Raw genomic sequence first — 848,379 nt, forward strand, 5'->3', positions numbered from 1 at the left:
GACCCCTGGCCCCGAGGAGGAGGCGTGAGACGGCAGGCAGGCGGGGGGACAGATGGCCGGAGCGCGAAGCTGGCACGGGCTGTGCCGAGGCATCCGGGAGCAGCCTGGGGCCTCTGGCATCGCCGCGCGGCAGGGCCAGGCAGGAGAGGGGACACGGAGGGAGGGAGGGGAATGGGGACAGGAATGGGGATGGGGACGGGGATAGGGGTGGGAATGGGGACAGGAATGGTGATAAGGACAGGGATAGGGATAAGGATAGGACTGGGGACAGGGATAGGGATGAGACTGGGGGGGGGTGGAGATGGGGATGGGGACAGGGATAGGGATGGGAACTGGGTCAGGAACAGTGATGGAGTCAGGGATAGGGTGCTGCATAGGTGGTGAGTGCCCACCCCAGGCCTACGGGCAGGGGTTGAGGAGGCAAAAACCAGCTCACAGGAGCTGGGACAGGCGGGCAGCTGCCCTCAGCAGTGGGGTGAATGTGGCCATGTTGGTGCTTCCCGTCTCTGGTGCTGGGTGGGGGGTAGAGCTGGCGGTGAGGGGAAGGGTCCGAGGGTCAGTGTATGAACGGAGGATGCAGTGACCCACTCCTTGGAGGGGCTTGGAGGTGTAAAGAGGCTGGGGGCCAAGTAACCTCACCGGTTAATTAGGACAGGAAGCCACAGGCTTAAACTGTAGCAGGGGAGAAGGAAGTTACTGGGAAGGCTGATTTATAACGACGGGACTTGGGAGAGTCAGGCCATTAATGGCTCAGTTCTGGGTTAATGATACACCGGGTGGGGCCAGGACCCTTTCCGTGCCAGTGAGCCAGCATTCCTGGGGACCAGACGTGGAACGGGATGGTGGGGACCCAGCCACGGGGCCCTGGCTCCTCTCCAGGTCTCCGGGACCCCCACACCCATTCTGGGGGGCAGGTCCTGGGAGGGTGGCCTGGGGCAGGGCCGGACACCCCCTCTCCTGCCTGTCATCAACCCACTGCAGCTCGAGGGAGCACCCGCAGCCCCCCCCCCCCGCCAGCACCAGGCAGGTAGCGGGGAGGTGGGCTGAGAGCAGCCTACGGCTGCGGCTGCCCCAGTTTAATTCGCTACCAAATGTGTGTCACCACCCCCAGAACTGCAACCGGGGGCCGGGTGGCTGCACTGGAGCCCGGTGGCCCGGGGACGCCGCGAGCCTGGGGCGGCTGGCAGACCTGCCACCGCCGCAGCCCGGCGTGCCGAGGCGCCGGCGCAGGGGAGAGGGTGCCCCAAAGCATCGCCCAGCTCGCCAGCTGCAAGGAGAGAAAGTGAGACGGGAAATTCAGGACAGCCTTTGTGTTTGGACCAGACCACAAGAGACTGGGGCTCCGAGGGGAAAATAAAACCTCTCCTTAGAAATTCTTTTATCCCAGGAAGCTCCCGCGTATCGTGTTTCGGGCCATTTATTTGTACTGCTGACTGGGGCCATTGCGGCCGCCCTCTCCCGCACACAGTGTGGCCGGTGATGAGAAGGCGGCAATAAGTTCCTTGTTTTTCAGAGAAAGCCAGAGGAGAAGCATGAGGGTGAAGGATGGAGCCTGCTTATTTCTGAGGAATCCTCAGGGATGTTCCCATCCTCAGGGAAAGGAGGTGACAGCGGGGAGCAGATCACAGTGGGGCTGGGAGCAGACCCTCCCTCTGCCTCCTCCTTGAGCCCCAGCGGGTGCCCGGGTGACAAGGTGGCCCTGCCTGGCTGGAGGCCCTGCCCCGCAAACTGTCCCCTCTCCCTGCGGTGTAACTGGAGGGATGGAGGGGCACTGGGACAGAGCAGGAGCCCGTCCTCAGGGGAGGAATTGCCACAGCAGCAACGGCTGCATGCGGGTGCCTACCGCTCTCTGTCCCATGGCCCTTGCGCCGGGACAGCCCTGGCTCCCCTGTACCCTGCTCCTGCCCGGGGACTGGGGCTTGGAGGCACCAGGACCACCCTAGGGAGGGACAGCCCAGGCCCACCCACCCACATGATGGGTCTAAGATCAGGGCATCTTCCCCTCCAGCACCCCTTTTTGTGCTTTCTCAGCATGCTTAACGCTTCGTTACCCTGTGTGGGAGCAGGGTAGCAGAAGGAGAGGCAGCAAACCTGTGGATGGGACCTCTGAGGCCAAGAGGGAAGGTCTTGCTAGGGTGGGGGGGCATGGGGTCAAGCTCCGAGGTGCTTGCAGGGGTGTTGTACCTGTAGCCGGAGAAGGAGGAGGCAGGTCCTGCCTTTGTAGGCAGTACTGCAGAGGCCCCTGGCAGAGCAGGGGAATGAAGGCACATGCCTGGCATCTGAAGGGCTCCAGCTTGGGCCAGGAAGGACCAGGACAGACTTATGGGGCTCAGCTGCATGGCACCTGCCAGTTGCTGCCTTGGAGGGAAGCCTGCTGTGGTGTGCCAGGGAAATGGTGCTGGGCAGGGATCACCCAGGGGCCGGCAGATCCTGGAGCAGAGGGATGCTAGGAGGACCGATGCTGGGCAGGGACCACTCAGGGGTTGGCGGGTGCCAGGGCAGGGGGATGCGGGGCAGGGGGGGCGAATGGTCCGGGGGAGGGATCACCCAGGGGCCAGCAGATCCTGGAACAGAAGGATGCCGGGGACCAGTGCTGGGCAGGGATCACCCGGGGGATGGCGGGTCTCAGGGCAGGGGGATGCCAGGGGAATGGTCCCGGGGAGGGATCAGCCGGGTGCCAGCCGATCCTGGAGCAGAGACATGCCAGGGGGCCGGTGTAGGGCAGGGATCACCCGCCTGCTCTGGGCTGAGGGCCAGGGGTCACCGGGGGGGGGATAACCGGCGGCGGGGGGGCGGCAGAAGGAGCGAGGAGGGGCCGGGGGAAGGAGCCCCGCTCCCTGCCCAAGGAGTTGCCGTATGTGGGAGGCGGTTTTTCGCCGGAGCTCTCACAAAGCCGCCGGCTCGCCCGGGCTCGGCTCCCCGCTGCCTCCCGCCGCCCCGGGCCGCCCCCCGCCGCCCGCCTCGGCAGACAAAGGAGGGACGGCGCTTATTTATTCGCTTCCTTCCCGGGGACGGCGAGAGGGTGGTGGGCGCCGGAGGCCAACCGAGCCGCCCGCGGCCTCGCCCGGCGGGTCGCCGCCGGCCCGGAGCAACAAAAGGCCGGAGCCGGAGGTGAGCGGCGGGGGCGGCGGCGGGGCTCGAACCCGCGGCCCCGGGCGGTGGGAGGGGCTGGGGCGGAGGGCGTGGCTATGCAAATGACGCCCCCCGCGGCGCCCCGCGGCGAGCGCACGGGCTGCGGCGCCCAGTCGGGGCCGGGCCGCCGCCGCCGCCGCCGCCGCCCGCTGCCGCCGCCCCGCCCCGCGCCCCGCCCCGCCCCGCCCCGCCGCCGCCGCTCCACGGGCCGGGGCCGCGGCGGCAGTCGCGGCCGCGAGATGGCGGGGGGCCGCGGGTGCCCGGCGCGGCGCTGAGCCCCCCCGCCCTCCACCCACCCCCCCGACAGCCGCCGCCGCCGGGACCCCCGCAGAGGTAAGGGCGGGGGCGGGTGGCGGAGCGAGGGCACGGCGCGGGGCGGGGGGGGCGCCCCGAGAAAACTTTCCGCCGCTCGGAACTCGTGTGTCGTCGTGTGTCCCGTTCCCCCCCCCCCCCCCCCGCGCCTCGGTGCAACTTGCCGGTGAAGCGGGCAGGTGGGGCGGGGGGAGGGCCGGTGCCTGCGGTCCGGTGCTGGGACCCCTGCCCCGAGCTGGCGGCGACACCGGGTGTTTTGCAGCCCGCGCCTCGCAGGGGGGCAATACCGAGGTGCGCGGGGGGGGTGGTCTCTGCCGGTCCCCCCCCACCCCCGGGAGCCCGCGGCTAGGCAAGCGTGCCCCGGTCCCGCTCGGGGCGGGGGGTCGGTCCCCGGGGGACACGGTGTAGGCAGGGACGGAGGCTGGCAGGGAGCTCCCGGGGCAGGGGGCACTGCGGCAGGGCTCGGCGGCGGGTGGGTGCCCAAGGAGGGGGGTGCTGGGGAGGGACACACACACACACACACACCAGAGGCACCCCCCCCCCCCCCCCCCCGGCACCGTGGAGCAGGCAGCCGAAGTCCGCCCCGGTGGGACCCCCCACCCCGGTGGGACCCCGAGCCCCGGCAGGACTGGGGGTGCGGGGAGGGCAGAGTGCCCGGCGCCGGGGACAGGCGGCTCTCCCTGGGGACAGGCCAGGCGTGCCGGGGGGGCTGGCGACACAAAGTTGTGCAAAGTTATTCCCCGGGTGTGAGGGGCCGCGGAGGACGATTCGCATTATTATTTTATTTTATTTCTCTCTTTTTTTTTTTTTTTTTTTTCCCCTCCCGCTGCCCATCCTGCCTGCATTTCTTTTCCCTCCGAAAACGTTTCCTGCTCGCTAAGCTCGCTCCTGAGGCCGCTGGGACCAGGCATGTGGGCAGCCTGACCTCCGAGCCCCCCGAGGCACCCCCTCAGCCCCAGGGTCTCGGCCCCCCAAAGCAGTCCCTGTTCCAGCCAAGAAAACCTTTCCCTAATTGCTTCGGCTCAGCGGCGCTCGGTTGACCCGCCTGGGGAGGGGGGGGATAAAGCCGAGCGGGATTTTGATCTTCCTGCGGCGGCACTAGAAATGGCCAAACTTTGATTGCCAAAAAAACCACCCCAACCCCAGCCAGCCCGGGTGCTGGGGGAGGAGGAACGTGGCCGCTCTCCCCTGGAGTTCCCAGTTTCCCTGGAGCGCAGATGACCCTGGAAATGGAGATTTCCCGGCCAAGGTGCGCTCCAATGGGCCGTTTCCCCTTTTTGCTTCCTTGGAATTTGCCTTTCCCGGCCGGGCCTGGGTGCCCCCCGCTCGCCGCCGGCCCTTTCCCCCCTCCTCGCCCTGCGCTTGCTGCGCTCCCCCTCCTCTCCCTCTTTTCCTTTGTTTGCCATCTCGCTCCCTGTCTCTGACGCGTACGCCGCTCCATCCAAATGCAATAGTGGGATTTGCCAGAATTATTTCCTAAAGCTGCCGGGGAGAGGGGGGGAGGTTTGGATGGGGGGGGTGGTTATTTAACTGCAACCAACTGGAGTTTTGGCTGGCGGAGGAATTGGGGGCTCGGGCTGTCCCGGCCCGGCGCTGATGGGAAGGGCAGAGCCTGGGAACGGGTGGGAGAAGGCGGGGGCCAGCCTGGAAGGGGACCGAATGCCAGTACAATGGAGCAGAGCTGGGTGTGCGCGGGGGGAGAAGAGCAAATCGAAATATTTACTGACTCCAAAGGCAAGAGTGAGAAAAAGAATATTGAGCCCCAGGGAACGGCTGTGCCGCCGCGCTCCGGGTCTTGCCCCGCCGCTCGAGGAAGCGCGTCGCCGGAGGGGCCGCGGCGGTGCCTGCCTGCCGGTGACGGTGTTGCTGCCCTTGTCCCGTTCGGGGCTGGGGCCGGACTCGTGGGTGCTGTGCACCCCGGGAGGGGCTGGCTGGACCACCCGGGTGGGCTGCGGGCAGGGCCCCGGGGTGCGGGATTGCCCCCCTTGCAGCTCAGCATCCCTCTCCCGGCGTGCCCCGAAGGGTTCCTGGCCGTCTACCCAGCACCTTCGTGTGTGCCCGTCCCCTGTGGGGCTGCGCGGTGGCAGCTGGCAGAGCCACGGAGGGCATGCCCCCGTGGGGGTGGCACGGTGGGGACCCCCCAGTGCAGCGTGCTGGCAGGCAGCGCCCGTCCCCGTGGCGCTGAGCCCCTTCGGCTGGGCTGGCCGGGCGCTCTCCGGATGTCCGAGCCCACCCGGGTACCGTGGCCCAGCGCATCCCACCCTGGGCGTGCGGTTCCCTGGGGACGCGAGGGGCTTCCCACCACGGGCCTCCTCCCAAATCCTACCCTAAGCCTCCTGGAGCCCCCCGGGAGGGTGCTGCCTCGGGAGAGGGGCCTGGGCCCGAGGGGACGGTCCCTCTCCGGGAGGGGCAGCGGGGCACGCCGGGGGCACTGCGTGCCGTGCTGTGCCGTGCCGTGTCGTGCTGGGGTGCGTGTGTGGCTTGCTGGAGGCAGCTTGGCGGACTCTGCTCAGTGCCGGAGCCCCAGGGAGTCCAGCTGCCTGGCACACAGGCAGGGCTTTTTTTTTTTTCTTCTTTTTCTTCCTCTTTTATTTATGAAAAAAAAAAAAAAAAAAATCCTTCTTTTTTTTTTTTTTTTTTTTGTACGTTCTTGGAATAATGAAGTCCAGATTTCCTTCATGTTGGAAAGATTTGATCCCGGCTCTGCTCGCTGTGGCTTTGCTGGGGGCTGGGAGGAGAGGTGGGGAGAAGAGAGGGCTGGGGATGGGACCTCTCTGGGTGCCGGGGGGGGGGGGGGGGGGGAGCCAGCCTGGTGGGGTGGGGATGCCGCAGGCTGGGGGGGGCAAGGAAGGATGCTCCTCACCTGGGCAAGGCTCGCCGGCTTGGGTGGAGGAGCGTGCTGCAGCGGTGCTCGCCACCGTGCTCGCCTCGCCCTGTTTGCTTGGCTTGGCACCCAAGAAGGTGAGGCTGGCCACCCCCCGATTCCTGCCCCCCCCCCCCCCAGCCTGCTGAGCAGGGTTTAGCTGAGGGCCCCCCCTCCTCCCCGGGCTGGCTCCCAACCCTCCCCGGAGGATGCTGCGTGCCGGCGGGTGATGAAGAGTGGGATGGGGAGATGTCGGGCTTGTACCCCCCTGGGGGGTGGCGGGTGCAGCAAACTGACATCCCTCCCCCCTGTGCCCTCTTTGCCAGGCTCGCCCCCCCCCCCCCCCCCCCCCCGGAGTCCCCTCGACCTCGGCGCCCAGGTGCGTGCCCACCATGCCCGTGGTCGGCGTCCTCCTCTGGGCCACCCTGCTGACTCTGGGCTGGCGGGCAGCCCACGCCAAGGACCACGGCTTCGCCACCCCGAGGGTCCAGCTCTCCTTCAAAGGTAAGAGCCTGGCGGTGGGAGTCGGGGGGGGGGCAGGGTGGGACCCCAAGAGGGTGGAGGAGACAAGGGGCATCCCGGTCCAGGCTGCTGCTCTTCCTCCTCAGCCCGGGGAGGGCATCAGCAGGCTGCACCCCTAGAAATCTCCATCAGGATCCGTATCCCAGTGTGGCTGAGCTCCCCGTCTGCCCCCCCTTCCCGGTCTGGGGGGACTGGTAGCCTGCTCAGTCCCCCCAGTACGCTTCCCCTCGCGGGTGGGCGGCTGGCTCCCTCCGTCTGGCAAAGCTGGGTGCCGAGGTGTGGGGAGCCGTCCCCCCAGCAGCCCCCCGAGTCCAGACAGCAGCTTGACGCCGCCCCGACCCCCCCCCAGCTGGTATTAACGCCTGGGAGCTGGCAGGGAGCCTGCAAGAGGCAGGAGGGGAGGATGCCGGGCGGGAGGGAAGGGGCTTAACCCTTTGGTACTGGGGCTGCCCAACCCACCCAGCCTGTTCTGGGAGCCCGGGGTGGGACCCCCGGGTCAGCTTTGGGGTGCACGTTCGTGGAGGGGTTGGTCCTGAGCTCCTGCTGTGGGGATGCTGAGAGGGGGTGGGATGGGGGCAACGAGGCAGGGCTCGGGGTTGCAGACCTCGAGGAGCAGAACACGACGTATTCGGTGCCGCCATCGCCCTGGGTCCCGCCGGGGCCGGCTACCCGCGTGGATGCGTCCCAGCCCGGGGACGCGTGTCAGGAGGGTGACGGGCACGCGGAGCCGCTTGTCTGCCTCCCCTTGGGGTCCGGGGGAAGGCGAGCTGCCGCGGGAGAGCCAGGGCCGTGCTGCCTGCGCCCCTGCCTTGCCGTCCCACCGTGGCTTTGCCCTCCGGTCACGTACCGAACCGGCGAGCCCAGGATGCGGTGGCAGAGCCGACGGTGAGAGCGGCAGCTCCGGTCCGGCAGAGCCCGGCAGGAGGGGCCAGGGGGGCTGACAGCAAGCGTGGCGCGGGCAGGGCGAGCCGCTGGCGTTAAAGGCTGGTCTCGGCAGGAAAAATGGCTGGTATGAAGAGGCTGAGGACAAGTCCAGGCTGGAAAGGAGTGAGCGGTTCCTCCCCGCACGGCAGGCACTGCTTTCTTCTCCGAAAGACAGTTCTGGAGGGTTTTTGGGGGCTGCCGGGACACTTTGGCCGCTGCCGTTTCCCACCCACGTACGTGTCCCTCGCCCCGGCTCGGAGCGTCTCTTCCTTGCAGCCGCGGTGAGGGGGGGGCTCTGGTGAATTCCCGGCCGGACCCAGCGCCCGCCGCCCCGGCGAGGTGTGTGTTAATGCCTGTGGCTGTCCCGCAGCCACCAACGTGCCCTGGAGCGGGATTAATTCCGGATAAGCATGGTTAGGCCTGCTGTGCAGCAGGATGGGGGCTGGTTTGGGGTTGGGATTTTTGGCCCTGGTTTGGTGGAGGAGAGGTCCCTGGCCATGCCCAGGGGACCTGGGAGTGTCACCCAAGTGCCCCTGTTGGGATCTCTGGTCCTCCCTCCTGCCTGGGGTGGTCTGGCAGGGATCCCCCTGCCCTTGCTGCCCAGAGGTGAGATTGGTGGTGGGAGAAGGGCTGGTTCGCACTGGCACACGGAGAAGAAATGCCGGCGGCGTGCCGGATCCAAGCACATCGGGATCGGGAAGGGATGCTGCTCGCCCCTTCCCTGCGTGTGCTCTTGCAGCGGTGGCGGCGGAGGAGAATTAGCCCAGGTCTTCCTTGAGGGCCAGCCGGGAGCCGCACGCTGAGCTGCCGGTAAGCGGCTTCCCTGAGTCGATAATCTGTCCGCAGCCTCCTCGAAGCCGCGGGGCGTCAGCGGTGCTTCCCGGCTGGTCCAGCCCCTTCTCTTGCTTGAGGAGCCTGGGCCGGTACCCAAATCCCCGGCCCTAAATCCCCCCGGGACAGCTGCAGGCAGTGGGGCTGGGTGTGATGGGAGCCGGGGCCGTGGGTCACTGGTGTGATGAGTCGGGCTGGGCTCTGCCAGCAGGGACACGGCCGTGGTACCGCGGGGGACCCGGTGGCCATTGGTGCGGTCACGGCTGGAGGGATGCCGCTGGGGCTGGGGTGCAGGTCCCCGCCGCCAACATCCCTCTGGCTGAAGCATCCCCTTGCCAAGGCACTGCCCGGTGGCACCGAGGTGGCCGTGGCCTCGCGCTGGCGCCCGGCGGGGTGCCGGGGAAGGAGCTGTGCCGGCGGGAGCCGCCGTGTCCCCGTGTCTCCCCCCCGTCCCCCCCACGGCGCCTCGCCTCTGCCGCGCTGCCTGGAGCCCTGCCAGCCCGGGGAGCGTCTCTGGGTTTGTTTGCCTTTGCTTGTTATCGCGCGCCGGAGGTTTGTCGCAGCTCCCCGGGGCCTGCGTCATCCTCTACGGAGCCCCATCGTCTTGGAGTGCTTTAGAAAAATATATATATAAAATAACGAAGCAATAGGAAAGGGGTTGGAGCCAAGCTCCTTCGCCCTGGTGCAGGGTGATGGGCAGGACAGGGTCATCCCCTGGTCCTCCCGTCCATCCCGTGACCCCCGTGGTCCCTGTCCGTCTGTCCTCCCTCTCAAGGCTTTCCTGTCCGCGTGTCGGCAGGAGGAAAGAACACCGGCACGGAAAGAACAGCGCTGGGAGCGGCTCCGGCACGGCTCCCTTTTGCCAACAGCTCTTCCCAGATCCCAGCCCGGTGCCGGCCAGAAATAGGGTGGATATTTTTAATCATCTCCTTGCTAACAATCCCCCCTCACGGCCGTATGCATCCTGCGGCCCCCTCTCCTCTGGGCCTTCCTCTGTGCCGGGGGGCTCAGGCACCGGGGGGGGGGGGTCAGCTGCCCGGCCGTGAGGATGCAGGAGGTGATGATGATGATGATGATGATGGTGATTCATCCCTCCGTGTCCCGCTCCCCATCCGGCGTGGGAAAAGCATGTGGGAAGGAAGGGTGGGCTCTCGCCCCGAATCGCCGTGGGAAGCCCTCAAGGTCAGGGCTCTCCATGGGGCTTCAAAGGGGGAGCCGCTCACCCCCCGGCCCCCCCGCCACGGCAACGGGAACAGCCGTGCTGGCACCTCTTGGAAAAGCTGCGGCAGAGGTCCAGCCGGGGGGCAGCCCTGGCCGGGAGGGGCCGGGTGAAAGGCAGGGCAGTTCCTGCGGGGGGGGAAAAAATCACTTTAAAAAGAATAAATCAAGCACGGAGTCTCCTCTCGGCTGTGCTGCCAGCCCTTTGCGTGACCGTGCTCCTCCCCGCCTTGTGCCTCAGTTTCCCCTCCCGCTGGCAGCTCGGCGGGCGGCGGGGGGACATTGGCACGCTTGATGCGGGGCGGGGGGTGGCAGATGGCTGGAGAGGAGCCCGGCGAGGGGGCCGTGTCCCCGGGGCCGCCCAGGCGCCCTCCTAAGCTGCTGCAGCTGTGGGCACCGCTTGGCGACAGCGGGCTGGGATAAACACGGGGGGGGGACCCACGGGGGGGGGGGGGGCGCAGGCAGGGCCGAGGGCTTGGGGACAGCCAGCCCTGGGGACGTGTCGGGAGGGTCGGTGCTGGTGGTCCCCAACCCGCTGTGGGTCAGGGGGTGTACCGGCCCCCCCCCCCCCCCATGCTGCTCCTCGGACCTCTCAAGGGCGGGGGGGGGACGTTGTGGTCCCCTCTCCCGTGCCCTGGGGGACGGGGACGTGGGGCTGAGCCCTGTGACCCCTAAGAGGATTTCTCTGGCTGGGGCGGTGGGGGGCTGCGGCAGGGCCCCCTCACCCGCCGAGACCGGCTGCCGCTGGGGCTGAGCCCCCCAGGCTCCGGCTGCAAAGCTCCATAAGCTCCTTAACACCCCCCTCCATGTGATTTCAGCCCCCCCCCCCCCCCCCCCCCCCAAGCCAATATCTAATAAGCTCGTTATCCCTCATATTAACGACGGTCCTCCTGGAGCAGCGCAGCCAGCGTGGCCCCTCCTGGGGTTCTGGCCTGTGTGCCCCCCCCGCAGCTCCGGTGCCGCCGGCCCCTGCCCAGGACACCCCCAGCCACTGCCTTCCCCGCTGCCTTTTTGGCACGGAGCAGATGGCCTGGAAAAGCAACTGCCTTCCCGCCCAGCGTCTTGCCCTGCTCTCGGGCGCTGCGGAAGAAAATAATGTCAAAAAATTAAAAAAAAAAAAAAAAAAAAGCCCCACAGGCAGTGGGTGGGGACCCCTCAGCTCAGCTCTTTGCTTTTGGGGGGATTAAAGTGTTTTTTCCGAAGCCGGGCTCCTTCCCAAGGGGGTTTTCCTGCTGCTGGAGCATCCCCTGGCTCAGCTCCCCAGTGGGGACCGGGGTCACCGCTGCCAAGTGATGCTCGGTGGGGACGGGGTCCCCCCTGCCAGCGATGCTCGCTGGGGCACGTCGCCCCGCAAGCGCTTCAGGCAGGCTCGCCGGGGGATGAATCAGCGGTTTTGGCTGAAAAAATGTGGTTTTTTTTTTTTTTTTTTTTTTTTTGTTTTTTTGGCCTGCACCCAACTGGCCGGGTAGCGATGGCAGGGTCGGGGGGGAGCACCCAGCCGGCCCCGCTTTCATCCCGAGGGATTTGACCCAGGCGGCCGTGGCACCTGTCCCCTGCCGCGGGGGCCGGTGGAGCGGGTGCCGGGTGCTGGCGTGGGGCGATGCTCCCGGGGGGGGGGCTGGAGATGGTCGGGGGTGGAAAGCAGCGAGCGGGAGCTGGAGCCATTTCATCTCCCAAGCCCCGGCAAGGCGGCTTCGGTTTCCTCCCACCTGTGAATCGGTTAAATGGGAAAAGAGCTTGGCTGGGGGCCACGGAAACTCTCTTATTACATGTAATTAGCTTAATTACATCATAAATAACCCATCAAGGGGTAGCAGAGTGACGCTCAAACAAATAAGCAATTCTGCTTTCATGGGGCGACCCACCCAGCTCTTTGATCAGCCCCAATAACAACAAATGCTTTAAACATGCGAGGGGACGCATCCAACCCCCCCCATCCCTCTCCCGGCATCGCTCCCCAACCTGCCGGGATGCTCCGCCAGGTACCCAAAAAGCTGCATCCCAAATTTCAAGCAGGGAAAAAATTAGGAGGGAGCATCTCCAAAATATAGGGCACACTTATAAATTTGTGGGATAAAACGCCCTGGGCTGGAGCCAGGATTTATCGCTGCTGGGCCGGGCTCCCTTGGGATGAGCGCTGGGCTTCTCCATCGGCATTTGGAGTGAATTCATTTGCCCCATGGAAAGAAAGGGCTCCCAAAAGGCGCTGCCGCCGCCAGCCGGGGGGGGAGAACAGTTATTGAATATAAACATGCCGTGTAATTTACATGCTAATTATGTTGAATGCGCCACAAGCCCACAATTAGAAACTAATTAGGTGAGAGCGCCTGTAATTGGTTTTGGGGAGTGCAGCGATGGTGCACCTGGGGAGGTGACCGGCTCCAGTCCTAATGGCATTAATCCTTCATGCCAGTGCCCTGGTGATGTTTGGGGGGGGTCAGGGGGATTTGGGGGGGCTGGGCTGGGGTGAGAAGCCCCAAAAAGGGTAAAAGTCGGGTACCCCCAAAATCTCACCCTTGCTTTGGAGATCAGCGCCGGTCTCTGTGCCGATGGTCGATGGGTAGGGACTGCTCATCCCTGCCCGACGGGGGACCGTGGTGGCAGCCAGCGAGGGTGGAGGTGTGGGCAGCTGCTGGAGCTGTAAATTCAGACTGAATTTGGCGTTATGGGGGGAATTTGGCTTTGCAGAGCATGTAATCGGGCGGCGCTGCTCGCCGCAGAGCCGAGCGTCACCCCTTGTTGCCAGCCAAGGGTCTGACGGGTTCCTGGCAGCCGGCATCACTTGAGGGCGCAGGGTAATTAAATCCCAACACCCGAGGCCACCAAACGATGCTGGGGAGGCGAGTCCCAGGGGGGGCCTTGGTGGGGACTCCACGGGATGTCGCGAGGGGACGGTCCTCAGGGAGGCCACCCTGGCTGCGATGCCGGGTGGCTCCCGGCTCCGGTGCTGGGCAATTAAAATGGGATTAGGCTGCTGGCCAGCCGGGGAAGCTCTGCCGGTGCCGGGCTTGGCCGCGGGGATGCAGGAGGGAATGTGCTCATCAGGGCGCATCGGCTAACGAGCTGAGCCGGCTTCTCCAGCCCCGGGGGGGGGGGTCCGCTGCCCCGCTCCATCCCCAGGGGCACCCCACGGCTGCCGGGGGCAGGTTTGGGGGCACGGTGACGGATTAGGCGGGGAGGGCAGCGGGGTGGTGGTTCGAGAGGTCAGAGGTTGGGGCGGGGGGCTCGCCTGCCCCTCTGTCCCCTTTGGAGAGGGCGTCACGGGGCAGCGGGTCTGTCACCGCCCCGCTTTGGGGGTGCCCCCTCTGATCGCTGGGGCGTGGGGGGCTGAATGGGGCTCCCGGCGGGGGGCCGGAGCCCTTTGTGCTGCTGGCCCTGTCCCCCGCCGAGTGCCCGGCCGCCCGTCCTGATGGATGTGGGATATTTGGGACCGTCGCTGGCATGGGGCCCTCCGCCGCCAGTGTCCCGGTGCTGCCCGGCTCAGCCCCGGGGTCCCGGCCGGGAGGGGAGGGCGAGGACGGGAGCGCGTCCCCCGGGGCCAGGCAGCGATGGCAGATGCGGGGCCGTCCCGGTGTGGGGGCTCCTGCCCGGTTTAACCGCCGTCCCCGGCTCTGCCTGCACCGAGGTTGTCTCTGCCCCAAGCGGGATGGCTGGGCGCGCAGTTCCGGGGCCGGCAGCGGGTCCACGGCGCTGGGGATGAGCTCTCGTGCTCTGCCTGCGTCACCCCGCTGCCGGAGCCACCCTGCCCTTTCCTGGCTCCCGAGCTCTGGCCCCCAGCATCCGTCTGGGGGAAACCCCAAGAAATTCATCCCGTCCCCCCAGGGCACCGTGTGGGGCACACACGCATGCACGCACACACTGTGAGGCGCACACATGCGTGCGTGTGCCTGTACACACACACACTGCAGGACATGCACGCGTGTACACACACACACACGCTTGTGTACACATGCACACAAACAGTGCGTAGGACACGCGCACGCAGTGCGGGGCACACGTGTACGCACACCTTGCACTCTGTACGTGCACACACGTACACGCTGCGTGGGGCACACACACACACACGTTGCACGCTGTACACACACGTGTGCGCGTGCGCACACACTGCACGGGCCAGCGGGGCAGCTGCAGGCCGTGGGGCGGGCAGGGACTAGACCCCGTGCACCGTGGCACGGGCAGGGGACACCATGGGATGCCCATCGTGCTCTCCCTGTCCACCCAGTCCCAGCAGGGAGGATGACGCCGGTCCCCGGGGGGAGGTTGATGTCACATCCCGTGATGCCGTTTCCCGCAGCCTGCTCCGGCAGGTTTCCGCCCCGTGGTGCCTGGCACGTACTGGCCTCACCACCGCAGGTGAGTGGTGCCAACCGGGCTGCGGGTGCCCCGCCACGGGGCTGGGGACTGGGGAGCACCGCTGCCGGCTGTGGGACAGAGCGGGTTCTCACAGTGACACCGGTGGGCACCGATCTGGCCGTGCCTGGGCACCCCTGTGCCCCCTTGGTCTGGGCTCCCACGGAGACCACCCCTTTCCCCCAGCCAGCAGGAGGGTGGGTGCCCACCCTGCCCCAGAGGCGCTTATCCCCCTGCCAGTCCCCCAGCCCGCCCGCGGGATGCCAAGCGGGGGGTCCCCAGAGCTGTGCGAGGGGGTCCCTGGCACCACCAGGGTACCAGGGTGCAGGGCACAGCCCCCCCCCATCCCTCCCGCTCCCCAAAGAGGGCAGCCCCCCCGCATCACCAGGGTGCCCAGGATGGGAAGGGACCCTGGGGACACCCGTGGGGACGTTGCCAGCTCCCTGTGGGGCTGGGAGGTGGGAGGTCAGGGAGATTTGCAGGCACTTGGCATCCCGGCTGGGAATGGCAGCTGGCCGCTGGAGCCCTGCCCGGCCCTGCCTGGAAGCCGGCGTGCTCCTTCCCGCTACTGACCTGCTCGGGACCCCGCTGCGCTCCTGCCCGGGAAGGAGGGGGTCCCTGGGGGCTGCCCCCAGCCCCAGCACCCGGTGCCTGCACAGGGCACGCCCCTGCACGGAGGAACAAACTTGGCAGCGTGGGGATGCTCATGGGGCCAGTGTCCCATGGAAATGGCATCCGAGGGCTAGGGGTGGCATCCAAAGGGGGTGACACCTCCAAAGGGAGTGGCATCTGGGGCAGATTGTGTCCCATGGAGGTGGCATCCAGTGGCTGGGGGTGGCATCTGATGGCTGTTGGTGGCATCCAAAGGGGATAGCACCTCCAAAGGGGGTGGCATCGGAGGCAGATGGCATCACATGGAGGTGTCATCTGATGGCTGGGGGTGGCATCCAAAGGGGGTGACACCTCCAAAGGGGATAGCACCTCCAAAGGGGGTGGCATCTGGGGCAGATCGTGTCCCATGGAGGTGGCATCTGATGGGTGTTGGTGGCATTTAAAGAGAGTGGCACCTTCAAAGGGGGTGGCATATAGGGAACATGATGTTCCATGGGGGTGGCATCTGATGGCTGGGAGTGGCATCCGATGGCTGTTGGTGGCATCCAAAGGGGTGGCACCTCCAAAGGGGGTGGCATCTAGGGCGGATAGCATCCCATGGGGGTAGGGTCCTCTGTCTCGCTTGTGCCCTGGCCCCTGCCACGTGGTCCTTGGCACCGGCCCACATCATCTGCAGCACTTCTGCCTTCCATCTGGCTGCCTCATTGCACTTGTGAATATTCATGACCCTCATTATCGTCTTTCACTCGTTGCTCCCACACTCGGGCTAAAAATAACTTCCCAAGGGGGGATGGGGTGCGTGGGGCGGGGGAGAGGCTCGTCCCCTCCTTGGGAGCTGGCTCCTTGGGGTGCTGGCTCCTTGGGGTCCCAGCTCCCCAATCCGAGGAGCCAGTGACCTGTCTGGGATACGGGGTCACAGGGCAGGAGAGGGACGATGCTGAAGATTTTGGGAGCTCTGGGCTCTTGGCTGGGGTGCCAGGGAGCCCCCCCCCTTCCTGCCCTGTCTTGGTGGGAAGCTCTACTCCCTGCTGTGGGATCCTGGGTCTCCTGAGCCCAGGTCCTGCTGCCCGCTCCCCTGGCCACTCTTGGTTGTCCCAACTGGCCATGAGCGTCTCCGTCATTGTCCCGTGTCCTGCGCAGAGGTGGCAGCTTTGTGGCGCTCGTGGAGGGGGAGGTGGGCACCGTGGCCTGGAAGTGGGCACCTCCTCTCACAGGACATCCTCCAGCCGGGACCAGGCTTGGACTCAGGGGCAGGGATGGCACCGGGGAAGGCGGGGGACCCTGAGGTGCTGACACCCGCCCCTTCGCCCCCGCAGAGCTGAAGGCGACGGGCACGGCGCACTTCTTCAACTTCCTCCTCAACTCCAGCGACTACCGCATCCTGCTGAAAGACGAGGACCACGACCGCATGTACGTGGGCAGCAAGGACTACGTCCTCTCGCTGGACCTCCACGACATCAACCGCGAGCCCCTCATCGTAAGCTGCCATCGCAGGGCGGGAGGGGGCGGGTGGAAGGGGGGTAACCGCGCACCCGGCGGGTATTTCGGATGCCGGGGCAAGAGCTCAATGGGCATAGCTGGTGGTGGTGGGGAAGAGGTGGAGCCGAGTGGGAGCCCTGGTCTCCCCTGGGCTGGTGTCTCCGCAGATCCACTGGCCCGCCTCCCAGCAGAGGATCGAGGAGTGCATCCTGTCAGGCAAGAACAGCAACGTGAGTGGCCACCACGAACCCACGTCTGGTAGTGGTGGTGGGGCTGGTGGCCAGCACTGGAGGGGGATCCGTGTCCTCAGGTCCTACCCTGGAAAAGCCATCCCCCAGGTCCCCTGTAGTGCGGCAGCATCTGCAGCCGTGCCGGGATGGGGTGGCTCTCCAAGGTGTCGCGGTGTCCTGCCACCCTTTCTGTCCTAGCCGTGCAGGTCCCGGAGAGCTTCACGGGCGAGTAGGAGGCCGAGCTCCCCACGCTGCTTCCTCCCGCCAGCCAGGGCTGGGCCCTCCGGCATGCCAGCTCACGGCCCGTGCCAACCCCTGACCCCTGCTGTCCCATGCCACATGCCCTCCCACGGCCCATGCCAACCCATGATCCACGACACGCCGTGACCCATACCAACCCGTAACCCATACCATCCCATGACCCATACCATCCCATGCCCCATGCCAACCCATTGCCCTTTGCCAACCCATGGCCCATAGCAACCCCTGGCTCCATGCCATCCCAAGACCCATGCCATCCCATGACCCATACCAACCCATGACCACGCCAACCCGTGCCCCCCCACAACCTATGGCCCCATGCCGTGTCCCATGCCAGCCCATGCCCCATGCCAGCCTCCCATCCTCCCAGCTCCTTGGCCTGCTTTCTCCCTTCCCCATCTCCTACCCTGTGCCAGGGGGCTGGATCCCGTGGTGCCCGCCCCAGCGGGGGTGCTGGCAGGCAGTGGGAAAGGGGGTGCCCCTGTCCCCTTGCTGGGGTTGGCACCCCCTCTTCTGCTTCCCAGGGGGAGTGCGGCAACTTCATCCGCCTGATCCAGCCCTGGAACCGGACCCACCTCTACGTGTGCGGCACCGGCGCCTACAACCCCATCTGCGCCTTCGTCAACCGTGGGCGCAAAGCCCAGGTGAGGGGCGGGAGGGATGGGGGCTGCTGAGCCGGTGCCTGGCCTGGCAGTGCCGGCGCAGCCACCGTGGGACTGCAGCGGGGTGCGGGAGGGCGGCGCAGCACGGCTCGGCTCTGCTGGCTGCTCTCGGGAGGTTTGGGGGACAGAGGGTTGAGGGGCAAGGGCAGGCTGGGGGGTGACCATGGCTAATGGTGCTGTGCTGCTGAGTGGGGCCAAGCCGCCTCTGCAGACCGAGGACTTCTCTTCATGCTGGAACTGGGCCACCCCGGCTGGACCCCGACGCCGGCTTCCGTGCGATGTGCCCTCCCACCCCGCTGGCTGCAGCCACTGCTGGATCTCCACCGGCGTGAGGGACGAGTCCTCCCCGTCTTCCCGCCCGCCGCCGGGCTGCCGAGCCCCTCGCCGCAGATGCAGAGGATGCCCGGCACCGCGCCAGCGCCGGCGTTGCACGGGGACAACCATGGCGAGGGCAGTGCCAGCGCGTGCGGCCGTGCCAGGGACGTCCCTGGATGGATGTCACCCAGCCCCAAGGACCACGGCGTGCAGCGAGAGGGTGGTGTCAAAGCCACGTGCCACCGGGCTGGATGCGCGGCAGACAGAGGAGCACTTTCAGGACAGCCCTGGGAGGGAGCTGGTCACTGCAAGTAGCAGCGCGGGTGTCCCGGGGGGCCCCGAGCCCTGCGAGGTGTCCGTCCCCTCTGTGCTGGGCTGGCAGGTCCCAGTCTGTGTCCACTCCCGTGGTTGGAGCGAGCCGGGTGCCGCCAGCCTGAGCCGAGGGAGGAGCACGGCGCTGGATTTGGAGGACGGGCATCTGCCCCGGTGCCCCCAAGCCTGGCATGGGCACCGAGAGAGGTGGATGCTGCTCGGGCCACTCTAGATTGGGACTGGATTGGGACCGGATTAGGACCGGACTGGGACCACTGGGCAGTGGCAGCATTTGAGGAGGACCAGGAGTGCTGGTGCAATTGAGGACAGCATCGCGTGTCCCCGCCAGCAGAGCCAGCAGCGGTGCGGCAGGGACAGGGGGTTCCAGTGACCCCGCGGTGACGGTAGCTTCCCCTGTGCCGTGGCTCGGCGCCGGGGTGTTGCTTCTGTGCGCAGGGCGCTGCCAGCTGGGTGGCAGGTGCCGTCTTTGCGTCCCCAGGCGTGAGCCCAACCTGGCTGGCTGCGGGCAGCCGCCTCTCTGCTCAATCCTGCCCCGTGCCGGGGCACCCCGGTTCTGCGGGAGAGAGCAGGATCCGTCCTGGAGAAGCTCGTGCTGGAGGCCAGCCCAGCCCAGAGCATCCGGGGACCCCCACCAGCACCACCCAGGGGGACCGCAGCTTTGCTGCTCCACGAGCACCCATCACCCCAGCTCTTGGGGTCCCCCCACCTGCCCCTGCCCCGGGGGGGTCCTTCCCCCCCGCCGGTGCTAACTCTCTGCCCTGCTCCTTTTCCCCAGGGGTTTCCGCCGAGCCAGCCGGGAGGCCGGGAAAGCAGATCCACCGACGGCCCCCTCAGCCCGAGACCAGCACAAAGCAAGGTGGGAACCGGTCTGGGAGCCCGCCGCAGCCGTGCCCAACCTCTCCCCTGGGGCACGCCAGAGCCGCGGGCTCCTTCTCCTTCCCACCGGCATGCTTCCGACCCCCAGGCCAGGTGCCCCGTGGTGTGGGCATCCCCACCGTCTCCTTCCCTCTCAGCACAGCATCTTCCAGCCACCGGCCTGGCATCTGCTCTCATTCTCTCACTAACTCCTTCCTCCCAGGCCACGTACGGACCCCCTGTGGGGGACACTGTCAGGGATGGGGGCTCTCCCCCCGGCCACCAGCTTTGCCTGGCTCCAGGCTTGCTGTGTCCCTTGGAAGTGGGGCCGCGTGTTGGCAGAGCCACGGGGCTCGGGATGGTTCAGGGGAGGATGCCAAGGCAATGTGCAGGAGGTGTTTTGGTAGGGTCTACAAAAACATCGCTGAGCAACTGCTTCGCTCTGTCCCGGGAGGGGCTTGTGTCATCGCAGTGGGCAAGCGGGCTCAGGGAGGCGATGGTGTCCCCGGCTTCTGGGGACACCCAGCATCCAGCCCACCCTGACAGTGTCACCCCCCGAGCCTCTCCCCTCCGGACTAACATGGGTCAGTGCATGGGCCGGGGAGCGCGTGGGGCGCGGGCACCCTGCGGCAGCCTGGGGCTCCCCGCTGCCCGTCTCTCTGCCCCCCCCCCAGCCCCTCCGCTCCGAGGGCGGGTGGTAGGGGGGCAGAGGGCGAAGCTGGGTCGCGAGCATCCCGCCAGCTGTGGGCAGCTCCTGCTGCCGACTTCCCCAGTGCCACCTGGGGAAGCGCCGTTGCCATTTCAGCCCCCTCGGGTCCCCCCCGGTTCCTCCCTCCTTGCCGGATCTGGCCCCAGCATCTGCAGGGAGAAGCTCTCTGTGCCCTGAGCAAGGGCTCCCTGGGGGCTGCCAGCACCCAATTTCTGGCAGCTCCAGTACGTTTGAAGGCGCATTAGCCAAACACTGGTGCAGGCACAGCGATGGCTTGTGGGTTGCCCAACCAGGAGGGTGAGATGGCACGGCCAGGGCCAGGGCTGCGCTGGAGAGCCAGGTCGTCCCTGCGAAGGGTTTGCCCAGCTCGGGAGCGGGGCCGGCGCCGGGCAGAGGCGTTTGTGATGGTGACGTTGGCGCAGGCGGCGCGGTGCAGCGATGGGGATGGCAGAAGCGTGGCCGTACCCATCTCTGGGGCTGGGGTGCCCCAAGGAGGAGGGAGCTGGCTTGAGCAAACCCTCAGTGGGAGATGTGCACGGTGAGCATCCCGGTTCCTCAACCCCTCCTGCCCTTCCTGGAGCCGGGGGCTCTGCCAGGACCCTGCTTGCCTCTCGACGGAGGGTGGCCGCCACCATGTCCATCACCCCTGCATCAAAGCCAGGGCACGGGGCCAGCGGGCAGCTCTGCCATCCCGATTTGGTTGCCCAAGGTCCCCCCCCACCACAGCCGGGCTCCCCGCGGGTGCTGCCGTGCTGCTGCTTCATCCTGGCTCTGGGGGTCCATACGCTGGGCCAGCCTGGCCCTGCCTGCCCCCAGCCGGCACCGGCAGAGGATTTTTGTGTGCGTCTCTGGAGGCAGTGTGGGTCTCGCCCCTTGCTGGGGATGTGTGATGGTGCTGGGGATGGCCACAGGGAAGGCAGAGATGACAGTGGGGAGATGGCTCCTAACGGCGTGGGGGCAAATCCCCCGGAGCGGGCACAGCATCTCACCACGATGCCACTCCGGCGGTGCCCGCTGGAAAACGGGTCCTGGCGAGAGGATCGAGGCGAGTCCAGCAGCCGAGCTGTGCCGAGCTGTGCTGCTGGCCAGGCCCTGCCTGCCGAAGCTGCTGGAGCTGCATGACCTGGAGCTGGCCAAGCGGCGATGTGCGGCGTGGCCGGCCGGAGCGAAGAGGCGGCCGGAGGGAGGTGTTTGCACAGAAGCGGACCTGGGGGATGGATGCCCCATTTCAGCCTGGCGGCTCAGCCAAGTCTCCAAGCAGTGGAGGACACGGAGAAGCACCCAGCAACGTTGGAGGAATAGCTTGTGGGGGCTTCAGCTTCTCAGGAGACCTGCAGACCCCTGGTGTGGTCCATCCGCATCCGTTCTCACTGCTGGGCTCCATCCTGGAGGAGGCTGCCTCTCCTGGTGGGCTTTGGAAGGTGCCACAGGGATGGAGGGGTGAAAGACTAACCAGCTTCTCCGTTTGCTTCCTTCTCCAGGATTATATCTTCTACCTGGAGCCAGACAAGCTAGAGTCGGGCAAGGGGAAGTGTTCTTACGACCCCAAAGTAGACACCGTCTCTGCATTAATAAGTGAGTCCTGTAGCTCACCGGGGCTGGCACTGCCTGCGTTGGGCAGAGGGAACATGCAGGCGAGATGGGACAACTGCTCCCACCGTCTTCCTGCGTTGCCCAGATTTCCCCCAGGAGTTGGTATCCTGCCCCTGCCACCCCTGCCCACTCTCCAGCTGCAGATGGCCAGGCACCCGGGACGCCCAGTCCTTGGGCACCTGGCCCAGTGTAGGTGCGGGTCCTGGTTACAGACCAGTACAAACCTCCCGAGCTCTCTGGGATGTTGACAGGCAGTGGCTCTTTGTTGCCTGGTGGCTACCGGCCAGGGCTGGGGCTGGATGGAGCCCCGGGCAGTGGGAGAAGGTGGGTGGATGGGACTAGGTGGGGGTCTGATCTCTGCCCTCTGCAGATGAAGAGCTCTACGCTGGCGTCTACATCGACTTCATGGGCACGGACGCAGCCATCTTCCGCACCATGGGCAAGCAGACAGCCATGAGGACAGACCAGTACAATTCACGCTGGCTCAACGGTGAGTTTGGGTGTCACTGGCCCAGGTTCCCTGGGGACCCCAGGGCTTCTAGCCCTAGCGATGAGACCCGTCGTGTCATACTCTGTCCTTCTCCCAGGACAGAGACAGTAGCCAGCATGGGTAGATGGATAGGAGGTGGTGTGGGATGGATGGATGGATGGATGGATGGACGGATGGACGGATGGGTGGACAGATGATGGATGGGTGGATGGATGGATGGTTGACAGTTGATGGGTGGGTGGACGGATGGGTGGACAGATGGTGGATGGGTGGATGATGGATGGATGGGTAGATGGATGGATAGATGGATGGATGGAAATCTAGGCAGAAGAGCAGAGGGGTAGCTGTGTGGGGCAGTGACAGATGTGCTGGGAGCTTTGCTGGGCAGCAGGAACAGCCAGCTGGCGAGAGATGGGGCTGGCTCTGCCAGAGTCCATGCATAGGTTTCTGCAGGGCTGAGATGTCAACCATGTCGCCTACAGTCAGTGACCCCAAGCGTTCATCCTGCCCCCCCTTGGAGAACCCCTGCCCGCAGGGCGGCAGCTGAATAAACAGAGCAGAGCAGATGGGATGATCCTGCTGGGCCGGGGAGCCAGCAGGGCGGTAACCCGAAGAGGGGGAGCTGTCAGCGCAGGCTGGGCACCAGCTGATGGATGGCAGGGAGAAGCTTCCTGAGAAGCTTCCAGGCTGTGGTTCCTCCCTGCGGGGGGGAAGACCAGTTCCCACCGCCTCTGCTCATAGAGCTGCTGGAGCTCTCCACCCTGTGGACCTCAGGGATGCTCCAAGAGACCTCACGGATGCTCTGAGCCCCTCCTGGAGCACCGATGACCACCAGAGAGAACCGGTTCCTCAGCCCACCTCTGCAGCTCTGGTCCAGATCCAGCTCTCACCCTGTGACCACAGCAGTGCTTTTCCAGAAGCAAGGCGATGCCGGAGGAAAGCGGGGCTCAGCATCCTGCTGCGGCACGGGGCAGGGGATGCCGCTGGGCTGACGGTGCCGTGCCGCGCCATGCCGTTCCAGACCCGGCCTTTGTCCGCGCCCAGCTCATCCCCGACAGCAGCGAGAGGAACGACGACAAGCTCTACTTCTTCTTCCGAGAGAAGTCGGCCGATGCCCCGCTGAGCCCTGGAGTCTATTCCCGCATCGGGCGCATTTGCCTGGTAGGTGGAGCGGCGAGCAGGCAGGGGAGCGGGCAGGGGGGCGGGCAGGGCTGAGCGCAGGGGTCTCTCCGTTGCAGAACGACGACGGGGGCCACTGCTGCCTCGTGAACAAGTGGAGCACCTTCCTGAAGGCCCGGCTCGTCTGCTCCGTGCCGGGACCTGACGGGATTGAAACGCACTTCGACGAGCTCCGTGAGTGGGCGAGGAGGGGGACGGGGGCCTTCTCCACCCTCGCGGGCTTGGGGGCACCCTGGGGAGGTCCGGGGACCCCCTTGCTGCCCCTCACCTTTTACTCTCCCATGGGGAGCTGCTCTCCCCGCTGCCCTGGTATCCCTGGGTGTGAGGGGGTCCCTGCCCACCTTCCCCATGGTGACACCCCCATCTTTCTGTCCCAAGAGGACGTCTTCATCCAGCAGACTCAGGACACCAAGAACCCCATTATCTACGCCGTGTTCTCCGCTTCAGGGTGAGTGTTGGCCCTCCCAGCACAGGGCAGTGGAAGTGGGGGGGGCCCAACTGGTTGGGGGTCCCAGTGATGCTGCGGTGGCAGGCAGCGCCAAGCCGGAGGATGGCAGCAGGTCCTTCCTCCCAGGTCGGTCTTCAAGGGGTCTGCCGTGTGTGTCTACTCGATGGCCGACATCCGCATGGTCTTCAACGGGCCCTTCGCACACAAGGAGGGACCCAACTACCAGTGGATGCCCTACACGGGCAAAATGCCCTACCCCCGGCCGGGCACCGTAAGTATCCCTTGGGCACGCGTGGGGAGGCGAGGCGGCGCCTGCCAGGCAGCCAGCACCCTCGGACCCGTGCCCAGATACCGGGTCACCGAGCGCTGGTGGCATTTGTGCTGCAGTGCCCCGGGGGGACCTTCACCCCCTCCATGAAGTCGACCAAGGACTACCCTGACGAAGTGATCAACTTCATGCGCGCACACCCGCTGATGTACCACGCCGTCTACCCCACCCACCGCCAGCCGCTGGTGGTCCGCACCAATGTCAACTACCGCTTCACCACCGTGGCCGTCGACCAGGTGGACGCGGCAGACGGGCGCTATGAGGTGCTTTTCCTGGGCACAGGTACCCACGCCGCGCACCGCGGGGAACGCAGCATGCTCCGGCGCGGCCCCGGAGGGCACGGGCACCACCAGGGCTGGCCAGAGCACGGTGCCCTCCGCCACGCTGGAGCAGGGTGAGGGGCTGAGCCCCCCCCCTGAGATCCCTGCCCCTCCTCGAGGCTCCAGCCTGGTTCTTCCCCTGCCCCGGTGCCCATCCCACAGACCCCACCATCCAACCTGGTCCTTCTCTTAGCCCAGTTCCCATCCCCGGAGCCGGCGATTCAGCATGATACCTCCCATCGTAGGGATGCCACCATCCAGCCTGGTCCACCCCTGCCCTGGTGCCCATCCCAGGGGGCCCACCATCCAGCCTCATTCTTTCCTGACCCCAGCGCCCATCCTACGTGCTTCCCGTTGCCCATCCTAAGCCCACCATCATCTAGCCTTGTGCCTCCCCTGCCTGACTGCCCATCCATCCTAGAGGCACCAGCATCCAGCCCTGTCCTTCCCCAGCCCCAGTGCCCATCCTGGGGGCACCATCGTCCAGTCCGGTGCTTCCCCTGCTCTAACGTGCATCCCAGAGCCCCCATGATCCATCCTGGTCCTTCCCCTGCCCCACTGCCTGTCCCCAGCTGCTGTCCCCACTGTGCCCTGAGTGGTGGCAGTCCCTAGCTGCCGGGTGAGCCGGTACACCACACCCCAGGCACAGCCGCCCGCTGTGGCAGGAGAGAGATGGGGATGGGCTTGGGGGGGATCCTTCCTCCCCCCAGCCCCAGCAGGGACCCCCTTCCCAGGCGGGGAGGGCGCAGGTGCCCAGGGGTGGCACTGAGCGCCTGGGCACCATGGTGTCTTGCAGATCGGGGCACTGTGCAGAAGGTCATCGTGCTCCCCCGGGATGACATGGAGACGGAGGAGCTCATGCTGGAGGAGATTGAGGTGTTCAAGGTAAGGGCTGGTCTGTCCTCCACCTGCTGCTGGGTGTCCTCAACCCAGCCAGCCAGCCCCTTGGGACACCAGCCAGCCCCTTGGGACATCAGCCAGCCCCTTGGGACATCAGCAAGCCCCTTGGGACACCAACCAGCCCCTTGAGACATCAGCAAGCCCCTTGGGACACCAACCAGCCCCTTGGGACATCAACAAGCCCCTTGGGACATCAGCCAGCCCCTTGAGACACCAGCCAGCCCCTTGGGACACCAACCAGCCCCTTGGGACATCAGCCAGCCCCTTGAGACATCAGCAAGCCCCTTGGGACACCAGTCACCCCTTGGCCGGCTCTGGAGGGACCCCAAGCGTTGGTCGTCCTGCCTGCTGCCCCCTCGCAGCTCCCCCTGCCCGCTCCTGCCCACCCCAGCTGCCTTGCAAGGGGTCTGAGGTGCCCACCCCAGGGCCGCAGTGTGAGGCCAGGCGGTCACCCCTCCATCTCCTTCGCTCCCGCTCACATCTAGGTGCCGGCACCCATCAAGACGATGACCATCTCCTCCAAGAGGGTGAGTCACGCCACGTGGCGTGGGGCTGGGCAGATCCCATCGCGGGCCTGGCCACGGCGCTGCCCGGCTTCACCGCGGCACCGGAGCGGGGGGCACGTGGGTGGCCCCCGGCGGCTCTGGTGTCTCAGCCGGTCCCAGAACCGGGAGGCCGCGGCTCATTCCGTGGGGTCCTCGCGGGACGGGGACGAGACGGCATCTCACCCTGTCCTCCTTGTCCCCCGACAGCAACAGCTGTACGTGTCCTCGGCCGTAGGCGTGACCCACCTGGCCCTGCACCGCTGCGACGTGTACGGGGAAGCCTGCGCCGACTGCTGCCTGGCCCGGGACCCCTACTGCGCCTGGGACGGCAGCGCCTGCACCCGCTACTCCGCCTCCTCCAAGAGGTACGGGGGGGGCCGGGGGACAGCGGCGGGGAGGGACCCCCCCCCCCCCCCAGGCCCCAGGCTCCCCCGCTCACCTCCCGCCTCCCCCGCAGACGGAGCCGGCGGCAGGACGTCCGGCACGGCAACCCCATCCGCCAGTGCCGAGGGTACAACTCCAACGGTGAGTGGGGTCTGGGGCACGGCGCCGGGGGGGCACGGTGAGGGCAGGGGTCAGGAGGGTGTGGGCGAGGGCCGGGGGGGGGACACGGGTGGATGGATGCCTTGGTGGTTGTGTGGGTGGATAGATGGGAAGAGGGTGAGCGTGGGTGGGTGGGTGGATGGATGGGTGGATTGATGAAAGAATGGATACACTGGGGAGGAGGACGAACATGGGTGAATGGATACGTCGGGGATGAGGATGAGCACAGATGGGTGGGTGGATGGATGGGATGGATACATTGGAGAGGATGAACATGCGTGGGTGGATGGGTGGATGGACGGACGGATGCGTTGGGGATGGAACATGGATGGATAGATGGATATGTTGAGGAGGAGAATGAGCAGATTTGAATGGGCGGATAGAGGGATGGATGGATGGATGGATGGATATGGTGGGGAGAAGTATGACCACAAATTGATGGGTGTGTACATGAATGAATGGACGGATGGATGGATACTTCAGAGGAAGATGAACGTGGGTGGGTGGGCGGACGGATAGATGGACGGGCGCCCTTGTGGAAGCACGGCTACACTAGAGGAGGAGGTGCACGCTTGGTGGGTGGCTGGGGAGCAGGCAGACCTGAGGCTGGAGGTGGACGGGAGCTCTCCCTTGGAGAGCCGGTGGGCTGGGTAGGAGGGCAGCAGGGCAGGGGCACGGAGGCGCGTGACCCGGCTGCCCGTGGCCCACCCCTGCAGCCAACAAGAACGCAGTGGAGGCCGTGCAGTACGGGGTGGAGGGCAGCACCGCCTTCCTGGAGTGCCAGCCCCGCTCGCCCCAGGCCAGCATCAAGTGGCTGCTGCAGAAGGACAACAGCGACCGGCGGAAAGAGGTAGGGCAAGGGCGCTGCACCCGGGGGTGCCGGGGGGGTGCCAGGCGCCAGCCAGCTGAGCCGTGCCACCTCTCCCCCCCGCAGCTGCGGGTGGAAGGCCGGGTGCTGCGGACGGAGCAGGGCTTGCTGCTGCGCGCCCTCCAGCTTGCCGACAGCGGCCTCTACTCCTGCACCGCCACCGAGAACAACTTCAAGCACACGGTGACCAAGGTGCAGCTCCGTGTCCTCAGCAGCCGCGCCGTCCATGCCGTGCTGGTCCAGGCGGAGACCCCCCCTGGCCTGCCGGGTGCCCCCACTCCCCGCTACCAGGACCTGCTGCAGCTCCTCACCCAGCCCGAAATGGGACTCCTGGACCAGTACTGCCAGGGCTACTGGCGGCACACGGCCGCCAGCCCCCCCCAGCCGCTGGCTGGCCTCAAAGCCAAGGAGCAGCAGGACCAGAAGAAGCCTCGAAACCGCCGGAATCACCAGCCAGAGACCTACGGGCATACATGAAACCGTCATCAGGGACTTTGCTAGCACAGTGGTCTATTTTTCCCCCCTTTTAATATTAAAAGTATCTATAAATAAATATATATATATATATATACATCCACGCACACACGCACGCAGACACACGCGCTCCCCCTCTCCCGGGAGATGGTATTTATTTGTAGGTTGTACATAGTCACTGGGGTGATGTGACCCCTGCCTCCCAGCCCCGGGGAGGAGCAGGGACCCCCGGGGCGGCCGCAGCCAGCATCACTGTCTTCCCCCCCGCCCCAGGATCCTGGCGTGCGGGGACCACCGGGCATCGCGGCCACTGTTTCCCTACAGCTGGGGCACAGCACTGTGCTGGGAGCCAGAGGTGCTGGGTCCCGGTGTGGGAGGGGGTGATGCCCTGGGGAGGGGGACAAACCCCAGCCAGGGGGGGATGAGGCAAGGGGAGAGGTGGCACCAGACAAGGTCTGCTCCCCACAAGCTGGGCACAGTCCTGGCAGCTTTGTGCCTCAGTTTCCCCACCTGGTTATTGAGGAGCAAGTGCTTTCTGTGGGGAAGCTGCAGACTACCAGGCAAGCCCAGGAGAAGGGAGCTGTGGGGCCAGGGTACACAGCCCTGTTCCTCTCCCAGGGGTCTTGGAGGGGGGGAGACAGGACCCTTGAGACAGGACCCAGGTGTCCAGGCCACGGTGGGGGCTCAGCCAGGGTTTTTGGGTGGCGAAGGGAAGGAGAAGGGGCCTCTGGTGCTCACTGGCACTGGCACCCACAGGTGTTTGGGGCACCCAGCCCGTTAGCTGCCCCCTCGGGGCACCCTGGCAGGTGTGGGGGGTTGTAAATAGTTGTACATGGGAAGCGCAGGGGTGGCTGGGGCCGAGAAAGTGCCCCCCACTGCAGCCGGGGACACCCCCAAATAAACACTGGCTTTGGGATGGACGTGGGTGCCTGCGTGTGCTGTGTCGGGGATGGGGAGCGGGCAGGGAGCAGGCAGTCAGGGGCTGCACTGCTGCCTGGCCCCTGTCACATAATCCCCTTAACTCTGCCCCCGAGCCCTGCCGGGGGGTGCAGAACTGGGCTGCAGCCAGGTGGGAAGCGGGGGGGGCCCTGGGCATGCACATAGCAGCGGTGTGCTGGGAACACTGGGGGCACTGGGTGGTATTAAGGGTGCTGGGGGTGGGCACTGGGCGGGATGGGGGATGCGGGGAGGTGTTAGGGGTACGCTGGGGGTGTACACTGGTCTGGGCTAGTGGCCAGCACTGGGTGTTACTGGAGGCACCGGGAGCGCTCGGAGTCAGTACTGGGGGCACTGGGGAAAGTACTGGAGCACTAGGATTTGGTACTGGGAGCTGGTGCTTGGTGGTACTGCAGGCATGGGGCAGGGGGCGGACTCTACAGGGGACACTGGGGGTGGTAGTGGACGGTACCGGGCCGTACTGGGAACACTTTAGTCGGTACAGGGGGCAACGGGGGTGGTACCAGCCTCCTCTGGGCAGTCCCGGGAGGCACTGGTGTCAGCGCTGGGAGGTGCGGGGCTACAACTGGGGGTAGTACTGGGCACGCTGGGGGTGGTGAAGGGCCGTACTGGGGGCGGCGCAGGGCTGTACTGGGGGAGCTGGGCGGGCTCCTTCCGCCCCCTGGCGGCCGAGGCCGGCTCTGCACCAGCCCCGCAGTGGGGGGGCACTGGGGACATCGTGGGGGGGTCGCGACACGGGGGCACTGGGCTCTACTGGGGACACCTGGGGGAGTCCTGGCAGGGCCTGGGGACGCTGGGGGCCGGGGCGTGGGGACACAGAGGGGTTACTGGGATGTCCCTGGGGACACTAAGTCTTACTGGGGTGGCCACGATGGCAGCGCTGGGGACACGGGAGGGGGGAACTGGTGGCCCAAGGACACTGGGGAGGGGCACCGAGCGGCCTGGGGACATTGGAGGGGTCACTGTGGTTGGTGTGGGAGCACGGCGGTGGCACTGGGGTGCCCCTGGACACTGGGCAAGGTTTTTTTGGGGGGACATATCCTGAGGACACTTGGGGGGGGAATGGGATTGCTTGGGGACACTGGGGGGATACTGGGATTTCTCCTTGGGGAGTGTTACTGGGCTTGGAGATCCTGGGGATGGTACTCGGGTACCCCCCTGAGAGCATTGTGCAAGTGTTGCTGGAGGTGACTGGGGCCACTCCAGAGAGTGATGCCGGGCTGGCTTGGTGACACTGGAAGTGTACTGGTGGGTGGCTGGGGACACTAAGGAGTGCACCCGGGAGGCCTGGGGACATTGGTGAAGGGTCCTGGAAGGGTCTCTGGGGGCACGGGGGGGGTGACTGGGGCTGGCATTTGATGACAGAGGGGAGGGGCTCCTGGGGACACCGGGCACAGGGACCTGGGGACACTGGGATGGCTTACTGGAGGGGACTGTGGGCACTGGTCCAGAGCAAGGGTTATGACCAGCGTGAGCTGGGGAACAATGGGGACATTTCCACCCACTGCCCCCAGCCTCTACCAGACCCCAGAGGAGCCCCCCAGCTCCAAGCCCCCCCCACTCCAGGTTCCACAGCAAAGCCGGAGCTAGGTGGGGGTCCCACGTCCCCGGAGGTGGCCGGGGTCACAGCCCCAGGGCAGGGGCAAAGCGGGGGGCTGGCCGGCCTTGGGCCCCCCCCCCGGCAGAAGCGCTGACGCCGGGAGCTGCAGGATTGCTGAGCTCAGCCCGCTGCAGATTTAAGGGGGTTTATCTGGGGAGGGCGGGGGGGGGGGGCGGCCCAGCTTAAGCCACGGGTGCTGAGCGCAGCACCCTGCCGTGCGGCCCCCCGGGACCTTGGCCCCGTCCTTGGCCCACATCGGGTGTGCGGCGGCGGCGGCGGCAGCGGGGCAGTCGGCGACGGGCACGGCGGGCGCAGGGAGGCGAGCGCTGGAGGCGGCGGGGGGCTGGAGCTCGTTGCCCATCCTGGTGCTGACCTCCAAGGAGCGGGTGAGCCGCAGGGCCGCGGGGCCGAGGATGGGCGCCGGGGCCAGCGCCGAGGAGAAGCACTCCCGCGAGCTGGAGAAGAAGCTCAAGGAGGACGCTGAGAAGGATGCCAGGACCGTCAAGCTGCTGCTACTGGGTATGGGGGGGGACGACACCCTGGGGGAGATACCCATCCTTTGTGCAGCTCACCCCAACAGCCCACCCAATGGTCCTCTGACACTTCCCAGCACCCCTCAACCCAACCTGTCCACCCCAACAGCACCCCCATTCCCAGGCAGCCCTAAACCCAACCTACCCACCTCAACAGCCCACCCAAAGTTTCCCTGATGCCTCCAGCACCCCTAAACCCAACCCGCCTACGCCAACAGTCCACCCAACAGCCCCCTGCTCCTAAGCACCCCTAAAACCAACCAGCCCACCCTAAAAGGCCACCCAATGTTTCTCTTGCCCCACTGGCACCCCTAAACCCAACCAGGCCACCCCAACAGCCCCCCATTCCCAGGGTCCCCTAAACCAGCTCATCTCAACAACTTGCACAACAGCCCCCCCCCCCCCCACCTCCCTGCCAGGCACCCCAAACCCAACAACCCATCTGAACAGCCCAAGCTAAGAACTCCCAGCTTCCAGGTGGCCCCCAAACCCAACGAGCCCACCCAACATCCCCCCACTCCCAGCACCCCCTGACCCCAACCAACCTATCTCAAGAGCTTTCACCAACACCACCTACGAGCACCCCAACCCAGCAGCCTCCCTCACCCCTCCTAGGCACCCCCATGCAGCTCACATCACCACCCCTGTGTCTGTCCCTACAGTCCCCCAGCACTGTGGGTCCCTCCCAGCTGCCCCAGTGGTGCCCAAGGACTGGGGTGCCCTGGATGTCGTGGGGCCATGGGTGCCATCGCTGTCCTCCTGGCCCAGCCCAGGGCACGTCCTCCTGCCCTGCACAGGCTTGGGGCATCGGGTGGAGGTTGGCGGGGTTGCGATGCCACCATGTCCCCTACCCCTCCCCTGGGTCCCCGAGCATGTCCCCGGCTGAGCTGCCACAGATCCCATTAGCCACAGCGGCTCAGCCCAACCCTAATACCAGCTGGCACCAGGCTGTAATCCCCCTGCCCTGAACCATGGATCTGGCATGGCCACCAGTGCCCCCCAGCCGTGCCAGGCACCGGGGGTCCTGGGGGTCCAGCGCGGGGCACAGCCGGGGTGCCCTTGCCGTGGGCACTGCCATGACCCGTGCTTTGTCCCCGCAGGAGCAGGGGAGTCGGGGAAGAGCACCATCGTCAAGCAGATGAAGTAAGTGCCAAGGGGTGCCACTTGGCTGTGCCTCACCGTGCCATGTGCCTGCCCTGTGCACCCACCCCTTAGTGCCTTGCTCAACCCACAGCGCCCAGCTCAGTCCCATACTGCACCCATGTGTCACCCCATCCACCAGTGCTCCACCCACCCCTATGCTGCACCCGTGGGTGCCCCCCCACCCCGCAGCACCCAGCTCAGCCCCACGCCCCCCCCTCCCTTGCCAGGATCATCCACCAGGACGGTTACTCACTGGAGGAATGCCTGGAGTTCATCGCCATCATCTACAGCAACACGCTCCAGTCCATGCTGGCCATCGTGCGGGCCATGACCACCCTCAACATCCAGTATGGGGACTCGGCTCGCCAGGTGAGGAGCACCCCATGCTGGGCAGGGGGGTGTCCCCCAGCTCCCCGGCCCCACTGAGCCCTTCTCCCTTGTAGGACGATGCCCGCAAGCTTCTGCACCTCTCAGACACCATTGAGGAGGGCACCATGCCCAAGGAGTTGTCAGACATCATCGGGCGGCTCTGGAAGGACACAGGCATCCAAGCCTGCTTTGACCGCGCCTCTGAGTACCAGCTCAATGACTCGGCTGGCTAGTACGTAGTGGGGGTGTTTTCGGGGGTGGGCTGTCGGGTGCCAACCCCTGTCTCATGCCTGCTGTGTGCCTGGCCAGCTACCTGTCAGACCTGGAGCGCCTGGTGACTCCCGGCTACGTCCCCACGGAGCAGGACGTGCTGCGCTCTCGCGTCAAGACCACCGGCATCATCGAGACCCAGTTCTCCTTCAAAGACCTCAACTTCAGGTGGGGGCCGAGCCCCCGGTGAGGGCTGGTGCCAGGGTGGTGGGCAGGGGTTGGGGGGGTGCTGACCCCCTCTTGTCTTGTCCAGGATGTTTGACGTGGGTGGCCAGCGCTCAGAGCGGAAGAAGTGGATCCACTGCTTCGAGGGGGTGACCTGCATCATCTTCATCGCGGCCCTCAGCGCCTACGACATGGTGCTGGTGGAGGATGACGAAGTGGTGAGGAAAGCTCACCACCCTATACCGCCTCCGCTTTGTCCCCGTCACGATGTGGGGGGGGGGTCACCATGGGGCTGTGTCCCTCCACAGAACCGCATGCACGAGAGCCTGCACCTCTTCAATAGCATCTGCAACCACCGCTACTTCGCCACCACCTCCATCGTCCTCTTCCTCAACAAGAAGGATGTCTTCCTGGAGAAGATCAAGAAGGCCCATCTCAGCATCTGCTTTCCGGACTACGACGGTGAGGGTGGCAGCGGGTCTCCCACCGGGTGCAGGGTGGGTGGTGGTGGGGTGCGGTGAAGGGTTGGGTGCCAGCACCCTGCAGCAGCCACCCACCAGGTGTCCTCAGCACCCCACGCAAGCGACGCCGCACTAGCCTTGCTCACGGACCAAGCAAGGTTTGCCCACCCAGGGGAGCGCTGGGTGACGCTGGGCCAGCACCCGTGGCGGGGGGACCCATGGCTCAGGAGGGGACCCCGCTCACTGCCATGCCACCAGGTCCCAACACCTACGACGACGCGGGTAACTACATCAAGCTGCAGTTCCTGGAGCTGAACATGCGGCGGGACGTGAAGGAGATCTACTCCCACATGACCTGCGCCACCGATACCGAGAACGTCAAGTTCGTCTTTGACGCCGTCACCGACATCATCATCAAGGAGAACCTCAAGGACTGTGGGCTCTTCTGAGCCCCAGCCCCAGCACCCCCTCCCCAGCCCGGGCCTCCCCCCCCCCTGGAGCCCAGCCCCACCGCTGACCCCCCCCCCCCCCCCACCTCTGCAACCATCTCCACTTGCCCCAGACCCCTGGGATTTGACCCACTCGGCCCTGGAGCCACCCCTGGGTGGGGGGCATGGCCCCGCTCCCCCTCCCCACCAGCCCTCCCGCCGGCCGGCGCTGTGGGGCACCCGGTGCTGCTGGGTGCTGGGGGACACTGGGTGAGCTTGGGTGCTGGGGGTCCCTGGGTTCCCTCTGGAGCTGGGGGTGCTGGGGGTCCCTTGGGGGGGCTGAGGGTCCCTGAGTGCCACTTGGAGCTGAGGGGTACTGGGGAGTCCTGGGGGTCCCTGTGTAGTCCTTGGAGCTGGGGGGGTCCTAGGGGTCCCTGGGTTCCCTTTGGAGCTGGTGGGGTACTGGGGGGTCCTGGGGGTCCCTGGATACCTCTTGGGGCTGAGGGGTCCTAGGGGTCCCTGGGTTCCCTTTGGAGCTGGGGGTGCTAGGGGTCCCCAGATGACCCTTGGTACTAAGGAGACTGGGGGTCTCTGGGTGCCCCTTGGGGTCCTGCAGGGTGCTGGGGGTCCCTGGTACCCCTTGGAGCTGAGGGGTGCTGGGGGGGTCCCTTGGGTGCTAGGGGGTCCTGGGATTCCCTGGGTACCCCTTAGAGCTGGGGGGTGCTGCGGGTGCCTTGGGTCCAGGGTGTCCATGGGTGTCCCCCGGAGCTGGGGGTCCCTGTGGGCTGCTGGGCACGAGATCTCCTTCAGGGCCACAGGTCACTGGGTGTCCCCGAGGACTGCGTGGTACTGGGGTCCCCTGGGTGCCACCATCCCCCGTGCTGCAAGGCCAGTGAGTGATCATGCCCCCCCCCCGCCTCAGCGGCACCAACAGCTGCTGAGCCAGCATCCCCGGGGGAGCTCAGCCCCCCAGCAACGGCCCAGCTCCCTCCCCAAGGGTCCCGCTGCTACCCCCACTTCCCACACCCAGGGGATGCTGCCAAGCCCCCGGGGTGATGCCAGCCCACCCCGTGTCCCTCTCCCAGCCCCGGGGCCCCTCCAGTCCTCCTGCAGAGGTGAAACACCCATGCCCACCCCCGGGTCACAGGGTAGGGAGGGGTCAGTATATATATTTTTCTTCTTTTTTTTTTTTTTTTTTTTTCCTTTCTACATTTTATTATTTCAAACCATGTGAACAATTCGGTAAAACATCCTGTGGGAAAAGCAAGGCCGCAGGCACCAGCTGAGGGGGCCCCCCCAGGCCGGGGGGGGACAGCGGGGGCCGCTCTGTACAGCGGGCTCTCCTCGCCCAACGCAACAGCTAGCCCTACAAAACTAGGCTTAGAAAGAAGAGGGGGGGGGGGGAATACAGGCAGCGGGCAGCAGCCCCCTGCCCGCCCTCCTGCCCAGCCACTGCCTGCCGGGGGCTGCCCATCCCTCTGGGCGGCGGGGTGGGGGGCAGCGAGGCGGGGTGGGGCACGGACCCCCCCCAAGGCACACGGTTGGGGGGTGGGCTGGCCATGGAGGACATCGCCACCACGTAGCACTTGACGCTTTTAAATAGTTTGGTAAAAAGGTTTCTTTAAAAAGCAACCTCGCCCCAGCCGGTGTGGTGTGGTTTTTTGCACGGTTTTGGTTTTGTTTTTTTTTTTTCTTTCTTTTCTGGTTTACTAAAAGGAATGTCATCGGTCGTGTTTTCGGCCGGGTGGGCATCCCCGAGGGGACCCCTGTGTCCCCCCCGTGCCAGCAACACTTGCAATGTAAACAATGAGAGCGCCTGGGCTCGGGAGCGAATGAACTGGGGGGCTGGAGTGGTTCAGGGGTTAAAAACCAAGATTAAAACCTCGTTTTCCCCAGGAAGGGCGACGCTGGCGAGGAGGAGGAGGAGGAGGATGGCGGGGGGGGAGCGTGGGTGGCAGGGGCGACACAGGGCCTGCCACCACGCTGGCACCCAAAAAGTCTCTTTATGGGGTGGGGGCAGAGGGATGAATCCGAAGAGAAGCAGGAGTAGGGGGGCGGCACGGTCCTTCCTTCACCGGCGTGGCCGGGGGTCCTAGGAGAGAGCGGGTGGTGAGCGGGTGGGGTCTGGGGATGGGGGGCACGGGCACCCACCACCAACCTGTGCCATGGTGGGACGGCAGGCAGCGCCCGTCCCATCCCCAGAGGATGCTCCGTGACCACCCCGTTTTGGGAGTCACCACTGGGACCACCACCCACCTGGGCAGCGCCGGCCCTCAGAAGAGCCCGCAGTCCTTCAGGTTGTTTTTGATGATGACGTCGGTGACGGCGTCGAAGACGAACTGCACGTTCTTGGTGTCGGTGGCACAGGTGAAGTGGGTGTAGATCTCCTTGGTGTCCTTCCGCTTGTTCAGGTCCTCAAACTTGCTCTGGATGTAGCCGGCCGCCTCGTCGTACTTATTGGCCCCTGGGGAGGAGGAGACACTGGGCTGCCCCACGGCCACCCGGGGGCACCGGAACCCCCCGACACCAACACCGAAGGGGTTTGGGCTCGGCTCGGCTCCCCACGCCGCCGCAGCCACCACCCTGATACCAAACTGATGCTCCCCAGGCACAGTGAGCCTCAGCTAAACCCCCCCAGGGCTGCTGCCCCTTGTCCCCCTCCATCTTCCCCCACCCCCTGGGGCACCTCAAACACCACTGCACGCCACTTGCTGCCCCAACACACCGCTCCCCGGGCACAGGAGAGCCACCATCTTCATCCCCAGCATCTCCTGCTACACTGCCTGGGCAAGGTGATGCCTGCTCCTCCTGCCGGGGTGGGCACCAAGGGACCCCGTTGGTACCTGTGTACTCGGGGAAGCAGATGGTCAGGGGGCTGTGCACGATCTTCTCCTCAAAGAGGTCCTTCTTGTTGAGGAAGAGGATGATGGATGTGTCCGTGAACCACTTGTTGTTGCAGATGCTGTCGAAGAGCTTCATGCTCTCGTGCATCCGGTTCTGGCAAGGGAGACAGCAGCCTGAGCCGGGCAGGGACCACCAGGCAGTGCCCACCCAACTGCTGCCCAACCTGCCGCCCCCCACACTGCTCCCGCCTGCCCGGGCAGGGGATGCCGAGGGCCCTGCAAGGCTTGGGTCTTGCTGGCCAGGGCACTGGTGGCCACCAGAGGAGGAGGTGCTCCCCCGGCCCCCAAAGGAGGGGATGGCTCACGGTGCCGGCTCCATCCCCCCGACTCACCATCTCCTCGTCTTCAGCCAGCACCAGGTCGTAGGCACTCAGGGCCACGCAGAAAATGATGGCCGTCACCCCCTCGAAGCAGTGGATCCACTTCTTCCGCTCTGAGCGCTGGCCGCCCACATCAAACATCCTGCGGCAGGGAGGCAGCGTGGCAATGGGCGGCAGCTCCCGGCCCCACCACCCTCGCCCCGCTCCCTGCCTCAGTTTCCCCGGCTGCCCAGAGCAGGAGCTGTGCTGGGAAAAAGCACCAGGGCGGGCAGAGCATGGCACCTCCAGCCCAGGGATTTTGCCGGTGCCGCGGATCTGCCCCGGCACCTGCCACCCATCCCAGGGACAGGGCAGTGTCTGGGCTCAGATCCCAGCCAGAGCAAATCCTCGCCATGAGCCAGGCAGGATCAGGCCACCTTTCCCAGGGGCTGTCAGCACCGTGCTCCTTCGAGCCGGGCTCCAGGAGATGCTCTCAGAGACCCGTTCCGGAGAGGGCACTGCAGGGTTTTGCCAAAGACCTTGGACTGAGGGGAGCCACCGGTGCTCAGCCGAGCGCCTGTGGGCTCGGCAGGATTGCAGGCAGCACGAGGACTCACGGGATGATCCTGGTGCACCGCGCGCCTCTCCCGCTGCAGGCGGCAGAGGATGCCCTGCCTCCACCAAGAGCCCGGCAGCAGCACCACATCCACCGCCAACCACCCGGCCGGCGGGGAGGCTTCCTTGCTGACGTGCCCCCTCCCCGAACCATCCTCTCCGCCCCGCTGACACCTCCAAAGCACGGCCCCGGCGATGCACAACCAAGCCCCTCCATCCCACCGGGGTGGCACAGGGGTCCCTGCGAGCCCCCCCGCACTCAGAGAGGACCCCAGCAGATCCACTGCAAAGTGACTAAATCCCCCGGGATGTGCACAATGCTGGCTTTTTGCCTCGGAAACTGAAGCCCTGACTATTTCCCCTGGGTTTTCAGTGGAAAGCAACCCCGGGGTGCCAGCGGGCAGCAGCACCGGTGCCTGACCCCAAGACCCCCGGCTCCCGCCCAGCGCTCTTCCCACGACGGAAGCGGCGTCACGCACCCGGAGGATGTCTTCCCCCTTCCCCTCCTCGCCAGAGGCTGGATCCGCCCCCGGGCTGAGCCCTGCGAGGCGTTTTTGAGGCTGCTCCAGCTATTTCGGCGGTTTCCGCTCTCTCCGAGGCAGCAGCTCCCGCCATGAGCAAACCCAGGGGGGGCTCGGTGCATGCAGCGTGCAAGCGGGATCCAGCCCGGCACAGGGAGGGAGGGGTTTGGTTTTTTGCCTCGGAAAACGCAAAAGGGAAAGGGTCGGACATACTTGAAATGCAGGTCCTTGAAGGTGAAGTGGGTCTCTACGATGCCGGTGGTCTTCACCCTGGTGCGCAGCACGTCCTGCTGGGTGGGGATGTAGTCGGTACGGGCTATCCTCTCCAGGTCGTTCAGGTAGCTGGGGAGGGAGCAGAAAGGCGCTGTGGAAGCTGGACCGTGGGGCACGACCCACCCAAATCCCACGGGGCATCCCCACACCACCCCAGAGTCCCCTGCCCACGCCCCGGCGTCGTCCGTTCGGCGTGGGCAGCGCCAAGCCGGGCGGCGCAGCAGACCCCATCTGCACGCCGGGGTCACCCCGCGGCCCTGCCAGACGCAGGCAGGGCAGGGCAGGACGGCCAGCTGCTGGGACGGCAAGGGGACGCACGGGAACGAGGGCTCGGGGGGCACCGCGCCGGCACCAGGGGCTGGGCAGGGGACGCAGCCGGGGCTGGGGGGCTCCCCCCTGTTCCCCCGGCCGTTTGCATGGGGGAAATGGCAAGAGGAAAGTATTCACTGCTATGGCAACCGGCCACAGCGCCGGCGGAAACAATCGATGGCGCCGTGCCATTTATAGTCAAAAAACACAAAGGGCTGGCGTCCTGGGAGGAAGCGGGAGGCGGGCGGCCGGAGGGATGGGGAGCAGCACGGCCGGGGGGGTTGCTGCCCATCCTGAGCCCCCCAGGGTGGCATCGCCTGCCCTGCTGTCTGCCCCAGCCCTGCCGGACCCCAGCTCCCGGCAGCGACGGTGGCTCGGTCCCCACGCAGCCGCCGACACCGGCCCAGGGTTGCCGGCGGCGGGGGGATCAAGGCGGGTTTCGATTTCTCCAGCTCACGTTGCTTTAATTGGGTTATTATAAACAGGCTCCTTTAAGCAAATTAGGCTTGCGCTAATTAAGGCCTTTGCAGCCCCGTAATCTGGTGAAAGTCAGATTACAGCTCGCGAGGCCACGGGGATCCCCGGCTCTGATGGCAGCGCGGCCGCCCGCCAGCTCCCGGGAAGCCCTTTGGTGTGCCGGAGCAAAGCCGAAGCCACGGGTGGGTGCCCCGGGACCCCGCTGCGGGTGCGAGGGCGGGGGGGCCAGCACGCCGCCGCTGCCGCCACGGAGCAGCTCGAAAACAGCCGGAAACACAGGCGGCCTCCGGCTGCCAAAAAAAACAGGAAACACAGCGGCAGGGCCGTGCGCGGTGCCGGCGGCACTCGGACCTCGCACCGAGCCCCCGGGGTGCCGGCGAGCACCTGCCCCGGCACCCTGAGCTCCTGGCACCCCAAGGGGCTGTGGAGGAGGAGGCTGGGGGCTGCTGCAGAGGGCTGGGGTGCAGGTGGGCTGCGTGCTGGGCACGGCACGGGGCTCCTCATCCCCAGGGTGCCCTGTGCCAGCGGCACCGCGGGCACAGCACCATCCCCACAGGGACGGACGGGGCATCAACTACCCCACTGGCATCTCCACAGGGCTGGGAAAAGGCTGGAGCGACAGCTGGAGGGGGCTCCCAGTTAATACTTGTCCAACCCCTGTAATCTGCCAAACGCTCCATAAATGCACTTACGGCAAATGCTCTATTTGCAGACACTTTGCAGATATATTTGCTCGAACTGTGCGCGTGAGCTGCCAGGCACCTGCCGGGTCTCCCGTGCCTCCAAACCAGCACCCACGGCACAGCGCGGCACTGCCGGCAAATGCCGGCGCTGACTGGGGAGCGATGGGGCTGAGCAGGACAGGGGCTGGGGAGGGTGGGCAGGTGCCGGGCAGAAGGAAGCAAAAGCCACGAGTGCCAGAGGAAAGCACTGCCAGGAGCTTCTCCGGGCTCGGTGCTTGCCAGGAGGTTTCCTGCAACCTCTTCACCCCAGTGACCTCAGTGCAGAAGAAGGACCTGCCAGTGCCAAGCGGGAGGGGACGGCTGGGCTGGCACACAGGGGACCAAGCAGCCCCCAGGATGGTGGCGAGTCCCAAGGGCGCTCAATCCTCAGTGGGACCAGCCTTGGTGGGGGTTTCCCAGGACACCATGAGCTCCCCCCAGCACTGCTTTACCGCAGCGGGTCTAGGCAGAGAGGACAGGAGGGCACCATGCGAGCTGAGCACAGCCTCGGCTGCACCGCCCTCTCCAGCAATCATACTTTAGGCAGATTAACTTATTTATTAAATCTCTTCAGGGATAAACCCAACCAGATGCAGGCAATTTATCTACCTCAACACCAGTTTGCCAGCTAATACGCCAGCGTAATGTCAAGTCCTTCCGTATAAATTCATTTAAAAGGAAAAAGAAAACCCTCTTGTGCATCCTGTTCAGATATAAGGGTCCCCAGTGCTTGCTTTGGGGCTTTTCCTTGCCTTCATGGCCCATGCCCGCAGGCAGAGCGATGGGCAGGACTCCCAGCTATGCTCACACGGGGGGAGGCATCTCAGGATGCAGAGGCCAGGGGAGAGCATCCCCAGGGAAGGGCAGTGGGCACAGCGTGGCAGCAGGAGGGGGATGCCCCGGTACCCCCCTCCCAGGGGACGCAGCACCCTGCCAGGGGAGGAAACAGCTTTCGAAATATCCGCCTTCCCAGTTCTGCTCCAGCTCAGCCCCAGTGCCAGGCGGGAAGTGGCAGCACCAGCCCCCAAGCCTGGCAATGGGGAACAGCAGCCCCCGGGGGGATTTTCTGTTGCTCAATAAAAGTGATGCTGCCCACAGGGCTCTGATCCAGCCAAGCTGGGGGAGAGGAGCAGGGGTACTCACTAGGCAGCAGAGTCGTTCAGCTGGTACTCTCGGGAGCGATTAAAACAAGCCTGGACTCCGTTGTCAGCCCACAGCCTCCGGATCACGTTGGCCAGGTCCTCTGGCATGATGCCCTGCTCCTCGGCGGTGCAGGAGAGCGCAAAGAGCTGCCGAGCATCATCCTGCAGGGAAAAAACAGGGCTCAGGCATTGGCACAGGGTTATTGGGGCTCACTCTGCCCTGAAGGACCTGACTGGAGCCTACCATGTCCCACCCGGACAGCAGGGCAGGAGCTCCAGCGGTGGATGGCGATGAGACCCAAGGGAAGCAGTGGGACCCCCACCCCTGCAGCCATCAGGACCCGTGCCCGGGCAGACACCCATGGGTTATACTTTGGGTCCTCTCCATCCTCAGCGCCAGGGACAGGAGGTCACAGCCAGCTAGGGAGCGGCAGGCCTTGGGCAGGGCCACCCTTAATCCTGGTCCAGCTTTGGGTGCATCTGCTTTTGCTCCCCGAGAACCCCCACCCCTCCCAGGCGCGGCGGGAGCAGGAGGGCACCCACCGCTCTGGAGGAGTCTCCAAAGTCAATCTGCAGGTTCCCCATCGCCTTGATGATGGCCATGATGGACTGGATGGTGTTGCTGTAGACCACGGCTTTGTACTGCCGGCACTCCTCCTCTGAGTAGCCATCCTCGTGGATGATCCTGGGGCAGGGGAGAAAAAGAGGCAAGGTCAGCCCTTTGCGGGGCACCCGGGGGTGCTGCTCCCCACCCACGCTCTGCGGCATGGGGAGCTTTTCCCAGCCACCACCAGTTTCGGAGCCCATGGCCGAGGCCTGCATGGTGCCGGCTGCAGCGATGGTGTGGGGACCACTCACTTCATCTGTTTGACGATGGTGCTCTTCCCAGACTCGCCGGCACCTGTGAGGAAACAAGAAGGGGGGGCAAGCAGTGAGGTGCTGCCTGAAGCTGGGGACCCCCACCCTACTGGGACCCCCCTAGCCCAGGGAGGGAGGGCAGCGGATGCCTCAGCCATCGGAGAAGAGCTCCCAGCGTCGGCTGGAGCAGATGCTTGGACAGGCACCGGGAATATCAGGGCCAAGAAAGGGGGAGGAAAAGGCGAGCCTGGGGGACACCTTGCAATAGCTCCGGAGAGGAGAAATGACACCTGCTCCGGGCCAGGAAAATGGCATCAACACAGTAATGTTTGCCCCGTGGTCCTGGCATGCTGCAGCCGAGACGACTGGCAGCCCCGGCTTCGGCCGAGTTCGGGAGCGGGGAGCCCCCTGCGACGGGGAGATAAGCCCTTCCTATCACCCTCCATCCCAGCTCCAGGCAGAGCCTGAGCTTAGCTGTTGCATCCTGCATCCCACATCCCGCATCCCACATCCCGCATCCCCACTGCGCCGGGGGACGATGGAGCATCAGCACTACCACATGCCCATGGCTGGAGCTGGCAGCAGCCAGGATGCGGAGATGCTCGTGCCACCAGGTACGGGCAGGGAGCCGGGCACCCAAAGCCGAGCACCCCAGGGAACTCGGGAAGAAGCTGCCGCCTCCACCAGCCAGCTCAAGCGGCTCCCGGTGGGATCAGCCGCCCCCGCGTTGCTTTTTTAAATAGCGCGCACTTTCCAGCCTGCCGGGTCCTGTGCCCCAGCCTGGCTGCGGAGGCGGCTGCCAGCAGGGAAAGCCGACGGCTTTTGGGTTGGGTTTATTTTTCAGCATCAAAATGCAGGATGCCAGGGGTTCAGAGGAGATGGCCGGGGCACCTAAAGCTCCCCCTCTGCCACTCTGTTCCCCCTGGGGACGTCACCTCCATGCAGGCGACGTGCAGCTCCTGGCCCAGCCCTCCCTCTCCGGGCTGAGAGCAGGGAAAGAGCAAAGTCACCCCGGCTGCAAGAAAGGGGAAGCTCAAAGGGGAAGCGGAAAGGGACGGCACATGTCCCTTGTCCCCTCTCTGGGCAGGGAGTGCCACGGAGACGGATGAGCGCCTGGCTCGCCTTGCCCCAGGACCCCCAGCAGGATGAGCCCCCTTTGGCCGAGGACCAGCGCAGTCCTTGCCTCTGGGTGCAAATCCCAGGGGATCCCCCCAAGCCAAGTCCATCCCTGCGGCCTCTCCAAACCCTCTCGGCGGGTCCCCTCGCTGCTGCCCTCAGCCATGGAGCTGCCCTTACGGGGGGCCCCAAGCAGGCAGCAGCAGGGCTGCGCCGGCACGGCCGCAGAGGAGGAAGAGAGATTACAGAGGACTTTAAAAAAAAAAAAAAAAAAATTTAAAAAAAATGGAGATTATGCTAAAATTAACTGGGAAAAACAGAGCCCGTCATGCCAGCTGAGACACGGCGGCAGGGAGCAAACGCCTTCTGCCCATGCCTGTGCCACCGGCGTAAGTGCAGCTTGGGTGATGGGCACGTACCCCTCAGATATCACTGCGGGTGCCGCTCAGGGCATGGACCCCCCCGAGGCTGGGGCCATATTGAGGCTATACAGACCCTACATTTATTGCTACGACCACCCCACTCCACGGTTTCCATGCAATACGTGCTGAGGGAGAGGCTTTGCTCAGCCCGGAGGTGAGCATTTGGCACGGCGGGGACTCTCCGGCGCTGCCGACCCAGCCTCCACCGGCGCCCTCGGGATGCTGACGCGGCACCCAGCGCAGCCCAGCCGGTGTTCGTGGTCAGTGCTGGCAACTCCTGCCCGGAGCTGGGAGCAGCAGGGGGAAGGACTCAGCATATCCCTTCATTTTTTCCATTAAATACCTCTGGTTTCTGACAATACCGCCCTGTACCGCCAGGCTCGGTGGCCAGGGCCGGCTGCATTCACCGTGCCTTTCCCCAGCGGGTGCCCGGACAGGGAAATTGAGGCACGAGGCAAGGGAAGACCCTGCTTACAAGCGTCCCTGGGGTGAGGTGCCAGACAGTCGTTCCCCAGTCTCCTGCTCTGCCTGACATTTGCTCCCTGCCCGGGAGGGAACAACTCACCCCCGGGACCCCCTGCCTGCTCCCGGCAGGGTGACAGCCACCGGCAGAGCGGCAGTAGCCGGCAGCCGCCGAGGCCGGCCATTTCCCTTGCAAACTTCCCCCGCGACTCAAGGCTCCTTCCCCGCAGCCTGCAGAAGGCGGCCGTGCCATTGCCCCCCCCCCCCCATTTCAAGCGAGCACCTCTGCTTGCCGGGAGCTCACCCTGCACGAGAGCCCGCAGGCTTGCGGTGAGCAGAAATTCAGGCCTGAATTAATAACACTCCCCGGCTACCCCACCAGCGTCCAGAAGGAAGCCGGGGTGGCAGCAATTAGTGTGTGCCCCCCCCCCTCCAATTTCCCTTTCAGATCATTGCATTCGCCTAACGAAGGGGCCAGGTAATTGCCAGGGAAGCTGCGTGCCTCCCCACCGCCGTGCCACCCCCAGCATCGGCCGGTGCCCGATGGGCACCCCAGTACCAGCGGCTCCCACCCAGCTGAGCATGGGGGGGGGACCCTTCCCAGCCCCCCCAGGCAAACACGGTGGAGGGGAAGGGTTTCCAATCCCCGGAAAACCCCGGCTGCCGTCCATTCAGCCCCAAAACAATCCCCGGGCAGGGTGCCAGCCGCTGGCTTCCACCCTCCTGCCCAAACCAGGCAGGAGGCAGGCAGCGCCGGAGGGGCTTCGCGTCCTTTGGACCCCCCGTGCTGGCCAGGCATCGGGGGGAGATCGAGAGAAGCTCCCCACCATGGGCTGACCCCGCGGCCGGGCTTCTCCAGCCCTGCCCGCGCTGCCCACCCTTCCTGCCTGCCCGGACTGGGCAGCGCTCATTCCCAGAGCAGCGCCCGTCAAAAATAGGAGGAGAGCTCTCTCCCGAGCCCATTTCCCCCTCTTCTTGTTAAAAATAATCTTCAAAAATTTAAAATAAGCAAGCAGCTGCCCAGCTCCAAAACACCCTGTTAATCCACCAGCAAAAAATTTATTTAGCCAACATATATTTTGCAGCCCATGATTTAAGATGCTTTCTGGCCAGCATATATTTAATGCCATATATTTAAGGAGCTGGTCACAGGTTTCAGGGTCCACCTCACCCCACATCGCTGAGAGGGGATTTTCCATCTTGCAGCACGGCACCATCCTGTTTTATGCCTTCAAATATCCAGGCGTGGATGGAAGCGATGCACAGCTGGAAAATTTTCCTTATTATGGGGGAGAAGCTGGAATTCAATCCGCCAGTGGGTCCGGAGCCATCCCCATCCCCAGCACCCAGCGCCCCGTCCCCAGCCACTGTGCCGGCAAGTTTTCCTGGCCTGGCAAACAGCAGCTATTATTTGAGCAGGGATTTACTGATGGTTTTTACTGCTGGACAAACCCTCCGATCCCCTTCCCTGCAGGACAGACAGACAGCTGGACAGAGGGACGGCTGCAGAGCCCACCCCACCTCGCCACCCCCATCTAACTGGATTTTCAAAGGTGTGTGTTAAAAGCAGAGTTACCCCAAAGACTGAAAAAATAATAATAAAAAGAGATTCCCCTCGACATTTTCCTTCCTACCCAAAATAGATGGAAAATTGCTGTAAAAATAATCGCGTTTTTTTAAAAACCTCGCAGCAACACAGGGCGTTTTTCCCAGGGGCCGTTCCGTTCCGGCACAGGGCTGGCCACTTCCCAGGAAGAGCCCGCGCATCGGCAGCCGGTGGGATGCCACGTCCCCAGGCGGGACCCCAAAAAATTGGGGGGCACTGGGGAGGTGCAGGCCCCCCTGTCCAAGGCAGCCGATGGAGACACATTAAAAAAACCACCACAAATATAAATAAAATAGAAATAAATCAGCAGCAAGAAGGATGTTTGGAGCACACGGGGAAGGAGGAGGTGGGCTGGGGATGGTTTCCCAGGGGTGGCATGGCAAACACACCCCCGGTGCTGACGAGGGCCGCTGGGCTTCGCAAGCTGGACAAAACTATCCTTGTGCCAGGCTTTTTCCAGGAATCCTGGAACTTTGCTGCTCTGTTTCTGCCCCTGCCATAGCTGGAGCAGTCCCTCTCCCCCTCCGCTGGCACCAGCCACCTTGGTGCCCTCGCCCCCCCGCACCGGCTGCGCCGGCACCGGGGCGGCTGGGGAAGAGCACCCGCACGGCTCAGCAGCGAGCTGTCCCCTCCTCCCGGACACATTTGGGGTTGCCGGCATCAATTTTGGGGCTCAGCCCTAGAAAAGGGGGTTCCTGAAGACTGTCACCCACCGCGCCCACCCAGCCGCTCCAGGCACGGGGACACCATGATGCTCCCTGCGTTCCCCCCCCCCCGCCCCAAACACCCGGAGCGGCTCTGGTGCAGCCCGTGCCGGAGAGCTGCCCCCGGCGGTGCCATGCCCCCACGCCTGGGTGCCATCATCCCCTCCACACCACCCTGACAGGGTGCGGGCTCACCCGCTGGCACGGCCGGGATGCCGCCGCCGGCACCCTTCTCCCCCCGCCTGGGTTTTCTGCTAGCGGGGATGGAGGATTACTCAGCTCCCCCAGCTCCGGTGATTCAGCCGGCCTCCGGCCCGGAAACCCGCGCTCCAGCCCGGAGCAGGAAACCCGGCGGCTGCGGAGAGGCCAGGCCGGCCCCGGCTACGGCAGCGGCACTCAGGCACCCGCCGGCACCCACAGCCCTGGGAGAGCTCAGCCATGGGACACCTTCTTCTGTAAAGCTATATATATATAGGTAAAGCAACACATATGTGTGCTTTTTAATATATATATAAATCAATTTATACAATGCTCCGTACAAAAGAGCGATACATATAGACAAAAAAGCAATATATATAAAATATATTTCGAATGCATATATGTAAAAATATATAAAAAATATATACATATAAGCCTGCCGCCTCTCCTGGGCAAAGCCTTAGCTCATGTCGGAGCAGAGGGCAGCTGCCTGCACACCAGCGGGGACATCAGGGTGACCCATCCCAGGGCGTGGGTGCCAGGCTCCTTCCTCCCGTCCCATCCCAAGCCTGGCCACCAGCTCCAGGGGGTTGGATGTAGGGTACACCCAGATCTAACAGCTCCGAGCTCTTCCCTGCTCCCCCTGCACTGTGACACCTCCTGGTCCGTGGCCAGAAACACCACCGGGGCCCCACCAGTGTCCCCACCGAAGGGAGGACCCGACCCCCTCCCATCACCCTGGGCTGGGGCAGGAGGGAGGACGAAAACAAAACCCCAAGACAGGACAAAGTGCAGCAAAACAGGCAGCTCACACGCGAGCCCAGGGCAGAGCCAGGGTAACGCAGCCTCCGAAAGTCGCAGCTGGTCCCTCCCTTCCTCTATTTTTATGCAAGCCCTGAAAAAAAAAAAATATAAAGCTGCTGAGCCCTGCCCCTGCTGCCCTCGCCCCAGCTACTGGCTCGCCCAGGCAGGATCTTGTACAGGCAGCTGCCTGCGTGACCTACCCCGGTGCGACCCAGCCCGGGTGGGGTGCGAGGGGAGCATCCTCGCCCCAGGGTTTGCACCTCCAGCACTGAAAACTGCTGGGGATCGACAGGATCAACCCGCCAGCACCTTCCCCTGCCCCGTGCGCCTTCGCAGCTTCTAACGCCTCCCGAGCAGCCGAGAAATCCTTTTGCTTTCCTAATCCTCCGAAGGAAGATAAGGAATTAGGGGCTTTGAACGTGGGGACCGCTTGCCTGCCACTGATCCTGCATCCCTCCCTGAGCATCCCGGCTCCCGCGGGCAGAGGTGGGCTGGGCAGAACCCAACTTCCACCTCTGCCCAGCAGAAACGGCTGGGGACTCCAGCAGTTTGAGCCCTGGCGATGCCGAGCAGCCGATGGCAGCATCGGGAGGTGCTGGCAGCGCTGCTGCATGGGGCGGATGCTCCAGGTGCTTTCAGGTGCCGGCAGCGGCTCCTGGCCTCTCCCAGCACCAAAACCTTGGGAGGTTGTTGGTTTCCAGCAGCAGGGAGGGGGGGATTGCTTCATTTGGGGGGGGGGAGGATTGCTTCATTTGGGTCTTCTCCCCATCAGACACCGGAGCTCTCTGGCACGCAACCTATCCGGCACGCAACCTATTCAGCACGCAACCTATTTGCCGGAGCCGGCAAACGGCAGAGGAAAACCTCCAGGCAGCGGCAGGTGCTGCAGGCAGGAGCAGCGCTGTGCCCACGCCTGCCATGCCGGCTGCCATCGCGGGGGTCCTGCCCGTCCCCGCCGCACCGACAGCGCACGTCCATCCCTCTCCAGCTCCCCCGCCACGGCGAAGGAAAGGCAGAAGCAGGCACGTGGCCACGCACAGGGCACGGCACTGAGCCGAGATGGCTTCACCGGTCAGCCCCAAGCCCTCCGCGGTGCCGGTGGCCGGCACAGTCCTACACTCCCGCCGCCACCGCCGCACACCGAGACGGGTGCTCTCCGATCGCACCACGTCCTGCCCAGCTACACTGGCAGCTCCGAGCTGCAGCTGCCAGACGGCACGAGTCGCCAGCAAAAACCACACCGTGCTTGGTAGAACCATCTCCTCTTCATGCCGCGGGCTGATTCGACACAAAGGGTGAAGCTATTTTTCTCCTTGTTTTCTTTCCTCCCTAATTTTCCCTCCCTATTTCTGGAGGACACAGGAGGGCTGCAGCCCCCAGGGAGGACCGCGGAGCTCTGCCTTGCCAAGCGTGCCCAAGAGCCGTGGTGCTCACCAAAAAGCACCCGCCTGGGCTCACGGGAGGCCCCGGTTCTCCTCAAAGCTTCCTCCGACCATGGGGAAAAAGATAAGCCGTAGGAAGGGTGGGCAGCGGGGACGTGGGAGCATCCACCCGACACTGCATCCCCACTTTGAGGGCTTCTGACAGAGGGGGGATGCCGCCCCCACCTCCCCAGCCGCTCCCTGCCTGCTTGGGAGGATTTTCCGGCCGCGGCTCGGCTCGGAAACGGCAGTAGTGACCCAAGGCTCCGGCGCTATTTACACCTGAACAGCTGTGAGGGCAAAAAATAAACATAAAAAAAAAAAAATTAAAAAAGAGCCATTTCGCTCTATTTTTGGCTTCAGAAACCAGCTGAGATCAGAAATGCCGCTCGTAAATGCCGGCCTTTGCAGAAGGGAGAGCGGCCGTCCTCTTCCTCCTGCCTCCACTTCGGCACAGAGCAGGACATGGGATAGGGATGCCGGCTGGCCGGCCCACACCGCGATCCTCGCTGACCGGCGAGCCCCCGGCCGCCCCTCGGTGATGCTCAGTGCCGGCTGGCTGGGCTCCCCCAACCCAGGCACCCAGAGCCGACGGCACCGGGGTAATGCTCCCCATCCCAGCCGGTCCCCTGCGGAAAGGAGGTGCCAAACCCCCCTGGCCAGCTGCACCCCCCGGCACCGTTATTTCACACCGGGCAGCGGTCCGAGAGGAGCCGAGCCAGCAGCAAGGCCCGGTGCAGGAACAACTCGCGGCGAAGGGGGGACCACGTGTTTCCCCAACAGCCTGCAAACCCCGTGGGGTTTCGCTCTGCCGGTGCCCTCCCCACCCCGGAAACAAGCGGGTCGGCGAGCTTGCGCAACCGGCGAGCCCCCGCGACGGCACAGACCCCCACCCGGCCCCCCCTCCCCAGGACGGGTCTTGCCGCCAGCACGGCTCACGCCAAGGCGAAGATAAAATAAAAATAAAAATGAAAAACCTAAGCGCTCTGTTAAACGAGCGTTTCAAGGCGTTAATTACGTATTTCTCAAGGCAGGCAGAGGTTGAGCAAATAAAGGGCTGCCGGATTTCGGCGTGACTTCCTGCTGCCGGCTGCTTCCTCTGCCGACGGCGACGAGCCGAAAGACATTTTCTGCCGGCGCTCCCCTGGCAGCAGCCGGGGATTTCTCTGCCCATCCCGGCTCCCGCCGCCCCACGGTGCCACGGGAGCCCCGCGTGCTCCCGCGTCACACCCGGAGCGAGGCTCTCCCTGGGAATTTCGGAAAGGGAATAAAAACCCCAACTGGGAGTTATTAAAAAAAATAATAAATTAAAATAAATAAGCGGCTGCCTTGCCCGCAGGCACAGGGCAGGTCTGTGAACGCCCACAGCAGCATCGCCGGGGCGCTTTGAAGAGCGCGAGCGGCCCGTTATCGGTATGAAATCGGGTATCCGTGGGGCAGTACGCCCGTGGGCTGTGCGGGGTCCTGCCTGCTGCGGGCAGCATGTGGGGCAAAGCCTGCTGCCCGAGCCCCCCGCTCCCCCACAGCGAGGGGAGGGCGAAGGCGGGATGGAGGGGCTCGGGCCCATCCCAGTGCCCCGGTGGGGGAAGGCGCGGGGCAGCGGGTGCCCGTCGGCCCCGTTACCTCCTCCCCAGCCGGTCTGTGGCGGGGGCGAGGGGAGCCCACAGAGGAGCCCCCCAGTGCAGCCCGGGGGGTCCCAGGCAGGCAGGACAGGGTGCCCAGGCTTGCAGGGCCTTTGCTGGGGGGGCCCAGCCACCAGGAGGGTGGGGATCCCCCCCGGCCTGCGCTCCGAAGGGATGTGCCCAGGCTGGACACCGATGGGGTTGGGGGTACGGTACTGCAGCAGGGAGGGGCTGGCACCCCACTTCTGGGGGACACCCAAGACTTGCTGTAGGGCCAGCACCCCACTCGCAGCGGGGGGATCCTCAAAGACTGGAGTGGGGCCACCATCCCTCTTCCAGGGGGGCTACCCAAAACCTGGGGTGGGGCTGGCACCCCACCCCAGAGGCGATCCCCCAGGCCTGCTGTGGGGCCAGCACCCCACTCCTGGGGGGATCTCTGGGGCCTGCTGTGGGGCCAGCACCCCACTCCTGGGGGGATCCCTGGGGCCTGGGATGGGGTCAACACCCCACTCCTGGGGGGGGGTCCCCCAGGCCTGCTGTGGGGCCAGCACCCCACTCCTGGGGGGATCCCTGGGGCCTGGGATGGGGCCGACACCCCACTGGGGGGGGAGGGGGAACCCCGCAGGCTGGGCTGGGGCCAGCATCCCCCTCCTGGGGGATCCCCGGGGCAGGTACCCAGGGTCGCTCCGGGGCAGCAAGGGCGGAGGCGGCGGGGCTGCCCGGTTCCGGCAGGGCCGGGCGGGGGAGCCCGTGGGGTGTCCCGGGAAGGGGAGGGGGGGGGGGTCCGCGGGGGGGGGGGGGGGGGGCGGTGTCCCGGGGTTCTCACCCAGCAGCAGCAGCTTCACCTCCCGCGCCGCCTTCTCGCCATCCTCCCGCAGGTTCTTGTCGATCATGCGGGAGCGCTCGGCGGCCGCCTTGTCCTCGGCGCTCACGGTGCAGCCCATGGCGGCGGCGGCGGCGGCGGCGGCGGCTGCCTGCGCGCGCCCGCGGCTCTGCCCTGCCCGGCCCTGCCCGCCCTGCCCGCGCCGCCCCGCCCCGCCCCTGCGCGCCGCCGCGGGGGCGGGGCCGGAGGAAGGGCGGGGCAAGGCGAGGGGCGGGGCAAGGCGAGGGGCGGGGGAAGGCGGGGGGAGGGGGAAGGCGGCGGGCGGGGTCTGTCGGGGCGGGGTCTGTCGGGGCGGGGGCGGGGCCGCCGCGGGTAGAGGGGCGGGGCCTCATCCCCGCTCGGCGGGACGGGCCCCCGCGGGGCCGCGACGGGTACCGGCGTGCGGTGCGACACGGTGGTGCCCCGGGACGGGCGGGCGCGGGGTCTCGGTGTGCCCCGGGACGCACGTGGGCAGGGAGATGGACTCTGGGTGCTGCGCTTTGGGCCTGGGGTGCTTTGGGCGCAGAGAGGAAGGTGCGGCCCTGGGGCCGGCGGGGTGGGGAGAGGCTGCGTCTCAGGGCCACCTTCTGCGGGGACACGGTGTCACGGGGTGGCGGCTCAGACCTCGGGGACCTGCTTGTCCCGTCACTGGCCATGGGGCTCAGCCCTTGGGGACCCACCTGCCGCGTTGCCGGAGGAAGGAGCTCCTCGGCGGGTGCCGGGGCTGGGGGTGCCCGCGACAAGGGATGGGGCAGGATGGGTCCGGGCAGGATGGGGCACCCGGCACCCCTCGCCCAGGGCAGGGGGTACCCCCGGCGCTTGCCCCACCTCCCCGCCTCCCAGAGCGGCTCTCTCGGGAATTGGACCCCCCACGCAGCCCCGGGAGGGGGCCCGGCTCTGCCAGCTGCCCCGCGGGGCTGGCCCGTGCCCAGGAAGCTGCCGTAGCTCCGTGCCAGCCCCACGGCAGAGCCTCGCCACCCGCCTGGGCCCCCCAGCCCCTCCTCACCCCCCAAGCTGGCACCCACCGAGCGGGGGGGCGGGGGGGAGCAGCGAGGAATGCTCTAATTTAGAAGCCACAGCGCCAGGGGAAGAAGGGGTGCAGCGTCCTCCCACGCAGCCCAGCCGTGGGGTCCGTGGGGCAGCGCCCGTGGGCCCAGCGTGGAGGGAGCACGGCTGTTCCCGTGGGAGCGGGCCTCCGTGCTAATAAGGCTTCGCTAACGAGCTGGCGCTGTGCCCAGGCCTGGGGCTGGCTGGAGTAAAACCCCGGGCCCGCGGGCAGGGGGAGAGAGGGGCCCGGGCTAGGGGGGGCTCCCCCCCTTCCACGCCATGCCATGGGAGAGGGGCTGGGGGGCTTGGGGCTGCCCTCGGGGGGGTGCTGGGGGGGCACTGGGGGCACCCGCTACCCTGGCACCGGGCACGGGAAGCCCCCCAGCCCCGCTCCCACGCGTGTCCCACTCCCCAGGGGTCCCGCTCCCACGGGTGTCCCCCTCCCCGGGGGTCCCGCTGCCCCGGGCCGGGCCCTACCCCCCCCGCCCCGGCAGCGCCCCCGCGGGCCGGGTCCGTGCGTGGGAGCGCAGCGCCCCCTCGCGGCCGCCGAGCCCTGCGCCCCGGCGCGCCGGTCCCCCGTGGACCCGCCGCCCCCGCCGGTGCGCTGCTGTCCCCGCCTCCCCGTGCCCGTGTCCCGGCGGGCGTCCGTGCCTCTCTGTCCCCCTGGGTGCGTGGGAGTGTCCGTGTGTCCCTGCCATCCCCATGTACGTCTGTGCACGAGCACACTGACCCTGTGCACGCGTGTCCGTATGTCCCTGCCGTCCCCATGTACCTCTGTGCACGAGCACACTGACCCTGTGCACGCGTGTCCGTATGTCCCTGCCGTCCCCATGTACCTCTGTGCACGAGCACACTGACCCTGTGCACGCGTGTCCGTGTGTCCCTGCCGTCCCCATGTACGTCTGTGCACGAGCACACTGACCCTGTGCACGCGTGTCCGTGTGTCCCTGCCGTCCCCATGTACATCTGTGGACGAGCACACTGACCCTGTGCACGCGTGTCCGTATGTCCCTGCTGTCCCCATGTACGTCTGTGCACGAGCACATTGACCCTACGCACGCGTGTCCGTATGTCCCTGCTGTCCCCATGTACGTCTGTGCACGAGCACACTGACCCTGTGCACGCGTGTCCGTACGTCCATGCTGTCCCCATGTACGTCTGTGCACGAGCACACTGACCCTGTGCACGCATGTCCGTATGTCCCTGCCGTCCCCATGTACGTCTGTGCACGAGCACACTGACCCTATGCATGCGTGTCCGTATGTCCCTGCCGTCCCCATGTACGTCTGTGCACGAGCACACTGACCCTATGCATGCGTGTCCGTATGTCCCTGCCGTCCCCATGTACGTCTGTGCACGAGCACATTGACCCTACGCACGCATGTCCGTATGTCCCTGCCGTCCCCATGTACGTCTGCGCATGAGCACACTGACCCTGTGCACGCGTGTCCGTATGTCCCTGCTGTCCCCATGTACGTCTGTGGACGAGCACACTGACCCTGTGCACGCATGTCCGTGTGTCCCTGCCGTCCCCATGTACGTCTGTGCATGAGCACACTGACCCTGTGCACGCGTGTCCGTATGTCCCTGCTGTCCCCATGTACGTCTGTGCACGAGCACATTGACCCTACGCACGCGTGTCCGTATGTCCCTGCTGTCCCCATGTACGTCTGTGCACGAGCACACTGACCCTGTGCACGCGTGTCCGTATGTCCCTGCTGTCCCCATGTACGTCTGTGCACGAGCACACTGACCCTATGCACGCGTGTCCGTATGTCCCTGCTGTCCCCATGTACGTCTGTGCACGAGCACACTGACCCTATGCATGCGTGTCCATATGTCCCTGCTGTCCCCATGTACACCTACGTATCCATGTGCATGTCTGTATGTCTGTCCATGCTGTTCTGCTGTGCATCCATCTGCACTGACACTGTGCCTGTGTCTGTATGTCCACACTGTCCTGCTGTACGTCTGTGCATGCATGTGCACTGACTCTGTGCACGCCCGTCCATATGTCCGTGCTGTCCCACTGCGCACCTGTGCATTCAGACACACTGACCCTGTGTGTCTGTGTCCGTATGTCTGTGCTGCCCTGCTGTAGATGCGTGCAACCATGCGCACTGACCCTGTGCGTGCACGTCCATATATCCCTGCTGTCCGCATGTACGTCCGTGCATCCATGTGCATGCGTGTCCGTGCCGTCCTGGGACGCTGCGCACCAGCCCCTCGCCCGCCCCAGTGACGCCCGAGACGTGGGCACATTCACATCTTTATTCTCACTGCCAGGGGCTTCGCCGGCCGGCCTCCTCACCAGCACGGGCATCGCCCCCACGGATAATTTAAAAGCGTCGCCCCCCGGCACGGCGCAGGGGTGGCCACGGGGCAGCCGGGCTGGGGACAGGGACGCCGGGGACGCGCTGCAGCCGACAGCCCCGGTGCGACAGCGAGGGTCCGCAGCGGTGCCCCTCACTGGTGCCGGGTCGCGGCCCCCCCCCCGCGCCCCATATAGATATGTACATTATACAGAGCTACCCAGAGCAACACAACACATTAAAAAAGATCTACTCTTATATACAGTATTTATAAAAAGCATCCCAGCCTCCACCACCCCGGTAAAAAAATACGTCTCTTATGTACTTCGCCACAAGACAGCCCCCCCCCAGATGTGCTGCCCACCCTGCCGGGTTGCCCCCCCCCACGCTGGGAAGGGAGGTGGGGGGGTGGGAGAGCCACTTTCTGGGTTTTGGCATGGTGTGGGGCATCCCAGCAGCATGGATGGATGGATGGATGGGTGGGTGGATGGGTGGGTGACTGGGAGAGGGCTGCGGGGGCCTGGGTGCTGGCCCTGGGTGCAAGGCTAGCAGGGCCAGCTTGGGTTGTGGGGGTGCCCATCACCCTGGCATCTGGGCATGCAGACAGGGGGGTGGCTCCGGAGCCCCGAGCTGGCCCCCAGTGAGCACTGCTTGCTCCCAGCCCCCTACCTGCACCCCTCGGGGGGGCCAGGCCCCGGGCAGCCAAGCCACAGCACGGGCAGGATGCCAGCGGGCACCAAGCCCCCGGTGGGCATGCCACCTCCCCGAAGCGATGCGGCCAGTCCCCAAGCATGACCTGGGGGTCACCGGCGTCCCATCCGTGGGCACCGAGAGCCGACCGTTCCCCCGGCAGGCTCAAGAGCAGCGGGCTGGGTACGGCCAGCCGCGGTGGCAGGACCACACTTGCCCGCGGGGGCCGGGGTGCCCCCGTGATGCCGCAGCAGTGGGGTGGCATCTCGCCAGGGACCGGGGGATGGATGGCAGGGGAAGAGGGTGGGTGGCTTGGGCATGGGCACTGCCACAGGTCCGACTACCCCGCTAGACTCCAGCCCCCCGTAGACACTGTTCATCAGGGCTCTCGATGCTGTCGGGGGGGGGCCAGAAAAGTGCCCTGGTCCTCGGCCCCCACGGCGGGCAGTGCCCCGCGCCCCTGGCAGTGCCCGCTGCCGGCGGCTCTGGGTGTGCAGAGACGAGCTCCACCTGACAGCTAGCTCCCGGTGAGGTAGGGCAGTATTATTCTCCCCATTTTACAGATGGGGAAACTGAGGCGCGGAGCAGGAAAGGTACCCGCTGGAGCGGGGTGGGGGCACGGCACCTGCCCCGGGCTCGCTGCCCCATCCCGGGCACAGGTCGGGGGGGTCCCCGCGCCTGCCGTGGCTCATGCCCCCTCACCACCGCCACGGGTGATGGGCAGCGACGGCGGAAGGTCCCCAGGGAAGCCCGGCAGGGCCGCGGCACGGGGGCTGAGCCCGGGGCCGGCTCTCCCTGGGGCACCGGTGGGTGGGGGGAAGGTTGGCGTGGGCACCTGGTGCTGGCTAGTGGCTGCCGCCGCTCTTCCCCCCCCCCTGTGGCCCAGTCGATGATGATGAAGCTCAAGCTCATGACCATGAAGAGCACCCCGAGGAGGGCGAAGCAGGCAGCCTGCGGGGACAGGGAAGCAGGTCAGGGACAGCCAGGGCGACAGGGTCCCCAGCCTAGCCTCGGGACCCCCCCGTCCCCGTCGTCCCCCTCCCACGCTTACCAAGATTTTGGGGGTGGAGCGCAGCGGCTCCTTGTCCTTGGGCATGATGCGGATGTAGAAGATGGCGGGGAAGATGAAGATGAGGCAGGGAGCGGAGGTGGCACCTGGAGCAGACAGGGACAGAGCGGGCAGGGGGCCCCCGCCCCACGGCTCAGCCCTGCCAGCCCCGCTGCCGGGCCAGGTCCTGTCCCCCCGCCTGCCACCGCCTGCCCTGGCAAAGCCTTCCAGGAACCCAGGGACGCCGTGTCCTGGCCCTGTCCCCATGCCCCTCCCCGCAGCCAGGGCCTTGGCACGGAGCCGGGTGCCGAGCGGGGGGAGCCCGGCTTGGGGGATCAAGGGAAATACCCAGGGGAAGAGCAAGTGCCGGCCGGCAGCGTGGCAATCGGCCGGCAACCCCTGCGGGAACCAGCTTGCCGGGACAGGGACAGGGCTAGGAACCCCCCACACGGCACCTGGTCCCAGCACGGTGAGGAGGGGAAACTGAGGCATGGGGGGGTCAGGCAAAGCCCAGCACCAGGCAGGGCCAGGGGCTGGCATGCTGCCCACGATACCCGGTGCCCGCGAAGGGACAGGAGCGGGGTGCTGCCACGCACCGATCATGCCGAAGATGCCAAGGATGGAGGGGGCAAAGATGACCAAGAGGTTGATGAAGGTCAGCAGGACCACAGCGATGGTGACGTGGCGGATCCAGCTGAAGTCCTTTCCTTGGAACAGCATCTGCTGGATGGCCCGGCGCACCTGGGGACAGGGACGGGCTGTCATGCTCCATCCTTGAAGCCAGGGCCCATCCCATCCCCGGTCCCCACAGGCCTGATGGTCCCCAGCATCCCTTCCCAGCCCTGTCCCCACGGCCCTGCCAGTCCCCGTCACCCCTTCCCCTGTCCCAGCCCTGTCCCTGACACCCAGCCGATCCCGTTCCCCAATCCCTGCAGACCCACCGATCCCTGCCGCCCTGACCCCGGGCTTCGGCCCCATCACTGCCTCAGTTTCCCCTCCCAAAGCCCCATGAGGCCACTCACCGGGAAGAGGACGATGGGGACGGTGAGGGTGACAGCCGTCAGCACGGCCACCCGCACGCACAGGATGAGCACGTCGAAGGGGTCCACTTTGTTGTACGTGTGCAGCAGCTCCGACTCCACCCGGCCTGCAGGCACCATCGGGGAACCGCTGGGTGAGCCCCAACACCGCCACCCCCCCGGTGCCGGCATGTCGGCACGGCCCCCAGCCCCCTCCCCGAGGACTCACCGTAGAACGTGAGGTAGCCGAAGAGGGCGGCCAAGAAGTACATGAGGTACATGACCATGATGGAGATGTTGGAGATGCACTGCATCTTCTTCTTAGAGGGGCTGCAGGGGACAGCGGGCTCAGCACGGCCCCCACAGCCCAGCCCACCCCGCGGCACCCTGCTGGCACCGAGCACCCACCCAGCAAGGAGGGGTGATGCCGAAGCACCCCGGGGTGCACGGGGGCTGTGCAGAGAGAGGGGCTGCGTCCCCGTTCCTGGGCTGTGCGGTGGGTTGGATCGCCCACCACCAACCAGCCACCCACCCCCCCACCCACCCCAGGTTGCATCACCAATCTCCCGGGGGTGATATCACCCACTACCCACCCACCCATCCCAGGGTCCTATCACCCACCTCCCCACGATGCCCCAGCGCAGGTCCCACACCCGGATGGTACCACCTTTGGGTGGGTGCCGGACGAAGCCCACCCCTCCCCGTGGGTGCCCCCACCCAGGACTCACTTCTTCAACTCGGTGTAGATGGGCAGGACCTCGGGGTGGCAGACGAAGGCAAAGGCCATGATGGGGATGGTGTACGCCGTCTGCGTGACAGAAGGGTGGCTGAGCGCCGGGAGCCAAGCTGGTGGGTGCCACCAGCGCCGGGACCACCCACCTTCAAGGGGCACACGGGGTGGGGGCTCAGCCGGAGCCCCAGGGGTGCATCCCAGGTCCCTACCTGGGAGTTCAGGGTGAAGAAGCTGGGGGTGCAGGTGCCCTGGTCAGGCGCCTGGAGGACGGTGTAGCCATTCTGGTAGTCACTGGTGCTGACAGGGGTGACGTTGAGGCTGCCCGTGAGGTTCCCCTCCTGCTCGGGGAGCGGGCAGGGGATCTGGAACTTCTTGTAGATGACCTGGGGTGCGGGGGACATGGGGACGGTCAGTGCCCGGTGCCACCACCCCCCAGCACCGGCCGCCCAAGCCAGCACCGCACCCAGCGGGAAGGTGGCCCTGCAGGGACCCCTCTATGGGGCACCCTTTGCTGGCGGTGCCCCGCAGCGATGCTGGCCCCCCGGCCTGCCCCTGCCAGGGTGGGCAGCGGGCAGAGCGGGGCAGCGGCACGTGGAGGGGCCGTGCGTGCCGTTCTCCCCCCGGCACCCTCTCCCTTCCCCTCTCCCCAGCACTCGGCTCCTTCAGCCAAAAATAACCCAGCAGCGTGACAGCACTGCCACGACATCTCCACAGCCCGGAGTGCCCACTGTCCCCGCTGTCCCCACTGTCACCATAGCACGCAGCCTGGCCGAGCACCGGCAGAGCCACGCACGCTGGCACAAGGGATGCTCGGCATCCCAAGCCGCTGGCACGTGCCAGCAGGTACTCACCGAGATGAGGAAGAAGCCCATACAGCTGAGGGAGAAGCCACTGGCGTAGCCGAGGTAGCCTAGGGAGGGAGGAGAGCAGCCGGTGGGTGCGGGCAGGACCCTCGTGCTGGCTGGGTGTCCCCTCCTTGCCCACCACCCCCAGGCTGGCATCGTCACCCTGCCAGAGCCCCGGGGTGCCGGACCCTGGTGCCACAGGCGGCATCCCCCTGACTTACCCAGCTGCTTCATGAGGGCCAGGGGCAGGATAATGGTGACGGAAACCAGGATCACCAGGTAGTTCCCGTTCATGTACCAGTCCCTGGAAGCAGACGGCCTGCTCACCGCCCCGCTCTGCCGGGGCACGGGACGCACAGGCAGCCATCGGCGGGGGGGGCTGTCTGCCATCCATGGGGACCTCGGAGCTGGCAGCTCCAGGGACACTGGCATCCCCCGAGGCTGGCAGCCCTGCTGCGCTGGCATCCCCAGGGACCCCTGAGATGGTGTCCCTGGGGACCCCTGAGGCCAGCATCCCTGGGGACCCTTGAGCTGGGGTCCTACCTACCCCCCATAGTGGTGCACCCCCAAGGGCTAGAGCTGCTGTGGGCAGGCTGAGAACTGCTGTTCTCAGCACGTTTGCCTGTGGGCAGCCTGGGGTACCGGCATCTGCAAGGTGCTCAGCCAGGTCCTCAACGCCCCAGGCAGGGGGAGCTGCTCCCGGCCGCCGGTGGAGCAGGACCCCTGCCCAGCCCTGGTCTCATGTGCAATCGAGTGCCCCAGAGCACCCAGGGTTGAGCCTGGCTTGGACGCCCAGTCCCAGACTGGTGGAGGTCCCAGTGGCAGCTCTGCCCAGCATCTGCCCGGCTCTCACCCCCCATGCTGCCGGGTGGGGATGCAGGAACGGGGTGGAGGGGACCCATTCCCAACCAGAGCCCCCGTCCCCCAACCCGCAGCCCCGGGCTCTGCTCAAGGAGGAAAGCCTGATCCCAAGGGGATGTGAGGAGCAGGGATTGGAAGTTCAGCCCGGTTTAATCCCACCCAGGGGCTTATTCAGCACTGACGGTTATCAAAAATAGTAGTGGCTTAATGGCACTAAATCCCTGCCATGGGCTGCACAGCTGGAGACGAAGCCCCGGCGCCTGCCCGGGGGAAGGCATGCAGGCAGCGCGGGCAGGAGGCACTCACGTGGTCTTCTCCTCCAGGTTAAGGAAGGTCTGGATGACGAGAGGCACTTCGGATTTGACGATGTACAGGTAGCTGGACATGGCTGCGGGGCAGACCAAGGTCATGCTGCGCCAGCGTGCTCCGGTCCCGTCCCGTCCCTGCCCCGCCGCGTCCCCCCCCCAGCCCCGTCCTCACCTCCGATGTTCTGCAGCGTGATGGCAATGGCCGCGGCCAGCTTCCCCGGCGTGCCGAAGGCTCGGTAGCCCAGCTGCTCGTAGGCACGGATGCCTGCGGGACAGGGAGCAGTGGCGGGGTGAGGGTCGGGAGGGGACCCCCCCGGCACGGCCCCGCTGGGGACCCGGCACTCACCCACGATGCCCGAGGACTTGAGCAGCAGGTGGATGGAGTAGCTGGAGAGCAGGGCCACCGCCGTCAGGAGGAAGCTGCGAGAGGACAGCACCGTCACCAGTGGGTCACAGCACCGGGCTTGGACACAGCCGTGGGGCAAACCCCATCCTGGCAGGCCACCCGGCCCCTTGCCTTGGCACCAGCTGGGTGTTCACGCGGCGGATGGGCCGCAGGGTGTGGGCACCCCACAGCCGTGGGGCTGCCCTAGCCCCGTGGGTCCATGTCCCCACACACAAGGGGAGCCGGCACCCGAGTTCTTTGGGTCACATGGGGAAATCTGCTCTCGTATTAAGGAAGTTAAGCCTTCATCCTCCTCCTCCTCCCCAGTGGGGCACAGCACCCAGCAGGGGCAGACAGGCTCATGCCAGGGACGGGCATTGCTCAGGCAGAAGGACACCAGCCCCTGCATCACCCCAAGCCCAGGACTCCTTCCTCGCCTGCATCCCTGGCACCCACTGATCCCCTTGGAGGAGCCCCCCACACCTGGACCCCCCCACCCGCGCCCACAGAGGTGTGCAGCACTCACAGGAAGAGGATGATGCCGGTGTTGGCCATGGCATAGGCCAGCCCCAGGATGCCGCTGCCCATGATGGCATTGCTCAGGTTGAAGACGGACATCCCAAAAGACGTCTTCCCTTCGAACTGCACGCGTGAGACACAACGGGGAGGGGACGCACCGGTCACACCGTGAGCTACCCCCATCCCACCACCACCACGGTGCCCGTGACCATACTCACATCGGTGAAGTGCGTCTGCTTCTTCTCGGCGCCATGAGGCAGGAACTCCTCCATCTCCGCTGTGCCAGACTGGTTCTCCTCAAACCTGGCCGCGGGAGGGAGGGGGGTGAGGCCGAAGCAGAGCCGGTGTCTGCCATGGCCCTCCCTGCACCTGGGCAGCACTGGCTGGCATCGTAACGGCAGGGAGCAGCCGGGAGGACCTGCCAAACCCCTGGCACCCCTACTTGTCCCAGGTCCCCTACCTGTCACCCGCCAGCGAGGGGACGGCGGAGGCGGTGAGCGCGGTCGCATGCTTCCCATTGGGCACCAGCTCCACCATCTCGGCCTGGAGGGGCACGTCCGTGGCGTCCATGGCGGGGAGGTGGCTGGGCTCGCTGCAGGCTCTCCTCAGGCTCTGCAAGAGGGGGGCAACAGGGGGCCGGCTCTGGGTGGGAGCACGGGACGGGCTGGCGTGGGGTCCCACAAGTCCCGCATCCACCTGGGATGCCGGAGTCGGGTTCAGCACCAGTGCTGGTGGCACCGCAGGGACGGGCACCCAGGGATGACACGGATGCCTGGCCGGGCATCACCATGGCTGGACTTCTCCCTTCTGCCCGCTCAGCACACAACGCCCCACGGAGCTCACCCCAGCTCCGACAGCCCCACGAGGGTCCTCAGGTGGCACTGTCCCCTGGCCCTGCCAGCCATCCCACAGCCCACCCCGCGGGGCCGCTCCGCTCCCCTGCCCGCAGCACGGCACCAGCCCAGCCCCGGACCCTCCGTCAGCGACGCCTGCCCACCTCCGCTCCCCTACCCGCAGCTCTCAGCTCCGTGCCTCAGTTTCCCCTCCTGGAGACGGCTGCCGACAGGCGAGCGGGGGCGTTTGGGAGGGCAGCTGGGGACGGGGTGGGGAGCTGGGGGACCCCCCCAGCCACCGCCGTTACGTAAAGCCTGCGGCACTGCCCGGAGCGAAGGGATCGCCCGCGTCCCGCTGCCCCGGGGACGGTGCTGCTGGGGTGCCAAGGCAGGGGGCTCAGGGGCATGTCAGGGCCGGACAAACGGAGCAGGAAAGAGCGCAGGGCCGGGAGACAGCTCCTTGGCAGGGGAAGGCGGCCGGGCTGCCGAGCGCGGGATGCCTTGGCACGCCGCACAAAGCTGCCTCTGTGCGAGCCCCAGCCCTCCCCGCCCCGCTGGGAAACGGCACAGGGTGGCTTTCTGGGGCAGGCTGGCAGCCGGCGTAGGGTCCCCCGCCACCCTGGGGGGCTGGGGTCCTGTCCGGCCGGCTGGGGGGGCTCCACATCGGGGCCACGTCTGGCCGAGGGATGACGGCACCCGGCCCGAGGCGAGGGCTGGCCGGGATGCGGTGCAGTCCCCGACCCCCGGAGGATCCTGCTGCCCCATCACCCCGGTGCCGGGGGTCCCGGCGGGTGCCCATCTTTGTGCTCCCAGGGGATCGGTGGACCCGGGGACCAGGCGAGTCTTCCCGCGGCACTGCGGGGGCAAGAAGACACCGGGGACAGCAGCCCCCCCCCCCCCGGCACGCAGGGGAAGGATGACATGGCGGGGTGCGGGTGCCAGCACCTCCAGGCTCCTGAGCCGCTGCCCTGCCTGTCCCTGCCCATCCAGGCCACCGAGGAGACCAGGCAGGGTCATCCCAGGCCACGCGCCGGCTGCCAGCACTGCTGGGGGGGCCGAGCCCCCAAGGCTGGCCCCGGGCGGGGGGGGACACGGCTGGGCCACCCTGCCTGCGGCACCCAGCCCGGCGGGGAAACTGAGGCGAGGCGCAGGCCAGCGGGGACCGGAGCAGGGAGGCTCAGCCGTGCGGGGGGAAAAGAGGAAAGCGCGGGGCGGGCGCTGGGCGATGATTTATCCCCTCTGCTAGGCCTCTGCTTGGGCCGGATCCAGGCACGAACAAGGCTGCCAGCACGTCCAAACGCCGCCGTTAACTCTGCGCCTTCCCGCCGCCGCGGGCGGGCATCGCCGAACCCACCGCTCCCGGTGCTGGGCTCAAGAGGGGCCGCCAGATCCCCAGTGCTCCATCACCTCCCCGAACCCCCCCAGCACCGCCGGCCTGCCCGCAGGCAGGGCTCCGCTGCCTCCCACCCGTGGCAGGCAGGAGCTGCCCCGCTCCCCCTGCCCGCTCCCCCACGGGCGCCGGGGAGGCTGGGCGCTCTCCTCTGCAGCCCCTTTCTTCTCCCAGGTTATAATTACACCTCGCAGGGCGGCTCAGGAAATACCAGCTTCTTCCCCCGAGTGCCTCTCGGAATAGCAAGCGGCACGGCCGGGCTCATTTCGCATGCACCGGGCTTAGCACCGCCACCCAGACGCTTCCTCCCGCCGGGCAGCCCTGGCACAGCCCTGGCACAGCCCTGGCACAGTCCCGGCACAGCCCTGGCACAGTCCCGGCACAGTTCGCTGCCACCTCCCCGGCCAGCCCCGGCCTTTGCCCCTTGGCCAGGGTCTCCCGGCAGCGGTGGCCGGGGAAGGGGGGGGGGAGATGAAAGGGGAGGGAACGGGAGATGCTTCGATCGGGCAGAGCGTGCCCTGCCTGTCGCTGTTTGCCTTGCGATAAGGCTGGGCAGAACAGCAAATACATGGAGTGGCGGATGGCCCCGGGGGGGTGGCGTGGGTGTCCCCCCCCCCCCAGGGCTGGGGGCAGCGGGTTCACCCCTGTCCCTGTGTGCCCACCTCAGCTGGGGACCTTCTGTTCCGGGCAAAGAGCATCTCCCCGGGGATCTCTTCCCGTGGCCTGCCGGCCCCGAGAGCCCCAGCCCACCGCGGGGCTGCCGTGCCGCCACACGGACGGGATTGCTGCCGTCCTCGCTGCCGCGTTGGGCAGCACGTGTGCCGCCTGGCATCGTCCCCCTCCTGACCGCCAGCCCCAGTGCCCGCTCGCCCACCCTGACGGCATGGGCACTGCCACATGCGTGGGCACAGAACCCCCCCCCCCCGCCACTGTGGCACCCTGGGCCATGTCCCTGGGGGTGCTGAGCCAGCTGCACCAATTTCCTGGCGTGCGCCTCTCCGCTGCCTGCCGGCTCTGGGTGACAAGGACGGTGACAGCCTCGCTGCGCCGAGACCTTCCACCTCTCCCTACCCAGTCCCGGCTCTCCGGGGCTGCTCCTGCTCTCCCGCCGCTCGGAGACACCAGGGACATGTCCACCCCACCAACCCTCCGGCACGGCCAGGCAGCCTGAGCCGGGCCCCAGTGCCGTCCCGCAGCCCCCCCCCGCGGGGAACGCCGAGCAGTATGCATAGGGCGGCACGTACCCTCCCCGCCGGCCACGTCTGCGCACCAGGGGAGGCTACGTTTGGTCTCGCACGCCGCGTCCCGGCCAGCACAGATGCCTTCCCCCGCCTCGCCGGGACGGGGACACGTGTGTGGGGCGGCAGGGCTCCCAAATCCCTTCCCTGCCCTGGCAGGCAGGCAGCAGGCAGCCCTGGGCTCGCTCCGGGGGCCGAGGACACCCCAGTCCTGGAAGGGGCTGCATCCCTCCACCCAACACCTCGCTTCCACACAGACTTTATTTAAAAGGTGGAAAATCCCAGCTAGGAGCAAGGCACACCCGGGAACGGGCGGGCTGGGGCAGCGGAGCTCTATCGGCAATGCCAGCGGAACGTGTCGGGTGGGGGGTCCGTCGCACCCGACAGCGTGGCGAGGAGGACGCGTATCACCCTGGGAAAGCCCGGCCCTTCTGCTGTGCCGGTTCCCCCAGCCAAGCCTCGGCATGGCACGGTCCCCACCTGAGCACACCGTGCCGGTGGGAGTACGGCACGCGTGGCAGCCGCCGCCTGCCAGCCCTGCCCGTGCCACGCGGCACCAGCCCGGGGTGCGATGACCCGCCACGTCCCCGCAGCCCATGACGCCCACCCGCGAGCACCCACTGCTCTCACCCGTGGGGGACGAAGGCGCCGGGTCTCCCTGGCAGCGGCTGGGTGCTTCCCCAGGCCAAGGACCCCCGCAGCGCAGAGACCCCCTCCCCATCTCCTCTCCCTCTGCAGATGAATCCCGGCTAATCCGCCCCAGCTGGGGCCGCGGGACTATTCCGGGTGGTAATCCGGCTTTAGCGCCGAGCCTGCCGCAGCTGCCGGCCTGCGTGCTAACAGCCAGGTACCCCACTGCTGCCGGTGTGTGCCGGGGGGCCGGCGGCAAGGCCCCCCTGCCTGTGCCCGCCTGCCCAGGTGGCTGTTCGGGTTTCAGCAGAGCCGGGCACACAGAGGTCTCATGTTCCCTGCAGCTTCGCTGGCGACAGAGCCCTCCCAGAGGGACAGGCAGCACGGGCAAGCAGGCAGGGGCACCCGCTGTGTCCCCCCACTGCCATCAGCCCCCAGCCCTGGAGTCCCCCCCCGCACCGCTGCTGGGCGCGGGGTGACCCCCGGCCTGGGGTCCTCGGTCAGCCCCCAGGACCGCTGCTGGGCTCGAGGGGGTGTGGGCAGAGCTGGGGCAACAGCCCGAACCTGAGGGGGTCCCTGAGCATCACCTCGCCGGGGAGGCTGGCCCCAGGAGGGCAGGCACACACAGCGGGGACCCCCCCGCACCTCCCTTTGTCCCCCCCACAGAGAACCCTCCCCCGGGACGGCGCTGGGAGCCCGGGTGCTGGGAGCAGAGCCAGCCCGACCCTGCGGGAGCAGGGCCTGCCCTTCCCCCCAAGCACGGGCAGACGTGGCTTCCCCCTGACCTGCCTTCCTAAAATTAGCACCCCAAACCTGTTTTTAAACCTACGGCATTTCTCCCCCCGCACCTCCCAGCCAAGCAAAGGCAGTGCCATCGTCCCACCTCCCTCGGGGGCAGCAGGCACCCAGAAGGGCAAATTTGGCTACGCAGGGGCACGGCTGTGCACCTCGCCTTTGGGGTGAGGGCTCTGGGGTGTACCCCCCACGTGCATGGGGACACTGGCAGCCGTGGGGAGGGACGACTGGAGACAACCTGCCCAGCGCGTGGCTGGAAAGCCCCTCGGGGTAGCCCCACTGCAGACCCTCCCCAAATAGACCTGCTGGAGACCCTCACGAGATAGCCCCACTAGACAGCCGTGCCAGACAACCCACTCGTGGTCCCAGCAGGAGCTGGGCGGCGCGGTCACCGGTCCTGGGCTCACCTAGCCCCAGGGCAACCTGGGGTTTCAGCCCCAAATACCACACCGTGGCTCAGCCTCAGGCTAGGCGATGCCCCCAGCGCTCCGGCCAGAGCAGAACTGGCAGCAGCAAGAAGGAGCAAGTGGCTCTCGAAGGCACTGTCCTGGCTAGCTGGGCTGTGGCGGCACCGACACCTGCCCCGGCAGCTCCAGACCGTCCCCACCACACCATGCGGGGAGCGGTGTCCACCCGGGGTCTTCCCTCGAAGACCACAAGCAGCACCTCTGTCCTCGGGGATGGCTCTGCCCGATCCTGGGGACGTGCCGGCAGGCAGAGCGTGCTGGTGGCTGGCCTGGCTCGTGGCCACCAGCCCCAGCACCATTCAGCAGCAAGGGACGTGCCAGGGTCTGAGACACACCAGGGAGGGGAAAGGCACCACAAGGAAGGGGGTGGCAGAGCCAAACATCACAGGGGGACATGGGGACGGTTTTCCAGCACCAGAGCCATGGTGCAGCTCGGCCACGGCAATCCCGTGCTGGTCGTGTGCCCCAGGATGGGGCCACAGGACAGGTACCAGCCACCACCACCACGCCACATCCTCCCACATCCAAGCACTGCTACCAAGGCGAGCTGGGAAGAGTGGTGGGGAAACTGAGGCATGGGTCTGGAGGCCAGGGAGCAGCAGGGGAGCCATGCCCAACACCAGGACAGCCCAGGCTGCCACTGATACAACCCGGTGCGGAAGGAAGGTGTTGAGCCCGTGCGAGACGAGGTCAGGCAGCAGAGGCAGCTGGCAGCATGGGGACGGGAGCAGGGACGGGGACAGGGTGGGCGCAGCGCGAGGCTGGTGGCACCTAGCATGGCTCTAGGGGAGGCCGGATGGGACAGCGGCTTGAGCCCAAAGCGTCTCAGCCAGCTTTAGGCTCGATGTTGGAGGTTGCTTTAAATTTAAAGCCAGTGCACTGCCCGTCAGGAGCTCAGGGCCACCAAGGGAGGATGGTGGCGCAGATGGCGGCATTGCAGGGACTGACAGGCAGGTAATGCCTAAAAAAAAACCACATTAGGTTTTCTATCGCGCCTCTGGAGATGTGTTTTGCCTTGGAAGCAAGACGCTTTCCAGGAGTTCCTGCTCCCTAAAACACACCATGCCTAGGTGGGACGATGTTGAGGGGTCGACGGCAAAAAATCCAAGCTGCCATTTGCTGCAGGCAGTGCTGGGGACACCAGGAGGGGCTGGCCTCGTGTGCCCCCCACCACCCCGGCACCCCCAGCACAGCAGTCTGTCCCGACCAGGGGCCGCGACCTGCCGAAGCCCTGCGGGACCACCGCTGCCCCCAGCCCTGCCACTCTCACCAACGGGCCATCCCGCCACCCTGGTGTCCGCTCCCTGGTCCAGGGACAGCAGGACCACGTTGGTTGTCCCCCCACCGGCACGGGGGACTCAGCCAGCCCCGGACCTGCGTCAGTGGCCAGGGAGGCGTGCGGCGGCCGAGACCCACGCGGCGAGGAGGGCCGGGGGCACGGGGGGCCCGTCCCGTCCCCAACCCGCCTCTGTTTTCTCAAGGGCTGCATTTCCAAAGGAGCCCGTGGGATCCCGCTCCTTCCCCCCGTCCCCACGCGCCAAGGAAAATAGGCCTTGCCGGTGCCTGTTTGTTTGCCGTGGCTGCGGCCCCGGCGTGTGATTACAGCTGCAGCACGGCCGGGCGCTGCGGGGCCCTTTGCGCCTCGGCCAGGTTCCCCCGTGGTGCCGGCACCCCCCATGCCGTCCCCGGGTGAGCCGGGGTGCCCCTGCTGTCCCCCAGCATCCCTGGCCACCGGGGCCAGGGCACGCCGGCGCTCGGTCCCTGGGGGACAGGGCAGCGTCGCAGGGTACAGAGGGCTTTCTCTGGGGTCCCCCCACGAAGCCGGGGGGTGAACGCGTGCCGGTGGCCGGCAGCAGGGACCGGGCAGGTCTAACGGCTCAGCTTGGGCTTGATCCAAACGCCAGTGGAAAATTCCCCGTCTCCTCCACGGCGGCTCGGTGCAGCCATGCCCTCCGCAGCCAGCCAGGGCTCAGCCCCGCGCCAGGGCTCTGCCTTCCCTCCATCCCACCTGCCGGGGATTTGCCGGGTCCCCTGGCTCGCCCGTGCCACCACAGAGCCAGCCCCCGCCACGGGGAGCCCGAGGCCAGCAGCTGCCTGCTGTGCCTCAGTTTCCCCTTGGGGAAGGTTTCTCTCCGGCAGGACATTTGCAAGCCGCCCTGGGCAGAGCAGGCCGCCGTGCCGACTGGCACGGGACACGCGTGGCCGGTGGGAACGCAATGTGCCGCCTGCTTTTCCACACTGCCGTCCTGGCCAGCCAGGCTCTATAAATACCCCAGCCTGGAGAAGCACCACACGCACAACCCAGCCAAGGCCCGGCAGCGCCCGTGGTGGCCGGCATCGCTCTCCCCAGCCGTGCCCCCCGCCGTGCACCGCTCCTCGCCCCAGTACCCTGACACCCGATCCCGGCTACGACCGCTTCCAGCCTTAAGAAACATATGTTGTTCCCACGGGGGATTAAAAATTGAAGCAGAAAAAAGGGAAAGAAAAGAGGGTTTGAGGGTTGACGTTGTTATTATTATTACCAGCAAAGCGGGCGGTGACGCCGAAGCCCCCCGGCACCGCGCCGCAGGCAGGAGGTTTGCCTGGGCATTTGGGTGGAAAGGGTGCGAGGCAGCGCTCTGCCTTCCCTCTGCCCTCGCAGAATTTGTTACCCACCCGCGGGAGGGTTTCAGCAGCTGGAGAGGGAAGTGGCAGGAGGAAAGCAAAGCAAACAGCCCCGGGGCGCTGCCACCTGCCAGGGCAGCCGGAGCCCCGGAGCCTTTCCCCGGTGCTACCGGGGGCCGGCGGGGGAACTTGTCCGGCTCCGGGAGGAAGAGGAGGAGGAGGAGAAGGGGAGCGCCGGGCTTTGCGGGAGGAGAGCGGGGCCAGGCGGGGGGCGAAGGGAGATGGGTCCGGGGGGGGGGGACGGGGGACGACGGGACACGGACGACTAGGGGGAGGCGAGCCCCCGGCAGCCTTGAGCCACGGAGTTTCTCGAAGGAGAAGGCAAAAAGCACGGGGGTGCGTGCAACTGGGGAGACTGGGAAGGACTGGGGGGGGGGGGCGACTTACCTGCCCCCGTCTCCGGCGGTGCCTCTGCTGCGGGCTGGGGCGAGCAGCCCCCGGTGGCCAGCCCCGCGGTGCCGCGGATTAGAGACTATCCTGCGGCCGTAATCCCGGCCGAGCCGGAGATTAAACCGGAGCCGGGCCCGCCCCCAGAGCAGCGGCTCCCAATCTCCGCGCCGCCGGGACAGCGTCAGGGGCAGCGCCGGGGAGTGACCGGCCGCGGGGCGGGGGGGGGAGCGCACCCGGCCCCGGCCCCGGCCCCGGCCCCGGCCCCGCCTCGCCCGCCGCCCCATCGGCTATCGCCGCCCCACCGGACCTTGGTGCCTCACCGGGCATGGCCATCCCCCGGGCATCACCCACCCACCGGGCATCGGTGCCCCACCGGGCATCGGTACCTAACCAAGCATCCCCACCCCACCGGGCATGGCCACCCCACCCGGCACCGGTGCCCCACCGGGCATCGCCGCCCCGCCGGGCATCACCACCCCGGTGGCCATCGCTACCCCACCGGGTATTGACGCCCCACCGGGTATCCCTACCCCGAGCACCCGGGGGCTGCTGTCGGAGGCCAGCGGCTGGCTCTCGAAGCGACAGGGCTGTTGCAGTCGCTCTAACCTAACCTGAAGGGCTAAATCCAGCGTGCATTGAGTGCGGGTGCTGGGTTTTCTCCCCTCGTAGGGAGGGGCAGAGTCACCCAACAGCTGGGGAAGGTCCTCCCCAGCACCCCCTGCAGCCAGGTTCTCCCCCCGGCCTGGGAAGCTCTAGCCGTTCCCACGTTAAGCCAGCCCAGCTTGGCTGCCCCGTTCGAGGTGCCTGCTGCCCCCGCAGTGGCTGCCCCGGCACCTCAGAACACTGGGAGCAAACAATCCGCGTGGGATCATCCCAACGTGACCCAGAGTGGGGGGGATAGTCTGGTCCCCTCCTCCAGTCTCCATCAAACTTCCCCACTTGAGCTGAAACACCTCTTCTTTCATGGAGACACGATTTTGAGGTCTATCCCCAAGGAAGTGCCCCAGAGAGGAAATTTTTTCTCCCAAGAGCATCCCATGCGCTGCAGGGAGAGCCAGGAGCTCCTGGCCAGCCACCAGCTGTGTCCCTGTAGGTTCCCTGCCCCTTCCCAAGGGCTGTCACCTCCACACTGCCTCCTGCTCCTCTGCCCTGCCTGGCTTTTACCTTAGAGGAAAATCTTTGGGGTCCACGCTGCAGCGAGGCTGGGGCTTGGTACACCCACCTCCCCATGCAGAGCAGCGAGCCCTGCACAGCCGCCGCACATTGGCAGGACAGCTCCATGCGTTGCTGGGAGGCTTTATTTGTGTTACGCATATCTTTCATAAATCCTCGGGAAGCCTCGGGAGGCCTGGGATGGAAACGATTCCACTGGCCGGCAGCAAGCATCGCCATCAGGCTGGCAGGAGGAAAACCTCCCCTTGCCCCACTGGCAGCAACGGCACCCTCTCGCTCAGCCGTTGCGGGACGTTAAATATTCAGCAGCAGCTCTGCCCTCGCGCTCCTGGCAATCCCGCGGCTCCTGTTACTGCTGCTCTCCTTCGGTCGGAGACATCCATTAACTAATTTCTAATAACAGCAGCATGCGTAAGTGCTGAACCAGCGCTGGCTGGCATGCCGGGGGACCGGAGGCAGCTAGGTTTGGCAGGGTGGCAAGGGGGGAGTCGGAGGCACCCAGAGCCATGGACATGGCTGGTTTCAAGCCATCCGCTTAACCCTTCCCCTGCCCCGGCAAAGGCGGGTGCCAGCCACGTGGCACCGGTGCGGAGACGCCCCGGGGACAGGCGGCAACGCACCTCGCTGGGGTTTGTAAAAGGAGGCCAAGAGCTGCCGCCCTGTAAGCAAACACGGTGCAGGCAGCCGGGGATGGGGACAGGCAGCACGGCCCCACGGCATGGGGTGCAGCGCCTGCTGGCAGGGTGGGCATGCTGGGGGGCCAGGGTGTGGGCAGTGACTCAGAGCCTGCCTGCTCCTTCCCAGCCTCCAAATGCCGCCCTTCCCCTTCTCCTGTTGGCACAAATGAAGCCATGCCCCCTTTTCATCATCCTGTCTCTTGCCCAGCGTGTGACAACCCTCTCCATCGTTCCCCCCTTTTCAGCTGAGCAGAGCAGATGCCCACGCCATCCCCACCATGCCCAGCTGAAGCTTTGCAGAAAATCAAAGCGGTGAGGAGAAGGAAAATAGAGCAAAGACATCCCCAAACCTCCCAGAGCCTGTCCCAGAGGGTCCCCACACCCTGCAGCCAGCACATGGCAGCTCCAGCCCCGTACAGCCGGGCTGCCCATGCGGGGGGGAGCCGACATGAGGACGGGTCCCCTCGCCACAGCCAGGGGCTGCCTGGGAGAGAGACTGGCTACAACCCTCCTCTCAGCCCCCCAAGGACCCCGGCCGACAGTGCTTCCCCCGCACAGCTCTGGTGGTGTCAGGCCTGTGCCTGGGCTCCAGCAGATTGCGAAACTGCAGCTGTGTGGTTTTCTCCAGCCGGCTGGAAACTTTGACGCCGGATTCCCGTATGTGAGGAGCCTTTGGGGGAGTGCGGCACGGCGCGTCCCGCCGGCAGCATCCTGCCTCGCCGGTGGTGAGGAGCTGAGCGCTGTGCCGGCTGTGTCGCACCACAGCCCTCACCTGCAGCCCACCCCCGTGCGGTTTGCTTTCTCACCAATTCCCCAGCCAAAAGCTGCCCTATTTTTTATCCTTCAGCCACACTCGGAGATGGAGCAGATTAAAGTGAACCCATAAAACCCCTTGGCCTCAAGAGCATCCCGGCGTGGGACGAGGGCACCCAGGACCCGGCCATGAAGGAGTGGGTGCCATGCATGGCCAGGGCGTGCTCTCCTTGTCATGCTTGGATTCCTCGCCCGGCCTCTGCGCCTGCTGCCTGCCACTGCCCGCTGTTCCCAGGGCTGAGATGGGAGATGGCAGGAAGATATGGTGGAGATAACAGTTAGATCTGCAGCCCAAGCAGTGTCCCCCCCCGCCACCACCGTGGCCTCTCGAGCAAGAAGCCTCCTGGAGCTTGTCCTTGCCCGGAACATGCCAGCGGGTGCCTCTGATGCACAGACACGGCCCCAGCACCCCCCTCAGCAGCTCTGAGACCCCTGCTGCCCCCCCCCAGACCCCACTGCCAGCACTGTGCCAGCACTGGGGAGCAAGTGGAAGGGACTGGGAAAGCCGGCAGGGGCTAGCTTGTGGCCCCCTCCCTCGCCCTTGACAGCCGGCTCCCTTGCGGCACACTGTCATGTGGCAGGGCACAACAACAACAAGGACTAATTGGTTAATGTGATTTCAAAACATGATTTGCAATTATAACTTGCCAGAGAGCGTTCAATGATCCCGCACATCGGGAGAGTGGGTTTTTCTCCTTCGTTTGTTCCTGGAACCTCGAAACCAATTAACTTTACAGAAGCCAGAAGCAAAGCGCTGCTCAGCAGACCTGAAGGGTGGGTTATCTCTGGGCTCAATCGCTTCCCTGCCAAGCGTGGCACCGGGAACCAAGGACCCGAGGACAAGCCCTGGGGTAACCCTGCCACTTCTCCCTGCACCACTGTGGGGTTTGGAGGGAGGTCCTGGGAACCCCCAGCTCCCACAGCCCCTGCTGGGACACCGGTCCCACACAGGCTCCTCTAGCTTCCAGCCATCAAGCATGACGGCTGCTTGGAAGCACTTCAGGGCGGGCGGATGCCCTGAGCCTTAAGAGATGGGGACAAACTGTTCCTCTTGGCATAGGGCGACCATCCCCTCTGTCACCTGTCACCTCCGGAGGTGCCGGCAGCAGCCCACGCATCTCTGCCCCCCAGGCAGGGCAGCTGGGGCCAGGGGCTTTGCTTCCGTGGGTTTGCCATCCTGCAGCAAGGGCTTAAATGCCTTTAAGGCAATTAAGCAAGGACTTAGCAAGGTCTTTAATGCCTTTAAATGCAACTTAAATGCCTTTAAACCCAAACGAGCCCAAGTGGCTGTGATGCTTTCGAAACATTCAGCACCCAGTGCCCCACTGCAGGGCAGCTTCCCTGGGTCTTGGCCCATTTCCCCATTGTCCCCAGTTGCTGGGCTCCATTGCTCCCCACATCCCACTGGAAAGCTGGGCAGGGGGCTTGCAGCGTTTTCCCTTGAGCAGGCAAAGAGGGGCTGGGTACCAGCTGCTGGAGGGATGCTCTGGCAGCTATCCCTCGGGACGATGCCAGTGTCCCACTCTGCTGGGGGACCCCTGCTCACAGGGAGACCTGGAGGACCTGCCAGCCCGCAGGGGATACTCCCACGTGCACGGGACCTGAGGGTCTTCAGGCCGTGAGCTGCCCTCCATCAGCTCCCTGAGCCCCGGAGTCCTCGATCCCACAGGGAGCTCAGCATCCCACACCACAACCTCCCAGGATCCCTTGGGAAAAGGAGGGAGCACAAGCAGTTCCCAGAGCCTCCAAGGAGATACACGGTGATGCCAGCAGCGCAGGACAGCTGGGCTGGGCTGCCCTATACCCCAAAACCCGCCTGGGCCGGGCGCAGGGCCAGACCCCCAGCCAAACCTCCCTGGGACGCCAGGTCCAGGGCCGAGCTGCAGCTGGGGCGGGCGGTTAATGTTTAGCGGAGCGGAAGCAGGGCCCTGGCGTGGGGCAGTGGAAGGAAATGTGGGGCATCGTTGGGGGGTCTGCAGTGCCCAGGGGGGTCTCCCGTTCAAACCTGAGATCCCCAGCAAGCCGTTACAAGTGCAGACCTGGCTGGGGGAGCCCCGGGGGGGCCAGGCAATGCTGCCCAGGGCCTCAGCAGCAGGGCAGCAGATGGCTGGGGAGCTGGGGATCGGGGAGCAGGGGAGGACCGGGGACGCCTTTCGGCCCACATGACTGTAGCATCCTTGTTTAAAGATATAAATAACTGGGCTGAAAACAGAGACGCAGCCACAGCCATGTCCCTCCTCTCCCCGGGGGACAGCGGTCGGTCCAGAGCCGACTGAGGAGCAGATACGGCTCGTGCGGCCCCAGCGAAGCTGCGGTCTGCTCTGGCTCCCCGCGGAAGGCACCGGCAGGGCTGTGCCAGGCCCCCACCCTCACCGGGGTGACTGGCGGTCCCAGGGCCAGACGGCAGCACAGGGTCCTGCCGGGTGTGATCCGGCCACGAGGAGGAGAGGGGATAAAGGCCCTTTCATGGCCCGCCAGGGAAAAGGATTCAGCGGGAGGAGCACAAAAGGACATGCCGGTGCTCAGGACTGAGGCTGCCATGACCCCAGCACCACGGTCCCCGAGCTCCGCCAGCGGTTGGGGCAAGCAGGGGGGCAGCTGGGGAGTGCTGGGTGCCAGGGTCCCGGCAGGCACCCCCGGGTCCCCACCAGCATCACCCAGCCTTACGCTTGGGTGGGCCGAGACTGGCGCCGTTTCAGGCTGGGCAGCGCTGGCATGGTGGCCCCCTCCACGGTTGGGAAAGCCCCGGGGCGGCTGCCCCTCTCCCTCCCCTCTGAGCTGGTCGACAATTGGCTGCTCGGGGGACGCCGGCCTTGATCCGCACCGCTGGCCGTCCCCACGGCTGAGCAAACAGAGAGGAAAACAGCCCCAGCGGGCCCCCACCACCGCCGGCATGTGGCCAGGCACCCGGCACCACCCAGCACTCCGGGCCCTGGGACCCCTGCCACCGAGCAGAGCTGGCAGCAGCGCCCTGCCCGGTGCGGCTGGGGGGCTTAACGGTACCGGTTCCCACAGCTGGGAAAGAGCTCTGGGGCTGCAGGGACTGAGCCTGGAGGAGGGAGCCGGAGCCGGCGTAAGCACCCACCGTGCTGGTGGAGGGGCTGCGCCAAGGCAGCCGGGGCAGCGGGGAAAGTGCTGAGGCTCAGCCAGGGCTACCCCGTGACCGCTGGCCCTGGGTGCGGGGCAGTCCCTCCTTGCCCAGTCCAGGGGTCAGCTTGCCCAGTTCAGTGCTGTTTGCCGTGGGGCTGGGCCAGTCCCCGGGGCCTGCGGGCCAGCCGGGGCCAGCCGGTTAGCAGCAGGCAGCCAGCATGTGCCAGGGGCACGTGCCACAGCCCTACCCAGCCGCCCCACACGCTCCCCCCACAGCCCGATTCCCTGAAGCCCTTCCCCATCGGCAGAGCACGGCGATTCATGGAAATGGCCCCCAAGCCCCCTTCTCGGAGCTCCCCCGTTGGAGGGGTACCCCACTCCTGCTGGAGGCTGGGGAGATGCCAGAGGCCGGCTCCAGTCCCATTTCTCCCCGGTGCACCCCATGCCACCCAAAGCCCCCTGCCACCTGCTCCGCGGCACCTCCGGGACCCCCACCCGGCCTGCGGGCAGCGGGTCCCACCCGTCATCACCACCAGGCTCGGCTGGCCTAGACGGCCGGGATGGGCACGGGGGATGCCACCAGCAGCGGTGCTCACGGTTGCACCGCGGCCAGGGTAGGGACGGGGGACACGGGCTTCCAGCCGCCCTCCCGGCACCGCAGCTCTCCGGCTTGCCCTGGGGGAGGACGGGGCGTGGGTGCCAGGGCACAGGCAGCTGCTCCAGCTCTGCCGAGAGCGCTGCCCGCTGCCCGTCCCGCCGCCGGCAAGGTCAGCGCGCCGCCGCGGCCGCGGCCGGCCAGCGCTGACCCTCCCGCCGCCGGCCAGCCGCTCCCGGTTCCCGCCGGCTGAATCACCGGGCGCTGCGCCGGTGACCCCGGCACGCCGCCCACGCAGGGATGCCACCGTCCCGTGACGGTGTGGGCAGGGGGAGCCTGCCCGCGCCCCGCACCCACCCCAGCTCCGCTGCCGGACCAGAGCGCGGCCGCCTGCGCCCGCGGCTGGCCACGGCCCGGCCCCGCCGTGCCGGTCACGGCTGGCAGAGGGGCCGCGGCCCCGGCACGGCAGTGCCAGCGCCGGCCCCACAGCGGCGCCCGGCCTGCCCCACGTCGGGCCCGGGCTGCTTCACACGCCATGGCCGGGCTGCCTCACGTCACGCCCGAGCTGCCCCACGTCAGGCCCAGGCTGCCCTACGTCACGGCCGGGCTGCCTCGCGTCAAACTCAGTCCCCGCCCGCCCCGGACCGGCTCGGCCCCGCCCCGGCCCGGCCGCGCGGGCCCCGACCGCCCTCTGACGGCAACCGGCGGCACGGCCGGGCCTCGGCCGGCGCCCTGCCTGCGCCCTGCCTGCGCCCTGCCTGCACCCGGCCTGCATCTGGCCTGCGCCCTGCCTGCGCCCTGCCTGCGCCCGGCCTGCATCTGGCCTGCGCCCTGCCTGCGCCCTGCCTGCGCCCAGCCTGCATCTGGCCTGCGCCCTGCCTGTGCCCTGCCTCCATCTGGCCGGCGCCCTGCCTGCGCCCTGCCTGCGCCCTGCCTGCGCCCTGCCTCCATCTGGCCGGCGCCCTGCCTGCGCCCTGCCTGCGCCCTGCCTGCGCCCTGCCTCCATCTGGCCGGCGCCCTGCCTGCGCCCTGCCTGCGCCCGGCCTGCATCTGGCCTGCGCCCTGCCTGCGCCCTGCCTGCGCCCTGCCTGCATCTGGCCTGCGCCCTGCCTGCGCCCTGCCTGCGCCCTGCCTCCATCTGGCGGGCGCCCTGCCTGCGCCCTGCCTGCGCCCGGCCTGCATCTGGCCTGCGCCCTGCCTGCGCCCTGCCTGCGCCCTGCCTGCATCTGGCCTGCGCCCTGCCTGCGCTCTGCCTGCGCCCGGCCTGCATCTGGCCTGCACCCTGCCTGTGCCCTGCCTCCATCTGGCCGGCGCCCTGCCTGCGCCCTGCCTGCGCCCTGCCTCCATCTGGCCGGCGCCCTGCCTGCGCCCTGCCTGCGCCCTGCCTGCGCCCTGCCTCCATCTGGCCGGCGCCCTGCCTGCGCCCTGCCTGCGCCCTGCCTGCGCCCTGCCTCCATCTGGCCTGCGCCCTGCCTGCGCCCTGCCTGCGCCCTGCCTGCGCCCTGCCTCCATCTGGCCGGCGCCCTGCCTGCGCCCTGCCTGCGCCCTGCCTGCGCCCTGCCTCCATCTGGCCGGCGCCCTGCCTGCGCCCTGCCTGCGCCCGGCCTGCATCTGGCCTGCGCCCTGCCTGCGCCTGCCTGCGCCCTGCCTGCATCTGGCCTGCGCCCTGCCTGCGCCCCTGCCTGCGCCCTGCCTCCATCTGGCGGGCGCCCTGCCTGCGCCCTGCCTGCGCCCGGCCTGCATCTGGCCTGCGCCCTGCCTGCGCCCCTGCCTGCGCCCTGCCTGCATCTGGCCTGTGCCCTGCCTGCACCCTGCCTGCGCCCGGCCTGCATCTGGCCTGCACCCTGCCTGTGCCCTGCCTCCATCTGGCCGGCGCCCTGCCTGCGCCCTGCCTGCGCCCTGCCTCCATCTGGCCGGCGCCCTGCCTGCGCCCTGCCTGCGCCCTGCCTGCGCCCTGCCTCCATCTGGCCGGCGCCCTGCCTGCGCCCTGCCTGCGCCCTGCCTGCGCCCTGCCTCCATCTGGCCGGCGCCCTGCCTGCGCCCTGCCTGCGCCCGGCCTGCATCTGGCCTGCGCCCTGCCTGCGCCCTGCCTGCGCCCTGCCTGCATCTGGCCTGCGCCCTGCCTGCGCCCTGCCTGCGCCCTGCCTCCATCTGGCCGGCGCCCTGCCTGCGCCCTGCCTGCGCCCGGCCTGCATCTGGCCTGCGCCCTGCCTGCGCCCTGCCTGCGCCCTGCCTGCATCTGGCCTGCGCCCTGCCTGCGCCCTGCCTGCGCCCGGCCTGCATCTGGCCTGCGCCCTGCCTGCGCCCTGCCTGCGCCCTGCCTCCATCTGGCGGGCGCCCTGCCTGCGCCCTGCCTGCGCCCGGCCTGCATCTGGCCGGCGCCCTGCCTGCGCCCTGCCTGCGCCCGGCCTGCATCTGGCCTGCGCCCTGCCTGCGCCCTGCCTGCGCCCTGCCTGCATCTGGCCTGCGCCCTGCCTGCGCCCTGCCTGTGCTTGGCCTGCGCCCTGCCTGTGCTTGGCCTGCGCCCTGCCTGCACCCAGCCTGGCCCCGCTGGGGCTCCCCCGGCACCCACCGCCCCATCACGCTCGTGTGCCCCCCGGCCCGTGTCTCCCCAAAAGCCCTCTCTCCCCCCTCACACCCCAGCACTCTGCCGTGGGGCAGCCCCGGCCCCTCTCAGCCTCTCCCGCAGGAAGGGGTGGCCGGCCGGCCCGCCCGGCACCTCCCCGGTGGGGGTCACCCGCACCCCGGGGCCCCCGGCCACCCGAAAGCTACCCGCGGAGCTCAACATTGCACGGCGCCCTGTGGCTTCGTGTGGCACCACGCGGCACGGCACGGTGAGCCGTGCATCCGCACCCCGTCAGCTCGGGGACACCATGGCCTGCAGCCGCACGGGCAAGAGCCTGGCTCCGCGGTGGCACCGATATCCCGGGCTCTTGGGTCCCCCCAGCCCCTCTCCTCCTCCTGCACAGGGCGCAGGCCCGGGGGAGGGAGGTTGGGGCCTGGCACGGCCCCCCACCGCAGCCGGTGCTGGCAGAGCCCACCGGCTCCCCGGCTCCCACCCCGCAGCAGGAGTGGCTCAGCTGGCACAGGCTGCCCGGGCCGGCCGGGTTTGCCTATCTCCACGGCCAGATGCTGCACAGCCTCTGGGGCAGCCGTGCCAGTGCCTGGCCACCTTTGCAGCAGAAGAAAACATTTTCTTGCCTTCAGATGGAATTGCCCGTTTGGGTTTTGTTATTAAATTGGTGCCCGTTGCCTCCCGTGCCGGCAGGCACCGCAGAGCAGAGCCCGGCTCCCTCGCCCTCACGCCCTGCCGGCAGGCAGCTGGGTTGAGCCTGAGCCTTTCAGAGGCTGGGGCAGGCGTGGGTGGCGGGTCAGCCTCCCTCCTCTGGGGACGGGCTTGTTCCCATCCCAGCCCGGCACGCTGCCTGCTCCGCTCCTTCCAGCAAGCGCTGAAGTCACCCCAGCGTGCTCGGCCACAAGACAGACCTTTCTTTGCCCTCCTGCCCCGGTTGTGCGGCTGCCACCGGGTTAGAGCCAACGCATCCCCAGCTCCCAGCGTGCCGGGTGGGTGAGAAGAGCCGCGTGGCTCGAACCGCCCTGGCCCGGCCAAGAGCTCGTTACACATTTACCCCGCGTTAATGAGGCGGCACGGGCTGCTCCCGGCCTTCGGACCACAGGGATGCTTCGCAGGCGGCCACCCGGCCCCACAGCCCCAGCGGGGCAGGGCTGTGGGGGTCCCGCGGGGTGAGTCCCCCAGGCACGGGCACTGCGGCGGCAGCCACGTCCCCTTCCTCCTCCTCCAGCCCTGCTGGGCCGGGCTTTGCAGGAGCAGATGAGGCGGGGGGACGGTGACAAGTGCCTTCATCCTGGCACCCCTCCACACAGGGACAGGACCGAGCGGGCAGGGATGGGTTCTTGGGGACGTCGGGATGCTCCGTGGCTGCGATTGGGGACCCAGGGCTCACCCACACCTCTCCTGCCTTCCCAGCGCAGGCGGAGGAGGTGGTGGCACCCCGGGGAGCCCAGGGTCCTGAGGGTCTGTCCCCAGGCGGCCGACCAGGTCGCTGGGTGCACAGGGAGGACACGGGACACAGTTGCCTTTTGTTGGTGCCGGCCCCGGGAGCAGGGACCGGGCCTTTGCGTCTCCTCCCTCCGCCCCCGCCGCTGGCGGGACTGGCGCCCGGCACCGGGGATTTGGGGTTTAAAGAGCAGGCGGCAGCCGCAGCCCCGGCTCACCCTCCAGGCGAGCAGGCAGGTGAGCTCCGGCAGAGCCCACGCACCATAGCAGGTGAGATGGCGGCTGCGGGGCACCGGGCTGCCCCACCGAGGGGGGCCGCGGGGTCGGGTGGCCGGGGCGGTGAAGCTTCCCGGGGGGATGCCAGGTCCCTGTCCCCCCTCGGTGGGTGCTGGGCGCCGGTGGGCTCAGACACGGTCCCAAGAGGGAAGTGGAGGCATCGCTGGGCACGCACCGCCACCTCCTTGTCCCCGTCACCCCACGGCTGAGTGGGGACCCCCAAGCCCTGTCCCAGCCAGGGTGGCCGGGATGAGCACCGCCACACTGAGGGGTTTCCCAAGCGATGCCCCTTTCCCGGGGCGCTGGTTTACGGGAAAGGGGGGTTCACCCGGTGACCTCCCACCCATGGCTCCTGCACCATGCTCACCGGCTCGGCCCTCGGCAGGGCTTGCCCTGGCTGGCACCTGGGCGAGCTCCGAGCCATTTGGGGAAGAGAGGAGCCCGACGCTGGGCACGGGGCTGGGCAGGAGCGGGAGCTGGGCCAGCAGACAAGGCCCTATTGTGCTGCGCCGGGGCCGCCGGCTCGCCCGTCAATAGCCGCATTATACTCGGTGGCAGCCCCCCCAGCCTTCCCAGCCGCCGCGGCTCTGCGGGAGCACCGTGGGAGGCGATCTGAAGTGGCTGTTGTGTTGGGGGGCCGGAGCGAGAGGAGGAGGGTGGGCAGAGCAGAGTGCCGGGACCCCCTCTGCCACCGCCTGGCTGGCTGCTGCTGGGTGCTGTGGCAGTGGGACGCTGTGTTCCCTGATGCCACCGGCTTTGGGGGGAAGGTGCCCTGGACGGCGAGCGAGCAGGTTCAGGGGGCACCTGGGCAACCCTGTCCCCGCTCCCCTGCCCTTGCCGTCCCGCCAGGCATCGCCTGTGCTCAAGGTGGCCGTGTCTGGGCCACGCTGCTGGGTGCTGCCCCGGGGCAGGGATGAGCAAGTGGGCAGCGAGGGGCTGACATCAGCCCCGGGTGTGGATGCAGATGAAGGGTCCTGCATGCTTCCCAGCGAGACACGCCCCAGCTAAAATTACCGACCCTGTGGCAGGGCCACCAGCCTATTTTTAAAGCCTGGAGGAGCTGGATGCCGCCGGTCGGTGTGGCACAGGGCAGGGCTGGAGGGGGCTGGGGCAGGGCAGCAGGCAGGGGGGCTCAGCCAGCATCTCTCCTGCCCTCCCGCTGGGACAGGGAGAGGGCCATGCCGGTGGCAGAGAGCCTGTGTGCCGTGTCTTGCGCTGTCGCTCCGCTGAGGCTCCTGCCCCAAAACTGGGGATGGTTTTGAGGAGCTTGAAGCTCAGTGGTTGTCAGTGCATGGGATGCAGTCCCTCTGCCTGCCCTGGAGCCTGGCTGCCGGCATCCACGAAGCCGAGGGCGGACAGTCACCTCGGGGCAGCAGGATGGGATCCTAGAAGCCCAGGATCCCTCCCTTTCCCAAAAAGCCATTGTGCTGCACTGGGAGGATGGATGATGCCTCCTTCTTCATCACCACCCCAAAGGTTCACCATGCACCCCACAGCTTGGTCCCACAGCAGTGACACACGGTGATGGCACCCCAGATGTGCTCAGGCACCGGGGTGCACCAGCACCCCACGTCCCCTGGGCAGCCTGGCTCAGCCCAGTGCAGGGTGGGGACAATTAAAAAGGGATTAGCTGGGCTACACTGGCATGGCGCTGCCGGGAGCCGGTACCTAATCCTGGCAGGAATGTGCTGGGGCCACGCGGGTCCCTGCTGTGGGGGTCTCGCACCAGCATGCTATAATGGGGGAGTGGATGTAGAGTCGGGGGGGTGTATCCATAGACGGGGTGCGAGCCCTGAGCTGGTGTCCCCCGAGGACATCGCCACCATGCCACGCCATGAGGATGCAGCTGGCTCAGGCGTGTTTGCTCGCCATCAGCCAAGCCCTTGGACCAGCACGCTTGGGACCCCATGGGCTCCATCCCCTGCCTCGCACATCCTCCCCTTGCACCAGGGACATGGTGGCTACCCGAGGCCTGATGCCAACCCGTGGCCCAACACCATGTGCCACGGTGACACACAGCCCCTTCCCGGCCATGGTGCACAGCCGAGCCAGGTGTGCCAGCGAGGAGACGCTGGTACACCCATCAAAGTGGCAATGGGAGAGATCCCCGCGGTGTTCATGGCACGGCAGGGCTCACCTCGCTCCCCCAGAAAGCCACAGGCTGTGGTGGGGAGTGGAGCTTGGGACAGGGAGCCAGGCTGGCCAGGGATGAAGGAGTCACGCAGGCAGCCAGTGAGGGGCCCTGTGCCAGAAGGATTCCCAAAGGAGTCCTAAACCCACCTCTTTTGTGTTGTCACAAACCACTGAGGGATTTTTGGGGTGGTGAGACTCAGGGGGTACCAGCTCGAGGAGAGTATCCCCATGCCCGGGCCATGGGTGCAGGCTGGGGTGAGGATGCCGCTGCTCCCTCCTCTCCCCCGGCAAGCCAGCAGTGTCACCGGGAGTGCTGGCAAAGGCCACCCCACTGCACGTCTCTTGGCTGGGGAGCAGGGCTGTGCCAAGCCCAGGTGGCACGGGGACACCTATGGCACCAGTTGGTACAATGCAGTTCACCTTGTTCCCCTGGGTTTTTGGCTCCACCGGGGTGGAGGGATGCTCCCCAGCCCCTAGGGAGATGGGGGGGGCCACCCTGCAGCTGCCTCGCTCTGGGTCACCCCACAGGTCCCCGCAGCATTGCCAGGGCTCTCCCAGCAAGATACCGCTCCCGCTTGGGGTGCAGGATTTGTCCCCATCCTGATGGCTAGTGGATACCCATCCCTCTGTGCGGGCTGTCCAGCAGCCGCTGGTCCTGGTCACCCATCTGATGGCACGGAGGTGCGGGAGCCGTTGGCCGCTGCCTGCTGCCGCCTCACCCCCGGGAGCCCTGCGGAGGTGGAGAGGAGCCGTTTCCTACCACAAACACCGCTGGGGGCTCGGGCGCTGCCAGCAGAGCTACCGATGCTCGCCGGAGCCGGAACCGCCAGGGGAGATTTGGCCGAGGCAGCGATGCCCAGGCGCGGATCTGCCGGCGGCAGGGAAGGGATCAAAGAGGGAAGGTGCCGGCACCTGCTCGCGCTGCCGGCAGTGACACCCCCGCGCTGGCAGGGAGCCAGGCCACCGGCACCCGGCCATGCCACCCTCCGTGGGGCTGGCAGCGAGCGTGGGGATGAGGGCGGGATGCTGGTGGTGATGCCCGTTCCAGCTGGGAAATGTCACCGTGCCAGCGCCCAGTGGCTTCGGCGCTTGCCAGGAACACCCGGCAGGGCGGGAATGGGTGGCCAGCGGGCGACGTGGCGCATCCCTCTCGCACCGTTTTTTCCGGGATTGAAGCCCGGCCCTTCTGACGCCTGATGGTTTCTCCAGGCGGAGCTGCTGCCGGCGAGGTCCCTGCAGGGTTCTGGGGCTGGGGTGACAGTGACGCCACCCAGCCGCCTCACCATGTGTGCCGGGAGCGGTGTCAGGTGGAAAGGTCCCAGCTGGGTGGAGGGAGACTGAGGCACGGTGCTGGCACAGCAAAGGAAGGTGCCCATTGTGCAGGGTTGGGCACGGCGTCCCCGATCCCACCGTCCCAGTCTGCCATGATGGCAGGCCGGGACGGTGGGATCAGTGACGCCGTGCCCAACCCCGTGGGGGCCACCCAGCCCAAAGTCCTGCTGTGGCACCTGGGCAAAGTCTTATGGCAGAGTAACCCCTGCCATACCGGTGCCAGCGGCTTCCCTGCCACCCGATCCCATCCTCTTGCCGTCCCCGTCCCCCTTGCCGCCCGTGACTTTGGGCTGGTGCTTGGCACCACGGCACAACTGGGAGGGGAACAAGCGGCGGTGCCGGGGCAGAGCCTGCGGCCAGCCTACCAGCACACCGGCGCACCCAGGCCGGCAGCAGGAGGGTTACCGGCAGTGAGACGGAAGGGCATTGCCCGGGCACCCTGCCTGGCACGGCTCCTCCTGCCTGCTGCCCGCCTGCCTGCGCCTGCCTGCATAGCTCCTACTGCCTGCTGAACCCACGGCCTGCCTGCACCAGCTGTCTACCTGCACCTGCACCTGACCTGCCTGCACCCGCTGCCGGGCTGCCAGCACCTGCTGCCAGCCTGCGCCTGCTGCCGGCCTGCCTGCACCCGCCGCCGGCCTGCCTGCACCTGCTGCCGGCCCGCCTGCACTCACTGCCAGCCCACCTGCACCCGCTGCCTGCTGGCACCCGCTGCCTGCCCGCACCCCCCCCGCCTCCCCAGTCACCCTGCACCTGCCTGCACCCTCCGCCTCCCCACTCGTGTTGGGCCTGCCTTCCCGGACTCCCGCACCCACAGGAAGGGACAGCTCGGGGCGCGGGGGGGGGGGACAAGGCAGGGGGGGTGTTCCCTAGGGCAGCCCGTGTCCGTCCCCCCCCCCCCCGGCCCCGAGCCCTGCCCGCCGAGGCACGCGTGGCCCCGCTGCCGGCACCGCTCGGCACTTGCTATTCTTGGCAGCTGCGGCTGGAAAATGGGAGGCAGCGGAGGAATTTTGTTTGCTCCGGGCTGGGCCTGGGCCAGACATCTGGGCTGCAGCTGAGCAGGGCGCAGCACCGGCCCCCCGCCGCCCCCGGCACGGCCCCCGGTGCCCCCCGGCATTGGCTCAGCACCCCCCCGGCACAGACCTCGGCACCCCACGCCCGGGCTGGCAGCACCCGGCCGGCAACTGCCTGCCCCGGGGACGAGGTGACCCTGCCACTCGTGCGCTGAGCGTGGCACGCTCAGCTCTGCCCTGGGGCAGTGGGTGTCACTGCAGGTGTCACCGTGGGCCACGTGGGGTGGCAGCGTGGCTCCGTGTGTGTGCGCGTGTGCGTCGAGTGTGAGTGCGCGTGAGTGAGTGTGCGTGCAGGTGTGAGCGTGCCCGCGTGATTTTGCACGCTTGTGCTCGTGTGCGAGTGTGAGTGGGTGTGTTTGCACGCGTGTGCCTGAGCGTGCCCGCGTGTTTCTGCACGTGTGTGTTTTTACGCGCGTCTGCTTGCACGCGTGTCTGGAGCGTGCGTGTGTTCGCGCACGCGTGTGTTCGCGTGCGTGTGTTCGCACACGCGTGTGAGTGCCCGTGGGCGCGCGCTTGCACGGGTGTGTGCGAGGGCGCCCGGGTGCTTGTGCACGCGCCTGTTTGCACGCGCGTACCCGTTTGCACGCGAGCGTGCGTGGGCACGCGTGTTCGCACGTGCGTGTGCGTGTGCGCGTGCCCCCCGGGCCGGGACGCGCCCCCGCCGCCCCCCCCCCCGCCCCGCCCCGCCCCGCCCCGCCCCGCCGGGGCCGCCCCGCTCCCTCCCGGCGGACGCGGAGGGCGGGGCCGGGCCGGGACGAGCCGAGCTGGGACCCAGGTGGGTGCCCGGGGGCCGGGCAGGGTGCGGGGGCTGCCGGGGCCGGGGGGGGGGGGTCCCGGGGTGGGTACGAGGGGGGTGTCCCGGTCCGGGGTCTCTGCGCTGCCGTCGGGGGTCTGCCCGGGCTGGCACCGGGAGGCCGAGGGCTGGGTCTGCCCGGGCTGGCACCGGGAGGCCGAGGGCTGGGTCTGCCCGGGCTGGCACCGGGGGTCTCGGGGGCCTGGGTCCGTGCCGGGGCTGGCACCGGGGGAGGGGGGGTCTGGGGGCTGGGTCCGTGCCGGCGCTGGCACCGGGGGGCTGCGCGGGGTCGGCCCCGGGGGTCTCGGGGGCTGGATCTGCCAAGTGCTGGCACCGGGGGTCTCCGGCGCTGCCGTCGCTGCTCGACCCGCCCGCCCGCCCGCCCAGCCTGCCCTCCGCACCAGCACCGGGCCGGGGCAGCCGGCGTGCGGGGTCCGTGCCCGGGGAGGGGGGGGGGGCTGCCCTGGCCCCTCGGCGGGCGCTGGCAGGTGCCGGGCAGGCGGGAGGACCCCCGGTGCCCCCGCCAGGGCCCTCGCTGGCCGGCAGCCGGAGGGGCTGGCAGAGCCCGACGGGTCCCCCGCCTCGTCCCGGCGCCTCTGGAAATGCCATTAGCGCCTGCCGCCCTCGCGCCAGGCCGCCGGGCAGCCCAGCCCTGCGGCACCGTGCCCGGCCGGGACCCCTGCCCGCCGCCGGCTGCCTGCTGCTCCCCCCCCCCCCCGCTGCCTGCCCAGGGCTCGGTCCCCCCCCCAGCCAGCCCGGGTGGGGGCTGCCCCCTGCCCGCAGGAGCCCAGGGCAGGCCCCGGCCGGCCGTGCCGGGCAGCGGGCAGACGTGCCCGGATCTGCGCCGGGCGCCGCCACGCACGCGTGTCCCTCTGGCCCCCGGCACCCGCCGCGGCCCAGCTCACACCCTGCCCGAGCAGGGCGTCCGAACGTGGGGCGGTTGCACCGAGCCACGGTGCCACGGTGGGGCTTCGGTCGTCACCGGTGTCCCGGCGAGGCCCCGTTGGCTGCGGCGTGGGTGAAACCCATCTGCCGCGCCAGGGGCCGATGACTGGCGTGGCCGGGCTTGTGCTCCGCACGTGGCGCGGGGAGGTGCCGGCTGGCACGTCCCGGCAGCCTGCAGCTGCCCGAGGCTGCCGTGGCGTGGCCGGCGGGCGAGGTGGGGAGCTGCGTGTTGGCGCGGTGCTCGCGATAACCGTCGCCTCCCGCTCCCCAGGGGAGAGCGTGCCGGTGCCGGAGGAGCTCTTCCCCACCCTGTGGTGGGTGCCCGTGAGGGTGGTGGGCATGCCGGCGTGGGCCCTTCCAGGGGCTGTGGGCACCTGTGGGGCCAGAGCCCCCCCCAAACCCAGCTCCCATTCGCAGGGTGGTACGAGGAGGACCAGGGGCCAAACGGTGGGGGGTGTAGCAGTGCGGGAAACTGAGGCACGGGACCCCATGACTCCCACGATGGCCTGCTTGCCCGCTGCTCAGGAGCCCGCTGCCTGCCCAGGGTGCCTTGTCTGGCTGGCACCACCCCGGTGCTTGCCCTGTCCTTGTCCCCGTCCCCTCAGGACAGCTCTTTGCTTGCAGGCAGCGACAGGCAGAGCCCAGCACCCTCCTGCCAGCAGGGCTCGGGCAGGCCTGGGGAGGGCTGGCTGCTGCTCGGCTGGGCTGCCTCAGTTTCCCCATGGACAGGAGCGGGAGGGCTGCTCCCGGAGCCCCTTAGGTTCGGGGTTGGATTAATGGAGGCTTAAAAACCAGGGAGGGATGCGGCTGGCCTGCGTCCCCCCCTCAATCACCAGGTCAAGCCCAGCGGGGTGGCCTTCTCGTGCCGTGCCGGGGTTGCCCTACGCCGATGCTCGGGGCTCTCCGCATCCCATCGGCAGCGCCGGGGAGGGATCGTGGTCTGGGGGCTGCGGGGAGGGGGCTGTAACCCGAGCTGAGGTCTCGCTTCTCTGCCCCAGCCGCGGGGCCACCAGCCAGGCCCCGGCCATGAGCCGCACGCTGCTCCTGCTCCTGCTCCTGCTCTGCGGCCCCGCCGCCGGCCGCCCCCCGCCCGCTGCCACCCCCCGCCTCAAGCTGGCCTTCCCCGGTGAGCATGGGACACGGGTCAGGGGGAGACACGTGGGGTCAGGCATGGGTGCGCCGGTTCCATGTCAGCACCCAGCATCGTCCCGGGGGATGGGAGCATCCTGGGGGGGCGGGGGACAGCATGGCGGGAGGGATGCGATATCCCGGCACTGTCGCCTCGTCGGCACCAGTGCCACCCTCTTCACGGGCTGCCAGGCGTTGGCACGGGCTGCCGGGTCGCTTGCGTGATGCCAGCCCCACCAGGGCCACCTGCCTGCCCTTGGGCCTCTCGGCGCCTGGCATGTGCCGGCTCAGGCATCCGTCCCCCTGCGGGGCACCGCGGTGGCACTCACTGCCACGGCTGTGCCGTGCTTGGCGAGGACGGCGTGCCGGCCAGGGAGATGGTGCTGTGTCCCGGCTGGCCACCCCGTGGGCTCCGGCACGGCACGGGGGGCTTTGTCCGGTGGCGGGTCCCGGCAAGCATTCTCCTTGCAGCCTGACAAAGGGCTGTTTGTTCCCGCCGCGGTGGGATTAGCTCCGCGGGGCAGGGAATGGCCCCTTCTCCCCCGCTGCCTGCCGCCAGGGTGGGCAGTACAGGGATGGGTGCTGGGGGGCGCGGGGAGGGGTGCTGGGCTGGCTCAGGGTTGGGTGCTGGGTGGTTTGGGAAGGGGTGCTGGGGGGTGTAGGGATGGGCGCCAGGCTGACACAAGGATGGGTGCTGGGTGGTGTATGGGATGGGTGCCGGGCCAACGCAGGGGTGGGTGCTGGGCAGTGCAGGGATGGGTGTCAGGCTGGTGTGGGGATGGGTGCTGGGCCAGCACCGGGTCGGTGAACCCGGTCAAGCCAGTGGGACAGGTTTGGGGGAGGGGGTGGCACGGCAGGGGGGGGCCATGGCCAGACCCAGATCCTCCCGGGGCGTGTGTCGGGGTCAGGGGAGCGTGCCGGGCAGCAGCGGGTGCCGTGGCGAGGCCAGGCTGAGCGGCGTCGGTGGGTCCCGGCAGAGCTGCGGGCTCGCCACGGGCTGCGCCTCTTCGCGCTGGAGCGCTCGTGCTGCTACGAGGCCCTGCTGCTGGACGAGGAGCGCGGCCGCCTCTTCGCTGGCGCCCAGAACCACCTCCTCTCCCTGGCCCTGGATGACATCAGCCAGCGGGACAGGAAGGTAATGGGGGGGCCACAGCTGCCGGGCGGCCCCTGGCACACCCCGGGGCTGTGAGCGTCCCCCTCTCCCCCCGCAGATCTACTGGCCGGCACCGGTGGAGTGGAGGGAGGAGTGCAACTGGGCTGGCAAGGACATCACCGTGAGTGCCGGGGGGGCGGATGCCGGGAGGTGCTGGGGGGGGGGGGTGTCGGGGGGGCCGCCCCAGCACCGCCTCCCTGTGCCCTCCGCCCCCAGGCCGAGTGCATGAACTTCGTGAAGATCCTGCACCCCTACAACCGGACCCACCTGTACGCCTGCGGCACCGGAGCCTTCCACCCTGTCTGCGCCTTCGTGGAGGCTGGCCAGCACGCGGAGGTTGAGCTCCCCCCTGCCAAAGCACTGCTGCGGCCCCCAGCTGCTGCCGCCCACCCACCTCCCGTCCTTACCACCCTCCAGGAGCCCATCTTCAAGCTGGACCCCCGGCGCACCGAGGACGGCAAGGGGAAGAGCCCCTATGACCCCCGGCACGCAGCCGCCTCCGTCCTCGTGGGTAAGAGAGATCCGAGCCTGGTGCCGGGGCCAGTGCGGCAGGGGGTTGCCGGGGGGTCCCCCGTAACGCTTCCCTCGGTGCCTGCCAGGCGAGGAGCTCTACTCCGGGGTGGCCACCGATCTGATGGGCCGTGACTTTACCATCTTCCGCAGCCTGGGCCGGCGTCCCTCCATCCGCACCGAGCAGCATGACTCCCGCTGGCTCAACGGTCAGTGCCGGGCGGCGGGAGGGCAGCGGGGCCGCCGGCACCCCGGCGCGGCATCGCTGCTCCCTGGAGGCATCGGGGCAACGAGTCCTCCAGGCTCAGCCGCACCCTGTCCTCCGCTGCCTGCGGAGGGTGATTTGAGGGGTGCCTGTGCCCCCCGCGGACCCCCAGTGCCTGGTGGGGTCCCACCCTCGCTCTGCCTCTGCCCTGCAGCTGGGCAGGGGAGGGGCTGCGCCCTCCTAGGACCCCGGCGGGTGCCCCAGGGTCCCCGGGGAGCAGAGCTAGCAGAGGCACTGGAGGCGGCACCCCTCTGCCCCCAGAGCCCAAGTTCGTGGCCGTTTTTTGGGTGCCGGAGAGCGAGGACCCCGACGATGACAAGATCTACTTCTTCTTCCGTGAGACGGCGGTGGAGCGGCAGCAGGGGCTGGGCAAGACCAGCTTTGCCCGCATCGGCCAGATCTGCCGGGTGAGAGCATCTGCAGGCGGGTGGGCTGGGTGGCCGGGGGTGCCCGTGGGTGCCACCCGCCGCTGCTGACGTCGGTACCCTCCCTCTCCCGGCAGAACGACGTGGGTGGGCAGCGCAGCCTGGTGAACAAGTGGACGACCTTCCTGAAGGCTCGGCTCGTCTGCGCGGTGCCGGGACCCGACGGGGCGGACACCCACTTCGATGAGCTCCGTGAGTGGGGGGGGGGTGGGAGCGGCCCCCCAGGGTGTCCATGGGCGGCCCTGGCACGTCGGGGCAGTGTTGACGCCCTCCTGGCTTGCAGGGGATGTCTTCCTGCTGCAGACAAGGGACAAGCGCAACCCCCTGGTCTACGCTGTCTTCTCCACCTCCAGGTCGAGCCCCCTCCCCACCGCCCCACCCCGTGCCCAGCGGTGCCCCCCTCGCCCCTCACATGGCCCCCTCTCTCTCCCACCAGCTCTGTTTTCCAGGGCTCGGCCGTCTGCGTCTACACCATGGCCGACATCCGCCGGGCTTTCCTGGGCCCCTTTGCGCACAAGGAGGGTCCCAACTACCAGTGGGTGTCGTACCAGGGGCGCGTGCCGTACCCCCGCCCGGGCATGGTACGTGGCACAGGGGCGTCCCAGCTGGTGCTGCCGGGGGATGCCGGTACCCAGGATGGGGGTTGGGAGCGAGACCCTGTTCAGCCAGCACCACCTCCCCGCAGTGCCCCAGCAAAACCTTCGGCACCTTCGGCTCCACCAAGGACTTCCCGGACGAGGTGATCCAGTTTGCCCGGCATCACCCGCTGATGTACAACCCGGTGCTGCCCCACGGCCAGCGCCCCCTCTTCCTGCAAGCCGCCGTGCCCTACACCTTCACCCGCATCGCCGTGGACCGCGTCACAGCCGCTGATGGCCACTACGATGTCCTTTTTATCGGCACAGGCACGTGGTGACCCCGGGGCTGGGTCAGGGAGGGAGAGCTGGGGGATGCCGGGGCTGGGACCCACGGCCTCACCCCTCCTTGCCTGCAGACGTGGGCACGGTGCTGAAGGTGGTCTCGGTGCCCAAGGAGAGCTGGCACCGCATGGAGCCGCTGCTGCTGGAGGAGCTGCAGGTCTTCCAGGTGAGGGGGGGGCTCCACACCCCCCCAGTCAGACCTCCCTGGCACCCCCTTGTACTGCCCGTGGTCCGGGTTGTGCCGGGGCACTCCACCTGCCAGGACGTGGGAGCCGGCAGCCTGGATGCCTGGGTTCCCCCGCCTGCCCTAACTCCTGCCTGCACTCTGCCTGCAGGATGCCTCCCCCATCACCAGCCTGCAGCTCTCCTCCAAGCGGGTAAGGGGGGACCCCGGGTGGGTCCCTGCGTCCAGCCGTGGCTCTGCCTGGCCCCGTGCCGCGGCACCGGGGTGCTCAGCTCCGCTCTCCACCCCACCCCCAGCAACAGCTCTATGCCGGCTCTGCCACGGCACTGGCCCAGCTGCCCCTGCACCGCTGCGGCGCCTACGGCAAAGCCTGTGCCGAATGCTGCCTGGCCCGGGACCCGTACTGTGCCTGGGATGGCACTGCCTGCACCCGCTACGTGCCCAACACCAAGAGGTAGGTGACGTGCCGGGGCGCGGCGCTGGGGTGGCCGGCCTGCTCTGAGGCCACGGCGAGGGGCGCAGGTCGTGCTGCCGCGGCCCCTGCTGCCCCGCCGCCTTCCCGCAGGCGTTTTCGTCGGCAGGACGTCCGCAACGGTGACCCCAACGTGCTCTGCTCCGAAGGTGAGCCGGGACCCGGCCCGGGGGGCGTCAGCCCTGCCGGGGCAGGGCGCTGATGGCCGGGCCGTGTCCCCCCAGACCCCCGGCGGGGCAGCGTGCCCCAGAAGCAGCTCTACGGGGTGGAGGGCAGCACCGCCTTCCTGGAGTGCGTCCCCAAATCCCTGCAAGCCCGCGTCCTCTGGACGTACCAGCGCACCCCGGATGACCCCCAGCGAGAGGTAGGCTCTCCCCGGGCGGGTGCCACCGGCGGGACCGCGCCGTGCGGCGTCCCGCCGAGCCGACCCCCCGTCCCCCGTGGGGTGCCGCAGGTGCCGACGGACGAGCGGGTGGTGCGGACGGAGCGGGGCGTCCTGCTGCGCAGCGTGCAGCGCGCCGACGCCGGCCTCTACCTCTGCCACGCCACCGAGCACGGCTTCACCCAGCCCCTGCTGCGGCTCTCCCTGGAGGTGATCGGGGCCCGGCAGGCAGCGGGCAAGGCGCCGGCCGGAGACCCCCAGCTCGCCGCCGGGCCCCCCGGCCGCAAGGTCTGGTACCGGGACTTCCTCCAGCTGGTGGAGCGCCCGCCGCTGGGGGCCGCGGACAGGGGCTGCCAGCGGCTCTGGAGCCGGGGCAGACCCCCGCCGCCCCCCCGCGCCCCCGCCGGAGCCCCCGGCCGCGGGCAGGGCGCGGAGCCCCGCAAAGCCCGCCGCCGGCGCACCCACGAGGGACCGCGGGCCGAGCGGGGCCCCCGCAGCGCGTCCCCCTGGTGACCGCGGGGCCGGCCCCGGGCGCCGGGCTCTGCCTAGGAGCGGGGCCGCGGGCAGGGGGGGTGCGGCTCCGGGGCCAGGAGGGCAGCCGGGCTGACCGCCCCCCCCCGGTGCGGGGGCTGCCGGCCGCCCTTGCCGCCGGCTCCAGCGGCGGTGGGGGGGACCCAGCCGGTTGCCGGCACCGCAGAGTCACCGACATATTTATTAACGACTGTTACGGATGAATGTAAACCTGCCCCGGCGTACCGGGGCGGGGGGGGGGGGGGGGCGGCAGGGCCGGGCTGTGCCCCTCCCCGGGAATGACGCCGCGGGGGGACGGGGCAGCAGGGACACCCTCGGGTCCCGGGGGGCTGCGGGCGGGAGCGGGACCCTGGAGGGGCAGGACGGGCGCTGGCGGGACGCGGGGCCCCCGGCGGGAGGAGGGGTGCCCGGGGGGAGGAGATGGGGGGGGGCACGGAGGCGGTGCCCAGCGCCCCGGGTGCAGCGCAGCGGCGCGGGGGGGGGGGGGGGGGCTTGTACTAATTGAGCACAATAAAGCAGAGGATTCAGCCCAGGGTCCCGTGTCTGCCCCAGAGCCCCTTCTGAGGGCGGGCTGAGCCCCCCCTCCTCCAGAAGACCTCCATCGCCCGGGGCTCGGTCTGCAGCAGCAGCAGCAGGGTGCTGTAGAAGATGCCGTGGGTGGCCGGGGTCTCGCCGTCCTGCAGGACGAGGGTGCTCCTGCCCGGCTCCTGCTGTGCCAGACGCAGGAGTACTCGGGGCGGGGGGGGGGCGGGCACCCGGTGGCCTACAGCAGGGACCCCCGCTAGCACCCTGAGCCAAGAGGGTCGGGGTGCTCGGCAGCACCTGGGGGGTGGGGGCAAGCGCCGCGGGGACACTGCCAGGGTCGATGGTGCCAGCGTCGATGGGGGTCGTCGTCCCCCCCCCCCCCCCCCAGGCTTCCGCCCCCCCGTGCTTTCGTTTCTGGAAAACGAAAACCGAAACTCCCCGCTGCCGACAGCCCAGCAATTAAGGCAGTGACGGGAGGTGACGTCGGGGTCTGCTGCCTCCTGCTGCTTGCGGTGCCACCAGCGCCCCCGGTGACACTGGCAGCGGCCGCGTCCCGTTGCCTGGGGTGGCACCTTGCCACCGGCACCAGCCCTGTCCCGGCGCTGGCCGTGCCCCAGCCCGGAGGCTTGAGACCCCCGGCGTGGGCACAGGCAGGGCACCCCCAGCCCCCGGGCAGGGCCTGGCGCGGGGTCCCCGTGGTGGCACTCTGCCTGCGGCCAGCGGGGCACCCAGGGGACACCCTGGGCAGGAGCCCCCCGGGGGGCCGGGGCCAGGGGAGAGGCGAAACCCCGGGGCCGGGGCCGCCTTCACTGCCTGGTGGTGATCGGGCTGGGGGCCCGGGAAGGCTTAAAAGCTGCTGCAGGCAGAAGCAGGCAGAGAGACAGCTGCAGGCAGAGGATGGAGCTGTTTTTTTCCCGAGGTCCAGCTGGCACCCTGGATCCCACCAGGCACAGCACCGCTGCTCTGCACCCATGTGTCCCTGTGCCATCCCAGCAGCCGGTAGCATTGAGGTCCCCCCTCATCCCAATGGGGTCCCCCCTTGACCACCGCCGTGCCACTTGGCCCCATCCCTAACCCAGCAAGCAGCACAACGATCTACCACGGCATTTATTTCCAGTGCAACAGGGGGAGTACAGGGGCATGGGCCAGGGGCAATGTTCAGGAGGGCGAGCAGGCAGGGAACTAGGGGTGCTGGGGGCCTGAGCCCCCCCGGAGCCGCAGGAGCATGAAGATGGTGCTTCTGGGCTGGATGGCATAGTGTGCCAGCGTGTTCCGGTCCTCCAGCTCCATGGAGCCATACGTCAGGCGCTGCTGGTTGGCAGGAGGGCCCTGCCGGTTGTGGATCTGCTCCTTCAGCTGCCGGACGGTGTCGGTGGGCTTCACTGTGTAGGTGGTGGTTCGGTTTTTGTCGTCCTTCACAAAGACCTCCATGGCCTGGGGCTCGGTCTGCAGCAGCATTAACGTGGTGCTGTAGAAGATGCCGTGGGTGGCCAGGGTCTCATCGTCCTGCAGGATGAGAGTGCTCCTGCCCGGCTCCTGCTGTGCCAGGCGCTGCCTATACGGGGGGATGCCCCACACCTTCTCAATCTCCTCCTTCAGCTGCCAGACGGTGGTGCCCGGGCTGACGGTCTTGCTCAGGCTGGTGCCCGCCAGCTGCCTCACCTCAACAGTCACGGGCCGGGCTGGCTGCGGGGACAGAAGAGCGGGTGGGCAAAGCTGGCAGGGGTGGGGGGGGGGGGGGGGCCGTGACACCCGCAGGTGCAGGCAGCCTTACCTGCACATCCCAGGGCCGGGCGGTATTGACGCAGGGCAGTGAAAGGTGGCGGGCAGCTTCCCGTGCCACCAGATCCCAATTCTTGCCTTGGCCCAGGATCCCCGTGGGGTCAGCAGGGTCCAGGATGACAGGGCTGTAAACACAGAATGCAGGCGCTGCCATCAGCCCCGGGCAGCGCCACGGGACGGGTGGCACGGGCCTCACCGGGCACGGTCCTCACCGGGGACTGCGCAGCAGCTTCCTGACGTGGGTGCCAATCTGGCTGTGCTGGAGCGAGTAGTACACCTCCCAGTAGATGCAGATCTCCTGGTGCTGGCGCAGCAGCTCCAGCACCGTACGGAAGCCCTCGGCCATGACGAAGGATTCCTGGGAGCCTGTGCCCTCCTCCCAGGCGTAGATGGTCAGCAGCTCCAGGGCATACTTGGGGGGCAGGTCTGCAGTTGGGTACTGTGGCTTCAGCAGCTAGGGAGAAGATGGGGATGGGGGTGAGAGCTGGCCGGGGTGGGCGCCCGGTGGGTGCCGGGGAAGCCAGGCAGCCCCTCACCTCCTTGTACCAGTGCTTGACCAGGCGCAGGAGGTTCTTCAGCTTGGCGGGGTAACGCTTCACAAACTTCTTCTGCAGCTCGGTGAAGCAGGGGGAGAACTCCCCAGGATCACTGCTGGCATTCAGGAGCCCCACATACACCTCTGCATCTGGCGGGGCATCCCTGTTCACCTGGCCTGTGGGGTGAGAAGGAGGGTGAGACCCGTCCTGGCGCTAACGCCGCAGCCCAGCCCCGTGCCAGCTCACAGCCCTTACCCAAGGCGTCGTAGGCGGGCAGGATGTCCACCTCGATGGACTCCAAGGTCTCCCTGGAGCAGAGAGTGAGGCTGAGGGAGCGTGGCGTATTGCCAGGACCCTTGTACCGGGGCTCACTGATGTTCACGGTGAACATCAGGCTCCTCCTGCAGGCATGCAGCCTCCTCTCGATCAACTCCAGGATATGCCTTCTCTCCTGCTTCTGCTCCTGGTAGCTGGAGAAGCAGCTGAGGAAGAGCACCACGTCGGCGTCAGAGTTGTTTCGCAGGGCTGTGCCCTTGCCCGCCGAGCCGCCCTGCGGAGAGATACCCTGGCCGCTCAGCACCGCTGCCCCTCAGCACGGGGATTGCCTGTCACCATTCCTGGAGCTGCCAGGGGAAACTGAGGCAGGGCAGGAGCCGGAGCAGCGGAACAGAGGGAAGGGTGGCAGCAGGGGTGCCGGCTGGCCCCCGAGCCGGGCAGCACTCACCTTAACGGTCTTGAGGACATGGATTTTGGCCTCGAAGCAGTCCTCCTTCAGGAAGTCGCAGATCTGCTTCACCGTCTGCTTCACCTGCTTGCAGAAAGCCGTGCTGGGCTGCAGGGCCTCCGCGATCCAGCCATCCAGCTTGGTGGCGGCCACCATCCTCAGCCCGTTCGTGGATGTCACCTGCCCCGCATCCATCCTGCCAGGCGTCTTCGCTCCCTCTGTCCGCTCCGGACTCGCCGTCTCCCTTCTGCCCGCAGCAGCTTTTAAATCCTCCCGGGCCACCGCCCCGATGGCGTCACGGCCGGGAAGTTAAGGTGGCCCCGGCCCCGGGGTTTCGCCTCTCTCCGGCCCCGGCCCCCCGGGGGGCTCCTGCCCAGGGTGTCCCCTGGGTGCCCCGCTGGCCGCAGGCAGAGTGCCACCACGGGGACCCCGCGCCAGGCCCTGCCCGGGGGCTGGGGGTGCCCTGCCTGTGCCCACGCCGGGGGTCTCAAGCCTCCGGGCTGGGGCACGGCCAGCGCCGGGACAGGGCTGGTGCCGGTGGCAAGGTGCCACCCCAGGCAATGGGAAGCGGCCGCTGCCAGTGTCACCGGGGGCCCTGCTATCACTGCAGGGTATGGGATGTGGCCAGTGCCACTGGAGGCCCTGGTGTCACCCCAGGCAATGGGACATGGCTGGTGCCAGCATCACCAGGGGTCCTGGTGTCACCCCAGGCAATGGGACATGGCTGGTGCCAGTGCCACCGGAGGCCCTGATGTCACCCCAGGCAATGGGACATGGCTGGTGCCAGCGCCACTGGAGGCCCTGATGTCACCCCAGGCAATGGGACATGGCTGGTGCCAGCGCCACTGGAGGCCCTGATGTCACCCCAGGCAATGGGACATGGCTGGTGCCAGCATCACCAAGGTTCCTGGTGTCACCCCAGGCAATGGGACATGGCTGGTGCCAGTGCCACCAGAGGCCCTGGTGTCACCCCAGGCAATGGGACATGGCTGGTGCCAGCATCACCGGGGGTCCTGATGTCACCCCAGGCAATGGGACATGGCTGGTGCCAGCATCACCGGGGGTCCTGATGTCACCCCAGGCAATGGGACATGGCTGGTGCCAGCATCACCGGGGGTCCTGATGTCACCCCAAGCAATGGGACATGGCTGGTGCCAGCATCACCGGGGGTCCTGATGTCACCCCAGGCAATGGGACATGGCTGGTGCCAGCGCCACTGGAGGCCCTGATGTCACCCCAAGCAATGGGACATGGCTGGTGCCAGCATCACCGGGGGTCCTGATGTCACCCCAGGCAATGGGACATGGCTGGTGCCAGCGTCACCGGGGGTCCTGATGTCACCCCAGGCAATGGGACATGGCTGGTGCCAGCGTCACCAGGGGTCCTGATGTCACCCCAGGCAATGGGACATGGCTGGTGCCAGCATCACCGGGGGTCCTGATGTCACCCCAGGCAATGGGACATGGCTGGTGCCAGCATCACCGGGGGTCCTGGCTCCCCCCCCAGCAGCGGGAGGCGGCAGGAGGTGCGGGCAGGACGCTGCTGCCCGTGCTGCCTTAAGTGCCGGAGCCGGGAAACGGGAGTTTCTGTTTCTGCTCCGGTTTCGGTTTCTGCATCCGCCGGCTGGAAACGAAAGTGCGAAGGGACCCCGCGGCGGCTCTGCCCCGCCCCCCCCCGGTCTCTCCCATCCCCCACGCGGGGCCGTGGGTGCCGCGGGCATCCCGGGTGCCGCGGGCTGGGTGCCCACGGGCAGCCCCGCTCGCCTGCGCTGGGTCATCCCGGGAAACTGGGAAGAGCCAAAAAACTGAAACTCGGGCCTGGAGACTCAGGGCAAGGGCAGGCAGGGACAGGAGGACGGGCAGGGGCTGCAGGCAGGCAGGGGCGGTGGGCAGGAGCAGGCAGGCAAGAACGAGAAGAGGAAGGGGACAGGGGGTAGGGGCAGGAGCAGAACGGGGCAGGGCGTCAGGGCATGGGCAGGAGACGGGCAGGAGGGGGACAGGGATGAGGCAGGGACGGGGCAGGAGCAGGGGCAGGGGCAGGGCGTCAGGGCATGGGCAGGAGGGGGACAGGGATGAGGCAGGGACGGGGCAGGAGCAGGGGCAGGGACAGGCGCAAGGATGGGGGTGGACGTGGGGTGCAGTTGGGCTCGGGGACGAGGTTAAGGGTACGGGCAGGGACAGGGACAGGGCAGGGGAGAGATGGGTAGGGACAGGGGCTGGCACAGGGAAAGCAGCAGGACAGGGACAGGGGTAGAGACGGAGCAGGAACAGGGGCAGGGATACAGGCTGGGGCAGGGACGAGGACAGAAACAGAGATACAGGCAGGAGCAGTGACATGGCCAGGGCAGGGATATGGGGAGGAGCAGGGATGAGTGTCCCCTTAGTGTTGGGTGACGAGACGGGGACCAGGACAGCAATACAGGCAGGGGCAGGGGTATCGGCAGGGATACAGGCAGGGATATGGGCAGGGGCAGAGGTAGAGACAGGGACAGGGATGTGGGCAGTGTTACAGGCAGGGGTAGAGACAGGGACAGGGGCAGAAATGGGGACAGGAGCAGGTATTTGGGCAGGGATACAGGCAGGGGCAGGGACAAGGACAGAATCAGAGATACAGGCAGGAGCAGGAGTGGGGCAGGAGCTGCGGAAAGGACAGAAGCAGGGATATGGGCAGGTATGCAGACAGGGGCAGGGATATGGGCAGGGACAGGGACACAGGGATGTGGGCAGAGAGAGGGAAGGGACAGGACCAGCAGCAGGCACAGAGGCACAGGCAGGGGCAGGGATGGGTGTCACAAGCATTTCACACCTGGCCCTTGCGGCCCGAGGAGCAAGGTGAGAACGACAAGTCATTCTTTATTTGCACCAATGGGGTGTCCCAGCCAAATCGGGGCACCCCAAATGTGGTTTCACCCATGGCTCTCATGCCCTTCAAGTGATGGGGTACAGCACGGCCTGACCAATCCCCACTCCCCCCCGACCTGCTTTGCAAAGCTGCTGCAATTCTATGGCGGCGGCACTCTTCTTCCCTCCTCCAAGTGTCCCTGGAGCCAGTCTCGCTAAGGGTACTTATCTGTGAGGCCAGCTAACGGGAGGGTCTCAGGGAGGTGTTGGAGGGGCTGGGCTGCTGGCCTTATCACGGCAGTCCAGGGGTAGCCTTCGTCCTTTGTGGTGGGGCTGTCCTCCTTCTCCTCCTCTTATCTCTCTGGGGTCCTGTAGCCATGCCTACTGAACTGTAACTATGCAGTATACAACATAAACAATAGACATGTATCTCTTTGGGAAAGTTCATACCGTTTCAAACTATAAAGACTAATTGGTACGATAGCTAGGGAATGAGATTTTCCTAGCGAGATGCAGGCAGGGGCAGGGGCAGAAGAAGGGGTATGGGCAGGGGGTATGAGCAGGGATAGTAACAGGCCAGGGGTGGAAATAGTGACAGGACAGGGACAGGGGCAGGGACACAGGCAGGGGCAGGGGTATGGGCAGGGATACGGGCAGGGATACAGGCAGGGGCAGGGGTACAGGCAGGGATACGGGCAGGGATACAGGCAGGGGCAGGGATACGGGCAGGGATACGGGCAGGGATACGGGCAGGGGTACAGGCAGGGGCAGGGGTACGGGCAGGGATACGGGCAGGGGTACAGGCAGGGGCAGGGGTACGGGCAGGGGCTGGTCTGCGGACACGGGCAGGGCCGGGCAGGGGGACCAGGGCCGGGGCGCAGGCAGGTGCCGGCAGCGCAGGCAGGTGCCGGCAGCGCGCGCCCGCTGCCCCGCGCGGCGCGTGCCGGGAGTTGCAGTCCGCGGCCCCGCGCGGGGCGCATGCGCGGGTGGCGACGGGCGCTCCCAGGGGGCCGCGGGGCGCTGGGGGGGGAGGGTGGAGCCGGAGGCGGGACAGGAGGCGGGGCCCTCCCGCCAGGGGAGGGGCGCGGGGTCCGCGCGCGCCGGCCATGCCGCGCTCCCGCCGAGCCGCGCGCCGTGAGTGGGGGGACCCCGGGCGCGGTGCAGGGCGGGAAGGCGGCGGACCGGGGAGGGGGGCTGGGGGCGGCGGGGCCGGGAGGGCCCGGGGGGGGCGGCTCTGCGGCGGGGGCCGCCGGGCCGGGCCAGGCCGGGCCGGGCCGGGCCGGCCTGCCCTGCCCTGCCCTGCCCTGCCCTCCCGGCAGCGGGGCGCGGGGTCCGCACAGGCCCCACGGCCCGCACAGGCCTCAGGCCTCCGCCGCCCCCGCGCCGCCTCTCCCCCGTGCGGCCGGGGCCGGGCTGACAGGAGCCCGTCCCCGACCTCCCCCGCAGGTGGCCCCGGCAGCGGCCGGGCGGGCTCGCCCGTCAGCGAGGAGGAGGCCGGCAGCGAGGTGCTGAGCCACTGCAGCAGCGCCAGCGAGGGGGCCAGCCCCGCCGAGGAGGGCGCAGGTGAGCCCCGGGGGCTGCCCCGCTGCCCCCTTCGTGTTCCCCCCGTGGGTGGCGGTGCTGCTGTCGTGTCCCCCAGCCGTGGGCCCCCCGCCTTCGCGCCCGGGGAACCTGTGTGACGTGGGTGCCGCCCCGGCAGGGAGCGAGGCGGTGAGCGAGCAAGGCCAGGAGGAGGAGGCGGAGGACAGGCTGAAGGAGCACATGGACAACCTCCTGGACAAGAGGTGAGGAGCGGCTGTCACCCCGCCGTGGGCACGCCGGGCACGCTGCCCGGTCCCTGCCGGCGCTGCCAGCCGGGGCCATGGACGTGCCCCGTCCCGGGCCGTCCCACCCCGTGACCTCCCGCGATCTCTTGCAGCGCCAAGACGCGGCAGGCGGCACTGCAGAGCCTGCGCCTGGCCTTCTCCTCCAAAACCCTCTCCGAGTTCTTGCTGGAGCGCCGCCTCACGCTCACCGACTCCCTGGAGAAGTGTCTCAAGAAAGGTCTGGGCGCAGGCGGGTGCCGGGGCTGGGGTGGTGGGGCCGGTGGCCGGTGTCTGAGGGAGGTCTCTCATGCTGCCTGCAGGTAAAGGGGAGGAACAGGCGCTGGCGGGCACCGTCCTCACCCTCCTCTGCCTCCAGATGGGCTCTGGCCCGGAGGCGGAAGAGGTGTTTCGCAGCCTGAAGCCCCTGCTCGTCAGCGTCCTGACGGACAGCACAGCCAGCCCTGGCGCCCGGCAGAGCGTAAGGCCCGGCCCCTTTCCTCCTGGGTGCGGGGGGCACCTTGGTGGTGGGGAGAGCCCAGGCAATACCTTTGGGGGCCCCTGCAGTCACGGGAGGGCGGCAGGATTGGGTCCTGTGGGGAGCAGTGGGGTAAAGCAGGGGCACTCCAACCCTGCTTCCCCTTGGCTGGGTGCTGGATCTGGCCTGGCACTGCCTCCTCTGACTGCCTTTTCCTCGCCTCTCTCGCCAGTGTGCCACGGCCCTGGGCATGTGTTGCTACATTGCCGCTGCTGACCTCGAGGTAACTGTGCCCGGGTGTCATCCGTACCCCTGCCAGAGGGCATCCCGGGGGCTGCTGCGCCACCCACCCTCAGCCCATGGTGCCAGGGCAGCTTGGAGCTGAGCTGGGGAAGGGGCACAGGGAAATCAGTGACAGCCCAGACCCCTTACCTGGGCAGCGTGGAGCTGAGCTGAGGCGGGGGTGGAATCCCACCTTGCAGAGATGGGGTGTCCTGAGTGGAGGAGAGTCCTGCCCTGGGGAGGTCCTGGTGCCCCTGGGCAGGGTGGGTGCCTTTCGGTCCCCAGTGCACAGTTTCACTGTGGCATCTTCCTGGCAGCTGTGGTCTGACAGTGGGTTTCCCCTCTCCAGGACCTGGTCTCATGCCTGTCCTGCTTGGAGGGCGTCTTCAGCTCCCCCAGCGCAGCTGAGGGGGGCTCGGCACCCGCCCACCATGGCCCTCTGCACTGCAGTGCGCTCCAGTCGTGGTCCCTGCTCCTCACCATCTGCCCCCCCTCCCACATCAAGAGTGTCTTGGACAAGTGAGTGGGGTGTGGGGGGTGCAGGGCCTGGTGTGGGGCAGCTGGCTGCAGAGGGGGGAGCCTCTGGGGTGATGCCCGGCCCCCCCGACTGCCCTCCTGCCTTCCTGTCCCAGTCACTGGCTGAAGCTGCCCCCGCTGCTGTCCAGCAGCAGCGTCACGCTGCGCATCCTGGCTGGGGAAGCCATCGCGCTGGTCTTCGAGCTGGCCCAGGACGTGGAGGTATGGCGGGGCGCTGCAGCAGCAGGAGGCAGCCGGTGGGCGGGCAGCAGAGCAGCAGGGAGCTGCTGGCAACGGCACCCTGCCCGTGCCCCAGCTGAGCTGGCACTGACGGCGTTGGGATGCACCAGACTGGCGTCACCAGCAGGTGCCCAGGCAGAGGAGCTGGCCCCAGTGCCAACCCCCCCTGTTTTTTGGGCAGGAGGACTTGTGCCACCAAGATACAGAGTTCCTGCGAGCCCAGCTCAAGGTTTTGGCTACAGAGAGCAGCAAGTACCGAGCCAAGACAGACCGACGGAAGCAGCGCTCCATCTTCCGGGACATCCTGCACTTCATCGAGGTACTGGAGGCTGGCGGTGCCCTTCCCTGCCGAGGCTGTGGCCGTGTGTCTGCTGCCCGGCTGCCTGGCGATTCTCATCTGCTGAGAGCCAGGGGACGCACAGGGCTGGTGCCCAGGTTATTGCTGATGCCCCTCTCTCCGCTCAGAGCGGGGAGTACCAGGAGGAGACCATCCGATTTGGCCTGGAGTGCATGTACCTGGACAGCTGGGCACGCCAGCGGACCTACCAAGCCTTTAAAGAGGTGCTGGGCTCCGGCATCCGCCACCACCTCCAGGTAGGGGCCGGGTGGCCGCATTGGGGGGTGCCAGACCAGTGCTGGCAGGTGCTGACAGGCCCCTGCTTCCGCAGAACAACGAGCTGCTACGGGAGATCTTCGGCCTCGGGCCCCCCTTGGTGCTGGATGCGGCTGCTCTGAAAGCCAGCAAGGTCTCCCGCTTCGAGAAGGTGGGTGCCACCACCCAGACTTGTGCCCGCAGTCCTCTCCCGTGCCGCCGCCGGCTCCAGCTGAGTGCTTGCATGTGGTGGGCGCCAGTGGAGAGGTGGGCAGAGGGGCAGCCCCTAACCCATCTCTCCTTCCCTCCCCTCCCAGCACCTCTACAACTCGGCTGCCTTCAAAGCCCGCACGAAAGCCCGGAGCCGGGTGCGGGACAAGCGGGCAGATGTGCTGTGACGGGCGGAGGGGGGGCAGAGCCCCCAGCCCACCTGGACTGCAGACCCAGCACTGTGAGGGGCAGGTGCCCCCAGCCCTCGGGCTTTTATTCATGTACAGCAGAGTATTTAATGCCTGGAGCTGCCCCACCAGGGGCTGCCCCCTCTTTTATTTTTTTAACCAAAAAAAAAGGATAAAAGGAGAGCAGGGGGGAGGTGGCGGTGTGCTGCTGTGTGCCTGCTCTGTGGCTGGGGCTCTGCGTGGCACGGCGGGAGGGGGTCATACGGGGCTCCTGCAGTCCATTTCAGAGGCAGGGCTCATGTCCTCCCTCCCCGGTCCCGCAGGGGCATCAGGGTGGCCTGGCACAGCCCGGAGGGCTGGGCGGGAGGGCAGAGCCGTGCAGGGCTGCGGGACAGCTGGCCCTGGTGTCTGTGCCTGCGGCAGGAGCGCTCCCCCAGGTCCCCCCTGCCACGCTGGGCACAGCCCCCGTCTCCGCAGCCAGCCCGGCACCCAGGGGTGGTGGCAGAGCGGCGTGGGGTGGCAGGCTCTGCCCAGCCCTGCCAGCTGCCCGCTCTGAGCCCTTTTCCAGCCAAATGCTTTATATGAAATAGTTCTCTTGTGGGAAATTAATTACAGTGGGGTGGCACAGCAGGCAAATCCCGGGGCTGCCTGTGCAGCCCTGGGGGCCGCTGCCCGGGTGGGCATGGGGCTGCGCCAGCTGGGAGTGCCTGCCACCCTGGGAATGTATCTATGGTGGTGATTTTCTAAGACTTTGATTACAGGAGGTAATTAAAAGGCTAATTGGAGGGTGCCTTCTGCCTTGTTGTTAAGAGGAAGGGCTGTCGCTGGGGTGGGTGCCGGTCCTTGCAGTCCTGTCCCTTTCTCTCGCGGCCTGGGGCAGGGGCCAGGATTGCCCCCGCCACCCCCTGCGCCCCGTGGGGCGATGCTGCCAGGTCCGAGCGGGATGGGGGGCTGGTAGGGCTGCCCGCTCCCCCCTCCCGCCCTTCGGCGCCCCTTCCCGTGGTGTCCCGGTGTCCGAGGGGGGGCTGGGAGCGGCTCAGCGGTGCCCGCCGGGCTCGGCGCTGGCGTTGAGGCGAGCCCAGAGCTGCCCGCTGGCTGCCCGCAGCTGGCGCATGGCGTCCTCCTGGCTCTCCAGCCACTGGGCCAGCGCCCGCACCGACTGGCTCTGCAGGACTGCGGGGAGAGGACGGGGACACGCTGGGGACGGGTGGCCTGGCCTTCCCGCAGCCTCCCCCCCCCCCCCCCCCGGCCCCCCGCCCTGCCCAGCGCCACGTACCACTCAGGTAGATGGCCAGCGTGGCCAGGACCAGGCTCGCCAGCGCCAGGAGCCCCAGCAGGGCCAGGAGCAGGGGGTGGCCGGGGCTGAGGCAGGGGCAGGGGCTGGCGGCGGGCACGGGTCGCAGGGTGGGCAGGAGCGGCGGGGGGCCGGGGGGCACGGGGCGAGGCGGGGGCCCGCGCAGGCTGCTGGAGGGAGCCGGGCCGTTGCCTGCGGGCAGGGGAGAGAAGAGGTCAGAGCCCAGCCGCCGGCACGGCCAGGGCTGGCGCGGCCCCTCCTCGCCCCGCTCTCACCCTCGGCGCCCTTCTGCCCGCCCGAGGCCCAGTGCAGGTCGCTGATGGACTCCACGGGGCGCAGGCTGATGGCTCCCGTCTCGCCGCCGTCGGGGTCCCCAGGCTCTGCCGGCGCGGCACCCTCGGCCCTTCCCATGCCGTCTGCTGGGAGCGGAGGCAGAAGGTGAGCGTGGGCCCTGCCAGCAGCCCCTGCCTGCCCCGGGCACCCCTATGGGGACCGGACCCCTCCCGGAGGTGACCCCAGCTTTGACGCCAGCCCGGTGCCGTGCCGGGGCAGGCAGCCGACGCCGGTGTTCCCTCGGCACGGCCGCGGGCGGGCGAGTGCTGGCTGTGCCCCCCCCCTGGCCCCGGTGCTGTCGTCGGAGCGGTTAGTGGTTGCCTGGTGGCCACGATCCCAGAGCCTTGTTAGTGGGGCTGGAATCTGGCCCTGGCTTGGGGGCAGGAATGTGCCCCCCCCCCGGGCCCCAGGTAGCCAGGGCGCCGCGGGGCTGGCTGGGGCTCCCCCGGGCCAGCTGGGAGCTGGTGGGGCAGGGGCAGGACAGTGCCAGCTCCAGCCCGCGGCATGGTTTGGCTTGCCCTGCGGGCACCGTGCTCGTGCGCTGCTTAGGGGTGCACGGACGGAGGTGTGGGGTGCGTGCTGTGCCAGGGGATCCTGGTACCCGCCATCCAGGTGGGCCCGTTCCCCGTGGGAACAAGGGGGCTTTTTGGAAGTAGGCATGGCTCCAGCACCATCTAGGGAAGCAACCATACCTGCACTGGGGTAGAAGGAAAGGCCTTTTTTTGGGGGTGTTTGCGTGTTTTTGAGCAGCGGGCAGGGCCTGGGCGCCGTGCCCACGGCGGAGCAGGGCAGGGTGGCACTGTGCCCACTCCCAATCCCTCCCGGGGTCAGTGGCGTGTCGCAGGGCAGCGTGGCGCCGTGCCGCTGCCGGCGGGGCGGTGCGTGCCGCCAGCCGGGTTGGCAGGCGTCGGGGCTGGGGGGCCTCAGCTGGTGCCCAGGGTCCTGCCGGACCCTCCCCAGGTCTCTGCCTTTGGCTGGGGGCTGGCCCGTGGGTACCCCCATCACCCCTGCATCCGCTCACCCCCGCCTGGGGGGCACGGCTGGTCCTGTAGGTTTGGTGCAGGGGGCTGTGCCAGCCAGGTGCCTGCCCCCCTCCCCAAACCCTGCTGCCCTGTGCCTGCAGCCCTCCAGGACCCCCTTCTTCCCCAGGCAGGCATCTCTGCCTGCAGCCCCTGCAGCAGAGCGCAGCATTTGGCCGCTGCTTCCATCCCAACCCCACGGCCTCGTGCCACCCGGTCCCCCCCAGGGTGCCAAGGCCCCCGCCAGCCCCCAGCCCGCTCCCCAGCCTACCTTCTCCAGCCTCCCTGGGCATGGCTCCCTGTGCCCGGGCAGCGTGAGTGGGCAGCGAGGCGGTGTGGGGCCCCTGGGAGCCGGGCACTGGGTTCCCAGTGCGCCAACTGCGCCGCTTAAAATAGGACAGTGAGAAACACGGTTGGGGGGTGGATAAAAATAGCCGTGGGGAGGGGGGCCCAGCGGTGCAGTCAGGGCTGCCGGCAGCATGGTGCCAGCGTGGCAAAGGGATAGCAGCCTGTGGCAGTGCCCCATGCCCCCCCTTCAAGGGTAAAGGGGCTGCCAGCTCCCCATGGCATCAGGGCAGAGCCCGTGCAGGGAAACTGAGACACCAGTGGGCCCATCCAGAGCCAAACTGGGGTCTTCGCTGCCTCTCAGCAGCAACAGCAATTGTGCCCAGCCTGGGGGCACCAGGGAGCCCCCCCCCAGCTTTGCCCACAAGGACCATGCCAGCTGTGTCAGGAGGATTTATTTAAGTTAATGAGACCATAGGAAGCGCTGGGCAACAGCACTGCTAGGGTAGGGGACCATGGCGGTCCCCGGCCCTGGTCACCAGCCCCACGTGCCCCGTGGCAGGCAGGTGTCGGAGGACGGGAGATCGTTCTGCCCGTAGAGGCCACGAGCGTGGGTGGGTGCCAGGCAGGAGGCAGCAGGGCCAGTCTGGACCCGCCGGGCACAGCCCTCGCCGGCCCAGCCGCGGTAGCAGTGGCAGCGGAAAGAGGCCGGCGGGCTGGCACCGGGGCCAAGGTGCAGGAGGCTGCCCAGGTCGTGGGGCTGCCGGCGCACGCAGCGCCCGTGCCCGTGGCACTGCCCGTAGCTGCACTCCCGGGCTGCTGCCATCACGTTGGCCACGTAGGGACCCAGGGTGGACGTGAGGTAGTGGCGCAGGCTGGCACAGCTCTCCTGCGGGGGGTGGGGGAAGCACCAGTGAGAACCTGCCTCGGCACTGGGGTCCCTCCGGCCACCCCTCCCCGGGAGGGCACAGGAGATGTGGCCGTCCCGTCCGTCCCATGCCCACGCCACCTCCTGCCGCCCGCCGCGTGCCAGCTGCAGTGCAGCAAGGGGCCGTACTCACAGCCGAGCGGGAGTACGACAGGTCTCCCCAGAGCACGAGTCCGGCCGCACCCAGCGCCGCGCTCTCCCCGATGGTGTGCACCAGGTCAGCCTGCCGGGGGGAGAGAGAGAGAGAGACATAACCGGGCTGGGGGGGCACAGGCCGCATCCCAGTGCCAAGCAGGACCCCCAGCACACCCGCTGCCAGCCCTGGCCCCGCGGTGCTTACCAGCTCCAGGAATCTGGGCGAGCGGCGGAAGGAGAGGCGGGAGTAGGCGACCACGGGCAGGAGGCCGTCGGCCCCGAAGGCGGCCACGCGCAGGGCCTCGCGCAGCCGGTGGTGCACGTAGCGGCGGCGCAGGGCGGGCGGCAGCGCCGGCGGCAGGTAGATGCTGGGGTAGAGGGCTGCCGAGGCGGCCCAGAGCCAGCCCAGACGGTTGTTGCGCCGCACCTCCGCCGGCCGGCACTGCCCGGTGTAGTTGGCCTCCTTGGCCCAGTTGCCGTTGAGGCAGTCGGGGAAGCGGTAGAAACCCCAGAGCCCCCTCGGGCGCACGGTCCGTCCCAGCAGCAGGGTCTCCTCCATCAGAGTCTGCGCCGCCTGCTCAAACTCCCACCGGGCCAGCCGGAGCCGCCGCCGCGCCGGCAGGAGGCCGTGCCGGTCCCGCACCCACTGCTCCGAGGCCGCCCGGTAGATCCGCTTGGCCCCCCAGTTCTGGGCCCAGAGGGGCCTCCACTCCTCCCAGTCCACCACGGCCAGGCCGCGGAAAGCGCGTTGCAGGAGGAGGCGGATGTCCGCGGCCACCCTGGCGAGGTGGGCACTGAGTGGGACCCGCTGGGGGATGCCCCCGTTGCGGGGGACGCCCTGCCGCGACAGGTAGGGGTACAGCCCAAACTTGTTCTTGTAGAAGATGGTGATGTTCTGGCCGGCGAAGCGGCCATCCTGGTTCTCCACGATGCCGTAGTCACCGAGGGGCAGCCCCACGCCGAAGCGGCGCTGGCAGCGGCCGGTGGGGATGTTCCACACCACAGTGAAGGGCTGGCCGCCCGCCAGGGGCTCCGGTGCCGGGCTTTCCCCACCGACTGTGCCCAGCGCCAGGCAGGCCCAGAGCGCCAGCGCCGGCACCATCCTGCGTCGCCGGCCGCCTGCGGGGCCGGCACCCTGCGGGGAAAGGAGAGCGGCAGGGGTGAAGTGGCAGGGCGCAGCGGGCACCCCGGCTGTGCTGGCGCTGCCGCCCTGGCACGTGGTGGGCTAGGATCGGCCACAGGGGCCGGGCTGCCCCACAGGCACGTGCTGCCCACCCCAAAATCCCACGGGACTCAGCAAATTGAGGGTTTCGGACACCTCGTGCCTCAGTGCCACCAGCGGGCACCTCTGCCTGCTGCGCCCCGGTGCACAGAGCCCCTGCCTGCGCCACCACAGCCGTTGCACGGCTCTGGCGCGGCACTGCAAGCTGCCGACCCCGCTGCCTCAGTTTCCCTGCTGGCTCCTAGCCCTGCCCGTAGCGGGGGCACCGTGACCCCTTCTTCCCCGTTTTGTAGCAGGGCCTAGCCAGGCTGGGTGCCCTGCTGAGGGACGGAGTCCCCCGAGAGGTGTGGTGGAGCCAAAGGGGCAGCTCTGTCCCCCCAGGCTGGGCAGGGATGGGGGGGGGCCAGCTGCCCCTGCCTGGTGCCGGCCAGCTGCCCGGGGCGAGGGGATTAGGCCGGAGATGGGCCCGGGGGCGGCGTGACGCAGCAAGGACAGTGCTAATCCCCCGGCACGGGGCCCAGCCGCTCTCCCTGACCTTCCTGCTCCCGCGCCTCCGGCCCTCGCTGCTGTCAGCTGCCTCGGGGGGGGGGGGGGGGCCTGGCCGCCTGCCCCCCTCGCGGTGCAGTGCAGGGGACCCTGCAGCCCACCTCACCCTCCTGGGGCCTCCTCCCCCTCGTGCCCCTCCAGCCATCGTGTGCCTCGGTTTCCCCAGGCTGCTCAGTGGGGACAGTGGCAGCCACGCTGGCGGACACGGCATGCTGTCAGCCCCAGCTGCCCAACAGCGAGTCCCCTGGGTGGAGGAGACACTGGTGGGACCGGGCGGCGCTCCCGGGACCAGTCCCAACCCCAGAGCCCGACGTGAGCCCGGCTCCCTGCCATGCTGGTGGTTCCAGGGCTCCGGCCAGGTGAGGCTGGGGGCCGGGCGAGAGCGGATCCAGTGTGCCCAGACAGGGCAGGGTGTGGGATCCGCATCCCCGCCGGCACCCACCCCGGCAATGGGGCCAGGGCAAACCAGGGAGGCTGGGAGAGCTGGCGTCAGCCCTGAAGAACGGCAGGCAGTCAGGCAGCACCGGGGCAGGCAGCCCCTGCCCGCACTGCTTTTAATCACCGGCTCGGGGCCCCGGCCCCTCAGATGTCCTTCTTCATCCAGAAGATGGGCAGCCCTTTGGCATCGCGGTGGGGGGTGTCCAGGAGGCTCTGCCCGCTGCTCTCGGCCAGGACTCCCCTTGCCCAGATCACGGTTGGCGGGGGGGGGGGGGGGGGGGAGCGGCGGGGGGCGGGAGGGGAGGGGGGGGGGCAGAGGGCACCCTTGGCCTGGTGGCGGTGGCAGTGGCAGTGCCAGGAGGGGCGGAGAAGAGCCGCAGCACCTCGGCGGGTATGGCGGGGCTGAGGAAGGCCACGCTCTGCACCGGCTCGCCCAGGACGAAGCCCAGGTGGGCATAGAAATGCTGCTTGTCGTGGGTGGTAAGATGAAGGCAGCCGAAGCCCCGGGCCCGGGCCCACCGCTCGGTGGCCTCCATCAGCTGCCGCCCGTAGCCCTGGCCCCGCAGCGCCCGGGCCACCACCACGCTCTCCACGAAGAGGTCGCGGGGACGGCCGGCCACGCGGGAGAGCCGGACGTGGCCCACGAGCTGGCAGGGACCCTCCCGGGCGGCGAGGGCCTCGGCAGGGCCCCGGCTCCGCAGCAGCAGCAGGCAGATGGGGAAGGCATCCGAGGAGCGCTGGAGCGTGTGGAGCCGCGACGCCCGGCTCTTCCCCCACTCCTCGCCCAGCAGCTTGGCGCAGGCCTCCAGCAGCTCCGGCCTCCGGTGCAGAGGGACCAGGCTGAGTTCCTCCGACATGGAGCCCATTCTTCTCACTGACAGGAGACCAAGTAGGCCACAGCTTAGAGGCTGCAGGGGTCAGGCTGCGTGTGTCACCCCGGCCCCGGCGCAGGCATGGCTCCCCAGCGGCACGGCCAGATGGGTTTGCAGGGGTTAGCGGCGGGTCCGAGGCCAAACGACAGCACCGCGGCAGGGAAGCGGCGCGTGGTTCCAGCTCCAGACGCCCGTGCTGTGAGACCTGTGGGCAGGTCTGGCACTGCCGAGCCGGCGGAGGGGCAGGGGCAGGAGGCACAGGGCTGGCCTTGCCCCCTCCCCAGCCCTGCCACCAGCTCCTGCCACCTGGGCACCCGCCTGAGACCGGCCAGCTCATCACATATGTATCCCCAGCCTGCAAAAGCGGCCTGCAGTGCCGTGGAGCTGAGCAGACCCCAGCCGTGCCACGCCAGTGCGAAGGCTTGGGGGGACCCTGCTGGCCTCCAAGGGGGCAGAACCCTGCCACAACTGGTGAGCGGCAGGGAGCCCTCTCCCGGCCTGGCAGCCGTTCCCCTTGCGAAGGAGAAGCCACAGGCAGAGGGCAGGAGGAACCGCTGCACCGGCTCACCAGCTGGGGTTGAGCAAACTGCCCTGCTTCCCTCTCTGGTGGGGGGAGGGCCTGGCCCTGCCCCCCCCCCCCCCCCCCTCAGGGTGCCCCCAAAAGTCACCCCCCCAGCTCCAAGACCCCTGGCTCCCACCCCAGCCTGCACTCCCTGCTTTGGAGGCCAGGCAGCTCCCCGAGGCCCCATCGGCACCCCCAGGTGGGTGATGCTTTTCCTTCCATCTCTCCAGCAAACCCATGCTAGGACTCTGCCAGCACCCTTCTGCACTCGGAGGGGGGGGCCCCAGTGGAGGGGGAAGCCCCCCTCATGCCTGCCCTCCTGCTGCTTCTGCCTGCGGTACCACACCAAGCTTCACCCACCCGGGTGCCTGGTTCCTCCCTATGCCTGCCCCTCTCCAGGCCCTGCCCAGGGGCATGGGGCTGCCCACTCTGCCTGCTGCTCACCCTGCCTGCACTCACCCTGCCCACCTCTCACCCTGCCCGCTGCTCCCACCGCTCACTCTGCTCACACTCACCCTGCCTGCTGCTGCCGGCTCCCGCGCCGTCAGTGCCTGCGCGGCAGCGCGGCAGGAAGCAGCCCAGGCTCGCGGCCGACCGCAGCGCCTGGTTCTGCTTCCCCAGCATGCATGACACGTCTGTCCAGGGCACCTCCCCCAGCACCCAAAACAGACTGCACCCCCGCACAGGGCAGCCCACCCTGCCTGCACCCCGTATCACTCCAAACCATGCTACACCTGCACATGGTGCACAAACCTGAACGGCACCACCCAGCTGATCACTGCGCCCACCCCACGGCTAGACCTCCCAAACACATGGCCCCCAGCCCATCGCTGATGATCCCTGACCCGTCACTGACCCCATCATTGACCCCATCACTGACTCCATCACTGAGCTCATCATTGACCCCAGCACTGAGCTGATCATTGACCCCAGCACTGAGCTGATCATTGACCCCAGCACTGGACCCATCACTGACCCAATCACTGACCCATCCCTGACTCCACCACTGGGCCCATCATTGACCCCATCACTGACCATCATTGACCCATCCCTGACCCCATCACTGACTCCATCACTGAGCCCATCATTGACCCCAGCACTGGACCCATCACTGGGCCCATCATTAACCCCATCACTGACCACCAGTGACCCATCACTGGACCCATCACTGACTCCATCACTGAGCCCATCATTGACCCCAGCACTGAGCCCATCATTGACCCCAGCACTGACCATCATTGACCCATCCCTGACCCCATCACTGACTCCATCACTGAGCCCATCATTGACCCCAGCACTGGACCCATCACTGGGCCCATCATTGACCCCATCACTGACCACCAGTGACCCATCACTGGACCCATCACTGACTCCATCACTGAGCCCATCATTGACCCCAGCACTGAGCCCATCATTGACCCCAGCACTGAGCCCATCACTGACCCATCCCTGACCCCATCACTGACTCCATCACTGAGCCCATCATTGACCCCAGCACTGAGCTGATCATTGACCCCAGCACTGGACCCATCACTGGGCCCATCATTGACCCCATCACTGAGCCCATCACTGAGCCCATCACTGACCCATCCCTGACCCCATCACTGACTCCATCACTGAGCCCATCATTGACCCCAGCACTGAGCCCATCATTGACCCCAGCACTGAGCCCATCACTGGGCCCATCATTGACCCCATCACTGACCACCATTGACCCATCACTGAGCCCATCACTGACTCCATCATTGACCCCAGCACTGACCCCAGCACTGAGCTGATCATTGACCCCAGCACTGGACCCATCACTGACCCAATCACTGACCCATCCCTGACCCCATCATCGACCCCATCGCTGACCCATCACCGGACCCCTCTTCCCCTCCCCTTTCCCCCTTCCTTCTTCCCCCCGCTCCCCCGTTCCCGTCCCCTTCCCGCCCGTACCGACCTGCCGGCCCCGCCGCCGCCGCCGCCGGCGCCGCTTCCGCCGTCGAGCCTTCACTTCCGCCGCCGCCACTTCTCAGCGCCCGAACCGCGCCCCCTGGCGGCCGGAGGCCGCGTCCCCTCACGCCGCCCCCTTGCGCGCATGCGCGTTGCGCCGGGGCGCCGTCGGCCCTGCTCCCCGCCGCCGTGGCCCGTCCCGCTGCCTCCCGCTGCCCACCGGCCTCTCGCCTCACCTCCCGCCCGTCCCCACACACCGACCCCTCTGTGCCCACGCCACCTCGCTCCCGGACCCACCACCCTGGGCGTACGGCCGCCCCCCAGCACCCCGGGCCGGGCCGGGCCGGGCCGGGCCGGGCCCCTGCACCCGCTCGGGCGGCCCAGCAGGCCCGGGCTGGGCCCAACGGGGCCGTAGGCCTCGGGGAGTGGGTGAGGGGGGAACCCCTCCGTCCCTGGTGCCAGCCAAGGGCTGGCGGAACGCTGCTGCCTGCCACGGCAGACATAACCGGGGGGACCCAGCTGACCCCAACAGTCGCAGGTCGCTGCGGCTGAGCGCACGGGAAGGCCTCCGGTGTCCCTGTGTGCCCAACTGCCTTCGAGCGAGGGGAGCCCGGCGGGCCTTGTCCCGGGCCTCGTGTGGCCGAGGGAAGAGCCTCGGCGTGCCTGAGGGGCTGGGGGCTGCGCCCCGGCTCGGCCTGACCATAGGTGGGGGCGGCACCAGGCCCTGGGAGTGAAGGGACAGGGGACAGAGGGGTCTCTGCGACAAGGGGGATGCCCCCATACAGACAAACCCCAGCCCCATAGCGGGAGGAGGAGGAAGAGGGAGCCAGTCCCGTCCCCCCAGGGCAAGGAGGGGTCCATGTGCTCCAGGGCAGCCGGAGGGGTTCTGGGGAGGGGAGATCAGGGGGCTTAGGGGAGTGACATTGGGGTACTTTGTGACACCCTGTGTCACCCAGCCCTGCTCCCACAGTGTCTGGGAGGACAGTGTTGGGACAGGATGGGAGCGAGGAGCCCCCAAGCACAGCCACCTCTGCCCCCACCGCCCCTGGGGTGGCAGGGGGTCCTCCTCACCCATTTCCTCCCTCCCTCCCTCCTGCAGGATGGCAGAGAGACCCCCTGGCCACGTTAGGCAGGCCTGGGAGGAGAAGGATGGAGCTGCCCCGGCTCCCAGCTCCGGGCCAAAGCCCGACGAGGTGTGCAAGGTCCAGCTGCTGCGGGCAGGTGAGTGTGCGGGTGCTGTGGAGCAGGGGACTGCCCACCCTGCCCTGCCCCGTCCTGTGCCAGGCTCGCATCCCCCAGCCAGACTGGCATCAGAGCTCCCACAGCACAGTGGCCAGGAGGGTAGCTCTGTTATGGCATTCCTGGGACAGGGACTCTCCCTGTGCCCTGGTGCCAGCGCGTCCCTCACCAGAGCGCACCAGGGCCCCCTCCCCGTGCTGCCCTCCAGCATCACACCCTCTCCCCTGGGGCGCACAGGGGACACCAGTGTCCCAGCCTTGAGCAAGGGCTCGTGGCATCCCTGGGAGCTGGGCAGAGGGCTCGGGTTTTCCCTGCTGCCTGCCCCCCAGCCCTGCCTGCTCTCTCTTGGCCAGATCTGTGCTGCTCCACCTTGGCTGTGCCCACGGAGGAAGATAATACCCTGGACATCATTCGAGCCTTCCTCAGGAGCAGGCCAAAGGTATCCGTGGCCACTTCTATGAGGCTGCGCTCCTGTCTCCCAGCCTGCCTTTCTGCCCCTGTCCCATGCTCAGAAGGTGCTGGGGGCTGTGCTGGGCCCCCCACCCGGCTGTCTCTCCTCCCTGACACTGTCTGTCTGTCTCCTCCCCGGCTGGCAGCAAGAGGCCCAGAAGCTGAGGTTTCTGGCCTCCATCTGCACTGTCTGCAGCACCACCAGTGTGGACTCCACTGTGTGGGACATGCTTTACTTCTGCCAGCTGGAGGTGGTGGAGACCATCGAGGTGAGGCAGGGGCAGGGCCAACAGGCAGCAACACAGCCCCGGGGGCAGGTGAGGGCTTGGCCAGGCAGGGGGGTTGCGGATGAGCACTGCTCCGGGTCTCCATCCTTGGAGATGCTCCAAAGCCACCTGGGTGGCCCGGCTGGATGTTTGCAGGTCCCTTGGCCAGCCTGTGGCTCTGTGATGGGCACAGCCCTACCGGCCATGGGGCTTGGGACCACTGGGTGCTGGGTGGGGAGGGGGTGCCAGGATGGGGGCACCTGGGCTCTGCCAGCCCCGCAGGCTCTTGCTGGGCGAAGGAGACTGCCCTGTCCTGAGCTGTCCCACGCTGCTGTGCTCCCCAGGTGCTGCTGCAAGAGGAGCCTGCTGGCCACCAGGGCATCATGGTGCAGCAGCAAGCCATGCTGGCCATCACCTCCATGAGGTACCTGCCCCAGCCCCCAGCTTGGTGGCCCCGATGGCACCGGTCCCAGGTGGGGGGCATCCCCAGTCCTGGGTCTGAGAGGGAGGCAGAGAACAGGGCAGGGGGTGCCACAGGGTTTTCCCCTCAAAGGTGAGTGTCAGTGTCATGGCGGGTTGAGGTGTCCCCCATGGTGTGGGGCTCAGCTCAGGTCTGTAAGCCCAGGGTCTGCCTCCTCCTCTGTCCCCGCAGCAGAGCAGGGCTGCTTCTGCAGGAGAAGAAGAGCAGCCTCCTCTATGCCTGCTTCTGCAGCATCTTCCACTTGCCTCCTCAGGAGGACACTCAGGGTCCTGATGCTTCACTCTACTCCAAGGTATGCCAGGGGGTGAACCACAGGGAGTTCCCTGGCGGCCGAGGCCCCTTCCTGGGCACTGCAGGGCCATGGCCGTCCCCTGCCAGCCTTCCAGGGCTGCCCCCAAGACTCTGTCCCCCTCGCAGACCCTGGCCACAATGGACAGCATGCTGCAGGTGCTGGTACGCAGCGCCGGCACCCTCGGCATCGTGGAGCTGCAGAACATCTTGCAGGTCTGGCCTTGGCACAGGGTCCCCATGGGCAGTGACCCCTGGCTTGAGCGGTGCCTGCCCCCAGCACCTGGTGCAAGGAGGGGGGCAGGGAACGTCCCTCCTTACCAGCCATGCCCCCCCCCCCCCCCCCCTGCCTCCTGGCTGCTGCCAGAGCCCCTTCTCCTGCCCCAGCCCACCCCACCTCTGCAGCCTTGCCCGCTGCCCGTCTTCCCCAACATTGCCTCCCAGATGGACCTGCCTGTCTGGCAAGGGGAGCCAGCCCTGGGGCTTTCCCCCTCCAGCTTCACCATGATCCGTATCCCAGAGCCCCCACCACAGGTCCCCAGTGAGGTGGTCACCCCAAAGCCTTGGAGTCCTTGGGTGGGAGGCAGAGGGATGTTTTTTGGTGGGGAGTGAATGGAAAGCAGCAGAGGCAGCAGAAGAAGCGGGATGCAGCGACCTGCCTGGCCACAGCAGGTTGCTGTGAGGGGCAAGAAGGACACATGCCCCAGCCCAGGCACTGCCCCAGAGCAAGCCTGGCCATGCCATGCTGTGCCATGCCACCTCCCTGGCTCACCAGCAGCTTTTCTCCTCCCAGCTGCTGCTGCCCTTCACCAATTCCCAGCTGGCAGTGGTGCAGGAGAGGGCCATGGCACGGATTGCCAGGCTGGCCAACTTCATCACTACCTACTCCCTGCCGCAGGTACCGAGCTTCTGGTCTGGGCAGCCCCAGCGCCCTGTCCCTGTGCCCCTGAGCCCCGGCACCTCCCAAGGAAGCTGGGCACCTAGCTAGCAGGTCGGGAGCAGGGGTCTTTGCCCTGCCCCTGTCCTGTCCATGCTCTCTCCCAGGGCAGGGCAGGGCTGCCCCGGGCACAGGCAGGAACCTGGGTCCGGCAGCCCTGCCCCGCTCTTGGCTGCTGCCTAGCTGCTCTGGGAGCAGCTGGGGCTCACCTTGTGCCTGGGCTCACCTTGTGCTCACACTGCCTCTCTTCCCCCAGGTCTGCCCCTGCTTTGCACAAGCCACAGTCCTCAGGCATCAGTGCTCCAAGACACATCAGTTTGTGATGCTGGGGAAGCTGGTGGGGCACCTCACCCTCTGTTGCACCTGCAAGGACAAGGGGACCCGTCACGAGGCTGCAGAAGCTCTCTATCACCTGCACACCTTTGTCCTGCAGCAGAGAAGTAAGACAAGCTGTGTCGGGCTGGATCCCCCAGGCATGGGCAGCCAGGGGCCGCTCTCCTTGTCGAGAGAAAGCCTTATCCAACCTGCCTGCCTGCCTGCAGTCTGAAAAGTCATTTCCCCTTGCCCCTGCTCACAATAGCCCTGGACCCTCCCTGAGTATCTGCTCCCTTTGCCAGCAACTTTTCTGCCCAATGCTCTCAGACTGCACCTCCACTTCTGCACCCTCTCTCTGAGCACCCTGGTTTTGCTCTTCCCCAGGCAGGTGGCCGTGGCTGCATGACACAGGGCAGCTGCAGCTCCAGGAGGGCTGGCAAGCAACGCAGCCCTGGCAGCTTTTGCAAACCAGCCACACCGGCAAAATCTTCTTGGTAAGAAGTGCCTTTGGCTCCTGGCCAGGGGGGTCAGTGTGAGTGAAGGGACACCCGATGCATGGGGATGACGGGGGCTTGCGCTGTTCCTGAGCAGGGGCTAGGCAAAGGCCCTCAGGGAGCTCCAGTTCCCTGCGGGACCCTGACCCCCACCGTCGGTCTCCTCTCCAGCGCAGCCTGGCTCTGCGTCCCGCTCTCACTGCACAGCCGAGATGCTCTGGGTGATGCTCTAGGCAACAAATCTCCCCTCCTCTCCTTCATCCTGCAGATGTTCACAAAATACCTCCAGCCCTCCGACGGGGCAGACATCATCCTCATGGCTATCAAGAGCTTGAGAGCCCCAAGTGCCTACAGCATCAGCCTGGCTGCCCACATGGTGGACGTCCTTGTGGCGGACCATGCCTTCCAGCCGGGGCAGGTGAATAGCCCATGGGTGGCACAGCTGATGCTCCAGCCCACTGGGGGACTGTTCCTCCCCTGGCTCTGTGCCTGGCTAGCACTGACGCCGTCTCAAGCTGGCATACCGCAATAGGAACGGAAGCAGCTCCCAGTGGGAGCTGGGGAAATGGCCGCGCTCACCGTGCTGACATCCCCACTCCCACCTGTGTCTCCCCTCCAGGTGCTGAACATCATGTGGGCCATCTACAGAAGCCTGCCCTCCGTCAGGGCGGTGGTAGCCCTCAAAAGCCTGGACAGGGCCCTGCTGGTGCTGATGGGCAAACACCCCAGCGAGGTGGTGGCCAGCCTGCTGCAGTGCTCCCCGATGTGCACCCAGTAAGGGGACCACCAGCTTTTGGGGCTCCTCTCACACTGGGAGAGGGGCCCCAAGACCCTCCCAAAGGATTTCAGCCCAGCCATCCTCTGGGGTGTCCCTGCTGACAGAGCCCCGGGTCCCTGCAGTGTCGCCGTGGCCATGTGGAGGGCGATGATGTCTGAGCCCCAGGCTGCGGAGAAGGTGCTGAGGGAGCTGCTCAGCATCCTGATGAACCAGTCACTTCGCAAGACCTCCACCTCCACCAAGGACAACCCCCGCATCCTCTCCCTGGCTGTGAGTTGCTGGATGAAGCCTCGCTGACCTCCGGGGCTGATCTCAGCTGGCTGGGGCCCCTGCTCCCCTTCCCTGCCCACCCCAAGGCTTGACCTCCCCAGGGGTGAGGGGACATCTCGGCATCTGGGTGTCTTCTGCAGGCAGCCAGGACAATAAATGAGATCCTCCTGCAGTCCATCTGCCTGTGGCAGGTGGAGGCAATTTTCCCCCAGCTTTTCCTGGCGCTGCTTTTCCAAGTGTCGTTCACCACGGAGCTGACGCTGCAGGAGGTGCACATCTTCTGGAGGGAGCACCAACAGGATCTGCTCACTCCCATCAGGTGCTCCATCCCTTTTGTCTCATCCCTGCCAGCCACCTGGAGCCAAGCCAGGGGTCCTGGTGGGAGCTGAGCATTTCTCCTTGTGCAGGTCTGCGGTGCAGTCCATGAGAATGCTGCTCTGCAGCATGGGCTTTGAGAGCCAGGTACTGGCCATCGAGGCGCAGGGTGGCTGGGACACCCTGCTCAGCTCCCAGACTCACCTCATGGAAGTGCGCATCATCGCCAGGTGAGAATCCCTTCTCCCTGCTCCTTAGGGACAGGGCACCCCATGCCACCTCCTCCCTTGGGGCTAATGGCCGTGGGGTCCCCATTACTTGGAGAAAGTGGTACAGACTGGTGATGTCCAGGCTGGTGCAAACCCCCAAAAGATGTGCCTGCCTGGCTCAGGCCTGACAGTGCCTCCTTCCCCCTGTCAGGGAGATGATGAAGACCCCAAGTCCCCTGTGCTCCACCATCTTCTGCCATCTGGCAGAGCTCCTCAGTGTGGAGGACCCCACCTGGGAGATGGTCGCCATGGTCTTCTTCATCGAGGTGAGCCTGATGGCACTGCTCCAAGCTCCCCCCGATGCTCTGTTCTCCCATGCCCACCGCTGTGGGGAGAGCTGGGGCAGCGGGTGGGCTCTGGTTGGTACCATGGAGGAGCAGATGAGCAAGCAACATGCTGTGGTGTGGGGCATGGGGACGCTCCGCAATCCCTGCTGCCTCTGTCCGGGCTTGGTCTTGCCCTGCGTCCTTGTCCTGAGCTGATGGTTGGAGCCAGCACCGCACCTCACCAGCTCCCGCTGCCTGTGTTTCAGATGCTGAACTGTACCAACCTCAGTGAAGAGCTGGACCGTGCCCTGGAAATCTTCCCCATGTATCTGCAGAGCCAGTGCCTGGGGATGCCCAGCCTGGTGCTCAGGGCCATCCTCAGGCTCACTGAGAGGCCCGACACAGTGAGTAGGGGGCAGCCGGGACAGCAGCCCAGGGTGGAGCAGTGGGTAACACGGCAGCTTGGGCTTTCCTGGGCATTGTGAGCTGTGCTGGCTGCTGCCAGCTCTCCTGCCTCCCCGGCCCTCTGCCCCATGGCTGTGCCGTGCCAAGGAGAGAAGCAGCAGTGCCAACGGGAACGGGCTCCCACTGCCAGCACGTCCCAGCAGGGATGCTGGCGGCAGAGCAACCGGCCTGAGCGTGGAGTCTGCAGGGCCTGGCCGTGAGGTGTTGAGCCCCAGGGTGAAACATAGCAGCCATGGCGGGGGCTGCTGGCAGCTTGGGCAGCTTTCCAGGCAGCGCCAGTCGCCCACCAGCCTATCCAGGGGGGTCTGGTGGAGAAGGGGGCAGCCGAAGGGCTGGCAAGGAGCCAGTGCTGTCTGTCCTCCCCCTCTGTGCCCTGCTCTTCCCATGGCCATGCTGGTGAGCCCTGTCTGCTGGGACCTTGCCCTCGTAACCCGCACTGCCTGCAGAGAAGCCAGTGGGGAGGCCGGTGTTCGTGGAGAGGGTTTTCACCCCTGTGATGGGTGGCTCCTTTACAAAAAGGAGGTGGCATGTCTCACACAGGAAAGGAAAGCCCTAGTCCTGCTGCCGTACGTTATGGAGCAGCTGCAGGGTGCTGACAGTGATGCCAGTGCCGCGGCGCTGCCCGTGCTTGGCAACATGCTCCGGCTGCTGGAGGGGAAGACGCTCAGCCTCACTGCCCTGGCACTGGCTGACAAGCTCCGGCCGCTCTTCGACGATGTAAGGCTGGGGGAGAGCCCCATGCCCCCCTCACTGGGCACCTCCATTCAAGCCTCCCACCACAGCCCCCATGCTCTGCAGGGGGATGCTTTGCCCCGCAGTCCCCAGACCCCGTTGCTGCCCTCGGCGGCTCTGTGCTGCTTCACCCCCCCCCTCAAAGGACTCACTCTGGCTCGGCATCCCTGCCGCAGCCAGGGACGGTGGTGGCAGGATGGCAGCAGGCGTGCTGAGCCCCACCAATGCACACCCTGCTCTGGCAGCATCCTCCAGCCTTCTGCAGGGTCTCCCTCTCTGGCCCTCAGCCCCAGAGACCCCAGTCCCCCTGGGCAGACCATCTGAATGCTGCAGCTCACTCCCTTTTGGAGCAGGGCTGCCTGCAGCCATTTTGGGGATGTCCGTCTCCATGTCAGCCCCTTGCTTGCCATGGGCTTGGGGCTGAGGTGCTCCTCCCCTCCTCCCCCAGGAGCTGGACACCGCGCGGGAGCTCTCCATCCGTCTCTTCCAAATCACAATGGGGCTCGTGGTGGGCACCGAAAAGAAGAATATGAGGAAGAAAGTGTGGGACAGCCTGCTGCCGCTGCTCTTTCACCTGCATGACCAGGACAAGAGCGTGGCCAAGGTGGGATTCCCAACCTGACCGGTCCTTTGGGGAGGGCAATGCTGACACTGCACTGTGAGGTCTAGCTTGTTGAGTCCCTAGGAACAGGCAGAGCCCCCCTCCCTGCCCACTACTGCCTTTCTCCTCCTGCTGCCTGGATGGATGGGGAGGTGGGTCCCTTTCCCACCCAGCTCCCTCCACACAGCCCCTGGCACGGGTCCCTGCAGCCCCAGAGACTGGGCTACGGCTCCACAGCAGGCTGGGGCCACCAAAGCCAAAATACTGAAGCCCTGACAGGCTTCCAGCCAGAGAGGGTGGCTGCCCTTCTCTTCCCCTGGGGTGCTGAACCTGGTGGCAGCATCAGTCTTCAGCTGCTGCGTCTTCCCTGCATGGGCCAGGACAGGCTTTGAGCCCCACCAAGAGGGAGGACACAGGGTCCTGTGCCCCCCATGGTGGTGGTGGCATCTCTGCTGCTCACCAGGCCTCCCAGGAAGCCCTCCGCAGCGCTGGCCAGTTCCTGAAGTGGGGGCAGCTGGCGCAACTGGCCGAGACGGCGCAGGCATGGAGGATCTGTGAGTGCCTGGTAAGCACAGCCCCAACATCCCTGGGATCTGCCCTGGGTAAGCCCTGCCCCGTGCCCAGCAGAGGGGACCAAGGGCAGTGTCCCCACAGCTGCGTGCACCCTCCTGGAACAGGCTCTGCTCCAGGCTGTCCTCACCCCCGGGGTCCCAAAGAGGACCCCGCCACCAGGATGGCACCCTAGCATTGCTTGGGAGCCCTCTGCTCTCTCAGAACCCCAGTGCGGAGAGTGGAGAGCTGGGAATGTCCTGCTGGGGAGAAGAAGGGTGGTCCTGGGTGGGGGGATGGCCCAACAGGGGGCCACCTCTGTGCCAGCTCTGCACCCTTCTCCTCTCCAGCTGGCCAGGAAGAGGAGCAGGGCCAAGGACTACCTGTGCCAGAGCCAGACCTACCTGCAGAGCCCGCAGGAGCCCCTGCGGCAGGAGGCTGTCAGGTTCATCGGTGAGCCCCTAGCCCCAGGGTCCCTCCCTCTCCCAGGGTCCCTGTGTCCTGGCGCATGACCTGTGGGGCACCCCTTCACCCCCTCCCACTCCTGCCTGCACAGGTAGGGCTGGCAGGAGGCTCATCCGTCCCCTCCCCGATGCTGCACCCCGGGGTCAGCCCTCCCCAGGGAACTGTGCGGCCAGACGGGCTGGGTGGCGGGGTCCCCAATGTCTAGTGGGGTCCCTGACATGCTGTGTCCCCCCAGGACTCATTGGACGGGATGTGGATGAGCACAAGAAGGTGGAGTACATCAGAGAGAGTGAGTGAGGGCAGCGGGGAGGAGGAAGGACCCTGGCATGGAGCTCCCCCCCCAGCCTGGGCAAGGGGGCCTCTGCTCCCAGCACAACTGTGGGAAGAGGGGTGTTTTGGGAGGGGCGTATTCCTGACCAGCAGCTTCCAGCCGAGCCATCTGCCCCCTGGTTCCCTCCTGGCCCTGGGAATCATGGGGTGCAATGTGCCCTGCCTGGAAGGGATACGGGGCTGTCACCTCACCTCTGCTGCTTTGTCCCCGCAGTCCTTCAAGGCACAAGCAAAGATACCAGCCCCCTGGTCTCCTCCCTGGCAACTCAGACGGTCCTCATCCTCGGACGAGGAAGGCTGAAGTCGAGGTTTAACCTACCACGGCTGAGCTTACAGATGCCGAGAGCATGGATGAGGTCACACTCAGTCCCCAGCGAGGACTCTGCTCAGGCAGAGACAAAGGAGGAGCCCCAGCCCTAGGATGCTCTGCAGGCTGGGGTATCTCCTTTTCCTGAGGTCTAACAAGAAAGAAGACACCTCAGCTGGAGGAGGACCCGGCACCCTCCAGAGAGCGGCAGGACAGCCACTCTTTCCAGTGGTCCAGGACAACGCCTGCCAACATGCTTCGTCTTTGCCACAAAGCACCAGCTGCTCTGCTGGGCTGTGAAACAGAGGGAAGGAGAAGGCCATGCCAGAGCCGAAGCCAAAGTTGAAACTGAAGCCTTCCCTCCCCTCTGCAGGGCCACGCCAGGGTGAATCACTTTTTCTGCCTCCCACCGTCCAAGGATCCTGCGCTGCTTTGGGCCGACGTGGCCAAGCTCGGGAGCTACAAAGCCACCGATGCTCTGACTCCAGCAGCATCGTCCCCTCCATGTCCCCAGCAGGAAGGGCAGCTCTGCCTCCTGCCCGCACCGCCCGCTGCGCAGCTGCTCCTGCCCGGGGATGTCGGAAGTCACAAGAGCATTGGTAAGAGGTCAGAGCGTGAAACCAAGCCCTCTGTCTCCAAAAGGCAGACCGCCTGCCGGCAGTCAGCAGCCCCTCCAGGATCCTCTGGGCACACATGGCAACACTCTTGGCTGCTTGTCCCTGGGGAAGTGAGCCCGTGCCTGGCAGAGACCAGCCGAGGAGTGTTCCCGCTGTCCTTCCACACCTCCCCGGGGTGCCAAAGAGGAAAGAGACTGAACGCGCAAAATGAAGTTTCGGCACAAAAGCAGGTTGTAGCTCTTTAGAGCATCACCAGGACAGGCCCCTCCGCACCCGCCTGTCCCAGACAGCCAGCTACTACCCCCGTCGCAGCCCAGCACGGGTCCCTGGGACCCCCAAAGGATGTGGGACGGGACCAGAGGCCGTGCCCCGGCAGCGGGGGCTGGCCCAGGGTCCCCGAGGGGCTGAACAAGCTGATCGTGATTTGGGAAGCAGCCACCCATCCACCGTCACCGTCACCGCGACGCCGTCTCGGTGAGTGGGGGACGCCGGCTGCGACGCCCGCGGGGCCGGGCACCAGGGGTCTTGGGGGGACCAGAGGAGGCAGCGCCCCCAGGGGGCCCTGGGGCTCAGCCAACCGGGCGGTGTCGCCGGGGGGGAGCTTGGGGGTGCGGGTCCCCGGCAGGGAGTGGCCGGTCCCGGCGGGGACCCCCCCCGCTGCCCCCCAAAGCCGCAGGACACTCGGGGCAGGGACGGAGCCCCGGCAGAAGAGCCCCGCCGAAGGGGCGGAGCCAGCTACAGGGGGCGGGGCATGGCGCCGAGGGGGCGGGGCGGGGCCGGCGCGGAGTGAATGGCGTCGCTACCCGAGTGACAGGGCGGCCGGCTTCCGTGGAAGGGGAGGCGGGGCCGCGGAGGCGGTGGGAGGCGTGGCCCGGCCGCCTGAAGCCAATAGGAGCGGGCGGGGCGGGGCCTGGCCGCCCGCAGCCGGCGGGGCGGGCACCACGTGCGGCGGCAGCATGGCGGCGGCGGCGGGCGGCAGGAGGGCCAAGGCCCCGCGCGGGGCGGCGGGACGGCGGCGGCCGCGGGCGGCGGTGAGGGCCGGGCCGGGCCGGGGGCGAGAGAGAGGAGGGGCTGCCCCGGCGGGGTCGCCGCGCCACTCCCCGTCCCGTTGATCAGCCCGGTTCGTCCCGTAGGTCCCGGGCGCCGAGGGGAGGCCGCGGGCGGCGGCCGGCCGGCCCGTCGACGAGGAGGTGTCCAGCGACTCCGAGCCGGAGAGGTAAGGCCTGCGCCACGGGGCGGGGGGGGGGGGGGATGCCGGTACCGGTGGGGGTGCTCACGCGTGTCCCCGCAGCCCGTCGTTGGGGCGGCGGCGGCGGGAGGCGGCGGAGGAAGAGGTGGAGGAGACGCCGCAGGAGAAGAAGCTGCGCCTGGCCAAGCTGTACCTGGAGCAGCTCCGCCAGCACGGTGAGTCCTGCCCGGCCCCCGGTGCCGGAGCCCCGGCGGGACGGCTCCGGGCGCTGAGCCCGGCCCTCATGCGCTGTGTCCGCCGCAGAGGAGGAGCGGGCGGCGGCGGAGGAGGAGGAAACCCAGCCGGCGGATCTCATCGGCGACCGGCTGAAGGAGGACGTGGTGAGCAGGGGGGCGGGCGCATCCCCTCTGTCGAGGTGGTGGCGGCGGGCTCTGCCCCTCTCCCGCGGGGCCGGGGCCGCGGCTGCCTCCACTGAGCCTCCTGCTTCTTCCCCAGCTCGAGCAGAAGGGCCGGCTGCAGCGCCTGGTCGCCAAAGATGTAAGTGCCCAGTGCTGGGGGTGCCAGGGGGGTGCCAGACCGTAAGTGCCGGCTTTGGGGGACGCTCGGGCACGGCCACGGCCAGCACCCCAAGTTGCCGTGCCAGCTACGGGACCAGGGCCCTTCTCCCACCTGGAGTGCCAGCTGCTGGCACCCAGGAGAAGAGAGGGTGCCATGCTCGGGTACTCAAAGGGGCCAGGGCAGCCCAGCTCATGTCCTGCTCTCCCTGCAGGTGCAGCCTCCGGATCCAGCCAGCATCCGCATGCTGCGGGGGCACCAGCTGCCCGTCACCTGCCTGGTCATCTCTCCAGATGACAGGTTCATCTTTTCTGCTTCCAAGGACGGCTCCCTCATCAAATGCAAGTGTTTCTTTGGGGCTATGACTGGCTGTCACCGCAGCCTGAGCGCTGCAGGGACCCTGCAGGAGCAGGACTGTGGGTGCTCACGGGGGTGGCTTGGCCCCCAGCCCCTCTGGGGATGTGCATGTGCATTATTTCAGTCTCTGTGGGAGGCTCGTTGGTTCTTTCTGGAGTGGTGGGAGGCTCCCAGGGGGTGACGGTGATGCTTTTCCCGTAGGGGAGGTGGAGAGCGGGAAGAGGTTGTGCGTGGTGCCGGGGGGGAAGAAGGGCACCGAGGAGCGGCACATGGGACACGCATCCCACGTCCTCTGCATGGCCATCTCGTCAGATGGCAAGTACCTGGTACGGAGAGAGGGGTCTGGCGTTGCCGCATGGGGTGGAGAGGTGGCCATGGGGAGTGCATCTCCTCCCAGTGTCCTGGGGGGCAGTGTGTCATGCCCAGATGTACTTTGCTGGGTTAAAGCAGCCCGTACCCCCACCAGAGTCTAGAATGGGTTCCTGGGACCCCCCCAAAGCGCATGGGGTGGGCCCTGGGTCCCCGAGGAGCAGGTCTCGGGCATCCCCTGTTGTTTGCCAGGCCACAGGAGACAGGAACAAGCTGATCATGATCTGGGATGCAGCCACCTGCAAGCGCCTGCACATCTTCACTGGGCACCGCGATGCCGTCTCGGTGAGTTGCGGGCATTGGCCGTGATGCCTGTGGGGCTGGGCAGCCGCGTCCTCCCCGGGGCGCCTCACTGCTGTGCCTATGTCTGTCCATCTGTCTGTAGGGTCTGTCCTTCCGGAAGGGCACGCACCAGCTGTACAGTGCCTCCCACGACCGCTGCGTCAAGGTCTGGAACGTGGCAGAGAATGCATACGTGGAGACCCTGTAAGACCTGGGCGGGGGGGAACCCACTGACCGTGCTGCCATGGGGTTCGCCGGCGGGCCCGGGGAAGTCGTGGCAGAGGGCCCTGCTTGCCACAGCTCTTTGCCATCTCCTTCTCCAGGTTCGGGCACCAGGATGTCATCACGGGGCTGGACAGCCTGAGCCGGGAGTGCTGTGTGACGGCAGGGGGACGGGATGGTACCGTGCGACTCTGGAAGATCCCGGAGGAGTCGCAGCTTGTGTTTTACGGGCACCAGTAGGTCTGGGGCAGGAGAGGGGGCTGCAGGCAGGTGGGTCTGGCTGGGGCAGCGGTGTGCAGGTGCCACCATCACCAGGAGCCTGCCGGCACTGTGGGGATGCTGATGCCCTGGTGAGCCCTTGTCTCCTAAATAGGATCCCAAAGCACGCTCATAACTGATGGCAGTTGCCCCTTCTCTTCACAGGGGCTCCATCGACTGTATCCAGCTCATCAACGAGGAGCACATGGTGTCAGGTGCCGATGACGGGTGAGCACGGGGCCGGGGTGGTGCCCGGGGTGCGCAGGCGGTGCCCCCCTCAGCCCCCTCACCCCTTCCCTCCTTGGCAGGTCCCTAGCCCTGTGGGGGCTAACGAAAAAGAAGCCGTTGGCACTGGCCCGGCAGGCGCACGGCATGCAGGATGCCCAGGGCCTGCAGCAGCCATACTGGATCTCGGCAGTGGCCGCCCTGCGCAACAGTGACCTCCTGGCTACAGGTGTGTGGCAGCTGCTTTGGAGTGGGGGTGCGGAGGGGGGGGCGTCCTGCTCCCTTACCTGGGTGGGGGTGCATGGCAGTCTTCTCTCTCTGCCCCAGGCTCCCACAGCGCCAGCGTGAAGCTTTGGAAGTGCGGTGAGGGATTTCGGAAGCTGGAGCCCCTCTGGGACATCCCGTTGGTATGGATGGGGAGGTGGGGGATTGGAGCTGGGCTGGGGGCATCTCTGGGCAGGGGCTCCCCTCCCTGGGCGGCAGGAGCAGGCCGCCACAGCCCCTCACCCTGCCCTGTCCCCTCCAGGTGGGTTTTGTTAACAGCCTCAAGTTCTCTGCAGCCGGCGACTTCCTCGTGGCTGGCCTTGGACAGGAGCACCGGTACTGTCCCCCCTCCCTGGTGCTGCCCCGGGCCACAGCCCCCCCGCTCCTCCAAGGGCTCGGCAGAGGGTAGCCCCCATCTCTCTCATCTACAGGCTTGGCCGGTGGTGGAGAGTCAAAGAAGCCAAGAACGGCATCTGCATCATCCCCCTGAAGCGGAGGGCTGCAGCCCCCAGCTCCGAAGCCCCCGACAGCTCCGAAGCCCCCGACAGCTCCTAGCCCCTGGCCCCAGAGGCGCTGGAGCCAGGTCACTAAACCCCTGTCCCTGGAGCTGCGCCCCGAGTCCTTTGTGCAACCATCTTCCTGGAGCCGGCAGGACGTGAGCAGGGGGTGTCGCATGGCCCCCTGATCCTGCTGGCCCCCGTATCATGATGTGGCTCTGCCCTCTGCGAGGGCCTGCCCCTTTCCCTCAGGTTCAGCCTGACCTGAGCTCTGGAAGAGTCTATTTTTAAAAAAAAAAAAAAAAGAAAACCACTTTATTTACATAAATTACAAAAAAAAAATCACACTCTTGCTCACACTAAAAATCTACTCTTAAAAACTCGGTTGGGCTCAAATATCTGGGTTCCCTTACTTGCCTTCAGCCCCTGCCGGACCCCCCTGGGCTCTGCAGGGGCTGGGGGGCCAGCGGGCGCTTGCCCCGCTCCTGCCCTGTCTCCCATGAAGGGGTGAGGGGTGAGAAGCACTACGCGCAGCGAAAGGAGGGAGGGAGGGGGCTTGGGCCCAGCCCGGCAGCGCTCGGTGGCTTTCCTGGGGCCAAAAACGAGGAGAAAAAGGTGAAACTGCAAAGCGCCCGGGGAAGGGTGACGTGGAGCACGGCTTGGCACCGGGGGGGGTGACGGGAAAGACCCTGCACCAGGAAAGCAGGGTGGGCGATGGGGTGAGGGCTGAGGGTGGGTGATGGGGCAGGGGCTGGAGCGGCGGCGTGTGCCGGCACGGGGCTCGGCGTGGAGGGAGCAGGAGTGGCTCCGTGCAAGCAAAGTGGGAGTTGCAACGTGGCTTGGCCAGAGGCAGTCAGGTCGTGCGCCGCGGTGCAAGGGACGGGGGCTGCGCACCAGGGCTCGGTGCAGGTGGCGGCGGGGGGATTTGCACCAGGGCTCAGTGCAAGGGACGAGGTGGGGCGGGGGGTTGCACCACAGTTTTGGTGCAGGGAATGGAGGACGTGCACTACAGGTCAGTGCGAGGGACGTGCGATGTGCGCTACGGCTCAGTGCAAGGGATGGGGGGGACATTCACCAGGGCTCAGTGCGGGGGATGTGGGGGGTGCACAACGGCTCAGTGCAGGTGACTTAGAGGGACATGCACCACGGCTCAGTGCGAGGGATGGGGGGGACGCGCGCCATGGCACAGTGCAGGTGATGGGGGATGTACACCACGGCTCAGTTCGAGGGATTGGGGACGTTCGCCATGGCACAGCGCAGGTGATGGGGGATGTACACCACGGCTCAGTTCGAGGGATTGGGGACGTTCGCCATGGCACAGTGCAGGTGATGGGGGATGTACACCACGGCTCGGTTCGAGGGATTGGGGACGTTCACCATGGCTCAGTGCAGGGGACAGGGGATGTGTAACGTGTCTCAGTGCAAGGGGAGGGTGACACGTACCGTGACCCAACGCATGGGATGTGTAGCTCGTGCTGGGGCAGGGGCTGAGCCTCCTGGCTGCTCGTGGCACCCGAGCGGGCCGTGCCGCGGGCACTGCTCTCCCTGGGGAGGGAGCCGGGGTGCAACGCGGCCGCGGGCGTGAGCGGCGGCACCACGGCCTGGCCCCCCCCTGTCCTTCACAAGGATGACGTCGTGGAGTCCACCACCTCGCGGCCGTTGCACACCGTGGGCACGTACTGCGAGGCCGAGCCTGGCCGGGAAGGCAGCAGTCAGGGGCAGGTTGGGATCTGGCAGCAGCAACCCCCCCCCTTGAGGCATCCCACTGCGGTGGGCAATGGGTGCCCGGGGAGCTGCATCCCCTGGGGCTGGGGTAGAGGGTGCCTGGGTTGGCCATGTCCCCCCAGGGTGGTGACAGGCACCTGGGGCAGCTGAATCCCCCAGGTTTGGGGTGGAGTGTGCTTGGGGTGGCCGTGTCCCCTCGAGGCAGCATCATGCCCCTGGGAGCAGTACCCCCCCCCCCAGCAGGCAGTGCTGCAGCCATGGGAGATGACAGGGATGAGCCATAGGGGACACAGCACCCTCCATCCCCCCATTTCCAGCTATACCCTACCCTGCACCCCACTTTCTTTCAGGGGCCCATGCTGGGGGTCCCCCCCCCCAGCCTAGAAAAGGGTGCTGCCCCCCAGCCCTTCTCCATCCCCACTGTGCTCACCATGGGACTGGCTGGAGCTGGCAGCCGCCACGCTGAACCGAGCAGTGCCCACGCGGTGGCTGGCCACGTTCTTCTGCGGCTGGAAGAGTATGATGTGGAGCTTGGGGGTGAAGAGGCAGCCGAGGACCACGGTGCCGCTGAGGCTCACCGAGATGCACATGGTGGTGGTCTGGACCTGGAGACAGGGGTGGGCGTCAGGTGCTCTGGCCACCAGCCCTCTGCCCCGAGTAGGGCAGGATGAAGCCCTCGCTGTGGCACCGGCCATTCTTCTCATACCAAACTCAAAACATAGCACTGTACCAGCTACTAGGAAGACAATTAACTCTATCCCAGCTGAAACCAGGACAGCCCAGCACCCCCCACCCCAGTGCCCGCTCCCACCAGGGGATGCAGGTCCTCTCTGGAAGCTCCCAACTGCAGCCGCCCGCACCGAGTCCTCCAGGCCTGGCAAGAACGTGTCTGGGCACCCTTGCCAGGTGCTGCAGGGTGCACCCCATGCTGCCCAGTCCCTGGCTCTGCTCAGCTCCCCAGGGACCGTGCTGGCTCTGGGATTGACATTCATGCCCTGGTGGGGGGGTCTGGATGGGCCAGGGGCTGTCTCGTGCCTTCATGTCATGAGGCTGAATGATGGCAATCACTCCTCCGTGGTCAGGGTGTCTTTGGAGGTCTCAGGGCCATTTCCTATCCTCACCCTAGCAAACAGTCTGTCAAGGGAGAGGGATGGGGGGTGTCTTCTTCCCAGGACTCATTGCCCCCTCAGCCACAGCCCTTCAGCCACCCTTCACCTGGTTCCAAACACCCCAGTGCAGAGGTGACCATCACCAGGTCCATGGCCGAAGACCCTTCCCCAGGCCCACACATCTCCTGGCCACAAACCCTGTGAGGCCCAAATTGCCAAGACCTCTCAGATCAAGCTCAATTAGAGCCCCCCCCCCCAAAACTCAGGCTCTTACTCGGTAGTCGCTGGAGGTCACGTAGAAGATGGGCAGGAAGGCCAGCCAGATGATGCAGGTTGTGTACATGGTGAACCCAATAAACTTGGCCTCGTTGAAGTTTTCGGGGCATTTCCGTGTCTTGAAGGCATAGACCGTGCAGAGGACAATCAAGAGGACATTGTAGGTAAGCGAAATGAGCATGTTGGAATCGCGGTTGTTGCACTTGAGGGTGACGATGTACCTCTTGTCAGGCTCGGTCTCCTTGCCTGTGCCGGGGGTTTCCACCAGCAGCCAGATGATGACGATAATCAGCTGGCAAGAGATGAGGGCCATGCAGATGACCACCTGCGATGTGGGGCTTATGAACCGGGGGCGCTGGACCCCCTCCTTCACCCCGCTGAAGATCCTGGCGATGCGATTCGTCTTGGTCAAGAGGGCCGAATAGCAGACGGCGAAGGACGTGCCCAGCCCCAGGCGTCGGAGCGTGCACACCTCAGTGGAGGGCTTTGCGATGAAGATGAAGGTCATGCTGTAGCACATGAGGACCCCAGTCAGGAGAATGTAGCAGAGCTCCCGGCCAGAGGCCTTCACGATGGGAGTGTCATTGTTCTTCATGAAGACTCCGAAAACAAAGAGAGTGGAGATAAATCCCAGGCAAGAGATAGTGACAGGACCGATGGCCCAGACGTCTTTCCAGCGGATGTACTCTTGGGGCAACTCATAGCAGCCATTCAGGGTCTCGTTGGGCCAGTAACCGAGACCGCAGTCCATGCAGGTGAACTCATCCAGCAAATACTCATAGGGCTGGCAGGGGATGCAGATCCAGCAGCATATGTCTCCAGGCTGCATGCTCTTTATCTCATTCTTCTTGCAGGGATCGCTGCACTGGGACACAGGGATGGAGGTCTCAGCCCATGGGATGAGGCTGGTGTTGAGGATGAGCCCCTCAGCCCAGTAGCCCACCTTCTGATACCGATACCGCCCATCCATGTAGTGATAGTTGAAGATGTTGTAGCGCCCGATCCCGTCGCCATAGCGGTCGAATCGAACAACGCTCTTGGTGTCTGCTGGCCTGAATGGCGCTGGAGGGAGGAGAAGGGGAGACGGTCACTGCCATGGGGCAGGAGGGTGCTTGCTCCTGGCATGGCGGCAGGGCTCCTTCAAAGTGTCACATCCCACCATTGCCACACGCAAATGTCCAGCCTGTTCCCTGCTTTCACTTTCTTACTTGCTGCCTAGGCACGTGTTAGGAGCAGGAAAGCAAAGGTGGAGATCTATCTCCCCACGTGCCTAAGAGCTCAGCAGCCCCAGCCAGCTTTGTAGGGGCAAAGTGGGGGATTTTGCAGCCTCCGTGGCTCTCAGTGACACCTGGGCTCAGCCCAAGTCACAGAGGACGTGCTTTTAATTCACCCCAAACTACGTGGGTCCCCGGTCAAGGGTATCCCTCCAGTTTAATCCCTGAAACGTGAATAAACCACAACACTTGCAAGTGAGGTCTCCAAGAACCTATGTTCTCAGAGGGTCCCTTGTGGGGCTGGTCCCACCCAGCTGTAGCAGGATGGGGTTGGTCACACTGTGGAGCTTCTCCACACTGGGGACAGAAGGCCTGGTTGCCTCCCAAGGGTGATGGCGGGCTGTTGGCATTCTGGGACAACCACAGCCCACGGCTCCCCGGGTGTGGGCAGGCTGGAGGAATTGGAGGGTCTTGGGTCAAATTTGGGTCTCCTTCCTCTTCCCTGCCCCTCCACCCATCCCGTTCCAGTTAGGGAGCCAAACCCTGTCTCCATCTCTGGACTCACCATCAAAATTAACATTGAGCATAAAGTCCTTGTAGAACCTCTTGCCATTGACGGGCTTCATGGCGTCGCAGAGCTTGGTGGCATTGGGGCACAGCGCCTGGTGCATGTTGTGGAGAGAGTGAGCCATGGCATAGACTGCATTGACCACGAACGTGATCTTGGACTCTGGTTCAAACTTGCCTGTCTTGAGGGAGTACCGGCTACAGTCCTGCGTGTGGAAGCTGCACTTGAACTTCTGCTCCCAAAACTCCCGAAACCAGGGATTTCGGCTGTTATTGTAGGGGTTGAGGTTACGGAAGTAGGCAGCAAACTCCTTAATGGGGTAGGCTGCCAGCTCGATGGTGATGGCTCCCTCCGCCACAGCTTCGCTCCCGGCCACCACGCTCTCTAGGGCTCCCCACCCATCACTGGCCACCCACGTGAAGGACACGTTGGCTCTCTGGGCAGCCGCCAGCAGCTCCCGGGCATCTTCGCTTCGGGTGAACAGCACAACCACTCTGGCATTGGGCTTCTGCAGCAGAGCCCGGACCACCCCGTCGTAGGTCTTCTTGTTCATGGAGCGTCCCACCTTCTCCGAGGTGGCAATGCAGATGTTGCGCATGCGGGCTTCTTGCTCAAAGGCCTCGATCCCTGTCTCCCCGTAGTCGCCCTCCGAGGCCACAGTGGAGACGTAAGTCCAGTTAAAAAAGCGGAGGATCTCCGCCATGGCTTTGGCTTGGTAGAAGTCTGGCGGGACGGTGCGGGCGAAGTAGTCGTAGCGGGACTTATCGCTGAGCTTGGCGCTGGTGGAGGCATAGCTGATCTGTGGGATCTGGAAGAGCCGCAGCAGGTTGGCCACCTGCATGGAGGAGGAGGAGAGGTGAGCACCTGAGGATGTGGCCCAGTGAGGGATGTTCCCACTGGAGGACCCCTGCCCAACACCAAGTGTTGCATGGTGCTCCCAAGCACGGCCGTGGGGCTGATGAGCAACCCCCCCACACCTGGAAGGTCCTGGTCGGTGGACAGATGGACGGACGGCACATTCACAGGGTTGCCTGAGCCTTCAGACATGCTCGTTTCTTTTAGTTTTTTTAGTATTTATTTCAGGTACTCCCCTCTGAGATTTGGGGCTGGGGAGGGGATAAATGGATTCGTGGCAAAAGCAGAAACTCTCCTGCGGGCAACCTGTGGGAGATGCTCGTGGGCAAGGAGAAAGCTGGGTGCCTGGCAGCCCCACGGCGAGGGGGGAAAGGGCTCTGGGGGCTGGGGGCCAGGGCAGAGCCCCCCCACCCAGCCCAGGGGGACCGCAGAGCCGGGCCTGGGGACCAGCGCCTGCGCATCCCACTTTAGGAGCCCCAGTGAGACCGGCACCTTCCAGCAGCTCAGCAGAAGCCCTCGTTAGCTTTGTAGGGGAAAAAAGCCCCGCTAATGAGGCTGTTAAAAACCCAGGCTCTTGGAGAAGCAAGGGGGGGCTCAGGCACGCCAGCGGGGCCGGTGAGCCTGCCCTCATCTCACTGCTCCCCAGGCGAGAGACGCAGCTTAATTAACGTGGACAAATGTTCTCGACGACAAAGTCCCCTAATGGCAAGAAGCCCCCGGAGCGCAGCGATGCCGCTGCCTGGCCTCACCGCACAGCGGGAGCTGTTAGCCGGCCGTGCCACCCCGGCACCGCTCACGCTCCCCGGCCGGCTGCCCGCCTGCTTGGGTTTGGGACGGTGTCCCCAGCCGTGGGGACACGCCAGGCCCTCCAGCAAGGGAAGGGACGAGCGGCCGCGTGGGCTGGACCGGGATGCTGCCTCTATCACCCGGCCCTGGCCTCCTCCACCCCACGGCCGGGGGATACGGGGACCCCGGGGACCAGCAGATGTGGTTAGACGCACCCCGGGGACTCGTTAAATCTCAGCGAGCGCGCGGCCCACCGGCGGCCCCAGGGACTCAGCTGGCCCCGCCGGCTGCCTGCATCCTCAGGGGATGCTCTTCTCCCTGCCAAAGCCGGCCGCCGGGTCCGCAGAGCCGCGGTTTTGGGGACCGAGCTGCACACCACTCGGGTGACGCAGCCGGGTCCGAGGCACGAGGTGCCCGTCCCCGTGGGATCACTGGGGACGTGGGGGCCGTGGTCCTCTGCGCCCACCCTGCCCCGGCCGGGCAGCCCTATGGCTGAACCTCACCGGCTGGGTTTGGGGGGGGGGGGGCGCAGAGGGGACGGTGGCCCCTCGTGCCGGGCAGCTCTGCCTGCTGGGAGCGGTGTCCCCACATCCCCGCCCCGGTGTCCCCCGCTGCCATTCTGACATCAGGAATGTCACCGCCATGCCCGGGGTGCGTCCCTGCACCCGCCCGTCCCACGGGGGGACAGGACCCGCGGGGGCCCGAGGGGAGCCGAACCCCGCTCCCGCGCCATGGTGGCCCCTGGGGACAGCCACCCACCGGGCGCCGGGGCGACCCCCCAGCAGCCACCCCCCCGCAGCACCACGCCGGTCAGGGGGGACCGGGACGGCCACGGCGCGGCTGTGGCCATCCAGGCCTGGTGGCGGGGGCAGCTGGTCCGCCGGGCGCTGGAGGTGGCGGCCCACAGCGCCTGCCGCATCCAGGCCTGGTGGCATCGCGCCGTCGCCCGTCAACGGGAGGAGCGGCGCCTGCGGGCGCTGGCGGCGTATGTCAGGCAGGAGAAGGCCGGCGTCCTTCTCCAGGCCCGTGCCAGGACATGGCGGGCCAGGGACCAGTACCGGCGCTGCCGGGAGGCGGCTCGCACCATCCAGGCCCGCTGGCGGCAGCGAGGGACGCGGCAGCGCGGTGGCACTGAGGACGGCGTGGACCTGAGCGTCGAGATCGTCCTGGGCTGAGGAGCTGCGCTTGCTGCCGCGACCCCGGGAGGGGAATAAAACCCCGTCCCTGCGGGGGACGGATCCGCCGGCTCAGCTCCCCTGGCTTATGGTGGGTGGGGGGCTCCCCGCAGACCCTGAGGGGACCTCGGCCACCATCAGGGCTGCGGCCCACCCCCGGTAGCAGAGAGACGGCCGTCTCAGGTGCCAGCCTGGCATTCCCTCCCCGATGCAGAAAAGGGCACAGCATCGCTGCGAGGGATGCAAGAGCATCCCTGCGCGGCATTATCGCACCGCAACCGGGGTTTTACCTCCCTCCCCGTTTCTGCCGACCCCCCAGCCCCATCCGAGCCCTTCTTGCCCGGGGGGGGTACCTGGATGGAAACGTCGCTGTAGGAGCCCCCGATGACGCCAGTGATGGCAGTGGGCACGTCATCGTGGACGGCGTAGGAGCCATCGGGGCAGATGTGCTCGGAGCCATCCACCCTGGTGAGGGAGGCACGGACAAAGTCGAGGGACTGCTCGAGGGCGTAGGTGTCCTTGGAGCAGGTGTCAAGGATGTGGGCGCCCAGCTTCACCCCCGGCAGGATGCTCCCGTCCTTGTTGATCTCGTCCAGGGCAAAGAGCATGGCCTCCAGGCGCTGGATGCCCCGGTGCTCGTTGATCTTGCCGCAGTCTTCGCTCCCCGCTCCTTTCTCATGGACGGGGAAGAGGCCCCCGATCACCAGGTCCCCATCCATGCTGATCTCCTTCTTGCCAGCCATGCCATGCCCGGCGGCCAGGCAGGTGGCCAGGCGCATCAGCCACAGCCAGGCGGCCAAGGGGACTGCCATGGGGTACGCCAGCGCCGGCCGGGGGACCCGGGCCACCCCGTGTCACCCGCTGCCACCCGTCAAGGTGAGGGCAGGCAGTCCCCAGGCATCGGGCGGCGGGGGGTGGCACGGCGTGGTGTCAGCGTGAGGGGGGGTCGTGCCGCCTTGGCAGAGACCTCGGCACCTGGAAAAGCAAAAAGAAAAGCCGCTGGGTCTGGTGAGCCAGGGCATGAGCCTGCCTGTGCCCCCCACCCCAGAGCCCCCCCACGTGGGGTGCCCTTAGGAAGGACCCGCCACAGAAGGGCGAGCTGAGCAGATGTGACAGCTCCTGCAGTGACCGTGGACACCCAGGACACCTGCAAGTGACACGGACCCCAGGGGACAAGCAGGGGTGCATGGACCCACCCCACCCCCCCCCAGCACTCCCTGGGATGCACGGGTATGGGCAGGGGGGGCACAGAGCTGGCTCCTGCAGCAGCACTGGGCAGAGCAGCCTGCTGGGGGGCAGCTTGCCGACCCCTAAAACATCAGGGAGGGGGAAAGGAGCCAGGGAGATCACCTGGGGCAGGGAGCCCGGGCTGAGCAGGCAGAGCCAACGCCGGCTCCGAGCCGAGCCCCCGACCCGCGCAGCAGCATCAGGGATGCCAACAGCTACCGACCTCCAGCCAAGAGCGCTGCCAAAAGCAGCCAGCCATGAGCCTGCCGTGCCCGCAGCACCCAGCACCCAACCACCACTGCATTTCAATCCCCATCCCCACCCCCAGAGCCCACCTGCCCTGCTGTTGCCCCCACTGCTGCCCGTGGCACCGGGGCCGGAGCGGGGACGCGCCGCCGGCTTCATCCCCCCGCAGCGATGCGCGGGGCGGGCTCCGGCGGCCGCGGTGATTTCGAGTCTGTTCTCTCACCACCGCCCCTTCCTTCCCCGTATACTAAATTCAGAGATTTCAGTAAAAGTAAGAGCCAGGTTTGCTGACTCCCTCTGCAGAAAGCACGGAGGCGCGGGGGAATCAAAGGCTTTTGCAGCAGGCAGGCCTTTTTTTGGCAGGAGATGCAGTCCCCTCAGAGATCAGTTGTCTTTTCCCAAACCACGGGAGAGATTTGTTCCCCATTTGAAGCCGACTGCTGAAATCCCGCAGGGCTGGCGTTTCAAGGGCTGTGGGAGAAGGAGACCCCCTGACAGCCCAGAAAACTCAGGCTGCTCCAGCACGGGAAGCTGCCGGTGCCGTGGCGGGTCCTGGGGCTCACCCACAGCCCAGCAGAGCAGGGTGCTCGTGGGGGCACTTGAGGTGGGAGGGCGATGCCGGAGAGTGCTGGCCCCCCTGCAGCCCCTCGCAGCCGTTACCGAGTCCGCTGTCCCTGAGCAGGAGCAGGGCACCCCTCGATGCCCCCGTGGTGCTGCCGGACAGGTGGTGCCCGTGGCTGGAGGAGCCCTCCGGCAAGCAGCCGGAGCTGGCGGTGATGCCCAGAGGGATGCGGGCAGCAGCGTGGCACGGGGCGTAATGGGGTGGGGAGGTGGGATGCAGGCAGACCTCCTCCTCTGTGCCCCAAAGTGGCTGTCCCCCAAGCGCTGCCTGCCTGTGATGAGCCCCCAGCTGCCTCAGGGCATCTCCTGCCTGACCCCGTAATTTGAAGGTGTTTGGGGAAGAGGCTGAGGAAGGATCCCTGCCTTATTTCAGGCAGTGAATGCTTTTGAGGGACCCACGGCTTCCTCAAGCAGGAAAGAGGCCACGGGCAAATGGATTATTGATGGACCCCATTGGTGGCAGGCTGAGCCTGGCACAGGGGTCCGGCGGCACCGTGGGCCCAGCCCCTTGGGGTCCAGCTCTTCTGGGGCAGCTGGCAGGACCCGCCAGATGAAAGGCACCTTCAGGCAAAGCTCTCCCAAAAGGGCAAACCATCACCCACCCTGCAGTGAGCCCTGAGGGACACCGTGAGCAGGGCTGCGGCCATCCCTGCAGCTGCTCAGCTGGGTTGGCATGGTGCTGGCGGGAGGACGGCCCCGTGGGAACATCTGGAGAACATCTGGGGAAGTGAAGCACCCGGCAGGGCAGAGCCAAGTCCAGACCGATGGCCGCGGTGCGGCGGGAAGGCTCCTGCCGGCTGCTGGCAGCCTCCCCTCCCAAAATCATCAGCAAGTAGGATGGGTGAGAAGGTGCCGTAGCTCCTACGTGCCCCGAGCGCTTCCCACCCACCCCCTGCCAGGAGACCCGACCCTCTCCGACACCAGCACCCTTAGGGGTGGCGTGGGGCGCGTGTGGAAGCAGCAGTGCTGGGAGGGCGCAGGGTGAGCCCGGCTTGCGCAAGCTGCCATCGTCATCTCCCCCGGGGGTCCCCGCGAGTCCAACTGCCACCGAGCTCCGCCAGGACCCCCACGCCTCCGTTCTGTCCCCACGGCCTGCGAGCCCCGGTGCCCCGCGGGGCCGAAGCGCCTTCCCCGGGGTCTCGCCCCATCGCGCCCCACCACCGCGGCCGTTCGGCTGCTCCTGCCCAGCCCGGGGGGAGCACGGGGCGTCGGGGAGGCGAAGGCGAGAGGAGCTGGCACAGCCCTGGCCCGTGCGCCCCAGCAGCGAGGCGAGAGAGGAGGAGGCTGCCTGCCCCACCGCAGCCCCCCCGAGGGATCACGGGCTCGGCCGATCCCCCCCCAAATCCCATCCCAAATCCACCCTGGGGTCCGGCTGCCCCAGCAGCCCCCCCCTCCCCCTAAAGCCACTGCTCTCCCCGGCCGGGGTCAGCCGTAGAAGGGACCCGGGGGGGCGGCAGCAGGGGCGAGGGGGGACGGCTGTCCCCACCGTGCCGGGCGGTCACCCCCGGTTCCCTGCCCCGGGGCCGGGGGGCTGCAGCGGCAGGGTCCCGCTGGGTGCCCGCTGCAGGGGGTCGGCTCTGCCGGGGCACCGGGGCGACGGGGACCCCCCGAGCCCTTCTCCCGGAGCCCCGCGGCCCGGCGTCTTGCGCCGGGCGGTGGGAAGCCGGCGGGACCGGCCCCGGTGCCCGCCGCCCCGCCTCGCCCCGCCGGCCCAGCCGGTGCCGGTGCCGGTGCCGGTGCCGGTGCCCGGGCTCGACTCCCCTCCCGCAGCCCCGGGAGCCCCGACACCGGCTCCGGGCACCGGCCGCCGAGCCCCGCCGTGCCGCGGCCCCGACGGCTGCGGGGGACCGTCGGTCGCCGTGCACCCTCCGCCGCGGGCACCGGGGCTCCGGGGACGCCGGGGCGCCGCCGGGGCACGGCGCGGCCCGAGGCCACGGGGACGGGCGCGGCCGGGAGCGGCGGGGGTGGGACCGCAGCCCTTACCTGGGCCCGGCGGGCTGCGCCGGGAGCCGGTGCCGGTGCCGGTGCAGCGGCCGCTTCGGAGCTGCGGCTGCCGCCGCCTCCCGCCGCCGCCTCTGACACTCCCGCAGCCCCAGCCGAGCGGAGCCGCTCCGCCCCCCGCCCGGCCCGGCCCCGGCCCCGGCCCCCGCCCCGGCCCGGCCCCGGCCCGGCCCGCCGGGCAGCGGCACCCCCGGGGCCGCCCCGCCTGCCCTCCGCCCGCTCCCGGCACCGCCGCGCCGGGCAGGGCACCGGCAAGGGCCGGAGGCTGGCGGGGCTCGGGCGAAGCCGGGGAGGAGGACGTGGCCGGATCCAGGGCGCGGGCAGGACGCGGCCAGCTGCGGGCAAGGCATTGTCAGACCGAGCCGGGGCGCGGGCAGGACACGGCCGGAGAAGGCAGGACGTAGTCAGGGAAGGCAGGACACGAGGCAGGACATGGCCAGATCCAGGCAGGGCACGGCCAGAGAAGGCAGGGCGCAGGCAGGACACGGCCAGATCCAGGTAAGGCATGGTCAGACCGAGCCAGGGCATAGGCAGGACACAGGCAAGGCACAGCCAGATGCAGGCAAGGGATGGCCAGATCCAGGCTGGGCAGAGGCAGGACACGGCCAGAGCAGGCAGGACCCGCTCAGCGCCCTGGCAGACCCGGCAGGGCACAGCTCAGCGCCTGCTCCCCCAGCCCCAGAGCCCCCAGTTCAGTCCCAGCCCGACGAGAGGGGTCCCAGCGCTGGCTCCAGCTCCACAGACACAACCTGGTGCCCCAGGGGCTGTACCCCCCCCCGCCCGGCAGAACACCCCACCCAGCCTGTCCCCTGCTCCCCGAGCCTTTGGGGGGTATCCAGGGGCCCAGCATCACCCCGCTGACCCCCGCACTCCACGCAGCCCCCAGCACTCACCATCAGCCCAGGCACCAAGCTGGGGGAAGGCTTTGGACCATCCGAAGACAGAGGCAGTGGCTGGATTTAGCGTTCCAGGTCTCCACCACTTGCCCAAACCCTTTCTGGAGCCATTTGGCTGCCCAGGATCCCCCTGTGCTGCATCCCCATCAGTCCTGCACTGGCAGCCCGGCTGTCCCGGAGAGCTCCGTGACTCAGGGACAAGAACAGGACGGGGGGATGACACAGGACCCGCAGGGATGGGCAGGGACCAGGGGTGCCTCTGGGGCACCACCCTGAGTAACCACCTCACTGCCCTGTGCCTCAGTTTCCCCACTGCCAGCTGCTGTGCTTGCAGGCTGCAGGTTAGGGCACTGCAGCAAGAGTCAGACCTGCTCTGTCATTTCCCCCCCCCCACCCAGCAGTCCTGATTTGGGGGAGGGATAACCCAGGACCTCCATGGCAAGGTCCTCCCTGGGGTCCCACGGCACCAGGACCCCAGACCCCACCAGCTCCTTTCAAGACTGTTAGGAGAGACAGAGCGGGGCACTGGGGAGAGGAGGGTGCCTGGGCTGGGACACCTCGCCATCACTGGCCGGTGGGGACAGAGAGCCGGGGAGGGCTGGAGACGTGCCGTGCTGGAGGATGCTGGCACTGCCAAGGTCCCACTTCCCCCCTGGCAGACGGGACCTGGCACAAGCCTCGCACGCGCCCCGGCACTGGCTGCATCCTCCTGGCTGCTGCTTCAGTGCGGCTGACAGCAGAAGGACAACGGCAAACCCTTCCCAGCCCCCATCTTCGGTGGGGTTAGGGGACAAGCGGCATTAGGATCCGCTGCCTGGCTCCAACCCCCCCCCAGAGCCTCAGCCAGGCATAAATATTTCAGGGGGCTTGGCAGTTTTGTAATAACCGGCAACAAAGATAAACACCGGGAAGAGCAATATTTTTCCATGTGGGCTGGAGGAGTTTAATATTTTATCACTCAGAGCACAAAATATTTATGAACAATCTCATGTCAATCACTGGCTGAGGACTAATCATGACCTTTCCAAGCCAGGGAGGACACATGCCCACCACAGCAGGACAGCCAGGCCTCCCCTGCCCCTTGCACCCCCACCCCAAGCCTCGGTTTTGGGCCGCCACGTCCGACTGCCAGGGAACAAGCCCTGGGCTGCCAGAAGCACCGGGGGCACCGGGGCAGGGGCTGAGCTCTGCCAGCCAGGCGAGGAGCTCTGGCACCTGGCATTGCCCCGGGGCACCGTGGGGGTGACGTCCAGGCTGCTCCCTCGTCCCCAGCTGGGGGACAGGGAACTGGGACCAGCACGGGCAGCCCTCCCCGCCTGCACCCCATCGCTGCGGGACCAGGCAGATGGGATGCCGGGGAGGCACTGCACGGACAGGCTGGTCCCTGCTGCCACAGAAGCAGCACAGCGGTGCCAGGCCCACCGGCAGCGCAGGGACCTGGCTTTACTGGTTTTACTTTCAGCAGGGTCCCAAGAGGAGCGGGGATACCACCTCCCTCCAGCCCAGCCCAGCTCGGCACGGCGGCTGGGACCCTTCCCTGCTCCCCCTGCAGCCTGCAGAAGTCAGGGATGGTCCCGGGGCCCCGCTGGGTTGCCAAGGCAGGGAGCAAGCACCAGCAGCAGGGATGCAGAGCCCCCGGGCAGCTCCCCGGCTGGGTCGGGGGGCACAGCGGGGCAGCCCACCAGCAGCCTCCACCCGCAGCCCGCTCCCACCCCACGGGGCAGGACGACGCGATCGGCCAAGAGGCAGTCAGCAATGCCACCGGCCACCGGTGAGGAAAAGCATCCACTTTATTACAGACCTCAAAAGCGCCCGTGGAAGTGCCAGGAGGATCAGGTTTACACGGGATGTTTCCATTTTTCAGCAAGGGGAAGAGAAGAGGGGAACAAACCCAACCGACCCTACTCACGGCTCTTTGGTGCTAGAAAACACGCGGCGGTGCAGCAGAGAGAAGCTGTGGGTGAGAGGGGCACTGGCAGAGATGAGGGGGGACGCTTCTGCCATCCACCACCACCCCCCTGCCCCGAGACACCTGCAAAGAATTTGTGACGCATCTAAAGACACACAAACGGCAAATGCATTTCGCTGTCCCCCCCAACCTGCACCAACTCCACACCTCCGAGCGCTGCAGGAGACCCCCCCCACCTCCCAGCATCCCCGAAACGGTCAAATACCCTTTCTGCAAAGAGGGAGAGCAGGTCACGGGGGGAATCAGCGACCAAAATCTCTTGGCTGGAGAGGAAGGAGGTGGGAAAGGCAACCAGTTCCCAGTAACTCAGACCCCGGCGGGAGGTGAGGCAGCCAGGTCTCCGCTTCACTCCTCTCCTCTCTCAGCAGCGATGGGCTCCTTGGTCCACTTGTCTGTGACCTCCTGGTTGCCCGCGCAGCCCACGTCGGGCAGCAGGCCTGGGGCTCCCTCCCCATCCCCGGTGACCTCCAGGTCCAGCTCCTCAAAGGAGGAGCCGCTGGCTCCCGACTCGCTGTAGCTGTGCTCGCTGCGGTTGTCTGCCTCCTCCCGGCCACGGCTGGCTGGGAAGGGCAGCAGGATGGAGGTGGCCACCGAGGTGTCTCTGCTGTCGGTTGTGGCCTCCATGCTGATGGAGCTCGTCTCACTCATGGTGTCGGCCCCTGGGATGGAAAGAGAAGGGAAGGGAGAGAATGCTGTGGGAAGGAGGCAATGGGAATGGCGTGCCACGGCCTTCGAAGCCACCAGAAACCTCAGAGACGTCAGGCCACAGTGGAGACCAGCTCCTACCTCGTCACCTCCTGTGCCTTTGAGAAATGACTGGGCCGAGACAAGCACAAGTTGGACTCAAGCAGCTCCCTGAAATCAGGGCACCCCCAAGCAAGCACAAACAACCCCTGAGTTCCCAGCCGTGCCCTGACCTCCTGGCCATGCCTGGCCCCACCGCTGCTCTCCGCGCACACACCGAGGACCTGGCACGTCCTTCCTTAGGGAGCATGCCCGGCCTGGGAACCGGGGGACAACCCTGCCCCCAGCATAGCACCAGGAATGAGGCAAGGAGCTGGACGCTGTGCTGCGCGGGTGATGGGGAGCTGCAGCATTGCTTGAGCACCCAAGGGGAAGGTGGCACGCGGGCAGGTCCTCAGATGTGCTGCCGTCAAAGGCGGGTGTACGTCCAGCCTCGTGCCGTGGCACCCTAAGGCTGCCCTATAACCCGCTCCTGCTCCCTGCGTGGCTCCCCGCAGCCGTCAGCTCTGGCAGCAGTGCGAAGGCAGGCAGGGCAGCGGCAGACGGGACTTGGGGTGCCCAAGGATGGGGGAGCCTTCCCAGCTCGCTCAGCACTTCTCCATGTCAGCCAGCTGCCAGCCCACACCCCCTCTCGCAGCCGAGTGCCCCCGGGGGCTGACCCTGCCTGCCCGGGCAGACCCCTCGGCCCACTGCCGCCTCCCCGAATCCCTGCCTCGTTAGCTCGGTTGACAACACAATTAAGGAGTCGACAATGAGATGAGCGTGTCAGATCGAGACCAGCAGCTCAGTGCTGTTGCCGGAGCAACCAGCCGGGAGACAAAACCCTCCTGTAAAACATTAATCATTGTTAATTATGACATCACAGATCCACGTGGTTAATTATGACATCACAGATCCACGTCACTTATTACGACATCACAGATCCACATTGTTAATTACGACAGTGACAGCAAACACAGGGCGGGCTCTTCCATCACAGCCCTCCCCGCTCCACCCTCCCTCTTCCAGCCTGCCTCGCACCAGCGGGAAGCGCGTGCCGGGCTCAGCCGCTTTTCGGCACCTTCGCTCCCCCGGGAGCTCCAGCCACACCGGGCCGGACACCCCTGCCCACGATCATGCTCCACACCAGGAGGGAAGCCAGGAGGAGCCCCGCTCGGCAGCGGCACCGGCGGAAGACCGTGGCTTGCCACCAGTGGGGCCGGGAAGCGGCAAAGAGGACGGCGATGACCGTGGAGGGGCTCCGAGGCGGGAGAGGAGAGCCCTCTCCTCCATGCTGGCTCCTGCTGGCGTGGCTCCATCCCCAGCCACCGGCACGGGGCTGCCCTGGGCTCCCGCAGGCATCTCCAGCCTCCCCGGGCTCCTGCAGCTGGGGTGCCCAGGGCTGGGCTGCTCGCCCTCCTCCAGCTGCATGGCAGTCACTGATCTCCTGGAGGAGACCCGACAGGGAGGGAACTTTCCTTCCAAACACCCTTAAATCCCTTTTTTTGCTGTTTTTCTTCCCGGCCTGGGCAGCTGCCAGCAGAACTGCTTGTAAATGGCAGTCTTCTGCCTTCTGAGTGGCATCATCCCACAGTCCTGCCGGCTGAGTGAGGGCTGTTCGGAGAGGACGGAGTAGCAGTAGCAGGACGAGGAACAGCCGGGAAAGACGCACAGACACAGCGTACCCGCTGCTTCATCCAAAGTGGATGGTGTATTGGCTTCATCCTGCCTGGTGGGTGTCCAGAGAGGAGCCTGAGCCTCCACCCTCTCGCCTTGGCCATGGCACACAACCCCTTTGGCAGCTGGCACAAGCCGAGCTCTGGGCTGCCCACCCAAGCAACGCCTGCTGACCCCCCCATGAAAAGGAGAAAAGAACCATCGCCTGCCAACACGTGCCACCTTTGCTGCAGCATCAGGGAGCACCTCAACATGGAAACTACATTTACTCTAAGTTAAAAAGGATGTTCTGCACGCTGCCGGCGAGGCGCTTGCTGAAGGAGATGGCGGCCACTGAGCAGGCGGCACAAAGATGTGAGATGCTATCCCACCTGGCAGGACCTCGGCAGGGCAGTGGGTCAGCAGGGAGCCTCTGGGAAGACGGAGAGCTGTGGGGGACAGAGGGGAGTGTGTGGCCCCTGAGCCTTGAAGCCAGCTAAGGGTTTGCAAGGTCTCTAGCAAGGATCTCAAAAAAAAAAAAAAAAAAATCCAGTTTGGCCAAATTGGTGGCCTGAGGTGACACAGATATGTTCCCACCATGGCTTCATGACAGCTCATGTCATTTGTGGTCATCTCGCGTCCCTCTGAAACCCAGGACAAGAGTGACCCTGACCCCCGAAGCTGTGCCCTGTCTGCACAGCACCCCTCCTGTGTCACCCCAGGGTCCGTTTTGGCTGGGAAGCCGTCACGTAACCCCATGCTACAAAGCAAAGGAGCTCCTGAGGAGAAGAGCAGCAGCTCAGGAAGGGGAAGATGGGGATGAAGCTGACCTACACGCTGCTCCGAGCCGCCACATCAGGAAAGCACCGCTCTCCTCACCCCTGCAGCCGCCTCCCTCTCCCTTGCTCCAAGGGCGACAATAAATCGAGTCCTGTTTCCTTTCAGCCAGGCACTTTTTCACTGCTCTGTCACTTCTGATCATGTTTGAGCAGCCTCAGCTGGCAAATTTGCCCATTTCAGCAGCCTCGCTCTCCTCTGCGCAGGACAAGGCTCGCTCTGGCATGGCCACCCAGCCTGGCTGGGGTGGGCAGGGTGAGAGATGGAGCCGCTACTGCTGGGGATGGTGCAGGGTCAGCTCTGGCAGGGGGATGTGGCAGGAACCCCCAGCCATCCCAGCACAGCCCGGAGAGTGCGGCGGGGCTCCAAGAGGGCAACCGAAGCTTCATTGGGAGGTGCCTTGTGGGTGAGCAGGGGCTCAGCTCTCATCTCGTGGGCATGGAGGTTTCCGGCAGCCCTCACGCTCACTTCTCCACCCTGCCCCACGCATCTCGCCCGGTCCCCCAGCGAGCCGCTGCCCATCTCCTGCATCCCACTTCCCGAGGCCAGTCCCTGCACCAGGAGCCAGCCCAGCACCTGGATCCAGCATGGCTTTTCCCTCTGGCGTGCAGCAAGGTGCCGACTGTCCCATGGAAACCCCCCGCCTCTGCTCTGCTCCCCCGAGAACAGTATAGCTGGCCTGCTGCACGTTCACTCAGCAGGAACGTGGAAACGGGGAAGTTTTAATTTGGGAAAAAAGAGGCACAGCCCACGGTGAAGCCCCGCTGGGGTGCTGAGGGGCCCTGCAAAGGCCAGGGCCACCTAGGAAGAATGGAAGCCAAGCAGCCAACACCAAAAGACCAGCCGGGGATGGGTGCAATGGGAATCACTCACCCCGCACAGCTAACGAGCCTGGTGGGGAGCCAGCACCCCCAGGCAGCTCAGCCCTGTGCCGCCCCGGGTACCGGCATCCCCAAATCCCCCTGTGAAGGAGGACCGGCTCCCCTCCCACATCGCCCCAGCATGACACTGAAGCCCGAGCATTGCTCCCCTCTTGGTGCACCTGGGCCCTCTCTTTCCCCACATTCAATCAAATATTCATTGCCCCTGCCGCTAAATAATAGATCAACGCGCTGCCAGGAGGGGCACAGCTCCTCCGTGTTTGCCGAAGCTCACACACAAGCCATCCGGAGAGGGGCTGGGGCAGGCAGACCAGCAGGAAGGCACAGCAGGAGCTCCACGCTGAGACCCTTCTTGGGATGTACGGGCAAGTAGCACAGGCAGGGCTCTTTGGAGGTTGGAAGCAAGTCGGGATGAGGCAGAGTACGTCAGGGAAGGTGCCCCCCCCCCGTGGCACTGGGGCTCAGCGGGTGATGCCATCGGTTGCACCCAGACACTGCTGGACAGACTCAGCTCCAGGAAAATGAGCACCTGAGACTCTGGGCAGAGCCACATGCTTAGAAACCATCTGTGTTCATGCCAGTAAGCCCATGTTGAGAGGCTGCTTTTGTTTGCTTTCACCTTCCATGCGCTGCAGCGGGGTCACGCTGGAAAGCACGCTGCTGAGAGCGAGCCGGGAGCGAGGGCCTGCTGAGCACCGTGCTGATGCCAAAGCCCCGGAAAATAATTAAGTACAAAACAACTAATCGTGATTGACACTGGCCCCCTGGAGACCCATCAACTGCCTTGCAAAAATGCTTTCCGTCTTTCTGATGACCCTGACGATGGCTAAGAAGGGACAGAATTGGTGAGGAGGCAGCTGCAGCCCCTGGCCCCTTCCTTGCACGCCGTGTGTCCGTCCTCAGCAGAGCTGCCAGCACCCTGCTCCATGCAGAGCAGCAGCAGAAAGCAGAGAACCTGGACCACGTCCTGCATCCTTTGCAGCCACTGGCTCTGCTTGGAGCCGCAGGCACTCAGCACCTCACAGGTCAGCTCAGGAGCAAAGACAGCATACGACAGCCTAAATGGAGAGATGTGCTCCAAGGTCAGGAGGCTCAAGAAAACAAATCCAAGCTTTTCTTACACATCCAAGTCGCTCGGTACTGCCTGGCACTAGCCACAACGACAGGCAAGGAGAAACGGCAGCGCCTTCCGCTGGGAACTCCTGAAATCTTTAATTCGAGGAAAGTGTAATACAGCTGCTGGCGGGGAGTTTCATGAGCCATGACTGAAAGGTGCTGCATCCACACAGAGCATTACTAAATATGATGCTCACTCTGAAATCGCACGCTCAGTGCTGTTTATTTCAGTATTTTGTGAGGTGGGGGGGAAGAGCGGGCTTCATCTGCTGCCACATCAGGAGTGAGAGCCCAAGGCTGCCACGCGTAGAGCATCCTCAGCTGCCTCAGGGAGAAGAAAAGGGGCTCAGCACTTCCCCAGTCCCCCCCGCTCACCCTGCAAGGCAGCAGGGTGTCAGAGCCCAGCATCTGGATTTGCACAGCTCAGGCACGGCCAGAGGAGCCGAGTGCCACCGGCAGGGACCACCACCCTCTCCCATCCTCCCAGGAGCATCCCAGCACTGCCTGAGCCTCCGTTGGGGCAAGACCACTTGAAACACTGGCAGAGCTGAGGTGGATCAAGAAATAATCCAAATCCATGCAACTGGGGTTGAGGGGGAACTGCACTGAAAAGCAGACAGGGACATTGCTGTGCCCACCCTCCAGCTGGCAGAGGAAAGCTTGAAAGCTGTCACAGACACCCTGAGATCTGCTGAGTCATGAAGATCTTATGGCCATCATGCCTGTTGAAGGGGCTGTGGCTAAGCTGACCTTGCTCCTTGAGCAGCTCCCCAGGGAAGAAGGGAGTAAAAAAGATGGGAAAAGAGACTGGGGCTTTCTCTTCCTCCAACTCAGAGGTGGCTGCACAGATCCCAGCACAGAAAATACTTGGGAAGGGAGGACCAGTCTCAATCCGTAAGGCCTCTCCTTCAAGGTGTCTCCCTCAAGGTGTCTCCAGCGAGCGGCTGGGCAGAGGGGAAATCTGCCGGCTGCCGCCTCCAGCAGGATCTCCTGTCACACCAGGGCTCAGAAAACCCATGAAGGACTTTGGTGGTGAGATGTGGAGCCCAATGAGACCGGCTGCACCCTCCTACCTTGACTCCCAACTTTGACCCTGCTGCTGAACCAGGGGCAGCCCAACGGCCACTCAATGGCTGTGGCTGGGGCAGCACCACCAGCAACAAACCGAGTCTCCAGTGTCAGCAAGCCAGCGGCAGCGGGACAAGGATGCTCACCAGGCACCGTTTCCCTTTGAACAAGCCCAGGACATCCCCACGCGGTGCCACCCTCCCCAGCTGACAGCGATTGCGCTGGCCCGGGGCACTGCGACACCACGGAGATGCAGGAGATCGCGGGGACCTCCAAGACCCTCAGGCAGGAGCGGCACAAGCAACCCGAAGGCTTGTCACGTCCTCGGCCCTCTCCAACAGCCGGAGCAAGGATGTGATGCCCTGCCAGACCTGGTTCTGCCGCTGTGCCCAGTAGCGACGGTGATCACAATGCGACATCCAAGCTCAACTCTTTAGTCTCAGAGGCAAGGCCAACCTCTCACAGCTATTATTATTTTAAGCTGGTTTTGTGCAGACTCAGCAGATGACACTGCCTCAGATTGCACCAACAAAAGCTCATCTACGTGACTGGAAGGGGAGGGGTGGTGGAGGAACTGGACCAGAGCTGCTGCTGGGGAGCCCAGCCTGGGGTCTCCCACATGAGAAAGTCCAACATCATTTGCTGTCTGAAATTGGGAAGACCTTCTCAGCCCTTCTTTCAGCAGGGCAGGGGACACCCCCACCACAGGTATGCTGGCAGTGGCATCCCAGGGAAAGCACCAAGACAGCTGGGCCACGGGGCAGCGGCTGCACTGAGCATCCTCTGGCTGTGCTGCGGGATCATGCACCCCCGTGAGCGGTGCAGAAAGAAGCACACACAGCTGCTGAAGCCACCGACCTGAAGCATCTTTTCCTCACATGGGTCCTGCCGTCCCTCTCTGAAACCAAGGGACAACCATGGGAAGGTGCCGGGGTGAGCGGGCTGCGGGTTGCCCTTGGCCAACCTGGGCCAGTGCCCAAAGTAGCCGCCCTGACGCAAGGCAAAAAGGCAAAGAGCCGAGTGAGCACCGCAAAAACATGGGACCTCGAAGCGCTGGGAAACCGCTCAAATTAGACTCTTCATTGCAGCACTAAATGGACATAGCTCCCAGAAAGCAAATCCCAAGCTTGCTTTTACACCGCACACAATTAAGAATTAAAGCAACCCAAACCTGAAGATGTGTTAAATCAAATGACCAAACTCCCTGGGAGGCGACGAGAGCTGTCATGGTTTTTTCATGCCCGTTACACAAGCGTGGGTGACCTGCAGGGCAGGAGGAGGTGGCTGCCCCTGCCAGCGGCCGGCTCGGCCATGCCGACCAGCGCCTGGGAATGCTTGGCTAGCCGGCTCCCGCATCTTGCAGACATGTGAACACGTGGGCCGGCAACGGCAACTAGCATTTCGGGTTACTATAGCACTGCTGTTCTGCGCCTACAGCCATTGTGGTCCCTTCCTGTATGAATACATCCAGGCTCCAACAGATCTCGCTGAGCAGATGCAATCGGGCAACTCCACCACCAGCTACAGCAACCTGGTATTTAAGCTCTTCGCAATCCCAATATGTAACAGATGAAGATGAGATCAAGGAAGATGTATATGACAAGGAGAAAAACAAGCCCAGCTGCAACCAAAAGCTGTGAGATCCAGCTCTGCTCTGACAACAGCGGGCCAGCGGCTCGGCGGCAGCTTCACCCTCACCCCAATGCCGCAGGGGTGCCCGGGTGCTCCCCGAGGCGCGGTGTGACACCTCAGGGACAAGATCCTATCTCAGCTCAGGGTGAATGGAAGAGGTGGGCTGAGACTCAGTGGTTGGGCACAAGGTGGGCGCAGGTCGATCCCTCTCCGTCTGCTCAGACGGCAGCACCAGGGACACCAGGATCCCCAACTTTGGGAGGGCTGATGCCGATCGAAGATGGAGCCCGTGCGCAAGCCACAGATACCTGTGATATCTGTCCGGGAGTCCTCGGCCTCAGCTGCGGCAGCCCTGCTCTTTCTCTCCAGTTCTTTCATTTCGGGCACGTAGAAGTCCCCTTGGCGAGCGAGAGGACACACGAAGTAGATGCGGTCCTCCTTGTAGATCTCTATCCGGGGGTGGGCACACAGCTTCCTCTCCTGAAAGACAGCAGGTGACCACAGGTCAGGGATGTGCCCTTGCCCCCCGCCCCAGCAGCCCCCGACCACGTGGACTGCTGGCCTGGCAGCATCACAGACTGACCCACTTTGCCCACAGACATGGGCACCCAGTGAGGAGCGGTGGGTCCCATCCCGAAACTGCAGTGCTGCTTTCCCTATCACAACAGCCCCCCACGTGCCAGGGCTGGCAGGTTTGGCCCTGGGGGTGAGCAGCTGGCTGCGCTCAAGGAGGAGATGCAGAAGCCCCAGGAATACTCAGCTCCTCCGGCTCAGTCTCATATTTGGTGTGCTCATTTTGGGCTGGAGTGAGGGGTTTCGGGGAGCCCGGCAGCTGCTTTGCATGGACCTGCCAAGTCTGCAGTTCTTCCTGGCAGCACGGCCCCACGAGCAGGCGTAGCATTTCTCTGCTAATTAATATAATCCACAGCTGACAGCTCAAGCAGCTCCTTTCAGAACGGCGAGGGCAGAGGGAGTGGGAGATGAATCCCTGGCATTTCAGACAACTCCCCCTCCTCCTCTTCCTCACCCCATCTCCCCCCGGCAGCACACTTCAAGACCTCAGCCCCCCCCCAGCCTGCCAGGGACCCATGACAGGGGCATGTCCCCCCCGGGCTGTGCCCCAGCCCACTCCGAGCCGGGGCTGCAGGGACTCTGGGGGTGCCGGGGCCGGGCCGAGGAGCAGCTGGACCCCCTCTTGCCACCCCCTTCTTGCCCGCCCGCCCGTCCGCCAGCTGCTCGCTGGCAGAGGGGGCGGCTGATTACAAGCCGGGTAAGAAGGGAGAGTGTCTCCTCAGTGGGTTTTCTTTTTCATTCTTTCCCCTTTTCAAATCACTGACAGCTTTTATTTAACCCCACAACCACCCCGATTATCCTCCTCTTCCTCCCTGCACCAACTATCTTCTTCCTCCTCCTTGCCCTGACTATCCTCCTTTTCCTCCCTGCCCCAACTACCCTCACCCTACTCCCTGCCACATCCTCCCCGGCATGGCTTCCCCAGACACTCTCCGGCAGGGTCCCTGTCCTTGCAGGGCTCTCTGAAGCCAGGGCAGGCCCCTCTCCAAGGATGAGCTCTATGGACACATCAATCATGACCTTATGAAAGCCTGTCCATTCCTGAACCCCTTCACCCCTGGGGCTGGACCAAGCTGATTTCAAATTATTTACTTCCCAGCCAAACGACAGCACCGGGCAAAATCCACAACAGGCAGGAGCCAATGCTGACCCTCTTCCCTGTGCTGGCAGCAAGGCCACCTGGAGAGCCACCTCCATGCTGGCAAGATGCTGCGCAAGCAAGACAGGGAGAAAACCCCATGTGAGCCGTTTTCACGTCTATTTTCCCGGGAAAGCCTGCAGGAGCTGGCTCTGCGGAGCCCCAGTTTACCAAGCAGCACCACAGCAGCAGAAACGTGAAGCCCAGCAGAAGCTTTACCCGTCCCAACGCCTTCAAGCCTGAGTTTTGGCAGAGTCCCTCCTCCAACTGAGGAGGAACCACATTCACAAGCCCCGTGCCGCAGGGACGCGCAGGGACGCAGGCGGGCTTCCGAGGTGCTTGGAGCCTGGAGTTCCCACTCGCAGGCAGGTGAAACACTAACACACGCAGATCAAAACTGTATTAAATAAAAACAAGCTGGGCTGTTTTTAGCAGCAGAGCAGAGGCGGCTCATATCACTCCTGCTTTTTCAGCAACAACGCAGACAAGAACCCTCCCCACTGCTCTGCCCCTTGCTCTACCAACCACAAGCCCATCAGCCAATCTTCAGCTCGGTTTGTTATTTTAGGTTACTGCAACACATACCAGAGATGGGTATCTCCAAGATTCGCAGGTTTTTTGGATGCATCCAGCTGGCCCTCCACCACTTAATGCAGACGGGGACAACTCAAAGGATCTCAGAGCAAAGAGATCTTCACTAAATTCATATGAGGTCTCTAAGGAGTCTAAAACCTCAGGGCTCCAGTCCAGCCTCCAACATCCCAAGCTGACTTCCCAAAGCGCACACTGGGATTCCTAAAGAGTGGATCTGGGATGTACCCTCTTCCCACAATTCATCTAGGCTGCTAGAACTCCCCTTCCAATTACACAGCCATAGTAGTGACACCCCCAATGCTCAAACAATGGCCCCTCCACAGACACAAAATGTGGGAATCGTGGCTTTTTAAGGAATAAAAATGCACACCTGTATGAAAAGCAGGGTCCCAGACTGGCTCTTGAGCCAAATGCTGCTTCACTCTCAAGGATTATCCTGTAAGAGAGATGAGGATGCTTCACCCTGCCAGGGTGGGAAGCAGCTTTGTCTCCCTGAAGCCAGAAGAGCCCCAGTGCCCTGCAGCCACAAAGCCCATGGTCGTGGACCAGGTCGGTGGGATGACGCTAAAATGGCCGGACACTCACTGTCAATACCAATGCCTGCCGTGTTACGGAGAGGTACAAGGATGCTTAATACTTGACTTCTTCCCAATTCATCCAGTGTTTTCCCCAAAAGAAAATGGAGGGAAACCAGAGCCTGGTGGTCCTAATTTATGCCTGTACAAATCAAGTTGGGAGCCAGGCTAGTGAGCTGGCCTCTGCTTCTGCACTTCTTCCTGGAGCAACCCAGCTCCTGGCAGGGCTGCTGCAGAGCTCAGCACTGGCAGCCAGGCTCAGGAGAGGACAACATCCCCAAGAGCGAGCAAGGAGGTGGCAGCTGGGAACACTGTCCCGTCCAGGGTGGGACCAAAGGGATGAGGCTGCATAAAGACTTGAGGAAAGGACAGAGGCGATGAGGTGGGGAGCCAGGACAACAGAAATGGATAAGGGATCATCCAAAGGGGATGCAAAGGAGATCGCCCTTGTGGTCATCCCAAAGGAGATCAGGAGGCAGGCAGAGGCCAGGCAAACACAGGCAGAGGTCCAGCAAAATGCAACCAAGAGGCAGGTGTCAGCACAGGAGAGAGCGGACTTAGGATTATCCCAGCAGAGAGGAAGGCTGCAAGGCTGCTGCAAGGGAAAGAAACAACCGGGAGAGACTGGAAAGCAGAGTCCAAAGGCGAAGGCGTAAGCAAAGAGTGAATTAACGAAGGCTTAACAACATGGCAAAACAACAGAGACACTCAACAGGCAATAATACATTCTGCAGCTGAGAAGGAAGCCCCTTGCTAACCACGCAGCTAAGCCAACAGATGGAGCTGCAAGGTGGATGTGGAGTTTGCAAGGCAGAGCCCTTGAGTCAAATCAAATGCAGTCTCACACGGGTGGAGGAGCTCAGTGAGAGGTGAACAGTGGGACACTGACGGTGTCGGGGCCAGGCTTCTGGCTAGGACAGCAGGACCTGGTAAGTAGGGCAAAGAATGGGACTTGTCCCTTCGCAAGGTCGTGCTGTGCCACGTCCCTTCTCAGCCTCTGCCAGGAGCTCGCCTTTCCTATGGCCAGAAAAGATGCAAGGCTTATTTCTATGCAGGACCCTCCACCGGGCAGCAGAAGCATGGGACTTATTGCACGTAATCCATACAGTCAAGCTACACATACACAGCAAAGGCCAATGCATCCAAAGCCCACCAGTTCAGTCCTGACATGCACAGCAGCTCTGGCATTCTGCTATGTCAGACCCACTGCTTCCCATGAAGCCAACCCTTTCTTGGCCCATCTGAGGGCTGTGGTGGGGTGCTGCTCACCATCCTCTTGGGAACAAGGGTTTATGTAGGGAAAGAGTCTTGCACTCCTCTTTCCCAGGTGAAATAACACTCCGCCCAATCTTTACACCTGGGTTGTTTCCAAATCTCCCACCACCCCTGACTCCCTGTAGGACTTTCTCCAGGTTGGCTTCATCCCTCTAGGAATGCAGGAGCATCCCCTGGCCTCGTGCATCAGAAAGGACAACAAGGATTATGCACCAAACCAGCACTTTGGGACACCTTCCCCAGCAGCAGGAGGTGGGACCTCCCCAGCAGCACAAATTTTCCTCTCCCCACTCATCTGTTAAGGAATAGACCCCATCATCTGGCCACAGAATGGCCTGGGCACAGCCTCCTGGCCAGAGGATGCCCCGGCTTCCCCAGGCGGGCAAGAGAGCAGTACCAGGGCTATGGCACATGCGACGGGGCAGCTGAGACGTGATCTGCAGTCATTAAAATCCCAGCAGAATCATGCCAAAATGGAAGGAGGTGGCAGGGTGCTCATGTCGCACCGTGCCCCTCGGTGCCTGCTGGGAAGCAGAGGGTGAGCTGGGGCACTGCAGGTACCAGCTTTGTCACTCTGTCAGGCTCGGCTGCTCAGGAATTCAAATGCCACCAACTGGATCTGCTTCATCTCCTGCTGCTGGAAGAATTCAGCTTGTTAGGAGACCAGCAAACAAGCCTTGTGGATGCTCGCAGGATCCTCGCCATGCCCAGGCATGCTGGCGCTCAGGCTCCAGTTGAACCCGCTGTCTGCCCCAAAACACTTCTAGGGTTGCCAGGATCGCAGTGGGGAGGCAACTGCTGTCCTCACCCTGCTTCTGGCCACAAGCTCTCCGGCCCCACAGCCCCCTGACTTGTCACTGAGACCTCCTGGCATGGCTCACAAGGTGAAGGTTAAGGCATGCCAGCCTGCCGAGTCGCTGTTTCAGGGCCAACGGCTGTGGGAGCGGTAGGGGAGAGGCTTTTCATGCCACCACTGAGCTTCCTGCTGGAGCAGGGCCAGGGGCTGAGCTCTCCGTGCTGCTCAGCAGCTCCTGGCTCCACCACAGAGATGTCCACCTCACGCCCCATCCACCAGTGTGCCATATGTATACAGCCATTGCCCGCGCCTGTCACCCACGCCTGCTGGAGGACCTCCTGCCTGCAACGCACAAAAAAAAAGCCTGTAAAACCCAGCCGGGACTGGAAAAGCTACGGGGAGCAAGCGACGGGTCACCTGACAGATGCTCCCCCTCTTCTACCTTAGGGGCACCAGGCAGCCCCCTGAGCTGCCCTCCCTGCCGCTGGCCAGGGATGCACCCTCCAGGGATATGCCACCGGGCACCGCCAAAAAGCTGGGACAGGCTGGAGCCTCCCAGCCACCAGGAAAGTGATGGTGCAGGATCCAGCCAAAGCATCGACTTCTCTCCACACAGTCCCAATCAAGAGAACTTCCCAGAGGGGCCAATGAGCGCGTGGCCCAAGCATGTGCCGGGAGGACCCAGACTCAAGGAGAAGCTGTAGGTTGTTTACCAGGGGCCATACGAACATCAGTTGGGCACAACGTGCCCGGTGCTGCCGCTCACCTCTGCTCTTAGGGCGATGGGATGTGCCGCCGCCATTGCAGTGAAGCAGAAGGGTGCGGGGCACACGGGGTCAGCTCCATCCACATCCTGCTGTGACCCCAGAGCGACACCAGCCACATGAGGGGGTTTTCCATAGGCAGCTGGAGAGTGGGGTCAGCTCACTGTTGGGTTACCGCCAGGTCCACCCTGCTACCAAATGGGACCAGCAGCCTCAAGTACAATTTGCTAAACAGCAGTGATGCAGGGTGGGTGTCTGGCTCCTGCCCTGGGGGGAGTGCAGGGGGGTTGCTAAGGGACACCCCTCCAGCCCCCCTGCTGCACCAGAGCTCCCCTCCCTCCATTTATTACCGCTGCACCTGGAGGAGGAACAGATGATGGATGCAAATACACGGGGGGCTTGTGCCCATTGCTGGGGCAGAGGGCCAGAGGGGCTCACCAGCATCGCTCTGGCCAAGCAGCCAGAGCATCGTCACACACTCACTGCCACGAGCCTCCCCTCACCCATGCCGCTGGCACTTGGGCCGCTCTGGTTAGTGACAACAAGTCAGCTGGCACCCGGCAGAGTGCGGGGGGACCCCAAGTGGACCCCCCCGGCTCCATCCCGGCACACCAGCACCTCCTGCCTGCTCAGGCAACATGACTCCCCCTTGTCTTGCTTCCAGCCGGAGGCATCCATCCTCTCCTCCTCCCAGTGAAGGGGTCGGAAGCTTTGGTCCCAGAGATTTTAAAGAAACAACAAAACCGCCTGGAGCCGAAGGGCCCTAAAATCAGTTGCTAAAATTAGAGCTGAAACTGAGCCACCATCTAAGACCGGAGGGAGCGTGCTGTGTGCCACATCCTCCTCGCTTCCTCACACGCTCCACGCTCGGTGTGTCATCCCTGCTTATCTTAGACCACGGGCGCTAGGTAGTGCAGAGAGGCTTTGCAATTCAGTCTGCACAGCACCCAGCGCCCTTCGGTGCTCTCCCAGTTCAGCCAGGAGACAGATTCCTTGCTGGGCCATCCCACCGTCCCAGACCCAGACTGGAGATGTCCCTGTTTCCATTTCTCCTTGCCCAGACAGCAGCTTGAGGTTAAACACCACTTCGGTCCCAAGTCCGAGCTGATGAAAACCAAAAAAAAATAAAGGCACCCCTTCCTCCCCAGGTTTGAAACTTGGTTTCAATGTGCACTTGCAGACCAGAAAGCCAAGCGTCTTCTGGGCTGCACTACAAGCAGCGTGGGCAGCAGGTTGAGGGAGGGGATGCTCCCCCTCTGCTCTGCCCTCCTGAGACCCCACCTGGAGCACTGCCTCCAGTTCTGGGGTCCCCAGCACAAGACAGTCGTGGACTTGTCAAGGTGGGTCCAGAGGAGGCCATGGAAATGGTCAAGGGCTGGAACACCTCTGCTATGGAGAAAGGCTGAGAGAGTTGGGGTTCTTCAGCCTGGAGAAGAGAAGGCTCCAGGAAGACCTTATTGCAGCCTTTCAATATATATAGGGGTCTTGTAAGAAAGATGGAGAGAGTCTTTTTACCAGGCCTACCAGTGACAGGACAAAGGGCAACTGTTTTAAACCAAAAGAGGGCAGGTTTAAATTGGACATAAGGAAGAAATGTCTTGTGATGAGGGTGGTGAGACACTGGACCAGGCTGCCTAGAGAAGCTGTGGATGCCCCATCCCTGGAAGTGTTCGAGGCCAGGCTGGACGGGGCTTTGAGCAACCTGGCCTAGTGGAAGGTGTCCCTGCCCATGGCAGGGGGGTTGGACTGGATGATCTCTGAAGGTCCCTTCCAACCCAAACCCCTCTGTGACTCTGGTCCTCCCTGCCAAGCTGCAGCCTGACCATGGGAGACAGGGATGAAGCCTGGGTGCCCGGGCTGCCTGCCGAGGGGCAGGAGTCAGGCAGGGGCTGTGGAGGAACCATCAGCCCAAGAGATGGTTTGGGCAGAAGGGAGGACAAGCCGCTGGAGGGAGAGGCAGGCAGACGTGCTTTACACCAATACTACCTCAAGCGTCAAGGAAACCCCAACATCTCAGCTTGCAGCTCAAGCAGGGTGCACATGGAGCCAGCAGGCCCTGCCTCCCGGCACGGCCAGCACTCCGAGCCAGCTCCAGCACGCGGCACAGCCGTGAACACCAGGCTGCTGAGGGCTGCGAAACAGCTGCTGCTTCCCAGCCTGGAGAAACTCACATTTCAGAGGTGGTGAGACTGCTCCCACGCACGTGCACTTTACTTTCAAATCCTCTGGGCCACGAGGTGTTTCAGAAACAGAAGGTGACATTACTGCAATCAAGAAAAGGCCATTTCCGTCAGGCAGCAGGAAAAACGGAGCGGCACCACCAGCACTACAGCAGCGGAAAACAAAGTCTCGCCAAAGGATAGCAAATCCTCCAGGTAGCAAAATACAGCGCCTGGCAATTAGCACCTCCCGCGCCCATCAGCATCCCTCCCTGCCCTCCACGCTAGCACACTTCCCCCGCTTCCCGCAGCGGGCCCTCATCCTGCCTGCAACCAGGACACTGCCCTGCCGACGCGGCAGTGCCGTGGCTTCGGGACAGGCAGGTGAAAATCAGCCCCCGAGATCCTCTCTGCAGCGCTGAGGAGGAGCGCATTTGGACCGTGGGAGCTGCGAAACGCCAGGCTCGATAGCTGGGAGAGTTTTTCATTTTCACCTTGGTGAAGGCAGCCCGCCATGCAATTTACACCTTGCTCGCCTGCCTGCCTGCGCTTCCCGGGGCCGCGGGAGCTGCAAAGCAGCAGCTGTCAGGCACGGCCAAACCGAGAGGCCAAGGAACGAGCCTGCGTGGGTTGGTGGGTACGGGAGGTCCCAGTGCCCCAAGAGCGCTGATAGGGACCAGGCACAGGCTCCCAGGTCACTGCTGGAAGCTGCTGTGAGAGTCACGAACGCTTTTCTCCTCCCCGGGATGGAGATTTCTTCCCGTCCTCCAGCAAAAGGGAGTAAGCTCCAGGCCTGCCTCGCTGCAGGCACAGACGCGCTCCGGACCTCCTCCCCTTCTAGCACCCACTTGAGCTGCAAGAGAAATCCTGCAGCACATCCAGGAGCATCCCCCATCTTCAGAGATGAGCCGGGCAGCAAGTCCCAGTGAGACAAAACCTTTCAGAAAGTAGCCACAGGCAGCCAGAGCCCCTGGCACAGGGGAAGGACAAGCCCTGGACAAGGCTGCCAGCCTGGACACGCTCAGGTACGTTAGTCCGTGTGCTTCCAGGGACATATTTTACTGCCCCAAGTATGGGAATGTCACCTGCAGAGTAAGGAGCAGATGGTGCAAACACACACAATTCATGGGGCTTGGGTCCCCCCCGGTGTTGCGGTTATTTGGTAGTAATTAGTCCCGGAGAAAAGTGTTTCAGAAGTGAAGCAAACTTTCGGATTAAAAAAAAAAATTCCTAAAAACTCAGTGCTTTCCATGTCCCCATGTTCTGCCTTGCTCCTGTACCCTCCATGGGTAAGCGAAGCCAGCTGGGGAGACGGTTCTCACCAGCTTCCCAGAGCTCCATTACATGTTCTCATACTCTTCCTCCTAGCTGACCCCAAGCGGATCCCTTCCTCTCCTCCTCCTTTCCCATCACTGCCACACACAAGCTCTCTGAAGGGGACTTTGCTTTTAACCACTCGGAAAGCTCAAACACTGAATTTTCATTATAAGACAAGAAATCCACGTAAATCCACATTATCTCTCCTCCCCTGAGGAACCAGTCCTGGGTTCCTGTCCCCATCCCTAGGAACTCCCTCGCTACGCGAGTGTGCGGGTCAACAGCCATGCATGAAAGGAGGTGGATGAGACTGCAGGAGAGGAGGACCACAGCTGGAGAGGGCTGCCTCTGCTTCGGAGTGCGGGTCTCTGGGGACCAACGCTCTCCTTCCAGCCTTCACAGGATGCTTTTTCAGCATTAAACGCAAAGCTGAAGAGGTTGATGCAATGATCTCTGCCATCACAGATGACTGGAGTGATGCTAAATTGCTTTGCCTGCTCTGTTGCCTCGGCAAGGCTGCCAGGAGCAGCAGCTGTGGCAACTTCTCTGCCTCTTGTCAAGGCAGGGCTTTTCAGGAAAGGAATCATTGCCCAGGACATTCGCCTGCCCATCCTGCCTCGGCCAGGCAGCCCACTACACTGCAGCCTCCCACCCCACATGGTTATCATGCAGGCAAAAAGACCCTCTTTGAAACATGGGTCTTTGTTAGGCTGCTTGCACGGAGAGTAAGCCCCAACCTAGAGTACAACCTCCCCCTGAGACACCCAACAACAGGTTGTTTCTTGTGGTGAGAGATCTTCTTCCATGGCTAACTCACAGCTGAGAGCCTGGAGGGCTCCTCATCCAGGTAGACATTCCCAACCCACCTTGACGGCTTTATCTCCTGGGCCACCACTCGAGTACTTGCCCTTCCACAACAGAGACGTCCAGCGGAGGCTTGTCATTCCCAAACTTCTCACACACGTCCTCACCCGTAATGGGTCCTGTGATGAAACCCTTGTGCAGCAAAACCAAAGCAACAGAGATGGAGCAGGAGTGCCCGGTGCCCACAGCAAGTGGAAGGTCTCAGTCTCCCGAGCCAAGGTCCAGGCCAGCCCCCCCCCAAATCTCAGCCCCTTCCTCTTGTTCTTCGCTCCACAAGCCATCCTCCCAGGAGCACGGGCATCTACAGCTGCTCTTCCACAGCTTGTTTGTCACCAGGACAAACTCAGGACACATGTCACATTAATGCCCCCAGGAAGAAAATGGCGCAGTGGAATAAATACCCGCCCTGTCCCTTTCTACCTCCTTGAACAACCTTGTCTTTCTGCAACGCCCCCGGCTCCCAGGCTTCATGGAATATATTTCACGATGAGCTAAGCTCAGCCTCACACCATCCCTTCGCAGCTGAGAAAGCTGAAAAGGGAAGCTGAAGAACCTAACCTTGCTGAACTTGCACAGATAAAGCCACTGGTAGCCCGGAGCAAAGCCGGGGTGCAACTGCCTGATTCCCAGACAAAATAGTCCTTCCCTCCCGACCAACGGGGACTTAATGTCAGGCTTATTAGCCTCATTTAGAAGGCAAGGAGGGCCACCAAAGAGGAAGATCAAGCGGGTTTCAGCCTGGTTTGCTGAGGAGGAATGGGTAAGGTGATCACGACATCCATCAGCATGTCGTGAGTACAGCATATCGGCAAATCTGATGGCAGAAAGCAAGTTTCCAGGACAGGAAGATCTTCCAAGCTATTGGCTAAGTGCAGCCAACAGTGGAGAAAGACTGTTTGACCTCCTGCTCCGGGAGGGCCAGGCTTGCCTTGGATGACAGGGATCCCTCCCTGGCTCTCCACTGCAGGACACTTGCCCACAGGCCACCGCTCACCCTCGGCTCGCTGCTCCTCCTGCTCTTGCTTCTCCTTCCCTTGCCCCCGGGACAGACATCCCCGTGTTTTAAAAACAAGCCAGAGCCCAGGACAAACACCTTTCTGAATTTTTATAAATGAACAAGAGTCATTTCCCCGCAGGCTTCCAGGAAAGCCGTCTTCAAACCCCCATGTCCGAGAGCTTGCACCTCTACCCCAAAAAGCCAGCAATCCTGCGAGGCAAAGGGCAAAGAGCCAGCGACCCTGGTGAGCCCCAGCGTGATGATGGCTCCCACTGGTGAGCTCAGCTAACGAGGCCCCCAGAGCCTCGAGCCACCGCACGCCGCTGGCAGTAACGATTCGCCCAGGGAAATCCCCAGCACAAACAAACAGCGCTTGCGGGCAGAAAGCAAAAGGCAAAAAGACGGGCAGGCTGCCTGCAATGCGGGAGGAGGTGGAAACGCAGGCAGAGGCGAGGAGTGGGTAAGGGAGGCGAACGAGCAGCACCAGACAAATTCATCAGGGACCTCAGGACAGCTCCAGACGTCCTCGAGCCAGGACACACCATTTCGGCGGCTGCACGTGCACCCACCCTGCCCAGAGCAGACGTGGGGAGGCGAGGTGGGGCTGGGTGCCTGCCTTTCCTCTGCAGCTCTCACCTCCTCCTCCACAGCCCACCAGGGAGCCTGGCACAGGGTGCCAGGGGGCTCATTACCTTGGTCTGGAGAGGCGAGCGTCTGCCAAGCACGCTGCCGTGGTGTGCTGGGGCATGCGGGGAAGCAATGGCTGGCGGTGCCAGCGGGGACACAAGCTGAGCGCCTCCAAAGCCAGGCTCTTCTGCAGGCAACGGAGGCAGTAGGGGAGAGGAGCAGCTGCTTTCAGTGACCTTTGCAGCCTGGCAACTGTTCCTCCATCAGCACAGGATTGTGAGTTTGACTACGCAGATCAATCAGGAGATGAAATCAAAGCCAGTTAGGCAAGGATGGAGCCCAGCCTGACTCTGCCCTTCCGCTATCCTACGGCTTTCCAGGTCCCGTACGCTCCCAGAGGTGCTGCATGAGCCAGGAAAGCTCCAGATACACACTGTACCGCTCAGCTTTCCACGTCTTTCCTTGCTGGGGAGCCACCTCCCCATCTGCACCACTGCTCCGCTCTCCCAGGTACCCCAAACCACGCGCAGCCCTGCATAACGTCATCGATGGCAGCACATCAGCCAACATCGCAGCCACCAGAACTGCCCCGGACCCTCACCAGTGCCCTGAGACCCAGAGGACACCCCTCCTCTTCCCAGCACCGTGGTGCCCTCCCTCAAGTTCTGGGTACCTGGAGGATAGGGAGGAGTTCAGGGAAGCACCTCTGGCCCCATCCACCCTTCCCCAAGCAGCTGCAGCTCGTCATGGGCAGGAAGCAGACTCTGCCCTGCACCGTTGCAGCCCCATCCCAGGAAGGCTGCTGGTCTAGGCTAGCAAGAGAGGAGGGGTTTGGATACTGGGCCTGAAAGCCAGAGCTGAGCCAATGCTTCGCGTCCCATAGTAGCTCCTGCTGGGAGACAGCTTTGCAGGGTAACTGGTGGGAGATGGATGCAGGTGAGGGCTTCTCAGGGAGGGACAAGTGAACATGGCATCTAGAGATGCATGTGAGAGAGGAGGAGGGGGATGCAAGAACAGAGAGGAGCTGATGGCTGCGCTCCTCCGCTGCGAGCCCGCAGCATCAGGCAGCTCCTGCAGCCATAGCAGCCGCTTCCGCTTCGCTCATCTCCTGAACCACTCGGCAGACAAGTACCGGAGCAAGTCTTTCTCCGACACTGACCTCTTGATAAGCTTTTGCCAACTCACGGTCTGGTTACTGTACCGCTGGGCGGACGTTACCCCAAGCTGTGAATCCACACAGCATGAAAAGAAGAGCAGCTGGCCACAGCAGATGATAGATATCTACCTTTCTGCATGTCAAGGAGCTGCCATCAGCTCCTGGCAGAAATAAAACCCAGAGGAGCAGCTGAAAGTAACTGGCCATCCAGTGGCAGGGAGAAAATGCCGGTGTCCACAGTGGGAACGAGGCCACGGTTTCCCTCCCTCCAGCCTTCCCGAGGTGCCCTACAACCCCACGGAATGGGAACAGAGCCCATCAGCAAATGCATGAAGCCAGCAAGCAGCTGCAGACAGACCCTCTCTGTGAACAGCCACAGCATATCCTCTTCATCCCCACAGGCCCAGGACACCCCTTCAGGTTTCATCTAAAAGGCAACAGCCCCCAGTGCTGTGCTGGGACAGGGACTCCCAGACCAACCACTCTCCCAGCTGCCTTAAAGGTCTGACCTTGACCTTCAAGCAGCACTTTTGCCTTAGGATCCATCCCGCAGAGCTGTGAAGATAAGGGAAATGGACACTGTAACAGCTTTAAATATACCAGGAGATATTCTGGTTGGTGGTGTGTGGAAGGGGGAGACAGAAGCAGAAGTTTCCAGGGGTCCTGCAATGCAAGCATGTGCCCACCCACAAGTTATCACTGTGATAAGCAGCCAGTCAGGGATGCAGAGTGGTTACTAACCTGCTCTCCCTGCTGCACTCTGTTCCGTCACCCCCCTTCATCCCTGCGGGCTTGTTATAATTCCTCACATTAGCAGAAGACGAACAGGTAAAACCATCCATCTGTGAAGCGAGCACCCAGCGGTCATCGTACAAGCCACCAAAAAAAAAAATCACCCCAATTACTCCATAGCGCCAGAAACTCCCAGGCATCGTTCTGCTCCCTCAGACCCTTTGAAATGTAAAGCTGCACAGTTCGGTGTCATTTAATTTGGAGCTCAGCCTCAGACCGACAGAGCCTCGCCGAGCTTTAGGAAGAATGCAGCCATACAAAATGCAGACATGCAAAATCCAGGTGTCAGTGGCCTGGAAGACAAGCACACCCCAAGCCCTACCAGTGACTCCATTTCGTGGCCCTGGTGTCTCTGTTTTGCTGTCCTGGTGCCAAAGGAGGCTGGCTGTGAGGTCCTGCCCTCTCCATGCTGGCTCAGGACTCCCATCTCTCTTGGAGCAGCTGGCAGCCAGCACCCCTCGGATGCTGCCTTGGTGCAAGCTGGAGTGGAGCTCAGGGTCTCTGCTGCAGCTGGGCTGCTCTCACAATCCTGAAAGCCTCCGAAAGCACTCCTCAGCTCCCTCTCTGCACACAGGCCAGGACATCCATATTTTGAACCCCCGAGAGGTACGCTTTGGAGAAAGCGGGCACGGTGGCCACAGGAATCTGATCCCATCCCAAAAGCTGTACTTAGGCTCTGCTCCAAGTCAGCACAGAAACCTCTTTCTAGTTTCTCTCTGCTACCCAGAAGGAGAGGTGACTCTCCACCTCATCTCCTCTCTTAGGCAGGTTTGTTCCTCTCCTCCATGCTGGAGGCACATCCTTTTTCGCATTACAGCCCCAGCCCTCCTACCAGCCCTGGCAGGGCAGAGGCACCCTACCTAAGGAAGAACGTATCTCCAACAAACCCATCAGAAATGCATCTGCTCAAGCCAGGCATGAGCCTCCAGCTCCCCACGCTTACCAGAGCATTGAGGAGCCCAGGAAAGGCAAATGTTGGGTGGGTAGGGGACAAAGAAATGGGATGCTACCTTGGCACACCCAGAGGCACTGGTCCATCAGGTGCTGATCCGTTCTTGAGGGTAACAGGTACCTTTGGTCTCTTACCAATGCCAGACACCACAGAAGAGATCCTGAGAGAAGTCAGCTCAAGGGTGACAGAGGACAAACATTGACTCATCCCTGAGCCGGTCTCCAGGGAGCCGCTACCTCCTCTGCCTGCTGTGGTCTGACAGCAGGGGAACAAATGCCTTTTCTCACTCCTGTGCGATTGGGAGAAGAGGAGAGGTGCCAGATGCCTACCCACCCAGCCCGCTGGCCACAAAGGCAAAGAGGTTCACCATGGCTTGCTGCTCGCCCAGGATGGAGCAGGGGAAGCAGCGCAGGAAGCCTGGACATCCTCGCCAGGCTGCAGACCTCCATCAGCTGCCTTGGGGCAGTTCTAACCTGGAGTCATCCCTGCCAGCTCCGGGCACAAGTGCTGGAGTTACAAACTGCCAATGTTTCTATCAAAGGCTCTGATTTTTCTTGCTTTGGCTGAAGTAGAGAGGCTGGAACAAGCTGCCACATGCTGGAAAAGAAATGGGACAAAAGGAATTCTGGAGCTGAGGGGTCCCAGGCACTCTCCAAAAGCCTGCAAGCCAAGAATTAAGCACAGCTTGACCTTCCTCTCTCAAGGAGCTCACAGACCAGGCTGCAAGCTGCTTCTGGAGCCCTGCAACAGCAGAGGCAGCTGGAGACCACAAAGATGAACCCAGTCCCGGCAAATCTGGAGGAGTTCAAGAAGGCCAGGATTTGGCAGCATGATTTTCCAGACAACCAGAGTTCAGCATCGGGTGTTTGCTCCTCAAAGCAGGACAGGATATAGTGGTTGTACATAGGTCTGCACCAAACCATTGCACCTCTCCATACCCTGCACCCGCTTCACAAAGGCTGCAAGTACCTACCTACAGGTGTGGGCAGAGCAACAGCCACCAGGCAACAGCATAAACAGAGGAAAATGCACACGCTGAGCCCGTGAAAGCCTTCCCAATATGTAAGCAACTCCACAGACCACTGCGCCTGCTGCAGTCACGAGGACTGGCAGCTCAGGACACCTCCAGCCTGCTGCCTCCACCCAAGGCCACCAGCATGCAGCAGCATCAACTCTAACAGCATCCGAAGGGCAGCAGCTGCTGTAGGCAGGCAGAGATGACAGAGACGGTTATACGTACATTATATATATATATATATATATATATATGAGACCTCACCTGGAGTACTGTGTTCAGCTCTGGGGCCCCCAAGATAAGAAGGACATGGACCTGTTGGAGCGAGGCCAAAGGAGGGCCATGAAGATGATCAGAGGGGGCTGGAGTACCTCCCCTATAAGACAGGCTGAGAGTTGGGGTTGTTCAGCCTGAAGAAGAGAAGGCTCTAGGGACACCTTATAGAAGCCTTCCAGTCCCTAAAGGGGGCCTACAAGAAAGCCAGAGAGGGACTTTTTACAAGGGCATGTAGTGATAGGACAAGGGGTAATGGCTTTAAACTGAAAGAGGGTAGATTTAGATTAGATGTAAGGAAGAAGTTCTTTACTGTGAGGGTGGTGAGACACTGGAACAGGTTGCCCAGAGAGGCTGTGGATGCCCCATCCCTGGCAGTGTTCAAGGCCAGGCTGGAAGGGGCTTTGAGCAACCTGGTCTAGTAGAAGGTGTCCCTGCCCATGGCAGGGGGGTCAGACTGGATGATCTCTGAAGGTCCCTTCCAACCCAAACCATTCTATGATTCCATGATACATATAGCCCTGTCGAAAGAAAAGACCCTGAGGGACTTTCAGTGTGACCCTCTGCTTCGGAACAAACAGCTGGGCTCAGCCGCCTCACCGGTGCTCCAGCCACCTAAAATGCAGCCCTAAAGCCAGCGTCTCGCCTACGGCACATAAGCTCTCAGCACAGGAAGGAGCAAGAACCGATTTTGTTCTTTCATCCCTGTGATCTGATCACCACCCAACCTCGCGACTCATCCATCCATATTTTAACTCAGCGCAGAAGAGAAATGTTTTCGTTCTCCTGCCCTCCCCGAAGCGGGGCCTTTCCTACCATTTTATACCCAACTAGAATTGAAAAAAGCGCAAGTTAGTCATAGCACAATGGTCCCTTTTCTGGAGGTAAAAATGCCACTGTTTTCAAATGTATTATCTCCCTGCTCCACAGGTTTCAAAGTGGGAGCTTCACAGCCAGGGAAACTGGGCCAACAGCATTTGCTGGAAAAGAGCAGTATTTCTAAGAAGCTGTTTCGCATTTGATCAGGTTCATTTTGCTGTTTCTCAAGCCTGGCACAGCTGGCAAGGTGTGGCTCAGAGGGCTAAGGGGAAGAACCAGCCCAGAAACAACTCATTAGGACCCTGCTAAAATAACTGCAGAGAGGCAGATCAATCTCATCCTTGAGTTAATTGACTAGCTGGCAAGGAGGGAAGACCCCAAGGTTTGGGATGGTGTCACTGCTTGAGAGAGCTGGACCTGTCTCCAATGCCTGACAAAGAAAACCTTTTGAGCCAACTGCATCCTCTGGGATTCTCTATAAATACATCTGGGGAAAGCACACGTACAGATTGAGTCGATAAAGAGATCTGACAGAAAAGCACTGTAGTATTTTACTCTCCCTCCTTGCCCAAGGCAAACCATTTCAGTTCTTTCTCTCCCTTGGACAGCTGTATAAAATATCCCCAGCTTCCTCCATGATCATTAATCCTTGCTGCAAAGGCAAGGGGGGAGCAAATCTTTGTGTCTGAGCAGCTTCATCTCTGTGACAATTTTGCAAGGCTGGGTAAGTCGTTATGAGGCTGCGAGCCTCAGCTTTCCAAAGTGGCAGCTGGGAGAGCGAGGTGGCTTCTCTTTCCCTCTCGGGATGAAAATGCCCCCTGGCAGGACCATCGGCTGACAGGCAGCACTGGGCCAGGCTTTTGGCCGTCAGGCCATCAGGGATGCCTGCACGGCTTGGCATGCATGGGAAGGCAGGCGCTTGAAGTTTGTTCTCCTTCCAGAAGCTGCCTTTGGAAATGCTCCTGGAAAAGGAGCTGGGATGGTAATAGGATCAAAATGCTGGATGTCACAGGAAGCACCCGCAGTGGCAGAGACCCAGGGTGAGCCGCCAGCTGGAACAACCTCCCCAGGATGCTGTGGAGTCCCCATCGCCGGAGGCTTTCAAGATGCAATCGGCTGCTAGATAACCTCATCCAGGCTCCCCTTCACATGAAAGGTTGGACCAGACAATCTTTCCGGGTCCCTTCCAACCTGGGTTGTTCCCATTCTGTGATCAGTTAGAACTGGGAAGGCCACAGTGGCCGGGACCGTGCGTCCCACACCAGCCACTTCCCCGGGACCAGGACTCCTCTGCCTGCTGCTGGAGCAGATGGCTGCATGGAGTCAACAAAAAGTTGGGGAAAAAAGCAGGTGATTTCACACGAGACAAGCTGCAGAGGCAGGGAAGGAGCCTTTGTAATTACTGAAGCTCAAAGCTGGTCAGAAAACCTCTTTTCTGCTCAAAGCAGTGATGCCACCAGAGCTGCGGTTTACACCTGCCCCCGTGCAACACAACAGCAGAGCCGAAACAGAAGCTGCACGCTTGCGCTTGCAAGAGGAAAGGCGCTTGCAAGCACAAGGCGGCAGAGCAGCAGGTATGGTGCCGGCATGCGCCGGGCAGCCAGCACACACGGCAACCAGTGCGCGCTGGTGTGCCTGGCTCAAGTTGGCCATGCCGGCTCTGTCAGGGCAGTGCCCAGCACTGAACATGAAGCACAACCAGCGCTAAGTCACCGCTTGCCCGCCCGCCGGCAAGGACCAAGCAAAAACTGACAGCAGATGAATAGTGGCCTGGGGCTGCCAAATTCCTCTGGAGAAGTGGGAAAGTGGGGATGCCTGCTGCGAGTGGCAGGAGACGTGACGCAGAGCCCTGGATCCCCATATGTTCCATTAGCGGCGCAGGAGGAGCGCGTTTCCCTGCAGACACAGGTTAAACGGACCCGCTCCGCTGCACAAGCTGATCCTGAGCCAGGTCCAAAGGTCACTACAGCGTTAAACAACATTGCCCACCAAAAACCCCTTCCACCTGGCTCAGCTCCCAGCCTGACCTTGGGGGCCTCCTGCCCTCCCCTGCCTGATCCCCAGAACAATGCTGAAGATGAGGTCACTTGCACTCACAGGACTGAAACTCCTTCGGAGGGTTTTGTCGCTAAAAATATTTAATAAATAAAAGTTGCCGCAAATGCGCGAACTGATGTGATGTGACATGCAGCTGGGGGTTGCCAACCAGCAGCGAGCGGGCAGCCTCGCTGGAGCGAGACCGCTGAAAACCAGCTGTCAGTGCAGGTCAGTGGGAGATGAATGTGCCCGCGAAGGTGCCAAGCCTGTGCAGAGACAGCTCGGGGTCCCTCTCTGGTTCCTGTGGTTGCATGTCACCTTCTGGAGAGGCTCGGGCTGGAGTATCGCGGTGCCCACCCCTTGCCTGCTCCTCCTGCCCAGGCCAAGATCAAGGGCTTCACTGGCTCCTGGTAGAGAGCACACAACAGCCAAGGGTGTCCAACACTGCTGGCCAAGCTACTCCAGCACCCATCCTCAACATCAATCAGGCTGGTGGGGAGCCAAGGATGGGTAGGGAGAGACTTGTAGCTTGCTGAGGCACCCATCCTTAAACTGTCTTATCCTAAAATAAGATAAGGCCAAACTCTCATCTACTTACATCACCTCTTTTACCGGCAGCAGAAACAGGGTGCATAAAGCCTGGGTGAGAGGAGGGAGCGTGACATGTACCACCACACTCCCCAATGCCCACCAGCCCCCAGGCAACCAGGAACACTCACCCAAAGCCATCTCTGACATTGCCCTCTTCTGCTCTCCCTTCTTCTTTTCCTGTGGCCACGAGCAGCGGTAGAAGACCTCAGCAGCATGTGGCAGGTTGGATCCGACATCCCCCGTGCCTCGGTTTCCCTGGCTGCAGGGAGATGCTGCAAGCATCAGGCTGTGCTCCACTGCCCTTTGAGGGAGCAGACTGCAAACACCCAACACATCCCCAAGCCCAAGGGGGTTCCTAAAGGAGAAGACAGTCTCAATCCATAATGCAGCACTCGCAACGAAAACAACACTGTTGAGGGCTTTCTTGGTCATAGGATAAACCAAGCCAGAGCAGCATTTGAGATGGATTTTGTTTCTAAGAGGGGAAAATAAGTAGGATGCATCTTGTTTCTGCCCCTTCATTTCCAAACTCTTTTACTGGCTGGCTATCACCAGTAGGGCAAAACCAGGGAGGTGGCTTGTCATCAATCCCCCACTCTGAGTCAGACCGTAACGATGAGGTCAAAAAAACCAACAAAAGCGAAAAAAATCTAGAAAGGATAAAACTCTCACCCTCCATGAGTGAGCCTGCACCGTCCACCCTGAGCATCCACACCTCCCCAGGGTTTCCCATCATCAGCCACCTTCCCACCCCAACCAAGTACCACCCACTGGAGATATTACCGGTCTGTGGATACCCCCACACCAGCAGTTTCTCAGGAACAACTGATGGGGACGGCCCCAACCTGCTGCTGCTGCAGCCCCTAGGTACACAACCGGTGGACATCGGGTGCTAGCAAGGTCCATCTGCAGTGCGCAAGCCACACGTGACCCAACATACAGGCCAGCTTGGGACCCGTGCAGACACATGCATGGGCTCCCAAAACACTTCCCCCAGAGTCTGTATCCTTACTCGAAGGCCCTGCCAGCCCAGGGCCCGGCAGCCTGTCATGCTGTCAGGTCTGGTCTCGTCTCTGCCATCAATACAAGTTAGACACGTCAAATCCTCTGTGACTCTCAAGGGCTTTTTTTTCCCCCCTCGTTTTTATTTGATGCGTGAGGATCGCTTAACAGCAGCATCAGATAACCTCCTGTCTTCCTGAGAACTCTACAGACCTATATTCAAGTGCGTGTGGTCTTAAACTGAAGGTCATCCCACCTAGCCAGGCAGCCGAGGCACCACCTCTCTCCCCAGCACCCCAAACCTCTCTGAGGGCATCTGCAAACCAATCCCCATGGTCACCTTGGGGCACAGGAAAAGGGAAGGAGGAGGATGGAGAGCTCCATCTCCCAGAAAACCACAGGCATGTTCCGCAGGGTGACCCGCTGATGCGACGAGGGGGGTCATCTGGATGAGTCCTTCCAGGCCTGCATGATGAGACACTGAAGGCACCAAAGTCCCAGGCTGGTGCTGATAAGTTCTGGATAAAGGTATCCTGCTCCTCATCCTCCCTGGGGAGATGAATATACAACTTTGAGTGGTCTTGGGTCAGTACGGGCTCCACCTTGGGCAGTGGTCTTCAGCCCATGGTCCCCAGAGCTCGCAGGAGACCAAAGGAGTTCATGGGGACAAGCAAAGCTATGGTTGAGGAACAGCATCAGCAGAGAGGGCTGGGCATCTGTAGTACTTCCTAGACACCCAGAGGAAAACCTCAGGTGGGAGCTGATCAGCTGGAGCTGCCACCGCGATCGGGTCTCACACACACGCAGACTGCAGCCTGGACTGCTCGCACATGGCAAGCTGGTATTTAAAAAGGCTTCATTCACAGAGCCCAAAATAAATAAACTAAATCAGCCAGGAGAAAGAATTCAAGTGGAAAAACATCCCAATAATTGAGCACTCTTTGCAAATGTTTTACTAGCTGCCAACCCCCCGACCCCAGCTCCCCAACACAGCCAAGCAAAATGATTGCTCCATGGTTTTGCCTTTAAAACACAAACCGTCTGGGATGGGAGCATAGCTCCACAGACTTTCATTTATAACAAGTGGGGGAAAAATGTCAACAGATCTGAGCAAAGCCAACAGCCGTGGCAGTGCGGTCAGGGGAGCAGGAGAGGAAAGATGAGGTGCAGCCATACTCACAAGGGTGCTGGGCACCGGGAGTTAGCTGCTGTAAAGGACCATGTTTACGTTCTTAGTCCCCTACAGACAGAAAGCTGTTCACATTAAGAAGCCGTTCAGGGCTCTGGGTAGGGGAGGAGAGTCTGAAGGATGGCACAGATCCTGGACACATCAGCCAGAGGAAACCTCGGTGGTACCACCAAGAAGGGAGGAGCATTCAGCAAGTATTTCTGCAATGGATTTAGGGCAAAGCCAGCCAATATAGGCAGAGGGTGTGGGTGAAATGTTTGCTCTTCCATGGGAAGATATAACACACAGCTCACAGGTCTAGATAACATATATTTAAAACATGGTAAAGTCCCGGCTGACAAACTCTCCACATGTCAAAGGGTGGTCTCTGGCCAGCTGGAGATGCTAGAAAGTCCCAGGAGAGACAGCAGTCTGTACCTGCCAATATTCAAATGGGTAAATAGCTACCTCAGGCAAGCGCAGGCTGGTCAGGCAAAGACTGAGCCAAGGCAAAATAAACTGATGGCTGTAACCGGACCAGATCACCAGGAAGCAAAGGAGACCGGCATAATTAATGCCAACCAACACCCATTTACAGCTACCAGATCCTGTTGGCAAACGTGATTTATTTTTGTGTGGATTGTGGGCTTGACTGATAAATGAACCAGCACCTGTGCCATTCATTTGAACTCAGAGGATGTAGGACTTGGTACCACTTCCCATTTTTAATCAAGAAACTACAACTCCATCAAAGGACAGCAGCACATGTTTGAAGTCACTGTTAGCTGGGTCAGCACAAACCCATGACCAGGGGGTCCACAGCAAGGGACAAGATCTCCAGAGATCTGTGCACCACAGCAATAAGACCATTGCTGAAATAAAGCATCCATTTGTGCTAATGACAAGTCAGAGAACTTTCTAAGCTGAAAACAGGTCAAAAAAAAAGGTTCAAGAAAAGACCCAGGAATTAAGATTGGAAAATATGCCAGTGGAAGACTTTACAACCTCTGTGTATTTAGCTTATCAAAGAGAGAGGCAAGAGGTGACTGCATCCTAAAGTGCCATAGCTGACAAGGGGAGCAAAGCTTGCTCCAAGCTAGCGGCCAAAGAAATAACATGTTTCCCTGGCTGTAAATGGGAGCAAGCCATGTCTTTCTAGCAGCTTATGGAGCACTATACCTCAGCTCCCTGTAGATGGGGGGCCGAGGCGTGGAGGAGCGTGGCAGCCCGTGCCAGGCAGGAGCCAACCTGATAGCCTCCCAAATCCTTCCTGGCATGACAGAGCCCATGCTGGCTGCTGCTGCTCGAGATATGCACTGTAAAGCAGTGATTCACAAGCCCATGGAGGTGGGGAACATCCTAATACAGAGCCCGGAGGAAGGGAAAAAGCTGGGGGTTTTGCTGAAAGTTGGAGGATGCCTTTTCAAGACCAGCTAAAGAGATTAAACCCCAGTTTTCTAAGTTAGGCAGAGTCAGAGTTTGGAACCAACCAGCCTGTGCTTTGGTTCAGAGCAGGGTGCAAGGCAGCCAGGATGATGCTAGCATTGTTCTCCTCCTTCATCCCTCCACTTGCACATCCTCCTTGGCTGCAGAGAGCACAAAACTGACCCAAAACCCCACAGAAAAAGGCCAGGTTGAGCCAGTCACTTCTAGGGTTGCAGTGGGAGACACCTGCCAGCTCCGCCTCAGACGCGATTAGCCACCTCTCCAGCTGCCAGAGGAGCCCAGGGGTTCGGAGATCCAAGCCCACCCACCTGGCAGTGCCCACTAGATGCTAGCACAGATGCAGAGAGATGCAGGCATACGCAGCCCACCATGGAGACCTTGTTACACCCAAGCCAGAATAAACGCTTCTTGAAATGGCGGGAGGTTACAGGGGAATAACCCGCTCCCAGAGCTGTCAGAAAGGATCCCCACCAGGGAAGAGCTTTGCAGGAGCTCTCCTTTGCATCCAGGAGTTGGGACGGCCAGGTCTGACCAGTAGCTGTGCCGTGGGGCAGGAGTGTATGCCCGGGGAAAGCGGGGCATACCTGCCTGGCAGCAGGGAGGAGCATCCGCAGGAGCTATTAGGGAAGAAATGCTTTCAAGGGACACTAAATAACCCCAGTCTATGCCTTAAATAACCCGCGCTCAGAGCAATGAGCCAGCACGCTCTCCTGGGTTTCTTCAAAGGCGATTCTAGCCAGTAAGTTGCTGCTGCTGCCAGGCTGCCATCCCAGGGGACCGATATTCTCTTACCTGCTGGGGATGGCTGCAGCCATTTCCCCACAGTTCCCAAAAGCTTTGCCTGCACCCAAAGAGTCATGGAAATGCCAGCTCCTGAGCCCCATAAGACCCAGGGGGGCAAGGAGGCACACTGCAAGGGCAGCCTGACCACAGTGCCTCCTGCTCAGTGCCAGCCCATCTCCCTTCCATCCCTAACAAAAGAGACTCTACCATCCTATTTATTTTTTTTAATTATTGTTATAAATTTTATTTTTAATCTTCCCTATCCCTCCAAAGCAGCAGCAGACTGGGACACACAAAGCCCAGACTGCTGAAAGCCGGCACCACTGCACCTGCACCGCTCAGGACACCTGAGCCCAGGCATCCCCAGTAACTTCAGCATGGCACCAGCAAGTCCAGAGGGAGCCACGGTCCCTCTCCACAGCCACCAGCCTTCGGCCTCAGGGGCCTGACATCCCCAACGGTCAACCTCAGGGGATGCTGTGGGAAGGGTGCTGGAGGGCCACCCGCAGTGGGGCTTCCTCCAGCTCTGCCCCAGAATTCCCCACCTCCTCTCACAGTCCTGCTCCCTCACTTGGTCCCCAAACCCTCAGCTACTTCACCCCACACATCCCCCTCCAGTCCCCTTCTCCTCCTATTCCCCTTCCCTATTTTTCAGCACCTCCAAAGCTTTCTCCACACTTCTTCCCCACCTTCCACCCCTCTCCCTGCCTCCTCCACCTCCCTCTCCATCCCCTGCTCTCCCACACCTCCTTCCTATGACTAGATGGCCATGCCATCCTCCCTCCACTTCAGCTAATTCCCCCTCTCCATGGGAGCCAGCGTTTCATCTCTGCCGCTGAGCCCCCTTTCATGCATCCTGGCTTTTGCCATCCCACCCCCTTCCTCCCTGCGGTCGCAGGGACGGCAGCAGGGGTCCCGCACGCTCGGCAGGCCTGACCCCTGGCTCTCATTAACAGCACCCTTCTCAAAGCAGGCGCAGCGTGAAATAAATAAATAAAGCAAATCTCCGTCTCGCTGCTGTGTCGGGTTGCTTAAGGGAGCCAGGCGCCGGGGGTGGGATGAAGGATGCTATTTGGAGAAGCTGTCTCCATGGCAACCCCCATTCCCACCACCGAGCGGGCACAGGGTCACCTGTTTCCATGAAAGTTTCCCCCCTCCTTCCCGGTCCCTCCACCCCGGGAAGTGCCGGCACAGCCCCAGGGGCACACACGGTCCAGCCCGCGGGAGAAGCATCGGGGATGCAGAAGCATCGGGGATGCCGAAGCGGCAGGGATGCTGCTACCAACGGCTTCCGAGGTCCCCCATGCCACGTCAGAAAAGGCCAGGGCATCCCCACGGCGCAGCACGCAGGGACCGGCAGCACCCGCTCCCCTCTGCCCCAAGGCAACCCCGTCGCCTCCCTGCCTGTGTCCCCACGGTCAGTCTAACACGGGCGGGGGGGGCCACGCTCTGCTGCAGGACTCGGGGATGGACGCAGGCACGCGCCCCGACACAGGTGCTGTTGGGACTGGGGCAGAGATCAAAACGTGTCCCCTCCCTCCGCAGGCAGCCCTAGGTGCTGCGTTTCCATACGATTTCAGTTATTTATTTTAATTGAAATTGGCCGCTCCCATTAAATGCTGCCAGGTGCTCCCAGAACAACCCATGGTTCCCTTTTTAGCTCTAACAACTCCATCTCTCATGCGACAGATGCGCTTGCCGGGACCTTTACCCAAGTAAGGCAGCGTCAGCCCCGCGTCGCCGAGCATTCCCGCAGCCAACCTGATGCTCCCAACCGTGCCAGCCCCCTCCCTGCATGCCCACGCGTCCGCCGCAGGGCTGGCAGCAGTGCCCAATACCCCCCGCACCAAAACAGCCGGCAGAGCTCCAGGAAGAGACATAGAGAGGATGGAGTGAGAAAAGGAGAACGGGGAACTGGTTCTGCGCTCCACCAGCTCTCCAGCACAGGGGGGGCACGAGCAGCGAGCAGCGGCGGTCTCACCCACTGCCGGCATTAACACATCTTCTGCCGGTACCAGCAGGCAGCTCCCTAAGGCCATGGCGGACAAGAGGGTCAGCAAAGAGCCCCTGGCTGAGGTTCTGGGGTTGGCACCCAGGCAGCCATCCTGCAGCACAGCACAGGCTGGAGGGATTTGCATGGTTCCCCCACGGGGCTGGGAGTTTCGCCAGGAAAAGCAAGTTTATAAATAGTGCATTTCAACACGAACAAACGAAAGCGGCAGAACTCGACAGTCAGATAAGCCAGGGGCTGAGCGCCGGCCCCTCCCCAGCATCCTCCCCCACCAGGAAGGATGGTCCTTTCCCTCCATTGCCCAGCTGGCCAGGACCATCCTCGCTCTCCAGAAAGCCTGGATCTGGAGCTGTCTGTGTCAGATGTGCTGCTGGGGAACACCCGTGCTGCAGCTGGTCTGGCAGCCAGAGCAAGCATCAAAAAGACCAGAAGCAGGGGCGATGGCCACCTGCTCCGCTCGGGGGCAAGGGCGAACACAGCCCACAGCAGCCAGCTGCCCAGCCAGGGCCAAGGATCACAAATTTCAATGTATTGCTTGAAACCAAGTCTTCATAAGCCCACAGGCCAGAAAGTTTCTAACTTCTCCTCCCACCCCTGCAGAAGACAGCTGCCCCACCAGTGAGGCTGGCACTTGAAACAGAAGTTTCACGGCACGATGCATTACACCAAAGGGGCACATACCTGCCAGATCCTAACAACAAGCAAGACACTCAAGGGGAAAACCAGCTTTTATCTCTGCGTTAAGGAGAAGAGTAGCAAGCCGTCAGATGAGAACTTGCTTCTCGTAAACAAAAAACAGCAGAAAAGACACCCCTGCGCCTCTGGAGCGAATAAGAGGACATCCCTGCTGGGGAACTACCTGCCAGATTGCAAAAGGAGGAGATTTTGATGGTAGTGCCCAAGGGAAGACATCAAGAGATGACACATCAGAGCAACCCCATCAGCTGTCAGCAAGAGAAGCCTCTGACAGTCCACCAAACACATGCAACGCTCTTCATGCCACACTTGCTTACCTTGATGTAGGTGTCAAGGGCTGGGTGGACACGGTTGACTGCTAGATGGATGGACAACGGCGTAGTGAACGGGAAGGTCGCCATGACCACGTGGCTGGGAGCAGGGAAGGAGAAGATCTTGAAGCCATACTTTTGGAACCGCTTGATCTGCTCTTCCGACGGCTTTGCGTCTCCCTCGCTCAGGATTCGGCCTATGGCGAAGCGGCACTTCTCCGGAGGCACCTGATTGAGGGGGACAGACAGACAGCATCAGAAGAAGAGAGAGGCTTAAGACTGGTCAAAACCTCAACCTGCTGAGCATGGAGGCAGGAGACCACCACGAACCAGGGTAAATGCAACGGTCCAGCATGATCAGGCACACCAAACCAGGGGCCTGCTCCTAACCAAGACTGATCCAGGCCCAAACTGTCCACGCTCCTCACAGCCTAAGCTCACCACCCAGTGGGGAAGGTACTGCTCCCCTCCTTGGAGGACAGAGGGACTTGCAGCAGAGAACTAAACCCCACCAGGCTGCTCACCCAAACCCGGCCTGGGTGACAGCCACTGCAGAAAGTGTCTTTCCTGACCCCCCCCATCAGAGACCCGGCTGTTGAGACATGCTCACCGCCGTCCCCATCTGCAGGACACCCCTGCGACTCTGGGGGAGCTAAAAAGAGATGTGACCACAACCTGCCCAGCTTGCCTCTATCCCACCCCCAAGGAGGTCACCCTGCAGGGGCACCTGCGCACCAGCAACCTCCTGAGCACACGACCCACCAGCACAGGCCACTGGCACTAAGCCAGAGAGAAATCTAGAGGCTGCTGGGTCCCTCCTAAGTGGGCAGGCTCAGCCCAGCACAGTTTTAGGAGTGGGAAAACTGAGGCACGTAAGACTTGCATGCAGGCACCAAGCTGTTTGTAGCAACACGAAGAGAAAAACATCCCCTTCCATCCTGGATCCCAACACCACACACAACATAAAACGTGCTCTCTTTCCAGATTTGGGGATGTCTCCCATTAAGACAGGAGGCTGCAGGGCTCTCAGCCCAGCCAGGGGGTGCTCAGGGCTCTGCTCCTGGCACAGTGACAGCCCACGGGACTCCAGCCATCTCCACACCAAAGCTGAACCAGGCCATAGCTTTCATTTCTGTTTTTTAACAAAATCCCACCACTCAAGTTCACATTTACCCATGGCACTAGGCAGGAACATGGCAGGGGGCAGGAGGGCCCAGGAACTGCCCCCCAATACCACCCAAGGACACAACGTGCCTTCCTACTGCTGAGATCAGATCCCAGCTCCCTCCTTTAACTCCAGCCTTTGTCCCCAGCAGAGCTGCTGTCTTTTCCATCCCCAAAGAGATGTTCAGAGAAGGAGCCGGCAGGCAGAGACAGGGCTCCTTCTTCCAGGGCACACTACCTAAAGAAGGAATGCAGGAAGAACAAGGGGTACACGGGGCACCAAGGAAGGGGGCACCATCTGAGTGTTCGTGCTTCCCTGCCACCTGCTCTCCAGCCTGCTGGATAACGAGACGATGTGGCAGCCAGCAACCAGGAGCAGCAGATGCACGAGTCTGGCCACCTTCTGCCAACCTCTTCTGGTGAGGGCTGGAGAACCAAAGTCTCCAAACTCCCACCACACAAGGCAGCAAAACTCACCAGGACCTGCCAGGACGCCTGACAGCAGCAGCAAGACAGACAGACACCCTGCAGGCGTTGGCATCACGAAGCTGTCGCGGGATGATGGGAGGCAGAGAGAGGGTGCACGCAAGGCCAGCGTATTACCACCTCCCACTCCCGTGTGCCCACCAAGGGGATCTCCACTCTGTGGTCCCCAACCTCATCCCTAACTTTGCCTGTGCTAAAGCTCAGCAATGTCTCCTCCTGCAGCATAACCACCCCACACCGCACTCCTTGCCCCCCCCCCTTTCCCTCAAACACCCTTTAATGTTGCACGGCAGGACCATCCCGGAGGGGAAACTCAAGCAAATGTAAATAGGAAGGAAGAAAACAGACAGAAACAGTAGCAGCAGCCATGAGGCTGGGGACTGGCGTGCCTGATGGCTCACTCTTGCCCTCCTGTGCTGCAAGAGGGAGCTGCAGACAGGGCTGTGCCGAGCATCGCTGCTTTGGGGCAGGGAAGGAGAAGCAGATCCACCCCAAAGACAGCAAGAGGCAGCAGTAAAAGGCATCCATGGGGAAAGGCCCAGATGAAGCAAGGAGATAAGGGAAATCTAGATAAAATTCCTTTAAACACAAAATCTCCATTTACATCCTCAGCAAAAACAGTTCACCCCCAGCCCCAGAGCAACTGATGGAAGGACGCGAGCTGCTGGAGTGGGCAGCACCACTTGGGCCAGGCATGTTTTCTTCCTCCCTTCTCCTTTTAACTTTCTTTTTTGTAGCATGCAGACCCACAGGCACTTTCTCAAGGACAGCAGCAAGGCAGATTTGCCTCCTCCCCTGCCTGGCAAAGCCCGTCTCAGAGGGAAGGAAATACTTTGGTTAAAACCAGCCTTTCCCTAACAAATTAATCATTTCGGGGTGGCCAGGTGCTGATCAAAGCCTCTGCTCTGTCAAGTGCCCTGACAGAGAAGTTTTACAAATGATTAGTTAACCTATTCGTCTACAGCTTTGCCTATGGGAATAAAACCCATTCCTGCATTCAGAAAGCGTTTTGGCCTCATCCATCCAACACTTGGACACAGACTGGTCGCTGAGCATGCAAACATGTGGACTGCAGGCAAAAGGCCCTAGCGCGTGCCTACAGCTAAATGTGAGCAGAAGCACTTGGCTGGAGCTGAGCACAAACCCGCCTGCCACATCCAGTCCTTGCTGAGGAGTTATTTTTGTTCCTGCCAGAGGTGGGAGAAGGAGGGAGAAGTCCTCTGGGCTGCTAAATATTAAATAAAAAGGGAAAAGAAAAAAAAAAAGTGCAAATTAATATTAATCTTGTCCATTAAAACACATAAAACATTGCTGGCAGGAATTCGGCAGCACTCGGGGAGCATCCTTGTGTGAATGCCGGAGAGCCAGCAGCCAGCAGGGAGCCCTGGGGACGCCGGTGACGAAGGCTGCCTTGAGGCCCTGTGTGACCCCGAGGCAGCCCACATGCCACGGGGCTCTCCCCGGCCCCGCTCCCAGCTGAGAGCCGGCACACGGCCATCGCTCTCCAGCTCTGGCATCCCCGTCCACTCTCCTAGCAAGAGCCTCCTTTGGCCACAAGTCCGTCAGCACAGCAAATGCCACACTGGCACGTGCCGGTCATCAGCCCTTTCCTGCCACAGCACCAGGGGCATCAAAACCCTCAGGAGCCGGTGGCCAAGAACCGGGATCGAGGTGGCTGTCTGGCCAGAGCCCACTGGCGCTCAGCCAGGGACCCTGTGGGACACAGCAGGCAGCGAGCACGTTCTGCTGCCTGATGACAAAAGGTCTATTTTTGGTGACAAGTCAACATCCGCGGTGGGTGGCCAGCTCCAGGCAGATCAGCCTCTGCCAGAGGGTGCTTGACCGAGGTCAGGAGAGCATTGAGAAGGAGAAGGAAGAGGAGGAGATTGTCTCTTCCTCGCAGGCAAAAGGCAGCCTGAGTGACCAATCCCACCCCACTGGGCCTCTAGGAACAAGGAGCCAGCAGCACACACCATCTCCCATGCCATCACGGCTACAGCAGGTACAAGCACCAGGGGCACCCCACGGGATGCCGGGTGCTCAGCACCTGAGCCAGCACACCAGGCACGAGTGTTGCAGTCCCCACCTAAGCAACCCACCCAAAACTGGCCCCTTCTTCACCTGCCTGGAGGCAAGGCAGCCCTCTGCCCATCCTGACCAAGGACATCCTCACTCCCAGCACCCTGCCTGGCCTGGCCTGCTCATCGGTGAGACGCGAATCTCTGTGGGAACCAATTCAGGAGCCACAGATCAGCCCGTGGAAGGTCCCACCAGCATCCCAGCTGCTCTGGCAGACCAAGGCCTGACAACGTGCTCATGTGTGTCAGGCAAGAGGAGGGTCCTGCCACCATGCAGAGCCCCAGGCACCACAGCTATGTCCTGCACGGCCCCGCTGTGTCCCAGCCACCACAGCGTCAATGGAGGCAGGAGGCTCAGGTCAATGTCACCTGCCCAATGTCATGAGCAAAGGCAGCCCTTCCAGAGAAGGGCAAGGTCTGTGGGGTTGCCTGCCAAGCCTTTGGGGGCAGGTTAGGCTCCCATCACAAAAGCCAACCGCAATGGCCTCCAGAGCTTGGGACGCCTGGTCGCAGAGATGGCTTTGTTGGTCCCTGAGAGCTTCCAGCACCTCCAGGTTCACTCCACACACATGCAGTGCCCAGAGCCTTCGCTGTGCCCATCCTGAGCACCACCTGTCCAGCATGCTCCAAGAGGGAGGCAACTCACCTGCCCAGCACCACCACCAGGATCTCCCAGCCTGACCCACAGGCCTGGGGCCACACAGCTTCCAAAACATCGAGAGACCCACACAAATTCACTACCATCCTTCGCGAAGGCCCCACCGCATCCTGCCCCGCACGAGGAGCTCCCCTCAGCTCACACACCAGCTGGAGGCACTCGTGACCCACGCCAGATCAGTAGCCAGGCCACAGGCAAGCGAGTAGAGAACCCTCGGCAGGGGGTGGAAAAAAGGCCTCCAGACCAGTAGCATGCTCCAGTCTGGACTGGGCACCAGCTGGGCCACCAGGCAGAGGTCCCAGTGTGCCTTGACCACAGCAGGCCAAGAGCTGTCTCCACCAGCTGAGGCCTGAATCCAGAGAAACCTCCCCCAGCCACCAAGACAGACCTCCTTGGCCACCAGATGCCATTCAGCCATGCTGGCAGAGAAGGTCTTCCCTCCCAAGAAACCTGACTGCAAAAGGAGAAATAGCTGGCTTCCAAAACCCCGGATGGCCACCGGAGACCCAGAGACAAGTTCTGCACTTGCCTGCACAAGCCCCACTGCCTGCTCCAACCATAGGCTGAGGGCAGAGATGTGACAGGGGCAGGGAGAGGAGAAAAGAGACAGGACCAGAAAGAGGAGGCAGCTTCATCCTGCACGGACAGCTCAACTTTCCAGGGTCATGTAGGAGCTGCTCCTTCCCAGCCTCGCCTGGTGCTGCCAGGGAAATCGCTCCCTGTGCCAGCCGTGGCAGGAGTCACCACAAATATCCTTATCAGTACCTGCGGGCCTCAGCAGTACAAGCTTTCACTAGTCCACGCTTCGGCAAACAGAGAGGCAAGGCACAGTGCCCAAGCAGAAGGTCTGCAGGGCAACCACAGGCATGTCTACATCGTGTCCCTGGAGCAGAGCAGCACCAAGCGCAGATGCTGAGCCCTTCTGACAGCATCGACTGCCCTGCTCCGCCCCTAGAGATGCCAGGGGAAGAAGCAGCAGCACTAGGGTTCTCAACTCCAAATGAGGACCTCGACACAAGGATAAGGGCACAAATTAGTGGCAGGGGAATTGGCCACTCTGACCACGTGGGCTATAGCACACCAGGCACTCCCCATGGCTCCCATCCCTCACCCTCTCCAAACATGACACTTCTTGCGGAAAAAAGTGTCCAAGCGTGTCTAGCTGAACCCTGCCTCTGCCCACCTCATCCCAGGGAGGGAGAAGTCCTCTTTGCCACCCTCCTTCCCAGGCCAGGAATAGGCACTGCAGTGTCTCTTCTGTGCCTCCCATGATGCAAAAGCAAAAACTAAAAGGTAAAGATAAGTCAGCTCGTCACAAAGGCAGAAGGTGGCTGAGCACACCAGGCTCCACTGAGCACAGTCAAGATCAGTGCTTCCTCACCTCCGATATCTTCCTGTCACAGTCCACTCAGCACTACATTTTCATGGACAAGTTCCCTCTAAGCAGGTCCAACCCCTCGGAGCACCATCTTGCAAGCAATGAAATAGGGTTCCTAAAACAGGACCAGTCACCCCCAGAGCAAATGCACTGGGCGAGAGCTATCAGCCCACTGTGCCCCACACCAGCCCCCAGCACACGTGCCCAAGCACACATGCACAGCTGCTGGCCACTCTGCCGTCCCTCCCCCCCACGGCATTCCTCCACGGTCACACTAGCTACTGCAGAATTACTGGGGAGCCAGGCTGTCTGCCACGGACAAATGCCCACATGCTGTTATTTGGAGACCCCAGTGCTACCTAGCATCAGCAGCCAGGCTCCTCATTCCCCAGCAAGCTCTGATGCACTTCTGTTTGCTCCTCGTCCTGGACTGTACCCATTGGAATACTTAGCTTTGGCTGGCAGCCATCGGGCAAGTGCACTTTCTGCTCATCTCTCGGCCTGAAGAGCATCATGGAGTAACTGTTTCATCAGCCAGGAGCCCTCAGCACGCATCACCTGAGGTTTCAGTAAAAACTCTCAGGGGATGAAAGGACTACAGGGAAGCTCAGAAACACGAGAGCACTAGAAACGAGAGAAGGAGCATGGATGAGGACAGAGCAAGCTGAAGAGATGATCTGCTTTCAACCACAGAGCTGCAAGTCCAGAAGGAGCCTTGGCTGCACTTTCTACAGCCAGGGGATGTGCCAAGGAATGCCTCACCTTGTGCTCATGAACATTGGCCTCTGCTCCACAACCAGATCCATTATCCTGCTGATAACTTGATCAGCAGGAGCTACCAGGAGCTAGCAAGCTTTGCTCACCCAATGCCTCCCAATTAGGGTTATCCAAGAAACCATCTGCTTTCAGCTCCCTTTCCCCACAGAGCATCCTCTGCTGATCTGGGAGACCTTGTGAACCCCAGTGCTCATCTACAGAGGATGAGCTGCAAGTGCCTGAAGTACAGCCAGGGAGCATCCCAAGCCAGGAACCTGGGTGCCGACCTCAAGAGTTTGCCGGCCCCACCAGGCACACCTTACCGTGTGAGGGTTGTCGTAGTAGACGCCAATGGAGCACAGCTTTGAAGAGATGCTGCAGCCATCCGTGAAGAGCTGCCCGGATTCACCATACGCGCCTACCCTGAACTTGTAGGCCAGCGTGATGTTGCCAACAGGCGGGGAGCCAGCACTCACAACCACCTCCGTGAAGAGCCCCGAGTAGACAACGAAACCAAAGACGGTCAGCAGCAGCAGCACGACCAGCGCGGCAATCAGCCCAAGGAGCACCCAGTCGGACATGACGGACACTTGGTGCTCCACGCCTCCTGATGCACTAGCAGCAAGAGGAGAGAAGAAAAAGGAGGGGAGTTAAGCTAGCACTTGGACAAGCAATTGCTCTCTAAAGCTATTTATTTGCAGCAAAACACACCCACTTCCAATTCCTCTTATGCGCGAAGCTTAAAGACAGCAGAAACCCCTCAGAAACCTCCTGTATATTAGTCCCACATTGCATCAGCCTGTTCCAATTGGTCACCAGGTACAAATTATACTGCTTCAGGGCCTCTTGGGAATGAGGTGGTTATGGAGGGGGGACGGAGAGGCACTGTCCCCATTTCCCCAGAACCAGCCACACTGCTCATGTCCAGCCTTGTATCCAGGAGAAACAGAAAGCCACACCAGGAGCCCACATCACCCAGCAGATCAACAGATACACAGCAGTGGGCTAAGGATCAGGGGACCATAATAAAATAATTGATCATTTATAGATACCAGACGCAACATTGTGACCAGGGCAGCTCCTTTGTCAAAAAGTCTAGAAGCCCAGGCCTTTAACGACCCAAACGAGGACCATGCCAGGTCAGAGCTGAACGTTGCATCCAGATCCAAGCACCTAGAGAGGCTCAGAGGAAGCCGAAGACCCAGCTAGAAAAAGCATCCCCAACACGCTCAGGTGCAATGAATTACCGGTATTCCTTTTAGATGGCTTTTTTTTAAACTAAAAGAGTTTTTATAACCCCAGCCAAGGCTTCCTGTTTTGTTTGGTGTCTTTTCTCTCTCGTGCTGACTGCAGGATGCAGCAGCCTGGCAAACACCTCCTGCTCGTTTTCACCCACCAAGAGCAACCGCTCTGGGGAGTTGCAACCCAAAGCGTTGCAGGAGAGTTGTTTGTGTTTTATTCTCCCTTGAAACACAGCTCTGGTCACAAGGACTGGTTGCGATGCTCCCCTGGGACTTTCACAGGAGCTAGGTTTGAAAGCAAAGGTTGAAGTAAACAATTCACCTTTACCTCTGTGTTATAAACACACTTTGTCCAAACAAAGTTGTTCATGGCGGCTGCTGCTTGCACAGCTTTACGGCAAGAGAAAAACCACATCCTGGTAGGAATTGTGGGAGGCTCTGCTCTGCTTGACCCCAGTGAGCACAGGTACAGCTAAACCAAGCCCTGCAGAGCTGGCACCACCAGCCACGCTTTTGGTGCCGCAGCAGTGCCAGGCCGGGCACCATCTCACGCCACGGCCGTACTCACCTGAAAAACCAGCTCAGCCCAGAAACGGTTCACGACATCTGATCCACGGGAGCGTGGGATCCGCGGCGCTGCGGCAGGAAAAAATAAATGTCATTGCTTCCTTTCAAACTCACGAGGCCAAAAGCAAAACAGTCACAGCAGAGCACCCGAAAGGCGCCTCGGGGCTGCTCCCCAGAGGAGGGGCGTCCTGAGGGGTGCCTTCTCCTGCAGGACCCCCCGGGCCCGAGATTTCTTCCCAAAACTCTGCGGCTGAACGCACGGGCACCAAGAAACACAGAAATCGGAAAGGAAGGGCGAAGGAGGACGACGTCCTGCAGCCGCCTCTGCTGGCGTCTCCCACCCCGGACCGTCCCCTGGCTCCCCCGGGACACCCGAGCTGCACCCGGTGCTGCTCCCGGGTGACCTCGCAGCGGAACGCTCCCGGACCGATAGCTTGGCCGGAGCTATACGTCCGTCCCGGTTCCCAGCAGCGCCTCGCCTACTCCCTATAACCAAGGCAGATTTATTACTTCAAATCACGGTTTGGGTGATTCTCCGTGAGCTGCCAGTCCAACACCCAGCCCGAGGGCCCTGAAGACGGCCGGACCCAGAGGAAAAGAGGGTATTTTTGGCGATTCTTCCCGGTTCCCGTGGCTCGTTCCCCGCCGGCGGCAGGCACGGGCGGTTTCCCACCTGCCCTCCTCACGGGCAGCGGGAGCGGAGCTCGCCCGGCCCCTGCCCGACCAGGAGGCCGTGCCCCCCGCCCCCAGTGCCCATGCCCGGGCGGAGGGGAGGGTTCGACCCGAGAGGCCCCAACAAGTGCCCGCGGCGGGCGGCACCGGGCCGGCCTGCCCGGAGGCGCAGCTCTCGGCCCCGCCTGGCTACGGGCAGGCGGCAGGCAGCGCCCTCAGCACCGGCACGGCCTGCAACCCCCGACACCGGAACGGGGAGGGACCCGCCGAGCCGCCGCCCGAGCCCGGCCGCCCCCCCCCCGCCTCCCCGGCTCCAGGCAGGCCGCGGCCTGGGGGGGGGGGACCGGAGCGGCGCTGGCCTGCCCGGCCCCGCCGCCGTAGCCGTCGCTCCCCCACCTCCCGCAGAGACACCCCCCGCCCCGGTGACGGCCGGGGGGACCGAGACGTGCTCTCACCGGGGCTCGCCGGGACGGCGGGCCGGAACGATCCAGGCCCCTCGATCGCCCAGCCCGCTAGCGAGGGCGGGGCCGGGCACGACCGGCACGGCAGGCGGCGGCTGCGCGCGGGGGAGGGGGGGGGCGGTGCCAGGGAGAGGGGCGGGGCCGGCGGGGCGGGGCGGCTGGGCCGTGCCAGTGGCGGAGGGGGCGGGGCTTCCGGCCGGGGGCAGGGCCTGCAGGCCGCGGGAGCAGGTCGCCGCCGCGGAGCAGCTCGGCCCCGAGCCCCGGCGGTAAGGCCGGCTCTCTCCCCTCGCAGCCCGCTGTCGCTCCCGGATACCGCTGGACGTGAATGAGAAACACCGGCGTAGCGTCCTCCGGCTTCCCCCGTGCTAGGGCTGCGGCAGCTCGGCACGTGTCCCGGCTGAATGACCGCTGAGCTTCAGGCTCCGTAACAGCCGGAGGCCGCGGTTAATGGGTTCCTTCCCTCAGGCGCTGGACCAGGAGGTGCCACGATGCTAGAAGATGCACCAGCCGTGCGTCATGGCCCTGACCGCAAGGCCTGGCCGGTCGGGGCGGTGGGCAGAGCTGCTCTTCAGCGCTGGGGCCCTTCGCACCAAACGCAGAGAGGGTTTTGAGCAGCCGCTCGCGGGTTCCTGCAGGCCTGGCTCTGGGGCTGTTGCAGCCTGGCAGAAACAGCTTGGCTTCTGCCTTTGTTGGGGCTTTCCCACTGCCCAGCTGGAAGGAAAACCAGCCAGATACCTTGGCAGACATGGACAGCACTAGCCAACAAGGGGGAGCGCCAGGAGAGTTAAGAAAGAGTTAGACGTTTGTTTCATTCAAGAGTTTTGGGGCTTTGGCCAGACGTTCTCAGATTGTTTGTCCTTACTTCAGCGCCGTGCAGGCGTGGGGTATTCCCCACCAGCAGCCAGGAGGCTGACCGCTTGCTTTTCCGTCAGCTGGGCTTTATCACCCAGAGGGGAACCGCGTTAACTAGATGCTAAAGACGCGCAAAGCTTCAGCCAGCACAGGAGCTGGTCAGGAGCACCATCATCTTGCACACCCCTCCCCGCCCCAAGCAAAGAAGTGCTTGGACGACTTGGGTCACAAGGCAGCTTCGCAGCCTGCTCCCACCTCATGATACCTTTGGCAGCGGGCCCTGTCCTGCGGTTCCCCCGCGGAGCATGTGGCATCTTGGAGCACTGGTGCTCAGTCTGCAGCCTTTGCTGCTTCTCAGACAACTCCTCAGGTCCCCGTTTCTTTTCAAGGAACGGGACCAAGCACAGTACCTGAGAGGAGCGAGCAGTCTTCCCCACCTCCTGCTCCCTCTTCGAGAGAGACATACTAGAAGAGACATAATTCCCATCCTCTTTTTCTTTCCCCTGTACGAAAACAACCTTCACACCTCTCTCTTTGCACCAAGCTTTCTCCAGCCTCTTCAACCCTCTTAGCAGGGACAGTTTGCTCTCCACTGGTACACCCAATGACCTGCCCGCCTGAGCCACCTCCAGGTGCAGCAACAAGCAGCGGTGGAGTTCGCTGCTGTCTCTCCTGATGTGGTTTCACATCCGTTTCCCATATGTCCCAACCCCCTTCATCGGGGCTGTTTGCAGAGGCATTTCCAGGCACTGCTTTTCACCGGTGTGAAGCCAAAGACCTCATTTATGAACAGTAGTTTGAAATGCTGTAATACTTGCCTTTCTCCAGCAGCTTCCTAGTAAGGATCTCGAGGCTTTCTGTAAACTGGAATTAGTCAAACCTCAGAGGCCCTCCTTGTATTTGGCATTACAGCTCTTTTGCAGCTGGAAGAAAATATTTCAGTTTGGTTACGTGTCTCGCCTGGAGCCATGCAGTGAATCACTGGCAGGAAGAGGAACAGAACTCAAAAGCCATTTAACTGCCAGCTCTGGCCATCAGACACTTCTCTTTCCTCCACCCTTGAAGTTACTTAACCCAGCACACATTTAATACTTAACACATATGTTTTGCCATTACAACAGCAAACACTGAAATTTGGGTCTCATTTAACAGCTTCGTGCCTTCGCTCTGAAACAGTACATCGAGAAGAGCCGAGGCAGAAGGATGAAAACATGTGCTTTCTGGCAGGCTCCCCAGTTGTCCTCACCTGCTCAGCACTGCTCAGCCACATCGCACACAGACCTCTGTCCTCTGACGGTGTCAGCCAGCCAGGCCAGCTCTCCAGCGGGGGTCCTGGGTGTCTGGTTATGGTGGACACTTGGTGTATTGGCTTTGTGTGTCAAGGTTTTGGTAGCGGGGGGGGAGTTACAGGGGTGGCTTCTGTGAAAAGCTGCTGAAAGCTTCCCCAATGTCCGACAGAGCCAACACCAGCTGGCTCTAAGACGGACCCGCCGCCGGCCAAGGCCGAGTCCATCAGCAATAGTGGTAGCGCCTCTGGGATAACATTTCTAGGAAGGAAAAAAAGTTGCAGGACAGAGAGAAATGGCAGCCGGAGAGAGGAGTGAGAACATGTAAGAGAAACAGCCCTGCAGACACCAAGGTCAGTGAAGAAAGAGGGGGAGGAGATGCTCCGGGTGCCGGAGCAGAGATTCCCCTGCAGCCCGTGGGAAGACCATGGTGAGGCAGGCTGTCCCCTGCAGCCCAGGGAGGTCCACGGGGGAGCAGATCTCCACCTGCAGCCCGGGGAGGACCCCACGCCGGAGCAGGGGGATGCCCAAAGGAGGCTGTGACCCCGTGGGAAGCCCGCGCTGGAGCAGGCTTCTGGCAGGACCTGCAGATCTGTGGAGAGAGGAGCCCACGTTGGAGCAGGTTTTCTGGCAGGACTTGTGACCCCACGAGAGACCCACGCTGGAGCAGTGTGCTCCTGAAGGACTGCACACCGTGGAAGGGACCCACGCTGGAGCAGTTTGTGAAGAACTGCAGCCCGTGGGAAGGACCCACGTTGGAGAAGTTCATGGAGGACTGTCTGCCGTGGGTGGGACCCCACGCTGGAGCAGGGGAAGAGTGTGAGGAGTCCTGCCCCTGAAGAGGATGAAGGGGCAGAAATAACGTCTGATGGACTGTAAATCCCCATTCCCCATCCTCCTGTGCTGCTGCGGGGGGGGTAGATAGAGAATCTGGGAGTGAAGTTGTGCCCGGGAAGAAGGGAGGGGTGGAGGGAAGGTGTTCTGAGATTTGGTTTTATTTCTCATTACTCTGCTCTGGTTGATTTGTAATAAATTGAGTTAATTTTCCCCAAGTTGAGTCTGTTTTGCCCGTGATGGTAATTGGTGAGTGAGCTCTCCTGTCCTTATCTCGACCCAGGAGCCTTTTGTTATATTTTCTCTCCCCTGTCCAGCTGAGGATGGGGGAGTGATAGAACGGCTTTGGTGGGCACCTGGCATTCAGCCAGGGTCAACCCACCACACTTGGTCTCAGCAGACTTGTTTGGGCCATGCTGGGCCTAACATGTCTCTGATGGGGTATGCAGATAAGCCCATTCTCATTTAAATTCTCTTAGTGGCAGACAGAAATGGAGGTGGGTTGTGAGCAGGAGCAGATGTGGGCAAGCTGGCTTTGCACAGTCCCGCCTGCCAGGCCCCGGGCAACATTTCTGCATCTACCTTAGCCGCTGTATGGAGGGACTCCGGCTTCATCCCAGCAGTAGCAGTCAGCGATGATGCTCAACAGGGCAGTCACCGCACCCCCCGCTCCAACGCTCCACATCGCCTCGGCGGGGCACGCGGTACCTGTGCCAGGGCACTCGGCTCAGCCTGTGGCCCAGACCCTGGCTTCCCAGTTCTGCTCTCACCTGCCGGACCCTCCATCCCCTGCTCCCTTGACCCAGCAAGATGTGCCATTGTCCTTCCTCTCTCAGTTGCCCTGGGTGCCTTTATCTGCTGGAGAAGGTGAGCTGAGCTTCACGAAGTTCACTTTGGATGCCTGGTAAGCAGATAGATGTGGAAAGGATGCTTATTGCCTTGGCAACATGGCAAAACACAAACAACTCTGACTAACTCAGCATGGAAATACCCTCCCTAGAGGGGCAGGCAAGAGGCCAGAACAGAGCGTGCAGCTCTGGGGAATTTCCATCAGCACTGACACAGACGGGCTCCACTCCAAAGTCCTTCCTGGCTGCCCGTAACACGGCAACTCCGCATCACCATTGATGAACCAAGACCAGCATTTGGTCCCTTACCAATAAGGGAGACGGGCAGTTGTGGGAATAACTGGGAGGAAGGCGGCATAGGCACATGGAAAATGCTCACCTGGTGGGCAGGAGGCTGCCTGCAGAGGCAGAGCCGGAGGCCAGAGGCCGTTTCACAAAGAAGCCCAAAGCTACGTTCCTCAGAGCAAGACGCGTGACCAAATGGTGTGGTGGTCCCGCACACCCACACACCGTGACGTGCAGTTTGGCCCACGCCTGCCCCACGAGGCAGATGCCAGGTCCCAGGACCTGCGTGTCCCCGCTCCGGCCATCCCGCTGTCAGAGGACCTCCTCCCACCGCCCTGCCACCCGCCCGTGCTGCTGGAACCCACTCGGAAACCTTCCCCGTTTTTATCACCCGCCCAGTCCACCCCACAGCAGGAACTGGAGAAGTCCTCTCCAGAGGAAAGGCACTGTGGAGGGCAGGGGCTGCGCTGGCAGAGCTCAGCAGGGCCGGGGGCAGGACTGGGCTGCGTGGTCAGGGCGAGGGCACGAAGGGCTATTCGTGTGCTGCTTGGTCCAGCAAGCCAGGACCAGGCTGTGGCTCAGTATTTAAGCCAGGAAGGTTTCGGCTGCTGGCCCCCTGAAGCGCAGGGTTAGTATCACTGGAAGGGTTAGGGTGCCGGGAGCGGGAGGTTCTCTGGAAATCATCGCCAAAGGCTACACAGGACAGCACCGGTTTATCCCTCCGCATTTCCACTTTCCACTTTCTCATGTCCCACCATTGGCACTATAAACTTTTAATATTTGCCACTGTGGAGCTTCTTGTACTGATCAATAAATTTCCTAAAATATTATTCATTTGTTGAAATGAAGCCGCTGCCAATGGGAAAACCTTGATAGGAGGCTAGGAAGGGCTCACACGGGCAAACACACACGTCCTGGCATCCTGTGAAAGCCACGCGTGTGAAAGGCAAACAGCGTGAGGAGCCTGGTGGCACTTCAGCCCTTCACCTTTTGGTGCCTCCGCTAATGCAAAAGAGGAGATACGCTGAAGGATTAACTATCAATCCATTGTTTTGCCCTCAGATTTAAATTCATTTCTCACTGCATTCTTCTATGTTTCTTTGTCATGACAGGAATTCAAGATTCACAGTGTTAAGGAGTAAGAAAAGGCATTTATGTCTTTTCAGACAAACTTAAAAGTGTTAAGAAATATGCAAATTAGTCCTATGGTTAACTGTCTAATTAGGGCACAAATGCTAAATAGCAAACTATCTTCCTCCTGGATCTATTAGCAAAAATGATCTTGTAATTAAATGCAAAGTTTTTAAGTTACGGAATGAACTTTTCAGGCAGGCACATAACCTTCCCTACTTCCTGCTTTCTGACACCAGAAGGGTCGAGTTTAGATTCTCATCTTGTGTTCAGATCCCAGTCCTAAATCATACAAACTTGGGGTAGGATCCACTTGCTAAATCAAAACTCAAGCCACCAAACCAAACAGAACGGACTGCAGTGACGGACAAAACACTCAGTAATGCCAGCACGGTGTCTTGAGCAGCAAAGACTTACAGCGGCAGAACAAGGAGGAATTTCCAGTTTGGACACCAGTCCTTTCCAGTCTGATGCATGACATCCTATGATTTCTCAATAAATTTACCGTGTGTTACCTTTAAGATAACCAGGCTCCTTGCTCCTGTAAATAGCTTTTCCAAACACTTCCTTTGGAGAGATGGGGGTCAGTAGAAGGCTTGCAATCCACTTTTATTTAGAACTAGTGTGTACCTGTCTTTTCTTGTGTGTATACTGACTTCAGTCTCTGGTGAGTTTTATTACTTTAGGGGGAAACATCTCATTATGGCTTTCATTTTGCTGGGATAAATAAATAAAAAACCCCCCTGTGTTCTTACAAATCACTCTCCATTCCCCTTTTCTACACCTATTCCATTTTGACTTAATATTTTAGAATAGGAATGCATAGAATTAGACAGATTACTCCAGGTATTTTGCCAGGCCCTTTGTCTTAATCCTGACTTCTGTCATGGGGAATTTCCATGGATACTACAAGCAAACTTTCATGAAGTTACGGAAGAAAAACATTTGTAGGTTGTAGCCTATGAGCTTCTCCTTTTGCTATCGAAGCACTGAATAGCAGTTCAGAATTCTGCACCTCTGGTTACCAGCTCTTTAGCAAGATACTAAGGTGGTTCTTATTTAACAAATTGTGATGGAACTTTCACCTCTTCCTTTCAGATGTCACATCACCTCTGATAGCTACTGTGAATGATTAAGCAGTCATTCAGATTCCCCTCCCCAAGGCCAGCAATCGCATTTGTACATCACTTTGATTTTCTGTGAATAGAAGACCCCTTACAAGTCTGGAGGAATGCATTATTCATCTTTGAACTCCCCTGAAAATCATTCTAAACCATTTATAGCTCCAGTTGTTTGGGACTGGGGTGTGCAACTTTGACTCATGACCAAACAGGTCTGGTCAAACTCCTCCCATGATGCCAGGCAGGGGCCAGTGCTCAGAAGGGATTTCTTCTCTGCAGGTGCGTTCTGTTCTCCTCAAATCGGTAGTAATGTTTCTCACAGATGTTTGTGTTCAATCCAGAGGGGAGTATCTCCCTTTACCTGTGCCGTGAATATTTGTACCTCCTACTGCAGTGTATCATGCACACATGAAGAACGGGGCTATAGGCACCTCTTCCTGGTGAAAAATGTATTTTATAGGGACATTTGCATTGAAATATTCTCTTAATTTCTCCTCTGTGGCGTGCCTTCAACTTTCATTGTCTTAGCGGCAATTGTGTACTTCCTTCTTCATCCTGAGGATGATCTTATATTGCCTTTGAGCTACAGAAGAATACAGATCTACGAACCAGGCTTCTCTGCCTTTTTTTTGTACATGTACCTCTTTTCTTGTACCTGAAGTCTAGATTAAGTTTAGATTTTTTTCTTGCTGAAAACATGAGATATTTTACCCAGAGTGTTCTTCCACTTTCTATCCAGACAGAAACAAGAAGGAAAGCACGAACATGCTACACTCTGTCTCTCTGGGTTTGCAAACTGTGCTTGCAAAAAGTGCTGGGTTTAATGTGGTCTTGTCAACAAGCTTATTCTCTACAGCAAGTGACACTTTAGACTGTCATCCAGCATTTTTAATGAGGGTTCCCCTAACAAGCTTCAGGGATTTCAACAGGATTTTAAGAGCCTTACACAATTGCACTCTAACCAGAGAGGAGTTGATGTTCCACAAAGCAAAGCAGCCCAGCAGTAATGACACCAACAGAGCTTTCATGTCAATGGTTCTCCTTTAGTTTTACAAGAGTGACTGCAGAAGGAAGAACAAACATCAACATTTGTCCCAACCTTAATTGCTAGCTTCAAAACCAGAAAATGAATTTCTTATAGCCATGTTGTGCTTCTGTTTTTAATGCACACATGTAAACAGTGCTTTTATAAACCTCTCTAGCAGCTGTGTAAAGAATTACATTACAATGACAACTCCAAATTTAAAGTTGAAAGACATTTTTGTTTTAAGATTTTCATCTCTTTCCTGGCAAAAAACTGTCTTGAAAAAATACTTCACAAGCCTCTTCCAACTTCTGCAGGGAGCTGCTGTAAATCTGAGGAGGGGGAGCTCTTCCAAAAGGACTTTCAGAAGCCCTGATTATTTATATTCTCATATTTCCCTTTCTTTTCTTACTACCTCATGTTGCAGTGGACACGCCATTCATAATAAAAGCTATTAAACACAGGTGATTTCTGACATTATTGCACCTCTGCATGAGCCCCTCTCCCTACCACAAGTGTCACTGTCTACTAGTGCACTACCGCCCACCATGAGTGCACTTCTCCCCGGTTATTGACTTGCAGAGGTGGTGGAAACATCTCCTGCTGCACTCAAATCTCCAAGTTTTAAGCCCAATCTAGTTCCTCTCAGTTTACAACCAAGTCAGGCCAGGCCACCTGCAAGCAGAGCAGGGTGCACCGTTCCCATTGCAATGATGGCTTCAGTTCAAACTGGACTGTGTCTAGGCCCACCACTGCAGCTCTGCTAGACAAGCATATTTATAAATGCCCCTGTAGAAGAGCTTGTCTCAGCTGACTTGCTGCTGTGGCTGCTCTTCTCCTTCCCTTGACTAGACAGCTTGAACTGCTAATACTGACATAGGCTTAACTTTGTAGCAACAGAGCACAGAAGTGCAAGTCTTGTCCCCAGTGATGCCAAGTATGCCATGGCAAGAAGGGAAACCATTTAAAGTTATTTAAAATATCCAGGAATATTTTTAATCCTATAGCTTATTCAGCTATAATACCAAATGTGATCTGCATCTGGATTTTGAGTGCAGAGCCCTACGTGCATGGGGGAGGAGACAGAAGAGACTGTCACAACAAAGCGTTGCAGTGTTCATGTCTTTTTATTGCACTGTTTATTGCTGCTGTGGAAGAGAAGATAACTTGTGAGAAACCCTTGCACTGAACCAGAACAGCAATGACTGCTAGAAATCGTATTGCCCTCCTCTGCATAATATAACTTCACCCTCCTTCCCTCCTTGGCTCAATCAGGCTCAATCTCAGTGCCTTCATTTCCAGTGGGTAAAAGCACCCACACACAATTTCTCTGGCTCACTCTTAGGCAACAGCCATTTGATGCGGAGTCCGAGCTCCTCCAGATGCAGCTGATGTTGGTCCCAACCCTGCTTTAGGCAACGCATTGCCAGTAGGTAGATGGAGGTGATCCTTCCCCTTGACTCGGCACTGGCGAGGCCACACCTGGAGTGCTGGGTCCAGTTCTGGGCTCCCCAATACAAGAGAGACATGGACGTACTGGAGAGAGTCCAGTGAAGGGCCACTAAGGTCATTAAAGGACTGGAGCATCTCTCCTATGAGGAGAGGCTGAGAGAGCTGGGACTGTTCAGACTGGAGAAGGCTCGGGGAGATCTTACCAATGTATATAAATACATGAAGGGAGGGTGCAAAAAGGATGGAGCCAGGTTCTTTTCAGTGGTACCCAGTGACAGGACAAGGGGCAATGGGCTTGAAATGAAACACGGGAGGTTGCCTCTGAACATCAAGAAACACTTTTTTACTGTGAGGGTGACCACGTGCTGGCACAGGCTGCCCAGGGAGGTTGTGGAGTCTTCATCCTTGGAGATATTCAAAAGCCATCTGGACACAGTCCTGGAAAATCAGCTCTGGGTGACTCTGCGGGAGCAGGAGCATTGGACAAGATGACCTCCAGAAGTCCCTTCCCACCTCAACCAGCCTGTAATTCTGAACCGGACACCTCCATACAAGATACCTGTGCTCTTGAGGGATGAGACCATGTGATGGGTTGACCCTGGCTGGTTGCCAGGTGCCCACCAAAGCCGTTCTATCACTCCCCCTCCTCAGCTGGACAGGGGAGAGAAAATATAACAAAGAGCTTGTGGGTCGAGATAAAGACAGGAGAGCTCACTCACCAATTACCATCACGGGCAAAACAGACTCAACTTGGGGAAAATTAACTCACTTTATTACAAATCAACCAGAGCAGAGTAATGAGAAATAAAACCAAATCTCAGAACACCTTCCCTCCACCCCTCCCTTCTTCCCGGGCACAACTTCACTCCCGGATTCTCTACCAACCCCCCCAGCAGCACAGGGGGATGGGGAATGGGGTTTATGGTCAGTTCATCACATGTTATTTCTGCCGCTTCATCCTCCTCAGGGGGAGGACTCCTCACACTCTTCCCCTGCTCCAGCGTGGGGTCCCTCCCACGGGAGACAGTCCTCCACGAACTTCTCCAACGTGGGTCCTTCCCATGGGCTGCGGTTCTTCACAAACTGCTCCAGCGTGGGTCCCTTCCATGGCGTGCAGTCCTTCAGGAGCACACTGCTCCAGCGTGGGTCCCCCATGGGGTCACAAGTCCTGCCAGAAAACCTGCTCCAACGTGGGCTCCTCTCTCTACAGATCCGCAGGTCCTGCCAGGAGCCTGCTCCAGCGCGGGCTTCCCACAGGGTCACAGCCTCCTTCGGGAACCGACCTGCTCCGGCGTGGGGTCCTCCCCGGGCTGCAGGTGGAGATCTGCTCCCCCGTGGACCTCCCTGGGCTGCAGGGGACAGCCTGCCTCACCATGGTCTTCACCACGGGCTGCAGGGGAATCTCTGCTCCGGGGCCTGGAGCATCTCCTCCCCTCCTTCTTCACTGACCTGGGGGTCTGCAGGGCTGTTTCTCTTACATGTTCTCACTCCTCTCTCCGGCTGCCGTATACTGCCTGTCCCAACTTTTTTTCCTTCTTAAAAATGTTATCCCAGAGGCGCTACCACTATCGCTGATGGGCTCAGCCTTGGCCGGCGGCGGGTCCGTCTTAGAGCTGGCTGGTGTTGGCTCTGTTGGACACAGGGGAAGCTTCCAGCAACTTCTTACAGAAGCCACCCCTGTAACCCCCCCCGCTACCAAAAACCTTGCCACACAAAGCCAATACAGACCAGTAACAACAGCGAGACTCAAACAAGCTACTTCCCATCTAGCTGCATGAGGTGGGACTGGCATCAACTCAATGGGTTTTAGGTAGACCATGGATGTAGGGTATGGTGCAGCTGCGTTGGTTGCAGTTCAGTCACAAAAGCCCCTTCAGGCCAAAATTCTCTGTAGGCACCTATTCCTATTTTAGGCTAAGGTAACCCATGCCTCCGTTTCATCTCTGCTTTTCTACACTAGGAATCTAGACAACTAACTCAGGCACAGATATCTAAGGAAAATGGAGAGAATTCCACCCATTTTGGTGACTGCTGGAAAAAATCTACCCGGGGTACACATCACGGCCCAGAATTGCTGGGTTTTGTTGCAGTCTCAATAGACAAAGCCAGAAAAGGGTAAGGACTGAGATGCAGCCCAGAGGAAAGAGAGAGGAGCAATGGTGGACAAATGTGTCATGGGTTGTCACAAGTATTTTGTGACACTTGAGTGCAAAAAAAGCCCGAGCATAAGGGACCAATTGAGCAGAAAGCATGTAAACCGCTAAAGCACATTTTCTGCTGAAAGTTGGCAGCTTTTCTGACCAGGCTATTTTTCAGAAACTGCTGCTGTCATCTGTGAAGTCAGCAATTGAGTTGAGGTGACTCTCCAAATAACAAAATTATATTTTGGCTCAATGTTGCATATTTTATCTTGGGTTTTGCAGGTAAATCGATTTCCCAAGATTTTAGAAGTTTATGAGGCGGTTCTGAGATTTAATTGGTCCTTGCTGCCATTTAGGGGTCAGTCTAGCCATGTCTGAGCTAGCCTCACAGAGTACCTCTGAAGTTTTGAGAGAGCAGGAGGGTGTTCAGCACTGGGATATGGTCTCACTAAGCATATTGAAATGTTAGAGGTACACAGTGGTAGCAGTTAATTCAGAGCCGTTCACCACACACGTGACATCCCCCTTGCCCTGAGCACATCCCCTATGTTTTTCTGTTTACTCCATTACCAGCAAAGGTCCTATTTTTGCGAAGAAATGCAACACTGTGCTGAGGCTGGGGAGGGCCAGTGACACATATCCCACAGGGACTTGTGCCAAAACTCAGAGAAGTCTAAAAGCAAGCCTTTTCCACATTTAACTATGAAATCTTTGCTCCTCCCGTACGAGAGGGGAAGTCTTATGCCTCTGCAGTATTTGCTCCTGCACCTTTTGCCTCTTGTCCAAAAAAAAGGAGAACATAAAAGGATTGTATTAAATCCGTCACTGGGAAAAGACATTTTTTCCAGATAGATACAGCCCTTTCCTGAGTTACTGAAGCTAAAATATTCTTCAAAAACACTCAGCGTGAAATGGAGAGATTAAGTCCCAAGTTTATACTTCGATTTTTCTTAGGGAGGTTTTTGTGCAACTCTGCATTAGTCTGAGCTGAGTTGCCTGGAACAAAGGCTCCTGTTGGTCCGAGTGATCAATTTTAAACTCTTCTCAAATTCAAGAGTTTAGCAAGGCTCTTTGTACAACCCCCACTTTCAATATGAACAATTTTAGGGGAAAACTTCCAGAAATTGCCATTCTGAGTTGCAAAAGCTTTGACTTCACAAATATTTCAGTGTGTAAGGGACAGTTCTCTGGCAAATTTGAGTGTTATTTTCCAGGAATAAGTGATCAAGTGAGCTGATGTGAGTCAGTCACTGCTGTACAAGACACACAAGATTTACCATTAATTCAGATCAGCTCAGAACCATTAGCGCTAAGCTGATGCTGGTGCATCGACTGAGGTGGACAAAAGGCTGCTGATTTCTAGCACCAGTACCTTGGGAAAAGATGAACAGGATCTGGAGGACTGACTGGGGCTGAAAAGAGATTCCATTTCATATAGCGTTACCTCCTCATTTAGCCTTAGCCAAGTAACAATCCATCTTTCTTGGGCACAAAGCAACACACCAGAATCAGAACCACAATGAAGACAGTGCGTGCTCCTAAGTCATCAGTTCAGGGTCTCACTACAATTTAAAATGAAGTCATCTGACATGAGGATTATCTTCATGGCTGGAGAAATAAAGCACAATATCCTGGGTAGGAAGACAGGCTGCCTTGATTTTCAATCTTTGTCACCTAACTGCTGTCAGAAGACAAGTGTGGTGGAAAACAGTCCACAAACATGTAACAGCCACCACTTTTTCTTACTTGCCTTTTTCCAACGGCTAACGAATGAATGCACATGACTCGCAAGAATTGGGTCTGAGCCATATTTCTGAAGGCAGAAAGACCGCATAAAGACAGCCCCAGTATGAAGTAGAAAAAGACCTTTGTGGCAAATTGAATTTAGCAACGTCACCAGGACCTTCTGACTCAGAGCCCCATTCTGCCCAGCTGTGCACTCAAACCACCAACCCCCCCCCGCCCCATACCTGCCAAACCAGCACGATTCAGCCCACTTGGAGCTCTGCCACGAGCAGCCGGACAAAAGACGACTGATGCAGCCATAAAACAACATCTAATGAAGAAATTCTTTTCATTTCAGGGTTGTAATTAAGCCATACTTTGTCACACTGCTACTGGCTGAGGCAGGAAGGCTACCGATGAGTTGTACCAGGAGAAATGGCAGATGGGATCACATTGTTATTCCACTTCAGACCAGTCCATGTTGGCTTGAGTCAACCTCAGACCAGTTTAACCTAGCTTCTTCCTGGCCTGTTTCTGCTCCCTGGCAGGTATCCCAGATAAAAGGGCTGCTTGCATCCCCCGGACGCAGAGAAGGGTGCTCTGTCTCTAGCCGTTAGCGGGAAGGTGTTGCACAGGCTGCAGTTTTCCCGGGGCTCTTGGTGCAGTGGAGGGGGGCATTGCTACAGCAACAAAAAGTGCAAGACCCCACTGCCAAATGTGGGGAAGCTCCAAAGAACTTCTCAGGCCTACTGGTCTCACTGTCCCCTGCAGACTAGTTATTGTGGTTTTCATTGTACAGGGACACAAAGCACCCCATACATACACTTAAAGCAAAAGATTGAAGCACTTTCAGGTTAGCGTCCACCTCCTGCAAGTCAGGCTTAACATCCTCTTCGGTGGGCCACCTAGACAGCTTAACCAGCTCCCAGGTAGGCATCTCTGCTTGCTGAGCGGTTCAATGGTGAGCTGACAGCTCCCTCCTCTGTCAGAAAGCACTAAAAGCAGCCTAAAAATCTGTCCTCGTGTCACTTGTAGCAGGGGACCTGAATAACGGAGGGTATTATGCATTTTCTCTCATTTTTTGAATGTAGGTAGGGGGATTCTCCAGGACAGTTTCCTGGTGGTACAGGACCCTCCAGCCAAATGCACTGAGTGCTACTAAAGTTCTCATCCTGCCCTGCTGCACGTGATTTGGGTGAGCCTTACAGCCAGCAGCAGGGCACAGCCAGGACTTCCTACCCCTTCCAGCTGTATAAGGACGTGCTAGGTGTCCTGCTCTGGTCCTTCTGCGATTTGGCTTCTCCAGAGTGTAGCAGCAGACGGCAGGAAGGGAACAGAGCAGAGGCACTGTCCCACTCAGGCAAGACTGGAGCAGGTCTGTCCTTGCTGCTCGGCTACAGCATGTTTCACGCTGAGGGGGTATCCATTACTGCTTCCCTTCCGCATGTAAGAAAAATAGTGGATTCACTAAGCATTTAATGGCAGGCTGAAATCACATATGAAAATTTAGTCCCAGTAGGATGTTACCCCTGCTGCGTTCCCTCTTGTATTGGCTTTGTGTGGCAAGGTTTTGGTAGCGGGGTGGGGTGTTACAGGGGTGGCTTCTGTGAGAAGTTGCTGGAAGCTTCCCCTGTGTTCGAGAGAGAGAGACAACACCAGCTGGCTCTAAGACGGACCCGCCGCCGGCCAAGGCCGAGCCAATCAGTGATAGTGGTAATGCCTCTGGGATAACATTTTTAAGAAGGAAAAAAAGTTGCTGGGGCACAGAAATGGCAGCCGGAGAGAGGAGTGAGAACATGTAAGAGAAACAGCCCTGCAGACACCAAGGTCAGTGAAGAAAGAGGGGGAGGAGATGCTCCAGGCGCCGGAGCAGAGATTCCCCTGCAGCCCGTGGGGAAGACCATGGTGAGGCAGGCTGTCCCCCTGCAGCCCAGGGAGGTCCACGGTGGAGCAGATCTCCACCTGCAGCCCGGGGAGGACCCCACGCCGGAGCAGGTCGGTTCCCGAAGGAGGCTGTGACCCCGTGGGAACCCCACGCTGGAGCAGGCTCCTGGCAGGACCTGCGGATCTGTGGAGAGAGGAGCCCACGTTGGAGCAGGTTTTCTGGCAGGACTTGTGACCCCACGAGAGACCCACGCTGGAGCAGTGTGCTCCTGAAGGACTGCACGCCGTGGAAGGGACCCACGCTGGAGCAGTTTGTGAAGAACTGCAGCCCGTGGGAAGGACCCACATTGGAGAAGTTCGTGGAGGACTGTCTGCCGTGGGAGGGACCCCACGCTGGAGCAGGGGAAGAGTGTGAGGAGTCCTGCCCCTGAAGAGGATGAAGCAGCAGAGACAGCGTGTGATGAACTGACCATAACCCCATTCCCCGTCCCCCTGCGCCACTGGTGGGGGTAGGTAGAGAATCCAGGAGTGAAGTTGTGCCCAGGAAGAAGGGAGGGGTGGAGGGAAGGTGTTTTGAGATTTGGTTTTATTTCTCATTACCCTACTGTGGTTGATTGGCAATAAATTAAGTTAATTTTCCCCAAATTGAGTCTGTTTTGCCCGTGACGGTAATTGGTGAGTGATCTCTCTCCTGTCCTTATCTCGACCCACAAGCTCTTTGTTATATTTTCTCTCCCCTGTCCAGCTGAGGAGGGGGAGTGATAGAACAGCTTTGGTGGGCACCTGGCAACCAGCCAGGGTCAACCCATCACACCTCTGCTGACAAGCCAGCCTGGGATATAAGCAGTGGTGCATGTGCTGTACCTTTGTGCCTCATGCAGAATTTAAGTCTAAGGGCTTTTTTGCTGGTTCTTGAAACAAAACTGGAAGGGGGGGGGGGGGGCCTTAAGAGAAAAACAGATTCTGAAATACTAGCAAAATGGTAGGGAAATTTAATTATTTCAGGATGCAGTTGCATCAATATATTCTGTTCAGTTTACCCTCTAAAACTAAGGGAAACGGGTTTTATTTCACTTTCAGTATAATTCACTAGAGCTCTTCCAAATACTTCTAAATTCAGAAAACAGGAAGAAACCAATCAGCTTATCTTAAACTGCACAAAAATACTTTAAATGCCTTACTGTACAACTGAAATCTTCTATTCCCTTTCTAGTCTGTATTCTAATGTTTTACAAAGCATTAAAATTTCTGTATAGTGGAGTTATTGCTGGATCCTACTAAACATCTCTGAATTTTGTCCGTTCTGCTCCATTTAAAAACTCAAAAGTTCTGGATAAATTTGGTCTTCGAGCATAAACTGAACTTCACTGGTCTTGCTTCCTGCCTGCTAGTCAAACTGTAGATTTTTCTGATAGGGTTTTTAATTCAATTAAGTCTCTCCACACATACAAGGTAACTTACTCACTTTCATTGAATTTTCTTGCCGTAGCAGCTACTGTGCACTTAAAGCCAGCAGAATGCCATGTACAAGCTTAAAGCAAAGGTGCTATGTTGGCGTGAAAGAAGCTAAATAATTGTGAGTTGAAATTCAAAGCAGCTTTCAGCTGAGATACAAGTTAAAAGAATCGTGCAGAAAATGACTTGCAACAAAAAGAGAATGATAGTGAAATATAGAAAAGGTTTTCAGAACTGCAGGAGGAGCTGCTTGTGCCCTATTTGTGGGAGAGAGGAAGGTGGGTCACACTAGGATTAAGGGATGAGCTTGTGAAAGTCACTGCAGTCTGGTGCTGTCACGCCCAAGAGCCAGCCAGGGTCTCTAAGAGGTACAGGCTTCTGGATACACGTTCCCAGGTAGGGATACGAGGTAAACTTTTGGTTCAGTTAATAAATCACCTTCACATGAGGAGAGCAGGAGGACCCCACACTTGGACAGGGAGTATGGAACATGAAGATTTCTGGTCACTTCACTGTAGGATTTTAAGCAGTGCTTGCTGCATCTGGGGAGGCAGGGGATAAGCTTCGAGACCCAAGCTGTTCTTGGAAGGCCTGTGTTCCTCTGAACCTCGATGGTTTCTGTACCAGGGTTCCTCTCAGTGGGAATAGAGCTGCTTTCTCCACCAGCAGTCCTGCAACAGAGCTCGCTGCTCCTTGGGCCAGGGAAGCCTGACCAATGCCATCTAGGAGGTGCCTATGCCACAAGCAAACCTGTGCCAGTGTCATACACTTCAGCTGCATTGAGCTGGGGCTCGTAGGCTTCATTTCTCCAGCCATGGCTGAAAGCCTGTGTTTGACTAGAGGCCAGCAACTTTTTGGAGCCTCTGCTCCCCCTCTGCAAATCAGCAGCTTTGGATTTCCCTCTCCCTGTGGAAGGGTAGTTTCCTGTTCTGCAAAAAATCCCCTGTCCAGAGCACTGGAGTTCCCCTCATTAGGGCTATTGTGACAGCAACACTGATCAACACAGCACCCATGGGTCCATCTGTGGAGAGACACTAGTGAGTTAATTGCTACAGCAACAGGGCAGGAGGATGCTGAAGGGCTGGCTTTCGAGGTGGCCACCTCCTTTAGGACTTCGGACAGGAGACTTGCCCTTCAGGCTTCTTTATCTGCGAGACAGGTAAAAAACCTAACTTCATGAAGGCCTGCACTTGGCCTAAATGCTGTGTAGACTGGGGAGAGAGGAAGACTGATGTTGTAAATGGAAGAAATAGATCTCCTTTTGGTTTGGACTCTACTGCTGTTACTTTCTTTTTTTATACTGGCACCATTGGGTGAGTTCCCATTTGCTTAAAAATTAGGCCACATGTGAGGAACCTGGGAAGACACTTCACATGTTTGGAGTGGCTTGACCTGCTAATTTTCATCCTTTATGAATCTGAGCAGCCTAGGTTCAGATGAAAGTTCTTGACTTTAAGAGGAACTGGATATCCAAAAGTTTGGAAAGGTAAGTTGTTGGGGATTTTTGTTTGGGTTTTTTTTAGAACAAAACACACACCCCACCACCATACAAATACATTTTTACTGGTGTAGACAGATGCTTCATGTTGCTCAGCTTATAGGTCTAAAGCAAATACAACATTGACATACCATCATATTATGTTAGTAAGCATGTCTGGAAACATGTCTGGGAATGGTATCTAGAAAAAACTTATAAAAGCAAATTATGATACAATTAACTGGGCTGGGTAAGTTATGGAAGGACTTGTGCTAAATAATGTCATGCTGTGGTGTTAGAAGTAAGCTCTCATAGTTTCCTGGCACAGAAACTAGGTTCACTCTTCAATCAAGTGTATAGCTCAACTAAAAATATAACCCACATTACATTCCCTAAGAAAAAAAAAACAAAAACCTTATGAGCTACTGCTTCCTATTATTTCCTCAGTTTTTGTTGTTATTTTTTCTGATAGCTGTAAACACACTTGAGACACTGCCTGACTTAAGTGGAACTGATTGCAAAAGGTATCCCTGCAATAAAAATATCTGCAAAAGATATTCTGGGATGTTTCAGCTGTTCCTGGCTACCAGTTCAGAAACCTTTTTTCCCCTGTATGGACTCTTATCTTGGCAAAAGTAAACTGGGGGGAAAACAACAACAACTTACACTTATGACCAAACTAATTGTTTCAGAATATGTTGCTTTAACTCATAAATGAAGTCTCTACACATCACATGGAAAGAGCTGCACTGCTCTACTACCTTCTCATCCATGAAGCTTACACCTAGTGGGGTCCTGGCCATAACATGGAAGTCAGGATGAAGACCTTGTTTTGAACCATGACACAGACGAGACAAAGATAAAAGAATGTGTGGCAAGTTAGCACTACAGACACCTTCAAAAAGTGTGGTTTACAGAGAGAATTAGACTGAGGATCCTCATAGCTCATAGTAGAGCTTGTTGCCTACCATATTCATTAAAATCAAAGCTCTTGATCCATTAAAACCTACCTGTTTACCAAATTGGAAAAAAGCAGCTCCTGAAGCACTTTGATTAACATGATGCCCACTTGAATAGCACTTACTTGAGAGAACAGGCCCTGGGGCCATAGCCCCATCCAAATAGCTCTCTGCCTTGGGCAAGGAGATACTGCTCTAGGAAAAGGAACACACACATACTGTGATCAAAACACCTGACTGTTCTGTAAACAAAGGCCAAACTTTCCAATGGACCATGAAAAAAAAAAGTAGTAGGCCACAAGGATCTCTATTGGACAGTAAGAATAGAAAAAAAGATTATGAAAAGAACCTATAACTGATTTGTGGTTAGAGCCCCACCAAGCTGGTGTCCAAACCACATAGGTAATTTCACTACTGACTTCAGACAAACAAACTTCTGTCTCAATGTTCCTATAATGTTAGAGGTGGAGGCACACCCATCACCCCACAGGACAAACTATCACAGGCCCTCATGACCGTGCACACTGTCAGCTGTCCATCGAGAATCAGCACCAAGCTGCATACATTAAAACCATTTATCAGTTTGTATGAAATGTTTGTTTGATTAAAAAAAAGTCAGCTTCCTTGAAACAGCTCACAGAGCAAGCTAGTCCCAGAGACACACTTACTGACAGGGGTTAAGCAGCTCCTTCCTTTATGGACACCAGAGAGTAGACCATAAAAAGGTCAGTCTAAAGTTAGCTGGCAACACAAATGCTGTCAAATGAGGGAATGGGGGTGGGAAGAGGCACGCACCTATTAACAGGATCACATACCAAGATTGGCACAGCACCCAGTTTCCCTTAAGGGAACCCAGATTAAATAGACTGTGCCCAAATGCCAGCTAAAGGCTACTGTGCCTGTTGCACAAGGGAACCTCGAGATGCACAGAGGCTGACTGTCATCAACCCCCTCCATACGCAAATTCCCTTTTCAGTGAAGCGATGCCCAAGTGCCCCTAAGCAGTACCGTTCCTCCAAGACACAAAGGCAGCACTGCATCGACAATGGGGTTGTTGCATCTGCATCCCGAGATAACGGCAATCCTTGCCATCAGGCACACCAGAGACGTGCTCAGAAGATCCTGGCAGTGAGACGTGGCACAGAGTCCGACCCTTCTAGCTCTCTCCTGCGCTGCCTGCCAGCTCCTCGGCTTCTTCCAGCTCCACTCCGTTTTTCTTAACGGCTCGACTGGAAGAAACAGGGAACCAACTCCCGGCCCAAAGAGGCTCATCTGAAAGGCCTGTAGACAAACAGGGCGCCCTGACACAACAACTCCCCACCGCAGCCGCCTTCCCCCCCGGCCTAGCGAGACCGGCCGGGGAGCCGTGCCCGGCAGCCGGCTTTCCAACACCGCTGGCTCCCCCACGGGACAAGCACTGCTGGGGCCGAAGGAGCCCCGCAGCTCACCCGGCTCGAAGATAAGCCGAGGAAGCGCACGCACACACCCCCTCCTCCGCCGGGGAAGGCCTCGGGGCGTCCGCTCAGACCGCCCTCGGCCGCGGGGAGGGAGCGGGCAGCGCGGCGGGCCCTCACCGGCGGCGGCGGGCCCCAGCCCGGCGCGCGGCCGCCCCCCCTCAGAGCGCAGGCGCAACCGCCCAACCCGCGCGGCGTAAATAGCACCCGGACTTTTATAGCGCCCCTTCCCGGCAGCCCCCGCGCCCGGCCGCTCCGATTGGCCGTAGGGGCGGGCGGGGGCGCGCGCGCGCGCGCGCGGGCGCGGGCCGGAGGCGGCGGCCGGGCGGGGCCGGGCTGAGGGAGCGCAGCGCGCGCCGCGTCGCGCCGGGCCGGTGAGCGCGCACGCCCCCGCCCCGCCCGTTTCCGTTCGCCGCTGCTCGAGCTCGGGCCTGTGGAGCAGGAAGCGGCGGCAGCGAGACCCAGCGCAGGCCGCAGGTACCGGGGGAAGGGGGAGGGGGGTATCTCCGCCGCCCGGGGTGGGGGGGGCGGCGGCGGCTCGCCGGCTTTCTCCCCCTTCCTTCGCGGCGCCGCCGCCGCCGCCGGCGGGTGGGGCCCGTCCGCCCGCCCCCGCCGGGAGCCCGCGCCGCGGCCTGCGGGCGGGGGCGGCCGGGCCCGGTCGAGCCTCTCGCCGCCGCGGCCGGGCGGCATCGCGCGCACAAAAGGGGAGGGCGTGTGCGGCGGCCCGGCCGCCCCTCCGAGAGCCCCCCTACCACCCCCCCCCAAGTTTCCGGGGCCCGGTAACGGGGCCTTTTCCGGGCGGCGGGAGCGGGGGAGGGGCGCGCTGGGGCTGGGGCGCGGCCCCGGGGGCTCCCCCCCGCCGGAGCCGCCCCGCGCCTCGCCCGGCCCTCGGCGCCTGGGCCCGCGGCGGGGACCCCGCTCCCGCCAGCTCCGCCGTGGGCGGCGCGGAGGCGGCGCTCGCTCCCCACCTCCCCCCCCCCCCCGCCCCACTCCTCCCCGCCGCGGGGGTGTGACACGAGTGGGCACCGGGCGGTGGGGGTGACCCGGCTGACTGGCAGCTTGTTGTGGTGACGTCACCCGGGCGCGCGGGAGGCGCCGCCACGCCGGAGCTCGGAGTCGGGCGGCGGGGGTGAGCCGGGTCCACGGCACGGGACGGGGCGGGACGGGCCCGCCGGCGTGGGTCGCCCACGAGCCCCCCCCCCCCCGTGCGTCTCGCCGGGCCTGGCCGGGGGCGTGAGGTCCGGCGGAAGCGCTGCCCGGGTTTTGTCAGCGTGCAAACTTTTAGCTAGGGGAGAAATTGCCCTTCGGAGCGTAACCACAAACTTTTGATTTTGTGCTTTTGCCGTAGCCGAAGCCGGTGCGGCCTCCGCAGGCCGAGGGCACGCGGAGAAGCATGTAGCGAAGAGCTCGGTTTTGGCTTAAAACGAACGAGTGGCGCGATCGGCTTCGTGTGGCCCAGCAGCCTGACCTTAGACTGAAAATCACCCAGGTTCAAATTATGCGCTACCTAACCTTCTTTGTCAGGAAACCCGCTCCTTCAGGGGCGAGAGGAACCTCGAGACTATTTCAGTTGTGTTTGGGTCTTAAAAAAAAAAAACAAAACCAAAAAACCAAACACCAAACTTATTACAGACGTTTACAGAGCTAAAGTTGTTACAGAGACTCAGGACAGACTATTGTCCCCAGTCAAATGGTGCCTTAACTACTTTGATATCCCTTTAAGTCTGTCTCTGTGAGGTGTCTGGATCGGGGGTTTGTTTGTTTTTAGTTGCTGCCTCATATCCAGCTTTTGTTTCTCTCCCGGGGAACAGTTCACCTGTTTGTGGCAGGGAACCCTTCATGAGCAGTGGTTCCCACCCACTCTGTCTGTATGCAATGCACGATTTGGAGAAAACTAAATCCTAAGACCTTCCTAGGGAACGTTAGGTTTGTTGTTGCCGCCTTTTCATTTTGACAGAGCTTAGACTAGGTAACAATGCTGCTGTCTGTGTGATTTTAAAACAGTGCACTTCTTCTAAAAGCAAACGTATATTACCCTCTTTTTATCTCAGAAATCTCAAAAATTAGTCTTACTTGTCCTAAATGCTGTTTGTGACTCAAAGTGTTAGATTCTCCAAGGGCTTTATTTTGGGGGTTTTTTTCTTCGTTAGGGAAATATGAAGTCTCTCCCTCCCCGAGAAGGTTGTTTGTGAAAATATTTATTTTCTGTTGAAGGCTGTTCTAATGCATCTGGGTGCCTTCCTCCTGCCCTGCTCTGGCCTTACCCAGGTCTCCAGCCACACAGCACTATCATTTCTGTTTCAAATATGCAGACTAATTCTGGCTCTGATTTGGACCAAGGTTGCATGTTTAAAAAAAGAAAAATTGCCATTAACCTTATTTCATTTTAATTAGTTCACTGGAATGCTTAACAGCATATTCAGCATAAATGCTTGACATAAATTAATTTTAATGGGTGATTTGTATCATTTAACACTAGAATACATGGCGTTTTTTAAAAATAATTTCTGAAGACATAAATGCACCTTCACACAAGGGGCAACAGAAATTCAGTCACAGGGCTAAGCTGAGCAACTCTCAATGTTATCCCTCCTAGTTCACCAAACTCACGCTTTGGCCAAGTGCCACAGCAATTGAGCGCCAGAGGCGGGGAGTTCTCTGAGCCAGGAATTGACAGTAAAAACATCCTAAATGATCTTAACTGCCACCAGGATGTAGGACTAGCGATGGCTCTTAAGATAACCAAATTCCAAATAAAAACAACTTGATAGTTTGGAGGGGCTTGGAAATATCATCGTCTTTCCTCATTTTTTTTAATGGTAACTCTTGTTTTTCCTACTTTTTACACTTCATCTTTTTCTCTCAATGTATTTACATTGCCCCGAACCCTGATGGCTCTTCTTTATGCTGTTGCTGAGGTCCACTCCACCCTAGAAGTTTCTGACCTTGACTATTACCTTCTCACTAGCCTATTGTATCTTCTCATTCAGTCTCTCCGTAACATTTTATTCCCTGCTGCTGTGATGTCATTAGGTTCTTTCCAAGTCACCACTCAGATGCTGTCTTTTACACTAGACTCTCATCTGGCTCACGTGTTCTTCCACATCCATTCAAACTCTCCTGAACCTCTCTGTTGTCTTACGATTTGTCTTCAGATGCAGTTTAACTAATGTGGAGGAAAAGTTTAATCAGCGGCTTTGAGGAAGTTAGCATCTTGATAAAGGCTAGCCAGCGTGCCCTTTAAATCTTAAATTGATCCATGATGAGTCTGTCCTAGTAAACAAGTGATAAGGGTGAAACCCCATAATACAGAATGGTGCTGTGCAAAATAAATGCACCAAATGACAGCTTACCTTCATTCCCAGGGATACAGCTATGCAAATGCACACACCTGAATGCACAGCAGAAATCCTCTGCTCCTTGCCTATTGGTGTGATTCCTCTCCTGCAACACTGGACACTGTACAAATAGCTAGGTGGCTAAGTAGAAAGAGGTAGTTGCTTATTACTTTTGGGATCATCTCAAAAATAAGCACAAATATCCCAAAAGACACTGGTTAATTTATCTTTGCTTTAAGCCATTTTCCACCACTTGTTCGGTGTCCGGGTGCCTTCCGGCCTTGATGTGATCTCTGTTCTCACCTCATTCTGAACTGTGAATAAAAGCTACAGAAAGCGTAATTGGAGTTGGTAGAGCAACTCTGTTCTGTCGATCGTCTCTTCTGTCCTTTTCCTGTCATGATGTTTTCACTTGAGAAGGGCATTTGAGACAGCAGAAGAACTAAGATATCCATAGACCACCTTTTAATTAAGATATTTGCCATCCACTGTTGCATACACACAGCCAACAGCCAGTCCTTCCTAAGTGAATCATCTAATTAAATAATCAGAACAAGGTTCACTGTCTTTCTCTGACCAGCCTTCATGACCAAGGTCCCTAGCAGAAGTAACAGATGGAGAGTCACTAGTATACTGAGTAAAATTGGGCAGTACACCCACAATGAATATGAAGTCTTTCTTTCCTCAAGGTCTGACAGTTATGGTTTTTTTGTTTTCTTTTTTTATTGTTGTTTTTAATCGAAGCGGGGCTGAATTCAGTTTCTTTGCTCAGTTAATTAGCGGTGCTTTGCAACAATAAATAGTTCTGTCTCACCTGACGGTGTACTGATGGATTGAACTGTCACATTTGGAGCAGATCGCTAGTGTGGATGTGTACAAAGTGATTCCTCCTCTTCGTCTTCACAGTTTTAAGGAAGGTTGTCTTTGTGCGTGTCAGTGGTTTGAAAGAACTACCAGCTCTCCAAGTAATAGTTATCTCTGTTTGCATTCTTTGCTAACATTTCATTTTTCTTGTATTTTACACCTGGAGGCTCTTTATTCTTCACCTTCTGTGTGCTCTGTTGAAATTTTGTGAGATGAGAAGGCTGTCTTACAGTAGGATCTTGACTTGGTAGTGACAAAGTGAATTGGCTCATTTTTTGAACCTCAGTCCAAAAGCTATTTGGAAAGGCTGGGTTCCATGTAAACCGCAGCAGAACTAGGCTTCTGCGCTTGAAATTGAAAATGTTGTTGGGAAGATTTTAAATTATACTGTAGAATGTTGACAGTTGAGAATGAGCATGCAGTTTGGGATAAAGAAAGTATTAGAAATAAGAATACAGCCTTCAGAAAGTTCAAGTCATGAAGTTGACCAGAAAAGTAAATAAGAACGTGAACTCTGGCAAGTCAAATGAAAAATAGAAGGACCCGCCAGAAAGGCTCTGAGCAACATCATACTAATAGCAAAAAAAAAAAAAAAAAAATTCTTTTCCAAGTACATCAGAAGCAAGAAAGGTGCTGGAGTCTGGAGGGCCAACAGATGATGAAGAAGTGAAAGAAATATTTGATGATGAAGCCATCAGTAGAAAGTTAAATGACTTATGTGCATTCCTGTTTACTGTGGAGGAGTCCAAAGAGGTTCCTATGCCAGAAATTCTCTTTATGGGGAACAGGACTCATTGGAAGATCTGTCTCTGCTTGAAGTGTCAGCAAAGAAGTTTTTAGAGCAAAGTGATAAATACAGTTACAAAATGCCAAGACCAGATGGTGCTTGCCCAAGGGTTCCAAAGGAAACTTGGGCCTGAAATGACCGACTTATTAATTATTCTATGTAACTTCTCACTTAATACCTTGAAGCCGGAGAAATAGATGGCGGCTTACATGGTAGCAGTTCTTAAAGATAGTTCAGCAGGATATCACAGAGTTCAATGCCTTTTTTAAAAAAAATTATAAAAAAAAGTAACCAGATGGACTAACAACTTACAGTGGGAGAAAGTCAGTGTGGCTTTTGCAAAGGAAACAGTGCTGCTTAAATCTACTGGAGTTTTTTAATGACTCAACAAGCACAGAGAATGGAAGCTCGGGACAAGAGAAGAATAGGGATCTGTGTTATACCTATACTGTTCAGAGTACTCATAAATGGTGAGAAAGGTGTGGGGTCGTAAGGGAAGAAAAGACAAGAGCTGACTAGGAAGAATTGCAGCTCGTCCTTCTGACACTGAATTACGGGCGGTATAATGTCAAATGAAATTTGTTTCAGATAAATACAAAGTTGGGGGGTGGGAATCTTAGTTTGTTTATGCACCCATGGGGTGAAAGTTAATTATTGCCACTTAGGAGGAAGAGCTTGTCATAATTCTGTGAAAATGCAAGTTTAATGTTCAACAGTGATCATATGAGCATGTGTGAGGGGCTTTGGGGAAGGGAATAAAGAAGGAAACGGAGGATAGCATCATGGCTCTCAGTTCGGAGCACAATGATTACTGTGGTTTTGCACGAAGGAAGATGGACTTTGAGATACAGTGCAAGTGGAAAAGCAAAGAAGAGGCTGAGAAGAATAGTCAGGGATAAGGAATGTATTCTGTACAAGGGGTGTTTAAAAAGGTTTGAACCCTTCAGCCTGACAAAGACATGACTGAGCATAGTCTGGTCTAGATCGAAACCAATGGTGCCTCTCCCGCAGTCCATACTGAGACCGCAGAATGCAGCGCCACAGAGTGCTTTGAATGACAATGATTTACATGGCTTTAGAATCAAACAGATGAAATCACAGAAGAAAATGCTATCAAATGGGCTGTTGAGCACAAAGATTAAAAAAACCTAAGAATACCCCCAAGGTGGAAACTGAGAAAGTACACTTGCAGAGATATCAGTGCGTTTGCTCTTTTTACTCTTAGTCATCTGAGATACCTGCGTTTGTCAGGCAGGGTGCTGGACTTGATGGGTGTTTGATCTGAACCAGTGCAATCTCAACAGATGTCTTGTGGTGGGAGAAGAGGAGGAACACTGGTGAGAGTGTCAGCTATGCATATAAAAAGATGGTTGTCTGGAAGAGTTAGTGTTAGTGTCTCTTGTCCATACGTGCTTCTGCTGCCAGCTACGGGACAGCAGTGGGTACCTAAAGACAGAGCCGTCTTGCCCAAGCAGAGCCTGCCTTTTTCAGCGTGTGGGTGCCCCACATCCCATTTGACATGCTGGAGGTGTCTGGGAAGAGAGGATACCAAGAAAAAAACTGGCACAAATGCAAAGCATCTTGCAGATTGCACATGAGTGGAAATCCACAGATCTACTATAATTACCTCAATATTAAGCCCTAATCTCATTTTGTGTAAAGGAATCTTGGGACTCAGTATTGCATAAGAGAAGTGCTCTTGTAAGTCGTGGTACCTACAGATAACAGATCTAGTCAATAGGGCCAAAGTAACAAGAATATTAAGTGAGACTGGAAGGACAGCAATGGCAGCCACAGATCCTGAGGACAAAATACTGCTTTCTGCCCCCGTAGTCCCAGCTTTGCCTTCAGCCTTGGAGAGGGACTTGTCATGGTAGTGTAAGGCAGGGGAGAAATGCTGGAATTAGTCTTCTTCCTTGGGTTCTGAAATGGTGTTAATTTATGAATTACATAGAAATAGGGAGGTGAACAGCATAGGGGTGAACTTTGCAGACAGTTGAGAACAAAGAAAACTTGTAGTAGACCAGAAGGACCTTGATAAGTTTGGTGTTTGCAAAACAGGATACACGGTGACAGTGTTAAGACAGAGGGTTTTGCTAGCACGTATTGCTGGTTTAGTTTCTAACCATTTTGGCTTAAACAGGCTTAAAAAAGATGTTTCAGGAACCCCCTTTTGCAATATTTTTCCCCAATCAAGTGTTGAAAGCGAATTAAATAACCTGACTTGGAAAGGAAATGAAGGCATCTGTTTTGTTTGCCCTTAAAAAACAATGCAAGAAAGCCCTGCAGATGAAATAGGACAAAAGTAGAAACTGAAAGTAGAAAATAGAAAACAGAAGCTCAAAAGCATGTAAAGTAACTGGGAGAAAAAGGGAGCTCCAAGAGAAACCGATGACTGAGAAATTATGGATCTAAAAAGTTGAAATGTGGTAGAAACAACAAAGCCTTGCTATCTGCCCTGTTGGGAGGCCTGCCTGCCTGCCTTTGCTTCGAACCTGGCTCATCCCGTGTACCCTTGTCCTTGTTTCAAAGACTGAAGGCTCAGGCTCCAGCTTTTCTCACCGCTGCTTGGGATCTTAAGAGAAGTGTCTGTAGGCATTTTCTTTCTTGGTTGCTTCTTTTCCAGATTGTCCTTTTTCCAGTTCTGCCATAGTTGTTCTTCATATAGACGCTGTTCTGTAGTTCAATCATCTGTGTTGCCCTGCTCCAAGTAATTTCCAGGTCCTTTATAGCCTTTTGGCATGGGGAGGATCACAACTGCACACAGTCAAAAGATGGAGGCATGCTTGTGGATTCCTACATCAGCTTAATGATTTCTGTTCTGTTCATTTCTTCCTAGTTCTTAATAATGGAATTTTAAAACTTTTTTTAGCTCTTCAGTGTATTGAGCTTGTATTTTAAAGGAATTAACTATATAACCATAAAATACTGCCCTTGAGTAGCAGTGATCAGCTCCCAGTCCATCATTTCATATAGGAAGTTGAATCTGGTTTTTACCTTGTATATCACTTCACATTTATCTATTTCAAATTTTATTGCTTAGGCACAGAGTCCGTTAAGGTTCTGAAATTCATCACAGTAAGCCCTTGCCTTTATTACCTGAACCTTTTGGCATCATCAGTAAATTTTGTTGCATTGCTATTTTTCCTTGCTTTTTCAGGTCATTTAGGAATGTCAAGCGGTGCAGGTTCTACTGGTGGTCTTCTGTGAGAGCTGAGCATTTCTTTCTGTCTGGTTTCCTATCTTTTGCCAGTTATTTATCCCTGTAATAAGGTTTTTTTATTATCTCTTTAAATAAATAAAAAAAAATTAAAAAAGTTTGAATGGTATTGCATGCCTAATCTGACCAGACTTGGTAATTGACACTTCTGTTTTGATATATATCTCAGCTCTGAAGATCTCTGGCCTGCAAATGGAGGAGTTCTATATAATATTTTTTTTCCAGAAAGTTCCTTACATACTGCAGCAGTTTAAGGAGTTTGAAAGAATGCTAATATCCAGTAATAATAAAGAGAAGTAGGACAACCTTAATGATTATAATCCCATCAGACTAAGACATCAATCCCAGGTACAATAATGGAATAAGTAACAAAGCGTTCAGGAAAGAATTAAGGCAATGTCACTCAACATGGACTGGGGGAAATAGAAACAATTAGTGTTAATTGTTTCAGCTTGGTTCTTAAGTACAGGTGTTCATCTTAGCCTTCGGTTAGCACTTGACAGTAATTGCACGTCATTTTCAGTGAGAAACTAAGCCAGTACAAAATCAATATGGTTCACATTAAATTTAGTAGAAAGAGGACAGCTTTAAAAGCCAAGTGGAGACTCAAGTGAATCTGTCTAGTGAGAACATGAAGGAGTTAGCTCTTGGGCTGTATTTCTTACCGATCACCTGGAAGAAACACAAAATACCAGTATGAAGAAATTTGCAGAGGCCAAATAAATGAGGAAGTGACAAATAAAACCTCATCACTAATGCAGAAAATGTAACTAACTGCTGGAGCAAGAAGCATGGTAGGGGATTCTTTGTTGTCACCTATTTTAAAGTCAAGAAACTCCACACTCAAGTTAATGCAAGGAGTGAAACATGTACTGGGGAATGACCAAGCTGCAGCTTGTTTGCACTTGAAACACAGCTCAGGGTGTGGTTCTCTGATATGGCATGAGTGCATATAACAGCACACCCTTGTGAAAACGGGGGTGTCCCTCAGGGCTCCAGCCCCTGGGGCCTGTGTTGCAGCAGCCCTGGTGCGTTTGGGGCTGTGATGGATGATGTGGGATGGGAAGGTACACAGTGTGGTGCTGCTGGGCTTCCAAGGGCCCTCCTGGCTGAAGCATTTCACCATGACACCTCCACCACTTTGTTACTCCTTATGCTAGGAGCAGCCAGCTGATAGATCAGCCAGTCGCTACAGCAGAGGTGTAAAAGTATTAAAACCAAAACAAAACCGCAACAACAAAAACCCTAACTCTATGCTAGGATCCTTCAGTCTGGAAACCCTGTTACGTGAACAGCAGAAAGAGGGTGAACGAGGTACACTCACTGTTCGCTCTCTTTCCATTTCGGAGTTAGGAGGCAGTAAAAGAAACTAATAGGGACAATCTTGAATTTGAAGGAAGTGGCTTTACACACAATGTGTAATTAAGCTGTGGGAACTCCCTCCAACAGGATGTTGTGAGTGCTGGAAGTTTATGTGGGTTCAAAGGGAGTCTGGACAAGCTCATGGAACAGAAATCTCTTTGAGGTTACCAAATTCATGAGAACCACATCTGACCCAAGAAGCTCCTGAGCTGAAAATGGTCAGAGGCTGGAGAGCATGGAGGAGGAAGCTTCTGGTTCCTTTTTCCTCTTCTGCTTTTCTGTAGGAATCCACTCCTGAGCTGATCCTGAATGCCAGGCCCTGAGGTGGAGAGACCTAAGTCCCAAGCCAACGTACCTGTTTTTATATGTGTGTAGACCTGTAGTAACAGACAGTCTGTGAGTCTCTGGATGTAGGAAATGTAAGTTTAGCTGCAGGGACAAGTTGGTCCCTTGGTCAGTGTCTGTGCTGTAGCTGTTTGTGGGGCACAGTGCTGGGCATAGAGGGTTGCACAGGTCATGGCTTGGGCGTTTTAACAAAAGATAGTTTGTGTGTTCCTGGGAGTGTTTGATCGTGCTGGTGCATCGTTCCTGTAAAGCGCAGGTGGGTGGGCTCTACAGGGAAAGAGAGCAAAGCAAAATGTTTTGCTCTTTCCTGTGGTGGTTAGAAATCAAGAAAATTTATCAGAATCCAAAGCAATTTTCTTCTCTGAGCGTCAGATTAATTGTATGTTGTCATACAGGATTTATCCTGAAGAGGAAAGCAAGGGCAAAGGCTGTAATTTGATAGGATGAATCCAGCTTTGAGACTTCACATGATATCTCAGATTAGACGTACTACGTCCGCATGACACACAACACGGATCTAGTACTGACTGCCGATTCAGGTTTCCTCAAAAACTTTGCACTGGCAGGCTTTGTGCTGGATGAGGTATCTCCTGCCCTATCGCAGCCATCGTAGAGGCAGCATAAACAACACACTGTGCTTAACTGAAATGTATTGTATGCCCATGCCTATGAAACACCAATTTTGTACTTTTGGATAACTCTTTATGACTGTATGAAATTCATCAGTCATTAAGGGTTCACCAGGGCTGGCACTGGACTAGTGTTGTTAAGACCTAATGCAGTTAAGCTGACACTGCTCCCAGTTCTGGTGATGTGGTACAAAGAGGCTTGAGCTGGTTATTTGTGGAGTTAGCTGAGACCGGGTGAGGTTTATTAGCTAGGGTTGTAACACAGCTATACTGCTCCCAGTTTAAAGCTGGCTCTGGAAATACACAGCTATGTTTGCAAAGCACTTTTCCCAAACTAGTAAAACTTGCCAGACTTGAGCATGGTTAACACACAGTCTGAGTAAACTGCTAGCAGAAAGCTGAATGCTCTCCTTACCCTGTCTGAGGACTTTCCTGAAGGACCTATGTCCAGTATTTTAATCGCGTTGGCTACTACACTGACCTTCTGTGTAATTTTTTTGATTGTACTTCAATTTTATAATAGAAAATTTCTGTTTCACTGTGGATTACATTTAATATGCAACGTCAGTAGCCTGCCCTGTGCTTTGCCAGCTTTGGGACTTTTTTTTCAAGTGTTAGATTTCACATGTAACCCTCAAAAAAAACCCCAGCAGATATCTTTTCCTTACCAACTACTCCCACATAGTGCCGTAGTTGGAAATAGGTCTGTTTCGCAGTACTGTCAAACTGCTTTATGTGCTGTAAGGAATATAAATATAGTTGTTTCCCAAAGGCCTTGTTAGCAATGCTTTAAATAATGTGGCTTATCAGTTTATGAATGCAAGTGTCCACAGGCAAATTTGCACAGAATTAAGTAAATTTCAATTATTGAAATAAGCTGTGTTGACTGTCTCCTTTATAGTGGTGACTGCATTCATGTTTTTAGTGTTTGTATTCCAGTGGCTTGTAACTGAACTATATTTCTACCCTAGTAATACTTGATTTCAATTCATACATGGTGCCAAACAAGCACCATCACTCTGAGTATGGAGTTCATCTGGCTTTACTTTCAATGCAGCTGTACAGATGAGTTCTCTTCTGGATGTCTTCAGAAATAAAGACAATAAATAAGTGGTCACTTGCAGCATGTTTTGGTGTATGTAGTTCTTCCAGGATCTTCTAGGAACCCTGTAGCAGAAGCATGGGTTGCATCTAACTCCTTTATGTGATTGAATCACCTTTTTTATTCTTTTTATTTTTTTCTTACTCTTATTGCAGTCCCATGGCTGTTTGCTACCCATTTTGCAACTTCTGCAAGAGGTGAATTGGGGTCATAGTTTCCTTTACTTCACAATGATCGCTATTTAAGAGCATAGCTCATCCTGTATGAGTTATGTGGAAAAAAAAATAGCATGATAGCACACATAGGCTTATGTATGCTCAAAGGAGTTGATTTAAGGTAGCATGAATAGCATTTCAACAGCAAACTGCAATGTTTCTGACATTTGTTTATACATACTTTCACTAATGAAAAGCATAGTGGAGAAAAAAAAATTACAAAATGTATAGTTGCTGACATTTTCCATTGGGACTTCAGTGGAGGAGAAGGTTGAGACGCTTGCCTCCTGTTGGTAATTAACCAGCTGGGAGATGTGGGAATCCTGGATTCTGCTCTAGAGGAGGGTGGATTTGGGCAGTAACATCCTCCTGCCATCTTCCTCCTCACCTGTTTGCCTGCCCCCTCCCCATTCTCTGCTCATGGTCTTTGGATCATTTCCCCCACCCAAATGCTCTGTATTCAATCTCAGTTTCTTCACTGTCTGTATACAGCTGCTGTAAAAGGAGACCTATTTGCTTTTGGGCTGATCTGCTTTCTGCTCCAAACTGTTTTGGTAGTTCTCAGTTTTGATGCCAGACCTTGCTAAACAGCCAGAAGAAAACTTTGGGAAAAGCCTGCTCATCCATGTCCTCCTCATCACTGGAGTCTTTGGGGAAACTCATTCCTCCTCCCCCTCAAACTTGAACAAAAGTGAGTATATTTTAAGAGTCAATTCAGCTCCTGGTGCAGAGGCAGTTCTCCTCTGTGGTAGGTAGAGGGCAGGGCTTGACTGATCGGGATGGGGGACACTTGAGCAGGGCTTCCTCTTCTGGTCCCTCAGCCTTGCTCTTGTTCCTCCTGCTGGCCCAGGACAGGGTTGACTGAATGAAGGGGGAAATGAAGCAAGTGAGAAGAGTGCCAGGCTGTAATTCGCTCAATAGCAAACTGCTTAAGTGCTGAGTGTGGAGGAGTCAGCAGCAAAGCAGTCTTTACAAGATTTCAAAATCCTCGCTTTCCAACATTTTGGTTTTAAGGACTTCAACAAAATTAGGTGGGAAAGAATTTAAAGGACTTTTTCCCCTCTCAGCATCAGAAGCATCATTAATGGTCCTGCTGAACTGCTTCTGCTGAGTGCTTGCTCACATATGCAGTAATCCAGATCTTTTTTGACAAAACTGTGCATTATACAAGAGATCTGCCTGTATGGTATAGCAGACAATGTGAAGTTGGTAGTAATTGATTGGTAACTGAAATTTAATCTAGTCGGGATACCTATGCGATGGTAAAGGGCTGTTTCTTCCACCTTACTACTTTCTCCAGGATGAAATCCAGAGCGAGACAGGCAAACCTGGCGTGTTTGTTACCAGTTTATCCAACTTCAGAATGTCAACAGTATGTCCACAATCTTCACTCGTGCTGTGTGGCCTTGGGATTTGCAGGAGAGGAGGCACTGGAAATGTTGTTCCTTGGAAAAATAAATAGCGTGCTGAAGAGAAGAGGCAAATTCCATTGCAGTAAACAATAATACTTGGGGGGGGGGGTACCTTTAAAACATGGAAAAAAGTATTTTCCCCATTTCTCATTCTTCTGGAGTATTTGCTAGATTCTCTTAACAAGCAGGGCTTTATGCTGCATGAGTTTAGGAGCGTCACTGCACTTAGAAATAGCAGCCTCATGTAACAAGGATATTAGTGTGGCAACTCTCAGCAAACAGGAGCTCCTTGTGTTGTAACCTCCTGTGATGTTAGTGGGATTGAGTAAACGATGTTTAAAGCTCTTGTAATACCTGTGAAAGGCACTGGCCTAGGTTGAGGAAATGTCATAATTGAATCTCTTCCATTCAGATGAGTCACTTGAGTCATGTTGTGAGTTTCCACTTTGAATCTAGGAGACTAGCTGGTTTTAAGAATCCTATAAATGCAAAGGTGGGAGGAGTGGTTTATTTAAGAGTAGGAAAAAATTGCAGATCTGTCATCTTGCTGCAGAAGACGGCACAGATTCCCCTAAAAGATCACTGCAGCCATTCTGTTACACTAATTGGGATAGAATATTTCTTGCTCAGTGTGCATTGTCAGTGATGCTGTTCCAGCAGCTTTCTGGATTTATTGGTCTCTCCCAGCTCTATGCATTGCATAAAAGGATGAATGTGTAGTACTTGTGAGTTACAGTTACAGTGAGGTAGTGGTGGCTTGGATTTGGTCTATTTGTAATATCCTTTAGGTAGTTCATACAGGATTTTTTTTACCTCTAAACGTAGACACATACTCACTGGTGACAGGTTTTACTGCAGCAAATACTAACTTGCATGTAACTTAAGTACCATACATCTTAAATGAAACTTTTTAGGCTAGCAAAGTGCTTTTTGATTCCTGTCAAAACATACTGCTGGTCCAAATTTGATGTATTTCCAGGCTTCAGAATACTTGATTAAGAAAACCAGAGCATGTAAAAATGCAGCAGAAAGACCCGACTGCTGTGAATGCTGTTAGTGTTGTCCTTGTGATATGTACCACTAAGATGTAGCTCCGTTCTAAGCAATCACTTTTTTTCTCTGTTGTACTACAGAGATGTTGCTTTTCTGAGTATTTGCCAGGCCTGAAAATCCCTTATAGCTACCCACTGGATAGGAATGTATTTATTTTAACTAAAAATAATTAGCTAAAAGATGCTGATCTGTACACTGAGTTCTCTAAAATAGGAAATTATTATTGTAAATATGCTTAATGCACAGATTATGGGATGCTGTTGCTGTGGCCAGGTATCTGCTAAAATTTGAAGAATATGGGGGTTTTGGACATGTAGCACCACTAGAGCAATTTCCATACACATGGAGTCCTTCAGTGGTACAGACAAGATGAATCTGTCATGAGAAGAAAGCTGGGAGCATGCCCAACAGCAGTGTTCCATCCTTGAACACCCACATGTTGAATAGAAGTGAAGTATATTGTTCTGGCAGCAAGTAGGGGTTCAACCTCACCAGTAGAGAAGAAACTTCAAGTACCGTAAAGCTGTAAAGTTTGTAACCACCGATGTCAGGAAGAAGCAAGTGGTTGTGATGTTTGGTGACTTCCTTCCGAGGTGGATGGAGGGGTCTATCCAGTGATCAGACCTGACATCCTGAGGGCATCTCTGACTACCCAGCATTTATAATCTGAGCTGTTTCTGAAGATGTGTTGAGGTCCATAAACAAACTAGCCTCAGCCTGTGCTGCATGCCATGGAGAATGCTTGAGGTAAGCAAATCAAAAGCAACTCCTAGGGCTTTCGAGGTAAGTGAAAGCTTCAATGATATAAGTGGTGATCTTTGCATCCTGAATTGAATTTTATGCAACACATTTGTTCCAAGGATATTATGCAGAAGAAATTCTTCTGTGGTAATGCTTTGGAAGGTGAAACCACAGTAAAAAAGATGAGGATGCCATAGGTCACCAAGAGAAGATAAGGTGTTTGAGGCTTTTTGTGAGCATCTTGTCAGGATCCTCTAGAAGTTGGTGATGAGGGAATTTTAATTACCTAGGTGTTTGATGGACTAGACGGAAGGGACTGTTCAGCAGGTTTGAGATGTCCTGGTGACCGTCCTGCACATAGAAGACTGTGAACAGGGGAGAATCTCATGGGGTGGATCCCAAGCAGTGGGAAGGAAGTGGTTGAGCATACACTGCTGAAGGGCACCTTGACTGACAGAGCGGTCTTCCACGTTGGATCCAAATAATGTCAATAGATCTCAGGAAAGATCAGGCAGGGAGAGTTTCGTGATAGGCTTTTCTCAAGAGAGAGATCAAACAAAACTCTGAAATAATTTTATATATATATATATAAAATTTTCAAGCTGGTTTTTTAGGAAAGAGTTTATAGAAAGCACTGTATTAAGTGATTATTTTTTTTTACAGAATTGCAGTTTTCTTGGAGACCTTAGGCATAAGTATATAGAAGGCCAAAGCATAAAATGAGATTCAACTGGCAAGGAACACTTAAAAAAAATATCTAGAGTGACGGAAGTATTTAGAGGAAGATAAAGGAAGAGTTGATCTGATAATCCACAGAAAAAGACAGTTATCCATAGATGATGCCAAAAAGGTCACCTACCCTAGGTGCTATTGCAGGTAACAAGTGATCAAGGGCCAGAGCCCCAGCTGCTAGCACAGAAGGGAGAAGGAGGGAGGATACTGAGGAAGGACAGGTTATCCCATTCCGTCATCCAGCCACTTTGTCTCCAGTGTGGTTTCATCAATGACCCAGATAATTATCTGGGAGTCATGATTATTAGACTTGCATCTGAGGCTATGATTAAGCTTGAGGACAGAACTAGAACTCGGAGGTAGAATAAAACATCAGTCAGAGAAAGGATAAATGAAAGCATGACAGCAGAACATTCAGCTGTGTTGAGTAGAGAGCAACTTGCTATGTAGCAGTCCTAATGAAAAAGATCTGGGAGTTAATCATGAATTAAAAGCTGAATGTATCAACAGTGTTGTCTGCTGGGGAGGAAGTGGGGGGGGCGGGAAGACATACACTTTACAATTCCAGTATGGTGTTTTAAGCAACAGTATATCCTGGCAGGTCAGTAAAATAATCCTTCAGCTCTAGTTAATGTTCGTAAAGCCCAAGGTGAAATACTGGATTCAGCTTTTGAGCTCCATGCTTCAGTATATTTGTGCCAATTGGACTGTGACCAGCAGGGAGCAACAGGAGAGCCTAGGAAATATGATTTACAGAGAAGACAACGAATAAACTGGAATTGTTTTGCCTGAAGAGAAGACTAAATGAAGGCATGTATTCTCAACTGCACAAGGGAAAGGGAATAATCTATTCTCCTATGCCCATGACAAATAGGATAAACAGTAATGGGCTTACATTACATCAAAGAAGGTTGAGAATACACATTGGAGGAAAGTTTCTCATAGTAAATAGTAAATATAAAGATGTTTTGTAGGACTCGGCATTACAGTTTTGAAGGGCAGATTAGACAAAGCTGACAGTAGGTAGAACTTGTAAGTAGTTGATCTTGACTTGGTACAGAGGACAGATGATTTCCAGTTCTATAAAAATCAAATATTACCATTGCTAGAAAGTATTCAAAACTATCTAAAACCACTGAAAGAAAACCTTTTTAAAGCTTGGATCATTTTAAACCTTCCACAAATGTAAAAATAACCCCAAATCCCGAAGGTAAATAACTTGAATGTGCGTACATATATATTCACAAGGTGAAAGAAGCCCATTTTAGAAATAGATTTGGATCACTTGAGCAGTTGTGTCTGACAAAGCTGTGCTCTACAAGTCCTTGAGCCCTTGCTGCTTGATGGGCTGAAATGGTCCTTCTCTGTTTGCACCTGGAGCAGAAGTACAGAATCTCTCTAATATCCACTGCTTCTTCATCACCTAATAGTACTAAAGGTTGCTTTTAGATGGTTAGTTCTACCTTTTTACTTAATTTCATAAGGCAAGAGCAGAGATGGAGAGGAGAAAATGTTTTTGCTATGTGCTTTAATTCTCTTCTGTGCTTCTTCAAGCCCTTTCCCCTTGCCAGCAGCCCTAGTCATCCTCAGAGAGCTTTGTACTGAGATTGTCATGGCGAAAGTTAACTTACAAGGGTGCTCTCTCTGTCGTATTTTGGTCATGCAATGGTAGGTATTATGGTGGTGTTGCTGTTTGCTCCATTTCCAGGAAGCTTCGTGGGATGACTAAGTGGCTTCCCCGGAGTGCCTTTATGTTATGGAGAAGAAAGTAGTTATGGTTCTGTCCTCATTCCAGTCCCTTGTAGCCAAGTCACTCCCTAAATCTCTGGCTTGTTCCTGCAATGGTAACAAATAAATGCCTAGGGAAAAGAAAGAAGAAAGGAGGCACATTTATAGTGCTTCCCAAAGTACTCTCTCAGCCTCAAAGTACTTTTACTATGGAGATTTTCTAAGGCAGATGCAGTTTCTGCATTCTTTAACTCACATAGGAAGCTTCTCCCATGTACTTGCCCGGTCCTGTATAAATTTCTTGTGTCAATAACATCCTCTTGTTGGGAGTTCCCAAGGCCCATTGCCTTCTAGTGGACTTGAACTTTTTTCTACTATCTTTGTATCACCCCCCTTGCATTTGTTTGTGGGAAGTGATGATGAACAGTCATACTACTTGGGCCACTTGTGACTTTGTAGAAATTTGCCAAATCCAACACAATCATCTCCTTCAGTCCCACCCTGACTCGAGGCTTTTGTTAAACCTTTTCAAGCTTTCGCACCGTCTTTTTGAGGCCAAAGTTGCAAGTAAGCAACCCGTGGATTTGTACGGTGCTGGTACAGATCAATACATTGAAGAGGAGAGACCTGTGTGGAGCACCATGGTGGTGTCTTCCTCTGTGTCCCACCCTTTACTTAATGTAAGCTGATAGCAGGCTATATTAACCTGGTAACAGAGATGTCCAGGAAAGCGGATTGAGGAGTGGGATGTGTCCTTCCATAATCCTTTGCAGTATGGTGGTTGTAATTCAAGGAACAGGCTGGTTACCTTGAGATCCTTCTGTTGGTGCTCTGATGTGGCAGCAGATGCTCCTCAGTCCAGCTGACCAGCACTTTGTGGTTCAGACAACTCAGCATGACAAGAAAATGTTACTGCCCTTGAACGGAAGCACCTCTTATTTGATTACCTAGAAGACACTTTTCAGAAGGTGCTCTTGGACGGTGCTGCTTGCTTACTCACTATCTCTGGATGTCCCTATCTCAAACTTTAGAATAGGTCAATAAATGGCAAATCAGGCTGCGGCTCACCAGTATGTTGACAAGTGCTGGGGAATGTTTTTCTCAAAAGGATGGGAATTTGAACTCACGTGATTCCAGATACCTGTCTGTCTCTGTAATGGACATGTAGACCCAATTTAAAAGTTCTTATTAATTGAAGACTTAGTGGTTGTTAATTATTAGCATCTCAGTTAAAAACTGTAGTGGAAGAATTAATAAGTCGTCGTTTTGTTTTTCAGCTATGGCAGCCATTCGAAAAAAGCTGGTTATAGTGGGTGATGGTGCCTGTGGAAAGACCTGTCTGCTGATTGTATTTAGCAAAGACCAGTTCCCTGAAGTGTATGTTCCCACCGTCTTTGAAAATTATGTAGCAGATATCGAAGTGGATGGAAAGCAGGTATGTACACTTCTGTAACAGTCAAAATGAACTCGGATTTATACAGAATAGTGTGGAGATCTCTATGCTTCTTTAATAAGTGGTTAGTACACATGCTTAGTCCTTATGTTTTAAATATATTTTTAAATCTTAAGCATATTCCTGTGGAAAAAATATTGGCCTTGCTAGAACCTGCTCATATCCAATGTTTGCTTAACAACCTGTTTCTAACCTTATACAAGTTGAGATTCTAAAGAACATACAGTTATTCCAAGTAAAATGTTGCAGTAGGTGGGAGGGGATGGAGCAATTCAAAGACACACCTACACACTGAGGACACAGGGCTACTACCCTTTGGAATTGCGTAGTGGAGTCCCTGTTTTGATAGGGACCTGGTATTGTGATTAACAAAGACTAGTTCCTGCAGAGAGTCTTGTGTTCATACCCACTCCTGGCAATGTGCAGGATTCTCTTCAGAACAGATGACTGACAAGCTTCAAAGGGATTTGATTCTTGTAGTGTACATCAACATCATCTGTCCTACTTGTCTGAAGGAATGCAATTCTTAGCAGTCAAGGGTACCCACAGCTCACTGAGCTTCATTTTTAGTTTGTGCTTCAGTAAATTAATAATGAAAATATTTCATTTTAGCTTTAAGTACTTTGAAAATCAGTTTTCAATCTGTGTGACCTCTGAGTCCTTTTGCTTGCCAAACAAATAAACATGCCAGACACCTGTTCCAAGAGGCAGTTTTTAGAAGGCTGCTCTCTGAACACCGGATAGGTTGCCTTCTGCACTTATGTTATGCAGGGCAGTGTGTGATGTGTAAAATTGTCACTTTCCAGGATACTCTGGAAGCACACAAAGCAGAAACTTTGCACCTTGAAAGCTCAACTATTTTCAAACCCTTTCAAGCAACCATGGCATATGTCTGTGTTGTTATCCTAATCACACAGAGCTGACCTCAGTGCCATGGGTCCTCATGTCAAGCGTGTGGCAGGTTTTTATGCTGACTGTGCTGAGCTTCCCTGTTCGCCCCTTGCTGTGACATGTGCCTTTGCTCTGGGTTCAGCTACCGTCAGAACATCTTTCAGTCAGTTCTAGTTCAAATGCAGTGACAGATTGATTGATACTGCTCGGTTTCGATCCTGATTTGAGCAAAAACTTTTTGAGCTAGTTTTGGGCTTTATGTTAGATTTGATTTTCTTCTGTTGCAAGCATGGACTGTTTGTGGGTTTTAGTCATGATAGTTCATGCTATTTGAGTCTGAAAAGAGCTTTTCTCTCCCGTGATGTGAATGGGTAAAAAAAAAAAAAAATTTACTTTTAGACTAATATTAGATCACGTTTCCCCCCCAAGTGACAGTTTTTGCAGTTTCTATGTTGTATCTTAGACTCTAAGGACTACGTTTAAAATATGTATTATATCCATTTCTCTCTTTTGTCACCTAGTCAAACTTCCTCATTCCCTTCTGCCTGAATCTCTGCGTCTCTAAATGGGAGTCATGCCCTATCAGCTATATGCAGCCGGTATCTAAATAAAAATTGCATGAGCAGCTTAAGCACTGCATTTGCTGTTGTGGAAATGTCAGCTGATCTTGACATTTCTTAGTCACTACAGGTTCCAGCTATAAACTAATTGAAAATGTACATAATCCTAAAAAGCACATACTTAGAGAGTCCACTTTCACCGAAAACTGGTATTTCTGGAATGCTTATCGGAGAGATTCCCAGCCCTTTGGAGCCAATTCCCTTCAATTCTTCCATCTTGCTTTTCTGCTGGTAGTTTTTATGTCCTTTCAGAGAGTTAACACTGGTCATGGATATAAAGAAAAGATTTTTGGAGTTATGGAACGTAAAATTTCTAATACTTCTCCTGTCAAAGTGGTTTGTCTTGTCGTCTCTTCCTTTTGAGTGGTGTTGACTGCAATATTTTATCCACTTCTCTTGGGTTACTGGCTTCTGAATCAAAACCTCCCTGGTGATCTGGCTAACTGCATTACCTTTCTTCTGCAGGTTGAGTTGGCTTTGTGGGATACAGCAGGACAAGAAGACTATGATCGACTTAGACCGCTTTCTTATCCAGATACTGATGTTATACTTATGTGTTTTTCAATTGATAGTCCTGATAGTTTAGGTAAGTAGATCACTAATTGAATCAGAACCACTTCTCTGTGTCTCTGTATTCCCCTTGGAAATTGTGCTGTAAAATATATTTTCATGTGCTGTAATGATTGAGAGTATTCCTAATTTCAAAATTCGTACTGGTTTGAATGTATAGTTTTCAGACATTAAGATCTTAAAGGAACCTGTAGTCTTCAGCGATGCTGAGTGGCATTTTGAAAGCCTTGGCAGCACACTCTGTTGACCCAGGGCGCTGCTGCATAATTTGAGCAACACATAGCAGGGAGGCAGCTCCCTGGCCTACATCAGCACTCCCAGCCCGGCAACGTTGTCTGGTGGGCCAAGGCAGAGTGCTGGTGTGCTTGTCCCTTGCGAGCTGCTGCCTTGGCCACCCCAAGCAAACAGGGAGGCTGTAGTTGCACTCTGCTGTGTCCAGGAGCCCTGTGAGTACATAAGGTGTCCACCGAGTGGCATGGCCCACCCAAATTCTGATTTTATTTTACTTTTTTTTTTTTTTTAATTTCTCCTTGGAAATTGCAGGTTCTTACATACTCAAGACCACACGGTATCCAGGAAAATAGAGTAACTTCATTTCTATGTAAATGGGAAAGCTCGCTTTGTGTTTTCATCCCTTTCCCCCCTCTCCCCCATTTATTCAAGAGACATCAGCTTGAAACACCCTGAGTTATTGGTCCCAAATAACCTGGGGTTTTTTGCGCTCTGCTTGGTGACTTAAAAAAATTGGCTAGAACTACACTGGAGGGTGGCTCTCTCACTGGTGGAAATGATCAGAGGCTGGAGATTTATACCTTCCTAGTCTGCTTTCCAGTGACTGACATCTGCTTGTGATGGAGAAAAGAGAAGAAAAGAGTTGCCTGATTTATGGTTTCTGAGCTCCAAAACCATACATTTACAAAAATCTGTGTATTAGATGGGAACCTCTTCTGTGTGGAGTCCAAGACTGAAATCTTTACTGATTGATTTATAAATCTGATGCACAGTTATTGATGTATTTGATCTTCCAAAGACGTTTTTGAGGAGGGTAAGGAGCAGGAGACAGAGATACTCTTATTTCTAAGACTCAACGTCTCTGGAACTTTGATTCTCACCAGTGGGATTTGTTCACTAGTGGCTATTTGTGAGGTTTCTTATTAGAATGCAGATAACATTAAGGTAGATCTTTAGGCACATGGATTCTCTGTGTGTGTGTGACCAACTGTACTCTGACAAGAACCTTCTGTACAGTGACTGACTGGTACGTGTTTGTAATGGGTCAAAATTATGTCCGTGCGTTCGGCAGCTCCTAGCCAGGAAAAGTGAGAGACCCCTCTGCTTTGTCTATTAATGACAGGCGTCAAATTATTCTAACTGGCACTCACAAATGGGATACCAGTTCTCTCTTAAATGTATTAAACCACTGAATCCTTTGGAGTTTTCTACTGCCAGGGTGATCGCAATCACTGCAAGCTGTCCTTAGAGAGGCTTTTTTACTACACCTCTGTTCTATCTTACGGATGAACCCTGCCTCCCAGAGTTGTGTCTTAGGAAGAAACAAGAATGAGACAAAAAGGATCCAGGAAGCACAGAAATACAGTTAATGGAAGGATTAGTCCTGAATGCAGCTACCGCAATGGTTGAAAAATACCATTCCTGCCACAATTCACAGAAGGTTTGAGTAAATGAGCAAACAAAATATTGCTTAAGATGTTACAGTGGTGTTACAGTCTGACAGGGGTAATGTTTGATGGCTGCTCAGTCTCATTTCCTGCCTTGCCTCCAAAGGGTAGCAGCCATTGAATGGGCAGTTGGGTGTGAAAGTGTCTTTTTAGAAAAATCAATGCCAGCTTGGTATCTGGGAAATCCTGATCTCTATCTTCATCACTTCCACCTGATCCTGTGTTTAGATACATCTTTCATTGTCTTTGTGTCCCCCCGAAACCATTTGAGGTTTAGTTGGCAGCGGTGCTGTGGTCATGCCTGGTGCGGCTGTTAACGCCTATGTACAGGGTTTGAGCTGTGCTTACTTCTACTGCACGTGCTACTCCCCTGGCAGCTGGAGAGCTAACTAACTGACCGCCCTGGAAAACAAGATGGGTTACCGAACCTGGAGGCAGGGGGAGAGGGGGGTTTAATTAAGTCAAGCCTGATCTTGGCTATTTTTGCCTCCCTCTCCTCCCTTCCTGCTCACCAGTATCAGGGCGCCTGTGTCCCTGGAAGCTGTGGAGGGAGCAGTGAACTGCTAGATGGCTCTTCAGGTGTGCAGCATCTAGAGGCCGGTGCCCCCTGAACACTCCAGGTGCAGCTGCAGAGTTGCTGTTTTGGCTGTAGTGCAAAAACTGGCTTCAAAATGCTTGTCTAAGTTGTTCTTTCAAGCAAGAAAACAATGCCATAATAGTGAACGTCTCTTCAAAAGCTGAATGGAATTTTGTGAAGATAAAAAGGGGTTATGTAGCCTGCAGGTACATCCACCAGTGAATCTCAGATGTCTTGAGAGCTTCTGAAAGCAAAGCCAAATGTTTTGGGCTGTTCAGCACTTCCTGCTATATAGAATTTATCAAGGTTTTGCTTTCAAAAGCCCTCAGGTCTTCCATTTGCTGCTCCATTTTTTAAAAAGTCATGTAGGGAAGTTAGGAGGAAAGTTTCTTGTATATGAGCATAAATTCATTTGCTGCAGATAGGGAGAAATGGCAAATCTGCAAATGACTTACACAATGTCTTTGTTTCTGCGCATCTGTAATTAGTGTGTAGAACAACATTTCTGCTACAGTTAATGGGAGAGTTCGGAGTCATTGTTTGATGTTGCTTTTTAAAAGGAAGAAGTCATGTAAAAACTTATGCTTCAGGACTGTGCCCATCTTTAGCTTCCAGAGATAAATAAAATGTTTCTCTTGAAGCAAAATACTCCATAACACTCTACTTCAGAATTCTGCATGCTGTTCTTTGAAGTACCTTATGCTAACCCTTGTCAAGTAGCTACTGAGAGATGTAGAGAAGCCAAGAGGTCAGATGTCCTTCAGCCTTAAAATTACCAGAGACAGGCTTGTCTTTTTTGGTAATACCAGAACATGCCTATTTGTTTCCCAAATTAAGAGTAGAAAAAAGGGGCATCAGTGTAGATTAGTAAGCTAAAAGCACTCAGGCAGCAGGTAGAAGCTTTAAAATAAAATTCTCCCCAGAAGTGGGGTTTAGTACAGTCATACTTCTATTTATTTTTTTCAGAAAACATCCCAGAGAAGTGGACCCCGGAGGTGAAGCATTTCTGCCCCAACGTGCCTATCATCTTGGTAGGAAACAAGAAGGACCTGAGGAATGACGAGCACACAAGACGAGAGCTGGCCAAAATGAAGCAGGCAGGTTCCTTTCTGATAGTCTTACAATAAATGAAGAAAGTGTGTAGTGGTTGTACCAGAGCACTAAGTAGGCATCCGCAGCTTGCTGCCAGCTTTCTATGGGCTGCATAATGAACGCTTAGCCATGACAGAAACCAGAAAGTATGTATTACCTTTAATTGAGTGTTTCTTTTTTCATATTTGGAGATTCAATTTTTAGAAAAACGCATTCTCAACAATGAAAATGGCTATATTGGGTTACTAACAGTCAGCTGCTCTCTGTGCTGGAGAGCTGGATCCCTGAGGTGGTGGAAAGGAATTAATTAGCAGACATCAACACATCAAGTGCATGCACATTCAAGTTGTTCTTTATTTTGTATGTTCAGGATGAGAAAGGAAACAGTTTTGCTGGTAGGTGTTTTGAAGTGGTAACTGCAGGTGCTGTAGCTCATTCCTGGGCCTATTACTAGGTTTCATTTTCAGATTGAGTCTGAAACCCCCAGCTTGGGTATGGGACTGCAGATATTCTGCTCTGTCCTGGAATTTTTGCTCCTGTTGCATAATATTTGTTTTTATACAAAGACTGAGGCATTAATTTTTTTATTTGTTCATAGGCTTTTGTTACAATTTTGGCAAAGAGTTGCATAAATGTTTCCTCAGAAATAAGCAATCACTTGCTCAAGTTTCAAAGGGTCTTGCAGCCTTCAAGCTCAGAGGTGTTAGAAAACCAATCGTGTCCTCAAGCATTGGCGCAGTATGCAAATATACAGCTTGTCTCTGTAATCCAGGCTGAGGTGCATGCTGCATCTTGAGAAGATGAGCAAATTTTATTTTGAATCTGTCTTTATTATTTGAAGGATCACTCTCAGGGGAGCAATTAATTATTAACAAGCCAATTAATTATGTGCATTTAATCCAGAAATTCCTTTGCCTTTGTTGGGAAGCCGGGTGGGAAAGGGAAGACTGGTGCACGCCGGTGTGGTCTTGGATTGTTCTCACCTGTTGCTTTTGTGCTGTTACAGGAGCCTGTCAAACCCGAAGAAGGAAGAGATATGGCAAACCGCATTGGTGCATTTGGGTATATGGAGTGTTCGGCAAAGACCAAAGACGGTGTGAGGGAGGTTTTTGAAATGGCCACTAGAGCTGCTTTGCAAGCCCGGCGTGGCAAGAAAAAGTCCGGGTGCCTTGTCTTATAAAGTGTGGCCAGAGGAAGATGGCCAAAGCAGCACCCTGCACTTGAGTAATTTTGAAGTGCTGTTTATTAATCTTAGTGTATGATTACTGGCCTTTTTCATTATCTATAATTTACTTAAGAGATTTAAAAATCGAGTCATCTTGCTACCAGTATTTAGAAGCCAACCATGATTTTTATAACAATCTGCATCAAATTCATCTGTGCACCCAAGGTTAACCTCAACATTCCTCTAACAAACCTTTTCTGCACTCACAGGATATGCCAGGCGCTAATTGAAGACAATTCTCTATCTTCTTTCTTCTCTCTAGAAAGAGAAAAAGCTGTCAACACAGAGGATTGGTCTGTAACTACTTTATAACTAACGTCCTATTCTAATTGAGTACAACAGTTACATGGCTGTATGTGGAATCAAGTGTAGCTTCAGTGCTATCACATTTAGGAAGATCTGATTTTCATGGCTCAGTGGTGTAAAACATTAGTTTGAAAATGTGATCACTCTGAAATGACCAAGTCCCATTCAGCTAAGGAAAAGTGAGGGTTCTGTGGTTTCATGTTAGTTACCTTTTAGTTACTGTGTAATTAGTGCCAGTTTAAATGTATGTTACCAAAAATAAATCTATTTACCCCAGCTTAGATGTAGTATTTTTTGTATAATTGGATTTCCTAATACTGTTACTTGTAACCTCTGCGTTAAGGTGTTCTGGGTTTTTTAAGAAACTGTATTTGAAAATAAAGTCCGATGGAAAGCAGCTGATCCTCTTCCCCTGTTCATTTGTAAGAGTCTGACCCATTTGAATGATTTGAGTGGTCTGCACACCCAGGAGGAGTTTTTTCCATGACGTGCCGTAGGGATGAGAAAAGACAGCCTGCTCACACTCAAAGCTTCTGAACTGTTCAGTTGCCTTAAGTTCATTGCTGGACCCAGTTTCAAAACTAAAAAAAAAAAAAAAATGAAACTTTTTGTGTAAGTTTGGTTACCATGTAGTGATCAGACTCCTAACCTGTGAACTTCTTGCTGTTCTGCAGCTGACTAAACTCTTTCTGTATTTTCATTTTTCCAACAACTAATAGAATAAAGGCAGTTTTCTAAGCTCCCTGTATCCTGGTGTCTGTATTCCTCACTCTGGGTTTTTGGCCCAGCGTCTGACAGCCTGAATCAGAAATACCATTTTTGATACAGCTGTGATAGGATTTGCTGAGCAGTTCCAAGGGCTTTAATACTTATTTTTGTTTCCCAGTGAGTGACACCCACCCGCTGCTCGCAGCGGTTTCCAAATGCTGCAGCAGAGCAGAGGTGGAATCCCTCGCCCTGCCTGGCCCCTGCGGTGAGTGGCAAAGCTTCCCGGGAGCTTCTTTAGATACTCAAACCAGATGAGAGTACGTCAGTTGAGTTGAATTTGCTGGTCTTGAGCATGGGAATGGATGAGCAGGAGGAGGCTACATAGGAGGGGAAGGTAGGAAGAAGGGAGAGGACAGCAGTGTTGCTGTAGACGCATGCAATGGTATGCAGCGTGCTGGTCTGCCCTGTCGTGTACTCCACACGCTGCACTGCAGCATGCGTGAGATGTTGCACACAGCAGCATGCTTGCCATGCTGTTTTCTTGAGGGATGCCTACAAGCGCTGCAACAAGGGATGGGCCCGAGGTATGGGCCGTTGTGCTGCACCCACGCTGGAGAGCAGCTCCTGCTTCTTCTGGGTGAGAAATACAGAACAGCAGTGTGCATCTCCACACTTGCACTGGTATTTACAGAGCTGCTGTCGAGCTGAGAGGCTCTCCCCATGGGACTGGGCAGGAGGGAGTCCAGCTGCTGACGACAATCTGTGTAAGTGAGCACCTAGCTGTATCTGAGTAATGTCCTAAAAAAAATGTTGCTTTTTTCTTTTTTTTTTTTTTTTTTGGACAATGTTACTGATCCTGCAACAAAGGACAAACAGACCTGGCTGTGGGAGCACCCCATACCTCTGGGTCCTTGTCCTCCCTCTGCAGCCACAGACACCCCGGAGTGAAGCGTCTGGCCAGCCTGGCAGTAGCGGTGGCACCAGTCCCACCCTTCCCTCCTTCCTCTCCTGGGTGCCTGTTCTGCCCGTGTGGGGTGACGGGGTTGAACAGAGCAAGAAGTTCCCAGCTGCAGCTGCAGGCCTGCCCAGGAGGATGTCATTCTCTGCCCTGTTAACAAACTTGCTCACTCCTCTGCAGTTCCCTTTTTTGGGGGGGTTTTGTTGTTGGGTGGTTTGGGGGGTGGTTGCAGTTGAGCAAAACTGGGGTTTTTCAGTCTTGCAGAGCCTCTGGGTTGCAGTTCTCTATGGTCACAGTTACAGAGCAGCTCTTCAGCTGCTCTTCAGTGGTTTTGAGCAAGGTCTGCATGTTCCTCTAGACCCAGCTCATGGTTTGTGTATCAGCTGGCGCGCTTCCACCCAGAAATGATTAATTTGTTATCCCAGGTTTAATCTAAGCTCTCGTTAACCTACAGCACCATCTCCCCATCTCCTCTGTCTTGTCCACCAGCTGGTGTTAGGATTGCAGGCCTGGCCTCCCTTTCTCGAAGTTCAGACGTCTTGGTAAGTCACTGTCTGTCATTCGTGACCAGAAGCTCCAGCTCCCTCTCCTTGTCCCTTGAACCACTGGCATCAGAGCAGAAGCCTGCTTAGGAGCATGTGGTTATTAAGCCATCTGTCCTCAGCCTTCCTGCTTTCCAGGGCTGGCAGCCTGGCTCCCTTTGGGTTCCTGTTGCATCTGCCACCTCTGGAGGCCACCTTTGTTCTGGATGAAACTGAGGACACAGACAGCCAGACCAGACCTGGGAAATGAGAGCTCAGTGCTCACAGAGAGTGATCCAGCCAGGCAAGGAGGGGTGAAAGGGGCAGGGGAAAAGCTAGGAGCCAAGTGCCAGCCCCCTGCCTAGGGGAGGGAGTTCGGTACCGGGAGTGGGGAGAAGATGTGAGCAGGAGGCCAGAAGGTGTGTTTTGCAACCTTTGTGGTTACTCACTGCTGTTGCTGTTAAACAGCAACCTTCTGACCTCACAGGACAACCATCACTTGTCACACACCTCAAAAGAGGGTCCCTTGAGCCCATCTAGTCCCTTGGGAGCTCCTCGCACTCCTCTGGATCCAAGTTCAGCTGGCTCTCCAGAACGTGTCCAGGCCCAGGGCATAGCTCTGAGCCAACGAGGAAGTTCAGCTCACTTGGTTTCCTTAAAACTCCCTCGTCAAGGAAGGGAAAGCCCTAACCTGCCTTGTCTGAAAAGGGCAGGGCCCCAGAGGTAAACTCTCAATTTCAGATGAAATCCCCAGGTCCAGCCTAAGGATTGAAAGTGCCAGTCTGAGCAAGCGTCAAAAGGAGAGATGCCTCTGTGGCACTGCCCTAGAGATCACCCTGAAGAGAAATTCCTCTTCTTCAAACCACCGTGGCTTGCCATGCTCAAGGGGTGGGTGAGGAGTCGGCGTGGACTGTAACCGTCGATTGACTCAAGACCAAACATGGGTCACATGCCTCTGCTCGTCCCATCAGCCATTTCCTGGCTGCTCTGATCTCAGGATGCTTGTTGTGGCTCCTGCTATCAGTGCTGCAACAGGCTGCAAAACTTTCACGTCCCTGTAGATGCAAGATAATCGGGCGAGTCCCCAAAACTCAACGCAGCCAGGAGCTATTCCAGTTCCCAGTCACGGGGACAGGTGCCAAGAGCAAAACCACCAGATCCTGCGGTCACCTGGGAACCCAGACCAGAGATGCAGCGTTATATGGTGGCCTGCTAGTGACAGCTGGTGCTTGTGATGAGTCCTTGCTACCAAGCATGAAAGAGAACAGACAGCAGCAGAGGGGGGCCCTGAGTACATCCCCCCCCCCCTTCCCCGTGCTCTGGGGCCCAGGCAGCGTTGGCTGGGGGCCAGGGCTGATAAGCAGCTGTCTGACCTCGGGGCTGTTGTGGATGGAGCTCGCTTGGTGCAAACGCTGGCAGGAGCCTCGGCAGGGGCTCCCCGCTTCCCCGTGGGAGCCGTGCTGAAGCTGAGGCCCTTGCTCTTGGTCCCTGCTGAGGTGTGCTGCCCCACGGTCCCTGTTGGTCCCACCCGTGGACATCACTTCAATGCCTGGTGCTGGACCTGCCTCTTCACAGCGTGCTCTGGAGGAGGGTGATGTTTCGGCACCCAGACCTGTGGAGGAGTGGCTGGGCTACGTTGCCTAGCGTGGGTACAGGCTGCCTTGAATCCATGAGAAAAAGAGCAGTTGCTACCGCGTGATTTAAAACTCCCTAAAACACACCAAAGCAGTAAGGCAAGAAATGGAAAAGCCAGGGATGGGGAAAGCGACCGCTGAAGGGAGGCTCTACCAGCCTCAAAGAGGTGGAAAAATTATAAAAGGAGACTGAAGGAGGGAATTTGTGGCCCCTCTTGGACCCCCCTGGTGCACAAACGGAAGGTGTTTCTCCCCCCAAAGCGGCTCTCGTTGGCAGTGGCCCCCGGCACTCGGGTGGCCTTGTCACCGCGAGGGTTCTAGCTCCTGGGACCACTTTGCGTTTTGCCGCTTTTCCACCGCGTTTCTGAGAACCGGTGACGCTTCCCTGCCTATTACCCGTGGATGCATAAACCACCCAATTCTGAGCTTTTAATTGATCAGAAAAACGCCAAGCCTTTCCGTGAGGATGGGGAAAAAGGCAGGGGGGCAGCCGGTGAGGGTAGAGACTCCCCGTGGTCCCGGGGAAGGCTCCGAGCGGGAGGCAGGGCGGGCGGGCGATGCCGCCCGGAGAGGCGGTAAGCGGCGGAGGAGGAGGGGTCCCGGCGGGCGGGGCGGAGCGGAGCGGAGCGGCGGGCGGGAAGCAGGGCCCGCCCGCAGTGCCGGCCATGGCGGCGGCGGCGGCGGGAGCGGGCGCGGTGTCGGGCGGGCTGGCGGGGATGTCGGCGCGGCCGCTGGGCGCGGCGGAGCCGCTGGCGCTGGGCTCGCTGCGGGGGAAGGTGCTGCTGGTGTCCAACGTGGCGTCGCTCTGAGGCACCACCACCCGCGACTTCCTGCAGCTCAACGAGCTGCAGCGGCGGTACGGCCCCCGCGGGCTGCAGGTCCTCGGCTTCCCCTGCAACCAGTTCGGGCACCAGGTAGGGCGGGGGCGGCGGCGGGGCCGGGGAGCGGGGGAAGAGCCGCCCGACCCGGCTGGGCTCTCACGGGCTTCGCTCGGGGCGGTTTTCTCTTCGCGTCCCTAGGAAAATGCTACGAACGAGGAGATCCTGCTCTCGCTGGAGCACGTTCGTCCCGGCAACGGGTACAAGCCCAATTTCCTCCTGTTCGAGAAGTGCGAGGTGAACGGGAAGAACGCGCACCCCCTCTTCGCCTTCCTGAGAGAGGCGCTGCCCTTCCCGCACGACGACCCCTCCTCGCTGATGACCAACCCGCAGTACATCATCTGGTCCCCCGTCTGCCGCAACGACATCTCCTGGAACTTCGAGAAGTTCCTCATCGGCCCCGACGGCGTGCCCTTCAAACGCTACAGCCGGCATTTCGAAACCATCAAGATCCAGCATGATATTGAATTGCTTCTGCAGAAGGTACCCAGGAATGTTCTCGAATAAAGCCGAGCGTCGCAGCGTTCGCGGCCCGGCCCCCTCCCTTCCTGCTCAGCTCGCCGTGCTCCTGCCCGTTTCTCTCGCAGGGGGCTGCTGCTCTGGCAGAAATCCCAATGTCTCGTGCAGGTTTTGCTTATGATGGTGCACCTTCCAAATTCTTGAAGTGTACCTGATGTTTTCAAAAGTTGCGTGTGGATGTTTGGGAAACTATGCCAGGGAAAGCAGCTGTGAGTCTCAGTAGCTTACTGTGATTCTCTGAATAAAAAAAATACATATACTTTCTTGACGGCTGTGGCTTGATAAATCCGGGCAAGTTGGGTAAAGCATGGTGGCCATCTTACCTGTTCATCAGCTCGTGTGGGTGCTCACAGGGGCTGACTCAAAGCACTCGAGCGCGATAGCGCAGTCAGGCTGAAATCTGAATGCAAACCTAGGGCAGTGTGATGGGCAAACAACATCTGCGGGCTCTGCAAACTGTGAACCAGTGCCACATCTTGCCCTGCGCGTAACGAGCTTGGCAGAGCGGGGGGGTGGCAAAGAACAGAAATACTTTGCAAAACTGCTTACTGGACCTCACTTGAGGGTTGCCTGTGGAGGAAAGACACGGTGGCACATGGCCAGGGTGTGATTTTACACTGGCTGACAAACTCCAAGCTTGGCTACCAACGACAGGCCGCGACAGGTTAATAACCGTTCAGGCAGGTAGATGAGCGATTCCGCAGCCTGCGCTGCTCCAGCCGTGCTGGCAGAGGGCTTGGGGAAGAACAGCTCTTTGGCCAAGGCCCACCTTGTCATTTGGCCTCCATCAGCAGATGCCTAGGGGGGACCTTAGAGCAGGAGCACCCGCTGTCCCTCCCCTTGTCGTGGAGCCGCTGCCCCCTCGCTATCTCCTGTCTCTATCCCATTTTGCATCGGTGGTAGCCCAACACGGATCTCTACATAGTCACCCAGTCCTACATGAAGCCCGTATGACCTTTGTGCATCCCCAGTGCCTTGCAACGCAGGGAATCACCCAAAGAACTGGTTCTTTTGTGTTCCCAGTGCAGAATACCAGTGCATTCAACCACTTCTCCCACGGAAACTGTGCCTTGCCTCAGAGTGTCCTTGTTGCCCTTTGGAATTGCATGTGACAAAGTGCGGGTGCCCAGGGTTCAGGCAGTATTTTCTTCTTTTTATTCCTTCCCTAACAGTTTTTTGACTCCTGCCAACCATGGAGCTGACAGGTATTTCATGGAGCTGTTAAAATAATCCTGACATGTTGTTGCTGCGTGGGAATCCTGGGTTTACAGTCTGTTGCCAAATGGCTGGAATTAGGGTTGGTTTCCCCTGGAAAATAGCAAGCCTGTGCCAAATTTCACCTGCCATCTTACTGCCCAGTGGCTCAGTAAGCAGGTAAATTTTCACTCCTTAAATGGCTCTGTAAGCACGTTTGCATTACAATGCACTCCTCACGAGGCCTCATAGCACTGAGTATAAACTTGGTGCTGGACTGAGGAGTACTCAACACAGACTAGAAACTCGGGCTTTCAAAGGGAAGGCATAACACTTTCAAGCATCAGTGCACTGTTTTCATACTTAAAAACACTTGGGATTTGAGGTTCTTTGCTTTTTTTCCTGTTCATAGCTTCTCACCTCACCAATTCACTGCTTACTGTACCTACATTCAGGGCCCCCTCCAGTCTGAGGAGAGACAGTGGGGCAAAACCTACAGCCGGCTCCACCCTGCTTGCTGCTGCCCCTGAGTCATCGATCTTTGAACTTGGATTGCACAATCCTCACCGGGCTATTTCTTAACTTCCAGTACGGCTTTGTGGAAAAAAACAGGATGTTTTCAGTAGCTATTTCAGCTTTGGAGCAGAAGCTGCTTGATTTGGGGGATTATTTTTTCAGTTGAATCTACTTCCCTCGTTAATGCAGGATGTTGAAATATGTGGAGAGTCTAGAGGATCATGGGCAGCAGGAACTCACTGCATTGAAAAATCTTTCTCCACACGAGCTGTGGCACTTCCTCAATCTTGACTCACCAAACTTGAGCCATTTAAGTGGGACCTTCTTTGCTTTGCCTGTTCCCCACCGCCGTGGGGGAGCCGATCCCAACAACTGCTGCTGTTCCAGTGGCACCCCTGCCAGAAAGGGTCTATCACTGAGCCTGCCGGTCAGAAAGGCATCTTACACCGTGCTTATTCAGTGCTAATGGCCAAGGGATTTATTTACCTTCCGGCTGCTGGGGCTGTGCTAGCAGAAAAACAAAGCAGCAGCTCCAGAACAGATAGAGCCACGCCAGCAGAAGTACAGTGACGCGATTCCGGGATGAAAATTAGCCATGCCAGCAGGAAAATCAACGATTCCAGTGTAAGCACACCCAGCAGGAACTCTGCAGTGTAGATAAAAGCCTCCCAGCCTTGTTATCCCCTGTCTCATTTCAGCATTCTCCAGAGTAGGTGGCTTCTGGGGTAAAGCGGGCTGCGGTGGAAAGGGCAGCCTGCGGGCTGGAAACCTTCGGCAGCAACACCCGTAGAAGAGCACAGCCCCACACAGGCTCTCGCGCCCAAACATTATTTGGTGTTGTGACCAGAAGGGATGAAAATGTTTCGCTACAGGTAGCAGCTCTATGCTGAGGGTAGACCTGAAGAATCCCAGGTGATTCCTCAGGGATTATAAAATGGCCAAGTTCTATTTCTGTAATTTCAGAAACAGACTGACTCAGAAGGTAACCTTAAAATAATACTACTTTAGCACACATGGATGCTTCTGTGGCTTGAGGACGTTGTCCTTTCAACATCTGGTGTCTGCCACATCTACACTCCTACACTCTATTTTTTTTGTACACTTTTATTGCAAACAGCTAAGCCCTGCTAGTGTTCACCCTGCTTTTCCATTCTTCTACATATCAGAGTCCCATATATCCCCCTCCCTTTCTAGAGAATGTTTGGTCCCCCTCCTCCCGCCCTTAGCTGCTGATTGTTGCCATCAACTTCTTAAATCTTTAAGCAAGTTCAGGTATTTGAAGCTGTCAGGAGTGTTAACTAGCTGCAAAGAAGATTATTCTTCCTGCCCCTATCTCCCTCTCCCAGGTTCCCTAGTGTTCTGCCCACCAAACCCTAGCACATCTCTTGAAATCATGGCTGATGAGATGTGGTGTTCAGAAGTGTTTACTCAATGGAAATGCCGTCCAGTGGAGCCTAAGACTTTTCTTACTCAGCCCGTTAAATGTTCTTTCAGCTATTTAAAACCCCTTTCTCCTCCTGCTGAGCTTTGTTGCACCCACTAACTTGTAAGATAGCTTTTAGTCACTGTTTTTGATCATTGTCATTGTAGGGCAGGTAGGAAACACCTGCCTCCAACCGGGTGGCACTTGAAAGGGCTTTGTTCCTGTCAGTGCCACTCTTGCAGCGAGCAGCCATCTAGTTCAGCTGGAGACAAGGGCAGGAAGCCGAATGGCTGAAAGGAAAGTGCTTGAGGAGACAGGAGAACACAGACACTCCCATCTACGGTGAAACTGTAATAATGTCATTTCCTAGTACTGAATTAGAAAGCTTTGAATGAGACCATTTTAATTGTTTATTGCATTTTCTATTAGGAGTAGGTAATTCATTAGCAGAGTGAGGTCAGCCACATAAGCATTATCTCAGAACAGCTGACTCATTTTAAAAACACACCCAATCTTGCCATAACAGGGTGTGTTAGTTCCTTAAAGCCCAAAGGGGCCCTGCCCTTTGAGAAAAACAGGAGTAAGTAACAGGACTCAACTCTCACTGGAAGGAGAAAATGGGTCTTCTTTTTCAGTGTTAAGCAGATGGACTTGCCCTGCTGTCAAAAACATAAAAGGCCTTTAGCAATTTACCCTGGATAGCTGCAGCACTGCCAGGCCTGGCTGGCAGGAGGTAGAGCCCATCTGCCCACCACGCTGCTGGACACTGGCTGCCCAGAAGAGTGCTCCCCTGCACAGACAGTCACAGCCCCAGCACATCACCCTCTGCCTTTTTTTCGGTGAGGTAAATGGATTTCTTCGGTGTATAGGTTTAAAGCAGGTTTTTAAGTCTCTAAATCATCATCTGAATCCTCCCCAATTTTCCCACTTCTGAAGGACAGGCTTCCTAAACAGCACAGGATATGCTACTTGAAAGACAAATGCCTAAATTGCTTCTTGGGAGAGTCTTTCCAGAGACACTTTCAAAACTCCTGAGTGCTCTTCAGCTGGTTACTCAGACCCATTCTCCCATCTATTCCTGTAACAATTTGAAGCCTCCTTCCCTAGCCAACGCTCTGACCAGAGGCCTCCATGAAGTCAGGTGCCACAGAAAATGGAGCAGGTAACACTGAAACCACAGAGTCCGCACCAAACACTTCCACCACCTGCTTTGGAGGAGGCCTCTCCGGGAGACCCTCTCGGCCACGGAGCCACCTCGGGGACGAGGCCCACCCGCCGCGGGGATGAGGCCTCCCTGCACCCTCGCAGCTTCCAGCCCTGCCTGCTCGCCGCCCCGCCGGCGCTAGAGGCCCGGGAAGGGGGGCGCCCACCCTGCCCGCCCCTCAGCGCGGCAGATACCCTGCCCGCCCCGGCAGCCCCAAGGGCTGCGCCCACCAAGGGCCCGCATTCCGGGCCAGCAGGGCGGCCCAGCGCTGACCCTCAGGCCGCGACTGCAAGATGGCGGCCGCGCCGCCAGCCTCACACCCCCCCCCCCCCCCACCCCGCGCGGCCCCGCCCATCGCGTCAGAGGGCGCGCGGGCGGGGCGGGGCGGGGCGAGCGCAGCAGGCTGACCCAGCGCGCATGCGTACGCGGGCCGACATCCGCCCGCGACGGGGCTCGCGCAGCGACATGGCGGCGGCTGAAGGCAGCGGGGCGCGGCCGGACGCGACGGTGCAGCGAGCCGAGCTGGGGCCGCTGCTGGCCACGGCCCTCCGGCCGGGGGAGTCCTGGTGAGTGTAGCCGGCCGGCCCGCCCGCCCTCCCTCCGTCCCGTTCCCCTCCGGGCGGCGGGGCCTGTGGGAGCGGGCCGGGCCGGGCCGCCGCTGAGGGGGCCGCGCCGGCCGGTGCCGTGTGTTGCAGGTACCTGGTGGACAGCCGCTGGTTCAAGCAGTGGAAGAAGTACGTGGGCTTCGACAGCTGGGATATGTTCGGCGCGGGCGATCCCGGCCTCTTCCCTGGGCCTATCGACAACTCGGGTCTCTTCGGCGGTGAGTGCTGCCCGGCGGCGCTGGGCCGCGGGGAGCGGGGCCCTGGGCGGTGGGGTCTGGTGCTCGGGTCGCAGCCCCGGCTCGGGTAAGTGGCTCCCACCTGCCGTCGTCTCGTCGTGCAGCTTTCGCTTTTGAAGCGCTGTGTCCAGGGAGGATACAAGTGGCCCTGCCGGCCTCGTAAGTGAGGAGGAGGCTGGTGCGGTTTTTGCCCGCCTGTGGGAGGGTTGGTATTTTTTAGCGTCGTGGTAGTATGTGTGTAGGTCATGAGAAGAAAGGATGCTGTTTGATGCCATGCTTTCTTATGTCTGTCTCCCTTTTAGATCCAGAAACCCAGAGTTTAAAAGAACACCTCATTGACGAGCTAGATTATGTATTGGTTCCCACCGAAGCCTGGAATAAACTAGTAAGGTGGTATGGCTGCATAGATGGACAGCAGCCTATTGTGAGAAAAGTAAGTATGGGTGAACCAAGGTCTTTTCAGCCTGGTTTCATTTTCTGATCTCTACCAAACTTAGACGATGTTTATTTTGCTAGAAGTGAGTTAAGGCAGGATCCTCAGCAGCTCTTTGGAGATAATAACATGAGGTCTCTTTGACTTGGTACCTGAAAGAATGACCTTCCAGTATTACAGTTAAAATGCCTGAATCTTCAGTGATTCTCAGTTGATGGGTTATATGGGGTGAGAACCATGAACCTTGTTCTGTTTAACTTTTTACGTTATGATTGTTTGGACCGGTGCGGTGCTTTTATGTTGCGTGGAGTAGTTTGTGTTTCGTTGAAAAATGCAAGTTGTTAGTCAAGCTTATCGATCTTCCAGGACAGAATGAGGCATTGGAATAAGTGGTCTTTTAGTACAGATGGCTTAGGGACTTCCTCTGGAGTTTAAGGTGGTTCTTGTTTTCTCTTCCAAAAATTCTGTGATTCTAAAATCATGAGAAGAGACTATTTGTGGTTTTGTTCTGTAAGTCTTACTTTTGTTTGGCAAATGCAGTCATGAATGCATTCTGAGTATATAATCTGTTCCAGAAAGTGAGATTTACAGGCTGCTTCTTTGGAAAACTGTCAGACACTCGTTTATGGGTAAAAGGTTTTTTGTTTTTTATTTTAGTCGTGGGTTTTTGCACTGACTAAATTGAGCAGTGTCAGTCTGTGGGGTTCATAAAGACTATATCAACACTATTCATTTGGTGTAGTGATTATTGTACAGAATTAATATTGCTTAAGTTTAAGTAGCATTATGTTACAGTAAGGGTTGCTTCCAGGTGTGCAAGACCCAGGAAAGTGTGACACCAGAATGGTAAAAGAAAGAAAGATCCCTCTCTTGGAGGCCCACTCGTGCTGATCAGTGGTACTGGAATGTTGTCTTGCAGTGTGGGCTAGAAATTGTACGTAATGAGAAATTCTGACATATTCAGAAAGTGTAAATGATCGATCCCAGGTTCACCAGGTGACCCCAGCTTCACTCTGCTGAGTAGACAGAACTCCTGTGTAAACCAGAAAGGGGGGGAGTGGAAAAGGATTATAGCATATAAAGGAGATGTGGGTTTAGTAGAAACAGATAACTTCTTGAGGAATAGAAAATCTATACTGAGAAGGAAAACTAGAACTATTACTGATTAGTGCTTCTCTGAATGAGGAAGCTTTTGTTCCTGAACTGGCTAACCACTTTCACAAAGCCTGGGATGTTATTAGACACTCGCTTTTCTGAAAAATTCGGAAGTTGGACAAGAGGTTTGGAAGCTATTGGGGAAACACTTGGGTGACAGGCTTAACTCTGAGACTCTTTCTCCTGGGGTATCAGATGCCACTATTCAACGCTGTAGTTATTGAGGGCTAGAGCTTAGAGCTAGTGCTGTTTTATAGACATAAGATGCCAAGTTATTGTGGTCCAGTTAAGAGCAAATTTTTAAAGTTTTGAATTGCTATGAGAGTTTCAGTCTCTGTTGTTTATTGTTAACCTGATAACTGAAGTGATTTTTATATTTAAAAAAATGTTGAAATATAGCAGCATAGTATGTTTGTGGGATGTTACAGCCTCTTACAAAAATATAAATTGAAAGGTCAGTGGGACACACAAGCTGCAGAACTGCACCTGAGTCGAACGTGGTCAGTATCTGGTTACAGCGTTCTCCAGTTAGCATTGGAAGTAAAGCAGTTAAACTTGCGGTCCTTGAATGGTTGAATCCTTTTCCTAAAGCTGGATCAGCTGTAATTCATACATCAAAATATCTGTACAAGTAGGATTTGGGAAGTAATTTTCAGGCATCTTTGTGATTTTTACAAGCTGGTATTTCTTCCGTCCCTATGTGCCTGATGATCAGAGACGAGTACAGGAGGATTAGATTAGATTTTATTTGTGGTTTGGGTTTCTTTTGATAATCTCAAACCATATTTTCGGGCAATCTCCTATAGAGTCCCACTGCAAAGTGTATTAACGTGCAAGATATGGAACAGTGTGCTTCCTCAGCGGTTGAATGCGTGTTGTGCTCAGATTGCTGTCCACGGGATGACCAGAGTTTTACTTTGATAGAGAACAAGCTGGCTGATCAGACACTGTTTAAAAAGACATCTGCAGGTGATTAGAGACTCTTCTTGCCATTCATCCGTCCTAACGGACACAGTGATGTGATCAGAAACTTCTTCTTGGAAAGAGTTCTTCCAATTCTAAATATGGTTCTTATTTGTTTCTAACTATAGAATACTGGAGAACGGGAAGTCCCATTTAATGAAATTCCTTCTGAAAAAGAAATAGAGAACTTGTGAATTGGTTCCTTTGCATTCTTTAAAAAAAAAAAAAAGGTCTAATTTGCCTGTCAAGCTGTTTAAACAGGGAGTTTTACTTTCTCTTTCTGTTGTAACAGCAAAATACTGAAGATCTTTGCAAATATATTTGTTAATCATTTAGCTTCAAAGCATCTTGCATATCTAATACAACCCTATAAAAGCTCAGAAGAGGGAAGCATAATTTAGCCAAATTCTCACAGTAAGTCTTAGTCTTAATTCTTTGTTTCTTTCCAAAGCTGGGTAAAGTTGTTGTTTTTTTTTTTTTTGTTTGTTTTTTGTTTTTTTTTCTGTAAAATGATACAGATGTAGATCATGGCAAATCTGGGGTCATGCGAATAGAATAGAATAGGTATATTTCAGTTGGAAGGGACCTACAACAATCATCTAGTCCAACTGCCTGACCACTTGAGGGCTGACCAAAAGTTAAAGCAAATTATTAAAGGCATTGTCCAAATGGCTCTTAAACACTGTTACTCTTAAAAATTATACCTGCTGGTTCAATTAAATATGATCTCAATTTCATAGGCTCTATAGCTGCAAAGAACTGGGGAGAGAATTGAGTTGTTTGGGTTTTGGTTTTTTGTTGTTTTTTTTTTTTTTCATCAGTTACATCACAGTTGTCTCATAACTGGCCTCTGAAACATGCTTTTCTTTCTGGTGTAAAGTCTTTTATGATCTGTAGGAGAAGAGTTGTGTCTAGTCTTGCAGAATACCTTTTTAAAAATATGCTGAAAGCTCGTGGGATGGGTAGATGTACCTATTGGAGTATTCTCTCAAATGCAAAATTGATTTGAAAATGACTGAAATGAAGCAATGTCATCAAAACAAGTTCTCACAGATTTGTTTGTTTTTGCAAGGAGAGAGTCATGAGGTAGATTCCGTATACCATGCAGAAAAATCATTAATGCTTTGTCTTACTCTCTTCTAATAGAAAGGATTTTGCTCCAGTGTTCCAGGCTTGTTTGGTTTTTTTTATGTAAACCTTAGCCAAAGACTAGGGGCAAGAGATAATTTTTTTTTTTCCTAGAATGCATTTGATCTGTGTGATCAAATATTCTACATGGGTAATTAGCTGGCACTTTTAGTTCAGCTGTGATGATGGGACCTTTGGATCCACTGGGGAAGGAAAGTACTGGGATTTCTTACATTTTAAAAACAAAACAAAACCCCAAAACAAGCTGATGGAGGCTGTGACTGAATCTGGACTTGAGAACAAGTCAGTGTTCAGTTTATGGCTTGACTTGCAAGACTCCTAAAGACTTAAAGTATTTAGACAGGTGTACCTTACAGAAGGCTGCTCGGTATTTTAACTTTGTGTTATTTTGTTTCTCACATCTGCCTTTTGTTTGCAGGTAGTGGAATATGGTCTGTTTGTGAAGCACTATAAGGTTGAAGTTTATCTTCTTGAGCTGAAGCTGTGTGAGAGCAGTGATCCTGACAATGTAATTAGCTGCCACTTTAGCAAAGCAGATACTGTTGGTAAGTAGTTCTCTGATGCATGAAGCTGTGGTCTGATGCTACTGTGAGAGATTTTGTGCCCTCCAGAACAAGAATGATGTTGATAAACTGGCGCAAGTCTAGTGGATACCAACAGGACAGTTGGGGTTGGAGTGTGTGATGTGTGAGAAGAGGCTGAGGGAGCTGTGTTTAGCCTGGAGAAGAGAAGGCTTTTGGGGGGACCTTGTAGCACCTATGAGGAGGTTACTGAGAATGTGGAGTCAAGCTATTTACTGAGTCACAAAGCAAGAAAACTCTGTAACAGACAGTAGTCGTAAATTGAAACGGGACAGGTTCCAAGTGAATATAACGAAAACATTTTCCCTATTAGGACAGCTAGACATTTGAACAGGGCCTGGAGGGGTGAAGGAATCTCCTGCCTTGCAAGTTTTGAACACCTGATTGGATAAGCCCCAAGCAGTCTGGTCTGAATTCAGTGTTGACCCTGGTTTGAGTGGCTGGACTAGGAACCTCCTCAGTTTCTTCCAGCCACAGTGATTCTGTGTGCAACACAGGGAGTTGTGGTTAAGAGCTTTGAGGAGCACATTGCTTACTAGCTCATGTCCTTAGGAAACATCCATGTTGCTCATGTAAAGCAGTTCTGTCTCTGGTTCTCCTACAATTCCCTCTCCCTAGTGTGTGAATATTTTAGTCATCTTCTTAATGGCTCTTCCTACACTTCTGTTCTTCCTGAAATTTGGCCCCTCTCTCTTTCTGTATCATGGCTGTATTTTCCTGTGTTAAAATGGTGAATGACAGCTGTCATATGTGTCCATAAATGTGTCCATATGTCCATAAAGATGCTTTTTTTTTTTTTCAGTTTGCTGATGTATGGCCTGACAACAGTAACTGAAAACACTTCCTTTTTGAACCTATGTTATCAAATGATGACTGTTTCACAGAAGTTGGCATTTGGGCAGAAACTTCTCAATGTGTTCTGAACATGATTGGTTTGAGGGCTTAACAGGCAAATACATGACTGAAAACAGAAGTTATTCATTGTTTCAGACTAAATATTAGACAAGTTATATGAGTAATTGTAACTTTCCTGATACATTTTCTATTCAAAGGATCTTGAAGGTTCAATGATGTACCTCCTTGCTGAATGCCTGGCTTGTCAGGTTTTTTTTCAAAAGCACTCATGTTTTAGGTATTTTAGTGGTTTTTTTTTTTTCCCCCTGAACAGCTACCATTGAGAAAAAAATGAGAAAACTGTTTAATATCCCAGCTGAGAAGGAAACTAGGTTATGGAACAGGTATATGAGCAACACTTACGAGCAGCTCAGCAAGCTGGATAGCACTGTGCAAGATGCAGGGCTCTATGACGGTCAGGTAAGGGGCATAACTTTTTTTTTTTTTTTTTAGATTCTCATGTACTGCTTTCTCTGATGTGTAATTTTTTCACTTGGTTTTATGTACTTTGAGCAAACATTGAAAATGTGACTTGTTAATGATTTTGCAAAATGTGCAGCAGATTTGTAGTTATCTTTATTACGTGAACTCTCTTTCAGGTTGTTCTAATAGAAGTGAAGAATGAAGATGGCACGTGGCCTGGACAGCATTTCCTGGCAAAGTAAGCAAGCAAGCATGTTCTAATGGGTTCTGCTATTTTGTCAAGCTTGTTCACTTGTTTTTAGTGACCACGTGTTCTCTGTGAAAGCCTAATTATTACTGGCTTATTGTGCATTTCTTTGTTTTGGGTATTTTGAAGGAGGATATAAAATCTTGAATATAGATATTCTTTGGTGGTTCTGCTGCTGGTTTCTTGTCTTAGCAACAGTCTTCTTTTTAAAGCCCATTTCAAATAGGTTGTATAAACTTGGGTTTCTACAGTGCTTAGGAGATGAAAGTGCTATTTATGTTGAGCTAGTCTACTTAAAAAGTTACCTCTGCAGACTGCACAGTAAAAAAAAATAGCTGTCTTCTACCATTGTGGAACAAAAAGGATCTTGGAGTATATTTCCAAAGCTGCCAGTAGTGAATACTCAGAGTTCTGGTAGTTCCTCCTTAAAAAGGTATAGAAATAGCTTAACAACCCCCCCTGCCGCCCAAGATAATTAGAAGCCTGTAAATTTTACACAGATGATGTCTCTGTAATATCTAATTTAGAGAAGAGATGAGCAATATGGGGGGGGGTGTGATGAAATTATGTATGTATAGAGTGAGTGGTGTAGAATGGAAGTTGCTTACAATGATAAAGAGCTGCTCTTATCCAGTCATACTACAGAAAGTAAAATCCTGTGATTTTACTAGTCTGATGGCCTACTTGCTTTCCCATGAGTAGCCCATTAGACTGATAATGTTTTTCTGTACAGTACAGTTAACTTGTAGAGCTTGCTGCCGAGTGATCTCATTTGAGATCAAGATCTTACAGGTGTTAAACTTGAAGAATGGATCAAATAGGTCACTGAAACTTGTTTTGAAACAATTCTGTACTTCTGAGATATAATACTGGGTAAATGGATCAGGAGAATGTTCCTAGGATTATAATGAACTTTCTGTAAGACTACAGTGTGAAAAGCATCTAAACATTCATATCATGTACATAATTGAATACTAGTTGACAGTCAGTATTAGAGAGGGAGCCGTGCAAGACCAGATCATAACCTTTTGTTTCTATGTGAAGCGAAGCTAAAAAGGAGCCCTGTAGCATTCCCAGGCCTCAGTCTTTTCTTTTTTTTTTTAGCAGCTAGTCTGATAGGTAAAGACTTTTAATTAACCTGTAGTGATATTTAAATGAAAATGGTTATCAGTATGCAGATTAGTATTTTCTAATGATGTAGAAATAAAGATTTGCTTATTATAATGTAGAACTCGTGAAATTTTTTGACTTGATGCTCATAATGGGTAGCTGAAAGAATTGTAGTAAGTCATACATCTAGGATTATCTGTTCCTTTGTACGCTGTCATGGATAACTATTTCCTTTGCCCTTATCTCTGTTAGTTAAGAAACTAAGCATGTATATTCCACATAATGTCTCCCTTATACAGTTGGGTGCATTGGTTTAGCAAGTTCTGCGCTCTGGCTCTTGTGCCCTTATTTAGTCTTGTAGGTTAAATGCATAATAGCTGTTTGTTCAAAAACACTGTTTGGGAAGCCAAAGAGGGGAAGAAGAAGCTGGATTGCCCCTCCTCATTAGGATTGACTTTGGTGTGTGCTGATCAGCACACAAACTGCTGATCAAATGAGAAGGACCTTTTTATGTGGCCAGGGCAAAGCCTGTCTCTCAGGAAAGCAGTATGCTTTAATGTCTTTGGATTATAATGAGCCCTGGTGGACTAACATCATGCCTTCTTATGCAAAAGGTGGCTGTGTCCTGTAAGGCAAGTCAGGTAGAAAGATTGGACTTTAAAATTCTTTCTGTGTTTGAAATGGAAGGAGGAAAAAGTTGAGAACTTAATCTGTTATAGACATATGATAACAAAAGATGATAACGAGCAGTAAGTATTTTCCTGTTAGGTTCAGTGATGTTTTCTATGCCTTTTTATGTCTTTAAGCTGCTAATATTCTACAGCAGTTGCCTTGATAACTCCAAAACTGTGTATGAATCGTACTTGTACTGTTGAAAATAGTGAGGAAGGCTGTACTGGATCTGGACCAGGTGTGTCCAGTAGCCCATCTCATAGTGTGGGCAGTAGCAGATGCATGTAGGAGGAGTGAAAAAAGTTCCCTGTAAGAAGAGGGCATAATTAGCAATGCATCTGCCATGGTATACTGCTGTCTTCTGGTAGCCTGCAGCTCAGACGTTTTCAGAGATGAGTGAGTCTAGATATTTATGTTGAATATTTGTTGACAGTCTGAGGGGACATTTGTTCTGCATTTTGGTGCTTCCTCTGTTGTGTGTCATCGCTCCATGTCAAATGTGAGTGGGCTGGCGGCAGTCTAGACTGGATCATTTGTAGATCTTAAGTTTTCTTTCTGCTGCTCTTTCAAGGTGTCCTGGGTTTGGCTGGGATAGAGTTAATTTGCACAAGAAGCTAGGAGGGGACACAGCCAGGATAGCTGAGCTGAACTAGCAAAGGGGATATTCGATACCATATGACGTCACGCTCAGTATATATTTCATTGTGCATAACTTGCTTCGTATATTCTTTTATTAGTATTATTGTTACTATTATTTCTTCTCTCCTTGTGTTGTCCTGTTAAACTGTCCTTGTCTCAACCCACGAGTGAGTTACCTTTTTCTTCTGATTCTTCTTCCCATCCCATGGGGGCAGGGGAGGGAATGAGTGAGTGGCCACATGGTGCTTAGTTGCCGGCTGGGCCTAAACCAGGACAGTCCTTTTTGGTACCCAATGTGGGGCCCAAAGGGTTGAGATAATGACAGATGTGACCACAGCGTGTTAAAATAAATTTGTTATACGCATTTCTTATATTAGTTAAATAGTCGCTGGTCACAATGTTGGTTCATTTGTTCACGTGGTGGTGTTATCTAAGTTCTTATATGCACTATGTATTCCCTGCGGTGATGTTCTGTCACCTCTGGGAGAGGGATCAGGACTGTCATTTTGCTGTACCTAGGTAATGTCGACTTATGATTACATCACTGGTCATGAGGTTAAGCTGGTTCTTGTATGCGGCATTGTTGTCATGCCCATACCTTGGGCACCTTCTCTCAGAATGTATTAACAATTGCACCCAATCTATGGGGAAGATGGGAGCAGGGGGGATACTTTCTCCTGCTCTTTTACCTCCCCTTTCTCTTTCAGGCTAACTACAACAGCTTATGAGAATTTTGAATATCTTTGGGATGTTCAAGCCAGCATGCTCTTATTGCTATGTCTCCTTAATGTGTTTCAGGTCTTGTTTAGGGTTACAAAAAACTTCTTTTAAGAATACCACCCAGAGATCTGCCCCAAGGCTGGATAGTCATGGGTGGCACGGCATATGGGAGAATATGGGCAGGTATCTAGAGAACTTCTCACCTCCAATGGTTTGGAACTTCACTCCCGAACAACTACAGAACCCTCATGAAGTGGTAGAATATTTGAAACGAAAATGCTGGGGCTATTCCAAAGAGGCACAACTTACCACACTGTGCTGGGCCCTGGCCAGCATCTACCAAACACTGCTCAATATTATGCAGCACCCTCAGCGGGCAGGGAGGGAAAACAGACCGACAGGCACTGCAGCTATTCCAACCCTCATGACAAGCACTGTGGCTACTCAAACCCTGGCGACAGGCACTGTGGCTACTCAGACCCCAGCGACAGGCACTGCAGCTGAACCAGAGAACCAAATTGTGCCAGTATCAGTTGCCCCTGTACAGAAGAAATACACAAAAAAATCAGCTCACTTAGTGAGGGATGAAAGTGAACCAGGGTCATCACTAGAACAGGAGGAAGAGGCAGAACCAGAGATAATCACCCGATCCCTATCCCCGGGTGAGCTGCGAGATATACAAAAGGATTTCAGCCGCCATCCAGGCGAGCACATTGTCACCTGGCTGCTCCGATGCTGGGATAATGGGGCCAGTAGCTTGGAATTAGAGGGTAGGGAAGCCAAGCAGCTGGGATCCCTGTCTAGGGAAGGGGGCATTGACAAGGTGATTGGGAAGAAGACACAAGCCCTCAGCCTCTGGAGGCGACTTCTGTTGGGTGTGAAGGAAAGGTACCCCTTCAAGGAAGATATTACATGTCACCCAGGCAAGTGGACCACTATGGAGAGAGGTATCCAGTACCTGAGGGAATTAGCTGTGCTAGAGGTGATTTATAATGAGCGGTTACCCACAGATCCAGATGAAGTGCAATGCACACAACCCATGTGGCGGAAGTTTCTACGAAGCGCACCGCCGTTGTATGCCAACTCATTGGCAATAGTGTCCTGGAAAGAAGGTGAGGGACAGACAGTGGATGAAGTGGCTGGACGACTCCAGCAATACGAAGGAAGTATCTCTTCTTCCCTACGGGCCTGCATCTCAGCTGTGGAGAAACTGCCAGACATGCTAGCCGAGAAACTGTCCCAAGAGTTCCAGCGATTTGAGGATAAGTTCTGCCCCGCACCTGTCCAGGCACCTATCTCAGCTATTAGGAGTCAGCATTCTTCTGCTGAAGAGAAAGGGTATAGAAGGTACACACCACGTAGTACCCTGTGGTTTTACCTGCGTGACCACGGAGAGGACATGAGGGAGTGGGATGGAAAACCTACCTCAACCCTAGAGGCACGGGTAAGTGAGTTGCAAGGAAAAACAATCACAAAAGGGGATTCTTCCTGGAAAAATGCTGCTCCAGTTTCCAGTGCGCAGTTCCCCAGACAGAGTAGAAGGGCTGATCTCATTTCTGATCCTCTTGAAGGGACTTCTGATTCATGTTTGCAAAAAGTGTGTAATGAATACTATGACCAGGATTAGAGGGTCCCTACATCCAGCCAGGTGGAGGAAAGGGACAACTGAGTTTATTGGACTGTGTGGATTTGATGGCCTGGCACGTCAAACCCACAGGAGTATAAGGGTAGATACCAGTGCACAGTGTACCCTAATGCCATCAAGCTATAAAGGGGAAGAACCCATCTGTATTTCTGGAGTGACAGGGGGATCCCAACAGCTAACTGTATTGGAAGCTGAAGTGAGTCTAATGGGGAATGAGTGGCCAAACACCCTATTGTGACTGGCCCAGAGGCCCTGTGTCCTTGGCATAGACTATCTCAGGAGAAGGTATTTCAAGGACCCAAAAGGGTACTGGTGGGCCTTTGGTATAGCTGCCTTGGAGATGGAGGAAATTGAACAGCTGTCTACATTGCCTGGTCTCTCGGAGGACCCTTCTGTCGTGGGATTGCTGAGGGTCAAAGAACAACAAGTGCCAGTCGCTACCACAACAGTGCACTGGCGGCAATGTTGCACCAACCAAGACTTTCTGATTCCCAGCCGTACGCTGATTTGTCGACTGGAGAGCCAAGGAGCGATCAGCAAAACTTGCTCACCCTTTAATAGTCCCATATGGTCAGTGCGAAAATGGAGACTGGAGACTAACAGTAGACTATCGTGGCCTGAATGAAGTCATGCTGCTGTGCTGGCCATGCTGGAACTTCAATACAAACTGGAGTCAAAGGCAGCCAAGTGATATGCCACAATTGACATCGCTAATGCATTTTTCTCAATCCCTTTGGCAGCAGAGTGCAGGTTGCATTTTGTTTTCACTTGGAGGGGTGTCCAGTACACCTGGAGTCGACTGCCCCATGGGTGGAAACAAAGCCCCACCATTTGCCATGGACTGATCCAGACTGCAGTGGGACAGGGTGAAGCTCTGAACACCTGCAATACATTGATGACATCATTGTGTGGGGCAACACAGCAGAAGAAGTTTTTGAGAAAGGGAAGAAAACAGTTCAAATCCTTCTGAAGGTTGGTTTTGCCATAAAACGAAGTGAGGTCAAGGGACCTGCACAGGAGATCCAGTTTTTAGGAATAAAATGGCAAGACGGGCGTCGTCAGATCCCAGTGGATGCGATCAACAAAATAGAAGCTATGTCTCCACCAACTAGCAAAAAGGAAACACAAGCTTTCTTAAGTGTTGTGGGTTTTTGGAAGGTGCATATTCCAGATTACAGTCCTAATTGTAAGCCCTCTCTATCAAGTGACGCAGAAGAAGAATGATTTTAAAATGGAGCCCTGAGCAACAATAAGCCTTCGAACAGATTAAACAGGAAATAGCTCATGCAGTAGCCCTTGGGCCAGTCTGGGCAGGACAAGATGTTAAAAATGTGCTCTACACCACAGCTGGGGAGAACGGCCAGTGCTCTATCTCTATACTGACTCATGGATCGTGGTAAATGCCCTGTGGGGGTGGTTGCAGCAATGGAAGCAGAGCAGCTGGCAGTGCAGAGGCAAACCCATCTGGGCTGCTGCACTGGGGCAAGATATTGCTGCCTGGTTAGAGAAGCTGGTTGTAAAAGTACATCACGTAGATGCTCAAGTACCCAAGAGTCAGGCCACTGAAGAACATCAAAACACCCAGCAGGTGGATCAGGCTGCCAAGATTGAAGTGGCTCAGGTGGATTTGGACTGGCAACATAAGGGTGAATTAGTTATGGATCAGTGGGCCCATGATGCCTCAGGCCATCAGGGAAGAGATGCAACATACAGATGGGCTCGTGATTGAGGGGTGGGCTTGACTATGGATGATATTGCACTGGTTATCCATGAATGTGAAACATGAGCTGCAATCAGGCAAGCCAAGTGGTTAAAGCCTCTGGTATGGAGGGCAACGGTTGAAGTATAAATATGGGGAGGCCTGGCAGATTGACTGTATCACGCATGGCGCCTGCCTTGGCAGGTTTGTGGGAGTGTTTACAATGGTGGAAGCAACCACCGGATGACTGGAAACATATCCTGTGGCCCGTACCACTGCCTGGAACACTATTCTGGGCCTTGAAAAGCAAGTCTTATGGTGACATGGTACCCCAGAAAGAATTGAGTCAGACAATGGGACTCATTTCTGAAACAACCTCACAGACACCTGGGCCAAAGAGCATGGCATTGAGTGGGTGTATCATATGCCCCATCATGCACTAGGGTCCAGGAAAATTGAATGATACAATGGACTGCTATAAACTGCAGTGATGCTATAAACTACAGTGTGCAATGGGGGGTGGGACCTTCAAACATTGGGATACACATTTAGCAAAAGCCAACTGGTTAGTCAACACTAGAGGATCTGCCAATTGAGCTGGCCCTGCCCACTCAAAACTTCCATGTACTGTAGAAGGGGATGAAGTCCCCGTAGTGCACATGAAGAATATGTTAGGGAAGACAGTCTGGCTTAGTCCTGCCTCAGGCAAAGGAAAACCCATCCATGGGATTGCTTTTGCTCAAAGACCTGGGTGCACTTGGTGGGTGATGCAGAAGGATGGGGAAGTTTGATGTGTACCTCAAGGGCATTCGATTTTGGGTGAGAATAGCCAATGAATTAAATTGTATGATGTTAATTGCTAAATAATCCTGCCACTGTATGTCATTGCTACTACAGTTGCTATATGCCATATCAATGGAATTACAGTAAGAATTGCCCAAATCAATGAATTATGGACTTTGATGAAACTGAGTGAAGTGCAGCAGTGATGGAACTTAAACTGGCTTCAGCAACTGGTGCCCAGCAACTTCCTCATAATAGACATCTTCAACCTGCAGGCTGTGGGTGTGGGCTGTGCCAAATACACCAGCTGTGAGCTCCGGATGCAGCAATCCAACGCCACACACCATCTCTCCTGCCCTGAAAGACTGTTAAGACAGATGGAGCCCCGAAGTCATGGATTAAATGAACTCAATGGACATGTTAGAGGGGTGGCTCATAGACTAAGGGAATGAGATGTGTGTGTATATATATATGCGTATTAAAAAAAGACAGGAAAAGTGGTGGTGACTAATTGGAAAGTGTAGGATCTGGGCACGACGTAGGTGATATAGAATAAGGGGTGGTTAGTATCCTGGGTTTGGCTGGGATAGAGTTAATTTTCACAAGAAGCTGGGAGGGGATACAGCCAGGATAGCTGAGCTGAACTAGCCAAGGGGATATTTGATACCGTATGATGTCATGCTCAGTATATAAACTGGGGGAGCTGGCTGGTGGGGGAGGAGGGATTGCAGATTGCTGGGCATTGGGTTCCGAGTGGTGAGCAATTGCATTGTGCATCACTCGCTTTGTGTATTCTTTTATTAGTATTATTGTCATTATTTCTTCTTTCCTTGTGTTGTCCTATTAAACTGTCCTTGTCTCAACCCATGAGTTTTTTACCTTTTTCGTCTGATTCTCCTTCCCATCCCACCGGAGCAGGGGGGAGGAGTGAGGAAGTAACCGCATGGTACTTAGTTGCTGGCTGGGCCTAAATCATGACACAAGGGTTATTTCACAAAGCTTTTTACCTATTTTTAAGGGATTTATATTTAAAAAAAGAAATAGTGATGCTCTGGTTTTTTTGTTGTTACATAATAGGTTCTTAGTGAGTAAGCTAAATTTAACTTCTTTTTCTTGAATCATTGGCATTGCTCCGTGCTTTCTTTTCATGTCAGTCATAATCAGTTCTGAATTTTATTTGGCCTCCTTCCCTTTTTTAGCATATCTGCATATAAATGCATAAATACTTAATACTCTGTAGTTTGTAATTTATTTGATGTTTGTTTTATTGAGAATCCTTAAATTTTTTTTCAAGACATCCTTTTATTAAGGGTAGTTTCATATTTCATTTAGTTTTGAATACACTGTCTAAATTCCACCTCCCTCTGAAGTTGAAATCTAGGAAAGCACAGTGCAAAGGTTTCTTACTAATCTCAGGTTGAGTCTTTTACATAAGTTAATCCTGGAGCAGCATGTATTATTTTCCCTTGGAGAGCAGTAATTCAGTAAACAAAATCATTAATAAAGCTTTTCTATATAATGAAAAAAATTAGTTGCTTGTTGAACCATGTTCTTTCATTTGTCAGATATCTCAGCAGACAAACCTCAAGTGAAAGTGTACCCTGTTGACTTAGAGTGTGTTCTCAGTTGATCTTTAAAATTTTTTTTTTTTCCTTTTGGTCTGGAAACATTAGATGTCTGTACTGCAATGAAACGTTGCCAGCATTTTAATTGTTTCTGTGAGCTGGTAAAAGACTCACTAACCTGAAGTGTAGGGTTCAAATCCCATTAATGATTTGGGACATGGCTTGTCTTTCTATGGGGGTGTGTGTGCATATACCTGTTGCATTAAATTAGTATTACATGTCTAAAACTCCAGATTAATGAGTTTAGTACAAAGCCATAGGGACTGTTTATATGTATAAAATCTGTGCGTGATTGTGAGCAATTGAACTAGACAGAACTGGTGAGAGAGGAAGGAGGAGGCAAGATACAGAGTTCCCAGCCCAGAAGAGTATGAGTGTCTTACCCTGTTCACTGATGACGTGTTCAGGGTAGGTTACACTGTATTAATATTACAGAGAGTGATTCTGTAGTAAAGGAGGTTCTTGTTTGTCTGTAGGAAACAACTGATGCTTTTTGGAAGCCAAAGGTGATACCAGAAGTGAGTTGGAAGTTGCATTAAGAGCATGGCTAAGAAGGATAAGTGAGACTATCACCCTGAAAACCTGTTCTGCTCTTTTGTGAGGCTAAGCAAGTCTGTAATGTTGATAAGCTGTTATGCTTTCTAAATAAACTTATATTTTGAAGTTCTGAAGAATTAGGGTTGTGGCTACATCTAGTGTCAGCAGGAACTGCGAACGCTCTGTGCTGAGGTTTGGTATGGAAGAGAGTTGAATAACTCCCAAATTTTAATCGTATCTCAGGCAAATATTTTGCTCCAATACTCTGTTTCTCAGCTGGAGAAAATACTGTTTAGCCAAGACCATGGGGAACTTTATATTTGGAGATCTTTCTTTGGGCTGCATCACTTTAATACTAAAAGCTCATGAGAAAGTTTTTACTTAGAGTTTTGATGGAATAAACCAAATGGGATGTAGAGCTCTCTGCTGTTGGTAGAGGAATGGTGAGCATCCTCATTGCTGCCTATGTACTAAAAGAGGCCTCGGAAAGCTGGGCGTTCATGTCATTCCCTACTCGCAGAATATGTGTGCACAAGGTGACAGTGGGGTGGATGGGTTCCCTGTCATAAGGATTTTTCCCCACCATTTGCTGCTTGTCAGAGGCACTGGCTTCTACCAGGGGAAACCGCTTTTCCACATGTTTGGCAGCCTTCTGCGGATTTCCCCAGCCATCAAGCTGGCTGACGTTTTAAAGAAAAAAATGCTCTTAAACTCCACAGCAGTCCTTGGGTGGTATATTCAGAGTATGTCTGGCCACTGCTGTTTGTTAGTTTGCTGCTCCCTAAGGAATAAACTACTTTCTTGTTGTAGTTGGAAACTGCTCTTGCTACTAGACAAGATTTCAGAAGAGGGAATAGATTATATTTATTCAGGAATTTCAGAATTGGAGGCATACTTTGTTTCTGAAGGGAGATTATATCAATGGCTGTGTGGAACTTAGTCCTCTTTAATTGTTACTTATAAGACTCCCAAAATAAAATCCTGAGCTAACAGAGTTCCAGCTCAGTCCTAGCACACTTTTTTTTTTTTTTTTTTTAATCCCGAGTATCATTTTCTTAGCACAAACGAACAAGAACTTGTGTCAGATCTATAAAAATAGCACCTTTTCTGTCAGGTATTGCATTTGAAAACGGGAGTAAAGTTGTATTTAGCATGTGCCTTGTAGCTGTCTGCTTCCCTATGCAATATGCAGCAGGAAGATACCTTTTGGTTCTTTGGTTGCTGCTAGAATTTTCTTGCTGTCTCTTCTTCCTGCTCTTCTGTTTACTGATGGCACTGTATACTTGATGGACCTTTCCCTCCTGCCCCCGGTACTCTCCTCGGTAAAAATGTTGAGTTGTTGCTTAGTTCACCCATCTTGTAACACGTGGCTTTTCTCAACTACTCTGTCTTGATTTAGGCATCTGTTCAACCTGATACAACATTCAGTGATATCACATACCAGAAATTACTGTACAATTTTAAGACCTTGGTGGTTGATAATGTGTTTTGTAGGTACATAATGCCATAATTAAATGCCCTTTCATATTTAAAACTGGTCTCCGTCCCCCAGCTCCTTGTGCGCTGATGATTTCAGAGGACCCCTTCAGCAATTGGGCTAAATATTTTGTGGGCAAACCTTTATTACATGACTTTCAAGTGCTTGAGTTTACAGCAGATGCCATGCTTTCAGAGTAGCATTGAGTACATAAGGAGGCTTTTGCATGTAAGAAGTCTCTAAATGAAAATCCATTATGGCTTCTGCTTTGCCAATTAAATCTAAGTTCTAGCTTTTCCTGCTTTGACAAAAACTTCTTGTCACAGTATTTTTAATGGTGGGTTTGGTTTTTTTTTTTATATTGGTAGTTTAAAGGAGGAGGACTAACTCTATTTTATGCCGTGAAGGTAGCCTCAACTGAATTGAAATACTTTTCCCATCTCTGTCTTCCAACCACTTGAAAGCCTTTTACAATGTTTTTTTCAAGCTCTTCAGCTTAGCAGTTTTCCTACTTATCAACCATATGGCCTCACAGTTTCTGTACTAGATTAATCTGACTTGGTCCTCTTTATGCTGCTAGTCTCCAGATTTCTCCTCAGTTGCCATTTGTGTGGGTCTTTGAAACGTTGCATGGCAAGATGTGAAACGGCTGTCTTTAATTGGCAGATGGGGGCCAATGTGCATCAGTATTATGAAGCATGAAGTTGTGTATGTGGGAATGAAGAACATGAGACCGAAATAACATGCTGGACCCTGTAGGAATGTGGTTCTAGTCCTGGTTCAGTCTCCTGAATGTGAGCTCCTGTAGCAGCCTTGAGGCAAAACCAAACAAAAAACATCAGTGGTTCAGTAGGGAAACGCTGAGTGTACATCAGAAGACTTTTTTGATAACTGGAATGATGATGTCCTGTGAGGTTGTCAACAGATATGAAAAGTAGACTAATGAGAGGGGTTTCAGAAGGAGCCAAGTGAATTGTTGAATAATTAGCAAATAATTTTTATGCTAGAAGCCTGAGAAGTTAAAGTATATCAGTGAAACATCTAAAAGTTGGTTTTAACACGTAAAAGGTTCTGTGGAATATGACAAATGGAAATTGAAGAAGGAACTCTACAGGCAGCAGATGGAGATGAGCACAAATCAATGTCCAGATGATGAAGCCAGATACTCATACAGCAAATGAAATGCAAGTTTTTTCTGACTGTAAGGGTTATTGATCATTGGAACAGTTTATCTGTGGTCTGCTGGATTGCCTGTTGCTGGCCACTGTGAAACTATGATAGTAGATTTTTCTAGAAGACATTTTAGCTCAGACAGGAGTTACCTTGAGAGACTCAAATTGTGCTTAAGCAGGAGGGCTGATTCAGCAGTCATACCACGCAGTCTTATCCTAAAACCTGTGAAATTATTTTCTCAAATCCCTGAACTGTTGCATGGTTAGATGAAGTCTTTCTTTGCTCTAGTTTACTCCTGTATAGATTTTGTTGATGAAATGTAACTGAATGTGTTTATCCCTGTCAGAAACATTGCAGTGGTGATCAAAGGGAAGCTGCAGGAGCTCGGCAGCTTCCAGTCCAGTCTCTGTTATGCCTACAAAGAGAAAACTAAGCAAACTGAGAGTAGTTTCAGTGGTAACCCACTGAGTAGCCCAGAACATTTTAGAAGGTTCTAACTCACAAACTTCAAAGAAGAAATAGTGTTTATCTTTTACTTCAGAGCAAGGTGTTGGGGCCTCCATTTCCAAGGGAGCAGAAGTCACGTACCATGAGAGATGGCAGTGGCTTTGACTGGTCAAAGTCTGCATGTTCCACAGAAACGCTTTTTGGGGCACTGGGGATAAATGCATGGCATCCAGGACTTCTGTTGTCACCTCTGTGTGCAAATGAGGCAGTCTGCTTGAGAACTTACAGGATTGTGGGGTCATTAACAGTAGCTTCCTGGGCTTAAAATGGGAGGCTCTCAGAGAAAAACATTGTTCTTAGCTGCTATCTGTGCCTTTCATCTGGAATCATAGCTACCTTTGTGACCATCTTGTGAAATGAGGGGGAGCAGCTGTGCTTAGTAAATCCTAAATCTTTCTTCAGTTATTACAGATAGATGAGTAACTTGTAAAATATAAGAGTGCTTAGCATTTTTATCTTTCTAAGCTTTGATTTCTGGTTTGGTTTTTTTTTTTCCTCCACACTTCAAAGGCTGTTGGCCTCTCTTTTGTTGTTTTACTTCTTACATGATCCTTCCCAATTTTCTAACAGGAATTCACTCAAGATCCTTGGTGACTTTGTAGGTAGACCTTTTCCCACTCTGTGACTTGTCTGTTATCTTTGATTTCTGATCCATTTTTTATCTTCCCTCATAGTTCTTAGCTTTTTTCTGTGTGTGTAGGATACTATTGAAGTACTTCTTGGAACTCTTCAGTTGCCATCTGACTCTTGATTATGCACTGCCTCTATGCTTCTATTGGAAATTTTGAAATCTCTTAAGAGGTCACCCTCGTTTTCTTTTCTCCGTTAGATTTTCTTCATATTATTTTCCAAGTGTCTTATTCTGTTCTCTTGCTGGGGTCAAACATGTCAAACAGAGATGCTACATTTTCAAGTCTAGCATTTTCTAGATTGCCCTTCTTTGCTTCTAGATGCTTCTCTTCTACATCAGACTTTTAAAACGTGTTCTTAATGGATTTACAGCCTATTGTTAGCTTAATTATTTTATTCTTGAGCCTTGAAACTCCCACACGTGGAGCATGAATCTGATAATTGTTGTTATAGTCTAGACCCTCTTGTTCTCTCATTGATCTTATCTTTGTGTCTAGGTAGTCTTGAGAAGTTCTACCTCCAACATGTAATGACCAGAGGGTTGTGTATTGTCCCAGAAACATTTGTCTTAGTTATTTTGGTGGATCTGCTCATTCTTGCTAGTATACTTTCTGGTATACTTTTTGGTTGTGCTGGCTGGTGTGGGTTTTTGGGGGTTGGTTTTTTTTTTTATGCTTCAGGTTTAGACTGTGTTTGGGGTTTGCGTTTTCATCTGGAAGCTCCTGTTTTAACTTGTTTCCTTCTGTATTTATTTTGCTGCTATTATATTTCCAAACTGGTAAGGCTGTCCAACTGTTCTGCCTCCTCTTGGCCATTATGGCTTGTTCTTTGACTTTTAGTTCTTGCTCCACAGAGGTTTGCCAAGACTGTTTTCTTAGTAGCATCTGAGCTATGAATATGCATTTTTAGTTTGTATCATTTGAGAATCAGAGCCGCATTAAAAGATACACAAGAACAAGCTAAAGTTTGAGAGCACCGTCCTCTGCTGGTGCTTTGCTGTGCTTTGGGTGTATTATCCACTGTTGTGTGGCTGTTGGTGTCCTGTGCCGTTTTGCGTGTTTATTTGGGGAAAGAGTTAGCTCTCGCTATAGAGAAATTAATTAGTATCAAAATAGTTTCTTTATTTATGTAGTACTATCTTCTGGTTTTGCCTTTTTTTTATGGAGCCAAAGCTGTCTATGACAGAACATTGTTGAATTTTAGTGCCTTGTTGGTCTTGTAACATTGTGTTCTGGTTCCTTTCTGGACCAGGAGAGTGGTAGTGTGGAATAGCCTGGGATTCACAACCAAATAGACTTCAGGCTTACGAACTTTTTTCATCCATTTCAATATCTGCAGTTGCAAAATGCTGAGGATTGCTATGCGTGTTGCATGTACATAGCAGTGCGTCTTACCTCCAAGCATGCATGTACGTAGCAGTGTGTGTCTTGCCTCCAGGCAATGTAGTTCTGTCAACTAGGCTCAGTAGCAAACTGTGTTGTGCCCACCCTGGTTATCTTCTTACTAATTAACGTTCTGTTTGAGTGGCTGATTTGGATAGGGAAGTAGGGAAGGACTGACTTTGCCACTTTTAATGTGGGGAAGTGTTTTGTGGTCTTAAGATTGGGATTTTTTTGCTTGCTTGTTTCAAGGGGGTTTACTCATAAACTTAAAGCTTGCTTCCCTATCACTCATGCCATCTGAATTGCCTACTTATTTCAGTCTGGGACCCAGATTTTGCTCTAAGCAAGAATTGTTACTCCTGCTTCTGATATTTTTGTTTGAGGTTTCTGTTCCAGAGAGGTGTTTGGAAGCGTGATCACACAGATCAAAACAGTAAATTCTGTGTGAGGGAACTGGCTGTAATGTGGCAAGTCCTTGAAGTTTTGCGGGAGGTGGGGGTGGGGGTGAAAAAAGTAGTAGCACTGTTTCTACTTCTTTTTCCTTTCTCCCAGATCAAGTACTGCAACTAGCAGAAACTTTACTACCTCTTCAAAATCATCAGCAAGTTCTTATTCCTCAGTGTCTGCCACTTCTGTCATTACTAACGGTGATAGCAGTAACTCCTATGGACTGAACAGCTCCCACCTGGGCAGGGGGTAAGAGCAGGAATGTTCTTTTTGTTTCTTCGTCCTTCATGTGAATGAATACTCCTGTGCATCCTTGCCTGTAGAGAAAAGGAGGAGTTCTGCTACTCTTGTGTACCTGTTTGTCAAACTCTGCTTTTGAAACCAGTATGTTCTGCTGTTCCTTGCTCACTTGCAAAAGTAGCGCATGTTCCAGAGCTTACTAACTACTAGGGCACTGGCTGATTTTGATGGGATTGGGGGTATGAGGGAAGGGATTATTTTCTTTCTCCATCTGCCAGTGTGATAGAAGCCTTTCCAGGTAGAGATCATAATTTTCTTACTAGCTCTTACAATATATCATATAGATTCATACAGACTCTTGCTGCATTAGGATAGTATGCTGTGTACCTGTAGACAAAGGAAATTAATGTGTTATGAGCCATAAATTAATAATAGACTGTGTAATGATTAATGTTTCCAAAATTAGCACATATACTTCACATTCCTGGTACTCAATATTAGCCACTATGAAGCAGCAGAAACATGTAGGCTGGTTAAACAATTTCATTAAACATTTTTTTGACTCTTACTTAATGTGATTCTTAAACAGTATTGAGAATTGGTAAACTCATTGTGGGGTTCACTGTGTTGTCTTTCTTCCAGAGGTTCTGGATTTGTCTGTAACTCTTACAACTGCAGGGACAGTGCTTCCCTGTCACAGCCTGGACTCTGTGGACTCAGTAACCTTGGAAATACCTGCTTCATGAATTCTGCATTACAGGTAAGAATTGGAAAGAACCCTCTTTAGAATTAAGCAAAAGAGCAGTCTCGCAGAGATTGTGGATTAAAATCTGTGGAAAGAAAAGCATGTTTTAATGTGATTCAGTGAGGAGACTGCACCTGGAATGAAAAAAACAACAACAAAAACAACCACCAAAAAAACCCCCAACCAAACCGAAACGATCAGTTCATATTTAGTTTGGCTTATGTGTAGCATGTTAGTACTATAAAACATAGTACAATATGAAGGGCTGGATCCGAAATACCTTCTGAAAAGTCTATGGGGAAATTGTACTGAACAGATGCCTAACTGTAATGTAAGGTCCTAATGCTTTGCTCTGGCAAGAATGGGCTGACGTGGAGGATGTTTTAACTTGTGTGTGCAGCATTAGCTACATGAGCAGGGCACTGCACACAGTTCTGGGGTCCCTGTTGAAAGACTCTTGAAAAATTAAGAGTGTGAAAAGCCATAGGAAGGGTTCAGGGTGATTGTGTGGAGTGGTAAGGTTGTAATGGTTATGCAAAGCTAATAATTATTGGTATACTTATTTAACTTAAGAGATTCAGTTTATTTGGTTAATTTAAAAAAATGCAGAAACTTGTTAGGGATAGTTGTTTGCTAAGGAATTCAAACAAAATATGAGCCAACATATCAACTTTGATTTAAGCAATGGGCAAACCTCTAGTGTGGCACAAGTGCTACATAATGACTTCTGTCACTCTGTGGTAGCTTTGAAGGCTAGAAGAGGTCTTAAAATAACTATAATGCATTATGCACGTGGTATTCAGGATACCACAATAAACTTGGACTGCCTCACTTTTTTTGTTCGACAGGACTTTATTTTCAGTTGTATCATGGTAACCTTAAACCACATTATGTTTTCTTGAACTTTACAGCTAAGAGACAACTTTAAAAATTAATTTTGATTATCAAAGTAACTTAATCTAAAAACATTTCAATCTTGATTTTGCATGCAAACTAGTCATGTTAAAGACCAATTTCTTTCTTTCTTGTATTTTCCATTAGGCTTTAATTTTCTAGACATCAGTCTTTCAAATGCAGATTTCTGCCTTAGTTTTCGGAAATTCTTGGAATTTTGTCAGTAACAGTGTTCCAGTGAGAGACTGGTCAAACAATAGCAGTCTGTAAGCACTTTAATGTAATTTGCCTGGAGAAAGACACTAACATCTGGGCACTGGAACTGGAAAAATTTGATGGGAAATAAATTCCACAAGGTACACATCAAGGCAGTGAAAATGGGGCTGGCTAAAAGGCAGGACTACGCTTTCCTGACTCTCTCCAGATTGCCATGTGTAACTGTGCTGGGAGATCTGTGTACCTACACCTAGTTTGTGAAGCTCTGTACAGGCACCTGCTACGGGTCCTGAAATTTCAGGCATTCAGAAAGAGCCCTGTTTAATATTTTATTGCTATCACAGTGCCTTGATGTCCTAGTAGTTTTGATCATAATCTCAGACTTGGCTCTCTTTGTTCACATATCTAAGTCTTCTGAGTGTCACTTATTGCTTTGAGTCTTTTATTGAATTAGGGAAACTACTGTCTGTGCTAGTTTTACTTGTGTCCTGAGGTTTACGGTGATTCCCCAGGATATATTACATTATCGCCATGATACACTGATAATATGTATGTAAATAGGAGAGTAGATATGGAGTAGTATGCTTCCTGCCTTTAAAGTTTGTTAACTTTTTGATGGGGATTTTTTTAATGGCTTGTCGTTCTTTGGAGGACAAAGTATAGTTTGTGTTTCACCTCAGTGATGAACAAGGACCTCTCTTATTCTCACTGTTGTTTATATTAGGATTTCAAGGTTAGCGAGTGGATATGGGATGTAGACTTGAGAACATTAAGGTGACATCTCTAGAGACCTTCCTGACATGTTCTGTGCAGATTTCTGTGTAATACATCAGTAAGGTAGCCTAGCCTACCACCTCAGTAACGTGTGGAAAAACAGGTACAATGTACATTAATTATAGGATTTGGTGAGTATTGGCAGGACTGTGATTGTAAACTTTACTCTTCTGACACTTGCAGGCTTGGTTTTGTGTCAGACATCAGCATTACACCAAGAGACTCTACTCAAATTGAAGCATCAGTGGAAGTTACAGAACAAATTAACAAAATGTGAAGGGACATAATGCCAAGAGCAGATATCTTCCAGAAGTCTGGGTTGTTTTTTTTTTCACAAGGTTGCTTGCTCTTTGCTCTGCTGAACTGTTAAATACAGTAACTTTAAATCAATGCTTAAAATTATTCTGCACCAAAGGAATGGAAGGTGACAAATGCGATGTCAGTTTTAAAGAAATTTCTGAAGAACCAAGGAACTGCAGACCAGTGAGCCTTAGGCCTTAAGATAAGGCTTAAGAGAAAGTTAAGAGCAGTAGAAACTGCTCCAGAGGGGTGACTTACACTTGTGGGCAAATACATTGTATAGGAGGGAAGTCAGTGTGGTATCTGCAAAGAGAAACCATGTTTCAGAAATGAGCTGGTGGTCTTTTGAATGCTGATTTGGTGTTATTTCTTGTTGATTTCAACCATGCTTTTGAGTTGCAATGGTTACAGTGTCCTGCCTTCCCAATAGATTTTTTTTTTTTTAATTAAATATGTACTCAAATTCAGTCTCACAGGTTTGTTAATAGCTTAGTACATGTTCTGATGTGAAAGCTGGGTTTGTTATTTCATTGTTGCACAGATTTATTGTCCTGTGCAGTAAATTAATTTTCTTAATGCTTTTTCAGTGTCTGAGCAATACCCCTCCTCTGACTGACTATTTCTTGGAAGATAAATATGAAGCTGAAATAAATCAGAACAATCCACTGGGGATGAGGGGAGAAATTGCAGAAGCCTATGCAGAGCTCATTAAACAGATTTGGTCTGGGAGACAGTCTCACGTGGCCCCACGTATGTTTAAAGTAAGTACTCTATGTTCTTGTAGCGTAGCTCTTTGACAGAAGAAACAGAGAAAGCTAATATGCCTTCCACATATTTTGGTGTTATGAAAGCAGTAATGAGAGAATTGCTTCAGGGTTGTTTCACGTTTTATGTAAATGCTTTTCAGGGTACAGGGAGGAACTTGCCAGTGAGTAGTGTCATACCCCAGAATTGGTTACTGCTCTTTAATGTTCAATGCCTTACTTAGTACGTGACCTTCCAGCCTGAGAGCTGTTTACAGATGCATCAATATGATCGTTGCTACAAAACTAGGCAAGGTCATGTGAATTGCCATCCGTGAACTTTAATCAATGAGAAAAGGTGTGCGAGTTATAAATTTAAAAAATGAAATTATAAAGTGGAGAGCAAAATGCATCCCTTTGTCTATAATGTTATCTATTGATGTTTGTCATGTTCCCAGTGCTTCAGTGTGAAGAGCTGCTTTCAGCTGAAGTACTGCAATGTAGCAGTTGTGTATGAACCCCTTGAAAAATTGTAACTATGTCTTTTGTTTTAAATATATTGCAAAGATGCTCCAGTGCAGAACAATGTAATTAAAGCATCCAAGGAACACTAAGAGTTTGCTTCTGTAGTGCAATCTCAGTACGCTGAGGAAGAATAACATCCCAAATACATGAAATGAGCGATGACCTGATACTAATGTAAATGTGCATCCTGTTGCTGTTTAGGTTTTGCATGGTATATAGTCTTGAAGTTGAGGGTATATGCTTTTGAGACCTGGAGCAAAAGTCTCATGGACTACAGAAGTCTGTCCTCTGTAGAGTCGTAGGTAGTTCTGAAACAACAAGAAGTTTAATTTCTGTGACTTGGAGTTGCTGACACATCATCCACTGCTTTTAAAGTTGTTCTGCAAACTTCTGTTCAAAGGAAATATGTGAATCTGTAGCAAACATCAATAAAAGTGTCTTAATGTGGGCTGTTCTTGTTTAAGACTGGAACAAGAATTACTCTTTATTTTCTAGTACAGTATCACTTGTGATTTTTCTAACAATTATTGCTGATTTAGTGACAGTGTTAACTATCTCTGTAATGTAAACAGCCCTTCAGTTTGGGCTCCCTTGCAGTTGTCATCCTGAGTGGTTAAAATGTACTAAGCATAATTTTGCAAGTCTGTTGGACTCTTTGTGTTTATGAGAAAACTAGTGATGGTCACTAGGACTGACCACTCCTTCAGCTAATTGTTGGTTTTCCTGTGGGACCCCTCTCCATTGTTTTTTTAGAAGCAGGAACACTAAATGGCAGTGTTGTGAGATAGCAGTTATGAAATAACAGGCTGTTATATGGGTGTGCTTTTTCTGGCTCTTGTTAACTCAGGCTGTTATGTTTCTTAGCTTCATATCACAATTTTTAGAATAGCTAGAGATTACTGTGGCGAGGATTTCAATCTCAGTTTTAAGCCAGTTTTGTTAGTTCATAAGTATCTTCTGCAGGCATTTTCAGTCTTGCAGTCCACCTGCTTCAAGATGCTACCTTATAGCAAGTCTGCATTGTGGGAACTGCAGGTTTCTGAAAGAGAAATTAAAGTACAAAATTCATCGGGCAGGTAGGTTTTGTGTACTGGTTGTTTGCAGGTTCCTAAATTAATACTGATAACTTAGATTTCTAGCATCACACCACTAAATGCATTCTTCCCTCTCAACACTGGGGCAGGGGGCAAACCTAGTTGGGAAAATTATTCTGGCACTCTTGCTGTGTTAGCATCCAGGTCACTGTGGTCTACTGCTAACATAAGGTAGCATGGAGTTGATTGCTGCAAAAGCCAGGATGTGAGTGTTTTTATTTCTGTCTTTTACACGTAGGTGGTGCTCACCCCCCTCTGACTCTTGCCTTTGTGTTTCAGACGCAGGTTGGCCGATTTGCTCCTCAGTTTTCAGGATACCAGCAGCAAGATTCGCAGGAACTCTTGGCTTTTCTTCTAGATGGCTTGCATGAGGATTTGAACAGAGTGAAGAAGAAGCCCTACTTGGAGCTGAAGGATGCCAATGGCAGACCTGATTCGGTATGGTGCCCTTTACTTGAGGGTAAGGCAGGTAGCGCTTCCAAGGGAGTTCACTTGCCTTTTGTGACACTTCCTGGCCTTCCTGCTCACAGGCCACGCAAACATTCTCCCTGCAAAGCAGTGTACCTGGGAGGGGAGAACCCTGTCGTGCTTTATGGCATGGCTGACTCTTCACGACACCTTGTGGCATGTTGCTGTTGCTCTGCCTTACAGCAGAATGTCTGTTCTTATACTGGCATGCAGGAAGATGTGATTATGATACAATACTGTTGTGGTTGTGCAGTGGAAAGGAAGGAAGTTGATCTTGTGACATAACAGCCATCTAAAAGTAGGCTGTAGTTACTACCATAACCTTTCCTCCTTGACTACTCAGGCCCACCTTCTTCCTCCTGGTAGATTAAGCAGCAGCTTTTAGCATCAGTTTGAGGAGAGTGCTTACTGTGCAGGCCATCATACTTGCATGTGGACTTGGGTGAGACTAGAAGCATTGTCGTGCAGAGGTGCCGGGGTGTCCCTCAAATAAGGGTCTGAACACATGCCCTGGGCATAGGGTTGTAAGCAGCCATTCCGGTGTCCCACTGGTAGACAGCAGAGTGTCAAATGAAGTGAGCTTTTAGGCCAGACTTCTCATGTGTGCTCCCTCATGGCCTCTAGACAAATGTAATCCATGAGCTAGATTTAAAACCAGGTTGAACAGGGTGCGTGAAATCATTGGTCAAGACAAGGAGAGAACGAAGGTATAAGTGACTTTGTACAGCCGTGGATCTTGAATTCCTAGTGTTTGGTGAACTACCTCATCTCCTTAAGAAGCTTAACTTGATTTTTCTCCTTTCTGGTGCCATGGAAATGGGTACACTGATATTAAAGCAACTTCACATTGTATTTAATTTAAATTTGAATTTAAACACCCTTGGGCTCCAGTTACCCACTCTACCTAAATAGAGAAAAGTAATTCTCTTATACCATTTTCCTGACAGAGGCCAGAAAGGTGTCTTCTGTTCATTTTTCTCCCTGCCTTTTCTCTAACCTCTGTTTCCCAGTCAACACTGATGCATGAGCCCCTTGCAGGCAATTTGTTCCTCTGAAGTTGGCAAACACCATGCTCACATTAAAATGAGACACGTGATAGTGAAATGTCTTTACCTAAGTGAACTCACATTCTCCTGATCAGGCTTTTACCTCTTGTCACAGTAGACAGCTGCAACATACAGACAAATGCAGGGTCCAGAGTAAATATATTAGGTGGAAAAATGCTTTAGGAGCCTCTAAAAGCTAGATGCAGTAATTATTTTTAGGAGATGTATGTGACTAGTTGTTTTTCCTGTTAACTGGCAATAACTTCATGTCTTTTGCCTTTTCTTGCATAATATAGTGCATGTGGCAACACCACAAGAATTAGTATATGTAATCTTTTTTTTCTCTCCAAGAAATACTGATAATTGTGGGATGGAAAGGATGTCCAGCATGCCTGCCTTTTATGTAGGTACTTTCCTCCCCCTGAGGTAGGAAATGTACATGTGTTTCTGCCTTGCATCCGTATCACTGCAGTTGGTGGAGCTTATTACTCTGTTCCCATCTCAGCGTCCTCCTTAGTGACAGTAACGTGGCAGTGTGTGTGTATCTATGGCACTTATTTCACTTGAGATATATATAAAATGTATGGTATTGTACTGTAAACTGAAAGTCTCATGCTAAGAAGAGCCTCTGACTGCAATGAATAGACAAATGCCAGTTATCAGATGCCCTTAGGTAAGGAGTTTGTAAGTTGCATTGTGAAAGTCTTCAAGGGACTGTAATTTGTCTCCTTCTACACGTTTTTTGTGAAACATGGACCATCATTTTCCAGGGAAAAATTCTCTACTTTTTTCTCGGAAGTTGTAACTGCAGTTGTCTTTCAAAAGCAGGGGGCAGCAGTCCATTCCTCATGGAGGAGAGTGGAGTGTATCTTGTTAGCAGCTTGCTGTGCTGAAGAGCAGCGTGTAACCCTGTCACTGTCCCCTTGGCTCCATTCATGCTACTGGCATTGTGTGCACCAAAGAATACCTGACCAAGTGACTCAGCTAAAACAGAAGTATTACATTTGACTTGACACAAGGCCTTAGTTTCACTGAGGAAAAAATCCCAGTGTGTTATGCTGGACACACTGGTAGACTCCCCCTTTCTGTGAAATTTACCTGTCAGTATCAATTTTCTGAGTTTTCTTTGATTCCTGTGCTTGCCATGCTATGGAAGTGGTTGTGAGAAAAAAACTTTTAATGTATTTTTTTTCTTTTTATAGGAGGTGGCAAAAGAGGCCTGGGAGAATCACAGGCTGAGGAATGATTCTATTATTGTGGATATTTTTCATGGTCTTTTCAAATCTACCCTTGTTTGTCCCAAATGCTCCAAAGTTTCTGTGACCTTTGATCCCTTCTGTTACTTAACCCTTCCACTGCCCTTGAGGAGAGATCGTCTCATGGAAGTTACCCTGGTATATGCAGACCCACAGCACAGACCTGTCCAGGTGAGGCATGTTGAAGACACGAATTTCTTTAAGTCATCTGAGTCTTTCTCTTAGGTTTTAAAGTTGAGACTTTTCAAATAATCCAAAGGACATTGATGTCCACCTTTGAGTGAAGTAGGATGGGTTTTTTAATGTAAAAACTGGAAATTGAACATGTGAAATCAAGTGGCTTTGTAAAATCTCGGTTTGTGAGACTAGGGTCGTGGGTCAGCTGGAAGTGGCTTACCTGTACCTGTGATGAGATTACCTGTGTGGGATGTATTGCTCCCTGAAAGCAGTAATGTGTTTGCGTTGGCATGTTTACCTCCTGTTACCTTGGAAAATGTAAAGGTGAAACTTACCTAAATGGGTAAAGCCTCTGAATTTCAAACAGAAATGAAAAACAATCCCTCTTGGAAAAAAAAAAAAGAAAAATTACTTGATTGCTTGCTCAATTCTAAGACAGACTGATTTTTAATCCCGCCCCCCCCCCTTTATTTTCAAATGGGCCTGTGGATAGGCACACACATACTTAAAGTAACCTTGTGCTTGCCATGCATGTCAAGAGAAGCACAAGATGTGCGAGGCCCAAGCAGAGTGACTAGATGTCCTGATGGCAGTTTTGGAGGCGCTGCTTGGCAATATTTGCATGTGCTGTGGATTATAAGTGTGGGTGGTAAAACTTGTGCTTTGTATATACACTGTTAGTTTGAGGAGGGTGGTAGGTGCAGTAGAGAAGAATGTATGCTGAATTCACAATAAATTTTCATCTTGCTTTTTGTACAACTATGACATTAAGGACAGCTACACTTGTTCTTGTCACCAAGACTTTATAAAGGGCAAGAACAAAGAAAGGATTCATTGAGAAAACAAACAAGTTACCAGTAGCATAGAGACTGAAAGGATAAATTCTACTTTAAAGAATCAAGATTAACAGAACTTCTGCTACCTGGGGCTTTTTTAGATGAGCTGGCCACGTGCATGTTCTGCATCCCACCTTCAGTCTCCTTATGAGCAATTCTTTGCATTTTGTGATCTCCCAGTTGGGAAGCCAGAGGTGTGCACCACTACTCCCCTCTGGTGTGTGACACAAGGAGGAACTGTGTCTGTGCCATATGGGTTGTGCTAAGAGAAAGTGAACTGAAAGCCACAGTGGAATATGCAGATGGATAGTATAACTGAGAAGATTCTGGTGAATATTGGTACATAACTCCTTTTAGTCAAGGCAAGTACATTCCACGTAATTCTCTCTGAGTGTGTGCCTATCTGTAACCTACAGTGCCTTTGAATCCTTCTCTAAAACATATGGTACTGATTACTTGATGGAGGAAGGATGCCAGGTTAAACCAAACTGTAGATGCTTGTGTTCTGGTGCACCTGTATTCTTGCATCCATGCACATTCCTGGTTGCAGAATGTCACTTAGCCATGTTAAAAGCTCACAGATCTGTCTTCAGGGAAGTGTTCAGAGCACTGGAAGTGGAACCAATGGATTATCACATGTTTAGCATCCGAGGCAGAGCATTCCCACTGACTTACAAGATACTTCTGCTTAGGAGTGTGGAAGGTTTCTTGACTGTGCCCCTCATACTTTTTGTAGCCTAATGTGAGGGGTGCATTGACTCAGGCCAGCAGCCAACCACTCACACAGCCTCTTGTTCACTCCCCCCTGCCCTCTTCCCAGCAGGAGTGAGGAGAGACTAGAAAGAACAAAAGCAAGAAAACCCATGGGTAGAGATAAAGATAGTTTAATAAGTGAAGGAAAAGTGGGGAGGTGGGGACAATGACACAAATGACGCAAAGGAAATCACTTGCCACTTCCCACGAGCAGACCGGTGCCCAGCCACTGTCTGAGCAATAACCTTGGAAGCCAAAAACACCCTTTCTTTCTCTACCACAATTTTTATTGCTGAGCATTACATTATATATATAGTATGGAATAGCCCTTTGGGCAGTTCAGGACTGCTGTCCTGGCTGTGTCCTCTTCCGACTTCTTGCCCACCCCAGCCTACCTGCGGATGGAGCATAGCGGAGACAAAGAGAAAGCCTTGACGCTGCACAAGCACTGCTCAGCAATGACTAAAACATCAATGTGTTATCAACACTGTTCTAGCCACAAATCCAAAATGTGCACCATACAGGGTGCTATAAGGAAAGTAACTCCCTCCCAGCCAGCCCCAGTGCAAGGTAATACATGATATGTCCTATTCTGGGTGAGCTCCGGGGATTTGTTTCAGTCTGAGGACATGTCTGGAACAGAACTCTTAAAAGAGGTAAACTACAGCCTGTATTGATGACATTGCCCATCAAATGAAGGTTTACATGGTCTGATCTGCTCAGGAGGGTCCGTCCTTGTATGCCGTCCACACAAATGTTTGCCTTCCTGTCTGTCAAGACTTCTAACTTGACCTCCAGAGGCACTGGGGAGAATGGCTCTAGGATGTTTTTTATCACGTAAAGAAGCAGCAATTTATGTTCTGAGCAAGCTGCTGTGTCTGGTGATGTTTTTTTGTTTTTTTTTTTTCTCCTCTGGTGGGTTTTACTACTGCTGAGCCTGATCAAAGCAGAAGGCCAACTGTTTACGGCTCTTTCATTCCCTCCAAATCCCTGCTTTGTAAAGTAGAGCTGAGATACAGAAGGCCTTGAAGTGTGTGGCTGTGACCTTCAACTTCCGCAGAACTCCTATAAATTAAAGGTTTTATTTCCATTTCTTGCTCTCTGCATTGCATGAGTTTATTTTGCCTAGTGTAAGCATGATGTTATCTTTGTTTCTAGTACCGGGTTGTGGTGCCGATGATGGGGGCCATCTCAGATCTGTGTGAATCACTCTCCAAACTCTCTGGTGTTCCTGCAGAAAACGTAAGGATAAATGCAGCACAGTAATTTTGATAAATGTTTGTTTTTCTTGAAGCATTTTGGTGGCTTTGCTTTTAGATGGGTGATAAGCTGAACTTAATGAAATAGTGACAAAACCCTAACAAGTTTGAATGCTGTTCTTTGTAAAATAAAAAGATGCATGAAACAATTTGTGTTTATTCTGATACTTCCATTGCAGTAGATGAAGGGGCAGAAAGCTAGCCCCCACCCCCAGCATTTCTGATAGTGTAGTTTCTTAGTACTGAGAAATGTTCTATGTCTGTTTTGGGTCCACCTCTTGGATATCCTTTTAATAACAAAGGGATCAGGTGAGCTTTTCCAGAGGGAATGGTTGTCTAGTTGGTGAGGTATTCTCAGGATGCCAGTGTAGCACTTAAATTGATTTCGGTTAATTATAGATGTGACTGATCCGTGCCTGAAATCCTAGCCTGTTGCCACTTTGATCTTGGGATCTGTGCTGCTGTTTCCACGAGGCTGACTTGCAGCTGTTGGAATTGCATCTCCTCAGTACCTCTATAAAATCAGTGTTACTTTCTTTTTTTTTCTGATCCATCTCAACAAATACAGCTGATTAGCTACTGGGTGCTGTTACAGAAAACAGCGTTGATGTTGGTGTGCTGAAAATTCTGATAAAGAGAAAACAGGAATAAACTGTTGCTTGAATTTAAAGTTAGTTTGCCTAAATTTATGTAAGCTTTTATTATAATCTTTTTGCAAATATCACTTGCTGTTCTAGATGGTGGTGACAGACGTGTATAATCATCGATTCCACAAAATCTTCCAAATGGATGAAGGTTTAAATCATATCATGCCAAAAGACGACATCTTTGTGTGAGTAAAGTGGGAAGATGCCATGATGTGAAGAATACTACAAAACATGCACTTTGGTTTCAGGATATAAAACCCGTATTTTTTTCTTTTTTCTCCCCTCTCAAAACCTAAGCCTTCCTGTAGACCTTTTGCATGACTTAGCAGTAATGCAGTACTTCTAGCAGCAGATCAGCATGTGCAGTGTTTAGTAGGTGTTTTCCTAACACAAAGGAAGTCATGGCCCTGGGTAATGATGAACTTTTTGTTTGGTCTGTGTTCTGTGTTTTGGAACTTTCTACAAGCCTATTTCAGAGATGATAACCTATGTCTGGATTACAATTATGCTTTCACTGGCATTTTTAGGCAAGCTCAAGCTTACTGTTCTTATGCTCCTTATCAGCCAAAAGCCTTGGAGCTCTTATTAGGATAGCATGAAGTCTAAGCTGTTGTACTCTGCCTTTCCAAAAACCATCACAGTTGTTATAGCACCCAAGTAACCATGACTGGGGGTTCTTGATAAACTCTTGACTGGTGCTTATGCTATTTGTGTCTTAACTGTGGTTGTGAGGGACTTCAGCGAAGGTGAGGATTTGGTTGTGCTTGATGTTCTACATACATGTGGTTGATGAGATGTCTCCAGTCAACTGTGAAATCTGGTGAGGAGAGCAAAAGTCATGTTCCTCTATTGCAGCTGGAAAATGAAAAATATTTCACGTGAAGTGCAAAACGGACTTTGAGGCTTGCAACTGAACCTGGGGCTTGTGAGGTGAAATCCAGCCCTTTATCATAAGTCCAGTCTTCCTCACGTGAGAATATTCCAGTGCAAGGAGATGTTGCTTCTGTAAAATTGCTGCGCCAGTGTGAAGTCCTGTATTAATATACTCTGGTGCAGTGTGTACCTTTCACTGAGTAGGATGCTGTGACATGCTGCTTGGTGCTATTCTGTCATGCTATCTGTTATGATCTAATTGCTGAGATGTAATGTCTGAGTTTTTCTGAAAGTTCTCGTCGTGTTGTTTTCTTCAGTTGCACCGAAAGGTGTGGCCAGTTAGGATGCCTAGGAAGGACATTTGGCTTCTGTGAAATCCATTTTGTGAGGGTATTGTAAAGTGTTAGATTGTAAGTAAGTCTGTCTCCAAAGCTAGTAAAACATTGAAAAAACAAGCAGCATGATATTACAATGGTAATTACACACACACACACACACCCCCCCCCACTTTCCTACAGGCATAACATGTTGCATATCCCTCCACAGAAAACAACTATGTCTGAATTGGGTCTGCTCAGGGGGAAGCATTAGCTGAACTGCAGCTCCATGTGTATTTTCCTTTACAGTCACCACTTTGTTTTATGTGCAGGCGCAACTGTAAATGAGGTGATGCTGTCAGTCATAGTCAGAGTGAGTGAACTGACCTGGGTTAAAAATAACCCTGCAAGGAAGAGGAGAGGTAGAAGGAGGAAGTTTTGCTAATCCTGTTTTTCTGTGTACACCCTCTAAGATGTTTTCAGCACTGTGGGGCAAGAGCAAGCAGCCAGGCACCAGGGCAAGAATTAGGAGAAAGATGCTCACAGGAACTCCCTTTAATGGGTGATGCTGCCAGGAAAAATATATGTAAAGTAATATTCTAACCTACAGGTAAAAAACAGTATTCATTTATTGAAAGGGAGTCTTGTCTCAAAAATGCAACAGAGAAACACTGGTTCATAAAGAGGAAAACTTCTTATTTAAAGGTAAATGCATAATTACTTTTATTGTGGACAATCTGCTTACCTTGTCTGGTTATAAAAAGTGTGCTCCTAGGTGTTCTAAGATTTAATTAAATCATTCAAGAAATGGTAATAGTAGTGTGAACGTTCTTAAATTCCACTTGGTTTCCATCTGTTAAAGTCTTGTATCTGCTGAAGCAGGTGTGAAAAGGAGGGATTGACAGTACATCAGTTTTGTGTTAAGATTGGTACAAGGAGGGAGTGATCAGGGTGGGTCTTCAACTGGGGATTTCTGAACTGCAGGTTTTTGTGATTCTTTAGGAATTTTTACCCTTTTGCTGTTACTTGCTTGTAGAGCCTGAGGTGAGCAGGCTGTGAGAGTGTAGTGGCACTGGCAGAAACTTTGAAAATTGTCACTGAAAGGAGTCAGGTGGATTTAAGACTAGCTGTGTTACATTTTTGGTTTATTGGGCTCTTGCAAACTGATGACACTAGGGATATGCTGAAGGCTTTTTTTTTTTTTTTGTACTCCATGTGTTACGTGTTTCTAATATCTTTCTAAGAAATTATGATTTATTTTTTTTTTAAATTTTTCCTCGCAGGAAATGTTTTTAATTTTTCTTTGTACGTAGCCCATGGTCTGAGGAGTCCTTGAGATCTCTTAAAACTCTTCACTAAGTTGAAACTGTCTTCTATAAGTTTTTTTAGGCTTTCTAAATCTTAATGTCTAAGACTGTGAGAATTGTCTGAGTTGCTTTTGGAGGGGTAGTATGGTCTGTTTGGACTTGGTACATCATTGCTAAAAAAGTGCATAACTTCCAAAGTAATGTGAATATTTTTGTCCTGCTGGCTTCAAAACTTGTTTTCCATTGGGGAATGTACTTGTAGCCATGGAGGTGCATCTCTGCCTTCTGCTTCTTGCAGAAAGGATGATTTTATACCTGCTAGAGAGTACTTTTGCACAGAACCCCATCCCAGCACTTTTAACTGTCACGCTGGCCCTTGTATGTTTTCCTTCGGTGCTGGGACTTCTCTTGGGTTGCCTGCTTGCTTTTTTTGATGAGAAGCAAACGCTGCTCTGACTTGCTCCTACCAATGCGATCCACCTTGGGGCTGGACCCAGGCACTGTAGTGGTTTCTTTATGGGCCTCTTCTCCAAAACCAGAGCAGGAGCAGCCCTCTTCACTCCTCCTGTGTTCTCTGGTTAACTTGTTCCTTCTAGCCTAGCTGGTTTAGTGTTCCTAAAGTATCCTGCTTTTTACGTTTTTGGCATGAAAACTTATCTTATACTTATCCTGAGTGCTAGTTGACTCACACTCAGCATTCGTTCCTGCACCTTAGCTGGGTTGGTGCAACTGTGGAACTAAAAGATAACCTGGGTCGGGATACAGGGCAGTGTTAAAGTAACCGTTCTCTTGCCTGGCCTGGAGTGCTGTGTTGCTCTGGACACAGCTGTCCTGTTGTGTGGGGCAGGGGTGGATTAAACAGAAACTTCTCAAGTGCTCTTCAGGCTGTTACATTTCTGGCAGAAGTTACCAAAAACAATGTGTCAGATCAGGGCTTGCTACCTTCCTGAAGATGCTGTGTGATGCATGGCTAAAGAATGTGGCAACCTGGTGGTCCTATGTTCAGATTGCTGCTGCTGCCAGTAACTTCAGGAGTTTCTGATATCCCAGCAATTTACTTACCTTCTTAGATTACAGGCAAATATCTTGCTGTTTATTAAATGGAGGAATAAAAAGTATTGCAAAAAAATCTTAAGTCTTTCAGAATCTTCCACTTTTAAAGAATAAACTTGCTTCCACTTGAAACTAAAAATATGTAATTGAAATAATGTAGAGTTGAGAAACATTCTGTTTCCCCAAAGTCAATGAAGAAGACTTGAGTGCCCATTAAAAAGCATTTTGTTCTTTTAGTTTTAAATTAAGGCAAATTCTTTAGAGAAGTGACAGGAAAAGACTTGCTTCTTATGACTTGAAGGATGGCTCTGTATGCCTGCATAGTCCACAAAACGTTCAGCTTGGACAAGATCCCCTTGTGCTGACTGGTGATGTCGTTGTGGGGTGTATCACTAGTTACACTGAGTAATTTATCTCTGTTCTGTTCCTGAAAGAAAACTATCTTTGTATTGCTTAATGAAGGGGAACAGCTGCCTTTTATTAGAAAGTATAACTGTGTAATGTTTCACAGTGACCGTATTTTCACCCAAAATTCACAATTGAAATATATAACAACCTAAAAAAGATTCAATATATCATGCTAACCCATCAAAAGTTTATTTGCACTACATTTATACTGGATATTGCCACAAAATAAACTAAGAAGACTTTCTAAAGTGTTAAGTTGGGCTGACAAGACAGCAATTAATTTATAAGGAAGGAAGAAACCCTCTGGAAGCTGCTTGCTTACCATGTTTTAAAAACATAATTTTTCCTAAGATTGGTTTGAATCACTTAATTGTCTTGTGTAGTAAGACTAAAACATATCAGCTTCTTTTCTAGGAGATTAGAAGTTACAGAAAAGATGAGTTTTTTAATAGCATTACTTATGTTACAAATCAAATAGGAAAATGCATCATTTCAGGATGTTGTGCTCACAGTGCAGCAAAGCGAAGTGAGAGGTATGTCAGCTATCAGGTGAGAAAAACAAACTGGAGAGGGATATCTGGTAATTATGGTGCCTTTTGCAGGGTGTGTTCTTAGATACTAAATGTTAACCTAGATGTCTTTAAAGTTGACATATAATATACAACCTGGGATATGACTGAGGACCCTTAGTTAACCATTTGTATTTAAATAAGAGATATTTTCTAGAATCAAAACATCTCTTGTATTTAAATTAGCATGATACTGTCTCATGTACTTGAACTCTTGCCTAATTCATTTTTTATTGATCCCATTCCTTTTATATACTGATCATCTATTCTTATATTCTGGTAATGTCCAGTGGCAAGACTTCCCTGTTGGCATACTGTCATGTGTACATCTCATTACTTGTTTTAAGTAATTGAAGTTAGATGCGAAGTTTCTTTCACTGGTTAGAAAACAAAGTGCAAAGAAGTAAGCAATTCAGAACAGTTAAATCAGTACAGCATATTCAGAAATAGGTTTCTCACGTGTACATTCCCCAAACTTGTATTTTAAAATTGCAGACTGCTCAGTGGGTCCTAGTGATTTTTGAGGTGTTTTCCTGAAGGATTTTGCTGCCTAGTCTTTGAATTTGGATGTGCTCACAGGTCTTCCCATTTGTTCCTTCCCGATAGCCACACTGAGAGAATTATGAGAGAAGCTGTGATAAACTTGAGACAGTACCCTTCAATGCCTGGTGGTAGTGTTTAAATCATCTTTTTAACAGTGTAACTATTTCCTCACCTGAAAAGTGCTCCTCCCTTCCGCTGGCAGAAACAGACTGAGGTTGTGTTAGTAATTGTCTGTGGTTGTTTGCCAGAGTCTGAGAACACAAAGAATGAGTGTGTAGTGATAGGGGCAGCTACAAGGCTCCCGGGCTCCGATTGCTGCTCATGAGCAGCTGCCATCACATTGTTCCTTTGTGCCTTGCTTTCCTTGTCCCCCTCTAAACAGGACTTTGCTCCGAGTCCAGCAGAAATTCCACCTGTGATCACCTGGGTGGTTGTCTTCTGTAACAGAAATCAGTTGTTTCCATGGTTCTGAAGCTTTAGAGTCTTGTAGTAACTTAAACTGGCAGTTCTTGCCCTACGTACATTTCTTAGCATCACCTTAAGTTGTCTCAGGACTGAAAAATTGAAATATAAATGGTCAGTCTCTTGCAGTATTTCTCCAGGTTTGCTTTGCTGAAAGCAGTAGCCAGACCTGGGTCTGCATATGACAAAAATGACCTCGTTGGTTCTACAGACTTCTGATTTTAGGGTGTTGTGTGCTAGCCAGCTAGCAACACACATCTCAATTCAAAATTCAAGGAAGATTTGAAAAGTGTAGATGATCTGTGTCCCAGCAGGGATGTGATTTTAGGGAGCAAAAAAAAAAAAAGTCTGTATTTTTGTACTGTTGTCTTGTTTTTAACACCAATGTCTGTTAAGTCTTAACTTTCGATTTAGGCCTCTGTATTGGTTGATTACTGAGCAGGATATAGATTTCCATGAAATACTTCAGTTGTAAATGTCACTGAGCAGGAACTCACACAACATGTTGTAGTAGGAGTAGTGTAGCTGGAATGTGCTTTATTGTTTTTCTATTTGCTTGACAGAGGGCATGGTCTGCAGGCACAGATATTGTAGTCCAGACTGTACTGTTGATGAATATTTGTGAAATGTGCAATATGTGGGATGTATAGAATATTGAGCTTGCACCTTTTTTAGGTGATTTCAGTGGTTGGAAAAGCTGTATTTTTTTCCTGTTTTCACCATAGGAATATGACAGAAGACACGTTCAGCTTTGTGTGATTTTTGCAGGGCACCTTGGACATCTTGAGACATGCATTGTGAAATTCCATGTCCCCCTAAAGTGGTGGGAGATGCTGAATCTTGGGGGGCAGGGGGGTGGGCAAGAACTGGACTCCATTTGGAATTTAAGCTGAATGGACAGTAATTTGGAAAAAAAAAAAAATCTGCCCTGGATGGCTAAGATATATTTTCCCTTTCAGCTGCTCGGTTTCTGGCTCATCAATTTTTGTGGTGTATTACCTTACCTGGTATGCTCTCTGATATTAAAAATTCAAAAAGAAGACATGCGAATGTCACTGGGCTTCTTGATATTTAAGCGACTTTAAGTAACTGTCAGATGCAACCCCAAATGAACCTGGCTTCTTTTACACAAAAGGACAAAACTATACATTTTCTTCTTCAGGTCACCTGAAAGGGGAGGAGAATTTGGGGCTAGAATTCTCCAAGCCTCTTCTTTCACGAGGCTTTGCACTCATGTCTTTCTCATCACGACAGGCTTGGAAACATAGTGTAGTCCTGATGCAAGATGTGTTAATATTTAGCATCAGAGAAGAGGTGAGATGCTTGCAGAAATAGAGGGGTTTGATATAAGACTTGAAGCAAGATTACTGGCATGATGTGTAGGGGCAGTGCAGCCAAAGAACGGTGGGACTAGCCCGCTTCTCACAGCATTGTAAATGTTTCTCCTGAGGCATGTTGTTCCTGTGAAAGGACAGGGAGATCTGTGGCAAATGATCAGAAAGTCACTTATGTAAAGGTGGTCTGCAAATCAATTTGACAACATTAGTTCAGTGTTTGTGCTGAATGCTCTCATTCTCCAGGCTAAGCAGAGAACAGCATTCAGCACATAACCGAAATGCTTACTATTTCTTTTTCTTAGGTTCTGTGAAGTCCAGCCCCGCTAGGACCTCCGGCTCCCGCTCCAATGTAACACCCACACATGCACCATGCTGGTGATATCACATCACCCAGGGATCCTGCTGGAGCTTGGAGCCGGCCTACAAGGGGTCAGGTAAGTGCCACTTGAAAACAAACTCCACAGCCCATTTCAGGGGTATCACTCTTAGTATTTCTTCTTAGTTCATAAGGCCTAAGAAGAAAAATGTTTTGATGGATAAACTAGATACCTCTGTTCTCTTAGCCTGGCTAATGGGGCATATAATATATGTATTGTTTACCTTGATACAAGTTTCACAAATTGATTTGCAGGTCACCTTTAACCTATAAAAGTGTGCATATTTGAATAAGATATATTTAGTTTGCCATACATACCATGTTTTCTGCTTTCTCTTACAACATGCTGTGTATTATGTTTAGATGAGTTCATGGTCTTGAAAAACCATGACTGGCTGCAGACATGTCAGGTTTGTTAATGTGACTGAGGCTACAACAATTATTGAACTGAGTTACTTAGGTCAGCAAATCACCTAGTCCAGTAGTGGCTGCAGACATGTCAGGTTTGTTAATGTGACTGAGGCTACAACAATTATTGAACTGAGATAGGTCAGCAAACCAGCTAGACCAGTAGTTTTATATGAAATGTTTGAGATGTGCAAAACCTTGCAGCAGACTGATCTAGAAAGTTAGTTCTCTCTTGCTGAAATTGGTGTTTTCTTGTTTGAAATGAGGGTTTGTGTCCTTTCCAAAATGAGCTTGTATTTTTTAAGCTTTGTAAAAATCTTGCTGGTTGAATTCCCTCATCCTTTTTAATCTTGCTCCTGTGTAAGACTGGCAAAATCCTGTGACCAACTTCTACAGGGCAAACTACCTGTTGTCTGAAAAAGTTACATTTGCAGTTCCTTATCTCCGAATTTACTTGTTTCTATGTCTTCTGGTATTATGAAAGAAAGTAAACAGATCAGGAGTATTTCCATCTCCTAGAAGAGATTAGAATATGTGCAGCATTTTCACCCAGGTTTTTTCCAGTCCTCTCTGTTCATTCTTGTTGTCAACTTTTGAACCTATTGTAATTTCACAGCAGCATCTCTGGGTTGGTGTGCAGTAATAATCCTGTTCAGACGGATCTGTTTGTCAGCTTCTGCAATGGCATTTTTTTCTACACTTCTCTGTTCTCTTACAAAATATACTACTTTTTTGTTGTTGTTGCTATAGACTGACTTGTGATCCACATAGTGTTTTCCAGCTGGAATTAATATCATAGATCCCAGCACTTGGGAGGGTATGTTTCAATAACATACAACGTACATGTTAGCCTGGTGTTTAGCTCAGAACGTGTTTTGCTTTCAGTGCCCTTTCATGTAGCTCTGCTTTGTCTTTCTGTAGCTTTTCATGTTCCTGTGTACCTGCTTAACTTTAGTTTGCAAGGGAACAAAAGTTACCTACTTCATTGCTCACTGCCTCCTTTCTGAATTACAACCACAGACCTGAAGCCTTCATAATGCTGATGAAGACTGGTCAAGTCCTACCCTATTGCACAGCAGTTTTCAGACACTCTTCAGAGTTGTCAGGAATTACAAAGGCAACCAGCCAATATCCAGCAGTGTGGTAGCAACTGAGCTAATGATTCTGACTTCTAAAACCATGTTGTGTAGTCTGGCGTAGCATCATCTTTATGTTCTATTACTTCAATTAAGTTGCAAGATAGAAAATTACAATGTATTGTCCAGTAATTCCCACTATCAGCTCTGTAGCCTTCCTTAAACTATAGATAAAGTATTTTAGCTCAGTTTTTTTTTTAGAAGGGATGGCTGTTGCTCAAGAGATTCAGAAAATGACAGATTCTGATTCTGATATGTCTGCCTCTAATACTAGTATGTAAAAAGCTGTTTTGAGGTGGAGTGGGTAGAGGGGCACTTGATTAACCAAGTTAGTTGTGTTTCACTGAGAAGTGTGCAAGATGCTCTTCTGCAGAGTGTTGTGGGGGTACAGCATGCTGTCCGTTTGTGATGGATGGCACCTGCGTATGGGTAATACTTAGCTTTTGCTTTCTGTCTCATCTGTTCCGTCGCATGGGCAGGACTTCATTCAGGTGCATGAGGGTGGAGTATAAATGGGGGCTGCATTAACTGCTGCTTGCAGAGCACAGTGTAGGTGGCGTGAGAGGCAGTCACAAGAATGTCGAGGAACGTGTGTATGTCGTGTATTGATGTGTTTTATAGGAGTCCAGCTTAAGGGTCTCATAGGACCTGGAGTTAATCATAGATGATATTCTGGGACTGAGTATGGTCTGTTGTTATTTAAACAGTGTTAAGTAAAATAATTCACGTCTTTGTGGTGCTATTTCTCAGGAAACTTTAGCAGGTTTGAACTGTATCCAGTGCTGGTATCCAGCTGAATAGCACTGGCAGCCTAGAAAACCTCAACAGCCATTTGCATTGGACTGTCTTATGCTGACTCTGGTCTCTAATGGTCGTGGTGGGCTGGGCTGGGACTCTCTGGCAGGATATTTTTCTTCATGTACTTTACTGACTCAGTGCAAGTCTGGGGTCCCCTTTTTGTTTAAGTAAGATGGAGCAGAACTACAACTCTGAAGTTTGTTCTTCTCCTTGCTCTACAAGGGCGTTTTGAACACAGGAATAAAAAAAAACGTTTCTTGGCTCTTGAGAGAAGGGAAGTGGCTTGTCTACTGTAAGACAGCTGTTAAGAGTTGGTACATTCAGCTGTGTGATTGTGGTCTTGCTTGTTATGTGTAGTGGCATCTTTCATGAAATCTTTCTTTCTCTTTCAGTTTTAAGATAAGTCTGGGACAGGTGACTCACCAAATTAAAGAGCAGTGTGACTTGGCATTCCTGAAAATGAATCTTTTGTAATGGATAGCCCTGAAGCGAACAATGTGATAGTGTTGGACTATGTGGTTTCTTTTGACTCTGACATCTGCAAATATCTCATTTGCTTTTTTGCCCGGTTGCACAAGCTGTGTCTCAGTCTCCTCACTGTTCTCCAGAGCTGTTTGTTTTCTTCCAGAATGTTTTTCCTGTGTGTTTACTGTCCTTGGATTTTTCTGTGAAGCAGATGTTTCCAAACTCTTGGTTTTCTGAAGCATTGGCTGCTCAGTGATGTGAGCTCAGGCCATTAACTGTACGAGAGGCTGGGAGAATGCAAGACCCAAGGTATCAAGAGGGTTTCTTTCTCCAGAGGGAATGAACACTGTCTGAGGGATTTCAAAGTGCATTTAGTATTTTTCACTGACGTTGTGATCTGGTTGAAGCAACATGTAGTTGTCAGGTTAATGTCTTGAGAGGTGAGTGGCAGTAGGGATGTGAATTAGGAATAACGATGGAGGGAATATGGCAGTCCAGTCGGTGGTAGGTATGTATCCTGTGCCATTGTGAGCCATTGGAAGTGTTCAGGAAACTGCTCTGTAGCATGAAGACAGAGTACAACCCTTTTTGTCCTTCTCAGGAGGACCTGGTGGAGAGACTTGTTGGACTGAATTCATATTGGTTCTACATGCTGTGCTTCTTGCCAGTGGAAATAACCCACGGAAACACCTGTCTTTTGAACAGATACGAAGTTTGCAAGTCAAGTGAGGATGGCTCGGATTACGTTACTCTCTCTGTTTACTTTCGGGAAAAGACAATGAGGCAATCCAGCAATACTTCAGGGACCGTACTCTTTGGTCAGCCACTATTAATATCTGTGCCGAAGCACAAGCTCACTGTGGATCACTTGTACGGTGTGGTTTTGGAGCAGATCAGGTAAGTCATGTCTGTACCTTTGAATCATGTGCAAAGATCTAGTGGTCGCTTATTCAGTTACACTGTAATAGGATTGTTGCATCCTTGTTAATGGGAAGAATTTTCCTTGACTTGTGTGTGGTGTATGAACCACGATTTGCATGGCATTAGTGTCTGGAGGACGCAGGGACATTTCAAGGTCCTGGTTTTTTGGGCTCTGTAAAAGTGGACTGTAAGATAATGCTAGTGGCAGTCACAAGGAAGCTATCTGCTTGGTGTTGCAAAACAGGTCAGGAGCAGGCCATGTTTTCAGGGCTCTCAGATGGAGCCACCGTAACTTATTTTTGCCTTTTCCATTTACTGCCAATAAAACTTATAACAAGTAGTGAGAACAGAGACTTACTGAGTTGTTGGTGTTTGACTCTTGGCCTGTAAATGGTGCTGTTCAGGATGGGTTCTGGTTTGTTGAGGGGGATTGGAGAGCAAGAACTGATGATGGAGAGAGGTGCTGTTGTTCTGATGTACAGCTTTGGTTTGATTGTGTGATAAACGTATTCCCTCTCTTTAGCCGCTATGTGAAGCTCCCTTTGGCGGAAGAATACCCTACAACCTGCCCAGGCAAAGGAACCTGCAATGGCTCCAATGGTGTGGTTGAAGGTAAAGTCCTTTCAAAATAGGTTGGAAGCTTTTCAGCACTTAAAGCTTTTTATTAACATTTGCTGTGTGTATTTGGCTTAAGCTCTAGCAGATTCTTTTTTCAAAATGATTAAACCACGCTATTGCATAGGACTTCTGCATGGTGTGGTGAGAAATCTTGTAGACCATTTTCCTTCCAAGGGACATCAGATATGCGTAAGCAGGAGCAGGACAACAAGGTGTGGTATGCATTCATCTTGACCAATGTTAGGGAAGTCCTTGCTTCCCTATTAGGTATTCAGGAAGCTTTTAACACTGATGGCAAATGCATGTTTCCCTTTCCTCTTTTAAATGATTAATTTGTGCTGCTCTGAGAGTAACAACTGGAACAAGTTAAATGGGAAATTTTAAATGCGGGAAAAAATCTGCCCATTTTTCCCAGAGAATGGAAATAACTTTCCTGGAGACTTACATATTCCCTTCTGTAAAGACAACTGCAACCTTGCTGATTCTCTCTTGGGATGTTTATTAGGATGTGCTGTCAGATGGTATGATTGTTAACCTGCTGTGAACTGAGCACTCTCTGTCATGTCTAGGATATAAAACCCACCACGTTACCTGTTATCTGCTAAAGTAAAAAATACAACTTCAGATGTAGTGGTTAGCAAGCACAGATTTCTTTTTCTGTGTGTCTTTACTTTCTGAGTAATCAGTGTGTGTCACAACAGGCTCATGCAAACAGCTGTCCATGTGAGGTGTCAGTCTAAACTTTCACTGAAGCTCTTAAGTATTGTGCTTGTTTTAAATTTTGTCAGGTGACATTGAAGAGATGGAGCATCAGGATGGTGGACAGGAAGGCAAGGAAAAGCTGGCAGAAGTTGATCCCTGCCACTCTGAGGGTTGTATGCAGATCGAGTCAGCAAGAGACCCGCAGCCTTGCAGGAAGCAGCATTTCACTTTTAGCCTCGTGAATTCCTCTGGGACTTCTGAGATAAACTCCATTGTAGAAGGAAAAATCTTAAAACTGAATGGTAATTATTGTCATGCTGTCTTCTTTTCTTCCTTCTCCTCACACCTTTGCAATAAATGTTTCTTCTTTCTTGTAGCTTTTTCTGCGCTTGCTATTGACTGGGATTCTGATACGCGGAGGCTACTTTTTGATGAACAGGAGGCACAGGTTGTAGTATGCTCTTTTCATAAATAATCTATATGTAAACTTGCATGGTACTTAAAAGATGACAGTAAATGGTGAAATGTAGGTGTAGCTCCATTCATAAAAATTGGAGTCACCAGCATGAGGTATGTTTACTTAAAATCTTTTAGTGATAAGGTCTATAGATCTATAATTGCTGATCTGTTTCCACTGTGTTCTGAAAAGTAGACATTTTAATTTCAAAGCTAAGTAGTCTAGTTCATAGTCCACTCAACAAACAAAACAAACCCCCAAAACTCGAAAGAAACCTGAAACCAAATTCATAAAGCCTAGTAGAAAGCTCTGTATTCTTTCTCTGAGAGTTCTGCTGGATCATGTTTTGTAACAGAATAACCTGTTGTTACTCTTTTGCAAAAAACCCCAAACCCACCAACTTTGAAGTAAGGACATATTATTTTTTCTCTTATGGACTGTTGCTAACACAAGAAAGGTGTAGCTGGAAGTTTGAGTTGATTGTGTGGGTGGGGAAGGGCAGAAATAGGCAGCATGGTGAAGGTGAGCATGTTCCTTTCCGTGCTGTCAAGGATTAAAGACTAAATGGAATTGAAAAAAGTGTGCATCTTTTTCACTAGGCATTTGAAAAACATGGGAGTATGTTACAACCACAGAAGAAGAAGGCTGTGGTAGCCCTCAGAGACTGCATAGAGCTCTTCACTACTATGGAAACGCTTGGTGAACATGACCCGTGGTAAGAGCCTCTGTCTGCCTCCCATGTTTATCATAAAATGCCATAACTATTTGAGTTCACATTATTTGTCATGGGATTCTGATAAATTCCCAGGTCTGTCCTTCTGTCTTCATGTGTGAGAAGTCTATCAGTTCTGTGTTAAGTCATTGACTCAACAGGCTGCAGACATCAGTTAACAAAAAGTATTTGTTTCCTGCCTTTACTTAGAAGAAAAAAAAACAGAAAAAAGAAAAAAAAAAAGTGGCAGTGGGCATGTAGCTTCCAAAGATCAGGCTATTTTTAATTCCCCAGAATACGTCTGTCTTCCAGACAGTATCAGAGGAAGTGGTTGTGGTAATAAAGAGTGAAAGCATGTGGCTATCTTAGGGTTTAATCCTGTATTATTTCTGGCTTGAACCCGTCCTGACCTGCTCCTAACTCTTACCAAAAATCCATAGTCCAGAGGAGCTAAGTCCAGCAGATCCTAAGTGACCAAAATGTGATTACTGTGCGTGCAGAAGATCTTTGGAGGTTGTTTGCTAGCTGTGTAAGACAATAACTTATAGTGTAGTAGATGACTGGTTTTTATTAATTTCCAATTACATGCTATAGATGTGTTTGCAACTGCTACCTGTTTGAGCTGCATCAGGAGACAATAAAGAAGTAATGGGACCTTTAAATCTTTTTTTTAATTTACAGAAAAATTAATCTTTGTACAACGTTCAGTTAACGCAGTTGCCATAGGACATCTTGCCTATAAAGTGAAAGCAAGTTGCAGTTTGGAAACCTCTGAGGAAGAGTGTTCACCTGCATAGTCCACAGCCAAAATGCCTTCTGAAAGGCAGGGACTGTACTGCGCTATTGAGGCATCTTTTAATGGAAGGCTAGAAGCTTTTCTTTTAATGTAGCCATTCATTTCCTTGTTTGTTACTCCTTCCTCAGGTACTGCCCTAACTGTAAGAAACATCAACAGGCCACAAAGAAGTTTGACTTGTGGTCTTTGCCCAGGATCTTGGTAGTGCATTTAAAACGCTTCTCATACAGCAGATACTGGAGGGATAAACTTGACACTGTTGTGGAATTCCCTATCAGGTAGGATTCTTCCGTCAAGCGAGGAAGAGCTTGAAGAAGCTGGTCAAGAGAAGTCTACTTCTGATGTTACTGTTGGGTGGGCTTGTTATTAAAGCTGTAACTGGAACTGTCTTCTGAGTTTGAACTGCAAGACAGCAGGCATGAGTTGAGTTGGTTGGGATTGTTGGGGTTTTTTTGTTTGTTGGGTTTTTTTTTTGTTAACCTTAATCAGTTCTATACATCTCAAAGAACACTAGTTACTAACAGGTACTGTTTCTTCTGAAATTAGGTTAAAACCATGTGATTCTGCTGAACCAAGAGAACTTGTAGAGAGAATTTAGCAAATTTGTGGGGCAGAGCTGCACTTGTAGTACTGAGAATTGCACAAGTACAAGATGAAAGCCTGCCTCATTCCACACCTTCTGCTTGTCAGCATCCTGCTGCAGGATTAAGCATATTCCTTACTACTCCCATCTCACTTTTCATGCCTACACAGGGACACTCTGAACTGTCTTTGATTCAGCACCTCCCTCTAAATATCTTGGCGGCGCTTGATGTGTTTACCAGGGCCTGCCCTGTGTGGGAGGGGTAACATGTCTGGTCTTCACACTAATAACATCTGGCCATTGAGCAGCAGAGTGCAGCACTTCTCCACCAGTGCTGCCTGCCTGCAGAGCTTCACTGGTGTCATGCATCACTTTTTAGAAAGTGCTGGTTACTGGTGTACTGATACTTTTGGATTTCCTTCCAGGGGTTTAAACATGTCCGAGTTTGTCTGCGACCCAAGAGCAGGCTCATACGTGTATGACCTCATTGCAGTTTCCAATCACTATGGAGCCATGGGAGTAGGCCACTGTGAGTAACTGCTTCTGTGTCCTTTGTGTGCAAGGAAATATGGGCAGAGGGGTCATGGGAGGAGGCATTTGTGTGTTGGAGACCTGCAGCAGCCCACACCAAGGGTGTCTAGTCCAAAGCTTCCCTATGTTCTGTATGCAGGTGAATATTGTATTGGAAGGTAATGTCCTTCCTATTAGGATTTGCAGAGCAGGTAGCCAGTTTGTGTAGTTTGCAGTTGCCTGAGGTCTGACTCTGATGCCTGTGGGACCTTGGTTAGTAGGCAGTAGAGTGTGTGATGGTGTTCCCCAATTTACGAGTGGAGTAAAAATTTTTCCATGCTGAACGTGAAACTGTGGAAAGGAGCTTCCTACTGGGGAGTGGTGGGGAGAGTCTTCAGTGTAAGCTGTCAGTTCAGCTCCAAGACTCAGCTTCTTTCCCTGCAGCATACCAGAGGGCAGCAGCTTGTCCAATGTAGGTGCAGCATCACAGCTGCAGAGCAGAGATTGCCAGCAGTCGAGCCAGCCAAGCAGGAGCTTGCCAGGTTCATCCAGTGGTGATAAGACAAGGTCTGATGAGCAGCAGTCACCCGTAGGCTGGGAAGACAGAGCAGAGGGCATATCTTGTTGTGAAGCTGGGTCTGATGCCTTTCTGCATTTTCTATCCCGAATTCTGTTTGCTGCAATAGCAACTTAAAGCACTTTTTTTTTTCTTTCATTTTCCTTTGTTCCAGACTTCTTCTAAAACAAGCCACAAACAAACGTGTAGTTCTTGTGACCTCTTGGTTGCACAGCTGGCACTAGCTTACAATAGAATGTCTCCACCTTTACACTGACAAGGGCTCACATAGCAGGGAAAATGTCATGCCATCAGGAGAAAAAAACCCTTTCTCATACACGACAAGTCTGATAGATGACAAGTCTGTATTTTCTGTCACTGATTCTGTTGCAGTGTAGATGAAATGCATCTGTAGATGGAGTTCCCTGTATCAGGTGTCCATGCAGATCCATGCTGTAGGTGACACTTCTAGAACCACCCAGAAGCATTTTACTATGGGTGGATGATGAACTCCCATTTGGCAGTGTATGTGCTTAACTCGTAGAGTATGTCACTGTAGGTAGGACAGCATTAGCTGAAGGGGGATATGTTTTGAGATTGGGGATCATAGTCACAGAAGTCTTGGATGGAAGAGACTTTGCAGGACTTTAGTCCAACTTCCTTTTTGAGTGAGGACTCTTGCAAGCACTAGATCAGATCCATCATCAACAGAAAACTTCTCTTTCACATGAAAATGCAGAGTCTTAAACTGTGTGTTTGGGAAAGCTCTGACTCAAAGGGGGTGAACAAAACACTGTAATTTTTTTCCTAAGTTTCTTTGCCCTATATCTCTGCTATCAGGGCTAAGTCTGGTATGTGGAACATGGTTCTAGACTAGCTGGAACAGCTAGCATGTTCTAGAAGATGTGTATGTCGGTGAACTAGGTTTGGGGTAGTTAATGTCAAAGCTAGCTCCTGGCCTCCCATGCACACTCAGTTTGAGTCTTGAGCATTGCTAGTGCAGCGCAGCTGGTGTGGCGTTACTTACCAGTCTTCCCAGGAGTACTGAGCTGCAGTTTCTTCTCCTAACAGACACTGCCTACGCAAAGAACAAAGTGAATGACAAGTGGTACTACTTTGATGACAGCAGTGTATCGGCGGCTTCAGAAGACCAAATAGTGGTGAGTACTTGGCCTGAGGCTAATCTGAGTTTGTGCTGAAAGTGCGGTTCCCTGCTTTGGGCGTTACATTTCCAGCCAAGCTGTGTGGATTGTTTCAGATGGTTTTCTTCTTTGTTTGGTAGACAAAAGCTGCGTATGTGCTGTTTTATCAGCGCCGAAACAGTGAGGAACATACTGCCCCATCTCCTCCCCAGGAAGAGTGTGACGGCATGGATACCAACTAAACATCACCTCCAGCACTTGCCACCACGTTAGCGGTTGCTCTTCTAAAGCCATGCCTGAGGCGTATGAAAATTTTTCTTCCTTCTGTAGGAGTCAAGCTGAAAATCTAGCACTGAAAGATTCAGTGCTGGGGGTTGCAGAATAGCACTGGAGAGCCAGGAATAGGTGCTGATACTTGGGTATTTAGAGGCCAAAAATAATATATATTGGAGCTTCAATAAAGTTCTTTTTAAAATCTGGCTGAGCTGTGTGGCTAGAGGCAGGGGTTGGGGCTGAGCCGGGCTGCAGCTGTGGGTCTTGGGCTGAGGGTTGTAGCTGGGGTCAGGAGAGTACAGCCTGAGCTGGAGGCCAGGTCACAGCTGAGCCTTGCAGGGGCCTGCGGAGGAGTACGGTGGGTACGATTCTGTGAATCAGCATGGGGGCTTCCTGCCAACCCTCTGGTGTCGCTGTTGGGCACTGCCTGTGTCAGGGAGGCTTGCTGCACCCTTTCTGGAAGTGCTGTTCGAATTTGTGTATATCTGGCCTGTCTGTCGCAGTATCTGCCATCTTGGTCCCCTTGCTAAGCAGGAAATGTTTCTCTTTCTTGTGTCCTTTCACTGATGCATTTGAGGCTCTTCTGGGCAGTTTTGGCTCTGCCTTTTTCATGTGAACACTGAATCCTGTAAGGTAGGAAATTTAACCAGAAGCGAATCATACCTGCCTATGGTATTGCAAATGTGCAGGCTGATCCGCACAGCAATGCAGGATACAGCTGTTCTGGCTCCCATTCTTCTGCAGAGAAAATATCATCCATAAGGTTGGCGATTTCTTGTCCTCTCCATCCATCTCCCACACCTCCCACTTCTAGGCTGCTCTGTAAGCACTTTTCTGCCTCCACCATTTCTCCTATGGTTTGTGCAGTGGCAGCATTTTTATCCTTTTGTCATTTTTGTGACTCCTTGGAGCTTTTTCTCCAGCAAAGCTCAGCACTGTGTCCCCAGAGGTGTCACCTGTAAGGATGACAGCCCAATGCAATGGATTGTGTCAGTTTTCAGCCTTTCTCCTCCTTCCTTGAGTGCTGCCCTTTAGATCCCATGCTCCTTCAACTTCTGTGAGGGTGCAGGTGTGACGGTCCTGTCCGACCGTCTCTCTGCCTTAGCTGTTCAATAGTTCTGCTCCGTCCTTTTGGCACAACTGGCAAATGCTCTTCCCTCTGTCCTCCTTTACTGTCTGTGTTGCTTGTAGGACTCGAGTCCAGCTTTCTTCTTGAATGAGGACTCCTGTGAGCACTAGGTCAGGTCAGTCCTCAGTGGAGAACTGGTCTTCCATTTGAAAAATGGGAAAAATCTAGAGCCTTAGTCTATGTTTTTTAGGGAGAGATCTAGCTCAAGGTGGTGAACCATACAGGAGGGTTTTTCTTTCTTGGAGCCAGGTGCATTGGCAGAACAAAAGGCTAAGACAGGCTACTCCCCTGCTTTTTTTTCCTGCTGAAATACGTGCTTGCAGCCACTCAGTCCTCTGTGCACAGTCCCTGTGTCTTCATTGCTGACCATAACCTTCTCTGATGGTCAGCATAACAGTGGTCATCCATTTAACTCTGAATACACCACCTCAGCTCCCTTTCTGCAGCTCTCTGCAACAAGCCCCGTAGGAAATTGCTGTGTGCCCATCCCTGCACCTCCGCTGTGCCGCAGCCGAGCAAAAGCCCAGCCAGCTACTCGCTGTCTTCTCTGGCTCCGAGCAATGGGAAGGGAAGGCAGCACTATGCAGCCCCTTAGCCAGGGCACTGGGAGGCCATAGAGAGGAGGAGGGAGGGCTGCCTCTAGCTGGCACACTAGTGTTGTGATCCTCTTCTGCGGAATTTTGCTTTTAAAGCATTGAAATTTGAATTTTGAGATCAGAATTGCTTAATTGCTTCTGCTGTTCTGGTTTTGGGGTTGTTTGGGATTTTTACAACTCTTAATACTGTATTTCTGGTTTTTTTCCTCAGTGCTGAGGGGAGCATCCAAAAAGCAATTTTTAAGCTGTAGCACTGCACTGAGTTACTCTGATCAGCATTTTTTTGTTTGTTTTACCCTAAAAGAAAATCATGTGGGCATTCCAAAATGGGGAAGAGAGGAAAGGGAGGGGAGTAAAAGACCTTTTTAAAAGAAAAATCAATCTGAAATAGCCTTTGTCCTCTTCCTTGCCTCCCTACCTGTGCTGACACTGAGAAACACATCAGTGGGGCTACGTCTCCGATGCTCAGATGCTGAACAGACTGTTGTTGTACTGCAGAAAAAGTGGCCCAGCTCTTACTTTCTCTGCCTCTGAGCTGATGGGCTTCAGCTGGTGTGTGTGTGCTGTAATACCAGACCTGTTTTTTAGACTAGCACTTTGTAAGTGGCTGGCTCTATTGTACAAAGAGGAAAATTAAAGAGTGGTTTGCACTGAAACTGGGTTTTGTTGTATTTTCAGCTTTCATTATGTGACCTGAGACTGCTGGTTGTGGGGATGGCGGGGGCTCCAGGAGCACTTTCAGCTAGGGGAGGGCAAGTCCTGTGGAGCCAACCCCTCCCTGCTCTGCCAGTAGGGGTTTGGGAGAAAAACAGACGTTGCCTGCACCACTCTGTACATCTGAGAGTTTGTACTCACTCCAGGGGTTGCCTTTTCTCGCTTACAGCGCTGGGTTGCTGATATCTGGTGCTGTAGCAAAGCCCGTTCTTGCCTTTCTGTGGCTCTGGGCAGCCTCAGCTACAGCTTCCTCATCATTCCTCTTCCTCTGCGGATCTCGGGAGGGGTGTCCTAGCCTTCCTTCTGTCCCGTTTCTCCAGAGGTATCAGGGCTGCTTGTGGCTGTACCACTGAAATAGTTGTCCTGAAATCACTGCAGTTTCCTCCTGAAGGCAACCTGAACATGTATATGAGAGCAGGCTGGAAAAGAATGAGGAAATTAAATGTGATAGGCTTGTGTTCATTTAGCATTGGTGTGCGTGCAGGGAATCTGAGGGATTGTCAAAAATCTTGCAGGTCAAGGTGGGCTGTGAAGCCCCAGCAAGAAGGTTTGAAGTCTTCATGTCGTGATTACGGTGTAATAGTGGAGGAGCTTGATCTTAGCTGGAGCCTCGGAGATGGTTGGAAGAGCCTTACTGTAGAACAGCAGATGGTGAGCTTCGCTATGAAATGCTGGCCTCCAAAGCACGCCATGAAACCCATCATGGGAAGAAGGGAAAGCAAAGTGGCAGCTTTCGGACGTGGAGGTGTTTGGGTATTTTGTGTCAGCGTGCAGGCTCGCGGGAATGGCTTATTGTCATGGTTTAAACCCAGCTGGCAACTAAGCACCACACAGCTGCTCGCTCACTGCCCCCCGGTGGGATGGGGGAGAGAATTGGAAGGGTAAAAGTGAGAAAACTCATGGGCTGAGAAAGAGACAGTTTAATAGGTAAAGCAAAAGCTGTGCACGCAAGCAAAGCAAAACAAGGGCTTCATTCACCACTTCCCATGTCCAGGAAAGCAGGGCTCCATCACGCCTAATGGTTACTTGGGAAGACAAACGCCATCACTCTGAACGTCCCCCCCTTCCTTCTTCTTCCCCCAGCTGAGCATGACATCACATGGTCTGGAATGTCCCTTGGGTCAGTTGGGGTCAGCTGTCCCGGCTGTGTCCCCTCCCAACTCCTTGTGCCCCCCCAGCCTACTCACTGGTGGGGTGGGGTGAGAAGCAGAAAAGGCCTTGGCTCTGGGTAAGCACTGCTCAGCAGTAACTAAAACATACCAACACTGTTTTCAGCACAAATCCGAAACATAGCCCCATACTAGCTACTATGAAGAGAATTAACTCTACCCCAGCCAAAACCAGCACACTTACACAAGAACACAGAGGGCATGAACCAAAATGAAATCCCCATTGCGAAGGGGAGGGAAAAATAACCTGAAACACAAATCATGTTGCCAGTGAAGCACTGTTACTAGCATTCAGGAAAGAGGTCTCTAAGGCAGAAAGAACATCTCTGAGCTAAGGCTCCTGTTCAGAGGGGAGACAATTTTGGCAAGAACAGAAAACAGGCTGTGTCTCAGACTTGGCTCAGCTCCTGCTTTGAAGAGGCTGTGTAATTTCACCCCCGAAAAAAGGGCTCAGGGGGAAAAACCAACAGCCACAGAGTATGGAAGAGCTTCTGTGTAAGAAGCATTTCCCCAGGTTAGGTCTTTTCTCCCTGAGGAAGAGAGATCTGAGGAGCTCCTGCAGAAGGACGAGCCAGGAACAGTTGCTCCCTGTTCTCTACAGTGCAAGAAGATGTCAGGCAGGAGCGTTAAAGCAAGGTATTTATATTCCCCACCTGGCACGGTAAATAGCTGTACAGGGACTACAGGGAACAGCCAGGCACCCTTCCTTGCTACGCGTACCTCCTGCTGCGAGTGTGGCAGGCAGGAGGGCCCCTGCAGGCAGTCTGAGGTGCTTATAAATGGACTTGGGAAGGATTAAATTAATGGAGAAATAGTCTGTGTGTTTGCTACCTCTGCAGAGAAATGCCATCTCTGGCTCTCCGTTGCCAGAGAAGTTGCAGAAGTTGCCCCCGCGACCACCAGTGTGTCCACCAGCAGATTGACCAGGGCAGAAGACAGCAGAGGGGATGCTGCAGCACCAGGGAGCCTTGGTGCAGGCTTGGCTACAAGAGGAAGGTGAGCTGTCCCACGCTTTGCTGTGGGCAAGTGGTATCTCCCTCTTGCTTTTGTTTTCTTCTGAGAAAGCTTCAAACCCCAATTATTGTAACAGGAAAAAAAGAGTATAAAGAGGAAGGAGAACCACTGCTTTCAGAAACCGAATCTGAGGGTGCATTACATACTTTGTTGCTAAGTCAGTCTTGAATTAGCTAACATGATGATGTTGTCTTAATTGTTCAAAAGCAAAGGATAACGAGCTATGCATTTGTTCAAAAGGATAAAACCAGAAACACAGGCACTACTTGTATACTTTTTCAGTCTCATGAAGTTTTAAGTTAAGTTCCTTAACTCAAGCAAGCTTGCTCTTTGTCTACTAGAACTAGAAATTTTAGGTCTTTTCTCCAGCATACGTTTCCCAGGAATAGAAACAGAACTCCAGCTAGAAACCCACACTGAGAGCCTTTGGCTCAAATACAACACACTCAGGCCTGGGGCTCAAATCAAAGTTAGGTAACTACAGTTCTGAACATGGTGCTTTTCTTTTATTCTCAGCCTTGCTAAAATACATTATATAGTTTTAAGGAACAGATTTCTTTTCAAATTACTTTTTTACAAGAAGAGACAAAAGCATATTCTCAAATTCAGAAGATGGAGGTCTGAAGTTCTTCCTTAAACATGCCTTCAAAATGGAGGTCTTTTGCCATGAGCTCCTCTTCTACATCTTCTAAGGCCCACTGATGATCAGTCAGTTCTAAAGCTTCCCATTCTGTCTGCATTGATAATAAACAAGTAGAGAAAGGAAAGCAACACAGTATTAAAGTAGTTAGACAAGAACTGCACAAAGCAGCACGCACTTACCTTAAAAACTGCAAAACCCCCCCAATTTCTATTAAAAACCTGGCAATCCTGTCAACTCTCAGTGTTTTATGCTTAATTGGGCATTAGTTGGTCAATAAAAGTACATTATCTACTTTTTGAGAACCTTCTAATCTTCTGGAATACTCCATTTCTTCTAAAACAACTGTAGAAACGCAGCAAATTCTGTTCTGGGGCGGGGGGGGTGTCAAGTGCTTTGTGGTTAGTTAATTCTTTAGTTCAGAGACATTTGACAAAAACAGTTACAGGCCAAAAATTTTGCAACTGATCACAGACTTGATGTGCCTCATTAGACTGTTCTCCAACCAACAAGCTCCCTGGAGCTGCAGAGTATGTTAATTCATTAAGCCAGGTGTTCATAGTAGCCCAAGACCTAAGAACAGAATTTCATCTTAAATATGAGAACGATCTCCCCCACTACTCATTTTCCACCACCTATGAATACAAATCTCTCCTCCTCGTAGTCCATTAAGTGTTGCTCCAGTAAGTATTGTGGAATAAGCTGCATACACCTTGCAAAATCATATCATGCGATGCCCAGCAAGAGATTTGTGTTTCCTGGCCAGAACACTTCTCCTGCAATATGGGCTTGCTCTCTTTGCTCCTGCGGGGGACCACGTAGCAGGTTTAGGTCCCTACAGGGCTGAATGGCAAAATTGCTCTGGGTAGCCAGTACTGGAAAGGAAGCAGAGGGCTGTGAGCCAGGAGGGCGCATGGTACTGGCTGGAATTGCGCCTCAATGCTGACAGTTTGTGAGAGAACAGTCACTTGCTCCACCAGAGCTGCAAACTGCAGCCACCCTCTTCCCTGGCTGAGCCTCTGGCTGGGTGATGTGTTTTTTTTTTTTAACCAGGAAGGTTACTGAATACAAGAAACTGCAGGAGCAGACCATCCTGACTTCCCAGGCAGCAGGTTGTGTGGGTGTAAATCTCTACTATGGGACATAAAAACAGAAACCAGGACCTTCCCTTCATGCATAAACTAGGGTTGTGAAAAGTAGAGGCAATCTAATAAGCAAGTGCCAACAGAGACTGCTTAGGAGAACTTCAAGACACAGTCAAATCCTGACTGATTTTCTGTTGAGCTAATAACTTGCTTACTTGATTTTCTTACCCAAGTTCCACTGTGTGCCTGCTGGACTTATGCTCAGCTGCACTATTAACACAACTTTTTGGGAGCCAGCTTCTCCTTTGGAACTAGATCTCAAGGGAAAGAAAAAAATCTTCCTCTGCAACAGCAGAAGATGGCACATGAATTCAGCTTTTGTATTAGGAATGACTAACTAATCAGGTTTACTTCAGGGTATTAGGGCTCTGCCAGACCCAGGGCAACTTCCATACCCTTCACCAGTTGTCAGCTCTAATTTTAGGAACAGGAATCCAGAGCAATTGCCTTACTTGACGCAGGGAAAGGCTGAGTTACATACAGCCTACAATCCTGTTAAGTTCACAGCAAACAGGAATGCAGGTGGGAATACTGTACCTTAAATGCTTTGTTAGTATCTGCTGGCATGGCCATTGCTGCCCCTGTCATTTGTTCTTGCATCACCCTAGACTGATCTGCAGCTACAAAAGAGAAATGAGAGGTTGATTTTTATTTGTGTCATTTAAACAGAGTTTCTTGGAGCTCAGTGTTACCAGGCTGGTTTCTAGCTATAGACTAGAAAGTTGCAGAAACACCCAGAATGCAATACTAATGTGCCAGGAAGAGTTCTCACAAGACATCTTCTTCCCACCCCCTACATCTTAGCTAAGTTTACATAAAATATGGAGACAAATTCAGGAAAATACTGTCTTCTGCATTCCAATACCCCCAGAAACAGTATCTGTCCTGACCCACATCTAGCATTAAGAAATCTTTGCAGCTTTCCTTTAAACTGGTACTTGCTAGAAATAAAAGCAAGCCTGAGAGCAAAATTTCTGCACACCAATGTGATGGGAAGGAAAGCATGGGTTAATTACCATGGAAGTTTACGAGCAGTTAACCAACGGCTGGTGCAGAAGATTTGGGTACTTGCTGCAGGTGATGTCAAACTTGGCCAGTGGAGAGTAACCTCACAGAAGTGAGAGAGGTTTTTGAGAGCTTTTTGGCTGGAAATTTAGAAATCCTTCCCCAGCCTCCCTCAGAAGTCATCCCATGGAAGGAGAAGCCGGCTCTTTCACAGAAATGACAGTGTCTTACCATTGTCTTGGCCCAGGATAAGAGTATAAATGCTTCTGAGTCCAAACACATTCAAGAAGTACCAGGAAGCAGAGCTCACCCTGATAAATCAGAACAAGCATGGTTGATTTCAGTTCAGAGCTGGCTTGTGATCTCATTTCAGAAGCACGCATAGACCGTTCAAGGGTTATTAACACATTCAAAATTTTCCAAGTGAATATTCGACCTTGCTTACTGAGGACACAGGCTTACCAGGACGCATCTAAAGTGAGCAGTTCAATTCCCTGCTGCAACATTGGTTTAAAACGCAGCGTCAGAGGAAACGGGACCTTTGCTGCAGGATAAAAAAAAAAAAGCCCAGTTTCACAAAGTGACACTACATAATTGCAAAGCAAATGGCAAAGCGAGTAGATAGTACTTTTATTAAATCTAATGTAGTCTGAATGCAATGCATACAATAACAAGTTAACATGTACTTTTGAAAAAGCTGTAGTTCTGTATTTATTTTAATATGGAAAGACTTTTTGAAACTCAATCAGATGACCAAACCATCATAGGTATTGTTTCAGTGACTGTGAAGGGGAATGTCTTTTGTTAAGGTAACAGTTATCACATAAACAGTAAGACAAAAAACAGAACTGTGAATTTTTTATGCATATACTCTGCATTACACACTAACCAACTCCCTGGACAGGTTCAGAGGAAAATCCACTGTATCAACTTGACGTTTAGGCAGTTCTAATAAATTTAAATATTGGTTTTGTCACTACAATTGTTCCTGAATACATGAGCTATTTTCTTTGTGACCATGGCCAGTACTCTGAAAACAATTTTCCCTCCTTTGCTATGGGGCAAGCAAATCAACGCAGTTCATGGAGCGAATAGCAGAAGTGCCACAAGCCAAATTCACACTGCTTCCAATCGACTGCTTTCAGGTAGAGGAGCAAATCTCTGGCGCAACCCAGACCCTCAAGGTCATCATCAGAAACACGGCCAGACCCATGGGCTGTGTTATTGCAGACACTTACTTGTGACAAACCCCGAAAACGTCATGTTGATCCAACCACCGATGAGGATCATAGGCAGAACATTGGTTACATTCCCTTTCATCATATCTGTCAACATGGTAGGATCTGCAAATCACAGATTTGACGTCAAGTAGCAGTGTATCACAATAAAGAGAAACAAGACATTACTTCTCTAATGTCAGCTATTTTAATTAAGAATCTGCATGAGAGATAACAGTCCTATCCCACTATCTATCCCATTATCTTATTAGTTTCCACTGTTGTAAAATACTTTGCAAAATGAGATGAGACGCTGCTGCTGCAGCCGCCAGAAGGGTGTTGTGTTCTCTGCTGTGTCTGACCCCATCCCTTGCTCCAGATTGCTGGACTTGCTTGACCCCTCTCCAAGCTGATTTAGTTAGAAAAGGGACAATGAACTACCCAGCTAATTGGCTGCTGAGGTCTCTGGCCACATTAAGTTAAAATTAAAGTTAAATCAGTTTAGAGAAGATCCTGCAGGAGCTGGTGCAAAAAACTGATGAAAGGACATGAGTGAGAGCAGGACTTCTCATTTCTGGCAACACTGAGATGGCTGTGGTCTTGTGAGACGCTGCAGGCAGCTGGAGGTTGAAGTTAAGCAAAATGAAGTGACCTAACGTGTCGCTACCAAAGAGAGGGCTCTCGCTCCCCCCTCTTCCCCAGTACCCACCTGCGCAGTCCCATGCCCTCCCTCACATTCACTGAGCTCTTTGCAAAGTTGGTTCAGCTTCCCACCTTGGCAGAAACTTATAGTTTTTCTGCCCAGCTATATTTATGGTACCTTAACGTACCTGTCATTGGTGAAGGAGGCACTACCTTTCTTTTTGTTTTCTTAAAAAATCCATCCTCTGGGTTATTAAAATAATATTTCCGGGTCAGGAAAGACTGAAAACAAAAAGAGTCAATGCCAACACCATAAGAAATGAAAGAACAGAAGCATTATTTCTTGCTCAGACATGCAGGCATCTTATGAGCTCTTTCGTAACACATCCTTCTTTCCTGGGGAGGTACTTCACTGCCAGCGTGCTCTAAAGCTCCTCACTTTTCTGTTTCCCTGGATCCAGAGTAACAGCTCTCTGGCCTTCTAAAATTCTTAAAATAACTCTAAGGCTTCTCTGGAGAAGAATCCACATTCATTAAAGAGCTTTTAGTGCTTTGTGCAAAGTTCTTGCTGGTTCAGTACTGATACCGGTACATCGGACATTTTCGCTCCCCCCAGCTGACTTCTGGATTTTACACCATACATACTTGGCAGCGACTGGGCCAATATGAATGAGAGATTTTTAGTTCAGCAAACTAAACATTGTATGACTACCTCCTTATCCCAAGCTGTTATTAAATCCCTCTGTATTTGTTGGCAGATATTAAACACGATGGGTTGGACGCGGGCTTCGTTTTAGTATCCGGGTAAAACACCAAGCAGTGGAAGCTAACGTTAACGGCAGGAAAAAGCCACGGTGGCCCTGCGTCCGGGCTTCCTACGCATCTGCTACCGACCGCGGTTCTAGGCGCTGCGCTGGGCCAGGGGAGACCCGGCCAGACCCTCTGACCCCGCGGGGCCCTGCTGCAGCCGCCGCCGGCCGGGAGCTCCTCTAACTCCGCTGGCACAGCCTCTCGCTTCGCGCTCCTTTCGCAGCTCCCCTCTCGGCAAAGCGCAAAGCCGCTCCCGCGGCTCCGTACCTGTTTTGGAATGTATTTTCCGTTTTCCCGAAGGACTCTGCTCCGAATCAGGACTTGGCTGGAAAAGAGACATGGGGCGTTAGCGGCAGGGCCGCAGGCGGCAGCGGGCCGGCCGCTGCTCCCCCCGCGGCCGGCGGGCGGGAGCGAACCGGGCCGGGGGCCGGCGGAACCCAGGGACGGGCAGACGAGAGGCGGCGGCGCCAGGTCCTCCGCGGCCGAGGGGGGGGCCCGGGCTGCGGCGGGGCCCGGGCCGAGGGGGCCCCGGCGGCGGCGGCGGCCCTGACCTGTCGGACACCTGCTCCTGCGTCAGCCTCTTGTCGCTCTGGAGGAGGATGGAGACGTAGTGCCGGATCATGCCCACGAAGAAGGTGATGAAGACGATGGGCAGCACCACCCACAGCCGGATGTTGGAGTCCAGCAGCAGCTCGGGCTCGCTCATCGTGGCGGTGCCGCTACCGGCCCCGGCCCCGGCCCCGGCCCCGGCCCGCCCACCGGGCCGCCCCGGCTCCGCTTCCGCTTCCGGGCCCGGCCCTTCCGCCGCCGGAAGGACGTCACCGCGCGCCGGTGGCGGGAAGCTCGAGCGCCATCGCCTCAGCGGGCGGCTGTCCCCGCTGCGGGCCCGGCCCCGGGTCAGCGCCCCGGCCCCGGCGGCCGCCCTGCCGCCCCCCGGCAGCCCAGGTGAGGGTCCCTCGGCGCGGGGAGCGCGCCCCGGCCCCACACGGGCCCACCGGCCCCGGCGGCGCTTTCCGAGGCCGGTGTGGTTCGGGACGGCGTTTCCGAGCCCCGTTTGGGTGGCCGTTTGTTAGGAAGAGCGGAAAAGCGGCCGTAGAGCTGGGCTGCCTGCTGAAACGCTAGGCTGCTCTCGGCATCCGGCTGGCCACCCCCCCGGCTGAGGCAGCTGGCGTAAGCAAGCTCAGGGCGATGTAAGCTTTATCTACCCCATAGTGCCCTATAAACGCTCAGGTGAGGTAAGCTGGCTGCCACAGAAATTTCCAAGCGTTTGGGAGTAGGTATAATACGGAGAGGACTACCCGGGAGTGAGCGCTCTTCTTCGGCCTGTCAGTCCGCGGGTCCCGAAGAGCCGCTAAAGGCTCATCGGGCTCTTTTGGGGAATTGTGCTGCTTCCACCCTGATATTTAATGGAATTTGTTTTAACAGCCTCGGCCAAAGAGTTGAAATTGAGCATGAGATGATCAAGCATCTTTTTTTAACGATTTTAAAGGTGAGCCAAGATTTATTTTTTTCTTTTTAATCACTGCTACCCACCAGAAGAGGACAAGTTGGGTGGAGGTTTGCGCTGACAGAACTCTTCTTGCGGTTGTACTGGGTTAGGAACATGAACGGGGTCGGCTAACATGGTTGGGCTCGTGGATACTAAATTGCTAATCCTTTGTAGCTTTCTGGGGGTATGGGGAGAGGATCACAAGTTTAGATCAATGGATATTATGTGAGACCTCCTAGCTACTCACTTTAACTTGCCATTTAATTTGCCTGGCATCTGAAAGAAAAGCTAAGCCTTGTTTTATGAGGAACTGAATTTTAGAAAAAGTGATGTATTACACTATTTAAATATGACAAGCTCTAAAATCTCAACCTGTACAGCAGAAAAACTGGTTAACCAGGCAATTTGCTTTTCTTTGAGCGATTTCAGTTTCTGGAGCATTTCCCTTCACTGCTCACTAATACATTCTAGATTTGCTTAAAAAACCCTGAATTAAAGTCACGTCTCCTTTGCTCACTTGTCTTTTTCCTGCATTTTTATAGGCAACAACAAAGGTTTTGTTACCATGGTTTCCAAAAGGAAATTGTCAAAAGTTGATGCTTCTGGAGAGAGCTGCAAGACAGACTTGCCGAGTAGGTGCTCAGTTATAATCTTATGGGGAATAGAGACCTGTTGGTAGAGGCAGCGGCCCCCAGGCAGTTCTGATAATGCTAATTGTTACTGACACTGTTGATCTTTAAACCCCTCTTTTAATCACAATAAAACAACAATGCTGAAAGCAGTGCCGTATCTGTTCTCAGTCCCTTTGTTCGCATAGCTTTGATCAGCATTTACAATCTTGAGCTTTGCAGTCTGCGAATCATATTTGATCAAAACTGGTATCTATAAATCAAACCAAAATAACCTCTCTATGTAGCTGGACGGAAGATAGTTATTTTTTGCTTTAGCAGATGGGTGGATACCTAAGAGGGAGGTCTGGTGGGAGAACTTAGATTAAATTTGTGCTTTTCAGGTCAGAGAACAGTATGCGCTCTAGCGTTGCTCATAGTCTGCTAGTGGGTATGTCTCCCATGAGAGTCAGCCACTGAACATGTATCTTAACTGTCTCTGGTTACGGGGTAAGAAAGAAATGTTCCTTTCTGGTGTCATGCTGCGGGGGTAACCGCTTTATAGGATCTGTGCATTGGCATCCAAGTCGGCTAATGACTGCTGTCAAATAGCAGTACAGTTTGTTGGTCTGGTCCCATAAGTGTATTCCTGTGTTCCTCTAATTTCTTACTAGAAGGTTAATTTTTAATAAGTTGTTTTTATGAAGAATCCTTGCTATTTTTATTACAGAGTATATTTGACATAGCATGTCTTGTTTTCTCAGAAACAAAGAAGTCGCGGATTTCTGATACGGAAAAGGCCTCTGCCCATGGTGGAGTGGAGAATGAGGGAGTCTTTGAAGAGCTCCTTAGAACATCAGGAATTATACTGAAAGTTGGGGAGGGACAGAATGAAATAGGTATGGGTTTAACACTTGCTCTCTCTGCTTGTGTCTGAAAACCTGCAAAGATGACTGGTACAAAGTAAAGATGCATTTTACTTGCAGAGCAAAAATGCTTGAGCCAGCTTGTTCCAAAGTTCAATTAAACCCTCATCTGGCCTCTTATTTGTTATATACATCTTGAATTGCACAGTTCCTGCTGAATTCAGTGCATCACCTAAACTCATTATACCAGCTTTTAGGGTGTATACATGCTGAGTCAGAAGGCTTCTGAAAGATTATTGGGGGTACATGGAATAAGATTAGACTGCATCTGTGGTTAGAGTATTGAGTTCCAGAGGCAGGAGCTCTGAAACAGGAAGACGAAGATGTCGTGTTGCACTTCAGCACAGAGAAGGCCTTCAGGAATTCGACTATTAAGACTTTTTAGTGCCGTTAGCTACTCTTAGTCCAGACTGGAGAACGCACAAGTAGTGATACCACTCAGGCTTTTGCTAACTGGACTTCTTGACAGAGCAAATGCAGAATTATTGGTGGATAGGCTTGAGAGCTTGTACTTAGTGTAGCTGATGTTATGATGTTGTATGGATAAAACATGTCTGGTTCTTTATTTTCTTCTTAAACTTTCTCCTTAGCTGTAGACCAAATGGCTTTCCAGAAGAAGCTCCACCTTGCCCTGGAGAAGCACCCTACTTACCCAAGTGTAAGTAACGGACTACGGTTTGGCAGGAGCCAGCTTTAAAACTCTTTGCTGTGTAGCAAAAGATGCAAATGCAGCTGCCTGTTCCTGCTAGTCCCGTACAAAAGTGTGCAACATGGTAGCTTATCTTGGATTTCTGTGGTCCAGACTCTCTAATTCTCTCAGTGTTGCTGTCCCAGCCTTTTGGTCCCATTGTCCTTCTGCTGTATCTGTCTCTTCTCAGCTGTTACGTCTGAATAGTTAGACACAGAGGTGACCAGCATGTGTCTCTGTTAAACCAGCCTTGGTGTGCATGCTCCAAGTTTGGTTTTGCATAATTCCAAGAAAAAGTGCTGCACTTCCACCACCTTGCCCGTCAAAGTAATTAACTGGCAATATTATTCAATAGACAAAGACTCTTAAGGGAGAAAAATAATTTGCTTAACTTTCTAGTGGAAGCTGTGTTTGATTTTGTGTTGGCTGGGAGCTGGCACCATTAAAACTGCCACAATGTGGTGCTCCTCTCCAATCAACAAGCCCAGTGTGAAAGTCCTGAGGCCAGTGATTTGAATCCTGCAAATATTTTTTGGGTGCAGCTCTTGTCACGTTAAATGTTGCTGTCTCAGCTGAACAGGAAGAAAGGCAAAGCCCTTTTAAATCAAAGTAAAATGTGAGACACTTGCTTTAGAGTTATTTTGTGGAACAACAAGTGTTTCTTTTTGGAAATGGTTTAGACTAGAGTTCATTTATTATCCAGCTTTCCTTCCATCACAATTTCTGTTTGCAGTTGCCTGGCTAGCTCTTCCCTGTTCTCATCATCTGCTCTCAAAGAGCATCCTAAAAGACAGCAGTTGATGGGGGCATCTTTTCAGGAAGTGGATAACTTCTCTCTGCTTTGCAGGTTGTGAAGCAATTTATCAGCGGCTTGGAATCTCATATCAAGGACAGAAACCAGTTCAAGAACTGTCTCTTGCCGTGTACTCCCGTACGGACTGAGGGGTCGAGGTCAGAGAAAATGCATTTTGTCTCCCCCTTCAGTCAGAGCCGGTCTCTATTTAAATGTCATATAACATTGAGCAGAGTGGAGGGAAAGGCCATAGCTCCAGCTGATACACAACAAGACTTGTTTGTTATGCAAAAGTGGCTAGTGTAATACCTTGCTATTTGATAGCAGTAAGTTTAAAGCGGTAAGTCACGGAATTTACTAGCTGCCTGTGGCATGCGTTGGGCTCCATGGCATTTTATGGCACGAACCAAATACTGGGAAAAAAATTTTGACAAGGCTGGTGAAGGTCAACCAGTTCCAGCTCACACTAGTCTTGTAGAGAGTAAGCTCGTTCAGAGCTAAAATGCAGTTTTACATTTTTTTGTGTGCGTCTGTGGTTACCATGTGTTACCATAAGTTGTTGTAAGTGTTTTAAAAAAAAAAAAAAAAAAACAAACAAACCGCGAATGGAAAGAGTTACAGCCTGTTCTCCTAACATGTTTTTATTACAACTGTAGTGGAATCTTTCATCTTGCAGGACTCTGGTGCACTCGTATTGTGAAAGCCTCATTAAACTGCTTCTTGGAATTAAGATCTTACAGGTATGTGCACCTTAGTTTGCTCTTTACAGTGCTGTTGATTTATTTAGGGATCCTTTTGCTTATCTAAGTAGAGAATTAATAGAACTGGTTGTGAGGCAGCTGAGGCTGCATCTGGAATAGTGTCCAATTTAGTGACACAAAGATGCTCAGGGCCTGCAGAACATGGCATACAAGAAGAGACAGAGGGAACTGGGTTTGTTCAGTCTTAGGAAGAGAAGATTAAGGGAGATCTTGTGGTCTTCAAATATCTAGTTACATGGTATGGAGAAAACAGAGCCAGACTCTTCTCAAAGGTGAACAGGGGCAGGATGAGAGACAATGGCTCAGGTCAACCATGGGAAATTCTGATAGGGTATAACCACTTCCACTGTAGAGAATGTTTTCCTTAAGTGCTAGAACAGATAGGCTAGAGAGGTGATGGAACCTCCATCATTGGAGAAATTTGAATCTTGGAGGTGTTTAAAAATGGGCAAGACACTGAGCAACCTGCTGGCAAGAACAAGTTCTGTTAAGTTGTATACAAGTTGCTTGAAGATGTATATGGAGTTGAAGACGACAGATCTCTCACCAAGGCATGGGAAACCTTAGAGCAGCTGTGGATTTCAATCCTCTTATAATTAAAATGTTTTAAAAGTTCTTGTCTTAAATAAATTTTTGGAATTGCATTTGGGCCAGGATTAAAGGGGGGAAGAATTAGACCTGCAAAGGGAATGGCAAAAGCACGTAGTCACTGTTTTCAAACTTACCTAAAGCTGATGCTTTAGATTCCTATGTGGTGAAAAGCAACTCAGCCGGGTCTGAGAAAGAGAGCTTCGTTTGGCCCACAGGAATTGTGCATCCTGCCCTTATGCTCTGCTTCTATCAGATTATGTGGATAGTTTATGCCACTCTCAGCATTTGTGGATTTCAGCTTGCAGGCTGTGTGCCTCCTTTCTGGCATTAGGGATGAGGTTTCTTATACAGGAGATATTTTTATTTGTCCTTTCGAGTCTTTTATTCTGTGCATATTTCATCTTTTGTGAAAGATAGTTTTGGTGGCAATGCCACAGCACAAACAGTAAATCATCATCCTGACACTGTCTTTTTGCCTTTCTTCTAGCCTGCTGTCATAACACTGTTGTTGGAAAAGATCCCCGAATTCTTTTTTGACATGTGAGTATAGACTGTCTTCTCTCTGCCTTGAAATGAAATTTCTTCTTTGGACAATCACCGTCTGTTTGACTTTAACTGTTACTTCAAATTTACCTTAATGGATGTTTGCACTGATGGTTTTTATTTCATACATGTGTAAAATTATCTGTGAGGTACCATGACTTTAAACTGGTGGGTGCGTAAAGCAGAAGACAAATTTATAGAAGCTGAAATACAGACATATTTCATGATTCATTATGCTTTTGGTAGCTACTGGCACAAGCTTTGGAAGTATTTCAGCAGAGGGACTATGGAGTGTCTCATTGTTTAAAAAAAGATTAAAGTGGCTGGCAGAGTTTTAGGAGGCTGCTAGATGCAAACAGACCTTTTAAAAATGCAGATTGCATTCAAACAAGGAAAATAGAAAAAGCACCTCTTGGTTTTTCAGTGTAGAACATCAGAGCAGAGTGGGAGATCTTGAGGTGCAACATAGGCAGGACTTGAACACTTAAAACTCTTTTCCAGTGCTCTGCATGTTTATTACAGAGTTAGTGGAGCAGGTCAAGGGATAGAAAGAAGCTGAGGCTCTTCCTGATACAGTATTTGTTTGTGCTGAGTATCAAGCAAGATACATATGCTGTACAGAGGTTGAGCCTGAAAATTTGTCTCAGGCTGAAATCTTGTTAGAGGAGGGTTTAACACAAACAGTCCCAAGGACTGAATTGTTTTCACCCAAGAATTCTAAAGGATCTGGGATGTAAAAGTGATAAGCTGTTAATTGTGCTGTGAACCCTTTGGTAAGTCTTAAAAATGGATGTTGTTTCACTTGTTTCCTATCAAACTGTAAGAAGAGTGAAGTTTTTTCTATGTATTAATGACCAGTTAAAAATGGGGGGGGGGGGGGGGGGGGGGGAAAGGTGGTCCACTTTGCAGTAGAAGGAGGATGGTGCCATGGAGATCTGGGTTGTTCAGCATGTTTGTAAATGAAAAAGGAAATGAAAAGTGAGGTAACAATTTCTGGTAACAATTTCCAGGATAATATAATATAAAACTAATTGTGAAGAACAATAGAGTTTTTTCAGTGGACTTCCTACTGTTTTTTGTTTTGTTTAATTATGGGACAAGAAACAACACTTGTTACAGCTAGTCTGTAACCACACCTGTACTGATGGGCCAATTTCTCCCAAATCTGACGTAAAAGCATAGACCTATCAGACCTCTACAGGTTTAATGCCAGTTGATGCCTGGACAGAGGACATTCAATTTATTGTCTTATTGCAGGAAAGGTAGGGAGAACTTGGTTTATCCATGCAGCTTGGCATCAGCCAATTGATTAATATGTATGTGTTCAGACCAGTGTGATCAGAAGTTACAGAAGAGGGAGGGCGTCTTACACAATACAGCTGCATAAACCTTGTTTTCTTAAAAGATCACACTAAAAATAATCCTTGTTGTATAAATACAATGACAAACTCGGTGTTTTCACTGAGGAATGGTATCTTGTATGGGTGCTTCTTTTTGTTTCTTATTTTTAGTATCAGTTCCATGCTTAGCAGTAGTCAAAGCAGCGAACAGAATATTAGGGAAGGAATTGGGAACAAAATGGAAGACATCATGTCACTGTAAATGCATGGTACAATCACGTTTTGAATGTGGCATGCAATTCTGGTCAGGCTGTCACAAAAGTACAGAACAGTTTCTATGTAAGTAGGGAAAAATATTGTAAATAAACTAGAATTCTGCCTGCCTTAAAAGGAGATGACTAACAGAGAGATGATAGATGTCTGTAAAAGCAAGAAGGATTTAGAAAAGGTAACTGAGGAAGGTTTAACCACTGTTTCTAACTATGCAAGGCAGCAAACAAAAAAAGCAGAAGTACTTTTTCAGATTATACATAATTACCCTGTGGAATTCAGTATTGCAGAATGTAGAGGTCAGAAATTACACACAGTGGTGTTTGTTTTTTTTTTAATAAGGCTTAGGGAGATTAATGGAGGATAAATGTACTGCTGGATAGCAGACATGATGGACTGGGTACCAGCTTCTGCCTTGGAAATTTGCTAAACTGCTTATTGTTGGAAGTTGAGTGGAAACTGTGAAAAGACTGCTCTGTGAATGCCCTGTTACCCAAAACTTATCCAAAAGCATCTAATACTACAGCTGGGGACAGGGATGCTGGGCTCAAAGGAGACTTAGCCTAAGCTAGTGTAGCCACTCTTACAGTAGCACAGGAGATCTGAAGTAAGGTCACGTTGTACACTTTGATTTTTGTGCCATAGCTTAGGGTGGTGGTGGTATATTGAAACAGGCTGGCAGTATCCCTGCTTTATGTGTATAGCAAGTAAGAAGTAGGCTTCTTCCTAGATGGTGCTAAAATCTATAGGGGTGTTAATGATATTTTCATAATATGGTTTTGATAGTTGGTTAATTTGAATTGCATCTCATGGTCTTGCTGACCAGCAGCAAAACTTTCGAGTCTGTCTGTAGGTCTGTCTAACGTGTGTTTCACTTTTTCTCCTGTTATAGCGTGGGCACCTTTGGAACAAATTTTCCCCGGCTCATCGTCAATCAATTTAAATGGCTTGACAGGCTTCTTGACAGCCAGGTGGGTACTGATGGTGCAATCACATGTGTGTTTTTTTCAGTCAACTTTGGAATGCCTCTCAGGTGGGGTGAGATCAATTATTATGCTAATGAGAACTGATGTTGTTTTCATATTCACATGCTGAAGGAGAGATTTAATTCTTTCTGGTTTATTATGATCACATTCACTGACTTTTGAACATCCCCTTTTATTATTTTTCTTCATCCCTTGCTCTAAGTCTCCTTTTTCATAAATTTGTATCTGTATGTATGTATGTATCCATATGGGTGGCCCCATTTTAGAGCTGTTGCTGGCAGGAAGTTACAATCCCCTCTTTTTTAATTTTAACAGAGATATTGGATACTTGCAAGCATCTGGGGATGAATTCTCTGTTCCTGCCTTGGTGATTATTTTCCTTCTTTCCCTAAGTCAGTCATTCTCTCTGGTTACTTGTTTCCTTTGCTCACCAAGATAGTTATATCCTACCTGTAAAATACCATTGTTCCATAAAAGTCTATGCTATAATTCACGACTTCAACTTGACAATGAATTAAGGGACGGTTGGTATAAATACAGGCAAGTGACTTCCTGAGTGACCTTACATGCATAATATTGTTGCCATGCTAATGAACCACTTGCTTACGGTGAGACTCGTGTTTTACAAGTGTTCCTCTTGTCTGCAGGATCTTGTCAAGAAGTTAATGCAGATGGTTAATGTTTCTCCTGTACCAATCCAGCATGATATTATCATCAGTTTACCTGAGATCCTGGAGGATTCCCAGCAAAGTGAGGTTGCCAGAGAGCTCAGGTACAGATGATTCTGGCTGGTTTTTTTCTTTTTTTACCTTTTTTTTTTTTCCTCCTTGCACTTAACAGAAAAGATATCATGTGTTAATGCAGGTTGCACCCATACTGACTAAAGTAGTAGGATAACAGTTTGTTTCTGTTAATGGTAACGTTCAGGGACAGCTATCACTGGCTTAGGATGTTTTATTTGTGCTCTTAGAGAGGTCTAAATGCTCCAAAAGTACTTTTATCTAAAAAATTACTGAACCCTTAACTACCTGGATACAGCACAGGTAGAATCCAGTTAAGTACTCATTACTTTTGCTGGATCAGTCTGTGATCAGTCACTTGCATATTACTGTAGACAGCTTTTGATTTGGCTTGGAATCTGCTACAGTAAGGGTCAACGCTGTTTTTATTAATAAAAAAAAATAATCCCACAACACAATAAATGTGTGCACAAAGCAGAACATTCTGGCTCTTTTATGTACATTTCTCCAGCATATTTACTGACCCAAAGAACAGGGGGACCTAATACCAACAGTCATCCTCCCAGAAAGTGCTACCTTAAGCTCGCCCTTGCATGTCTTTTTTTATAGTGTATTCATTTTACACAATAATTTTTTCAATAGTCTTAGCCTATATTTAATTATACATGTGAGTATTTCTAATTCTTATCATTACACAGATGACTTACATTTATGGCTGTGCAAATTATCTTTTCATACCTGTAGTCATTATTTCAGCCTACACCTGCAAGCAGTGCACCCTGTTCCTTGTACCCTCTCAAAAGTAATTGTAGCTTTGTGTTTCCATTCTCAGTTTACTGTCTCAGCTCCTAGATAAAAAAGCCCCACACAATTAAATTTTTTATGCTAATCAAATTCCTAAGACTTCTGTTTTGTCTACCTGTATTTTTTCACAGCTGAGAATCTAAACAGTATCAGCAAGGTATATTTATTTCCATATTCTTAATAACCTCTACCCATTTCTGATGTGGAAAAGTACTCATTGCTTATTGTAATGAATTAGGGAGCATAAAAAGAATTACCAGGAAGCTGAGGATGATGTGTTTTTCAACTAACAAAATTCAAGTAGAGCTTCTTGCTAGAGAAAGTTTATAGAAACTTAGATGGCAGCCAGGAATGATTAGATGAATTTCGGGAAAGGAAAGTCCACGAGGCTGTTAAACACAGCTGCACTCCCTTGGTCAAGAAGGTGCCAAACCACAGCTTGCTGGAAGCCAGACCAGTTTACATAGGAAGCATTTGTAAATACTTGTCCAATTCTTAGTCTATTTGTTCCCTATTGACCAGTGCTGGGAAAAGGATGCTGAATTAAACAGGTGTCTGGTTGGGCCCATTGTACCTTTCATTACATGTTTGCAATTATTAGAGCAAATAGTGTGAGTAGGGGAGAGGTCACACAAGACAGATTCAGGCCCTGACTTTGGTGGCGATCTCAATTACACTTTGCTGTTGGCACGTCCATGGGACAGAAGTGTGGCTAGAAGGTACCAGACCCAAGTGATGTGTGTGGTTAAATCATATACCAGCAATCTCACTAATTTTTTCTATTTATGGTGAACCCAGGACCTTCCAGTTTTCAAGTTCTTGCTTGAGGCTTGTACCAGGTCTTTGTCCATGCTCCCTGTTTTTACAAGATTTGAAAAAGATAGATTCTTCATATCTCTTTCTAGTCAGCAACCACAGAATCACAATTCAGCAGGTTCAGAGAGGAGTGATAATTTAGGGAACAAGTTTTCCATAATGCCAGTGGCTTATGTTGTTCTCAGTTTCAGAGATTTTTTTGCAGTGACCACAAAAACTACTGGAATCATCCAATTTACTAAAGATCCATTCATGGCTTTATTAAAAGGATCATTTGTTTTCTTTTTCTTGTGTATTAGCTGCTTACTAAAACAGGGCAGACGGCTAACAGTTCCAATCCTGGATGCCCTTTCTCGTCTGGATCTTGATGCAGGCCTTCTGGCTGAGGTAAGAGCTTTCACTGAGCAGTTGAGCAGAACCCAACCCCTGCTTAGCAACATGAGAGCTAGAGCTGTTCAATCCTTCAAAGTATTTTGCTAAATCTGACTCCTACAGGCCTTTAAAAGTCCTGACCTAGCTGAAATTGGAAAGGAGTCAGAGAAACTAAAACTTTTGGAAACACGCATGAGGGGTTCAGTGAGGAACAGAGAGAAGTTTTCTGGCTGTTACAGTATGCATTCAAAAATTTCAGACACAGCTGTTTTAGCAAATGCAAAAGCACTTGGTCCTGTTGCAGTAAATTTTTAGTGCCTATCTTAAACCTGCTTATTGTCACTATTTCTTTTTTTGAAGTACATTGACCAGACTAGACTTCTATATTCTAAGTAAAGGCAGACTGATGATTAAATAATTGCATGATCATAGTTTTTCTCTGCAGAATGCTGATAAAGGAGAAGAGACGATGTGTCTTGTGTCTTCTGGACATGTTGGATTGTTGCACTTGTTGCAGTTAGGCATCTTTATGAATAGAATAAAATTGGTTCATTTGAGTGCATGAAATACTATTTTACATAGTCCCGAAAGGCTAGTGCTCATAACAGGCTACACCTCTTCCATGCCTTTCCCTTTTGAAAGCCATTTAAAAAATGATGGAGCCAAGCTCTTCTTGGCAGTGCCAAGTGAAATAAGGGGCAATGGCCACAAATTACAGCCTAGGAGGTTCAGGTTGGACATTTGGAAAAATGAGTTAGGGTCTGCAGCACTGACATAAATTATCAAAGAGGTGGCAGGTCTTGGGGGGCTTTCCTCCATCTTGGATATCTTCAAGACTCAGTTAGCAAAGCCACGGTGAGTCTGATGTAGTACTGACAATATTCCTGCTCTAAGCAGAAGGCTGGACTGTAAGCCTCCAAAGATTCCTTCCCACTAACATAACTATGTTTCTGTGAACCGTAGTCTTGCAGCTGATCCAGTATTGCTTTCTCCTCAGGTGCGGCAGTCTGCCATGACCATTGTGCCTTCTGTAAAACTGGAAGATTTGCCTGTAGTAGTAAAATTCATCCTGCATAATGTCAAGGCAGCAGATGCAGTAGAGGTACAGTATTTTTCTCTGTACTAAAGACCAGTAAGTTTCTAATCCAGTGCGTGTTTTAACAGAGAGCAGTTGCTTCACACACAGAGGTGTATGCTTTAATGTTTTCAAGTAAAATTTTTAATATTGCCAAGCTGTTGTCCCAAAAGCTGTGTTCTTTCACCCAGTGTGTAATAAGCCAATCAACACATCACGTCGAGATATTTGTCTTTATTGCTATACTGCAGTATAGGGTGCCAGCTCTCCAAATACCTGCACACCTTTAGAAAAAAGGTCGAGGTTTTTATACAATCTTGTGACAAGGAAACACACACAGCAAAAATTGTGATAGGCTACACAAACTTATATAGTGAAAAGATCTTTTGAACATGTCATGCTCTTGTCCAGTTCATTATATTAAGGTGGTCTCACATTTACATACTCATTATGCACAAGTGGGTGTTAATTTCAGTATTAAAATTAAGCGAGGCAAGGCAAGGACAGGGTCTTTACTTGATTCTCATCCAGCATTGACTAATTTACTGTTATCTATTCCTAATTAATAAGATGTTCTCGGTTCTACATACCGCACATATTCTAAGTCTCTACTTAAGTTTACATGATCACCTAGCAGCACCTCCAAGGTAATGCATTTCTTCATACCAACTATTTAAAAATTTGTTAAGTTTTGCCAACTTTGCAAGTTAATTCTGCGAGTTACTATAACAAAGCATCAAAGCACATGTAGAAACTGTATCTGTCCTTCGACATGGATTTGGCTATGCAGCCTGAGAACTGAAACCTCCTCCTTTCTGCTGGCTATTGTAGAGTTTTCTCATTTGTTCTTAGAATTTTTTTGGGGGGGGGGTAAACATCTTAAAGAACTCAAAGCAGTCAAATTGTCTTGAGCTAAACTCTTAGACTGAAAAGCTGTAGTTAAGTTAAGCTTTATGCCTCTGAATTTTATCTAAGAATTGTGCATTGTACAGACCTTTTAAGGGTTTTAAATTCCAGAAGTATCCAACAGACATGGGACTGCAAGTTGGTAATTCTCTTCTTTTCTCCATTGAGTTCGTGTTTTGATAACATTCCTACAAGGGTAGTACTCCTGTTGGAGGACCATTTTCATTCTAAGGTGTAAGCTGCTTCAGTTTTTGAAGTTGCTTTATCTAAGGAAACATACTCAGCATATTTTAAAAATTAACCTGATGTATTTTGTCGAGCCAGCCTTGCGGAACTATTGAACGTGCCTTTTTTTCATACTTTGAGGAAGCCTCAGCCTAAGCCAGATGAGGATTGTGATCTGCCCAAATCTTTCAGGGAGATCACTGTGAAAACAGCATGCCTATAACATGCAAACCAGTCTGTGCTGATGCACTGCAAGTTGACAGCAGTCAGATTGGTAAACTCACATGCCCCAGAATTCCTCTGGCTGTCATATATCTTGCACAGCTACTAAACAGGATAAAACTAGTTCACAGCAGCATACAGCAGATATAAGTGGAAATTTCATGGAGTAACTCGTAAGAAATCTTTTCCTGCTTTTTGCATGCATCTGCAACATCAAGACATGACGGGTGAAGAGCAAAGTGCTGCTGGTGCATTTTCTAAGTTTAAAAAAAAAAAAGTTTGAGGATGCTTAAATGCTTATGAGTCTTTACAAATACATGAGTTCTTGATTTGTAATTTTAGGGTTATTCTGGGAGATTGTGTTTTCTTGTTCCTCAGCTTTTTCTGTTCCTCCCTTATATTATCACAGTGATTTGTGCAAGGATTTGTATTTTACAGGTGATTTCTGATCTTCGTAAGAGCTTGGATCTGTCATCATGTGTTCTGCCCCTGCAGATCCTAGGTTCCCAGAAGAAGCTTAAAAGCCAAGTCCAGGCCAGGTACTTGAACAGATTTACATGATTCTCCAAGGGTAATGTGGGACAAGAGGACTTCAGCTTTTCTTTATCTGGTCACTCTGGCACACATGGTTACATACATGAGGCTAATTTATCCCACGTAAAGGTTCTGACACCTTTATTCCTTCCTGCTTGGTGTTAATATAACACATTTGTCAGTCTTTGCCCGGCTGTCTTCCCCTGCCATGCACGTAGTTCCTTTGAGCCATCTGCATCCATGTCTGCATGGGAGTAAGCAACTCTATAATAGAGTTGCTGCCAGTTCATCTGTTTTAAATTCCCTCCAGTATGTTTTTGGTTGATTCTGCAACCTTTGCTTCCACCCTTTTCCAAAATTCCCTATCCTTGCCAGAGCATTTGCTCTAGAGCATGGCTTCTTTAAGTAACTGCTGTGACTGCTAGGCTGCCTTGTTCCTTTTACTACAGTATTTAAGTGACTGAGTCTCCTCCTTTCTGATCATTTACAGTTCTTCCATGAGTCAAGTAACCACCAGCCAGAATTGTGTGAAGCTACTTTTTGATGTGATCAAGTTAGCTGTGAGATTTCAGAAAGATGTCTCTGAAGCATGGATTAAGGTAAGATACATGCATCAGTCCTTGTTTCCTTATTTAATTGGACTTCTAGTTTGAGCCTGAGCTTTTCTTGTAATCAAATGTGTTATTAAAAGACAAATGTTAACCCTTCATTTTACCGATACAGATTTCATTCTGTGTTCCAAATTAGCAGTGCTTTCTCAGGAGTCTGCTTTCTTCCTCAGTTACCAATTTCACAGTGCTTGCAAAATGGCCACCGGGCTCCACTGTACAGACCCCAGATCTTGAAGTGCAGGATAAACCTGGTTCTACATGTTTACAAGAGTGCTTTGGAAAAAACAGTCTTAGATTTTTTTTCTGTCTGTAAGAGAGTAAAAACGTATACCCATATGTTGAGATTGAGCTGTGTGAAGCCTTAAGGTGCTTGAAAATGTCCAGCTAGAAATCAATATTGGCTGGTATTTGGCTAAATTTAATTTTAAATTGCATTTCAGTGTAAACCATGAGATGCTTCGTGTTCTCAGCCTTTCATTGCTCATTACCTTAGTTCCTTTTTCAAGCCTGCTGTTGTTTGAGAAAGTCCTCATTCAAGCTGAATTTTCATGCTGATTTTTTGAGTGCCTTCTGTGTTCTCTGCTGTTGGCAAGATCCAGTTTGCTGGCTTTGATAGCTGTCCTGTTGTGGAGGAGAGAAATCTGTGACCAGTATTTCTTTTGGTGTCTGCCTTTTTTGATTTGGTTTTGGAATATAGTATTGTACTCTAGCATAATAGCTTCCTTGGTTTTTTTTCTCTTAGGCTATTGAGAACACCACATCTGTATCTGACCATAAGGTAATACTTCTGACTCTGCACTTGTCTCTGGGAGTATCGTCTTCTGCTGGTGTTCTCAAGGGCTTTCCTTGTGGATGTAGATGAGGACATTTTTCTAGTTGGAGCAGAAACTGCCAGTGATGTTGCATGGGTGGTTCTTTTGGTATTTGACTTGTTCCTAGTATAACAGCCATCCATTTTCTTTGTAACTCTTAGTTCATCCCTTCTGAATGTCAGGGGACAGAGTTATCCTGCTTTAATTCTTTCCTGTTGGACTGATAAGGTTTTTCTACAGTTGTGGCTTTAGGGCTTTTTGAGCTCTTGATTTTTTCCTCAGTTTTCATTTCAAAGTGTGTAGTTGTCTGGACTGTTTGATATCTTTTCAGCAGAATGATTGGTGGTTATTTCCTCTAAAAGGTTCTGGATCTGATAGTTTTGCTGCTAATCCATTCTACAAACACCAAGAACAGGAAGCAAACTGAGAAAGTATTGAGGAGCAAAATTCAACTGGGCTGCATGCCAGAACAGCTGATGCAGAATGCCTTCCAAAATCATTCAATGGTCAGTGCTGATTCTGCTTTGGGACTCGATCTTCTCTTTTATTTCTCAAAGATCTTGTCAGATGGTGATTTAACCCTGTACTGCATTATTTATACTATTCCAGTTATGTACACGTACTTCTGTTTTTTAATTTTTGGTTCCAGATCAGTGTCCCAAGGCACATGCCCTCTGTTGTAACTGTCATGTGTTTTTTTCAGAGATGAGCTTTCCTCAGATGGGCTTTTTATGTTGGTGCAAAACCTCTCAGCCTAAGAGATGTGGTCTAGCCCAAGATCTCCACTGTGTGTTCCAGGCATGCTGTTGTCTCCCACAGTGTTTTTAGAAGTTCATATGTTTATATGCACTGTTTTTCAAGTGCAATGTTTTCTAGGCCTAAATATATATAGGGCATATGTTTGTAATGTGATGTAAATTACCATTTAGTATGAGAAAATGAGAAACGCTGAGTTATGAATTCAAAATTAGTTAATTCAACTATAATAATGCCTTAAGTAGCCACATTTTATTCTGAATATAAGTGGGTTTAATTCAGTTTTAGTTTAACTCCCATCCAGAATAAGTTAAGATCAAGTAAATTAGGCCACTTTACATCTGAATAACAGCTTGTTGTTCAAAGGCACTCTGTGTGATTAAGCTAACTTTAAAAGTATCTTGATGTAGCGGAGTCCTTCTGTTAAAGTAAGACGAAGAGTGTGTCTGTCCTGGGGCTTATATTTAGTGATACATTGCTGTAATGTGACTTCCCTGGTGTCACCCATAAGAGATACGCTGCTGTGAGCTCTGTAGCTTTGCAGGTTGGCTTCTTAACCAATCTGGAAATCCTTTGTGTGGAGAAGGTTGGAGAAACCCATTCTGGTGTGCCTTATCTGCTCTTGTTGCCCATTTGTGCAAGAGAGGACAGTCAGAGAAGGCAGGAAAGCACCTACTAAACTAAACAAAGCTTTTGGGATGAGCTGGAGCACTCTCTTTATTTAGAGAACTGAGTGTGTTGAAAACAAGCAGCAATAATCTCCTCTTTCGTGATTTCTGTATTTCAGGTTATCAAAGACTTTTTCCCTTCAATCCTAGCACTTGCTCAGATGTTTCTGCACTCCGCACACCCAGCCATAGTCTCCTTTGGCAGCTGCATGTACAAACAAGCTTTTGCAGCCTTTGACTCTTACTGCCAGCAGGTATAGTGTGATGGATGGCATCTGTTTTATTTGTTTGCGCTTTGTTCTAGAATGTATGTCATGATCCTTTAGAGGGAGAGGATTTTAGGCAGTTGGAAGCCTTTGGAGAGAGGTCTGTTCTGTAGAGGAAGCCAAGCAGAAGGTGGGGAGCAATCACAGCAAGACTCTGGCAGCAAGTGAGTCAAGCACAGAGACTGCTGGGAGGAGCGGGGAGCAAACAGGCAGGCCTCAGAAGTGACAGAAAAAACAATATGTAGCAGAGGGGACTGTGCTGGGTTTGCTGCAATTCAGAAAGCAAACAAATTGACTGAGATCTAGCCAGGAAGTCAGGATTGGCCCCCAGGGTCATGGAGGAGATTTGTTTGTAAACCCATATTCCTGTTCTATCTTACCTAGTCACTTTGAACATCCTCTATTTTAAAAAGCCATTGTTATAGTTTGTATTGAAACATTTTTTCCCTTTCCTTCGATAACTTACTGTGATGAAAAAGTTTACAGATTTCCCTCAGAGCTCTGACCAACTTGGGCTCCTGCTGCATATTCTGAAATAACCACAGACTAGGCTTTCAGCTCAGAGTGTGAGTTCCTGCAGACGTGCTGACATCAGAAAATTTAGGAACTGAAGACAGCTCTGCACAAGCTTTTGAATGTATTTGCACTTTTTTGGGCACAGTATGTTTATAATTAAGAGTGTTTCTAGCATTGTATCTGTATTACTTATTACAGCAAACCTAACAAACAGACAAACAAAAAAGCAACTGGGAAAAACCTGAGATGTGAAGGCATACCATGTCATCTGCAACAAGCTAGTGAGTCTAGTAATACTTCAAGAAGTTAAGAATTTCAGGAGGATGGCTATACTAGTAATTAGTGACATAGGAAAGACCCAGATCCTCAGACAGTGGATGGGAGTGGAGACAGATCCCTGTCCAGAATCAACTGAAGTAAGGCCATAAAAATATTTTTGAAAAAAAAAATGTCAGTTTTGAACTGCTGTTGAAAAATATTGTGAAGACACTGGAACTGCTGAAGTTAGAGGTGATGTCTTCCTGGGTATGGCGCAGTGTTCTCTGCGACTAAGAAAATAAGGTAGATTTTTATCATATTATGTGTTGGTAACAAAGAGTAGAAGCTGCAGTAGTGTTAGCAAGCAGGCAGGAAAAATTTGGCGAAGAGCTGCTTTATGGAATCATGGGAGCTTTTAGAACAGAATAAAATTCAGGCTCAAGGAGAAAGTCAATATTGTGGATATCAGGAATTAAAGAGCAAACTGAGAAGGACTTAGAATAATAGGGTTGAGTTTCAGCATGATTATCCATACTCGATCAACATATTCTATATGAGCAGAACAGGGCAGACATTGTTGATATTTCACTATGGTTTCTCTGGGGGCTTTTTCCTTAGGAAGTTGTGACTGCTTTGGTGACTCATGTATGCAGTGGAAATGAGACAGAATTGGACATTTCTTTGGATGTGCTCACTGATTTGGTGATGCTGCACACATCCCTGCTGATGCGCTATGCCACCTTTGTGAAGGTATGTATATTTCTGGGGGCATACTATATTTCAGGTCACTTATGGTACTTTGCCTCAGATCCAGAATAGGTCAGTACTTTTCAGAAATAGAGGTATTGGAACAACTCGTAACTGTAAAGCTATCTATCTTGAGAAATGCCGTGGTCAGAAGTGAAAGGTATCTGCTATGAAAGCACGAACTGTAAGATAGGACTGTATGATTTTTTTGACAGAAGAAATTGAGATAGACAAATTAAAAAAGTTACCCTTCCCTGTAGCTGGAGAATGCTTAAATTGCAGGCATGGAATGACACCTGTGACAGAAGGAAAAAGCTGTCTTTATTAACATCAGCTGTTTCAAATACTTGGCACAAACCTGTCCGCTTTGTGGACTGCCTGTTCTACCACATTGAAAGACTGACAGTACTTAGCCAGTATTTGAATCCTAAAACAAAACTCCTGGCAGGGATGGGAAAAGACTTATGTCCTAAAATTTAAAAGAAGAAAGTGCTCAACTGGGAGAAAAAAATGGACTATTGACTCCTAAGAATGACAAGCAGGGTCAGGCCTGCCCAGTTGCCTGTTTTCAAAAGTAGTAAAAGTGGAGATGCAAGTGAAGAGCAAAACAGCAAGGCACGCATGTAGCAATACTTGAACATTCCTCCAAGAGCCCTTGAAGAGTATGGGTATGGGTATTCCCCCCACCCCTCTGACTTTTTTTGTTGCCCCCTTGGTGTTGGTGGATTCCGTAGTTTGTAAGTACACGCTGTGGGAAAGCTATATGCTTTTTACTGTTTAGCTGGTTGATTGTTAAATGTAAATTACTTGCTTAAAATATGCGGTGACATGGACAGTGGGATTGAGTGCACCCTCAGCAAGTTTGCCAACAACGCCAAGCTGTGTGGTGCGGTCGACATGCTGGAGGGAAAGGATGCCATCCAGAGGGACCCTGACAGGCTTGAGAGGTGAGCCTGTGTGAACCTCATGAAGTTCAACAGGGCCAAATGCAAGGTCCTGCACATGGGTCAGAGCAATCTCAAGCACAAATACAGGCTGAGCAATGAGTGGGTTGAGAGCAGCTCTGTGGAGAAGGACTTCGGGGTATTAGTGGATGAAAAACTGAGTATGAGCCAGCAATGTGCGCTTGCAGCCCAGAAAGCCAAAACAAAAGAAGCATGACCAGCAGGTCGAGGGAGGTGATTCTGCCCCTCTACTCTGCTCTCATGAGACCCCACCTGAGTACTGTGTTCAGCTCTGGGGCCCCCAACATAAGAAAGACATGGACCTGCTCAAGCAAGTCCAGAGGAGGGCCATGAAGATGATCAGGGGGCTGGAGCACCTCCCCTATGAAAACAGGCTGAGAGGGTTGAGGTTGTTTAGCCTGGAGAAGAGAAGGCTCTGGGGACACCTTATAGCTGCCTTCCAGTACTTAAAGGGGGCCTGCAGGAAAGACGGAGACAGATTCTTTAACAGAGCGTAGTGATAGGACGAGGGGTAATGGTTTTAAACTGAAAGAGGGTAGATTTACATTAGATATTAGGAAAAAATTCTTTACTGTGAGGGTGGTGAGGCACTGGAACAGGTTGCCAGAGAAGCTGTGGATGCCCCATCCCTGGAAGCGTTCAAGGCCATGTTGGATGGGGCTTTGAGCAATCTGGTCTAGTGGAAGGTGTCCCTGCCCATGGCAGGGGGGTTGGAACTAGACGATTTTTAAGGTGTCTTCCAACCCAAACCATGCTATGATTCTATGATTCTAAAAAAGGCATTAAGATCTGCCATGAGAATTTGGAATGCAATCTGTCACAGACTCGATGGGTATAACAGGAAAAAATGGGACTTGCTTGTCTCCTGGCAGAGGGAAGATGTGATAAGGACTCAGGGTTGAAAGTAGTCTTTGGAAGAGACAACCTAAAACTCCTGCTCATAATTGAATGCATTGTCAGAAGTGCGATGGGCAGTACTTGCTCACAGCAGTCTGCAAAGACCTGCTGAGCTTCCTCCTGACCTTGTTTGCATGTTCTTGAGCTGGCAGATAACTTGCAGATTGTGGTTTCTATGGGCTGATCCTTGATGCATTACCAAAGCTTGTATGTGAAACACATTAATCGGTGCTCTGGCCACAGCTCAAGGTCTGGCAGTGCACCATGTTTGACATGCATCTCAGAGGTGGTTGAGATGCTAGCCAGTTACCTGTAAAAAGATCTGTAGAGCTGCAGATGCCTGCCGTATTTGACATTGAGCTGGAGCCTCTCCAGCACAGAGAGAGCATGCAGATCTTAGTACAAATCATCTCCCCAAACAGCTATTTTTTAATCTTAAAACTGGGTGAATTTTCTTGAGGGTTGCAAAAGTGGTTATCTAGTCTCGTCAAACTCGACACTTCATTCCAAATCCTGCTTGAGGTTGGCCAGTAGTAGGAGAAAAATAATGGCAGCAAAATGCTGTGTCAGTCGTAGGAAAGCTAGTTTGGCTCTGGGAAACAGCTGGACTCTTTTTCACTGAAGTACTGGAAGAAGAAATATCCTGAGAATGCCAGCCAGCAGAGAAAATTCAACCCCTAGATTGTTAACAACTTGACTGTTACAAGGCTTGTAATGGAAATACTAGTAAAAAACCCATAAAGTTCATTTTGTCAAATACTTTGAATCTTATGACAAAACCTGTGATAGAAGATAAATAGCTGTCACTAATGGGATTGGAGCACTCCCAAAATCCTTATTGTAGCCAGATTGTTCTTCCCATTCAGCCTGTGAGAAAAGGAACTGCTGTAATTAAGGCCAGAGCAATAGTTCTGCATTTATGTTTGTTTAATTTCAATGTAGCTTTTTCCTGCATGTACAAAAAAAGTAAAGTTAATTGTCTTCCCCGCGGTTGACAATTGATGTATTTTTGGGAATATGGAAAGGGTTTCTTGATACATCTGAGCTAGTTTGTGGCTTCTCTCTTGCAGACCATTTTAGACTCTACACAGAAACTGAATCCATGCCAGATCCGGAAGCTTTTCTACATTCTCAGCACACTAGCATTCAGCCAAAGGCAAGAAGGAAACTATATTCAGGTAAGCAGAGACACAACAGAAAGGAGTTCAGGCTGTGCCTTGGTCCTTTTTGCTAGGTTAACTTCCAGAGTTTGTGTTTTGCAAATAATGGCCTCATCTATGAACAGTGATTGATGTCAGGATGTCCTTCAGCTTAAAATTCTCTTCTCCCCCAATGACTGCAAACCAGCTTGAAGCTCCAGACTTTCCACCCTGTATAGCAAGGGCTCATCACAGTGACTGCATGCCTCACATCTTTCCCAGAAAGGTCCTCTTCTTTTGCGTATCTAAGAAAGGTAGAGTTGTTAGAAGTGTTGGTGGAAGGGGACCGATGGCAGTCTCTAATCTAATCTCCCAGTCGAAGTGGGACTGTCATCAACATGATACCAGGTTGACTGTGGCTTTGTCTAGCTGAGCCTTGAAGACTTGCAAAAGTGTAAATTCAGCAGCCTTTTTGTCAAGCTTTGTTTCCTCATTGCTTGGAAGCATTCAGAAAGCATATTTCAGCTTCCTCCCCGAGATGTTCATCTTGATTCAGCTGCTTAATGTTTGCACACCAGAGACAACACACTCTCACGTTAAAAGAACTGAACTACATAGAACTACTCTGCTGTGAAGTGGTAGACTTCACACCTTTTGTGCTTCTAGTTTAAACACAAGAAGCTATCAAACCTGGTCTGTCTAAATTCATATTCGTTTTACCTTGTATGATTCAGCTGCAGCATAATAGTGGTGGTATCAGATACCTTTGTCTGGATTTCTGACTCCTTGAGAATGGCAGTGATCAGATAAAGATAAAGAAATATCTCAAAGACGTTTATTTCACAGTGGAGATGTCTGGGTTTAAAATCTTCCTGTTCATAAAGCTCAGCTCTTAGAAATTAGGACTATTTGTCTTTCTTTTAGTCCCTGCATAGTTTCTAGTTGTGGATATGTTTGCACACAGTAGCTTGAGACTATAAAGGAAATCTGCTCTTCCTCTCTTCCTGATTGGTCTGTGGCATGTAAAACAGCATGTCTGTAGTCATTTCAGGTCTTCCCACTCACCCTGCTAAGATGGAGGTCTTCACTGCCGAAAGTTCCAGTTGTATGGTAGGTTTAGCTCCTTTCTGAACTACTTTCGTCAGTGATTTCCCTGCCTCCCAGCCCAAGTCTTTATTACATACAACTTGTGAAAATTGCCTTGGCAACACTCAGGGTGATTTTGCAGCCCAGAAGGACTAGCCATCAGGAAGAAGTGTTCTGCCTGTCACCCTCATAAATTGGAAAAAGAAGGGGAGTAGTGTAAGCTCTAGAATTTATTCTGAGCTGAGAGTTTGTAACTGTGGGGATCCAAGGTTGGCAGTTTGACTCTGTCCTCAGTGATACCAAAGACTCCAGGGGTAGATCTCCAAATAAATCAGTATCCTAGGAACCAACTTCCTCTTTGCCTTCTCTTAACTGTACTTCTAGAACTGATGCCTCTTGGACACGAGAATCTCTACAGGCAGATTAGGCATTTGTCCTTGCACTTCACAGGTCATTCCACAGGCATCTTGCCTAGTGAAGGTCAAGAAAAGATAGCATAACCAGGTACTGTCCTTTTCTCTGCTACCAGTTTGATCTTGTTGGCACTGGTAGTTTGCGTAGCATAACTCAAGCCTTCATCTCTTTTGTCTCAAGACCTCTCTCTGGTCAGAGCTTGTGCTTTCATGCAGCTCTCAATTCCTGAGGATCTCTATATGGGCCAACCTCCTCTGCAGGACCAGTAGGGTGAGTTAGTAAGAATCAATGCAGCCAGAGCTGTTTTGATGCCATGATGTTTTTCAGTGACCTGCAAGACCTTTGCTGCTTTTATGAAGCTGCTTCTGAGTTCTCACACGTGCTCTGTTGCAGTCTGAGAATGCTGCTCCTCATAACAGGGATGCTGCTCTTCTGCAGTGGTCGCTGCTTAAGCTAGCAATAGGACTGTTGCTAACTGGCTAAAATAAGTGGGTTTTCTGCTTAGTGCATTCATTCTTCCATCCCTGCTTTGAAATCAATTACTTCCTGATACCTACTTTTAGATATCAGGAAGCTGAGCTGTCCCTTAGCTTTGGTCAGAACCCACTTGGCAGCCCTCTCCCACAATTGTCTGCTTAGCTAAGGTTTCTGTCTTTTTTTCACCTACAGTTTATCAGTTTAAGGGATCAGGCAGAACGCATCCCTTTGTCAGAGACACTATTCTGGACCAGTTGGTGGCTGCCCTGTTTTAGCCTCCAGTCAGCTGTTCTATCCTCATCTCTCAAGATGATGGCTTTCTTGATTAGCATTCCTCTGCCAGCAGTGCAGGTGCACCTTGGATTACTGTGGCTGATTTGCTACACGCTCTTCTGTGCTTTGCCTTTGATCTCTTCAGCAAGTATTAGACTTCTCATCCAGTAGACTGGTCTCCCAACTCTCCTGAAGCATCATACTTCTGTGACTGAGTATGCTTCATGTTTTCAGTGTCAGGAGACCTCTTAGTCTATCATCAGTGGTCCAGACTTTTAAGAAGTCTTCAGAATTGTTTATGCCCATTTTGGGAAAGTGCAGCCAATCAGCTGCTTGACACATCTGTTGAAGTAGAGCATGCTGCATTGAGACCTGCCGTGGGCTTACAGAGCTGCTGCAAAGAAACCTTTACAATTGTGCAGGGTATGATTGCCCACGCCCGGCGGACAAGGGAGGCACCATGAGAAATGTCTTAATCCCAGGTGTCTGGTATGCTGTTACCTACATCTCTCTTTGGACCTTCACCAAAAACTACACCATCCCTCAGCATCCTGAAGTTGACAGTGTTTTGGAGGGCAGCTCTGCAGTTGCTGTTTGTGTGTGAAGGGCTCCAAGACCATCTGCTATTCTTCTAATATATTCTTCTATTAATTATAGATGAAACCTGGACCAACTACATGTTCTGTGTAGTAATTAGAGCAAAGTCAAAGCGAGTCACTTTTAATGCTGTTTGCAGCCTTACCTAGAGTTGTGACCAGTATTTTCATAATAAAGGAATCACAGAATGTGCATTACTTTTGCAAAGCTGTAATCCCAATAAACCATCTCCTTGAAGCCTTTGGAGATGACATTAAGTGAAGATGCCAATAGAATTGTGAGTGATGCCTGTGTCTTTCTTTTTAGGATGATATGCACATGGTGATCAGAAAATGGCTCTCCAGCACAGTTCCCAACCACAAACAAATGGGGATTATTGGTGCGGTTACGATGATAGGCAGCGTGGCATTAAAAAGGTGAGAGAGAATGTAGCAAAGATGAATTTAACGTGCTTTCAGTTCAGACCAAAGTGGGAGTGGGACAAAGAAAGGGGGGCATTGCCTTCTTGCTCATGCACATCTTGGTCAAATCCAGGAACTTAAAATTCTTCTCTGCAGACTGCAGTATTTGGTGTTACAACCCATTCAATACTGCTCACCTGCTGCTAATCTCAAATGCGTCCTGAATTTCTTGTTAATGCCTATTCATGGATACCTTGACTAGCACCAGCAGGACCTATTGCTTGGAAAAAAAATTGAACACTGGTGGACTGACTGCAGATCAGCTTCTGACACTAAGGATGAATAACCTAGTGTGCTCAATGTTTGAATACAGGGAAATCTAAAAGAGAAGCAAAGAGAAAGATTGTTACTGCTGTGCTGGACATTGGTGTGACAATTGCCAATGTACCGTATAAGTAATTTATGAACAGCATTCATAAACCAGGCAAACTCCTGATAAGACCTGTGAGAAAGATTAAAGCACCTGGAAAATAAGAATTTCACTGGTGTTGGGAAGAATTATGTAGCTCGCTGATCTTGCACTTCTTAATAAAATGCTTTTGCTGTTTATTACGTGAAGAGGAAAGCCCGTCTTACCTCCAGGCCCCGAGTCAGTGGGCTTCATTATGGGGATGACTAGAGGGCTTTAGGTTTCAACAGGTTATAAAAAGCATATCCTTGAAGAAGATATCGAGTCTTGTCCTGAGGGTCCCAAACAGCAGCAGGTCTTTTCCTAATAGTGTTCCAAAGAGCACCTTTTTCATGTATAATTCTCCAATTTCTGGAAAGAGAACCTTGTGTGTGTGATGGGTTTTGCCATCTCTTAAGTGTTATGCAATAAAAGCAAGATTATCAATTGCTTTCAGAAATGAAGGAGATGGTAGTTCATTGGAGAGACCAGAGCTGAATAGCGAGCGTGATGGGCAGGTGAGTGCCAAGAATGGGTACTTACTGGGGCAGTGTGGGAGAGAGGGAGGATATGGTCAGCAAGGAGATGTGACTGGAAACACAATCTTAGGTGAAGTAGTATGTGTGTAGCTTTACTGGGCCTGGGATTCTTGTATATTGACTGCAGAGCCAAGAACCTATTAAAAATGGTTTTGCAGAAACAAAGATCTATATTAAGATAGCATCTGCTGGTCTTGCCTATGGCTAGTCCAGGACAAGCAGTATTGCAGCCATCTAGTAAAAGTCTTCTATCCAGATGTTATTTCAAACACAAAGGAAAGAAACAGGACAATCTGCTTCAGTGAGCCAAAGGCAGCCTTCACCTTCCTCTCAGCTTGGCAGCAATGCCTTTCAGGCCATCTAGAGAAAGCACTTCTGCTGTACAGGGTTGGCCTAGCCTTGGCCTTTTTTCTTAATTCCTTTTGAAGAACCTTCTTCTAGGCTGGCACTCTATTTGGTGGTGCTGGGCAGACTCTTTTGTGTTACTTCATGGTGGAGCTGGGCTAGGGCCTTAAAAGACCTGTGTGCCTTCTTAAAACTGGGTCTTTGCAAGACCGGTCACCATGGGCTGTTACCCTAGAGATGATGCTTTGGATATACCTCAAATTAGTGTAAAAGGGACTCAAGGTAAAAGCTTGAGTTGGATCCATTTACCTTACCCATTTCTGCAGACTGCTCTCTCCCCTTTCAGCTTTCTACCTTGCTGGAACTTGTGGGCTTCTGCTGTGAGCAAACACCAGAGGTCTTGGCTCTGTACTATGATGAACTTGCCAGTTTGATTGAGAAGCAGAAGGGGAATTTGGACTTGCAGCTACTGGTACGTTGCTGAATAGTTTGAACTTAATCACTTATCATGTTTCTGACAAATTCATTTGTTTTTCAGGCATTGGCAGGACAGAGTCAATTTGAGGATTTCACTCCAGTCTGAGAACCCTTTTTTTTTGTTCTAGGCATGCTTAAGGGCCTGTAAGAGATTGATCAGATACAAAATCCCCTTTCAGCTCTCTCAGCTTTTTTTGATTGTGGCAGATTCCTCATTGTGCTTTAACAGCTTCCTTTATGTGAACTTTTACATGACAACAGGCAAGCCTTTTAAAGGAAATTAAATTACATTTCAGAGTGTGCTTTTAAGATTCATAGGTAAAAGTAGAATCTGAAAGAACTTTAAACTTAGTATTGAAATTGGCTTCTGGTCAGACTGTTAAGGCTATCTGATGCCTAAGGACATTTATGGTAATAAATAAACAAATGGTATTTACGGTAATAGGAAGAAGTTTGTGAAAGCCACGGGACAGCTCTTTCTTCTGGCTGGGGACTCTTTTTGCATGTGTGCTGTGCCTGCCAGCAGGGTAGCAAGCCATCTTGGGGCCCAGGAGAGCATGGAAGGCTGCTGTGGAATTGATCACTCTTTGTGGCACAGGTGCTTTTTGCACCTGCTGGTTACAGAGAGGAGGAACTGCGTGTTAGAACGAGGGAAGGTGACCAGGGAGCTGTGAAGTGCTGGCAGTCACTCTAAACAGCTCTGTGCCTAGGGCTACAAAGGCCAGTCTCCTGAGGTCCAGCTGAGTGCTCCAAGGAGGAAAAGTAAAGGAAGGAGGGTTTCTTCTTTTTCCTTGCAAAACTGAAATGTAAAAGCAAGCTAAGGTTCTTCTCTCAATTTTTGTGCAGATTTTTTGGGGTCTTCTCATTGTCTGTTTGTCCATACTCTGTCACATCTATTATTTTACTTCTCCCTTAATTGTTTCTAACAATGTAAGCATGTGAAGCATGTGGGACACATTGTGTGAAATAAAACTTTGCCAGTACTTCATAGCCATTTCATTTTGATGATCAGCTCTTAGGACAGAGAACTTCCCATGGCTGCTTTCCTCTTCCAGCCAGCTGCTCTGCCTCTCTGAAGCACTGTGGAACTTTGGAAGCCCACATCCAAAAAGCAGGGAAGAAATTGGTTGTGCATGCTTAGCAATGTTTCCTGGCTTTGTCTCTAAAGTCAGGCCCTGGCTCTCCTTGCAGGCAGTGGGCTTCATTGCTGTGACTGTTCCAGGATACTTTTGCTTGGCCTTATCATCTGCATTTTCCACTGCTGTGTTGAAGCTTTCTTCACTGAGCCCCTTTGCTGAGCAGGTTTTTTTGCTTTCTTTATAGGACGAGTTTGGGAGGAGTTTGGTGGAGGACTTTCCCAGTGACTTTGTGGTGGATCTCAACCCCACAGTGGATGGGTATGCTAATCACAGGCTAAGTATTTGTAATGTTTCTGTCATGGAGAACTGAGTTTGTCAACACGAGCTTGTCTGTCTTTCCTTGCAGTTCGTTCTTGTTCCCAGTGAAGTCCTTGTATAATCTCGATGAAGATGAAAGTCAGGGAGCAATTGCTATTAACCTCTTACCGTTGGTGTCGCAGAGCGAGCTTGGCAGGGTCACTGATGGAATGAGTAACCAAAGTAAAAGGTACTTAGACACTTAACTGTGGGATAACTGCATAGGTAAAGGAATTGTTTTCATTTGGTGCACTTCACTGCTATCAGCCCTGCCTGCTGAAGTGCCTGATAAGGAGCTGGTCAGAGAATTTACCATTTTCCAGTGTTCTTTTCCTTCTCTTGCTATTAGATATATTCAGGTAGGTCTAGAGGCATAAGCTGGTTGGGAACTGGCAGTCTGTTCTGGCTCAAGCTGTTTAGGTGATCTTGGGTAAGTCATGTTGCATCTGCCTTGTTTCCCATCTCTCATGTGAGAATAGTAGCTCTTTCTTCCAATGTTATGGTGATATTGAATGCCATATTGAGATGGATAGGCAACTCTGAGGTGGCAAAATTAATATTTTGAGTGATGATTCTCAAACAGAGAATCACCAAGGACTTAGTGTGCGTCAGCAGTACGTGATTTCTTCTCACCTTCAGTTGTACTTTGACAACATAGATGGGCTCCAGGGCAAAACCACAAACATGCAGCCACAAGTGAAATCTGACTGAGAAATATGGGCTTTGTCTTTGGAGAATGGAACAGGAAGCATGTAAGAATTAAAAATATCCAATTAAACAGTAGAATGTCAAAGTTAAAAATAATAAAAGGCTTTTTTTTTTTTTTTAACTGGCACCTTCATATCATGCATAATTTATTGTCATAAGATTTTGTTGAGATTTCGGTTGTGCTTAAAAAAAGACATGGTCACTTTAAAATAAAATATAGCTCCTTTACATGCATCTATGGAAAAAACTTTAATTTTCCTCACTCAGAATGTGAGCAGCGGCATGCTACAAAACATTCAAGAAGGTTTCTCCACTGTTCACAGCTGTCTTTTGCACAATTTCTCATAGTTCCTTCTGAGTTATTCAACTTTGCTTTTTACCAGAAATAAATCTGATGCTGTTTTTTGTCCATTACAGCAGTTTTTCTGTCCTTATGTGCTTTTTTCCGGAAAACTGGTGATCACCAATTTTTTTTTTTTTTTTTTAACCATGTGCATTTTGCTTTGTGTTGCTGGGACTTGCAAGAAGCAAAATAGAAGGCATAGGCAAGGTGGCATGGGGAGGACATAGGACATAATGGAAAAGTGATGGGCATTTCTGGAGGTATATAAAACATAGGACCCACTCTATTTCTTTTTTTTTCTTCTCCCTCCCCTCCCCCCCCCCCCCCGCCCCCCCAGGGTAGTGTCACCGATGTGTCTGTCACCCTGTTTCCGATTGCTGAGGCTCTACACTGGGGAGCAAAACGGTGGAAGCCTGGAGGAGATTGATGCCTTATTAGGTATGGGAAACGGACCTTTTATAGAGTGAGTCTGTCTGACTTGTTCCTGTCCCAGATCTGCAAAGACTTCCTGCAGTTGTAGGAAGAATTGTGCGGTTTTTGAAGGAGGCTGAGATGCTCTCTTGCCCACAAGGAGGAAGAGAGGCAGGGGAGATAATTGCTTTGTTGGGGATGGAGTGGCTGACAAGGCTTACTCCAAATACCCATTGGAATTGATACAGGCTTTGGTAAGAGACTTTGTCTATGCAAAGACTGAAGGATGGGTAGCAAACCCAGTCCAACATGTTCTCTTCCTGCTCTGTCCCAGGTTGCCCCCTGTACCTGACTGACCTGGAGGTTGAAGGGAAGCTGGACTCTTTATCCAAGCAGGAACGGGAGTTTCTGTGCTCACTCCTGTTCTATGCTCTCAACTGGTTTCGTGAGGTGAGTAGAGCTTTGTCTGCAGGTTCTGGAGTGTCACTGAGGAGTATCCCTTATAAACACTAACCCTAGGCTTCAGGGGTGCAATTGTTGTTTAAGAGTCTTGCCTTTTAGAAACCTTCTCCAGAAAGGTCCTGGTGATCTCTCCATGTTCTTCTCTTCATTATCATTTACCATTTGTCCTGCTGCTGGCAGCAACTCTGCTTTCTTGGACAGAGGCTCTAAGGACTGCCTTGCTGATATGAATTTTCCACCTGCTACTCAGCTGCAGTCTCTACACTCTGGCACATTTTGGTGTATGAAAATTGGTTTTGCTGTTGTAGGGAGGATGCTGTAAACCCCCAATATATGTCTATACTATGAGGTAATATATGTCTAAACTATGAAGGGGGCATCAGAAAGAAAAGGTCAGTCTCACCACACTGGAGAGCAGAGGAGTCACCAGCTGGTCAAGGGCATTGATTGTTGTCTTCTGCCTGGCATGTGTGAGGCCCTGCCTGCAGTACTGTGTCCAGTTTGGGGCTCCTGTCATTCTGGAGTGAGTCCAGCAGAAGCCACCAGGCTGATGAGGGGCTGGAGCACATGGCATATGGGGGGAGGCTGGGAGAACAGAGGTTATTCAGCCTGGACAGGGGAAGCCAGAGGGGAGGGCATGTTGTGGTCTTTTGCTATGGTGCCTTTCTTGGAGATGCTCAGTGCTCTACTAGAAAAGGCTCTAAGCAACCTGTTTAGTTAGTGCTGCTTTGGGCAGGGTGTTGGACTAGAGACTTCCACAGATCCCTTGCAAATTTGGTTGTGATTGTGTGCTTTGTTGTATACCTCTGTGAGCTTACAGAAGGGTGAAATGCAGTGCCTTCAAGCAGATTTGGACCACGTATTTGCTAGCATTGATGGTCAGAGGGAATGTTCCCTGCTGGGGTTATTTTGATAACATGAGCTGTGTCAGAGTTGGTGCAGCTCCACATCCCCAGTCCTCCCTGTTCCCGCCCTTCTCCCAGGACTGCCTCTTTCCTGGCATACCTGGGAATTGCCAAGAGGTTTCTAGAGGCACAAGCAGCACAGAAACCTGGCAAGGTGCTGTCTGCTAATTCCTCTTCAGTTAATATTAGACCTGTAGGTGTTGCTCTATTGCTTTTTGTAGATTGCACCAATTATGTCCATGTTCTCATGGGCTTCTGAAGAGCTTTGTTCATGCAGTCTGGATCTGGTCACACAGGCCACTTGTGTTGTGTTGTGTGCTTATTCAGGACTTGAGGATGTTATTCAGAAAAGAAAAAGGAAAAGTGGGTACAAATCTCCCTGAGTCAATGAGTTTGGTTTGTATCTCTAGGTTATAAACGCCTTCTGCCAGCAACAGGACGCTGAGATGAAGGGGAAAGTTTTGACTCGATTAGAGAACATCACAGAGCTGCAGACTGTGCTGGGAAAATGCTTGGCAGGTGAGTATGAAACATTTACACGTTCTGGGCCTGCACCAGCTGTGAAGTGAAAGGGATTGGCTTAAACATCAGTGGAGGAAGTATATGGTAACACATGCTGCATTTTTACAGTGGCCTAAGAGTTCATGCATGGACAGCTATTGTTTTTAATTTGTCTGAGTCCAAACTGCTCTTCTCAATCACGTCCTCAGTGACATCTCTTTGACTGTTCGCAGGCAGACTTGGCAGAATCTGCCTGAGTATGGTGGATACTGGAGTGAACCAGCCTCTCTCCTAAAGGAACAGTGTGTTTCTCCAGTATTCAGGTTGTAACAAGCTGTTAAGGGATGTTATAAGAATCAGCTGCCTCTAGCTGCTCTAGGCCCATGAATTCCTCCTGCCCAGCTGCTAGAGCCCAGCATGGAGACTCCAGGGTCTCTGTCCCAGGCCAATGGACACAGCTACATGGACTGCCACAGACAAGGTGCTGCCTTCAACAGCACCTATGTATATGACTCACATAAAACATAAGTACAGACAGCCAAATCCCCATCCTGCTCTTCAGCTGGTTAAGACTGAAATTCACTGGTGAAGGCACACACACAACACACTTTAGAGTCACAAGCACATGAACATTCGCAGATCCCACAAGTATTGGCACAGCCCCTTTCTCTGCCCAATAGCCTGCCCGGATCCCAGACCTTCTAGTCTGCCTCACGGGTCCCCTACTCACTGGCTATTCCAGCTTGCCACTTGCTAGCGAACAGGCACGCATGCTCACACACTCATCTCGCAGGCACAGGCTCCATACACAAAGTCTATGTGACCCATAGAGATGCTCCCAAGAACTATGGCACCCTTAGCTGCTAACACTGAAACTCTTGCTCACTCCAGTTGCTGACACCGCAGGCCCAGGGTGGTCCAACTCTAGCTGCTGGCCCAGTATTTACTCACACAGGTCTCTCCACTAGTTGGCTTTTAGTCCTTGTGGTATGTGTGTGCGCACACACACACACAGAGAATAGTGAGTTTACACTGAAATATAGTTAAGAAAGTACTTAAGAAGGAGATAGGACAGACTGCAGTGATCAGGCACAGGGTTCAGTTGGACAAGCATACTGATTGGACAGTTCTACTGACCAGCAATGCTTTACTCATCACCAGTCCCTTTTACACTGTTTCTGCCCATTCTCCTCTTTGTTTCTCCCCACCCCAATTCCCTGCACATTCCTTCATTAATTTGCATAGTTCTACCCTCCCCCCCATCAGAATATCCCAAATCCTCAAGTTCCTCTTTTTCCTCCCATGTTATCAGTTACAAAGTCCAGGTGTCCATTCCCAAAGCCTTGCCTGGAGTTTCTTAATGGCCCATCAATTATAAACTGGAGACTTTTGGTCTTTGGCATCATCTCCATTATCCCTTGTCTACCAGGTTTGTGTGTGTCTGTTCTTGTTTATGGCTTCTCTCTTTACTTAATATCTCCTGTTACACTGAAAATGTCTTTGGTAAGATAAACGTAATGAAGAATACACTGTCACCTTCCACATACCCTTACACAAACTATCCATTAAGAGGTGTGTTTGTAAACCAACGGACCAACTTCATCCAAAATAAAGTGCAGCCTCAACACCTTTCTGCTGCTCCAAGAGCACTACAAGGCCAGCACAGAAAGGGCTTAGATGTGCTAAAACAGCCCTTTAAGTTTCACCAACATGGACAGATCTCCAAGGACAGCTGAGCACTTGTTATCCTCCCTTGCTGGAGGAATGCAAAGAGCTGTAATTCCAGGACAGTGCAGACATAACAATAAGGCTAATTGGAACTAAATGCACCTAAGCATAAGGGCAGAGGGATGTTCACCAGGACAGTGAAATGTATGGTACTTCCTCTACATATGTATCTTGCCTGTATTTTTTCATTCAGGAGCTGAAGTAACCCAGTTTCTACATTTTGCCTCTTTCAGCAACCCCTGGCTATGTCCCACCACCAGCTACTTTTGATTCTGAAGTTCTGGAGGCCGTGCCGTCCATTAATGCTGGTGGTCCAGTGAGAAAAAGGAATGGTAAAGAAAGTTTAAAACATTTAAGCAAACAGATGTGATGTGGGGTTTGACTGGCATATTGCGCTATAGCCATTGCACTTGTGTGTGCATAAAGTACAGAATTCCTCATAAGGTCTGTCTAGCTTGAAATCTTACCTGATCAACTGCTGTTGCAGCTGAAGAGGAGATGTAAAAATAGTCTACTCCAGACAGGGGTTGGATAGTCTATCTCCTTGGGAAAGCTGATGCTTAACATTTAACAGTGAAAATTCAGGGCTTTCATTGACTTTTTTCACCTGTGAAAGTATTTTCTGCAGCAGTCAGTTGTTCTGCCTTTGATGGGTTCTGGTACTGAACCTGTGGCTTGAGCTGCCTTGCAAATCTCTGACCTTTAGGTTGTACCTAACTGATCTCTTAGGAACATTGTCATGGCTCTGCTGTGCAAGGAAATGCTTCCTTCATCCTGTCCCATTGCTAGCTCCCACAGAGAAGAAACAGAACTTGCCTTTTAGTTTTTCAAGCTGAAGTAGATTTGCTTTTTCTTTCTTTTTCTAGTTATATTTCTAGTTTAGATTAATATTTCCTGGGAACATGTCTGCCTTTGAGCCAGACTGAACAAAAGTTCACATTCCATTCAATGAAAACAACTGGAAGAGGCCACAGATTAGAGAGCCCTTTTCTCCTGTGCCAAACCCATTCTGCAGGGACTGGACCTGTCATGTAGGAGTGATTAAGGCAGAAGGAAAGTTATGACTATGTTCTGCAGGCAAGAGGAGGATCCATCACTTCAGATACTCTATTTTGAAGGAGCAGAAGTAAGTGCTCAGACTAGTAAGCCCAGCCCAGCCCAAGAAATTCCTGAGCTTAGCTTGTCTTGCCTACAAAAAAATCAGTAAGTGCTGTGACCATGGGTTGCAGCCTTGAGAACGCACAGTTTTGACACCAACCTTGCTCCTCCTTTAGGTGTGCAGCATCTCATGGTAGCTGAGCTAAATTAAATAGTTTACTGCCAACACTTAGGGGAAGGCTTCACTCTCCCCCTTAACACCTCCACTCTCAGCTGCCTGATTTCCTGCCCCATGTTATTACATGGTAGCTATTTTGGCTATTTACTTTTTGCAAGGTTAGTTTTTTGGTATTTTGCCAGGTTGACTGCTTAACCAGTGATCAGGCTTCCTGAGTCAGTGCAAGGCAAGTGTCAGGTGTGTGTGGCTGTGAACAGGAGAAAGGGAGGAGGAGAAGCAGGACTACTCCTGAGCCATTAGATCTGCTCAAGCACTGTCATAAAATCTAGCCTAAAACTTCCTTAGTGGAAAGGGAATAAGGAGCTCCTTCGGAGAGACATAACATATCAAATTAACTTTCCAGTCTGATTCAGAAGGTTTATTTATTGTGACATGGAAGACCTTCTCCTGCCTGACTCTGCTCTTCCAAAGATAATGCAATAAAAGATGCAGCTTCATTGATACTGTTTCACTTCATCTATGGCCTGGCCCCCAGAAAGGATCACAGAGATACAAAAGTAGAAATCTCTGATGCTCATTAGCATGGCAGTTATAAAATGGCAGATGAAAGTGTATGCCAAACTTTGCACTTGTTGGGGATTTCCGTGAGCATTCCCTTCTCCAGGTTGCTTAGGAAGTTGAATAAAACCAATTCCTGAAGGACTCAATGGCTGATTCCATCTGAAAAGTGCACATTAAATGCTACCCTTTGCTCCTTCTCCTCTAACAAGCTTTCAGTCCAAGAAAGCACTATTCCAGTTCAGTTCCTTAATAGTTTCTGGTGTAAAACCTTGTCAAAGTCTTTTTGGAAATCTAAATCTCTTCTGGTTGATGGACCACTTTTTAACCACATGATACCAACACCCTGGCAGGCTAGTGAGGCAGAAGCTTTGCAGAAGCCCTGCTGACTTTTCCCTAACAGACTGTACATCCGTGTGCTCAGTGATGTTAATTTTTTATTGTAGACAGCTCTACCATTTTCCCAGTGATGGAGAATAGACTCATCGGTCTTTAATTCTCTGGATTCTCATTAGATCCCTTTTTATTAAGAGGAATTATGTTTGCAAGCTATTGGTCCTCTGGCACTGTGGCCAGCAGTTCTGACATGTCACATTTGAATTCCTTTGGGGACCTTGTGTGAATGTCACCTGGCCCTGGTGACTTATTGGCTGTCTGTTTGGTCTAATATATCCTGTGCAATTACTTGAAATCAATGCAATTGCTTTGATCTATCTGCTACATAGTGTGTCAAGTATGAGAATCTCCCTACCGTTGTCAGCAGTGAAGACTGTTGCAAGGAATTAATTGAGTTACTCTGCTGTTGGCTTGGCATCCCTGCGAGTCCCTTCTGTAGTTGTGTCTTACCTGCCTTTTCCAGGTTCTCTTCCTTTCTCAATACTGTCTCTGAGGAAGAAACATTAAATTTTCGTTCAAGCATTTTTTTAAGATGATGTCCCACTCATTTTTGCAATCACTTCATAATGCTTAAACTACACTAAGAATAGTGAGACTTGCTTTAATTTCTTACTGTGATTTTATAAAAGAGAAGCTGGTTGTGGGGAAGTCCCAAATGCATTTGACTCTCTTCTGGACTGTGATCCTGGTTATGGATGACACACCACCTGTGCATGCTCTGTGCTTTCTTAGGGCTGATTAAAGTACAGCCTGTGCCGTTTCCCTGGCTGCAAGTGCTGTCTAGTGTTAAGTGCAATGTAGCCTTTGTTTGTGAAGTTGCTTTCTCTTTAAGGAAGGAAAAAAAAGACTGATGGCAGCAAAGCCGGCTCTGCAGATCGTTCTCAAGCAGATGACAGTTCTGAGGGAAACCAGCCTGATACTGAGCTCTCTGAGCTGGAGAAGGTAGGTATATACCTCTGGGGACTTGCAAGAAAGACAGACTAGGGAAGATGACATAGAAGCATAAACAAAGAGGGGTTGTTTATTTCAAAAGTTAATGACAGTCAAGTGGTTCAATTCTGCTTTCTGACACCTGCCTCCCATCTGAATTTTCAAAATTGTCTGCTGCAGAGGCCAGCCACTCTCCAGCAGGCAGTGTGGTTCAGGGCAGGGCAAATATGCAGGATTATCAATAATACTATTAGTTGCTCTCTGGTTAAGACTATGAAAGGTTTCTATTTTAAGCCAGTGTCCCATCTCTCAAATTACTGCAGTAACCTGCCATTCTTAGACTCAGGTCAGAAATTGTGAGATGAATCTGGAAAATACAAACCCTGGTAAGGACTGTATCTCCCACTGATTCTAGTCTACTTCAGTCATGGGTGCTCATTTTGCAAATTTTCCTGGAGGTATTTAAGCAATGTATTCATGATAAGGCATCTTTAAAATTATCCATTTTCATCATACGCTAAGAACTATTTCCCAAATGTATCAATTAATGAATTATTGGATTTTATTTCTTGTTCTTTTGAATAAGCTCTTACAGTATTGTCATCATGTCTGGAATGCAAGATCTGTGCTGGCTGAAAGAGAGAAGCCAGGAGAGTGTGCCCAGCTTTGGACTTAACATCCTGGGGGCTGGTATCTCATAAGCATCCCACAAGGCCCCAGTTGTACCACTGTTACTAATAAATGTTATTGAGAGTCCATTTTATCAATTTCAGCCAGGCAAATATGCTTCTACTTCCCTGCTGTTGTACACATATGATAACTGAGTCAGAAATCATAACAAAGTCACTTAAGTTACAGGGAATAAGCAAAGGCTCAAATAGTTTTGGGAAGGAATGTATCTAATCTTTCTTACTTAACTAGAGTACTGGTCCCAGACTAGTCCTTAGATGTCGTGTCGTGCCCTGCCCAGGACGACAGAATACAGAAATCCTGTTGTGAGCCACATGTAACATACATTGGCTCCCGTGACAGGGTTGTGTGGAGCAAATCTCTAAGAACTTACAGATTGTCAACCAGAGGCAACAGAGCATCCCATAGTTTACCATCCTGGTATTTATCAAAGACAAAATATTTGCCTTCATCTCCCGTGGTGCTTATGTTTGCTTATGGTGCAAGTCCAGAATGGGTTTCACAATGGCCACTGATTGACAGAAAGGACATAGCAAAGATTATTCCAGTTTCATAGGTACTTTTTTTCCCTAGAAAATATTTAGTGACTTGTACAGTCCAAAATGAAAACGCTTCTGATTCTATGTGCTTGTGTCTCTACTAGCTATTGTGAACTCTTAGTCTTTTTTTCAGCCTGGCACAAAATATAGAAATATGTGTGAAGGAATTAGCTTTATTTGAGCTAGAAACTCTTACAGTCTTGCAGGTTGCAACCTTAATTCTGCCATTTACTTTTCAGACTGCTGCTGAGAGAGAGGCAGGAAATCCTCTGGCGCAGCTGCAGAGCTATCGCCGGTACTTCAGAGAGTTAGACCTCGAAGTGTTCACTATACTCCACTGTGGGCTGCTGACAAAGTCTGTCTTGGACACAGAGATGCATACGGAGGTGAATGGAACACCGTAAAACCATACTGACCAGGCTTCATGTAACTGCCTCTCTCAGAGGCCTTGGCCCTTTCTGGTCCATTAAAATAGAAGATTGGTGTTAAGATGTGTTGGTCCAGGGCTGTGAGCTAGGTACCAGGAGACAATTTGCCCCCAAAGAAACCAAAATACTTCAGGGCACTGAGATAAAGAGGACTTCCTGAGAACAGCAGACAAGTAGTGTAGTAAAGTTAAAAACAAAGTAACATAAATGTTGCATAAAAGGAAAAGAGCTACAGTATAACATGTATAGACCTAATGGAAAGAAAGAGGCTTTAATATTGAACACTGCTAAGCTGTAGGATGTTAAACGCCCTAAGAGATGGCTTACCTATTAAAAAGAACCTATGATATTTAAGTAAATCCCATGGTGCAAAAAGGCAAGTATCTCAAGGCATCAGCAGATTGGAAACTCAGCACAAATGTGGGACTGGTGTTGTGGATGTCCTGTTTATCATCTGGGAGCTTCACAAAACTGCGTTGCTATGGATGTGGAAAGCAGAAGTGCTTAATTTTTTTACCTTGTTTGTGGGCAGGCTGAGTCCATCTGGAGTGTAATTTTGTTAGGCTACAGTAAGATTAGTAAAATGTGAAAAGGCCATGGCAGGCTAGAGTACAGCTTGGCCTGCTCCAAGGACAGCTGTCTCTGTACATGCAGTTCACAGGCTAACTGGAAGACTGTTTGACAAGTCTCTTGGGCTATATGATGTTATTTCAAATTACTTCTTGACTATTACTCAGTTGGTGAATTTTGTGTCTTTTTGGGCTTAAACCTCTTTTTATCCTTAGGAGCTTATTTTCAATGTCAATGTATGTAAATCAGTTCTCTCTCAGTAGTTAAGTGTTACTGACATTGCCTCAGGTATGTTCAGAACACCAGGTTTGTTCATGCTTTGAGTAACCAGAACCAATGCCCCATACCTGCCAGTGGGGAGACATAAAACCCTAGCATCTACCAAATAGGTCCCTGGCTGAGGTTAACTAACCCAGGAGTCATAACTGGAAATGTAGGGGGTGAACTTGAGCTTCAAGGCACTACAGTTACATGCTGGGTCCTGGGATTGATTTTTCTTGTAACTGCAGGCTCGTGAAGTTGTGCAGCTGGGGCCTGCTGAACTTTGCTTCCTTCTGGATGACCTGTGCTGGAAGCTGGAACATGTGCTGACCCCAGGCTCCACAAGGAGAGTGCCCTTTCCAAAGGCAAGTATAGCAGCAGCTGGTGAGTCTAGACCTGGGCTGAGGCAAAGCACATCAACGGCCTCCAGGCCTTTCCCAAGAGAAATGTTCTTCAGAATTATTTTCACCTAACAGTTAAATGGAAGTCTGATGCCCAACTGTGTGTCAGAGCAGCACTTGCTCTTTCAAAAGAGACTGCTGTACCACTTCCCTTGCTGAAGTGCTTGCAGCATCTGGTTCTCTGCATGTCTCAGGAAAGGTTGTATAATTGAGGCCTTGTAGCCTCAAAACTCAAGTGACCCTTTTCCTAGCCCTCCCCATGGAGACTGGCTCTGCTGTTCAAGCAGCAGCTCAGGTTAGGCAGGCCAGATAGCTGCTGGATCCAACAGAAGCTGCTGGATCCAACAGAAGCTGCTGGATCCAACAGAAGCTGCTGGATCCAACAGAAGCTGCTGGATCCAACAGAAGCTGCTGGATCCAACAGAAGCTGCTGGATCCAACAGAAGCTGCTGGATCCAACAGAAGCTGCTGGATCCAACAGAAGCTGCTGGATCCAACAGAAGCTGCTGGATCCAACAGAAGCTGCTGGATCCAACAGAAGCTGCTTCTGTAGTGTTTAGAAGAACACCCTGAGTGCAGTGATTCCTTGCATTCCTGGCTGATGCTTTCAGGAGGAAAGTAAACAGGTGTGGCCCATTGCATTAAACTATGAGAAATTCACTATAACCTGATGGACTCCATCATATTCAGTGTTCTTTGTCTTTCTATATATCTTAATTCCCATGTGCAGAGACTGTCTTTGTGTTTGAGTAAAATGTAAAAGAGCTACCTGTCACAGCAGTTTTATTCTTTTCATTGAATGTTATTCACTTGTCTGAGTTGGTGCTGGTTGTTCAGCAGAAGCCAACTTTCTTATTTTGTGACCTTTCCTGACAGAGTGTATGACATCAGGAATTGCACTGCTCAGAAGCAGTCTAAGAGGTAGCACTTGATGTGAAGTTATTCTCAAGTAAGGCTGACGAAGTGACTTTAATCTTTTGGGTTTGCTGCAGGAAAGAGGCTACAAGGATATTGGCTTTTCCCACCTGTGTCAGAGATCTCCCAAGGAAGTTGCTATGTGTGTAGTCAAGCTACTAAAGCCACTGTGTAATCACATGGAGAACATGCATAACTACTTCCAGGTCAGTGGGCAGCAATTTTGACTCAAAAGACTGTCAAGTTTGGTCACCTCTAAAGGTATTTTTGGTTTTGTTTGTGGGAAAAAGGGTGGCTTTGTTTTTCTTCAGGTTTTTTAAACATGGAATTTACAGAAATGGATTGTTGTGCCATTATTTTTCCTTGGAATAGCATTTAATGAATTATTTGTTCTGTATTAAAGGCAGTTGTTATGCAAAATCGGGGTGTGGAAGATGATCCAGGAACAAACATCCAGGAGCACCAGCTGATGTCCTCTTGTTACCAACAGCTGTTACTAACTTTTCGCTCCCTATTTGCTTGGTGAGTTCAAACAAAAAAGTATAGTTGCCTAAATGAGCAAAGGCCATTTATTGCTTCCTCTTCTTGTTCCTTTTCTTTAAAGTGTTTGTACCCAGAAAATGGCCTGTCAGCCATGCAGAACAACACGCTGCAGTGGTTGGGGACTTTTAAGCACTTTATAGTTATGTCAAGCTTCATTGCCTGGTCCTGAGCTGAACAAAAACCGTAGGTGATGAAGCACTGAACTGGCTAGAATTCAATGTGCTTTTGGATCAAGACCAGCATAAGTGGCATACTGGCACACCTAGTTTTGCAACTCCCATTCTTCCTAGGGATCTTGGAATTTCTTACTCAGTAAGTCCCCTCATCCTTTGCTAAATTGTCACTGCCTGAATCGTGAGCAATGAAAGAATTTCTTTTGCCAATGGGAAAGGATGAATGTGTATTTCATTGACAAAAAGACTGTGCTCCTGATGCACTCGAACTGGATTCATAAATGCCAAACTCAACAATGCGTGTGCAGCCTGGATTTGACCTCTTCATCTGCTAATATAATTCAAGATAGCATCATAGAAGTTTTTTCTGAACCCTAGTTTAGATCTGTGTGTGGAAAGTGTTTTACCTTTTTACTTAAAAAAACAGTAGTAACAGTGTAAAAAGTGTATGAGGTCTGAGGTCTGCTTCTGCTGGGCACTACTGGAGCCTCGGGGACCCTGATCCACTCCTGACTGTTCCTGGATTGGTCATTTTCTCATTAGCCAGTATGCATGTTGGTTGTTCCTGAGTGTACCCGTCTTGTAAACCAAAGAAGCTGACCCACTTTGTAACCACAGGCAGCTCAAGATCCACTTTGCTGTTTAGTTTGGATAGAGAGTAACATAATTCTGTTCTGCTGTGGGTCAGGTGGCCATATATTGGGGCTAGCTGTTCAGCCACTTAAGTCCAACAACCAAATTACAACTCCTTTTATATACATTTGATCAAGCCCTCTTACATTACTGATTGTTAATTGACTTGTGTGTTAAAGGTGCACTTGAGCATTACAATTATCATGTCCATGTATTCAGTCTATAGATCTAGAACATGGATGCATTTGAGCCTTTTCAGAATGCATATTCTCACTGAATGATTTCACAGATACTGGTAGTTCAAAGAATTAATGAAGATCTCTACAGTATTCCTCTCTGTTAGGCTCCTATCTGTTGTTCAAGAGGTAACCAGCCACTATCACTGCACTTGCACAACAACTGTGGTTAGGCATCCTCTTTTTTTCAGGTCTGCATAGCATTGTTTTAGTATATATGGACCTCCACTTATGTGAGATGGCCTGTCCCCTCCTAGCCAGGTCTGCAGTGTAACTGATAAGTTAGTATTGTGTGTGCACAAGGTTTTCCATTCACTGGAAAAGATGGGGAAAAAAAGTGTGTATGAACTAAGTTTGCTGTCAAGATCAGTTTTCATTTTTTTGTGTCCCCTTATAACTTTCATATTGCAGGGTTATTCTTGTATATCCAGCTTCTTGTTGCAAAAATATGCCCAGATATGCTTTTGCATCTGATACCTCTCTTCCTTCTAGTCTGATGATGAACTGGACTTTTTTTTTTTTTTTTTTTTTTTTTTTTCCCCTTCCTCCTCAGGAATGGTTTTTCTCAGCATGAAAATACTGACTTGCTAAGGTCAGCTCTCCAGGTGCTTGCAGACAGGCTAAAGCCAGGAGAGACCGAGTTTCTTCTTCTTGAGGAGCTGATAAGGTAGAATCAGTATTTCCAAAGCTATGAAAGGGATTTCAAGCAGTTTTCACTGGTTTGTATGGGCATTATGGGTAAATGGGTGTTTGGGAGCTGTCATAGAGAAAACACTGCCTTCACAGAGCTTTGTATTTAATTGAATGGCAGTGCAGTCAAACCTAATGAAAAGGACCTACTGGATTATAAAATATGCATTAGTCTATGGGTCTCATTCATTTGTATGCTGTTTGAGACTAGGAGATTAGTAGAATTCACAGAAGGAATTAATTTGTTCTGGGTAGTTACAATGCCTACAGGAACACTAGGTGAAAGCAGTATATAAAGATGTTGCAAGACTTAGAGCGACTGGGGCTTGAGAGAAGTTTCTTGGTAACTGAATTTTTATCTACTAGTGGTTGACTACCCCTTCTTCAGAAGGGCACTGCCAGGGACAAAATACTGGGCTAGGGAGACCTTGGATCTGAGCTGGTCTAATACTTCCTTTTTATTTATGTGTTTCTGGGAGATTACCCTATCTACAGTGTTTTTACCCTTTCCCTTTCCTGTCATCCCTAGTGAGAGTTTTCAATACCTACTGAATTTCCAGCAGAGTGTTCCCAGTTTCCACTGTGCATTCATCCTCACCCAGCTCCTGATCGCCGTTGCTGAGAAACCAATGGCTGGCTGGAAGAAAGAGAAAATGGGTAATGTGTGAAGAACCTCTCATCTCAGATTAGCTTTCATGTTGTCCTTTGCCTGTAAATCTTGGGTTCTATTTCTGGAGTGCATCTTTTGAAGGAGAGATTTTCCTTTGGTATCCTAGTAATCTTACTAGCTGAACAGTCCTAGCGGTTAATGAAAGGAACAGCAGTAAATATATTGGAATCTCGTAGGTATTTGTTTTGCTGTGCCTCAGTCATATGCAGGAAGGCAGACTCCAGCTCTCTTAGCTGGCATTTTTAAAAATCACAGCCTCACAGCTTTTAAGAGTTCTAAGAACAAGCCTGCTGTTCAATTTTGGTACCAGTTTAATCACTGATTATGGGAGTGATCATAGACTTAATCTGATGTAGCTTCCTAGTGTAAGTACAGATGTCTGTGACAGCTTATTTCCAAAAATTATGGAAATGAACTGCAAATACAGCTGTTACTTCAGAACAGAGAGAGGAAAACCTGTATGTTCTTAACCCCATGCAACAAACATTTTAAATTAAGAGAGCTATTCTCAGGGATTAGGACCCATTCTGTAAGAGGAACAGCATTCAAGCAGATAAGGCATAGACATGCTTGCAGGGAATATACAGGAAAACTAGTTGGTCTCCACTTTGTCACATGCTGATATGGAGACTCCAGACACAGTCACCCCTCTCAGCCATACCTTGTCATACTAAGACACCTCTAGAATTTGTCCTTCTCAGATCCCCTTAGCCACTCAGAATTGTAAGTTCCCTACTTTGAGATTATTTTACTATTTTAAACAGTCCCACATTGGAAGAACTGCCCACTGAGTGTGGGAGGGAATAACCAATTTTAAGTAATAATTTCCTGGTTTTAAACATTTCTGCAAGAGACAAGCAGGTTTGTACCAGTTTTGATTTAAGAAATCTATAAACTTCAAACTTACCTGTTCACATTTATTATTATAGTACTGTGGCCAAAAAGTCAAGTCACTTATTATTGGAATTCCATTTCTAGAAATGGATGCCCTAAGGGTTGTATATTGGCCTAATTAAAAACAAACAGTTGGCACACTGTAGGAACTACCAAACAAATAATGCTTAACATAAGTTTGTCAGGGAGAACTGGTCAGAGATGGATCACGGTTCTGATGTGAACAGGTATTCCAGACCAGGAACACACTGGATGTGCATATATTTTGTTATCATGATGTATGTCCTTGTGGCCTTACTGCTTTTTAGGGGAAATGCATTCTGACTTACCACAGTTCAGGCATATTGAGGTGTAGCGATATTGTGATCTTTCAAAAGGCCATTTGGATACACTGCCTTTATATGGAAGACGGAAATTGTCTTGGATTCTTCCTTCAGTAAGTTATCCCTTGCCTTTTACAGCTTCACTAGCAAAGCAGTTCCTCTGCCAGTCATGGGTGAAGCCCGGTGGAGACCGAGAAAAGGGCAGCCAGTTCAACAGTGCGCTGCACACTCTGCTCTGGTAAGGCTCAAGCCATTGTCTCAAGCATGCCGAGACACTCTTTTTCTAATAATTACTGTTGCTGCAGAGAAATGACTCCTCTCAGTCATAACCCTCACATTTACACAGTTTGGCACTGTTTATATACTGTTTATAGAGCACTGAAAGACAGTAAGTGATAGGAAGAATTCTGTTAGCCATTGGCCATAGAAGCATGTTTGGACCTCATGTTTGCTAGACTACAGCTTGTCAGTGTACATCAACACATCTATATATCTATGCATGCATATGTACACATATAAGTGTGGATCTGGACCAAAGTGTGTGGTTTTGTTTTCACTAAACTGAAAGCAAATCAGCTTTCACTAAAGTCAAGGAGAGCAGGACCGAGTATTATGTGAAATACAGTCACAGAATCACAAGATGGTTGAGATTGGAAGGCACCTCTGTAGGTCACCTTGTTCCAATGCCCCTGCTCCAGCAGGGTGACCTAGAGCAGGCTGCCTGGGACCATGCTGGACACAACCCTCTGAGCTCAGCTGTTCAGCCAGTTTTCAATCCACCTCACTGTCTGCTCATCCAGCCCATACTTCAACAGCTACTCTATGAGAATCTTACAGGAGACAGTGTTGAAAGCCTTACAAGTCAAGGTAGACAATATCCACTACTCTCCCCTCATCTACAAGGCAGTCATTTCATTGAAGGTTACCAGGCTGGTCAGACATGACTTTCCCTTGGTGAATCCATGCTGACTACTCCCAATCGCCTTCTTGTCCTTCATGTGCCTGGAAATGGTTTCCAGGACAGTTGTTCCACCACCTTCCCAGGGACCAAGGTGTGGCTGACTGGCCTCTAGTTCCCTGGGTCCTTCCTCCTGCCTTTCTTGAAGACAGGAGTGACATTTGCCTTCTTCCAGCCCTCAGGCACCTCTCCCAGTCACCGTGATCATTCAAAGATAATTGAGAGTAGCCTCATGATGGAGGTTCTTGAGCTTGGAGGAGGTGGTCCTTGAATATCAACCAGCTTTCTTGGACCCTTCTTCCCTCTAGGCCCCTGCCCCATGGCAAGAAGATTCATGAAGAGGCCAAAGTCTGCCCTCCTTATGTCCAGGGTTGTGATCTTGCTGTTTGTCGTGCTCCCTCCTCTCAGCATCCTGAACTCCACCATGTCATGGTCACTGCAGCCAAGGCTGCCTTTGACCTTCCCATTCCCAAAGAGCCCTTCCTTGTTTTTAAGTGTGGGGTCCAGCAGACTACCTCTCGTCATCAGCTCTTCTGTCACTTGTGTCAGGAAGTTGTCACTGATGCTGTCCAGGAACCTCCTGGATTGCTTATGCCCTGCTGTGTTGTCCTCCCGGCAGGTGTCATGGTGCTTAGTCCCCCATGAGAACCAGGGCTTGCAAACATGGGGCTACTTCCAGCTGTCTGTAGAAGGCTTCATTTACTTGTTCTTCCTGATCCAGGTGGCCCTATAGCAGACACCCACTACACTGTCGCCCATATTGGTTGGCTCTTTCATCCTTACCCATAAGCTCTCAGTTGGCTTATCGCCCATCCTCAGGCAGAGCTCCATGCATTCCAGCCGTTCTCTCACATAAAGCGCAACTCCTCTCCTCCTCTTCCCAGCCTGTCCTTCCTAAATACAAGAATAAGGCAATATTAAATCCAGGTTTGTTTCAGATCATGGTAGCGTTTAATGACATTACTGTAACAGTTCTAAGTATTGCTTTGGATTTCCTACATGATTGCCTTTAGCATAAGAATGAGCTTGACAGTTTTAGGCCACATGTTGCAGGTAGGGCAGTGTTGAAGAACTTGCTGTGTTATTCTGCATAATGTTTACTGATGAACTAAGCTGGTTTTGGATTTAGTGTCTACCTGGAGCACACAGATAACATCTTGAAAGCTATAGAAGAAATCTCCAGCGTTGGTGTTCCTGAACTGATCAACTCTGCCAAAGATGGATGTTCTTCTACTTATCCTACACTAAGCAGGTAATTACATCAATAGAGACTTTGAATTTCATGAGATGCACAATGGCAATTTCTGCTTTTCAGTATTTAATTTTCTTATTTTGTGGTCTATTATGGTTTAATGTTAGTACTGCTGTGGACGACTCTGGGCTTTTGTAAACATTCTTTTGGCAGTGCACAACAGATTAGTACACTGTTAGCTTTAGGTCAAGGTGGAATGGCCTTGTGCATTAACACAACATTGAGTTTATTATTTGTGAGCCATTTTAATTGGAGAATGAACTGTTGTCTGTCATCAGGTATGTTGCCTCTTTCTGTGCTACTGTGGTGGTATAAAGCACTCTAAAAGTCAGCCTCAGAGGCCTGGGGTGGCTGTAGGCAATCCTGGGCTGGTATGCAATGTGCAAAAGCACACTCAGGGTGTTTCTGCTCCTACCACAGGAATTTGGAAGCACAGTTTACGCAGGGGTGGCCAAAGTCCCTGCGCTTTGGAACTACCAAAATCATCTTATGCTGACAGCCGCAAGCCTTTTGCTGTGCATCCCCCAGAGCTACAAAGAAGTGGGTGCTTTCTATGTGTGGTTCATACTGGGGAAGTAGTAGTGAGTTCCCAGGATTCTCCATCTGGGCGATGGGGCTGGGCTAGACATGCTTATGAGTCTTGGGGCCAATCTCCTGTGATTTCCTATTGAGAAAGATGGCCAGCTGGGTAACCTTCAAGTTTTCCACATCGTTCTGGGGACAAGAAGCCTATCTAGATTCTCAGAGCTGGCTTTTAGTTTTTCTCTCACTTTCTCCACAGGCAGACATTCCCGGTTTTCTTCAGAGTAATGATGGCTCAGCTAGAGAGTTCAGTGAAGAGCATCCCAGCTGGGAAACCATCAGACTCAAGTGAGGTAGGAAAATAAATGTACTGGACTCTGAGGGGAAGAAGACATAAGTTAAACTGTACAGTACAATAAAGATGTATAAACTGGAAAGGAATCTACTTCGGAATTTTGTCTAGGAAATGCAGTCAGACAGCTTCATTCATCAGCCAAAACAGATATACAGGGTAACATATAAGTAGCATCCTTTTTATCTGGTTTGTACCATGTCAAAAATCCACTAAATCCAGCAGAAGCTATAACCAGTAATCAGCAAAATACTAAGCTGTGCAGTTGGTCTGCATACCTGTGTGGGACCACAAAATTATTTTGCAACCAGGAGCTGCTCTGAGAGTAAGGAAGTGTGTTAACGCTTAGCATTTTAAGCCATGTGGGCACTGAGCAGGCTGGAATTGCCATAAAGTGGTTTTGCTGTGATAAATCTGCCTGTGGTGAAGCTTTGTTCCTCTGTCTTCAACAACAACAACAACGATGCTTTGGCTACCACAAATGCTGAGAGAGCATCCAGAAAGGCGAGAGGAAATACTCCATCTTGGGTTATTGTCCCTTGCATCCCATTAGGTGCAACTCGAGAAGCTGCTGAGGTGGAACATTGCTGTGAGGAATTTCCATATCCTCGTTAACTTGGTCAAGGTGAGGTTCTGGTTGTTTTTCTGGCTTTACCTTCAGATTTCCAGCAAAGCCCAGTGTGTTCAGGTTCATGAGCACTAAGGGAAAAACATGAAGTATGGCTGACTAGTGGAACAACCTGGAGGTGGTAAATAAAGCCAGTTATAATCTGTGTGCAAGGGTTTCCATTTAGCTTTCACTTCAATACTACTTAATTCTTACAGCCTGCACATCTTATTAACATAGATCTCACACAAATAATAAGTCTGCACAAAGACAAAATGATGTAAGGAAGTACAGAAAAAGGACTGAACAAACACCCCAGTTCTCTAGTACAGTGTTTTGTGTCTGACAGAGTCCACTGCCAGCTGTGGAAAAGGCAGATGGGAGGAAACCCTTCAGGTAGATCTGGAATAATATCTGACAGAAGGAAACATTCTCCTGAAGTACTCAGCTGAAGGCAGGCTAATATTCTGAACAGGAGGCTTGGATTCCTGTCTATAACCTGCATTCAGGGCTTATCTGATAGCTCTCAGCTTCACTTGCTCTTATGGTAACATACGATCTTCCTTAGAATCCTGCTGACAATTCATGTCATCCTGTGGTGATGAACTCTAGAGGCCAGCCCCACTGGAAGAAATATTCCCTTCCATCAGTTTTGGAGTTGGTACATTCAGTGTCACTGCATGCGATGATGTTTTAGGCAGACGGCGATAGGTACAGCTGCCCTTTTCTTCTTGCTTAGGTTGGTCATTACTGTTTGCCTTTATCGTATCTGATGGGCAAGTCCAGCTTTTTCAAGTTCAGCTTATGAACTCTGGTGAATTGAGCTGGATTCTTCTATACAGCAGCATTCACTAGAGCCCTACATGTGCTCCAGATGTCTTTTGAGAGCACAAAGGGTAGAGCTGGACCAGCTAGTTCTGTTTTGCAATCCATAGCAGCACCAGGGTACCTTCACAGCTCTCATTCACATCTGTGTGCTATGCCAGTTAAAATGTTCATTAATTAGTTACAGAATTGGTCACTGGCAAAAATATATACACAAACGTATACCAGAAGAAAGCCTTCAAGAGACCGGAGACCATCTGTTCCATTTCTTTGTTTGCTGTTGGACCACAGCTGTGTGTGACCTGTGCAGTGACACCTGGTATCTTTTGCCAGCTGGCACTGTTTCCTCCAAAATACATTATTTTGCACATCTCAGTCTTGCTTCGTCCGTTATGTGTTTACTTGCCCATCAGCTGGACTTGGGTCTCTTGGGTCCCAAAGTATTAAGAACTTCAGACTCATTGAGATAATTTTGTTCCATCTGCAAAAGGTGCACCTTAGATCACCAAATAGCCATCCTGCCAAGTACTTCCGCCTGACAGGCACTACCTTTCACATGCTTATGTGGTGTTCCCTGTTGAAACTTGAGAATGAATGTTGCCTTAGAACAGGTTTCACACTTTAATGAAGGGGAGTTATGTAATGAAGGGCTATTTTTAATTGGCTGCTGTGCTTACATTGTTTCCTTTGGACTCGTGGACCGACCTGGCTCTCTTTTTTCCTCTTGCCCAAGTAGGTATTTGACAGCAGGCCTGTACTCAGCATCTGCCTGAAGGTAAGCAAGAATTCAAAATAACTGAAGAGAGCAGTTTCAATACCAGCTTTCTTGAATCATTGCCTCCAGTGGAGTAGAGTGGTTACTGAATTCACTGGAAGAAGCAGATACTGTTTCTTAAACCTTTGACTGTCTTCCACTAATCCTCATTGTATGGCTCAACCACAGCTAACTTACTGCAGTTGGCATTACCTGAGTTTAGACCCTTTCCCCTTTCTCCTTTCCCCATGGTACTCCAAATGAGAGGAGACATCACAGCAGACAGGTCTCCCTTGGAGCCCAGAAAGATCATGTGTCCCTCTGCAACTCCCCCTTTTCTGTCTAGGACTCATACATAAGTATAGTGATTCTAACATTTTGTGTTTAGTTCAGTTTTATTCCCAATTTGCTAGTGAATAAAACCAGGGGTGTGTACAATGATGACACCTTGTCCTCCTAGCCTTTCTTTGCAGTGATTAAAGTGGGACCTTTTACTGATCGTGTATATTCCAGTACAGCCTTCACATGAATATAGTCTTTTACTAAGAACAGTCTCCAGGGTAGCTTGAAAGAATGTATCATTAGCTTATCTGACTTTGTGATGGTTCTTTGAAAAAGCATTTAAACATGCCTTCTGATATATTTATCATTCTTTTGTAGTACGGCCGTCTCTTTGTAGAAGCATTTCTGAAGCTTGCCATGCCTCTCCTGGACTACAGCTTTAAAAAGCACAGGGTAAGCCTTTTGGCGACAGAACTGTCTGGAACCAATTGGGAAGCATGACTGATGCTTGCTAGAAGGAGATTCCTGTCTCTGGTCACGTGTTGGCATGACACTTGTGACAGTTCATGACGAACGCATCTAATGTCTCTAGCTGTGTTCTGTCCTGTTTACTTGCCCGTCCAGGGCTCTCTCAGCAAACAGATCACTGTTTCCCAACTTGCCATCAGTCTTCTAGTTGGATGGCTTCACTGTTAGCAAAGGAAGCCCTTTCAACCTCCACCTCCTTCAAAAGTTATTACCACAAAGGTGTCACTCCGAGTAGGAAGCTCATGTGAGCAGTCAGGTTGGTGAGGGCTTGCGGTCCAGATGGACAGTGACATCGGTGTCTTTGCAATAATTCTTGGAGCTTTGAGCAGGGCAACATGCATGAGTGTAGATGGACAGGCCAACCTTTGTGCACTACGTGACAAGCAAGAACAGTTGACTCCTTCCCTCTGCTTTGTTGCAAGGCAATCCAACTTTGCCAGTGAGACTCGTTCTTTGGCTTAGTCTTCACAACTTGTCTCTAATATATAACTCCTTTCTATTGCAAATGTAAGATGTATTCTCATGGATTTTTGAGGGAATGAGGTTATCAAACAGATATCTAGTCATTGCTACTGGACAATAGAAAGTGCCACGTAATTTGCTCAATAGAGAGGACTGATATCCAGAGTTTGTGCTGGATGTGTTTCAAATACCACAATCTAGCAGTATGTTTTATACTTTTCCTCTGGTTCTCCTACTTCAGAAGGTTGTATTCAAGGCAAAATGTGACAAGGTTGTCTTGATTTTAATTGCCCCACTTTCACTGATAGGCATTCATTCCAAACTCTGATTCAAAATCAGTTTCAGGTCAAAGTGCTTGGCCTTATGACCGGTGATCATATTTTATTACCAGTTACTTATATGCACTGTGCAAGCCTCCTCCTATGGCTTCATCCTGTTCGTCTGATGTTTCCTGCATACGTGCATCATATGTCTATCCCATAACCCTTTGAAAGGATTGCTAGAACTAATACTGTTTCATTATTCTTGTTTTCCTCATGGAAAAATCCTTTGAGAATGATTTGCTGGTCTATTTATTTATTGCAGGATGATGTGCAGAGTTTGCTGAAAACCTTGCAGCTGAGTACCAGACAACTTCATCACATGTGTGGCCATTCCAAGGTAAGATAAGTTCTAATTGCAGCACAAACTCCTGTCCTAAGAATGATTTATTGCCCTTCCACTGCTTTTCCAGGGCATAGGCAGGTTCTACTTGCAGGCTTCTAGCATTGTCTGTACAAGCAAAAACTCTGAGAGGAGATGAAATAGCCTTGGTTAATGGCCCAAAAGTTGAAGTGTTTGATCTGGAAGTGGCTGACTTGGATGTCAGATCAGGTTAGTGTACTCTTTTTTTTAGGACAGAGGTTCTTGACATCTTTGGTTGTTGGCATCTCTAAGAGGGTGTTTTGGAAGACACAACCTAAGACCTTAGAGACCTTGCATAAAGTATAGATGCCAGATTGGTAATGTGGGAGAGAAGCTTTGGCAAAGTTCAACAGCCTTGCGAGACAGAACAATCAGCAACAGGAGGTGGACCTTACTCAAAGTCGTCTTGAGGTGCCTTTTTGGCATTGTTGCATTGATACTAGGGAAGAGGGCAAAGGGAGGGGAGAAAGGTGGTAACACACAACTGGTCTGCTAGTGTCTCTGTAGGAGACTTGGGGCAGGAAGGAAGGAGAGGATTAGCACCCTGCTTACAGTGTGGAAGGCCAGTGCTTGTCATGAGAGAATCACATGGGAGAAGGCAGTTAGAAAGAACTTCATGTGTGCTGCTTTGTTCCTGTTAGACTCCTAAGAGGTTCAAGAACACGTGTCCAAGAAGGGAGCTTTGCCAAAGCAGTTGAAGGGAGAAAGCCAGCTATTAGCATGGCTGTCCAAGCTAGATTTGCTACTGATTTAGTCCAGAGCTGGCATCAGGAGCATAAAAGTCTAGCTGGAGATCAGAACATGCCATTGCAGCTATCAGCATAGGGGAGAATTGGAAGTTGGCATAAACCCTGGAGATGCTAAAAAGTCCTTCTCATGTTTGAAAGTTAAATCCTCGTGCCCGATTTAAAGTCACAATTCACCTTGCAAACAGGATAACATCACTGCAGCTTGCAATGTCTTGTCTTTGCAGTTGACTGGCATTTTCAAGTGCTGTGTCCCATGGCCCCTGTTAGCATATAACAGTGATTAGCGAATGCTTGTATTTTACCACTGCTCTTGTATCTGTTGCAATCTGATTAGGTCTCTGTGCCAAATCATTTTTGCAAGAATGAGAAGGTAGCAGCTGAATCTAGGCAAATAAATGTATGCAATGAATGCTCCACACCTGTTTGAAGAGGCGTTGACACCAACATTTGTTAAACCAGTCTATATTTTACTTTCATAAAAGACTAGTAAATGCTCACTGATGTACCATGCAGCATTACCTAGGATTTGCTACTCTCCCTCAATATGTCTTTAAAGAGCATCACACAGCAGACAGTAGCAATCAGCTTCGCCTATAATTTCCTAAGTATTTGTCTTTTACTCTTTCACACCAGGCCTCTCTTCTGTTTACATATCTAATGCTGGACATAAGGACAGTTTCTGGAGACAGATTTTTGCAAATGCCACAGTACTTTGTTGAGTCTTCAAACTGCATGCAGACAGTTGGGCAGGTTCCAAGACCCAGGGAGCACTGTGATTGTTGATTGTGTCATTAGTGAGGTTTTCCCTGATTTGGTTCTGATTAGTGCTGATGATTGCTAGGTCCAGCCTCTTACAGAGGCTGATTAGAGAACAGATTGCTGTTGGTATTCAGTTACCCATTCCCCACTGGCAGAACATGAAGCAAAGCAGTATCCCTCTTCCTAGGCATGTTGAACCCTTCCAAGAAACAAAGCTGATCTGATTTCAGAGTATAGCTAATGAGAGAATCTTAATGCAAGAAGGTTACAAAGTATCCTCATGAAAGAGGAAAATACTTATGCACAAAATAATTGTTTATGGCTCTTGGCAGGTTTTCTGGTTTAGCAACGACTCTATTCTGTTCTGCAGATCCAAGCCTAGCAGGAAGAGATGCTCACCTGGAGCTAAATCTCACACAATACCTGGCATAGCTGCTCCTCCTCAGCTGGTTTTTGCTTACAGCAGCTCCATCTGTTCCCTCCTGTCCTAGTTCTCCAAAAGCCAGTGTTTCTTTGGTCTGGACAACCTGGCTTTGGAGTTTATAGTGCACACACATTCCATGTAGCTAGTGTAAAGGAATTGCATCAGACACTGAGCAAGAAAAGATTGTCACTGCAGTGGCTTATTCAACACCTTTCTCACTCTTTCTTCTCTGTGCTTCGGAATTCAGCAACTTCCTGACATGAAACTCCCTGCAGTGTTAGTTTGTAGCTTGTGGCTATCAGCAAGTAGTTATCTCCCTTCCTAGGTAGGTAGTTTTGGAGTCTGGCCACTTGTAGCATTGCTTTTTGCTTTGAACTGGAACAGTGTGATTGTCCATTGCTGACCTCCATACTTAACTCTGCTATTTCACCAGTAATAGCTTGTACGTGAGTCAGACTTACCCAAACGCTATCGGCTGCATGCACCTCCAGCACCAGCAGCAATGCAGCAATTTGTGTGCAAGCAAGCTGTGGCTGCCATGAGCTAGATGGCAGCAGTGTGAGATCTGTGCGTGAAGAGCTGTGCATTGTTCTTGGAGAACAGAGCAAGTGACACCAGTCTGTTGCTGAGGTGATGGAGCACAAGAAAAGTAGATTGTCAAAATAATTTCCTAAGGGTCAGCAGAATTCATCTGACTTACGTAGAGAAGTCACTAGCCCCTCTCTCTGGTTCATGAGAAAAGCTGAGGCTGCTCCTATTTTTATCCAGAGTGGATATGGCTGTTTGGATTGTTGCAAGGGATCATTTTGCTGCCTTAGACAAAATGCTTATCTGAGTTTTTAACAAAAGCTATAAAAGAATTTGGGCAAGAAATGACATAATCTGAGCGAGCTTTGTGGGGATCATGTCCCATCCCGCCCACCTGTATAACCAATGGCTTTTTAAATAGTCAGAATACTTAGGCAAGAATCAATCGTAGTCACGTTTTACTGTTTTGTATTTAGATTCACCAAGACATTGGACTGACCAACCATGTGCCTTTGTTGAAGAAGTCACTGGAACAATTTGTATACCGAGTGAAGGCAATGCTGGCATTCAACCACTGCCAGGAGGCGTTCTGGGTGGGCATCCTTAAAAATCGTGATCTTCAGGTGAGAATCACTGTTCTGCCTGGGGTAATTAAAATCTTGGGAAGGACAGTGCTCATCTTGCCCAGACAACTTTAACTCTGCCCTTGTGTGCGGGTAGAGCTAAAAGGCCAACTTCCATGTGACCATATTACAGTCACGTCTAGTGCGGCAGAACGAAGCGTTTTATTTCAAGATTAAGGGCCTGGATTACTGGGGGCTTCCTTGCAGCGAGGCTCTCACACTGAAGTGGTCCATTTTTATTGTCTGTAATGAATGGGTACGGGGGATCCTTCCTCTGCTCGGTGGCAAGAACTACACGCAAAGAAGGGAAGAGGTAAGGGTCACTTGAACACCTCTTCACACACGCTTGTGTGTGGCTTTAACAGAAGCCAATTCTGGCTGTTTTCTTCATCTTTCACTGTAGAAGCAGGACAGTTGAAACAAAACCCGCTTTTCGCTCAAAAGCATTCTATTTAAGATGGTAACAAAATGCTGCTTTCCTCCGGCCCATCCTAGCAGGCTTTGGCTGGCTCGCATACGCTCAGTACAGGTCTTTTGCCTTCACCTTAGGGAGAAGAAATTCTGTCTCAAGCCTCTGGAGAGAGGGACTCCGGAGAGGAGGACTCCGCAGAAAGCCCTGCTGAGGTACTTCTTCGCAGGGGCCGCTGCCGGCCGCTTTGAGCGACTTGGCTCAAACTCTGCTTAGAACGCGAAGGCGGCGGGCGGAGCGGGGCGGGGCGGGGCGGGGGGCGGCAGGTTCGGCTCTGACGGCGGCCTCCCCCGCAGGAGCCGAGCGGGAGCGACACCGACGCCAGCGAGGAGGAGGGCGCGGCCGGGCCGGGCCCCTCTCCCGCGGAGCCCTGAGGCGGCGGGTGGGGCCTGAGGCGGCCCCGGGGGCGGTGCCGCGCCGCGGGGGGGGGGGGGGGGTGTAACCCCGCGCAGGCGCGGTGCGCGCCGGGGCGGCGGCGGCGGGGGCGGCCATGTCGGTGCAGGAGGACCCGGTGCAGCGGGAGATCCACCAGGACTGGGCCAATCGCGAGTACATCGAGGTGATCACCAGCTCCATCAAGAAGATCGCGGACTTCCTCAACTCCTTCGGTGAGGGCGGCGGGGGTGGGGGGTGGGTGGCGGCGGGCCGGGGCCCGCGCCCGCGGTCTCTCACTGCCGCTTCTCCGCAGACATGTCGTGCCGGTCCCGGCTGGCCACCCTGAACGAGAAGCTGACGGCCCTCGAGCGCAGGATCGAGTACATCGAGGCCCGGGTGAGCAGGGGGGCGGGCGGGCGGGCGGGCGGGAGAGGGCCCGGCCGGGCCCGGGCCCGGCCGTGGCTGAGGCGTTTCCTCTTCCCGGCAGGTCACCAAGGGCGAGACGCTGACATAGGCCTGGGGCGGCCCCGGGCCCCCCCCCACCCCGCCGGAGCACCGCCGCCCCGCACCCTGCTCGGGGCCTGCCGCCGCCACCGCCGCCGCCTCTGCTTGTGTTGCCAATAAACCGCTGTGCTCCTGCCCTGCCTGCTCTCTGCCTGCCTGCCTGGGGCCGGGCCGGGGGACGCCCGGCTCCCTGCCACCGTCTTGGATGTCCAGAGCCTGCCCTTCCGTCCGCCTGGCCCGCGGGGTTCGGGCCGCGTTCCTCCCCGCACATGGGGGCTCTGATGGGAGGGGGTGCGCTCCAGGGGCTGCAGGCCTGGCTGCTGTCAGCTCCGGGAGGCGCCTGACCGCCCTTTGAGGTGCTTTGTGCTCCTGCTGGGGTCGCAGCGGAAAATCTGGTGATCCCGACGGTTTGGAAGGTGTCACAGCCTGCACGTGTGCGCACTGTCGGCGCTAGGTGGGGACAGCAGGCTCACCTGGCGTGGTCCACATGCCACAAGAGAGTGCTCTTTGCTGGCACCTGGGAAGAGGTGCTTATCCTTCTCTCTAGGGAGGCAGGTGGCAAGGAGAAGGAAATCTCTCTTCCCTTCCCACCGCTCCTCTATTTATCTCAGTTTTTCAGTGGGCATCTACAGCTGCAAACTCACTGCTCATATTTAGTGTTTGTTGGGGAGTCCACGGAGTCGGTGTCAGTAAAGGTTGTCTTGCTTCCCAGCCGGCTTTAAATGTCTCAGTATATTATTCTCCAACTGGAAGCTGTCTTTTTCATGATGGCAGTGTGATGTCTGCAGTGTTTACTGGACACCTGGGTAACTTAATGTTCTTTATATTTTTGAGGCTGGCAGGTCTGACATCAGCTGGTTGCTCCTCAGCATGGGCTCTCCGTAGGAAGGTCTGTGTTTTCCATTGTTCAAATAAATACTCCTCCAGCCTTTCCCTCAGCTCACCTAGCCAGTTATTCTTTACTGTCAGGTTGGGCTGCACATCTGGGAGGCTTGGCCGCTTCTGGTGCATAGCCCCAGTGGAAATAAGTGCTTTGTACCAACCCTGCAGAGCTTACAGTGGAGTGGAGCAGGCACAGATCATTGCTTGGGGGTGACGTCAAATGATGAGAGATGGTGCTGTCCTACAAGATTGTTAGATGGAGGGAAAGCACCTGTCTCTTTCCTCAGGCAGTTGCTTTGTGGCCCAAGTACATAAAAAATACGCCTGTGACCCATTCCCTGGTTATTCTGCATGTGCTGGAGTGGAGTCCTGAGATCTCTGTCCTTGGAGATAACTCGATACTTGTCTGGACAAGGCCATGATCAGCTTGATCTGACTTTGAATGGAGGGGTGGGGTGAGTTAGAGAGGTCCCTGCCTAAATTATCCCAAGATTCTTCACCCAAAGACTGAATGGGAGACAGAGGATACCACAGACATCCCTGGGACTGGGACTGTACCAGGCTGACCTCTTCACTTGAGATCCATTGGTTGTTCTTGGTCCCAGCTAGTAGCATGGTGTGTTTCTCTCAGATCCCTTCCTGGTTTCCTGACAGGCTGTTGTAATGGTTCTCCCTTTTTCCTCTGACCCCAGGGTTTCTCACGGGAGTAGGTGTTGCTACACAGTTGGTGTGGCCAAAGCAGTTTTGGTGTAGGGATCTGTCTTCTGGAAGGTACTGCTCCTCCCAGGACACATGCTCTCACAGGGCTTGAGCACTGTGGGATCAGCCTGTCTGGTTCATCTCCCAGCAGGGATGCTGGGCAGCATACTGCGGTATGGAGTTGGCATACCAACTACCAAAGGAGTTCCGCCCTTTTTCTTTCCCTTTCAGGGAGTCTCAGTAGTTCCCTAGGGCTCTGCAAGACCAGGCTTTCTGGATTGGGTGCTGCTTATTCCAGGCCATCTCTGGGAAGCGGAGAAGCCTCCTGGTCCTTGGGCTGATACTGCTTCTTCCAGCAGCTGCTGTGTTGTGCAGCCTTGTAGTAGATGGAGCTTTGATACAGTTGATTGTTTTAAAGACTGGGGAATTCTGCTTGCCTTTTTTTCTTGTACTGTGTCTTTTTCAGAATGTGATGCCTCAGGAACCCCCATTAAACTTTTCTGGAGTGGATTTATGTATTCTAAATCAGGAGATGGGTTTATGTGCCACATTAGCAGTGCTGTTGTCCCCACTGCACATTTAACGTAGCAGGAGATGTGTTCTGTGTCCTCAAGCATGCTTTCCTCTTGTCCTGAGGGTGTCCTGGGTGCTCAGGCACACTTGCAGCCCTGGTTATTGGTCGCTGAGACCTTTTGGTGGTCTGAGAACTTTTCCCAGAGCCTGAGCTGGAGAGTAAGCTGTTTTGAAGCCTCTTACAAAGGTGCCAGAATAGAGCAGTTTCATTAGAGCCTGAGCTACATCTGTAGCTTGAGAAAGGTTTGCGCTCTCAGATGGTAAACAGTAGGCTTTTAGTGCTTGCTGCCTGCTGGACAGGCAGCCAGACCTCATTGGAGTGATGAGAGCGATCCTGCAGTCCTCATTGGAGATAACAGTTCCAAGGTTTGGGAATGACTGGTAGTACTGAATTTTGATCTTGGGTGGGAGATGAGGTGATACTGTGTTGGCATCACCATTTTTCTGGTGTCGGCAGAAGAGGGAGATAGAGCTTGAATTCAAGCTTTGCGTACCCTGTAAAGGTTGTAGTGTCTGATCCAAAGCACATATTTTAAGATGAATGGTTTGGACCAGACTTCTCAAATGATTCTAGCTTCTAGTAAATAACCTTTGGGCTCTCTAGGTACCTACTGCTAGCAGACCCTTGATTTTAGGACACAGCTTTAAAGTTAAATGTACCTTCATCCCCTCTATGTTACAGGTGATTGAACCTGATAATAATTCAGTGACCTGAGGGGATCGCAAGAGAGGAATGTGTTAGGACACAGCTGAGTTGTTGAGGGAGAGCTGCGCTTTGTCCCTAATAGCTTTGCAAAGCTGGACTTTTCTTTAAAGGTTCCAGAAGGTGGTATCTGCTTGCATCCTGGTGCCAAGGCACTGACAGCACTGGAAGTCACCTCGAGTAGTTGTCTCACAAAGAGAAGATTGGCCCTGCCTGCCTGTGATTGCCAAGTGATCACACCAGGTCAGTGAGCTGGGAAAGTCACAGGGGTATGGAAGGTCTCCACATTCACTGAGATTTTTGTGCTAGCAGTATTGCTCTAAACTCCACAAAGCATGAGGGACCTGGGACTTGGTCCTAGTGCACATAAAAGCTTCAGGGTGGATGCACCACCAGCTTATCTTTCCCCTCACCATCGCTCTCTCCCCCTGCAGTCTTGACACATCCTTGTGTGTTTTCAATTTATATCACAGAAATGTGAAGCCAGTAGTTGACAGAACCCTCTTTCTGGGGAGGGGAGGATTCTTGTTGGGTACATCCTGGAGCAAAAGTTTGAGAATAATATCCTGGGGAAACAATGGATAGATCAAATTCGGAGTCCTGCTGACTTTAGAGTCAGACCTGTGGCAGGATTGTAGGTACAGCTCGAGCTGGGTTTGTCAGTTCAGCCAAGCTGTTGGCCCAGCCCCAGCCCTGCTGCATGGCTGTCCCTGTGTTGCCCCCTGTGTCAACAGGTAACCCCACATCTCGTGCCTCGTTACCCCGTAGGCTTTTCTGCTTCCTGGCCGTGCTGTCTCCCAGCAGGGATGTTGCTGAGGAAGCGGTGGGAGGTCAGGTGTCAGCTGGCCTCGCTGACAGGGTTACAAAAGGGGTTCTAGGACCAAACCCATTCCACAAAAAGGATTAAATATCAAAATCCTTGGTGCTGCCTGTGTGCTCAGAAGTGCTGAGGAAAGGGGCTGTATCAAGAGGGAGGATCAGCTGGAGCAGAGAACAGTCCCTTGAGCTCCCTGTGCTTCCCGGGGAGTGTGCGCTCTCCCCTGCCTGCAGCTCTGCCTGTGTTGGGGACGCACTATCCATCCTACTGATGGTGGCAAGGAAAGCACAAGGCCCTGGGCCTCAGCAGCCAGCCTGCAACCCCCCCTGCAGAAAACTGCTATTTTAGCTAAATTGGAAGGGCCCGCAGCTGTTGCCCCAGGGGCCAGACAACCCCCTTCCTCCTGCAGAGCTGCATCCCTCAGAGGTGATTTGTGAGCCTGTACGCTTCTGACCCATGGTAAAGGGGAGCATTAACATCACTAGCTTTAGCCATTAAGGAGGGGATCTTGCGCTTGTCTCGAGACTGAAGTGCTCGCTCTTCAGCCTCACAAGCTGTTGGTAACAGCACCCAAGGAGGTCAGTAATTCTCCAGAGCATGATACATCCTGGCCTACACCTTCAGCTGATTTAGCCTGCTCAAACAGAAGAATCATGCAAAAGCCAAGGGAATGTGCCAGGCCTTTCTCTCCCAGGCAGTTCCTTGTTTGTTCATTAACTGGCCAGAAAAGTGATTCTCAGGTCACTGACTGTGGTAACTCATGCACAAATGGGCTGAGGCTGGACATGTCATGCCAAGGGAGCTGCAACAAAGGAGAGCTCCTTCCATCTTAGGTGGTTGGGCTGCCTGCTTCCCCCTGGCCCTGAAATCCCTTGGCTGTGGATTCCTTTTGTTCTGGGAGACTGTGAGTTCCTCACTGCCCCTGTGACAGTGCCTGGAAAAGAGGTCAGAGCTGTGGGCTCAGCTCTAGGTGGGACTGTCTCCCAGTCCTTGGGTGAAGCTGCCCGATGGGGCGTGCTCCCCTTCCTGGGAGGGCAGCTTCCCCGGCTGTGCTCCAGCAGCTCTCCACGAGCACCCTGAGAGCCATCCCCACGCAGCCTCGGCCCGGCCATGAGGTCACAGGCCATGTGCAGAAAGCCAGAGCTTCTCACTTTATAGCACAGCAGCAAAAGAGCCCACCGGGGCTGGGAAAGGGCAGCCGCAGCCTTCGCAGCAGGCTGTGACACCCTGTGCCTGCAAAGGCCTGCGGAGCTGCGCATCAGCAGAGCCAAGTAAAATTAAAACACACCCCTGGAGAGGGATATGAAGGGCAGGGTGGGAGCAAGGCTGTCGCCATGGCCAGGGACAAGGCCACATGATGACAGTTTTTCTGCACAAATGCTTCAGCATACGCTGAAGGACCTTCAGGGAGTTCAGCAGTTGTGACTGGCTGGTGGCTTTTTCCCTAACTTCTGACCCCACAAGAGGGTGGATGTTGAAATGTTGATCACTTGTAGAGGGGAAAAAAAGGAATAACCTCTGGGGAGTTGCAGAAATTTGGAGCACTTAGCCTTTGCCAAACTGGGAGCTGCATTTGCAAGAGCAGCCACAGCCACCTTCTGAGCAGCACAAACTAAGGGTCATATCTGTATGCCTGTGACACACCTAAGCGATGCGCACTGTGGTGTAACAAAGCTGCTGGTGGCTCAATAGCTGCTCCACACGTTTCCAGACCTGCTGTAGCAAAATCTGATGATCACTTATTTCAAGGTCTGTAACACACTTGGCTTGCCAGCAAAAGCACAGGACAGCTGCTTAACATCTCCATAACACCCAGCCAAAAAAATGAAAACTTGAGACTCAAGAACCTGCAGAGTAGCCTGCTATTAGCAATAGTATCATTGGTAATGAGGAGAAACAAAGATGACCATTTCTCTGGAGTCTGTCAATAGGGTCTGCAATATGCACTAATTTCATCTTGTGCATCTTCAGCCTTTATTGCCACTGTCTTAGTAGTGATTAGAAACCAGAGATTTTTTTAAATGTAAATAATAAAATTTGTGCTATAAGAATATAGCTGTAGCACCCTGATCCACTTTCTATAACACATGATATTAGAAAGCTTCTAATGAATTTGAAGAAAATGTAATTTTGACTAGAAGTAAAAGTTTAAGGAAGCAATAAGAAAAAACAGAGATGAGCATGGTGTTCTGCTTGGTTCTTGATGGGGTTTAGGAGAGGTGCTAAAAGATGTGTATAGAACAAGAAACTCCTGTTTCTAGTCAAATATTAAATAAAACTAGGCCTAGTTCTTAAATTCAACAGGCTTTAGCAAAAATTAGTTTGAAATATTAGTATAATGAATTAGTTATTACGGCAAGTAATCCCACAGAAGGGTACAGAATGAGAAAAAAATCTCCAAAAGGTCTCACTAAAGTTCAACATGATCTACTCTCCCATATGACTCTGCAAAAACTTTCATGGCTAAACCTCAGACTTGCTCTCAGCTCAGCCAAGGCAAATGGCTGTTTTCTCATTATCTCTCAGCGTAAGAGGGTGTTATTAGTTTAGTGATAGTCTGGAGGGTTGGGGGGTGGGTTGTACTTACTACTTCTTGCTTTTCTCTTCTCTCTCAAAGGTGTTCAGAGTTTAAAACCAGAAAGGTATCTGTAAACTAGCCGTAGCCTGCAAAATGCAGCTGACAGTGAAGCATAATCCTCCCTCAGTTACTTGAATTTTGCAGTCTCACAACAATTGTTTGAGCAGACTTTATTGAAAGAGAAAAGTAGCAACTGAATAAATGCACAGAAGGGACTAACTTAACCAACCCTTTGGATAAAAGTCAGGGTAGGGCAAGAAGTGTCATGGGAGTGTTTTAATCCATCAGAAATGTGATGACTAAATGAGCAATTACTACTCTGAATATGTACCATCACTGGGCCCCTCCTACACTCACTTAGGAGTATTTCCACATTTCTCATGCAATCTGCCTGTGTGACAAATCTGCACACACGCTGTACGCAATTAGTGTCAAGCATAAGTGCTGCTCAGGATGTGTCTCATGTCTCTAAACCCCTCCTGGAAGCAATTTTCCCAGCATACAAAGAATAAATCACTATTCTCCTAACTTTCTCAGAGGACAGTTACCAAATAAGGGCAAAATAAACACATGTAATACATGATAAAGCATGCTAATAAATTAGATCATATTCTTCCAGCAGAAGTAGATGCAGAGTATTAGCTGCTTTAAGTGTTAAACATTACATGTAATTAGTCAGGGTAGGTGAGACAAGACACTTGAATGGGCACTTGTGGAAAACTAGTGAAACAGCCTGCTTAAAACAAACAAACAAACAAAAAAACCCCCGAAGAACTAGAAAAGAAGAAAATCAATGCACACCTACTACAGGAAGCATAAGTTACTTTCTCTGTGTCCCAGCCTCTCCAGAAGCATCAGTACATGACAAAGAGAGCAGAGGGAGGGTACGCAACCTGCTCTGCACATGCCCTCATAGGGCACCGACTGCACCAGGGTGAAACAGTTAGCTTAATTTCACAAATGACAACATGACCACACCTTGTATAATCAATAGACACACTGTGCTATTGGAATGTCCTTAGTAGTCTCCTATGACACCAGCTATCACTCTTCACACACGTTTTCAAGTGACCAAACATCATGCTTAGACAGAGGCAATGCTTGCTGAGAAAAAGGAACTCTTACACCAGGATGTAGCACAAATCCTCCTGAAATGAAGCCAAACCCCAAACTGTATTTTAGTCCAGCAGTGGAAAGGTTGGGTTACCTCTGAGCAGGCCTAGAAGGAGCTCAGGAGGCCATGGAAGCTGGGGTGCTTCCTTAGGTGAGAATACTAGGGGCCAAAGGCAAGATACTAGCATAAGAAAGGCTTAATTAATTAGTTAATTATCTACCCAGGGGCAGCTGTAGTGGGAAACACCAAGGTGAAAATGCCTGTTTCAGTGTAGCTGGTGTATGTTAGGTGCTGAGCTGGGCTTCCTTTTTCAGCGCTCGTGCACAGGGGAGGTCTACCCCTGCTTTCCTACTCTCTTGTTGCATTCTGCTGAAGGCTGGCTGGGTCAGAAACCATCATCTGCTAGTGAAGGAGCAGCTCCCCTGAAAAGAAAGCAGTCTGTGGTGGCTTCAGTTTAATATTGTGCCAAAGAAGTTACATGCACCAGAGGGGGATGAGAAGGGCTCAGAGGAGAGCACCGATGAGCTTACCACAGGTATAGGACAAGCAAAGCCAAACAGAGGGATGCTTTGTTTCAGGTTATTCTAAGAGAGGCAGTGAGGATTATGAGGAAACAGTTTGTATCTCTTTTTCCTGCCAGAAGACAGAGCATTAAACTTGTAGTCAAAGTAAATTGGTACTCTGAGTGGCCGAGAGTGTGTAGCAGCCTATATAGAGCAAGACAGCCAGAGCATATGGGTGCTGCACAGCCAGGCACTGAGGACGCGCAAGCAGTCGCAGGCATGTGAGAAATTCCCTGGGGACAACTCAAGGACCTGAAGGACCTTTGTCTTTCAGGACTGTCCATCCTGATCTCTGATATTTGTGATTATCAGAACTCAAGAGGCCATTAATAAGAGTTACAGATAGCAAAACGGATTGCCGTGAAAGGGCAAAGAGAACCCCCCCTGTTTATCACCATTCCCTCAGGCTAATCAGGAACTGGAGGCTGGATCCAGCCTCGGCTGCTCCCTGTTGCTTTCTAAGAGTGAGCAGACAATGCACTGCGAATGACACTTGACCATATAACAAATGGAGGATTTGCATCCGCTCACTTTTTATACATGTTGCTGGAAAAGCACACCTAATTTGATAAAAATCCAACTTCCAGCTACGAAATCCAGAGAACTTTTGCACCTGGCAAAGGTTCAGGTGGAAATCTACCACAGGGTGCGTGAGGAGACCTGAGAGACCCCTGGTCTCTACTGAAAGCAAACGCTAGGCAGGGGAGGTTCGCTTAGGAAATGCTGATATTTTCTTTGCTTCAACTGACTTAGGAATTGGGATTCCTGTCTGATACTAAGCAGATAAGCTTGGTGTGGGGTTTCGGGGAATTGAACATGCCCCGGGGGGGCTGAGGGCTGGCCCAAGCAGGGTGGATTACCTGGGAGTAAATGGCCAGCGCTGCTCCCCGCAACCCAGCTGGCTTCTGGCAGTCAGGGCGGGCTGCCCCACCTCACTCATACCCCACACACCTGCAGACACAGCAGGAGATCGTCCTGTTTTCAAGCTGATCACCTGGTCAGGGTGGTGTAAAGTCTTCTTCCTCAGAGGGGTAGCTGCACTTCTTACCTACGCAGGAGCCCTCAGCGACTTCACGCGCAGAACAAACAGCAGAGGCAGAGTTTGAACGTGGCTCGGTCTGTCGTGCCTCGGTGAGCCCATCCGTAACCCGGAGGTGACTCCGGTGTTGTTCTCAGCACCTCTCTGGTTGCAGGAGACAGGCGTGATGGATGGTTTCCCTTCCCTGCCAGCGGTCCAGCTGCTCCGTCACAGGACACGGCAGCCCTGGGGCACAGGGACGTGGGCAGCGGGCCCGCCTCAGGGATGATGGCGGGGGCCGTTCCTTGGCACCCCAGCCCAGAAGGTTGGACCTGCCCCCCTCGGGCAAGGTCCCGTTCCTGATGAGAGCGTGGTACGAAAACCACCCGTCTCCTTGCTCCCTGCACGGGTGTTCCTCCCTCCCCGAGCCTGGGGACGCTGTGGGCAGGAGGGCAGCGTGCCTGGGCCTCCAAACCGCCATCGTGGAGTCCCCGCTCGGCTTTATGGGAGCGCAGGGCCTTTCCCCTCAGAGAGGGATCCCCGGCCTCCCGCTCGTGTCCCAGACAGGCCAAACAAGCGGGCCCGGGGCTCCGGTCTGAGCAGGGGCTGTGCTGGAGCAGCCATGGGGTGGGGGTCCCGGCCAGCCAGGGCCGCTGAGGCCCATCGGTGCCCGAGACGGGCCGGGAAGCCGCCCGGCTCCTCTCCCCCACGCCGGCGGGATTGGCCCTCGGCCGCCTTCCCCGGAGCTCGGGGACACGGAAAACACGCAGCTCCTCCCGCCATGCCTGGAGCGGGGCCGTCGCCGGTCTCGCTGTGAGTCAGGGCAGGACACGTGAGGCCCCGGCGCCTTCCCGCCCGTCTGCCATCGCGTGCCAGGGCTGGCGCTGAGCGCACCCTGCCCCGGGATCCCGAACCGTCGCGCAGCCCTGCAGGTAAGTGCCGGGGAGGGGTCCGGGACCTTCTTGTGGTCGAGACCGAGGGTGTTTCGGGGTTGTGTCCTGGCGCTGGGTACGCGGCTGGGTTGTTGTTTACTGCCCGAGGGATCGCACCGCTGTACGAGGGGTTGTGGCACTGTGGGGGTGAGCCACAGGACTTCCCTGTAACCCCTATGTCTTCTTGACTGGACTTCCCCATCCTTTAATTTTTTTTTTTCTATAAAATCCTCATGGCAGGCCCTGTACTTCATGCATAGAGGAAGATTTGTTTGCCTTAATTTTACTTAGACTAAACCCATGAGCTCTTCTGGCTTCTGATGAGCTCATTTTCTTCCCTTCAGAGCTTTCCTACAACCACAGAGAAGAGCACACAGCACATAAGGAGAAATACCAACCAGGTAATTTCAAATACTGTACGTAAATGTGTATGGGAGTGCTGCCATTACATTACCAGGCAGCAAACCGCCCCGGGTTCGCAGGTGTGGGGCTGGCAGCGGCACGGCCGCCGTGTCCAGGCTTGCTGCGAGAGCCGGGAGAGGAAGGAAGCGCTGGTGCTGTGCACGGGGTGGACAGGCTGCACCCGCTCACCCCCGTGGGGACGGTCACACCGAGCCCGGGGAGCTGCCCTCCCTATGGTGACGCACACTCGCTGGGTCTCTCCACCTGCCTGTCTTCAAGGACACTGTAAAGATTGAAAAGTCTGAGTTTTGCTACTTCTCTGTCGCGTTTCAACTATATTTGACAACAGGAAGGCAAGCAGATGAATAGCAGAAGTATCTTACTGGTGGCATTGCCCGAGGAGACTAGAGTAGGAATGGTTTCAAACTGAGCCAGCGTGGATCAGTTTTTGTTGTCTCGCTGGCAGAAACTACCAGCTTTCACCACGGCCACAGTCCTCCAAGACATCTTCCTGTGGAACTAACTGCTAGGACCAACTTAAGAATTGCAGGTGCGCTTTATGAAGTTCGTTTGGTTTGGTTTGGTTTGAGAGAAGGGCAGGGAGGGACTTTATGTTTAAAATAAAATTTGGCAAGATTTGGTGTCAGCATATAACTTAAAATGAAAAGTAAATGTAGTTTCAAAGGGAAAAGGTTTATGATTGTCTGTTTTTTGTCATGAAGTCAGAACAACCTTATTTTACTTTATTTACATTTTTTTGCTATCCCATTGAACAATTTCACTCAGATACATTTCATCAGCTAAGCAAAAAGTTGTTGTGTATGGCAGTTATTAGCCTCACTTTCTAAACAACTAGGAGAAGTCTCACTCTGCACACAGATTTTGTTTTAACATGTTAAAAAGACCTCGCTGCAATTAAGTTCTGATTTACTGCAGGGAAAGCAAGATGAGGTCTGTTGTTCATGTCATTCCCCAGTGAGCTCACGGCCAGGCTGAAATGACAGTATATCATCATCCTTCTCTCATTATGAGGTATAATCAACTAAATCACTTTTAAAACATACAATAATTAAATGCCTATACTTATCCTTTGTTTAGATCTCATTTTCTTTGCAGAAGAGCCACAAGAGAATTAATTGTCCATAGTCCAAGAGAAATTAGGTACCCAACTTCCTTAGTTACATAAAGCTTGGCGACTGACTGGGCTTAGCTGTACTGGAGGCACAGAAAGGGAGACAGGAGCAGACAGACGCTGGCTGCTCCTGGATCCTCTTGTGGCATTCAGGTCTTATCATAGTGGGATGCATAAGTGCATTAGGCAAATGTGTTTCTGTTGCTGGTACAGCTGAGCAGTCCAGTCATTCTGACCAGCAAATGGAACAGTTTTAAGGTAAATCAGTCTGATAGCAAATGAGGTTGACAGTGTCTCCTCTGCCTTCAGTGTTGAATCTGCTTTTCCTTTGCACATGGTAGGACAGATCTGCTAGTGCCTACTTGCTTGCTCTGTCTTCGGAATGACGCAAAGCCGGCATAAGGCAGCTGCTGCGACAGGTTTGTGTTACAGGAAAAGCAACGTGCCTCGAATGTGCCAATGAAAGTGGCCTTCTTGAGGTAATAGGAGCCCCAAAGACAAACCTCCTGAATTTTGCCCAACAGTGAAATATGTGGATATTTATAAATATTTTTATGAAATGGACGTCATCAGTCAGAAAAGAAATGTTTATATTTAAAGTAATTTTGTTCCTTTAGGCCTGGTATTTCAACTGTGCAGTCCACAAATAGGTCTAAAGGATTCAACTTACAAAAGCAAACACTGTTGCTAGGTTTAAGTTGAGTAAATAGGAAGGCAAGAAAGATACTGAAAAAGGCTGAAAACCATAGCTGGAGATACATAACTGCACAGAAATTATGTTCTTTATCGTGCAGCCGAGAATGAGTTTATCCAGGGTGTGGTATGCTGGATTCCTGTATTTCAACATCAGCTGTTGCTTACCGGGGCAGAGAGGACAGATGCGTTTCCTGCATTCCCCATCCAGTGCTCACAGTCTCACGTTGCCAGTGACTGTCACACAGTGCTGCTGCCACAGCTACAGCAGCAAAGGCTTTAAGTCAGGCAAGGTTTGTGGGAGAGGTAAAAGCTTTTATTAGACTAATTGGTAGAGTTCAAAGCTTGTTTGTCCAAAAACTTGCCAGTTTTTCCATGTATATCAGGTGGTTAGATAAAACATATTACTTGCTATCGTAGATGTCTTGGATAGACTCATCATCAGGAATGATTTAAAAATGTTCTCAAAAAATTTTTTTTTTTCCCCCACAATACACCTAGGAGTTAGGTATGCAGTTTTCTGGGCTTAGCCTTTAAAAGTAGTTAAAGAGGTTATGTAATTTTCCCAGAGCCAAACAGCAAACCACTGGCTAAAAAGAGTTTCAAACTAAGGACCTCATCACTTGAAGAACACCAAAAATGTGGGACCTTGACCCTGGTTCCAAGGGAGGGATGGGTTTTGCAGCTACTTTCCAGTCTGTTTGTGTGTAATTTACTCTGAGAACTGACACACTAAAACATTGTTCTGTTTCCAGAATGAAGATGTTCTTGCTTGTGTGTTATACTATCCTTCTGAAGATATTAACTGGACCTGTTTTGGATTTTGTATTAGAATATTTTTCTGACTGATACTAGAGAACTGAAACTGCCTGTAGGAAAAGAAACAGTTTTCCATCTGGAAAATTTAAAAGAAATACTTAGTTTTCAAATTGCTTGATTGAAAGTGTTTTGTTGAATGGACCCAAAAGTCATATTGTAAGAAAAAGTGTGGGTGTATAAACTGTTTTCCTATTGCGCTGCGCATAGTGGAAACTGTACTTTAGGCTCCCCAAAAATCTTCTTTTGCATCTCAGTACAATAGTGTTTTAGCTGAAATGCTGCATGAGGGGAGATGCAGTCAGTGCAGGATGCCTGGACCGCAGTAGGTGGAGGCAGCTGTTCAGAACCACAACCACCACAAAAAATGCATCATCAGAAGAAAACAACCTCAGAACAAAATTTCTGGGGCAAGTTTAGCAAAACAAAAGGAAACATTGGATTTTGGGGATGTCAGAATGTTTTGTTTCCATGGCAAATACTAGTAAGAAATCTGGGATGGACTCTTACAAATTTTTAATTCATAAGCCTAAAGTTAGTGGAAATTTACTTTTCATGACAACTTCGGAAGAACAGACGTTGAAGTGTCAAAGTCTTCTGTGAGACAAAGTACCGATGGTACATTTTAAGTATAAGGATGTCAAAGGTACAGAATAATCATTCTGTTTTGTGAATGGAACAGGGCCTATTAAGTTACTCACACCTGCGGTAAATAGTTAGACACCTTTGTAGCTGTAAAAAAACAACAATGTGAATGATCAAGTCAGACTTCTTTTCATTTTACTCATGATGATCAGACTTTAGTTCTTTCTTAATAACCAAAGACCAACCAGCAAGACTCACTCAGAGGAGTCAAGAATGGGTCCCAGGAGGATAAATGAATCATCATGTGAAACTCCCATTGCAACAGAGAAGTGATTTCAAAACTAAAGTGCCCAGAGATAGATGCCATGTTTGCAGAAAATCAAGTGTAAGACAGAAAAACAGAGAAGTTCAGATCTGATCTGTTTCTAAATATGCTTTTTCTCTCCTTTTGAACAGGTACAGCAATGGAGAACTTGAATATCTTATTCCCAGATTTTACTGAAGAACAGCAAGGTAAGGGTAGCACACAAAGATCAAAGCTTCGTCTCATTCACACTACACAACAGTGTTTGCTAGAGTAGTCTTGAGTCAATGAAACCCGTTTCCTCTGAAAACACACTCCATCCATCTCCTTGCTTGTAAGAGACCAGTAGTTAGTTCCCAGCTCTTCCACAGGCCTCTAATCAGGCCTTGGGGCATGTGCTTGTCAGAATTTTAATGCACAGCAAAATCTTCATGCATCTAATGCCTAATGAGCTATCTCAATACCTTGGTATCCAGCCCTTTGTGTCTTTGTGCCTGTCTGTAAAATAGCATGGTCAGAATAAGCACCCATAGTAGGAATACTTCCCCTGCTTCTCTAACTGAGACAATAGCATCACAAAGACATCAGTAATTTGTGTGGACTATCGACATTTTTCTACTTTTTTCTTCACTACGAGGGTGGTGAGGCACTGGAACAGGTTGCCCGGAGAGGCTGTGGATGCCCCATCCCTGGCAGTGTTCAAGGCCAGGCTGGACGGGGCTTTGAGCAACCTGGTCTAGTGGAAGGTGTCCCTGCCCATGGCAGGGGGGCTGGAACTAGCTGATCTTAAAGGTGCCTTCCAATCCAAACCATTCTATGATTCTATACCAATTTCTGGCAGACTGAGTTGCTTTATACAGTACAGCACTACTCTCTTTCCTATACGCTAACACGCTGCTGTTGGGCAGCATGTTAGAGTCTGATGTCTGTCACTACACCTACACTGAACATCACAGGAACACTGCCATGCAACCCACCTCTACTGCTGCACAGTGATTTGCTTGTTTTTCCTCCCAGACATTTTCCAGAGAGTTTTTACTGCTGATGCCAATTACTTGGAGAATCATGAGAAAATGGACCAGTCCTTCTGGGAATCACTTGTAAAATGTTTAGCCACCACTGACCCACCCATCCTGAATGCTGAAGAAAAGAACAATGTAAGTTACTACAGAAACATGCATCCTTCGTAAGACATTGCTTTACAGATACTTTTATACTTCTCTGATATACTTTGGGGAGAGAAAACACACACTCCAATTGTCTGGTATGCTAAAACATGCTGAATGGTGTAAAAGGGCACTTGGATAAAGGAGACTTGGGCACCTGCTTTTTACTTCATTGTTCTCCATGTGCAAGAACAACTGGCTTTGTATAAATTACTCAGGATCAGTCCAGCTCACCATTTTCTAGGCAGGACATTGTGAGTAACATTTTGCTGTAAGACACTGCAGAGATTGCATGTCCATTTTCATACCCTATAACTATATTTCTCCAGTTCTTTAAATAGTTAACTATTACACACCATGGTTTTTTCCCAGCTGACAGCTCTGCTCTGAGTTGCTGAATGGAGTTTACATTCTCTTCCCATATTTGGCATTACTCTTTGTCCCTGATTTCCCTGTTGTATAGTAGGGGCAGGGGATTACAATTCCCACAGATGGGGTGAGATACATTCATTTATATAGCAGGGTATGTTTTTACAGGCTATGTTTTATGGGGAGGACTATTTGCTATTTACTTACCTTTCTTTCAGCTCCTCAACAGCTGCAATGTCCTGCCTGGAGGCTGTGCAGCCTGCCTGAAAGCCATAGAGAAGAAAGGAGTCAGGGCAATGGCTGTTCTTTACCTCTTGCTGAAGACAACCAACCCATCTGGATATAGGCAGCTGCCCAGCTCCAAGGGAAAGGGTGAGCTCTACCTGGCTGCTCGTCAGCTATTTTGTTAAAATTACTGCAGTGCCGGTGGGACTTGCCACCAGTTTGAAAACTCTGATATATGCTTGGAAGTGATTATTAGTGAATAACTAAAATGTCTAGAAATACTGCTTAGAAAAGTCACTTAGGTATGGTGATAATGGGAGCCAAAGATAGTATTTTACTTCAGTTTGACTTGGGCTTCTTCTGCAGAAAAACGCATTTGTGTTTAGGGAGAGAGGATGTCCTGAGATGATGATGCCAAAGAAATTTCTCTGGCTTAAAGTGGTGCCCCAGTTTTTCCTGTCTAGCTGGATTCATGACACCCAGGATACTTTTTTGCATGGACTGTTATCCAGCCAGCCTGGACCATTCTGAGCTCTCATAGTGGTAAGAAATCCAAGCTCAGTCACTGAAAATATTTTTGCAAATGGCCCTAGTGTTGTCCCACAAACAGAGTTCGTTTACCCGGTGTGCAAGCCAATAACACTCAGAGTCAAGGTATTTTCAAATTAATTTCATTGATGCGCATGAATGGGTGCCTGTCTCAATACAGCATACCTTTGTCTCAAGAATTCCCACGTTTATATACTTAAGTAATACATACTCATTAATATTTCCCTTAATGATTGGTTCTTTCTTCTTCACCTCTCATGTAAATTAGTGTGCAGACTCTGCCTTCTTTCTTCACTGTCTTCTTTTGAGTAGGTGGTATCATTTGAATAGGCGGTCAATGAGTCGGTGGTTGAGCTCTCCCCCTGTAGGAATTGCCTTTTACCTACTTCTTCCCTAACCTTGGCAGTTCCAAGCAGTTCTTCAAGGTTTGTTGATCAGACCACAATCCATTATCTTTTCTGACATAAGCATTCTACCTATCTACAAAGCCCCACTGTCTAATAGTTTATTCCTAATCCATGTCTAGTTATTGTTTCCCTATTTTAAATATTAACTGATGGGGGGGCGGCTGTACACAGGACTTTAGCAGCTCCCTGGTTATGTCAATCATGTTATACATATTAATTGATAACACTAGCAGCACATGTAGTAGCAACTAAAAGGAGTGGCTAGAGGATGCCACTCAGGGTGCTGAACCTGGCAACAAGATACAAAGAGACTCCACTGCACTTCTCATTTGCCCAGTTGTGCAATAAGAAAGTAAGTGCAGTTCCACAGGGTCCACAGAGTCATTAATTGTCTTTAATAGATCACAGAGCTGCACTCACTAAAGATAACCCTGAATTTAACTGGAGATACTCAAGGAGATCCTGTTCCTGTTTCTGCCTTGATCAAACATGTTCATGACGGGGAGAGACCTCCCAGCCCGGACAGCAGCCCAGCTTTGGTCATGTCTCAGAGCAGGAACGTTTGTCACAGCAGAGACCCCCTTCCTGCTCTTGCACAGTGAGCAGCATCAAGCAGCCAGGGGCGAATCATGTCTAGCTGCGTATGTCCAAATACTACAACTAATAATGAAGAGACGCACAGACCCGCCGGCTCTCAGCACAGAGTTGAATTTGAAGCTGTTAAGAATCACCTGCAACTCCAGCCAGACAAGGCAGGAGCACTTCACTGCCTGGCCCAGAAGTCAGCATCCTGCAGATTTCTCCTCCTCGGTGATTTTGCCTAGCTGGCTCCGAGGGCTCTGCCTTTGTGCCACGAGAGGGTGCTGGCACTGCGGCAGACACACAGGAACTCACGGGGGTGAAGGGAGAAGTAGCCCAGAGAAGGGTGAGCAACCCCTCTCCGGCTAAAGCATCTTTTCAGCTGCAGCAGCTATTGCTTCAGGGAGTGGAGATTTTCACAGAGGTAGCATTATGGGCAAATTAAAGGCCAGAATATGAAACTTTAGGCATCTACCACAACCATTTAAGAAAGTCTAAACAGTAGGGTATATACTGCTTTCATTTGTAATGTTTTGTACTACTTGTGTGCAAAAAACACAGCTGAAATAAGACCAAGGGTCTGATTTCCTGTCAGACAACCTTTAATAAAGCATTGTGCAACCTGTCATTGTAAAAGAGAAAATGTAAATAGTTGTTTCTGATATTTTTTTTTCTCTATATATAAAACAGATGAAAAATTGAAACTCCTGAAGAGATGTGAAAGGAATCTCATGCTTTCACAAGGGGAAAAAAAGGCTGAAAACTCATCCCATGAGTCCATGGATGAAGATACACAAGGTAAAGAGGATTTATTTTATTTTTCCCTGATACATAACTTAGTCTGATTGCATGTTCATAAGAGATTCACAGAGGAGACTTGCAGCAATTCAGTAGCAATTCTGCAGAACTCTGAAAAAAGTAAGAAATTGTGCAAAAGAGAGAACACAGAAAATGATCAGTACCCCTAGATTCATTATCAGTGAAATAGTGGCTGCCTCCCACTCTTGTGGAAGCTGGAGGTTTCAGAAACATAGAAATCTGCTGCAAGATTTCTTCCCAAATAAAAGATCATAACTTCTATGATCTTCAGTGCCTTTATGGTCTAACTGAAGCCTGTGATATAGCAGGAGGCAAAGAATAATCAATGTACAGTAGTAGCTGGCAATGCTTTAGTACTTCTCTAGCATTTCTTATTAGCAAACATCAACAGTGTATCAAAAGTCATTTTGGCTGCCACTAGACCGTTTCATTCATGGAAAATGAGAGAGACTAAGAAGTGATAGGCAACATGGAAGTGATAATGCTGATACTGGCTTATTCTATTACAGAAAGCCGCTAGCTGATTAAGATCGATTAAGTTGCATTTAGAAATAAATTTTTCAAACTAATCAGCAGTGCTGATGATATATGTGTTTAAAATAAGAACTTTCTCACTACTTATACAAATTATTCCAACTTCAGATTTTGCTGGTTTTCTCCTATTCAGCCAGCTTTGAAGAGAGCTGCGAGGCAAAGCAGCCAATAATGATCCTTGCATTTCAAAGCCTTGATTTTTACCTACATATGCCACAGCCATTATTGTATTATGAGCAAATGACGACAGTGCTGTTGTTTCTGATACTGCTGACATGTTTTTCTTTAATCTGATGAAAAAACACTTTCTCTATCCAGACAGTGATGGGGAAGATTTAGGAAGACAGAAGACTGAAGGCCAGTTACTTGGAGGTAGGACGAAGTGACAACAGTATTGGTTTTTACTAGAGACAACCAATATAAATCAAAAAAGGATAATTTCTGGCATTCTTTGGTTTGACTTTTGAACAAATGTATACTAACATGTATAGATGTAGGAAAATGACCAGTCAGAATTTGGCTGTAGGAAAGGTATTTCCTATGAGATGAAGCTCAAGTAATACTAACAATCAGCCATGCCTTGTGGTTAGAGTTGAACCAGGAGAATAGCGAAATCTACCGTTGTGGGAGAAGTCCTGCTGTTTGGGTCTGTACAGCTGCCATTGAAATGCAGCAAAAGAGTTTTGAAAATATCTATTGCAGCCACTGCTTACAGGGTCTGCAGTCAGCCCTCAGTGCTGACTGGAGATCATCAGAGAGGACCACACCTTGGATCTTGTTCCTGAGGCTTTTCCTTTCCTTCCAAACAAAAAATGAAAAATAAGTACATTATTGATGAAGAAAATGTGCCATGACAACACACAGAAATAGCTATCAGCTTATGGCATAGAACCATGGATGTAAAGAAGTTAAGGCTTTAATCATGTAATTAATGTCTTAAATTGATCTCAGCCCGGGTGTAAGAGCAGCTCATTTAAATTGATATTAGGAGATCTAATTTGTCTCACAGAAGTCTGATTCTACCTGACTCCAGATATTGTAAGAGATGGAATAGGGGGGGGTTAATAATCCATTCATGATTCCGACTTTCAACCTGCACAACCCACAACAGAGCTGCCCTCTCTAATGAGTTCGACTTGACATCTACTTTGTCACTTTACACAACCACACTAATTTCAATAGAGTTGCATGAGCTAGGACTGGCAGCAAGGTATGGATACTCATTATGGATATTAATCTACATAATCTTTGCATAATATTTTAGGCATACCAGCAGAGGTTGTTCCCTACAGAGATTCAGGTAAGCGTTCCCAGATAACCTCATCCTGCTGGAAGGAAGACTGTAACTGCAGTTTCTTCTTTCTGACATGCTTATATATTAAAAAATAACCCCCTGGCTGTAAATCCATTGGTTTCCTGTTAGCCTTGTATTGGACCTGGGCATGGTGCAGACATTTTGTTGCAAGCTTGCCGTAGTGGCTGGCTGATAGCAGGTGATTTGTACAGGGAGTTCTAGCCGATTAACCCTTTTTTTCTGTAGGCCTGCCAGGTTCTCACAGGATCAGCTCACAGCAGTTGTCATCCTTTTTAGGGGAAAACCCAGCGATTCTATTGGGCAACTATTCAGTCTTTCCCAAGAAAGCTAGGCAGTTTTCAGCATTCCTTGCAGCCCTCTATCTCCTGCTGAACAGGGATGCAAGACTGGGAGGGAGCTGTAATCTGGTTTCTGCAAAACAGTGATACTCAGCTCTGAATGCCTTCTTCACCTTAGCTCAGAGCACAGAGCATTCCCCAACAGAAGATACTAGGTGAAAGCCAAATGACAAGCAATGGAGAAACAGTACCAGCTGAGAGGCTGGAACATTCATTCTAAAGGCAAATTTCCTTTTATCAGGCACTGCTGAGCAGCAGCAGAACAGACGTAAAAAGCCCATAGTAGGAAATTTTCAATGGCTTGATTGCATTACGAACCTCATCCCTCCCACTCCCAGGCCAATGCCACATTCATTAGTTAGGAGAGGCAGACAGCCCAACAGACTGGCCTTTTTCAGAGGACACCTGTTCGACCACTTTTCTTCTGGGCAGTGGGGAATAGTTGCTGCAACTTGGACTGTTTCAGCTGAGGACAGAGTTGGGAAGAAGACAGAAATTGCAGCACAATCCCTGGGGAGGTTTTTGAGTTACCTGTCCTCAAATGACACAAGCTACATCAAATACTGGGGTAGAGGAACACATTGTAATACAATATTCTCCCTGCAATGCCAGGTGCAGAAAGAGGATTACAGTACTTTTTTTGGTTTCTCCACCTCTCACCATGGCTTTTGTTGCTTCAGTTCTAGATTACTTCAATACACCAGACTGAGATGCTGAAAAAATTTAGCTAGTGCAGGACTCCATGGCTACTGTATTGGACAGGTTCCGGTGATACACATGCAGCCCTTGTGATCCCAGCTCTACTTGGTTTTAGCAACTGAATATTAACATAGAGGCCATCAATCTTCTACTGCCCAGCTATTTCAAAGAAGCTGGGATCACTGTGAATAGTCAGTTTTGTTGTTATCTGTTCTTGGGCCCTTTTAACTTCTTTCATTTCCTGTACTTTCAAGTACTATTTTGTCTATACTGAGTCACCAAATAGGCGAATACTCGCTGTGCTTGCTAGTGCTGATAATGGTGGGAAACAATATATTTGTATTTTTACCATCAGAAATAATAAAACTATGTTGCTTTTCAGAGATTACCAGAAGAGAGGATTCAATTGCAGATGGTAAATACAAACAAGCAAATGGAAGTTTTTCTTGTGGATGGTGTCTTTCAGGACTGAGTTTTGCTTAGTGATGACAGTTGTACCAGCTCCTTGATACCTAGATATTTCCTAATCAAAAAGTAGAAGTTTGAGAATAGTTATTAAAACGTACTGTAATGGTTTAATAGAAGAAATACTGGGCAAGTCATTCCACGATGTAAAGTTACAGTGGGACTATTGCATTTAGGAGGCAGATTAATACAGAACCGACACCTGCCAAGTATGAATTGCTGTTCTGATAAATTCTGCGTCTATAGATCATTCATACAACTGCACAGAAAAACATTTGTGAGTCAAAATAGTGCAATGCTATGTTAACATTAATAATCAAATAACTGAGTTTGTCCCCAAACCAGAACTTGCTCAATCCAGCATGCTCAAAGAATCAAAAATGTGACTCCAGTATCAGGTGACCCAGAACAGAATTTCTTGGCAAAGTTTAGTTGCTTCACAGTTCAAAAGCACAATAGCAAAAGTCTGTACCTCATTTGGAGTACGTTTCCAGTACTCTCTTTTTACATCTTTAGAGAAAACTAAATTCACTGCCAGGCAGTGGTTGCCTGGATGCATAGTTCAATGTAAATGAAATCAGCATCTAAAACTTGTGATACGTCAACTCCCAAAGGCTTATATGCAACAGACTGCCTGGGGGTCCTCTCAAACAAAAACGGAAAAACTTTCTGCTTTGAACACGTCATTGGAAATCTGATAAAAGATTCAGCTCTTTCTGACTTTTGACAATATAATCAGAGAAAGAACACAATTTGGCAACTCTGCTCACAACTAGCATAGAAAAAACGCTCTCTATTTAAACCTCTCAAATATCTAGCTTGTTGTTATGCTGTTCTTTCTACGTATCAGTGTAGCTAGCTACAGGAGACTAATTGTCAGCTACAGTTCTTAATTGGGGCGGTGCAGAAATACTTCAACATCAGGCTTAAGTAGACTGATGGTACTCATAGGCTTAGTAATGAAGATGGTTATATTACTGTAGCTGTGATTGTGCAAAGCACGCAAGTATCAAACTGAAGCTCCCTTGTACTACTGCTTTACTCCCCCACTGTAATTCTGAGACTATTGATTGTCCCAGACTAGACAGTGTGCTCTAAAACAATTCTCTATTGCTAATGCAACCATCTGATTATGTTTTTTAAAAAAAAAACCAACAAAAAACCAAAAAAACCAAACCCTGCTCTTTTGGGGGTGATTTTAAAATTGCTGATTGGAACTTTCTGAAGGGCTTGCAGATCTTTCCTTTGAACAAACAGTTTTACCTGTATTCTGCTCCTAGAATTGATTTCAGATACAAAAAGGGAAATAAACTTAAAACTCCTTAATTTGAGAGTTTCACAGCAATAAAAGACATTTCTTTTTTGTAGCATATGAGAACACTCGCCTCCATCAGTGGACAGTACGGTGGATGGGCATACGGAAGGATGGTAATTTAAAAAAATTTTTTTTTTAAATTCAACTGCTGTAAACCCTGTTGAACCTTAGTACATGAATAAGATCTCTGGCTCTAAAAAAATTTTTTTTTTTTTTGACATGAGTAGTTTGTTGAAGTGCATCAAGGCTTCTCAATGAAAATCATGAACACTTCTCATAACAACTTGCGTGCATCTATGTTTTGCAGTTGAGTCTGGTGTATGAGACCTCATGTGGAAATAGACTTTGTTTGCCGAATGATACACTGTACCTTAAGGTGTATTCGTAAGGGCCACGCCTGCAGTTGTGACCTAATTTTCCCTCTCTATTTCAGATGAATTCTTTCATTTTGTCATTCTTTGCTTTGCAATTGGAACTTTACTAATTTGCTACTACTACTACAAAGGTAAGGCAAGACTTCAGTAGAAGGATAAATTGTTGCACACTAGAAAAATGAACAAAGCCAAACATTTATTTTGTTGCCTTAGATTGGACTATTTCTCTTGGAACTGGTTTAATCACCTTTGCCTCCCTGGAAACCACTGGGATATACTTTGGTCTAGGTAAGTGTATCTATAGCTGCCAGCTTTGTATCCACACTACAAGGTCACACAGTCATTAAACTACACCAGTCTATAAACCAGCTAGTGCCGAGATTCCGTAAATCATCACACAACTATCCTGTAACATCTCATTCACAATTACACAGTGTGGCTGGAGACAAACATGCCTTAGTGACACTGAAGGGAGAAGTTGACTCATTTTTCGTTCTCAATGATCACAAGACCCTGAGTCACCTCTTTCTGCAGCAATGGCCGAATGCTAAGTTGCCATGACAACGTATAATTTTAGCAGCAAGGCAGTCTTCCCAGATACACTCTATAAGCTGCTGTGCGCTCAGGCTGCCATTCATTCCCCTGGGACTGAGGCAGCTGAACACCCTGAGGAAGAGCTCTCAGCAGAACCTGGATGGCAGCAGCTACTGAAAATTATATCCAAAAAATGGTGATTCTTGGCAATCCCTAGGGATGTCATAGGAAAGGTGCAACTAGCAGCAAGTTATGGCTTCCCAGCTGAGAACAGAAATTGCCTTTGTAATCTTGTGCTAATATTTTTGGTAGGTTGTGGATGGTTCTCTCAGGAATCAGTCTTGTCACTACTTTGTTATTAATGATACTGCAAAAGTGCTTGGGTTCGTTAGTATTGCAAGTGTCAGTGTTAGGGTTTTGCCATTTTTCTATTTTTTTATGTTTTATGTTGCTGTCTGGCTCATCTTGAAAAAAATGTTTGTTTTCACAATTAGTGTATCGAATTCGGAGCGTACTTGACAGCTTTGTTCCTCTGATTGGCAAATTCAGGCCGACAGGTAATAGTGATCTCCTTACTGACTGCATGCATATTCCCTAGACCTTCCTGGGTACTTAATTTTGGTCAAGTCTTAAGACCTCTTCTCTAAATTACAATTTCCAGTCGTCTTAATTAAAAAAAAAAAAAAAAAAAAAAGAAATATTTTACTACAGTTCATGACAGCTGTTTGGGTTTGAAAATGAATTATTCTTGACTCCTTCCATGTCGCTGAGCATTTTCACATTTTTAATACTTTACTCTACTCTGTATGGGGTATTAACTATTTCCTGACAATGTCTGAGTAAGAATTCTATAGCTCAGTTAACAATTCGGGGGCGGGGGGGGTGTGTGTGTGTGTAGGTTTCTCTTGTTGGGTCTTCAAAGAGACTCCAGGCTCATGTTTATCTGTGTTCATGAACACAAAACATGAAGAATGCTGAAAAGCTGCATAGATACATGACAATTTGAACACAATAGTCCTGACAGTCTTCTTTTTCTTTATCATACAGGTATGAGGAAAGCTGCCTAGCAGGAGTATCTCAGGACAGTTCCACAAAACCCTTCTGGCTGAATTTCTAGTATTAAAAAAAAAAAAGCTTTATGAGGCAAACATAAAAACCTAATGGCTAAGATGAAATATAGAAGTGTTAAACCATAGAAAGACATCATTCCCTCCCCTCAAAAATAAAGCTGAAACTGCATTACAGGGTCCCATTCTTTCTTCTGAAGTGATTCGTGGCTCAGCAGAGCTCATAAGACAATCTAGATGCAGGTTTATATTTAATTCCATTAAATATAAACACATTCTCCTTCTCTCCTCCATGCAACCATGTTAGTCTGCCTATAGTGTATCAAAATCATCACAATTACCAATATTATCCTCCGCTGGTTCTGGATTAGGCTCTGGATGTTTCAGTAGGAATCTTGGCAACCACAAAGCCACCTCCTCTTCACCCCTTGTGATGTTGCAAACCAGGCAAACACCAGCTGCTTGCTTACACAGTTGAGCCCCAACAGTGCAATAGCACTGAAGCAGATTAATTTATTGTGGCAGAACTCAATATAGTGGGCGTATAATGATTTCACCCAGTGAAAGCTGGGTGAGATTTTACATGCAGTGACATAATGGTGCAGTAATGAGATTATTAACAGCAGCAAATTTCATCTCTTCTTCTGAGAGGAAAAATAAAGTGCTTGATTTGACTCACCCCCCCAACATTTTTCTTTCTTTGAGTAAAATAAAGCGCAACTTTGACATTCCTTTAATTTTACAGGGACATGTTACACATAATATATGTAGGGCTAATGCAATCGTAGGCAGACTGCAAAAAAAAATTTCAGTAAAAATGTAAAGTCTTCATACCCATAGAAGGATGAAGACATCAAGTCAGACACAGAGCCATAAAACATGAAATTGTACGGAAAAGTAAATCTAAACGCCATTAGCCCAAACAGCCCAAAGTTTTAGAGAAGCAATTTCAAGCCTTGCTCAGAAAATCAAAACACTTACTTTTTAGATGTACTTAATTTTAAATTTTAAGCACCAGCGTTGATCGTTCTTGTGTGTTGCAGTTCCATTTGCACATCCAGAAATATCAGCAATTGTATGAAGGCCTGTACCAACACAGCACAGCAGTTACCTAACATGTCAGGGGTTAAATTAAGCAGTAAGGATGAATGCAAGTTATTTCATAATATTTATGTTCTCATTTATATATACTATTTACATGTCTTTGTAGAAATAGCCTGTCACACCAAAATACTGTATATTTTGTGTTGTTAGTCTGCAAATAAAATCTTGCTCAGACCAATGTAGCATTGTTAACATCAAATGGCTTTTGGGCGGACTGAAAAGTTTGCATAGTCACCCTGCTCTGACAAAAATTGCTTTTTTAGTTTCCTCTGCTGTATAACGTCTTTCTGAAAGGTAATTGTGGAAGTCAGGATGAGAAACATATTTTAGTACTAATTATGTTTTCAAATTTGGTACTCTGCAGTCAACAAAATAATTTTTTTTTTTTTTTTTTTTTTAAACAGAAGTTGCTTAAGGGTAAAATAAGCAAAACATTTAAAAATCACCCAGCGGAACACATCATGCAAGATGAACAGCTCACCCAACTTGAAGCAGCTCATATGAGAAGAGTCAATTCTATAGAAAAAAGCAACTTACGTGTTCAGCCACATCCTCTTGGGTATCTGGGAATTTCCTGCTGTTCTTTCAGATCCTTCTTCTTAAGTCCATCTCAGTGTTTTAAAACACTCCTGCCTCTTGCCCAACGGCAAGGCTCTCATTCTGGTCTCACATATCACCCTTGCTGCAGCACTGGCCAAGCACTCAAAAATACGATACAAGTTCCTATGAAGAGTTTCAATCTCCTTAAACGAGCTTGTGTTCACTGAGCTACTGTTCTCCAAAAGTCCAGCAAGTCGAGCCCACAGCTCATGGCCCATTCCCATAGCTCTGCTGGGCCTCCACCTCCCACTGCGGGTTCCCCAGGAGCCAGTACATCTCCTTCCACTTCGACACCACTCAGCACATAGGGTACTTACTTCCTTCTTGGCTTTGGTTTTAAACGGCTGGGGGGCAATGCAGAGAGGAGGAACTGAAGCAAAGGCACTAGCGACCCTCCTCCTGCAATACACGTTCCTGCTTTTCACTATCTAGTGCCTAACATTTCTGTACAGAAGAGGGGCTACTGCACTCTTCTGGCAGCTTGGGAAGAACTCTGTTTTCACCAAACTCCCTTCAAGACAGGATTTTAGTCTTCAGCAGTAAGTTGGACCAAACGCTACTCGATTCACTCTAGGCTACAATGCCCAACGTCTATTTCCCTGCTGAAGCACAGCCCACCCAGACCTTCAGTGAACACCCAACACTTCCACACTAGAGCTCACAGTAGGCAAGGTTAGTTGCAAAGCAGAAAATGCTCCTGCTATACAGCAGGCAGGCAAAGGGCTGCTGCCCACAAATTGTTAAATAACCTGAAGGTTTTTCAATGACTGAAAACATTCAGATGTTACCCTGCTACACAAAACCCCACAGAGAAAAAAAGAGATTAAAAACCAGAAGGTTTTTTAAGCTGGTATTTTTATTAGAACTCTCTACATAAAGCACCTTTGCCTGCCTTAAACTTACAGTACTTCTCTGAACACTGCTTTTCTGTAACACAGCACAAGATGCTTCAAACTACTCCGCATTTCTTGATTTGGACACTGCCACCTTAACAGCTTGCACAATGGCATCTTTATCAATGCCAAACATCTTCAGGAGCTCAGCTGACTTCCCGCTTCGTGGTACATGAGACACAGCCAAGCGACTGACTGTGATACCAGGCTCACCCACTACGGCAGCACACACTGCTTCTCCAATGCCACCTATGAAAAAATTCAAACACAACATACATCTGTATGCTTCAACAGGCAACATATAGATTTCATGTATATCTGATCCAAAGGTCCCTGCAAGTTAAATCCCCAATTCACATGCTTATAAGAAACATCAATCACAATATATGTCTGAGTTGCCCATTTGTGAAATGAAAATTCCCTATTTCAAAGCCATTCTGAGGACAACCAGCCTGACATTTCTGAAGTACTTACAAATTGGCAGTAAGAAACATATACCCCTAAAGGGCACAGAACTGTCAGGAAGCCCTCACCACTTCAGCATCAGCCACCGAGAGCCAGGTTTAAAAATATATTTAGACTGAGGAGTATTTACAAGCGTACTTAATGCGCTGAAAGTCAACTCCCACCAATCTCAACAGCTTTTAAGATCTCCATCTTTTCGCAATGCCTGTACATGCCGCTAGGTCCCTCTCTGAGTTATGTAATATATTCACAACCTTTGCTTAGAGCTCAGCTCAGACTGAATCACTGTCAGTCACAGGGGCAAAGGACACAACAGGGAACTGCGTGGCAGCAGGAGAGACACTGGAAGCAGGAGTACTAGGGAAGAAGAAAACACAGGACTGGTGTCAAGAGGTCTGAGACCTGAGAGGAGAGACACCTTGGTGCTGCACTTCAGTTAGGGCGTATCCACGAACACAGGGCTTTTCACAGCTCCGGGTGTTATGATTTTGCCATCTCGCAAAGCAGCAGAAAAAGATTTGTCCAGAGTTGAAAGATAAACTAGAAAATGATGAGGCTTAGGGATGCTATCACCATCCACAGTCTGGAACAAAAGTATGGTGTAACCAGCACTTACAGTAATACCAGATCACTTCAGATACCTGGCAAGAGTGATGTTTCACCTTAAAATAGGATAATCTCATAATATCTACTAATTTCTATTAGTAGATATCTACAGTATCTACTAATGCCGTAGTTAACAGCTGCCCCTTTGCGGATTTCTCCATCTCCCCTAAAAAGGGGCAAGCCTGACATGCAATTCACAACAGCTGCTCTCTGTTTGCATATGGTCTCACCTTCACAGGACATGTTTGCACAGGCAAGCCCCTGAGAACCTGTGCAAACAAGACATGTCAGAGAGCAAGTGGCAGCAGGTTATGGAGTTAACTTCAGCTGGAGGCCGGTCACAAGTGGTGTTCCCCAGGGCTCAGTATTGGGGCCAGTTCTGTTTAATATCTTTATCAATGATCTAGATGTGGGGATTGAGCGCACCCTCAGTAAGTTTGCAGATGACATGAAGCTGGGCAGGAGTGTTGACCTGCTTGAGGGTAGGAAGGCTCTACAGAGGGATCTGGACAGGCTGGGCCGATGGGCCGAGGCCAATTGTATGAGGTTCAACAAGGTCAAGTGCCGGGTCCTGCACTTCAGTCACAAGAACCCCATGCAGTGCTAGAGGCTTGGGGAAGAGTGGCTGGAGGCTGCCTGGTGGAAAAGGACCTGGGGGTGCTGGTTGACAGCCGGCTGAATATGAGCCGGCAGAGTGCCCAGGTGGCCAAGAAGGCCAACGGCATCCTGGCCTGCATCAGAAATAGTGTGGCCAGCAGGAGCAGGGAAGTGATTGTCCCCCTGTACTTGGCACTGGTGAGGCTGCACCTCGAGTACTGCGTTCAGTTTTGGGCCCCTCACTACAGGAAGGACATTGAGGTGCTGGAGCGTGTCCAGAGAAGGGCAACAAAGCTGGTGAAGGGTCTAGAGAACAAGTCTTATGAGGAGCGGCTGAGGGAACTGGTGTTGTTTAGCCTGGAGAAAAGGAGACTGAGGGGAGACCTTATCGCTCTCTACAACTACCTGAAAGGAGGTTGTAGCGAGGTGGGTGTCAATGTCTTTTCCCAAGTAACAAGTGATAGGACAAGAGGAAATGGCCTCACGTTGCGCCAGGGGAGGTTTAGATTGGATATTAGGAAAAATTTCTTCACCAAAAGGGTTATCAAGCATTGGAACAGGCTGCCCAGGGAAGCAGTTGAGTCACCATCCCTGGAGGTATTTAAAAGATGTGGAGACATGGCACTTAGGGACATGGTTTAGTGGTGGACTTGGCAGTGCTAGGTTAATGGTTGGACTTGATGATCTTAAGGGTCTTTTCCAACCTAAATGATTCTATGATTCTAAACAAAATCCTGGCACAGAAGCTGGGGGAGTCTTATAGAGACTACTCCACTTCTCCCAAGAAGCATTTTATCTTAAAATTTACTTGGGAATCACCTTAGAAATTCCTTCTTGCATGCATCATGCACTTTCTATCCTAGCTTAAGAACACTACAATATACCAGCCACAGATTCTGAAATGGCCTGTAAGCAGGTGAAATGAAGGAACAAAAAAGAGTCCAGTGAGGATGCAAAGTGGTCTGGCTCTTCATAGGCCCCGATCTGCTCTTTTATAGCAGAAGGAGGAATTTATCTCAGAGTGATGGCAGAAACTGCCAAAACCACCTGACTTCAAGCAGCCTGGAATCAAGCTTTTGGACACAGGGAAAACTTAAGAAACCTGCACAGGAATGGTCTCTCTTGCAATTTAAACTGCAAAGCAGCTGCTGTGAAGCCATTCTGAGAACATTCTGTGCAGAATCACTGCACCACAGCAGGAATTCACAATTTCACTTGGCACAAATGAATCAAGACTTCACTTGGATCAAGCATACAGAAGGGCACCCAAGGCCAAGTTAATCAGAAAGGCAGCCCTGATTAACCCATTATATCTTAGGAAACTTTCAAACCTCAGTGTTGTCTTATAATCATAACAGCAATATAAAAGGCTAAACCCTCTCTTTTGCTTTAACTGAATAACAGCATCAGGTCCCATACTTCTCTCTCAAGTCTGGAAAAGCTGCGAGCTCCCAACCCCTGAGGAACAACTGTGTGGGCTGTGACCTCCTGGACCCAGCTCACCTTCATGGTAATGGTCCTCAACAGTGATGATTCTGCCCTTGGTCGCTCTTGCATTTTCAAGTATTGTCTTCTTATCCAGGGGCTTTATAGTGAAGGGATCAATCACACGGATGAATATTTTTTCTGCAGAAATAGAATGAAATTATTTGCAACAGGAATTTGGAGAATGCAAGACAATGTAAGTGGTACATCTTTTAGAGCCATTATGACAACTGTCTACACTAACTCCCAGGTATCTGTACCTATGGCTTGTCTACCATGGAACCCAGCCAACCCTAATTTTTGTATGCATTCTTTCTTCACGCACTTTGTGAGATAGTAATATACATCCATTCCACAGACAAAACACTTGAGGCAGAAAAGCCTTGGATAAGTCACTCAAGGTCACTAGGAGTGCCCATCAGCAAAACAGTAATCTAACTGGCCCTCCCACAGGTAAGAGCAGAATCTAGTCACCAGGAAAACCTTCTTATTCAGACTGTCAATCACCATTTTTTTACCAGACCTTTATTTTGCCTTTAACTTTATTGTCAAGCCAAGCACAAGTGCCTCCTGCTTCTTCGGTCTGTAGATGTTCCCTGGAGATGGACTTTTTACAAGGGCATGTAGTGACAGGACAAGGGGTAATGGCTTTAAACTGAAAGAAGGTAGATTTAGATTAGATGTAAGGAAGAAGTTCTTTACTGTGAGAGTGGTGAGGCACTGGAACAGGTTGCCCAGAGAGTTTATGGATGCCCCATCCCTGGAAGTGTTCAAGGCCAGGTTGGATGGGGCTTTGAGTAACCTGGTCTAGTAGAAGGTGTCCCTGCCCATGGCAGGGGATTTGGAACGAGGTGATATTTAAAGGTCCCTTCCAACCCAAACTATTCTATGATTCTGAGTTCTTCATTGCAGGCTGCCCACCTATCAGGTATGTCTGTTTGACTTGCACCAGCCCTGATCACGGCACCCTTAAGGCTGGCATCAAAACCAGAATTTGTCCTGTCATCGTAAGGCAGGCTCAGATCGCTTGTTGAAGCTATGTACAAATGGCAATTGTTTATAAAGAATAGCAAATTACATGAGGTTTTGTCTGATCTTGGCTAGCTGAACACTGAGTCAACTCTTATCATACATAAAGAAGCACTATGTTATGCTGACAGTTTTGTGACTGAAGGCTCTTTAGTAGCAAATATATTTTAGGTATTAGACACTGCCTCTATACTATGGGATTATCTCTCCATAGCTGGTTATTCACACTTCCAAGATCAGCAGAGCATCGCAAAGCATGGTAAATGCAGAAAAATAACAATAGTTCTGAAAATACAACTTTCAAAATGTCCTCAGACTGATGGCTCAAGGTCATGACAAAATATCTGTCCACCTAGATACAGCATACAAAGCTACCCATAAGCCATGGGCAGCATTAATTGTATTATCTCTTACTATTCGTCATTTCTTCCTGGGCACAAGCTACTGACTCACAGATGGATTTTTGATGGTTTCTTTCTATTCCTATTTCACTGAAGGATTTTTATCTTTACTGTGAGATGTCAGTGCATTTGAGCACTATCATAGAATTATTGCCTCCCATGCTAGTTAAAAGTTGATACATTCATTCAAAAAAACAAGTTAGCAGTGAACCATATCTACACAAAGGCGCTGCATATCAACAGCATTGTGTAAGAGCACACACAGTTGCTGTGGCTCAGCTGACAATCTGTATTTTGTTAACTGGCCCCAGCCTGATTGCATTCTATTAGTGTTGGCACCCTAGCCCACCCAGACGATATGCCAGGGAAGGATCACTCCTGCATCTTACACACTTCCTCTAAGGTTCTGCCTGCAGGGCACTTTCAGACAGATTAGCAGTTCTAAGCAAACTTTGATCTGATCAGTTTGGCAATTTTCATGGCTACTAATGCTGCTAACCTAACTAAAACATACTCAGTTAGGCAAGATTGGCAGATACATACTATGTTGCACTGTATCAGCTTAACAAGTGACTAGCTGTCTGTAGCATTTTAATTAATGTTTACCAGTACAAAGGGTGAGCAGTTAGGCTGAGTGGCATTGATTTCTTTGCTGTGTTAAATGATAAAAAAAAAAAAAAAAAAAAAAAAAAAAGTCAAACCCATAATCTGATCACCTTTTCTCAGCTGCTCTGCTGCAGCCAGAGCCTCATGCAGAGTGACTCCTGCTCCGATCACAGTCACTTGGTCATCCTTACTCTTCAGAACCACCTGCAAGAAAATGTTTCCATGTATTTTTAATAATAAATCTTACTGATATTTCTAACATTTATGGAGATTTTATTAAAAAGATCAAATCTTTAGCATTGGAATGCTTTAGAGGGAAAAGGGCTTTTACAAGAGGGACTTTGCATATTTTTTCAGATTCTGTTTATCTGGGCAATATTTACCTTTGCCTGTCCAATATGGAAGTCCTCATTGTTGTTGTAAATGACAGGATTTTCAGGACGACTAGTTCTTATGAAACAAATGCCCTGTTTCCAAAGTAAACATGTTATAAGTTACAAAACCAGAAAGGTGTTGACATTCTAGTTTGTAAACCCTATGAAAAAAATACAGCAAAATGACTTTTTCTGTTTGTCTGTTTTTCACCCTTCTATGTTATTTCTGGTTCTACTGAGTAAACTCCCCCCACCCCCATTAGTCCTTTTTCAATAGCTGGTTGTTTCAGACATCACAATACAGTTAACTTCTTCTCAGAGCACGCTGACAACTCACAATTTTCTTTCTGATTTCAAGATCTTTATTTCTCTTCTTTTGTGGAAATGGAAAGTCCTACTTGAGTTAATTAGAATCTTAGAACTTTGCCATACATGTGCAAATTTTACACTAGTAACTTTAAAGGAATAGAAGAAATGCTCAGCTGAAAGCAAGGAAAAACGCTTTCCATCAGCTAACATTCAGATGCCCTTCCAAAAGAAGCAACAAACCAGTACTTATCTCACATTACCTCATACTCCTTCCCCTCCTGCCATCTTTTTTTCACAAACTACATCACATCTGTACACACCAAACTTCCACACTCCTTCACTTAAAAGCTGTACTAGCAAGATTGAAATTTTGCAGATTATTTGCTCCTTTCTCAGGGTAAACTCCTATGGCAGCCTAAAGTACCACCAATCAAGGAGGTGATCCAACCCAATCCTACCAATGACATTTGACCATTACTATGTCAAATTAGCTGAAGGTAAGAGAGATCAGAAACTCTGTCACAGCCACATGGGAAGTCTTAGTCGTCTTCAGCCACAGTCCAATTTAACTGCAATCCATCATTGGCAACAGAGGAGCAAAAGATGACCAGTGAGACTGTCAACTAGTGTAAGCACTGGCTCTCAGTATCTCCCAAAGATGTAGACTGTCTTAGACTAATTGAGGACCTGACTCCTGAGCTTTCACGTACGGGCACTTGATGATCAAAATCCTCAAGATAAATTTATCTTTCCATATCCAGCTTCAATTTTGACCCCAGAGATATCATACTAGGAGTGTACTTTCTGTAAGTTTGCTAAAGACCAACAAGAGTTACACTTGCCCTTATTTCTGAGCCAGTTTAGACCCAAACTGCAATTGCTGTGTAATCATTTACATCTCCCCAAATCTGGCCCACAGCATTCCAGACTGTTCATTCTGCACTAGCTTGGACAGAATGTCTGCAACCTTTCCATGCAAAGAAAACATCCCACTGCCACGCTGGAACCTTTGAAAGAATTTATGTGGGTAGAGACATGCAAGAAACATGCCAGAAGCAACAAAAGTAGTAAAAAAAAAAAAAAAAAAAAAAAAAAAAAAGTTATTTTCTGGCTCAGAAATACCACGATGCAAACCTTGGTGTTGGCAGCTATTTCCACTGCTTTTTCAGTGGCTACAGCATCACTAGGGTAAAACACAGTGGCATTGGGAACAGCCCGGAACATGCACAGATCCTCCAGTCCCATCTGAGACGGCCCATCCTCACCTAAAAGAATTAAACCAGGGTTACAAAAGAGTAAATGCACATTTTTGACAATCACTCAATATAGCAGTGAGGTTCAATGTAAACCAGAAAAAAAAAAAAGTATAAAATCAGGCACACACAGGACATGCAAGTCTACCTGCTTGAGAAAAGAATCATCTTCTCCTTAAACTTGGAACCATCTAAACAGTAAATACAGATAGAAAGAGACTAAAAAGAAAGAGAACTGGGGTTAAAAAGAAAAAATAGAAAACAAAGTATAACAATAAAACAACACAAAAGGAAGACAACCAAAGCAGGAAGGGTACAGATACAGAAAGAGGGTCACAAGATATCTGAGCATCTTCAGATTTACATGTACTGAGGCTGCATGAGCAAAATTTATACTTTTCAATAGTGTTCCTCTAGATTTAAACTGCTGGAAATGTGAAAGAAGAATTGCATGTGTTCCATCAGAAATGGACTGTGCACTTGGTACAACTACTCTCAAATTCTTAGGCTCACCTCAAGATTAAATGAAGGGTATGTATGTATTTTTCAATACTATAAAAAGTCTTTTAAAGAGCAATAGGGCATCTGTGTTGTTAATTTAACAACTCAAGTGCCTTATGGCATAAACTACAGATCTATAAAAAAGAATTGTTAGCCAGAACATGTGCCATGATTTTCCATAATTAAAGAAACAACCACCACAACACCCCCCCGCCCCCATTGACCTTATGTAACGGTGCTTTGGGAATGGCCCTGTTCCAAACTAACCATGCAAAGAATTTTGAATCCAGTCATGTCACAGCCTGCAGAGGAGAAGCAGGGCAATAAGCCTTCCCACATGCACCCACTACCTGTTACTCAAGAAGGACGAGTTCACGAGGAAGGAGGAGGGTTATTTTCATAAGAGCAGCACAAAACTCTGAAGAACTTTAAACATGTTAAAGAAATCAATCATTGCACTCTGCCACTATACATTACTGAAAAAGTAACCACGAACCATGAAAAGAGAGTGTCTCGGCTTTCAGTCATGACTTGAAAAAAATTCTCAACATCATAGTTTCTAAATCTGTATGCATTCTGACTGAACGAGTGGGATCTCAGTGGGCATAAAATGCACCCCCACAATGTATACATAGAAGAAAAGTGAAATTATGAACAAAATTAACAGGTACCTGAATCAGAATCTTGCCCAAGGTAAAGAGAGTACTCATGCTTGTCCTACTTTTGCTAACATGGTCCCAAAAATACCAGCATTCACAGCTCATACTAGTAATTTACAGACTAGCACTAAGTTGAGTTCAGCCCCAAGTGCATCTTTACGAAAATCCTGATTTACTTGGTTTTAGAGTAACGCAGATCAAGAGAGTAATTTTCAATTACATCTGCAAAACCTTCATTTATAGCTTAACAAAAAAATGTGAGTGCTTAATATGAACAGTATCAAATGTCTAGAATATAAAAATTGTTGTTGAAACAACTGATATTCCTATTTTTGACACATGTACACTATGATTTCTTTCCCTATATGTTCAGTTTGGAAAATACAAATTTTCCATTATTCTCTTACAACCTTGAAAACATATTTAATATTTCATTAGATGCTTTGGTCCATCAGCAACTATTGGTCTAGGAGTGAACTTAGTACAAGTTCGGAAGGTCACTGTCATAGTTATTTCTCATAAATTTAACAGGTCCAAATTTCAATGCAGCAGAAGCCCAGGTCTACCTAGAACTGCGTACATAAAACTTCAATTTTCACCACAGATCCAGTTAGGATTCTGAATTTCATGCAGGCCCAAAGTTCTAATAGGAAGTACACTTAATTCATACCCTTCCATTTAAAATTGAATTTTCTACCTGCTAAAGGATTTCTCTGAATTACTTTCTTTTACAACTCAGTTGCAAAACTTTGGGTTCAAATTCTTTTTTGAAAATCAAGAGTTGAGGCCTGAATCAGATTTGTAACTCAAACAAATTTATAAATCTAAATATGCACTTCACAATCACAGCTCCCAGCAGAACATTTCAAGTGCTGAAAATTGAAACTTGGAAGTGTGGTTCTAGGAGACAATTCAGGTAACCCAAAGGAGTTTTATCTTCTTAAATGAGCAAAGACCAAAGCTAATTGGCTTTTACACCAACACCCTTTGCTGCTTGCTAAAAGACTTAAACTGGATTGAACTACACTGTGATGAGGTGAGAGGACTGATTTTAAAAAGAAAAGAGGATTGTAATAGAATCCCTCCCTTAATGACATATACAAGCCATAATCTGATATACTCAGTCTCCACTACTAAAGCATACTCTATACTGCTGCAAGTTAAGTTTGCGGTTCTGGATGAGACTACACACATTTATGAAGCATCTTTAAATCTTTACCAATATTACAGGTCAAACTTACTATTTTGCTTTAAACAAAAAAACCCAACCCTCCTCCAAACCATACTGTTAGCCAAAACTATTAAATCAACTGAAAAGTTGATGGATGCAGAGAGCCTTAATTTACTACCCCTGTCAGCTCTCCCTCTCTTTCTTTTCCCTTATAAATACCTAGAGGTTTCTCAAGCATGAATGTCTACTGGCATTTTCCTTCTTGGTATGCAAGTCTGCTCCTGTTTTCATGGGTGATGTCTATGCATTTCATTAAAAAAAACCACAAAACTCCCTTCTCTCCCTCAAATCAAATTCAAAACCAAATATGATCCGACATGTATCAAACAGTTATGTTGTGAAGCAAAGACCAGAGAAGGTAATGCTAGTGAGGGCCTTCAGCCTGTTGCTCTGAGATGTGCTGGCTACACTGCAGCACGCTTTAAGTCTTACAGAGAGGAGCCAGGGGCTCTGGAGGTAACAGGAGCCAAGAGGGAAACAGCAATGAAATACCTCAAAGGAGTTAAACGGTGTTCCTCTAAGGCGGCGACACGGCTGACAGCCCAGCTGAAGTGCCTCTACACCAATGCAAGCAGCATGGGCAACAAACAGGAGAAGTTGGAAGCCACCATGCTGCTAGAAAGCTACGACCTAGATGCCATTACTGAAACTTGGTGGGACAAATCCCATGACTGGATTGCAGCTATCGATGGCTACAGGCTGTTAAGAAGGGACAGGTGAGGAAGGAGGGGTGGAAGCGTTGCCCTCTACATCAAGAAATTAATAGAGTGTGAAGAGCTGTCTCTGAAGAATAGCCATGAGCAGGTTGAAAGTTTATGGGTAAGAACAAGAGACCGAGGCAACAAAGGGAACCTTGTGGTTGGTGTCTAGTACAGGCCACCCGATCAAGAACAGCCTATTGACAAAGCTTTCTTACTCCAGCTACAGGAGACATCACTCTCGTAGGCTCTTGTCCTGCTGGGGGACTTGAACCACCCCGACGTCTGCTGGAAAAGTAGCATGGCGAGCTGTAGGCAATCCAGGAGACTCCTGGAATGCATGGAGGATAACTTCTTAAGCCAGGTAATAGACAGCGCTACCGGAGGGGATGCAATACTGGACCTGTTGGTCACCAACATAAGTGAGCTAATCAGTGATGTCAAGACTGGAGACAGCCTGGGCTGCAATGATCACGCACTGGTGAAGTTCGCAGTCCTGAGGGATAAGGGTCAGATGAAGAGCAAAGTCAGTACCCTGAATTTTAGGAAAGCAAAATTCCAGCTCTTCGAGGAGTTAGCCAACAGGACGTCCAGGAACCTGCCAGGGACAAGGGAGCAGAACAGAGCTGGTAGATCTTTAAGGACGCTTCCCATAGACTGCATGAGCTCTTGATCCCCAGGTGTAAGAAACCAGAAAAGGAAGGAAAGAGACTGGCATGGATGAGTCAAGACCCGCTGATCAAACTAAAAGGTAAGAATGAAATGCACAGGCAGTGGAAGCAGGGACAGGTATCCTGGGAAGAGTATACGGACGCTACTTGGTTGTGTAGGGATGGGGTCAGGAAGGCCAAGGCCCAGCTGGAGCTGAACTTGGCAAAGGATGCAAAGAATAATAAGAAGGGCTTCTACAGATTTGTCAGCCAGAAAAGGAAGGTCAAAGAAAGCATACCCCCTCAGTGAGCAAGACTGGCAAACTGGTAACAACAGACAAGGAGAAGGCTGAGGTACTCAACAACTTTTTTGCCTCAGTCTTCACTGGCAATCTCTCTTCCCACACCTCTCAAGTGGATGGAGCACAAGATAGGGACTGGGGGAGCAAAGTCCCTCCCACTGTAAGAGAAGATCAGCTTTGTGACCACCTGAGAAACATGAACATACATAAATCTATGGGACCTGATGAGATGCATCCCAGAGCCCTGAGGGAATTGGCTGACGTAGTTGCCAAGCCACTCTCCATAATATTTGATAAGTCATGGCAGTCAGGTGAAGGCCCTGGTGAGTGGAAAAACTACACCCATTTTTAAAAAGGGTAGAAAGGAGGACCCTAGGAACTACCAACCTGTCAACCTTACCTCTGTGCCTGGGAAGATCATGGAACAGATCCTCCTAGAAGCTATGCTACGGCACATGGAGGACAGGCAGGTGAACTGCGACAGCCAGCATAGCTTCACCAAGGCCAAGTCCTGCCTGACCAACCTAGTGGCCTGCTATGATGGAGTAAACCACATCAGTGGACAAGGGAAGAGCTATGGATGTCATCTATCTGGACTTCTGTAAGGCCTTTCACACGGTCCCCCACAACATCCTTCTCTCTAAATTGGAGAGATATGGATTTGATCAGTGGACTGTTCAGTGGACGAGGAATTGGTTGGATGGTCACATCCAGAGGGTAGTGGTCAACGGCTCAATGTCCAGATGGAGATTTGTGACAAGTGGTGTCCCTCAGGGGTCCATACTGGGACCAGTACTGTTTAATATCTTCAGTGACACAGACGGTGGGATCAAGTGCACCCTCAGCAAGTTCGCAGATGACACCAAGCTGAGTGGTGCAGTTGACACAGCTGAGGGATGGGATGCCATCCAGAGGGCCCATGTGAACCTCATGACGTTTAACAAGGCCAAGTGCAAGGTCCCGCACATGGGTTGGAGCAACCCGTGGTATCAATACAGGCTGGGGGGATGAAGGGCTGGAGAGCAACCCTGCGGAGAAAGATTTGGGGGTACTGGTGGATGAAAAGCTGGACATGAGCTAACAATGTGCACTCGCATCCCAGAAGGCCAACTGTATCCTGGGCTGCATCAAAAGAAGTGTGGCCAGCAGGTCGAGGGAGGTGATTCTTGCCCCTCTACTCTGCTCTGGTGAGATCCCACCTGGAGTACTGCATTCAGCTCTGGAGCCCTCAGCACAGGAAAGACATGGACCTGTTGGAGTGGTCCAGAGGAGGGCCACAAAAATGATCAGAGGCATGGAACACCTCTCCTATGAGGACAGGCTGAAAGAGTTGGCATTATTCACCCTGGAGAAGTGTAGGCTCCAGGGCAACCTTATTGCGGCCTTCTAGTACTTAAAGGGGGCTTTTAAGAAAGATGGGGACAAACGTTTTAGTAGAGCCTGTTGTGATAGGACAAGGGGTAATGGTTTTAAACTGAAAGGGGGTAGATTTAGACTAGATATAAAGATGACATTTTTTACAATGAGGATGGTGAAACACTGGAACAGGTTGCCTAGACAGGTGGTAGATGCCCCGTCCCTGGAAACATTCAAGGTCAGGTTGGACAGGGGTCTGAGCAACCTGATCTAGTTGAAGATGTCCCTGCTCATTGCAGGGGGGGTTGGACTAGATGACCTTTAAAGGTCCCTTCCAACCCAAACTATTCTATGATTCTATGATAGAATAGAATTACATAACAGCTTCACAGTTTAATTAGTACTTTGAGGTTTCTGGTATTTTTAATCAACACATTAACTGCTCCAGTAGTAAGAAATACTGAGGTAAGTTGAAGCAATTATTTCAAATCAGTGACCTTCAAAGGCATAATAAAACAAAAAAATTTATTCCTTGTAAAGTGTTTTCTAGATTGGTGGACAAGAGCATCTGTGCAAGAATAAGTATCATTAGTTTCTCATTTTAGGGACTGGGAAACAAAGCTACAGTAAGCACACGACTATCCTCATCACAGTGGACGTCAACTGCAGAGATGGAAAGGAACCTAAGCTCCTCACTTTCAATCCAATCCCTTTATATCACTCTATACTTGTAGAGTAGAAGGGGAAAGTCCTATTTAATAAGGCCAAACTGATAAAAGAGAAAAAAAGCAGACAAGCTGAAGGCTTAAAATCTTTCTCATTCTTTTCAAATACGTGTCTGATAAAATTGCAAATATGACTTCCTCCTATAAACAGTGCCACTGTTATACCATCACAGCTATGTTACTGATTGTCTCCACAAAGCATTATCAGTTTGACTGCCAGACACTTATCACTAAAGGGATAGGAACTGCTAATATATAAGTCAAGGCTGCCCTTACCAATAGAAACACCACAGTGTGACCCACAGAGATTGATGTTACTCTCGGAGATGGCAGCCATACGGATCTGGTCAAATGCCCGTGTGAAGAAGGTAGCAAAGGTGCTGGCAAAAGCAACAGTTCTGTCACGAGTGGCACAACCAACTGCAATGCTCACCTGAAAAGAGGGAGATTGTACAAGAACAGTGAATTCCTCATTTGTCAATTGTTTCCCAGAGATCATCTGTGGGACTTCCTACTGCAAAACTTTAGCAAAAAGCTTTCAATGCAGATAAAAAAAGATCTCTGTCCAGTCCTGCTCCTAATTGTTGGCCTTTCAAAAAAGAAAAGGAGGCAACTCACTCACCCAGTATCTATCCTCCAGCATCTCATCTGCTCCTTGCCTCAACTGCTAGCTGTTGTTGTTGATCCTTATTGGCAGCTTCTTTTCTTTATCCACTCCAAGCAGCCATTCACAGAGTTTTAAGACTTATCCCCCTCTTTCTTTTCCTGGATCAAAGGCTTACACTTTCAGTCCAAAGGACATGGTTTTACTATCTCCAGCAGACAAAAATTATCATACTAAATGGGAATGGATTTACCTGTGTTATTTGGACTGGTATTTACTAAAAGGGCCCTTCTTCAGGAAGATGGAAATTAGAACAAGGTCCTTAAATTGTTTACTGCTACATTTACCCCATACATTTATTTTATACAGAAATTGTTCTGCTCTTTGTGGCAAATTTCTCCTAAGCTGATGTAAATCCAAAATGACTGACTCAAGCTCATGAAACTGCCCTAGTATAAAATTTACAAGAGACAGCCCATGGGTTCTTTGGTTATAAATCATTAAAGACAACAACAAATTTCTGCCTGAATTTGTGTCTTTAATTTCATTTGCTTCATTGAACCCATACAGGTGGCAACCAAAGACTCAGTCAAACAGATGAGTTACCGAATTATTTTAGTCCTTTCTGTACAAGTGTCATCAGGCTAAATTTATTAACTGTTTCTCTGTCCCCATCTTTATACCCCAGTCTAGTGTAGAACTCATTGTCACATTGTGACATTCCATTTCTTGTGAAGAAAAAAAAACACCTAAAAAGTCTTTTCAGAGTTAAATCTCTACTAATCACACTGTGGAAAGTATTACTGTTGTTTACATGTTGCCATGTCCTTGTGTTCGCTGAAACGCAGACAATATGACCACAAAAATAAAAAGGAAAAAAGAGGTGGATTTAGGAAACAATGATTAGAAGCACTCCTGTTGTATTATATTTGTAAGCTTTTGCCATAGCCTAGTTTTTCCCTAAGAAGCGAACAAGTCAAATTAAATATCCATGAATACACATATGAAAAACAAGTATTAAAATCCCACTCTCTGAAGACTCAGACTGAATGGTGTCAGATCCTGCTGTGTAATATCAGTATTTCGTACAACTAAGAGACCAGTTACCATGTTCTGTTCAGCAATGTAGCATTCAATGTAGCGATTCGGATGTTCTTTCTTAAAAAGCTCTGAGAAGGTGGAGTTCTTTGTGTCTCCATCCAAAGCAATCACTCGATCATTAGCATGGCCCAGTTTTGCAAGTGCAACACCGTAAGCTTTGCGGGTAGCCCACTAGGAAAAGAAAAATATAGAAGTACTGTTATAATTTTCTGTTTCTAGAACCATTTTTTTCCCATTTTCTTGTTTTTCCATGAGTGTGTGCACATACAACTAAAAAAAAACCCAAAACACAACCAGAAACATTTTAAATGTTAGCAGTACCAAAAGTACATATGAGAACACTGACACACAGAAGAGTAAATAAAAAAGGAAAAATACAGTGAAGCATCAGGACACACATCTGTGCTGAAATCAGCAACTCCCTACCAATCCAGCTAGGAAATTTTGAAAACCTTGTTTCCAATCATGGAAATTCACTGAACTTCATGGAGTATCTTTAATTTTAAATACACATAAAATAGTTTGGATAATTGATAATGATCACAAAATGAAGAAGAGTGATTTGAGTCTTGATATTTTAATATATACTTGCAATACCCACTGAGTTGAATGTCTGTGTCACACCACAGAGGTAGGTGTTTTGCAGGATACTCAAAATAGGAGAGTAGAGGTGGGTAGTTGAAATCGTGGCAAGGGATAACACAAAACCTCCTGCCATCCATTAAGCAGTCTCACACTTCAAAGATATCTGACAAACAGTGACAAAGGAGGGGAGTACCTTTTCTCCCACTTTGTAAGTTGGTGGAGATGGCATCTTAATATTTCTAATATTTACTACAGGTGCATCTTCTTCTGGGAGGGCTGGAGAAAGCTTTTTCTTATTTTGGATTTTGTCATCTATTTCCTGAATGACTTGTTCAGCCATGTTTTTTGGAAGGGGCTTTCCATGCCAGCTTTCCTTATCTTCAACACCTGTGTATTTAAAAATCACATTACAAATAAGAAAAATATAAAAACTATTTAAGTTTTTAGCTGCAGATTTTACCCAGATAAAAGCACAGTGGAGTATGACAGTCTAGTATAGTCTTCCAAGGAAGAACTTCCTTATTATTGCTACTGTAAACAACTACAATAGTATTCAATTACATTAAGACAGACATGTTTAAAAACGTAAGAGAAATAGTCAAATTCCATATATTCCAAACCAGTGATGAAATTCCAGCATATACTGAATTGTACTGAATTTTTTCCAGCAAATACTAAAACTGTTTTTAAATTGGTACCTAAAAGACCTGGTCCATAAGTGTGGCAAGAAGTCAACAGCAAATCAGTGTGAACAATTAACATAAAATTTCAACAGTTAGGCCTCAATAAACAAACTTAGCTAAGTTTCAAACAACAGTTAACCGAGCTGTCTAATTCAAACAAGACCTGACGTTTTACAGCTTTATTTTAATAGATTCTGATGACTCTTATCTTTGGGCACCTGGCACTAACAGCAAAATTACCTCTTTGGGTGATATGCTGCTTTTCACTGAGTAAGTCACTAAGAATAATGAATTTTGCTTGCTTACTCAATGGAAAGGAATGAAGATATTGACTCCTTTTATTAACATTTATCTGGTCAGAAAGACAAATTTACAGAGTGCTGCTAAAAGCTGTAGCTGAACAGAATCATGGCAACCCCTGACACACTGAATATGCATTCACTCCATTCTGTGGATACAATAGCTAGCACATATCTCACCTGCAAGAACCAAAAGCATTTTCTTAGGACTAACGCTGTTGAGAAGTATAAAGAGTTTGAAAGACTTTCTGCATTTATTTTATTGCTCAAATGTGTACGTACACATCTGTCCCCTAGACAATGACATTTAGGTAAGATTCATACCACGTGAAAACTACAAAAGGACCTTAGAGGCACCATGAACTCCAAAATTCCAACAGCTGCTAACCTATGAAATAATTTCAATGGACTACTGTATCCTGTATCTCAAAGAATTACACATCAGATCATATGAAATAACCTTAGTATGACCAGGTAGCTTATGTACCATGTCTCATGCAGCTTTGTCAAAACTGTAAATGCAGCATCCCTCCTCATTTTCTATGCATTTATACTGCCTGGCTGGTAATAAGCACACCCAGTTATCTGCAACACAGGGAGAAGAGAGCTTCTGTGACAAAGTTACTCCCTTCTCAGAGTAGTCTCTGTGAGTCTAGGGATCAAGAGCAAGCCAAGAAGGGTGCCCTCTTTTGCTAGGGCAATTTTCAAGACCAAGTCATACAGTCCAATGTTCCCTCCTGCCCCCAGCCATCTTCCAGACTAGAAAAGACTTTTTAAAGAATAACAACTCAAGTACAGCTGACAGCAGAGGAAATCCTGCTCTGCAACTGGGGATCTGCAAAAGCTCAGTCAACATGGAAGTGCACCTGGCTGGATAACGTCAAGAACTGACAGACACATCTTTGCCTGCTTCCAATGAAGTGTCAATCCAATGTCCTCCATAAGAAAAGGCAACAAAGGAAAAAAACAATAGGGTAAAACTCTGAGTTTTCAGGTTGTATGGTAGTATGATCAAGTAAAAAAGCTGATAGGATACCAACCTTTTTCTAACGTATGACATATTAAACTTCTGTATTTTTTAATGATTGCATCTTTATTGCAGCACTATGTACATATTATTATATACACACATACATGCAAAGCAATAGATGTTTTATTACCTGATATGCCTTTGCCTTTAAAAGTCTTTGCAATGATAGCCGTTGGCTGATGTTTGGCCTGGCCAAAGGCTTTGCAAAGTTCCTCCACACTGTGTCCATCAACAATGATAGCATGCCAGCTAAGAACACAAACAGATCAACTGTTTCTAAAGGGTTTTATCATGTGACACTCTTTGGTAGTTATCAATAACAATAATGAATACTAACTTCATTCTAATGCAGTGTCTTTTTAAGAGACCCAAAGTATGCCAGAAACATGAACTAGCATTAACTTCAGATCACAAAATATCATAGTCCCTTTTTTACAATGCAAAATGAGTCACAGAGGGATTAACAGCTACTAGTAAAATTCACAGCCCACAGATAACTAAGTTATCCTACATTTCTTCAGACATAACAGCCATTTTTAATCACAAGAGCAAATCAAACATCTAGAAATCAATTAAAAAACTGACAATGAAAGTTTATTAAAATAATAAAAATGCTCCACCATAATTTGCATGGCTGCTATTGTGTCTGACAGTTTATCATGGATTTTTGCATCTCCATAGAAATATACATTTCTAAACTAAATGAAAGCCAATACACAAAGAATTCTTTTACGAGTAATGGTTTCCACGCCCTTTTTTCTGATCTACTTGCTATGACAGTATATTTGGTCACATAAAAAATTATAAAATCTGTATTTAATGTAATAAAAACTGCTTTAAGATACTCTAATAAATTTATCTGAGTAAGTAGACCTTTTATTTTTCCTCTAAACTAAAAATTCTGCCGCTTTTAATATTCCTGCTGTACTAATAACAACAACCAATATCAGGCATTATGAAAGACCATCTTTCTTGGTGATGGTATCCTTTAGAGCTGAAAGCTCATTTGAAAAATTCTGAAATGCAAATAAAACATACAGTTTCAAATTGGAGGCTATACTGAACTTCTTCCAATCACATACCCAAAGGCTTCACAGCGTTTCTGGTAAATTTCAACATGATGCTGCAGAGGGGCAGGGTCACTTTGTCCAAGACGGTTAACATCAAATATAGCAACAAGATTATCAAGCTTGTAAAATCCAGCAAAGGCCATTGCCTCCCAAACAGACCCTTCAGATAACTCTCCATCTCCAAGCAGACAATACACTCGATAGCTAGAACAAGAAATTAAAAAAAAAAATTAGCACAATTAAATCAAAAGCAAAACCCCTCTAACAATTCATAGTGAGAATTTGCTGCTTTGTCTATCCCAAACGTAACTCCCATTGCTCAATGCATTCACCTCAGATAACCTTACATAACCTTAGACAAACTAAATTAAAATACTTTCAAGCTGTTACACATGAAAAAAATAAGATGAGAAATACTGTACTCCTTTTCAAACCTTGGTCTCAAAAAAATCAGGTCTTAAGCTTTTGCAAGGCTTGAATGAACAAGCCCATTAAATCCTGTCACTGTGACTCAGCAAGATCACTAACAATGCACGAAAGGTTACTGTCTGCTTCCTCATTCCTACCATATACTCTCTGGAAGGACGACCAATAATTTAACTTCAGGAAACTATAAATTGGGGATGAACTCAACTACAGATTAAACCATGTTGCATAACCAAATTCAGAATCAGGAAAAAGATAACCAACATGATATGACTTTGTAGAATATTTCTCCGAACACTGAAGCTTTTTATTTAGGTAAAAGTCAGTTAGCAGGAGTACTACAGTCTGATCTCTACAGAATTCAGCCACTGTATTTTTCTTTTATTATCACTCTCTTTTTTTAGGATGACAAAGCTTTATAAATGGTTATTACCTATTAAAATTAAAAAAGAATAGTACATTAGCCTTCAAATATATAATCTTAAAACAAAATAATCAAGATTGCTGTTAGCGATTTTTTTTTTTTTTTACTAGACATTAAGCTATAACAGACTTTTGATCTGAATCCCACCTGCCTTTGGCTAAATCTGAACTCCTGCATAAGCTGTTCCCCTGTACTCCACACAAGACCACCTTTTTCTTGTGTCATGTAAGCACTGGTTAGATTTTTTCCACACGTAGTATCTGCTAAACTCAATTAAAATCAGCAAGTCATCTTTCACAGAAATGATTTCAAGCTAGTGAAGTGTAGGACACATTAACTGGGCAGCCTATGCTCGAATGTACTAGAACTGTCACATAAAATATATCAACTACATCAGGCTATTTTCCTCCTCATACAGATTTGCCTTTAGACATCTACTTTTCTTGTGCACTAAACAAACGGCAGAAGCAGACATTTTTGTCTCTATGGAGTCGAGTGCATTTCTGATAATATTTTGAAGCCCTACTGTATGATTCAGTGGTGCTATTATTGACCATAACAGTTCCTTATCTAGATACATGTTCTCCATTATTTGTCATCTGGCTTTGAACAGATGCATCTCTAGTTTGCGTCTTCCTTCTAAAGGGACACATACCAGTCTCAAAATGGCTATCAATTACTCTCTGGAAGTTAGAGGCTGCTCCAACAACTTATGTCTTCTCTGTTCAGGAACATCACCTTGCAATGCTGTCAGGTTACAGAAGGAACACATATATGCACCAATTCTTGCTAATCTTTAAATTCTTGATAGTTTCACTGGCAATGGCTTTGTAATTATCAGGCTAGTAATCTATCATTTAAAACCTGAATTTGAAATTAGATTTGGGAATGGAGAATAGAATAAAGGAGGGGTTTTTTTTTCCCCGATTGAGATAAGAATATAATTTCTTTTCACAAAATATTCCCATTGAATGCCTATAATCATGAAACATGAAGATGGAATTACCTGGCTCTGTCAAAGAATTTGCCAGTGTATGCCATTCCACATGCAGCACCAAGACCCTGACCAAGGGATCCAGTAGCCACATCAGTGAATGCTTGTCTCTGAGAATAAAAAGACAACAATTATTTTACAGTTAAGAAACAGAGGAACTAGATTCCAGTGCTAGAAGATGGTTCAACATACATCAAAATTCAGCTTCTTGGCCATAACAATACAGTGCAATTCCCTCCAAATCTTGCCTGTTCCCCTTCTTTCCCTGCAATGCATATACCTTGATGATCAGTGTCACAAGCTAACTAAGCTCTCTGAGATGGAATGCTACCTATGGCCCAGCAATTTCTCAGCTATGCCTTGGATGGCAACAGTTAAGAATTGATGGTTTTGTGTAAAAAAGAATCAATTGAAACAACTGGCTGGGAATGGAAAGACCAATGAAGTAACCAACCTGGATATAAACTCTTGAAATACCTTAAAGCTTCTTGAAGGATGAGAAGAGCTGTGCTGGAACTTTATATAAACCTTTTCAAAATGGAAAATATTGACAAACTGGACCGTAGGGGAGCTTTACTACAACAACAAAGCTCGTTTTTACATGTTCATTCAAACACAGACACTGATTCAGTTGTGAAGCCATAAATATCATCATCCTTCTTATAAGTCTTTATCTTTCTTGTTCTATAGCTGGCAACCAAGAATTGCTGCAAAATACATGCACTTCTTGTTTTACAAAAAACACCATCTTATATCAAAGGTTATGAGCACTCACTGGTACTGGGTGTCCTTCTAAGACAGAATCAATTTTCCTCAAGTTCAGTAATTCTGCTTCTTGTAGAAAGCCAGCCTCTGCCCAAACAGAATATAAAATTGGTGCTGCATGACCCTAGAGAGAAACATAAATTTTAAACAAAGCACAAGTTCCACAACATCCTAGTATCAAAGCAAAATTCTACAAAGCTGACAAACCCTGGCAGCAGGTTCTTACATCCACTAAGAAAGCATCAAATTATAAAACAATTTTACACACAACATTCACACTGATGCTTTTTTCCAGTCCCCCATGCCCCTGCCTAGAGCACCCCAGATAGCTGACTACAGTTAAGACAGAAAGAATGCAGCACTCTCGAGGGCTATTTAGGATGTCCTCAAGAAAATCAACATAGGAGAGCAAGAAGGCCTCTCTCAGCCATGCAGGTCCAATTCGGAAAAGTAGTTTTGGTATCCAAATAAAAAACCTTGATTCAATTTGCTTAGGTACCAGTTTTAAGAACAGAGCACTGTTAACTAAACCAGTAAGCAGATGCATGAGCAAGTATTATCCCGTTAGAACTTCTTCAATACATATGAATTCAAAGTAAGATGCAGTGAGTGACAACAGGCAAAATTTTAAGCTTCATACACTCAGATCCTTGCAGCCAGGTCCAACTGGACAACTGCAAAGTAGTAGTCATCTTCAACCCATGGAGTCATTAGTAGTCAAAAAAGCATGCAAAAGCTTGAAGCCATGTACCAGCTCTGGGCAGAAACCCTGATTAATTAGACAGAGGTAAAGCAAACGTGAAGAAGCGACTCTCTCTTATTGTTTGCCACCTCAGCATTAGCTGCTTGCTTCTCATCCAATTACTTATTTCAGAATGGCAATCAGAAGTGGCAACACTTGTTACATCCAATGCAGGGATATACACCATCAGCTATGCAGCCCTATTGTAAGACACCGTGTGAGGAACTCTGACTCAAAGATGGAACTTGCCTCACTGGAATACTTCATCTGCCAGTTTTTACATCATTACGTTTTCTGAAGGCCCCTCAACTGCCTTTATGTCATATGATCAAAATGTCCCTTGTGATTTGCAAGGGCACAATGCAAAAGGGGAGAGAAACACTAATGGCTAGTCCAGATTGTGGTTTTATGTGTTTTCTGAACCACAGTGGCTTCAGAAGTAGTATTGACTTTAACATCATACTGGCACAGCAGGAATGCAAACTACCCACTAACCTACCATAACTGTTTCATATAATGCTCCCTGAAAAGCTGACAGTAATTAGTGCACATTGTGACGTGACTACAGGCATAACAGCACAGCTGCATTTAACAAGTAGAGCACAAAAGCTAACTGCGACTTACTCATTAGAAAATTGATTATGCCAAAATAAAACAGATGTTAATATTTCTTGACAGATTCTATAGACAATATAGTAACATTTATTATTTAATATTAGAACAACTTAACATAGTGAAGTTAAGACTTAAAGACACACTATACAGACACTTTTTAATTATTTTTGAGTTATGCTACACCTTAACTCAACCAGCTTTTATTTGTCTTTCTGAAGTAGACAAATTCCAAGCTCTCAAATATTTCCAACCGACTTCTGTGTAGATGCAAGCATAAGTAAGCACAAGTCAAGGAAGACAAGTCAATTTAATTTACAGACAGACAGCTCTTCACTAGCAGACTGCAAGAGTATAGCATAACAGTTATTTTACCTTTGAAAGAACAAACCGGTCGTTGCTGGCGTTTCTGGGATCTTGCACTTTGTATCTCATGGTATGGAAAAACAGCACAGACATAATCTCTGCTGCACTGCAACATGATGTAGGGTGGCTACAAGTCAAGACAGACCCAAGATTACCACTTCTCATTATTGTTTGCTCAGGACCATATTTTTAAAATATCACTTAACCAGTCTCCTACTCCTCAGCATTAAAATACACAGTCTTAAGTGTTTTTGATAACCCATCCCATCTACCATTACCCCAATGCCAATTAGTAGTACTTTGAGACAAAGGGAGCCTTCTTATCTAGTTGAAGTGGATGTTAAAACATAGACCCTGGTGACAGCTCAAGGACATATCTTCTAGAGCTCTCTGTTCTTCTTCATGACAAGGAACACCACCCTAATCGGTGACTGTGAAGCACAGGAAGCAGTATGACCCTGTGCCTGAAATCATACTCTACTAATTTATCTGACAGCAGAAATTCACACTGATGCAGAGAAAACAAAGACAGCTTTCCACAGTACTTTAGCCACTCACTGAGTGAAGGAATTAAAAGCATGGCATCATGACTTGTTCAGGCCCAGTTGCACAGGCAGGGATTGGTAACACAAGATTAACTTTTGCAGAAAGTTCTGGAACATTTAGAACTGTGTAACATAGGTACCATTTTATTTTACCATGTCAGAGCTGATAGAACTAGAATTTCTAGAGAGAGCATTAAATAATAAAATTCTTGTATTTCATCTTCTACTGAAAATGGACACACAAATTTACTGTCTCCAGTAAACACCTAGACACACATTGTAAAATACCGATTTGCTTAATCTCTGGCTAGAGAGGAACCAACATTTTCTACATTTACATCTATATCAGTTTGAAATACTGAACTAGTTGGTTTATCAAACATTTATAAGTAGCTGGGATAGTTCAATGGGAGAGACTATCTGGGACAACTTTTGCAACAATTTTCAACAGCAGCACAAATTAATACTTCAACTATAACTTGCTTTAGAAACACACAGGCCCATTTCAGAAGCAACTATGCCATATAGTACCAATAAGTGAACATAAAGTTACATGAAAGGGGTTATTCCCAAGTGGTAAATATTAAGTTATTCCAACACAAGGTATATTTCATTTGAAGTGTAATAGAAGGGCATACAATTACTTTTATTTATCTACATTACTGTAATTTAAATAATGATCACTGTAGTTCTTATGCACCTTGAAGGGATGGCACTACTTGACCACTTGAGTATATCAGCCTTCGCTTTTCACTTGCAATAAAGCTTAAAAGGGGTAAGGAGGCTCTTGAAAAAACCTTTATTGAGTGCGGAAATTAGCATTTTTCAGATTTTACTGGTGTAAACAGGATCATTCTTGACATCAGTGGTTGCTACTGAAGTACAGGAAAGTGAATAATGAACAGTAAGAAGGTTATGGCTGCAGAATTCTGCACCAGCTTTGAAAATAACTTGCAGTCACATCTCACTTTCTCTTCTACCAATGTTTATTTTTCATCTTTAACACAACACTCTTAAAATATTTGACCCTACTTGTAAAACAGGACAAACTTACTATGAAAGTGTCACATTTTGTTTCCCGCATGTACATTTACCATGCATGTTAGGATTAGACAACACTTTCACTAGAACTTTAATCCAAATATTCTCTTCTGGTAATAATAAACCTTCCCTCCCAACATCGCCAACAGTGCTGTAATAAGAATAAAAACATGCAAAACACTAGCAAAATATGAATTACGGTTAGTGTCCATCCCTTAGTAAGTACTCGCACACAGGGAACCAAAAGAATTAGCTTTAAACCATGGTTCAAACATATTAGTAAATATTTATGTATTTGAGTTAATCAATAAGCCTTACATGCTTGTTTAAAGCTTTCATTCCTTTAATTTTATTAACTTTATACTTAACCATACTTCTATGAACTCCTGGTCTTGGTAAAAAAAGTTTTAAACAACCTAAAATGGTAGCATGTGGAAATAAAAAAAAAGTAGAAAAATTTAATAAGTTACCTGAAAATTGGGAAAAAAAAAAACAAACACCAACTTGTTAAAACTACAGGTTAATTAAATGACTTCCTACTAACAGAAATTACCCCAAATTTAACTATATATCGGATACCAGAAATCATTCTAAAAATCAACTACACAATTTATTTAAATACAGCCATCTTAACTACATCTATTGGTCTTCTTATTAGCTCATACTTTTCTAATAAGTTCTGTTAAAATAATTCCTTGTTAAGCCTAGCAAAGTGTATTTGGATTACTTGTACAAGGGGAGAAAAAAACCCACAGCAAGTCATCGCCACTATTCTCACACAATCATCCACATTTTGTTCCTGATTGATAAACAACCTAGAACTTTGTGGTAGTGGTCCGATTAACACACTTGTCTGCCAGGTTGCTTCTGCTGAAGAACTGCCTTAACTTTAGTAGGAAACCAAACTAAAGTACATTAGAACACTGAAATGCTGGATCCACAGAAATTAAGAGTAAAATAATTACTCCAGCATAGTTTTGCAGGGGTTTTTTTATTACTTGCATCAATTTATATTAGCTCCATCTACACACATCTACACATTTCAACTAAAAAGAATAGTGGTGGAATGTTAAAATGGAATACTGACTGAAAGACAAAAGCTAAAAAATTGAAGGAGAAAATAATCTGCAACAAGTGATCATACCACATGTTACGAAACTTAACTGCCTCTTAAAGAGACTCTTGCAACGTCCACTTTTTAGAATGTAACCATCTAATTCTAGGAAGCCAGGCACTGTTTCAAAACTGCAGAAATTTATCATCAGCTACAAAAGAGACTCTACCAGTTTTGATGAAAATGTCTGCACTACTTATCTAAAAGAAAAACTTCTTCCACGCCCAAAAGCAAGTACGTTCAATCTTTACAACTAACAATCAAATTTTTTCCCCAGCTAAGGCATTTTAAGCACAAAACTTTTTTCCAGTTCACTGAATTTTTCCAGTATGGCTGGTAAAGTACTCAAAGTGATATGTTTGGGCATCTTCAGGATCAGACTACCTTATCTTTTAGCTCTTGTCCAGACAAAGGCTGTACTTCCTTTATCAAAAGTTAGTACAAGTAAAGATTGCAAGAACTGGTGTGTCAGATCTACCACTTGTGCTACAATATATGCCACAGTTTACAGAAATTACTTCCTTGAAAGAAGTAGACAGGTCCCGTTTTGTTTGAAGTGCTTTTATTGCAAGTATTTCCTTCAGTTTTACAAACTACACCTTTAACAAATGCAAATTTCCTTAACAAAGTCAATGCAAGCATGACAATTTTCTTAATTAACTGTAAACTTCTGTTGCATTCAAACATCTTTCTACACTCTTAGTTTATACCAGCAATTTAAGCAAAGCTTACTATCTCATTCAGGTTTTGGAAAACCACAACCAGGTTGTGTAAAAATTTCTGACTCTACACAACCCTAGTGCTAGAATAAGATAGAGTGATTAATGAAATGCCTTTGTGCAAGAAGTACTCAGTATTGTAGCATACACGAACCAGGAATAAAAAGCTTGAGTAAAATTACTTTTACTGTTGCTTCATCAGTATGGGGAGAATAGTTTTACTATTGAATTTTACGGACCACAGAAGAGAAGCAAAGGCTGTAGCAAGACCCTTATTCTTCAACAGCACATCAGACAAAACAGAGGAATCATTTTATCTGTAGATAAGACAACTGATACCATACATCTCTGTGGCCTGCTTAAAATACACACTAGAAGCTCAAGACTGAAGCCCAAGCTCTACTAAGTAGATTTAGCACAATTTTTCTTACCTACGATTTCACACAGGCTTGTATAACACTGCCTGCACATTGTAGCTTTGAAACAAATCAGAATTAAAAGAGCAATTGTTGGGTATCCTGTACTTCTCTCTCCAAACTGGACCAAACAAGCTACAGCTTTATAAAAACCCACTCCTACGGCTAGCTGAGAGGTTCCTTGTGTCCCAACACTCCATTTTACAGCAAGAACCAAACCAGCTCTATGCTGGTTTCATTTGCTCTATGCAAAAGGAACGAGTAAAGTTCAGTTTCTGTATGCTTTGAGAAAGAGCCATGTGAGGTAGCCCATGCCAGACACAGGATGGAATGTGTAAGGCAATCCAAAGAAGCAGCTTTAAAATACTTTAGACACCACCTTTCTCCACACAAACCTCAACATCCAAAGGATTCCTTCAGGTTTTTGGTTTTGGTTTTTTTTTTGTTTTTAAACACTACAGACGGTTTCAAAGAGGTCCAAAGGAGGAAATTGCAACAAGATGGGGTATATTAAAAAAAAGAAGAAAAAACGAAAAAGGGAAAAAGAAAAAAAAAAAGAAGAGGCCAGCATTCTATATGGAAGCACTTAAATGTATTATTCAAGCAGAAAAAGTGTCTTTAATTTTACACGAGTAAAAGCGGATTGTTTGCAGAGATTTTTTTTCCATAGGTAAAGCATGATCAAAGGAAGGATAACCCTGGAATCTGCACACATCAGAGCCTACGCTAAATCCTGTCCAGAGGCCTGAATAAACTGCCCATTTGAGACCGCGGGCATTTCACAGATAATCCCACTTGGGCTCACTTGAAATTCTGTGCAGAATTAGTTCCAACTGACGGGCACGAAATGAAAAAGAAACCGCTTGTGCCTCAGGCACAAATTCTTTGGTTTTCAGTCCTGCATCAACTTAGCATTCCCGGCCTCTCTCCGCAGTCACAACACCCGCCGGACCCGGCGACCGACGCGGCCCGCGGCGGGGCGGCCGCTGCCCCCGGGCCGGGCGGGGCCGGGCCGCCTTCGGCCGCGGGAGCCCCGCACCTCACCCGCGCGCCTCGCCACGGCCGCCATTTCCAGATGTAGCACCTTCACATCGAGCAGCTTCGCCAACACCCCCGACGTGCCCGGGGGGGGGGGGATGTCGGGGCGGGTAAAGGGGATTTGGCCGCGACCCCCGCGGTATCATTCCCCCCCCCCCCCCCCCGCGCTCGGGCTCCCTATCCCCGCGCAGCGCACGTCCCGCCCGGGGGCCGCCTCAGCCCTCCCGCCCAGCCGCGGGAGGCACGGATGGGCCCCCAGCATCCCCGCCCGCTCGGTATGCTGCACAACGGGCAGAAAACAGAGAGCGGGGCGGGGGGGGGCGGCTCTACCCTCACCGGTGTGTCCCCAGGCAGCGGGTAACGGGCTGAGGGAGCCCGGCGCAGCCCCTCCCAGCGGCACCCCGCCTCGGCCTCGCCGCTGAGCGGACGCACGACCCTCGATGCGGGTGGGGATGCTGGCCGGCGGGGCGGGCACCGCGGGGCCGGTCTGCGGCCGGGGCTGGGGCGCAGCCCGCCTGCCTCACTCACCCGGAGCCGGCCGCGGTCGTGGCTTTGATGGAGCTGATGCGGAGCCGGTTGGCCGTGTCCTTGAGGGCCTGCAGGGTCTGCTGGTCGGGCTTGTGGTAATCCTCCATAGGGGCGAATCGGGAGGGCCGCGGCGACAGCGGGGCTCGGGCGGCGGTGGCACCTGGGGCTGGGCAGGGACGGCGGCGCTCCGCGAGGGCTGCAGGCAGCGCGCCTCAGCCGGGCCGTGCGGTGGGGGCGGAGAAAGAGAGGGAAGGGGCAGCCGCCCCGCCTGCGCCGGACCCGGCCGCGCACACCGCCGCGGCCGCCCGCAGGAGGGGCGGGGCGGGGCGGGGCGGGCCCGGACCCGGCGGCGCGGCGCGGCGCGGCCAGGCCTGGCGGAGCGGCCGGCTCCCCCTGCCGGCGCCAGCAGGCGGCTCTGGGCGCCCGCCCCTGGCCGCGCGCAGGCGCCGTTGCCGCCATTTCCCTCCCCCCCCCCCCCGCCTGGCAGCCGGTGAGAGGGCGGCGCGGCGGCGGCGGCCCCTGACAGCCGTGCGCGGTAAGTGGGGGCGGCCCTGAGGCCGGGGGGCTGGAACCCGCCGGGCTGAGGGGAAAGGGCTCTCAGTCACGCTTTTCCACCATTCAAACGCTGTTGGGTGAAGCTAGTTGAGAGGGTTTCCACCTCAAGCCTGGTCCTGGCAGTAGAAGAATGTCACTGCATCCAATGCCTCTTAGCAGTAACCTTGATCCTCTACCCAGTCAGGAGAAATAGTAACAGATTGACCCTGTATGACTTCCTTTCAAGAAATAATTACTATTTCTATAGTATGCGTTTAAAAATTTGACAAATACAGAGACTGTTGCAGGAAAGATTGACTTCATCAATCAGGAAATACATTTTCTCTAGCAGTTCTGAACACTATGACATTACAGCTACAGACTTAACTAACCAAGCTAAATATTTTGTATTTGTTCCAGAAAGCTTAAGCAGCACTACAAGTCACACTCTGAAAGAAAAAAAAAAAAAAAAAAAAAAAAGAAAAGTTTAAACAGAAGGAAAAAAAATAAAATCAAATACTTCACATCTTGCTCATGAAACCTGGTATTCCTGCACCGCACTCTCCCTGTATTTCAGTGTTCTGTCCACTGGTAGTTTGTCCTGGAAGCCGTATTACATGATTTAAAAATACTAACATATTTTAAAATCTGTTTTAAATGCAAACTGTTGCGTCCAGTGAGCTAGTGTTATCATCATCTAATCTCAGAAGACACTAGTGATGTGTACTATTTACACGAAAAAAACTAGACCTTCCTCTTCAAGAGTGTGAAGACTTTGGGTTTCAGTAACAAAGGCAGGCACCTGTAGTTACAGAGTATCCATCCACACTCACTTGGCAAATTGCAGCTAAGTAACATGTGAAACTCTTAGAAAGGCAAGATAAAACTTTCTTCCATAAACTAACCAGTTTATTGGAAGAAATAAAAGCAGACACCATTCCCTTAGCTTAACTGTTTTCTTAAACTGCTACGTCAGTTGCCTTTTCAAAAATCCTTTTAATAAAAAACTCAGAAGAAAAACTAGACTGGAAATAGGCTATATGCCAGAAAGAAGGAAAAAACAGAGCCAAACGACCAAAATTGACGGTAGCAAAGTGCAGAGTTCATTTTAGAGAGAACTATACAAAGGTTAATTGCTGCAACTGCCATTTGCTAGGCTCCAATTTATATTCTACTTTAAAATAATTAGGTAGGCCAACTACTTTATTTTCTTTTTGCAGAACCAGTTAGCCAATCTTTTAATTTCAGTAATACACTTTGAAGTGATATGGGCAACAAAACTGGGATATGGAAGAGCCTGATGAGAATCGCATAGGCCTTGGTTTAAATTTAGGAACTCTGAAGACATGGCCTATAAAGCCAAGAGCTTCCAATGGCAGAGCAATGCCCCCTTAGCGCAGAGAGCCAAGAACTGAAGTTGTTAATGCACTTCAAGGGTCATTGTGCAGATCTGCTACTGTCTTAAGGTACAGAAAGACACATCGTATACCCTGTAACATGCTATGACTAAACAGCAACTTGGAAGTTAAATAATACTTGATAGCTAGAAATTAGCTGGTTGTGTAGGAAATCATAGCAAAGAAATCCTAGCTGAGGGAACACAGAAAAAAGACTGTCAGGCATGGTGGAGGCAGTCAACAGCCATTCTTAGTAGCAGTTTCTCCACAATATTCCTGTTGAAATCCACTTCAGTTCAACAATACACAGTCTTCTTTTGTCCTCCTGGAGCTATGATGCCCAAAGGAATATAGTCAGTAGGGGACTATGAAAAATCTCAAGAGTTACAAGCAGCATCTACAAGAGAATTACTGATTTAGGGCTTCTCCTTTTCAGATTTTCAACAATAAAACCTACCTTAACTATCGGAGAAATAACAAAAAATTCAAACCTTAAGTTCCCCATAAAAGATCCCTAACGAAACCTTATATATGCTGTACACCAGCAAACATCTTGCTAGGGATCTGGCTGTGCTATAGCCTCAAATAGGCCTAAAATCAGTCTAATCTTGTAGAGTGGGAGTTACCAACCTCTTTGAGCAAGTTACACAACTTTCCCTCTTCTCCTTTGTCCTTCCTTGCATCCTTTCCACTACCTCTTAGCCTTTCTCAAGGCAGCACCACGCTTGACTCTGTCTGCAGCCATATGGTCAGAAGGCAAGTCTAAAGTAGCTTGAGCCAGAAGTACCGTCCTGCATCAGATCTCATGATCATCCCTGCTCGCTGTACTTTCACTTGCCCTGCAGAGCAGTCTCAGAAGTCATGAACTGGATTCCTTTCAAATAAAGATGAAACAGAAGATTCAGTCTGAAAAAGCAGCTAATACACCCCAGCCATTAATAAGTATTCAGTTCAACAGGACAGACAAGAGCTAGTCTGGAGCTGAATTCAAAAACACATATAGTGCAGATGTTGAGTCTTCAGCACTGTCTCATGTGCTCTATAGACCTGCTATACTGGAATTTCCTACCTGCTGATGTAGATGAAGCCACAGAACCATGTTACTAGCACAGCAGCATTTATTAGCTTAAGCTCTGCTCTATGCTTACTGATTAAGAGCAGTTGTTAAAATACTGGCTGTGCTAGGGAAGTGAATGACGCTTTTTGTATTACCCCTGCTGTTTAAACACTGTTCTTTAGACAGATGTTGAAATCTGGCTCAACCACCATCTCAGTGACATTGATAACTTCATGTCAGTTGAGCGAGGTTAGGCAGGATAACGGTCTACCCTCATCTGTGGTTTAGAAGAGGTGCATAGACTAAATTCTTCAAATGAGACCAAGCATAAGTGCAATTAATGGCTACAATGCCAAACTCCGCGGTATTTAGTATTGACTAAAAATAGATTAAGAAAACATGGCTGTACACCCTTCCAATTTCAGCTGCAGGCAATAAGTTTCCAAAAAACTTCCAAAACACATTTACATCAGGAAACAAAAAGCTTATTTTAGAGATATGGGTACTTAATCTTTCTGGATAGCTAATAGTATCTGTAAACACAGTAGGGAAGTATCATAATGGAAGCAGATACCATAACAATCAAGTAATTTCTACACTACATTTTTGCTTCTAATAGTTTAATTTACTCCATGTTTTATGTATATAGAGTGTGATTAAGACGTAAGCATTGCCAGCCTGTTACTGTTTCTCTCTGCGTACATCACTGGTAGTGGCAAAGTAAGGTAACAGTCAACTAAAACAGAGTTCAGTCACTCCCTGCTCCTCAGTCAACATCCTTTTTTTCCCCTCACAATTCTTTCAGATATACACTGACTAGATCAGAGCCTCAATTTTGGCTTTATTGGTCCAGGCTGATTTCATTCTTTGGCTGAAGAGTAAGGCCTGTGATCAAGTCTCTGTGATTACAGTGAAAATGCATGCGCTCTTAAATCTTCACTGTAAGGATGGCTCCCTAACAAACTGTCTCCCAAGTGTACTGTAGCAATAGCAATCTCAACTGCCTTCTCAGGCTGGACATACGGTGCTTTCTTTTTTCCCCTCCTGTAAGAAAATAAGGGGGATGATCTGGATAAGACCAGTATTACTATGGCTCACAACTTACTTTGTTTCCTCCATTGTTATCTGGATGGTAGAAAGACTTTAAGATAGACTTAGCTTAGATAATGTCATTGGGAGATTACTGCCTGCAACTCACCCTCCTTTCCCTGAATCCTCATGCCAAGTGCTTATTTATGGTATTGTGTTGTTAAAACAGCAGCTCAAGCATACACAGGATGAAATTCCACCTTGTGTCAGCGCCTCCACTTTGATCTACTGGACTGGCACGTTACTTCTGCAACTTTGACCAAGTGTGATGGACTGTAAAGCAATAGCTAAAGTCATGGTATATATTGTGTACAACAGTCAACATTTCTTCCACATTCTTGGCATTTGCCTCTGAAACCACATACAATATGATTAAAACAAGGATGCAAACGTATGGACAGTCTTGCTTCAGTATATGCAATCACATCTTGTTAGCTTCAGTATTAACTACTAGACTAGACAGCTTCTCAAATACAGACATAGGACAATTGGATTTTTCCATCCCCTCCTCCACATACTTCACAGACAGGGCATTATGTGCAGGAGAAGCATGGAAGCTGAGCTATGGCTGTCATTTGCTGAGATACTGCAAAAATGCATTGCTGACATAAGTGCATGCAACCCTGTTTACCAGAGCAGGAGCTGCATGCACTCAGCACTGCTGAAATTCAGGCCATTTAAGCTACCATGGGGCTATGCACCCAATTTTGCCTTAAAAACTGTTCTCAAAAGGAATTCCAAAATCAAAGTCTACTAAGAACATCGAGTGGTTAGGTAGGTCATCACCTACAAAATCCAAACAATAGCGAGTAAAAAAAAAAAAAAAAAAAAAAAAAGAGCAGAGGCATGGGAGGAGACCAAGGGGCTGTGCAATTGCAGTTTAAACACTGTATGGATTCCAAACTGAACTCCAATCTGCTGGCATGGATTGTAACTTTGCTAGTCCTGAATATCTCCGTACAGTGTACTGTACAAAGTTTCATTTCATTTGCAGGGTACCTTAAAAAAGACATGTTATGCAGTGGAATTCCAATCATTGTAGTCTGGTGTATGGGAATGCAGTATATTCTCAGAACAAATGTGGTGCTGCAACTTTTCCAAAGATTCAGTCCATATTGTCACATCTTACTCAAAATAAATTCTGTTCTTTTGTCAGTGATAGCAAGTGGTTTTAGTTAAGCACAAGTGTACACTCAAGTGAAAAGAATATTCAGCAGGCTGTGAAATAACGATCAGCTCTGCAGTTCCCATTGGAGCATGAAAAACACTTTAAACATCCTTTAGTTTCCGTAGAACAGCAGTTGTCTCTGCTACGCAGGCTACAAAGAGCTATAACCAGCAACCTGAAAAATGCAAGGTTCTCATGCAACACCTGATCCAGAATTATCCAGACAGGGCTTTGAAGTCCACAAGAACGAGATACAAGAAAAAGATACATACATGCAGAATATATTCATAGTTCAGCTCAACTATAACCTTCTTCTCAGATACAGCTGACAAAGTAATCTGCAAAAGGAACAATGTTTATGGAAAGCTTTGTAACAGAACAGACCATTTTTGAGCTACAAGCAGCCAAACGTTGGACAAAAAAAAAATTTTTAACATCATAGTAACTTTTACATTGCCTCAAATAAAATGTCATTTAATTAAAAAAACCTGGAAAACAAACCAAAATTTGCAAAGTTTCCAAAATATTATGGCAATTTTATGATACATGAAAAATGTTCAGATTACACCTAATAGGCCAAATCATTTGAGACAAGTTTTATACAAAGGGACTTTTTTATCTCTAAGTAACCTGTAGGCTATCAGAGAAAAACCAAATAATTGCATGTCTTACACAGTTAAAAGGAATTCCATGACTGGTTTTGGCAATTGCTCTGCTGTTTATGATATTTAGGGAAGTATTTCTGCTAGCAATGCAACAAAAATTACAATATTTAAATTGAAGTTTGTAATGCTAATACAGCAATATTTGAGGGTATTCAGATTAGTTTAATTTAACCAATTGCTAATATTAATATTATTTATGAAAATTTTGTAAATTTACAAACTGGATTTTCACTTGTTGCAATTTCTTCGTATTATCTGTTAACATAAATATGAAATACTTATGTAGTAGGAGTTTGAGGCATTTGCCTGCATCTATGTTTGAAAGACCTACTGAATACATAAACGTTCCACAGTCGCTTCATTACAGTTGCTCTCTCTATTTGATTCTTAATAATCTAGCTTCCATAACACCTACTCTTCAAACAAACTGGGAAGTCATTAGTCACTTTAGACTCTGTTTAAATGAATATCTGTATTCAAATAACTGAATTTGGTAAAAGTAAAAGAATAAAGTTATCATTAATAATTTATGCCAATAAAAAGCTCTCAAACAGCAATGTTTTAATAGGTTGTGTAAATTTAGACAGAAGGTAGGAGAGACAGCTATAATGACCAAATAAAGCAGGATTTATTTGTGCTGTAATGCATACGGAAAGAAAGAAACCGAAAGAAATTTTCTTCAGCTTGTCCTCTGCAACATGACAGGCTTTGACTATTCTTGCCCTTTGAAAGAACAGCTGCATCAGAAGCCCTTCAAGAAGGGAACAGTTCAAGAATGGATGAGATGGATGTATGCCAAAGCATTCTCTTATTATGCAGACCATTATGCATCACCAGCACATCCCTCCACATGTGCAAAAATACAGCGACTTCAGTTATACATAGAACAGATTGTTCAACTAGCCTTCATTAATAACATTATTTAGCTGCTAATGAGTTAAAAGAAAAAAAAAAAAGAATTAAAAAAAAAATCTCCAATTTCTGTACAACATGGCATCAAACCCTTTCTATAAGGGTTTCTGTTGTGGCAGGATTTTCCTATTCAGTCATTGGAAAGCAGAGATCTCTCCTTACAATAGGTGCCCTGTGTCTTCCATCTTGACGATTATACCAGGAGCAGGGCTTGCTGTAAACCGCAACAGACTCTGTACACATCCGAATCCTGTAGGCTTTAATTTCACCCTTGTATCTCAACTGTGGTAAGTTTAAGATAGTAGAAGCTTCCTTTACAGCAATTTTGTTACATGGGAGAACTGTGTCCCAAGAGAACAGAAGCTAATTTATTTGATGCTTAAAAAGTAAACTAGAGAAGGCACTTAGCATTATCCATAAGTCTCAAGTCTAAATGAGAAAGTCAGATGGATAACCTGCTAAGCCTTTCCCATCCCTCTTCTGAACCACAAGAAGTAAAGCAGGATGTGCAAGCCATATGCTCTCTAAATTAAGACCACATACAGTTTCACATACATGAGACAGGCTGGGAGATCTTTGCTCTGTAGATACTCTTAAAGCTTCTTGACTTACTTATGAGGAGAAAAGAAATACAACTTGTGCATTTACATCACATACCTGCATGTTTTCAAGTAAGGCCTAAGGGCAAGTGCTTTCATTTCAGCCAGCATATAAAGCAAGCTTATTCTTTTGTGGTTATATTTCCCAAGGTTGGTTTTGTAAAATGGAGCTTCTTGAATTTTAAAGAATGGATTATGGTAGAAATATTTTTAAAGGTCTATTTAAAATGAAAGATAAAGGGCAACTAGGTATGAGCAGTCTTGTTCTATATAGCAGATTTTATGCTGTAATGTGAGGCCATCAAGCAAGCATAAAAATTAGGTACTGCCGTGAATCAGCCAACTCCATTATGCTGCTTCGTAACTGGGGGTTAAAAAGCCCCCACAGCAGACCTGGAAAATTATTTATTGCTACCTCAGGAATTAGAGCAGGGAAATCATGCCTAACCAGTCTGGTTTTGAACACACCCTGAAATATTCTGTATTCCTATAGCAAACTGCATTTGAGCTTCGGGAATACCTGAAGACAACATACAGGAGTACAAAACCAAAACTAACTTAAATTCTTCTGTGCTTGAGGAAATACCTTCACAGGCCATACTTGTCTCTCTACAAAATTCCATTTCACATTTACTTACACTCTTTTGCTATTCCTTCTCTTGTTCACTTCTCAGTAGTCTTCTATTCACTGGTCCTTTCCCTTTCATTTTATTGCAAGTGCTCTTTCAAAAATGCAGCAACTGATAAAAACATTATCTCTTCAGTGCCTGCTTTTCCCAATGCTTTTTGAACCTAATTAGGAGTCTCATATGAAGGATTCTAAGAAGAAGTGAAAAATTGTTGCAGAACTGACAAGGATGAGCTTTACTTTTAACTGCCATATTTCAGTTACAGGTCTATCACTGAAGTTTAACTCTACTAAATGAGTACATCAGTTCAAAAGTAAATCCCGCAGTAAAATCTGGAAGACAGAAAAAAGCTGATTCACACTTGAAGTTGTGTGAAGATAGGAGAGAAAAATTCCACTATTGGGCACTGAAAATAACTTTCAAAATTGTTTAGCATACATTATAATTTCTAATCTTTTGAATTTCAGATTAGGTCACTAAATTTCTCTAAATTTACCTCAGCTATACTAAAGACTGTATTTAGTGATTTGACTGCATCCTGTTCATAAATGAAGAAGAGTTGTATGAATAACAGGTTTCTTATTCTCTATACTAATATTAACTACCCCAGTATCTTGTATTGAGAATGAAGTATAGCTGAATCCTTACCAAATACATGAGTCCACTGACTTCAATTAATTTGGCCCATGAACATGAGCTACAACTTTATTTAAAAAGCCAGTTGTATTATTTCATTCTGCAGGCCTGCAAATAAAATTTGAATTTTAGTGGATGAGTTTTAGGAAGCCTAACAGCTTACTCGATTCTGTCTAGTGCTGTATCACCATCACAGTAGAGACTGACTTTATGCTCTCAGGCACTCTCAGAAAACATGACTGTAGAGCACACACTAGCAAGAGAGAAAAGGCTAAAAATATTTTGGTATGCATAGTTTTTTTGTACTGTGCCTGGTTTAGTTGCAGCTACACATATTAAGTCAGAAGTATTATCTTATTTCCAAACCAAATGGGAGCACTTCACAGGAGTAACAGCAACCAGGAATACCTGGATCCAGAGAAGACAAAAAGGTTAACAGCATCAACAATGAAAAAAATACTTCCTCAGTATTGACCAAACAGGCAACACATTTAAAGTTGTGTATATTTAAAGTTGTGAATTTAAAGTTAGATTCTAGGCCTTAGCCATTTCCACTTTTTCTCAGTTATCTAACAGTAAATCCATGACTTCTGTACTTGTTTTGTATGGTAGTCTTCTATTAGAAGAATCTGCTTTTGTATATAGTACAGGAGCCAGTTCAATATTAACTAGTAGAGCAGAAAATACCATTCTTCAGTGGCCTCTCCTGACGTTTTGTATGCCTCGCAATCTTCAACTCTTATGGGTAGTTAGAATGGGAATAAGCATCTAGCTAAGATTAGGGGACTTTGGCATAAGGTCAAGATCTACTCCAACATAACTTCTGCTATGGTTTCCCTCCTCATCAGCTTCCCTATTTTACTTTGTGAAATTTGGATTAATCAGTTGCATGACACCAAACAGATACGGCAAGAGGACAACTGCAATTTCCAATGTCTATGATCGAAGACCAACACTGGATTGAGCATCAGATGCCACGTCTAGATGGATGAGAGGCAACACCATAAAAAAAGTGATAAGGAAAGGCACTAAAACCAGTTACAGCTGTACTCCTAAGACAAGTGAACTTGCAGCTGCATTTCTTACCATGAAAGGAAATTGGTCTGTTTATCAAATTCAAAATGCAAGCCTACTTACAGCAATACAGAGGATAGCCAGAAGCTGTTACAAGCAACAGATACTATTCCCAACTGTCCTTCAAGCAGGCATGCTGCATTTTCTTTAGTGAACAAATGCAATTTGGTTTTGCCCCCAGTCTGAAGTAAGAAAGAAGTAAGAAAAAGAAGCTTCTTCTGTGGAAAACATTAACGCTAAATAAAATCTGAACTTACCCTTCTAGCAGGCCACTATAGCTCTAGAAATAAAAGGAAACCTTTGAAGATTTTAGGAGGTGCTGAAACATTTGTTTTGAAGTTTTATTACAAAAATATATTTGCAAACATACAAAAGTTTGGATGAAAAAAATGCTCATTCTTAAACATTTATGCAATAACTTAATAACTGCAAACATACATAGGTGCTATAAAATCCAAACCATACCAAAAATGTTAATGATGCAGTATCTACATTTATTGACTTAGAATTATTCTCATTCCGGTTTCCAGAAATCTTTCCTGAAGCCCCCCTTCCCTGTGGTCTTCATATTGAAAGAACATGCAAATGGATACAACTGGTGCATCCACAGAAGTGATAACACTCAAATTACTAAAAGCACATAATGTACATAGAGAAACGTAACTAACCATATGCCCATACACAGAATAGATAAAAATAAATACACCACCAAATTAGAGATACTGCAATTTTTCCAACTTGAAGTGAAAGGAAGATATTGCATCTTAACATTTTTGTAACGTTGCCAGACAAAACTGAGGTGATATATATTGCACACATTCCTCATGTTAAGATATGCTGTACAAAGCAACCCAAATACCTGGCAAAAAGGTGGCTGATTTGTTTAGAGTACTTTAAAAAAAAAAGAAGTCCCAAATTAACGTTTGTTTTCAAAAATATTTCAGAAATTATATCAGTGACTACACATGGCATAATGGGTTTCAGAAATATACCAAAATGAAGCAATCAGAAATGCAAGCAAAAATGAGATACATCCAGCAGCGTTTAAATATTATATTGAGTATTTATACACAGAATTAAGCATTTTATAAGAAATCAAGATGAATCACTTAAATTTTTTTTTTTCTTAACTTTATTCAATCATACTGCAAATCTTGTTTAATTTGGAAAGATATACTGCTTCTAAGTTAATAGCTGTCAGGCACCTTTCATAAAAACTTTGCACTATTAAATAACAGCAGATAAAGTCTAACTACAAAACTGAGAATTTTGATTTTCCTGAACAATTCAGCAGCTGTAGGTTTTAAAACTGTCTTTGATTAAGTCTGAGTTTGGTGTTTGGTTTTCTGTGTATGTGTGTTTTTTTTTTTTTTTGTTTTTTTTTTTTAAGTGACTTAACGCTAGCCACAAAACACATGCTTAGATAATACAATTAATTTGGGGAGTATATTCAAAACTAATAATCTTTTAATTCTCAGGTAAAATCCCATTAAGCCAGTAGTTTTACCAAAAAAAAAAAAAAAAAAAAAAAATCACTTGAAAATGGTCAAAATTTCCTGCGATGCCCCATGGTAACTTGCTACACAGTAGTTATCCCTACATGCGGATAACATGAGTCAAGCACTTCAACAAGCTGGTAATTTTAGATTTATAAAAAAAGTTAAAATAATCAGGAAGAAAGTTGTTAAATAACACAGTCCACATTTAAAAAAAAACCCTCAAATTTTACACTGTAGTTGAGCTTGTGTTTTACAATGCAACTTTTCATTAAAGAGGTTTATCTGTTAAACCCACTACCCTGGCACTTGTCATAAGTCTCTGTGGTGTATTGGATGACACCTAGGTTGGTTCCAGTGTCTGTTGGCTACACATAGAGAGGTCAGAACAAACATGTGCAGGTGCTCAAGATGAACAGGTTTGCTTGTAAAAATGCCTGCCTAGTAACTATGATTTCAACTCTGTTGCTTTTCCAATTAATTTTGAAAGTGTGGGGGGGAGTAAACCAATAATGTATTGCTACCAGTACACTACAAAAACAAACTAGAGTAAGGATCTGCCAACTGCTTGTGGGTGTTCTGGGCAGCTGGAAACAAGTTAAGGATATTCAAAGTAGAGTCAAACTCTTGTTAACAGCATTGCTACTCTAAACAGTATTACTTCTGTCAATTGTGTATGACTGAAGAACTCAAAATACAACTCCTTCCTATCATTTCTATAGATCTTTGGATATGACTGTATTTAGCAAACAGTAGAAATATGCACTATCAGCTTCCAGTATTTCTATTCTTAGAAACTTTTATCAAATCTTCCTTTGAAGGAACTAGAAGCTGTCCATAAGAAGTCAGAAGTTATGGACTTCATCTTTGCTAAATCCAGATAAAAAACAACTCTCTATTTGGTTTAGGCTATCCATTTTTGTTTAGAGGAACTGCTCATTGGTTTGCCCCTTGTAGTGAAGCTTTTTCTAAAAAACCCAACAAAACAAATTAGTTTAGACCTTAGATCTAATTTCAGTCTCACTGTTTATGCACATACACAGTATTCTAACTCTAGAATTTATGTAGGAAGCTCCTATCTTCCTTAACAAGGCTGAGTTGATATTGCTGAATTCAAATGCTACCATTAAAGCCAATATATTTCTCGATGAATGTGCATGACATTAGAATCTTTCCCTGAATCTTGCACATTTTTCTAACAAAATACTATGTATTTTAACGGGAAACACTGAACTCAAAGGCTGAGAAGAGCTTTTCAGAAGGCAGGTAGTGCTAAACAAAATATATTTTTCACTAAAAAGCTATGAAAAAAACTAAAATAGATCAAATACATAAAAAAGTAAATATTTGTTGTATCTAAAACATACCGATTTGTGAACAAGTCACAATTAAAGCTCAATTACTAGTTTCCAATGAAATGACCATGCACCTTGACTACGTCAACATTAACTAATCCTTAGGATATATATACATACATATATGTTGTAAGGAGCCAAACAATTTTCTTCTTCATATTTCAATAGTGCTTGAGGGAAAAGAAAGCAGCAGTGCATCATAATTCACTACAGATTATCTTTTTACTCAATAAACCAGACCTTTTCTACTGGAAAAGCATCCTTTAAAACTACTATTGCTGGAAAAAGTTGGGACCTGAAGTCTTATTAATTACTTTTGCATGCCTTTAAGAAATAAATACAAGCCATGGGTAAACCAACAGAGCAGCATAAGAAACTATAATTAGAAATTTTCTGATTTCAAATGGGAAAGTATCCAGTTAAATTCTTACATTAGTGAATAGTGAATTACTAAATCACATATAAGAAGCGATAACATTTTAATTAGATAAACTTCAGACTATGAAGTGTGCACCAACAATTTGGGGAGAGGGTAACAGAAGCAAAGCATGCATTTGTTCCCCATCTGCACAGTTTTCAACACTGCAATTCCAATGCAACTGAGGAATAAAAGCCAACTATGACATGGTCCATCCTTAAGCTAAAACAGAAACAAAGTATTTAAATATCAAACACTGCTAAAGGGGAAAAGGGTCTTCCAGTGGTGGTCTCCTAACTATTAAATTTAAAACAAGAGAACTTCAACATGCAACAGAACTACTCCATTGCTTAAAAAAAAAAAAAAAATTAAAAAAAAATACAATCACTGAGGATTTTGCATATTTCAAATTTTGCCTTTTTAGAGAAAATGGCCTTACTCACTTGGATACCTGTTTAATGTCAGCGACGCAGAAGCAAATAAGATTAATGGAACATTTAAAAGATGAATTTATACGCATTAGCTAGAGACTGTCAATGTATTGAGCAAATCACATTTTTAAATCTTTTATTAAAGATTTAGCTCCAAAGGCCTGGCTTCCAGATCCGTTCCTTCCCCACACCTGCCAATTTAATCACAAGGCATTTTGCTTTTCCTCAGTCCTTCAAACCGGAACTAGGTTCCCACAACTGGATTTTGTTCTGGTGTGGTGTAGTGTACTGTACTATGTATTTGCTGGTTTAAATAGCATTGAGACTGTAATCCTTGAAGAGTGAATACAGCTAGGAATGAAAGCCAGAGCAAACATTTGCACATTCACTTAATGCTAATGAAAGCTCAAACTTAAGTCCCCTCCCCAATAAAAACAAAGGTTTGCTGGTGATGATCACAGTGAAAACCTAGATCACTTCTGAGAATATTACTTTTGTAAGTATTTAAGGAATAGTCTTTCCTAGCAGATTCAAATTCAAGACGTTGAAAACTAAATATTCTTTTAAAAAAATATCAGTTTTATAGACGAGGCATAATTGTTTCTAAAATGGATATATTTTAAGTAGATTTAGCTTCAATTATAGCTTAATGTTGTCTGTATTCTTGGTTAGGACTTGCAAGTAGACTTCATGAATAGTGCTGAGAAAACGGGAATCATTCTGCAGGAAAAAAAACACATTAGAAACATTAGTAAAAAGATGCAAAAAAAGTTTAATGCCATTTAAGTTGTACATAAGGATTCCTTATAGTGCCAGCTATCTGAGAGTTAAGAGAAGGGAACTAGCTGCAGACTTGTACAAAAGGCAATGCTTTTTGGACAACATACAGACTTTGACCTATAAAGCTGGTAAGACAGCTAAAGAGATCACTAAGCACACTGGATGCTCAAACAAATAAAACAGGGGTCACTAAGTCAGCCTTGGCCACATAATTTCACCTCCCTCCAGAGTCCAAACCTTAGTCTTTAGAAACAGAGAATTCCATCCTATGTACAGGCTCCCAAACAAAGTCTGCATGAGCATCAGAAGTAATGTTACTTCTGTCTGTCATACCAGCCTGAAAGCGATTGCAGTGTGTTATACAAGACTTCTCATGTCAAAGCATGACTGGGAAGTGAATTAGTTTAATCTATAGACAATGTTTAGAGATATTTCTTCTGTCTAATCCTTCAAATGACAAGTTTACAAAACTAGGATCTTAACAGTTAGCTTGGAGATGTAATATTCTTTTTACAAGATCTGCACAGCAAATTTGGTATCCTGCTTGGAGTGCTGTGCAAGTACGTCTATGCTGTAGGGTATGCCTATTTTGGTCTTCCTTCAGCTCGCTCTCTACAGAAAGAGAAGACTGGAGACAAATACTCCAATCACCTCTCTAAAAAGTCACCACAATGATGTTCTTCAGACTACTGGGTAAGAATCAGCAAGCTGTATCTCTAATGAGAATAAGACTTTCGGCAGTTGAGCTCAGTTGCAAGACTTAGAAGTAAGCTAGTTTAAGTCTTTAAAGAGAAAAAACCATACACACCAATACAGAAAAAGGTTATGCAAAAAGGAACAACATAGATAAATCAGGCAACCTAGCTAATGATGGGATCTGGTAGTGGCCCTTTTTGGTCCTAAGAACTTTATCACTGGGAAGATACTGTTTGTTATTTTTAGACCTGTGTTTTAGGTGTAAGCTCTACTAACATCAGCATGGTGGGCACAAGAGAATCCTGAGTTAACAAAGAACCGTTTGTCATTCATGGCAACTTTACCATGACATCAGAGGTCAAAATTATCTCAATGCATGGTTACTGCCAACATCATGGATTTAATTCAACTCAACTGAACTTTTTAGTCCCTAGAAATAGTAGAACTAGAACTTTGCAATTTCCATTTCAAAAGACACATACTTCAGCTAAAGATCAGGAACAGTTCTAGGGAAGTGGAAATAGGAAAGCTTTCCTTGGAAAAGCAGGAACACTTATAAAGACAACAAAACCAAACCCCCATCCCCATACCAGAGCTTCTACTAGTGCAACTTTTTCTTCACTTGTTCACAAATTCATATGGGTGTGAAAGGACACATCTGATGTACAGCTCTGTCCTTTTAAGCCCTCCATCTCGCAACCAAAAGGAACAAGCTGTGCCATACTATGTGTACAGGTCTGGAATAATCTACGCCTTCCAACAGAAAAGAACAACTTTTGTAATGTTTCAGGGCAAAAGGAGTTATAGGGGTACAGAATTTCTCAGTACTGGCTACTGTACTTGGAACCCCACCCCTCAGGAGTTGAGCTCTGTAAAGACAGGACCTTTATTAGATGTATCAGTGCTTCCTGAAGCTGAGACCTACTGAGAACAGTAGGAGGTATAGTCTGAATTTCTGTTGTTCCAAGTGTTAAAGGCGAAGAAGAATTGGCTTTATTCTCCACTTCAGTAGCTTTTGTAGATGATTGCTGAAAAACACTAGGAGACAAGAGGATTGAAGGTGCTACTGTAGTAGTGGCTGTAACAAACTGCGGAGGTGCAACCTGTAAAAGAACAGAAAATTAATAAACGCTGTGTCCAGTATGTACAAATGCTATTATAAAGGCTGGAGAGATGAGTATAAAAAAAATAAATTGTAGCCATTATTATTCAGTCAGATATTGCAGAATAGCTGCCCTTTATGAAGATGTATCTACCTATGAAGATTAATATCAATAGTAATTCTCATTTTAAAAGCTGAAAAAGTCAAGTCTTCAGTATTCTTGTATGCAGACTCCTTCCTCCTCACGTGGTTGCTACCTTCCACAACTTTTGAAACATAACACTTGGAATAAAAGATGAGCTTTTCACCTAGGTAATCGAAGAAGTGTGTAGTTGTTTTGCAGATTATTATTTTCCTTAGGAATTTACAGAAAGGCTAGTCCTGCTTCCTGCCCTCCCCGCCCCCGCTGGTGTCCAACAAATACACTTATAATTTGAAGTAAAGTATCTCAAAGATATTTAAAATGACTGATGAACTGTAATTAAAGCATTGGAGTACACTGAAATATTCTTATTCTAAGTATATATTCCCTTGGGGGGAGAGGGGACAGGAATATTTTGAAGACTATCTTCCCACCTCATTCTTCCACAGGTCTGTGTCCATTTCATTACAGAAATCCACACACTGCCTTTATCACTTTTCCTTTTAAGCATAAATTACAAACGTATAGAAATACTCTATTTGCAGAAAGTGGACGTGAATAAGCATCAGCTTTGAGAAACTCTGCCATATCCTGATAACTGCAGTTATTATTCAGTATGATAATCTCTATCTTGCTCAGGCTTCCAGAATGACCAACATGGTGAAAAAAGAAAATAAACAAGCCAATCTCACTCAAAGCAAGCAAGACTAAATGTGATATGTAAAGATGTTTGATACATCAGCAGAAAGAGTTCCTCTTGGATAATCAAAAATCTTCAGAAGAAAAAAACCTGCAAAGCCATCTAAAGTTAATGTGTGTATAACAACATCAACAACAGTAGAACTAGCAAATTGATTTTGTTATAGTCAAAACTGTGAAGACTTACAGTGTGGGATTTCAGCTGAAGACAGCGTGTTTAAACAAACAAATGCAGCTTACCACACAACATGCACACATTTCTTAAAATTCCAAAATCCATGTAAAATGCTTTTATTTAGGTAATTATTTACTATGTCATGAACAGACTGTATCACTTGTCTTACAGCAGGCCAGTAGCTAAAACAGCATTTTACTTTAAGCAGGACCATTTCTACTGCCTTCACAATCAGATCTGGGCATGTTACTAAAACTGCTTTTATGTAGTGCAAGATGGACAAGAATAAGACCATTTAACAGATTTGAAAAAGGACATGGTGGGTAAAGGAAAAGTAGAACTAAATTACAGATGGTATCCTGAAAAGAATACATAACACAAAGGTAATTAAAAACAATTCTTGAAGAGTTGACTATTACCGGTTATTTTTTTAACTGCAATCTGATATTTTATATTGACATTATTTTGAACTGCTATTCAAAGGCAGTTCTAATAATGTTAACTCTGTATTTAGATCACTAAAACTTGCTATTAGAAAGCTCTGCAGTAAGAAATGCTTGTTACTCTTTTCTTCCTCTATCTTCCATTTTTTTCGCTTGGTATGTTTTTCATAAAATACAAGGTATCTCAGGAAAACTGAAACAGACAGTAAGGCAAGGTCTGCACTTTATGCCTCTGGGGTGCTTAAGGTTGGCTAAGGCTAACAGACCCTAGTGCAATATTACAGCATTAGTACTGCTTGCTTACAAGGTAAAAAAACAGTTCAAATGGTGTAAACTCAATGCAAGACTGCAGATCCAAAAATGTATTCTCATTCCTGCATTAGCAACAACAATAAAAGGCACTGTGCAACAAAAATGTGTACTCATTCACAGCAGTCTACAGAAAGTCCCTCTTGCTTCAGTACAGCTTGTTTCTCCTTCATAACAGCACTTTAAATATAGTCAGTGAGCAATGACTATTTGAGATACCAACTGCTTACCACAGTTTTACGAACCCCCCCCTCCTTTTTAAGAAGGCCAACAATTAGCAGAGGTACTTATTCACTTACTTGACTTGCTTTAGACAAAGTCTTCGGCTGTGGAAATACTTCTGATTCCTTGTTTTGTTGTACAGTCTAAGTTAAAAAGAAAGCATAATTCACAAGTTACCATCCACAGCTCAATTTCCAGTGGTGGTTCTGTTTTTATGAAAGCACAAAAATGCAAATTTCAACAGATTTTTAGATGTAATTTGATCCATTTTGTAAAACTGATATAATCAATGGGAAGTTGGAAAAAGAGGAAAGATTTGAATTTATGTTTTATGCTTTCCATATTACAGCAAACCTCTAAAGCCATAACAAAACACTTCTGAAGAAAGACCACACTGAAACTGAGAACAAAATGAATGCTACAAAGTAAAGAGTTCAGTACCTTGTAATCAGTTTGGTAAATTGCCAGGAAGGTTAAATTCAGTATTTTTTTTTCTAGGAGTTTTATCTAATCACCTCCACAAAAATTAAATGCTGTTTTCTGCTAGAATTTCAGAAATATTTTAGACCCTTAGAAACAGCATCCAGTTACTTCTTTAGTAAGATTTCAACACTATAATAAAATTTCAGTATTATAAAATATTGGAAAACACAATAAAAGGCAAGTAGATAAGGTACTTAAATAAATTCCTGTGGCATTCTTCAAAAGGCTTGTTACAGCCATTTGGAATACCCCTTGGCAACATAGAACAGGAAAAAGCCCTTTGCAACAGACAGTACTTAGCTTACTTGAACTGCAATGAAAAAAACCACTCAGTGAATTGATAGTCCTTAACAACAAAAATAAAATTAGCTTTGTGAAGTGGTAACAAACACAGGATCAAATTCTTAAAAGTCTAATTACACAAGAGTTAAGAAGTCTTGCTAGTTTGAGAGTATATTTGGGCTATGGAGAATTTTGTTTAAAATACGTACAGACGGTGGACATGGTGGAAGGAAAAAAGGGTGTAAGACTGGCATATGAAGAGCTAATTCCCAAGGCTACCAAGCAGACATTGAATAAACACAGTCAAGGCCAGTTATGGATAAACCCAGCCAACTTTTCTAAATGCTCAAAGATGTTACAACCTTCAGTCACATTTGTACCAAGGTTTAGTAGTATGCAAAAGAAAAATACTGCTCAGAGTGTACAGTTCTTCAATACTAGATCAAGATAGCTGCTCAATGCTGTACTTGGACCTCCTCCTCGCTCTGCAAAATAAATCAGTCCAAAATCTCAAACAGGTGATGGCTAGTAAAATAATCCTAGCATGTAGCAGCCGCCTTGAAAATTTTCAACAGTGGTAGATTAGAAATAAGGTACTTAGCACAATGAAAACACACCCATTTCTTAAAAAGTTAAGACAGGGATAACTCTTCTGAGGACAGAAAAGCAACACTTGAAAAATACAGGCTTTTCTAAAATAATGCTTAGGACAAGTTACAGGCTGAAGAGTTGAACTTTTGATTAGATCTCTGTTACAAGTAAGTCATCACCATATTCATAGCAAAGAGTAGCAGCTGACCCAGACTGGGCTACCAAAGATCTTGTTAAAACCCAGTGGCAAGCACTGGATAATAAGAAACATTAGGAAATTCATGCAGATGTAGCTGTAAGTAGTTTTGTTTGGTGTTTTTTATTCTTGCATTATCACTGTACCCAAGATGCAAGAAGACACAATCAAACACTGGCTTAGTCTGCATGAAAGTAAATAAAGTAAAATAATAATGCAACAAGACGAAGAGAAGTCTTTGGATAACCTCAGAGCTGGGCACTACAGAAAGTTACTCACTTTGGAGAAAAAAGAAATCCAATAATCCAAACTCATGAGTGTCTTTACTCCTGAGGCAGCCAATTGTACAGCAGAGTAACACTAATTGATAGAAAATAATTTATAACACGAAGCCACACGCATTAACCCTACAGACTAGCAGTGACATTTTCACCTAGTCTCTCAAAACAAATTTACTGCTTTGGCAGTAAATTAAGGCATAGACAATAGATTCTCCTCCAAGAAACAAGAAGTTTAAGAGATCCTAGTATTGCTTACAAAGGACAAAACAAACCAAGGTGGTCAATTAGACAAAGTAAATAAGTTTACAATCAATTTTACTGAATAACTAACAATACCTCAGTATAGCCCACAGGTATCCCCAGCAGAAGGGGGTCAAAATTGAAAGAATACAAAACATCCAAAGCAAAATAACCAGAAACAGCAAATTGCTAATTTTGTACCTTCAAAGAAGGTATAGGCTGAACTTCCACAGCATCAACTCTCGTAACACTGATCAGTCTGTAACCTTCTGTCCCTTCTCATATCATCAGTTCTTAGCAGTATTTTTCTGACACAAGTACAGATGAATTCTTTAGGACTTATTCATTCCCTAACAGCACGAGCTTGAAAAACCTCCTCTACAGACAGGTCTGTCACTGATAGCAGATGCCAATTATATAAAACTAATGGAACTGGATTTCTAAGTTAGCAATTCAATTACTATCACACAGTGGAAGTCCTTAATTATTTTTAAAAGGCTAATATATAACAGCACGTTTTCCAAGCAAAAATACACGTAGTCTAAAAACAGTTTAAAGCTTCATGGATATAAAAAACCCACAGAATACCTGAAGGGGAGAGATTATCTTGCTGTTCAAGGGTGATGGCTTACTGTGAGATTCTTTGAAGCTTTCTGGTGTTGCAAGTTGGCCAACCGAGGCAGAGATGTTTGGTGTTAAGGAAGTCTTAGTGAGAGGCTGCTGTTGCATTTGGTCATGCTGTGGGGTCAACCTGAGTTTCTGGAGAAGATCAACACTTGTATGGGATGTATTTGAGACAGTTCCTGTATTTGTTGATGTCAAGGGTGCTATAAGCTGGCTTTGGCCAGCCATTAGATTTTGTGGAGCGTGGTTCACTTCAGATGACGGCTGATTCACTAGTGGGGATATCTGCTTGGCAGCTTGCTGCATAACTTGCATTATACTGTTGTTTTGTTTTAGGCCAGGAAGCATCTGAGCAGGGGCAGCTTCCATTGTCGAGGCTGAATTAAGAACAGGGCTTAAACGAACTGAATAGCTTGAAACATTTTTTATATCAGTCTGGGAAACTGACGCTGGAGGTATTAGCATAGGTGTTAAACATTCCTGCTGATTCAAAGGATTGGCACTGGTTTTAACGCTTGGACTTTCAGATTTCCCTAGTGATTGTTGTATTACTGTTGACTGGTCAAAGGAAAAAGGCAAGAGCAAACTATGCTGCTCTTTGGCAGAGGTGTCAGTCTGCAACTTCTCCATTCTCTCTGGATTGGGATACAGAGCTGTGGGCTGTTCCTTTGGTATAGAGGTTCCAAACAGTTCCTCCAAAGTCAGATGCTTCTGCATTGACTGAAATGGCTAGAAAGAAGGGAAAAGAAAATTTTCAGTTTCGAAATATACATACCACTGTGCATCTCACACGGTCTATTACAATTTCAAGAAAACTATGAAAGACAACTAGGTCAAATACATTTAAAATACAGTTTGGATATCAAGGCTGCCCTATTTACAGGAATTTTGAAATCAATTTCATTTACAAGGAACATCCTCTCTATGTAAGCTTTTCCTCTACAGCCTTCTATTGATAGACTATACATTAGTAGTAAAGAAGGGGCAAGGATACGGATTCTGTGATTAAGATGGCACCTGCCATCATCGATCAGCCCTAACTACACAAGGCACTTTGGGGGCTGGGGGGAAAGAAGATACATGTTGAACAAAATCCATATAGAATTTATAGAACTGGAAATAATTAAATGGCCTAAAAGATGGGAAAGGAACAGAGAAACCTGAAGGTACACAACTGATCTAGCAGTACATGCCTAGACAGTTCTTCCCACCCTTTTCATTAACAATGAAATAGATGTTACAATAGGTAAAAGAATCTGTATAAACCTAAACATATGTATATATACACACACAATTACATCTACCAGTCCTTTAGTCTCTCCCAAAAATATACATCTGCCTACATCACCAACATTATTACAAAAATCTGATTTTTAGGATATAATCTTATTATTTTGCTGAAAATATTTAAATATGTGTTTCACTAAAGAGAACAGAAACAGCTATTAACACTCTTAATCTCAAAATTTTCCCTTTTTTTTTTTTTTTTTTTTTTAAGGTTGCGCAGTACCAGAAGTTATGTAAAACAGCTGCACTAAAATATGACATTCTGTTCAGAAGACTGAATGGCCTGCAGCACAATTCCAGTGTATTCTGATGGTATGTCTAAACAAAGATGCTATTTTACAATGACAACTACTGCACCATGACATTGTTATGCTAGCTCTAATTTTACTAGCAGATAACAGCAGTGAAGGTATGGCAGTAGAGGTAGCATGCAAGTAGCCTAACAAAAAAGCCTTTAGCTTAAAATCACTTGACTTCTGCCCAGGTTACTAATCTCTACTGCCATTGTTGGTACTCATTTTTAGCTAGCTTGAAGTCAGGCACACTTTCATTTTGCAGCTGAGACATTGTATAGTTTATAAATCTCGTTAATTACATTAGGAATTCTTCCTAGAAAGTTGTTCTCACTTTTCTCCACTGATCTGACTGTTCTGGAGACCTGTCCTTCAACTGTAAAGATTCTGTTAAGAGAAAAATCACTATTCCATCTCATTTCAAACTCAGCTTTTCACTTCAGTATGATAAATTGACTAGCTTTCCTTTATTAATACATTACAATATTCAAGTAATATACAAAAATCTCTACCATGCTCTGATCCAAGCCAGACCAGCCCCTTACGTGGACACAGTCTGAAACATGAAGTTAATTTCCAGCCTGAAGTATAAAACACATCTTTTGCCTGTCCCATATCTGGCTGAAGTATACTTTGAGTGTATCATCAACTCAGTGTGTTATGAAGACCCCTTATCAGCAAGGGCTGCAAAAAGGCAACATGATCACTTTACTGGATAGGAACAGAGTGCTGCTCAGACGGTTCCTCCAGAAATCATTTCAGATATATTGAAACATGAATTAGCAATCAGAGCTGGCACTATAAAATTTAATTCCAGTGTTCTGGTTCAGTTTTGCCGTTCGCTGGCACAAAAGCATTTCATGATACAACTGATTTTCATTTTGAACTGCCAAGATAAAAAACTTGACCTTCAGAATATCACAAAGACGACATTTATTTTTATTCCCAAATCTGTGATATCTTTAGCATGAAATGAAGTTAGCCAATCAAAATACAAGTGTGACATTTTGGAGGGGGTTTAGGAATCTCACTGTACTTATCATGTGTATACTATTTTTTAATTTCACTGGTCACCTGTTTCAATTAGATGAGAAATTTATTTTTACAGTTGAAATGGAATGTTTTTTCCAGTAGTCTTCCAGTTGTCCACGTTATTAAAAGTGTGATTAAGAACAAACACATTTGTGATATATTTGAACCCAGTTAACTAGCTTTACAGAATTATCACTTGCGTTACCCAATTAATTTTTTCCAGTATCTCTGCAGTTATTATTTTAAATAGCTCAACAGAATTAAAAATATGCCATTTCACCTGTTCTATAAATCAACTGTTTCCCTTTAATTACTTCAGAGCAATTTGTTAGAATCTTGTCTTTCCAATTTTTCCTTTACTAGATATTTGATTTCTGTTCTGCAATTCCATGCGCTGTCAGGTGGGGCACTTCAGCTGCTTGTGTACAGTCTACATGGAATGACCCAAAAGAAAGCATCTTCTTTTAAAACAAAGTCTCAGGCAGCCCTGCTGCCAGGTCTCAAGACCAGGAGTTTAGCAGAGCTGGCTGCCAGGGGTCAGTGTATCACTTGTGCCGATCCAAAAGCAGAGGTGCTGCTGAGGGTAGTAGAGGGGACTGTGATAGCAAATAATCCCAGCAAATTTCCCACCCCTCATTTTAATTCATTAACTGTTACTACTCCATCCCCTAGAACAGATTCCTGCTGCCCAGACCCTAGACCTAACCTGTACTAGAAATTATTACTACTATTACTACAAAGTAAGTATTTTGTTTACAAGTACTAAGTGCAAGGCTGCACACATTTTCATAGGGCATTTTCATTTTTCAGACACGGTGGTTTATTGCATCAGAAACACAACAGTAAACTATTGAAAGGATGGGAGGCAGGCCTTGCAGCTTACCTCAGTGGGGTATTTTCTGAGGAGAACCACTACTGACCTTTCCATGCCCACTGGGTGGCACTGTAAGCAGGCCCAAGTTAATTAGGTGTTACATGGAATTTAGTTATTGCACATTTTTTTTTTCCTAAATTTATCTCTAAAAAGTCTTGTATGAAGCTACAGCTTCCTTGCGCAGAAATGCTTACTAGAAAATGGAGCTAAATACTGAACTATTGCTACCTATTCCAACCACTCCAGTGATGATACTAAGTATTTTGTAGTAAGTTTCCTGTGGTTCAAAGACAACATTTATATGAAGCAGAGGTATTTTCACTAGCATTTTTACTGTGGTTTAAACTTTAATTACAGGAGTAACACCAAGCTTTAGATTTTGTAGATATTTGGATACATGCTGATTCAACATGTTGTATCTAACACTTATCTGAAATAGATGTCAACACTAGTATTACCACAATTTGAGCAACATCCCTCCCCAACAACAATGAAAATTTTTTTTTACGGTATTTCCCTTCCTGCAGAGGAAGGAATATACTGTCAAAAAGTTCTTAACACAGGGGAAAAAAAAGACCCCAAACAACAGTCCTCTTCTGCCCCCAACAAAAAAACCCAAAACACTGAAGCAAACCAACAGAAAACCACATACACTTTTCCCACAATCTAAATATGAAGGAATCAGCCAAGCTGACTGGTATCATTACCAAATAGTCATACAAGCAGACGTTCAATGCAAGCTACAGAAGTGTGGCAGAAGATAGGTAAACACATTTTCAGTTATGCTAAGGAGAATTCAGTGCTGCTATGACTGACGCGCTTTCCGTTTCTTGTCTAACAATTCACTGTTGGTTTAAGTTAGCAGGACTGTAGCTATTGCTTTGAAGGCAGCACAGATAAACCTTAAGTAAATGCCTGAAACATGAGAAAATAGAGCTTAAGCTCATGTGTCAAGAACTGTAACACAGTATACAGCTAACTGATGCCATATTCAGTCCAATAACGTAGCAGAGGTTATTTTTTCTTGCTTCCTTGCTCTCCAAGTCATCCTGCACATTACCACAGACTGATTTCTTCCAGAATCCAAGTTAGCCCATTTAAACATACTTGGATATTCACAGTAGTGTGGACATAGCCTCATATTTTTAAATGCCAAGTCAAAAGACAGAATTTAGGATCCTAAAAGTCTTCAAACCCATTAGTTTATTCAAAATAGTAATACATTCAGCAGACAACACTACAGGCATTCTAAGAAAAGAATATTTTGGTACCAAACCAAAGTACTAAACAGAAAAAAAAAAAGTAGCACCTTATCTAGGTTTGGATGAGACATACCTGCTCCTGCACTTGTAATGAAGTTTTTTGTTCTGAAGGCTCTGTGCTTTCTGGCTTTGGAGGATTTGCATTTTGTTGCATTCCAGAACTTGATATAACACTTAAGTCACTGACCTGATTCTAAAAGAAGAAGAAAAAAAAAAGTAACACAAATACATGAGTTTTAAGTCTACATTTATCCACTACTACAATCCTGTTTACATGGCACTTTGACTGAAATACAGACAGTGTACAGAGTACTGATTTTTCTAAGATACTGAAATTCACAAATTTTAGGAAGTAAAAATCATATCAAGACATCCACCATCTGCTATGTATTCATAAAGCTTTTACTCTATTAAAAAAAAAAAAAGACAACAGCTCACTTCATACTTTTTTCACTAAGAAAAAAAAAAAAAAAAAAAAAGGCAGGCTTTTCACATCCTTTATCTGCATTAGCCACTAATAAGGAAGTTTGCTATACTTCATTAAATCAAGAACCCAAACTAGAAACAGAGAAAAAAATCCTGTCAGAAATCATTCTATGTGGCTGGCAAGAAAGCTTGTCACTAACTTGCTTCCACCAGATTTAATTAACCATGTACATGTATTTTCAGAAGGTGTTAATCTGGTTCTCTGTGAACAAGGCAGGAAACAGACAAGAGTTGCATTATAACAGACAGTATGTTTATAGATCAAGTTGACTTTCATCTTTAATAAATAAATACATAAACTAAAATAGAAATTGTATTACAGTTTAAATCACCAGTGGAAAAACCCAAACTGTACAACAGTCTAGCTTTCAATAGGTAAACTGCACCTTGTGCATATGATATAGCTGCATGTTAGTACAACACATGATGATTGCTCTGGTGACTTACCCACAGCAGCAAAATATGGGTTAAACTTTTTAGCAACAAGCTAAAAAGCAATATGAACTTTATCATTCTTTTGTCTTCAATTTCTAATTGAAAGAAATAAATACAAAATCAAGACTTTATATTGTGATTTAGGGACAGAGGCAAGAAGCAACTTCTCCCATCTTTCTGACCTTTAGCCACTAACTTGAAGGTCAAAGCTCTTTAAGCCTGAAATGCTAGATGCCTTGTGGTTACAAAAAAAATCATACAAAGCATAGTCTTCTTTTCACTAGAGGATGAGCTGCAGTATGTTTCCATGCTCATACTGAAACACACACACACAAACCACCACACTATAAAAAGCATCCATTCACTTCATTAAAAAAAAAAAAAAAAATCTCAGAATTCATTCATTTTCACATATGGACTTCATGTAGCGAGTACTTGAAGGATTAAGCTGATTTGGAATCCTAGATTAAATCACTCAGACCTTCATAAATCTCTTTTTCACTCTCTCTGCCCCCTTCTCATGCTGACACTCCGCCAATCTCATGTGGGCTGCACACAAGGATTACTGTATGATCCATCTGGAATGTACCAGGAAGATAAGTACTTTCTGCTCCTAAATACAAATTCATGTGTAATTACTGAGTGCCATAAAATAATATATAAAAAAAATTAAGACAGGAAAGGTCTCTCAGGAAGCCATCTTCAAAACAAGTTGGTTACCTAATCACATCAGCATCGACATACCTTGGCTACAAGGAGTTCCAAAATTAATGTGCCAGAGGTTTGTTGCTAAAGCTGAGATGGTCAACAGAACATTCTCCAAAGAAGTTTGCTTGAAACATGACCAACATTGCTCAAGTCTGTTTATCTGGCAACTTCTACACAACTACAGTCATAGCAGGCTATGGGATTATGTTCAACAGATTCAGTTCACATACACAAAAAGGAAATTAAATAATTATTCTAGTTTCACTAGTGTTCTAAAAGCATCACGAAAAACAAACACACACAATGACAACAAATCAAAATCAAGACACAAAAACCCCAATTATATAGTAGCTCTACTGTACTCCATGCCCTGTGTATTTACCTGTTGTATTACAGGCACCACAGACATCAACTGTCCACCATAAAAATCTGCATACCATTCCCTGTATATCACAGTATTTTACTTGTCTACAAAGCTTCATCCATGATGCTTAGGAACTTTTTTTCTGGCAAAAGCTTCTCAGTACTCTCACATGAAAAAGATCTGAAATCAGGAGAGAAGCTGGAATATCCTGAGTCATTTTTAAGAGCCATCTGTTAGAAATGTGTATTATCCAATACTGCAAGTACAAACAGGGAGAAAGGCTTCATCACATCCTAAGAGGGCACTACCAAAACAGTGAGTTCTTGTGGTATGTGTTTTCTTTTTTTGTTTTGCATTTTTTTTTCAATTTCTTCAAATACATCTCAATTGATGCAACATTGAAAGATGAGTCATTCAGGTTTTGATGCTTCCTTCTGTGTGCTCACAAAAGCTGCTACTTCCACAATGCTGGCCTTTCTACAAAGACACCGTCTCTCCAGACAGCATTGATTATCAGAGAATCAGATGCAAATTTTTTTTTTTTCCAATCCGTATTTAAAGTGTTCAAAAAACACATCACTGATTTTCAGAAACTAGTAGCTAGCCCGGGTCAAATACATTGTATGGTTTGTCACATCCACTTGCCCTCAATCTATGTCAGAAAGTGACAAGTTAAGTTGGCTCGTACAAGGCTTAATCCATGTGTTCATTCTTTTCTCCTCATCCCACACTGTACTGTAACAATCAGGTATGCTATAAAGACTCAAATCCCAAGTACTCAACTCTGCGGTGACCTACTGCACAAGCAACTTCTGGAAGGAATCAAGCACTCCACTAATGTGGTAACTCTTCTCCCACCAGTACGGCAACAAAAACCATACCACAGCTCTGCAATGTTATACTCACACATTACTTTACTATTGCACGTTCTTGTATTATTGTACTTTTGGAGAGGCATGTTCAGGATCTTTGTTTCTTTTTTTGGATCTCCCACATATTACCCTTATATTTGTCCTGCAGGTATGAATTTGGTCCTCAGGACTATATAAAGTAATTCTTTCCTAAGAGAAATAATATTCTCCTTCTTTAGGTAAACTTGTGAATATAGCACTGGCAAAAGATACCAGACTCACCCTTCTGAAATCAATTAATTTATTAAAAGGATAGACACACAGTAGACAGGACAGAAGTAGTAAACTAGGGAACAGAAGGATAAGGGAACAATATTGTTATACTTAGTCTACAGCTATTAAAAATATGCTTCATAGAGTCTACAAATATACTGAATGACTAAATCTCTAATACCACAAGACTTCTTTTGAGGCTAAGAGACAGACACTCTTGGATACAATTTTTATTTGCTGTTCCCAGAGACAAAATTTTCTCACAGCAGTAGAAATTGTTGTAAAATGGGTCTATCAAGCTATATTTCAAGCTGGATCACACAATCAGTATTCAACCTATCTTGCCTGAAATCAGAGACTGCTTCCTAGTACAGGAAGGGAACAAGACAGATACTTGAGGGAGGGAACAAGACAACAGTCAGAAAACAAGGGTACTGAAACAATGGCAGAGAATGCCTAATCTTAAACAAAACACAGCTAATGTGTTAAAAACTAGTTTCCAGATAGGCTTTCTTAAAAATGAAGAATAATTAAAAAGTAGGCAAAGAGTTGCCCACTAAGGTAATAATTACAGAAATAAAACATGAATTCATGCAACATGCAAATCCCACACTGTTTTAAAATATGAATTTTTCCCCACATTACCCCTTCCCTCTAAGTCATTGTACATCTGTGCTCATATCACAGACATGGGATAGTTCACAAAGTTTCTGGGCTTCTGTTACATTATTCAACATGTCAAAGCATTTTATTGTGCAGCTCAGTGAATGCTCTTATGACATGAATCATAGCAAGTCTCCTCCAGTGACTTTCAGAGCAGACAAAAAAACCTGAAAAACCAAAGTGTCAGCCACTATAAGGAGTATTTACAATAACAGAACTTCAAGATCACAAAACCAGACATGTTCAGTGGTACATTCTACAGTGTTACATATATACCTCTTTGTTCATTTCTCCTTTGACAATGATCTTACAGAACAAGACAGTAGATGAGTACTGAGATTAAGCAGTCCATGCAGCTGTTTTTAGAAAAATATTTTGTTGCACCTGCATCTCCAGGTATCTGTTTTTAAAATTTATTTTTTTCCCCACCAGAAAGTAGTAATTCAAACATAAGAATATATAGGCCCATTAAACTATGGATTAGGTGAACTAGTTTGCAATCTTGCGTTACAGTGTATTGCACAGGACAGTTTAGTATATAAGAATTACTCTCTACCATCTCTCTCAGAAATCATAGGGCATGCTCTTTCAGTGGACTCCATATGATGTCCTAAGCCCCTTATTTAGAAGTAGAAGTCATGTTTTCGTTTGTTCATAAGATTAGGAAAAAAAAATTTAAAAAGAAAGAAAAAAAAAAAAAGATATTTCCTTACTCGTTCATATTCATCCTTGGCTTTACTAAGCATTTCAAGGATGTCAATGGGCCTGTTTTCATTGCAGCCATTGGTCCTGCTGGGACTTTTTCTGTCCTGGGAAACTTGCTGCGATCTCTGAGCTTCTTGTTCTACCACTCTACAACAGGAAAGGAGAAACAGGATTTTAAAATTTTATCTGGAGTTAACATCTTGCAAGAAGCAGTAAAGAGAAGTGTACTCCCAGCATATTACCACATTTTGCTCTGCCTAAGTAAAAACCTAACACATAGTTGATCAAAGTTACACAAGTTTTCATTTGCTACAAGGTTTATACAAGTCAAACTGTCAAATGGTCTGTATGATTTATCTCCAATGCAGACCGCACTGGTCTGTCTCTCACAAAAAGTTTGCCTACAGTAAACACTACTTCGGTAAAGCTGTCACATTTAGATATTTTTACAATAAAATACGTGGACATTCAAGCATGCGTTATACAAAGAGCACATGTATTATACCACAGACAGTACAATATATTTTTTTCTCTTTACTTCCTAACATGCATTTTTTCCATATTTAGTCAAATCAAGCCATGGTATTCAACTAAATCAATTACAAAACAGTTCTAATTTAGGATGAGGCCTAACATTATACCACAAAACAAAGACAGTGGGAAAGAAGAGAGCTGGCTCACACCACATGTCTCTGAAGTCAGTCTGCAAGGAGGCTTAGAGCAAGTTACCCCTTACTCCCCCACTTCAGGCTCTGGAAAGAAGGGCAAACCATTTTCTTCTCTAGCTGCTCTGTAGTCATTCCAATTACCTGCAGATCTACAACACGTCTTTTCCTCTGGACTTTGGTGCCTACAGTTCATTCACCACTTCTACTCCACCCCTACCTGCCTCAAGTATCAAAAAACTTCAATTTAAAAGATGGTTAAGATATGAAAGAAGATGTGTACCTGGTATGTTTCATTAATAAAAGTAAAAGGCAGCATATACTTCTAATCCATACGCAGTTCACAAGATATACATGGCTGTGCAATGCGCTAAAGCTTATCCTCTTGAAATAAACACACACCAGCCTGTAATCCCTTCTTTTTTAAGCCTGCATTAATCAAATATGTTAAGAAAAAACAAGCCCTGTAAACAGGGCAGAGCTCTGGAGCTGGCATGTCACTTGAGAACTCTCATGCTGTGGAACTGATGGCTGATGGGGGAGCCAAGAGGTGCCATCATAATAATCACAGAAAGCGTCAATCATGCCAGCCTCCAGTTTCTTCGGGTCAGTTAAGATTCAGGACAAATTCTAGATTTTATAGACTGTAGAGCAATTTGATATTTATATGCACTTCTATGTTGCCATTTCTGAGGAAAATAGTAGTTCAAAGTCCTGGAAGTTTCTTCCCAGTGTTCTAGCAACCAGGCCTCTTTACTCCACTAGAGTTTAGCTGCGTTTATTTGAAGAAAGGTTAGATTTAGCTTTTAACAATTCAATATTGCTTTCAAAATTACTTTGAAAATTTTTAATCATACAAGCTGCTTATTTAACCAGCTTCTCATTATTAGTACAGCTTTCTCTGTAAGCAAGCATTCCCCTGCAAACATAACTCAGAATAGGAGGCCAATCTACACTGTCTGACAATTTCTAAGAATTGCAGCATGTGCTCCTTTGGATGAAGCAGCTCAATACTGTACAAATGTCTCTATGGTGACACCCTGAGAGAACATTTTGTTCTAGCACCCCACACGGTCATACAGTCCTGACTTAGGACCTGTCTAAACTCAACTGCAAAACTAGGGATGAGAAAGGGCAAGGTAAAAGAACCAGAATACTTTGCTGAGACTTTACGTGTCAGCATAATTGTATCAGAAAAAATAAATACTTCAGTTAAAGGGAAAATTCTGGACAGCTGAAATCATGCATGTGCTGCCTGATAGGTGAAGCAAAGGCTTCAGTCTTGAGACATTCCTGCTCTTAACTAGTTGGTCCAGAAGGTTTCAGTAAAACATCTTCCCACTAAAATGGTACTAATTGGTCTCACAGCAAAACATCTTCAAGGAGTATATCCATTTCACAGAAGTGTTTCACAAGGATTTCTGAAAAACATTTCATAATATTTTTCTATCATCCATTATGAAGTGTTTATTACCCTTATTAAAGTTTACTTTTTTTTTTTTGAAAAATAACAAATTATATTCTCATGTAGAAAATTGTCAAATAGCTCTTCCTCAATCTTCTTTCTTGTGCAGGTTACATTCAGATGGTGATGGGGTAAATGTGAAACTGTACACCCCCAAAACTCTGAGATACTCTCCCACTTCTACCTTGCTGCCTGTATCTCAGAAGCCAGTTTGGGTCTGACTGTTGAAACAGGGTGAAACAAGCTTATAAACTAACCTAAAAATAAGAAAACCCTACAAATTCACATGTCAGAATGCAATAGTTTAACAAAGAGTTGAAAAACCCTAGTTTCTGTCCTACTTCTTCTAGAAAGCTCATCCCTCAAACAATCATCTTGACTTAACTTGACCCAAATTAATTCCTTCTAAAGTTAGGAGTTTGATGACTCCCATAAATTTTTTTCATTTCAGAAAATTCTAGAATTCTTTAAAAAAAATAAAAAAGTTCTGTAAATTGAATACCTTTGCTGGGGAAAAAAGTCAACTAATACAAATCTGTACACTGAGCGTGATCTGTATGCAATCCAGGATTAAATCTTTTTTTAAGCAAGGCCTGCTGTTTCTTACCATTATATCAGATAGTGGAAGAGGCACACATTCCTTCAGGGACACAGTAGCTGCTGTGACAGTTTGCTTAAGAATATCTGCAGTTAGAGCACTGAAAACATACCTGGCACAACCCCACAGAAGGGGGGAGGGGGGGCAGGCAGGGGGAGAGAGGGAGGGAGAAAGAGAGAGAGAGAGAGTGTGGGAAGTGAAGTCTGTGATTGCAAAGCCTACGAACACTAATTTACTTTTCTTTTGAAAGATAAGCCACCAAAATATAAATGGACGGCCTGCAATCTTGTTAACTCAGTCTGGCACAATAAGGTCAAGTCAAACAGCAGGAAAGAGAATGCAAATCTCCTCGAAACCTTTTATGGTTATGTTTTTGAAGCTCTGAGGTACTACAAAGGCAGTACTCTTCCCTATCAGTGATAAAAACCCCCCACCTAAACAAAAGGGTACAAATCCAAATTTCCACCCAAGACAAAGACAAAAAACTGTGGAACAAAATTAATACTCTTGGAAGACAACGTAAATATTTATTTCAAAATATACTGAACTAAGCCTGATGGAGCCTGCTACCATGCGCTGAAATGTGACTTTCCCTCTCTAAGATTCTATTTTATTTTATTTTTTTAAATTAAAGAGTATATTTTAAGTTTTCTTAAATACATCTTTTATCCCAGGATGGAAGAGTTCCTGCAGTTTCAGCCTCCTTTGTATAGAGAAGCACACAGAAGTATCAGCTTTTTTACTTTTCTTCTGACTGCCTTCTACCCATTTTGAGTGAGAGAAAGCTTGATGTTTGTGGAAACAGATGTTGGTAAAATACTAGCAATCCGCTTTTCATCAAGTTTGTAACAGCAGCCTCAGAAGTGCAGCTTTTCCATCCTGCAGCAATGTGCAACTAGAATGCCTTCATTTAATTTTCCCTAATATGAATCTTTAGATACTCAGAAGCTATAAGGCATGTGGTACCAAATGAAGTGTGATTTCATTCTGCACTTTTTCAACAAATACAAGTAAATATACTTACACTAAATACCTTTTTCAGTATAGAAATGGCTTCTGCCAATACTTTTGTTACCCCCCAAACAATACACAGTTTTAAAGGAAAGACGAACTAGAAGTATTCAGGTATTCCATAATCTAATAATGAAGAACAGTTATGAAAAAAAGAACTCAGATAATGAAAGACTTATTACTAGCAGCACTTAGGCTAACAAAGACCACTTATACCTTTTTTGACCAAGTTAATGGCAGCAAAGACTGAAAATCATAAAGTGAGATCCTAGCCAACTCAGCAAAATTTAGCTGTCTGTATTCTGTCAATGTCCAATCAATCTTTTTATGTGCACATTTGATTTCTCTAGATTCAGTTGTGTAAGTCTGAAGTAACAAAGCTCAATACATGTTCCCCAAAGTCTGCTTGATACATTAACTCTAATTTCAGTTTCAAAGATCGTTTAATCCACAACCATTCCAACACCTACCATAAAATGTTCCAACATTTTAAAAATACATTTCGGCTTTTTGACTTTCCAAAATAATATGTAATCTCAGAAGCTTTCTAGGGTGCTGAAATGCTACAGTCACTAGAGTGTGTGAGTACATGCACCATAAACAGAGGTGAAGCAATAACACCTGCTTTGACACTTCTGCCTCTGTGTGTTAATAAAGCTGCAATGTAGGCATCAGGGACCCAAGAAAAGGCAGGCTACAGTAGTTTACAAAGGAGATTACTATAAAGCTTAGATTATTCCAACATTGACTTTAAATGAACCTGCTGGGTTGTAGTTATTTCCAGAATATTACAGAATCCAGCAACAAGGGTAGACATGCTTTATGGACTGCTGTGCCATGGCTAGACTCGTCTGTTACCCCATTACACTTTTAAAGATCCCTGAAGTATCTATAGCCCACGATTTCTGCTATAGTAACTAGACTAGTTTAATACCAAATGAACTCAAGTTTTGCTATAATGACACTTAGATCTGCAGTGTAGCTGTGCATGACAGAATAAGAACATGGCAGAGTTTGAAGGGTTCAGTTCTCTCTCCCACTTCAAACATTACTCATGGTTTTAAATTAAAAGGTGCATTAAAAAAAAGAAAGCCCTGCCTTTCTGATGCTCTGTTTATAAAGCAGAGAAGCAATAGACATTTTGTTACTTGTTTTGGTAACAATTTCTGAGAGTCACTTTCACACAATTGTTTTCCATTAACCGTTATAATTAATCCTTACATTTGGACAAGTCAAATCACAGCAAAAAATCCAACAAGGCTCGGAAGGAAAAAAAAAGTGGGAAATGGGAACTGTATAGGGTTATCAGGATGAAAGAAAATAAAAAAAAAAGAATTTAGAAAGAGATCTTGATAGCAAAGTCTGTCATTTGTGTTGTCTTACATTGCTTCTGCAGGGAAAAGCCAAAATAACCCAAAGGAAAAACCCCAGACCAAGAAATTAGAATTCAGCTTAAAATGTCTACACTATGACTAGTTTCCATATAATTAAATTTTGCCAGTCTTCAAGATGACCTGACTTGCAAGACACGACATGCTGATTAAGGCATGCAATAGACAAGAAAGTTCAGGAAAGTAGTAATAGCGAAGAAAAGCAAAGCAGAGAACAAGGGATGAGAAGATACCCTGTGCAGTACACCTGCATTTTGCAATTTTGCATTTTTGCTAGTGTCACTACCCTGTCACGTAATTCAAGCTCCTTCCTTTCATAAGGACATTGAAGATTTGCTTAAGTTAATTCTCATCCTTTTCTACTAGTAAAAAGTCTTGGCTTAATCTGCAAGGCATCTCACTTGAAGGACCAGAAAGGTGAAAGAATACCCTCCAATCACAACATGTTTTAAAGACTTTATGCCACATTACCAACTCAACCAGTTCCAGCCTTCTTTGACCTCTGTTGTTCACTCAAACTCCTGTACTCTAGTCTGAAGCCCTCAGCTGTGGCAGTGCAATCATCTACAGTACAGATACACTAACTGCATTGCTACAGTGATAGCAGCTTAAACAAACAAACCAAGCAACCATGTTATTACAGAGTCTTTTAAGGTTTCTTTAAATTGAGATTACTTCAGAATTTCTACTGCATGACATCTCTAAGAGCCTGTGGAACTACAAAATAAGAGAAGTGACATGGCAGCCTTATAAACCAACTTTATCTCAAAAGGGGGGAAAAAAGAAGAAAAAAAAAAACCCAAACAATCCAGAAATTAGCAAAAAAAAGTTCCTATTATTTCACAGTTCTGCTGACTCTCCTAACATCACTTCAATGCTGTAAGATTCCACCTACTTCTCCCACTATTCTCCAATCTCTTTACTTTAGTCAGGAATAATAACTAAGCCTTAAAAAAAACCAAACAAACTCCCCCAAAAAACCACAAACCCAAACAAAAACCAACCCACCACCAACCAAAAAAATGTGGCCATCATTTATTTGATTACACTTTCTGCATCAGAAGATCTTTTGCCAGCATCCTTATATGAAATAAAATATACAATAATAAACTGCTCATACTTGCTTTCTTTGGAGAATGCCAACTAATACTTCAACTGATTTTTTTTACCACTTAACTGAAAATTTTAGTGCTGTAGTTTTTAAAAAAAAAAAAAAAAATAAATTGATTACTTAAAAAACTGGTACCAGCAAGAACGTTGTATTTTTCTATTTAAGGAGAGTGAGAAAAAAAGCTGAACATGTTTAATAGGTTCAATTTTTTTTTTCTGTATTGCATAAAAGAATTACAGACTAATAAGACCACAGTACTTACTTAGCCATGAGTTTTGCTATTCGATGACAGTCATTCTTGTCATAAAACCAGATACTGTAAATTGACACTTGAAAATAAGAAAAAAAAAAGCACGTGTAAGACAAAGGTTAAAATAATCAAGTCAATAGGAATAAAGCAAAAACCCAGCAGCCCATTAAATCTGCAACATATGAATTACCATCAATTTCCACTCAAATATTCTGTGACCGACTACTATTTATAAAGCAATCAGAAATAGCACATGTGCAAACACAAATGTGCAAACACAAATATAACTTCAGTCAGATTAAACACAAGAACTACAAAATGCTGATCCTGTTTATAAATAGAAGTGGCAGAAAAATGAAGTTTAACTACCAGATGCCTTCTTACTACAGTTGCAACCTTCTGTTTTGAATTACTGACTTTACCATTTAAACTAGGCTAAAGAATATCCTTTTTTTTTTTTTTTTTAAACACTCATTTTTAAATTTGTCAATTTTTGAAGCTCAACAAAAATATTAAAGTTTGAATTACAGCATAACAGTTCAGTCAGAGGCTCTCCGGAAGGTTTCCTCTCCAAATTCTTTTTTTAAAAAGAGATGTAATTTTATAGGAAGGAAGCAATACCAAAGCTCCAATCACACCATCGCATTCATGGAGCAGCTTAAAACTAGATTCATACTGAACCCTACTCTTTGAAGGTATCAAGGACAAAGCAATGAGTGCAAAAGGGTTCCAGCTCAGCAAGACACTAAGCCCCATTCTGGCTTTCAGAATAAGTAAAATTCCACTGAAAGTTGCCAGAGTTGGAGCCTAATCATGGAGCTGAAGGATATTCCATCAGAGGGAGTAACTTTGTCAGTAGTAACAGGTACTATTTCTTCATCAGCAATCGCACTTCAAAGCAGCCATTTTTACCCACACACGTACTCATCTCACTGTCCCCGCAGTTGTGCCAACACAACAGATCTGCAGAACTCTTTTCAGAATTGTATTTAATCAAACCCACAAAGCAGGTTATTTTAAATCTTGGTTCACCTATGAAGTTTGTCAATGCTTAGTGTGCAAGTACATCAAAGGCAACTGGACACTTTACATGTTACCATTAACGTATTTTCATTTCTGAAAAGACACTTTTAGCATTTTAAAACTCATCTTTATACCTCAGTTCATGCCAATGTTTATGAAGTTGAAATCACTAGCTGATTATAAAAATATGACTTAAAGTGAAGGAAAGTAATGTTTAAAAAAAAACCAACCAACCCAACACACAAAACCCCACAATCTTTTCCAGCCAGATGTAGATTTTTATTTGAAAGTGAAATCTTCCCCCTTTTTTTTTCCTTCCTCAAAACACTCAAAAACTTCAACCAAAGCCCACTCAAAATTATTTCAAGCCATAGCAAAGAGGCAATTATTTCCCAAACTTTTTTCTAGATCTTCCATTTATCTTAGACTTACTGTGTTTGACCAAAACCCTCAAAAAGCCATGCCCACAATTCATTTCTAGAACAATATCCTAAGACAAACTAAAGTTCTGCTTTGCTTTTTTAAAATTTTATTAAACAACAACTATATTCATTTGGGTGTTTGTTTCTTTAGAAGTCACAGCTTAAGTAATAGACAACAAAGCTTTTCAAGTCATAAACAAAGAAACACAGCACAATTTAAGGAAGTTTCTTCTTACAAAAGATATAAGCCAATTAAAAAAAAGCATTTCATACATGCAGCCAATGCTTATGAAATATTTATTAATATTTACAGTTTAATACAACTGGATTGTCTACTGCATAGAAACCTGAAGATGTTTCCAGTTTGAGCTATTTCTTTAGTCATGTAGCATATTTTAACACTGAAGAAAAGCTCTTTCCCTTCCCTGACTTCATTATCAGACAAACTGCCAAGAGAAGAAAGCTTCTTCAAAAGCATACTTGCTGAAGAAATGAAGATAAGGAACCTATAGTGATATCTTAATGGGACAACTGATAACAGTCACACTCAATTCTGCCAGAAACAGGCCTACACAAGACCAGAAGTAGATCCACATCTCAGTTTGGTGTACAGAGTATCAGGCTTTTTTCCACTTTATACTACTGGCAAGCAATCACAGGGAGTCACTGCAAAACATTAACAGTATTACAAAGATGTAAAGCAGACTGTGAACAAGTAAACTTGGGCATTAACTTAGATATGGTCCAACAGGCTGGAATGTTTATCTTCCTCTTTTCAAAAGAGGACTCACACTTGTACTATCGGTTCAGCTCCCTTGCCCCAGAAGTATGTGTATGTGCGTGTGTGTGTCCCAACTGCATTACTATTTGATGTATTTCTTACATGCATGCAATGTTAGCTATGAACATCCTTTTATTAGAAACAGAGTTGGTACTTACCAGTTCTTTTCAAATCTGTGATCTTTTTACTACACCCAGCATAAACGTTAGCTGAACGTTCATATATCATACTGCACTTCTTTTAAGAGTTTGATCTAACAGAAGCCACTAAATTAAGTGACTCATTTTTCTATCAGTTCTAACACTTTCCATCCAGCTTTTCTACACTGAATGCTGAGCAGCAACTTAGTAATCAAGTATAAGCAGTTTGTAATCACCAGCAGCAATATCTTTCGGTTGGATTCACACTACATTTTGACACACGTGAAGTCATAAGTAACCGACAACACAGACAAATCAGATTTAATAAAATTGAAAGAAGTCATCAGTTATCTTCATCTACATTCTTCTCTGACATATGTCATTTTTATTAGAAACACCAACCCACAATTATTTATCTAAACACATAACACAAATTCTCTCCAAACTTGACTGGATCAATCATTAAAACTTGATTGAAATTGCTATGGGAAAACAAAAAGATTTTGAGGAAACAAAAGCATTATGGAAGGCTTCCTGCTCAAGCCTAAGAGCTGGATGACACCAAAAGAAGGTCTTGGTCTCTTCTATATTGTGCTCCCACTGCTTCATGGGGCAGTCAGCTTACTGTTCCAATGCTGCCCGGTCAGCAGGTCTGAATCAAGAGTGGGGATAGCAAAGTGCCACAGTGAGACAGAAGCCTCACTCTTTGACAGCATAAAGTGAAGTTGCATCCCAAAGCTGTAGTTTCACTTCAGTTTTCATTTTAAGTTAACAGAAAGGAGCAGCATCACCACCCTTACATTCCCACAACTTTGCTGAGAACTCATTCTACCCCAATTCACCCCTTTCCCTTATGTCAGCTGGATACATTTTAGTCCAGACCAGTTCCTTGACACTGTTTGCACATCAGCTTCACAAACATGCCATCTAGCACAAGAGAGGGTGCCGAAACAAGAAGCTGGGGGCAGCACAGTAAGGCAAAACTGTTAAAATGTTCGTGGAACTCTAGCCTGAGAATGCTATGCCAGAAATGTACATGGGACTCATCAGTACTGCCAGTTTCAGAGATTCCAGACACTATCACTCTCTTGCCTTAGGCAGTTCAGCCATTTGTGCAGATACAGCTTTATCTCATTCAAAAAGATGATCCATTTAAAAGTTACCTTAACTAGTTGGAAGAGCTGATAGAAGAGAGAGCAAAAGTTTTATTTTACAGTTCCAATTTAGATGCTGCTATACAATGAAGCAGAACAACTGGGAGTGGAGGACAATAACCTTTCAAACTCTCTCTGGAAAGAAAGGACTCTTATTTTGAAACCCATCCCTGTAAGGTAATCATGGAAATCAACCCAATCTCACTCCTATAAAGAAAAGCACATACATGCATCATTTGCATATGGTATATGCATCATTTTACACTTCTAATAGAGTTTAAGGCAAAAGCACAGAAAGCAACCTCTCTCAAAGCTCCTATTTCTTCCAGTAGCAAGGTTAGCTGAAATGCCACCTCTCAGCCAATCTGCTCTAATATCTTCTTCACCGAGATTCCTCATTCACTATTCATATTTTCCTCTATTTAAACATTAGCCTGCCACACAGATTTATAAATCATCAGAATTAATTTTAAAAGTCCCTCTCTTTCTTATTGTTTTGAATAGCTAAGGCCATTTCACAAATACAGTTCACAGCACAATCCCACAAGCAGTTGCACTGGAGTAATTCAGCAGGTGTGTTGTCCCAAAACTTGTGGGATCTTTCACCCAGTGTGCAAGCCAATAACACAGAGTTGAGGTATTAGCTGTTTATTGCTGGTTCTGTGCAGAAAGGGGTGCTGGGGGTATCCCTGCAAAGCCAGCACACCAAGCACAAAGTCATTCATTTATATGTTGTACATTAGCATAATTACCATACTCACTGTTTATCTACCTTTTACTGGTGCCCATAATTCCATATCTTAAAGCTGGTTGGGTATAGTGTCCTCGCCTTCATTTAAAGGTGCAGTGTCTTTTAATTTTACTGCACAAGCTCAGTGGGTGAGGGTCTTCAGGTGGAGGCAGGTATCCTAACTTCTAGAGGTGTGGTCTTCATATTATAATTAGTTAAGTTCACCTAAAGGGCACATTTTTAACTGATTCACATAGTATGGCCAAGCTTCTTGGGCAACCAGCCCACTAAAGTTTATGGTTCCTAGTTTTAGGTCAATTTGTTCTTTCTATTCCATTGTCTTGTCAAGAGTTACTTACCCAAGTGATTTACATCAACTACTTACCTTTTGTTCCCCAAGTTTGTAAAAAATTATGACCATAAAGATTTCAATATCAGTGGCAAACAGCATCCAAGATCACGAACACTTTAATGAACCACCATATGACAAAGTATAGTGTGGAATGAGAGGGATTACTACTTTGCAACACTGAATCAGAGCAGAAAAACCCTTCCACTTAGAGTGCCATCTTTGAGGTCAAACAAAATATTTTTAGAACTTCTTAACAGCTTTCAATGATTCCTCCCCCTCAGCTTGCATTGCTTCTTCTGCTATAAAGGTATCAAGAACAGGCTCCTTTCTTATCTCAGACTAAACCACTGGGTTAATGTGCTTGCTGGAGAGCCATTCAGCTTCGGCAATCACAGAGATATGTTATACTTAATGCACTGCCAGCTGGGAACAAAGGTTGTAATGAGAGACTTTCCTTACCAGTAAAGATGCCCTGTTTTGAAACCAGTCAGGAGCTCTTTCAAAGAATTTGAAAAGCCATTTGAAATAATGCAACTATTTTTGCTTTTCTGAATACAAGTTTGTTTAATTAATGATAATACAACATGCCCAAAGACAGCACTTTGTAACTGAGTTCTCCACTTAAACGTATAAACCCCTCCAAAATCTATTATTTTTGTTTTACTAACTCTTACCATTAGACAGGAATAAGAAGCAAGCAAGAAAAAAAAACCCAAACCCAAAAAACCCACACCGAACAAGGACCATTTATTTTAATACCTAAGTTTTATGCTTAGCATCTGTCTTTTCAGCACCATGGAAATCAATCCGCCTGACCTCCCAAGTGAACTAGCTTGGATTGAAAAGCCTTTTAATCAAGACCAACACTACCGATACAGAGGGAAAGTTATAAACGAGAAAGACTTAGAAGAATACTTCTTGCAGACTTTAAGAGGTAAGTTGGCAATTGCTTAAAACTTTGACTAATTTTCCTCTATTATTAAGCAAACTGTCCACTTTCAGTTCCAAATTCTCGCATTACAGATTGAAAGTACTGAACTTTAAGGTTGGACTATTACTGCTGTTACTGGCAGAACTGTATGCATTTTTTAAACAGAGTTTAACACACTTTTCACAAAATACAGACAAGAGAAAACAAGCTTAGTTTCATTAAAAAAAATAGGTCAATAGGATTCAGTGCTTCACAAACAAATACTCCAAATACTCTAAAGAATGTGCATGCATCCAGAGGGAAAGTTAGACCAAATCAAATGTACCCAGCAACACATAGTCCAGATTAAGCAATAATAAATAGCACATTAAGTATGAAGTTTAATCTAAAAATTTCTACATTTTAGGAGGAATTCTAAATTTAAAGTGTTACCTAAAGTCAAACAATTTCTTTTCATTTCGGTAATTTCTTAATTTGTTCACATTTGGAAATACTTGTTTTCTTTAATTCTCTCTAACAATGAAAAGTAGAATACCCTTTTTTCTATTTACCACTGTAACTGGTATAATGCTTCACAGCTTCTTAGTCACACCCTCTGTCATTTTTGCTTTAGGATCTGATGCCTCATGAATAAATGGTGTAAGTTTTCAGGCAGCATTATATACAACTTTTAAAGTAGACATAGCCTTTCTCAAAATTTTGGGTTTAAATATTCTTTTGGGGCTTGAACTGTATTATGTAGCCAGAATGATTTTGAGCAAAAAAAATTCTGAAGCTGGGAAAGACTTCTCCATTAACAGCTAAAATAGTAAAAACATATTATTCTGGGGGTGGGGGGAAGCACCTCCACATGTCTTGCATCTAACCAGATTAAGAAGTAACAAATTGACCCAAATCCCTTCCATTTCACTCAGTGAACACTACAAATGGTAGATATAAGAAAGAAACTTCTTATAGTATTACTTGGTCTATCCTCCTTCCAGAATACCCATGAAAGACTCCTTCATATCCCACCCTGCAAAAATGGGGGATGACCCTCCCCCCAAAAAACCCAACCTATGAAAGGTAAGTCAGGCCTCCTTTCCCATGAGAATAAAATGGCAATTACCTACTCTTGTTCTAAGAGTTTGAAAAAAAAAAAACAAACCTTTGTGCAATTGGATAAATGATCTCAGGTCTACAGTTTAACAAAAGTAAGTTCTGATATGCAGCAAACTAAAAATTCCATTGTATATTAAAAATAAGTATTTGAACAAATCAAACTATAAAAGAATGGTAAAACCCACCAAAAATATTATGATCTAGCATGACAGGCAAATCATTCTTATAGCCTCCAGCCAAGCAAAAATAATGTTTATATACTGTTTGCAAAGTTCCTCACGTAACTTCTCAGCGGCTCTGCATAGACTGTAGTATGTCACTTAATACACTCAGAACAGCTCTCATGCTATTTAAGACAGAAATGCCAGAGGTCTGGTTTGGTATACATAACAGACTTTGCCCGTATTATCTTCTTAAGTCAAGACAGAATCCCAGAACAAAGTGAAAACGTGAAGTTTATAAAACAGTAGTATCATATTCAGTTATAAAGATTGTTGACATGGAACCTTCCCCAAATATGTGGTGGCACAATTTTGCTTTGATCGTCTTCTACTACTTCTACCGTGCCCTGGGGAAACGTAAGCCACAATTTGTCATTGATCCTGTTACAACCTAAATATACAGGCACAAAATATGTTTGTCTTTGCCAAGCAGCAGCATTAAGAAACATGATTTTAGATTTTTATCAGGTAGTCTGAACCATTCCCCATCTGTAAGCTAAGGGGGCAGAATTATCAGTTAATCATTCAGCAATCTTAGCAAAACAACTTAGTCTTAAGAGTTTCTAATGAGCACAGTAGATTTCCTCAAGCAGGGTACAAAAAAAACCCCAAACCACTAGAAGAAACAGGGCTGTTGCCAACACTCTGTATAAGAGCTAGTTTTTCCTTGCACAACCTAGCAGTCCACCCTCTTTCAGTCATTAAAGGATCTCAGAAGAACTTCACATTAAGCCATTAGAGATACACCACATTATGCCCTTAGACATACACATTACATTAACCACTGGCTTAAAACTCCTATTTGAATTAGTCCCCAAAATGCAAAGGTTTTTCATGCCAGCAGGCAGCTGAGCAGAAGTGGATACCCTTCCTCATGAAAAGAACTTGGACAAGAATCCCCTAATCTACCCACACAAACATGTTGAAATTTGTCTGCAAATCCAAATAAATCCTGAAGGTTTTTTGGTTTGTTTTTGTTTTTTTTAAAGTTTCACAAATACTATGCAGATAGAGGCAAACAGCTTTAACACTGAAGATTGAAATCATGTGATTTGGTTTTTTTCTAACTAATTCAGGGGACAAAATTCAGAAAATTTGGGAAACTGCACGTAAGAAAGACAATCCAAAACACAACAACTAAATGCAAAATGTCAGGGGAGTTAGCGATGCTGAAATTGTAAGGAATAAAAAGCTTAGATGCTGTTTTCTATGCTTTTAAGCTGGTATTTGAACAAAGTGAACACTAGCACAGCCCACAAAAACTCATCTGCTGTTTATTTGTGGCACTTGGGAAAAAACTAATTACATACTAACTACATTGAACATTTTCAATTTGCAATCAGTGTAGACTGTTTCTGGACATGCTACCACTCTCTTCCAGGAGACGGGACAGAGTGACAAAATAAAGGACAGTTTCCGACCAAAGTCTTTTAAAATGATAATGGGAAAAATACAAGAGGAAAAAAAACCCAACTCTTGATTACTTCAGAATGCAACTGTTTCCCATATCCAGTCTATAGTATTTTCCTTGCTTACCTTTGTATGAATTTCTTCCTTCCTCGTACTTTTCTATGTCTTCTCTATCCTAACTCCCATGAGCCTCCCACAGATCTTACAAAATAGTGTCCCATAGGAAAAGGACAGCTTTTACCAATGAAAGAAAGGCATATAATTAGCTTTAGGGGTTTCTAATGAACTCACACACAGCCTACCTTCTCTGATTGCTTCTGTTAAGCGATCCTCTAGTCACTCCCACTAGCATACACCATGGTAATTCCACAGCAGCTCCTGCTTCCTGATACCATCAGCAGTTCCAACAAACAAATGAATCAACTTCCTGCTTCCCCTACGTCACCAATCCCACAACTGCAATTGTTTCCTCTACTGCCACCTCATCAGCCATCCTAACCCTACCACCATCATCTACAGCTCCTCTTCCTTCCAAACGAAGTAACCTGCTTAAACATCCAACTCAATGCAATATTTTTTCCCCTCCCAATTTCTTGCCAGTCATTTACTTCCCTAATCTCCTAGGATTTTCAACTTACTGAGAAGTTTTGACTTCTTCCTCTTGATGACACTTACAGAAGGAGGATTGCTAAGACTATTAAACAGAGGAGACCACCTACCTTAAGCTGTTCTTTGTCATCGTAATGGAATCTATCCTACTCCCCACAGATCCTAGAGGCTTTCCAAGGGGGAAAGAGGAAGGGATTAACATTTGACTGTTCTTCTAGGTACACTGAAGCCTAGGCAAAGCAGTGTTCCTATCTGTAATTCAAGGGGACGTTCCAATAGAAGACGACATGGTGTTGAGGTAGGACTGCACCCAGACAGCATACAGGTTCTCCAAGTAATTCAGTAAGGGGAACCTGTCACTAGACAGCAGCAAACTAGTTTCAAGAAATTTGGCTATAAAAGAGGACATGAAATGATACCTTTGTAACAGGAGGACCCTCTGCTCTGTGCGGTCCCTTTTATTTATCTACTTAACCTAATGTGAATTTCATATAGGCATACACTCCTCCTTCCTCTCTTGAAGGGCTATGTAATTTATACTTTGAGCTCTTTGGAGTAACAGGACTTTTAGCGTGTACCTAATTGGAACATGGTACACCGGGACCCTGGAGCTCGATTGATGACCCAAACCACTACCAGAATTCAAAGAGTAGCAGGAAGATACTGACTACTCTTTTACCACTTACCTGTGTAACAACTATCCCAATACCCAGACTTGCTGGAGTCTAGACTCCAGGAAATTTAGTATAGACATCTGTCTCCCAAGTCCAAAAACCTACTGTGGAGAAAGAAACCTTCAAACTAGAGCTGAGCAATTTTCTCAACTTCCTCAAGCAGATACTGATTAATATTTAATTTTTCGCTTGCAAAAGAGGAAGCCCTTAGAACTGTTCTTGGTGTTACATACTTTCAAAATCTATCGATCTTCATTATTCTTTCATAGTTTTTTATTAATGCTATAGCACTGTATATATGTTTAGATTAAACCTATCAGTTCAGTAATTAAAAAAATACAGGAATATTGAACTTTGTTAGTATACCCTCTTTTTATTGAAAGTAGGTGGTCATCACAGTATAATAGCACAGCTATTTAAGTAAATCTAGCACTGTAGACAGAAAACAGACATTTCATTGGAACCTGCCCCATTACATTATACTTGAAACAGACATCACAGTAGTCAGGAGCGGTCTAGGTTATAAACAAGAACATAAAGTTTATATGGATTAAAGAAAGTTATACTCACAGCTAGCATTTCTGTAGAGAAGAAAAGGTTCATGGAGCTGAAACTCCAAATCTTTATTTACTGGTTCAACCAGGTTGTGCATGTTCAGTCGATTCACTATCGTAAAACCATGATAAGGAGAAGCTGACCTATTGTTTCAATTAAAACAAAAGCAAGGATTAATACCTTGATCAATGTATACAGTTTTCTGAAATAGAGTTATGAATTAATCTTCAAATCACCATTGCTTTATTAGGTGAAGCTTTAGCAGTTCTGAAGCTTTAATAATTGTTCTTCTATGCCATTTCTTGGCATGCCAACTAATTTCAATTTAAAACTACGCTTACCTCAAAGTAGGATTAGGATTAACATTACACTTCCACATTGCTAAACTGCTGAATCAAAGATATGCCTCAAAAAAAATCTATTCAAAAAAACTAGGGCAGGTCCAGGATTAAAACGCAAGTGTATTCAATACTTCAAATAAGATTGTTTTGAGACATTTTAGAATCTTTTATTAGAGGAGGAAAAACAAACAACTTGCAGAGCAACATTTACCTTACTGTAAACAAGTATGACAATAAAAAAAGCTGTTGGTTTAAATAACATGAAATACACTTAGAGGGGAATCATAAGCACTAATTTCTTCCTGAAGGCATACTGTTAAAATAAAGATGTAACCCAGTGTCCTCAAAGTAGATATTAAATTATTCAGAATTGTATTGTTTAGTGAAACAATTTTTATTATCTAGATTTTTGCTAGACACCAGGTGGAAAAAGAAAACATCAAGCAAGCAAGCACTGGAAGTTCAAGGTAGTTTTAGATCTGTTTTCTCTTGCTGCATGAATGTCATGTCAGCATACTCAGCTATGGCTGTAAGGAGTTATATAATCAACACAGCAGCATGATGAAGGCAAGAGTAAAAATCAGATATAATTAGCTAGTAAATGTTAAGATTTCTGTAAAGATGTGGCCACCTTTACAAAACGATCAACAACAAAATCTGTCAAGAGCTTCTAAGGAGGGGGCACACAATCCTCACCATCACAAGTTTGTCTTTTAATGTGCCTAGCAGAACTTGTTTGAAATAATCAGCAAATCACATAGAAACTTTTTGCTTAGTTTTTTGGTTTTTAGTTTGGTTGGCTTGCTTACACTAAGTATTTCCAAGCTTGGAGCTAAAGTAAAGTAGACATGAACGTGTTACTAGTACCCCTTCACAGTGCCAGGATAAAATATTCTAAGGACCTACTCTACGACAGTCTGTTTCAGGACGGGCTAAGTCTGCATTATTTATATTGCTTACATTCAACAGAGTGTTATTTCATTGTTAGATTTTTGATTTGCTTGTAATTTCAAACTTAAATCCATGATTGGTTTTATGTGCCAGTTCTCCCCACCCACCCCTTTGCCCCATCCCATATAACTGGAAATTTCTTTCATGGTTTTAATGAGGAAATCAAGTAGCCCCAAAAACTATACACTAGCAGATCTCCAGCTTTTAGGCAACTTCGTCCATTTACAAAGATTTCTGCCATTTCCCAACAGTAAGTTAGGACAGATTATTTAATTTCTCAACTGTATTGTTTTCATAATCAACTTTATGGATTTTAGGAGACAAAGGAAGACTCAGCATTTAACAAACTTAATACATTAACAAATGCTATTAGATTAACAAAAGCTTGATAAGCTAGGGTTTTATGTGGATACATATGCAGCATTCATCAAGTTTTATGATTTTTTCAGCAGTACTTTTAGGTGCTTTTGACAGAGTTATTGACCTAAGTGCAGAGTTTATTCTTTTCAAATGAGTATACAGACACTAACAGCTGGACAAATAAGTAATTACGAGTTTCCTGGATGCAGTAAGTCGAGTATGAAAGCTACACATGAAGCTATCTGAGGTATTGTTTTCTTAAGGAAGGAAAACACCCAAACCAAACCAACTTACCTTTTGTACACAAATAAGGTCCCTTCTATGTCGGTTTTCTCCTACAAAAGACAGCAATTGCATTTAAGGGATATGCTTGTTCACACAGTTAAGTAGCTTTCGTCTAGCACTTTAATTACAGAGATTTACAATATCCTTATCTTTCCATGAGGTTTGACATCATAGGACTAAAAACATGGTCTCTTACTTTCAGAAACTACTTATTTTTTTCTTAGTAAGATTAGGAAATTAAACCTGTTTCCACAAGATTTTGCTCCTGCTATCAATCTGATGACATGACAGACAGTATTCTACAACCTTCCAACGCTGAGCCTGATGGGTCAAAGCTGAACAACTTTCTTGCAACTCCTTATTTTAAATACGGACTACAGTTCACTAGTCTGCAAATATCAGATAGGTTGTCTTCCACAGTGTTACTTAAAGAACATCAGTGACAGCACAGCCAACAACAAAACAATGTAATTATGGACCATGGCTGTGTTCATACTTCAGTTTTCAAAGCAACCTTTATCATGTGCTTGTGACCCACAAGCACAGAAAGTGGCACGCAGCTCCAGTGCTCCATATGACAACGTGGAGTTCCACATACTTCCATTTTTATAGTTCTGTGATAAAACTGGTGGTCAAGCAAAAACTGCATTTTAATGCAATGACAAACACTAACACATCTCAAATCCCATTCTTCCTGAATTGGGGCTCTGTTCAACACGCATGAGCAACAACTTACCATTAAAAAACAAATTTTAAAAAAATCAACCCAGCAACGGCCACCAAGAGCCAAAGAAACCTCGGGCCCCACAGCTGCTCCGGGCACGGCCACGCCGAGTAGGCGAACGACGCCGTGCCCCCCCTCCCCGCGCAAGCACAGCCTCTCCTCTCCCCTGGCACAAGCGCCCTCCGGGGCCGACACCTTCCCCGGGGGAAGGCACCCAAATCCCAAACTTCCCCTTGGGCGAGAGCAGCCCCCGCCGGGAGCCCCTGCGGAGGCCCCGGGCCAGGCGGCTGCTGGGGCGAGGGCACGGGCGACAGGAGCCCCGGCCCCGCCACGGCCGGCGGCCGCGAACGCCCTGCCTGGGGCCGCGCCGCCGCCACGGCCCAGCCCGGGCGCGGGGAGAGCCAGACCCGTTCCTCCGGACTTACCCACTCGTTGGCCTTCGGGCTGAAGCTGTAGAGCGCTACCTGGCCGGTCACGTCGGCGATGCTGGTGATGTACGGGTCGTGCTGCTTCAGGGCCGCCAGGCTGATCTCCTGCCCCGCTCTGCTCACCGACTCCATCTTGGATCCCGGCAGCCACTCGCGGGGGAGGGCAAGAAGCAGCCGCGCGGTGTCACCGGCGCACCCGTCCCCGCCGCCGGCCGGAACGCCAAGCTCCGCGCCTGCCGTTCCGCCCGGCGGTTGGCCCGGGCCCGCGGGTTCCCCTCTCCGCCGCCTCGCAGCTCCCGTGCCCGAGGGCTCGCTGAGCCGCGGGGCGTCGGCCGTGCCCCGCGGCGCCGGGGTTTGGGCACCGGCCGCGCCCGAGGCGGCCCCCGGCTCCTGCCGACACGCGCGGCCCGGCGCCGAGGGTTGGCATTCGCGCACCGGCGCCGCGGAGGGGCTGGGGGCCCCGTGGCACGGGGTCGCGAGCCGCGGCTCGGCGGCTGGGCGGAAAACCGGCTTCGCGGGGTTGAACCTGACGCGCGGCAGCGCGGCGGCCTGTCCGCCGGCGCCGCGGGGCTCGGCCGAGCTCCGCGGTCGGAGCTGGCGCCGCTGAGCGACAGCCTCGCCGCTGCCCCGCGGCCGAGGGCCCGGAGGCGCTGGCCGTTGCCGTGCCCCGCCAAGCGGAGAGCCGTGCTCCCTCCCGGCCGCCTCCCCGCCGTTTCGGCCGGCTGTAGCTCCATCCCGGAGGCGTCCGACAGACCTGCTGTCGCTCAGGATCAGCTCACGCAATGCTGCGAGCAAAGGACTTGTAGCCCTTCGTTGAAGAAGGGACCCGTCCTGTCGGCCGCCCTGCCCAGCTCCGCTCCCGGTACCTGGTCCCCTTGAGCATGTCGCATGAGGTGCTCAGTCGAGTTCTTCTGAGGTGTCTGTCCGGGGCCGGACATGTCATGGAGACAAATAGCTGCTTTGTTTCAACACAACCCATTAAGCTAAAGACCTGTGTATTGTTTGCACTGTAAGAGCTCATCGTTTTTATTGTTAGTATTTATTTACTGACATTAGTAGGACAAAGGCTTCTGAGTTTACTGCAGGCTGGCATAGGAAGTGCGACGAGCCGGGTCACAGGCTGGAGGAATTACCTTCCCGTACCGCGGGGGTGATGCCGTTTGTTCACGTGTTCGTCATTATCTGCTGTCTGAATATTTCACGGTCTGCCGTGGGATATGGGATTTTCAATATTTTAAAAGAATTTTAGAATGAAATACTTTATTTTTCTCAGGTACAGTAAACTTATCACCTGTCTTATGTAGTACGTGCTTAAGTTTGCTGGAACAAGAACAAGGTAACGTGCAGTGCACTGAGCTTTGTTCCTGCAGTTTTTTTAATCATCAGTGGATTTTAGGAACAAGAAAATATAGAATGTTTATTAGGACCAAGGCACAAGTGATTTTCCAGATAAGATGGCTGAGATTCAACTGTCTTTGTAGCATTTTGTGCAATCTGACAGGGAAAAAAAAAAGGATTGTAAATTTCTAAATAAAACCGTGTTTGTGGCAGGCTTCTGACCCTTCTGAGAATGTAAAGAATTTCTGCTAAGCTCTGTATTATCACAGGTCATGTTCTTCTGCATTGCAGGTGGACATACTTCTGATTTTAATACAGCTTTACAGTATAATCCTCTCCCACAATGGCAGACATCTAATGCACAAGCTATAAGCAAGGATCCAGCAGTTGTGTGGTTCCATAAAAAGTCTTTCTGACGAGCAGTGGAAATACCAACTTCCAGTGTAATATTATTTTTTTAAATTAGAAAAATAAAGCTTTTTGGAGAGGACATTAATTTACCTGTTTTGATGCCAAAGGGTTCCAGTACAAAGTAAAAAGGCATTTCTTAGGAAAAAAAAAAGTAATCTGGACACAAAACTCCTGCGTACCTCATCCCAGTAACTCACCCCTGAAGCCCAAGATCCCATCAGTAAAAGAAAATAATAAAAATCATACAGAATGTCTTAGAGCTCCATAAGTCTTCCATTCCCTTTCAATGGTTTTACCACAGGAGGGCCCAATCTAATCCATAAAATTTGGGTTTTCACTGGTTCTGTTAGAAAAGTACATAAAACTGTTTCCATCAAGGGCAAACAATGACGCTTACTATGATGTCAAAAATACTTTGATGTAAAATGTGTAGTTATTATTCAGTAACACTCTATATTAGGAGAAGATAGTATTAGGAAGTTAAAGTTTGAAAACCATCTTTTATAAAGAGACAATCAACATTCTAAGGGCTCAAATGAAACAAAGAAAATGACAAAAACTTTTTTAAGAGCTGGTTTTAAATGGCATCTCAAACATCTGCACCAAACCGCTCCTTTCTGCAAGATTACTGTGAAGCAAAGGTATCTTTCAAAGTGAAAAACTTTACTGGCAATGGACAGCCTTGTGCTGTGTGAGATCTCCTTGGCTTCATCTTGAATTAAAAGTGAAACATGAGGACCATTGATAAAGAAAGAGAAGCGGTGGTTTCTAGTTATGGATTGTTTTCCTCCTTCATCTGCTAATTCCAGTTCTGCATTTTAGTGAATTTATTCTCCCTGCCCTTCTTCACTGTTGTTGCCTTGGAATAAAATATATCAGAAATGAGTCATATGGCCTGTCACCTGCTTCCTCAACCTTGAAGTACACCGAAGTGTAGTATAGTATACTTAGACTCAAGCTGTGACCTCAGTGTAAACTGAAATGTTAGGTGTATCCATTCAGGCTTGTTCTCTTTGCCCTCCCTTGAAGCTATGCAGCAGTTACTGCTGGGAAAATGTTCATCTATCACTTTCTGTTCCTGATTCTTGCACTGAACCAGGCAGAAGTGGGATGATGTACATAATGCCCTTTTGATGTTTTCTCTGTGAGTGGGACAGATTCCATTTGTGTTTCAACAAGGGAAGAGAACACTATGTTCTATGTATCAGTTATTCAGCTGAGGTTTTATAGGACAGGATATGATGATTATTACCGTAAGTACTATTATCTACTTGATATATGCTAACATTAAGGTAGTTGAAATAATAAAGACCCTCTTTTACACCTTCAGTTGCTTATGACAGCGTGGCTGGGTCTCTCCACTAATGTCTGCTCTGCTGTTTGCCGTTATGTTATACAAACCCTTTTTCTGACCCCTCTTTTTCACACAGCAGATTATTTATGTATTTCCAAAGCTTATTTGGGCTGCAGTCACTCCTTTCAGACTTCATACGGAAAAAGTCTTCAGTCTGCAGTCCCTTTGTTTTTCCCTTGTTAGCTGAATATCATCAGGAAAGAATATATTGCTGCTTTTAAGATGATGGAGAAGTGCAGTAAGCACTCCCAGTCAGTGGATTTTCTGTTATTACTAGAAGTTGAATTAGGCTCCAGTGGAGTCCAGCAAATCTGAGTGACTCATAGAGCTCATATTCTATCTTCGCTGTTTTCCACTTGAAACAATTGTCAGAAGTTTCTGGTTTCATGAGATATTTTGCAAATGACACAGTTTTTATTGGTTTGCTTACAGATGTTTTTCCTTGAATTGTAATAGCAGGCAATTCTTGGGCTATTAATTAGTAATTGCATTGTTATCTATACCTTAAATTTCAGTGATAATGGCTGTAATTCTACAGACTGTTTATTTGGGCTTAGTCCTAGCTAGGGCAAATTGTCCTGATGATAACTTCCTTAATCAATAACTTAATGAACTTTTATTTTGGATTTTAATTCTCTGAGCAAGCCTGCAAATCTTTAGCCTGTCTTTTTTAATGAGAGACACAAATTTCTCGGTTACTTTAAAGTGGTTAAAGCAACACGGGCGGGGGTGATGCTATAATTTTGCAAGGGTTGCCGTTTTGTTTTAAAAATCATTTTATTTCACAGGAGGCGTTACTTGAGCATTTTGATTTCCTTATTATTTATTATGGTGTTTACTTCAGTTGTTTTCATTGCTCTACTGTGAATGCGCATTTGATCTTTGCTATTGGTGAGGCTGACAGTTCCTGATACTCAGTCTTCTTACTATACCTCACTGTACAAATAGTTCTTCCTGTGGTGATTCTCCAAGCTGATAAAGGATAACTGAAAACTGCTCCAGTTAGAGATTATGACCCATCTCTTTGTAAATGAGATTTGTAAAAATCTCACCTTTTGAGGTTTAGTACAGGAATAGCCTTGCATGCTACTCAACAACAGTTTATACCATATATATGTACATAAAGAAAAGTTACATTTCCTGGCAATTATTTTGCTCTTTAGGAGTGCTGAGTGAATCATAAGCCTTTCATAGGTCTTCCAACTTGAAGTATGCTCTTTCTGCACTAATGCTGCATCCACAGGTACCTTTTTTGCATATGCATGGTGACAGATATTTATTTTTAGCTGTGAAAAATCTTTTTCCACCTTTAGAGGAAAGTTTCTGAATTGTTACACATTACAGTGCTATAGGGCAGCAAAATTTTTCCTGTTTACCTGCGAGGTTTTAAAATTTGGATACTCTGCAGTATCTGTTGGTCACCAAATCAGCTTCCTTTTATCCTTCTTCCTCTGGCTACAAAACTAAACTTGTTAAAACACTTGCTGATTGTTATCAGGATAAAATACCACCAGATGTACAACTAATACCCTTTCCTTGGATTTTTAGTAATTAATTCCATGATAAATTTGTCAATTCATAATGTCCTACTCGAGTGATATACTAAATAGGAATTGTAGACAAACTGAGGAGACTCTGTGGAAAAAGCTAGATGAATGGCAAAAGACTTCGAGTGCATGCCTTGCAAGAGAAAACAAAATAAATTATGATGTTGCTGGGTCAAAAGAAATAAAAAATTTAAAAAAGAACACGGCAGTTTACACATTTGATGTGTAAAATGTGGCTACAGAAATCGGTTCTCCACTCTTACCGGCAAAAGGACAAAATGAAATCAGGTTAATGTGCAGCAAAAATAATTAGGCTGGATCCTAACAATTCTGATCAGTAGGAACTGTTAAGCAATATAACAAGTTACTGAAGGATGTTATGGGGTCTCCTTCACTGTTGTTTTTTAGGATCAGATGATGCAATATCTGTCAGGGATGATGTTTACATACTTGTTCTTACCTCTGTGCAGAGCCTTTTAGTTAAGGTCATTATTCCATTTTGCTATTGTATCATTTCTCTCCCTCCTTTCTCAGGAGAGCAGTACCCCTTCACTTCTGCCAAGTCAGTTTTTTAACTCAGAATTATGAAATAAGCCAACCATGTGTTTCTACAGTTCTTCACACTAAAGGTGACAGTTTCTGGCCTGGGTTTGTCAACAGGGTGGGTTTTTTTGAGTGCGTGACTACATCTGCAAATACAGTCCAGAGGGACGCAGAGCAGTAGTAATCTAAAGAATTAAAATCCATGGGATAGAATGGTGTGTAAAGTCACTCCTGGTTTTGGAGGGTCATCTCATTGAACTGACAAGGTATAGGAAAATAGTTCTGGGACTGCTGACTTACCCAGCTGTAGGTATGGGATTTTTTATTTCTGTGCTGTACATAAAATAGAGATAATACATAACTACTTTGTAGAGTATCTGAGTTTCTCAGATGTTGCAATACTGAAATCTGAATTTAAATATAAATTACTTTGGTCTCATTTTGTCATGTAATAGTTGCAGTCATGATTCTGGAACAGGAATGGATGACTTTTTTCTTTCCCCCCCCCCCTCCTTGTACAACTGGCAAAATGTTCTAGAAAATGTGAAGCAGACCGTTTAGCCATCCATGAGTTTACTGCTATTTTGGACATGAGTATTACCAACAGTTACGGTCCTTCTAAGAGATGCTAAAAAAAACATTGAACAAAGAAAAGGCATTAAATTACACTTACAATTCAATAAAACCAAGAGAATGAAAATACTCAATTCGATTTATACAGTAAAGCTGTTCCCACAACAACAGTGCAAGAGGTTGAAATAGGTCACAGGCAGCCCTCCTTACATTGCTCAATAACATTAGAAGGATTAATCATTTATGGATTATCTCCTAGAAACAATGATCTGGCACAGACAGGTAATCCAATCTCCTCTATCTTTCTAACCTGGTTTGCCGTTTCACAGGGGATTGTGGAAGGGTGGCAATTTTTTCTAGGAAGACATTGCCTGCCAGCTTGAAACACGTAAATTGCTGGAATTTGCATCAAAATATGACAGCTCTTCTCTGACGAAGGTAGGTAGTGAAATTAGACAGGTAAACCCGACTTTTTTTAACTAGAGCACAGAGGTTTGGCTCAGAAATTGTATCATGCTCACCCTTAGTTATAATCTGTCACGGAACAGAGTAAAGTTTATCATTGACATAAATCAGAACTAGAGAGAAAACGTTATTCCTGAGACTCTGCATTTTGCATAAATATCCAGTAATGTGTTCTTCCTGACTAAATTTGTTCAAAAATTTAAATACAACTTATTTTTGAATACAAGCCTTTCAGTGATCGCAGCCTCGCTAGGTGTATTAGACGTAGGTGTACAGCCTGACTTTTATGCATTTATATACTTATTGTAATATATAGGGCTTTGAACATACATCTTTAGCCAGTTTTGTCGTATTTTATCCAACAGTAGATCTAAGGCTTGCTGCTGAATATATTAGAACTGCACTAATTTCATTACTGAAAATTAACTCTATTGCAATTCTCCATTGTGGCAAATTAGCGATTGGACAAAATATTGCAGTAGCAAAGGTGCACCGTCAGGGATTCTCTATTGCTTATTTCATTTTACATGTAGTTTCTGTTTTATTGGTATAATAACATTAGGAAAAAGAATATGCAATTACTATCACAAGGCAGAGTAGCCTGTTCTCCTAAGTCTTCTTGTACAGATTACAGACTGCACAGATCAAAAAAAAATACTGTTAGATTAGCAAAGTTCTGCTCTGTACAGAATTGAGAAATACATCAGGAATAATTGTGCATCACGGTAGATACCTTGAGCTTTGAGCAAGCTACTTTAGTGGAACTGTGTCCGTTTTTAACTTGGCCAATTTTTAATTATTGAGTTATCTACCTTAAATATACTGTGTTGGTTTTATGACATTTTTGTGTCCTTATATTTTTGTTTTCTTGTAAACATCCTTTTGTATCCTTTAAGGTTCCTGAGCCACTTTCGATGCCTCTATGTGTCTAGCCCCTTAAATATTGAGACTATCACATAAATTTTAAAATGTAGGTTTATATGCTGCTTTATATCTGAAGCCTTGCTGTAAAATAGCAAGTCAGAATTCCTTTTAAATATTTTTAGCTGGTCCTCTTGCAAAATATGCACATATCAGAGCAATCATCTTTAAAATAGGTTAGATAAATTTTTTATGACCAAATGTGTATTTTTCAATAGGCTTTTCTTGATGTGGTGCAGTACTAATAAAGAAGATGCAATACCATTCTGAGAGTAAATAGCTTCTAGAGCTTTTCAGACATGACTGGGAACAAATATAATGTAAAATAGCCTGGTGGTTTTGGCTGCTTTTGATGCTTCTTGGGTTCTCCAGTGTCAGAGGAATGGGAATCAGTAAACCTGCATTCATTTCATAGGTTATTAAACGACTTCAGCTCTCTGTACCTTCGTCTTCCCAGACATAAAATGAGTACAATGTATTTACTCAAGATTATAAATTTCATTGAAATACTTTTTTGAAGAGGAATATAAACAGTAGGCATTATGATGATATTTCACTCACCTGGGGAAGGGCTGGTGGATTCAGACCTTGTCTGAAGGTGAGGGCTGTATTGACTGCTGTCATCCTAATGCATCAGTCATGACAAAGGAGCAGGTTCAGGACCGCTGCCGTGCTCTGGCAGGGTGGGTTGCCTCAGGCCCCCCACTGCCACCTAACACCTTCTCTGGGTGCTCATCTGCCTACTGGGGTTGGGCTGCAAACTGAAAGGTACACATGGGTAGCCACAGACCTACGGCACAGCGCCGGCTAATTCTTGGTGTAAGCACGTGTATCTCTTCCTCTTTGCTTTGTCAGCTTTCTCCAGCATGTATCATGTCCAAGAGTATTCGGTGACATAACCATGTGGATTTAATGTGTGTTGTGTGCTAAATTCTGCCCTTAACAGTTGCAGTCAGGAATCCGTAACGTGTTTGTGCTTTGAACTGAAACTCCGAGGCAGACCCACCCCGTTTGGGGTGGGATGGCCTTCCTCCAGGGGGTAAGGAAGGCAGGCTAAGCAAAGTGGGAAGGAGTCACCATACTGGCAAAAAGGGAAACTCAATTACATCATGACTAAGTAAATAAACTGGATGAGATCCCAACCTCTTATCTGGCTTCTTTTCACCAATTAAGTTCTGGCTGATGGAGAATTCCTTTGCTGTAGTCATTCAGAAGACAGCCGTAAAGCTGTCTGCTGGAGATCCTCTGGAGAGCCCTGTGGCTGAGATGGGTGAGGAATGGCACAGGAAGGGAGTTTCAAGGGGAAGGCATTAACACGCAATGCTGTGGAAAATTGCAACCAAACTAGCACAGAGCTTAGCGCGAGAAATTGCTGTAGTTCAGGCAGGCCTTAAGGGCTGTGGTGGAGGTGTGATTGCAGCCTTTAATTTTGGGACCTCATGTCCCTTGACTCTGGCCTTAGAAAGTGATCTGATAGTAGTGAATTATTTAAGAACAAAAGCAATAACATCTTATTTAATTAATTTCAAATGGGTTGTGTGCATTTATGTGTGTAAAGCGAAATGGCAGTCCACTAGTAAAATATTTTCTACAAAATTCTGTGTACAGATTTACTGAATTTTCATTTTGAAAATGAATGTAACTTTAGGGATTATCTACAAATTGGATTGCTTACTTTGGCATGTTTTCAAGGGGAAAAGAACTAACTAATATGTTGTGTGTTGAAACCATCCACTGCATTCATGCGGTAATTTTTCCCCAGTGTTATTTCACAATAAAATTACTTTTACGTGTGGAATTAGTGTACTGAAATGATGACTCCAAAGAGCTTGTGTAGGGGTGACACATTTTGTCAGGTAAAGGATTGAAAAGCTGATGAGCATCTCTCCAATAGATTGTAATAATCAGAAATAATTATTTAAATACCTCTTGAGTAGCAGTTTACATGACAGGCTCTAACAGGTTCTTTCAAAACTCTCACAGTCAGCACGATGACTATTTTTCATTTTTAAAATTATTATCTCTTCTAAAGTCTATATAAGTTATATGATTTTCAAAACAATGAAATTTAACAGGCATTGAGAGCTGCAGTATAAACAATGCATGTATGCAAAAACAGCTGAAGGACCACATCTCCTCTTGCTTTTTCCTTCTGGTGTGATGCCTTCCAGAGCTGGCCAGTTCAGCTGAGCTCTGCAGTCCTGGAGGTCTAAATCCAGTGCCTGCCTAACTGCCCAGCTCCTCCTCTACCTGTGAGTGCAATCTGTGGCCGATGACAGCTAGCATAGAAATCAGTGATGGGTAGGTCAAGCTTGCCATGTTTGCCTTTTCCCCATCCCTGTGTGTAAGTGTGTGCCTGACATTGATCAGACAGAGACGGGGCATTTTTAGGAGGCCTGACACTTCCATGACAAAACAGACCTGCCAACCAAGAGAACTGAGTTCCAGAAGTGATAAGCTGTCCTACAGAGCAATGACCAGAGTCCACTATTTACCCTAATGGAAAATAATTCAAAACCAGTTACCAAAAAATAGATCAAAAAATTGCCTCTGTAAAATGTTTTCGCCAGATAAAACTGGCATCCTTTTTGCCTTTTTTTGTATTAAGAAAAATTCTGATCAGCTCCATTTTCATGACAGACTTGTCACCTGAATAATTAATAAGTGGTTATGTCTAAGAGGTAAGCAGAATACAGAGGAAGAGCTGTTGGTGTACCTGCGGTGCATAGAGGGGGAGCGTGGGACCAGCCAGAGGGGGAAGGCAGGCTGGTCCTCCTGCTCTTTGCTTTAGCTCTCAGTAGCAAGAGTGTCTGCACAGGAGTAGCATGGGAGCTCAGGCTGAAGGAAGGTCTTAGCAGGCAAAGACAGCCGTGGCTTTGCAATGTATTTGTGTGGGAAAGGGACTGTTTGGCTTTGGTAATAGCATGGGCATATATTTTTTGTAAGGTCCTCCCATTAGAGTTTGTTTTGGTTATTTTTCTTGGGTTTTTTTTTGACTCAGTCAGAAATTCCAGCTGTAATGGGGAGCTGGCCAAATAGGCTGTGTAAACTTTTGAGATGTAGCACTTCAGGGGGCCACCACGTGATTCATGAGCTTCTGTGACACGAGAGCCAGGCAATGCTGTTGGCTTACAAAACAGCTGTGGGCAATGCTTAAGTTAAAGGAGCAATAATCTGTAAATCTTGCTCAGTTAGAAAATCCCCAAAATATTACTGTGTAATATCAGGGTTTTTACATTTATTCAACTTCAGATATTCCTTTTATGGGTCCTAACCTACTTCATGGTGCTTGTTTAATGGTCACACTTCTGCAAAGTGCTGTCCCTGGCTTAGTGGCACCATGCCAACTGCTGAGAGGTTTGAAGGGTACTAACTATTTGTTTTTAAACAATGAGAGACCTACTAAGTAAAATCCACTGCAAGTGAAAGCTAGTAACTGAAACACTGACTTTACCAGGTGGACATGGCTGCCGGTATAAGGGCACTTTGTCAAACACTTTGAGAAAGAAAAAAATAAATCTATAATAATTAAGGTAGTTGTACAAATGTATTTTGTTTATTACCATCATGTCAGCAGAGCAGAGAGAGAGGTTTATTAAGCTTACTCCAATCCCCATTAGTTCTTTATGACCTTGACAAAAAAAATGGAGAGGAAGATAAAGGAATTGTCAATATTCTATCTCTTCAAGTTGATTTTTCATTTGCATCTCTAGTCAGAATTTAATTATTAATGTTTGCAAAAACATATTCTGGTATATGGGCTATTTGCAAACTGTTCACTGAGATTATTTAAGATAGCTCTTAACTGTAGTTTTAAGCAACATTATAGTGGTTCTTGAAAGGCTCCCAAAGCCATCAAGCATTCTCCAGAGAATATGCTAATGAGGCATATAATGGGACATCAGGATGAATTTATTCTTTTAATTTATACATAAAAAGGTTATTTTTGATACTTTTGTTACCTGTTTCTCATTAAAAATAATCTAATACTAGAAATTGTTTACCTTGTAAAATTATCAAAAGAGAATATCTTGCTTGTTTGTATGTAGCCAAAGGAATACACTAGCAGCAGGGCTTGTATATATACTGCTATTATAATCAGCAAAATGATAATAGAGGAAAAAGGCAACTAAAATGCAGACCTGTAGCAAGATCTTCTGTTTTTTCATGGATTTTTGAGGCTTCTACAATCTCTTTGGGGCCCATTTTTTTCCCATATTTCAGCTAGAACTGCCTTTTTTTGTACTTCCAGGGAGCTTATGGAAGAGAGGAACTTTGCAATCTCCATAACTTACTTTTCTGATGGGAAACTTTGCGAACATATGCGTGGCTGTCAGGGGCTTCACTCATCTATGTAATCCGGGGGAGCTGTTACAGCCTTACTGTGGATCTGAATGACCCAGACTGACCTCAGGGGTGGGCAGTTAAGGACTGCTGGCTGGGCTCACCCTTTCAGCAAGTCCACAGCCATGGTGACTATGGTCACCCCTGTGAATGCTCACTGATGCTAACATCAGTGCTATTTAAGGGAGCATCTAAGTTTGTTCTCTGACTAGTCAGTAGCTGAGATGTCTGGCTATTTGAAAATGCTCATTTTGTGACCTTCGGCTTGCATCCAGGACCTATTTCAGTCCTAACCTTTGGCTTGTACCTCAGTTTCTGACTCAGGCTCTTGACATTTGGTATTTAGCCTGATTGCTGGTCTTTGGGTGCCACATCACCTCTTGTCCTAGGCTTGGCTTCTGGTTTCAGATATTAGCTCTAACTGCTTATTGCAGCTTGCCACTTAAATCTTATTTGTGCTTTTGAAATTTTCCCCTTGAGTCACTAACTGTACTTCTCACATTTCTTTCTCAGCCTTTACGTAAAATGAGTCAAAACTCTTGTGATCAGAACAGCTCTATGTTGCTCAGTTCTAAATGCATCCTTTCCCTCTGGTGTCATTAAACTGAGGATGCAAAGCTGTTTGGACACTCCTTCAGGAATCCTTCATTCCTACTCAACATGGGTAGTCACTTGGTTGCCTTTGTGCTCACACTTACCTGTTAGGATGGCTCCTGGTCTCTGTGCAGGTGGGTGGGTGCCCATCAGCAGACCCTCAGCCCCAGGTGGCCACAGGAAGTCTGCTTTATGGCTGGACATTCCAGAAAACAGAACGAGTGGAAGCCTGATAAATCCCAGCATCCCGTTTGCTAGAAGTCTGTTGCTGAGACATCAACCTGTAAATTGGCTTATTTGAGCAAATGTGTCAGAATGAAAAACTCTCCATAAATTAAAGACGAAATCCGTTAATTTCCTCCTGAGACATTTGATATGAAATGACAGCAAAATTGTATTTAAGGAAAATAAAAACAACCCCCAACATTCCTATAGTGTTTTCAGTAAAAGCACCACAAAATTCTGTTGGTTTTGAAGGTCAGATGGCAAGCCTCATGTTCACAGTCATGACTACATGCTCACGTGAGTTTGTTTCCCTGGCTTTACAGGGACTGTTCGCGTGAATAACTACTCCCGCAGAGTGAATAAAGGCATTTGCAATCTGGTCCCAGCTGGAAACTTATTTCTGAAGCCAGTTCACTCTCTTCGTAAAGCACAGATTCTTTATTTTGTCTTGTTTTGTGTTTAGTTCAAATGATTTGAGATATTTGGGTTTACTGCTACTCCATTCCAAATCACTTCCTACTAGAAGAGATGTACATTTCAGAGCTCTTAATTCTTTCTGGACACGTATTCGGAATAGAGATATTCTTTTTGTCTGGGAGGAGAAGGATAATTGCTGCCTGCCTGGATATCAGTTAATTAGCAGTCTCCTCACCAGTGGACGCCTGGCTAAATTCACTCCTTTGCCGAGTAATTTATTAAATAACTACAAGACTATTCAAGCAGCCCCAATAGTATTTTATAACAAAGCACTAATTACTTGGTATATTTAATGGCAAAAAGGAATGTAAGGAAGTAAAGGGCATATATTTTCAATTGCTTACGAACCTTTCTGTCACACCTTTCTCTTCGATACCAGAGCTCAGTGAATTAGACCCAGCTGTTCCTCAAGTGAGGATGCGGCATAATTTTGGAGGATATATTGACTATCCTTTTCTTCCACGGTTAATGCAATCTTGGCCTGCTCAGGAATGCAGCATAACATTTCAAACAGGAATCACAGTCATAGCCTTAGCAAGGCTGCTTAGATAGGGAGAATCAGCTCCACTAAGTGCTGATGCTTGTGTAGTGGCTTGGGAAACGCACGGAGGAAATGCACGATAAACCATTTGCTCGGCTCCCCTGTCACATCTTCTGCCGTGCGGCTGTCCATTAACATGCCACTGGCTCAGCAAGATCGCTGGGGTCTGCCCAGATCACTCGGTAGCTGTCAAGTGGATAAGACAAGCTTCCTGGGGAATGTACTAAGATAATTACAGGGAGGTGAAGTTAAATCGCATACATGTGCTGCAGCAAGTGCTGTGAGCAAAGGAGGCTTTATTCTGCAGTATGGGGACCAGATGGACTTGGTGACTGTTCTTGCGGTTTCTGGGGGAGAATTCGGTACATATGGTCTGGAATCAACACCTCATTTTGTCAGTTCAAGTCACACCACCACACTCTCCTCCCCCTGCCCCCCCTAATAATTTTTGTTGTTGTTTTATAAACAGAAAATCTACTGGTGAGTGCGAGCAGGTATGTGTTAAGGCAGCGTTTTGAAATTTGCCAGCTCTTTATCTCTTTTGCTGAACCCCCCCTGGAGTCCAAAAGCCCAAGTTCTTTTCTTCTCTTCCCTGCAGGGTAGACACAGCTGTTATTTTGAAAAGAGAAGCTGTGTGCCATAGTCATTCTTCTCAGCAATTTGAAAAAAGCACAAGCTCTCTGTTACTCTAATGCCTTATCAGATGATTTGCTGTTTGTATAGATATAATATACTACTGTAAAAATTGTGAAAATGGAAGGTCAGTAGATTCAATGGTTAGGTCTAACCCTGTTCTTTTAGGACCGATCCTTGCAGCCTATCTAAGGTATCTTAGTACACAAAACGTATACACAGGTATCTCCTAGGTATTACTTAATGAGTAATACCAATGGTCAGTTTTAATGCTGTGATATGGTAACTGGGGAGGAAGCACGCTTCAGTTTTTCAGGTACTCCTTTCCAATACATGGTTCCTGCAAACTCTGAACACACGTGTGTTAAAACATTATTCTATGCAGCATTGTAGTTCATATGTTGCAGCCTTTCTGCAGGGAAAACAAGGATTAACTCCATATCTTAGTATACTGAATATTTTAATGTGCTGCAGAAGATTAATTTGAAGAGAGCTCTTTTTGCAAAGTAGTAAGTAGACAAGCAAATGTAATAAAATTGGGGACCTGGCTTGGTAACTCTAGTTTAAATGTATATGACTGTACTGTATGGTACAGTCATATAAAAAATAATTAGAAACCCCCGTAGTCTATTTGTTAAAATAATATAAATTTTAGTTTTATCTAGAACTTTTCTGCCACATTTTGAATTTGTGTGAAATCATGAAACTTTGTTTTTAATGAAATGTGTATGGTATAAATAAAGAAACTATAATTTTAGGTATTCATATATAATAGGCAGAGACCCAAATAGTAAGTCTTGAGATCTGTAGTCCTTCCGTGAGTAAACACCTACCCATTCTTGAGAGGTGTTTGTGCCAGGGGAGTTTTGCTGTTGTTTCATCCCACAAATTTAGAATATTAAAGCAGTAAATAGCACAGAAAAGAAATTTTTGCGTAATGGAGGCAACTAACTCACACCAGGACCAAAATGTGTTAAAGAACAAGGCTGAAATATTGCACTGTTCCCTTGTTACAGATCAGAAATCATGGGTGTGGACAACACAGACCGGGTCATCTTTGGGCTTTGGCAGGCTTGACCTTACGTCAGCTCAGAACATTTCTCATATGAATAGCAAAACTGAACTAGTTTTAGAGATAAAGGAGAAGCAGGACCTCATGGTCCTCTAAATAAGTTTTTTTTTATTTAAAGGAGTAGTTAGTTTTCAAGGCAGAAGGGCTTAGTAATGATCCTTTAAAACAATGATGATTCCTTTTTTATTTTAAAAAAATCTCTCCTTGTAGAAATGTTATTAAAGGCTGTTTATAATGTTTTTGTTTTAATTAAATCATTAAGTGGAATTAGATAAAGAATAACACTGAATTCAGAAAACTTTCAGATGGTGGTGCCAGTTTGCTCCTTATGAAGAGCTGAAGGATTGCCATCAGAGTGGTTGCTATTGCAGCACTTGTATCTCACTGACTGGAGTTGCTGGCTTTTGTTTTTGCAAAACTAGCTGAAGGTTTTTTTCATCCTGGTTTGTTTACACTGACTTGATGCACACTTTCAAGTGTTTCTGCGGCATATATGAAGATCATTACTTTGAGAGAAGCAGTTTCCATGGATTCCTTATTTTGATGTCACATAAGACTTGCATCTTGCATTGTGGACTCTGTAACTCAGTTTTATTTCTGATATTTTAGAAAGCACACCTATAACTTGTGAGATTAAAAAGTCATCGAAGCTGTCATTGTCCATTGCACTCAGGCTTTGGCTTTCCCTTTGTATTTCCCATTATTCATTAATAATGACAAGCTGACTGATCTCACACACATTTTATTATGCACAGACACTCCATATGTATGAGAAAGACCTGCCAAAGCCTAGGAGGCTTTTTTTTTCTTCAGTGAATTGATTATCTTCAAAGTCCTGCCCCATATCTATTTTTTTGCGACAAGATCTTTCTGTGTGGCAAGGATCAAAGGTTCCTTTAAACTAGCCTGTTTCCCCAGCTGAGGGATCAGCCTTAAGATGGTGTTGGTTTAGGATGTCCTAGAGGGTTGGATGTGGGAGGTTTTACAACTGCACAACCTCCACTTCCATGGCAGAGGTTAAATTACCTTTAACCTTCTCCAAGTATATACTAGCAAAGGATTGTTGTGGCTGCTGGCTTTTCACTATAATTCCTATCTACTTCATGGATCTTACACTTAGATCTAAAATCTAATGGCCTTCAGGAAGTAATTGACATAATTTTCTACTGGGAAAAGAATTGCAAAACTATTGTGAAAATTTTCTTTTCTGACTCATCCATTTGCGGACAGGTATTTGTATTTCACCCTGAATCAGAGGCACTTCCTCTGCTCTGTCACCCTCCGTGTAGGAACAGATGTAAAGGGTCTATTCCTGCATTCTGCATAAAATTGGCTCCTTTTCCTCTTGCCACAAGTGGGCTTGGACAGGAATGAAATAGTGGACGAAGCATCCACCATGAGGTCATTTCGCTGCTGTTACATATCCCTGTATCTATCAGGCTTTCCATGATCCAAGTTTGGATGCATTGCAGGAAAAGTTAATAATGCCTTTCAATGTGAGAGTTCCCACCTTGCAGAGCTATGGAGGAGTGTCCTCCGTGGCCTTGCTCCCCTCAAATCCCTTCTGCACTGTTTTGAAACCGCACCAAGACCAACCAAGTGGAAGTTCCCACATAATTTTCAGGCCGGGCAGAGACACTTGCAGAGCATACTGGACCTTGCCCAGACTTCATGCTTGAATGGCTTCTATACGCTCAGAATTCCAACAAAAAATCTGGGGTTTGGGTTTGGAGAATAGTACAGTAATAGGTACCGAATAATTTGACACACATTTCTGACTGGCTGGTAGATCATTCAAGGCTTTGAAACTATGTTAAAAAAGGTGATGTGGAAGTTGTGTTTGGAATAAAAGCAACTTTTAGGTGTCTTTAGCAGTTCACGCGGAAGAAGCTTGTGAAAAAAATATTTCTTCATATCTTTTCAAGAGTGATACTGTAATTCCTTTTTCTGTTAATATAAAATATTGACTTAAGAAAATGCCCAGTGCATTAGCTTTTAAGACCTTCAGACTTCATAGTCTCTGAATTTGGTATAAGCATTAAATTAGTAGCAGCTATTTCTAGTCTCTTTTTTTCTTCCCTCCCCGAATACAGATCACAGACACAGGTTGTATGATTTATAAAATGTGTGCAAGTGCAGACACATTCCTAAAAGTCAGGGCAGCTTCAGGTAGTTATTTTTAATTTTACTGTTTCTTTGAAATCTGACAAAATTAAAAATTTCCAATAAGATGTAGAAAAAAGAATTTTTACTGTTGGAAAATATCTAATTCAAAATGTCTTCTAGTAATATGGAAGAAAAACTTGATTTGGAAAACATTCAAAACATTTTAAAAATATAATTGAATACTCTATTTCAACATTTCCATTTTTCATTTGGATCTTTTCTCATGTTCAAAGTTTTAAATGTACAGACTATAATATTTCAATATTACTGTAAAAATATTTTAACAGGACCTTGTTGATATTTCTAAATTAAAAGACAGTGCAATCCACATTTTACTAAACATTTTGGGGTTTCAATATTTTTTATCCACTTAGGATGAAAATAAGTTTTGAAATGCCTGAATTTCCCAAAGGGTAGACAATTTATTACTCTAGTTAAAAGGGTTTTTGCTACAGAGCTCCCTAAAGTAGGATCTGTGTCCTTATTACACAAAGCAGTGTGCTTCCTCTTGCAGTCTTGACTATTAAAGCATGAGAGCTGTCAGATGAGAAAAAATGTGTAGCACGTAAGAACTGTGTATCGGTAACACATTGTTTAAAATAAAAGGAAATTAAGACCAAAGAAATCATGTTTCTTTTCACCTTAAAACTAAATCAAACCAATGTTAATTAACCTTCATAGACAGCAATAACTTCAGAAAATAATGGCTTTTCCAGGATTTTTATCACTGGAAAGCCCTTGGTCTCCAAATTACATAGCACAAAACTGTTTTTACAGTTCAAAGGGATTATTTAAAGAAAAAAAAGAAGTTGCATCAAGATTTTTAGTCTCACTGAAGTCCATGAGCATTGGATTAGGTCCTTAGATCCGGTTATGTAAACATTTCTGTAACATTTTTAGACTGTAATGTTTGGAATGTTACTATAGAACGCTGCAGTGCTTTTCATAGCTTGATGTTTTAATACCTACACTTGAAGAGCTTATAATTTATTTTCCACCTGATACATCCTCTTCCCATGTTAACATATACACTGGTATTTAAGGGTATCACTCTTTCCTTTCTGTACTTATTGAAATATGTGAAACAGCTGCCTGAGGTCTGACAAAATGTAAGAATGTTGCCGAGCCTCAGTGATCCTTAACTCGTAGGAGAGGAGAGGTTACACTTTTCATTTTATATTGCAGCTCTTTCCTGTTTACCTGTGGCTAAGGACAGGTGGTTTTGAATCCACTGTCTTTGCTCCTCATGCCCAGTGAGTGGATAAATATGGCCAGCCCTCTGAATGCTGCCTTGAAGACTTTCAACCTATTTTCTCTTTTTCTTACTCTTTATAAGCTTTATCCTTGTATGAAGAGTCAGTGCAAAGTCTAAGGTCCTTGCCCAAGAATGCTTAAGCCCACTCAAAGACCTTGCTTCAGGTGTTATCTGGGGCTTCAGTGACACAGAAGGGTTGTGCTAGACTTTGCAGAGGAGGCCTGGGAGCAGAGGCCAAGGAAACACTTGTTGGTTTTGATTCAGGGAGCTGTACGGTTAGACACGAGATGAAGACAATACTCATCACTCTGGGGTCCTGTTAGAAGGAAATGAGGACCTCAGGTTTAAAAACACCAGACTCTTCTCATGTTAATTCTGCATACTGCACTGACTTTTTACCTAATTTTTTCCAAAAATGTATCTCACTATTAACTGGGTCGTGTTAAACAAAGGGAGCAGATTGATCTAAAAAGAGTGAATAATAGATGCCTTGTATCAGAACCACTGAAAGATTGCACACTGACAAAAATGAAATGTGGTCCCTCATTCATTGTTCGTTCTTTCTACACACCTCTGCCATCTGTTACGCTAGCACAGTGACACGCTAAATCATTACGGCTCAAAAGCATCAGCATTTTGCACAAAGGAAAAAGACTGAGAGTGTCAGGAAAATGGTTTTGAACGTGTGACCTGTATCTTATGCAAACAGCATGCCCTTCCCTGACAACAGAGGCAAGCAGGGGAGTGGCATTCCACCTCTTCTGTGAGAAATGACAGTAAATTTTATATTGTAACATGCATGCATGTCCTGATAAACTTATGACAGAACTGTGGTTCTTAAGCAACAACATTGTTAATTATTGTAATGAAAATAATTCCTTTGCTACCAAATTAAACTGATGTTGCGTAGACATGTGTTTGTTTTAATATTGGCTTTAATTCCCTGTTTCTTACGAGCATCAGAGCTCTCATATGATGAGCACAATATAATTTTTCCATGTTCAGCAGTTGCACTGCTTTAAGAATGATGCACTAGACTTTCTCAAACACTTAAACATATATTATGAAGGATGCACAGCTGCCCTTCTTCAAGAGCTGCTGAAAGAATACCATGGTCCAAACCTGCACTCATTTATAAAGTCAAGGAAGATGCTACCCTAACAAAATTGATGGGATTAGGTGACATATAATTGTTATCTTTAAGTCTTTGTTATAACTAATTCTGAACATGGGAACTAAGCACCTTCTTTTTTGACTTACTGGAATTCTTCAAATCCTCATAAAAATTTACTGAGATAATAATAGCAATCGTATGTTGCAAAGACACTACAGTTCATCTCTCAGTGCTTTTTAAAGATAACAAGCATCTTCATTGATGCTGAAACAAAATTAAATGGCTTGTGCTAAGTCCCACAGCACCTACTGACAGAGATGGTGAGTGAATAAACCATCCAATGCACCAAATCTGTGTACCAGTAACTGCATCTTTGTTGTTCTTACCATTTTCTATGGAAGTAATCAAACCTGTTAAAAACTTTTAAAAATATAAAAAATAACAACTAGTACCGTGGTTCTACACACATTTTAACCTAGCATTAGCTAGCTCTGTTACTGCAAGAAGTGGTCCTAAACCTCCCTGACCTTGTCCACGAGCTGAGCCGTAGGAACAGAGATTCTCACAGGCTAGAAGGGGCCTTGGGAGGTCACCCAGTCCAACCTCCTGCTGAAAGCAGGCATCGCTACACATCTCAGATGAGGTTGCTCAGGGCTTTGTCCAAGTTAAAACTGACGCACCATCATAGCTTAGTTTTAATCTAACTCAGTTCTTCACTCTGGGTCATTCTGCATCCATGTGGGTACCAGTATTTAGGCTGACAAAGGAACTAAGGGGATGAAGCAGAGGGGCAAGCAAGACAATTTCTTTCAATGGCAGTACTTATTCATTCTACCCTACAAAGTAAGGCTTACTATTGGAGTGTAAGAGATACTTTGATGCTATGCTCAGTCCTGCTTTCTTCTTGTCTTGGGACATTTGTTGGAGCAACAGCCTCAACTCTGACAGGAGGAGGAAGGGAGAAATGTACTCTACACTGCTTGAAAGAGATCTCTTATATTAGTGGCACTTTCCACTCCCCAAACCACTCCAAGCAGACATATTTTCATACATTCCCTAAGTGAAGTCTGATATCAGCTGCCCAGATGTAACATTTGTGTGTGTGATCTGCCTCTTCTTTCTAGCTTATTTATTTCCATTGTACTGCAGCATAAATTTAACTTAAATTACCATATTAATACTTAGCCTTCTGGATCTTTTAAGCCATTCACTGTAATTGCATAACAATATATGTCACTGAGCTTTCAGCGCAATTGCCTCTCTATCACACCATCTCAATGAGAGAAGGCATAGTTCTCCTAGCTTAACTTCTTGCATCATGCTTTGTAAGATACTGTTTGTTCCTGACGTGAAGGTATCTCAGGATGCCGTCCTTGAAGCCTTTGCTTTCCTTTTCGCTGCATTCTTATTGTGTCTGTCTGTGCTTTAAGTGTTATGCTCTGCCAAATTTTAGCCTGGAGTGACAGCAGAGAAATGAGCATTATAATGAAAGTGCTGACAAACCCTTAGCTGTAATGACGTGAATGGCGCAGCTATCATTTGAGTTTGCTGTGTTCTTTACTTTAAATCTTTAATGCTATTTTCTCCTTTTATCCTGTGTTGAGCAGTGGGATTACTCAAGTGGTTTATGGCTTAGAAGTTGTGCAGTTAACTGAGTTGTTCAGTGGGGTGGAAGGACTCCTCTCTGGGGGCTACCTTCTTCATTTTAGAGGTGTGGAAAAGTTTAAGGTTTGAGGAGGAAAAACACTGTTAGCAAGATATTCGATACTGCATTGCCATTCCAGCACTGCCATCAACTTTGCTCCCTGTGACCACTCACTCTAATGACACCTTATTTTATATACCTCTGACTGAGGTAAGGTCAGTGCCCTCTAAGGTGGAAGAAACAGGGCATTTTGTATTGTAAAGGGGAAAAGAGTGAAGCCTTAAGAGTGAGAAAATTTAGCTTATAGTAAAGAAGTGTTAGCTGATGATGTAGGCATTAATGTTTTAGACTGTAAGTCATTTGAAGCAAGATGTCTGTGTTCCTGTGTGTATGGATGCCGTCCAAAACATTTCTGACATTACCACGGCACAAATAATGCATGGAATAAATATGAATCTGTACTGAAGTGCCCACTTGCTCTCTGCATGTACCTGACATTGCTGCAATGGAAGTAATGATCCTGGGGAGTTTCCCATTGATTTCAGTGAAAGCAGAAACAAAGCTTCAGGAGGCCTTTTGGATTAGATCTCTAGCTTTTCTAAAATGGCAGAAGTCCTTTCATCTTGAATATGCCCTGCCATTTTATACTAGACAAGGATTTGGCTCTGAGAATTGCCTCTGGACAGTATCTGCCTGATTCCAGTCGGGTGCAATTACTGTGTGGGTGGGTGTGTGGCTCTTGCTGTACCATGTGACCAGGTAATGCTAATAATCCCTTTAGCTCCACCATATATCTTCCCATGGTGACTGAGATTAACACTGTATTAATTTGAACAAAATAAATACGGTATGCATATATTAAAAAAGATAAAACAAGATGTATGTGCAGAGGGATGTTAACAGTCTACGGACATCAACTGGCACAAGCCTCATGAAGCTCAGACCCATTTCCCCATTGGGGAGATGAAATCCTCATCTTTGGACGTGGAGAAGACTGCCATGAGCAACCTGCTCTAAGCTGGTCCTGCTCTGAGCAGGGCATTGGACCAGATGACCTTCAGAGGTCCTTTCCAGTGGTATTGTTCTACAAATCTAGTCTATTAAAAGAAAGATTAGTAGTGAAATCATTGTCCTTTGTGTTGTGAATCTGACTAAACTACGGAACCAGTGGGTGCTTAGAACTGCCTAAAGTCCAGAGATTAATAGCTCTGGCATGATCACTGAAGGAAGACCCTTCAAGTATGTTATACCAGCAACAGATTAGCTCATTGCTGTCAGTAAAGTTATGGTACAAACTTTCATTTGATCTCCTGTGCTTCTCTGTCACTATGAGATCTGTATTTCTCTCATTCTTTATTATTATCTTTGAATCAAAATGCTTATACCTCAAGAATTCACCTGCTTTGTCTGAAATCATCTCACTTTTCCTTTGCTTTACTGTATGGAAATTATGTTGATTCACAGAGAAGAGATTACTATGCATCATACCTGCCTTTGCTCTCATTTTCTTTTCTGCTTTTCACATGTGACAGCATTATATCGCAGGCCTTGCACCCACTTCTCAGGTTCTCTGGGGTATGATTTGGAGAGTTCCTGGAACCATATTACACAGATGTGGCTGCCCCGGGGGACACTAGTGCAAGTTGCTTTCCATAAGAAACAGCACAAACTCTTCAGATCGTTGTTCCTCTTTAACTCCCCTTGCTCTTTTAAGATTTCACTACCTAAAGAAGGCACACAGACACACTGTCTATACAACAGGGTGTAACACTTGGTTTCTTGAGCTGACAGCTACCACCAGCTATTCATTAATAGTCCTTTGAGGGACAATGCTAATAAGAGTGAGAACAGCAGCAGTGGGGGTGATACCATGATTCTTTGAGTCAGGTTTGATTAAAGAAGGTAAAAAATCACAGAAGAAGCTTCTGAGAGTCAGAATTGCAAAACAGGTGATAACAGCCTTCTCTGGATTATGTCTGACTTCAGCTAAAACAGTTTTCTGTGTTTCTGGGATCTTCACTGACAATATTCTGCTGGCCATAAAGCATATGAGCATAAGAAAATTTATGGGAAAAGATGCAAGTAACCTGCTTGCTTTATTTTGCTTTACCATCATTGTACTCCAAAGCAGATCACAGCAGATGAAGGCAAGTCAGAACTTTTGGGTTTTAACTCTTACCCCAGACCTGTAACTGCAACAAAACTTGTTTCATCTCTCATTGCCTCATCTTACCTCCATGTAAAATGCGGATTTTTGATTTATATTAAAAAGGAGGATTAGAAGCTTAATCCATTCATCTTTGTAAAGTATTTTGAAATATTTAGAAGAAGACATATGAGTCCAAAGGTTTGCTGGTTAGGAGCATGCTGTGTTGGGTTACAATGGTAATAAAATCCAGATGCGTTTTTTGTGAACTTTTCTGGACTCTTGTTTTGCAGTGTGACATAAAGAGTTCATAAAGAAACGTTGGCAAAAAATGCAGTTATACAGCACCTCCAGAACAGATACATGATGATCTCAGTAACTCCTGGGTTGGGAATTCAGGTACAGGAGACAGATACACATATTTTCTTGCGTGTACAACCAAAGTTAGGCAATGATTAGTAAGACCTGAGTGTTAAGCATTATTCTGATTTCATTATGATTGGTCTTTGAGATACAGATATGAGCTGAAGTATAAAAACTACTGTTTTGCTGGGTGTCTAGTAAACTTTGAGAAAACTTCCAAAAACACCAGCATAACTGTAAGTGTAATAAATTCTAGACTTTTTGTCCTTTGTATCACTTTTCCAAATACCTTATGGGAAGTCCGATCTGTCAAGTCAAGGGGAAAGCTTTGGAAAACCACGCATATATATTCTGCCCAAGAAGCCACACAATTTTTCATCCCTGAACACAGAGGCAACATTTGACACTAGGACATTCTGGTATATATAGCAACATGTAAACCCATGTTGGTTCATACCAACACTGTATATGTGGCTTAGCCAGACAGCCATGGAAAGAAATGCCCTGCAAAGAGACAGACAAGTATGTGGGTGTGCTCCCAGCCACTTCTGCCCAGTGACCTTTTTCTGGCAGCCTCCTTTTCACTGGATGCTAAGAGAAAACTAGAATTTCATTTTCAGATGGACTATGGCAGAGACCCGTGGGAGACAACAGTCCCTTCAGCTGCCTCCCTGTCTTGGGGCTCACTCACCAACTTTGATTAAGTGCTGCTAAAACTCGTCCTAACTAGTTCAGCTTGTTTCCCTTTTCCCCACTTAAATGTATGTATTACATCGTCACCAAGTCTGCGTTCTATTCTGAGAATTACTTTCCTGCACATTTCCCTATGCATAACTAGCCTGTATCTTGCGGGGAGAAAAAAGTGTGTTGATGTCTGACACATTACATTTTCTTCTATATTTGCCCTTTATTCGTGTACAGCAAGAGGCTAAACATTGAGAAGGATATTTGTTGCTTGTTACTCTTATTTGTGCATGAACGTACACATACAGCCTTATGCAGAGGCATAGAAACTTTGAATTTTAAAATGGTAAGAGAAGGTTTTATATCCTTGTTTATCCTCTAGGCACTGCACTCTCACTTCTCTTTTGATGCTGATGGGAAAGAAGCTTATTAATGGGCTGGTTCAATAGACTTGTTAAAAGATTTTCTTTATAATAAAGGGAAAAAAACCCCTCTTTGAAATTCCATCATTGAATGAAATTACATCACTGATTTAGTCTTTATTTTCCAAATGACTAAGCATCTCATTTTTATACAGAATAAAAATTCTTGTCAAGAAAAATTGGTCACAGTTCAGATGTTTTCTAACAAGACATCAGCTGCGTCATTAGTATGGTTTTCCTCTCTAAGCTGAGCATCAGCTTATATGAGAAAAAGTGATATGCTGAGCTCCACATTCTTCCTCCCTCTCCAATCTGCATATCGTGCTCCATTGCTGTGGTACATTAATTCTCTTGTGACCCAGCCATTCATAAATTAGCTCTCTCATCACTACAGAGAGCACAGAATTACAAACTTGAGTGAGGGAAAGATCTTGCAGGTCAGTCCACCCCATTTCCTCACCAGTACAAGATTGTTCTGTGATACCTAGAGCCTATATATGCCTCTCCACTAATACAAAATCATGTGTGTGGACTAGGAGCAAAGGAGAGAAACAAGAAAGATGTGCTTGTGACGGAGTGGTGGAAACCAGTGACACTGAGTTTCCGGATTATTCTGGTGGCATAGGTGGAAACTGGGACAACCACCACTTAGATACATATTTTCCTCTCCCTGAAGAGTTTGAGACTATTCTGTCTCTCCAGTGAAGACCTGGTATCTTTCTGTTTAGAAGTATTTCTTCCAAGGAAGAGCCATCCTGTCCTTTTCTCCACAGATTTCAGTGCAGAAGGACAGTCCTATTGTTCAGAACATTTAATTTCAACAAATATATATTTGATATGTGAGAAACAAGCTATATTTTTCTTCTGTATAGCTTGAAATGAAATACATGAAAGTTACCCCAAATGTTCTAAAGTTAAATACAGTTGTACGGCAAATTTTGTTTTCAGGATCTTTTTCTGGTTTATGAGAATCAGTCTCATACAAATTCTATTTGCTTTGGTTTTAAACCCAACCTAGCTTACACTTTTTTTTTCAGCACAAAGCCTTGTGACATTGTGACAGCTAGTGTATTTACAGATGCATACAATTCCCAGATGATATAGTCAGATGAAGGTAATTTAGTAACTTTATAGAGGTAAATCTTCACACACCTATTTGTCTTCTGAAATATAATCCCTCTAGTTTTGTGTGTAGAAGGTTGTTTAATAAATTATTTGTTGACCTTGTCTGCTCTTAAAACTATCAAATCTACTGTTGTTCTACGCACTGAATGCAGTGTGCAAAAGAGTTTGGAACACTGTGTTGTGTTCACACAAATGGTATGTAATTTTTCGCTCAAGTTTAAAGGAATAAACCCACATCATTTTCCTCATGCTGCCATACTTCAATATAAAAAGCTTAGTGCTTTATGTTTGAGAAAATGTAAACGCTTAAACTCTGGTTATATCTTTTACTCCCATTTTGTAGTATACTGACTGAAAACCTCATGGAACATGATGGTTCAGCTTTCAAGTCACTCTTCTGCTCCTGGGCTGTAAGAGTGAAAATGTATTTTGACAACACCATTCAAGCTATACATCTAGCCAATTTACAAATATCTGTTGACAAATATCTCTGTAATTTCTCTGTGGAACTTTGGTTTACTATGGTGTGTTAATGGGTGGACATACAAATATATTCCGTAAATAGCCAGTAACAAAAAAAGATTATTTTATACATTTATTTCTTACACGCAGTGGACTGTTCAGTGCCATTGTTTATAGTGATGGGTTGTGGTCACTCTGCTACTGAAATGAGAGTCAATTAGTCTCCTGGAAGATACAATTCTTTAAGAATCTAGCATTTTCTTGATTATAAACAACAGCTTTATTCAGGTCAGGCAATAATTTCATCAGCTGAGCTCAAAAAACATCTCAGGGAGCATTTTAAAACATTCCTTTAAGGCAGTTAAGAAAAGATTCATTCTTATGACTGCTGTGCAGCTTTGCACGTTGTATTTCCATTTCAGACTAATGTGCAGGGTGAGCCTGAAGTCAAGTGTCCACTGAAATTCTAAGCTTAGTTCTTAACCCAGCTCAGAATGAGGATAAATGAAAATGGCCAATTCTGCAACTGGCTTCACTGATGTCAGAGCTAATTGTAACTTTCTGCGTGAACTCCTAGTTGAGATGAAACCTGGTAGGGACTGTACTAAGCAAGAACATTTAGTTTCTTCAATAAAGCTTTCTCTTTATGGGCATGAAGCAATGTTCAGAGAATCAAATGGAAGAAATTATTTTCTTGGGATAACTAAGCATCAAAATCACACACACATACACTGAGATGCAAATTGTACCTGCTGTTGTGAATGCAATTTGAGGAGTGATTTAACAAAGAGCCACAATGACTAGAGAGGAGTTGAAGGGCAGGAAAAATAAAGAAATAGTTATTTAACATTTCTGAAACCATTGCTAACAAAACTTCATTCATCTATGTGCCTTTAGCTGGGAAACATTTTTCTGTTGAGATTTGGCTACACAATAATCTGGATTATTATCTCCCTCATTGTCCTGTACACTCAGTTACATCAAATACATGTAAACTGAATGAGAATCTTGTTTAGTATGAGAAAAAGTAGAAAAAGAGGAGGGAAAACACATAGACAGCATCCATTTAAAAAATACCCTAAAATTATTAGCTACTCACAATAGATACTAATTAATAGCTGATAGAGAATTTAAACCCTGCAATTTTGAGTTAATTCCCAGATTTAAGGAACTGCAGTAAAGGGCAAACAACTGATGATGTATCCAGATGAAAGAGATTGCTTGGTGGGACATTTCTGTGTTTGAAAAAAGTGAATAATGCAGCCACAACAATTCAGAAATTAAAGGCACAGTGGACTGATCAGCCTTATTTTGACATCTACTTCATTAACCCTATTCACATTGACCAAATCCCTAACATAAATGAAACTACTTTTTGGAGAAAGGAGTGTTCATTGTGTGTAAAATTGACAGAAAGAGACTCATAAAGAACTAAAGGAATGGTTCAGTAAAATTTTATTCTTCCTGTACTATATTTAACTACTTTCTGTCTAAGCCTATTTCTAAGGTTTTATTACTTCAGTTTTTCAGTACTAAATAACATTTATGAAGAAATGATGAAAAGTTCAATAGCTGCTTCTTTTTCCAGATTTTTAATGGATTTGTGCAGGGAAAAGGTTTTTCTAAAAGATGCCTTCAGGAAAATGTCTTTTACTTCCTCTGCAAATGCATATTACTATGACCACTACAATGTGAGTTTGGAAATGAGAGTAGACAGTAGCAGATGAGGTACCATTACTACTGTTTTGGGAACTGGAAAAAGATGTGATCACAAAGCAACAATTCACTACTTTTTGGAAGTCTGATCACTGTATTCTTCTGGCTGTTGTAGTTTTCAGGAGTAAAGGGAATTAAAGGTATGTTACAGTCATAGATGAAGAAGCTGTTTCTAGTCAGTTTTGCACTCAATGTGTGGTCCTAATTTTGGTAAAAATTATGTTTGAATATTATTTTAAGAAAAGTATAACATGTATAATACATAGTGTGTGATCTTTTAAAAATAATTTTAACTTAGCTCAGCATGGATGTGCACAGATGTGTTCGTTTGTATCTTCAGCATTGTAAGTGAGGTGTCCAAGTTAAGCACGTTAATAGAATGTCCCAGCCCACCGTCGTATGATACCTTTCCTTCTCTTTCAATGCATTTTTTAATTGTAAATCCTGCTGTCTCTGAATTGCTGATGCAGGCAGTCTCCAGCAAAGCCATTAGCCATACCTTTAGCTGCAGGCACCTGCAAAAATCCCATTCATATCCTGACTTCCAGAGCTGAGAACAAGTCACTTCTGAGGCACGTGCCCCAGATGGATTAGGCAATCATCACAGTAAATTTAGAAGAACTTTAAAGAAAATATTTTTTAAAAAAGGAGACAAAGAGTAAATAAAGTACAATGCAGTACAGATACTCTATAAATAATTCATGCATGACTAAAGTACAAAACTTGCAAACCTACCAATGTCAAACAGGATTTTAGAACAGGCTGCCAACCTATTAAGAAGGAAAGCTTACCTAACTGAAGAATGAGAGAGAAAGCTCTGAAGAATGTCTACGCCTTCGAGATGGAAACCTCTCCAACAGTGGTAATTCAACATGAGAGAAATACCATCTCACAGCAAAGCTCTTATTATCTTTTCACAAATTACTTGAACCTACCAGAGCACACAGATACATGTATTTTGTCATTCACAGTTGGGTTTATTTATGCTAAAACTGCTAATTCTTTTGCTGCTTTCCTCTGATGCTTAGTACCTGTTCTGCCTCCTACTAGCTTAGCTGAATGAAATGACGTCTGTCTGAGACCTGTGCTTCCTGTAGTTCCTCACACTGTGAGCTTCTATATACATGTTTAAATTACTTTGAATAGTTTCTTATGCTGTCTTATATGCTTGGCTTTCTTAATACATTACTGTTGTTATAGTAAAGTTTCACAGACTGAGACAAATATTTGGTTGCTTAGCTGAAATGAAATGATTAAATGTAAAGGTGAAAAATTTTATTGCACCTTTCTAGGAGGAGCTCTGGTCAAGAGTTGACTTCCTTTTCTCCCTAGAAATTTGTGAATACTTTGCATAAAATCTTATAAAATCCAGGATTTGTACTTTCTGGAAGATAAATATATCTGCTTGTAATGAAACATAAGGTTTCTGCTGAGATACTGATGCATTAATATAATGCAAAGGAAGGTTTATATGTCTATCAAACTTATTGCATTTCCTATACTGATGTATAAAAAAAAATAAAAATCTTATTTTCCTGCTTGAATTCATGACATTACTGAGTTTATTTATTTTTTGAAACTCAAAATACAAATCAAAGGAATTCATGTTCAGTTTAAAGAAGAAATTTCAGTGTCTTTTACAAAAATGCCACAATCCCACGTACCCACTAATAGTCTTTCCTGTTTTTAGCAATAGCTTTTGAATGTGCGGAGATACATGAACCATTAATTTGTGCCTTGGAAAGATGTTGAAAGAATGATCTTTACTTAACAGTGATTCTACCTGACAGTATATAAAGTACAGAGCTGTAGATTTTAAAACCATAAGAGACCATTGTGACTGTCTATTTCAATCTATGTAATTTTATGAATGAATCATTGTATCATGTCCAACAGCTGCGACTGAAAGAGAACTGAGCTTTTAGAAAAATATCCAACTTTGATTTGAAGATTTTCACTGATGCAAGGTCCTTTGCAGGGCCACAGTATACACCTTCTTCGTAAGGTACATCAGAAAATTTTTAATACATTGTATGCCACACTGATGTTACCAACCCATCTTAGTAATCAAAAGAACAGGTCAAATACCATAGAGACATCTAAATATAATACATTAATGAAGTTATTTTATTAAAACATCTCTTAGTCTCAAAAGAAAAAAAAGTGGCAAGGTGGTCTGAAAGGTTTATTTTCCATTGTCCTATGCTGACTTGCATGAATTATATTACTTTCCTTCAATTTTTTGTTACTTAAAAATTCCAGTGCTGGCTTTTCTATTATTTTGCCCAGGATTGCTGTCAGGCTGACAGACCTATAATTACCCTGGTCCTTCCATTTACTCTGTTCAAATTTGGCACGATTTAGCTTTTTTTTCTGTCAAGCTGAATTTTAGTATTGAATTCTCCTTCCAAGTTAGGAAATTGTCCTTGGAAATTTTAAAAATAATAACTGACACTGTATTGTTCACATCATGAAACCACAAGCATATGTTGTTGAGACATAAAACTGTTTTCTGAATAATTAAGCTTTATATCTAACCCCCTCCCCCAGTAGTGGAGAACAACTTAAAATATGATACTTTTTTCTAAGAATTAACTTTGCTGGAGTAAGAATTTGAATACTTATTCTCTTGAAGTGTTTAGTTCAGTGGTCAGTGAGCATAGGATGACTATGCAGTGCGGGAATTTCTGCACACAGAAGTGCAAGTTGGGATAATAGGTTCTATTACTACTTAAAGACTTATAATAGAGGTCAAATGATGACAACTTAAAACAAAGGAGGACGATCTTGCTATGTATTAAGTAATTTGCAAGAGCAAATTAATCTTCAGAACTCAAAACCATCAAGGGTTGATTAGGAACTCAGTGTGCGTGTCCTTCAAGAGAGCATACCAGTTTACAAAAGTACTGCACTACATTTTTAAATATAAAGGTAAAACACTTGAGGGCTTTTCTGGAATGGCCACATTCATTCTTTCTTTGTTACAGACACACAAACAAAATCAAACGTTAATTTTAGTAGTGCTTAAAGTAACTCTATCATCATGGATAGTGAGTGAAGTCTTTATGTTACTAAAGCTCTGTAAAAGAAAAAGGAAAAAAATGGTTTAGGAATTTTTTTAAAATTAATATGCTAGTCTCTTAGATTTCTCTGTAGACTTCCAGAGATTTACTACTTTAATACTTTACATCCCATACTAAATAGTAGATGATGATTAAAACTAAGTTCTAATGTTTCTCCTGGCTGCAACTTCGTTGCCAAAATACCATGATTTGAAGGCTGTTTTTCCATTAAAAAGTATTATGCTATTCAATACAATGTACTTTCCTGAAGATTTGTTGGTTTATCTTTACAGATTTGATTCTATATATGTCTATTCTACTTCAGTGCCATTTTAATGCCTTTAAATTATTGTAAGTTACTTCAACAGTATTAGATAATTTTTCACAGTTTTACTCTATTATAGAGGTATTTAACTTTTTCCTCTTCCTTCTCCATGAAAAATTATTTTATATTAAAAGGTGCCATTTTCACCTCTTTAGATAATAAATTTTGCCATGGTTTATTTTTTTCACAATTAGTTTTAGTAGTGATTCTATTGCAAACCATGGGATCAATGTGTATTTTATAGTGTGTAGAATCTATTATGATAAATCTTATGTAACAGGTTCTTTGATATAAATAAGACTGTTAAAAATATGGATTTGAATTCTGCCTTCTTGTACACTGCATTGTCGCTGGCTTGCTATCTAACATCAGTGAGTTTTCTTCCATTTAATCTTCATTACATCGCTGGAATAGTTTCTGCAGCAGAAAGTTAAGTCCTAACGCTATTGAAATTAACAGCAGAGCTCCCTCTGGTTTCAGTATTCCATGATTTTATCCTAAATGCATAACCTTTCCTGATATTGATAAAATCAATATAAAGCAATGAAGACTACTGTTTTGGGGTGCCCACAAATCATCAGATTGATGGTAATTAAAATTCAGTCTAATACAGACAATTAGTGTTGCTCTTATGTGGGACGCAAGCCTACTGAAACCTTACTCCTTGGTTTCATAAGCACATACATAAACCTTTGAGCTGGCTGTCATTGCAAGGGTGAATTTTGGCCTGATGTAATAGATGTCTTCAGTGGCGTTTTGCCTGCTTGCTCCAGCAAAACACTTGGCTCCAAGTTCTGTGTTGCCTGTGATTGCTCTGTAAAGCAATTAGCTAACTAGCCTTGTTCTTAAAGCTACGCTGACATCAGCAACGGTGGTGGTGGCCAAAGAGTTTTGGCATGAATCTCTTTAATGTAATGTCATCAAATAGAGCATCCATAGTAGTTTCAATACAGCCTGAAACACAGGATCGTGTAGGCTGTTAGGCAAAGGTCGGTAAGTAGGTAAGAAGTATACCCACAGACATTTAAATTAAGCAGCATTCAATGACGTAAGGGTGAAAAAACCACAAGGTTGTTTGAGTGTGCATTCAGAAAGACAGGTACCTACAGAGAAAAAGAAATGCAAATTGCACAGTGGCGAGTTTATTTAGTGTGCAAAATCTGGGCAGAAGCATTCTGAATTTGATGAAGAGAATAGCTGGATAAAATGTATTTTGCAGCCTATTTTGGCAGTTCTTAGGCTTCAGACATCAGTTCAATAACCTCTTCACAGCAGAAAAAGTGTTAATTAATCAAAGAAAGTAAACAACGTTACTGCATTCTCGGGTGTAGCGAAGCCAAGGCGGCACTATCTTCTCTCTTTTTCTGTAGTTGACTAAATTACTTGATACAAAAGGCTTAATTAAGCTAACTTAAAGTTACAACAAAATATTGCGTTCTTTAATTTTGTCTGATACTTTTTGATACTGCCTATCTTTTGAATCTAAGAGGGTCAGTGAGTTCCTTACTTCCTGCTGCTAAATCTAGGGCCAGTGATTTGATGCAGAATGGGCCTGCTGTCCCACAGAGGTAGAGAAGAGGTAGAATATAAGGTAAATACTCCGGTGTGAAGGTCTTCCAGCTTTGGGGTTATTTTATGGTGCTGATATAGGGCTCATGACTGATCCTGAAATACCCATTTTTTCAGATCGACCATCAGATTTTAATAGAACCAATTTTAAAGTTTCCCAGACATTGTGAATATGGGTGCTGCAGCTCTCTGATGCTTCTGCCTTAGTAGTGAGACACTAGTTTCTGTGTTTCTAGTTGCAGACTGTTGTATCGGATTAACTTCACTTCAAAGTAATGGAAAATGAAGTTGCAAACATGCTACATTTGCAGAGGCTGTCCCATTATGGATTGCTATGGAATGCTTTTTATTTCTTCTTACTGCTATACATGGTTACTGATCTTGTGCTTTAATGTTGGTAGGATCACTCTGGCCACTCAGGTTATAGTGAGTCATCTCTGCTTTCCTAGCTCTTTCAGATTTGGTTTCTGAAGGCTGGAGTAACATTCACTTATTTTGGTGTTCATCTTTCTGCAAAATCATGGTTAAAGAGTCAGTGTTGTTGGAAATTCTCTTTCAAGTATATTTGTCACAAATAATTTAGCCTCACTGCTTCTCTGTATTATTTATTCTAGATGGTACAAAGGTTAGTTCTTATTTTATTGCTCTTAAAATCTTATTTTTACAGTATCCTCCTCTGGAAGGTCTGTTCTCTTTTCTGGCATTTCACTTTACTGCATGGATATTGAATAAAGTGTGCATTTACATTTCTACGTTTATCTTGTCATTATGTTAAGTCCTCTCAGGCACAGGTTCTGTTAACAGCTCAGTAGCTAATTCCTTGTTGATCTTCACATCACTTAAATATTTTGAGATCCTTTATTGTTTTTCTTCCCTTTCTGAGCAATCGTCTCACTTTGTCAATTCTGGCAACCTTAAACAGTGCTGTTGTTGGGTTTGGGTTTTTTTTACAGCCTTTCAGTTTTGGTTCATAATTCTCTTAATCCTCTTCAGATTTCATGTTCTTATATATGTCATATACCCCCTATTTTTCCTCAAGAGCTCTTCTGACATTCTTAGTCATCCACATCAGTCTTATCCTTCTTTTATGCTCAGAATAGCTGATCTTGCTCATGCTCTCACAATCCCTTGACCTCCCTCCCTTGCCCCAACTCCTGTTTTGTTCATTATTTAGCACTGAATGTGGCTGGAGTGAAAGAAATACCAGATCTCATGGAAGTCAATGATATTGAAGTGTCTGCCTATTTAGGGGAAGCATTGATGTTTAGCTTCAGTGGTTCTGAGTCAGCCTTTGCCCCCAGGCCACTGTCGCATTGCTGGCTCATTTGAACAGCAGAGAAGGTGGTGCTTGGTGATGCAACAGGCACAGACTGAATAGACACCGATTTTGCTTGCCAAAAGGTAAATCTGTACGTAAGCGGGATGCTTAGGCAGAGGTGAAAAATAAACTTAAATTGCCGTGTTTGTCAGATAATGTGCTGAATTTCTAGGAAGTCAGAAAAAGTCCTTCTGTAGAGTGTATCAGCTAATGCACTACGCATACATTGCATCTGGTTTTACAGTGGGCACCTGTGCATCAGAGGCAAGATCAAATCCATTTTCTAGACATGTACTCCAACTCCAAACCTTCATATTTGAATATAATTTAAGTAGCGTTTCTGATGAAGTTATAACATTGAAATATCATATCTGAAAACAGAATTAGAATAGAAGGATGGAGAAAAAGAATATTTTACATGGGTTTACAGTGTAGACTATTTGACAAAAATCCAGCCTACTGAAGAGGCATTCCTGTCTATCTTTATATAGCTTGATTCCCCATGTTTTCTAAGTAGTTGAACGGCTTATTATTCTAAAAAATAGATTCACAACAACCCTTTTTTGAAGTCTCTATTACATTTGCTCTCTCCATAGCTCTGAAGCTGTACCGGCACCATGCCTCACTGCCATCAGTGAGGAACACTTTAATGCCTCATTATCATAAGCTGCTCCCTAACTAGAGTGAGTGTTCATGTGTGCGCATATGTATGTTGTGTGCACCTCAGTACCTGCCTGCAGTGCGTTTCCAGGTGAGATCTACTGTTCAAGAATATGGGCAGCAGGGAAGTCAGCATTAACCTTCTTTTCCTGTGTCAGATACTAAAAGCAATAAAAGATCTGCAGTCTTTCTTTTTCTTGTTGTTGTCAAAACTGCCTGAAATATTTGAGCTCTTTTTTCTCCTTTCCACTCTGAAAGAAACTATTCAACTACAATTTGTTTTCCAATTATAACTGCTCTGTGGAGAGATGGCACTGATGGAAAGAGGTACTTTGCAGACGTCTTTACATTCTGGCAATCCAGGACTACATCTAGGTGCTAGTTTAATATCTGATACACATTAATTTACCTTGGAGACTCTTCAAGTATATGCCTGATTGCAAGATGCTAAGAAACTGTATCGTTAGCCAGGGATCTCCTTGGCAAAGGTCACAATCATTTGTATTTCCATTGAGAACACCATGTACTGAGGGCTAAAACAGTTCTGAGGTTCCTCTGAGACGTCAAAACTTCAAAAATAGTGATGGTCGAGACAGTCTTGCTAGGATTTTTTAAATAATTGTGTTTGTCTCAACTTTGTTTAAACCTTGAATTTTTTTATCGAAATTGTGCTGGAATTTATGAGAGACTGTGTAACATACGAGGCACAGCTGTAACATGCCCACATTTTGTAACTCTAGAACAGGATTTTGTGTGTGTAGGGCACTCAAATGTGTTTTATATTGCTAGGTACCTATATTAGCTATATTAGCTCTCAGGGGACATACTAAAAATCATTTCTGTCTCATCAAGTGTTGTTTTACCCACTGTATAGTACACAAAGTAGGTCAAAATGTGCTACAGCTAAGCAGAGCCCTTAAACCTAAATCAACTTAATCTAAATTGAACTTCTAAGTGAAATTCACCATTTGGTTTGTTTACAATTTTCTAAATTCAGTATGAGACAAGAGGAAGCAATCTGTATCTTTAGAGAATTAAAATATGCCCATAAATAAGCTCAATCACTGGCCTTTGTACAGAACAAAACAAAAAAACCCCATATACTAAATCGGCTAGAAGCTGAAAATAAATTTTGAGATTGTACTCTATGTTGTTGTCTGGTGGTTTTTTTTTTGGTTGTTTTTTTTTTTTTTTTTTTTTAAACTGTGTATTTATATGGAACAGCAAACACAGATTATGCCTTAGTAATTTTTATGGCTTCGGCATCTGTCCCTTTGCTTTTATTCACATATTTTCATAGCCATAATCTCTAGTTTCTTATTTGATGATGCAAACCTTTCAGATGCAGAAATGGATAAAAATCTTGCCGAGTCTAGTGAGAGTCATTTTCAGGAATAATCCTTTTAGCTGACAGGAAATAAAGACCCCAGGCAAAAAAAAAGCAGCATGCATATTAAATGACTGAAGATATTAGTGTCCAATGTTTTCATAGCTAGGTTTCTGCATAGAGAAATGCTTGGAGAATTGCTCTACAATAGCAAACTGGAAAAGCCCCAAGACATAATCCACCTGAGCCTAAGTTTTATTTTGCATGCATAATAGAGCTTTATTGTGTTTGAAATTGCAGAGTATGTTGACAGGTCTGTCAGCTGTCTCAAGCAGATATCCGTAATGGGATACACCCCCTTCATCAGGGAATGGCACCTTACTTTGAGATGCCAGTTCCACGGTCATTGAAAGGAGCTTTACACAGAAGTTCAAAGCTGTAAGTGAACTGCATCAACAAGCCAACTGTGTGAGGCAGGTGATTATAAAATATTGAGATTTGGCTGCACTCGCCGATTTTCAAGTAGTTTCAAGGGCATGCAGAAGAAAGCAGAAGTGTGACAGAATTTCTTAGTTGTTTTAGAAATATTAAGATCATGAAAAACTGGAATATTTCCATTAAATTAAACACATCATAGCACATCCTCATTTGATGTGCTTGGGCAGTGGTGTCTCTGATGAACAAAAAAGAATCCCCAAACCCTCTAAGTAACAAACTGTACCCCACAAACACCTTTTGATAATTGCACCTGCTAGCTGAAAAACATAAAGAGAGAGTCCATTGTGTCCTAAAGGAATTTTGTTATTTGCAGCTACTCTTTTATTGATTGAAAGCTCCTCTGTTGCCTTGCCTACTACTAGCATGATCCCTCAGCGCTTTTCTATAGGGATTTGTTTCCCTAGTCTATTAAGCTGGTCTTTGTGTTGTCAAGAACTACACAGTGAAGTCTTATGATATGAAAGGTTATTTACTTTGCTTCCTTATTTATGCTTTTGTCCTTTCAAACTCTTTGAACTCCAGTGAAAGCACAGTTGTCAGACGTTTGACCTAACATGGTTCCGCATTTTGTTGAATGTCACCATAAAGCCATGAAGAAAAATTTTTGGTGGGGTAGCAATCTTTATATCCTACAGCATTCAGAGAGACAGGGAAAGGAATTTTTGAGCAGTATGCAACCCATAAATGTGTTTAGGTACCCACAAAAACAAAGACTGAACATATATATGAGATATTAATGTTAAAGCCAAAAATGGGATCTTTATGTGACAGTCTCTGTTCTCCCTAGTAAGGCACTTTAAAAATGATTGTCATATCATCTAATGTTGACATTATACCACACTTTCTAAAATATTTAATAACTGTAATGCTTTACTTCTGTAAGTAATGCAGCTCATTGGATCTACTTGTAAGAACATCAAATTATAAAGAAAAAAGACCTTAAAAGCTTGCTCCAGATCTGAAAATCTAGACTTGCTTTTTACTTCAGTAGCATTTTATACTTTTTTTCCCCATTCTCTAATGCAGTTACTGCGACTCCTCCCTCATTTTATAGGCCTGTGATTTTCTTATTATCTGTGGTTCCTGTTTCAGTGTGGGGTGCCAACACCAGCAAAGAGACATGACTACATTTTCTCCAGTAGGTAGCAATTAGCACAGATAGAAAGCTTTCTTTTTACAGTTACTGTTAGCTCCTACTTACTCTAAAACTTGTTTGTGCTTACTGCTAGCCCTACTTATTGTGAAACAGGTATGGGGAAATCCTGCATGCCTTTGCTGCAGTAGAAATTTGCCTTCCAACAAAATAAGTTTGAAATACATTTTGTGTCATATCCATTGCTGAAAACATTAATTAATTAATTGAATGAAAAGATAAGTATAAATATTTACTGTCAGTTTCTTGCTGTAAGTGTAGGCTGTCTCGCACACTGCATAGTGTGTATTCATAGAATCATAGAATGGTTTGGGTTGGAAGGGGCCTTAAAAATCATCTGTTTCCACCCCCCCCCTGCCATGGGCAGGGACACCTTCCACTAGACCAGGTTGCTCAAAGCCCCGTCCAACCTGGCCTTGAACACTGCCAGGGATGGGGCATCCACAGCCTCTCTGGGCAACCTGTCCCAGTGCCTCACCACCCTCACAGTGAAGAACTTCCTTATATCTAAGCTAAATCTACCCTTTTTCAGTTTAAAGCCATTACCCCTTGTCCTATCACTACATGCCCTTGTAAAAAGTCACTCCCTGCCTTTCCTGTAGGGTCCATTTAAGTGCTGGAAGGCTTCTATAAGGTCTCCCCGGAGCCTTCTCTTCTCCAGGCTGACCAACCCCAACTCTCTCAGCCTGTCCTCATAGGAGAGGTGCTCCAGCCCCCTCTGGCCATCTTCATGGCCCTCCTCCTGACTCACTCCAACAAGTCCATGTCCTTCTTATGTTGGGGGCCCCAGAGCTGTAAAAGGAAGAATGGGTCATGTGAAATGGTCTCATGATACAGCCCCAGAATGAAGTAGGGCATTTCTTGTCCTTGGTGTGCTCAACCATGCAGCTGTAGTCTTCTTCAAGAGCTGCTTTTGACAAGGAATGTCTCTCAAAGTAATTTAAAAAATCTATTTGGGAAAGATTCTGCAGAGAAATTTGCTAAATTCATGTTTCCTGTATCTGGCAAGAGAGAAACATTTTTTGAACCTCAGGTAATGTGTTGTAACTGGAGCAGAGACAGGTAAACCTGAGAATTTGATTTCACTCTATACTCTGCTATATGTTGAACCCCATGAATTTTTACTTATTCCCTAATCTCTCTAAGTGTCAGTTTCTTAATATTTAATACAGAGCTAATGAATTTCACTTGTTCTAGCAAAAACAATTCCAGATACCACAGCAGAAAAAGTTGGTTTAAAAGTGCAAAGTAAGTTTACATTTGAAAGGATACCTTTGCGCTTTCATAGGAGAAAGCAAAGCGCTTCGTAGGAAGAGCAAGGACTCTTGCCCGAAAGCGTATTTTCGTTTGGGCTGGGCTCCACCGGGGAGGGCTGCTTGGGCAGCGCCTTGGGTGGCTCCCACGGGGTGCGGTGGGAGAAGCTCCCAGGGCTGGAATTCCCACTTGACGCTGTCGGACCCGGCCGCCCCCTCTCCCGCTGCCTCCCACGGCACCCGCCGAGGGCTGGTGCTGCCTGGCTGTTGTCTCCTGCAGTCGCCGTGGGAGAGCCCACACACAAACGTGTTTGCTTCTGTCTAAAATCTGTGCAGTTTTTAGTAGTCTTCCAGCCTCCGGTGCGGGGTTTTGAAACTCCATCACAAGCCACCGTCAGAATATCCTGCAGGAGCCGGAGTGTGGCTTGTATTTATAAAAATTATTTGTTTGCATGAGACACATGTGCTGATACTGTGAGTCATCCTTCCATTTTACTGTGACATTTTCAAGCACAATTATGTGTAGTGGAATTTTTTTGGTAGCTGGCTATGTTGCCCATCTGTGAAATCATCATTCCACCGAGCACTAAAAATAGACATGAAACTCTTCAGAGAAAATTTTGAATCTACTTAAATGACAGTTTGAAATGTGTTCCTGCAGTCAACAGTTTAAATATTTTCTATCCTAAATATGGAGAGTCTAAATTTAAGGTGATGTAGTCCTGCTGTCACCACTTCAGTTCACCTTGCTAGCACAGTGATATAGTTGGGAATAATTTCCGGCTAGGAACCCAGTCTGGTGCCCACCACAGCCAATTCACTTGGGCTTCAAATGACTAGGACTGGCATAGGCATGTAGGAGTTCTGGAAGGTGGATAACACACAGGGTGGAAAGTATTTATTAACAACGGGGGATCTCTGGAGAAAAATGTGGAGACAATCCATGACTGTAGATTGGGGGGGGGAACAGGGAGAAGATGAAAAAGACGGCTACTAGGAAATGAAGCTTTGAGATACAGAACAGAATATCCAGTAACTTCTAAGTTGCTGTATTTTCAGTCAAATAATCAAAGCAAGTTAGTGAAAAGATATGGTAAACACTGAAAATGGTGAAGAACTATAGCTAGGAGAGGGAACTGCTAGAAGAATATAAACTGTGTTGCTGAGTAATAGCATCCTAATTGAAGCCACAGAAAGCCAGAGAATCTAATTAGTCAGGAAAACACATTTCATTACACTCTTAGTAATTTGTTTTGAAAAAATCCAACTGGATTTTAAATTTAACAGATTTTCAGTATGTTCAAAGCAGATTACACTGTTTACAGTTGCATATAGAGATAATGAAAAATACAGTTTCAGAGACATATACAAGAAAGCGTTTAATTCAAAATTGTGTTTACAGTTGTCCCTTACTATCTGGGTACCGTTATATAAAGTTCTGCTGCGAGGATGGAAAAAATAAATTAGGACTTTTGTTGAGTTGGTAAGCATTTCTGGAGACCATCACCCATTTCTTTAATCTACAGGCAATCCGAGACGTACTTGAAACTGTAGCTCAGCCAAACGAAAAGAGCATTGTCTGTGCACCCCGCTGCCTTCCCTCCTTCTCTCCTTCCTTCTCCCTCCCTCCCTCTCTCCTTTTCTCCCTTTCTCCCTCACTGTTTCTGTACAAGTTTTCACAATGAGATTTTTTTCACAAAATGTACAGCTAGATCTCCAGCTAGACTGAAGTAGTGTTACTCACTTCATTTACATTTAGCTTTCAAAAATTTGTATTTTTGGTGAGCTTATATGCAAATCATTACATGGTAAGACCTCAGTGTGGTAGGTTTCTTGTATCTTGAATGTTTTCTTCAAACACTAAACAGGAGAGAAGAAAATCAAAATTATGCTTAGGATTAGGATAGTCTGCTCACACAAATTAATAAAAAAAATTATGCAAATACATAAAAGACTATTCTTGCAGAGGACAAATAAAGATTCAGCGTTATATCCTCTTGGAAGTTTTTTTACCTATTACATCTCGAGCGTGGATAAGGTCAATAACATGGACAACTAAAGCTCCCTCTCAACATCTTCATTCTATAGTGGATTAATATATTTAAAAATCCATTTATACACATTTTTATCTATTTTTGAGATCCCAGTTAATGGATTTTCAGAAGTATGCACTTTTCATAGTTGTCCATATAAACTACATTCATAATAACAAAGTGCTACTTTTAGTTCTTTAGAGAGTCACCATTACTCGTACTGACATCAGAGAGATGATATTCACTGATCTGACATAACCAATATACAGACATATTTAAATTTCACCATGGCCTTTTTCAGATAAAAATTCAAACAACATCTTCAAACTCAAACTGTAGCTCTACCATACTTCAGACAAGAATGAAAATAGAAGTCTTTAGGCAAAAAGAAGAGGATGCACCTGAAAATATGTGCAAAATTAAAAGGAAATGTATAACACAGACAAGAATGAATCCTGCAAGTCCTTGTTTGCAACATAGCCATCTTTCATTAAAATATTCCTCCCATGTATAAGGATAGTAATAGTTTAGTATATATTACCATACTAATAACTTCAGCTGGACTATTAGAATTAATAATGGATTAACCTGCATGAGTGAGAATCCCTGCCTTGTTAAGGACTAGGCTGGTTCTGTTGCTTTCCATTTTTTATACAATTACGTATTTGTTACGTAAGATCCTCCCACATGCATTGCAATTGGATTTGTTTCTTCCTGCAGTGAACTGCTGCACCGTATTGCTGTGCACCACTCCACAAGTTCATGGTGGCTGAAGTTTTGGTTAAGTAGGCTTATCCTTCTGCACAACTCCTAAATTCTTACTGGGCTTCCGCTCCTATGATGTCCATAAGAGGCTGCTTCTTTGGCTGCCTCCTTTCCTTACAGAGAATAAATCCCTGACAAGCAATAAAGGTTATCGAGGGGGAAATGATAGTAATTTAGTTGCAAATCTGCAATAAATGTAGGATAATATTAAATGTATTTGTTCCCTGTTCTACCATTCCTTAACATATAAAGGAAATCCACTGAATATGGTATAGCACAGTGCATGACAGATGAGGACATCCATATTTCTTTTTTCTCTGAACAATGGTTGTTTCCATTCAAAATGTCATCACTTATTATGGTAGCTGGTACCCATTCTAAAACATCCATACAGTGCTGGCCATTTCATTCAGGAATAGTAACTAATATCAAAGTGACATAAAAGTGAAGCAATCTTAGTGAAAGAATTAGACACAAGTTTCTAGAAGAAGGGAAAACAGCTGTTTAGAGAAGAATTGATGGCTTCAGTAATTGGCACTTTTGTGACTGAACAGTGTCAGTGTTCTTGAATACTTTCTCAAAACTTTCTAAAAGGACTTGCATTTCTTTTTTAACTATAATTTTGAAAATATTGTAGATAATTTGGTCTAGCAATAAAGGCCCAGTTAGCTTTTGAAATATGCAAAGCTATGTGCTTACAGGTTTGGACCAACTGTGAAAAAATTTTTTCCCTCTGTTTCATGGTTTTATTGGGAGGCTCATGAAGTTTGGTTTTGAGGAGCATTTGGCAGCTTCCAGTGCATATTGCCATGGTCCATTATAAGGACTGGGGGTTAGAAAATAGGCATTGGTGAGGCCAGAATCCAGGAATTTCATGAAAACATTTGCAAGGGAAGCAGTCCTTTTCTATGGGATGGTTTTTGCTTATGTTAGATCCAGGCCTTATTAGTTACGAGTTTCTCAACAGTGCCTCAGTGCTTAACTTCATAAGCCTCATTTAAGAAAATGATTTGGATACCTGAGTCTAGATTTGTAAAGGTACTAAGTGCCTTTGCATGTTAGGCACTAACTCCTGCTAAGCACACTAGGTGCCTACTTCCAGTGCCTGCAGTGGTTGTTAGGCAACTAGTCTTGATTTAGATACTCTTGAAAATGTACCAAGCGTTTTTGACACCTAAATATCTGACTGTTGAGAAAAGAAGTTCTAGTGGCTTTCATGGACATTTAAGGCAAATACCTAAGTACATAGTAGACTGTTTTAACTTGGAAAAAACATGCACTGCAATGATAGAAACTTGTCAAGTGGGTGTGGTACCTTCCCAATTAAACCAAACCAACAGATTGACTCACGACTGCAACAGCTGAATCCATCAGGTCAGAAGACTATAAAAAAGGAAGTGCTGAAACTGAGGTCAAGAAGTAGTATTGGGATTTTCTCTGCTTAAAAGACTTCTTGCTAAATTGGCCTTGTTGTTAATGGTTTTTTTTAGTTTTTATCTTACAAAGGTAACACCAAAAGGGATAGGCTCCACCTAACAGAGAGCTTTTTATAAAGCTAGAGGATGGGCATTTTTCACCGGGTCCCTGGAGAATAACATCAGCAGTATTAAGGTTTTATTGCTCTTCTTCTAATTACTGTCTGTAATTGTTATTTATTAGATAGAGATAATGGTGGATGAAGGATGGCTAAAAGAGCAGATGGGGACATGAGTAAGGAAGTGGTAGAGGAAAGGGATAGCAGAAGTAGTTTCGCTGAAACGTTTTCTTAACAAAATACCACCTTTGTCAAAGATAAAGGTTCAAACCCATCAGGTTTGATTATGGCTTGTTAAAAAAGTCATCCTGAAATACTCTTAAAAAAAATCCTGGAAAAACATTCATTGCAGAGAAAACAAACTTTAATTTTGAAGCATCAGTTCCGTTTTGAATTTGTACGTCTATAATCCTTACTTTATTTCGTCAATTACTTCTTGTTGTGATTGGAATACAGCCTTGCAGTGACTGGAGGCGGCTGTCCCGAGTTTCCTCCCTCGCAGTACCCCTCGCGGCCCCTGCGGCCGCGCGTACCGGTACACGGGGCTTCTGTGGTAGTTTCAAGACCAGTGAAACAAAACCGAAACCCGAGTGAAAGTTTTAGGGTTCTGCAGTGAAAGGTGACGCCAAAAATCCCTTTTTGTCAAAGCCAGATTTATTCAAACTGTGTGTTTGGGTAAACGTCGAAGATCTCGGGGTTAGCTCGCCGTCAGAATGACGGCGTTTCAACAGGTCCGCGCGGTGAGCGGAGACCTGGACCAGGTGGCTGCGTTTTCCCTGGAGGCGAGGGCGGCGGCCGAGCGGAGCCCCCGCGGCGTGAGGAGAGGCGTGAGGCGAGGCGCGGGAAGAGCGCGGGCAGGGAAGGTCGCAGCGGGCCGGCGAGCTCCGAGCTGTCAGCGGCGAGGGAGGCGGTCGCCGGAGGGCGTGGAGAGGGAGACGCTAAAGCCGCTCACGTCTCTGTGGTCTCCCGCTCGTTACGCCGGCACCTGCCGTGTGGGGCAGCGCCGGTCGGGCGGGAAGGGAAAAGGGCTGAGGGCGTGTGGGGTACGCGGGGCGCTGCCTGAGGGGACGGGGCCTCGGCCGGGACGCGGCGGCCGCGGGGCGGGACGGCGGAGGGGCAGCGGCGCCCGAGGGAGGGCTGAGGGGCGGGAACCGGGTGAGGCGGCGTGTGGGGCGGGAGCCCGGCCGGCGGGAGCCGCTGCGCGGCGGCGAAGGGGTTAAGGCGGCGGCAGAGGGGTTAAGGCGGCGGCAGCTCTATTTGCGGCTGCCGGAGCTCCAGGCGATTAGAGAGCGGCTCCGCGCCCCCGCCCGGCCCGGCCGCGGGAGCAGCAGGTGGCGGTGGCAGCAGCAGCAGCGAGGGAGTTAACCCTGTGGCGGCGGCAAGCAGCAGCAGCAGGAGGAGGGGGACTGAGGAGGAGCAGGCAGCAGCAGGAGGAGGGGGATTGAGGAGCAGGCGGCAGCAGCAGGAGGAGGGGGATTGAGGAGCAGGCGGCAGGAGGGGGACTGAGGAGCAGGCGGCGGCGGCAGCAGCAGCAGCAGCCGGGTTGCTAGGGATGGAGAGATCCCGTGTCACCCGGATGTGAGTGTCATGTTGGCCCAAACTCTGAGGGATTTGGCAGCGGCGAAGCAGCAGCAGCAGCAGGAGGAGGAGGAGGAGCAGCAGCCCCTCGCACGTCGCTAGTCACTACCATGGGGGTCGGGTAGCGGGGAGCGCAGGGGGCAGCGCACACCTGGCTCGGGGTGGGGTGGGGGGCGTCTCTGCCCGGTTTTGTTTTTTTCATTTTCCTCTCACGCACTGGAGAAAGTGGGAATAATGCACCAGCAGCAGCCGCCGGAGCAGCACCCAGAAGGTAAGAGCCGGAGCGCCCACCAAGGGCAGCGGCGTTGCCCGGGGCTGAGGGGAGGGAGGGGGGAGCGGGGGAGGATTTATGAGGGATTTGGGAGTCGGGGATTGGGGGGGATTAGGGAAGGGGTTGAGGATGGGGTAGGTTTGGGATGGGGAAGGGATGAGCGGCAGTGTTCGAGCAGGGACCGGGAAGGGCAGGGGATGAGGTGAAGGCGGGATAAGGTGCTGCCCTCGGCCTGTGACCAACATGGGAGCGGGTTTATGCGCGTCTGTTGTCCTGGGGCCATTAATATCAGCAGCCTGCGCTGGGGGAGGACACGGCTCGGTCTGCCTTTCCCTCTTTTTCGTGTGGTTGTGGATAACCCGGCGGCTTCCCCTCGCCGGGGCGGGAGGGCGGCGAGGGCTCAGGGCAGGGCGGTGGGGGCGATGTGCTCGGCCCCCTGCCCCGCCGGGGCGCCCGCGGGCGAGACGCGGGGCTCCTCCGCGTTCATCCCCTCCGCCGACGGGCTCCGGCGCTGCCACATCCCCCGCTGTTGTTTTTAAATGATTCCTCGCTCCTCAATTAGCAGTAAGTTTGTGTTTTTGCCCCTGCCGGGGGACAGGGGCTCCCCCGGGGAACGCAGGCACCCGGGCTTTGTTTCCCGTTCAAGTATTGATTTAAAAAGGCGATGGATAGATAGATAGATGGATGGATGGGTGGGTGGTTTACTTGCGCCGAGCCACGTTTCATGGCATCCCAAAGGGCAGGCGGAAGGCGGGGGAGATGGCTGTGCCATTGCTTTTTTTATTTAAAAAAAAAAAAAAAAGGCGGCGGGGAGGGGGGGAGGCAAGGAGATCGGCGTGCTTTGGAAAAATGTTGGAGATAAAATTCCCACCTTAGCCCCCGGTGTCAGCCCGCCGCCGAGGCGGCACTGCCCCCGGGTCACCCAGCTGTTGATGCGCCGCCCGCTCGCCGCTGGCCAGCGCTCGGGTCCCCGCTGCCGGGTCCCCGCGGCGGCTCGGCCGCCTCCATGGGCGACGGGCGCGGGCCCCGAAGTGACCCCCCCCCCCTCCACTCGCCCCCGCCGCCATCCCGGGGAGCCATCTTAGTGCTCCCGCGTCCCCTCGCCCCCGCCGCGCGCTGCCGCCCCTCGCGCGGGCAGGGGCAGGGGCGCGAGCGGAGCGGGGCGGCGGGAAGCGGCGGCGGCGGCTGAGGCCGGGCTCGTCCGCATCCACGCGTGTTCGCGGCTCTCGCGTCTTTCTCGTTGTCTGTTCCCCCCCGCCCCGTCTAGAAAAGGAGGGGTGTGCTTTTTGTGGCTCTCCTCTGTTTGACGAGCAGCGATCGCTGGGGAGCTATTTTACTCTCTTGCCTGGGTAGATCCATTTCAGTCATCCCTCCTGCCAGCCCTAATTTCCAGCACGTATATTGTGCCGTTCCTCCATATTATTTTTTTTCCCACCCAGGCATCTTCAAGTTTTGAATTTCACTTGGGAGTCTTTCCTTCCTACAGGTGCATGTAGGAGTAGACTCTGTTGCTCTAGTCAAAGAGCTTGCGAGGAGGTGGTGTTTTGCCTTCTTTGCTGTCATCTGGATAAAGAGGACTTTATTATTGTTTGGGAGGTGCGGTTTATTTTGTAAATCCTTGTGAAAAACCAAACCAAATCCCATCCCTTTACAGTGGTTTCACGGTTGTAATTTCTAGTGTGAAAGATACCAGTGCTTTATGAACATGTGTATCAGCAGACAATATTGGGTTTTTCACTTGTGGGAGCCATCCACGCATTTTTCTTTGAAAATGCAGATTAGGGCAAGATTTAACTTGCTTACAGGACTTCCCCTCATAGTGTTGGTCATTCTTAATTGAACAACGTGTAAGTATTTTAAACAACTACTTTTTTGACCAAAATGAAGTGAGGGAGTAGTAAATGCTAAGGTACTACAGCAAAATTGATCTTAAGGAGTAGCTATGTTTTATTGGATAAGCATGGTGACAGAAAAGCTGCCATCCAGTCAGGAAAAAATGTAGTGAGTAGAAGAATCAAAACGTGAAGTGTTTGTGTAGCACTCGTCTTGACACTTGGATCAAACCTGAAGTTATAATGCTGATTCCTGAGCATTTTTTGCTACTGTTCAGTTACATTATATATATATATGCATACAGTTGTGCTCTGTAGTATGTATAACATCTAGCATCACACTGCCAAGAGGTCTTAAAATAACCTTTTTGTCAGAAACATTATGACACATTTTAGCATTAAAAATTATAACCAAGTACTCTTTTCTTTTGTCCCACAGAGGCGAACTATGCAAGTAGCACCAGAATTCCTCTCCCTGGTGACGGACCAGCTATTCAGTCAAACAGTTCAGGACCATCCAAGCAAACTGTTCTATCTTGGCAAGCTGCAATTGATGCTGCTAGACAAGCAAAGGCTGCCCGAAACATGAGTACCACCACAGCCCAGCCTGTAGGATCTCTGTCCCAAAGAAAACGCCAGCAATATGCCAAGAGCAAAAAACAGGGTAATACGTCTAACAGTCGGCCACCCCGTGCCCTTTTCTGTTTATCCCTCAACAACCCAATACGAAGAGCCTGCATTAGTCTAGTAGAATGGAAGTATCCTTTGATGCAGTTTCCTTTTTTTACAATCTGTTCCTTGCATTTTCTGAATGTATCAAGGGGATTGTTTTACAGCATCTCTTATAGCATTGCAGCTAACACATTAGTTCACTTGCACGTGTGGGTAACTCATTAATGCTGATGGTAGTTAATTTTGCCTAAATTGCTGTTAAAGATAGCCTCTTAATTTGTGTCATGATGACACAGAATATAATTTTACTGAAGTAAGTAGCTCAACGTCAGAGAACAGCTCATACCTGTTGCTTCTTTCTTGGAGGAGATGGGGCAACATTTTCAGAACTTTTTTGAAGTTACTAGCTTACATTATGTTCTGGCAAATCTCTGCATTGCATTTGTTGCCCTTGCAAATAAGGTTGAATGGATAGGAGTGCATCTAGCAGTGTTAATTGGGAGATAACCCAAGATGTCAAAACTTTATCTTCCATATTGCAGTTTGGTGTATTGCCATTAGGGCAAATGAGTCAGATGTAGGAATCTTTTAATAAAAGATTATTTTTCCAAGTACTAAAAGAAGGGAAGATTTTTAGTTAAGTCAAGGACTCACTCTAAGTACATACAAGTGTCTGAAACACATTAATCTTCTGAACTTTTACAACATATGTCTACCACCAAACATATTTGGAAGCATGTACATCTGTAGATAGGAGATCTACATATATAGATATACTGGCCTGCATTCGTGATGGCTTGTATGCTGGGAAGGATTGCTTTATCTTTAGTTCAGTGGCTGTGATGTGGAAGTATGTGGATTTCTTTGGCAGAACTGATAGCATGTTCATTTGGTATATTATTTAATTCTCAAGAAAAGGTTTGAAATAGAAAATAGTTTTGTTGAGGTACGAGGAGGAAAATGTTTGCCTGTTAGCCATGGCAACATCCCCTTAACAGGAAACAGCTGTTCAGGAGAGTAGATTACTAAAGTAAAACTCATTTTGTTACTTTAAACAGAACAGCGGACCTGGCAATAGGAACTGTTACTCATTTATAGGGCTTGTTTTTTTCAGTTATTTGAACACAATTCAATTGCAAATTAAAGATTCTGCTTTCATTTAAACTGGTAGAAGTCCAACTAATTTCATTAAATTGGTCTCTCCTTGGCTAAGGTCAGTTAAATGAAATTACTATGGATCTAGAATGGAATAACTCAGGGCAGAATTTGTCCCAGTAGCACTGCACCATAAAACAAAGTTGTCAGTCTTGTGCTGGTATCATTTGCTCATTTCAGTCTGGAGAATGCTGCATGTTAAGGTTTGTGTTGTAACTTCATTTTGTACACAACATAGCAGCTGTTGGTGTTGATAGGCTTTGTGAACATAAACTCAGCCCTTGAGGTGACAAACTTTTTGTAGGCCAACAAACAAAATTTAACAGACCTTAAGGGGCACATGGGCTTTGTAGGAGTTTTTTTCAGGAAAAATATTTTAAACTGACAAAAATATGCTTTTGAATATATTCAGTACTCTTCCTTCAAGTATATTCAGTACTCTTCCCTCAGTCTTTTATAGGACTCTTATGGACATGTATCAGGAAGTTGTGCGTTGAACTGAGGAAAGGGTGTCAAAAATCATAGCTAAAGCCCAAAATACTCCCTTTCCAAACTTGCACGAATAGGTTCCTCTGGGTACCTCCATGTTTGTAGTTACAAGAAAATAACGAAATAGTTTGGGGGAGAGGCAAATTAATGATAAACTGAAGGATGAACTTCATAGGCATGAATTTTAAGAAATATTTTTTGTTCTGGAAGACAAAATGTGTCTCCAGGTTTCAACTGCTGTCATCCAGATATGGTATAAAAAGTGTAGCTGAATTCCTGCTACAGGAATCAGTTTGAAATCCTATATCCTCCTGACAATCAGTTTGAAAGCCTATAGCCTCTCAGTATGCGTGGCTGTCAAACCAGTAATAATAGTCTATTCCCCAGTCTGCTCACCTAAACTTTCATCTGTCCTGGCCAAAGCAAAATTGTTCAGGAGTCCAGCTGTCAGGGACATGAAGAGGGGCTCAGAATTTTCCTGCGTCCACTGTACAGCTTTCCAGCTCTCATACAGGAGAACAGTTGTGATCTGCTGGGAATCTTTCTCATATCCTACTATGAGCTAGATCCCAAATGATTTTCCTCCTTTGGACAAACACATTTCTGTTAACATTAATTAGACTTATGTGAGCCTATGAGACAGAAGAGCTCAGCAAGTATTCCTTACCCATCGTGATGACCTGAATATTGATTTAAGAGCTTAAAATTATATTAATCTCTGGAATTTACTATAAAGTGCTCTGTGGCAGCAAGAGTAATAGTTTTCTCTTTTTTCAAAAATAAGAGGATGTTGAAAGATAATTGTGATGGAAAATGATATGGTATAGCGATATAACTACAGGAGATGAAGTGTTTGTCACAGTTACCAGTCAAAAGATTGCCTTAAAAGTAAGACTTGTTTTACAAGTGTTGATGCTGAAAGGAGAACTAGACTTAAAAGTTTGTAGACACTCATAATTCCTGAATTCCTTAACAAGACTTTCCAGACCATTTGACATATTTATACTACTGTCTATTTTTGCCAATTGTGTGGCCTTAGCTGTTTACATCCCATTCCCAGAAGATGATTCTAATTCAACTAATCATAATTTGGTAAGTACTCTGGAGTTTTTATTTTATATTTGTTTTCTGTACTTTCAAGTTGATGGTCATAATTACCTGCTAGTATTTGAGACTGCATTAAATACAGAAAATTTTAGTAAAAAAAATAAAATTGGTATATAGTGATACTTTAAAATAAAATGTATGTGGAAATGCTTTGGGTTTTTTTCCAGTTTTAATATGTGCTCCCTTATGTTACGTGTTTATAATAAGATTTTTCAGCAGTGATATTCTTTGGAGGGGAATGTACATTAATATTATGCTGCATCTATATGTATACTTGTGTGGTATAAAAACTTTAATTTGAATTTCTATCACTTATATTGATTAAATATATTTACTAGCTCTTGTTGTGTTTCAGACACTTGTTTCAGTCTTCTGAAGTTCTACTGCCTTTCCTAGTATACTTGTCTAGTCTGTTTTCAATTTTTAATGGTGTTATTTAGATGTATATTTTACTAGATATTTTAGCTTTTAATGAGATGATGGTGGGAAATTTTACATTAGTATACTTTAAAGTGATTGGAACATCAATGTGAATTTTAAAAGCAGTCGCTGCTGGTGTAAGTGATCTTTCAAAAAGGGATGGTACTGTAGTAAGTAGTGTGTAGAGATGTATTTGTTCCATTGAAAATAGTGTACTAGCGTTGTGCTTGAAAATATATAATGAAAACTAATTTTGTTTTAATTCTCTATTATAAAGGCTATCACACTAAAGGGTAGTATTGAATTACATTGCAATGATTTCATTGTTTATACTAAACACCATTTTGAAATAGTGGAGTTCAGTGGTCCCGTGCGTTCAAAATTTTCATGTGATTTCTTTTGGGCGGGGAGGGCAGGTTTGTTCACGAAGTAAAGAATTGGATACCAGTAAGTAGGTAATTTTGGATTATTTTACATGGAAAATTTAGGTTGATAGGAGGTCTTTATGAACATGTTTGTGTAATTTGTGGTGTGTAAGCTTGTTTATTTTCCTAAAAGTAATTATTCTGTGCATATGACCCATTTCATATACTTTTTTGTTTACCAAGATTAAGCAAATATGGACAATAAAAAATGCTGGTGAAAGGCAGAATAATTCAGGTCAATGTAAAGAACGATTTATGCAGCTGTGTATCTAGCCAACCAACAGTCTTTCTCTACTTTCCCCCCACCCCCCTCCTGAGAAATTCAGGGCACAAATCTCCATAGCTGTCAATCCACCAGGAGATCCGCTAATAACTAATTTCATAAAGCATTACATGAAAAGGGTAAAGCAGTTACTTGTGTCAGAGGCTAATAATTTTGAAAGAAATGTTTTTAGCATTAGGTTTAAGTTAACGTCTGGTATTTCTGACCTAATTCTACAGTGTGCTAGTATTTAGAAAGAAATGGACATTTTCATCCCTGATGGTTTTTCTTTTTTTTTTTTTTTTTTAATCTAATGTGGCCAGGTTAGTCTAAGCAAAAATAAATTACCTTTTTTTAGCAAGAGATCCTTATCCCTTTTAAGTAGAAAGGGTCTTGAACACCCCCAATTATATGTATGTAAAGTTTACTTGGCCATTTAAATTCTCTTAAATTCCCATTTAAATTTGAATCCTGTTTATACTGGTGTTGAGTAATTCCACTAAGTTTGCTCAAAGAACAGAATTTATCCTGACAATGTACTTTCAGGTGCTGGGACAGATTTAAGCCCAATAAGGGAACACACAGGCACATCCTGTGTACCTGATCTAATAAAATAAATAATTCTGGAATGAGCGGCATTGGCTTTTCTTGTGACTAAGGTTCTACATAATGAAATACACTAACCAGTGGTCTGGGTTCATGTCTCTTCCTCTGGTATTTCACTGATATTTTTCCTAGCGTAGACCTACTTCCTTTGTTGAACTCTTAGTGTGGATTCAAGTGTACTGTGAGGGAATGTCATAGAAGAGCTGAGTTGGAAATCTTCAGACTTGCTTGGGAACCTGCCTGAGCACGCATTTCCTGATGCTTGAGGTGTATGTATAGATAGATACTTGAGAGAGAGGGCTGTCAGTTGTCTTACAGTGGAAGTAGAGATTGTTCTGTTAAATAATGTTCAGATCTTTTGTGATGCTGGTCTAAAAACCAGACCGAATCTTAAAAATCAGTGTTAAATCTTATGAATAAGTTTGGTAGGATTTTAGCCCCCTGCATTTAGACATGCTTGTCTTCCATGAGCCCTACGCTGCCAGTTTGATCTTGCTAGGAGGCTGTACACCACTGTGGCTTTAATTCAAATTCAAAAGTTGAGGAGAATAAGATAATCTCCTCTCTCCTTCCAGCCCAGGTGTTTGGTCCTATCAACCCCAACAGCCTATTCTCCCCCATTTCCATTCTCTGGACAGAGGTATCCATTGACACTGTATGGATTGCAGCACTTGTATCATTTAGTGCCTTGTTGGGGAGAGACCAGTGAGGAACAGGAACATGGTCTTCCTCCAGTGCCTTCACTTCCTCATTATGTAAACACCAAAAGTTCAGCTTTATAAATTTTAGTTTGCATATGAATATTATATCTAGGCATTGGTTCTTAGGGAATAAATCAATGTTGCTTCATTAAATTGAATAGTTTAATTGCTTTCCATCAGCTAGCTGAACTGGCTCATATTTTTTAAATTTGTAAACAGAAAAATTAAATATTTATGCATGTGGATTTTTTTTTTTTGCAAATCAAAATATACCTAATTTGTAACCAGCCATGGAAAGAGGAAGCAATGGAACAGGAAGGCAAAAAACAGTGGAACACTGTTAAGTGGGAACTAGAAATGGAAACTTTTTCAGTTTTGCTTGGGCTAGGGAGAAGACTGTTTGCATATATGAGAATTTGAGCAGTTGAAGTGCTCATTCTTTATGACTTCAGGAAGTCTGTAATGGCAACCTCAATCCAAGGGTGTACATGCAGAACAGGTATTCATTCCTCTTTGTGATGGGATGTTAGAAGACAGCTTCTGTATGGTGTAATTTCCAAGACTTGTAAGGGAAACCTGAGATACGATTTCTGAGTCTGTCTTCATCTGTGACTGAGCCAGTGAAACACTGAATGTCAACCACCCAACCGCTGGTTTAGCTGTGAGTGAGCGCTGTTTTTACTTTCTCATGAATGTTTCAACATGTGGTATCTAATCAACACAAAGTCAGTTATACATTGCAGTAGCAATGGCAAAAGAAATTTTAGTACAAATTAACCAAAAATATAACAAACATTTTAAGGAACAGGTAGATGAGTCTTAAGAGAAATACCAAATCAAATGTATGCGTATTTACGTATTTTTAAAAAATAGGATGTATCTTGGATATCTGTTATTCTTGAATATGAGTCAACTTTTAATCTTAAATATCTTAAGATCGGTGTCTGTGAGAAGGTTCCACACCCTTGTTTTTGGAACAGTAGGCTGTTCATAGAAAATTGACAGTGCAAGCCAAGTGTAAGGATGGGACAGTTGTATGTTTCTGTGTTGGTCACTCATCTTTGCTGATATGCAAGTTGTGATTATTGAAGTTTTTGTGATAGAGCCAGCAGCGTGCTATGAGATACGAGATGCTTATGATAACTTAAGGAAGCAAGAAAAGGTTTCTTTGTGATATCAGTTGACTAAATTAAGCAGATGGTAATCACTGATGTTGTAGGATAAGAGTCACTTTCATTATTAATTTCTTTTGTCTGTTTATCTTCTGAGTAGACAAGCTTAGATTTCTATTTTGCCTTTTTGCCGTTCTCAGACTAGAGGGTGCACTACAGTTATCTTGCACAGTGGGTTCATGGTCATCCTTATTCTGTCTCAAGAATGATGTGCCAGTACTGGGTGATACAAAACAATGAATTTCAAAGAAAGCAGAAGTGCAGAGTTAAATTCAGACTGGACTGTGCTTGACCACTTGCCGAGTGTTAGTCCTGTGCTCTGTAGGAAAGTTTTTCTAATCCTTTGTCTAAAACACCTTGATGTGTGTCTCTGGTGTGTGCCAGGAGAGGCAGGAAGAAGGGATCTTCTTTTCTATACTTTGAATGGAGTAGTTCTCTCATGCTTTTCTGTACTGCATAGAGTGTAATACAGACTAATGAACTTTAAAAGCAGTTATTGACCTTGATCCTGAATTCTACTTAATTAATAATTAGTCCCTAATCAGTTAATGTTCTTTCACAAGTGGGCCCAGTTCTTCTGCAAGCAGATGGGTGAAACTATTATTGAACCAGATAAGTTATTTTTCTCTTACAGCAGAACAGGGGCAGTGTACTCTGACATGAAATCCTCATAAACTCACTACTTCATATTTTAGTGTAGTTTCTTTCATCTGCCTTAAGAAGTTTCAGGTGATCTGAACTTTTCATGCTTGATTCATCTCTTCTTTTGGCAGTGTTTCTTGTCTTAGCTTGATAAGAAGCAGTTTCTGGCAGGAAGGGTTTCCTGTATACATCTATCTTCTGCTTCTGTCTTTTCTGGTTTTTTTTCCCCATCTGTGGTATGTTATTTCCCCTCATGTCTTTTTGTCTTTGTTAATGTCCTGCTCATTTCTTTCATTCTTGTTATCTTTTGTCTCTGCCCTCTGGCTTCCCTCTGTGTTTACTCTTCTGTTTGTCCTCTTCTGCAGCATGCTTTTCTCTGTCTTGCTCTCCCACCTCAATTTTTCTTTCTTGTATTATCTGGCTGTACCATGTTCTTTTCTCCTGTGCTTTGCCTCCTGCTGACTTTCCCATTGGTCTGACTAGCACTGGGCTGTTTTACAATGTACAGGCGGGCTGGCACAATACAAGTCTGGATTTTGGCTGCGATCAAGACATTTTTGGTTATTCTTTTTTTTTTCCTTCTTTTTAAAAAAAAAAAAAAAGTAAATGTGAACAATAAGAAGGCATCCATCCATATAGAGTCTATGAAAACTGCAACCCTGAAGTCTGAGTTGTCTGCTTTGGGTGTACTGCATCTCTTGTGACTAGACCCTGAAGGTTTTCACTGGTGCCACTGTTCTACTTGAGACAGCCTCTGTGTTTTGGGATACTTATTTGCATAAATTACAGCAAATTGGCAAGTGCAAATTCATGTGAGTAAAGGGCTTGACCCTAGTGCATAAAGGGCTGGAACCTAATGATAATTAATGACTCTATGCCCCTGATAGCAGGATTCTTCAGCCTTGTTTCTGACTACCGCTGTCAGTGGGGAACCCTCTCAAAAAGCGAGGTTCTGCATTAAAAGAAGGTCTCTCCAGTCCGGGCTAACAGAGCAGGTCAGGTGGTGGTCCTGGACACCTTGTCGTCTTTTTCCCAGGCAGTTGGGATGGGGAGACCCATAGCGGGGGACACTGCTGCAGAAAGGTAATGTTTGTATTCTATCTTTCAGGCAAAGATTTCCTCTGTAAGTAGATTTAGGTGGATCTTTCAGTGCCTCCAGCAATAGGAAAGCCAGTGTTGTCCCTGAGCTATTAGTTGTGCCTTCAATCTAGGGCACAGCAGGAGAGTACTCTGAGAAGAACCGGCTGAACTCTTGACTTAGAGGTGTCAGGCTTCCTGTCCTTATCTCATTAGCAACCCTATGACTCATACAGTTCTAAGGCCATGTGACTAATTAATCCATCCATTGAAAAGGTTGTTGGTTTTTACCCTGTACACAGTTATCTGCTATATGTAGCTTATCTGAAAATATTGCTTTAGAATGTTATTAATTTTAACCACATTTAGTAAATAATTCTAAAGACTTTTGTTTAATTGCTAAATGTTCTGTGATGTATTTTAGAATGACTTTTACATATATGCTCTGTTCTTACTGTGTTTACTTTTTCAGTTCAGGGGTCTTTGAGGCCCCGCTCTCTCTCCCCTCACTTGGAACATCTTCCAATCTAAATAACTTTTTGATACTGTGTTTCCAAACTTTTTCTGCCTTTGGATTCTTAGCTAATGTTCTCTGCTGATGTCTCTGCCAGCTGGCATAAAAGTTAGCCGAGTAAATTTTTCACGAAAGATGCAAGGTAATTTGGACTGTACTGAAAACACTCCATTTTGCATACGGGAAAACATGATGGAGATGTTACAATGTTTTGTGTGTATTTAGCCAAGCACCTAACTACTGGTACTAAAGGCACTAGGGAAAATGTCATGAAAAATTATTTGATCTAATTGTAACTGATATACCACAGGAACCTTATGTTGCATATAGATTAAAGTCAGTGAAATGTATTTATAATTCTGTGTATGAGTAGTCAGGAGGGCTTGCGAGAATAATTTTGAAAAAAACCAAGCGTTAGGAGCTGTCCTTTTCACACAGGCTTAAAAATGAAGAGGCTTGAATTCTCTCCTCTTAAGTTTTTCTGTCTATGTGCATATGTAAATGCTCTGAGGGATAGTTTTGATATTTTTTTCTGCTATTTTTAATGTACATCGATTACCCTGACATCTATTTTCTCATTGAAAAAACCCATGAAGTAACTATTTAACTACTGGAGCAGCCTGACTTAACTTTCTGAAAATTAATAGTAAAGCAGTTTGATGGTTATTAGGTGAGACAGTATGCATCAGTAAGTAACCTTTGCACAATTGCAAGAATTCCTTAATAGATGACATTCTGCAAGGGGATTATTAAAAAATATTATAATGCTGTACTCAGCCCTATCTTCATATTTCAATTTTTTTATATTACTGGCAGCCCCAAACTTTCAGTAGTATGCATTAGCTAATTATTGTGGATTGCTTTGACTTTTATCAGTGCATATCATGTATTTAGAAGACTTTTTTCCTTTGTGTTGTAATGCACACCTCTGCAAAATAGACGAAAATTCTGAGTTGGTAGTGTTTCACACCCACTTTGTCCTACAGCCAGTTCCTAGGCCTATTCTGTCTGCTCTGCACTGTACCAGTAGCATGAAATAGCTCTTCAGTTTTCTTGGTAGACATAATTGCTTGTGTCAAGTCCATCTTTGGTGGTGAATGAAACAGAAATTTTATTTCAGTCTGGCTTAGGAAAAGGGACATTCCTGAAAGAAACATATGACCAAGATGACTGGAATTTCCAACTGATAGAAAAGTCACTTGGGTTTGTAGAAGTTTGGGAATAACATAGGCTAGTCCTTGTTGTTCTTTATTTTATTTTGTGTGCCCCAGTACAACTTAGGATCTAGCTACTTCAGCACAGATAAAAATGGCTGTTTGGAGTGCAGGGGTATGAGGAGAAGGTCCACAACTTAGTTTTACAGGTTTCAGCTAATGACACTACGAAAATAATTTTTATTTTTTTTAATGCAGGAGATGGCTTCTAAGTTATCCAAACCAGAAGGCCTTACAAAAAGATGTACTTAATCATTCCCATTTGAAAGGAAATGTTTTTTCCGTGCTCAAAGTTGCAAGCTTGTTCCTGTGGGGAATTCCTACTAAGGGCTTGTCTCTTAAAAAGATTTGCTGGTAGTTCATTACTGGCAAACTGCCTAGGGTGATACAGCATACACCAGAAAGAGTTCTTTTTCTATTATAGCCTAAAGTCAGTCTCCCAAACAGAATAGTGCTGCACTGGTAGAAGGCTTTTTTTTCTGGTTTAAATGTGCTGTGAAGAGCAGTGATTCCCTGCCCTTCTTTTCCCTTACTCCCTGCTAGATGAAGGTATGCCTGCAAAACTTTAAAGTATAGACTGGTCACAATAAAAGTAAATCTGTGTACTTCCAAATACACAGAATAATCTTACTAGCTGCTATATCAGTTGAATGGTCAGTAGGAAAGTAGTTAGATTTGACATTAAAATTGTTGTAATTCAAATCTAAAGTGAGCATTTAAGATAAGTGGGAGAAGTTTGTACTTTTCATGCAAACTATTGGAATAGAGTAAAAGTTGATTTTTAAATGCTCTGAAAAAAACATGAGCAAACCTAGGTTATAAAACCAGTTTACTGACTGTGTGTAAACTGTGTGACTTACTAATTTACTCCAATATTGAGCATGTAAATTTAACAAAATACTAATCTATGGGTTTATTCCTTGACAATAGCTGCTATGCTAAAGGAAACCCTGAAAATTGTTTCTGAAGTTTTTACTCCAAAAATGACACATAAAATTGAGAATCTTTACATGTTGCCATGTACCAGTGCCACACCAAAAGTATTTATTGCCATAAATATTACTTGGATTTGCTTTAAAAAAAAACTGTTTTAAAACTCCAGGTTATGCAGAATATGGGTGTTTACTTTCTTTTAAACATGTTTCATATAAGAAGCGTATTATGCATTGAGAACTGTGGTTTGGTTGTGTTTGTTGTTTTTTGTTTTGTTTTGTTTTTTAATATGGTCTGTGTGTGTGAGCACTGTGTCTTGAAATACCACAGAGTTGGGATCCATGGCTTTTGAAAGTGCTGGTCAAGGTTTGCTTGCTTAAATTGAGCAGAAGTGGAGAAGTTCTGGGTGCTTTTGAAAAGCTGGTCCCTGGCTACTTCAAAAGATTTTTGTAGCTGTTAAGATCAATTAAAATATATTTTCTAATCTGCTGAGCTTTAATGACAAGCCATTTTCAGTGATGGTTAATTGAATGTGTGATTTGGTTTACCATTCATTTTTGCAAGAATTCAGTTTTTTTTACCCTGCTGCCATGCACAAAAACCTTTCTTTTGCTGGGCCATCTGGAAGGACAGGGCCATGAAGAAAGGTTAAATGAATATATAGTGATAGTGGGAGGATGTTAATTAGGATGGATTTGCTTTTCAGTGTTAGGGTTTTTTTGTTATTGTGTAATCCTCTGCAATAAAATTTTTGTTTAATGAATTGCAAATAGAATATCATCTTCCCTTCTCCCTTCAGAGGAGATTGAGAGCATGCGCTTGGTTCCTGCTTGTATAAAATTCACTTGGTAGCACCGATTAGCATCTTACTGTTGTTTGTGTTTTTTCATAGTAATTTTTATGAAGAAAAGTGCTTTTAGAGTTCCATTCTTCTTGAAGAATGCCTTGATTAAACAGAGTGTGATTCTTCTCAGAAATCTAGGTGCTTGACTTCAGCATTTGAAACCAAACTTTAAATAAATATTTGAGAATTATGCTAAAAATTTAACTATGAAAATAACATTTTCAATGAAATCAACACAGCTGACCAGGATACATCATTTGCCTGTTCAATGTTAGTAGGGAATATTATTCTAGAGTAATACTGTAGTGACTAATAGTAATATAAAACTTTGAAATGATGAGCAGATAGATTTGCATGGATTTATTTATATAGTTATGAATCAAGATTTTTTTCCCCTCTTATTTAATATTAAACGGTATTATGCCAGTACATTTTCAGTTTAGTTGCATGGCTAAAAGTTTTGGCAGTGTCTAACTCTGTTGCCATTATGTGATGGTTTTCACAGTGGTCACTATTTATGTGGGTGGACAGCTGCTTACAAATTTGAAATCTTGTAGAATTATACCTTTTGATAATGTCATTATTAAGGATCTGAATCCTCCCATTTGTTACTGTGGTAAATCACATAATACAAACTGATCAGTGCTGATCAGTATAGCAGAAGGGATGATGCTCGACAAAGAACTTGCAAAAGATCAGAATTTAATCTTCAAATTTATTTTTATTGCATATTTGCTAAGAAACTAATATTTGATGTATCTTAATTGAGAAAAGTAGTTCGGCCCAAAGATTCATTTGGCCAGTTGTTTTAGTTGTCCTCTTCTCATATGGTACAAAAAAGGTGGTATGTTGAATTTTATCACGCTTGACAGCTTAAATATGTTGTACTGAACTACCAGGTTGCATTTCAGTAAAATTTTGTGGAAGATCCAGTGGCACAAAGGAGCGTACAGAGCCAGCTACATTTGTATGGCATGAAGGCTGGAAAGTTCTTTACAATGTAAGAATATAAATGTAAAAAGTGTTCATTAATAACGTTCAGTAGTTTAATAATTATACTTTTCTGGGTTGGCTGACGGTGGCTGCAGCAGTGCAGCAGCCTCCAGCAAGATCGCATCTTATGCCACTCAGCTAATCAGAAAAATGCAGTCCTTCCAAGGTACTGAGTAGGAAATACCCCAAAGCTGTATTATGTTTATCAGACATTTTGTTAGTGCAGCTTTCACTCTGATGGATTTCTTATCATGCTATCACTTATTTTTTTCAAATACTCATCCAGAATCCTTTAAAACACATACCAATGATGTGTGGCATAAGTCAGTTATTCATCACAAAATGATATTTAAGTAATTATATGCTTATCTTTATCCCAAGAAGATTTACTAGTTCTGAGTTCAGGTAGCTTTTATTGTTCAATAATTTATTTCTTGCTATAGCAAAGGCAAAAGCTGAAAGAAGGCAACTTACCAAATTATATAGATTTTGTACATTTTTTAAAATAAGTTCTCAAAATCTCTTGACACCACTGACTTCAGAAAAACTAAATGAAAAAAAATCAGTGATAAAAAGCAACAGTGTTTAACCCAACTGTACCTAAAAGTCTCACGGTATTAAATGATGCTTACTACAGTTTGTGCTCCGATTGACTGCTAGAGCAAAGATGAATACCTCTAGCTACAAAGTCTCTGTGACTGGCCCGCATTAGTAGTGCAAGGCAGCTAGCTCCGTCTCCTGTTGAGGTGCTTCAGCTGCCGTAATTCTTGAGGCATAGTATAGAACAGAAATTTTCTCTACATTCTAATACCAAATTGAATGATACTTAAAAATTTTTACATTTTGTCTTAAATCTAATGAAACTATCACGTTTAAATGAAATTCCCTAAAACATGGTTTCAGCAGAGGCCATGTTATTTTACTGGGTAATGATTCAGTTTGATGTTGGTATTGTCATGGGGTTGTTGGTGTAAGCCTATCTTAAGACCAGACATGCATGCCATCTGTATTCTTAATACAATAAGAAGACCTTACCCTGAACTCTGAAACTCGCTGGAGGCTTTGTAAGCTTAACACCCATAGTTAATGCAGATTGAGCATAGGTAGACTGAGCATGCACAGACTGGTCTGTCAGCATAGGTTAGATTTGTGACTTTTTTGAAGGACTTTGTCTCCTGTAGTAAAAGACTATCAACTGCTTCTCACACCTGTATTTTTCCCTAAGCACTGTAAGGCTGAGAGCGTTTATCAATGTGGATGAAAAATACATGGGCCACAAGTTGTGATGTAGCTCTAACTTCTGAGAGCATCTGATTTCAACCAAATACAGCAGAAATAAAGATTTCAAAGTTATTTTTACATGTTTTTTGAGAACAGGAAGAGAGAAACTTTTTGTTCCCTCTTTCTCCCAAAGGCAGGCTGCAGCAGGAGCCCACATGTCATACCAAAACTCATCAACCAATGCCAGGCTGTAGGGATGAGACTTTATTAATTTTCATGCTTACAGAACTGCTTGTCTCCTGTAAAAGGAACACTGAATTATGTGGGTTAAGGAAATAAAATGGTTTGGTGCCATAGCAGAAAGGGCAAGAGAATGTAGGTAAGATGCTAGCCAAGAACATCAGGAATGAAGGAATTTTTTAGTTTGCCCCTAACTTCTTGTGCATTCTTGGACAGGCTATTTATCTTTTCAGTATTTTAGTTTCCCACCAATAAAATAGTTTTCTGCTTTAAAAGGACATCAAAAGGAAAAGTAAGTTTGAGGCTGTGAAACGTTCAGATATGGTGAATAGGGAACATATGAACAGTAAAATGAGATCTAGGGAGTTCTCTTAAAACAGTTTCTTATCTTTATTTGGAAATGGTTTGGCTGACTTTCTGGTGAACACTTTGTGGTGAATTTTGTTGTCAGAGGCTATATTTTAAGTTTCAGAACGTAGAATGTTTTGGCAGCAAATTTTGGCGAAGAAAAAGTGATTGGTAGTGGCAATATAGGAACAGAAGGAACAGCCACTGTTACCATAGTGATACAGCAAAAGCAGTGACATTTAGGTAAACAGCAGTAGGAAAGGAAATTTGGGGGAGTTAATGTTAGATGTCTCAGAAGATACAGTAAGCTTCCATACAGTGTTTCATGTGTATCTGAAAATGCTAATGTTAAGCTTCTATTTGTTATATTAGTAGCGCAAGCACCCCTCAATGTTTCTTTGGTTGGGAAGTTCAGTGACTTACTTGAACAGGTGATCTGTGAATGAAACCACGGCAGGCAACATCCCATTCAGCAGAAATGGCACATAGCAAAAGAAAGCATGATATTTTGATTGTTCATAAATATGCTCATGTGAACTGTCCAGCTGGTGGGAATGGTACCACTGAATGTGTTTTTAGCATGATCATGTGACATGTGGATGACAAGGGTATTTTTAGAAACCCTTGCAGCAATGTTACTATTGATCCAAATACTACATACTTCTTAGCCCCAAATAATTATTTTAAATATATGTATGAAAGCTCAAATGCAGGACCTTAGTATGCATTTTACTCAATGAGTGCTAGGGCTGAGGCGTTGCATGGTTGCATTGTTCTGTTCGAGTGAAAATAGGGTGAAGATTTACAGGTGATTTAGAGGCTGTGACACAAGCGAGTGTTCAGTGAATGGAGGGTTTCCAGTGAAGGGTTAAGTAACCTGGACTGTAAGCACATTAGAATTGTCTTTTTCTTGCCTTTAAACAAGTGTAGAGGTAACAAAATACAAATGTGCTGGCAGATAACCTTCAGGCAAATTGATCACAATGACTGAGTTAAGGAAACTATAGATTTCTGGGCTGAGGATACTGGAAGTACTTAAAGAGATGGATTAAAGCTCTGTGCTTAAGGAGTCCTGTGCCATAGCTGTTTTCTAATGGTTAGAGAAGTGATAAATTGTCAAGGATGCATCAATATCCTTCATACGACATTTATCAATATAAGTGTATTTCCAAAGTATATGGTTACACATGTAAGAAAAGTAGATGCATTATTTTGAAGCTAGATTACCTTGTAAAAGTGTACTTTGAAAACACCTATTTTGCCTATAAAGACGGTATCTTTAAGTCAAGGTGGTGATGCTGAAAAAGGCTTAATTGACCCATGTGTCAACCTCAAGTTGCAAAACGAATGCAGTCTTTTTAGATAGCAAGATTCTGTGTTCAGAAGTGTTAGTTTAAATTCCATATTCCATCACTTAGTATAAAAAGATAGAATCACAGAGTGGTTTGGGTTGGAAGGGACCTTAAAGACCATCTAGTTCCAACCCCCCCCTGCCATAGGCAGGGACACCTTCCACTAGACCAGGTTGCTCAAAGCCCCATCCAACCTGGCCTTGAACACTGCCAGGGATGGGGCATAAACAATAATGTTACTTTCTTTGCTATGTGAGTTTGTGAAATACTATTAAAACAAATTTTTCATGTTGATAGTTCCTTATTTGGATTTGGGATCTTTGGAGTGCAGAATTTATTTATTTTTGTAAGATGAATGTTTGCACTTTTAATTTTGTTTATAAGTCAGGGAAAAGAAAAAAACCAAACCAACCTATTGTGCCCAAGTGCATGCCAGAAGATCCAAGTCATGTGAAGAGGATTTACTTTTTAGAAGAGTCATCAAACTTTTCTACTAAATGTGTAAACCACATTTTTGCTGAATGTGGAAGAAAAAGTGTAAACCCACAAAAATCTTCTTTAAATCTTCTTCAAACTATTAAAAATGCAAGTAAGTATAGCCATTTTATATCACAAAACTTTAATATTTTGTATTAGACTCTTGTTTCCAGTATGGCATTTCAAAGAGTTTGTGTTTGAGATATACGACCTGTCCTATTATTAGCTAATAATCTCAAAATAAGTCCCTGGCAAGTGTGAAGGACAGATTACGTTGCTAGAGGTCCAGGTACTCAGACTATTTTCTACTTAGTTGTTTACTCATTTCCTTTTTCCACTTTTTCCTCATTCTTCATGAGAAGAAAGCTGGTAGTGGAGGATCCAAGCTGGTATTTCCACTGTAATAACGTAGTTTTTGTCTTGGCAAGTTGTGGACACTCATCTGTTCTTCTGTGAACTAAATCTTGAAGGATATGGACTGATAGGTAACCTCATCAGCTATGAATGAACTTACAGGATTTGGGCTTCTCTTCATAGTCATTGTCTGCACACTCATAGTCTGCGTAATTAGAGAGTGTAGGGCTGATGCCTGCTCTTTACTAAACTATTAGGGAGGTCACTGAGTACATAGATACTGTAGTTTACTGGGCAAGGGGAAGATATGTGGCTCATGTTTGTCTGGAGGAGACATTTCCTTAACTGACAAGCAGCATTCAGTGTGCCAGACGCTGCCACACAGGGTCAGCACTCACCATGTAAGGTGACTGTGAAACATCAGCTGTTTCTGTGTTTTACAGTTTGTAACCCCTTCTCAGTATGTGAAGACAAGACAGGGAAATCTTGGGGTATAAGAGCACAAGTTTTCCTAACCTTTCCCCTCTAAAAGCTTTGGAGGAGTAACCATCAGTAAAAAGTCCATGAGTTTAAAGTCCATGGGTTTACTGTATGCAGGGGCATTTCAGCACACGTCCTACAAAGCTGTGATCAGTATTCTAGCAAAGACTTGCGAAGTTGCAAATGCTTCCTCACTTTTCATGATTGGAGTAACAGCAAGTAATAGTGCATATTAAAGTCCTACTGGAATGAAAGAAAATGCTTGAAGTTGAATCCTTGAATTTGAATGTTACTATATTAATTTTTTAAGTTTGTGGTGGAACATTTGTTTCTCTAAAAATGAAAAAGGGGTAGCTATAGGTGTTCATCTGGACTTTGGGAAGTTAAAAGGGCTTATTCTGTTTTGGTATGTAATTCTCTTTTGAAGAAGTCAAAGGTTCTGGACTTCTGTGTGTGTTACAGATGAAGCTACATTGCTTGAAGATTGGAGTCTCTTCTGCATTTTAACAATCTGATAGCTTAGCAGTAGTAATGGTGGTAGATGCTTCACTGGAAATGGATTTTATAGCTTTGGTTTGTAGGTGAAAAAAGAAATTTCATGAATTGTATTAAAACATTAAAGAATATTATCATTCTATCTAGAAGGTAAAACTGAGACTGAAATTTTTATTTTAAAATTATTGTTTATCCTTAAATTAAATATGAATCCGTATTTGTATCTCTTCTTGCATTGACTTGATTAGAAATGATTGGGTAGTGCTCTTAGGCAACCCCAGTTGCAGAGTGAATCATCTTATGCCACCTTTTTGATGGCTACCCATGTTTTAAATAAATGCATTTTACTTCTGATTAAGATGTGTTAAACACGAACACTTAAAGTATAATGACTTAGCTAATGAGTGATAAACTGCTGTGGTCTTATGATCACATAAAAATACCTGACTCCCATGGAACAGACAAGTTTTCAACTTTCAGATTGTAATTAATTAAATGTTAGAATTCTTATAACTCTGAGTAGGATATGGAGTCTTAAGGGATTGTACTTTTTTAAGTCAAGCCTAGAGTGTGGATATTGTACATAGAACTTGCCTTTCTAAATAACTAGCTTCATAATTCAACTACTGTACCTGTTTTCAAATCAGAAGCAGCTTATCTAGGTTTAAGTTTATATTTTGCCATTTGTGATATTAACTCTATTTTGTATACTTTGCATCTAGTTAACTCTTTCCTAAGGCTAAAGGCTAAATACCAAAGGCTGTACTCCCCAGAAGAAGATTGAACAATTCACTCACCTTTGAAAACCTATAGATGAGTACGTGTTACAGCAAAACTGTTGAAAAAATCAGAGTGAATTAATTTTTGATAGATGTCATGGCTTCATGATGGAATTTCCTCTGTCAGTAACTGTTAGGCTGATAAAAATTTATGAGAATTGATTCCCTAATTTGTAAGTTAGCCATGTGTTGCATGTATATTCACTCTACCAAAATATTTGGATTCTGGCACATTTTATTCTATAGTTTTTCCTAATACAGTTTTTCCTTCCCATACTAAGAGATTTTTATAAATAGGGAGATTTCAGTGATGAAAATAATAACACTTCAAAATATGTTAAAATTGGTGAATGGTTTCCCTCAACTTCAGTAATAGTTGGATGCTGCTATATTTTCCACTAATACATGCAATGACTACTTGATAATTTGGTGCTATATCTATTCAAGCATGCTATGTGTGAGTTAAGAAAAATATCACATATTTTAGCTTATAGTTGCTAGCTGTGATTTTGTATAAGCAGTAACAAGCAGTAAAATGTATGCTACATGGTTTGCAGTGACCTTCATTGCTGAGAATAACTGTAAGAAAAAAAAAAAAATCAAAGACATGCTTAGAAATTCTTTGTTTGGAGGGCTAAATCTGGCCTGTATTCTGCTGTCCTAATTGTGCATAGTGATTGGAGACCTTTTCAGCTTGGACAGACACAGATCTTCCAAAGGGCAGAATCAAAGCACTCAGTTTTGTTTTTATTTTACAATACTGTATATATATATATCAGCCTAAAATAGAGCAATGTGTTTGTCCTGAACTATAGATTTCTAGTCTGGATACTTTTTTTAATGTAAATTTGAAAAGCGTTCATGCTTCTAAAAAGGACTAGAAGGTTATTTTTCTCAATAATTTAAGCACCGTAATTAGTTGGAAGTTAAATGTCAAGATTTTTCTTTCAGTTTGGATGTGCCCCCAAATTAACTTGGTCATGCTAGAAGTAACTCTATGTTTTAGCAAGATTTCCTTGATGTAGGAACAGCAAATTATAACAGCTGTACTGGGTTACAGCATCAAATCCCCAATCCTAGCTCTAACACTGAGCAATAGGGGATATCTAGGGAACAGAATAAATGCAGAGTGTTGGATCCAGCAGTCATCATCTCAAGAACTTTCTGAACCAGAGGTAAGGTCTTTGTGTTTAATGGTTTTAAATGAGACAGTACATATCACAGTTAATAATTCAGTAGTTTCATGCCATACTTTCTTTAAACGTTTTGAGAGAACATCATCTGGTCATTGTGCTTTCTTATTAATTGTTCTCAATTTTTTTCCTAAAGATGTTTCAGCTGAGGCAAATTTTCTAATATCTTCCCCATAACAAACCCAAACTTCCACTATGGAGCAATCTCCCACTCACTTGCCATTTTTTTTGTTACTCTTTCCATTGCTCCTTTTACAAGCTATTTCATCCTTTTATGTCACTGTAGTAGATATTTTTGCTTTTCTTTCTGCACCTGTAACGAAGTAAAACTTAAGAATTCGGTGATTGCTGCAGAGGTATTCTTCAGAAATAATGTTTTGAACCAGAAATGTTCATGACATGATGACATTTGGATTCCTTGGAAAGATGATCCAAGATGCTTTCATGTATAGTGTGTCATAGTTTAGTATTGTATCAGATAGATTCTGACCCAGTATTTACTAAGTAGCGATCTGGGTTACTAGAATATTCTGGGTTTGATTTTCCTGCCTTTGAAGGCTTTTGGTCTCATTTAGCATTTAATATATAGGTACTCTTTATTCAGGAACGGATACTATTTATGGAGGAATAAAAGTATTTTCTGTTAAAATAAAGCAGATGTCTTTTAAAAACTGCATTTAATAGTATCTTGTTTGTTGTTATTAATCTAATGCTTATTTTGGCATGCATAAACTTAAATTCAAAAGCAGTTGAAGCATTTTCTTTGTCAAATGTCAAATAGAATCCAACAGCAAAGTTGACACCTATATGGGTCTAATTTCCCCCTTCAGCCACCCTTGCAATTTAACAGTTACTGTTTGCATACTGCAAGTACCCCCCAACATCTGATTTTCTGTGTTTCTGAGATTCTGAATTGTAGCAGTATTTCTTGTGTAATGGAAGGGAGAGTAAGAAAAGTGCATTTTGAGAAAGTAGCAGCTGTGATCATAATATATCTGCTGCTTTATACCACAAGTAAACAGAATATGCATGTGGAACTTACTACATCATTTAGGGCTGTGTCAGCTGTGCCTTTCATCAGATTTTGCACTGTCACAAGTTTTTCATTTTAATTGTATCATTTCACTGTAGCACTTTTGAGTAATTTTATTGGTAGAAGTTAAAGCCAGTAGGTCCTGGCCAAATTCTAGTAATGACTTTAGTTGAATCAGATTATTTCCAGATATTTAAATAAAGTTTCTGCACGTTATTGGTAATGATACTGCATTACATATACCTACATATAATGATGGCTCAGAAGACTGTTCCTGAGTATACTGTGCTTGCAGTATTTCTCATAAAAGTATATTGTAGTATTATGAAATATCTTCCTAGCTTACTTGTTAGTAAATAGAAACATATTCCTTATCATGCCACCATAAATGTTCATATTCTCTGATGTTTTTTGTAAAGGCGGCAGCCAGTAGTTATGAAGTAAGCTGCAGAATACTGAAACATTTGGCTGTGATTTGAAAGGTGTGGTGGATACCAATTAACACTTATTTCTTGCTTTATTTTCTTGTTCCAAGATTTTAGTCTAATTTGTATCTTTTGTTACTGATTATTTTGTAGTTTTCCTAAAACCAATTTTCTATTACCAGATTACCAAATTAACATATGTATACAATAAGCCAATAACATATTCTTAGTCTTAAAAGATAATGAAAGAAGCTAGTGATTTCAGCTTAAGTAGGAGGAAGAAAATACAGTTGGACTGAAATTGGTCAACAATAGGCAGCAGCTGTTAAAAGAAAATCAACTGTGCTGTTTTCAACCCACTTACACTATCTTCATTACCTGATGAATAGTGAATTAGTTCAACAAGTATTCAGCAAGGAAGCATCTAGGAGAAAATAAGACACTGTAGTTAAACAGTAGAACACAGAAGCTCAAGTTAGAATTAAGTTGTGCCAAATTTAAAAAAGTTTGTTTCTGTTTTGTTTAGAAACCTACCCTCCCTCTTTGCTTCCTAAAAATAAGAATCTTTGTAGAAGTGTTGAAGGCCTGAAGGGGACAGTACTCCAACCCTGATTCATGAACCTGTTTTCTCCCAGTCATGTAAGAGATGGGCAATCCCATCACTTTTTTGTTTTCCAGTAAGATTGACCAAAGTCTCTATATGAGGCCCAAATCGATAGAATCTTCCTAATTATTCATTGGAAGAGCTTTGGGATCCTGTTCAGACATGCTTTTCATGACTGTGGTGCTAAATTTGCTACTAGAGACACTGTTCAGGAAGGAGAAATGGGAATGCTTCTGAGGCGCAACCTTCATAATCAGGTCCTTTTGGCCTACAGATCATGTGTTGTCTGCCTTCAGTATTGCAGTGGTTCTAATAAATGAATGCCCAGCCAAGATATGAAAAGATGCATTTCCCTTTTAGTGAATACATATCATTCCACTCAAACTTTTCTTTTCCTACCTTGTCAAGCAGTTGGTATTACCCTTCAGCTATCCTGGCCTTCATTAAACTAGGTATTAAGGAGGTGTGGACTGTGTATTTCTCCTGAGATTTCTCCATTATGCAGAATCTTTTAATTATCTCATTGAGAAAGGCAGCTACAATAAAGCAGAGAAGATGAATAAGAAGCAAGGGATACAGTCATCCCAGCGAACATGCCTCACCTGTAGAATTATTAACTTCAAAGACTTCCAAACTCTAAAAGCTAAAACCACGGGTTTTTGTTTGGCAGTTGGCGTACAGGTTTCATGCCTGCATACTTACTGCTGTTCCCCAACAAAATTATGCCTACACATCTCTTTCTCTGCCATTTTTTTTCTCTGTCCATTGTTTCATCAATGAAACACATTTAAAAGTAATTTAAAAATTGCCTGGTTTATAGAAGGTTCTCTGACTTTTAACTGCCACAAAACAAATCAGAAAGCCTCCAGAATAAAGTAAATGTTTTCCATTTATATAGGGATGTTGCACTGTAATTTAGGGGAAATGATAAGTCTTAATACTGTATAAAAGTAAGAAATGAAAATGAGAAGCCAGGTAAACAAGGTCAGAAAAATCCCTTTCCTTTATTTTATAGGAATAGTAAAGAAAAATTCCTAATACTTCTAAATTCTTTATTTGCCAGGAGCATCTCTGGTTGCTTGCAGATAAAATAAATGGATCCTGGTTTACATTCACTGGTTTGTAATTTAACGTACAGTGTAGAAAGTCCTCGGTGGATAAGAGCTTCAGAACCACTGCTTTGGAAGTCTGCCACTTTTATTCAGGAAATTGTTGCTGCTGAAGTTGATATTGTTTCAGTAGAGTATCTGTGTGTGTGTACGCATGCATGTGCATAAGTATACATATATACTATAAGTTTCTAAGAATATACATATGATACCACATAAATCCAGAGTGATTCCTCTGTATGAGAAAACAGAGCAGTTGATATGTGGAAATTTTTTAAACAACTAGACCAGTCAAAATGGTCACTCATTTTCCTAATTTCTTTTTGGGCTGGTAGACCTGCTGGTAGAATAACCAGAATTTCTCTCTTACCCGCCCCCCCCCCCCCCCCCCCCCCCTTCTTTCCCTTGCCTTGATTGTTGAATGTAACTCAATTTTTAACTGGGAGATTGTTCTACTTCCTTGAAAACATCTCTTCAGCAGCTACTGCTGGACTGAAGTATGTAGTAATCAGTACAGTAATGATGAAACTGTTACAGAAATTCCCTTTTCCATCAAATGCTTTTGGATCGCTGATAATAGCTTCTATGTGTCTTTAAAGGCGACTTTGTCTCTAAGTGGTACAAATTACTGAGTAAGGAGCCATCTCATAAGCAACTACATTGCTTGTCTAAGGTCACCAGACTCAGTGACGAATCTCATGGATTATTTGTCTCAGCTGAGCTTTGTGCCTTTGTCTATAAATTTACATCTTTTAGGAGGCTAGACAGGAATCAATGAGTTAACAGGGTCTGTTTGGTGTACCCACACCACATGGGTACAGGACTTTGGTAACTCAGTATTGGCATGCCACAGTTTAAAAGAAAGTTTCCATGCAGGTTGTCTACAAATTTCAGTTTCCCTTGCTGCATACGCTGTTGGGGGTCTATCTAGGAAAGACCCTGAGCTGACCTGCCCACAGGGCACATGGGAGCACCTGGTCACTGTCTTCCCATCCTTCTACACTGGCTACAGGCATGTGCTTCTAGTGGGATGAGGAAGTGGGAGCCTGCATAGTGTGTTCTTCTCCATCAGCATGTCCTCATGTCTTATGTGTTATGTCCTCATGGTGTGGGGATAAGACAAAGTTGGGCTCAGGTGCTAAATGGGGCCTAAGGGAACTCTAGCCACTGTCTTGCTACATTTGTGCTGGCAGTCTACAATGATGGTGTAGTTCCTGAGAACAATAAAAATTTTGCAAAATAACCAACATGACTTACACAGCAGGATGTATTATTAATGATGGTATCTCCTCTTGACCAGAAACTATGAAGTTACTAGAAAATGGGGAAATACGTTCTGGAACACATATATCATTTTCCAGTCTTTATAAATTACTGCATTTTATAGTACTTTTACAATTGTATCCTGTTTTTTTGTGTGTTTTCTGTCATCCCCCAAAATGCAGGTTAGTGCCTCTTTTGAAGTTGTTACCATAATTTTTATATAGTACAACTTGCTATTTTTTTAAAAGTAGAAAGTTGTTCTGTGCTGAAGGCTGATGCCTGTAAAAATTCTTGTACTTGTGAGAAGAGCCTTTTCATTTAGCTTATCAGTCAGCTGTAACTTTCATTTTTATCTTCAGATGTAGACAACAGCTGGGAGACGCATGCTCTGGGTTGCTTTCATTGCTGATAAATACTTCAAAAATCATTAAAGAGAAGGTTCTTCCATGCTGAGGAAAAATCCTGCTTGGTTGTCTATGCTTCCATGAAAATGTAGAAGATTTTGTGTGTCTCGTAAGCATTAATGTTATCTGTTACAAATCTGCCGACTACCTCTAGAAGAGTAAGCCTGCAGTTTTTTAGCATTATTCTCAGCTATTATAATGTCGTTTTATCCCTCATCAGCATCCCTTGCAAACAGCATCTTACACAGTGAGCTTGCAACTTGAACTCTGTGTGTTTTTGTTGGGGGGGTGGAGGGGGGAAGAAATAGCAAAGTCCTTACTGGAAACTGCATGGAATTAATATCAAGGTCATATGCAGTAAGAAATGCAGTGAATATAAAATTCAGTTATTTGAAATTATAGTCTAGAAGCTTTTTGCTTGGATCAGAACACTTTTAAAATTTTAGTTTGTGTCAAAACTTTGGCCTATGTGAAGATTTTTCTGGATAGCTTGTAAAGAAATGCTGAGTTTCTATAGCCAGATGTCTGTTTTGCAGTGTCAAAACCTATTAAATGCCAGGTTATACAAAGTTAAGATGCTTATGTGTAATCTGTGATTCTCTCTTTTTGGGTCTTTTTCTAAAATGAGATTCCTAATATCACATTTAATCAACACTAGTATTACAGAGCTTGCTTGCTTCATCAGTTGCTTTATGGAACATTTTTAGGCAAAAATGTGCTGTGATATGCTGAAAGTAATTTTTTTTCACATTTTAAATGGTGACAATATATAGAAAATTAAGGCAATAATATGTTTCATTTAACACAAGATTTAGCAGTTAGCAAGGGGGAGCTCATGACTAAAAGTTCATAAAGCAAGTGCTTTTGTATTTTAGTCTTTATTGTAAAATTAATTACATGATTGAGGATTAAAAAGGTCATAGCAACTGCATATCTGAAATATTCATTTATGTCTTAGCAGTATAGTCTTCAATTTGCAATGTGATTTCAGATATCCAGCTGTGATAAGAATGTGGTCCATCACCTTTTAACAGTTGGAGTGTCAATGACCTACAAGTTTTTCAGTGGTTTTCAATACCTGAGCCTTCAATTATGGTGGAGGGGGGGATAGAAGGGTATTGGAATGTTGGATTCTTTGATTGACAGCAGAGACAATACACAGGAATGATGTTGTATCATTATATTTGTCTTTTATTCAGAATGTTGCCAGAATTGAGGTGTGGTTGCTTTCTAATTATACTGTTGAATTTGCTTTTGGAATTTTTGGGGGGATTTCAAGATCATTTAATTCTTTAGATTTCAGGTGTCAACCTGTGCCATGTAATGTAAACTTACATGCATGTGAGTTGTGGTCCTCAGTTCCTGTTTTACTTAAAAATGTCTATCATTTTTTTAAATGACAAACAGTCTCACACTGTATTTGCTTTATAATTACTCTGTTTACCAATTTTTTTTTACTACCAATAAACTTGCATATATAAGGAACTTATAGGCTTCATTTCAGAGGGGGGAAAAAAACCCACCAAACCTTCCAAACTTTCTTTATTGTAGCAATTATTGTTTCTTCCTTAAACATAAGGCTTTGGCATACCTGAAATCAAACTAATGTTAAACTCACTTTAATATTTCTTGAAAACCCCAGACTTTATTTATAGTATCTTTTCAGATTTTTCAAAGAGCACACATGTATTGCAGTGGAACCTGAATAGTCTTCTGAGAAAACAATTATTTTTTTTTTTTAGATTTTGTCACTTTTATAATTTCTTTTTTTTTGGAGTCGGTTATTCATTATAAGATTTTAAGAAAAAAAGAATTAAATGTTAGGAATTGTAAGAATGAATGGCTAAAATGGCAAAAAAAAAAAAATCTGGAAGGTAAATACAAACTTTAAAAAATCACTTTTGTTCATCATGGCTGATGCCCCCTGAAACATTTAGTTCATTTTTCTAACTCTTAAGTGTCAGGTTCCAATTTAGTTTCCTCAATGTCTTGGATAAACAGTGAAATTTAGGACAGTGAACTTGTCTGTTTACCTCCTGTCCATTCATTGTGAGACTTGGGCAATATACTTGAATTCTATTAGCCACAAGCTTAGCAAATTCTTCCCTGTTGCCTGAATATATGATCTGTGCTAGCTTTCCAGCCTGTTAAATAGGAGATTTTATTGCCTGTTGAACAAAAGGCCTGGTTATGAATGTATGAGCATTTAGCTGACTTATCTGATTGATTTCAATGAGTGTATTTGTTTCTGTAACTGTTAGCAATATAATTTAAGGGATCCTAATCTGTCTCAAGATATTAAACAATTGAAAATTAGTAACTTGAAGATGTAAGTTATGTACTTTCCTGTATTGCTCATTTAACACTGGTCTCAATTTAAAAGGGATTAAATGAACAAATACTTTGTTTATTGCTGACATCATTGTTTTTTTATCTAATTTCTTGTTTACAAATCTTTGGTTTGTCTTCTCATTTCCCTGTTTTTCTTACCCTCTTCCTTTCTATTTCCACTTCTATTTTTCTTTTATGCTTTTTGAACTGAAATTGCTGTGTCTTACCTGGTGGGCATTGGACTGGCTTTTTGGAGTTTATTGTGCTTGCCCATGAACTCTGAAAATGCTTTTCATCCCAAGTAGTGTGACTGCTTGAGCTGTGTAGAGCACATGTAAGGAAAAATATGCCTTCTACCACTGTGTACATAGAATACATTTAGTATTTTCTTGTTTTACATTATGCTGAAGGAAAATTCTTGATACAGCTCATCAGCATTTTCTAACTATCTGACACTTGGTAGATTGTCTGATATTTGCTTTTCTTTCTGGTTGGTATTATTTATACTAATCATGGTGCTCTTCTCTTAGAACTTGAAACTAGTAATGATTGCTTGACTGAATTTGTCAGCTCTCTTGCTAACAGATCAAAGATGGAAGAATGGGAGCCCTTTCTATGGCTTTGGAGAGAGGTTAACACTTTTGACAAAGTTCAGAGGTTGGGATTAAGAAGGACCAGCAGCAGAACTCTAGGTGCCTTCATTTACCCATGCAGCCAGGGAATTTAACACACAGAGGCTCAAGGACATATATTATAGTTAAAATTGATCCACATTAGGTTTCCTTGCAGAACAGAGATCAGAGCATATAAATGATGATAAGGAAATTAGGGGTGATAGAGGCAAGGCTAATGCAGTTATTTGGGAGTGAATTCAGAGCAAACAATGTATTAGTTCAGACCTAATTTTCATACTAAAACTAAATTTGTGTCAAGATACTTGGTGAGAATTGTCTGTGTTTAATATTCTTGTTTGAAAGTCAAGTATTTAATAAACTTGAATATTTTGTTCAGATACTGGGCAATGTCCCAGTTTATGATGCTGTTGAAACAAGAAAGTGTTTAGAATGAGTAGTGTTGAAAGCCACAGCAGAAGTCTTAATATTGATGGCATTTAAGTATTAACCAGGAAAATGGCATGTAGAGGGAATTAGCTATGTTCTCAAGTAAACTTTGTTACTTTGATATGACAAAAGGTTGTTTCTTTAAAAGTTGAAAGAACTGGATTGATTCCATTTTTTAGTCACGTAAACTAGGAATTTATTTCTAAGGTGTACACATACAAAAATATTTTCCACTCGTCTAAACTAAATCTTTGGTGTTATTGGCATTATGAACCATTGTAATTCAATTTAAAATGTCCAGATACGCTAGCATCGGAGTTGGATTATTTTGTATAAATATCACATTTGAGCTATTAAGTGTTTATGATGACAGTGCAGTAAGTCTTCTGACCTCATTTGTTGATGTGAAGTTAGTTACTCTAATGACAAGGAGGGTGGTTACCTTTCAGGAGAGTAAATGGATACTCTATACCATTAAAGTTTCCATACATGGATGATTCAGGAATGCAGTCTGAAGAGTTTGATAGTTGTAATGTTTTTCTGCATGTATAACCATTGGTAACTAAAAGCTGAAACAGAGTATATTTCTATAATGGAATATAGTGCTGTTGAATATCAGAATTTTGTATCTTGGTCTCCTTTGTTTTATCAGTACTTGAAGAGCAACTGTTACCAACAAAAAATATTCTTTGAAGTCTGGTTTACCTAAGCAGAAATGATGGGCTTAACAGGACTTTCTCGTTTTAGTAAGAATTATGTAGGTGAATGATGTTTTGTAGTCTTGGATGCTAGCTTTATTCTTTTTTCCTGCTAGAATGCCTGGTAGGGTTCTCTGATGGAATAAAGTCTTAGGTACTCTTCAGAAAAAGCAAACTCAAAAATTATTTTCAGAGGAATAGGTTTCTTTACATTTGTGTCAAGCTACTTTTCAAGGTGGAAGGAGGCTAAAAGTTTGCTCATGGTGTGTGTTAAGACTATAGAAATCCGATTTTTACATGCTGATTTTTCCAGTGTAATATATATAGCTTGAAGGATAAATTATGAAAAAAAGTATAAAATCTTTGGGCAGAAATCTAGCTTTTTAGATAAATTGTGTTATAAAATGATATAATGAGAAACCAGAGAAGTGGAAGAGGATTTTGTTTAGTAGTGTACACTAGTTATTTAATTCCTGGCTTCAATTTTGATTTTGGCAAGCTAGATGACTATATTTTGATTCAATTATTTTTGTGGGGCTGAGGAGCAAGGAAGGAAAGAGAGAGAAAGAAGAAAATATTAAATTTTAGAAAATTCTAAGCATTTCCAAAACATTCAGAATTGTCAAAAAGGTTAGATAGGACTTATTTGCATCATGAATATTATAAATACAAAGATTATATAAAGCATTTATGATTGCATATTCAGAAGACCTGTCTTATGAAAAGCCTTACTTCTTTTCTTAAATCCAAGCGCTTTTAAAATTTAACATGACCTTTAGCTTGAAAGATAGAATACATTGGCAAAGGTGGGATAAATATATTTTGTATAAAACCTTGTGGACAGGTTTTAGAAACATGTTAAATACTATGTAAAGACTGATGTTCAAATTTGAAGTCAGGTACAATTCTACATATAAAAGATGTTATGAGTAGTTTTAAAAATATATTGGAATGTATTAAAATCCAGATTCATCATTAGCTCCTGTCTCTCCTCTGCTAGAGGAAACCGTTGTCTCATATCTGCCACCCAAAGTGTTGTTGTGGTTGTTCCCTACCCTAATGTTTCAAAGTGAATTAACTAAAACAGTTTAAACAATAAGCCTCACTTTTTTCCAAAATAAGCAGTAATGAACAGCTACGAATAGACTGAATGGGTTCTTCCTGCTCTACAGCTGGATCTGGAAGATGTTTGCCCACAGTTTCATTTCCAAGTTTGACGCATAATCTTTAGTTGAAAAGTCTTCTCCTCTGTGAGGCATTCTGCAAACAGAATCTCCCTCCTTTTATTGGAAGCTCAGGAGGTGACAGAGGTTGAGACCTTTCTGTTCTTACATAGCAGCAACGATTGGACCAAAGCAGGCAGAAGTGCTTGAGCAACGGGCTTGCATGAAATTGCCTATGATGGATTACGGTCTATAGTCTTCTTTGAGTAATTTTACAGCAGCATTTGAATGCTGTGAGGCTTGCCTTGTTTGTGGAGGGATGCAATTTCAGCATCAGCGAAGAAAAAGAACTGAAATTCTAGGAATGGAAACCTAGGTTTTTGGTTTGTTTTGGTTTTGCTCTCTGTGGACCATTTCTGTTTTGCGGATAAATGGTACTTAAATTAGCACATGGCTAAATTGTTAATTGTACTAGTTCAGGTAATTCAGAATTAATGTCTCTTTTTTTTTTTTTATGCTTCAATGCATATGCAGTGTAGAAGCTTTAATACATACATGAGCATGCAACATTTGGTAACGAGACATTATTATAAATTTGTTAAGCGCACAGATGGTACCTTTAATGCTATACAAGGCATGAAGAGACATGTTGCCAAGTTCTTGTTTTAGTTATACTGATGTTGACTATAATTCTGCAATTCTAGAATTATATCTGATTTTAGGGGGAAGAAACCAAACATAGTATCTGAAAAATAATTAGTGCTTTTTTTCAGGTACCAATTCAAACAGATGATTTAATTATTGCCTTTAACTTAGTCTGTAGTGAGAAGTTCTCTTGTGATGCCTACATGCAATGAAGTGAGCTCAAGTCTGCTCCTGGGAGTTTAATTCTTTTTTTATTTCTGCATTATTAATATGTATAGTTATCAGTTAGGAGCAGGTTGTCTTTTCATATTTTGTAAGGTAAGCGGACAAATGCCTATAACAGTCTACATACTTACATGTGAAAAGTGTGGATATAATTTAAAGCATGTTGTGTCAAGCTGCCATTATCTTAAGGAACAGTGTGCTTTGCCAGGAACAGAGCATCTGCTCTCTGTTGACATTGTCAGAGGTTGAGGTCAGTAATGGTATTATGATCTACTGTATACTTAGCAAAGAGCAGGGTAAAGCTTTTCTGTTTCTAACATGTTTTGTGAGTTGTGTGTGCCTCCACCACCATCATTGATGTGTCTGATTATAAAAAACAGTACTGTTTTTAGTTTCCTTACATGTATTTGCGCATTGATTTTACTATGCTCTCCGAGATGTGAGAAGCTTCTAGTATTCCAATCTGATTATAAAATATACAAGATGTTGTCAGGCACACTTCTAGTGAATGTAACTTCTTTGACCATCAGGATAATATCCTCAACTATGTAGCTTATCTTCTGAAACTTGGATCTTGGAAATAGAGATCTGTGCTCAGAAAGATCGTATCGTATCACACCAAATCTGGCAGTGTTGGGTATTGTTGAAGAATGATTACAAGGCCTTAGATGACATCAGAACAAGCTACTGAGGATAATGGGTAGGAAAATGAGGTGTAATGTAGGTGATCCGAATACAGCCCCTTGTGTCACCAGATGCAGCAGAGAAAGGGTATGTCATCAACAGTTGCTGTTACTGTATTGTCCTAGTGACACTCTGCTGATGCAGCAAAGCTGTGGCCATAGCAAATCAAACAGCAGAAATGTACTTTCCTGGGCACATTTTGCTTATCCTTCTGGAGGAAAAGGAACCTAAAAGGTGTTCCTGTACCAGTGAAAGCACTGTTAGTAATAGTCTACCAGAAATGAATATGCTATGGATCTTGTATAAAAAGCATAAGAAACTGAATTCCACCTCCTGCCTCCACCCCCTGAACCCCTCCTGTGAAATTGTCACTACAGTCTGTTTGGGCCTAACAAATTTTTAAGTGGTTCAACAGTAAACCAGAAGAGCTTTTTCATTGTCCTGGGGTATTTAATTAAATAGGTTTAGGAAAAAACAGGACAAGACCTTTGTTTTTAATTAAAATGCTAATTCATAATTACAGGAGGGACATATGACCTTAAATTACTGTGTAATAATCTGTTTCTTGTCAGATCTTACTTCAAAGTGGTATAGTAGCAGTAACATTTCTTGTAAGAGTGGTTTTGGTGATCAAAAGCAGTTCCAGTTCGGCACAGTACTCTCTGGTCAGTACTACGTCTTAGGTACAGAGGTTTTTTTTTTTTTTTGAGACTTAATATGAGTGCCCTTCATTTGGAAGTAAAACACAGCCTTTCTGAAACACTACCACAATTATATATTTATGGTCCTGCAAGCTGATCTGGGCACACCAATATCTACCCCTGTATGAAGAGCTATTAATTTTGCTGGTGCACTACATCAGTGCCAGGACAATGGAGGAGTGTGTTCACACAATGTGGTTTTAGTCTTGCTTAGATGTGTAAGCAAGGTGCTCAAAGTTGGAATGTGTTACCAGGGATCTTTTAAATATGTTGTATAATTGGATCTTATTGAGTACTCTTCCTGTCCCTCTGTGCTAGGTAAACATTTTATTACATTTGAAACACAGATACTGACGTAGCGTGGAAGTCTGGCTTTAGGCACCTGCCTTTTGTGTTTATGCTCCTGAAACTTTTGCTGACTGGCAATGCATGGGCAGTTCTGTCCTATGATGGCAGAGCTAAAGGTTATATGGTGTTGCACGTGTGACCTGGGGGCTGTTTGATGTTTTTTTTTCTCATTTTAGGATCTGCTTGGGGATCATTTTTATACGCTTGCTTAAACTTTTACATCTTGCTCTTTCTGCAGTGGTCTGCAAGTTATGTTAGAATTTAGTATATATAGTGTGTTTTACACAGGTTATGTACTACTTTGTTCTCTTTGTTACTCCCAAATTGGTTTGGCCCACTCCAAGTCTGCATTTCTTCAACACAGCACTGGTGAGCTGTTCGTAGCCTCCACTGTCAGCTTATGCTCACTCTCTCATCCCATGCCCATACACCTCTATGCTGCAGCTTGTCTTTCTACATTTCAAGGCCTCTGCTATCATACCAGGCCTGCATTCCTCCACACTAATCATAAATGTTTCATTCTACACAAAATAGCTACTTGTTACTTCTGTCTATATACAGCTATGGTTATGCTATATGAAAATAAGCAAAAGTAGAACAAATCAGGCATAGCTACCTGGCCATTAGAAAGGCTTGCCATTACAGCTAAACCAAGTGAAAAGGAAGCCTTAGGTGGTTGAGACAAGTTCAGACAAAGTCTGTCCAGCAAGCCTCGGTCCTGAGACCCAGCACAGAGTATGGAGCCTATGCCCCATCATTGGTAATACTGTATTTACAGGGCTACGGTTGCCTCTGCAGTGTGACAGAGAACAGGTCAAAGTAATCCTGAAAATTTGGTGTGTGAGAATGGATTGCAATCATAAGAATAATTAATTAATATTTTAATTTTTTTTGGTCGCAAACCTGTACAGCTTCTGACATGTCCCTCTGAAGAGATGGTTATGAGGAAGCTGTGTAAATTATTTTGCCAGCAGGTGTGTTCTCAAAACTCTCATTTATCAGAAACAGTTTGGGACTAGTGAGGGGCATGCATGTTTTGAGGAGCTTACTTACAGACACTTGTAGAATTTACTGGCTTTACAAATGTATAACACTGTATAACATTTATGTTATATAAACTCTCTTTCAACTTAAGAGTTTTACATTAGAAATACAATGTGTGTATGTGAACTGCAAAGAAAAGTTTAGAATCAATCCAGTAAGATCATAACTGTTGCTCCAGGGTGTGCTGTGGGACTTTGCAAATTATAATAATGAACTTTTTCTTGGGCCTGTATCTTTGGGGACAGTTAACTACAAGGAAAACAAGGACCGGTTCTTTATACTGACACACTAATGCTATGGCAATATAGGACTGTCTGCATATGAAAGTTGAATAGGGAATAACCCTCAGCAAGTGTAGCTTGCACAAGATAATGCCATCACTTATTCCCTTCCTGTGTCCTGTTTCCTCGGATTTGCAGGCATATCCTCATGGCATAATACATGCTATTAGAGCTATCTCTAAGGGAGATATTTTCAACCACTGCAGTGCAAATACAATGATAAAACTCCTTTCTAGTTAACTAATCCGTTTAAATATTAACTGGGAACAAACGGCCAATATAGGGAAACATTATATGTCCAACCTCCCTGTTCTCACTTTCAATATAGGTTTTATAGTAGGAAGGAAATACTTGCATAGTTGATAGCTACCAGGTGGTGCATATATCTGCTGTGGTAGTTTTAAGGCAATAACCTTGAATTCTTTCCTTCAGAGAAATCCTGAGATTAATATAACAGTTTAGTGTCAGATGATCTCAGATTCCTTACTTGAATACAGAGTTAATTTTAAAGCAGCAGTGTTATTCTTGAGCAACTCTATAGCTTCCCAGTGTTACTGTAATCGTTTTCTAAATTAAAATTGGGAACAGTCATAATTGTTTAATGTGATGATAATAAACTAAGCAGATTGTCTGTTCATTTTAGAAAGGAACTAAAATGCATATAAAAGTGACAGGAAAATACAATTTCAGTGTCTGCTGCTCACATGGGATTAGTTTTCAGATGTTCTCTAACAAAAGTTGGAATACAAGAAATTAAGATGAGAAATAAACCACAGTTCTTATGTGCAGTTGCATTTTATTTACCAGATTCTGTTGTTTACCTCTGCTTTTTCTTAATGTGCTCAGAAGCTTGGATGTACACATGGGAGCAGAAGAACTAAAACCAAAACAAAATAACAATATTGTCCTCTGTTGACAGTCCTCATGATTATTTGCAGGATCAAATCTTGTGTTTGTGTCCTTATTGAACGTGTTGTACACAACGCAGCCCTTACACTGTGTGTATAAAAGTTCTCACTTACAAAAGGAATGAAGTTACATGATTTTTTTTTCTTCAAAGTAGTATATCTAGTCCTGTTCCTTATACAGCCACCCCTTGACTAGGAGTGGTTCTCCTCTGAACTCAGTTTTTTTTAAGTCTTACAGAGAGTAAAAGAGGAATATATCAGCTTTGGAAGAGAATGCTTCCTAAGTTCATTCTCAAAAATAGTGTCTTTTCTCTGGTAAGAATAATGGCAAAAATGATCACTAATAAAAGCCCTTCTTACTGCACAAAATTAACTAAACAAGCACAGAAACGGGGAAACGCTGAAGGTATGCAAGAAGAAAGTAGAGAAAATATGTGTATGTATACATACATATGTGTGTGTGTGAGTGTGCGTGCACAACTGCAGACTGATGAATGAGTATTGGAATAACTGGAAAAATCACACAGCTTGAATAAAGTAAGATACAATGTTCATAAACAAGGTTAGTTCCCTGAAGAAGGGAACTTCACATATTTTTGTGTCTTCTACGATCTCACCAGAGGTGTAATTCACCTCCATAGAAGATTTACCTGATATTGCAATAACTGGTGGGGAAAAATAAGGAAAAGTTTTAAGACTGGTGGAAAGCTTGTAAGTACGCTCATTGCCTCTGCTTCATACTGCTGAAGAATTGTGTAAGAGACAGCATATATTTTTTGTTATAACTAAATAGATTAATGTTTCATATTTTTAAAGAATGCAATTAATAAGCAACTTTCTCTTTAGGTGTCTTTTAAATGCCTATTTAATTTCTTAATGAAAAAGAAACCAAGTCATTCTTCTGTTCAACTGGAGCAAAGGTACACATCAACAAATGTAGGGTATAAACAATACTGTGATTATCGCCAAATAAATATGCTAGGCCTAGTTACGCCTTTAGGTCTAGTTTGATTTTTAATGTATTCCAAACAAAATGACTTAGAAAATACTGAAACCTATATTTAGAAGTCTGCTATTGGAGTTTCTGTATCAGAAGAAGGAATGAATCATCTTTAATAACATGTGTTCAAGTAACATGATCCATAAAATTTTTGCTGACTGTGTACAAAGTCGGTCATGTAAAAGTGGTCATAGTTTAGTATTCTCACATGTTTTATCTTCTCAGGAGATGGAAAACAGAGGTTTTGAGCACTAGGTGCAGAGTCCACCTATAAAGTTCTGTACTGTTACAAAAATCACATTCTTAAAAGTAAGATTGATCAGGATGGAAAGAACATCGTACCAAGCTGGCGTGGAGATTCACGGGCAGAATGCTATTTTTCCTGAATGCTAATTTCTTCTTTTTTAAGCTTTTGGTCAGGTTAACTTCCTAAGGGGGTGAATTGCACCTCGTGTAAGATCACAAAACCCCATAAAATTGAAGTTCTCTTCTTTAAGACACTAACCTCATATATGAATGTGTTAAAATTTTACTTTTTTCCAAATCTTGTTACATTTTTTCTTGCATATAGCTATGAATTTAAAAAACCCAAACAACTCGCCATTGCAACTTGAAAAGCAATTGATTTCTTTCTATTTTCTGATCCTGTCTAAGTCTATATGCTCACCTAATGCTGCTTTTTAAATTCTGATATAGAGGTCCAAAGCATGAAGAATTATGGCTTCTTTTTCTTCTAACTTCTCCCTGTGATTTAAAACAAAAAAACAGTAGTAAGGAAATGGTTGCATTTCTACACAGCACATAAGCATTTCTGTGGGAAATTTGAGCAGTTCAAAGACAGCAGCTGTTGCAGCATTTTAGGTTACTCTCAATGGAATGTACTATTTTTACTGGTATTTTTTGTGGGTGGTTTTGCAAGCCAGTTACCAGGAGCTCAATTATATAATCCTGGTTTAATCACAGACTAGTGTAAATTGAAAGAATATTTTACACAGAAAGCCAACCTCATCTGGCTCATTGGCAAAGACCCGATTTTGCAGGAAAACCTTCATGGTTTTGGTCAATAAAAATATGTAGTAGCACAGGTGACCGCCTAAGACCTTTCTGGGAAAGTTAGTGGCTGTGCAGGTCACAAAAATGTTTGAAATTGTCATACCTTCTGCAATAACTTTTAATGATGTAATATTTTGGATTGGATTCTTCTAAGATGTACTGGAAGAATATAAAGCATGAGTCTGTTGGCTGTATTTATGTCTAAAATAAAAAATTTCTGAATTTTGTTCCAAGCACACAGTTAGGGGAGAAAACACTTTTACATCTTAAACAGAAAAAATAATTCCATATAGGACCTTATAGGGGTTAAGGCATTACCTAAGCTTCTCATAAGGAAAGTGCAATACAAGTGCCAACTATTAATAATAGTTAATCTCAGAGAAAGAGGATGATAGGTTGCTAACCTAGAAGAAAGATTATAACATATGCATGTTTATTGTTATGGGATAGAATCTTTTCCGGTTTCTATATTCACTTGAAAAGCCGTGTTTTGGAACACTTTCAGCTTAGTGTTTCTATATGTTTTAAAATGGATAGCTAAGAAATTGCAGGAACGTCATCTAGGTCTTTTTTAAAAAAAAAAAAAAGTCTCTCAGAGGTTTATGATTAAAGTTGTTTTATCTACTGATATGGCAAACCAAAGATAGTTTAAACATGTTCTGGTCTGAATTACTTTGCATTTCTCCTTCAGTAGTTACTCTGTAGACCTTTTCTTTGTGGGGGAGTAAAAGACAATGAATGCCAAAGTCACATGCCCTGGGAACTCGTTAGCTTTTCTGCAATCTTGTAATCAGAGCTCCATACAAAGAAAACTTCCTTTGTAAGTGTACTAATCTAGGAAGTAGGCCTATATTAATTATGTAATGGGAGTTTTTAGATGCAATTTCTAAATGTTACTTTGTTACAGAAGACTCTCTGCTCTTCAAGTGGTACTACATTTAGTAATAAGAACTCTAAATCATCTTTGTCAAAAATAGGTAACATATTTTGTTTTCTAGCAGCAGAATTACTTTATCACGTAAAATCTCATTGTTCATTTTTTGGTCCAGCCAAGACTAGGAGAAATCTTTGAATTGATCTGCTTTCTGTCCCTTAGTTTCTCAAAGCTACTTTTACTCTTCCACTTGTATAAAATGTTTGGATTGTACTCAAATGAGTAGCACACCTGAACAAATCATTAAACTTTTTAAAGTAAAGAAGAATTCTGTGGAAAGGGTAAATATATGGATTGGATTTAACTGTGAGATAGACATTTTAATAGATTCCCTACTAATTTAGTAATAATATGATCCATATGCAATTGCAAATTGATTTTTATTCACCCTTTATTGATTCAGAATATTTGGTAAGTTACAGTTAGGGTTACCTAGGCTTTTTTACTGTTACTGTATTAATTTAAATTCAGAGGTGAAATGGTCAGCAAAAGGCAACACCTGCCTAATATTCTCTCAAGTATTGCATTAACTAAATTCACTGAGATTTTTGCAAGCAAAACCCAAATTTTTAATTTCCGTGCTCATGCGTGTTCATTTAACCTTACTTAACTACTCAACACTTTATTTTGTAGGCGGCAGTATAGATATCTTTGCAATAGTTGAACCAACAAAATTCTGTGCCTGGATTGGCAATTTTTAGTACTGTATCTCTGGCTTTTTTTTCTGTGCATAAAAACAGCTAAAGCAAAAGTATGACTATTCTTGTTAGAGTTTAAATATTAACTGTCTTATCTGGGATATCTGTCAGGTTGAGCTGGTAGAGAAACATTGTCCCAGGTTTTATCATGACTTATATTATGACCTGTACTGTTAATTACATCCATATAGAATTACAAATACTCAGAATTACTAGAACTGCTTTTATTTAATAAAATAGCTTCTATAGGAATTTACTTAAGTATAGAATAGGTATTCAAATGTAAATAAGTACAAAAGTACAGTTTATGAGTACATATTGGTACGGGAATGAAGTTCAGCTAGTTTTATTCTAAATGCTCAGTCATAGGGTACAGAGCTTTATTGTAATAACTCATAGCTTCTTTGAAGCTAATGAGCACACAGCCCACAACCTTAGTCAATGACTAGCCAATTGCAGAACCTTCTGTTTTTCTGCTATTTATTCTGAATCTTCATTTAAATTGGGGTTGCTGAAATTTTTTCTGTCATGAATAACGAAAAAATTAGGATCTGGAGAAACAACGTTAACTGTTTATCATAGTTCACAACAGCATAATCGGATCTTGACGGATTTTTCATTTTCATTGAAGATTTAAAAAGTCTTTTGTAGTAAGGATACTATGGTGAACAAGTTTTTAATCTTGTTCACTTGTTTATCACTTTTTGAAACATTATTTACTACATTCAAACTTTTTTACTACATTACAATTTTTTACAATGACAATGTAATTTTACATTACACAATTTTTTACAACTTTTTTAGTTATTCTGCAGACATTTTTCTTTTGCTCATTTTTTTGTTTTGTTTGAAGCATTGTGAATATCAAACAATGTCCAAGAAAACATTTATAGATCTGTTGAGCCCCATGTAAATATCCCATGTGTCTCTGTTATCTTCCAAATAAGGAAATGTTGATTCATTTGAAGAAACTGATTTAAAAAAAAAATAAGAAATTATTATGTATATTGAGGAATGCACAATATGATTGCATCTTGGAAATTTGGGGGAGACTTTCATTATCCATTTTTTTACACAGCACAGTAGTTGTGGTAGAGGAGCTTGTTGAAAGCATGCTTGTCTATTGAACACTCAGTTATGGCTAGGTTGTGTGGACTCATTAAGAAGTCTTAATGCAGAATTCTCAAATTACATTTTTCTGTAGGAAAGTGTTTCTTAAACTATCAGTGATTTGTTCATTAAATACTGTGAGCAGTGTTCCTGCAAAGAACAAAGTTTTTTGGGGTTTTTTTTGTTGTTTTTTTTTGGGGGGTGGTGGTGGCTGATTTTAAGTGTCTGAAATTGAGGCAATCCAAATTCCACATTCCTCTGAAAATTCACTTGGAAATAGAGATGTTATTCATTAAAAATCAGATTCGTTGCACTGAGTTATTAAAAAAGAAAAACATTTGCCTTCCAGGCTTGTGCAGGAGTAAAAGGCAGAGGCACCTGTTTAATATTAGTCTGTATCTGCCCTCATGGTTCCCAGAAATTATTGTTTGGTCTTATGATTCTGGTTAATCTGACAGTTAAAAAAAAAAAAAAAAAAAAGTTGATCCTTTAAAGGAGGTGTCCAGTTTCAGTCACTCTTTGCCTCCAATAGATAGGTTCTAACCACTCTTTAGTGGGCACATGGTATTAATTGGAGAGGTTTAGGATTTGGAATAATTCTGCTGGCATGTTTATTCACTAACCTTGCATACAAAATACCAGGCTCACTATCCTATGGACTTGTGTAGACCAAAGTTAAAAAAAAAGTACTCCCCAAGCTGCCCTTTGCTTGGTCTGCTAATCAAATGGAGCAGTACCTACTTCTGCCAATTTTTTCATTTCTTAATATATAGCAAATGACTGCTGCTGAGTGGGTTCTTCAGCAAAATTTCATTAAGTTCATGTCCCACACACATTCTAACTTACTTCCAAAAGTGAGAACCAATATTTCAAACCTTGTTATCATGTGTAACCCACTGTAAATAGTGAAATTATTTATGCACACCATGGGACCTTTTAAAGCGTAGGGTATGATTCAGCTGTTCTTGCATTAAATAGTACTTACTCAAGGTGTAATTCTATTTGTTTTGATTATTAGATGGTTATTGTAACACTTGATCAGAATGACTTCACTTTTAATGAGCTTCCAAGGACATGATGTTGTGACTCATCCTCATGCTGAACTATTTTTAGTAAATATTTATATTCTTACATAGTACTGAAAGGAAATGGACCCCAGTATGTTGACAGAGGAAAGAGTAAGTCCCTACTCTGGAGGTGTTCTAAGGTGTATATCAAATAGAGGGGTTTTTTCCCCATGACTAGCTTCTATGAAATTAGGATTTTCTAGACCACATTATTACTGAATGTGAATAAGGATGTAAGAGTTGGACATAAGAAATGAAATTCAAAGATATTTCAATTCACTGTCTTGTTTCAGGTACATACTCATTTTCTGTACTTAATACAGCCACTGCCAGTGTCCTTGAGCATGTTGGTAGTTTTAAGGGATACTTCATATATTTGTGGAGAAATACAAGAGATGACTTGCTGTTCAACTTCCTATATAAAACCAAATTAGAGGGTGAAAAATGTAGTAATACAGAGATGGAACTACTTTGTTGAATATGCAAAGTTTTGCAGTTTATGGGGGTTTTTTTTGAGTTTTGATATCAGTGAATACTGGCTTAACAGGTACATTGTTTTGCTGCTTCTGGGTTGGTAGGAGTGTATTTCTCTGCACTGCCATTATCCGGAAAGAACAGGATTTTGGGTGCTTTTTCTCAGTTTGGTGTTACACTGACTTGTGCTGATGTTCTTCAGAACATTGAAGCTTTTACTTTATCTTGGTCTGTCATCATGCTGTAAATTAAAGATCATATCATAACAGGTAATGAAAGAATATTCAGCATTTACCTACATTCCATTCTGTACAATTTATGAGCTTTTCTCCTTTGTAAGATTTTGATCTCAGTATTCCTAAATAAGGTAGTAATATTTCAAAAATGGAAGAAAGTCATGCTGTAAAACATACTCACAGAAATAGTAAAGTTGTCAGCAGCAGCTTCTAAAATACATCCTTGTTAAATATTTTAGGATTCCATCATGTTCTCAATCATTTCCTTAAAAGGGACTGTGATCACAGTGGAGAATGTGTTACTTTTTTTTGAGCAACACGTCTGTAGTCAACAAGAAATAGTTTGAGGCTGATGACCTTCTAAAGTCCTGCCAGAATTCTAGTTAGAAAGTTATTCCATGGCTGTAAGGAGGAAATTAAGTATCCTGATACAAGAGAATAGAGGCCTCTGGGAGCAGAAGGTGATTTACATGTACCACTTTTCCCGAGGGGGTTCTGTTAGCCCGCTGTTTTTAAAGCAACAAGCTTTAAAAAATCATACAAATAATTTCTGGGGACAGGTAATATCCATATTTTTCTGCAGAGTTCACTGTTGGGCAAAGCTTCCAGAGACTGTTTTTTTTTTTTTTTTGATCACGCCAAGCTATCAGGAAGGTATTCTGATTACATGTGTGAGCAGATCTTTCTCGCTATCTGTACTTGGGCATTCAGATAGTAAGAAGAAATAGTATTAGAATCTTAATATTTTAATGGTGTGGAGATACGAGTGAAACTCATTCTCATGAATTTTGAATTTTATATTTGTGGTTTTGGGTCCTTGATAGATAGTCACCTGTTTTACTGAAAATATCTGCATTAAAAGAATTTTTGAAAAAATTACATAGCTAAAAGAACTTCATTAAACTGTAGTAAAGATGAATAAAATTTAATCCACTGACCAAAGCATCTCTGGTATAAATAATATCAACTATTGAACAAAATAAACTATACTTTCTTCAGGCCATTTGACATAAATATTGGTGCATTAGTATAAGGAGTTAAAACTAATTTGGCTTTGTATTCTTAAACTCCCCTTTCCAGTCTCCTTTGCATGAATCTAGTGAATTTTTTAATACAGTTTTTGCTAGGTTTAAAAAAAATTTCGGTAACGTATAACCAAGCTGCAAGTGCACTAGAAACATATGATTTCATTGGGCATTTGAAGAAATTTGTTACAGCAGATTACTCTAGTGCAAAATTTGTTTGGAATGAGATCATGCAGCACATGCTACTGGGTTGGTGGGTTTTTTTTGTTGTTAGTGCAATTTTACTAAATATAGTGGATATGAAGCAAAGAACTCTGTATTTGGGAAAAGTGGAACTTTTTCTTAGCTCTGCCTCGTGAAATTAGAAGATTGAACAAGGTTACCTCTATAAGCTACAGTTATACCTGTAGAAACAAAGAGAACCTGAAGGAGTTCTGGGGAAAAAAGAAAGAAAATTTGAAGAAAAAAGTCATTTGGTCACAATCTTATTTTATCTAATTTTTGCTTTCCATCTGGGCTGTAAAATCTTTCCCATAATGTTCTCTTAAACATACAGTTAAAAGGCTTCTTAAAAAATACTCCTTACTTTCCTCTATAAAAATTAGATTATTTTATTTAAAACTATTGATAATTCATTTCCCCTTCAGTTACTGAAACAAGCTGAGTTAATCTCTGCAGTCCCAAAGAAAATCATAATCTATGAAAGCAATTTGCATGTCTCTTTCTTTCCTTGAGTATTCCTGCATTTCATTGCTGTGCAATTGGTGCTAATCCAATTTGTTCCCATTATGCATTAGATCTCATGACTTTGCCTAGTGCAAATTACTGTCTGTGAAATTATGGTAGACTGGCTCAGTTTTTCGGAACTTACTTTTGTGTAGGCTGACTTAGTTGTGACTACTGTTAACTGTATTCATTTGTTAAATTTTGGTTTGCTAATCAGATTTTTTTTGTCCTTGCTAGTTTAGCTAGAGATATTTGTATCTTCTTTAACCTTAATTGCATCACCCCTCATTTTAACATGCAACTCTGCTAATCTTGCACTTGTACTTCATTCCATGTTTTTTTAGATAGGTTATTGTGTATTGTTATTCTTTTTCAGAGTAATCTGATTTAGAGTACCTAAGGACATTTTATCAAGATATGTCAATGCTAACATACAATAGGTCTGAAAGAGTTCTGGATAGGCTATGAAACACGTGGACTGTATTAATTTTTTTTCCATCCAAATCCTAAACCTCTCAGATATAGTGATCCTAAATGTCTTAATGCTGGAAGCTGAAGCTATACAAACTCTGAGATGTAAGGTGAATATTTTGAACAAGTGGTATAAATAACACTACAACAGTTTGACAGTGGTTATAGTAGATGCCCCACATGCATATGACCATTCTAAAAATCCAGATGGGATGCTCTTTGCTGATTGGCACGCTGGTCAAAGAGGGCAGAAGGAAATTTTATGGTTTTGGAATTGTACACAGGTTTGTTTAGGATCCTGTCAGAGCTTTTGACCCAGCTCTCTAGTGAATCACACAAGGCTTGAGTATTTACTCCTAATACTTAAACACAGTTTCATGTGTTGTGGTTTTCTTCTGACAAGTTTTACATAGGGTCTCAGCCAAGAAAGAGCAGAGAAGGTCAGAGGTATGTTTTGAGGGCAAAATGGAGTTACTAAACTTATTAAAGGATACCTCTTTATTCATAGATTAATTTCTTTCCTTTAGGTTGATTGAAGGGCACTGCTTTTTGGCCTGAAGGAAGGGAGAAGCTTTTATTCATTGAGCTGAATCACTCCCTTCTTTTTGTAGCTATGAAGTCAAATCTGATTAAAAAACATTTCCCTCGGCTGCTGTGGCAGTCATTGTTTTCAGGCTGGCCAGAGGCAAAACCAGTCTAAGCTTTTGTCATATGGGACATCAGACAATGATGATTTCTGCTTGGTTTTATAGCTCTGTTGCTGTCATTGGTAACTTCTGTGGTCCCATCTTCAAATTCTTGGACAAAGAAATCTGGAATCAAGCTAGCTTTGCTTTCTTTTCTCCTTGTGCTGAAGTTACTGAAGGATCCAGCTCTTGATATTTCTTCAACAATTCCCCTGCTAGATGATATGTCTTCAGTTATGGTTTCCTGTGTAATTTTATTTTTTTATATGGACTCTTTATCTTCTGAAAACTGCTTTTTTTCCCCAAAGATAGAACATCTAAGATTTTAGCTTGATGAACAGTTTCACTGCTTGCTTGAGCATTACCTTCATCCTTCAGTGCATGTTTCTGCTGCTTTGTGCTGGTGTAATGCCGTGTACAGCTGTGTGTACGCATGAATGAATTTGTGTTAAAATGGCCCCTCCCCCTAAATTTTTAATAAACTTTTTTTTAATTAACTGGATCAACATATGCCCAGTAGTTTTTCTCACGTAGTTGAAATGGTGTTGCCTTTGTGAGAAAGAATGGCAAGATGGAAAGAGGGAAAAATGCTCGTTTTAATCCAGTACCGCTGCTGGAGAAAAAGGCTTGTCGGTGTCCTTCCCTGTATTTCCTATCCTGTAGCAGACTGGACCGAAACCCATAGGTATTTCATTGTATGTAGAACTAATTCAAAATGAGGAACTGGGGAAAACTTAGCCTTTAAGTCGAAGTCCAGTAAAATACAGTTTGGTTTGGAGGCTGAAAGTACTAAACCAGAAATGCCATATGCAGATGGTGTAGCATTCTGAACTCTTGTAAACTTATGTAGCTGTTTCAAGTTTGCTAAATATTTTTTTTAGTAGATAAACTTTTCATTGACACTTCATGCAGTGCAGGTATTGTCTCTTTGGCCTACTAGGTCTTTTGCTGGTTTAGGGATCATCTGACTTACTATAGCTGTCAAAAACTTCTATAAACTCCATATTACATGTTGTGAATAATTGAAGGGATATATCATCATGGGCCATGTCTGATGTGAATCAGAATTTTTACTACTGGGTGAACCGACATGGATATACAGTGAATTTTCGGCCTCCAAACTTGTCTCAATTTTGAATTCTCTGAGCAGAATTTTAAGGGAAGAACACATTTTAGCAAACCACGGGGACTTGTGGGATCAGACCTTCCAGCTGTGGATTTCTGAAGTTTGACTGAATACATGTGAAATGATTACAAAAATATTCCCCAACACTATAGTAAAAATAATTTTTTGGAGACATAATATTTTAAAGAATATTTCTGAATCCTGTTTTCTTCTCTGTGTATTTAAATCTCGTACGCTAATCAGTTTCCATTTGCAGCTGATTTTGGTGTTGGGAGTTTGATTATCATGGTTTCTTCTGTCACTGGAAGAAGTGCAAATATTATGTGCAGTTGTCAAGTGACTCTAAGTATTGTAACAACTATACAAGTTAGCTGCAGAGCATACAGTATTTAGGCACTTGTAGTGCTTTAGTGGAAGGAAGTTATGAAAATGTTGTGGGAAAAGGATACCAGTTTAACAGGTTGGGGTTTTTTTTGGTATTGTGTGATTTTTAGAATGAATGTAATGACATCCATTCTACAGAAAGTTAAGGACATAGTCTAGTATATGTTGTACAGTTCAGGGATGGAAAGTCTTAAATTACATTTTTAAATGTTGGTATGGTTTCATGATTGATTATTTTCAGTGCACTTTTTCTAGTAAATTGAGGTAAGGTAGCATACAAACATACTAGCACAGTAAAATATTTGTTGTGTAAGTGTGTGATGCCATATTAATAAATATGCTCTTGCAAATTAACTTTAAATGCTAAAAGAATTGAATTTCTTTCATAACCGATGAATAGAAGAGAATAACTGCTTGCTTACATCATTCATGTAAGGCTGGTACAGCATTAATCATACTGGTATCTAACCATCTGCATTCTTGATGGAAAGTAAATTTATTACTTGAAGCAAACTGAACTTCTTTATCTACAAAAGATACTATCCAGACAGTCTTCATGAAAGTTGTCAGATGCTTCTTTGTGAGCCTCAAGTACTGTAGTTACTGCTATCTATGTAGAACTTGGTCTGGCTGGGCAAGTGATTGAAGACAGGTATTAGGATGGATTCTGAAGAACTTGACCTAAACTTTATTAAATTGATAGACTGACATTTTTCAAGTAGGCACAATGTAAGGATTACAAGGTTCCTGCCATGTAACCTATAACTCAGGGCAGATTTCTCTACGCATACTAAAAGGATTCAGCTCTGTCCCTGAATTCTTCTGTTTTCACACTTGGTAGAAGAACAGAAAATAGAAAAACTGTTATTATGGTTTACAAAGTTACTTCCTTCTGTAAGCGTATGTATGATCCTTCATTTACATTAGAGGTCATATTTAGAATTGAGTCTTTTATCTGTACTGAATATTGACTTCAAGTTGTGACAGACTGAATCTTTGCACAGCTAAATACAGTTTCTAAATTTTAGTGTATATTACAGTATTTAAATTTTAGTAATATTTACTAACTAGAAATGAACTTCATCCTCAGTTCAGTCAAGGGTAAAGTTAAAGGGCGTTAGCTTTTTTGCTGTTTCTGCCAAACAGATTGTCCAGCTATTTGTTATGTGGACACACACGGTAGGATTTGCTGTAAGCATAACTGTTGATTGTATTGTAGGCTACAGAAAAGCATTCAAAGAATCCAATTTCAACCACTATGCGCCTAAATTGAGTTTAAACAAATGATTGAAAGGTGAATGAATTCATATCCTGTTATAACCTACTCTTCAGCTATGTTTTAAAGTTTTAGTCCTGTGCTGATTTTTCTTACACAAACTTTCTGTGTTTGTGTTCATCCTAAGATGAACACACATAGGATTTTCAGAATTTTTGCCCTAATCTCATTTTCCTGCTGAAAAACAAAACTTCATGCAAACATTTTTTCTATGAAAAGATTGTCAGTGATGTAGTTTTAATATTAACAGCATATGAAAGCTGCCATCTCACATGAGGGGAAAAAAGGCTTATATTTTTGCCTTTTGCTTTTAAAGAGCAAAGTTATTCAATATAGTAGGAAAAAAAATTAAGGAAATACGATTTTATTTTTTAAAGAAACGTCATCTGCGTTATATTGGTGTGGCAAGGAGAAATTCTCTAGGTTAGGACTGGGGCAGGGATAATTTAGATATAAAGAAATAAAAGGTCTGCATTTACATTTTCAGTTTCCCACCTCTGCTTGCTTCCTCTGGCTCTATATGTAATGGTATAGCAAACATATGGAAAAGCTTCTGATGGATATATATTTTAATTTTACCCTGTGCAGTCCGGGATAGTTGGCCAGTATAAACATGTCAGAAAATACAACCAGGTCATACTGACCTACTTCCTTTATTTTTGAAGGGCAGGAAAATACTATTCTATCCTTGTACTGTGCTTTAGATGCATTTGGGAGTAAGCCCAAACTGAGAGGATTGGTTTGATATCTCATTTTCTCCCCGCTTCTCAGACCATGCTACTACAAGGGGTCACTACCAGTTACAACATCTAAAAAGTGTTGCACTTCCCATCCTCTGCTGTACCAATAGTTTGCGTATTACATGTATACAGACTATATTACAACATACAGGCTATGGTCTGTGTGTATATATATAGTCTGTAATATACAGGTGGTATAGTTTGTATATTTATCTAAGCGACCATTAAAATATTTAAGAATATGAGATACATGTAGAATTTGCGCATAGCAGTCTTTTAGCTGGCCCAACTCCAGCAGAGTGGTGTTGGGCCAGAATCCTGGTCTCAATTTGCAGTGCCTGGTTTCGTCACTGCCATATATGCTAGTGGTAGATGGAGAGTGTGTATTTCTGCATATGATTCTTAGATGCTGGAATAGAGACCCTAGGCAGCCAGAATGCTGTAATTTATCATACTGCTTTATTTGTCAGCCAATACCAGGTTTTATGGTGCTAGCAAACTGCTATGTCTAGCTGGTATACACTGCAGTCAGAGGTTTAATTACAGAATACATAGGGTAGATATAAAACTAGCTAGTTTGGGCATGAAGATCAGTGCAGCTGCAGTGACAGTGACTTCACTCTGCAGACTGCAGGTTACTAACCTGTGCTGATGTCTTGCTGCTACAGTTTTAAGGCTATTAGTACTCTGCTAGATTCTGTTGACATTAGTCTACCTATTTATGCTATGGTCACTTCGCTATTAGCACTACAGGTAAAACATATATATTAATAAGATAAATACATCTCCATGCATCTGTCCTTGATGCAATCAAGTTTACAGTACATATGTGTATTAATTTTGACTCAGTTAAACCAATTGAACAAATATGAACAAAGCTTAGCAGCAGTTTAGAAGAAAGATATCTATTGATAGATAATCTAAAGTAATGACACACAAGGTGAATGTATTTTTCTCTAGCTTAGAGCAAACCTACTCAGTAATGTGAGAAAGGCAGGAGAATGTAATAAATATAAGCAAATATGTTGTGTTTTTCCTTTCCTTTTTGCAAACATGTTTTGCACAGAATTTTTGTGGAATTTGGTGAAACTTGGAGGTAAAGGGAAACTAGGGAAGTAAAGAAGCTTGATTTCAGTTTCTGTCTTCAGTTTTCTGTCTTCAGCATATCAAATGAATTTCATTGTCCTATCACTGTAGTAATATTTTGCTGCCTGACCTCAGACTTTACCTGACTTGTAGTGTCTCAGGCCCTCCAAGGAAGCAATGTCCTACATGGCCAGTGGCTGGGGTTTTGGTCTGGAAAATACCCTGGATCACCCAGCAGCTGAACTAAGTTATCTTGGCCTTTTCTTGAGACCTTTTGTGCTTTTCCAGAGGGGATAATGGATGGCGTCTCAACACATAATTCTTCAGAAATTTAAATATGCCTTGTAATTTAATCTTACTTGATAACACATGTGTACTGCCCTTTCTTGTATAATGAACCAAAACCTAACTGAAGCATAAAACATCATTACTACTCCAGTATTCTTACTTGTTAGATGGAATAATAGTTGCAATAATCTATAGTCTAACTTTTGAATTATCTTCTTTTAGCTTGGCTAAGTAGTATCAGAACGGTGCTGTCTGTAGTATTTTTGTTATCTTTTGGGGAAGCAAGTTAATGTGGAAGGGTACACTTGTTCAAGAGATAGGCAAAGAACAAATGACAGCATTTAAAATGATCTGTGTCAGTATATGCTACAGAAAACATATGAAAATTAAACAGCTACATAGCATAGTCCCTGATAATCATACTTCTGGTAGACTGCAAATAAAGGTAAAAAAATCATTCTTCCTTTTAATATGAACAATTTTTTACAGAAATGTGGGATTTTTCAATAACCTCAAGGGCTGATTGCTGGCTAACTTCTCTCTGGTCTTCCCATTGCTCATTGCTGTCACAGAACCTAAACGACAAAAATATAGCCTGAAGACCTAATCTAACCGTATTTTGTAACAATAGTGAAAAGGCTTTGCATTTGTCCAAGATCTTTCATCCAAAGAAAACATTACTACAACAAAGTATCATGATACTTTCCATATTCTGGATTCAGCTCTGCTCCTTTTGACTTAAAAGACAACGTTGTTTAACCCTGGACATGATAAATACACAACAGCACAGACATCATCAAGGCTTATGTAACGTGGGAAAAGAGAAATTTACGCAAACAAACCAGAATAATCCTTTTCCCCTCTAAGAAAATTCACATACATTTTAAGGATCCCCACAGAAAGAACTCGCCACATGTGAAATGTTATGAAGCTGTATATGTCTATATAGAAAGAATAAATGGTTAAGGTGCCCTACTGAAATGGAAAAATGCGGTGCTTCGAAAACTAGCATGAGAAATTTTGATCAAATGTGATTGGAAAAACTAGTGTTGATTCTTTGGTGGAGTTCAAGTGGTGACAATTTTGACCCTAAAGTAAGGATTTGAAGGTAGGGAGTATAGAGGGATTCACTAAAACCGAGACATATCAGAAATGCATATTTTAAAATTACATAACAGATTTATGTGCATACTTTGTCACACTGTGGAAATTGCTTTCTGACAGAGGGTAAATTAATCATCCTCTTTTGGATCAATTCAAATAAAATAGGTGCAGAGGAAGGATAATAGGATGACTACGTAAAGAAAACTTATTTCATAAGAAGGAACTGTAACAGCATGACATTTTTCAGCTAGGAAAATTGAAGAATGAGAGAGAATCTCTTTGGGGGAACATGAGGGGGAAAGAAAAGCTGCTTAAGCTGAAGGATAGTGTTGGCACAAGAACAATTGGGTATCAACTAGCTGTGAGTAAAGTTACATTAGAGACTAGAAGAGCTTTCTAAACACCAGGGGGGTGAGATATGGGAACAGACTCCAGTAGGAGTGAACAGGACATTCATTTTTTCAGGATCGGGCCCCCCCAACCTCATATTATCTACATGCTGTCAACTTTGCTGGAAAAGAGTGCAGCAAAGAATCAATAAATCAAATAGGAAAAAGATGCAAATCAGAATTTAGTAACACATTAATAAAATGTCTCTTGATCTACCCCCAAACCTAAGAAAGTGCTAGACCGTATATTTTTTGTGAATTTAATGTACAAAAATAAACTTTAAAATATCTGCAAAACCATAAAAATACCCAGAGTTGATTCAGAACAGTTAATTGGTGGTGCTGCTTCTTCTCACCAAAAACTTTGAAATTAGTGATTGATGGGTTATTGAAGTACATGGAGAGTCCTAAGCAAGTAACTCACCAGCTTCAAATAGCTATGGTCTCTTAGGATTCAATAGCAGTGCATGATTTATTATCTAAATGTATTTTCACTTTCTGGCTTATTCTTTATAGAACAAGAAAGATAGTATTTATAAGGCAAAAGTCACTTCCTTAGTTAAAGGCCTGTAGGTATTTAATGATATATACTTTTTGTACTGATGATAGATTAATGGCAATGATTTATTGGAATATAGTTTCACTATGATTTCTGAGCTCCTTTCCTAAGTGATAATATATTGGAAATGTATAGATTAATGATAACCTGTGAAATTAAGAGTAAATGAGGTACTTTGGCAGAAGTGCCAAAATGTCTCATACAGAGAAAGAAACTGATGGAATTATAATGCAGATAACACTAAGATGGAGAACTACTTTAAAATGTAAGTCATGTTTTCATTCTTGTTGATTGTATGTTTGGTACAATGAGAACCATGAAGACTATTGTAGATACTGGCACAGAACAAATATTATGTAATAGTGTGGAGATATTAAAATGTGAAGTGCATACCTATTTTGAAGCAAAACCTAGATTTATTTCTGAAAGGTGTTGAGTGATGTTGTTAAAAATGTAGCAATAGTTAAGGTTGATCATAAGTAAGAAGAATAAGCATAATATGGCTTTTTTATTTCACTGAAATCATGCATTTTTTGTTTTTGATGTTTCTTTTCTCTTGAAGAGTAGGACTAGGTCCTTCAGCACACTTGCTGCCGGGCTCATAGGAATGTTTTATGTAGCTCTACACCAAATACTACTGTAGGAAATTACACAATTGCTGGATGCCTCACCAAAACTAAAAGACATTGTCAGACAACAGAAAAATAGGTCTTTAAGCGAATCACTTCTATTTATGCCTGAAAAGTTGTGTTCTGTGATAGATAGTGAGTCTGGAGTCTTTTCAGTTTTGATTCTTCTAAAATTCGTACACTCGCCTAATTTATCTGATTTCAGTGGCATTACTACTGATTTATGGTAGGGGAGAATCAAGCAACTGATATTCTTGGGGGGCTATGTTCCATTTTAAATAATTGTAACTTTAGGGCTAATCAGCCTTTCAAAAAATAACAAATTATTCTAACCTATTGTAGAATGGAAGCTGTTTTTGTGTTCCTGTTTTTGTCGTCTTTGACAGTTTAATACTCAATTCTGAGAGTCCTCAGTGAACCTTTGTATCATAAATATTATCATTTGTTGCTGTGAATAAATGAAAATTTATATTTTACATTCCCATAAGTATCTGTTAGAAAAAAAACCCTAAGCTTTTAAATCTGACCTAAGATGCTACTTGTTAACTGTCGCTCAGGTACTTTTCTTTTCAAGGAGAAAAGCCAGATTCTTGGTCAACCCAACAAAAATAAAACTAAGAAATTAAGGTTATTCTCTGGTCAACCCCCTCCAGTGTGTTTTTGCATGCTACTTTTTCTTCTTTGGCATGTTTAGTCTTTTAACTATATTTCCAGCATAAGCTAAGCATACATATTAAAAGCTTGTAGTTTTCTGTGAACTGTGTTAATTATACATGGAGAACACATGCATTCAGTGCTTGGAAGAGCTTTCTTCAAGTGTGTAACTGTCAGATGGGGGGGGGGGGGGGGGGGGGCGGGAAGGTTTAGTCTTACATGCTGTAAAAACCCAAATGACTATTTAATATTTAAAAAGGAAATGGTATCATAGTTTAAATACCAGGTTTGAAATACATGTTCATGTTGAGAATGAGGGTTTGTTCCCTGGTGTGGTCAGTACAGATTTTAACATTCCAAAATAAATACGTTGTTTACTGTGTGACCTTATGATTCCTAAATCATCATATATTTAAGTGCTAGTAAAAAATTAATGCATGCAGTCCAGTTGGTCATTACGTAGTATGTTGCATTCTTATTTACTGTTTTTGAATATGGCCTATATGTACATATAACTTAAGGACTGTTTCTGCTTCCAGAACAGGCAGATGTTAGGTCATAATTTTTAGTAATATGTGGGATTTTTGAAGATAGTGTAATTATTATTATGTACTTTTCTGTGAGTTGACTTTGTTATAATGTACAAGGCAGAATTTCTTGCTGGTATTTTTGCCTATTTTTCTTTAAAAAAATCCAAACCCTAAACAAACAACAAAAACCTCCAAACATAAAGAAGTTCAGATGCTTAAAAAGGATGTGAACTAAGCCATGTAATATGGCTGAATTTCCCTGAAGGAGGAGGAAGGTGTCAGTTACGATTAATGTGAACAACATTTATGGCCCTCGAGATGTGACCTCTCGTTACAGTAAATGTGACAGCATGAATTACTTTCAATTACAGTGAACTACATTCAGCTACATTAGTTCTGACACACCTCACTAGGAGAATGCTGCTTTGATAGCTTTAACCAAAGGAAAAAAGGCAAAGCTTTTGAGTGCAAATGTGTATGTCACTTGAGCAAAACCATTGGATTCTGACTACGACGTATTATTGCCTCAGGTTTTACACACTTCTATTACATCATTTGTTATTTCCACTGGCACTTTCAGGTTTTTGCCTTGGGCACTGGAGAATATGAAAACACGTTTTTAATATGCCATGTATAATAAATGTAAATGCTGATTTATTTTTTTTTAAAAAAAGATTATATGAATTATCCTTTTTTTTTTTGTCAGATAGTAACCTGCACCTTTACTTGGAACGATGATAAGTGGGGTTTACTAGCTATAAGCATGTCCCATTTGGTATGGCGTAACTCCCTTTAATGTTTATTAACACTATCCATTTATTCTTACAAATTAAATATATCACAACACAGGCTATTTATCACTTGACAGAAGCAGTTGTTTTAATGTCACTACTTTTTCCTTCAAGGTTCAATTATCATGCTTCAGTTTCTACCTCTAAGCTTTCATAGAAAATAAAAGATGCCCAGGGCAGAAGTCAACCTTTCACTTTTGCTACAGAGGAGATGCCATCTATTTCATGCTGTGCTAAGTATTCCATCGAAACATGAGTAAAACAATGCCTTTGGCAAATCGTAAGTTAGAAACAGCACCAAGCAAAAGAAATAGCTTTAATTAAAGCATTTTGTTTGTCTTTGAGGACTCAATTTGCAGAGTATTGGGCATTTTTTCTGCAGTCCCTCTTTTCAAATTCAAGAGATTGGTGTTGTGGAATCACACTAGAAAACCTCCAATGAAAAATGGCCAGTAAGGAAAAGAGAACAAAAAATGGTGGTTGCTTATTCCAAAGTGATTCTGAATTAAGGCTCTGTAGGGTAAATTCCTTTTAGTCTTCATCCCATGTTAAAGGCTAATTTTCAAACCTCAGTTTTTTGCCAGTATTTTCACTGGCCATTCGATGTTGTAGTAGTGGATTGTGAAAATATTTGTAAATGTTTCAATAGCTATTTTAAAAACCAATATGCAGTATAAACTTATTTCCATATGTCAGCAGCTTCCAGGCCATTAAGGTACAAAGACTTGTATTTTAGTTTTTATACTTACTAAAACTTAAAATAGAATAATAAAATTTTTAGAGCTTTCTTCAAATCACTGAAACAGTGGGAGTCTAATAACATTTTTCAATTCAGTTATTCTGGCTGTGAAATTTCCTCACTTAGGCAATCAGATTCCCTACAAGTGATGAAGATTCTTCTTTTTTCTTTGTTTGTGCAACAGAGAAAATTTAGGGGCTAACCTGTAAGCAGTAAGTTTGATACCAGAGAGATAACATAAATGGTTATAGAATAGGTCAAATCAAAAAAGGAGTTTGTAGTGCAATCCTTATATCCTACCCGTGTGGACAAAGTGGGATGGGTTAACAGATAACACCTTAGGTTGATAACAATAAGTTTTCTCCTGCTTCTGGAGGTGATGCATGGTATTAATTCAGTAATTTTCTTTATGTATTTTTAACAAATGGTGGAGTTTCATGCCGTCAAACCAAAGAGAAGCTTCACAACTAACTCCATTGGATTTCTTTTATGTTGTTCAATGTATTTAAGTTCTCACTTCAAAGTACTAATGGTACCTGACTCTTTTTATGTACTTTGCAATCTTTGCAAAACATAGAATTTGACTTTTTGGGTTTATTTGCCACCTAACAACTCTTCCTCTCTCCTCAACAAAACGGGAAAATCTGGATGGACTGTCTAGGTGGGCCAGGTAGGCTGAGGGTCGTTAGTAGAATTGTCCAGTTCTGTTGTAAATACATAAAAGTATAGGAATGTCTAATATGAATTCATGAGCACATTTACATAGAATGCACATGAGATTAAATTAGCCTAGCTTTTGGGGAATTCCTAATGATTGCTATTTCATTTTTACAAGTATTGAAGTACATGAAAGCTGGGAAAATATAGGGCTGACTACACATGAACATCTTCAGCAAATGCATGTTTTTGAAATTCTGTGAATGTAACTGAAGGAGAAAAAATTTTTTTTTTTGTTTTTGGCTCTTGGTCTTTCAGTGATTTGTATCTGATCAAAATAACAGTTTTTTGCTTGCCTACTTAGAAGTAGTAGAGACTCCAATTCTCTAGGGGAAAAAGCTTAATCTTTCCAAAAGGGAAGTAACAACTCTTGTTCCATGTAATTACTTTCAAGAACACAATTTGTAAATAGGGGCTATCTCACTGTATAGGTGGGAGGAAGTCACAGGGACTATGACATTTTACATCAGCTGGAGAGCAGTTTTATAGGTGGAGAAAGAGGATGTGCTGATATAGTCAGACTGTCTTATAGTGGTAATGGAAGTGAAGTTGAAACAGTGACAGAGCACTTACAAATATATTGTTGTGGACAGTGTTCCAGTGTTCTCTGGAAATCAAAACTGCTACCCCAGATAGGGGAATAAAGAAGAAAAGGCTTAGATGCAGTTCAGATGGTTATAATAAGAATAACAAAATAATCTTCTTGATAAATAAATAGTGTTCTGTGTGGAGAACTGGAAAATGAAATAAGAAATTTGAAACCTAAATACAACTCCTAGGCTGCCAAATTATATAGAAATGAAATGAAGAAAATTATTTTGCATTGTAACTTTGAAATTACAAGGATGTACTTAGAAGTGTTTGAGATTTTTGAGTACTACTTACTGCCTTTAATAGTATGGCTAGGTATATGATTAAAAAACCCATGCGTAGTTGTTTGCGGAATCAGGAACTGTAATTGTAGCAGGCACTGGAGGGGCACTAACTAATGTTAGTAACATTCCACAAGATAGAAGGAAAACTGATTCATCCGTAGAGAAGAAGGAAATTTGGCTTCAGGGCAGGCACACTCATATTTTTCTTTCTATCAGAAGTTGAAGATTTTTATCAGTAAGGTTTGATCTGTAGATCACAGGAAGTGAACAAAAAATTTTTTTTCAACTTTATTCAGTTATTTCAGTTTTGTTTTTACTGTGGCAAGTTTTCATGATACTTTAGCAATGACTATCAGTAGTATACCATGCGTTTTCTTTCAAAATTAGTACATTTACTGTTACTTTTGTTGAACACTTTTCTATCTTGGTTAGAATGAAGAAAAGATTAAGGCTTCATGATGGTGCTATTACTAGAACCAAACTAAATATGTTTTCATTTTTTAAATGGGTTTCCAGAAGAGTGGACCAGTATTGTACCTGAGCACAGCTGAAATCAAAACAGGTATATCACTGATCTTGTTTGTGGACGTTTGTGTGGGTACAAATTGGTGTTTTAGCTGTGCTATTTTTTTGAATTTTTCTTGGAGCTCCTTTACATTTATAGGGAGCCATTCCACCTCTTAATATTTCTTCTCCTTGTGCTCTATGTTTGCAATGTATGTCCAGGCTACTGTCCTTTTACTTTAGGAAGCAAAGGGCTTCCATTGAACACTATCATGGCAGAAGAGTAAGTTTCACCTTGCAACTGTATTTTCTCTACAGATCTGCATTTTCTTGGTTATCGAACAGCCAGAGCAATCTGACCCTCAGATGCATAATGAAAATGTTCTCATGTTTATTAAGCCTTCTGTTGGAGTTGAAAGAATTATAGATGTCTTCCCTTTCATAGTTATCCAAATGCTTTCTGGGCACAGAAAGTGGGAATCTCCCTGCATTTTATTGCTGCAGGGAAATACCAATTTCTGCAGCCAAATTAAATTTTGCATATCTGGAATTTACTACAAGGTATTATTTCATAACAAAATCTTTTCTCAGTGGAAAAACTTTGATTTTTGATAATTGTGGGTAAAAAAAGATGTTAAATAGACATTTCAACCATTTGATTCAAGAACAACCACAGGAGAAGAAAAGTGCTAGGAAGAACTTGTTTAGCAAACTGAGACAATCAAGGGTAAAGTTGTGCTTTAACATTTTCATGGATATTGCGGACCATTCTCCTGTCACTTTGGATAAATGCATTTTTTTGTTCTTCACATTGTTGTTCTGAACAGTGTCTACAAGGAGTGCTCTATCCTGCCCTCTCCTATAGTTGAAAATTTATTTCATTAACATCATTGCTGTTGACATTTTTGTAGTTTATGATTTCTGATGCTCTGGCAGGTTGTCCGCTCATAAGTAATGCAGTCTTCCTAGACTTATTTGAGTGTTATCTCTTATAGTAAAGTACTGCGTGTTACCTACTAAGAAACATAAAGTAAATTAATGTGTATCTAAGTAGTTAAGAAAATCTTTCTAGAAGTAAAAAATTCCAAAGAGATGATAGAGCATGTAGCATATCATTAGCAGAAAGGCATTAGATCTTTCACAGTGGAACATGTTATTTACCAATCATACCTTCTCCTCAGTATGGAAGTGACATATCCACATCATGTATTGCATTCAGTACCTTCTGTATGAAATTCTAGTGATGGTCTGATGTTAGGAAATATTAAACAAGGAACTAAGAACTAAAAACATATGTCTCTGATCAAATTTCTTGACATTGTTATCCCAATATAGGGATTCACATCTTATAGTACTTTTTAAAGCCCTTGTTGATTTTTTAATAATACTTTAATGCTGTAGCCAGTCCTGCTACAGAAGACCGAATCTTGGTCATGGAAGTTGACTGCTCTACAAAAGTATAGGATTTGAAGAAAATGTTCTTTTCTTGATCTTGCTGGCTTGCAGGAGGCAGTAGTAGATCGCAGGTGTAGGACATAGCTTCCCAGTTGACAACTGTTCTAGGGGTCTGCCATTTAAAACTTGAGAAGGATGATTAGAAAAATTCCAATTAAGTAATAGACCTAACCACAGCCTCCCTTCATATACTGAGACTTCAAAGTCAGACTAGGACATACGGTAGGTACAGATCTTGCTTGTGTGTTTGAGTTTTTGAAAGCCTTATTCATGGGGATTTCTTTAACCTTCTCTATTGTAGTAAAAAAACAAAACCAAAAACCAACCAACCAACCTCCCCCAAACCCCCCAAACCCCAAAATAACACTAAATTGTTTAGCCTTACATAATGAAAGTTTCTATTCTGCTAAAGGTATTTATAAAAAGAGACTGTCCTACTGGGTATTTTTTTAACAAATTATTTTTTAGTTTGTAAACTGACAAAGGCAAAGAGCTACTGTAGTCATGTATCTGACAGATTAATGAGTAAATTACTGTAATGAAATCATTCTGTTGGTTTTACCCAGTTCTTTGGTAATGAAAGTGGAAATTAGGTTTGCAATCAGATGGATAAATCTAGGGCAAAAAACACCTACTTAGTGAATATGTCACTGTTCTGTTTCCCAGCTGACCTATCAGCGCAGAACATAACTACAAAACCAATCTGTTCTCCGTATTGTTTTTTACTCTTTTTTTACAGAAAGTCCTTGGCATTCCTGAAACACAGCACTGGAACATTATAGAGCTGTCAATGAATAGCTAACCCACAAAAAGTTACTTTTTGCTCTTCTCACTTAATTATCATTTGGGATGCCGTATTCTTTCAGAGCGACTTGAAGAAAGCTGGCATGAACTATCTTCTGGAAAATAATCTGGCTGTTGGGATAGGCTTTTGTTATGGCAAGCTCACCTACTGTGCTGCTTTTGGCTGGGATAGATTTAATTTTCTTCATAGTAGCTAGTATGGGGCTGTGTTTTTGATTTGTGCTGAAAACAGTGTTGATAATGCCGAGATGTTTTCATTATTGCTGAGCAGTGCTTGCACAGAGTCAAGGTCTTTTCTGCTTCTCACCCCACCAGCGAATAGGCTGGGGGTGCACAAGAAGTTGGGAGGGGTCACAGCCAGGACAGCTGACCCCAACTGACCAAAGGGGCATTCCAGACCATGTGACGTCATCTTCAGCATATACAGCTGGGGGAGGAAGAAGGAAGGGGGGGACGTTGGGAGTTACGGCGTTTGTCTTCCCAAGTCACTGTTATGCACGTTGGAGCCCTGCTTTCCTGGAGATGGCTGAACACCTGCCTGCCGATCGGAAGAAGTGAATAAATTCCTTGTTTTGCTTTGCTTGCATGCACAGCTTTTACTTTACCTATTAAATTGTCTTTATCTCAGCCCATGAGTTTTCTCACTTTTACTCTTCTGATTCTCTCCTGCATCCCACTGTGAGGGAGGTGAGCAAGTGGCTGTGTGGTGCTTAGTTGCCAGCTGGGGTTAAACCATGACACCTTCATAAAAGCTGAGCACAAAGAGACCATTAACTGACATGAGACCCCCTCTTTCATATATTTCAGAACTGTATTAGTCAAAAACTGAAATAAACAGGTTGGAAAACTGTGAAGAAATCAGAAAATGGACATAGGAAAAAGTGGATAGACTTAAATCCAGGCTATTGAAATGTCACCTGAATAGGTCGTATACGTATTTATGACAGTTTAAGAAAAGTATATATAGTATCAATATATATATTTTTTAAGTACGGTTAGCAAGAAGATGCATATGTGCTCACAGAAAACACAGGGAAAGCTCACACGGTATTTTTAGAGCAGATTTTTTTTTTCTTGTATGTTTCATATTAAAATGCTGCAATGCATTGTAGTTTGTTTTGATTTAACTGGTGAGATTTTGGTCTGGAATTTTTCTGTTTTAAGGAAAAATACTTTATTTCGGCTTTTGGAGATTTTTTTATTTTTTTGACCTTGTCCTTGTTTTTTAGTTTCTCTTTGAATGTTCTGGGAAGTCTGTATCTAAGAAACACTTGTTGAACACAAAAAGTGGGCTTGTTACTAGTCCTGTAACATTTGAAAGTTTTCCAAGTTCCACCATACATTAAAAAAAAAAAAAATTCAGTAGAGGATTTACTGCTATCAGTGCTCCTATCTGTTTTCTACTCATGGGTTTCTGCATGGTCAGAGGTGAATTTATAGGGATTAGAAAATTCTCTTGGTTTATAAATTCTCAAAGAATTTCAAGATGTTCGCTAAAGTATCTGACACCTAGTAATATTCTCACTCCCTGGTTTTTAGCCAAAACCTGCTCTCTTATAAATTAATAAAACTGCTAGCAAGTAACAAAATATATTTAACATTATTTTAATGCTGTTTTATGACTAGATGCAGGTTTAATTCATCACTTGACACTGACTCTAGTCAACCATGTAAGGTAAAATTCTGTGACAATGTGACAGTATACATAAATATTGTCTCTTCTACTTTCTTTATTTTGCTGACCTTATTTTCCAGAATATCATCAATTAGAGGGTGGCAGAAAGACACCAAGTAATTTGGATTCTATTCTAGTTATATTCTTTATTGCTTACTTGCTCTGCTTTCTGTTGTGCAGTTCAGAGTCTTTGGCATACTGTGCTCAATCTTCAATAGGAGTTGTATGGATTTAGGATTGAAATTCACTGTCTATTCGCATTTCTACAAATTGCCTCTCACACCTTGCAGGTATACAGTCATTGTGAAGTGATTGGTTCATTGTCCCTTTGTTGATAATTTTTCTGTAGATGGTAAATTTATGAAAATTTGTCATTCGCATGCAACATTTTCCTGTCTGTACAAATGCTTATTTACAGAACTGAGGTGTTTGACTATATCTCCATTATTGTGTTATTTACAAGATAAAGTGGAAAATACATGATTAAAAATATGAGAACCAATCATACTCAAAGATGAAATGCAGGTCTACAGTGCATTTAGAGGAAGTGATTACAGGAAATAATGAAAAAAAAAAAAAATCAGTGTTAAACATGATCTGCTTATTCATCTATCTCTGGCTGCCAGAATCTGTCAGATGAAAGTATAGGCACTACTGCTAGCTAAAACCGTCTTTGAAGTTTGAGAAACTATTTCAGTGATGCAAGTTATTCAAATGCTTTTTCAGACTACATTGATAAAAAAGGGACTTTAAGAAATTTAATTATGCTTAATCTTGATTACACTTAATTATACCTCAGTGTAGAGCTTGTGCAACCATTTTGTTCATTTGCTGTGCTCAGTATTTGAGATGTACTATTGCACATTCTTTTCTTGCAAGCATAAATGCCTGCTTGAGATCTAGAGGGTGGAAGTGTTGTTAATTGGAGCTATACCAAGTGATTTTGAATTCACAGTTCAAATGAGATGAAAAGGGTTTGTGTCCTCTTTGGACACAGTCCAAATTCTGAGAGTGAGATTTGTTGCTCAGCAGTGGTACTAGGAATGTGAAATCCCTTCGGTTTTATATAAAAGTGGTTTAAGAATGTTTAGGGTGTGTAGCACCTACTTAGTTCTACTCCTAAATACGGAGTTTGCATTTGGTATTGGTCTTTAAGTATCAGCCTTGCTATCAGATGTACCAGTGCTAACTGCCAAAGCATATGGATCTGTGGTAGTATGATGGTGTCCTATAAAGAGTCTCAGAAGATTGGAGATATTTCTGGGCCTTAATGCCAAATTCCTGCCTGGAGTTGCCCTGGATTTTACATGTGAGCCAATGTATTCATTTCAGTTTTATTATTCCAGGCTTTCACAGCTTACACTTTTTGTTGTAGTTCTGTAAATTCAAGAACGTGCTTGGACTCTGACCGCTGGATAGTATCACAAGGGTTAGGAAACTTACTCTCAAAGTTTCCCAAAACAGGCTTCTGAATGCATAAAGCCATAAGTTAATAAATGAAAGCGGCTTAGCCACATCAGTACTCTTCTCCACTAATCCCTTCTGAATTTCTGAATTTTGGAAAGAACTATTCATATCTTTGACTACATCTTCGTAAAACATTTTTCTTTAGCATATATTTCTTGATGGGGTGCCTTTTTGATAGAGTTGTTCAGCAGTTACTGTTTAAGGAGGAATACTACTACTCAACTAGAAACATAGAGATAATTTAGTCACCAAAAGTGGAATCCATATCAGCAGTTAAATGATTCTTTAAAATAAAGTGTCTACACAAGCTGTCTCCTTTTCCACACTAGAATCCTAGTCCTCAGGAATTTTGAGGTCTGTCCAACTCTTTGTACTCCAAGATGTGGGGATGATGGTGTCCTGGGAGCAATTTAAGGTCAGGGGACATTGCTGGTCAAACATAAAATGATCTCCTGTACATGGAATGTCATGTGCACTTGAAGTATGGAAACAATGTCTATTGGCTCATGTGTCTATTAAAGAAGTATAATTATGGGTGTGTAATTATATTTTCTAAAATTGCTGCAGAAGTCCTCTGTCAAAAAGCAAAGTTGCACTTAAAAGCACGCTAATGCAGACATCTGACATAGTTGAGAGCAGTATCTGTATTCCCTCAGGTGAATCAGGATTGATCAGGAAGATGCAACATAATTTAATTGGTTTGATCAGAACACAAATCCTTAAAACATTTTCAAGCTCTCCCTTCCTTATTTGCTATTATGTATCTAAAGACATAGTTAACCCAATAGTTTTCATCAAATTCTTGAGTGATAAATAATTTTAATTCTCTTAATAAAGGGAGAGTAATTGCCAAGTCTAATCTAGGAAGTAAATTATTTCATCAGCTTTAAAAGCAGAAACAAAGTAAAGTTGTAGTGCTGTTTTCTTTTTGCCAGGTATATGGATTTCACGTTTGTTTCATTTTCTATATTAGGAAACTGCTGTAACATTTTCCACATGTGGGAATAAATACGTTTACTTTCCTTTTCTTTTTTTAGTATTACTGTGGTGCAGCTCACAAGTGATTTTCAGGGGAATACAGGTACATGAAGTGAAAAATTGAATTATTATATTTTGAAATTCAAAACTCTGTTACTTTTCTGTCTCAGAAATGCTGTGTTTTCCCAGTGGCAGAATTTGAGAGAATGTCTGTCAAAAAGATAAATGGCTTTGTATGTTGTCAACGCATCAGTCACACATCTTATTTAATAGCACATGATTGATTATTAGTCCCCAAATCAAGAATGTCAAAGTATCTGGTTTTGTGTATGTCTAAACTGCAGAAAGTTGATCAGTTTGGTTACTTTGCTTAAATTGAGTCACTTTATCTGCTAAGTAGTTCTTACTCTAATACATGTATGTTACTCTGGATGCAAAAATGTATTTCCCCAGTTAAGAAATAATTCCCATCTCTGATGCCCAGGGAGTAGAAATTAATATGAGAAGAGTTAATTACATAGCATAATAGATTAAGGTTTTGCAAATTAATGACTTTTTATTTTGAAACAATTATCTTGTGAGACATCTTAAGTTAAATGCAGAATTTTGGTGCATCACATTACAACATGTAACAGTAGCTTTGCATATTTCTTTCAGAGATTTTGAAAATATGAAGATAATAAATGATGACTAATATACACCATCTGGCTAGGGTTGGGGGGGGGAAGATTTCTTCCTGAGCAACAGGGTTTCTGCTAAGATGATTTACTTAATATAAGAAAGCAAATGCATTTTTTTGCTGAGAAAATGAAGTTCTAATGACTTCACTGAAACTGAGTAGATAAGCTTTGTACTCCATGATCAATATCAAAGTGGGGCTCATTGGTCTCTATCAGAAAGACAATGTATCTTATCAGTCCTGTTGTTGCATCATATATTCAGAAAAAGATTGCTGAGACTTGAAGATTTTGAGCAATGTTAACAGAAGTGTTAGACGGCCTTGCAGGAATCAGCCGCCTGTAATGAGAGATGACCTAGCTCTGCATGGTAGCAAATCAGTGAACAAACTACTATTAATCTATGCAGCCATAGGATTAGATCCTTAGTAACACAAACATATTTTTGTGCTTCATATCTTCTTTAGATTTACAGCTGTCTGTTTTTTTCTCTGCTACTTTTGTGATGCCATATAGAACTAAATGCAATAATAGATACTGGAAATTATATAAAATTTTTAATTTAATCTGTGCAATTTCTTAGAACCAAAATTTTCAGGCAATCACTCAGTCTTATGTATTTCCTTATTTTTTGTTTGGTTGTCTTATTTCTTAGTGTTCCTACTTCCATTTTTAATGAAATAAAGTATTCACTTAAAGATCTCAACTGATTTGAACAAAATAAGGTGTGTAGGGAATAGTTTTCTCCACTATAGAGAAAAGAAAGCAGATAAATGTATGCATCATAAACTGTTAGAACTGCAGTCTTCAGTCTGTATTTTTAAATTATCTCTTACTGCTTTATTTTTACATAGCAACCCTACCTCTGCAACTCTTCCAATAGTACTGAAAATTGTATGATAGATTAAACTATTTACTCTTGAGCAATGATTGCTTAAGCTCTGGACATGCTAGGTGATGTATGGCCTACAGATGTATCTCAGTTGCAGAGGGAAAAATTGATGTCCGTAGTGACTGGCAAGAAGTTACAGAAGCATGAGAAGGGACTGCCAGTACCTTCCTGAGGGTGAGCAGGTTGTTAGATTTGCAGTTTGTGTTAGAACATCTGTTGGCTGCCTACTTGAAAAAAACAACAGTCTGTAAAGAAAGCACAGCCTGTACTTTGAATATTGTTAACTACTGGGCCAAATTATTCATCTGGCCTCTGTGGAAGACACAAGTTGTGATTTAAAAAAAAATTAAGTGTGCGAGAGCATGAAAGAAAAAGAAAGGAAAGAAAGAAGGAAGAGAGGAAAAATGAAATACTGGAAAATTATAGGCCTCTTTGCTTGTAGATATATAGAAATATCTGTGTTCCTTTTCTCAAGGTTTTCAAGAAATCATGGGTCTTGGGTTGCCCAGTGGCTATTGTTACAAAGCATCTTTCCCTTGTGCCATTGGCTTCATTAATAGCATCATCCCTGTTTCTACCTTGTATCCATTATGAATATATGTTTCTAGAGGCAAATTCTGGAACCAGGCATATATATGATTTACAGCAGGGCATGAGGATAGAAGGAAACATTTCCATTCTTCCACAGAAAGGAAGGAAAACTTTCCCAGTGTTCAACGTTATATAGAATGCAGGGGCTTTTTCATGTTGGATGTGTAGTGGGTGTAGGTAGATTCAGGGCATGTACAAATATCTGTACTTTTCCCTGCGATCATGTAAGAATTATCAGAATAATAGAAATTACAGAACTGTTAACTGGGAGGGACTTCTGGAGGTTATCTAGTCCTTCAGCTCCTAGCAGGACTGTTGCTAGCACTAGATCAGGTCAGCTGTACCTTTGCCTAGCTGCATCTTTAAAACTTCCTGCTTTGAAGCTGCATGTTCCCATTCTGCACTACCCTTCTGATAAAGAAGTTTTTCTTAACATCCTGTGAACCTCCAAGCCTGCAGCTTGTGCCTGTTTCCCCTTATTTTACCATGTGCTGCTACCTAGCATTTGGCTTCATAATCTTTTTAAACCCCCTTCAAGTAGTTGTAGTCTACTGTCAACCTTCTCTTAGTCTCCTCCTTGCTGGAGAGGAGATCTTTCCTTCACTGCAGTCTGCACTTTCTCAATGCACTTTTTGAACTAAGAGACCTAAACCTGTAGTAGTGCTGCAGCCTCACAGCACTGAGTAGAGGTGGATGATAATTTCCCTCTATTTGCTCACCATGCTGTTTCTAATAGAGCCCAGTATAGAATTTGTCTGATTTACAATGAGCATATATTTAACTTGGTGCCCACTGTGACTTCCAGGTCCTTTCTTAGCCCATATAGGTGTGGGATTATTTAACTGGAGGTGCAGAACTTTACATTTTTCCTTGCTGAGAATCACGTGGCTTCTGTTGGTCCAGCTGTCAAGGTTTCTTATGGTCCATCTGCTAAGTGACACACTCTGACCTTAAGCTCACTATTGGGTTTAAAAAATGAGCTTGTCCTACATCCTGTATTGTTATAATAGAATGTCTGCAATACTGTTTAGGAAATAATAAACAGTCCTGCTTCCATAAAAGGGAAAGGAAATAAAATAAATGGGAACAAGACCAATATTATTTTTAAAGGTAGATGCTAAGTGATAGGGTATAGTTTAGGATGGAATCTGGTAGGTTGATGGATGGGATTAAATTACATATTTGCCTGTAATAGCAGGACACTAGACATGATGACCCAAGAGGTCATCTTGGCCCAGAAGGTCCCATCCAGTCCTGTGTCCTATGTTCCCTTTATGTAAAGAAGCTGTTGAAATTTTGCATATATGAAAATTCCTATATCTCTTGTCTCACCTTTTATTTTACTACTATGATTTCAATATATATTTTGCCCATAGCAAATGCCAACCATAATATTTTTGTCTTCCTTATGTTGTCTTACATTATTTATCGTTCTAGGTCCAAGATGCAGACTTAGTTATATGCAGGGGGACAGAAATAGCTGTTATTGTGAAATGTGTACATGGTAGGATTTGCTTGAATTTAAGCATTTTTGCAGTATGTTTCTCAGGAATGCTGGTAATTCATATTATTGTAACCTCTGTGGTGCTCTCTAGCCAGAGAAATCTGATGGCTTTTAGTGGACAAACCATTCCCATTTCTTCTGTGAGGCCACTTCACTCTTGTTATCCAGTAATTATTCCAGTTTATTGGTGATAAATTAACAAGTAAGTGGAAGGGAAAATTTTGAAATAAGTATTAGGAAGCATGAGGAGGACATCCATCAGTTTCACTGGGCTGGAAGATCTCATGCAAAATACAATGCAGCTGAGGAGACGCTGTCTTGGGTGAAGCTCTACAGTGTTTATGAAGTGTACTCAAAGCAGGGGAAAGAGGCAGGAGCATGGGACTGAGCTGAGCAGGAGATGAGATCAAGAATCCTTGCTTTGCACTAGGATAAAGCCTTACCTCTCATAGTGATCCTAGGGTGCTGCTTGTTGGAGATGAAGACCTGGAGAGGAGTATGTAGTTTATTGATAAGCCTCTACACTTAATAAGTCACCAGTGTCAGATTTATAAATGGATATATCACATCCTGTACATAACCAACCCTAAATGGCCTTTTCATGAGGAAAAGAAATCTAACTTCCCAAATTAAAGACTTTGCACGTGAGAAGGTAAATATCTTTGTTTAAATTGCAAACAGTTAAGGTTTGTTTTTTATTTGGTTGTATGTGAAAGTGCCAAGCTGTGTAATAAAGAGCAAATACACAGTTTTGTGTGTAATGTCTGAGCTATGTTTGAGTATATGATAGTAGGAGATTGTAATCCTTACTGAGCAGTTATAGTCCGTATAATTAACATTGTGTGTGGTAAGTAGGCAACATGTGTTCCTGAACAAGTTTAAAAAAAATGAATCATTCTCTTTGTGTCTTTTATTCTTGGCTCTAATATTTGCACAGCAACAGATAACTAAACAAAGTATTATACAAAGTGGTGAAATGATGATTTCTGAAGGTAAAAAGAACAAACGTGTTAACAGATCTGTTTTGATAGCAGTTACTTTTACAATTTATCCAATTCAAATATGCTATTACTATAGAAAGAAGCCACCACAAAAAATATTACCTGATTAGCTAGGAAAAGAGATTCAATGTATAGCTCTGTTTAAAATAAGGATTTTGGTAAAATGAAGAAACTAATAATGTTTAAAAAAAGCATTGAAACAAATCTGAAGTTGGGGCTTCAATGATACAAGGTAGTGATATACTAACTTAAAATTTCTTCAAGTGTATTAGGTTGATTTAAAGAAATTCTGGTGATGTGGAAGGAAGAATAAGTCAATGTAAACTTCCATGTCAAGATGAAAATGTTGCAAGACAGTGTAAAATTAAATGAAGACCCTGTTAAATAGTTTATAACTTTTTGAATCTCTTTAGTATGGGATAACCCTGTCTCAAACTCCCTTATTAGGTAGAACTCTGTGAGTGCTAATTAAATAAAGGCTGATATAATGAATAGTGAAAGTAAGTATACCACTGCATACCTTTTAAGGATATTTCCAGGGCCCTGTTCTACAGCATTTTCTGGTTTTAATGAATGCAAAGAATCCTATTGACCTGGATGGGACTATTTACTTGAGCAAAGGTACAGTATGCTTCCATGTTTGCAGAAACAGAGCCTTTTTCTCTCATAGAATGTGAAAACAGGAAGATCTCATGCAATTATGTAATTATAACCTTGTCAGTACAGCTATCATTAAGTGCTATGCAATTAAAACCTGTAAAATAAACTGTCATGAAGTATTGTATCTCCTTAGTCCTGACGAATACAACTTACCCACTTACTCCAAATTCTAACCAGTAAGAGAGCTGTTAAATTATGTTGTCTTTCATTGTACTTTTTTTGTCTTTTACAGGAAAAAGTAGAATATGCCTTCCTGATAATTTTTACAGTTGAAACATTTTTGAAGATTATAGCATATGGATTATTATTACACCCCAATGCATATGTTAGAAATGGATGGAATTTATTGGATTTTGTAATAGTAGTAGTAGGGTAAGTAACTTAACCTTCATTATGCAAAGATTTAAAATCTTCTTTACAGTGAGGTAGATATAGTTCTGTTTGGCCTACGCTTGATTTCTATTCCTTTGGAGTAAAAGAAAGAACTGATATGAGTGAAAAATTCAAAATAAAGTCCTAAAAATTTTCAATGCTATCTGTGGCTGCAAGCTGTGTTGCACAATCAGCTTTATAGGAAAATTTCCCAGAGAATTCTGAGTTCTGCCAAAAATTTTCCTTAGTTGTCTTGCAGAATCTTTTCCATCTGATTTTTCCAAGGTGAATTCCTGATGTCCTCCTTTATGATAAAGGTTGATCTGTTCAGGTCCTTACATCATTATTTAATTTATTCATTTATCCCTATACTGTGGTTATGTAGAGTTCATCTATTCAACAAAGACCTCTGGGGGAACCCATGTGTTTCGAAGTGGACAGGAGTGGTCGGGGGAGACAGAGTTAACTGAGTGATTCCTTGACCTTCCCGAAATCTGAGGAAAATTGGACTTTCCTTTGGGGTGCTGCACATCAAGCCCCATATATATATATATATATATATATATATATGACTTTGGCTTGCTTGGGGGAGTATGTATGCTAAAAATACTTCTTTTTTACCCTGTGTGCCTCGCTGTGCCAGGAAACCCTGGAGAGTTTGTTCTGTTCCTCAGAGAAGGGACTGCTCCAGCCTTATGCAAGTTACAGAAGAGTGGAGAGTGGAACATTCCACATTTACATTACACACCTGCTTATGATAAATAACAGTTTGTGTCAGCAACTTCGTCTCAATGGTTGTGCTAGTTCATTAGAAGATCCTACCTTCAGCTATCTAGGGAATTATTCCTGAGGCATATATTCCCCATTTCCCTAAATATTGTGGAGACTATATTGAAAAAAGGAATTTCCAATACTGTAAATTTTGTTTACGGAAAATATTTATTATATAGAACATGGAGACCCTCATCCACATATAACTATATAATTTTATGTTGTGGCTGGCTTGCAAAGAAGGCCTTGGCATGCAGTGTGCAATTCTAATTTCATTTTTAAGTTCAAACTATATAAAGGATTACCTCTAATTGAAAAGGCCCAGAAATTAGAGTGGGTGCAGCTCTTAACTCATGTAATTACATTAAGGGAAAAGAAAAAGATGCAAAGTAAAGGAATTTGTGGTAAAGCATTATAAAATTTGGGCAAGTATTATGAATGTATGAACGCCTGATTTATAACTATTTGATTCTGAGATAGTAAATGTTACTGAGAAGATTGTATTTGGGCCAGTTGCTTGGCATTCAAGCAGTTTTGGTCCAGGGCTAAAATTTGTATATAAATAGATCCTTCAGCAGGTCAGGTCATTCTCAACAGATTGGCCTCTGTGCCTGAAGGGGAAGCTTGGTGGGCAGGTGTGGAGACTATCACACATAAGAGCTCTATTCTCTTGCCAGGCAGTCACTTGAATAGACCTCTTCCCTTTTGTCAAGTGACCATGGAGTTGCAGTAACCCTGGAGCAGTCTAATTAACATGACCTCTATCTTTGGCTGTGTCCTAAATACATAACTAAAAAATTTTCCATTAACTCATAAAATACTTATTATTGGAGGCTGAATCTAGTTAGGTCAAATGCTCACACTGAATCCATGGAAAATACGGAGAAAAAAGGACTATATCTTATAAAATACCTAAATATCACACTAAGATTTAAATCTGAGCTCAAACCCAAAAGTTTTGGAATATAAACTATTGTGTAGGTTGTCATCAGTCCACGTGGATGACAAGGTGGACCTTTTGTAATGTGTCAGGCACTGACAAAACTGTGAGCAGTATTTTTGTTCTTGTACTCTGTCAGCAATATTTTTGTTTCTTCTTTTAAGAACACAACCCACATAAGCAAGTAAGCAAGCATGAGTCCATTTATTTAATAAATGCTTAAAAGCCCAGTGAAAAATTGATTTTCATATATAACCCAAAGTGGATATGGAATCACTTCTGGATCTGATTCTATTTGACTAGTTTCATTGTGAAATTTCATTAGGTATTTTAATAGCTTTGAAAGAGCTGCCATGATGTCCTATATTGAATGTATTAGATGAAATTTGCTTCATGTGCTTCCTCAGCAGAAATTGTAGCAGTCCAAATGCACAAATCTTAATTATACCAAAAGAAATCTCTGTTAGCAAAAGGGAAGCATGTATAGAGACTTTTCCCCACAACATCAAATTTGGCATTTAAACTTTTGTAAAATGTACAGGAAAATAAATGTGAATTTTCATAAAGGAGACCAATGGTTTTATACCTTAATGGCTTTATAGGATAGACATAAAATGACAGAGCTGTAGACATAGCTGTGAATGTGATGTTTTCTCCTGTGTTTGTCACTTCTCTCTGAAACCAGTTAGAGTATGAATTACTTTCAGAGCGGTCTACTACTTGCCTGCATGCTATGCCACATAATTTCCATTGATTTCTGTGAAAGAATAAGGTCCTGGTAGAGAAAGCTTTCATAGCACCTTCCTATGCCTGTAGCTTTTTAATTTTCTGAATGATGTATGAACTGACAGGCTGAAAGCAGCTTCTCTTAATTTGGGACTTGATTCAGAAGTCTGTTTAATCATAATCATGCCTGCCTTTAGAGCATGAATAGTCACTCTGAAATCATTCAGGTGGCTCATTTCCTTAGAATTATGCTTCTATTAAATTACAGGGCTGAATCAGGACCTGAAATATTAAATGTGTGGATTTCTATGGTATAGAAATACCTAGCAGTATGTAGGTTGCTGGTGTTCATTGTAAGATCTGTAGTCTTCACGGCTGGGTTTCACTCTGGAGGAGAATGAAGCAGAATAGGGATGGATATTGACTGATACAGGTAAATTGTTTATTGGGGAAGAGAAAGTCTTCAATATTCTAGTTTAATAGGTTGCCCAAATATTACATGATTTCTAGCAACTATCCAGCATGACAGAATTGTGAACCAGAGTTGTGAAAACTTTTCTTGACAAAACCAAAAACCTCCACATTTCAGGAGTCCTTTACAAGCGTGAAACACTTTTCAGGATTACAAAACTCTGTTGACTTGATAATCCTTTCAGGAGAAGTTCAGTTTTGTAACTAATGAACTACAGACGGTGCAAAGGATAATATGGTTTGCGTGGCCTAGCGACAGTTGAGAAAACCATGCATCTGAAAAGCAGGTCCAAACTAAAATAAACATAAGATTACTTTGCACTTGAACCACTTGTATCACTTTGAATTGCTGCTAGAAGTAGGAAAGAAAAATAAATCTCTTTTGTTCCAAATTGTTCTAGTGAATGACTAGCTCATTTCTGCAGTGAAGAAATACAATATAATAAATAAGTCATCTGGAAATATTTTTATCCTCAGAGATATTATGTGTAAGAAACAAATCTTTTCGGTGTTATTAAATGTTGTACTCTAATTATTTTTTAATATATTCAGGTTTTGCTGATTGTATTTAGAATATTGAACTGCAGTGTTGCTTGGAGTTCATATATTGCACCAAAATTAAAACAGATGGTTTCTAGTGATTATCTATTTTATGTTCTAAAGAGAAGACTAATTCTCCAAACCTTACAGCTAAAATGTTTGAACAAAGAAGTGGCAAAGTAGTTTCATTTATTTAAAAATAGCAGATTGTGTATACAAGCAGAATGCTAATTTATTGGATACTGTGTGATCATAGGTCTCTGGGGGGATTAGAAACTCTTGCACTTCTTAACTTCTGTCACGATTTGATGTGTAAATATACCTCTCATTTTGACAGCTGAACAGCTTTTCAGAATTATCCACAGTTCAAGTAATTTCCTAATACCTTTGACTGCATGGTAAATGGATGGTGATGACCTTACCCTTCATCTCATTTTCTAGATTATTTAGTGTAATATTGGAACAATTAACCAAAGAAACAGAAGGTGGCAGCCACTCAGGTGGCAAACCTGGTGGCTTTGATGTCAAAGCCCTAAGAGCCTTTCGTGTATTGCGACCTCTCCGGCTTGTATCAGGAGTGCCCAGTAAGCTCGTTTCTATTTAATTCCATTGGAATGAATACTGTAACTGGTCTGATTATTTAACTTTCTTGTTCCAGACACTAACAGAAATGAGATAATATAAAGTTGGGTTTTTTTGTTATCTGGTTATGTATGTAAAGTGAGTTTCAAGATGAATGATACCCTATTTCAAGTTGAACAAAGGATTGTGAATTCATTCAGTGTGTGATCTTCTTACACAGTTCAATAAGCAGACAGGGGAATACACTTCCTTTTTAGAAGCTTTATATAAAAAGTAAATTACATGTTAAAATGCAAATACACCAGAAAATAAAATTCAGATCTTTTTATTCCAAAACCCTGCAGATCTGAAAGTGTAGGTGGTCCTAAAATAGTTTATATGTTGGTAAGTGTATGCCAAAGCACATTACACATTTCATATTTCCTGCCCCCTCCAATGCACATGAATGCCTTCTGTTTATCTCAGTAGAGCTAACAGATAAATTAGGAAACTTAAAAAGTAGAACAATATTATTTAAAGAGAGCAATTGAATTATCTGATAAACTTTCCTGTTTTCTTTTAATATGTTATTAATTACTGAAGCTCTTTGGGCTGAGTGAGAGGTTCATGGCTGACAATTCAGCTCTTTCTAAGACATTCAAAAGAAGAATCCTACTGCTGTGTTTATTATATCATAGTCTGTTACATGGAAATGATCGTGATGGTATATATTTAGCAAAAGAACTTCAGTGAAGAAAGAAGCAGTCTTATGAGATGTCAGAAAGGAAGTTTATTAAAATAAAAATGAGGCGTATTTTGTTCTCATTGGTACTGTGGCAGCTTCATTAATCTGGGATTTACTTCTTTTGGTAAAACAAAAATTTGGCTAAATATTTAATTAAGGAGAAAAGAAAGATGGAGTAGTTAAAAAAGTGATGTGAGGGATGAATGATGAAAAAGTAAGTTTGTTCAGAGTAAAAATGTGTTTTCCCAGGTAACTATACTTTATCTCTCCAGACCAAAAATAGAGTTCTGCAATTGGCTGAGTGTACATTTTCCCAGGACTTGCCACAAAGTTGTGGTTGTAGCACAGAACTTTTTAAAGGTCATATAAAATGACCTACAGCCACACACTGACTACATGCCCTTTCTTTCTAAAAAACCATAAATTCTTATGACACATTTCAACCATTGTCTTCTATGACATAACCTTTATTAACAGAGGAAGTAATTAGACTTTGACACAAGGTTTTAGATACTTATGAAGTATTTTATGTTACAGGAACATTTTGTGATTTTGGGCAGTAGAAATTTTTTAAAAACTGATTCACTCTGCCTGTGTCATTAATTTCTAATAACGTGTAATTATAGAAAATTTGGTAAGGCAAGACATAGAAGTCTGGTTCATATCTTGTGTCCTCCTTTTCTCTTTTAGGTTTACAAGTTGTCCTGAACTCCATTATAAAAGCCATGGTCCCCCTCCTTCATATTGCCCTTTTGGTATTGTTTGTAATCATAATCTATGCTATTATAGGATTGGAACTTTTTATTGGAAAAATGCACAAATCTTGTTTTCTTATTGATTCAGGTAAGTCATGAAACTGTTGACTAAAATAAGGGATTAATTCTCTTTTCTTTCAAGTCTTTGGGATTTCAGTTTGAAATAGAACAGGAACCAAAGCACTAAAACTGTTGTAACTGTTTTCACTGTGATGCATAATTTTAGGAAGAGTGCATTGAATTTAAAAAACAACAACAAAAAAAATGCAAACCAGTTAGAGACTATAACATGCTCTGAATAAATTTTCATTTCTGAAATGTGTAACTGAAATGTCAGTAGTGAAAATAGTAAGGGTACTATCTACAAGGGAGAACTCAGTAGTTTTTTCTAATCTCTGATTACTGAAAAACTAGCTAGTCCTGTTCCAGGGAAGATATATTTTCCTGAGTTCACAATCTGGCAGTGTCTCTCCTTTAAGATTGTGGCAGTGTAGTAAGAAGTGCAGTTCTGAAATGAGTAAAGAAAGAAAAGGGTGTTCAACCAGGTGAAGTGATGAAATGAAAGTGTTTGTTATGGGAGAATTTTGAAGGAGTGAAACATCATGAGGGAGAGACTTTATCTGATGGTGAAGAGTACATGTCTATCAGCTAAGTAATGAAGTAGACTATATGTAGGAATTAGTCCAGACCTGTTTTCCTTGGTGGTCCATATGTTAGTATGAAGTGGCATGAAGTGAAGAAATGGCAATGAAGAGGAAAAAAAAAAAAAAAAAGCACGAGGAGGTTCTCAAAAGTTATGTTGTATTATTACTTGCTTCTTTCCACTGCTTAATTACTCGAGGTCTTTTATACATTCAGTTTTGATTAAACTATTTTAAAGTTGTAAGGCCCAGATGTGAGAGAGACTAAAAGCTCCGAAGCTCCCATGGGTTGCATTTCTCAGCATTTCTCAGGTTGATACCTGGATTTCCTTCCAGCAGGGTTGGTATTTCTTCATGTGAAGAGTTAACTCACAAAAAATTGAGAACTTGAAAGTTCTGATTTTTTTGTCAATTTTCAGATATACTAGTTGAAGAAGATCCAGCACCTTGTGCATTCTCAGGGAATGGACGTCAGTGTGTCATGAATGGCACTGAATGTAAGGGTGGATGGGTTGGACCAAATGGAGGCATAACCAACTTCGATAATTTTGCATTTGCAATGTTGACTGTGTTCCAGTGCATAACCATGGAAGGATGGACTGATGTGTTATACTGGGTAAGTTCATAAATCACTGAGCTTTGTTTACTTCTAAACAAGCTTCAATGTTCAAGTGAGAAATAAAATACAATACTGTCAGCAGGAAATCTTGGTGAGTTTTGCAGGAGACGAGCTCCACTGCATACTTTTTCCAGTCACAGCATCTTACTGGAGTCCTCAGGCTAAAAAGACATTTTAGAAACAAATTTATTCATTGCTTATTTGAGGTTTTTTTTTTGCCTATTCCATTTGGATAAATATAATATTACATTTATGTCCTTTGGACTAGCTTTTTTCATGCAAGCCTACAGTTTTTAAGTATGTCTTCTGATTAAGCTTAAGAGCTCTCTTTTTGCAGTATTTCTGCAAAATATTTCACAGCATTAACATAAATTAAAACAAAGCAAGCTCTCAACTGTCATTGCTTGCCATGGGGACTGCAAAGCATTTGTTAGCCATTCAGAAACAACAAATCACAAGACCTGTAAGCCTGACATTGTCTCCGTAGAAGCAGCAAAACATATTCAAAAACCTAACTGTGTTAAGTCCTCACCTTTAAATGCTACTCTAGCATCAGGTATGGAACCTCCACAACCTTACACCATAGACAGCTGGACACAGACTGGGAAACTGAAGATATATTTAGTCCTGATTTTACAAATGAGCATGGAGGAAAAAGAACACACACATTTTTAAAGGATTAGGGTCACCTAAATATACAAGTAGACATTTGTCTGCCTAACCCCATTCCAATCTAAGGACATTATGATCTTTTGTGTAGTAAAGGCTTCTTTTTAAGTACCTAAATATCTGATGTGAGTGAGTTGTCCAAGGTCATTCAAGAAGTCTGGTACAGAACCTACCTACCATAGGTGCTGGAAATCAATGAGAATATTCTGTACTACTTGGTACTCAGCAGTAAGTCTTTGCAGCACTTAGGGCCTTATAACAAATATAATTCTAACAGTTCAAATGTTGGAAAATATTCATGAAAGAAGAAAACTGATTACTAGTAAGGATCACTATTAGCAAGCTGTTAAAAATGGATGAGCTATCTCCAGATGTATCTTAATGGAACTGTATTCAAGGTTATGTTGCTCACAGTAGCCCACATTTTTATTTTCTTTAAGTTTGTCTGGCCAAGTGGGGCTATTTACTGATAGCACATCTGTTGTGAAGTATTGGATGCCGTTAAGGATGTAGTATTACCCAGTGAATGAACACTTAATTTTGTGTGGTCATTTGTTGCAAATCAAGGGGAAATATGTTGTTGCTAGAAAATATAATGCCAGAGTGTAGTCTCGGGTAAAATCTGTGATACTAGAGTATAGAATATGGAGACGTTTTTAAGATCATGTCACTGTTAAAGATAATTAAGATGGTAAAGTAGCATTCTTTTAGGATTGAAAGACACAAAAAAAATTGACAAAATATGAATCTCTGCTTCCACTGTCTGTTACCAGAGATACAAAATTGGCTATAAACATGTAAACCCTCAATACTAAAGAGTCTAGCAATAATGCATAGCTACATATAGGCTAATGTATTGTTTCTCATTGTGTAGGTTTATCAACTCTTTGGGTTTTGCTCTTCAACTCTTCCTAATTTTCTCAAAGAGACTGTGTGAACGTAGATTTATTATGTGCTTTATATGATTTGTGTTTGTGATGATGACAGTTATTTTTTTCCTTCCTCAAAAGGGAATGTTTGCCATGATTCTCTAGGAAAAAATACACATTTAACATCTTTCAAGGCAAAAGTATGCCCATATTTCAGTACCTGATCATTCCTCTAACTGTCACCAATTTTTTCAAAGAAAATTAATGTAAGAACTTCGGGGAGTTACTGTATTTAGAATAAAATTGTTACAAAAGATAGAGAAACAATTTAAGCTGAGTGGCTCAGTATTAAACATTTTTTACCCTAAGAATTAATGAACTAATTGATCTGATGCATCTTAAGAAATCTTTGTAGAGTCTCCATTGACAGCACAAAAAATAAAACCATTAAAATAGGATGCTGAATATTGTCATGATCAGACAAAATGCAAGGCATAAGAAAATTAAAAATTCAAAGAATTCAAAACTGCACACATGAGTTATTTTATTTATTTCTTTATAATGAGTTCCTGGTGTAGAAGACATTTACAGGTACACAGACATCAATTTTCATTTTATTACAAATGATACTGGGATTATTAGACAGAGAAGCAAATATTTATTGACCCAGTGATATATTATCAAAGTTAGATTTTCAAGTGGCTTTGGAATCTGTCTTAACTGTTTATATAATTAAATTAAAGATCTGGATTCTTTCTATCTGTAGACCAATAAATTGCCCATTGTCAAGTTGAAATTACTTGCCAAGGAGAAGAGGAATGACAATTTATATGTTTTAATTTCACCCCTGGATTAAGCTGAGGTAGATTTAGCTATTGCTAGCTAAAGATTGGAAGAGATTTTGTTCTAATTGCAAATTGTGAAAACATTAGAGGTATACCAGATTGTAATAAAAATTTCCAAAGAATCTAAGGAAACAATTTTAGCTAGAGGTGCATGGGGTTTGTGGGTTGCTTTTTACTTAGAAATCTGTTGATGATACACAGACTGAATGAGTTTTATACAAAACATAAACAAATAAAACCAAACCTACAAATATTAGAAACTGCAAAAAATTCTGATTTCCATTTGGTCATTGTGTGAACAGTAAAATTAACTATGTAGGCTTATCTTGCTAGCAGGTGTAATCTGAGTGGGTGAAATATGTGCAATATTTTGCATCATGTTATGTGGCATTCTGTTAGCAAGAATGACAGCTGAAAATGACAGCTTCCAACAACACTCACTAGCACAGCTCGTTATCACCTGGTTAACAGCAGTAAGCTTGGCTTAAAAATTCTCCAAGCATCAATAATGGTTTTTCTTATGCATATCTATTATAGATCAAGGGCTTGATCCTGCCTACTGCTAGGCACCCTTCAGGTCCTGGTGACTCACATGGACATCCTGCTGCTCACCAGTTTGCATCTGAATCCCATATGACCTATTACTTTTTAGAGTGTCTTCATTTGGCTACTTTTCTCTCTCTAACTTGTATGTAAAGGGATAGCATGTATTACATGTTTCATCCACAAAAAATACAACTCCTTAGTGCCAAATGCTAGACTTGGCTATAAAGGTTAAGGGGTAGTGTCCTTGTTTTCACCAACCAGTGCAGCGTGTGTGTTCCCAAATTGTACAATATGTTTGTGGCTGCACATCTGTACGTCATCTCCATTTATATCAGGACTGTGTTTATTCCCAGTCACAGTCCTTTCTGTTTGTTCTCCAGCCCTGACTGAAGGCTTATGCTATTAGTTTTGGATCCCAGTGCAGTCCTTGTTATTGGCAAAGTGGCAGCTTCTGTGTGCCCATGTTTTTAATGCTCTGGCTCACATTCTAAAGCTGAGAGCATAGTATTCTTTGCCTCATTTTCAATTTATGCTAGCAAGCACTCAAGAATTACAAAATCTGAGTCTGCATTTGCATATCTGGCTCTAGATTTTTTCCCATGTCTTTCAAACATCAAGATTTATAGTCTATTAATGGCAAACACATATTTTGTAAATTGCTTTTTTTATTTTTAGCTATTTCACTTGATATGTAGGAAGACACATAATGAGGAGCAGTACTTGCCAGTAAAACCCCCAATTTTCCCATGAGTACCAAAATTATCACATTTAATTCTTCTTGTTTTCACCATAGTGAAGTTATCTTGAGTTACTACGCTTGAATAATCTACACTGACACTGCTGTAACTTGAATGAGAGATGGGCAGGGCGTCTGTGAAACAAACTACTTTATGTAAGGGGTTGCCAGCACAGTTGATTCAATGATGGAGCAACTGTATTAGTGGCTACTGAATTTTAATAAGTCAATTTTATGGACATACATTGCATCACTAGTTCAAATATTAACAGCTCCTCAGTTCTCTGACACCTAGCTAGCACTATTCAGATTGATCTGAAGATTTTTGAGATTGAAGCACTCAAACTGAAATTGCTGAATGATAGTACATTGATGTCTTACATGGTTTTGCCTATTAATACACCACTGGTGTGTTAACAAGATATTCTCTCAAGGATTAATGTTTAAAATACACAATTCATTACTTGAAATGTCTAAGCAATCTCAAACATATCTAAAACTTGCATAAGGCTTAAGGAAAGACGTTTTGGGTTTTTTTAATATACCCTGTACTAATATGTCCGCTTCTTAAAACTGTGTCCTATCAAACTACTGTTCGATAGTAACGTTATCATCAAAGAAATACTTCATTCATAATTCTGCTGCTTTTAGAACAAAAAGAAGTATGGACTTAGAAATCTGTTTCTTGCTTTAGGAATTACGCTTTATATGCTCCACTATACCCCTTGAAGCATCTTAGAACATTTGCAGAAAATCAATCATCTCTCTAACACCGTCTGTTTAGGCTGCACTGTGCTTTTGTGTATGTCTAGTATGCAAGTGTCTACTCAGCCATTGCATTAATGTTACTGGAAGTAATATATCAAGATAGAAAAGACTGTATCAATATTTCTTTAAATGTATTTCCATAACCAAGTAAAAGAGCTATGGCTTCCTTACTAGCTTTCCAATACTACAAGAAGACTTTCTTTATTGTGCATAAACTAAAAGGTAGAAAATCACTATATGTTTGTTTTCTAACTGGATGAGAATTTGAAAAAATCATTATAATTCCCACATAAACCTATGTGTAGAAAAGGAAATAATTACAATAATAAAACAAAGCAGTCTCTTGATTTTTTAGAATGTCAATCAGATGATCAGGAACTCAGACAATCTTCTAATCATGTCACTTTTTAGAATGCTCCTAGTTCAAGAATCTTAAAGGACAGCCTACTTAGAAGTACTATAGGGGGGATATAATGTACTTGAAACCAGCTGATGTGCAGCCAAAGATTTTTCCGCAACACAAGCAAATATATCTCAGAAGAAAACCCCTTGGCTCAGGCACAAAATGTATTATTAGTCCATAAACAAAAAGTTGCAAATCTGTTTGAAGTATTATCAAAACTGTCATCAGAGTGCTGAGCAGGAATCTCTAAAATTTATCTTTCAAAAAATGTGACCAACAGTCAAATAACCAATAATACTCTAGAACTCTGAATTGAATGATTTAATAAACCAGTGGGAAACTACTACTTTGGGTGATTTAAGTCATATTTGTCCCATTACAGCTGCAGAAATGGAAGGCATATTATTGCATCCAGATAATAACTTGTCAGCAATGAATTTTGGCTTACAGTCTGAGAGAAGTCAGAGAACGCTTGACAGCTTTTTTTTCCCCTTTGTAAATCAGTTGCAAATATTCAGCAGTGTTAAAAATTGTCAGGAAATAAGCTCAAAGAATCTTAGAAAATGTTTATTTCTGCCTACATCTGTTATGTACTAAGGATAGCTTAATGCTATTCTCTTAGCATCACTCAACACCACTCACAGGTCACATAAGGGAGACTCTTCAGTGAAACAAGTCAGCTCATCCCCAAAGGCATTGATGTGCTAGATGCACAGTGCTCCCAGCCTTTGATGACTACATAGCCCGAAATTTAACACATGATATCCAGCTGGAGAAAGAGTGATAGAAATTTTAGATGACAGTATTAATATACTGCTTAAATCACACTTAAGAGCCAGGGATTGCAGGCAGGATTTTTTAAATTTGCATGTTAATTACTTGAATCCAATTTAATGTTAAAATCTAGCTTAACGCCCCCCCTTTTAGGTAATGATTTGGACTAATTACTTTTTTATGTTCTCTAGATATAAAAAAGCTCTGAATCAACCAATTTTAGATTGCAAAGAGACAAGATTTATATTGCCAATAAATGAGAAACCTCAGAAAGAGAGAAAAGGGAATGATCAAATTCAGACATGGAAACAGAGCTACCAAGCCAAGGAATATACATATTAAAATTTTGAATTAGCATCGAAAGGGATGATCATATAATTTTTTTCAAATGAGCATCTTAACACGAAGACCCCACCTGAGGAGGATTTTAAACTACCTCACAGGGAAATACCTTTCCCATGAAGGGAACTTGATTTATTTTGACAAGATATCTAGTATTTTAGTCATAGCTGACTGCTGACCTGTACTGCAGCCAAAGCATGGAACTAATTTCTTGTCATAGATCATTGCAAATACTCAAAAGAACATACTATTTCTCCTCAGAAAGTTTAAATAAAATGGATAGAAATTGGATCAGAAGTAGGCTAGACTTTAGGTAGTGCTAAGAGCTCTACTAGCTGAATAGCTAGAGTTTCTTCCAAAAACTTTGCCACAAGAAGCAAACAATCCTTTAAAAACCATCCTAGTTCCCAGATGGTCCCAAGGTAACAGTTTAGTAGATAAATTCAGATCTACGTCCAGTATTGGGGTTTTGTTCATTGTTTCTACATAAACTAAGGTGACAATTTTACATCATCAATCCGAATAGTACATGCTATTATGCTTGCATTTTTCTGTACCCAGCATATGGGAAATATTAAATACATCCAATTATTATATAATGTTGTATGGTACGGGTATAGGTGGCATAGCAGATACGAAAAGAAAAAAGGTATTTAGTACATATTACCATACATATTACTGTGTTCCTTTTAATACATTGTAGCTAAATATTTTAAAATTAACTCACTGTTCATCACATTAGTTAATTAATTTCAATAGGTTTTTGAGCCCTTAGATTTAACAAACTAAAATAATACATAGGTTTTATAAATTTCTTATGTGAAATAACTTTGGGCAATGTAGATAAATACGTAGAAGCACTAACAAATTGTTAATCCTAAATTAACATGCTGCAACCAATGAAGGAATCAAACACTTCCATTTTGTTATACCTGCAATATAGGTTCTGTTAAGCCTGGTAGAGTCCTCCCACAATCCAACAGAAAACATTCTCTGGGTTACTATTTTGTAGAGGCACTACTCTTCATTTTGTTACGGTAGTGTCCACTTGCTCTGGAGATTCAACCTGGGATAGCTACCTGAAAAAGAGAAAATAATTTCTTAACAGTTACATTTGACATCTAGGCTTTCCTTGGAACAATTATTTGATCTCCTGCCCCCCAGTTAAAGACAGTAAGCTGATTAATTAAATGCCACTAACAGTAATTAGCTAAAATAGAATTAGATGCAAAATAAAGTATCTGAATGAAGAAAAAAGACCTGCATCTAAACTTATTGCTAATCAATATTAGGAAAAAAAAAAAGCAATCAGCTTTTGAAGAATAAATGCTTTATGTGAGTACCTAAATTATATACTTCATTAATTAACAATGGATAGAGAAGGTAGAAATTGAGGTCTGTTCAGATAGATCAAAGCAAATTAATAAAACTGAAGCAGTGTCTTATAAGTTGAGGTTTAAGTTGAGAGAATCACTTACATGTGACCTATATGCAACTTTATAGCACATTTTACATAGAGAAGATGGGGGCCAAATTTAGAGGTGATTAATTATGAGGCTGTCTAGGTACTGTAACAGTTTTTCACTTCTCCAAGGGATATGTTTCTCTTTAGGCCTACCTTAATGCCCAACCTGTGGAATTCTGATTTTCTAGTTGTTGCTGTGCTGAAATGCTTAACAAAGCAGTGGTCTCTGAGTTCACATCCCACCAGTGTATCTCTCTGCTCATTTCTGTGTCAGCAGTACAACAAAGTTGAGTCTGGCCAACCAGGAGAATGTCAGGGAAATCTTTGCTTTAACTCCAGAACCCAGATAAGATTGAATATAAAATTACATGCTTTTACAAACCAACCTGGAGGCTGCTATGCTTCAAGCACAGCCTGTTTTAAGTCAGCTTTAAGTTAACTCCACTTCAGCCAAGAATATCCCAGGACACAACCTTTGAAGCTAGAAGGCTTTGACAAGCTGTCTGGTATGCTCTAAAATGAGTAGAATAAATAGCCTGTGATCTCAGGTTTTGTGAACCTACATTGTATGCTTCAAAGAATGCAGGATTAGTCCCATTTCACAAAATACTGATTTTAGAAGGATTTTTACATCTGTCGAGAGACTGAGTTTGTCAGTGTTAATAATTTTTCAGATGATTTGGTAGATTATATGTAACAATAAATAAACCCACCAGTTATGTGTCTATTGGAATGTTATAAAAAGAGGAAGTTAAAACTGAAACCTAAGGAAACTAAGAAACTTAAAAATCAAGTGAGTTTGAAACATTGTGGAAAATAATTCAAAATAGGTTCGTGCATCAGCACATTATATCTGCAATAGTACAAATGCAGAATTAGAGGTGTTACTGCATTGCTTTATCATTGTCCCCAGTTAGGGCTTTTAATTAATCTAAGCCCTACATACAAAGAGCTTGCAACAATTTTCAGTAAAACAGTACCAGGTATACAGATAAGTAAGACCTTGATCTGTATGCAACTGCATGTGGGGATTTTACTCGCAATTACCACAGATAGGGATAAATGAGAGGTTTTAATGATTTCTAATTGATGTTTTTAGATTGGAGTGTGCCATGTCCTGCTGTGTAATACTAAAGGTTATGTCTGCTGTAAATTTGGCTTTCTCCCTGTTTCACTTCAGAGTCTTGGTCTCTGATAATCTACACTGCATTGTAATGATAGTTGACTCCAGCTACATCACAGCTAACAAGATAATTCACTCCAAACGCCAGATAAGCCAGTTTCAGACTGTACCAAGTTTGTTCTATCAGCTCAAGATAATTCTTCAAGACTTTGAAGACATATACTCACACACATATACATGTAAATATAAAGAGCCAAATATTCAATGAAAATTAATTAATCTTCACCAATTTAACTTGCATAGAGTAACTTGTCTCCAGATCTGGTAGCATCAACAAATGGGCCCTTTTAAAAGGACTTCTGAACTGTTAGTTACTGTGTCACTCATGAAAGGGATAGGAAGAGCTTCAGAGTTCAGTTCAAAATTCTTTTCAAAGATGTTTAAACATACTAATCTAATTTAACCTCTGTATGAAAGGAGTGAAAATGCCAGACCATAGCCAAAAGTGGCATCTCTGGAGAATAAGCCTTTTTAAACACTTAACTGAGTAGGACACATTTATTCTTATGGTGAAACAGAATTAAGTGATATGAAAAATACTTTGTCCTTCATATCATCCATCATCTTGTCTGTCCTCTGGTTGATGTGATGGGCAAACTAATTAGAACTGAAATCCAAACAGTAAGACTAGCTCTGGAAAAAGGCTCAAAGAATGGCAAGAAGGATGGTACTTGAGGCTGTTTTTGCAATAGGTGTTACGAATGCTAGAAGCTTAATGGACTAGAAAAGAGATGGGACAAGTCCATTGAGAGCCATTAAATAAATATGACACGTCCTTTGGTATAGTACATCCCTGAGCCACAGAGGGTGGGAGTCTTACAAGACTTTTTGCTGTGGATTTGAGACATGATATCGCCTAGATTTCCTGGTGTTACTTTAGCATAGTTCAGGGGCTTTTATTGTTTATGTTTCTTAGCTGCAACTTCCAATGCATCTGGAATTTGTGTCTTTGTAACTCATTCTTCTGCACTTTGGGTGAGAAGTCAGCATTAATCCTTTCAATTGAAAATACCTTGTTTCTGAGGAAGGAGATTTTCCTGTGCTCATATATTAACAAGCTCTGCCTCAATTTTTAATCAGAAGGCATATTGACTCCTTTAATCTTTCTTTAATTGAAAGTTATGGAAAATGCCACTTGACATGCATGAAATGAGCAGCAAAGTTTTCCAAAAGGAATGGACTTCTTTTTATACTTCATCTCTGGTATTAATGCAATCAGAAATATTACTTCATGAATAGAAATTACAATGCATTACTTGAATAGAGTTTAATTGTCTCCAGAATTAAATGGTAACATTCTTGAGTAGATGCAGTTTCAGGCTGTTGCTTTTAGGAATTCAATCTTAGATTAGTGCCAAGGTGTTCTACTAGATTAAGGGTTCCTGAGTTAGGTATGCTTTTGAATTAGTTCAGTATCTGCTCAAATCAAAGCAATTCTTCTAGCACTGGTTAGCTGCAGTTTCCAATTTTTACATCACAGGGCATTAGTCCTAGATGGATTAGCCTAAAACAATGGGCTTAAAATCAAACTGCATAAATGAGAAGGAATTTTTTTCATATGTTATGTACTATAAAGTGAATGAAGGAAATGCAAATCACAGTTGCCTATGCTAATAGAGCACGGAAATTTCAACTTTGCTCCTGGGTTACTAAGTTAACACAATGCTTGGCTTCTTGAATATGTTCTCTTTGTGAGCAAAAAGAGTGTATCAGGTTGGATTGCAGTGATTCCCAGAGCTCTTTTTTCTCAAAGTAAAATTGCAAATATTATTCTTCCAGGTTTTTCAAAAAGATTGGTAGCAGGAGAATGTTGGCATCCACACCAGATGAATTTATTCTTTCACTCTGAACTCTGGTGACTTGCAGACGACTGTTTGCTAATGGTATAGTTCAGTTAGATGCAAAATGCTTTCATAGGTATTTGAATATAATCAAAACATTCGCTCTTATCAGCTATTGTTAGAAAAACACTTTGCCTGTATCATATGAATCATTTCTATGAAGCAAACTCAATTCTAAAGTAACAAAATAATTATGAATATGCATTTTAAAAAACCATTGAGTAAATTTTATTCCTAAACCTTAAGGCCAGATGCCTGCAATTGAAAGAAAATGCAAAGGGCAACATACACTTGGACAAAGCAGAAATTCAGTATGGCCAATAGTGTATTTTAGTTAATACCTGAGCCTCTTCATTGTTGAGACTTCTCAAATGTAGGGGACTTTCTCTGAAGGAATGGGCATGAATGATAAAAAACAAAACACCACAACCAATCTCCTTAGCATAGACACCTGACATGTTAAGTATTGCTAAAAGTATTGCACAGGAGACTAAATATAAGTAGGTCAGTATAATGACAGCATTATGAAAGGCTTTATTTTCCATATGAATATGCTGTTGCAGAATTGGACTATGGAAACATGGGATCTTTTAAAATTGAAGGTAATGATCCCAGCTTTTCTGAATGGCTATAACCCTTCTCCATTTTAATTTCTCCAAAATACAGTTTTATTTAAATTAAAAGGAAAAAATCCAAATAAAAGATATATTTTGCACTTTTCCTTTTTTTCCTAGAAAGTCTAAGTAATTTCAAGATATTTTCAGTACCTCAGTTCAATTACTAAAGCATTTTAAAAGATGATACATGGAGAGATTATTTTAAAGGATGCATGAAGAAGTTGTGTGAAATAATACTCTTTCTTTGCTTAGGAAGTTTGTTTAGTTAGTATAAAGTGGCATTATTACAGATCACCATTGAAGAAAACTGCCTATGGGTCTTAACCTGCAAAGACTTAATGCGTGTGCTTATATCTAACTATCCAGAGGACCACTTTGCAGAAACTGAAATTAAGATACATTTTTAAAAGATAGAGGAAAAAATAAAATAAGTAGTACAGTTTGAAAAACGTTTGTTCCCATGTTTAATATGTCTATTCCAACAGAGATGTTAAGGCCAGGAGTCAAACTTGACTATCAATAGAGCTCAAAGCCTAATCACAAGTTTCGGATACAACAAATACAACAGCATTCACAGAAGAGGAAAAAGGTTTGCCCAAAAATTGTTCTATAATATCCATATCCATAGGGATATCCTATAATATCCATATCCATATCAAGACCATATTTGGTCTTGAATGCTCATGCAATTTTTGTCTGCTGAATTTTCATGGCTAAAAAACATCTTAAGAAGAATCTAATGCAAACTTGTCAGTATAAACAAAAAAGCCAGAATAATTCCTCCTCCACAAAAGACATTTCCAAGAAGTTCCAAGTCAGAATTTTAACTTATCAAAATGTCTTTTTGCACCTGAATGCTACCCACAAAAACAATTTCCCTGTGTTTGAAAATACCTTTTTTTCTGCATAGGCTTTTTCGGATTTTCGTGGATATGTTTAAGTCCATCTTCTGATAGGTATAATGAGCTTGCTATGAATAGACAGTGGAAAAGGTCTTCATAGAAAAGCTTGTGTGAGTCTATAAAGAATGTATTTGAAGCTCAGGTACTTCAACCTTACTTTAAAAAAAAAACCCAACAAAATCGTAACAACTTTTAAAACTTCATTTAACCTTGATCTTGATATATTTTTTGTTCAGAAGTGTTTCTGGAATATTTCCATGTTTCCAATATGTTTCTAAAATTTGATTTCAATTTTTCATTTTCCTAAAATTGTGTTCATGTTTTTACAGAAATTCATTCTTATGTATTTCTTTTTGAATTAATTTAAAATGTCTGACTGCATCCAGTTGTAGTATTTCAGGAAAAAAATATTGAAATTCCATGTTACAGAAAAAATAATATTGCTTGTACTGTTGAGATACCTATTACTGTTTCTTTTCTCAAAGGATCATTCACGTAGCTAGGATAGATATGAAATAAAAATCCTAATATTTCAATATACTTTGTAAGCATCATTTTAATTAGTGAAATTTGAAATTTAGTTCATGTTCTAGGTGTTAAAGAACAGAACTGTTGCAGTGATCCCTTTATGTTTGGTAATATTTTTGATCTGAATGCTAGGTTCACTCGGTATTTTGTTTTAGAGCATGTATTAGAAATGCAAAGTGAATGTGGCCAGTGCCTTCATTCTTGTATTGTTCCTTGAATACTGACTGAATGCATAGAATGCTATCTCACCTGAATGATTAAATTCTCTTTTTCTCTGACTCTTCACTGCTGTTACTACAGTGATCTACTCTATAAGATCATCTTATTTCTTGCAGATGAATGATGCTATGGGATTTGAATTGCCATGGGTGTATTTTGTCAGTCTCGTCATCTTTGGGTCATTTTTCGTACTAAATCTTGTTCTTGGTGTATTGAGCGGGTAAGCATACACCTTTTTCATCATGAAGGCAGAGTCCTGAATTCAGTTGCCATGAACACACAGGTTATTTTATACAGGTGAGACTTCAGTTGTGATGACATCTTTCAATAAACCTCTATTTCTTCCTCCTCTAATTAGAACAGAAACAGCTTTCCGTAGCTTTCATATAAATAACATACAAATACCAAAATCAGAGTTTAGACGTACCAGTATATATTCTTCATGTCCATCCTTGTGGCAAAATTATAGAAAGGACTAGTAATGCTCCTGCACTTATTTAAATGTTATTTTAAATCATCTTCTAAGGCATCATATCTACAACATAATTTGGGTAAGTAAAGAAGTTAAACAAATGTTCGTTGATTTTTTTTTTGTTTATTTTTTAAGAACTGAATAAGCCATAAATTTTCAGTGTTGAAACCTACGTGATCTGGCAGCTGCAAAAAGGACTCTGCTGTTTAATGAATGACTGAATCATAACTTATTTCCTTACATTTTACAGGTAAATGATGCAATAGGATGTGAGTGGCCATGGATCTATTTTGTTAGTCTTATCATCCTTGGCTCATTTTTCGTACTTAACCTGGTTCTTGGTGTACTTAGTGGGTAAGCAGTTGAGTTAACATTGTGTATGCTACTGCTATTTGTAAGATGGCCTCTGCATTTACTCAAGCTTCTCAGTGATGGCTTTTTTGCATGCACTTGAGATTCTTATGTCATCCTACCAGTGTTTGCTCTTTTGACTGAACTGTGTGATTCTAGTGCCTGTATCTGTCTGACATCACGTTCACCATGCTTGCCAAAAATATTCATTAAATGAGGCACTAATCTCCTTATCCTATAATGTTCCTGCAGGGAGAAACATTATTTTGCACACAGAGAGGGGTAGTATACCTGTACAAATATTCTCCCCTATAGTTACAGACAAGTGTCCTTTTCTGAAAGCCCAACTTTTGCTTTTGTTCAAATATCCATAAAGTAATTGAAGTGTTATTTGTGTTTACCAGTCACGTTGCAAAATATTTTTAATGGGTGTTTCAAGTTCTGTCTTACAGAAAGAGTATGACTAGGTTATGTTGACACAAAGTGTTTAGTGCTTCATGTATTGTATAGCTGTGTACTGCTGTAACAACCTGCACCAGCAGGCTGATATATTTATCAATAATCAAGTATCAATTTTATATACTTGTCAGTGGGAGGTTGTCACAGGATTTTGTTGGTTTGTGTACTCCAGATTCCAGCCAAGAACTAAAGTGGCGTCAGTTTTAGCTGTATAATGTGGTTTAAAACTGTAGGTTATGGCAACAGTTTGCAAGGCTTTCTGCTTAAAAAGCCCCCTTACCGAGGTTACAACTCCACTTCCTTTGCCAGTTCCTGGTTTCTAGCACACTTGAGCTTGGGAAACTCCAGTTTATGGTAAAGATATTTTCTAATAAATAAATAAAAGATCCTGCTGGCATTGAATACTAAAAGAAAATTATTATACTTGTATGTATTAACTTTTAGTTATACAACAAACGATATTGTTCTGGCAATCTTAGGCAAGCTGTGCCATCTTTGTTAGCCAACAGAAAAATTTCTCTTGCATAGAAAGCAGCCTGACACCGAAGTTGGTGGTGTCATCAGACTGCTGATTGTGTGCACAGCCCTGTTCATGGCTTTGCCACGTTGTACATTAGATTTGAAAGGAATTATAATGCATTATTACATTCCTGGAAATCGGGCAATCTAACAGTATTTCCAGTTACTGATATGATAACTACGTTACAAGAGCATTTTTATCTGATGAGTGGTTTTACAGTGTGTTTTTTAAAATCATAAGTCATTTATCTGTGATAGATTACTGTTGCACACAGGTAACTAGGGAAAGCAGAGTTTTACCTTACTGTCAGAATCGCTTTACAAAGCGGATGTTTAAAAGCAAAGAGGTAGCGCTAAAAACACATTGCTGATTTTTAGATTTAATTTCTTCCTTCTAAGACCTACCTAGTACAGTCTGATTTATAGTCATATTGACTTTGTTTTATTCAGAGACAAATGTGTAAATTGTTGCAAAACTAAAGGCCTAGCTTTCATGTCACAGCCATACTGCACAAAAGAAATAAGAAAGAAAAGGACAGATAAATGAGGGTAGTTGTGGTGTAATTTTTTTCTTCTTTTGATGCTGTTACCTAATGTTGCTGTGTGACTAGACTTCCCACTAAAGTCATTAGAGGATTAGGTTTTCACAGTTCCTTTCCCTGGCCCTTAAGAAGGTCATAAGAAGCAATTAGTTTTCTTCCTGTTGTGCAGAGGTGTCCTGTGGTAACAGTTAACTAAATATTCCCCTTTCCCCTTGCATGACTTGAATTGTTATTGGTTTCAGATTTTAACATTTTTTAAAATAATTTGTGGGGAAAGTAATGCCAGATTTGGTGTTCTGTTGCACATGTTCATTTCTACTGAAGCCTTGGAAATTTAGAGACACCCTCACAGCTAAGCTTTACATTTGATTTAATATATTTAAAATACTTTATAAGGTTTGCAACTTTATGATATTTATGATATTTGTTGAAATATGGAGTTGTTCTTTAGATGCTGTTACAATGCAGGGGAATAGGTGTCCCGTTGTCCTTGGGTTTCATTCTGCAGACAAGAAATCACCACTGATTTCTAGGTATTGCTTGATCTGTAGAGCTCTAATGCTCTTCAGAACAATTGCTGGCTTGCCTTCGATTTCCAGTGAACAGAAATGGCAGTGTCAAGTGTGATGTGAACTCTTCTTAAATTCATGAAGTCATTCATTCCTAAATTTATTTTCTGTCATACTGTCACCTAACTGCAGTGTCACGAGAGTGCTCGGGGGTGCTTGATGAATTGTTTGAATCCATGTTTGCCCTAAATACATGAAAAAGCCTTCCTAACACTCCATTTTTGTGTCTTCTATGCTGAAGAAAATGATACTAGTGAACTGAGATGTGAATATAAATATCACCAAAGATTGACATTGAGAGATGAGGGAGAAAGGAAAAGAGAGGATTCCTAAAAGATACATATCATACCAAACTAATGTTTGGTACATAAGTGAAGAAAATGTCCTGGCATACTTGTTTGTAACTCTGACAAGGACCAGTCTGGAATACTGTTACACTGATTTATTATGATCACTAAATGCCATTTGTATATAAATAATAAATATTTTTCACATATTTTCTGTTTAGACCTACCTGTCTAAATTTTATGGGTAAAAATGATGTAATAGTAAAATCCTATGGCTGTGTTTATATTCCTTAGTGGAAAGCTAATATTTTTCATTCTGAGCCAGGCATTGAATATGTAACACATGCATTCTTTGGGTTTTTTATGAGTTACTAGCTTTTACGTTTTATGCTCTTAAAGCCATAGCATGAAACTTGGTTTATGATAAATCTACAAAGAAAGTTAAATTTTACTAAACCAATCAAACTTCAAGAATGCAAAAATTATGCCAACTTACTTGAAAAGCATGGCTTTGCATACAGATTTTGGAAATAGAATCTGAATGCCTAATACACCTTTTCTGTATGAAAGTGTTACTTTCTGTAATATCAAGTTATGCTGTGTACATTTAAATCTGCCTGCTGTTTTGATCTGTTTGCAGTTTTAAAATATTCATTCATTCTCTTTGCACTCCTTTGTTACTCTGTGACCATCTGCCCCTTTGTATTTCTGTAATGCCTTTTGTGCACTGCATGTTTGATGTATTTAGATACTGTACAAATGGATGAGAATGATGATTTGGGAGATCTTTTGTTTTACGTCTAGCCATTTCTGAAGGTGAGTATTTCCTGGAGGTCTGTGTCAGTTTTTGCCTGGTGAAGGTGACATTCTTAAAAATAGAGTTCATATTTTTAATAGCAGATGCGTAAATTAATAGAAATAATGTGTGTGTGGAATCTGCCTGTGGTAAATATTTTAATTTCTGCATGGAAGCTGACTGTGGAGATTTTTTCTTTTCTAAATATACCCTTGAATTACAAGGATGGAGGGAATTCATAGGCTTGAGGTAATTCAGCTTTTTCAAAATACTCTGATTTTTACTATGTATTAGACACTAGTATTATTCACATTATTCACAAAGTGAATTCTCAATTGAAAAGCTATTTCAGTTTGCAGGACTCTACAGGGAAAGGCATTCTAGAAAAAGACTCCAGGTCAGGTTTTAGAAATGGCTCCAAATCCAGCTCAGGCTGTAGTTCCATCTCAGAAATTATGGACCTAGCTTTAAAAAAGACGCCAGAAATGGTTCCAGCTCCACCAATGACCTGTACAAATTGTCCTAGACCCAGCTCTAGAGATGCTTTCCAGAAATGGGCTCTAGAGTCAGCTCTAGAAAGGGATTGAGAGATAAACACCTCTAGAGCAGCTCTAGTAGAGCTCCAGAAAGGGCTATGGGAAAGGGCTCCAGAACATGCTCTAAATCCATCTCCCATAAATGGCTGGGCAATTGAGCCTAGATCCAGCTCTGGAAAAGACCTCAAGAAATGGCCCTTGTCCTGCTCTGGGAAAGGGCTCTAAGATTGGCCTAAGATCTATTTCTGGAAAGTGCTTTAGAAATGGCTCTAGAGCCCAACTATAGATGTGGCTCTAGGAAAGGGCTCTAGTGATGGCTCTTGGCCCGACTTCAACAGAGGGTTCTGAAGAAGGTGATAACTTTGGCCTGAGAACAGAGTTGACAAACAGCTTCTCCCCAGACATTTTAGAAAAAAATTGGCTCTAGATCCAGCTCCAGAAATGTGTCTGGTAATGTGTTTGGAAGTGTGGTTCAAAACATGTGCATGTTAGTAATTCCTTTCAGCACAGTGAATTTCCTAGGAATCTAGCTGGACACCTGGAACTGTCAGCTGATCTTTCACCATAAGACTGCATTTTTGAATTCTTTCAATATTTGGAAATACAGAGCAAAATGCTTGCAGCTCTGGAAAGCTGCCATTGGTGTACTCAGATATCTTTTCATTTTCATTCTTGGGCTGGTCTGCATTTTGCTCATTCACATTACAAATTTAAATCTGTATGTGGCTCCAAATAATTGTTTTAGCTCCTAGAAATTGCAGGGTGATCATGACATGGTCACATTCTATTTTGATTGCTATGTCTTTTGAGCCAGAAGCAGGGAGTGGGTTCAGTCTGTAAGAGATACTAGAGGATCTTTTTTTTTCCTTTGTAAAAATTCCACCGCTTGTGATGCAAGGATTAGGCAGTGCATCTTTGGGGCAACTTCAGACTTGATGGAATGGCAGAGAAATTACCACGGAGGAGCTGCCCAGCAATTCTAGCTCTGTGAAGGATGGTGGACTGCTTCAAGAGCCTTTTTCACATGTAGCTTTGGTTACATACCGTGTGTGTAACAGGCATATACTGGGCCTGTGTTCTCTGAAGTCATGAAATACTAGGCATGGAAATTGGGAGCTGAGGACAGGCCTCCTCCAAATATTCCAGGATAAAAGACCAGAGCATATCATGACTATTGGTGCAAGAGACAGTGAACTGAAATTAGGAAGTTACAAATGATAAAATTAAGGTTAATAGAAAATTAACAAGTAAAGCTAAACCTTAAAAAAGTAAGGGAATTGAGAGATACTCAGCCTCCCTGAAAGTACCTTTAAAATTGTGTTGAAAGTTACAATAAATATGCCAGTAATTTAGCATGCATTAAACTGTTTTACTATGAACAGAGAAAATAATGAATTATAAAACTTCATAACTTATTTATCAAGAGGCATGGCTTTTAATGATGCATAATAATCTATTCCTGAAGATAGCCCTTATCACTAGGGGATGGCTTCCACTGACGGCATTTTCTACTTAAGGCATTAGTATTTCTTTGGGTAGCCATGGGAACAAATAAGACTTTTCAAACACACTTTAATAAATCTCTGTAAGTTGAATATATTGCCTTGCTAAAGGACAGCAAAGCGTAAGCTTTGACATGTCCTTACATACATCCTCCTACATGCAAGTCTTGCAGGTTACTAAGAGAATGTTAATTTTTTCCATTTCTTTCCCACAGTATTATTTGCAATGTATGTACATAATGTTTCTAAAAGCTAAGGGTATGTACTCATCCATGCTAATGTCATGGCAATATCTGTCAATTAATGTCATATAAAATATGTTGGCACAGATAAGCTTATACACCCAAGAACTGTTGTCTACAGTATATATGGAAAAAATTGTAGAAAAAGACATTTGAATAATGATGCACTAAATAGAAAACGGCAGTGAACTGTCATTCATAGTCTTTCAGCAAAAGAGAAATGAACTGGTTTTGACAGTGTTCCTTTTCACAGCAGAGGGAAGGCTTAGTAAAATAAAAAAGTTATGGATAAAAATTTAACTCCCTCACATAGATAAACAGAATATACATTCAAAAAGAGGAGAGGGACTTCAGCCCTAGATCTCAGCAGGTTATGAGCTAAAGCAGGTTCTTTTTGATTGCTGTGTGGCTGGTAAAAATAAAGCTCAAACACAAATAGATATAAAACAAGGAAATATCCTTGATTGATCAATTGAATATACTAACAAAAAATAATCAGGAAATACTTTCAGCTGTATACAGCAGTAACTCTAACCAACTGCTTTAGACAGAGACCACTAAAGTTAATGGGAGTAGTTCAGTATTCTTGAGTAAGAACTGATTTTATTTCAGTCCTGTTTGAACTTATCATACCAAGGCTTCTTAGGGATTAGTCCTGTGAGATGCTTGCTGATCAGCTACTGCCAGGTAACAAACCACATCCGTTTCCAAAACCGTGTTGGCAGTGCACATCGCGATGGTTGGGTGAATACACTCTGCGTTACGGTCCTGTGCTCAGTACTGCCAGTTCTTCCTCTAAGAAATCCAGTGTGTCCTGAGCCAAACAGGTCTCTACTCAGGACAGAATGAGCACATCTTAATATGTAGATATAATAACAGTCTGAAACATCAGATCTTAGGGTTTTTTGCTCTATCAAATTGTTCCCTATCTTGCTGTTCCCCCAGATGATCTCATTGCATTCATGTGCCCTCTGACACAAAATGCTGTACAGGCCCTCTGCTACACAGAGGTTGTGCTGGAGCCATTGAATATACATTTTGTCAATTGCTAACGAACTATATAGAAATAACTTTGGGTAGGTAACACTGGTTTGCATTTCCCCATCAAGAGCCCAATGCTCCTTGCTCAAGGAAAATTCCTGCTAGAATTTTTTGTGTGCTGCAGAAATAGTTCTACAGTGTTCAGCCTATGAGGTTTTATTACCTCTAAAAGAAGAGGTAACAACGATGTATACAAATATCCAGCAATTAAAGATGTGATGTTACTTAACCTTTTTTATGTTTCTCTAAATCTGTTACACATTACACCCAGCTGTGAGCTGTTGTCTGTGCTCATCTGTACAGTTTGAGCAGTTTGAGTTCTCTGATTTGATTCTGCTAGTTTGTTGGTTGGTATGATTACCACTGTGTGAAACCTCTTCTGTCAGTCTGGTGGCCAACACTGTACTCCTGTGAGTACATTTTTGTTATTATGTGACTGTGCTCTGTGAATAAATGAGCATCTAGGATGTCTGGGTGACATTTCTACATATAGTATTAGCATAACACTTTCCACATACCTGTGCGCAGTAAGTTGCATACTGCAATAGATGAATTCTCTCTCGCGCGGCATTTGCAGTGACACAGAGGGGCAGTCATATAGCTAATGAAGAATTAGTGTACTGGTTTATGCTTAGACATTGAAGGCAACTGTTTATTTCCTATCATCAATGCCTAGTGATGCACAGGAAGTACAGCAACACTCATGTTGCTGCACAACCCCCCTTATGAAAAGTGTCTAGCCTTTAGCATGGAAGAACTTTCAGCGGATAGGAAGCCAGTATAGGTGTCTCCTTAGTTATTATGTCTGTGAATTACAGCGAGAAGGGACAAATTGTCATCTTAGGATTTTTGGTTAATATAACCCTGCCTCAAATTAAGGTGTGAGAACCAGAGAGCTGTAATTGAGTCCCAGTAGGTATTCCTTGCTGCCACCTCTACCCTGTTGTATCCAGCCATTCCCAGCAGATGCATACCAGCAGAAGTTATTTCGCTCTGTTGAAGAAAGAAAAACCTGGCATGAAAATGATTGCCCCAGACTACTGAAGCATGACCTCAAACCCTGCATTTTATATGCTTCAGCCTCAACAACCATTGATGATGATGGTGTTGTGCCTAAACAGGGAGCTGAGATCATCTTTCTGCAGGAGCGCAAGGAGTTTTGGAGCAATAGAAATAAAACTTGCATTTTATATAGTAGTTTAGTTATCACTAAGAATAAGTTAGATTATGTAGGTGAGTCTCCATAGAATGCTTTATTTTGCAAGTGATGTCTCCTTTCTGCTGCAGGTGCAATTGACTGAGTTATTTATGCTATGGCTGCAATTTGAAGCTTTACTCAGTTTATAGGATATTGTCATATGCCGCAATTTTTAGTCATATTTAACTAGGTCAAAATTAGGCTGGCTAGGGCTGGGTCGTCTGATTTATTTGCATTTGTGGTGAAATCAAAAACTGAATTGCCTCCATCTACATAGCAATAGACTGTTTTGAAGAAAAGATATTTCTGAAGGCAAACTGGTAATTATACAAGGTGGTATTATACAAATTATGCAGGTCCACTTTATAAGATTCTTCAGAAGGAGAGATTCGCAAAAAGCTCTTTCTAGACCTGCTAGCCTAAAGTCTTAATTTTGAAGCATATTATCCTTTAAACTATGAGACAATAGTAGTCTTGGCTTTTTCTAGTTGTTGAAATTAGGACAAAAACATGTTCACTGAGTCCTATGCTTTATGAAAACTACTTAAATCCATTTTGTTTTTAAACTGAAATTTTATAGGCAATAGGCCTGATTTTAATTTTATATATGCTGGTGTCAAATCAGAATAGCTCCTCAGGATTTTTCAGTTTGCAACTTGGGTGGAGACTGATTTAAAACGTATTTTAGTGGAAAGGTCCTTATGAAGGCTAGCATAGTCACAACAGCCCTTTGAATACAATTTTTGTCAGTTTAGTCAATGAACAGTCCCCCCACCCCCCCCCCCCCAAGTATACACTTTCAAATGCCAGATCCAGGTAATTTTATCAACCCAGAATGTAACATGTATTTTGAAGTCAGCTTTTAGCACAGGCATTTGTGAAACCAAATATTGACAGAGCTTGAGTCCACTTACCACAATTAAGGTGCCACTTCCTAAGCCTGTCAATTTCATAGGCTTCTGGACTGAGCACCGGGCTGATCACAGCCGGGGAGGCCACTTCAGGCCATTAGTCTAACCATGTTGGTACCTATGCTGCCTGCACAACGAAAACCTTTTTCTTTCTGCCCTGGACCCAGCCTATGCTCTCCATAGCTGTGAAATGCTGCACAAGCAGCTTTCTTATTCCTCCTTCCAGGACAACAGCCGATGTCTATATGTCTGTGTCTAAATATTCAAATATCTTGTCTAAATTTCTTTGTCAGAAGCTTTAAAAAGCCAATGTCTCTTCCTCATCGCACCCCCACCATCTTTTTCAAATAACTTCTTCTTTCTTGGAAAAAAAATGGTTTTGTTCTGCTAACAAGAAACTCATTACATTCCAATTCCATTTAATTCCACTTTCTTATTCATGGTATTTCAGTAAAAGGAAATATGTACATATGTGCGTCTGAGGGATGTCACTTCATTGTAACTCTGGTAGAAAAAAATACCATAGAGCCAGATTCCTCCCTCCCCTAAAGAAAATGCAGTATTCTCAGGTGTTAGACTTCCTTGCAAACAGTCAGGTTGTAAAAATAAAAGTAAAATTTTTTAATATCATGGAAATTAAACACCATTGCATCTCCCCCTACTAATAAATTGCAGCAGCGTTTAACAAGACAATGTCTGACTTCTATGCTGTAGTAAAGGGAAAGGTCATAGTTAGCTGTGTATATAAAAACTGTGTTTAATTCTCTGCATGCAGCCATTTTAATGTAAAGTCAAAGTTAAAAGTTGGTTCAGTCATGGATGAAGTGCTGTTGAAAGTATCAGCCTTGCCAACTGTTTCATTTTTAAATGATTTCTTTCACTTCACTCCATAAAATAACAGCAACTTTCATTTTACTTTACCCACACACATCACATATCCTTCACCCTAATGAAAAACACGCAAAGGACTTAACTGAACAAAACATGAATACTCAGTAAAAGCTAGCAAGGCTTGTTACTTCTGATTTCATACTATGCCGTGATAGTTCCTTTTTCAAAGATACTGCCTATGGAATGAGAGTCACGAGTATGTTGCCTCAATCAGATGTAAAGGATGTACTGTCTCTGAGAGAGCTTAAACCCACCATTCCAGAAACCAAACAATTTCTTATAGGCTTGTGAAATCATCTGCCAAACAATGAAATCTTTTTCTTTTTTTTTTTTTTTTTTTTTAAAAAGCAATTATCCCTCAGAGCGATCTGTTGAGCTCGCTGTCTTTCACAAGCATTTTTGTGAAGAGATGGCCTTTTGAAGGACCTTGTCCTTGGATGCTAGGTGAAGGGTAGCAAATGCAAAGCAAGCACTGGCATTCTTCAGCTTCATTACAGTGCCATCAGATGGAACAGGATGATCTCCACATGCCAAACCAGATTTTTGTTGAATTAAGTCCTCAACTGTAAAAGGTGTAGTGCCTGCCTCTTAGCTTTTGCAACAGAAAGCTTTTTAGCTTCCACAACATAACATTAAAAAAAAAAAAAAAACAAAATCTGTATGGTTGTATGTAAAGAGTTTAACTCTTAAGTTTACTAATGTCAAAGCAGAAATTTAGTGTTTAAAAGATGTGTTTGAAGGCTGTAAATAAAACAATAAAAATAAAATAAAAAAAACCTGGAGAGATTATATTTTTGCAATTCCAAATAAGTCATGTCTTTCACTGACCTGAAATACTACGTTGAAAAATTATAAGACTTTCTATTATCCTGCTGTATTTTGTTAGCAGGGCAACATCATATTGATAATTGTGTTCACCTTGTTAAAATATTTTGCAAGTCTCACACTAATTTCCTAATATTTTTCCACTTGAAAAAGGATATTATTGAGTGCCCTAATAAATTTCCCCTTGAGAGTGTGTTAATTGGGGAATATTTTCAAGTGAAAGTTCACAATAAATAAAGGGGTTGCAAATTCATAGTAAATGAAATTACTATAGCCATTTTTTAGGTTTAATTTCAGCCCTATTGTAAGATTAACAGGTTAATCAGAACAAGCTTGATTTTAAATCCTGAATCAGTACATAGTTACAATACAGTTCAAAAGATGCTTGCCTACCCCTAATCATACCTATTGATACTCGGATAAACTGGAAAATGTTTGATCCTTCTAGTGAAGGGACTTACGTGTTTGGAGCTGTGTATCACACTGAATGTTGTAATAATGTTGGCATGTGAAATGTCATGGTACAAGAATTTACTTGATAATTGTCTTGAGTCATATGTCATTAGGGAATCATAGACTCGTGGGGTAATTCAGGTTGGAAGAGACCTAAGTAGGCCATTTTATCCAATCTCCTTCTCAAAGACCATGACTTAATTATTTTAATTCTCATTCCATGAGAATTTAAGGATTGACCCAAATCACGAACTAAACTAGACAGACAATCAAATACATTGTCTTGAGATTGGGACAATGAGACAGAGGATTCAGTTTATATAAAAGGATGTGTTTCTGATCTGTGAGATCGGGATTTCTAGGTTCTGTTACAGAGAGCAAAAGGGCAAAACATCCAGATCTTAAACAACACAGGTGTCTATGCATGATGTAATTGAGAGAGCACATTAGTGGAATTCTGTGAACCATGCACTGAAATAAGTATGTTTGGACATGGCCAATAAACTGTGGCTGGAAGAGGAAGGATTTTAGAAATGGCTGCCAGAATTTCCTTTTCCAATATGGGAAAAGTCAAGAATACTGCCTGTTTTTCAGTTAAATCTTAAAAGCTCTGGAAGTTTTGATGTAATGGGATAGGGATTTGCCATGACTTCTTTGCACCACTGTCTTGTTTTCAAAGAAGCTCTCAAATCGTCAGTGTAGTTTATTCCGTTCATTTTCTATGTCAGTATGTTATTCTGCAATGTCAAGACCTAGGCCAAAATGCCTGGGAGTTTGACAATCAGGGTTTTTTTTCTGCTTTATTTGAATTTGATAGAGAATTTTCCAAGGAAAGAGAAAAAGCCAAGGCCCGAGGGGACTTTCAGAAGCTACGTGAAAAACAGCAGCTTGAAGAAGATCTGAAGGGATATTTAGACTGGATTACACAGGCAGAAGACATTGACCCTGAGAATGATGAAGAGGTTGATGAAGAAGGCAAGCGGAACAGTACGTGTTCTTTACTCTGTACTACTTCTGTGTGGGACAGTTTGACTGCTTTTAAGGGTGTTACAGTGGGGTGAATGCAGCCTATCTGATGTAGCTTGTGATTTCCAGTTTGCAAAAATGTTTGTTAGCAGGGTAATCATGTCCATTAATATATTGATGCTTAGTCATGGAAGATAGTTCAGAATCTTACAACAAAATTCAGCTCTGAGCTGTCCATGTCAAAATCATTGTCTGCATTCAATCATTACTGAGACTTAAAAATTTTGCTTTATTTGTGTTCTGTAAAAAGTTAGTGCTTACAAGCAATATGCCACCAACTGTCATTTTAAATCCTTAGTGAAGAAGATTATGTGTTTGCCTGTAGGTGCATGCAATAGAAAAAATAATAATATGAAAAGCTTAAAAAATATGACCAAAACTACAGTCAAGAAACAACCTTGTGCTAATAGTGAGGATTTTTTTGAGATTTGAAGTAGGGAAATGACTTTCTGGATCTTTCTTATTGATATTCAAGAAAACTATATAAAATCTTTTTTTACTAGATATATTAACTGAGTGTGAAATAAATGAAATCTTGTGAGATTTTTGTTTGATACTAAGAAATATAATTATCACTGACGTACAATATATTTATTCGATAGTAGTGTATAGAGTAGTATGGGAAAGGTAATTTATGCTGTAGTGGCCCTCTAGTGCTTCTGACCTGAGTCATAATGCAAAGGAACGAGTTAGTTTCATGATATTGCAACAACTGCAAAAGTTATAATAGATTTCTCTGTGTCAGAAATTTCACGTAAGGGTAGTATTTTAATGCCATAGTTTAGCAGAGACTATTTTAGCCTCTTAGCCATGTTTACATAGTAGTGGTTAAAATTTTCATGAGAACTTTAGGTGCTGTACATAAATGAGAACGTGGATTCAGGATGTGGCTTATGATTTAATACTAAATGTAAGATTAAAGTCCAAATTTCAGTATATATACTAATGATAAATAGCACCTTATTATTCACGTGATACTCCAGAAAGTCATGGTATTTATTCATTTAGATACCAGAGCATATAGAAGAAAATGCATCTGCAAGTGGTTTGTCAAAGGCAACTCAGAATATTATTTTCTGTGTTGAAATAATACATTATTACTGTTCTTTTTCTTTAGTGCTGCTAATTTGTTGTGAACTATTCTTTTAAACCATAGTACTTTTCAGAAGTAGTAAAATAGTGAAAATTACATGGTTTGATATTGAGGTATCTGTTTTTAAACTTATCTCTGTATTGCATGTAGTGAAGTTTTTAAAAATCTTTATATTTTTGAGTTTCAGAATTTTATTAGTCCTTTAGTTTGCAATAAAAGCAGGGTATGAATCTGTGTTACTGACTGGAAGGAAGCAATGACTTTATGAGAGGCTGGAAGGCAACTTGTGTGTTGATGTTGATGCCAGCATCACCCAGAAAAGAATAATTTACGTCTATATAAAAATCTGTAGCACAGAGTTTTTATCTTGAGCAGAGCAAAAAGGCCAAAGAGTTCACTACACTTTGATATTGCTACTAATGTTGTGTGGAAGGAATACATAAACTGTGGGTTTGAGTATCAGCATAAAAGCCTAAGACTGAGAAGTAAAAGATTGCACACCTTATGGAGCAAATACACTTTGTACCAGACTGCCATGCAGATTTGTAGGTGATGCCGAATTCACACAGAGCATTGGACAACCATGCTGTCAGCTATGGTGCTGATGGACTTGGTTTGTGTGTCTGCAGGTGAAATCGCAGGAACTTCTTCCATCCTGTTCAAATTGGATGTTTCTTAATGTGCTGCAAAAGAACCATTTGCTCCAGTGTTCCTTAAACAGTTTCTAGGTCATATAGGCCTTTCATAAATCAAAAATACTTGTTTACATAGTTGTTGATTTTGAGAGAGCTTTTGGCTCTAAACTGTTAACTTAGACATAATTTTAGGGTAAGTTAAGAGTTGGAGGAGACTTGCAGAGTAAAATTAGGAGAAGGAAAGTAATTAAAGGAACTTTAAAGCAAATCCCAATAATTTATTTTCAGGCACGAATATGTATTTTGAGTGGAAATTTCCAGCGAATAGGCAGTCTCCTAGCACTCCTGGGTTTGTGCACATGTGCTTAAATATGTGGTTTGGAATTTCATTTTTAATGTCAGCTGCAAGACACTGTAAAGGAGAAAGGGTTGCTGAATTTCTCCACCTCCTTGCATTCAAGACATGCTCTGCTGCATATCACATTGCATGGGGAGTTATGATGAGAGACAGCACAAGCTATCTATCCAGTTATTCTGTGGGAAGGTTTTGGTTTAGGAGCATAGTTATGAAAATGAGATACCTGTTTGGGAGTCAGGTGAAATTTAGCTAGTTATCACCAAGTTAATAATCTTGAGTAGCAAGCTTAGGAAATAAATTTAGTCCCCATATACTGGTGATGTGTTTCTAGAACTGTCTTTGAAGCATAAGGTACGGCTGGGTCCCAAGATAGGCAGAATAATAATTTTCAGGCTTCTAGGCATCTAGCTACGTCCCTACTTTGAATACCTGAACCTCTGGGTGATCAAGATTACTGCTGATTTATGGTGATGGGAGATCACCATAATGCTCTTCAATGATGTAGAGCAGCTCTGCATTTAGGATACAGAAGATCTCTTCTCTCTGTGGCAGGAAAAGGTACAGATTTCAAAGGCGGCTATATCAGTGATTAATAGCTTCTTACATAATCCTTTAAAAATGTAGTTTAGGTTCCTGCAACCCCAGCATTTTTAAATTTCTAACCAGACAAGTCATTAAGTCATTAATATATGAACCCCCTGTATTCGTACATCTCTGTTGCTGATAGTGGGCAGGTATTCAGTGCTGTTGAATAATGGAGTATCTTTTAACTACTAGAATTGTAAATATGCCTTTAGTAAAAGTTAAGTCTTTATTATGAACCAATAGCTAGTTACCCTGAAGTCAATGAGAAAAACTTCCATTGACTTCAAAGCATTGCGAATTTAGCTCAAAATGCAAAAATCAGTGGGAGGTGAGGGGTTTAGCTGTGATAAGTTATGCTGCCGGTAACTTCAATTTGTTTTGCCTAACGTTGCTTGTGTTGTATATATGCACACATTTTTATTTTTTGCGTTGCAACTGCTGCCACCTACTGTGTAAATGCTGGGATTACATGTACTTAACGCGAAGGGGTTACATTGGCTGACTTAATGGAAGAGAAGAAGAAAAGCAGACTTAGTTGCTTTGGTCGTTCTTCCAATAAACATGGTAAAACATGTTCTGATTTGCAGTTGAACTTTCTTTTGTGCCAATACTGCATCTGATGTGTTAGCTTTTGAAAGCACATATTGTATGCATTTTCTGTAACAAAGACATATACATCTTTAGCATGTAGACACTCATGCATGCAGTTCTGCTGTTTTAAGTGCATGTTTGAAATAGACTGGTGCTGCAGTGCTCTACCTTCCTAAAGTGTAGTCTTTAATTTGTTTAGATTTCCACCGATGTTTCTTTCTCTGTGACTGTTCTTGTTGAAGCATAGGTTTTCTTTTTCAAAAGTCAGGTAAACCAGATAAAAAATGTATTTTAAATTCAGGTGTGAAGAATTTAATTTAAGTATTTTACAAGCTTTATAATGGATCATAGTGTAAGCTTATAACAGTATGATGATAATATTTACTCTTTATTTATAATACTTTTAATGTAGAATCTAACAAAACAACAAACTTTTACTGTATCTCCTCTTGTTATTGATGGTTTTGTTTCTGTAATTTGTGTTTTATTCAATTTCTTTCCCACCCACAGTGGAGATGGACAGGGGTTTTAGAGTATGATAGTTATTTTCAAATATACACTCTTTTAATACTGGCAAACGTATTGATTTGACATAATTACAATGGTAGTAATTAGGAGATCTAGTTTTAATCCTACCTACAACAAAGTTATTGGAGCAACTGACTTCCTTGCTGTCCTAAGAATCACTATTGTGGCTCAGACTGAGGCTGACAAATCTGATCTGGTTACTTTAGAGAATGCAGAATATTAAGTCAGAAATTGCTAGGACCCGATGGACAAATTTTCTACAAATACTGAATCTGCTTGAAATTATTTGTGTAACAGTATATATTTTCTAATAGCTCACACAGCTTTAAAGGCTGGAATAATTTTTCCATAAAAATTGCTAAAAGGCAGTGGTTGCAATTTTACTTTGCATATGCCCTTAAACACACAGGTTCAGTTTCTGATGTCAGTCGTGAAGCAGCATGGAACCGGCTGAAAACTGGCCTGTCATCTGCTGGCTGCAAATGCTGTCTCGCTACTAGTACCTGACCTTGCTAGTCAAAAGCATTCTCAAGCACGTGTGCAGTGACTTCATTTCATCTGTGTCTTGCAGGGCAGGTATACCTTTTATGAGTAGGATTTTTCCAAAGTACAAATCGGTGGCCTAAGTCTGTTACTTTCTGTATTTGTGAGACTACTACGCTGATCTGAGTAGCTCAAACTTAAGACTACCACTGGATTAGAAATCCCACCCTAAATAGTTTCCTTTGCATTACCTCTATTTCTATTAAAAGCACCACATCTGTAGAGCATACAACATTCCCAAGATTCATAGTGTCATCCTTCAGGCTAGAAGTGGTAGGTTCAGTGATGCTTCTGTAATGAAGACTGATTATTTTGCTCTCCTTCCACTGCTATGCAACCATTCAACCTTATATTGAGCTTCCATGGGCTGCCTATAAAAAGAGAGAGCCTGTAAGAATGTTTGTTGATAGTATCAACATTAAATCTGCATTATGAAAACAGATACCTTGCTACAGTATCATGTAGAACATCTTCTAGTCAGCTCCTCCTTAAACTGAATTTACCCTGAGGAGCTTCACAGTCAGAATAGATAGTACCACTGCTTTCTGATGTGTTTTCTGGGCATACAGCAGACTTAAGAAAATTTGAGATACATTTGCAATGATAATGTTGCCTCTTTGGGCTTTTTTTGTTTGTTTGTTTGTTTGTTTTTTGTTCTGTTTTCCTGTTTGACTACCTCAAAAATTTGGTGTAAAGGATTCAGAAAATCCATGTACTGATTTGAGAAAGAATTAGGAGAATTTTGGAGATCATGGAATTGGTTGGATGTTACTAGCAGACAGAAGATGAGCATTTTTGCAAGGTTGATCTAAAATTTTGCCAGTATAGTATCTTTTTTAATAATTGTAAGATTTTCTTCACTAGCTATTACTGATTATCTGACTAGCTGTGCAGATCACTTCACTTCTGCAGCTCTTTTCCTTCAGCATGTGTAACCAGAAAGCTACCCAATGTCCATCAGTGTGGAAATGAGATCAGTCTATGGATCAAAAATGCATAGCTGAAGTCGAACCAGTTTAAAATATTAATTATATACTTTCTAGAGGAAAACATTTCCAACAACAATACTTGCCACCACAATTCAATAATTCAGGGTGTAATTTAGCATGCTTCTGGATTCTACAGTGACACTAAATTGTCATACTGCAGGATTATGGAATTTATTTCTTCCAGCTCCAGCTGGCTAGGACATACCAATGGTGACGGACACTGACTTGCTCTTAGCTATGCATTAGTTATATTGTGTCCTGGAGTGGAGTTTGAAATCCCTGCTCCAAAACCTGAAAACTGTTTAGAGAAATAGTGAACATTATAAGATGAGAAAAACAATCTATTTTCTTATCCGCAGAAATAAAATGTAGTAGTTGATATATTTGACCTATTTTCTATACACTCAGGAAAGTATTAAAGCTGCATGCTGTATGGGTTGCTTATATTGCCTAATGCAAGCATTCTTTTGTTTGAAACCAGTTACCATAATTGAAGAGAGCTGATACTATCTAGAAATCTAGATAATCTTTCCAGAAGGATGCCAGTAAAATAAAGGCAAAAGGTGAATAGAGAGTAGAGAAAATTTGGTATCTTCTTTTGAATACTGGAGTACCAGTTTAAAGATCTCAAAGCTGGCCTTACTGAGATCAGACGATCTTTCAAAAGTTCATTCTGTGTGCTGTACTTTACCGAATGAACACCGCCTTTAAAAAGCTGTGGTCATGAAATTGAGTCTTTTCAAGACTTGCCAGGTTGCTTGTATAATGAGAGTGGATGTGGTCATGCAGTGTTGCTGTTTTCTTCTGGCTAAAGTTTTAATGACTTGCTAGCATTGCTGGAGCTAGACTTCCACATGGTGCCTTTCTTAGTACTTCTGTCAAGTTTTTCTTTTGGCAGATAAACTACAGTGTAATGATAGCTCAATTTCTAATGTAAACTGAACTGTCTGTGGTTCTTTTTTCCTCTTCCATTTTTGTAACACAGCACCTGCAAGTGTCGTGGCTCACTCACTCCCCGCCCCCCCAGTGGGATGGGGGAGAAAATTGGGAAAAGAAGTAAAACTCATGGGTTGAGATAAGAATGGTTTAATAGAACAGAAAAGAAAAAACTAATAATGATAATGATAACACTAATAAAGTGACAGCAGTAATGATAAAAGGATTGGAATATACAAATGATGCACAGTGCAATTGCTCACCACCCGCTGATTGGGTTAGTCCCAGAGCAGTGATCCCCCCGCCCCCACTCCCCCCAGTTTCTATACTAGATGTGATGTCCCATGGTATGGAATACCCCGTTGGCCAGTTTGGGTCAGGTGCCCTGGCTGTGTCCTGTGCCAATTTCTTGTGCCCCTCCAGCTTTCTCGCTGGCTGGGGATGAGAAGCTGAACAATCCTTGACTTTAGACTAAACGTTACTTAACAACAACTGAAAACATCAGTGTTATCAACATTCTTCTCCTACTGAACTCAAAACATAGCACTGTACCAGCTACTAGGAAGACAGTTAACTCTATCCCAGCTGAAACTAGGACAGCAAGTCACTAATAGAGCTAGAGCAATAGCCCTGTCTGAAATAGTAACATTCTGGCTGTATTTCATAATTAGCTGAACTGACACTGCCTTCAGTAAGGACAAAGATTCCCCCCCTCTCCCCTCTTTGGTACTTTGTTTTTCTTCATGTGGTCACGTTCAAAATGGGCTGGTATTTCTTACTGTGGGTTAATGCATCAAGTCTGGGTAGATTTGAATTAAAATTATATTACTTTACACTTATTCTTTTAAAAATTATTTGGCATATGTTAAAACAAATAGCATTTGTGTGACACTGAGTGACACTTTGTGAGGAACTGGATTCTGGGTACTGCTTTTAGATGAGGGAAGGGTTGATAAATTTGAAACACAAGTGAGAGAGACATTGCCAATATGTAATGCTAGCAAAAGTGGGCCTAGCTCTGTTTTCGTGGCAGCGCCTAAGAGCAGTGTATGAAACAAGACTTCTGCACTCATATTTTGAAGTCGCTCATCACAAGCGCTAAAATGTTCATCATTAGGTGGCTATAGTGTTGTGTTTCCTAACAACGTGCCAGTCACTCAGCACAAGACAACTATTTCAGTCCTTTACCAGACATGGAAACTCCTTGCATTTATTGCAAAAGACCCTGGCATTTTAAAATAAAAAAAATTTGTAATTTTTTTTTTCCTTAAAACCTTTGAAATTTCAATACTTGAATTTTTGGATATCATCAAAGATTGTTTGCTTTACTTTTGAATGAAATTCCTTTTGAACTCTGAGACTGTAAGCTGTGAAGTTCACACAAGACTAGCAATATTCATTTTTTTAAACTGATTTATAAAAGAGAAGCATGATATTAGAATTGAGGCACTTGCAGGTGCTAACCAGGGATTTTTCATATATAAAGTGATTACAGTAATATTTTAAAAGAATCATCAAAATAGAAGAACCTTGTGAAAGAAGGTTTTGCTGTGCTTACTGCCTGAAGTGCCTTGTTTATTCAAACACCTGCATGGACATTTTGGATCTTTGTTATGCCAACCCCGAGTTTAACATTTCATGTAATGGTGACTTACATTTATGGGGACAGATTCTCAGCTGTTGCAAATAGTAGCTGAGCATCTAGCCTGCATAGACCTGTCAGTCTCTCAACTTGGATGGAATTGATGGGTGTGGAAACCAAACTACCATTTACCACTTCCATGTATCTCTATGTCAGTGTGGAGGCAATATAGAGGCTGTGCAGAGAAACTGTTACTAACAGTTCTCATTTTGTACCTGATCTGTAAGAAAATCAGAAAATTCAGGGCCTGATTCTTGTGTCTCACTTAAATGAAGACATGTGTAATTAAGCCTGCTTTAAACCTCCTTTAGGCTACCAAAATAGTGAGACATCCCTAACAGAAATAGGCATTGCAGCCCTTCTGCCTTCAGTAGTCTCAGTCCACAGGCATTGGCTTAAAACCTCTCCAACAAAACAAACCAAACAAACAAAAAACCAAACAAGTGAACCATCAAAACAGGAGAAGGTACACCCAGGAACACCTTTAAGATACTCTGTTTTTCTTTTGTTCTTGCTGTTCTACAGTAATTTCACTGCATCTACCACCTCTCTTACTTTTTCCTAATTTATATAGTATTTCTACTGTATAAACCAACAACATTAATTTTATACTTTTCTTGTTCCTGAAGTTTTCCTTTCATGCTTGCTTTGCAGACATGGAAGTAGTGTTCTCCCCTAAGAAGTACTGAGAACTTCAGCTGTTCATCATTTCCTAACACCTTTTGACATATGTTGTTCTCCCTCTATTTCAGTATGATTTGAAGATAAATGGTGATGACCAATCTGCAAATGAGTTTTGTCTAAAAAACCACTAGCTACAATTGCTAACTATTCAGTAATGATCCACTGTATGTACAGTAATTTGCTCTATAACAAATGTAATAATCCCCTTTTTATTAGTAGTAATTCTCATCATACTTTGTAGTACCCATTCTGCCATTCCCAGTGCTCCTTCCTCTCTGCTTATATATTATTTGCAGGCACAATTACTTTCTAGCATCTTACCTTGGTAATTCATAATGGAAGTAAAAGCATGGAGTGGTCAGTATGATCAGAGTGTGATAGTTTCTATTTTCGAAAGAGCTTTGATGACATTTCTTGAAATTAGCGAGCATGTTAACAACACAAACTGATAAGCACCTCCAAAGTGTTAGCAGAACACTTCTTAAAATGAAAGGTCACAAAATCTAGCTCAGGGTTATTTCTTTACTACGGGCAGCATGCTCTTTGTTACAAAACTCCTCTACATTGTATTCTGTAGTGCATTTTCTACAGTTTTGTTGAATTACTGGAAAGAAACAAAAAAAGCTACAATACACTCTGGAATTCTGTGTGCTTTCTTTTCTTATAAGAGGAGGACTGATGAAGTGTCTGTCTTCATCTGCTATTCCTCAGATCTTCCAAGCTCTCGTTAGACCTGCAAAAAGTGGAGGCATTCTTGCAATAGAACAAGAGATCACAATCTGTGTAATGCCTTGTCTGGCTATCAATCTAAAGCAGTTTCTGTCTCCTAACAGCAAGCATGCCCACCAGTGAAACTGAATCGGTGAACACAGAGAATGTGAGTGGAGAAGGAGAGAACCCAGCATGCTGTGGGAGTTTATGGTGAGTACATGGACTGTTTTCAAGTACCCACCCTCATAATCTCAAAATTTAGAAGAATCATTCTTTCCCCATTGTTTATTGAGCCCAAACTGCTTTCAAGTAGTCAAGGTTTGTATGACACTTGGGTTTTTCTTGGCTTTCAGCAGTTTAATATTAGACCAGTTACTACAGCATTAAAGCACTCCTAAAATTCTCAAGTTAAGAAGATATAAAACAATTCAACTAAACTTCCAGTGGAGTTGTGTTTTCCTGAAACTTTTATAAAGTATAATTGCTGTCCAAAATAATAAGAAAAGAACGGAAGTCCCCTAAGACATGTAAAAAGAAATGTTTTCTGTTAAATTGTGCATAATCTGGAGAATATGTATTTTTTAGGCAATAACTGACTGTATGGGAGTATTTCTATATCCCATGGTGTTCACTATTTATTTGCTCAGATTTTCATGGCTTCCAAGCAGCTTCTACATGAGCAGTTTATTTACTTAGTTTTAAAGGAGATTTCCTTTCTCTCACTTACAAAATTTGTAAAGCTTTAGGAATGGTATTTCGGAAAATAAATAATAGACAATAGAATTTCAGCGTTCATGATGCATTGTCGTGGTTTAACCCCAGCCAGCAGCTAAGCACCACGCAGCCGCTCACTCACTCCCCCCCACCCAGTGGGATGGGGGAGAAAATCGGGAAAAAGAAGCAAAACCCACGGGTTGAGATAAGAACAGTTTAATAGAACAGAAAAGAAGAAACGAATAATGATAATGATGACACTAATAAAATGACAACAGCAATAATGAAAGGATTGGAATGTACAAATGATGCGCAGTGCAATTGCTCACCACCCGCCGACCGGCACCCAGCTAGTCCCCCAAGCGCCGATTCCCCGCCCCCACTTCCCAGTTCCTATACTAGATGGGACGTCACATGGTATGGAATACCCTGTTGGCCAGTTTGGGTCAGGTGCCCTGGCTGTGTCCTGTGCCAACTTCTTGTGCCCCTCCAGCTTTCTCGCTGGCTGGGCATGAGAAGCTGAAAAATCCTTGACATTAGTCTAAACACTACTAGCAGCAACTGAAAACATCGGTGTTATCAACATTCTTCTCATACTGAACTCAAAACATAGCACCGTACCAGCTACTAGGAAGACAGTTAACTCTATTCCAGCTGAAACTAGGACATGCATTTTGCTAAAAGCTTGTTTTTATGTACATGTAATTCTGAGGTATTGATTTGCAAAATTCTAAAGACAGCAAAGTTGTGTTAATTATTTTTTCCACATTTTAAAAAATGTGTTTTCCTTTTCTTCTAGTCAAACCATTTCAAAATCCAAGTTCAGGTGAGTATTTTCCTCTATCTTCATCACTTTTTTCCTTGTGACTATTTACACATCATGATTATCTCGTATAATTATTCTTTATGTACTGTACTTTAAATTTTGCTGTGTGAAAATTCTTCCTAACAGTTACTGGTGAACACAACAGTAGAGTATCCATGAACACTTTTGGAAATCAGACTCACTGATTTGCTTTGCTGATATTTGTGGCGCTCTCTTCACTTACTTAGGAGCATTTGGGTATACGAGCTTCTATTTTCAAGTATGATTGCAGAAGGGAAGTGTTATAAGCAAAATTAAGAATTAATAGTCCTGATACTGTAGACTCTGGATGTGCCAGTACAAACCCAATAGGTTTCTTTATTCTGATTTTATTTTCCAGTCTTATAGGACATATATTTAGTAATTAGAAAGGATAATTGCAAACATAGAAGAGATATTCTGTTTAAAAAGGTTAGGTTGCTCTGTGAAGGAACAACAACAAAAAAACCTACGTGATTTAAGGTAAGTAATCAAGTGGTAGACTTAGTGAATTACGAAGGGCAAAGACACTCCTACAGTTGCAGACAACCCACAGAATAAATATTTTTCACAGAATTTTCAGTGAAAAAAAGGGACAATCAAGAAGATTTGGCAACATCTGGCATCAGCAGTTTTGGCAACATCTGGAATCATTCCAATTTTTTAACCCTAGTAAAACTGATTTCAGTGTTGGATGTATAGCAAGTAATTCATTGGTAACAGCAGTGTATTCTCCTTGCAGCAATGAAGAGGAATAGCAAACCCAGGTTTATTCTACTAGCCTTACTAGCTCTAATGACCTACCAGCGCTGACCAGTTGCAAGCAGTTGGAGTGGACTTGTGTTCCTTCTGAATAGTCTTTCTTTTTTGAAGAAGAGCTCCCAGGCAACAGTTAACTGGTGCTTTTCTACACTGAGAGTTTTTTTATGTGACGCTATGATCAAGCTTTATTTTGCAATCCCTATCAGCCAGCAAACTGGTGCCTCACTCTGCTGAAGACTGTGGCCAGTGGAGATCTGGCCATTTAGGATGGTAGTGAATACACAACTCAACTTACTAGAAGTTTCATCATTAGTTATAAAAGCTGTATCATTTCTTGTATGCCTTCTGCTACAGAAACTGGCCTTAACTACACTAGCTGAATGGACCAGTTATGTCCATGTAGACCTTTGAGCTTAACCCTTCATGAGAATTATGAGAGATGAGACTACTTTTAGCTTAATAAAGAGAAGCGATCCAGTGTGCTAATGGTCTGTAAATTCTCTTGCCGTTGCTTCCCGTTACCATAACAGTAGAACAAATGGAACGATTTGTGTAGTATTTCATTAGCTGAGAATCCCAAACAAGCATGATTACTTTGAATCATGAGATTGTCTCCAATCAACCTTATAGCATACTATTTATTGCTATGAAGCCTACTCATGCTGGTTTTAAAGGATGAAACTCAAATATGAAGTGGTCACATCAAACTTCAAATACCAGGCAGTGTAATAGACTGCTATTATACTACATTCTCCAAGTTTGGTCTATTTGCACAGTGGGGACTCATAGAAGCATCACAGAGAAAGGAAAGTAATGCCTATGTTCTGAACCATGCCCATTATTCATATTTTAAGGAAAAAGAGAACTCCAGAAGCTCTGTTAAATGAAAGCTGCTATGTCATCTTTGAGAAAGGAAAATTTCTACCCAAACCTGATGTTTTTAATAGTCCAAGCAGTGAGTAAGCAGCAGTCAGTGCTATCCATCTCTACAATCAATGTTCATAACCAACACATCAATTTGAAAGAAAACTTATTTCCAAGCCAGAAAGTCACCAAAGTATCTCCAGATGTCTAGATTCTGCCACTGCCCTAAATGTCTTTTGCATGAGCTCTTTGATCAGAATCTGTTCTTGTGGCATGAAAAAACACAAGTCACGCAGAAGTTTGTTGATACATGTATTGCTGCATCTGTTCACAGAAGTTGTGGCAATCGGCAATGGGATGTCGGTGTCTCATTTGAAAGTGCTGCAGGGGTCTGCAGCTGCTTGAGGTCTTCAATCGTACTTAAACTTTTTAAGCTGAATTTGGTAATGGGAATTCCCCCTTCAACTTTCACGTCTTTACTTGTAGCACTGGAGAACTATCTATCCCTTTTAACTTAATGAATTCATGTGAGGAGTAGTTTTGAGGCAACAGAGCTCTAAATTATAGTTGTGCCATTCTCTTCCAAACAGATGTGGCTTGCGCCATGTCCCAGATCCCTAAAACCAGCTGACAACATCTGTTATCAGAGAGAAAAAGCACTTAGTGGCTTTGCAGTGCCACTAAGAACAGAGTGTATCTGCTTTTCTATCTCTATAAGGATCTGCAGACCCATGGTTCTCATCCCATTGCTTCTGGATACCTAACATCTCATATTTGCAAAATATATTTTTCTGATATGTCAGAAGAATGTAACCTTGGTGTTTTTTATTGGAATCACTAGTTTCTGAAAAGCTCTGTTTACCTAAAACACAGAAACTCTCAGTTCTGCAGCAAAGCCCTAGATTATGTGTTCAGCTGTCAGGGATGTCCTAGCACATTCAAAGCCAAATTCTAAATCTTGGTCTAGTTCTCACTCTTCTGGCCTGATCCTCACTCCAAGTTTGGGAATGTTATTCTGCAATGGCAGTACACTGTGTTTCAGGGCAAAGTAAATCAGGACATAGCTTATCAAGGATATTGGTTTGACCGTAAATGTCTTTGCCTTTGGATCAAAATAGAAAATGCTCTTTATTTCAAGCTAGCCTACCTGCTGTACCACAAGTGAAATAGAAGTTAATCCTTGGAAACATGTTTCTATACAGTCAGATGGGTACTTGGTCAAGAGAATTATGTCCTAGCAAGATATAGCAATTATCTGCCAGTTTATTAAGTGAATGTGTATATTAACCACATATTATGCTAGGATATATATGGGTAAATATGTTCTGTGCTGGTTATTTGTAATCTTCCAGGTGGAATTTGAAATGTTTTGATACTAGAACAGCTATGGTTTTTTTTCTCCTTACCTGGAAGCGACAGAGCTATGATTAGAAGAAGGTGGGGATTTGCTAGTTGAAGAGATTTGTACACGTTGTCCTCTGAAGATCCCTCTTTTTAAGAATTCGCTTCCTCACTTGTCAGTGTGATTATATAATCACATTAACCTTCAAGTCATGCTAAAAAGCTGGTACTATGCCCTGAATCCTGTAACTACAAAAATGAGGAATGGAAAAAAAATCTCAAAGGCTTCTATTTTTTCATAATGAGTGAGTGCTCTGGTGCAATTCTTCTGTCCCATATTTTATAAATAAGAGTAGTGAAGTCTAGGGTGTCTGCACAGACACTAGCACCCACAATTACAGAATTCATCTTGGACATTAATAATTACTTCTCTGTGAGCTTACTGGTGAAAATATGAGGCACGCCAGTTTTGCAGATACAGGGATTATGCATGTGGTTCTAAACAGAAAGTCCAGTTTAGAAAAATATCATGTTATAATGAAAGGCTGCTGATACAATATAGTCTAAAAACGAATGCTCCTACCTTTGCCATAGGTCTAGTAGCAATACACAAACACCCGTGAATAGCCAGTAAACAAACTAAACTTCATAGATTCTGCATGACTGGCTGACAGAGTTCAGTCAGACTCAATGCAAGGCTGGATTTCCCATGTGGAGGTACAAATTTAAGACCAGGGCCTAAAGGACCAACTAAACGTGAATACCTGCGTGAATGAAAGTGAAATTGGGAACACATTTGTATGAATAATGATTTGCTTGTAAATAGTTATGAAGAAAAAAAAATGATAAATTACTTAATGAGAACAAAAGTAGTGAATAATTTGGTTTGTTGTAACAAACTGTGTCAACTATAAGTGTCCTTTGTGATTTTAATATTTATTCAACTGCTATATTTTGTGAAAAATGCTTGATAATTTAATGAAAACAATATTATATCATTGCAAATTTATGAAAATGGAATTTCTTTTCAAAATAAAAGGGTACATTTCATTCTTCCAGGAAAAAAATTATGCTATTCGGTTAAAACTAGGAGGGGCGGGTACTAAAATATAGAAGATTGTTGAGTGAAAATAGCATAATTTGTTTTCCTATTTTATATAGCCACAGGTTTTCCTGGCACAACAGGCCATCTACTTCAGTCTGCTACTTACTGTTTATTTCTTTACTCGTACCAATCTAATGAAGGTAGAAAATTACTCTTATGCTCCTTTCTGAATTTTTGCTTTATTTCTGTAGGCTTTTTACACATGCTTATGTTATTCATACACTTCTACATGTAAATGCCACTGCATACCCTTTGGCAGCATTTTCATATGTGCACTACGTAGCTACACTGTTTTGTCACTAATTCCACAGACCTTTTGGGAAAAGAAAAAGCTCCATTGGCTTCAGAGAGCTATGACTTATATACTTTGAGACTGCTTTTGGCTCCTATGAGTCGAGATACCAAAATAAAATTATTCCTGTCTCATTGACTTCAATGATGCGATCTTCTGTAAGTGTAAAAAAAATCCTGTTTTACCTACTCAGGGAGTGAGCCATTCTGATGATGGCCACAGACATAGTGCTGTTTGGCAGGGGACTAGCAAGATAAGAATGTTCTTGAATACTGTGTTGATTTAGGTCAGGACAGGATATTTTTCCTTTAAATGGTTAGAATACTGCAAAGGCTTGAAACATCTTTGTACTGATATCTGAAATCGCTATTAATTTCCATTGGTACAAGTACAAATTGAAGGTGCATAAGGAAAATTCGATTAATGCTTGAATGCAGTGCCAAGCTCAGTTATTTTTATGGTGTTATTGCATATTTGTTCTATTTTCTGAGATACATTTGAAGCATTTCTGATTTTATACTTACTAAATACAATACCCGCTAATCCAGATAGTAAAAGTATTGAGGAATTCACCTAGTTATTTGTAACAATTTTCAAAGGCCACAGTTCCTTGTTTGGGTACTGCCAAAAGGGCTGCAGTGCCCTTCCCCTATCTCAGCCACTCATTCTTCCTGCTCTTTCTGTGATGTGGCAATGCAATGAATTGGATCAGACAACTGGCCAGCCAAAATCAACCCAGAAAAAAAGAAATTGGTTTCCACCACTCATTTCTCGGGTCTGGCTCACTTCATTAGGGCTAGTTTTGGCAAAAGGGAAAGGAGAGGGCAGAATAAGGAGAGCAGACCACCCCTTTCCATCACAACAGATTTGTGCTAGACTGGCTTGATAGTGAAACTATAGAGGAATAATCTTATACATGCACAGTCTTCTCAGTTCTTTGCTATTTTAAGACTAGGTCAAGCTTCCCTTGGAGTCTGTGCCTGCTCTGCCCCTTGAATTTTGGATGAAGCAGTTGTTGGTTCCTAAAATTTATTATCTGAGTCCACAGCTGTAGTTCTGGGTGCGTGAATTTTATATGCCTTCCTTTTAGGTGATATCAAATGCTTCCTAATCCTTCTCTTCCTGTGACCCAGCAATATATTTTTCTTCCTGTTTCACAAATGGAAATGCAACCCAGGGAAACTAATTGGTTTACGAAAGTTCCCAGAAGTGAAGCAGAGAAATTAAATCTAGTTTTATGAGTCCAAAGTTAAGCTGATACCCTCACTTGTGAATCCAGCTCGTATCTAGATAGGGTCTGTTTACTTGTCCTTGATTTTCACTCTTATTCATTTCACAAACATTTGCCCGCTGACACAGTTTCAAGGCACATCAGTAGAAATCTCTAGGAGTCGCTGACTGAGATTTCTAACATTATATGGTAGATTTCTAAAAGTTGACCACAACATTCTTGCCTTGTTTAATCCTGCCAGAATTGTGCCTGTGGTTTAACTCAAAGCCTACGTTTTCAGACTAACTGTAATTTGAGTTCTAAGTTGCTTCATTGGCTTTTTTTTACTGCTATTAAGTTTATAGGGCCTGGGAAGACAGATGTATCTTGTTACTCAATGAAATGTTGAATGCAGCTTAATCTAATTATGTCACAGGCAATTAGAGTTTCCAAAAGTTGTGGTTTACATTTGAAAATCTATAATGAAATCTAAAAATGGAGTAACAAAATAGAACTCCCTAATCTGCAACTGCTAATAATTTACACAGCTACCCGAAGTATTGTGCACATATTTATGAAAATACACCTGCTCACACATACATACTTGCACTGTGTTTCCTACACAGAAGAAACCCTCCTTAAGTCTGTATGTTTTCTGTATAATAATAAATTTGTTTTTATTTGAACTTTCAGTCGACGCTGGCGTCGCTGGAATCGATTTAATCGAAGAAAATGTAGAGCTGCAGTAAAATCTGTCACATTTTATTGGCTTGTAATTGTCTTGGTCTTTCTGAACACATTAACTATCTCATCGGAGCATTATAATCAACCTGACTGGCTGACCCAGATCCAAGGTACAATCAAAAATTATTTGTCCTGTTTTTGAATATGGATACTTCCACTCTTTTGTACTTTGTACTTTGACGTTTTGTTGTTGTTTGCTGTCCTGAAGAATATTCAGCCCAGCCAAAGGGAGATACAAGAAATGACTGAATGTATTTGATTTCTATGACTGTAACACAGCTTAATGGCATACCAGCAAAAAATTGACAATACTAAATTGTAAATACCTGTACTTTTATTGTTAAACCATGCTTGAAAGATGAGGAAGGAAATGATAACTTGCACAGCAGAACATGCTGTGGGCTGTGTTGCATAAGTTACAGTGTGGACTCAAGCTGTGAGTTGAGCAGCCATGAACTGCACAGTGGACTGGAAATACGAATAGTTTATAGGTGGCAGGAAGCTTTTACATCCTTGTGTAACTTTCACCACTTTAGGCATCAAAAACATTCCCACATAAAAACCCAGTACTTCCTTCTTAAGCAAAAGACTGCAAACTCGTATAGAAAGTATAGTACTATTATGTTAAAATAAAAATGAATTCTAAGAGACAATTCAGGAATGTCTTTTTTTGTTTTATATATTTTGTTCCAGATATCGCAAATAAGGTTCTTCTGGCTTTGTTCACCTGTGAAATGTTAGTAAAGATGTACAGCTTGGGCCTACAGGCTTATTTTGTTTCTCTTTTTAACCGCTTTGATTGCTTCGTTGTTTGTGGTGGCATTGTTGAAACCATTTTGGTGGAGTTGGAAATTATGTCACCCCTTGGAATTTCAGTGTTTCGCTGTGTTCGTCTCCTGCGTATTTTTAAAGTAACAAGGTAAGATTAACTAATACTGCTAACTTTAGGGATATCTGAAGGGTGATCAGCAATTCTTTTGTAATACTTCATCATGCTCTGCTCTTTTACTGTTTTGTTTGGGGTTTTTTTGGTGTGTGTTAACACACGCATTTTAATTTATAGGCACTGGGCATCCCTGAGCAACTTGGTAGCATCCTTGTTAAACTCAATGAAGTCCATTGCTTCACTGTTGCTTCTGCTTTTCCTCTTCATCATAATCTTCTCGTTGCTTGGAATGCAGCTGTTTGGAGGCAAATTTAATTTTGATGAAACTCAAACAAAACGGAGCACCTTCGATAATTTTCCACAAGCTCTTTTAACTGTATTCCAGGTAACTTTCTTTCATCCTGTATGAAACATTTTACCTTTGATGATCAACAAAGCTGTTTAAGTGATCATGTTGCCTGAAAATAAAATCATAAATACAGTTTATTTAGTTTACTTTAAGTAGCATTCTTCTCATTAAATTCAGTACTCTGGTAACTCTGTGCCATTTTTGCCATTTGTGTCATGTCTTATTTGATCTATCTATGCAACATAGCTGTCATATTACTTCACAAAATTAAATCTCCTTTGTCCATCAACTACATGACTAGAAAAAGAGGTGGAATGTTATTTTTATTTTAATCAAATTGTGTTCTTTAACTTCATTAGCTATATATAAAAGTTCAGCTATTGCCAAGCAGGAAGAAATGAGAAGCATTGTAAGAGAGCTTTTGCATATGGGTCATATTACTTACTATAATATAAAAATAAGTATGAATTTCTTTAAAGAGATACTGTCAGGTTTATTGAAATTTTAAATCAACTTGTCTGTTACTTGTGAAAACATAGGGCATACTTACAGTTCACTTCTCACTATTTTACGATCCTTTTTTTATTTTTTCCCAATTTGGATACTGGAATTAGGCTAATTGGTTTCATCTCTGTAGCCAATTTTACATTCAGCTTTGCACATTACCACAATGTTGGTTTCAGACATTATAGGTGAGTGTTTAAAGCTGACCCTGCAAGATTCAACTTTGTGTCAACTTCCTATCTCTTCAGTAGAAATTTCATATGGTGGCTGCCCAGAGCAAGAAAAAAATCTTACCATGTAATTTTAACATAAGAAAATATTAAATGAGAAGTTTCCTTAACAGGAACGGTGTCCACATTTGACCTGACATTGCCCCTTTAACAAATTAAAGCTGTACCTTCCAACTCAGCTGAGTTGGATTTTATTCAGATTTTAGGCTGCCTCGTTTTCAAAGGAATGAGGCTTCCTTAAGTTTCAGAATACACTTAGGAGCAACCAACCTGTTGGGTGCTCAACAACTATGAAAATCAGCTTGACAAGTTTAGCTCTCCAAAAATGAGTATCAGAAATTGGCATGCCTATAATTTTCTTGAACAACTACTTAATTACTTGGAAGGAGACTCAGTGTTAAATGTTTTCTCAGGATAAAACTAGTAATTTTTAAGAATTTAGAAATAAATCAAGTGCCCCTGTAACCTGCATTGTAATACTCAGAATTTTTGTCGTAGTACAGGAAGAGGGGAGTTGCCTAAGTGTAAACTATCCTTTTAACTAAGCAACAAATTTCTGTAAAATCCTTTTAGACTTTGGTGAAACTGTGTGAAACAATAGCCAGTAAGAAAATCAAGTAATTGTCCCACAGCATTGAGCTCCATTCAGTTTAAAACAGCTACAATTTCAAAAGCTGTAGCAGTAGTGTATGTGTGTGGTATGTGTATTACAGACTTTGTGATAAGGTGGCCAGTCCCTGTTAAAACTGAAATTGGGTAGACTAATTTGCAGGACTTACAAATAGCATACACTAGAAAAGATTTGTGGCCACTATTAAAAAAAAAAAAAAAAAGAGAACCTTAAAACATATACTAACTAGATTTTTCAAGAGTGATGAACATTTGTGGGCATTACTACATACATGGCATTACTGAAAATCAGGGCTCTTACTTTTGCATGGCAAAATCATTAAAATTATAGTCTTCTATTTTTATTATTTTTGCCTTTGAAATTCACTGATGTAAATGTGTAGCATAAAATAAATGCTAGTAGAGTTAAACCCAAGCTTTCAGGAGATGCTTATTTAAATGGAAATTTTAAAACAATGCATGAAAAGATTATGGTATTGCTTTGTGTATACAGAAGGTTAGCCTTATTGTGTATTGTGGTCAGAGGAAACCTATTTCTTTATTGCTGTTGTTGATGTTGAGTTACTAATAATATATGTGCTTCTTAGATTCTAACAGGTGAAGACTGGAATGCTGTTATGTATGATGGCATAATGGCATATGGTGGCCCATCATCGTCAGGCATGATAGTCTGTATATATTTCATTATCCTCTTCATCTGTGGTAACTGTATCCTTTGCACTCACTGGAAACATCTCCAAATGGCGCTGTGTGCCAGGGACATATGCAAAATTTCTCTGAGGGAGTAAATTGCAACGGACATGCAAGCACTTTCTGTATGTGCTAAGTCCTCTATATAGACTTTTCTTTGTACACCTGTTCCCTAACGAATGAGGCTCTAGTGATCTCCCGAGTCCATCTCCAGCCACCACAATGGCAGAAACCAGAGAATTTTTGATTTCTTCCTTCAGTACGAAAACAGCCTCATTCTACCTGCTTGTCTCTATTTGACATCTCTCCCTCTGAAAATGCATGGATGTAGCCTGATCTTGGCTACAGAACGGCAATAATTTCCCGTTCATGCTTTTGACGCTTCATATAGCCCTGTTAGTTCTGACACACACTGACAGTGGAGCCAGCAATCTGCTGTATAGTGCAGGGACCAAATGAGAGAAATCTGCACAGAGAAATGTTGAGTCAGTTAGGCTTAAGTCTGCTGAAGCATTCCCCTTCCCTGCCTTCAGTGTAGTGGAAATACTTCCTTGGCCTCATGTAGCAACAGAAACTAGTGTCATTCTCAGAAGTTCTTAAAAGGTCAGGACGTGATAAAAGGGCAAAAACATTCTGTTTTCTGTACTATATGGTACTTGTATCAGTATTTGTATTTAACTAATGTGGACTGAAGTACGGAATTTGATATAGATTGTTGTAGACACAGGAGATAGTACATTATAAAAACGAATTTTTCAAAATGTCTGAACAGTCTTCACTTTTAATAGACAATGTTTCATATTTGAAACTTGCTCAGGCTAGCACAAAGTTGAATTTCATTTATTTAAAAAATACGTCAAGTATTCTGCTATTTTAAAATCAGTGACCCTGATGGATCTCTGCTCATTTTATACCCAGTATTAATCTGGTCCATTAAATGACTGTTATTTGCACTATGCTCCAGCATCACAAATCTCTACACTGTAGGTTGGGAACATGCATTTTATATCTCTCATATTGTCAGTGTTTATGCTGATAATAAACCAAACTAGTAAGGCATAACGTCCTTAAAATGATTTGAAATAGATATCTTGCTAAATGTCTTCTTGGCCATTGCTGTGGATAACTTGGCAGACGCTGAAAGTCTAAATACAGCTCAGAAAGAAGAAGCTGAAGAAAAGGAAAGGAAAAAGAATGCGAGGTAAAATAGCATGGGCATGTTGAAAAAGTAGGAGAGGGAAGGAGAAGGTACTGAATTCTTTCATAAGGATTTTTCTTATATAAATATCTACCATCTTCAAAATGTATTGAACTCAGGAAAAAAATGAAAGAGTTTACCTAGACATTAAAATAAGACCCAATAAGTATGATTTGAGATAAAAGTAGGGTAGTAATTGGGAAAACGAGGTGAATTAAGGACATAATGATAAGCCAGCTAATATTTAAACATTGCAATGGTAGGATTTATTGCGCAATTAGAACAAGAATGTATCTGCTGTCTCCAGTGCACAACTCCCTGTGGAATCAGTTCTCTAAGCCTTATATAGACAAGAAGAAAACCTTCCTTTGAAGTCAGTGCAGGCCTGTTGAAGTCAATGCAAGTTGTTTGTAGGAGTCCAAGGGCATGGTTTATTCCTCTAGAAAGGAGTAATGATCATGCATTGAATTTTTGAGGGATTATCTTCTGGAATTATATTCAAAATTATAATCTTTTAAATGGATCACTGCATTCAAATGCAATGGATGTTATTGCTCTGACACCTGCAGCTGTGCAAATAATTTTAAATATTTTACTATATGGTTTTAGGTATGCTCTCATTACTTTTCATAGAATGGGTATTGTTCACTTAAAATCTTCTGTCTTTACATGATGTGCTTTGTAATTGTTACTGTATTGTTTTGTAGGAAAGAGAGTCTGGAAAATAAAAAAAGTGAGAAGCCAGAAGGTGACCAAAAGAAGCCCAAGGATAGTAAGGTGTTTATTCTAAAAATTGTGTCTTTTCTAAGAAGCAGTTTTACTGATTTTGCTACAGAGTACTTTTCAAGACTACTGTGCATTGTACAATTTCTTTTATGAACCCATCATCCCTCCATTTTTTTCCAGGCAAAGGAAACTTAGTTCTGATGCTTTGCATCCTCACAGAATCTCTTAATCTAGAAAATCCTTTTGGTTTCAGGATATCCTGAGAAGGGAAGCTCTTAGAGCATGAAATAGTTAATGTTAGAGAAAACTGATGTTGTTTTAGGATCCCTGTAGGTATTTTGCCTGATAAATCCAATGGAAGAGATTAGTGAATGATAAACTTAGTAGAATATTCAAACATTCTTGATAATTTTTACCAAAGCCTGTTGGTTATATTCTTATTGTGATCTACACAGCCAGAAGACTGTGGATGGTATAGAAAAATCATCTTTTAAAAATACCTATTAAACTGTCAGCTCTCCTCTGTTCTCAGCATTAACCTGTTTCAGAAAACTCAGAATAAGCATAGGGATCACTTCCCTGACTTCAGAGGCTTATTTGGTTTGCTTTCTGTTGAACTTTATACTCCAAGCTGTATTTAAATTTATTTTTCTTCTTGTGCATCCCTTTCATTGCTGTAGGTGACAATTACTGAATATGGAGAAGGAGAGGATGAGGATAAAGATCCCTATCCACCCTGTGACGTACCAGGTATGTGAATACCATCGAGAAGACAAAGACATTTAAGTTTGTTTGGTAAAATATCCTAAACTTGCTCTTGCTGAACACTGAATCAATTCCTTTGAAGTCAGTGAAGTTGTGCTCTGTTATCAGTGGGTAAATGGGCCTGTAAGCTGCTAAGTATTATCTTTTCCTGCAGCTTCCTAGACAGTACAAACAACATATGCGAGTTAATACTGTGAGCCTGAAGACTGCTGTGGTAGTATTTGTGAGAGGAAATTCAAAACTTTTCTGAAATATTTGGCAAAAAAGGACATTCTAGGGCTGATGATGTTCGGCCACTTTTGTCTTAGCTTCTCCCAGTCCAGTGAATGTATTTTTGTCTTAGCTTCTCCCAGTCCAGTGAATGTATTTACCTAAAAATCAGTTCTGTCTGATTGTCTGGATGCCTATTACAGAAATCTGCCCTACCCTTTGATGACTATGTGCTCAACCAGTGCACAGAGCTCAGCACCCCTACAACCCAGCTCAGGCATGGACTGATGGTCAGGGGCTGAGCTTAAGTGGGGCTCCAGAGCCCATGTGCAGGACTTGTGAGTGGAGTCCCCACATGAGGCTGGTCAGGGCCAGTCAAGCCTATTAGTGCACTCAGGGCACATATATGCACATAAACATGTATATAAGCTCATGACAACTATGGGGATGTTCATATATTGATTCATACATTTTTAAAGCCATGCTATGAATATATATTTCCCATGACCCATATATATTTTAATACAAGCCATGCTTTTATATTGTTATGAACAAAACCTCAATGTTTTTTATTTTATAGTAAAAAAGTGTTTAATTTAAAGTAGGTGAAGATGAAGAAGATGAGGAGGATGAACCAGAGGTACCAGCAGGCCCACGTCCCCGTAGAATATCGGAACTAAATATGAAGGAGAAGATAACACCGATCCCTGAAGGGAGTGCCTTCTTCATTTTCAGCAGCACCAATCCGTAAATATAATTTTGAAAAATATTGTTTCAGTCCATCAAGGTTTAGCAGTGAAGGAACAGGCCTCCTTCCAGTGCAGTTAGGAATAGAACTCCAGTAGCTTCAACAGGAGGGAGATGGGCTTCTCTCCTAAAATTTTCTGAATGACTTGGTAAATGAAAATAACTTGATAAATATATTAATTTGCTTCCCACTGTTGAAGATAAGAGCATATTGTACATATAGTCTGTCAAGCCTGCACATGTCTGAAAAGTACCCTTTAATGTATGTTAGCTATTTAGTATGTTAGTCACTGGATATATAAACTGTGACTTAAGATCTGAGCATCTTCTAGATGACATAGGATCCCTAGTAATCCTAGTAACCTTTGTGGAGCAATACAGGTGAGGAAGGAGAAGAGAAAATGAGAGAGAGAAAAAGAGAAAAGAAGGAGAAAGGATGTATATTTTTCTCTTGGGGTAACAGCATTTTCCCAGATCCAAGCAAACACTGAAGATAAAGACAAATTATTTCAAAAATCAAGAACAATAATAGTTGGATTTTGGGGGGAATTGGAATCTTCCACTGCTCAGTCTCACTCCAGAGCATTTGAAATTCAACACTGATGAAGAAAGCAAGCTTCAGTAGTTCGTTAAAGTCATTACTGATTGTTGGATGGAAGTGAACGAGTGAAGTAAATTCAGTTCCTACAGACTGAACATAGCTGTTACATTTATATATAGCAATTTCATGAGCAGTCTTAGGAGGGAGCTTAAGAGTTATTTGGCGCGGGAGAATGCTGTCTTCTCAGTGGTAGAGGTCATTGCCATTAAGTTTAGAAGATGGTGTGATGATCAAGATATAATGTTTTTGGCTTGTATCTTATTCATTCCATGGGTTGTCTAATGCTCTTCAGAATTTCCAAACTGGAAAGAGAGCTATTTAAACTAGTAATTTTAAGAACACGTATGCTGAATGCAAAAACATTAGATTTGTTGAACATGTCAAATTGCTTTTGGCCTCAACCAATGCTACATATTCTCAGGCCAAAATGTCCATCTTACTTAACTGACACACACTATACTTAAATCATCTATTTAATAACAGGAGAACAAATTTTCCCCAGGAACCTTCTGATTCTTCAGCAGAATTTAGACAGCTTCAGTGTTAGTCAGTTGTAAACCTGATCCTGCCTTTTTGCTAATTTAATCCTGAACCTACTCTACCAAGGTGCTCAATAGCATTTGTAATAACCTTGGGCTCAGTGACTCTAAGCATATATACAGTTCCACTTCATGTTATGTGGCTGAAACTTAGCAGCTCTGTAATCTTTAACACCCACTTGTCCTGTAATTCTATAAGAAAATCTTCACAGGAGATTCTGATTTGGGTTGAGTCTCTAAGTAGCAAAATGAGATCTGCAGCCTAAGCCACACCTCACCAGATAAGTATTTTTGACAGCTTTAGTAAGAATCAAATCAAACCGGGGCTCTGAAATGACTTACTGTCTAGTGTTGGTCCTTTTGACATTTGGCTTCTGTATATGCACAGTGGTACAATCACTGGAACTTGTAGTGGCATTCATAACCCATTGAAAACCAATAGGAGCTTGGAAATCCTCTCTCAGATTCCTTTGGTAAGTGCACCTTCACAACAGGTGGATTGGATTTTGAATTTACATTTTTAGAAATCAGAGCAATAGCTTCAGCATTTGCACTGCTTTTAGCTGCTGATGGTTGCTCTGTTCTGTCACTGTTGGCAAAGTAATAGAAAACATGTTGTATATTAGCCATCTGCTGAATTCTATTTGCACACATAGTATATTTTTGTGTCTCTTCTTCAGAATTCGAGTGGGATGCCACAGACTCATCAATCACCACATCTTTACCAATCTCATCCTTGTCTTCATCATGCTGAGCAGTGTTTCCCTGGCAGCAGAAGATCCAATTCGCAGCCATTCTTTTCGAAATAATGTAAGCCCTTCATTTTTATGTCTGAAGATAAATATATCCTCACAGGATAACAATCCTTTGGGACTGGTGCCTAGTTTTTAATTTTCAAGTTAAGAAACTTTCCTTTTCCTTTTTCAAGTCATACATTCATATTTTTTTTCTTTAAAAAAAATAAATCTTTAAAGACAAGTAACTTTATTAATGGAACATCATAGGTATTAGAACCATTTATCATGTACATAATGTTTTTCCTTTGTTAGCTATAAATATATCAGAATAAAATATACTCAAGCTGAGCATAACCTTTACAATTTTCATGGTTTTTTGTAATTTGCAGCTGGTGTACCTGATATGCATTTCCTGAATCACTCTTAGTGCCTCTCAGTGTTTGATACTGATTTAAAAATGCCAGTTACAATTATCACTGTTTATAACATGTTGGGAATAGACTTTAACCTGTCCTCTTTTCTCCTTCATTGACTCTTATTATATGGTCTTGGGGAACTGAGAGTATTACTCTGTTAGTGAGTGTATGGATTTGTAAGGATATTACTTCTTCTTTCAAAGAAGCTAGTGTGGCCACACTGAGTTTGAGTACCACCACATCAGACATGAAGATCCTTGGATTCCTGATTGGCCATATCAGAAGCTAAACAAGTTTCACTTTTTTCTAAACTCACACGTAAGATGAGGATCAGAGCATGCCCAGCTCTTGCCTTGATTCGGAGTCAAATGCCTTTTCAGCCTATATACAACCCCCCCAAAGTTGGAAGTGTTTCTGCATCCTTTTTTAGATATACTTGTGGAAACAAAATATTTATAAGAATATTAATTTCAGAAATTTCTCTATTATTCAATAAAAGTGTAGTTTATGTGGTGAGTATAAATCTGTGTTCTAAAACAAATTCCTGAATCCCCCATTTTAAGTTCTTAATATAGTAGAAGACTAGCCGGTTACTCAAATGCACAGTTATTGGACAGAGAAACAAAAATAAATCCATTCGTGTGACCACTAATGTTTGTCTTACACTTGTTACACTTGTATTAGTGGTGAAGCAAGCCTCTCATGTTATTGTGAGTTGTGCATGCTTTAGATTAGGTATGAAATTGCTGAGATGATGCAACTTGGTAATAGTCTGTGGAGAGTTTTGGGATATTTTGACAGAACTTCCAGGCCTCTCCTGTCTTAGATATAAATTGATCTGTAGAGATTGCCATGGAGCTAGAGAAACTCTTCTACCTCTTATAAGAAAGATGGGCTTACTAGGTCAGCAGAGGTTGTGTATCGTTGTAGTTCTTGTTAGTGTAGATGCAGCCTCTGAAAGTCCTCATTTGGCTGTTGACATTCTCTGAATGTTTTTTCAGTAACATTAGTAAAAACCAATAAGCTAAAACTTTCTTCAAAGGTAAAAAGAGGTCAAAGCACAAAGACACTCTTCATGTACTATTCAGTAGAGCTGTGTGCTTCCCGTATCTATAAAACTGGACAAGTGCAATCTTATGAACAAATCATACCAATGGGTAAGAAAAAGAGAGCTGGTGGGCAATACTGAAATTGTTATTGTATAAATGGCTTGAATGGCTGATAATTGTTTTTGTAACTGGAGGAGTACTAGGAAAATGTAACTGGAGAGTGGTGGTAACTGAAAGGATTATTCCTATTTGGGACACAGGTAAATTGTGGGAGTGATTTCAAGAAGGCATTGCCCTCTTGTAAGTATTCACAAATGCACCAGACCTGCATATTTTTCTTGTTACTACCTTGAATGATCATGTTCCTTCAACAGCCACCTTGGCAAGGTAATGAAAGTTTACGAACTGGAATGCCTTTAAATATTTTCTTTTAACTCTAGAATGAATTCCTTACTGATTAATCTTTGTTAAATGGCTTTAATATTTGCCTATTTTTTCAGCCCAGCAAGAGACAGAAGGATGTGATCTTCAGCTGAATGTGGGGAAAAAATTATTTCCTTTTTATGATCTAATAAGAATACTTTTTTTGTGTGTTGTTTCTTTATTTTATTTTTTCTTCCCATTTTATTAGTTGCTGAACCACAGGAAACGTTTCTGTGCACAACTGTTTGCTAGTTGGATAGGTGGATACTAAACTAAACTAGTACCCTACTGCAATGCATGTTGATTGCTAAATTAGGTGCTAGTGATATGGCCACCTTGAAAGGGTGAAATCTTGGTTGTACTGAAATATATGGCAGTGTTCCTGTCAACAGCAGTGAGGTCAATATCACATCCACAGTCTTTTTAATAGTTTGCATATCACTATGCAACTGTTGTGGATTCTTTTAAATTTCCTACAAATAAATCACTGCTGTATCTTCCAAGTTCAAGAAAAAAGAGTTGTAGTGCTGATTTTAAGTAATTTAGTTATTCATAAATTTGCTTTGTGATACTCTAGCCCAGGCTACGCAGGAAGAATATAATGTGGCAGAATGTAGAATGATGTGCAATCTAGAAGCATCCGTTGAAGTTTTATTTTTTGATGCAATACTTTGGCTAAAAAAAAACCCCAAGTGTTATTAATAATAAGTATTTATTCTTTGTGCAAGATTCTGTATCTCTGCTCAAGGCTGAAGAAAGTACCTGTGAAAGCTGACAGAGGAAAGTCTTAATTAAAAGAAAATGTTGCTTATTGGGTCCTGTTAACTCTTTAGGGGTGAAATCTAATATCTAAGCAGAGTGGCATCTGATTAATTTTTAAGTAAATAAAAATGCTTGTACAATAGCTGGAAATTTAAATGACTTTGTCTAAATTCCCCATCTGCCTACTTAGATTAATTCAGGTGTTGTTGTGCATGTGGTCTAAATTGTAAAAATTTATTAATAGATGGATTTCTTACTGTGGCACATATTATACCTTGCAGATACTTGGTTACTTTGACTATGCTTTCACAGCCATCTTTACTGTTGAAATCCTGTTAAAGGTAATGCATTGTTAATTGATCCTTGTTAGCTCAAAAGCAGCTTTAGCAATAATGTTTGTAACTTTTTGTTTACCTTCCAGATCCTAGGGTATGCAGATTATGTCTTCACTAGTATGTTTACATTTGAGATCATTTTGAAGGTAACAGGTTTTTAAAGGAAGTTTGTTTAAAAGGATTTTCCTTGTGTGTCACCTGCCAAGAAAAGGCACTTGAAGTGTTCTTCGCCTTTTCTCTAAGCGATCAAAGCTAAACTTTTTTTAAACCAGAGGATTTTTTAATTTGACAGTTCCTCATAGTTTTGATTGGTTATTTTTTACCATTGGGTGCATGAAGAAGCTGATTTTTTTATCATTACATCAATTTAATAATTCATTTTTTTACCCTTTTTAAACTTACACTTGTCAGAAAAGGGAAAAATAATTCACTGCGCATGAGCTTTTCCTTCTCCTTGCTCTGGCATTTCCAAAAGAGAGAATCAGTCTTTTAAGGAGGGAGCATGTAATTTCTCATTTCTTTTGCTGAACTATATTCACAGAGCTAAAATAGTAGATAACTATTTTCTTGCAACAGGACTTGCAAGATATCTTGCATTTATCTATCTATATACTAAGATACTTTGCATTTATCTTGGGCATACATTTAAATACACAGAAAGGCATAAATATGCTTGCTTAAATGTATTACCCATGCATGAGTCAAAAATTGGCATTTTTAATGTATAGTTTGTGTACTGATTATTAAGAATATCCATTGGGGTTACTAAGATTTTAGATGTATGAGGCTTACTCTGGCAAAGAAGGCCTATAAATGAGGATTAGGTTCACATGTAAGAAAATGCTGAACAAATAAATCAAAATTTTTGATGGGAATTTGTAAAATATTTTTTCAGAGATTTACATGATTCCTAAAAGTTTCATGCTGTGCATATTCACCATGATTTTTTGGTTGAGTAACCCTGATCTATACACTTAAAAATTTCTGGTACACTAAGAATCTGTACATAAACTTTGCATTTCCAGTTGAGAATTAAGCTTAACAAAATCTCTTCTCCCAGCTTTTGCTCATATTGCTGTGCATACTCTTCACAATGCAATTGGATTAATACTAATTGATGCAATATTTGGGCTGTTTACAAGATAAGCTGTACTGTAAGTAGTAGACTATTTTCATGCTTGCGAATATTCTCCCAGACTTATGTTTATCCCCTTATTTCTCATTTTCAGCAGTGAGGAGCTTGCTATAGAATTGATTAATCTTGTAACATTTGTAGCACTCTAAAATAAATATCCATTTTTTTCACTACTAGAGAAAGGCCAAACTAAAGGAAGGAACAAAGCACTGAAAAGAACTGTAGCATTAGATCAAACTAATTCCCAACTCTGAATTTGAGGAGCCATACAAAGTATGTTACCACCATTTCTGTGGCAGAAGAGAGTCGGTAAACTTCCACATGCTCTGAGCAGCAGGTTGCATATCTCCTGCAGTTCCAATTGTGTTTCTGCAGGAAACAGACTAATTATAAAGCATGGCATAAAGAGACGAAACTGGATGTGTTAGGAAAAGCAACATTCCTACTAACTGCAAAAGATTCTGACACTGAGCGACTCAAGAGTTATCCAAGGGAAACAGGAAGCTCTAGAGCTTGGGCTCTTGAAATCTGGCATTGTAAAATATTACAAAGAAACAAGGAGCCCCATCACGGCCAAAATGTTGGTGCTCCTGACTCCACTTTCTCCAGGAAGCTCTGCCCTGAAGTGCACTCACATGTATTTATAAAGGAAAATAAATTATACCATAAAAAGTGTAACGGACAACCAGAACATGACGCACGTACTTATACAGTGCCTGCTTTACTAACATGTCTCAGACACTGGCTTTGCTTGCTTATGGCTGGAGTCCTCCATGTCTTCCATGCTGGGTTTTGCGCCGTGCTTTCCACAGTATCTAAGTTGTACAGAAGTTCTGCAAGGAGTAAATTCACGACTAGACCTGCAGTAACAACAGCATTCGTTAATTTCCGGGCAGAAAGTATATGAAACTGAAATTGAGATAACGAGAGGCAATATTATCAGCTGCAGCAAAGAAACCCGTAAATGTCCAAAAAACAAGCATTAAAACAGAATAACTCTCAGCATGCGGAGAGTCTTCCTGCGCTCTATCCTATTGACTGCTCTGCAGATATGAGGATTTCCACATTGTATGGTGTCGAATATATGAATGTGGATATGAATAACAGAAAAGCTGCAACATCAGTTTAAAGCATTTAAGAATTCTTTTATGTAATCCCTACATGGCATTGAAATCCAGCTTACCATCCTGTTTGCAGTACTTTGGAAATGTGAAAACGTCAGAGCAAAGGTCAGGTTAGGGCCTTGTGCTTTTAAACTTGCCCCAGCTGTGCTAATCCCACACCATTTAAACCAGTCCCCACTGGTGTGGAATTAGAGGCAGGAGGAAAGGAGTGGCACTGGTGGTGTCGCAGGCGCTCAGCTCAGTGAGTGTCCTGCAGCATCTGCTCCACTGGAGGCTGTGTGACAGCACTCACCACCTCAAATCCGCTCTAGGCTTTGATTTGGTCCTGATCTGTGCAAAGGATAGAATGATTTGCTATAGAGAGTTTTAGTCAAATGCTTCCGCTGGGATTTGTAGTGATTGAAATATGAATCTCCGTATGAAGGTGGGGAGACATGTACTTCACCTGTATTTTTAGGTCAATATATCTTTACTTTTGTGGGAGTCTTTACACGAAACTTTGTGTGCTGCTGATAACATACTACAATGTAAATGAGTATTTGTAGATAGATGCAAGTTTGATGCTCAGGGTTATTTTAGTGTTCAACTCCCACTGATTTTAATGAGTTTAGCCATACTCTGTACAGCTGTAAGTGAAAAGAGCTAGGACTTTATTGGAGATTTTATAATGTAACTATATTATATCTCTCATGTCATGGCATAGGTTAAAACTTTAGGAGTTTTATTCTTCTAGTTTTGAGGGCCATTTAGTATTTTGATCACAACAAAAGAAAGTTTAACATAAGAATAAGGAGACAAGGGCTTCCAAGAAAAGTGCGTCTTTTGTAGTTTGCATTCCTTTGCAGATATATAGCTTTCACTGACGCCGATGGTTTTTCATGCAAAAGGCCTGCAAGTGAGTAGTGACACAGTAGACTGAGATGCCCATTGACGGTAGCTCTGTTCTACATTGTGGAACAGTCTTGAAAGATTTAATAGTCTGGTGCAAGAAGAAAGGAAATTAAATCTTTTCACTCCACCTTGAGGAATAGAACAGAATAGAAAGTAATGGGTTTAAAATGCACAGTCAGTATCAGATGTTCTCTGGCTGGCATTGAGTTTTCTCACCTGTGGAAAACAATGAGTATTTGAGAGTACTCAGGTCTCTTTAAGAGGACCTTAAGGGTGAAGAAATTAGATCCATGTGCCTGAACTGACTACTAGGTATTTTTTCAAAGGTATCGTTATTTTAATGTCAAGTTTTTAGTTTCAGTGTTTCAGTCTTAATCCATAACTGTGGAAAAACCAATGCAAAATTCTACTCAAGTACAGATTCTGTGCTTCTAATGACTTAACTTGATTCCTGTGTGCATTTTTTAACTGGTACTTACTCACAGTTATGGTAAGGGTTTAATTAATAGATTTAGGAGCCAAATTCAGCTTTGCGATACCTGAGAACATCTGCCCAGATTCTGTCTGCAGCCATAATTAATAAAGCCTCTATCACTGGCTCCTAATGAAACCTGCAAATGATAAGTGCAGGTTCCTTCACAAGATACCCTTTGTGTGCTTCTTTCATCTTAATCTAGGCACAGAAAGCAAAAAATGAAGAGAAAGTCCAATAGGGAGAGCAATATTTGATATTCCCCACAGACCAGCAAAACTTGGGGACTCTTGTCCACACATAATATGAAACAATCTATGGGTTGTTCCAGGTTATTCCAAGATACTCACTCATGATCTTAACACGTCTCCTGTGAGCCAAAGGCAAATACCAGTGTAATACTGCCTTATGACAGCCTTGTGCTGGTTCTATACCAGGTTTGACTCTCAGGTTTTTGCAATATGTTTTCAGCTCCTTCAATTCTCAAGATAGTATGAATGATTAGGAGTCAGTATCTGGACCTTACAGTTTATTAAGCATGGGAAATTTTATGGTTCTTGTAGTCACTTTTCTAACAAAGGCCAAATCAATTCACCTTGAGTGTAATCACCTCAGCCTAATCAGTTCTTACACAAAATGTAACATTTGTTGACATCAGAAACAATTGACGTGTTTGCTGGTGTTGCTTGAGCAGAATTTTTATGATTTAAATGAAAGACTTAATGTACATAGTGGGATTGGTTTATATCTCAATCACTTTTAGAAAGTGAGATGATATTGTATGCATTCACACTCTAGGCAAGTGTCTTGTAAACAGCCTAAATGTGAATTTGAATAAATTGAAATATAGACTAAACATGTAACAATTCTATTTTTAGATGACAGCTTTTGGAGCATTCCTTCATAAAGGGTCCTTCTGCAGGAATTATTTTAATTTGCTGGATTTGCTGGTTGTGGGTGTTTCTCTGGTATCATTTGGTATTCAGTAAGTACTATACTTATAATGCGAATGATTTATTTTTGCTTTGAGGTTTTATACTGAAATCAGTGTTTCAGCTCCTTTTCTTCCCCCATTGTGTGTGTGTGTGCAGTATCAGTACTCAGGGTTGGGACTGGCAAGAGATTGTGCTTTATATAAAGAGTGTTGTAGCTCATTACTAATATGGATTGTAAACAAATTACTACTTCCCCCTATTACCAAGAGAACAAGGAAGAGTACCACGACTCTGTATATTTGCTATACAGCAAGAAATTCCTGGAGCTTCCGGAGGTTTATAAACCCTCTTTTGTGCTATTGCCACATCTACAGTGTAGTTGTACGAGCTTGCTCTTTCAGCGTTGACCTACTGGGTTATGTAACAGTATTTGAAGGGGAGGGAAGTTGTACCTTAATCAGGACTGTAAGTGGTAGTGAAGAGATTTTCTTGCTTTGTTTGGATCAGGCTAAACATAACAAGAGTCTGGAGGTGCTTATTGATTCACTGAGCAGTTGTGCCTCATTTAAAATCATCTGTGAAAACCCTTAGTGACTTAGAAAGCAGCAAGGGCTGGGTGTCAGTCGACTGCTTCCCACATTGTATTCTGCTTGTACTAGAATACCTATTACACAAACTTTCAGTTTCACTATATGTTCTTTAAAAGGCTATCTGCTATTATTTCCTCAAAATGCAGCCCTAGCTACTTAAACAAAGAGAATGTGAATCATTTGAGGTCTTTTTATCTCCAGCTGGTTGGAAATTAAGGTATTCATTGATTTACAGGACTTACACAGTGTCTTTGAAAGAGCTTGTCAACACCGAAAAATATTTTGGGGACTATTTTGCTCCTGACCAAACTTACCTGCATTACAGTGTCAGACAAGCTTCTGAGTTGTTAATTCCCAAGTTGCTCCAGAAATCAAAATAACTATTATTGTATTTATGAGATTGATACTATTTTCTAATATTAATAAAGGATCAATAACGAAATACTTAAAAAAATCTTGTATATGTATCTTCAGACTTTTTTGAAATTTCGTGTATAAGGAAGTTGCAAGAACGTTGTTATTTTTAGTAATAAAATCCATTACCTTAAAAGTAACAGAATAACTTTTTTTTCCCCCTAGATCAAGTGCTATCTCAGTTGTGAAGATCCTCAGAGTTTTAAGAGTCTTGAGGCCTTTAAGGGCAATAAACAGAGCAAAAGGACTTAAGGTGTTTATTTTTATTTTTTAAGTTATATTTCTGTTGGCCTGATTCTTTCATCCTGCCTCAGGTTAAAAATTCTTGTGCAAGAAAAATTGCCTAGGGATGTTCACAGGGCAAGGACATAAATCATACATGCTAGGCCAGGTTCTGCCCACAGTTATAGCAGTTTGCATGTAGAAGAACACCAATGCCAGAGAGAGCAGATTTTGACCGTAACACTTACTGTGAACCAATATGTCAGAGCAATATTTTAATTGTTTTTCCATAGTGCTTATGTAATTTTTAGTCAGTTGATGTTGATGGGTCTATGTCAACAGACTTACAAATTTAGAAAGCAAGTTTAATTATGGTAGTAGGTATAATACTGACAACACAAAAATAGTAATTTTAAAAAACTATCTGAGTATGATAAAATAGACTTTTACGGTATGGATTCTGTGATAGTAAGTGACAAGTGTGTTAAAATATATTTCTTTTCTTTCTTTCCAGCATGTTGTTCAATGTGTCTTTGTGGCTATTAGAACTATTGGTAATATCATGATTGTTACAACTCTTCTGCAGTTCATGTTTGCTTGTATTGGAGTGCAGCTGTTCAAGGTAGGCAGACACTCAAAATTTACACTGCATCAAGAAAAACAAAGCTGAGTTGAGTTCTTGGTGGCTTGCTGCTGGAACTGGGTTGGTCCCGTTCTGAACCAATCATAGTATAAATGCGTTTATTTTGCATATTCTGCATTTTGTCATTGCTTTTTGTTTTATATATAGGGAAAATTCTACAGGTGCACTGATGAGGCAAAACAGAATCCCGAGGAATGCCGGTGAGAACATCTTTGATCTAAGAATGTGACACATTATATTCTGAATAATTTAAACTGTAGCAGATATGGCAGGCATGTGTCAGGGCATTTAGATTTGTGTAAATTGGAATTACTGTCTTAAATCCACCAGAAAACACAGGTTAGCAAGGAAATAAAACAAGCTTAAGGAGGGAGTGAAATAAACTGTTTTGAATAGAGCATTGAGTAACTCTGAGGCTAATTTAATATTTCACTACTGATAGTTTGTTTCTTTCCCACAGAGGGATATACATCGTTTATAAAGATGGAGATGTTGATAATCCAATGGTCAAAGAGAGGGTCTGGCAAAATAGTGATTTCAACTTTGATAATGTTCTCTCTGCTATGATGGCCCTTTTTACGGTATCCACTTTTGAAGGCTGGCCAGCGTGAGTGAATTCTCCAAGTTTTCACAGCATTGTTAAGACAGTTACTTTTTCCAGAACAGTTCTCTATCATTTACCAGGCATTTTTGGGCAACAAAGCAGTCTTAAGTGATGGTATAAAAACTTACTAATGGAGGAAGTGAAAAAAACCTACTATACTTCTGAATCTGTGCACTTCTGTATTTCTTCATTCACCTCTATCTATAAAGGGCAAACTTTTTTTATATTGTTTGATTCCTAACCTTTCAGCTACTTTTGCTATAATGAGCTGTTCCTCAGCTCTAATGGAAGTAATCCTTTTAGATGTTTATCCATTGATGCCCTTTAAATAATACTAATAGGAAGATTTTAGGCTTTCGAGTAAAACTTTTACTAAAAAATCAGGCAATAGTACACTGCATAGAGAAACCCAGCAACTACCATTTGCTATTTCCTTAAATGAGAAAAGTCTTAGAGGATAGCTTTGGGGGGCAGGGGAACCAACAAGCAATGATCTGGTCATTGCCTTTATTCTTTTGGAAAAAAGCGTACAACATTGTGTGGTGTGATTCCTCTGGTTTCAATATGCTTGTAAGCACTGTCAGTAACTAGAAAAAGATAACAGTAAACAGCAGACCGTTTCTGAAACCTGTCCTCTAAGTCTGCATATTTTACTCTCTTTTGTCATTTTAATGTTAGTAAAGATGAAATTTTGTTTGTTTTTCAGGCTGCTATACAAAGCCATTGATTCAAATGGCGAGAATGTAGGACCTGTATACAACTACAGAGTGGAGATCTCCATTTTTTTCATCATCTATATCATCATTATTGCTTTCTTTATGATGAACATATTTGTTGGTTTTGTGATTGTTACATTCCAAGAACAGGGAGAACAAGAGTATAAGAACTGTGAGCTGGACAAAAATCAGGTTAAAATAAATAATGAACTCTTAACTTTTGAAAGTATCCTTTTTAATTTATGCATTAAGAGCTTCCTTTCTGCTTTGGGTCAGAAGAGGGCACTAAACGCATATCTTAGTTTAAAAAAAAAAATGGAGTTAGTAAATACTATCAAATGGTATTGAGGTCATTGTATGTTCCTCTTTCTGTAAGCCCAACATATCAGTCTTTTTGTTGTGAAAGATGTTACATTAAGCTTGTTAGCTTCTTAGTGTCTCACTTGTTGGTGTCACATTAAGAAGAACACAGCACCGTATCCGTAGGCAGAAGTAGGTTTTACAATAAGAACAGGAAAATAAATTTTGTGTTCTGAATAGTCTGAAAGGGTTCAAAGTGAAAGTGTTCAAAATTTTCTACTCTTCTCGCCCCCCCCCCCCCCCCCCCCCCCAGATTATTTAGAAATTCACAGGGGATATTTGGATTCATATTTAAAAAAATCTGTCCCCTTTTACTGTTTAATCCTTTGACTGAGAAAGTCATCAGTAACCAGTCGTGATTTTTCAGGTACTCTTGCCTAACTGTAGCACACTTCATCTAACCAAAGTTAAGATGAAAGTTTAGCCAGCATTCATTCCGCATTTTGTGCCCTATCAGTCAGCTTTTGTAAGCATTCTTCACAAGACAAGTGGAAGGCCCAGCCTACATGAAGATTTCAGGGACTAATAGAGTAGGAAATGAATCCGTGATGTTCCTACATATGTGACATGATTTTGCTGGGCAATTTAACTCAACTATTAGGAATAACACTTCCTCAGTATATATTTTGCTGACTCTAGGGTTTTATGCTACGCAGTTACATTGGTGGTTGAAAACTTAGTAAAGACAAAGTATGACTTATAGATGAATTAATAGTCATGTTATTAATAGTCGTGCTATATACTATACATATCCATACATATAGTCTACGGTACACTACTGTATACTACTACACTGTGTAAAGGTGAAATACTTCAGAATTTCCAGAGCATTATTTGATTCTTTGTATGTGGCTGAGTAGTGTATATAATTAGATACAGTTGTAAATAACCAAGTGAGGATTGGTAAGCTACTTGATTACTTTATTAACACTTAATAATAAAAAACCCTACATCAAGTAGATAGACTGCCTGTCTTTAAGACTTATATTTAACAATTTGCACTTATATAATTATATTATCAGTTGATTAGCTGTTAGGTATAGTCTAACAATTTTTGATGTATTTGCTTTTACAGCGCCAGTGTGTAGAATATGCCTTGAAGGCACGTCCTCTTCGTAGATATATTCCAAAAAATCCTTACCAGTACAAGTTCTGGTATGTGGTGAATTCCACTGGATTTGAATACATCATGTTTGTCCTCATCATGCTGAACACGCTTTGCTTGGCCATGCAGGTAGGAAAACTAGAAGCTCTTTTGAAGCTGTTGGCATAAATTGCAGGGAAGGATATGGGTGATATAATGCCTTTAATTTATGGCAACCTGTATTTTTTTATGAAGTGAAATTTTTAAAAAAGCACCTCTGGTCATAGTACTCTTCTGTGACATGTTCTAGTCTGTTCATCTGTTCTCTGAAGTAAAATTGTTTAAAACAGCTTGATGTTGATAAAGGTCTTCGTAACCTAATCAAGCTCGTTGAGATTTATTTTGTACCTGCAGTGTAATTTAATTTGTATTATATGTGTATATTCCAAAGATTATCCATGAGCAAGAAAATTTGAAGAGAAAAGTCTAATTTTGTTAGCAAACATTTCTCTCAAACCCTTAGATTCTTTTATCTAATATATTCTTTTATGCAGTGCCTCTAAGCATTACTTCACCTCTGTGTAGTTTCTGTACTTGTTCTGTGTTCAGTGTGTTCAGTTTGTATATATACTACTCCATGTTTGGTTGGATTGGACTAGATGATCTTTGAAGGTCTCTTCCAACCCATCCTTTGTGTCTGTATCTTCTTCAAAAGTTTAGAAACTTAATATCGGGAGTAACTCTAGTTTTGTATGTTAATGCAAACCTTACACAAACATATTTTCATGTATTAGCTGTATATCTATATATACCTATGTGTGTTTTTGCATGTTTTTACTTTTTCTACATTATGCAATGCAGTCCTTCGCCACCTACTTCTCTTATCTACTTTTCCAAGTTGTCTTTCTTTACCCTCGTATTTCAGATTTTGATAAGGAAAAGAATGGTTCACATTCAGTTTACAAAACTATTCTACTTTTCTCAGTAAACTTGCATACACTGTATCCTCTTAAAAATATCACTCTTACACAATATATGTTATTCTGTGACTAACGTACTGCAGGCTTTCTAAGCAGGTGTGACACGAGGTTATGTAGTTTTAAAACCTAGCATATAAAACTTGGAAAATTGGTGATGTCTAATACTCCTTTTTTGAGGGAACAGTTTTCCTCTCAAAACCTTCTCTCTGGAGATTCCCTTAGGATGTAGAGGAATGACAATTTTGTTCCACTTGGTGCCTAACCAGAATAGATTTAAACAACTCCATTCTTGACCAGAGATACTCAGCTAGTCTTGTATGTATATAGGTGTGCATCATAAATACTACTAGAAAATATTTTCCTGCGCTGTATTTTTGCCAACTTTGTCTTAGCCTGCCTTACTTTACTTAATATTTTAAAGCCTTTACTTTTAAAAGTATTGTTTTTTTCATTCACAGCACTATGGACAGTCTAAGCTCTTTAATGATGCAATGGACATTATGAATATGGTTTTCACAGGAGTGTTCACTGTTGAAATGGTTTTGAAACTGATTGCATTCAAACCCAAGGTAAGTTTTAGATATGATTTAATTAGGTCATCACCACAGGAATTAAGTATAACGTAAGTTTCACACTAGTTATGTATTATTCAGAGAACAAAAGAACCTATGTTTCCCACATTTATCTGTCAGTGAAATCATAATAGACATGTTAGTCTGATAATATGTGTATATGTAACTCCAGAAAATGAAATGCAGATATCAGAAAAAATATTACAAGGTCATTGATGAGATCTGCAAAATTTTGAGGTAATGAAAATGTCCCTTTATAAATCAGATAAATCATTCCCTGTTTACAAGCATACCACTTCTATTCGTGGTACTACATTCATAACTTTACACTAAGTTAACCTCCAGTAAAGAACTGTACGTTATGTTATATTTCCTATTCTAAAATGCAAAATTATTTCTGTACTTTATAAAATATAGCCAAGTACTACAAACATACGCATAAATAATTTGCATATTCAATAGCCTTTTTAGATTTTTATGTTTTCAGTTATACATACACAATATTTGGTAGAGGGTCCCACAGTGAGTAGTTGATTCCTTGCCTTAAAGGGACACTGTCAAAATGAATAATGCAGACACATTTTCAAAAGTAGATTTGCAAGAGAAATTGATAACTATAATTACTAATTGAAAAAAAAGATGAACATCAGACTGTGACAGTTAATGCTGTCTTTTTTTTCAGTACTCATACTGCATTTATGACAGTGCAAAAGTTAATAATGAAAAACTAAACTAAATTTTGTTTGCAGTACAATGAAATCAATGTTTATTCTGGGCTTATATCTGTGTAAATAAGTAAAATGTGGTCACTCACTATATATGGAATTTGAAAAAAGCCAGACATGCCATTTGAAGTTTACTATCTCACCATCTAAGCCTGGTATTTTTCATTATCCATTGCCCTTCTTTTAAAGTAATCAGGATATCTGCATCTGTAATTGGCTGTGAACTGTGCCCTTTCTTGGTGTTAAGTAGCAAACTGGATGACTGTAGGCTGTGAGGGCAATCTTATTCTTGCTTTAAACAAGCTAGCTCTCATACTTAACAGCAGCATAGTCATGGCTGCCCAGAGCTCAGCGTGGAGTAGATCTGTAACTTCTTTCCAGCTTTTCAAAACTATTTATTCAGCTTGCATTTAGTCATGAGCTCGGCTGTGGAGCCTGAGCTCCTTGATTTAAAGCTAGCTTGTATTTGCCTGCAGAAGTAATACACATTACATTATACATTAGTTGAGGTCTGGTGTTGAGATGTGAAGTGTGGAGTTCTGGGTGAATGCTTACCCACTCTCCCGTAGTCTTGCTCTGCACTGTCCAGTCCATTGTACATTTCTAATGAATTTATTTGTATTTTTGTGTCACCTATCTTATTTAAATGCTAAGGATTTCACATAAAAAAATCACACAGTATGAGGTCCCAGAGCAGATAGCTCAGATACGTGGACCACAGTGTCATGAGTATGCTGGCTGTGTTTCCTGATTTGTATTTTCTGTTCTATATTCTTGTTTCACACTGAAGTTCAGAAGACTTTGCTACATTTTATCATCTGCTTTTTGAAAGAAGATTGTGAATCCTTGTATGGTTCTCCATGCACTTGTGACTGTAGTCAGAAATAGCAGCTAATGCAAAATATAGTGGTCTGATCATGAGTGTATAAATCATAGTGCTCCATTTGTATTATGGACTTTCTACTCGTTATCAAATGCAATGTCTTAATACTGGTCTCTAAGACTTCGTACAATTTGAGTTTTAACTCTGTTGCAACATGCTTTCTATCTGACTGGATGCTTTTACTGTGAGAGATCCCTGGATCTGAACCCTGAGAGTTTGAAGGGCAGATGCTGTCAGTGAAAGGTCCTCATTTCATGAATTTTGTTCCCCCATAGACGCAGAACACCTTAAACTTGTTAATTAGCGGGACAAAGTTAAAAGGCCATGGTATTAATCAGACTTTTGGCAGAGATTAATTAGCAGGAAGGGAAGGGAGTTAAATATCTTTAAGGTTGTTCCTGTTATTTGAAGATTGTAACTTTTTAAATTGTCAGATACTCTTTAACAAAACACCTACTGGCAACATATATTACATAGTTCATAAATAATGGCAAATCAGCTAGCAGTCTTAAGCAGAATGTGAATGTCTTTTAGTAATCTAAATTTTAAACTAGATACATGCTTAAAACAACAATTGCTTTAACTCATACTAAGATTTAATAATAGTAGGAACAATCTGAAACCTAACTTAATGTTTTGCTTTAGGGTCCGTGAGGAAAGACTGATTCATTTCCTCTCTGTTTGTGTCACTGGTGGGTTTCTTAGTCTAGTCTGGCAGAATGGACAGTTTTATTTATTAATTTTGGACATTTTAAAAATACTTCAAAGATATGTCAAATAAAAGCTCCATTACTCACTCTGTAAAAATAAGAATAGATAAAAACATGTTAGTTTTTATCTCATCTGCTTGACAGTGTCCCCTTAATATGTTGACAAAAATCCTGTGAAAACGGTGATCTTTTGGTTTCGCTGGTCATGCAAACTTAAGGCTACTATAAATTATTGATACTCTTACTATGATATTGTGTTGTTTAAAACCAAGGTACTGCAGACTGCCTTCCAGCTCTGAAATATATAAAACTTGGATAAGTCATAGATATGAAAGGTGATGCTGAGTGTCTGGCACACTTCTTGACTGGGAGATTGGAACACACAGTACTTTGCAGAATGAGGCCCTAAACTTTTCAACAGAGTACTAAAAGGACTAAAATATTTATGTCGTAGATCTATAGAAACATATTTTGGTGTTAATTCTCTATGCCTACATATTCCCCAGGATTTGTGATTTTATCCTTCAGCATTTCTCAATGAACAAATTTTTCATAATGTAAGTTAAAAGAGCAGGCATTTTTTCTTCACATTGTTCTTCACATTTGCTAAAGTCTGTTACTTAGCATGGTTTAGTACAGTACAAAACAAAATACAGCTATGAAATCTAAAATAATACATCAACACATACCGTATGTACAGCTTCATGATAGCTAGCTGTTACTTAAACTTGTAATGATTTTCCATGTTGTTTTACATCAGATTTTTGTAAGAAAAAAGGAAAGATGGCTAGTAAGTGAATTGATCTTGGGTCATTGCAGTGGTGAAAACAACTTATTTGCATGATGTTTATTTGCTGTGACTTGTCCATTCCTCCCTTTTCCAAAACCATCTTTATTTTCTCTTAGTTTTTTTGTTTATTTGTATGCTTTTGCTTTACATACTACTTTGAACAATATTTGTCTATACTGATGGAAAAGGTTTAATAAAGTAAATAAATGTGTAAGTATTTTAGCTGTATTGAATCAAAATGTGAATTTGTTATTTCAGTGCCTTATATTGTAGCATGTCTAGTAAAGTAACTTTTTCTATAGCTGAAATTAAGGAGGACCTTTTTTGGTTCCCATTGTTGTAGAGGAAGATGGATAGCACACCTCAGGATTGTGCTGATTATCTGTTTGCTGTTTGCCAATAGTCTCTTATTTTATGTATATATATAAATATCGCTATTTTAAAATCAAGAAAGATACTTCTTTTAAGTAAGAGAAATAAGGAATATGAATGATCAGGAAGAATATTAGGAGGGTAGCTCCCCTCCTTTAGTTGGCAGTTGCTAATCTCTTTAGGATTATAAATTTCAGTATCGTTGAGGTGGTTCAGCATGATGTTTAGTAGAAACTTTGGGAATGGCTTGTTCTTGTGAAGCAGGATGAGTAAGGAAGGAGCGATAGGGAATTGTGCAGGAGCTCTCAGAAATGGATGTGTTTGTTCAGGACGCCAAATCCATGAACACTGGCTTTTGCCCCAAGACTGGAATTTATGATTAATCCCAAAGAACCAAAGCATGTGGCACAAAGGGCTGTAGTGATAATCATACTCTAATCTATTTTCCTCTTACAGCCCCTGCCTTAAATGAGGGAATGATTATAGCAATTTGTGTTTTAAAAGAGATAAAAGAGAGTAGCATTAGAAACATAATGAGGCTTTCCTGACTCTGCTCAGTGCTTTCTCTCCTAGAATATGCTGTAGAGCTGTCATCTGTAGCAGCTCTCTTGTAGTCTCCAAGAGCAAATTTTCATGTGAAATTAGCTTTTTTTCAAATAATAATGCACTCGAGTGTAACCTTTAAACTGTGAAGTTATTAGAATTTCTAACAGTTTAAAATCTTGAGAAAAATATTGTCCAATTCTAAAAATATTTGTAGCTGATTTTGCTTTTCTGTGCTAACAACATATGTAACAAACTATTCAGCTAAAACATTATCTTATAGTAAACAGTGTAATAAATGTAACTAGACATGACGTTAGATCAGCACACTTACAATTTTAAACTTTTTGCTAAATGTATTTTTTAGAGCGTCAGTAGTGGCTGACAAGTTAGTATTTTTAAATTAATTACCAGGAAAGCAGAATGTACATGTACAAAATGTACATTTCAGCCTTTGTCATGTAATGCACATTCCTTAGTCATGGTTGGCTGATAAATTAATATATCTGAATGAGAAAAAGGACAAGTTCAGTTCAGTAATCTTTGTGATTCTGAATTTCTGTAATAACTAGGCAAAATCCACATATTGCAGAAAACCTACATATCTTGTCTCCATAGACTTGCCTTCAACAGAGTAATACATCTTGATTTGTTCCCAGTGACAGATTGATCCTGGAACGTACCTCAAGGTTTCTTCTGAAATATCTTTTTGCTCAAACATGCAGTTTTGATGCCAATAGACAGCTAATTGCATGATAGCACTTTATAACCATTTGCAGCAGTGTGCCAGTAACATACACATATGGAATATAAAGCCATAAAATGTGAGAAGGGTGACTAAGCAATTTATGAAAATGAATTTTCGGACATTGGACTGGCTTCATTAAAAGCATTAAGAAATTGTTCAAGTTGCTATGGTTCCTAGCACTGACTTCACTGATTACAGAATCAGGCCCTGACTGCAAATGTAGTGTGAATTCCTATATTAAACCTAGTTTATGAATAGAAGATTAAGTCAGTTCTCTAATATTTATGCACAGTTCCATGTTAATAACTGTGCATGATTAACCAGTGATGAGCTTTGACGCTCTGAATATTTTTACCAGTCACTTAGATAGGACTATCATAAAGTCATTAATGTTAAGGAGGTTTCAGTTGGCTTGGTCTTGTAGAAATATTATTAAAGGGATTTTGTTGTGCTTGTTAGGGTATATATGTTAGAATTTTTCAGCCTTGCTAGAAGTCCAAAATCAGTTTTGGATGATGGCTTGCTTGCCAACATTGTGCTTATACGATGGTGTATTATGCATGTGTACTGCGTGTGTGTGTGTGCGTGTGTGTCTGTGTGTGTGTGTCTGTACATGTGTATATATAAAGTATATATATACACACACATGCACATATATGTTGCTTTTCCTTCAGTAGGCAATATTGTTTGTTTTGTTTTGTTTTCTCATTAGACCACAGGTTTTGTTTAACTAATTTCTGTTTATGCAAAACTAAACAGAAGTATGCAAATATTTGACATTTCATGTGTAATCACAAACGTTTGCACCCTGCCTGCTCTGTTCAGGGCTATTTTAGTGATGCCTGGAATACGTTTGACTCCCTCATCGTTATTGGCAGCATAGTAGACGTCGTTCTCAGTGAAGCTGATGTGAGTATACCCCAGCTTACTTTCCCCAGTCCCTACTTCTCTTTCTCTGTCTCCCCACTATTTCCATCATCTGGACAAGTCACAGATTTTGATCTGATGTTTCTAAAGTTTGAGTACAGACCAGTCCTAGGTCAATTATGTTGATATGGGAAATAAATAGCCTTTTTTTTCTACCAATTTTTTTTAGCTATGAAAGGGAAAGATTAGATTGTATAGTGGTACATCAGAGAAGCCTAGAGTGTTTCTGTGTTATAACACTGTCCTTTTCTTCTCTTTTTCTGTTTGTGTTTTTCTCTTGCTCTCTTTCTGCTGAATGCTTGTCCTAACAGCACTATTTCACTGATGCATGGAACACTTTTGATGCCTTAATTGTTGTTGGTAGCGTCGTTGATATTGCTATAACAGAAGTTAATGTAAGTAGCAACTGTTCATGCACTAAAAAGTAATTGCTGTCACACAGAAATACAGAAAATGTAAACTTTATCCCCTAAAATCCTTTTTTTAGAAAAGTATGTTTTATCCTGGAATCAAAGACCAAAACATTGATATAGTTGTTTGTACAAGCTGTTGTTATAAATCTATATACCTGTGTAGTTGCACATGGACACAGCATAGTGAGACAATAAGAATTATGTTTTTCTATATATGTACAGAAAATATTTAAAACATTTTATGTATAAAAAAGGAATTAAGCCTCTCTTACTATTTTACTTGAAGCCCAGTGATTTTTGTAGGTAGCTTGACCAAGATAATTCAAGATCCTGTAAGTTGTCTCAGTGGCTCAGTTTAACAAATAATGATATTTTTCTTTTCCTGTGGGAGGTTTGGTTTTTAGAGCAATGTTAGCATTCATATCTCATGAGGTAGCAGAAGAAGGGTACATAGAGGAAGTAAGGCTTTCCATGCTGTGGAAAATAGAATGCTTATCTTTTCCTTTTCCTTTTGCTTTTCCCATCCTGTAGTAAATATTTGGAAATTTTAATTACTTTCAAAGTACTTGGAAAACTCCATCTTTTCACCAAAATTTTGACTGATGGTCATTACACATATAGGTGTTTGGACAACAGAAAGATCCCTTTCCAAGAAAAAAATAGGGAAATACTGATTTTTGCCTGTTTTCTATCTGACTTGCTGGTTTTAACAAGGAAAGCTGTATCACAAAATTAATAAATGAAAGGTAACAAAATACATACAAGTTGTCTAGTAGATATGGACGTGCTTCCCATACTTACATGTTTCTTTGTTTAACTAGTCAAAATAAAATTTCAGAGGAAAGTGCCTCTTCTCTCTAATGTTTCTTGAGACCTCAAAAAGGGAGACTGAAGAAGGTGAGACTTGGATCCAATGGAGCCACTGAAAATACTCAGGGAGCACACAGACTCAGTAGGTGAGGTTAGCGTATTCCACCTGCTGAAGATCTTACCTGTTTATCATTCTGAGAACTAAGTTATCTAGAAATACCCATGATGCAGGAGATGCCCAACATTCACTTATTTTCCCTGTATCAAAGAACAGATTAATCACAGATAGCTGTAGGTATAAATAGTAGCTCGGTATTCTTTGAAGATATTTAGCTTGCATGTTTTTCTATAGCAGTCACAGTTTATGAGCTGGCTAATAACATTCCTTTTCTCTTAAATTTGTTTTAGTAAGCTACTTGCTAGACATCTTTTTTTTTCCTTAGTGGATTTTCTTACTTACCTGAATGGTTTCTTTTCAGTAGGGATATTTAATATGCATCATCTTTCAAAATACTTCTAAATTTGCATAAATACTCTTCAGTGGTGAATATTTAAGTTGCAATAGCTCTGTCATATTTTGGGGAAGCAAATCCATCCTGTGGCTATCACTGCCATTTAACTGAAACAGTTTTTCAGAGAAAACACATTTTAAAATTTATTTTCCAAAGTGGTTCATGTCAGGAACTGAATTCTTAGGATCACATTCCTCCAGTCAGTAGCAGAAAGGATACCCTTTACTCCATTTAGACAGTACCTTGATTTTGGAACTGTGAATAACATGGTAATAAAGTTGCCCAGGAAGATGGAATAGAAATTGTATTTGAAAAAACTGTGATCTGTTCCAGGCATTCCAGGATGAGGGAAAAAAAAAAAAACCAAACATACTTCTCAAGTAAGATCTGCCTAGAAGACAGTTTTTGGCTTTCAGTGGGTTGTTCAGATCAGCAGACCACCTACTGGGAGCTTGGATTTGTCCGGCTGGTCTTGACTGAGGCCATGGTTTGATGAGGATTTCTTTTGGCATCTCCGTGAGCTTAAGCAGCCTTTGCCCACAGCCCTTCTTACCCCCGTAGCCATGTGAGCTGTGCTTCCACAAGAGTTTGAGGACTTCACAGTTGGCTGGATCAGGTGCTGAGCACAAAGCATTGGCAAAAGTGTGGGCCATGGTAGGGCAGAAGTGATTGGATTAGGCTGCTGCCAAAGGAAATACTTCTTATACTGCGCCCATACAGGTCTCCCTTCAGAGCATAATAGCTTTGGCACAAACATCAATTAGTGGCAGTAGCTGCTGTTGAGAAACAGTGATGTACATAATTTTTAATCTTCTTTGGTTGTAGTCTATTTGATAAGCATAGTAACACCTATTATAAATGTATTTCAACCAAATATAGCAAACAAATGTATTCTTTTATCTTTTTTTTTAAAGATGGAAGAATATCTTCAAGCATACACAGAGCCTATTAGCCCTCATTAAAGACTTCAAATTTCTTTATAAAGCTGCAAATTCTACACTGCCATCTTAAAGAGTAAACACCATCAAAATAATTTTAAGGCTGATTCACCTTTAAATTCCTACCTGATTTTATGTTAAACTATGAATCTCACAACTGACTGCATTACTGGAAAGAACAATAGAGGAGTGATGTGACAACGCGGGAGCAGAAGGACCTTAGCCTGACCCTTAGATTTCAGACTGATTTTGCTCAGTTCGTAGGGGGCAATGGATCTTTCTATCTGTGAGCTGAAGGAACCTGAGCTGACAGGGAGGGTCAGTCAGCACAGAACTGCATTGTCCCACTGAGACATTTCGCAAAGTATAATTACAGTTCATGGAGCAGATTTTTAGAAGCTGCCTCTAATTTGTTTTGGGGACTTTTTTTGTTCGGAGGGTTTTTTTGTTGTTTTTTTGGGTTTTTTTCCCAGAAAAGTTTGGATTTAGACTTTCAGCTCAAGTATTTACAATTTACCTACTATTTCCATTCACAGTAGTACTGGCGTAGATGAGCATAATATCTGAGGAGTGTAAAAAGACCATTTAGAATAGCTTTCCCTAATAAGTGCAAAATGTACTTGATTGTGAAGAGATTGAAAAATAGCTCAAATGTACTCCGTGACCACAGAAGATGTCCCCGAATTTAACCCCATATTTAACACTGTATGGACAGTGTTAATTTGACAGCATTACTTGTAACTGATCACTGCTGAACTTTCAGCTGTGAAGAACACTGTTATTTTAGTAATTCACACAGTTGTCTTGAAAATATTCTGGAGATCAAGTAGTGATCTTCAGGAAAAGTACACACCACAGTCAAGAACTAGCACTGTCATTTCTTAGTTTTTCATGCTACACTCACTAGAGAAAAAAGGCTCATCTTTGATGTCTTCTAGTACTGCACTGCAGACTATTTGTGTACTAAGTATTGTCTGTTTCTGGTCTTTTCCACTTTTTTGTGCTTTGTTTGTGCAAGTCCTTAATGTATTACAGTTTCAATATGTTTCTGGGCTTGATTTCCCATTTTCAACATGAAACAGTGAATACTGCAGAGTGCCCAGGGAGATTTCTTAGATTTTTATTACTTTTATTGTTTTGATTCTATTGAATTATTCCTACTTCGTTAATTTTTCGTAAATTTCCATAATCCAAATTTGGCATTTTAGAACCTTTTTCTTAATTTTTTTTCGGCATTCTGAATTGTGCCATTCTATCTGTACTTTTTATCTAACACTGACAGTGATCCTGGGAAATCTACAGCTCTGCTAAGATGCTAACAAGACTTTGTTTTCAATGGGATTTCAAGCACGATTGAAATGGTACCTGTGAAAATTCCCACTATTGAAACTTCTTAAACTGAAGAAGCTCAGCCTTGCTTGAGGGGTGATCTGAAACAGAGTAAATTGCTAGCACTAATGTAAAATCAGATCTTGTTGCAGTTGTAACTGCACGAGCATAGCCATCTTAATTGATCAATGTAAAAGAAGACTTGAAAGAATGTGAATACCTAAAGTAATATACTCAAGATGAACTAAACATTCTTATAGGTTTGCATATACCATTGCCTCATGCTGTGGAAACAACTCAGCATCATTCTAATAGTCTAGCTGTGTACATTTAGACTAATTCCAAAGGGCAGCAAGTTCCTCTAGTATATAACATTTTTGTATCTGACCCATAGTTTTTCAAGAGAGTGGGTTGGACTTTCTAGTTACCTATCACCTTGATCACAGTATTAAATTCTGGAAATTAAATGTCATCTCTTTATTTTGTTGTTCCTTTTCTTATTTTTTTAACGTTTTATAATAATGTATATGGTGCCCTGAGGCTGATTTTTCTGATCCAGTAACCTCCCATTCACATAAAATCCAGGAAATTACTGTGTTTTGAATATTTTTGCTGCCCGTGGAAATGCATGTTTAATGTGTTCAGCAATTTACAGGACCGCTCAGGATCCTCAACGACTGGATCACTGACCAACTCCAGAAATGAACTGCCTCAGAGCAACATATATTTTGGCAATACACTATTTTCTACGATTGTTTTTTTAATTTACTCTGTCATTTAATATCCCTTCCTTTAACCAGTTCTTCTTTTATGAATCTAATTGGTTTTCATGTTCGTTTTATTTTTAGAAATTTTTAGAGGCAAGTATATATAAGTAAATATATATATATATAGTATAGCAATAAAAAAAATTAAAACCACTACTAAAACCTATATAATTACTTTTGGGGTTTGTGACCTTTTGTTTTAAAAAAATTTCACATGACACGCAAGATCTTGTGTGGTCATAAAAATGGTTCCTCTTCAATTAAAAAAGCAGAGTAGTGGTTGTGAGACACAAGAAGTGGTCAGTCCATTCTGGGAGACGGACACATATATAACTTAAGACAACGAGAGATAAATAAATTGGAAATAATTTCTGAATAAATGAGTAAGTTCTTAAATGGAAATAACAGACAAGTTTCAATATGGCCTGACTGTATAGAAATTCTCTTATTTGTCAGCTCAGAAACCATTTGGATGACCAGCACTGGATGACTTAGAGGCATGACCACATTATTGCAGTAGTAGTTACAAAGGTTTTAATTCACATTTTTTATTTAAGTTTCTTTTACCATTCATGTGCTGCCAAAATGTCGAGAAAATAATGGAGAGTTCACTTTCCTCTTCTTTTGTGCAAATGATTAATGCAGTCCCTTTGGGACTAATTTATTCTTGAAGTTAAGTAAAATTTGAGTTCTTTGCTGAAATAGGGCTTAAAGGAACAGCATTGATATCTTCCTCCTCAGCCTCTCAGGGAGACCTATTTGTCTTGATTCACCACTCTAAACATGTGAGGCTTATTCAATGCTTCCACTACTGTAACAACTAACAGTGGTTAGTAACAATGTCATACATCAAAAAAGTCTCTTACAAGACCAGAATTGGATATTCTGCCATTTGGCAAGAAGGAGCACCATTCTTACCATTTCAGCACTATGCAGCGCATAAAGTTGACTTGTGAACAGTGGGATACTCTTTTCGTTTACGAGACTGCTAGTGGAGTGTCTACTGGGAGGGCTGGTGCTTATTTTTATATATTTGCCCACCCACCTAGTAACTGGTGGCACGGCTGATCTTGCTTGTGCGGAGGAGTGGATTAAAAACCTCATATCTACCTCCTGTAGTAGATTCTGGATTCCAATTTTGAACAAAAGCATTGCAATTCAGTTTGAATCCTCATTTATGCATCAGTATCATATGTTAGAACTTATGTTTTGTTGCTAGTAATTGATATTTTTGAATACTGTTAAAACCTTTTGTAGACTTTTGCAAATGTATCTCTTTAGGCTTAAGGATAGGTCAGAAAAATACATTCTCATATGGCTTTGCTTTTGTTAGTATGAAGTCTTATTGCAATATAAAATCTATACTACGTTGCAATATTTAATTTGGAAATAGAAGTAAATTTCTGAGCTGCTTTCATGAAGGTGTTAATACTAATAATTTATTTACTTTATTGCACAACTGAATATTTATTAGTTATCATGATAATACCCTATGCCATCAACATGTTGGTTATTAACTTAGAGTTTTAAATACATCTTTTACAAGGGAAAAGATACTTTTTAAATGTACTCTGGGGTTCTTCACATTGATTCAAAATTTTTACTAAATTATGTATATGCGCTTTTGGTTCATGTTGAACAGGGAATAGAGAGAGCACTGATAAGACTATGAAGAAAATTCCTTCCTGGCACGTTTGAATTCCAGGAATTATTCTCTGAACAAATCTTGTATGTATATACATACATGCATACGGGCACACATACACTACACATTTCTGAAGATATTTTGGCAACCTGAATGCTTTCCCATATATGTTATTGTCATCATATGTATTTGTCATTCAGATATTTCCTTCTAATCATGATTTCCTTCATAATTATGATTACATCATCATTATGTGTTCATTTGTTTTGGCATGCTCTCTTACCCTTTGGCACAACATGTAAAAAAGAAGCATTTGACCAACACTGTATGCTAATATCCACTGGTTTTCACCATGTTTGTTTTTTCTTAAACACAGAGCTACAGTTTGCTTCCAATGCATGATGCAATCTGTTTCACACTGTTCACAGTTTTGGTGTTGAAGCTTTTTTCGGTTAGGATGTTTATTTTGAACTTTTGTTGCAATATGAAGGGTGTAATGAGGAGTTACTGTTTAGGAAATGTGCTAAATTTTCCATAAGCAGCAATAAATACTTGACCAAAATTGGTACCGGGTTGCAAACATTTTGATCAGCGAGTCAGAAATGAAATTTAGATTGATCATTGGTTAATCTTTTTTGAGGGTTGGCATTGTTTGGGGAAGAAAGCTGTTGTGTTGAACTTTGATTAAGAAAAAAGAAAAATCATGTTACTGCCTATTTGAAGTATTTAGGAATTGGCCTAAAATGACATAGTTATGAAGTGTTTTGCTGAACTAGACTCTCAGTGTAGCTGGCACATGGCTGACAGAAAAGGTAGAATAATTAAGCCAGTCTCTGTCCTGATTTGCCTCATTGCAGTGCATCTGTTAGCCAAGCAGTGAGAGCAGAAGCTGTTCATTTATTCTAGCTGTGCCTATTACTAGACTTCTAGCAGTGAACCCAGAAGCACATCTGTTGTCTTAGGAATCACATAGTCCCATGGGGCACAAAAAAAATTGTGATAATGACTAGTCCTGAATTGTTTGGGACACGAGTAGTATTGGAATGATTGGTGGAAGGTGAGGGGAAAGAGGAGGTTGTAGATAGATTGCCTGACCGCAGGAAATATTTTCATTCTCGTCAGCAACCATCATCCAACGAGACACTCTCTGCTCAACCTGCCCCCCCTCAGTCTCAAGTCTATTTAATACTTTCCCTACATATGCACAATGTGCCACCTCCTTACATGTGTACATGTCAAGTAATATTACTGAAGTTGCAAATAAGATTATGTGCTTAGGTAGTACATGTTTTTTCCTTATCTGTAGGAAGCAGGCGTTCTCTGTTATTGTCAGTCTGTCCATTATTGTTACTGAAGATTGTGTTATCTTAATCTTAGTTCCCCAGAATTTAGTATTACTTCATCCTGGATGGACATACATAAATGTTAACTAACTTTGTCTCTTAAATGACCATTTCCTTTATAAATAAGTATGAATAATGTTTTCTTCGTGGTATATCACTGTATTAGCTTCATTAGAATTAGTATTAATAATATAAACCAAGCTGCTGTATTATCAGAGGGAAATGCCAGAGAGGGTAAAAAATTAGATGCACTCACTTTAAAATGTCAGTACCCAAAACACTTGGCCAATGATGGGCAGAAGTTCAGTATTTTCAGCTCCAGTAGAAAAAAAATCCTCTGGTATCAGGAGTTCATTTTCATTGTTTATTTCTAGCATCTATCTCCACCTTAGTATTTTTGTACAATTTACTTTTTGCGAAGAGGGTGTTTTCCTTTTTCATTCCTGGCCTGCTCTTTCCAGTGTCCGTAATTTATCATCTCTTGCATATGACATTCCAACACTGCCCAGCAGCAGCAGATCAGCCATCAGAAAGAGGCAATTAGGACTGCTTAGTCCAAAGAAGCTGAGAAAGAGTGATTTATGAGAGGAGTGTGCATTACACAGTCCTGTGCACACACGAATGTGCATACACAAATACATTAAGTGCCCTTCAGACAAAAAAAAAAAAAAGTTGAGGGATTTTACACTCATCGTTCTTGAGCACCTGCAGTAGAACTGTTCACATAGTTTTGGTAATCTGATCTCTGGCTGCATTTTCAAAAGTGAGAATTAAGTAATTATTAAGTTAGTCATATGTAGAAAAAGGTTTTTTTACTGACTTTTCCTTTTGTGAGAGTTTTTTCATAACCAAATCATGTGTACTCCTAATTTTTTCTTTTGGAACACAATTAAATAAAAATCTGTATGACTAAAGTATCCTTTTTCTGTTCTTATCTATCCCATTACATATTGCTATCCTAATACTGTTCCTAGTTTATTTGGGGCCCAATCCTTCACAGCTGGCAGGAAAAACTCCCAAATGCAAACCCCAGCATTTTACTACTTTTTTTTTTAGTGTCAATTTGTGATGATACTGTAATTTAATCTGTTCCGTATCTGTCAAATATTTCATTTAATTTTTGATGATGCAAAATACTGAATTCTAATTAAGTAATTTGCTCACTGATTAAGACAGTGTCAAGCTCAGCATGAGTCAGTCACCAGAGATTAATACAAAATTTCAGGCTTTGTCTGCAGAAGGTATAATGAAACCCTTTTTCCTTAAAAGTTTCAGATAAAAATGATTTTTTTCCTGTACAAAAAAGTCAATAGCAATGTGGGTCTGTGTACAATAGTACAGGTTTGTGATCGATGTAGGTAGACAGCTTTGCAAGATTATTTCCATGTTTTGTGATATTTTGGCATTTGTGATGTTTGTGGTAATGAATTTCTCCTTAATCTATATTTCTATGGGTTTTTTTCACATTAATGAAATATGCAGGAATTCCTAATGCAGCAACTGTCTTTCTTTGGCAGCATATTTTTGTGTATTTTTTATGAGTGCTTACAAAGCTTAGATGTTACAGCTGATTTTACAAATACTCTATTTACTAAAGTCTAATGAAGGATCTGCATTTTGTTTAATATTAATGCATCAATTTAGTAATAATCCCTTAAACAGTTTTAAAACTCTTTGTTTCAGAAAATACTGATATCCTGGCAGGGCAGTAATGTATACTTACATAGATTGCACATAATTGAACAAACAGTTATTTTAACCTCATTTTCCCCTTGTGATACCTTTATATTAGATATGTTTTGCAAAAAAAGTAATAGACAAAACTATTAGTATTTTAATAAATACAGCTAATGATCTGACTTTAACAAAGTACTACCTATTCTTGTTTTTTTATCATAGTATGTTTGTGTAATATACTGCCAGTATTTTCAGCAGAATCAGCTCCTCTCTCTTCCCTTCCTTCTCCCCAGGTTTTATCATAGGTAACAGCAATACCGGAGATTTTACTCAGTGAGGCATGGCATTGAGGGTGTCTGATGCATCCACAATGTGTTTGAAGCAGCACTAAGGAGGCATCGTGGTTATTGCTGCTATATGTGACAATAATTGTTGAAAGGTGCACCTTTCAAAGGAGGCTATTTTAGGCAGGAGAGTAAGACCCATCGCTTGGAATCCCATTTATTCTAGCGCTATAAATGTTTTTAAAGGCGCTTCCATTCAATTTTGGAAGAAGCTGCTGTGAATCTCTCAGTGCGCAAACAAGCATAGACAGTTGGTCCTTTAAGCTTTGCTAGCTGCTTTGCTAGCAAATGTCTGACCGTTTCGGATATCGAGACACTTTCTCCAAAGACAGACAGAGGCATTATAAAGAGAGAAGTGAGTTTCTTCTTCACAGGGCATAGAGTTTGGCTCTGTGAACAAGAAGTTGGTGTGTGCCTCTCTCCTCCCTGTAGCTCCTGAGGGTTGTACAGATGTGTTCCAAAAGGGTCAATCAAATCCTGAAGCCCTTTCTCCATGCCTGATCCTGTTACACCAGCTCAGGTATATGAGTACTTTGCAGATGGTGAGGGAGTACAAGTATTGCCTTCTCATTTGCACCTCTATGGGAGGGTTAGCCTTCGTGTCATTGTGCTGAAAATGTTTGTCTGTCACTTTGGCAGAGTGAAAACCTGTCCTTGTAAAGCGCTGCAATACCCAATGTTCATCACTGAGTTAACTCAAGTGAATTACTTTGCTTTAAGGGAGCTCCTGGTGTAATATAAAACATAATTGCTTGAGTATGGTTAGATTCCAGTGATGGAGTAATTAATCTTCAAAAAGAGCACAGCAGAAAAGGGACCTTGAAAGGCTAGTTTGACCCCAAAGCTTTGTTCTTAAGTTTTACTTAAGCTTACTGCTACAATTTCATACAACCTGTGGCAGTCAATGGCTAATTTTGTTTGGCTTACACAGGAGCAGATATTTTATTTTGTATTTACTTTCCATTGAGTCTTTTAAACATGTTTTATACTAGCAGATTTTAGTATCAGTCAGCCAACAATGTTTTAATATGTCAGCCAACATGAAATGCTAAAGGGAAGGTTTTAATAAGGATATTAATGTTTTGTTCAGGAAGTATATTGAGTTGAAAAATGTTAATTTACATTTAGAAATTAAAAATGTCCTTCCTTCTGTTTATGGTTAATCTGATTTTTTTAATCTTTTATTTGATTTTAATATTTAATGTTCTTAATTTCTTAAAGCCAAAGCCAACTGAAACAGTCACAACTGATGAGTCTGGGGTAAGATTAGTAAAGTGACCCCAGTGGTTTTACCTCTACTTGAGTTTATTCTTTTTACCATGTCTATTTTCCACCAATTTTTTCTGTATTTTTCATAACTGTCTTACTACAAAGCTGTTATGCAGTGGTTTGCATTCATTGTCAATGTACTATTGAAGTCTACTACAAACAAACCCGATATGATCCTTATTAACAAACCAGAAAACTTGGAAATGCATGTGATGTGTGAAGCATTTCTACAGGTCCTGTGTTTTTAGCATGTAATTTTTCCTTTCATATCATGCTTATCAAGGTGAAAAGGCCCTCAAGATACATTTTCAAATCTTACCTCTTCCACCTTTGCATTTGATGTTGTTTTTCTGGAAGTGTTGCATGTTTGAGTTTGTATTTGGTTTGACTTCTCCATGATGCTCTTCAGAACTCTGAAGACAGCGCTAGAATCTCCATCACTTTTTTCCGTCTCTTCCGGGTGATGAGGTTGGTGAAGCTGCTTAGCAGAGGAGAAGGAATCAGAACTTTACTGTGGACATTTATTAAGTCATTTCAGGTTAGTAAAATTTATTTAAATTTGCTTTATAATTACAACCATTTATACACCAAATTTTATGAAGCAATACCCTGTAGAGTGCAAAAACCTGATTTCTTTTGAAATTCATGCTATCAATAGTGACATATTTAAATATATTTGCATACTAATGCCAAAATAAACTTCAGCAGTTACTTCAGTGAGTCCAAGGGTCATTCTTTGTCATTTAATATTAGCTGTTACCATGAGATTTCTGTGGTACTTTGTAAGAAAATACTTGGTATGTCTAAAAGGTATAGGATAGGTTTGATGCACACAGGCCTCATATTTCCATACGTTTTATTAGATGACTACAAAAGAGGAATTTAATCTATTTTTTTATATAAAACCAATTTCATAAGTGTAACAAATAAATATTTGAATCCTTGCTCCTGAAAAATCTGATGAATGTGAAGTTAATGGAACTCTGTAACTGTATAGAAGGAAGTATCTTTGTGTTGTCAGAATCAGTAATGAAAATAAAATTAAAAACTGCTAAAGATGATTCTTCCCCCTGGATTGCTGGCAGAAATAATTTAAAATATAATGAAGTTTGTGTTCATTGTATGCGGCAGAATATTAAGAGTGAAAGGTAATAACATTTTAAGCACTTGCATAGGAAGAAAAACCTTGGAAAAGCCTGTGTTGTACAGAGAAATTATTTTTGTAAATGGAAATTGAAATTATGGTGTGAAATTGTTAAAAGATAATGTACCTGTCCTGTTTCTAGGCTCTGCCTTACGTTGCCCTTCTGATAGCCATGCTGTTCTTCATCTATGCTGTCATTGGAATGCAGGTAATTACAGATTTTTTTTGGCATTAAACAAAAATACAGTGTTGGCTACTCTGAGACTTGTTTGCTAAGGTGCTTATTGAAACATTCCTTTGATAGTGGTGCTATATATAAGGCAGAGCTTTCAGAATAACATAAAAATCTTTTTTTGGCTATGATTTTGGTAGTCAGAAAATCCGAAAAGATGCAAGAGCTTGGTGTGAGCTTATAGTATCTTGGTTTGCTGAAAGGAGCCACTCCTCTTCCATGTACTGTGAAGCTTATTCCTATGCATGAATGTATGAAAGAATGCATGGCTTTTTTTTACTATAGACTTGTTTTGGGAATCAGATAGTAAAACTCCAGCTTTTTTTTTTTTTTTTTTTTTTTTAAGTCTTTCCCATATGAAAAGAATAGAACTAGGAAAAGAATCTAGCTAAAGATTTAGGCACGGCTGAGCCTGTGGTTAATCAAAAGCAGGATATATGTGCAAGATGTACAAGCACAGAAAGGATTTTGGTAACTTAAAATGTAAAAATGTGCTGTTGGGATGAGGGTGCCACTGCTCACACCAGCAGCAGTGCTGTGAGGGCAGAACAGGTTCTCCAGTCTTAACTGGAAATAGCTAGATAAGAGAAACTTGTAAGGAAACCGTTCCTAAAATTCATACTACTGGGCCATTTCTAGTGGGAGGATGGGATAGCTGTTTGAGAGGGGACTGCACAGGCTGCAGGAAGGTGGCAGATAAAGGCACTGAGCGTGGAGCTGTGAATGGGAGCGTGGTTTGAGTTGTGTGGTAGTCTCTGTGCCACACATAGGATCTAGTGCCAGCGGAGCATGGCTGGATGACCATCAACACTTTGGCAGAACTTCCTGTTAGGAATCCTGAATTTGGGCTGTGGTTCTCTCTTTTTTTTTTTTTTTTTTTTTTTTTTCCCCTTCCTCTTCCTGATAACACCAGTTTTCCTGTCATAAGGCTTTAGGATAGCTCTGCATTTCGTAAAACTTTACAGATGTTTTGTTCTCGAAGTTGTAACGTTCTTCAAATCAGCACTAAGGGAGGTCCTAATTAAATGGGATGAGAATAAATATGCTATGGAGAGTGGTTTTGCTTCCTGATTCCTTCTCTTCATTATTTATCCAAGAGCAAGTTAATGTCCTTACAGTCCAGCAGCAGAGAGCATAATGGTATTAATCTCTCTAAATTAAGTAACAGCCTTCACTGTATTGTAAGAGGATATAAATGTATTATATTGGGGAAAAAGAATGGTCTTGTGGTCGAGGAATTGCAATTTAATTTTGAAGAACTGAACTAATTTTCATCTCTGGCTGAGGCAGGATGCTCAGACTCTCTGGGCTTTGGTTTCCACCTTTGCATCTTTTTCTCTATTTAGATTCAAGGTTTTCAGGACAGCAATTATTTCTTACTGCAAGTATGTACAATATTTAGTAGTAGCAGTAGGGCTTTAATATCAATAAAAGACTCTAGGTACTAGTCTAAAACAATATTTTCTCACCTGAAATACAGGAATATGTGTTAGTATTATAGTGGTTTATAGATGCCAAAATGAATGATTAAGAATTATCTTGTACCTGTGATAAATTTACTGCATTTACATCATTGTCAGGAAAAATCTAAAGAGAGTAAAGGAAGTGTATTTGTGAAAGTGTTTTTCATACATACCGAAGCAAGTTTAGACTGCAAGGCCTACAGCTTCTGACAGTACAGGTCACTAGGATGAAAGTCAAAATCCTGTTTTATTGCAGGTATTTGGAAAAGTGGCCATGAGGGACAACAATCAAATAAACAGAAACAACAATTTTCAGACTTTCCCCCAAGCTGTGCTGCTTCTCTTCAGGTGAGTAAACCTTAACTCCTATTTAATGCATCCTATTTCATTGATCTATGAAAAGTATCTGTAGCTCTTGTACCATGGATTTGTTCAAAATGTGTTTGCAAGTGAGAAGCATTTTAGCATAGCAAGGACATACTCTCTATGACTGTATGCTGAGTGTCCATTGACACAGCAGGGCTCTACTCAGGTGATACAGACCTAAACTCATTCCAGCTATTGTGAAACATCTCATTTGTCGAGTAATTGTTTCAGGTAGAGCCCAAACATAGTCAGCCCTGATATTACTGGGTAGGTGTTGGGAAAGGTGAAAAAGACTGTGCCCTTACTGTAATCTTTAGAAGCACAGCTAGCATGACAGTTTGAAAAAAAATGAAAGGTTGTTGCAAAGATAAAGAAATAAACTGTTCTTTACATTTGCTGAAGAGATGACAAGAAGTAGAGGGTGTAACTTGCAGAAGGGAAATATCAGATAAGTAGTAGGCAAAACTTTTTGATGGCAAAGGTAGCTAAATCTTGATGTAGGGGGGTTATGGAATCTCCATCACTAGAGAGCTTAAGAAGAGGGTAAACATCTGCCAGGAGTGCTTCAAAATGTCCTGGAGCAAGGAGGGGGAATGACATGGAACAGGGATGCCTCTAAAGGTGATAACAGTGAGAGCTCTCTTGCCTGTGATCCCGTAACCCCACTTGGCTCCTATGCGTTGTTACTAACCTGGTTGGCAAAACTGGCAGGTCTGTCTGAGACCAAGGGCATCACCCAATGAGATCTAAGTCACTGTGTGCATGTAAAGACTTTCGCCTTTGAAAGTAGGTAACGAACACAGCCAAAAATGTCATCAATATGTAGCTGTCTTTTAAATATTTGAAATCATGGCTCTGTACACAGGCATTACCCAACTATGCGAAAAATGCAATAGCAGAAGTTAGAGAAGCGTTTCTTCAACCATGCTGAGGAAAAGGCAGTTCATCTTTTACAAAGAGATACTTTCCACTTTTATGACAGGTTTTCGTACATAACACCGCTTTTGTACACAGGAGCTCCACTGCAACAAGTATTTAACTTGTGAATCACAGGTTGGGGTTCAAATTTTTACATGCAAGCCTTTATGGTGCATTAGTCTACCTCATAAAATGTGTCTGCAATGTCAGATCTATGCTTGTCATTTCTGAAACGTGCTTTGTATTTTGTTAATTAGTTCCTGCTCTGAAAAGTTCATGATCTGTCTTCACATTTGCGCTTCTACAGCTCCAAGCATTTTGTCAAACCTTAACAAATTAATACATCTTTAATACATTTTGATCAAATAATGCTTAATTTATCTTTGTGACCTTATGAAGGTGTGCAACTGGAGAAGCCTGGCAGGAAATCATGCTGGCATGTTTGCCTGGAAAACGCTGTGATCCAGAATCCGATTATAATCCAGGGGAAGAATACACATGTGGAAGCAATTTTGCCATCATTTATTTTATCAGTTTTTACATGCTTTGTGCATTTTTGGTGAGTCTAGCTTGTACTTATTAACAGAAATAAGCTTTGGCTTTTTTGCTTTCTTCTGAGCTAAGAGAGTAGTGGGTTCAGAGAAAAACTGAAAACCCCATATCAAAAATATTTTTGCAAGGTTATGTTTTTCTGTAAAAAGTTAGAAATTCTGTATCTTACACTGATTTTTACGGTGAGGGTGGTGAAACAGTGGACCAGGTTGCCCGGAGAGGTGGGTAGATTCCCCATCCCTGGAAACATTCCAGGTCAGGTTGGATGGGGCTCTGAGCGACCTGATCTAGTTGAAGATGTCCCTGCTCGTTGCACAGGGGTTGGAGTAGCTGACCTTTAGAAGCCCCTTCCAACCCAAACTATTCTATGATTCTATGATTCTAAATTCCCATGTGCAAGATGTTCTTCCCACTACATGTATGCAGGAGTGGTTGGTTGCACATGTGAAAGCTAAGTTAACAGTCTTTTTTTCATCAGCTATTATTTCATGCATTTCTCAATAGTATCATTAAATATTCATTAACAATAAAGCTGCAATTCCTTTGACTTACTAGTAATGCTATTTGTATTATTTAAACTTAGCAGAATTTGGATTTGTGTCTCTACAAGTGTGCTCAAACTGTGGCACATGAGATGTGAACAATAACCTTTCTCCCTAATCCATGGCATAATGGATTATTTGCTCTAAAACAATCTTTGAAATATGTTTTTCCTCATTGCAGGTGTCTGGTCTAAGCTGGTTGATTTGTTCTATTCACAATACTGTCTCCTTGCAAAAGGAGAGTGTTTGGACAGAATTCTGTGAACTAATGTAAACATACATGTTCTGCTGTTCTGTATCATCATCTGTGTTAACACCACATGTAGAAATCTTATTGTCATGACATTGAATCCTATTAATACAAAAGCTGTTTCCTGAGATCTACACTGTGTCAAATACATGTATTGGATCCATTCTTTAATTTGATGTAGTGGGATCTGGCAAATCCAGGAAGAGAAACAAAACCATGTTACAGCCTATGTCAAAGACTGAGTACTCTGAGATAGAATCACACTCTTGTCATACCATTACTTGATAGAGTTCCAGTTAGTTAGTTAAATGGTTAGCAAGTATTTTCTGGGGTATTTGATGATATTTGCCAAAAATCATCATTTATGAGATCAATTTATTTGTTTGAATTCTTAACCTGCTACCATATAAAACTACTTTATTTATTGAATATTTTTTTAAAATTTCAAAATAATTAAGGCAGATTGTTCTTAATTACTTTTTTAGATTATAAACTTATTTGTGGCTGTCATTATGGATAATTTTGATTATTTGACACGTGACTGGTCTATTCTGGGTCCCCATCATTTGGATGAGTTCAAAAGGATATGGTCAGAATATGACCCTGAAGCAAAGTAAGTTAGATCATTTCTCTGATAAGATTTATCTGGTAAAATCAATAAAAGGAGAGCATAGTATATTTTTTGGGAATGGATGTATGTTCAGTAACTGATGTCTGTTGATTCTAGGGGAAGGATAAAGCATCTTGATGTGGTTACGTTACTGAGACGCATTCAGCCACCACTTGGTTTTGGCAAATTATGCCCTCACCGAGTGGCCTGCAAGGTAGGTTTTACCCTATTTTCTTTCTAGATTTCTCTCACAGTTCAGTCATTCATTCAATTCCACCCCATGTGTCACGTATGCACAGTAATCTTCTGCTCACAAGGTCTCCTTCACTCTCGAGTTTTCCAGGTTTTTTGCAGGCTTAACTTAAACCAGCAAAAAATAGTGTCATTTCTTTCGGTGTACTCATTTGAGTAGTTAACACCAATGTAAAATTCTTCACCAAGCATCAGATTGAAAGGGGTCAGTCTGTAAATCTGTAATTAGTCTATTATTGTCACATATGTGAACTACCTCATTCCAGCATTTCTGGTGATGCAGTATCACATATAAGACTACTTCAGTCCAGTGACATTTCTGATTCCAGTCCTAGGGAGAAAAGGGTGGTAGTTTACTTTAATTGACAATTAAGTTTTAATACAGTACTTTTACAGTCACATTGATGAGAAGTTTGCTGCACATGAAACATAGGAATGAGATTGAAGAGTGGGGACAAGTGCAAGATGATAAACCAAGCTGAAGTGAGTAACGGTGTGCAATACAATATGTAGCAGTGAGTGAGAAGACTGAAAATTAAAGGGAATTTAAAATTATGTAGAATTTTTCAGGCACTATGAGTAATTTAGATGAGGGTTAATTGCATTTTAATATAAAAGCTGAGAAGCAACACAAAGGAGATGAATAATTACTACGTTATTTGAGGACTTCAGAACTATGGATATTGTGGTTTTAGCAATTTCAGCAGGAATAAGATCAAGCCTTTTAATTAAAGGATTGTTACAACAGCTCTGTCATTTCTATTTCTTTTATATCTGTTTTATAAATAGGTAATTTGATGTATAAAACACTGGGTTCAAATGGAATGCTACAAGGCATGCTTAAAGCAAACCTATATCTATACATTAAGATAAATTATGCAAATGAGTAATGCTTTTAAACTAGAATAGAAGAAAATCCAAGTCAGACATTAAGAAAAGATTTTGATAGATTAAATAGTCTTCTTCTGACAGACAGGGTCACAGCAATACTGCTTTAAAAGCTGAACACTAATGCAGAGAGATGGACTAATCCAAAGAGGAAAGCCCCTTTCACACTAATTCATTGTAGACAGCATGAGAGATGCACGGCACCACTGAAGAGTTACCTGAGAAATGAATCAGCTTATACAAGACAGACCTGGTGCTGTGGTCCTTCATGGAGCATGAGGCTGGAGGAACCCATGGGAAACCTGGAACATGACTGCAACTGGAGTGCATGCTCTTAAATAACTGCATTTGTCCTTAATACTTGCATGGTGTGACTTATAGTCATAGACAAGGACTGGGTTTCAATGTTTGCAAATTAACTCAATAAGTAGCTCATGAAAACTACTGGACAGTTTTAGCTTTTGTATAGGCATGCATGTGATTGATATCAGAAAGAAGCGATGTTGGGTGGTTGTTATAAGTGGCTAGGATGGAAGACTCAACTTTTTTTGAAGACTTATGTAATTTTTATGCCTCTCAGTGGATATTATTCTTTGAATACGTCAGCTTCTCAGACATGAACATTTGGAGTTGTTTTTTCAAACAAAGCCACATTAAAATTTTTCCTTTTCTCATTTACAGAGGTTAGTAGCCATGAATATGCCACTAAACAGTGATGGAACCGTCATGTTCAATGCTACTTTGTTTGCTTTGGTTAGGACTGCTCTAAAGATAAAAACAGAAGGTAAGGTTCTTAGCTGTAAAGCTTTTACTGCACTTGTCAGAAGGTACAATAAGGAAAAGTTACAATTTACTTCATTCATTTTGTTGGACATAAGGCCTTAATCTCACTGGATTTGGTTTGCCTTTGGATCATGGGTTGTATTCACTGTTGCTGGGATTGATTTGCTAGAAAATGAAAGGAAAGGGATAGTGAGGCCAAAGCCCAAGAAATCTCAGAAATTATTATATGCTTTTATCTGGTCAGATAAAAACATGTAGCCATGGCATAACAGGAGTTCTACTGCAAGGGATGAATGAGTTCCCCTTGCTGTCCAACTAAGATGTTCCTTCCTCACTACTCTTTAACTTGGTGCCTTGGATCTCACATTGGTGCAACTGCAACTTTTGCACACTTGAAAGCAACATCCCCAGTTTGGTCGAGGCCAGTTCTGACTGGGTTGACTGGATTTCTGTCACTTGCATCAAAGAGGGAAAAGTTTTAAAATATAGTGGTATGTTTTGAAGAATTTTCTCGCTATTTTAATATATTTTTCATTATTTTACAATCTTTTACTACTTTCTGTTCAGTGTCTTTTGCTGTTTTCAGCAGAATTTGAGTTCCACTGCCAATAACAAACTGGTTAGATTAAGCCCCCTCAGGCATCACTGTGGTTTAGGTGAGCACTGCAGGACACGAAAAACTGCTCGGTAGTCAGTTGCCTGAACTTTCAAGCCTGTACAACTGAGTAATTACTATGATTAAACAAATAAAGTCTCAGCTTTGGATCAAGAAAGAAGTGGCTTGTAAAGAGCAAGTCATCACTTTCCGCACAATTTAAGCAGAAGGTATTAAGCAGTGATAGAGTAGAGCCAAGATTTGTAAATTACAGCTGGCCTCTGCAGTACTCCAGAGACTGATTTGAAAGCCCCAGGAGCTCACTGTCCTCCACCCTTTCTTCTCCTTAGTTGTTGTAGTATTGTTATCTGCTACTTCATGTAGCTTAGGCTTGCTGCAAAGAATCTCTATCACAGTCTTTATTTGTATACAGCTAATTAACATCCAAAGGATCATTCATTGCAGCTGGTTGAAACATAATTGTCATCTTCCATTTTTCTATTTCATTGCCACAGGTAACCTAGAGCAAGCAAATGAAGAACTTAGAGCAGTTATAAAGAAAATATGGAAGAAAACGAGCATGAAATTACTTGACCAAGTTGTCCCTCCAGCTGGCGGTCAGTTTGATAAACTTTGCAATATGCTATTCTCTGCGCATTTTGGTCTTTCTAGATTGTTAGGAACCAAAGAAATAAAATTACTAAATTTTGCAATTATAATGTCATTAAAGGACAACAAACAATAACAACAACAACATAAATATAGAGAAAATTATATCCTGTTACACTAGATAATACATATAGGACTTACAAGTACAACTTCCTTAGATCAAAAAGAAAGAGCGGAAAATGTTATGCTTATTTTCTTGCTTGAAAAAAATACCTTATTAGACCTAAATCTAGTCTTGATTTCAAATCATTCAGCAAAATAAACTAAACTTAGTTTGATTTCAATGCATTGAGCAAAATAACATGTTTTGTACTAATTAAGCTTGACAATGTACACTACATTATAGCTTATATCCTTGTATGTGTTGAACGCTTCTGGGAAAAAATTAATTGCCAGCTTAAAATTATATATTTTTTCTACATTAATAACGCAAGAGGCTAAATTATCTCAGTTACACTAGTTTAAACCAGAGCAGTTCCGTAGTCGACAGATAATGGAAATGGTTCAGTTATGCCAGTATGACTGAGATATGAATATGGCCCATGCAAAGAGATACCTAAATTCTAATGACACCAATATGTTTGTGAGAACCACAAGGCACGTATATTGGGTGTTGCTACGTGCTGTAAAATGACACGTCAAATATTTGTTATATCTCTCTTTTTAAATATATATATTCTGATATATATATTTAGCCTTTTTCGATATACACATTTTTATTAATATGCTGTAGTGTAGGTTTAGGTGACTGTTTCTTACTTGCTTTTTCAAGTTTTAAAGGTGCAGGATCTGTTGCACTGTCACCCACACCCAGGATGTATTTACCTAGACATCCAATACACAGATCCGTTGTAATCATCTGGTATTTCTTGTAGTTTATTGTACTTTTATAGTGTTACGGCAGCTTTCAAGACTGATCAGACTCAGGTTTGGAAGCAGACTCAAGATCCCAGGCCCGATGGTGGTGGTGGAGGCTGATCCCTTTGTGAAGGTGATACTCGCAGTCTCTAGGGGAGGAAGAGCATGCTGGCTGCACTGCTGTTCAGCATGACCCAAGAAGCAGCACTAGCTTTGTCGCTGGCGGGAGCCACTTGCTATTGGTGTGGTGGCTGCCAGATAAGAGTGGGGATGAAGGCAAAAACCGAGCAAATTTGACTATCCAAAGGGGAACTGATACTGCACATTTAAAACAACTTTTTGTGTTCTACTCTGTCGTTTTTAGCCTTACACCTAAGTGCTTGCATGGCATCGATGAATTGCTTTGTTACTGTTGTAACTATGTGCTTGAGCTTTTTCTGCAGCCTCTGTTCCTTTCAACTATGAGTCTTTCCGAATATTCTGAAGCAATTCTGTTTTAGGGTGGTGGCATGGAATTAGTGTTGCCTCTTGCCAACTTTATTCCCCTACATTTTTTTATTGAAATAGAGATGCATGCTTCAGAATAGCGAGCTGTGCCTGCCTCAATCAATCTGACAAAGAATCTGTAGAGATTACATTCCTAGAACTAATCTTACAAAGTAACTGACTGTTAACTTCAGCTTCATTTCATTGCTGAATATAAGCTGTATATTTATTTTCAGCTATACTAAAATTCATTGCTAATATTTATTCCGCAAATGTAGCTCTTCAGTGTAGCTAGAAGGCTGAAAACCTGGATCACTGCTCAATTGATAGGAAGCAGTATGACTTCTACAACCCAGTATAAATAAGAACATGTTGGGAAGTCCTGAAGGTTTATGAATTTTCGATTTCAGTTTGGTTTGTTTCTCTGTGGACCTTGTTACGACTTACCTGAACATTGAAAATATTGTAACCCACCTAGAAGAAAGAGGAATACAGCTCTTTTGCATTCATATGCCATAGGAGTGTAAAATAGCTTAGTATACAGTAGAAACTGGTTTCTATTGATGCTTAATATTCAATAGAAAATTGTAGATGACAATAACACCAGTCACAGCTGATAATAACAATTTGCTAGGAGACAGAAAATTTTCTTCAGTATAAATCAACAAAGCATCCAAATTCAACAACTTGAAATCACTTGCACTTAAAAGTATTGAGCGGTCTCGTTTATAACATTTTTCTCCAGTGTTACTTTTGCTGGTATTATGGAATGTTAGATCCTTCCTCATGACCATGCCTCCGGAACACAAAGAGAACAATTATTTGCAGAGCAGAATGAAAATAATCAGTATAGCATTTTTTTTTCCTGAATTATAAATAGATGCACTAGAAATGGACAGTTAGTTAATTCTTGGTACTGGTTAAATTATTCATTACTATAACTTAATTAAACTGTTCATAGTTAGCAACACTTTTTCAGTACAGAAAAATGAAACTGCTTTGCAAAACCATAGGATGTCAGCCAAATGCCTCAATGTATGAATGAATTAACATTCTTAGGAAACTAGAGTAAGAGAAATACAAACAACTCGCTAAAGATTCACCTGTATTCTCTAAACTCCCCAGTCCCCTGCAAGCCCATTTAATCCTGCCTAATACTTCTTGCCCTCTTCCAAAAAATTCCTACTGAAATGATTCCTTTTGCTGTCACTAACTGTAATTATAGATTTGTCTATTCTGTGGTCAGTTATGCTTAGCTGCCTCCCTATACCTGTCCATATCTGGCTATATGTGTGTTACTCAAAAAACAAAGTCAAGGATGGCTCCCCTTGTCCAGGCTTCAGTTCTTGTGTGCACGTGTCTGCAGTACAACTGACTGTGCCTGTGAAATACGCATGCACCTTGTTCGTACATACAGATTTTGGCATGCACAGTTCAGCAAACTGGTAATGCATTCATCTAATAGGCTTATAAAAAGTTGGTGCATGTCCAGAGTGATCAATAAGGGCCCTTAATTTCTTCGTACTGGGATTTCACAGGTACTGTCATCTCAGGTACAGTCAGTAGTCATGCAGTGTCATAGCCTGACTTGAGACATGCTCTAAGTGCAACCCATAGTAGTATCTGTTATATCAAGTCTGTTACTTCTATGTGCTTGTTCTTTCTAGGAGCCATTTGCTATATCACCTCCTTAAAAGCTCTGTTCAAATACTTGAAACAATATAGTATAAAGGATGGGGAAAAGCTTATCTGGGCAGTTTGACCAAGGCTACATTGCAGATCAATGGATTCAGCTAAACTAAGGAAGGCAAGTTTAGATTAGATGCTTTATAAGAGATCTCTTCCTAATACAAAATACCATTAGTCTCCTGAGGAGCTGCCAAGGGAGAGTACAGATGAACATCAAAGCAAATGTTCACAAAAAGTTGAGAAATTAGATCTGTAGAGTCTATTAAAAAGTTTTTTACTGCTGAGACTGAATCTGTAGACTGGAGAGCTTTTCTTGTAAGCTATGGAGTTCCTCCTATTTCCTAGCGGGAACTCTGGGGACTCGGACCTTTGAAGAGATGTCAGTATTTGGCAGAGCAGGCTCTTTAATGTGCTAAGATATTTCCTTCAACAGACTGGTCTCCCAACCAAGATATTTTAAATCAATTATTATAATTATTTTTCCTTTGATACATTTAAAGACAAATAAAACACTGGGAGAATACATCCCTGGTGCATTTTTATGGAAGTTAAAGCCTGTCATACTTTCTCACATGTATACAGCCCATTTCAGAGATTACAATGAAAGGAGCTTATTTTGAATGGTAGAGAATTCATTTTGAGACAAATGTCACAGAAGCAAAAATTAATTTAAACAGTATTGTACATGGATTGGATTTCCCCATCCTTTTCATCGATATGAAAGCAAGTCACAAAAAGAAGAAAGTTAATTAAATTTAAATTAGTAAAAGCTGTCATATTACAGGTAAAAATACTATCAGAAATACTATCATTAGTGAGATACATTGGGACATATTATTATTATTGATAAAAGGAAGACACAAGGAGACTCTGTTTTAATCAAATGTTAATGTATGACGTTACAGTTTATGACAATCGATTAAAGAATTTGCCTGACAATCAGAGAAAAAGCTTGCTTAACAGAATGTGTTCATATGTAAAAAAAATCCCCACAAAACAAAACAAAAACCCAAACCCAAGCCTATCCTAAAGCTCCATTAGAGAGTTAAAATATGGAGAAAACAAATCACATAACACTAAAATTAATCCATACTTTCTAACAAAGGTGTGTTAAAACATGTCTGGGCACATTAGATTTTCTGTGTTTAGTCAAGTCACAACTGTACAGAGTAACCCAGATCCTGGGATGTGTTAAGCACCTGTCTGTCCCAGCAAGGACAACTGGAATGGCGGGAACTCACTGCCCACCGGGATGTGGGACCTAACAGCGGAGAGAACTTCAATGCCTAAAACACACCAGCCCTCCTTTATGCATGGCAGTAGCCAACTAGCAACCATGTTGCAAATAGCTATCTCAAGATACTAAAACAAATTGAGAGATCAGGCAACACAGCAGAAAGGGAAATAGCTAACTTCATGCCAGATGCCTCTAGGGGAAAAAAGTGTGTGAAAACAAAAGCAATGTTTTTGAACAGAAAACTATTCCTAGTTTTCTGGCAAGCGTTACTCATCAAGAGATCAAACTTGCACAGCTGAATGATTCAATGGGACTCATAAAACAGGCACATACATTCTTAACATGCTACGAACCAGGCGATTTCGATATCCTCATAAGATACCTGCCTTTGAACTTTGAAAACTTTGAAACTTGGATTTTGTTCACAACAGTGACTCTGTAAAAATGTTAGGTTTTACTGTACTTGCTGTTTGCTTATCTTTTGAATTGTACTAAATTAACCGATGGAAGTTATTTTCATTTCTATCAGCATTGCAGAGTCGATACAATACAGTAATGTGGGAAAGTGCCATGTTGTTTCATATTTACTATTATCACTACCACCTATCTAGAAGGTGGCTAAGGACCACATCTTCACTTAAACAAGAGCCTCATAGAAGATATGTGACATTGTAACCGCTGTGGGATTTCCTCGGAGGCTAGAACCTGTCTTACTGGGTGACAATAAGATAGCAGAAGATACAGCCCAACATGAGCATCTGGGACACAAACAAAATTCAAACTGGAAGATGCTCGGGTATTACAGTGAGGGCATGACATCAATAAAAAAATGTCCACAGCAAAGCAGGCTGTAAAGATGTCACAGTCCTTATGCAACCAGAACAGTGCTGTATCGATAGACTGACTAAGCAAATTTGGTTTAGTAGTGAAAAAAAAATGATGTTGTGTGCTTTTTTTTTATAGAGTCACTCTTATGAACAGAAGTGTATGTAAGTCATAGTAGCTTTTATTTTAATCCATTTATTACAAGTAACTAAAGCCAGTCTTTCAGCTTCTATGCATATACAAACGTTTGTGGTTTTGTTCGACATTTACATGAACTTACTTAGAAGTACATGAGACTTGGTAAAGTATTGTGTTTTCTTCTTTCTTTATTAAGGATGAGTTCACTTAACTGACTGAGCCTAAACTGCTTGCTAAAACATTGCTTTTAAGCTAGTTACAGGTTCCATTGTTGTAAGCTGAAAGCATAGTACCTATTGCACCCATCACGTTTTTCCCCCCAAATCAGATATGAGTGTACAGGCTATTGATAAATGTGCTGACTTGGGAGAGATCTGTCTGGTCTGTTCATTTAGATGATGAGGTAACCGTGGGGAAGTTCTATGCCACCTTCCTGATACAGGACTACTTTAGGAAATTCAAGAAACGCAAAGAACAAGGACTGGTGGGGAAATATCCTGCGAAGAATACCACGATTGCTCTGCAGGTGATTTTGTTTTACATTTTTAACTAACCATTTTGTGAGCTTACTTGAAATAGCAGGTAGATGAATATTGATGATTGTGCAGTGCTGCAAGGATTTTATTTAGCTGGGACACTTTTGGCCCTTATTCATCAGAAAAGTAAAACGTAATCCTGCTATTCTGTCTATAACAAGGTAAGTGCAAAAAGTTTTTCTCTGTGGATTACTCAAACAGTAGCAACGGTTATAAAATTTCTTAGCAAGTCTAGTTGATACATCGTAGTCTAAAGTTGCTGATGTAAAATCAGATGAATGAAGTTCTGAGATATCATTTCCATTCTTTGTTTTGCTTTAACTATTTAATTCTTTGTGTTCCTTCCTACAATACTATAAGCCAGTTCTCGGGTAACTTCCTAATATGCATTACCTCATAGTAAAGAGGTTTTTATGTGGTATCATTTTTCTTCTTAATTCTCACTGTTCTTTTTCTTTTCCACTTATGATTACTGGTGAAATACCTTCCTATCAGTATTTTTTAATGTTTGCAAATTTCAAACTTCACATTCATCGATTTCTTTTATAGGAAGTAACATTAGCATACTACATTAATGTCATATACTTCTGTCTGTCTCTTAAAACAAGCTATCAAATGGAAACCAGGACAATAGATTTGGCCATCTGTCTCTCAACAGGCCTGCAGCAAGCAGTCTATAGAGTATATGTGATCTAAAGAGTATGTTCCGAAAACTTCTGTCCAGTGATACTCTTTGTATTATGAACTTTGAAACAGGCAAATGGAAGGCTGTCCTCAGATAATTCCAGACATCCTACACTGCACCATTTTTATTGAATTGGGACTTTCTGAATTTCAGTAAATGCTGAGTAGATTCCTACAAACTATGAAGATATTTGATGTTTCTGATAGCTTTTTATTCTGATGCCAAAATTTAGGAATATGTTGTGAAAAACACTCTCTAAAAAGGGAGGAATGTGTTAACCTGATTCAGATCCTGTTTTCTTTGTTAAAAATCCTGCTGATTTGTACTTTGATCTAGCAGAATTATTTTTGCTGTCTTAAGCAGGTAATTTGTTTCATTCCCATTTCCTAAGAATGTCTCTGCTTGGCAGCTCTGACACACGTTCTGTTCCCAGTCACCATAAGCATAAGAAATGCAACAGGCAGAGAAAGATTCATCACAATTCTTGCTATTGATGTGTGAGCACATTGCTTGCTTACTGCGAGTTTATACTTACAGTATAAACTATATTTGCATATCATGAGAGAAGAGAAAATTTTGGGGAATGGAAGAGATAAAAAGCCTGGAAACAGTAGAGAGGGGGAAGTGAAAGACATTGGATTTTTAGGAAGGACTTTGCAGACTTCTTCATTTCAGAAGCATTTGAGCAAAAGGAGCTCAAAGTTAGTTTTAAGCCACAGTATTATGGTTTTCCACTTGTGTTTTCGAAGTTGCACACATAACAATATAGAAACAAACACTTGAGTTTCCAAATGTGAGTGTGCTCTGTTGTTCATTACCAGATTGCACTTCCTGTTCAATAGCAAAGACAGAGGGCAAGATGAAACTGGAAAGAATTAGTTCTTCCTCTGTCTTTAGACAAATACTTTTCAATTCAGAACACCTAAAAAAATGACCATGAGTCTCTGCTAGGAATCTACAAAGGCTTATGGGATTCAAGGCATGGCACTTATTTTTCTCCTGATTAAAACAATGCTCCTGTGGTAGTAAAATAATGCAGGCTGGTAGATGGGCAGGTTTGTTCTCCCTTTCTCCCCATTTTCCTCTGTTCTACTTTTGTCTTTCAAACAATTCAGTGGTAACTCACCTTGATTTATGAAATAAAAGTGGAAATGCCATTTCAAAGAAACCTGAAACCTATGATTAGGAAAAAGCCCTATCTCATGGGTTTTCAGTCGAGCATATAAAGGCATAACATAATTCAATATGGGAGGCAAGTCAAGTTCAAAGTCAAAATGCCATGTTTGTTAGAATAATTAATTATATAGGGATACAGGTTTAAACCAGACCTGGATATCTTTCTAAAAGCAATATTCTACTTCAACAAGGAATTGATTCCTTCTCATCAATGCCCCTGAGAACAGTCCTGTGGGATGTATTTTAAGGAAGTTAGTACAAATGATTGCAGAGGATCCTTTTGGCCTTATAATGTACACAGATTTGATGTCTCTCCATTTTCAGCCTCTTCATTCCAGACTTGCTTTGTCCAAAGCTTAAATGCTTGTAAAAATTTAATGTTTTAAAATACCTAAGTTGTTAACAACCATTTTTGGCAGCGTAATTTATGGATATACCATCACCTTGTATTTCAACTACAGAAATTTTGTTGAATGATCTGTGAAAGGCTTGTAACTATGAGGATGTTATTTCAGTTCTCGGTGAGTTAATAGTAGCTGGTTTTTGCATTTATTCTCTCAAATACTCTAAGTAAAATAATGTTTGCAGATCTCTCTGGTAAACTAAGAAAAGCAGAAACATGCAATATCACTCTGTCTCTCACCCAATTTCTTAGGGAAATTGTGATGACTATTATGTCAATATATGCCACACTTGCATTGTGAACACTGAAGGAACCTCACGTAGCAATCACAGTGGATTTATATCTTTATTACCCAGTTCATACAGATGAAATTACTGTTTGTTTTTATATCTCTGCATAAACTAATCGTACAAACTGCGCATACAGTATCGTAGCATCTGACTTTGCTTACTAAGGTATGTGTGGAACAGATTGTAAACAAAAAAAAGTACTAAATTAGTCAGCCTTCTCTCCTCTCTGGAGGGGAAAAATATCTTCAGCTACACCAGAGTTGCTGCCACAGAAATCTGCCAGTAAATACGGGACCTTTATTTTTATTCTTGGCTGTGTTTATGTTATCTTTTCATTGTTTTAAGAACTTTCTTTTTGAAATAAGAAACTTCCTGTAACCAGGGCAGGGATGTGACTTCAGCAGCAGCTTTTCTTTAGTTTCTCCTTTTAACTAGTTAAGATTTCACAGTATCTAGTAGTCATGATAATACCACTGCAAACAGCTTCTGCTTTCTGAATTGCTAGAAGAGATGAAAGCAGCAGAAGCTGGGCTAAGTCTGTCTAGTTTTTCAAGCTCTGTCATTCAGAACCTTCCTATACTAGGAATTGTTTCTTTAAAGCTTTAAATAAGATGAGGAAAATATTTTTATCAGGCTACAGTAAGTAAAGGCTTTCCAGCCATCTGATTCTTCTATTTGTAAGGAACAAGACCAACTGTATTTCCGTATTCTCATCAACATCTCACCCTGTTGCAGACCAGTTGTGTCCTTAAGCAAACCAGCAGATAAAAAGCAATGTCACCCGTTCCAGTTTGTGTCAAAAGCTATATGAGCAATAAATGCTCATGTACTTTTGCTGACATCTGTAACTTTGTCTTGGGGTAGTCGGAATTAGCAGCAGAGCTAGTTAATTAGTTAAGAACATGCTTCCTAAGGATCTCATAAACCCTGCAATTGCTGCCTTATCTAGCCTAGCCTTCCTTATCTCCTTTCTCCTGAAAAAAGGGGAGAAAACAACATGGATGTTGCCATTTTCCCTGTTTTATGAGAATGTAACAGAATTTTTTAAATGTAGATCACTCCCCTTTGCCTTCCTTTATTCCCGATGTTCTCGGCGTTATTTTCTTGGGGTTTTGGGGTGCTTTTTTTCTTCTCCCCCCCCCCCCCCCCCAATAGTTTTGTTTAGTACTTTTGAAGATACTGAAGGGAAAACCATGTAACTAACTGTCAAATGGCCTAAGGCACTGCTTCCTCCAAGAGAGTTACACCTACTTTTGGGGTTTTTTACTAGTTCTTTACTTATATTGTAGGATATTAAGTTGGATACCTTCCTTTTAGCTAAAACTGTTTAAAACATTTACTTCTCATGCTGCTGTTTCTGATGGAACGGCTTATGTTAACATTGGCAGAAAAATGATGCACAATAATTTAAGAACTTTGACATGTAAGATTTTTTAGAACTGCAAAGCAAAATCTTCACAATATTACAACTAGAATTCAAGGTCATAAAAAGTAATTTTTTTCAGCCAGAAAAGCACTTCTAAAAAAATCTAGTACAAAAGATAAGGAGTCATCTGCACCATCTTTAGTTAGTTGAAGAGAATTGCATAACACAGGACAAAATTTCTGGTGGCCTACATCAGTCATGTTAGTAAGTCCTGTTTCAACAAGTGTGAGACTAAATCTTCCCTTGGAAGCCACATTATTTAGCTAAAGATTCAATCCGTGGACACAGGAGGGCAGACTGACTCAGGAGCATGTGTAAAAATACTATTCTTAGAAGATGTTATCTTTAGAGAGACACAAAAAGAATTTAATTTCAAGGTTAAGTAAAAAGATACACTTTTTTTCATCAGAGCAAGAAGTTTTGGCAGTAGATGTAAAAACTAAAATCAGTGGCACCTTAATTTTACCCTTCTCCCAAATGTCTTTTCTATCATTCACAATTCACTACATAAAAGCTTTCTATGTGTGCAGTTATATTGGCATCAAAATGTTTTTCCAGCACTTTACAGCCACATTACTACAGCAAAATTTACTTTATCGAGCCTATTATCCTACTTGAAACAGTTATTAGTGTATATTTGTCAATAAAATAGTCCTAAATTTCAAGAAACTTTTATCATCCTTTCACTTCTGAAGAATGCAAGGGATGTACTTTTTTCTTACTTTTAAAGAGTATTTTGTTATTGAAAAGCAGTTTTGAGTTAGGGGTGGTTCAATAGCTGGAGAAAATAATTAATAGGGTTCTTACAGTTTCTGAATTAACTGTTTTACTTAACCCTGCTTTCTTACATACACACCTCTTGCATCCTTAATTACTTCTAGTTGAAGTTACAATGCTAACACTCTCAAATTTAATTTCAGATAATGTTTGAAAAATTAGGACTAGTAAAAGAAGTTTTCTATTGCTTTGGGTTCTTCCTTTACTATATTGCTCTATAAAACAAAACAAAAATATTTATAACCTGGAGTATGCATCAGCTGCCTAGCCTTGATGATATTTATGTATCTGATGTCAGTGACAAAGATGTGAACAAACAGGGAATCACACTAAGGCAATCTTCTTGGCTGCTGTTTCTCTGACATCAAAGATGTCAAGAGATGCAAAACATCAAGAAAAAACAATAAGAAAATAAGGTGTGGTTTATCCCCTCCAAGGTTCTGAGGGTTTTATAGGTAATGGGGAGTTAGCCTGCCTTTCTGCCAACAAAATCAAAGCAGTTTTTTGAAGGAGTTGCCCTTGATTCTGCTTTCACTTTGAAATGAGCTGCACTTTTCACGCAGTGCTGTTAAAACTGCTGGCCCTGTCCTTTTGAAACTGTTAAGTGAGAGCATGTTACAGTTGATCTTGATCAGTGACAAGTATTTAACAAGACTGGATACATTTACAATTGATATTAAATTCTCTAATAGGACAACAGAGCTTTAAAAACACCCATTGTAAAGATTTTTTTTTTTTCCCTTCCCCTTCCATTTCTCTTTAGCCTACTTGAATTTCTCTCTCTGCAAGGCAGTGATACTTGGTCCTTAATTTGATAAAATATTTCTTAGAAATGCCTCTTTCACTATGCAGGTGGCTCTTTTGCAGTGTAACGGTAGTGTGACAAGCTAAACTAGAGAAAGAGAAGGAAAACTGATAGTGGTGGGTGGGCCGACATTTACTTCTATAAGAGATTTTATTCAACAGCATCCAGCATTTGATCAGGCTCTTTCAGGCCCTGTAGTGCGAGAAGCGGCTGTGTCTGCCTCTCAGGGGACAGTGTAGAAGCTGTAAAATCAACAGCTTCTGAATTAACACCAGAATAAGTACAGAGCACTTTTTTTTGTCATGAAGACTTTAGGCATTTTAAGACATGAAACTGAAAATCTCATCCTTTGCCTGAACTTTATTTGGTTGCATGAGACCAAAATTTCATACTGTGTCAGGAGAATGTCACTGGCAGAGACTCCTCACAATTTTGGGGCCAGAACCTCGACCCATCTCAAATAAAGAAATCAGCTGCTTCTGATACTGAGTTTGAGAAATGTTTAGGGGGGGAGAAGAAACAATAAAAGTTTGGGCTGAGCCAGCAAATTGGAACAGAGCTCCGTGCAAAACTTGATTTGCTTTGTGAATGGCAAAGCATGCAGCAGGCAGGAATTCTTTTTACTCCACAATAACTGCATTCAGGGTGATTTTTATTCTGTAGAGCTCAGGTTTTCCTCAAGGATGGAGCATTTGCTGTTAGCCTAACACAGGCTGCTCTTTGGGTTCGTGTAGTCAGAGAAGAGGAAGCAGTCTAGAAAGTGAAGTGGGTCTCGGGATTATCTGCTTAGGCTATTGAGTAAAGTGTTTTTTGCTGTGAAGTGTCAAATTCCTCCTCACTCAGAAAAGGACACTTCAAATTATAACCACCAGCAGTTTGTCTAGACTTGCATATTGTCACCAAAAACATCTTCAGGAGTGAAATAACATTATCTCTTGGAACTACAATAGTTTGTTTTCTGCAGACCCAGGGTTTTTCACGCCTTATGAAGGGAAGAAAAGCAAGTGGTTCTGAAATGATAGGTGACCAGTTCATGTTCTCTATCTACTGTCGTTTTTGTGGTGTTCTACATGCTCCTAGGACATGAGAAAAAAAATTCCTTAGGGCTTGCAGTGCCTTTCTTGTGCTATTGACTGATACTTATGCAGTGAGAACAAATATATTTTCTGGGTAAAATCAGAACAAAATTATATTTGTAGCAGTAGTTTAGGACATGTCTTTCTGTAGCGATGGAAATTTGTATTGAGCCAAAGAGTAGTCACATTGCTAGTAAAATAAATGTTAAGTGAAGCATGAACAAGTTTAATTACTTTCGTCTAGTAGTTAGAGCAAGTGAATTAATTCTACATTATTTTTCCTAGGGAAAATACTTACTGTAAACTATGTAACATTTGCATCTGTATTTCACATTTATTTATGTGTAACCCTCTTTGTTAATACATACAATTAAAGGATATTTCCCTTCACAAGTACACAAAAGTACCGATTTATTGAGCTGAACTTGATTTTGGGAACATGTTTCAGATTAAACTAATTATGTTTTTTTCTCTCTGCAAATTTTATAAGTAACATCAGCCCTGCAGTAAACAGTAAAACAAAAAAGAAAAAACCCCTCTAGTAGTCATCAGCTGAGGGGGTGATATGTTGCTCAAGTTCAGTTTAATTGTGCTCCCGTGTTCATGTTGTGTTCACAGAAAGGCTTAGCTTGAAGGGAGTCTGGGTTTGACTGAGAGCGCGGAGCTTTTGTGTAGTTGTAGAGCACTGCACTCAGCTTCAGCGTTAGAAGACGGGCTCTATGAAGATGAATAACACTGGGGAATCACGACTTGACTACCATGTCTCTTATGTTCACTGCTATAGCGTAGGTCTCTTCAGCTGTTTTTCTGCATGCTTATTTTCTTTTTTTAGTAGTTCTTGCATTGTATTCTGTTCATACTAACCTCAGTTTATTTTTATGTTAAAGTGTCAGTGAAGCGTTGAGGTGTTTTTTTCTTTCTAGTTTTCTTTGCTATAGAATAAGTGGGTAGTAAAAACACATTCATTATCTACATATGTAATGGTTTATATGAACATTTTGAGAGTCACAGGCTTTCAGTATTGTGAAGTTCTGAAGACTTAAGTATTTAGAATTCATGTTTATGCTTTATTTCAGATCTAGTGAATTTATATAGCAATATACATAAATGTACATAATTCTAAAATCTGTGAAACAAAGCTTACAAGTCTCTTCTATTTCCTGGTTTCACTACAAGATGCCTCAGAAGAGGGAGCTTTGTGTATTTTATGTGACTAGAAATAACGTGGGTGATAGTGATTCTTACTGTTTAAATAAATATTGTGCTTGCACTTCTTAAACTGAGCTTAAACTACATCTATATGTAGGTTGCACCATACCTCAAAATGGATGTGGGCTTAGTTTAGATGTAGGGAAAATTACCTTTTTGTAGTTCCAGTATTTATAAGCATTTAAATGGTTTTCTAAAAGTTGTGACTCTGGAGTCCTGCATTACACACAAATTTCTTAATAGAAGACATATATCTAAAATGGTGTTACTGTTTTATGCATACTATAGATTTAAAATCAATTTTCCACATCTATTTGGCATTTGTTAAACGTAGTCTTTTTAAAATGTTTAACTGTTTAATGTTTTAGTGTTTAACTTACTTAACTTTTAAATGTTCTGGTGTTTTGGCGTGAGGTGGTTTTCAAGCATCTTTAAGCTTATCTCTCTCTAAATGAACAATTCAGAAATACAGTTATTAGTCATTTGACATTTTTTGTCACTGAGGGACTCCTACAGTTCTATTATTTCAGCATTTGAAAGCACATGTGTGTCATCTCAATGCTGTGTCAGAGACAGGGGCATCTCGAATTGTCTCTTCAGATGCTGTTTAGGACCCAGCACTGGTGTATTAGTGCCTTGTGCCATCCTAAACACATTGCAGGTGCTATTATGCCTCATAAAGCACAGCTGCACAGAATTATCATGTCAATTTGAAGTCATCTTGTCCATTTATGGGAAAGCCTATTTAAAGACATGCTTGGGTTTATTATGTAATTATGTTGTTCAGTGCACTGTGTGTCACTGGTTTGCTAACTAACCATTGGACTGATACGTCTCATCTTATGCCTACAAGGAAAAAACTAAGCAAGGAAGGCATCAAAAATTAAATTTTGGTGAGAAAATGTCTGAATAAGTAGTAACTTCTTTTGCAGACTTCTAGTGAAATCTCTAGAATAGAATTAGAAGCCATCAAACACAGTAACATTAATCTCTTTTCTTCCTCTATTTCAAAGAAACAACAACAAAATAGAAGAACCTGAGTAGAAACAACAGATGTTCTCTTGCAGAACAGCATGAATAATTCAATGATGCAGTTTTGATCAATGTTATCCCTATAGAACTGGTGCCCAAACATGTCTCTTGCATGTTTTAGCTATTCTGTTATAGACCCTTTCATCTTCCAATGTCTTTAATGAAAACAAAATTTACTAAAAAGTATAGGGGAAATGCACATAAAAATTAACACCCATGTGAGGAAAAAAATGTATTTTTTCCAGTTACAGGTACATTAGGCAGACATTTGTATATAGCAAATAATAATACTCTGTGTTGGAAAGCTAGAGATGAACAGGACTGAACAATTTTGTGTTCTGTAATACACTGGGATTATTAAACACATTTTGTCAGAAACGTGAGCCACCTGACTGATTTAACAGCCTTGTGAACCAGGCAGGTTTTCAGTCTGGTGAGCTGAGATGGATATTAGATGTACATATGATTGCTTCTTGAAATGATGGGAATTGTATTTTGGTCCTCAAAAAATAGGAAATAAATCAATATTTATTATTCACATTTGCACTTACTTAGGGAAAAATTTTAGAGGTGTTTTTTACTGCTGAAATGGCATAAAATAATCTTGAAGCTTCCTTTAAGGAAAGGTGAGAATTCTCTGGACGTGAGAAAATCTTCAGGAATTAAGAATCTGCCATTAAAAAAAGGATACAAGGGAAACTAGAAAGAGTGTGACCCTTCCAGTAATCTTTACTAACCAAAGAAAATGTTATGAAAGTTCTTATATCAGTCATCACTGTCTACTTGTTGTTCCATCTGGGGAAAGTAAAGAGGATTTAGCTGCTATTTCCTTTCCTCTGCAACTCTGATAAGCCATGCTCAAAGACTGTGAGGAAGTAATTTCTGTATGACACTCAAATTTGACTTTTTTTTTAAAAAGTCATTATAGCATGATGCTTCAGGAACATGGCTAGTCTTGAATCTTTACATGTAATAACAACAACAGGTCTTATAAAGTTCTACTTGGGGAAATGATGGCCTCCTAAGAACTTCAGCAGTCGTAGCGAAAAAGAAACAAGCATGCCTCTGGCAAATGTAGACAAATCACTATCCAGGCTCTCTTTCTGAAAAGTCCCGTCTACTCAGGTTTTTTTCTAAGAGAAGAAATTCTCTCAAATTTTAAATGTAGCAGTTTTTAGAACCTCACAGATGGAGGACAACATATACGCCCATTGCCCTCTTGTGCATTACAGTGTCTCCAGGGTTCTTGCTGGGCAGACTAAAATGGGCAGCGTTATATAGGGAAACGGGTCTCAGAAGGACCCTTCTTCCCCGTAAACTAATGGAGACATTTGGGGAAGGTTGGTTTGATTTTTTTTGTGTGTTCTTTTAGGAGATCTTTGATTTGGTTCTGAAGTGCTTGAAGGTAAAGTCAAATGTTTTATCAGTCCATGCTACCTCTACGATCTTCTCAGAAGATATTAAATGTGGTTCAGAGAAGGGAATTTCCTACTGATATATAAGTACCCATTCCTGCATTTTTACATCATCCCTACTTCAGTGGTAGATGACTGATCTCATGAAGGATTGTCTTATGAGTAAGAGCTCAGTGTGAGAATTTGTCTCACTATGCAGCGCTCTCCTGTCATAAAAATTGTTCTTAGATTACTTAGAATACTGTCAGATTACACCAGGTAAAATAAGACAGTACATGGGAGTAGTCATTTTAATGATAGAGTTCAGAAAATTGTTGTAGGTAGTTCTGTTAGAGCAAATACACCAAGGAATATTTTAATTCTGCAGGCAGATGTTGCTTGTAGAACCTGTGGCTTCAGTACTGGCTATGAGTGAATAAAGTTGATTGGTTTAGTTTAACCAACATATACTTTTACATACAGTGATCTAGGTTTTAGTCTTCTGCTGTTGACTGTGTCATTGCAAGAGGTATGTTACGTGAAAATGAGTATTACTGAAGAGACAAGAGATGATAAAAGCTGCCTGCTTTCTCTTGAGTAAAGGAGGAGTAATTCACCCAGAAGTAAACCAGAAGGCACTTGGAAAAGTAATCAAAATTAAATTACTATGCGTTATGTTGCTGCCAAACACATGGCTTTTCTCAGCATTTAGGCATATATTTGTGGTACTTTGTCACAATTTGGCAGACAGGAATATAAGCCAGTAGTTTTTTGTCAGAGTTAAAATTCATAATACTACTGTCTGAGAGTGTTGTGTTCACAGAAAGGCTTAGCTTGAAGGGAGTCTGGGTTTGACTGAGAGCGCGGAGCTTTTGTGTAGTTGTAGAGCACTGCACTCAGCTTCAGCGTTAGAAGACGGGCTCTATGAAGATGAATAACACTGGGGAATCACGACTTGACTACTATGTCTCTTATGTTCACTGCTATAGCGTAGGTCTCTTCAGCTGTTTTTCTGCATGCTTATTTTCTTATTTTGTAGTTCTTGCATTGTATTCTGTTCATACTAACCTCAGTTTATTTTTATGTTAAAGTGTCGGTGAAGCATTGAGGTGTTTTTTTCTTTCTAGTTTTCTTTGCTATAGAATAAGCAGGTAGTGAGTGTGAAATGCAAGTGACTATTCTTGCTAATGACTGAATAACCATAATATAATAGTAATCCTCCGCTAAATAAATCCTGTCTTTGCCTCTGCTAAATAAATAGAAGCCTTTGGTCTTCTACTTTGAAATCTGTACCTTAAAGTGGTAAATTTACTTCCCTTTAGCACCTTACAAAATGATGACATTAGCAACCTTGGTAAGGTCTTGACTATGCAGTTAGCATAAGAATTGGGAGAAAGCACAATGTATTCATGAAACGTATATTAACTCACTAGTAAATGACTTTTAGAGCCTTGTTCAATTACAGCATAACTCTCAAAGTGCATCCCTGAGGAAGAAAATATAATTGCCAAATATATGTAGCTAATATGATCAGTCAAGTGCCGTTTTCAGGAAGTGAAATACTGGTATGAATGAAACCCGAAGAGGAGCCTAAAGCAAATCTACACTGGTAGATACAAAGCTTTTCGGTTCATCCCTTCCCAGGTTCTGATTGCCCACACTGCATAAATGCCATTTTGCTCCCCAGCAAACCAGCTATTTCCGTTTTGAGCTGAAACCTGACTGCGATGCTGTGGTGTACTCCAGGGAACATGTGTGATAGGCAGCCTGAGTGGGACCAAGCCACGTTTGATGCCCTCCAAGGTCCTTCAGCTCCGTCTGGGGCTCTGAAACACATAAAATTCTCTGTGCATCTTCCTGCCACCCCAGGGCAAGTAACATGCAATGTCAGTGTCATGCCATAGAAGTACAGCTCGGATGGGCTGGGAAAGCCCTCACATCTGCATCAAAAAATGTAGAAAAATAATAAATTAGGTTTTTAGATCATAATCAAGAATTGAGCCAAGTGCTGTGCATAATTTCTAGTAGGGTAAGTGTAGTCTTAGTAAAGGGCTAAACGAACAAATCTTTCATTTCTTTTGAACCTGAGGAGATAAAAAAAAGAGTTGGGAAGAACAAGATTGTGTTTTTTGCTTCAGACCATGACAGCTAGAGTTAAAACAGGAAAAATACCTCCCTTCTGAAGGAAGTAAGGCCTATACAAAAGCACCGAATTCTTGGCCCTGAGTATGATGTCTGTTTTCTCTCTAACGAGCAGGTCTGTCCTTGGCAGTTTCAGCGTTATCCCTTTTCCTAAAGGTTGCTTGTGGTAGCAGGCTTGGGAGGAATATGAACTAATATACGCTGAGGTCCAGCCTACTGTATCTAGATGGTTTTCTGTGCTAAACTAAAGCTTTGAATCGAATATCTGCATATAACAGTGCAGTGCAGATGAGCTGGAATTATTTCACTGCTTTCTCTTCCACCTGAGCTCTGCTAAAACTGCTGTTGCTATAGCAAAGATCTCTTTGTGTTTCCTTTGTGGACACAGGCTGCAAACATGTTTTTAACATTAAATATGCATCTCATTGAAATGCATTTTATTATAGTTCTTGCTGATTACTTAAACTTTATCATAAAATGAATTTCATTTCCACAGGGTTCCATAAACATCAGTGGTCTTCTAGTCAGGATCTACACTGTGATAATAAAGACACGCTCACCTCAACAGGGTTGTACTGGAATATAAGCCTTTTATTAATAACAGTAAAGAGATATATAGTAGAATGCATCCTCTGTGGATGTCAGGATACAAAAACTTGTTAACTGTCCTTTAAAATAAATTAACACACCTGTAATTAAAGAACGAAAAAGAATTTGTATTCCTAATGTATTATGATATTGTCATTGATTTAGGCAGGACTAAGGACACTTCATGATATTGGCCCTGAAATACGCCGAGCTATATCCTGTGACTTGCAAGATGATGAACCAGAGGAAAACAATCCAGAGGAGGAGGAAGATGTTTATAAAGTAATGTCAGAACACAGCTACGTGAATTGTTTTATCGTATAATATGAGGTTAAAGAATGAGCTTATCCCTGAATATGGAAGAATAATAATAATAATAATAATAATTAATCCCCCCTCAAATCAGCACAATATAAATATTTTATAAATAAGTATATTTTATGTATATCTATATCTATAAAAATTGTATTACCAGGACACTTGCACATCATCATAAATTTAGGAAGAAGTTCCTGCAGGGTGATTCTCCTGCCCCTAATTCTTTCTCACTAATTCTTATTTTTTTCTTAGGCAAATCCTAAGAAAAAGTATGAACCTTGCCATCTCAAATTTTGATAGTGGCAAGGTTTAAAACTGCAAGTGTCTTAACTTCTGCAGTGGTAGGTAGGAAGACAAGAATGAAATTCTATGCAGCCAAACCACAACAGACACAGAGCTGCATATTTTAAAATGAATGCCTGGAATTACACAGAAGTCAACTAAATATAAATGCCATTTCCAATTTCCTGTGAGGGATATCAATAAGAATCAATCAGAAAAAAAGATTAGTTTTCCTCTTTTACTTTATAGATATTCAGTCTAATGGTGAACACATGAAGTTGGTGTTAAAATCAGGAGCGATCTGCAAAGCATTTGTCAGCCAGCAAGAAAACTTAATTTTTCACAAGCATTTCAGAAGAAGCAGATGTAAAAGCATGCTTCTGCAGTAATCATGTCAGAAGCCCCATAGCTTGCTATTGTCCTTTGCAAAAAAGGAGGATGCGGCCCTGGAGACAGTGCTGCAGCTACCATCGGTAGATGCATTTCTCTGCCAACCATCATTACCTCCTGTCTTCCCTAGATTGAGCTTCAAGACAGCCTGCTGTCATCCAAGACCCACACCTGGCTAGACAGGGAGGCTACATAATCTGGGTCAGATGTAAAAAGAGAGCTGCATGTCACAGTCATAACTTAGCACTTCATTCTCTCTTTCACCATCCATTACACTCTCTCAGGGCTGATAAAGAGTTACTACTCTTTCTTGTACCTCTGCAAGGTGAAAGAATGGAAGCACTAAAGCTTAATGTTACCTACTTGAGATACGCTTGCAAGCTGTTGCATGGCACTCCATCCTGTCTGAGTGATGCCTGTTGCAAACTGATGCTCTGGGAGAATAGGAGAGAATTCCACCAAAGTGTTCTCAAAAATTGAGCAGACACGTCCCTTTCTGAGGAAGTTGGTGCATGTTCATGTATGGGGAATCTAGGTTTCTCCTGCATAATAAAATGTGGAGAAAGCCGGATGTCACATTTAGTTGTACGGAAAAAGAATAACGATCACAGCATAATGTTGACTTGACTCTGAAAGACAAATATTGTCGTTATCACAATCACACCTCTATCACTTCAGGAGACCCCATCTGAAGCATCATAAACTTAGAAAGAAAAATCACACATTATTTGAATTGCTACTTTTGTGTGCATGTAGGAGAGAAAAGTTACCACTGTCAACAATATGTTCTGTTAAGGTATCTGATGTAATTTTTTCTTTCTCTTCCCCTAAAACAGAGGAATGGTGCCCTCTTTGGCAACCATATAAACCATATTAGCAGTGACAGACGAGATTCATTTCAGCAGATCAACACCACACACCGTCCCTTACATGTTCAGCGGCCTTCAATTCCATCTGCGAGTGAGACTGAGAAAAATATGTATCCTCAGGCAGGAAATTCTGTATACCACAATCATCATCATCACAACTCAGTAGGAAAGCAAGTTCCGAACTCAACCAATGCCAATCTCAATAATGCCAATGTGTCCAAAGTTGTTCACGGAAAACACACAAATTTTGGAAATCATGAGCATAGATCTGAAAATGGCTACCATTTGTACTCCAGAACCGATCATGAGAAACGTAGAAGGCCAAGCAGTAGGAGGTAAACTTACAAATACCTATTTGCTTTTAAATAAATTTATATATTACAAATACACTATATGAAAACTTATGCCACATGAAATTAATTCATATATTTAGCTTCATTTCTGTTGCCTACTGATGTGTGAAATGTATTTGAAACATAGCTCTGATGTATGGGAAACATATATAACTTTAATAAGGTTTGAAAGTAGTAGTTTTTAAAGTGAAATGATTAGTCACAGCATGTACACTGTAATCACCAATGAATTTCTCTGAACTACCTGATTTTAAACTATCTTTCTCCTTATTTTCATGGCTTACCTGGATAGAACCCGCTACTATGAAACATATATTAGGTGAGCTGATATTGTTCTGACATAATTAAAGAGGACAAAGTAGTTTCTTTCCCCCTCTTCTCCCCCCCCTTCCTTTTTCTTCTTTTTTTTTTTTTAAAGCAGTACAATTTCCAAAATTAACTGGATGATAATGCATATGCTGAATAACTTAAGTGACAATTTTTAAGTCAGACTTTCCACTGCCTGTTCTAAAAGGATAAACCTCTGGTAAAGTTCAAAATTATTCAAGCCCTTTTAAAAGTCCAGGCAAGTCTGTGCAGTTTTCAACAGACAAAAAATCACACCTAATGGTAGCCTTTGTTTAAAATTGACTTGCAAAGACTGGAAAACCTACTGGCTTTAGCTTTTATAAATATTAATGTGTACAGTTCCGTTTATGGGGGACCCAAAATCTTTACTGGTCTGAATATTTTTTAAGACAACTTTTAAAAATAGGTTATATTGTGTTATTTGAAGTGCATTGCTGTTTTTAACATCTAGATTTGCACATCCGTTTCTGATTTTTCTTGGAATACCTCAGTGAGTGCTCCTTAATATTTTAGCCATTTGGCAACTTCAGTCATTTGAGAGAGGCTGTGTTTCTTCAAAGTACTCTGAATCTATATTTTGTAAAAATGTCTTAAAAATATTTGACTTCATTGAGCATTCCCATATTAACTATTTTAATGGGGATGGAAATAAAGGGAGGTCGTCTTCAAGGAACAGATAAAATAGTCATGTTCTGAACTGTAGTTCTACGCAATTTACTATAACACCACGTTCTGACAACAGGACAGTTGTTAATGCTTGTCTGTTTTTTTTTTTTTTTCGGGGAAGCATATTAAACGAACTGTGTATAAAATATACAATATATAATTTATATTAATATAAAAAAATATAATTATTTGTTCGCTACTTACAGATCTGACTCTGGTGATGGGCGTCGACCTACTATTTGCCGTGAAGAACGTGAAGTTCAAGACTATTGCAATGATGATCGTTATTTGGGAGAGCAGGAATATTTTAGTGGAGAAGAATATTATGAGGAAGACAGTATGTTGTCAGGAAGCAGGTGAGGATATTTGTTAAAATGGGAAGAATATTTCAATAAATTAGGTACATATCTGTAAAGGCTTCACTAAGCACACTTATATGGAAAATTCTCTCAGGAAGTTAATACTCTGCGACTGCTGACAAGTGAAACGGTGACTAGGAATAGTGTGTGTACAAAACATCTTTCGTATTGGGCATCGTGTGCTGACTCCAGCAAAGCTTCTGTACCAAATTCAAAGGAAAACACAAAGTTCCTTTGAACTGAGTATAAACTAGACAGTGCATAACCAAAGAAGTGTTTAATTTATAAATAAAGCTTCACATACAATGGAAGAAGGATCAAGCTAAGAGAGAGGAACCTTTAGAAATAGTTTTCTTCTTTTAATTTAACTTAAAAAGAAACGTGAAACTGGTAAACTATGGACTGAGATCATAAGGTAGTACTAGCTGGACCAATAAAGAATTGGATGACTTCCCTTTGAAAATTCTCATTATACTTTTTTATTCATAATCCTCCTCTTGTACCGTTTTTTATCTCCTTAGTACAAACACTTAACACTGTCATAGCTGTCCTGGACTTAATGTGTTTGGAATAGATGTTTTTTAAGGTTTATCCATAAGCTTTACAGAAATGGCATCAATTGAATTTTAGTCAACAACTAGCATTTCTTACAAATTTGTACTGCTGCATAATGTCCAAATCTGTATTAATCTGAGGCTCCTTGCTGTAATTACAGAGTTCTAGTTTTACAACCTGGCTCCTCCGTTTTCTAACTCATTTCTGTCTTCTCCAGCCAAAACTTGGAATAGTATCCTAGTTAATTAGAGTGTTTCTGTCCAGTAGTGTTTTTTAACAACTCTTGCCTGATACTGTGTATTTAACTGCTGTGATCTTTGCATTCAATATCTTAATTTCAGATTTAAGAAGAAAAGGCCTTGATTTAATTTTGGTAAATTTAAGCTTTTCTCTGCGACTTTATTTCATACAGTTTCTCCAGAAATGGACTGGGGTGGGTTTTTCTAATTTTGGAACAGTGGCTCCCAAGTTAGTACGGCTTGGAGCATTACCAGATTAGTTTGATTTGAGCACTGTGCCATTGGCCTCAGGCAGGGATGGCTTCAGCAACAGGGCAGCCCTAACTTTGCATTAGGATCGCTCCTGTACATAAATAATAGGTTTCCAGCTGTTCAGACAATGATTGGGTGCTCCTTTGGGAAGAAGTCCTGATATTCCTGATTTAGTCTTTAAAATGTGAGACCGTTCCAGTGTTTTCTGACTATCAACCTGTCATGGAACAGAACCTATATTTGATAATACTGAAAGGTTTCCTATTTAAAAAAAAAAATTAAAAAAAATGCACCTTTCCCCCAAGTATCTCATTACTTTTTTTTATTTCCATAATATTCAACTTCTCATTATGGTGTAGAAAGACATACGCATTTATAAGATCTTGAGTAGATGGTGTTCACCTTCCTTACAGTAGCTATGTTTCCCTTCTGCTGAATAAATTCAGTAACTTTTCAAAAATATCCTCCACTTCTGTCAATAAATTTTTATTTAGAAGTCCAGCCCAGAAGTAGAGGAATTTATTGCCATTTTATCTTAGATCCATAAGCGCCTATGCACACGTGCCAGACATGCTTAATTCGCCTCCTCCTCTACTCACTGTCTTTGCCATCTGAATTCTGGCAAGATCGGTACCGTAATCTGCATCTTATTGATTTGCATAAAAGCTAAGTTTTGCATGAAAGCAAAATTTTACAGTATTCTCAGGTCACTAATTTTTTGATATGATAATTACAGTCAAATAACACCCTTCCAAGATTTGATTTTCGACAAGAGAAGTAGCCAGAATGTAAAAGGCTTAATTCCGTTCTCTGAGTTTCTGTGCTCCACATGTTACTCAGGGTTCACAAGAGCGCATGGCAGTAGAACAGAGTATTTTTATTTTTTTTTAAGTAATGTACAACTGAGGTCCTACATTTTAGCCTGTACCGGTAAGAATAGCTTCATTGAAAATAGAATTCGATAAAAATTTCACCTGAGGACTTACTATGTAACTATACTGGTACCAAAGTGTATGCTCACTATCTCAAAATCAGTTTGCACACAGAAACTGGATTTTAAAATTGAGTCATGCAATTCTATAATGTAATGTTTGGTTATCTTGCTGGAGAAGGAGTAGTTTTGAAAATCTCGAAGAGATCTAATAGATCAATTTACAGAAACTGACTGAAATAACATTTTCTTTATTATATTTTAAATGCAGGCATATATATGATTACCACTGTAGATATCACTGCCATGACTCAGATTTTGAAAGACCAAAAGGTTACCATCACCCACATGGTTTTTTTGAGGAAGATGATTCACAGATCTGTTATGATACAAAAAGATCTCCTAGGAGACGGCTGCTACCTCCAACACCAACACGTAAGTACATTAAGAACAATTTGTTTGCAAATCCAGAATTATTTAAATGCATTCAGACATGTTCCAGGTTAAAAAGGCTTCTTTTTCACTTGGATTTCAATCATTTCTTGATTACTGTTGCTAGTGGATTATTGTGTATGGCAGAAATATCTAGCCATCCTGAGAGACTGCTCAGAGAATCTATGGATCTTAGCTTACAAGTCCATCTTTCTAATATTTCTTGCCTCACTCATCCAATAATATTGAAATAACAAATTCAATTGCCAGTTTTAACTTGATTTGATAAATGAAGAAAAAGCAAAGTAGAATGCAGCAGTACTTTGCTTTGAAACTTTGCTCGGAGGGTTTCAGTCCCTGTGCCCTTCACTCACACCCACAGCTGTGCAGTGCTGCTGCGAGTCGGTGCCACTGACTGCCCAGCGCCTCACCTGCTGCCACGTCCTGTCCCTTAACAGTCAGGCTGCTTAATGGCACTGTAATCAGCGCCATTTACGTCTTTACCTCCTACTGTTTTAGTGAACACTAGAGTCTGAAGTAGGATAACTTTCAGGAAAAAGAGAACCAAGAGTGAGCTTAATGGTGCTTTGGTTTTGGTGTTTTTTTCCTTACTTTTAAAGTGCCTTTAGCTTTTTAACGCGAGTTTCTAAAGTCCCTGTGAAAAATAAAAGTGTTATCCTGATCTAAGTACCTTATTTCAGATTGACATTTGTACTTTATTTTGCCATCTCAGGAACAATGCTTAATATTCTGTTTCTTCTGAGGGAGCAAATGATCCAATTTATAGACTGAATTAGTGTTGCCAACTGATTTTTTTTTAACCTGTTCTTTAATTTTCATTTATTCTCCTCCTTAGATCTTTCCCTTGGGTTCTCCTTATCTCGAGCACAATATTGCTTTACCTGCATTTCTAAAAGGTCTCATGCTTATCTTGTAATTTTGGTTTTCTATGTTCCAGGCCACACTGCAGAGATTAGCAGTGCTAATCCTCTGAAGAAACTAGGCACACACTCAAAACTCTTGGTTTTGGGTCTTTAACCTCTGACACTTCACAGAGAGGAAGCACTTGGCATTTTGAAGTGCAAAATAAACCTCTTTCTAGGGCTTTTTCTTGCTGGTGCACAAGAAACAACACTCAGCTCCATGCAACCCCATCGTGCCTGTAAGAGTACTCTTAGGCACAGCCAGGTCTGTTACACCCGTCTTTGGATGGTGCCATCTAACCAGTGCCATCCAGACAAGACAATACAGGATCATTTCTAGAAGAGTTTCTGCATTTTGTCTGCTAACAGGTGGATTGGCTTTCTAGCAAAACCAGAGTTGTCTTTCATTCTGGTGATGCTGGCAGCCAGAGTCACAGTCCGTTTATCTGTGGAAGTATGACCGTAAGGACCCCGTGGGTAGGAAAATGGGTTTCAGTCCTTTCCTGTCTCAGACACCCTAAAGAAATTGCAGGTATAGATTTAAAAAATACAAGTGTTTCAGAGAAGTGTAGTGGGATCGTTATACAACATCTGAGGTAGTCTTGGAATGTTTAAAGCTACAGAAAGCTGTAGTAAAGGGCAGCAGTAAAATATATTATTATATAATAAAGGCAACATTCTTCAGCCATATTGTCAGTGCTGGATCCTCACTTTTGGCACTCAGCTCCTTATGACAAGACTAGTAATGCTCTCTGCTATTTGGCTTTCTGACCTTAAGGGGGACAGATGGAAAATGTAGAAAGGATGCGAGTCTTGTAATACAGAGAGTAAATAACTCAGATGAATGATAGTGAAATGTACAGAAAGCTGCTAGCTCTCTTCCCGTAGCAGAAGGAAAGGACAGCAGACAAAGGGGAGACTGTGAAAAGACACTCCCGTACATCTTTCTGCAAGCTTTTCTGGTAGCAGAGGAATTTTAAGCCAAAGAAATAATAGATGGATGCTTTGCATATCCATTCCATACATTGCAGGAGAACGTTCTTACAAAAATCCCCTGGGGTCTTCCCGTGGAAGTGTTGCAAGGGGAGGGTTGAAGGCTTCCTGTGACTGCAGCCTTTGGGATTCATTTAACTTTTCTGATAAAGTTTTGATGACAGTATTAAGCAGACTTTTCTTTAGAGGGGGCTTACACTTTTTATCTCGTGTACAAGAGATTAGATAAATATACTAGATAAGAGGGTATTTGATATCCTAGGATAAGAGGATCTAGTTTTTATCTAAGTTGCATAAGGATTATGTAGCAAGTCCTTTGACTTACACCAGTAAAATGTCACAAGAGCACAGTCTGGCCTCCTGTCATAACCATTTATTTAATGTTCAGCAATACAGTTGAGAAACTTTAGAGGCTCTGTATTTCAGCAGATTTTAAAAGAAGCTCAAACCTATTATTTGTAACTAGTGTATTGGCTGTTTGGCCTTGGCAGGAAGCCTTGATGTTCTCACGTAAAGAAAGAAAAAAGAGAAAAAAAAAAAAAAAAAACCGAATGTGCAACATTGCACTAAAGAGTTTCTGCTAGCATCTGGATTCAGTCCAAGTTAAAGTAAAATACAGTGCCTTGTCTGAGTACTGTTGTTAGTAAATTGAGCTCTGTGCTAAGCTTTCTAGAGGTTTCTATACCAAAATCATCACCACAGTATTTCAGCAACTTCCAGAAGTGTACTGAGAAATGATTAAGACGTTCTTTCAGACTCTTTCCTAGGGAGAAGCATGTGCAAATAAATGTCTTGTTTTGGATGAGGAAACTTTTTGGTTGGCTTTTTATGCATTTTGGTATTGGGACATTTAGCATTTTTTAGGATCGGGAGCTAAGGCTTACATTCCTGCATTTGGATTTACCATAGAGACAATGGAAAGAGATTCAAAGTTTGCATTAAGTGGACTGAATCACCTCCTGGAGGTGCCCATTTTAGTCTAATGGCTCTTTAAGAAACCTTGATTGTTAGTATCCAGCATTAAGTGTCTGGTGATAACTATGAGGAATCCTAAGTCTATGGCACTTAACTCTTATTTCTGTTCGCAAAATTCTTGGTGTTGGGAAAAAAGATGACAAGAATAGTTTCAGTAAGTTTCAAGAGAGCACAATTTTGTATCATTGCTTTGTACAGTCAGGTTCTTTCTGGTTTTCTACTATGATGCTCGCAGCTGTGAGGACGTTATCTGTTCAGTGTCCAGGCTTTCTTCACACTGAAGCTAACACAGAGGAATGATACCCATGCGCTGCTTCCCATTGTTCCACAGGATTTCACCAAGACCAGCTGAAACATTTCCACATCAGCCAAACATCTTGATCCAGTTTAGATTTCTATTTTTTCCTTTCTAGTATTTACATGAATAATAACAGCATACATAACAGCAGAGACCATGGCTTACCATTGTCATAAGTAACAGAATAATTATCAGCAATTGACAGCGAGTCAACTTTGACTTGGATATGGTTTTTCATATTGCACATTGCTTCCAAGGAACTGGGGATTTGGTATTTCCTTTGGGAAGTCTGGTTCATTAAAATGTTTAAAACCTCGGGAAGGAAAGATGAAGTTCTTCTTTGTAACTGTTCACAGCGGTTTACAGCAAAACTCTGAACTTCAGTCAGTGGCTGAATCAGTCTGCTGCATAACACAAACTTACTTTGTGAAACAGTTTCAAATTCTGTCACGTTAGGCTGCTCATCTGGCTTCTACCTAGGACTGCATTTGCTCATATGATGAATCTATCCTTTATCTTACAACCAGTTGCTTGCTTCTGTTAGCACAACTTACTTCTTACTGGGGGGTATGTTTTTATTTGTGTGATAGTTGACTCACACTGGAATTCTGGAAAAGTATTTTATTTTCCTAATGAATTATGGTTTCCCTGTAGCAAATAGACGATCTTCCTTTAACTTTGAATGCCTCCGCCGACAAAGTAGTCAAGATGACATACCACTCTCTCCTAATTTCCACCATCGCACTGCTTTACCACTTCACTTAATGCAACAGCAGGTAAACACAAAATCTTTTTCAACTAATAATGAATTACATCTTTCCAGCTTCTGTACTGTACTTCTGACTTTCATTGTTGTTTGAAGCAGTGCTAGTGTATTATGTAGTTTGCCTGTGCATGACTTCTAGGCCAAGTGTAGGCTTGTAGCTGCTAGACACAAGGCTCCTCAAATATTGACCTTCTACAAAACACTGAAAATGAATAGTCTACCCCTACGAGTCTCTTAAGTGTCCACAAAGAGTCAGGATGCCCTAAAGAATTTTGACCAGGACAGCATAATATGGCAACCGTCTATTAATCTTTGCTTATGCAGTTACTCAGCTCCACTTGTGAGAATTTGCAAGCACAACATAGACATCTTCCAAGGCTCAATGACCAGCTCTGACATGGCCCTGAGAAGATGGCAATTTCCATTGCCTAGAGACATCATCCAGAATGTTTGGAAAATGCTGACAGCTTCCTATCCTGTCCCTACAGGACAGAAGGAATGTTTCTATACTTTGCTTTCTTTGTTTAATATATTGTATAAGCAATTATTTTTCTTTATTAATGCTAACACCAAGATTTTGTGATCCAAGTAATAATAGAAAAAATGCCATTTTATCCTGTCGATTTACCAGTTTCGGTCCTGTGCCTCCTTAACATGACCATTAAACATCAGAAAATGTTAACTTTGCATAGCTGCTGCCTGAACAATTGGTTTGAACTAGCTGCTGAAATGAGACCTGAGTACGACTGAGCATTTGAAATCACTAACTCCCAAAATTCTTCCCCTTACCAGGTCATGGCTGTTGCAGGTCTGGATTCCAGCAAAGCTCATAAACATTCACCAAGTCGTTCAACGCGTTCCTGGGCTACCCCACCTGCAACCCCTCCCAACAGGGACCGTACTCCGTATTACACACCTCTGATCCAGGTTGATAGGACTGAATCTACAGAGCATATGAATGGTAGCCTGCCTTCCTTGCATAGGAGCTCGTGGTACACAGATGACCCCGATATTTCCTACCGAACATTTACACCAGCCAATTTAACTGTACCTAATGACTTTAGGCATAAACATAGTGACAAACAGAGGAGTGCAGACAGTTTGGTAGAAGCGGTAAGTATTACAGAAACCTCTGAAGTAGCCAAGAGTGTCTGTCTGTTCAGGTTTTGTGTTAACTTGAAAAAGCATATAATTCAGTTCACATTATCTCTCTGAAAATGTGGCATTTTCAGTTTCAAAGCCTAAGACTGGTTTTAGGTAAAGACAGGGGAACTTATTCGTAGTTGTCATGTAGTAAATGATTTCTACTGAATCCAAATTTTAACATTAGTGTGTTAGAGAACTTTAGAGATTTCAAAAAGATTTGAAATTTAAGTTTTCTAGATGAGGATCAGTTATGAAATGTCCTTCCACAATGGCTGATAGGGAAGAGGTGATGCATATGCCTGTTCTCTCTGTTGTTTCTATAGAAATACATCACCATTTTTGTAGTAATCTGAATAAAAGATCAAGAACTCTATGAATGAGTGTACTAAATGCAGAGAGGTGAATAACAACTGCAAGGATTGATTTGCAGGTGTACTAAAGAATGTTAAGAATTCCCTTCTATATTAAAAAAGATTTGAGGATAAAGAGTATATAGCATTTCTGAATCATAGTTACTGTTCTTGCTTCCATCTATCACTTCCTTTCCATTGCTATGAGCTAAACAATACACTTGGTTATATTTTATTTGCAAATGGGACTTCATCTTTCTTCCACATACTCTGAAGTACCGAAAACGTATCTAAAATTTTGTGTTTCATGCAATTGTTCTAACTGAACCATCTGAGATATATTAATTGTTGTCTTTAGTATATCAGCCTGATGATGATGTTTATCAAAGACTACTCCCAAATTTCTAAAGAGAAAAGTCAGATGTATTGCATTATCAGTTACATTATCACATAACTGATACAGTGTGGTTTAGAGCCATTGATTTGATTGTTCTTTACACATAGAGTTTTGCTGTGGGTTGCTGTAGTGATTCAGCATGGGGTTTCTAGTATTTCCACAAATGAGAAACGTTGTTATGATCTGTCTGTTCTCCTGTAATTCCATCGTATATCTCATTATCTCCCCTCCATCTGCCAGGTACTTATATCTGAAGGCCTAGGAAGGTATGCAAAGGACCCTAAGTTTGTTTCAGCTACAAAACACGAGATTGCTGATGCATGTGACATGACTATTGATGAGATGGAAAGTGCAGCAAGTAATCTTCTCAATGGAAGCATTAGCAATGGGACCAACGGGGATATGTTTCCCATTTTAAGCAGACAAGATTATGAACTTCAAGATTTTGGTCCTGGCTACAGTGATGAAGAACCAGAAACGGGACGATATGAAGAAGACTTAGCTGACGAAATGATATGCATTACAAGCTTATAGTATTTAGCAAGGAAAATTCTTCTAATAACAGGAAAAAGTGCCTCATAGTTTAAAGATGCTAGGCACTAGCTGGAGTGAATAACCAATCACGTTTTGTACAAGTGATGTCACACCTCAAGGAAGCCATAACTAATAAATTTATTATCTCCAGGTTGCCGAAATGTGATCAGAGCTGCAGTACGTGAAGTCTCCTCCCACAAAATCTTCAGTTCCTCTGTAGGAACAAGGTTATTTTGAAACCAAGCAGATTGTGACAATCAGTTTTTTGAGGGCTATAGCGGGATTCTGAGGTGTAATATCTTGCTTGTCTTTCAACCTTGTGCTGCTGTCCTTCATAGTAGAGCAGGATTTTGTCAATGAAAATGTCTGTATAAGTCCAGCACAAAATTGCGTGGGAAACAGCAACATGAGATGAGTGATGACAACCACTAATGTCATTACCTCAGTACTCAATAGCATATCAGCTACCCGTTGCATATCCATTCTAACATTGTTTTCAAACTTGCCTCCTGATTTCCTTTCTTAATGCTCTTCTAAAATACAGTTTGTCATGCTCTACCTGTTAGAGATTGTTGGAAAAAGAAGTTAAATAAATAATCTGTCATATGTAACACCAGTTTACATAGGAAAATATCATTCAGATAGTCTGTTTTATGACTATCACGTTAAGGGCAAAATATACTGGAATAATTGCATTCTTACTAATGCACTTGCAACCAGGTTATAGTAGAATTAGATAAGATAGTTTGCTAAAAATTATATAGTAGAAATTATTGTAAATGAATTGTAATATACAACGATTTGTATTTGTAAAGAGATGTTCTATATTTTGTAATTATTGTACCGTAATTGAACTGCAGCAATATTTATGGACCCTAATTATTGTAACTCTCCACAGAATTCTAGATAGAAGTATTTTTACTTGGAATATATAGATCTATAGCATAAATATTTAAATAGAGCCACCTCTCAGTGTAAATCTCTTTTTGGGATAAAGTGTCAAGATTGAACTTGGCAACAGAACAGGTTTTGTTGTTGTTTTTTTTTTTTTTTTTATAATTGAGTCAAATTTCTCTGCATAAGGGATGCACAGTTGACTATTTACAGTCTTATACTTGGAAAGGTGAAAGACTTAAAGTTATTTTAACTTTTTTGATTGAAAAATAAGCTCTAATTTTATTTTTGTATTAATCCCATGCTAAAAATAAATATTAAAATCATTAAAAAATTGGCAAGTTCATGCCAGGGTATTACTGGTCATGAGACAATTAGTTTTGACAAAGTATATTACCTACATACCCTACTTTGATAGGAAGCATCTTGGGCAGAAAATATTTCATAGGTCAATGTAAACACTTCAGTACTACTTGCTCTGCTTGGAAAGAAAAGAAATACGATAAAATGATTCTTCACAGAACCAAAAACCTTGATATAAGAAGTATACTATTTTATTGCCTCTACCTTTCTGTTGTTCTATGTGTACTGTTTCAAAGATTTATTTTTATGCAATCAAGAGAGGGCTTAGATATTGTTCACAATGCAGTAAAACCCTGAAATGTCTTTGAGGCTGAAATGACCTTGGAGGAAAATCAAAAAACACTGAAAGCTACTGTCTATTTTGTTAGCACTGGATAACAATGACTTGTTCTAACAAGTTATCTTATCAGGTTTTACCTGTAGTTCATATGCTAGATAGCAATCCAGTTCACATTTTTACAAATGTGATGTTTAAAACATGTCAATAAACATTTTGTACATAATGACAGTTTCCTATGAATAGCTTACAGACTTCCTCTGAAATCATTCTTATTTCAAATGCCAGGATAAGAACTTAAAGGTTTGTAAATTATTTCTTGACCTACATCATTTTGTATTAAAACAAATGCAAAATGTTCTTCAAAATAAAACTGTGTAATAATTTTATTATACTTGGGACTCCTTTTACTAATAGTTTTTCACCAAGAAGGTCCAAAAGTTAAATTCTGTTTGCATGGTTTGAAGAATGGGAGGGAATGTGTGGAATTTAGTCATCAGTCTACACTATCATAGCATGCAAGTCTTTTATGAATGATTGCTATTAACCAGAAAGTGATTAGAGTATTTATATGAAAAAGGGTACTATTACTCCCCTACTGCCTAGGGGATTATTACTTCCCTAGATACAGATCTATGGAAACAATTAGGAAAATCTGACCAAAATCCCCTACAATGTCAGAACAAATCTTTCATGCTGTCTGCCAGGAAACACTTGGGTAGGTTACCCAGCAGCACTCACCTTGTTACACTTTCCCAGCTTACAGAAACAAACTTTAGGAGACCAAAATGGAGCTTTCTGGATCTGGTGTCACTGTGAAATAACAAGGAGTAGTTTTCAAAGTTCCACCTACTGTGGTATACCCACTTCTGAAAACCGCCTTTAAGGCAACTGAAGTTGAACATTAAAAAAAAAGGAGGAAAAAATCCCAGACCAGGTTACTTAGCTGCATGGACTTTTGACAGCACATCAAATTCAGCAGATTGAGCTGAATGACAATTTTTTTAATTAATCGTTTATCCAAGGAGACAGAAAACAATACACTGACTTCACTGTATTTTCTTGCTAGTATAGTTAGTTCTTAGCTTTCAATAGTCGCATGAGAGACTCTTTGGGCAGATATGCTATCCTATGAGAAAACAGTCCTTACAAAAAAAAATGATGAAGGAAATTTAGTTGCAAACCATGTCCTATATAGTGAATGGTTTAAGGGAGAACATCATATATATGGATACACAGAATACCTGTTCAGTTTTATTACAGAAGTATATGGAAAAAAGTAATCAATGCATGCACAATTACACCGTAAATAGCACCCTTAATATACTGCCAGTCATAGTAATTACTCAATACAGAAAAACTGGAAGTTATCTGAACAATTAAAGCATATTTCATGATTTTCCAGATTTATTTATATATGTATATAATGACAGAAAACATTAGTAAGGAATTAAACATTGCTAAGTCTTTTACAGTAAAGGAAATTCACTGAAAAAGTGAATATATAAAATATGTTCCTATTTGAACAGTGTCTTTTTTTGGAGCTTGGATGACAGAAGAACAGAGACTAAAAATTATACTGTGATAAGATATGCTTGTGTTCTCTCTACAATAACTCTTCATTTTAACTATAACTAAAAAAAAAAATGTGTAAGTGCTTTTATTATTCCTCAAAATATGTTTCTATATTTATTTTATAGAAAATGCATGTTCCAAGCCCACTTTCCAGTTTTCCAGTGTATATATAGCTGCCTCATTTGGTTGCAGACTAATTGAAATCAGACATTTGGAAAGGATTTTAAGATGCAGAAACATCAAAAGTTCTAGTGTACAAAACCTTGAGTGGCTTTACATAAATGAAATATAATGTAGTTTTACATATACAGCTATTTTCTGCTACTTTTAACAGCACTTCTCATACTAAGGCAACTTGAACTGAAACGTGTATGAAAGAAACATTTTTGGTTACTTTTCTTTCTTAATCTTATTGTCCCCAGCCACAGACCTCCAACTGTGTCTGAACCATCTGCATCAAGCTATTACCATGGAAACGCTGGTGTTCTCACTCGCACTACCGCTGCTGGTTCAAGCCATGCTGGCAGGTTTAGTAACTTCCAAATTCTTACATCAAACAGCTTTTACAGTTAACTGGTTTTGAATACATAATGTAATATCATCTGTGCATTTATAGGAAAATTTATATTTGGGTAGAACTGGGAATAATATTCAATTATACACTGTATTATTTTGTTAAATAAGTTAAACTCTGGAATTATCAGCCTGCATTCAGCAATCCTGTAAGGTGTAAAAGATGGTTAATTTTAGCTAGCAGACTGCCAGTGCTCCACAGACCATGTTAGAATATCTTGTACCTGTTCTAAATATCCCTTAGCAGATTGACTCTGCTAGAAGTAAGAACAATTTTAACAGGAATTCAATATCAGCAACCAGATACAATGCAGGAGAAACTAATGGTAGCTTGATGCTACCTAAAGATTTCCCCAGGGCAACAAAACTTCCAAATACCTGAGCCATTTTTTTAGCACTGTATCAAAGGAATGGCACGAAGGAGCCTCAACATTCTATAGCAGTGAGGCCTAAATTAATGAAGCAACTACGGTTCACAGCAATGAAAATATTTAAGTGTTTAGGAGGGGAGGAATCTGGAAGGTGTCATGTATGTTTAGAACTGCAAGAAATGTTTCAGAAATGCCCGATTATCTGATTGCACAATGCAGCAATGTGTACCTGAACATGACACACATGCAGTTTGGCATGTACATCTAACCTTGCTATTTCCTCATCTTTTTAGAGCTTGACATAATGGCAGAGGATAGCTCTGTGCGTGTTCAGTAATAAGTTATGTAAGACAGTGGCTAGTTAATCCTCTGCAGTTGCATAATAACAATTCCCATCTTGCATGCCTAGAGTGGAAACCCATGTTATAAATCTGCAAATGCAGGAACTTCAGTATTCTGTCTTTCCAAATTGCTTCCTCTCTCAACTGCATAGGACTGTGGTAAGTCTCACCAGTATATATTACTCTGAGTATCCTAATACTTTGTATTCCACATGACATGAATATACCTACTGAATACCTTTAAATGAAAATCTCAAAAGCACAGGTGCTGAATAAAAATTATTTGCCATAAAATGTACACCATCCACAGTTCGTGCTTTCCTTAAACGCACAGTTGCATCAGATGAGTTGTCTTATTAACACAGCTAATCAATCACCTATGACTTAAAATATTCTTGCTCTTCCTCTCATTCCAAAAGAATGCATTACATACATAGAAAGGGTTTACCTGTCTCCTTTTAGAGCAGAGTTCACTGCTATCATCTTCCATCTTCAGTATTTTTGTTTGTTTTTATGCAGATACTCTAATGAATTAAGTCCTTTCCCTCAGTTAGCAGCAGGGCTTCCAACCACTGCCTTAGAGCCAGCAGCACCAGGTAGAAGTATCTGCCTTAAACATCTGCAGTTGTCCCTCTAGCCAACATCTGAGTCAGCAAGTTTTTTTACAATCTGCTCAAATGGTGTAAAATTCCATTTTTTCTGCAAAAAAAGTATTCTGTTTACCACAAGTCTTGAGCAATCTTAGGCTACAGAAGCTTTTACTTTATAACTTAACAGCTGCTTAGTCAGAAGTTATTTTGGAATATTTAATAAATCCAAACAATTCAATGGATTCAATTTCATTCCATGAGTTCAGTTTCTTTAGGTTTGTTTTTTTTTTTAAAAATCAGTACCTGAAAGTTAGATTGACACAGAAAGGAGCCATGAAAGATCACGTATCTTGCTTTACACATCTGAATATAGTAAAACAAAGATTTAAGTCCTAACTAAAATATAGCATTGATTCACTAAGTTACTTGCCTTATAATTTAAAAAGATCTCTTCCTATATCATCAATATCTGACCTTATGCAGTTATTTTGAGTAACCTTTCATTTTAAATCTATCTTGGCTGTAATTTTTTTTAATAAAATTTGAGTGATAGTAAGGCACCGTGCAGAATATTTGCTGAGAAGTATCTTTTCCAAACATGCATCTTTGAGCAAGGACCAGTAACTTTAAGGATGTTATAGGAAGTGCAGACCTCTTACTGTGCTAACTGATAAAGTGGTACAACTAAATCAGCTTAAAATGTGAAGTGAATTCTACTGAGCTCCTTGCGAAAAAAGCAAGGAGCAAGACCAGTATATTTTTATAAATATCAGCTCCTGTTCTGCATTTTTTTTTAGAAAAATAAGTTTCTGATAAATACAATGCATGTCTTCTTTCTGAATAGTACATATACAGTTAAGGCTACCAAGTATGGTGAATTTTCAGTGAGGATTTGTAAACTGTACATTCTTATAAAAAAACCCACATTTGACAAATTCCGAACACACGCAGGTTCCTCTCTCTGTCCTATGAATTTAGATGCGAACTACTTTGGCCTGTGAATATGAAACTGCACAAATGCTTACATTTACTTAACCATTCTTTGCAGGATGTGGGGATTACTGACTAGCTGTTATCCTGGGTAACACCCACAGAAGTTAAAATCCTTCCTTTAAATAACAAGGCATATCATAATGATTTTCAAAACACTCATTAATCTTTTCCATTCCTCATGCAATTGCACAGTATTTCTGGCTTATGTGCACAACTGTCTTGTCATTTAGAAATAGCTTCTCTTCAACAAAAAATTTGAATTGTACCACAAAAGGTCATGTTTAACTAAAATAAGCAGCTTAAGCCAACTGATTAAAAAAATGAATAGGTAGTCTAACATAAGAGAATGGTTCAAATCAATGTTATTTTAATGGAATATGTTGCTTTGCATGGTATTTATTTTGTTGGCATGTTCAGTGTGAGATACCAACATGCTGATGAAAGCCTAAGTAGCAAAAGATGTGAAAGGATGAGACCATTTGTTTATCTCTGTGTTTCCAAGGTCTTGGGCTTATATACAGGAACATTTTTCTCCTGAAGCGATGGGAGGCCCTTAATTATATCTGCAGCTTTCTCTGCTATCATAATAGTTGGGGCATTCAAATTTCCACTGACAACACTGGGCATTATTGAAGCATCTACTACTCTCAAGTTTTCAACTCCAATTACTTTTGTTTGGGGATCAACTACAGCAGTGCTATCTGAAGGCTGACCCATTTTACAGGTGCAGGAAGGATGATAAGCACTATCAGCCTTCTGCCTTATGAAAGCATCTATTTCTTTGTCAGACTGAACATGGTTTCCTGGTTGAATTTCAGGCCCGCGAAATTTTTCAAAAGCTCTCTGAGCAAAGATCTCTCTGGTCAACTTGACACACTGGCGGAATTCCCAAATATCTCTTTCTGTATGAAAACAAAATAAGAAAACTGTAAGTACACCGTTAATTTAATAATACATACAGAGTGCATAACAGAAAAAAATAGTATCAAAGAAAAAAGAGGAGGGAAAGTCTCTCACTTATTGCCGAAAGCCGTAATGAAGTAGGGTATTTTCCAAAGTCACAGATGTTTATATTCACTGTGAACAAAGCTGTCACTTATATTGCACAATCCCAAAAGGGAATAGATGAGCTATGAAGAATTGCTCTTTATTTCACCATACCCACTGTCTAGCCAAGGAAACTAGTCTCAGCACAAAGAAGCAAACCAGATCCATTCCTTCACAAGCAGAGGAGGGCATGAAATGAACAGCATGATGCAGCAAATGCTAAGAACCCTGACTGCATCCCCAACAGGAAATTCTTTTTGGTTTATACAGTGCTTTGCACAATGGCCTCTTTTGATACTGACTTTTATAAATGAGAAATAAATAACAATGCACCAAACACCACTTCTGAACTGGTCTTGAGTAGATATGAAAATCTACTACTGAAACAGGCAGGAAATAAGTTGACATCAGAGCAAGGAGAGGCTGCATTTACCTGTTGACATGTAGTTAGGCTCAATGATAGGATGGTCATTTGGGTCTGTACTCTTCAGCTTTAGCCAGCCCACACTCATGCTCCTCATGGGTCCCACGTGGACCTGCAACACTCATGCTATACTCATGACACAATCCCACCAGACGTATTTCCAAATTCAGTATGAACTTTTTTTTGCAATCTGGATGGTCTTTACAAATTAAGCGAATGTAAACATTAAAGTGAGACAATGGGAAATGCGATTGAACATTTTTCCATTTTATACAAATTTGTTGTAAATATGATATTCCATAAGTGGAAGGGAATATACCTGTCTCACCATCTCACAGCTCTTCTTTTAATTTAAAATACAACCATTCCAATTTAGCAGTAGCAGAGCATTCTAATACAATCAGCACACAGACCAAATTACTATCATCACTGAAGAAAAGAGATCAGCAAGAAGAAACAGTGACAGTTCCCCAGCATTAGCACAGACTTTTGGATCAAGGTCGTAGTCTAAAATGGGGCTTAGATTTGTGCCAGTGAATAAATGAGTGGCCTCAAACATTCTCACTTAAACCTCTGCCTAAACTGCAGTGGAACAGGGGACACTTTGTTTTAGTTTTGTACAGCATCTAGCACAATGGCATGCTAATCAATAGCACTATGGCACTTCAGTGGTGCAAATACTTGAACAGTAGTAGCCTACTTTCCCAGAGATAAAAAGTAACATAATTTTGGTAGCAATATCAGATAACAAGCTCATGGTTTCTCCCCAATGTAGGAGGTTAAGCCAGCTCTTTTTTATTATAGTGAACAAAGTATTTTTCAGTATATAGCCAAAGTATCATATTTATAATAGAGCGTAAGCCTCCTTGCTAATTGCTACAGAACATTACTGGAATATGTTCTTCAACAACTCACCTGGTAAGCTTCCATTGTGGAAGCAACCCGGCCATGATCAATCACCTGAGAAGGGAGAAAGTGGAACTGAATGTCGGGGTGAGGAACCCCTGGTTCACTTCGAATAAACCCACCAGATTCTAAGTGGGCAGTGGCTCCCTCACCTGGAGAGTGTAAATGAGAGAGAAAATGCCATTAAAAGACCTCAGAAAAGCAAGAAATCCACTTCTTAACCCTTGGTTTCACTACTATGAATAATTTACATATATAGTGGCAATTGCAAGGAACGCAAATCCATTATGAATAACTTGTAGTTTAAGCAATATGCATCACTTTTTAATTGCAAGCTAAATGTAAATATGCATAACTTTGGAAATCCCACTTATTTGAGGGTGGGATGTTACAGTTATCTCACTGTAACTAGCAGGCCTAGAGTCTAACTTCAGAGGCAGATTTGGTCCCAGGATCCTAACAAGTGTAGAGGGAACTGACTACAGCATCCTGATATTACTGCACTGCACGCTCCATGACATGCAGTATAGTTATCCTATCAGTCACATGTAAGAGGCAGAGCCATCCACAGTACCTACCCTGAAGGGGAAACATGAAGAGCCTGCAATGCCCCTGATATTTTCACAGCCATTTAAAACCCTAAGTTAGCCCTCAATATTTACTTGCATGGTAAAAAGCCACATATACCCAGCATAAGTTGTCAAACACTAACATTTTACTGATTTCAAGGATTACTTTCACAGCTTCTTTTTAAGGTACAACTTGAGCTGGGTTACTGTAAAATGAGTGTGTTATTTTAACAAAAGTCACTTCTGTTTTACATGGAAGCCTAAAGGGTTCTGACCAGAGCAACAAACTAATTCTTTTGGGGCAATTATACAGAAAACATAATTCAGTTCAACAATATGTTTTTGTTGACACGATTTCGATTTCAAACAGAATTTTTTCTTCATTTTTTTACAACAGCTTTTCTCAGTAGCACCGAGATTTTTAAATGTAGAATTTTTCTAGAAATGAGATATAAAAATGTTAAAAAACAGTGTATAAAACCCACCCTTGTTACCTAAGATATAATAACTGTTTCAAAATATTCTGATTTAGAAAAAAAAATAAATAGTTCAAGTCCATTTGCAAGCTCCAGTTATTTTCAAGAATATGAAAAAAATTATATATGAAGGCTCCCAGACTTTGAAATTCATGGATAAAAGGCTGTAATAATTGTAAATCAATCAATGGTAGAATGATTGCATACTTTGTTTCATACCTGTAAACTTCCAAAGCCATTCTAGACCAATCCTCACCATATTAACTGGCTTTTGTGCATTATATAGAGTAATAGGTTTGGTGCACTTTTGCTGGACGTACACTTCTAAATGATCTTGAAGGTTCTGGCCTACTCCTGGGGGAGAGTAGAAAGGGGAGGAGGGAGAAGAAAGGAAAAAAAAAGTTATTCCACATGGAACAATTATACAAAACATTTGCAAGCAGAAAACAGCATAAATGGGAACTAAACTAACCTCTTACAAGGGCAGTGATGACTAAGACCAAGACCATGAGTCATATCAGCCTTTTGCTCATGTCAGAATAAGGTTTTACATAAACATAGCATAACTAGAATGAAAATAGAAAGTTAAATGGCAAACATATCACTTGTTCTAAAATTGCCAGATATGACTTCTAAATACAGTACTAGCTTTTCTGGTTTTAAGGAAAAGTTCGTGTTATTCATTCTATCTTTGAATAGATATGACAGTGGGAGTTTATACAATCTGTTGTGGATCAAAACTCATTCAAAATTCTAAATTCTAAGTATGCTGCTTTACTTAAAATTACACAGTGGTATTTTTCAGAAAGGTATTTTTCACTATCAGATGTAGTGAAGAAAGTGTAGGAGTTTATTGCTCAGTTCTAAAATCAGTGCATGTTTCCACTGATTTTTAACACTTACTTTTTAGTCCACACAACCTGACATAAAGACAACTGAATTTCATGGATTCTTTTTTATGGCTAGGCTGTAACTCAAACATATGACTACAATTTCATTTAATGGCCTTTGAATTGCATCCACAGGAAGATGTAAGGTTAAAAGAAATAACAAAATTACCAGGAAGATGGCAAACAACAGGGATCCCCAGTTTTTTTAGATCATCTGCATTGCCAATCCCAGACAACATAAGCAGCTGTGGAGAATTTATGGCACCTCCACTTAAAATAACTTCTTTACTGGCAAAAGCCTAAAAGGAAATGAGCACAAAAGTCCTAACATTATTAAGCCTGATCTGAATGCAAGCAGCATGTCAAGAGCTTCTGGTCAGATATGCTATTCTGATCCAGATTAGACACCCTTCCCTCACATTTTTCTCATTCAAAATGTATTCCTGTCTTGCCAGAAGTTTCTGCAGAGAGAAATGATCAAGCTTTCACTTTGATAATTTCTGTATTTATTCCCATGTTTACAATCCGTTCAAACTGTATGGCACACAAACATTCAGCTCAGCCAGTACCATGGCTGCCAATAAACTCCTGTGCTACTTGCCTGGAAAAAAGTACCTGTGACAATCGGATCAATCAGCTAAGTGTCTCTTCCATTTTCAATACCAGTTTGCAAATTGAAACTTCTAAGGAAGATTTTGAATTCAGAGACATACTAGCTCAAAAGTTCTCAAGAGCTTATTTTCTTAATTCAACCAAGACTAATGTTTGGTTTCTTAGCTTAATTGTAGTCTTCAGATGCCCCTCAACCACTAAAGCACTACTGAGAAAACTCTGACTGCAGGCATATACATAATTCTGTTTTACTGACAGATTTTCATCAAACAATTTGAGTCTGAGCCCTGAGCTGGTCATGCTACAGGCTGCTAAACTATTCCTCTACCTTTGACTTGATTTTCTGTGCTGGATAGTTCTTTTTCTAGAACCTTCTCTGCAAGTATTTTTGGCACATCTTCTTTCCAAGGATTTCTGCCCCAAAATATTCTCATTTAGCAATACCAAAATCCTTCTCTGTGTCATTTGTATCTGGGGGCTAACTCTTCCCTGTTGCCACATCTCTTAAATTTAGGATCAGAACTACCCCCCTTAGTGCTTTTCACTGTTAAAAGGGAAAACTGTGTGGAGTAAGAAAATATTGACACTCTCCACCTTTTCCCTTTACTCTTTGAAAGAGGATGGTGTGGGTGAACCCAACCTTGTTCAGCCTGTCCCTTTCTATTCCAATGAGATGGCTCATTAACACACACACATTGGATGCACTCCATCCTACCTAGTTGCACGTATGCTGCCTGTTGAAATATACGATATCCTTTGTATACACACTGAGTTAGGTAGTTGATTACAAACTGAACAGTAATTCTTGCACATTAGAAAACAAAGATTCAAGATTCACCTGTCCTTAAGAAAGAACAACTGTACCACAGAAGAAACAAAAAGTAAGCAACATATCTGGTATTGCTCATCTGCATTCTCCACTTTCATAGAATGTAAGGTGCTATTATGAGTAGCTGCTTGTTTTTATTTTAGATGAGATATTTAACTTCTAAAGCAACATTAAAAAGTGCTATTTTTTTCCTGTAGTATAGTGAAGTGTTAACAGATTAGCATGGAGTTCATATTAACTTGTAGTAATCCTGTCCTTTTTGTATGATACCTCAGATATACAGACCGATGGTGAATTACTGTTGCCAGTAATAAGATCAAAATGTAGTAAGAAGATAAATTTTGATAAATTGTTTCCACACTATTTATCTGATATTGCTGATGGATAGCCAATGCTGATATTTTTTGTTTGTTATTGTTTTGCTCCAGGCAATCATTAGTACGTTAAGACTAATACACGGCATATCTGTGACTGTGGAATCAATACCTAGGTCTGCATTTTGCATGTTACACAAATATAATTTATTTATATTTTCTAGGGTATACAAAGAACTGGTGCCAGTTTGTTCCAGGTAGCATTCAAATGATGCTCATTCAACCTATGCTCACTGCAAAGTCAGCAGTGTAGTTATTCCTAGCCCATATACAGACATTCATTGTGCTTAAATCTAACATGCAAAGAGGAAAAACTGACTTTGAAACATTTTTATATGGGCTCTTTAGGCTATGATACATTAAAAACATTTTTCCCCTTCAAATACACTTTTCTGCTTGATTCTGAACTCAGAAACTCCAGGAATGTTCAGTCTACCTTCTCTACTTTTGTCAAAGGGCTTACTGGAATCCTGGGAGCTCGCCAGGACCCCAATATCTACTGAAATAACAATTAAGTCACTGGCTTGATGAACAGGTTTTGTATCATGCTAGAATCAGGTTTTGATGATCTTTTAACTCTACTGATGACTGACGTAAAAGAGATCCGGCCTAAAATAGACTATAAAAACAAAAACAGTTTAATGTAATCAAGTGTTTCATCTTAATGTTCATAATGTAATAAAATTTTTAGCTCTTCCATCCTGACAGGTATAAAATTTTCCAGAAAGTAAAATCAGGCAAGTCCTGCAATTTTGATGTTGGGGGGAAATACTTTGAAGGTGTACTTTTTGTGATATATGTTATAAATACATATCATTCACTGTGTATAAATCATACAAGTATTAATACGTATGAAAATTCATAGCAATTAAAGAATTTTGCAGTTAAAGTGGTCCTGTATTCAGAAAGTATTTGATCATATGTAAATAGCTTTCCGAGACTTTCTTCGACAAAATTAATCTTAATAATGGCACAAGAACACCAAGTAGAGGCACTGTTTTTGCAAACATTTAATAGCTCATGAAATCAATTAAATTTTCTGCAACTTTTGGTTTACATTGTTAAAATTATTGTCATTACCAATCCACTTAGAAAACAACAAATTTGTTCTGTGCATTAGAAAATGAAGGAACAGTTTATTTATATTGCCTTTTAACTTTTAGCAGGTGTTCAGTCACAGAACACTTGTCTATTGAGTCTTGTAAGCCTTATTGAACTCGAACCATCAAATTTGTACTCTCCTCTCTTTAGGATATTACTATTACACTTTTTGATTGTTTTATAATTGTTTGTGACTAAATATCCTAAGTTATTAACATATAAATACCTTTTAGGCAATTTCCTAGGTACATACTCCATAATCAGCTATAATAGTAGAGTTAAGCGAAATGAGAATGTTTTAGCTCTTACAGAAGTCAATGGATTGAAAGCTGCATAAAATGAACTGTTTATCCACAGAGTTAAGTTGTAATGGCAATTCAAGCTTCCTTCCACATGATCGCATGTTCAGTGGAAGTTGGACTGAGACTGAAAAGTATTCATCTCACAAGCAAACATAAGACACGTTTCATCATTATGTTTCACCATTACTATACCAAAACTCAAGACATAATGGCAAAGTAGAAGTGAATGAGTCATTATTTATCCCTTGAGCCATTCAGATTTCAGTAGTCAATATGCTGAGACAGTGCATGATTGCACCATAGGTTCCAGCCAGAAAGCTTACACAACACTCTTGAGTAACATCACGTTAAGGCTTGTCCCCTCAGTACTGAGAGATGGAAATATAATGGAGATATTAATCTCTAAATCGATACAGCTGAAATATCACCTACTGTAAAATAACTGACAAGGAATCACATACTGGAAGAGACAACACAGCATCTGAAAAGCAGACATTTTGCATATTAAAGTGTCACTTTTAATGAAAGTTTGTTTTAAAAAAAAATCAATTTTGCTTTGACTCATACCTTTCATACCGGAAAATAAAAATCTCTTACCTTTTTCCTTTGCCCATTTTTCACATACTCAACACCAATAGATTTTGTTCCTTGAAACAAGATTTTTGTTACAAGTGTCTTCTCTGCAACTGACAAATTTGGGCGTGATATGGCTGGGTGAAGGTAAGCACTAGCTGTGCTCCATCTTTGACCTACAATGTATGTTTACATTAAACATTAAAATAGTCAGGCTCAGTATTCTCCAAGATTTTAGCCAATAACAATCAGGATGTTAACAAAGGGAAAGCCTTCATAGGGTTTATAGAGTTCAAAGCAAATGTGATTTGCTATAATAACTAAAGATTTTATTTTAACATAACAGATTTCACAATGACCTTCTGAAAACCTACTCCCCCAAGCTATGAATCAAGACTTGCACGCCAATGCAATTTTCAATTAAATACACCCTAGACTGTTAGCAAGCTGCTGTGAAATGAACAGGGTGTAAATACAGAGTGCCATAGCTATTAAGTAATCTAAACAACCGAATGGCATTCAGTGCAGATTACATGTCCATATTCCAAAATGCTTTCAGAAGTACCACTGGTGGCTCAAAAATACAAATTACTTAGGACCCCTTTATGATTTACCTTGGTGTACAGTCATGTCCATCCAGCCAAATCCTTCTTGCTGATAGCCATTCATATCATCTGTGAAGGGATACCCAGCTTGCTGGGTTGCCTCCAGGAATGCATGATGAAGAGGATGGTTTGTTTTCCCTCTTGACACATACAGGGGTCCATTTCCACCTCTATACTGATCTGGCCCCAGTTCATGTGTCTGTGCTTTCTTAAAATAGGGCAAGCAATGTTCATAGTCCCATCCTCTAGCCCCTTTCCTGCTCCATTGATTATAATCTTCTGCATGCCCACGCACATACACCATAGCATTGAGAGAAGAGGACCCACCCCACACTCTTCCTCGGGGCCAGTACATAATTCGGTGATCCATATGCTTTTGTGATGTTGTGTGGTAATACCAGTTATACTTCTCATCACAGAGGTTGTAAGTTAATGCAGCAGGCATATGAATCTTCCACATCAGCCTTTTACTACCTAGAAACGTATCTTTAGGGCCTGCTTCCAAAAGTAGTACAGTACTGAGGGGGTCTTCAGTCAACCTGTTGGCTAATACACACCCTGCTGATCCAGCTCCAACAATGACATAATTATAAGTGTTTGCCTTTTCAGAACTAAGTTGAGATGACGTACGTGAAATTTTTAATTGTTGTTCATTGATGCCCAATATGTTTTTTAATATGTGTGCTTTAAACAGAGTTCCTGTTACTTTGTGCATCTGATTCACAGGACTGCAACATTTAACTCCTTTCACTAAGTATGACATCTTTACTGATAGTATCACTCTTTCAGAATTTCTAACAAAAATCCAGGTTTTACCCTAGAAAAACAAAAAAAAATCCTAATTAAGATGTAAGCATTAATACAGTGCATGACCTCTAAAATGTTAGTCATTTTCAGGTAAAACTGGTATACTTTACCCATTCTCACTATCCAAAAGGTTAACAACAATGCCAATAAACCAATAAACATTTACTCTGAAACTTGCTGTCTTATTATTCTTTTAATGCAGTCTATGCACCAGTCAAGTGGCATACTATTTTGTATTATATGCAGCCTGATTTTGATCTGCTTCTTGCTCCTGAGATAGATACATGAAGCACACTTTCAAGTATTTGCCAAAACCATAAAGGATGGAAAACTTTGCTTATCTTGTAGTCTCTATTCATCTGCCTCTAGTAGGTAAGAATTTAAGAAAACAATTTCATAAACTTCTCTGTGACAGTCAGTGATATTGCATAGCCAATTCACTACAATGGAAGTTATGAGTATGCCCACTGTAGTTTCTGCCAGACCAAATCCAGGACAATGTCTCTACAAAACACATGTGTAACAGTGAAACTCATTTTCAGCTATCCCTAAGGTGAAAAACTGCTGGTTTTTGAGGTATGTCTCCTAACATACCAAAGGCAAAATCTATTCATCTGTAGCTTTCTACCTTATTTCTAAAACTGGATCCTGCCTGAGTGCTCTGAGGATAGTTACAACCTAATACCACCAGATCCTTAGGCTGAGTAGGAATGGCAATTTTTTTACCTTCAGAAAAGCCTGTGAGACTTGCAAGCAACACGGGTTTAACTCTGTGTTGCACAGGTTCAGGTACAGGGACTAAATGCAAGATTTTTCACTGCCCTTGTAAGTGTCACAGTTACCGATGCTGCTGGCCAGTATGAAGTGTGTTTCTCTTGCTCTCTCCCCTTGAAAACATTCCTCTTGGTATAAACAATTAGTGAAAATGGATATCCTTGTGCTGTATATAGTATTTCTCCCTGGCCCATGGCTTCTAAGCAGTTGCCTTGGATTCTAGGGACAGCAATTTATCCAGAGGCTGTTACGCTGTAACGCACTGCCCATCTGCAAGAGATAAGCAAGCTTTCTCCTGGCAATATATTGAATATGGTATTATGTCTGTGAAATCTAATTTTTCAGAAGTGAATTATGTTGTTAATGTTGATTGTCGTACATTCAAGTTTCATAGTTATCCAATATTTTGTAATATAAGCCCTATATTTTTGTAAAATGTCTGGGTTTTTTCACTAAAAGAAAACATGTCTTAATGGATCACTGAAATAATCAGCTTTTTCTTACTCAAAGGTGGAACAGAACTGTAGTCATTTTCTTAAGTGAAACTTTACAATGTATAGTTTGAGAGAGCACACACGAGCTCTTAAGGCACAGCTCTGTAACAAAATTAGGTGCAGGTTGCTGATAAATGTCAGAAGCCTTCCACATACAACTGTATTTATTTACAATTTGATGTACAATTTCATATGCAAAGGTATTTTTTTTTCCTCTCAGGGAAAGGATGGGAATAAGCAGACATCTCTTACTCTTCTCCAGGAAAAACTTGTAATAGGCTGTACGAATCCTCAAACTTCTGGAAAACAACCAACCAACCATGGAGAACAGTTTGCTCTACTAAAAAAAAAATTAAAAAAAAAATGCAGGGGATAGGTCTGAGCCCAGGGTTCACACAGCTGATTCTCACATGGCTAATTCAAAATTGATCCCAGCTGAAGGTGGAGTTGTCTTTTACAGGTGGAGAATATTAAAGGTTCTTTCTTGGAAAGAAGGTTTGGCAATTTCCTGTGATACAGCAGAAGAGGATGTAAAGGTAGAGAGGTTTTTACTTGTTTGGGGTTTTTTTTTCCCCAATTTGTTTGTGAGGGCTACAATTCTGAAGCACCTATGTTTAACCTGCAGAACTGATGGGTCACAGGACTTTATTTTTCAGGAAAAGAAGATTGCTGATGGGGTTAGTAGAGTATGGCCCTGGCCCCTGATAATCTGGGAAAGATACTTTGTCCCTATAATGTGAGTTGTTTCTGTTTTTTGCTGGTGGAGATTCACCATAATGAGATGAAGTGATCAGCCTTACTCCTGAGGAAGTAAACCTTCAAACTTTGGTACTACAGATGGTCAACAGTTATTATTCAGATACGTAGGGCGCACAGACTCTGGAATAAGTACTGGCCTGCTTATTTTGGTATGCCATCAAATATTACTGTGCCTCCTAACCAGAATGCTGGCTGTTGAGCCTACAACCTACCTAGTTGTTGGCTGAAAAGAGGGTAGATTCTGCAGAATCCCTGGAACCTTGTTTAGTCAGAGACTGACTTACTCTAGTAGTGCTGGAGGCTGTAGTGCTACAGCATAAGCAGTGGCTATTGAGCTCCCGAAAATACTATCTTCAGCGATGCTCCAAAGGCTGCATTGATGTTACAGGACTAAGTGTTTGTCTCTTGCCTTATGCCAGAACTCTAATACTGAAGTCTAGACCCTTTTAAAAGCTGATTTGTTAAGAGCTTCTCACATATGCAGGCTTTGAAACTCATAGACCAATTCAACCTTGTATTGAAGGGGTTGGTATCGAGGACTGAGACCATCAAGTCCTGAAATTAGAACATGATGATACTTTTCTCTAAAATGATCTATGTAGTTCTATGAGGATACATGGGTTTATCACAGTTCAAGTTCTTCTAAAGAAGATAATCTTGTGGAATTTTGCAGAAGTCCCTCTTCGAACAAGAGAACATTAGTCAAGAAGCAACCTAATGCATCTTTGCTCTCAACTTTCCCTTAGTTTTATCTAGCTTTTTTTGCCAGGGAGAATTTACAACCTGTGCAGTGTTCCTAAGAACTGTATTTGAGCAAGAATGTGATTTTTCCAGTAATTGGAAAAAAAATAAAAATCAAGTTTTTACCCTAATAGGTAGAGTCATCTGAGGCTTTGAGATGTGCTGGGGAAGCTAACCCAATTTACCCGGTAGGGAACTCTAGCTTTATGGCCAGCTCTCTTAAACATTGTAGTGGCTATGTCAAAAAATATGTAGAAATAGGGAGGTTTACACAACATGGTTCCACTGGAATGCTCTGTACTTACCACCAACAAAAAGTTGTCTTTTGGGCCTTACTGGATATTACTGCATGTCTTTATCTGGATTCTTGCATATCATGACCTCTTTGTGAACGTGTAGTAAGATGTTCCTCAGGAATCAGTGAACAGACCTGCAGAAATGCATATGGCAGCAACATAAAATATATTCACTGTATTGCACTAGAGCTTCAAAATCTGGAGCTCATTTTTAAAAAGTCTGTATTTACAGATATGATTACTATTGAGGAGGGCCTATAAACAGTGGTCTTAAAAGTGCGAGGAGAGCAGGAGCATCTCAGCAGGAAAAGTCTGTTGCTACAATTTAATAATGTATCTAATTGTACAGCAGGTAGGTAGAAGTGGGCAGTAGAGTTCTGAGGTTAGGTGTTTGGCGCTCCTTGGAACATTGTAACACGTTTCTTGAAGCAGTATCAGGCTTGCATGAGAAATAAACGCTGACATAACCTGTGGGTACCTACCATTGCAACTCTACAGGTGTTGATTTGGGGTCACAGTCTGTGAAAACAGACTTCTCTAAGGGACTGTGAAGCTGTGATAGGTGAAGAATGTGATACTTCACTTTTTTTTTTTTAAGAGAGGGAGAGACAAAAAGAAGAGAAAGATAGGCAAGAGGCTGCTTAAGGCATCTAAGGACTAAATTAGCTTGCCTTCTCTGTGAGAAAGCTAAGCAAAAGTGCTAGGATTCAGCCCAGGGACCTTACTCCTAGACTTCTAGATTCACAGGGTTCACAGTCCGCAATAAAGAGAGGAGGGTAGGTGTTCTGCATGCATGGGTGGGATATATTGAAAAATGGACAGTAATGAAATGGTTCTGTAAGTGGATGAGGTGGCTAATCTAAAAAAGTTACAGGGCACTGGGCATCATTACTGTTAACCAATTCTTTGATAAAACTGGAAATAAGAGTGATCAAAATATGTACCAAGACAGTTAGGGCACCCACTGTCTCGGCTAGAAGGCGGAATTACCAGCCCAGAAAGCTAAGTCTAATGTTCCTTTTAAGTAACTGAGGTAGTATTTTTCATCTACTCCACCACATATACCTGTCAGTTTTATAGTTAGATGTTATTTCATGTTTTTCATTGCTGTTTTGTTGTTGTTGTTTTACCGCCCCCCACTGCAGACCGTGTACACGGTTTAAATTCATCTGCTGTGGGGGTGTTTTGGACTAACTTTCCCTCCAGTCCTCCTAGGAAAAAAAGTTCATTCACTTACAGAAACCTTGTGGTAAGTTTCACTTCCATGGCCGAAACTGTCCGTGTACCTCACCATTTCCTGCTTTATGAACACACGTTATCCGCCGGCCTAGGGCGCCGGGCCGCTGTAAGCTCCTGCAGGTCCGCGGGCTGCCCGCCACCCTGCTCTGGGGCGCCTACGGCGGCTCTTGCTCCGCACGAAGGCCGGGGCCGGGGCCGGCTCCCGCCCGGCCGCCCCGAGAAGGAGGGCGACCGCTGGCCTGTCCCGGTCCCCTCCGCAGGACGGGGCACCCGCGGGCCGCGGCTCTCCCCCTCCCGGCGGTGGAGGCCTGTGCCTCCTTCGGAGCCGCTTGGGTGCGGGCGGGCTGCGACCGGCGGTGGAGCAGAGAGGGCCGCGCTGCCGAGCGCCGGCAGCCGCCGCCCGCCCCCGTCCCGCCGCGGCCTCGCTCCCGCCTCCCGCCCTCTCCCGGCTGCCAGGACCTCCCCTCAGAGCCTCCTCAGCCCGCCGGCTGCGGCCCCACTCACTCGCACGCCCTGCGCGGGAAGCCCCGGCGGCGCCGCTCGTCACAGCTCCCCAGCGCGGAGGACGGACACGGTCCCTGCGAGGCGCTGGGGCCGGCGGCGGGAGGGCGCGGGGCAGAGGGCGGGCGGCGCCGGGGCCCCCGCGCTCGGGACTGGTCCCGGCAGGGGGAGAGGTCGGTGGGGGAGGCAGGGCCCGGAGAGCGGGTGGGACTTCCCGCAGGAACGCGCCCTTTGGCCTCCCTGAAGGACGCGTCAGAGCGGCTTCGCGCCGTTTCGAAACCGGGCGGAGCGGCAGCGGGCCGAAGTTCGCCGCCTCCCCCAGCCCGCTGGGGCGGCGCTCCGCCCGCCGCGCCTCGGCCGTCCCTCCGGGGCGGTGGTCGCCGGGCGAGCCCGCGGGCGCCGCGCTCGGCAGCTGGGCTGGGACTTGCAATGCGAGTCTTCGGCCGTGACCCGCAGCTGGGTGGCGCGTATTTGGAGGAGAACGCGCTCCTTTGGTACCCTCTGCTCGCTTCCATGAGTTGTCCCACCTCGTCCGTCGGTGTAACTAACCCGTTACCTCAGCGATAACGACCAGCCGTTTTTAGTAGTCACCGTTGATAAGTGTGTGTTCAACAGTAATCCTCAGCAGTATCCCACTGGGTAGCCGAAAGCACTAAAAATCCTACAGGGCCTTCGTAACCATCACGTAACTTTATTTTCTATTGGCTTTGCCCTCTAAGTATCGTCAGTATATCCTACTTTTAGTGCGTGTTCATCGCAGGTTAAACCGCATCAACATGTGGGGGTGGGGCGAAGATCCCATAAAATTCCTTGGGCAAAGGCCAAGGATCGGTATTGCGTGAAGAGTCAGTGCCGCTGCTCATCTGGGCTGCTGGAGAATGAACCCAAGAGTCTTTTTTTCCCGTTCAGGCGGTCATGGTAGAATAACGATGATATAACGAAGACTAATAAAGATAACTGTTGTGAGAACTTACTCCAGACATCTGTCATGATGGCAGACTCTGCTACAACACCTTTGATATTGCTTGTAGATGCTAATTATTTTCCCAAGTCCTTCCTTATCGCTCTGCTTGGAATGTATTGGATGATTAATAATTTTCTGGGATAATTGCTTGTTAATGGTTTTGCTCTTACTTAGATAAGCAGAAAATAATGGAAGGTCTCTGGGTGGTTGTTTATTCATACTTAGGCACTGAACTGTGAATTTCTGAATAATTATTCATTAATGGAAAAGAGTAATTGTGCCCTGTGGAACTGTGAGTAAATGTTTAGTTGATATAAGTGGTCTTTAGTATACGTGGTGATTAAGAATGCTTGAGACCAAGCTGATGGGTGTTTGCAGTATGTTTGGATATTTTCTTACACCTTCAATGCTTTTATTCAGTAAGCGAATAAAAATACTGTAGAAAATATACATTCAATGAGTATAAGAATATACAGAGAACATATAAAAATATGCATGAACTATATACATTTAAGAACTATTCTATTTCTTTTCAGTGAATAGTGGGGTTTTGATCCCTGCTTGCATAACACCAGCTGCAGTGGAGTCCTGGTCCCTTGCTAGAGCTCTTAGGAACACTCTGACAACACTAATAAGAATCAATAATTATTTTTGGTATCCTACAGGGAAGAAAAAAAAAAAAGGATTTGTTAATTTGTTGATTCCTTCAATTTTTATGAGTTCTGCCCATAAAATGTGGCTGAAGCAAGGCTTGAAAGGGTAGGCTGAATTACTTGTATGTAACCCTGACTTTTGCGTGGAACAGACGCCCAAGCGCCAGTCTCCAGAGCTGACAATTAGGATCTTATGGCAACTGGTGTTCTATTTTTCTGCTAGAAGTAGGAGAACAGGATGGATTCTGCTATATGCGTTACTATAGTTGATTCATACTATGTCTAAACTCTTGGAAAGTCAATAAACCAATACATGAATTAGAAGCACAGAGGTTAGTGGAATTTTAGTATCAATATTGTTTGTGGCACAGTATGTTTAAATTATGGTTTTGGGTGTGCGTGGATGACCATAGTTTGTTTAAACAGTACTGCTTTGGTAGATCAGTTACAGGAACATCAAAGGTACTAACTTGTATTGACTATAATCTTAAGTTCACAGAGAAATGAACTATCAGCTCCGGACACCACTTATGTGATGGGTAGATTTATTTTCTAAATGGTTTTTTCAGTTTAATTTTTAAAATCTTCATCAACATTTGAAATAATTGTGAAAGAGGAGATGTCTTAAACTGTTTTATCTCATTATAGAGTTTCTTCCCTACAGATTTATCTTCTCGTTGGTGTAGTCAGTGGCCCATACGTTCCATTAAACTGTTTTTCAGAGGTTGATGACAAAATGTTCTATAGTGAAATTTTGAAACATTTTACTAGGAAAAAAACATAGAAATATCTATGCTTGAGATTATATTTCAAAGACAAAAGAAAAAATGAATTATTATGTAAAGCGGGTGTAACTCATGTTTTGCCATTAGAAATAATAAGTTAATTATTAAAGACACTGTAAATGCAGTCACAACAGGAAAAAGTGAATTAATAAGTACACATTTCTCAGGAATAAAATAATATAGGAAAACAGAAAAGAACAAAAAACAATGAAGAGGGGTGGATGGGTACACATGCTAAATTTTTGTGGTCCTAATTCTTGAAAGTAGATTAACATATATCAGGATTATCTTCAGTGTCAGAAACTTAAAGAAAAGCAGGATGTTGTCTTTTTTACGCTACAAGCTACAAAAGCTGTGACTGAAGTAGACAAGAAACAAAAGTGAGTTTGCTGTATTGTGTATACGGATACACTAGGCTTTGTGACTGTTCAGCATTTTCTGCAATTTAACCTGTTCCACTTTTGGTACATTTTCTTTTCTTGCAGCTAATACTAACAACTTGTACTAATTTCCACTCTAGTTTATACAAGAAAGTATCTTCAGCTATTAATAACTTGAGAGGACTATAAAAGAAAACAGAATTGATTTTTAAATATTACTGTGCTGTTTAGCAGAGCACCAAATGTAACAAGCATCTGTTACTGTTTAAATATGCAAAGCAGCAGTTATATGTAAGTCCTTAATGAAGTGTTAGAATCAAGGCCAATGCTTCTCACTTGCTATGTTTTTAAGGTTAGCTAGTGGAAGAATTTGAGTGGAATGTTTTCTAGAGATTAATTCAGAATCTGTCACCTTAAGCAAAAAAAAAAAAAATCATGACCCACTTTTGAAAGTCATGATAATCGTGTATGTTCTTCCCTTCTCACATTAAGAAAATGGTAGTTAAAAATTCTGTCACTTTTTTTCTAGCCAGTCTTTTTATTGAAACTTTTCTTATTGTATGCAAGGGAAGACTTCATGCTGGAAAGCCAAACTTCAGTCCACAAAGTTGTGCCTGTTGCTGTTTGGCTGTTCAAAGATGAAAATTCCTCAACTCACTCCTCATAGAAGTGAACTCCAAGATTTCACATCAGTCTTTTAAAACCCCACACATCTTAATTTTTCCCACTTTAATCCTATGTTTCCTGTACCAAGGCTATAAAATAAAACTGGAGAGAAAACAGCGAAAATTCTAGAAGTGCAATGCATTATTTCTGTGTGACATTTTCCTATGTCTTTTAAATAAATGTTTGTGAACTACAGAGATTTTCAGTTATGAGTATTTTTGCAGCACCTTGATGAAAGCAAGAAAAAAAAATCTTTGAGGTGAACTGCGTAGTGTAGCACAATAGTCGTATTTAGAAGTATTAAAAATCAGTTCTCATGTTCAAAACACTTTAAATTTTTTTAGTTTCGTTCTACAGTCTACCAACCATATAATTAAAAGTATCCAGCAATTGCAATAAGGGCAATTAGAAATAGTTATTAGAATCAGCTGCTCAAAGAGCCGTTCCCTCATGAAGGAATTGTCTGCCTGGGACTCTAGGAGTTTTCCCCCAGCTTTCCTATGTTTCTACTTCCTGATGCCCAATGACGACTCCTTTGTTGAGATGTTGGCTTGAAAAAGAGGATTTATGAAGCAAATAGAGTAATTTCAGCAGTTAAGCAGGGACAGATCTGAGTGAACGCAGGAAGAATTTTGTGCTAGTCTTGAATACGGAAAACGGAGGAGTTTCCCACTTTATTGCAAGGGCTCCTCCTGCAGGTGTCCAGTATTTCATGGGTTTGTTGACAATATTTACAAATTGGCGATGCTGCCTTATCCTTGGCTACGCAGAGGATTAGCCATTCTGTCCTTGGCTCAGGAAGCTAGCATCTGATCTCTTCTGTCACTTTGTCCCATCATTATCATCTGAATCTTTTTAGTAATCTTCTGTTGCTTTACTCCAGTACCATCATCACCCATTTCCTGGCATGCAGTGTCCTGCTGCGCACTGACATTTTATTTATTTATTTTTTAACAGAGTGTCCATTATTCCTTCCAGCATCCATTTTTTAGAACTGCCCTGTTTAGACATCCCAAACCAGCCTGCAGGCAGGCATCCCGTCTTGTTGAGTTAATCCTACTTGTAAGCATACAACAGAAAGGCACCCATCTCTCTTTAGCCATGTTGACAGTAGAGGAAAAATGTAAGACATTCTGTAACAAATTTCCATGAGACATGCTCAAAAAATACCCTTGTGTGACCAGAATAAGTATAATCGTGAGAGCTAAAAATAAATATTGGATATACATGTGTACATCCAAGGCTTATATGTGGTTGATGTATTGTGTTGTTGACCTTAATCATACAAAATTTAACCTTCTGTGCCTAATTATTTGAATCTTGGCATGCTGACCATATATAGCGTGGGCCTATTTGTTAGTGGTCTTTCACAGGTGTCCTACTACTCAATTGCACAAATAGGGATACAGTAGAAAATTTGAGCTTTAGGGTTTGTTTCTACATATGCTTGAGCTCTTCGATCTTCAGCAAGTCTTTTTTGAGAAAGTTGCTCAATGTCTCACCCTCAATTCTTCATTTGTACTTGGGGCTTAAATATTAACGAATATGTTCCCTAAACTGTTCTTAGTAAACTGCTCAAATACTATGGCAATGACCATGTAAACTTCAAAATAAAGAGCATCCTTTTATTTCTACGCCAGTTAATCCTGTTTTTTCTCCATTGTTCTCACGAAATAGATAATAATCACTTTCTCAAAGTACAGATAATAGTTGTTTTTGTCTCAAAAGTGGCTGTAGTATCTAAATATTTCTTTAATGCACTTTAAAATCATTTATGATGAAAAGTATATATAAACATAAAATATAATAGTATTCTTACCTTAATTTTGTAATGTAATCTCCTTTTAAAGAGACACTCAAAATTTCATGTTAGCGCATTTCATTAAATGCATTATGGCTAACTTGTGCTCTTAGGAGTAGGTTTGCACTCTTGAATTTGCATTTCAATTAAGAACAGAAGTTGATGTTTCACATTTTTGCTAAATATTTCTAGGAGTAGCTGCATGTGAAAACAAGTATCTCTGGCAGTCAACATGCAATTCAAGGTAAGTATTACAATAGAGATGGTGATTTTTGTAAGCAATACTAGCTGCTGCCCTGCTAACATTAGTCCTAAGTGTTAGAGAGTGAGACTTAGACACCGAAAGGTATGTTTAGAAAGTGTTATAAACCTAAGTACAGTTTTTATTGTGAACAAGTGAGAGAACAAGTGGCACTATTAGTTATCTAGGAAGCCATTAATATTCCTGCTTTGATGGCTAGATCACAGAATTCTGAAGGATACTTTATTGCACTGTTGTAGTGGAAGATGGAGGTTTTGAAGTTAGTGCAGTATTTGGCTGTAAAACTGAAAGCAGTATCAAAGTAAATTAAGCTGTGTAAGTTGTCTGTCTTTGCCTTATTCAACCCACAGGCTGTCAGGTGAAAGATATGAATGTTTATTGCTCAATTTTGGAGAGAGGGTGTGAATTTTTCTTTTACATCTTTTTTTACACTGGAATAACTTAGTTTATTTCATCAACGTGAGAGTCAAAATATTGATGGATACAAGAGAAAGCCTTAATGGAAATGGAGAGCCTTAATGGAAAGCTTTATTTGTGGTCAGTGATTAAAAAAAAGCAATATAAAATGTGCTCAGTTCCCATAACTGTATTAATAGAAACACATCTGATCACTGTGAGGTGAAAAATCCTTAAGAAAAATGTTAAAAATAGTGCATGAAAATTGAGTAAAGCTAACCATTTAGGTTAAGAGGTGCTAATAAGCATGTGATGTGATGGTCTTTCTGCTCAGTTTTAGTCAAAAAGATGTATGGCCTGGGTTTGCTTTAGAGAGTCATTGACAAAAGGACTGTTGCAGAAGCCAAGCGTATAAGCAGTGGGGAGGTGAAAGAAGTATTTGTTGCATTGTATATTGTCTTCTGCTCAAAAACCTGGAAAGCAAACCAAAAAACTTGAAGTAAAAGCTGTGATAAAGATTCAAGATGTCTAATGCTTTCAGATGGGGACTGAGAATATTTTCTTTACAGCTTACTAATTCACTAAGGAATTCATCGAGGACGGGGGAAGAGTTTAGACTTAAGCTAACAAAAATAGGAATTGGAAAAGAACAATCTGTAAGGGGTTTTAATACCGCATAAAGAAAAAGATCTCACCATTTTCCTTCCCAAGCCTCCTTCAACAGAAGTTTTTGATGCATAGTAAAATCAAGTCAAGCAGTCTCACTGCAGGTAAGGCTCCTGGGTGGATTTACAGAAGTAGTGGATGTTCCTTGAGATTTAGGAAGGACTGATGTTTTACCTGCACATAAATTTGCTCGCAGCAAAACTTCTTTCATTTTAATTTGAAAACACAGTTAGATTGAGGAATTGTTTTGCCATTTTTTAATGTTTGCATAATCCAGCAAGGAGGTCCTTGAAGACCTAACAAAGATGGCCTGAGGCTAGTTTTTCTAACCCCCAAAAGCCGCAGAATAGCAGTTGTCGCCTGCACAAATTTTCAGTTTTCTTCAAGTTTTTTATTTTCTAGTAACTTGTTGGTATGTGTTCTTGGTCCGAATGTCCTACAATCATGCAGCAGTTTTTCAGTTCAGTTCAGACAGCCAGCATCTGCAGAGCTGAGATTTATGTGCAGATAAGATAAAATTATTCAATGTTGAATAATATATCTTTGTAGTCCATGGAGCTCAGTAATTTTTGTTTGTTTTTCAACGTAAAGTACATTGAAAATAATGAAATAAAAAAATCCTTGTTTTACATTTATCAAATGGTTTTATGATTTTGTTACTTACCATAATAATGCTTACCAATATAAATAACTAAACACAACATTTAAATTAATTCTCTAATTGAGTAAAATTTCTTGCTCGAAATGAAAGAATATTTTTGCTTTTTTGGAACTGCCAGTAAGTTAAAATACAGTTCCATAGTTCTACAGTTTATGCAAATATCTAAACCTACAGGTTTTTTGCAATCATTTCTGAAATGGTGCTCAGCAGCTTGACATTGTGTATTGTTTCAGCTTAACATGAAAACTTGTTTTGCTGGTGAAGGGATTTTCTTCAGTTTAATATTTTTCTTCTGTATTCCTTTATGTAAGAAATGTAAGGAATATCAAGTCTTATCTTTTGCAAATCTTCTATATGACTAAATGTCAGATCTACATGCTCAAAAAGAAATAGTGACAAATAGGGCCTAAACTGTAACAATATTAACTCCAAAACATTAATTTGTTGTCATTGTTTAAAAAAGTGGGAAATACAGAGGTTTTAACAATCGGGCTAAGATGACTTTCAACCACTTGATGTTAAATTTTGCCTGTAAAGGTTTTGTCATTGCATCATCTGCCTGGTACACAGACCCAATATTCTAACTTAAAGATCAAAGTTAAAAATACCCTCACACCTGTATTTGTGGAAGGGGGGAAATATATGGAAAAGATCAGACCTTCCGGGAAGTAAGGCTGATTATCAGCCCATTATTTTCATCTAATACAGGGATGAATTAAGGTTGAAAAAAAAGTTAGGATTAAAGATAGGTGCTTGTCATTGCCTGCTGTACTCTACTGCTTTCTGCATCAGCACTATTAGCTTTCAGAAAAGGCAGCAAAAGGGTACAAATTTTAAATTATTCCATTTTGTCTATCCAGCCTCCTGTTGACCAAGGTTTAAAGAGAGTTATAGTGGTGTTAAGCATATCAGGGAGTGGATATCTGGTTCTGTGTTGTGCTGTCACCTGTATGTTTCTGTCCATATTGTAAGTTATTTCTTTCCATATTTACTGACTTTCAGCCTAAATGCATTAGGTTTTTCTTGTGGTGCTTTGAAAATTTGCTGATGGGAGTGATGGTGTGGGGCATGGGTTGGGGTGAAGCACTGAGATGTAGATTGCGTGGGAGGAGAAAAAAAGGATACTTAAAGGTGTCGGCACACAGCTTAGGCTATGAATGATTCATAGTGAAGTTGGTTTGGGGAAGAAAAAATAATGCTACCCAGACTGAAGAGATTGTATTGTTTTTATCAATGGAAACGAGTCTGGCAGCTTGTATTCTGCTGAATTTGGTACTGAGCAGCTGTAACAGAGGGGAACAAGCTAAACCAGTAAGATATAAGAAGGGGAAATCATCCACCACCTTCTTTTTCCTGTCTATTCTGCCTCAAAAGCAAATGAACAGTTTCTTACACTGACTTGAAGACATCGAGGGAAACTGATTCTTCATGCACTAGAAGGAAAATGGATGCTACTGTGGCTGTAGTTGGGTGATTTCTATTCCTGTATGGGGTAATGGCTTGAATCTGTAGCTGCTGTGGTCAGCTTTACTAATCAGGTTTCTTTCCTTTAAAATTGTTGTGAGGAGAAACCACTCACCTTAGCAAGAACGCATTTGTCCTAAAGGATTTATGGTGAAGAAGGAAACTTGCTGAGTTCGAAGTCCGTACTTGATATTATCAAGATAACCTCTCGCTCAATAACGTTTGACTCCAAGACAAACAAGTCTCAAACGTTGATAGTAATCAGTGTTTCAAACATAATAATCCATCTTTTAAAAGGAAGGGTGTCGTCTGTTTTCTGAAGAATAGTATGGTAGTGTAGAGCCAAAGCAATAAGTCTTACCTATTACAGGAAAAGATTCCTTAGTACATAAAATGTCCATAAGTTTTGACATATTCTTCCTTTCCTATGATCTGTCCTTACGGTCCAGATATGTTTTTTGATCAGTACTACACAAATATAAAGTAAATTGTCTATTTTCCAAGACGTCCACCTTATTTGCAGTGTCAAGGGTTGGAATAAGAAGCTAGGTCTACTTCTAGTCTTTTAAGTTCTGTCCTGAAGCCTCTAAGCACCATTAAAAAAAAAAAAAAAAAAAAAGATATCCAGAAGCTATGTAACTGCTGAGTGGTGACTATGGCTTCTCACGCTATTTGTAGTGATCTTCTTACTTTGTTCTCCCCTTGCTCATTTGTTATCTGTGAGTGCACTCATATACTTCTGCCTTAGGAATTTGCTGGAAATTAATTTGACAATAACTTAACGTGATTTTCTGAGAGAAAACTAAGTTACTGTGCCTTTAGCAAAAAAACCCCACCATAAAGAACTCCTCCTCCCCCCAGTGAAACAACCCAAACATCAAACAATATGGATTTTTCTCTTCTGTTGATTTGTGCATGTTTGCTGCAAGAAGAAACCGGCCATATAAGAAGATAGTAAAGTTAATTACACACAAAAATGCCAACAGAAATGCAAAGCAAAAAGACAATTTATTTTGTCATGTATGTTTTAATAGCTCAAGGGGATAACTCTAAGTAGAGGAAACTGAAAGTGTGATTTCTGTCTTCAAATTAATGTTATTTCTTTAAAGCTGGGATTTTGAAAATACTAAAGATCACAGAGAATACTGTCTTTATGTAGATATGACTGCTCAATTCATAAATTTAAAAAAACCCAAACACTACTTTTCTTTCTTACCGTCTGTTGTCTGTGGCTTAGAAACAGATGTGTACAGATAGAAAGTTTTTTAAAAAAATTCAACTTCCAATCTGTGATTGCTAAAATAAACTAAAAGTGGCATACTTTCTTTACATACCTAGAAGTTGTGTTGCACTGTTCTTTAAATTTTCTCTTTCTTGCTGTGTCCCTGATAAAACAGATTCCAGTTAAGTTTGTCTTCTGCATCTCAACACTCCCAGGAACTTACTTCCCTTCTCAGATGGATTTCTGGTTGCCCCCCAACCTCTCCCTGACAAAGTCTTAGGATAAGGGCATTGCCCAGTCCTGCAGGAAAGGAGAAGTTCCAAGTTTGTTGCTTAACTTCTGGTCCATCCAAAAGAACGCTGGAATTCTGACTGTTTCAGCTCATTGCTTTGCCAGAGACACAGAATTAGTTCATGAGTCCTAGGGCTAATGCATTTTGCATACTTTTAAAAAGTATAGCTTAGTTTCTTTTACAATAAATGTTTTCACCGTATGTATAATGAAACAGATATGTATATACTGGTACAGAAAACATCCCACAAACATGTGATCTACAAACTTTTGCTAGTGTTATGACTTTCTCTTCTTATATCTCTTTTGATCTTTATCAGTCACTGCAGCTTGAGAGAAATAGTTTTCATCTAGCTAAACAAGAAAGGGAGTAAACTTCAGGTTCTCCATTCAGTGATGGGAGAAGAATGGCTTTGTTATTCATAAACTGATACAGAAATTCAAAATTCAAATTGTGATTTTTTTTTTTTTTTTTTTTTTTTTCTCCTCCCCACCCCTGCACCAGGTAAACATGCAATCCAGAGACTGATGGACAGATGGGGACATGTTAGCTATGATCAGCCTATTTTAATTCTTCACAATAATTCTATTTTAATTTCTTCACAAGCTCCTGAGCTGAGAAAGTGGTATGGTATTGCACCAGCAAATCCTCATAATCTCAGTGCTGTATTGGTTGAAAAAGAATTTGAAACACAATTTCAGTCCTATTTCAAGAATATAAGTTGGAGCCTCAGCAGAGGTGATAAGTTTGTTGTCACAGTGGCTGGTGGGGATCCTAAGGAGGATAAGAAAATGAACCGCAGAGGGTAATGCCAGAAATGTGGCATGAGCAAATAAAAGGTATCCTACTGTCTTTCAGTTTAACTGTCAAGGTTTAAGGTAGATAATTGTTCAGAGGAGATTGGTTTGTATAAAACTATATGCTTCCAAATCAATAGAGGTATGTTCTTCTGGGTTGACCCATACATTAACTGACTTTGTGGCTCTGGGTGCATTGTTGCAGTGAATGCAGCCAGCCCCTCTAAGGAGCTAATACATGTTCAGTAAAGCTTTTGATTTGTTAATGACATGGTTGCAGTCATAAATATGCAAGATACTATGCCACTGGGAACCACGGACAGGAAAGGGCTTGCAGGCAAAAGTACTATGTTGAGAAAAAATGTCCAAGCTTTTGGGCATCAAACCTTTCTTTGTGTTAGAAACGGAATCAGTGGATGTCAAAGCTAAATACAAGCTGGGAAAAAATGTTTGGAATCTAGGGAGGAGAGTATCTTACTGATATTCTCACAAAAGATAAGGTAGGTGTTATTTGTGGAGTGCAGGGGACAAAAAGGTAGCTTATAACCTGTGGACCTGGAGAGGGCGAGAAATTATGATATCCTATAAAACTTCAGAGTCTGCTTTTTCCCAGCAGAATTATGAATTCTTGTTCCCAGACCTGGGACCACACTTGTTAGAATATAAGATATTTTATGTAGCATTTTCTGCCTTCAGTGAGATGTTTTAGGTCTGCAATGAAAAGGCTGAAAATCACTTTATTAGCACTGCAAGGACAGACCCAGGTACAAAGACACAATGGAAGTATCCCCATGACTGAGGGGAGAGTGGAAAAACAGAGAGTATTACTTAGATGTTTTGTGCTTTAATAACTTGGATTTTTTTGCTGTAGAGTGATGAGCATGGCATGAACTGGATAAAACAAATGGAGAAAGGTCTTACAGTCTCTGGTGTTAGTTCTGTAAACAGGCCAAAGGATCGAGTACATGGCAAATTTTAAAATTGCTAAGTTTTATTCGGAGAAACGATTGTCACAGAAGCTTTCTGTGTATAATATTCTATGAGGTTAAACAACTCTTTTTTTTTAATTGATCAGCAAATGTCATCTTCTAGCCAGCATCAAAGAGCCAACAGCCACAAAAATTTGTGTAAGCAGCAAAGGAATTGTTGAACGTTTCCAGTGTATTCGATGCAATGATACAGAAAAGTTTCGAAGACAAACTGCAGTCTGTAATCAAAGAGTAAGAATATTTTTAAGTAGTTGTTTTCTTCACTTATTTTAGTTTGGGAAGAAGAAAGTGGGGAATAGGGAAGTGACATTTAGAAGTCTGGAGTAAAAATTACCCCTCTGCTGAAGTTAGAAAAAACAGTAGTTTTATACTTCCTTCAGATGTTTAATGAAAAAGGGATTTTGAGCCCTGTGTTTTGGGAGACTGAGAACAAAGCTATGGGAAAATTAGCCTGTTTCTTTTCCATAACTTCATCTCTCCTCCTGTTCTCAAATGGCTGCTTAGAGCCAGGGTAACACAAGCCAGAAATACATGATTCATCATTGGATTATCTGGGAAAGAGGATGGTGTGACAGGGGACAATCCTCCTTCACTGTGGGCTAAAATTTTAATTATTTTATATTGGCTGCAAGCTATAGGTGTGCATATACATAATAATGAAATTGATACTCAAAATCTTGTTCCTGCCTCTGAGTATGGAATTCTCTTTTCCTAAAAATCTGTTTTTGTCCTTTTTAAGTGCACTTTTAAAGTAACTGTTAGCAGTTGCTAATCTATGTAAATTCTCCTCTGTTAAACCTGGTCTTATCAGGATTTTATATATCTATCTTTGTATGAAGTCTTTGAAGTGAACTTTTCTTCATTTTTATTTTAGTGGCAGTTCCGTTATATTGGATTCCCCATAGAACTGGAAAGAAAATATTTCATCCATGCTTACAGTTTACTGCAGCAAATATAAAAGAGGATTTTCTACCAAAATCCTTTTTGTTAACTGACCAGGTACTTTCTCAAGCATTCTCTGCTAAATGATACTACTATTTTTTTTTCATCCATGTTATTGCACAGATTTCCTTAATAAGGCCAGAAATGGCTTCTGTTTTCAATCTGTTTTGAAATCTGTCTAGCATCCTATAGACACACAGTCATCAAAGCTGAGAACTCAAATGCAGCCAGCTCTTTAGCAGTGGTTTGTTGTTTTGTTTATTTGTTTTTTTCCCCCCATGCTTGTTTTGTTTTTGTGTTTGCTTGCCATTTATCTTTTAGCAACAGAGAAATGGATATTGTTTTTCAAAGGAAAAAATATTTCTTCTGCTGTCAATTTGAAAAGAATTTACACTCTTAGCTATACAGTTTTTCAGTGTAGTTCTTGGCAAACATTAATCAGGAATATTATTTCTCTAAAATTGTAAGGCAGCCTGTAAGTTTGGAGGAAGAGCGTGTTGTTCTGGTCGTTTTGCTCGATGACTGTAGAACTGGTGAGCTCTGTCTCCACACAGAGAAGCACCAGTGTTCTCCAGGACACCTGTGCACCAGGAGAGCGCGTGTCCTGCTTCGTAAGGAGAAGGCAGCCATAGTCATTGTACTTCCCTTAAGGATTTGACTTCTCAGGTGAGGATCAAGGCATTGCTGCTGTGTACATAGCACTCTTCCACACAGAGGATGTTCCCCACCTAGATGGGGTTGAATTAACTACAGTTTGAAATAGGTCATACCTGTTTATTTTCTTTCTTGTTTTGACTTGTATTGTCAGGAGATAGAGAGATAATAAGCAGAGCAGCCTGATAATGGGATGCTTTGCTTTTTTTTTTTCTTTTAATCTGCAGTAAGAGCATTGCCGGTAAACAAGCTTTTGTTGCCACAAAAAAGACCACTGGGATTTTTTTTACTTAATGCCTACTCGTCACTATCACATTTTAGGCAGCTGTCTATGAAGTTTATGTAAGTCGAGTGTGTTTTGTGTGAGTGCGTGCGTGTGTTTGAGGAGGTGGTGATAGAAGTAAGGATGGTGATAGAAAGTAAGGCAAAACCACTGTTCACGGAGCAGGAGCTAAATAGGCTAGTACCTATTTTGAATTGTCCTTTCTAAAATACATTGTACTTAGGGATTCATTTATGCATATTTTAATAGACTTTAGTGAAAATGCACACAGATCATGCATTTGCTAAAATTTTAAATATCCATTTAAATTCACAGGCTGTAAAGATAATGTAATGAAATACAGCAAAAGTTGTATTGAAATAGGCAAGTGCTATGTACACATAGAGACATCATACTCAAGGGGGAAAAAATGACTCTTCAAAAGTGTTTCACAGTATCATCTTTGCCTGAGTATGGAAGAGGGTCCAAGCCCTACTTCTGAATGTTTCCCTGTGTCATACTCATGGCCTTAAAATGGGAATTTTGAGAATTCTGTATGGGTTAATTTAGATAATAATGCCATATTTTAATCCATGAATATGGAATTGAGACGTTGTCTTGGTTTCTCTGAGATGATGATTTTAGTTTAGTTACTGATTGGCACACTATGATGTGAACAAAAGTACCTTTAGTAGACTAAACAAATTCTGTGCAGATTTAAGCATGCCGATGTGCCATTAATACTAAGTACTACTGTTTCTAAATCGGTTAGAGGTTTAATGGGCTAGATATTTTTACCACATTCATTTTCAAGTAACAGGGCCTGAATCCAAACAACTGCAGGGGGTCCCTGTTGTAACTAACACTTCTGAATTGCCCCGTCAAAAGCACAAACACTCTATTAGGTCATAAGGTGCCATCTGCAGGGTGTATGGTGCCTATCACAAGCACAGTTATAGCAGAAATCCATTTCATCACTTACATAGTTATTAACAACTTTAAACTGAAATCTTTTCAACCCTTAGGAAGTTTGTGGAATCCAAATATAACTGTTTGTAAAATAGAGACAGAATTAGAAGTGAATTTTACAACAAGCGGTCTTGGGCTTGAATATTTAATACTGCTTTATGAGCATAAAAATTATGAAGTACTTCTTGAAAAAAAGTGGAAGCAAAGGTAACTTTCTGTTAAAGCATAATAAATTGAAAGCATAGTTTTCTAAGTTCTCCTTCTGTATTGGCACAGCAGGAGGCATATGCTTCCACTGAAGTCAAATCAGCAGAGCTAGCTAGCAAACACTGAGATGGTCTAAAAGAACATCTGCTCCACTGTTACAATATATTATTTTACTTTTTGAGATTATATTCTTTATTTTTAAGAATGTTTTTAAACAATATCATTTTGTTCAGAATGAGATTCATCAATGAACGTGAAAACATTAAGAAAATATATAGTAACTAGTTAATTAGGCTTCACTAACGTGAAACGCACGTTGCTTGTAATTCCTACTAAGATACTCACCATTTTGTTATATTAGACTAGTAGATTTAAAGATAAATATATGCACTATCTGTAATTCTGATGTTAACAATATATACTAGTTTTAAAACCTATTAAATGCAATTTGAAATGGAATTAAATATTAAATGTGATTTAACTTAGTAATGACTCCTTTTGTGATAAATGCCTTTAACCTTTTTCTCCCTCCCACACTCTTCATCAGGATTTCATTTCATTATTAGATAAATGAAACTAGAATTTCTGTGAGGATACCAGGGAGTGATGAGAGCACCAATGTTTTTGTAGAGGCAAGTTTTTGATTTATTTTCAGTGAAAAGAGTATTTGCTTTTATATAATTGATGTGAAGAGTTGTACTAATTCTGACTAACAAACAAGACAGAATCATAGCACTGTGTATCACTTAATTTTTTTTCTTATTACTTTTTTTTTACTTACGAATTGGTAGGTATCAAGCCTCTTCTCATGGTGGTAATTTAAGTCTATATTGTTCTGTAGAGTGTCCCTGTGCTACAAAGCTTAAAGCAAACATACCTGATATGTTTACACTGAATTTTCTTAGATTCTTACTTATCTCAGGAACCTCTCTTAATTTTTGTTATTTGTATCAGTTGTAAGGAAACTATATTTCAAGAAAATCTGGTAACCGTTTTAGGGAGCACAGTACTCCTGTCAGGAGCCCAAACCATAGTACAGAAGGAAATAGATGAAAGGAATGAATCTGTGTAGAAATCCCATTTAACTGTGTATTGGAATTACTCTATGTTTTTTTCCCCCAGATAATTCCTTACTTTGCTAAGTGTGGATATGACTGCCCAAGGCCTTCAGAAAACCTAGCAAACTGCGTGCAGATGAAAGGCAATGGTTAGTCGAGTATTTCTCATTCTTGAGTCAATATTCAATGCAAACTAAAGAGAAACTGCTCAGTGTTTTCTGTTGCATTATGTATCGTGTATATTCAGCACATTTTCCCCTGTATGTTTGCAAAAATCTGGGAAAATAAATGTTTTGGTATACAGATATTTGAATGTTAAAAAGCAGATGACTTTGGTCTTAGATGACTTCACGTACGCTGGCCTTGGCAAATTTTGCCTTTCATCTTCGTCCTCTTAAAAGTTGAAGTTTTATGCTTAATACAGTAATGCCACAGTTCAGGAATTAGTTATTTTGTAACTATTGCTCATGGTAAAACCCTAAACAAAATGTAAGAGAGGAGAACAATTGATGAGATGTCAGGCTGCAGGAAGAGGTATGTTCCAGAAACATGGGAGGAACTTGGAGGGAGCAGATTGAGACTGATAGGTCTTGTTTATTTCAAAGTAGGGAAGAAAATTTAGTAATGTAGTCAACAGCTCTGTGGCTCTCAATGTGATTATTAACCGTTTTGCATTACCTTTCAGCACAATTTCTCTTCCCTGTACGGACATCGGAAATGCTCATTTTAGTAATTTGTTACCTGAAGACAGCTTTTTCAGCTGTGCAAGACTTGTTTCAAAGTGATTGTTCTTTCTGCTTTAGAGATCCTCACAATCAATTCAGCTGGACGGTTTGCGTGTTTTCTCCTTGCTGCTCTACTTGTGATAGTATGTATTATTGCTGCGGTAGCTTGTGTCATCTCAGAGGTAAGAGTTCTCACTTTTTTGAACTTTAGTATTTCTGTAATTCCTGTTCTTTGAGTTTTGCTGCAAGCATCCTTTTAGACGAGATAAGATCATATGAAAGAGACTACCTTTTAGGTTTCACTGTAATAGAAACTCTCTCAAGTTGTGGCTACATTAATGTTTTAGTTTAAATCAGTACTGTGCTTTTGAAGGGAATTACCCACTGGCCTCACTCCGGTTTGGTTTGTGTTGCAGGGTGGTTGAGGAGTGCAGCCTTGATTAGAACTCGATTAGCCTTGCAGAACTTTTAATGAAAGCAGATTAAAAGGAAGTCAGTTCTTTCTTGTGTGCTTTGTAGAAATTACATTCATTGATCTTTGATATTTATTATATTGTTAGAGGTGTTTTAATAGTTTTAATCTGGATTATAATTGCAGATATGGAGTTAAGGTGTGATCTGAGGGTGGCCAAAACCTTGACTACAGAAGAAAAAAAACCCCAACAAACAGCACTTCTGTAACTAAGGCCTGTTTGTTGGGGGAAAAAGCCCACGTGCCTGTACCACATGACTGAGGTTGGTGCTGGCTATATAAAAATGTATCTAGTTCTTTTGAGTGTATTATATTGGATTTTTTAAATAGGGAAAAGAGTGGATAACTACCATGGATAGTGAAAAGCTAGCAAGAGCTTTTGATGATGAGAACAGGCAAGAAAAAATACTCCACTTTCAAATTCTTAAGTCTTTCCACTGAATAATATTATTTATTATATAAACAAAATACCAACAGCAACGGTAGTTTGGGTTCTCCATTTCATTTTTTCCATTATGATCGCTTATATAACAATTTCATTTCCTGGTAACATTACAAGCATGAATCAGAATAAGGCATTAAACCCACAGCCTGCGCTCTTCAGCTATTGCTTCTGTGTACGTGGATCTGGAATAAATCTTGGCTTAACATCTGCCACGTCAATATTTTATACCTCAAATTCCCACACTGTGCAATTTTAATATACATAACCTATATAATATAAATGCAGTGAATTTGGAGATGATTATGATACTCTGTACACAGAATTCAATGCCTACAATTCAATAGATGAAGTATAGCAATGCTGAAGACTTTTGCACCACTTTTGGAAAAATCTCAGTTGAAGTTAGTTTTAATAAAATACAAAAATATCTGTCAGCAGAAGATCAATACAACTGCACTCCAAAAAGGGGTCATTTGGGGAAAGGAATCCTCAATTAATCATGTTCCACTGTAAACGTATCTATTACCATACAAATGCAGCTCGCTCTCGTAACATTCTGACACCAAAACGCTGCCATTCTCGCTGATATATCCATAGCTCCTGAGTTGTATCAAGACAGGCTAAAACTGCACCTCCTTTCCATGCAATTAAGCGGGGATCCATATCCTAAATTAAAAACACAGATTGTATGCAATCACTGGTGTAAATTCGCATAGTTCTCAAAACTTGTATCCTAATTTTTCCAACAGTATTCACCACTTAAAAGCTCAGGGATTAGGGGAGGAGAAAAGAAGTTTTGCAAAATTATTCAGGAAAAAATAGTGAGATAAAAATATGAAAAGAATATTTAAGGTGTTTAAAGAAGTCACTTTTTTTTTTTTTTTTTAAGATGCCTTCTAGGCATGTCTTGGAAATCCTGCCCTCAGCAATGGAGGCTCTGAAAAATATGCAAGTTTTGATTTTACAGATTTTGCTTGATTAATGCCAAATGAAAATTGTTCTTGTAATGCCATACTTTCTTTTACCTTAATAGTAATTAAAAACCCTAACACAATTTCCTGCTGAGCAGATAGGTTAACTTCACGGGCCAGTACTAACTGCTTCTTTAAGAATATGGCCTTTAGCTAATAAACACTTCAGTGATCCATACTAGTAACACTCTTGCTCTACCTCTAACTTCCTGCCTATAATTGGAGAGTGCTATGTTATGAGCTGAAAGCTGTCCTAGATCTCCTCAGATATGCAACTTATCTGTGATTTTGAAAGAACATATATTTTTTTAATCTTTTGAAGATTTCAACCAATCATAGTTTATTAACCATTTAGCCATCAGTTAACAGTATACCTTAGGTCTCGTGATGACTTCAACATTTTCAACGACTCTTCTAAAAGAGGGTGGCATTTTGTTGAGAATGCGGTGTTGAAGAAACTCTTGAGCTTTATGAAACATAAGGCCTCCTCCTACTACTAAGATGGAGCTGTACATCTTCTTTTTTGTATCATCAGATGCTGGAATGAACGGATGCATAGAAATACATTTGTTTTTTAAAGTTAATATGGCCTGTATTTGTATTATAAAGAATTTAGTGCAAGTCAAACCACATAGAAACTGAAATTCTCTTTCTGTTCCTCGGAGATTCAAAACTTTTAGCTCAAGAAACCTCAACAAAGATGCAAGTATAAGGAACAGTGTAGCGCTCTAGAGATGAGAAAAAACTTAGGGACATATGTGTTACTTTGGTAAAATAGAGGTGTTACCATAAATCCACACTGACATACACACTTTATAGAATTGTACAAATGTAATTCTTACCGCAGCAGTCAATACTATGAAGAATGGCTTTGTCAAGGCCTAAGGCTTTGCCTTCAAACTGAGAAATAGCTGTTTTCCTGGACATGTGTGCAGTTAAAGGTTCCTCTGAATCATTTCCAGATATCATACAATCGCTCTGGGAAGATCCCAGTTCCACTTCTTGTGGGTAGATCCTCTCTGAAATGTCTGAGGCTTGGCCTCTCAAGTCTCCCTCAAATGCACCAGGCTTTGACATAGATTTTCTATCAGCTGTAGCTTTTGCAGACTTAAAAATGAGAAAACAAGTTGAACTATGAAAAATGCAAAAAGATCTTCAGCAGGTTAGAGAACAATACGAAGACTTAACTAAGCACCGTTGTACTTCCCTTCACCTTTTTGCACAGAAAGGTTAAGCATTGTATTATTTCATTTTAATCCTCAATTTCAAAGTAAGGGTGTTATTTGGAACTCCATCAGATGTATCAATGCCATAATATGAAGCCCTCTTAGACTCTGAAAATTAACAGTTCTAATTAAGGACTTGTCTAGACATTCGTAATTCCTTACTCTAAATTTATTTTTTAATGCTTCTGGCCCAGATAACAAACTTTGGTTTCTTAGATGAGCTAATGAGTCCTGATTTTATTCCCCAATTAATTAATAATGAAAATTAAAATGAGCATTCACACACCTGCTCCTGCTTACTTTGTGTGGCTAGCAGATAATGTTCATCATGAGGATCTTCAGGGTCACCTTGTGACCTGTGTTGCAAAGTTGTCATTTTTTGTCCAACAATTCCAAAAGTTGCTGGATAAAACAGAGCCATTGGAGCCTGAAGAATGACAGATTTGACATGGTTTTACTGCATAGTTTTTGGTTTCTTTACTATGAAAAAAGAAAAAGCTTGTTCTATTTTTCTCACAATTGGAAATTAAATACATTTTTTTCAAATAGTTTTGTAAATGGCTAAAGTGTCTTCAGCTTTGTGTAATTAAACCCCCCCCCAAACATACAATTGTACGTGTATACAGGTTTCTTTACAGATTCTGGTATTGTATGATAAATAAGTATTGAAATGCAGTTTGTTACAAAATCAGAAAATTCAATGGTGAGGTGAGAAACTTGTGAAATTAACATTCATTCCTTGCCCTTGAAGGATAAATATCATCATATTTAGTTGAAGCTACAACCATTCTGCCTAAAGCTAGCTAGGAAGTCTTGTGCATCCACTAGTGCTGCATTAGGCCCATTCATACACATAGGAATTAATTTTAAAACTAACAGGCGTATGTTAAGAACAATCCATAAATCATGTGGGCTTAGTAGCACTGAACCGATACAAAGTGAGGCCCTGAGCCTGAATGCTGAATATAATTCCTGTAATTTAACAAAAAAAAAAAAAAAAAAAAAAAATCACCTGTAATTTTTCATCTCCTAATCGGAACTGGTATAATAAAGCTGGAGAATCTGGATGACGAATCTGGAACTCATGGTCTTGCAATCCAGAAATATCCTAAGGTCAAAAACAATGTAAAAAATTTGTATCTTTTATACCTCTCTATCAAGCTGCATAATCTATTTAAACTGTAGGAAACAAGAAAGAGGAACAAAACTCTTCAGACTGTGAATTTCATTTACCTATTCTTGAACTCTTTTTCAAGTCCTTTCCCTGTAGCACAGTCTGCCAAAACAGCTTTCTACATGCCTAAGCCTCTATAATGAAGGTCTGTGCAGAAAGAAGAGATCTGCTGGCAGATCTTACAAAACTGAAGTTGAAAACTAGCAAATATGCAGCTACTATCAGCTGCTTTGAGTTGTAAGAACAAAGAAACTACATTTCTAAGAGTTGGGATTCTTTCAACTAGAAGAAAAATAAAACAAGTTACAGATACTTCAAGTCTAAAGCTTCTCCACCTTTTGCCAGTGTTCTACTGAGTAAAATATTACATTTTAGTCCATTTACAAGCAACTGTAGACTCGCAAAAGGGTTGCCCAGAGTAGCATTCTCTAAAGGAAGAAAGAAATTACTTGGAGAATATATCATTTTCCCTTCTCACCTGGTCTAGATGACAAAATATCTCCTTTAAGTGCTGAAGCAGCAGGCAATCCAACTTATTAGTTAACTGACAGTCTCTGTATGGGAATCCTGCTCGTTGCATAAGCCAATAAAAACACCTTGACACATCAGATCCTCCATATGCAAGGCACAGCCTAAAGCACAGAGAAGAAGAAGATTAATTTATTAATTTGCTGAAATACTGGTCTTTTACAGTGGCATACATAGGAATACAAGCAATATTTTAGACATGCTGTGATCATGGCCTCCACAGTTTGCAGAGCACAGTATCAGTTCTGCCAGTTTTCTGCTTTTAAAGATATCAGAAATCTTTAATACTGTAACATGATGACACTGTCACACAGCTCACAGTAAAAACACCCTTGTATTTGTAAAAAAATTTCCTGTTTTTAAAGTCAAGTCTTTGGTAAGCAACGAAGTACATGCTTATCATCATTCTGCATATTACAAGAAAGATACCTGGTGTTGCGATGGGAAACACCGTCTTCTACACAGCAAACACTTGTCTTCTGATCTCCCACATCTACTATACACGCGCTGCTTAAACCACTTCCAAAAGTAGCACAGACAGACTCCTGGTGTACAACAATTCCTAGCAATATGAGGAAAAATTATATCCAATTTATGCCAAGCTCCAGAGGCATGTTGCTGACATTTAAAGGACATCTTAATGTCTTTTAAAATCTACTGATAGCCTGACTCTGCACTGAAAGTTTTTGTATTTAGTGAAGATGGGGGCGGGGGGACTTACAGATTTTTTGTTGGGTAGGCCCTTAAAGTCCTGAGCAAAGCTAAGAGCTGGGTGGATGCCTATATTCAAATGTTCTTATTTTTCACAAGTTTAAAGATACTGCCTCCAGACTTTACTTGCTTTTGTAACCAGTATCACAGGGTCTTGGTTATCAGATGCACATGAAGCATTTTCCTAATTTTTTATAGTTTTAATCAAGTATCATTACCATTAGCATTTTAGATGTGTTCTTTAAATAGTAATAAACCAAGGTCCAATTTCACTCTCTGCTTTCCTTTCAATCCACCTTTAACTCTGTAAAAGAGTACTTTTGTATTTTTATCACAAGCCCATGCTTAAACGTGAGAAGTACTGGAGGCTTCAATCTTTCTAGCCAATGAAGGAAAATAGCTCAATTGAGCTGTGCTTTGTAGACAAAAACTAAGTACAAGTTTAAAGACAAATGTTTTTAAATAGATAAAGAGAATTTAATTACGCTCTATAATTAGTTCAGCTCTTCATGAAATTATTATTTAGGAAAAGACACTCTGAAGAGTTATTAATGATACTTTCTGATTTTCACTTTCATATATCAGATGAATATGAAGTTTCGTATTTTTTTCTTAGTATTCTTCCTGTTCCTCTGAAGCTAACACATTTCAACTGCAAATTCTTCTATCCTAGTGCCAGTACATTTTTATGTAGTAGTATTATCAGGTACTGTTCACATTACGTCTATGTAAAAACAGAGAAGGAACCAAGTATGATTTAGAACCATTCTGATCAAAACCTAAAACTAACAGTCAATATGGCTTGTTCATTTCAACATAATGAAACAAATGAAATATATATATGCATGTGAACAAAATTTAGATCTCATGCAATCAGTCTCTCTTTTTCCAGTGTTTATTTACCACCTACTTAATTCTTTCAGATGGGAAGCAATAACATAGAAGCACATATTCTGCTGAGAGTAATATTTGAGAACTGTTTGCACTTTGTACTGATTAATTATTAAACAACAGCAGTATTAATCTCCAGCATCTTACAATTAACTTACTGTTTGACTAGTCTCTACCATTTAACTTACTATTCTTGTCCGCTTTTTAAGCCTCTTTCCTTGCATACCTAATACAAGAAAGGACTTTGCAGCACCAAAGGTACTACTACTCTGATTATTTCAAATTAAGTATGCTCCATATGGTTGTGCCTTCCATAATGACTTGCTATGTTTTCTCTAAATGTGAAATCAGAGAAAGATAGCTGAGACTACAGCAGTTCTTTCCAGACTAGCCAGAAGCTTCCAGCAGTTTAACTAACTGAAAGGAAACTGCATTACTCTTTTTCATCAGAGGGCTTTCCACTCTAAAAATAAATATGCAGAAGCAGCCAACAATTACTTTATTATTTTTCAAAACTTGTATTGCTCTTCTATATTTAGCATATGCACTTAAGCAACTCGGGAACCTCCTATTATGTCATCCTGTAGAGGGGACAGTAGCAGCATCTTACATCATATACTTTTGTTCTGAAGCCTAGGAATCTTACTACTCTGTGGAGTTAACATCGTGCATTTTAGAAATACCTGAGAAATCAGACTGTTGCTACTTTCATCTCGGCTGAAGTGAGAAGCCCACGGCTGGAATACCTAATCACAAACTGAGAAACTTGTTTCAATGCTGGCCAACCATTTTGCCCCATTAAAAGAGACAACAGGTACAGGAATAGCAAAAGATGAAAGGTGCTAGTCCTAGCCAAACTGGGATTGATGTGCAAAGATGTGCCTTAAAGGTTTAAAAAAAAACCCAAACAAAAACTTTACACTATTAATCATTAAGTATGCTTATGTATGGTTTTACCTGAGAAGCCCATCTTCATTAGGATCATATTTACCAGTTCTTTCACGTGTTGTTTATTATAGATGTCTGGAATTAGTAAAATGCATCTGTAGTACTGAAGATAAGAACAGTAAATTAAAGCCAGCTCTCACATTAGGTTTCTCTTTACATTCTTGAATACCTGATGCTAAGGAAGAAAGCATAATATACAGGTTTTTAAAAGAAGCAAAATTATGGAAAGGGGGAAGGGTTTTAATAATGTAAAAAATTAGTTCAGAGTAAGTACCAAGTTAAGTTTATATAGGTCACTAAAATGTTTAAAAGTACATCAGGTATGAGAAAAAACACCTACTTGGCAAGGAGTAGAAATTATGCAAATATTAGCCACCCATTCCTCAGTTGCCTCCATTTTAGTCAACAAAAAAATCCCAGACTGAGACTGAAACTTCCACAATGGGATTTCCAAACCTCCTTGGTACAAGTTCTGTTAACAATTTTTGTCTTAAAGACATGCACAAAATTCCAAATGAAGTCTTAGGAACCATGCTCACCAGGAGAAATAATTTATTCTTTAAGAAAATTACCAGTAAGAGGCTAACAATAACAGCAAGTTGCTTCTCTTTCACAGTAACGTTTACAGAAGTGGATACAGCCCATATTAATGTGTCCACAGCTCACCTTTAAGTCTTTCAATGGTATTTCCAGATATTTTTGTATTGCATGTGACCATATAACTTCAAGGTCTGCTAATACTGCAGTGAGGGAGCCACCAGGTCCTGCGTGGAGATTCAACTGCCCTCTTCTAATAGGCCAATGTATATTATAAGAATCTAGTGGATTAACATACAGTGCCTGAAAATAAGGGACAATGTTCTATGCATTGTTTTTCCCAAAAGATTAGTAACAAATACTAGAAAAATATTTCAGAAGCAGATACAAGACATGCAGCACCACTCAGACCAATGTGACAGCAATACAGTGGATTTCTTTTTAATAGGGCTTGCATTAAAATAAAAAAGACAATAAATACATGGTTTAATGTTTGAATTTTCATATCCATGGACATCTACTATGAACATAACAGTGTATTTTCCCATTATCTCAAATTAGTAACTAATTTGGACTCTCTGAAGCTCATGAATACCTAATTACTCAGCAGTGATTCCATATACTGATCCTTTTACCAGTTTCTTGCCTTTTCTCTGAATTGTACCACATGGGTAAAGTTCTCACCTAGTCCCTGCAGAAACACTGATTTACAGCAGTATAGGATCAAGGTTACTTGCTAGGCAAATGGGAGAAACTGTCTGGTCTTGCTGAATAATAATATATATTCAGTTAGTTCATAGTAAAGCTTCTCATGTATTGCTTGACTAAATTCATATGCTTTTCAACACATACTAACACATAGCAAACTGCTATTGATTAGGTAGTCACATTAAAACGTAATATTAAGCCCCATTTCAGCAGGAAAATTAATCTTACCTCCTCTCCTACCAAAAATTCAGGATGATTTGATGTGTTTGTCCACTTGGCCCCAGAGCTGTGATCTAAAATAGCTGGCCGCATCTGTCTGTTGTATGACCTGGCCTGAAATGTAATCAAAACAAGTGCTGTTGATAAATATTTTATCAGTCACTTTTTGTGCATGAAAGAAAAAAGAACCCCTCTCACCCTCCGAAGAACCATTTTAAATCTTCATTCTCTCAGATCTTCAGAGTTAGGTCACACAATAGCACTATCCATTTTTGCTGTATAAAGGATATCTATTCTTCTCCACTAAAATATAGCATCGCACCAAATGACCGTATGAATGAACAATTTAATAAAATCTTAAGAATGAGTTACCTGATCAGGTGACACTGGTATACGCCTTGCACCATTTGACATCTTTTTGGACCATATTGCTTGGTCCACCATTTTAAGGCCATTTTGTCTCTGCTCAGTGCTTTCAGGTTTCTAAACAAAACCCAAAAATATGCAACGTAAATACTTACTTTCTAATTACATGTCTGTATGCTGGTAATACTGAAGCTATTATTAAACAATGAAATCATTACTGTAGTTGATAGACGGTAGAAAGGACAGAAGGTTTGCACATTATACAATGAACATATGCTTATTTTTAAAGAAACTCTTTTTTATATTAGAGTTCCCAAGATCTATTTGTCCAAGTAAACTTCAATCTTTTAACTGATTGTAATGGCTGCTGGACTTCATCTCTGGAGTGATGAACTCAGGACATTATCTATTTAACCACAGAAATATTAAGTAGAAGCAAAAATGTTTAAATAGATCTCAATTATTTAAAGATGAGGTTTAATATTAGAGGCATTAATTTGATTAATGATTTTTTGTACAAAGTATGAATAAGATCACTACATGTATTTTTTTGAGCAGGTTAGACTAAAATTACTGGCTACGTTATCCAAGTTACAAGCCAACTTGTAACCAATGCATTCACAAATGGAGCCTTCCAATTCTAGTTCTACACTCGTCATTCTATAAACAGAAATACTGTGTGTCGTATCAGACCACAGAGCAGAGAAATCAATGAGTCCAAACCCTCAACCTATCAATTTATTAGGTTTAGTTCACGGCGAATAAATTAAATAAAGACTTAGGACAGACTGGAGCAAATCGACTGACTACAGCACGTGAAACGGGAATTTGTGTCCAGACATATTCCTCTCTGGAAAAACACAACGCACGAGGGGAAAACGGGCCTTACGCAACAGGAAAAGGCAACCGAAACACGCAGTTAAAAGACCCATTTTATCGAGTTGGGAGGACGTGCCACTGGAGCGCGGCCCGGCTTACGTTGAGCCCGTCCCTCAGGAGCCAGCTGTCTCTGTAGGCCGCCTGTCCTTGCTGCTTGTGCCGCCGCGCGATGACATGGGGAATGCCCACGGGCAGCGTGTCCGTGGCCCGCCCGAGCCGCAGAGTCGTGGAGCCAGGGTGTATCACCACGATGAAGTTGCTCTGTATTTGCTGAAAGCACCACAACGCGCACGGGAGTGGGCAGGCGTCCCGGCGCCTCCCCCCGCCCAGGCCTTTAAGAGGCCGAGGCCGAGGCCGAGCCCGGCCCCCGCCGCCCCAGCCCCGCAGCCGCTCGGCCAGCAGGAAGGCAGCGCCGCCCTGAGGAGCCGCCGCCGCCCTGCCCCTCACCGCTCCCCGGCCTCACCTCCTGCAGGGACTCGGGCACGGCGGCGGGGACGATGGGCCGCTTGACGCCGCGCTGCTCGCGCTCCCGGTCGCGCTCCTTGTCCTTCCCGTTCTCCGCCTCGCCTTTCTCCGCCTGGGTCATGCTCCCCGCCGGGCAGAGCGGCGCCAGGCGGAAGCCGCTCCCGCGCGGGGCCGAGCGCCGCCCAGCCCGGCCTGGGCGCCGGGCGGAAGGGGGCGGGCCCGCGCCCGGCGCCGCCCCTCAGGCAGGTACCGCGGGGGCTCGGCGGGGCGGGAGAGGGCTCGTCGTCCCCTCAGCGGCGCCGGCGCCTCTCCCCGTCCCGGGCCGCCTCGGATCGGCTCGGCTCGGCTCGGCGCGGGGAGACAGCGGCTGGCGCCGGGGGGGGGGGCTGCCCCGGCCTCTGCGCTGAGGGGGCGAGCAGCGGTAGGCGGAGAGCCCGGGGGTAGCACCTCCGCCGCTCCGGGCTGAGGGAGGTCTCACCAAACCCCGTCAGCTGGGCTGCTTGTTAGAGCTGGCGGGGCTGGAGGAAGGGTGATGTGGTCCTTCGAACGAGCTAAAAAAGTGTCATAGTACAGCTGACAGACGTGTGGTACACCCGCGAAGAACTAACGGTGCCCTACCTGGTCTGGTGGCGGGGAGTTCCTTTATGAACTATGAAGATGTGACCTTTGAGCGGAGTTGAGGAAGCTCTGTTTATTAGACTGAAGGCTGCTGTTACGCAGCGAGTTTGAAAGATGGGAACTTTGCGTTGGGTTATGTGTCACAGGAGCGGGAGCCACCGGAGCGGGTAAAAGCCAGCTAGTTAGTAGATGCTTGTTAACCAAGGGGGCATTGTTGGGTGTTATAATTTCCTGCTAAACACATTATTAGAGAGGTTTAAGTAAAAAAAAAACTTGCAAGGGCACCTTGTAGAAAACTTAATCTGGATTCTTGGCAGATAATCTTTTATCAAATAGATGCAGCCCTCTCCAACTGAACAATAACAACCCCCCCCCCAAACAAAACTCAAGAACAACAATAAGCAACTCCCATCCTGAAATGGAGTAAATTAGTTAAAAGGTAGCCACTGTTTGAAAGAAAACAACTCTTCTGTGTTAGCATTCAGTATTTGAGTTCCCTACTTTTTTCATCATGTAATAAAAACAAAGCTTAATTTTACTGAAAAAAAGTCTTACCAAAATTTGTACAGCAAATAATAAGCTTACACGTTTGAGTAAGCCTGTAATGGAGAAGGAAGCTGTTTCAAGAGGTGCTTAGAAAACAGGCGTGTTATAAAATCCATTAAGGGCCTTAACAAAGTGAGTTTGTAAAAGGCAAGGATTGTAAAACAAAGTAATTTGTAAGTTGCATTTCAAAAGTGTTTTTAGAGCACCGTTAATACCAAAGTACAAAATGTTAGTACTGACAAAAACAGAGTAAATACAAAACCTATTAGGAAGCACTGCTTTAAGTTTGACTCTCAAGGAACCTTCTGTGTCAAATATAAATACGTATTCTTCCTCACTGGAACAGAAAAGGGCTTACTGTACTTCAGATATTTTTTTTCTAAAAATGATGAGAAAGTCAGCCTTGTGACAAGCCAAATATAATTTACTTATTACTTTGCGACTACAGTAAAATGTTCAGAAACTATACAAAGACTTTAGACAGTAAACATGTATTTAATAGAACTGTTGTTCAGTTACACCGGATCCTTGAAGAAGGAGTTCCCAGTACAACTTCATTAATCTGCTTATATCACAGAACAGTTTCCAGTTGGACATACACATTTACAACATTCAAACTCATTTGGTCCACCACTAAACTCTTCTTCCCTTTCATCTTGCAAATGTGTATGCTTTTGCCTGCCTCTTCAGCAGGCATTTACCTAAAAGATAAAATAATCACAGTACATTTAAAGACAAGGCCTTTCTTTGTCAGTAAAATTATGTAAGTAACCCTTTTAAAATAAAATTGTTTTTAATTTAGCTAAATGAGACATGCAAAAGGCTCGCAAACTTCTATTCCTGAACAGATTACACATTGCCATTATTACCCAAAGGCCTTCCCCACAGCCTTTGCTGGCCTCATGTCTAGTCAAAAAGAAAAAAAAAACCAACATCCAAATGAAGGAAAAAAAAAAAAAAAGGGAAGAAACTTATCCTTTTTCTAGGGAACTGAAATACTGACATGTGTGCTTTTTGGAATATGAACCTTCTACAAGATTTACAAGTATTAACCACCTGCATGTGTGTTTTTTCTTGTAACTTCTGTTATGGTAACAATGAGGAGTCATTCATGAAAAACAAGGAGGATTGTTTACTTAAGTCTTGAAGTAAATTAAACCATACTATATATAACATTGTTAGATGAAACTCCCACCAGCCAAACTAATTAATAAAACAGAATTAAAGTTCAGGCAGCTGTAAGAAATTTAAAGAGCAGGGCTTTTTTAATGGTTTTTGCCCCCCTTTTTAAGCAATTCTGATTTTTATGCTACACTAGAATTCAAGATTTGCATAACTATATCACTGTAACAGGAAAAAAGAAAGATTTTTACTAAGAGTCTTTTAACAACTTTATTAATTTTCCTTCTTTTCTATGAGAAGTATCTACTTAAAAAACCTCATATGTCATATGATAACTATTAGAAATGCAAGCAAAGTTTCAGCCACTACTGATTGGGACAGGACTTTAAATTAGCAGCCAAAAAACATGAAAAGTTATAACTTTTTATCAGCTGTGTTCAAAAATCTTTGCTACAATTTGTGTATCCACTTCTACGCAATTAAAATTAGAAGCTCACCATTTATGAGCCAAAACATTTTAACACTCCCCCCTCCCTTTTTTCCCCCTTTACTGAAAGAATCTAACCATTTTGCTTCTGTTCCTGTTTTGGTAACTTTTGCAAAAGGAGGACAAAACGCTCCATTCTACCTCAACCTTCAATTATCATTGTTAACTTAAAAAAAAAAAAAAAAAAAAGTTCAAAGCAGGATACAGATTTGTAATTACCTTCCTCATCCACCTCCAGCCATTGGTGGTGGACTGGGGCCTCCACCCCACTGATTTATTCGACCCATCCTACGGCGAGGATGTGCTGGAGGCCTGAAAAGAAATCAAGGAAAACAACATCTATTCAATGGACATTAATTTGTTAAACTAGAAATATAGTAACACTGTCTCTAAACGATACTAATTAGAAAGTTAGAAGCTCTGGAAAAGTTGTTTGGGTTTCATGTGAAAAGCTGTAAAAAACACCCCAAAAAACCAACCCACCCAACCCCACTTTCACAAAAATTCTCTTATGCAAACTGTTCTAATTACTCCTGTCTCACAAGAGAAAGCTACAGCTAACTCAGGCTTTCACACAGTCCTACAAAAAAAGGTAGGCAAACCATTAAGAACAAAGAAACACAGTAACTACAGTGTTTATAGAAATGATATCCCTGTAACAGAGTGTTTTGCTTTATCTGTAGGTAATCTAATACATGAAATGACTGATTTAATATAAATCAAATGCTGAATATAAGCAAGTCTAACAAAAGAAGAATTTCAACAAAGATTCATATTGTTTATGAGGCAGGTGTGAAAAATAGTTTCAGCGAGAGTTAGACTATACTGCTATTACAGCTATCCAAAGCTATGTATTGTTACTAAGTTTCGGACAAAATACTTCCAGATAAACAACATTTTAGTCTTCCTACATGATCCGATTCAATGCAAATCACAACTGTAATCTGAATACATTACGTCATTTTGCTAAGATAGAAAAAAAAGCAGAACTAGTGTGAGTATGAAAAAATACCCTCTTCCGTCATTGTATCCTGAATAGGAGGAAGATGTGTAGCCTCTTCTTCTCAAATCTGGTTGAATAATGCTCTGGAAACTAAAAAATAAAACAGGAAATTAGGTGAATTGATTGCTAGATATAGTTTCTGAATGTTTGGATTGAAAGATAAGAAATGGCCTGGAAAACAGTAAGTTGTGTTCAGGAACGAACAGCGTTCTTCTCAAGATCATTGTTTAATAAGTCTTGGCAATTTTTCTCCTATATATGAATATAAAATCTGAAGTATTTCCAAATTACAGTGAGGCTCAAACTATAAAATCTAGTTTTCTGGTAAATATGCAATAAATATGTAAGAAATGCATAAAGTATAAATGTGTAACTGAAAATAATGAAGGACTGTTGAATACATGAAAAGAACGTATTGTTTCTTAACTGCTTTTGATCTGGGGCCATAAATTTGTGATTACTGCTGTGTGATTATTCTTACATAGCCAGAATCTATTGTCACAAGTAGAAATTCTCCAAATAATAAATATCTTAACTATTAGATCAGCTAAAAGAAACTAGCTGTTTAACGAAAGTATACGCTTTTTCTTTTTGTAGTATTAAAATGGAAGAAATGTAAGAAAACTCATTTGAACTGCCAGTAAGTTACCATCACTTTTCATACACTTTTCTTTTTACTAGATATAGTATAGTGCTTAATAACCAAAGCCACAGAGTCATGGTAAAGCATTCGTATATGTTTTGGGGACAGTAGATATAGAACGCTAAAGAGTAAATCTAACATTTTTACTGTTGTGTTACCAATAGCACTGAGTACCTTCTACCTATGGCAAATCTAAAATAAAGCTCACCCAAAGAATTAATTTCTACTTACAACAGAACCACAAAATCTGCTATTGACCAGAAGAAATCTGTTATAGATGACAAACGCCAAGGAGCGCGACTCTGGTTATCCAAAACTTGTCCTGTAACATATCCAGATACAAATCCAGCGATGTTTAGTGTGTGACACCGTACAGTACATTTCACAGAAACCTGTCTGCCGAGTCTAGAACTTGCAAACGGGATGAAGAAACTACCCTTCACGGGCAACGGTAGCAAGTTTCACTCCCTACAGGGTATTGTCCAAGTACCTGAAATAATCGGATCACCACCACCCACCAAAGAGACACCGTGTCCAGGTAAACCTACACCCCCCCCGGTACAGTCCCTGTTTCCCTGTATGTGGTTAAGCTGCCTCTCTGTTGCGCTCCCGATGTCTGCAGAACACACCCGGACTTTTCAAAGTCCTCAAAAACTGTTTAGAAGCACGTAAGGCTCACGTCCAGGCCGCAGAGAAGCGCGGGGTCGATCGGCCGCCACGGTGGCAGCGGCCGAGACGCGCCGCTCGCTCGCTGGGCACAGCCCGCCGGGCTCCCCCGGGCAGCGGCCGTGCGCGGAGGCAGCGCGCTGCCCAGCGCAGGCCCCGTGCCCCCCAGCCGTCCCCCGCTCGCTGCCCAGCCTCCAGCCTGTCCCCCGGCTACCGCGGCCGCCGTCCCGCTGAGGGGACAGGGCGCGATCCCCTCCCGCCGGCCGCCCCTCACCGTTAGAGATGTACACCATGGCGGCGGGCCGCGGCGCTGCCCCGTCCCCTGCCCTCGGCCCCGCTGCGCGTGCGCGGGCGGCAGGCGCATGCTCAGAGCCTGCCGTGGTGCCGCTTGCTGGCTTCCGGCTGAGGGAGGCTGAGGGGAAAGGGGCGGTGGCGGTGCCGAGCCGAGCCGGCGTGGCCGTGGCGGTACTGGGCGGCTGTGGCGTGTTGTCCTGGTTCCCTTGCCACAGCAGTCGTAGCGGCATGCAGCCCCCTGTTCAGGAGGGGTCCCCCGCCGCAGCCCCGCTGCGGGGCCGGGCGGTGTGCAGGTGGGGCGTCTCCTCCCTCAGAGCGGGAGGGTCTGGTTCGCTCCTAAAACGTAGTTACGTTAGTCGCTAACACCGCTGTGTGACGCAGTGTCGAAGGTTCCGTGCCGTGCGCGGTAAGCGTATGGTTTTACCAACAGTGACGGGAAACAGTGACCGTAGCTAGTGGTATGGCAGGGTAGCTTTCATAAAAATTAAGTGTTCTTCGTAGTCTTCCGTAGTTAACTTCTGCTGGATCTTTTGTCCTTCATCACCGCCTCAGTTTTATCTAGGAGTTGAAGGGAGCCTCGTCCCTCCCAGTGGTTTTCTCTAATGGAATACTAAAAGTGATAACTCACTAGTAATGTTAGAAATATGACTAAATGCAGATATTTATTTAAAACTACTCTCCAAAGGGAACTTTTGTTCCTTTTACGTAGTGACAGGTATGCGGCTATGTCTATACCCCTTTTGTTGGTGGGAATGTTCAGCCCAAAGTAAGGCGTTTGGTTGAATTTATTTCATTTTCATAAAAGCTTTGCCCTTCAAAGAGTGGCTGGCATATCTTCTCATGAAGAATGTGCATATAAAATCAGAGGTAACTATAGCTATATAGGGAAATTTAGTATAACACCTCTTTTTTTAAACTAAACTAGTAGAGAAGGGATGTATAATTCTTCTGGGAAACAGCAGTAAGAGAAAATGAATATAAAAGCATTTTAATACTGCCTTTGCAAGACCTGCCTTTTTCTAATAACGATGAGGTAAAGTCTTTTGCTAAACCTCTTAACACAAGAGTGTTGTCTGAAGTTGAAATTGTAATATAATATGTCTCTGACAATGTAGTTGTCCCCTGGTAAAGAAATTGTTTGCAACTGACGGATGTTTATAAATTTTTGATGTTCCAGAAATAAACTCTTGCAAACAACTGAAAGCAACTGCGAAAGAGAGGTATCGGTAACTATGTATATAAAATAAATAGTTATCATTAATATAAGAGCTAGGTAGTCTACCACTCAATAAATGGGGAAATACAAAAGTGTTTAGAAAATAGTGGGTGCTACACAGTGCATAATGGGAATAAATGCAGGCAGTATGTTAAAATTATTCAGGGACAACATCTACCCTTTTCTATGCTTATGATGATTTTTTTCAAATAATAGTCAAGTGTAGTCAGATCAGTTTCAGTTTCCAAATTGCAAAACACAGCGTATATAGGTATAGAAGAAACACAGAGATTCAGTCAGTAATTTGAACATTGGTTTTATATCCTCAGGGAAACCAGATAAATGGAATAATAAACTGGAAGAAAGATGTATAGGTGTACTTCTAATTTATGGATTGCATAGTAGATCTGATATTGTGTGTTAGGTGATACTGTTACATAAATACTAAGTTTATACGGAAAGTGAAAACATTACTTTAAAAAGGTGTTGTCAAATAATAGGAAAATAACAATACTCACGGAAAGTATATGACAAATGCATACCTTTGTATTAGTATGCTAAAGTGAAAATGTCTTGTTTTTATATGATTTTCATAAATGTACTTTGTTTTCAAATGATTTTCATAAATATACTTTGTTTTCTTTTCACTAGGCTTTGAGACAAAACAGCAAATTATCTTATGTTTAAAGAACTATTGCACAAGTTGTAGATGTTACATTTACCAAGAAGAAAACAAAAAGAGGGAGGATGGCAATGGGAAGATAATGGCAGCAAGTAGAGATAACAGAGGTATTGTAAATTTTGTGGTGTATTGAAAACACACACAAACTGACTCTTGCTAGTATAAAAACAAACATCACAGTCCAAACTCTGTACTGTACTTTAGACAGAAACATAATAGTGAACCTGAATACCAGCAGGTAATTATTCCACCTGAACTCATGCTCTGTATGCAGTTGATGTTGTCCTGCATGAATTAATATAATAAGAATTGGAACAATTAATTCCCCTTTTTAATGTATTGTCTTTCAGAGGGAATGTGTTCATCATGCAGAAAGGAACAATATATTTTTTTGTTTTCCAAGTGACAAAATCCCCCCCCAAACTCAAACAACAAAGAAGGTGATTAGTGGGTTCTTCAGTTGTTTTTTTTTAAAGTAAAATCATACGTGAGATAGTCTTGGTTTATCTAATAATAAAGTAAAAATAAGTATTGTCTCAGTGCCCTAAAATTGAATAATTACAATGCAAACTTTCTCTGTGAAATGTATTTTTAGTGAATGAAATTAAAGAAAGATACTTTTAAAATTGAGAGTACTAGTGTGTGTGTGTGTATTCCTAACAGTGTTATTTTTCCAAGAAAGCATGTCCAGGTACTTAACGGTGGCAAAACAACCAACCATTGCATGAAATGATACATGAAAATGTTAGTATTTATAACTACTTTTAAAGTACTTACATATGCATTATTTATTTATTTATTTCCTTATTTAAGTTTTAGACATGAAAATGTGAGATTTAAAAGGTATGGTTAAAAATCAATGGTAGCATTGCATTATCAAGCTTGTTATCCATTGGTCCGTCCTTGGGTCAGGAACAGATTACAGATGAGGAATAGGAAAACAGTTATTCATGTGCATTTGCAGTTTGTGGTACAGTTGGGACAGCAGGTGTGGACATAAGCTCTGGTGGGAGCTCATTTCTGGTAGCACCACAGCCCTGGCATCCCACTCTGAGCAGCTGCTCCTTCACGAAGGGCAGGGCAGGTGTCTCTAGCTGTTGCTAGCTAGAGTCCTTCAGTGACCACACCTTTGCTTTCAGTCTGTGTGCCTGATGCTGGGATGTTCAGTGGACCACAGCAGCAGTGCACCTGCGCTTAATGAAAACCAGTAGAAGGTGGCATTTTGAAAGTCGGCAACAGAAACGCAAAACAGCTGGGTTGCCCTTCTGAAGGTGGGTACCATGAGGAATAGAGCCAGGCAATCATTGGTGCATAAGAGCTAAAAGTTAACAGAGATGCTATTTGGAAACAGAGGACGTGATCATTTGATGGTAGGCAAAGTAAATACCTGTACAATGCTATGAAGAGTAGTGTAGGCCATATATTAAAATAAGTAATTGAAAAAGACCAATACTAAATGGGCTTTTCATTTTTTAATGCAATCTGAAGTCTCAATGGGATACCTGGTTTTAGGTGGTTTGGTTTTTTAGGCTCTATTCCAGATGTAGATTTGTATAGTTTGATTCCTTGTGAATTGTGTATTTGCATATCAATACCTAAGTACTGGTGTCTGAGCAACATATTACTGTGCTTTAGTAATGTTTTCTATTTTTCATCAAAAGTAGTAAAACCATGGGTCAGCTATTTTTATAGCATTTTATATACTAAGGGATGACCTTTTAGTTGTGATGCAACAGAACTAGAAAACTGTGTGCATAGAGGAGTGGTGATACAGTATGAACAGGGCTTGTACTCTCTAAAATTTATGCTAGATTTTTAATATGAATGTAAACTTGACCCTGCCCCGAAGAGGACTTGCAAACTATTGACATTTGAATAGCAGAAATAGAAAAGGTATGGGTTTTTTTTGCTGGCCTATGTTTTTTTCACACAGTGATTATCATGTTGCACCATCACATAATTTAAATGGAAACATTCAAAACTTAATTTGGGCTTGAATTATTCATAAAGAGCTGATTGTCATGTAGTATTTGTCTTATGTACACGGAATTAATACTGTATGTATTAGAGTGAGAAGGTCTTCTAAACTCCATATTACAAATGTAGAATATTTATTGCAACATAAACATAAAATTCAGAGGATGCTTCACAGGATTCTGTTTTTTAACAGCTTTTATAAGAAGAGTTAAAATAATTTGCTGTTTGTGGAAGAGCTGAAACTCAGTTCTTAGAGCTAAATTATGTTGATTTAATGTCAGAATTTTAAACAGAACGTACCTGTGTAAGTAAGCTTCAGTTCTGAATAATTGATTGAAGACCTAATTTTTTTTTATACTTTGGTGCCACAGACAAGGATATACTCATGTACTGTGGGGTTTGAGTTGAAGATACCTTGTGCAGATTTCAACTGGAAGATACATTTTGCAGAATCAGCAGGTCTGACCTCAGCATAAAATCAGGTTAGGAAAATAAGCACGTAATGCTGTGAACTACTTTTTCCTCCTAGCTTGGGACAGAGACTGGATGTTCTAGTAACAGAATTTGTCTGAGAATTGTTTTTTTTTATACCATTTATTGATACCTGAATAACAAGTATGATGAGGCTTTAGTGCAAAATTACTACAGTTAACAGTTTGAAAGCAAGTATATGCTGGAGGAATGCCAAAGGACTGTCTTATGCTTTTATTTTTCTTTAGATAACAGCATATACTTATATACAGAAAGCCATAACTGTCTGTAAATGTTACATATTCTTAATAACAAAGACCTCAGCCCTCAGTAAAATGAAATCATTGGTCCTCAATTTAGAGTTGTGTGAGGGTCTAGAAAGAAACTTCCAGGCTCCTCTACGCAGGGTGAATAGTGTGCTAAATTTTCTCTTCAGGAAGAAAAAGAGCATGATCAGTAATTGGTTTAACTACCTGACCACAGTGAAGAAATACCCGTGTTTCATGCGTGGTTATTGAGTAGTGGTGATACTTTCAATATCCATCAGGTGGCAGCGTAAGTGTGAAATAACGCTATCTATCTGCTTTGTTTAATTACACTGCAAACTTTCTACCAAGTTAGTCATAACATGTTTGGATTCTCCTTTCTACAAAAATCCTTAGGAAGAATAATGATCATCAGATGGGGCAAGGGAAAACAAAAATCACATCCTCAAATCTATGCAGCAAGTTTATGGCAAAGCCTGAAATAGAACTGACTTGCTTATTCTCATACCTGTGTTAATTTCTTGAGGATATGCTTGCATCTGTCACGTAAATGAAACAAAAGCAGTCTTCGACTCTGTTAGTATTTTGGTTTAAGGCAAATATCCTTTACCTTGTTATGCTTCCTGCTAATGCATGAGAATTTGATTTGTCATGTACCTGATGAGACTGGATTGTGAATGTATGCCCACACACAATGCTTGCTTCTGCATGTTTTTCTTCCTACTCTTTTTCTGAAGTCTTTTAAAAATAATGGGCTTTCTGTTTAGTGAAAAGTAAAATTTAATGCAATAAAATCTGAAGAATAGAAGTTCAAGTTAGGGATTATCCTTTTTCATTACTGTTCTACATTTTTAACTCCTGTTTGTAAAGTTAGCTTGTAAGCACACCTACCGATTTCACATGGCTATTTCCACTTCCCAGATTTTAATTTGGTACTGAAAATGACATCATTATGCCATTGTGGTATGTTTAGAAATTAAAAGGAATGATTAACCAGAGGAATGGATTTGTTAAGACAGGTGGTGTGATGAGGATGTTGGCTTTTCTGCCAGACTAATTAGCCTACAGACCAAGGCACTATATCAGCTGCAGGTGACAATGTGGTTGAACTGATGTCGTAGTCTTCTACTGTGATTTTGGTCTTATCTGCATACAAAAATTTGCTTGTACTGATTTGTTTAGCACTGTGGTACTAGCAAAGCAGGGAGAGGTGTTTTAAAGGCTGGGAAAAGATAAAAATGTTAAAGAAAAAAGTGGCATCTCAGAGTGCTGAAGAATGGTTTAAATGCCAGACATTATCATATCTAAGTAAACCTGGTTTCGTTCAAAAGGTTTCATATTGAATGTATTCTCTGGGGCGTGTTAAGGCATATAGTGTGTTTCTGTTATCTGTAAAAGCTCTGTTAAATGTTTGGCATACATTGGACTGTCCGTTTTAGGTGATAGCTTGGTTATGAATACACTCCAAGGAGGAAAAAAAGGCTTTAGCTCACTGATGATGTGGAGCTGCTTGTAGATAGCTGGAACTTTCTTATCAGCCACCTGGTGGGAGAAGTATGGGCTGTATGACTGAGAAAACTCATATGTGAAAAGTGGGAAAGGAAGCTGAAAGACTTGCATTCCAAGGCGCTACTGCTTGTCATTTATCTTTACTTTTGTGTCTTGAGATGACTACAACACAAAATAAGTAATGGAATCCTCTGGCCTCATTGATGTTCAGGTGAGCCTTGTGTGGGCAGTGCCTCATGGAATAGCTGGGGCAGGTGTGTAAAACCATAGCTGGAAAGGTATTAGATTTTAGTAGGAGTGAGTTTTGGGAGTGTCTGTGCTGAAGAATACATATTTCTGAAAAAAAGAAACATGAATCACTGAATATTTTTCAAGTTCTTATCTTCTCCTTCGTATGCATGTTGTTTTTGTTAGATAGGTGGCTGCTGTCTGTTGTGCTCCTACACTTGGTTTTAGTGTGGTTGGTTTTATCAGAAAGTTTCTGTCCCACAGTCTAATCCAGTTCTACTGAACATTAGTACTATCTCCAGTTGTAGCTCTTGGGAGACTTGCTGAATATTTATGGACTGAGATAATTATATGTGAATTATATTTCTTGGTTATGTTAGTCCTTTTAATATAATAAGCACTCATTGCTAAACTGTTAAATATTGTTAAAGAACAAACTCACCTAATTATTTCTTACTTCTCATGTACTCAACTGAAATGGCACTTGACCTGAAAATATATGCAGCTAGGATACAGACAGTGCTGTTTACTGCTGGATATGCATGGGTTGCATCTACACTGATGACTGAGCGAGCAGGAATGTTTCTTCTTGATGCATATTTGCTTTACTGTATGTTTGGAATTTTGTGTCTGCATTTGGAGTCTTGCGGTAGGCACTTGAACATACTACTGTTGTGCTAAGAGAGGATTCCCTCCTGATGAACCAAGGCTGAGATTGCACAGCAGCTGGAGCACTCCTGCAGTTTGGGCACAGGGTTATTTGCTCTGTGTTCATATGCTGTGCACACTGAGGACTGGCAGCTGGCATGAACTTTGCTGCTGGTAAAGATGTAACGTGGATACACAGTCCTGGAATCATACCAGATTTCAGCAACTTAAACCTTGTTTGTTCCCTCTTTGCAGCATAATGGCCAGCAATGTAGACTTGTCTATTGAAATTCTATATGACAAGATTAACATAAATTTTGAGAATGTCCATTACTGCATTAGAAAGGGCAATGCAAGTAAGGTGACAAATTAAACAAGGCTCTAACTATTGCTAGAGGCATCTCTGATACTTGATCTACAGCGTTAGCTGTTGAACTTTAACTGTTTCAGACTTAACAGCCATGATAAAAATAGCAGTTAAGGAACTTGTCAGAAGTAGGTGGATGAAGCCAATTCCATAATCTATTTAGTGAATAAAACAGTGATGTGATAATTGACATATTGTTCTGAAGAGCTCTTATGGTTGTGTTGGAATATTGATACCAATTTTTGTCTTCTGAAAAGTTATTACTTTAATGGAACATGTTAATGCAATTGAAAAACCTTTAAATGGGCGCAAGCAGTGTAGGTATTTAAAAAGCATGTAGTTATTTCTTAGGGGGTGTTTGGGAAGATGTGGATGCTGTGAAGCCTGGAATGGGTGCTGACATGATGATTCTGTAGAGGTTTTAAAAGCACATTGCATTGAGATTGCAGCATTCTTACTCCATTCTTATTGCTTCTGATGTTGATGTTTCTCTGTACGCAAAATTGCCATTCTTGGTTTTACTGAACATAAAAGGGAAGCTACAGCCATGACAAAAGATTCATTGCAGAAACAGATTGCCTCCTCTGAAAGATGTATTTAAAACAATGGTCTTCTGTTATGAAAAATCCCTTACAAGCTATAGAAGTCATCTGGGACAACACACCCCCAGAAAAATTCCACATTTTGCAGGAGGTTGGTACGCCATGCTGGGCACAACCCATCATGGGTTGCAAAACTGGTTTTGAGTTACCATATGTGAAATCAATTTAGGCACATATGAGACTTTTTATAGTAGAGTTAATCAAAGAAGTATTATGTAATATCTGATTGGGGAACATATACCTCATCCCTGGTTTAGCTTTTATGTGAATATCGCGTTTGCTTCTGTCACTGTCACATGATAGAGGACCCCAAAGAATCTGATTTTAAAATACAGCTGAAATTCTTTATTATCCTATTTATGTGTTTTCCATTTTTTCTCATTTAAGATAGTCCACTGCATTATACCTCATAATCTAGGACATAATGTACACTGGCGCAGCGCTGTCAGAAGCAGAGCTAGCCCCCAGGAAGAAATAATTGCATGTAAAATTATTTAATATTTTTGTCCATCTCCATCAGACTGGGTGACAAAACCATGCTTTCAGTCTCTACATTCATATTGTCATGACTTTAAAAATTCTCCTTTTTCTGCCTGGCTTAAATAAGTAGTTTTTAAACTCAGAAGGAGCAAATTCAGGACATTGAGAAGAATCCCCAGTAACTTTATGTTGACAATTAATTGCAATTGAGTTGTCATGTGTTTCATGCTCAAGGAAGAAAAAACCCTGGCCTGTAAAGAATCCATAAGTGTTAATTTCATTCACCAATAACTATGGTAAAAATTACGGTTCTCCAGCAATCCAGTCAGCATGAAGCTGAGCTTCAACGATAGAGAACAAGAATGCAAGTCGGACTAAGTAATGAGATGATAAAATTTCTTGTTAAATTCTTCCATAGAGTAGTATGTTGAGTTCTAATTACTGTATCGTAAAAAAAAGACATTATAGCAGTACAGAGGATGGTAGTAAAAGTTGATTTCTTTTAGAAGCAGAGTCAGGCATAAAACCAGATAGGTAGTAATACTTACGTATCTGAGAAGATAAATAATAAGAGAGTTGAAATATATAAAAATGTACATGGATTAAGCAGTGCAAAGTTTTGCCTTTTCGTTGGTAACAAAAACATTTGATGTCAATGAAAATTAGTGGGTGATAACAGGTATCAGGAAGCCCTTTATGCTGTCTTGACAGAAAGATATTTCCGTGCAGAAGGAGGTTGTGCTTCTTTAACATCCCCCCCCCCCCCCCCCAAACCTGCATTGTAAGACTATTTTTCTTTAAAAAGGCTTTGGAAATCAAGCATTTTAGATGTTATGCTTTCATAGTAGGATTTTCACATTCTAGGCTACTGTCAAAGTTAAGTTTCTTTTTGGAAGAAGTAGAGGTGAGTTTAAAGACAGACATGTTTTCCTTAGGCATTATATTCCTTCATTCTTATTGCCCTGGGGCAAAAAAAACCAACCAAACCATCAGTGAGAATCAAAAGGAATTGGATGCTTTTGACTAAGAAAAGAGTTTTAATTTATGCTTTGAAAAAAGTCAGGGATATAAAAGATCATGTCTGAGTCTCCAAGCGGTAGGAATTAAGCTGAGACATTTGACTGAAGTAGCTTATTCCCATATTTATCTCATATAGTATCTCATACTTTTCTTTGAAGTGTTTGACATCAGGTACTGGAAAGAGCAACAGCAAAGCATTTAATGCCTGGAACTCCTCTCAGAGACTTTCCAGTCATCGTTGCTACCTTCTGCTTACCTTGCTGCTGCAGATCTACAGGCTTTCTTGTGGATATTAGAAGCAGTCATTAGGCTTCTGGAATATTTGCTTTTCTCGTTCTGTTTATGTTACAGCTTCAGTTTTTCCACAGAAGTTTCCAGTCTAACTTCTTTCTATGGCAGGATAATAACATACTGCATGGTCCCATTGTGTGACATGGTCTTGCTGGGAACCAGTAAGCATCAGTGCAAGTTGTGAGAGTGAAGTTGGGCACCAGTGTGAAAATGCAAGCATTTTAAACAAAAAGGTTCCATGGCTAGCTTTCTTGTTAAGCATATAACTCAACCGAGCTTTAAATGCTGCCAAAGCAGCAAGGCTACATTATCTATTAAAGTTCTCTAAATGATGTTTTGTATAATGCTTTAGGTGGGTGTGACCCATGGAGAAGGTGCTCCTGAACGTTCCCCACCTACAACGTGACCCTGTAGGCTAGCCTTTACTATTGACCCAACATATCACGCACATACCCTGATACATAACAAAGGAGAAGAGATCAGTATTTGGCTGTTCATACAGTTGTCAGAGAACAAGGACAACGATGCCAGGCTTGAGACGGCTGCTTTTGTTCACTGTGCAGAAAGTCTCCAGGTATGGGGGAGCAAGGTAAACAGGAGACAGTTGGTGATGAAGTCCTGTATTTACCTGGGTATTTCCTTAACTTGAAGATCCTTTCTGCACCCTTTAAGTCTTTCATAATTTTAAGTCATTAAGAAGGAGAGAGAAAGGGTAAAGAAAATTGTTTCCTCTGGGCTTGTAATCCCACCCTGAATATTTTGGCTCTCTATTCTGCCTATTTCTCAATTTAAAAAAAGACTCATTCAGAGAGTCTTCTCCATCTTTTACATGACAAGATTTTCTTCCAGGCTGTTAGCCAGCTACATGAATCACTGTAGTCCAGGCCAGAGAAATGAAAACTAAAATGGTATGAGGGAAGCTTCCAAATAATTGAAGTCACAATAGATTACAATGCTTTATTAGGCTGATAGACCTTAGAAAGTGCTTGTTTACAGATTCTCCTCTTGAAGCTGTTCAAAACATGCTCCTGAGAGCAAGTTAAAAAAAAAATCCCCAAAACATCAATAAAGAGAGTAGTTTTGGCCATCACTTGCTCTTCTGCTGCAGTGTGACCGGTCCCATCAGATTTTACTTGTTTAATGCTGAGAGGCAGAATCTAAGTTCTGGAACCAGTGAGCTGTATTTTGTCAGGTTGCTTTCTTTTGTCAATTACAGCTGTTCTGAAGAGACAGAAACTTCACTAATAGCTTCTTAAAGTTCCTTCTGTTACTTTGGGTAACATGCTTTGGGTAACAAGCTTTCCAGGCATAGAAAAGTGACGCTGTTGCCTTCAAATTTCAGATATGTTTCATTGCTTGACAGCATCATGTGTTGCTTTTGCATTTTTTGCCTAAGGCTTATTTTCTAAAGCTGTTTTTCAGATGACACCCGATTACACTAATAAATTTTTACAAATAAAAATCTAATAGTAGCTTAAGCAATCTACATTTTTGCATAGAAATTGCATGATTTGATAGTAAGTTACCTAATTTGCATAGCCAATAGTAGATTCCTGATATACTACTGAAAAGCACGCATCCTTTGGGGACACAAATGTAGAAGTCTCTTCTGAGTGTTTTCCTACCAACAATATAAAACCCAAGGGTCTCTTTCATTGGGTAAATTGCTCGTATGGTTCTGTATCTTTCTTGAACCTTAGCTTCAGCAGATTCTGATACATTTACAAATACTATAGTGATAACATACCCAGCGTCTGAATATATCCAGTATTTGGGTACCCACAAAGTAATGTTTCTGCAAAGAGTGATTAAGAACAGAAGAGTAATTTATAATTGGACTGATATAAAAGAAAAACTGGAAGACAGCTTGTTCCTTTCAGTCTCTGAAGCCATTATTTGAATCTCTTGAATATATCTGCCTATTTCTAGCCATTCTTCCTTTTTGATGCTTTTGAGGCAACTCTTAACTTTTTTAGACAGAAGCAGTGACAGTGTATGGTTTATCAACATTTAAAGGTCTGAGGTTTTGATCACAGCATCCTTCCCTCTCTTTCCATTAATTTTCTAATTAAGTTAATATTGCATTTTTTGTTATTGCTATCATTAAAATACTTATAGTCAGCTCAAGCTATGTATAAAATAAAGATAGAATATTTAACTACACTGCATATTTCATTTTAAGGATGAAACTGAATAAACTTGATACTTCTGGCAAAACCAGTGTCCTTAATAAGAATAATCAATTACATTTTCCTCTCTGCCACGTGGCCAGACATGCAGAGCATATCTTTCCACCTGGATTCCTCATGTCATTTGAAAAGCTAGAATTAAAAGGGACAGAACAGGGATTGCAGTCCTCTCCATTTCATCACATAAACTTTCCCTCTGTGCAGCTGGTACACTGAAAACATAACTGCTTCAGAATAGACTCGATAGATATTAACTGTGAGAACAAAAGAGCTTTAATTCTATAGTGTGATTTTTGTCCTAGAGAATTTGTATTAATGATATTGTGGGGATCCATAGTCATCTCAGTACTTCAACATAAAATGAGCTTCCTTATGTCTTTCTCTAAGTTTTGGCTGGTGGTTTTTTGGTTTTTTGGGGGTGTTTTTGGTACCCCCCCCCCCCCCCTCCGCTGGCCTTCCTAAAACTTCTGTCCCCTGACTGTGTAGTGTAGATCTCCTTTGCAATATGTCATCTGTAGTAATAGATACCCTGCAAATCATGCACTTATCCTCACCTCAGCAGTTAATTCTTTCAGTATTTTATGGCATCTGTGTATAGCCACTGGCAAGTACAAAATAGTTGGGATAAGCAGAAACTAGAGGAAGCATATAAACAAGAAATAAAATACAGAAACAAGGGAGAAGAAAAGTGTTTTCTGTGCAAGTGGTTGTTTATGTATGTGCTGCAGCTACTTATGTCTCCTTGCTGGTGTGGATGGCACTGAAAACTCAGGTCATCTTCAGAATTATTCCTCTGTGGTCTGCAGACCCTCCCTTTGAAGTAAATGTCTTTGTGGCTCTTCGAGCCTTCATCAGTAACTGAACTTGTTTCTATAAGGCTATGTTGTGTTTCTACTGGCTAGTACAAGGCAAAAGTATATCTCTCTTGGCCGAAGGGGTTACTACATGTATTAGATAGATACAGTTTTCACAACCTGTATTGTGAAGTCAGTTTAATTTTTCTAATTTGTAATTCTTTGGATAGGGCCTTCATAGAGTTCTGAAGCTTGATCACTGCTTCATCAGAATGTATTACTATTTGAAATCATAAGGGTCTTTGAGCTCCTAGGCCTGCTGTGACTCTGTGAAACTCCTACAGATTGTTGCTAATATTTTTGCAGGAGCTATCCTACTCTTTGCATATTGATATATTGTGCTCATCTCTCATATAACTAGTGCAGCATTTTGTTGTAAAATGTTGTGGTAAATCACTTTTATGTTTTCAAATGTCTTTGCAAGGTGGTGGAATGACTTAGCAGAAAATACTGCAGTTGCTGACAGCGGATTCTTTCCCTTAAGAGATAATGCTTGCAAAAAGAAAACATAGTACGATAGTGTAAGCAGAAAAAAATCTGGAAGACTTGTTGCCCACTTCAGTTCCATGACCTTGGATGTAATTAAAAGACTTCCTGTCTTTGTCACTCAAACAATGTGTAGATAGTCCTATGCACAAACTTGACTGATTTTAAGAAGAAACAGGAAAAATGAGCTACAGTCTAGGAACTTGGCATGAAGGTTAACTATATTGATTTTTTTTTTCTAAGAAATTTTTATTAAAAATTGTGTTCTCTGAGATCTGAACAAATACAGATTTTTCTACTTTTTTATATCTATTAATTCCATTTTATGCAGCAAATCTACTAAGAAAAAAATAAAATAAAATAAGTTTTTTGATTTTATTTTTGTTTTCCATGCAAGCCTTTATCTAATTAAAAAGGCATAAGTATTCTACAAAGATATCTAATTAATTATATTATCTATTTCACTAGTGAGTATCTGTCTTTATACCCTCTTAAATGAAAATAGGACATTTTAATCTGACCACGTTTGTTGTATTATGGGAAATCCTGTTCCAATTATTTCCTCTTTTCCTTTTGTCAAGGATCCTATTTTAAATATCTGATGGCTGTGATAGCAGTTAGGTTATGTGAAGTCTGACTCATCCTCTCCTAGCATGTATCCTGTTTTACATACCTTTATTTCTAAGTGCCATCAGCCATGATGTGGTTTTGTGTTATAGCATTCAGACTTAGTTCAGTGTTACCATGTCTTTCTTTTCCTGTGACTGCAGAGGTTAGCAAGGCAGTGCTATTCACAATTTTTTTTTTTAGTCTACTCATTCTTTGTTTCTGGGCCTCTGGAGGAATTATGGGAACTCTCATGCATTGCTTGAGCTCCCAGGAGAGCTAGATAGTCTTGCGGGAGGAATGTCTGAGGGTCAAAGAATTTATTGATATACTTAGCCTGAGACTGTAGAAAAAAAAAAAACAACCCTCAAAACCCCGCAAAACCAAACCACCACAGGCTTTTCAGATGGCTGTGGGTTGCATGAGACTGCAGTGGTACTTAGTCATAAGCTGCTCTAGGACCACAGCGCAACTACTCTAAATCATCTTGAAACTTCACATTGAAAAAGGCTCTGTAAACTTCCCACACTGTCTTGGCCATGGAGGAACTGAGGTATGTGTGGTTACTTCGGGGGGAAAGGCTGCTGGTGCTTTCTGAAAAAGCTAGTTCCTTCATGATGAAATTTTTTAGAAAAGGGAAGAGTATATATATTTTAAGCTGAGTGCCAATCATCTTAGGGCAGCAATGCTAGATGACATCTTTCTCTCTCCTGTTCTTACCATCTTATCCCAAAATCAGTAATAGTCTTTGACCAGTATTGCTGTGATTAGCGAAAGAGACAGATTGCGTTGTTAAAGGTACGTCACAGAGTATGAAGAAATAATTTGAGGACTGCTTAGATTAATAATTCATAGTTAACTGATGTAGCAGGACAAACAAAATACACTCAAAGTTCCAGTTACCTGAAGATCACGAATGTCACTGCATCCTTAAGATAATGGACAAGATGCTGCTTCAGGACTTTCAGGGACAATGTATTCATTGTTCTTCAGTTTGTCCAATGTAGCAATTAATGTGATTAAGCTAGCACCAAATCTGTTTTAAATACTATCGCACTGGGTCATTAACTTTAACACCGTCATCATGTTCTGTGTACTGCATTTACCTTATTTAGGGAAGATAATAATGCTTAGCATTCACTTGGATCAAGAATATATTAATGCTTCTCTGGTTCTCAAGGTACTACTCAAACTGTTTGTGTATTAGGAATTATATTGGACCAATAGAGGAAAAAATTCAGCCTTATATCCCTTAGCCATTTGAAACTCCCACTGAAATAATAGCAAGTGTCTCTAGATCCATAATTTGCAAACCTATTGATGTTTAGCCAGTTGTGTGTGTGGTTTTTATCTTGAAGGGTACTCTGTTAGGTTACTTTCACGGTTGCCTAGAATAAAAAAAAAGATAGAGCTGTTCTTAGGTCCTGTAAAGCATATGGTGCAAGGTACTTTGGAAGAAATCATCAGGTAATTCTCAAGCAGTTCTTTTCACTCAAAAGATATGTCAAGGCATGCTGGATTTACAAGTGAGAACTATTGGGACTGGCTGGAGGCAGCTATAAGGGGTACCTGAAGATGAGTCAGCAGTGGGTAGTAGGTCTAGACACAGATGAAATGTGTTTTAGAAATAACTTAAATAGTGGCAAAAACTGCATAGAAAATTGGTTGGGTTTTGAAAATTGACTCTTGTTTAGAAGCGTCCTGATGATCCATGTAACTGAAGTTACAGAGACTTGGGGAAAGGTTCTGATGTCAGTTACATAGCCATGAACCTACAGAAACAGTTCTTCAGGTAGCAGTTGATGCAGGTGGCTTCTACTATTTATCAAATATAGCTCATATACTTGAAACAAGGATGTGAATTAATATCACCTATAAAAATACCTGTGTGCTAGAAACTTTCTGTAAGAAAAGAAGAAAAAAGTATGCATTGATTTTTGTTATTACAGATGTCAGTCTGGCACTGCTCTCATTTTTCACGTGGGAACAAGAGTAAGAAAAATGTCCCCCAAAAATTCATAGTTTATAATTAGCATATATTTGATCTTAGGGGAACAAGTCCTTGGACTTGGACTTAAGATGAAGAGGAAATATACTCATGTGACTTCATATCTGAAGAAATTCCTAGAAAAGCATTGAGTAAGCACATATATCTGCTGGTGGATTTCAGACATGATCTTCAAATGTTCATGTTACTTTACTTTTAAAACTCTCCCAAGTAAAGACAGATAGTAAAATCCCAAGGATGTTGGGTCCACCCACCATGACATGTGAAAAGTCTGTTTGGAACTAGTGTCGAAATTAATCTGTGAACTCATTTCCACTAAGATTAGAATACATTCACAACTCTGAGATAGGAGGCAGGTGTTCTTGATCAAATGATGCAAGAGTGCAAGCTCCAAAAAAAAAAAAGGTATCAGACTTATCTGAAAGAAATGGAGAAATTAAGAATAGTTTCCAATAGATAAGCAGAAGGTTATCATGCAGATTACAGGGTACCCTTGCAATGTGAAGAGGAGAGAAAAAGAGAGTAGTAGAAGTCAACAGGAATATGCGAAAGGACACACAAAGCTTCTAGCATATGGGAGCACAGACTGTTTCCAGCCTGGGGAGGTTGCGCATAGGGACTTTGTGGGGGAAAAAGGAAACATGCAAGCAGGCCACCATGTGTGCAATCTGCCATGCCTATGGAACAACAAAAGGTATAACCTGAGTAACTGGGGGCTTGGTGCAGATGTGCCTGGAATGATTTTCCGGGGAAGATAATAGAAAAAAATTTTGGTTGTGATGTTATAGTCTGCTGACTTTCCATTAAATTCTTATACTCTTACAGAAATCAGAGTAAGCTGCTTTGTGCATAGTGAATGGTAAAAGGGTGCCCAAAAAGGGAGTTAGGATGGACTGGTGAGTGCACTGTAAAGTCCTCCCTAGCTTATAGTGTACTGTTCCATGTGTAGAAAAGCATGTAGATGTCTAAGGGCTTGTACACATAGGAACAGTCATCATAGTTAACATAGCTTTACTAAAGAAAGGTAAGACCTCAATAAGTGAGACTTGTACCACATTAAAGACAATGAGAGGGGCTCTCATTGGAGTGTAAAGTGATTGTGAAAACATTTATTTTTATTTTTGATACTTCTTTTTAAAAATGTGTAACCTTCTATGAAGCACATAAAGCAATTGGGTCTTTTTCTGGAACAGGCAATGTTATATTTTTATGTACTGGTCTATATGAAAATCTGCGTGTCAATAATTTTGCTTGCTTTCAACCTCTTCTTTTTTTTTTTTTTTTTTTTTTTTCAAGTTCTCATAGTTTTCAAGGAAATCCCCTATGTTTTGCAATTTGACCTGGAGAGTCAGAATGAAATGTATACAAAACTGTTCCTATAGAGCTGGTGAAGAATGTAGTGGATTCTATCTCCCTGGTGTAGAGCAGGAGACATGTTGTGTTAATTAACTTTTTTCATAGCTGCATCATTCCTTAAAATACATTCTGGAGAAATGGTTGTAGTTCTGGATAGAGGTTAGCTTTTTCACTTTCAGCCCTGGTGCATACCATAAACTGAATTACCTCTAATAGCCCTTCTGTTCTAAAATTGTTGAGTTTTTTTGTCTGGCTGGCCTTTGGAAGCATATGTCTGCCGTACTTCGTATCTTGAAATAAACTGAGGGAACTTTCACAGTTCCGTAGAATCATCTGACTTGATAAGTACCAAAGAAGATGGAGTTTTTCTTGTGCACTAGCCAGATGGATTCCACAGATTCCATATTGCACAGTCTGATCTATAGTCTTGGCAATAGTTAGTTTCTAATGTACAGCTTGGCTTCAGTTTTTAATTTGTGATGACCTTCACTTTATTTGTTAGTGATTTTTAAAGTGTGCAATCCATCAGCTGTTTGTTTGATCCAGTAGCCATATAGTTCTAGAAATTGCTTCCCAATAGATTCTCTTAGTGTTTTATGTTTTTGGAGGGAGAGTGGGAGGGAGGAGAATTTCTTACTTCTTGGACATTTCCAAACTTTTACAAAATTGGGATCAAGAATGTATAATGCTTAAGAAAATTTCATTTAAATGAGCTAGTCCACTTGTGAGAAAATTGGACCTCTTAGGATCATAGAATCATAGAATCATTTAGGTTGGAAAAGACCTTCAAGATCATCGAGTCCAACCATCAACCATGCCACTAAACCATGTTCTGAAGTGCCTTGTCTACGTGCTTTTTGAATACCTCCAGGGATGGTGACTCAACCACTTCCCTGGGCAGCCTGTTCCAATGTCTGACAACCCTTTCAGTAAAGACATTTTTCCTAATATCCAATCTAAACCTCCCTTGCTGGAATTTGAGGCCATTCCCTCTCGTCCTATCTCCAGCCACCTGACAGAAGAGAGCAGCACCCACCTCACTACAACCTCCTTTCAGGCAGTTGTAGAGAGCAATGAGGTCTGCCCTCAGCCTCCTTTTCTCCAGACTAAACAACCCCAGTTCCCTCAGCCGCTCCTCATAAGACTTGTGCTCCAGGCCCCTCACCAACTTGGTTGCCCTTAACATCTTCTGGGCAAAATCTTCCACAAAATACATTTTTGGGCAGAGAAGGTATATCTGCTCTTCTATCCTTTGCAACTTCCTCAAATACTAAACAGAATTTTCTATATTTAAAATGATAAAACATAGTGACCGTTCTTTGGAGATTCCCTTTTCCAGGTACTTTGGAAAATATGCACTTGTTTATCAGAAATTCTAGGTGTGTCTCGCTCCTGCACAACTTAATGAGAACTGCAGATATTTGGCCCCTTTCACTGTAGTGTTCACCATATAACAGGCTGGGCAATCAACATTGGTGACTGTCAAAATCACGCCTTGTTTTAAAACTGAGTTGGGTGTGTAGCAAACTGGTTGATTCAGACAAGTATTTTGATCTTTCTGAAGCAGTATGATATCTTTTACGGAAAACAAAGGCTTTCCCATGCAGCAATCAACTGAAAGGAGTTAGAAATGCCTCACAGTTCCCCAGAGGACTTGCTTTTTCTGTGAAAATTAACTGGACCCTGAAATTTTTTTTATGGGATGTGTCTGTCATGAGTAATACAGAGGGCAGGTGGGAAGTGAGAAGATACTTGTCTAAATAAAGGGACCCTATGAAATCCTCACCTGAGACAAGAGAAAGACAGACTTGTGTGAAGGTACCATGGGCTTCCTTTATGGATAAAAAGAGAGGAATGATTTTATGATGTATCCCTCCAAGATAAAGTGGTAGCAGCCTGCTTTGATTTCATTCCGAAGGATCTGTGGCACATTAAACAAATTCAGGGATGTAAGAAGCATTATGCAGTGATCCCAAGACCTTTAGATGTTATTTTCTGTAGGTTCAGGTAAAAAATATCTGAATTTTGTTTAGATATTTTTTCGTATATGATGAACTCATTGGTTCCTCAGAGAACACAGAACTATCTGAGGATAAGAAACTTTAGGTCCCGGAAGAGTGATAAATTATCCCCATGATCAATTTTTCAAATCTTTCAGATGGAAATCATGCAAACTGAAAAAAATGTGCATTTCGAGGTTAGAAGAGATTACCATAATGAGATGAGTACACAAAAAAAATGTGTGAATTATGTTTTCTGGACGAAGCCTTTTAAACTATTATTCATACTAGTGTTGCATTCAGTGTTCCTAATACAGAATCTAGGGAGTTCTGTCTGTTGTTAACCTAGACATTTGGAAGAACAGTTACTGTTATTTGCAGACAACCACTGTTATTTAATAATATTAAGGTCAGTGTGGCATAGCAAAGAATTTGTGGGCATCTCTTGGCTGATACCCTGATGCTAATTCATTACTGGTGCACTAGTTTCACTCACTGCACCAACTTTAAGAATCTCTATAATCAGCATCATAGGTCAGAGAGACTGTTCTCATTGATCAATGTATTCATCATTAATATGTAGCCATTTTATGATATATTTTCTCTTGGGGTAAAAATAAATAAATTACAGATGTATCCAATTAAAAATATGACACTAGAGGAAAACTTAAGTTTTATAAATTAAGTGGCAGATAGTGCTTTGGTTCTTGTTTCTATAAATTGCTTTTATTGGCTTCTTAGAAAGAATGACTTGAAGCAGTGGTATTTAAATTAAGGTGGAGTAGTTTATAAGCAGAATAAAATGGTCATAATGTTTCAAATTAACAAGTAAAAGAAAATAACTGTACCATAAAAGTGAACGAAAGAGATATAAAACCTATGTTGTGTGCATTGCCCCTTTGCTGTGAAGACCATCTCTTCTTACGGAATTTGCTTAGTTCACAGCTATTGCTAGCACTTTAAACTGCATTTTGGCTTTGGTTCTAAATATATTGGCACGTTGGGAGCTTAGTGGCCATGTCATGTAAAACCTACATTCAATAAATGGCACGGAAGAACAGTATAAATATCATGTATATGTATAGATAACTAACAGGTAATTACCAGTAGCTGTCATCATGCATACAAAATTATGGTGATTCTGGGTACAGAAAATAACTACCTTTCTGCCTCTCCTTTTAATGCTAGTACTTATTCTCTTGTGAAAACCACAAGTTCTTTTCCAGGTCACTTTTGCATGTGCTGTTCGTTTTTGTGAAAAACTTGGGAAAAAGAAGTCTGAAAAACGGAGACTTTTCAGGCCCTCGTGGACAATCCATATTTGACCTTTTCCAGCAAGTTAATCTCTTTTGCAAAGCAAATTCATTATAGATCAGATAGTTTTAGGCATAAAAAACAATAAAGCCAATGCAGTGTCTGCAATAGTTTTCCAGCAAATTTGCAAGAGTGGGATAGCATGAAACAAATCAAGTATACCTTGTGATAGTTTGTTGCTTTTCTAATTAAGAACTAGATCTTTTTCATGCAGTAATGGAAACTTCTCCCAAGGCAAGGCTTGTCTAGCAGGCTTTTCCAGTGGGTATCATTACAGATAATGGACTTCGGTTTGCATCTTGGGATTTCAGAATTTTGCAAAGCAACAAAATTTGATTGTTGTGTTCTCACTGCATCATTACAAACTCAATGGCAGAAGCAATATCAAAACTGTCAAAAGACCCAAGCAAACAAAACCCAGCAACAACTGTTAAAAGGCAAAGTGTATATTCATGTAAGTAATACTGAACTTCAAGAGTACATCTACAAAAGACGCTGCTACTTGTGGGCTATATTGTAAAATAACAATTATGGAAAAAATTATAGAATGAATAGTCAGTAAGGTAAGGTAAAAATGTCAGCCCTTAGTGTTATTTGAAGAGGCCCATTGTAATGATGCTCTTTCATGAAGGCATTTTAGATGTAATGTGAGGCACTTATAAGATGTTAGATATACATTTCAAACATGAATATCCTCTTTCTTATCTTCACTGCAATGACCTTTCACACTATCTTCCTCTTATCAGTCTCTGCTAAAAGAATCTGCAGCTTGCACATCTCTGTTTATTTCAGTCTGTGGTTAATGCATATGCATTCACTGATTTGGCAGGTGCAGATGCAGTTCATTTCATAATCTCAAGGATAGTGATCCAGTTATTCACTAAATGTGCAGATCATCTGTGGCATCATTTATCTAACTATCCTGTCAGATCCTGTACAGCAGGTTTTCATTGCAGGCATCATCTTCAAATTACTGATCAATAATTTGTGTGTAGTACATGCTGTAATAGTTCCATTATAGCATGCACTGCAGAAGTAACTCCCGTCACTTTCATCCATTTTGGCACAGAAGAGCTGCAAGTGGCAGGTTTATGAAAAACTGTATGTGGTTCTCGCAATTAGGCTGTGGAACCCTTCTATCATGTAGATTTTATGTGAATTCAAAAAGTGTCTATGCAAATTTGTGAAAGAAAAATTCTTGAAGCATGGGGAAGCACAAAGATATCACTCCTGGGTCAAGAAGTCTGAGCTGCAAACTGGTGGAGGTTGGGAGACTATACTTTGGAATTATCATTCCAAGTTACTTTTCAATTTTTTTCCTTTACATCCACTCTTGGTATCTGTTGGAGACAGGGTACTGAGTTGGCTGGCTGACTTAATGCGGAGATTCTTATGCTAAGTTCTTACAATACTTTAAGGGTTTTCACTAGAAAATTTAAAATTGTTTAGTAACAAAGTCTTTTTCAAATGTCTTATGGGTGCTTCAGCACTTAGCAGATAAGGTGGGGTTGGTGATAGCCTCCAAACTGAGGGTCTATATGTTTGTATCTTCTTGAATCTAAATATCTTTGTTGCGGTCTCCTTGATTGCTGGACCTACTGGCGTTCTATCAGCAAGCTTGGGCTACCTGATTAGAACTGATGTTCCCCCATTTTTAAGATGGTTGGTGGTGGCTGAGTTGCTAACCTGGTGTGGAATGGGAAGTAATGGGAATAATTTAGTTTATCGTGTGGAAAAGCCAAATAATTGTAGCACAGATGGAATTCAACTGTATCATTCCATCTCCTTCCCTATAGGTGCTTGGATTTGTCTCAGCATATTGCCCGGTTTTATCAGTGTAATAAATCCAAAAAACTGTCAGGTTTCCATTATCACCATCTCTTTGGCACATGAGGTAGTTTTTAAGTAGATGATTCATGAGAATGTGTTGTTGGAAAGGACTGTGCTGAAATGTGTGTGACAGATGTCAAAGAAATATTGCTGATATATTTTAAGTGCTGCTTCCAATTGGGGCATCCTTGGAAGTGTAAATGTCCTATAGCAACAGGGAAAAAATTCCTTCTGCGCTCATCAAGAGGTGCTTTGTATATAGTTTTCTGGAGCCAGGCTGAACATTTATGATGCTGACAATAGACATTTTTCTGATAATGGACAGACATAGAATAACAATATTAAAGTAATCCTTCTGGATAGCATTCTGAAATACATTCTTGTGCTTCTGTGCTACTTTGCAGCTTTTGTGTAAAGGTTGTATCCTCTTCGCTGCCTTTTGTTGTTACTTAGCACTGTAAATGGGACACTTAATTTTCAGCTTGCAAAAAAGTTTGTGTAAAATGTACAAAAATTCACAAGCACCTTGTAAATGACAGTTATGATAGCAGATATACAGGTGGAACTCCTATTATGTCATCCAAATATCCTTGTATATATGCATGTAAGTGGGACCAGCTTGGAAAAGTTAATCAGATGAAAGTTGTCACAGATACAAGACTCAAAACATATGAATAATTGGTTACATGTCTTGTGGACTAAAGTATCACTATGATGGAGGTTCTTAAAAAATAAGACAAAACAAAAAACAAAGCCCAAACAAAAAAAATATTTTGGAAATTCCAGATAGGGTACTAGGGTAACAAGGAGTAAAACCAGTTCATATAGACAAGAGTGAAGGGATATGCATGCCAAGCCTAGGATGAGCACCTTCTTGCTCTTGTGGCTGTTCTGTAAGAACCATGAAAGGAAAAAGCTGAAATGAAGGAGTTTGATCAGAAAGAGAAACTTGTGAATGGCTGTGAGACCACTGTGTGTTGGCAAGGATGCTGCCAGGATATCTAACAGTACCCGAGGATAGTGGCAATAGAAGGGAGACAGCTACTGAAACTCTGCCAAGACTTTGTGATACAGTAGGTGACTCCATGAACTGAGTATGTTCGTTTTCTGTTTTTATTGGAAGAAATTCTTGCAAGATAACAGATCTGAAATGTCTTTATACTTAACAATGTTTAACAATTAATATGGCTGTAAATGGCACTGAAATGAAACTTTTTTGGTTTTCTGAGCAAAATAAAATTGATTTTTTATTACTGCAAAATACTGAGGAAGTTTAGTGGACCAAAATAGAATACAGTAGTTACAACTGCAGTGATACTGAAGAGCAAATATGAAGAAAGATATGTGCTAAAGTGAAAATAAACAAAATATCCAGGTATTGAAAAAATCACTAAATATACAATTAAAACACACTTTAAATTTAAAAAAAATATTTTTCCTGGTCATAATTTCATGTTAATGGCTTGATAGCTTTACTCCTTGCTACAGGATCAGGTTTGTTTCAGGACAACAAGCAAAAGAAAATTCTCTTTTGTAATTTTTGTAAGGTGTGTAAGTTCTCTTTTTAAGATAAGAAGCATGTCTTTAGGGTTTTTCTCTTGTGGAGGCCAGAAAGATCCTAGTGGTATTCTTCCAAACATTGGCATATAGATTTTCTGCTAGTATAAAATTTGCCAGTATAAGTATGACAGAAGATTATTTGCATAAGCTGTTCAAGCTTTTTTGTTTCAAGTGTCTCTCTGGATTCCAGTGGGGAAAAATCAGTTTGTATGATCAGACCATTAAAACACCATTTAAGTTGGTATAGAGTGTGCTTATGAGCAGGTTGTAAGTGGTAAAGTTGGAGATATGACTGCAGTCAAGGCTAGTTCTAGCAGCAGCAGAGATACTAGGTAGACTAAGTACCTAGTTACCTTGGATCCAACTTACATCTGCTGAAGGCAGTGGCAAAGCTTCCAATCAAGTCTCTTACTTCTGGCTGTAACCAGAGAAATACACTTGAAAAAAAATGTTTAGAAAATGCAAGTGTCGTGGTTTAACCCCAGCCAGCAGCTAAGCACCATGCAGCTGCTCGCTCACTCCACCCCACCCAGTGGGATGGGGGAGAGAATTGGAAAAAAAAAAAGTAAAACTTGTGGGTTGAGATAAGAACGATTTAATAGAACAGAACAGAAAGGAAGAAACTAATAATGATAATAATAATAATAATAATAATATGTCAATAATAATAATAAAGGGATGGGAATATACAAAACAAGTGATGCACAATGCAATTGCTCACCACCTGCTGACTGATGCCCAGTTAGTTCCCGAGTGGTGATCCTTCCCAGCCCCACTCCCCCCAGTTTATATACTAGACATGACATCACATGGTATGGAATACCCCTCTAGCCAGTTTGGGTCAGCTGTCCTGGCTCTGTCCCCCCAACTTCTTGTGCCCTTCCAGCCTTCTTGCAGGCTGGGCATGTGCCCTTCCAGCCTTCTTGCTGGCTGGGCATGAGAAGCTGAAAAATCTTTGACTTTAGACTAAACATTACTTAGCAACAACTGAAAACATCAGTGTGTTATCAACATTCTTCTCCTACTGAACCCAAAACATAGCACTATACCAGCTACTAGGAAGACAATTAACTCTATCCCAGCCAAAACCAGGACAGCAAGAAATTCTCTGTAGCTGAGATGTACTAGTTGCCAGCTTTGAGCACGTTTTATGGTTAGGTTACATACATCGCTATAAAGGGTTTCAGTGAAAATACTGACATCCTTAACTGTAGAAACAAAATGCACTGCTTATTGTAGTTTAATTAAAGCAAAAGATTTAACTTACTGGTCTTTGGCATGGAACATACGCTTGTGTCTGCAACAGCAACAATTTCTCCTTGCAGTAAACCACACATACATTAAAAAGTGAAATGCATTTGGTTTTTTGTAATTAGGAATCCACTTTTGTAAGAATTCAGGCAAACACTGTTTCAGATTCCTCTCATGCATCAGAATGGTCCCAAATGCTGATCAACATAAAGCCTGATGCATTCAAATTTGGTGAAATATTTACTGGCAAGTTTACTGAGTCAAGGCATTAATTTTTAAATGTATGTTCCCCCACAGAGTCTTGTCTTGTGAGTTGAAAAAATGTGTTCTCAATAGTATAGCTCCAATGATAATTTCTATGTTATGTTTTCTTCAGGAACAGACTTTTTAAAAATTATATTTAATTACAGATAAAATTATCTGGTCCATCTCTGTACATAACTGAGACAATTCTGCCGGGTCCAAACTTGCATAGGGAATTCAGAAAGGTAGCTTTGTCATCTAAACTTTCCATCTACTGAACAAAATTATAAATGATGTAAAGAAATATATGCTAGGAACTTAAGCATATAATAAAGTCGGAATCAATTATTTCTGCCTACAGAAGTGACCTTTTATATAGCAGCCAGTGTTTTGTTTTATAAATGTTTGATGAAACACTTAGACTGAGCTGGTTGTTAACAAACTAGATAGATGAGTTTAAGTATACTGTGCTTGCCTTAGGCTTACTGAGCATTGTTGTCCATACCAGCTGCTGTACCTTTTAGGAGGCTGGGTGAGGTTGTGAGGAGAGTTGCCATTACGAATTTTATTTAGGCACCTTGCTGTTTGCAGTAAAATGGAATTTTAGAGAAGTCAGTATCGTGATTTATGATACCATACATATATGTGTGTGTGTGTGTTTATATGAGTGTGTATATATTTCTGTTTGAAAGGCTTAATTCTTGCTTTGTGTCAGATTATATAATGATGGACTTAAAAATCTGTTTCTGTGTTTTTATACTGTATAGGCCATGCTCCAAGCAATGGCCACAGAAATCATCTTTCCTCTTGGTTTCTGTCTGCAAGTTAAAATGAATTCCATGATGTGATACTGTCAGCTAGTTTTGCGCTTTCATGTATTTGCTCAAAAAGAAGCACACTTTTGATGTTGTTCTACTTATGTCTCATCAAAGGTTTTGTAGCAGCTGCATTTCATGGTTCTCTGCAAAACCACCTGGAAAACATCCATCGTCTGAAAGTGATATTCTTAAGAGTGCCTTGCAGACTCAGATTTGCAGGTTGCTGAATGCTGCTAAATTGAAAACGACCTTATTTGAAAGGAAATGGATGCCGTCAATCCTTTAAGAATATCAAAAGCTACAGTACAAACAGCTCACAAAATGTAATGGGTGTCTAGAGATCCAGCTGTAAAGCTGCAGTGCTAGTGTAATCTGTTGAATTTTACTCATATAGAGTAAGATTTTGCATATCTCTCTTAAAATGATTTTATATTGAGTGGCTATTTTAAAACTTTACTGAATATGTGATTACCTGTGCTTATTGAAACAGACAAGACTTATATTTAATGGAATAAATTACAGTTAAATACTCCTGTTACCTTCGTGTTTTCCCTATCAAGTTGTCAGAGAAAACCGTATCCATTAAGATTTAGATCTGCTTTTTCCAAATGTACATACATTTAAAGGATCATTGAAAAAGGATCACTGCTGCTGTTCAACAATGGTTAGAAGAGTATTTGAATACCTTTTTTTTTTTTTTTTTTTTTTCTAAAGAGAGATAAGGAATAAATTATGCATGTTCATGGTGAAGTTACTCATGATGAAGTTACTCAGTCCCACAAGGATCTGTCCATAGACCTGTGCTGTTCTATATAATTCTATACATACATAAATTATTAATAGAAAGGGTAAATAATATGTATCAACAACAAATTTTGTTTCCTCAGTTATTTTAAACGGTAAAAACTTAATTTGACTGCAGAGAGTTGAGAAGGATCTTTTGGTACTGTATGATGCAGTAATATAATAACAAATTTTCAAAAAGTACCAGGTAAAATGAAGAGAAAACCCAAATATAATTCTACATAGTGATCTCTAAATTGGCTGTTGTTATTCAGGAAAAAAAAAAAAAATCTCTTTAAGTATTCTGGATGGTCTGCCAACAATGTGAGCTGAAGGTTTACACTAAATAATTCCAAGTGGCTTTAGAAAATACTCAATTTGATGAAATGTGTATGCTTTTTTAACAAATCCATTTTGGAAAAAAAACTTTATTAAAAGTGTTCTCATGTCCATCTTGTTCCTTTAAATTAAATCAGTCAAAGAAAGTTGATACTTAAACATCCAAAATTAACAGAAAATATATACTAAAATGAGAAGTTCTGTTGTCTTTTTTGTTTGTTTGGTTTGTTTTATATTAATCTGCTGTTCCTTCCCATCAATCATTTCTAGTGGCACTTAATGCTGTGATTCATACCATTAATTTATTCAAAGAATTACATAGGTAGTATGTAATAATTAACTACTACATCCTGTAGTATTGGTTTCACTAACTGCTACATGAAAGGACAGATATCTCCACACTGATCTGACATCTTTTACTGTTCAGGTGATATAAAGGAGCCAGATGCTGGCTGTAATTAATCAGTAGAGAATTGTTCTGTTGATGGAAAGCTCTCAGCTGGAAAAAAGCACACAGAGCTGGCTTCTGCTCCAAACACTTCTGTCTCTCTGACATCAGAAGAGGGACAAAATTTTGATCCATTAATCCAGCTGATGTGTAATGTTTTATGAAAAACATGTGTTGCTAGGACATTAGGTTGGTGTTGGCTTGCCCACAGAATTGTGGAGCTGTAATTATTTCCTTGTTTTTCATCTGCTGCACTGGTCAGATGAAGAATGTAGGAGATAACACAATGCAAGAAGAATTCAGACTCTACCATTTTTCTGAGTAATGGTTGTCCAATTAAAAAAATAATTCTAAAAAATATTAGGGAGATGTGAAACTAAGTCTTTTAAACTATTTCTCCTGCTACATCTACAAAGATTTGCAAGGATCTCATTAGTCACAAGACATACAATAAAGGAGTGCTTACTTAAAGCAAAATGTTTCTTTAAAAAAGAAAATTTATTGTTTTGATTGCTACACAGAAGAGCAGCTAGTAAGTTGCCCTTCTCTGGGTCACCCAAGTAAGTAGCATGCATATGTTTTCTGTTAAACTGTTTCCCCTGTTTCTGCATTACAGTACATTTTAAGGAAAGGGAGATAGATCTGAAAATAGAATGAAAAATGAAATTTTTATTCAAAATATAAAACTAAAACATTTTGTGGAGATTTTTATGATTCTTAAAAAAGATCGAGCATGAGGTTTAATTCTTCTGTAGTTTTATATCACCGTCCATTCCTTCCAAATCACAGAAAAAAAGAAATCTCAAAGAAGAAATTGCTATTGGGAAGATTAAAATTTCCCTTTTATTGCAGGTATCGATTGTGAAGATTTTTAAATGAGAACTTCTCACAATTGATAACCAAGAGACAGCACTCAAATTGTTAGAAATCGCAGCATAAATAAGATAGCCAGACGATTTTTCTTAACAGCAGCTTGAGTTACCGTTGTGTCGTTTAATTTCTGTGCTACTTTGGTTTTTCCACTGGGTGTCTCCACACTACAGAGGAAAGACGCAGTGTTTCTTTTCAAAGCAAATGCATGAAAGCAGAGGGAATGTGTGAATACTAAAATGCATGTTTTGAAATACAGTTCAACAGTAAATTATAGAAAATGGGCGTATCTAAATGAACCCTATCTTCCAGATCTGCAGCCTTGAGTGGCAGCTGACTTTTCTTCCATTCACCAAAGAATTTAGAAATGCATGCTGATAAAGTTATTCTTTCTAGGTTAATCTAATTTAGAGGAATTCCTGTCCCAGTGTAGTATGAAAGTGGAAGTGGGTGTCCAATGGAAAGAGAAATTCCAAAATCCTGCTGTCTTCCTTTTTTTTTTTTTTTTTTAATCCTCTGTACATTAGTTACAGAACTCTGATCCAGACCCTTCTTTTGAATTAGACATTTGCTAGCACTTTCTAAATTTGTTTCACCTTTGGCTACAGACAGTCATTCCTATTTCACACTGTAATGACAATGACTGATAGCTTTGAAATTAACTAATCGCCACATAATCCCTGGAGCCCATTTCTCCTAGGTGTGGGTTCTCAGCCACGCTCTGAACTGCAGTCATAATGACCATATCCACATTGCTCTTTAGTATTCTCCAGAGTACCATGACAGAGAGACTCTTCTGTGCTGATTTTTTTCCTCTCAGCATCCATACCGTTGGGGCTTACAGCATCCTTATGCTGGCTACAGAGATGTGCAAAAGCACCTACCAGGTTATCCATCCACTTTTGCATTTTGTTCGGGATTACAAAAAGTTGGCATTGCCACTTCCTGGAGATGTGATGAAACGAAAGTGTGCCTGTGTGGTAGACAGGATACATGTTGTAATCCAATTTCCCTTTGGGGTGATAATAATTCTGACAATCAGAAGAGGTGTCATTTCATCATAGTTGCCAAACACTGTGCAATTCTTACAGACCTTTGAGGTAGGTTTGATTCCAGCATCAGCCATACCGTTTGGATTACTGTTGATATATATAGTGCATTTCCCAGTTAGTGAAATATTTCACACCCAGGAGTCCCTCCAACTGTGTGACCAAAGGGGAAAGCTGTATCCTGGAAGGCATCTCAATGCAATATCAATCCTAAGTGCAGCTTGAGAACTTGACCTGTGTATGATTTCTGGGCAAAAGAACCCATGCAAGACACCAGTATGGTAAGAAACTTATGACAAACATCTCCAAGGGAAGTAAGCTTTCCATGTCTTGATGTCTTCATGTTAATACTGGATGCTTTTTGGGGATTTCTTTTTAGCCTCAGCTATACTTGACTTAGAACTCATTAAAGAGCTAAGTGGATGAAAATCTATAGCATATGATGCAGTAAAAGACCACTTTTGTGGTAGTCTAAGAATCCATATTCAGCCCTTGACACTGTAGATTCCTGACAGTTTTTGTGCTTTCATTCCCACTTGCTATAAGTATACAATGGAAAAATCTAAGTGTTTCCTAGGCTGCTACTGCGATGAACTGAATGTGCCAAAGTGGGTCATAGGTGAGTGTGTAGAAGGGGATCTGCTGTTCCACAATCTTATTACCTTATAGTAATATTAATGGTAAATTGCTGTAATAGTGATATTGTACATCCTGACAGGTCAACCAAGTGAGACCAGTGTAAAGAGGAAAAAAAAAAAAAAAAAAGGTAAAATAATTGAGATTTAAAAAATTATTAAATCTAGGGGTTTTTTCTTAATGTAAAGTGAAGCATTTTTGAACTGCCTCTGTAGATCTTTCAGTTTTGTTTTATACATTTAACTAGCTGTTAAGCAGCTCATAGATGTAGGGGCACAGCTAGATAGCACTGTTGGTTTTATGTCTGAGGAAAATCTGTCTTAGGGCTGGTAAACTAGTAAACCCTTGAATGGATATTGAACATTTTGAATTTCTAACGCTGAGAAAGGAATCTTTCAGTTCAGCAGGTACTATTAGCTGCTTCATTCATAGTTTTTGTCTGGAATTTCATGTTTAAAAAAAAAATCTACGACGAAATGGACATTATTTCTAAATTCGAGCATGAATTCACATAGGAAGAACACCGGATTGCTGAAGTAGGCATTTTCCTCATCCCTTATTGACTGGTTTTCATCAGTTTCTTTTCCAATGAATTGGCAATCTACTACATATTAACTTCCCTTCAGGGTCTGCCATCTTTTTCCCTCTCTATTGCAAGTACAAACACAATATATAGAGGTGTTCCTGCAGTTCAATGGAAGTTGCAACAGAGTTAGTGTTAAGAAATGTGGGACTCTCTCTTTTACAAGTGTACATCATGTGTTTTTAATTATATGTTTTTGCAAGGATAGTAAAGTACAGCTTATAAATCACTTGCTCAGCTCAAAATCACTTCCCTATTGATTTGGTTACCTTCTTGCTGCTTTTGCCATGCAGGCCAGCAAGCAGTTTTGTTTCCTTTTGTAAACTTTATTGATTAGGAGACAGAGAACATGGAAGAAAATGTGCTTGTTTATATCAAAACATTTCTCCATGTGTTTCAGCAATGTTCATACCAAAACAATTACTCTTGTGTTTCATGAATATTCCTGTAAGAAAAAGCAGTTTTCAACTAAGCATGGTTGTTTTCCCCAGGAGAGCGTGGAATGCATTCATTAAAAATATAGACAGATGCAACTGGTGGTACTGTTGTGTACCATTGGGAAGCCTTTAATGATTGGTTCCTGAGACATTCTTTTCTCTACGTGCTATGAATTGGCGTGTGCAAGAATAATTATTAGTTTCAGTACAATCTGTACCAGTGCCCTTTTTAACAGAAAGTTCAGGCTGCAGTGTCTGATTGCTAGATAGATGGATTTATAGTGAGTTGCGGTCTACAGGGCATAACATTTAGTGGAAACACCATGCCTGCTTCTACACAGTTCTGCAGCTGTGTGCTTCCAACTTCATTTTTACAGATGGTGGATTCTGTAATTTGTGGTCTCTCCAAATGAATCAATAAGGAAGCAAAATCTTGCCATTAGTACCATCATTCGCTTATAGTTTCTGGCCCTTTTATTCAAATACAATGGAATTAAATGAAGCACATTTTTTTGCAAATGCTTTTCTGCTCATATTCAGTTGGGTATCCCGTGAGACACACTGAATGCAAAACCTTTCAGTTGTAACCTACCTTCTTGTATTAGTTATACTTAAGAGTTGTAATATGACTGTATTTATTAAATTTAGTGTATAATTTTCTCTCACCAACAGTGTGTTAAGGCATTTCATATGCCCGGTATTTTCTGAAAATGTGGAAATACATCTGAAGAACATTTTTTATTCCCATTTTGCAAGTAGGAAATCTGAAGCATAAAACCAGAAATGTTCACTCAGAGTCCACAAAAGGGTTGTAGTATATCTGAAGTCTGGGCTGTTATGCTCCTAGTTTAGTATTCATAACTGATCCATATCATCTCCTATTTGAAATATAAGGGAATCAAGATTTTATTTTCCCCTACATTTGTTTAAATAGAAAATGTTCCTGCTAATAGAGGACCCTGTGCTAAATACAAATGAGTGTAAGTAACTGAATCCACAATAGGAATATTGAGTTCTCTCCTTGTTTGGAATAAATTGGTCATTTTTTTGTGCCATGAAATTACAATGAGAAATATGTATTATTTTTACTCAGTGCTGATTTTGCTGTTGACGTTGTGCAAAATCTCAAATTCCCATTCCCTCTGCTGAGAAGCTTAGAGCACAGAGGAGAGACAGACTGTAAGAAACTTTGATTGGATGGTGATCCATTGCAATATGACTACAAGTGTTTTTCTTGTGTTTCCCATGTATTATTAAATAGTAAATACAAATAATTGTCTTTTTATTTTTTTTTTAATTGGATGGAATGAATTTTCCTGATACTCAGCAAATGAAACTGTGTCAATGAAGCTAATTCAGCTGCAGAAAACAATACCTGGATTCAGAAAAGAAATGCTCTTTTTTCTTTACTTTCTTTATGTCCCTGTTACTTTATTCTGAATACTATTTAGAGTAGTAGAAAGGATGAAGAAAAATTTCATTTTAGTGTGTCCATGTCTAAGTGGTATATTTTGGGCAGTGATCAAAAGAATGAAATGAATATGCTGTAAGAATCCATGATATTTGCACTGGAAGGCAGCCTCTCAGGAGCTGCTATGTGTTATTGAAGCACATTGATTTAAAGGAATACATACTGCTTTACTCTACAAGGTATCTTAGCTCATTAACATTTATTTCTATGACTGCATCATGGCAATCATAAATCATTCTGTCAATATACCCCTTGCCTTGGTTATTAGGATTTGAGACACTTATCCCTAGAATTCCACTTGTATAAAGAAGTACTGTCCATTTCCATTCAAGAAAGGACACTATCAAAAGTAAATGTGAACGCATGCAGACTTGTCTGCCTTTCAGTGTTTGCTCTCTACTCAAGGCAAATACATGATCTGGGTTTGAATTCCACGGTCCTGATGCTATTAAGGTTCTCGAATTAGTCCACTTCTGATATTCCCTGCTTTTGACTTTACCTTTTCTTACCATAAGTACGTGACCAAAAATGAATGTATATTATGCATAGAAAAATGTCACCAACATGTAGTGTGTTAATGAAATTAATTTTAGTTTTAATAAATATACCAAATCATTTTTAATATAAGCCAGGCCATGATTTGATGCAAAGAAAGTATAAAATAAGAGGTAAGGAAGGATCCTTCAGTTGTGAAATTGGTACAGGACTAATGAGTATGTCTGGTAAAGTATAGTTCTAGCATTTCAAAGGACTGGTGGTGCACAGGAATGTGTTGGTATTAAGATGTGTACCACAACGTGAAACATTGCTGTGTAACGTGTTAAAAATATGCTTCAAGGAAAATCTCTGTCGATTTGATTTGATTAAATTCATAATAGACATTCATACAGCTTCCTGATTGTAACTAATTAGCTGACAGAGAACCCGAGCACATTCTTACTAAAGCCAAGGAGAGTTGTGCTGTATATATGCACATGCATAGGAAATATGTAATACAACCATCTATACTCTGTGGTGCAAATAGCTTTGCTTCAGCTCAAAACATGACCTTACCAAAAAGGCTTTGCTTTTATATATATATATATGCATGCATACACGTAGATGGATATATACATATATAATCATAAAAAATAATTCTGCATAAAATAGTTCTTGCTTGTATTTCACTATTAATTAATGTGAAATGCTCGTGTTACTATTTAAACAGCTGCTTCCTCGACTCTTTTCAGCGTACTTCCAAATTTTTGTAAAGTTCTCATAAGGTTCTTGAGGTTACAGGTGACTGTGTGAATCTTCAATTTCTGAAAGCACTGTGAAGTCAGCTGCCAGTTTTTATTCATTGTTTCCATTTACCCTTTCCTTAATATTTCAGCTTTCTCAGCTTGTACTTCAAACTTCTGAGAAAGGTTGGTTTGCAACTCCAGCAAGTTCTTCAACAGCTGCTGCTGGTTAGTCAGCATTTTATAGATGATTGTCATTGTGTAGTATGGCAGTAAAAATGCTGTACTGAATAATGTCATATATATTTAATAAACATAGAACTTCTGCAAGCAACACAAACCTTAAAATGCTTCCTAAAATAAAGAGCTTTCTAAATATCTTTTCCTCTGTTACACCTACAAAAGATATACATAATATTTTCTGAGGCTTCTTTCAGAAATTTCCATAGTCAACAGCCATAACCGTGTTTTCCAGTCCTGCTTTGCTGGGTATGGAAGCTGCTCTGTGTTGAGGTGAGAATGCTTTCATTTGCAGCTTTTATCATGGGGAAGGGTTTTATTTTATGAGAAGGTTATGTGTGTGGTGCTTTTGCAATGAGCTGTGAAAATAACTCTAAAATTTCTCTAATAGAGCATTCCCCAACCTTAGGATCAGAACTGACACCACCTTGGCCCTAGTCCTCAGCTGCAGTGCAGGCTCTTTGCACCATGCCAACAGCGCAAGGTGACTCTAAAGCCAGTTTAATTGGCCATGGAGGGATGTGCTCAACATAAGGATTCTCCCTGGAGGCTGTACAGTGTGTGGTTGGGCCTTCCTTATAGAACTGCCAAGCTGGCTAGTGCAGAAGCCTTTGGGAACATTGGCAGCCAGTGGAAATCTGATTAGACTTTGGACAGCTATGATTTATGTGAAAAGACTAGACCAATGAATGTGCAGCCAGCCCACTCCTCAGCCAGTGTTTGTGGAGAAGTATTTACAGTGTACTCATGTGGTACACAGATTGGTTCGCATTTTTATTGTATATGCAATCTATACTATGTTAAATGCATGGTAGTTTCAGTTAAAATTCTAGGAAAAATAATTTAATCAATGTATTTCTGTTTTTTTCCTGCATAATTAGCATTGTGATATAAATGTTCCAGCCTGTGAATTTAACTTCAAGGCTATTCATGCCTAGGGTTATATACAACCCAGTGTAGAGAGCTCCTCATTCCACTAGAAAGGGTTAATAAGAGATGAAGAACAAGGGATGTGCAGTTAAGATATTTGCATGAAATTGTTAGGGGAGTTGTGGGAAGCATTTTAATTTTATAATTTTTCATAAATTATTCATTTTTAAAATAACATCACAAATTTGAACACAGCTAAAAGGTACCAGGCTTTACAGTATATCACGGATTTTTGCAATCACAATGGAAAATGTGCCCTTTCAGATTCTTATGTTTTCTTCAGCCATTTCTTCACTGAGAAAGAGAGTAAAGGGAAAAGATATTCAAGCTTTTCTCTTTTCTTTCTCCTCCTCCTACCTAGAAAATTATGGCACTGAGTCAGGTGGGTAATTCAGAATAAAAAGAATAGCTTTTGTTTACATTCTTGTATCTAGTTTTTTGAGCTCTTTTTATATTTCAGAATTATTTTGTCTGATAGTTTTGAGTGTATATTTTACAGACTGCTCACACTGCGTTTATTGATGATTCAATACTATTTGTTCTTCTCTGAGAAGGTAGTAATGATTTTTTTTCTGTTTTTCTTTCTTTCTTTCTTTCTTTCCTTCTCTCTCTTTTTTTTTTTTTTTTTTAAGGCTCAGATCCTGGCAATAATTGACTCGTTCCTTCACTGAATTTTGAAAAATATTCATTAACATAAGTGAACTATAGTTTAGAATCCCTTTGTGAGTCTTTATACAGTAGGGCTACATACACATGGAAAAGGCTATGTGCATGCTTTATGTGTTCCAGAATTTGAATAAGTAGAGCATCAGAACTGAACTGATTGTTAGTTTCCCCACAACTGTGTCAAAATGGTGACAACGGAATTGTTGGAGTGGCAATAGGATACAGAGCTTGCCACTATTTCAACTGCTTTTACTTTGGCCTGAGTTGGACACTAGTTCACCAGCATGTCACATAACAACTGAGTTGTTGGTATTGATCCACACTGTGGTAAACAGATCAAATCCTTTAGATTACCAAACCCTCTCCAGAACAGGCAAATTACATGTTTGTTTTAGCAGAAAGAGCAAGGACTAAATAGGCACAGACACGGAGTTACCCTAGGACAGGCACATCTAGACAATGACCGAGGTATATTGGCAGGTCAGCGTTAAAGCCTCTGAGGCTATTTCCTTATGTTGGACCTATCCTCTCAAACATAACTTTAAATTTGCATTGCTACCCAAAAAGTACTTCTAGTAGCATTTAAATTATGTTTATATTTTTAAAAACATATTTATTATTGAGAAAAAGAAAATAATTTTATATTGCATATTTACAAAAATAAAGCCATAACCTAGCTGGAATGTTTGCTAATTATCAAGTGGTCAGCATTTTACATTCCTTCTCAAAGAAAGATGCGAAATACTCTTCCAATGAGAGATGCAAAGGCAGACATAAGGTGGAGATGCAGGTCATATTTAAAGAAGAAAGTTCATAAAGAGGGGACTGAGAATAGCCTATTTGGTTTGCACGACATGTTATCTAAAGTTTCAGAGCAAAGTGATATAGATTTTTGCTTTGTCTTTTTATGAAGTGCCCTATCAAAACCTTTGTTTTGGAACTTTGTTTCAACTACATGTCTGCGACTATATTTTGAAATTTTACAATTTGAATGATACAACATGAAAGATTATTTCTGTAATTGCATTCATGGCACTACATCCTGTTGGTATTTCTGCTGTTGCCTTAGCTTTTTGAAGCAGTCTTGTTCTGTATGTTTTGTCATTCGTGTATGAAAACATAACATATTACTGGGAATTTTGATAGCATGTATTAAACCACATATTTTGTTGATTTCCGTATATTGAATATATAGCACATTTTGCCATTTTATTTTGTTTTCGACTTCTGCCAAAAATAGTTATGTAGAGGTTTATATCATGTATTTACCATGTGCCTTCTTTGATAGTCCATTTCAGAAAAAACATTTATCTCCTGGACATAAAATAAACGATGGTAGCAATGGTGCTTAGCATTATGAGAGGATAAAAAACCAGTCTCCAGTTAAAGTGTACCATTCAAACAGCTTGGCTAACATTTTTCCTGTGATCTCAAGTGCTAATTGTGACTTTAAATTGGAGTAAATAGTCTAGCAAAACAATGTAACATCACCTGAAAAATATGCCCCTGCAACATTTCACAGTGGGGGATGCAGCTATGGATGGCATGTGAAATTAAAGGTATGTCGCATACTGGCATATCAGCTGTGTCATTTCACCCACGCTGTAGCATTGCAGACTTTAGGTGACATGCCACAGTTGAAAAGCCAGCGTATGACAAGCTCTTCATTTAACTGAGTATGCCAGATGCTAGGAAATTCTGCAGTCTCCACTCATGTTTTGTATAATCAGTTTCCATGCCGTTGTGCTCTCTCAAATGCGGTGTTTTGAAACACCATTTAGGCAGAACAATGATTATCTATACTTTAGGTATGCATCTGGAATAAAAAATGAAAATAACCCTCTCCCCCACTATCCTACCCCTACATCTGTAAATCATTTAAATCTAGCCATTTATTTCAGGACCCTACATTTGCCAAGGAATATCAGAAATCCACATGATGTCCCAAGTGCCAGATTTTGTATTTGGATCTCTGATTTAGATGAATAATGTGTAAAAGTTCATGAGGTGTGAAACTGCATATAGATAGCTCCTCACTGGTTTATGCACATGAGGACATTAAGGTTTCTTCCAAGGTCAGTTCAATTTATGCTCACCAAATACTATCAGAAATGTCACTTGCCTTCAGATATAGCAAATGACTAAGTATTTTGTTAATATTAATTTACTGTCCCACCATGCTCACTTTTGAAACCCCCATATTAAAATACAAAGGTTGTGAAGACTCATACTTTCTTAAAGATGTCATGATATATTGTTACTGTAATTTAAAAATAAGGACTGTTAGCTACTGTGACAGTCTTAATCTTCCATATGCTTAAGAGCTATGAACTACATTTAATATTAAATTTGGTTCTAAGACTGGTTTAAAAAATAATCACAATAGCTGAAGACATAACTATGCAGTTTTTTACAGTTGTTTCAAATGTACTCATCCATTCTTTATTTGGACTGATCCATCCCATTTCTGTAAATCGTGTTTATAACAAAATGTATTTTATTTTATTGTTCAAACAGTTGACCACATAAATTGGCAAGTGAAATTTTTCACTAAAAAATGATATTGCAGTTAATTGCAGTGCTAGTCTTTGTAACTGTGAATAGTTGATAACTGCAGGCTATAGCAAATACCACAACAAAGAGTTGTTTTTAAAGCATGCAGCTATATACTAAAGAACTTACTGAATGGGTTTGATTAAATTGGTTTGGGTAAAAGTGTTGGCTCACACAAAATGAAAGTTGACCAAAGGATGCAAAGCAAATGAACTCATGAATAACAGGAGATAAAGGAAACTTACCTGTTGGAGGAGTCCAAGGAGAAGAACTCATACCCTTTTAAAAATTTTAATTTATTATTTATTATACTTAATTTTATAGTTCACTGGTTCAAATATATTCCAGAAACAGAAGCTTACTGACATTTGAAAAATTTTGAGCTATTCAGTACAAAATGATGCCTATGTTCATGTGCTTTGTGTCATAATAGCTTCCACATTTAAGTTTTAGATCCTTTGCTGGTGACTTATCAAAAAGCATAAGGATTAGCATGAAAAATAAAGATTTATGTCTACCTTGATCCAGGAATGTTCTTTTGTGGAAAAGGATAAGACATGTCATGTCTTCCTTTCCAGCAACGCTGTGTAGGGAAGCTTTTCTCTGTAACCAATCAGGTATGTGTGTCACTGAATCTGAATACTACCAGAATTCTAAAATGATACTCTTAATCTTTAGTCAGCATTCTTCTTTGTGACTGCTAATAAATTGTGAAAGTAAATGTTGGTTTTTACTGGTTATCCATTTTTTTTTCATAATCTCTGAGAAGCTGTTGATGAGAACAAATGCTTCTGAAATTGTGTTTATGAATTTCTGACTACATCATATTTTGGAGAATAGGACTTGAGGATTAAATCAGTAGCTAGTATAACAGAAGAAATGACCAAATGAGGCATTCTTTATGTCTCACATTGTCTAGAAGATAAGCTGCTGCATACTGTACTATTTCTGCACTGGAATTTCTACAAGCACTTACTTTCAAACCTACACTAAAATTAGTAGCCATAGTTAGGTACAATTCTGCAAGAATGTTTACTTTTAAGTCCAAACACTATCCATGATGTGATAATGAGTACTGTTGCAGTGTTTCAACTTTAGGGTAAAACAAAAAATAATAATCAGGGTGGGTAGACAAATATTCTTCATTTCTAGTGCTATTTGGATAGCCAGGGAATACTAAGTTGCATAAGTTCCTAATAGTCATAAGACAAAACTGGTTTGAGGGAACTTTCCTCCAAATTTGGCATTTTGGTATTATATTAATTGCCGTGGCCCATCACTTATATGCAGTAGTTTTGAGTAAGATATATGTCATGCACACTTAAAGAAAAATGAAGTTCTTCACATATCAATGATCCTGACTTTTCAGATTTACCTATATATTTATATATATATAATATCTCCTTTCACTGAAATTATTTGCTTTAGAACATTTGATCTTCAATCGCTCTGTCTTCAGGTATGCTCCTACCGCTGGGGATACTGATACTTAGCTTTCCTTAGGCACTATGAGGCTAAATTTATAAATGCCTGCGGCTCTGTTAAGCTCTTCATATTGTAGATGATATATTACTGTGGTAGCTAAACCCAAAGGAAACACAGAGGTAGTGAGGCACAGCAAAATAAATACAGGTTCACAGAACTGTGTGTGGCAAGAGCAAAAAAACTTCTAGATATGTAGAGCCTGAGCCAGATGGTGATAGAAGATCATGTCACTAAACTACATATTACATATTCTTAAAAGAATTTTATAGTCGGGCATTGACCCTACCTTATACTATCCCTGTTTTGTTTACTTACTAGTAAAAAATATGTTATGAGAATTGTGTAATTTCTGAACCATTAGTGCTTGAAAATGTGTGTAAGATGTAAGAAAATTAGGGATAGTAACACGACTGTTGTTTATAACAGAAAGTCAAACAGCTTTATGTTCACTTCTGTGCTTACTACTCTTCCACTCTCGTTTGCTTTCTTCTTACTCTATATGGTATGGATGGTTTAAGCAGAAGTACTGAAGAGCTTTCTTTTTCACTGGAACAACAGAAGATCCAGTGGGTTTTGCCCAACCTCATTCTTTAGTCCAACCTAAGTAAAGGATCAGATCTTGAAAAATGCTTTATGTTCATGATTGCACTGCCTTCAGCACCTGCTCAGGGAAAGAGCTACCTTCATTACCTGTAGCCATTCTTTGGCATCTTCTCCCAGCATCTTATAGAATAAGATCCTAATCTATTGATGATTCTTGAGAAAGGTGCTTACATCATTATCATGAAATATAATGTTTATTGAATTTAAAGCCACAGCCTATTAAAAATTTGGCCTAGATTATTTTGGTCATAAAGCTGTGATATATTTTGCATAATTTTAATACCTAGACATACAGAACTTATCTCTATCACTTAGTTTTATTAGTTATTCAGTTTGATATTAATGGCTTTTTTTATAGATGATGGTGATGACATACAACACACACATACATGTATTTCTCAATTTTTGAAAAATAAAGTGCTGGATTGTATCTTATAATTGTATTCCCAAGACACTGATTAATTTAATATAAATGATACTAAACACTTTGAAATAGTTTCATGCATGGAGAATTCCACAGAAATTTCAAATATTAAGCAATCAAGGTGGCAAAGTCCTTCCATGTAAACATAGTAATTGGAAAACATTTGTAGTCTTGCAACTGTTGACACATTTACAATTATTTTAATATAAACTACTGTAGTTGAATTAAAAATAGCGGGGGAGTGTGGGGGGAGGATGTCAGCATTGGTTTGCACACCATTACTGTTTCTCTAACTGCTCTTTTCCTAAAAACTCTTCACTACAGTATTGATCAGAGGTCAGGTTAAAGCATGACCCATATTCAGCTTTTGATGGTCTTGGTGATTTTAGTGAGGGTGCCATACCACTGACTGTGAGCAGAAGATGGATTCTTGGAATTTTTATTTTTTTTCTTGAAAGTGTGTTTGTATATGCTGAGCATAAAGATACTAGATTTCTAGTCAGGACATTAAAAATGTAAATATGTTGTTCCCTGAAATTTTCACATCCTTTTGCGAGTTTCCTGGAGGGTAGAAAAGTTGGCTAGAGTTTTAAGAAATATTTACGTATGTAAGTTGGAATAAGGCTCTGCTTCCAGCTTACAAGAGGCATTTTTAATGCCAACTTTAATTAAGGTTTGCAAATCATGCTACAAGACTAAGGACCATGAGGTTTCAATAAAAAGGAAAATTTTTGTAATACTAGAATTATTCTTTAAGCTCTTTGTTCAGTATTCAAATAATTAGTAAAACATATGTTACAAAAATTAGAATCAGTGTTGTCTGTTTGAAAATTGCAAAAAGAAATGTCTTCAAATTCCTGCAGAAATAAAACACATTTCTTTGGATGACAAAATACATATATGTTGACTTTGTTTAAGATATAATACCTGAAGTCATGTAATAAAGTTGCTATTGCTGATGGTTTAATCATTATGTGCTGACCACAGTGCATTTAAAACTGCATCAGAATTTTTGCAAAAAAGAATAAATGATACCTTCATTTCCTTGGCCATCTGAATAGGATTTCAGTTACATATTTCCTGTTATAGTTGTATAGGATGTAAACTTTTCTGTTTTGCCTTTTTAACTCAGTCAAATTATACAAGAGTGAGCTTTGCATGTCTAATGAAGAACAGCTCAAAAGATTAGGAACAAAGCATCTTTGTAGAACTAACATGCACTTCAGATATGTGAGTGCAGAAACTGTTGCTTAGCCACAAATGGTTTCTGTCAGATTCAGCTTTTATCTTGGATGTTCCTGAAAGAATCTGGATTAACATAATGAGAATGTTCATGAACCATCTCATTATATTTTTAGAAATTTCAGTGCTGCATAGTACACTGGGCTTTATTATCAAGCTTCATGACTGAGCCTTTTTATTTAATAAAATACATTTGCCACATATAGTTTTGTTTGCATTCACTTTCCTGTTTGTCAGGTATTTTTTAGTCTGGAATTTGAAAAAAGGGGATAAAACATCAGTAAAATTCTGAGCATCATTGTATCATCCAAAATATCAGACAATTACAGGTTCCCTATATTTTTTAGTGCCCTTTGTGCTGGACATGTCTAAGGGGATGTTCATGATATATTGCTGTGAATTCCAAGTAATTACAATTAATTCCAGATTAACCCAGACCTGAAAATATATATAATCCTTCATCTGGATTTTATGGTAGGATGAGGCATTGCATGTCCCTACTAAAACAAATTTGACATTCAAGAGAAATGAATCATAAAGGAGTAAGTATGTATAATATGCTTTATATGCTGCATTAGTCTTGGATGAAACTATCTGGATGGAAAATTTTTTGAAATATAAAATATTTGCAGTAATACCAAAGAATTTGCAAAGTTTTTTCTTAAACAGGGTTTTCTTCTTTCCCACATCACAGACATAGAGCAAATGTGATATAGTGGAAGAACTGATGATGAAGGGGTTTTTCTGTTTCGCTCAAGTTATTGACAGCTTTTATTACAGCTTTATATCACTACATAAGTGTGTAGCATTTCTTTCTTTCTTCTTGCTCCTTTTCCAGCTTTTAAGCTATTTTCCTTCATGTAGTGTATGATTCCACTACTCTTCTATTAAAGATGGAGAGTTCTTTACAAGGGAAGCAGGGTTGCCATCAGAGATGACACCACAATTTCTTTAAATGCTTCTGCCCATAATATAAAAAATATTAGGTATAGAAGAGTTTATTTTGGAAAAGAGCTGTCTTGGAAGTTCAGCTGCTCTCCAGTCCAAATATATTCTTACCTCCTTTTCTTATTTATAGATGAAGTATAACCAGTCTTTCTCTAGACCTAACATGAGGTGGACAAAAGTAGCATTACTTTTTGTTGTTGATAGTGTAGATTTATGAAAAAAGTCTGCCTGAAATCTTTCAGAGTTTGTAGAGCATGCAGAATTTTTAACTCTTACCTTGACTTATGTATCTCAGACCCGATAATATATTTAATGAAGACTTCTACCTGCTTTGCACAGATGACCATGAACAGATTTTTCCCATTGTGAAATTGATAGCAAGTATGTCCTCCTTGCTGTCCCCTGCAAATTACTCCCCATGCCATAACCCTTGCTTCAAGAAGTCTTCCCTGCTTTGAGAAATTTATCAGCTTAGTTACTTAATACTTCTTATTTAGTGAAATGCATAAAAGCATGCATGGAAGTCAGGAGGAGGTGTAGGTGAGTTCTATCACAGGCACAGCAGGAAGAGACAGGAGCCTCTGAGGAAGTAGCGTATGCTGTAAGGCAAGTGTCTTTTGGTGTTCACTGCTTAGAAGCATCTCAGGACAATCCAGAGTGCTGTAAGTTGGGCGTTTTTTTGTTTTTTATTTGGCCTGTCCTCTTGTCTGGGTTTGCCAAAGCTTTCTGACAGCAAAAGACATAAGCTATGACTAGAACTATGGGAAGTTAATTTTGGGCCACTGTCAGCACTTGTATGTTCAAATGATGCTCTCAGTCTCTTCCAGGGAGTTATGACTACCTTCTCTGCAAATATTCATAGACTGCAGTACCTTAATTTTGGAGAACTGGTTAATACAGAGAATGATATATTAACTCCTCATATATAGTTTTTGTATGATGACAACAATATGCCATATATACATTGCCAGACACATAGCATTACTAGCACAGCAGGGCTGGCTTTTAATTTGATTGGTCCTAACCGTAGTAAAATCATATATTTAAACATATTAATATATAAGCATATAGTCCATCTTATACTAAGCCTACTGTGTTCATAATAGCGTACTTGTGGAAAACAGAATTGTTGGCTTTCTGTGCAACTTCATGTTTGGATTTATTAGGTTAATAGCGTCTGCCGAGGAAGTTGTGCCATGTTAATATTCTTATCATTCTGTGTTCTGAAGTACTTCTATTTGAGCTACAGTGATGTGAACATGATTTGATGATTCAGTGGAGATGCATGTTTCTGTGAAGACAGAACACATTCTTTATTGCTTGGTTTTCTTTTGCTTTTGTTGTATACAGTTTTTATCTCTTACCATAATCTTTATTTTGAAAGTTACTAAACCTATATATTTCAAAGCATATGGAAAAATGAATAAAATATTTATATGGTTAAGGCTATAAGAGAAGCCAAAGTCCTATTATCTCCATTACATGTTTGTTATACCTTTGGGTTTAAAGTATGTCCTTAGGATATTGAAAACATATATAGACTGAAATTTCAAATTTCTTTAGTTATTTTATTAGTTGACAAGAATATTGAGTGGATTTCTGTGAATATTAAGGTAAGTTTTCAATTCAGAACTCTGAAATCAGATTCCAAGTCCATAGGTTAGTGCCTAAATATTACTGGCCTGATTTTCAGAAGGTGGAATATCAGTCAGTCATACTAAAGCAATGGAAACTATTCCCATGGTATAGACACCAGAGACTGGTTTTAGGTGTCAGATTTTGGAAAACTTGGACTTTGGGCTTTAAATTCTAGAATATATGCAATAACTTTTTTTTCTTTTTGGCACATTACATTTTTCTGTTGAGCTTTGTTAAAGGTTGTGAATGAAAAGTTGTTAATGAACTTCTTATGCAGTTTTGAATTTTGTAACTGAAATTCATGTACTCAGATGACCAGGTGTTTAAATCCAGATGCTCTGCAAGTGCCCCTTTACTGAATATTTATGAACTTCTCAGATGTCAACTGAGCTAAATGGAATAAATGTCAGTTTGAGTTAGCATAGAAGTAGGCCTGTACAGGAATTATCTCATAAAACGCTGTTCTGTTGGAGAATGCTACATTGTTAAGTCTGTGTGTTTAATGAAAACTTTTGCTGTAGTCTGTTTTCCTCTGATGGGTCAGATTTGTCACAGAGGTGGAGACTGAGCAGATCCAAAACTTGTCCTCATCTGTATGTTCCCACTGTTTCCCTTGCATCAGCACTGATGATCATGTGGCCACGGGGGTAGCATTTGGGAAAATGGCAAGTTGATCTGACATGTCACAGGGTCATATATCTGGTGTCTGCACCAGGTAAGGAGATAGAATCATGTGGCGCTAAATAGTAGCAAGGACCAGACTTGCCCTTTTGGCTGTAATGTCCTTAATGTAATAATGAAATGATAGTTTAGACTCCATAATTTACTGTTTTAATATTATCATTGTTATTGTGCAAGCAGTTAAAATGTTAATCATCATTGTGGTTCCATATTTTAGTAACAGAACATTAAACACAGCAATGCTACGCTAGTTTGTATCTATCCGTTTGCATCTAGACTACTTTCTAGATTGTTTTACTGAGATTTTGGAATCAAGGAAAAGATGATACACAGAAAATCCTTTCTGAATTTTAAGGTAGTTTAATGGCTTTTGAAAGCAAGCTGTAAGAGGTTAGTGAGGGTTCTGTGAGTATTCACAGTGTGATGGGCATTAAAAAGATGACAACTGATGTGGTAATTATATCTTTTTATGGAAAAATTCTCTCTGCTTATCTGATCATTACAGAATTCATAGTGAGTTTCTGAGCCACAACACAAGGAGGTTTTAGAAACTGAGGACACGTTACTTAGGACCAGATTGTGAATGCCTTACTCCTGTTGTTGACTGTTTAGTCCTATTGTCTTCAATGCTTATGTTTTTCAATGAGTAACTGCACAGCAATGGAAAAAGATATTATTGTTTTAGTCTTTAATAGTTGTTTCTTCAGCAATTTGTGTGAGCTGTGAGGACACTAATTTGATGTATCTTTTGGGCTTATGCAGGCAGCTCTGTGTAAGTTTGGGAGGCTATGGGAAAAGAGAAATAATAAAAAAAAAGAGAATTAAAAATATTGTGAGCACAACACATGGAGATTCCCCCCCCCTTTTTTTCCTCAAAGTATGTTTTCCTGCACAAGTTTTAAAATACTTGAATGCACTTTCTGTTAATCATCTCTTAGTATTTGGCTGCATTTTTCTCCTTGCAGTTGTGAAACAGCCACATATACTAAAACCTTGCCAAACAGCATAGGAAAGTTGTCAGAAAATGGAGGTTCTTTACATAAGTAACATATGTAGATGAATATATAATTAATTATAATTGTATGAGAGGCAATTTCCTTTTGGTGGGTACATCTTCTGTAAACCTACAATATATTATTCATGTTTCTTTGCCTTTTCAGTAGTTAACCTATTATTGTAATTATCACTCATCTTTTGTGGCAAGCTTTTTTGATCAGAAATAATTGCTCTTAAAATAATGCACTCCCCTAAAATATTCAGATCATCTAAGATTAATTCTTTTGTGGTGATGCAACCTGATATACCTTAGTGAAAATTTGTAGATGCGGCATTTTGTACATTAGGGAAAAACAGGCTGACTGCATGAGAAAAGGAGTGGTGAGTCAGGAGACGGAGAGATAAGTGACCTTTTCCTTTTTTGTCCTTTATGTTCATCTTATACTTGTGATACATAGTCATCATTTTCAGAGCAGATAAAATCCTCAGCTAATTAATTCAGTATAATGTATAAATGCTTTCTGAAGTAAATAAACAGTATTAGATTATTTTAAAAATAATTGGGATGCAAGATCTCTAATGATAACTGTATGCACGTTACCAACAAATAATATTCGTAAGTCACATAAACATTACTCTTAGGGTCTGTCAATCAGTCATCCGGAGTTTTCAGCCAAAAAGTTGTCTAATGTTCTTTGACATGAGAGTTTATGTATTATCCAAATGTTAATAACAAAACCTAAGTGAATGCAGTGTGCTCTGCATTTTCTTCTCACGTTTCTTTGTAATGGTATAATTTTAGGCCCTCAACCACAAATTAGAGTAATTATGACATCCCAGAATGGATTTGGAGGTGTAAAAGCAAATCCAGTCAAACTAATTATAACAAGGGACGGAAGACTCTATATCACTTTCTTTTGTGTAAATGGCTCCAGAAACTGGTATGTGTGAATCTGAGCCCTAGCTTGAGAGGTCAACTTTGCAATATTCCCATAATCATTTGCAAACACTTGGAGTACTTGTGACAACAGAAATAGTCTGCATGGAAAAATATTAAAAGGTAATTATTTTGAACCATACAGCGTGATATCTTTCTGCATGATGAATAAACCTGGTGAGTAGGGTGTCATCCAAGCATTCTTTTCCAGTGCTGAAGCTTCAGACAAAGGAAAGACTGTGGCAGGACTCACATTAGGTGTAGCCTCCAGAAATATTCTTTAAGATTGGTTTTTCAACCGTTTGCCCTGTGGGAGGGGATGCTATTTATGTCCCTCATTTACTGATGAAATGTTATGTGGGACTGTGTCATTATCTTAGATAAATGAAGATCTATAGCATTTACAACTCTCATATCTAACAGGTCACAGTTACCCTATAGAGGAATAAGCATGGTCGACCTCTAGTCTTGTTGTATCAAAGGTGCCATCAACAAGCTAATTGTCTAATTCTGAGATTAATACTTTCATCGTGTTTGTGCTAGCTTTTATGTTCAGCCAAAAATAAGACACTTGTCCTTTTTGAAGTTTCTCTGGAAAGATCAGCAGATAACAAGTTCTGATTGCAGCTCCTGTTGCATCTAGTCTTATTTTTAAGAATAGGGCAGGACACTTCCCATATGTCTTGCCACAATAGCTCCCAGTCTGTTGGCCTGCAGACACAAACAGTTCACAAATAGTGAACATGCCTCTCTCATTTGCCTTTCTATCAATCATTCAAAGATCAAACACCTCAATGAAAATTGCAAAGTGACAGATTTTTAAAATTCCTCTATGTGATGACTAAAATGTTAGAACAATTTATTTAGTTTTAGAGATTGAATTCCCTGGTAGTTTCAGTGGCACTTGCTGTGGTAAATCTTGCATATTCAACATTAGGAATAACTTAGAGAAGGTATTTGGTATGAACAAGTCAATCTGTAGAAGAAAATGCAAGACATTTGAGGTATCAGACAGCGCAAGGTAAACTCATGAAGCCTGTCATCTGTCTATGTTTCAGCAGGAATCCAGAGTGGCAGATTTTCAGTAGTGTGCATTAAATGATTTTTTTGGCCTTAGTGCAATTCAGGATTGTTATTCAAATAATTGTTAATAAAACCTCTGTCCCTGTGTAACTGTAAATATTTTGGTCATGGAATCTTTTGCAATATCATCTGCTGCTTGCAATATCATCTTGCTGCATTGTTTGATGACATGGCAGAACTTTTATCTTCACTCATGCTCCTAGTCTTTGTGGCACTAGTTTGTATCCAAATTCATCATCAAAATATGTCTGTCCTGTGTCTCTCATTGACCTAATCAATCTGACTGATTTTGACCATGGAACGCAGGTTATTTCTTCTTAATATCTATGACCATCCTTTTTCCTAGAAGAGAAATGTAACTACTCGATAATAGTTTTGTTTTAAATGGACTTATGAGGAGTATAGTTCAGATGTATGGCCCCTGGACGTTTTGACTTATTTTAAAATCAGATGGACTTCCAAAATGGAATTTCTTCTCATTCAGACACATCTTCCAGCATAAAAGATGAAATGAAAAACAAGGTGAGAAAAAGTAAATGTCCATAGGGGTTTTGATGTACTCGGTCCCTTGCTTAGGGACAAAAAGTAAAAGGAAAGAAATAAAAGTTATCATTTATGATGTCTCAGGAAAAGGAAGCATTTCATGTTCACCCATTCACAGACTCATCTACAATACTATTTTTCAGTGTGTGAAAGGTGCTTGGAGGCCTATTCCTATGAAGTGCACTTGCTTTTACTACATGCTAGTGAAGAGGCAGGTAATGAGAAGAAAGTTTGGAACAATTAAATGAGCTGCAGCCCTTTGTTCCATTATCCATTAAGGAAAGAGCATTACAGGAAGCAGCTATGGTGAATAATAACTCTGGAAGACTAAAAAGAGAGCTGACATTAGTGATAATGCACTTTCTGCCTCTGGAAGGTAATATGTCTGCAAAGCAAACAATTTGAAACACACTCAAAAGCAGAGAATAAATACTGAGAATGAAAATGCTGGATAGCAGACTGAAGCAAAATGCAAGTTTGAAATGCAGTGATTGTCAGTAGGTAAAGACATTAATTGGTATATAAGTGTGTCGTGGTTTAACCCCAGCCAGCAACTAAGCACCACGCAGCCGCTCACTCACTCCCCCCCACCCAGTGGGATGGGGGAGAAAATCGGGAAAAGAAGTAAAACTCATGGGTTGAGATAAAAACGGTTTAATAGAACAGAAAAAAAAAAACTAATAATGATAACGATGACACTAATAAAATGACAACAGTAATAATAAAAGGATTGGAATGTACAAATGATGCGCAGTGCAATTGCTCACCACCCGCCGATCGACACCCAGTTAGTCCCCGAGCGGCGATTCCCCCGCCCCCACTCCCCCCAGTTTCTATACTAGATATGACATCACACGGTATGGAATACCCCGTTGGCCACTTTGGGTCAGCTGCCCTGGCTGTGTCCTGTGCCAACTTCTTGTGCCCCTCCAGCTTTCTCGCTGGCTGGGGATGAGAAGCTGAAAAATCCTTGACTTTAGACTAAACACTACTTGGTAACACTGATGTTTTCAGTTGTTGCTAACATTCTTCTCATACTGAACTCAAAACATAGCACTGTACCAGCTACTAGGAAGACAATTAACTCTATCCCAGCTGAAACCAGGACAAAGTGCTACTGGGATCTACGTATAACATTGAAAAGTTTGGGAAAAGCAAATCAGCATAGCTCATATGTCAAAATAATTGGAAACAATTTACAGAAGAAATCAACATAGCTATTGATTCCCCCAAATGCCTCATAAAAGTTGAGAGTATTGGAAATTGAATCAGAACATGTGATTATCTATGCTGGATTTTGGCTTGCATTCAGTTACTTGGGATTTATGGTCACTCCTAAGCCTACATACAGGTTAGGTTAAATCTTGTTAGAGTTCTGACATCTGCTTATGTAAAATAAGAGTTGCAAGTGAGGAATGACAGAATGGCTGCATGCAAACGACCAAAATGTCACACTTGAATGGTCTACTGAAGGAAAGCAGGTTCTGCTGAATATATTTATGTTCTGATCATGAAGATTAGATGGTTTTCTCTTTAACTTTTTTTTTTTTTGGGGGGGGGGGGGGGGGATTTTTTATTTTATAGTGATTTAATACACCAGGAATACAAAGATGACTACAACAAACCTTAGAAAATAAACCTTAGAGACTTCAAAGAAGTATTTTTGCTTAATAGTTGCATCCTCTAATTGTAAATCTAGCTTAAAACCAATTCATGTTGATACTCTGCATGGTAATTTATTCATATTGATTTCACAGCTTTTTGAAAGACTCCAAATAGTGAAAGGGAATTGCTATCACAACATTTCCTATATTCTGTTAGTATTATTTCTCAAGCTACTATAAGACTATATTGTTTAAATAACTCATGTGGAATTCTGAATTCCAGGAGATGCAGTTGATACACATAAGTGTGTGTGTGTTTATGTACACGTATACACCTGCACACAGTACACACTGAGACATCCAAGGTGGCATCTGAAATATGTCTGAATAAGTTATTAGATCTTTCAAACAGTATAGCTACTTTATTCTGACTAGCTTGAATGTTTCATTTAGAAACAACTGATGAATATGTCATATTGATAAAGGCATTTTCCTTTTAAGTGGGTGGTGTTTTGTATACATAGGGAAATACATGAAGTTGCCAGGGTAACCATGAATTTTCTTGAAGTCCTAGAATGAATAAATACCTACAGTTCAATAGATATATGGCTCTGTATGGGGTGAAAAGGATTCTGTCTATGGCCTTTTTAACAAAGTCCAGGATAAATAGCATCCAATATCCCATGGAAGCCTGTAACTAGATATATACTGACTAGCTAGCTCATAGGATCTCTTGTCAGACAGGTGAAGGTGTTACTGGGAATGTGTTTTAACATAGTCATGTGATGGAGTCTGCCTGGATTTGCTTTCCCTTGAGTAATCTAATTTGCTCCTACTTCATTCTACTGCAGCCAGGACAAATGTGTCATCTTTGCAAGGCAGAGCCGCCCAAGAACTGCTACGGTGCTTTGCAAGGGTGCAGACTTGCTGTGAAAAGCACCTTGTGATTTCTTTTGCAAGCTTGTATTACACACATAGAAACCACTTTCATATATTGTAGTATTCTGTGGCTTCTAGGCAAAAAGTAAAGACAACACTAAAGGTGACTAGGTGGTGAAGATTGAAAGCGAGAAATTGTGAACCTTAAATGTGTCTTGTCATGGGAGTAGTAAGTCAGTCTCACAACTCTCCTTGACTGGGAGTTAATGGGAAAGCTGTTGCTATGCAAACATGTTTGTGAATTCAGGGACTAGCTGCTACCAATAAGTATAAGTTCAGCTGCTGCAGTAGATCTTACTAAAATACTTAATTCTACAGAGACGATGAGACTTTCCAGATTTCAAAATATTTTGTTTCCCAAAACCATATAAAGATTAGCCTTGCAACATTTACATATGGACATATGAAGCAAGACAGCGGACATAACTGCGCTCACACTTTCAGTCTAAAAACATAAGACCTAGCAATTTTAAAGTTGAATGTTATGACATATCATCACAAAAAATGTTCCATAGTAGTGAAAATTCAGGTTAAGAATATTAATATATTATAAACATTTGCCTTAAATTTTGTGGTTTTAACACAAAGTATTGTTGCAGGGCCATTGCCTAAATATACATCACATAGCTTTATAATAATGAGAGTACATATAAGTGACTCTGTTCTCATTACCTTTAGCTGCCATGCAGTAATATTACAAGTTGGAGCTATAGACCCAAGCTCACTTTTTAAATAGTAATATCAGTTACTTAAACAAATGTGATTAGACTCAGGTAAGACAGAATATAAGGATCTAGGTAAAGTTAAGTATTTTATTTTAGTGAAAAATTTAGAAGGCTCTCTTGAGCTGAAGTGAATTCTTCTGTTTAAGATGGCAGAGACTTTCATCTAATTCTCTTCAAATAGCTTAGTTCTGCACAGGTTAGAAACTAATTTACTGTTTTATTCAAACCTAAAACTGCAATGGGGCCATTTCCTATGTTCTTTTCCTTGCTTTTTTTCTCTCTTCTTTCTTTTGAGGGATGGAAATCTTTTTGGCTGCTGCTAAGCAATGAAAGACACTGATAAAACTTGGCTATTTTCAATGAAATAGAACAAGGTCAATTTGAATAAGAAATATCTTTCTTACGCTAGTGAAAATTCTCAGGGACAGAGGAGAAGGCGGCGAAAGCAGAGAGAGACTGGGTGTTGGAAGGACTTCAGAAGTTTTGTTTTCAGGGAAAGTTCAATATCTCTGTAAGTCTAAAATTAGAAATGTGTGCTATATCCAGAAACTAGCAGTAAGGAAGGTGGGCAATCTTTCTGAGATATATAACAAAACTATAATAAAATTATTTGCCAAGGTTAAATGCCTCAATTTAATGCTACTTGAAATATCTCTAAAATACTTCAGTGAAGCTGTGTGCAAATCTGAAATCACTTCAGTCCTATAGTGAAGGTTTTACAGTGAAATAGAAGATGATAAATCAGTGGGAGAAAGCACATCACAAAGAATATCTATAGATCCTAGTAATGGCTTTTTAAGGCTGGAACATCTAGTAAGTACTAGAAGGACTTGATAAAAAGGAACCTTGTCAATAAATGTTTTCAGTTTCCAAGCTGGTTTTGCATGATTAGCTCCAATGGCTATTACCTTCAAATGATTTCAGATGTTTTGGACTGAACCTGAAATACACTGATGCAGTACTGAATTGAATTCTGTCACAGGTGTTCATGCGTTTAAATGCAGACTTTTACCAAATAGATTCCACCTGTATTCACTCCCGGGTCAGACATTTTCTTGCTCTCTTTGTGCTTGTACGAAAGCTTAATGCTGTTTATTGCATGTGTGTTTTACTGTAATATAAACATGAAATAGTAAGTATTTTGCACTGTCATGGGGTCTTGGTCTCAAGAAACTTCATAATAATGTATTAATATTAGCATAAAGATATGTCTACACTAAGCAGTAGAGTATGATGCATGGAACCTCAAACAGGCTGACAACTCTTCATAGAACAGGACAGGGTCAAGATTTAGCTTCCATGAATAAGGTAATAATCTGAACTCTTTATCAAGACCAGTGAACTTGCAGGATGTTAATGTAGCTGTGCTGCTTGAAAGACCTAGGAGAGAAGATCTTAGATGGTACATTTGACTGTTTTTTCTCTGCCTGTCTGGCACTGAGGATCAGTCCCATAGGCTTACTCTGACTATGCTTTGGATATGTGTGTCTCTCTTGAACAGTCCAGTGATTAAAGCACAGTTGTGATGTGAATAAGTAGATACAAATCCCTATTTTGGCTAATTTGATGACAGGAAATTTAAATGAGGTCTTGACACCACAGTGCAGAAATGGTAGATTACAGTGTGTGCATTTTCTTTTCGGATTTCTTTGCAGAGGTAAGCTGTGTAATTGAAAGAGAGGTTTTGCGGCTTTGTATCCTAGGTAGAGGAAGGTGTTTGTCTTAGGATATCTCAGTGCATAAACCTCATATGGATTCCTTTAGTTTAGGGAGCTCACAACAATGATACTTGTGGTCATCAGGAGCCAAGGGGAATTTCTCTGCCACTTGCTCCTGGCCAGAGATGCTGGTTTGCTCCCAGTATAAAAAACTTCTTTCCCCAAGCTGGCATCTATCACCAATACCACATTTGCAAAACAGCTGAAGACATCTGTGCTAAATGCATCCTAGTCCCCAGGTCCTTCAAGACCATCCAAGCAATTTTATTTTGATTCATTACTTCAGTGAAGACAATGCCCTATAGCTTTGCTAATGTAGTCTTGGTTTGCAACAGCAAGGGAGATTAGTAGTAAAACATACCAATGTCCATTTAGGTGTGTTTTAGTACAGAGTTTTAGTTGTAAGTGTGGAAAAAGAAAAGTGAAATGAGTATAAAATATACTTCTATTATATATTTAACAAACATTACCAGTTCTGTGCCACTCATCTGGAGTACCTTTGGCTTCCGAGTCTAGAGTTTGTAGAAATTATGAAATGAAAGCTGAAATGACTCTTAGGATCTGGTTGACTCCATTCCCATTTATGTTATCATGTATTCCTCAAGGAGTTAGGTTTTGGATACAAATGCAAATGCCCTTGCTGCTATGCCTGGCCAGATGCAGAAGGCAAACTAGAATTAAAACTCATTAAAAAAGAATGAAGGATTTCCAGGATCTTCCCCAAAAAAGGATTTACTGGAGAGAACGAGAAGAAATATGGGACATTTACTTCTTCATTAACTCCTGTCTCTGCCTTCTCTCCTATGACATTTGGTAGGTGTGGGTTCTAACACTACAGTCTGTGTTATCTCCTGAGGAACCAAACACTACATAATCTTGTGTAAGAAAGTGAGAGTGACCTAGTGTAGAATGTGCACCCCTTTCATCTGGCTCAGATCAATCCCTCACTCATCTCAGAGTGTGTCTATCTCTGCTTGGTCAAATCTTTTATCAGTGTTTATATCAAAGTACCTGAATATCATCATCTTTTTACAAATATTTTCCAAGGATAGGTTTAAATTACAACCGCTGATATTGTAGGTCTCTTGCGTTTCATGAAGTGGGTGAGACTAACTGTAGGTTAATCAGATTTTTCCTTCCTAATGCATCAGTTTGCACAGAGATACTTCCCATCTGTGCATCTTTTCTTTTTGCCTTGAGGAATTTAGCAGGAAACCTAGTACACATTCAGACAGTACTAGAGCTGAATAGTTTAGTGATTTCTATTCTGGTCACATCATAAATAATCCTCTGAATGCTTGTTCCAATATATAGTAAAGGCATTTGGGAAAAATACACACAAGTGTCTTGAGTGGAGTTGATTTGGGATCACTAAAGTACTATTAAACCAGCATGTTTGTAGTTTCTTCTTATTCTTAAAATGTTGCTATTAGCTATAACCAGGTGGGAGAGGGAGATTTCTAAAACTATCTGACGTATAATAATGAACACTAATATTTCTTTGCATTGAATAGCCATTTCCTTCTCTGGATCATATAGATGTCAATTAATTTTATCTCTTACCTCTGTGCCTTGCAAGCACATACAGAAGCCATAAACTGAAACACCAAAGAAGAATTAAGTGCTTGAACACATTTAGAAAAGACAAATACCTTGTTCATAAAAAGAGCCAGAACCAAAAAGCAGAACAATGTAAGTCTGAGTACTTTGAAAGGCGAGGGTGTCAACAATGAATTTAAAATTTGTTTTCAGTGGGTTTATTTACAGGTAGTATTGTTTTTGTCAAACACAAACAGTTGTTCCATGAGTTGAGCAAAGAAGAGAGTAAGTCAAAGGTGGTAAAGTTTATAGCAAAGATTCCTTATGCTATCATCGACCCAGCCAGCTAAACGGCTAAAGTGTCCATACCTGAATTATCTTGAGAGAAACATGAAAGCCACTGTAACCTCAAATTCCTTTGTCTTTCACATCCTGCTCCAGATACAAAACTCATTCCTGTATTTCCAATACTATGTACTTTTTACCAGTACAATGTGGTTTCCAATCTACTCACTTGTATGGGACACTGTTTTACAATTTTTCCTCTGAATATCTCAGTTAATGAGGAATTTGCAAGGGTATGAAATCCCTGAAATGCCAAAGGTGTTTTTCAATTGCTGAAGGCTGATTAAGCTCTTAGAAAGTAACTTCTTACTTTAATTACATTAAAAAAAGAGGGGAAAATGTCCATTGCCTCAAATATATGTTACAATTATTTGTGTCATATATGGTAAATATTTTAATGCTTAATAAAAAATAGAAGATGTAAATTAATGTGTGAAGAATACTGGACAGCATTGGGCAGAGAGAGCACGGCAGCTGCTAGAATAAGTAGTCCTGAATTCAAAGAGAGACTGGATTGAACCTCTTCACTGTATAGAAAAAACAAATTTTTTGAGTCAGAACCTTACAAAAAGTCTCATCTATAGATCTGTTCAATAAATGAACAGTACTTTTGCACAGTCATTTCTAATGTTTAAACTGCATTGGAAGTACTTCAGTGCAGATTTAGGTCTGTTGAAAAGTCCACAGCAAAACTGTTGAAAAAGACCCCGAAAAACCTTTAGAGCAAATATATGTTGTTCTAAACCCAGACATCTAGAGATATGTTCCATTTCTGGTTAACTGATTTTTCATTAATGAAAGTTCCTCTAGCTTCTTTTACTGTTTTTACATGTTTTTAATTATTTGTTTACAGAATTATTTCATTTCTTAATTGTGCTACTTTGCTTTGGTGAGATGTTCTGAACTGACCATTATGTATGGATTCAGAAGTCCCTTTATTTATTTTTCCAGCAGATAATGCACAACCAATACTCATGCAAGTTTCCCATAAATTGTTCTTTGAAATGTCTCAGCCTGGAGAAACACTGAGTTGGTATTAGAGTTTAGATTAGATTTCTACTGAGAATGTAAAGGTAGGAATAGTGATTTTGATGTGAAAACCTATCCTATAGGACTCTGATTGGGATAAACAGTCACGTTACACAGAGCGATGAAGAATAGCTGGGGGTAACAGCTGCATTGAGTCTCTGCTTGCTTAGCTACATTTGAACTGCAAATGCCAGTCTTTTTCCCCAGGCAGCTCCATAGCTTCAATTAAGGCTTTTCTGGATGGAATTGTCTGCTTATGTGGAGCAGATTCCAAGGATGAGGTTTCAGACTACATATCCATGTAACCTCACTAACCCACCTTATCTGCTTAGTTTGCCCCATGGAATTATTTTTCTGGATGTATTTTAAGTGATGTGAAATTAAAAAATTACTAAAGATCTCTTTGTTCTGGCACTGTATTGAGTATGTATGTGATTTCTTTTTCCTCTGGGTCTTACCAAGGACTAAGCTGTAAACAATAATATATACTCATTTTAAATGGCCATTACTCCTATGAAAGTTGACATAATTCTGAATTTTATTTGGTTGGTTGAGGGAATGAAAGAAGAACAAGGAAGAAGAAGAAAAGAATGTCAGGCTTGAATAACTCCAAATACCTTTTGGGGATGCCAGCTGAAATATTCAAATATGTAATAGGATCATAGAATGGTTTGCATTGGAAGGGACCTTTAAAGATCACCTAGTCCAACACCCCTGCCATGGGCAGAGACATCCTTCAGTAGATCAGGTTGATAGATGCAAATACTTTTTGATGTTTAAGGTCTTGCTTTAATGATTCTGGCAGTTGCTTTTGGGAGGCTGAGCATTGTTTTATTAAGGGTCATAGCAGTGGCTTTGGTTATGTGCTTGTTCTCTGACTTTTTCCTCATGGGCGTGCATCTTGCTAGATCTAAATAAACTAGTTAACTCCTGCGTTTCTTTTACAGTAATCCTCAGAACAAAATAAAACATGTTGTAAGGAGACCAGCATTCACTAATACAATAAGGAAAGCTTGTTTTAATGCAATACTACTAAGGATAGAATTATGGAAGATTTAGGGTAAGGCACCCATGTAAGCTTGTACTTAGGCAACTTGTAAAGTGGCTTATTTGTATATGTTGCACGCCAAGGTATTTTATACAGGTCAGGAGACCTGAACACTGCTGAGATATTAGGATATGTGTATTGGCTGTTTAGACATGGGGTTCAGTGCTGGCATACAGCAATAATGGCTTCAGATATTTTAATTAGAATACCTGAAACTGAAAAATATTTTTAATTTATTCAGTTTGGCCCCAAATTATATCTATTATGCATTTATAGCACATCCTATTATCAGCAGCACATGTTGAGATAATCCATATTCTTGAGCTCAGATTACTCATGTTCATTACAGTAGTGCCTAGGGACCAACACAAATCAGTGATAGTGGTAGAGGTAATGTATTTTGATATTTTATCACACACAACAGTTGTCTGTCTCTGCCCCCAGAGCACCTCAGCTGGCTCTTCTGTTAGAGGTAAAGATTTTTTCTGCCTGTAAAGAAATAGGTATCCTCTAATTCTTCAGGACAGTCACATTGCACTTCTCTAGAGTAGTAAAATAAATTACTATTACATACAAAGTCTTTACCTAAAGAAAACATCATAATAGAAAGTTTTTTCAACAATAAAAAATACTCATTACTGCAGATCATGGATCCAGTAATTCCTGAAGGTTAATGGGTTATTTCTAAAGCATTCACAATAGCACGTTCACTTAATAAGGAGAAACTTAAATTAAGTTCAAGTTCACTTTATGGGATGAATTACAGAGATGAAGTTTGTAGTAGATAACTCTAGAAAGGTACAAACTAGTAAAGACCTTTTAACAAATTCTATGTGGTTGCTTTAAAAAACACCACCACACACATGTGGACCTCATTGAGTGCCTCATTATCTTCCCCAGTTGGGACTAATCAACATATTAGGTTCAGATGCTTTAGAAAAAGGTGTCCAGGTAATAAGAGATTATGTTGGCTGTGAAGAAAAAAAGTGTTGTGGAAGGAAAAGCTAGAGAGTAATATTAAGGGGTAGTTGAAGTTCATTCTGTTGAGTCTTCTTACTGTAAGAAGAACGTATTCTTATGGTTTGTGAGAGGACTTATGTGGGGCCTGCATGTTGGGTGAGTACAGGTTCCTATCCTCATCTACTGCGTGGGTGTACAGTCCACCTGACTTCTGTTCATCCTGGTTTTGGTTGGTCTGACTGTAGGTTTGTGAATTTAAGTGTGTCTGGTTTGCAGTCTTCTAGTAGCCTTTGTACTACATGTGTATGCAGTTAGCGGTATTTCTAGTATTAGACCTGCTTTTTGAAATATTACTTTTTATTTAAAAATAAAATGCAGTGAGATGATGTAGAACTAGTTTTGCAACAAAACAATAGGATAACTGGTTGTGACTTTTCTGTCTTGGGTGAGGGGGAAATGACAATTTGTGATGATATTGTGAGAGAGTTCTCTGACAAACTGTTAAGTGTTCTCAGTAAGCTCTCCTTCTCTATTCTGACTCTGGATTATTTAACTTTTCTTGTTTTCTTCTTCTAATACTTAAAAGACCTTCAAAGCTCCTGTCACAGGCTTTTGTACCCTTCATCCCCTCCCCCCTTTTTTAAACTTCCAAATCTTTTGGGCTTGTAATTTTAAACTCAAAATGGGTAGACCCATTGCTTATTCTTCAAGGGATCTTGATTTTGTTTCATTAAATGTCAATAATAAGCAAATAAACTTTGCTGTAAAAGTAAGACATTTTCATGTAATAACTAGTGAAAAACACAACAGTATGTCTTTTATTCATATTTGCATAAAGTCTCTAGTTTCTGCTTCAAGTAAACTTCGTATATCAAACTGTAGCTTTAACTTATTGTTGGGCAAAGTATGCTTAAACTGAGTGTTAAAGACTGTATATAGCTCACTTCCAAATATTTTCACTTGAGTGCTTGCATCATCTTGTGTCCGCAGTCAGGAGGCAAGTTTTTAGTACGTCATATCTCAGCCTTCAGTATCCTGGCAGTATGAGCATAACTGGATAGCCAGCTTATGTTTTCATGTTTGGGCATACTACCAAAACCTGAAAGCTATTTGAATTATTAGCATAATTATTTAAAATAAAATACTTTTCTGAAGTAGCTACTGTTGTATAAAATTTTCTAGGAAAACAACTTTTCTTAGGTTTTATTTGTCTTTATCACATGTGCCTTGATGTTCTTCATTATCTCTAATAATTTTTGGAACAACATAGGTATGTGTCATACCCATCATTTCCCCGCAAAGCTGTAAAAAAAATTTTCTTGCTTATACTATTATCATGCATAACAGAAATGTCTGAGGTCCATTTGCCTCATAAAACTTGTCTGAGTTATCATGCAGCCCTCAGTAGTTTCTGCTCACAATGGTGCACATGGTAGTATCACCTGCTGTTGATATTGCTCTGAGTTTTAAGGGTCTGCTTAACACTGCCTAATAATTAAGGCATTAAGCACTAATGTTTCAAGGTGTGCTGCTTCTGGCCTGTAAGTATGATACTATGAAAAGCAAATATGCTTTCTCTGGGGTTTTTGTGTTCCTATAAAATTGAAGATCAACAGTGTAAAAACAAACCAACCCCCCAAAACCAACCCAAACCCAACAAACACACAAACAAAACCCCCAAACAAACAAAAAACCCGAACAAACAAACAAAAAAAACCCCAAACAAACAAACTCCTGTGATCTCATGGTAGAGGAAGGTGGTATTTTAGTGTGAGCAGGTTAGAAGAGAAGTTAATAATCTTTGTCCCCTAGTATTTCTGTTCTGGTGTGGAAATTCTTTTAAATTGAGCAGATTGGACATTATTGTGTGCTATGAGAAATCTCCAGTAATGCATGAGTGCCTAAGTGATGCTTATAATGATAATGCTTTGCATTTATGCAGAACAGAAGTGTAAAATTGATTACAAGATCAGGCATGGGAAAACATTCTGAGATTTCATAAATACATAGAAATAGAGGCTTGTCACTTTAGCCACAAGTCAGATGTTACCCTGTAGACTTCTCTTCTCCCCCAGCCCTCCCCTACCAGGCCCTGATATTGTTTGGTTGTGGCTAGATAGCATGTTCAGTTTTTCCTGTGCTTGTCCTGCAGAGAACTGTAATTTGAAAAGCGCTTATTCCAAACTATCAGTCTAAGGGTAGGACTATGCTGCATGAGTGAAGTACAGTGCTGAGTGTCCCGATCTGCTGTTACTCAAATTTGTATAGGGAGCAACGTAGGTGTATCAGTGCAGAGCTAGGTCTTAGCTAACCAGTTCTTAGCTCTTGGGCTGGTGTTGAGGTGTTATATACTGTGTTATACACTGATATAAATGCTGTGCCTGTCTGGATGGCTACCTTGGGAGATTCTATGTTGCACTCAATGCCTTATTATTCTTTAACTGTGGACATATGCTTCATGTCAGACTTCCTCAAAGGTTTTTAGAGGAGCATTAAGGCTAATGATACAACCTTTCTCACTTTTTGCATGTTTTATTAACCATACTAGATTTCCCATCTACACCACATATCTCTGTCTACTGTTGCTGCATGGGAACTGGACTGAAATGCTTAGTTTCCCATTACACCTCATGTCATAAAGCACTAGAATTATGTATAGACTAGTGATGTTGGGAATCTGGGCTACTTTTAAACGGTGATTGAAAGGTAACTGAGGAAAAAGTAGCTTCTGTCAGTAGACTTGTATTTGCCATATGGGGAGTCTAGTTGAAAACAGCTGAAAATGACTGATCTAGACAATAATGCACCTGCGTGAACTTCCTTGTTACAGTTTCTTCGTAACTCCTCAAAGCTGTTTGGCTTAGATCAGAATCCCCTAGGGAATATCTTGTCCTTCCTCTCCTGCCTGTAGCCTTCCTGCTGAATAATGTAAGTGCTTATTGTCTGACTTAGCAGACAATGAAATGCCCTTCTGGTCTCTAAAACGACCCGTGAGACCTTTTTGTTCTTCTCCAAAGCTTTCATATGGTTTGTTTGATCTGAATGTTGAAGTCCCCATCCAGGTGGTTATGTAGCTATTCCCTTGGAGTTCTGATATGAAAAGGTTGTCTTGCCATTAGTAGTAATTACTTCTGCACAGTGGCATCTTGTTGAAATGCGTAACTGTTAAGATTTAAGAACTGAAGTTAGACTGCTGTTGTTTACAGGAATCTCTCTTGTGTCAGTATGGAGATAAGTGTTTTTTGCTCGCTTTTGTAATGTTTCTTAAGTTTACAGTCTGACATAGGCATATCTGAATTCCAAGTGTTGGAAAATTTCAGTGGTATAATGTTAATTTCAAGTTCATCACAAATAATCTAATGTAGTTTGTGCAGTAAGCTGCTTTCTTCTCTGTGCCCCCCTGTGCCCCCCCCCCCCCCCCCAATTATGTCTCCTCCTAGAAAGTTCTATTCTAGTCTGGGTCTTACTGAGGTGGCAATTCAGCCTGGATTGCTGCGTTATTGTTATGTTTAGTTGTTATCCTCTAACTCCTTGTACTGCTGAATCATCCTGTCTCATCTACTGGTGTCTTTGCTTGTGATCAGGTGGTCTAGTGACCTTGGTACCTACAAGAATTTTATTTTGGGTTGCTGTAGGAAATATGAAGTTAAAGCTTCTTCAGAACAAAGCTGTGATTTACTTACTGAGCAATACAGACTGGACAAAGAAAAGAATTTGAAAACAAAGAAGATCTAATAATACCTTGCTTATGCCTGGCATTTCACTCCAGTCCTTAGATAAATATGACTTACCTTTGGCATCCCTTGCCCATTTCTCTTGGGGACCAAATTACAATCTGCTTGCTGCAGACTCTGACTCTGTTAGATTGCTGCAGCTGACAGCTGCAGAACTCAGGACTGGCCATCAAGCCAACAGCAGTGAGTTTGCAGACATGCTTATGCTCTGTATGTCTTATGCAATCTTAAAACAAAAATCTGTGGACAGATGATACTGGTGGTGACTGAGTTTATATGTATCTGCTTTTAGTATGCCAGATAACCTACATATGTATGCATTTTATTAATCCATTTTAAAAAGTGGTGCTAGTTTTGTCTTGTTTTCCCTAGCCCTTGCATTGTCATCTCTTTATTTTCTATTAAAAGAAAGAATGACTGGTGTATGGGGGGGTGGCAAACAGGAAAAGCTTGATTTCTTAAATTATGAAAATGACTTTAGGAGTACATGCCAACATATGTCACTGTCTTAACATCAGCAAAGGAAATGCCATGTACTGGCATTTCTGCCAGGACAGTAATGTATGGTACAAGGAAGACTGTACCATACACTAAATTGTAAGAAGGGAAATAAAAATATGAATATTTTTAATTTGCTAATGTAACTGTCCAATCCTGTTTAACAACTAGGAAGCTACTTATGAAAAAAACATCTTTAAGACTTCTCAAGTACGTGAACTTTCCTTCATTGCTACTATGTACAAGTGCTTATAAACATCTGTGCTAGTAAAAATATAATTTCATAATATAACTTGTTCTTTTTCATAAATGTCATCATATCACTAACAATGTGTGTGTGTGGGGGGGGGGAAGCTGTAGTATAGGATATGGTAAGGTCAAACTACCAGTGGGACTTTAGCATGTATTTATCATAGAACAGTTTAAGTTGGAAGGGACCTTTAAAGGCCATCTAGTCCATTTATTTAGAACAGTTACTTCCAGTTCTGGCTGAAACTGAGAAGGAAGCTGGTACATGAAGAATTTACAGAAACAAAAATGAGCAATTTATTTGATCTGTACAGCTTGTAGATTTGCTTTGAAAACTTTCACTGCTCCAGTTAGATTCTCTCTAAAGCCTGTAGGCTTCCTCGCTTAAATGCAGCAGGGGTAACAAAGTCATGTTCTGCTACCTGGAACGCTACAGTGTAGTTACTCTCTTTATGAAGAACAATAGTAGCAGCAGTAGGTCATTTCCTGCAACTGCCTTGTCATTTACTAGCTTCAGTAGCCACTTCATTAAGCAGCTATATATGATATAATTATATCATATAATATATATATATCATATATATTATGATATAATACCAATATTGAGACACTATCTCTGGGGCAATAACAATACTCTGCCCATGTAGAAGGCCCTTGAAGGGTTGTGGACAAGTTTCTGGAATCAGAGGATATCTACTACTTTACGGGGCAAGGAAAAGCTGATTTCCACATGACTTAGAAACCAACAATCTTAACGAACCTTGCAGTTAATTGTGGTTCTGTATCTACTTACCTATCCTTTTAATACATCAAATTTGGTTGCTTTCTTTTTTGTGAAACATCAGTTTCTTTCTTTCTAATTTACCTTAATTTTTTGCTTTCTATGTAAACTGTGGAGACAAAATGATTAAGATAGCTTAAGTGAATATGTATAGATGAAATTTAATTTCTTTGAAAGATCCCTTTAAAAATAGGATTGGTTTACAGAAGCCTTTCAGTGGTGCTGAAATATTCATAAATTATATTTTAAAAGTGAAAGTCAAAGTTTATTCATCTTTATTTTTACCCTTCTTCATCATGGTAGTATTTTCACCTAAAATGAGAAATTGATGTGTGTCTCTTGATTTGATAGCTTTGTAGGTTATATTAGATAAGAAGAATACCTGTTCAAATGCTTAGTTTTATCTTTGGTGAATCTGGCTGTATATTCCTCAAAGCTTTGTTCATTATTCTTTAAAATGACTCAGTAGTGTGTTATTTCTTTGTTTAGCATAGCCTCTAGTAAAATGTCTATTAATTTCAATCTAGAGTCTGTTTTTGACTCTGTTTATTCGAACTTTGAAAGCTGTATGCATTTTGAATGATACCGGCTCTTCTTTGGTGCACTGACTCCTGTCCCACTTGCAGCTTTTCCTTTTCCCTGTTGGTTAGACGACCTATACTGATGCATGGTTTCAATCTTCATTTAAAAAACAAGTAATTTCCTGTCTGTTGCCTGTATTCGGTTTTTTTCTGGACTCTTTATGTAATTTGTTGATATGTTACCATTATATTGGAATTCTGTACTCGTTTCCAGTTGAATACAGAAGAACATAAAGTATAAAACAATCGAGTCTGATAAAAGAAAAACATTCTTCACAGTAATCAGTAAAGCACAAAGGTGATGTTTATCTGTAGGAGCACCAGATCCATGTGTAGTACTCAGCAACTTTCAGGATCTTTCATGCTTTTTTGAAATATCATCTCCATTTTCATAGATATTCTACTACTCAGGAAAGAAAGTTTGAATACTTAGCCAGAAATCAACTGTGACATTGTACATATCTAAAATAGTAGATAAAAGCCCATTTGGAGCACAACCAGCCATTCCAAGAATTAGGTTTAATAATATGCTTCAAACCTATAGACTTTCTTGGGTGATTGTAATGAAGAATTTATCAAGTCCCCTTTTTCTAAAGATAATCTTCAGTGGTTTTGATTCTGGAAACCTGTGAACCACAGGTATCACTGACTTTTCAATTATGAAGTAGTAAGATACTTTTGTTCTACTTCAGGGCTTGAATAGTTGTGTGTGCGCTGAAAGTACAGTGGGATGTCTTGTTGAAGGAATTTTTTGCTTGTTTGAAAAGAAAATGGGAAATACTGATAATGAGCTGTAACTTGACAGGCTGAACCTTTATATTTAAAAATAACACAGCAAGTCCTGTAGTAGTGGAACCATTACCTAGCCTTTTCATGAAACATCACATATCGTGAAGAAGGATAATGCTTTCCTAGGTGCAGAAATGACTCGCTAGTTTTATTCCATTGCTTCCAATTTTCTGCTACCTATAAAACACACTTCGATCTTTTTTTCCGTTTTTAATAAGTGAAAGTCTATGGACCAACACTAACCAGAGCTGAAAAAATATGATTTTTTTTTTTTTTTTCTTAAAGTGCAAGAGGGAAAAAGTGTTATGGGCTGTAATTTTCTTTGAAAAGAAAGTAGGTTAAAAAGGTTACAATATGTTCTTTTATTGTCACTCATAAAAGCTAAGCTGTTACTGGGAGTTATGTGGAAAATCATGTTTTAGTTTGGTAAAAAGCATTATCAATTTGCCTAAGGATTGCAGGTTGTTTTTTTTTCTTGTATCATAATTAACATCTTGGAGACCTTGCACATAGGTAGCTTCATGTTTATTTACATGCATATTTAAAAAAGAAAGGTCCTCTGCAATGCTAGTAGCTTACATAGCTTTAATAGACGTGGGAAAGAGAGACACACACACGCATCCACATGCTTTTTTGGTGCGTAGACATCTTTGCTCTACGGTGCTTGTGAGAAATCTTGGCTTGTTAGAATTCTGTGAATAAAAATTGGGCTTTAATTCCTTAGTAAGGATACCTTAATATTTTCCAAACTTCTTCATTTTCTTTTTTATATATGTCTTCAAATACATTCTGGGGATTTCTTAAGACTGATATGTGAAGATCAAATAGAATAAATAGTAGCTTTTGTAAAGCTGTATGCTCTTGGACCTGCAAGTATCAGCATGGGTATGTCTTCTATTTAGTTAAGCAACCTGTGTACTTGAAACCACTTTTAATGTAAGGAAGGGAGCAGGGGCCAATAATTGTAATACATTATTTCAAAAGTCCCACAGCTGCTGATATTGATAACTTTTACAAATTGTTATATATACAATATTAAATTATTAACATCAAGTCTACTCAATATTCCTATTTATATTTTGTATACTATGTGGGGTGATAGGTAATAACAGGCCTGTGTCTCCTCACAGGAAGAAACTGATTTTTTTTTTTTTTTTTTTTTTTTAATTCCACATGATTTATGTGATTGGTTAATGTATGGAAACTACAATCTTATACCAAGCTGAGTTTGGTATAAGTTGAATTATGCAACACCTGTGATTATTAAAGAAGATGAAGTCAGAAGATCCAAATTTTAAATTGCTGGTATAAAACAAACAAACAAAAGCCCCCAAACAACCAGCGTAGTAGTATTCTATGTAAACTCTGTGGAAACGATGACAGTGAAAACAGAATTTGCAGATGGTGCTGAAGCAGAAATAACAAATATTGAGCAATGCAGCTAGACATGAGGAGGTTTTAGTTCTTAAGTACCATGTGTGAAGTGGACTGTTCATTTGACACAAATGCAATAGTAGATGCTGAAAATGTATCTCTATTATGGCATTATCACACTGAACCCGTATTTTTATTCTTGGTGTGTGCAACTGACTTGTGTTTTAAAAATTGTAATGATCATAATTTATATCATGGTGAGGTATTACAATATGCAATCCTCAAGTTCTTGCAGTACCCAAAAGTTTTTAGTTTCATTGATATCAATGTATTAATACTGTTTGAACTTTTACAGCAGAGCAATAAAACCTTTATTATTATTCTGAAAGATGATTCTAACTTTTACGTATTCCAGTCTTTTGTTCCAAATGTTACTTGTTGGTATTTTGAACTTGTGTTCCTCAAAATCACAAAGACAAAGAAATGATAGAACATCCTTTCAGCCAACCATAAGTTTTTTGTTGTTTGCAGGTTTTGTTTTTAATACAGTGAAATAGTATAGTTTGTTTTTAAGTGACTGAGGATAAGAAAATCCTTGATCCACACTAAGTATTTTCACATGTTATATTTCAGTAGTGTGATGCAGGTCTTCTGTTTGGTGGCTTTTTTATTTAACTGCCTGATAGAAGATACCCACTTCTAGACTAACAGCTTCTGGAGCTATCACTTGCTCACGTTTGACTTCTTGAAGCTTGCCTGTGTTTTCAAGTCCTTGTCTTGCTGTAACTCACAAAAATAACAACAGAACAAATGTTATCTATAAATGTTCTATTTCATATATAATATTATATTCTCTATATAAATGTTATATATACATTTTCTGTTGTTTATAGAACGCTTGTTCTACAAATAGCTATTTGTTCTTTGACTGGTATAGGTGCTTGTTCCAAACTTTGCCAGTTCATTTGAGGTATACAGTGGAGCTTTAAGGGAAACTGGCTGACATCTTGAAATGCATTACTGACTTCTATCTTAAATGTGCAGGCAATATTAAAACAAGAGCCGGGACCTTCTGACCTCCCTTATGCAGCTGAATTAACACTTTAGATGAAATAGATTTACCATTAGCATCAGTCTTTGTGAACTGGAGGCATTGGGTCACGGTACCCTGTATCTGCCCTGAGGAAAGAGAGAGAGGAAAAACATTGATATTGAAGAACTGCTTTTAAATTCCTGCATCTTGATGGAGGCAATCTAAAAAGAAATCTAAAAAGAACCAAACACGGTATAAGAGCTATGGGGCCAAGATTACTGAAGTGATATATCTTGTCCATTACTTACACAGAAGATGAAGCCAAGGGAACTGGATGCTTGCCTTGTTTTTCTTTTTCAATAACAGTTTCTAGTTCCTCTTATCCCTGCCTTTGTCTTGTACTCTGTAGAGATTTTTCCCAGATGAGATGGGTTTGAGCTTTGAATAGGGCTTGTTCGTTCTTCTCTCCAAAACAAGTACAGTTCTGAAATGAATGCACATGATAATTTTTATCAGGGCTCTCTTTAATTTGAACTCAAAGGTAACTGCTCTGTAATGCTGCACTTACATTAGTAATTCAATTGCAAACTTGAAGAGTTTTTGAAGATGTGAATAAGTGAAAATGGGAGGAAATCAAGTGTGGGTTTGTGTTTTGAGAGAGCAGCGCTAGTTGTATTTCTTGCACTCCCAGTTTTTCAGTTCTTTGCTCTTAAAACCTGTTTTTCTGCTTTTGTGCAAATTGCTATACCTCAGTTTTGAGGTCTACAAGCTGATAAAAATTTCTGCCTGAACAAGGGAATTGTGATATTTTAAAGATCTCCCCCGCCTCCCCCAAGTGCTATATGAATGTAAATTAGTGCTCTTAAAATAGATTGTATTTTTTTATTAAAGTTTCTATTTTGAAAACCCATCTACTCAATAGCTCCAATGTCTTTTTGAATGATTACAGAAGCTGCATATTTTGATGTTCCAAAATGTGTTGTTCTTCATTCAGATGTTTCTTCAGTAGTATCAGCTGTGGGGAACAATTCAGGATAAATCTCAGCCAGCTCCCCTTGATCTAGAAAGGGGCACTAAGCCACCATTTGGATGGAGAAATAGAGGCAGTTCAGTTATGCAGTTGCTCTGTAACAACTAGAAGCATGTGCTACTTCAGGTATTGTTTAGGTGTGTAGGGCTGTGACTTCTGCTGCTTGTCTGTGCCTTTCCCTGCTTGCTTCTTTTGATTTACTCTTGACTGTTATGGGCATGTCACCTGGCCAGCATGCACTAGTTCTCAGTTTATATCCTCTGGCAGCTTTTAGTTTTAGTAGTCCTATTTAAAATTAAGAAATAAAGTTTCAGAATATGGTCAGGCTACAAATGGAAAGTAATGATTTTTGTTTATATCTCTTCTCAATGTTCTTTGTAATGAGGGTGTTGAAATATGTGCTTGTCACTGAAGGTTTTTTAACATGTTAAAAATACAGCGTTTCACTAAGCTTTTTCTACTGGTACAGATTGTCAGTGATTACTGAATTTTCTGGCTCCTGCTGCTTTGGATGATTCCTGCTTTCTCTGTGTTATCAAGGGTCAGGAGAAAATTATGGTGTCTTTTGTTTTGTGTTGCTGAACAAAGTGTCGTGTTTCATGACTTCTGAAATTAAACTATTTTGAATTTGGTTTTTTGCATCTTTTCTTATTCACCTTCTTTTACACAGTCATTTGAATTCCCATTAGAGAAAAGACCCTTAGTAACAGGCTTTCAACTTTGTAGTGCTTGCATGGAAATCATTAAGGGAGGTATTCTGATATACTTCTTTCCATGACAGCCTTAAGCTGTAGCCACAAATGGCTTTTCAAATTTTTTATTTGAACTCTTGTCTTTAGTTTTCATGTTTTTGATGAATGGATGCTGCCTTTAGAGTTTCTAAATATATGTTGGACGTATGAAAACATATTCAAGGTCTCTTCTTAAGTGGAAAGAAAGAGTAAAGCCCATAAATAAACCATCAGAGCATTGCTTTCAGAGACGTTACACCTGTTGTAGAATTAGCATTATGAAACTTCAGAATGTCAGACTGTTTTTGGAAAGATTCTTCCTAATGAAGAAAAAAAAAAAAGAAAAATAAGAAGAAAAAAAATCACTTCAAAGAGTTCCTTGCCTGATTGAGTTGGGGTGAAAAAATTACTTGATGCTTTGATCCTTCCATCAAATGAAACAACAGGAAAAGGAGGTGGGGGGAAACGTGTGGCTTTGCAGAGTAATGTTATGCTGTCTACAAGTACTACTGAAGATGTTTATTGGCTCCAGTAGACTGTATCATAATACAAAAGAATTTTCTGTCACTGTAGGGTTACCCATTTTTTTTTTTGGTATTAAATTTTTGGTGGTAGAATGTCAATAAATCAGTAGTAGTTATCTAACCAACACTTACTGGGTGGGTGGTGATGGATTCAGCATTACTTTGCAAAGAATGAGGATTGTCAACTATGCAAAGCTTATTTCCAGTATAGACAAACATTATGTTAGGTAAATATAAACATATTTGCCTAAATATGCTGTGATTTTCTTATGCGTAGCTCTTACTGGGGAGGGAAAAGAATCAACTTAACAGACCTACAGTCTGTGAATTTCATTGAAGAAAAATGCTACCACTTCCATAACTGTCTCCCCATTTGAACTTTGCTTTACTGTGAACAAATGGCAGGTGGGGGGTTGGACTCAAGCATCTCAGACTGGTGTTTTAGATCCTCTACTTATGATGTGCATAAAAATAATTGAGGACTTTGAGGAAGGACGGGGTGTAGCAAGAACAGCAACCTATATTGGTTGGTAGAGGAACCCATTTGTGATGAGTGGCATTAGGAGCCTGCAACTGCTAGGGGAGAGAGGAGTCGGTGCAGAATGTGCAAACGCACAGAGCTGTCAGGGAAAGAAGCATGGGCAATGAGCAGGGAAATGTCTTCCTGGTGCTTAGTTCTTGCTGTCTTCAGGGAAATGGGACTTTATACTGTCTCACTAAAGATGGTAGGATTGCATCAAGAAATACTTGGCTCTGTCATCAGTTTTGCCTGAAAACAATCATCTCCAGGATCGTGTACTTGTTCTCTGGCCCAGGAAGAGTTATTTGTGTTCTCTGGTGTTGTGATTGTGAGTTGCTTTTGAAGCCAAGCTTTGCAGCTGACCTTTCAAATTTGAAGTGCTATCTTCTGTAGCAGAATACAACACTCCATTTTCCAAGCAATACTAGAGCATCCAAGGTCTGCTTTTTCTATTTTGAGACTCCATTTTTCTAACCTTCTTTTAGTTCTCTGTAAAGAGGATAGAAAAGGAGGAAAAAAAGAATAGTAGCAAATGCTTTTAAATATCCAAATATACAGCGATGTAAAATTATTTTTAATGTTTAGTCAACTCTAGTCACAATAGCTTTGTCATCTTTATTGTAAGCCTATAATAAATAATTAAGTTGGATACACTACTTCTTTACAGGTTGGTGTAATGTATAAACAGCTGCTGTCTGGTATTTGGATCTCATTTGACTTGCTCCCTTTAGTGAAAATGCTGACCTAGAAACTGTCGTCTCTGACCGGAGCAGTGGTTCTTCTGCTCTACTACCTGCATCTGATAGTGATCAGTGGCAACTGTTTTGGAAAAGAGTAGGATAAAAAAAAAAGTCTATAGTGGGAATATATAGAATAACTGTCACATTTGGGGAGCATTTCTAGTATATATGATGGCGTGGTAGGAAACAAAAGAAGATCCTAGGGGGTTCAGTAGCAAAGATGTGTTCATTTGCCAAACAATAAAGCATTGATTAAAAAAGTAAAAGAATAGGATTTGTAAAAGATACGCTTCTTGGATTATGCTGCTTCTTACAAACCAGTTAATTTTTAACTAAAACTAATTCCATAATTGGTAAAATTCCAATCAAAATTGGAGTATAAAATCAAGAACCAAATCTTCAGCACTTTCTCAGACGTAGGTCCTGTTAACATACAAATTTGACTCACTGTAAAGTAAGCTAATGGTTCTGTCATTACGTGCTGTGGAAGCACCTCACACTAACTCAAAGCTACTTGTCTAAAAGACATAAGACCGAATAAATGTATTTTTCTGGGTTATGTGGGTACAGGATGCACAAGACATGCATACCTGTTAGTGTTGGCTAGTACAGTTTGTGGTTAGTGCTATTCCGATGTGTTTTGAACATACACTGGTATTAAGTAGTTTGTATTTTGGAAATTGATCTTGTCTTTACAGCCTGTTATTGTTTTTATGTAACTCTTAAGATGAATAAGAATTATTATTCTGTGGGGTGGGAAATGCTGGTTGCTGGTTTTGAGTGGAAAGCAATTGTAGTCAATTCTCACCAAGTAAGGCATCTGAAGTGCTAGATGCTTTTGAAAATTCTAGCAGATGTCTAACTCTGCTTTTAGGTGCTTGAACAACGTTTCAGAATCTGGTCTGAAAAAGCTAAAAACCCCATGAAGATACCACTAGAATTTTCATGGTAAATTAATGCAGATACACAGATTATCTGTCCTATTAACTTGTTTTGTGTAAATGCTGCGAACATTTTGCAAGACTTGCAGGATGTTTGAAAATAAAACAATGCGCTATCACCAGAAACTTACTGTTCACTGAAATAGTAACAAAGGTCCTTCTTCATGATATTATTTGGATACAAACACTCATAAAAGTGATTTCTGATTATACTTTTATTTTTACCTTTGGTACCACCATTAACAGCTCTTGCTCCTTCTGCATGTTACCTGTCTAGGCTATGTGTACCCTGAGTGAGGAGTAGATCTTTGTTTTGGTCACGATAGGAGTGCATACCTTAAAAGCCTCAGACAATTTTGTTCTGTTGTCATCTCTTTTCAGAAGCCTTCTTTCTGTAAGGCTATTTGCATTCTTGTTCTTCGAGAAAAATAATTAGATAAACCTTTCTGAATACACCCTATTTTTTAAGTTTAGTTAAAACACACTTAAATCTAGGTTTCCTTAATTTGCTGGAAACTTCAGATACTGACCAGTCCTCTTTGTCCAGTACCAGAAAGGGCATGATCAGGTGGTCTTATTCAGTACGTCCACTCCCTGTATTTTGGTTTGCAGAGATTAGAATAGAAATTCTAGAATGAGGGTAGAAGTGTCAAGCACCCACGATGTAATCTAAATATAAGGTAGCGAGTATTTCAAACTGTAGCTGACAAAGATTTACCTCCTAAGCCTTTTTACTTAACTCTATTCTCCTTTCCCCTATTGTGAGGGTTTCTCAAAATGATTTCTGTACTTGATATTCCCATAGATGCTATCAGTTATGTTTGAGGACCAAGAGTCGATTAGGTGGCTGCTGTGAGAGTTTGTTGTTCATCTGCTGGGGTGTGGTTTTGGTGTGTCCCCCCCCCCCCTTAAAAACACACAGAGAGTGGTAAGGAATAGCTGAAGGAATAATTTAATCCTAATTGGAGATGGTGGTTTGGCAGATACCTTCTCTTTGCTTCCTCTGGTTGAAACTCCTTTTTGGGATGTGAAAGAAGGCTCATCAGTGAAATGGAAAATTTCTCGGCCTTGGCATGTGGTGACTCTGACCTTTATGGTGACGTTGATTGATGTTCTGGATGACACTGTCCAGAACTCCCTGCCAAGCAACCTTGGCCGTTGTTCCCCAGGAAAAAAAAAAAAAAAGGCACGGGGGTGGGGTTGAAGCAGCAAGCTTGCTAACCTAAGAGAAAATCCTGAAGCTACTGCTTGCTTGACCACTGGGGGCTCAAAGATTTGGGACCTCAGCGATGTCTGTACTAGAATAAGTATTTTTTGTTTTAAACTCTATTGCTGAGAGAATAACAAAATCATCAGCTATGTAACTAGGCAGATAAATTGGGCATCCTTTGGGAGATGATGCCTTCAAGTGAGCTGCTGTTAAGTGTCTGTTGCCATCTTATTGGACCTACACCTTTCACTTGCTAAGTTGTTTAAATTCTATCCCACCACTTTTGTTAGCCATTCAGACATTGTACTACCACCTGGCCTGCTTGTTCTTGGTAGAGTAAGTGGTTTACCCATGAGGAATAAAGTCCATCTGATAATTTTATTCTTAATGGCTATGAATGGGTGGGAGGCAACAATGACTTAACAGTGGAAAAAAACCCAAAAACCTGATGGAAGTGAGAAGGAAGTCATTAAACTACCATGGAAGTGGTAAAAATTAGCCTACCCTGAAGTCTTTAAAGGGTGCTATTATTATATTCAAGATCTACTTTGCAAGGTGAATTACTACAGAGAAATTTTTCTTATATCTCATTTTTACATGGCTGCAGGCATCCAGAATAATTGTGTATGGTTTTTGTTTAAATGTGGCATAGGAGAATGGAAATATCCCTTAACTTGTCTCTCGGAATGTGCTTAAAACTTGCAGTGTTATGATGTGCTGTTACTAGCACCACATGCTATGATAAAGAAACAGTTACTCCCAGAAGAACCTGATGGACTGAAGAAATAACTGTTCAAAACTTGCATGAATTTGCATGCTTTGAAGTATAATTATTTTACATATTGGGCCTTCAAGAAGGAAGCTGTTCTTAATTACAATTACGTTCATGGTAGCAGAAAAGGAGTAATATATAATTATGATTTTTCACACTTCTATTATTTTATCTTATGATAACTTAGAACTGTCTTTGTTAGATGCTTCTCCCCTTTTTGCAAAATTTTCAACAGAGTCTGTTTCTTGTGTGGAGTAGTACATGAGAGGTCTCGGTCTTCAAATAGCACAGTGAGGGGAAAATGGAAATTGTAGAGCAATGTATGAAGTGACCAGGTGAGAGAGTTGTCAGCCTGTTTTTCTGTGTATACTAAGTAAAATAAGATCTTCTAATAAGTTTATTGTATACTCTATGAAAAGTAGATTACCAGAGAGAACTTCTGAGGATTATACTGTAAGTTACTAGTCATGTGCTTGTCATCAGCACTTGAACAGTTTTCCTTTGAGCAAATTTTACAGGCTTTGACCAGTCTGAGTCTGTAAAGTCTGAATCTAAATGAAATATGCCATATTCAGAGTTGAAAGGTGTAGCTGATGTTTGGTGAAAGGATGACATCATTCTTCACTAACCATCTGTTTGTAGATACTGTTGGACATAGACTACAGCATTACAGCAACTCAGCCTGAACCAGAACAGCCAGACTTACTTTGTTATGAATGCTGCAATGTATATAGAGAGGCTACAATTTTCTTAAGAAATACATATATGTGTGAAAGATCTTGGTCTCAAAGGATAGTTCCTATTTAGCATGGCACTGAGCTTCCTCTGCTGCTACTGGAAGATAACAAGTACCCCTAGATCCGCCCTAGGACTGTAGCAGGCAGGGATAGTCCTAGCTCTGCGGATCTGTCTGTGGGCTTCTTTGCTCCAAAGCTAAAGATTCCCCATTTTTCTCCCCATCTGTCTCCTCAATACTCAATTTTCTCTGTCATTTGGTAGAATAGCTTGTTAGCTTGTGGGAGGGTGTGATTATTATTTTTTTTTTTTTTTTAATTCTCTTGCTTCTAAGGGATGATATTTGGCTAATTAAATATGCTGGACTGTCATCAGGTGCATACATGTACACTGTAGCTAAATCTCATTGTATGCTTCATATGACTGGTCATGAATCCAGCCTTCTAACTCATTTAGCCACTTTAATGGCTCCAACTAACTTATTTTTTCCATCCATATATTATAATTATGCTGCACATAAAAGCCATCATTTTTGCTGCCTGGTAAGTAGTTTTTTTCATTATAATACGAATTTGAGTATACAGTATCATGCTTGCCTAGTAGCAATGCTAGCCAGATGGAATGGATTTTTGACTGGCAAGTATAGGCTAACCAGCCACCTTTTGATATAGATTCTAGAACAGAGAAATCTCTAAGTTATATTTCCAGATGAACAGGATTTGAACTAGTGTAACTTACCTTGAGAGTGCAAGAATGGCATGAACTAGTTGCTACTGTGCTACTCTTACCACATCACCGTCAAACTGTGCTTCTAGTGGTATACCTAGCTGCTGTTTCCCCCAGGTCTCCTGCAGAACTGATGCACAATTGTGTGGCTGTAAATTTGATGCCTTCCTCAAAAGGAAGAGCAGAGTTATTTGTGTGGTGTGCAAAAGGTGTAGGCAAAAATAAGGTGAATTACTTAGCTGATATTTATTGCAATATTGAACTGCTGACAGATGCCAGCCTGTTGTTGTTTAGTGGAAGTGGAGAGTTGATGACTGCATTACACACAGGTCTGTGCTATCAAGGCTTAAAGATAAATCTAGAACTCTTTGTTAGGAAGATATTTCCTTAACTGTAAAAGATTCTTTATTAAAAGTAGCACAGATTCTTGTTGTGTTTTGTTTCCAACTTCTGGGTTTCTATGTGATGTTTGAAGCATTGCCTTGCTTGTGTACTTCACCGTGGAGACAGTTTAATGATTAAATTGTATTTCAGTTCTGTGAAAATGTGGAAGGCTGGGGAAAGGAAAATTCATTTAGTTCTGTTTTAAAAGTGTGTTTTCAATAAATATGTACCTTCTTGTACAAAAGCTTACCTCATCTAGTATGAGACTAAGGCTTTCTTCTTTCTTTATTACTAATAAAGCAAGGGGAATGTTGAGGCAGGGTGCATAAATAAAAATGGATTATGTGATACAGTAGATGCAGGTCCTTTTGAATATCCTTTGGTCAGCACCTTCTAATAACATCGAGGACATAGTTTATAGTTCTGGTTTTAGAGTTTTAATAGAACTTCTGTTATTACATAGTTTAATAAAGCTAAATTAGAGTCCAAAAAATGGTAAGTTCTGGAATGAATGCTGTATGTGAAATATGTATGTATAATAACCCCTTAAAACCCAAACTGGCTATATATCCTTAAACCCAAACCAAGCTGTTTTCGAACAGTCTTGTACTCCCTCCACTTTGGCTTGCTTATTATGTAGGAAAAATGTGATGAACAAGCTATGCGTATATCTAGCTGGTTTGTAAAGGTCTTTGTTGAACTGTAATGAATTATGCTTGTGATTGCAACTGTTTGCAAGAATGTCCAAACTTAACAGTGAATGAGATTTAATCTTTACAGGATGTTAAAAGTATATAATGGGTTCTGTAAGTGGTTTATATTTTAGGAGGAATTTTCCCAATATGGCATATGAAATTAACAGCTTGTTAGCTTAGAATTCTGTGAGGAACTCAGTGTGGGCTGTGTATGGTGTTTTGTGGTGGTGTGGTTTTTTTTTTGTTTTTTTTTTTTTTTTTAATAGCTATAGTAAACAAAAAGGATATGAAACAGATTGAAATGAGGAGGAGCATGCCGATGATAATAGATCAAAGCTTTTGCAAGATGCTGGTTTATTTTCCAAATGGGTTCTCTGTGTACATCATCTAAGCAGAAAAAGGAAAAGGTGAACAGAGATGGAGGTAAGGGGCAGATTATTTGATAAAGAAGTTAAGTAGCACATAGGAAACGCACAGAAGAATCTTGGGCCAAAAGATCAATGATGGATCCAGAGGTTAAAAAACCAACCCTGGTTCTGTGAAGTGGGAAACTGGGTAGGAACAATGTAGTTGGTTTAGTTAGAACAAGGCTTTGAGCATGTCTTGTGCAGTATGCTGGGCAAGAAGATAATATGGGCTTAACTTGGCAGAAAACACTGAAGTGAAGTTTAGCTGTTGTTACTTGATCTTCAGAACTGCTGTCCCTCTGGGTATCAGTAAATTTCCCTTGATATTGACAGTTTTGGTTCTTTGCACACTAGGAATTGTGCTTTGGAAGGGTTGAGCTATGATCTCTTCCATGCCCAATGGTGGGATTTTGTTTGGGGAGCCAGTCTAGTGAGTATTTCTTAATCTGCCCAGTATACACCAGCAGGAAAGACATCCACAAAAATAGGCTATATCTGCCTTCTTTAAAATAAACACGCCAGTCGATAGCACAGATGGACACTTGGCATAAAGGCAGTGATGTTTAATTGCAAAATAGTTTAAAGAGCAAATTCACATCCTGGAGACTTGAATGTCCTTTCTCAAAAGGGTCATATGGTATAATTTTCTTTTCCTTTTTTTCTTTTTTCCCTGGTGGGTGGGGGGTGGCCAGGGACTAGTCTGTGGTGGCTCCCTGAGGGACTGCATGCTGCTGTTTCTCTTGATGCATTACTAGATCTACTGTGCAGTAGGATGGGTGCTTTCTTAAAGATGTATATGCATAGATGCAATTGCACCGTTTCTTTATCTAACAGGGTTGTCCTACTTGCATATACAATGTATAGCATTTCCCTTTTCTAATCCACTCCCAGTATAGGTGTGAAAACATGTACTACAAAGCACACATTTTCTTTCTCTTTTGAGACTGCAGTCTTGAAAGAATTTGAAATAAATCACAGATAATGTGAGGAAAGAGCAAGTTGTCTTTCTAGGCAAGTCCAGGGTGGCTGTACTAATATCTTTGTAATTGTTACAGAACAAGTATAGTGACAGGGCACAAAATAAAAGCTGAAATCGGTGAAAAGAATCAGATAACTTTTTTTTTAGTGTGCTGTTTTGCTTGGATTGGTACCTTGTAATGGCAAGTTTTCCAGAAGTAAAGATCTTTTCAGTTGGTGGCTTCAAAGCCTTGCAAGTTTTAATTAATATTTTCTTTTTATTGATACTGTGAACTCCTGCATAAGCAATAATACATTTACCCATCTCTGTATTGATCTGGCACTGTTATTCCTTCTAGCATCCTGGTTCACATATATAATATTTAACTGGTAGGTTATTCTGTGTTTTCTATAGTCTCATTCTAGAATAATTCCTTCCTGAAGGGACTCAGCTGTCAGAACTAGAAAGTACTCTGTATTGCCCACTAATAAGTAATAGGCTTTTCTCAATCCGAAGGTTTACTACCTTGTTCCTTAGAGACTGACACATTTGATTCGCCTCCTGTGGGCATATAACTACTACTAGTATCACTGTTTGTCACTTTACAATTTAATTAACGTGAAGTTGCCAATTTTTTTTTTAAAGTAGCCTAAGGCTTCAGCTAAGAAGAAACATGTTAAATATGCTCTGCTAATGCCACCTGCTGATGCTGAAAGTACATATCTGCCTGCAGTTTCATTTTATGCAGTTTTATATGCAATCCTGTATCCATTCAATGAATAACTTTTCACATGCTTTGTCCTAGTGTTATTTTAGATCCATACTAATGAATTAGTTCCAGCTCTTACTCCAGTGTGCAGTAATTTCATTTTAGCTGTAGTCCAATTCTTAAAGTGTAATTCTAGTTGTTAAAAACAAACAAAAAAACCCCCCAACAAAACCCAACTGTTGTGTACTAGCTCCGTGGGTTGTTAAACAGCAGACTTAAAATAAACAACTCCTTACAGTTTTACAAAGTCTGTATCTTACTGTCTTACAAAAACTTTGTGCATCTGTAAGCATGAAAACTTGTATGTAAACTCTTGGACTTGTATGTGCAGTTAAAATTGGTGTCATTATGTGACCCAGCATGTTGCTTTCTTTCTCTGTTACAGAGGACTTGTGTACAACATGACCGTGGTGATCAGGATCACAGGGGTAATAGAAAAAAAATTGTAATTGTTTTTACTGGGAGTAGTCTTAACTTTACCAATTGATGGCAAGCATGCCTGCCAATAGCACTGTAAATGGTGCAGTTGCACTTTTTTTTTTTTAGGATATATTTAGCAGTGGTTCATTTTTGTTTTAAAACTTGTGTTTGAGTTTCTCTGCTTGCACAGTTCAATGTGATGTAAACAACCAAAATAGTCAAGTCCTAGAATTATATTGTATCATCCTGTAGATAAACAGTAATTGAGTGGGTCTGAAAGAGACTGCACAGAATGACGGGAACATTTTGGAAGTTGTAAGTTGCTGAAAGTCTGCTTTTCCCATTAGCCTCCACTAAATGCATAGTTTGTGGGGTGGGAAGTGAGAGTAGTGATAGGCCTGACATGTTCTAGTCTGAGCTTAAACTGCTGAAAGAGAACTAATACCATTTTAGGAGAAAAAAACCCAACCAACCAAACAAAAATACCAAACAAGCTGAGCTATTAGCACCATTAATTTACTCCTACTGTAGCATCCCCTCATGTTTGATAGACCTGCCCCCTTAAGGGGTGAGGATTTTGTTTCTTTTGCATCTGCTTTTCTCAGCCAGGATCATATCCTTCACCTTGATGGTTAAGGAGGTAGTAGCTGAAAAAAGATCTGCTTCTTGGTTTTGGTGGATTTTTAAAGTATATAATTATTATTTATGACTAAGCTTTTCATTGGTCGTTCTTAAATGTATACTTTGCTCCTCTCATAGGACCCCTGTCTTTACCTCATCTGATTCAAATAGCTGTTGTCAAAACACTTCAGAAGTTTTATGTTCATAAACCTTATTCGTATCCGTTTTATTTCTCTTTTTGCTGTGTGTTTTTACTCTTAATTGCAAATGTCCCAAAGTAACCATAGTTCCCTCTACTCATAAGGGAAGAACTGATTTCTGTTCTTCTTGTGGATGTTGGGGCAGTTATCTTTTGTCTGTCCTCAGGCACTGTGCTCTGCTCTTGTGTGGCAGTGCATTTGTTGTTTTAGTATCCTAGCTCTTATTTCTGATAACCGTGACAAAATTCTGTTCTTGTAGAATTTATTTTTTTTCTATTGTCCTTCATTGTTCTTGCTTTATGTTAGGTTTTTCACTAATTTTGTAGTAAGAGAAAATATTTGGACTCCTGACTTTTCTTATGCTTTATCTCAGAAATGCTCATCTTGTGGTTTAAAGTACAAAATTGAGTCATGGCCTCTGCTGATTGGCACAGTACAAACCCCTTTATCAAATACAATAGTCTCTCAGTGTGTTGGTCTTCCTATGTGGGAAAATAAGTTTATTTAACAGGGATGTTGAATTTGCTTTAGAGTATTCTTTGAGTACTTATTATGAAAGTGAAAAATATTGTTGACAAAAAAATGCCATATGAGCTTGATTTTTTTTTTTCTTATAGAGAATTGCAATTTACCTTTGTTTTTTGAGGAAAATGGATTTTTTTTTTAATGAAGTTATTAATATGAAAAAAAAAAACCCTTTTATTTTGGTAGATAATTGCTTATCTGTAAGTTAAATTTTAAAGCCATCTGTTAATCCCTGAAAGGAGTGGCTGAGGGAAGGAAGAAATTATCTGACTAGTTTGGTTTCTTTTAAGCACCTTGAAACTGTTTCTGTTGCATTTCCAGATCCTGGATTTGAGAAGGTGATTCTGCTGTGTTTTAATTTTTTTGAAGCCATAGGTAAAATCAGAATGCCTCTTGCTTGCCAGTTCCCAACTGTTGCCCCGTTTTCTGCTTGACCACATCTCTCCTGTCTAACTACTGGTCAATACTTTTAGAATGCAGAAATTTACTGTGAAGATAAACTCTCTCACTGAAAATTTAGGACTCTTGGGGGAAGGAAATATGTCACTAATTTGAAGTCTTATATCATAGTTCAGTAGATTATGGGCTCTGTGGTACAGTAAATGGACATTCCTAATAATCTCAAGCAGCTTTTATGAAGGTAATTTCAATGTATTTTAACTGATTTCTTAAATTCTGAAATTGGGGTAGCTGAAGGTACAGAGAAGAGAGATGGGTAAAGCATGGCTGAAAGTGGAGTTCCTGCCCTTGCTGATGAGCAGGTGTCTGAGAAACCTGTTGTTGAGAATGCACCAGCTCAACATGTCGCATGCTGAGAAGAGCCAACGCACAGAATCCTCTCAGATGTGGTGGGGAGCCTGGAAAGGGAACCTAAAGACCACTGAAAAGGGGAAAGGTGGTTGCTGTAGTAATATTTTTCTATTTTAGTTTTGCTTTTGGCCGATATATGTGTGCATAGAACTAACAGCCTAAGTTTCTGAGTTTAAAGATCCCTGGTTACAGCTGCTTGAACTCCACTTTGCTTTGGACTTGAACATGTGCTTAACTTCTATATCTGCCTCTTCTCCCCTCCTCCATCCCATAGCATGCCTCTTTGGAAGTGGACTGTGCCTTAACACTGTGAAATGCTGTAATAGCAGTTGGATATAGTTAAAGAAAATGCGAGGAGAGAAACACTTTTACAAGGTGCGAGAGTCTATATGTGTGGAGACCTGCTGCACCCACACAGGTACCATGCAAAGATCATGTCATTTTATAACACCATCACAGGAGAAAATTAGTGCTAAATGATGAATTTTATTAATACTAAAGAATAGAATTAAGAAATGCTACAAAAGGTCTAAACATACCTGGTTCTTGCTTTTCAGTCTAACAGTGGCTTGCTTATAGTTGTATCGGAGCACCTAAGTGCAGTCTCATTCTGACAAGTAAAATGAAAGGGTTTCATAGTCTCCCAAAACATTCTTCTGAGGAAAACGACTCAAAGATGTGGTACAGAGGAAACTGCATCTGATCTGCATGTGCTCCCTAGTCAATGATACTTTATTTATAAATGTACTATTAGAAGTCTAAGGTAGAGTAAAAATGTGCATACCTAACTCTGACAATGTTCAGATGCGTGCAAAAATTGATCATATTCCTTCTAATCCAGCTGTCAAGGTCCAGCTTGCTGGCAGATTTTGTATGCATTTTTGAATGTTGCATGCACACTAATAAAAGGCTCACCCAACCTTACTTAGCCTGTGAATGGAGTAGGAAGAGCAGACTTTTTCACTGTCAAGTTTTCATTAAATTTTAAAATACATATGCAAGTTTGTGGTGTCAGCAAAGAAAAGAACTTCTCCTGGCAGGGTTCAGATTCAGGACTTTAGTATCTGTGTTGGTGGATTGCTACTCCAACTATCACTGTGGTGCTATTTATATATCATAATACCTATTAGTCAGGAGCTGAGGGCTCTGCTCCAGTGGAGGCATATTTACACTGCGTGCATGATCTTTACAGTTTATGATGATCATTGTCACAGCACTTTCAATAGAAAGAGTTTCCCTGCCCACAACAAACAACTCACAAGCTCACTGCATGTCTCTTCCTAACCTCTTGCTGAGCTTTGACAGTCTGGCACAACCACAGATTCTGCAGCTGTTTTTCTTTAATGAACTGGAAATGGCATTATATGGGTGCAGGCTTAGTGTTAACCTGTGATTGATGTGTTATTTCACTAGGTAACTTACTGTGTGCGCATATTAGTGCAGAACAGATATGTTTCACTGCACACAATAGGTTCATTCTTCGCTAGATAAATATAATGTGAGTAATTGCAGTTCATTATGTAAATACCTCTGTATGAGACTTTTATGGAGTAGTAATGGATTTTGCAGAATATTTTTCGCCTACATAGAATACTGTTTTTTAAAGCAAGGTAACAGTGTCCATCAGGAGGAGGGCTTCTAAGCCTGCAACTTAAAAGATTTTATTATAGCTTGGTCTGACTTGATTTGAATTGGAGAGAACAATCCTGACTATTCAAACATCTAACCACCTACTACTGGGTGGAGAGGGGGGAAGGGTCCTCCATCATAGGCTTCCCATTTCTTTTCCAAGCAGCTCAGCAGTTCAGTAGAAAAAATCTTGGACACTGAAAGGAGATGATGCTTTCAAAAATATTTGGAAATGCTGATTCAGCAGTGATGGCAGGCCAGAAGACCAAGTGAAACGTTATTTGGTGTGACAGACTGTATCGGTGGGGTTTTTTGTTGGTTTTGTTTGTTTGTTTGTTTGTTTTTAAGCGAACAGGAGTGGAGTTTAAAGGAAGAGAAACATACTCCCATAAACAAAGGGAGAGAGGAAGGAGGGTTAAGAGGATGTGATGGAGGAGAAATTAAGGTCTAAAGGCATAATTGTTTGTGGTAGTACCAGAAAAATGTCTAAACCATAGGAAGCCTCCTCCTACATCCTAAACTTTATAGGGTTTATTTCAAGTATCTCTTCCCCTATCTGTCAATATGTTAGTACTGGTACAGAGATAACAACAAATATTTCAATATAATAAAAGTGCATTCCAGTTTGAAAAATATGAGCAGGTCTTCTGTTGGTGAAGGATCATGAAGAATGAAATATTAAAGAGTTAAAAAGATACCCCTGTTAACCTGAGGTTTGTTTTGTTTTGTTGGTTTTTTGTCTGACAATATGGTTTTAAATCCCATCTTCTCATGTTTAACTGCAGCTTTCTGCCTAAGTTTTGCATGCTGGCATGCAGAAAAACCCCAGCCAAATGAAAAAAACACCTGGCAACACTTATTCCTCAGATTGTGGTGTTTTTATGAGGCTTTTCTACTTGGAATAATGTACCATGCCCCTTGTTTCTGGCCACTAAAAACTAAATGTGTGAAAATTTACTTTTTCATTACTGTTGGATTATTCTATTTTGCAAGTAGAGGAGAGTGTCTTTGCTCCTTACATTGTCCAATAACACCAAGATGCACAACAGAGTAATGTTAGTCAGCTCTGTGAAAAGGAAGGTTGCACGAGTTTGCAAAGAGATCTTTCCATTGTGTTGTGGTGAATTCCAGCCAATACTGTAACATATCTGGAAAACCCTAACAGGCTTCCAATTTAACAATGTTTCTAAAATATTGACTTATACAGAATGGAAGCCTTTGTGTTTTTTTGCTGTAACTAAGTTCCTTGCATATTGAACAAAAACCTGTAATGAGGAAGATAGTTTCAACTGACTTAGAAAAACAGCTCAAGTCTATAAATGAATGAAAGGAAGAGCCAGATAACACAGCTGCTTTATATAATGGCTAGCCTGTCTTCAAACAACTCGGCTGTGAAATGATGCAAGCCTTGAGATTATTACTTTTCTCCGTTGGCAATTTGTATTCTTGAAGAGTGTGTGCACTACTGTATTTCAGTCTCAGGATGGGGGTGGTAGTATGCCGGGTGGTGCATATTGTGCCAATTGTGGTAAATAAGGTCAATTAGGACACTCTAGTTTTTCTAAATAAATCCCTAGTCGCTTCATCTACAATTCTTAAAAATGTATAACACCGGTTTTCTTGGTAATACAGTTAAGGCAAGATGCCCAGAAAGATGACATGTGTTGTCTTCAGCTACTGCAGTTCCTTGGTCTTGTGTATTTCTTGAAGCAGTAACTGCTGCTCTAAGAAATGCTGCTTGAAGTGTCTGCTGTGGTGGAGTGCTGCCTTTCCCTGACAACAGAACTGTGTTATCAGATGTTACCCACGGTAGTACAAAATGGTTGTTCAGCTCTGCTAAAGGATTGTATTGACTGTATGCATCAGTAGGTTAAAGGCTGGGCATGTACTGATTATATCCAGAATAACTTTCAACATTGTCTCAAGAAACTGTTAGAAGCTTTTATTTACTTGATTTTCAGGGAACTTACCTCTTCAGAGATCTGCAGCTTCTTAGCTGTGTGTTATGGCTGCCTTTCTTTGCTTAGGAGTAGTTTGGTTAAGTAATAGAGACCAGAGTAGGTCCGCTAGCATTATAACAAATGTAATACCATAATTTCCAGTTATGAATTTATTGATGTGAATAACTTGTGTTGGAGTAAAGTGAATGTCCAGAGAAGTCATTTAGTCATAACTTTATTCTGCTCAATCTCTTACACTCAGTGCTGTGTGTAGATACACAGATACATAGACAGACAGGTGTCTGTCTGTCTGTCTCTCTCTCTCTGTATTTCTATCCTTTCCTAAAACTTAGGTTTAGTCACTTCTTGGCAGGGTAGGTGCAAGAATAGGAGAGCTAGTAATTCCAACTATTACTCCCTCTCTTGCATGTAGGGAGCACAGTTTGGATGGGGGAAGCTGCATTAGGAGTGCAGTGTTTGCATCGGGACCGAGTAGCTTGGAAACTCATTATCTGGAATTGAGAGAATGGCACCAGCTTTGTAGGGCATGGTGCAACATCCTGATAAAACACACCAGCAAGAATGCTGACTTATCAATGATTTCTGATGTTCAACCGTTATATAAAATTGTATAGAACATGGATGTCTTGTGCTTCTTTAATCTCCTCATAGGTTCTGTTTTTCTGAATCTAGGAAGCAATAAACAATCAAATCCGAACTGTGATTACAGAAGTATCTGCAATATAAATGCACTGTAGTATGTGTATTGGTTAACACATTAAGTGAAAATATATAGATATGAAGCATCTCCAGAAATGCAGCTATCTTCTATGTCTGATTACTACCACAAACCTGTTAACAAGAAGTGCTGTTGAAGTCTTGCAGTGATAATTATTCTTTTCCTTAACAACAAAAAGCTCACAGTATTGCTTTCCTTTGGCAACTAAAAAGATCTGACTTTAGATGTTAAAGCTTGAAACAAAGTAAGGAGTTTCCTAGAACAGCTGCTTGGGAGGAGAATTTTAAACAGCGTAAGTAGATGACAGCT

At 44.9% G+C, this 848,379-nt stretch overlaps 27 protein-coding genes and 1 long non-coding RNA gene across 83 annotated transcripts; 13 read left to right on the forward strand and 15 right to left on the reverse strand.

Annotated features, from left to right (window-relative positions):
* Positions 1–3,361: 3,361 nt before the first annotated feature.
* LOC115333359 (semaphorin-3F-like) lies at positions 3,362–28,216 on the forward strand. 2 transcript variants are annotated; one of them, XM_029996238.1, is made up of 19 exons: positions 3,362–3,465; positions 6,634–6,811; positions 16,081–16,241; positions 16,411–16,473; positions 17,259–17,378; positions 18,820–18,900; positions 21,090–21,183; positions 21,572–21,691; positions 22,713–22,852; positions 22,930–23,044; positions 23,249–23,318; positions 23,445–23,589; positions 23,706–23,928; positions 24,763–24,851; positions 25,352–25,393; positions 25,619–25,776; positions 25,869–25,936; positions 26,671–26,804; positions 26,889–28,216. In XM_029996238.1, the coding sequence occupies exons 2-19, from the start codon at positions 6,700–6,702 to the stop codon at positions 27,297–27,299; spliced, it is 2,346 nt and encodes a 781-aa protein (XP_029852098.1). In that variant the 5' UTR covers positions 3,362–3,465; positions 6,634–6,699; the 3' UTR covers positions 27,300–28,216. The 2 variants fall into 2 exon arrangements, with proteins under 2 accessions (XP_029852098.1, XP_029852099.1); XM_029996239.1 differs by lacking the exon at positions 18,820–18,900 and having other exon boundaries at positions 3,363–3,465.
* Positions 28,217–30,048: 1,832 nt separating this feature from the next.
* Positions 30,049–34,177, forward strand: GNAT1 (G protein subunit alpha transducin 1). Its single transcript, XM_030044005.2, has 8 exons — positions 30,049–30,372; positions 31,487–31,529; positions 31,757–31,898; positions 31,973–32,130; positions 32,208–32,336; positions 32,422–32,551; positions 32,642–32,795; positions 33,053–34,177. Exons 1-8 carry the CDS (start codon positions 30,267–30,269, stop codon positions 33,241–33,243), a joined length of 1,053 nt encoding a protein of 350 aa, XP_029899865.1. The 5' UTR covers positions 30,049–30,266; the 3' UTR covers positions 33,244–34,177.
* Positions 34,178–34,373: 196 nt separating this feature from the next.
* On the reverse strand, positions 34,374–50,703 carry GNAI2 (G protein subunit alpha i2). Its single transcript, XM_030044004.1, has 9 exons — positions 50,523–50,703; positions 41,342–41,384; positions 41,027–41,168; positions 40,485–40,645; positions 37,774–37,902; positions 36,458–36,587; positions 36,066–36,219; positions 35,479–35,686; positions 34,374–35,314 (listed from the first exon to the last, which is right to left on the reverse strand). The coding sequence occupies exons 1-8, from the start codon at positions 50,638–50,640 to the stop codon at positions 35,496–35,498; spliced, it is 1,068 nt and encodes a 355-aa protein (XP_029899864.1). The 5' UTR covers positions 50,641–50,703; the 3' UTR covers positions 34,374–35,314; positions 35,479–35,495.
* A 3,159-nt stretch (positions 50,704–53,862) lies between these two features.
* SLC38A3 (solute carrier family 38 member 3) lies at positions 53,863–68,861 on the reverse strand. Of its 2 annotated transcripts, none has more exons than XM_029996091.2 (16): positions 68,730–68,861; positions 60,786–60,937; positions 60,544–60,628; positions 60,333–60,448; positions 59,768–59,841; positions 59,594–59,686; positions 59,420–59,501; positions 58,474–58,556; positions 58,259–58,317; positions 57,617–57,790; positions 57,403–57,482; positions 56,904–57,004; positions 56,678–56,802; positions 56,252–56,396; positions 55,659–55,762; positions 53,863–55,558 (listed from the first exon to the last, which is right to left on the reverse strand). In XM_029996091.2, exons 2-16 carry the CDS (start codon positions 60,893–60,895, stop codon positions 55,151–55,153), a joined length of 1,839 nt encoding a protein of 612 aa, XP_029851951.1. In that variant the 5' UTR covers positions 60,896–60,937; positions 68,730–68,861; the 3' UTR covers positions 53,863–55,150. The 2 variants fall into 2 exon arrangements, with proteins under 2 accessions (XP_029851951.1, XP_029851952.1); XM_029996092.1 differs by lacking the exon at positions 68,730–68,861 and adding an exon at positions 61,323–61,438.
* Positions 68,862–78,521: 9,660 nt separating this feature from the next.
* Positions 78,522–92,021, forward strand: SEMA3B (semaphorin 3B). 4 transcript variants are annotated; one of them, XM_029996276.2, is made up of 18 exons: positions 78,522–78,607; positions 86,649–86,776; positions 87,756–87,913; positions 87,990–88,052; positions 88,148–88,267; positions 88,349–88,442; positions 88,531–88,650; positions 88,968–89,113; positions 89,209–89,323; positions 89,415–89,484; positions 89,568–89,712; positions 89,817–90,036; positions 90,126–90,217; positions 90,387–90,428; positions 90,532–90,689; positions 90,801–90,856; positions 90,932–91,071; positions 91,162–92,020. In XM_029996276.2, the coding sequence occupies exons 2-18, from the start codon at positions 86,677–86,679 to the stop codon at positions 91,600–91,602; spliced, it is 2,280 nt and encodes a 759-aa protein (XP_029852136.1). In that variant the 5' UTR covers positions 78,522–78,607; positions 86,649–86,676; the 3' UTR covers positions 91,603–92,020. The 4 variants fall into 4 exon arrangements, with proteins under 4 accessions (XP_029852136.1, XP_029852133.1, XP_029852134.1 ...); XM_029996273.2 differs by lacking the exon at positions 78,522–78,607 and adding an exon at positions 78,745–78,824 and having other exon boundaries at positions 91,162–92,021; XM_029996274.2 differs by lacking the exon at positions 78,522–78,607 and adding an exon at positions 78,970–79,368.
* A 1,218-nt stretch (positions 92,022–93,239) lies between these two features.
* Positions 93,240–95,438, reverse strand: LOC115353739 (2'-5'-oligoadenylate synthase 1-like). The gene is made up of 6 exons (XM_030043582.2): positions 95,188–95,438; positions 94,719–95,013; positions 94,464–94,639; positions 94,140–94,381; positions 93,920–94,052; positions 93,240–93,831 (listed from the first exon to the last, which is right to left on the reverse strand). Exons 1-6 carry the CDS (start codon positions 95,380–95,382, stop codon positions 93,328–93,330), a joined length of 1,545 nt encoding a protein of 514 aa, XP_029899442.1. The 5' UTR covers positions 95,383–95,438; the 3' UTR covers positions 93,240–93,327.
* Positions 95,439–99,117: 3,679 nt separating this feature from the next.
* On the forward strand, positions 99,118–103,120 carry IFRD2 (interferon related developmental regulator 2). Of its 2 annotated transcripts, XM_030043584.2 has the most exons (12): positions 99,118–99,161; positions 99,474–99,590; positions 99,727–99,811; positions 99,946–100,070; positions 100,153–100,310; positions 100,540–100,590; positions 100,939–101,108; positions 101,222–101,327; positions 101,527–101,664; positions 101,811–101,939; positions 102,014–102,109; positions 102,255–103,120. In XM_030043584.2, exons 1-12 carry the CDS (start codon positions 99,134–99,136, stop codon positions 102,333–102,335), a joined length of 1,284 nt encoding a protein of 427 aa, XP_029899444.1. In that variant the 5' UTR covers positions 99,118–99,133; the 3' UTR covers positions 102,336–103,120. The 2 variants fall into 2 exon arrangements, with proteins under 2 accessions (XP_029899444.1, XP_029899445.1); XM_030043585.2 differs by lacking the exon at positions 101,222–101,327.
* LOC115353738 (hyaluronidase-3-like) lies at positions 102,442–108,587 on the reverse strand. 5 transcript variants are annotated; one of them, XM_041118656.1, is made up of 6 exons: positions 106,535–108,587; positions 106,328–106,453; positions 105,253–105,364; positions 103,905–104,045; positions 103,612–103,821; positions 103,267–103,508 (listed from the first exon to the last, which is right to left on the reverse strand). In XM_041118656.1, the coding sequence occupies exons 1-6, from the start codon at positions 107,429–107,431 to the stop codon at positions 103,372–103,374; spliced, it is 1,623 nt and encodes a 540-aa protein (XP_040974590.1). In that variant the 5' UTR covers positions 107,432–108,587; the 3' UTR covers positions 103,267–103,371. The 5 variants fall into 5 exon arrangements, with proteins under 5 accessions (XP_040974589.1, XP_040974590.1, XP_040974591.1 ...); XM_041118655.1 differs by having other exon boundaries at positions 102,442–103,821; positions 103,905–104,048; positions 106,328–106,417; XM_041118657.1 differs by lacking the exon at positions 105,253–105,364 and having other exon boundaries at positions 103,497–103,821.
* Positions 108,588–108,619: 32 nt separating this feature from the next.
* Positions 108,620–111,967, reverse strand: NAA80 (N-alpha-acetyltransferase 80, NatH catalytic subunit). Its single transcript, XM_041118658.1, is given in 3 exon segments — positions 108,620–108,801; positions 108,804–109,409; positions 111,915–111,967. Coding segments are annotated over 2 exon segments (720 nt in total). The 5' UTR covers positions 109,402–109,409; positions 111,915–111,967; the 3' UTR covers positions 108,620–108,679.
* Positions 111,968–112,812: 845 nt separating this feature from the next.
* LOC115353742 (maestro heat-like repeat family member 5) lies at positions 112,813–122,201 on the forward strand. The gene is made up of 22 exons (XM_041118654.1): positions 112,813–113,128; positions 113,500–113,585; positions 113,743–113,865; positions 114,207–114,286; positions 114,515–114,635; positions 114,761–114,847; positions 115,425–115,529; positions 115,825–116,008; positions 116,268–116,377; positions 116,646–116,795; positions 116,997–117,151; positions 117,278–117,425; positions 117,566–117,744; positions 117,833–117,970; positions 118,161–118,275; positions 118,542–118,679; positions 119,281–119,457; positions 119,921–120,076; positions 120,537–120,638; positions 120,973–121,075; positions 121,179–121,376; positions 121,632–122,201. Exons 1-22 carry the CDS (start codon positions 113,008–113,010, stop codon positions 121,835–121,837), a joined length of 2,982 nt encoding a protein of 993 aa, XP_040974588.1. The 5' UTR covers positions 112,813–113,007; the 3' UTR covers positions 121,838–122,201.
* A 98-nt stretch (positions 122,202–122,299) lies between these two features.
* RRP9 (ribosomal RNA processing 9, U3 small nucleolar RNA binding protein) lies at positions 122,300–126,846 on the forward strand. Its single transcript, XM_029996328.2, has 17 exons — positions 122,300–122,323; positions 122,628–122,815; positions 123,012–123,372; positions 123,475–123,557; positions 123,633–123,745; positions 123,834–123,910; positions 124,026–124,067; positions 124,300–124,426; positions 124,644–124,768; positions 125,004–125,096; positions 125,197–125,297; positions 125,417–125,551; positions 125,739–125,801; positions 125,882–126,027; positions 126,126–126,205; positions 126,325–126,398; positions 126,494–126,846. The coding sequence occupies exons 1-17, from the start codon at positions 122,300–122,302 to the stop codon at positions 126,615–126,617; spliced, it is 1,956 nt and encodes a 651-aa protein (XP_029852188.1). The 3' UTR covers positions 126,618–126,846.
* A 12-nt stretch (positions 126,847–126,858) lies between these two features.
* GRM2 (glutamate metabotropic receptor 2) lies at positions 126,859–138,449 on the reverse strand. 2 transcript variants are annotated; one of them, XM_030043571.1, is made up of 6 exons: positions 138,345–138,449; positions 134,621–135,242; positions 131,449–132,286; positions 129,668–130,731; positions 128,715–128,889; positions 126,859–128,252 (listed from the first exon to the last, which is right to left on the reverse strand). In XM_030043571.1, exons 2-6 carry the CDS (start codon positions 135,077–135,079, stop codon positions 128,179–128,181), a joined length of 2,610 nt encoding a protein of 869 aa, XP_029899431.1. In that variant the 5' UTR covers positions 135,080–135,242; positions 138,345–138,449; the 3' UTR covers positions 126,859–128,178. The 2 variants fall into 2 exon arrangements, with proteins under 2 accessions (XP_029899431.1, XP_029899432.1); XM_030043572.2 differs by lacking the exon at positions 138,345–138,449 and adding an exon at positions 135,830–135,847.
* Positions 138,450–141,030: 2,581 nt separating this feature from the next.
* On the reverse strand, positions 141,031–185,377 carry TEX264 (testis expressed 264, ER-phagy receptor). The gene is made up of 6 exons (XM_029996203.2): positions 185,327–185,377; positions 184,201–184,269; positions 182,715–183,006; positions 175,878–176,099; positions 149,449–149,620; positions 141,031–141,886 (listed from the first exon to the last, which is right to left on the reverse strand). Exons 3-6 carry the CDS (start codon positions 182,970–182,972, stop codon positions 141,573–141,575), a joined length of 966 nt encoding a protein of 321 aa, XP_029852063.1. The 5' UTR covers positions 182,973–183,006; positions 184,201–184,269; positions 185,327–185,377; the 3' UTR covers positions 141,031–141,572.
* Positions 185,378–189,091: 3,714 nt separating this feature from the next.
* Positions 189,092–205,950, reverse strand: LOC121232489 (translation initiation factor IF-2-like). Its single transcript, XM_041118852.1, has 3 exons — positions 205,856–205,950; positions 204,815–205,691; positions 189,092–189,205 (listed from the first exon to the last, which is right to left on the reverse strand). Exons 1-3 carry the CDS (start codon positions 205,948–205,950, stop codon positions 189,137–189,139), a joined length of 1,041 nt encoding a protein of 346 aa, XP_040974786.1. The 3' UTR covers positions 189,092–189,136.
* RHOA (ras homolog family member A) lies at positions 205,587–231,949 on the forward strand. The gene is made up of 5 exons (XM_030043626.2): positions 205,587–205,737; positions 224,066–224,223; positions 226,218–226,338; positions 229,545–229,675; positions 230,677–231,949. Exons 2-5 carry the CDS (start codon positions 224,068–224,070, stop codon positions 230,848–230,850), a joined length of 582 nt encoding a protein of 193 aa, XP_029899486.1. The 5' UTR covers positions 205,587–205,737; positions 224,066–224,067; the 3' UTR covers positions 230,851–231,949.
* Positions 213,918–235,126, reverse strand: LOC121232469. The gene is made up of 3 exons (XR_005930935.1): positions 235,042–235,126; positions 226,367–226,371; positions 213,918–213,927 (listed from the first exon to the last, which is right to left on the reverse strand). It is a non-coding gene; the product is annotated as an uncharacterized LOC121232469 (long non-coding RNA).
* Positions 235,127–235,647: 521 nt separating this feature from the next.
* Positions 235,648–236,678, forward strand: GPX1 (glutathione peroxidase 1). The gene is made up of 2 exons (XM_029996307.2): positions 235,648–235,936; positions 236,042–236,678. Exons 1-2 carry the CDS (start codon positions 235,688–235,690, stop codon positions 236,405–236,407), a joined length of 615 nt encoding a protein of 204 aa, XP_029852167.1. The 5' UTR covers positions 235,648–235,687; the 3' UTR covers positions 236,408–236,678.
* Positions 236,679–241,173: 4,495 nt separating this feature from the next.
* Positions 241,174–294,164, forward strand: USP4 (ubiquitin specific peptidase 4). Of its 6 annotated transcripts, XM_030043676.1 has the most exons (22): positions 241,174–241,322; positions 241,452–241,579; positions 241,900–242,030; positions 245,716–245,842; positions 247,047–247,192; positions 247,372–247,433; positions 262,594–262,737; positions 263,371–263,488; positions 266,245–266,418; positions 268,299–268,457; positions 270,736–270,960; positions 273,714–273,797; positions 274,552–274,646; positions 285,219–285,410; positions 285,958–286,046; positions 286,841–287,056; positions 287,132–287,202; positions 287,811–287,926; positions 288,848–288,997; positions 289,728–289,831; positions 291,440–291,528; positions 291,651–294,164. In XM_030043676.1, exons 1-22 carry the CDS (start codon positions 241,174–241,176, stop codon positions 291,750–291,752), a joined length of 2,871 nt encoding a protein of 956 aa, XP_029899536.1. In that variant the 3' UTR covers positions 291,753–294,164. The 6 variants fall into 6 exon arrangements, 5 of the variants coding, with proteins under 5 accessions (XP_029899536.1, XP_029899537.1, XP_040974618.1 ...); XM_030043677.1 differs by lacking the exon at positions 262,594–262,737 and having other exon boundaries at positions 241,189–241,322; XR_005930942.1 differs by lacking the exons at positions 285,958–286,046; positions 286,841–287,056; positions 287,132–287,202; ... (3 more) ...; positions 291,440–291,528; positions 291,651–294,164 and adding an exon at positions 281,633–281,764 and having other exon boundaries at positions 241,189–241,322.
* Positions 294,165–294,253: 89 nt separating this feature from the next.
* On the forward strand, positions 294,254–358,074 carry FANCD2 (FA complementation group D2). Of its 9 annotated transcripts, none has more exons than XM_041118678.1 (44): positions 295,419–295,450; positions 303,896–303,997; positions 304,726–304,860; positions 305,478–305,545; positions 306,423–306,526; positions 307,045–307,108; positions 308,208–308,260; positions 310,766–310,844; positions 311,507–311,631; positions 313,519–313,606; positions 314,589–314,693; positions 316,458–316,558; positions 317,044–317,152; positions 317,907–317,942; positions 318,339–318,482; positions 319,520–319,654; positions 321,059–321,190; positions 324,120–324,227; positions 327,342–327,451; positions 328,342–328,402; positions 329,115–329,240; positions 330,569–330,642; positions 330,731–330,871; positions 332,070–332,170; positions 332,478–332,593; positions 333,921–334,029; positions 335,973–336,071; positions 338,802–338,911; positions 340,368–340,514; positions 341,636–341,752; positions 342,781–342,909; positions 343,107–343,225; positions 344,842–344,955; positions 345,508–345,635; positions 347,004–347,103; positions 348,953–349,075; positions 349,857–349,950; positions 350,503–350,574; positions 352,118–352,156; positions 352,796–352,870; positions 353,993–354,067; positions 357,028–357,174; positions 357,724–357,798; positions 357,940–358,073. In XM_041118678.1, the coding sequence occupies exons 2-44, from the start codon at positions 303,919–303,921 to the stop codon at positions 358,015–358,017; spliced, it is 4,344 nt and encodes a 1,447-aa protein (XP_040974612.1). In that variant the 5' UTR covers positions 295,419–295,450; positions 303,896–303,918; the 3' UTR covers positions 358,018–358,073. The 9 variants fall into 9 exon arrangements, with proteins under 9 accessions (XP_029899533.1, XP_040974612.1, XP_040974611.1 ...); XM_041118677.1 differs by lacking the exon at positions 295,419–295,450 and adding an exon at positions 295,611–296,387; XM_030043670.2 differs by lacking the exon at positions 295,419–295,450 and adding an exon at positions 295,611–296,387 and having other exon boundaries at positions 303,896–303,985.
* On the reverse strand, positions 296,890–302,661 carry EMC3 (ER membrane protein complex subunit 3). Its single transcript, XM_030043685.2, has 8 exons — positions 302,416–302,661; positions 302,132–302,189; positions 301,243–301,336; positions 300,434–300,538; positions 299,658–299,739; positions 299,427–299,506; positions 298,728–298,810; positions 296,890–297,139 (listed from the first exon to the last, which is right to left on the reverse strand). The coding sequence occupies exons 1-8, from the start codon at positions 302,568–302,570 to the stop codon at positions 297,011–297,013; spliced, it is 786 nt and encodes a 261-aa protein (XP_029899545.1). The 5' UTR covers positions 302,571–302,661; the 3' UTR covers positions 296,890–297,010.
* Positions 358,075–358,078: 4 nt separating the features above from the next.
* BRK1 (BRICK1 subunit of SCAR/WAVE actin nucleating complex) lies at positions 358,079–359,233 on the forward strand. Its single transcript, XM_030043686.1, has 3 exons — positions 358,079–358,251; positions 358,332–358,414; positions 358,506–359,233. The coding sequence occupies exons 1-3, from the start codon at positions 358,134–358,136 to the stop codon at positions 358,530–358,532; spliced, it is 228 nt and encodes a 75-aa protein (XP_029899546.1). The 5' UTR covers positions 358,079–358,133; the 3' UTR covers positions 358,533–359,233.
* A 224-nt stretch (positions 359,234–359,457) lies between these two features.
* TMEM40 (transmembrane protein 40) lies at positions 359,458–385,522 on the forward strand. Of its 7 annotated transcripts, none has more exons than XM_041118687.1 (16): positions 359,458–366,423; positions 367,628–368,401; positions 368,746–368,802; positions 372,486–372,542; positions 373,351–373,490; positions 374,087–374,240; positions 376,319–376,426; positions 377,300–377,353; positions 378,246–378,281; positions 378,522–378,530; positions 379,716–379,748; positions 381,167–381,226; positions 381,547–381,618; positions 381,701–381,775; positions 382,516–382,578; positions 383,069–383,816. In XM_041118687.1, the coding sequence occupies exons 4-16, from the start codon at positions 372,494–372,496 to the stop codon at positions 383,086–383,088; spliced, it is 873 nt and encodes a 290-aa protein (XP_040974621.1). In that variant the 5' UTR covers positions 359,458–366,423; positions 367,628–368,401; positions 368,746–368,802; positions 372,486–372,493; the 3' UTR covers positions 383,089–383,816. The 7 variants fall into 7 exon arrangements, 6 of the variants coding, with proteins under 6 accessions (XP_040974621.1, XP_040974622.1, XP_040974625.1 ...); XM_041118688.1 differs by having other exon boundaries at positions 359,458–361,622; XM_041118691.1 differs by lacking the exon at positions 383,069–383,816 and adding an exon at positions 384,597–385,522 and having other exon boundaries at positions 359,458–368,401.
* A 107-nt stretch (positions 385,523–385,629) lies between these two features.
* On the reverse strand, positions 385,630–414,346 carry TKT (transketolase). The gene is made up of 14 exons (XM_030043678.2): positions 414,035–414,346; positions 408,643–408,760; positions 406,924–407,037; positions 406,161–406,258; positions 404,317–404,508; positions 403,365–403,483; positions 401,416–401,609; positions 400,644–400,808; positions 399,209–399,365; positions 392,692–392,822; positions 391,258–391,341; positions 390,985–391,078; positions 388,857–388,979; positions 385,630–385,934 (listed from the first exon to the last, which is right to left on the reverse strand). Exons 1-14 carry the CDS (start codon positions 414,139–414,141, stop codon positions 385,747–385,749), a joined length of 1,884 nt encoding a protein of 627 aa, XP_029899538.1. The 5' UTR covers positions 414,142–414,346; the 3' UTR covers positions 385,630–385,746.
* A 10,576-nt stretch (positions 414,347–424,922) lies between these two features.
* On the reverse strand, positions 424,923–463,887 carry DCP1A (decapping mRNA 1A). Of its 2 annotated transcripts, XM_029995955.2 has the most exons (10): positions 463,673–463,885; positions 462,533–462,573; positions 460,602–460,729; positions 450,496–450,562; positions 444,001–444,139; positions 439,581–439,700; positions 434,724–435,488; positions 432,140–432,205; positions 429,855–430,073; positions 424,923–428,214 (listed from the first exon to the last, which is right to left on the reverse strand). In XM_029995955.2, the coding sequence occupies exons 1-10, from the start codon at positions 463,805–463,807 to the stop codon at positions 428,134–428,136; spliced, it is 1,761 nt and encodes a 586-aa protein (XP_029851815.1). In that variant the 5' UTR covers positions 463,808–463,885; the 3' UTR covers positions 424,923–428,133. The 2 variants fall into 2 exon arrangements, with proteins under 2 accessions (XP_029851815.1, XP_040974555.1); XM_041118621.1 differs by lacking the exon at positions 439,581–439,700 and having other exon boundaries at positions 463,673–463,887.
* On the forward strand, positions 455,860–710,919 carry CACNA1D (calcium voltage-gated channel subunit alpha1 D). Of its 22 annotated transcripts, XM_030043559.1 has the most exons (50): positions 508,495–509,157; positions 511,429–511,747; positions 514,292–514,397; positions 579,889–580,028; positions 583,918–584,060; positions 585,473–585,625; positions 586,598–586,794; positions 600,227–600,330; positions 611,916–612,085; positions 621,542–621,629; positions 622,933–622,959; positions 629,245–629,405; positions 629,989–630,214; positions 630,359–630,566; positions 632,482–632,602; positions 633,671–633,785; positions 634,490–634,559; positions 635,189–635,258; positions 636,086–636,230; positions 638,051–638,180; positions 641,039–641,098; positions 641,179–641,238; positions 645,593–645,699; positions 646,819–646,906; positions 647,390–647,497; positions 647,666–647,718; positions 647,979–648,125; positions 648,829–649,030; positions 650,274–650,432; positions 651,721–651,831; positions 657,431–657,514; positions 657,844–657,927; positions 668,532–668,570; positions 668,989–669,117; positions 669,866–669,931; positions 671,675–671,766; positions 673,102–673,261; positions 674,532–674,659; positions 674,774–674,870; positions 676,478–676,580; positions 677,690–677,791; positions 683,472–683,602; positions 696,781–696,897; positions 698,442–698,809; positions 699,120–699,146; positions 700,048–700,197; positions 702,449–702,612; positions 706,453–706,574; positions 707,357–707,677; positions 708,698–710,919. In XM_030043559.1, exons 1-50 carry the CDS (start codon positions 509,121–509,123, stop codon positions 708,989–708,991), a joined length of 6,603 nt encoding a protein of 2,200 aa, XP_029899419.1. In that variant the 5' UTR covers positions 508,495–509,120; the 3' UTR covers positions 708,992–710,919. The 22 variants fall into 22 exon arrangements, with proteins under 22 accessions (XP_040974554.1, XP_029899417.1, XP_029899419.1 ...); XM_041118620.1 differs by lacking the exons at positions 508,495–509,157; positions 600,227–600,330; positions 641,179–641,238 and adding exons at positions 455,860–456,019; positions 599,621–599,724; XM_030043557.1 differs by lacking the exons at positions 508,495–509,157; positions 600,227–600,330; positions 641,179–641,238 and adding exons at positions 469,758–469,879; positions 599,621–599,724.
* An 847-nt stretch (positions 710,920–711,766) lies between these two features.
* On the reverse strand, positions 711,767–729,395 carry CHDH (choline dehydrogenase). 3 transcript variants are annotated; one of them, XM_030043567.2, is made up of 9 exons: positions 729,291–729,395; positions 727,557–727,681; positions 723,686–724,493; positions 723,096–723,247; positions 719,450–719,579; positions 718,610–718,744; positions 717,355–717,497; positions 716,449–716,551; positions 711,767–715,870 (listed from the first exon to the last, which is right to left on the reverse strand). In XM_030043567.2, the coding sequence occupies exons 3-9, from the start codon at positions 724,437–724,439 to the stop codon at positions 715,452–715,454; spliced, it is 1,836 nt and encodes a 611-aa protein (XP_029899427.1). In that variant the 5' UTR covers positions 724,440–724,493; positions 727,557–727,681; positions 729,291–729,395; the 3' UTR covers positions 711,767–715,451. The 3 variants fall into 3 exon arrangements, with proteins under 3 accessions (XP_029899427.1, XP_029899429.1, XP_029899430.1); XM_030043569.2 differs by lacking the exon at positions 729,291–729,395 and adding an exon at positions 728,785–728,862; XM_030043570.2 differs by lacking the exon at positions 727,557–727,681 and having other exon boundaries at positions 729,291–729,376.
* A 17,608-nt stretch (positions 729,396–747,003) lies between these two features.
* ACTR8 (actin related protein 8) lies at positions 747,004–756,834 on the reverse strand. The gene is made up of 13 exons (XM_030044008.2): positions 756,641–756,834; positions 756,277–756,447; positions 755,305–755,415; positions 754,942–755,046; positions 754,135–754,308; positions 753,478–753,571; positions 751,348–751,480; positions 750,869–751,022; positions 750,229–750,324; positions 749,503–749,643; positions 748,833–749,097; positions 748,365–748,528; positions 747,004–747,685 (listed from the first exon to the last, which is right to left on the reverse strand). The coding sequence occupies exons 1-13, from the start codon at positions 756,761–756,763 to the stop codon at positions 747,542–747,544; spliced, it is 1,875 nt and encodes a 624-aa protein (XP_029899868.1). The 5' UTR covers positions 756,764–756,834; the 3' UTR covers positions 747,004–747,541.
* Positions 756,835–758,209: 1,375 nt separating this feature from the next.
* On the reverse strand, positions 758,210–762,128 carry SELENOK (selenoprotein K). 2 transcript variants are annotated; one of them, XM_030044009.2, is made up of 5 exons: positions 762,002–762,128; positions 761,293–761,383; positions 760,428–760,508; positions 759,635–759,727; positions 758,210–758,507 (listed from the first exon to the last, which is right to left on the reverse strand). In XM_030044009.2, exons 1-5 carry the CDS (start codon positions 762,018–762,020, stop codon positions 758,504–758,506), a joined length of 288 nt encoding a protein of 95 aa, XP_029899869.1. In that variant the 5' UTR covers positions 762,021–762,128; the 3' UTR covers positions 758,210–758,503. The 2 variants fall into 2 exon arrangements, with proteins under 2 accessions (XP_029899869.1, XP_029851730.1); XM_029995870.1 differs by lacking the exon at positions 758,210–758,507 and having other exon boundaries at positions 759,631–759,727.
* Positions 762,129–848,379: the final 86,251 nt, after the last annotated feature.

Source organism: Aquila chrysaetos, chromosome 20, assembly GCF_900496995.4.
Source record: "Aquila chrysaetos chrysaetos chromosome 20, bAquChr1.4, whole genome shotgun sequence".
NCBI classification, from domain to species: domain Eukaryota; kingdom Metazoa; phylum Chordata; class Aves; order Accipitriformes; family Accipitridae; genus Aquila; species Aquila chrysaetos.

Excerpts from the sequence above, each read along its gene's own strand:
- LOC115333359 (XM_029996238.1), top strand. The coding sequence starts at position 6,700 with ATGCCCGTGGTCGGCGTCCTCCTCTGGGCCACCCTGCTGACTCTGGGC. Across the intron at positions 18,901-21,089 it reads CGAGACCAGCACAAAGCAAG|GATTATATCTTCTACCTGGA; the intron begins GTGGGAACCGGT and ends TTCCTTCTCCAG. Across the intron at positions 23,045-23,248 it reads AACGCACTTCGACGAGCTCC|AGGACGTCTTCATCCAGCAG; the intron begins GTGAGTGGGCGA and ends TTCTGTCCCAAG.
- GNAT1 (XM_030044005.2), top strand. The coding sequence starts at position 30,267 with ATGGGCGCCGGGGCCAGCGCCGAGGAGAAGCACTCCCGCGAGCTGGAG. Across the intron at positions 31,899-31,972 it reads ATGGGGACTCGGCTCGCCAG|GACGATGCCCGCAAGCTTCT; the intron begins GTGAGGAGCACC and ends TCTCCCTTGTAG. Across the intron at positions 32,131-32,207 it reads CTCAATGACTCGGCTGGCTA|CTACCTGTCAGACCTGGAGC; the intron begins GTACGTAGTGGG and ends GTGCCTGGCCAG.
- GNAI2 (XM_030044004.1), bottom strand. The coding sequence starts at position 50,640 with ATGGGCTGCACCGTGAGCGCCGAGGACAAGGCGGCCGCCGAGCGCTCC. Across the intron at positions 36,588-37,773 it reads TTCAAGGACCTGCATTTCAA|GATGTTTGATGTGGGCGGCC; the intron begins GTATGTCCGACC and ends TCCCTGCCGCAG. Across the intron at positions 36,220-36,457 it reads TGGCTGAAGACGAGGAGATG|AACCGGATGCACGAGAGCAT; the intron begins GTGAGTCGGGGG and ends CTCCCTTGCCAG.
- SLC38A3 (XM_029996091.2), bottom strand. The coding sequence starts at position 60,895 with ATGGACGCCACGGACGTGCCCCTCCAGGCCGAGATGGTGGAGCTGGTG. Across the intron at positions 56,397-56,677 it reads TCCCCATCGTCCTCTTCCCG|GTGCGCCGGGCCATCCAGCA; the intron begins GTGAGTGGCCTC and ends CCCTGTCCCCAG. Across the intron at positions 55,763-56,251 it reads TGGCATCTTCGGCATGATCG|GTGCCACCTCCGCTCCCTGC; the intron begins GTGCGTGGCAGC and ends TGTCTGCTCCAG.
- SEMA3B (XM_029996273.2), top strand. The coding sequence starts at position 78,760 with ATGCTTCGCAGGCGGCCACCCGGCCCCACAGCCCCAGCGGGGCAGGGC. Across the intron at positions 88,268-88,348 it reads AGGCTGGCCAGCACGCGGAG|GAGCCCATCTTCAAGCTGGA; the intron begins GTTGAGCTCCCC and ends ACCACCCTCCAG. Across the intron at positions 89,324-89,414 it reads CACCCACTTCGATGAGCTCC|GGGATGTCTTCCTGCTGCAG; the intron begins GTGAGTGGGGGG and ends CCTGGCTTGCAG.
- LOC115353739 (XM_030043582.2), bottom strand. The coding sequence starts at position 95,382 with ATGGATGCGGGGCAGGTGACATCCACGAACGGGCTGAGGATGGTGGCC. Across the intron at positions 95,014-95,187 it reads ATGTCCTCAAGACCGTTAAG|GGCGGCTCGGCGGGCAAGGG; the intron begins GTGAGTGCTGCC and ends ATCTCTCCGCAG. Across the intron at positions 93,832-93,919 it reads CCCGGCCCTGGGATGTGCAG|CCAGCCCGGCCCGTGACTGT; the intron begins GTAAGGCTGCCT and ends CTGTCCCCGCAG.
- IFRD2 (XM_030043584.2), top strand. The coding sequence starts at position 99,134 with ATGCCGCGCTCCCGCCGAGCCGCGCGCC. Across the intron at positions 99,591-99,726 it reads CCCCGCCGAGGAGGGCGCAG|GGAGCGAGGCGGTGAGCGAG; the intron begins GTGAGCCCCGGG and ends CCGCCCCGGCAG. Across the intron at positions 100,311-100,539 it reads GCCCTGGCGCCCGGCAGAGC|TGTGCCACGGCCCTGGGCAT; the intron begins GTAAGGCCCGGC and ends CTCTCTCGCCAG.
- LOC115353738 (XM_041118655.1), bottom strand. The coding sequence starts at position 107,431 with ATGGTGCCGGCGCTGGCGCTCTGGGCCTGCCTGGCGCTGGGCACAGTC. Across the intron at positions 106,418-106,534 it reads CGCCCAGATTCCTGGAGCTG|GCTGACCTGGTGCACACCAT; the intron begins GTAAGCACCGCG and ends TCCCCCCGGCAG. Across the intron at positions 105,365-106,327 it reads TGTCGTACTCCCGCTCGGCT|CGCAGTTGGCGCACTGGGAA; the intron begins GTGAGTACGGCC and ends TATTTTAAGCGG.
- LOC115353742 (XM_041118654.1), top strand. The coding sequence starts at position 113,008 with ATGGCAGAGAGACCCCCTGGCCACGTTAGGCAGGCCTGGGAGGAGAAG. Across the intron at positions 113,866-114,206 it reads AGGTGGTGGAGACCATCGAG|GTGCTGCTGCAAGAGGAGCC; the intron begins GTGAGGCAGGGG and ends TGTGCTCCCCAG. Across the intron at positions 117,152-117,277 it reads TGCTCCCCGATGTGCACCCA|TGTCGCCGTGGCCATGTGGA; the intron begins GTAAGGGGACCA and ends GGGTCCCTGCAG.
- RRP9 (XM_029996328.2), top strand. The coding sequence starts at position 122,300 with ATGTCGGAAGTCACAAGAGCATTG. Across the intron at positions 125,298-125,416 it reads AATGCATACGTGGAGACCCT|GTTCGGGCACCAGGATGTCA; the intron begins GTAAGACCTGGG and ends CTCCTTCTCCAG. Across the intron at positions 126,399-126,493 it reads GGCCTTGGACAGGAGCACCG|GCTTGGCCGGTGGTGGAGAG; the intron begins GTACTGTCCCCC and ends TCTCATCTACAG.
- GRM2 (XM_030043571.1), bottom strand. The coding sequence starts at position 135,079 with ATGGCAGTCCCCTTGGCCGCCTGGCTGTGGCTGATGCGCCTGGCCACC. Across the intron at positions 132,287-134,620 it reads ACAGCGACGTTTCCATCCAG|GTGGCCAACCTGCTGCGGCT; the intron begins GTACCCCCCCCG and ends TCCTCCATGCAG. Across the intron at positions 128,890-129,667 it reads TGACCTCCAGCGACTACCGA|GTCCAGACCACCACCATGTG; the intron begins GTAAGAGCCTGA and ends CCCTGTCTCCAG.
- TEX264 (XM_029996203.2), bottom strand. The coding sequence starts at position 182,972 with ATGTCCGACTGGGTGCTCCTTGGGCTGATTGCCGCGCTGGTCGTGCTG. Across the intron at positions 176,100-182,714 it reads ACTACGACAACCCTCACACG|GTGCCTCCGGAGAAGTGCCG; the intron begins GTAAGGTGTGCC and ends CCCCTCAATCAG. Across the intron at positions 149,621-175,877 it reads CCCTTGACACCTACATCAAG|GAGAGGAAGCTGTGTGCCCA; the intron begins GTAAGCAAGTGT and ends GCTGTCTTTCAG.
- LOC121232489 (XM_041118852.1), bottom strand. The coding sequence starts at position 205,950 with ATGCCGCCCGGCCGCGGCGGCGAGAGGCTCGACCGGGCCCGGCCGCCC. Across the intron at positions 205,692-205,855 it reads CGGCGGGGGCGGGCGGACGG|GCCCGAGCTCGAGCAGCGGC; the intron begins GCCCCACCCGCC and ends CCTGCTCCACAG. Across the intron at positions 189,206-204,814 it reads CTTTGTGTCTTGGAGGAACG|GCATCCAAAGTGAACTTCGT; the intron begins GTACTGCTTAGG and ends TCTGCTTACCAG.
- RHOA (XM_030043626.2), top strand. The coding sequence starts at position 224,068 with ATGGCAGCCATTCGAAAAAAGCTGGTTATAGTGGGTGATGGTGCCTGT. Across the intron at positions 224,224-226,217 it reads TCGAAGTGGATGGAAAGCAG|GTTGAGTTGGCTTTGTGGGA; the intron begins GTATGTACACTT and ends TTTCTTCTGCAG. Across the intron at positions 226,339-229,544 it reads TGATAGTCCTGATAGTTTAG|AAAACATCCCAGAGAAGTGG; the intron begins GTAAGTAGATCA and ends TATTTTTTTCAG.
- USP4 (XM_030043676.1), top strand. The coding sequence starts at position 241,174 with ATGCGTACGCGGGCCGACATCCGCCCGCGACGGGGCTCGCGCAGCGAC. Across the intron at positions 263,489-266,244 it reads TCATGAATTCTGCATTACAG|TGTCTGAGCAATACCCCTCC; the intron begins GTAAGAATTGGA and ends ATGCTTTTTCAG. Across the intron at positions 287,057-287,131 it reads AAAAATCTTAAAACTGAATG|CTTTTTCTGCGCTTGCTATT; the intron begins GTAATTATTGTC and ends TCTTTCTTGTAG.
- FANCD2 (XM_041118677.1), top strand. The coding sequence starts at position 296,339 with ATGCTGCAGCACCAGGGAGCCTTGGTGCAGGCTTGGCTACAAGAGGAA. Across the intron at positions 304,861-305,477 it reads GGAGGGACAGAATGAAATAG|CTGTAGACCAAATGGCTTTC; the intron begins GTATGGGTTTAA and ends CTTTCTCCTTAG. Across the intron at positions 329,241-330,568 it reads ATTTGGACTTGCAGCTACTG|GACGAGTTTGGGAGGAGTTT; the intron begins GTACGTTGCTGA and ends CTTTCTTTATAG.
- EMC3 (XM_030043685.2), bottom strand. The coding sequence starts at position 302,570 with ATGAGCGAGCCCGAGCTGCTGCTGGACTCCAACATCCGGCTGTGGGTG. Across the intron at positions 302,190-302,415 it reads CAGGAGCAGGTGTCCGACAG|CCAAGTCCTGATTCGGAGCA; the intron begins GTCAGGGCCGCC and ends TCTCTTTTCCAG. Across the intron at positions 297,140-298,727 it reads ATACTAACAAAGCATTTAAG|ACAGAATGGGAAGCTTTAGA; the intron begins GTACAGTATTCC and ends TTATCAATGCAG.
- BRK1 (XM_030043686.1), top strand. The coding sequence starts at position 358,134 with ATGTCGGTGCAGGAGGACCCGGTGCAGCGGGAGATCCACCAGGACTGG. Across the intron at positions 358,252-358,331 it reads GGACTTCCTCAACTCCTTCG|ACATGTCGTGCCGGTCCCGG; the intron begins GTGAGGGCGGCG and ends GCTTCTCCGCAG. Across the intron at positions 358,415-358,505 it reads TCGAGTACATCGAGGCCCGG|GTCACCAAGGGCGAGACGCT; the intron begins GTGAGCAGGGGG and ends TCTTCCCGGCAG.
- TMEM40 (XM_041118687.1), top strand. The coding sequence starts at position 372,494 with ATGGAGAACTTGAATATCTTATTCCCAGATTTTACTGAAGAACAGCAA. Across the intron at positions 373,491-374,086 it reads ATGCTGAAGAAAAGAACAAT|CTCCTCAACAGCTGCAATGT; the intron begins GTAAGTTACTAC and ends CCTTTCTTTCAG. Across the intron at positions 381,619-381,700 it reads TTGCTACTACTACTACAAAG|ATTGGACTATTTCTCTTGGA; the intron begins GTAAGGCAAGAC and ends TTGTTGCCTTAG.
- TKT (XM_030043678.2), bottom strand. The coding sequence starts at position 414,141 with ATGGAGGATTACCACAAGCCCGACCAGCAGACCCTGCAGGCCCTCAAG. Across the intron at positions 407,038-408,642 it reads ACCGGTTTGTTCTTTCAAAG|GGTCATGCAGCACCAATTTT; the intron begins GTAAAATAACTG and ends GTTTCTCTCTAG. Across the intron at positions 385,935-388,856 it reads TGAGGACCATTACCATGAAG|GTGGCATTGGAGAAGCAGTG; the intron begins GTGAGCTGGGTC and ends ATTTTTTCATAG.
- CACNA1D (XM_041118620.1), top strand. The coding sequence starts at position 455,881 with ATGGAAATCAATCCGCCTGACCTCCCAAGTGAACTAGCTTGGATTGAA. Across the intron at positions 633,786-634,489 it reads GAAAGGAAAAAGAATGCGAG|GAAAGAGAGTCTGGAAAATA; the intron begins GTAAAATAGCAT and ends ATTGTTTTGTAG. Across the intron at positions 634,560-635,188 it reads AGAAGCCCAAGGATAGTAAG|GTGACAATTACTGAATATGG; the intron begins GTGTTTATTCTA and ends TCATTGCTGTAG.
- DCP1A (XM_029995955.2), bottom strand. The coding sequence starts at position 463,807 with ATGGAGTCGGTGAGCAGAGCGGGGCAGGAGATCAGCCTGGCGGCCCTG. Across the intron at positions 462,574-463,672 it reads GCCCGAAGGCCAACGAGTGG|GAGAAAACCGACATAGAAGG; the intron begins GTAAGTCCGGAG and ends TGTCTTTTGTAG. Across the intron at positions 435,489-439,580 it reads CATTACAAGTGCAGGAGCAG|CCATTTCAGTCAATGCAGAA; the intron begins GTATGTCTCATC and ends CCTTCTTTCTAG.
- CHDH (XM_030043567.2), bottom strand. The coding sequence starts at position 724,439 with ATGTCATACTTAGTGAAAGGAGTTAAATGTTGCAGTCCTGTGAATCAG. Across the intron at positions 723,248-723,685 it reads GGACATGACTGTACACCAAG|GTCAAAGATGGAGCACAGCT; the intron begins GTAAATCATAAA and ends CATACATTGTAG. Across the intron at positions 715,871-716,448 it reads GCCTAACTACATGTCAACAG|AAAGAGATATTTGGGAATTC; the intron begins GTAAATGCAGCC and ends GTTTTCATACAG.
- ACTR8 (XM_030044008.2), bottom strand. The coding sequence starts at position 756,763 with ATGACCCAGGCGGAGAAAGGCGAGGCGGAGAACGGGAAGGACAAGGAG. Across the intron at positions 751,481-753,477 it reads AATGAAGATGGGCTTCTCAG|GAATTGTTGTACACCAGGAG; the intron begins GTAAAACCATAC and ends TCATATTGCTAG. Across the intron at positions 750,325-750,868 it reads TATTTTGTCATCTAGACCAG|GATATTTCTGGATTGCAAGA; the intron begins GTGAGAAGGGAA and ends TTTTGACCTTAG.